This window comes from Filobasidium floriforme, assembly GCF_021052385.1.
Source record: "Filobasidium floriforme strain CBS 6241 chromosome Unknown HD553scaffold_2, whole genome shotgun sequence".
In the NCBI taxonomy this organism is placed as follows: Eukaryota; Fungi; Basidiomycota; class Tremellomycetes; order Filobasidiales; family Filobasidiaceae; genus Filobasidium; species Filobasidium floriforme.
The window spans coordinates 650140-1507163 of NW_025763623.1; the positions used below are offsets into that span (position 1 = coordinate 650140).

Sequence of the window (857024 nt, forward strand, 5' to 3'; positions counted from 1 at the left end):
CCTGAGCCAAGCGTTCAAAGACGCCATCGTCCCTATGCCGGGCCAAGAAACAATGACCCTGGCGGAATTCCAAATGGAATGCCGCCGGTACGAAGATCAGGCGGACGCCAGAAGGCATATGTTCTCGGGAAACCGCTACAACTCGGGCGGTAACCGACAAGCGAGTAACCACTCCGCTCCTCGTAACCCCGTTGTGGTCAATACCCCCGTTGCGACTCCTACCCCCGCCGCCAACACTTCCACCGCTGCTCCCATGGAACTCGATGCGGGCAGGATGAGGCGGAACGACCCATGCTACCGGTGCTTCCAGCACGGCCATGTAGCCGTCAACTGTCCCAACCAGAGGGTCCCTGCCCCTGCTTGGTTCAAGGGTAGGAACAACGGTCGGATGAATGTCTCTGGTGCCCGGGTTCAGCCCGTCGAGACCGTCCCGGAGGGAGTTTGGGAAGCCGAGCTCGCGAGGCAGAACGGAGAGCAGCCTTTGCTCTGGACCCCGACTGATTAGACGTACGGTTGTGTTGTTATTGGCTCATCATTTGTTGTACCCCCACGGCAGGCCCGGCGGGGATGTTTTTATCACCATTCACTTTTTCAAACACTCGACTTCACAGTTACTACGAGAAATACACTCACCAAAGTATACGCCATCAAAAGGTAACTGTACAAGAAGTACAATACGAAACATGTCCCTCGCGAGGAGTAAACGCACACTACTGAAGAACACAACCTGAAACAAGTCCCTCGCGAGGAGTAAACGCACAAGTCCCTGGCGAGGAGTGAAACGCACAAGTCCCTCGCGAGGAGTAAACGCACATAGAGAGAGGAAGGTGAAGTCGGGACTCTATTATGGTATATCAAAAATACAAGAGAAAAAGAGACCCCGACGTAAAAACAATCCGGAGAATACAAACACGACAAAACTCCAAAAGACCCGGAAACCACTCACTCGTCGCCTTCCGAAGCGGCGACGACCTTCTTCTTCTTCCTCTTGCCGGCGGCGGAAGTCGGCGTCGGGGACGGAGGAGGGGAAGGCGTAGGGGTGCGGAGGACGTCGGCGTCGTACGCCTCGCCGACCGGTCCGTCAGCAGCGACGGGGGGTTCCCCAACATCCTCACCATGCCCTTCGAAGAGGAAGTCCCGGTAGGACTTGTCCTCGTCCCACGCGTCACGATCGGGGATGGTGACGGTCCCGTTTTCGTTGGCGACGTACGGGTGCTTTCGGCACCACGACAGGAAGTACCTCTTGCGGTACTTGTCCTTTACAGCGAGCCAGGCGGGATAGCATCGGGTCTCTACAAGACAATCGGTCTTGTTCGAGAGAAGGGGAAGAACCTACGCGAAAGGCGAACGTTAACTCCGAGGCAGATCCCCGCCGGGGGTTCAAATCGGAGCGACTGCTTACCATGAGCTTCATGATCCTCTGAAATTCGTCCGCGACGGCGATAGCAACCGGATTGGGGACGTTGGGGATCGTAAGGACCTCACACGCCGCCTGGTACCGGGTGCGGATACCGTAGGCCGGATCGAAAACCGTCATGAAGGTGGACGGCAAAGGGGCGCACTTGATGTTCGTTCCCCGACAAGGGAAGCAGGAACTCCCCTGTCCAGAGGATTTCCCCGCGTCCGGTAGAGGGTGGCGGCAAAAGTAGATGCCTTCGAACTCCATCACGTTGTACCACCCTTTGACCCCATCCTCGACGTAACCGGGAACCGAGTTTTCGGCGGAGAGGTGGAAGCGGTCCTCGTGACCGAAACAGTTGAGGCAGCACCACTTCCAGCCACCACGGTACTGAGCCTATGTACGCACGATTGGAATCAGCATACGACAACCCCACCGGAGAGAATAAAAGAAAAGAACAATACATACCATCAAACCGTCGAACCCCGCGACGTTTCCCTCCTTCCACAACTTCTTGAGGGAAGGGATGGAAGGACTATCGGCCAAGAAGGCCGTGCGAGCAAGTTCTTCGGACCGAACCTGCCCCTCTGAAGGAGCGACCGACATGTTAGCCACAGCGGACCCCACCCAGACGGATACCACTCACTCTCGTCGGCGGACTTGGTCTTGGGGTATACGAAACCCCTGCCCCGATCCTGCTCGAGCTTCGACGTCCCTTTCGGAGTCGACGGAGAGTACGGCTTATCGCCGTGGTTCTTGGAAGTCTTGGGAGTGGGAGGCATGTCGAATGGAATAGAAAGGTAGATGGGGGATAGATAGCGTAGGAGGGGAAAGTGAGTAGTAGCGAAAGGACACCTACGACTTACTCCCCACCTCGCAAACGCGAACGCGAACCCCTTTATACCCTACATCCCTGCTGCTACGGCGGCCCAAACAAAAGAAGAGTTGCGATACTAGCAAAGAGAGCAACTAGAACAATACTATTGCTATGGATATGGGCATATGGAGAGAGGGTATCGTACAACAACAGCGGTATAGACGTCAACATCAACGACGGTCTCCTTTGTTTACACCTCCCGAACAATGAGTCGGACATGCGCCCATACGGATGTCCGCGCCAGGACAAAGAAAAGAACAACAAACGAGACGCGCCCCATCGGGCCCGAAATTCGGGTACCCTGTGAAACAGGTAGACGTGTGTAAGCGACGAACGCTTACCGGTGGGAAGGGCAAAAGGAGAGAACAAAGGCGCCTACATGAAACACGACCGGCGCTGGCCGATCTGGAATCTCGGCCTAGGGGGGGGATCCTGTTATAGTATCCGCGGTACGCGTATCAAACATCCGCGTCGGGTAGTTTTACAGGGACCTCCGATGGGAGTTCCGTACGGAGTATATCTAGAACACCCCCTATGTGTTTACTGTAATGTAGTACTAGTTGTACTACATCCGTTATTACATTCATTACCTTACCCTTACCTTCTAGTCCCGCGTGATACTATTCCAGGCTTGCAGGCAAGCCTAATAGGCGGTATTTACGGTCTGTGTACTTGTCTACATGGAGGGGAAGGTCGTCGGCTGTCGGTTGTTTGACGTAGCGGCCGTAGAATCAAACGTCGAACATAGCGTCGATAACTTCATGAAAGTGTTATAGTATCCGCGGTACGCGTACCAAACAACCGCGTCGGGTAGTTTTTCAGGGACCTCCGATGGGAGTTCCGTACGGAGTATATCTAGAACACCCCCTATGTGTTTACTGTAATGTAGTACCAGTTGTACTACATCCGTTATTACATTCCTTACCTTACCCTTACCTTCTAGTCCCGTGTGATACTATTCCAGGCTTGCAGGCAAGCCTAATAGAATAACGGATCCACAAACTTCACCCCGACTAGAAACCCCCACGCGATGAACACTTCGTTCACCCAGTGTTTTCGTCCCGATGGGACCCCCCAAGGAATCCCGCCAGGGATCTCGCCTGTGCTGTCCGAGGATGGACAAAGCCAGCAGGTAGATGGGGAGGGAAGGTTTTTGTGGTTGCGAACGACGGACTCCGGAACGGAGACCACCGCAAACGAATTGCGGGTGTTTGCCAACCAGCAACCTCAAACGCAGGCCACGCCGGCCAACAACATGGGAACGGTCCCCCCACGAGTGGTACCAACTCCTCCTGCGAGCAACCCCGCAGCCACCTTGGCTCCCACTGCAGCCGCACCGGACTTGAATGCCCTCTTTCAAATGATGGCCAACATGCAGGTCCAGGTGTTGGAGTTGGCGAGGGCAAGGGAGTCGCGACCGTCTTTGGACGAGGCCCGGGCCAAACTGTTTAAGTTTGGAACGCCGGACAAGTTCGATGGCAGCAAGAAGGAGAAAGTCCGAGGGTTCCTGGACCAATGCAACCGGGAATTCGAGGTCAAACCGGGCGTCTACGTTACTGACCGCCTGAAGATGATGTACGCGGAGTCGTACATGGAAGGACAGGCCGCCGACTGGGCTCGGGAGTACTCCACGGGCCGAGTGCCGGCTACCTGGGAGCAGTTCGAGCAGCTGCTCATCTCCACTTATGGTGGAGGACGGAACATCGTCGCAACCGAGACCGAATTATTTCACTTAAGGCAGGGTACCAAGAGCCTCGCGACGTACATCACCAAGTACAACGACCTCTTGGCCCTCCTCCCCAACGTCTGCGAATATTCTCGCCGGATGCTGTTCAGGGCCAACCTGAGCCAAGCGTTCAAAGACGCCATCGTCCCTATGCCGGGCCAAGAAACAATGACCCTGGCGGAATTCCAAATGGAATGCCGCCGGTACGAAGATCAGGCGGACGCCAGAAGGCATATGTCCTCGGGAAACCGCTACAACTCGGGCGGTAACCGACAAGCGAGTAACCACTCCGCTCCTCGTAACCCCGTTGTGGTCAATACCCCCGTTGCGACTCCTACCCCCGCCGCCAACACTTCCACCGCTGCTCCCATGGAACTCGATGCGGGCAGGATGAGGCGGAACGACCCATGCTACCGGTGCTTCCAGCACGGCCATGTAGCCGTCAACTGTCCCAACCAGAGGGTCCCTGCCCCTGCTTGGTTCAAGGGTAGGAACAACGGTCGGATGAATGTCTCTGGTGCCCGGGTTCAGCCCGTCGAGACCGTCCCGGAGGGAGTTTGGGAAGCCGAGCTCGCGAGGCAGAACGGAGAGCAGCCTTTGCTCTGGACCCCGACTGATTAGACGTACGGTTGTGTTGTTATTGGCTCATCATTTGTTGTACCCCCACGGCAGGCCCGGCGGGGATGTTTTTATCACCATTCACTTTTTCAAACACTCGACTTCACAGTTACTACGAGAAATACACTCACCAAAGTATACGCCATCAAAAGGTAACTGTACAAGAAGTACAATACGAAACATGTCCCTCGCGAGGAGTAAACGCACACTACTGAAGAACACAACCTGAAACAAGTCCCTCGCGAGGAGTAAACGCACAAGTCCCTGGCGAGGAGTGAAACGCACAAGTCCCTCGCGAGGAGTAAACGCACATAGAGAGAGGAAGGTGAAGTCGGGACTCTATTATGGTATATCAAAAATACAAGAGAAAAAGAGACCCCGACGTAAAAACAATCCGGAGAATACAAACACGACAAAACTCCAAAAGACCCGGAAACCACTCACTCGTCGCCTTCCGAAGCGGCGACGACCTTCTTCTTCTTCCTCTTGCCGGCGGCGGAAGTCGGCGTCGGGGACGGAGGAGGGGAAGGCGTAGGGGTGCGGAGGACGTCGGCGTCGTACGCCTCGCCGACCGGTCCGTCAGCAGCGACGGGGGGTTCCCCAACATCCTCACCATGCCCTTCGAAGAGGAAGTCCCGGTAGGACTTGTCCTCGTCCCACGCGTCACGATCGGGGATGGTGACGGTCCCGTTTTCGTTGGCGACGTACGGGTGCTTTCGGCACCACGACAGGAAGTACCTCTTGCGGTACTTGTCCTTTACAGCGAGCCAGGCGGGATAGCATCGGGTCTCTACAAGACAATCGGTCTTGTTCGAGAGAAGGGGAAGAACCTACGCGAAAGGCGAACGTTAACTCCGAGGCAGATCCCCGCCGGGGGTTCAAATCGGAGCGACTGCTTACCATGAGCTTCATGATCCTCTGAAATTCGTCCGCGACGGCGATAGCAACCGGATTGGGGACGTTGGGGATCGTAAGGACCTCACACGCCGCCTGGTACCGGGTGCGGATACCGTAGGCCGGATCGAAAACCGTCATGAAGGTGGACGGCAAAGGGGCGCACTTGATGTTCGTTCCCCGACAAGGGAAGCAGGAACTCCCCTGTCCAGAGGATTTCCCCGCGTCCGGTAGAGGGTGGCGGCAAAAGTAGATGCCTTCGAACTCCATCACGTTGTACCACCCTTTGACCCCATCCTCGACGTAACCGGGAACCGAGTTTTCGGCGGAGAGGTGGAAGCGGTCCTCGTGACCGAAACAGTTGAGGCAGCACCACTTCCAGCCACCACGGTACTGAGCCTATGTACGCACGATTGGAATCAGCATACGACAACCCCACCGGAGAGAATAAAAGAAAAGAACAATACATACCATCAAACCGTCGAACCCCGCGACGTTTCCCTCCTTCCACAACTTCTTGAGGGAAGGGATGGAAGGACTATCGGCCAAGAAGGCCGTGCGAGCAAGTTCTTCGGACCGAACCTGCCCCTCTGAAGGAGCGACCGACATGTTAGCCACAGCGGACCCCACCCAGACGGATACCACTCACTCTCGTCGGCGGACTTGGTCTTGGGGTATACGAAACCCCTGCCCCGATCCTGCTCGAGCTTCGACGTCCCTTTCGGAGTCGACGGAGAGTACGGCTTATCGCCGTGGTTCTTGGAAGTCTTGGGAGTGGGAGGCATGTCGAATGGAATAGAAAGGTAGATGGGGGATAGATAGCGTAGGAGGGGAAAGTGAGTAGTAGCGAAAGGACACCTACGACTTACTCCCCACCTCGCAAACGCGAACGCGAACCCCTTTATACCCTACATCCCTGCTGCTACGGCGGCCCAAACAAAAGAAGAGTTGCGATACTAGCAAAGAGAGCAACTAGAACAATACTATTGCTATGGATATGGGCATATGGAGAGAGGGTATCGTACAACAACAGCGGTATAGACGTCAACATCAACGACGGTCTCCTTTGTTTACACCTCCCGAACAATGAGTCGGACATGCGCCCATACGGATGTCCGCGCCAGGACAAAGAAAAGAACAACAAACGAGACGCGCCCCATCGGGCCCGAAATTCGGGTACCCTGTGAAACAGGTAGACGTGTGTAAGCGACGAACGCTTACCGGTGGGAAGGGCAAAAGGAGAGAACAAAGGCGCCTACATGAAACACGACCGGCGCTGGCCGATCTGGAATCTCGGCCTAGGGGGGGGATCCTGTTATAGTATCCGCGGTACGCGTATCAAACATCCGCGTCGGGTAGTTTTACAGGGACCTCCGATGGGAGTTCCGTACGGAGTATATCTAGAACACCCCCTATGTGTTTACTGTAATGTAGTACTAGTTGTACTACATCCGTTATTACATTCATTACCTTACCCTTACCTTCTAGTCCCGCGTGATACTATTCCAGGCTTGCAGGCAAGCCTAATAGGCGGTATTTACGGTCTGTGTACTTGTCTACATGGAGGGGAAGGTCATCGGCTGTCGGTTGTTTGACGTAGCGGCCGTAGAATCAAACGTCGAACATAGCGTCGATAACTTCATGAAAGTGTTATAGTATCCGCGGTACGCGTACCAAACAACCGCGTCGGGTAGTTTTTCAGGGACCTCCGATGGGAGTTCCGTACGGAGTATATCTAGAACACCCCCTATGTGTTTACTGTAATGTAGTACCAGTTGTACTACATCCGTTATTACATTCCTTACCTTACCCTTACCTTCTAGTCCCGTGTGATACTATTCCAGGCTTGCAGGCAAGCCTAATAGAATAACGGATCCACAAACTTCACCCCGACTAGAAACCCCCACGCGATGAACACTTCGTTCACCCAGTGTTTTCGTCCCGATGGGACCCCCCAAGGAATCCCGCCAGGGATCTCGCCTGTGCTGTCCGAGGATGGACAAAGCCAGCAGGTAGATGGGGAGGGAAGGTTTTTGTGGTTGCGAACGACGGACTCCGGAACGGAGACCACCGCAAACGAATTGCGGGTGTTTGCCAACCAGCAACCTCAAACGCAGGCCACGCCGGCCAACAACATGGGAACGGTCCCCCCACGAGTGGTACCAACTCCTCCTGCGAGCAACCCCGCAGCCACCTTGGCTCCCACTGCAGCCGCACCGGACTTGAATGCCCTCTTTCAAATGATGGCCAACATGCAGGTCCAGGTGTTGGAGTTGGCGAGGGCAAGGGAGTCGCGGCCGTCTTCGGACGAGGCCCGGGCCAAACTGTTTAAGTTTGGAACGCCGGACAAGTTCGATGGCAGCAAGAAGGAGAAGGTCCGAGGGTTCCTGGATCAATGCAACCGGGAATTCGAGGTCAAACCGGGCGTCTACGTTACTGACCGCCTGAAGATGATGTACGCGGAGTCGTACATGGAAGGACAGGCCGCCGACTGGGCTCGGGAGTACTCCACGGGCCGAGTGCCGGCTACCTGGGAGCAGTTCGAGCAGCTGCTCATCTCCACTTATGGTGGAGGACGGAACATCGTCGCAACCGAGACCGAATTATTTCACTTAAGGCAGGGTACCAAGAGCCTCGCGACGTACATCACCAAGTACAACGACCTCTTGGCCCTCCTCCCCAACGTCTGCGAATATTCTCGCCGGATGCTGTTCAGGGCCAACCTGAGCCAAGCGTTCAAAGACGCCATCGTCCCTATGCCGGGCCAAGAAACAATGACCCTGGCGGAATTCCAAATGGAATGCCGCCGGTACGAAGATCAGGCGGACGCCAGAAGGCATATGTTCTCGGGAAACCGCTACAACTCGGGCGGTAACCGACAAGCGAGTAACCACTCCGCTCCTCGTAACCCCGTTGTGGTCAATACCCCCGTTGCGACTCCTACCCCCGCCGCCAACACTTCCACCGCTGCTCCCATGGAACTCGATGCGGGCAGGATGAGGCGGAACGACCCATGCTACCGGTGCTTCCAGCACGGCCATGTAGCCGTCAACTGTCCCAACCAGAGGGTCCCTGCCCCTGCTTGGTTCAAGGGTAGGAACAACGGTCGGATGAATGTCTCTGGTGCCCGGGTTCAGCCCGTCGAGACCGTCCCGGAGGGAGTTTGGGAAGCCGAGCTCGCTAGGCAGAATGGAGAGCAGCCTTTGCTCTGGACCCCGGCTGATTAGACGTACGGTTGTGTTGTTATTGGCTCATCATTTGTTGTACCCCCACGGCAGGCCCGGCGGGGATGTTTTTATCACCATTCACTTTTTCAAACACTCGACTTCACAGTTACTACGAGAGATACACTCATCAAAGTATACGCCATCAAAAGGTAACGGTACAAGAAGTACAATACGAAACAAGTCCCTCGCGAGGAGTAAACGCACAAGTCCCTCGCGAGGAGTAAACGCACAAGTCCCTGGCGAGGAGTGAAACGCACAAGTCCCTCGCGAGGAGTAAACGCACGTAGAGAGAAGAAGATGAAGTCGGGGCTCTATTATGGTATATCAAAAGTACAAGAGAAAAAATACCCCGACGTAAAAACAATCCGGAGAATACAAACACGACGAAACTCCAAAAGACCCGGAACCCTCTACTCCTCGTCGTTCGAGGCATCGACAACCTTCTTCTCCTTCTTCTTCTTCTTCTGCTTCTTGCCGGAAGCGGGAGCGGGAGTCGGGGAAGGAGGGGGAGAGGGGGTGGGGGTGCGGAGAACGTCGTCGTCGTACTCAGCGCCCGCCGGACCCTCCATCGGCGCCGCGGGGACGGGCTCCCCGATGTCCTCGCCGTGGCCCTTGAAGAGGAACTCCCGGTAAGGCTCCTTTTGAGGCCACTCGTCGGCCTCGGGGATGGTGACGCTCCCATCGGGGTTGCGGGCGGCGTCGGGGTGGCTCTTGGCCCACTCGTCGTTGTGCTTCTGGATCTCCGCGTCCCGGTACGCTTGCCAGGAAGTGACGAGTCGGTTCTCCACCAAGCAGTCGGTCTTGTTGGAGAGTAAAGGGAGAACCTACGCAAGGTACAAACATCAGTTCCGAGAAGTACCTGCGTCGGGGATCCAAACCGGAACAGCAACTTACCATGCGATTCATGAGCCGCTGCAACTCGTCCCCGACGGCGATGGCGACCTCGTGAGGGACGTTGGGGATGGTCAGGACCTTGCACGCTGCCTCGTACCGGGTAACGACCCCGTAGTCTCTGTTGAAAACCGTCATGTAGGCGGACGGCAAAGGGGCGCACTTGAACTTGGTCCCGCGGCAACAGAAGCAGGAGCTCCCGCCGCTGGTGGACTTCCCGGCCTCCGGGACGGGGTGGCGGCAGACAAACATGCCGTCGAACTCCATGACGTTGTACCACCCCTTGCCGTCCTTGTCGGTGTACCCGGGGACGTCGTTCTCGGGGGAGAGGTGGAAGCGGTCCTCATAACCGAAGCAGTTAAGACAACACCACTTCCAACCACCACGGAAATTGGCCTGCGTACGTACAATCGGAATCAGTAAACCGTGCTCCCGATGGAGGGAGTAGAAAAGAGAAAAGAACATACCATCATACCATCGAACGAGGCAACGTTCCCTTCCCGCCACGCCTTCGCAAGAGGCCCGATGAAGGCGTTACCGGCCTTGAAGTGGGTACGACCCAACTCCTCTTGGTGGATTTGTTCCTCTAGAAGATAGCCCGATATGTTATCCCCGACGGACTCAGCAAAAACGAACACCACTCACTCTCGCCGGCGGACTGAGTTTTGGGGTAAACAAAACCCCGACGCCGGTCTTGCTCGAGCTTCGCGGTCGACCGCGAAGGCGAAGGTTGATACGGCTTGTCGCCGTGGTTCTTGGGGGTCTTGGGAGTGGCAGGCATATCGAAGAGGGCGTAAAGGTAGACGGGGGGTAGATAGCGTAGGAAGGGTAAAGTGAGTAGTAGCGAAGGACACCTACGACTTACTCCCCACCTCGCGGACGCGAACGCGAACCCCTTTATACCCTACATCCTTGCTGCTGCGGCGGCCCGAACAAAAGAAAGGTTGCGATACTAGCAACGATAGCGACTAGAACAATACTATTGCTATGGATATGGGCATATGGAGAGAGGATATCGTACAACAACAGCAGTCTAGACGTCTACATCAACGACGGATTCCTTTGTTTACACCTCCCGAACAATGGATCGGACATACGCCCATCTGGATGTCCGCGTAGGGACAAAGAAAAGAACGACAGCAAGACGCGCCCCATCGGGCCCGAAATTCGGGTACCCTGTGAAACAGGTAGACGTGTGTAAGCGACGAACGCTTACCGATGGAAAGAGCGAAAGGAGAGAACAAAGGCGCTTAGGTGAAACACGACCGGCGCTGGCCGATCTGGAATCTCGGCCTAGGGGGGGGATCCTGTTATAGTATCCGCGGTACGCGTACCAAACAACCGCGTCGGGTAGTTTTTCAGGGACCTCCGATGGGAGTTCCGTACGGAGTATATCTAGAACACCCCCTATGTGTTTACTGTAATGTAGTACCAGTTGTACTACATCCGTTATTACATTCCTTACCTTACCCTTACCTTCTAGTCCCGTGTGATACTATTCCAGGCTTGCAGGCAAGCCTAATAGAATAACGGATCCACAAACTTCACCCCGACTAGAAACCCCCACGCGATGAACACTTCGTTCACCCAGTGTTTTCGTCCCGATGGGACCCCCCAAGGAATCCCGCCAGGGATCTCGCCTGTGCTGTCCGAGGATGGACAAAGCCAGCAGGTAGATGGGGAGGGAAGGTTTTTGTGGTTGCGAACGACGGACTCCGGAACGGAGACCACCGCAAACGAATTGCGGGTGTTTGCCAACCAGCAACCTCAAACGCAGGCCACGCCGGCCAACAACATGGGAACGGTCCCCCCACGAGTGGTACCAACTCCTCCTGCGAGCAACCCCGCAGCCACCTTGGCTCCCACTGCAGCCGCACCGGACTTGAATGCCCTCTTTCAAATGATGGCCAACATGCAAATCCAGGTGCTGGAGTTGGCGAGGGCAAGGGAGTCGCGACCGTCTTTGGACGAGGCCCGGGCCAAACTGTTTAAGTTTGGAACGCCGGACAAGTTCGATGGCAGCAAGAAGGAGAAAGTCCGAGGGTTCCTGGACCAATGCAACCGGGAATTCGAGGTCAAACCGGGCGTCTACGTTACTGACCGCCTGAAGATGATGTACGCGGAGTCGTACATGGAAGGACAGGCCGCCGACTGGGCTCGGGAGTACTCCACGGGCCGAGTGCCGGCTACCTGGGAGCAGTTCGAGCAGCTGCTCATCTCCACTTATGGTGGAGGACGGAACATCGTCGCAACCGAGACCGAATTATTTCACTTAAGGCAGGGTACCAAGAGCCTCGCGACGTACATCACCAAGTACAACGACCTCTTGGCCCTCCTCCCCAACGTCTGCGAATATTCTCGCCGGATGCTGTTCAGGGCCAACCTGAGCCAAGCGTTCAAAGACGCCATCGTCCCTATGCCGGGCCAAGAAACAATGACCCTGGCGGAATTCCAAATGGAATGCCGCCGGTACGAAGATCAGGCGGACGCCAGAAGGCATATGTTCTCGGGAAACCGCTACAACTCGGGCGGTAACCGACAAGCGAGTAACCACTCCGCTCCTCGTAACCCCGTTGTGGTCAATACCCCCGTTGCGACTCCTACCCCCGCCGCCAACACTTCCACCGCTGCTCCCATGGAACTCGATGCGGGCAGGATGAGGCGGAACGACCCATGCTACCGGTGCTTCCAGCACGGCCATGTAGCCGTCAACTGTCCCAACCAGAGGGTCCCTGCCCCTGCTTGGTTCAAGGGTAGGAACAACGGTCGGATGAATGTCTCTGGTGCCCGGGTTCAGCCCGTCGAGACCGTCCCGGAGGGAGTTTGGGAAGCCGAGCTCGCTAGGCAGAATGGAGAGCAGCCTTTGCTCTGGACCCCGGCTGATTAGACGTACGGTTGTGTTGTTATTGGCTCATCATTTGTTGTACCCCCACGGCAGGCCCGGCGGGGATGTTTTTATCACCATTCACTTTTTCAAACACTCGACTTCACAGTTACTACGAGAGATACACTCATCAAAGTATACGCCATCAAAAGGTAACGGTACAAGAAGTACAATACGAAACAAGTCCCTCGCGAGGAGTAAACGCACAAGTCCCTCGCGAGGAGTAAACGCACAAGTCCCTGGCGAGGAGTGAAACGCACAAGTCCCTCGCGAGGAGTAAACGCACGTAGAGAGAAGAAGATGAAGTCGGGGCTCTATTATGGTATATCAAAAGTACAAGAGAAAAAATACCCCGACGTAAAAACAATCCGGAGAATACAAACACGACGAAACTCCAAAAGACCCGGAACCCTCTACTCCTCGTCGTTCGAGGCATCGACAACCTTCTTCTCCTTCTTCTTCTTCTTCTGCTTCTTGCCGGAAGCGGGAGCGGGAGTCGGGGAAGGAGGGGGAGAGGGGGTGGGGGTGCGGAGAACGTCGTCGTCGTACTCAGCGCCCGCCGGACCCTCCATCGGCGCCGCGGGGACGGGCTCCCCGATGTCCTCGCCGTGGCCCTTGAAGAGGAACTCCCGGTAAGGCTCCTTTTGAGGCCACTCGTCGGCCTCGGGGATGGTGACGCTCCCATCGGGGTTGCGGGCGGCGTCGGGGTGGCTCTTGGCCCACTCGTCGTTGTGCTTCTGGATCTCCGCGTCCCGGTACGCTTGCCAGGAAGTGACGAGTCGGTTCTCCACCAAGCAGTCGGTCTTGTTGGAGAGTAAAGGGAGAACCTACGCAAGGTACAAACATCAGTTCCGAGAAGTACCTGCGTCGGGGATCCAAACCGGAACAGCAACTTACCATGCGATTCATGAGCCGCTGCAACTCGTCCCCGACGGCGATGGCGACCTCGTGAGGGACGTTGGGGATGGTCAGGACCTTGCACGCTGCCTCGTACCGGGTAACGACCCCGTAGTCTCTGTTGAAAACCGTCATGTAGGCGGACGGCAAAGGGGCGCACTTGAACTTGGTCCCGCGGCAACAGAAGCAGGAGCTCCCGCCGCTGGTGGACTTCCCGGCCTCCGGGACGGGGTGGCGGCAGACAAACATGCCGTCGAACTCCATGACGTTGTACCACCCCTTGCCGTCCTTGTCGGTGTACCCGGGGACGTCGTTCTCGGGGGAGAGGTGGAAGCGGTCCTCATAACCGAAGCAGTTAAGACAACACCACTTCCAACCACCACGGAAATTGGCCTGCGTACGTACAATCGGAATCAGTAAACCGTGCTCCCGATGGAGGGAGTAGAAAAGAGAAAAGAACATACCATCATACCATCGAACGAGGCAACGTTCCCTTCCCGCCACGCCTTCGCAAGAGGCCCGATGAAGGCGTTACCGGCCTTGAAGTGGGTACGACCCAACTCCTCTTGGTGGATTTGTTCCTCTAGAAGATAGCCCGATATGTTATCCCCGACGGACTCAGCAAAAACGAACACCACTCACTCTCGCCGGCGGACTGAGTTTTGGGGTAAACAAAACCCCGACGCCGGTCTTGCTCGAGCTTCGCGGTCGACCGCGAAGGCGAAGGTTGATACGGCTTGTCGCCGTGGTTCTTGGGGGTCTTGGGAGTGGCAGGCATATCGAAGAGGGCGTAAAGGTAGACGGGGGGTAGATAGCGTAGGAAGGGTAAAGTGAGTAGTAGCGAAGGACACCTACGACTTACTCCCCACCTCGCGGACGCGAACGCGAACCCCTTTATACCCTACATCCTTGCTGCTGCGGCGGCCCGAACAAAAGAAAGGTTGCGATACTAGCAACGATAGCGACTAGAACAATACTATTGCTATGGATATGGGCATATGGAGAGAGGATATCGTACAACAACAGCAGTCTAGACGTCTACATCAACGACGGATTCCTTTGTTTACACCTCCCGAACAATGGATCGGACATACGCCCATCTGGATGTCCGCGTAGGGACAAAGAAAAGAACGACAGCAAGACGCGCCCCATCGGGCCCGAAATTCGGGTACCCTGTGAAACAGGTAGACGTGTGTAAGCGACGAACGCTTACCGATGGAAAGAGCGAAAGGAGAGAACAAAGGCGCTTAGGTGAAACACGACCGGCGCTGGCCGATCTGGAATCTCGGCCTAGGGGGGGGATCCTGTTATAGTATCCGCGGTACGCGTACCAAACAACCGCGTCGGGTAGTTTTTCAGGGACCTCCGATGGGAGTTCCGTACGGAGTATATCTAGAACACCCCCTATGTGTTTACTGTAATGTAGTACCAGTTGTACTACATCCGTTATTACATTCCTTACCTTACCCTTACCTTCTAGTCCCGTGTGATACTATTCCAGGCTTGCAGGCAAGCCTAATAGAAAGTATCTAGATTTGACAGTATTGATCAAGTCGTCGGGCGAACCGGCCGGCCCCACTTTGCAGGCACTTACTTACTGATACTGGCCTGCGAAATCTGCCAGTATTGCTGGGTCAGACGGTTTGAAGCAGCCTTGCGTAACATCCATAAGGTCATCGCAACTTTCGCTTGTAAACTGACGTTGTCGGTGGGTTTGATGCGATGTAGTTGGTCGATATCGTCGGTAATTCGTTCAAGACAACTGGCGGACATTCCTATAGCGTTGTGGCAAGCCATAGGGTGTCCGCCGACCGTCTGAAGAAGGATACGAGCCGTCGAGAAGGGACTATGTATAATAGGTCGAAGGGGGGGCCTCTCGAGGATACCTCGAACGATTTGAACGTAGGCTTGCGAAGCGGCCGTCAATAAGTCTACGGTGGCGGAATTAGCGTCTATGAGGTACTGGTCCTCGTCCTCGTCATCTGTGCTGTAGTTCATAGCTATATTTATAGTTCGTTCATGAGATATTACAGCTACAAGACGTCGACCTAGGTATGTCGACGTTCTTGTCGACCTCCGATGTCGACTTCGAATATCGGTCGAGAAGTCTCAGCTCAAAGTAGACATATCTTCATCGCGAACGGTCTACTTTCGAGTGCTTGCGTAATTTTGTTTGCTGCCGAATTTTGTTAACAATTCACTAGCAAAACGTGGCACTCTGAAAAATAGACGTATAATAGTCGAATGATCGCGAACGCAACCCAAGCTACTTCTCCCAGAACGTTATACCTCACCATCTCACAGTCACGTGATCTCTGCAAAAGTGACGTCAACTTTGTCAACAAAGGTCAAGTCGCAAGTCGACGCTCCGGCGGCTCAGAGCGTTGGTGACTTGGTGAGACCGATTAGACCTCTTTGGCCTCGCCCGCGATTCTGAAAGGGTAGCATAACAAGCCATGGATCGAGCTCTCTCATTACCCCAATCTTTTGCGGTCAATGTCAGGCCACAAGGGCAAGCGAAAGCGAACGGACGATCCGCCGGAAGAGGCCGAGAGACCCTTGGACCTCGAGGCTGTTCTGCAGAAATCGATCGAAAGAGCCGCCACCTTGATTGAACAGAGCAGCAGGATCTTACTGCTTGTGGGAGCTGGTATCTCTACATCAGCCGGAATTCCAGGCAAGGCATCGTGTTTCATACTACCCTTCCTCCCAGGCTAATTGCTCCCTTCACGTCCTCAGACTTTAGGTCTTCAGATGGGTTATACGCGGCTATGAAAGACGGACGTCTAGAGGAGGAGGGACGGGTCTCGGAGACGCCGGTCTCGGATGCCACGCTGCATTCTCCCACTCCTTCGCTGAGGTCTAGGCGAGCAGCAGCAGTGCAGGGCGAACGGTTGAGACAAAGACTTCAAGAGACCGAGGATACTTTCAAGATCGCAGATCCCCAAGAGTTAGCGAGTATAGAGGTCTTTCGCGAACATCCGGAAGTCTTCTAGTAGGTTCATGATTCGCGTAGCACATGGTTTGAGCTTATATTTCTCGATTGTCGATCTTAGCTCGTTCGCCAAGCAGGTCCTTCCCGGGGATCGTACACCGACCGAGACACATCGCTGGATCAGATCTCTTGAACTGAACGGCAAAGTCAGTGCATCACGTTTACACTTCAGCGGTGGTTCGCTTACCGGCGGGTACGACCCTTCTCACAGATGCTGCGCTTGTATACTCAAGTAAGGATTCATGATCCCGGAATAGATGAACGTCGGCTAATGTGCGGCTGAGACAGAACATCGATCAGCTAGAAACTGCCGCCGGCATCGAGGCGGTGATACCTTGCCACGGTGAGTGATTTCATGGCCCAAATTGGCAGAAGCTCGTCATTCTTATCAGTCGGGCGAAGGCACATTCGCCACTGCGTCCTGTATCAGATGCCAGCGCAAAGTCCCGGGAGCGAATATTGCTGAAGAGATACAGAAGGGCACGGTCCCGTACTGTCAGGTTTGTAAGCGATCCAAATCTAAGCCGATAAGGGGTTACTTGCCATATATGAAAGTAAGTGTGGGTGGAATCACGCGGACATGCCTAGTCCGATCTAGAAAGTTGATTTCTTGCGCTTAGCCCGATATCACATTTTTTGGAGAACCCGTCGACACGAGAGTGGAGAAACAGCTCAAGTTGTGGGCATCTGCTAGTGAAACAGGGTACGATCAAGAGATAGGCTGATTCGCTACGTCCTCAACGTGCTCACAGAGACCGCCTACAAGCGGATTTGCTCATCGTAATCGGCACCAGCCTCTTGATTCCTCCGATTCGGGATATTCCAAGTTAGTCCGGCGACAGAAACGCCCGACTCGCCTATATGAGCTGATAGAACTTGGTATCGGCAGAATTGTTCAAGCATATACCTCAAATACTTATCAATCGTAACAAACCTAAAGCGATCGATCCAGAGGCATGTGTATATCATATTCACGGTTCACATCATCAGAATGGCTGATATTCCCGCCCCACAGATTCTGCTTCTGGGAAATTGCGACGATATCATCCACCGGTTGGAAGAATATATGCAACACAAAGGGAAAGCTGGTGTAACCCGATGATCCAGTCGGATTGACTATTTCTTGTTCTTATGGATGAAAGCGATGTATCGTTCCATTTCTGTACCGTCCCGTAGATGAATAGCTCGAGAGACGCCCATAGGTCTGTTCAACAGCGAGAAACGCAATGCCTACTGTAAGACTCCCGCCTGCAGATCGTTTGAATTACGAGGTATGGCACCGGTATACACCCGGATTTATATCCGGAGATGGCCGAGCTCTCGGATCGATGGATTCTCAAAATGCAAAACGTAAAGCTTCGAGCAGATACTTCGCTTGTTGAGCTCTTCGTCGCTGAGTCAAGGAATACTTTGCGAGAACGGTTATCGACTTCAAAGAACTTAGAATGGCCGACAAATATGACAACATGTCGATGGAGGAGCGAGCCGAGTTTGACAAGCAGGCAAAGCAGAAGGAGGAGGAGGAACAAGCGAGTACGTCTCGGATTAACGCTAACAGGATGTCACATGAGCTGATCACGGTCGTAATCCCGTCAGCTCTTCCTTACAAGTGGAACCAAGACTTGACCTCTGTCTCGGTCACGGTGCCCCTGCCTGCCGGTACGAGAGCCAAGAACCTAAACGTCGAGATCAAGAAGACCAAGCTCAAGGTGAAGTGTCATTTACTATGCTCCTCGACCTAAGCGTTACAGGGGTAACGAAAGTCACTCATATCGAAGCTTCCAACACCAGGTTCAAGTGAAAGGGTCAGACAAGCCGATCCTCGAGGGTACCCTATTTTCTGATATCAAGGAGGAGGACTCCACTTGGAGCATCGGTAAGCTTCCTTTTCGGCATTTACCGCTCGCCGTCATCGTTGACGAGCTTTTATCGAGTAGATGATGGTATCTTGTCCATCGAGCTGGAGAAGCTCTCGTAAGCCTGAAGTCGAGATTGATGATAACAGTGTGACTGAGTAGCCGTATTCTATCTCAGTGGAAGGACAACGATGGGAGCATGGTGGCCTCACGTCTTGACTCATCACCCCAAAATCGACACGACCAAGATCACGCCGTCCAATTCAAAACTCAGCGATCTAGATGGTGAGACTCGCGGGATGGTCGAAAAGATGATGGTGAGTCTGGGAGTTGGTGAAAGCTTTCATGCAGGTACGACGATTTTGACAAACCGGTCGTATACCACAGTTTGATAATCAGCAAAAGGTATGTTTAAGATGTGTAAGAAATCAACAGCTCGAGATCTGCGGCTGATCGTGATGCCCGCTATAGCAAATGGGTAAACCCACTTCTGACGAGAGAAAGAAGATAGAAACGCTCGAGAAATTCAAGGCTTCTCATCCTGAGATGGACTTCTCCAACGCCAAAGTCAACTGATCAAGAGAGATCGACCCCGACTGTAGAGGTATCATGGGATTCAATCTGTCGTACGCAAGTTGATTGTTCTACATGGTCTGAGCTCTCTGCAGTCAGGTGAGAATCGAGAATGTCGTCAAGGCCTGATTACCGGTGATGCTCGGTGGAGACTGTCCGAATGAGGCCGAAGATCGTGTTGTGAGGTGAATAGCAAGTCGTAAGGGTCAATCGCGAGTATGGGTCGTCGGTTCGTTCAATGTCGGGCCTGGTCGAAGGCCGCTGGAAGTCTACTTGCGCATACGCCAGATGGACTGCACAGCGATTCGTTTGGCCTGGTTGTCAACCGGGCAGAAAGGGGTTTAGTGTCGAAGCAGAGTTGGTGAGATATGACAAAGACAGCTCACCTGCTCGAGACTGATCGCATCATTCGTAAAGGCAAGTGTGTCCGGTTTGGCTTCGCCGTCATCAGCGGGCGTATCGTTGGCTCGCTTGGAGGGCAAGTCGTCGTCCGAGTCGGCGTCCGAATCAACCATCCGAGCCGGCTTGGAACCGGATTCCCGCAGTCCCGTAAAGGTTGTCTTGCTCTTCATGTCGGTAGGCAAGCTGGAGAGCAACCCTCCCCCGGTAGACAAACGCTTCGCACCACCATCGTACGGTTTGAAGGTAGCAGAGATCTCACCAGCCTTGGGTTTCATGCCATCCTCATCTGAACCCGAGTCCGAGGTAAGACTGTCGCTGTCGTCGTCATCGTCCATGCCAGAAGGGACAAACTTTGCCCTGCCATCGACAATCTTGCGAACTGCTGGAGGAGATGCGGGACTCATGGTCGCGCTCTTCTTTCGTCGAGGCAGTGGTGGCGCCCAATCGCGAGAGTATCCGCCATAGCCTCGACCGTGTCGTCCCTTGTACTTGTCGTATTCGTCCGTGAAGCGGTTTCCCAAGAACTGTTGCGAAGTACAATTTTAGCATCAATATGATTGTACAGAACACCCGAAGAAGAGCAGAAGAGATTCCCTACCTTTCTGATGTGCTCTTTCCCGACTTGCGCGTTCTCGGCGTTTACCCATGTCTTGACGTTCTCGAGATAGGCCGGGGTTTCGTTGTAGATGTTCGCGATCTGAATTTTCTTGGTAACTCGACCTTGCATGGACAACGCGTTTTGCAGCTCACTATTGGTAATGAAATCTCGTCAACCCGGTGTCATGTCCGGGGCTCGTATCTTTCTCTGGTCACTTACCGAGCCATCGAATCGATACTTTCTTCATCAGTCTTTCCCGCCATTCGGGAGTAAATCTCTTCTCCGACCTCTATGATCGATGTTGAGCCTAGCATTAGCCTTACGGTCATATCAGGTAGTATGCTGTCAGTGAGACGGACCCTTGATGAGCTGCTCCATCTCCATGTTCTCCAAGACACTCCCGATGATCGCGTTGGTCAATAGATCCGCCGACATGAGAGGCAGCATGAGTCCAGAGGTAATGGTCGCGATGGCTTGATAATACTCGACGGCCCGCTATTGTGAATCAGGAAAAGTTAGCTTGTGATGCGTTCGTGGCAGGATCCTTAAACTCACGTCGTAGTGAGAGAGGTTGGATTCGCAAGCCACAATAAACTAAACAGGCGGCATACCCTAATGTGTTAGCGAGAGCGGGAAGAGGGCCTCGGTGCAAAAGACGAGCTCACACAACTGATGCCTCGAGCAGCCATGTTCCTGGCCAATACCAACCCATCCCATCCACCTGGTTCTCCTTGAGGGAATCCGTCGCCCCGCTCACCGATCCCATGAGGGGGAGCATCCGTGATGATGACGATCATCTTTGCCGCATTCCTCCTCCATTGCAAGTCCCCCAAAGCTACTGCCATACCCGCGATAACAGCTTCGGGACCATCTCCACCGCCTCCGGCTCGGAGATTGTCGAGAAAGTGGTGAAGCTCGGTGGTGTTGGAGGTGAACGGCAGTGTCTTGGTAACGTAGGAGTTGTCTTGACCCGGGTGATCACGGTAGGCCACAATCTGATCGCATCGAGCGGGACGTTAGGTTTGAGCGACCTCTATAGCACGGCTACCCCGCAGCCTTGTTTCAACTCACACCGACTCTGAGATCATCCTCGGACTCCATCTTTTCGTGAGCAACAATGGTGTTGCAGATAGTCTCGATGTTTCGCGTAGCTGTCGTGATAGCCAAGTGACAGGTTGGTTGCTAAAAATTTCCAGTCGACGGGACTGACTCGAACTCACCGCTGGCGATGTAGCTTCCCATACTTCCAGTAGCATCTTGTATGAATACAAGATCGCTGTAGATAGGCAGAGACGATCAGGTCGATGACGAGCACAGGAGCCAAGGGTACTAAGATCGACTCACATCATCTTCCTGCCAGGAGTACCATCCTCGATCACGCTCCAACCTTCATCTCCATGCGGCAACCCTCCATCGACCGAGATCCTCGAAGGCTTGCCGACCCCATACCTTTCCGCCTTCCTGTACGACTTCTGAACGTTCAATTCCACCTGCGTCATACCGCCCTTGATCCAATCGATTTCCTGTAGTCGGTCTGCCTGTTCCGTTTCGGTCTCGTGTGTGGGCACGCGAGAGAGTTCGACGAGCGTCTTTTCACGCCAGGCTGTCTTGGGAGAAGGAGGGAGCTGGTAGCGGGGAGCGGTTTCTCCGTCTATAAGGAGGTCCGACCAGCGTGTATGACGAGCGACGTTATTGGTAATGACGGTGGAGGTGATGATGATGTCGGGAGTGGTGATGGAATACAGTGTCGATCGAAGGTGTGCGTGTGTCGTAGTGTCGGTTCGTGATTGGGTTGAGCGGGAAGCGTCAAGAGATCCAAGAGACAAAATGAAAGCAGGATGATGTTCAGCGAATAGGTTCTCAACCCGAAAGAAGGACGAAGAGAGCTTGCCTTCATCCATTCCGTCCCACATGTTGGCTGCTTATATACGAGTTTGAGGTGTTGATGCGAATGATAGGAGGAATTGCCGGGATGCCTCGTGGTTGCTTTTGTCTTGACAAAAATCGCAGTCGAAGCGAGTCGCTATCGTCGCTATTGTCGCCGTGTGACAAGATTGAGAGATGAGAGAGCTGATACACGATCTCCCGTTCACTTTTGTCCGACTAGCCGAACGTGATCAAAAGATCGAAAGGCAAGTTTGTGGACGTGGGATCACGGTAGTGCCAATACCAGGTCACTCGCTACTAGCTACTCGACGAGAGTTCGCGCAGCTGTCTTGTACTTTCGTCGAGGGCAAAAAAGAGACCCGTGAAGGGAGGAGAAGGAAGGATTGATGTGTGCTGGTGATCTGGTGATTATGCTGGTGGATTGATGGATGAATTGATGGGTGTTTCCTTGATCGCTCGATCAAAAGTAACGAATTCCGAGGGGCTGATTCCTCATCGGTCCCCGGCCTCAGCCACAACACCGTCATCTCCCAAAGTCACGTGATTGCTCCGTACGTCATCGAACAATAGGCGACCGGCAAACTGTTTCAACCTCATGCAAATCACACTCAGGGGTTCGTTTGCTCTTCGGTGTGTGCAAATTCGCCGTATCTTTTTTGTTCTGCATGCTGTATGCTGTGCGCTATGCTTTTGTGGCACATTTGCGACCTAACCTGGAACCGGTCGAAGCATATATACATCGCCGTGGGATTCCAAAACACATGTATGCTGCAAATTGGTCACAACCCCCTGATACGATATGCGCAATTGTAGACCCAGAATTCTTATGTCGTGTGCGAGACATGACTATCATCACTGGAGTAGGCCATTAGTATCGATGTTGTGTAGAAGCGAGGCTTGGCCTGGTTTTGGCAAGGCCATTGACAAGGCGTCAAAAACGCGGCCCAAATGCTCTTTGGATAGTTATTGACTTGTTTGTACTTTCGATGATACAGTTCACTTCCAACCAAATGCTAGCCCTTCGTCTTGTATTGCGAGTCTTATTCGATTATCGTTCAATCAATACTTTACTTGTTGACGGGAGCGCCGTACTGACGATGGGGAAAGGGGGCACGATGACACGTAAGCCACCGGGATCGGGAAATTGCAGCCTTAGCGACTGCTCACCTTGTACTTGGCATCGTGAGCCTGCCCGTTCTTCTCGTCGTGAGATTGGTCCAAGACGTTCGAGCCCTGAGAGTATCGAAAACCACTCGATTAGCACCTATTCTTGCCTTGAAACCCTTGTTGTCCAGACCAAGCTCGAGCTTACGTGGACGGGAGCGTCTTTCATGAGCTCGTCGTTGACATTCTCGATGGGCTTCTTGTCAGCCGATGGGGTCGAGGTGGTCTCGGTCTTCTTGAAGCCCTCTGCGATCACCAAGCCAGGATGTCAGCACCATGCTCGAGAAGGGAGAGCTCGAAGGAAAGGAACAGATGCTCACGGTCGTTGACCGAAGGGTCCTGAGGGTCGATAGCGTTTCCGGCAGCCATTTTGAGTAGAGTTCGTTAAGATGACAGTGATATGGTGATTCGAGTTTGTAAAGAGTCAAAGCTGGGATGGGGAAATGTTCATCGGTTACGAAATCCCTTTACTCTCTCTTATACCTCCCATGGGGCAAACTCTGGATCGCACCATCGAGAGAGAGATCGAGAAATTGAGAAAGTGACGTCTCGGTCGCGCTTGCGATGGCCCACGCTGCTGCGCTACCAGCTAACCGGCGATTCAGAGGGACGACGAATCCATGACGTCAGCATCGGAACTCTGCACCCGAGGCATATATAATATATACTCCTTGTCACTTGCACACTTGCACTTGCTCGATCCGATCCGACATGGGATTCTCTCATATAGCTCATATCGATATACAACTGCCAAATCCCATCTCTATCCGACCTCACTTAAGCCTTATATACATACATCTATTTATCTAGAATGGCTCAGAACCACTCCAAATGTAAGCCTTGCCGAAGTGTGTCGGCCGACCGATCGCAGCGGGCTGACCTGTACACAATCTCACCTCCTACAGCCGACACCCTGGCCCACGCCACCCCCTCTTTGGACCAGAGGAACGCTTCGGAGACCCACTCTACCAAGGAACAGAAGAACTCGTTCTCGGCAGAGGTCCAAGAGCAGATGCAGAGGGACCAGTGTGAGTGGCATGACAGGCCAAGGTTGAAAATTCGAACGGTGGCTGATCGCACAACGTCTGTGACCTTGTAGACCCTGATGCCCCCACGAGCGTCCAGGAGGCCAACTCCAACACCACCTCCAATGCTGAGCAGTCCCGTGGCAAGACCGTTGACGATCAGCTCGACGCCGAGGATGCGGCCGAGGTTGCCAAGAAAGACCAGGCCAAAGCTCAGTCCGCTGCTGCTCACGGAAAGGACGTCAACTAGACTCGGACCATAACGGTACGACTGGGTTGTCAAGCGACCAAGCGATGGATACAACCAAAGTAAATGACGAACAAAGGGGAAACAGCCCGCGTCCTCATGAAAGCAATCAACAGTCTGAAATGTGCAGATTACCCTATTTGTACAAGCGATAACATAAAGTAGTCAGCATACAAAGCAGAGACCGACGACATTTGACACTTCTCTACTCCAAGGGTAAAGATATCTGCATCGTCGTGCATTTAATAATGGCTGCGAGCTGCTAGCTAGTGACGCTAGCAGGCTCAAGAATACCTCCGGCCTTACCCTTCGGAGGCAAAGGCGAGCTCGGTGATCGCGGTCGCTTCTGCCTCTGATCACGATCAAGATCAACCTTTCTTCATCCTTGTATAGTACAACCTCCACGGTCTTAAGCCCTATCGACGGTCTATTCTGTGCGAGAAACGATCTAGAAGACTGCTGATCACTTCTAGAGAGTGAGCTCGGCCAGACATCCAGGATGGATGCGACAGAACACTTCGAAGATGCTGCAGCGTGGCTATCAAGTACGCCAGCAGCAGCCAACCTTTCCAACGATAGCAAGCTGGAGGTTGGTAAACACCCCATACAGGTTCTAGCGATCCTGGCTGATGATCTGATGACATGGTTTTCACTCGCAGATCTACGGCTTGTACAAGGTCGCGACTGTTGGGCCAGAACCGTACGTTGGGCTTTGATTCTGCTCTGCCGCTTTATGAGCGCTCAATCATGCACCAGCCGTTGATTGGGACAGTGACTGTCCTGCACCATCATTTTTCTCGCTACCGGCCACAAAGGCGAAATGGAATGCCTGGAAGGCCCAGGGCGAGAAGTACGGCGAAGATGCCCAAGGTGCAAAGGAGAAATATATCGAGATCTCGGAAGAGATCGGGTATCAGGTTGGCAAGACGAGCAAGGGTGGAGTGGGAGGGGTGGTAGTCAGCTCCATGAGCAGAACCGACATGGATTCGGAAGAAGAGTAAGTTCTGGGAGATTTTCACTGTGGGATCCATGCGGCACTCGAGTGCAAGCTGACATGTGGCGCTCTTCCCTCAAGATTACATGAGCCTGTACACGCTAGGGCGATGGATGGAGACATACAGGCACTGACAGACATCCTGAAATCGGACGGAGACCTGATCAATAGTCAAGACGAATTTGTGAGCACCGGGAAGTTGTCCCTTCCTTCGAAACCGTGTTGATTCGAAGTGTGCACCATATTCCTCCTTCAGGGTATGAGCCCTTTGCATTATGCAGCGGACCGTGGCCACGTGGACACAGTACGGATGTTGCTGGACAAGGGGGCGGACAGGAGTCTACAAGTCTGTCGTTCCGGGTTTCGTTATCCTGTATGCACTCATGCTGAGACTGGATTCGCCATTTGCATTCTCAGGATAGCGAAGGGCTTACGCCTTTTCAGCTGGCCGAACCTATGCAGAACGAAAGAGTCTTAAATCTCCTTCGACCTTGAGACAGCCATATAGATTTCTGGTTCTAAATGTTTCGTTCTTGACTACTACTATGACTACTACTATAATCATTAATCATGGATATTGTTACATCCACGAGCCGGTATCTCGGGATGAATATTCCGGCTTTGACATTTCAGCATTAACCCTGGATGGATGTGGCGTGTTACTATACCCCCACTTCGAGCCTCTATAACCAGTATCGATGCTGTCTTGCTGATCCCGTTTAGAGACTCCATGTTTTTCGCGGACATAAACCTATTACCCGATGTCCGTGTTGTCAGGGTCGAGACGAGAGCCTTGGATATATCGCCGGGAGTCAAACAACTCTGCTGTTCATCTCCGATCTTCGCCTACGATCTGACACTGACAGACATATAGACACGAACTAGCTAGAGGCCATACATCATGCTCTGCTGCGGATTTGAACCCAGATTGGAGCTTCGCGAGGAAGAAGTACCGAAATACTCTGCAGCAGTCGCCGCCGAAAAACTCGACGTCGGATCAACGCTCATGCGTTACGACCCGTTAGCGATGATTCCACTCGAGAGCGAGAAGACCCAAAGATGCTCTCGATGCCTGAAGAAAGCAGTCAAGAACGTCGAACAGCTTTTATGCGGGCGTTGTAGATGCGAAAGCTATTGTTCCCATGCATGTCAGTCGTTATCAATAATCCTTCGTGCGTACATGGCATAGAAGCCGAATATAATACGTTGCAGGCAGGGACAGGGCTTGGGACGAGTATCACTCTAGAGCTTGCCAGCATCTACCTCCCATACACTACGCCTTTCAGGCCAAGCAAGTAACCTCGGCGGATGCTCATGCCGCTCTGCTGCTTCTCAAGCTCGTTGCTCTGCATTTCCAAGGGCAAGACTCGCCTGGCCGGACGCAACTACTTGTGGCCAAAGACTTGACGGTAGAGCAAATCCGTTCAGGTGGTTCATCTTCTACCCCATCGCGACTGAGGCTGCTGGTCGAACTCTTGCCGCGACCTCTATCCGAAGGCGAGCAATTTGTCCTGGACGTGATTGGTGCTCGGGTTACGGATCTACCGAAATCAGCCTTGGAGTTTCTGCTCTGCAGATTTTCGGGCAACAATCACGTTCTGTCGGACGAGAGACTCAGACCTATCGGTCACGCTGTACTGTGAGTGTCGAAACCCGACGATACCTTGAAAATCTTGTCTGATCGCTCTCGATTTCTTTCTGTATAGACCTGAAATCTCGCGGGCATGCAATCACTCCTGCTTGCCATCAGCAGTGATATGTACTTTGTGGAACCCATCTACAGCTCGTCTGGAGGTCGACGTCCGCACACTCAAACCGATAGCTATCGGCCAGGAGGTAGATCCCTCGAATCTTTGCTCGACATGCTAGAGATTCATTGACCCTTGATTACCATAGCTAACAATCCCATACCTGGACCCGATTTTGCCCCATCACGAACGACAAGGCTTTCTGCAAGAGCGCTACGGCTTCTCGTGCACGTGTTCTCTCTGTGTCGCTCAGACTCCGCTCGCTACGCCGACTAGTTGCCCTACGATACAGCCTCGTCCCGACGACCTGACTCGACTTTTCCAACGGGTTGTCGGTCAAGGTCTCTCAAACGAAGTCCAGGCGCTTAAAACGCTCATCGCTCAAACGCCACAGGATCTTTCTGGATGGCTAGAATTTCGGCACCCCCTGCCTAGCCGGATATCGCAAGAAGCGCTGCCAACTGGGTTGTCGAATTGCTTGAAGCCCGATGTGGTTCGAGAAGTCACCGCAATGTTCGAGGAGTCGGGTGCAGAAGCAGATTGGCGGACCGCCTGCATGGCTGGGATGCATGTGCTAGCTATATACGCGACGGTATACGGGTGGCGTCATCCTCTGGTTGGTGAGCCAAGACATGGGTTCCCGTGCAGACTACGGAGAATAACAGAGTTCATAAAAAATCTGTCAGGTCTGCATTTGCTAGAGTTGGCGAAGGTTGTTTACAACTCGCACATGGCCGCATCAGCTTCCAGTTCCACAGCCAGAGCTACTGAAATGTTATACCAAAGCACAGTGTATTCCCGGTGGGCTCAATCGAGCCTAGCGTGCTCGGTCGCAAGCGGTGGGGACCTAAGCGGTGACGATCATGGTGGACCGAGGGCTGAGATAGGTAGCCTTGATCGAGCTATTATCAATGAGTGGAAGTATGTCACCATGTAGCTGTTTAATCCCTCGCATTCCGCAGTCATGCTGTTGAGCAAAGATGTCGAGAGCGTTGTGACGGTACTTTATTCCACTTTGCGCGTGAATATTCGAGGCTTCCACATTTTACGCACGCTACCCCGAGCCATAAGCCGTTCCCGAACGTCACTAGGTAAGTTGTGATACAGATTGGGTTGATCGACGCCAACTGTCCCGTCCCGTCTGTGTAGCACAAACCGTCACATCTCCTCAAGATGTCGTCCGCTGCCCGTCGATCTGTTATTTTGCCGATGCTTCGACAAGCTCGCCCGTTTTCGTCATCCACGGCTCTTCGCCAGGCCGTCGTTGGTGTTGAGCGTGTTCCGGCCGGAACTGTAGGCACGATACCCGTCAGGCGACCAGTTGGAGGATTCCGTGGAGGGTGAGCGCAGATTCTGGCATGTTTCGATGGATAAACAACTTACATGCTCGCTTTTGTATACTCCACAGGCTTCTCGGTTTTGTGAGTCTACAATGAGATGAAACAATTGATCAGTCATTGACAGGAACTGACGGATTCGCTCATATAGTTCTTGGGATTCTCTATCGCCTCGGCATATGCGTCCTACTATCTGCTCCAGGAATACAAGTTTGCTAGTTCGCTGCTCCAATCTAGCGTAGAGGAGTTGCAGGAAAGCACGGCCAAGGTACGTCATACGAACCACATCGAGATCAACATACTGGTGAGTACCAGACCGGCTGACACCATGATACCCTTGCATGCCTATTGTCTGACAGATGACAAACCATCTGCAACGAATCCAAGCCGTGGAGAAGGAGGTCGCCCGATTGAACGGCGCTACGGCCGTCAAGGAGGAAGTTACCAAGCTGAGGAGCGAGATGAAGAAGCTCTACGTAAGCCACAGCTTCAATCACGAGCCGACAGAACCAAGATGGCTAACCCGTCTGAGACATAGGATGGCGTCCACGTCGAGAACCTCGACTTGCGAGCTCACGTTTGGGGCATCGAGCAGGACCTGCAGAGGTCGGCTAAGAACGGTAGGTGGCTTCAACCTGTTCACATATCACCCGTATAAGAGATGCTCAATGTGGTTTCGCTTGTCTCAAAAAGATGTATTGAAAATCTAGATTCGCAGTGACAGCCAGTCGAGTCCCAAGCGGAAACAGGGCGGATTTGCCGGGAGGTCTGGTTATCACAAAGTTACTTGACAAGAGAAACGCAAAATATGCATAGAACATATCGATAGATGACGTCCGCTTTCAATGACCCGACCCGCTCTTCAATGGCCGGCATGTCGGTCATTACTCAGGTTGGTCTCGACGTTGGCGCGACACTGCTTGAGACACCCACGATGGAGACGACCTCCCAGGGGTCAGGCATGCATTACTACAAGCGTTTCGGTAGCTGCTTTCGCATCGCAGCGGAGATTCGTAACGGCCCGTGTGGACGTAAGAAGGAAGGGCTCTGTAGGATCTGCCGGGGTATCGTATGCCCTATTCATGCCATAATGAGTCCAGCGCAACCCTTTCATGTTGTATGCGCATGAACTACGGTGGGCTTTTCGATGCAATTCGCCCAGTTAGCCGCAATCAAGCCTTGCGGGATAAGTCGAGCCAGAGCGCTACTGCGCAAAGCAATCTTGGCCATGTACGTGGTATGCTCATAAGTAGACGGAAGCCAACACGCCATATTATACAAGCTTTCGGGCCTTGACCTGCATCCAGATCCTAGAAAACATGCAACGTCTGATTAATGAATGGTTCGCCCCACGCATATGGCAGCGACTTGTTGCTCCTCACCTGTACATCTTCAACTGCCGTTTTCGGTTCACGAGCTGAGAGCGGGTCAAAGATCAGTTTCCTGTCAAGCTTCAGAGGCGGACAGCGGCAACGCACCATCCTTCGATCAACCCCAAGCTGGTCGATCCTGAATAATGGCATAGGAGGCAGACCCAGCTCTTCGTGAGGCGTCACAAACGGGTTCCCGATCGCCGACTCGGGCACGGCTTCCGTCTCGTCTTGTGTCAGCGTGGGGGTCTGATGGGTGGGGAAATCCGCTCGGGGCAGCGTGCCCATCTGAGGTCCTGGCGTTCTGAAACGTGTCGATAGCGGTTCGGCCGGGTTCGTAGTCGATGCTTTGGGACGGTCCATGGCCTCGACGGACAAGGCAAGCTTGGACATCCTGTCGGTCTCGACCTGTAGGTCATCGGGTTGATGTCGGAAGAGACGGCTAGGACGACTCGTTCCCGCACTCGACGATTCGGCGCCAAACAGCGGCGTCTCAGCTCGGCTCTGCGCCTCGTCGACTTCGGTTCCAGGAGTAGCGACCCCCGAATCTGTACCCTCCACCTCGACCTTGGGTTCTGCATCGTCCATGGGCGTATATGCGTCCTTGGCACCCGTAAGCATTTCGGACAGCTCGGCTATAAAGGCGTACAATATTGGTCACCATTAGTACAGTTAGAAGCACTCTGCGGTCGAAGGGTTTCAGGACGAAGTACTGACCGGCTTCGAAGAAATAGACCCTCGTTCCATCTCCGCGGATGTAGAAATTCTCCTCCAACATCCTGCCCTTCTTGATTCTCAGTTGAGCCAAGTCGTACCGTCCGTAGTCACGAATGAATAGCAGCCCGTTCGGTTTCAACATCTATCAACGGACGTCATAAAGTTGTTGCTCCAGATCAGCATGAGACGATATATCGGATAGTCAGACCCTATCTTGAGCGTGTACAGAATTGAGACCTACCTTATAAGCATTGGCAATAGCTCGTTGCCATTCCAGGGGATGCAACGCGGACATGACGAAGATCATGACGGCGATATCCACCGTACCTGGTTCGACGCCCTCGGGCAACGACGATGCAGCCGATGCCGGCGCCGATGACGATGATGACGGATCATGAGAGTCGGTGTTTCCATTGTCGTTGTGCTTTTGAATAGCTACGGGAGGGGTGGTAACGTCCCAGACCGAAGAATGCAGTCTTCCCTTGCCATGTTCCGGGACGGGATACATCGAGTTGGCCTGCCGAAAGGGACGTGGCAGAACGATGCATCTCTTATTGTTAGCCGCCCGATGGCGAGGAAATGCCCTGCTCGAACTGGACCAACCTTGACGAGCTCGACGGCGGAAGGAGCGTAATCGCACGCATGGACGACCAGGTCCGGGTTCTCGTTCTTGGCCAGGAGCGGGAAGACGGTATTGCCAGCTCCCTATGATGATGTTGAGCAGCGAGTACTTCGGATGATTAGTATCGAGCCGGATCAAGTCTCGCGCAGACGACAATGACCATAGACTCACGCAACCGATCTCGACGACCAACTTTGGACCCGCCTGCTCGTTCCAAACCCGATCCCACAGCCCGAAAGACAGCACGAGGTCTCGACATCAGCTATCCGAAGTGACGCTCGTGGTAACGTCATGCCTGTGTATGGGCGATCAAGACTCACGTCGGCTTTGGCACACTCGAGCAATTCCGGGAATTCTAGTCGCAGCCAGTTTCGATCTTTGAAAAAGCTGTAATCGTGCATCGGCAACGGCATGATGGATCAGAATGACGGTAGCGGACGCACGATGCAAAAAGGCACGAGTGCAGCTCGAATCAGCGTTGCAGGGCATGAGACTCGTCTGGGGGTATTGTGAGAGAACGCACTTGGCCTTGTTGATATCGTAGAACCTGTTCCAGTACATCGAAGGCTTTTTGTTGTAAGCCCCTATACATAGGGTCAAGGCCAAATTGTCAGCACGATCGATCACAGCGTATACTGAACCTCTCGGGTCTCGACGTACATTTCATCTCATCGCTAACTTTACCCTCTCTCTGAATTCCCAAAGTCTGTTTCGCTTGAGCCTCCCATTCCGGCGGTGGCACGACGTGATCCCAAGCGTTGAAGCTGTAGACGTCATCAGGGTTGGTGAGATATCGTGATCCAAAGGGAACTCGTTTCAGTCGGTCGATCTCTTCCGGGTCGAGGGTCGAGTTGAGGGGTGCTGTCTCGTCGGTAGAGGTCGTCGTAGGCTGCGAGGTGACGGGAGGAGCTAGATCCACTGGAGCGGCCGGAGCGGTGGCTGGTTGAACGACATGGTCGTCTGCTTTTGATTCGGACATTCCTGTCAAGATGCAAGGTCTCGCTGAGCCCAGTGAGCCAATGATGATGATGATGATGATGATGAGATGATATAAAGCCAAGTAAAGTCAAAACACGACATTAAGCCTCGAGCGACAGAGATGAACGATCCCTCGTGATTTTCAAAAGTAGAAAGAGTTGAACGGAAGCATTTTTCGGAAGCAAACTGTAATCGCTGCTGCCGTCATCCCGGATGGACTCCCCTCCCCTTGCTCCCTTTTCAAGCATTTCCGACCTGGCACATGCAACACATGCAACACCAATCATGGATGAGAATCAAAAAGTGTCGAGGAGCCTGACGAGATCTCTTTGATCTCTTTGCCAGCACCGACGAGATCTTGCGAGGGTCGTCCTGCACGACGTTCGCTGTTGATCGCCCCCGATCTGTCAATCAGATTACGCCCCGACGGCGCTCGCTCGGCCACCGCGGGAAAGCGAAGCGATCCTTTGCTCCCCCCCTGGCCCCTCTCTAGGTTATTTACTCCGAATAGAAAGGGCATCGTCGTCGATCCATTCACGATTCACAAACAACGTGCACACCCAACAAGTCCCGACACACTACTACTATCACCCTATCTCTAGATCTGCATACCTCTTGATAACGCCAGATTCCCTGATCTCGGTGACCAGGTATTGGTATGCAGAACCTCGATAACCCGGCGCGGCATTCGTCGACGTCGACGTTCGACGACCCGCAGAACCATCTGTTCAACGCACACCACCAATATCTCTATCATCCTGGTCAACTGAAACACTCCTCGCCCGGTCTCTCGGGCAAGATACAGATGGATCCGCACCTTCTCCAGAGCCCTTCCTCTTCGTCGAGCACGATGCACAGCTCATATCCAGGTTCGGGGGTCCAACTACCTCCTCTCTTTTACCCTGATTTACCTCCCATACCGATCCCCGCTTCGATCTCAAAGCCGGGCGCGATCGAGTCTGCAGCCAGATTCGGATCCGGTTCATCGTCGCCTTGTGACGGTCCACCTGGATCTCGCTCGGCAGGTCCTGGGCGTACATACCCTCATCCTCGACCGAATCCACAACATCTGCAGTCGACCCGCCCTCGACCGCGCACGCAACCAAGAGGAGCAGCGGGGCCGGGTCCCAAGACCATAGAGAATCGATCGAGGAACGTCGCCACATCGAATGGGTACGACGACCGAAGTCAAGAACATAATCAGGACACGGGGCAGGCAGGAAGTCGGGTGGGGGCAGTGTCACCTAGGAACACTTCGGGTACAGTCTTGGCAGACGGTCTGGACGTCCGGGAGGTACGCTCGCTCTCTCCTTCATCGCTGGACATCGCGGTTTGACGACTGACGAGATCGACCTTTGGGCCTTGCGAGTTCAGATTCTGCAAACGTATCGAGCTCTTCGGGACCGACTACCCGAGGTCTTTCCGCGATCGGTATCGAGCCCCGTGAATGGTGTCACGAAATTCAAACAGCAACCTCGGCGGCCGCATACATCGCCGCAGCCGCAGTCGTCAGCTTCACAAGATCACGACATTAGTAAAGCACCCGTTGGCGAGAGGGAAGAGTTGAGGGAAATACTGCGCCTCGCGATGGACGGTTTCAAGCTCGTCGGATCGGTCTTTGCGAACCAAACGGCGAAACACGCACGAGAAGGTAAACGACCCGCCACAGAGCCCAGCGGTCGAAGGCATGGATCAGGGATGGATCCGTACTCCCAGAAGCGGGAACAGGAAGTTGGATATGGAGTCGAATCTGACGGTCGGACGTACGTGTGGGAAGGTCAGACCGCGGCGTCGAGTCCGGATCTGAGCAGCGCTCGTGAGACGAGTGCGGGCAACGGTCTCTTTCCCCCTCCTGCGCCTTCGATGGGGATACCGTCTTCCTCGGCCTCATCAACGCCGGTGGCTCACGTCGACCTGACGCCCAAGCTGGGCTCGACCGATCCGCCAAACCGAGTCCCATCGGGATCGTCTTCGATAGCAACCAGGATGGATAGCGATATACCGCCGTCTTCCCCCTTGCCAGACGGTACTGGGGATCGATCCAACTCGGTGGGCAACAACAATGGTCAGGCAGTGGCCAATCCCGTTTGCCTAGGATGTGGCGCGACTGAGACGCCGGAATGGCGGAGAGGACCAATGGGACCGCGGACGCTCTGCAACGCTTGTGGCTTGGTGTTTGCCAAGCTGGTGAGTATCGGGTCCGTCTCAAATTTTTCGGGCCGAGCCGGCTCTCAATGTGTTTCTCTGTCTATCGATCATACAGGTTCGAAAACGAGCGAGGGAAGCTGCAAAGGCTCAAGCGATTGCCAAAGGCTTGTTACCGCCTAAAAAGGCGAGATCGAGCAAAAAGGCAAAAACGCCCATAGACGTGCAAAATGCCAAGGTCTGAAGGGTCCTTCGGGATGGACGGTTGTATACCGACAAATGGAAATAGTTGGACCTGTATGTCAGGACAAGTCTTTGGGATGTGATGATGAATAACCAGGAACAGGAAAGAGATGTACAAAACGACTTCGTGATCATGCATCGGCGGGTTTATAAGGCTGCATGAGCATCTGCAAAACGAGAAGCCAAAGGAGATTAGCTCCGACAGGACGATCCGGAAACTCGCGCCGAGACTCACTTTGCTGAACTCTTTGAGCTTCTCGACACCTCGTACCTCTTCAGTCAATAGAGGCAATTGCACAATGTGGAAGCCGTCGTCGTACAACTCGTGAGCCTCATTCAGGTACTTCTGCTGCATCTTGTGTCGAACTCCACATTGTTCGCAATTGGAATCTACGAGATAATGGCGCGGATTGAGCAAGGTCATATATTTGTTGCACGGGGACAGTATCACGCTCACCCTTCTTGGGGAAGATCAATTGGTTGACGACAATGTTGTGGGTGTCGATCTCGTATTGCGTCAGCTCCTGGATCAATCGCTCGGTCTCATAGAGCGACAAGAACTCGGAGATGCAGACACAGATAAAGGTGGTCTTGTCCTGTCCATCAAAAGAATCATGATTTAGCAAGCCTGTTATCAACGAAGCTGGTTGATCTGCGGCTTACAGGGTCCTTGAACTGAGTGTTAACCTCGGTAATGATGGCTCTCATTGAATCGAGTTTCGCAAACATGTCCTCTTGAGCACCACCACCTAACATTGAGCTCATCTGACAGTGCAAATGACCAGGATCGATGTCAGCCGCATAAATCAATGTAACCGACGAAGCGCACTCACTTGCTGAATCATGGGACCAAACTTGCCGCCCAATGCGCTGAGCTTGCCAAGGGCCTTCTCAAGGACTGACGGGAACGAGAGGAATCGAAGCGTGTGGCCGGTAGGAGCGGTATCGAAGACGATGCACGAGAACTCCATCGACTGAACGTGCCTGCAGCAAGCGAACAAGGATCAGACAAGTTCACCCGATATGGGTTCGTGATCCTAATTTACTTCATGATTTCGGCGAAACCCATAGCCTCATCGACACCGGGAATGGCGAATGCTAGGTCCTGCATCATGCCGCCCATGCCACCCCCTTGCGAGTCAGCTGCGAGGCAAATGAGAATCTGTTGAGCCTACGTGATGAATCGACATTGGAAGCCGTGTGACTGACAAGCCTCGACCATTTCCTGGATACTAGAGTTGGGGTCAATCTCCATGGCCGAAAGGTTTGTGAACCCATTCACCAAGGTGGCGTCTTTGCCAAACTTTTGACCGAAGGCATCGGACAAGTTATGAGCAGGATCCGTAGACTAAGAGGATGGATCCAGACGTAGCTGGATTAGTAGCGAAGCGACGGACTGGGTCAAGGTACGTGCTCGCTCACGATCAAGAGGACCGATTCGCGGCATGCTGCAAGCTGGACAGCCAAGGAGCACGAGGTGGTCGTTTTACCTATATAGATGGATGAGTAGCAGAAACATGATGCTTCACTCCAAGCTTGACATACCGACACCACCCTTTCCACCTGTTAAAGGGCATGACCTAAGGGTCAGTCACTCATGGTGCGATGCCGAATGCGCCATGTTTGCTCACCACAGAAGATCCACTTCAAGCTCTTCTGATCGAGCACGTTCTGCAAGGTTGGGTCTAAAGTTTCGAAATCGTCCATGTTGTATCGTTGAGGAGAAGCTAGATACGGCTTGCAATACGGCAATGACCAAGGATGAAGGAGATGATGAGGCTCATAGCGACGACCGAGGTCCCCCCCCTCCCCCCTCCTTCTGCGGGAGCAGACAGCACGCGTGTTAGCGATTACGCCAGAATATGCCAGTCTGTCCGATTTGTCTACATGCCACATGATCAGGCATTGTGCGTGATACCGATGAAATACAGTTGATACAGTAATGTCGAGCTTAGAGCCGTGTCGGACAAGGCATTGACGTAAAGATCGTAAGACATGGGTTTCAGAAGCTTTCTACATGATACAGATCAGACGGCCTTGTAATCGATGGCAGATTCGTGCTTCTTGGCTTCGGCGACCTTTCGGACAGCCTTCATCAGGTCGTCTTGTACGATGTAGTCTCTGCAGCAATCCCGATTGAACTTCAGCTTCTTCTCTCTTTCAGCACTGCGTGGTGATCACTGACCTGTCTTCCCTGATAGCAAACATTCCTGCTTCTGTGCACACATTTCGGAGATCCGCTCCATTGAACGTATCCGAGAGCTGCAAGCAGATGCCCCACCGGATTTTGATTAGCACATGGAAACGACTTGCAGAGGGAAGTCTTTTTTACTTACCTTTACGACAGCTTCGTAATCGAACTCTCCACTCTTGTTAATGCTAGCAGCGTGGATCTTCAGAATCTCCAGACGGCCCTGTTCATTGGGCAAGGGGATCTCAATCTTCCTGTCCAGTCGACCGGGACGAAGCAAAGCCGGATCAAGAGTATCCGGTCGGTTGGTGGCCATGATGATCTTGGTCCTTCCTAACGTGTCGAAACCGTCCATCTGGTTCAGAAGCTAGAGGGAGAAACGATTGTTGTTAGTCAACACTGCTCGTCCCGGGAATTGACTGCTTCTCTAGCATACCTCCATTAGGGTTCGCTGAATCTCTCGATCCGCGCTAGTTCCCTCGCTGAATCGTCGACCTCCGATTGCATCGATCTCGTCCATGAAGATGACACAAGGCTCGTGCTCCTTAGCATATGCAAACATTTCTCTGATCATCCTGGCCGACTCTCCGATGTACTTGTCGACAATCTGTAACATCGCCAAGATATCCCCTTCCGTGAGTAAACGTGATCAGATTCCCGTATAGCAGCACAAATCTGTACTTACCGCACTACTGACGACCTTTAAGAAATTGGTATTGAGGGTTGCGGCGACCGCTCGCGCGAGCAGAGTCTTTCCAGTCCCCGGGGGACCATAAAGCAAGACTCCCTTTGGAGGACTGATACCCACTCGCTTTGTCCACGAAGAAGTATAGTTGCGTTAGCCAAATTTGATTCGGTCATGACGATCCGCATCCTCGAAGCTGGACGTACCTCGAATAGCTCGGGGTTCATGAGCGGTAACTCGATCACTTCTCTCAGTTCTCGAACCTGGTCATTCAACCCTCCAATCCCGGCAAACGACGCCGAACCTGGGTCCTCGAGAGACATGTTGTATACCTAGCATTCAGTGGTGCGTCAGACCTCAGGTAGCAAGAAACACTCCGCATCGAGACCTACCATTGGGTCTACCTCTCGTGGAAGGATGCGCATGATCGTCAAGGTGGTCATGTCAAGCGAGACACGGACGCCAGCCTTGAGCTATGATTCGGAATGTAGTGTCATCGGTTTACGATCACATGTGTCCGACTTTGGCGATGAAGACCATAGACGCACCTTTGCGACTGGAAGTGTTGGCCTGTATGACACGATATATCTTGGGCCAGAAGATGCCTTGACGATGACTAGAAGAAGCAATACGGTGATCAGCTTGACACTTATGCGCTACAGTAGAGCCTTCGGGCCTTTACTCACATCGCTCATCATCCAATTGCTTCAACACTTCCCCGATGATCTGTCCTACACTCTGGATGGCCTTGAGATCTTCTTCCGATTGGTCATACGCCTTCTGTTGATCACGGATGTTCAATCGGACTGAACAAGCATCGGGTTAATTAGCCGTGCGGCCGTGCTGTATAATCCAAGATGTAGCATACTCTTCTTGAGGTTCTCTCCGATCTGCTCGTGCTCCTTGATTTTCTGTCAAGGTCGGCTCAGGGTAAGTGGGTGGATCCTTGCTAGCTGCCAGAATTGAACTCACTGCTCGGTAGGCCTTGATTGCCTCGATCTTGGGAGCCTCAAGAGCACGAGCCGATTGCGCAGCGGCAGCGTTAGATGATTCGCCAGCGGACATGTTGTAAGTAGCGGCTAAGAGTTCTGCCTTTAGATCTGTTGGCTAGTAAGGTAGCTCGAAGTTCAAGTTGCCAGATATCAACATGATAGCTGAATTCGTCACGACCCTCTCGAGACACCTGCGTCAGCGTGAGGAGGTCGCCCAGACGATTGACCTGATACTCGACGCGTTCCGTTCGAGCCACCTCCCGTCCAGCAAGACCACTCACCCACCGCTCGTCGGCACCATGACGCATACAAGGAATGTCCTCCCACTACCTCGATAAACAATACGCACGAAGCAAGACCGAACGCTCATCAAACTAGGTCAAGGCTGGCTTGTAAATCCCATAACGTAGAAAGCCTGGCCGACAAACCTTGCAGCAACTCGCACCTCGTCATAATCGCGTCCCGAAAATGGCGGACATCAAGCCCATTACCGTGAGTGTTGTACTCTTGACATATAGCTGGAACAGGAGGAGTTGATCGAGAATGTGTATCCACCGGCTTGTTTCGCATTTCTAGTTTTCTGAGCACTTGCAGGTGAGTGATCGAAGCTGTTCAAGATGCTACAGGGTTGCAGACTAACATTCCTAATCGCGTCTTACCAGCTAACCGCTGTTGGTGTTCAACCCGAGGCGATCGCCCATGCTACCTGTACTTTGGAATCGGATCATTACATCTGCATGTACGTGACAATCGATTCGACAACTATACTCACTTGGTAGCTCAACAACATCTGCTATCATCAATGCCAGTCGAGAAAAGGTCAACGACCAGAACCAGGTTGTAATCGTGGATCTAGCAGACGCGAACAATGTCTTGCGAAGACCCAGTGAGTCACAATCGTAAACCATCTCCCTTACACCCCTGCCAATGACTGAATCCATCGCATGACGTATAGTCACGGCCGATTCGGCTATCATGCATCCTTCTCAAAAGATCATCGCGCTGAAGTGTACGTTTTCGGTAACGCATCGGGACATGACTCTAGTGGAATTGTGCAGCACTAATCTGCATTGTTGACTCTGATGCAGCCGGCCGAACACTTCAGACGTTCAACCTCGCCACCAAGCAAAAGTTGTCGTCTTACATGACCAACGAGGATGTTGTCTACTGGAAATGGATCAACGAAACCCAAATCGGTCTCGTGATGGATCGCAGCGTCGCTCACTGGGACGCCATGGGAGGTGGTTCAGCTCCTACCAAGGTCTTTGACCGACATGCTACCCTTGAAGGAGCACAAATCATCAACTACCGAGCATCTGGTGATGGTCAATGGCTCGTCTTGGTTGGAATTCTTCCCGACAATAACCCAGGTGCATTCCGAATCAAGGGAGCTATGCAGCTTTACTCGGTCGCCCGAGGTGTCTCACAACCTATCGAAGGTCATGCCGCGGCGTTCTCTACCATCAGGCTGGAGAACGCTCCTGAGGACACGAGTTTATTCTCATTCGCAGTGCGAACTGCGACTGGCGCCAAGGTAAGCTATTCACCGATTATAGCTGACAAATGAAGATCGCTCATTCATACTTGTTCTTTCCGTCTCCCAGCTTCACATCGTGGAGATCGATCACAACGCTGCGAACCCAGTCTTTCAGAAAAAGGCAACTGACGTCTTCTTCCCCGCCGAAGCCGTCAACGACTTCCCCGTGGCTATGCAGATTTCCAAGCGACACGGAATCATCTACCTCGTCACGAAGTACGGTTTCATCCACCTGTACGATCTAGAGACTGGCAAGTGCCTGTACATGAACCGAATCTCTGGCGACACCATATTCGCCACCGCCGAGTACGAGTTGACTGGAGGTATCATTGGAGTCAACAAGAAGGGTCAAGTCCTTAGCGTCAGCTTGGACGAAGGCAACGTCGTCCCTTACATCATGAGTGCGTCGCTTCTCTCTGCATTAGCTTTCCTAGAACCACTCAGCTGATAATATTCGTTTACTCAGACCAATTGAAGGACGGAAACCTCGCCATTCGTCTAGCTTCCAGGGCCAACCTGCCAGGAGCCGATGAGCTCTTTGTTCAGCAATTCCAGAACCTCTTCCAGCAAGGTCAATATAGCGAAGCTGCCAAGATCGCAGCCAATTCCCCTCGAGGCATCTTGCGAACGCCCGAAACTATCGAACGCTTCAAGCAGGTACCTGTCGCCCCTGGTACTGTCTCGCCTATTCTGCAATATTTCGGAATCTTGCTCAATGGTGGAGACCTCAACAAGCACGAGACCTTAGAGTTGGCCAAGCCTGTCTTGCTGCAAGGCAAGAAGGACTTGCTTGAACGATGGCTCAAGGAGAACAAGGTCAGAATTACACGTCAGACGCCCTTGATCGATGCGATCTGACTGTTCAATTTACAAACTTCGCAGCTCAATTGCAGTGAGGAACTCGGAGACTTGGTCAAGCAAAACGGGGACAACAACCTTGCACTCTCGATCTACCTTCGCGCTCATGTTCCCAACAAGGTCGTCGCCTGCTTCGCCGAGGCCGGTCAGTTCGACAAGATCCTGCTGTACTCCAAAAAGGTGGATTACCAGCCCGATTGGGCGGTCCTCCTTCGGCACATCGTCAGGGTCAACCCAGACAAATCGGCCGAGCTGGCTCAACAGCTCGTCAGCGATCCCTCTGGACCTCTTGTTGACGTCAATGCCGTACGTTGGAAGTCCTTTAACTAAGAAGGCAGTTTCACGAGGCTTAGATTCATTCCGGTTCAAACAGGTCGTCGACATCTTCATGTCGCAGAACCTCATCCAGCAGACCACTTCGTTCTTGTTGGAAGCGCTTAAGGAGAACAAGCCCGAGCAAGGTGGTTTACAGACTCGTCTGCTCGAAATGAACTTGATGCACGCTCCCCAGGTGGCGGACGCTATCCTCGGAAACGAGATGTTCACCAACTACGACCGACCTCGTATCGCCAATCTCTGTGAGAAGGCTGGTCTGATGCAACGTGTGAGCCTATTCTCCTTCCGCCCATCCTACCCGGGCAAGTGTGTTCATAGATTCTTCCGCAGGCTTTGGAACATTACGAAGATACAGAGGACATCAAACGTGTTGTCGTGCACAGCAACCTGTTCAACGCTGATGTAAGTTGTCCAAACAATTGCAGTTTTCGAGACAGCTTTCTGATATCGACTCCCTTCTCAGTGGCTTGTCGCTTACTTCGGGAAGCTAACCGTTGAGCAATCGTTGGCCTGCATGAACGAGATGTTGAGGGTCAACATGAGGCAGAACCTGCAAGTTGTGGTTCAGATCGCCACCAAGTACTCGGATCTTCTCGGACCCGTAAAGTTGATCGAGATGTTCGAGCAGTACAAGACCTTCGATGGTAAGCTGCCCTGCCCGGCTTGAATTGCTGCAAGGGGATGCTAACGGCGGTTTGTACAGGTCTGTACTACTATCTGGGTTCCGTCGTTAACCTCAGCGAAGATCCCGAGGTCAACTTCAAGTACATCCAGGCCGCCACCCGAACTGGCCAAATTCGAGAGGTTGAACGGATCTGCCGCGAGAGCAACCACTACAATCCGGAGAAGGTCAAGAATTTCCTCAAGGAAGCCAAGATGTCGGACCAGTTGCCCCTCATCATCGTTTGTGACCGTTTCAACATGGTTCACGATCTGGTACTGTACCTTTACCAGAACAACCTGACCAACTTTATCGAGGTCTACGTTCAACAAGTCAACTCTGCTCGAACCCCTCAGGTTGTTGGAGGATTGCTCGACGTGGATTGTGAAGAGACGACCATTAAAAACCTGCTGAATTCGGTCACCGGATCCTTCCCCATTGACGAACTCGTTGACGAGGTCGAGAAGCGAAACCGCCTCAAGTTGATCTTGCCCTGGTTGGAATCGCGAATTCAACAGGGTCAGACTGATCCCGCGATCTACAACGCTGTGGCCAAGATCGCCATTGACTCGAACAACAACCCTGAAGCTTTCCTTAAGGAGAACAACGTGAGTCTTGAAATGCAGTTCGTCTTGTACTTTGCCGCTCATCCTGCCGGTACACTTCTACAGATCTACGAACCCCTCGTTGTCGGAAAGTATTGCGAGAAGCGCGACCCGTACCTCGCCTACATTGCCTACGCCAAAGGTCTTTGCGATGACGAACTCATCCAGATCACCAACGAGAACCAGATGTACAAGCATCAAGCTCGATATCTCGTCAAGAGGCGGGAACTGGAGCTTTGGAACCAGGTCTTGGCTCCGGACAGCATGCACCGCCGTTCCCTGGTCGATCAAGTTGTTGCCGTTGCTGTGCCCGAGAGCACCAGTGCGGACGATGTGTCTGTCACGGTCAAGGCCTTCATGCAGAACGATCTGCCTGTTCAGCTTATCGAGCTCTTGGAGAAGATTATCATCGAGCCTTCTCCTTTCAGCGACAACAAGAGTCTGAAGAACTTGCTCTTCCTGACTGCCATCCGTTCGGACAAGGGCAAAGTTATGAGCTACATCAACAGGTTGGACGGATATGATATCGATGAAATCGCCAGGATCGCTACTGAAGCTGGTCTGCACGAGGAAGCTTTCACCATCTTTTCCAAGCACGAGAAGCACGCCGAGGCCATGAACGTTTTGGTTGACCACGTTGTCAGCATCGATCGTGGCTACGCCTACGCCAACAAGATCAACAAGCCTGAAGTTTGGAGCCGATTGGCCAAAGCTCAGCTTGATGGACTTCGAGTCAAGGAGGCCATTGGTAAGCCACAGAAAAGCTCAGGCGGACAGTATTTCTGGCGTTTGCTAACCCGTCATCTTCATGGCTTGAACAGATTCGTACATCAAGGCGGATGATCCTTCCAACTTTGAGGAAGTCATCGAGATTGCCAACCGGGCCGGCAAGCATGAAGATCTAGTGCGATTCCTGCAGATGGCGCGGAAGAGTGCTCGGGAGCCCAAGGTCGACACCGAGTTGGCCTACGCTTATGCCAAAACGGATCGATTGCACGACATGGAGGAGTTCTTGTCGATGACCAATGTCGCCGACATCCTGCAAGTGGGAGAAAAGTGTTTCAATGACGAGCTGTACCAAGCTGCCAAGCTCTTGTTCACCAGTATCTCCAATTGGGCGAGATTGGCTACGACCCTCATCTACTTGGGCGAGAACCAGCCTGCTGTGGATGCTGCCAGGAAGGCTGGAAACACACAGTTAGTATGCATTCCGCAAGCCACTCACACGTACACTGACAAAATAAAAACACCTTTGTCAATTTGCACTCTAGGGTGTGGAAGCAAGTCAATGCCGCTTGTGTTGACAAGCAGGAATTCCGCTTGGCCCAGATCTGTGGTCTTCATTTGATCGTATGTCATAACGGATCTATGGAACAGTTTCTTCGTTTTTAATCGGATCATATCTCAATCAGGTTCACGCCGAGGAGCTACAAGCGCTGCTTAAGCTGTACGAGAAGAACGGTTACTTCGACGAATTGATTTCGCTCTTGGAGTCTGGTCTGGGTAAGAGATTATCTCCAGCAGCAAGCACGAGGCAACATTACTGATAGCACAGTGTTCTCACAGGTTTGGAGCGAGCTCATATGGGAATGTTCAGTGGGTCGCGATCGGTATCTAGAGGTAGAGGTAATAATACTAAAGCACGACGATAACAGCCGAACTGAGCGTGCTCTATGCCAAATACCGACCGGAGAAGCGTGAGTCGGCATTGATCAAGTGCTACGTTTGACATGTCTAATGCTTTGCCTACAGTCATGGAACACTTGAAGCTCTTCTACGGTCGAATCAACATCCCTAAGGTCATCAAGGCCGCTGAGCAGGCCCACCTCTGGCCCGAACTTGTCTTCCTATACGTCAAATATGGTATGTCTTAACACGATAATTCCGGGGGGAAGAAACTTACTTTGTTTGTCAAATCAGACGAGTATGATAACGCCGCTTTGGCCATGATGGAACGTGCTGCTGACGCCTGGGAGCACAACCAGTTCAAGGAGGTTGTAGTCAAGGTGGCCAACGTGGAGATCTACTACAAGGTGGGTAGCGAGACAATCCTACTAGTACGCTTATGCCTGCTCACACGAACGGTCATTCTCGTCAGGCCTTGAGCTTCTACTTGCAGCAACAACCGACCTTGATCACCGACCTGCTTACGGTCCTGGCTTTGCGAATCGACCACACCCGGGTTGTCAAGATGTTCTCTAGCGAGGACAACGACAACGTGCCGCTCATCAAGTCGTACCTAATCGCTGTCCAACAGCGAAACATCGAGGCGGTCAACGATGCTTTTAACGATCTCCTGATTGAAGAGGAGGATTACAAGACTCTCCGGGATTCAATCGATAGCTTTGACAACTTCGACAATCTCAAGCTGGCGAGACGTTTGGAGAGGCACGACCTGCTGGAGTTCCGCCGGCTGGCAGCTCATCTATACAAGGTGCGCTCTTCTCGAGCAATCGTTAAAAGGCTTTATACTGATCCATCAACTACGACATCAGAAAAACGCCAAGTGGGAGGAATCCATCTCTTTGTCAAAGCAAGACAAGCTTTACAAGGATGCAATGGAGACCGCCGCGGTTTCAAATGAGACCGCGGTGGCCGAGGAGCTCTTGTCATACTTTGTCGACATTGGAAACAAGGACTGTTTTGCGGCCATGCTTTACGTTTGCTTTGACCTGCTGCGACCCGACGTTGTCGCGGAGCTAGTGAGTCCAAGAAGGCGGTAAAATTCCGTCTGATTATACGTTGACGCTCGCTTTGCCTGTACCAGTCTTGGAGGCACGGACTGAACGACTTTACCTTCCCGTATACGCTACAAAGTCAGCGAGACCAGCTGAACAAGGTGAGCCTCGCGTCAGGTGGTTACCCGTCACGCCCTACTAACGCGGCCCCACTTGTGTGCTAATCACAGCTGGTCGCGCTCGAGAAGGAGTTGAAAGAGTTGAAGACCAAGACCGTGACGAAGGAAGAGCAGGAAGACTCGCAGCCTATGATGGCCCCCGGCTTCGGATCAAGGTTGATGCTGACACAAGGTCAGACGGGTGGTATGGTCAACGGCGGGATGATGATGAACGGGGGAATGATGCCTCAGCCAACAGGGTTTTACTAGGTGCAAGATCGTCGCGAGTAAAAGGGCTTAGAGGTTAGACGATAACGACCCCAATGAGTTTTGATTTCCCCTGTTTTTCCGGTTTCTGTATTACGTGATATGCAAGTTGTGTCTACCTCGATCGTGGCTATTTGATTTCCTATACTGTCGATATACTTTCGTCTCACATCGTATCTGGTCATTACATTTCGTCGAGTATTCGTTATCGAGTCCCACTACTGGAGAGCTTCATATATCTTCAGCGCGTGCTTGATCGTGCTGACACTGTTTTCATCGTCGACCACTATTTCGACATCTTCGCTTGTTTCCGGGGCAAGACGTTGTTGCAATCCTTTTGTTAGATGAAGCTGAAACTTTTCGTACGTATTTCGGAACTCGATGACGCTGCTGATCAAGAGATCGATCTTGCTTTGTCTGTCGCCTTTACCTAAAGCCGAGAGTAGCTGTGTGCTGGCTGTGGGCTTGTGGTCGATCATCTTTGCGAAAAGCAGAGCGAGATAACCGCTCAGAAACGCCGCGCCAGCCTGTCATTTGAAGGAACACTTAGGATTAGCCGAGATACTACGTGTTACATCGAGCGACACTTACGTCGTCGGCCTTGTGCTTCTGCTGCGCAATGAACATTTGCACGAGGTGATTGAAGGCAGAGCTCTTGTTCGGGCAATGGCATCCCTTTACGCAATTACGGGAACCTCGACATGGCTTGCCGATCGCTATGAAGTTGAGGAAAGTCAGCATCAAACGATTCATACTATCGAATTTGAATTTACCCAAAGACAATATCGCCTGGCCATGCTCCAAGTCCTCTTGTACGAGATTGAAGAGACAGCCCAGAGCGAGATTCGTCATCTCGGCTTCGTCGACCGAATTCTGGTCGTTCCAATCTGTGACCGTAACATCGCTCGGTGTGGGCGATGCAGAGCCAGTCTCTGGCTTTAGACCCAAGAGTAGTCGAAGAAGTCCGATATACGGCGCTGTGCCTTTCAGGAAAGACGTCGACCATATTGGGCTTTGCTGAGTCAAGGCCAGAAGAATCTTGAGTACATAAGTCACCAACTCTATGAAGGGGACACATTCAACAACGATATCTTGACTCCCGCCCCAACGCGGCTCGGCTCACCTTCGTTCTGATTCCTTGAGAGCGGCTGCAACGGCTTGCCGAGGGAGAGCAATAGGAGCAAATCCGCGAGCAAGGGCGCTAGACCGGCATACGAGTCTTGCACAACAGTTTTGCAATCCGCGACCTCTGTTATGAGACTCTGAACAAGTCTGACGCAATCAAGAACAGCCAAAAAGTCTGGCTGCTGGTCTGCTGTGAACAGATCCTATGCACAGAAATCGAAAAGGATCAACGCGATTAATCGGTTCCGATGTTAGCATTTACCTACCAGTCCTTTGCCATAAAGTTCGATGCGATTAGGTACCGCGCAAAGTTCCTGTTGTATAGTCGATGCCATGACGATGACGATAGCTTCGGGAGAGCCGAAGTTCGCGATCTCGTTTTCGTGCTCCAATGCACTGCCAAGGATGGTTGCGAGAATCCCGCTGGCCATTCCCAGCGGAGTTCGCTGGCGACAAGGGTTGTTGCGTGAATCAGAAGACGCGCTAGCAATATCGCGACGGTGACCTACCTTTTCCTCGGTAATGCCCGGGGCCGTCAGAGTGATTCGCACAGACCTGAGAATCTCCATCTGTCATTCGCTCAGACCCGTTAGTTTCGCCGCTCATATCGCGACGTACACGTCCCGGTCATCCCGACTTACGCTGGGGCTCTTCTTCCTTCTGCCGGAAGCGTTTTGGATAAGACTTAGGCGCCTCTCTCTTATGCTATTGAGGAGGAATTCGCAGACCTCGCTTGCATGACTCGCAACGATGACCTCGAGGTCGCTTGTTGACCGCGATAGATGCGCCAGATACATCAGGATCACGAGATCGAGCGCCTGAATGTCGTACAAACGTAAGACATCCGTTATCGACTCTATTATCAACCAAGACCCCACCTACCTCGTCAGATTCGCCCTTGCCTGCAGCCGCAAAATCCTCGTAGATCGATTCCACCTGCCCGCAGATCCTGAGCCTTTCGAACCACGCCACGTCGGCGCACTTGCTCAGGATGTCGATGGCGCTATCCGCGTTACGTACCAGAAAGCCGAATCAGTGCATGCAAAAGTGAACGCGAACGCCACTCCAGACGTACCTGCTCCTCCTGGCAGATAGACTGGGATCTCGTAAACCGTCCCGCAGATAGCCTAGCTCGTCCATGAACCTCCGGTTCTCTCCTTTCGATCGAAGATCCGCCAAGCTAGGCGGGGCTTTAAGATCCTGCCCAACCGAACCGCATCAGGATTCATACTCTTCTCGCCCGCATGACGCTCAAGACCTACCCCTAGAGACCCCTGCGAATCGGGATCAAAGTCTTCCTCATCCTCCACATCTACCCCGAACCTCTTGTTGAGCTCGGCATAACTGTCTTCTTGTACCGGGACCGCTCGGTTCCCGAGGGGCTTGAGAATATTATGTGCTTCAGGCGATGAGAGCAAGAACCCCTTGACCTCGCTTTCCAACCCATCTGCAGTTGCGTCTGACGGCGGGTCGGAAAAGATCGTCTCCTTCTGCAAGGAAGACTTTGGCTGTTGTGTTTGTTTTTGCAATGACCTGTTCGGGCCGGTTGGTAACTCGAGATCGTCAGGAGTAGCTTGTCGTCTCCCATACGTCCGGATCGGCCGACCAGCCCCACTAGACGCCCCCGATGCAGATCCAGACAACCCAGCGAGCGTCGCGCTTGTACTCAACGAATGCCTCAACGTGGGTTTTCCCGACGGAGAGTCCGGTAACGAGCCCGTCCGAGCCAGTCCGGGTCCGGCTTGTCGGCGGGGTGGAGAAGGCGTCTTGAGATCTCTTCTTGATGGAGATTGGAAAGAGAAACTCCGTCCGATCCCCCGTGGCGTGGTAGGGCTCTCTTGAGCGGGGCTGTTTGGACCACTTCCGGGCAGCTTGGTATCAGGTCGCGCAGGGCTGGATAGTTCCCAAGCGTCGACGATGATGGGCAGGACGCGGTTGGACTCGTCCTCCTCTCTTCTGCCTCGCTGATTAGAGAAGAGATCGTCCGCTTCCCCAAGCGATTCCGTACGGGTCATCATCTTCCTCCTCCCCTTTCTCAGAGGTCCCGGTCGAGCGGCTCCAGCGCCAGACGATTCGATCGGCACGTTCGCGTTCGCGTTCACATTCCCCATACTCCCAATTTGATCGTCCGTCTTGCCCAGACCTAACAAGTCTGACTGACCACGCTGGCCTTCGCCCTGCTTCCTGCTCTCTGGGCTCGGACTGGGTTTACGTAAAAACAGATCCGTTAGGTCTCTCGGCGGGGTCCTCGGTGTATGTGCGGCTTGACGAGCTCGGAGGGAGGAAGCGCCTTCCAGGTCCGGCGGGGTGGAGAGGGGGACGAGGTCGTTGATCGGGATGGGCCGGAAGGTGTATGTCGAGGTCGACTTTGACGCGATGGGGATTGAAGCTGAAGTCGCGTTCGACCTTGGAGCTTCATTCGAGTTGTCGGTGACACGACCTCGTTTCACAGTCTGAGAAGCCGATTGCTCCCCTAAGTCCGCGATGGAAGGAGGTCGAGCTCGCTTGAGGCTAGGTCGCGACGAGGTTCCTGCTTCTCGGAGGTCGACCCTGTGCGCCCCAGACGTATGACCGTCGCTGACGTGTCCCACTACGCTGCTCATCGTGCGAGTAGTTCTGCTTTCGACCTGGATCGTCTGTCTATCACGACCAGAACTCGGCAGATCCGTCTCCCGAGCGTTGTATGTCAACGTGCTACCCAACATCTCCGTGTCCTCTTCGGGTAGTGACGAAGGTGGTGGTGAAGTGAGGGGCGACGTCGAAGGTCCCCTCTGTTCTCCTTTATCGAACTGATGGGGTTGTAGAGTCGGCTTGTTACGTCTTCCGTAAGTTTTGTGTGGTGGAAGTCGACGACTGTTGGTAAAGTCTGGGGAACGGGGTGTTTGCATGGCGAGGTGGGAATGTGTACACGGATATATATATGCGACCGCGGCTTGCTTCTCGGAGTAGTGTGGGAATGTAGACAAGACGCGACGATTAGAGAGGGAGAGAGGTCTTTGTTCTCTCTCCTGGCTGGTCTCGTGGTGGGTAATAGGGTGGATGTCCCTTTGTGTGGGTGGATGAATGAATGTATGATCGTCGGAAGGTCGAGAGAGGCCGGATGTCGATACGAGAGGAGGGAGAGGAGGGGAATGTGGTTTGTTTTGAATGTCGGGGTGATGACGTAAACGAGTGACGAGCTAGGAACGATCAGACCAGACAGCAGACAACCATATCAGACATCCATACATCAAGATTGCATCATTCGATCAACCTACAAGCTACAAGCTACAAGACGTGCAGGCAAAAAGAGTCAATTACCGTGGGAAAGATAGCACGATAGGATTCATCATGCCAAATCTCGCCGTCCGAGGGACCGTCAGGTCCACCATGACGCCGCCAATCCCAAAGGCTCAAGCCTGGATTCGGCAGTTCCCCGCGACCGCATCCCGACCTCTGCTCAACCTCTCTCAAGGCGTGCCCGGTGAAGCGCCGGAAAAGATCTTTACCGACAGGATCTCGGAACTCTCTCAAGACAGAGAGCCCGCCAATTATGGGTCCATTCAGGGAGACGACGGGTTGAGGGAAGCCGTCAAGGAGGAGATGGGAGATGTCTATCGGTGGAACGAAAAGGGATCGGGTGGAGTGGGCGTCGTCAAGGAGCAGATCGCCATTTCTGCAGGGTGTAATCAGGCTTTCTACTTGACGATGAGTGTGCTGTGTTCGGAAGGAGACGAAGTTCTAATTCCTTGTCCATGGGTAGGCATCTCGGATCCGGGGCGCATCGTGACACGACGGCAGAGAGACTGATGATACCTTGTTCGATGGCTTGCGCGACCCATGTTATAGTACTTCAACATGTTGATGACTTTTCAACTCCTTCGGCTCAAGCCCGTCCCCCTCCCACTCTCCCCATCGAACGGTTTCACGCCCAGTGTGGACCAAGCCAAGTCCCTGATCACACCTCGGACACGTGCGATCGCCCTGGTCAGCCCAAACAATCCATGTGGGACGATCTACCCCCCGGCCCTGCTGGACTCGTTCTGTGGATTGGCTAAAGAATCCGGCATCGCCCTCGTCGTCGATGAGACCTACCGAGACTTTGTCCCTCCGTCACCATCGCGAGCGCCCGGGGCGGGAGATAGAGGGAAACCTCACGACCTGTTCGACGAGCCCGATTGGGACGAGACGCTCGTCAGCCTCTTCAGCTTTAGTAAGAGTTACAAGATTCCCGGGTATCGGTTGGGGGGCATCGTGGCGAGTCGAACGGTCTTGGAGGCTTGCCGTACCGTGGCGGATTGTATTCAGGCGAGTCTTCGGAAAAAAAACGGGGTTAGTCTAGTCTAGGTCGACCGACTGATCTGACCTGTTCTTTCTACCTTTTGGTGACGATGTAGATCTGCCCAGCCAGGCTCCCACAACTCGCTCTCGCCGAACTCTTACCCGCCCTTCGACCTTCCCTAATATCCACCTCCAAAGCCCTCGCCTCCCGCCTCAAACGGTTCGAAGACGCCATCTCCATCGTCCCTGGCTGGCAGGTCGTCTCATCCGGCGGCTACTTTTCCTACGTAAAGTTCCCCGACGTGTACGGTCCCGACGTCACTTCGGAACGGGTCGCAGAGAGGTTGGCCATAGAGTGCGGGGTGTTGACGCTGCCCGGATGTTGGTTCATGCCCGAGAGGGAGGACGAAGGGTGGAAGAGCTTGGAGAGGATGGGCAGCGAGCTCATCAGTGACAGGTGGTTGAGGTGAGCCGACCAGTCTATATCGTGCTCCGTTGCGCAGGTTCTGTGAGCTTCAAGTGGGGGCTGGCTGACGATCGATCCGTTCGCAGATTCGCCATCGCCAACGTATCGGACGAGACCGTCGACAAGATCCCCGAGCGCCTGAAGCAGCTTAACGAGCTATACGCAGCGGGTTCTTAGAAAAGGTTCCGTTTTGCCTCCGCCCGAGGTTGTTCCTCCGCACACAAAAGAAGGGGTCGCTCGGTTTCGTAGCCTGTTGAAAATAGATTATCGAATGCTGGACTGTATCTGCAAGCAATTCTCCTGATTAATGCCACAACGAAGGATTCTGCGAAACGCTCGGGTGGTTCGGAACTTCGGGACCTCGCCAAGGACGATCGCCGCGAATCTCGCTTGGAGTCTGAACCCGCTCGACGGGCTCTGCCTCGATTCACTTTTTCGCCGCGGTTGCTCTTCCCCTACATTCGATCGAGTTCGATTGCACTGCGGAACGATGACCAACAATACCGGCATGCTTGTCTTACATCTATCGGTACACTCCACCACGAAAAGGGGGCAAACAAGTGTTCTACTATCGCGTCGATCACGATCCCTCTCTCGTCGATCATTCCCTCGGCACGCCGCCTGTCCCAAAGAGTTCCATACGGATGCGCGACAGGTCTGCCACACCGAGCGCCTTGAGCTGAGCCTCCATATCCAGCATGAACCGTTCAGGCCCGCAGACGTAGTATCTAGTATCGTCGCGGTCCAAGTAGAGGTCCGCTAGCTTGTCCAGAAGGTGTAGGTTCAATCGACCTGCATGGTCAAAGTCGATACCTTGTCGCTCGTCTGGAGTAGGCGACGAGACAAAGTTGGTGATCCGCATCGCCGGTTGCCCTTTTGCGATGTTACGCACGTGACCGGTAAAGGCCTGCCTCGAGGTGGTCTTGGAAGCGTTGATCCAAGAGATGGGTCGACCGGTGCCGCTCGACTCGCTCGTGATACCGTTCAGCATCGAGACCAGAGGCGTCAAACCCACGCCAGCCGAGATGAAGACCGTTGGCGCATCAGGCGCCGCAGAACCGTCAAGCACAAACTCGCCGAAAGGGTGAGACACCTGGATGATATCTCCCACTTGCTTTGCATCGTGCAAAACATTCGAGACGTAGCCTGGATGGGCCGTTGCGATAGCAGTGTCGAGACGTCCGAGGCCGGCCTCTTTCTTGACTGAGATGCGGTAATAAGACAGTCCGGGCGCATCGCTCAAGCTGTATTGGCGAGCTTGCTTGTATATGAGCGCCGGAATCGTCATCATGACCGAGATATATTGGCCTGGCCGAAAGCTTGGCAGCGGCTTGCCCTGATCTTCCACGGATTTGGGTTCGAGATAGAAGGAGGTGATCTCATCACTCTCCTTTTGCTTTCTCGTTATCACAAAGTCCCTCCAGTTCGTCCATCCATGAGCGCTCTTCATGAGAGCGTCCTCGATATCGATCATGATTTTGGCCAACTGCCAGTAAGCAGCCGCCCAAGCGTTCTTGACATCCTCAGTCAGCGCGGCTCCTAGGACCTCTCCCATCGCTTGGATGAGATAGGTGCCTACGATGCTATAGTGTTCCTCACGGATAAACAACGATGCATGTTTATGGGTGATCCTCTCGACCGCCGGGGAAAGCTTTCCCAAGTCGTCAACGTTTTTAGCGTATGCGCAGAGGGAACCAGCGAGCGCCCCTGCTTGGTGACCATTGACCTGGTTTGATGTGTTGAAGATGTTGTTCAACTCGGGGTGAGCCCGGAGCATGTTGGCGTAAAAGGTAGTAGTGATCTTCTTGCCATGAGCTTCCAGTACGGGGACTGTAGACTTGATGATGGCGACTTGTTCGGGGGTCAAGGACATGATGCAAGGGTGAGACAGTGACTGCGCGCTTAGCTCGCTCGACGGATGCAACGAGTCTCCTTCACCTCGCGGTTTCGAAATCTTCTACTATTTCTTCTATACCCACTATATAGGTCTGATTCAAAGGCAGCAGCAAGCGGTTCGTTCCACTCCGACAACACCGTCGATGTTCCGTTCCGAGCGAACGGCCGTCAAAGCACGTCCTCGGGTCTCGGATGACCTTGCGACTTCGCGTAGATTTCGTATTCGAGCGGACTGTTCCGATGACCACGTGAATGCGCGTTACGAGCGAGCTCTCATTCGCTGCTCTCGCCGCCCGGACAAGATCGCGGTGAGTCTGGGGCGACAGCTTGGAGGTACGACAGTATTCGTGCCATGGGCATAGACCAGGCCACGATAGTGAGAGTCATGCCTGCCGGAGAGACTCCATCTCGAACAACTGGGCTGGTATTTGCGAAGCGATCAGGCGGATTCTCGCGCGTGATGCGACACGAGCTGGATAGACTATGCGGCGGGGGGAGTCTTGGAGCACACGTGAAACCGAGCATTCTCTTCTGACAAAGATGTCAAGAAAACAAGTCTACCCTCGAATCCTAACAACAGCTCTCGTTGCCATGAGTTCCCATGGCGGTACTTTGAGATTAGCACGGGGGAAGGCTGCGGATGCTTGCCCTTATCTCGTTGTATCAGTTGCGAAGGAAAGCGGACCTCAACGTTCTTGCCTCGACGATAACCTTCCCAAACCTTATGGCAGAACATGAAGGTCGACGATTCTGCCGCCATCGCGCATACATGTAATATGATAACAAGCTCGGTGGCCACTATGCCAATATCTTGTTCAGTCGAATTTGAATGCAAGATAATGTCGCATCTGTCGAACACGGTTGGGCCAAGAGGCTGGGAAAGTGCTTGGCCGAAAAGCTGTTCGGAAATGGACAGGGTCTCGTTAGGAGATCCGGGCTGGGAAACCCGACTGGAATTTAGGGTGGCTGGACCGGACAATCTGGTGTTCGTTCGTGTCATCTCGTAAACACCCTCTTTTGGATGTCGTGAGAGAAGGATCCGAAGATTCGACGGTTCTGCGGCTCGACCGGCTGTGATTTTACCTCCAGATTACAACTCGACGTGGCTGAAAGTGGACAGACGCCCTTGCGCTCGTGGTGTTGCTGCTCAATGGATTTCTACTTGAAGTCTCTCTCACGCATGGCTGACATGTCACTGCCAGCCATTTGGGAACACCAAACATCTTGGGCCCGCAACGAGTTCGAAGCGGTGTGCTTGGCTCGGCCACTGATTTTCGTTTTGCTGACCTAACCTCGGGCATCGTTCGAGTTCGGTCGGACGATCCATCTTGGACCTGCATACTCAGAGATTTGTTGATGTGAACAGGCACTAGAATGACGAAACCAGTACAGATCTGTTGGCCCTTAAAACATGCGGCGATGGGGTACGTGAGCCGCGCTCAAACCATCTCCCATTCCGACGATGTCTCAAATGGCGCATCGAAGCGACATGGAAACTTCTCGGAACGGATGCTACCAGCACGATTGCTGTAACGCAGCAACAACATTCTTCTCAGCATTCGTTACCCAGTCTTTCTCCCTGACAATGGCCGTGGGACCCAGAACGCCCCACCCGTATCGGGCGTGGAAAGCCCCGGATGTAGCGCAGACATGGAATTCCTCGTCGGGTGCGCTTTCCTTGGCTAGCAAATAGCCTCCCAAACGGGGTTGGGATTGGCTCCGATTTGACCCAAATGTAGTTGTGTTCACGAATTGCGACATAGCCTATAGTTCCATGCTCTATGCGACTGACATAGCGTCGTTGTGCCATCAGTAAAAGACATTCCTGAGGCGCGAGTGACAAGGTATGGAGTAACCTGCAGGACCGGCCAACGAACGCCCTTGCGCACATATTCAGTTAATCCGGTACTCCGAGCTGCCCTGAAAGGCGTACTCGGGTGATCAAGAGAAAGAAGCACGGCTCGCTCTAAGGATTATACGCCCGCGTTCTCGGTCCAAGCGCGCGTCTGCCTCTGATGCTTATGCGCGTGGGAAATCGTCCTATGCAACTCGGAATTTTCGATCGTCGCCCAGACGGTTCGGAATCGAAAAGAAGAGACGACAGAGTTCCGGAGGTTGTCTTCCTTGGACATGGAGGTTGGTTGGGAACCGAGTGTACAGACCGGACGAGCATTCCGGCTGGATCGAAACCATTCGCGCCCGGTCATCTTCCCTTGAGCTGTCTGCGTGATATACATTCGAGACACCTGATCACGATTGACGAGACGAGGTGTGCCGGCAGGTAAATGAGTAGCTCACACGCCGCCGCGAGTCGACGGTCCCGACATGCAATCCATGTGGCCGATCGCATTCGGTGAATTATTCTCCGGTGACACCCTCATTTCCTTCGATCAATCACACGCGAACATCCGGTATCCGAAACATTCCTCGTTACCAAACAAAAAAAAAGGGCGACCGGGCGCGTGCACTGGGGAGGAATTGATGCCGGTAATCCTCTTCAACCGAGGATCTAGAAGTAATTCCACGGTGCGCGGGTGCCGGGAGCGTCGAGCAAGGGAGCAGCGCGGGGAACAGCAAGAGCACGCTGCGGGCTCATTTCGTCGCTGCTTTGGCTCCTCGACCGAGCCGAATGAAAACCGACTTCTCTTCGCCGTCCCATCGGAGGTATTATGGAGAAAGTGGGTCTCACCTTGCACCAGTTTGCATCACACTTCGGATGGAATCCCTTGGTCGCGGTTGCCTAGCATGCCTAGGGATTACGTCCGCGACCACCTTGCGGGCCGTGTTCAGTTCTTTCGGGAGACCAAGACGAGCTCTGCCTGGGTATATAGTCTAGTCCAAAGAAACAACTGCGCTGGTCCGTACTTGCTTCTTCCCGTCCCGGAAAAGGCTGTTCATCCGTCCCGCTTCGCGACGATTCTTCCTACCGTTATACTTCGTCATCCCGCTCACCAATACTTGGACACTCAAACCTGAACATCCAAACTTTCAGCTATCGTCATCGTCATCGCCAAACGACTCACCGACCATCCCCGATCAACATTCCCCCCCTGTCTGTCGTCGGACATTTGTCTGCGTGACGCGTAAACGTGAGTTGTGCCTGGAACCCAAGATGGATGACTGTGCAGCAAGGACAGAAGGCGAGAAGATGTTTCAGAGAGATCAAATCATCAATCCCTTCTTTCCCTCCTCGTAAATTGGCACATCGTTGACCGCATGCTGATCCACCGTATCTCTCCTCTGCGAACGATTTCATTTCGTCCGTCCCCCTTCTTCAATCAATACGGATCCCCCCCCCCCCCCCACCCCCCTCTTACACGTTTCCACATCTACGCCGCCATCAATCCTTTCGACCCATCACTCGGCCACGCTTCTCCGTGATCATGTTCGATCGCTACTCGACAACACATCCCCGTCGTCCCCCTCTCCCTCTCACTCTTGTGCATCCCCTCCGCTTCGGGCGATTCCTCAGATCACCGACCATCGAACCGGCTGAAAGTACAAGTACCTCGACCGGTTCAGTTCGATAGGAACGATATCCTCGCCCTCGTCGTGTTCCTCACTTCGTCTCGCCATTACCCTTCGACCCGACCGACCTGATCGACAATGATGGCTCCTTCATACCACCCTTACCCTACGACGCCCGTCGTCCATCAACCCTACTTTGTCAACGCTCCTCACGCATCGACCTCGTACCACATCTCATCACCTGCCGCTCCCATGATCCCATCAGCACCTTCGTTCGCCTCGGGACCTTCCAGTGGTTTCTCTCCAGTCTACTCGCCCAGCCCAGCGCAAAGTGCATACTTCGCTCATCCTCATCACGGATACCAAGGCTACCATCCCTCGCCATCATATCCTGCTGTGCATGAGCATGTCAAGTCGAACCCGGCAACTGGTTTGCCTACCGAGATGAGAGCTCTGCCTCACGCGGCCGAGTACACCAGCTTTGCGCCGACGACTTCCCCCGGCAGCGGTCGACGAGCCGAACTTCCCATTGGCAGGCGACAACGGGTTACGATGGCATGCACATATTGCAGGAGGAGGTGAGTCGACAATCAATCCCTCTCGAATCATTGCATCATGCTTACATCAGTCTTCTCTTGATCAGGAAAATCCGATGTGACGGAGGTTCGCCATGCACCAACTGCACTAGAGGTCACCGCTGCTGCGACTACACCCCTATCTCCGCTACCGAGTCTACCAAGGCCAGCCGTGCCCGAAAGATGGCTCAGGCGCTGAGAGAGTCTATGCCCGAGGATATGAGCCGACCCAGTACATGCTCGACTTCGTCCGGTTCTGCCGACCGCAAGCGAAGTGAGGGGGACTTCGCGTTTGGTCTAGAGAGCGCTCCGCCTCCTGGCGTGGGACCTTTCCACCAGGTATCACATGGTACCATGCATACCTCGGCTGTCAAGCCTTCGAGACACATCGGCAATTTCCAGCCTTTGACCCAGGAAACTCCTTCGGTCCTGATGCCCAGCGTGACTATCGCCCCTCCTTCCAAAAAGATCTCCGCCACCGATATGGGACACAATGTCGTGCCCTTGGTCTACCAGCCCATCCGATCGGACAGCTCTGGCTCGTCCACCTCGAGCGAGTACCCTCGGTCCGTTCGCCCTCAGCTGCATCACTCTCGCACCGGTTTCACCTCGATCGGACCCGTCTCGCCCCCTTACACCCCCTCGACCAACGACAAATATCCCTCGTCAGGACCCAGCATGGTTGACATCTCTGCGACACCCGACCTCATCACCCCGATGTCGGGTTTCAACTTTGACAACGGACCTATGATGTCTTACCCCCGGGCCTACCCCTCGCGAGACGAGACGGAAAGGTACCAAACCATGGCGCCTGCTTCTCATAGTCAGGGGTTCCTGCAACCCACGACTTTCGTACACGGGAACGGGTACCATGGCATGACCTCTTTTTCGGCACCCGTCTCTCCTAGTCATGGTGGCAACCTTCGTCGGACCATCAGTCAAGGACCGCACGTCTATGGCACGGCGATGCCGCCTTCCACCTATGCCTCTCAGATAAGCAACGGTGGACTGGTCGGCTTGGGGATCATGATGCCCACTGGAGAGCCTGACTTGTTCGACGGGCTCAAGCCGCAGGGGCAACCCGGCTCTGCCATACACTCGGGCATGTGATGGAATGAATGATGACCCGATAGTGAAAGCGATGTCTTGTCCCTTATAATCACGTAGACGACCCAGGTTTTACAGTAACGATAGGCCACGATAGATTGATAGAACCAGGATGATGAATATAACGATAATTTTGCCCATTCTTCCCTGACACTCGACCGCAAAAACCGTCCATATCGAAAGGGTACAAATCGAACCCAAGTCCCCTCACGCAGGGTCCTGCTCTTATGCAGCCGTCTGTCGGATCACCTCCTGTTGACCGACATTGAGAGAAAAGGCTGAGGAGAACGTCAACCTTCGAGCTGGTCCTTGCGCCAATCTGGGGGGAGGTACGACTACTGATTCGACAGGTAGCCCTGTTCCGTATGTTTTGTCTTGTGCGCAGTCATCCGCTAGAGTACTCGTCGGAGATGCGAACGCCTTGCTGATCGATTGAAACGATGACGATCCCTCCTGCGCAGCCGCGGAATGAGTGACGACAGCAGGTGTAACCGATCTCTCGAGGTCGACATCGACATCGATCGAACCGGAAGTTGCGGAGGACATGTGCGAGGCTTGTGAATCGGTCGTCGATTTTGTCGACGACCACCGGAACGCTCGCGACAATGACGAAAACGAGAACTTTTTCATAGGCTTCCGCACATGATGCGCAGGCGTGGTCGAATCGTTAATTGCAGCGGCGCTACGGAGGGAAGGCATCGATCGTTTCATAGGCGTTTCGCGTTCACCCGAGCTCGTGTGGAGCGGTTCAATTCGGCCTCGATCACCCTTCCCGGGCCCGTGCGATTCGGCAGCTCCGAAAATGTTCCGGAGGCTTTTGCGACGAAGTCTAGCGCCGACCGTAGCACGTGAAGACGCGCTTCCAGGTTCATGGACGTCGAAGTTGACTTTTTGGTTATGAGCAAGGGGGAAAGACCGGCCCAGGGAAGCTGTTGTCGTGATAGTTGATGGACAAGGTCTGTCTATGCCCATCGAAAGCATCACGTCTTGTCGGTTCGCAGGCGTGCTGTCAATCGCAACAGTCGGAGTCGTCCAACGAAGTGATTCACGTGAAACCGATCGACCAGATCCTTGAGATCTGAACAAGGCGTCGTCGGGCTTGTGGGCGATCTTTCGGTGCACTGCCTTCGGAGTGGTCGGGGTTTCGATATCCTCGGAGCTGGCGGAGGAAGTCGGGGTCGAGGCCGAAGATCCCTCTGTCTGAAACGTTATCTTGGTCGCAGAGCCGGGAGTATCGATCGGGCGCGTTAGAACTGAATCTGTGACGCCCGAAGGATCTTCACATTCCGCGAGTGTGACTCGGATGCCCTGGTGCTCTTGTCGAAGCGCTACGGGTGAATTGTCAAAGTCAAACGCCGGAAGCTCTGACTTTCTCGAAGACTCGAGGCCGATGGAAATGTCTCCGTCATCTGACGCGACCGAATCTGCCCCATAGCTTTGTCGCCACATTCCCGGTCCCGATGGTCGTACTATTGCCGAGGCAACGACGACCGTAGAGGTCGAAGAAGTAGGCGAGGTCGAACCCCCCTTTTCACCTTCCTGGTTGGGCTGAATCGTTATAGCCGCATGCTCTCGTTCGAGCGTCTTCAACCGAGACGTCGATACCGTGAGCGAGACCCGCCTGGCTGCCCTGACCTTGCTAGGCGGTCTAGGCGTTTCAAATGTGTCTTCGGGTTCGGATGTTTCAGGTAAGACGTGTACCTCGATAGACGTCGGTCTTCGCGTTTGAAGGTCTTTATCCGTAGACATGTCCGTATCCTTGTTCATGTCATTGTCGCTCTCGCTCTCGCTGTCGGCAGTGTCAAGGTAACTCTCCCTTCGACGAGCCGTCATGTACGCGTCCCCCTCGTCGCCGGGAAACCCCTCCTCTGTCAACCGGTCGTCCTGTTCTTCATAATCAAATAACAACCCCTTGTTCGCATCCAGCCCCTGGCTAGGGTTCTTGAGGATCAGAGAGGCGATACTGTCACGAGAGCTGTAGGTTGGGATCGTGGGGTCGTGTTGATGCAGGATGACGGAGATGTTGCCATCTGTTGGGACAAAGCCAGAGCAAGGACGCGTCATTTCCGTTAGCTCTCGAGTCTGGGACTCGAATATAGAACTAGCTGACCCACCTTCTTCAGGTGAGACCAAGCAGACAGAAGGAGGTAGCAGCTCTTGCCACTCCTTTTCTACCCGAACGTTCTCCTTGTCCATGCCCCTCGAAGTCCTCGGGCTCGAAGGACCCAACTCAAACAACCTCTTCACGTCTCCTTTCCCCCTGATGACCTGTCTGCGTTTCGGTGAAGGTGGACGGTTGATGTCCGCCGCAGGAGAGTTTAGGGAGATGATCTCCAGGGACGACCGTCGTCTGGGTAGAGAGATGAGCGGGTAACGAGAGATATAGGAGTGGGATGAACCGGTGAAATATGAGGGGGCAACTGTCTTGCGGGAGTGCTGAACGGCGACTCGAAGTTAGTCTTCAGCTTAGGTTTCGCTGGGGCCTTGAACGTGTTCTCAACTCACCCTGGGCACAGTAGGAAAATACGACCCCTCCTTCGACTCGACCTCCTGACCCGTCCTGCCCCCCTGCTCTTCTTCATCCTCTTCCTCTTCCTTGACGGTCCCTAAATCAGGTACCTTTGGGGACGAAATCTTCGCCCTCGTGAACTTGTTGCCCGCAACAAAAGGCCTGACGGGTTCTCCCATGGGAAGGCTCCAGAAGTCTTCCTCTTCCTCCTCCTCTTCGTCGTCATTGTCGTCGTCGTTACTGGGGTTGTTGTCTGGGTCGCTATTGTCCATGTCGCCATCAGGATCACCGATGTAAAAACTCTTCCTCCGAGCTGTACCTCCGATTTGATGGCCAATCATAGAGTCGGGACGTGAGTCGGACTTGAATTTTGGGTTGGAATTGGGAAGGATGACGGATTGGATCCTCTTGGAGATCTCTTGGGCGACCATCTGGTGGTATTGCGAGGTCGATTGAGCGGTCATCCGTTTTCTTGTCGAGATTGGTTTTTGCAACGGGGCTGAAGGTGAGCGTGCGTTCGTTGGTGAGGGAGCAAGATCGAGAGTCTTCAAGCTGTCGGTATCAGCGTCGATGTTAGTGGGCGTGTCGTTTACGTTGTCAAAGTCGTCAGAGTGGTCCGTTTTATCGGCGGCGGGGTCACTGTGCTTCGTCGTGGTGGAGTCGCTGTGCGATGCGTTGTTGTTCATCTCCTTGAGCGACCACAGCTTTCTCAGAAAAGTTGACGAGGACCGTTTCCTTGGTCGAGAGCCGTCCTCCTTTACGCTGTTTGTTGTTGTCGTCGTCGTTCTGATCATGTCGGCTGCTGGCATCGCGCAGTTCGATGGGTCGCGGTTCGGTGTCGTCGTGCGTCGCGGCGAGAGACAGGGTCCAGATTGGGGATGGAAGCTCTTCGAGCCTCGGTGGATCGGTGGATCGCTAAGACAGAGGCCAGAGGAAGTGATGTGACAAGGGAGCGTGAATGTTTTTGTAACTTGGATGATATGATCGGATGGTTGGATTTCGAACGACGAGTTGTAGCGGTAGTTGATAGTATGTAGCTATGTAGAACCTAGAAAGATCGATGATTTCAATGTTCGACCATCGTATTTGAGCTCTCTGATCTCCGAGGTCGATCGGTATTTGTTTTGATAATCAGGATCGCAAAGATCGGAGAGCGCACGGTTCGCGACGTCTCATCAATTTTGATTAGGTTTCATCAACAATTCGCGCGGCGTTCTGATCGCGTGCTGGCCTCACCCTTTCCTCGCCCTTTGGGTCTCGACGACCCTCCTTTGGAATGATGAACGACTCAAACGCCAACCGGCCCGCGTCAGACCGATCAGTTCTTTCTTATCCGAGCCCGGTCGTGCGTAGCGGTCGCCGAGGGTCGCAAGGGGTACAGCTGAAACGCCTTCGAATCGGTCAGTCAGTCGCCGATTGAGAAGCGCGTCGCCCCAGATTGCGCTTGCTTCTCACGGTGACGGCATCATGACGGCATGCATGTCTCTCTCTCTCGGAGAGGGATCCCCGTTCAGGACATTCTCGACAATATGACAATTGCATGCATCACAGCGTCGGTGCTTTACGTGCTTTAGTCAGTGATATACAAACATACGCACAAAGGTTACGGACAACCATACACCATGCTTCTCCTCGATGATCGGTAAATAACGTCCAGGGATCCAGGGAAAAAGGCTGCACAATATCGGTAGCGTTCGCGGAATAAGGGGCATCCAGACCGACGGACGGTTAGAGGAATGGCATACAGACCGGTCAGTCTAGCTTCGAATATGAGGTTTCGGTTCACGTATGACTGAATTCAACGGCTCACATTTCGAAAATCTCACTTGCCATACCATATGGGGACAGCCTCGAGATGATCCTCGATCCGGCTTGCCAGCCTCTAACAACGATAGACAGCCCGGCATAACCCCCTGGGCGAGTCGTCGAAATCAACCTCCTCCCCATCATCATCAGCCGCGACCACCTACCAATCAGTATCGCAACCATAATCACCACAATCACATCAACCACGGTCATACCAGACCTGCATACGCTTCGAGTATCCCTGAACCGGCACCTTATTCGGGAACGAGCACGGCGAATGCGAATGCGATCCCCTTGGGCGGGTCTGCCCATCCTTCGCCTCTAGCAGCCGGAGGGCCGGTAATCAAGAAACCTCCTCAGATCTCGCCTTACCGCGGAGGAGCCGGGGGGAGTGGGAGGGGAGGGACGCCGAGAGGTAGAGGAGCACCGAGAGGTGGAGGGTATGGAGGGAGAGGACGTGATGTTTGGACAGACAGGGATAGGGATAGGGACAGGGACAGGGATCAGCAGGAGCGGGATCGTGTTGAGCGAGAGAGAGAACGGGAACGTATCGAGCGAGACCGTATTGACCGGGAACGTGAAAGGGAAAGAGAGTGGGAGAGGACAAGAGAGGTGGATTCGAGGGATGGTTCATCAACTTACCGGACGGGGTATGCGGACAGGGATCGAGATCGAGAACGGGAAAGGGAAAGAGAACGAGAACGGGACAGAGAGAGGGATTATCGTGATGATCGACCTGGACCGCCTCAACAAGCGACCGTCCCCCCTCCTCTGCCCAACACTGGATCGCTTTCGCGATCTACCGGACCATCTCCATCGACCTCGAGACCGGTCGGTGTCGGAACCAACGCTGTCAATAGTAGCGGTGCGTCGATCCCAACCGGTCCAAGGGCTTCAGCGTACCAAACGGATGTGAAGACGATGGGGCGTGGATCTAGGTCCCCGAACGGAATGGATAGGCGGGATAGACATAATGAGTGGGAGAGAGAAAGAGAGGGAATCCCAGAGAGGCGAGAGAGGAGTCCCGAGAGAGGTCCGCTTGTTGGGCAAGCGGGCACAGGAAGGTAAGTGGGGATCGTACAGTTTGATATCACCGAGATCGATATCGTCTTATCGCAAGCTAAAATCACTCGGTATGCATCTCAGAGGACTGTATGGTAATATCGTCCGGGATTTTACGATACCTACTGCGACCGAGGGTCTTCCATCCTCGACCCACGCAACTCCACCCAAAGTTCCTCAAGCGATCTCAACACCGCCCAGTTACAGTCGGCCTTCCGGACCGCCTCTGGTCTCGAAACCGTTCGCTACGCCGATCTCGACCGCTGCAGCTGTCTCAGCCAATCATACTCCGCTTGCTGGTGTTCCCGGTCCGTCCTTGGGTGTTCCTACCGGTCCTCGTAGTGATCGCAACCGAGTACCCGAGAGAGGGGGTTACGCGGATCCTAAATCATTGTGGAACGGTGCGAGCGACGAGCGCGATGGAATCGCTTCTGGTTCTACACAGTGGAACACGGAAAGAGACGATAGAAACCGAGGTCGGGATCGTTGGGAGAGAGGGTCTGCGGCAGATGCGAATCACGCTTCGAGGTACTCGGATCGGGCTTCTGTTCGGTCGGCGCGATCACGTGAATCGTCTCGATCGAGAGCGAGGACGAGGTCCCACAGTCCGCAACTATACGGATCGTCCGTCGGAGGGAGTGTGGCGGGTGGCAGTGGGGCGCCTCCAGGGTATCGGCCGGGCGTACCTCCTAGTGGTCCCAGGGCGATGGCAGAGAATCTGAAGAGTCCTTCGGTCGAGCAGGATAATAGACCACGATTCAACATTGGAACGAATCAGGGTTCTGGGTACAGTCTGGTCACGCCGCGAGCGTCTTCGCCTCCCCATCGGACGGCTTCCTTCGTACCTCCTTCGGCAGGATCTTCAGCGTCAAGACGTTACGATGCTCGAAGCGTCGATGGGGTCTCGACATCGACCGCCGGTGGTAGTCTAGGTGTGGGAAACTGGGCTAGGAGGAGAGAGATGGATCGGTTAATGCAGGAGATGAGACAGGGTAGAGGCGTTGCAGGCAGTTCCATGTCGACGACGGCACCGCCTTCGGCTCCAGAGACTCCCAGAACAGCCGGCGACAGTGAGCATTTTTCAAGTCGCTACCATGCACCTGGACGGTCGAGAGGTTCCTCCCGAGCTAGATCCAGGTCTGTATCAGGGACACGCAATACTGGCAGAGACAACGGCTGGCCTGAACGACATCGTAGCGCGTCCTCTAGAGGATCGCCAGATCGGGTTCTGCGAGAAGGAACCGACATTCGAAGGTCATCGGCAGGCTCGTCGCCTCTCAAACCGAATCTCACAGAGGATCAACCGAATTCGAGAAGTCCCACCAAAACCCTCTACAGCCCGGAGAACAGGCGCACACTTAGTCCTGTCAAGCTTGACGACAGGCAGGATTCGAGCTCAAGCATTACGCAAGAACTACAGTTCAAGAATCAGTCTGAGAGGGGATCTTCTACCGCCGAATCTGGCAAGGTCACCGACAAGCCGGCCAACAGTCTGATCAAGCAGGAGGTCATCGCGCCTTCCACAGGCATACCTCTCGCTTTTGAGGGCTTGCCCAATGAAGACCGAGAGGTGCGAAGATCACCCTCCCATGTGCCTTCCACACCGTCTACACCATCGACGCCACCTTTGTCTCCTGCTCCAGATGAGGCTCTCAACGACCCCAAGAGTCCAATCTTTCAGACACAAAAAGAAGGACGGCGCGACTCGCAAGATTCCCTTGCGGTGGAGATGGAGGAAGAAGCCCAGACACACGCACAACCCATGTCATCAACCAATGCGCTGGGGCTACGCTCGCCGCCAGCGCGTCCAGAAACCTTTGATCATCCACCAACATCTCCCTTGACCGAGATCCAGCCTTCATCGCCTGTCAGAGAATCTGCCGACTTGATAGTCGAATCAGAGATTCCACTTATAGGAAGACCAGACAGCATTTCAAATGATGACCTGATCCCTCCAGGCCAGTCGGAAGGGATCCTCTTGACGCCAAAGCCGAACGCTGATACAGGGTCGATCTTAGACGGTACATTCAGGCCTGCCGAGAGAATTGCGGACAACACACCGCATACTCCAGAAGACGCGATCGAGAGCGAGCTAGAATCCGAAGAGTCGCTCGAGCCGTACGGCAAAGAGTTCATAGACTTTGACTTTGCGACTCATGCAGCTGCGAAAGATCTTCTGAAGACTCGGTACACCAATCGCATGGATGTGAACAACCCCGTCGAGAACGTGTTGGCGGAAAATAACTGGACACGAAACGATGACAATGTACGAGCCGCTCAAGCCGAACAGATTGATTCGTGGCAGATTGCTCGGCTCAAGGCCAACCATCCTTCCACATGGGTTCGACATATCGTTGCCGCGCGATGCATAAAAAACAAAGAAGACTACAAGCGATATGTGCAGGCTCTGCAGGAAGAGTGGAACCGACTCGATGAAGCCTGGCAGAAGCAACGGGTCCTTCTCGAAGAAGAGAACGAACAGTTGAGGAGGGTGTACGAGGCTACGCTACTCCCTCCCACGCCGGCGGTAGATAAGGACACCCGGCCTGCGCCTCGTAACCGAAGAAGAGGCGCGATCGACACGGAGCAACAAATGTTGGGCATTCACGACGGTGACGAGGCGGGTTTGGAGCGTATCCTGATGGCGATCCGTCAGGCAGAGGAAGCGGATCCTGTCGCTCGAGCCAGAAAGACCGAGGCCGTCATACCAGACATGGTTCTCGAGCCATCTGGCTACCGTTTGGATTACGACGATAATACGTCCCTCGTTCAGGACCCATTGGCGTTCTACGACATGAGTCACAAGACCGATATCGAGTGGACGGCAGAGGAGGATGCCGAATTCCGCAAACTATACGCCCAATTCCCCAAGCGATTCGGCGAGATTGCGGAGCGGATTCCAGGTCGGACCGCCAGCGAGTGCGTGCACCATTATTACCTAAGCAAGAAGGAAAAGGCATTCAAGGAGCCAGCTCGAGGAGGGGCCAAACAGTACAAGGAGGTACCCATATCCTCGATCGCCAATGGTAGGAATACCATCACGGCCCCGCGTTCCAGGATGGTCGGAATGGTCCGCGGCAATAAAGCTCTCATCGCTGAGACGACAGGGAGGGATCCTGCCGGCACATCAGTTCCGACACAGCTCTCCGCGAATCCTCGAAAGCAGCCGAAACGAAAATTGGACGAGGTAGACAAGACAGTCGCGTCGACGGGCTCTGCGGGGAAAGAAGATGTTCCCACGGCCCCACCTCCCAAAGTGCGGAAAAAGCCAGGTCCCAAACCGGGGCAGAAGCGTAATAAACCTGCAGCCTCAGCAGCGACAGCCCCTGCCACCGTGCCTTCACAGGTCGGAGAGTCCTCTACAGCAACCCCCGCCGTCAAGAAGCGAAGAACGGTCAAGCCCAAAGCGAAGAGGGGTGCTGATCTTACGCTGACTCCCGGTCAGGCGGCGACGGATGCGACTCAAGCTGGTGATCAACCGATCACACCTGGGACTGCATCGACGATCGGAGCCGAGTCTCTGCAACGCGACGTGAGTCTTGAAGAGGAGGAATCATTGCGTAAACCGGGATCGCGGGACTGAACATGTTTTCCTTTACACGCTACAGACGGACGGTCAACCTTACACGGCAGCCGGATCAGCTCTGACTTATCCAGAATCCATGTCATTCCGTCCCGGAATGTCGATCGGAGGGTGGTCAGGTCAGCCCGCTGCAGCTTCAGCCTTTGAGCACTCGGCGCCGTATCTACCTCCTATCAGAGATTTCATGTCCGTCTCGAGGAACGACTCGCCGACGTCCAACGAACACACCTACGCTCCACCCTCGATGCATTATCCTCCAGGTCCTTCGTCTCAGAAGCTCTCCTTCGGTTCGACTTTGCCGCCGGCACCGGCAATCTCGATCCAGCAAGACGGCAAGGAGTCTTCCGCCCCGCCGCAAGTCTTTCGAAGAAGCAACATCAACGACCTCTTGAACGCGAGCAGCGACGAGACGTCTCAAAGTATGACGACGTCCCGGTCCGTACCGCCGCCGGAAAGAGGGCCTGTTATGCCAAGCAATGTCTTGGCAAGCTCTGCGGTCCGGGGCTCCCCAGCTCGAGCGATCGACGGTTCCAACATGCCAGGATCGTTCGACCTGGGCTCCGGTCGCGGGTTCCCGCTCGCCAGTCCTGTGTATCCCTATCATCACAACCACCCCGCAAATCCAGAGTACCATTCGGACCGGACGCAAGATCCTGGAATGCGCGATCTCGTGGCACCGTCCATAGCCGAGCGTCTGGGATCAGAGCCAAGCCTCGGACGTAACCTTGATCGCCGATATGCGGATACGCGTCGGGGTTTCCCAAGCGCGTCCGACTTGTACCAGCATCACCAGCAGTAGCGGCTGCAGCACAGCAAAGTGAACAGTCTGCGAAACGTTGTATGGTCTCTTTAGCATCTAGTAATCCATGACAACCTGTTGTGCTCGTTGGGTTCAGAACCTAGACAAGATATTAGAAACGCAGGTCAGAAATGGGTCGGCGTTGCTAGGCAGCGGCTATGGACAAGGTCGCGAGGTCGTGTGATTGAGCCCGTGAGCGGCGGGATCTTTTCGACCAACTTTGGCGGGGTGGGGATGTGTGTTCCAAAATCGGTTCAGATCGGACCGTAGCCCCCCCCCCCTTTGGAACTTGGGACAGGTGTCAACAGCCAGCTGGCCAGGGGCGGGATGACAGGTGATCGACAAGAGGTTCAAGATTTGATGCCGTCGTAAAGGTCGTCGCACCGGGGCACCGTGAGGGGCAACAAAGTGAACGCTCTAAGCGAGGAGAGTCAGGTCCCGCAAATCGCGCGCTCGAATCCGCGTGTGTGTTCACATGCGCCGCAAATCCCCTCTTCGAACCTGGCTGTCTGGAGATCGGACCGATGGTCCCCACATCGAAAGGTCGTGCAATGCAAATGTCAGCTAGTCGGCCTCTCGTCAAGCCCGACGTCGAACGAGGTATATATTCCATCCACGACGAGATGAGGGCGAATCCATCGAGCCTCGTCGGTGATCTCTCCAAGTCACAACCACTCACGAGTCTTTTCCGCCAACATGACCTCCAACCAAGCTTGGGACACCGCATCAGTCGAGGAGAAGAAGCACGACGTCATCCACGATGAAGGTGATGCGGCTTCGCAAGCCAACGTCCTCGTCGTCACTCCCGAGGACGTGAGTCGATTGGCGTCGTTCACATACGTGAGGAGATCGAGCTGCAAACACTGACGCTACTGCTCTCTCGCGCTTTGGCCTTATCCAGGACAAACGTGTTTGCCGGCTCATCGACAAGAGATTACTACCCATTCTCATCTGGGTGAGTTGTACTATGTCCCCCCGAGAGCAGCATATACTTACCTCACTCGACGTTCAGGTCTACTTCTTGCAAATTCTGGATAAATACCTGCTCGGTCTCGGTGAGCCGTCTGAGTTGTCTTCTTGAAACACTGAAGACGCGAACGCTGACGATCTTGTGTCGCTAAATAGCCGCCGTCTGGGGTCTGAGAGAGGAAGCTGGTCTCCACGGGAATGAATACAGTACCATGGCATCCATGAACGCTATCGCCCAGCTCGTTTGGCTCGTGAGTGCAACCCCGTCTCCCTCGGTTTCGAGCGCTTGCTGACGACCAGAGTCCTTGTCACGCTCCTACAGCCCTTTTCATCCTACCTGTTGGTCCGTCTCCCGGCTAAATACTACATGGCTGGTTTGGTCTTCGGATGGGGTGGAGCGCTCTTGGGAATGGGGTTCTCGAAGAGCTACGCCTCGTTGTGCGCCACGAGATTCCTTCTCGGTCTCTTCGAGGCGGCCTGTCTGCCCCTTTTCGCCATGATCACCTCTCAGTGGTACAGGAGGCAGGAGCAGCCTCTGCGTGTGGCCACCTGGTAAGCGGGATTAGGTCAACCGCTATTGACTTGTTCCCTGCTGATTGTCAATAATCTCTAGGTATGGTACCAACGGTCTCGCTACCATGTTCGGTAGCTTGATGAGCTTCGGAATTGGGCACGTCAAGAGTCCTCACATCTCGAGTTGGCAGGTAAGTCTTGGACCGATTGTTTCGATCTGGAGGAAGTTACTGAAGGTGTTATCTGTAGCTGGTTTTCATTATTCCAGCATGTCTCACCATCTTGACCGCCCCAGTCATTCTATACGTCGTTCCCTCGAATATCGACGACGCCAAGTGGTTGACCGAGCACGACAGGGCCGTTGCTTACGAACGCGTCAGGTTCAACCAGACTGGAACGGGATCGAGCAAGTTCAAGGTGCCTCAACTGCTTGAAGCCCTCTGGGACCCTAAGACCTGGATCATGGTATGCACCTCGATCTTGCTCAATGCCGGAGCCAACGTCACCGGAACTGTGAGTCTGAACGCGTCTCGACGAGTATGGGCGCGCGCGATTCTGATCAGACCTTTCCTGGTTCAGTTCGGAGGACTTCTCGTCAAGGGTCTCGGTTTCGACAACTACAAGACGTCCCTCCTCAACATGCCCTTCGGTGCCGTCCAGCTCCTCGTCATTGTGCTCCTCGCTTGGATTGCCACGCGATTCAAGTTCAAGGGTGTCCCCCTCGCCGCCATCTGCGTGCCCGTACTCGTCGGCTGTATCATCCTTGTCACTAGCGGGCGAGCGAAAAGTGATGCGGCAAAGAACCTTGTTGGGTGAGTTCCGAGGGAACGGCGAGCTGGGCGAATCAATAACCAGATGTTTCGTCTTCGCGTGTACCCCATCGTATAGGTATTATCTACTTGGTAAATTCGCTTCGCTCGAGGGAACGGCGAGCTGGGCGAATTACTGACCAGATGTTTCGTCTTCATGTGTACCCCATCGTATAGGCTTCATCTTCGCTGGAAACCCTTGTAAGTATTCCTGAGGGTGAAGTGCGGACACAAAAAAAAACGAGAAAGTGAAGTGACTGACTCGAGAACGCGTTTTCACCGTATACAGTGATCGTGACCTGGTTGATCGCCAATACCGCTGGCTCCACCAAGAAGGCCGTTGTCACCGTCATGTACAACATTGGAAGCTCGGCCGGTAACATCATCGGACCCTTCCTCTTCCAAGCCAAGGAACAACCCTACTACAGGTACGTCCACGTAGATGCTACAGATTTCTTAAGGACTGGACGCTAACCCTCTTGTGTGTCGTGTGTCTCGCAGGACCGGCTTGAAGATCGTCATGGGAGTCTTTGCCGCTCTCTTCGCGCTCGTCATCTTGCAGATGTTCCTCCTCATCACGCTGAACAAGCTTAATGCCAAGAAGCGTGTCGAACTCGGCATGGAGGCCGTCATCGTCGATCGATCCATGATGACCAAGGCAGAAGAGGATGCTGCAGGCGCAGTCGAGCACGTCGAGCACAACGAGGAGGACGATGACATTACGGATATGAAGAACCCTCGGTTCGTGTATGTGCTTTAAAGGGATTGTATATAAGGTCGATCGAATTGGAGGACTGTCAGTGTAAGACTCAGGCTCGAAGTGATATTCATATATGCTCAAGAACTCGAAGTGCTTGTTACGCGAGATATGAAACACAGATCAGCAAAATATTGATTTTCGTCGCAACGTGCCAGGCCCCGCAAGTATCGTCGCCAGAAGCATGTCAAAGTCGTTGAATAAACATCGCTTACAACCGCATTACAATTGTTACATGCGCCCCGGAAAACAAAAAGACATCGAATTACAATTGATCCCGTACCAAGCGACAGTCTAAGTCTTAGTCCATCATAGAATTGGGCCCATCATCTCCCGTGATCAGGCTGCACGTCCGGAAGTAAAGGTCACTTTAAGCTGGGCACGGCCGAACGCAGGAAGACTCACGGATATTCTCTGACCAATGCGCATTCACCGCCTTGTTGTAGGTCGATCGCATAGGCCTGAAAGAGACCTTCTGCGGTGATGACCAAGACGTGTGACGAGTTGCTGCGACCCATATCACCAATTTCAGCTTTGGTCTGCGACATTCTAGCAGAAGTGCGAGGTAGTGGGCCCGGACTGGACTCACGGACTCATGGCAACAACGCTACGTCCACCCGCCCCTCCTCGTAGCTTGCAAAAGGCGAAATCCCGCCTAGGTTCCCAGACCTCTGTCACGCGGTTCGGCAGGTAACCCCCCATCCCTGCCACCAGATTCTTGCCCAGGTGGAAACTGCGTCGAGAAAAGCTAGCTCCTGCCGATTGCGCTGACGCATCTGCAAGACCACCTGGTCGACCGGTCCCGTTGCCCGTCGAGTTGGTCGCCGACAATGTAGGCGAAGATGGAGCTTCAGAAGCTGGGGGAGAGTGCGGTTTGACACCTCCGTGGGACTCCGTCCTGCTCAGATCGCCTGCGCGTCTCGTCCCGCTCCCAGACTTGGTCGTCGTCTCGAGCAAGTTGTACACGTGTACCGTTTCAGTGTCCGAACTGACGGCGAGCAGCGACCCCACGGCGTTAAAGTTCATGCTGAATACCCTGGCGCTCTTGGATCCTCTCCGATACTCCCCCAGCTTTTTGGCATCGGGTACGCTGAACACCCGGATGACGGTCCCCTTGTCGGAGGCCGTAGCCAGCATGGTCCCCTGAGAATTGATGGCCATTGCAGCAATGGGCGACTTGTGTGCCTGGATCATGTTAACGGCCGTCAAGGTGATCGTGTCAAAGATCAAGATTGAGCCGATCGAGCTGGATTGAGAGGGTGCCGGAGGTTGGTTCGAGAGGGGTGACGAGGCGGTGGGGATCGGGGCGGGGTAAGCGAGGTACGAGTTGTCATTCGATGGTGACAATGCGCAGATAGCTAATCACGGATGCGAGAGATCAATTTCTACCCTCCCACTTGAACGGAAGACGACACGTCGCTCGGCGCGACTCACCGCTCGAGTTCGGACCGGTATCTAGGGTATGAAGCAGTTTCATGGTTGAGATATCGTAAATGTATATCTCCAGTTCAAGTACGACGACCAGTCTCTTTCTGTTCATCCGTACGGCGAGGATGGCCGTTGGGAACAAGAGCTCGCAGATGGTGGATTGTCGCTACAAGATCAGGCAGTGGGAACGACGAGGGTTAGCGGTCATGGCATTTCACAAGATGTCCCTCCTGTCGGTTGCGCGATTGCAAGGATAAAGTCAGAAATGCGAGACACACCTTGGTATTGACGATCTGTAACCGCCTGGGACTCGCCGATGGCTTGTCACCCGCACTGACGAGCGCGACCAAAGAGGTGCAGAACAACATTTCCACGATGGCAGTCGCTCCTTCATCTGTAGCAACGAGGACCAGGGTCGGCGGAAGGAGATGGGAATATCACCAGGTGACGACATAGAGGCGCAAGTGTCAGTAAAAGCAGAGTCGCTTGAGAGGGCGAAGTCGAGGAAGTGATGAGAAGCCTATGGGATGGGAACAAGGGATGACCTACTCTTAGAGTACATCTTGCCATACGGATCGCAGTTGATGATACTGTACCCCTTCTTGGTACCTACCGACACGCAGCTGGATACGCAGCGTCAATACGATATCAGCAACCGTGTTTATGACGAGAAAACTCCCGGTGCGTCTCACCTAAAATCTTGATTAAAGTTGCATGACTATACATCGTGCCAAGCGTCAAACCAGCGAGTGTAAACACGAAGTTGTTCAGCGTCAGGGGGGGGGGGGGCCACAAGCGTATGTCGTGAACAGGCATGTACTGACCAGCAAGTCGGGATGTTGTTTAGATGCAGGCATCCTGATTTGGATCCCGGATGAACGATCGAAAGAAGTTCAGGTTCGAAATGCGTCCTGTAAGCTTCAGTTCAAAGGGCGATATGCAAACGCCGGGGGGAGGTCGGGTCACGCCGCGGTGATGTGGTGCCGGTGCGTCTGGTCTGGCAGTTCAAGGGATGGGTACCTCGACGAACGGAAGGGAATGAGATGTGATTGTTTGTTTGCTAGCTGCCAGGTTGTCAAGATGATTGACTGAATTGGGGAACAACCCGTTGGGATGATACATCTTGCTGCTGCTGTGTGGATGGGATGGGATGATGTGCTCGGTCCCTCTCTCGGTGCTGACCGGGGAAGTTGATCGATGACGAGTGACAACGATTATTTGATATTACGTCATCATCGTCGGGGGGGATGACGATTCCTCGTAGTTTGCATCCGCACAGGGGAGGGAGAGGGGGAGGGGGGAGGGGATCGGATGATCGAAAGTCTCGTTGAATCGAAGAGTTTGCACGATGTGAGGTCTGAACTCGAAATGACCTCGACAACGACATCGTCTACAGACTCAGAACGCAACTTGACACTCCAGTAATTACCACAACTAGGATCGAAACATGTCTGGCGCATCTCCCGCACCTGTAGGCTACTGGGAATACGGCTGGGAAAAGTGTAAACGTCAACCTCTCGTACCTCTAGGTAAGTCGAGCCTGTATCCGCAAACGCACACCCGCTATCACCAGAACATCCAGACTCACATAGCCTCGCATGGTCTGATCCCCAGGTGTGCTTGCTACCTGTGCGGCGCTCATCGGGGCCTCGGCCTCGCTGAGGAAGGGCAACCGGGAACAGTTCAACAAGTACTTGCGATTCCGAGTAGCGTGAGTCGTCCACCCTGCCTCGACTTCGTCTGATTCGATCGCTGAAGTCTTGCCGTCTCGCTACGATTTCTCTCGTGTCGCTTTGCATATGCAACCTGCAGAGCACAAGGTGTGACCGTCGTAGCCGCCGTCGCCGGAACGTACTTCCTGACCAACAAACCTCAACAAGTTCGGGACCGTCGCCAACAAGTCCTTACCAACCAGCTTCCCCCCGATCCAGATTCAATTATCAGCGCTGCTCCCGAATCGGGCCTGATCGCAGGCAAGACGACATCCTCCAAGGAACTCGCTACCTCGTCCCTTCAGACCCACGGAAAGGGACAGGGTGAACCCGCATCCCCGTCGACGTCGAAATCCGAATCGAACAGGTTCGAAAGAGCTCCCCGGATCTCGCAGACGATGCAACAGACCGAGAAGGCTCTCGAAGGTGGGGAAGGCGCCGTTAAGCCGAGGAGGGTGAGCGAGTTTGGAAAGCGGTTGGAAGAGGCCGAGAGGTTGCAGAGGGAGAGCGACAAGTAGGCGATCAGCCTGGGACGGGCGATTCAGGGACGTACGGGAATCGGAATGCGAAATTCGAGAGAAGTGAGAAGTGAAAGGTGCAAGGGGAAAGGACGAACATGGGTAGATTCGGGATCTAAATGTATCAAGTAAGAATATGAAACGCATATTAGCAGGCAGAGGGTCGACAACCTCGGAATCAACAACGGCAGTTTCCTGAAGCAGGGAATCCAGGGTTGACCTTTGCTCCTGTTCGTCGAGGAGTCAACGGTCCTGCCTCTGCTTCACCCGATAGCGGGGCGGAATTGAGGATACGGTCTGATACGACGGATCATTTCATCGCACGCGCTAGCCAGCAAGCCAAAAGCCAAAGGCGAGCCGACCTGCCACAACATCGCTCATCTTCTCCCACTCTCGCACTCCTTCCCCTCAAGCACCAGGCACGATATCCATTTCCTCTCTCTCACCTTTGGCTGAGAGGTATGTCTATCTACATTGTTGACGAGGTTATCAAGACCCCAGACTCATCGTTGTCACCAGGGGACCATGTCCACTCGATCACTGCTGTTGCGGCGGTGACGCCAAAGGCCTGTTTGAGGTTCTCGATATATACAGCACAAACACATCACACAGCACGCCTTCTCGGAACCCCGCAAATCCTTTCCGATGTTGAGGTCTAACGTCTTTGGAAGAGCGAGAGAGCTCGAGACGTGCCCAAGCAGTACAAAACCAAGAAGTTTCGCTATCATGTTTACGACCGCTAAGCTGGATACCCCTGTACTTCTCGGTTGACAGGCCTGCGTGCTCTATATGATGTTTTCAACGCATGCTCCCGGGTGTTCTCATAAGCGAAAAGATTCCAGGTTTCACGATCTCCTCGATGAAGAGATAATTAGATCTTCGGTCGTTGCGATAGGTACATGCAAAGCTGTACCTATATAACGGTCGCGTCAAGGTGACCTTCAGCAGATATCTTGAACGGATTGCATCATGCGTCAAGGCCCAAAGATGAGCGATTCTGATAATTCTAGGAAATCATCGTGCGCGCCCAGGGCAAGGCGCCCACGCCTTATCACTCAGACAGTTCTCCATCCTTCTCGATTATGTATTGACCGTTCGGTAACGATGTTGTCCTTTCCATCATGACCTCGTATCATGCCCCTCGGTTCGCGAATGTGTTTTTGCTGCTTGCAACAAGGTTACTGCAGCGACCAAAGATCACGGCCGATCCGACGTGTCTTCCCACTTTAGCCAGCGAGAACGTCGACAATCCCGAACAGGCTTTTCATTCGAGAACACATCAATCATTACGATCGTTACCAAACAACGACTAATCTGATATCGGAAGCAAAGCTCATTTCTTCACCGTGTGACCCAAGCTAGCTAAGACGCGAGATTTGGCACGAGAGTCGGGACAGGCTGAAACACAAGTTATTGAACCATCGTCACACCTCGAGCAAGAGAATGGACCGTTCACAAAGTTTGAAGTACACGCGGTTAGTCGTCGAAGACGAGGATTGTGTGAAACTGGAGTTGTTACCCCACGTTCAGTATGGCGTCTCAGGTCCTTTTCCGATGAAACGAGAATTCCAAGATACGCGCGCGCGTTCGTCAAGCGCATGGCTGTGGCTCAAACAGGAATCGCCGACATCTTCCTTTGCGTTGCTCCTAGTACTCCTCGACCTCCTTCCTGCGATGGGAACAGACCTCCTTTGCCTATCTCCTGTGATCCGTGTTTCACGTCACTTGTATCGAGCGCGCCCACAGGCTGTTGTCGAGTATAAGATGCGCAAGATGCCCCTCGCAATACATGTTCACTAATTAACAAGAATAATGAACAACAGCATTAACTCAAGATTGCAATTCTGCAAGGCAACTCCACTTACTACAGCTCTTCAGCACAAAGCAACTTGCGCGTACACTTCTACAGATATGGTCTCTCGAAAGTCGTTCGCGGCCCTTCTCTCGCTTCACATAGCACTGCTGGTCAGCGCCTCGCCTGTACAGCAGCACATCAAGCGAGAATTGGAAAACGGTACCATTCCCGAATCTCAAAGCACAACCAACTTGGATAGCAGCACGCCTCAGACAGATGCGGTCATTGCTAGCGTTCAAACTACACAGGATCCTGCCGCGACTGCCACGGGGGACACTTACCAAGACCCCAACTCTAGCCAGACCGCCACTGCTACGGCGGACGGGACCCCACAAATCACCTCCTCTTCTGTCGCACAAGCGGACTGGCGAGCTGTCGGATGTTACAAGGATTCGGGTGACAACCGAATCCTTTCAGGGGATCTGCACTGGAACAGCGCAGGGATGACTTACCCTGCCTGTTACGACGACTGCCAAAGTAAAAACAAGCTCGTTGCAGGATTGCAATACGGTAAGAAACGCCGAAGTCAATAGACCTTAGAAGTCCAAGCATGCTGACGGATCCCTTGAATGCAGGCCAAGAATGTTGGTGCGGCGACGAGATACCTTCGCTTAGCCTAAAAGCAGATGACCAGGAGTGCAATATGCCCTGTAGCGGCGCCGGAGGCGACATGTGTGGCGGCGAATGGCGCGTCACTGTCTGGGCTCATAAAGACGCGCCCGTCGCCTCGAATATGCCCGACGTCAACGTCACAGCGGAGGATCCTGGAACCGACTTCAACAGCCACGCATTGCTTGCCAACGATACTCAACCTGTAGACGCGACAGCAAGCGAAGCTACCTCGTGGACTGGTCAGCCTGGACCAGAGCCCACCCAAAGTGTCGTCACCGAGTCTGGGGTTCTGGTTACCATCACCCAGAACAGTGACGGTCAGCTTCAAGCGACTGCCCCTGCTGCGACTGGTACTATGGAAATGACCGGTTCAGCCTCTGGCACGGACACTGGCCTTGTTGCTTCGATCACCGAGACCAGTACGGATTCTGGCAGCGTGGCAACTGCTACCGAACCTCTGGCCACAGATTCTGCTGCTTCCCAATATCTACCTTCAGATGCCCCTACCTCCGTGGTCACTAGCACTGATGTTACCTCCATCACGGATGCCGCTGCTAATACCGTCGATCCCGCTGCAGCTGCTGTCGTTACCGAGACTGCCTCGGCCGCTACGGATACCACGTTCTCGGCCTTTACAACGCAAGTTACTAAGACCAACGACCAAGGGGAGACCGCCACTGCCGTGATGACCATCACCGACCCTGCCCAAGCCTCTAGCTTCAGCACTGCTACGACGACCACTGAGACGGGCCAGTCTAGCGTAGTCACCGCTCAGGTGACCACCATCCCGGGTACCACTGGGGTCACGACTAAACAAGTCCAGACCACCGTTTCTGGCGGTGAGACGGACATGGTCTACGTCTGGACCACGACCAAGACTGTGGATCAGGGTCCTCTCACTTCGACCATTGACTCTGCCGCGTCTACCGATCCCGGAGCTCCGGCTCCAGCTGCGACCAAGCGTGGCATGAGCGACGCTATCGAGAGCTTTGTCTCCAATTTCGCCTACGCCGACGGGGCGCAAGCCACCTCGAGCGCCTGAGCCGCAGACGTCCTACCAGCTTGGACTATGGACAGTCGATCATTTCAGGTCGCCCTTTTCAACCCACTTTGATTGCCATCATCATCACCCTTTGTACCAACCCAATACCTAGACACTCGTTTATCCATTACTTTGCATTTCAATAACAGGCAAAGACATCGCACTGTGTGGATGGCAACGATAAAACCGTATTGCATAATCATCAGACCGATCCCCCTGCTCCTCCTCTCATCCCCGTGCAATACAAAGTCGAGACCGCGGGGCGAGGCGAGACGATGGGAACCGGAACGCGATCACGTCCATCCAACGAGAATCACCGTCGAAAAAAAGAGCTCGTGCGCAGCAAAGAAGAGGAAATAAACAAGCTTGATAGGCGGGTTTCGTGACGCTCGTTTACTTCTTCTTGGCAGCGACTAGATAGGTGAGACAAGATCGTTGGACACATCAGTATGCGAAGTCAAAGCGAAACCCGGCGGCGTGGATACAACTCACCGGTCCTTCCGGATCGTCGACCAGTGGTACAGGTGTGCTGACCACGGACACGGAGCTGCCAGTAGTGTCGAAGACCCCTGTGGGCCCTGATCTTCTTCAGCTTCTCAATGTCGTCCCTCAACTTCTGGTCGACAATGTTGGAAACGACGTGAAGGTTCTTTCCGTCGGTGATATCCTTCCTCCTGTTCAAGAACCAGGTGGGGATCTTGAACTGGGCGGGGTTCTGCATGATGGTGACGATTCGCTCGAGCTCATCCGAGTTGAGCTCTCCGGCACTGACGAGTTGCAAACACTGTCGTCAGTCCCTCCTGCCTTCGGGGTGGAGCCGTGACAAGCTCGAGACTCACCGCTTGTTGAGGTCGACATCGGCCTTCTTGCAGACCAAGTTGGAGTATCGACGACCAACACCCTTGATCTCGGTCAAGGCGAACTAAACGAAACACCATCCCATCAAATCGAGTTCTGCCTGTATGCACCCGTTGGCGGGCGAAAGCCACGAGACCTACCATGATCTTCCTTCGTCCATCAACGTTGGTGTTGAGCAAACGAAGAATGTGCTACAAATACAAGGAATCGTTTTCGATCAGCTCAAAGCCCTCCGATTGTAGTAACCTTAGGTCGAGAGCGAAAATTCACCTGGAAAGAGATGTGGGCCTCAGGGGGAGCGAGAACAGAAGACCTGGAGAACGCGATAAGGCATGCCGATTGATCAGCGTTCCGAAATTGCGTGCAGATCCGCGCCTGGCTCTCCAGGTGAGAGGCAGGTTTTCACAGCGGGTCTGGGATCGTGGAACGTGCGTCTTGTTTCGTGTGGGTTGCGTGGTTGCGAGCGAGCGGGCGGAGCAGTAGGTTTTCAAGCGATCGCGACTTGTCGAATAGCGACGGACGGATGGGCATGCCGAGAATGCGAGAGTGACGGACAGCCGATGGAGACGACCAAATCGATATCTTGTACATGGCGGAAGTCGAGAGGCCGCTGGGCTGGAATGCGCCATATAACTGCGGCCAAAATTGCTCTCCTTGAACCTCCCCGTTTTGGTCAACCTTCGTCTCGCTTGACAGACGTTCTCGTCGACCGCTCCCGATTGTCGATAGATTCATCTTTACGACCTCTTCGTTATCCCCCTCGCTCTATCTCGAAATATCTTGTTGAATAGAGGTTTCTCCCATCTTGGTTGCAGAATTAACGATTGCCGACGCTGACCATCCGTTACTCCTGCTAGCCGAGTTCGACGATCCCGAAATCCGGTTCCTATGTCCATGCTCGCCGCAACCACGACCATGACGACACGACCACGATCCCAGTTGCCCCCACAGGATCCCTTTGCCCCTCCCTGGAGAAGCCGTACGTCGAACCCGCTGAAGAACTATATCGAGGTAGCACTCACATCTTGATGAAGGAGACTTGCTGGAGTGAAAGACTAGAAAGAGATCGGGGGGTGGGCCAGCGGGATGAGATCGTTCTGAATGTCGAGATCGATCTCTTGGGACCAACGAGGACGCTGGGCGAGATGCGAAGCGGTCGACGGGAAATCCAAGGCTGGCCCTGACTCCCTCGGTTGCCTTAAAACTTGACGTTGTGAGTTCTCGACGCGCGCTTCTGATTGTCACGAGAGCGAAGAACAACAAGCGCGTCCCTTCAAAGTAAACACCGAGAGGGAGAAGCGAGAAAGTCGAAGGAGGGCAGAGGCAGACACGACAATCACGTGATCACATCGACAGACCCTCGACCTCTCTCACCTTGGTGGACGTCGCCGCCACCCCTTGCTGCCCTAGCGATTCGCCATTCGCTTCTCGCTCTCACGCCGTACCGCTGCCCAGACCAACCCCCGCTCTCTGGCTTCGTCGACCTCGTCAGATCTGAACGACCTCAGTTCAAGTCGACGACCTGCCCCATTTTGACCCCTCGTCTAGTCACCCCTACCAGGTAGATCATCAACAACACCCGGCAAAAATGTACGCATACGGTCTCACCACCCTTCATCTCGCTCTCTTCGTCTGTCTGTTGCTATCAAAATCCGGGACCGTCTCCATGTCTATCTCGGGGAGGGAAAGTTTCGGACTCTGGAAAACATGATTCGATTTCACCTGGGAACGCTGTTCGACTGGCTGTCCCTGATGGCCTTTGCGTCGGAAAGGAGAGCGTTGCTAGTGGCAGAGAGAACTCGGGGAAGGGCCAGCGGCGAATGGAAGAGGAAAGCGTTTAGGGGCAGACTAGCGGGTCGTGCTTCCTAGAAGGACGACGATCGCAAACACATGGGAGACGGATTCGACACCGACCGACGGACACAGGAATAGCAACAGATAGACGAAGAGATCGAGAGAAGAGGAGCTCGTTTATGCGGTGGAAACGGGAAAGCTGATCCAGTTGATATTCACTTTTCTTCCCTTCTAACTGCTATTCTTGCGGGTGCTGGCGATCGAACTGTTATTGAAACTTGACACGACTAAAACACACCGACGTACTCGACAATGAACTCGGACGAATGAATACCTGATCTTCGATGGATTGCTGGTCGTGATGGATATGATGGATGGGAAATATGGGACGATTGCATCTGGGATGGACGAACGATCCGCATGAACTACGTCGGATGGGAATTGGACGAAACATCGGTGGACACGCTTGCTTTGACACGACACGACCATTTGGATCTCCAATACCTGATCGAAACGGACATGTCACCTTGTGCCTGAAAATACGGATGATTTCGCCAACCAATACATTACATATGACGACCATATGGTGGAAACTACGCTCGATGTCGTTGTTGGGGGGTTTGCAGGGTCAACGTTCCCAAGACCCGAAGGACCTACTGCAAGGGCAAGGAGTGCAAGAAGCACCAGGTTCGTCCTCGAATCATCTCTGGGCTCCAGCCTACCTACCGACCTTGTCAGCTCACGTACGAATGTATCGATTTGGCAGCCTCACAAGGTCACCCAGTACAAGAAGGGTAAAGACTCGTTGATGGCCCAGGGAAAGAGGCGATATGACCGAAAGCAATCCGGTTACGGAGGTCAGACCAAGCCCGTCTTCCACAAGAAGGCCAAGACCGTGAGTCTGATGGAGTCGAGACATGTCGCGACGGGAGCTCGAGAGACTGATGCGGCGTAACTCTCGGACGATGTGTGTAGACCAAGAAGGTCGTTCTTCGATTGGAGTGCTCTTCGTGCAAGGCCAAGAAGCAGCTCGTCCTCAAGCGATGCAAGCAGTAAGTCGAGCCTCGAACCTTATTCGCAGGGGATACCCGCTTACATCTTGCTATTTTATTCTATCCCTACACTTACAGCTTCGAGTTGGGCGGAGAGAAGAAGACCCGTGGTGCCGCCTTGACCTTCTAAACGTCTCGCCCTTGATAACAAAGCAAGGTAGCGTGGTGTTTGGGAGAGAGAGGGTTGTAGTAGATCTTTTCGGCGAGGGGGATTATGTGGACTATGCAAATCTTCCTTTCTACTCCAGTCTCTTGTGCTTTCGATGGGTGGTGCATGAACAGAGTCTAGCTTCCTGACCACATTGAGCAGTCTCGCATGCATGATGTACCAACGACCGACTACTTGTGGGCGCTGGGCCCGTGGTTTTGGATGTGAGGTGCGAAGCCTGAGGGTTCCTCGCGCTTTTTCCGCTGTCGCGTCCCATCCGATGACATCACTCCTCCCTTCCGATGCAAAGGGCACGAGGGAGACTCGCACTCTCGATCGATGCATGCATGCACGAAGTTGCAACCTTTCAACCTCGAATAAGCAAAGGTGTATACGGCTAGCTATCCTAGAGCACAAGCAATACATCTCACGACGATCTAGTTCAGCAAAGCATCATCTGGTTGTCGATCTCGACTCTCCTTCATAAGCAAACTCGCAAGACTTCGCAACGAAATGTCTCGACATCGATTCGTCAGAAATTTGGACCTGGATGGTGAGGCACTGGGATTTCAATTTAAGCATCCTTAAAACAGCCTGTTGATGGGGATCGAATGGTTGTTTGACTTGCTCGGTTGCAGCCGAGATGGCTTCCGACGATGAAGAGGATGTTGGAATGACTGAGGAGCAACAAGGTAATTGAATCAGCCTTCCTTGCCTTCTTTCTCGCCGCCGAAATGCTTACCCTTCTTGCACACATAGCTCAGATGGCACTTTCCTTATCAGTCGCCAAACCTCTCCTTGCCGACATGAAGCCCCCACTTACGGACGACGCCATCATGGAGAGCTTGTGGTACTATTACTTTGACGTGGACAAGACGGTGAATTATCTCAAGGCGCAGAGGGCAAAGGGTTAGTCGACGGAATTCTTTCTTTTCGTACGGTCTGAGTTCCGGCTCGGTTGGGGAGGGGTGCGGCAAGAGAAGGCCCCGTAAACCTTCTGACAGAGGGAAAAAGAAACGCCATGCAAGGGATATCATCTGAACGAAGGGTACGTGCCTTTCCCTTCAATATGGTCCGCAACTTTCTCCAGCTTACATCTGACGGTCCTTAGCTGACCTGGCTTACCTTTCCACATAACGTATAGGTATCGAGAGCCCTCGTCGTCCCGCAGGCAAGCGACCACCACAATCTAGTCCATCAAGTGCACCCGAACCGGGTCCTCCTTTGACCGCCCTACAAAAGCTGGCCTTATCGAGGAAGCAAGCTGCGGCAGGAAACACGGTCGAGCAGGTCGGCCAAGCTCCAATGCAAGCGAAGCGTGCAGGAGAAGAGATACCGTCTGCTGGCAAACCAATGAGCAAACTGGCTCAACTCGCTGCTGCTCGGCGCGCTGCGGCTGCGGGATCATCAGCGAATCACCCAGCGTCTCCGATAGCTCAGACGAAAGTCGAAGAGGTCACGAAATCAACCCCATCAATGCTCGAGCCGGAGACCGCAAAACCGCTCTCCAAACTGGCACAACGGGTCGCAGCTGCAAAAGCAGCCAAAGCAGAGGCTGATGCCAAAGCTGCAGCTGGACCCATGGAAAACCCGCCGCAAGGCGAGGTGCCCTCCTCCGACAGCGTCTCCAAAAGCCAGGATGGCGCTGGCATGCAAGTCGACGAACCGGAGGAGCAGCCATCCCCCCTGTTCTCCTTTCCCCACGCTCTCAAGGACAATCTCCCTCGGACGTCGTCGTATGCTCCTGGTTCGAATGCTACTGGGAACAAGACCGTCACCGAAACTTCGACAGGAAACACAGGCCCATCCGTGTTCTTTTCGTTATTGACGGCCAAGCCAAAAGACCCACTGGTGGCGCCAGATACCGCTCGCATCGACGGTTTTGCTACGGGCGGAGAACACAATCCATTCAGCGAGCCTAGCCCGGATGATCTCGTTCTCAAGGCTAGAGAGGGGACGAAGTTCTCTACAAGGCAATAGAGAGATATCGCGGGACGATTCAGCCATATCGAGCGTGCGGGAGAAGGAGGAGCTAAGAAGAATTTCCCCCACCGAGCTGGAGCCATAACGACATTAACGACGAATTGACTGTATTGACGATTTTCCTTTGCATTCCTTATTTCTTGGGCATCTTAAAATGTAACTGTAACAATAAATGACGGGATCGACAGCGGAAGCAGCAAAATCCAAAGTATCAAAACCAGCGGCTGCCACACCCGCCGCATCACCGAAACCTAAGACCAAGATTGCGCCTAGCAACAAGGCTGGAACCTCGACGCCCAAGACAGGAGTCAACAAGCCTCTGAATTCCAGCGGGTTATCGACCGACCTTGCGGCTCTGGGGATTGGCGACGATAGCGCGCCCGTCAGCCGAGATGACACGCCAGTGCCGGCGATGAGTATGAAGAGGGTCGAGTTGATCGAGAAGATTCAGAAGGAAGAGGCTGAGGGGAAGAAGGGTGTCAGCTTGGTCGTCGTCGGTAAGGTCACCGACCGGACTGTCAATCTTGGAAGCCATCACTGACACCACTCGATCTGTAGGCCATGTCGATGCCGGAAAATCCACTTTGATGGGACGACTGCTCTATGACCTTGGGCGCTTGTCGGAGAAGGAAAAGACTGCAAACGAGAGGGGTAGTCAGCGGGTCGGCAAATCGAGTTTCGCATATGCTTGGGGTCTGGACGCTTTAGGCGATGAGAGAGATCGGTAAGTGTCATGCGGCCGCGTGGGGGTGTCAGCTTTCTGATCATGCATACCGTTTCACCTCTCGCAGCGGAGTCACAATAGACATCGCCACGACCCACTTCGAGACCTCGAACCGGTCCTTTACCCTTCTCGACGCACCGGGGCATCAAGACTTCATTCCCAACATGATTTCCGGTACGAGTCAAGCCGACATGGCTTTGCTTGTTGTCGACGCTGCGCCTGGCGAATTTGAGGCTGGATTCGATCGAGGCGGTCAAACCCGAGAACACGCCTTGCTGGTCCGTAGTCTTGGTGTGCGCGAGTTGATCGTTGGAGTGAATAAGATGGATGCAGTAAGTATTTGGCAAGGTCCGGGATGTGACGCGAGCGATTCTAACGCTTTACACGTGCTCTAGGTGGACTGGTCGCAAGACCGCTTCGAGGAGATCCAAGAAGCACTCAAGCCATTTTTGCAATCGGCTGGATTCCTGCTCAACAGGCTTACTTTTGTCCCAGTCGCTGCTATGGAGGGCATCAACCTCGCCCAGAAAGAGAAATGTCCCGAACTCGATGCATGGTATTCTGGACCGACTCTTGTCGACATCCTTGGTAAGCCTCTTGTACATACTTGGGACACCAATGCAGCTTTCTAACTTCGTTTGCGATCCTATAGACAAGGTCGAGGTGCCCACTCGATCACTTGAGGCACCTCTGCGCTTCCCCATCTCAAACGTCTTCAAGGGACAGACTGCTGTCGCCTCGGGTGTCGGTGTCACCGGCCGTCTGTCTAGTGGTGTGGTGCAGGTCGGAGAACGTCTACGGGTTGTGCCTGGTGATGAGACAGGGGTCGTGCGAAGTAAGCCCTACACGTTAATGCCAACATGATTCGACCAACTGATCTCGTCACAAATGCTCAGCAATCGATCGCGACGACGAGAGCGTTCCCTATGCCTCGGCAGGCCAGAACGTGACCCTATACCTGGCACAAATTGACCCGATCCACCTCAACATCGGCTCAGTCCTGTGTCCGCTGGCGATCCCCGAACTCGTACCGCTGGCCACATCGTTCTCGGCCCAAATCTTGGTCTTTGACATTTCGCAACCGATCATCACCGGTACTCCTGTCGAGCTGTTCCATCACTCGAACAATGTACCGGCGACGATTACGAAACTGCTCAGCGTGATGGACAAGGGTTCTGCCGTCAAGAAGAATCCCAGGTGAGTCATTCCGAGCGGAAGCTGGCCCAATTAGTGGCACCGCTCTGAAGTCTTTTCGCTCGATCTCGCTACAGAGTGCTGCAAAAGGGGGTCCAAGCGCAAGTCGAAGTCACTCTACGGACGCCAGCACAGGCGACGGTCTTGAGGGCACCCGCCATCCCGCTCGAACCTGCGTCAGTGAACAAGGAGATGGGCAGGGTATTGCTTCGTCGTGGCGGCGAGACGGTCGCTGCCGGCGTAGTCCTCGAGATTCTCTCTTGAGAGCCGCGATTCCGAACAGGTTGATCTCCATTGCATAATGCTAGCGCGTGTCGTTCCCGTCATCTAATGTCATCTAATCATACGATAGTGTCTTTTCCTTTCGTAACTACGGTCGGTCTTGGCCGTCTGAGCAATCCGTGCCAGATCCCTCTTCTGAAAGGTTCGAGGGCGTATCGCGTGAATCCTGGCGCAAAGCCTATCGAAGCGGCAATCCGCAGTGGTAAGATTGCCTAGAAAGAAAGTAGCGAAGAAGACGTTAGCAGGGCGGACCTCGAAACGAGTGTGACCCTGACGTGCGTGATACTAACTTTGACGACGACATATGCCGCTACGGCGCTCGCCACTCCAGCTGCGGCGGACGACTGTTTAGCAGCAGCAGCGACCTGTAAAGCCTCCTGTTCGGAAGACATCCGATCCTCCTCTGCCACCACTTTACTCCCCCTTTCGTACCCGAACAGTCCATACCGCCTGGCGACCTTGTCCACTCGCTTTTGGCCTTCTTCGAGCCATTCCCGGATATAAGACCCCAGCCCGAGATCGTCCCCGTCTTCTTGTCGAGAAGCCCATTTGATGATGGTGCCCCCAACGCCGAACGCTTGGAACGCGAAGAACAAGGCTAGGAGCGGGAGGATGGCGGTGAGCTCGTGAAGGATGGCAAAAGAGATGGCTAGGGATGGAAGTGGGAGACCGGATTTGGTCGAGATGTCAGAGAGGCGAGGGATGTATCTAGCCAGGCGGGATGATGGAGGGGTGGGCGTTGGTGTCGAGGGGGGTAGATTGGTGACGAAACGTCTGGACCGAACGGGTAGCCGTAAAGGCAACGCTGGTCGTGGGACGTTTCGCCTGAGACCTGCCTTGAGCATCATGGTGTACGATGGAGAGATTGCACACTATGCGATGCGGTGAAAATGCAAGAGATGTCATAGGGAGGACGCACTCTACCTATGCTTGCTGCTTGCCCTCTCATCGCCAAAAGTGGAGGTCCCTTCGTTGGGTTTGTTGACAAACTCGGTTTCTTGTAATTCTTGTAGATTGCTACGTGCTACGATCTGTCCACCTCACACACTCATACAAGCGTACCCGTTGCAATATACTACTACCACATCCACATTATAAACCTGGAGAACACGTTCGGGTACGCTTACCATGCCCATCGCTGTCACGGAACCGACAATGTTGCCTACCGAGGAAATCTTGCGTACGGCTTTGGCCGAGCACGATGCTCAAGAGGGTGAAGCTGTGGACCGCTCGGAGGTCATCAGTAAAGCTTTCGTAGCTCTGGATTCTCCAGGAAATGTGAGTCGGGTCGTTGATAGAACTACGTATATTATATGCTCAGACGATTGCCTTTGCAGATTCCTTACTACCGTCCAGGCATCACGGCGCCATTAACCGTCTGTCGATTCCGATGTATGCTACAAGACACCGGATACCCCCTGGAGGTGTACATGCCCCCGGCCGAATCTGATGGCCTCGAGGGTGGTGACAGCGGGGCGAACAATCTATATGGCAACTCGGTCGACTGGTCGAGGTTGAAGGAGCGATGGGTCGGCTGGGGTGTCGAGTGAGTAATCGCTGTCGCAGCATGATTGGACTGCGGTTTGACAGAACGCTTTCGCAGAATTCCGGGAGAGCAACCCTGGATCAAGGCCGAACTGGAGGGGTCCTCGACCCTGATCAGCGGGTTTGAGGGCCTATCAGTCGATGCCCGATCGTCGCCAGTGGCACTGCCGACTAGCGTACATGGCAAATTTCCCGAAACCAGTGCCAAGGGAAGCTATACAGGAGCGCTCTTGAAGGTTAGCCTAGTCGTTTGTAAAAATTCATGATATGGGTTGAGCTGACAACTTGGATCTCCTTTGACGGGCAGGTGTATGATCCGGAAACGTCCTATCAAGCTGCCTCGACATATACCTTTACTGGTATCCTATCCACATCTTCTCTACCTACGATCGACGACCAGGACGAGATGGACGAGGGAGAGTCATCATCCACTTACGTGCCGACTTTGCACGTTCTCAGTTCGCCTTATCCGGTCTACCCTTTGCAGTCCGCCTCTATCGCGACCGAAGCTGATGCCGATCGAGAAGAAGTCCTCGATCAGCTCTCTGGGGCTTTCGGTGTGGACGACCGGTTATCAGCCGAATTCTTATTGCTCGCCTTGATCTCCTCGGTGACGACCCGGGTGTCGGGGGGCTTCCCGCTAGGATCGTTATCGCTCAACATTCTCCTTCCGAAAGGCCCCGATGCCGCCGACCCACAGGCGTTCAAGCGGATCGTGAATACCATCTCCACCGTCTCGCCGCTCGTATCGCCTGCCGAACTCTCGATCAACTTGATCTCCAAAGGCTCGTTCTACCCATCCATGGTCAATGCTGCCGGATCAACAGGTCTCCAATCAGGCGTGCTGCAACTAGCACCTTCGACCGTGGTCGTGATGAACGAAGATACTCTAGAAGGAGGTGACCTAAAAGATCGCGCTGTCGACAACCTCAAGGCGTTGATGAACGTCTTCAAGATGCAAAAGCTGCGATACAAGTATCCCTTTGTCGCAGAAGATTTCGGCATGGACGTGGATCTCGGCCTCGTCGTGGTCGGCCAGGGCAAAAGTTTCCTGCCAGTCAGTATGCGGAGAACATTCTCTTATCTTCTCGAGGTATTTGCTTATTCGCCGACTTTCTCCTCAGGTTGACCTTCACGTCCCAATCCTGTCTAGCCAACCCGTACCGGGAACGAAACCGATTGACGACAACAGGCTCAAGGCGATCAGACGATACATCTCGGAAGCTCGTGCGGCCGCCAAGTCGCTATCGATACCTGACGATGTAGCCGAACACATTCAGAGCGAGTTTGTGAGGTTACGAAAGAAGGCTACTGAGGAGGGGAAGACCGTAGGGGAGGAGGAGCTGAAGCGTTGGATGAAGATTGCCAGGTGAGTCCGAAAGCTTTGTGTACCGCAGGGGCGACTTTTTGTTTAACGGTTGTTTCTTATCCAGGTTACTAGCCCTTTCGCACCCTCATCGTGTTTTGACCAAGGGTATTTGGGAAAGGGTGCTGTCCATGGATGCGGAACGTCTAAGCAGATTGGAGACGCGATAGGGCCACTTGAGAGTGCACAGATACTTTACATGGCTGTGGTATCTTTATATCAGCATGTACACTATCAAACAACATGGTCGTCGCCCATTGCATCACAGTCGTGCATAGTACATGGCAGGCCGTCCTGCGGCATCGTTCATCGGATAGGCTCGGCAGTCAGTAGATCTGCGAGAAGGTCTCGGGTTAGCTCCGTTGAATTTAGCCTAGGCGCAGCGTTTCGTCTTACCATTAGCGGTGGCTTTGGCTTCACCCGTCAGCCCCTTTTCGTCGGTGTCGTTTGCCTTCAAGAAAGCTTCTACCTCGTCCATGACGCCCTCTTCGTCCTCGCCTCCCGGTGCGTCTTCGTCAGTGTCACCGATCGCATCGATCGCGAAATTTGGCCTATGCATGATGGCTTCTTGCGCTGCTCTTAGCATATCCGCCTCGTCCTTGCGCTTGTTGTCCATAGTTGACGATGTCGAGGGCGCTCTTATTCTCGAAGGCATCTGCGAAGCCGTGCTTGTCATTGTGGCCGAAGAGGCCGATGACGGACTGCGCAATCGTTGCACCTCTTGTTGAGCCGGGTTGAGCAGCGATTCTCTTGTTTGGACGTCCGACGTTATGTGCACGGGATCGCTCTTGCCGATAGCAGGCTTTCGCCACTCGGCGTGACGACCCAGTGCCGAACCGAGCCCGTCAGCAAAGCGGTTGAATCGAGACTTATTCTCGTTGGTCACGACCATGTTCACGAGTCCGCCGATCAGGGTGTCGGATTTCGCTTGCGTTACATGGTACTCGCCGGGTACGGCGTCTAGGCGGAATGACGCCGCCAGATCGGAATCAAAGAATCCCTCGAGCAGCTCATCGGCCAGAATGACCATCCTAAACGTTGCCAGGTCTGCGAAGTTCACTTAGTCTCTCGAAGCCTATGACATGTCTCCCTAGTCAAGCGTAACTTACTCAAGTAAGGAGCGTTGTGGGGGCTGCTAACGCTTTCGGCCCGCTTCCTGTTCTGTGTGGCGTTGTGATCATCTCCCGCTGTCGGCACTTCTTCGTCGGCATGATCAGGTTGCAAGCTCTCTTCCGGTGCCGTCGCATCACCAAAATCGAACGCGTTTAAGATGAACTTTGAGACCGCAGCCAAGTAGGCATCGCCTGGCTCATTCCGGAAGATGAACTATTTGACACAGGGGAGAAGCTGTTTAGCGGTGTGCAAGCGACTTTATGCTTACTAAACTCACGAGGAGAGATTCCGAAAGCTGAATGACTTCGTCTTTGGTCAGGAAACCGTCCTTGTTCTTGTCGTGCTATAGCCGCGTAGATGATTTAGCAGAGCCATTGGAGGCATCATTGAGCCTTGACGTACCAAGTGGAAGAACCACTCGATGGACTCCATCAGCCCCGCAAACATGACGGTGTCCAAACCGGCCACCACATCCTGATATTGATGATCTCGGTTAGTGCTGCCGCATAGGAATTATCAAGCTTGAGACACACCTGCAGCGAGAGGTACCCTTGATGAGAGGTGTCCCATGAAAAGTATAACCTCTCAACGAGTTCGTGCTCGGCGACCTTCTTCTCGGTCCGGTTGGAAAAGGCGTTTTGATAGACAATCTCGTCTCTGGCCCAAGAGCAAATGTCGCTCAAAAACAACTTGAACGTCTTGAGGTCGATCCTTGTCTCTAGCCGACCTGCCGAATCTTGAGCGCTACCTGGCGTGACGGGCGGTGTCGCTTTGGGCGATGGGTTGACCGACATCACAAGGGGCGAAGAGACGGCGGCGAAAAACTTGTCATAGATCGTTGTGACCTGCTCCTTGTTGAACCGACCTGTAAACTTGAGATTCCGTACAGCGGCGCGCTTGGAGAACATTTCGATCTCGTCCGCGATGATTGCGCGGAAACGTTTTCTTTCCGACTGGATCGTCTCTTCAGTGATGACGTTGAATTCCCGGAACGCCACGACGAGCAGTTCTTGGAAGTTGGTGATGGCTCGGACACGAGGATCCGAGTGATCAGGATGTGCCGAGTCGCCTAACGTCGCAAAGTAAGACCGCATTGCATTGATGAACATTCCGTCGTCCGTGATCTCCAGAAGCTCTTCGCCGTTGATCTTGAGCACGGCTGTGCAGAGCAAGGCGTCGAGTCAGCTTGAAACGATATTTGTTCGCATCCGATTCCCATGGTACTGAGCTCACCTAGGCCGATCTGGAAGATCACCTTGACGCCCATCGCCATGACGCAATCGACCACCCGGAAAGCAAAGATCAGGGGCATCGAATTGATATACAAGCTCAAGAACCACCTATCCGCCATATCAACGATGTATGAGCCTTGACACTGATACGTGAGGGCTCTTGAGTGCGGAGGACTCACGGTAATGAAGCCACCGAGATCTGCACATCGACGCTCTTGAAATGTTGATGGATCATTGGTAGACACCGACCTACCAAAGCCTCGAATACCCGTTGATCTAGTAATGTCCCCTCCATAGAAGGGCTAAAGATGCGAGGCCGGATCATCAACAACCGGGACGCGCTACGTGTCATCCCGCTTGAGGACAAGGTGGACTCACGTATAGTATCCCGGTACTATCCGATCGCATAGCACTTCCAACAACCAGAAGGCCTGTTCCTCGGACATGTAACTGTGTGGTAGTTGCCGATCCGTCAGTCATTGTCAGACCGCAAAGTATCACCTTGATGTTCCGGCTCACATCAGCAATCTGTATGAGAGGCCAACAGGCGACCAGATCAACTTCGGGCTCCAATCATCAAATCCGACCTTCCCACACACAATCACGCAACTCACCCGGCGACGACGATGTTCAATGCCTGACAATACCCCAACTCGGGATTCCTGAAACTGTACGCCACGAGCACTCTCCTCAATTTAGACAAGCCTTCTTCGGACTGATAAGCCTTGTACTCTGGTAAAGACCGGTTGAGGTCTTTTTCGATCTCGTCCGTTGCGGAAGTCGTCCGGTTGGCGTTCTCCGCCAAGAGTCTGGAATATGTCGATCGGTTTGCATAACGGAGGTCTATGATGTCGATGTGTGGTCAGCCGACGAGGCGGAGACGATCATGATGTCGAGCGGATTATATTGATGGACGAGAGACCTACATAGTGAACCGCTGAGCGTCTCCCACAATTCTCCTCGAAGCCTCGAAGGTAGACCGACTTGCAACAACCGCTGAAAAGGCGGATATCGCAAGACTACGATGCGTCACATAGCAGCGCAAGAGAATCGTGTCAACCAGTCTCTTCATCGACATCCCGAATCGATGAACAGACACTCACGGGTCAAGTTCCTCCCGTGGGTCACGAAATATTCTCTCCACAACTTGATCTTGCTCCTCTCTCGCAACTTTCTCGCATCTCCGGGATACCCAAACGTCTCTCCCAACCCTCGTTCGTAAGCTCCTTTCCCGTCTCCTCCTGGACCTCTGGCATCGGCCGCCGGCGCATTCGGGTTGGCATTCGTACTCTTCTCCCGACCACCTCCACCGAGGTCCGAACCGAGGTTTATCAGGTCCACCTTTTCCTCCGCCGGCGTGTTCATCCCCAACGGCTGATTGTTCAGAAACGCCGGTTGAGTCAACAAGTACTCGGAATAGAGGGTAGGAAGGAAAGGTTTGAGGAGTTTCATCTCGGAAAGCTGGGCTTTGAGGGCGTCCCGGAGGAGGATGGAAAAGTGTTCCGCCGTCGGGAGGAGGGAAGTGAGTTGGAGGATCTGCGTCGGTCACATGGATATGAAAGAGAAGACAAGGATGATCGTGAGTCGTTCTGGTCTTGACGGGACAGTATAGTACGGCTGGGTATGGCACGACTCACAATCCGCAGCCCGTGCCATGTCGCCAAGCTCAGCGCGAACACGCCCGCTCTCGAATTCAGCCTGTTACACGCATACCATTGCGCATCATCAACCATCAGCTCATCTTTTTCCCAAACAAACGCTCGACGACGGAAGTAGGGACGCACCGTTCGACCCTACGGATGGTATAGAGAGGGAGGGAGAACCGGGCGGACCGTTTGTCCAAAGACATGAAGCATAGGAAGGGAGGGAGAAGGTGTAGCTTGCCCGACTGTGCAGGGAACACGAGCAGAGGACTTTGTTTCAGTACAAACAGAAGCTAGCGTCGTGAAAATGCCGATGAGAAGACCCTGATAGCTCTGACTCACATACACCTCGTCTTTACCCTCCACGCTCAGGATCGCGCTGATCTCCATTCCCATGGTCCCGTTCATCATGCCTACCCCACCCGACTCCATCTTTTCCTTCATTGCCTGTTCATGCCTCGGATCCTTGACCAGTTTAGGGTCCGTGGCTGGGTCGTAAGAGGGAGAAGCCTGAGGCATGACCCAGAGGAGAGGGGGGACGTTGAAGAGCAGCCTGGTGAGGTCGTCACGGGTCGGCTCTTGGTAAGCTCGGAGGTGGAGCGGCAGCGACATGGCTGCGGAAGTTGAGTGTGCAGCTAGATTCGGATGGAGAAGTGATGTATGAGTAGGACTGTTGAGTAGGAGTCGGCAGCATGTAGTCTATAGTCTGTCAATGTGTGAGTTGTAGCTTGTAGGGGGAACTGCGAGGTTGATGGAGAGGGAGAGGGGACTAGCGCGCAGGCAGGCAGGCAGGTTGTCCTCGACGGCCCGGCCCGATGAGCAATCATGCATGAGCATGGATCATGGATGTTGAGCAACTCGTCCAACTCACTCCAACTCTCTCTACGACCATTACACTGCCGCCACTACACCTACACCATGTCGGTCTCCTTCAGATCATTCGTACACCCGCTAGAGATCCCACGGCAGGACGCGACCGTACAAGAACTGCTCGACGTCGAAGCAGGGGAACAATGGATATACGGTCAACATGGCGTAGGATTGTACGAAGGGTCAGTCTGAGCGTCTAGCCAGCCGGTCACCGTTCTTCGACTCCAAGGCTGACAAGGGTGGACATTCTGTGTGCTGTAGCAATTCCAAACTGCCGAACCACCAGATCCTCTCGGTTCAGCTGACGACCCATCGGATCCTCCTCCTCGCTACCTCTCCGCCCCCACCTACTGCCTCGACGAGCTCAAATCCGTCGGATCCACCGGCATTGAGCTCGAACCTTCAGGTCTCGTTGTCGGATATCAGGCAGACGGAATACTACATGGGTTTCATCAGGTCGAGCGCCAAGATCACGCTCTTTCTCGGAGAGAATCCGGACATCTGGGGGGATCGCGATAGGGGTACAAATGGAAATGGCGCGAATTCGGGTACATCCACGAATACACATTCGAACGGCACTGCCGCCGCCTCGAAGGAGGATTCGACCTGGACCTGCAACGTCTGCGGGTATTCCAACCCTACCCCGACTTCCCTCGCACGGAGTAACACCCTTGCTCACCAAACGCCTCGTTGTGGGCTCTGTGGTGTCGTCAAGGACCTCGTCAAAGCGCCTTCATCCTCTCGACCTTCCACTCCGACTATCGGCGTAACCCCAAGTCCGACTCCGAAGGTGATCACGACACCCCGGTCGGACTCCCCCAGGACGACCAACCACCCAGAGAACAACGTCGGTGGGGAAGGGTTCGAGATCCCCTGTCCTCGATGCACTTTTCTTAATCGACCCGAATTGAAACGGTGCGAAGTCTGTTCGGGCATCTTGGTCCCACGGGGCGCCACGACGCTCGTGCCCGATAACAAGATCGATGGGATCATCAGGACCGATTCTCCCGTGCCGACCTTACCTCTACCCGCCCCCATACCACAAACTACCGCTAAGACAGGTGGTCATCAGAACGAGATGGCGACCCTCAGGATATCGTTCAGAAAGGGAGGCGAGAAGGAGGTCTATAAACGGCTGCGTACGGTGTTGAGCGCCAAAGCTTGGGAGAGGGTAAGGACGAGAGGGAGGGGTGGAGGCGGACAAGGTGGGAGTGCGGGTGACGCTGGTCTCGGAGGTGGTGGTGAAGCGGCAGTTAGGTCTGGCTTCGGGATAGGTGAGTCACGAATAATCTCATTTGATACGGTATCCAGTGGATATCAGATGACTTTGAAATAATGGCTCCGTTTACATAGACGGCATCCTGCAAAATATCTCGCTCGAAAACAAGGCGCAACAGGGCAATGTCGAGGATGCCTTCAAGGACCTCGAGGCGCTCATGGTCCGAGCAGGAGAAATGGTCAAATTGGTGCAGACCCTCAATACCAAGTTGACTCAGCAACAGGCCAACAGCAGTACAGGTGCCAACGGTACAGGGAACGGCCAGGCAGAGGACGAGGCGACGCAGACGTTCTTGAGGTCTTCCCTCGTACAACTTGGGTTGCCCGCACCGGCCATCACCTCGGACATGGTGGCTGACGAACGCAAGTACCTCGAGGGGCTCGCCAAGGAGCTAGGGGGGTTGTTGACCGGCAAGACGGGTGGGAGGGAGGATGACGGCTTGATGGTAGGGAAGAACGGAAAGGGGTTGGTCGGCATGGACGAGGCGTGGGGAATATGGAATCGGGCGCGCGGTGTCTGTGAGTGGGAATTCAGGGTCACAAACCTCCTCGACGGGCACGAATGCTGATGTGGATTGCGACACAGCGCTGGTCTCTCCTTCGGACTTTCAAAAAGCTATACCGTTGCTGGCAACGCATACCCGACCCAAGGTCGAGCTGATGACTTTTCCCAGCGGTCTATCCGTTCTGCACACCCCTTTCTATCACCCGAAGATTTTCAGTAATCGACTCGCAAGCCAGCTCACGCCGACCGATTCGGACGAGGTGGAAAAGGCAATGTCGACGGTCGAAATCGCCTTGACGGAAGGCCTGTCCGTAGGGCTCGCCAAAGAATTGGTGCATCTGGTGGAATCACAGTTTGGGCAGGTCGTCAGGGACGAACAGGCACAAGAGCAGGGTGGAGGGGAGAGGTGGTATAGGAATCTCATCAATGATACCCAGATGTGTGACATATAATCGAGGTAGAAGGAACGGGCTGGAAATGCTCTGCGACGTTGTAACCGGCATCCTCGGCGATGACATGATACCAACAGGATCACTTGTTGCGTGATCAAACCGTAGTCACTACTGTCTTAGCATCGTCCGTATCGCTGATGGTGCTCTGGTTCCCGATATCAAGATCACTCGCCCCGTCATCTATCCCGTCTCCGCTAATGCCGCCCTTGTCGCCCTTGTCGCCCTCATCGGATCCAGCCAAGCTGACTGTATCATCGCCGTCTTTCCCATCTGCCTCGCCGGATTTAGGGCCAGCTACGGTAGGTTCCATTGAGCCAACAGGTTGCATCGAGGTTGGGGAACCGGCCACTGATGACGCTGGTGTCCCGGCAGGAGAAACCCCCACGCTGCTGCCGTTCGCAGGAGAGCTTGCGGGCGAAGAAGGCGTAGAGATCGATGCCGAAGAAGAGGACTCGGGGGCGTTGTAGATCACAGGCGGTCTGGTTGAAGAGAGTTCCTTCGATTTTCGATATATTTCCAATCTATCTCTAGCGTACCAACTGGCCAGAGCTTTCCGTCTAGCTAAGTTGTCAGGATCGATGTATTGATCAACTGGAACCTGGAGTCGCTCGGTGTAGACTGCTCCATCCGGGGCATGATCTATCTCCACAGGCTTTTCACCCAATGCTCTGTCGACAGCCGAATTTGGGCCCATACCAAGGTAGCCCATGAGTGGCTTTCCCACATTCGCGCGGATCTCTGCTTCAGTGATTTCAGACGAGGCCGTTTCGTCCGTTGGGTAAAGTGTTTGCACCGTGGTCTGTTCGAAAGACGTGATCCCTTCGCTACGCGCTCGCTCGAGCAAGGCATCTTTCCAAACGGCATGTACCCTGTCGATACCTTCAGACTCTTCTGACAGGGAAAGTCGCCTGTCCCTGTCTGACACGGAATTCCGCCGTCCAGTGGACAACTCCAGACGGGCCTGACGCAATCCCTCCACCATCTTCAGATCGCGTGCCAGGCGCTTTGCAGCTTGGGCGAGCCTTTTTTCGCGCTCCTCGATCGATTCATCTGGCTGAAGGCTTTGTTCTTTCTGTGATATGGATCCCGATCTCCCCGGAGCGATGTGATCTTTCGGATCCTCCAACATCCAAGCATCATCGCCGTGCAAGCTGTCAAGCCACGTTTCAATCCCTGCCTTTGTGGCTTCCCCTTTTCCCATTGTCGCTTTAGCTTGCTTCGCAGCGAGATCAAGCTCAGCTAGGCCCTTTTCCAACCTCTCCCTCTCTTCCTTCTGTCTCGCCTCGATTTCCTCTTGTTCCCGTTTGATCAAGGCATCGCGGAGTATTCTCTCCTGGTCGCTGTCCAGCCCGTCTGGGAGCGGCACCGCACCTAGCCCCCTGCTATCAACGCGTTTCGCTATTCGGTCGATCTCAACCGCCTCCTCGCGTGCTTTGTGAGCGTCGAGGGTGGTGCGCAACTCGTCACCGAGTGTCTTCTTCAACGAGTCGCGGAACTTGTCTAGGATCTTCTGTTGATGCGGAGACAAGTCTTCCAGCTTGGTCGGTCTTGTCGCGCTCTTCTCGCTACCGACCGGTCGGAGCCGTTCGAAGTCGTCCGTCTCATCCTTGCTAGGAGGAGATGGTTCAACTGTGGCTTGTTCTACTACAGGCGAAATTGCTTTCGACTTGATTGGGGAGGTGCTGGAAACGCCGTTGCCCACGGGCTCGTCCGAAACAATCTGATCGCCGAGCTTGCTCATTTTGGCGGATTAGTGCCTGCAAGGGCGAGTCATAGCGTTGAACATAGCAGGGCAGATACATTAGCATTGCAGAGTTGATAGATACATAGAAGTAGACCTTGTATGTTCAAATGAGCATCCTGCGCAAGGTAGAGAAAGGAAAGCGATCTGTTTCGGACACGGTGAAACGTTTCACCCTTGAGGTGCGATGAAGCAAATATGCGTTATGACATTAGCTTTTGCTCATCCTCGTACAATCTGCGTCCGTGTACGTATTCTGCATCCGGATCAACGGTCCCAAATCTCGAGGTGACGAAAGTTGAAAGTGCTCTCGATGTTCAATGTCATACCAAGTAACAAAGCCGAGTGAAGCCTTGATCTATGAGCCATTCGTCCGGGATTAGCGGCATCACTAGTTGCCCTTCCTCGTAGCCAGCACTCCACCCGGCCTCATAACCTACGGGCGATCTACGTGAAGCCCACGATGTCCTCATACTCCGAGTCGTCGAGTTACGGAGCACGCCGATCATTTGACATTCCACACGAGGGGCACTTGCACAGGAGCAGCTCGTCTACGACTATCCACGATAGTCCTTCCCGGAAGTATGGAGGAGTAATAGGACAGCTCGCTACCTATGGAACCTTGAATGGACCGAGGGTCAAGCACGCGCTAGACTCCGACCTGGACCTGGCGGGGTAAGCTCGACCCTTTCATGATCGCTCGAGCTGGCACCTGACCGATTGGATTCTGGCAGGCTCGTCGATGGAGAGCGGCTTGGGGACACATTCGAGGGCTTGCCGGTGGAAGAGGAGCAGATAAAGAAGTTTCCAAAAAAGGTAGGTCAGCGCCTTTGTCAACATCGCGTTTTTTTGGTTCTGGGAACTGATATACAACAATGTGTGCTACAGCTGAGACCCTATTATGAGAACATGTCCCGAATAAGAGATCACTATCAGGAAGTCGATGAACTATTGTCCTCGGCTCTTCCTTCCACCATCGCAGAAGCTTTCCGGCCCAATCAGATCACCGTTCGAGTGGAAGACGATGCAGACTACACTTTCCCACAAAGGGGTCGTGGACACAGCGCGCCTGTGATCATCGTCCAGAAACACTCAGGATCCGTCTCAGAGGTAAAAACAAAGCGAGGGAATAGTCGAGATCGAAGTCGGAGTCGCGCTCGGTCGGAACGGATAGAACCGATCGACCTGGCCGAGGATGAACCCTTACTGCCGGCATCGCAAGAGCGGGAAGAGAAGCGGGAGAAGAGGAACTCGCTGGCGCTCAACGTCAACTTTGGCGTCAACATCATCCTGCTCCTCGCCAAGGGGCTCGCAGTCCTCTCATCATCTTCGGTCTCATTGGTCGCCTCTTTCGTCGATGCCTTCCTGGATTTCATCTCAACCCTGATCATCTTCGTCTCGAACGTCGCTATGGGACACAAAGGCGACCGACACAAGTATCCCGCTGGGAAGAAACGCTTCGAACCTCTGGGAGTATTAATCTTCAGCGTGACTATGATAGCGTCGTTCGTGCAAGTGAGCCAGCAAGCAGCAAGGTCCCCGTTTGCCGTTCTTCTCAACATGACCGTCTGTACAGGTCTTTATCGAGTCATTCCAGAGGGTGTTGGCCGCGCGAAAAGGCGACGTCGAGGTGGCAGAACTCAGTTGGTTTGGTATAGGGTGAGTAGGTCATTTGTTTTCTGGTATCGACCTTGGCTGACATGATTCGATCCCCAGGACCATGGTAGCTACGATCGTCATTAAAGGGATCATGTGAGTCACTATCGTGGTCGATTCATCTATCGAAGAACGAATGCTGACCTTCTTGATGCGATCAGCTGGTTCTGGTGCTCAAGCATGCCCTCCACAGCCATTAGAGCTCTAGCACAGGATGCAGAGAACGATGGTGAGCGTACGACGGATGTAAATTTGAACGTTCCGAGCTGATGTTATCATGGCTAGTCTTCTTCAACATTATGTCTCTAGGATTTCCATGGCTTGGCGGGCTTCTCAAGTGGAATCTCCTTGACCCGATCGGCGGAATGGTGTTGTCCTCTTACATCATTTGGCAATGGTGTCTCACGCTTCATGAAAATTTCACAAATCGTAAGCAGAGATGGATCGATTCGGCAACCAAGCAAGAAGCTGACGTAACCGATGGACATAGTGTCGGGAAAGGCCGCAGATGGCGGCGAAGTGACCAGGATTCTGTATCTAGTATCCCGATTCAAGCCCGTCCTGCAGATCTCGTACTGCGAAATCTATCATATCGGTGACGAGTTGATCGCGGAAGTGGATGTCGTACTACCGCAAACTTCCACGTTGCACTACGCACATGATGCAACGGAGACTCTGCAGTGAGTACAGGCGATTGTTCCGTTAGTCCGTAGCTAACAACCGTGCATATACGCAGGGGTTTGATCGAGAGCTTGGAGGGTGTCGCTCGCGCATACGTACATGCGGACTACTCGAGCGAGAATCCGTGAGTCTCGCTGGAGGCACAGCGCCTTAGGGTTCGCGTTCGGGTTTTGATCGTTTCTCTTTATTACGTCTCTTGCTAGTGCTCAACACAAAGTCGCGAGCAGTGAGGTCAAGAAGACGAAACCGGAGAATGGCGTACGCCGAATGTCGACGGTGGAAGAAACCAGATAGATATGACTTTATTGTATTGTAACGAGGGTATCGGAATCTCTGTTAGATAGTTGGCATAGATACGTAGGCGATATTATATTGTTTAGGGACCCCGACAGATCCGCCCTCGACCTCCCATGGTCAGCTATCCAGATCGATCGACCCTGTTAGCGCGCCGAAGCGGCACTCTCAGCGGTCGATGAGCCTGGCCTCGAACTGCTTTCCAAGTCACTCTACAGCTACATCTGAACCCATCCGTCTGAGGCTACGTTCAGACCCGCGCAATCCTAGATACCGAGACAGCCACGATTTCAGACATGGTACGTACTACTGGCCTTCGAACTGAATCATCACAGCTTATCGAAAGCGGATCGATAGCCACCAAAAACTCGACAGGCCACCGGTAGTCTCCCGGTCGGGACGTTGAAGAGAAAAGCCGACGACGTGGACGAGGAGGACGACCCGGATTTCCGAGCTCTCTCTAGCAAGCAAAGAAGGAATATCGACGATGCTTATGACAAGGCAGCGGGTGGCAGCAAGAAGCGGAAGATGGCAGGTGGAGATGCTGGAGGTGGATTCGTCACCGATGATACCGAGGCGGGAGGGTTCCTGCCAGACGACAGCGAAATGGGAGGAGGCGGATTCGTAGACGACATGATGATGGGAGGAGGCTTCATGACGGAAAACGCCGAGGAGCCTATCGCCCAGCCAACTTCGCACCTATATGACGTTGACGGGATCACCCTGTCCGCCTTGCCAGACGTGATGAACTCGCTAGGATTGGTCTGGGATGAAGACGTCCAGGCGGCTTTCGAGGGCGTGTGCGCTCAGACGACTACAAATGGAGAGGTCTATGCGACTAGACGAGACTTTCGGGCGGTCTGTGCTGCCCTGATGGAGCCGGAGCAGGAAGACGGAGATGCGAGGATGAGCGAGGATGATGACGAGGACGAGGATGCGTATGCGGAGGGCAATGCCGAAGACGCAGAGATGGCGGACAGCGATGCGTCCTCGCCGCTCTCTGAAGCAGACGGCGAGTTTGGTACCCCGAACGCTAAAGGCAAAGGCAGAGCAAAGGCAGGCGGCAAAGGCAAGAAGACGAAGAGCAGCAATCAGGATCTACGGATGGATCCGGCCGCTGCGCAGGTGAAGCTCTCGAGAGAGCAAAAAGAATGGATCACCCAGATGTGGAACACCATGTTCGAGAACATACAACCTTCCATCATTGCTCAACACGGACCGCGGGTACTCGGAAAGGAGCAGGTTCGACGTTGGGCTGAGATGCTGGACCAAAACTGGAGTGACGCGGAGGTGGGCAAGACGATGAAGCTCGTAATGTTACCGAGAGCGGTGGCTGACTATCGGCCTCCGCTTTGACTCCAGCTCACCGAGATGATCGAGGTCTTTTCGACTGTACCGGGCAAGCGGGGATTGTCCTATGACGACTTTACCACTGTGCTTTTGCGAGCAGGTTTGGTGCAGTTTTGAACGCACACGCTATATATGTGCTGCAAATCCCGTTCCCCCTTCGGGCTCGGGCAGACCAAACCGAGATCGCTGTCATCATCACCGTCAGCACAGGAATGCTGTCCGCTCGTCAACTCCCAGAAGGAGCGGATCTGACCAGTCTCCTGTCGATCTTCAGCTTCGTCGGCCTGAATCCCCTGGGAAGGGGTCGACAACGCTAATGAAATTCTCTGGATCAACTTTGCAACCCGATTCTCGTCCAACAGGATTCTTTTCATGTATAGATTTGAAGTCGATCCACTTGATTACCGGGCAGACCTTTGAGAGTAGCCGCTTGTACCTTTCTCATAACCCTGTATGCCAGTATCGCATTGTATCCATACGTGTCTCGATCATCTTTCAGGGTCGTGCGTCATTAATACGTCGTCATGCAGTCAAATGGCCTCAGTTGGGGTCCTGCAACACTACCAAAAGATATTTCTCGTCTGATTCAGTAGAAAAGGACTGTCAGTGCTCAGCATCAAAGAAGGGCAGTTTAGCTTTAGCCTTGCCTGGAGATATAATCAATTCGTGCTTCTTCGTCCGCATACGCAAGAACTTGAGCGAGTCCTACATGTTGAAATGCCTTAGTACTGTTAACATTGCCATCGAGGTCGCAATTCGACTCACTCCTTCCTCCAGCTCCTCTATACCCTTGATGACGCTCTCGATCATCTTCACCACTACCCTCGCGTACGTCTTGCCCTTGTCACCTTCGAAAGCCGGACCGCTCTGTCGCAGGACACCTCCAGCCCTCGTCATGACCATGATCCCCATGACATTCTTGTAACCCGAGAGTCGAGATAGTGTGGCATCGATCTCTGCTGTTGCGCTGGAACCGGTTGCTTCGGACTGGAGGGGAAGGCGGAATATGTTGTATTAGAAGCGTCCTCGACCGGAGCCGCCAGACTTGCCATATCTGCCTTCACAGTTCTGATGGTAACGGTGGTGAGGAATGATGAGTCTATTAGATCTATTGACGTCGCCCTTCGCGGCTATGAAAACTCCAGTTTGCTTGTAAGGCATCAATGAAGGCATCGAAGGATCAGTCAGTTATCGGACATGGGCGACGGTTCAAGTAGCATCTACGCCCCGCCGGCCCTAGGCAAAAAAAGGGGGGGCCAGTAACTTAGTTAGTAATTAGTAGTAGTTAGTTATACCTTGCCTTTCCTACTTGCTGTTTGCTGTTCATATAACATACCCAGCCACCCAAGGGCGACACAACGAGACCAGATGCTATGGAAAGGATCAATCTTCTCGCCGTCATCCTGGTGACCTCGACGGTGAGCGGAGGATCCAACCTGGTCTTTCGCTACCCACCGAATCCGAGACCCGCCGAACGGTTATCAAGACCGGTCTATGGCAAGAAAGGCACCCAAGATGGAGGATTCTCCATCGCGCCGAGGACCGAGAAGCAAACCGGAGCGACTGGGATGGAGACCGGATTGTCGCAGGAAGCCGATTGGGCGTACAGAAATAAAGCGGGAGAGGCATATGACAGCGATGACAGCCTGGACGACCAGCTCGAGAGCGCCTTGTGGCAGCCACTACATGTCACAGGCGGGGAAGTTGAGCCAGTTCGGCAGAGAAGACCCGCTCCCCGACGTCCTGGACGTCCCGACTCTGATTCGGGACCTCCTGCCAACCTAAATCCGTTGGCTGCAGGCACGACATCCCAGGTGACCCAGACGGACAGCAGTGCTAGCGGAGGGTCGACATACAGCGCCTCGGATTGGGAGAACATCCTTGGGTACGATCGAGACTTTTTGAACTCTCTCTTGACGCCATCAAGGTCGGGATGCAACAAGAGATTCGAGCTCGTCATCGATGACATAGCCTTTATCGGACATCCCGTGTGCGCAGACGAGAATGGTAAATGGGCGTTGCCGTACGAGGAGGACGAGGCGGAAAAAGAACCGGAACGAGGGCGAGGTCGGGAGATCGATCGGCCAGGATCGCGGAATATGCGAAGATTCGGTCAGACCCCTCAAGAACTGACACCCGTCACGGAAGGGGTGCCTTCTGACTCGATATCCGAACGATCGGTAGCGACGACCTACAAATCAGATGATGAAGATGCTCCTCCCAAACCGCTCAGTAAAGATGAGAGCAAGAAACATTCTGGATTGTCCTTTTTCCACTTGGTTCTCGCCCTCGACAAGCCAGATCCGCAATTGGATTTCGATATGCCGGGAGTCATATATGAGCTCCTGTATAGCGAGGTGGCGTTCAAGTGGACGGCTGCCGCCTTTGCTGAACAAGTCCGGTGCGATTGGGTCGGCCAGGAATGCCTCAAGCTGAGCAAGATACGGGAACATTGTATTCAGCAGCGTGAGTCGATCTGGCGGTTGATGACGGAACGTAAGCCAATTCCTGAATTTATCTGAACGCCCAGTCATCCCTCTCAAGAAAGCGCAAGCAGAAGCTTTCGCGGTTTCACCTCTCGCCAAAAACCTTCGCGAGCTTCACGATGGCATTCGGGCGATGGCTCCTATCCAACTTACCGTTGGCGAGATTCCGATCGATGTGGCCATGCCTGTCAGTCAACCGCGAGTTGCAGAGGAATGGACGCGCTGGGACGACGACGATGCCCCTTCCGAGGCGTCATCGTTGGATACCGACGTGTACCTGCCAGAAAGTGATGATCTAGAATCAGATCTTGAGGATGGCGAGGACGAGGTAGTCGTCCGGCCTACGCTCAAGGCAGATCCCGCGTTCGACTTCAAGCCATGGAAGACCCTGCTTCCCTTGGAGATGATACATAATTTGCGGGAGGCACCCGCAGATCTTGATGAAGAAGCTCTTTTGCGGTATCAGCAAATCAGCGAAAATCCAGCCGAAGTTTCAGAGTTTGTAAGCCGCTTTCTGCAAAGTCTCGATCCGACAATACCGTAAGTCAAGCTGGGGCCAATGAATCAGACTCCAATCATTGACGAGATATCGATCTGATAGCCTGTATGATATCGCTGCCTACCTGGAGATGGATCTTCACACGGAGGTCTACCCACTCGCCCGATACCTCATTCATATACGCAAGGTCAAGCTCATTGACGTTGTGCGGAAAAGCCTCCGCAACGTCTTCATGCCAGAATCTACAGTTGGAAAATCGTAAGACTGCATCATTCGAAATAGCTTCATCTTGAAACTCAAGACGCGTCTTTTGCAGAATACCCATCATCTGTGCGGAATGGGCCAAGGAGTTTCCTACCATGCCATCGTGGCCCGCTTTCATCGGGCAAATCTCGGCTTCCCCGCAGCCGTATCGCAAGCTCATCCCTCAAACCGATGGAGAGATCAGGTTGGCCGATCGCGAAGAATATACCAGGGCGCTATACTGGTTAATATCCCATGGGCTAGTCATACAAGCTCACGACCACGTCAAGATTGTGGCAACTAAGGAGACGAAAGAGAAAGCTCACCGGGAGCTAGAAGAAGAGCGCAAGGCTAGACACGTCTCGCGGGAACTCAGGCTGCGGAGGCGTGCATCCTTGCCAGAGAGCCTACTTCATCATCGCACCAAATCGGACGACGACCTCGCAGCAGCTCGAGGTGATGCGTCGTCATCCGACAGTGGGGAAATTTCGGAAGAGGACTTTGACGAGAACGAGCTGAGGGAAGACTTTCTCAACGACGGTCAAGAATCTTTCATACATCGTCCGAGCAAGCCTTCCTCGGCGGAGGATCGATGTCTCCGGATCATCATGCGCGACAAGGAGCCAGAATGGCAAAGAAGATTCGCACAGTGAGTCCAACCATTATCGTTTGTCGCTTCTAGAGCAGAAAACTCATTTCAGGATTGATAGATGTTTGACGTGCTTCGATGGCAAAATGACACTGGACGCAGTACAGTACGAGACGGGGTTGAGGCGTAATCATCTGCGCGATCTCTTGACAATATTCAAGGAAGACGTGAGTCCGGCATAGAGGCGCAGCATGCAAATCTCTAGCTCATCCTCGGCAACTTCAACAGCTGGTCGTCTTTCTTCATCCGTGACGCACTGGTGATTGTGGAAGCCACACTCACGATGTTGTATCAGATGTGGGTGCAAGTTGTATATGATCAAGGCGACCGAGCTCAGCTCTGTGCTACATCGCTCTGTTGTACAGCTACCACATTGTTCTCCCCGTACCCAAGTTGTTCCCGCCACCATTTCCAATCGTTCCAGACGCCACTTCTCTTGTGTATCATCATCAAACCCAGCTGAGCAGGCAGCCACCACAAGCTAACGAAAAAGAGCTTTCTTGCTGTCTTTTCGTTGCGGAACCTCATGAAGTTGATCGCTCGGTAGGTGAATACCAGATTGGCAGGCAATGACGTGGCCAAAAACGCCCATGTTACAGCCCCGGTGACGGGCGGTAACACCGAGCAGACGGGGAAGAGCAAAAGCAAAGTATGCCGAAGCGACACTAATGCGTTCTTGCGTGGATCGATGGCGCTCAACATGCGATACCCACCCAAGGCGTATGATTTCCGGATGAGGTGGGAGAGCGAATTGAAATGCGGGAACTGCCATGAGAAGAGGAAGAGGAAGAGCATGTAGGCTGTCAGGGGGTTGGGCGTGGTGAGGAGTGTCGACCCGGTGGCGTCAGAGGTGATCGGCTTGACGTGATCCTTGCCGCTCGTCCTCTTGTCCGCAAATCCAGACTCGAGCACATAGGCATCCTGCGGGTACACCCAGTACCCATCCTCGTTACTATGCGATTCGTCTTGCCAACCCATCATCTTCCCGAACCAGGCCGGCCACCAGATCTGCATCGGCATCTCTCTCGAGAACCCTAATCCCGCACCGGTGGCAGCCCAGCCCATCAAAGGCGGCAGCCCTCCAACAATCGATCCGACCCATGTGTTCAGGATCGTGAAACGCTTCAATGGCGTGTAGATGGCAGAGTATAGCACCAGATTGCCCACGCCCAACGCGGCTGTAGTGCCGTTGCAGCCGAAATACAGCACCGTCGTTCCGATCACGGTGCACGAGACCGCAAAGAGGAACGCATGGACCGGCGAGATGGCTCGGACGACTAACGGTCTATTTCGCGTTCGTGGGGTTTGGGCGTCCATAGGCGATTCAAGGATCTGATTATACGTATTCGCGGCGGCGCTGACCAGATACGTTCCCGTCGTGAGAGATAGGAGCAGCGGTACCGACAGGGGCAAGGGGGAGAGGGCCAGCCCTGTCGTCCCCGTCAGGGTCACCAGGACGGACAGGTTGTGCTTGGCTAGCTGTTTGTATATTGCGACGAGCCGCCGTGGGTTCAGCTTTGCGACCGGTTTATAAAGTGATCGATCGGCCGTGTGATACGGTGGTGGGGGTGGTATCGACAGACTAGCCATGCCGGGCAGGTGTTCTAGGGTCGACCTGGGAGGCCTGGCTGCCGCTCGGAATCCCATCTCATCGACGCTTTCTGACTCTCTGACACCGTCATGTGCTCGGCCTTTCCCTTTCCATCTTGTCGATACGCCTGGCAGGATACTGCCTGATAAATTGCCATCCATTGGATCCGTCAAACGATTGGTGTGGGCCGTGAAATACGTCAACGGCAGAGCCGACGTGGATGTCGAATGACTTCGAAACGGCCGTAGTTTCAGCCGATTTGGACATCGATATGACCCTCGAAAGCAAGACTGTGCCGGTATAAGGCGTAAAGAGGTGGAGCCGAAACAACTGAGGCATAGCCCAGATTTTTCAGAAGGTCCGTTTCGGTGCGGTACAGGCAGACATAGCAACTCACCTCATTGTTTCGGTAGCGGCTGCACTATCGCTTTCCTTCTGCGGATCGCGTATAGGTATGATGAGTACACTATCGCCCCCAATGCGTGTGAGTTCGCGAGTTCCGTAGCTTGTGACTATGTGTAATTGGCACTATCAGCTATTAGCTATTGGGTATCGAAGATGGTTGTCCAGAACTGCAACATCATCGACTGTGTACGATTGTGAGTCTCACTTCGATCCTTGTGCTGCAACAACCCCGTAACCCAACCGGGCGGCGTCCGATTTTACGAAAGGACGCTCTTTTATTTCCACCCCGAATCTGGACCGTTTCACATTCGATCGGTCATCACATCGGAATCGTCGTCATATTCGGTACAACTGCGTGTATCAATTCACGAGCCTCGATCTCCTATATCCCAACCGTTGGCAAAAAGCACCCCTGATGTGGGTGCTCTCGAAATGATACAGCTGGAGCGGCGTAGACTAAACGCCTTGATCTGGGCAGGCTTGTCAATCTTTTAGACGGTTGATGTACGCCCACGCGACCACGCCCACTACAGCGATCGAAACGGCCATCGGCGCAAGCTGCAAATAGGTCAAACGTTTGATCAGCGGTGTCTCTTCAATCCTCGAAAGGCACAGCACGACTCACGCGAGCCACCGCAATACCATTCTGTACATCGCTGGGATTTACAGGCACTTCAGCCACCTTCACCTTGCTCTTGTCCTTGTCAGATTTTTCAGACTCCGACTTTGGTCCCTCGTGAGCGGTCTCGTCGCTCTCCGTACAGGTGCTCTCACCGTGAGATGTCGTCCTCGAGTCGTCGTCACCGTCCCCGTCAACCGCTCGATCCACGGTTGCCGCGCCGGCATCGGGAACTGCTGAGTTTGTCTTTCTCGACGAGTTCTTCTCCGGCCCGCTCGATTTTCGGCGGGATTCCCCTCGTTTACGCCCGGTGATCGTCCCTGCTCGTCGATTGCGGGCCGCCTTGGCTCTGAGAGCGCCCAATGCTCCCTCTGCTGCGGTCGAGTTGGTCGTCCGAGGGGTAGACGAGCCATTGCCCTTGGATCCGGTACCCATACGGGTCGACGGTTCACCCGCAGCTGCCTTTAACGCCCTGATGGCGGGATCTAGCCGACTCGAAGATTCTCTTCGAATCCGAACTTGATCTGACGTAAAAGACGGGGACCGTGGAGAGACGGAATGGCTCCGATCAGGCAGTCGCATAAGGAGAGACTCGTCCTTGGCTCGATCGAGACCAGAACCGATCCAATCGTCATCCGATCCCTTGCCAGATAGATCGTTCTCTTCCTCGTCTCCCGAGTCGTCGTCCGTCCCAGATTCACCGCTGAGTCGAGCATTCATCAGACGTTCTTCTTCCTCCTCCTGCGCCCTTCGGCTCGCCTCCTCCCATTCTCGAACGACTCCCCGGAGCCTCTCTCTCTCGAGTTCGTACCCCTCGCGCTCTTTCCTCCAACCTTCCTCAAACTTGCTCCTCCAGGTTTCCCATCGATCCTCAGCCGAACGTCCCGCTTGCCCAGCTGCTTCTGCGACTCGCGTGGCCATATCTCGCTCTAGAGCAACGATCTTATCCTCGAGCGCTTTGACGGTCGATGATGCGTCATCGTGTTGTTGCTGCAGGTCCCGCGATACTCTCAAGGATGTCTCGAGGTCAGCCGAGAGGCTGCGGGATAGCTCTAAAGCTTGCTCGAGATCCTCTGACAGAGAATCTAGTCGTGCAGCAAGAGCATTGTTACGGGCGATGATCTCCTCGTTCGAAACCCTCTCTTTGTCTTTCGAGGCGGTTGAAGATAACGAACGATTAGACGATGACCGGTTCATGAAGGAGGACCGTCGACTTGAAGGTGACGCGTCATCTCCGTTATGATCCGAGTCTCTTGATCGGTGACCCTTGCTACCCTGAGCTTCGCTATCGCGGTCGTCCTCATCATCTTCGTGAGAGCGGGCCTGAGCCTGATTCTGCAGGATAGTTTCAAACTCCAGCTTGCTCGCTTCCATTTGTTGGCGAAGACCTAGCACCTCCGTCTTGATCGCTTCGTGCTCGGCTAGAAGTGTTTCCAGAGATCGGATCCTGTCCTTGTGGCTGACAAGGATAACTTGAGTGCTACTGAGCTGGGCTTGTAAGGCCGCGATGGTGGCAGTAGGATCTCCTACGACGTGATCAGGCACACCAGGCACGTATACGGGCTGCGGCTCCTGAGGCTGAAATTGAGGTGGGATATGCTTGGTGGCGTGACCGTTCTCGTTTGGAGGCTAGAGATCATGGTACAATCAGTACAGACTACTCGCAAGGGAGAAGCAAACCAGTCGTGGGTATCTTACGAGGCCTCCACTCAACGTGTCTTGGATGTCTGTCATGGCCGATGTTAGGTTCTGCAGCTCAGCCCCAGTCTCCTTGCTCTTTTCAAGCTCCGCCTGTTATCCATATTCGGGGTATCAATGTCCCGCTCATCATGTCTGAGCGTACTCTCCGCTCACCTGAAGCTTCGCCAGTACATGATCAAAGTTCAGACCGATTCCTTTACCACCAGCGCTCATCATGGCCATGGGTAACGTTCCATTCATAGGGGGCACAGCGCCAGTCCCCTTGCGAGTCGGACCAACGGCTTTGGCCTGGTCGTAGGGGAAATAATTGGCGAGTTCACTAAGGGTCAAGGTTCTGAGTATTTAGTAAACCCCCCCGGCGAAAGCTAGCGCAAGAACGCTTACCGAGCACTCCATCCTGCATCGTCCACGTTCCATACAACATAGGCTTTGGCAGACACCTTGTAGTGCTGTACCGTCTTGTTGTCTTCGCTAACAATGTCGATACCGAATTCCTGACATCAAGCGATAAGCAATCGTCGGCTGCAGTACGCAAGGCTAATCAAACATACCACGATATCTTCGCTCTTCAGCTCGTATGGCTCGCTCTCCATGCCTTCGTTGCTAAGTCGCTCGCCATTAACAAAGGTACCGTTGGACGACTTGACGTCTCGGATGTACATCTAGGTCACATAGGGTTCAGCCAGGGCTCCGGCCTTACGAGCCCGCATGGTTTCGCAACTTACTCGACCTGACCCGTCCGATCCTTGCTCGGACCATACCTCGGCATGCATCCGACTGAGTACCTTGGAGTCAAAGAATCCGTTTCTCTCGGTAGGCGTGCTTTTGATGTTGGTCTGACGACCGATTTTGATCTACATAGGGGACGTGATCGAGCGAGCCCAGGGAGGAGGAGAGCGGCGAAAGATCCGAGTGCGGAGTTACCAGTGAAACGTCATAGTAGACCAAAGAGCAGAAAGCAGGAATGTCTTGTTTCAGTAAACGCGAACCCATGATCACATTCAGATTCTTCGCCCGGACCTCCCCCCAGTTCAAGGGACCCGCTATCGTACAGTCGTGCGGAGAGGGACTGCTGTCGTACAGTAGAGGAACTTTCGGACTCACCCTTTCAGCTGGATTCCTACCCGTAATGGGAGGCAAGTGGATCATCTTGGTTGCGAACGTCTCGTTCAACGGCCAAAGGTGCAAGGACGGGAAAGGTCCTCCCCAAGGCATCTCTTCTCCGTGACCACCTTGACCGTATCCACTCGGAGATTCCGTCCGCCGGGGTGGCTCAGCGTACCCGTTGATGGCATTCATGGCACTCTTGAGGTTCGGAGGGGGGCGTGTCTGCGTCGATGGAGGAGCGGGACGGAATGGCGAGGGTGAGGATTGACCCTGAGAGGCATAGCTCTGCCCCGGTCGGCCATCTCGATCCCTCCTGATACTGTTCCCGGATTCCCCGATCTCGGTGGGCCTTCCTCCCTGACCCCTGCCGTTGATGCTGCCACTCCCATTTGATTCGGGATTGCGACCCGCACCGGTGTTGTGATGCATGTCCTCTCCGGCGTGACCATAGTCACCGGGGTAGCCCCCGTTGTTGCCACCACCATTGCGAATCGTCCCTGTACTAGTGTTGGACAGGGTACGTTCGAGACCCATACTGCCTTGTGGCATGGTTGAGCGATGTCAAATGAAGGGGGGTCTGTCGCTTATACGCAAGTCCTCCTTGTCGTGTTACAGATGGTACCGAAACGAGGTCGGCTGAGTCCTGACGTCGGGGTAGTTACAGGCTGCCGGTTGCGACCGTTTCAATCTATCTGTCTAATTGGTGAGGTCGTGCGAATAGTCTCAATCGATGGATGGCATCACTACTATCTTCCTTTGATTTCGTTTCGAATAGCCGGACTCCTTGATCGCGAGAACGTCTTCTTTGTGTCGTCAGGTCTGGTACTTGCAACGCGATGAGGCCGAATGCCGTATCCGAGACTGTGCCTAGATCTCGGTGTATATGATTGTAGTGGAAAAAGGCTGTGGGTGTGGTTTCAAGGTCGTAACAAAGGATCAATAGTGGTCAGGGGATGGACGAGCACGAAAGCGTTTCTTTGCCTAAGCAAGATCCAGATTCGTGGCTAAGGACACGCGTGATCGTGATCGTGATCAAGGGCACGACTGGCAAGGAGGACACAAGCTTGTGCTGCACCGTCGATCACCGTAGTGGTACATTGCGTCGAAGAGTCGGATATTTAGGGTATGGTATCTGATAGTCTAGCGATGCGGTCGATTGTTACAGTATTTGTTACGGTAGAAATACACGGCGTTTTTTGCTACCCAGACTGTCTCGCGATGGAGCCTCCGGATGGTGATACTGTAGGGACATTCCCCATCATCGCAGTCTCTTGAAGGAGGAGGATCGCTGACGGAGTACATTCATTCCATTATGCAATTGTGAGCGATGTGCGACATTCTCTGATCCGAAATCGGTCTCACAACCGAGACTCACGCCGAGGAAGACGACCACAAAGTCGAACGTATATTCCCCCACTTCCAAGTAGTTTTGGATGAGCTCTGAACAGCCCGTCAAGCCCAGGTAGTTTCGAGTATAAGATCCACGGTTCAGGATTCATAGAAACGGTAATGAGATATGATCGAGACAACAGAGGGGAGAGGCGCCCAGGCGTCCAGGACGGTCAGCTGAAAGTCTCGGCTGAAGCCGCATTTCCCATAGACGCACTTCTAAACTCCTTGTTCGGCACCTGTTCCAAGGCAACGCTGTGAAGCATGAAAGAGGATTGCAGAAGTACATAAGTATGTGATCATCTATGCCGTCAGACTCGATATCTCTCCGCTGGACTGCAAGCAAGGCTGTCGGCACTCACGTCAGACCTGTATTCCGCTTGATTCCCGCTAACAGTGCTGTGATGAGGATGGCATCGAACCCGACGTGGAACAGCTTGCCGAACAGCGTCATCCTACTTGGTGGCAACCGCTGTTCTTGGCAGGAGATTTAGTGGATTATAGATGGGTGTGTCCTGTCGTGCACACGAGTGAGAGCTCGTCGAGCCCGGGAGCCTTTCCGAAATGGCAGATGTACGAGGTTGTGCGATACGATGGACCGGCCCATGCCGTCATCCAGCCTGCGGAACCTTTTCACGTGATCCAACTGACGTGAGGCCTAGGGGAGAGCGTCGCATCGCAATTGACCTCCTTCAACATTTCTGGGCGATACAGGATATACAGGATTTATCCATTGGCAGTCTCTACGACGTCTAGTACACGAAAGCAACAGCTTGAGCTTTGATCTAGATCTATACAGGCATGCTTCAACTATTCCGGCGATAGCCAGATCCCTAGACGACCACCAGCAGCTCTGGCCGACATGCTGCTCGGACGAGCCTTTGCCTCGGGCGGAGGACCGACGAGGGTGTTGAGCATCATCGCTCGTTATCCCCGAGCTAGAGCTAGACAGCAGCTTGGGACGAGCAAGCGATCAGCACACGCTTTGATCGTCCCGAGCAGAGGTTACGCTGCTGCAGCAGCCCTCGAGAAGGAGCTGGATCAGCCGCATAAGGAGGAGCCGAGTACGGGGAAAGTGGATCCCGCATGGACGCGGACAGGAGAGGACGACGCCGCTTTGCACTCGTCTGGCTCGACTCTGATGGATGGGGCGGTGATTAATTCCAGCAGAACATCGAGAATCAGGCGTCGCGCTGGTCAGGCAATCTCGAAACTTGCTGCTACAGCAGCCCAGAAGCCATCTCCAGCTACCCCTCAAGCTGATACCTTCTTCTTGAACCTTACCAACAAAGGCAAAGGGAGGGAGCGTAGTCACAAAAGCTTGCCGGAAGTACAGCGTAAAAACGAACAGCGTCGTCTCAGGCAAGCCCAACGAGGTCTACCTCCCGCTCGGCGGTCTCTGAGGTACCGCACCGTCCTGCTCTCCGATATCGAGGATGCCGAGAGGAGGTTCTCTCAGTTCACACACGGGTTGGACGAAGAGATTGCTGCCTGGCAGGAGAAGAAAAAGGCGTTACAGGAGGTCAAGAACGGGCAAGCCGTTTTGGAAAAGTGGTTGCGACAGAATCCGCATCCCCGAACGATCTATGCCGATACCCTACGAGCGCATCTCAACCATCTGCTATACCTTTCAGCACGTGCAGGTTCATCTTCGAGTTACAACAAGTTTTCGAGTCTATTCGGAGGATATGCGCTCGAGCTCGACAGTCGGACACATCTGACGAGACTACTCATGCTCGATCGAAGACCGTATGTTAGTCTGTCCAGGATAACGGACATTTGGAAGGATTGGAAACAGAGCTTGCACGCGTCCGGAGAGTTGACGGAAGGCACGACGCCGGAAATGTTTTGGCCAGCCGACGGAACGGTGTTGGCCAACCAGACGATCTGGATGTTAGCCAAACGGGGTCAATGGCGGACGGTCGGCCCGGCCTATCGCGAGATGTTGCGAAATACAAGCTTTGCGAGCTCGACCTCGTCGAACGCTTTTCCGGCCGAGTACTTTACGCCATCGAATCTTCTCTCTGGCATATACCCCGCTTTCCATCAAAGTCGAGCGGACAAGGTCACTTATCAGAGCTTGATACGAGCGCTGGGATTCCATGGCAACGTCGTCGCGGCGTTGAATGTCATGGGGGACATGCTACGCGACGAACGGGGATACACGGCCGACATCTCGGATTATGTCGCTGTGATGCAGGGATTCGCGCGGTTCGGAAACTCGCTCGAGCCCGAGGAAGCGCATCGGCGACAAGCCAGACGATTGTCCTTTCAAACGGAATCCGATTTGACCGACGATCTGCTCGAATTCTTTCCGCCTTTGATCTTTCCCGGTCTTTTGCCTTTAGTGCACGTGCCCGAACGAGGAAACGCTGCCTCGGACACAACGACGCCCTTAGGGAATCGTCAAGCCCACAGATCGGGTGGTTTGAAAAAGCTGACCGAGATTTGGGGGAGCAAGATTGATGGATGGATCGAAACCCCGAACGGAGCTCAGCCACGACGCGAGAGGGTACCAGGGATGGATCTCTCCATTCTTACCAAGGTGTTTCGAGCTATGCTGGGTACCTCGCCCGTGACTGGACGAGCGTCCACATCGAGCTCGTCCCGCTATTACGCCAGATCTCGTCGGATCCCGCTCGCTCCTACCCCCAGGGCCACGTTCATCATCTTGATGGCCTTCGCTAGATGCAGTGATGGCGATCCCGAGGTCCTCAGGAGCGTCTGGGCTGATCTAGAAGACAAGTTTGGACCTGCAAGCGAGGAGGGTTGGGTGGGATGGCATGTTGACAAGCGATTGAAACGAATCGTCGGGGAGATTATCAAGGTCGGAACATGATGACACATCACGAATACATCAGTGAAGGTTCCTGGGTTTCTCCGTGTAATAGTACTAAGGATAAGCACATCGTGATACGAAACAGTATATCGGCACTTTGCTAGTACCGCCGAGAGGCTCTATCCCACTTTCTTTGCTTACGTAACGCGCGTAGATTTCGCTTCAACCACGGACAATCTGTGATCTGTGTGTGTGTGTGCATCTGTAGAACGAGATTAATCATCATCGAGTCCACTCTATCCTTTCGCCTTGAAATGGTCGCCGTTGCACCTCATCACATTAATAGAGAGCATTAATAGGGATTCTACAATCTTACATTCGTACTCGATCAATACTATCGATGGCGATAGCGATCCGCAACGGATCGTGCTTCGACCGGGCCTAACTAGTCGAGCTGAAGTCATCAAACGATCTGGGACCTCTTAGAACAACAAGCAACATCTTTCTATGACCTGAGCCCTCGCGTTCCGACATTATGTCCAGGAAAGAAGTGGTCGGCCTCACCGCTGGACAACTCAATGGACCGATTCGGGGAAATTCTAACACACCACACACGGGTAACCTGCGACCTGCTGCGTCAGCCGAAGATCCAACTAGGCTAAGAAAGAAGCGAAGGCGGAATAGGACCCATGAGATATCGGCTGCCAGCCCAGAATGTCTTCCTGACTCACAGGACAGTAATAATGCAGATCCGGAGGTAGTGCCGGATTCCCAGTGGGCCTGTCATTCAGGTAGCTTGTTATTTCCGCAGGATTCGCTCCCCATGGGCATTGCGACTGCGGATGCGGATGAGAATGACCGGGTGGTCAGTTCTCAATCGCAAGAACTGAAAGACGAGGAGGATCTTTTGCATTTCGAGGCGCAAGTCATTGATATGCCGCCATCCACCCGTAGAAAGCTTAGCCCAATAGTCACCTACGAATCAGATAGCGATCACACTGTGACGAGGCGGTCCAGCGTGAGTATACTTCTTAGGTCGCCATATATGCTGCCGCAGTCCATACTGACTTTCGCCCCATGCAGGTTGAAGCTGAGATCAAGTTCGAAGACTTTCATTTCGATGTCGACGTCAAAGTCGAGGCACCGGAAGATAGCGAGTCGCGTGAAGATGTTAACGATCTCAGCACAGTGTCACAAGACTCTGGGCGGGTTTTGCAAACGACTGGCGATGGGACTGGCAGCCAGATTACCAAGGGACCCTCGCAGACAATCCATGATATTGACGAACAGCCAGCTCGAGCCGCCTGCAAGCCAATGACGGGGACAGGCGTATGCGGCTCAGAAGGTGACTTGGAGGCGCCATCCGTCGCTGCTCCGCGACGGGATGTCGCTGCCGAGATCGCAAGCCGACTGGCCGCTATTGAGGAAGAGGAGCGCCACAAAGCTGCTCTTCTAACCACTGAAATGGAAACGTTGTCCGAGTCCGATGAAGACGAGCTCATGGATCTGGCAGATCTACCGAAAGTGTATGCCCCCCCTCGCAGATCGACTCGAGTCTTCCGTGTGCCGGAGCCCAAGAAAGTGCAATCTAGACCGATCGCTATTCCTGTCGCTCCTGGCCTGCAAGGTGCCGATCGATTTCAAGCAAAGCTCGCTCAGAGAGCTCTGGCCAGGAAATACCTAGATGAACACGACGATTTACCAGATGATGGAAGCGGTCTAGTCAGATCTGCGGACGCTCAAACACCATTACAAAAGGAGATATCCGAAATTGAAGCTCTGATAAATGGCACTCCTGCCACGACAGCCAAAGACGTTCCGGAGCCGGTGCCCCCAACCTTTTTCGAAGGATGCAGAAGCAAAGACTCCGTCATCCGGAATCACTTGTTCGAGCATTTTGGTTGTATGGATGAAGATCTAGTCAGCTTCGATAGCTGGCAACGCTTTCTTAGGAAAGCGGTCACGAAATTTGGTGACGAGGGCAAAACGGTTACTCCCGAAAGTCTTGTCCTCATGTCACGTATGAGTGCAGACTTGTCAGAAGGATATATTGTCATCGCCAGTCACTATATCGCCAACGCCACCAGGCATCTCAATCCAGCTCAAACACAATTGGCCGTATATGCGATATCGGAACACATCGTTGAATCGTCAGAGGACTTCGAAACTCACCTCGTGGCCGTCTTCAGCCGAACTCAGGATTTTCTACGACGATTGTCTTTAAATGTTTTGCGAGTCAGTCCGCATTTGCAGGAGTATGAGGTCGGTCACCATGTCGTCTGTATCAGACAGGGTTAGCAGCTACTGACATCTGTCATCAGGATGATCCTCGCTTCGAGCGGCTGCTCATTGAGGCAGAAAAGCGTAACTTATTGCTTTACGAACTCCTTGACGAGTGTACAAAAACAAACGATCTTCAGATCAGTCGACACCTTCGGATGTTAGCTGTCTATTGGGGAAACACGGGCGAAATCTTGACTTCGTTGGCCTCAGCCACAACGAACGCGGAAATCTCCCCACGGCAAGCAGCTCTCGCCTGGTTGGGACGAGTGGATACTGTCTTGAAAGTCCTGGCAAACGAGATAGGTAAGCAAGCGGTCTCAACATTGGAGGAAGGGTCAACCATTTAATCTTGGCACTTGCAGCACCGAAGGCCAATGACCCTTACAATCGTCGCAAAGCTAGGGATAGGGAACGGCTCGACATGTTGAGAACTCAGATCAAACGGCGAGGCCAAACGTTCCTTCAGCAAATCCACCTTACCCAACCGAGGCGATTGCTCGGTCGCAAGGGCCAGAACTTGGAAGAAACCGCTATCGAAGCCTTTTTCTTGCCCCCCACGAAAGCTGCTACGACGACCGAACCCTCCGGCTCGCTTATGCGACCGAAACCAAAACCGAGATGGATAACGAAAATGACGCTGCGAGAAGACCATCATCACAGTCATCACAACCACCATGCGACCCCACCGATGTTGAGCCAGCTAGAGCCGAGATCCAAGATACATTTATCTACAGACTCCAGCCTCGAACCGCACCTCTGTGACGACAACTTTCATAATACGACCTCCACTGCGTCCCCGCAGACGACCTCCCACGACAGCATTCGACGGCAACGACATGACAAGATGGATTACGCTGCATCGAATTCCCAGTTAACTTTGCCAGACGGGTCCAATTTTATGTATAAAAAATGAGACAACCACCACAACTGATATAGAGCTGTCTGTAGTAATGAATTGCATTGCCTCGTACATAACATGTAATCAAGCCTCTGATTCCAGGGATGTGCAACGAGTCATATTACGATCAAATCATTTCGAGAACAAGCTACAGCATAAGGACCTCTAGGGTCACGCGAACGGATACACGGGGAATATACTACCGAAATTAAACAATGAACCGACCACAACATGTAAACAGACCGATACTACACGGGATATAAGAGAAAATGGTGATCACAAGCTCGAGTGTCCATCAAGGATCAGAAAAAGGCCCGCTCTCCACTTCGAAGAGGGTCCGTGCCACGCTTTCCCCTTCTGTCCGCCGACATCCCCCACTGGTTGGGGATCCGCGATTGGTCATCTGCTCCAGTTCCCAATCGACTTGGTAGCCGTGGTTGCCTAGATCGTAGCAAGAACCTGGTAGTCCCATCGGACTGTCCAATAGTCGATGCTCGGCCTTGAATTGCAGTTTCACGTTGCCAATCGGGGTCTCATGGGGGATTCCCGCAGCATTACGAGATGGCGTGGTCAATTGACCAATGACATTGGTCCGTGGCGTGAAGCCCGCAGTTCGGTGACGCGACATGGGGTTCATGGGCGTGGCAAAGCTATCGCTATTGACTGACGAGGCGTATGAGGGACCGATGGGTGAACGTGGCAAACGTTCTAAGTGACCTAGGACGTCCGCAGCCGAGGCGTTGGAGCGGTCCAGACGTGGAGATTGGCTCAAGAGGTCTCCAGGTCCGGGCAGGCTGACCGTTTTTGCAAACTTCTGGGGTTTGCGGTCAATGATGGGAGAAAGGGTGTGACCGCCTTGAGTGTTGCTCGTAAAGTTGGTCTCGAGAGGCGTCGTCTTGGGCCGTTGAGCCTTCGCTGGAGGAGCGGGTATGACGAAAGCCCCGTCAAGCTGGGGCGCGGGCTGTAGACCGATCGAGTAGGGCTTGCGGATGGTTTCGGGAACGACAGGGTCAGAGCTGAGACCATCGCCATCCTGCCGAATTCTCACGGCGTCGTCCGAATCGGAGCCATCGTGCATCTGACTCGTCCGTCGATCGAGACTATGTGTCCGGCTGATGGTAGCGGGATAGGGCGAAGAGGAGACTGGCGAAGATGCCGACGGGGTCAACTGGGGCATCATCATGGAGGACGACAGCAAATGAGCTCGATGCAAGGGATTGCTGCTGTGAGGCCTATTCGGGGTAGTGTAGTCGTCGGCATTGAACTTTCCCTGGGGACCAGCACCATTGTGAGCGAGTCGAGCGGCCATGGGCACGGGAGGTGCACCCGTCGGGATGCTGGCGTGCTGGAGCGTCTCCTCGGGGGATCCTCGATCAATGAGCATTCCCGTCTGAAGATTGACCATCCTAGGCGAACCGGTCAAGCGCCGCAGGTTGGCAATCTGCTCTCGCGTCAAACCTGACTCTTCCTCCGGTTCAACTATACCCCCTTGACCGTTGATGGCCGAATTGCGCCTGAAACCGGCTGCCGACCCAGGTCGAGATCCGGGCTGCATGGGAGTCGCCCATGTGTTGGCCTTTTCCAGTCGAGGTCGCTTGTAATTGCCGCTGCTCAAGGGCGCATCGATTGGCAAAGGCGAGCACTGCAGACCGTGAGGGCCTTGGAAGTGCGGCTGAGCGAGCATAATCGGAGTTGCGCGCATGATGGGCGTGGCCATTTCGACGCTATGGGTTCGTCGGATGTCGATATCTCCGACAGCTTTTCGCTTCTTGCTTTTGACAGCGGACGATCCGAGATCGGAATCATGAGCGGCGACCTGCCTTGCCTTTTGTTGCTTCTTGAACCCGCCGTCCTTGAACTGAAACTCGAGCTTGGGGTCGACCATCCAGACCGAGCCTTTCCCGCCTTTTTCCTCGGCGTTTCGTTCGCCCTTGACAAAACAGTCGTTTAAACTGAGGTTGTGCCGGATCGAATTCATCCAACCGCTCTCGCCCGGTTTGAAGTACGGATAAGCGGCCGAGATCCACGCATAGATCTGATTTAGCGCCAGTCGTTTTCGCGAGGAAGATAGGATCGCCTGTCCGATCAAGGCCGCATACGACCACGAGGGTTTCTCTGCCGATCGAGGCGGAGGCGGAAGCCCTTCTGGCACGTATGGCTTGTCCTTTTCCGTATTCGCGGACTTGGTATTAGGTCCGCCGGGAGGTTTTCGCGTGGCATCCCTTGTCTTGACATCGCTCTTGGCTTTCTTCCCAGCGGTTGCCGTCGCAGCTTTTCCACTCTTGGTGGTCAAGAGAGCCGTTTGTTTCAAGGTCCCGGCCGACTTGGCATCTTTGCCCTTACCCCGTCGTGTCGGGGAACCCTGAGCGACCCTGGCGGTAGCCCTCGGGTTGTCTCCCTCGACAACCGAGTCCCCCTCGTCTTCATCCTCGTCGTCCTCGTCTTCTTCCTCATCTGCATCCTCCTCGTTCTCGTCACCATCATCTTCATCCGCAGCACTATCACTCTCATCATCGACCTCCATATCCTTTGGCTGCTGTTTGGCCCGTCGACTCGAGGGCGGTGGGGGCCTAACGGCGAGTGACCTTTTCTTCATCTTGGTGCTAGCGACACTGGCCTGATAGCTCGACTCGCTAAACGGCGTTAACGAACGCGAAACCATCGTCCCCGTCGGCGAGACCGCTCGAGCACCAGACAGTGCTAATTGCGAAGAAGACAGTTGAAGCGATTGATGTTGCTGCTGATGTTGATGGCCGTGATGATGCTGCTGCTTGCCGTACTGCATCTGTTGATGCTGAAGGTACCCCGACCTCCCCGCCTTGTCCGTCGGAGAGGCCGTAGAACGATCGTCCTCGTCCTCTTCCTCTTCTTCCTCGTCAAAGGCCTCGGCTACGCTCATCCGATGTCCAAACGCCGACGTAGACCTGGTTAGCCCTACCGGTCGTCCGCCATGGCTACTTCCCGCGCTCTCAAGTCCCGAGCTGAACGCGTTCGAGCCAGACTGAGGCAAGAGATCTTCCATATGTACCGTTTGCTGGTTCCTCGGGACACTCAACAAGGTCTGTCCGTCCACCGAGAACGGGTCCTGATTCTTGTACAGGAAGTTGGTCTGGATCCCACTGGCTCCAGCGTTGTCGAGATGATTATCTCCGCTGGCGTTACTGCTGTTCACCATCATCAACATCGGTTGACCCGTCCCCGAGCTATATCTCGCCAAGGGCGTATCCATCGGTTGCGTCGTGTGCGGTCTGATCGGGTACGTCATCCCAGCCCCGAGCATGGAATGTTGATCACCATATTGTAGTCCACTCCCGCTACCGGTGTTATCTGTATTGTCGTCCATCATCCCGGCACTGGCCTGCCCACTCCAAGATCCTTGCCTGATCAATTGACCGGGCCTCAGCAACCCAGCAGCGGCAGCGGCGGCATTGACGTTGCCGTTCCTGTTCCCTGTGGATCCCCCGGCGAGATGATATCCGCCTCCCATCATCATGAGCGATCCGTGCGAATGTGTCTGCGGGGTCTTCATCGTCTGTGCTCGAAGGGGGATCGGCCTGACCAGTCGAGTGGTCGTGGAGGATTTCGACGCGCCCTGGTTAGTGTCCCCGTCGATCAACTGTCCTCCCTGTTGTTGCTGGTCATCCCCCATCGAATTCGTCGGATGTGACGAGGTCGATGCCGACGCCGAAGTCGACATCATGCGCGTCGCGAAAATTTGAGATGGCTGGTAATTCGGGTTGAACAATGTCGACCCGTCCACGAGCTGGTATTGCTGTTGATAGAGATTGGAGTTGTGATTGTGATGAGTAGGGGTAGCGACGGTCGCGCTCGAGTGTTGAGAATACGACGTCAATGTCGATGTGGATCGAGCGCGACCTGATCGACCGGCTCTCGAAGGGGAAGGGGGCGAGAGTCTGCTCCGCATCGTCAGCCGAACGTCCTTTGTGTCTCGCTGGTATTCTGGACACTCACTCTTGCATCTCCTCGAGTCCTAGATCTACAAACTCGCTCTCCTCCGGGGTCCTTTGAACCTCGTCAATCCCAATCTCCGCGTCGTCTCGTTCGTCTTGCTGACTGATCACCTCGATCAAAATCGATTGCCCAACGTCAGAGGACCTTCGGACGTTCTTCGAATGCGGATACGAGTACGAATGCGGATGTGCGTCAAAGTAGGTGGGCTGGATGGGTCGTTGAAAGCTTGCCAGCATGGATGACTCGGAGAATAGCTAGAATAGAGACACCAAGAACGAGTCGACTGCAGGGGTCGCTTCCTCGCGCGGGTAGGCCGCCTGCGATTGAAAATGTGATCAGTAATTCTGCTCGATAACGAATCAACCTAAGTACACAGGACTCACCAAGAGGTATCCCTAAGGTCCTTCTTCTAAGTTGTTCTCAGTTGTACGTTCGTCTCTGCTTGCTGATTGCTGGAAGATGGTCGGTCTGTACAGGGGGGAACCTGACAGCGCCGAGCGAGGTCGTTTTTGCGAGAGCGATCGATGGCAAAGGATGGATACAGGGACAAGACTATCAGGCAAGAAAAGTGGGTTTGAATAGGAGGTGGAAAGCTAGGTATGGACTTGAGGGATGTGACGAGTCTGATGGATGCTAGATGCATGGATGGGAAAAGGAGTGTGAGAGCGAGGTGGAGGGGGACGAGGGAGAGAGAGAAGGCCTCTGGCGCGCAAGAGACGCGTCGCGGCAGAAACGGGCACAGGGCAAGGGCAGTCAGTCGTCAGGGGGCGGCCGGAGAGAGAGGACGCGATGACCCAATACCGTCCCCTGTCCTCTGCCCGCAGGTACCAGAGTCACTTCACTGCAAGATCCACTCCAATTTCTGTCATGTTCGTCATCTTGAGCTGCATATTCCCAGCCAGTTTCCGACCGGTCGAAACCGGTGCAAAAATCTGAGATGCAGAGTGAACCGAGCAACCGACGACGGCTTTGACGCGCGCGCATGGCGGAACGACGAAGCGGGGCGCCGTGTAACGATCGAAAGGCTGACATGGCTTAGATCTCGCTAAGGTAGAACACGGATCTCACCTGTCAAGATCCATAGAGAATCCCAGATCCCACTTTTGTGAGACCCTCCCGCACTCTCCATCAGATTCGCGAGGTGGGCTGTAGATGCTCTCAGTCGCGTTTCATCATGTGCGGGTCCAATTGCCCCTGACCCCTGAACACGTCTCTCGAGAGAATCCGCTGAAATAAAAAAAATGACGTCACGCGTTCTCGATCGCCGGTGACCGGGCTCGCAGATCACTGCACGTGGAACAATATGTACGGCATGCATTGCGTAATCAGTCACGGCATCATTCCCCTCACTTTGTAAACAACCTCATCTCGACCTCCCATTTCCTGGAATTCGGGTTTCTCATCCTTTTTGTCGACCTACTTCGCTACTTCTTTCCATCTCCGTTACCAGTAGTGGCTAGAGACACCCATCAACCGAACTATCCGACATTCAGATTCCTCATGGCTTCTCCCACTGGTAACGTCATCTCGGAGGAAGACTACCTCATCTTCCCTACCCACCCCAAATTCTCGTTCGAACCCGCCGAGAAACCGGTAGAATTCGATCGATGGGTTTGTTCCGGTATCTGGGTGCCCATCGAGGGAGAGGTCGGTCATCTCAGCCGTACTTCTAGCCACCCAATGATACAATGGCTAATATCAAACCTATGTTGTCGCCGTGTATACAGGGAGCCGAGGCCAAGCCCGAACTCGACGCTTTCGACACCCCCACGGTGGACCTCTTGCCTGTCCACCAGGCCCTGACCGAGGGAGCTGTCCCTATCCTCCCTCGAGCCGATGCTTGGAAGATCTCGAGGGAAGACGGCTGGGTCGAACCTTTGGGGACTAGGAAGGGAGTCTGGACCAGGTGAGCTTGGCATGCGGGGTGTTCCTCTGGACAAGGCAAGTGATGTTGACCTTGATGCTTCGTTTGAATGGGTTTCCGGGGGTCCTTTGGGTGTGGAAAAACAGCGAGAACAATCCGTTCAAGCGAAGTGGGTGGTCTTGCAGTTTTCAGACTGCTCAAAGACGGGACCTGACTAACCTCCGCTTCTTCTTCGTAGCCCTGAACGCCTTCAACCAGTTTCTCAAATCCCGCGAGACGGCCATCTTCACCCAACACCTCGTTTTCATTCAGAATTTCCGTGACCACACGGGTCTCTTCAAGCCCACGCACCCAGTCCCTCACCTCCCCAGTGGGTTCGAAGCCTGGGGCGAAGCGAGGAACAAAAAGCGAATCAGCGAATGGGAAGAGGATTGCTGGTTCGTCAGGGATATGGAAGGGTGTCTGAAGGCGTTTTGGGAAGGGCCGATGAGTAGACCTGGAGGAGATCGATTGCGTGTTACGGTCTATGACATGTTCGGTGAGTCTCCTCAAGATGCTCGAGGCTCAAGGAGTCTTGCTAATCATCAAGCTCGTCGTGACGAGGTAGAGATCGTTCGGTCGTTTTTGCTCTACATGAAACACTACGACGTTTACCCGGCGGCCGAAGAGCCTTACCTCGCCTATGAACTTGAAAAATGCTGCAATCTCTCCCGCGAGGTTCAAGACAAGATGTATGTCACGTCGATCTTGTACGGCTCGATCTGGGCGAGAGCCGATGGGTGGTCTGGGCTGGGCAAGACGATCTGGGCTCCCGAGATTGATGACGAGTTGGATGAAGATGAAGCGAGAAAGGTTGTCGATTATTCGGCCATCGTGGTGGATGAAGAGGCGGTTCTGGAAGGCATGGACGAGGTGATCGTCCAGGACGTCAAAGAGGGTGGGGGCGGGGATGGAGACGTCATCAACAGGGATGAAGAAGCGGAAAAACGAGACGCCGGTGGAAGATCCGAAGAGGAACATCGCGAAACGTTGGAAGCGTGGAACCAGGCTAGCGCACGTGAGTAGATCTTTCGAAGCTGGAATGCCTTATCTCTATGCTCATACGGCTGTACGAACCTTACACACGTTTCAGTGGAGACTGCGCCGTTCGCCTCGTTGCCTCGAGAGACAGGCGAGTGTTTTGCTATTTCCATTCCCTGCGCTGCCAACCCTGTCGAACAGCCGAGCTCATCGCGCGTGCATCCTCTATCTCTTTATCTTCTTCTTATCGCACCTTTTATAAACAGCCTTGAACACCTTGCAAGAGATGACCGGCCGCCAGGTGGATCCGAGCGATTATGTCGTGATTGCCAAACGTTCGGGTATCTTTCCGATCGTTTCGTTCACGCATGCGACGTCGTCCTCGGCGGACTCGGTAGTGCAGTCGGACTCGCCCGAGATCCGGGTCGGACTATCTCGCCTCGCGGTCGATAAGCGACCGGAAGGTTTCGCTCGACTCGATCTCGTCGACGTCGATGTCGATGGCGGACAAGAAGGGTCGTTCAAGGCGAGCGTCCTGGTCGATATGAGCGAGAACAAGGTGGTGGACTGGGACAGGTTGACGCAGGGTGCGAAAGGTTTGAAGATTCGAGGAACTTTGATCGGCGTCAAGCGCGAGGAAGGCGAGACGATCTGGTTCTTGGCCAAGATCAAGGGGGTCGAACCGGGTCTTTGAGATACGAAATCTCGGTTGACACCGCGGACTTGATGTCTGCATGTCTGTAAACATGGCCTGTACCACTAGGGCAGGTGGCTGTTCCTTATGCTCTGCGATTATCTACGATACCCTGATACACCCTGGCAATATCCTGCTCAACGTCGTTTCAATCCCCGCGTCCGACTGTGGCGGAAGCTCCTGTTCCGAAGATCTCGCGAGCAAGGGCAAGGGCGTCCGAGACATACGAGACTCTGGCTCCAAATACTACTGCCCTTCCCGTCTCTTCCTGTACCTTCGCTCGTATCACGCAAGTGGGTTGCTTTGGCAATATGGTGTCATTTGACAACTAGTGACCGGATCCATCCCTATCCTACACCGACACTGTACACTATACGGTCGACCCAGGCGTCTCGCTACCTACACCGAAAGCCCCTTCGACCGCGCAATGTCTTCTCTGAGCATCGACGATAGCCGATCAACCTCATCAAGACGGATTTACACGGACAACCTTTCACATCTCTTCTGAGCTTCTGACCGACACACAAGGAGAACCGGTATCGAACTCTAAACTCGCGTTACATCAGGGTGGACGGAATCTCGCTCTCGCTTGAGCAGCACCTTGGCGGAACTGGCGGGGAGGAAGGGAGATGTCGATGCTTGATATGGCAGCAAGGAGTCCGACAGATCGATCCGGTCATGGCCGTATCAAGGCTGTATCCCAGGACCGCCCGAGGGACGCTATACAACAGAGAGTCCAGACGCAGGGTCAAAAGTCACAGAACGCTTGTCTGGGTGAAGAAGAGAAAGATGATGATGGAGCAGTAGATACCGATACTGAGGATGAAGGCGAGGAGGAAGATGATGATGAAGGCGACGGGGAGGACGACTCGGACGACGATTCGTCGACGAGATCGTTTCCAGTCGCCAAAACGCCGATGAACAGCTTGGTTAGCCTCGTTGAAGAGAAAGACGACCCAGGCCACAAGGACGCCGAATGGTACAGCAAAGGGAAGCAACCGGAACAACTCGCCTCTGTTAGGGAAGTGGAAGAGGAGGACTACATGGACATCGAGGATGCATGGACCAGGGGACATGGATATCAACAAAAACCAAGTCGATCTGCAAGACGCCCATCTTATCCTCCTGCCGACATCTCGTCCGTACCTCGTATGCCCTACTCACCGGCGACTAGCGGAGCGTTCGAGGTACCCCGAGGCAGTCTAGGAGGCTCTTCGACAGGCTTGTCGGCTGGTACGGCGTCCACTGCGGGAAGGACAATGTCGAGCTTGCACAGTCAGGCCGCGCTCTTGTTTTCCCGCCGTAACAAGAAGGGAACGAGCCGGACGAATAAAGATCTGGGCAACCTTTTCGATCTGACTTCGAATCGGTCTCATCACTCCCGACGTCCGAAGAACGGTCTACCCACGCCTGAGCCCCTTCGATTTCTCCGACCGAACGAGAACAATGACGGTTCGGATCGCATCGATCTAGATCGCGATGTAGAGCGCAATGCCGACCCGTTCTCCGATATAGGAGCTATCCCGAAAGACTTCCAAGATCCTTCCGTAGGGCTTGGCACCCATTCACAGGACAGCTCTGATAACAAATCGTACACGGAACCAGCCCCTTCAGCTGTGCTCGAGGCGAGCGGACAAAAGGAGAGAGATCAGCGACGTTTGGAACAGCTCGGGTATAGTCAGGATCTCGGTAGGGATTACGGATTTTGGGCAAGCTTTTCAGTCGGGTTCTGTAACATCGGTGGACTGCAAGGATCGTTATTCGGAATCTTCACGACGTTTAGTTATGGGGGACCGCAGTGAGTCGGCAGTAGTGACATTACATCATGTCTGTCGCCACTAAGTCGTGCGTATCCTCCGCAGAATGATTTTGATAATGTGGCCAATCGCCGGTTTGGCTCTGCTGTTCATGACCCTGGCTATGGGAGAGTTGGCCTCGGCATATCCTGTCGCGGGCGCCATGGCAAGCTGGGCATGGACCTGTGCGAGAAAAGGAATTGGAGGGGAACGTGCCTGGGGATGGGTCATGGGCGGGCTCGTGATGGGGTATCACGTCGGTGTGGTGGGTTGCCGTGGTCGACGAAATTCGGAGGACTGCTAGGCCAATCCCACCTGTTCCGTTTTCTACAGATGTGTTTGATCAGCTGGCAGTCCGCCAAGCTAGTCAACGAGACCATTCACTTGGCTATCCAGGATTATGTCCTTCGAGACTGGGTCACGGCGCTGTTCAGTATGGTAAGCGAATTGTCGTGGTTATCTTTATAACGCCCACATTGATAGCTTCCTCGCCGATCTCAGGCTCTGATGGCCGTGTTTGGCTTTATCGGTACATCAAAGTGGGGTCGCAGTCCTCGCTTCTGGGTCATATCCTGTAGGTCAAATAGGAAAGCTACGCGAAGGTCCGGGATAGCTAACACGAAAACATGGCAGGCCTATACATTTTGTCTGTGTGGGCCGTGTTGTGCATCTCGCTCTTGGCGACCCGCGACAAGACACCAGCCTCCCAAGTGATTTATGGCGCACCGTTTAGAAGCAACTCTGGATGGAACAGCAAGCCTTACATCTATCTGGTAGGCGCTATCTTGTCCACTATCGCGACAGGCTCGGTAAGTATCTGGCAAAAAAGTCAAAACGTTCGATCTGGAGGCTGACAATGTCGGCCCATCGAACAGGATGCATGTGCCCAGTGAGCTTTGACGACTTCCTTAGATTTGCGACTTCTTAGGCTGACTTATCAGAATTTCAGCTTAGCAGAGGAAACGCGTAACCCTGCTCGGACTGTACCGCTGGCCATGGTGACGTCCGTCATAGCGGTGAGTTTAGTTGGGAATGCTATTGTCAGGTTTCTTTACTGACAGACCGGTATCAGTCTTATGTCGTTGGCTATGTTGTCAGTATAAAATGTGGGCGCATTCTCTCAGACCCTCCGCTAACCGCTCGATCTCACAGTGTATTCTCGTGATCTTACTTTCGATACATCCGTCTTGGGTTCACGACATCGCTCGGCACCAATTCCCGACCGTAAGAATTATACGAACATATCACTTAGTCCATGCCGGCTGACATTGCCAAACCATTCATGAAATCAGGGACAGATACTGAAGAGGACGCTTGGGCTCGGTCCTGCCATCGTCATATTATCTCTTTGCGTCGTTGCACTGTGTCTTCAAGCCACTGCACAATTACAGGCTTCCTCCCGATTCGTGTGGGCTCTAGCCCGGGACCAGGCTATCCCATTTAGCAAATATTTCTACGCGCTGAATAAACACCGGCTACCCGTCGCCGCAACGTGGCTCGTCCTCGCCATGGCTTTGCCCATGGCAGCAGTCATCTGGACCGCGCCGCATATCACAAGCTCTGTCTTGAGTACTGCAGCCGGGACATTCTGCATGGTCTCCTATGTAAGCTATCATGCAACTCCTGCATTTCCGCAACCCGTTCTGATGCCATACCCGCTCCCCGTCAGTCGGCACCGACGTTGTTGTACTTGCTGTCCAGAAACGACCTTGCTCACGAATACCGCTCTAGTTGGAGTTTGCGATGGTTAAGGTAGGCCATTTCGTCCAGGCGAGCCATCCCGGAACAAATTCTGACTTTCAATCGATTCTAGTAAACCCGTCGGCTGTCTGGCGGTGTTCAGTGCAGCAACAGTCATCACTGCAATGGCTTTCCCTACGGGTTATCCTGTCACTGCTGGTGAATCTAGTCGCGCCACTCCCATACTGCATCCTATGGACTGACTTCATCTTGTCCCGATTCGCAGAGACCTTGAGCTGGAGCCCCATCACCACGGCATCAGCTCTAATCCTCTCGTATGTGACATGGAAACTTTACGGTGAATTTTATCTGCGATAGCAAAAGCGTAGATCGAATCGTGCTGATTGTGCCCACTGTTTGCAGGGGAATCTCATTATTCGGGTCCGATCCGAAGCATCACCAAATGGACTGCTGGAGCCGAAATCGACTTGCGCTCTGCTCTTCAAAACCCCAGTGCATCCAGTCCTGGGCAGACGCCAGACAGCAGACGATTTCCCGGTCAGACCGAGTCGGAATTCTTCTCGCCGACCACGGTGCAGCTCGAAATGACAACATATCAAGAAGCAGATCACGAAGCTCGGAGCAATATACAAACTTCGATCTCAAGTCCGCAGGTTCGAGGGTGACGACCTCGATGAGAGGCAAAATTCATTCACGTTGTAGACGATTTCCAAGGCTAGTTGTAAATTAGGTTCAAAGGCAGATTCGAGGGCAGAACCGAAACCGGTTGTATAGCAAAGGCAACGAAATGAAAGCGGAGTACCATGCTTTATACTGCTTGCGAGAATCGGTTCATCGTGATACATGGTCTGGGTCGTGAAATTATGCGTCCTCGGCCGCTTCGTACAAATCGTTCTTCTTGATGATAACCTGCCATTGAAGTGAACAGTAAGCGTTTGCACAGAGACTCTTCTCGCTTGGCTTTCATGCCGCTTACAATGCCTTCCAATGTCGAAGCGTAAGGGAAGTACTCGTTCGTACCAAACTCTGCCCGCTCGCCAACAGCGATTCGGACAGGGGTTTGATGGGTTTGGAACTGAAGACAGGGCATGTCAGCCTTCTTATCATGCGGAGCAGCAAGATTGGACAAAGACTTACTCCGCTAATACCCATACGTTGACCTGCCAATCCGACAGTATTTACTGCCTGACCCACTCGAACGGTGATGGCCTTTTCTTGCAACTCTTCGTCGACGGTGATCAAGAACTGGGGGTACATAGCTGTGACCAGCCAGTACATCATCCAGTGTGTCTTGTCAAGTACGACTGTCAAGGTCACAGATTCAGTAACGACGCATTTCGGGCTGTTGTCGAAAGAGGCTCACATGACTTGGACTCTGTGAATGCTACGAGAAGCGAAAGAAGACCACTGATGGCCGAAGGAGACAGGATCTGTCTATCATTGTAGAAGGGGTTGACACCGATGGTTCCTTTGCCCATGTGCACGAGGCCCTGTACGAGGAATAGGTCTATCAGCTTTTCGCCCCAACACAGCAACACAAACCCGCCTTAGTCTTACCTGCGCTACCCTGACCATGAAGAGACAGTTGGGTTCCTTGGCATAGTAGCCTGCGAGACTGCGCAGCATCTGTGCCAATCGAGCGTTGTTGGTACCGGCACCCACCAGACCCATGGCGAGGATAGCATTGACTGCTACGTCCAGATCGTTGTCGTGCGAGTACCTTGAGAGGGAGTCGAGAATGGGAAGTTGCGGGTTTGATGCGGAAACCAAAGCGAGAGCCAAAGGAACGGCCTTTCGTACAACAGGGTCTCCGTAGGTCATCTAATCCAAAGGTTGGGCTGGGTTAGCGCCTCTAACCAAGATGTATATGGACACGGTTGCGATACGCACCAGGTGGTTGAATTGTCTTAGCGACATGTCCGCTCCGACATCCTCCCCCATTGCCACAAGAGCGATTCCGATGACAGCGAAAGCCTGGTAGGTCATGTCGGCAGGTGTTTCATCCTTCTTTTCCTTCTTCTCCGTCTCGGCGGCTGTCGTCTCTTCCGAGTCTTCTGACTCCTCGGTAGTCTCGGCCTTCTCGTCGGCCTTGGGCTTGGACGCATGGTCACTGCAGTGGTGCAACATAGTTTGAATTTTCAAAACGTTTCCGGTGGCGGCGTAAGAGCACATGTCGACCATGATCTCGGCCTGTTTGCCGATAGGGTGTTCGATTGTCTTCAACAGCTCAATCGTAGCTTCTGATGCTTCTTGTCGACCTATGTCATAATGCTGGTCAGAAGTGGTTGAGCACAGGTGGCTTCTATCCTACTCACCAAGGTAGATGAGACCCAATGCCAAAGCGATGAATCTAGCCCATTTATCGCTCAAGGTGCTCTCCAAACGCTCCATCAGCGACTGCACAATCGTGATAGCGATGTCGCCGTTGGCAGACCCAACAAAGACGAAACCAAGCGCAAGAGCAGCGTTGGCTGCGATCTCCATCGAAGTGTTTTCATCGGCTACATATGGCAAGAGCTTATCGGCGATGTCCTGTCGACAAGACCCGACGCATGCAAGAGCGATACTGACGGATGACCATCGATCGTCAGCGTTTTGCTACAAATAACAGTCTGCCGTATCCGTCGGGACTCACCCGTTAATGGCAGCCACCTTGAGCTCGGTCGATTTGTTGTCGACGTGGTCCTCGAGTAAAGCATAAGCCACGTCGAGCTCCGTTCGAATTCCGCTGTGCAAGATTCCGGTAGCCAACAGTGCGCCAGCCTTGATGTGCTCTTCGGACGAGTACGAGTACTTGTCGACCTGACTGATTCCGAGCTCGGTATCCCACAGCATGCTCATTCCCAAGGAAGCGGTCGCGCTCATCATTCCGTAGTCCTTGTTTTTGTAAATGAAGCTCTGACCCTCCTCGACGTCGACGATGAGCTTGTCGTTTCCGTACCCAGCGTTGACGAAAGCGTTGACAAAGGTTCCTGCCAAGTTTGCCCGTGCAGAATCGATAGATGGAGGTGCGCCTGAGAATCGATCGTATGAATGAGCCTCAAGTAAGCGGCCCACTGTTCTATCGCTGACACTCACGACCAGTCTCTAAGTGACTCTTGTAGATATCCTCCAAGCTCTTGGGTTCGCTCACATCCAGCTGCTTGCCGAACCTCTTGAAATGTTCCGTCAACCTCAAGTTACCGAGACACTCCAGAACGTCGTCGTCCAAGGTAGGAGGCGCCGTCTCTTCACTTTGCATCTCGGACTCGTCCTGTTGCTCGTCCTCAGGGGGTGTCCATGAATCGGGATCGGAACAGTGAACCCATGCGATGGGGATCTGAGAACGGGCGAGGAAAAAGGCGAGCTGTTTCTTCATCGAGCTATAATCATATCGAGAAGATCGAGTTGCTCAGCCTGTATGTCAATTGCGAGTCGAAACTGGCCACGGAGAACTCACGCGTTCATTGGAGATTCGAAATACTTCCTGATCAACTTTCGGTCCCTTAAACGGACGGCCAAGGCCAAAGCATGTGTCCATCGTTCGTGACGAGCGTAAATTCCAGCCGCAGTCCTCAAGAAAGCTCGGTCATCAGGAGCAACAAGAAGAGGTACGCAGCTAGATGATGAGGATCGACACCACAATTAGTCGCCTATAACTGGAAATACGAATGTTCTGTCCCTGGTCGTAATCGCTCACCTAACCATGTATTGACACACCCGGTTATAGATCGCATCTCCCTCCTTGCCGATCAAAAAGCTGTTCTCCTCGAGGCTCTCAATGCTCTCCAATTCGAGCAACAAGTCGACAGCATCCGCCTCGGCATTGTGCGCCAGGAAGAAGGGTACCAAGTCGAGCGCGAGGGCCAACAACTGCTCCCTCGTCTTCAAGTCCCTCTTGACCTTTTGCTGTGCCGTCGTCGCTGCAGGGATCGAGAGCGTTCCACCAGTGACCACCTTGTCAGCATCGTCCACAGCCATCGCATCGGCCGATTTCGGTGTGGGCTTGACGGGTTCCTGCTCGGGCTCGACAATCCCGGCAGCACCGTTGATGACTAGGCTATATTCCTCCCCAATTTCGGCGGCCAAGTGTCGGACGTATTCGTTGCCCCAGTCGCCAGGCTTTTCTTTAGAACCAGAGTAGATTCGGTAGTGCAAGGTGTCTCGTTGACCGTTATCCGAGTACGTCATCGCTAGCACCGACACGATCGAGAAGGCCAGAGCCTGGCGTATCGATGAAGACAAGGTCAGTTTATGGGCGATTCGTATATGGAAAGATCGACGTGTCCTGGTTCTCACCCTCTCGTTTTCCAACTTGCTTTCGTCGAAACCCTCAAACGTAGAGATCAACTCTTGGTAGAACGGTCGCAGGAACTTGAGAGGCTTCGGAACGGCAGTCATAGAGGATGTCGAAGTCTTGATGAGGGTTCGAAGAGATTCTAGGGCAGACATGTAGAGGGTAGTATCGGATTCCTGATCGAGGCGAGCGGGATCAGCTTCGCCCAGAACAAGTCAAACGTAACGGTAAAGAGCAGCCTGGAACTGACTTTTAATCGCTCGACGAGCATCTCGAGCTCATTCTTTAGGCCGATATCCTCATCAGACTATTACAGACAACGCCATGACAGAACATGAATGGCAACACAGACAGAAACGTTGTCAGCTCTCCAGGATGCGAACATCGTCTCTGACTGAGTTCCCTCTGCTCACCATCTCCTCCTCTTTGGTCTCCTTCTTCCCATCCACCTGCTTTCCCTTGGGGTCAAATGTCTTCTCCTTGTTCTCCTTGCCGGCAGGATCTTGCGATGGCACGGCGATATCCTCTGCCACACGCTTGTCCACGCCGTCGGGTCGTTGGTTGTCGGCCATGACGCAAGGTAGCTGTCTAGCTTGTCGCAAAGGGGTCTATGTAAACGTCTCGGATAGTGATGATCTAGCCCGAGTCTATGATTCTAGGGGACAGGAGATCGATTTGGGGTTTGTAAGGGTGTTTTGTGGCGAGAGATTGCTGCTCGACCGAGTTGTGGTATGTGGCCTGAAGATGTGTGGTATGTGACGAAGGTGACGATCCAACCTTGTCGACACCCCGCGAGAGCTGACGAAGCGTGGCTCTCGCTGAACGACGAGCACGATCCGCGGTGCACATGCGAAGCACTACGCCTTCGAGGATGACAAGTCAAGGTTCCCTTGCGATGAAACGCTCCATATGAAACTCGTCGCGCCAGGTCACTAGCCAAGAATACAATGCCCGGAAGGCGGATCAACGCAGTGAGCTATCCTGTGATCCTATCATTACAGATTTGTGCGTAGTCAAGTAGTTAATATGTCAAAGTTTGCATTGATGGACGCAAATTGGTCTAATCTTAGGCTGACAATGCACCAGAGATTGCTTGTCTGGAAGGTGGACGTGTGACATCTACTCTTGTAGCTTGTATCTAATGCTTGAATCGCAACATTTTTACCGCCACATGGACCCATCCATACTGCTAAAAAGTTTTCGAAAGCGCAAGGCATCGTTCTCATCCGTACACTTACCGATCTCATGCAAGAGGTCGCCTCAACACTTGTCCGGGACCGACAGGTCATCAGGAACGGAATATCCCATCCGACATGCGTTTCAAGGTATACAACATGAACCTCTGGACAGGCGAATAAATCGAGTGTTCGTGGGCGCAATTTCCTCATATAGCGGCAATCCCGGAAGGTCCTAGCCCGCTAGAGCTTTCCCTTAGGCAATGAAACCCTTCTCAGCGTAAAGTTCCCACCAGCGCTGGCCCGGCGCACATCTCTTGCCTCGAGTTCGCTTTCATTCGCGTTGTTTAGAAGTGAGACTGGCGTATGTCGTTGCCCTAATGAAATGGCTTTCCCTGGTGATATCTGGGAGGAACAGTTCGCCAGACAGCTTCAGGTCTTTGTATCTTCGGAACCCTCGCCATCATACGAGGACAAACGAAATGATCGAAGAGGCAGAATGACATGGCAGACAAAGACGCGCATCGCAAAGCTTGTCCTCTCTCACATCGCGATACAGATGAAAGATGAAAGATTGATGCAGAATAATCATGTTATATCCATCCAGCAAGAAACGACGGATGCAGAGGAAGGCAGAGCCTTCTGCCACTACGAGAGCATACGAAAGGTGGCAGCTTTCCCCACGCTTCCTTGGTCCGCCGGTTTCATGCTCCCACCCGAGATCTTTACCAGTCTCGTTTAGTAAATCTGTAAACGCGAAAAACGAGGATGCGTGAGTTAGCCTCGCCTTTCCCAAATACAACAGCGGCGACAAGGAGCGCCAGTGACTCGCCTTTTTCTTCTCGTCCACCGAGATGCCTCCGGGTCCAAGGTTGACCAGGAGCAAAAGACCTCCAACGATCGCTGAAAACCAGGCCGATATAATCCTGTCAGTTACCCTTGTTACCGACTATAGCCCATTCCCCCGATGCACACTCACATAGCGTCTGGAAGAAATCGTATCGCTTGAAGTCAAGGGAAGGGTTCGAAGGGTGCAGAGACCACCAGTTGTTGACGAAGACGTTGGCGACGCTTAGCACGGTGACGAGCAGGCTGGCGCTCCACTTGGCCTTGAAACCGACGGCAACCATGATGCAAGCGGCCAGACCCAGGAGGGAGACGATGGCTCGGAAGAGGGTGAATTTGCCCTGGAAGGCGAATCCGATGAAGAGGAAGATTAAGAGGACTCTTCCGGCGAGCTGGAAGCTGAGTAGTTTCGCGAAGTCGGTAACGTCAGTTTCCCTTTGCTGCATGAGCTAGATTGAAGACCAGATCATATTCGGGACTAACTATTTCCTTCGATCGGTCTCGCTCATACTAGGCAACCCAGCAAACAGCTTCTTCTTGGTCTGCAGCGAGTCGGACAGCACCATCAAGAGACCGCCGATAACAGAGAGGTTTCGGAGGAAGAAGGACATGTCGAAGATTAAACCGTATCCAAGACCTGTAAGTCAACGATACGGAAGCAGGGGAGATGGTTTAGCGAACAAGGTAATTTGACGAGGGGTCCCATAGGGTGAGATGGCGTACCCTGGACGACTACTACGCTGAGAAGAGCTCCGACGGCGTATTCTGGGTATTTCTTGGCGATCACGCAGTAAGATCCCGCGATCATGGCCTAGCAAGACGTTCCGGGATTTGAGCAGGTCAGCTATGCTGATATTGGTGTTCGAGCAGCCTAGCGATTGCTATCAACCTACGAGCACGTTGAAGAGGAGGAACATGTGCGAGAAGCCCCAGTAGAAGTGTCGGTGTCTATGAGAAGAGCAGCCACATTTCGTTATCAGCTCGAAAGGTCTACGCTGCAATTCAGTAGAGGGCGACCTACTTTTGCAAGTACCACAGCTGATCGCTCCACTGGGTCAAGATACGGAGCGCGTCCTCAATGAACGTCACTACGATGAGGAATCTAGCGAGTGCCGGGATATACGGCTTGACAGGTTGAGTATAGGCTTCCATCATGTCCTCCATCCGGCTACTGAACCTCTTGACCCGGCTCATGAAGTCGCTTTGACCCTGGTCAAAACCGGAGCCAACTCCGCCTGCACCTGATCGTCGGCCGACTGGATCGGGCATGTAGGTTTGCATCGGGGTAGGACGATACCCGGGGATTTGATTCGGATTGATATGAACCCGTTGCTGAGCCATGATGGTGGTCTGACGAATGGGCTAGGTCGAAGGCGCGAGGTGTGATAGTCCAAGCGGTATGCTCTGAGCGAATAAATCGTCGGTCGACAACCGAGGCAGAAGGTATATTATGGGAAGAGGGACGAGGAGACTGCGAGAAGACTGATCAAAGGTCAGATCGACCTACAAAGGGGCTGACGATGATGCGAGAGTTGGCAAAAGGGAGAAGGTGAAGTGCTTGGAATGCTCCGTCTGGTGTGTGACGTGTGGTCGACCTACGGTCGGAAGCGATTCCTCGACGATGCCGTCATCGATGGTTCCCCCCCCCCCCCTTTGATGTCAGGCTGGGCCCTCTCCAAACAGAAGCGCGCAAGCAAAGGTGGTTGCCTCGCCGTGGCATCATCATCATGCATCATGCAAGCATCATCATCGTTCCATCACATCGATCTCGAGACCGTTCACACTTACAGATCAGCTCTCAACCCAAAGACTCGTCCGTCGTCCGTGTCAAAATGGGCTACTCTTCCTACTACTTCTACGGGCTCGGGATCAGCTGGATCTCAATCTTTATCATCGTCGGACTCTACCTCTTGTTCACAGGCAAGTCCCTACCTCCCCTCGATCGCGATGGTACATAGTAGGAGCGGGGTAGCTTATCCGATCCGTTACTATCTTCTGTAGGTCAAGGGGAAACGTTCAACATCGGCAGGTACTTGGAAGAGACATCACCATACTTCTGGGCGTTGCTCGGTATTGCGCTATGCGTAGGGTTCAGTGTCATGGGAGCAGGACTGTCAGTATCGCCATCCATAGATACCGAGAGGTCATTATTAATGCTTGCTCGAATGATGCTTGCTCATGGTGGAACAGGGGAATCTACTTGACGGGATCGTCATTACTGGGAGCGGGTGTACGAGCACCGAGGATCAGGACCAAGAACTTGATCTCGTTAGTTGTATCACAATCGACCTGCCCGATTCATCGTGCTCGAAGCTCAGCGTCTCCCTACTCGTTGTTTGAAACAGTATCATTTTCTGTGAAGTCGTGGCCATCTATGGTGAGCATCCCATTCATTTTCGAGTATCGATCTCGAAACAAGCTCATACGTAAGACGTCGTCCACTTGGCCAGGTATCATCATCGCTATCGTATACTCTTCCAAGATCCAGGGAGCCAGCCTAGAGACACTCCATAACACCGCCAACACATATACCGCCGCCGCCCTCTTCTTTGGAGGATTGACCGTCGGTACGTCACCGCCTCCACTTTCATTCGGTGGGCTTCAACCGCTGAAACTCGCTTTCTTCTTTCGATGGTAGGTCTATGCAACCTGATGTGCGGTATCGCTGTCGGAACGACGGGAGCGACATGCGCCGTCAGCGATGCGCAAAACCCGGAACTGTTCGTCAAGGTTCTCATCGTCGAGGTAAGTCGGCAACGCCCGATGCCAGGCTGGGTATGAGCATTGGCTCTGGCGAAAGGGGATTGATCCGATATTGCTTCCTGGCTCCATTGGCACCAAATAGATCTTTGGGTCGGTTTTGGGTCTTTTCGGATTGATCGGTACGTCTCGCCTTTGGTCAGATGTTTCTGCAAAAGTTGCTGATGGTGACACTCTAATCGAACGCGGGTCATTTCAGTCGGACTGCTGGTGGTGAGTGATCGAACGCTGTTATTTGTATGTAACACTGAAGTCAGGTGCTAACTGTAATGTATGTGATCCGCTGAACAGTCAGGAAAAGCCGAAGAATTCGCTTAAAGAGTCGATGCGCAGAACACGTGCGACCTTCACTTTCGCACTCGACTATCAAGGCCAAAGAGCGTAGGGACAACTCGTGGCCGGGTCTACATCGGTACGGTCTTGTATGTCTTCGGCTGCGATGTTCCCGGTTCTCGCCCCATGCTCGCCGGAATTGATCGTGTTGAAGAAGAAGATAGTGAGGGTGACGAGGTGCCAAGGGCTCGTGCGGACTGTTTCTCCTTTCGATACCACTTATGACATGATAATTAGATGTACCAGTCAAATCTGCGAAGGTTCTCACATCCAGGGACGAGAGTCGTTGCACCTACGTCATGTCATGTGGCTGTGGCCGTTGTCTCGAGGTTACGCTCGGCGAGGTCCAATGTATGGGAAACTCTGATATGCGCTCTGTTTGCCGCCGCTACATTCGATCGCCTAGGCAGAATTCCAGAAGTCAGGCGTTAGTTATTCTCCAGCCACAATCTCGCCCCGATCCCTGCTTGGCCGAAACGTGCTCTCTTCGATATCGAAGTCCTTGCGTTTTGGAGCATTGTCGGCCTGTTAGGTAACCCCTGAACGCTGAGCACTGTTTGAGGGTGACCCGATCTTGAAATAGAGCGTACCATCTGACCCTAGGAATGGGGCGTTGATTGTTAGCCATAAAGACGCAAAGCAATTATGAGAATAGACACGAGGAAACAAGTCGATCAGGAGCAAGATCATTCCAGAACAAGCTGCAGATGATGCGAGTTCATCGTCTTAATAGGTTTCATCGGCATCGGCTTCAAGAACGGGACTATAAGCATTTCGGTTGAAAGTGACATTAGGTTGTTTCAACGACTAGCAAAATTATCTTCATTGGTTATGCATGTCCCTCGAGGCCCAACTATCACTTGATGCAAAGCCCGCTATGAACTGTGAGCGAATCGCAACGTCGTAAAACACACTTCGTCGTAAGTTTCGGTCGCTTCGGCCATCGGCGCATTTGCTTCCGACTATCGGGAGTTTATGTACCCGGGAATCCGGCTATCGCGATCCAGGTGAGATCATCATATGCAGCTTGCAACTTGCAACTCGCATTTCATCATCACATCTTCGGCTTGATCGATAATCGATAAGTTATCGAGCTTACAAGACAGAACTCCTGGTATAGAACACCTCAGAATCACATTAATCCTGATGCCTGACGCACAGACCACCAAATTCTTTCAGAACCGCGTCGAGACCGCATTGCGAGAGCACTCGACCCGGAGCAACCAATTTGGCAAGAATATCTGGGACCACTTGCACTTTGCCAGTTGCCAATTGGAGGAAGAACCTGGGAGTCAAGGATCTGCTAAACCTCGTCGGAAAGCTACGGTCATCGTCGAAGCTACGGTGAGGGAAGGTGAGTTACTGAATGTCAAAACAGCATTTGTAGATTCTCGCTGATACGGCCATTTGCCTTTGTTTTCGCTAGATTGGCTGGTAAGTGAATTATTTTCGCCGTACTGAAAGTCGTATCTTCTTATGCTTATGACTGAATTATATCCTGGATCGCCCTAGAATCCAGTCGGGGTACTACATGGAGCTGCGACCGCCTACCTCGTCGACATGTGAGCCTGTACTCCCTTTGTTACTGCTCAGATGGCCATCTGATCGCCGCATCGTTTCGTCCTTTTCAGCTGCACATCGCTGCCTCTCATGGCGCTAAGCACGGACGACTTCTGGGCGGGATTAGGAGGTCTAAGCCAAAATATGAATATCCTGTATCACGCCCCTGCCCCGTTGTAAGTTCGGGCTATCTGTGAGTCTCGGCCTATTGTGAGCTGACTGCGATCTCGCCGGGGACAGAGGTACCAAGCTCAAGATCATCTCCGAGACACTCAACGTGGGCCGTTCGGTAGCCAACATGCGATGCCAGGTGAGCTTGGCCGCTCTGAACAGCAGAAATCACACCCATCTAATCGATCATCGAGACTTTGCAGATTGTCGATGCTTCCACCGGCAAGCTCATCGCTTCGGGAACCCACAGCAAGGTCGCCAAGAACCCAATGGCCGCAAAGCTCTAAGAAGAGGTTTCGAGGGTATAGTTGTATAAGGACATTTGCAATGCATGACACGAACAGAAGCGCCTTAGGGGCTCATGTATTTGTCTTCTGCTTCTTCGAGTCTGCCTCGGCCTCGTCCGCCGATGCCTCATCGCTACTGCTCCCATAGTCAGTCGCTAGACCGATACGTTTTCGTTTAGGTGCCTCATTGGCCGCCGCGAAACCAATACGGACCGGCAAGGGTTTCGCAGGTGTTACGGTCGCAACAGTCTGTACTGGGGGCGTTGAAGGAGGAGAGACGGGTGGTTCGACAGACTCGATCGGCTTGGCTGGTGATTCGGACGTAGGGGAGGGAGAGGCCGGTATCGGAGGCTTGGCTGTTGAGTCCTTCTTCTTGACTACAACCCCCCTCAATAGACCTTTGACTCCTTTTTTGGCTGGTGCTGCAGGTTTTGCGGTGGGCTTGCTAGCAGATGATGAGCTCGTCGGCTGAGAAGGAGAGGTAGAGGGGCCCGGCATTGCGTTCTGCGTCTGTACCTGTCTCATCCTTTTCAAGTCGACTCTGTCAGTCCTGTACCACACTTGCGGCCATGGCGAGGCATCATCACTCACTTGAACGCCGCCAGCTCTTCCATTTCCTGCCGCTTGATCGAACGTTCCTTTTCCTTCTGCTCATCGGCGGCGTCTCGCAAGAAAGCAATCTCATCTGCTTCTAATCCTCTCCATTGGTTCGCCATCCTCATCTTGTCGTCCCATTCTTCCTTCTTGATCTCCTTCTGGGAGGATAGTTTCTGCCGGTACCAAGATGGGTTCAACCCGCTGTTCTAGTCCGAGGGGTAAAAGAACCTTACCTCGAACAAGGATCGGGGATCATACTCCTGCTCCTCTGGCATAGGTGGGGGTTCCTGACCCAACCTTGGTGTTCCGCAAGATCTTTCAGCTCTTACCTCTACCGCGATCAGCCAAATCGACTTACCTCTCGTAAGCTGCCTTCCATTCATCCTCCTTGGCCTTTTTGGCATCGTCCAGCTCGTCTTGGGTGACGAATCGGGAGCCGACCGTTCCGGAGGTTGTCAAGGAGGTGATGTGACCTAGTTCCATAGTTATTGCTGTGCTTCGACCTACTTGAGCTTAAGTCGACACCTTGCCTGCTAGTGAATAGATAACGTTGTACAACCATCCTAGAGTAGGAAACATCCCTATCTGCTAGCTGCTCGGATGTCGTACATCGTACCCTTACTTCTGCGGAAGCAAATTCTATATTGCCCCCCCTCGTCCCTACGATGAACAGCCACGAAAAGCGCTTGCGGACGGCTTTAGGGATTGATGACATGCAGTTACGGTTTTATTCTGATTCGGCTACTGTACAGGATCTGGACATCATAGAAATACTTCGAACAACGGACCGGCGGAGAAAGTATATGATATACATGCACGAGAAAGCTATCTGATCTCAATGTGCGATACATCGTAATTGTGACACGGACATATCCCAAGGCCATAATCGTCAACCAATGCAAGCTCAACGCTCTGTGGGAGCAGGTCCTGTCGAGTGCGGCAAACTGACCGTGCTGCGTGTCCTGTTGCCCGTATCTTCTGTCCCATGTCCAGTGCTTGTCGGTACTCCCAGCTGACTTCTCGTGTTTGTGGCGGAGAAGCTCCCGAGCCACCTTGAGTTCCAGGCAATCTCGAGAGTATAACGGCTGCCAGTGCGACTATGCGCCGAACTCAAATGGCCGTCTCCTCTCTCAGGTTCTTCCAAGGGCGAAAAGCCCTGCTTCCGGAAGCCGATACAAAACTCTTGCAGTTCATCTGCCCGGGCCCTGTAGTCCTCTCGCAAGTAAGGCACTCGAAGAGCTGCTTCAAGAAGGTTCGACAGCTCCAACCTCTGCTGCAGCATGTGAAGGTCAGCGCGTTCGCAACCTTTCAACGAGAGATGCTGAGCTACGTGTGAGGTTTTCACAAATTGCGAGAAAGTAAGTAGCCATATCTTGTGCCCGACTGGGTCCTGGCTCAAGATATCAGACAGCTGCCAGGCCATGCGTGCGAACAATGAGATCTCATAGGCTCTCGCCATGTACTGGATCAAAAATTCCCATCGCTGGGCCGCGGTTGATTGACTTGAAAATCTGCGCCAACTCCTTGATTTCGATTCCTGTGCGTGGGCTGAGATGATTCTTGTGGTCGATAGCCACATCTTGCCGTACATGCCACACGGGTCAGACCCATCGAGAGGATCAGATACGAGTTTCTCGACCTGCTTCGTCGCGCTTCCCCAGTCCTCACTGCTAACGGGAGGCTTATCAATCGAAGCTTGCAGCGCGTTGCTCTCGATAGCGAAACAGGTTCTAGTGTAATTCATTTGTATGGTGAACCGATGGGTAGACTGGTCAGGCAGCAGTATGCTTGTATGGTTTGCGTATCAGTCGGTTCCGGTGACAAGCGTTCCCTCGAACCCGTTTCCATCTGGCCTGGTATATATAGGCCTCGCAACAAGCACTTCCGGCTCTACTTCCTTTCATACTCTAGATTCAACATCAGGCGACTACCCTGAGAACATCCAGTCATCTTGGGTCATCAGGAGGGGGAGCGAGGGTTTATCAAAGGTACACCCAACACTATCGCGTGGGATGAGAGCGACGCGACATCACGCACCGATGGCGAGTCTGTGGTGTCGTCATTTATATCAAGGATCTCAACAGTATGTGAGACGTAGAAACGTAACAGCGTCCGAGATACCGTACTTGAATCTCGTCCGCAATAGTTCCGTGCGCCCTCCAATGGCTGAATTCAATTGCGATGTCGCATTCCCAGTTCTCGTACTTGTCAGAGGCGTTCACTTAGTCACGCTCTATGAAATGATGGTCATGAATGTCATATTACACAATCTTATAGCGCAATCTCTGGGTCCATACCATCCTTTCAAATATAAATCGTAATCGATGGTGTTAATCACACATCAACTTGTATCATCTTGCCCCACCGATTGCCTCCATAGACTCTGTGGCTTATCACGCTATCATCGCGCTGCAAGCTCATAACCAAATCTTTCGTGATTATAGCACGTAACTTTGAGCGCTCTGAACCTTGTCCAGAAATGGCAATGAATTCGGACTTAAGCCTCTGTCATAGCAGTCCGACACGTTGAGGATACGTATATGCTATTATGGAGGAGATGTGTGACTTTTACAGTTACAAAACGCTCTAAGCCAAGAATAAATAAACCCCGCTGGGTCACCCAGATTTGTTATACAAGATCGCCGCTTATAGATTACTTCAACGCCATCTGAATATATCATTCGAGGCTACTTTTCCAGAATGCAGTACGAGAGGCAGCCCGATGATGCGCTCGTCCGTTCTTGATACACTCTGTTCCGCTTATCGATGGTTGAAAGCCTCGCTCGCATTGTACCACTGCACGTAACTGAACGTCATTAGCCTTTGTGTTGCATTGCCTGACCACCAGTGTTCAGCCTCACCTCGACATCTTCCCTCCACACACGCTACTTCTGCCACTCCTGGAATCTCGCCACAGTCACGGCTAGACGGGCTGTCTGGGCAAGCGCCACAATTTTCCAGATCGGAGCCGATGTCGATGCACTAGGAAGACGAGAATGAGTGCGAGCGGTCAATAAGATTTGAGACAGCGACTACTCACATGGAAACCCTTCAACGATCCGCGTCGGAGACAGGCGGTATAGCCTTCCTTACAATGGTGAGCGTTAAAAGCCGCCGCACCAATGGCAGGATCAATCCAACGTCTACGCCTCGCCGGGTCGCTCGTCGTCGCAGCGTACGTGACTTCGAACTCAGGAGAGTCCACCTCGGCCGACTCTCTTCGAATGACTTGCATATTGCGACGCCTATTCGGTTGGTCTGTCACCAGGGCCGTAAAATAGTCTAGTGGAACAGCCTTTCTCTACATCAGTCGATAGGGTCTTTTCGTGATCATTCGGTTACTCACAGCCCTTCCCCATAGCAAATTTGTTGCTGAAAGATCAACAGGTCAAACCTGGTTGGTAGGAGATGCGAACGATTCTGGCTTACCTCGATCCGCAAGTGACGGCAGCCCGTCCGCCAACCTGATTCCCTCTGATTCTGCTCGAGTAAACCTGTAAGCCGGATTTGTTCAATGCGCATCGACCGGACTTACTGAGTGCACTCTTTGGCAGACCCCGTGGGCCAGTTGAGGGTTGTGATGATCGTGTAACCGTTACAGGTCTGTCCATACGTAATCCTGAGGCATTGTACATCATATCAGTAACTGGGATTAGCCCGATGAACCTTCCAGACTTACATTGTTGACAGTTGCGATCTGCCCTGCAAAAAGGACGGTATGAAGAACAGCCTTCCCTCGGTTTGCAATTTAGTTTCCATCTCAGTCCAGTTCAGTGAGTTGGCACAGGCTTGCGCTCCTGCGTAGACCTCTACAAGGGTGGCGGATGGCAACGCAACGATCGACGATATCAAGGGTATCGTCACGGTTGGTGCCAGTGTGTCCGCAAGTGATGATATGGTATCCAGAACGTAATCGACTCCAAGCGCGTCCGTGAGGATCCCAACGACATTGTCTGGCGTTTGAAGGGACTCAGTTTAGCTATCGTAGTGTATGAATTCATCGATTGAAAGCTTACATCGTCTCTGCGGGACAAGGCCCAGCCTTGTTTACAGCGAAGGTGAGCTCTCGTCGCGATCGCATGTCGTACGAAGCGCTCACAAAGGCAAACCTAAGCATGCCACAGTCCCGGTTCCTAAGGGATCTAGTGCAACTCTGAAGGTCTCATCATCAGCATCAAGGCTTGCACTTTGTGTCTCTTCGATCGAGAATTACTTGGAGCAAACGTATGATTGCGCGGTCACCTGGTCAACGATCTTCAATACTACCTGATAGTCAGACCGGCAATCTAGAGCAGAAGCCATCGATCAATCTCGTTTGCAAATAGACTGCCCGAAAAGGAAGCTCACATTTTGAAGACCAGCTTGCTCCCAGATTCAATTTCGATAAGAGCGATTGTAACAACGAGGCGCCCAGCGCAGGAATTTGAAACGATTTGGCACAGGCCACAGGATCGCTCTCGTCCGTGCCGATCTACTCAGGCGTGGAGTAAGGGGTTCGTGTCAGACTCGGTCGCTGTGCGCCACCTGATAAGTCCCTTGCAAGACTCACTTGGTAAGAAGTCGTCCTTAGCGAAGCTTTACCGAGAAGGGACAACTGTCTAGGAGCTAGTGACAGATCGAAGTAATAGCGACCGCTCGAGATAGGTCTACAAGTAAGCCGAAAGGTCGGAAGCCAATAACGTTGACCGTCATTAGAAGATATACCGGTCCCTCCGTTTATCCTTGCTTACCCAGATTGATCGCAGTTGATCGTGAATTTTCGGCTTCCAGTCCCGGCAACGAAAGGCGACGACCTGACGAAGCCAGCTGTGTAAACCTTGTGATACGGTTCTGACCTGTAACCGGAGGCTCACGATGCGCAGTCCAATTGTCGTCTTCCGGACTCGCTCACCAGATCGACCGAAAGGTAATAAGCTGAGGAACAAACTGCTTGCAAGGTCTTTAGTCGCGAACACTCCCTTAGACCGTGTCAGTCAACCGTGCGATGCTCACGTGCTGCGTTGTACGAGAATCCCGGACGGAAATTGCCCTGCGACAGTTGAAGCTGATCGCCAGCCGCCTGATCGAAAGTTAGGCTAGCTAAGCAATCGCCAACACTAGCTGTAACGAAGATAGGCAACCATCCGAGAGCACTCGCGAGAAGAAGCGCTAGAGTCGGGTGCATAATTGCGCAACTTCGTTGCCGGAAAACCGTATCGCATACGTTTCGTCTACATAGCCTTGCAGCTGCACGCTATATAACATTGTGCTTGAGCTGAAAACGTCGCTCCGACTGTAACCTGACGACGAGTCGTGAGATGTGGAACTTTTGGCGTTTCACGAGATGACGCGTGCCAGGGAGAGACATTCGTACGCATCGGGTGGTGACGGTGGCTTTTCTGAGACGTTCACGGGAGAAAAAAGGTCATCTCAGCTTCCTATCAACCGGGGAAGCTGCTGGGATCAGACCTCGTGGAGGTGGCCGAGCACACGCGGACCTTAATCCGAAGCCCCCTCAGCCGAAGCCTTCGTTTGGGTGTCACATCCAGGTCACATCGGAATGTTTGTTCCGAGATCCCACGAGGTCGGGCACAAGGGAACCTGTCTACCGATATATCTACGGGGCCGCAAGCCACATCGAAGCTTTCAGTTCCTCTGTAACCGCGCCACGGGTTCGAAAGGATGAAGCCATATTATACGTCGTTGTCACACAAGGGAAGGTCTCAAATGGGCAGGCGGGGTCGTAAATTGAGGGTACAAATACATCATATATTGTTGAGTGTCCGTAAAGATCGTGGCGACCGTATCGATCCTACGCCCTCGGCGCAGGTGTGATCACAGCTCGCTTGTAATAGGCCTCCGCAGAAGGTTGACCGGCTCCACAAGCAGAAGTGGCGGGCAAAGACAAGTCGTGAGCCGAGTAGATGGGCGGGTATGAACAGCCAGAGACCGTAGCGAATGCAGGTACCGCAGCATAGGTGGTCGTAGGAGCCATGGCCGAGCTGACGTTGCTGGGAAGAGCGCTGTACGAGGGAGCGAGCGATGGAGGCGAAAGAGGAGGTCCGGTCCGTGTGTACTGGTACAGCCTGGACATGTCGGTCGCCACAAAGCTGGGTTCCATCGACGTCAAAGGCCAGGGGTACTCGACCGAGGCGGACGCGGGGACCTCTCCGGCACCGACACCGCCCGTCATAAAGGGCTGGTACCCGGTGAAAGTGACCTGAGGCACCTTGTTGGCAACACGTTGGCAGTGGCCTTCAGCCTCTCTAGGGTCGTCGGGGATCCAGCCCATCTGAAGACCGAGCTTGTACGACCAGAAGGGTGCGGGGTTCTCGTATCGGCTGGTCGACCCAATGTTCCAGGTCCAGAAAAAGTTGCTCTGCAAGGCATCGACACCTGCGAGATAGGTGTTCTTCAAGGCGGCGATGACGGTCGAGTTCCACTGTTCAGGTCGCATCCACTCTTCACAGCTTCCATAGACGATGCCGTCAGGGTTGTCTTTGTGGGTTCCTTCCCATCGAGTTCCACCGTCGACTTCGTTGACCCATTGACCGCAGCTGTCGAGAGTCATCAAGTTAGCTCGGAAGTCCCATGAGCAGATAGAGAATGACAATGGGTCTACGCACTCGTTCCAAGCCAAAGACCATTCACCAGTGTTGTACAATCCGAATCGGTTGGTGGTGTTTCGAGTGGAGTCGTACCACCATTCGCATCCCTTGTTGGCGATTTCCATGACGGGTCGGGTGTCCTGAGGCATCTGGAAGACGGTGTACTGGTGGACGTCCAACATCATCCTGTCGGGACCGGTACCATCTCCTCCCTGGGCGAAACCGTACCACTTGTCGGCACCCTCGAACCCTTCAAAGACCGAGAGAATGGGACCGTTACCTTCACCGACGCCGGTGAGGTTTCGGAATCGTTCGTGCATGTGCAAGTAGCTGCAAGTCCATGGGAAAATCAGCGAGAAGCGCCAGACAAGTGCTTATGCGATTACTCACAAGGATCCAAGGTTGCCGTGCGAGACATCTGCGACCCTGGGCTCGTTGAGGATACCAAACATGGGCACGACATCCTTCCATTCGGGCTGCATGATGAATTCGAGCAAGGCCTGGATGGTGTCGAGCGACCTCTGCAAGTTGGCGAGACCCATCGTACCCTTCATCCAATTGGCAACACCAAGATGTCCGCTGTGATTCCACCCGTTCTGCGATCCGGCGGCAGCGTGGAGGTCCAAATTGACTCGCAGACCGTACTTGCGGCACCATCCGAGCGCCTGAACGATGTACTTCCAAGCGACGCCCTGGAGGAAAGGCTCGCCCGGTTGCGTCTCGAGCGCCCAGAAACCGATGGGAATCCTGACCCAGGTCAAACCGGCCGCGGCCATGTTCATGAAATCGACCTCGGTTATGAACGTCTCGTAATGCCTCGTCATGGCCTCTTCGACCTTGTCACCCATGTTTCGGGTCAAGGTGTACTCGTCGACCGATTTTCCGGCGGGTCCGGTAGGGAAGTCCTCGTACAGACCGGGAACAATGAAGGGCTCCGTAACAAACCACCCTCCGACGTTGACACCGTGGATGATCTGGTCCCAGTCCCACGTCTGGTTCAGAGGTCGGGTCCAATTGTTGGGTTGAGCGTCGTTCAAGAGCGGGTTCGTCGGGTCGTAAGCCCAGGTGCCGCCATGTCGGTTGACATAGGTGATCTCGGTACCGTTGGTCAGCTTGACGAGGGAACCGTTTCCACCTCGGATGGGGCCCGTCGGTGTGGGTTCGGCAGCGGCAGACGACGAGGTCGAGGTGGGCACCATCCTCGTCGTCGTGGATCCTCCGATGACCTCGACGATAGGGACGTGAGTGTCCGACTTGTTCAGCTTGTTGTTCAGGCCGACACCGAGTCCGACGCCCAACCCGATGACGACGACACCAGCGACGATTCCAATGATCCACCACTTTTTCTTTTTCCCTCCGGCAGCTCCGGCTCCTCCCATCCATCTAGGTTTCTCGGCAAGGGCTTCTTCACCCTGGGGGTCGGTCCTCCATCCGAGATTCGGGACGCTGTCGTTGGCATCGGCGGCAGACGCACCAGCCGCAAGACCGGCTCCGGCAGCCAAAGGCGAAGCTCCCAGGACGGACGTTCGACGCTGGTCTTCTGCAGTGAGCTATAGAGTCGAGTCAAGAACAACGAGCTCGTCGTATCAGCGATCTCGCTTTTCTGCCCCGCAACGTTCGCTCTCATCGCAGACTCACACCACTGGCATAACTTCCCCGCTTGTCGATCTCTCCAGCAGCGAACCCCTTGCCGCTGTCGAAACTGGTATACGAATCGTGACGACTGTTCCTCCCCATACTCATGAAACTGGGAGCGGGCGCCATGAACGAGTCCCTCGGCGCGCCCATACCGGCGGGAGGTGAGAAGGGTGGACGGTATAACGGGTCTTGAGCCGAGGGGGAGGAAAAGGTGTTGCTGTTGAAACCTGGCGAGTCCATACGAGGGGTTTCAGGGCCGCCGCTACGGGTTTGGGAAGAGGCGAAATGGCAGATCGAGTGAAACGGTGAAAGGAAAGGCAGGAGCATACGAACGAGGTCAGTTTGAGAGTCCTTTACACGATTGCCAAACAGGACGATACGAGGTATCACTCACAGTGCAGGCGACTCGAGGCCAGAGGTATCCCTCGTGGGAAGCTCGACGTAATCCGGCTCGGGAGCCTGAGCGTTGGGATTGGGCGAAGGCATCGTTCGGTCGAATGAAAGGGTGCTGTCGTTCGATCAAATCAATATGTGATTGTGTGATGGGTAGTCCAGGAGGGAATTTGGTCTCCCAGACGATCGTCAGAGTGAGATTGCCGAGGTTGGCTTTGTAGTAGGATCAGGGAAAGGCGAGATCAAGCTAGTCGTTGGCTGTAAAAGGTGAAAGGATGTTGTCGTTCTCGTATTATCCTAGCTCTCGAGATTCAGCTGCAGAGGTTGTCGTTTCAGTCGAAAGAAATCAAAGAATCAAGCTCGTCCCGAGTTTAATGCAGAGTGCTACTTGTCGTTGTGTGTCGTCGTTGTTAAAGTAGTAGGTTGTCAATGGATCAATGGGCGAATGGCGAGGTCGAGTCTGCGTGTATTGTTGTGATCGTGTTGCTGATGTCGACCTGTCTTGGCGTGTCCCGATCGAGGCGATGTGTTCGTCGCGACGGCAGGGGCGGTCCGTATTCGTGTATATACCAAGCGATCGTAAGAGATAGATAGAGAGGCCAGAGGCTATATGACGGAAGGAAGAGTCCGTGTGCTGTGTGGGTGAGGAGAGGGGGAGACGGTCGTGGTAGAGAGTAGTATATGATCGAATTCGTTCTGGGCAAGGGCGGCGAGGGCGGAGGTTGGCTTTTTTTCCCGCTCGGTAAACAAAACAGCGCGGGAATGCTGGGCACAAAACCGGAGGCACATCAAACACAAACGTCACACATCGTCCACAGCGCCCATATGCCACCCTCACGCATGGCATCCCACCACCACCGAGAGCGAGCCGGCGTTGGTGAGCGAAGAGAAAGAGAGGCGGTGCTGAGGCCGCGCAATGATGACACGGGAGTCTACTAGGAACCACTCTCATCACACCGCCTCATACCGGTACACACCGGACGAAATCAAGCCCAACCACCCAACCACCCAGCCCGGCCCCAGAGGCCAGAGGCTGCTACGCTTGTTCGTGCTATACGAGCGGAGCGGCGCCAACATGCTGCAGAGCGTAGGCTATGATTTTGACCGGTGCATCGAAAAGAACCAGACTGCAAATACACGAAGATCCTGATCGACATCGAACATCATGCGCCTTGTTCTTCTTCCTCCCCACGGCCCAATCCGTACCCCACATGTTGCCTTTCTACGAGACTTCGAGACCTTCCATCTATCTCGGTCCTGAGACAGAAGAAATATCGCCCTTCGTTCTCGTTTCGATCGATCCATCACGAATCTGCGATCATCACGATTCCACCGAAAAGAAAAGCAGAACACAGCCCCGTCCCGCGCGCTAGTGAACCGAGGGCCGGGGGCGGGGGGACCGAAGACTCCTTGGCAAAGAAACCCTAACCGCGCCGGCCGGCCGAGGTTTCAGCGGCTGCGTGGTTTGCATCACCTGTCTGAACTTCGAGTGTTCAAGGATGTTCTACCGCGCTATAATCTTTCATCCTGTCTGGCAGGGGTTGCAATGTGAACGGTGTCAGGAGAGACATGCAGCTGTCGAGGTCGAGGGGGACACGACGGTTCAGTGACGGCGATGCATGCTATCAGGACCCAGTCAATGTGTAAGGCATATACGGGCTGGCCATCTATCTCATGGCATGTGCCACTCGATTGCTGGTTAGAGCAATGCAACCCGCAGGCGTTCGAGCGCACGATTATCTTCAGGTCGAACCACCATCCCGATCGCGTCGTTAGCTTCTGTCTGGATGTCTGTGACACTCATGCTAGCAAGTCTGTGCATTACTCGCCATATCGCTATCCTTGTGAATAGCTCGACGAACGCAAGGGCGACGCACGTCTAAAAGCATGCCGGCAATAAGTACGGCACAGCTGACGTAAAGGCGTCGATCGCGTTGAATCGGTTTTACTGGCTAGAGCGATCCAAAAACTTTTGCGCTTACTGGTCTCGCGTCTCGTGCGCTTTCCTTTTGAATCGTCGTCCGCTTCTACTCGTTGGAACGATTCGCGGGTGAAGCCGAACGAGAGCCCTTCCTGCCTCTCGCTGTGTGCACGTCGCCCCCTCACCATCGCCTAGCAACAGCATCTGTCTCTCTCTCTGTCTGTGTGTGTGGGCTCTGAGCGTGTTGGCTCAGCGGCCGGCACCGTGGAGGACCCGCCTCTCTCTCGAAGTTGACCTCCTACTCCTTCAAACGAGACGACCTACTTCGCAGACCTCCCGTCTCTCTTTCGTTCAGCCACCACCAACCCCCCACCCACCTACATACAGATAGACTTTTAGAGGACGATCGAGATGGCCCCCGTGAGTTTCGGGAGCTGGTCGAAGCAGGACGACATGGAGAAGGACAGATGGGATAGGATGGGAGAGGGGGAAGAGCAAGAGAGTTCGAGATGGAGGTTTCGCAAGGAAAAGGAGGTGTTCGTCGATGCAATAGGGCAATATAGGAGGAATTCGCACAAAGACGACAGTGGACAAGAACACGACGGAACATGTTAACTCGACGAGCCAGGAATGAAGGAATGAAGGGACCGGTCAGAAACAGGGACCTTAGTCACCGACAACATCGATCAGATAGCATGATCGTGAACACCACAGACTCTGTATGCAGATTGCTCGACATCGGATCGATTTCGACAATTACGAAGTCGAAATTTCGACTGTTATTAGCTGCACTCTGCAAGGAGAAGGATCTCGTTCGACGACCATCTGGACGAGACAAGGGCCTGATCTACCAACTCGGCCTGCGCCAACATCGACAGCACGAAGAAGACGGATCAGGGGACTACAAACACGACACGACATCAACTCTGTCTATTGCCCTATTGCTCAGCACGACGAACTCCTTTTAACTGCGTCCTCCATTTCATCTCTTCTTCCCGATACCCTTCTTTCATCCGTCCCATCTCTACCCTCCTACCTGTGGATACTCTGCTATAACAAGCTCATCTTACTGACGAGAACTCTATCTGGTCTCGCTTGTCCAGGCTCAAGCCCCCTCTACCTTCAAGCGTTTCGTCGAGGTCGGACGTGTCGTTTTGGTCAACGACGGACCTTCGGCCGGCAAGCTCGCCGTCATCGCCGAGATCATCGACCACAACAGGGTGAGTTCCGGTTGCGGCATCAACTCTGTGGTTCTTCGTGGAACGTTGGAGCTAACTCTGTTCGATCCTACAGGCCTTGATTGACGGACCCAACTCTTCGGTTCCCCGACAAGCCATCGCTTACCGACACCTCATCCTCACCCCCTACACCATCCCCGCCCTCCCCCGTGCTGCCGGTACCGGTGTCATCAGGAAGGCTTTCGAAAAGTCTCAGGTCGGAGACAAGTGGCAGGCTTCGTCGTGGGCCAAGAAGCTCGCCGCTCGGGACGCCAGGAAGAAGAGCACCGACTTCGAGAGGTTCGAGGTCGGTCTCCTGAAGAGGCAGAGGAGGGATCTCGTGAGTTCATGCAGATCGGATGAGTCAGCGACGATGAAGCCGTACTGACAATATGATTTCCGTCTGATAGGTCCGCAAGGCTTACGCCAAGGAGAAGAAGGCTTCCGCTTAAACGCGAGATGTCGTGGATTTTCTTTTTGGCCGTACCGAGTTGTGATGGAGAAGGGATGCACTGTACGAGAGACGACCGGGATGGAGAGGGAGAAGGAGCAGGGAGATGAGACGCTGTCAAGGGACGTTTTGCAGGCGTCTGTTATCCTACTCTTCGCCCTCTTGTTTTTTCTTTGCGGCGGTTCCTATGACCGTTTGCGGGATGGCTGGGGGAATACCATAACAATCAATATGTTTCCCCTCTCGATTTGCTGCCATGACGTGGTTTCAATATTGGTCGTTGGTCGCGTTGTTGTCCATCGTCACTGAGTTGGCGGAATTGGCGGTGAACATTCCGAGACAATCGCTTTCGCGCTTGTGCGATTTGTGTTTCAGGCACAACACTATTGCCAGAGCTTTGGATCGGGAGAAGGTATCGCCGCCTGACTAACAAGGGGCTAGCAGATCTGCTGAGCTGACTCAAGACATGCAAGACATCTCTCTCCTTGCTCACAGTCGGCATCGCTACAGTCTACGGCCTGCAGACTCATCGCACGGGTGAGCACAGAGTCGCAGCGCCAATTTTCTCTATAAATTCCTCGAAGGTCGATATAATTCTCCCATTACAATGGTAATCACACCGAGGAGTCCTGCGGTCACACACTGAGAAAGTAACAGATATGGCTTCTCAGCCCTCTGATGACGCAACGTGATGGCCGGCATCAGAGCCGGCAGCAGCCTGGGAACAGAAGAACTGAAGTGAGGGGGAGACGTAGAAAGGGTTCTCAATTGTCTGGGGGTTCTTGTCGCTTGTGGTTGGGTTCTAGATCGAGACGGTAAGGGTAGACGAAAAATCGATCCAGCTTTCTGAGAAAGTGGACTTCCCCTATATCATGCGATGCTTGCAGAGGTCCTGAAAGTGAGTCCGGGCCTATAGAAACGATCTAGCCAGATTCGCAGGCGAGATGTACATTTACATCTTCAGCGTAATCGTGAACGATCGTGGTGATACAGGGCGCCCGGAATGACCTTGTCAGTCTGGGATCTGGGATGATCCTTGGCTTAAGATGATCATTCTGTTGTGACAACAGGCACTAGACTGGTTTTCTCCGTCTCAACAAAGCCAAACCCAAATGCTAATGTTATTGCTACACGATGATGTCCGTCTATCCGCGTTAATACAACTCTTCATCAATGCTGAACCCTCTAACAAGTTGCGTTTCTCACATCCCAGCGCCCTGTTTCCTCATCCTCTCCTCCCGTTCCTTTTCGAACGCATCCCAAGCCTCCCGATTATCCACCCATCGTTCTTGTACGTCCATCACCCCGCTAAGACCTGTCAGACCCTGAAGATCATGGCCCATCCCTGCGCTTTGTTGGGCTGAGACGGCGTCTGAGGGGTCGACGATGATCTCATCCTCATCTCCGTCTTCGTCTTCGTCTATCGGTCGCACACGAGCTCCTTTGGGAGGGATGTAAGCGTATCCGATTGCCTTGTCCAATAGTCGTAAAAGCTGGAGCATCGACCGCTTATCCTAAGTACCGTCACGGCAACACGCCAGAACATCAGTCTCATCGTCCTATCGTCTTGACTAATACCGCCGTGTTCAAGGATGTGACTCACCTCGACGGCCAGCGTCTCGAACCCTACCAACCCGTAATCCTCGACGAGCTCGCAGATGACCTTGTTCAGCTTGACGTACTTCTCTCCCGCCCGGTCGTTCTTGAGCGATCCGGCGAGGTATTCGAGGTCTTGTACTTCGGTATAGTATTCCAAGTTGAACGCTATGGTCGAGTCGACACCACACAGCGGAGTCAGGAGAATGATTTCGGCAAAAGGTTGACTTGTGAACTCACGCAGGTCTCCATACTTGGTGACGAGGTCCATCTTGCTCAACACGTTCACGTGCGGAAGTTCCAGCTGGAGCATGGCCCGTAGAGCGAGGAGGAGGACCGAGATGTACTTCGAAGCGTCGGTAATGTAATGAGCGTCAGAGAGGTGGACGGCTACTATCTGCGAAGAACGAGGAGCAGAGTTGCAGATGACGAGATCGAAGTCAGATGAAAAGTCCATACAGCGAGTGATGAGTGAGGACGGCCGACGCACCCGGTAATCCATCTTGGTCAACCTCGTGACGATCCTCTTCAGACTTTCGTGATTCGTCCACAACTCCACCTGCCCCGGCGTATCTATCACGAAATACGCCGGTCCCCTGCCTTCTCCTCTATTCCTCTCGATGAGCTTCTCGAACCCTTCTTGTAACCAGTCAAAGTTGGCTTCGAGGTATTCCATGGCATAGAGCATGGCTCCGTTCGGACCGAGCTGGTTGTCGTGCATGATCTCTTCCAGCGAGATGAGGTCGTTCAGGTTGAGGGCGCAGGGGTAAGGAGGGTTGGGAACGGCCGGATCGAGGTTGATGATCGCTACAGGTCGATCGAGCGCCGTGAGGAACTGCATCGATTTCGTTCAGCATCAACGTCAAGCTTCAAGTCGAGGACCTTACAAGGGTTAAGTTCCAGCGTCGACTTACCTGATGCATGCCATGGCAGTAGGTCGTCTTGCCCGCTCCTGGAGGTCCCGTCACGAGCTGAGCAAAGGCTGCCATCGTCCAGTCTCCTATCGGTGCTTCGTTTGGTTATGATTGGGACGGTCAATGTACTCTATTTCTTTGTTCCAGCTTGAATCCGTTGTTGGGCGTCTGATTGTGAGACCGATGTTGAGATCCTGGTAGCCGTTGGCAATCTTTCTCTGGTCGATCGTCAACATTTCGAGGCTCAAGGGAACGGCGAGGACCGACAAGCCGGTCCACACGGACATCGAGGTATAACCGTGGATTCTACCCATGAACAAGGTCCAGGTTTCTTCAGGCCATTACCGAAGCCCTGGGTTTCACCGATGCATCGTCGGAGAGCAATACGTGTTCGAGCCTGAAGGCGATAGCAACATGGCAACGTAAAAAGAAAAGGATTGCAAAAAGTAACCCAGTGACCAAATCGTAAGACTGCTGTGTGAGTTGCTTTCCCCCCAGACTTTTGTTCGTAATCAATTGTTTGAGTTACTACTTATACCTTCAGAATGTGGCATGAGTACCAACATTCCTACTCAACGTCTGGGCAGTTGCTCAAGGGTGACTGATGACAGATCGACCCTGATCTCATGGCATGTTCAGCTAGCTGCTGATGCCTACATGCCTTGACAACAAGCCATGTAGCCACCCTCTTTTCAATTTTGCGCGCAACGGTCGCGTCGAGGGATGAATCACGACGCGTAATTTGAGCACAACGCGCCCACAATTGACGAACTCTGAAGAGGTAGACCTTGGTTGCTGCTGATCTGGCCACCTGCATTCGCACCTAGCCAGCTAATCATTCACCTGACTAGTTAACGAGGCGGACCGCTCCCGATCCGATGTCTTCACCCCCATCTTCACCTCAAGCCATACGGGCCGAACCGGACTCTCCACCGGCTCAACACGACAGCCTATCCATATTCACCCCCGTCAAACGAAATCCGGGGAACCCCCTCTTCCTCCCTTCACCCAGCTCGACGGCGAGTCCTTCACCGGCCAAACGACCCAGACTAGATTTCGGTCGAGACCGGAGCAGTGCAGAAGCTGGACCGTCCAGGTCTCGAGGTGTTCCTGCCTCTGCTCGTCCCCGCGATAGCAATGGCGATCGTGGTCGGAACGATCGTCCACTTGCTCAAGAAGCCCCGGAAGACATCCTCGCTCTCTTTGACGACTCTGACGACGATCGCTCAGACCATGGTCTCAACCGTGCGAATCTGACTATCCAGCATGGAACGGAAGAAGGCGGGCTGAACGGGAACGCCATGGATCCTTATTCCATGGGGAACGGAGCCGGGACTTTGATGGGCAGAGATCTCGGCATGGACAGGGCTGGGTCGGACAATGAAGCCGACGATAGAAAAGGAGGAGAGAAGAAAAGAAGGGTGATGCCCAAGATGGACCACGACAGGTGAGCATCCCGATACATCTCGTCCATGCGCTTCTTGGAGATCTGATCGAGTTTCGGAATTGAACTATACTCTACCAGGTTGCTGGACAAGAACGGGTTTCCGGCATTGATAAAAGAAGCTAAGCGGTTTAAAATCAAGGGCAAGGGTCACGAGGCGAGTCCCTTCCCTCCTCTGCCTTGATGACTATAACTGGAGAGCTCTAGCTGATCTTTAATCCTTCCTCACCTCTTTCCTGCTACAACCTCGACCTCGATCTCGGCCGCGTACTGTAACGCAGGCCACGGACCTGTCGAACCTGCTCGAGATGTACCGTCTGTGGGCGCACAAGATGTACCCAAAGATGACGTTTGGAGATACGGTCACCAAGGTCGAATCGCTCTGTCACAGTCGGTTGATGAGCGTGAGTCGGCCATTCTCCGATGACTGCTCGAGATATTTCCAGAGGTACGGATTGTTGATGCGGGTGTAACGAATGTAGAGCACGCTCAGTCGGTATAGGGAAGAGGCTAAACGGGAAGCCGAGGAGAGAGATCGACCGCCAGCAATCCCGCTCGAGTTGAATGCCAATGAAGATGAAGACGGGTCGAGGGAACGGGCGGTTGGTCGACCAGCCGAAGAGGATCACGAGGACGAGGGTCGGGCTTCCTCGCCCTCGATCCCACGGGATCTGCAGGACAATCCCTTCCTCTCACCACGGTCTAGAGCGAGGATGGCCCTCGATCGAGCGAGGCATCTGGGGTTAGATGTGGGATCATCTGGCGAGCGACCGGGCTCGCCGCCAAACGAAGAGGAGGAGGACGAGGAGATGGACTTGGACGCCGTGATCGCCGCCGCCGAGGCTGAAGCTCAGGGTCTGGCAGGACAGGGAGGAGAATCGTCGGCTTCGAAAGGAAAGGGTAGAGAAGAGCCAGTCGATGCTGGGCACGATATCCCGCCCGAATTCGAGGACGACGAGGAAGACTGGGCGGCGCTGGATGGTATGTAATGTGACGATGTATGCGGGTAAAGTCCTTTCCGCGATTCCATACAACTGTTTCGTAGCATATAATATAAAAAATTCTACGTAAATGTGGTCTGTGCAGAACGCTGCGTCTCGGTTGGCACACTTCAAATCAAGGCAATCTTGGTCCGCTTGACGCCACCCCGCCAATTCCTCAAACCTCCTGCCTTTTTCGTTGCTTGACCCCGTTGCAGTCTCGAATAGGCGGTCAACAAGTGAGCGGGCAAGAGGGGCAACGTTGGCGGAGCTTTCCAAGGTTCAGGCGGGGGCGATTTAGCTCTCGGCTTTGCCGGGGTCGTCTTTGACGTCGAGTCCTGTTCCATCTTGGCTTCCGGGGTAGAGACCATGTTTTCCGCCTGGTTTGGCTCATCGTCCGTCGCGTCCACCGGCTTCTCATCCCTCTTGCCATCCACCTGCATCGGCTCGGCCTGACCTGTCTGTTCCTCTTCCATCGCATCCGGCCGACTTGCTTCAGATGCCGCTAGCAGATCGATCCTCTTGACTCCAGCGGCGGCGTCCCTGATCTCGAGCGCGGCGACGCAGAGCGAGCGGACGGATTCGAAAGCCAAGAAACCTAGGACGTCCATGACGTCTTCGTTCGGTTTCAGGTCGAGGTACGCCGTCGTATTCAGAAAGTCTCGAAACCGTTTGGCTGTAGGATCGGCCCGATATAAGCCAGAAAGACGCAAGCTGATTCCAGCCGGACGAGACGAACCTTTTCGGTAAGTGAATGATGCCTGTCGACATTCAGAGTAGAACACGTATTGTTCTTTGGACATTCGTCTTGTTACCGAGTCCGCTTCCTATCAAACGTCCACCAGCTCGACAATCAGCTTGACGTCGCCAGAATCCCGGGCACAATCTGCGACTTGCCCTCAGTCGCTGCAAGCTATCTTCGTATGCCTCGAGCTCATCGTCATCCTCTTCCTCGTCGGGTGCCGCACCGTTCTGTCTTCCCGGCAAGTTCTTGAGGACCTCGGCGAACGGAGTCAGGGGTTCCCATGGCAACTTGATGACTTCCTTCCGAGGCGCCTTTTTCTCTACCAGACGTCATACACCGGGTTCAGCCGTGAGCTCATTCTCGCTATGTAAAGACGATGATGAAGCGAAGTCTCACCGACGAGATCATCCTCCAGATCCTCAATCTCCACATCCGCACCTCCCTTTGTCGCGCTGCTTTCCTCCTTTCTCGCCGTCTTTCTCACTTCCTTCCAAGACAAGTACGTTCTGAGCCTGTTCACTCGAGCCCGATCGTCACGGATAAGGTAGATGACGTCCTCGATTGTCAGATACCGGGCGTTCCGCAGATAAGAGATTGTCCGTGCTCGAGTGGCCTGAGATATTTCGGAGCGGGTCGAGCGTAGGTGAGAGCGAGTCGGAAGGGTTCTACCAGGAATTGGCGGCTTACGAGCTCGATCATCTGACTGCGCACCATATCCTCTATCAGGTGCACCGACTCCTCGGCTGGACTTTGGATCTCTCCAAAGACATACACCTGTCACTCATGACACCATAAACGATCAGCTCGCCGATCAGTGGATCATCGGCGTCCGGCCCGGGCATGAACTCACCATCTGGGCGATCTCGGCCTGATACTTGTGCTCTACCGGACCCCCTCCCCCTGTCACTTCTCCTGCCGCACCAGCTTTCATACCGGCCTTCTTCTTGCCACCTTGCCCATCGTTATCCTCCCCGCCCGAACCTTCTTCCTCTTTGTGGTTGTTGTTGTTGTTATCATCCCCATTCAGAGACCCGGCCGAGAGTCGTCGTTTACGAGCTCCTCGTTTGGAGGGAGATGGCTTGGGAGCGCCGGGGCGTTGGGTTTGCAGAAAGGCAGACATGGAGAGACTCGTGATACGATTGTCAATCTGGTATTCGAGCTGGGCTACAGGTTGTGTAGCTGTATGGCTGTAGCTATCCAGAGGGGTTCCAATGGAGTTGACGATGTGATCGATGCAAGTGGGTTGCTGCTGCTCGATCCTCGCTTGTTTCCACCTCGAACACGCGATGAATGGCCCGGCCCGAACAGCGTTTCATGTCGATCGCAGTAGATGACTCGAACCAGTATCAGGCAGGACGTTGGGCTTATTCGAAGGTATTGAACACCCGGACAGATCATGAGGATTGTACAACAAATGAGGTGAGAAGGGTAGTAGAGGGTTGTACAACACAGGTCGACATTCGTTTTCAAGTATACAAACGCAAGAGCCATCGTCCATGATCTGAAGCGCAAGCCTTGGAGCCGTGACGCTTTCAATTCAACATGATCTCACACTTTCAAGCCTTCCAACTCCAATCGTAGGTAGAGAAGTTGACGGTCTGGGTAGTAGCGGCACCGTTGACCTTGTCGCGCTTCGACCCGGGATGAACCGAATTGGTCGGTGCGGCCGGGTTGGCGGCGACCGAGGTGATCGTCACCGAACCTTCGGGGAAGATGCCCTCACTACCAGGATGGTTCCACATGGTAGGATCATCCGACAACCCAGTAGGCTTGACTTGTCCCTCGGGTCCTTCGGGTCCGTGGGGACTATCAGGACCATCGGGACCCCCGTGATCATCGTGACGACGGATATGGGTGGGAGGCTGAACGGGAGGATGCGTGGACGCTCCACCCACAGTGACGGTGTGAATACCGTGCTTATCGGTGTAGGTCCTGGTGACACGGCCATTGTCATCCTGACCTCCCCTTCGTGCCACATGTCGCTCGCTTTCGATAACAGGCTTTCGCACCTCGAGGGAAGACCTCTTGCCAGGTTTGCCCATCTGTACGCCCACCTGGTCGGACGTGTCTGGGACGGCGGTAGGGTTCACGACCACGGTCTTGGTGACGTCTGTAGACCAGACAAAGGTGCTAGTCTTGTCATTCACTGTCGTCGTGTCGACGCCGATCATGGCGTAACTGTGGACAGTAGTCACCGCACTGGCAGGCGGGTTGGCTTCCGCTACCGGAGCCGCGAAGGCGGAGGTGGTGAGGGCCAAGAGGGTCGTCAAAACCGAGATGAGAGTTGAGTGTTGCATGATATGGTTGTAAATCACTAGAATGGAAGTTTTGTTTGACTAAAGTAGATATACTGGAGAGACTTGCGTAGACATGAGGAGTATAGGGTGAGGAATCCTACAGTCGACCCTGGTATATATAGACGGCTCGAGCTCGCCGCCTCGGCCCTGATTCCCTTGCTGATAGTCGTACCAGTCTCCCGAGTTCCCCTTGTCAGACAAAGGGAAAGACTCGAGTGTAAAGGGAGAAAAGGGGGGGAACAGGAAAACGAGTTACAAGTCTGTTGATCATGATATCACGATACCTTTGACGGGTTTCATGGCTCGTCATCGATGAAACATGCAAAACAAAAGAGAGACGGTGATGATGCCGGCACAATCTCGGCATTGTTTCGGAAGCAAATTTGTCCGAAATCAAGAAAGTTGGGCGAACATCTGGGTCGTGCTCTGCTCAAAAGGTCGCCTCGCGCCTCGTCGTCCTCGATCGGTCACTCGAGAGAGAGAGACATCACTCGTCATAGAAGCTCATCGGTGTCTATAGCTATAGCTACCTACCAATCGACCATGTCTGTGACCGCTCGTCGATTAGCTCGGTTCGCCACGGCTCTGCCCCGAACGGCAACCACCCCGGCCGCCTCGTGTCGACTACTTCGGATGGCATCGCCCTCGATCAGCTCATCAGCTCGACCGATAGCAATCGTCAGCTCCAGCAGGTCGTCATTGATATCTAGGAGAGGCTATGCTGCGTCGGCGGCTGTGGTCAAGGAAGTTGAAGACGGAACCGAGGCGCCCAAATGGCCAGAGAGGGTCCTGCCCGAGATCACCGCCAAGGATATCCAACGATTGAGTCGACAGCGGAACATCGGAATGTGAGCTGTTTCGGTATCACGGGCTCTCCAAGAACTGTGTAGCTGATCGACCACGGTCTCAATTTCCTCCGCGCCAGCTCGGCACATATTGATTCGGGAAAGACGACTCTGACTGAACGAGTCCTGTTCTACACCGGTCGTATCCGTGACATCCATGAAGTCCGAGGAAGGGACGCCGTCGGAGCCAAGATGGATTCCATGGAACTTGAGCGAGAGAAGGGAATCACCATCCAGTCAGCAGCCACCTTTTGCGACTGGAAGGCCAATGTGCCTCCTGGTGAAAAGGCCTCGGGTGGTCAGAACGAAGAGGCCTGGAAGAAGCGGGACAAGGAGAGTTATGCCATCAACATCATTGATACCCCTGGACACGTGGATTTCACCATCGAGGTGGAGAGGGCACTGAGGGTGTTGGACGGAGCGGTGTTGGTCTTGTGCGCTGTCAGCGGTGTGCAGGCAAGTCTTCAGGATGGAAAATTTGGCAGTCGGACAGTCGGATAGGGGTCGCTTATCATAGCTACAATATGCAGTCGCAAACGATCACTGTCGACCGGCAGATGAAGCGATACAACGTTCCTCGAGTCTGTTTCATCAACAAGATGGACCGGTGAGTGTCGGGCCTGCACTCCCTCGTCTCGCCTGCCAGACTGACGATCGACCGCACGTAGAGCCGGTTCCAACCCGTTCCGCGTCATCAACCAGCTCCGAACCAAGTTGAGGATGAACGCTGCGGCTGTCCAAGTGCCAATCGGTAGCGAGGACAACTTGAAGGGGGTCGTTGACCTGGTCAGGATGAAGGCCATCTACAACGAGGGTGTCAAGGGGTGAGTAGTGGCGTGAATGTGAAGGACGATACGATACGAATCGACACTGACGTCTCGGCTTGGGCGCAGTGTCGACGTGAGGGAAACGGACGAGATCCCAGCTAATATCAAGGACCTCGTCGATGAGAAGCGAGCCGAGCTGATCGAACATATTGCCGAGGGCGACGACACATTCGCTGACCTCTTCTTGAACGAGATGCCCATCAGCGAATTCGACATCGCCTCGGCCATTCGTCGAGCTACCGTCGCGCTCAAGTTCACCCCGGTCTTTGTTGGATCAGCTTACAAGAACACGGGTGTGCAACCTCTTTTGGATGGAGTGTGCTCTTACCTCCCGGACCCGTCCGAGGTTCCCGCTCAGGCTCTGGATACCACTCTTCCCTCCAACGCCCCGCCTGTTCCCCTGGCACCGGCTACCGTCGCCCCGCTCGTCGGATTGGCCTTCAAGCTCGAAGAAGGTCGATACGGTCAATTGACCTACTTGAGGGTGTACCAGGGTACCTTGAAGCGAGGCGGCTTGATCTTCAACGCCAGGACCGGGAAGAAGGTCAAGGTCCCCCGATTGGTGAGGATGCACAGTGACGAGATGGAAGACGTCGAGAGCATCGGTGCGGGCGAGATTTGTGCGATGTTTGGTGTCGAGTGTTCCTCTGGGGATACCTTTACGGATGGGACGTCCAACTTTTCGATGGTGAGTCCGTGGGACGATTTGAAGGTCTCGATTGTTATGAGTGGCTGAACGGATGATGACCATTTCATGGCAGACGTCGATGTACGTGCCGGAGCCCGTCATCTCGCTCTCGATCCGACCCGAAGGGAACGAGACCCCCAACTTCTCTCGAGCTCTGAACCGATTCCAAAAGGAAGACCCCACTTTCAGAGTCCATGTCGATTCCGAATCTCAGGAGACGATCATCTCGGGAATGGGAGAGTTGCACTTGGACATTTACGTCGAGCGAATGAAGCGTGAATACAATGTCGCCTGTGTGACTGGAAAGCCCCGAGTGGCCTTCAGGGAGACTATCACCGAACCCGCCAAGTTTGACTACATTCACAAGAAGCAGAGTGGAGGTGCCGGTCAGTTCGGAAAGGTCAAGGGATCGATCGAACCTATGGAGCCAGATGAGGACACGGGCAAGGACACTGCGTTCGAGAACCGGATCATTGGAGGAAACATTCCCAACCAGTACATCCCTGCCATCGAAAAGGTGAGCCGTGTGACACTTGTCGTGTTCTGACTGCTTTAACTCATTTGTTCGCTCTGTCAACGCTTCAGGGATTCAACGAGGCTCTTGGTCGTGGATTCCTTACCGGCCACTCGATCAACGGTTGTCGATTCATCTTGGAGGACGGAGCTGCGCACGTACAAGATTCCTCCGAACTAGCTTTCAGGCTCGCCGCTCTGGGTGCCTTTAGGGAGGCTTTCAACAAGGCCAAGCCGGTTATCCTGGAGCCCATTATGGCAGTTGAGGTCGTCGCGCCGGTAGAATTCCAAGGTAAGCATCTCGATATCTGCGCCGTTAGGTCTGATCTAACGCTAAATCTTTCCTCTGGCATCAATCGCAGGTACCGTCATTGGAGCTCTCAATCAGAGGCGTGGTACCATTGTCGACACCGAGGTTCGAGACGACGAGTTCACTCTGACCGCCGAGGTCGCGCTGAACGACATGTTTGGATATTCGAGTCAACTGCGAGGAATGACCCAGGGCAAGGGTGAGTCGTGGTAAGATATTCAGCATCACATCATGACATTGACTGACCGTCCCGTCTACAGGTGAATTTACGATGGAGTACAAGACGCACGCCCCTGTCCTTCCCAACATCCAAAAAGAAATGGTCGAGGCATACCGAAAGAAGCAGTTGAGCAAGTAAGCTCATTACTAGAAGACTTGAGATCCATCTTTTGTATCGCACGGCGCATCCCGAGGCTAGAATCCTCATCATCCACCTCTCTTGACGACCTCATGAACGCCTCGCTTTGATTGTATTTCCGGGACTAGCATAGGCGTGTTATCAGGATATCTCATGCATGTTATCTTGCGTCTTGGTGTTATCTCGTTACAACTCGACACTGCTCGTCATGACTCTTCATTATGCCTTCTCTCGCTTAGCTTCTTTGTGCGAGTCTACATCTTCGTCTGCTTTGCGTTTAACCCCAGCGCTAGTTGTTGAATCCGTCGACCCTTCGCGCAGCTGTGATACCGCATTTGTCAAACGATCCGCTGCTTGCAAAATGGCCGCGGAGGGTTTCACTTCTGTTTCGTCTGTAGCTAATTTGGTCGGCATCGCCGGACTCGGGTTGCCTGCGGGTGTTCCCCCCCTGATCGACCTAGGCGAGTTCTTGACGGCTAGATTATTACTCCCAGGTTGTGGCGTATTCCCTCGACTTCGAGCTGGACTGTTTGCTCGCAGCCCGAGGTTCTTGCCGTCAGCATTCGCAATGACACGATTGGCGACAGCGGTAGCGACTGCATCGGATCTACACGTTGCATGTGATATCTGGAAGCGGTCCGACAGGTCGAGTTCAGATCTATCATCTACGCATCTCATGTCTAAATAAGCACACGGCACAAAACGTACCTGTCCATCGGCCTCGATAGCATTTTTCCAAATCCATTCTTCCTCATCCTCGTTGTACTCGCTCACAAACTTTTCTTTACAGATCGGACACGGCAGCGCAGCTCTTGCGGGATCGGATGGGACGGGAATCCAGGAGTTCTGCAACTCGGCTCGCTGCCTAGCTACAAACGCAGCGTCCACTTTGGGTGCCATGCCGAGCCCGGGCTTGTTGCTCGTGCTCGGACCGGACGAACTGGCTCCATCAGCAGAGATGACGTTTGACGTAACATCTTTGATCCAGAACTCGGCCCTGGGCAGCCACCGACGGTTCGCACCGCGGCCTTCATTCTCCTTTTCCTTGCGGTTACGTCGAAAGTGCCAATCCAGATGAGCTTGAAGACGGTCCTTTCCGGCGGGACCGGCGGGGAATCGAGCAGCGCATTGCGAACACCTGTTGGGCAGGTGTGCTGTCGGCTGAAAGTCGTAAACCCTGGAACACGAAGGGAAAATCGCAAGTCAGTTACCTTCACGGCACATCATACATTGAGGAGCCAACTTACTTGTTCAAGTCGTTCAGACTCAGTCCCACATTCATGCTTAATACCATCTCTTCATACTCTTTCAACCCATCTGCCTCGTCCGGCACATCCCCCTGCTCACTCCCGTTGTTCTTGAAGGCCGAACTCGCTACACTCCCGACGCTCCCTTCCCTGACGACAGCCGCTCTTTGTAGCACGGGCGTCGTCTGAACCGGAGTGGAAGCGCTGGACCCAATCACGCCCGCAAATGTCAAGTCTCTCAACAGGTTTCCGAAATCCATCTTGGGCGGTGGGACGGTTTGACGTGCGATCGGGACCGAACCGGTGCGCACATGACCAGCTTGGAAACCGTTCGTGGGCGTATTACCACCCGCCATGTAAGGGCTGTTGTTACTAGCGACGTTTACAATAGGCACATTGGGGTAGACCTCGCCGAGAGGTCGACCCGGAGGACGGGACTGTACGTCCGGAGCGAAGGAAGGCTGAGGGGTCCCACGGTCTTCAGCTCGAATCTTGTCTAGTTGAAGTTGGATTTCGTGGATTTCGTTCGGCTGGACGTTGCCCATGTTCAGCAACCTCTCGATCTGCGTCAGGCAAAGGAGCGTTCAATCACGGATTGACGAACGTTAGCAATATGAAAAATGAGAACAACTTTTGTGGACAGGAGACGAACTTGTTCCAGCACACCGACATGCACCCTCGCTTCTGCATCTTCCGGGTTCCTAGCCAAAGCGGCCCTCTTGCTGCGCAGCGCGTCGGCCAGCGAAATGACCACCCTCTCCCTGGCCGGGTCCACCCGTGTCGCAAAGATCTCTGCCTCGATCTGATGCCTCACATCCGGTCCGAACAGCTCGACTCCGCCGACCCCGCCGTGCTTCCAAGTACGCAGCATCTCTGCCATCTTGGTCCTGGTAGCTCCATCGACTGCTCTGTAGGCGTTGATAAATGTCTGGGCGATGAAGCGGGGAAAAACGTGGGTCGTGTAGGGTTGACCGACGTTCTTGGAGATCGAGTCCAAGAGGTAGAGGAGGGGGAGTTTACACGTCGGTAAAGCCTTGCGTTCACGAGGTTGTCAGATAGCGACACGTTAGCCGAGTGTGAAAGCGGGACAACAGCATCAAGGTTCTTTGTCAACTCACCGATCCGATGGCCCTCTCGAGCTCCTCACCGACCGCGGTCATCCCATTCCAATCGTTCCGATCCCTCCGCTCCATAGCCTGGATGCTCAAGTTCTGGATGATAGGCCTCGAGTTGAAGGTCAACGTGCTCAACTGTTGACGGTACCATTCTCGAAACGGATCTTGGTGGTAGGCCGACTGATAGTTCGGCGCCGAGGAATGGGTATAGGGTGAAGCTTGAGCGTAGGGTTGAGAGTGGGGTTGTTGAGCTTGAGCTTGAGCATAGGGGTAGGAAGGTTGTTGTTGCTGCATTTGTGGATGACCGTACATCGGTGCACTTCCGTAATTTTGATAAGCCATGATCACCCTGTGCCATATGGGACGTAGGTATATATGAGAGTAGGGTAGGTCAGCACGTCTGTATCCAAGCGAAACCGTCTGTATCGACAAACGAAATCCTGCACAACCCTTGATACCGTGGTGGTCGAGACTCACCTCGCACCGATGTCGACCGATCTATGTTCTAAACGCTAGATATCAGACTGCCGCACAAGCTCAGAGAACGTCACAGTGTGAAGTGATGATGTGCAACACAACAATGTACGCAGCCCCGAGTCTCTATCGCTCTGAAAATGAGAGGAACAAGATGTATCGGGAACAGGTGGAAGGAGCACAAGGGGCAATATTGATAACGAGTCACCGGTCGGTCTGACTGTCTGCCGGTGAGAGAAGCGATGTGCGGTCTCGATTCGGCTCGTCTCGTATGTAGTCGCAAGGTCTGATTCGATAGGATGATGGATTTGAAGGTGTAGAGAGTGGGGAGAGAGGGATGTGCGATGAGGGTGAGGTCGGCTGTACTATCCTTTATCCTCCCGACAGACTTGGGGGTTTGGTACTTTTGTCACGCGCCCTCCCTTATATCTGGAATTAAATGAAGCTTCAGCCATTTTTCCCTTTGAACTCCTGAAATCTCGGCTGAGGCGGCGAAACGTCATGAGAAAGAGAGAGCTCGCACTGGTCATGCTGGTCACAAGGTCAAGGGTGCTCGCCCTTATTGTTCTCCGACACAAACGTTTAGCCACACAACCATCCCAGCTGTATCTAGTATCGGAACAGCACCAAAACGGCAAAGAACACAAACGAGAAGAGCCAAAAAGAGCAGTCTTCTCCGTCCAGAAGGATACCCTTGTCAGAAAGCCTTAACGAACAAGCACACGGAGAGAAAGGATGCCCAAGGTGAGTCGTACCGATCGAGGCATAGGTGAGGTTGCTGGGGAGGCATGAAAGCTTACTATATATCAACGTTGGATGTCCTGGACTATAGAACAAGGGAAAGGTCAGCAAGACAGCCAAGATCATATCTCGTATGGACGGAGCGTGAACTGATTCTCGCTCTTCCCGCTTTTGCCTCGATCCTTCACATATCACACCAATCGGATATATACCCTCTTGGATTCCACGAATATAGGGTGGAAAGAACAGGAGAAGAGGCAAGAACGAGAACGATGATGAGAAGCGAGAATTGGTATTCAAGGAGGATGGTCAAGGTTCGTCCCCCTCCACCCTCCGCCTCTGCTCCTTCTCCGGCCCTCGATCAAGACTGACCCTTCGATCTTGCCCTGGTTCACCGATCGTCCGACCCGGTACACAGAGTACGCACAGGTCCTCAAGATGCTCGGAAACGGTCGTGTTGAAGCCCAGTGTTTCGATGGGACCAAGCGACTCGCCCACATCCGTGGCAAGATGAGGAAGAAGGTCTGGATCAACCAGGGGGACATTGTCCTGCTCTCTCTGCGGGACTTTCAGGATGACAAGGCGGATGTGATCGTCAAGTACACTCCTGACGAGGTACGTGGCGAGAGAGCGATACAGCATCGTTCTTGAACGTGCAGCCTGACTGACTGCTCTTGTTTCGGCTCCCGTCTCTCATCGCAGGCACGTAATCTGAAACAATACGGTGAATTGCCGGATACTGTCAAGGTCAACGAGAACGAGACTGCCTATGGCGAGGAATCAGGGGACGACGTCTTGTTCGAGGAGGACGAGATCGACGACATTTAGAGAGCGGGGGGGAGTTTGGAAGTGGCCCACGGCAAGAGAGTTGGAGGCGGATGGGGGAAGAGCAGAGAAGATTTCCTTTTCTTTGTTTTGTTTTGTTGGACGACTTGTTTGCAGATTCGATTCGATAATTCATCATTTGAACCCTTCCTTGCGCGGTCGTATCCTTGATGATCAGTTGTCGTTCTGCTAGCATTCGAGCAGGAGGCCTACACCCATGGGTGACACAAGCTCAGGTGGCCGTACCTTCCCTTAACGAGCCGGAACTTCGCCCCTCATTTCCACTGGCTTCGGACGAGGGCGTCGTGTATAACGTTCCAGACGGTTTGTCCCCCTTTGCCAAACGTGTCTACGAAACCCCGCGGTTTTGTAGCTGTCCTCGAAGCGAACGGTAATGTTCCTTGAATCGCCGATGCAGATCTCGTCACGTACCTTCCGTACCAAAGCAACATCCACTTGAATCACTCATTGCGCTAATCTCCAGTACAAGGGATGAGAACCTTGAGGAGAAGTTGAACGGATGGGTCCTTCGAGTGAGCATAGAACGGTCTCGACGTGCCCATTTTGTGTTCTCATATTTGCAAAGAAGCCAGATTCGTCTACAAACCAGATATTACATCATTCGGGAACAAAACAAGACTGGAGACCAAAGGGTATATGTATGTCATCTCTGCGTGTATATGTAGCGACTACAAGGATGTCGGTTGGGTCCGGTTACAAGAAGTGGAAAACAAGGGAGCGTATACGTGTGCAGCTGCTGATTTCGGTGTTACAGTTCATAAAGGAGTGGGGTGGATGGGCGTGGCGTATGATCGAGCCGCTCGGTTCGCCCAGACTTGAATGACAGCTAGAATCGAGTCTAGTCGTCGAAGCTGGCGAGGACGAACATGGCGACAAAGAAGAGGAACATGAAGAGGATGGGTCCGAAGACGGCCGCGCTGATAGCAAAGGCGGTTCGGCATTCTCCTGAGTGTCGCAAGGTGTCGCAAGGTGTCAGACAAGAAGAAAGAGAACGAATTCATGATCAGCGATGTGGAACTAGAATCGATCATGCTGTTATGATGCAGGAAGAGGGATATGAGAGTCCAAACTCACGTCGCCTGATATCCTTAGGGGTGTCGACAACAACGACCCTGATCCTGGCCGGAGCACTCCTCTCGAACCCAGCCCAAGCCTCGTCCTGGACCTTGGCCCATTCCTCGACGTGGACGGCGTGAGGGCTGTTGATCCTCTGACCGATGACGGGTGCGGCACTAGGCACGGGGACTTCGAAAGCGAGTCGATCGGTTGAGAGGTCCATCAAAGATGGGAAGTAGCGGTGGACCATAGCGATGGTTTCCTATAGATCAAGAGTATCACACGACACACAAGTCAGTTATTGACTGGCTTCCACGTCGACGTGATGATTTAGGCAACACCCGCGACTCACCTGCCTGTTCATGCCCCTCAGACCGACAACATGCTCAGTCTTTCCCTTGCGAGGGAACAACGGAGCATATGTGTAGATGACGCTGTCTGCACCCTCAGCGGTCGAGTTTGTGAGACCGGCTTCCACGTCGCCGACATGATCGTAGACGTCGTCGCTGGGTATCTGTTCGTACTTAGGAGGGCTACCCATGGTTGCTGTAAGTGGGAGAATTGGTCGTGTGGTCTGTGCGAACAGTGAGGGTATAAGAGTCGAATGGGCGGAAGAGATGTTCAAGTCGATGAATGGTTGTATTTGATGAATGATATACCGTTCGATAGCGTTGTGGCGAAACCGCCAAGGCCAGTGGCAGTACCTCGGAAGCAGATATTAGATTCCGGAAGCCGGCTCCACAAAGGAAAGTGCGGGGGACGATGTCACGTGACTTAGGTGTTCTGGGGCTTGCTAGATTGTTTCATCTCGGGCTCTCGAGATTATTGATTGTTATGATGAGTCCCTTTGACATAGCTAAGCCGTCATACTTGAGCAACATGCTCTTGAATAGATGGGTAGCGCATCGTAATATGCAGGTCTTCTTTCCTCTGTGAAGCCATGGTGGTCCGGAACGGGAAGGTCAACTACAGGAAGTGCAGCGTCGTCCCCACTCATGTTTAAGTTTGACTCGACCGTTAACTTGCCATGAGGGGATTAACAACGCTGACACTTGGCACAATTTCTATTCTGCTGTATCCACACGGTACTGATTGAGTTGTCAGCAGTGCGGTGTTTACTCGAGCTTCTTGTTTGTATGTCCGCAAAAAGACAGTCGCCCCTTAGATATAGACCTTGGCCGCACAATCTTCTGGCATGCTTTCCTGAGCACATAATTACGGCAGCAATCGACAAGTGTGGAACTTGTAGTGCACAGTCAGATCTTGGCCCGTAAAGCAAATTTCGCTTTGCCCGCATATTGACCGTTGTCGCTGGCCTAGCTGTCTGTCTAGATTGTTGTCTTGGGTTCTCCCTTCGAGCCTAGAGTCACGCAATACACCTGCTAATACGGCGCTGCTGGTGGATCGCTCAATAGTACAATGCGCAGCGTTTGTTTCTCTCACCCCAATCCTCCTGGACAGTCTATGTGCCAATGAGCTCTGTCGGGTACCCGAGTGAATCAATCGCATTGCAATGCCGGGTATCTGCCTTACATCCTCCGGGATTAGGAAGTCCCACTCCCTGTCCACTTGAGCTCGTATAGAAAATAACTGAACCCCTCGGGCGGTCCGATGTCCTTGTGCGTCAGCGCGAATCCTTGATGACCCTGCATATAGCGTCGACGGAAATGAGGCTGTCCGAATGTGGCACTAGGGTACATGGGAGCAAGGTTTGATGGACATCGCAGTCAGTACGAACAACGAGAGGGTGAACACGAAACTGACACTTACTAAAGAAACATTGATCCTTCTCGTTTCCGTAATACGCTGATCGACCCCAATCGAATTGACGAATTCAGTTTTCAGAAAGCGCATAAACACGCGATTTAGCCTTCGGGCAGGCTTACCGACAAGCTTCCCGGATCTCTTCGTTGCAGTTCTTGACATCTTCTTCGGCCGGATTCTGCAAACACCGTTCGATGTGAGCTTATCCGGATCTGGTTGATGATGACAGCTGGAGCCGCTTACCCAGACGTCTCCTTTACTCGTCAACATGGCATCCATGGTCCCCTGTGTCGAAGTATACATCCGCAGGTGAGACATGTCAGCGTCTCATTTCATCTACTCGTCGAGCGGACGATACTGTCCAGCAGTCTCGCAGACTGACCTTGTCTATCACGACGTCGAACGATTCGTCCTCGAACTTGAGATCCCGGATGTCCATCTCGAGCCATGTCATGCCCGGTCGTTTCTCGGCATGCTTCCCGATCATCTGTTCGATCAGGGTCGCCGAGTACTAAAAGATCAAATGCAGCCAGTTCCACCCAACAACCGAGGGAATCTTGATCAGCTTACAGACGGGAGGACGAGGCGGGAAATTACACCCCCAGCGTGACTCACATCGATATTAACGATCCCGTGGTATCCAGCATCATACATCTCCTCCCCCAATGTACTGTTTCCACACCCCAGCATGAGGATTCTTGTCTCCTTGCCCTTGGGCATATACGGTTCTAGGATCGGGATCAGATAAGACGGCTTGAGGAACCAGTCGAACGTCGTCTCGGCGCCTTCTCTAGATAGGGATTTCGAAGCTTTTGATGAGCTGAGATTCAACGAACAGGTGTCCGGTTGCGATCCAGCTCACGCGGCATATCGTTCTTCCCTGGATTAACTTGAAGAGATCAGCTTGGCTAGCTTGGCTGAATACGTCAATGAAGAGTGTACTGGTAGCCTCTGCCGCTCACCAGTATTCACGAGTGCCATAGGCTGTGTTGCTAGCGGGTAGCGTCGAGGTTGACATCGTGTAGGCTTGAGGATGTCGACGAGAGCAATGCTTGACAGAGAGAAGTGGCAGATGGCAGTGCTATCGATCAAGGATCAAGGATCAAGGATCATCGATCTAGGATGTCGAGGAGCAAGGGAGGACATGTGCAATTAGCGAGCATGATCGACGACCTTTTGCGTGTTTACGATTTCAATTCAAGTTTCGACCTCCACCTTGCGATTTACGACCTCCGACCTCGAAGGCTACGCTAGGATCGCACTTGGCTTGTATAGTTGCAGTAGTAGCTATATTATTATTGCTATAGCTGCCAACCTCGCATCGACTACAGTCAGACGTAACAAACACTGAGTGACACTTAGACAGGCTTAGATAGAGATCAATGCTCGCCTGTTACCGAGTAGCCTCGAGATGTCCATGGCAACTCAGATCGCTCTCGTTCCGAGTCGATCGCAAGCGATACACGACATCGACATCGGAAGATACGAGCGGCGAATCCGGAGTTTCGCAACAAGGTTTTGGTGATGTTGCAGGAGACTTGCAGCGGAGAAGAAGAAGGGCAGACCAGAAGCGGCGGCAGCATGGTGCGAGTTTCGTGGATCATACGGTGATTACGGTTCGCGGAGGTGAGGCGTGAACGTACTAGAGAGCGATATTCCCAAGGCTTATCGTTAGGGAAACACAGGAATCGGCGGGTCAGGCGCAGCGGCCTTTGTTCCAGTAAAGTCTACATCTGTTGGACCACCTTCAGGCGGGAACGGTGGGATGGGCGGTAACGTTTATTTCACGACATCGCCACACGTTACCAGCCTGGTCAGCGTACCTAAACGGATCCGAGCTGCCAACGGGGCCAATGGATCGGGTTCATATCGACATGGACGTAATGGGGTGGATACGATTGTCCAGCTTCCTGTGGGGACCGTGATCAAGGAGATGCACCGGGAGACCGAGGAGGAACGGTTGAGGCGGGACGAATTGGCTCTAGGGTTGGACGAAGAGACGTTATTGTTGGAACGAAGGGCAAGGCTGTTCGTCAAACACCCGACTGGAGAGATCATGGACGATGATTACGACGAGGCCGAGAGGACCCTGTTCAAGGAAGGCAGGCTGACCATGCCTACGAGGGAAGGGATTTTACCTAAACGACGGCCCGAGACGTACACCCCGCTCGACTTGGATGTGGAGAAGCCGCTCGAAAAGCCCGTGCTCGTCTCGGCCGGAGGACTGGGGGGACTTGGCAACCCGCACTTTTACAACTCCGCCAGTCCGCATCGAGCACCGAGATTAGCTTCGAGAGGACTTGCACCGCCGATCATCACGCTCGCCCTCGAGCTCAAATTGCTGGCCGACGTCGGTTTGGTTGGGTTCCCCAACGCTGGCAAAAGCACCATCCTACGTGCCTTGACGGGGAGGAGGGCAGAGGTGGCCGGGTACCAATTTACTACCTTGAACCCCCAGGTCGGAGTTGTCCGGGTCATGGATGATGGGACATGGCAGGGCGGATTAGCTGAGGGCGAGGTGGTGGAAGAGACGTGGAAAGAACGACAAGCCGAAGCCGAGGGGATCGAGTCTGCTCAACCCCGCGTATCGAGAATTGATAAGGGGGTCGAGGTCGTCAGGTTCACCATGTCTGACAATCCGGGTCTCTTGCCTCAAGCTTCGGAAAACTACGGCTTAGGTCATTCATTCCTGCGATCGATCGAAAGGTCATTGGCGCTCGTCTACGTGTTGGATCTGACGAGACCGAACCCGGAGCAAGATCTCATGGCGCTTCGGCACGAGCTCGAGGCTTACAAACCGGGTTTGTCCAGGAAAGGTCGACTGGTAATACTGAACAAGGCGGACGAGGTGGACGAAGAACAAGGTAAAGAGAGGAGGGCTGCCGTGGAGACCGCTCTGGAACGGTTGAAGGAGGAGAAAGAGACTTTGGATCTCGTCACCGTCAGTGGAAAGTACAACTTGGGGTTGAAAAAGGTGGTACAACGACTTGGGCGGTACGTGACCGAGGCGCGAGAGGCGGAAGAACAGGAGGACGAGAGGGACGTACAAGTGCAGAGCTCAGCCGATGCAGCTACGTCGAAAAGTTTACCCGAGCCTGCATCACCCGCCGAATCTGCCTTTGACCCTCTGAACCCGGACGTCGAGGTCTCATCCGAAGGTATCCCTCTCAACCCTTCGCCCTTGCCAAACGAGATCCTCTCCCCGCCTCGGGCGGACCTGTCCTCAGAGACTCTTGCCAGGCTGCACAAGCTTGCAGCGATCGCTCCACCCGAAAGCGGGTCCGAGGAAGAGACCCGTTTGTTGGATGGATTGTCTCATCTCGTTGGGCTCATGGATCAGGTCAAGTCTGTTCAGCTGGACAGCCATCGCGACAATGTTGAAGCGAATGACAAACTCGACAAAGAAGCCATCAGGGGTTTGCTGACCAGGGGGACTCGGGCAGTACCAGAGGACGTGTTTGACGGAGTAGACCGGGAGCGGACAGCGAGGGAAGAGGTCTCGGGTGAGACGGTAGTCGGGAAGGATCTGCTCCAATGGACCTATCCTCGGCGGTCTTTCTGATCACGTGAGATGTTGTAATCAGAGATCGCAGACTATATCCCATCACCTTTATCACCATATCTGGATTGGGCAAGTCAGGCATGATCAGGCAAGTCACCGTACCACCGCATTGCCTTCGGTGATCGGTGATCGAGCGCGTCGCTTCCGATCGAAACGCGTCATTAAACGCGAACATCGCGTCATCGTCATCATTCCCCCGTGATCCCGATCGATCGAGGGCACTAGCACTTGCGCACTTGCCCGATCTCGATTCCAGCTGGGGCAACCACCCTGCGGACCTTCAGCCGGTTCCGTTGTTTGTCTTGTTGCTTTGTTGTGATGATGACGTTCTTTTCGAGGTCACGGGACTAGCGGAACTACGAGTGACCTTGACCAGATCGGTCATCGGTGATGTCATGCCCCTGGATGACGAGCCTCGATCGGTTGCGACATGTCACTCCCGCACCCAGCCATCTCCATGCATACCTCGACCGCTGGACGAGTATATAGTCGGAGCTCGAACTCGGTCGACCTTGAAATTCCCCTCGACTAACTCCCATTCACATAACACATCAACACGCGCTCTGCCTCCTCTACCCACTTCCAATACTAAACAACAACCCATTCACAAACATGTCTGACGATGCCCGAGGACCTCAGCAGGGAGCTGTAAGTCGATCCCGTCCCTTTCGCTCACCACGCTGTCCTCTCGCTGACCTTCGAAACACCATTCCCCTCTGCCATCTCGCAGTCCAACCCTGAGACCCACCTTACCAAGGACGGCAAGCCTGACCAGCGCTTCAAGGAGAACGGCGGTGGTCAGCAGAACGTTGGCACCGAGTACATCGAGGAGGGAGATGGTACCTCCCGATTGGCTACCGAGAAAGGTCAATCGAGCACCGACCAGTACAAGTCAGTCTTTTGTTTTGCTGACACTCTACTATCGTTCTTACAGCTAATTACTAAACCCCCCATCGCACTTGTATCTTAGGCCTTCCGAGCACGGTGGAAAGACCAAGGACGGCAAGGACGACAAGAGGATGTCGTCGGACCACGGGTTCGGATCAGCCGAGGGTGCTGATCCCCATGAGGCGGGTGCCAAAGGCGGGAGTGCGAGCTACGAGAACGGTGGATTGACTCAGTAGACGTACGGAGAGGATGGCAACGTGAAGGAGATTAGCCCGCGGGGCAATGTATAAAGTAACACTACAGTGGAAATCAATCGAGATATTTTTCGACGTGACTACTTCCATTCGCACGCATCCATGGGCATGGACCAATCCGTTCTCATTCACCCAAGATACACAGATAACTCAAGCTAAAGCGTAGTCAGCGCAAATCAAAACCACCACCATGAACTATTTCGTCGAGCATATGGTGGGAAGCGCAGAATAATGAGTGGACTGAATGTGCGAGTACGAAAGTACATCGTCGGTGAGATATCTCGCTTGCCAGAAGCGAGACCGCGGCAATACTATCAAACAATCCTGCCTCTTTCGAAACGGGTCTCTCTAGCTCTCTATCTATCCTGACATGGTCCGTTCAGAAATGATCACGGCATCGGAATTGCGTTGTTCACAAAGCCAAAGCTCGGCTGGACCACCTTCGAGCGACCGAAGCCTGAGCCCTGTTGACGGTGTAGCACTCGGTAGTCTGCGGAGCGTACGAGAGGCCGAGAGGCAAGTTTTAGTGCCAAAACTTTCCAGGTGGAGAGTGAAGACTGACCTGAGTCTCGCACTGGCTCTGGAACGCTCCGACTTCGCCATTCGGCAACTTGTTGGAAGCGTTGTAACAGGCGTTCTACAGGGGTATCATCTTTAGCTTCTTAATATCACGACTTGGTTCCCTCTTAAACAAGCGGAGCTCACCCTCTGCTCGTTACAGCTCTCCTCAAGGGCGTCATACAGGTAGTTGTACGTCCTACCGCCGGAAGAGTATTGGTTTCCTACCTCTGCAACGATAACACCAGATTGGCGTCAGCCATCCGGGAATGTCAGACAGCCAGGTGCTGCGGGGATATGTAAGGTAAAACATACGAGTGACAGCGCCGATTGGGGCCCCGATGCTTCCAGTGAACTTTTGGAGGTCGCCCTCAGCGCTTCCGGTAGGAGCAGGCGCAGGGACAGCAGGACCTTCAGGCTCGGATGCGGACTCGGTAGGAGTAGGGGCGGAGATGGAGGTGGGAACGGGGAGGTCAACAGGAGGGACACTGGAGCTTGGGCTGGTGCCGGCGTGTCAGAAGAAAATCAGTTATTGAAATCCTGGTCGCATTCGCGACTTGACTCACAGCGCAATCGAGGAGGTAGCGGTCTCGTTGGGCAACTCTTCCGTGAAGCTGGGCATCGTCTCGATCGGGGCATCTTCGGACTCTTCAGGAAGAGCGGGTACGACGACATCCGTAGGGGTAGGGGCATCCGACGAAGCGCTGGTGGTCGGCTCCATTACTTCGGGTTGTTCAGAAGCAGAGGGAGCAGGAACCTGAACCGCTTCGGTCGAGGTCGCAGCGGCGGTGCTGGGAACAGGAGCTTCGGCAGCGGCGGTAGAGGTAGCAGCAACGTCAGTGGGCTCAGCGCCTTGTTCGGTAGTCACTGGCTCGACCACGGCAGAAGAGGCGGGAGGTTCGGGAGCAGCAGGAGCTCCTGGAGACGAAGCTGCACCACCCGAGTCTCCCTTGCTATACACAAGAAAGGTAACGTGTTCAGACAATGAGAACACCTATGCCAAATATCCCGTGTTCGCCCGACTCACACGATCCCGCCCTGATAAACAGCGATACCCGGGTACTTGAAACTAGGTCCGTCCGTAGTCAACTCCACGAAGTCGGCGTACATGTCCGGGAATTTGCCCGTAGGAGCGGGAACGGTCGTTCCGCTCGATTCGAGGTCGACCTGGAAGGCCATGGGATAGAACTGTTGTCCGCTGAAGGGGGCGAGGAGTTCGTGCTTGACCATGTAGGACCCCGAGGGGAGGTCGGTGGGGAGGTTGAACGTATACAACGGGTTCTTTGTCAAAAGAGAGAGGGGCCAGGTCGAAGTGGCCGTGTCGTAGTTTTCCTCGATGATCTGCGGTGCATCCGAATGATACAGTCAGAAAGGGGATCAGGGCTAGGAAACTCCGTTGACCCACCTTGAACCACGAAAGAGAAGCGGCATCGGCACCCTCACAAGTCGCACCGCAGTCCTACCCATGCCAGTCATGTAACGTGATCAACCTCTTTCCTTACCCATGCCCCTAAGCCCCTGGAAGACCGGACTTACCGCCATATAGACGGCTTGTCCACCGATATGCGAGTCGGGCCACTGCTGCCAGTCGAGCGTGACAGAGTCTCCGCCCTTGGCAGGGATCGTCTGAGTAGGGGTGGTCGCTTCGAACTTTTCCGCGTTGGCACCCTCGTTGATGATGATACATTTCTGGGTCCAGCTGTGGGCGCGTCAAGATTCAGGGTCGGACTGATCTCCCAACTCCCATAAAACACGTCCTCGACTCACTCGAGACAGGGTCCGTTCCCATCGTTCTTCCTGGTGTAACTAGGAGGCCTGGTCGCATCGGGGTAATAAGGATCCGCGTTGAAGTCCCAACCACGGTACTCTTTACCAGCGACGTTGACGGATTTGACCCAGCTGTGGGCGGTGGTCAAGGGTAGGAGAGCGGCCAGCGCGGTAGTGGAGAGAAGCAAGTTCTTGAGAGAGGACATGATGAGGGAGCGATGGTAATGTCGATGGCGGACGGGCAAAGGAAGGTGATGGGGGCACGTCGAGTGCTATCAATAAGGAGACGAAGGATTGCTGTCGAAGCTTGTGAACAGAGTTGGGATCGAAGGATCACGAGTAAATGGCTCACCTAGCTATCGACGGGGTGGAGCCCTTTATATCGACCGATACAGGGCCTCGCCATGCTGTCATCCCTTTCGGGGAAACATGTCCAGACGATACTACGTTGTCGCAAGGTCGGTCGTCTGGCTTGGCACAAATCGCGCGTTCCGGACGATGAAACTGAAACGCGGTCGTCAGAACGACTCGTCTTGATCAGACGGCGACGCCTGGTGAGTGATCGCGATGAAACAGTGGACAGTAAGTGAAACGGGATGGACGTGACGCATTTTAGGGTTTCGCCGGTCGCTAAGAATCGAAAGGACCGTCCGCCACCGGGCCGCTATCATCAAAGGGATCGATCGATCCTGTCGATCTTCTAGCGTTGGAAGGGGAACGTGACGCAAAGGGAGTTTCCTCCCTCCTCCCCGTTTGTTCCGGACGATGAAACTCAAAGGGAGGTAGGGGAAAGGACCGATCGCGGAGGACTACACGCGCGCGTGTGGCTTCGGTAAACCCTATCACCCCACGCGAGAGCTGATCGCCGAAGAGATCGGGGAGAACGGCTCGACCATTATTATCAACGATTTGAGAGACCATCATAATAATCTCCTGGGTCAGCTAGTTCCGGAATGAAGGATCGAAGGTCGGTCATGTCAGTACCATCTCCATGTCGGCTTTCCGAGTATCCGGTGTCACGTCAAAGTAGACAAGGTGGAACTGAAAAAGACGTGTACCCCCGGTGTGATGATGAAAAGGGCGTGCGGTGATTGGCTCCTCTTCTCCTCCGGTTCCCCCCGGGGGTGGTGTGGTTGAGCGATATTCTCTTATCGGGCAACGTGCATTCGGGGTTATCCACCGTATGTGCGAGGGCCGTGAGGGTGTCTGTATCGCTGTATCTTTTGTTCCTTGGAATCGTGTGCCTCTTGTCTTCGCAGACTTTCTGACATCTGACATCTCTGCATCTAGCAAGACCATCGCCAGTCAGAATCACAGGGTGACAGGATCGTCCTCTCTCAAAACGAAAAAAAGTCGATCATCCAATCGTTCGGCATATCCCATTCCCGCCGGTACCCATCTCTCGTTCGTTCTTTTCTCTTTCTAGTGCCGGGGTTCGACATTATCGGACGTCGACTAGTCAATTCCGGGGGAATCGTTGGTCTGACGAGCGATCAACGGTCACATCGGATCATCGAGAGAGGTCTTGTGACCTAGAAGCTTGAGTTCCAGAGATAAACACCTACCACAGGATTGGGCAGCTACAAAGACTGTCGAACAGCATCGCCGTTTCCTCTTTTGCCACTTGCTGTCCTCTTAAGAGCTCAAACTGCGTAAAAGAGACGAAAGCATCTCTTTCGTGAACCCTCTTGCAGCTTGACAATCCTTTCAACAGACGACCTGTACGAAAACTAAGCGATCAAAAGAAGAGACCTCTGTGGCAAACTCGCCCATCATGGTCATTCACTCCTCATCCGCCATGTTGAACGACGACGATACCTGGGCATGCACCGATTCTACAGACCACTCCTCTTCTCTCGGGGTCCAACAAGCTACCTCGGTTGGCATGGAGACCAACTTTGAGAACCACGACTCTACCGACCCGTCTTTCCCGGCACGACAGGGATTGTACAACCCTGAAGAGGAGAGGGACGCCTGCGGGGTCGGTTTCATCGTCCATATCAAGGGAAAAGGGAACCACAAGATCGTCAGCGATGCTCGGGGATTGCTGTGTAACATGACCCATCGAGGTGCTAGTAAGTGATTTGAAGCGAGGCAAGACACGGAAAATACAGCAGGCTGATTGTGGCGGTGTTGAATCTGCCTGCATTACAGCCGGTGCTGATTCAAGAGATGGAGATGGAGCCGGAGGGATGTACGGAATCCCTCACAGAATGTTTATCCGAGAAACCCCTCATTGTTTCCTCCCCCGACTGCCTTCCAACGGGACCTATGCTACGGGGAACGTCTTTTTCTCCAAGACCGCCCACGGCGAGCAACGTCAGAAGCTCGAACAGATCGCCGATGAGCTCGGTATGCGGGTCCTCGGATGGAGAGAGGTACCTACGGACGGGTCCATCTTGGGTCCCAGTTCAAAGAGCAGAGAACCCAAGATCTTGCAGCCTTTCGTCGTCATGAAGGAGCACTACGGGACGGGAGACCATTGCGAGGAAGGACCGTTTGATGTGATGAAGTTCAACCGGCAGTTGTTCTTGCTCCGAAAGATGTGTACGACCGCCATGTGAGTCGGGTCCCTGCCTTGTGATACGGCGCCAAGCACTGACCAAAGCACGCACATCACTCTTGCAGTGGCCTTTCCAAGTCGTTCTACATCTGTTCGTTGGCCACCACCACGATCGTTTACAAGGGGCAACTCTCCCCCGTCCAAGTTTACGAGTACTTTCACGATCTCAACCACGCCCTATTCGAATCCCATTTCGCCCTCGTACACTCGCGTTTCTCGACCAACACCTTTCCAAGCTGGTCTCGTGCTCAGCCGAAGCGTCTTGCCGCTCACAACGGAGAGATCAACACGGTCCGCGGGAACAAAAACTGGATGCGAGCTCGAGAGGGTGTGCTCAAGTCGGAAAAGTTTGGCGACGAGCTCGAAAAGCTCTACCCGATCATCGAGGAAGGAGGGTCCGACTCAGCTGCATTTGACAACGTGCTCGAGCTATTCGTAGTCAACGGGGTTCTGACTCTGCCCGAAGCCGTCATGCTGATGGTGCCCGAGGCGTGGCAGAACAACGACCTCATGGAGGCCGATAAAAAGGCCTTTTACAATTGGGCTGCTTGCCTTCAAGAGCCCTGGGACGGACCCGCCCTGTTCACATTCTCGGACGGGAGGTACTGCGGCGCCAACTTGGACAGAAACGGTCTCCGACCCTGCCGGTACATCGTTACCAACGAGGACATCATGATCTGCGCTTCGGAAGTCGGTGCAATCTACCTCGACCCGGCTACTGTCATCATGAAGGGTCGGCTCAAGCCCGGTAGGATGTTGCTTGTCGACACCAAGGAAGGCCGAATCGTCGACGACAAGGAGCTCAAGATGACCACAGCCAAGAAGCATCCGTTCGCCGCTTGGGCTGAGGATCAGCTCCTGCAGCTACCCGAGATCATGGCCAAGGTCGCTCGACAGCATTCGCTCAAGGTCGTGCTGGACGAGACCGAGCTCGCCAACGATCCTCGACTCTTGGCCTTTGGTTACAGTTTCGAGCAGCTCAACCTGCTCATGCTACCCATGGTCAAGGACGGCAAAGAGGCCCTAGGATCGATGGGTAACGATACCGCATTGGCTTGCGTATCGACTGTGCCTCAGATGATATACGACTACTTCCGTCAGCTCTTTGCGCAGGTCACCAACCCTCCGATCGATCCGATCAGGGAGAGCATTGTCATGTCGCTTCAAACCTTTGTTGGTCCGGAGGGCAACTTGCTCGAGATCAAGAACACACAGATGCATCGACTGCAGCTCGACTCTCCGGTTCTCACCATCGAAGAGATGAATGCTATCAAGCACATGAAGACGGCCCATTCTGATTGGCCTTCGATTACCCTGGACATCACGTTCAACAAGGGAGAAGGACTCCCTGGCTTCCGTAATGCCCTGAACCGAGTCAGTCAGGAGGCGCTCAACGCCGTTGACGCTGGTTTCAAAGTCATCATCCTCTCGGACCGAAACGTCGGGCCCACTCGAGTCCCACTTTCCGACATGCTCGCTCTTGGAGGTGTCCAGCATTTCTTGATCAGTCACAAAAAACGAAGCAAGGTCGCATTAGTCGTCGAGTCCGGTGCAGCGAGAGACGTGCATAGCATCTGTTGTCTCGTTGGGTACGGCGCGGACGCGGTGAACCCTTGGTTGATGCTCGAGACCATTCACAAAGTCGAGCGGGAAGGGCTCGCCAAGGAAGGCCAGACTGCCAACGAGCTCATCGACAACTACCGCAAGGCTATGGACAATGGTATGCTGAAAGTGTTTTCGAAGATGGGAATCTCGACCCTGGCATCGTACAAGGGCGCCCAGATTTTTGAAGCTCTCGGTCTGCATCATGAAGTTATTAGTCAGTGTTTCGCTGGAACGGCTTCTCGAGTCGAGGGTGCGACGTTCGAGATCCTGGCCATGGACGCATTTGCCACTCATGAACGTGGATACCCCTCGGGTCGTCAGACGATCACCGTCGCTGGTATGCCAGAGACGGGCGAGTATCACTGGCGTGACGGAGGCGAAGCGCATATCAATGACCCTACCGGAATGGCCAACTTGCAAGACGCAGTCCGACAAAAGAACCAGAGCGCTTACGATGCTTATTCGCGAAACGCGCACGAGCAGATCAAGAGGACGACGCTGCGAGGTCTTTTGGACTTTGCCTACGAAAAGGCTACTCCGATTCCGATCGAGCAGGTCGAGCCTTGGAACGAGATCGTTCGTCGATTCGCCACAGGAGCTATGAGCTACGGATCTATCAGTATGGAATCGCACGCGACTCTTGCTGTCGCTATGAACCGACTCGGAGGGAAGAGCAACACGGGTGAAGGTGGGGAGGATTCAGAGAGGTCGAACCCGATTCCAGGGCCGGGTTACAACGCCCCTCGAGAACCCTACTCGCACGCCATGGATCTTAAACCTGTCACAGACTCAAGACGTTCCGCCATCAAACAGGTCGCGTCCGGTCGTTTCGGAGTCACCAGCAATTACTTGGCCGACGCCGATGAAATTCAGATCAAGATGGCTCAAGGTGCCAAGCCTGGAGAGGGTGGAGAGCTCCCTGGACATAAAGTTTCCATCTCTATCGCACGTACACGGCACTCGACGCCCGGCGTCGGTCTCATTTCGGTAAGCCAAGGACCTTCAGATCTCGTGCATTGTGAAACGCCTCTGTGCCTGTTTGCTCAGCACAATATTATTTGTATAGCCGCCTCCCCATCACGATATTTACAGTATCGAGGATCTGAAACAACTCATTTACGATTTGAAGGCCGCAAACCCCCGTGGGCGCATCTCGGTCAAGCTCGTATCCGAGGTCGGAGTTGGTGTTGTAGCTTCCGGAGTCGCCAAAGCTAAAGCGGAGCATATTCTCATCGCCGGTCACGATGGTGGTACTGGAGCATCGCGCTGGACCGGTATCAAGCACGCCGGTCTTCCTTGGGAGTTGGGTGTGTCCGAGGCTCATCAGACTCTTGTCTTGAACAATCTTCGAGGCAGGGTCACTATCCAAACCGATGGTAACCTGAAGACCGGTCGAGATGTCGCATTGGCCTGTTTGTTAGGTGCCGAAGGTGAGAAAGCGATGCGTGTATAGCCTGAAGGAGCCATCTGAGCTGATTTGACTATTGCAACCCATAGAGTGGGGATTTGCAACCGCGCCTCTGATTGCGCTCGGATGTATCATGATGCGAAAGTGCCACCTCGGAACCTGCCCTGTCGGTATCGCGACTCAGACGCCAGAATTGAGAGCCAAATTCGCTGGTCAGCCCGAGCACGTCGTCAATTTCTGCTTCTACGTTGCCAATGAACTGCGAGAGATCATGGCCAAGCTCGGGTTGAGATCGATCGAAGAGATGGTCGGACGATCGGACCTCCTCAAAGTCGACGAGTCTCTGCGAACTCCAAAGACCGCACACCTCGACCTCTCCCCGATGCTCAAGCCAGCGTTCGAGATGCGTCCTGGCGCCCCCACCCACAGAATGAAGCCGCAGGATCACAAGATGTACAAGCGTCTTGACAACAAGTTTATCGACGAGGCCGAGCCTGCTATCGAGAGCGGCATCCCTGTTTCGATCGACTGTGAGGTGACCAACACCGACCGAGCCCTCGGAACCACTCTGTCCTACCGAGTCTCCAAGAAGCATGGTGAAGCTGGTTTGCCGCGCGACACGATTCATATCAACATGAAGGGTTCTGCTGGACAATCGCTGGGTGCGTTCTTGGCACCTGGTATCACCATTGAACTGGAAGGCGAAGCAAACGACGGAGTGAGTTCCCATGTTGGATGCCTGATAAAGTAGGATAGGTTCTGACGTTTCAGTGGTTCCCGCTCTCAGGTCGGCAAAGGTCTATCCGGCGGAAGACTCATCATCTACCCTCCCCACGAGTCTCCCTTCAAGGCTGAAGAGAACATCATCATCGGTAACGTCGCCCTCTACGGAGCTAGCTCTGGTCACGCCTATATCAACGGTATCGCTGCCGAGCGATTCGCAGTCAGAAACAGTGGATGTCTCGCTGTAGTCGAGGGAACCGGTGACGTGAGTTGCCGAAAAGGGATTCAGGATGTTGACAGGACATCTAGGCTGATGCGCGCTTCTACCTTGTTCTCCCTTTGCAACAGCATGGTCTGGAATACATGACCGGCGGTCGAGTCGTCGTACTTGGAAAGACAGGACGAAACTTTGCAGCTGGAATGAGCGGAGGAATCGCTTACGTCTTGGATCTCGCGCACGACTTTGGCTCGAAAGTCAACCACGAGATGGTTGAACTTGGAAAAGTCACTGACCCGAAGGAAATCAGCGAGTTGAGGGAATTGATCGAACAGCACCGACACTTTACCGGCAGCGAGGTCGCCGACAGGGTGTTGAAAACTTTCAACCGCATGTTGAGCTACTTTGTCCGAGTTATGCCTCTGGATTACAAGAGGGTTCTCGAGGAAGAGGCTGCGCGCGCTGCCGAGGAAAAGGCGAGACAGAATGCCATTGACCTCGTACCTTCGCAAGCGCAAGTCGACATCTCCAGGTCTACAAGCCCTGTCAAGCATCACGAACCTTCGGTGGGCGACGTCGAAGATGCCATGGTCGACACGGAGACTGCAGTCGCTCGGGGCGCCAAGTTGGACAAGGTCCGCGGATTCATGAAGTACAAGCGGATGGGCGAGGCTTACAGACCCGCGCGCAAGAGGACTAAGGATTGGAAGGAGGTCTCTTCGCGACTCAAGCCCCAGGAGCTACAGGTGCAGGCGGCAAGGTGCATGGATTGTGGTGTACCGTTCTGCCAGTCCAACTCGGGCTGCCCCATCTCCAACTTGATTCCGTCTTGGAACGAACTCGTTTTCAGGGACGACTGGCACTCGGCTTGGCTTCGTCTGAAAGCTACGAACAACATGGTGAGCACCTCGAATTCCCGCGTTTTCTCACGGCTGTTACTGACTTGTATTCGTTCCCGTGGACAGAGTTGGGCTACCGGCCGAGTCTGTCCTGCGCCTTGTCAGTCAGCGTGTGTCGCCGGGATCAACGGCGCTCCCGTCGAGATCAAGAGTATCGAGTGTGCCATTATCGACCGCGCCTATGAGGAAGGCTGGGTCCAACCGGAGCCTCCTCAGAACAGGACGGGCAAGAAGATTGCCGTCATTGGATCTGGACCCGCTGGTCTTTCATGTGCGGAACAGCTCAACAAGGCCGGTCATCTGGTCACCGTGTACGAGCGATCAGTAAGTTTCGCAATCGAATGCCCTCACAGAACAAAACCGAGATCCTGATGCGTTCTTATTTCGTATGTAGGATGCTATTGGAGGGCTCCTGTACTACGGCATTCCCAACATGAAGCTCGAGAAGCGATTCGTCGACCGACACGTCCAGATGCTGCGTGACGAGGGTATCAATTTCGTCACCAACGCGAACGTTGGGGTCAATGTCGACATCAATCAGCTCAAAGAGGAAAACGACGCCGTGGTTCTCGCCATCGGCTCGACCGTCGGACGAGACCTGAGGCTCCCTGGCAGGGAGAGCGAAGGAATCTACCAAGCCATGGACTTTTTGACCAAGAACACTAGCGAGCTTACCAAGAACGACCAAGAGCTCAAGGACAGCAGCAGATACATCGATGCCAAAGGACTCGACGTCATTGTCATCGGAGGAGGGGACACCGGTAACGACGTTCTGGGTACCTCGGTCCGTCAGGGCGCCAGGTCGATCGTAAACTTTGAGTTGCTCCCCGAACCTCCTGCGACCCGTGCTGCCAACAACCCTTGGCCGACCTTCGCCAGGATCAAGCGTACCGACTATGGTCACGCCGAAGTCATCGCTCACTGGGGCAACGACCCGAGGGAGTACTGCATCTCGACGACCGATTTCGTAAAGGACGAAGAGACTGGCAAACTCAAGGGTGTCAACACCGTCAAGGTCGAGTGGACCCAAAAGGGCGGTCAGTGGTCGATGGAGAAGATTCCCGGATCCGAAAAGGTTGGTGTACAGCGTGACGTGTGGATTCCGTATACACACTCACTCTTCCCCTTTTTGCATGACAGTTCTTCCCGGCCCAGCTCGTCTTGCTCGCCCTGGGTTTCGTCTCGCCCGATCAGAGTCTCCTCGCTCAGCTCAAGCTGAAGGCCGACCCGAGATCCAACATCCAAACTCCGGAGGGCGTGAGTATCGAGTCGTAGGCAGCTGTAGTATCGTCTGCTGACCGACTATCGCTTTCCACCTTCGTAGTCTTATGCCAGCAGTGTCGACGGTGTCTGGGCGTGCGGAGATGCTCGTCGAGGTCAATCCTTGGTCGTCTGGGCGATCAACGAGGGTCGACAGTGTGCTCGAGAGATCGACTTGTTCCTCGAACACGACACTCGATTGGCCGCTACCGGCGGAATCATCAAACGCAGCTGGGTGCCCCCTCCCATCTCCACTGACGGCACGGCTAGCGGCAGCGGCAGTGAAAGTGGGGATGCCGGCTCGGTCGACTCTGGCTTCGATTCGACCGTTGCGAGCGAGGTCTTGGTTTAAGTTTTTCATTCTCAAAAGAGGTATATATTTCTGGTGGTCTTGTACGTGTGTCCGTCATATAGGTGTTGTGTAGACTTCCATTTAACTGTGTTATTGTATGTACGAGTATTTACGATGCAGCTAGCGAGCAATCTTCCCTGCGGCTGTCTCTCGGTCTGTCTTTCCATCGATACAACGTGTCCCATCGAAACAGCTTTTACAGGCCGAATGCTTTCGTCTGCACGATCTCGCTATGAATGACTTTCTCGAATGGGAGACTCTTGTCAAGCCTATAAGATGATTCAGAGCAAGCGTAGATGCTGTTATTTCTCCATCTTGATCTCAGGTGGCATACGGAGATCAGGTATGTCGAGCTGTCTATATCGACCATTCGTTCTATCGATCAAGTCAACTCTCAATTGATCTTCGGCATCACTGCGACAGATACGCCGATAAGCGACAGCAATCCATAAAACCAAAATCGCTAGATAGCAGGATCCGGCTTCAGAAAGGGCGGTCATTAGAATCACGACGATGTCCAGTGTTGAGGGCAATTACGGATTCCCTGGGTTCGAGCGAGGAACCGTCAACAAGTGTAGGAGTTACAGGAAGGTATATATCATATACAGAAGGGTTGCGGAAGCCTAGCCAACTGCTGACCTGTACTACTATACAGTCCAGCTTTGCCTCCTCTGGCGGGTTTGCCACTCTTTTAGCTTCCGACGCCCATTTCTCGTAAGCGGGTCATCGCCCGCTGACGGAAGCAAATAATTATCAATGAGGGAGATGCCCGAACCTTTTGCGGTTATTGCATTCGAGGGATGATCGACTTGTTCAACTCTTCAATCCGCAACCCGTCTGACTTATCCAGCTAACACAGACAACATCCTCGAGTGAGGTTCTACATCACATCATGTAAGCATCTTCGTTATGACTTCTGTTACCGGAGATCTAGCCTGACCCAGCCAGACATACCCTTGCTGCAGGTCGTCCCGTCTAATCTTTCGCAATCTCCCAAACACGGTCGAACTCCCGACTTTCAAGGCCCACCTCGCTCAGCCATCGCAACTCTCAGACGCCACACTTACCGATGTCAAGCTTGTATCCAAACGCCGGTTCGCTTTCGTTGGATACAAGACCGAGGACGAAGCAAAACGGGCTAAGGAATGGTTCGATGGAACTTTTCTGGGGAGTGGCAAGATCAAGGTCGATTTCGTAGATGACGAGGTGAGTCTCGTGCCTGAGATCAAGACTTTCTGAGAGCGGTATACATTGCTGACTAGATGAATCTGCACGCCAGACCCTTGCTAAAAAGCAGGGCAAATCCGCTTCGTTCAAGAGCAACCTGCCCCCTGCATCCGAAGCCACTAAGGCAGCACCGAAAAAGACTAGCAAAGCGCTGGCCGAGTTCATGTCTGTCATGAAGGGTTCGGATGCCAATGCTATCCCTGTTCCCGTTCCTGAGGCATCTTCATCGACGTCAGCACAAGATCAACAGGAACGAAAGGGCAAGACAGACGAGAAGAGCGGGGTCGTTGGCGTAGAAGAGGTCGCCAAGGACGAGGATGTGGAATTGGACGATGCAGAATGGTTGAAGCGGAGACAAGCCGCGGTACCTTCGACGACAAACGCTGAAGGTTCAGAAACCGATGCCGCATCACCGGTCGCATCAGGATCCAAGATCTCTCCGGAAGAATCCCTAATCTTACAGACCCACCGACTCTTCCTCCGAAACCTCTCTTTCCACACGACTTCGACATCTCTGCGGGAATACCTCGAACCGTACGGCTCCATCTCCGAGATCCACATTCCTATGAGCAAAACGACACAACAACCTCTAGGAACGGCGTTTGTGAAGTTTGAGAATGGGCAGGATGCCGTCAAGGTCTGGAAAGAGGTTGACGGGAGGACGGTGATGGGAAGGTTGATCCACGTCTTGCCTGGAAGGGGGAAACCGGGTGAGGTGGTCGTCATCGGTTCGACGGGTTCGGGAGTCGCTGGCACCGAGACCGTGGTCGAGGGCGAGGGTGCTAGTGCAGGTGGGCATGCGAACGAAGGGGGTCTCTTTGGCAAAGTTCTCGGGAAGGAAGACGGCAAGAACGTCAAGTCCGAGGTAGACAAGCGGAGGAAAGAGGAGAGCAACCGCGGTCTCAACTGGGCGACGTTGTACATGAACAGCGACGCCGTGGCTTCGTCCGTGGCCAACCGGATGGGCATCAAGAAGGCGGAGATCTTGAACTCAGAGTCCCTCTTACCCGAGGAGAGTAACGAGGGGGAAGACGGAAGGGGTAAAGAGGTCAACAGCGCGGTCAAGTTGGCTTTGGCCGAGACCAGCGTGATCAACGAGACGAAAAAGTATTTCGAGAAACACGGTGTCGTCCTGACCCGTCTCGAAGGGACCGCCGACGTCCAGGGAGGCAAGCGGGTCTCGACGCCTCGGTCGAAGACGACCTTGCTGGTCAAGAACATTCCGTACGGAACGACCCTAGATGTCCTTCGCGCCCTGTTCGAGCCGTTCGGGACGCTCAAGCGGACTCTGATGCCGCCCGCTGGGACGTTGGCTGTCGTCGAGTATGAACAGGCCGACGATGCGTTCAAGGCGTTCAAGGGGGTCAGCTACAAACGGTTGGGTAATGCGGTCATCTATCTTGAAAAGGCTCCCGAGGGGCTGATGAGGGACGTTGATGACATGGAGGTGGAGGACGATACACCTGCATCGGGAGGAAAGGAGGCGGACGAGGTCTTGAAGCGTGTCGCAGCTGTGTCAAATACTGCCGAGAACAAGGAGGATGGGAACACGGGTGAGACAACGAACGAAGCTGGATCGACGCTCTATGTCAAGAACTTGAGCTTCAACACGACGACCGAACGACTCGAATCAGTCTTTTCCTCCCTCCCGTCATTCGTCTTTGCGCGAGTCTCGACGAAACCAGACCCAAAGAACGCCGGGGCGAGATTGAGCATGGGTTTCGGTTTCCTCGGATTCAAGACGAGGGACGCGGCGACCAAGGCGTTGAAGGGTCTCAAGGGGTACAAGTTGGACGGACACGAACTGGAGGTCAAGTTTGCGCAGAGGGATCGGGAGGGAGAAGAGTTGGACGCCAAGAAGGGTGGGAACGCGGGAGAAGGCAAGAAGGGAAAGACGACCAAGATGATCGTCAAGAACGTACCGTTTGAAGCGAGCAAGAAGGATATCCGGGACTTGTTCAGGTGCGTTTCGACGTTGCGGTGCGAGCGTTGATACGAATGAACAATACACTAACCTCTGTTGCTTGTCCACCAAACAGCGCCTATGGTACCCTGAAATCGTGCAGGATCCCGAAAAAGCACAACTCGGGTGGTCGAGGGTTCGCCTTTTTGGACTTTACCACTCGGACCGAGGCCGAAGCTGCCATGGAGGCCTTGAAGCATACGCATTTGCTCGGCCGACACTTGGTTCTCGAATGGGCAGCAGAGGAGGAGTTTGCAGGGCAGGAAGTGGAGAGGTTGAGGGAAAAGGCCAAGCGGGAATACGTCAAGGACGGCGAGGGTCTGCCCAGCAAGAAACGCAAGTTGGGCCTGAAGGATGGTAATGCTATCGGGCAAGCCGAGGAGGAGTGAAATGGGCGCTTCTACACGATTCAGCGGGTTGTAGCACGATACTGTACAGTACGAAGGAGCGTCTGATAGATTACGATATCGCTGTGCCAGGTCGATGTGTTGTACCGATGAAACGAGACCACGATCAACCTGACATCTTGCCATCCCATGAATATGCTTCCGCGAGAGACTGGGCGGGCCGAAAGCTCGAACGGGGAACGTCATCGCGAGCGAGCGACCCTTTCTTGGCGAGATTCGACGATGAATACAAGGTCACATCGACCTTCAAAAGCAACGTCCACACATCGTTATCCTTGCAGATAAGCTTCTTAGGACAGAGTCTCACTTCCATCTCGTATCGTGAGTCTCCGGTCGAACGCTACACGGACGATCTTGCCGGTGACTCACCCGAATCCACCGGCTGTCCCGCTTCAGCACAGCAACAAGCAAACGTTCCAAGATGAAGGGGTTTATGAAGGCGGTCAACCGGTGAGTGCTCTTTCTTCGTTGTTTGAGAAGCTGAGAAGCTGTGGACTCTGAAGGAAGCTGAAAGGGGCCGACACGACGGTACAGCACGCCGCACCAGCTTACTAGCCGGATAGGCATGACCAAGAGTGGGTCCAATTTCGGCCGTGTTGAGCTCTCCCAGCACCTACCCAACTGAACCTGCTCATTTCGCTACTCTAGAGTCCAGCGACCCAGAGTTTGACGACTTTAACCGGAAATTCACCGCCATCGAAGCCGGGACGGAAAAGATCCTCAAAGACTCTGGCACCTTCCGAGATGCCGTCCAGACGCTCTTGTACTCGGGCTCGTCGTTTTCGAACTCGTTCAACACTCTTTTCGCCCCGCTCGGTGCCGAGTACAACCTCGGGGCCAAGTTTCCCAACTCGGAGGTGACGATCCAGAATATCGGGAGTTACCAGGCGTTGATGGAGGAACTGCGGGGTGAGTCCGGGTCGGGTCTCCTTTGAGGTTACTGCTGCGGAATCGCGGGGAATCAGGCTGATTCGATCCGTCTGCACTACCACCAGAGACCCTGAATCCCGAGCTCGAACTGATCGACTCGAGGGTGATCGTACCTTGCAAGGAGCTCCAGGATATCTGCAAGCGGATCCGAAAGACGATCGTCAAGCGGGACCACAAGGTAATCGATTGTTCAGACGCGAGCACATGGGGACACGAATGACCAACAAAGCTTATCCACCGATCGTGCCCATGACTAGTTGGTCGACTTCGACCGTCATAACAATTCGCTCAACAAACTCAGGGAGAAGAAGGAAAAGAGCTTGAGCGACGAGAAGAACCTCTTCAAGGTGAGTTTTCTGGTTGTGCAGAGTTGTCGCATAGCATTGTAGCTGACATTCAATCCATACGGAATGGTACTGTGAAGGTCGAGCAAGATTTCGAGATTGCAAGCAACGAATATGAACATTGGAACACCCTCGTCAAGCAGGAACTGCCCCACTTTTTCCAGCTCTCGACCTCGTTCATCGAGCCCATCTTCCACAGTTTCTACTATATGCAGTACGTCCCTTTCCCAGTGCCTCTGACCCATCGCCATCTGGTTGACCCTTTGTCTACGTTTGCTAGACTCAACTGTTTCTACTTGATGCAAGAAAAATTGCAATCGTTCGCCGATGGCAAGTACGATCTCTCGAGGACCGACGTAGAGAACGTCTACTTCGAGCAACGTGGAGATGCGGCCGAGCATCTGGAAGAGTTGACCATCACCAAGCGGATGGTCTCGACTGGTAGGTTTATGTTGCAGAGAGACAGTGTTCAGACGTGGACTGAACATCCCTTTGTTTCGCAGCCAAACTCATGGCAGACCGTCGGGTCGCCTCTGGTAGCAGCTATGGAGGCAAACCTGGAATCGGAAGAACCTCTTCGATCTCGTCGTCCATCAAGTCTCCCAGCCTCGCTCGACAGCCTTCAACAAGCAAATACGGTTTGCCGCCTCCCGTCCCGGCGCCCATGGTCGCGGCGCCTCCTCCTTACACTACGGGAGAGAAGAGCGGTGCCGGGCTCACCTCGGCCGGCTCGATCAAGAAGGCACCTCCCCCACCCCCGCCGATGAAGCGAGCGGCATCCAACGTACCGCCCGCCGAGTATTGCGTCGCCTTGTTCGATTTCGCTGCTCAGGTAGGCGCAATGCCAGGTGTCCAGTAGTGTATTACTTTCGATCATAGCTGAACTCTCATTTCAAACCCGTTGTTTCTTTCCTTCAGGCTGAAGGCGATCTCAGCTTCTCCGTTGGAGACAGGATTCAGATCATCGAACGTAGCGAATCTCAGGATGACTGGTGGACAGGAAAGGTTCATGGTCAGACAGGTTCCTTCCCCGGAAGCTACACCCAGCTCGAATAAGGCCCGTGTAGAAACGGACAAGGATGACCGTAAGCGAGCTTCTGACATTTGGGGCATAATCTCGATCGTCGGCGTTCCGAGCTCTCTACGCGGCTTGATGTGGATTTCTTGTTTCACTTTGCAATCTTGTAGATGTTAATATTAAATTTCGATGAGGACGCGCTATCGATGATGGCCTGAAGGCGATTTTGATTTTGGTACCACTCCGATGCGCCGCAAGAGTCGAGCCTCGAGCAAAACGAGGTACAGAGGTTACGGTATTTGCTTGAGAGATGCGTGTCGTCTTGCTATCGATACAGATCCATAACCATTACACTTCGAGGGATCAGACAGACTCTTGCTGTGCCTCCAGATCGATTCGTTCCGTTCCAGCGGATCCATCTCATGCTGGAGTTTCGGTCTCTCTGGCCACTCTGGCCTTTTCCTTTTCGTCCCTCTGCCCCTTCCACTTTTTGATCTCGGTCTCGGTCGCGATGATGCCCTGCCTGCGTCCGTACATTCGATAGTAAGGACGACCTCTAATTAACTTTAAAGGTGACACAGAATCGAGAGCCACAACTGTTTACCTTGCGAGCTCGTTCCTCGCTTGACGTCGGACATCGTTCTCCGACTCTCGTTGTTCTGATTCGAACCGCAAGAGGTATTTCTCTGCGCCAAAGACCAAGCCGGCTACTGTTGACGAGGAGATAATGAACGCTTTGAGACCGATCGCTTGTCGTCTATAGTCAAGAACAGACCCAGGTTAAATGCACATCTTGGCTAGGTTCGTCATCAAGCGGGCTGCTTACCTGAATCCTGGCCATGTGAGATGTCCGAGTGTGACAAAGAGAGATGTATACAAGGTATACTTGATCATTCCCTGTAGTGAACTCGGCCGTCAGCAACCGAGCGGACAGATCGCCGTGCCGGAGAGACTCACCTCGATGGCACCTTTCTTTTGAAGCTCATAAGCTCGCTCTTGATGCTCGAGCCGCCGGCCTCGGTCTCCGGCTACGGGTGCTGGAGAAGACATGTCACAGATTCTTCGGGTTATATGTATCGATACGTTCGGTTGATATCTCTGTATATAGACAGTCAGGGTGGCCGCAGAGTAGGTAAGATGGTATTGTTGGTGCAGGTTATAGAGTATTATTGCATCGGCTAGCGGCGTAGGTGTGACTGACTGACTGACTGATCGTCGACAGGGGGGATGGCGGAAGCAAAGACGGAGAATCGTCGAAGTTGGTGAGATGGGCCTGATGAGCGATGCATGAGCAATTTATCTAGCAACGTCAACTCGACCTTTCTTTACAGCAATCTAAACGACCTGACACCAAGATTCAGGCTCATACTACTAGAACCAGAACCCAAGGCTAAAACATGGCACAGAACGAAGAATATCGACGGAGCGATGGAAGGGGCGCGACGACAATGAGGAAGCTCGGGATAGAAATTGGCGGGTTAAGCAAGAGCGATGGCAGTGCGAGGTTTGGGTTCGGTAAGTCCACGACTTGGTCGTAACAGTCAGCTATGTTTGTTCTGACAATGTTACTTCTTTCCGGATCGCCCTGACAGGTGCCGAACAAGTAATTGCGGGATTTCACGGTCCCTCCGAGGCAGATCGTAGAGACGAATTGATCGATCGAGCTGCATTGCGAATATCGCATCGACCACTAGAGAGCATCCCAGGTCAGTTTCATCCGTCTTCGTATTGCTTTTATCATAGCTGCTGACCAACATTTTTTATCACATCCCGCTTAGGCGTCTCTTCGAAAGCAATCGCGGCCTCGCTCGAGAGCATATACCTCCCCCTTCTCAACGTTCATGCCTTTCCCAAAGCCTCGCTGCAACTCACTCTCCAATCCAACACATCGGGGTCATCTTCCCTCAATCACTCTTCCATGGCTGCTCGTGCGACCTGCATCAACGCCGCGACGCTAGCAATTATGGACGGAGGAAGCGTCGACCTCCTCGGTGTCCCCGTAGCTTGTGCGATCGCGGTCGTCCCCTCGCGGCCAAGATCGAAACGATACGACTTCGACGCTTCGTATGTGACCCTAGATGGTACGACCCCGAACGAAGATGTCGAGGACGAGGAAGATGAGGGGGGAGTGACGATGATCCTGGATCCGACATTGGAGGAAGAAAAGATCGCCAAGAGCAGATTCGTCTTTGCCTGGGCTTTCGGAGCCGGGCTCGGCCGGAAAGGCTTGGGATCGGAAAATGTGTATCTCGAAAGCGAGGGAGCTTTCGATAATGTTCAGGTGAGCGATTTCCCTGTGGAAACGTTAGTTCGCCCATTCCTGACTGTTGCGGGTCATACTTAGTTTCAAAACGCCTACAATGCTTCGAGAATAGCTTGCGAGCAGATCCTCCGGGAGATTCGGGACAAGGCGAGCGAAGGACGATAGATTGACGGGCCATAGCATGACGATTCGGATTCCATACATGCATCGACAAATCACGGTGCCTCGAGATCTATCCACTTGGGAAGAGGCAGACGAGCTTCCTTCGCCTTCAGCCCAAAGGCACGATGATGAACCCTGTACAACGGAACGCGGCGGCGACCTCTTCCGACTCATTAACCAGTCCAAACAAGAGAATCCGTAATGGGACCCGTGAGGCCATTTGTAGGGGTTTAACCATAAACATGGGTTTGTACCTATGATTAATGTTATTTGATTGTCCAGTAAGATCAATGTACGAGACAGAATCGAGAGATGCTGCTTGTCCGCGATCAGAGTTACAACAAGCAGATGCAGCAGAGACGAGGCGGTGTGTCGTCACATGAGATAGAGATAAATCTTGTCGTAGCGTAGAAAACGCGGGAAGCCATTCAAAAATCAGATACAACGGGCGCGAGTACGTCAAAAAAGCGTGATCTAAGGATGATGAGATTGTTCGTCCGAAACAGATATTCTATGATATATAAACGTTCTTGAGAAATCCATCCATCAGCGCGCAAGGGAGAGATCAAGCGCTCAACCTCCTCTCCCAATCGGCCTTGTCTTTGGTCTCGTCCATCTTCGAGAACCCAAGCGCTTTCAGGAGCCGCTTGAAGCTCCGCTTCTTCCCTAACTTGCGGTCGGTACCATACTTCCCCGGACAGGCCTCGGACTGCGTGTGCGTGGCGTCCGAGCGGGAACTGCCGTGATGATCTTCGCTGCCAGAGGCGTTCGAGTGGATGGGCGAGAGTCGTTCTGGGTCGGCTAGCTGATTTTCGCCAATTCCACTACCGTCCTGGATGGGTTTTTTGGGAGGGGTTGTAGGAACCATGACAAAATCTTGCGCGGTCGCAAAGGACGAGATGGAAGCGATCGATTCCTTGCTGACGGAACGCGAAGCAAGACCCGGACGCAATCTGTCCTTGTCGTTTTGGTCAGCAGCCGATTGGGGAGGCGGAACGTTCTCCCTCTCTCCGTCCTGCGGTTCCTCGACGATCTGTACGGCTGCCAACTTGTCCCTCAGGGCACCAAATGAGCCAAACGACCCGATCGAATTCAGACTGTTGCTGGACGTCTTGCGTTTGAGGCTCGTGAACGAAGGCGATCGGGAGAGCGCTGGGGATGTCGGTCGACTGCTAGCGTTCGCAGGGACTGGGAGGAGGACGCCTTGTTTCTTTAATGCGGATCGGGAAAACTTGGGAGCATTGGTAGTTGGCGAGCTGAACCCTTCGGAATCGGCATCCGAACCCGAGGGGGACGCGGCTCTACTACCATGAGCAAACTTGGCGTGAGGAGGTGACAACGGTGGAGACAGAGGGGGAGTGACATCCCCCCAAAGTCCCTTGCTAGGAGTAGCAGGTGGACGAAACGACGCTCTGTTCCCGTTACCCGAGACGATCGACGAGGACGAGACGCTACGGATCGATTCGGGCCTTTGTTCGTAGGCTGCTGCAGCTGCGACGTCACCGGTACTGGGTGACCGAATGCTAGTCGGCCTGGAGGACGATCGATGGCCGTTCCTGCTCGACGCTCGACTGTTCGGACGAGAGACATCTGCAGGAGGCAAGACGATGGGTGGAGCGAGTACGGGTCGTTCGATAGCTTCGACCCGGAACGTCTTGGTCCCCTTGGCCGCCGCCTCGGGGCTCGTCGGTGGGGACAATAATCCGTTCGAGAGTCGGGCCATGAACGATGTCCTCTTCTTGTTCCTTCTCGTAACGCTCCCCTCGGAAGACAAGGCCGCTACCGAATCCGAGTGTTCCGCCTCGTCGTCCGTGACCTCTTGCCTCAACGGGCTGCTCCTCTTGACCGGCGAACTCGGGCTCGAACTCCTCGACCCGTTTCCTCGTGCGAAATGCGGTCGAGGAGGTTGCAATTCAGCCAACGGGGGGCTCGGTGCGGATTTCGGAGTGGTCGAGGGAAAATCTCTCTGCAGACGTTCGTGCAAGGGCGCTTCGTACGTGGGGGAAGTCGGCGACGAGGAAGAGGAAGGATACTCGAGCTGCATGTCGTAGGCTCCCGTATCGGCGTCGGGAGGAGCGGTGATGGCGAACGGCGCCGAGCTGATGATGTACGATTCGGCAGCGAGACGGGTCTTGAACGTCTTCCATTGGGGTGCGGGGTGGCCCTGTCAGATGAAACGCAACGATAGACAGTACGATCAGCACATGTCATCTTCGCCTAGATCCTTTCAATCTCACAATCAAACAATGAAAACTCACCTTGATCTGCTCTTCGGCCTCTGCCCACGTCTCGTAGATCCCCTTTTGATGGCCCACCGCGACGGCGTAGAACATTTTCCTCTTGCTCGGCCCGTCCTGGCCATAACTCGACGACCTGCTCGAGCTGGACACTCCCGGACGAGATGAAGATGATGGACCCGCCAGAGCGCCGTCAGACGAAAACGAGGAAGGACCTGCGTACGAGCTCGTCCTCCTCTGCACGCTGAAGCCGGTGTTTCTCCCGCTTCCCAGCGTCCGCAAGTTGCTGTTCACCACCTTGATCCCCGGCGACGAAGGAGACGACGACGACGACGAAGCCATGGGAGGTCCGGTGAGGGTGCTCATGTTGTAAGCCGAACGGATCGACGAAGACCCGAGGTCTGCGTACGGCTTCTTGGCTGCCAGAGGGAGGGGACGGGGAGCGTATTCGGACGTAAAGGGTGAGGAGAGCAATGTCGGTGGGATGGGGGTGGTACTAGTGGTCGATGTCATGGTGATGGAGGATGTCCTTCAAGGTGTACGAGGATGCCGAATGTGCGAGCCGTGTGCTGTGTGTGCTGTGTGTGTGTTTTGCTAGCGTACTATCCTTTTGGCTGTGTCTCGCTTATCTTCGTGTTTCAAGTCCGGAACCGAGACTTTTTCCCCTGCCTTCTAGCTTTTAAGAGACTATTCTGGGTGCGTCTTTGAAGGAACTTGTTGATCAGGATCAAACAGTTTCAAAGCAAGTCGTCGAAAGTCTAGAGGATCAAAAAGGATATGCGACCGAGTTCACTGAAGAGGCCAGAGGAACCGCTGGTCAGAAAGAGGGTCGTCGTGTGCGGAATGTACTGGATGATCAGTCGATCCAAAAGGGGAAACCCCAGGCGAGGAGAGAAGAGGTTCCCGCTGGAGCGATGCGGAGACTCCAGGGTTGAGAGGTCAGTCGCTTGCGAAGGGCGATGCGATGTCGAGGGGAGGGTCGTTGTCGTTATCGTGTGGCAGCCACAAGGTAGAACCGAGAGCGAGCGATATTCCGTGCAAGCGAGAGCGAAGGGGAAGGGGGGGCAGATTATGAAAGTGTTTCGAGGGTGAAAAAGAGGGTGAAGACCAGGGAATCGTATTTGGGGAGTCGACAGCCGCGACAGCCGCGACCGACCTACAGACTACAAACTGCAAAGCTGCAAAAGTTTCCCCGATGGCTCCTGTACGTTGCACCTTGCACCTGGACATTCGGTGGAATGAGTCTAAATTCAGGTCCGGGACGGCGTACGCGCCTACGGACTAGCCCGAAAGAAAAATAGTCAGCCAAAAAAAAAGGGTTTTAAGTTCAAGGTCCACGGGCTCGGCGGGGGCAAGAGCAGAAGCAGGAGCAGGAGCAAAGCGATCGATGAATTGCAATGGATCAGCAAATTCAAGTCTTTTGGTCTTGGTCTTTTTCCCAAACCGACAAACAAAACAGGTCGTCGCGTCGACAAGCAATGGTATAGTCAGCAAGTCGTGAGCGAGCAAGGTATTCAGAAAAGGAGGTCCTAGACCATGCAAGCTGTTAACGACGATAAACCTCGAATCACTCACTCCGTTTGGGTGATTTCGACTCCTGCTGCCTTTCCAACGTTCCGAACCCCTCTTTCTCTGAATTGCCCTGCTCCTGAGCTCCTGACGGCAACGACCGCTCGAAAAGAAGACGACACTCTCGGCTCCCCTGCTACTGCCGCCGCTGCCGCTGCCGCCCTCGTTTCGCTTTCCCAGGTCCCGAAACTCGGCCTTCCCCCCCCCTCGTTTTTGTTTCCTCGCTCCCCGGCCCCGCCCTGCGCCCTGCCCAGATCTCGCGCGACACGATCCCCCGTCTGGTCTCACTTATGGTGAAAACCACGCGGCAGCCCCGAGGGAACACCCGTGGATCGGATCAAGAAGGATGCCGGAAGCAAAGGGATGCAAGGATACGAAACAATTCAAAACGTTGAATCTCGAGGTCGATCGTGGTGTCGGGTTCGAGATGAAACGGATCTTTCATCGCTTCCGTCACTACCCGGCGTGTGCAGTTGATGGTGTCGCCGCCAACCTTTTCGGCTTGCCAAAGCTATCACAGCCGAGTACAGCTCCCAGCACCGCCTCGACTCTGTCGGGGTTTTTAAGAGCATCACACGAGCCGGACGAGATGCGCTCGGAGCTCGGAATAGCTTTCGTCCCAACTCGTTCGTCATCGCTCCCTCCATCCTTATTTTCACCCCGTTGTCACATCGCATCGTCGTGGGAGTGACGAAGGACGTGACCGTGATCTTTGTCGTACATCGTCGTGGCTCTTCGAATGTGATCGGTGGAGCGACCGATTGGGGGGGGAACGACGCCTTTTGCGTCTACATGATGTCCGGGCGCCCGGCGGTTCGTACTGCTCGTCTGACCCATGGCGATTCGTCATCCTGCTCTATCACTGTCATCTCACTTGCGGCGACCTGCGACGTTCGACGTCGGTGTGACCGATGTTTCATGCTAACGATCGAGCTGTGGGGCTCAATACATAAGAGCAAGCTCGATGGCCATTACTCTTCGTGACACAGTTCACAGTATATTGCGGACCGCTCGAGGGTGCTGCCGCCATCATCATGGCCGCATTCGAGGGAAACAATCGTGTTGGTCAAAAGGGATGTTGCACACCGTCAAGACGCGACTATAATGCGCATAGGGTGCCGCTGTTCGTTTCAATCGAATCTGCAGGGGGGAACAACAGACTCGAGGCGGGATTGTCCTATATATGTATATTCCTGTCAATAGATGATGCCTTTCGTTGCGATGATTTGAGCAGAGCGATCTACATGTATATGTTATCGCACCCTTATGTGCGTCATTTCACGATCGACCCGATTGCTATCAGCGAATGTCGATCAACCGAGAGCGCGAAAAGGCCGAGACCTTGTGATCTAGCCGTGTCATATGATAGTGCCTGCCCATGGGTACTCTTGTAAAGGTCGAAATCACTACTTTGCCTCAACGATCAAGGTCATCCGTCCAGGTCGGAGATAAATTTGACGTACGGGCGCGGGACGCTCGATGCGCTTGCAGCGAACGCGCTTTCTAGGTGAGCCGGCCCTGAATCGAGGGAAAGAGATCGTGTGCGGATGCAACTGACCGACTCGAGCGACCCCCTCTGCTCAGACCAGAGACTCGTCGATGACCTGAACTCACCCTGGTTTGGGCAGAGCGTTGCCGTTGCCCTCTCTCTCTCTCTGCGCGCCCTCGGCCGGTGAGTGGGAGTGTGCAGCGACGATTCTCTCACAGAGGTTCAAGCAATTCAAGCTGTACGACTCCTCGAGTCCTCCGACGAACCCCTGGCCCTCCCGCCTGTTCCCCTTTGCACCGCCATCATCTCTCTCTGTGCGTCCATTTCGATATACTCTTGCTCTACACGAAACACGCATCCTGACAATTCCGGTCGACCCCTGCATCTCTCTCATCACAGAACGAAACCAGACGAGGCAAAGAAGATCCGACAAAATGGTGAGTGTCCGGGTCACGACCAAGGCTGGGAAGGGACGATCAAGAATACGGCGAAGAGCACAAGTTTGGAGAAGAGAAGAGGCCAGAAGAGGGCTCGAAGGGACATGGGTTATGAAAGAGGAAGGTGACAGCGCCTGGAGCTAAAGGCGATTAAGTTGGACCGAGCCAGGCGTATTACCGACAGAAATACCAAAGACAAGCGGTCGAACAGACCTTTCCAGGGCAATCCCTGTATAATGGAACGCGAACAAGGGCGAATACGATGAAGGATACGGCGATATGAAGGATCACACAAGGAACGTACGGAGACTGACAAATTTGTCTTTGATATGATCAGGCTGAGAAGACCGCCCCCACCAACCCCATGAAGGACCTCCACATCGAGAAGTTGGTCATCAGTGCGTACTGGATCGCTGCTGACCTCTCGCCGAAAAGACACGTGCTGACGACCCCGACCCCACAGACATCGCTGTCGGAGAGTCTGGAGACAGGCTCACCCGAGCCTCCAAGGTGTTGGAGCAGCTTACCGGTCAATCGCCCGTCACCTCCAAGGCCCGATACACCGTCCGATCCTTCTCGATTCGACGAAACGAGAAGATCGCCTGTCACGTCACCATCCGAGGACCCAAGGCCGAGGAGGTTTTGGAGCGTGCTTTGAAGGTCAAGGAGTACGAGTTGAAGAAGCGAAACTTCAGCGAGACTGGTAACTTCGGATTCGGTATTGACGAGGTACGTCTCCGGGTCGTGAATGCGAGCGCTTGTCCCGTCTCTAATCAGTTGATCCTCTAAATAATGTACACAGCACATCGACTTGGGTATCAAGTACGACCCTGGTATCGGTATCTTCGGTATGGACTTCTACGTCGTCATGGGCCGACCCGGTATGCGAGTTGCCCGAAGGAAGTACAAGCACGGACGAATCGGTGCCCAGCACAAGGTCAAGAAGGAGGACAGCGTTTCGTGGTTCAAGCAGAGGTTCGACGGAATCGTCGGTCGAGTGAGTCACACGTCATCATTCACGTCGGTTGGCAAGTACGCCTGGCTAAACGTTTATCGGCTGACTTTGTGCTGCAGTAAACACCCAATCCGACGACACCCCGCCATTGGAGCACGGAGCACGGAAGACTTGACCGGCAGCCACGTCGCGCAAAAGAGATCTCCACCCTTTTCCCTCGCTACGCCCTTTTACGCTTTTGTACCTTTGGGCTCCAATTGGTTACTCTCAACCCGATTGGCACGTCAACCTTTTCCCAGCCTTATGATGACATGTCGATTTCCCTCCCCAAGCTCTTCTATACGCGCGCTCCACCCATCCTAGACCCCGGATCACTGGGTTGTCAGGCGGTTGACTAGGAAAGAGAAAGAACGGTCACTGGCGAGACGCTCGTCCTTCGGTACCTCGAAGTTATTCCCTAGATCTCGTTCTCGAGGTCGAGGGTTATCAACGAGGCGCCGAAGAATGGAGAGGTTGTCCTTCCCACACCGGTCCTTCACTTTCATTGCGTGTTCGAAGGATATCTGCGGATATGAGAACCGATGAGTGGAGGTCGTTGAGCGAGGAGAGTGCGAAAGAGTCGGCTCCGTTGGCTGCGAAGCGGTCCATCTGGCGTTGAAGGTAGGTAGGTTTCCGAGTTCAGGCTGGTCGAGTCATTTTTCGCTTCGTAATCGTTGTGGAGTGTGTGGGAAGCTGCTTTGTTCTGTGTCGGGCATCCTGCTGCACTCACATGAAACCCGTATCTTGACCCGAAAGGTGAGTTGGAGCGATTGAAGGCCTTGGGTGCGTGCTCATCGCTATGTCAAGACCACCCGAGTCCCGGTTCTATAAATTGATTTTTCAAGGGGCTTCATTAACCCGGCGATTGATTCTATTTTCTTCAAAATACACTGAGCTGCATTCTGACATATGTGCGTCGTGGTTTGCACGTTTCGATTGACCTGATTTCACCCAACACAGCGGGCGTTTTCTGAAGTTCTCTGATCTGAGAGAAGAGTGTTTTGTGCCTCCTGGATGTGATCGTACAATGTAGTCGATGATGGGCGCTATCTATTGTCCATCTACATGCTTTCTAATTGATTCTAGTGGGATACAATGTTGTTGTGTGACGATCGGGGTTGCGGTTGTGATAGTGTCTATGGTGTTGTTGTGCGTGTAACGTGTCAGACGGTTTTCTATCTGTTGACGCCGCTAGACTTGTTGGTTTCCATCCTGGCCTGTGCGGATCCCTTGACGGCGAGCGCATCAGCATGCTGGATTTCGCGGTTGAATTCTCTTGGAACCCAGAGACCCAGCAGGTCCATGCCATCATACAACCGTGTCAAGGCGACCGCCTCGACTTGAATCATTGAGAGAAGGGTGATCGTTCTGGCATCTGGAATACCACCTTGCCTCGCTCGGGACAATAAGCGCAGAGTCTCTGTGGCGTCCGTCACGAAAATGACCCGTTTATATCCTTCCTCCGCCTGCAGCTTCTGACCGAATGAGCTGGTCAAGAGGGTCTTCGTCATGCGAATGGCCCAGAGATATGTTGCCAGTTCGGCCTCTTCGGAATTTCGCATGGTAGTACCTAGCGAGATACTATACGATGTGGGCGTCGGGGTCTTGATGACAATCCCGCCGCCTGCGTATTTTTGCATCTTTTTGCCTGGCTTTGAATTCTGGCCCATCTGGGAATCGCGGAAGGACCCATCCGAGTAGATGATAAGCTTGGGATCGGCGTGATTCACAGCGTGGTGGAACGTCCGGTAGGCCTGCTTGCGTGATCGTTCCTTGTCTACGAATGGCTGCCCCTTGAGCGATGCCCAATGGTCAAAGTGCCAGGTCGTTCGTCTTTGGTCTTCGAGCAGATTGACCTGCCCGATAGCTACGTCTTGGTAGATGAGCTGTTGTTTGAGATCGGGAGGAAGCCATCCCACCCCAGAAGTCCGATGAAAGTCGTCTCGGTAAGCAAGCAGCTCGACGGATTGTTCTTGAGCATGGCGTGCCATCTCTTCTTCCACTGTAAGGCGAGACAATTGTAGTGCGGGCTTAGCGGGGATCTCAAAATAAGGAATCCTGACTGCGCTTACGGGCATCTCCAAAATCCTTTCGATTCCTCTGCAATTCAGCAAAGAGCGTGTGAATTTCCTTTGCCAGATCGAGGCTGTCGACTTCAGGAGTGGGTTCCGGTTGTATCGCTGCGACGGACGAACATGTCATGAAGAATTAGTCGGATGCGGTAAGGGTGGATGACAAGGGTTCACGGACCCGTTGTAGTTGTTGTCTTGATATCAACAACATCGGAGCTGCTTGCTGGTGCCGGTGCTTTCTGCAGCCAGCGCCATGCGGACTGCAGAGAATCTAGACGGGGAGGGGGGAAAGTCAGCTACGGAGATCTTTGCAGAAAACCCGTTAAGACGCCTTACTCAAGATGCCGCTGAACACTGATGGTCGAGTGAAAGAGCAAATAAACTTTCAGTAAGGTTTCGACCTCGAAAATTATAGATCAGGGTGTACGTACGACCGGGCTTACCAGCGACAACCGGTATAGCCTCCTTGACTTTGTCAGGAATCGCGTCTGCTGGTGCCGCTGGCTTGGTACCCGTTACTGTAATGACATCCTTCAAACGCTGGACTTGCGATCGTCCCAACTCGGACGCCAGTTCTTTCTCGACGACCTTGATAGGCGGCTCAGCGGGTTCTGCTGCTGCTTGCGCCTGTGCGAGACTTTCTGCCGCGGCAGCGACAAGCGGTGTGACCTCCTCGGTTTGTGTCATCGCGGATGTCTTTTTCAATGGCGTATAGCGGGTTTGACGCAAGACTTGCACGGCCGGCTGGGTGTCATCCTTGTCGCTCGTCATGGTCAACGATCCGGCAACTAGATGAGGAGTCGGGCCATCCAGAATGACCTCTTGTTCGACTCTGCCAAGCGCGTTTAATGCTTGTACTAAGTACAAAGCGCAATCAGCGTTGTGACGAAGAAATAGGCGACACTCTGGTCAAACTCACGTCGAGCAGTCGCGGCCTGCTGAGCCTCTTTGGCCAGCTTGATCCGCCTCTCTCGTTTTGCGACAGCCTCATAGCCTCGAGGTGTAGTGGCCCCTGTCCCGGACCCAATAGTGTTGTTGTCGACACGCGGCTGCCCTCGGTGCAACCGATGAATTTCTTCGGCGTCTTCCACAGCCTGAGAGATCATTTCCACCTGTTCGGGGGGAACATCGGAAGAAGATTTCACCTCCACCGCTTGGTCCGCTGATGTAGTAGCATAATCGACAGGGCTACTGGAGGTCTTTTTGCTACGCCTGGTCACAGCTCTTTTGACTCGAGCTGTTTTTCGGACCACACGTGTGGAGCGTGTCGAAGCCCCGACCCTAGACGCTAGTTTCTTGGCCTTCCTGCTGGCAGCTTTAGATACAGGTGGAGTTCTTTCGCTCTCATCTATAGGCTCCTGTACCGTATCGACGGGATCTGACGAAGGATCCTCCTGCTGTTGCGGACCCGATGAGAAAGGAGTCGACTCGACCGCGACGCTAGACCCTGTTTGTACAGGCTTGCCACCGGGGCCGTAGATGACGCTAAAGTTGAAGCCGGCTGCGCGTAATGCCTCCGTATTCTCGGTAAGCCAGCCTTCTACGCTGGCTCGAGCTTTAGGCTTAATCTCCTTGTTCACCGTCTCGATGGCGATTCGCAGATTAAGTTCCGCGCTGCGTTTTGTGGACTTCCCCCGGACTTTGGTATTCACGTCTCCCTTGAATACTGCACAAGCAAGCCTTATCGGCTTAATGCTTGCACGTGAAACATGCACTTTCAAGAGTGTCACAACCTGAGCTGCAAGAGGGGCTATTGGGTCCCCTGAATCGGTCATCTCCGCCAAAACAGTTTGTACGTAGTCCCTGATCGCGACGTAACCTCGCGGGCCGCGCCGAGGTGGGGGGGGTTGCACCGCTGTCACAGCGACTAAAATTTGCGGTTCGTTGACGGCTGAAGACGCCTTCGAGACGGACTTGCTCGTGACATCCCCGGAATCAGACGTCGATGCCCGGAAGTCATCGTCCGAGCCCCATTCTGATGAGCCACTAACTTGCCGCTCCTCCAGGGTGATAGCCATCGATTCCTGTTCTATTGGCACCATCTGCAGATGCAGATCCGGTAACGCTTTCTTCGAGCTGGCCTTTGCCACTGACGATTCCTTCTCTGATGCAGCCGCCTTTTTGCTCTTTGCCTCCGCCAGCTGCCTTTCTTGCACGGCTGACAGTTTCTGCTCGATGGCTGACATGCTATCAGTGAACGACATCGGAACGTTCACTGCTTCCTTGGCATCGGACAAATTTTGCAGACGCCAAATTGCAAATTCCGACTCGTTGAAGGTGATCACTTTCTGATCGGTCTTGACGGTATCTTCGATCCGTTTGGCTATCCAGACCAGGGAGATCCGCATACGATCTGAGGTATCACGACCCAGAGGGACTTTGCTCGGAGTTTCTACGAAGCCGACCAACCATCCAAGTCCTGTGGCGACCGTGACATCACACCGGACCTTCCTATCGACTAGCTTGAGGGCCGAGGTGAGATCATCCATGACTTCAAGCCATTCATCAGATATAGCTACTGTTCTCCGTCTCAAGAGGATATCTGGCAGTTTTTTGGGCATACCCCAGATGCTATTGCAACGTGAGCGGAAGAGATCGTCGTCATTCGGGCCTGCGGAGCTTTTCAGAGCAGCAGGTGTTGCAGCGTCGGCAGAGGTCGCAGAAGTTGCGTTGGCTACGGAGCTGACATCGGACGTCGTTGAGGTGGCTAGAAACAGGAATAGAAAGGTCGTCAGTTCACAAGCCCTTTGCCAGATTTGCGTCTATTGCGTGTAACGGTCACATACTAGAAGCCGGTTTCACCTTTGCTTTGACAGTTCGTCCTTTCAGATTGCTGCGCGAGTCACTCAAATACCGTCTAGGAGCTATCAAAGGAACTAGATTGAGCGCCTACAACGAAATGGGCAGCTGAATCTCTCATACACGACTCACCTAGATGATAGACCTGAAATGACCGGGGTTCAAAGACCGAGCTCGATTGACGAGCTCGCCCCGACGGAATGGCCACCCTTCCATTTCGCCAGAGCACAGGAACCGACATGTAGGTCGTATAAGCCGTTCCTTGTCGACCGAGTTTGGAATTTGATGTCGTTGTAAAGGTTATTCGTGGGGATGTATAACAACTAACGTCTACAATTATTTCCCGAGACAACAAGATCGAGCTCGACGTCAATCGCGTAAAGCGAGGGTTATTAGCGTACTGGGGTATTACTCGCGGCTCGTGTTGAACCGCGGATACGCAAATGCCCTCACCGCATCTACCCTTTTCCCTCCCCCCGTAACATCCCGACCAACCATTCGCATCCACACAGAAGTACCAGGCATATCAACCCCCGTCATCATTCACTTCTGCGTTCACTCTCACATAGATACACACCTAGTCGCCAGTTGCATCTTGTTGGCATAATGTTCCGACCTATCGCTCAAAACGCCGTCCGAATCGCCGCCCGGGGAACCCGTTCGGCCGCTACCCTCCAGACCGAGGGCGTCAAGGGTCAGGACTTCAAGGCTCTCCGAAACGGAGTCAAGGAGCACGCTCACGGTGGGTGTCTACCTGGACAAGCTTGCAAGAGAGGGTTCTGTCGATCAACGACTACGACGTAGCCAAATACCGCCGAGAGGGACATGCCGCTAGCAGCCAGGCATCGCTCGGGCGTCCACACGATGTTGACATGAGATTGTGCGCATCTTGTAGGTACCACCGACCTCTGGAGGAAGATCAGCTTCTACGTCTGCATTCCCGGTAAGTCGTATAGTCTATTCGTAGCAACGAGATCCCAAGGTACCTCATGACTGACCTCGACCACTTCACGCAATTTCAGGTATCGTCGTTGTACGTTTGGCATGGGAATGAAGCGGAACTGCCTCCGACAACGTGAACGCGGAATTTACGAATATCTCCTTGTCCTTATAGGGTGCCCTCTGGGTCAAGCAGGTCGAGGATGAACACGCTGCCCACCTCGAGCACATGAAGTCAGTCCTGAAACCTTTTATTTCATGTGTGATTATGCGCTGACCTTTTCGCTCTGATTGCGTTTGGCTTCGATGATAATGATAATGTTTCGGAACAACCTGAACCTGTCTCCTGTCGACATCACTCAGGCACGACAACGACGGCGAGATGCCCGAGCGAACTGTCTGTAAGTTAAGAATAATGCACTTGTGCCGGTCTCGCCAGTATCGTCGTCAGGTGACCTTGACTGACCACCTTCGCTTCGCTGCTATTCTGTCACCTAGACCCTTACATGAACATCCGCAACAAGGTAAGCTCTCGATACTTCATTGCACGACGTAGTTCATGAAGGGGGACTGACAAGAGAATCTTGCTCTTGCTAGCCCTTCCCGTGAGTACTGCACAACCGCGATTAGCCTGGCTTTTATCTTCTAGCGAGCGCACGGCATCGAGATCTTTGGCCTCAAAGAACGACACTGACACTGACGTTTTCCCTGGATCTTTACCTTTCATCTTGGCCATGCTGTAGTTGGGGTGAACGTGAGTCGTGTTACCTCTCACTTCTGCTGCCAGGCCGCTTGCTGAACCATTTCATATGTTTCTCCTCATCTCAGAGGCCTTGTTCTTCAACGTAAGACCGTCTTAGAATTTGCCTTAGCATATCATCGAGCTCGCATCTGATTTCAAGCCGTTCTCCTTCCGCAGCCCAAGGTCAACATCCCCTCGGAGGCTCCCTGATCTGGTTGACATAACTAGGCACGAGATGTATAGCCGAAACGGATGTATACCGAGATTGCAATTGAGATTGATAGGACGCAGCAAAGTCGAGGTACCTCATCATGGCGACTCTGTCACGTCGTAACGTCTTAGCGAGGGCTCAATGACGAAGTTGGGTCCTCGTCCAAATTACCGCTGCGGCTCAATCGAGGTAATCGCGCGGGAAGACGTACAGCCGAAAAGTCAATCTTACAGATCGGGTGCAGTCAGAGTCCTGCCCGGGAAGATCAGTCCCATGGATAGTCTCGGCCGCAACGGTTTTCTCCGCGAGCACGTCAGAGTCAGATGTCCTTGAACGTAAAGACCAAGGTACTATTGTGCACCTTATCGGTACACGATGCATAAAGTAAGCAGCATTCAGACCATCACCACTATTGAACTGCTATCTTGCTATTCTTGAATCTACATGCCATATTTGCCCGTCCCATGTTATGCACTACGTCTCGCTAATTTTAGCGCGAGCGGTACGTCAATCTGAAACAAGCATGTGAAGATCTCAAGGTGGCGCTGAGTATACTGAGGGTGGGTGAGGATGAGGCGATTCTTGGAGCGAAAGAGTCGTGGACAGTGTCAAGGTGTGCCAATCGCTTCATTGCTGGAAGAATTCCGTTGTCGATGTCACGGTTCGATCTGTCTTGGTCAAATTCCAGTTCGACTGCGTGATGTACAAAGATATAAGGTCGTCGATTGTACAAACTTATAAGGTGTTCACAACGCGACGATGCCCTGAAACTGCTAGATCTCTTTCAAAATCCTGCACTTGATTGGCCTGAACGCTACCGGATCCAGATCTGGATCTTGGGCGACTGACAACTTGTGGTTCCATACGAATGCATGCTTCCATCACCTCGCATATTATAACGCCGCACTGATCGTCGTCCGGCTGTGTCCAACGGGGGCTTGCATTTCGAGGGTCGATAGCTTATGCGCGGCGGCGCAAGATGTGAACGCGATGCGAAGATGTGTGCGACATACGTATCGAGTAACGCGGAGCAAGTGGTGCGTTACTTTCGACCCACTTCTGGGTCGCTCCGTCGTGACAGATGTCGTCGGAAGGTCTCCATCCTGGAAATGACTGCCAGAGTTTTGCGATGACATAGATTCCCGTCTAAACATGCAGATAACTTGGACATCACTTCCCGCATTAAGTAGCCCGAAACTAAATGGACAAGCAGCCCCACAATCACGCGTATCCGTTCCGGTTGCGGCAAGAAGATCGATAGTTGACACAGTTTCGACATTAGATGACCCAATTTTACATCGTCAACGAGTTCAGAACGAGGGACCTGCGCTTTCCGGTCCCGCGTGCGGTCCCCGAGTAGCATAGTAACAGTGACAATCGACTGCAACACGCCGCCGTCGCACCCGCGCTCTTGCTAGCTTTTTAAGCGTAACTGTAGGGGAGAAATCCCTAAGCTTAGCATATGCAGGCCGAAACGCAAAGAAGTGAGATACGTACGTGTCGATCAACGAATCTCGCATCTGATCGATCACCGCGGATTGAGTCTGTCCTTGGAGCTCTGCAAAATTGACAACAATGAAGACGATCAGGTTCTGCGTCTCGAGTCATCGACGCCCTTATCAAGAGACGTACTGAATGTGGCCTCGATGACGGAGATCTCGGTAGCGGTAGTGTCGAGTCCGGCGAAAGCGCACCAATCGTTGACGACGAGCCCGGCTCCAATCACGTCGGAACCTCGGTTTACCGTACCGGCCTACAGGATACATTGCACGGATAAATGGAGTGATCAGCTTGAAGTCTCTTGAATGTAGACCTCATGTCAACTTACGACAAGGGGAACCTGGAGCAGTGACGAAAGTTCATCCTGTTCTGACCGCGAGGTCTTGGGATGCACAAGACCTCCCTATAGCGCCACGATCACAAAAAACTCTGTTCAGCAACAGGACCCTCTCGAGAACCGTCATACCGATCGATCGTGTCTCACCTGGTTGCTCAAAGCACAATAACTCCCAACCAAAACATTGCTTGCCACCGTCTGCCTAAATACCTCGACCTTCAAGACATCGGCAATGATCTCCTCGGTCTCCCTGTCCAAATCCGGGTGAACGAGCGCGACGTAATCGTTACAGACGATGACGTTTCCCAAAGCGCTCAACCTCTCCTCGACCCGCTGGAGGGCGACCTCGGCGGGGAGGGAATTTCTGAGGTGTTGTAGCTCTTGATCGGTGGTCGTGCTGGGTACGAGGAGACCGTGACGGTTTCCAGCGGTGAGACGTCCGATGATACGGGTACCGGCGATGGTGGTGTGAATGACAGGGATGACGTCCTGGAGCTCGGCCTCGAAGACCGAGTAGAAGTTGGACGATGATGCCAAGGCGGTGAGACAGTAACTTTAGGGGCGTAGAATGTCGAAAGATACACGACACCGAGGTCAGCAGGAAATCAGGCAGGACAACGTACGAGACAAGCAGTGCTGACTTACGAGTTGGTGAGCTTGGAGAAGACTCCGATATCGGAAGAGTTTTCGAATTGAGCACGGACAGCCATAGTGAAGTAGTCTGGACGCTTGGAGGGTGTACTTGAGGTGGTCCTAAAAGTGAGGAAAGGTGTGGCGAGTCCTGCTGATGGTAAGAATCACCGAGTTGATGTGGATAGAAAGGGAACATCGAGTAACCAGATCGTCAGCCTTTCAGTCATCCTTCGAGGCGCGTGTTATATGTTTGTCCCGAGCCGATAAGATGGACGTACAGGCAAGAGTCGGTCGGATCCGAAGACTGTCGAATGGAGTGTCCTTTGTTGTGGATTTGTGACGTGGAGATGGAGTCTTTGCAAGAGCGATATCACCTTGCGCTGAACATCGAGGCGTGGGGTGAAGTGACTTGCAGCAACTTTTGATGAGAGCATTCGGATCCGAGGGTGGAGGCTGACGACAAAAGGAAAATGCCGTAAGGATGATCCAACTAATAAGGTAATACACCTCATTCCGAAGATAATCGCTTATCAAACAAGTTGTGACACGCGTGAGAGCCATTTGTGTGTCCTTTGCTCGAGGTAGAAGTTCAATCAACTTCTCTCTTTTCCCTTCTCCCGGCGATACAAAACAAGCAGACCCGAGCGTCATCATCATGTCATTGAACGACTTGATCAACCCTTTATCGCTACAGATACCAGTACTCTCTCATCACAGTAGACTACTACACAACTCTACTCTTCTCAAACCCACTCACACGCAAACCCTATTTCACCATGGCTCTCAACCCCTTTCTCCAAAACAAAAACATCTCGACCCCCATGAACGACAAGGTCTCCAGAACGCCTTCGCCGACCATCTCTCCTATGCATGACCCTAGGCAGAAGAAGGCAGTCGTACAACCTCCCAACAAGGTGCTGGGTGCTGTGAACCGTGAGTTTCCGTGACTCTCTTTGCGTATGGTCATGATCAACGAGGAACTCGAACCTCATCGCTGAAACTGCGGGACGTATCGTGATACCTTTAGCCAACCCGGTCATCCCCGGTCAGAACACCACTCCATCAGGCGAACAGGTCTACCAACAAGGACTCGGTCAAAAGGCTCTTCTCGCCAAGAGGTTCGCCAAAGCCAAGTAAGTCGCTCTTGCCGGCCATACTGTTCTCGAAGCCAGCGGACGAAATCTTACCTGGACGATCCTTCCTTTCCGATTTTTAGCAAACCCTCTTTGGTATCTCCTACCGACCAGATGCAATCCCCCTGCTCCCAAAAGCTCGCAGGTGCGAAGAAGAGGCATTTCGTCAAGTACGTCCCGGCTTCGTTGTCTGCCCATCATGGACCTCGTGCGCTTCGTTTCACTCGCTGACGCAAACTGAACTCTGCTTGATGAATTCTTAGGGGCAAGCCCGTCTCCCTAGCATCTTCGTTCTTGGCCGCTCAGTCATCACCAGCGGGGAAATCCGTCCGATCGGAACAGGAGCACGATGAGAACGTCGACATGTCATGATCCGGCGCCGGTTTGGCTACATCAACCTGGATCTCTCTTCCTTTCTCCGTTCGATCGGCAATCTCGCATCCTTGACAACAACACCTCTTTCCGGCATTATTGTATCCATCTCGATTTTCGTTACTTCCACCAGGTCTACACTACATTTTCCCCACCCCTTCATCTTCCGAGCAATACGACCTTGTATTGTGATCTTTGTCATTTTAGGGCATCGCTTTGTACAAACATGTACTTGTTCACTTGTGCGCATATCTACAAATATACATTATCTTGCCTAGTTGGTTCGCCATTTCGATTCTGTAGATCCTAGGGTACTCTGAAATATTTCAGGTATGCCGCGCAGATCAACCCGGGAACGCATGTACACCTTCATCTGCTGATGCTGGTTGTTCCTGGCAGTGCTGACCAGTCACTGGATATCTCTCACGCGGGTATCAGGTCGCTAAACGAACGTTGAACTTGTCATATCCGACTAGACTTGTAGTGATATGCCAAATGAGCTCGTATGATGTGATGACGCTGGAACCCCATTTAAGAAGATCTCACAATTGCGCCTCTCGCAGAAGGGCGTCACTGGAATAAGTTGTCTGCATTATGCTGCAAGTCAGACCACACAATACGTGTGCTTGTCAGGCTTGGTGCGATGTTATTGCGTCCTCATTCTCAACGCCGTGGATGTATCCAACCCTCACGCTTGATTCCGTTCCGAAAGGCTGTTGCGCTCATCCTGAGCTCGTATGCTGTGCATGTGTGCATTATACAACCCGACCTCGAGGCACAGAACTGGCGTGCTGTCCTGTCTACCTTCTCGCCACCAATGAATCTCCTCATCCCTTCTTGTTCTTATCATTCAACTGATCTGCCCCTACCCCGAGGGCTTTCGTGCGTCTCGCAATGATCTTATCCATCGCCTTTTCAAGGATATTCGCCGCCTTTGTGTATTGATTGTCCTTTTCGCTCGTCCCATTATATTGCCGACAATTCGCGAATATCAATTTCGCGTCGCGTGTGAACTCTTCTAGATCATTGTAGTGGTTGTGTTCGAGCTTGTACTCCATGGTTTGTAGGTCTGAACGATTTCAGGATGTTTCGAAGCGATAATGGGAAGCGTCTCAGTTCGATTGATAGTGAGAGAAAAGAAGCAGCACTCCCACTCACCCATCGGCTCCTTGATCGTCTGATAGTAATCTTTGATCAATTCCCCATTGACAGGATTCAGGAACGGCCAAGCCGCGGTCTCGCTCTGCATATCATCCAGGATCTGACGAAGCAGGACGTGATAACGGTTCCGAACCGGTTGTCGGATACTGTATAGATCGAATTGTATTAGCTCTCAACCCAGCAGCACTGAATGTATGGTGAGATTACGTACATTTCATCCATCTCTGGATCCCATCCACTCTCCGCTATGAGTTCCAGACGACGACAATAGGGATCAGCCAAGTCAAACTTTAATGTCTTCTGACTGCGTCCGCTTACCCAAGCCTGGTATCCGGTCCTTGGACAATTTGATCACCTCGCCAGGCTTGCGGTCCTTGAATATGCTCAGACCCGCCCGGACCACATGTGATCGAGAAATCGTCCGGATTTTTGCCAAAACGGCCTGTGAATGGGCCGTGTTTCAGCTGGGTATTCACAGCGGAGCATAAGTAACGATACTTACCGCCTTTTGCCGATGCAAGACTTGGTGCGACTCGAGGTAGTTGACCTTGGGGATCATCTTGCACTGCCCAGCAAATCGAATCGTTAATACGGCGTCTGACGAATCTCTGCAACAACGACGACATTGTCCGCCAACTTACCTGCATCAGGTTCGCAGAATCATAGTCCTTGATGTAGCCAACCCATCTCTCCCTTGGAAAGGTAATCTCCTTACTGAAACCTTGCTTCTTGAAGTATCCGATAGCATAGTTATCGGCGTACGTCAAGAAATGGTGGATCGTGGGATGGGCTTTCCGTATGTAATCTTTCACGGCGGTCATCATGAAAGATCCATAACCCTACAAGTCATTAACGGGGGTGATGTAAGTATCGGTGACTCCAGATGCATCCTTGAAAGACATACCCGAATCTGCTCTGTGGAATCTACTGCACAAAAGACGATTTCTGCGAAACCTCGACTTTCAAAGGGTCGATAGCAGATGCCTCCGACAACTCGCCAACCTCGCTTGACGATTGCCATAGAGTAGTGATTGTTGTCGAGGACTAGCCTGGTGATGTATTCCCGTGGCATTTTGGGGAGCTGTTTCTGAAAGAGGTTTTTGAGGCCAATGAGGACGATCGAGGACACCGGTGACGGCTCGACCGACGAGACCACCGGCAAGCGGATGACGTCTTGCTCGAACTCCTCGGCGGCAGATTTGGCAGGTAATGGGTCCTGCAAGGCTTGTCAGTCGGGCGAAAGGCCATGCATGGCTAGAGACTATATCGACTCACGACGTCGAGATCCCCCCAGTCCTCAATCTCCTCCACGTCGACGTCTTCGGCCAGTCCTGTGGTTCGCATCTCTTGATCGACATCGACCGTCACCCCCTGGGTCAGACGATTAACGACGTCCGCCGCTTCTTCCACTTGTTTCGCGGCGACCTCTTGAGCTTTCGAGGGCATCTCCTTTTCCGCACTTTTCTTGACGAGGGCCTCGTCTTCCGCATGCCCTACACTCAGACCCGCTTTGTGTATTGGCCTTCCCTCGTCATCTACGACCATGTCGTCTCCTTCCTTCCGCACGACGGATATGGGTTCTCGCTGTTTCCCCTTGCCCTTCCCTGCACCTTTTCCTGCCAAACTTCGTCCTCCTTGTCCTGGACCTGGTACAGATCTCGAACTGGCAATCCCGTTGACGTGATTCGTCTTGGCCATCTTGGCTAGTGGTTCGTCGTCTTCTGAAGAACTCGCCATTGGTTCATCCTCATTGTCTGCCTTTGAGCCCTGCTCTTTTCGCTTGTCCGTTCCGTCCTCTGAGCCAGATTGCTCTGCAGATTCTGAACCTGTCCGTCGTCGCTTCCTACTTGGCCTTGGCGAGTTCATTAACGCGGCTTGAAGAGGTGTACCCGGGCTGGAAGCGGGCGAGTCTTCCCGGGCCGTAGATTTACCTGGGCGTTTCGAACCCACAGCGGTGAAGCTGTCCAGTTGTCTGTTATCATAAGGGTTGAGCTTCAAAATCACCTCAAGTAGTACGAAGTCGGCGCGAATGGTGACTCACGGCCGTAGCCCATCTATATCTGGATCGCTGTAATCGAAATCTAATAGCTTTTGCTTGTCCTGTTTAGCCAAACATCTTGGTCAGCTCCGGACAAGTATGGCCAAGTCATATTGGCTGTGGCGTACATTATAAAGTTCCTCTATCCGTCCAGCTACCCTCCGCCGTCGTTGCTGCTCGTCCTCGCCGATATCCTCGCTCAACGTGTGTCCTCCATCTGGCTCGTCGTCTGATCTCCAACCATGTCCGCATTGCCCGCAGATATCCCACAGGATAGGCTTAAAGTCGATCTCCTTCTCCTTGCCCTTGTTCTTTTTCACTTGCAGACGGATCTGAGCTCCTTCTGGTGGTCTCAGACCCGTACAATCACAGTCTTCCGTCCGGCACGGGAGAAATCGCGCGAGCTTAAAGTCCTGAACTTCCGGGGTCAAGACGGTCACATCCTCGACAGCTAGTGGATAGATGTATCCTGTAGGTAAAGACCCGCTGGATCCTCCTTTACTACGAGGAGTCGGTGATCTCAATGACGAGTCCGTATGTCGAGCCGACCCTGAGAGCGGGATGTGGGAAGGGTCGGCACTCAACGTCGAAGACCGACGGCTCTGGTTGTGGTCTATCCATTGATCAGGGCTGCCGGGCGGAGGAGGTGTGAGGATACCGGAAGAGGAAGCTGCTGACGGCGTAGATGGCTCGCCCATGTCCTATATCGTTGCAAGGTATATCCTGCCGCCCGAGACGAGCTAGAGTGCTATAGCAGGAGGTCCGGACTCGGTCTGTTTGTTTACTTGTCTAGCTTGTCTGCTGATCGACGATCGCGATGACCCGCCGGGATCTCTCGAATCCGGTATCGTTCGACAGCTAGGGCGGAGGACTACGTCTAGAGATGCTGATGGAGAGTGTGAAGTGCTATGTTGTTGGCTAGTAAAAGCCCAAACCTGCGGTCCCTTCTCCATCCAGCCCAGCCCAAAAGGAGGGGGTGTTTTCGACCTCGGGGCCGAGGTTCACGTCACAATCTGCTTCCGCACAACTTCCAACTTCCGAGAAGTCGATCGATTTCGAAATTCATCAGCAGCAATTCAGCAAAGATGACGATGTTGGCAAGAAGTACGATCTCGCACAAAGACGATAGAGCAGATATACAATTGACGACTACTCTGAAGGCTCAGATCGATTCGAGACATGACGACTTTCGTACTTCCCGGTGATGTCATCCCTCTACCGGCCGATCCGGTCGACCCTTCGACCTCCCAGTCGATCACGTTCGGTCCTGGTATCGGTGCTTCCACATCGAAGACGGGAAGCGAGGCCATCTCCGTCGCTACCAAGATGGGACCGGTACATAACACTGCAAAGCGAAGAAAGACGAAAGATGGGCCGACGGAAGTCAACAGGCTGTGGGTCGAAGTGCAATCGAAGAGAGTGGGTAGATTACGAGTTTTCGCACTGTCTGCGATAAAAGCCAAGGCTAACATCGTCTCGCACGTGGTGCTTATAGTATGTACCAGCACCAGGCGAGGACGTTATCGGAATCATCGTACAGAAGCACGCGGAAGGTTTTCGAGTCGATATCGGAGCCGCTCAGCTCGCCCAACTGGGACAGTTTGCATTTGAGGGAGCGAGCAAGAAGACGAAACCGAGATTAGACGTGAATCTTGTGGAAACGCTTCGCGACTGTGACTGTGACCAGAAGTCAGGCTGATGTCCTGATCTCCCTGTTTCGCAGAACGGAACCGTCGTCCACGCTCGAGTGTCGCTGGCGAACCGGGATATGGAGCCAGAGATCGAATGCGTCGATCCCAAGGACGGCAAATCGAACGGTTATGGAGAGTTGAAGGGAGGGTTGATGGTGACCTGTTCGCTGCAATTATGTAGAAGGTAAGTGTCGAGCTTTCCTTCTCGGCTTGTGTACATCGGCTGACTGATCGGCCTTTTTTCGCAGGGTTTTGTCGACGAGGATGATGGGCGAGATCATGACCCTCTGGCCTCTCAACACCCAGATCACGGTGGCACCCGCGATGAACGGGCGGATATGGCTCAATTGCGAGTCAGGTATCTTGCCCGTCATCGGTCTGAAAAGGATCCTGGAGGCGATCGATGCGGGCGAGGTGGATTGGGAGAACATGGACGCGTTGCAGGGATGGGTCAAAAGGGAGGGCATCGTGCTCAACTAGAGGGGTGTCGGTGAAGCATGATTCCAACTGTAGCGATAACATGAATCTCAGAGGTTTTACGGGGCAGATCGGTGAGAACTCCGATGTGCGAATTCAAACCTGAATATCTCGAGTGCGAGCGTTTCATATCAAAGGGAAATCAGGCTCGCTCCTTGGATGGCATGCCCTCAGCAATAAAATCGGTCACAGGATCAAATGCAGACGAGTCAACGCGTCTATTCCATCTATGTCGTGTTTTGCCACGGGGACTCATAATCAGGCTCGGTTACTCGTCTTAGAGGGATCATCACAACAGGAGATCTGATCGTTAGTGTTGGGCGGCTCATATCACAAATGGCAGACACTTACCGACACATAATGCGTTTCACCCAATTCTGTGGCAAAAGGGCGGCGCGACTTGTGTCTCGTCCCGATATTCGGCTGCGTTTCGCATTTGGGCCAGCTGTTTTGATAAAGATCAATTGAGATTACTTCGGTTTCCAACCACTACTCGCGCTCTTGAAACCGTCATCTCGAATATAAGATTTGCAAATCTCCTTGTCCTTCTCGACTCACTTACCCTTGGTAATTTGGGAGGTTCGATTTGTGATGGGAAATGAAGAGGGGGAACCGCTAAGGAATTGAGGCCCGTGAGGACGCTTGGAATGTCATACAGCTGTCTGTTCCACCTCCACAGCTTCGGTAAGTCGACGACATCGACATCGGTTCCCTTGAAAATATCGGCATCGGTCCCCTTCGAAATGTCGACTTCGGTTCTCCACCATGAGTGTCCTGTGTCAACTACTGTGATGTTCCCGGATGCTACAACAAAGATTCCAAACCCAGTCATATCAGGAGGCACAACGCTTCCGTCATCCATCAATGACAAGAAGCATGTCACGCCCACGACAACGACATAATCACCCTGATCGAAAGCGAGTGTGAGGCTTGGGCTTTGGGTGCCAGTTACCCTAAGCGTCACATTATCTTCCTTACGTTTCAGAAGCACGGTGCCATCTGGGACAGAAATGTGGACGAATTCATTAAAGCCCCCCACCAGCGGGACGCGCATCGTATCATAACGTCCACTTCGGTTCTCTTGATGACGGAGGGTGGAGGGTGCACAGGCCATCGTACAGGTAAGATGAACTGAATGTGAAGATCAAGTTTTGTTGCGGAGACCTGATCAGGGCTCCCATAAGTGAACATGCTCGACAATTTCCACGACAATCTCCAGATTTCGGGTATCGAATAAAACTTCAACTCCTTTCCCCACGCCTGTATCTCCATCATGTAGTCCTGCTGCTCCCGTAGGACTAGGATTTGATCATTCAGTGCTTTCAGCGCTCCAGACTGAAAATTGCGGCGAGCGAGGTCCAGCGCCTTGACAGGACCGAGGGTTTCCTCGTCGGAGTCGTCGTCCAGGCCCATGAAATCATTTGGACCGGGCTGAAACCATGCTTTAACGTCCGTCACCGCGTCTAGCACCACGGGAACGGACAGTCGCTCAGCCCTAGATATACGGAGATGCTCGATCATTTACGGATTCCGGGCCCTGAGGTTTGTAAGTTTACATTGATCTCTCGAAAGAGCGCCTGAACGATTTTTCAGCCGACGTTACATCCGCCTCACACCATATACTCGTACAAGAGGCACCGATTCGAGCTGGAAGCTCTGAGCGACTCGATTGATTGTTGAGAGGGTTTTCTAGCAACAGATGATTTATCCCTACTGCGACCCTTCTACCATGATCGTGGGATCGTGAGTCGAGTTGAGTCGAAGGGCTGCGATTGTTGAGTAGCAGAGTAGCCCATCCTTGCTGTGCAGTAAACTCCGGAAGTCCCTTCCCCCGTCGGGATCGCGCCGAGCTCCGACGGAAGCGATCACTCATCCTCACAATGGCCGATGGCGCTGTTTCGGCGCAGTCGCCAAGTTGCAAAGGTCGAATTTTCCTTGACTGGGATTGCCTCGAATGTACATATAACTGCCGTTCACCTCGACAGGCAGAGAAAAGCAGCTGTGGTAAAATATCGTTAAATTGCTCAACCTACCTTGACGACGATACACAATGGGCAACCTCAATATGTCTCAGTCTCCCCCGAAAAAGGGTCTCAACATCTCCAATCCCTCAGGAGCGCAGATCCTCACCTGGCTCGCTCATATCGCCGGTTATCGGATCCTGCCTCTGAAGCCCGAGAAGATTGCTGGCCAGATCGAACCGTCTGCGGGTAAACAGCTCCTCCAAGTGACTCAGGATGATTGGGAAGACATCCACCTGGCCGCTCAGTTTAGTAACGGGCTGGCCGAGTTCAAGCCTATGGAAGAGACTTGCGAGCGTCTGCAAAGAGAAACAGGTTTCGAGTTGGACGGAGTGGTCCCATTCGACACAGGTCTATCGGTCGGGAGGAAAGCCGTCCTCTTTCGGGTCGGGAGGAGGATAATCTTGACGTTCGAAGCTACCAAGCCGAACGAGATGAAGATGAACGCTTGGTCTCACGCAAAGGATCCGGAGAAGAAGTGGAGCTTGCCCTATGCTAGGTACTTGGATGGGAGGCAGGTGCATTCGTTCTTCCTGGACATGTGGTTGGGTATGAGGGAAGAGATTTTCAGAGAGATCACGAAGATGGTACGGCAAGCGGAAGAGCAAGGAGACGGGATAGAACGGTTTCTCATCACCGGACATTCCATGGGCGGAGGTATCAGCGTGTAAGTCCTTCCTCCCTCGCCTCTCCGCAACCTCGAACTGACGACGATCGCCTCCAGTCTCGCCCTGATAGACATCGTCGAACATCTCCGTCAAACCTTTGGCACCCCCTCTGCTTCCCCGCGACCCTGGTGCACCGACCCTCAACTTACCCATCTCATTCGCCATGTAACCTTTGCCGACTTCGCCTCCGCTGGAACCTCTTACACCGCTCACCTCAACGACTACTATTCCCTCTATAACATACCTGCTTGGGATTTCGTCCACCCGCACGATTTCACCACGCGCCTGCATTTGCCCTTCTTCAGGACGCGAAGGGGGCATCGATATGTCCTGCCGAAAGAAGCGGTGAAGGGGTTCGAGAAGGAATACGCGGCGGGGAGGCACGATATGCCAGGGTACTTGAAGAGTATGGAATGGATGCAGGCGAACCCAAGGACGCTGAGATCGCTCTATGCTTAGGCTCGAAAAGCCGAAGACTAGGGTCTCGCCTCGAGCATCGCGGGTCCCGCTCCCGAGCGCACCTCTGCCCCGCGCACAAGAGAGACGACTGCAGTCACGGCGGTCATCTCTCTGCTTCGTCAATGGGGCCGTTCGCCCGGCCAAGTCGACAGCCTCGAGCTATGAGCCTTGAATTTGCGCATGCGAGAGTTGCTCGCTGAACGGGAACTACAGACTTCCGTCTCTTGCAGGGGGGCCTCAATCGAGTACTCTATACGTTACTTGACTTGGTCACATTTCCCAATGGACTTCGCGCCGCCACAAATTGGTGTTGTAGGCGTCCGGACGAATGGCTCCATCAGGCAAGGTCTGCTATGGCGAGACAGATATCCGGTCTCGAGTTGCAGTGGATTTTGGAGCTGAAACCGACAAGGAGTTTTCCGCTGTGAAGACTCGATTGTGGCGAGACTCGACCTTTCTGAACTGCCCACTCAGGCAACGTTGTGTAGATTATGCATGTTTGAATCCAGCATTATATCTCTTGTCTACTACCTCCCCCCAGATCTTGCTTCTGGCGCATTCGATTGTTACTTGCCCATAAGCTTCATCCCTATCGCCTTTTACTCTTCTAGATGATCTATTTGGTGGCCTTGATAGCGTTCTGGTGATCGATATAGATTCGTCAAACTACAGTCACCCAGGCGGGATGGATAGCGAGACTCACCGGCCCTGACAACTCTTCATAAGCAGTAGCGTTCTGTCCAGCTTGCTTCTTGACGTTGGCGATCTCAACCTCCTTGGCCTGGACCTTCTTTTTCAAAGCGGCAACCTCGTCTTGCAGGTCCTGAGTCTGTCGGGAAGAAGCCGAGTTCTTTGCGGTCTACCGGTCACGATGATCAGGACGGCATTGACGAATGGTCGGGCGACCGCTAACTTACAGAGTTACCCAGCTTGTTGAGTTCTTCGTGTGTCTTGACGAGATCGAACGTGATCATGAAAGCTCTCGTAAGCAGCAAAGCCATGACCAGAGTGAAGCCGGTGAGGTACACTGTCGCAGCCGGACGACGAGCGGGGCATTAGCTCCCTGCGTTTCTTTTGACTCAGGTGTTGCGGCGATGACGCTTACGATTCCTTTGAGCGTAGAACTTTCTCGAGCGGCTGTACAAGACCGAATATGTCAGCAAACCTGTCGGTTTTCAAAAATTTGGCTTGTCAAATTGACACGCACTAGTTAGTTTCGACCCTGACATCCTGGACTCCACGCTCCTCCTTGGCTTCGGAACCTTCTCGTGCGATCTTGATCATCCTCTGCACACTGTCGACGAACAGGACAGCCACGAATCTATAATATTTGGTAAGAGACGTTAGCTGACCTCCAAGAATGACATCTCGGACGGATGGGAGCTCACATGAAGGATATCTTCATCTGCGTTGGGCGGTAGCAAATATAGAACGGGGGAAATATCAGTCATCCCCGTCCGAATAGCTCGCAGGTACAGCCAACTCACGCCATAGCTAATCTTGGCGACAACGGGATTCTCCGCCAAGAAGTAGGTCAACCTGATTCAATTCGGGCATGTAAGCTTATGGATTGGGAATTCGGGGCGCAAGCAGCAGATTGGACTCACTTGCTCTTCAGCTTGAATGGCATCGGAGCCACTACCAAAGAGAAGAGCGTCATCTCAGCCGCGAGGAGCAAGAAGCAGACTGCGACAGGAGAAGCGTTAGTTGAAGGACAGGCTAGATACTACGTAGGATGACTTGCTGGTGTAGTAGAGCTACAGCAAAATGGAGGAGGTAGTACGGTCAGACGAGTTGCATCGGGCGCGTCAGGATATGGGATCGCTTACAGTCATGATTATGGGTTATTTCAGCGGGTTTGCAAAAGATAATTCGAAGTTACCGTCGAGGTGAGTAGGGCTACGAGAATTATAATGTGACAATGGTTCGTGTTTTATTACGCGGTGGGCGAGCTGGATATCAACTGCAACAAGTCGTTTCGAGCAGGACGACGACTACTCAGGTCGACGTTGACTTTTGGTGCCGTAGCCCGGTTCGACGTCCAAGCGACGTCATAGTCGAAAAGATCACGTGACCGGTAGAGGTCGAGCGTCGCTTGCAAAAGGTGAAACTCGAATTGCTGCTAGTCTCTTGGATTTCTATCATATCGATTGGATGCTTGTTATTGAGTGTTTTTCTGATCAACGCCAGTGAGTTCCCACGGACTTGCAAGCATGCCTAGACAATCAGTCTGTGTGGCAAAAATTGCATCTTACCGGAGTTGATTTCAATGGGCGCTACAAGATACATGTGAATCTGTCGTTGTGCGTTGGAACCGACTTTGATTTGCTGACCAGGATTCAACCTGGACCCAGTCTGCAATTGAAGAGCGACTTCAGCCCCCTGTTTGTGAAGGACGTGTCTTGGATGGTAGATAACATTATATTTGTACAACCAGAATTAACAACAAGCCAAGCGGTCGTGATGTAGTGGCTATCATGCATCCTTCACAGATCACATTCTGGCGTTCGGATGATGTCGAGGGTTCGATCCCCTCCGATCGTATACCTTTTTGGCCTCTTTTTCGGAATAATCTGACGTCTGCTCTCGTGCATCATCGGCCGCAACAGTCATGAAACAACAAGTCTGGAGGCCTGGAGGTTACATTTTTGCGTTAAGATAGCTATTCACACAAGTTATATTGGTTATCTCCTGTCGGGACTACGTTCTGTGAGAAGCATGAGATGAAACCCCGGGTCTGTCCGTCACAACCAAAGATCCCTCTTAATCAAGTCAGTTGGGTCTCCTCTGCCGCGCTGCATCCGGAAGCAAATCCGCGTTCGGTCGCTGGTGCCCATCCATCATCAACCGCCCAGGCCTATCGCCCGAGTGCCCGGTATGTCCTCGTCAACTAATGCAACTAAGATCAGTACGACCTCTTGATAGTTCGTCAAGGAGTCGAGCATATTCCAGCGCAAGCTGTCCAACTTCGCTCGTTCATCCCCAACTCGACGTCCACCTTGGCTCGCGTGATACGCACGCACAGCGAAATCGGCTAGCTCTCGTAAGTCAAAGGCAGCTTCGGGGAACAATGCGATATGAAGCTGAGAATGTCCAAAGGCACGCAATTGCGCTATTCGCATCACCTGGCACAACCTTCTAGTCGTAACCTCGGGTCTTTCAAAGCACATTCCTTTTCGAAACCTCTCCTTTGGTAATCACCTGCAACCCGCATCTTCAGCGAATCAATCATGCCGGTCCGAGGATTGGAACGTGAGTCTCGACATTCCTTTCTCCGGACCCGATGAAAGATGTGTCCTTTTAACCATCCCTTGCGTTGCTATGAGATATTGAAATACCTCATGACCATCTATGCTGACTTTGCAAACTCCACCGACCCTGTCCGCAGCCCTGCTCGCCGAGCGTCGTCTCATCCAGCAAGCACCCTTGTCTGCTCTGGCCGAGACCAGAATCGGGATCGACGTCTCCCAGTACCTCCGACAAATCCTCACCTCGGAATCCACCCGAGAACCTCTAATCGCTGCTACTGGTGGACTTCCCATCGCCTTGACCGCGCATATCGAAGCCGACCTCCGCACTCTCGACAAATTCCGCATCAAGCCCGTCTTTGTCTTCAACGGACTACCTTTGTATCGGAGGAACCCCCCTAGACAGGCTCAAGAGGTCATCAGCGGACGAGAAGCAGCTCAGAGGAATCACGCATGGGCATTGTATGAGCAGGGACATGCAGAGGAAGCAGCCAAGGTCTTGACCGAGGGGCAGAGGCATGGGAATTGGGTGGTCCCGATCGAGGTGACCAGGTTGATCTTGAGGATGTTCAGGCATAGGATGGTCGAGTATATCGTTGCACCTTATATGCAATGGGGACAGGTAAGTTCTTGGCGACAGAGACGGATCGGATGACGCTCGAGACTGACGCGTCAAGCCTGGCAGCTATCATACCTCTTGAACCACCCCAAGGGCTACGTGCATTCGGTCTTTTCCTCCTTGGAAATGCTCGCCTTCCCGACTCAGCGAGTCATCACCTCGATCGACTTTGCGAATGCCACGTTCCGTTTCGTCGACCGCGGCAGGGCCATTGCCGATATCGGCCTCATCCCGGACCAGTTTATCGACTTCATCATCTTGTGCGGGACGGAACTCTTGCCTACTTTCCCTCCCTTGGCGGACAACTTTTTCAATCGGTCCTTGATCGACATGCTGAGACACTTCAAGTCGGGAGCGGGCGTCATCGCTGGCCACTCGGAACATCCGGCAGTCCGGGCGTCTGGCTACTTGGAGGGATTCCTCCGAACCAGAGCCGCCATCAAGTACTCTCTTGTCCTGACCGCCGAGGAGGGTACCTGCCTTCCTTTGCCTCTCGTTATTCCCCCAACTCAACAGGCACACGCCATCACCGCCTCAGAGGTCCCGGCCGACATTCACGAGATCTTTTCCGGGAGACTTCCCGACGAGCTCTATTTCCACATCTCAAAAGGTCTCATCAGCCCTCAACTGGTCGGTTGGCTCACGAGCGGGATCATCCACGAACTTCCTCCGCTCGATAACGGGGAGAGTATCGAGTACAGGAAATACATCGAAAACGTCATCACAGAGGGTGCCACAGCACCGAGATGCACAGCATTATCGTTGTTGACATCGTGTCTTAATCAAGCATGGCAACAGAAGAGGATCGTGAGTTCACGTCTCCATCGCGTTGTCAGGAGAAAGGACTAACGGGTATTGTATGGCCTCAGGGAGCACACTACTTTTTCGACCCTCCTCATATCAGCATGCAGGGTCACGTCGTTAACTTCAACGCCGCAGAGACCAAAAGCCTAACCGATCGATGTGCAAGCTGGCACGTTCCATACGGCACAGTAGAAGACGAGCTGAGACGGCAGAATGTGAGAAATGGAGCTTTGGCCATTTATGCTAATCTCGCGTTCCTTGACTGACATGAGCGTTTCTGCTGCAGTCCTCCACCATCGACTTCAAGCTGTGCCTCGGTGCAACCAGCTCGGAAGAATCTGCGAAGAGGACCAAGGCAACCTCCAAAGCGGGTAAGCCGTTGGAGAGGAGGGATGAGATTGTGGCCAACGTGATCTGGAGGTTCTTGGATTTGAGAGGGCAAGTGCAACAGATCTCTGTGGGCGGTAGAAGACAGCCTTTGCTGACCGTCTGTTTCTTCGCCATCAACCTGTCGTAGCCTGCAAAACCCGAACCATACGCATACGACCCTTGGCAAAGCGCTTTCGGCCGGTATCAACGCTTCAAGGGTGAATGACAAGTTCCAAGAACCGTTGTACCTCGCGCTGGAGTTGGCTAGGGCTGGTGTCCTGCATGGTGACCTGTGGAGCGGTCGAACGTACAGTGGAGGACCTAGTTTCGGAACTCGTGAGTCGAGCCAATGATCGCCAATTGGCGTTGAATCTGATCTGTGCATGACTTCATCTAGCTTCCGAGATGACGAGTTCGCTGTTATTCATGAGGTGTTTGAGTATCGTCCCTCTGTCTTACCGAGTGAGTTGAGCTGAAGATCAAGGGCGAGTTCTAGATCCTGATCAAGTCTGCAACTTTATCTCAGTCGCAACAATGGTCAGGACCTCTCAGTCGGGAGCTGCTCGTTTTCAACTCTTTCGTCAAGTCTCTCACGCGATCGCTCAGGCATCTGATGGAGGCTACCTGCGTGCACATGTTCTTGAAGGGGGATGCGAAGAGACAGCGGGACGACTTTGTGGATGTTGCACTTAGTACGTGGAACGAGCGAAGACCGCTCGCCTAAGTCACCCATTAAACCGACGACTGCTCCTTCAGGCCTTCCTTTCCAGGGCGAGGTCAACACCGGATTCGGAGTCTTGGCCAAGGTGTATGTTGATGCGACCATCGCATTCTATCAGGGTATGCCTGAGGGAGACCCCGAGGCTGCGGACGTCAAGGCTGCCAAGGAACAAGCGTTTGAAGTGGTAGAAGAAACCTTTGTCATCGTCAAGACGCCAAAGGCAGAGATTGAACGAGGATTCAGGTTCTGGGATGCGGTGAGTCGTATCGTCATTGTTGTGCCAGATCATGCGCGTGCTAATTCGCTCTTGACGCACCAGTTGATGGTATCGATCCGAGCCATTGCCAAGGTGCAGGGTCCAGATCCGCAGATTTTGAACACGATCGTCAGCTCTTCGGTCATCGAGCAGTTCGAGACCGCTGACAAGTGGCTCAAGCCTTTCCGTCCATAATCCGCTTGATCGATTAGGATAGGGTTGGTAAGAACCGCATGGTTTTGAACTTGCGTACGACGATTTTGGGTTTTGTAGGACTTATCGATCATGACAAATGCATTGCATTGCATAGCGCATTCAATTGCACCCGCTGCTTCAAGCTAGCACGTCATGGCCGCGTTACTTTAAGCTAGTCAAGGACTGCGATATGGGAATCAAGTCTGGCTTGAGCACGATAGACCGATGTCCACTTCGAGCGGATTGATCAGCTTAAGACCATCTGACATGAATAGGGTAAGGAGACACGCTGCCTTGTGCTACGTGACAGCCTTCGGGCCATTAGTTCTCGCATGGCTGAGGTGCAGATCATGAAGTATCTACCTAAGCCATATGTCTACATAGTCCCAGAGACCGCTGCTACGCAAATGCAGCTTGATCGTATAGATCCATTCTGCTTTTGTACTTGGCCAGAATACCCCCCATATGGTATTTCAGAGCCTGCATGTATTGGATGAGAAGTCTAGGGTACGACCTCACTTTTCTTCCTCGTCCCAACATACTGAGATGTTTTCATCCCCGACCAACATCTCAATGAGATGATTCACGATTCTGGAGGGTTCGAGTCCAGTCGATGCTACACCGAGGAATGGGAAGATCGGTCGATTATGATACAACAACTAAATCGATCATGACGACTATATCATTACGAATAGAACTGTGACCCCTGCCAACCTAGTATAGACAGTCAGCCAGGATCGACCTGCCTATACCTACTCGGAGGTGCGAGCATGTAGTTAGGCCTCTAATTTGAAGCAGTAGCATTTCCCTTCTCACTACCCCAAGCTTGATATCTGACAAAGACGAGAAAAGCCAAGCCCACAAAGTTGATCAGCGAAACCGGTGGGGTCGACATCGAGTCGAATCGAGGTTGGCCGCTTACCCAAATACACCCTCCCAACAATCGACTCCACCCACAGCCAAAAATGCACAGAAAAGCCTGTGATGAAGATGTGCAAGAGGTGGAGATGATGACAGATACTGTCAATATCAGTCAAGAATGGCAGGACAAGAGTGATGAGACCCAATTGCAAGAAGAGGGTGTCAAAGCAGGAGTGGAGGAAGGTGTAGGTGTAGGGGAACATGATGTTGATGATGTTGCATGGCTTCTTGAACGCTCCGTCTAAACACCATGCAAATTCTCACTGTCCTCTTTGATGCATTGCGATTACACGATCCTGGACATGTCTGCCATTTGTCCCTCTGATCTGCCATTCGTCAGCTGGCTACGCATTGTTTACGGAACAGTCTCTAGTAGAGCGTTCATTGCTTCCACGTTCCCATACAACCTTAGTGATCCTAACGAGATATCCAAACCCTATAGTCGCGACTTCTTCGCTGTCCACCTTTGGTCGCATGTGGGATCAGTTCCAAGGGAAGGAAATGGAATACCATATGTATCCATCCGTGACGCTGTCTACGATTCGCAGCAGTGCTCTCGGCTGGTCGGGAAGGTCCATAATCCATCTGAGCCCCTAGATTCGACTGGGACTCCGGAAAGTCTGCTTCTGGGGAAAGAGTCTACTATTGCGTTCTCAGTAGATCGAAGGGTAAGGGATAGTACCCCGAAGTGTGTCAGCCCTCAAAATCCATCGTTCGCAGGTCGTTCGCTGTATGGCATGACAGGCGTTCCACTGCGTTCCACTCGAAACACGCCGAGCGATCTGCCAGGTGAAACACGGACGAGACGAGCGGGATCAATCCATGGATATACGGATTCGGAGCGAATAACAAGAAGTTCCCCTTCCCCTCCATCTCTGTCCGGAGTGATCGAACCGCCTCGGAACCCCCACGGTCATGCGGCGACCGGGAGGCCCGGGCGGGGGTAACGACCGACTACAACGGGAAAAAGACAAGCGAATACGAGAACCTATATACAAAAAGCCAAGCGACGCAGCTGAGGCAGCTGTTGAACAACCTTTTTCTTCTTTTCCTTCTTCTTGGGTACTATCAGACACACGCGCCCTTCCTTTCACGCATCGCTCCCTTTCCCCTCCCCTTTATTCATACAACGTGGTATGCAGTTGGTGCATACTGATACGAGCAAAACCTTTGTTACGGCGAGATTTCGTTTTCGCAGGACGATTCGAGATCGACGGCGACGACGTTCACTCGACCGACTGAGCGTGACCCTGAGCAGCTTCGATCTTGCCCTCTTCGGACGAAGCCGAGGGGGATGAAAACGGTTGAGGCGCCCCGTTGATCAAGAGTGCCTTCAACCAGCCGTTCTCTGCGTGGAACAATGATAAAGGCCCGAAAGTTAGTTGTCGTAGCCCCCTTGCGGGAAGAACCCAGACTCACCCTTTCTCAACCCGTCCATGTCACGTTCCATCTTGTTCAAACGGTCCTCCAAATCCTTGGCGTGCCTCTCGAGCGCCTGCTCTCGCTCCTTCTTCTTCATCCTGAATCGGGCCGAGGCAGCGGTGTTCCGTCGTCGTTTACTGCAAGGGGGGAATAAAGACTTGAATTTAGCGACAACGTCCAGACCAGCACAGGGTTTCAGAGGGGGGACGGCGGTCTCACTCTTCCTCGGGCGTCACACCATCGGGCAAGACCCCACTGTCATGCAAATCCGCCTCCATGCTGTCCATCGACCTCTTCCTCGACCCGTACCCCTGTCCATGCGCATGTACGTGAGCGTGAGCGGGTCCATAAGACGAAGGATGCCCAGGACCCATCGCCTGAGCGGTCAAGCTGGCCAAAGAAGCCTGAGTGTACCTCGGCTGGTAGACCGAGTTGGAATTCGGCCCGACGCTAGAATCGTCCGACAACTTCCTCCTCTTCCCCTGAGGCGACGAAGTCACCGAGGACGACATGACGGCCAACTGTTGCTGGACGAGGTTTTGATTTTGGAGCTGATGTTGTCGCTGAGCCTGAGTGTCAAAGCTGTGCAAGCTGGCGGCGTCGGACAATGAACCCGCCGACGCGCTCCCGGCTCGACGGAGTTCCATCCCGCCCTGAGCCGAGGGGACGATATCGACCGTCTTGTTCGCGTTCGATTCGTCGCGACCGTGACCGTGGTGGTAAAGGCCCTCACCCAGATCGACGGACCCGAAAACCCGGTCGATCTCGCTCGACAATTGCTGGTGTTGCTGCTGCTGGTGGTGAGACGAGCCAAAGTTCATCCCGGCATGACCGTGCCCAAAACCGGCATCGTGCGGCGCATAGACGAACGGCGTCGCCGCAGGGGTCGATTCGTGCTGAGGAGGACTCCTCGCCGAGCCTGCCCCGTTGCCGTTCGCGCTTGCGTGGTGATTCAAGAGGAAAGCGTTCATCGCGGCGTTTTGTTGTTGTTGCGCAGGGGCTTCAAACGTGCTAGCGTGTTGAGGGAACGCAGCGGCAAGAAGGGCCATCAGGTTTTGTTCTTGGCCTGGAAGCTTGTCAGTGTCCTTATTGGCGTCGTCGCTCTTGCTGTTGCTTTTGGCGTTTTTGCTAGTGTCGCTGATGGGTACGGCACTTTCAAGGACGGGCGTGTTGATGGGAGGCGCAGGTATGTGAAGGTGACGAGCACGAGGAGTGGGTTGTTGTGGTTGTTGTTGTTGTCGAGTGTCGGAAGAGGGTACCGCGTTCGAATATGACGGGGTGAAAGGTTCGGAGGGGGAGTGGGAAGTTGACGACTTTTTCTGTTCATCAACAGATCTCGCTTCTAGATCCTTTCCCCCCCGGTTGACCTGCTCGACCTCGACCTGCTTTTGACCTCGCTGAGCTTGACTGGCTCTGGGTCGTCCTGACGCAGGGGTCAAGGAGTCGAGCGAGGGGATAGAGGATGAAAGGAGTGCCGAGTATTGGGTCAGGAAAGAGGCCAGATCCGGGGCGGCTCCAGAGGCGGGCGGTTGAGTGACCACGTTTCCGCCCGTCGTCGTGGTAGATGGAACAGCAGGGGTCGCCACGGGGACATGGTTGTCCGTTTCGACCCTCCTCCCTCGTTCGACCAGCTGGACCTCCTTTACGCTCGTACCCCTATCCTCGCTTCCGACCCTGACCTCGTCCTTGTCCTTGTCCTCGTCGGCTCCCAACCTCTGATCTAGCAAGACGTTCTTCTCCTTGCCCTGTTTCACCCTGCTCTTGTAATATTCCATCAAGTCCATCTCGATCTCTCCCTCGGCATCCTTGCCGACGAGCTGTTGAGGATCCACGGCATCAAAGACGCCTTCGACCTTGTCCCTCGGCGAACCCCCGATACCCGCACCCGCACCGGCTTGATCTTCGGTCCATGAAAACTCGGTATTGATCCACAGGTCCAGGTGTCTCTTCAACGATTCCTCCAGAGCCGGGTCGTCCACCCCGTTGTTACCCAGCCCGGCATCGTCGTCCGCCGTCGATGACAAGGTCGTCGGGTGAGCCGAGGGATAGAGCGTCCGGAAGGGGGACGGGGCCGGGGTCCCGGCGAGGACGTTGAGGTTGGCGATGTGTGAAGGAAGGTGCATCCTTATCGTTCAGAGCGATAAGACCGTCAAGAAAAGACTGCTGCCAAGTTGTAGGTGGGATCGTAGGGGGTGGTGGTAGACCACCCGGTTCGCGCGCGAAAAAGAGACGAAGAGGGGGGGAAAGAAAGAGGGAGACCTCCTTCTGATCCTGCCTGATCGATCCGTTCCTTCGGGTCGCTGAATGGGTGCTCAGGCGCCGGCCTATGAGACTTGGGGGGAGTGTGGGTGTGTACGGTATGCAGAGAAGTGTGTGTGTTTATGCGGTATGATGATGTTGTCGCCAGGTTGGGTCGTTCAACAACGTTTTGATGAGAACGTCGAGGTCGATCCTGATTGCTGACCCTTGCCTTGTCCCGGATCGAGAGAGGGAGAGAGCGACGCGCGCTAAAACGAGAAATCACGAATGGTGCAATTTCAAATTTGAAATGAAAAAAGAGATCAAATCCATAGGACGATTGATTGATAATCCTTAGCAATCTCCCGACGTTTCAGGTCGATCAACCTGGTGTTGAATATCTTGGAGATCATCCTGAATCCCCGGCCCGGGGACATGAAATATGCCGCATGCCGACAAATATGTTGTTGAAATGGCCTCACGGCGACAAAGGCCTGGAGTGGCCATCTGTAGCTACTGTAGCTTCCGAGTGTTGTCAGGTCGTGATGTCTCAAACGGTAACATGACTCTCTCGGTCGTTCGTCTTCAGCTGCTCATTCCAGGACTTGCACGTGAACCAGACTGTGTACCGTACGTGACAGCGAAGAACCTCACAATTATCCAAGACGACACTGGATACGTTTCTCGTTATGTAACGATCTGCAAATCTTCCTATTGATGAATACAAGTGGTTCACAGCTCGCCAACCTCTTTCAGCCCCAGATCCTTCCACAACTTGGCCCTCCCCTTCTCCTTGTCCCCTGCCACGCCGGCGCCCTTCCCGCCATTGACCTTGCTGAAATCCAACCGTTTCTGACCACCGCCCATCTCCCCCTCGTCCACCCACTTGCAACCCACCCCGTCCTTTTCCAACCTGAGCTTCGGTCCCGCCCAGCTGAAACGGACCAGAGAGGGGTACCCGAAAATGGGGGAAAAGGTCGACTTGAGGTAATTTTGGGTTTTAGGGTCTGATTGATGTGGAGTGATTGTGGCACGCGATCGGGCTTGTTAGTAAAAGACGAACCTGCTGTGCTCCTCTTGGCCAAACTCACCCGATGGATACCCGCTCCCTAGAGCTTCCTTCATCGTCGGCCGGTCGTCTTTATCCACTACGTCCATGTTCACATCTCCAAGTTCAGCAACTTCTACCTTGGCAATGGGCTCATCGACCTCCGCCACCGTTGTCGACTCCAACAACCCGCTGGCCATCGTCTCCTCTCCGCGACCCGCCAAGGTTCTCCGAGCCCGTTTTCGAGGTCGGTCGTTGTCGGACGAGTCGGAAGCCTCGTCTACGTCCGTCCCCGCCGCTTCCTCTTCATCTTGCTCAGCCTCGACGTCGACCTGTTTCCCCTTCCCCTTCCTTCCCTTGCCAGACCTCTCCTTACCATTCCCCTTGCCTTTGCCCTTGACTGCTTTGCCTTTACTAGACCCTTCCCCGACATCCTCCCCCTCACGACTCGCTCGCGACCGCACTTGCACGGGCACCATCAACTCGTCCCGCTCCACCCCTTTGCCCTCTGGGTGGATCCACATCTCGATCCATCGATCCCTCGTGACCTTGGCGACGATCGAAGCGGCACCGACGATCTTGTAGGTCGAGTCGGCTTTGGCCTCGACGACGATCGAGAGGGTGCTACAGTCGACCAGGGCGCAGTGAGATGTCCCCGTGAGCTTCAATGATAACGGCTCGACGAAGGGAGGACTCACGGGAAGATCTGGGATAAACGGGATTGCCATTGTGCGGCCGGACCGAGGGCATCTACATAGACCTATCGTGACCTTCTCTATCAGCCTCGCCTAGAGCCTAACCGCCCCGATGCACTCACCTCCTTCAGGTTGACACCCCTCGCCAAGGCTTCCCTGATCAAACCGATGGTCGCTTCTTCGGCCTGCCTGTTCAGATTAAAGGGCGATCTGCGGAGCATGCCCGAGCTGATATCTTGTGGAGAGAGAGTGGTGGACGAGTAGACTAGGGAAGGGTGGGCGGTGAATGCGTCCTGGGGGCATTTGGATGATAGTGATATGGGATCCGGTCCAGTCAATAGCTCAGCGAAGAGTGGGGTAGTATGGCGATATCATAGCTCACCCAGAGTGCATCCCGAGTCTCGTGGGATAGCGCCTTGGAGTCTATAATACGCCAGCTAGACGGAAATCAGACAACGTTCTTGCCATTACCAAGAGACGACAGGGGAACTCGCCATCAAATCCGAGTGATTCCAAGGTAGGCTTGAAACTGAGCGGACAATATGCTGCAGCGTAGACCATCGGTCCGAGGACGGCTGTCGGGTGGCCCAGATATCATACGAGGAATCAGCTAACTCCTCATCCTCGGTTACCATATCAGGTTGAGGAATCCTTTCAAACTCACGCCCTCGTCCAGCCTCGTCTATACCCAACATCCATCCTTCCTCGTTCTCATCCTTGATACCCTTTTCATCCTGGTCGAGCCTGTCCTGCAAGAGCCAGTCGGGCAACGGCGAGTGATAGCTGTACGAATCGATCAGGGGCCGAGTGGGACGAGGTTCAATGGGGTCCGACATATTTGTATCTCGAGTAGGTAGATAGAATAGACAGAGGCAGAGGAAGATACTGGAGGTGGAAGCGAGGAAGAATTTGTCGCTCGATTGTTCAGGGTACAAGGTCGAAAACGATTTCGCTGTTCGCCGAAATCTCTGATGATCTGAGAAGGGCAAACGCGTCAAACGCGTCGCGTCGCATGGCAAAAGCGAGACGCGTCTTGCTCTCAAACGTAAACCGCCCACTAGTACACTACTACTACTACCACCAACCTGCGACTTGCAGCAAAGTAGCAAGTTGCATACATGCTGGCACACAAGAGCTTTTGATATCTCAGACCCCGAGCGGTACTGATCCAGGATGAGGAGGAATGCGATTGAATACGCGATGCATTTTCCAAGCTCTTTGTGGACGTCTCTAATTACCACAAAACGGTCTTTCCCGTGCGGACGCGATCTGTATGCCCCCTTCGATCTACACGCCAGGCAGCGTAACTGAGATATCACCTGAATGCGCTAAACACATGACCCCTATCTACGTTTCAGTGGCATTGGTAGGGCTCGTCAGTCCGAGGTCAATGCCGCCGCACGTCGCGACCGAAAGCGTTTGATACGCAGCGCCCAGGACGTCATTCCTGGGCGATTGCTTCCGCTCCCTCCTTCCCTCTCCCCTTCGCTGCCGCCGGCCGAAATGTCGTGCCCACCCATCATTTCTCGCTCTCGAACTGCCTGACCACTTCAGGGCACCAGAGCATCAGAATTTGCATACTGAAATACTGAAAGGTCGAGATACACATGATTGGTACTGGCAGCAAGCAGTCATACTGGCTGTGGCTCGTCATGTCAGATCGTCGTTCTATCGTCAGTTCGTGTTCGTTGTCCATGACACGAAGCCGAGAAGCCGAGCCGACGAAGGTTTCAACTTTGGCTTGGCCCAAGGGTGAGGATTGGTCGCCGACGGAGGGAGAGACGAGGCGATGGGGACGCTACCTGTTCCATCCAATGCGCATATGATGATCAGCTTGCGAGCTGTAACAGACTAGCCATACCTTCTTCGATTGTTGTTTGCTTGGGTGCTTGTCGACGTCGTCCATTCCATATTCCTTCCTTCGCTCGCCGCCAAAGTCCCTTTTAGCTCTTTGTGTGCCGCCGCCGCGGGAACGATCCCTCTCTCTCTCTGGTTGCGCAACCTCTCATCGCCGTAAACAACCTCGGTCCTGTTGAAAAAGCATCAACATCGCCTCCCCTGCATTCCCAACAACCATCATTTATAAGCAACACGAGTGCAATCTGGAGACCTTGCCACTCGGTGTAACCTCCCCTCCCCATCTCCCAGACCCCTCCAAGACCGACCTCCGCCGGATAGACAGACGATCCGGTCGAGCTACGGTTAGGCATCGAGAGGATCATCGATCTTGACAATCAAGGAAGATCATTCATCCACCTCACCCTCACAATCGTTCAACTCGACCACCCTCGTTTCTTATCGTCGAAGATCTCGGAACGGCCGAGATAGCAATACGAGAACAAGGGCAGGAAGGACGACTCGTAACGATCAGAGCTTACCGACCGGATCGGGTGTTCGACCACTCTCATTTCACCTGTTATAACAACACTACGACCTCTAGTGGAAATCCATCTGCTATTAGAAGAGGTTGAAGAAAACGATGGCTGTTTGAGCCCACCAACAAACACCATCCCCTTCCGTTCGAGATCATCTGCCTCCTTCCTACACCCGACAATCGAAACCATCCTATAACCCTCTTGCACGACGACACCGGAGAGGCGACCGCGACGACAATCAGTAGCAACGACAGAGAAAGCATACTCATACAGTTAAGCGAAGCGATGCTTCAGACGTGTTACGCTCGACAAGAACCCATCGTGAATAACATCGAGGGGAACGACGGAAAGGACGCCGGTCACAGCGGTATTGCTGTTGCAGGCGGTGAGACTGTTGATTGCACAGCTAGTCCGGCTGGGGCTTTGGCAGTAGAGTTCGAAAGCTACCTGGAGCGATTCGAGTCGAGCGGACGGGAGCGGGAGAATCAGCGTCAGCCACAGTATCATCATCACCAACCCCATCATCAATCGACCCGATCGACCTCGTCTCAAGCTTCTTCCTCTTCTGGTTTTTCATCGCTCTCTTCATCTTCTCAAACGAGAAACAACCACACTCAATCAGATCATCATCATCAAGCGAGCTACCCTTTATACAACTACCGAAAGGACTCTTATCAGCAGCGAGACCGGGACGACCCGGAAGATTACCCGATGGGAGACGATAGTGGGAGAATACCAGAGATGGATTCTCCAGGAAAGACGAGCGAGATGAGTAGTTCCATGTGGCAAGTCATGCTCCTACGAATGCAGGACAGGCCTGGACGATGGATCTCGAGCTAACCTAGCGGTCTGCGTGTACAGTTCAACACCGTCGGCGGTTAGCGCGAATCTGCCTACGTCTTTGGCCAGTACCGCAGGGTGAGTCGAAGGGGCGGGTGTGGAGGGAAAGTGTCTGACGTTGAAGCTGATGAGTGGTCCTCCTGTCAGCCGCTCCTTTTTCACCAAATCGACGCACGGGTTTACTCGTTGTACATCTCCTTCACCTGACTCTCGAGCATTCGTTCTGGATCTCACATCGTGTGATGACGAGAGCGACATGTCCATCACACCGACACCACTAGCACCAGCGCCAACAGCAACAATGGCAGGGCCGGCGGACGCCAAGAAGGTTGGACCTGGTTTGACGATCGATCTAGGCGAACAACAGCGTAGAGAGACGAAGAGGTCGGACGAGGAGGATGAGGTAGAGAGATCTAGCCCTCAACACAGGAAGTTCCCGGCGAACGCTCGAATCTTCAGGTCGTGCCTATCCAGGACGATCTCGTCGCCGGCCATGGAGATGGGAGGTGCGGCTATGGGATCGATCACTACGACACCGGTCGCACCGCCTCGACTCTACTCTACCCGATCGGAAAGCGAAACCCTGTCGACTCGAAGCCATAGAGCTTCTCTCGGTCGACCGGCAAGAGTGACGTTTTGCGAAAAGCTGCCTCCGACATTCCCTACGCATCCAAATTACGACTACGATAGATCTCCTCACCCGGTCGTACCGAGATTGAGTTACCGGGATGTTCTGGAATTAAGAGAGATGAAAGTCGAGATGGCGCTTGTGACGAAGAGACAGCAAGGAGCGGCCGGGTTGACAGACGATGCGCTCGTCGGCGGCGCCAAGCCGGCTCCGCCGCAGGATTCCGGACTGGGACTGCAGATGAACCGGGAAGGACGCCCAAACTCGCCGTTCTCCCTCTTTGAGGACGACGAGTCGGTCGAAAATCTGCCCCCTTCACCGTCGGCCTTGACTTCATCTTTCCCTTCGTCCATCAAACTGGTCTCGCGATTGCATGAGATGGGAGAGTTTCGCCCGCCAGCTAGGGAAAGAGGGATGGGGCTCAAGGTCGAGCAGACGTTTGGCCTGGATAGGGTTGCCAGTGGAGACAGCTTGAGGGACGATTTCGCCAAACATTTAAGCGGAGGGAATGGCGAAGGGTCTATCTCGTCTTTGAGACGCAAGACGAGTGGCGAATTTGCTGTCGAAGAGAGCGATTTTCAGAAAGAGCTACGGAAGGCTAGGGAGGAGCTGGAGGCAATCGCCGTGCAGGAAGCGAGGCTCGGTATGGCCTCTCAATTGGGCGGGGCTAAATCCAACAAGGGAGAACAACATAGCGTCGCCATGGGCAGCAGCGGGAGTTCCACGCCGCTCGGACTCGGTATCATCAGGCCCTCGCCGAGTCTCAATTCCGAGACCATGAGCCATCTCCGATCGAGCTCGTCGTTGTCGAGCGTCAACGGAGGGAACAGGTCGAGAAAGTCGTCGTTGGCGTCGCAACAAGGTGGTCTCGAAGCGGACGCATCGACGGATATATCGATCGGCGGACTGCCCTCTGAAAGGGCTTCCTTTGCCCCAATCCATTCTTCTATCAAATCTGGAATCTTGCAAGGGGACGACGGCGAAGAGGGGTCTCTGTTGTTCCCAAGCAAGGCTCCTCCACCATCCTCCACTAGACCCACGGCCAGGTCGGCCAGGACCCCTGCGCCCCCCTCACAGAGCAAGAACAACTTCCGACCTCCGTCCCCCATCCTCGCGCCATTCGCTAGATCCGCGCCAATCCGCGCCACCACTCAACGTACAGAGACTCTCGGCACAGCGAAGAGTTCTCATGAAGGTGGATCCAAGGGCAGCATCTTTAGACCTCCTTCGCCCATCCTGGCGCCATTTGCGCGGAGCTCGCCCTTGCAACATTGATGCGCGTTCCCTTGCAATTGCACAATACACTTAACGACAGTCTACCAGTTTCCATTATCGTTCTCGATTGTCTTGCGTAGCATATATCACACACCTCGCCTTTTCTTGGCTTACTGTATTCTGACATACATTTATGCATTTCATGTCGACGTTGACCAGGCATGCACCTCTGTGGAGACGAGTTGATGACTAATCACGTTCGATCGAGCCGCGATCGATCTGCAGCAGCAGGTCGGGGGTGAATTTTATGCAATCCATGTATTTCATACAACGACTAACCTTTCGGCTTGGAAGAGACACATCTCTGCCAACTTGCATTCCATACTAGGCCCCTTCCCATATCACGATGGGCGTAGCAGGCTTGACGACATTCTTGCGCGAAGGACGGACCTCGCTTTCGGTAGTCAATCAAGTCGCTGGAGTGATCAACGATTCTTTGACGCATGGAGAGCTGGAAGGACGGTATACAGAACCTCCGCAGGGCGAATGGACACCGGTCGTGATAGATGCTTGGTCGTAATTCGAACTTTGCTCTGACAGTTGAAGTATCGCGCAAAGTTGACCTTTTGGTTCACCTTCTTCGACGGAACAGATTCATCTTTGGCTTATACGAGGGCAACGTGCCGTGGACGACTGGAGGAGATTACCATGCATTTGCAGTGCTGATCAAGAAGACCTTGATATGCTGGAACCGAGTCGGAATCGTTCCTTATTTCGTTTTCGATGGTGAGAACTTGGTCAAACCAAGTGACCACGATCTTGCTCGATAAGCTAAACTCCGTGATACTTTTGCAGGACCTCGACCCAGATCCAAGCACCAAACGATTCTGAGCCGTATGGAGAACCCACTCAAGGTCGCACAGCTATTCTACAGGACATCGGTAACCTCGCGATCACATCCGTCGTTTCAACGCGACGAAGGCCTTCTTCCGCCGTTCGTCCTACCTATCTTGAACGAAGTGCTTCACAAAGAAGGATTTAGGGATGGGATCCAGATCTTTCACGTCGCCGAGGGAGAAGCCGACGGCTATTGCGTCAGTCTGGCAGAGGAGCTCGGAGCGTTCGTCTTGGGGAACGACTCGGACTTTGCGATCCTCGGAGCTAGTATCGGCGAGACCGGCTACCGGGGCTATGTACCGATCGAGATGGTACAGTGGGTCTTGACGGAGGAGGAACCGGCCTCGACATCTGCGGCTTCGACCGTGGCAGGCTCAGAATTCGATGACGACGACGGTTTTACCGTCAAGCGAGCCAAGAAGTGGCCTAACCGCCGTGGGATGATATCCAATAACTCGACCACACAAACGCAGATTGTCAACGGGCTCGCACCGCCAGCCTTGAACATCTCGCCGTTTCCCGACGCCGTGAGAACGTTGAGATTCGTCATGCCGACGTACAGTCCAGCGACATTGTCGGAGCGTTTACGGATACCACCGACCCATCTACGGCTGTTGGCATCGCTTTTGGGAACCGATCACTCACCACCAGAAGCGCCAGCACTGTTCTTCGATCACAACATGAAGAAGTCGGCCAGGATCGAACATACGGCAAACGTTATCCGAGAGTGCCTTGTCCCGGGTGCATCAGCCAGGTTGAAAAGGAAACGACTACCACATTACGCAACACCTGCTATCTTCCGCCCTCGAGCCAAAGACGAGGGTATTGCTGCCTTTTCCGAGGCAGAGAGCGGATCAGCCATCGCTAATGCCGGCGATGAGCTTTACTCTTTTATCTCACTCGTCGTGCAGTCTCTCTTGCTCAGGCCCCTTGCCAAGGACGAGATGCTGCACGATCTCGTCATTAGCTTGATCGAGGCTACGTGCCATTACATCCTTCCGGGATCTCCAACTGAGCTAGGACTCGATCTAGATAGCATCGGGTCACCGATCACTGGATACTGCTGCTCTACATATCCTTATTGCGTATGTCATCCGATCGAAGAGGTCGGACCGTCTATCAAAGGATCTACAGAGCCCAACGAGAATCAATTGGAACGAGCTCGGCAGCTCTATGCGCGAGCCAACAAGTCGGGACATATGAACACCTTGTCGGCCTACCTGCATTCCGACCGGTCCTATCTGCAGAGTTGCCTCGCCGATCCAGAGGGACAGCCGCTAAGAGCGCTAGAAGAGGCTAGTGGCCTTCGGATCACGTCGTGGGAGATCATGCTGGATGCATTGAGATATCTCCCTTGCGAGACGAAAGCTAGTCCAGTACAGGATGAGACCGGTGTGCAAGCCACCGTCGATGTAGACGAAGAGGAAGAGGTGGCAGAGCCCGCGGGAGACTCTGGGACAGCAGGTCAGGACGAGCTAGAAGCCGATATTCCCGAAGTCGAGGATGGGAACTTCTATGTCGTCGATTATTTGCGTCTGGGATCTTCCACTCGTCTAACCGAGTTTTATCTCCCCCTGTTTACTGAACCGGCTCTTTACAACCTCATTGCCATCAAACCCGTGCAAGAACGGTTCGAGCACTTTGCAAGCCATTTCAATCTTCTCGAAGGCAAATCATCACGAATGCCCGGCAAATGGCAAGTCCTGGTTGCCTTGATAAGATTGTCAATCGACATGCATACCAGCCTGGCTGCCAAGCGCAAGGCGAAATTGTGGACGCAAAAAGAGGTTCGGCGAGCGATCATTGCTGGGATTCTTAGCGAACGCCTGTGGTCAGGCCCAAGAGGTCGAGCTTCATCGGATGCAGCCCGCCTCATGCTTGAAACGCGAAACTGCCACATCGTCGCGCTCGTCACGACGGCGGGTCAGGAAGTGCTACAACTCGCACAGGCACTACGTTTGCATGGCGCAGAAGTGCACAACAAAGCCGACGAGTTTCCCAATGGCGAGACGACGACCGAATTCTCGATCGCACCTTACCGTTTCATCGAGGGGACGGTCTGGCACCAGACGCTTACATCGCCCGAGGAGATCCCGCTTGACAAGGAGGCGACTTTCGTAGTCGAGATGTGCATGCAGGCTGTTGCCGAAGGAAGAGAGAGCAAGATTCTCGGTTGGCGAGGGCCTGCCACAAGCAAGGATACCTCGACTTCGGGGTCATCAAGCAAGCAAAAGACCGGCAGCAAACCCATTAAGGGGAACCAGCCCATGAGCCGATACGACATGTTGGCCGGGGTGCCACTCTGATCACAAACCAATTTATAGATGGACGAGTCTTTGCGTTGTATATCGTGGTAGATAGAGTGGGGTCACACATAATATAAGCCCCTTTTATGCTATACAAGGGTCACGAAAGATCGCCTTTTACGTGTCCCGATCAGACTCTACGCCTCTCGCCCTTCCCTCATCGTCCCTGCCTAGCTCGGCGAGCCCTCGCGGCAGCGACCCTAGCCTCCTTTTCCTGATCTACCACCCGACCTCCTCGCTTGACCGTCGATTTCTGCAACGGTGCCGGTTCCTGGAAGACCGACCTGTCCACAGCATCCATCACGCTCGCAGGTGCTCCCGTCGTCTCAGTCGAAGCAGACGTCTCCCTGATCACCTCGGTATGCTGAAGCGTCGACTTCTCCACGGCCTTCTTGTCCCCTTTTCGCGCTGCCATCCTCATCTTCAGCTGCCTCTCCTGCTCATCCCGAGTTCGCTTCAAGAACCACTCTTTGCCCTCCTTGAGCGTGTCCCTGAGGGTAGGAGGGGGACGGGGCTTGTAACCAGGAGGAAGAGGGACGGTGGGGGGTTCCTTGATCTTGAAAAGCTTTTTGAAAGCCTTTTGACGAAGGATGAACGCTTGGAGGAGGGTCAACGAGTTGGAAAACGTCCAGTAGAAGGTCAAGGCCTATTAGATTGACCAGACAGACTATTCAGGAGGGTACTCATGAGCAATATAGTCGGACCTCCCACTCACCGAAGCCATGTGTGCGACGAACGGGATGGCCAGTACGGTAGCTACCCTGAACACGTTGATGGTATGCTGGTTCTGCCTGCTCTTGTTCGACCCGGTCCCGTCGGCTCCCATCTGCATGACGGCCAACGTCAAGGCCATACTCGTTACCGGCAAGATGTAGTAAGGGTCCGCAACCGTCAAGTCGGTGAACCAGGCCAGACCGCCTTCTTTCAGCTGGGGCACGGGGAGGGCGACGAGTTTCCGAATGGCGAAGAAGAAGGCTAGGAAGAGAGGCATCTGAAGCATGGGCAATCCGAGACTTCGGACCGGGTGGACGTCGTGTTCCTTCCAAAGCTGAGCCAATTGGGCCGCATACACCTGTCCTGCCTGTTGGTCGCCTCGACCCTTTGCCTCGGTCATCTTCTCCATCAAGACCTTTTGTTGATCCTGAATCGCCGACATTCTCGAATTGTGCGCTTGCATGCGGACAACGAGCGGGAAGAGGGCTAATCGGAGACAAGCCGTGGTGATCATGATGGTGCCCCACCAAGGGATCCCCATGCCTACATGAATGGCCTCGAGGGCGTCCCGGATCCAGCCTGCCGGGTTCAACACGCCGTGTGTGAGACCCATGAGCTTGAGATCACCGATCTTCATGGCGGCATGCACAGCTTCCGGGGAGGCGAGTACGTCGGCGATATTGTCCGGGTTGGCAGCGATCAGGGATTCGATGGTTGGGACATCGGCTGTCGCGGGAGGTTGAGGGAGGATCAAGCTCGGGTCCGTGTCCGTATAACCATCAGCTTTGGGCGCCGGAGGCAGGTTCGAGGTGGAGCTGACCGAAGTCGGCATATGGGGAACTTCCGGGTTGACGGGACCCAAACCGCTGGCTCCATCGGTAGCGGCCATGGCGGAAGGATCTGCCTGAGTGGTCACCGCATGTTCGGCTTCACCGTTGACATCCGGGATAGCGAGTGTTGCCTGGTTGGGAGGGAGCGAACCGGTCGCAGTAGCAGCCGAACCAGTATCCGGAGTCGCAGGAGCTGACCATGAGATTGATCGACTCGAGTTAAGGAAGACAGACGATTGGAAGAGGGGAGTTGCGAATCGAAGGCTGGTAGCGTTTCCCGATCGTACAGCAGGGCGAATCGCCTGCAATCGCAAGAAACGGTATTTCAGATCGATCAGCTCGGGTGGCTTGTTGATAGTTGGGAGACTATTATTTGATGCTATACCTGAATGGAAATCTGTCTGGTCTGTCGAGAACCGACGTTGCTTAACCTCGACGACCTGCAAGTGGATTGTAACGGAAATTTCAGCGAGACGATCGTGATGGTAAGGTCGACTTGAACAACTTACAACGCGGCCGCGTTGGACAGCTTAATTCTTGCCAACATTCCGATCCTTGTCCCTCTTGTGATTTGAATTTACCTACCAAGGTGTGTCGAGTTGCACAGATGGTGTGTATAAGTGTGTTGCCTGGCAGGGGACATTTCGAGGTTGTCAAGGTCCCGTCGTGAGATCAGAGTCACGTGACTCGAATCGGTCGATCGTCGTCATGAGTATCGTCAAGGAGCAGGTGCATTCATTCATATCGTCGTACTGCTACTTGTACACCGTACATGCTCGATCCCGCACATAGCCAAGCTAGCCACTCATCAGCAGCATAGGTACAGGAAGCATTCGATGTCCCCTTGCTCGCTGGCGAGAACTGCCGCAAGAGGCGTCCGGCTGGCCAGACCGCAAGTCTCGGCGCCATCGATATTGACATTATCATTATCAGCATGGAAAACGACTTTTCAAGATGGAAGCTGCAACTCAAGGTTGCCGGTCAAGAATACTTCGACGGTAGATATATCAAGCAGTAGAGGATATGCTAGCTGGACATCCGGAGGATCAAGCGGTCATACCAAGTGGCTGGCGAACTCGAAGGTACTCGCCAAGACACCTCGTACCACGGTCACACGACGAGCATACACAACCGCTACCGTCCAAAACTCGATACCGCCCGGCTCTACTTCCTCAAAACCTGCTCGTTCTTCCCTTAGACGTAGCCGCATTCGTTACCTGTACTACTTGGCCGCTTTCCTCGCCATCACCGGGATATGCTACGAGACGATTCCTCCCGCCCGTCACCTCCTCATCGCCTCCATCCGCTGCCTCCGGCTAGTCAAAGCCGTCGGCCTCAGCGTCCTCGATTACAAGTACACCTTCCTCGACTGGTACCCCTCCGACAAGTACACGGAGGAGGAGAGGAAACAGCTAGCCAGGACCGATCGACACGCTTGTCATGCGAGGAGCAGCGAGAGGTTGTTTCAGGCCTTGAAGAGCAATGCGGGAATCTACGTCAAGTTGGGCCAACATATCGCTTCGATCCAGGCTCTTCCTGTCGAGTGGACGACGAGCATGAGGCCATTGCAGGATCAGTGTTACCCCACGTCGATTCCCAAGCTAGACGCTATGCTGAGAAAAGACATGGACATGGGGTGCGTCCGTTCGTCGTATTCGGGCGCTTAACCGCCGCTGGAAGGTTTCGCTGACTGGAATTTCCCGGATGTACATCTTTCAGCTTGAACGATCTGTTTGACAACTTTGACCCCAACCCGATAGGAGTCGCTTCGGTAAGCCCACCCGCTATTGCAAGCGGGAAAGTTCCTCTTCGAACGATCTGGCTCACAACGACTCGGAATGACTTAGCTGGCGCAAGTACATCGAGCGGTAGACCGAAGGACGGGCAAGGATGTCGCCGTGAAGTTGCAACACCCTCACTTGGAAGATTTCGTCGCCATCGAGTAAGCGACGGCGTGTATTCGAGGGGAACAAAGAGGTGTAGAAGATGCTAAACCTGGATTATTCCGCTCTGACACTAGTATCGCCACAGTCAAATGGTCCATGAGACTGGTCAAAGCCGTCTTTCCCGATTTGTGAGCCGTGAACTTTGAACAGGAAACATGCCATGCGAGCAGTCGATACTGATTGAGAAGGTCATGGTTCTAGCGAATTCTCATGGTTGGGCAAGGAGATGACCGAGTGAGTGATAATAGGCTTCAGAGTGTATGGCTTGGAATGGTCAGCGCTAACGTGATTATCTGCACGGATAGGATGCTGCCTTTGGAAATGGTAAGAACGATTACGATTCCCTTGTGATGACCAGAAGCCAAGATCGATCGCTCACTTTAATGACTCGCCCTTTTATCCAGGACTTTGCCCACGAAGCTTGGAATTCGGACAAGGCCAAGTCCGATTTCGCACCATTGACAGGCAAGACAGCGATCTACGTCCCCGAAGTTTTGTGGGCCGAGAAGCGATGCATGGTGATGGAATGTGAGTCCATGAGCAGAACGCTTGCTCGGGCGACGCTAATGCTTATCATTCGCCTTTTATTAGTTATTCAAGGAGCTAGGGTGGACGATCTCAAATATCTGAAAGAACATGGCATCGATAGGAATCAAGTTTCACAGCAGCTGTCTAGGATCTTTTCTCAAATGGTTTACATCAACGGGTTCTTCCATGCAGATCCTCATCACGTGAGACTGTACAACGATCTCTTACCTTCACACGCTTCCTTTGCTGAAACCCTCTCTGATCGACCTGTAGGGCAACCTGTTGATCCGCCCGAAAGCGCCCAAATCACAATCTCCCTTCAACTTTGATATTGTCCTTCTTGACCACGGCCAATACTTTGATATCGATGACGATTTGCGAGTCAACTATGCTAGGTTCTGGTTGAGCTTGATCTCGCCCGAAACTCCCAAGAATCTAGCAAAAAGGAAATATTATGCCAAGCTCGTAGCCAATGTTGACGATGATCTGGTAGGCCGCAAGCTACAGTTAAGCATAGTCGAGTAGCTTTGAGCTCACTCAGAACTTCCATCTGCCGATCAGTACCCCGTATTGGAGACTGCCATCACTGGAAGGATGGGTCTCGCTGATTCATCCCAGGCCGACGGTACTGCGCCCGACGGACCTGTACAGCGCAAGAAGAGCTTGTTGGAGCTATCCTCCAGTGCGTTGCAGCCGCGTGCATAACACCTCTACACGTCGGGTCAGCTGACCATGAACTCTTCTTTCTGTCAGTGAGCGACGACGAGCTGAACATGATCAGGACAGCAATGACTGAGCAAGAAGGATTGATCACCTCGATCTTCACCTTGCTTCGAAACGCTCCTCGGTGAGTCGGCGTCTGATCTAAAAGGGCCAGTTCGGAAGCTGACGAGGAAAGCCGAACTGGGTAGTCGACTCATCATGATCCTCAAGCTTAACGATCTACAGCGCGCACTTGACGTGTCACTGAACACAACACATGGTCCAGTAAGTCCAGTCAATTTCGAGGGTGATGTCATGCTGTCGCTGACCTTCGAGCAACTTCCCACCTGTTCAAGTCGCGAATCTTTATCATTGTTGCCCGGTTCTGCGCCTTTGCTTCGTGGGAAGATGATCGCAAGAAATTGGCCAAGCGTCTACGCGTGGAGGGTCTCTCTACCGATCTGATAACGAGCTGGTTCGAGGACTGGTGGCAATACCAAAAATACTACAAGTGAGTGGTTTCGGTATCCTTCAGAACATCTGATTCGATGATTGACACCCTTCCGGAATCTATAGCGGTCTGCGACTGTATGAATGGACTCTGGATACTCGGGCGAGTATGGTGAAGCTTTTGATGTGGTTCAATGGGTTCAGGAAGCGAGGATGGAGCGGCGCATTCGATGAGGCGGCTGGGCTTGCCTAGCGTCCCCGCAAAGAGGATTATTAGATTCGACATATTCGATATGTATCCAAATCAGTCAGGTCCGGTTTAGGCTTGAGACTCGTAGATATTGTTGTTCGGTAGTATATCCATCAATATAATCTTTGTTCAAGCTCGTCCGGGCTCATTTTCATCTTTCATGCTTGGACAATCCACGCGGAGTCGAGGTCCCGCCGTTGGAGGTAAAAATACAATGATAGGGGGATTTGGGAACTCGTAAACCATCTTCCAGCCATCGCTCGTCATCGTGTCTAGGTCACATTTCTCTTCAACATCCTGCAAGCTTAGAATCCGGGAGGAACGACACCGCTTGGCTGGCCTGCCTGGGGAGCCCCCAAAAGCTGGATCGAGAGCGATAGCGATAGCGGATATTAGCAGTCGAGCTCTAAACCATCAGTCTGAAACGACACTCGACTCACCGACTGCTGCCCACTCTGCTGCATCTGCAACTCCTTCTCCTGACCGACGATCCTAGCCTCGTCCTCGATCGCCAACGCCAAAGGCAGACCGACCAAGAGCGCACTCGTGGTGATGATCCATACGGCGTTTCCAGCCCACTGCGAACCCGTCGACACCCACGAGGTGGCCTGTTGCCATTTCCTCACGGCCTCGAGCCTCGTCGAGGGGGGTACGATGTCTTTGAGTGCGATCAACCTGTCCGTGTACGTCTCGTTGGCAATGTCGTCGTCGTCGGAAACGTCCGAGACCGAGAGGACGTCCGAGTCGGTCTCGTAGTCAGACTCGTGTTCTTGGGGGAGGGAAGAATCCCTGACTTCTTCGACGGCGACCATTGTCTGCGAGCGGGACTGTTGCATGAGCAAGTGAAGGTAGGCGTTTGTATAGGCGCGGAGCACGACCTACAGAGTTTGTTTTAGCGATTACTTGCAGCAAATATCCTGACTGTGATTGCTTTGCAGTGATATCTCGATTTGGGGAATGGGCTGGATGTAGTGGTGAGGTCGAATCTGCCCGTTCCTCATCGATGAACGATGAACCAAATGACGACTCGTTCTCATCAATCTCGATTTCTTGCAAAGTCATTTGTTTGATAAGGCCGCCAATCATACCATGAGCTATGACGTGTATTACCTCCCTCTCCCCCGCTTTATGAATATCAGCTTCGCCCATAATTATGATTTTGAAACGCTGCCCGAGCTGAAAGTATCAAGGTCGAGCGGATTTGAACTAGAAATCAAGAAGTTGGACACCTTCGACTTCTCAACCCCTTCACAACTGTCATATCAATTCCAAACAATTGATTAGTACCCGCAATGTCAGCGACGCTTCCACCAGCAGCGTCAACGGCGGCACCAGCCGTCGCCAAAACCAACGCCCGGAAGAGAAAACCCAGAAAGAGACGGAGAAAGAACAACAAGGCTGGGGACTCGTCCAGCTCGAGCAGTGACAGTTCAAGTGACGATGAGCCTGTCAAGGCTGTTCCGACGCCCGTCAAGCCGGTTCCAGCTAAAAAGGCAGCTTCCTGTAGGTCCCCCACACTGTTTCGTCGAGCAGAGAAAGGTCAGTAGCTGAACCATCTGCTTCGGTTTACATATAGCATCTTCGGATAGCGATTCCTCTTCCTCTTCCTCCTCCTCATCATCATCCTCATCCGATTCAGACTCGGACGATGATGCTCCCGGACCTTCGAAACCTGTTACTCCTGCCGCTGTAGCAGAGCCGGCTCGACCGAGAAGACGACAACCTTCCCGATCCCTCTCCCCTACCGTTCGTGATGTGCCAGCGTTCGCTCCTCCTCCCACCACGACTGCCAAGTCGGCGTCGACAACATCTCCCAAGGTCAACGGAAAGGGCAAAGAAAAGGCAATCCCGGCTACGATGGAGGTGGATGACGTAGAGCCGGACAATGACGAGGATGCCATCAGGGCCGATTCCGACGATGACGACGAGGACGAAGGCGTAAAGAGCAAAAATGCGCGGGAAGAGGAAGAGGTGGAGAAGAAGGCCCTGGAGGAGAGACAGGCGAGGTTCAGAAAGCTGTGGATGGGCAAAGTGGTCACGGCGTTTGGGAATGACCTGGAACAGCTGCGCAAGGTGAGCACGAAGACGATCGATGTGATGCTTGTTACCGGTTCGGGCCGAGAGTCTCAAGCTGCATACTCCGCTTTTATGCCATGCCTGCGTTGTAGGATGAACCTGGTCTGACGGGGTCCAAGTTGGAACTTCTGATCGAATCGCTTGCTGCTGGTGAGATCAAGTCCTACTTAACGCTTGAGGTTGAAGGTCGTTTCACTGAACCATCAAATTCGCTCATACAGGTACGGAAGTGTTCAGCGACGGTCGCAACAAAAAGGACGACGGGTCCATGGAGGTCGACGAGATTGGAGTTGTGCTAGGAGATTGAGCTGTGGGTCCGGTCCGGGCAAGCATGACGAGGCTACACACAGCCTGTGTATACTAGATATAACGACATCCATTTCGTGCGACTCGCTCTCGGCAACAAATTCGGTCGCACATTTTCGGTTCGCTCTCCCCCTTCGACACGACTTTATGAGGGTCTGCAGATGAAGAGTACTACGGTGCCATCAATCTGGCTAGTCGCTTGGGGACTCTGGGGAAGGAAAGCGATGCGAGCGGGGAAAGATCGGGACTCATTTACCAGGAACATGGGTGGTCATGAGGGATCTCATCGTTCTTAGCATTGTGGACCCCAGCTACCTTGCCTGTCTCCATACCGCTCAACCGCCTGTATGTCCTCTATATTTGCAACAGCAAGAGCTATACTTTTTGGCAAAAACAAAACATGACTGGCATCGGTACTGTTGCATCCGTTGAAGTCATTTGCAGTGTGACAGGTCCAAACCTCTCTCGCGAGGCGGATACCGGGTTTTCTTCTTTAGCCCAGATCGTGTATATCTAATAGTCGCCCGTGGTTCGGAAGCACATCTATATGCTGAATCTGATACAACCTCTTCGACCATGTACACCATGCGACCTAGAAATAATGCCCAAACTTGCTCTCCAACGTCTCGTAGATCAGAAAGATCATTGCACTGCTCGGTGCGCTTCTCATGACCGTGACCCCACACCCGGCGTACAGTCCTCGGATCCCTCGAGACTTGTAAATTTTTTTGGCCACCTCGAAGAATTTGGGAGCCGGTCGAGCGCCCTTTTGTCGGCTCGGGTCTGTGAGCGTGTCGTGCTTGCTCAATTCGGCCTGGGTCTGCATGGCCGACTTGACACAGTCGGCAGGGAAGAGGACGATGTTGTAGCTCATCCCCGCGCTGGCGCCAGCCAAGACCAGCTCCCACGTGCTCAAATCCTTTTTGCTGAGTGGTACCCGTTCGCCTGTCAACGGGTCCGTGGCCGTCCGGCCGTTTTTGGTGTGGTAGGAGAGGAAAGCGCGGGATACGACTTCGTACGCCGAGAACCAGGCTGCGGAACCTCCCGTCTCCCGGAAGAGCGTCCCCACTTGCCCCAGCCAAAGGCCTCGGATGCCGTGTTCGGCGATGACGGATCGGATGATCGCGCCTGGGCCTTCGAGGGGAGGACGAGCGCGAGTCGTGATGGGCGATTTCAAGGTATTGGCTAGGGGTTTTGATGTGATTACAGGATGGCTAGTCGAGGACGAGGCGAGCGTGCATGGTCGACCGGCAATTCCAGTGTGCAGAGGCGTGGATGTTGCTGCTCCAAATGTGCCCTCTCGCGCCAGAGCTTGCACCTGCATCGTACACTTGACGAGCTCGATAGGGGTTCTGTAAAGTGAGAGTCATCGACGTGAGCTTTTCCGAGATCCGAGGCGGCATTCGCAACTCACAAGACGAAACTCGCAAACGCTCCCGCCATACCCGCCGCCATGGCCAATTCTCCCATGCTCATCTCCCTCCTCTTGCCCCTAGCCTTTTCGCTCAGCGGTTCTCCATTCTCGAGCGACGCGATGGGGCTACCAAAGATCGTATGACCCGGTCGAGATGCCGAGCGGATGAGTTCTTGAATCTTGTTGTAGACGAGAAACAGACTGGCATTCTCTGCTGCTGCTCCGACGATGGGTGCCGAGATGCCCTGGAGACGTGAGAGTAGCTTGGCGACGATCAGCGCCGGGTCAGGACGGGCGTGGAGCAGGGCTTTACGCGGCGCACTCGGTACAGTCCCCTGGCTCCCTCTTTAGCAAAGGTCTGCTTGAAGCAATCCAGAGGTCCCTGGTAGGCGGGAGGCCGATCCGTAGGCTGTGATTGAAGTCGGACTTTGACTGTGAGGATATAGGGTCATTTTCGGGTCAGGAGACTCGAGAGATGGTTGTACGAGCCGCTCGGAGCTTACCCAGGTCGAACGGATGCTCGAAGAGCTTCGAGGTCATGCCTGCTATCTGCGAGGTGGTCTCCGGTTCAGAACGAGGCGGTTGCAAAGCTCGTCATGGTTCACAGACTCACCGAACCAAAGGTGATATCCTTCAGGGCCCCCGAAGCGTTCCCGACGTCCAGCGGTGCGGCGTCTTCAGACATTGTTTGACTGGTTCGAGGCGAGCTCGTTACGGTCCGGTCCGATCCGCTTCAACAATGAGGTCGTGGAGGTCGTTGACGTCGAGAGTAAATGACGATTGAGGTCGCCGGTCTCCGCATCTTGGCGACTCTACGACGATAACGTTCTCCTTTCGATTCGAGGGATGCTGCTTGTCGGTCGGAAGCAAATGATGCGACAAAAAGCACGTGATATGACCAGTTCAGGTCGGGATCAACCGAAAAAGACGCGCATTTCGGGCAAAAAAGATTGACGACGCCTGCAGGATTTGAACCTACGCGGCCAGAGGCCAATGCATGGCGAATAATGAATTCGAGTGCATCCCATTAACCACTTTGGTAAAGCGCCTTGGTTATCTCCTAATATCCTAAATACAATCTAAATCAAACACACACTAGCAAACTCTGGCCAATCACGCGCGGTTTAATGCCCGATGACTGGAAAAAAAAAACAGGGAGCTTCCGCGACCGATCAGCCGTCAGGTCATCAACGATTGATCGATTGATCGATTGACCGATGATCGATACCTCTTCCCCCTCCTCGATCAGCACACCCTTCCTACATAATTGCCGTGGTCAATTCAGAAAATCAGATACATTAAAGCAGTGATCACCCACCCAACCCATTCCCTTCGGGGTTGTGGCGGCGACGGTCGGCTGAATATTGATGATTGATGAAGTTCTGCGGTCAGTAAAGGCAATTGATCACCCACCACAGTTCTTGTGGCGTTGACTGGTCGGCCTGATCTGACCAAAGACGATCAAATCCTTCAAGGACTGTTTGTTGATGAACCCTGTGATTTGGGGGGATTCGCAGCAGTCTGGTGATGTGTTCCGCTCTCGTGATTTGAGGGCAGATTCGCAAGAGCAAGCTTCGACACCAGCCAACAAATCGATCGGTCTCCCCGTACCAGTCCAATCGAGGATCAAGGTTCGCACGTTCTTTCCGCTGCTCGGCGATGCATCGCCGCTTTCGTGGTCAGTTGCGATGCAAATCGCAACTACTTTCTCAGACGTAAGTAATCGTCTCTCGTTCTGCTACCTTTCACGGAAATTGGGGATGAGCTTGGAAGTGGTGGTCAGAAGAGCGAAGTCATGTATTAGGCTTGCCTGCAAGCCGGGAATAGTATCACACGGGACTAGAAGGTAAGGGTAAGGTAATGAATGTAATAACGGATGTAGTACAACTGGTACTACATTACAGTAAACACATAGGGGGTGTTCTAGATATACTCCGTACGGGAACTCCCATCGGAGGTCCCTGTAAAATTACCCGACGCGGATGTTTGGTACGCGTACCGCGGATACTATAACAGCATGACCAAGAACGGGGGGGAGATGCTGCCAATTTTTTTTTCTGGGAGCAAACCCCAGGCGAGTCGTACCGGTATCAGGATCGATGGTTCAGCAAAAAGAAGTCATATTGTTCGACATAAGCGGAACTTACATGTCAAATATCCAAAGCCCAGCGTTTCACGCGTTGACCTTTACGCATGGCGCGCGCCGCGCGCCCGTGCTATAGCTCTGGCTGAGTACTACTCTACACTCCCCACATCACCCTCTCTTTCGTCCAGTCCATGGCTGCCGCTTGCTTCTTCGCCGTTGCCCTCACCGGCATAGCTCACTATGTACCTAGCGAGTTCATCATTATTAGTCATCGAGCTATCAGAGTATCAACAATCTGGCGCGTGCTGCCTCCGTCTTTCCCGGTCGCGGAGCACCAGGTCGCTGACCTCAAACTTCGTCAAATATATCGACTCATTCAACATTCCTCTGGAACAGTGGAATACGGTTGTTAGCATCGAATTGCTCACCTAGGGTACATGATTGGTCATTCAGACAAATCAACGCCTCCACTCGTCTCGCTACAGCGTGTGTACAAATGGCATTCGACACTCACACTGATAAGGCTGGCTTGGCCATGGGATCCTCCATCGCCATCACGACGGGAACATGACGGCGTGGAGTGCCATTCGCAGACAATCTGCTCGCAATTTCCACCTACTGAAACAATATCATCAAGTCTAAGAAGGGAGGGCTTTCCGTCCCTGTCGCAGGCCAAGCTCGTTCAAAATATATCAGCCAGGCAATCTCGCTCGATCCTGCAAGCTTCTTCGATCCAGCCCTCCTCGTGTTCCCAACGTCCGATGGGCCGAACCGGTCACGGCCGCATAGTACAAACTGCTGTCCGCCACTATGAAGAAAGGCCAGTAAGACGTTTCAGACGCCTAGTAAATCCTTCCAGTCACCTCTGATGCCGGGGGCGGCTACATGGACTTTCTCTGTGGCGCACCAAACCCTCCCCTCGCGCTACCACCCGTTCGTATCCGTTTGCATTGCCGTTCGTCATGTCCAAAAGGCCGAATAACCTAACCTTTGACGGTCGGGTCTGGGCAAATAAATTTCCTCGAAGCCATTCCAGTCCATCGTCATACAACAAAAGGTACATGTGGCAGAATTTTTTGTCTCGTGTCAGATGACTTGGCCTGTTTAAGAAAGAGCACTTGACTTGATACGTGTTCACAGAATGCATAATGAGATGCCTATATCGTCTTTCGCGCTGGTGTGTGGCCACCTATATACATCGAGACTCGAATCTCATGCTGCGACTCATACGGTCTCTCCAAACGAATCCAACCCCAGTCCCAAACCAGCCAAGTTCCCGCCCGCGCTCGGCCTCCACAGGCTCCTCAACGTAGCTTCTCCTCTCCACAACCGTCGTCCAAAGATGACGGTCTCCCTAGCAAAGATCTCTCCGAACCCGAGCATGACACCGTTGATAAAGGGCAGGATGAGGTTGATCCCGACCACGGCGGCAATCCTCGCGATCGAGCGGTGAGAAGGCGAGGTGAAGAGGGAGAGAGTGAGGGAGGGGGGTTGGTAAGGCGGGCCAGAGAGTGGGGAGGGAGTAGGAATAGGTCCAATCTCGACCTTGTCGTCGTCCTTGTTTTTGGAGTCTGATTGCGATTTCTCGTCCCCAGACCTTCGGGTCGACGAGAAGCTCGACGAAGAGGCCACGGCGTTGGTACTGGTAGACCTGGAGGAGACGATCTTTGAGGACGAAGAAGCTCCAGCCTGTCCTTGGCTCTGCGAAGGAGCGCTAGGTTCGGTAGCTCCCTTCTCGGCAGCGATGGATTCCGAGGCGTCCTTCCACGAGGTTCCGACGGCTTGACGACGGTTGGAAGCGTCACCAGTCTCGGCGCTGAGGAGGTCGTTACGTCGCTGAGCCGAGGCGGGAGTAGGGTCTAGGTTACCGTCTCCCTGGCTGATCTTGGTGATGGTCTCGTGTGCTTGCTGTCAAGACGAGAAGGTGCGATCAGCACACCTATGCAGATACTGATACGTTGATAGCGACCAGGGCTGACCTTGAGGACCTCGGCCCCCTGCCTGTGACCGGGCTCGGCCAACCCGCCGGCATCACCAGCGGTAAGATCCCTAGGATCCGCCTCGACCTCGTCATCCGGTACGGTGGCCGACGACCCATCCCTGACAATCTCCCAAGCGTCCCTGACGGCGTTCCATCGTTTCCTCTCCTTGTCCTGCTTGACCTGGGACGACCTCCTCTTCTGGCCAGCGATGGACTTGCTGCTCGAAGCGGGAGCGTTCAGCAGCTCCTGCAACTTGCGCTCGACCTCGGCGTCCTCTTCTTCCTGCTTCTTACGCTTCTCCTCGTCCTTCTTCTTCTGAACGTTCTCCTTTTCAAACCTGACCCGCTCCTCTTCCAACCTCAACCTCGTGCTCTCGCTCTTGGTCCTAGCGACCGAGCTCTCTCCCCTCCAGACCTCGAGGTTCTTGTCCAAGACCGACTTCCAATCCTCGTCAGCCTTGGCCGTGTTCTTGGCGGTCTCGACAGGGTTCTCGACGCTGGAGGGGTCACCGGACTGGTCGCCCTTGTGAGAAGACTGGATGGGATCCGGGGCGTCCTCGTTCTGGTTCTGCTCGGCGGGGATGATCAGGGTAGGCTGGTCGAGGTGGATGTCGGTCAGACCGGCTTCGGCATTCTTCTCCTTGGGCACCTTGGGAGAAGGAGGAGGGAAGGAAAAGGAAGAGACGAAGGAGGACTGTGAAGTGCGATGATGAGAGGTGAGCGGGAGATACAACGAGAACGGCGGCACCGAGTTGTTCACCGACTCACGGCGAGCGAGTCGTCACCGCTGTCGTTGTTGTGTTCGTTGGCCATGTCTATAGCTGTTTTGTTCGTTGTAATGATGCACAGGGGATACAGATGGTAGTAACAGCGGAGATGGGCAGAAGTAGTCGACCCTTAGTTGACTTGCATGTATGATGCGATGAGCTGCTGCTCGACGACAATTCCTAATTCCCAACTTCCCTCGCATCGATCTCGCTGCGTCGATCGCGTCATTTGCGCGTTTCAGCCAATCAGGTCACGTATCACATTACTACTCCCAAGGTCGAGGTATCAATTCATTATTCTGGGTCGTCGTCATTCGTTTCATCATACTGATACACCGCACACGGTCAGGGTCATAGAGTGTCATCGAAGGGGAACCTCGTACGAGGCTCTCCTCCGCTTTTTGGTCGCTCGCAAAAGCGGCATCTGGATTTTTTCACCGTGACCCCGGCAATTTACCCGTCCATGACGAGATGTCGAATCTCCCACAACCTCTTCTCCTCCCTTCTCCTCGCTCGGTCCATCTCCTTGTCCACATCCCTGCCTCTCATCCTCTCCGCCTCGGAAGCCCCGTACCACCCCTTCATCTCATGTGCGTGTCTCCGCTCGGCAGCCCGGGTCTCTTTGTACAAGTCTTCATCGACCCAGGTCCACCCGCTCAGGTCGTAGTCGGTCGAAGAACCTCCGGGTAGTCGAGAGCTGGCTAGCGATATCGACCGGTCCCCGATGTTATTGTTATGGAGGTGGTTCAATTCGGCAGGCGAAGGATGTCCGAGTTTGCCAGAGAGGAGGTTCCTGCCCTGTCTCAGGTCCACCTTGGCCTCGTCGACAAAGTCGTCCGAGACGTCTGAATGCTGCGACCGTGACATGACGCTAGAGGGTGTCGCCGTGTAAGCCGTAGAGACATCGCTGATAAACCTCCTCCCGTAGGCCAAGCTTCCCGCTCTAGCGCTAGGTTCCCTGAGGTCGAGCCCGGTAAACGTGCCCTTGGTGATTGTCCCCCCTCCCCCTCGCCGGTCTTGCCAAAAGTCATCCTCATCGTCCGCCAATCCTTCGAAAGGATCCGGATCTTCCTCCTCTTGTGGTAGTGTGCTCATCCAACACATCTTTTCCGGATCAAACATCATGTTGCCGACGACCCTGACCGCGTTGCTCGTGGTCGACGTGTTGCCAACTGCATGACCACCACTCGCGTCTGCCCCATTACCGTGCCCGTGAGCGATAAAGCCGTTGCCCTTGCTGTTCTCCTTGTCATGAGGAATGGGGGATACCGGTTTCATCCCATGCTGAGGAGCTCGATAGGCGATCAACGCCGGTCGAACGGAAGAGGCGAGCTGGTTGTCAAACTCTCTCAGCACGCCGTAATTACCCTCCCAGCGCAAGGTCTGCGGGTTCCAGGTCATCTCCCCAACTGAATACCCAAAGGATGATTGGGTTCAGCCTTTATGCACTATGCTCTGACTGGTGAAGAAGTCTTCGAGACTGACCTTGTTTCTTCTCCAACTTGCCCAGGTGTCGGATGAGTCCGGCCTTCTTCCTTTCTTTCCGCGCAGGGGTAGCCAGCGAGCTTGCGATGGAAGAACTCGTCGCGGTAGATGCGAGCGGTTTCTTGCGCTTTTCTCCGGTCGAGGTAGAGATATGCGATGAAGAAGATGTGGAAGGTTTCATCCTCAATGATCCGGCTGATCGTTTCATAGCGTGTGGAGCGGGTGTCAGTCTCGTTTCGAAGTCTGTGCTAGAAGAACGCCTTGTAGACTCACAGTCATGGTATGACGGTCGACCGAGTCCTAACCCCCCGCTGGCATTCGTGTTGGCGCTATTCGGCAGCCCGCTGATATACGAAGAAGATGCATGACTCGCCATCGAACCCGACCCACTTCTGGAAGATGGCGTGAAACTCTCCTTGGAGCGATCCACCACCAAATCATCGAATACGTCGAGCTCGGTCCCATCGCCGTACGTCCGTGTCGTCTTTGGCCTTCTCAGCACGTGGGCGATGGTCATGTGAGGGTTATTGTTCATGTTGGAAGGGAGAGGCGATTGTGACGAGTGGGAGGGATTGCTAGCCGAGGAAGAAGGTCGATTGAAAGCCGAGCCGAGGGGAGGTCTCGACTTGCCCTTGGACGCAGAGACGGGAACAGTTTGCGTTTGTCGATGGGATTGACCGTGATCAGACGGGATCCTTGTCATCGCCGGCATGGGTGGCATCGGTTGATTTACCGCCTCGCTGAACCTTTCTCTGCTCTTTGCAGCCTGTCGCGCGACGCTAGAGGCAGTCGGTGCCACGTATGAAGGTACGCTGGGTGAGTCGGCCTGCTGACTAGCCATAGCATCGCGAAGACTGGCAAGGGACTGTTTCTTAGCGAACACTGGCCCAGGCGTCGCCGTGGGCCGGTCGTTTAGCCTAGAATGGGACTTTTGCGTGCGTAATCGGTGTGGAGTGGATGGTCCTGCAACAGCTGGAGACGACGTGACCGCATCGACCATGACTCGACCCGAATCCGTCTTGCGTAGCTTGGCCTCTGGCGATTCGACCTTGCCGCTAGTCTTCCTCTCCCGGAACAAGTCACCCGAATCGTAACGTCCTCTAGACCCACCGGAATCCTTGCGCAGGGTCCCGTTGGCCCCCTTGGAGGAAGGAGTTGCGGGAGGCAACCTCGCCTTTCTCAGCCTGCTCAGCCTTCCTTGGTTAAGCTCAGCACCTTCTTCCTCGAGCACCAGCCCATCCTCGAACGCTTCTTCGTGTACATCATAGCGCGACTTGGCAGCCGACGAGATGGTGGCACGAGTCAACCGGGAAGCCTTGAATGTACCCGAGTCTGGGACGGTATGATTCTTGCCAGCCTGACTCGAACCCGAACCGTGCATTGAAGGCGGAGGATGAGCCTTTCTCTTCCTATCCAGCAAATTGTTCAACTCGCGACTCTGACCGGAGGAGAAGAAGCTCGGCGTGGGAAGCACAAAGTCGTTTTCGAAATCGTCAATCTCATCAGCGACCATGATCGACCTCGAGTGGATGTCGGTTTCGGATTGATCTGTGACCGGCATTGATGCAGACGTAATGGATGTCGAGCTCGTGCTCGGGCTGGCAAAGGCCGACCGGTGCGGATCACCAATGTCCCGATCCCAATCGGATCTCGAGCTGTTGGTGACAAGGGAAGAACGGGACGACCGGTGTCTCAGCCCCAAGGAAGGGTAGTCCTTCTTGTTGGCGAGTTTGAGGTGTTCTAACGTGAGAGGTAGTGCAAAGTCTGCTTCGAGATCGCCGTCATCTAGAGGTTTGGGTTCTTTCCGCTCCGAAGACTTTTGCAGGTTACCCTTGTCCGCAAAGGGTTGGCCAGGCCCGAACCTATCTCTCAACCCTTTGAGGGTAGCAGAACCCGCTTTCAACGTCGACTCCCTCTCGTCCTCATCCATCATCGCATCAAACTCGTCCCAATCCGTCTCCTTGTCCCCCACCGGTCGGACAAGCCGTAACGGTAGACCAGCCGCACGAGCCGGCATCTTCAAGGTCTCTGTCTGCTCGTCAAAGTCGTCCCCGAAGCCGTCGTCTTCTTCGAAGGCATTATCGAAGCCTCTGTCCTGCCTAGTATCCCTCCCCGGCTTCTCGAACTGCCCAGACGCTTGCATCGCTTTCATGCTGTCCAAGCTGATGAACCCCGCCTTCCCACCCGCTGATGACGCCTTGACGTTGGGCACCGGGACCGAAGGGATATGCCCGGTCTTGAGCTTGATCGTGCCCTGCCCGTCATCTAGGTCTTCGATATCGTCGAAGCCCGCCATATCATCCTCTTCAAATGGATCGTCCGGAAAGGAAGGTCGAGAGCTGTTTTGGAGCGGTGTATGAGAAGACGAGGCAAAGCTCGTCTGTCGGGAGGAGGGTGCATGGAAGGGTCGGTCCGAGGGGAGCTCAAAGTCCCCATCGTCCCAATCTTCACGAGGAGCAAAGGTCGTCGCGGGAGGTAGGTAGGCCATGTTTCCTGAGAGTTGTCAACTGTCGATCCGTAGAGCTTGGCTAGATTCGATTTGATGAAGAGCTGCCGGAATGCAGCATAATGACGTTTCCTATCAGCACTTGTACGGCTGCCGTCCTAGCCATCGGACTCACAAATCCGAGTCAGCTTGTTGAGGGTTTCCCGATTCGTCAGATGTAAAGAGCGTTGTAGTGATAATCGTTGTCGAGGGTCGTTGTCGTTGTCGTATCCAGTTACAACAGGAGAGTCATAGAAGAGGTGATGTTGTTGTTGTCGATTCCTTTGTTACCGTCCGTCATCGTCCCGTCATCACTAGCCGGTCTAGGAGGTTGCGCAGACTATGTTGTCAGAAAAGATCGCAGAGATTCAGGTGGGCGTGAGCAAACTCCATGTCAACAGGGTCATTGACGAGGTTATAGTATCTTCGATCTATCAATCAACAAAAGGGTGGGAGACGAGCCAAGGACCATCAGCAGATCAAACTCCGTTCGCGTTCCAGCAGGGACGCGCGCGGGGAACTTGAACTACATCAAGGCGCAAGGCATATCAAGGCAAGTGTGAACGATCCAATCGCCAGGGCGTAGGTACGCATGCATGCATGATGTGTTGACAGAGTAGTGGTATGACCTATCCGCATCTATAGTTCCCTCTTGACCAAACCCAACCCGGACGAAACGCTGCCCCACCACCGTCCTATCCATCCCAAACTGATCTTGTTATAGCGTACCAGCGCGTAGACGATCGCCGCAGCCCCGCCCGTGACTCCGGCTACCCCAAGGTAAGTCAGCATTGTTCTTGTCGTCATCCTACCCGTCGATGGTCCTCGTGGAATGGAAGACGTCGGATCAAGGGCGACTCGTGTGATGGTAGTCCAGAGATTTGGTACCGAGCCTAACCGGACACTGACGGACATTGGGACGGGGAGCCCAAGTTTCCGTGCATACACATCGGGTTGTAGCTCGTATCGCTGCAACCTCGCAAGTCAGTGCAATTCATGGCATTCAGAGCAACCACGCTTTAGCTCACCTGTTGTGTCAGATCCAAGTCTGCCTTGGTCGCGACAAAGACGCTCGGTATGTGATCTAACGTATATGACTCCTGCTCGACCGAATCACAAGTCGATTTAGCTTTCTGTGATACTGGTCGTCTTCAGAATAGGTCTTTGAACTGACTCTGATGTTGGCGAGATAAGAAAATGAGTTGGCATCGCTCGAATCGTAAAGGTAGATGATGACGTCGGCCATATCGAGCCTTTTCCGGCTCCGGAGAACCTCGCTCTCGTATTTCGAACCGAATTCTTGCAACTGTCAGTCAACGAGATAGATTTCGACATGATGAGCAATGTCCTCGTGGGGTCAGACAGCGTGAACGCAATAAGCACTCACCACCAAGTACTTTTCTCCGCCACCCATCTCTACCGAATTCACCGCGCTCATCGTCCGGCTCGTCGGTTCGTACCCCACGTCCCCCAATTCTCCTCCTCGGAACCGCTTGCTCAAGAAGCTCCTTAAGAGGCTCGTCTTGCCTGACCCTGCGGCCCCAACGACGTAGCACAAAAAGACGTTCCTTGTCACCTTTTTCTGGCGACGTTCGGTCTTGCGCGGCCGTGTGATCTTGAGGGCGGTAGTCGTGGGCATGTCCAGTGAAGAGGGTGAAGAAGTGTATCCCAAGCTGTGCAATTAATAAGGGGGTTAGCTATTCCAATGTAGATTGACTTGCCACGACTTTACATACTATGCAAGGTAGGACAAGGTCGTCTTGTGATCCAATAACGTCGTCATACTACCGAGAGCGCACGAGGACTAGCGTTGAGCCAGCGAGCTTTCCGTCTTGATCGCAATATCCGACTCACCTCCACTGCGCCAGCCACCCTTGCAGCGTGACCTTGCCGGTCTCATCTGTTATTGTCGTCCCCGGGAACCCCTGTACGATCCAAGGGTTACCAGGCGAAGTTGAGAACAGGTCGTCCAGCTCCAATTGGGAAAGTGCACCGTCTTGATCCTGCGAGTCCGGTAGTCAAGCATGGCCCAATCAGCGAGAAGATAACAGACTGATGCTCTGAAACGGGACTGACTCGATCGTATGCCTCAAAGATGTCTGTCAGGAACTGGTTACCGAGTGGGCTCAATTCGACCGAACAGTCGCCAGGTACGTCGAACCTGAATGGCCAAACGAACTTTAGTTTCGCTCGCCTTCGGTCTGTTCCTGATTCCACGTCAACGCACCTTGGATTCAACACGTCATCCGTCAACTCCAACCCTTCACCATAGCCAAACTTCCTCAATACGGTCCACGTCGTCTCCATCCTCCCCTGCTGTACAAAGATTGTATGCAGGTAGAGGAAACCGAGCTCGGTGATCCCCTCTGAAGGGGACATCGAGGTCGAAGGTGCCGTCGACATGACAGGCTGGACGCAGGAAGGGTCGTACGCCCTGACGAGCTCGAGAATACCTTCAAGTTCTTGTAGCTGTAATGGCGTTTGGAAGCATTTTTGCTGCGGAAAGGTCGCGCGGTATCGACGTGTCAGACCAGATTCATCCAAGAGAACGTTGAAAGACCGATTTACCTGGAAAGCGTTCAGCTCGTTGGCATTCAACAATCCATCCTTGTCTTGATCCGAGACCTTGAAGATCCGGCGCAGGGCATCCGTGCATTTTGGCTTCAAGATCTATATCGCGTCGTTCGAGCAATCCTCCAGTCAGCCTTTTCATGCTCTCATCTGTTTCTGCAATGTGGACTCACATGCTCTCGACTGTCATACAAAGGCGCCGTCGGGTGCAAGACTGCTTTTTGAGCGAAATAAAAGACTTCTGAGACGTTCAGAGGGATCTTAGCCGAGCATTCGACGACCGTCTCGATTTCCTGCAGTAGTGCAATTCAGGCCCACAAGGAAATACACATGGTAAGGAACGAAAGAAACGAGAGGTGAAGATTTAGCTTTCACGTAGTTTTCATGCTACAACGCCATGCCATAGAGGAAAGACCAAAAAAATCAATAGAAGAAAGAAGAAGGACCCACCTTGAACTCTCTCATCAGAGGCCCTATCTCCTCCTCCAAAGCCTCATTCGTAACCTCGCCTCCTCTCAAGTCGATCTTGTTCCCAACCAAGATAACCGGCACATTAACTCCCTCTCTCCGGAAGAGGGGTAACCAGTACTCTGCTACGCGATCGAAAGAGGCTGGATCGGAGATGGAATAGACCAGGCAGATGACGTGGGCGCGAGGGAGGGTTGTCAGGAGGTGGTTGCGAGAGGAGGGGGAGGCTGCGGTATGATGCGAGCAAGCGAGCCGATACGGGCAGCGATATGGTGTATGAAGGACCGAATGATCGCAGGAATCGCGACGGCGGAAGAGGATAGTCAGAGCTGGAGCTTTGGCACAGTGGCACAAGAAGAAGGGAGAGCTTACAGGAAGAGGAAGAATCGATGATACAGGTCGTCACATTTTCCGGAGTAACTTCAGGTGGAATCGTCACCTCCGGCACGACGTGTTGGACCTATTCTCATCGACCGATCCAATCGAGCAAGCATGGTACGTCATGTATCGTATCCGGTGCGGGTTTCGGTGAACAGCAGAGATCACGGATGCACGCCGAGTTGGAACGAGTTGAAGCGTTAATAATTATTGGAGGAGAATTAAATCAGTAAGGTCCCTTTCAAAGCTGCGATATGTCCAGGGAACCGATTCTGAACCGGGACTCACATGTTGTACGAAACTCTCCTTGATCAAGCTTGTGATGATCGTACTCTTGCCCACCCCATCTACAAACAGTAATGATGATTTCAATGATCACCGTAGCAAGGGGAAGTCTGTTCAGCACAAGTACATCCGATTTTACTCTGGAGCTCCGGGTCGAGCTTCTAATGAGCTGCCCGGACGCCGGACTCACCGTCCCCAACCATTAAGATCCTGACGGTGTCTCTCCTAGGCATTATTATGTTTCACCTGCTACGCTTGTGCGATTGTGCAATCCGAGCTCCTTTGCTGATAGGTGTTGGGAAAGGAATTAGGTGTGATTTGGTTCGTCGCGCGATCCGATTAAGTCAAGAATAATCGCGATTCCGTGGCCGTGATCGTGAGAGGTCAGACACCTGAGCGATTTATCGTCCAAGAGTATTACAGCTAGCGAAGGAGGGCGTGCCGGGGAGTGCAGGATGTGTGATGCTGTGGAAGATCTATGATCCTAGATATCCTAGTGATCTATCGAAGTAAACGTCTTGAATCGATGATGGTTGCCCTCGGGCGAGCAGAGCGTGCGGCTGCAAGTAACCTTGAATGCGTTACGTAAGCGCATGGACTCGGCAAGGGGAACAGAGACGGCCTTCGGCATCGGTCTCCGGAGCGGTGATCGTCGTCGCAAGAGGTCATGTCATGCATGTCAGCTGCTATAGACATATGCGACCATGTCACGATCAATACAACTCGACTCCCCTTGCAAAAGCTCGAATAGGGAGGAGATGCGAGTATTTCTGACGTAGCTAGTTACATCTTCCTCGAAATCACAGCTGAATATCAACCTGGATCATCGCAATATCTCAAGGCAATCATGGATTACACCAACATCCTCGAGCGCATCAACACCTCGTCATGGTCCGCTCAGCAGGAACAAGTGAGAGTCATCTTGCATAGCTTGCATTGTCCTCCATTTCACATCTCGAACCGGCACCTCTGATACACTTCGCCTTATTCTCGATTCAGATTCTCTTGGAACCGTATACCTACCACTCTCAGATTCCAGGCAAGGAGATCCGTTCGAAACTCATCGAAGCGTTTAATTTGTGGTTGGACGTACCGGAAGACGATCTGGAGGTGATCAAACGGATCGTGAGAATGTTACATAATGCTAGTCTTCTGTGAGTGGCAAACGAGATGATTTGATGTGCAAGTCGTTACTGTATTGATGTTCCTGATCATCCCGTTCCTTTTTTTTTCTTGATCCATGTCCCCTCCTTCTCCTCTTCCTCAACTCCCCAAAACTGCTCAGGATGGACGACGTAGAAGATTCTTCAGACCTCCGCCGTGGCATCCCCGTAGCCCACAAGATTTACGGCGTACCGCAGACGATCAATTCGGCCAACTACGTCTACTTTTTGGCTATGCAGGAGCTATATCGGTTCAGGGCTGGGCGAGTTGGCAAGGCAAATGCCGGGTCTAGTCTCAACGGTAAAGCGGAGGAGGCAGGAAACGGAGAGAAAGGAAAGGGGAAGGAGCGACAGAGAACGGAGGAGATGACAGAAGAGGATCAAGAGAAGGAATTGGACGAGGTCATCACTGGTGCGTTCCCCCACATATCAATACACCTGAAGCCAGGCTGTGAGTGAAACAAACCGAGAGCTGATCGGTTCTGCTCCACTGGGATGGAATAGAGGAACTACTACAACTCCATCGCGGTCAAGGCTTAGACCTGTTTTGGAGGGATACCCTGACTTGTCCGACAGAAGAAGAATACGTGGGGATGGTCCTAGGCAGTAAGTCCAAGTTGAAGACGTCAGCTTCTAGATTTGCTGAAAGGGTACGGGCTGATGAAGGGATTCCTGGGGTGATGCTTGGGTCGCAGAAACGGGAGGATTGTTCAGGATAGCTGTCAAGTTGATGATGGCCCGGAGCGAATCATCCGTGTAAGCTGCAACCTGGAGCATATCGTGCTTGGTTTCGTAACTTTGACTGACCATGGCTCAACCTCACAGCGACTACACCCCCGTGGTCAACCTCATTTCCCTCCTATTCCAGATAAGAGACGACTATCAGAACCTTCAATCGACCGAGTACGGAGAGAATAAAGGATTCTGCGAGGACCTGACGGAAGGCAAGTTTTCGTTTCCGTTGATACACGGGGTGAGGAGTGAGAGGGAGGTCGGGAAGCGGGAGATCTTAAGTGGGTCATTGCCATTCGTTTACTTTTTCGACGCTCACGTGCTGATGAAAACAAGGCTGTGCTTCACGTACGCTTACGACTCGTCTCACAGACGTACTCCAGAAGCGCACCACTGACCGGTCCCTCAAGGCGTACACGGTCAAGATCATGACCGAACGTACAAAGTCCTTTGAGTATACGAGAAAGGTATTGAGGGAGCTCGAGGGGCAGGTACATGCCGAGATCGGGAGGTTGGGTGGGAATAGGGTGCTAGAGGGGATCGTCAAGGGTCTCAGTCTAGGGGTGGAGAAGGAGGCAGGTGATGTATGATCGTCGCGAGGAGCATATGATATCGGGTGAGGGAGAGGTACACATACGCACATATATAATAGGTCGAGCTCAAGCATCGCGGCTGTTGTACGCATTCTACGAGTAATTTGCATTCGCATCGAGGTGTATTAGTCATACTGGAAAGTCACGGTCGACGAGTCTCAGCTCTGTCTCCTCCCCCGCAGTTCCGGGGAAACGGGGTTTCGGTCCTGTCATCACTCAGGCCCCTATCAGTCGTCGTCGTCGATATATACCCCTTGCCACCACCAATTAAGAGGTATATACAATCAACTACTACATACGACACTCCAGCTTCTTTTCTCTGCTCTGTCCGTCTCGAGGATTCGGGAGCACCCTCTTGAAATATAGCGATAAATAGATCAATCACACATCCACCACCTCTCGCTTTGATCGCTTGATTGGTAACCGCGCTGGCGAGCGATATAATACAATACGAGCAGCCGAGTTGGAGACATACGAATAGACATATGAACTTCGATCTATAGATCTAGGTGAGTCCAAGATTTTGGCGGAATAGCCCTTTCGACCGAGCTGCATAGCTGATGATCGGATCGTGTGACTTGCCTCTCTATCATCGATGACTTCGATCGAAACGTCGCCGTCACCGCTCACGCGCGTACAGCCTCAAGCTATCGAGATAACATAACATAACCTAGCATCATCATCGGAGCATCGGCCATATTCAGGACGACGAGCACCATATAAACATCATAGTGGAAGACGGAAGATGGGCAACAACCAATCGAGCACTCGGGGCGGTCGATCCGCCTCTAGCTCACGGATGTCTCGACCTATGAGGCAAAGACGAGAACGGACGCATAGCGGTGGGACGGCCATGGAGGTCGATGGGGATGGAGATGCGGATAGCAATAGTGTCCCGGCATCATCGATGAAGAGCGGAGAGACCAGCGGGATGGTATCGCCTTCGGGCCATGAAGCAGAGGTCGAGGCGAGTTCGAGGACGTCGCCAGAACCCGATCCAGGAATGGATCTGTACGCATCTGCGAGCGGGGCAGCTGCTGGTGCTGGTACATCAAGGCGGAGGAGGTACCAGGAATCCACGTCGACGGTATCTACCCGATCAGGTTCTTCTTCCACCGCGGGCGCGACTCAGAAACATCAAGCTACGTCAGCGGAATCCGCGGACCGGCCGTCCTTTGGGCGGAGGATCAGCAGTGCGTTTGGGAGGAGGAAGACGGAGAGGTCTGAACGTAGGAGCAACCCGTTTGAAGGTCGGGGGGAGTCTAGCTTGAATTTCGAGGGTAGCGAGAGCGAGGGCAAGGGCAAGGAAAGGGAGATGGCGACGGAGGGTTCATCTGTGGCTGGAGGAGCGATCCAGGAGGAAGTGGATCAAGAGGTCAGGCGAGATCGGGGATCGAGGGGACAAGGCGAGATGAAGCGCAGGAGAATCAGTGGGATATTCTCGGCTACTCCTTCTCGAACGAACTCGGATACCGCGTTGGCGGCTCGGACTCAGACCTTGAGCACGGACGACCAACAGAATGAAAAAGATTTTGGATCGGGAGTCGTCGTGGATCAGGTGATGTTGCCTGAAACGAGCGAGATGTTGCCTCAGTCCGCGACGTTAGTGGAAGACAATCAACTTGAGAGGCCATTGATGAAACCCGACTCAGACGATGCTCCCACAGCGGTCGAGTCGGATCCACTCAGTTCCGTACCTTCCAATCTGCCAGGATCGCCACCGGTCATCCCCCTGACGGAGACGGACCCGCTTCTGGATGACCGTCTACGAACCCTGTCTACGATTTGGGAGGTCCTCGGGTCCGACGTCGCCCGGAGCTTACCTGCTGTCGCAACGGCCGAGGCGGTCCGAAGGGCGAGTGTGACGGGTAGCATCAGATCGAGAGAGGCCGTTGTGGAAGGCCTTGCGACGCCCGTGGCGGAATACGAACCGGTCGTACCGGATACAGATCTCGCTAGTTTACCAGCGTTGCCACCCAGCACGGTCAGCCTTTTGGATGATCTCGAGGCCGATGCTAGGAGCCGGGCGACGATACAGTTCGAAACTGGTTCTCCGTTGGAAGCTTTGTTAGGTGGCTCGACGGGTCAGGTACCGACGTTACTCGACTCGGAACTTCCTGCGATCGTCATTCCTCCTACACCGGACACGCGGTCAGAGCATTTCGTACCAGAACCTGTGCAAGCGACTTCGAGTGACAACTTGTTACGTCCGCCTACTATACCGCTGTTGACTCCTCGGCCGAGCGCTTCGTCATTGCTTACCACCGGGACTGGAACCACCGACACTTCGACCACGAGCAGCTCGCAGGATAGGCGACGAAGCAGGATCGGAGGTCTCGCTGAGCGTGTGGGAAGCTGGTTCGGGATCGGCAATGTCGAAGGAAATGCAGAAGCCGAGAGGAGCCAAGCTGCTATGCAGACGGCAACACCTTCGTTGCCGGCTGCGTCAGCTTCCAGCGAGGACCCACCACCGGCATCGACAGCCCCTGCCCCTCGGCCAAGACTTCCGCAGGGGGCCGTCATGATTGTGCAGGGATTCGTGCAGACTTCGATCCCGGCTTCCCGGGAGGGAAGCAACGCTGGGGACTCGCCGGCTAGGGCTGAAAGCCCGTTATCGACCACGGTACCGCCTAGGAGTCAAGGCCCAATCAGAGCGCAATCTGCTACGGACGTGAATGCTACCGCTTCTGCGGCTACTGCTACTGCTTCTGCTGCGGCCCCCGACGAGGAGACAGCGGCCGAATCGAGCTCTAGCAGACCTATCAGACCTGATACGCCACGACGAGTTTCCGAGGGGGATCAGCCGAGTACCGCTACCCCGCGGGAGGGACGATCGGGTCGTTTCGGACGAGGAGGGATCTGGGGTAGATATAGAAGCAGTCCGGACTCTGAGCCTCCCAATTTTGCGGAACAAGCCAGAATGCTAGCTGGGCTCCTGAGGTGAGTGGCTCGAATGTCTAGCTTGCTGCGTTTTCCCCTTCTGATTGAGTCGCTCTGTACGTCAAAAGCGTTGCTACGGCTGCTACGGCTTCTTCCCTGCTCGCACTTCCCGGAGGCGCAGATGCGGCGCCTACTTCGGCTACCGGTAGCACCGCGACTGCTCCGTCCAACGGTCCTCGAGCGGCTCTCGCATCTCTTCGTAGACGGCTGCAGAACTCGAACGCCAATGCTGCGCCTCCCGCCAATGAGGAAAACGGCCTCGAACATGTGCTCCGTTCTTACATGCAACGTGCAATGAGCGGGAACGAATTGAATACTAGCTTACCGGCATCAGGTGGAGAAAGCGGCACCTCTGCAGATGCCCAAGCAGCCGGAGAGGGCGATCAGCCCGGCCTCGCTACCATTTTGCCCAATGCTGAGGAATCCAGCTTCGAAGAGTTCCTGAACAATATGCAGTACAGTCTGATCCGGACCTTGCGAGAGTTTAACGGTGATCCTACGCTACAAGCAGCGCCAAATACGCAGGCTTCAGCCCTGTCTGGCTCGACTGCGCAACCACAAGGACCTTCGAACCCTGCCGACGTCGCCGAGACGTCTTCTGAACAAGTCGGTCGACCCACTCAGTCAGCGGAAATGGAGTCTGCGCCCGTTGCTATGGAAGTGGACGAGGATCAAGGAAGCGTTCATTCGAGCGAATCGGCCGCATCGGACGAGAACCCTACTGGAGAACCCAGCCGTCTCAGCTTTTTCCGCATGTTTCAGTTTCCAGCACGTGACCAGCCTCCCCCAACTACAGCTCCTGCTCCTGGCGAGCCCGCCGCGCCTACATCTCTGATCCCGGCCGTCATCGTCGGGGTCCGATCCATCAACCGAGATATCAACACCATTAATTCACAGAACGCTGGACAGAGTCAGTTCCCGTTCAGCGATGCTGCAGACATGCAGGATCATACACAGGATGATCCTGCGCCTGCCCCTGCAGCCTCTGCTGCCACAACTACCGGTGTCACAGCCGATGCGCCTACGGAAACACCCATTCCTACGATTACGACCACCGATACCGAGACTGCCGAGCCGAATACTACCACACCCGACATCACAGATGCCACTTCTCCTGACATCGATGTTCCACCGGAGCATAGGAATCGGTTGATGCGAGCCATGCGCGCTCTGGTTCATCGTGATGGGCAACGTGCTAGGCAAGCTGAAGCCCAAGCTCAAGCTCGAGCCCAGGCGGCTGCGCGAGCTGCGGCTTTCGTGACCAACAACTATGTCATCTGGGTCGTCGGTGGGAATTACCCGGCGGGCCATCCGATCCTGACGATACCGCATCTGTTCACTGGGGAGTTGAACCACGACGATCTCTGGGCGCTGGCCGAGGCTATGGGACAGCACAAGCCTCCGGTGGCGACCAAGGACGATATTGCCAAGGCGGGTTTGAAGGTTATCAAGGGATCCGAGATCGAGAGTGCCGTCAAGACGGGTCAGGTGCACGACATGTGCCTCGACCGATGTTTGGTACGTTGCACTCGGGGTAGATCGGCTGTGTTCGTTTCAAGCGCTGATCTTGATGGATTGATTATGCAGGTCTGTTTGTCTGACTATGAACCTGAGGAAGATTGCCGAGTGATGACCTGCAAGCATGCTTTCCACGTCGAATGCATCGACCGATGGTTGGAGACCGGTAGGAACAGTTGTCCCGCGTAAGTCTTAGCCGCGATAGCAACAATCCCGAAGTAAGCTTGTACTGATTCAAGGTCTACTTCATCTGTCTAGTTGCCGGCAAGCGGGCGTCAAGACGGCTTCCAACACGGAGACTCCTCCGACCACCCAGGCTGACGCTTCCGGACCCACTTCGACTCCAGACGGAAATCTTCCAGAAGCTCAAGCCGTTCACAGCACCGAGGCTACCGCCTCCACCCAAGATCACGACACGACTATGGCTTGATGGAAATGCCTTAGTTCCATCCTTCTGCATATACGCATACGGGTTTGCCATATAGCGCATGATTACGACCTCGTTTACGACCATGTTTGCTTTGCGAGTTTCTCTGCCATGTATCGATGAGAATATCAGAATTCAGATGTATCCCTTACCTCGGCCAGCGCTTCGTCATCACCCCGGCGCATCTTACGGCATCGGCGATCGGCGCCAAAAGCGACCGATCGAGCGGGGACGGGGACGATCGACATGGGCTCGTGTAGCTCGTCTCAACCCTGCGACATCAAACATGTCCTGCGTACTCTATGCTCCGTGCTACCATCCTGAAAGGTATCGCAGGCAAAGAGACGTCGTATGATCGTCCCGAAATTCCGCACCGCCAGTCTTCCCACCAGAGTCCTCGTACAGTACCGCCCTCGCCGCAGCATGTCGTCAACCGTAGGAAAGGAAGAGAACGTCTGGGATTACCCTCGGTCAGTGAGTTTGGGTCGTACGGGAGACGAGGTACATCAAGCTGACTGCAGCTATCGCTTAGGCCTCCCGCATTAGAGAAGACTGACCGGTATGCCGTGCTTCACGCTACAAAAGAGCAGATTCTAAGCGCTCATCTCGTACATCTAGCCATCTTCGGGTAATCTGGGTGGATCAGGGGGGAATCGAGACTGTCATCGCGGATACCAAAGAAGGGTATCGAGTCCTTGAAACTAGGTAAGCGAGACATGGTACCAGCTTGGTCGATCCGATAGGCGCTGATATCGATGTTTTTCTCTATAGCCACCCCCCAACGTATTACCTTCCTCCCACCTCGATACAGCGACCCGAACTGTTCCAAAAGACCGCGAAACATACGTTCTGCGAGTGGAAGGGTGTAGCCTCGTACTTTACCTTCAAACCTCCTACATCCTCATCCGACGCGTCCGGGCCGGCCTCTGTCCCTAAGATCGAAAACCGGATCTGGACGTACGAGAACCCCACACAGCGATTCGTGCCGATCAAGGATTATTACTGTTTCTACGCCAGTTCGGGCCAGACGATTGATAGAGGATCCACTCGGGCTGGGTGGAAGTGTGAAGTTGACGGAGAGGTGGTCAAGCCTCAGGAAGGGTAGGTCGTGCCGTACCACGTATTGAGCACACGGAATGTGATGGGCTGATTTTCGCTGTTTGTGCGACACTAGCGACTTTTATGGCGGTTGGGTTCATAAAGGCATCACTGGCAAGATGAAGGGCGGTAAGTTCAATACAGCAGACTGAATGCTATGCAGGAATGTTTGCTGATCAAGGACTTTCACAGCGAGGGGAACTGAGTACTGGTAGCCGGAGTCGATCTTCAATCGCACGAGATCTCTCGAAATCGGCCTTTTTGACATGAGCTGCGACCGTCTCTTATGTAACTGCAAAAGTGTATTCGAATAAAAGTCATAAAGTGTCATCACATTCCAAATCTGACTGGTCATAAGCATATCGTAAGAGGTCGTCATTTCCCTGCTTCGTCAAGGGGTCCCAGCTGTGTCGCAATGTGACATCCCGAGCGCTCCCCAGAGCTAGCATTATTGTCGATCACCCACTGACGGGATGCCGGACAAGCTCCTTGTAGAGGTCTTCCGGGAGATCTTTGGCCAGCGCGAGGGTGATCCCGATGATTGAGTTGGCTTGTAGGGGAGGGAAGATACGAAGCAATTTCATCGGTCTATACAAGAAGAAGAGCGTAAATTGATGTTTAGGTCAGAATCGGCCGGAGGAAGTAACTGAGTCGAAAGGGGGGCTTACGAAGGGCTTTCCATCAATTCTTGCCGCATCATCAATAACTGCGCGATCACGCAGAGGATATTCAGATGGACGCCAAAGGCAAGAAGAAAGCTAGTACGTGGGGCGATTTGTGTGAGTGCACGTCAGTGGGAGGATGATCCGTTGCCAAGGCGAGAAGTTGCGTCAAGACCCACTCCCATAGCTTGAGGACCTGATCAAGCGGGGGCGTACAAGCGCAGAGCGTCAAGGCGGCTGTCAGCGAGGACAGAGAGCAAGTCAGTGTCAATTATTCCAATAACTGCGAAGAGATCTGCCTTCGGAGCGAAGGCGCACTCACATGGGAAAGCGTACAATTCGGCGGACAAACTCTTCGATCTCAAGTGTGCGTAAAGTTCAGGGTCGGCCACTTCGAGACACTTGTCTAGCAGCTGAAAACGACCCCAAGAACGATATATTCAGTCAAGTCCCGCCACGTTGAACGGAAATCAAGAAGTCACCTCCAAACCGCGATGTACGCCTCGAAGATCCCTCTGCACGTACTGCGGACAGGATGTTTCGATGAAGGTCGAGAAACAGGCAAAGGCTTCGACCTGCGTAGGTAGGGTATACAGGAACGGGGCGGAGAGGACGTTCATCCCTGGTGAAGCATAAATTCAGGTAGGGCGAGATGTATCGAGGTCCAAGCAAGGTTGGGGTGTTCGTCAAAGAGATCCTCTTACGCCTGATGAATTGAAGAACCCACCCTGTACGTAAGAGAAATCTAATCCGCCTTCCATCTCAAGCGCTTTTTCTGCACCGTCCCAAATGACGAGACGGATCCACCATGCATTTCCCATTTGCACAATCACCGTTTCATGTCAGCCTACGCCGTCGATATCTGAAGCTGGCGCATTGAGAATAGCAACCAAGACAGCGATATCTCGAACGCACCTTGAGACCTCCAGACGAAAGCCTCCAAGAGCCTGATCAACATGTCTTCCCGTACTTTTCCTTTGAAGTCGGTATCTGTTGCTAGGGTCCGGAATGTATCGTTCTTGACTACCGGGTTGATCGACCAATGGGTTTATAGTAGGAAGAAGAGGACATAAGAAGAACAGATGCACACGATATAAACGGTTGTCAGAAAGGGTTTAGGGGCGAGAAGAACCGAACTCGAGGACCAGGGAAGAAAGACTACACTCACTTTTCGTACTAACTCCAGATGGACCTTTATCTACAAGCCGTAAGTAGTCGGCCGAATCGAGGTGATCAACGTGTAAGAGGAGTTTCCAGACCCGGGCTCTTATAGATGGTTGAGATGGGGGCAAGTTGGGCTGTATATTCGGTGTTTGAAGGATGAGGACGACGATCGTAATCATATCAGCGCAATGCGGCTCGAGTGTCAAGAAATCACGAGAGACCACGGTGTAACTCGCCTCATCGGGTATCCCAGCGGTAAGCACGAGTCGGCGTAGCCGTTTAGCTTGATCAGAGATATCGGACGACGTCTTTATCCGTGCCGAGCTCTGATGAGTTGTGGACGTCGATGTTGATGATGGGTTGAGGATCTCGAGGAAACGAGCTTTGATCTGTCTATCAGACATTATGACAGGTCGCTATGAAGGAGGTGAAGCTGGCTTGCAAAGATTGTAAGACGATTCGTTGATATCATTTACCATAAAGTCGAATAGAATATAGAGATCTAGAGATGCTAGAGACGAGGTCGTTGACGAATCCAGGATCCCCTTCTCGACAGCGACAAACACAACAAACACAACACGCGCCGATATCAGATATTTAGCGTTTTTACGTCACCCTCATGACGCGATTCCCGTATTTTATGCCATAAAAACGCTAAAGATGGCAGAAAATTAGCGAAAGGGGACAATTCACCAAACGCGTCTCCTAGGCTCGGCGACCTCGATAGAGCGCCCTGATTACCATCCTCATCGATCCATACATGCCATACATCATCTGCAACATTTTAGTTACCACCTGCTCTCTCGATCTCTCCTATATATACAACTCATCTATTCGTTGAATCTCTCACCACCATGTCCGGCCTTGTAGCCGAGGTCCAAGGGCTCGTCACCGCCAACGACCACCTCACGGCGACGCTACAACAGCTGGAACAACAGCTCACCAGCAAGACCCAAGCTCATTCGGAGAGCGTGAGGAAGAACCAGGCGTTGGAGGACAAGCTGGAGACTGAACGTATCAAAGGGCTGAAAGTCAAGGAGAAGCTCGAGCTCGAAATCAAGGGCTTGAAGGGGAAGCTGAAGGACAAGGAGGACAAGGTCAAGGTGCTGGAAAAGGAGGTCAAGGGGGTCAAATCCAAGGCCGAGTTGGACGCGAGGAACAAGGTCGAAGGAGAGTTGAGCCTGCTCAAAACGGCACACGAGGATCAACAACGGAGGTTGATAGAGCAGTTCAAGGACACGTTGAAGAGGTTGGCAGTCGGATGGACCCAGAGTTTGGAGAAGGACGTCGAGGTCGCGGATAAACGGTTCGAGGCGATGATGGGGTCTTCGGAAACGATGCAGGTGGATGAAAAGGAACAGGATGGTCAGCGATTCGATAGAGAAGATATCGACCCGGATCTGATGCACGATCACCATCGTCATGTTGAAACCGTAAGCTCTGCTCCAAGTCCCGCTCGACCACTTTCACCGACTACGTTGGCGCATCATACCATTGATTCGGGCTGATCCGAATTCTACTTTTGCCTTTGTCCTTTCTTGAGGAAACAGACTTTGATCCAAACCCAGAGTCGAGCTGGAGCAGAAACCCCTACTCAAACTGAGACCCTGCCTGATAGTCAGCCTTCCGGACCATCACCAATGATACCCACATCCACATCAAACCGAACCTCGACGCAACGTCTATCTCAACCCATGCTTCCAGTCTTATCTACGTCTGCACCAGCTGAAGAGGCGACAACGTCGGTCAGGTCTTCCCGCTCCCGAACGCCGTTGACCCCGCTGGATCGGGGGGTCGAGAGGTCGTGTATGGCCGAGTTCAGTGAGGGCGTTCGTAGAAATGGGAAACCTGGAGGATTGAAATGTACGGGGGTTGAATTGATGGTTGAGAGCGTTGACGCACCAGAGAAAGGGGATGAAGGTGAACAGGAGCAGAGCCTACAGCAGAAGGATCGCGAAGAAGACCCAGAGGAAGAGCGAGACCGAGAATCGGGACCGGCCAGACAAGATTTCGTCCCTTCCGCTCCAGGGAGTACGGTGCAGATCGGGGAAACCGGAACCGCGCAGCCCACTGTGAATGAAGAGATTGAGGATATCAAGCCGACTCTACCCCTACCTCTGGCTTCTGGAAGCTGGACTTTGGAGGTAGAAGTTCCGGTTGCTTCTTCCTCGAGGTCCCGATCGTCCCAGGTCATTGAATCCAGGACCAGGGCTAGCACGGGTGTCAATGCTGCTACCGGTATCGATCTTCCTTGTGGAGGAGGCAATGATAGCAGTCCTACAGCAGGTTTGGGTTTGGGAAGGTGCGCGAGCAGGTCGCTCAAGAGGAAAAGTGTTGGCAGACACGTCGCCTCAGAAGCGGAAGCGACCGATCAGGTGGCAGAGGGAGACGGCGGCACGATCATGATCGGACAGAGTGCAAGTAGTCCTGCTCGGCAGGAAGATTCTGGAAAGGGGAAGAAGAGACGAGTAGAAAGATTACATCCGGATGCGAGGGAGAAGTCTGCTCGAATCCGTCAGTCTGCCAGCAGCATTGTCGCAAAAAGCAGTCCCGCTACCACCGCTCCTATGGTGACGACCCGTTCTGGTAGACGAAACACGCATGCGCCAGTGGGTCATCTTCCCAACCTACCCCGTCCCAGCCGATCAGGATCCCATCCGATCGAAGAGGAAAGTCCAACTCCGTTTATCTCTTATCGCCCCTCAGCGCGGCTGAGGTCGCATGTGGCGGGAAACACGGGTCAGATGAGGGAATTTGGATCGCGCGGTAATGCAGGCCGGGGCCATAGTTTATTTGAAGAGGACGCGGACAAGATAGGAGGAGAGGATGTGAAGCCTGGCGAACCGAACGACACGGTTCATACGCAACCGACATCTATATCTGGAGGCGACACCTCCGATACAACGACGGTGACGATCTCGATGGATACGCCAGTGATGAGTATGCCATCAGATCCAATCTCAACAGCAACGGTAGCGGAACATATGACCCCGACGCCACAGCCGAGAAGCATATCAAAACGGTCAAAACATACCCCACTTAGTAGTACCAGCGCAAAGAAACGGGCCAGGAATCGAATACCAACGGTTCTGGGCCCGGTCACTATACCAGGTAGGTCGGTGTGTCAGGACGATTCCATCTCGACAGCCATGCTAAACTCGACCTGTTGTGATACGCAGTATATCTGGACGACGAGGATGACGATCCGCTATCTCTGTGATTTTTCTTAGCGTGGTCTGCGGCATTCATGTACCCGACCCTATTCCACGATCAATGGAATTCGTTGACGCGATGACATCGGCTGTGACCGTCTGCAGCTTCCAATGCCATTCGCCATTGCCTTGGACCTTGTCAATCGGGACCGATACCTCGATTGAGATACCATCGGTCCTGGTTCCGAGCTTGTCATCATTCATCGCGGTCGGAACCGGTCCTGAGGATATCGGGCTGTGAAGTGAGGAGTCTCATGTATACCTTCACGAGACATGGTTCCTTCACTTGTATTTGTATTGAACATCAAGACACAGCTGAGCAGCAATGTCCTTGTGTTCCTGGGACCCAGATGAGTATCTTCCTATCACCTTTTTGAAGACCTCCCTGATCGCAGGCAAGGTGACCTTCCAGTGTGCCAAATCTCCTTCAAACAGCTCGATAGCCCAAGCTTCCATGGTTGTTTGATAGATCCATAAAGTGATCCCGGGTTGAGAGCCATTGCAACGATCTTGAGGTCAAACTTGATATTGATGACTTGACCATGATGGTAAGGGCTATTTTCACCCTTGAAGGCCACGGCAAGTTTTGGGATTCACTTCAATCCCAGGTACCATTTGAGCGAGATCATTTGACAGAGCGCCGCGACGGGACCTCCGAGGACGAGCCAGAGTTTCGGCTCCATTTTCAAACAAGTTCCTACGCAATTAATATCGACTCCAGCTTAAGTCTGAATGGACGATAAGACCTCAGCGACAACGACGCCCAAATCGGTACTGTTAGCGCCTTGCAAAGCCTTGCAATTGACGAGCAAGCGGGTGCCGTCTGGCTAGAATCAAGGCAACGAAAGGAAATATATCGTTTCCGTATCGCTCGTTGTTCATGATGCAAGCAATCTATGTCTTGCTATCCAAGCCGAGGCTCTCAGTAGCGCCATAAGCTTCAAGTGCGTTGTCTGGCTTCTATTCGTCTGCTAAATGTTCGTCTTTACCATGTTCCTCATGCACGCTCATCATATTCCAAGCTCCAAATCTCAGCGTGTCCTTCAAATCGCATGTATATCTCATACGCCTAGATCGGCATCGCACTGAAACATCTAATATTCCCTTACTCAGTCTTGGTCTTGACAACGCTAGCGCTTGCAATCCGCATGTCCAATCTCTTGACGATCCAGTAAATTGCAAAGAACGTCAAGGAAGCCAGGGTGACGACGGCTGGCTTTTGCAAGGACGCGTAGAAGGGATAGGTGTACGTAATCTATAAAGCGGGTCGGATGATATGAGATCAGCTGCGCCGTACCGAGTTCACTGGGGAAAGGGAGTAGGAAAGGCTCACGTAAATGTTCTGCTCGTTGCTCTCAGACGCCAGAGCTTTCTTGATGGTGATCCTAGGTCGACCGGTAGAGTCGAGGTAGGTTTTGTGCACCGAATGCTCGACAGCGGCCACAGGGAAAGGCGCTACAACTTCGACGTTCCTGCATATCGCAAATAAATACAAAGACATCAGCAAGGTTGATCATCCCCAGGTACCGTATGCTTTCGACGGTGATTAGGACTGACTTGGCGCCCTCGGGCAAGGTGACGATCAACTCGGCCTCGTCCACAACAACTCCCTTCAACCCTGTCATGAACGGCACAGCCAGCATCTTCTTGTCCCCGCCGACGGTCTTCATCCAACTTCCTAGGTTGAGGTCCCACCCGACGGTAAACTCGAAACTCCAGCCTCCCAGAAGCGGGAACCTAGGCTGAATCTCCAAGATCGCCGGGAGACCCGCTCTGGAAGAAGGTCGGAAGTGCGAGGTAGAGATGTTCCCGATAGAGTCGTAATAATAGGGAGAGGAAGCTCCTTCCGGGATTGGGTAGGTGATCTCGCGGAGGATCTGGGCAGGGAAGGTAGGTCGGAACCGAGCGGATTGGAAGTCGAGACGAGAAAAGAAGCCTCGGAGTCTGTGACGGCCGGATCGTTTTCAGGTCAGTGGATGCCGGAATCGATTGCAAGTCGGCAGCGCGAAATGATGAACTCACTTCGGTCCGGCGTTGAACAGAGTGATCTTGTCCTCCATGTTCAAATTCCCTCCCCACATCCCGACCTCTGCAAACCTCTGCAACGTCTTGATTGCCAGCACCGGTTCCGACGTGTCATAATGGATCGTCAAAGGAGACTGCTTGAATCCGACCGTCTTGATGCTAGCGGGGACGTTGTGAAAGGGACCGAGGTTGAGAGAAGAGCCGGCGAGTTTGTACGGTTTAGAGGTGGATTCCGAAGGGAGGTAGGAGTTGGGGGTTTTGGAGTGAGAAACGATCTTGCGGGGAGCACTGGCATGATTGCGAGCGGCAGGATCAGTATTGGCGATTCGATGGCAGAGTTCCTTTGTCAATACAGGACGGCAAAAAACTTACCGGTACTTGATAGTCATCTTCTTGGTATGGTACGCCGTCTCGGGGAAAGTCGTCTCTGAAGAGAACTGGAGGTACTGAGCTTCGTCCTGGCCGATGATCTCTGGGAGAGGTTTCGACTGATACGCCAGGTACTCGGTCAATATGATCGAGGCCAACTGGTCCTTTTGTGTCAGATTCGCCGGGATGTAGACGACCTGGGCGCTACCATTCCGCAGAGAAACGATCATGCATGAAGTTTAGCTCTTTTTCCCGCCCAGTTGCTTTGCCAACCTGCCTACTCACCCGGTCTCCGGATCGATACTCGTAGCAATCTGCCCCAGCTTGTTTCTATTAACGCTGACCTCCCAAGCGATAGGCACCTTCCCCGTCTTCCCCGCCAGCGGCAAGACGTAATCTCCCGGCTGATCCGCTATGGACCTGGCAGTGATCGTGCTCGTCACTGTTGTCACGCTTCCACCGAGCTCGACAGACCGGGAGATGGCATCGTTCTGGTATGATTTGGGGAACGCTTCGACGACGAGCGTTGCTAGCGATAGTAGCGGGAGCGAGAGTAGAGTGGGGAGACGCATTGCGGAGACAGTCTCTACACCACGTTTAGAAGGCTAGCTCGTGAGGTAATATTGATCACATATTACACCCAGATAGCAAGCTGTATATACTGTATAGGAGTTCCGACAAGTACCTGCACGAGCAGTACTCACTGCGTGGTGGCTCAGGGGTGGTGGTTCGTCACCGACATCGTTCACAATTTGCTTCCGCACCCCCCCTAAGCTACGGCAACCTCGACAATGCGACGGATCGATCTTCATCGCAACAACACATGGTAATGGTACATACAAGCCTGTCCACTTGACAACAGACCACGTCACACCGCCTACGAAGCCGAACCTCCCGTCGCTCCACCTGCAGCAGCAGCAGTAGCAGCGGCGGCCCCAGCGGGCGGCTGTCCGTAAATATCGTTCCCCGCCGCCATATGCCCCTTGAGCCATGTGCGGACTGCAATACGGAATAGATGGTTATAAGCTGTTATTCTGGGCAAGGTGGAAATGACCGGCTTACAAGCAGTATCTTCCACGTCGTACCCCATTTGGGCTATGATACGAGAAGAACGAAGAACGACCCGTCAGCTCGAGATCCTCAAGTACATCGCCTCACTCGCCATCTCCATCTCGTGCGCGAAAATGAAGACGCGACAAAAGGGAGAAAGCCAAGTGTAAAAAGACCCACCCCAATACCCCTTCCAAGCTTCATAAGTCCCGCTCGTATCCGTCTTGTCCGGCATCCCATCGACCATAACAGGTACTCCTGGCGTTCCCTGAGCTTGTTCAGCCCCATTCGGGGTCGCTCCGGGCAAAGGCGGTTGCTGTTGCTGCTGATATCCAGCGTAGCCTCCATACCCTCCCTGTCCTTGCTGTTGGTAGCCTCCAGCACCACCCTGTTGATGTTGATACCCACCACCGCCGTGATGCCCACCGTACCCTCCGCCCATACCCATATTCATCTGCATGTTCGCGATCGCCTTGGCGTGTTCTTCCCTGACCACCGTGAGCAGATCTTCGGCGAGTTCTTTGGCGGCGACTAGTTGGCGCTCGTCAGGGCCACTGCAATGTCACAACACAAGATATGCGGGGTCCAGTCAGTATGATGTGGTATGACACCGGATGATAGGGGGACATGAGAAGACCGACCTGATGAACACATGCATAGGCTCCTCGGCCTCCCTCCCCGTATCGTTCTCGATGAACCCAGATCCGAGACCTTTGATCTGCACTCGGGTACCCGTTTCGGCTTGAATGTATTTCACAAACATTCCCTGTGCGATTATATAGACAAATTGCTTGTAAGCCAGGAACAAAGAGGAACAAAGAGGGTTGATGGATGAGAGCGGGGATGATGTGCTTACACCGGGACCGACCACTTTGGCCCTAACGTTGAAGTTCCTCATGCTCTCCAGCCCAATCGGCAACTTTTCCTCTGGCCACTTTTTCCTCTCCCCACCCTGTCGCCCTTCTTCAAAGTACCTCTCCCTATTCTTCGCAAACCGGCTCCTATCCTCGACCAACGGACCGAGGTCGGCATCGATGAGCTCGTTGACGCGTTTGATGGCAGTGTCCAAGACTGTTTGGGAGGGAGCAGCGATATGTAGGTAGAGAGGTTCTTCATTCGGGGCGGCTTTGGAACGGTCCGGGAGCCACACGCCTTTGGTTGTGATCGATGCTCCGGTCTCTGTGGCGATCTGCAAACGTAAACGCAAGGCATATCGAATCCGGACACAGAACTTGTCAGCCAGAGCTTTCCTAACAGCCACAACGGCGGACGATCACTCACCTCCTGCTGCGTAGACCCTTTGGTGATCAAGTACCGATTCCTGAGATCGTTGATATCGATGTTGTGCGTAAACGCTCCGTCGTACAGGTCCTTCTTTTCCTCCTTGACCGCAGTGGAAGGAGAACCAGAGCCGGAGCCGGCCCCATGCATGGAAGCGATCCTGGCTGCGACGGCGGCTGCAGAAGGTCATGAAAGTAGGAGAGGTCAGTCGATTATCCAGGAGGTCCGAGGAAATAGGTCAGGATGGGTAGGAGGCATACCTGCTTGAGCTGCCGCGTCGAGCGTGGGTTTCTGCTCGGGCTCGTCATCCCACTTGCGTTTCCTATCAATGTCGGCCATGATTCTCGATTCGGGCTGTATATCTGATATGGTTTCGAGGTCCTGGGTGTTGAATGGTGGATGGGTTGAATGTCTTTTGGTCGTGTTGAAAGGGTCAATGAGAGGTTGTTAGCTAGAGTGAAGTTTGAGGTGAGACTCGTCGTCGTTGACCTGCTCTCTTTGGATATTTGTGATCGATTAAGAACTTTGATTCTACAAGTCATTCACCACGTCTACCTATAGATTGATGTGCATCGCATAGACAACTGAAGTCCAGCTCGGATTTCCAATCAACCTCTTCGCAATGTCTATTCCGACCCTCTCGACCCACCGCTCACTCACTGTGCTCGGTCGCCGTCAACTCTTTTCGACACGGATCGCCAGCTCGAGTGCTGGTTCCTCACGAAGAGCCTTTGCGAACGATTCGAAAGATGATTCGAAGATTGTCGACGAAAAGTGAGCAGATCGAGAGTGAAGACTGAGCCTTGGAAGTTAGTGATGGAATTCTGATTTTCGTCGAGGATGTGTCGATAGACCGAAACAAGAACGCCTGGAAGACATCTTTGCCGACCTGTTTGACGAAAAGCCTCTCCCCTCTCTCCGGTCAGTCCGAATTCTCACATCTCGTTGAATCATGGGAGCTTACCTCAGGCGCTCTATTGAATTGTTACAGACCGCCCAGACCGCCCGCTGCCAAGACCGCCCAATCTCAGCTAGACGCTATTTACTCCAGAATTGGCAACGACGGGAATGCCCAGACCGACGACAGCGTTCTTCCGAGCTGGGTAAGGTCCAGCCCGAAAGTCGATGCACCCCGCAGGAACATATTCTCAGACGAATCGGGGATAAACTATAACTCAGCACCAAGGAAGAGGTCTCAGATGGGCGCTTCCTCATCATCCGGATCACCGTCGTCGTCGGCCCGGCAGGGATCCGAATGGCGATCCGACCGAAGTGGTACGGCTGGTGGAGGTAGGGGTAATCGGTTCGGAATGCAATCCGACAACGACAGGACCTCAAGGATCAACAACGACAGGTCCATGATGACTCCCAAAGAGACCAAGGCGTTCAACTCGATCTTGAATGGGATGTACAAGGATCATACCGGCGCTTCCACCACCAAGAGTGCGCAGAGTGTGGAAAGTATCGAGACTTTGGAGAGCGATAAGCCTGAGAGGGTCGTCTCGGCGCCTCTGGGGTACCTAGATGCCGATCCCGCAGATTCGTCAAGGTCGACCTCGAACTACAACTCGGCCCAGTCGGGATCTTCAACCTCAAACTCGAATCCGAGCCGAACACCTCGACCGGTCAAACCGACCATGCCCGCTCACGAGATGGAACAAGCGACGTATGACGAGTTTGATAGGCAGAAGGAAATCATTTCGGGCTTGGGGTCCGATTTGGAAGTTTGGGAATGGGCTAGGGAGAACGTATTCCAGACTCCCTCGAAGGCGGCCAACCTAGCTGAGGGAGAGACCGGGGCTGGACAAGTGGAATTGGAGAGAAAAACGAGGAGCCCGGCGTTCCCAGCTTCGTACTCGCTCGTCCTGGCCTACCTGATCAAGGTCTTCAGGGACGAATTCAAGAATCCTCATCTCGCCCTCTCCGCCTTCACCCTCGCCCGCTCGCATTCGATCCAATCTTACGTTTCGGGATGCTCCACGGCGGCGTACAACGAAGCGCTGGAAACGTACTGGAAGTCTTTCCGGAACCTTCGGAGGGTGGAAGAATGTGTCAAGGAGATGAGCGTGAATGGGGTAGGGTGGGATCGGAACACTAGCAGAATACTCTCCGGGATCATAGAGACCTTGAGCGAGACGCAGTTGTCTTCCCCCTCGGCCCAGTTTGGAGCGGGACAAAGACGCCTAGAAGCGGAATTCGGGACCGAGGTCTTGATCCGCCTGGGAGCTTTGGAGAAACGGGTGGAAGCCGATGTGAGGAGTAAAGAGAAGGGGGTGAGGATGTTACTCGGGCAATTGGCGGCAGAGAGGAGGAAGAGGGAGGCGGCGAGCAGGCCGGCGGTGTTGCCCGAGGTGGAGGAAGAGGAACGATGGGGTGGGCGTGAGGATGGAGAGGGTGAGGGCGATGAGGCTGGTGGTCGGTGGGAGGATGATGGGGAACAACGAGGCGGACGACGGGAGTATGGACGGGGTGACAGGGCACGGTCATACGAGGGTAGCTCTGGCCGGTCATACGAGGGAGGGAATAGGGGACGATCATACGAGGATCGAGGCCGCGGAAAACCATACGAGAATGGTAATCAGGAAAGGTCATACGAAGGCGGTCAAAGGAGGCAGTCGTACCCTCGACGAGATGACGGGGGTCGGTCGTCCTCGTCCCGTGCGGAACCGTGGCGATAAATATTCATGTAATGAGTAACACACTCGGTTGCGCATCATGTGTGGCCGGATCTAATTGTACTACATACCGGTCGTCGAACCGATATTTACAATCACGACTTTATAGACGCAAGAGCGATCTACGCCATGCTGGCGAGAGGGATGGTTCGCCGAGTGCCAAGCCGGCCATCTCTCCAAATTACGATCACCCGAAACACCAATGATCCGCCTGAGGCACCCAAGGCCCATATGTCGATGATACCTTGCAGTCCATGCTTCTCAAGGTGACACATGGCTTTGCGGAGAGGGATATTCGCCTTGTGTTGTAGCATCGCCTCCAAGATGTTGACCCAACCAATCAGTACCAAAATCCGTCCGAAAAATCTCTGCCTACTTTGAATTTTCCATTTGAAACAGGGCACAGGTGAACCCAAGAACGTAGAAGGGATTCAAAGGGATGCGCTCGATTGCGATCTTGAAGCGCTTGCATTTTGCAAAGACGATGCGACCTGAATGAAACACACGTCGACCCGTTCCTTGAGCGTAGACTCTTCGTCGTATAGACCTGCCTGCCTAGATGGTCGATGAGCAACTCGAGTGATCTCGTGCATGCACACACCCTCGAAGTATCGAATCAGCGACCAACATCGCTGTTATACAGTCGTTGTATTCATAGCACAGGATCATATACGTCCACGTCATGCCCTTGCTTCGGCCAACAGGGCTCCCTCTGTTCCTCGTCCGGTCCATTCACACCACCCGACCTCGAAACAGAGACGTCCTTGCGCGGTACGCACTCCCTGCAGGTTGGCCTGCTGGGTTGATCAGACCCGATAGTCAACATGGTCAGCAGCACGAAGATAGTAGGAAAGGCCGCGATGATAGTTTGGGAAGTGGGCGCTCGAGAAACGACGGAGTCAGGGGCGAGGGTGGAAAACAAGAGACGTTCGGGTCGATGGCTACCAACCCGGCCATAGCTTCTATCCAGGACGTACCCGCACCAACAGCGTCGGATTCCCCATCCAGATTGAAGTCGAAATCGGCTGGTCAGGAGCTCAAAGACGAACTCGACATTCCCACTCAGCCTGTACCGGCCATGACCGCTACCACCACTACCATCGGAAACGCTGATGAATCCACCTCAGACGGACGGACAAGAACGAGACCCCTGGAAGGAGAGCGCACAGAACCTATAACCGTAGCCGGGGTGTTTATCCCTGTCAAACCTAAACCTCCGGGAGAAGAAGGTCAGTTCCAGTTTTGCTTTGCCTTCTTGCCTGTGAAGCGTGGGTATGGGGGGATAAGGACAGCTGGCTAATCATAAACTTTATCCTCCGTTATTCTCTTTCGCTCGCTCGTCGTGGCCTATTATCCATCGATCCGTGCCCATTGATGATACCCTGTCGCGTCCGTACGAATGGTAGACTGCTGCATGTCAGGCTGCGTTGTGGGTACTCCCCTTCTCCTGTTTGCTACGATTTCAGACTCATCCCTTACCATTCCTCAGAACTGTATCTACACGATCTACACGGACGAGACCCTCGAATACAATCAATCCATCATGGACGCCATCTCCGCCCTCAGGACATCCGGTATTCCACGGTCAGAATGGCCAGCCGAAGTCAGAGAGAAGGCGGGTAAGGAGAGGGTCAATGGCGCTGGTGAAGTCGGGATCGAGGGGTCGAGGGAGGAGGTCAGGAAGGAGGTTTTGAAAGGGTTGGATCCTAGTCTGAGAGCGTTCTTGGAGTACGTATCTCCCTCTTCCGTCGTTCCTCTTCTTGGAGTTGTTGGGAACTCTGCATAACCAACGGGAAAGGAAGGCTGTGAAGCTGACTGACGCTCTCTCTCGGTGATCCATAGGATGGAAGCCAAGTTGAAAGCCAAGAAGGACAAGAGCAAGGTCTGATTGACCGCTGAACATTCCGTCTGTTCCACGACCATCACCGGAACTACGTCCGAGAGGACCTGGGGAGATTGCTCTTTCTCGTCGGCATGGCCCTTGACTGTGGAGTTTCCCGTGGTCTGACAAGAGGACCCTATCCTCAAAGAGATGTTCAGACACGCCAACCCCGCTGGGAGCTTCCGTAGGGGCCATCGACTCCTCTGTGCTCTGCATCACCGCACGGTCGGCTTCTCTGACTCACATGAGAGGAAGGAGTTTTTCAGAGGTGCAATGCGGGAAAATGGCTTCGGTCGATACCCCTGCTCTGGTTGACGATGCTAGAAGACGTTGTCTGGGCACTGGCATCTGCGCACAGCCATTTCCGCTATTTGCGCCTGCATATCATACGATGGCGCGCATATCGCCTCACCAGCAGTCTCACTTGACTAATAGAGCAACGTTATCTGTTCTATGTCTTGGTTACCCTTGTCAGATTGTCAACGAGGGTCGTATGATACAGCCGTCGCTGTAATTATGACGTAAAGAAGGGCAGATCCCTCAAATTGAATGGTGGTTCGTAAGGTATCGCATGATATTGTCACGTATATCGTAAAATATAATGGCTGCTTGGCCTGTACAATATGTAAATGTGTCAGATGCAGCTATGATTCATCGTATACTTGTAGATCCCGTTCATGCATCGTCTTGATCTTCGCTTATCGCCTCGGGTCTGGTCGCCTTCCGCTCGACCTGTCCCTATAGCTCGAGCCGCTAGGCAAGGGCCGAGGGGTATTGCTCCACATCGGCCGGGCGTTGTCTTGGCGAGACTGTTCAGATTGACGACCGGCTGCGGTTCGATCCGAGTCTCCACGGGCAAGAGGAGGGGGTGCATTGCTGGAGGGACGACCGTTGACTGGAATGGCATTAGCCGACGACCTGGACGTTTCGCTGGGTGGGCCTCGATCGAAACGAGCTGGCGGTCCGCGGGGGTGCGAAGGAGGTCCCATCGGCTATAATCACCATGCCAACCGGATCAGCCTCATCACTATGCAAATCGCTCTGGAAGCAGGAAAACTCACGCTTGGACTGGACGGTACAGTGGCTACGCCGAGAACCTGGGCACGTGAAGGATGAACGAAAGGCACAGCTCGTGCTGGAGCTTGAGTCGTAGAAGCGGGTGCAGGTGGGGGTCCGGACCTATCACTGCTGACAACATCGTGAGATCGGGTGGCGGCCAGACCATCGCGATGCTGAATTTCTGGCCCGCTTTGTCGGACATCCGAGGGGTACCTGTCCGGCCCAGACCTTGACAGCTATGTGAGGAATGTACGCGGAGCTTATCAGCCGTGTTGTCTGTCGTCAAGCTGCGGATGGCACTTACGTGAGGGGGCGACCTTCGACCAGAACGGCTATCCTCGCTGTAACGAGCCATGCGGAGCGTTTCTTCAAGGGGCCTAGATTCCCTGCGCTCGACTTCGTACGGTCTATCCGGCGTCGACGTATCCTGGCGAGAGTTTGATCGCCCAAATTCTGGCCGTCCCACTTCGTTTCGGACTGAAGACCGGTTTCGATCTTCCCTGTCGAAATCTCTAGGTACTGAAACAGGTCCCAGCCTGGATTTAAGATCTTCCGGCAATGAACGTTCTTCGTTTCGTGGCGGTACTTGGACAGTCTGTAGCCCAGATATTACCCGTTAGTCACACTCGTCTAAGAGACCAGAGATCGACCGATCGTAACTTGCCTCTCTATGAGGTGGTGGGTCGCGGACAGATGACGTTGACCCGCGAGCTGAGCCCGCGCGCTCAGACACTGCATCGTGTTCAGGTCTATAATAGTCGCCTCGACGACCGCCGAATGACCGATCCGAATCTCTTGGAACGGGACCGACGGGGGGTGGTTTAAAGCTCGTCGAGGCAGGTGTAGTCTGTGGGATATAGACATGCCGCAAGAGGCAAGGCATGAGCAAGCTGGAGAGCGGGGTGAATGACTTGACCGGACGACGTACCCTATCAGGTATTCGATTCGTTCTCTCATTCGTAATCTCCCTATTTGCGGCTTCAGAAGCCGGCGCCCCGAACGTCCTCATGTTCACGGGGGTGGCATTCACGCCACTCAAGAATCCGGGTTGTCTTGGTCCGCGAGGCTCTTGAGCTGAAAGGGAAGCAGACCGAAATAGATTGTAAGGGTCCAGGTTCCTCGTCAAACGGTAGCCACAGCACGATCGGTCGCTATTGCCTGCAGATCTGATCGCTGCCCAGCCGTTTCCGAGCCCACCGAAGGATAATTTGTGGGTCAAACCAAGCGGTAGGCCGGTAACCTATGGATACCTCGTAAACCTTCCCAAGCATTTTCTGGCCTGGCGCATTATCGCACAAGGAGTGGCAGAGACTGCTTTCGCGGTAGCTCAAACTGCTCGAAGTAGCGATGCAACATCGATAACGACATCGCCGGCTGGCAACGAGCGTGGGCAGCGAACCAGATCGGCAGACGAGACAGTAGACCGAAAGACCTGGGCAATGAACGTACGTCTGCTTTGTTGATCACGCCTGTCCATGTTGGCGGGAGACCCGTCCGCTCGAGGCTGAGTCGGCGGCAAGGCTGTACGAGCTACTGAGCTCTCGGCTCTTCCAGATGGTGCTACCGTTGCCGGCTCGCGGATGTCAGGGTCGACACGCATTCGCTTGCTCGAACCTCGATCGTCAGCGAGATCGTCCGGTTGATCCCTTCGCCTGCTCTCCCCGACGATTGGCCGGGGACCGAGAGGCGGATCCAGACTCCTTGAGGGTGGATAGTTGCGATTGCTAGGACCGCTACCTTCAGGCGGACCAGAAAAGGTGTAGCCGTTATCTCGACGATCTAGTCCCTGACGACCCCGTTTTCCGTTTCGTCTCCCGCTCCTTCCACCTCCGTTCCTGCGAAGATCCGACTGATTGGAGGTCTGTCGGGAACGTCCGTCGGCCCTTTGACCTGGAAGAGACGATTCTGGGCGAGGCGGGGAAGTGGGATCATCTGGCCCCATGCTGTCCGCAGACACGTCCGCTTCCACCTTCGCCGATGGCGACTCTGTAGTGGAGGACGGCCTGTTCTCTGGAATGTTCTTACCCTCGCCGCTCGATTGCCCATTTTCCACAGACGATCCACGTCGCGGCACGCTTTCCTGACCAGGAATCGGCTCGACATCGGGAAGGTCCTGCGTGGGTAAAGGTGGAGTCTCTGGCTCGGGCTCGACTGGCATCGGTCGGGCCCAAGATACTTCTTTCGTAACTGTGTTGTAATAGTACGTTTTTCCCTCATGCTTTCGAGAGTTCTTGGTGATCCAATCGGGGGGTAAAGGTGTCTCTGTTGAAACTGAAGGTTTGACTTCGCTCACGGCCTGATCGTGATAGCGGACACGTTAACCATGACTCGTAAAAAGGCGGCCGAGGAGTCTCGACTTGCAGTTCGAATCTGCTCATTCTTCTGTTCAATCTGGATTTTGGGTTCCTCTTCTGCAATGTTGAAAGAAAGCGGATGAGTATCGCTAGCTTCCACTGGCAAGAGAGAACAGCGCGACTGACTTGGTTTCTCAGTAGCTTTGGGTGGTGCCTCAACCGCTCTTGGCTTTTCTTGCTCTTCCTTCACCTCTTTTGTCTGCTCGCTCTTCTCTTGAGGAGCTGACCCAGCCTGCCAAGGGTCAAAGTCGTCCTCCATACCCCAGTCCACCTCAGCGTCCATGTTGTCGACCTAGTAGGGTTTTCGAGTGGTATTCGAGCTTCGAGCTTTGACGGTCCTGGACACGGGACAAGACCGAAGGCTATATCGAGGAGGTCTTGGGGATGATGGAGTGTGGTAAGGTGGCTCTGGTGTATCTCTAGATGATTGTGGTCGGGTTCCCTTTCGATGTGAATCGGGAAAGGCATCCATCCCCCTTCATTAATTGGGACTTGGGTCGACTCAGCTTCGAGCTTGGATGACGTCTTATCAAACAATTGATCAATTGACCAGCGACTGACAGTTTTCTATAAATGTGACGTGGCAGTACCGAAGCGCTCCCGCCCCCGAATCGAGTGTGAAACCTTTCTCTCGAACATGAAACTCGGTCGTGAGCGGGACAATCTATCGACCGTCCGCTGCCCTATGCCAGTCTTCCGTATATTAAGGCTGAAGTTATGTCTCTGAAGTGAAAGCTCGAGCAAGCTTTCGCGTGTTTACTGCCCGTCTCGATGAGCCAAACTTCATCTGGACGCTTTGCGGAGCACAATGAGTTTCGTTGTCCACGCTGCGCGACGTGCCAATGCATATGTCGTGTAGACCATTTAGGTTGATGCAGATTGATCTAGATTGGTCTCATTTCTACCTAGATGCAAACTTTCCAAGGATATGTCGGTTGATGGGATCATTCCAATCTGGCGTATTCCGCTGTGCGTGAGGCTATTTGCGATTCGAAGATAGATGTATGTCAGAATACTATAGCGATCTGTACCTCGCTTGCGATCCAGCCACCGAGGCTAGTGTATGGCAGACCTATATCGAAGCTTTAGCTCACGCAGTACGTATGATATGCCCATCACATTCGGCCACCGAGACCTCGCTTCCTGACGATCTTTAGATGGTAAGAAAGAAGAAGAGATACATAATCAGGGAAGGGGCACGTGACGGCTTGTTCGACGATGACGAGAGAATTGTATATCAGTGGTATGCTTTGCAACCTTCTGAGTGAGGTTGCGAATAGGTCGCCAAGTTCACAGTACAGAAGGTTGATAATCTTACAGTATGACGATACAGGTACCCAAGTAAAATGAAAATGGACATGTGTAACCATCCTTCAGCACAATTCGATAACGGACAATGATGGGGTGAAAAGGCTCTCATAGAGTACATATCTTCTTGATGAGAGCTGTATACAACAGAAAGGTGTGCAAATTAGGCCAGTGGAGCAGCTTGACGAATCGAGTGTCAGTTCATCTTTTTCCACTTAACGTGCTGACATAAGATAACTCGCCCGCGCTCGGTTAGAACACCTTGGTGAAAAGACAAATAATCAACTCATATCCAGACATCCTATGCATACACTAAAAAGGTAACAGATTCATATACTTGGAAAACGATGGCTTCGTGAACCTGAAATCTGTTTGACAAGCACTTACCGATCCTGCCTTAGGGTATTCCGCCTCGCCACGGACATCACTTATCATCTTCATGTCCGCACATATGCTGCTGCATCTGTGTTGCTCTACTTCAAAGCGTGCTCCGAATGGGCGTATGGCACTGTCTCAGTCGTGCGCATGGCAGAATGGGCCAGGAGGTTTGCGATTCCAACTCGGTGAGACTACGTACATCGAGGGAGTCTGCTGGGACAATGCTGAGCGAACGAGTGCTGAAACCGTACGCGCGTAATCATACCTTGTTTTCGCCTCGGGATCGTCGATATTTCGGGCTTTTACAGCATTGCAAATCGCAAGCATCTTGTATCTCCGTCGCCGTCGCTCTTGGCATCTTGTGACTGCAACTTGGAGACGGTTGTACCCAAACTCTGTCATTTCCACGACGAGAGCACGAGAGTGGCAGCGTTCCGTGAAACGAAAACGCGACTGAATCCGAAAGCGAGAGGCGATCATGATCATTTCGGGCGCGTTGCCGTCATCGCCTCGCACTCGGCGAGCTCTCACATCAGCAGCTGCAGCAGGTGCTGCAAGGGGAGAACTGTCTCGTGTTTCTCATCGGACCCCGACTCGATACTTAGACTATACCATCGCTAGCCAAGTGCAAATCACCAATCACTCACCACCCACTAGCAGACTGGACTTGCACCGGTTCACAAAAGTCCTCCCATCCCAACCATCACAACAGCTTCTGGCGGAATCCTACCACAGCGAGCAGTGCGGGATCGTGAATTCGATGTCGACATCGACGACGGATACGATCTGGACATTTCAACCTATCGTCACCCGAATCACCAACACTATAAGTGATAGTACTCCTGGTCGGGGAAGATATCCGGTAGATTCCGGCATAGAAAGGGCACCGAGAGCGAGGACGACAGAGAGCATTACGCGAACATACCGCGACCTTTAGCAAGAACGAGTCGAAGAATTCAGGACCTGCCGACCCCGGCTTTCTACCGAAGTCGGAGCGTCCTCAGTCGAGGAGAGAGAGGATAGGAACAGGTAGAACATTATTGACAGGAGCACGCGACAGTGCGGACAAAAGCAAGACCTAGCATTAGTTTAGGGGCGACGTCGCGAAGGCAGCCGCTCCGAGAAGGGAAAGACTAGGCGGAGACGGTAGGACTAGACGATACGGGGATATCAGGAGAAACATTCAACTAGAGTAGACGAGAGGAAACAACGGAAGGATCCATACTATGGCCACTCATCGACGGACGGGCGCACCGACGCATAATCGGACTAATTCGGCACAGATCAACCAGAGGGCGCAGGTGAGCCAGTCGACACCGGGATGGTTGACCACGATCGACGCTGATACTGGGATCGATCCGAATCGTACGCTTGCTTTGTACCACAACGGTACAAATACCCATTTCCCAACCCTGCCCCGATTCAGCTGGCCAACGCGTACCAGGAACTGGGGAAAGAATTGGGTAGTGAGAAGTTGAAGGTGGTCGGAAGTTACACTTTGGGGCGGGTTATCGGTGAAGGTGAGCGGCTGGCCGACAAGATGAAGGTATGAGTTAAGATGCTCATCTCTGCGTGATCTCGCTCTATTCGCTCTATCCGCTCCTCTCGGCTCGCACAGGCTCCTACGGTGCCGTATACATCGCCACTCACCGTCTCACCGGCACCCGATGTGCCGTCAAAAAGATTCCCAAGTCCATGACCGGCCAACTCACCCGAGAGATCCACCACCATCGTTCCTTGCACCATCGTCACATTCTCCAGCTCTACGAGATCATCGCTACCGAATCGCACATCTGGCTCGTCTCCGAATTGTGCACAGGTGGGGAACTCTTTGACTACCTCGTCGAGAGGGGAAGATTACTGGAAGGAGAAGCCAGGAGGATTTTTGGAGAGTTGACAGTGGCCGTAGGGACGATACACAGGAAAGGCACAGTCCACAGGGATCTGAAGCTGGAGAATGTGTTCCTGAACGGATTCTGCGGAGTGAAACTGGGAGACCTGGGGTTCGCTCGGGAATGGTCAAGAGGGAGCAAGCTGTTGGATACGTTCTGCGGGACGACAGGGTACGCTTCGCCGGAAATGTTGCAGGGACATAAGTACGCGGGGGAAGGTGAGCAAAATACGGCGGCAAGAAGCTGGATCGAGGTGGCTTGGAAGCTGATAGGTCGTCTGCCTTGCTTTCCGTCACAGAGGCGGACATCTGGTCCTTGGGAATCATTCTATATACGCTTCTGTGTGGGGGCTTGCCTTTCGATGATGACGATGAGGACACGATGAAGTCGTTGATCGTCAAGGGGGAATACGAAGAACCCGAATGGCTGAGCGATGGTAAGTCGAGATGCTTTGTTTGCGCCATTTTCCATTTTCTGACGAGCAGCTGTATCCCACCCTGACCCTTAGAGGCCAAAGACCTCATTCAAAGCATCCTAAAGCTGGAACCGACGTCAAGACTATCGATCGAAGGTATCCTCTCTCACCCATGGTTCAGCAAACGTATAGTCGACCTGCCCGCGGATGCGCTACAGAACGGACAGTCAGGTGCAGGTGCGGTGACACCGTTCTTGAACACACCTGAGACAAATCCGACCGGGATGACTTCGTACTTTTCCGACACGTTGTCGACCCCCTTGCCGGCAGTGAATCAGCATAGAATCGGCGGTCAGGCGGGATTGTCGCCCTTGAGTTCCCCAAAGTTGGAGGCTACAAAGATGACCGCGCCGCCCCCGACGAATAATCTCCAGGGTTACAAGTACCCGACGAGCAAGTTGGCTACAGAGGCGATCCCGATCAGATCCTCGGATGGGGAAGGGGACGCCTCAGATACCTCGGCCGAGACAAGGACGTCTTCGGATGAGGGGCATACGAGCACGAGTTCGACGACGGCACCTACCACTGCCGAAGGTGACGAGACTGTGGACGCTTTCGACACAAACAAGGCCGCAACGGAAGCAATGTCGATGGACTCTTTCAACGATGTCTACATGCTTTCGAACGAGAGCCAGTCGACCATCAAGAAATCACCAGCTCCAAGCGTGACATTTGCCAAACCGAGCGTGCACATATTGGAAAAACAGCCCGAGGAGGACGAGCTTGGGGTTTCTGACGGACCGGATTCGAGGCGACACTCGGCGATCAGTTTCGACGAACATGGATATCATATGGCAGTCCATAGCAGGACTCCAGCGAGGACCAAGCGGAGGTCCGTGTCATCCAGCGTCGCGTCGGAATGCCGACCGTCTATGTTTCACAGTAGCTCGTTTTCGACATCTGCGCTTCCCATCGTCGACTATCTCGGACAGCTGGCCGAAGCGTCTCCTGTCTTCTTCTCGACCATTGACGAAAAGGAACTGCTGAGGAGTCTCGAACTGCTCGGCTTCGACGTTGGGCAGATGAAACATAGCGTTACGAGTGATGCATGCGATTCCAGCGCGGCAACGTGGTGGATGCTGAGAGCAAAGCAGCAACAAAAGGAAGAGTATGAGAGATATCAGTTGGAAGGCTTACCGGTTGTCACCGAGGTCGAACATCCTCCTAGACCTGCAACTGCACCTCCTGTGCCTGTGCCTTCCGGAGAGCGACATGTCCAGCCTCCGCAACAAAGTGCAACTGCCGACGTCTTCACCAGCGAAGCAACCAGGGCTTCAGTGACGCCAGACCATACGACCCAGATAAGACCCATCGAGCTAGGACCCCCTATTCGGTCTTCCAGTGATGCTCGGAGACCCTCGCTTGCCACCGACAATAAAGCTGTGACGACGCTGGGATTGCCAAGCCATCTGCATCAGCAGTCTGTGCCATCCGAGGAACCGGAACGATCAGGTTCGTCGAGATCGGTACCAATAAGTATGGGCCATCAAGTGCCGAACTCGAGCCCTCCATTGGTCATGGAGCCGTTGAAGCCTGCCGATGAATCGAGCACTGCGGCGTCTAGCCCGGGCAGCCCCAGCCGGCGGGCGGAAGCAGGCAAAGTAAGGTCCTCCTCGATCTCGATGCTGCAACGAGCGACCTCCGCCCTGTCTACGGGTCTGGTAAGGAAAAAGTCGGAAGAGAAACTTCTCGACGAGGCTTCCGCCAAGGATGCCGGCGACGTGAAAAAGTCTCCTACCAAGTTAATCAAAACGCCACCCCTCGGCCGGCGAAAGGACAGTCTCGAGGCTTCACAGACGCTCTCTGATGACAACCATGAAACGCTTGGGAACGGTTCTGGACCTGTCATTCCGCCGTCTTCATCCTATGGCACTTTGTCTGGGAGCACAATTTCGCTCAACGATTCTCCCTCGACCAGCAAGGCCCCAAAGAATGGCAAGCGTGAGAGCTTGTTGATGACCTTCCGCTCCTGGTGGAACGAGGATCGCAAAAAACGGAAACGCAACAATGGCGGTGCCGGTCCTGTCATTCAGCATCACGGCCTCAGTCATACACCGAGCCTTAGGTCCCAACATATGCACGCCGTCAAGCGAACCACGATTGTACAGAGACGCTCGCCTGCGGATAGCCGGCCCCACATTGGCTCGCGACGGTCGAGCAGTGTCAACTCTCGCAGATCATCGGTCACATCCTTGCACATGCCTCTTATGGAGTTGCCAGCCGGTTCACCAATGGATCCATACACTCTCCTTCGCCGGCAAAGTAGTAGAAGGTCGACTGGCAGCCGAACTCCGACTAGCGAGTTTGGAGAGTTTGGCGGTGGGTCTCGACCGACGTCGGTGCGGTCGATGCAGTTGCATGGCTCGGCATCGCAGAGGACATTACACGGCAAGGCGCAGTCTATAAGCTCTACCGGATCACGGACACCGACACGGAGTCCAGGAGGTCGCGTTTCGCATTATCGCAACGTTTCCGCTTCTTCAGCTCGATCACGAGCCCGGGGCGGTCCACACAATCGCTCGGCCTCGACCGCGACCAACGCTTCGAATCGTTCGGGAGGATCATCACGTCGTTCATCCGGCATGCCCGATGATAGGATCGGCGAGGACGGTAACGATTACGAATCGGACGACATGCTCGTACACGCCTGGCGGAAACGTTCGGTCGAGGACCGACTGGCCCATCCTACCCAGCTCATCGCCAAACGGACTCGGTCCCCCCTGGCGAGTCAGTTCATACTCAGTCATATGGGTAAGCCGAGACCAATGCCTCCGATCCGGGACGTCTTCGCCGACAAGGGCAAGAATGTCGATGGTCAAGGTGAAGAAGATTGGACGAGTGACGAAGACGAAGGAGGACAATTCGCTGGTGGCCTCGGACAATCATCCACAAGCTCGGGCAACCCGAGCGGCGCAACGATACACGATTCTCCCTTGCAAAAAAGTTCGGGTTCGTTCTCCTCGATGCCCATGGCGTTTTCTCGGGGCTCGACTCGGAGCGGCTCCAGCTCGAAAACGACTGATACCAAGCAGAAGTCTTCCACGTCAACGTCGTCTTCATCTTCCGGCTTGGTTGTGGAGCAATCGACGGACAGCCGGGCCCGTGGTCGAGGCGTTATGCCTACGAATCGTCCTGCCGACATTACTGAAGAAGAGGAACCTGAAGAATAGGACGACAATCTGTATTCCCACATACGCATAATTACGCACAACGCGGACTCCTCTCTGATTCTGTTGGCGCTGTCGTGTCCTGACTCAATTTCGATTTCCCTCATGTACGAATCCCTTAACGAGCCTCGTGTGTATCTATATACCCTCGCACACAGCATTTCCATTGTCATTCGCAATCGAGATGCCGTCCAGGCTTTTGTCACGCTGCAGAGGCTGCTTCCTCGCTGTTAAATGTAGTTGCAGTGCCCCGGCATGATGCGGTGCGATGCGCGCCCGCTTGACAGCCGTCTCGACATCGATCTTGAGCCTAGAACATCGGAACTGGTCGGAAAGTAATCGGAAACCCTTGAAAAGTCATGCAAGTTGTAGTATACGATACTTAAAGCTGGTCCGCTAGGTGTCCGATGAGACCGTTCTCTCCTGCGACCTATAGCTCGGCCTGAAGCTCGATCGACCCTGCCTCTCGTAGGTTCGACGTGGTCGTGTACACAGCTCGACAATCAAGCGGCTCTTGGCAGGTCTCTAACACAACTTGATTTCAGATATCGGGAAAGGATGGTATTATCATTGAACGCGCTAAGCATGACGAGACTCAACAGATCTAGAGATACGGGTTGTCGGTTTCACGTTTCGAGATTGCAATTTCTCGCTCGATCGCTCGTGCCTTGAAACCCGATCTGAAAGATCTCGATCAAACGTGCGTCTCTCGATCGTTGATCTTTCCGAGCTCCGACGTCGCATCGCGATCAGGCTGTGCCATCGAAAGAACTCTTCGGGGGGTTTCAAATGTGAAGGAAGGACCAAAGGAGGGTCATCGGGTGGATACGTTTCGCTTCGCGCCCCAAACTAAATAAGCGAGAGGACGTCGCGCTCGCGACCGAAACGTCGTTGTGGAGCAGGGCCACAATTGCAACAACGAAACAAGATGACGACGACGACGACGACGACGACCAGCCATCTCCATCGGATCGATGAATATCGCAGCACAATCGAGGAAGGGATTACGTAGAGTGTACTAGAGTGTACGATCCGTTCCGATGTTTCTCCTGTGCATTTCGGGTATCGTCGAACGCCAGACGATGATCCTACCCTCCTTTGAAAGTGGATCGTCGCGCTCCCTCTCCCCCTCGCTCCCGCGGTGGGTCTGTGCGCAACAATGAAACGTCTGATCGGCTCGAATCCGTCGTCGTCGCCCTGGATTTACGTCTCACCCGAATCGTCCGTTCATCGCACGATTCGATCATCTGACCACGGCGACCGCAGTTTTTTTCTCTTTCGGCTCGACACAGCCGTCCAACATTCAGAAAAGGTATATATATATCCCCGGTCGAGAAGGACAAATCGATCGCCGTCGCCACACACCCGTCTTCGAGTTCTTCTCTTCGGAATATTCCTCTTGCCTATCTAGTAGCTAATCTAAAAGCAACTTGCATCAAAACCCTCGAACAACACCGACACAATGATCCCCCTGCCGTTAATCGCAGTCGCCTTCTCATATATTACTCCTTTCCTCTTCTTTTATTTCTCCCCGTTCGCTTCTATCACCTTTCACATACATGGATCGATCGGATATTCCTCGTCTCGTTACTCGCTCGCGTCCTTTCTTCCCCTCACCGACTCCCCGTACTCGTCTCGTTCCTCGTTCTCGTCATCAATTCGCCACGTACCCGCCTCAATTCTGGAAGAATTCGTCGATAGCATCGTCAAAGTAAGGAAGTCGTTGCGCTCTCGCCAGTCTCTCACCCGCTGCCAGCTGATCGTTGCCGAGATCCTAGTTGCCGAAGTACCCCCTTCTACCCCCCTCTCCCGTCAACTACGACCCAAAGCTGGACCTCTACATGCGAGGACAGTATCTGAAGGAGCTAGGTTACAATGGAGCTTCTTTGCACGATGCCTACGAGACCGTAAGTTCCATTCCGACCTCGACCTCGGACTCGCTCCATCCCGATCCCGAACTCGAACTCGAACTCGAACTCGACCTCTCGATCTCGACCCCGACCCCGACCCCGACCTGGCTCGATCCCGACCCCAGACCTCTACCTCGTTCCGCTATCCTCCTCCCGGCCTCGAGAATCTTGCTCGACGTTGTTTCGCTGACGCGGATCGTCTCGTTTCGTCTGCAGTGCCGACCGGATTGGCTCGACGACGTCCGAACCCCCCTCGCCTCGCCTCAAACCGTCTCGCCTCAACCCGCCTCGCCCCAACCCGCCTCGCCCCAACCCGCATCAATCGACGACAACTGGCCACCCGTCAGTCCTCTGTCCCGTCGTATGCGGAAGTTGGAATTCCGGCTGCATGATCTCTACTGGAACATCTACTGGGATTTTGAGGACTGGTTCTTCCAGGAGTCCGGACTATGGTCGTGCCTATCGAAAGTCCCGATAGACGCCGCCTGGCATTTGATGGAATTGGCTCGAGGTCTCGCCGGTTTCGCCCAGGGTCTCGCCAAGATCTTCGTCGGTTTCGCTCAGGGTTTTGCCAAGGTCTTTGTCGCATTATTCTTGGGTCTTTCTGCTCTCGAAGACTTGCTTGAGGCCATCTGGGTCTTCTTGGGCTTGGTCAGGCCTAATGAAGATCTGGTGTACTACCTTTGGCAGCGGGTACTCCTTTGGCAGTGGGAGTGGGAACTCGATATTGTCGACGAAGACCTTCCTACGGCGATGCCCGGCGCGTATCCCGGATTCGAGGTGGAACGACCGACTCCGAAGACCAAGATCGATGTCAATAAGGAGACCGAGATCGACAGGAAGACCGAGATCGACGCCGAGATCGACACGAACAAGGAGGCCGAACTGAGCCTCGTTTATCCTGACGGACAGACCCCTCCTGTGCCGACGCTTCGGCGAGGTCAAGAGGGTGGCAATGTTTGTCGCTTGCTGTGAGCTGAGCCTCGTTTGTCCTGACGGAAAGACCCCTCCTGTGCCGACGCTTCGGCGAGGTCAAGAGGGCGGCAATGTTCGTCGGTCGCTGTGATCCCCGCTCGTTCGTCGTCTTTCAGTCTGCCCTGCCATCGTCTCCGGCGTATTCCTCTCGTGTCCTTACACCTCCGTGCCATCGCCATCGTCCTCGCCTTCGACATCTCGTGTCCGTCTTGGTATCCGGCCTTCATAACCGTCTTCGCATTTGTCCTCGGTCTTCGTCATCCTCGCGTTCGTCCCAGTCTTCGCCAACTTTATTCGATTTCGTCTTCGATCGTCATCACCGCGACCCTCTGACCATGCCATCGCCTTCGTTATCCTCGCCCTCGCCTCTCCGTGGCCATACCCGTCGTCGCGTTCGCCAGTCGACATCCGTCGACATCCATCCATATCGTCCTGCAAGTCTTGACCCGGTTGTCAACACGCGGGAGTTCGGAACCCATACCAAAGCGCTGCGCTCGATCGATTCAAGATTGTACTGCAGCCAGCCATTCGATCGACTCCAGTATGCGAGGGCAGCCGCACATAGCTGGGTCTCCCTTCGGACGGAGCTCGGAGGGATCTCGCAAGTCGTTTTCGTGGGCAGACGAGCTGGTCTCGTTCTTTTTCTTTTTATCCGAGCATCTTTTAGTCTAATTCTGGCATCGTTTCGTGTGATCGGCTCTGTTGTACTGTATTATCAGTATCTGCTGTGGTTTCTTGCTTGTTGACGTGGTGTGTCATGTATATCTATCCCGAAGTTGGTGGATCAAGTCGGCAAAGCGCGGACATGATCGTGTTTTCTTCCCCTTCTGCCAGCGAAATGTCCGCCCCTTGCCGGCCGGGATTGAGCGACCTTCCACCGAGTTCGCTTTCGAATCGGTCATGAATATCTGGATATCAATCAGTCAGGTCTTCTGCTATCAACTCCAACTTCGTGACAGCCCGACATTCAGATAGATAGTAGATCCTTTTGTACGATGAGCGTAGCAAACGCGGACGAAGCTAGAAAAGCGCTCAAACTAGCCCAGGACTACCGTGAAAAGGGTTCCTACTCGGTCGCTCTCAAATGGGCTCGCAAATCGTCCAGCTTGTCACCATCATCAGAAGCAACAAGCTTGACAGCATCTCTGGAGAAAGAGATCGCTTCTGGTGCCACATCGACATCGATACCGTCGAAAGATGCCACGTCGTCAGCTACCAAAGCTACAGGCGCCGAGACGCACCCGAGTGCGAGCGGGACGCATCAACGGCCGGGACATGGATCCTCCAGCGCTGGTGAGACTTCCGGATCTTCGACGAAGGATGGTGGAGATGCCAAAAGCAGATCGTTCACTCCGGAGCAGACGAAAGTGGTGAAACGGGTCATCGCTTGTAAAGCACACGAGTATTACTCGATATTGGCAGGTGAGCTCGATATCTCCAGTCTGCCAGTACGGACCTTTTCGAACACCCCTTTGATCCGACTTACTCTTGAACTTTGTAGTGGAAAGGAGCTGTTCCGAGGGGGAAGTGCGGAAAGCATATCGAAAGGTCAGTCAGACTGGTCCATGACGAGGCTCGAGGCTTACTAATCACCCGTCTTCTTGTCTTATTCAGCTCGCTCTTGCGTTACACCCGGACAAGAAGTAAGCTCAACAACCGGGAATACATCTGGCAGAGGTTCTCACCCAAACCTTGTTCTCGTTCTGCCGTTTACAGCGGTGCACCGAGAGCCGACGAGGCTTTTAAAAGTCGGTCGCATCGCTCTCGCTTCTGAGCTGAAGAAAGCAATACTGACACCCTCTACCCACCTCTGCCATCACATAGTGGTCTCGAAAGCGTTCCAAGTCCTGTCCGACAACAACCTGCGAGCGGCTTACGATTCAAATCCTCATCAAGACCCTTCCAGTCGAGGTGGCGGTGGTGGAGGTGGTGGACCGAGCATGGCAACGAGAGGGTTCGGCGGCGGTCATCCTGGGTTCCATCAGTCCGAGGTCTCGCCGGAAGACTTGTTCCGTGCGTTCTTTGGCGGTGGAGGGTTCGATCAGTTTGGAGGTGGCGGTGGTGGCTTTGGGGGTGGACCAGGTGAGTAGCGAGGTGCAACATGACTCGACGAGGCGGGATGCACATTGACGTTTACTGACGGTTCCGTCCGTCTAGTGTTCACGTTCGGCGGCCCCAATGGGTTCAGACAATTTGGCGGCAACCAGGGCATGCATGCTCGAGCTCGAGATAACCGACGAGAATCACCTCCTCCCAATTGGGTGCAGATGCTGCCTCTCCTCTTCCTCGTATTCATCGGTCTCCTCTCCTGGCTCCCTGGCATGTTCTCGACCCCAGACCCGGGGTATCAATGGAAGTCCATCTCGCCTTGGACTCTGCACAAGCAGACGAGCAGCATAAACGTCGATTATTGGGTCAACCCGCGGGAATGGCAGCGACACCCCATCTTTGAGAGTATACCCGAAGGGAAGAGGGGGATGGAACAGGCTGGAACGTATAGCAACAAGTTGAAGCGGTTCGAATCTGGGATCGAACAGCATTACGTGTCCACTCTGCGTCAACAGGTAAGCAAGACTCGAGGCAGGTTTGTGTCGGGGCGATTACGACGTGGGAGCTGATTTGACAACGGCTCTGCGTGATGTGACTAGTGCGGCAACGAGCGAGAGGATAGGCGCGATCGTATAGACCGGAATCGTGGACTGTTTGGGCTCGGCGCCGATTGGGAGAAGATCGCCCAGATCCAGAACGAAAAGCTACCGAGTTGCGAGAAATTGAGAACGCTCGAGAGCAAGTACTCTGGGAGCCGGAACTTGTATCGGTAATAGATAGAGAGAGCATTGTACATGTGGTCGTATGGCACATGGCATCGTCCAGCTGTCATGGCGGCGAATCGTGTTTACGCGAAGACACGCATGTTGACTTGGAAGGAAGCGCGGGCTGGCAAAGAACATGGGGACGCTTTCACCTCACCTTGACCGGCATCACTACAAGCTACAGGTCGCATCCACACAACTTCACCGTCGATCGGTTTCGTACTCTGGACTTTGCCTTTACCCAATGGCTCTCGGCTTACTCGCCCGTCGTTGTCTTTCCCCGGTCCATCCCCGATGGGGAATGGCGGTAAAACGCTTCGTCCGGTTTGAACGCTTTTCATATTTGAAAAGAGGATGTCACACTCTCTTCGGGTCAACATCACAGCGATCACTCGGGAACCCGGGGCACCGCCATCCAGCGACCCCCACCACCTTGGCATGAATTCCCCCCCGCGGGGTATGGTCTGATCGAAACGGGGGAAATGGTCGATTGTTGACGGTTTCGACCTTGACCTTCCCCCCCCCCCTGGTTGTCCCGTCAAACAAACAAACTTCGGCGGCATTCCATTCTGCAGTCCCGGCTCAACATTCTCAGTGGAAACAGGTATAAATCCAAGGGTTGAACACAAGCAGCAAGCAGGAATGGTCCAGATGCTCTCGACGCAAAACGCACCAGTCAAGTCCTGCCGACGACATCTGGGCCGCCCTTGTCAGAGCGCCCTTCTCCGAGCCAATTCAGGATGCTTCACAACGTCGCCATCAACGGACTTCTCGCCTTTATATTGACAAGCGGAGCTATCAATGCTGCAGTCATCCCCCGCCAAGCTTCAGTCCCTCCCTCGGTGTGCCAACCTCTCGACGGCACCAACGGAACGGGTCCTTACCAAATCGACACAACCTGTGTAGATCCGTTGTATGGCAACCCGGTCGTCCTCAACGAGACCGACCAGACCTTTCCTGTCCCTCACCGGCTGGTCGCGGGTATCTTTGACAATACCACGGTCACGTTCAACATCTACCTCCCTCAACTAGGGTCCGGGTTCGAGAACCGGTTCTTCCAGTACATTTATCCTCTCGCCAACGGATCGGCCACCGATGCCGAGATCCAGTTCGCTGCCGACCAGAAGGGGTACCAACTCGCCGTCAAGGGAGCCTTGGGGTACAGGCAGGACGCCGCGGCTGCCAAGTTTGCTCGTACCGTCGCTGCCAAATACTACGGGTTGACCGACCCCTGGAAGATCAACGGATACGCTTATGGGGGTAGCGGAGGGTCCTTGCAGATCGTTGGGGCCGTGGAGAACGTCCAGGGGGTCTGGCAGGGGATCGTACCTTATATTCAGGCCATCCCGACCTCGATTCCCAACACGGTCGCCTCGCTCGCTCACTGCGCTCTCGTCCTGGGCGACAAGGGCTCCGCCATTGCCGATTCCGTCTTGCCCGGTGGCGATGGCAACCCGGAGCGAACTCTGAACGACTTGGAACGGGCTACTTATCGTGAATGTACCAAGCTAGGTCTGCCCCCTCGACAGTGGGAGGTCATCAAGTGGGGTTATGACGGCGGATTGTTGCTCAACTTCTACCCCAATATCTATAATATCGACGCCAACTACGCTAACGACTTCTGGAGTAAGACGGGGTACGTCGGAATGGAGGACTCGGACCTTGGACGGTTCTACCGGTCTCGCAGACGCAGCGGCAATTCGACCTTTTCCAACGTCAGATACGACCCTGCCGGGACGCCGCTCTCGCTCAGCATTGACAACCTACCGGATGGCTTCTCTCTTTTCGGGGCCGATTTCACGATTGTCAACCCCAACGGCACGGTCATCACCCGGTTGAACACGCTCGGTATCAACGAAGCCACAAGAGAATTCAACTTGAGCATCACGCCTTCGATCAACTCGTCCCTCTTCACCGCACCTGGGTCCCTCTTCAGCTGGGACAACAGCAAGTATCTGGCTGCACACCTGTACCACCGATACCAACTCCCCGTCCGAGAAGGCTTTACGATTTACGACCAGTACCGACAAGGCGGTGTCTCGTCAGGTGCACCTCTCTACCCTCAACGTTCCCCGCTCATCGCACCCATCTTCGTTGCCGGGTCCAGCGGTGGCGGGACTCACACCGGCGCCATCAGGTCCAAGATGATCGTCGTTCAGAACCTTCTCGACATCAATTCGCCCCCCTGGAACGCCTACTGGTACAAGGGACAGGTCAAACGGGCCTTGGGAGAGACCAAGGCTCGAAGCATGTATCGGTTATGGTACACCGATAATGCCGACCACCCGGAAGGTCCAGTCAAGCAGAGCTCGCAGAACCGATTGATCCAGTACGACGGAATCATTTACCATGCCTTGTACCACATCTCGAGATGGCACGAGCAAGGGATCGAGCCTCCCGAGACCACTTTCACCCAGAACGACGGGCAGATCACCGTCCCCCCGACCGCGGACGAGCGTGGTGGGGTCCAGCCTGTCGTCGTTCTCACCGTCGGCAAGGGTAACAGTAACGACAAGGTCGTCAACGTCAGATGCGGAGAAAACGTCGACCTGGCCGGAAAGGTTCAGGTACCAAGGGGGTTGGGTGGAATCATCAAGGCCGAATGGGATTACGAGGGTACCGGTACTTTCGAGCCCGTCAAGATCGACAAGGCCAAGAAGACGCTCAACGTCAAGTCCCAACACTCGTACGGCAAGGCGGGTACCTACTACGCTACTCTCAGGGCGTCGAGCGTTTACGACGGCAATATCAACAACAACTTTTCCAATGCTTACAACCTCGACCGAGCGAGGATCGTTGTTAGCTGTTGAAATCGACCGGGGTTCGGCCCATTAGCGGGATTGCCTGGATCTCAACGAAGAGATTCTCGAGACCGAAGCGTCGGAATGATTGTTCAGACGTCGATATGCGGTTTCTACAGCCAGTGAGGCTTGTAGTGGTCTGCGCAACGAAGGTGTACTGAAGGGAAATATCATTCAATTTGCTGCCTTTGCGTACGACCTCTTCGTCATTTGATTTTCAACGACTAATCGGCTTTCAAGTATCGCTCTCATCAGCTTGATAGCGAGTCGATGGAATTATCGTGCAAACCCTGCCGGACTGTTCAGATCAGGTCAGTGTTCGCTGTTGGATATCGAGTTGATCACCGTTGTATAGTTTGCATGAGGATAAAATATACAAGAGGGGATCATGAAATCAGACCAGAATGGTCTGCTATATATATTATTCTGGTAGGTGGCAAGGTGCTGCGGTTTGCGGTTTGCGGTCTGCGGTTTGCGGTCGCAAGTTGCGGTTTGCGGTCGCAACTTGCGGTTGTGGTCGCAACTTGCGACAGTGGTCGCAGATTGCTAAGCGAGTCGCAGATTGCTAAGCGAGAACAAAAGGAAAGGTGCGAAGAGTGGATGTGCTTTATTGTTCCATGCGGTCTATTGTTCTGGGAGAACAATAGACGTGCGGGAGAACAATAGGATTCGACACTCCCCCTCACTCAAGCGTCCTTTGCGAAAGAGGTTGGTTTTCCCCTGAGACCCATCCCGGTGACAAGGTGATGGAATTGGTGATGGGCGAGACCTTTGGTGAGAGCATCGGCAAGGTTGTCCTGAGTTGGAACATGGGAGAGTTCAACGGTGTTGTCAAGTACCTTCTCTCTAAGATAGTGGTGTCTCATGTCGATGTGTTTGGTGCGATCATGAGCAACAGGATTCTTGGATAGTTGAATGGCAGCATTGTTGTCGTTGAGAATGGCGAGGGGACCAGAGACCGGGTGACCGAGAGATTCGAGAAGAGTGCGGAGCCATACTGCCTGTCGGGTAGCATCAGCAGAAGCCATGTATTCAGCTTCAGCGGTTGAGAGAGCTGTAGTTGGTTGTCGTCGGGATTTCCAGGCTACCGGTCCTCCAAAAGCACGGAAGAGGTATCCGGTAGTAGATCGGCGAGTGTCCAAGCATCCACCCCAGTCAGCATCGGCGTAGCCCAGGACGATCCTTTGGCCAGAGGTGGTGTCGTAGGTAAGGCAGAGCTCGATGGTGCCTTGGAGGTATCGGAGCAGGTGTCGAGCTGCATGGACATGTTGTTTGTTCCACTTGCTGACAGTCCGAGCTAAGACTCCAGCGGCATGAGCAATGTCCGGTCTGGTGATGGTGGCCGCATACATGATCGATCCGACCATTGCGGGATATTCTTCATGAGCGGCTTCCTGATGTTCAGCATCGGTAGCGGGAAGAGATCGGAAGCCGGAAGGAAGGGGAGTCTTTGCTGGTTTGGAGTCGAGCATGCCGAACCTTTCCAAGACCGCCTGTACGTAGTTGTCGTGAACCCAAGAGTTTCCTCTATCTGTTACGTACGACCTTTTGCTTCTAAGACAGTCCGACGCAATATTTTATCTTACCGTTATCACCAGTTCTCTTGAGGTAGAATCAGACGAGGGTAGCTAGTCCTAGTCGAAAGGTATTGAGAGTTTATTCGAGGTTGTAGAGGGTGAGAGGAATTCAGAGATGTTCTGTCTTCCCTTCAACATTCTCTTTTGGCCTCATATATATATGTTCATGAGATACTACAATATCCAAGTCTGACACTACGAGTGCCGATGTACGAGTTCCGTCTTCCGATCTCCGGTCTCCGATGTATGATGTACAAGTTCCGGTCTCCGATGTACGATGTACGAGTTCCGGTCTCCGATGTACGATGTACGAGTTCCGGTCTCCGATGTACGATGTACAAGTTCCGACAGAGTCCTTTGGCAAGTTCCCACAATGTCCTAGCATCCCTCTGTGGAAGGCGTTTCAGGTGATGGTCCAGCGGCTTGCTGATCTTGTGTACTGAAACACCGGTCCAGTAGGCAAGCATGATTGGAGTGGCGACTTGCCGTCTATGTCCTAATGTTGTATAACACTTGTAGATAGTTCTAAACATGTCCTGAGTTGATTCATTACAGAACCCCCGTCGCTAAAGAAGCTTTGACCTCAAAGCACTGTTTCGCGCCTGAACAGCTATTTTTCCGTTTTTTGTGTCGCGTATATCCGTGTGTGTACACCTCAGGGGGATAGATAGCTCCGAGCCAATCGGCAGGATGCTGGCTACGCGTCTGGAGGCCAGTTCTGCCGAAGCACAACGTCTCTCTGTCTCTTTCCATGGCTCCACAGTGTACCCAATCCTTAGACTTCTCCAGTACCAGTGTTTGCTTCCTCAGCAGTAGTAGGCCTGTAGAGCTAGCCAGGCTGCTCGTCTCGCGCAGGGACGTCGTACACATCACTATGGACATCTCGACTAGCCTCCTGCAACGTTACAGCACGATCCCACCTTTCTGAACCTGCCAATTCCATAGCTGAGTTCTCTGACTTCGATTTTGGGCCTTTACTGACTCTGGACACTATGTGCCTTCCCTACAGCTTCAAACCAATCCCCAGGCCGCTTCCTTCGACAGATCTCGCGTATGGATACCAGGGAAGGGTGCTGCATAGTTTGGGGGCGATGCGAACGATCTGTGGCTCTACAGGGGGGAGACTATGCCGAATTTTTTTCTGAGGGGGGCTGCTTAAGGTTGACAGGGGAATGGGTGTAGCTCCTGAACCGTCAGAGCTATCGCGTAGGGACGCTGCAGGCAACTCGTGGTGAGTACCGGCTACCATGCTACACGATTCGGCGACCCTGACATCGATCTATGTTGCTCCAGTACCCTATCTCTGTCTCATAGCTTCCAGTACATCGATTTTTCCTCCTATTCATCCGTCCTATCCTATGTCCATCCTCCTGTACTCCATCTACCACCTGATACCATCGATCTCATCGTCCTCAAAGACACTCATGACTCCAGTGTTCGCTCCAAGGCCCTGCTTCTTCAAGTACTTCAAGAGGTTGCTCTTGTTGATGCTACCTTTCGCCCACTTCCTCTGCATGTGCGCCATTGCGTCCTCCTCTCCAAATATCTCTTCCAACTCCTGCTGTGTCCCATACGAGATGTTACGATGCCCATCGACCATGTAGACATAGTCTAGCTTCCACAGGTTCTTCCTGCCACGGTACAGGTTGTGTGCGATGATGGACCATCCGTTGAAGGACCTCTGTACGTGTCTCTTAACCTTCTCGGGTGTTGCTCTGTTGCCAGATCTGGCCAGCTCTCTGTAGCGAGCTCGAACGAGGTCAGAGAGGCCCTTAGTAGGAGGGTTCGCTTCCTGCACCTGAGTGGTGACAGTGTTGGCGATAGGGATAGTATTATAGGCGTCACGTGACGCGCGACCTACGGTGCGCGTCGCCTCGGGGTCTCGTTCGGAGACCCTCTCGGGGACTCTCTCGGAGACCTTTTAGGAGATGTTCTCGTAGACGTCTAACTAGTACCTTGTAGTAGTTAGACATCCGTTATTACATTACTATGCCTACCGTTACCTTTCCCCAGTCCCGCGACCTTATTACCTCAAGACCCGGCAGGTCGGCTGCCAGGCCTTATAGAATAACGGATCACCAAAGGACCCCGGCTGGGAACGCGAAAAGGGGTAGTGATGGGATCCCGCTGCACATTGGTGCTAGCGGTAACCCTAGTGGTCCGGAGAGCCACCTCACTCTGGTAGGAGTGTTCTACCCGCAGGGGATTCCTGTGCAGGCAGTGATGATGGTAGATTCGGGGGCCACGGGTATGTTCATGGATCGGACGTTCGCGAGGATCCATAACTTTGATGTGATAGACCTAGAGAACCCTAGGACCGTCACGGTCATCGACGGAAGAGAGATAGTGGGTGGTCAGATCACCCAGAAGGCACATGCTATTGTGCGGACAGGATTGCACCAAGAGAAGGCGGAGTTCTTCTTGACGGATTTGTGTGGGTACGCGGCGGTCCTCGGGATTACATGGTTACGACACCATAGCCCACACATCCAGTGGGATACGAATACGGTCACCTTCGCGGACGACTGTTTGAAGAAGGGATGCGTCAAGAAGGTAGAGGTAGTATGCTCCCCCGACGAGGTGGAGATAGAAACGCGGAATATCGATCCGCTGTCGAGAATGAAGGAGCCGATCACGGAGAATCTCGTGGTGGCTCAAATGCAGATGACGAGGGAGGATGAGGAGCGGGCCCGCAGGCCGGACCTGTGGGACTGGGACGTCAAGCCCACCGACTCGATTCAAAACGAACTCGATCCTCCCGAGTACATGGAGAAGTTGCGAGACGTTGTGCCGAAGAAGTACCATGAGTACCTCGGAGCGTTCTCCAAGACGAAGGCAGACTCGCTGCCTCCTAAGCGCTCGATCGATCATGCGATCGAGCTGAAGCCTGGCACAACTCCCACGTATGGGAAGTTGTACAACCACTCGCAGAAGGAGACGGACGCTCTCAAGGCGTGGTTGGCGGAGAACCAGGCGAAAGGGTTTATTCGACCCTCGAAATCCTCGTGTTCGAGTCCGGTACTGTTCGTACCGAAGAAAGGGGGTGAATTGAGGCTGTGTATTGATTACCGCCGCCTCAACGAAATTACCGAGAAGGACAGGACCCCCCTGCCGCTTATCTCGGAGACCTTAGATCGCCTACGGGGATCGAAGGTATATACGAAGATGGACCTGAGGGGAGCGTACAACCTCCTGAGGGTCAAAGAGGAGGATGTTTGGAAGACCGCGTTCACGACACGCTATGGTCTGTTCGAATGTCTCGTCATGCCATTCGGTTTGACAAATGCGCCGGCGACGTTCCAGCGCTGGATGAATCAGGTCTTCCAGGACATGTTAGACGTGTGTGTGGTCGTCTATTTAGACGACATATTGATTTACTCCGCCGATCAGGAGACACACGACGAGCACGTACGGGAAGTGCTGAGGAGGCTACAGGCGAATGGCCTGTACGCAAAGGCGGAGAAGTGTGAGTTTGACACGACGGCGACGGAGTTCTTGGGGTATGATATTGCCCCTACGGGGGTCAGCATGAATCCGTCGAAGGTGAAGTCGGTGTTGGAGTGGGCGGCACCCCGAAATATTCGAGGCCTGCAGTCGTTCTTGGGGTTCGCGAATTACTATCGCCGGTTCATTCAGAACTACTCCAAGAAGATTCAAGGCATGACGGCCTTGACGAAGAAAGGGGTAAAGTACCACTGGCCGGAGTCAGCGGATGCTGCCTTCAAGGAGTTGAAGAAGGCGTTCACCGAGGCGCCCATCCTCGCTCATTACGACGAGGAGCGCCAGGTGGTACTGGAGACGGACGCATCGTCAGGTGCGATGGGAGCGGTGATGTCGCAGGTAGGGGACGACGGGAAACTACATCCCGTGGCGTTCATGTCGAAGAGCCTTACGCCGGCTCAACGAAACTACGACGTACACGATCGCGAGCTGCTCGCCATCGTGTACTGCTGCCAGATATGGCGGCATTACCTAGACGGGAAGTTCCCGGTGAGGATCCTTACGGATCACAAGAACCTGGAGTACTTCAAGAAGGACAAGATGTTGTCCCACCGACAAGCGAGATGGTCTCAACTGCTGAACCAAATCTCGTACACGTTGGAGTACAAGCCGGGGACAGAGAACGGGAAGGCTGACGCGCTCAGCAGGAGAGAGGAGTTGATGGAGGAGACGGAGCCCAAGCAGGCAGAGACCCTGCTGCGCCCCGTTAATGCAGACGCGTTGGTGGTCAGCGCAGCGACGGTACAACCCGCGTTGAGGTTATGCGGAACGATCCCCGTCATAGGGGATTGGTTTTTGAAAGCGTTGATCCCCGCGGGACAAGAAGATCCGGTCGCGAGAGACCTGATCCAAGGCGTCAAGGAGGGAACCTTGACGAATAGTCGGTACAGTCTGAGCCCGGGAGGCGCGCTCATGTACGACGGGCTGGTGTATGTTCCCGATGCGGGAAGCTTGAAGACGGAGCTCTTGAAGAGGCTCCATGATGGGAAAACCGCCGGACACTACGGGCGGGACAAGACGGAGGACCTGGTGAGTAGAGATTTCTACTGGCCGGGTATGAAGGCGTGGATTAGCCAGTATGTGGCTAGCTGCGACAAGTGCCAGAGAAATCGGAGGCCAAGGGCCAAGCCAGTCGGGGAGCTGGCTCCCCTGAAGGCGGAGACGGAACCCTATCAGTCGATCACGTGGGACCATATCACGGACCTACCGGAGTCGAGGGGTTCGAACGCGATCCTGGTGATCGTCGACCGCTTCAGCAAGCGGGCACATTTCGTGCCTTGTCGGAAGGACAACGACGCCAAGGTGTTGGCGCAGATGTTCCTGCAGGAGTGGGTACGATTGCATGGATTTCCCCGGCAGATCATCTCGGACAGGGGAACGCTGTTCACATCGAAGTTCTGGAGGGAGTTCTGTGAGTTGTCCGGTGTCGAGCCTAGTTACTCGACCGCCTTCCATCCCCAGACGGATGGTCAGACGGAGCGCAGTAACTCGACGCTTGAACAGTACCTGCGGACATACGTCAATTACCAGCAGGACGACTGGACCGATTTGTTGCCCATGGCGGAGTTCGCCTACAACAACTCGAAACACTCGGCGATCGGTATGTCGCCGTTCATGGCATCGGAAGGGCGGGAGCACGCCGTCGAACTCCCTATGCCTATCGCCAAGGATTCGGCTGTGGAGTCGATACAGGAGTACAGAGAGCGGATGAACAACATCTGGGAGTCTGTTAATGTCGCGCTGAGACAGGCCCGAGAGGATATGACGAAGTACGCGAATCGGAAGCGTACGGCGGTACCGGACGAGGGGTACAATGTTGGCGACATGGTAATGTTGTCGTCGGCCCACGTCAATACCGTGAGGCCGAACAAGAAGTTGGAGTGGAAGACCTACGGCCCGTTCAAGATCACGGAGGTCGTAGGAGAAGGTCGCATGGCGCGACGTTTGGAGTTGACACCGGGGATGCGTAGGATCCACCCGGTGTTCCATGTCTCGCTGCTAATCCCGTACAAGCCGAACGAGCTTCCTGGGAGAGCGGTAGACCCACCCCCTGAGCCAGAGGTGCTGGACACCGGGGATTTGGGGTGGGTGGTATCGGAAATCGTACACTCCAAGGAGTTGCGTTCGACGCGCGCCGGGCGTAGGACTCAGTACTACGTGCGCTTCGAGGGGTACGGGGACGAGCACAACGAGTGGGTTAGCCCTTCGGACTTCCACCACAACGACACGCTGGTGCTGGAATTCCATAAGCGACACCCTGAGTTGCCGGTACCGGGCCGTCAGGAGTACGGCGATGCTTGATGCGTTCGGAGCTCGCATCTAGGAGGGGGATCCTATTATAGGCGTCACGTGACGCGCGACCTACGGTGCGCGTCGCCTCGGGGTCTCGTTCGGAGACCCTCTCGGGGACTCTCTCGGAGACCTTTTAGGAGATGTTCTCGTAGACGTCTAACTAGTACCTTGTAGTAGTTAGACATCCGTTATTACATTACTATGCCTACCGTTACCTTTCCCCAGTCCCGCGACCTTATTACCTCAAGACCCGGCAGGTCGGCTGCCAGGCCTTATAGATAGGGGGTTCCTCCTCGTCGTCGTCGTCGTCCTCGTCGTCGGCGGGGAGGGGTAAGAGGGGTTGCTCGGCTGAGAAGTCTTGGGGTTCTCCCAGGAGCTGAACGTCGATGGCAGGGGGCTCTAGGAGGTCCTCGTAACTGCCGATAGCCGCATCCAAGTAGTTCTGAAAGTGGTAGTCGAGGAGAGGCTCCATAATGCCCGCGGCGGGGTATTCTGGTTGATATTCGGGATGGGGGAGCTCGGGGATCTCTGGTATTTGGAGGAAGGGGTCTAAGTCGATGTAGACGGGTGCTTCGACGTCCACAGAATGGTCCATGAGGTCCTGGAAGTTCTCATTGAAGATCTCCTCCCAGGAGAGCTCGGGAAGGTTGTTCCAGTCGACGGGAGCGTTGTACTGCATGGTGTGGTGATGTGATGAGTGGTGATGGTGTGTATCTCTGGCATTGAGGGATGCGATATCTGACGATCCCAGTCGATGCAGAGACTCTATATGTAAGGCCCAAGAGGCACCTGACCCCTGGTATTCCGATTTCCGAGGCATCTTTCCGATTTCCGAGGTGTTGATCTTGATTTCCGAGGTGATGTCATACGCATGAGTCGAGATGATTTTTTATTGTTTTGAGTGATAGTTGAGTCGTTCATGAAGGGTTCCAAAGTACCCCCCTCCAATTTTAGTGATGCTCCTGCATCAATTTCTGTTTCGAATGATTCAATGTATGCGTCTAGCCAAAGTCCATCAATCAGGCTCCGTGTCATCAACGCAGCATCAGAGATGTTTTGCTGCAGCCCAGTAAGCCTTGATGGCCTCCGCAGCATTCCCAAGATGTTCAGTCGGTTCCCATGTATTGTCATGAGCAGCGTAGCCTCTCCATTTGACCAGGTAAAGGATGTCATCCCGTCGGCTAGTCTTGTGGTCAATGATCTTCTCGACGTCGAACTCGGGAATGTCATTGATGACCTCTGGCAAAGGAGGTGGACCTGAGTCGGGTCGTCCACTGAAGTTGTCGGGGCTGACGTGGTACCGTTTAAGGTACTCAACATTCACTGTCGGATGAATCCGAAGGTTCTGCGGTAGATCCAACTCGTACGCGTTGATTACTTTGCCTGGGCCGACTTGTGGTCCAACGATGGTGAAAGGTCCAATGTATTTTGGGCGAAGTTTCTCGCTTCCTTTAGCATAGAGGAAGTCCGGTTGTAGGTGCTTCGTGCTGACCAAGGCAAGGTCCCCCACCTTGTAAGGCCTTTCTTCCCTTCCGATATTGTACTGGCGCGCTTGCGCTTCCTGCGCGCATTGCATAGCATTCTGAGCCATCACTAGAGCCGCTTCCTGCTCTGCAATGAAATCATCAGCTGCTTGTACCTGTCTGCCTCCAGTTCTAGTGACAGAGTGTGGCGTAGCTGGATGTTGTCCAAGGTCCAACTCAAAAGGAGTAGCGTGAGTGCTGGGATGAACGGAGTTGTTGTAGGCGAATTCAAGACCTGCCAGGTGTCCTGGCCAATCGTCCTGCTTATGATTGATGAAGTGTCGCAGCATCTCCTTCATCGTCCTCACCATCCGTTCTGACTGGCCATCGGTTTGCGGATGGTAAGCGGTAGACATTGCAAGCTTTGTCCCAAACGCTTGAAAGAGCCCTTGCCAAAAGAATGATGTGAACTTCGCATCACGGTCCGAAACAATGACAGCTGGTAATCCATGTAGACGGACAACTTCATTGAAGAACCGTTTCGCTGTATCGATTGCTGTGTCTGTCGTTTTTGAGGGGATGAAGTGGCTACGTTTTGTAGCTTTGTCAACTACTATGATGACTGCGTCCCAGGCTCCTTCTCCAGCGCGTGGGAACGGTCCAGCAAAGTCCATTGTGACCGTATGCCAACGATATAAAGGTATATCAAGAGGCTTCATCAACTGTGATCTCGTTTCCTGAGAGGTCTTGTTTCTCTGGCATGAGGAGCAAGAGCGAACATAATCCTTGATATCCTTCCCCATCTTCGGCCAGTAGTAGAGTTGCGAGATTGCGTTGATGGTTTTGGTAGCCCCAAGATGTCCAGCTGTGATGGCATCGTGGTGATCGTGCAGAAGCATCAATCGGAGTTCCTTGTTGTTAGGCACGCACAGACGCGCGGTGTTGTGAAACGGGTCCTTGTAGAATAGGTGTGCACCTTCTAAGCGAAAGCGTGCATATTGTTGAGGTGGGCAGGCTAGTTTTACTCCCTCTAGTACGTCCTTGAAGTACATGTCGTCTTTGTATGTGGATGCAACCTTGTTCAAGAAGTCCTCAGGGAGTTGGATAGCACTGACAGAATTACTGATATCTGTGCTTGTTGTAATCATGTTGCATTCGGGCAGAGGAGCACGAGAGAGTGGATCGGCATTGGTATTGACCCGTCCTGCCCTGTACTTGATGCTCATCAACTCCCTGTACGGCTGAAGTTCCATTGACCATCTGACAAGGCGCCTGTTTGGACCTTTAAAGTCGAGTATCCATTGGAGAGCAGAATGGTCGGTATAGATAGTGAAATGTGACCCATCCAAGTATGGATGAAGTTTCTTCAGAGACCAGACAATACCCAAACATTCTAGCTCGGTAGCAGTGTAGTTCTGCTCAGCAGGTGAAAGGGATCGAGAAAGGTAGACGATAGGATGTTCTCTTCCATCCTCATCTAGCTGACTTAGGACTCCACCTAAGCCAATCGTCGAGGCGTCTGTGTGGAGAATGAAAGGTTTCGTGTAATCAGGATGGGCCAAGATAGGAGCGGAGGTCAGTCGAGACTTGATTTCTGCAAAAGCCTTGGAGCATGCCCCATCCCAGTTCCATGGCTGGTCCTTGCGCAGCAGAGCATATAGCGGTGAAGCTAGTTTTGCAAAGTCCTTGACAAAGCGTCTGTAATAGACTGCTAGGCCCAAGAATCTCTGCAGCGTCTTGATGTTATCTGGCTGTGTGAAATCTCGAACAGCCTTGACATTCTCTTCTGAAGTGCCAATTCCTAGGTTGCTGACGGAATGGCCAAGTGCTTGTATGGTTTGATAGCCGATGTGACACTTCTTTGGGCTAAGTGTCAGCCCTGATTTGGCAATGAGAGCCAAGATGGTGTCAACATCTTTGAGGTGTGCTTCAAAGTCCTTGCTGTAGATGATGATATCATCTATGTACACCAAAGCAATCTGCCATTTGAATCGTCCTAGTACCTTGTCCATGAGCCGTTGAAATACTGCAGGACCGTTGGTGAGACCAAAAGGCATTCGTTTGTATTGATGTAGCCCCCGATGTGTTCTGAAAGCAGTCTTCGGTATGTCTTCCTTGTTGACTTCGATCTGGTTGAAGCCTTTGTTGGCGTCGAAAGTGGTAAAGTAAGCTTTACCAGCAAACTGCGAGAGTATGTCATCGATACGGGGAATCGGATATTGATCCGCTTTAGTGACTTCGTTGATTTTGCAATAGTCGATGCAAAAGCGGTCTTTCCCTTTCTGCCTGACTAGGATAGCAGGTGATGCCCAAGGAGAGTCAGACTCTTCTATGACACCATCTTCTAGAAGTTCAGCAATAGTATCGTCAATGATCTTTCTCCCTGCAGGCGATGCATGGTAAGGCGGTGTGGAGATAGGATTTGCATCTCCTGTTTCGATCTTCATTGTTGCCCAGTCTGTCTGGCCTAACTTTCGGGAGCCATAGGCAAAAGCGTGTTGATTTCTCCAGAGTACGTCTCGGACTCTGTCTTGATCCGTCGTAGTTAGTTCCTTGTTGATGTCCATTTGATTAATAGCTTCTTCAAATTGGTCCTTATCTGCAGTAGCAAGTTCGACCTGGTTGGCTATCGCTTTGGGTCTGTTTCTGACTGAGACAGCATGGCCAAGTAGCTCGTCTGCTTGCAGCTTGATAGGATCGAGTCCAAGATTCATAACATGAACGAAGTGAGTGGCTGCTGCGGTCAATGCCACCGACCTTGCGATCTCAAATCTTCTGTCTTGTCGGCAGGGGTCTACGAGGTAAACATTTGAAGGGATAGAGTGGGAATCCAAGTTCACTGGCACTCTTGCTTGATGACCCCCACGAATGATGTATGCCTCTTTGAGACGGATAGGGATCTTGACTGCCTTTTCTTCATCCTGATTTATTGAAGAAGTGATAGGGATGAGACTGTCGTAAGAGTTGAACTTGAGAGTTTTGGCATGGAGATCGATGCATGCTCCAAAAGTTTCAAGCATGTCGTTTCCAAGGAGTATTTTCGTCTTCAGGTTGGGTACCAGGAAGAAAGCAGCAGGGGCATTGAAAGGTTTCCCCTCTTTGGAGATAAAGTGAATATCTGCTTCTATCCAGGAGCTTGCAAATGTCCTTCCAAGACCCATGACTTGGAACGAACTAGCAGTATGTCTTGGAGAGTTTCGGAGGTGTGTGTTTGCGAAGTCTTCGTCCATGAGGGAAATAGATGACCCGGAATCGACGCAAAGTCGATGGAGAGTCCCTTCGCCTGCATTGAAACGAACAAGGGTATAGACTGGCGTCTTGAAGTGATGGCGTTCCTCGAGGCGTTGAGAGGTACCAATCTTTGGCGCAAGTAATGTCTGAGGTTCAGGCGCTACAGGCGTAACATCCTGAGTGATCAATGGTTCGTTTGCAGGAGGGAGTGTGTGTTGTGCTGCAGGTAAGATGGACATGTCCCTGTTCCTTGCTGCTTGTCTAGTCATGACAGTGTTGGTGGAAGGAGATGGCGGGGGAAGATTCTTCCACCTGACATTCTTCTGAATAGGGATACGGTTGGGATGAGTGGCTGGTCCGCTTGGGCAATAGGCCAAATGAGTCATTGGCCTTGGCACTGCTGCGGTCCCGGCAACGTTGTTGAGTTGAGGGCAATCTCTTCTCCAGTGCATCTTTCCACAGACACATGGCGTCTTTGGAGCCGTGTTGGAGGCGGCTGGAGCCCTCCTGACCGGGTCAATGGTTTTCACAACTTCATGGCGGGTTGTGGTCCGTTCGACTCGGTTGAGGTTGTTGCTTCTCCTATCAGTACGTAGTCCAGGTTCCAGATCTATGAGAATCCTCCGGAAGTCCTCCAGAGTTGCTCCTTTGTGAACTGCGACCTTGATGAGTGGTTGCAGCGAGATTGGGATACCTTGCAACATGTCGTCTATGAGTTCCTCATCTGGGGTACCCTTAGGGTAGACATAACGTTGCAAGCTCTGCTTGTCCTGGAAGTAGTCACTGAATGATTCAGTCAATTTGAGTTGTCGGTACAGACATTGTCGCCGCAATGCTGCTTTGTGGTTAGGAAGGTAGAAGGCCGTCCTGAGCGCGTCCTGCCAGTCAGACCATGTAGATAGTTGACTTCGGCGCTGGCTTCCTAGTTGGGTAAACCAAGTTGATGCTTTACCATAGAGGATCAAAGGCAAGTGGCGGAGTAGCTCCTCATTTGATGCACCTGAGTACTCAAATATAGCTGATACCTTTTCAATCCATTGGTCGATATCCTCTTGGTCTTTACCGGTGAATTTTGGCAGATCATTCGCCTTGAGATGAGGCTTCCGATCGGATAGGACTGTTGTGGTTGTAGTCTCTCTCTGTCGACGGAGTCTTTCAAGTTCTCGATCCTGACGTTGAATCTCATCAAGGAGTTCAGCATGGCTGACCGGTGGACTAGTGTGTAATCCTAGTTGAGGGTTGATTGGTTCGCTTGGCTGCCTGACAGGGCTAGCAATGGGTCTGGTAGCAAAAGCCAGCTGTTCTTGTAAGCTCTTTACCTGCGCAACCAACTCTTCAAAAGCAATAGCTGGAAGAGTAATAGTAGGGGTTGGAATTTCTGGCAAAGCAGGTGCCTCTTGCCTTCCAGCCTCAATTTCGACATTGTCCTCTGATTGGGGTGCCATGTTGTTAACTGGCTCGGGTGCTGCGACTGATTGAGCACGTGTGGTTGGCATGCTTGTATGCGTAACCTTTTGGGGGTAGACCTGTAGTCTAAGTTCTGCAGAACTTCTTCCTGGTTCCTTGATACCAACCAAGGGGAGAGACTGTGTGAAGGTTTGTTTTTGAACCGTTCAACAGTTGATCGATCGAGTGGGAGAGACCTGTACTAAGGTTCTTGAAGTGAGAGGATCTACACTGAGACCTAAGGGAGATGCACACAAGGGTGATCAGTAGTAACAAGCGTTGTAGCTTGGCGTTGCGTCCAACGGCTTTGGATAATATGAGGTAAGGAGGAAGAGAGGTAAAGTGATTGGTAAGGCGTGAATGGTGTCCGGGAAGCGCCCCCAAGTGTCGTGAACCCAAGAGTTTCCTCTATCTGTTACGTACGACCTTTTGCTTCTAAGACAGTCCGACGCAATATTTTATCTTACCGTTATCACCAGTTCTCTTGAGGTAGAATCAGACGAGGGTAGCTAGTCCTAGTCGAAAGGTATTGAGAGTTTATTCGAGGTTGTAGAGGGTGAGAGGAATTCAGAGATGTTCTGTCTTCCCTTCAACATTCTCTTTTGGCCTCATATATATATGTTCATGAGATACTACAATATCCAAGTCTGACACTACGAGTGCCGATGTACGAGTTCCGTCTTCCGATCTCCGGTCTCCGATGTATGATGTACAAGTTCCGGTCTCCGATGTACGATGTACGAGTTCCGGTCTCCGATGTACGATGTACGAGTTCCGGTCTCCGATGTACGATGTACAAGTTCCGACAGAGTCCTTTGGCAAGTTCCCACAATGTCCTAGCATCCCTCTGTGGAAGGCGTTTCAGGTGATGGTCCAGCGGCTTGCTGATCTTGTGTACTGAAACACCGGTCCAGTAGGCAAGCATGATTGGAGTGGCGACTTGCCGCCTATGTCCTAATGTTGTATAACACTTGTAGATAGTTCTAAACATGTCCTGAGTTGATTCATTACAGTAGTGTTCTTGAGAGATGTAGAGTTTCCGGTTGGGCCTGTCTCGGAAGACATTGAACCCAAGAAAGTAAGAGACCGCTCCTCCGTCAGAGCACTCAAATCGGTTGTTGAGCTTGGTCTTGAAGTCGTCCAGTTCCTGGCGATTGTTGCAAGCGATGAGTTGATCATCAACGTGGACGGAGAGGATGAGAAGAGTATCCTTGGTTGATCGGATGTAGAGACAGGAGTCGGCCGGAGAAGGAATGAGACCGAGAGATCGAAGGAACTTGTCGAGAGCCTGGTTGAAGCAGCGAGGTGATTGTTTGAGACCGTAAAGTGATTTCTGAAGTCGGAGAACCTTGTTGGCAGGGATGTTGCTGCCCTCAGGAGGTTCGAGATGGACGAGTTCCTCTAGTTCTCCGTTGAGGAAAGCGGCCTTGATGTCGACCTGGTCACAGTCCATGTCGAGGTAGTTGACCAGAGCGAGGAAGACTCGGATGGTATCCTTGTGAGCGACTCCCGCATAGAGTTCGTTGTAGTCAACTCCTTCCTTCTGCAGAAATCCTTTCGCTACCCATCGAGCCTTGTAGGCAGATGGCTTCCCAGTCTCTCCGTCAATCTTCCGGGTGAAGACCCACTTAGCTCGAAGAGGTTTGGATGTAGCTTCTTGCCTATCGATGACGGACCAGACCCTGTACTGATCCATCTTGTCGAGTTCGGCTTTGATAGCCTCCTGCCATTTGTCCCACTCTGGAGATCGGTGGGCTTCCTGAAATGTTTGAGGAATAGCTGTGGAGATGAGTGCATGACCGCAGATGACGGCGGTAGCGAAGTTCGCTGAGTATCCAAATTTGGCAGGTGGTTTGCGAACTCGTCGGGAGCCATCAGGTAAGACTGGGTTTTCCAGTTCCGGTACCGGTGCTATGTCCCATCCTTTGCTCCAAATGCCGGATGACTTGTGTTTGGCCTGTGTAGCCTGTGTAGCCTGATCACTTGGGATGGTCGTGTCATCGCCAGGCTGATCAGGCAGGTTGAGAGTATCGGTGTTGTCTTCAGCCGATTGTTCCTCTTCAGTTTCAGAGTCTGAGTCTGATGTTGATTCAGGGACTATGTCGATGTCGACCTGAGTGGACTGGATTTTGGTTTCCAGTGATTTGGTGTTGGTGGAATTCTTTGGTTGTTTACCAAAGACCACATCACGAGAGATGATGACCTTTTCGGTGTGGAGATCCCAGATCCTGTAGTTGTCGGTCCCCTCAACGTAAGAGAGTAGTTGCCCTTCTTTGTAGCGAGGGTGAAGTTTGTTGGTGTTGTTGTGGTCACGGAACCAGAGCTGACAGCCAAAGGGTTGAAGGTGCCGGGAGTTGACTTCACGTTGCCTCCAGAGATCCTCCGGGATATGTTTGTCAGATCCTGTGGGAGCCCGGTTCCTGGTGTAGATGGCGTAGTTTGCCGCTTCGGCCCAGAACTTGTCATCGAGTCCGCTATCAATCAGGAGCGTCCTTACCTGATTGAGAATGGTAAGGTGCGCCCTTTCAACTCTACCGTTCTGAGCATGAGCGGCAGTTGGAACGAAGTGATGCTCAATGCCCTTTGCTTTGAGGTAGTCACGAAGAGCATGTGACTCGAATTCTCCTCCTTGATCCGATCGGATGGTCTTGACGGTGCAGTCCAATTGATTCTCAACTAGGTTGATATAGTCGATCAATGCCTGCCGGGTCTCAGACTTCTTCTTGAGAAAGCTGAGGTTGACCTTCCGAGTGTGATCGTCATAACAGGTAAGGAAGTAGAGGGATCCTCCGATGGAAGGGGTTCGAGCTGGTCCCCAGAGATCGACGTGGATAGACTGGAGTGGTTTGGTGGCTCGGATGTTGGAAGCAGGAGCGGGGAGACGAGATCCTTTTCCCTGTATGCAGGCTGAGCATTGGAAGCCGTAGATGTCTTTTCCAGCTTTGCCCCAATCCACAGTCTTGTCAAGTCTTCCTTCCTTGCCAAGTTGAACCACCGAGCGAACGTTGAGATGACCAAGTCTGCGGTGCCAGTGGTAGAGGATGTTGTCCTCTGTGACGGTATTGGTGGCCGTGATGAGTGCGGCCTTGTGTCGGATAGGAGTGCTTGCCGGATCAAGGACAAACAAACCATCTTGTCGTGTTGCAGTGATGACCGGCTTGCTGGGTCCATCTTCAATAGTGTTGAGGATTGCTTTGTCTTTTGCAAAGGTCCAAGAGTGTCCGTCGGTGCTCTGTGCGGCACCAACACTCAGAAGGTTCCGTCCCAGTTCGGGTACGTGAAGAACATCGTGTAGTGTGATGTTAGGTAATTTGAGTTGACCGCATTCTCTGGCGGTGATGTTGGCGCCGTTGCCTATGGTGATGTTTGCCTGGATCGGTAGTTGTTTGATTCCAGTGAGTAGGTTCCTGTCATGGACCATGTGATGAGTAGCTCCAGAGTCTACGACAATGTCGAGTGCAGACGAGTGGGCCAGAAGGGCATTGTGATCGATGGTGATGCTTGCCATGAAAGCAGAGCCGGCGTTGATGCCATGATGTTGACTCCTGTTGCTTACGAGTGCTGCGATGTTGGCACTGTTGTTTGTGTACCTGTTGGCGTTGTTGCCGGTACTGAAGTTGGCGGGCTTGGTGAAACAGTTTGCTGTTGAGTGTCCATTCTTCTGATGGAACTCGCAGAAGGCATTCTCGTCAAAGGGAGATCGAGGAATGAACTTCTTCTTGTTTCCGGTGCCGCCGATGTTGTTGTTGTTGTTCCGTGCTTGTTGACGGGCAGCGATGAGAGCCGTAGTCTCAATTCCTTCTTCCTGAACAATCCTCCTCCTGTACTCGGCTCGGACGGCGTCGATGACGTCCTGCGAGTGAAAGTCCTCCTTGAGATAATAGGTCTGAACGAGGGTTTCGTAGGAGGAAGGAAGGGACATGAGGATGGCAAAGGCAAAGTCCTTGTCGTTCATCTGGGATCGGCCAGAGACGGTGATAGCGGAGTAAGCCGACTTGAGCTTTCCGGTATGGACAGTCGGATCTTCTCCTTCCGCGAGTTGGGATCGCCAGATGATCGCGAGAAGTTCAGCCCGCCTGGATCCCCTTGCTGCCGAGTAGGTTTCCTGAAGATGTTTAAGTAATCTTTCAGAAGCAGAAGGAAGCGTCGCTCTGTACTCATCGGTGTGAGCGGAGTCCCTTTGGACCAGAGCGTGCCAGGTTGAGAGGTGAGACGGGAGGTTGTGATGGACAAGCTGACTGAGGCTTCCGTCGATGATTCCGAAGGCCTTCTTGTCTTTCTTGATCCATTTCGCAAGTTCCTCGGCTGTAGCTGGAGTAGTGACCGTAGTAGTGGTAGTGGTTGGAGCGTTGTCCGTGCCGGCGGTGGCAGCCAAGGTAGTGATAGGTAGGGTATTAGGTCGAGGAATAGTTCCATCAACAATGTCGTCCAGATCCTTATCGATCAAAGTGTTTTGAATCGAGCGGGACCATTCCGCGTAATTGTCGGGACCCTCAAGGTAGGTACGCTTGGTAACCTTGAGAGTATCGAGGTCGAGACTGTCGGCCATGATGAAACTAAGTCGATGTTGAAGAGGGTTGGTTGATGTAAACTAAGGTAATGGCCCGTTGAGCTCCGTTGGTAGAGCAGCCGACTCTTAATCTGTTGGATATCGAGTTGATCACCGTTGTATAGTTTGCATGAGGATAAAATATACAAGAGGGGATCATGAAATCAGACCAGAATGGTCTGCTATATATATTATTCTGGTAGGTGGCAAGGTGCTGCGGTTTGCGGTTTGCGGTCTGCGGTTTGCGGTCGCAAGTTGCGGTTTGCGGTCGCAACTTGCGGTTGTGGTCGCAACTTGCGACAGTGGTCGCAGATTGCTAAGCGAGTCGCAGATTGCTAAGCGAGAACAAAAGGAAAGGTGCGAAGAGTGGATGTGCTTTATTGTTCCATGCGGTCTATTGTTCTGGGAGAACAATAGACGTGCGGGAGAACAATAGGATTCGACATTCGCAACGGCCCTGCTGCACGACGCAAGGCAAACTCCATAAGCTGGATTGGCTCCACAGCAACGGAGGTCCCGCTTGCAACCACCTCACAAAGGAATAATATGGGTCACCTGGGATCGCAAAAGCTACATCGGATTGCAGCGCCGGGGAATGAGTATGATTATCCGGCGGAAAGCGATTAGCATCTCGTCGAATCATTGCGCCTCTTTTCGCGCGAGAGGCGAACAAGGTGAAACACTACTTGGTAACTAAACACTCAGACCTACCTCGGGTTCCAGCCCTCTTTTTGAACATCAGTTTGCTCGTACGTATGAAGATGGCCTAGATGTCTCCCTGTTCTCATGCTCTGCCCGAGCTCAAAGAGGACTACGAGTCATTTCGAAATCACATGGCTCACGTCAGCAATGATGCTCAGGTGGATATATTGCCGACCGTGTATTTAGTTTCGAAAATACTTTGGGTCAAGACTGCTTTTACAAAAGAAAAACAAGCACATGTCCCACTCAATCGACAACCACGCGATATCCTACCCTCTTGAAAACAGCCGCGCCGATGACCGGTCTGCCGTCGTCCCCTTGGGCGAACACACCCAGATGTGCTCCAGTGAACAGCGGGTTCAGCTTTTCGATGGGCAATTCTCCCACGACCGTGAACTGGTCCTGGTCGGGCTTGCAGTATCCGAACTCATAAGCAGAATCACGAGCCCTGATGACGAAACGGATATGCTCCGAAACCGCGATCTCAGGCCCCAGATCGACGACGGTTTCCTATCGTTCAATGCCAGATAAGCATCGATTCGACTCGAAAGGGAATTTATGGAGACAGGCGCCTCACCTCAAAGGGACGAAAGTCGGCGACCTCTCCGATCTTTGCTCTCATGACCGCCTGTGTCAGACAGAAGCAGGACGAAGATCAGTCCGGATCCTTCTGAACAGCCACGAACAAGGTATCACTCACGTCCGAGGCGCTGATCGCGTCGAAACCTTGCAGCAGCTAGAGAACAACGCCACAGCTCTGTCAATATCAAGTAATTGGGCTGGGCTGTTCAAGCCTGCCGACACTGACCTTTTTGGTATCGCCATCAGACCCGTCAGGCTTTCTGAAAACGAGTTGCCTGACCGATTGTCCCCTGGAGTCCCGAACCAACCTGATTGCCAGACTAGCGTGGCTGGACTTGGCCATGTACAACGCGACACCGGCTTCCTGGCCTACGTGCTCGATATCGACAAATCGACTCATATCGGCGGTAAAATCGACCAGCCTGTCCTTCTGGCGGATCAAGAGACAAGCGGGGCTTTCCTGGTAACCATCTAGGCGGTGGACATTGCCATATATGGATAATCCAGTTGCGGGATCCACGCTCCAGAAAGGTCTCAATGGGGTCCGGATCGTGTACCAATCCCGCCCCAGTTCTGCAAGAGGTAGCATCATTTGATTCAACGGCGTCTATCATTTCCGATACGATCAGATGCTCACCAGAGCCCTGGAAAGTATCCTGCCAACTAGTGGTCTCGCGGACAGCCGATGGGACTCCCTGGTACTCGCTCCTTAGCTCTATCGACTTTCCATGGTTGACCTGAGGCCAGCCCGACTCGGTCCATACCATCCCGGCAGCGAAGGTTTCCCTGCCCAGATGCCCCGTCGTGCTCCATTCGGGTCGTTCGTCGCCAGACGGACGGGTCGGTCGCACGCCGAGAAAGACTGCAAGCCAGATGTCGCTCTCAAGAACGGGAATGATGTCCATATGGCCGACAGCCTGGACGTCCGGGTGTTTACTTTCGTTGTGGACGATCGGGTTCACATCGGGAGGAGGCTGTTCATAAGGCCCGAACACGTGGTCGGACCGGGAGATGGTGGCGCAATGACCAGTTTCGGTACCTCCTTCGGCTGCGAAAAGGTAATACTTGCCATCGTGCTTGTGGATATGGCTGCCTTCGACGGTACCTGAGCGTTCTTTCTTGGGGTCGGAGCAGCGGATCAGAATGCTAGGCGAGATTGAGCGACCGGTCTTCAGGTCAATCTCGGCGATGTAAAGACCAATGTCGAAAGGGAGCTTCGTGTCGGCGTGCCGGATCCGTCGACTCGTGGTCAAGTAGACTCGGTCGTTGTCATCGATAAACAGCTGACGAAGGCGGAAGAAAGAGAGAGTCATCAGGACGTGATGCTGAGTGACGTCGGAATCGATTGACTGGGACTTACATCTGGGTCAATGCCAGGTTCGTCGACAAAGACTGCTGAACTCCAAGCTTTCTCTTCAAGGATATTCTCAGTCCAAACGTAGAAGCTACGAGACATGTAAACCTCGCCCTGCGGAAAGGTAGTTGTCAGGAATGAGCGATTGGGCGTGTTTTTTGATCGTGCTCGACGTTCCATTCACCATTGCATACGGAGGCTGGAAGCCTACAAATGCATCGAAGATCCAATGATCAGGAACTCCCTACGAAGAGCATGGCAAATCACTCACGGTTGATCGATGTGCAGGCCACATAGACACGTCCCTTGTGATAGCGAATCGTCGGAGCCCATAAACCTGAACTGTTTTCAGAGTTTCGCAGGTCGATACCTTGGTCGCGCCGGCTCAGCGCGTGTCCCACGAGCTTCCAGGATACGAGATCGTTCGAATGGTAGATGGGCAGGGCAGGCCAAAATTCAAAGGAAGACGTGCAGATAATGTAGCCGACGTTGGGCACGTAAGTGATACTGGGGTCCGGGTTGAAACCGGGGAGGATAGGGTTGGTGATGATTCCCATTTTTCCGGTTGAGTAGGGTCTTGTGATACCAAAGCTGGAATGACGATGTTTTTGGAGATAAAGACATGTACGTACAGAGTAAGGAAGTCACATCTCGAGGTCTTTTGATGTAGAGTAAGTAGTAGTAGTATATCCTTCGACGACCTTGTGCGCTTCCCCGAAACGCGCGGAAGCAAATCTTCCCCCGACGGGGGCGGACGCCACACGGGGTCGGTGTAAAGATACGATCATCTCGATTTGAGAGCCTCGTTCCACCGAAAATCATCCATCTTCGTCGTTTCCCGCCATTGGACCAGTCTCGAACGGCTGCCGCTTATGCGGGTCGCCAGTCAGACGGGGTGCGGCTGTTGAGCAAGGATTGTTGCTGCTTGTACGAAACTCGTCGAACAAACGGAAACGAACACTTATACTCGACTTGCAGGATCCAAACTGGATTTTGGTAATACGACAAGGTCCGAGTCGATTCATTCCAATTCTGACAACCCCCAGTATCATGTCGCAAGCCGCTGCCTCTCTGTCGGTTGCCCTGGCCGCCCACAGCTCGGGTCGACATCTCTGCCGCTTCACCACTGCCGAAGAGCCGTTCTTCTTGCTCAATGATACGGCATGGGAACTGGCACACAAGTTGGATATGGAGCAGGCCGAACATTACCTAAAAAATCGGGCCAGCAAGGGGTTTAATAGCGTCATGATCGTGCTCATCGCGGAGCAGGAGTGAGCTCATATCCGATGGACCAGGTCCGCGCATTCGGCTAACTCACTTGTTTGTCACCCGTTGTAGTGGCCTGACGGTCCCCAACCGAGACGGACACCTGCCCTTTCCGCTTCAAACCGGTCTCAACGGCGAACCGATCGTTGACATCTATCACCCCAACGACGCCTACTTCTCATTCGTCGACCGCCTGATCCCCGTCGCCGCCAAGATGGGGATCTCGTTGACCCTCGTGCCCACCTGGGGGAGGTATATCACGGGAGGCCTTCAAGGAGGGCCCGTGGTTTTCGACGAGAGGAACTCGAGGTCGTACGGAGAGTTTTTGGGCGAAAGGTATCCCTTTCATCCGTGGGTTCTGGGCGGGGATACTAATCGGTATTGGAACCCCAAGACGGTGGCCTATCTGGACGAAAAGAAGGACGTCAACGACTTGGAGGTTATCGACTATAAGCCGGTATTTGATGCTATGAGAGAGGGTATTGTGGAAGGAGAGAAGAGGGCGATTTCCAAGTTGAGCAAGGAGGTTTGTGACAAGGCCCGAGGATACGAAACGTTCTTTACATTCCATTCCACTCAAGGTGAGCGCGTTCTCGCGACGGCATACATGATATCCCGATTGCTGATCGTCCTTTGCGACTTGCAGGCTGGCTACCCAAAGCCCCCGCCCCCTCGATGGCTAGTGCTCAGTTCCCCGACGCCGACTGGCTCACGCTAGATTGCGTACAAACCGGCCACACAGACTTTCCTCACTCCGTCCCGAATTGGTTCTCGACGAGCTGTTATTTGCCGGTCAGGACGATGTATAAGAACGCGGAAAAGGTCAAAGGGGGAAAGTTGAGGCCGGTCATTGATTTGGAGCCTCATTACGAGAGTACTCACCATTCGTTCGATGTGAGTCCAACCAGAGCGACCTTCAGGCTGATGGATACTGTTTCTGATATTGTGCTTTTCCAACCTCAACAGCCGACTCGACCGATTTGGGGAGCGGCAGATATCCGAAACGGTGGCTATCAAGCCGTAAGTTCTGGGCTTCATGGCAGACCGATTATGGAACTCGCTCACCGTATTTCGCTCGGCCGGCCTGGCAGATCTTCAACGGAACATGCGGTTACACCTACGGATGCAACTCAATCTGGCGTATGTGGGACCCAAAGTTCCCCATTCACAACCCGCCTCACGACGTGGTCAGTCGCGACGGCTTTGTACGATCGGACTTGTTCTCGGCGCGCTAATCGTCTCTGCCTTTGTCTCGACAGCCCCCAACGGCTCCGTGGCACCTCGAACTTGATTTGCCCGGCGCCTTCTTTGCAGGAATCATGCAAAAGATCATCCTCTCCCTACCCAACTATCACAGCCGCGTACCGAACAACTCGTTCATTACGTCCGATCGACACGAAGTTGCAGAGGCGTCTGCCGAATCTGGGATGGGACTCGTCAGCGGCATGTCGGGGCTGGGCTGGGCTATGGTCCACTTGCCGCTCGGCGGATTGGTCGACGTCGACGTGCGCAAGGCCTTGCCCGGAAGCTCAAGGTATCGAGCTTGGTGGGTCGATCCTCGGATCGGTAGCAAGGTGCTAGCCGTTCGTGAGGTCGAGGTTGGCGGAGAGCCTGTGACCTCGTTCCAGGCGCCAAGCGGAGGGGATATCGATAATGACTGGATCTTGTATCTTACGGACGAGAAGATCTCGACGTGAGCGTTTACCTTTATTGTGGCGCCTCAGAAAAGGTGCAACTATTGCAATTCTTCTTGAAAAGGTTTCTGACTTCGAGGATCGTTTTCGCATATGGATTAGAAGCGATTGCAAATTCGTCAATGTTATGTATGATGATAATGGGACTTGAAGCTCTTGTTGATGGTCTTTGCTGCTATATATCCAGAGAGCCCGACGGTTCGTTGAACTGATAGTTGTTCATCAAGCCGGCCCAGTCCATGCCCAGCATCAAGGACACGTCGGCGAATATATCGGACGAGAGGTTTTCCGCACTCTGCAGCGTTGCTGCATGTATCATTCGATCGTGATGAGCCGGTCCAGGTAGCCGTAGCGAATCTACCCAGATTCGGCAATTCGGCAGAGGGTGCTTGAGACCCTTCAACGTCGAGATGACTTGCGGTGTCGCTTCGGAGATTGTCGCGACCGCTTTGTTCAGATCCTGCACGAGGCCGACTGGCAAGTCTGATGAACCTGCGTGCATCTGAAGAACGGTGGCGATTGCGAAGAGCGCGAATGTCAGGCAGTGCCCTGGTTGGCGGGAGAAGTCTACCGACGATGTGGCTATTTCCCGCACAAGATCGCAAGACTTCTGAGCCATCATGCCTGCGATCCGTCGGATATATTGAAAGGCTTGGTCCGACTGTACGGGTGGATGCATTGCAAGATCGAATTCAAGGTTTGTCTTGACCGCGAGCGCCAGTGGCAATATATGCGACATTAATCGGAGATGATCGAGGGCGGGCGCTGTCGAAAAGATGAATATCATGAGCCGACGTGTCGCAGGCAACAGTTCGGTCAAAGATGAATCTCACAACCTGATTCCAACCACATGTCTCGCCAAGTCCCCAAGTCGACCCTCAGCTCGGCAAACAAGTGTTCCAGACGGGCGACAGTGCCGTCGTCCCATGTGGTAGAAGACTGTCTCAGCGCATCTAGTAGCTGCGAAATTGGGCGGACCAAGCGGAGTAGACGGGATTCTGCTACAAGGTGCTTATACCATATGTTATGGTGTTGCCGAAAGTTTAGAGGTGTGACAACATCGTCGAGATAGACGTGTTCGAGCGTCGATCCGGCGCCAGACTGCATTGTTGTCCTAATGGGAATTTCATTGGCCAAGGCATCACTACCGAGATTCTGGAATCCAGACTTACCAAGCGTGTTGGTGAACGACGCTAAACCACTGGAATGCCGACAGGGGGTCATATGCGGAATTAGCCAACATTCACCTTGAATCTGCTTGCCGATCAGACCTGAGACCTTACCAAACATAATCGATTAATCGCTGGCCAGTAATCCGATTGATTATTTTCAGCCGTTCCCATATTGTTGGAAACTCTCCGGACATCATCGTTCAGACCCAATCGCAGGGCTAAATGATAGGCCGTCATCGACATGCCTCTGTCCCCATTTAGTTCCAACTCGCCGGCACCAACGTGACCATTAAGAACAGGTTTGGAGGGAGCACTGGCGATGATCAAGAGGGCTTCGATCGTGTCAATCTCGGGACTAGGCGCGTTGATAGCGAGCCATGATCGATCCACGAGCCTGTCCACCGAGGCGCAGGTTGCACGATCGAACAGGTTCGACGGTCTAGGGAGACGGGTCACATAGTAGATGATCGCACACCGAAGGAATGGGTGGGTCGGGACCGAATCGTCCTGACCTGGGTAAACCCGAAGCGAGGGCAACGTGTGTACGAAAGCCTGCTTAAACCTAACGAAGTTGTAGCGGTAGATGAGAATGATCAGCACAGGAATATTCGAGTCAGTTAATAGAGCCTTGAGGAAACTGACGTTCGATAGGCCGCTTGAAATTCGCTCTCGGTAACCAGTCCGATGTGCACCGGGTCTACGAACCCAGCGCGGCATGGCTGGACGACCCGAAAGACCTGTGCCAACGGGCTCCTGAGATAGGCCGGTCCATACATCGCGTCTTGCCGTGTAGCAATCTCTGCAGCGGAATTCGGCGATACATAGGCTTCCGGTCCGTAATCCATGTCCGTGAGAGACGGAGGCGATCTCGAGCTGTAAGACCCGAACGTGTGTGTGGAGCCTCCTTGCCCTGTATTGTTCTGTCTCATCATGCTTTTGATGTCCATCGTCTGGGTCTTGATAGCCATCATCGACTCTTGCAGACCGAGTAGTAACTCCCGTACATCTTCACCCGAATTTCCTGCGTCTGGTCTACGGCCTGAACCTGAAGGTTTGGCGTGTTCCGCGGGCTCAGATACCCGTAGCCGCCTCCTTTTGGCCTCCCGACCCGTATCGACGGTGGCCCACTCTGGCTCTTTCGAGGTCGTTTTCTGGGTTGTATTTATGGGGACTGGAATGTCTAACCCTGTATGTCGACCTTCCACTCCATCGTCGTCCAGGCTTCGACTGTCCAAATATCCTTCCCGAGATTGCGCCAGCGAGCATGGCATGTCGAGCACGCTGCAACGATGACAGCCTGTCTCGCTCAAGAGATCGCAGCGACTCTTCCTGAGTTGACAGTTCTCGCAAGCAATCAGGCATCTTCGTCGTTTCCTCTTGTCTCCCTGATGAGAGTCAATCTATCAGTCTCGATCACGACCTCATGATCGGGTGGACATCGTACCTTTGACGGTCCTGCCATGTTCATGCTTCCGTTTCGTTCCTCGCTAGACATGGTTCTAAGCTTTGATTCAACGCTCGACGGGTCGATACGTAGATGGCGAGGTCGACTCTCAGCGAGTCTCGTTGCATAATAAGGGGGTTCTTGAACTCGAAAGCTGGGGTAGAGCTCCAGTGAGGGAGCGCGTCTTGCATCGACACCGGTGTGGACCCCACATCGTCACCCCTCCCGGGTCCGGCATCTTGCATCTCTCTCATCCGGGGTTATCCGCACAGGCTAGTCGATTTGCTTGGCAATACTGTTCGACCTCTTGACTCCCCCGTGTCTTGCCTCTGTGTTCAAAAGATGAGCGAGCGACCTCGTGATCTCATGGATGGCGTGGACATACACCGAGGGCGTGGGTGGGGTGTGCTTTGCACCTATCCCTGGCGCGCGTGAAAGATTGACAATCGCTCGGGTTCACAATTTTTCTCTGCCTTACTAAGCTAAGAGACGCGCCCACGCCCGTTCGCGCGAATGTTTGAGCGAATGTTTGAGCGATCGAGCAGAAGGTACTCTGTTCTTAACTCGGTCACACATCACATCACACGCATTACTAATTGATAATTAGCCGTCTAGTGTATAGTATTAATCAATTGAGTAAGTGATTAGTACCTTACTAACTCATTACTTTGTTTAGTAAGTAATTACTAGCTTATTAACCTTATATCACATTCGACTTGCTCCCTCTCTCTCTCTCTCTCTCTCTCTCAATGATCAAGTCGCCAGTTGCCAATATCATAGTCTCTTAGCCTGACCTCCTCTCGTTCTCATCAATCACATATACTAACAGAATCATGGTCTTTCCACACCCATGTCAGTTCACATGATCAACCTCCCTTATCCAATCAGTACAACTCTCCTAGACACCATCTTGTTGTAAGGCGAACATGTCCCCGCGAACAATTCCGGCGACCGCGAACGTCCTGGTCCCCCGCGAACACTTAGTGTTCGCCGTTCGCGAGTATCCTTTACCATGTTTTCAAGTCAGCCCAGTCATCCCTTGTGCTGCAATATTTTGACTGTGCCATTCGAGAGAGAATCATACATGCATAATTTCGGCATATTGGACATCAAGCTACACGATACAGGACCTCTTTAAACAATTCAAACGCATTATAATACTCCGTATCAATACTCTCGATCTCCCTTACTCTTCGTCGTTGAACCCCTCTTCCTTCTCCCGGATCCTCCTAGCCCAGTCGGCCGAAATCTCACTCGTGTAGTCGAAGAACTCGTAAGCCAAACGCTTCCACTCCGCTTCTTGGGGATCAAGGTTTGGCGTTATCGCCATCTCTACACCCATCCTACCCGGATACACCTGCATGTAGAGACCGACGGTACCGGTTGTCCTTGCTGCGTCGATCAACTTGTCGTGAATGGCGTCGCGAATATCTCCCGCTTTCTTCGACCGGGCGTCCGAGGCCTGTTTCTTCGTGGCACAGGACTTCTTATCACTCGCTTTTGAAGGCAAGATCAAGGTTGGGTCTACCCAATCGTCGTCCTGGCCCCACTCCAGCGCGACCTTGCTCTTGCTGGACGAGCGGTATTGGTCGTTCGACTTGACGAAGAAATTGACGTCTTGAGCCGGCCCGATCTGGTGAGTCCAAGCGACTCCCGCTCCTGGCCTTCCCGCGGTCTTCTTGTCCCCAAGCTTCTTCACGCAGGATCCGCCTTCTTCCCAGGCGTCCGCATCGTCAGAATCGCCCGAGTCGCCGTTATCGCCTTTTTCAGAGTCGGCGTAGTCAGAGTCATCGGACTCTTCCCTATCCTTGGGCAACCCGGCCGAAAGCACGCCCGCACTGTTCTTGCTCGTACGGGGTTTTGCCGGGCTGCTCTCCTTCGATCCGGGAGTCCTTGATTTGGACTTCGCAGCGACCTCCTCGTCCACGTTCTTCTCGGGGGGCTCGTCAGCTCCTCCTCCGTTGTTGTTGTTGTTGGACTCGTCAGTCCCTTCTCCCCCTCGTCCGGTATTCCCGTCGTCCCCGGCGTCTTCTCCTGTAGCAGCGTCCGCGTCAGGCCCAGGACCATCCCCAATATCGAGATCCATGTCCGCAACATCCACTGCCGGGTCGGGTATCTCGAAAAGATCTACTACCTCGCGAACAGCACGCTCTTCGCTTAGACTCCTCTCGGTGAAACCTGCGGGCCGCGAATAGGCAAATGGCACATTCCGCGGTACCAATGCTGCTCCACCGGGTAGATCGAGATGAAGACCGAAGATCAACCCACGCATTCGCAACATCTTGTCCGTCCCGGGCTTGGTCCACTCGTTCAACCACGAAAGAGCGAAATTCCTACGCAACGTAAATCGCCTTTCCCATGTTTGACGAGTGATCATTTGTCGCTCGAGTAGGTCCATGTCGGCAAAGAACCCTATAAGATGTGTATTCGTAAGTCAGTAATCTGTTAATCATGGAAGTTATCGAAGACGCTTTTACTTACCAGACCAAACGGGCCTACTGAAAGACCCCAAACGTTCGCGTACGAGTTGCTCCTTGACCGACCGAGGCATGTACAGTACGACACCTTCGGAGAGCTCCCGCAACACATCGCTGGCATGACCAAGAGGCGTTCCCAACCACTCGAGGTTCACAACGGGGATGATTTCTGGCTGAACCCCAGGCTCAGACGCCCACATCTCCGCCGCACTCTGAACGAGGTCCTTCCACCGCGAACGAGCCTCCGGCAGTAAGACACAGTCCCGCAACTTTCTCAAAGCAGTCTGAACAGTCATCAGACTTGTTCGACGCAGCAGTTGGAGGATGGGTATCCACTCCCGAGTCGAAAACGCCGCCGGTCCGATCAGTTCCCGCAAGAACTCGAGTTCCCCCATCAGCGAAGAGTCCGATCGCCAGTCGTCACGGGAGACAAACACTTCAAGAATCACGCCCGCGATCGTTGCGATCATAGCCACAGACGCTCCTTCCATCCAGTTTTCTCCCATGAAAACCATACGTCGCCAACCGACAGCCCGGACCATGATTCCCAGTTCCTTCCGTTCGCGAGCTTCGGCATCCCCGTCATCCCTGTTCCCGGTCGCGGGGGAAATGTCGCCCTGGATCCTCTCTCGCTGTCGATCTCGTCTTGCCGAGATCTCTCGTCTCTCGATGCCTTTCAGACGCTCAAGTACCGTTGACACCGTATTCTGCAGCTCTTCATCGTCTTCGTCGTCCAAGCCTGCTCCTCGGAGGATATTCATCAGGTCCAGCGATGACATTCCTCCCCACCATTCATCCCCCTCGCGCTGCTCACATCCTTTGACCAGGACGTGGAAGGCGAACTCCACAAACCTGCTCACTGGAGGGGCCTTCATCTCACCCTGGAAAGCCTCCCGCACGCCGCAATCCCATACCATTTGATGGAACGCACATGTTCGCGTCCCTCGCGAGCCCCCACTACAAGCAATGGCTCCGACCTTTTGCCATTCGTCGGCGTCGAACCCTTCTTCCAGTAGTTCGGCGAGATCCCGTTCCACTTCTCCCCAAGCCTCCGCCGATTCACAACCGATCGAGAGCGCCTGCCACACGCGAAGGAGGGCAGCAGGCAAAGCCTCCCGAGCTCTCAACCTCGCTGTTGGGAAGGGTTCTGACCACGACATCGGTCCCGACTTGAAGATAGGCTTTTGGGTCAACTCGCGGAGTACCCATCGATGTCCTCCAAGCACTTTGCTTGGATCGTCGCCCCAGGGAACATGGCGCGTTCGCGGCATTTGAGTCGTCGCGATTTGTTGCGGCTCGATACTGCGACCCCGCTTCCTCCCCTGCATCTTCTTTTCGGCCACGTCCATGGCGTACTGGCCCATCGGTACGGGCTCGGAGTCCTTGTTGACCTTGACGGGCTCCCAATTCGAAGGCAGCGCTTGTGCCCCAGCTCGACGTGACACACGTCGTTCCTTGTATCCCGTCTGGACCGGTCGTACCGCAATGTCGCTCGGAAAGACTTGAAGAAAACGCCGTACAGGAGGCACAGCTTGAGTAGTCCCATCTCGCATGACCACATCCTTGTTCGCGGGCGGCACCTCGTCCTTCTTCTCTGCGGGCGGGACGTCGTCCTTCTTCTCCGCCAACGGCAAGTCTTTGGCCGCGACCGTATCCCTGCCATCGTTCGCGGTGTCATCGTTCGCGGCCACCAAACCTTCACCTTTGTCCTTGGCGATCGCAACCCCGCCATCGTCCGCAGGCAGCAAAGTCTTGCTCTTTTCCGCATTCGAAGACTTGGAGACGCCGTTGAGGTCTTCCCCGAGTGCTATGTCGTCCGATAAGTCGGAGGGAGGGCCTTGATGTGGGTTGGGGGTTGAAGGCAGGGGTAGGGGATCTGCTGACCCTTGTCGCATCCAACCGTGGACCTTCACATCGTTGTCCCCGACCTCGCTGTTCTTCACCATCTTTTTGAAAACGCGAGGATCGTTCGAAACCGGGGGGATACTCTCCTCACGGTCATCCTGAGTCGTTTTCTTTTCTGGCTACGGACACCACCATACGATTTAGATTCTGATCCCACCCGCGGATAGTATATCTCTCGAAATGCAAACTCACGCCTTGAACATCTGCTTTCCCTTCAATCACCGGTCGCGTAAACCTCAACTTCAACGGCCTATTCCTCGATCCCTCTTCACTCCCTAAACCGGTCGTCAACCCTTCTCGAGTAGGCGGGAGAAGATCGGCAAGAGGGGCAGAGTCACTAATACTACTAAGAGAAGGACTCTTGCTCGTTCGCGGTTTTTTGGCGGCCTGAAATACGCGTGATCATATCAGCTCAGATGCTTGACCAAGACTGATATCGTGACCGTGAATTGCAGGCGATGTAATGATTCCTCACCTGCTCTTCCTCTCTCTCTTCACTCGGCGCCGGCCTCTTTCGGTTGATATTCTTGAGATTCTCAAGCCTTTTCTTATTCCGGGCGGCTTTGATCTCCCTTGCCTTCTGCGCTGCTATCAGTCCGGCGTTCAAGTTCTTTGCAGGGGCAGACATGTTGATGAAAGATGGAAAGATTGGGTACAGATTCTAAAGTAACGACGATGGATATTTGGAGGCAAATGGTAGTAACAAATGAAGAACAACACAGTGTAGTTCAGCGTTCAACATAGGTCCCTCAAACCCATCTACGTGGACTGGCCTTCGACATATATACTTGCTGCGCTGCGTACCACAAGACGAACTGCTTTGTTCCTAGATCAGCAGTATGTTGAAACATATACGTTCGTTCTATCAATGACCTATTGTTACGCCTTCACAAGACAAAGAAACAGCCCTGTTGGTGCAACGATTTTAGCTGACCTCCTTTGGTATCCTTGTTCTTGCTCGCGTTCGCGGGCACACTTCTTGTTTTTGTTTGTTGTTCGCGCGCTCGCGCGTGACGTTTGCGCTTTCATTTGGCAAATATCGAGGTTTCGTCATTCGATTTGTTATGATTTTGGATTGCAGTTAGCTACATTTATTTCTCCTGGCCTCCTGGTAGGTTGGGTTTCTGCTGCTTTCCGCTACCATACTACACTCACAGCGAACCACACTATGGAATTCCCAGGCCTAGACCTCTCATCCCATGAAGGGGTTACATTGAATGACATGTGGACCTCGCATGAAGAGTTACACGATGATAATCTCCCCGCCTTGGATGAGGACGCCGAGGAGACATTCGACGTACGCAAAGCTGGCTTAAACAAGCTCAGCAAAATCCGGTACATGCAAATGCTGGAGATGATGTCAGAGGGTCTGCGTGAATTAGCTACTCGAGTAGCTGCGGAGATGGAGTTCACGCCGGAGCAATGCATGTTCTCCATCTTATCGCTTCATCAGAAAAAGCAAAAGCGATCGCGAACTCAGAGCGAGTGGAACGCCTGGGTTAGCCTCACTTGGCAGGAGGAATGTGAGACCTCCCTTCTCTAACGTTACGGTACCTCACGACATACGTTAACGATTCGTTCTTCTGTTCCAGACCCTAAGCTCTCGTCACTCGGATCGACTGCACCCTCCCCCGACGCTGCCGCTCTCCCTCCTTTAGCACCCCCTCCTGCTTCTGCTAAAGATCGCATCGCGCACGTTAACCGCAAGGCGAAGATCAACCGCGAACAGGGCCGGTGGACACCACAGGAGATCAAGAGCGCTATGGAACAACTAAAGGCAACGGCGGCTGCCAAACCAAGTCAGCCCACACATAATAAGGCACTTAACGACGAACAACAAATCATTTTACAACGTAATAAGGCTCAGCAAATCTGGGACGCAACATGCTCTACCGTACGTTCATTGATTACTCTCCTCTCTGTCCCGGTCCCTTTACCAGTGTCTCTCCCAGTCCCTTTTCCCTTTACCATCACTGGCTTACATTGACACTCCTATGCCCTCCCGTTCATCTAGCTTCGACACCTGCACGATATCTACAATATCGGCACCTGTCTCTTGATGGTTCCGCTGGTTGCAAACCACTCTTTCAGGCCACAGATGATGATACAGAACATCTGGCTAGAGCGCACCATTCAAAAGCTTTGGAGAATCGGGATTACGCCGGAGGCCGTACAACACCATCTCAATAAGCTCATGGTCACCCTAGTCGAACAACGCATTCATCACAGTCAGTCGAGAACGCGCAAACTTACTGTTCGCGTCATGCTCCTGCTTATTCGCGCATAGCTTCCGAGCTCAAGCTGACCTTCGTTTGCTGTGTGATACAGCATCGGAGACCTCACAAGCTCTCACTGCAGGTCAAATACACCAACGGGATGCCCTTCATCAAGAACACTTCCAGTCCATGAAGATCGCCTCGAGACGGGAGACAATCGCCACTCATATCAAGGCATGCATCTTAGCCACATGCGGAGTGGACTTGCCGACCGTTCCTTGGAGTCGATTGCATTTAATCGCATGGCAGAACGACGTAAGGTGGAAAGGCGTCCCACTCGATACCAATTGGGTTAAGGTGTCGAAGATGACGCAGCCCGACGTAAGCATGTCCAGACATCATGGTCTACCGAACCCGTCCTGATATCCTTCACTCCTCTCCTGGGATTCAGTTCGACAGGGTTGCTTCAGCGTACGCTCAACAGACGTTTCGACTTGAGAAGCTCAGTGAGACGCCAGCCCTCTTTGCAGAGTACAAGAGGGTATTGGAACTGCTGGCGTATGAGAACTTCCCCAAGAAGTTTGCCGGACTCCCAGGTTTTGATGGCTCACAGGATGACGCAGCTCTTCTCGCCGAGCGTGTTGAATTACTGGACAAGCTCCGGGACGACGCTGGCGAATGATTTGACGTTCACCATCGGGAACTGTTCGCGGTGGCGCGGTCTGTACGGTTGAATCGGTCAATATACCTTATATATGTCGGCCTGTGTGCATTACAAAAGCATCATGACGCCTCTACTCGCGTCAGCGCTGGCAGTCGAACTGTCGACATCATTCTCGTCGACAATTCCCTCGACATGTTGGTTGTTGTGCAAGAGAGCAACACAGCAGTCGTCGTCCACATGAATAGTAGAGTGGTTGCGAATCTGGCTTCGATCAATGATTTTGCGACTGTTTTGTGACCCGGGAATGGGTTCGCCTGACCGCGCGAACACACCTTTTTGCCTTTTTTACATCTGACCAAACTCGCGAACATTGCCTCGATTCCCAATCGTCAGGGATACTTACATGTATCGACGTATGTGAAGGAGAACCGCCATGATGAACCATGCCACGGCGTGGGGTACTGTCCTTCATGAGCATCCTCAGCTGGACGGCTCATATACAACCTCACACCTCCATCGTTGCCCGTTCTCAAGCGCGCGTTTCATAATAACATTCAGTCAACGGCGAGCACGAAGCCAAGTTATTGTGGAGCTGATGGAGGGACCTCACGACGGATGTTTACATCCGGAGTGAGGTTCGTCCAGAAGCGTAACAATAACTTGGCTTCGTGCGAGCGGTGGTTTGACGCTTACAGCGTCATAAAAGCGGGGTCGACAACTGGGTTAGGGGATTCGGTTTCACCTGTGAATCTTTCGTAGCGTGTACAGAGCGCTTCGTAACTCGAAGGTGGGTACAGCCTGGAACGTGATCAGTACGTCATGGGAACTCCTTACCGCGGAACTGAAGACACTGACAGGCCTCCCTCGGGACTGTCCCCCTTCAGGTACAAGGACGACCTGCACCCTTTGGAGCTCCTTCTGTCCACGCGCGCTTGCCAAAGGAGGGGAATCGTCGGTAAACGATCTCCTTTCTAGGGGTCCCTTTACCCTCTTGTATGAAAGTCCTTTGCTAACCTTCCTTCGTCACGGAGTCCAGTGTCGACCATCCCTTTAAGCAGGCTGTGGTGCGGCTATATAGGAGATTGTTCAGGCGAAAACCGTTCTCTCGAACATGGCCCGGCAGAGTTCACCTATCACATCCTGACATACACACTTTATCACTCGATCACGACTTCAAATCGCGTACATCATGTCCTTTATGTTGAATAATCCAGGTCGATGGATTACAGTCGGCCCGCCTGACGCACCAAAGTTCAACGCGAACAGGACGCACAACCGACCCTGCCTTACGTGGAAGGAAAACACGTACGAGCAGATGAGGCTGGACTGGAACCCCAGCATGCCGTTCGGGTGGTTCCCTCCGGGTTACACATTCGAAAACCTCACCCTTGAGTTGTTCCACTCCGAGCAGGCTCCCTTCAAGTGGCCCTTGGCCCGTGAATGCGATGAACCATTCACGCAACACCGTGTTTACGTAGGTGACCAGTCCGCGAACATGTTACATGATACCGCGAATGCGTATCACCCAGTTTTACGATGCTGATCGTGGTTGTTTCACTCCAGGAAATCGTTTTACTGGCCTTGAGAGACGCCCGGGAGTGGGTCAGGCGAAACCGTCCACAAGAACTCGAGTTTGCTCACCCAGGGAGTGAAAGTCTGCGTGATATCTATTGGTTCGCGGAGGCACTTTGGGCGGCAATGACCGAACTCAAAGTGTGTCGAGAGCACACTCCCCTCGCGTGGCCCATGGTTGTCTCCATGATTTACCGAGAGAAGATCATTCGCGCCAGGGTGGGGCGGTCAGGCTACACCGCTCAGCAGGCCAATGATTTCGTACCCCTGGTCGATCACCCGATCACATGGGACATTTTCACGCGCGAAGCCAACTGGGCGCAAGGGTATTGCCGATGCATCCACAAAGGCATGATGGACGAGGTCAACTGAATGAGGAAGTGCGTCCAGCCAGGTTAACCCCTGGGATAATATTGTCGGACTGACCACAGCTGTGTTATTTCTATTACTCAGGACCGCACGGCATTAGCGAATTATGTACGCGCGGTGACTGTTCGCGGGTAACCGCTATTCATTCGCGGGATCACGCTGGAAGTAGATTTTGGTCGTAGCTAGTCATAAGGTAGACAACACGTGTGTGACAGATTCGATACAATGTCTTGCACTCCTTGCAGCCGCGCTGGCAGCCTAAAACACAGCGTACGATTCCTCGCTCATGCCAGGCATAGTCGCCAATTCAATGGGGTCGACTTCATCCGCTCCTGCCGGTATACTGTCCTCGTCACAGTCGAAATCGGTGTCTATCGTTGACGTTCCAGCATCCTGGGTTGTCCAACGGCACCAAGATAGCCTGAACCTCTCGTGAAGTTGTACAGGGGGAGGTACGTCTTGCAAGGGCACATGACTTTCATCTTCTCTAAAGGGATGGAAGTCACGATTGAGGCCGGCGGCAAGAAGATCGAACGTTTTCAGTCGCTCCATGATGCAGCACACGGCCATAGCGGGCAAAAGTTGCCTCGGTTTTGTATGCGCTACAGGGTGTTTCAAAGAATCCCAGATGGCTGTGGGGGGGATGTTTGATGTGTTTACTATCGTGCACAACAGGTTACGTTGATCCACCAGCCAGTATTGTAAACGTGCCGCCTCCGTCCTCATCCTGGCGAGCTCTTTCATCGCACAGTCGTAATGACGGGTGGCACGCACCCCCTCTCTTATATGTGGTTGAGTCCAGAGTTCCGCTCCAAAGTGCCGTTGGTCTCTAAGGCAGGCAAAAGACTCAGAGACTGCTTCTTGATTCTCCGTCCAACGGCTTTGATCGATAAGGGGCGGTCGCTGTGCGATCGGCAGAGCCAAACGTGCCGTCTGATACTTCTTGAGAGATGTTTCAAGACCAGCGCTTCTGGCATTGAGGCCTGCTTGGATTTTAGCTCGGAGCTTGTACGACGTTCCCGGGCGCGAACAGCGATCTAACTCTTGCATCCGCGACATACAAGCCAGTTCCAGGTGGTCGAGAGCGTCTTCATAAGCCTCCCACACGGCGTTGTCTGCCGCTATCTTGCCCTCCTGACTGTCTAGCCAGATGAAGATGTCTGCGTCCCTCGGATACCGTGACTGTAAGTTGTGTTGGTTCATACAGATCAACAGATCCTTGCGGGCGTTCACCAGAGCATCGTCTGCATTGGCCCGGTGCGCAAGATGCATAAAGTGGATCACAGGATCGGTCGTCGGTTCGTGTTAGGCGTCGAGAAGGCTCCAGGGAAGACCGGCTCGATGTATACCTGCGAGGACATATCCGGGAGTAATGTAGAACGTAGGACTAGGGTATATAGATGTAATAACAGATGAAGGACTATATACTACAATGATGATACAAAGTGATACAATACGATATGCTCCTTGAACAACTCCGCCGGAGTTGGTACGACTCGAGTCCGGCGTACACGCGCGTCGCTATAACAGGATCCCCCCGTTAAGGGCGAACTCCGAACGCCCTAGGCATCGCCGTACTCCTCGAAAGCAGGTTTCGGCTTGTTTGGGTATCGTCGATGATAATCCAGCACCGCTTGGTCGTCATGGTGGAAGTCCTCCGGGTGTACCCACTCGTTATACTCATCCTCGTAACCTTCCCACCGCACCAGATATTGGGTACGCGTCTGACGTCCCCGCTTCCTGCTCCGCGAATCTACGATCTCAGATACTACCCACTGGGTGTCACCGTTATCCACCACCTCTGGAGGAGGAGGCGGGACCTGTTCCCGCGAGGGCAGCTCGTTCCGCTTGTACGGAATCAGCATTGAGACATGGAACACAGGGTGTACTCGCCGCAGTTGCTCGGGAAGCTCCAATCTCCGCGCCATCTTCGCATCTCCCACGACCTCGGTGATCTTGAAAGGTCCGAGGGTCTTGTAGTCCAACTTCTTGTTTGGACGAACCGTCTTGATGTGGTCCGTAGACAACATCACTTGATCTCCGACCTCCATTCCCTCGTCGGGAACGGGTCGCCTCTTTCTGTTGGCGTATTTCGCCATATCCACCCTTGCTTGCTCCAACGCCCGGAGTACCGACTCGTGGATGTTCGAGAGTCGCTCCCTGAACTCATCCGCGCTTTCATTGGGTACTTCGGCCATCCGGATGGTGAACTTGTGGTCAGTCCCCTCGGAGGCCATGAAAGGCGACATCCCTATGGCGGAATGCTTGGAGTTGTTGTAGGCGAACTCCGCCAGAGGCAACAACTCCGCCCAATCATCCTGCTGGAAGTTCACGTAACTCCGCAGGTACTGTTCCAACGTCGAGTTGCTCCTCTCCGTTTGTCCGTCAGTCTCCGGGTGGTATGCCGTCGAGAATCTCCTCTCGACACCCGCAAAAGCACATACATCCCGCCAGAAGCTAGACATGAACAATGTCCCTCTGTCCGAGACGATCTGATCAGGGAACCCGTGCAACTTGACGTAGTGGGAGAAGAATAACTTCGCCAGGTACGAGGCGTTGTTATCCTTTCGACACGGGATGAAGTGTGCCCGCTTACTGAAGCGGTCGACGATTACCAGGATTGCATCCTGGCCCAATGACTCGGGGAGGTCCGTGATGTGGTCCCAAGTGATAGACGACCACGGCTTCCTCGCCGCAGGTAGGGGGGCCAATTCTCCGATTGGCTTTTGTCGGGGACGGCGGTTCTTCTGGCACGTCAAGCACGAGGCCACGTAGTTGCCTACCCAGTCTCTCATTCGGGGCCAATAAAAGTCTCTCGAGAGAAGGTCCTCCGTTTTGTCTCGCCCGTAGTGCCCCGCGAGCTTGCCGTCGTGAACGTACTTCATCAGTCGGACCCTTACCGACTCCACATCGGGGACGTACAGGAGTCCCTTGTAGATTAGGAACCCCTCGCCATCCTTCTTGTAGGGACCCTGCTCGTTGGGCTCCCTCTCCATCTTCTCCAAGATGGCCTTGACTACTTCGTCCGCCTCGTAACCTTGCAACAGGTCTCTCCGGAGGTCCTCGCCGGGAATTGGCAGGGTACCGTCGATCTGTAGATGCGGAGGGATCTCCCGCGCTGTAGCCGAGAGATTCATGGGCCGTAGCATCGTCTCGGTCTGTCTTGGTTCGCTCTCTTCCAGGAGCTCCTCCTTCCGACTCAAGGCGTCGGCCTTACCGTTCATCACCCCCGGCTTGTACTCCAGGGTGTAGCTCAGACTGTTCAACAGCTGAGACCATCTTGCTTGTCGCCTCGACAGTAACTTCTCCGTTCGGAAGTACTCGAGGTTCTTGTGATCGGTAAAGATCCGAATAGGGTGAGGTCCCTCCAGGTAGTGTCGCCATATCTTGCAGGCGTAGACGATGGCCAGCATCTCCCTGTCGTGAACGTCGTAGTTCCGCTCTGCGGGAGTCAACGACTTTGACATGAACGCTACTGGTCGGAGTTTTCCGTCCGAACCTCTCTGCGACATCACTGCTCCAATCGCTCCGGCCGAGGCATCCGTTTCCAACGTTACCTCTGCATCTTCCTGGAAATGCGCCAGTATAGGCGCCTGCGTGAACGCTTTTTTCAGCGTTACGAACGCAGTCTCTGCGGATTCGTTCCATTGAAACCGCACTCCTTTCTTCAGGAGCTTCGTCATCCCCTGTATCTTCTGGGAGTAGTTCGTGATGAACCTCCGATAGTAGTTGGCGAAACCTAGAAACGACTGTAGTCCCTTCAGGTTTCGAGGCGCCGCCCATTGTTCTATGGACGACACCTTGGAGGGGTTCATCTTCACCCCTCCCGGAGACACGTCGTATCCAAGGAACTCCGTGTCTGTTGTGTGGAACTCGCACTTCTCTGCTTTGGCGTACAGCCCATTTTCTTGTAGCCTTCGCAGCACCTCCTTCACGTGTCTCTCGTGCGTAGTCTCGTCGGGAGAGAACACGAGGATGTCGTCCAGGTACACTACGACGGACTCGTCCAGAAGGTCCCTGAACACATGGTTCATCCACCTTTGGAACGTCGCCGGAGCGTTCGTCAACCCGAACGGCATCACCAGACACTCGAACAGTCCGTATCTAGTACGGAAAGCTGTCTTCCATTCGTCCCCTTCCTTTACTCGTAACAAGTTGTACGCTCCTCGGAGGTCCAACTTGGTATAGACCTTTGCTGTCGTTAACTTATCGAGCGTCTCGGAAATCAGTGGTAACGGGGTCCGATCCTTTGTGGTAATGGCGTTCAAACGCCGGTAGTCAATACAGAGCCTGAGCTCTCCTCCCTTCTTCGGGACAAACAATACGGGACTTGCGGCGGGTGACGTCGAAGCCCTAATAAAACCTTTATCAAGGTTCTCCTTGATCCAGCGCTTCAATTCGGCGCTCTCCTTTTCGGAGTGGTTGTAGAGTTTTCCGAAGGGGGGTACTTTCCCTTCCTCTACGTCGATCGAGTGATCGAAGTCTCTGTGTGCCGGCAACTCGTCGGCCTTGGTCTTGGAGAACGCTCCGAGGAAAGCGTGGTACTTCTCCGGTACCACCTTCCGTAACGTCTCCATATACTCGGGAGGGTCCAGGTCTCCCGGGAAACTCTCCGCTGGCTTGTCGTCCCAATCCCATAAGTCGGGACGCCTCACCCTCTCTTCTTCTTCATCATTGGCCTTGAGGTAGGCCACTACTAGTTCTTCGGTGACCCCTCCTTTGATTCGGTCCGTCGAACGTAACTCCTTCTCCTCCGTTTCGTAATCCACGGGGGAGTATACTATTTCTTTTGCTGGTGTACATCCGTTCTGGACGCACTTATCTTCGAACGCTACTGCGCTCATTTCCCAGTCAATTCGGGGGTTGTGCTCCTTCAACCATGGTAGGCCGAGCACCGTTGTGAAAGTTCCGAGGCTACATACGTAGAAGTACGCCGTTTCGGTATGTCTACCGATACGTAGTCTAGCTTGTACCCGGTGTGTAACTGCACCGGAAGAGATCTCTCTCCCATCAATGACCAGGAGTGGTCGGGGTCGTTCTAAAGGAATGAGGTCGAATCCGTGTTGCTCGACGAATTCGGTGTCTATAAACAAACTGGTCGCTCCTGAGTCGATCATCAAGACCGTCTCCGTCGGAGTACCATTCGGGTAGAAGGTGCCGGTGACTGTAATATGAGCCTCCGGCCGAGAGGGAGAACCTATGCTGCTCAGCATCAACGGTTCTCCAGTTGCTACGTTCAAGTCATTACTCGGGGAACTCGGATGATCTGTTATTCTGTTAGGCGTCGAGAAGGCTCCAGGGAAGACCGGCTCGATGTATACCTGCGAGGACATATCCGGGAGTAATGTAGAACGTAGGACTAGGGTATATAGATGTAATAACAGATGAAGGACTATATACTACAATGATGATACAAAGTGATACAATACGATATGCTCCTTGAACAACTCCGCCGGAGTTGGTACGACTCGAGTCCGGCGTACACGCGCGTCGCTATAACAGTTCGTTGTTTACTTGATCGAAAGCGATTCGCTTTTGTTTGCTGTCGTTCAAAGCTGACCGGTACGATGAGGCCAAGCGATAGAAGCGAGCTTGTTCCGTTCGCGCCCTACGCATGTGCAGTGTAGCAACAGAGTGACCGTTTTCTCGGGAGACTCGCTCACTATCGATCATCGTTCGGAAGAATGCCAGATCCCAGTGAGGCTTGCCATGGCTGCGAGTGAGGCTCCGGATCGTCTCCAGAGCCTCCCGCTGCATAGCTCTAGCTGATCGGAGGTTTGCTACGAGGAACCTGGCTGCATTCATGAGGCCGCGAACACGTCAGCGCCTGATTTTGAGGGTGCAATCGAGGGGACGCACCTGCGTTCGCCAGCTTGTCAGCGTTCCAGTGTTTCAACATCATCTCCAGCATTTGATGTCGGTGATACGCTGTAGCATGCCGGGATAATCCAGCCATCCGATTAGTGAAAGAGAAGAGACGTTCACACGTCTCAAAGTCTTCCAACCCCACTGCGGCGGTTATTCGCGGATGGTACTGCAGCTGGCATTCGTATGAATGGGCATATCCATGCCATGCGCCGATGTCTGGATTGGGCAAGGGAGGGACATTCAGTTGGGAGGTCTCTCCTTGAAGACATCTTCTTACTGACGAAAAGACAGCCGTGGATGAGGCTCCTGGAGATGCTTAAGCAGGGGCGCATGTGCAAATGTTTTGCTAAACGTGCAACCGATATCATATCCAACAGCGATCCGTCCGGGATAGCGATCTGCCATCCATCGCAGAAGCGCGAGCGGAAACTTGGAGTTCTCTCGCTCCTTTATCATATCAGTGTATGCGAGAACGACGCCATGTCGGCAGACCAGCGGGAACCATCCCATTGCGTCGAAGATCTTGGTTGCGGCTGGCTTCTCCAAGGCTGCATTCCAATGTGATGCACAAGGGCGAGTGTCGGGAACATCCTGAGCAGGGGTTGGAGCTGTTCGCGGTCGTGGCTGAGAGGCCTGTTTCTGATGTGTGATGGTTTGATGACTGAACGAATCAACAAAGGTGGTGCCCAGGCGGAACGACGATCGATGAATTTGGTACTGCCGAGCCGATGGATGGTGATCATGTCTCTTCAAACTGTTGTTGCCGTCCAGAGCGACACAGACTTCATACGTATCATCCGGGGGAGCTGACTCGCTACCAAAACACAGCGGGCAGTCCCACTGGCGAAGTGGGGGGCCCCTCGCAGGTGCTTCTACCGATGGACAATCTGATGGTGCTAGTACCCCGGTCATTGGTGCGGAGCGAGTCGTCAATGGTTCATCCTGAGTTGTAGGTGGAGGAGGTCGTGACAGGACCTGTTCGCGGTCGGGGTTTGCGCGCCGGAAGTCCGTATCGAACACTGTGGTTCCCCGATTCTGTAAGGAATCTGCCTGGAGTGAGAGTGATATCAGTATTATACGCTTTGTGGGGTGGGAATGGCCCTACTTCATTCTCCATAGCGGTCACGATGTCGATGTATAGGTCAACAGCAGCACTGAATTTTACGCGAAGGCCTTCGCTGTAGGCTATCTGGGAAGCGGGGCGTCCGAGCACGTTAGCAAGTTATGTATCATCCAAGCTTTGAGACATACACCTCCAGAGACGTACTTGATTGTATGTACAGATAGAGCGTACGAATGACTGTCGCGAATGCTGGGCGTGACGGAAATGTATCGTGTAGAATTCTAGGCATTTTGAGCTGAAGGCTACAGTCGGGAATTGCAGCCTAGACGGAATGTATCCTCGGCTGATGATGTGCGCAGCAATCCCGGTTGGAGTTTCTCTCCATGAATTCGGAAGCCAAACATGCGAACATTCTATTTCGCACGGTGTAAATACACGTCCCGTGGAGAGTGAGTGAAGAGACTGACCGTAAATATCGACGAGCAGAAGAGATGAGCAGCCTTGTTGTCCATCTCCCCATGGGAGGGGCGGAGTCGGTGGGGGACTGTATCTGTGGCGGTAGTAGTGAATGACAAGGACAATGAGGATTTGATCAAGGTAGACCTGTTCGCGATTGCGTTCGACGAGGTAAGACCTGGGGGGAACAGACCGCGAATGAGGTGATGTGAATGGGAGACGGTGCCCTACGGGACTGACGATTTGTTGCCACGGGTCAAAGCCTGGCTCAGTGCAGTGTTGAGCTCGTTAAGATGATCAAAATGACGAACAGGGCCGAACACGTCCTCTTGTTCAGTTGCGATGTCATTGAATCCTTCAAAGTGGTTCGTGAGGATAGTGTTCGTTTCTTTGTGAGAGGCCTGCACTCCTCTGGGCCTGCTCCCGTTTGGCCGCCAGCCGGGAAAAGAAAGAATCACACCCTCACGACTGGTAGTATTGAAAAGACTTGCACGCCCTGTTGGATAGCGAGTTGTCACCCGGAGGGGAGATGGTGTTGAAGGTGATCTAGGAGGGACGAAAGCTGAAGGTAGACTACTGTTTGGTATAATTGATGGCTTCCCTCGCTTGACCTTCGTTGGTGTTCTTGGTGGACGATCGGGAGGCATGACACAGTGGACAGAGTGGACCAGTGTCTGGATGGCATTGGGATTCGCATGAGAGTGTAAGTGCGTCTGTAACAGCGACTTTATGTAAAGGAAGAAAGTGAAGGTAGCGATACAACGATAACGTCGGGTACAGCCGAAAATGCGGATGCAGATGTTCGCGGTGTGAAGAGAGTCTCCCGCGAACACAAACCAACTGATGCGCGAACACAAACCAACTGATTGACAGGGAGTTGCAGTACATTTGCAAGGGGGACGATATGTATTGGCGGTCACATCGTGTATTTATAGGCGGTATGACAACAGGTGTTGGTGTAGTTGGTGCAGAACTTAATGAAGCAGACGTCGGTCCTCACTGAGTCGAGGGCAAAAGGAATAGTAAGAGTGAAGGAAGGAGCAAGCATTGAAATATATAAACAGATTGAGAACGACCTTACAAGCCACCCGAATACCAAACGCAATGAATCTAATGTACAACCTACCCTCGTCGGCTAAGGAGACGTCGCTGGGCCAGCTCGAGCGTCATGAGCATTCGGGCGTCATCGATGTTGCTGTGGAAAAGACTTTCTGCACCCTGTTGAACAGACTTGGTCCGACAGATAGCTTCGATGAACAGGCAGGTGAATACGCCGCAATCACTCCCGTTCTCTTGCTGCGCGACGTTCTGTATGTCGGGTGGTGTTCGTATGAATACCTATCAACCGCCAACGGAGGAACGAGGGGACAAACTCACCGGGTAGTGATACGTCCATGCTGAAGTATCCAAAGCGGTACCGCGAAGGGCATGATGAGTCTCCGCAAGCCAGCACAAGACATACTGTTCACGAGGGGTAAGGTGTAAGGTGAGCAACGAAAGGACGGGGCGTCTGGAGGGAAGACATACCGAGAAAACATCCGTGCGGGTGGCATCTTGATACCGTGCAGAGTCAACGATATATATAGCCTTCTCGGGAATGTCGATTGCAACCGCAAACCAATGTTCCCGGTTGACGTTCCAGGGCATGACAAAGAGGTTAGCTTCGAACAGGTCGATGCCATTCTAAGAAGGGATGGCGAACAAGTATGTTGTAAGTTTGAAAGTTTCAATTGACGGCGTAGTAAAAGTATTTGCTCACCTGCTCGAAGTACGGAAGTTGGGTGGGACTCCCATCTACGGCACCGAGATAACGCGCTCCCTGCTGGTATTTGGATGTGAGGATCTGTCCGATCACGGTCGGGCCGACGATCACCTTCGCGGAGCTACCGGAATGATTGGGAGCGTTGTTCGCGGGGGTGTTCGCGCGGCATTCGACCAAGTACAGATACGACTCAATTGCTGCATCGTGTAACCAGTATCCAGGCCGGAAGCGGGAGTAGAACTTCGCGGTGGGAAAGGCCGTAAGCATCGTGGCCGGCGGGTCAACGTAGTGATTAGATTGGGAGCGGCCGGGTTGCAGAGGCGGGTAGTGTTCCTCCGGATCCCAATCACGAGGCTTTGCGCTCGCCTCCATGATGGACTGAGCCTAGAATTTGTAAAAGAGAAGAGAAAAGTTTAAACGAAAGTTAACAACGCTATGGGTTCTTGAGCTCGCCTACCCTAGTCTTCAATGCGTGACTCAGTGGATCCTCGAAGCGGAAAGAGCTCGGAACGAGCGGTACTTCAGCCACCGAGGCCCGATTGTTGGCTAGTTGGGCAAGTGGGGCAGCTGGATCACGCTGACCCATGGCGGCCTGGAGGACGGGAGGTTGAGATACTTTGAGGAGGGAGGGAAGACCCATGGGAAGTGATGGAATCGGGGTCGGGGCAGGGGCTGCGATGGCCTCTCGGCGTCGTCGTTCCTCCTGTTCGGAGTACATCAGCACGGCGGCAGCTGGCGTAAGTCCCGCATCTGTATCGCGAGGAGGAAGAAGGAGATGAGATTATGAGATTAGAACAGGATGCTGCCTCATCGTTCAGAACACGTACCCATAGTATCAGCCGCTAAGGCAGTAATGACCGTTTGGTAATCTGCAAGACTGCGTGTGAGGTCGATAGGCTTCAGATACGAGGGGAGAGAGAAGTCCTCAAGTTGAGCGTGATCTCTAGACAGCCATGTCGAGCAATGTGACTTACAGGAATGGCAGAGTTGGCCGGTGCGTCTAGAGCGGCAGCGAGAGCCGAAGAGGCAGCAGCGAGCTGTTCGCGGGCAGATTGGGGAGGTTGAGGAAGGTCTCGCGTACCGGACTCCCATCCGACGGGAGGTTTGAGCCCAGCAAAAAGACGGGAGGGGATAGTTGTAGCCGCAACGGGAGGTGGCCGCGCCGCGCTGGATGTGACTACGGGAGTAGCACCCCTCTCCCGCTCTTTGCCCTTATCACGAGCGGTCAGGGCGGGGATCCTCTTGCCGCCAAGGCCACTGTTATCGTCGTCGTCGTCGTCGTCAGGCAATAGGTCAAGGCCAGTCCAGGACCAGTCAGCGGCATCGCGGAGCAAAAGATCCTCCTCAAACTGGGCCTTGTCTTCAGCAGCCTGCTGCCGGTAGTTCTTCATCCTCTCGTCGTTGCGCTTCATCCTCTCGTGGGAGTGCTTTTTGTCCAACTCATTAATAAACATGAGGTGACTCTCGTCGAGGTCCTTCATCCTCTCGTCGTGGTGCTTTTTGTCCAGCTCATTAATAAGCATGTGGTGATTGAGCGTCGTGCGAGGAGAGGGAGGATGAGGTGGAGACGGTGGAGGGGCAGATGGGCCTGCCTGGGGAAGAGGGGGCTCGTTTGGAACGAGGCGGGGCGAGGGTGTACGCGAGAGATTCAAGTCGATTCGCCCACCCGCGAACTTGTCGCGCCAGAATTTCGGACCGTTCGCGGGGACAAGTTGTGGAAATTCCTCTTGCGGACAAAGGCATGGAGAGGCGAAACAGTTACACCCGACGGATGAGAGATCATCAGGTGCATCCTGATCGGTTCCCGTCGCAGATGCGATGACGGCGGCTATGATATCAGTTGGTTTGCCTGCCAACTTGGTGACCTCTTTATCTTCTTCATTGAGGAGATCGCGGAGGGAGGAAGAGGTGGGGGTGGGTGCCAGCGTAATGCGAGCACTTTGGTCGGGGGTGACAGGGTTGGAGGAGTTGGCGGGGACGGACATGGTAGAAGTAAATGGATTTGCTGGATTAGGTTGTAATTACGAGTAGTAGATGCGGAAGGTGAGAAGGAGGAGAAAGGCAGAACATACGAGAGGGAGCGGTGCGCATGGTGTAGTATATCAAAGTTTGCGTCTTATATATGAGATATGGGCCGGGAACAGCGAGACCTCTAGGTGTCGAAGATGGAGTACAGTTGGCTGAAACGATGGCAGAGTTCTTTTGTCGTGGGATGTTTCAAGCATGCATGGTGTAATGTCTATTGTCTGGCAGAGTTGGTCTTTTGTTGTGCGAATGTAGGTTTGTTTTCTTTTTGTTTTTTACCTTTGTTATGTTTGTTTGTTCGCGGGTCATCTCGTGTTCGCGGGGAGACTTTGTTTACTGTTTGATGGGGATTGAATCATTCGCTTCGTGTTCGCGCGAACGATGCGTGGGCGCGTTTCTTAGCTTAGTAAAGCAGAGAAAAATTGTGAACCCGAGCGATTGTCAATCTCTCACGCGCGCCAGGGATAGGTGTGCTTTGTCCCGTCGGTCCGTCGGTAAATCACGTGACAGTGATTCGAACCGATCCTTCCTTCAACGCTCACTGATCACTGAAACGTGCAATTTGCAACAAGTCGATCGGTAGCCAGGTAGCTAGCAGGTAGAGCGATCCGGCCCTCCACCTACAAGCATGTTCGACAGGTAAGCGTCATTTGTCTGACAGCGGGTGAATTGGAACGACGAGATGAAGGAATCTCAGGGCATGCAGCATTCTTGGTCAAGATATGCTCCTGGACGGCATAACTCAGAATCATGGTAAAATCTCTTAGGGTGTTGAATATCGTAATCGTGACAATCGCGGATGCCTTCTCTCAAACGATCTACCTTATTCCTGCTGCGTCTTTGCGAAGTCTTTGAGGTCCACTCGATAGGTGTACCTCCCGCTACCCAGCGAGAACCCGGCTCGATTGGGCAAGATGACGTCCGCCTCGGTATTGGGTGGGATTTCGATATTGACCACCAACTCGTTATGGTCGTCCTGGATCTCCCACGCACAAGCGACCCGTCCATAGGGACTCTCCACCGACGCTTTGGCATGGCGCAAACCTCCTCCAGGTTGAGGTCGCACGAGGATCCTACGCCAGCCGGGCGCGAGGGGTGAGATGCCTCCGACGACGTGATGCAAAAACGCAGCTACGGACCCCAGAGCGTAATGGTTGAAGCTCGTCATACCACCTGGGTTCAAGGAATCGTCCGGGAGGAGACTATCCCATCGTTCCCACATCGTCGTGGCTCCCTTCCCGACCATGTACAACCAACCGGGGTTTTCGGGCTGGAGCAGCATACGGTAGGCCAGATCGGTCCGGCCCGCCGCAGCAAGCGTTTCGAGGATGATCGGAGTGGCTGCGAACCCGGTACTGACGCGATAAGCCTCGGCGGTGACGAGCTCTTGCAGATGCTGAACTGCCGATCGTCGTTCTTCTTCACCTTCCAAGATGCCAAAGTGAAGAGCCAACGCGTATGCGGCCTGGGAATGGGAGGACAGCCGAGCATCTGCGCTTAAATAGGCGGACCTGAACGCGGCGTGCATGGCGTGGAAGTCCTGTTGATATTTGACCTTCAAATCATCACGACCCAAAAGGTCGCAGGTCTCGTAGAAAATCTTCGTAGATCCGATTAGATAAGCGTTGGCGACAAGGTGCGCATCCGTCTGTCCCTGATCCGGTGCTTCAGGAGGAGCCTTGGGGTCCAACCAATCCCCGAACTGGTGAGTATCGGCGTGCCAAAGACCGTCCTTGCCACGTCGAACTCCCTGCTCCAGCCAACCCTTCATGCTCTGGAACTGCTTCTCGAGGACCTGTCGATCTCCAGAAGCACGAAACACGTCGTTGGGTGACATGATCACGACATCGCCCCAGATTGCACAACTCTCGATCGGATGAGGGCAAGAGTGTTGCTCGAGTACGTTAGGGACTACCATCGGGGGCCGTTTTCTTGAGTCGGCGTCCTGTTCCAAAGCGACGTCCTCGAGCCAGCTAGAGAGTAAGGACGTGGTGTTGTACAAGAAACACGCCGTCGGTCCAAAGACGGCCATGTCACCGGTCCATCCGAGTCGCTCATCTCGTTGGGGACAGTCGGTCGGGATCGAGAGAAAGTTGCCCCTCATGCTCCAGACGACGTTCTCGTGCAATCGTTGCAAGCGATCGTCCGAACACTCGAAACGACCGACCCTCTTCATATCCGAGTGGATGACCACGGCTTTCAGATCCTTGTTCGTAAGGTCCCTTCCGACGATGTCTCGCCATCCATCGACTTGGACGAACCGAAATCCATGAAAACTGAACGTGGGCGACCAGCTTGCGACTGAGGGTCCATGTCCAACGATGATCGTATCGACACACTGGGCACTTCGCAGAGGTCCTTGTCCAATCTCTCCCCTCTCGTCTAGAACCTCGACGTGGGATAGCGTCAAACGCCGGTCCTGCGCAACATCGTCCCTTGCAAGGGCAAGATCAGGCTGGATCTGGATGCGCCCAACAAGGTTTTGCCCGAAATCAACGACCGTCTTGCCTGAAGGTGTCGTCATGACGGCGACCGAATCCAACGTTTGAGTCGCGCGGATGGGAACCTGGTCGGGCACCAGTGCGGTGCTGCTCGGAAATTCGAGCAACTCGACCTTTTTCCAAGCATCTTGCGACTTCGCTGAATACGTGCCGTCGTAGACTTCGCCATCGTAAATCTCGGACGTTACGAGCGGACCATACGACCAGTGCCAGTCTGCATCGGTCGCAATCACGACTTGAGCCTTGGCCTGCTGATCGATGACAAGCTTGGCCATCAGGCCATTTCGATCGCCAAAGATGTTTCGCCTCCCCGCCCAGGCGAGTCTCCCTGTGAACCAGCCTTCCCCGACATAGGCTGAGATCTCGTTCGAACCGACTCGAAGCATGGAGGTCACGTCGTAGACTTGATAGTTGAGCCGATGCTTATAACTGGTCCATCCCGGCGAATATATCTGATCGCCCACTCGTTGTCCATTGATCTTGGCCTCGTACATGCCCCAGGCGGTGATGTACAGCCTTCCTCGCTGGATAGCAATGTTGTCTAGCTGAAAAGACCTGCGTACGCGGAAAGGGCGTTTGGGCATGAAGGGGTCCTGCGCTGGACAAGAGATCATCTCGACGGAGGACCAGTCGGACCGCTGAAGTAAGCTGGTCTCGATCTCGAGATTGGTTGACCAAGGAGTAACCGACCCGTCCTTCCCGAACGCTCTCACTTGCACGTCGACGGCTTCCCCGCTAGCCAAACTAGGCTCTCCTTGCGGCCAAGGGCAGAGGACCGATTCTGCCGAGTCTATATGATAGCGGTGGGTGCCCCGAGGGAGAGGCCGCTGAATCTCGATCTCATATGCGACTTGCTTCCATTCGGGTACGTCTCCGCAGAATGACCATGACAACCTAGGTCGATCTATGCTGACTCCGAAAGCGTTGCCATGTTCACACCGAACGGACAAGATGCGAATGGGATCGATGAGCATGTTTTCGGGACTTGTGATGGATTGATCTAAACGGGTTGAATCCTTGCGAATCGACCCAACCTTTGCTGAAGCTACTTTCGCATGTTCCTTCCAACTTCTATCATCGATTCGGACAGCCTCGGTTGATCGAGGATATCTGAACGCTCGATGGAAGAGCCATCTTTGCGCCGGTCCCCCACGGATGATTCCGACCAGTGTCCTCCCCAGCGGGACGGGCCCGAAGCCCGTTGTAACCGTACATCCGGTGATTGCTGGAAAGATGCTGCTGAATTGCTGACCTGCTGCCTATCGCAGAAGATCTTTCAGACGCGCAGGCGAGCTGTGAACTCGGTGGAATGATGCGCGAGTTTCGAAACACGCGTACAGTATACTCTGACTGTATGCAAAACAGCTAGAACAACGGCCCGATGCCAGGCTCTGCAGGTGATCGCGCTGGCCTCCCTTCCACACGGATCACACACCGATGCTACGAATGCAAGCGATCAGCAAGGATGTGGATTTCGTCGGCCCCTCTTTCTACCGCTACCACATCGGCTGTTGGCCTCGTGATCAAAAGGTTATCGAGATCGCGGGGCAGCAAACGCGCACCCATTCCATCCCGTTGGGGGTCGGGTAGAGCCCGCGCGCTGCGCGAGGTGAGGCGATTCGAAAGATCGGAACCGTCGATCCCTAACGTCGTGATTAGACCGAAGTCGCTTATCCGCATCTACGAGTATCTGCCGAAAACTATCCACCATGAGGGGTCCCTCCGGGGAGGTCGTAGTCGCTTCCTTGGCAGGCGAAGATCGCCCACGGGGTAGACGATCTCGGGAATTGATATAAAGCGAGCAGATGTCATCCATGGTGGTTCTTTTATTCTTGACAAAGAACAACTCAGACTTGAACATCCACACCGGCCAAGAATCATCTATCTCTCCTGGTCCGACAACGATGAACACGGCTACTATCAACAAGGTCGACCCTGGCGACGCTTCGTACAATATGGACAATAAACAGGAAGTCGAGATGCTCGAAAGTGAAAAGCCTTCGGTCCACTACGTCGAGGATGCCAGTGCCGAAGCTGAGCAAGATATGCGTGGCCAAGAACTTACCGGCTACGAGGACTTGACTCTTTTTCAAACACTAAAGACCTTCAAGAAGACCAGCCTCTTGTGTCTGGCGGTTACCTTTACGGCTGCCGCCGAGGGCTACGAGGTACATCATTGCGCGACTCGTTTTGTCGACCGAATCTGATCGATCCGCCTTGTCCCGACAGATCGGGATGACGAATAACATAAACGCCAATGCGGGGTTCAATCACTCGGTTGGCGAGAAGCTGGTCGACGGCGAGAGAAGCATTTCTGCGGAGCAGTTTGCCAGATGGTCGCCGCTCTCCACCACTGGGCAGGTCTTGGGTCAGGTCGGATTCCCCTTGTAAGTGACGAGTGACATCCCGTGGCCACACTTGGTAAGGGCTGATACCCGAATTACCCTACAGTATTTCGTCCTGGTTCGGACGTAAATATTCCTTGTTGTTGATATGGCTCACCGCTGTGGTGGCCATCACCTTGCAATCTTCTACCACCGACAACGACCGAACCTGGGCAGCTTCAAAGATCTTCACTGGTGCCTCCGTGGGAGCGATCCGTATGTCTTCCGCTCGCTGCACTTAGCATATCCTTCTGACCTCGCCCCGAGGTGCTGCGCAGAAACCGTCGTCCCTCTTTACGTGTGCGAATTGGCGCCTACCAAGATCAGAGGGTCTTTAATCTCACTCTACAACTTTTGGTGCGTGTCTTCGTTTCGACACCGGTCTAGACCGTGCCGCTCTTACATCATACTGATCTATACATTATCCTTAGGTTCCAACTCGGAAACTTTTTCCCTCCAATCGTTTTCCAGGTGCTGAAAAACTCGAACAGGGAGAGGGAGTGGAAGCTACCCGTTTACACCCAGGTGAGCAGCCCACAGGAGTCTTCGGTGTCGCCCTCACTGTTGGACGTCTATTGACGCGGTCTCTTGCGATCTTCGAGTACAGTGGGCCACCATCGCGATTATCGGCGCAGTCTTTTTATTCGCGCCTGAATCACCTGGTGAGTCCAGCGTATATCTCGCTGACCGAAACGAGTTTGTTCTAACTGGATCTACGGATCAACTACAGTCTGGTGCGCTCAGAAAGATAAGAGGGATCGCGGTATCGCGATTCTCCAGAAACTCAACGGCGGCATTGAAGGATACTCGGCTGAGAAACAGTATGACATCTTGCGCCGTGGTGCCGAATACGAGAAAGCCAAGAACGCCGAAGTTCGCAAGGAGCATTGGTGGAACATCTTCCTCGGAACCAACTTGATTCGTCTAGTGATATCCACCTGGACGACCCTCGCCTTTCAATTGTTGGGTCTAGGCCTTTTCTTGTCGTACGGGTCCATTTTCTATGCGGCTGCTGGAGTAGAGGACCCCTTCCTGGTCGTCATTATCAACAATTGCGTCACGCTCGGATCCATCCTGCCCATTATCCTTTTTGCTGATAAAATCGGTCGGCGCATGGTCTGTCTCGTCGGGATGGACTTGATGTGGATCGCCTGTCTACTGGTCGGGGTGTTGGGCCTTTTGAAGAAGAGCTCAGTTGTGAACTCGCTGCTCGTATTCTTCTCGTGCTTGTGGAGTAAGTGCGAATAATCCCCGACGTCCCTATCCCGCCGAAGATCGCAGACTGATCGCCATGTCCCGTAAACGCACTTTTCTCGTAGCCCTCGGATTGCAGACCGCCGCTACTGCCGCTTATGGTTACTTGGCCGAAACCTCTACCCAAAGTCTCCGAGAATACACATCCGGCTGGGCTTATGCTGTTTCGACGATCTTTGGTACCATCTGGGGCATCATGATCCCATACATGCTCGACGAGACCGAGTGGAACTGGAACTTGAAGACCGGTTTCTTCTTTTTGTAAGCCAATCTGCCGATTTGTCCGTGACACATATCCGCCAGGTTTTGAGATTGACGCGACTGCTTACTTCCCAGCGGGATCGGTGCGTTCAGCGCTGTAGGGGGCTGGTTCGTTCTCCCCGAGACTGCCAGGCGCACGCCGGCCGAGCTAGACGAGCTGTTCGCTCGCAAGATCAAGCCTTGGAGATTCCATAAAACAAAGACTGCTACGCAACTGGCCGCGGACGAGGCTAGCCGTCGAGAAGATTCTAGCAACATCTGATACCTGATCAGATTTGCGACACCTGGCATTCTCGTCCGAGAAAGGCAGGGAAGAGTCGCGGGTGGCGAGGCACAAGCGGTGTCAATAACCATGCCTGAACGTATTTAGCGATCCCAGAACTGATCTAAGAAACAGTGAGATTGTAATTTTTTGTTGATGTGGTGTATGTTGAAGTCATGTTCGATGCGATAGTGGCGCAATCCCGATTACTAGCTTTCATGCACGCAAGGGGCGGATGCCGCGATCATGACCGTTTAGTCAAGTGTACACCGATAGTCGCCCCGAGTATTCGGGCCTCTGCCTAAGAGATGAACACCTTCCGCTTTCAACAGCTCTCCAGCAAGCTTTGTACTTCGAGTTGATTATCTGAGATCAATATTCTTAGCGACAAATGAGATAGGTTTCTTCTTACAAGAATGCATCGCCACGATCGAGATGATAAATGATGGTGACGCTTCGGTGCCCGGGTTCTGGCCTATCCGATACGACTCGTAGTCGAATGTGCCACCAATGCGCCATCAGGAGCTTAGAAAACATCTTGCAATGGTCAAGCCAAGTCATTATTGACGAGCCGTGTCTTGACCCACGTCTCAACGGTGGGTTGACCATGCCAACGATCGGAAGCGCGCGCTTGAAGTCGAGCGGAAGCAACCTTTCCGTTGGGGATCGACCATATTGTCGAACCGTTCTGATCAACGATCGATATATCGATAATCGTCCGTACGGTCCAATGCTCTTGCGGGATACGACGCGATCGACCTGACTCGGTGATACTCGACTAAATCATGGCGAGTGCCAATAGTCTGGGGACATTGATGAGCCGGACTGCCGACGAAAGGACCGACTTCGGGGCTGGGTCTGACTGGGATCTTACATCGGGACCCCCTATAAAGATCGCCCGATATCGATCGATAAAAGCCAGAATGATCGGCACCCAGAAATTCGGAAGGCTTAAGAGGCCACTCATACTCGATTCAGACCCCTCTACCTGATAGTCGATCTCGCTGTTTCGCCAGTCGATATCGCAGGAACCACAATGACGCAGACCGTAATCGATGCAGATTTTGACGTGGAGGACCTGCTCGAGAGCATGACAACGGTATGTAAAAGGGGTGACCCGTCGCAGATTACTGGGCTTGAATTTGGGTCTCTTTGCACTTGTACTAGTACGAGCGTTCTTTGTTGTTGGCAGGTCAGGTGAGTAATGCAATTGATAGTAAACATACGATAACCTTACGATTGAGCTATCGTTTTCCAGCTCGGCACCACCCCCATTCCATCCAAAAAACTACCCAATGTGCGCTTCTCGGATGGCCCATCTGCAGCTAACGGGAATGCGTGAGTGTTGGATCGCGTTCGATCGCTCGATTTGGGTCTCATCGCTCACTAGAAGCCCATTACGAAAATAGATATTTCAATGGTCCACCGTGAGTCGAGGGGATATCCAAGCAGGTCCTTATCCATCCTGAACTGCACACGCTCATCAGGATTTGTCCGTATCCATAGAACCAACCTCTTCCCTTGTTCGATGGCGATGGCAGCAAGCTTCGACCGAGAGCTTATCGCAGAGATTGGTGATGCCATCGCTGTTCAGGCCCATGCCAAACAGATTCACTGTCTGTACGGCCCGACGGTGAATATCGCACGATCCCCCCTCTCGGGCAGGGGTTACGAGTTTTCGGGAGAGGATCCTCACCTCTCTGGAGAATTGGCGGCCGTCTGGATCGAGCACGTCCAGGCAGGTGGAGTTATCGCGTGTATCAAGCATTTCGTAAGTCTGGTCAGGCGGAAAGGGGTGCTAAGCAAAGGCTGACCCCGTTGCTCGGCACAAGGTCGGCAACGAGCAAGAATACAGGAAGCATACGACGGACGTCATCGTTAGCGACCGTGCCTTGCGAGAAATCTACCTCGAACCCTTTCGTATTGCCGTCGAGAAGGCGAACCCTCTTGCCATAATGTGAGTCGCAAACGCGCTCGCTTGTAGCCCAGACTTCTTTCACTGACGGCGTGGCGTCTCCAGGCCATCTTATAACATGCTCAACGGGACTCACGCTTGCGAGAATCGATTCCTGTTGACAGACGTGTTGCGAAAGGAATGGGGCTGGGAAGGCTGTACGCTAGGAGACTATTATGGGACGCACAGTTGCATGAAGAGTATAAGGGCCGGACTGGACGTTGAACTCCCGTATGTGTTCGGTCGAACTCTATTATATGACGCGGCTGGAGCTCAGTTGACAACAACTCTCGCTTTCACAATCCAGTGAACCTTGTTTTCGAGGTCCCGCTCAGATGATCAATATGCTCGAGTGTGGCAAGGTCAAGCCGACTGAAGTCAAGACGCTTGCTCGACGAGTTCTCAATCTGATTAAGGCGGCCGTAAAATCGGGTATCTCCTTCGATGGCATCGAAGGGAACGTGGATACGCCAGAGACTCGCGATTTTCTTCGACGCAGTGCAGGAGACGCCGTGGTACTCCTCAAGAACGACAACGGCGTACTACCATTGAAAGCGGAAAAGGTGAAAACAGTGGCCGTTATCGGAGCAGCTGCTGCACTACACCATACTTCCGGAGGGGGCGCTGCGTCTGTCCATGTCGAGGCCTTTGTCGATACACCTCTCGAGGGAATTCAGGATCTCGCCAAGGAACATGGCATCGAAGTGCACTACGCCATCGGAAATCAGACGCATCTGTTCACTCCACTCATCACGCCGTTCTTGCGGATGCCCGGCAGTACTTCTGGCGAAGGTGGCGTAGCGTTGATTGAGTTCTGGAGGACGCAGCCTACCAAGGATTGGAGAGATCCGAGCGTCGGCGAGATCAAGTCTGACGTCTCGCCAGATCACATCTTGATCTCCAAGACTGCCAAGTGTTTGATGATGGATGGCGCTCCTCGCGACATCATTACGGGCGCGCATTTCGTCAAGGTTTGTGCTTTGCGAGTGGACAAGGCAGTTCACTTCGCTGATCTTTCTCGTCAAATTGGGAATGTGATACAGTTCACGAGTGTCTTCATGCCTTCGTCCTCCGGAGACTGGCTTATCGGTCTCACTGGCATCGATCACGCCCTCTTATTCTTGGATGGCGAGTTGATTATCGACTATAGCAAGGACTTACAACCCGGCAAGTTGTTCTTCGAATTTTGTCAAGCTGAGAAGACAGCCATCGTCAAGGGGATGACGAGGGGTCAGAGCTACACGATCGAAGTGCGATGCTGGAACTCGGGCAAGCTTGATGCTCTGCCCGTCAGACTACCTGCCGGTTTTCAGATCGGCGCTGTACCCGTGCTCGACCCGGATCAAGGTATAGCCGAAGCAGTCGAGTTGAGCGCTTCATGCGATGCTACCGTTGTCGTCATAGGCCTTGGCAAGGATTACGAGACCGAGGGCAGCGATCGCAGCACCATGGAGTGAGTGTCGAACGGTGGATTGCGGCAAATAGCACAAGCTCAAACCCGTAACACTCTAGCCTCCCCGGCAACTCGGACAAGTTGATCAGGGCCGTCTTGGCCAAGACCCCCGACGCAATCATTGTCATCCAATCGGGTACGCCTACGACCATGGACTGGGCTGATGAGGCTTCGACGGTGGTACAAGTGAGTCTGAGGCGGGCCGCCGGAGTCATCGTATGATATCACTGGATGATGTTGATATCGTCATCCAGGCCTTTTATAGTGGGACCGCGGTCGGTCATGGCATCGCCGACGTGCTTTTCGGCAAGGTCAACCCCAGCGCCAAGCTTCCCATGTCGTTCCCGTGAGTCAGATGCGTGCTCACTAGTGTGATCGTGCCCTCGAAATTGACCTCGATCGGTGACGACCCATAGTAAAAAGCTTGTGGATCATCCGAGCGGTCGCAACTTTGGCGAACAGTCGCCTCTGACTGACAAGGTCGTCTACGCGGAGGTAAGTTGTAGCGTGAGTATCATCGATAAACTCAAGTTCCTAAGATAACGGCCCATCCCAGGACATATACGTGGGATACCGACATTTCGACACGGCATCTTGCAAACCTCGTTTCCCTTTTGGACATGGACTGTCGTACACCTCGTTTGAATACAGCAATCTGAAAGTCATCGCGAACGGATCGGCTGAGGTACCCGACTTTGCCGTCACACTGGACGTCAAAAATATCGGCGAAGTCTTTGGCAAAGAAAGCGTTCAACTATACGTTCGCGACCTCGAATCGCGTCTCCCTCGACCGTTCCAAGAGCTCAAAGCGTTTGACAAAGTCTCGCTTGAATCTGGGTACGTCGGATCCATCGAGATGCGCCTGGACAAACATGCGTTTAAGTACTGGGATGATCGAGAGGGAGGCAGCTGGGTGATTGAGGCGGGCGATTTTGACATCGCGGTCGGGGCTTCATCGACGGATATCAGACTTGTCCATAGAATTCGCATCGAGAAGGATCTGCAATGGACAGGCTTGTAGTATACCGAGTCAATGTAAAGAAGATTGAACGTAGATGCATGATACATCTAAACACGCGCACAAAGAGCGCTCAGCAACGCCACAAAGCTGACACTCGCTGATGAGTGAATCGCGCTGATATCCTCTGACTAGGTTTGACTGTATTGGACGAACACTATGCATCCGCAGGTTAGGGGGTGATGACCAGACATGTAAAGGCGAGTTTTAAGTTGCTTGTTGTGAGCATGTAATCTTCTCGCCGTCAGGACAGTGCCCGGAAAGACTTAAACAGCTCGATATAGCTTCAGACATACGTATCCTTGATGAGCGCGGAGTAGATACCTCGCTGCGCTTCGAGCGACTGAGTCAAGGGCGTCTCGTGAGCCTGCCAAGGGATGATCGGATACTATACATCATGCTTCCATCCTAGCAACCTCGCCGCCTTGCTGTTGTCAAACAATCCTCGCCTATCGTCCGGCTTGACCAACCACCCATCCTTGATCTTGACTCCAGCATAAGCCGCTTCGACCAAATCCTTCGTTCCGATCTTGTCAAACTCCACCTCCTTCAACTTCTCATAGATCTGTACCTCTCCCTCTGATTTCCCCCGATCCCATGCTAGTTCCTTCATCGCATCGCCTACGTTCAGGTGATCGCAGGTGATAAAGAACGCTTCGTGGCCCCGTAAGAAGCCTTCCTCCTCAGCGGTGATTCCAAGGAAACAAGCCCGGGCGGCTGATTCCGTCTCTGTCCAGCTCCAGAAATCTCGGTGGGTGGATCGTTCGACAGCGAATTTCTCATCGCATACGTGGTGGAAACGTAGGGAAGCGATACGCAGGTTGGGGAAGAGCCTGCACAGGGCATCGGACTGGATTTCAGAGATGCTACAAGAAGCACGGTAGGGCTCAGAGTTAGGAGTAGGCGGTCTACGATATGTCCCTTCAAGCTTACTATTTTGATAGACCTGCACAGTGACGGGAAGGCAAAATGTCAATGAGCTCGATAGATCGCAGTGACGTCAGGCTTCGACTTACTGTAGGCATCCTCCGGGAGGAAGGGAGTCTCATCCTCTTTCAAAGGCAACCCAAACTCCAATTCCCTAAAATTCTTCGCCCTCCGCTCGCTATCCGAGTACGACAACCCCGTCGCATTCACGCTCGAAGCCTGTACGATCCTCTTGATCCCCCGACTCGCCGCCGTGTACATCATGTTGTACCCAGCCGTGACGTTGATGTTGTGACAAAGTCTCGCATCGATATTGATCGGGTTGGGTATGGCGCCCATATGTATGACGCCGTCGATAGGGCGTTCGGAAGCGTCGTACAGGGCATCGACCTCTTTGACCAAGGTCAGATCGGCTTGGAAGAACTGGCTGCCGGTAGGGAGGGGTTTGGCATCGTCCGGTCGGGGTCGTATGTCCGTGGCCAGGACGGAGTGTCCACCAAGAGACAGAATATAGTCGACTGTACGGCCTCCGACAAGACCAGACGCTCCTGTGACCAGAAAGTGCATGTCTGTTGGTAGTTGCGTAGTGGTAGGCTTGATTCGGGATGAGGAGTATTCGTTGAGGTCAAGTTGCAGAAAGGAGGACTTGGGAAAACGTGACTTCTGTTTGCTTCTTCACTTCTTAACTTGTCGCTTCTCCATATACTTGTGCTATATGATCGGCCAGCTAGACTGTATCTATACAAGCAGGTTTGTGGGAAATGGGGAAAGGACCGTCTTTATCGCGTCTAGTGTTGATGACGTATCGTCGATTGGTTACACCGGGGATCTCCCGACGGAAGATCAAGGGTCACGTGAGCTGAAACGTCAGGATCATACTTATCGTCAATTGTACATCGTATATAGAGATTAGATACGGGCCCGAAGGTTACATCGTTTGGTATGGGATCGGGGATCCGGAAGGAAACAACAACAAAGGTCACATCACGACCGCATCTCCGAAGGCGACCCCGCTGCAGGGTTGACCGTCGCCGGCGGAGTCCCCTTCGAAGAGTTGGCCTGCCCAAAAGCGCTCAGAGCGGGACTAGCATTCTTGAACGCAGCATAGCTCGTATCGTTCGAAGGTCGATCCGTTAACTTCTTCGCACCGTTACCGCCCTTGAAAGCGGGAATGACCATGTTGGCGGTGAACGAGTTGAGCGGACGGGGCGGGGGCAAGAGAGGTGGTTCTTTGACCGGCTCGGCCGGGACGTTGGGCTTGGGGATCTCTGAGGGCCTCCCAAAGGCTGGTGTAGGTAGAGGTGGCGGAGCGACGGGCGGTGGAGGCGCGACCCATCCGGCATTGTACATCATCGGTGCAGCGGGATCATAGCCGGTCAGAGTAGGATGAGCATGAGGGTAACCTCCGCCCGGTGGCATGCCTTGTCCGTGCATATCGGCGGCGGAATAGTAGGACGCTCCGTACGAGTAATAACCCCCGGGGGTCATGGTCGGCAGAAGCCCCACTGACGACTGATACGGTTTCGTTGTCAAATGCGGTCCCGTCTCCTTTGAGCGAGGTCGTGAAGCCGCCGTCGAGGCATCAGGCGGATAGACGATCTTCTTCTGTGAAGTACTCATGTCTCCTCCCGACTCAGTGGTGTAGATCGGCCTGACCGGTACTTTGGGCTCGTCATGACCCGGGCCGACCCGGGCTTCCCAAGCATCGGTCAGTTCCTTCTTGATGTCATTCACAATGACCCTTGCCTGTTTGTGGAAGTCGGGATCTAAAGAGTATAGCAGAAAGACCGGGTCTCAGCCAATATGTGCGAGAAGAATTGGTAAAGTCTGTCCGAACTGCTCACGTCGACGTTCTTCTGGATGCATCCCCGGTTCGAACCTTTCCATCACCAAGTTGGTCCATCCTCCACGGTTATGGGGTTGAATCACCTTCGTCGTGAGCTCATTGTAAGCGAACGTTAGTTGAGGGTCGATACACATCTTCCAGGGATCCTTCTTCCTGCTCTTGATATCGTACTCGAAATCCATCTTTTTCTCATTCTTGAGCTTGAGATCTGGAAAGGGAAAGGTGATAAAGCGATCGATGTAAGTGGAGCGTAATGGACGTCGCCGGGAAAGCGACGAGACTCACCATGAGTGAAGACGAGATATTCGGCATCATAATATCTGCTAAAGTTGGCAGAGCAGAAAGGGCACATCCAATCCTCAATTCGGCTGTACCCATCATCGAGTCGCCACCATTTGACGGCAGCACAGTCGTGGTGGAAGTAGTCATCGCACATGGAGCACTTGATGGTGCCCATACTATGCCATGAGAAGGGACGTTTGAAATCTGGACCGCCGCAAAGACAGGCGGGTTCGTCCTCAGGTTTCGGCCATCGTTCAAAGAACATCCAAGGCCATCGATGACGTCTCCTAGCGACTTCCAACGCGTCCTTGCCAGTAGGTCGTTTTGTGATCTTCAACGACTTTTCAGCCGCGGGAGCGTTCGTGCTGGGTCTACGCTGGGAAGGACCCGCCACACTGGCCGATAGACGTCGATTGGGGTCGGGAACGGCACCGCCGGGGCCAAGGCCCCCGCCCGGTTTGATCAAGGCCTGAACCCGCGCTCTCCTGACTTGCTTCAAGCGGCTCAGAAGAGCAGGGTACAGGGACACGCTCTGGGGCTGCGTCTCGATTTCAATGTTGATCGGCAGATCTCGCAGCTTGCGCAACCAGTGTCGGAGGAACCGGGTATCCTCCGTCTTGATGTCGCTACGGGTAGGGTCGTTGATGACGTGGGTGAGAACGAGATCGCCAATGTGCTTGCACAGCGCGACCAGGTCCCGGATCTGCGTCAACTCTTCGAACTCGTGACTCAGCTTCCACGCTTGCATGTCGAGCAACGGCATGAACTTGAGCAAAGACGGTCGAGGTTGAGGTTTTTGGCCAGTCTGATCCTTTGTTCGACAGAAGGGGCACTTGATCACGCGCCCATTTGGCTCCTCGGCATACGTCGAGGGAATGCAGCCGAGATGATAGAGCTCCAGGCACTTTCTGCACTGGTACATCCTGGTTTTGGCGGGCTGTCGGCACACGCAGTTGAAGCGGGACACCGCAACTGACACGCCATCCTGCTCCATGATCCCGTTGAGGTCAGAAGGATAGTGATCGTCTAGTGGATCCAGCAGCTGTCGTGTTTGCTGCAGCAGCTTTTCAATACCGAGTCCCGGTTGTCTCGTCTCGCCGACGAGTTTGCCCACACGCTTCAGCCATTCATCGTGTTGCGTAACAATGGCCTCAACCATCTCTAGCTCTGGTATGATCACACCGGGTGCCTTGGTATCAGCCGTCTTGAGCATCTTCCGGATATGCGACATGCTTTTCCTCTCCTCCTCGGACCCGGGATTAAGGATGAGCTTGCAAGATTGAATGACTCCCTCAGTCTTTCTCAAGAGGTCGCCCAGCTTGGAAGCCAGTTTTTCGTTGACTGGCACATCATCGTCGTATTTCGTCAATGCCACCAACTCGTCCAGGGTGATGTTGCGTTCGTTGTTCTCAGGCTCGCTGCAAGCTGCAATGACGATTTCGGCCCTGCGTCGCCATGCGGTTCCCTTTGAAAGCTTGACCTTGAGATACCGAACGAATTCGTGATCGCCAGGGATCTCGCAATCTTCGGCTTGCTCGAGATAGTTCTCGACATCAGACAGTGCAAGGAATTCTTCATCGATATTGTTCATCGTGTCGAGCCATTCTTTGCGTCGGATGATCAAGTCGAGCTGATGGAGCTCTGGCGTATCCACGTTGAGCGCTTCTCCGCTCATATACATCCTCTCGCAAGCTTTGACATCGATATCCTGCTCAGGTGTACGCAATAAAGCAGATGCGTGACGCCGAAACACGCCGATCGATTGGACCAGATGGCGCAGTTGGACGATTTCCGGCGTGTCGAATGCCATCTTCTCGGCAGTCGCCAAAAGCTGCTTGATGACTTCCTCTGCGGGTTTCTTGTTAGTCTCCCCGAGAGAGTCCTCGTCAACGTCCATCAGGTAATCCTCATCACTATCACCACGGGTCTTGCGAACGCGCTTTCTCCCGCTGGCCTTCTTTCGGTTGAGCAATGTGCCCGCACGGACCATCCACGAGTTGATCTGGGCGACGAATCCCCGCAAAGTAGACAATTCGGGCATGGGATGAGCTATCTTTTCGCCCTCAGCGACGAGTGCTCGCAGAGCTTTGACGCTGGGTCGTGCTGATTCGGCCAATGTGCTCTCGAACCGGGTTCGCCATGTTTGAGGGATGGACGCCCTTTCCGAGACTGCCCGTTGTATATCGACCAGTTGGCTCTCCGAGAACCTCTTGCGCAGCGTTCGGCTGGACGAATCGCATTTACACAGCTCCTGGCCATCATCCAAGCAGGCCACCTGCCGGGTACAGGAGCAAATCACCTGCGAGAGGTAACAGAAAGCTTTGCACTTGAAGCACATGTACTGGTCTTCCGCCTTGTCCGCGCTGTCAAGAATCTCGCCGATTCCCACATCGGTACGTCGCACCTGATCACGCTTCTCGAGTTCGCGAACGATCATGGTGGACAGCCCTTCTTCGATCCTGGAGAGCAAGAAGATTGTACTATCAGCTCTTGCGCATCTCGCTACAGGAATCGTTTTTAGGCTCACCAGACCGCGGACTCGACCGTATCAGAATACTGGCTGATAGCAACGAGAAGTTCTTCGTGAGAAAACACTGGGGCCTTGCTGGAGAGCTGGTATCGCTGAACGCAAGCGGCGCCATACGGCAACCAGTCCGGTAATGCGAAATTCACGGCCTCGTTCAGGTTGAAGCCGTGGTTGAAGCCACAATGATAAGCTTTGGGCCAGGTGATGACAAACTCGTTTGGCCTCTGGTCGCAGACATTGACATCAACGCCCAGCTCCTTGAGCCTTCCCGGGTTGAGCAAGGTAACCAGCTGATACAGCAAGGACGGCTGTTGATCGAAGAGTTCTGGAGCTTCTTTGCGAATGGCTTCTTCGAATTTCTCGGCAGCCGAACCTGGAACGGTATACCACGTCTTGGTATCGCCAAAGTGTTGGTAGTTGATACTGTAGGTGTGATGGTCTTCGTTGTGCCAGCAGAATGTAGAAAAGAGCATGCCGATGTATGTCCAGGGAACGGTCATACCCGAGATGTCCGACTTGATGTAGCGCAAAAGGGATTGAGGCAAAATGGGCAAGTTGTTGAGGTTCCAGGGGTCCGCAGCGTAAGAATCGAAAGGATGAGTCTCCAAGGTAGGAGCGGCACTGCCGTGTGTCGTAGAATGAATATCGGCGCCGTATTCTACCTCGACAGAGGTGTATTGCGATTCGACCAGGTACCAGAATTGCCTTTCGATGTCATCTTCGGTCACGTGATGACTTCCGACCTTGTCTGCATGCATATTTCCATTGGCGTTCTGTGGCAACTCGTCCGCAATCGTGCTGGAATGCGGCGGGTGTTTCGCGAACCAATCCGTCTTGAAAGCGTTTGCTCGCTCTTGGAAAGAATGCAACGAGTGTTCCTCGCCCTCATCGAAGCCGTAGTCATGACCGGTGCTCAAGAGGCAGGTCGGGCAATACCACTCGTCGATATCTGGAATGGCCGAGAGCGGTGGATTGAGGCAGTAAATGTGGAAACCGCGTTCACACTCGTCACAGAGTAAGATCTTGGCGGCGTCCTTGCCAAGCATGCAGATTTCGCAGATGTCTCCCTTCTCATAGTGAATATCTTTGCGGACCTTGTTCCGTGTGGTCCGCTTGACTGGCGTCGATGTCGCGTCGTTGCGACCCGTTTTGCGCTTCCTCTTGGTACCTCGAGCGGGCGTCACGTCTCGCTTACTGTCCTTGATACTGTCGGCATCGTTTACCTCGGTCTCGGCGATATCGAGTTCTTCCTCATCCAGCTCGGTTATGACGGTTGAGACACTCGCAGCACGACTCGTCGAAGCCCTTGATTTTCCTTTGGGCGATATCGTCGCAGCGCTTCGACCTGCGACACTCGTAGCATCGTCGGCCTTGACTGCCGTGCGACCCAATCCCGAAGGCACAGCGGTTCGTGAGGCAGTGCGGAGTGATCGCTTCTTCTCTGATCCAGTGGGTGACGCAGAGAGAGAATCGGATCGTTTATCGGCGTCGCCGGATCGCATGTCGACGTCCTCTCCATCCTCTTTGATATCTTTTGTCGACGAATGGTTTAAGCAAGTTGGCATGAGGAAAATCTTGGCTGCATGATCTTACCTTCGTTCTTTCGGTCGATCACCGTTGCCAAGGGAGCGCCCTTGACCTGCTCGTAGAACTGGTCGAAAGGCTGAACGATCTTGACGTATGCGCTCTTCAGATGTGGCGCGTGGGCCTGAGTGTACGACATGGCTCTCGCCACGCTTCCCCATGCCTTGTTGATCGTGATCTATGTAGCAACGAGATATTATCAGCCTAAATGAGTATCGCTGGATCCACCTGTATGACTCACATTTTCCGCCCCACCATGCGCAGCGACCTCTTTTCTCAAAGCCCACACGTCCAACGGCCGATGATCGATCACGGGGATGATGACATCCGGATTCCCTTGCTGTTTGTGAAACATGTAGAGCTGATCCAAAAAGTTGAACTTGGCTCGTGAAGTAGCTTCAAGAGAGTTCAACCGCTGCAATCTAGTTTGGAATCGGAACGTCTGATTCGGAGTCGAGCATTGTTAGTTGTCCTTTCTCCGATTCCGAAAGGTCACAGGACCCGTCTCCAAACTCACCTCGGTATTCAGAGCAAAGGTCATCTTCCAATCCTTTGGCGGAACAATCTTGACCATCCCCCATTCCTGCCCCTGCCCTTCCTCCCCAATCTTCCTGATATACCCCATCGCATCCCGAAATTCTTCCTTGGTTGGGTAGAAGGTAGGACACTCTTTCAACCCAAACAACCTCTCCCGGGTCCGACTTTGTGGTTCCCTCGGTCCGGCCCACTTGACGCTAGATTTCTGGAGAGGAGGAGCGGGTTGAACGTGGAGTTTCTTCATCAAGGGATTATTGTTCGGGTTGGGTTCTGGTGGCGGGTTGGTTGAGGTTTCTGTTGACGAAGCGCCGTTTGCCGGGTTGGCCATAGGAGGGAGAAGCGAGAGCCCGGTGGGCATGGATCCTGTACTGGAGGGCGTGGGATGACCGTTCGAAGATCCTGGCACGGGCTGTATGGATCCGTCCACGATGGCTTTTCCATCCATCCTACCCAGCGCATCCACCTTGGACTGTCTCTGCGAGCGGGACCTGGCATCTGCGCCGGCGGCCCCGACTGCAGCTTGACCTACCGCCTCGCCACCTGCACCCGTATGAAGCGCTTTCGGGTAATCCAACACCGTTGTGAACGTGTTGATATACTGCGCAGGCACCTCGTTCTGGCGAGCTCGATGCGACCTCTGTTGAGGTGCTTTCCCATTCCCGTTCTTCCTGCTACTTCCCGGCGCTACCGATTTCGTAGGGGTAGAGTTGGCAGCGCTCTCCTCTCTAGCCTTTGCCGGAGCTTCGTCGCGATCTTCCAACTCGGCGTCGACTTCAGCTTCATGCTCGCCCTCGCCCATATCCTCATCCTCGTCAGAAGAACCTTCGTAATAGAGCGATTTCGAGGGGGTATGACTGCTCCCGCTGGCCTGTGCCGCAATCTCGGGTTTCGAGCTCGTCGTCCTCTTTGACCTCGTCGACGTCTTTTTTCCCTCGACACCCGCGTCAGGATTCACGTTCGAAGATGTAGGAGCCGACATTTCGGCGGGTGCCAAGGGTTCATCCTCCGCTTGCACTTTCCTGGGCCGCCCGACAGGTCTCTTTGCACCCCTTCCTCGTCCTCTCGGTCGTCCTGGCCCCCGTCCCCGTCCCCTCTTGGTCACTGGAGCTCGTGGTGGTCCAGGAAGTCGACCTCGAGGTCTTTTCGCGGGTACCTCTGGCTGATTACTATCGCTGTCGCCATCCATATTTTCATCTGCGTCCGTATCCACTTGCACGTCTGCACTCGTATCGGTATCCTTGGCTTGTGATGCAGTCGTACTTGTTCGTAGTGGGTTGTGGACGATAGCCGCTAAACCCGGTGGAAGAAACCCGACCATGATCGTGTCGCTATCAATTTCGCTGCCGAAACCCGTATTCGGGTCAGGCCGAGTTCGAGTCTCGCCTTTCGAAGTGGTGCTGCAAGATTCGTCGGATCGCCGTCGCTTTCGACCCCGCCGAAAACTCCGGGTAGAATGTCGATCCCTATGCGAGTGTAATTGAAGCAAGAGCGATCGTCCCTTCCAGTCTGCCGCAGAGTCGGTTGAAAGTGCGGTTGATATCGATGGTAACGAAGAAAGGCGAGATTGAGATTGAGGATGACCGATCGAAGCGTAAGGTCGGTTCGAACTCGACTCGCCCAACGCCGAGGATTCTCCTCTCCCGATGACTCTTGCCGTCGTCTTTTTCGATCCGAGTCTACGTGGCGACAGCGAAGGTGGTGGTGGTGGTGTTGGTGATGCTGGTGACATCCCTTCTTTCGTTTCAAGTGTGATGCAAGTGTGTCGAATTGATTGGTAGACTTTTGCCCGGCAACGAGGGCGGGTGGGTGTGTCGGGGGTGAGCGAGCGGGGGGCGTGGGTGCTTGCGTCGCCGCGAGCGAGCGAGAGAGAGAGAGAGAGGCGCACCGGGAAGATCGCGGAGGCAAAAGAGAGGTGACTAATTATGATCGAGGGAGAAGGATTGCGCCAGTCCCCACTTCCGGTGTGCGCCCACAATGAAAAGTCCTTTTCGAAGCCCCTTGTGAAGGCTCAAGATGGGTTTCAGCTTTGCCGCCTGTCGAATCTGCGTTCTCAGTCGAACGACCGTCCTCAAGGCCGGATGTCGCTTGAGAATCCACGTCGAACTCAATCTAACAGAGGGTCGACTTTGTCCGCGCGCGCTTGTCTGATGGATGCGCGAGAGAGCGAGGGTCGTGGCACAAGAACGAGGGTATCCCAGTGACAGGGACTTTGATGCTGATCTCGAGACCTTGCGACGACCTGATACCCTTTGAGAATCCCTGCAAGCTCCCGAACCTCCTTCGGAATCTACGAGGACACACCGGAAAGCTATGCTTCGTGTCTTGTCGAATCCCAGGAATCAAGCCAGACCGTAGATCAGACGGGATGAAAATTTGTATTATCTCTGATATGTGATCTATCTACGAAGGATGATGAACGCAACCACACGATTGAGTATTTAACAGACCCCCTATGACACTGCACTACATGAAGGCTCGTTATATACGAAAAATCAGAGGTGCAGGGTGTATTGGTGGATACGTGATCTGCGTTCTCCCTCCTCTAAGCGAGAACAAAAGACGAAGCGGAAACTCCAGCCGATGCCCGAAGCACGCCACCATGTCGTCTTCTTCTTTTCTATGTTATTCCGTAGCCACACCTACACGCACGCAAGCCTATCAACGTGCTGAAGAAGGCGATCTGACCAAGGCAGATAGTGAAACAGCAATGGCGTCGTCACCCTTGTCGCGGAATGATCGAGATGCGAGATGATCAGAGGGTGACACGTTGTGGTGTGACCAGATTGATCGCGGCGTGATGGCGAAAGGACATCTCTTCTCCCAAGTCCGCAGGCCCCCCGTTTCCCTACGCCGTCGTCTTGTGCGTGAGGGATACATGTGGCAATCCATATGAGCTCAAGATGACGCTGCTTTCAACTCGCCAAACAAGTGAAACATTCAGCGACGGAGCAGAGGAAAAGGAAAAAGGCGTCAACGGTCGTTAGGCGTCGAAAACGATCACGAGGTCAGTCTGTCGACTTCCGCCCAGCTCACAACGTGACGATATCTACCTTTCGAGTCATCACTTCCCAGCTTCAGCAAGCTGCTGGTCATCGAGTGTATCACCCGGCTGATCGCCCCCCCCCTTTCACCTACCCCCCGCGACGAGCGGCAGCGACCACGCGGAAGCAATCGGGACCGACCGATCAGTCCCGTGCCGTAATGTCAGAGATTTTGATCAAAATGACGAAAGCGACGAGGTTGCGAGGTTGAGATACTCAAGGTCGGAGGAGCCGATTGAAGCTCGAAGAAGCTCAGAGTCCGATGAGACTGCGTTCAACATCAGTCACTCAGGCTAGTCACTACTAGCTGTTCGACATCTCACGATAGATATAGAGCGAATCGACAAATAGAGACCCCCTTGGACTAGACCTTTCCGACTTTCTCGCTTCGATACCTCAAGCTCGACCTTCTTCAACCTTCGCCGCCAAATTCAACCGATCTCAGCTCGAAACATAAAATGGCCTCCGTATCAACGGCAACAGCAGCCTCTCCCGACGGTCCTGCAACCGCCACCTCGGCATACTCGGGACCGACGAACGATGGCAGGAAAGAACCCGCTACGAAACGCAAGGCCGCTGGGTGGAAACACTTCGTCGCCGGAGGGTAAGTCTTCGACCGCTATCCACTCTGCGATGGTCCTGATGTGATGCTGATACTTTCGGTATGGGTCTGTTGCACGGTTGGTAGTGTCGGTGGGATGACAGGAGCCATCGTGACTTCTCCTTTCGACGTTGTCAAGGTGAGTCCATCCGCCGTATCTAGCTATTTGCTCGACTAGACCTCAATACTGATCCATCCTTTTCTATCACCGCAGACCCGGCTCCAATCCGACCTTTTCCGTGACCCTCCTTCTCGCCCTTCGACCTCGACTTCCTCTGCTATCCCCTCATCCTCTTCAATCCTCTCACACGCCTCGAAACAAGCGGAATCTCTCAGCTCGGCCGCTGCTCTCAAAGCTCGAACGGTAGGGGCGAGGCCGCAAGGAGTGAGAGGCTTGGTATATCATTTCGTAGAGACGGGGCAGATTATTCGGTGAGCCTGAGATTGCGAGTTGTGATGTAGGAAAGTCTAAAAGCTCAACGCTTCCTTTGTTTGTAACAGGGATATCTACGTGAATGAAGGGCCAAAGGCGTTGTTTAAAGGTCTAGGACCGACATTGGTCGGCGTTGTCCCTGCTCGGTAAGCTCTACCTATATCCATTCCTCTCCATGTCCGTGCTACGGCTGATCGCATCTCTCTCAATCTGAAAACAGTGCCATCAACTTCTCCACCTACGCCCAGATGAAGACCGTCCTCGCATCTACCTTCCCGTCCCTTTCACCTACTCACTCTGGCTTGGTCCCTGTGACACATAATGGTGCGACCGCCGCGGCAGGTGCAGAGTCGAGCCCGTATATCCATCTGGGGGCGGCAGCGATAGCCGGTATCGTCACTAGCACGGCTACCAACCCGATCTGGGGTGAGTCGCTCGTGCTGCACAGATTCTGGCAAAAAAGAAGAGCTTCATACTGATCGGGCATGCAATAACAGTCGTCAAGACTCGTCTACAACTGGAGGCTAGACAACTAGAAAACAACCAAAAGGCCGCTTCGTTAACAGCATCATCGTCAACAACATCAAACGCAGCTAAAGCAGCAGCTTCAGCTCTCAAACCTGCCATCCCCGCTGTACCAGGAGCGGGCGCAGTAACGAGCAAGCTGATCCCCGCTTGGACAATGACCAAGGACATTTTGAGCAAAGAGGGGATCAGGGGGATGTACAAGGGGATGAGCGCGAGTTATTTGGGAGTCTCGGAGGGTGTCATCCAGTAAGCCGTGGATGGCCCGCAACCGATGTCACGATTAGGGCACTCATGAATCACTATTCTTGTTATAGATGGGTATTATACGAGGTTAGCCGGCACCAATTCTATGCGCCCACATCATGCCCTCTTGCTGACGAGACCTCACTCACTCGCAATAGCGCCTGAAAAAGATTTCTACCCAGACTTACCCGGGCCAACCTACCCGTTCGAAACTCGCCGAATGGGTAGGCATTGTAGGATCCAGCGGGGGTGCCAAGATGGTCGCCTCCCTCATCACCTATCCTCACGAAGTTATCAGGACTCGACTAAGACAGGCTCCCAACCCGGGTGCGATGCCAAAGTATACGGGTCTATTGCAGACGCTTCGTTTGGTCATCGCCGAGGAAGGGTAAGTTCTGCGTTTTGGCTGCAAGGCAGGTTAGACGACAACAGATTTTGATGTTGCGGATTGTGCGTTGCAGTGCCGCCTCGCTCTACGGAGGCCTTTCTGCTCACCTGATGCGAGTGGTTCCCAACGCCGCTTGCATGTTCACCATCTACGAGATCGCACTTCGACTATAATACGTGCATAACGGCGGTGTACCTACGGCCTTTATCCGCATTCGCTTCTCTCGTTACGTCATCCTATACCTGATTGCCGGCACTCTCTGCCCTACACAAGGACTAGAAATCCTGATAGGACCGTCCGATACCACCCTGCACTTGTTCGAGCCATACCGTTGTAGCCCTACACTCCTCATCGTCATTTGCATATGTTATGAAATCGTTAGAGCATGGTTGACGGTACTCCCTCAGTGGCCGGTATCAGAGCCCAGGACGTTTTCGATCGACTTGGTGGTACAGAGGTATTGATACAAGAAGAGAAAGAGACCACCAAGACGACAACGTTGAATCAAATGATGTGTACGTGCTGAAAAGAGGCAGGCTTAGTCTAAGCTAATGATTTGCGAACTGATCGTGCACAGGTCATCACCTACCAGCTCATCCAAGGTGGTATACAAGAGACCATCGTCGATCAATGCCTCGATCGCGCCCCTATGGAATATATTCCGTTACATCAGCCAAACATGTCGCTTTACACACCTCGTTCAGTTCAAGAAACCCTAGACTCACATGATCTGCTCCTGAGGCTGATTCGATCCCAAGTTTTTGGCGACCACCCCAACATGGACCCCGTCCTCTCCAACAGTGTGTTCCTCGATAGCTTTCAAGATGGCTCGATGGAAAGTGGGCTGGTTAGCCCATCGGTCGTCATCACCGCTCTGTGCGTTGTTGTTGCCTCCAGGTAGGTAGTCGGCGTGGGTGTTTCCAGCTCGAGCAGGGGCGGAGGCGGCCCCTCCCATACCCTATCAATGAAAGCAAGATGAGGATGTCCAGCTAAGCGTGAGCACCTTTTGGAAAATCGCTCCGTGATCTTGTTGGTCACTCACCTTGTTCGGGTTACGTAGTGTCAAGCTGATGTACAGCGCTTCTAGGAGATGATAATGCACCTCGTTGAAATCCTCTACCCTTCGAATGTTCTGCGCGGAGATGTGTCGCTTTCCTCCAAAACTCTTCAATACACCCAAGACTGAAACGTAGGTATCTTGCCTGCAAGTCCAGTGATGATGATGAACACGGATGATCAGCTGAGTATAACGCTTGGGTCGAGGACGCATCCCGCTCTGAGGACTCACTCGATACCGCCTGTCTTGCCATTATCGTCGTCTGCCGTATCGAGCCAGACTCGAGCGGACATTTCACCGGTTCCATCTTCGATCGTGTACGAGACGTTTGTCGCCGTCCTACTGATATTCCGTACCACTCCTACGACTCGCACCTGAGAAGCAGCAGGTCGAGAGGAATCAGAAAGAGCGGCTTCGAGCGAAGAGATCAAGTCGTTCCAGATGACTCACACTTCCTACATCTACTCCATCAATTTGGAAATCGGCATCCGGATGAGGCTGGTCGGCACCGATGATTTGCTTGATCGTGACCGGTCGCAGAGTAGATTGACCGCCTTTCTGCTCACACGATACCAAGCACATCAGCGTCTTCAAGCCTGACGACGGGTGTACTGCATCCACTGACCTTGTTGGTGGTGCCGGGAGAGTTTTGACTACCGTACGGGCTGCCATTCGCTCCGCCTCCAACGAAACCACCTCCTCCACCATTGTAGTATGGGTTGCTTTCTGATCATGTAGCAACAGTAATCAGGTTCCCGTACCGGTTACTTCGCTCGCCATCACGCCTCACCGTTCATCTTTCGTCTAATCTGGAATATGTATGAGGATTGGGGCTGCGGTTCCGTTTCAAGGTGGCCAGCTGAATGCGATTTATCAACTAGCTAACTAGCTAACTAGATCGTCCTCAACTTCTCGCACTCTGAACGCGAACGACCCAAATGCAATCAAACGCGTCGACGCGTCAGCTGACAGAATCACAGCTGCGATCCGCGGATGGGCAAAGTCTAAGACAATGGCTATTTAGGCGGTCTCGAACTGCCCAATACCAAGAAGTCGGACGATCTAGGATATGAGTGGGTACGATATCATTTCAAGCAGCCGCTGTATGTATACAAATCTGGACGATCCGGAGAGTCATGATTTCGACAAGACCGGCTCGAGCAGTGATCAATACATTTCGCTATTTCTTCAAAAAGCCATCCAGCGATGTTTGATGCTCATGTTCCTGATCAGATTCGTGGCTTTAGGGATCGAATGCTTCAACGCCTGCCTCGCTAACCGACTCACTTCAATTCTCGCGGCGTCTGGCTTTTCGTTCTTTTTCGGCTTCTTGAACTCGGCTTCATCCAAAACCTCTATCCCATCGTCGCTCTCGCTCTTGACCTCGACCGCCTTCTTATCTTGTTCCGTCGCCTTGATACGCTTGCTTTGTCGACGAGGCGTACTGACAGGCTCTTCCTGAGCTTCCTCTTTCGCCTTGCGCTTTCCCTTTCCAGCACCGACCTGACTCTGAGGGGCATTCGAATCGTCCCCCAGACCCTCCACACCCTTGACATCCTTCGAATCGGCCTTGACAGGGCTGTGAACTTTGTCCGTCTTGTTTGACGTCAAAGCCTCAACTTTTGGCTTCAGAGGCGATCTCGTCACTTCGACCTTGGGTTTTGCGGGCGATTTCGCACTCGAACTTCCCTGGCCCTTCTCTTCTTGTCGCTTGAAAAAGCTCGCTATCCCGTCTTTGCGCTCCGATACTGGCTCGATATAGGTCGGCGAGTTGGTCCCGACCTTGCCTACCTCCTTGGGGACAGGATAGCTGACGAAGATGTATCGTCAAAGTTCAGCCACTAGTATACCTACATCGCGACAAGCGATAGTTCAGGCTGCTCACCATTCAACTTCTCCGCCATAAGGCCTCAACAAGTTTGCCACCTTGCCCGTCCATCCCTCCCTACAGTCCAACCACGCCACAAGCTCTTCCTCTCCATCCAAGATGCAAGGCATCCGGTCATGTAGGAACTCCAAAGACTTGGAGGGTGTCGTCGTCAATATCGTAAATGTCTTGTGCGGAGGTTCGTCCGGCGGGGAATCGACGTATTTTACCGTATCGTGAAGTCCTGCTAACATCATCAAGCGCGGTGTCTTCTCGTCTGTCGGAGGCAGCTTGGTGAAATGAGGGATCTTTGTGGTTCCTTTCTGCAGCCATGTAGAGGGAGCCGTCAGCAGCGAGAGATGGGTCGTCGGATTTATTTTTTAGCTTACCTTCTGCCATTCATAGTAACTAGACGAGATACAAGACTTGTAAGCGAAGTCGATTACGCATGGCATACCTATGACTTACCCCTGAACAACCACGACACAACGTTTCGGGCCTTTCAAGGACTGCCACATTCCCCCAGCATTGTCGCTACGGGTCAATATCTGCATATCAGTGTTGCGAAACTGGCGACAGATTACAACACTCGCACCCACATCAGGTTCTCAGATCGAGCGTTTATGGTGTTCAGAGGTGCCGACGGTGGGTGTTTAGACCAGTGAGGGATCAGACCCCATTGCCTAAATTTCATAAACAAATATGGGTTCAGAATAAGGCTAAAATGCAGAACGGATCGAACGTTCAACGAGACCAGCTCACATCGTCTCGATGGAGAGTGCTTGATCCCCCATGTCGATCCCCGCATCACCCACCTCCTTTAACTTTTCGTCCGACTCTCCCTCGCTACCTCCGCCTCGAAGTCGAGCAGCCGTAGGCCGCATGACAATAACAGGGCAGTTGCTCCTCGGCGCCACATTGAAGTTCTCGGGTCTCCACCTCTCTTCGTCGTCCCAAGGGATGGATTCCGCTCGTTCTCTACGCCGTCTGTTCTCCCTCTCGTGTTGACTGAGACCGTCGCCATCCTCCGGCTCAGACTCGACTTCGCTATCGTTGTTCCGTCCCTCCTCTTCTTGTTCTTCAGTTTCGTCGACCTCTGGTGTCTGATTTACCGGGCCACCCCTTCTTCGCTCCCGCCTGATTCGGTCACGCTCCCTTCTGTCCTGTCCCAGTTGTGCTCGTCTCTGCGCCTCAGGGGCTCCCCCGCGACCTTGTTGACGATCAAGAACTCGAGGGAAACGATCTGCCGCTGCTAGACGGATGTCGCCTCCCTATGTGGCTAGTAATGGATCAGGGATACGACTCGACGGAAGTGAACATGAGCGAGAGAGCTGCTTACCGAGACGCCCAAAGCGAATCTGCCGCACATGTCTCTAGATCAAATTGATGGCTGGCAGGTAGGGGGTCTAGAACTTGCGATACGGATTGTAGTCAGTCAGATCTAGAAGCTATACGGAGCAGTAACCCTTGGATCACCCTGTAGCCTGTAGCCTGTAGGCATGCAGTCTTACTCGAGTACGATCGACGGCCGGAGATCGGGGACGGTCGACGCGATTACGTCATCATTCGTTGGGGCAGTTTCATCATCGTCAATGCCCGAGCCTCTCGAGGATCGAGTTTTGGGTTCGAGAGAATTTCATCAAATTCGTAACGGGCCTGCATAATTGCATAACAACGTCCTCGATCACGACTCAGATCGCCCATCCAGATCATTCAGATTCGACCAATGATGACCTATATCATATCGCTGAAGACGATGACCAGCTACCAGGAACAAATTGCCCATTGCGTCTGATCTAGATTGGCAGTTCCGCAAACCGTCAGCAGTTGCGATATCCTTGCGGACGTCGGTGAGACCTTTTCGGGTTGGACTTTTGTGATGGAGACATCTTGATCCTCTGAACTCGAAGAGATGGCCAAAGTGGGACCGTCGAAGTCGATGATTCCGCTCTGGAATGGCCTGGGATCGTCCTTGCTGTCCTCCTCGTATTTGCTCCTCAGGAGAGCGGGAGTTGTTCGTTAATCAAAAGTGCGCCTAGGATCGAGACTGGCTTTGTTTTGAGCTTCTTTGGCAAAGGGGAGGTGCATCTTTTGCCTTTGTCCTGGATGAGGAAGTTTTGAGGACTGTCCTTACCAAACTCAAAGGTAAGTGAGAGCGGTGTGTTTTGCAGCCCGTCTCCGTATAATCGCCAAGAGGATCGGTTCGCAGTCGCCGTAACCATATGTCCCTGATGGACAAATCTCAGCCCGATACGGCAAACCAAGCAACGGATGCCAGTATGCTGAATATGAGTGATGACGGTCACCACGAGACCAGTCTATCTGGAGGCTTGAGGAGTGTTCTAGTTCTCACTTCGTCGCAAAGCTCAATCATAGGCACAGAATGAGGCGGACTGGATTATAGTAGATGATGTAATGCGTCGGCCGGTCATGCGTGTTCGTACAACTGATAATTGGCTACAATGGCGGGCGAAATCTCCCTCTATATTCAGACCACGCTCGATCCATTCCGCTGACTCCGGAACGTCGACATATTGGAAAACCGGGATGTCGTGCCCGGGTTAGTATTTGATTCGTTCATGTTCGCGTTGGCGTTGGCGTTTGCATTCCCGTTGCTCTGTTTCTTGCCCGAAAGCATTTCCTCGGCCGTAACACCTGGGCGCCAGCTGTGCCGACTTTGATTTGTGGGCGTCATCAGACCCTTCCGCACTTTTCTTCGAACTATCCGTTTTGTACTGGTTTGAAAGGCAGAGATCAGCTATAGCATAGGTGGATGTAATAGAAATCCACTCACTTCCACTCTACGAAACCGTAGATGAAAGCGTCTACCGCACCCTGCGCAAAGATGAACCTGTAGAGCGGATTCGTCCAGTATCAGCTACCCTGCGCACAAAGCAGCGTGCGATTTGAATTGCTGTGGACGCTCACCATCGAGATACCGCCCTCAGCGCTACTGGTTCATCCTTACTCGCAAAGTCGTAAATCAACCGCACGAGCGAGACTGAGAATAGCAAGCAGTAGCTACGGAAAATATACGAAGGTGAGTGGATAGATTCTCGTCACGTCGGCAAAGGACTTGTCACTCACGCAAGGGGAAAGTACAGCATCAACATGGCGGTTTTTCGGTTGAGATAGCTCGCTGTTGATTCCTGCTGCAACATGCTATCTTCGCTAGCCTGCCGTCGATCCCTTCCACGTTCATCGTCATCCCCACCCTCTTGCCGCAAGAACTGCCCAAAGTCCATCTCGCCGTCATCCTCCTCTTCCTCTTCCTCCTCCTGTTCTTCTTCACTCGAACCGCCCCTTGCACTGCTGTCTCTGACCGTCTCGCTTGCAGATACAGATTCTCGCGTTGTGTGCATCGATTCTGGACCTTCGACATTGCTCATGACAGACTCTTTGCGAGGATATGTCGGCAACACGAAACTGACCGGTCCAGAACCACGGCGAGAACCGTTGTCCGAGGAAGCGTTGCACGAATCCTTCCTGATGCCATTTTGACAAAAAGGATCGGCTGACCCTCTTCTCATTGCCGGTAGCAGCACTTGCATAGAGGACGAAGTGGAAGGTGTCAAGGTGGTCTCGCTGGGAGGTATTGATGGCGCGAGCGGTACTCGATACTCTTCGGAGGAGTCCTTGGGATCAACCTCCTGCGTGATATAGGGCATTTTGAGATCGCCAGGATGTCGGCGAGGTTTATCAAAAACGCTACTCGAGCGCAAGTTTTCTGCAGTGAACGTCGCGCATTCGGGGGAGATGGGAGAGGGTTCGGTGATCTGGGTTGTCGGCAATGACTCCTCAAAGACGACTGGAGGCAAGAACGGCGTTCCCGAAGATCCTCTTGGAGGAATGACTGTGCCCACCGACGATTCCCTGCTCCGTATGCCTGTATTGTTGTTCACCTCCCGGCTGATTCTCTGCGGGTTGATGGTCCCATCCGTTCGATTCGAATGTGCGCTGGAAGTCGCCCGTTTCCTACCCATCTTGAAGTCTCCCCAAAAGCCGGAAGGAGCGGCGGGCGCAAGAACGCTCGATCCAGAGCCCCCATATCTCTGCCCATCCACCTCGAAAGGTGGCAACTCGAGTCGTTCCCAAGGCGGTATTTCCCCGACATTCCTCACGTTTGCTGATGTGACGCCTCCCGTGTTGCCAATCTGCTCCATCGGTCGTTTCTCTTGTCCGAAATCTTTGCCTTGTACGGCCCTCTCGTCGGCTTGCAGATTACCCAACTTGATCCCGGTACTTTCGGCATCCCTCGTCCGCTTCTCATCGTTACGTTGCAAGACCTTCGGCTTGAAAGAGAACGACCGAAACCCCTCCCTAATCCTTTCCCTAGAACTCGCCCGGCTCCTCCTTCGCAGCCTCCTCAACCTTCCTCTGGTTCCGTCTGTCTCGCCGTCTCTCGTCCCAGCTTCGTCCCCACCCCCATCTATCGATTGCATCGACCCCGAGCTGTCCGTCTGCCAAGTCCCACCTCCCCCAGCGGTTCCACCGGGACTCGGAGAGAAGGACGCCCTGATCTTGTCCGGTCGCTTGAGAAAGACGTATAATCGGGCGTAGAAGAAGAAGATGGCGATGAACACCAAGGCCCGGGGTATGAATTGCATGAGCTCCCCATAGAGACCCGAATTTGCCCCATAGTAACAGATTCCGCCGACTAGTAGTTTACACAAGAGACGCATTTCAGATCCATCAATCCGTCATGTACACATACTGTCGACCTGACTTACCAGGCCAAAACCCATACACGAAATAGGTCACCAGGGATAGCGCAAAACTCAGCACGTAGATGACGACGAAGAACATCCACCATGACCGTTCGAGGTGTCTAGTAACGGGATGAAGGGGCTAAAAGGAAAGGACGTCATGGAAGATGTCAGCGACGTCGTAATCGCCAAGATCTATGATTGTACTCACGTAGATAAGAATCATGTATGTCGCGAAAGCCAAAGCGAACGTCCATAAATGTTCTGCCGAGACCAAATCCAGATCAGCAACCTTTCAACAACCTGTGTCGTCACACATGAATGGTTTAGAGCCGACTCGTACCTGTCCATAGGATTGTGACGAGAAGCAACCCGAAAGCGTCGCAGAACGACGATCCGTGTGGATGGTTCTTGCCCCGAAGAAATTCGGCGCTCGTGCACATTCCGAAGATTCTGTCATGCAGGTGAGTCAGTTCTGAGTAAGTGACAGGACCTGTAAAGCACCCTACGAGACGAGCAGCTTACCCTAGTAACAGATCGCTAAACACCAGACCCTGGACGAGTCTCATCCGTACGGTAGAAGCTCGTTTTTTCCACAACTCCCGCCATATCATGTTACCCAGGATCGCCGCCGCTCCGACCATAGTCGTCGCCTGAAATATACGAACAAGAGTCAGCGGGATGCAACATCGAAAGGACATGGTACGACATGGTCTTGTTGTCGAAACGTGCCGGAAGCCGAGTGGAACTTACGAGGATGACGATGTCGACAATGACGATCCATTCCCTTCCCTCGACCGGAGTCCCCGTGCTGACACCTCCTGCATTTGACGTCTGCGCAGCCGCAACGGGTATCAGAGCGAAGAGGAACGGAGCTATCGCTATCGGGTTGACCATCGTTTTCCAAGACGATATTGGCGATATCCGGAACGCTCTTGGTCGATCAGGCATGGTAAAGGGGTAGAGACGTTGTCCGTGCGAGGTCTTGCGAGGCCATGGGCGGTTCGATCTGCTGGTTCCGACTATCTATGCAAGGTGGTAAGATGCGGCGTATGATCGTCTGATTCGGTGTGCCGGTAGGTGTCGTATCAAGCCAGGGGATTATACTCTGACGGTCCGCTTCCCTGGTTTGTATCCCGTCCGTGACGCTTTCGACGACAGGCAACTATGACGAGCGGGCGAGCGGGGGGGTCCTTTGAGTCTATTGATTATCTCGATTATGAATGGTGGATGATGAGAAGGTCACCTGGGTCACTGGCTGAAACAGAAGAAGAAGAAGAAGAAGGTTGTCGATCCCACTTGTCCTTGGTTGTTGGTTGAATTGGTTGTTGTCATGAACCGATTCCCAAGCGACAAAGTGAACAAAAGCGACAGAGCGAGGATGGCCGAGGGGAGCGAGCGAGGCAGGGATCGTCGCTGTCGTGTTGCGTCCGTCGAAAGCGGGCCGCGGTTCGAGAATGGTCGAGATGCACCGGGTGGCTCAAGTATCCCGTCACCGACAACTGTAAGCCTGGACTTGCTAGGACGATGTCAAGGGCGATCCGAACGACAGCTATGCCCACTAAGGTTGGGTGCATGCATGCATGTCGTAGGTCATGTTGGGATGTGTGCGTGTGTGCATGTGAGGTCAAAGCTTGGAACGGAAAATGCTGCTCGCCGAGCCCTGCCTCTCTCTCTCGCGCGCGCGTCGGTACGCAAGCGCCAACAAGCAAAAGAGCGAGAAAACACGGAAATGGCAAGGGGGGAGGGACAGCTACAAACTGCTGCTCAACCACCTGCCTGCCTGCTGTTTGGTAATTGGTAATTGGTAGCTACTAGTCAGTAGCCAGTGATCGATGACGGAATACCACAGTTGAGCGGTATCGACTGCTCTTTGATATCGTCCGGTCGCTCCAACTTAGTACGTAAAAATTGCTCAAATCCGCCATTCCGGCTAGCATATCGGCAAGAGCAGTAGGTAAAAACAAATCCAAGCCCCATGATGCATACGCCCGCTTTTTCCAGCTATTCCGTAGATCCGTAGATTGCTATCGAGTCCGAGATGATTTTAGATGAAGTACCTCCGCTCGAAACCCATTCACTGATACGAGGCTCGATCTCCAGGATATCCATACGACCGAAGCGCATCGAGGATGGTCCTAGAGAACGTTGCTTTCAGCTTTCAGCTATCAGCTTCGCGACGTCATACCGTTGTTATTGCCGGTCCTCGGGGTTCCTACGTACAAACCGCCATTCTTCCAATTCCCAGCTCGGCCCTGCCTCGGGCAGGGACAAATAATGTCAACGCTCAGCCATCAGCCAAGAGTGGCTTTTCCCTCTGCCGCACGCGAAAGACCAAGCCATTCACGTGACAGCTGCATGTGATGGCTGCCGGTCGAGCAAATAACGTTTCGACTACTCAAAGTCCCGATCGCCTTGACCTACGATGGCATCTCGACTGGCAGGGTATATGGGCCTGGTACCTGTTTCATCGATTTCTGCCTGGCGTGGCCGCTTCCCTTTCCTCATGGTTACAACCCACTTTGACAACAACGGGAAACCTTTTACCAATCCCACGATGTATCCTCCTGGACTGGATCATCTCTTGACCTGGGCTCATGGTCCAGGTCAGTGTCTATTAATCCAGCGGGAGCACGACGTCCGTCACCCTCCAGCAACGGTCCGCCTTTCGATATCAATTCCTTCTGTCGTCGGGTCGGCATCGGCGGGACACGTTTCCGTCCATCGCTTTCACGATCACGGAGTCGACCGTTCCTCGGCATCGATTGGTCTTCGAAAGTCTCACCTTCGGCGGACAGCGAAGGAGACGTCAAGGCCGCCAAGTTGGGTGTAGGCAAGGCTTGCGAGATGAGGTTATAAGTCTCTGCCCTGCGGTATCTCGTCAGGTCAGCCTCCTCATCTCGTTACATACAATCGCTCGGCTGGCTATGCACTCACAGTGAGCTCGAGAAGAACGCGCTCGCCCTCTTGGAACCCGCTTGAACCCTAAAGCGTGCAGAAGTGCGATGTCACGTCAACACCCTATCCCCCTTTTTCAAGCCCACGCGACTGAGCCGGACCAGGTAGATTGTAGACTCACTGTGGATTACTCATCACATCCCCCCACTTCTTCGTCCATCCACCAGGATCTACCATCCCTTCCAACGCCTGTCCGAAGCCGAGTCCATTCAATCCCTCGTGATCCGCCGATCTCTCGTCCATCCGGAACTGGTTCTGTGACGAATCCGACCTCGTTGTCGTACTCGACGCTGCCGACCCTCGTCTGCCCATCACTTCCATGCTCGGCCGGGCTTGCTGAGCTCTCGCCTGGGTCTGGGTTTCCTTTCCCTTGGATGTAGATGAAGCGCTGCTCAGCGGGAATCGACCTGCTGAACTCCCAGATCCGGTTCCTGCAATAAGGCTGACCGTCCTAGCGCTAGTTGTCCTGACTGCTCTTGCGGGCTTGTTACGGTCGGTAGACCCATCGCCATCGAGTTGGGGTTGTCTTTGCGGTTGTAGTTGGGGCTCGGACTGGCCACCGAGGCTGATCGACCCCATCAATTGTCCCAACAACTTCTTTCCTCCCTCGATAGCGACCGACGGGTTGATCATCTCTCCCACAGACAATCCCTCGCCGTCATCTTGACTGTGGTCCCGATCTTGACTTGACTTCCCAAACGGAGGATGCGCTCCAGAGTGCCTATCAGAGGAAGACATCCAGTTGGAGGAGGTGGATGGGACAGACGTCGTCGTGGACATCATGGCTGAGCGGGACACGATGGATTCCCACCTCTTCTTGAGGTCGCTCAATTCGCTTTCCTGGTGAGCGAGTTCTGCTTGACGTACGTCGATGAAGAGAATGTCGTGGAGTCAATTCCAAATCCGATTTGAACGGGATGGATTGATGTGTCGCAGCGATCAGCTGATCAGCTTATGATATGTGGAATGCAATGTACAGAAAGCTTGCCAGGCGTGGCTCACCTTGCCTCATCTCGTTGACCATCGTCTCCTTTTTCGCGATCTCGCTCAATAACTCCGCATGCCTCTCGACCAGAGTCAACGGAGCCGTACGTCTTGGGCCCATTCCCATTCCTGTTCCTACTCCCGCTTTTACCCCTGTACCGCTGGTGGTACTGCGGCCCATCATTACGCTCTTCCTCCTGTTGAACTCATGCTCCTGATCCTGATTCAAACTCTGACCCCTCTCCTGCTCATCCTCGGTTTCATCTACCTCGATTATGCTCCCCCTAGCAGAATCCCAAGAATCTCTGCCGACTTGCTTTTCATAGCTCCTCCGCCTCGCCCGTCTCACTTGGGGCGTCCGTCCTCGAGGGGGCGCTTGTCCTGAGAAAGTTCGGGGAGGGAACTGTAGGCTGACCGGTCGAGCACGTTGGTGCGGATCGAAATTCGGATATGAGTTGGAGTTTCGGTTTGGATAAGGGTCTGATCTGTATGATGTAGGCGAACCCAATGATAAAGAGGTCGAAGCCGATGTTGACGTTGATGTTGGACGTCGAGGTGTGGTCGGAGACGATGTAGACGAAGAAGATGCTGCCGGCAAAGACATCTGATGTGGGTAGTCGGTTCGTGCTGGAGGCGAGTGGAATCGCATCAGAACTGGGGAATCTTGCATGGCATCCTTGACTTCCTCTTCGACATTCTACCAAAAAGCAATCACCCTAGTAAGCTCGTCTATACTGCACGGTGAACAACCATCACTTATGAAATACATCATGACTCACGGAGGTCGTCACGCTACTATGCCCTCCGCCCAAGTTGAGCTTTTTCAACCTGAGCTCTGGCCTGTGTATGGGCGGTGATGAGAATGATGCCTTGGCTGGGGATGCCGGCGGGGTGAGGTGCGGGGTCGCGAACGGGCTGATGTTGTCTATCAAGTTCATGGCGAGCTATACACGTCTTTGCTCCCCTATGGTCTGCTCGTAGTGAGTCGGTCAGAGATGACAAGGTGGGTAAGAGTTTCACGATGACTACATGACTATATGATGCGAGATGATGCCATGGATCGACTTTGTTTACGATTTGACGAAGCCCTAGGGGGTCGGGTCGAGGGTTCTCGGCGCGGAGCCTATTCCGGGGGGAAGCAAGGGGAGGAGGGGAAGGCCGCCGGTACTGCAGTTACCCATCTAATCTATCGCTGAGTACGAGTACTCTGTTGCTCTCTCATCCTCTTGTCTACTCTCGACTCTCGAGCTATTCTCACATCTCTCACATCAGATCAACCTCTGAGCGGAAATCTGACAGCTTCTTGAGAATGGCCTTCCCTCACCCATTCTCTGCCAGCTCGAAACCACTCCCATCCGCCGACTATTGGTCCACGACCAACCCGCTACCCTTCGCGGCTACCTTGAACCAAGGACCTCTCTTCAGCGGGACGGACTTCAATGGCAAGGGAAAAGGCAGGGAGAGAGAGAGGTCTCGAGAGCAAGAGGAATGGCAGAATGGGTCGGCCGCTGTGAGGAGGTCGGATCTGGCTCAAGGTCTGGCCCAGCTTGACCTTCAATCGATCCGGCCCCTACCACCTCCCCGTTCGCCTGGATCGTCCAGTACCTTCTCGCCAACGCCCACAGAAAAGTCTCTGCCTGACGATGACGACGAGGAGCTCGACCCTCAGCTTTTAGCAGAACGCAAGATCGCTCACTGCATAGCTCTCGACGAGCCCCGCTTAGATCTAACCGGAATGGGTTTGCAATACCTTCCGGACGATATCGCCAACATGCGGTACATCTTTCATCTGGAAAGGAGGACATCTGTGTCGATGTCAGGGACGGCGAAGGGCGAAGGTATCGGTGTTGGAGATAGGGATCCTTATAGGACGCCTCCTGGCTCGCCATCCGTCAATAGAGGAAGTTCAGCACGAGCAAATAATCGAGCATCACCAGCGGGTTATCATCTACGCGGACCGGATTATCACAGACCCTGGGCGCGTTCAACCTCCCTTCCAGCGTCCATGCTTCCCACTCCTACTTCTTCAAGCATGACCTTCGGAGAGACGGAAGGAGGTCTCATCTCGCCCTGGAGGCAAAACCTACGAGGGTCTTATTCCAACCCACTCGGGCTAGGACCCCCTCCTTCAACACGATCCGGAGGGGCGTTCGGTGGGTTCTTGCCGCCGGGTTCGCCGGTCCTTGAACGAGACGACGAGAATATTGATGATGATGAAGTAAACGAGGGAGATGGAGATGGACCGGCCGGATTTCCCCGTAGAAACGCGTCAAAGTCCAAGCAGCCCTCGAGTTCTTTAAAAGACCGAGGAGCGGTGATGGGAAGGAGAAACTTGACGGCACCTGCTAGTTCCAAACTTCGGGTCCGGTTCGGAGCGGAACATAATTCGCCGGATGCTACTGCTAGTACTAGTACTGGTCCCGGTGCTGATCCTGCGAGGGAAGGAGGTTTCCGGTCAGATTCTTCGTCCGATGCAGGATCTTCGACGAGGTCAGGATCGAGTTCGAGAGCGAGCTCTGCTTCAAATCCCGCAGCGAGGTCAAGCACCCCGCAGGGTCGGCCAGTCGGTTTACCGACAACACCGACCACGCCTACTCGGTCACCCGTCGGGCACGCCGTGAGATCGACGATCGCTTCAACGGTCCACCCCACTCGACAGGCCGGGACGTTCGCTTCTGCAAAGTCCCTCTCTGCGGTGACTTTCGGTCGATCGCCGAGGGCTCCCGACACATTCGGAGGGGAGCGAACCATGAGGCGGACTCCTTCAGGATTCTATGAGCGACCTGGGGAGACTTCGTGGAGTGGAGAGGGAGGATCGGATTTAGCCCTTTATCTCGGGCACAATGCGATCTCATGGTGAGTCGCCAAGAGCAAGAGGAAGCCAAAAACGAGATTCCCCTGCACTGGAACGTACAGCTGATTTCCACATGAACCGATAGTCTACCTAGTTCACTGTTTCTCTTGACCAACTTGACGGTCTTGTCCTTGCGTGAGTTTGCGGTACGATCTCCACATCGCGGAGATTCGAAGCTCATAGAACGCCCGAACTTGTTTCTAGGCGCGAATAAGCTCGAAAGACTGCCCGCCGGTGTCGGTCAATTGAAACGGCTGAAAGAGCTGAACGTCAGCAACAATTCGATCGTAAGTCCTGCTCGGCTCGAGCCCATGGCCCATGATTGCGGTTTGCTCATCGTGACGGCCCGACAGAGATCTTTCCCTCCATCCCTCCTCGACCTGAGCGAATTAACCGTGTTCAACTGTATCAACAACCCGTTGGTCCGGACCGACAGTCGCATCGAGCCGTCGGGCCGGAGACTCGCACCGTTAGCAATCAAGCTGGACGAAGAGATGATGGGATCTCAAGTACCTTCCCTTCACTCCCTCTGCTTGGCAAGGTTGTTATCGACGAGCGAACCGGATCACATGCCGCCGCTCTTATCACGTTTCGATTGGAGCCCAGAAGGCGGGGAGAATCATGCTCTGCAGAGCCCGGAAAATCTGCATAAGCATCTAAAATACCTCTCCCTGGACAATTGCGCCAGGGTGATTCAAGCGCTCCGGTCGGCGTCGGATGCCAAGCAGGCGAGAGCGTATGAATACAGTCTGCCCGACAACATCTCTTCCCCTGGCAAGAGACGTCCACAGAGGAATAGAAACGATCGCGGGTCGTCATTGAAGGAGGACGCGGCCGATAACCCCTTCTTTAGCCCGTGTCCAAACCCCTCCCACTACCAAGGCGGCATAGCCAAATTGAGTAAGTGGGTCTACCTCCAATCGCCTGCAGAGGAGCGGATACAATTCGTTGAAGTAGCAGGAGAGAAAAATATTCCGATAAAGTGGGAAGGCTGCTGCCGAGGTTGTCTCGATTTTCTCGTCGAGGCAGAACCCGCCGAACAGGATACCGATGGATTCGATGTGGCTGTCCTGGACGATGCCGACCCGATACCTTGGGCGACGCAGTTGTAGACCATAACTAGCCTATACAAGATGGATCGGCGCCGGGCTTCCCATAGCCTGCTCCGGAGCTTCCATTCCCAGCAGCACGTAGACCTCTTCCGGCGACCTGTTCATGAGGGTTGAAGGGAATTCGTACTTGTTCGCTTTGTCCATGACTGCGTCGTGGAGCTTTTCATAATCGCCCGCGAGCCGTTCGAGCGCTCCCCGATGAATCTCCGTTGCTATGCGGGGCGAAGTCAGCAAGGCGAGACGGGCAGACGTCAAGACGTCGACTGATGTCAAAAAGCCTTCCAGGCTTTTCACGGCCAAGGTGATAGCTCGTGAATCTGCTGCAGGTGACCGAGACAGAGGCGTGATCTGCAAGAGGAATTCTGATCAGCCACACGTAAAATCACTTTGACACCAGAAACGCCGACTCACATCGCCTTGAGCCTGATCACGCGTCTTCAGAGCATCGACCACCCCGGTCAAACCGCTCTGCTTGAGCAAATTGCGATAATGCTGCTCCAACAGGCTCCCCTCCCATGTCTCAATTTGCTCCTGGAGTTCTTTGCGCCGAGCAGAAGTGAAGGAGTATGCCTCCAAGACGTGCTGTGTTAAGGATGTCGAATCAACTTTAGCTGTGCCGTGAAGGAACCAGTTCGGTACCAAACAACGACTCACCTGCAAGTACATGGAGCAGTTGATCAAGAAGATGTCTTTTTCCCACTGTCCACTTCCTCTCTTCATCTCGATCATCTGCCGACACATCTCCATCAACGGATCTGCCGCGGCTTTCAGGATCTTTGCAAAGTCCGATTCACGATCCACATCGTCCACCAGCGAGGTATCGTAGACGGACATGATCTCGAGCAGAACATGTGACGATTCTCGTAGCGCATTGGGCGGAGCCAAGTTGTTCTCGGGGGCCTGTGGAAGTAAGCAACGGTAAGCATGGGCGATGTCTCCGGGTTCCTATCGACCTCGCACTCACGTGAAGGAATCTTAGAAGACTTCTTCCTTGGGCCTCCAAGGTATTCAGGAACGCTTTGTGCGCAATGTTATGAATTCTGTGAACACGGATACATATTAGCTTGGCGAGAAAAGCTCATTCTCTCCAACGCGGCACTTACTCGGCAAGAGTTACTGTAAGGATAGCCTCCTCTCCTATCGTCCTTTGCATCGTCACGAGGTAGAACTGTACAAGGTTTGCAATCTTGTAAGCCATAATGACGCCCTCTTGCGAGTTGACGGTGTCTTGTATCCGGATCTGAGCTCGCGAAAATGGCATCACCGGTTAGTGGATAACGCCGTGAGCGAAAGACAGCGCTCTGACTTACCTTGAGTGGCCTAGAGAGACCTTCCAGATTCTTGTCCAAACAGCTCCTCGATAGATCGACTCGAGCTCGTTGCTCCACCTCTTCCGGGTCCACCTCAACACCCTCTTGTGTGAGGTCCGATTTCGCGTTCCCGAACTCTCGCGCCTGCCCGACCATTCTCCTCTTCCCCTTGTCTACATCGAATAGACCGTCCAAAAATTCATTCTCACCCGCTGTTGCTTGATGTACCCAAGCGAGCATGTCCCCGATGTATCGCGTGGGATCGTGTGCGTGAAGTTCGATAGGCCTGGGGAACCCGTCGGGGCCTCCTCTCGTCAATGCGTCGAGAAAGGACTGCAAGATCGATGCTTGTCGAATACTGGTGAGGATTTGAATCGCGTCACTGGCATTGACACAGATTGTTAATGCGTATTCCTGCTATCACCCAGCGTTTTCGACTCACTCCAACAGGCTCTCGCGCGATCGAAGCCGCCGAACAGCCTCTCGTAGCACTCGAGAGACTTCAAGCTGCGTGTCCTTAGTAAACTTTCTGAACTCGAAACAACAATATCGGTGGATCCGATCGAAAGCCAGGTCTTGCTGTGAAGAGGCCAGTGACATGATCTCTTTGCTAAAAGGTGCGTCATATAAATTTAGGGGACGGAGTCGCTCGTTAGAACGCAAGAAAGAAATCATTCCCTCGAGAACGAAATATTCAAGAAGACTCACGCAGCAAGCGCCGGGTCGCGTCCTTCCACTCCGTCCCCCTCTTGACCGTCCTCGTTCTCCCGATCCACCCCGACTCCGTTTTCCGCTGAGCCAGCTCCAACACCAGCGACAACGAATAATCCCGCGCAATCCTCTCGAATCTTCTTGACACGGTCCATCGCTTGAAAAAGCTTTTCGTTGATGGTCACGTCTTTCGAGTTGAGCACATCGGTCTCTTCTGGTGTGAGGGTGAAATGCTTGAGGAATAGGTTGGAGAGCTCCGAGCGCATTTGGGTAGAAGCCCTGCAACCATCACGTTCGTTCAGCCCTGAGATTGCTCAAATTTAACCAGAACCAGAGAAAACAAGACGGATTAGGTCATGGCGGCACATACTGCTGATCCTGAAGCCCCTTGGCCCGCTCCAACAAGCTCTGAGTACCCTTGTTCGCGCTGTCCAGTTCGGCTTGTATCGAGCTGCATCGGGTTTGCATCTCGTCCAGATATCCACGGAGGACTTGGAGTTTCTGTCACGATGGTATCAGAGGATAGGATATCAGCGAACCTTTCAATGACGCTATGAGCCGTCGAGACTTACCTCATCGACCTTTCCGAACGCTGTCAAGAACTTCATGCTGCCCTTCGCTAGTTCCCCTTCGACGTCCTTCTTGAAGTTCTTTCTCGCTCTTGTAGCCGCATCAGGATCTGCATCTCTTAGCAGCGAGCGCATAGCTCTCTTTTCTCGTCTCCGGTTGGCTTCTTCGTTCGCTCTAGTCTCCTTCTCATCATCCGAAGAATCGGAACTATGCTCATCCCACTCATCCTCCTGTCCGTTGGCCAACCAGTATCCATTCGTCCGGCTCGGACCCGCCTCGGCTCCATCTCGAGAATTGGGAATCTGACAATACTTTTCAGAGAGGATCTGAAGAGCTTCCTGAGTGGGCTGATCGAGCGTTGTCCGAGCGGTGATCTTGTACAACCGAAGCGCTATTGGGTTGTTCCGGGTCGTCTGGGCATTGCCGTTTGGGAGGGGTAACGAGTCGCTCGGGGCCGGAGGTGGACTCTGGATCGACATGACGGGTTTGAGGTCTGGTGTACTATCTCCACCGAGCACGGGGTCAAACCCAGTAGCCAGTAGTTATGGTACGAGCGTGTGTATCGATCTGCAGCGCATCCAAGTGAGAGAGGTGGCTGCTGCTGCTGCTGCTTCGGATGCTTATCTCGTTTTGAATTACGTAAGCGAGATCCTTAGGGGTTGCTGCTCATGCAAATTCCACCTCGAGGGAACTCGCCCATATCGTCGTCTTGCCCCATGCTTTCGCTTCGACATACCTCCTTTCTCAGACATTGCCATACATCCAGGCTAGGGAAGAGTTCTATATTGCACACTCTCGAAGCGAACATATGCCGGCAAAGCGAACCGAGTGCTTATGAACGAACCATCTCGCCTTTCTGTTCGCCCCCAAACTACCACGTCGATACACAGCCTGTCCCACTCCCTGCTAGCTACTGGCTTTGGACTAGCTAGCTTACTGTTGGACAAGGATCAAGTCTCTCAACATGCTCTCCTGGATGGGCAAAATGATTGGACTGAACAAGTAAGTGAGCGATCTATTGAAACTAGACGTCGCAATACAGCTTACACTCACTGTGACGTCACTTTCTGACCTATATTAATTCAATATTGCAGCGACGGCAACTCATACTTTCCTGTCGCCCCCAAAGAACCCTTCATTCCTAATCCATCAGAAGTCCTCGAGATCCAGCAGATCCTATCCCAAGTCCTGCCCCCCGAACTATCTTTCCCCATCTTGGAACACGCCGGATATCCACCACCGGTCATCGCCGAGCGGACAGAGACGAAAGTTTACACCGCTAGGTTCGGGAACAACATCTGGGACTTGGAGAGTCAAGAGGACAAGAGGAAGGAGTTTGAGGATTATTGGTTCTATTTAGAGACGGACGAGCTTTGGGGCAACGTTCAGCCGGGGATTTCTGGTGGAGACGTGGAACTGGATGACGAGTCCGAGACCGAGGCGGATAGCCTCGACCCGGGACCTGCTGCACTCGAGATTGATGGCAACAATGGCGAGACGCCTGCGACCGAGGAGCTCGACGAAGCTCCCTTCGAATCCGTCTGGTGGATTAAAGAGATCGTCGTGACCACAACATCTCGTGACCAAGGCTGGTCAGACACTCCGGAACACCGTGGCACGTACAACCAGTCTTACACCTGGTTCGACATCGCTATCAAACGCCCCGTCACTCCCGACGGACCGTTCGAGTATCTCGACGGCGATTTCGAGCTTCAGAGGAACAAGCACGCTCATCCGGTCTGGGAGACGCATACGAACACGCTGCCCTTACACGAATCGTTCTTCAGGCGGTTGAGGGCTGGAGACGTCTTGGTATTATTGGCCAAATCCAGGTACCCGGTAAGCCTCTTCTGTCACTACTGAGAAGCGTTCAAGTTTGCTAAATCGCCGTGTCGTCTCGTTTTACAGGGATGGGCGAATCACGTCAAGTAAGCTTCATCTTCACGCCCGATCAAGTGTTTAGCTTATTGTACGGGCTCTGCTGAATCGATCTCATTTCGCAGGTCTGCCAAGATAGAGATCAAGTATTCGCTGTGATCCCACGATCAGGGCAGATTATTGTAACATGTACACATTATTGTTTCTAGTTGTATTAAGTACCGTAGAGACAACCGAGAAACCGTTTCGTTCTTGGCGCATTGCTGAGATGCATTTCGCGAGTTGTTAATGACTCTTTGGCCTTTCTGCTGCGCTTCGGAAATGGGCCGGGTCGACCTCCGTGATGGTTGATGAGTGGATGACCCAAGGTGATGACAATGGGAGGTTGCGGTGAATCGGGTGAGATGATGACTCTGGTTATTTTCTCTTCTCGCGCAGATCGGTATCACGGGGTTCAGGCTCTGAGGGAAGTGAAGGCTGTCTCCTCTTCCATGATCACTGTTCTCGGCAGATCTGTACCTCCGCGATCGAGGAAAACGTTCCTCTCCTTTGCAGTCGGATCTACCGCATTCCGTTTGACGTTAACAACATGGCATACCAACCTGCTGATGCAGCATGCTTCCTGTGTGACACGGAGTTTCGACGCCGCACGAGTTCGACGTCGGCCCCGTTATAGAGCAGACATGATTCTCGCTCCGCCTCTCTTGCCTCCTGACTGCCTATCTTGGCTGAAAGCATAAGCTCAAATCGATCTTGTGAAAGGGCACGAAGTGGAATCAGATACCGTAGCGCAGCGCCATCCTATTGAAGCGTGGGTCAGCCATGAGAATCGCACGTAATCTACAGATTCGTCGACACATACCGTGCTGACGACTCTCGCTGTGATCGGTTCTGTGGTCGCGCTTCTTCCCCAAGCTGACTATCGATTCTAGTCTCATCCGGCGAGGAGACCGGCTCTTGCTGTTGAGATAACCAACGCCGGACCCCGTCATCCTTGTCGACTGTTTCCACCGGCCTTTTCGCGGGTGGACCACGTTCGCCAGAATCCGTTCGGCGTCGTTTACGTTTCGACCTTCCTTCCGCCATTGCCTCTCGCCTGAGCCGTTCGTTCTCCTCGTCCGTATCTTCATCGCTTGCCATAGCCGCCGGGGCTTTCCCTCTTGCTCCGTTTGTACCCATAAAGGGCCGGGAAGGACCAGCTTGTGGCCTCTCGGATCGTCCTTCCTCTTCCAAGTAAGCAATCAGCTGACGCATTTGCCCGACGTTTCGACTCCGATCGAGTCCCGCAGTCGGAGAAGAGGGTAAAGACGCATCATCGGATGACCGATCGGATTCGTCTTCAACCTTGACCTTTGGGAGTCGTAATCCTCGAGCCGGCTCTTCATCCCGATCCGCATCGCTCCCGAAATCCATCTCGGCGATGCTACAAAGCGCTTGTAACTCGCTTTCGACATTCGCCTCGGTCTGGTTGCGTTCCCGCGCGAACCAGTCCAGACATTCCCGTTTGAGATTCGCCCCGCCATCGACGACCAGATTCTTGAAGACTTGTTTCATCAAGTAGTAGTCGCACCCCAATAGCGCCGGAGCCAAAGTGTTTGGTGACAGAGATCGAGGTTTGAAGAGGCTCGTGAAGGCCTCGAGTTCAGGTAGGGTAACGTGTCGAGCCAAGGGACAGTACTAGTCCATAAAAAGACGTGATAATCAGGTCTGAAGTGTTTAACCAAGCTAAACCGCTCTCCGGGAACTCACAAACTTCTGCGGCCATTCCGCTTCGCCGACTTGCGCAAAAGCTATCTGGCGCTGAATATCCTTCATCTTCAACGCGTGCTCCACTATGTGTTCCTCTACGAATTCGACCCTGACGACCCTCATCCGAGTGTGCTTGATCACCCCACATCCCCTAACTCCGTCGCTACCTTGACAAGCGTGGAACAACGGACTCGCATCCGACGTTCCCAGCTGCTGTAAGAGCGGATCGTCCTGCAGCAACAAGTGGTTCTGTAACTGCCACCGATCCAGATGAATCCTCGTATCGAATGTCCTCGCCAGCGCTTTTAGAGCCTCTTCGTACCCAAACGTCCAACAATGGAGGTGAAAGATCGTATCCGAAGGGAAAGCGTTGATCGTATGGATCAGGTCTCCGATGGCTTCTTCCCTCGAGGGCATATCGACTGATCCTACGAGGAGGCTTGTGTCGAGATATATCCGATCCAATCGACGCCGCAAACCGGATAACCCCCTGTTGGCGAGAAAAGAGTCGGTAGGTATAGGGGGTGGTGGTATTCCAGGCCCGCCTGGTCCAAAGGCTTCAGGCGGAAGCCTCATATCCTTCATGATTCTCCCTTCGCCCGATCTCATCTTGACCGGATAACTCTGCAGAAAAGGCTGGACCAAGGGGTTCCTGATCAGCCCCTGTATGAACCCTTCGTCTGCCCGCATATCGCCCGTATGGAGGACAGACGTGTAGGGAGGAAAGGGGGAGGAGAGGAGGAACATGGATGAGCCCGGGCAGTGGTTCGCGTCGAGCATGACTAGGTTGACAGTAGATGGGCCTGCAGAGGAGGACAGCGTGAGGGGGATGACGGTGTTGTACGGGATCGTTCTCTTGCGGTCGAGGATAACAGGCATAAATCAGGGTCCGAAATTTCGGGTTACCCTCAGGTAAGACGGGCTGAAACACTCACTATGCAGTCTACCACTACGGGAGTCCCGCCTCGATCCAATTCCTTTGCTCTCAACCCCTGATACACCTTTTTCTGCTGAATCCCACTCTCCTTGATCCGCCGATGAACCCAGTTCTCGTCTTGATGTTCCCGCGCAGCCTGCGCCAAGATCGGCTTGATCGCCTGATCGAATTCCGCTCTGTCCTTGCGTCGTTCATAATTGAGTAGCAAGGCTTTCGTGTTTTCCGAACAGATGATCGTACAGTTGTTATGAAGGTTCGATAGTCCGTGTAGATGATCCGTATGAGCATGCGTCAGAAGGAGATACTGGGCATGCGGCGCTCGGTAAACGCCGGACCTGTCCGGAGCCTTCTGTTTCTGCTTCGACGGCCCGGCCTGCGAGTTGACATCGTCCTCGGGAGGAGGTAACGGGTAGGGTATGTAATGCGGTTTGGCGTCTGTGGATTGGGTGAAGCAGTCTATCCGGATCTGAGGGAATTCGAGGACATGACCGTCTGTACAGGAAGAGCATTCGGCATCGTCAGTTGGATAGTGCTTTCGGTGTCAGTCAGGGTCGGGCACGCACGGTATAGCCCTGCCATACCGCCAGAATTGAGCTCGATCGCAACAGGGTCCCGTCTGGCTATCTAAACGCTCACCGTAATGTCAATAGAGCAATAGAATGATGATGATCGTTATGATCATAACGACATGACGATACAACGATAGCAACGATCGTAATGGATGATGATATGACGACGACGCGAGGGCGATACCGAGTATGCGAAATGATCGATGTGCTAATCATTCATTGTTGGGCGTGCATTGCATCGCGGTTTCTTTACTAGAGAGCTGCAACCAGTCACAAATCGAGACTAGGCAACGGACTTCTCCACCCAGGCAAACCTATCCACGAGTAAAAGCCATCCACTATCCTCCTTCGGGCCCTCCTCTGTCGTGTTGCGCACGAGAAGACCATTGTCGACGAAAGTCAGGTCGCTCGAACTCACACCTTGACCGACGACCCGTTCCAAAGACAAGCCCGGTCCGGTCCCCTCTGGTTTCTCCTTCGCGTTGGACGTCGGTTCGACGGCCTTCCGAATTCGTTGCTGATCGGAATGTCTGGCAGGAGGTATCAATGTCAGGTTGAAAGAGGGGGACAAGGGGGTTGAACCGGCAGATGAAGTCAAACGATATCTAACGAGTAGCGCTGTTAGTGACAACTTGATGCGGTTAAGACGTCGGACCTGTAGTCAGACTCACTCTTCATTTCCGGCTTCGAGAATAAGATCCCTTATCCATATATTCTTCTTAACTCCCTCCTCCGGGCTGACACCGAGACCTGCATGATGAGCGATCGCGTCGACAGGGTTGAGCGCATCCGACTTGACAGGTGACTGCACTTCCCCCTCGAGGGGCAAATGCCACGATCGGAGCAATGAAGGCTTGTATACAGAGCTGCCAAGACACCTGATAATCAGCGCGAGAATCGGATGGAGAAGCGCACAGCAGGAACCCACCCGACATGACCAGATCGAAGGAAGGTCAGATCGCTCTCCCTCGACATCTCGTCGACCCCGTCATCCATCTCGAGATCGGTCTGCAGGCCTTCGATCCCGCTGTGTGGCCATGCTGTAGTTCCGTTATCACTGCACAAGTGACCGAAAGCAAGCCGTCTCTGCAGCAAGTTGGCTGCCATACGCAGTTTGCTATTCTTGCGAGACTGAGTAAAAGGCTTCTGTGGCTATCATTCGGTGCAGTTCGCTTGACGTCAGGCAAAATGATAACAAGGCAAGTCGCTCCCGCACTCACTTGGATTCTAGAGACCGTCTCCACCACATAACTGACACCGTCATGGCTGTTGCCCCATCCACGACTAGCAAAACCCGCTCGTTCGGAGGCCACATAGCGGATCAGCTTGGGCGCCACCCGGATCAAAACCTTGAGGTCATCTTGTGGTCGTCGAGACCGTTTGTTCCGTGCAAGTGTCTCCCCATACGACCTCCGGCCGAAAGCAGCAGGTATCGGTCGAAGCCAGGACGAATGAATCATGACGGCGAGGACGTCGGAATCGTCCGTGTAGACGTCGCTCCCCCATAACCGTCGGTCATTGTAACCTGGAATCTGCGACATGATCTTTCTACCAGCTTCCGAGACGGCCTCGTCCCATTCCTTCTCGCCTCGCACCGCCCAGCCTTGAAGCTGATCGGGCGGAGACGGGAGATATTGCCCGGGAATCAAGATTTCCATGGTTCCGCCGATATTGTCCGATAAAACTTGTGCATCGAGTAGCCAATCCCAGCCCTTGTAGGTGGTCTTGCCGAGGGACTGGAGGAGCGCTTTGATACCCAGATTGCGAAGGTGTACTTCAACGGATTCCGATCTGACATCGAGCGTCAGGGTGGGAGGTAGGCTCAGCATGCCATAGTTGACCTGTGGCGCGACCGTTGCTGGATACTGTAGAGCCGCGACGCCTTCCCTCTGATCGCGCGTACCGTTCGTATTTTTGCTTGAACGCTTCTTGCCGGAAGTTTTTGGATCGGCGTCCACTTCCATCTTGTCGAGGTCGACCTCGCGAGAATCCTGGGCGTAAGCCTGGCTTCGCTTGCGCTTGTGGGACTTGGAGCCCGATGCAGATGTTGGTACGCCGTGGCCCAGTGACGCCACCTGTTTCGAGCCTTCATGCGTATCAAATTCGCGCTTGCCATGTCGACTCGAGCCCAGCGGATTTTGGGAAGGCGAACCGGGGGCGGACTTGATTGATTGGTCTATCATGTCAGAATATCCCGTTGCGGACAGGCTACCTGCAGGGGGTGGGAACGCTGCTGGGTGAGTCTGCGCCATCACACTGGATGTGATCGGAGATACCGGTCGATTCAGCACTTCGATCGCTTGTTTTGGCGTGGACCGGCCATGTTCCATGTCAATATCGACGGCACCACCCGCCGCGCGAGATCTGAACATTCCGCTTCGATCGTAGAAAGCGGTTCGCTCGAGTTCCATCTGTCGTCTGGCCGAGGCAGCCATACCGTCCTTACGATCCCTGTCACGCATGGCATCCTGGAACGACGAGTTCGGCATGCCGGCAGGATCGTTCGAGGGACTGCGACGATGAGTCGACTCGGAAGTTCCGCCGACATGGCTTGAAGCCGTGGCCGTACGACCGTCCCTGGAGGCATACGGAGGAGGAAGCTTTGCGTTGGGGTTTCGCATATAGAATGCCATCTTCGAGCTTTCCTTGACGCTGTCGCGTTCGTACTGCTCCCTCTTGTCGTGCTCCGCGCGTGCTCTCTCTTGTTCCCGGTCTCTCTCCTTTTCCCTCTCAACCAGTTCTCGTCTCGATCGTTCCCGCTCTCGCTCCCGTTCCTTTGCGATGGCGATGTCACGTTCTCGTTCCGTAGCAACGAGACTAGACGACAGTGGACCAGGCGGAATCGTCGAATGTAGCGATGAGGAAGACGACGATCCGAGAGGTAGCAACCGATCAGTGGCAAGATCCGTCTTGAGTGACGAGGCGGGGTAATCGTACACGGGCGATTTCCCAGCGGTTCCCGAGCCAAAGGACAGACCTCTGTTCCTATTCCGGTTCGAGTTGGGATCGAATCCCGCATTCGAGGGATAACCAGCCGCGGCACTACCACTCAAGGCAGACGATCCTGCCCTGACGGAACCTGGAGGGACGACTGTCGAAGCACTTCCACTCCTCTCCCGTTTCCCAGCCAAACCTTCCCTTTCCCTTTCTCGCTCCCGCTCCCAGTCCCGCTCGGATTCGCGTAACCTGGCCCGTTCCTTTTGCCTCGAACTGTCATACCCAAACATCGAACTATGAGGCGCCATGAAACCGTATGCGCTTCGGGAACCTCCTGCCGCCCCAGGTTGCGAGACACCGGGAACCGACGTCCCAGCGGGGGCCGCTCTTGCAGGTCGAGGCGAGACGCTACTCCCTTGGCCTGCTACGGGTCTATCACTCTGAACAGACCCACCCGGCCCCAAGAGACTGGATAACTTCATCCCACCGGTCGTAGTGGCTGACGAGGAAGTCGGTGTCGAACCCGAAGCTGCAGGCCCTTCGATCTTGATGCCCGGTGTCCCCGGTTGCGATCCTGGTCCAGGTCGGTCGAACGGACTGGGCAATGTCCGGGAAGTCAACGGATTGAACCCTGCAGACGTGGGTCCACCCGAAGTCCCCGATCCGGTCGACGAAGGACCAAGCCCACCGAGGCCGAGCTTTGCACCAGGACCAGACTTCTGAGGGTTAGCATTACCGTCACCTCCGGCCGACTTTCCCTGACTCTGGCCCTGGCTTAATCCTAATCCTGGTGTACTGGGAACCGACCTCGGACTGGGTAACAAGGCCGAAGGGGTCTTGAACCTGGATCCACCACCTTGTTCTTCCCCCTTCTGACTTGCACTCGCCCCCGCACCCGTACCAGTCCCACTCGTCCCCGACCCGGCCCCGGATCCAGGACCTGTTGCACTCCCAGGTCCGAGTAAACCTCTCCTCCTCTTCTCCTCCCATTCGCGTTTCAGCAAACTCCCCCGCTCACGATCACGCCCTTCCTCGACCTCCCTCTCGCGTTCTCTTTCACGGTCCAACGGCGAAAATCCGGTCCGACGTGCAGAACCTCCTCCAAAGAACGACGCGTAGGGGGAGACGTAGGACGATCCCATTCCGGACCCAGTGGGTTTCGAGGAAGAGGCATTAGACGAAGAGCTATTGGGGTTCCCGCTGTTGTCCGCCGAGCCAGTAGCAGTTGCGTTTCCATGATTGCCCGTTCCTGTTGAAGGGGTAGGAGGTGCGCCGGCACCGGCAGAGTTTCGACCGGGAGGTCCAAACATCGAAAACGGGCTGCGGTATGCGGAATGCGAAGGAGGATTGTTGTGGCTGTGACTAGATGCGGACGAGGTAGGGTTGGGGTTCGTGCTTGCGTTCGAAGATCCTGTTTCTTTAGTTTGTGCCCCGGATGCCGACGAGCTGGGAGGATTACCCGAGCTACCGGAATTGTTGTTACTGTTCTTGGCGTTGCTTGTACCGCTGTTGGAGCCAGCGGGTCCGTTCGGTCTCGCGACGCCTGTTCCGCTACTTCCACCAATACCTCCAGCCGCTGCACCATACCCCCTGCCTCCCCCGATCGTCCCCAAACCGAGTCGACCCATACTCGCATCCCTCTCTCTCTCGCGCTGCTTATGCTGCCCCTGTTCTATCTCACGGTAAAAGTCCTGTTTCTCCCTCTCGATGCGCTTCTCGAACTCCAGCGGGCGTGATAACACTCCCGATCGGATACCGGTATTGCTGCCAATGCGGTCTCTTTCTCTCTCCCTTTCTCTTTCTTTATCCGCCAGCGAGGTAGTTGGGACCTTGGCCGCGTTCGAGTTCGAGGCAGAGTTCGAGTTTGATGCCGAGGGGTCTCGAGGGAAGATGGACGAATTCCTAGATCCGGTCACCGAGTTGGGATTGGACGAAGAGACAGCAGGAGATGCTTGAGGAGGAGCGTGCGCAGAAGGTCCGGACAAGGGAGGATGAGGATAGCCTCGGTTGTTTCCCCGTTCGCGTTCCCTCTCTCGCTCTCGCTCTCGATCACGCTCACGCTCCCTTTCCCGCTCACGTTCTCGATCAGAGCCCCAGATGGACGCAGACGAGGCCATCCCGTATGGATATCGAGGTCGGATGGGATCGTCGGGTGGGAGATATGGGTTGGTCCGACCAGGAAGCCTGATCGTGGTCGATGAAGATGAAGCGGTAGGTCCGGGGGGATCTCGTTCTCCGCCTGGTCCTGCTCCAGAAGCTGAAGAAGCTGAACCTGCTCCTCCTCCTCCACCTCCCGGTGGTCCCGCTGGTGCGGTCGCGGACGAAGATGATGATGCAGTCGGCCTCGCCGAGCCGAGAGGGAGTGACGGGTCTTGAGACCGTTTGTAAGGGTTCATGATGGTGATCGTCCGACGACGACGACTATTGGGAGGTCACCTGTACTCCGGGCCGGCGATGCTGAAAGAAGCCCGCGACGACGATCGATCGTCCTTTGGGTGCGGGAGTCAGCGAGGTGAAAAGTATTCGAGTGTTCTAGTCAAAGGGGACGTTATGGCAGCCAGATAGCAAAAGGAATGAAGGTCAAGTGATCTTGGGGGGAGAAAGAGAAGACGACGACGACGACGACGATGTACGGACGACGATGTGCGATGATGATGGGTTGAGCAAGGCAGAAGGGAGAGAAGGGGAGAGAGGACAGGCGATGGGCAGCGGATGCAATCATCAGCAACACAAACGCAGCGTGGCAGCTTTTTTTCGGCGCTAGCAATGATGGGAGGTCGTCGGTCTTCTCCCTCTACTGCCCCTGCCCCCCCTGCGCCCCCCGTCTTATTAGCCGAGAATCGGGCGAAACCCCGAGATCCACGCGCGCGTCATCATTTAGCATCCAGCATCCAGAGCCAACCGGTTCCGACGGACGCATATTCGAGCGACACGACCGCGATTCGCGCTTCGTTACAGCTCACTAGCAGTCTTGGTCCTCGAATCGTGTGTCGGTACTACTGTCATCGTCTGTGGCCTGACCGTGCCACGAGAAAAAGGTCGATGGTATATGTCAAACGCTCCACGAATGTTCACAAGGATACGAGCTGGTCACTAACGGCATCAACGCAACCCGACTCATCGATAGACGTGGTCAATCTCCTACAATTCCAATTTTTTCCCGCCTTCCTTGTAGCCCGGGCGAACGATCTCGATCATGATTGTAGTGCTGGTGTCCAACCTGCGCCATGAGGTTTCTGCAGGCTTTCCAGGGCTTCATAGCTTGACTATGATTCATCTGGGTCACCAGTTCTCGTATGACATTGCCTCTTTGGTTGATCGGTTCCATAAAGCCCGAGCTTTCGTTCTTCACTGCCTTCCGGGCACGAGCATCAAAGTCCGAGCTCTGAGCGATACCACCCCGCATGTTCGTGGCTCTTCGCATCTGTGTCCATATCCATGATGTCGTTCCGTTCAATTCCGTTGAAAATCATCCTGTCCCCAGTCGATGTCGACACCGCCGGGTTTGCCTGCTTTATCCTTACACCTCACCAACACCGGTCATGAGCTCCATCATCCTGCTCTCAGCTTGGAAGCACTGAGGCCCTTCCCCAAATAATCTACCACGAACTCCCTCATACGTGCGAGTCTTACCGCTCAACTCCAACCTGGGCTTCGACTCCGGCGTGGAAGGCGTAAGTTTATCATGGTCGCAACCAAGTTCGAGGTCGAGGTGGCGTGAATGGTTTCCAGGCTGACGCGAATCCAGGTCCGCGTTCGAAATTTGACAAATGACCCGATCGTCAAGCAAGGTTGTAGGTTTTCCTGCCGAGCGTTCCTATACGTAGCATGTACTTCTTGATGGGATTTCTGTGTACAAAAAGTAGCCTGTCTCGGTCAAAGAAAGAAACCCTTGTTCGAACTTGCCAAGTATAACCTTCAGTCACGAACTCCCGAAAGAGGATTTCATATGCTTGATAAGCCCAACCGGGCGTATTCAACCTTTCGCTGTCGGAATAAGTACTGCAATTGAAACCTCTCCCATCGCCTGACCGGACCAGAAGAGTCGGAAGTTAGTCGGCTAAGCTTGTTCGAGAGGCGAAGTCAAGGGGTTCCTGAAGGTAGACCATGCTTGAAGCGAAGCCGATTCGAAACCAATCGATACAGCGACATCTGCGGTGGAATGGAGCGGTCTCCGACTCTGTGGATGATCGTGAACGAGGAAGATTCAGCAGTCCAGATCGATTCAAGGTCGACCCCGTTTGGGCTCGGGCCGAGTTTGCTCCCGACCCTTCCACCGATCGCTGACACACGGCGACCGCGTGTTTCTGGAGAGAAAGTTCCGCGCCTCGCGCCTTACACGAGGCAGAGGTTCCCTCTTTGGGCGGGATACGCCATCCCACTTCTAGCGGGCCGCGCTTTTTGGCTGGGTCAGAACGAGACCTGCTTTTCGGTGCGAGCGAGTGGTGACGTGGTAATGGGCCATCTCAAGAACTGAAGCTTCGAGATCGTTGGCAGATCGTCAGAGGAGAGCAATTGACAGTCGGTTCTGTCTGACGACGGATTCGGATGCGCAACTCTTCCAACGGCGAGCTTTGATATTACCGAATGCCATACGGCTTCGCCTGAAGATAGCTACTGGAAATTCAGTTTTAGAGAGACGAGGGATCTGGGATCTGGGATTCGGAGTGAGGTTACCAAGATGGCGACTTCAAGGACATCAAGGTGGAGTGATCAATGCCCGCAAAAGAACCGCTTCAAGATAGGGGGCTTTGTCGGGCATCGGCATCAAGGTCCAGCTGCAGGATAGGCCTCAGCCGCCATGACCGCTGGGAGAACGGCTACTTGTTGCGTCGAGATAGTATTCTCGAAGCCGTATGTCGCAGCCATGCTCGATCGTGAAGGCGGACCTCGTGCGCGCGCTCGACACTATTGAAGATATGGTACACGCCGCTATATTGCAAGTCATTACTGTAGAGAATCTGCCCATCAAGACAGATCCGCCTGAACGCCTGTAAGTCACCTCTATTCCATGTGCCGTCGTGGGCCGCTATGCTGCTTTGATACTGACAGGAGCGGTTCTCTTCAATGTAGGATTTGAGCAAATGGGGCTCGAAGCATTGGCTTACATGGAGAAGATAAATGAGCGCGGCGATATGCTTTGGCCTCGCCACGTTACCTCTCTACCAGGTCAGCGCCTGATCCTTGAGACATTGCTGGGTGATGCCGAGATCATTAGGATTGAGCGCGAGCCGCCTTCTGTCCCTCACCGAAGCGCTAGCCTGGTATGAGACAAATATCTTACACCGGAAAGACCATCGTGGCGTTGGTCAAGCATCAATTACCTCTGGTTCACCCGCTCTAGGACTCGCCATCCGGTAGTGTCTACCTTGGACCGCCATGCAGGGCGATGTTTCGGCATGTCCTGCGTTTCAGTTGAAACCATCCCGACTAGTCGGGCGTCTCGCCTCCATGCGCAGATATACAACATCGTCTCTATAGTGTGGATGCCCTATCTAATCCACCCTGTCACAAGACGTACAGCCAGGACAGCAATCACTTTCTGAATCGCGGCAACCATGTGCCGAACCTAGAGCTTTATGGTCAGTTGCGAGATGCAACATGTCACATCTTCACGTCCACGTCCAGAAGATTCAGTTAGATTGGCGGGCGTCTTATAGGGGCGTTCAATTTGCGGGAGGATATCATCGATACATAAGCGGAACGCAAAACGCGGACCGTTGTCGCACTGGCGACCCACCCGAGCACGACCAGAGTACTCGGCCGAAACAGATCACGGCATTATTATGGCAGGCAGTCAGATGGTCGCCCATGCTCACCTCGAAACCGGGAAAACCTGCATGGCAGTATTGGAGCTCAGTCGTATTGGTCACTGATCACTGAATCGCTGGACAGGATTACCGATCGACGACGAAGTATCTGGCACGCTCAAATATCATGCGGTACAAGGTTGCGGAACGAGCGCGCGATACAAGGTCTCTGGTGAAGATGATAAAAATGATCGAAGCCCGGGATACCATTGACGAAGCCTCCCCTATCCCTCCCGGGCCGAAATTGGTCGGATGCCGCTTCTGCGCACGAATAGGACGACAAGGTCAGCATTAGAGTCTGCGCTGATAAAAGTGGGCGAAGGTGAAGCCGGATGGACGAACCACGTAAAGGTGAAGACGGCTGTTTCGAAAAGCGCAACCTGTCAGCACTGCCTACAGACTCGCCATCATACAGATTCACAAACATACCATCGGTTGCACACTTGAGCGGAGATCGGCTCTTCGCGATATACAAGGTCTCTTCTCCGACCTTTCGGTCGATGATGAGAGCGGCTATGTGAGGGGGGCGAAAGTCTCAGCAAGGCACTCAGCATAATGAGGTCTGGGAGAGGTCTTACGGTACCCATGCTACACGAAGATTGTGCCCTTGATTTGGGACGACTAGTTAGGAAAGGACTGAACATGAAGATCAGTGCGGGTCGGTCGCAAGCACAACTGGTTCTTACATTCCGACTGTGCCAACTATACGGGTTGTTTCAAGAGAACGGATCGATTCGAGGTGACGCGTCCTCGTCTCGATCTGGGGTTGGGTGGATGGGTCTCCTAAACCAGAAGTCGCGCAAGGATCAGGTCGGAGATCACTCAGCATTCGCGGGCTAGACGACCTCAACTTACGATCGATGTTTCAAGCTGCGAATCGATCCATCAGTCGTCCGGGACCGTCGGGTGCAAGTCCGTCCAAGAGATGTTGAGGGGGAATGTTACCGAGTCGAACGATTGAGATAGCGGTTGAGTTAGAATCCCGTCGTCCGGCTGCGAGGGAGGTTATGCGACACGTGGCTTGGAGCTTTACCCGGCCAAGGAACCAATTCAACGTCTCAAGTTCTCTATGAGACGTCGAGATGGAAGCTCGGCACACGAATTCTACGCGCCCACCTCGCAGTTCGACGGGTCACCGTACAGACAGAGCTCGCAACCGCCCGAATCCGGACGGCTGCACGTACATTTGTCACAGCTCCATCGGACGTATCAGGTCGCGGCCTTTTCAGAGGCGACGATCCGGGCGGTGACTCGCCAATTCAAGCGAGATCACGCCCCCCGGCCATGGACTACCACAACGACTCAATGCAGAAATCAATTGGTGCCCGCCGGTGAAACGCTGTCGATACCGCAAAGACAGCCGGATCGAAGAGCTACTCGACCCTAATTCAAGGAACATTTCACCCTCGCGATCCGTCGTAGATGCGGCGTGTCGATCCGTGGACAATAGGAGGGCCGAGGTCTCGTCCGTGGTAGTCGATGTGGCCATGGCCACGGGGGGCCCGTTGATGTGGTAAAAGTCGTCCTGATCGTTGAAGCCGCGACTGTCAACACGTTCGAAAACAGAACGAAAGTCAGCGGCGAACCGGACGAAAGGATCAAGAAACACTCGTCGATGTCCGAAGTGGCGGTCCGGTCGGAGTCGTAGTAGTAGTCAACATCCCGTCGTCCGGCTGCCAGTTCATGTCTGCGATGCGCACGGTGGGGACCCCCCAACGACGTCTCAAGTCCTCCATGAGATGTCGAGATGGCGGCACCGTCTACGACTTCTCCGCAGGACGAAGTGGCAGGTCGACGGGTCACCGTTCATCGATTGAAGACAGAACTTGCTTCGACACGCTATAGGGACGAAGCTGGACGGTTGTCTCGTTCTGTCGGACGTTCAACAGATCCCCATCGGTGCTAGTTCAGATGAGGATCCGGGACGGCTTCTGCTCGCCGCCCCCCCCGGCCACAACGACATGGGGCAAGCATCCTTCTGCTTGGATGCTAGTCGTCACCGATGGAACGCTGGTGGGCTCGAAGGCCTGGTGCTGTGCTTGTCGTGGTTCAGATGAAGGGGTCAGCGTGGAGGACCTGATCATATAAATCACCAAATCACCATCCATATACTCGGGATGTGCGTTGCGCTGGCGATGGCGACGCGTATGGTATGGTAAGGGGGCGGCATGAAGGGCGAAGGGGCGAAGGGGGAGGTCTGTCTCGTCACCACACGTCACGACGAGACCGCTTTCTCACGAGCGGTCGCCTAGAGAAACCACAAAACGCTTTCTCACGGGATTTCGAACGAATGACGCCTGTCAGGAAGGAAAAAGCGCTCAAAGCGAGGACACGTTGGCGCAACGACCTCGTCGACATCTCGACAACCGTCAATCTCATCGATCTCATCTACATCCATCAACATATCAACATCATATTCACGTATCACTCTTCCTGTCACGTCCACGTACATCTCTCTCTCTCTCTCTCCTCTCTCTCTCTTTATCTCTCCTTCCAACGTCGACACCGATCATGTCGTTTACTCAGCCCATTCAAGACCAGTTCCTTGCCCTCAGCGGTCGGGATCTTGGTCGCCGGCATCGGATCCTCATCCAAACACCTCAGTTCCTTAAGCAGGTCGGGCCGCATCCAGATGAAGATGAAGTCAAGGATACAGCCGGAAAGCTCTCGGCGTGTTATGAACTGGCCACCCTCATCAACGAACAATTCGGGCCTCCAGGGGCGGTTCTTACACCCGTTGCCATTGAATGGATCGAGGATGGAAAGTATCCGTACTGCGCCCTCGAGGCACCTGACTCTCCTTCGCACCGAGACATGTTGAACACAATCTGGTCTCTGAGGGGAATGTCGGCGCCTGGCTTGCTGTCGAAGTGGCGACTTCGAGTACCAGTGACCAGGCACGGTTGGTACCAGAACTTTCACGTCAAACTCGAGACGACTTCCGACGTCACCGCCATCAGACCTATTCCAAACAAGGTGGTGCAGTCCGGCGGCATCCACATTCTCACCTACGTCGTATCCACGGATCCCCGTACTCCTCCCGACGGATTCGTTCATGAGAACACAAAACGTGTCATCGAGACCCTGACTGCTGCCGGTATGTATCTCGAACATCATGGGACTAAACACCATCTGACTTAGTCCTCACCCGCTGCAGGTGTAAAAATACTCAAAGATCATGGCACGAGTGAGACGTTGCGAGACCACCGCAGCCCTGCGTTCTTGGACTCGCAGAAGATCAGCCTTCAGCGACTCTTGAACCCCCCCATTCCCCGCACCAACGTGCCTGCCATCAGCACTACCGACAAGATGGAAGCGCTTGCGGTCGGCGTTGCGAGGGTCGAGGATGCTGCGGTCGGCGATGCGAGGGTCGAAGATGCTGCGGTGGGCGATGCGAGGGTCGGAGGAGATGCGGTGGGCGATGCGAGGGTCGGAGGAGATGCGGCTGGGTACAGCGCCGAGGTATTTGGCCCAGACCGTAGGAGTCGCCAGATCTCCAACAAGTCGGCTGAGACCCCAAAATCACCACCCGACGTTCCGACCGCTTCCGTAACTCGAATCTCCACACCTTCCGGCGTCTCGAGTGGCGTCACGATCGCTTCTACGCCTTCCGCCGACTGTTACCCCAGCACCAAGTTCGACGAGAGGATTCGCCAGCGATCCGGTGAGAGTGTCGACTCGCTTGAACGTCCGGCAAAGCTGAGGGTGCTCCCCTTGTTGAAAGCGGGCGACGGAGTGGGGAAGGTTGAGGGCAAGGGCGAGGGTGAGGGCGAGGGCGAGGACAAGGGCCGGGACGAGGGCGAGGATAAGGGCGAGGGCGAGGGCGAGGATAAGGGCGAGGGCGAGGACAAGGGCGAGCCCAATGTCTCGCTTGAACCTTTGGCGAAGAGGCATGCCCATGAAGGAGCCGGTGCGTGCGAGGATGGGGGAAAGGATGTCATCGCCAGAATTGCGGAGAAGAAGCTTTGCCTGGCGAAGCGTACTCAAAAGGCTGAAGAGAAGTTGGTAGAATGGCAGAAGGATCTTGACGAAGTGAAGAGGAAGGGAGCGGAGTTGAAGAAGGATTTGGAGGAGGCGAAGACAGCGGAAGCGGTCTTCCACAGTGCGATCTCCGATGTCATCTAGTTACGGACAACTTGTATATCACTCCATATCGAGACATTTACGACGTACACTGAGCATGACTACCCTGCGACCCTTTGCTTGGGCGCCACCTTCGGCCGGCCCCACGTCGTCAAACCCCTACAGATCCTTCTTGCCCTGAACATCCCCGCCGACGACGACCCCCTCTGCAGTAGCCCCCGCTCGGGCAGTCCGAGCGTCCAGTTTGCGCATCTCGGCTTCTTCTTGACGTTTAGCGTATTCCTGACCGGCTTGCATGAGGATGATTCCGAGAAGGCACTGGTAAGTGACGGACACGGGAAGCAGGTCGCGTGAGGTCCGGTAGGACGAGAGCCGGAATGTTCAAGGCGGAACAGCATAGGCGAGACGGCGATGTGACGACAAGGAAGAGAGAGGTGGACCACGAGGAGGTGGATGATGGACCAGACGGAAGATAACGGATGTGGAGGAACACAAGGGACAAAGAGGTAGGATCAGTCTGGTTGAATGCTGGGTGATACGATGCGGTCGAGTGTGACGTGGGCTTACGAATCCGACCAAGGCGTTGCCGGCGCTGAGTACACGGACGGCTTCTTGTTTTTCTTCCTCGGTATAGGTCGGCATATCCGGAGACAGGTTTGACGATTTGACTGGCAGAGTTCGAGTTGCGTCGAGATGAGGCGATGGACCGGGAATAATGTTGAAAGGCGAGAAGGTCTCGTCGTAAGCCATATCGCTTTGACCCTTATGACCATTATCGTCGAACTCACCAAAGACGGGCAGGTTCGGTACGTGGATCGTCAAGTAGATGACGATCGACGCCATGTGTAAGACCAAACAGCTTCCATCAAAGAAGACCGCGCTCTCGCTCCATCCGTGCAGTTTGCTGACGATGGCCAACAACGGGATCCCTAATGCGGTGTGCAAGAGCGCTTTGACGGCCTTGGGTGCGTCGTACCACATCGTGTAGAATGCATAGGCAGATTCGAGGGAAGCTTCCGTGAGGTGGGTGTGGTAGAGGAGAGGGATGTCGATGATCTGACAGACAAAGACGAGTCCGAGGAGGAAAGAGGTCGAACCGAGGATGATCGACTGCAGAAAGGCCATGATGGAGATAGCTCGCCGACGGCACTAGTTCAAAGAGGACACCGATGGTACAGCTCTATGTTGTCCTTGTTGAAGTGCTGGATCGTTACAGACTAAAGACAATCTGGTCTGACCGAAGATGGAAAGAGGTCGAGATAGCGAATCACCCGGTTGGGACGTTTGTGTGTGCGTGCTAGGAAGGCGACGCGCACGGAATTTTGCGTGAAGTCGGATCACAGATGAGGGCGGGGGGGGGGGGGATCCAACCGCCGTTGCCTGTGACTGGTGCCAGCCATGACCAGGCCAACGGGGTTCCTCTATTTCTAAAGACTGAATTAAATCAATATGAGAGGCTGTTCGATGGTGGTCATGGCAGTGGTTGAGTGGCCAGTGGCCCCGGCCAATGCAACATACCTTCGTGGAAACGATATTGTGATCAATTTTTGAATGCATGACTTTTACGCTAAAAAAAACGACCATCTGTTTACTTTGTGGGTCCTCATCGCCCCTCAACTAAATTGCACAGGCAATTTAGTTGCTTCCGAGTTAGTCCCGGCGATTGATCATAAATTGTTGTTTGCGGACCACGAACACTCGCCCAAACCTTCCGACAGTCCCAGAGATGACCTGAAAAGTAGATTCACGGTTTCGGTACTGTATAGTGCGACGGCTGACCAAATTTCGGGTCGATACATCTACTGCCTGGGCGTCGGCATAGCATAATATCGTTCGACCGTGTCATTTTCCGTCTCAAAACGGTGTCCTCCTTTCTATCGACGTATATACTGTCCTGTCGTATTGTAGGCTGCAAGTTGCCATTGGTAGACCTCTTCAGGTGGCTTTCAACTCGTCGCCTTCATGCCAACGGTCATGGGCCGCTTTGGCAAATGCGAAAACGACCGTGCCACATCTCGCACAAGTGGTTTGTTGGGACCCTTCGGTGGTCTCGGTTTCGTACACAGGTTCGTCGTCATCGTCTTCGATTTCGTATGTCGTATCAGACTCGGGGCCCACATCATTGGAGGCAAGGTCGTCGTCGATGTTGTCATTATGGCTCGTCACGCTCAGCCCAACCGTAGCGGCCGTGCCGTCGTCAAGAGGTCGTTCTCGAGGTCGTGTGGATTTCGGGGGTATCTTCTCCGGGCTGGAATCGATCTCGATGATCTCTGGCTCATCATCCACCTCGATAGCCTGGGTCGCAGAAAAGCCTGGTCCGCTTTTCTTGTTCCGCTTGTTCTTGTTCTTTGACTTGATATCGGCATCCTCGCCGTTGTGCGGACTCTTCCGCTTGTTCGTTTCTTGATCGTTTGGTCGTCCGTACCGACCAAGGACTTCCCGCTTGATCTCCGATGGTAGAGAGTCTAGAAAATCTTGATCGGGAGCTTGGGCAGCTGAAGACCACCCGTCAAGGAGAGAGGGCGGTGGCCTTTCGTTCGACAGGTTGACTGCGGCGACGTTGATGCTATCAATAAGCAGAGCGCAGTCAGCCTCTCGATGCACTATCGAATCAGCCATCGCTCGACTCACACATAAACAGCAAACTCGTCCGTATCCTCTCCCTTCTCGCTCTTCTTGATTCCCAAGAGTTCTTTCAACAGCGCCACGCCGACCTTGTTCATGAGAGCGCCCGCTCTATCCGCGATCGCCCGGTGGGTATCGAACACAAAAGCTGGCATGACGACGCTCTTCGAATCCCTCCCTCCTGGGTGGTCCCAGTCGAGCCTGAGGGCGAGCCTGAACTGACGGGGATATCGTTTCCAGATGCGGTTCGGCTCGACCTTCGGAGATGGCCCGGCTGTCTTCGTTTCCGCCTTGTCGAGCGGACACCAGATAGCCCCTCCCGCGTCCCCACCGGTAGGATCATCCATCAACTCGTCTTCCAACCTGTCCAAAAGATCCCTGACGAGCGCCTCCATCTCGTCTCTGATCTTACAGAACCGCCTCCTCATCGTCCTAGCATAACTATCTTCCACGCTGATCTGCTTCGGGTACTCTGGGTTGGGTCTGACGGGTTCCTCGTCTATCCCATGCAAAAGTCCCCAGAGACGTGGTCCCAATTTTGCCTGATCCTTGAAGAGCCTGATGAAATCGGCTAGGGTGAACATGGACCGGGTTTGAAGGACCGTCAACTTGGACGTCTCGAAAGCGATCGATCGGGCTTTGAGACTGTCCATGAGGGTGGAGACCGTCTTGCTCCCGAATCCGTTCAACTTTCGAAGGTCCAACGGGTCGAGGAACTTTTGAACCATTTCCCCCTCCTTGTCGACCTCGTCCCCATTCCCACCGTCCCGATAGTCATACACATGCGCATGATCGTATCCATGACCAACGGGTTCGGCGAGAAAAGTCGTCTGCGCATCAGGCTTCTTGACGCTAGCCACCAGCTTGGCCAACAACTTGTTCCTCGCCACTCCCGCCGAAGAAGTCAACCCGATGAGTTCTTTGATCTTCCTTCTTATGAACCCGGCTAGGTGTCCGGCTACGAGCAACGCTTGAGCGTCGTAGTCAGGAGAGCTGGGACCGGGGACGATCGGACGAGAGGCGGGAGCGAGCACGTGTCCGGGGAGGGAAGAGGGGTTGTAGGTGAACCCAGGAGGATGTCTTTCGGGTGTGAGTGGTTGAGCCGTCGCCGGGAGGGGGAAGAAGATGGATGTCGAGGATTGCCAAGAGGTGGATATCTGGTCTAGGTGGGCGTACACCAGGTTGGTCACATCAATAAAGACCTGATGTCGATACAGATGAGGCAATATAAGCCGCCGTACCGGTTTATCGATCGGGGGGGACAACAGACCGCTGACATACCTCGTCCAGCCCCAGCTTCTCCACGGCCCGCTCTCCTCCCTCTTTCACACCCACGATCGCTCCGACGAGCCTGACCACCTCTCTTGAGAACCTTCTATAGTTCGTCAAGTCCTCTCCGTCCACCAAAATCATTTCCGGTACGAGCTCCTTGGCCTTTTTGATGCTCATCAACTTGGTCACCCCGCGAGCTCGGGCTTCGTAGCTGGTCGTGGCGAGGAGCGACTTTTGAGTGATGCCGACCGGTTTCCCGCGGAGTGACGGATCGAGCACTCGTTCGACACCTAAAGAACCAACGAAATCTTGATTAGAAATAAGCCTCCCATGTGGTCAGGTCATGCCTGGACATGGCGAAACTGACCGCAATAAAAGTTGTCCTGGTCGAGCGCGATGATGATCGGTTTCCGATCGGAACGATGACGAAGAGGGCCGGGCATGCCGGACATGTCGGTTGTGAGTCAGGCTATCGGATTCTCTTCTGCATTCTGTCAGGTCTTTCAACCGCTGTCGTTGTCGTTCGGCTTCGAGGTAAGCTGTCACTCGTGAACAAGCAGCTCGAGGGTGTTGGTCGTTGCATCGTTGAGGATACGTCTTTTGGATCAGAGGTCCCTCCGTCGGCGATCAGCGAAATGCGCGTCGCCCCTCTTCACACTATCTGACTGGATCGAGTATTATATGTAGTGGATATCAATCCTACGACAATTTCAACCACACCGGGTCGCCTCGATCATAGCTATCATTCTGTAGCCGTAATAGAAGATGCAGACACGGAGATCCAAATATCTGACGACAACCGTGCCCCCCAAACGCCATGCGTTTCGCTTTGAAATCTTCGATAGAGCGATCACCAAGAGAGACATACAAATCGACCAGGGTACCTATCATCCCAAACGGTCACCTTCATTCATCAGCACACAACGACACGGTTCCCATGAGCCAGCAGTTCGGTCTACCATGGCTGCAAGCAAGAATACCGCATCTGCCGACACACCTCTAGACATTCGTTGTGAACGAGGCCCGCCTCCGCCAAAGAAGGCTGGCGTTGACATCAGTCAACAGGCGCTCGATGCGATAGAACAAGATCTGATCATAGAGAGCCAGAGCAAGCTAGATCCGGCGATGGTGGATATTCGGCCGCATCCTTCTCTATCATCAGCTGACCGCGAGGCTATCGAGAAGATCTATGAAAGCTTGCTCAAGGAGATACGAGACGAAACTACCGAGATTGGCAAAATTTGGTATGGAATCGCTAGCCATCGTCCCGACGCCAAGGAAAAGCCTCTATCGGATCTTCTCGTTCGACTAAAGAAAATCATTGGACAGCGCATAGCAGCAGAATGTCGCGGGTCCATCAAGCAGGCCGCCCAGCTCTTCAACTCCTTGGGCGATGTCGATATGCGCGATGGAGACGTGCCCAACGCCAATAAATCTAGTACGTGCGATCAAAAACTTGACTTGTTGGTGCATGGAATTGCGAGCGAGCTCGACGATGATGTGGATTGGGCGCAAACCTTGACCTTCGGCGTTATAAAATCTTCCAGCGCTGCGGACTTGAGGGATTTCCTGGTCGGTCAACTTCTTCGTTATGAAGTAAGTAGTGCTTCACTGCGTAATACTTCACTGAGCGCTGGTCTTTACGATAAGTCTCCTTACGTTCGTAGCGCAAGCTCAAACAGAATCATCCCATTACCGGTCGCTCGTGCTTTTTTACGCTATGCGGACCAATCCTTCGCCTATGGTATACCGATCCAGTACGGGTCGGTACCTCGGCCGGCTACAGTTTCAAGGATACCAACGATTTTAGGCAGATCTTCTATATCATCGCCTTCTTCTGCGGCCCAGAACATGACATATCCGAGCAATGGGAGCCACGGAATGGAAAGATCGTCCATATACAAGACGAAATCAGAAGGGAGCTTCCTCCTTATCAGTACAGATTGACCGAGGTCAAAAGGCTGGCTGTCTCGGCCACGATCTGGGGTCGCAGGACCGCTGCATGGTCGGCGAAAGCTGTACCTTTGAGCGAGTCCTGTCCAATGCCATCGAAGAACTATATGGTCATTAAGAGCACATGGCTTCCGTGTGAGCTTCACGACCATGAACTTAATGTACTAAGGAGGATAGCAAGCAACCGCAGCGAATCCAACAAGCACTTCCACATACCTATACCTATCGGAAAAATCGTCAGCGGCAAGACATCAAAAAATCGCGAACAGAAACCGGGCTCCAGCGGGATGGACATCAACAGATGGTACACCCGAGACGGAGGGTGGCGCAACTCAACTTTCGCTACCTTCTGTGTACCGGGAACCCACATCCGCTGCGGGGATCAAAGGCAACATCTTCGGCTGTACCGCGGTTTTTTCGAGATAATAAGATTTCTTGCCAGTATCGGCATCCATTATCGCGATCTCAACAACGGGAACATCATGGAGGCCGCCTTGGATGGGGAATGTCTCGTCATTGATTTCGGCAACGCTCGGATCTTGAAGCAACGTCGGGGTGCTGATTCGAGGAGACAATCTTTGGAGAACGATTTCGAGATCAGTCTTGACGATAGTCGGTCCGGCACCCGCAAATTCCTTTGCCGCAAAATCCATCGCCTTGCACAACAGGTCGATCTATGCCGTCAACATATGAAAGAATTGGAAGTGGAAGAGAAGGATCCCGCCAAGCACGTTCGAGCAGCGATTACGGCCGACATAGTCGCAAAGACGTACGCAGATGTGGCACAGCGCCATCGTCATCACCGGTATGTTCCCTGAAGCGAGAAACACTGACGGAGAACCGTAATAGATCACATATCCTACCTCGATATTCGACAGGTACATTGATGATGCGGAATCTGCTCTGTATCTTATGATATATCAGGCCTCGAGCGAAGCGTCCCTTCAGGAATCACTCGAGAAATTGAGTATGAAGGAAAATTTTTGGAGCTCAGGAATGTGGAACGTGAGTAGACTCTGGGTACCAGGAAGACAGCGCTTCTGATGTCGCTACATTGCTTGTCTCGCTATGCAGGCAGCAGGAAAGTCACTTCCGCTGATTGACATAACGATTTGGAGCTTGAAAAAGCTGGTCGACGAATGTCAGCTCGGTCTGAAGGCTGTCGAGCCGAACGCCGAAGGCTTGGTGGACCCTGCTGAGATGGAATGCTTCGACAACTGCATCACGGTGATGAGGGAGCGCGAGGAGGAGATCGATAGGGAGCGAGAAGCTGAAAGGCTGGCAGCAATGTCGTTGAGGCCGGGTTCCAAGCGGGAAGGCGCTCAACGAGTCCGCGGCAGAAGGTATAAGCGAAGTAATGCAGCTGCTAACGGCAAGACTGAATCGCAGGGATGAGGCTCGATGTATGGCAGCGATGGGACGTAAATGTTATTGCCACGTCCGACCTCGTACATGATTTGAGCCTTATCCGCACACAGGTCTTGCTAGCGCCTTTCGGATCTGGCTTTATCAGTTCATCAGCCTTACAACGATCGATCCGGATTCCTCCTTGCTTCGGCCCGCTACCGTAGCCGCCAACTCGCTGAAGGCGTCTGGCGCGCGTTCGAAGGGTATAACCATTCCGACCTTGGGTTGATATCGTCCCATGACGGGTTCTTCCAGGATGTCCCGCGTGTCTTGACCCGAGACATCTATCTCCGCCCCACCAGGAGCAAGATGTACATAAGAGATAGCCTTTTTGTCCTTCTTTATGAATGCCCGCCGGAGAGCGTGCAATGACGACTTGACTTGGGGACCCGATGCCAGATGATCGGCATCATCGCCGAACAAGGTCACATAGCTACAATAAAAAAGACCATACCGTTAAGAGATGACGGAAGGGAGCAGGCCTGTCCGACTAGCAACTCACACTCCATTCGTACGGAGCACACGTCGAGCGGCATCATAAATCCTTCTTCCACCGGACGTATCCAGAACGATTTCAAACCCGCTCTCGTGCTGTCCGTTGAGCATGATCACAGGATCGTCGGCGACTACCTCCCGAGCGCCGTTGTCCCAAGCGTCATCTTCTGAGGACTCGACGTCGACAGGGACCTGTGCGACGACATGCGCTCCCAGCTGCGAGAGCTCTTGGCAGACAAGCGCACCGACACCTTCATGCGCGTTCATGATCAAGGCCCGCTGCCCCCGTGTGATGCCCATACAAGCTCTGTGAGCGAACACTCCGAGAAGAGGTAGACAAGCTTGTTGCTCCAAGCTGAGATAAGATCCCACCGGAGTTCTGGCAAGGCGGCGACGATCTACGACAATGAATTCGGCCAGAGTACCGCTCTGCGATCGATCCATTCGTCAATCAGTAAAAGACGCGCTGATGACTATCGTGTTGTTAGGCTGACCTTTTTGATGTCGACCAGCCCCATGACCATATCGCCCTTCGTGATCGGGCGGACCTCTGCGCCTACTTCGAGTGCCCTCCCTACAAAACTTCGTCCGGGCACCCATTTCCCCGCTCCGCTGCCGTGTTCAGTCTTCTCCCGTACCATATCAAAGTCGAATCGATCGAGCGCTACAGCATAAACTTGGACCAGAACCTGAGAGCTGCTGATCTTGGAAGGGGGCGCTTGATGTGCCGAGTAGGAGACGGGTGGTGGCATATCGCCAAGGAGATGAGCAGGAGTGGTCGAGGCCGGCCTTGACAATCCCGTCAACGAGAGCCGTCGACCGATATTTCCCTGTGCAGTACCAGACAGGGTGATACTGGACATCGTCGAGCTTGGCATCCCGAGAACCCTACCGTCAAGTTTACTGCTGGTCTTGGTAGGATCCGAGGACGGCTTGTAAGCTCCCATTGGCAGAACCATAGCGCTAAAAATTCGCCAATCAGCATTGGGATGTGATGAGGAACGTATCGGTTCTGACCTACTTATAACCTCCCCTCCCGTCCTCGCCCGTCCCGTCGGCACCCAACAGGGGAACCGGATCACCCCGAGCTGATATTGTATCCAGACCTGCGTCCCGGCCAAGTTGTTCGGGTCTTCTCCACGTCTGCGTCGCTCCTCCATACTGACTCCCCTCAAACACGCTCCCGGCGTAATGGCTCGAACCACCGATTGACCGCGCCTTGGGTTTGTGCATGCCTCGACCGTAACGCGAATCGGTATCGTCGTCGTAATCGCCGACCTCGGAGGCTGACGGGCCGAATGTCGATAACCGTTGGTTCAAGTCGTAACCCGCAGGGAAACCCATATTCGGACGGAAAGACTGTGCCAAGCTGAAAGACGAGGACGGGCGATGTAGTCCTTCAGATCGCGGCGTCATGCGTTCGCTCCTGATGGAGGCGGTTCTCGAGGGGGGTCTCGATCGAGCGTATTCTGACTGCCCCCGTCTCGAGTCGGACGTCTCGGGCTCTTGGACTTCGGGCAAGAGGGTAAGCGTATTGGGCGACAGCTGGTATGCCGGCTCGATGGACATCCTCCTCGAGCCCCAGGAAGACTCGCCGCCGATCATTGGGCCCAGCATGATAGGCGAATCTCCAGCGAGAGATGGTGATCGTGAATGTCCAGGACTGGACGGGCGCGACAATGGGGAAGGTCCGGGAGCCTGGCCCTTTCTCATCAACCTCGATGGGCTCGTCTGTATAGCGGGCAAACTGGATCGTCTACCCTGAGGATAAATTGGTACGGTAGAAACGGGGGCGGAAGCCTGAGAATAGGCCGAAGTCGACGAGACGACCGACTCGGCCCGCCGAACGGGAGGATCTTGCACGGTCGCGGCACCGACGATAGGAATCCACCTCTGACTCTGCTGATCCCATTTCAGATAAGCCGGTTGATTCGGATCCGCAGGCGGGGGAGGCGTCCCGACCGAGGCGTGTGGACTACCCGAGCTCGTCCTGGAAGACCCGTTCGAAGTGTTGTTCCGGAAAGTCGGTCTGGCCGGGAATTGATCCTCGGCTTCCTCGTCTTCGACAGCGTGATCGTCATCCCTCGTCTCCTCTTCCTGTACCCCTTCTAATCTCGATCCATAGACATCCAACGGGCTCTCTTCCTGCTCTTCTTTGAGCGGGGTGGGTGGTTGGATCGACAACATCGGAGGCATCAAGTTGCCCTCCGTCTTCTCCCTCTCCGGAGTCGCATAGTCGTCCTCTGCCTGAGCGTCGCGCGAATAATCGTCCTCGCCGTCTCGCCTGTAGTCGTCCCCGTATTCGCGCTCTTCACCGTGAACATACTCCCTCCCGTAACCGGATCCAGTACGGGGCACCATTTTGTAACTCCTCGAGACGCCCGGGATCGGTCTGACCTTGTCGGCCTTGCTCTTGACCTCCGATACGTCCGACCGATCGTCGTCCGATTCGGACCCAGACTCATCCCGACTTCCACCTCGGGGACGCTCTAAGGTCGATTCCATAGCGGTCGTTCTTGTCCTTGTTGTTCCGGTCGACAACATTGGAGTTGTCGGACGGCTCCTGGCCGGGCTGCCCGATCCTACCCCTCTATGATAAGTCATCCGGGAGACAGGCCGTTCTTCAACACCATGGGTCCAAGGCGAAGCAGCATCATAACTCCTCTGCACTGAACTCTGCGGTCGACCCAACTCGGACATTGGAGGTGTAGATTCGTTACTATACTGTCCAGTGTGTGTTGGATGCCGGGTGCCATTCGAGCCTAAATGGTATTCTGAAGGCGACCTGGACCTCGAATTGTACCCTGACCCGGATGGCGAACCTGACCCTTGCGCGAAACCCGACCTATCCTCAGAACCCAAAGGATTTGCATGTCCGAGTGACCCCTGCGCCTGTCCTTGCAAAACTCCCGCCTGCTTCGAGGGCCCAGCTCGTGCATACGGATCCGTCGAAGCTTGCGAGACTGATCGGGAATCTGTTGTCCCCATATCGACTTCGGAGCCCAGGTCCAAGTCTGAACCCAAACTCCTCTGCTCTTGCGCACGTTCGCCTGTCGCACCCAATTGTGATCGCCCATTCGTTTTCGTTGCTGCGTCTTGCCCTTGAACCTGCTCTCTCCCCATAGGCTCCGGCTGAACGGCGACCGGTGCAGCTGTGACGACCTTCTTCTTCTTCGTCTTCTTCCTCTCCGCCCCGTTCGAGCCTCCGCCTGCTGTAGCTGTTGCAGTCGAACCCGGTGCAGGAGGGGCCAAATCCAATACCGAAAACGCCTGAAACTGCTTTTCTACATCTGTCTTCTTCTTGACCTTTTTCGGCTTTCCCCCAGTCTTGCCCACCTGACTCTGGACAGCTAAAGCTGAGGCTGATGAGGACGACTTCGGCCGGAAAGTAGGGAAAGGCGTAGATTGTAGGTTACTGGCTGGGGCACGTTGCTGTTGACTTGATGATGACGGTGGGAAAGCATGATCGATCGTCTTGACCCGGTTACCTGACCTCCCGTTGACCCCGATCACATGCTCCCCCCTCCTCTGATAAGCACCGTCGTCATCGTCGCTGGACGAATCCTGCCCATACCCATATCCGCCTCTCGAACGCCCTTGCTGTTCCTCCTCTCGATATCGTCGTTGTCTCTCTTCCCGCTCGCGTCGAATCCGAGATTCGTCCTGACCGACAGGATAACCCGTGTCCGGGTGATAATTCGACGTCTGGGTCGTCGCGTACTTGCGGGACGGTTTGCCGAATCCAAGGACCATGTCTGATCGGGGTCGATTGATTTGTGGTAGATAGTGAGTTCAGGGTTGTAGACCAATGGAATTGGGAGCAAGATTCGGCCTGGTTCCCAAGGATTGGTGATGTTGAGTGTGTAGATACGTTGATCTGGATTATGATTATAAAAGGGACTGGTTGGTGTCCAGGAGTAGCCTATGCAAGGGCGTATTATATAAAGGCAGACCGCGTCGTTCCTAGGAAGAGAGCTAGAGAGAGAGATTGGAATCGAGACGAGATTGACGTGACCTATTCTTCTTTTTGGCTGACGAACGACGACGACGACTGCTCTCGAAAGCTTTCGTCGAGGGTTTCGCTTTTCCCAGCTCTTTTGCGAATACCGTCCTCTCCCAGGGCGACGGTGATCGACGGATGTGAATATACTTCCGAAGACGGACCCTCTCCTCTTCCTCTGACTCCCTCTTCTGCCCCCTTGGCTCGCTAGGGCGAAAAGCAAGCAAGGAGGCTGAACCTGACCGAATTGCTTCCGTTTTCATCTGCGTCGCCCTGCTGATCCATCCCTCGCGCCTCGTCTAGCGTCTAGGGGAAGAGCGCCGCTGACGTCGCAGCTGGTTTCGACCTCGCTGACTTGCAATCACAAACGAGACCTCGTCGACATCCGTCGCCACACAGCATCTACCGCTCTGATCTGGTTGGCCACGCACCACTGACCATCTGGTCACCAGGGTTTTGACGCCCCCCCTTGTCACTGGCTCGGGGAATCGAACCTTTTGAGCGTCAGGGTATTTTCTGGCGGCGGACGCATGCCTGAAACACATACGCACGTACATATACCGCCTTTCAGTTCGCGCCATAGCGCCCGGAGTTTCATGACATCCCTTAGACTCTGCTGGAATTCTAACCCGAAGGTGACACTACATCAATACAGGAACGGTCAAAGATCTCATCGACGGGGGGGAAAGGACCGATCTAGCCGGGCCAGAAGTGCAGGACCGTGATTGAAGGGAGGTCGTCGCTACCAGGACGGTCACGATCCCGATGATGATCACCACATGACAGAGTTTTGTCCATCTTCATGAAACCATACATATCGTAATTATGAGAGGACCAATACGCTTCGATTGTTCTGCTGACTTGACCACCTAGGTTGTTCGTCTTGAGCGCTTTACTACTAACAGACGTCCATGTACACCAAATCGAAAAGATCGCCTTGAGTGCTGTTATGTGGTCAATCAGTAATACACCCAACCGTGTGCAGCGTAGATTAAGCCAATCCCTGACTCAACGGTGCGACCTCCTGGTCTTGCGTCTCGAGGCCCATAGCCGCCGAAGGGGGGTCGATCCTTGTGGCCACATAGTAGATTCACCTCGCAGCCAGGTATGAGCGCTAGGACACGGCAGGAGGGCCTGTCAGGGTGGTTACGACACGCGTATAGGATGGTTATCATTTAAACACACTTCCCTCTTTCCTGCCGGACCAGTACCCAACCGAATGAGGGCGAGAAGGATGAATAGGGAACCGAGATCGATAGATGGCATGGTGTAGGGGGTCATCACCCTCATGCAGGAGTTTCCACCGGGTGTCGACCTCTTCCTTGTAATGTTGCAAACCCTTCGGGGTGTTGCAGTCGATTTTGATGAGGGTGGCGATTGAAGGTATGATGATACAGGCCAGTTCGTGATTCGACTTATTGAATGGAGAAAGAGGAAGGCAATTTGCAAGTCGGAAGGTCGATTCAAGTTTGCAATGATTATACAGGTTGACATTAGCGTGTCGATACCATTGGCGGGAATGGCGGGTCGGTACATTGGACCACAGGCAGGCTGCCGAAGTCCTGCTCGCCCTGGCGACGGAAGGTAAGCTGATGGAGAGTGAATCTGTGCAGCTCGAGCTGGCCCAACCTCAAAGATCCGAGGACCTTGGTGGATATAGAGAAGGGACGATTAGGTAATTGCTCAGCTGAAGCTCTTCTTGTCGAACTCGATCCAAACTTGAGGTGATCCACGCGTCAGGCCGCCGGTCCTATCTCGACGGATAGCAGAAGTGATTTGCCAAGATCGAGTCGCTTGATTGGGTTCTGTTTCATGGCATAGTTCAAACTCGCCTGACAATACCGGGATTGCCACTCCTCTTCGAACTCCATGGCCATGGCCATACTGCCGGAAAAGGGCTTGCCCTTAGATATCATGCCGGTGGTGGTGTTGGGCTACAGCGTGGGCGTAGGGATGGGAATGGCTAATCACCAGACTTTGGCAAGTCAGCGATTGACAATGGATGCTAATTCCGGGAGAGCTATCGAGACATACTTGTCTGCTCCATATTCTCCATGCCAACGTCTACATCTGCATCAATCAACCTTTCGACATCCATCTCTTCGCAAGTTTGATCGGTCCTGGCCCCATGTCCTTTGAGCCCACGATGCTGTTCTGACTTGCCCGACCGATCGTCAAACACCGAGCCGTCCTGGCTCTCTGCGAGATCGTTGCCCCGATCCTCAAGCCCCGAGCCGTCCTGGCTCTCGGCGAGACCGTTGTCCCGATTCTCAAGCGCTGTGCCGTCTGTTACAGGAGTCTTTCTCTGTTAGCATCAACCAATCGTCATGTGCTTCCATTGGTACGCGATGCGTGCTTCTCTAGATGCTGTTGGGATCAGCTAACGAGCATCTCCTCTGAAAATAAAACGCCCCAGAGTTGATGATAAAGAGGATTCAGTCGTGATCATGGTATTGTACCCATTTTCGGGTTGAGGTCATGTATGTCGCCGATTTGGATGACATGGCCGGGGCGGGTGTCACAATATTGACCTGGCCTGAGTTGGGTCTACAATATCACCAGATACAAAGTGAGGCATGAGGAGTAGAACAACTCGTTTTGGCTGCATGGCTGTACTCGAGATCCTGAAACGCGAAGGAAGCGATCGCCGAGATTCGTCACGATCGACGATCTTTGGGTGAGCGACAAGTCTCAGGAAAAGGGGAGGGGACATCTACCGAACGACGCTTGAACTTGTGACTAAGAAGCATCTCTTTGCAGCTATTAAGCGTGATCCATAAGTGGCTCCATAGCTCTTCCGCCTCGGCCCACAGACTAATAGAAGACTCGGTTAAATCGATGTCAAGACCGCCTCTTCTCCCAACAGCATAGTCTTCTCGCTCAGGCTGATCAGTCATGGCATCCCCGGCTCCCTCCGCGCTGTTCAACGAGAAACCTCTCCTGGTCAGAAACCCCTCGGGTTCAGGTTCGGCTAGAAGCAGGAAGCACAACCCTATCCTACCTTTCCACAAACAAGTCATCAAAGAGCTAGCTAGTCCGGAAGAGGATGATTTGCTGGTCATGGCCAAGGGCCTGGGTATGCGGAGGGCAAGTCATGCCTACATCCGAATCTTGAATGATAACCAGCTAACCTTGTGGACTTGCTTATTTGGCAGATCATCACACATCTTCTGAAGCTCTACGATGCGCAGAGAAATCTGGTCATCATCGTAAATGCATCGCAGTCCGATGAAGATGGGCTCGGGGAGGATCTCTCTAACTTGGGAGTTAGGAAACCGGGATTGAGACAGGTGGGATACGAGATGAACGCAAAGCAGAGGTACGTATTGATTGGCACCGGTGTATGCTATTCAAGCCATATTATTTATATAACTGCATTCGCACAGGAAGCAACTGTACGAATCAGGAGGTTTGATCTCGGTGACGAGCCGAATCTTGGTCGTAGACATGCTTAGTGAGTATGTTGATCTTTAAAAGTCCCGGTCAGCTCGAGCCTTCCGCCCAATCTGACAACGTTATCAGCCAAGAATATCCCCACAGAATTGATCACCGGATTCGTTGTTCTTCACGCCGAGCGTGTCATACAGACTAGCCTGGAAGCGTTTGTCGTTCGACTATACCGTCAATCCAATCTTGTGAGTATCGCATGTGGCAATCGGTAGCATGAACAACCTCAGCTCAACCGGTTCCGCTGCGAAGAACGGCTTTTTGAAAGGTTTTTCGGACGAGCCAGAAAGTTTCAGCTATGGTCTGAGCCCAATGCAGGGGGTCATGAAGAACCTTTGTTTACGACGAGTACACCTTTGGCCTCGGTGAGCAGTCACGCTATGTACTACCCCACCATTCTCTAATGACCACTTCCGACTTGCGTTTCTCTAGATTCCACGAAAAGGTCCAAGACAGTCTCCAAGCTAGGAAAGCAGACGTTGTGGAACTATATCAACCGATGTCCAATCTGATGCAACAGATCCAAGGAGCAGTCATAGAATGCATGGAAGCTACTCTGGGAGAGCTGAAGCGGAGTTGCACCAATGTCAGTGCATCCTGAGATATGGATTGGATTTAACGACTACGCTAAAACGATCATAATCGTAATCTAGGTCGACCTGGACGACTTGACGGTAGAGAACGCGTTGTTCAGGAATTTTGACCGGATCGTTCGGCATCAATTGGATCCAGTCTGGCACCGAGTGGGAAACAAGACAAAAAAACTCATTGCCGATTTGACCCAACTACGGCAATTGCTAACGTGAGTAACACATCGTTGCAGACCCTGCGTGACCCCCCTCAAGATCGTTTACTGGAAATTATATTTCTAGATATCTGCTGTCATATGATGCCGTCTCTTTCCATTCATATCTCGAGACCATTATTGCGTCAAATTCCACCGATAAGGGCACGGCGAAACAAAATCAGAGTCCTTGGCTCTTCCTTGATGCTGCAAACACGCTATTTCAGTCGGCAAAACGCAGAGCGTACCTGACAAAACCCAGAGCACCTCAGCTCGCTCAAGCGAATGGTGCTGCTAGCACCCAAGATGGAGACGAAGCCGAATGGGCTGCGGTACGAGCGGCGGAGGAGCAAGAAACCCCGGCTCAGACCACGGCCGACCGGAATCCGGGGAGAAAATCCCGTACTACTGGGAAATGGCCAGAAGGGGTTGAACCTATCCTTGAGGAGCTGCCAAAATGGGGACTGCTCGGACAAGTTCTGGAAGAGATCGAGTCACATATCGCATATGAACCGATCGATTCAGGTAAGCTGAAACCCAGCTTCACATGGCAATCCTTTCGCTGACGCCACCTTGCAGTCCACCCCGGTGCCAATACCGTGCTGGTGATGTGCCAAGGCGAGAGGACCTGCACTCAACTGAGAGAGTATCTTGCGACTATGAGCCCATTCGTGCCTGGCATGACCGAAAAAACGGAACAAGCCGGTAGACAAATGATGGAGAGACTATTACGGACATATTTCTTCTGGAAGAACGGTCTCCGAGATATCAGTCAGAATTTCAAGAAGAGAACGACAGCCATGCTGGCTGAAGATGCAGCTGCATCGACATTGAACACCGTCAACAGTCCTGCAAGAGGGGGGTCAGGCTACCAACGGGGAGGCCAGCCTCCCAACAAACGACGGAGGGTTCGAGCTTCCAGTCTAGCAGCGAGTGTGGCCGATCGAAATAGGCAGAAACTGAGGACAGGGGAAGATAAGGAAATCGCGATCGAAGCGGAGATGGAAGAGGAAGCCGGAGGTATAGCGGATTTGTGAGTCGGAAGCGGACGCCAAGCGATAACGAGCTAGCCTAATTAAGGTGAATTACTAGTTTGAAAGCATCTCAACAGCCACCTCCTCCGAACGATTATGAAGATGAAGAGGATCCTCTCGCTGTAGTCGATCTCACAGACGAGACTCAGCAGACCCTGCTAGCACCTTCGGCTCAGCAGAGTTTAACGGACGATTTTGACGAGGTCGCGTTTCAATCGTATTTCGGGTTGATCCCGGCAGAAGACCTGGTCATCATTCGACCGTATTCAGGTGAAGAGGACGAAACGACATTGCAGGATATCCGTCCGAGGTTTATCGTTATGTATGATCCGGATCCGGCGTTCATCCGACGAGTCGAGGTGAGCTTGAGTACCGTACAGTCTCGTTCAGGGTTCTCAAATTCACGATACTTTCAGGTCTATCGGAGTACCAATCCCGGCCTGGGTGTGCGTGTTTACTTTATGATCTATCAAGATTCAGTCGAGGAACAGAAATACTTGAGCGGTCTGAGGAAAGAGAAGGATGCCTTTGAAAGGCTGATCCGGGAGAAAGCCGTGAGAGAGCTCGAATACCGACATCCGACTGATCGCCGCTGACAGAATCTCGTCTCAGAACATGCTCATTCCCATCAATATCCACCCACGTGCGCCGCATAACCTGGAGAGCCGGGCGAGAACGATTAGCACGAGAAACGCGGGCGGAGCAGCTGCAGCCGAGATGTCACGGGTAAGTTCGGGCCGGCCACGTGAGGGCCCGCCGCTGACAAGGATTCCTCCCAGGTCATCGTCGACATGCGAGAGTTCCGGTCTACCTTGCCATCACTTCTCCATGCAGCCGACATTGAGGTCGTACCAGCGACTCTGCAAGTCGGAGATTACATCATCACCCCCACTATGTGTGTTGAGAGGAAAAGTATACCCGATCTGATCCAGAGTTTCACGTCGGGAAGACTGTGAGTAATGTCGGTGTTGAGCAAGAGGTGAGGGAGAGCTAAAGGTCGACACGCCACCATCACAGCTTTACGCAATGCGAGGCCATGAGCGCACATTACGCTCAACCGATCTTGCTGATAGAGTTTGAAGAAAACAAATCCTTCAATCTAGGCGTATGTTGATGTCAGAAATTGACATTGACGGGGCTGGCAAGCTGACATCTGGTGATTGTTTCAGGCGATCGTCGAATCTCGTGCGCTACCTCGACCCGCTCGAGAGAAAGATGCTCAGCCAAGCAAAGAAGGGATCGATATGACCTCGATACACGCAAAACTAGTGCTGCTGACTCTGTCGTTCCCACGGCTACGAATCGTCTGGTCTTCTTCGACTCAAGCTTCTGTCGATATCATCGCCGATCTCAAGATCAATCATCCCGAACCGGACCAAGCCAAGGCCATCACTATTGGAGGAGAAGAGGATTCCGCGGAAATGGGCCCTAATGCGGCAGGAGGAGACAGCTCTGGTCTGTTCAATACCGGACCCGAGGAGATGCTTCGCGCTCTTCCAGGGGTCAATTCAAGAAATTACAAATTGATCTCTAGCCGAATAGCTACTATCCGCGAGCTGTGTGAAATCGAGGACAGCAAAAAGATGCAGGAAATAATCGGGGATGAAGAAGGCGGAAAGAACCTTTTCACCTTTTTGAACAAAGACAGTCGGTAGCACATAGGAGAGAAGCAAACATGAGATGTGATCTCTCGGTCGGCTAGCTGCGAAGCGCCTGTCATGTTTGCACGCGAATGAAACTAGTTGTATCGTGGAACAGCCGAAAGTACAAGCACGGGAGGAGCTACATAAAGGGCCCGAAAGGAAAATTGCATATCTTATTATCGACCTGAAACAGCTGTCCTGCGAGCATACATTGAACAGTCACCCTGAGATTGTCCTGGTCCTCCTCAACCCCTAGCTTAGGCGACTGGTTGAGTTGGGGAATAATTTTCACGTCCGTTCTCACGAAGCGCAAGGTGCACAAATCGAACTTGATCTTTTCGTGTTTTTTCCCTCAAACTTCCCACACTACTGCGACGCAACCCTTGGCTAAGGTCGGTCGAGCATTAGGCTCAACCTCTCTATGCGGTACCGTATGCGCGGGCCCAGCCAAATCCTACCCATCTACAAAGCTCTGTCGAGAGCTTCGATCAGTCTCGTCATCGATCCATCGGTTCACGGTCAACGTAATGCTGTTACCCGATCGCTGCCATGTCGGCGCAATTGGTCCCTTTTACGGTCTCGCCATGCAACGAGGTGAGTCTGTATTGCCTAACCAGTACCGTTCGGGAGAAGAAACCTCAGCAAAGAATGCATAATCGAACAGGCTACCTTTGCCCCTTCGCGCAGCGCTTCATTCTTAGACCTTCCACCAGATGCCAGGAGGAGAGGCCCCACAAGATGAAGATCGGATATCGATTGCATCGCTTGTCTGATTCGGTTCGAGAGAAGGTATACACTACACGTTTGACAGACACATCCTTGCCTATAAGATTTCGAAGAAGAGCCGGAAAGGGTCCCGCAGAGATCGGTACCCGATCAAGCGGTGGAACCGTAATGAGGCTGGGGGTGGACCGGTTGATATGCTACCGGGAAGTAAAACGAGCTCCAGGAAGGATCAGCTGACGAAGCTACAATAGTCAGAGACGTTGGGAATGAGTCGAGCTTACCGACGCCGTGCGCAGGTTCGAAGTGCCCGTTACCGAGGTTGACGTAGTTGCCAGGTCCGAACCTAGCGTCAGCCTCCATCTGCTTGTAGATCAGGCTATCAAAACGAAGGCGAGCTGATCAGTATTCGGGCAAGATCGATCCATTTCACAAAGGGAAATAACTGACTAGAATGCGTGGATGTGTCCGGGAATGTACTGCGATTGATTGACAAAGGGATAAGAGTTGAGCTTGAGAGATAAAGGAAGCCGGCCAAAGCCGAACACGACGTACCCCGAGAGCGGTCAAGAGGATGTTGCTAGAGTGGAGATGGACGAGGTTAGTGGCCATACGAAAGTTCAGTGTTGTGGGATTCGGGCTTACATCAAGAGGTCACAGCCACATCCCGAGATGAAGAACACGGATGCCGGCTAGAAAGGTCGAACAAAGCCAAAGTGGTCAGTCTTCCGAGACGATCACGCAAGTAGGAATGCCTCCTTACCGGGAAGAGGATCGCCACGAGAACGAGGATGATATCACTGCCGCGAACCATGATGATAGATGTCTATGTGGAAGGTAGTAGGGACTTGAAAAATATTGACAGGCAGGAAGTCGAGGTGGATGTAGCTGTGTGCAAGTTCAAGAGAGGCGATATGCTCCCCAACTATGACGTTTGATTCGATCATCTGGCGCGACGCGCTTCTAACGGGGGGAGGGGGGGTGGGGGGAGCTGGCTCGATTTGCTTCCGGCGTGCAACAAAGTAAACACAGAGCCACACCTGAACTTGGAAATCGTGTCCAGGATGTTCTCGATAATCTTCTTGCTTCTTATGTCTGTTCCTCCATTGCTCACCTTGAGATGACTCTCAGCAACTATCAGATGTCCTATAACAACCCACTCGAGACTTACCTGTCCGCGCAGGTTCAACGACCGCCTCCGTTCATCTACCTACACCACCCATTCCATACCTCCCCGCAAGCTCTACCGGTCGTCCTCGCTGCCCCAAATGATACAACCGCTTCTCTCCCAACTTCGCCTCCGACCACCGCCAGAGTCCATAACAACAAGATCGTCTTAACTATCCCTGCCTCGGCTGCCATCTCTCCTAAGACGCTGTACACGCTCGTCCTTCACCTCGTCCGCCTGTGCCTTTTTCCCGAGAGCGTCCAGCGGGAAATCGAGGAGAAGGGAAAGGTCAGGGAAGTTTATCAATGGGATACTTTCGTCAGAGGTCTATCCCGTATCCTGGATGCCGATGCTAGTGATGTGCAGAAGTCTGCAGAGGAACGGAAAGTCCACGCAGGAGAGAAACGAAAGCGAGCGAATGAAGGCGGCGATGAGCAAGATCGGAATCAGGACCAGCCAGGCGAAATAATCAAACCCAGCGTGACGATCCGCAGGACTCTAGTTATGATCTGCCAAGACGCTCATCTTTTGGCCAAGAACATCGGGATCGCGTTCGAGAGCCTGCTCAGGCTATCAAAGATGGTCAGTCATGTCTGTCTTGCAGCTGTGGATTGCCGCATAGCTGAATCACAAATTGGTGGTTGATCACTATCAGATGGAACATCCGACAAGCCTGATTCTGACCTCTCCCAAGGCCTGGGATGATGTCAGGCCTGTCACGGGCTCGTCGATGGAGCCGCTCGGACTGTCTTTACGGCGAGAGACTAAAGAAGGTGAGTTTGACGGGTCGGCAACGTGATCGATTCTCGTCACTTACGTCTCGCTTGGCTTGTAGAGGTCATCTCGGCACTGTTAGCTTTGGAGCGGGAAGGCCCAGTCGAAATAACTCCGGTCTATCCCTACTTCTTGTCGCTGTTATATGCGACTTCGGCGCATCTCGTTCCTCAAGACTCAATACCAACGCTCACTCGACTCAAGAATGCCTTGTGGCCAATCTACACCGCTGGCTTGGAGGCAAGACAACCTTCCATTTCAAAAGTTGATGATGATGCTATGCAAAAGGACGAGCCGACTAGGTCGGGGCTTAAGGTCACGACCTCGCTCTTGATAGAACTGAAGAACCGATCGACCTATGCGTTTGCTCTCGCCAACGAGCACTTGATCTCGGACAAGATCCCCGTCGAGACGTTTATCCAGGCTTTCAGGCAGGAAGATCAGGGGTCAGCCGAGGGACCAAAGACGGATGCAGAAAAGGCATTCTTTGACTTGATCCCCGCGGCCACCCGGGGCCAAGATCAAGCGGTAGCCGGACCGTCGGTACAAGCTCCTGTCCCCGTCGTTCGCTTGAACGCCAATCCGATCATCCTCAAACCAGCCGTGCCTGCCTTACCGCTCTATGCTAAATACCTCGTCCTGGCTGCCTATTGCGCGTCATACAACTCGGTCAAGAGCGACATGAGGATGTTTGGACGAGGTCCATTGACGAGCGCTTCTGGGCTCAAGGGAAGGGCTGGTCTGGGATTGGAGAGGAACACGCCGGGTTACGAGGGTGGAGGCAAGGCGGGAGGAAAGACGGGGCAAGGACTGAAAAAGGTCAAACTGGGGAAAGTCGGCAAGGTAAGACCGGAATCTCGTCATATCTTTCACAAAACGACTGTCGGTTAATAGAGTCGAGTGATCATTGTTACCGTAGGTACCTCAATATCTCCTCGGTCCTCGGTCATTCCCGCTCGAAAGGCTTCTGGCCATCTTCCAGGCGCTACTGTTCGAACACGGGTTCGACCCATCACAATACGAATCCGACAGCGACAACGACGACCTGATGGAAGGAAACTGCATGGAGGAACGTAATGACGATGAAGACGAGGACGACGCTTTTTCAGACGTCAACAGACCGGCGGGAAAGCTAGACTTCCGAATAGAAGACGATGCGGGACGAGCGGAGAGAAAGAGGCGGGAGAGGGAGCGACGGCGGGACAAGGAGAGATTGAGGGATTGGGAAGAAGAGGTCGAAGAGATTTCGAGAAGCGTAGGGTTGTTTGGTCTAGTCAGTCCGCGTCGAAGTTTCCGCTTGACTGCAAGACCGCCGTCGCTCATCCCCCCGTTCGTATGACAGATTCCGGAGCTCGAAAGCATGCGTCTGCTTCAACGGACGACGCCCAAAGATCGACTGGACCAGATCTTGATTCGGTGTGAGGCTCCAAAGGACATGGCCATGGCGTTTGCGCGGTCATTAAAGATTGATCTTAAGGGGTATCTCGTAGAATCGGAGTAATGCTGGAACTAATAGCAGGAATTTGTACGCAAGCATTTATGAGGGATGAGAGACTTCTTCTCTAGCGGGTTTGGCATAGATCGCTGCTTGCAGGCAGACAGCACGTTGGCTATGCGCTAGTGCCGTTAACCTGGTTGAGCGTACCTCCTCGCCTCTTGACGAATGTCTGAGTCATTTGAAACACGACCTCATGATCAACCACAATTTCGACTGCCTCAAGGAGCACCTCTTTCCTTGCTTTGCTTGAACTGACCTCGAGATCCCCACCGGTCGCGACGCCCAAGACCCACTTCCTCTCTCTATCGGTAACGAGTGCGAAATGCCCTTCTTGGCGTTGCAAGAATCCTTCGAGGTCTGAGAGTGGGGTGAGCGGGTGTATGACTTGGTAGCGGTGCGAAGAGGGTCGGACGGTCGTGCTCGACGAAGGGGAGGAGGGAGGGTTGAAGGGCGGAAAGAGGGTTGTGTGTTTCCCTGCCAGAATACCAGGTACGAGATTTATAGCGTAATGTCAGCCGTTGTTCAAACCCAGCCATCATACCCACGCATATGCTGTACTCACGAACAGGATCGTCCTGATTCGATCAGACAGAGATCAAGACGAATACGTTTTATGTCATTACTCAGCACTGATCAAGCCTTTGAGAATCGTAACAAGACAAACAAGATTGATTTACCTCTTTAGCACTTCCAGCTTCGAACTTTTGCTTGAGGCCAGACACATCCAGGTAGCCAATAGGCTTACGCTTATCGTTCAGGACACTGCCGGTCGAGACAAAGAAGTTGACATCAGCGCAGGCGGTCTCGGGAAGCCGTCTCGGCGGACCCCTTACGGGAGGTAATCGAATTCCCGCTCATAAGCAGCTTCCAACGCCGCAGTAGTAGGTGCGTTCTCCGGTAGACAGAATGCTGGAGCCAGTTGCAGGTCCTGTAACACCAGCTGAATGAGGATCGCCTTGTGCAGCTCTACCACCTGAACTCACTTCTACTACGGCTCCTCGGTACTTGTCGGCTGGTGTCATTCTGCGAGTCTAGCTTTACTTGATTGTCTTGGTTAATCCGAGATGACTCAAAAGCGCGACCTACTTTGCGACTCTGGAAAGTTTTTTCGACTGATCGATGATGGAGTCGATGTTGTTCTTTGAGGTGTGATCACGAGCACGAGCGATCACGAGCGAGCGATCAGCGAGCGCTTTCGGATCAGACGGACGGCCACCACCGAACATCATCACTCCCATCAGGATCCGGGAATTACTTCCGGTCGGAACGGCTGCGCTAGACGCTTACGGCATCTCATCCGCTTCTAATTGGCTTGAACGGGGAATGTGCCCAGCGGAGCCTTATCGAGCGAGTTGCAAGGTTGAAACTCAAAGGCATCGTCAAGTCAAGGTAGAGGTCGACAACATTCCACCTTCTACTACTTGCCTTGTGACGTCTGCTCCCCTTGATCCTCTCTCACACCATTCTGGTCGCTGCATGTCAAGCGCTCTCTGCATCGCATTCAGTCGAGTCAGCAGCCGAGTCAACCGTACCTCCATCAACCAGCTCACGCATCACCACTTGATCAACACCCGGACCAACTACTCCTCCCGGACTTTCGTTACCGCAACTCGCCCCCACTTTGCATCGCACAACAAACGCCCTCGAATCCCCTTTCCCAAAATGTCTGCCATCTCTGAATCTGATATCCTCGCGCGTCTGGACAATCTCAAGATCACTCACGAGCCCGTTGTCGAGCATGAACACTGCCCCGGTGCCGCCGAGTGGGACGTCGTCCTCAAGGGCAAGACCGAGTGGAACGGCAAGAGCTTTTCGCTCAGCAAGACCGTAGGTTCAAGCTATATGGGGTACTGACGCTCAGACCGAGCTGATCCGGTCATGTCCGTCTCGTAGCTGCTCTTCAAGCCCAAGCAGCCCAAGAGCGCTGCGCCTACCCCGGTCATGGTGATCGCCAAGGACACCACCGAGACCTCGTCCGCTGCCATTGGAAAGCTCTTGAACATGAAGGACCTCAGATTGGCGCAAGAGGAACTCGTCAAGGAGGTCTTGCCCGGTTGCCAGGGCAAGGGAGGACGTGAGTCATGCGAGAGGTTGGGCTCATAAGTATGCGCTCATCATGTCGCTGACCAACATCCTATTCTTCGCTAAACTTCATACAGTTTCTCCTTTCCTGCTCCCCGGTCCCATCCCCTCGACCCTCCACATCCTGGTCGACAGCTCCATCTCATCCTCCTCCGACCTCGTCGCATTCCACACCAACTCGTGGAACCGAACCTTCCTCATCCCCGGAACCTCTGTCATCCCTTACCTCCAGTCCATCCAGTCCCCTGAATCTGCCGAAGACCCCAACGCGCTCAAGAACGTCCAGATCCGTGAGGTCGACTTTGCGAGCATGAAGAAGGACGAGGTGGCCGAGCGGGGTAACGCGGCTCCGGTCGCTTCGGCGCCCAAGATCGAGAAGAAGAAGAATGACGGCAAGAAGGAGGATGCGTACGAGATGGCCGTCGCTTATACCAAGGAGGGAGACTTTTCCGGTTGGTATTCGGATGTGAGTGTCGGCTGAGTCGGTCGAGGTCTCATCGTCGGAGCTTGAAGACCAGGAGATCCTGATTGTGGGCTTGTTTTCCTGCAGGTCTTGGTCAAGGGTGACATGCTGGACTACTACGACGTTTCGGGTTGTTACATTCTGAAGCCCTGGTCATACACCGTATGGCAGCATATCCAGAGTGAGAATCAATAAATCTCTAGAATCAAATATCGCGACACATGCTGAATCCCATCCGCTCTTCTCCCTATCTCGGCAGACTGGTTCGATGCCGAGATCAAGAAGATCGGTGTCGAGGACTGCTACTTCCCCATGTTCGTCTCATCCGCTCGACTGGAAAAGGAAAAGGACCACATCGAGGGTTTCGCTCCCGAGGTCGCTTGGGTGACCAAGGCCGGTCAAAAGGATCTCGAAGAGCCGATCGCCATCAGGCCTACTTCCGAAACCGTCATGTACCCTTGTGAGTCGGGCACTGTGCGCTCGCTATGGTCGATCACCTACTGATTGTCGAGGCTTCGCAGACTACGCCAAGTGGATCAGGAGTTACAGGGATTTGCCCCTGAAGCTGAACCAATGGAACAGTGTCGTTCGATGGGAGTTCAAGAACCCTCGTAAGTCGATCTGTATGAATACAGCACATCGCCTGGTCGACCGGACCAACTGACAAGCCCCACGATCGACCTTTGCTAGAACCCTTCCTGCGAACCCGTGAATTCCTGTGGCAAGAGGGACACACCGCATTTTTGACCCAAAAGGAGGCTGGCGAAGAGGTCTTGACTATTCTCGACCTGTACCGACGAGTATACGAGGAGCTCTTGGCCGTTCCCGTTATTCCCGGTGTCAAGTCTGAGAAGGAAAAGTTTGCCGGTGGTCTGTACACCACGACTGTCGAGGGTTACATTCCTACCACCGGTCGAGGCATCCAGGGTGGAACTTCGCACTGTCTCGGACAAAACTTCTCGAAAATGTTCGACATCACTGTTCAGGACCCCAACGGGAGCGGCGACAAGATACACGTATGGCAAAACTCGTGGGGTCTCTCGACCCGAACGATCGGTGTCATGGTCATGATTCACGGAGACGACCAGGGTCTGGTAATGCCTCCTCGAGTATCGTCCATTCAGGTCGTCATCGTCCCCGTCGGTCTCAGTGCCAAGCAGACGGACGAGGAGAAGAACACGATCTATGACGCGTGCAAGAAGATGGAGGGCGAATTGTTGAGCATCGGAGTCAGGGCCAAGGCGGACCTGCGAGATGGATACACTCCCGGGTGGAAGTTCAACGACTGGGAACTGCGAGTGAGTCCAGACGATTCGACGGGACATTCAGCCTAAGCTCGAACCACTGACGCCCAACGCACGATCTTCGTCAGGGTGTGCCCATCCGACTCGAGATCGGACCCCGAGACATGGCCGCCAAAGAGGTCAAGGCGATCCGACGTGTGGACGGCCACAAGTTCCAGATCGCCAATGACGACATCAAGACGACAATCCCCGCTACCTTGGAAGAGATTCATCACTTGATGTTCAACAAGGCCAAGAAGGCTTACGACGACCACATAGTCAAGGTCGACAACTTTGACGATGTCGTTCCCAACTTAGACGCCAAGAACGTCTTGATCTTGCCTTGGTGCGAAGCCGAGGCTTGTGAGGATGACATCAAGGACAGGAGTGCTGCCATGTGAGTGGTCTACAAGCGCCAGACGGAGACGATGAGAGTACGACGTTGATCATTTGTGTTGAACACACCTTGCAGCTCGAACCAGAACCAGGCGGTTGACGACAAGGCTCCTTCGGCGGGTGCCAAGTCACTCTGTATCCCCCACGACCAGGCTAGGTTCGGAGATTTGCCCGAGGGTCAAAAGTGTGTCGGTTGTGGCCAGCCCGCCAAGAGGTGGACCATGTTCGGAAGGAGTGAGTTTCGAGCGGACGTGACACGACCGAGGTAGCAAGCCTGAATGAAGCTGAGACTTTCACTCTGTTCTTTCCAATAGGTTACTAGGCGGTCTCTGTCGAGGGCGATCACGATTTTACGTCTGTCACTTGCGCTGCCTGAAGAAAGATGTCTTGTAGTACTGGCAAGAGGGTTCACATCATGCATCTAACTAGCCTACGCGACTTTCCATTCCAACCATGAGTCCGTCAAGGGTTGTATCTATTTTCACCGAGACGCATGGATGGGTGGTGGTGCCTGACCCGAGAGGCTTTCCCATCTCGCGTGCGTCTCGTTATCTCGCTCGCTCGGGGATCGAATCAGCCGCCGCGGTAATCGATCCATCACGTATCACCCTCCGCATTATTACATTCTCTCGTTTCTTATCTTTTGCGAACTCACTCCACATCTGCCCGGTGAGATCGGAGTCAGTGTTCATATACTTTTATTCTGAACCTCGTCTCATCCCGGATCTGCAAGTTTGGACAGCTCTTTTAGGTCGCGAGTTTGAGCTTCGAACGACCAAAACGACCTCTATCGAGTGCCGCCCACCATGAATGCCGAGGTCATCAGCTCCCGCAAGAGGCTGGGTCAGGTTGGCGCCAGCATTTTCTGGTGCTTCACGACTGCCGGGGTGGTATTCGGTGAGAGCAACAGGGCCTGAGCTCGAGATGGCCAAGTGTGATCACTGACATACCAAGGACTTTGCGCGCATCAGGTTATCCAGCGTTGAAACCGGTGCTCGTGGACTCAGCGGTCTACTCGGAGCTCTGCGAAGATGGCGTCAAGTATTGTGCAGCGAGCGATACAAGGTAAAGACTATCAGCCTGCGCACCGTCCTCATCTCTGAACTTTTCGGGTTTTCTGCTCATGTAGGATGAATTTCATGTTCACCGTAGCCACTGTTATCACCAATGTGAGCGCCAGCTCGTCTTACGGCCCGTGACGAAACTGTTCCACCTCCGAGCTGTCGCTGATGGTATACATCTCCGTATCGCATGAAATAGGGCTCGGCATTGGCTGTCGGATCTATGCTAGACTGGCAAGGACCTCGCTCTACAACAATTGCCGGGGCTATGGTCTTTCTTCTCGGTAACTTTTTGTTCGGTGTTCAGAAAGTCAACGGGGGTGAGTCCGCAAAGGTATTTTCCCAAACTACGCATATCCTATTAGCTGATGAACGTTCGCCTTATCGCTGGGAAACAGTTTTTGACACTTATCTCATCGGATACAGCCTCATAGCTCTCGGCTCAGTAGCCATATTTCTATCGCAATTCCATCGTAAGCCTATCGCTCATATTTCGCCTGCGAAGCCATCATCTCACTTTCGCGCCTGATTCGCTCCGCAAACGACAGTATCAAACGCATTCCCGCAGTACTCAGGGGTCATTCTGGCAGCCCTGACGGGAGCGTTTGACAGCAGTAGCGTGCCGTACTTGATCTACCGGGAAGTGTTCTTTAAGCTGGGTGAAAGACCTAGTCTGTGAGTTAGCATGCGACGATTCCAATTCTTCGGGTTGACTTGGTACTGACAGGGTCTATCGTCATTCAGCCGGACGTTCTTCTGGCTGTACACCTTATTGCCTATCGCGTAAGGAGCTATCCGCGTCAGCAAGCGTTTTCCAGGGTCTTGCTTAACGAGTTGAAGCTGTGTCTATTTTCAGAATCATATTGCAACAAATTCTGGCAGGTCCAAAAGAGATCTACGTCCGGACTGTCACTCCGGACCCCTTCGTAACCCTCGCAGACGATGATGATCTGGATGATCTCGCTCGGGCGCGATCACCCCGCAGGGTATACGACGGGGAACAGCCTGTCTACACCCCGTCGGCTGATCCAGTTGCGTCTGGATTCTCAAGGCTGAGTTACAACATGCCTACCAACCCGAATGGGTATGTGGACGAAGACGAGAACATCGAGATTCTGGATCACGGCAAGGGGGATTTAGTAGTTGGCGCCATGTTCTCAAAGACGCTGAAAGAGCAGTTGAGCAGTGATTGGTTCTGGTAAGCTTAGCCTCCGCTAAGCTAAGACGAGTCAAAGGGCGCGGCTTAGCATTTATGATCTACTTGCAGGATCATATGCGCCTACTTATTCGTTCAGATGTTGCGAACAAACTATTACTTGGCTACAGTGCAGGTATGAGCCAGGGAAAAAACGGTGCCTTGGAAAATCATGAGCAGCCAGACTCACCGTGATATCGCGTCTCCCCCCGTGATCGCAGTCGCAGCTAGAGTACTACACCGACGCTCTATTGGCGGACACCTTGACCAGAGGTGAGCAATGGTCATGTGAACTGTGTAACATGACAAGTGCCGATCTTTTTGCGTCGTCCAGCTTTTACCGTGCTACTACCACTCGCGGGAATCGTAGGGATCCCCTTCGTGGGGAAGCTGTTAGATACGCGGCCGACTATCGAGACCAGCTGGATCCTGCTCGTTTTCGGCGTCAGTTTCGGTATTCTCACCATCATCCCGCGGACCGTTCCTCAATTGATCGGAATAGGCGTCCTGGTCTTCAATCGACCTCTGCTTTACACCTACCTAAGCGACCTTTTCGCTAAAGTTTTCGGTTTTCAAACCTTCGGCAAGGTATACGGATTGGCGATGACCCTGTCGGGCATTGTCGGGCTACTGCTCACTCCATTCGATATCTTCACGAAGGACCATGGTGGTAACTTCACGCCGATCAACATCGCGCTGATGATCGCTGGATTCGTAACGAATGTGGGGTTGACGGCGAAGCTGTATTTCCATGTACGCAAGGGCAGGATCGCCTTGCCGTATGACGATCACTAGTGCTCAAGACGGAGGAAGGACGGGATACAGAACGGCGCAATTTGCCACCAAAAGCATTAGACATGGGATTGCGCAATTGTCATGAGATCGTTCGTTAGGTTTTGTCATACAACATATGTCTCGGCGGGGCAATTCGCCTACCGCTCAGAATGCACTACTCGTTCTGAAGCTTTCCACCTTTTTCAAGACGTCGCCGACGGTCCTCTCCAAATCGCTTGCCACCTGCTGTTGCTTGCTGTACGGCAGGGCAGAGAACGCCTCGCATAAATCGCCGTCGACGACGGATTTTACTGGCACGTAGTATCCTCGGTAGGAGATGTGACCTCGACCGGTCAGCGATACGCCAAGGGTCCGCATGTGCTGAAAGGTTAGGAGGGGCCAAGTATCAGAATGTGTACTCGGTAAGCCTGAGATATTTATCCAGAGGCTTACCATTTCCAGCGTCGACATGAATTCGATGTCGTCTTTGGTCTGGAAAGGAATGAGTGCGCCAATCGACCCGCTGATTGTCGTATACACCAAGACGTCCCTGCCACCGGATACTAAAGCCACCTTGGTGATACTGAAAAGAACGATCAGTGATCAGCTTGGTAGCCCAAGAACAGCGCTAGCTCGAGGCTACTTACGACGTCACCACGCTGCCAACGTAGTAGTGCATCAGAAGACTGGTCTTGTGCGCGGCACCCATCAAGTAGCTCTTCTCGTGCATGATACCAGCACCGGTGGGATCGTCGTCGACCGACTGACTGACGTGATCGGGCAGCCGGTTGATAAAGATATTTCCAAACTTGTCTCCACACGCCACCGTTTCGTAATCCACCATTTGGGTAGCGGTGATCCACCTCGTCTGCGTATCGTCAGCAAAGACCAAGAGTTGTCTCGTGGGGATAGCCTTGTAGGCGACAAAGAATGTCGACTCCTGGATGTCTCCTACAATGATCCTGGTTCCCTGCACGTTCAACGTTAGGATTGCAGTAGGGAAGGTCTGTGGTCCAAGATGTAGTCAGCTAGGTAGAACCATCTTCTTGCAGTAGGTCTGAACTCACGTTGTTCTCGCACTTTCGGAGTAGCTGCTTCTTTCCGAGCTCATACAATCGCAATGCCTTGCCGACTCCTGCAACCAGATGCCCTTGGAAAGCAGCCAGAGCCATCGGAACATCGTCGACAGGGGTCTGGATATCGACAAAGAAGTTAAGAACGAAGCCTGCGGAATCACAAAGAGCTTAGACTTGCCTTGTTCACAAACTCGAGAGATCGGCCGTCATCGCTGATCTTGTAGACCCTTAAGAATCCCTTGCTGCAAGTGCGAGGTGCGATAGTAACCTCGACGGCGGTACCTACTACCAGCATGATCTCGCCTCCACGCTCGGCAAATGGCACAACAGCGACGCTGAAGGCAGCCTCGTTCTCGTCAAGATCGATGGTCTGTAGAGATTCGGCCTGAAGACGATGTGATGTCAATCAGCGATGACTGTCCATCAGTAGAGAGCCTCTGTTTAGCTCACCCCAAGCGGATCTACGACCCGAATCAACGATCCCCATTGCCCTGCCTCAGCTTTGGGCCGACCGAACTCGGCAGCCGGGAGTTCAAATACAGACATATCAACTTCCTTGCCCTTCGAGGTCTATACGGAAATATGCGGAAATGTACAGTGTTTAGCTATGTTCATGCTGTTTCGCGCACATACACCAGCATACCTTTTCGCCGAGGATCCTGTCGATGGCAGCTTGGCCGTAGCTGCGGTGATCCGTCTCGACGATGTAGGACAAGGGGTGGTAAGGGTGAGAGGAAAACCTTCGCGGGGTGTAGGTGAGGGGAATGACATCCTGCTTGAGTTTCAGACCAAGCTTGGGGATCATGAAGATTCTATATACGAATCACAAATCAGTACACATGATTTGACGGGAAGGCAAAAAGCTCTAGCTTACCGAAGTGTGTTGCCGGTAATACCGATCAGTCCATCGGGACACAGCTCTGCCGAGAACGATGACGCGTGCTCGAGCGTATCGTAAATTAGCGGCGTGAACTCCAGACGGTCCTGATATGTGTAGTTCAGCCAAGCCCGGCTAGACAATGCCATGACGGCCGGAGAACCATGTACGGTGGTCCTGAGTAATTTAGCTGGCTGTGATCCCAGGAAGCTGTCGTGCCGACCCTGTAAGTGTCTTGTAGATCATTGTGGTCTGTAAAGGTGTGGCTCACCGCTGTCTGGTATCGGTCAACTCTCCGTTGACGGGGTCGACAACGGTCCTCAGCAAGACACCGGTCTGCAAACCGATGTTCAAGAACAAGGTCGGCCTGTTCTTGTCCACGGTAGTGTCGAAGATCTCGGCAAGACAGATGGACGTTGGAGGGGCCGTCAAAGCCTACGTGAGGGTGAAGACGGTGAGCGAGGTTCAGAATGACTCTCTCAGTAGAATCACTTACCTGCAGACTGAGTGTCGTAAATGTGTTCTCCATCTCCATCGAGATGATGTGGACGGTTTGGTTCTCACAACCGACAGCCTGTAGGGAGCAAGTTTGAATACAGCCGGGACTGGTGAGCAACAGAGAGGAGGATATCGGCTTACGAGGAACGGCGCCCTCTGCCTTCCAGCCGGGACTTCACCAATGCTCAAGCAAGTTGCGTTTGCCGGCAAAGACTTTCGCTCATCAAACTCTCCCAAAGTGCCGTCGGTATCGACCTCGAAGTAGATCAACTCGGCGGTGTTCAGTGCGAGAACCACCTGTCGCTTGTTGGTAGTCGCTGCAATGACCTGTGTTCCAGGGGGACACGACCAATCGTTGATTGTCTTGTTTGGTAGAACGTGTCGAAGACCAGTAGGGTGGACCTGAAGCAGCCCGGAGTCTCGAAGTTGCTGTACAGCTATTGTGGGACCTGATGACAAGAACCCAGTATCGTGTACTTCTTCGATCGTTTCGCCGATCGTTAGCACCAACGTTCCGTTGACGAATGACAAGACGATGTAGGTGTCGTATTCGTCTGCAAAGCGATAGAATTAGCCCCGAACCCAATGGATAGCGCTGACAATGCGATGCACAAACTCACCCTCTTCGTTGACCTTGACGGTCCATACAGCGTTGGGCGTTCCGGGAAGACCCGAGTTGACCAGTTCTTGAACATCGAGACCGTGCCTCAGAGTTCGGAACGTACTCCTCGAACCACGTCCACAAGCGGCCAGAATTTGAGGAGTGTCCGAGGCTACGCCCAACAGATTCGAGATCTTGGCGTCGATAACAGGATCGAGCGAGTCCATTGAATCGGTAAGGAGCAGGTTCTCGAGTGGTCGAGGGGTAAAGTAGGCGAGGGGCAAGGCCTCGTCGATCATTCCGTTGTTGCTGTAGTTCGACGAGATCCATTCCTCGTCGGCCTCATTGTCACCCAAACCTTGGAAGTGGTAAAGGTTGCTAAAACAGAGATACACGATGATATCAGTTGACATATCCTCGCGATTGGAGTAGCGTACCACACGTACTGGTTACCAAACTCGCTCGCAGCAAAGAGGTAACCGCTCTTCAAGATACACAAGCTGGTCGCTACGGGAATCGTGTCGAAGTATTTGATTCGCATATCGATGACCTCTTCGTCCTGATGCTCGATAGTGACCTTGAACATGTCTCCATCCTCGCTTTGAAGCAAGAAGAAAAAGGCGCCCTGATGGATATCTCTCTCAAGTCAGCCTAAGTGACTGGCAATTCGCAATGGCTGCGCACGAACCTTGATCTTGTGCATAACGGCTGACACGATAATCAACCCCCTTGGCTCGGCATTGGCATCAGCTAGGGGGTTCCGTCGTCTCGGGATAGGTACCCGATGTGCCGGTACATCCATGTTCTTCCAGATGATATGATCCTCACAACAGACTAACACCCCCGAAGGTCCGTCAAACTTGTCCGTCGTTGCGTTCTGTCCACCAGGGACCTGTACGAGCAAATTGGCTCGAGGATCCGTCGGCTCGCTCCACTTCCTGACCACGTGATTAAGACCCAGGTCGAGCTCGTAGAACGTCAACATCTTTTCCGCCCGCTCGAACGCCTCTCCCGTCCAGTCGGCATCGCTCTCCTCGTAGCTCGTCTCGAGACATGCATACATCGGGTTATCGAACCCGACATCCACTCCGATCAAGGCTGAGATGATGGCGTTTTGTTTGTGTGCCTCTAATGGCGATGAAGGGAAGAGCTTTCCCTCGCTATTTCGATTCAAGACGTAGACCAATTTTGATTTTTCCAAGCTGCGGATGAGACGTTCATTTCGTAGCAGAGCGAAGATCAGCCAACACGAATGGAGAGACGTATAGAAGCAAGGGAGACTCACGCTCCGAGCATGATACTACGGCCTCTCGGGTCCACTCCGAGCCATTGCCCTGGTACCATCCTCCTTGCTCCACTCTTCCCATACGGCTCTTTATGCAGCACCTCGAACCTCGGCGACGGCGTCAAGTGGAATTCAACAATCGCCAGGTTCCCGGAATCCGACCCGATGATCAGGTAATCTACAGTAGCGAGCTCCCTCATCAACGGCCAACCCACAGACCACAAGGCGAGCGTCGCTGATCTGCTCACCTTTTCCCTGTCCTGTCAATCGGAATGGTACCATGCTCCTGATGCCCGCAAACGCTTCCGAGCTATACAGCGTGTCCATCCGCTGCGTCGTCTCGTCCAACTTCAAGATCTCTACCCGCGTTCCACCTCGACAGACGGCAATCTCCTGTTGCTTGTGGGTCCCTGAGAACCCACCGATCACCGCGTGGGTGATCGAGGTGGGTGGCTGAAGTGTGAGATTGAGGAGATGCATCTTGAACAGTCGAAGTTGTTAAGGGTTCCTCTTTTGGTAATGTTATATCGCGAGCTTCCCTCGTGAAGATTTCGGAGAGGCGAACAAACTGGTGACTTCTACAAGGAAATACTTCGGCTGATTATGTCTGTGCGCACAAAGACGCTTCGATGCAAGCAACCGAACAAGATCTGGCTGAACATGTCGATCTCACCAAGATCGAGGAGATGAACCTCTATCGATGGGTCATTGCGCATGGCCGGCTGCGCTTGATCGACGCGCTTCTACGTGTCAATCGCGTCAGATCCCTTCTCAAGGTTGTGTTTGGCGAGAATGCCATGTGGGCAACAAGTCCTTTTTTCGCAAGAGCCTGGCAGGCCTGGCAGATGTACGTATGAGTAGATATGTTCATCCTCCTGGGCCCCAATACATAGGAGGAAATCGGAGCGGTATATGACGATCACGAAAACGTTGCGAATGTTCACGTATCTCGCGTTGCGGTGGCAGGCAAAGAGAAATGACCATGCCTTGTAACAGCACTGATTAGGGTTACCGATATCTCTTCTGCACGCTTAAGAGCGTACAGCTCGAACCAATTAACAACAGGTCTCTCTAGCTGATCCATCGAAAGTCCCGTTCTCAGGCATATCGACGGGGGCTCGCGGCCGGGTGTTTCACTTTGCCTCGATTGCGAGCAAACGTCCAGCCAAAGGGCATCCCGATATTATGAGTATCAAGAAATCTTTTCTGACCTTTGACCCGCTCTCAGCCCCTTGTGCACATGCTGAAATGTCACGACTTGGCGTCGTAATGGTATTTGACGAACGTGTCCCGCTGTTGAGACTTTGACCGTTTCATGTTTCGCCCGCGTTGATTTGATCGCGATTGCCTCGGCATTTTCGGTCAAACCCGAAATCGAAAGGAGGGTGACAGGACGGTTTCAACCAAAGGAACGTCTCGTTGGTTGGTAGACGGCACAGAGGGTATGTCATTATTATTAAATAGACCCCCTGACTACGAACCTTCAATCTAGTTAGAGTCTGAGGGAGACCGAGTCTGGCTGAATATAGTGAAAGTCCCCCGTTAGCCTCTTGTCAAGCGGTCACCATGTCTGGAAGATCGGAGAACACCTCGTCGGTGGGCAGCGATCCAGCAAGGTCAGTGGGAGAGACCAGCTAGCGAACGATGTTTCGGCTACGGCCCTGATTCGTTCTTATTCGGTTCAACTTAGACCTCCGTTGATGGACAGTCCTATCAAGAGGAACTTTGACAGCAACATCACCCCGTCGTCCACGCCTCCCCCCCTTCCTCCCAAAGACGCTGGTACCTTGCCTTCCCCTCTAGTCAAAGCGTTCCAGGACGAGAACACCGCTATACTGCCGGTCTCCAAGCCTGCCAATGTCTATCAGCATGGCAGTATCGGGAGGAACACTCAACGGTTGAAGAAGCTGCCTTCCTTGCACGAGATCGGCAAGGTGTACATCGAGAACGGGGGCTCGCCCGTGAGCAGATGTAGGTATTGCCGCAACAGACTCGATATTGATATTCTGGCTGAAACTCGGTCACATTCCTATTTCGCAGTCAACCCGACATTTCAATCACCATCCGGCACTCTCTCTTCGAAGAAACCTACTCTGGATAGACTTTTACCGGTAGCTTCAACCCCCTCCCAATCGAACCACAAAGAGGCCGACAAGCTGTCCAAGACTCTCAGCCCATACACCGCCGACCTTTCCGCAGAGAGTCCGAGCAGACTGAAGCTCCCTTTGTCAGCCTTGACCAGGGTGGATACCTTTGCGGTATCCGACAATACTGCGAAAGGAGGTATGACGAAGACGACTCCCAATAACGGAGCAAAGGAAATCGCTGTGCCTGCTCCTAGAGCTGTGAGGCAAACCATCCAGATCCCCACGATCGATCCGAGCAAGGACGAAACTACCCCTCATATCAGCGCTTCCATGTCTTCGGCTCTCCCCACTCCCCTCATCACCCCACAAGACGGCAAGAACCTCGGCGTTCCCGATCAGGTCAAGATTATCAATCGGCTTGGCCCCGGCGAATCGGTCTCACCCGCCGATGTGCCTGGAGGAAACTACGTCAAGGGGTACAAGAACGTTCCTAGCTGGAGAGAGGTTGTTGATATCAGAAGGGCACAGCAGAGTGGCGAGAAGAGGGCGAAGACCATGGAAACTCCAGCTCTTGCTCAGACCCCTCAAGCGACTTCGGGCGTAGCCGCTTTGCCTGAGCGAGACGTGAAACACGGATTACATCCGCTTCAACATACCTGGTCGGTCGCCGCGTTCCGCTTGTCTGTGCCACGGTAGCCGCTGTGCTGACTGCATGGTTGTAAACAGGACGCTCTATCATGACACAGGCAGACCGATCACCGACCAAGACATGTTTGTCTCCCAGAGCGGTACGACCTTGTCGATGAAGCTAGGGAGGACGATTGGGGACGAGAAGAAAAACAAGATCGAGATGGAGTTCGAATCGAGGTTATTGATCCTGGGAGACTTTCGTACGGTAAGTCAGGTCTAGATTCGCGGAACCAGAAACCTCGACTGACATGGCATGCTTGGAACAGGTTGAGGACTTCGGCAAGACGTTCGGTCAAACACCAGATCAGAAGCGCAATTACCCCTCACAAATGAACTCCGGAAGCAACCTACATCTCTTCAAAGTGAGTTCATATAAGCTGGGTAAGCTGAAATCATATCGATGCTGATATAAGGATGAATGAATCGCCAGGACGGTATTCGACCCGTAAGTGGTTGACATGTCCTCGAGAAGCGATGTCAAGCTCAACAAGAAGTCGCGATTCTTAGATGTACGAGGACCCAGCCAACAAGCAAGTGAGTCGCAGACAGTTGGATCTTGGCGCAACAAGGTAGGATTGATGGAACCGCTTCTTCAGGGTGGTCGGTGGACGTTGGTCTTACAGAATCTCCCAGGACTATTGGATCGCGTTTGGCAAAATCTAGTCTGCGGAATGATCGGAGAACAGATCGACGAGGGAGACGATATCTGCGGGGCGGTCATCTCGATCAGGCCCAAAGTGCAGAGGATTCAGGTCTGGGTGAGGAACAAGAACAACTTCGATACAGTCGAACAGATCGGTCAGACGCTGCTGCGAGTACTGGACATTGCCGAACCCAATGTCGTTACCTCGTTCGAGTTTGCGGTAGGTCGACAAGCAGTGTCTGCAAGAGAGTAGCTGCTTACGACCACGATTCGTCAGGGCAACTTGGGTCCGCCTGCTTCCGATCGTCCTCATCTGCAGATCGGCAAGGTGATCAAGAACGGTCCGAGGCTGGCGCAACCGCATGGACCACCCGGAGGATTTGGAGCGGCCTCTCGCGCATCTTCGCTGATGGGTAGTGCACCCTCGAGCCGCCGCAATTCGCCTACTCAGAGCGGTTTCGTGAACCCTTTCGCCGGACCACTCGGAATGCCCCAGCCTGGATCGCCCAGGACGAGCTCGCTGAGGTCGGGACGCTCCGGTGGCACCGGATGAGAGCAGCTTCTTCATAGTCTCACATGCTTGATTACATGTATCGTCTGTGTATAGTCATCGAATCAAGCATGTTTATAAGCAGTGTTGACAACATGAGGATCTTGATGCGGCACCCCTTAGCTTCAGATCGCTGCAGGTAACGACGCGTGTTCTCGTCTTGGGCTCGTCCGCCCCCTTGGCGTCTCATCACCATCCCCTCTACCCCCGAGTTCTCTGCTCCGCTCATTCCTCCCACCCATCTGCAGTTGGCTTAACCGATCCGTCAACCCGGCATGGCTCAACCCCTCTCTCCGTTCCTTTGGCGTAGCGGCTCCTTCGGCTACCAGATCGTGGACGTGTTGATATCGATACTGCTCGACCGCACTGTCCTTCCGTAGGTATTCCGGAATCTTGCCCTGGTCCCGCATCTCCTCCTCTTCTTCCTGTCGATGTCGCTCGCGCCGTTCTCCGGGGGTCTCTTGTCGGCGCATAGCAGCCGGGATAGATGATGATGTGGACGAAGAAGAGATGTAAGACGAAGCAACGTCGTCTTCGTCGGTATCATCATCATCTACCTCCATCTCGCCATCCTCCTCCTCCTCCTCTTCCATCTCTTCCTCGGGCTCTTCAAGGATGATGCTGTCGCTCAAGCTGCTTCCAAACACGTCGCTCGAAACGGACATGTCGTCGTCGTACTCCTCATCCTCGTCACCCATGGCTTGATCCGGTGCATCTTGTAAGGGCATGGTCATACCTAGGCCAGTGTCTGTCTGACCGAGTTCAGAGCTGGGAGGATCGAATTTCATACGGGAGATCAACCCGTTCCTATTCCGTCCGCTCGGGCTTGTACCCGAGACGTTCGAGTCTGGTACGCTGAGGTTGCCGTCTGTGTGTGCCACTGCTCGAATAGGGACCGCCTGGCTTGTTGAGGAGGAAGAAGGAGAAGCCATATTCGACGCCGCCGCATTCGAGCTCGAGGTAACAGGCAATCCAGCTCCAGGACTAGCTGGCGATAGACCCGCTCCTGATCCTGATGCGCGGGAAGAACTCGACGAGGCGTTCGAAGAGGAAGACATCCTTCGAGCCTTTTTCCACAGCTTCTTGGTCCCCTTTTTTACTAGATGGTGGATCTCTGGGGGTTCTTCGGTTCTGAGTCGATGTGATCCGGGGGAGGGTTTCATGCGGAAGGGATCAGCTCGGATGGTAGCAAAGGAGAAGGTTGACCGTGATTAAAAAAAGAGCATGACGTGGAATCACTCACTGGTTTCGCTGCTGAATGTTTCTCTTGTACTCTTCCCACTCTTCATCCGTCATCATCAACACCTGTCCCTTGCCCTTCCCTCCCGCACCCCCACCGCTAGGTCCGGAACCTCCTCCACCGAGCCTACCCGCGGGACCTCCCTGAGTCTTGAGCATGTTACTTCGCGCGGCGACTCCGAGAGTGATCGAACGGCGTCGCTCCAGCTGAGGAACGTGTGGGAGGGGAGCGAACGAGACGAGAGGTGATCGGGTCGAGCTTGAGCGATGTAGGCCAGATATCGAGGAGGATGAAGATGCGGATGAAGCAGCGGCACCGACAGAACTCCCACGTGATCGACGGTTGAAGGTCGCTGCTGGTGGACCGGGTTGACGGACGTTGCTCGACGGGACATCCTTGATGGAGAACGAGCTCTTGATGGCGCTGGCCACCCTAGATCGATTGCCATTACTGCCATTCAGTGCCGCCAATTGCGACGCGGGTAGGCAAGAAGGATCGTTTCGGTTCAAGAGAATCGATCCTGGAGGTTGGGTGGGTTGCAAAGATGGGTTGGGCGGGTCTAGCAGTGATGACGAAGAGGTCGAGGCTGTGGTTGATTGCGAGGTCGCGGATTGGTGCCTCGCGAGGTCGGTCGACATGTTGTCACGACTATCCAATGCGGGGAGATCGTCGTCAAGGCTGGGGCGGATGGAGCGTTCAGATGATTGTGAATAGTACGGTGTAGCTAGTAGTATGTTGAAGTAGCTGACGAGTTTAAGGATGAGAGCAGAGTGGCCTCTAGGGATTACATGATCCAAACCTGGGCCCGTCCTTGGCCCAGAATTCCCCCTAGGGCAAGCTAGCAACTACCGCTTTCGCTCTCGGCCGTGTGGGGCAATCACGATCAACGGGAACAAAAGCGAAATCCAAAAGTCACGTGACCTTTCAGACAATGGCCGCCGGCGGAAGGGGGATGACTATATTCGGATGATCGCGATCCATAATTAATCAACCGCTCTCATCCTGCACATTCCCCGGCTGTGCTCCTGCCACCACCGACGTCGTCGCGGACTCGACTTCGGTGATCTTATTGAGGGTCCTTTCCATCTCCTCGGCCTGCCCGGGCACCAGCTCGACACCGTCAAAGAAATCGTTGTCCACGATGAAATCGATCGCTTCCGTGAGCGTCAACAAGGTCTGTTGCATCGGTCTCTCCAGCATCTGTCGAGCATGTATTATGAGCGCCGTTCTTTCAAGCATGTCTGGATGAAGCAGGATACTCACGGCACCGAGGAGACTGGGCCGGGCGAACGGATTGATGGGGATCGATTCCACTGACGTATCGATCGCCGGCTCCCTTTCCTTCCCGCTCGCCTGTATTGCCGGAACGCCGTAAGAAGAGCCATATCAGCTGCCCACCCCATCCTTACGTGACGTAACCTATAGCGAGACCGCGAGAGATCTGCCGGCTGCCTATCCAGACGCTCACCGTATGTTCATATCGACACTTGTTCCCAAACTTGCACCTCCCCGTTCGAGCATAAGACCTGCAGACAGCCCGTCTGCCTGCAGAGACCATGCTGGAGTCGGCTTCATTCGTTTGTAACGAAGCCTTGGTAGTATCGATGGCCGCCACTCGAGTTCGGACGTCGTGCGTCTCCGGTGGGGCGTCGTCATCATCGTCCTCTTCATCCTCGTCGTCGTTCCCGGTGTCGACAGCGTCGCCTTTCTGTGAAGCCTCTTGATCCTCCTCATCCTGGTCGGAGTCAGTCGATCCGTCTTCACTAGACTCCTCCGAATCATCATCGTCGTCCTGCACCTCTTCCTGGTCGTCCCCCTCTTTGATTCCTGCTCGGCCTCCATATCCGCTATCTCTGCCCCTCTGACCTCGCCCTCTTCCCCTTGTTTGCCCTCGCTCGGCGAGTCCTCGACCACGTCCAGTACCTCGTCCACGTCCCCGACCTCGACTTCGGCCATTGTTGCGTCCTTCGTTCGGGTCCAGCTCGCCTCTGTCGATTTTCTCCTGTCGTTCTTTCTCCTATGGGAATCGAAGACGATCAATGCAAGCGTACAGTGTCATCCGGTGTTCAGCCAATTGTCCTCAGAATGTCGTTTGCTATCCCCAGGCTTGACGCAAGGTCATGACGGGACCCTACCGGCTTACCTTTTGAGCTACCCTTGACGAGGTCGGCCAACGAGCTTTTCGCTCAGCGATCCACCGGGCAATGTCTTCGTCCGTCTCCAGCACAATCGAGGTTCCCGTGATAGCAGGACGTGGACTACCGGGGATATCATCAGTTGAAACAGATCGCCGACAAGTGCAGATGATGGTATCGATATCGCTCAGATCAGCCTCATCATCTGGACGCCGTGTACCATCCCCCTCGAGCCCGAAACTCACCCTCCAACCCGTCTCGCAGCCTCTTCCTCCTCCTCGCTGACCTTGACCTTGTTACTATCCTTGAATAGCAAGTGCCGATCCTGTTCATGCACGATCACCTCTTTATCAGGTCCCACGTACGCGCAGCCGGGGGAAGTACAGTTCCTCCAGAACCCTTGTGAGGCTTCGGACTGGCCCTTTCGAAGAGGAAGCTTGGTACGTGTAGGGATTGTTCCGCTGGCAGTAGGAGCGGCATTGAGTTTCGGTTTGATATCTGTCGATGGCGCGGGATCATTAACTGAAGGAGGGTTTGGACGGGCTCGTTTAGCCGGTCGAGATGATTCTGTATTGGAGGACGGGGTTGGTAACTTCGATGTCGTGGCGATAGGCTGCGGTCCTGGTTGAAACCGCTGTTGCTGTTGTTGTTGAAGGTAGGTCGCAGAGTAAGAGTACCCCTCGGGCGTGTGCGTAGGTATACCGTAGACGGGTTGTTGAAAGATGGCCTGACGGAAAGCCATGGCCGGGTTGTAGTGTCCCTGAGGAGGCAGGTAGCCTGGTATAGGTATGCCCGTCGGTGCGTACATCATCGGCGCCGGTTGCATAAAATTCTGCATCATCGGTAGACCTTGAGGAATGTGTGGTTGAGAATATGAGGGTGGATGTGATGCTGCAGATACGGGGATACGGTTCGTCTGATACGTCATGGGGTTGGCAGGCAACGAAGGGTGCGGGATGAGTGGTTTCGAGCCGCCCTCGTTGCGGGTTTGTTGTCGAGGTGGCATAATGGTGGGGTTCTTGTGTGATCGCTTTCAAGCACAAGTGGTCCCTGGCTGGACAAGAGCGGGATTTGTACATCGAGACGTGAAATCAAGACCAGAGCACTCCTGAGGTCGAACGAGGTCCGTGAGCGACACTTTGAATGATATGATAATTTCTAGATTTGGTTCCGAAGATTTACCCCCGGAAAGGCGTTCCTCCTACGAAACCACGTGACGATGAAGTCGGTGTGTCATGCTGACTGGCTAGCATCGTCACCCAGTAAGGTCGTCATTTGTTATAACAGACTACTGGCTGCACCTTTACCGAATGACTGCGTCATTGAATGACGAAGCTACCAGTCAGGCGTTTGCGAAACCTATATATATGGGCAGCATGCAACCCTTGGTTTGCACACGAGATCACTGCAACGGTTCAGTTGTTCCTTACATTGCGCTTGATCCAGTCTGAATCCTTGCGTAGTCTGCTCAACATGGAAGAGCCGACCGCTCCCACCGTCTCCCCACCCCAAGCTTCCGCTAATCACACCTCCACCAGTACGGAACGTGATGTCAGATACTCGTACACCAGGGCTCGTCCTGGAATGGAAGAGTGGCTGAAACCGAATCTGAAAGACTTGACGTACTTGAACGTGTCTGTCGGACAGCGCTTCAAGCAGGGAAGATACGTTATCGTTCGAAAACTAGGATGGGGATCCTTTGGTACCGTATGGTTGGCGCGAGATCGAAAGTAAGCGCACTCTATACGTCGTTAGAACAATCGACGCATGCTGATGACGTTTTTGCCACTGACACAGAGAAGACAACTACGTAGCATTGAAAATCCTGACGTCTGAAGCGACCGGGATGTGCAAGATAGGCTCTAGTGATGAACTGGTTTATGCGCAACAGATTGTGGATTGGGGACCACCCGAAGACTGTTCGCCACCATGGAAACGCCACATCGGTCGCTGTTTGGAAGTCTTTGAGCATTCTACCGAGGCGCAGGTCACTCACGCGTGTATCGCGATGGAGCCTTTAGCATGGGATTTGTTCGAACTGTCGACGCGGAGTATCTCCTCTTGGCATCTGCCTCTCAAAATTTGCAAGAACGTCGTTCGACAGCTACTTGTCACTCTGGATGGGATCCATCGGGACATGGGGGTCATTTTGGTCGGTGCGTCGCCTCGAGACGGTCAGCGAAACGGTGACCCTGATTCGGTTTGCGACGCAGACCTCAAACCCAACAACATCCTCATTCGCCCTCAAGAGGTCCTCCCGATCATCCTCGACGAACTTATCAGCGAGCCTCCCGAAGTTCGCATAGAAAATCCGGAAAGATATCCGGTCGGTTTGGTCCGATACGACTCCCTTCCTTTGCCGCCGACGAGGGGCGCAAGTGAGTACAACCTCGCCGACCCACTCGAAATCGTCATCGTGGACTTTGGTCGAGGTAAGGTCTAAGGAACGCATCATAGAATCGTTCACGGCTGTTTATCGATACCCGCCTCTTCGCTATAGCTCGGAAGCCAAACCAGATCTTCCCGGAGGATATCCCACATTTGGCCTACCGTGCACCGGAGGTGTATCTCGGTTATCCGTGCGATACATCATTGGACATTTGGGCATTCGCCTGTGTGGTGGGTGACAGGGTTTGGAAGATGAGTCATCGTTCAGCTAGAAGGTATAAACTTATCGCGTACCATCCTACTGCTCCTAGACTTTCTGGTTGGTTACCGGGTTCCATGCGTTTGACTGGCGTTTCGGCGGTTGGGAAGACTCCGAGACGGGTCTCGAGTGGGGCCTCGGCGACATACAGCTCGGATGCATGGCCGACAAGTTCGAACGGAAGATTCCGATTGAAATGAGGGAGAAAAGTCAGTACTGGGACAAGTATCTAAATGAGGAGGGTTAGTGCATCGAGTGCGAGCAGTAACCGATGCAACGGGGCTTATCTGTGAATCGTTCCAGGAAACTTCTTGCATTACAACGTCGGGAGTGAAGAGCGAAATTTGAAAGAGGAGATGATCTTTAACAATAACTTGGAGGGCCTTCCCGAGATTCCCACTGAGGAGATTGAAGGGTGGCACAAGTTCCTGTTGAGATGCTTCCAATTCCAACCGGAAGCGCGTCCTACAGCGGCCGAACTGCTTCAGGATCCCTGGCTGACCGAAGACTGAGCGGGACGGGCTCGCGCGGCGGATGGTTGTCTATCGAGATATCGAAGTGTCGGAGCGACAACGTCGAGGATTCTAGACAAGTTTCCTTGTAGAAATCACCGACCGATCTTGTTCAGCCGGATTCGGCAATCGTCACTATCCTCTTCGAAGCTTCTTCCCCCCGATATATATGGAAAGCCATGTTGCTGTGATTGCAGTATTCTAAAGAATCAGCGTTCTAGGGTCCAAATGTCCTCCCAAGTGAGAATCTGAGAAGTCATCTGATACTGTCTGAATCGGAGTCTTGATCGTAAATGCTCGAGGGACCGCGCTTCAGCGATCAACATCCGCGCTCGATACTTAGAACCACATAAGTTTACCATGAGCGCCATGCACGCGTAATTCTCATCCCCGCCAGTTCTCCTCCGAGATGTCATGCATGCTCGTTCAGAGAACCCGATAGTCATTCGAAGATCGTTGCGATTGATCGAGCGCCGTAGAGTATATTCGACTTTCTAGGTTTGTTTCCGATGGTTTGTCTCCGAAACACCTCGGCCGGCGGGCTCGTTTGCGAGAATCACGATCATCCACTCGACGCCCATCTCCTCCTCTATCTGTTCCAAGTAGTCGTCACGCCTCTCCCAAGTCGGCAAGAATGATAGTCTAGTACGTGTCACGTTCTCGTATACGTGATCTTACCCTGCAGGACCTAGCTGTCATGGGCTCGTCCGACGTGATCGCCGAGGGTTCCTACCCAGCTCCTCGGCAATGGCTAGATGTCCCCGCAACAAAGGACTACTCGCTTGTGTTTCCTATAGACAGGTCGAAACACAAAGTAAGCTTTCAGTCTGAGTTGAGCTTGCATCTTCTATCAGGCTGAGGCAAGTTTATATCGAACTGATCTTTCTCGTTTGCCAGGTCTTACTTGGGCTCAAGAAGCGAGGCTTCGCCAAAGGAATGTGCGAGTCGATCCTCTAACCTCGATCATGAAGCTTCAGTCCTGAGGTAGATCTGGTCTGACAATCAATAAATCTGATGATCTACGGGAATATCCTTCGATCACGACTGGCAGGTGGAACGGGTTCGGCGGGAAACCTGAGCAAGGGGAGACGATGCTCCGATGCGCAACACGAGAGTTGACCGTAAGTCCTGACATCCGATGGAATTGCTCATCAAATTGGATGCGTTCAGTTGAAATATCTCTCATCCATTTGCAGGAAGAATCAGGCCTCATCCCTACTCGATTGATCGAAAGGGGCACGCTCCTGTATTACTCGCAAAACGCCCTCATACGAGAAGGAGGGGACCACGCCGTAAGGGTCTGGTTGTACACTTGTGAAACATGGACAGACGAACCCATCGAGTGAGTAGACGCAGATTAGTCTAGCTGATCGACTGCAGGAAATCCAGGTCTGACTGTGTGCGACATGATAGAACAGAAGAGATGCAACCTGGATGGTTCTCCTTCCCTGAGACGCTTTCCCAACCGTTCGATGCTCTCCCGTGGACCGAGATGGTAAGCTTCATCGAACCTCCCGGCCGTAGTGATTTGCGGTCGCTGATGTTCCGATTGTCTGCATTGATGTTTTTGCGCTCCCTCGACTGCATCAGCACCTGGAATCCAGACTGTTCCTCCCTACCTTGCTCCTCCTCGCTCCCGATCTCGGCCAAACCCTGTCCGGCCGAGCGGATTTTTACCCCTGCGACCCAGACTCCCAGCTCGTTCGGAACTTGACGGCCAAGGGCGAGAAGTTGGACTTGAGCAAGAAGACGGTCCTTGGAGACTGGGTGATGGGGAGGTGGGTGTTTCGGGTCGAGTCCGCCAGTGGTGAAGATGAAAGTCAAGGAATTTGAGGTGAACAGGGCGGATCTTGACCGACAAGAACGATCGCTTGTCGGATAGATGTTTTATCGATGTGATGGAGATGTTAAAAAGTGATATGATACAATGCGACCTCTGTCTAGCTGGAATCCTCCTTTTGGCCTACGTCCGTCTTCCGCCTCTGTCTCGCTGCCGCTCTTTGTCAATGCGTCATCGTCAATTGAATGTATCTTGAAACAGTCCGCTTCGCCTTTTTGTTGTATATTCTACATGTGACACGTTTGCTTCGTCTTCGTCTACTTTCCCTGCATCTGAGCTGCATAGTCGAACAAATACATGACACGATCGGGTCAGCGTGCCCTTTCGACCTTCGTGATATCCCGCATTGTAATCGCCTCGATAGGTCAAGGCGATAAAAAAGGAGGGCAAGAACGCTGTACTCACCAGCGTTCTGTTCGGCAAACCTGGCTCCTACTCGTTCGCTATGCTTCATAAACTTGTCTACGCAGTTGGTCGTGCAGGTCGACTATCGTGGACGCAGGACATAACAGGTAAACAATCCCCAGGTCAGCGTCTCGGAGTATACCGATGCCGGCCTTGGCAAGCTTTCGAAACTCACCTCCCGACCGGTCAAAGCCTTGCTAGTAAAGTCGGTGATACAGGTGTTGAAGCATCGTTCTACGAGTCCCGAGTAGAGCTTCATAAAGTCTTGCATCTGCTTCTTCTCGATGATCTGATATCGCGTGAGAATGACTGGAGGTTGGTACCGGCACAGGAATCAAACAATATGTCACAAAGAATAGAGTGGCCGACCTTGTTCATGTGGGCGGCCTCGGCCGGGTTCAAGTTGTTCATGTCCCTACAGAGAGCATCGCAATGAGGCGTCAGAGAAGAGTGGTTAAAGCTGAAGCTCGAGCTCGAGCTTTCCGATGGTGCATGTTGCGATGCCTCACATTTCGAAGGGTTTACTACTGTCTCGTTGAGGTTTGGGTATGGGGCCAAGGTACGTTTGGGCTGAGAGTTACAGAGGATCGAGATTTCTGGAATTGAAGCAAGTTTGAGAGATGGTCGCTGATCGCCAAAAACCCAACTGGAGGGTGAGGGTTTGGTGTACGTAATCAGTTGGATCCGCGATGGCTCTGTACACAAGTCACGTGATCTTGGTCATGGCCGAGCTCGGTTATGGGACGTTGACCGCGTTCGAGGCGAGTAACCGGAGGGGGAACAGCAGTGAACAGCAGCATGAGCAGGTTATAGTGGATCAGCAACACCGATATTCAACAACCACAACTTGCACACCAAGTCTTGTAATTCACCGACTGCTACCACGAACATACAAAGCACCATAACATGTCTACCAACACTTCGTCCCACCCGGTCACCACCTACATCGGCGAATCGGCTTGGTCCCTGGTGCGTGCCGACGCTCCTGTCTGTTTGTCCTTACACATGTCTAATCTGCCTTTTCGAACGCGATATCTTGTCCTACAGATCGAGCCCCGCTTCTCCAGCTTTGCCAAAAAGACTCTTGAGAACCTCATCGACTTCCTCGAGACCGAGTGCCTCCCGGCCGAACACCTCTACCATGCGCAGATCCCTCACGACCCCGTCCAGAGGTGGAAGGTCATCCCGCCTGTCATGGAAGAGTTGAAACGCAAGGCCAAGTCGAGAGGCTTGTGGAACTTGTTCTTGAGCAAGCTACATTACCCGGAGCATGGTGTGGATCTTACCAACCTGGAGGTGAGTCTACGCCTATAACAGCATGACATCGTGATAATCGGCTGACCCGTCGGCCCTTCCTTGTATAGTACGCCGTCATGGCCGAGATCATGGGTCACGCACCCCTCATCTGCCCCCAAGCGACCAATTGTGCGGCCCCAGACACGGGTAACATGGAAGTCCTCGCCCGTTACGCCAACCCGGAACAACAGAAGAAATACCTCTTGCCCCTCTTGGATGGACAGATCAGGAGCTCGTTCGCCATGACCGAGTTTGGGGTCGCCAGTTCGGACGCGACCAATCTGGCCACCAAGATCGAGAGGAAGAATGGAGAGGTCATCGTAACCGGCAGGAAATGGGTGAGCCGGACGGGGATCGCACGAATAGGATCGGAAGGCTGATGGGATGTTGGTCTCGCAGTGGATCTCAGGTGCAGGTGACCCTAGGAATGCTATCCATATCCTCATCGGTATGTTTCCGTAGGGCTTTTGAGACCTCACCTCGCACCTGCTCATCCCGTCCCCGTCTATCAGGTCTCTCGGACCCTGAGAACCCAAACCCTCACAAACGGTTCACGATCGTCTTGATCCCGGCCGACCACCCTAGCGTCAAGGTTGTCCGCCCGATGCAAGTGTTTGGATACGACGACGCTCCCGAAGGACACTGTGAGGTCTTGTACGACCATGTCAGGCTAAACGAGAAAGAATGTCTGGTCGGAGGTTGGGGACGCGGATTCGAGGTGGGTCTGCGGGGTCGCGGGACAGCCTAGTTCTCACGAGGACTACGGTGCTGAAACTTTCCCTTCCCTTGTCTCTCGCCAGATCATTCAAGGCCGACTCGGGCCCGGTCGAATTCACCACTGCATGCGATCGATCGGAACGGCGGAGCGCGCCCTGAACATGATGCTCGAACGGGTATCCGACCCCAAGCGAAAGACATTTGGCAAGCTGCTCAAGGAACACGGGACGATTGTCGGAGATATCGCCAAGTCTAGGTCGGAGATCGATGCAGCGAGGCTGTTGGTCTTGACCGCGGCGCATCGGATCGATATCGCCAGGGCCAAGGGGGCCATGAAGGATATCGGGATCGCCAAGGTGGGTCAACGACGGGGGTTCGAGACTCCAGACTGTACGCTGACAAGAACCCTATAACCCTATCGTCATCATCTCCAGTTCACGGTTCCGACGATGGCGCTCAAGGTGCTCGACCGGGCGATGCAAGCGTTTGGCGCCGAGGGTATCTGTCAAGATCAACCTTTGGCTCAGATGTTTGCCGGATTGAGAACCCTGCGTTATGCCGATGTGAGTTTCGATAGCTTACGACCGCCCATTGTCGCCCGAGACCTACAGCTAACCCTTTTTGACTTCTGCGATTTAGGGTCCCGACGAGGTACACATGCTGCAGATCGGGAGAGCCGAGTTGAAACGCGTGCCTATGCTCGCCGAACGCAGCAAGCGGATCAGGGACAAGCAAGAAGCGTTGGAAGGCAAGGGCAAAGTTCAGGCCAAGTTGTAGGCGACGGCACATGTGTAGTGACGACTGTGTAGGAACATTTTACGCTGAGGCGCTCTTCGTTGTAACAATAACAAAAAGAATAGCAGGTCTGCAATGTCGCTCTGCGGGGAGTCGACGCGCGCAAAAGTGACCGTACGTAGATCAAACAGAACCGTCACCGCCGACCGGAACCATGACCTCGATTCCTCCCCGAATCTCTTCTCCGCTCGACTTTCTCGTCTTTAATTGCTCGAGCTTTTGCTTTCGGGTCGATCACCTGAATAGAGCCGCTAACATTTCAGACAGGCATCTCGAGTCGTCGTACGTGCAGGACAATGCTTACTGTGTAGTCACTTTCCGCTCGTCTTGTCTGCTCTGCGTCGTCTTCTTTCGTCGCTTTCAAGGCGTGGGACATGAAGCCTATATCGTCGTCAATCTCCAGTCCACCGGTATCATCATCCAGACGTCGTGTCTCTTCGCCCTCCTTGCCGTCTTCGTCGTGCACAGCATCACTCGTACCCGCCTTTCTGATCTTGCCCGTAAAGCTGCTCAGCGCGCTGAGCACATCATCCTCATCCTTCTTGCCACTACGCTTCCCACGTCGTCCAGCCGAGTATTTGGCCAACTCCTGGTCGAGGAACGAAGGGCCAGACCGCTTCTTTCTTGGTGCATCGTCATCAGAATCATCGGAATCTGAACCAGCTCTCCGCTTGTCAAGTTTTCTGATTTTGGCTTGCATCTCCTCGATTTGGGCCTTTCTCGCATCACTAAAGGGAAGTCGCTTGAGCATTTGTCACTAACGCAGCGCATTCATGGAACTCACGCTGTGTTCTTCTTTTCAGCATCGTGCTTCGCTCTGATGCCAGATACATCGCCCTCTATATCACTGTCCGTCGGCTTTTTCACCGGCCGATTTAGTTCGACCGGTTTCTTCCCGATATTCCGCAGCGACTCCGGCAGCTCGACGTAAGTTTCAACGGGTCTCCCCGCGGCAGCGCTTTCATTGGGATCAACGACTGTTCAAATGAAAAAAGAGTCAGCGCCCGATTTCGCAATCGTGAGTATAGGGTGTAACTGACAATCTGGTCGCGCCATCACCTTCTTCTTCCCCCCAGCGAGCACCCCGCTATCCTTGTCCTCCTCGTCCCCAAAACTTAAAAGACCTGTGTTTCTGTAGAACCTCGATTGTTTGAGCTCAAATCACCGCGGAGCTCTGAAACCGTGAACTGATACCGACTTTTTGGCGCCCTTCCGCTTGTCCAACCGCTCCCTCTCAGCATTCGCCGCCTGACGAGCTGCGAGCTGTTGTCTCTTTTCCTCCGCCGTAATCCTGGGCACGATATCCGTATAGGGATTCTCGATGATCCGTGCCGAGGTAATCTTGGGCGGGAAGAGCGGTCGTTCTTGCTTGTCGAGCTCGAGGTTGGCGATTTTTAGAACGTCTGAGAAATCGGGGAATCCAGAAAGTTAGTCAGTGGCGAAGAGGTAGTTCGCTCGAATCGAGAAAGCTCACTGTAGATGGTGGGACCGTTAACCCTCCCAAACAAGGTATGTTTATTCTGCAACTCATCGGCCCTGTCTGCAGCACGTCTCACAGCGCAGATGAGCATCAGTCCTGCCTATTTCATAGCAAGGATCGAAAGAATCGGATGCGCTTACCTAATGTGATGAACCATTGACTCGTATTAGACCTCTTGTCCCCGTTATTTGCGAACGCTATTAATCCTCTTCGATTGAACTTGAGCCTGGAATGCGTTTCGTTCTCGAACGGTTCTACCGCAAGACGAGGACTGAGTCAGGTTCGTTAACAGTCAAGTCGTTGCTCAATGGGGCTCACCTCCGTAGAAAGACTCTCCTCCCATCCCTGTCCCAGTAGGATCACCCGTCTGCGCGATAAACCCAGGCACGATCCGGTGAAAGATCACATTATCGTAATAACCTGTACAAGCCGTGTTACCGTTAGCCTTGTGCTTCCGGCGGCGGGTTGAAACCATCAAGGTCGCCTGACCTTCCATGATCAATGCCAGGAAATTTCTGCATGCTTTCGGAGTTTCCTTGCACCAAAGTTCGATCTGTATGCATGAAGAGTCCACGGTCAGCTTAACACGACTGAAGCACAATATGGCTGATAATTCGTCATAGTTGACGGGACTTGCTTCGATTTCCCCCATTGTCGTTTCAATGATGACCTTTCCCGTAGGAGGCGGCTGCAAGATCAAACAAGTCATTGTGAGCTAGCCTGTGATAAGCAGCTCAACTTGCATGGTTCGACGTACCTCTGTTGTATATCTGCATGTTTGCAGGTTGTGAGGGATTCGTGTTTAGCTTCTTTCCGAGATGTATCGTTGCCGACCAGGTGCGGAGCATTGTTCGACTCACAAGCTACTCATGGCAGACTACCCTCTTCCTTCGATGCGTGTTCAGTGTATAGGAGTGATCCTGGCTTCTAGGGCAGAGATTGTTATTAGAGTACTGTGGTCAACAATATAATTGCGTACTTGTACATCTTAACTTGACTGACCTCGGGGAAGGTGCATGGCCCGGTTCACTTCGAGTCTCGGCTCAAAGCGATCTCTCGAGGGCAAGTCCCGTTATCGCAACGGAACACCGAATACGATACAGACTGAGATGACTCTGGATCTTGTAAATCTAGACACTTGACCCGCCTCGTAACCAATGAACAGTCTGGACAGATAGATCCAACTAGCGATATTTGAAGATAGTGATACACCCCCACCAAAAACTTCGGAACCATAAGCATATAGCAAACGGAAGCTCGCAGGAACTTGCAGGATGAGGTTCGCTATCCCAGATTCCGATAGCGAGGAAGAGTTTGTCGTCCACGATACACCTATGTGAGTCGGTATCCAGCAGCACAATCTTAGAAGTTGAGCTCAGCTTGACTTCGTAATGACCCTGCTTACTTCTAGACGAACTCGAACATATCGCAAGACCCGCAAGTCTGGTTACGGAGTCCCCTCAACTTCCGGACGAAGTGACTCTGGTTCTTCCAGCGGTAGCGGTCCAGCGGGGTTCACCTCGACGAGCGACGAAGATGACAACCTAGATGATTCCGTCTCGATATTGTCTTCGGGGGATGAAGAGGTCGATTACAGTTTCCGTTATCGTGAGGCGAGCAGCACCCCAGCCGGGACAAAGCTGAGACTGGCATCGACGCCGCGTTCGAGCTCGAAATCGACTCCGGCGATCCAACTGCCGACTCCGTCTGCGCAACAGACACCATTGTCACAGACGTCGAGACTCAAGATTGGGCTGTCCAGGCGGTCGACTTTAGGGTATAAAGGGGGTCTGGCGGTGCGCGAGGATGAGTGGGAACGCTGGGAGCGGATATCGAGGGAGCAAGTAATGGTATGTCCTGTCACCACTGATTGAACCCAAAGGTATCTGGCTGATACCCCTCTCATCTTGACAGCTCAAAGCTCGGGAAGACTCGCTGGCTTTCAACCGTGACCTCGCTTCAACGCCTGAAAAGATCAAACAGGCTTCTCACGTCCGAGAATCTCAAGCGATGACCGAAATACAATCCTTGTTATCATCACTCGAGCTCGAGCGGACGGAGGCGGACAATCAAGCGAAACGAGAATTTCACGCTCGTAATCAACTCCTCTGGGAAGGGATCGACAGGACGATCGCTGCTGTCCAGGCTGAAAAGAGGCGGATAGCGGAAGAGGAGAAACGCCAGGCAGAAGTACGGCGGAAAGAAGAAGAGGAGGTCCAGAGGAAACGGGATGAAGAGAGACGAAGGGAGGAGGAGAAACGGAAAGCCGAGGAGGCCCGAATACGCGCTGATAAGGCCGAGCGGGAACGCCAGGAAGCTGAAAAGGCCAAGCGGGATGCCGAACTAAAGCAAACTCAGGCAGAGGAACAACAAAGGCTCTTCGAAGCCAGCCGAAAGAACGCCGAGCAAAACGCCTTGACGAGCTTGCAAAAGAACGAACAGAGGTGGGAGAAGTGGGTCGAGCATCAGCGGAGGACCAAGGTAGAGGTCATCGAGCGGGTCAAGGCGGATGATGGGTTGAAGAAGAATATCGGGCCGATCAAGAGGAAGATAACGAGGAGGATCGGGCAGATCGTCAACACGCGCGAGTCGATCGTCAGCATTGTGAGTTCTCAATCGTCCGGGTTGCGTCCAACGAGTCCGCTGACGCTTGTCCGAGTGTGTACATGGCTACGATAGACACAAGCCATCCACGAGGACCTCTGCGCGGTGCTATCCCACCAAGCGTCAGCAGCCGAGCCCGTACCATTTTCTCGCGACCTACCAATCGCCTACATGTACCTGTTGTCGCACATCTCGAAAGCTCTGCTCCATCAAGCAGAGAACGAGGTCTTGGCCAAGGCCGAGGCTGCATTCCCTCTGGCAAAATTAGTCGTAGGGCTGATGCTACGGGGTCACGCAGCCTTGGGAGAGGTCTTGATTGCGAGGTTCGTGAAAAAGTGTCCTTGGGTGCTGCCATTCTACCCAGCCAAACGCGAGGTTAGTCTAACCCTATTACCGCTCAAACACGACCTAGAAGCTGAACGCGTATGATTCGACATGCCAGGGTCAACCTCAGGCAGAGTACGAAGTCTCGCTCGGGCACAAGAAGGGAGACGCCAACGAGGATACGGTCCAGTACAACAACCGCATGTCAGCCATAGTGACCCTTTACCTCGCGATCTGTGCGGTCGATATCAAGACGATCGTGCCGACCGTCTTTCCTCAGCCTCAAAGTCAGCAACAACTGGACAAACTGATCCAAGCCAATTTCCGCACGTCAATCTTGTGGATGTGGACGGCGGGGATCTGCAAACAACCCTTGCCCGCCCTCGAGACGGCACCGCAGTTGATGGTGGCGGCTTTCGAGATGGTCGGGCAGGATCTCGTCAATGCTTACGGTACCCGGCAAGTCGGCAAGATGGTCCAGGCCATTCTGGAGCAGGGCCTCGGACCAGAAGGTGCCAAGGAGGGCATTATCTCACAGAAGGCATTGGCTTCAAGACAGCAATTGCGTCTGGTCTGCGAGCCCTTCATGGCGAATGGTCAATTCCCTGACAATCCTGCTAAGATTTGGAAGGCGTGATTTATACCACTTGCACGATGCGCTACGAAAGCAAACGACCGAATCTAGATCAAATCTGTATCACACGTAGAATTGTGAATCGAGCCTTTTTGTTTCGCGAATTATCGTTAATCAGGGACATTCACGTCTAGCTACAAGTTGCTCTTGATCTGATCGGACGCCACGATTCACTTCCTGTTCTTCTGGAAAAAGTGGATGAGACCGGTAGTCTGTGAAGGTAAATGTCGCAGAGCCCAGATAACTATGAGCATCGCCGTCTACACTTGCGACAATCGAAACAAAAGCGACGTACCGAGCTGTCGTGACCCTTGACCTTGTCGGCATCTCCCAGCTGAGCCAAGATATTCTTGGCCAAGACCTGCATCGCGCCAACGGTTGATCAGCACTCTAGTCTTTACTATCCTGTGAAAACGCCTTTTCGCCCAGGAAACTCACCTTTCCGAGCTCGACACCCATCTGGTCGTACGAGTTAATTCCCCAGATGGCACCCTGGACGTGGATCTTGTGCTCTGCCAATACAATGAATGACACCTCGATCAGTCGACTTGAAACAAGGCAAGCCATATGCAGAGCGACACCTACCGTAAAGAGCGATCAAGCTACCCAGAGTCTTGGGGGTGAGCTTCTGGAACATGATCGAGTTGGTAGGCTTGTTGCCGGCAAAGATCTTGCTCTTGACGAGAGCATCGTTCTTGGCCTGTTCAGGTCCGAGCTCCTCGATGACCTGTTCCTCGGTCTTTCCGAAGGCGAGGGCTCTGTGGGCGCGAAGCGGGGAATAATGTTGGAATCGATCAGCACACAATTCTGTAACACAGACTTGTGATAAAACCGAGACGTACTCAGGCTGAGCGAAGAAGTTGGACAACAAGATGCTGTGGTGGTTTCCGATCTTGTTCTGCGTCTCGACGGGCGCCAAGAAGTCGCTGCAAGAGAGTTCACGAACGGATCAGAAATGCTGTAACTAGGTGTCGCCAGCTATTGCTGCTGTTCGAGAGGAAACTCACCAAGGAATTAACTTGGTTCCCTGGTGGATGAGCTGGTAGAAGGCGTGTTGCTATGATACGAAACTCTCTTCATCAGCTCGGGGGTCGCAAAGTAGTCCGCGTACAAACAATTCTTGACTCACACCGTTGGTACCGGACTGTCCCCAGATGATGGGCTGTTCGATTGGAAATACAGAGGGAAGGACAAGCGTTGAGCCATTGCCCATCCGTCTCCCTGCCTTGAACTCCTGGCAAGTCGCGATCGGCTTACCCCGGTCTGGTATCCGACAACGTCACCCGCCTTGGTCACGCTCTTTCCGTTCGACTCCATGTCTCCCTGCTGGAAGTAGTCGGCAAACTTGTGCAAGTACTGGTCGTAAGGCAACAAAGCCTGAGTCTGGGCGCCTGTAGGTGACGATGATTACATTTTCATGAGGCCCGGGCAATCAGCTTCAGCCCAACCGAGTGGCTGCGCAAGCACACAAGACTGACCGTAGAAGTCGTTGTACCAGATTCCGACGAGGGCCAAGATGACCGGCAAGTTGTCCTCCAACTTGGTCTCCTTGAAATGCCTGTCCATCTCGTGGGCACCCAACAAGAGCTGCTCAAAGTTCTCGTACCCGATCGACAAGGCGATGGAGAGACCGATGGCGGACCAGAGCGAGTATCGTCCGCCGACCCAGTCCCAGAATTTGAACATGTTCGACGAAGAGATCCCGAACGAGGTCACGGCGGAGGTGTTGGTGGAGAGGGCGACGAAGTGCTTGGCGACGTGTTCCTTCTGCGAGGGGGTCGGGGGGCCATATGCAAGTTTGATCAAGCGAGTCAGCAAAAAGGCGATGATCTGGATAACATCACCTTGACGTATCACGATGCACTCACGTCCTTGGCGCTGGACAAGAACCAGTCCCTAGCCGACTCGGCATTGGTCATGGTCTCCTGGGTGGTAAACGTCTTACTGGCGACGATGAACAAGGTCCTCTCGGCGTCACATTCCTTCAAGACCTCGGCGATATCAGAACCATCGACGTTGCTGACAAAGTGCATCTTCAAGTCTCGCTTAGAGTAGGGCTTCAAGGCTTCGGTGACCATGACGGGGCCGAGGTCGGAACCGCCGATACCGATGTTGACGACGTCGGTGATGGACTTGCCGGTGTATCCCTTCCACTCGCCCGAACGGACGGCATCGGAAAACTGTTTCATGTGGTCCAAGACCTCCTTGACCTCGTCGGCGCCTTCCTCCTTGATGTCAAACTGACCACCAGCCTGGGGGAAGACGTTTCGGAGGGCGACGTGCAAGACGGCCCGGCCCTCGGACGTGTTGATGTGTTCTCCCTTGAACATGGCGTCCCTGAACTCGGGCACCTTGGCCTCCTCGGCGAGCTTGAGCAACGTCGACCAGATCTCGGGAGTAATCAAGTTCTTTGAATAGTCGAGCAGGATCTTGTCCTGTTCTCCGGACGAAGGGGACTGGTAGAGTCGAGAAAAGGTCTCAAATCGAGAGCCAGACGAGGCATCCTGGGCGAACAAGTCCTTGAGGGTGAGCGAGGCGTGTTGCTCGTCGTAGATCTTTTGCAGCTTTTGCCAAGAAGCGTATTCTGTCGAGACAAATTCCGGGAAGGTAGGGATGATGGGTAAAGTGGAATGTCAGCAAAGGCAGGTTCGGATAAAAGGGTATGGTTTTCAGTTCGCAGCGGTTAGCTTACCGGTAGCGGGTCGTCCGTCCATTTTGTTTAGTATTTCAAGATTTGTTTGTTTGGTATGAGACAGTGGAACGAGGTGTATGTGTGCGTGGTATCGTTATCTAGAAGAAAGTGAAGGATGTAGATGGTGACTTGTAGCTGGTAGTTATCGAGTTATCCGTCGAGATCCGTGGTCCCATCACATCACATCATCCGAATTCCGAAGCAGCCAGGGACGAGGGTCGACGAAGAGTCTCACCTCTTTTCAGGAGCGCATTCATCATCATCCATCCATTCCAGAATCTCCCCTCTTCTCCCGCTCCCGGCCTATCTACCCGACCTCGTCCGGTCCGGAACCGCCGTACCCTCGTACAGACATCCAACCATCATGTCCAAGGTGCAATCTAGAAGCTAGAAGAGATTCAATCGAACTCATTTACTGATCAAAACATGACCACCCACACAACGCGGTCCGGGATCGACGATGACAACGACAACAACAATCGGCCGGACGCCCGAGCCTTCCACCGAAAACACGCCGAACATCTCACCGTCGCTGTGGATCCCGAAACTTGAATATGTTCGACCAGCACGGTGAGCCCGACCAGACCGAAGGTGACGGCGTCGCTCGTACTGCAAGAACGTAATGGATGCGATCGACGGTGTTGTATGATACAGTTTATAAACGGACACGATCCGGGCTCTCGAGATGTTTCGAGCGTAAAGCATAGGTGTAGGTCGGATGCAAGAGTAGGAGAATTTTGTCGGACTTGAGAGGAGATGGGGTAGGTTGCGGTCGTAGGTAGGTAAGGTGTCCGAGAAGCAGTCGATAGGGTTTGATGATAAGCGAGCAGGTGGTGGGCAGGTCTGTAACGTCGCGTCTGACGTATTGTAAGAGGTTTGCCAGCGTGCAATTCCTGAGTAGCCTGGTGGAGTATGAAACGGCCGGACAAAAGGGACGAGCCGTAGAACCTTATCGACCTCCCTTGCCGCCCCTGCCTCGACCTCTGCCCCTGTTCTTCTTCTTCTTCCCCCGGCCACTCTTGCCCCCGCCGCCGTTCGCATTCCCGCCATCCTTGTTGTCCGAACCGGGCGTCGTCGTCCCCGCCGGTTCCTCCTCACCAGACTTGTCGACGTCCTTGTTGTCAACAACGACCGCGGCAGGTTCGTCCTTGGTCGGTTGCGCCTCGGGGACTGCAGGGCTGGCCTCGGTTTCAGTCTCGACTTCGACTTCGATCGGCTTGTCATTCGTCTTGGGTGCGTCAACCTGAGCAGACGGACCTGCCTCGCCGCCAGCAGCAACTTTAGCAGTAGAAGGAGCAGGAGCCACAGTGACCGGCTCATCCTCCTTGTCCTTCTTCCCTGTGCTCTTCACGCTCGCATTACTCTTGATCGTCCCGCCGGCCGCAGCAGCGCTCCCGACCGAACCCTTCTTCCCACCTTTACTCCTCTCCCGCTCTCGTTCTCGCTCCCACATCCCACCCAGGTTCAGGTTGACTCGACGCACACCTTCGATCTGCGCTTGCTGAGTCTGAGAAAATGATGACGAGGTACTGCTCCTCGATCGACCCAAATCCGGTCGAGCGTTGGCATTGGCATCCTGATCTTGACCTTGATTTCCTGCAGAAGTCTCGGCGGGAGGCAAGGAGATGACAGGAGGAGCTTCGGTTGGCTCTTCCGCCAACGATGTTGGGGAAGAGGTCGTCGATCGGGCAGGCGGCATGTCCTGCTTCGAAGGGGTCGGACGACGGGATTGAGAGTAATGAGGGGTCAAGTTAGACTGAGTAGGATGATTAATCGAGATCATCCGGCTGCGAAAGGAAGATTACACCAAGTATGATCAAGTCAATTCGGGCCGTCCTGTCTGGTCGACGAGTGACGTTTCTTGTGTGCTCACTTTTCAACTGCGCTGGCAATACTTTGTACCCTCAATCTTCCCTCTTCACCCAAGACGGCATGACCCTGTCCTACAGCTCCGTACCCGACAGTACTGCCACCTACACCGGGTTGCGGTGCTTCATACGAGACGATCGATTGCGGCTTATTATTGTTCGCTCCGGCAAGATCCTCGTGTACACTGTGAGCTAATAGCGAGTTGGTCTCCGATCCTTCCTGTAACAGTCGCAATCATTTCGAAGGCCAGGCCGAATCGCTCATCAGTACGCCTGGATCAGATCGTGATAGTGTTCTTGTGCTTATCTCTAACTCACGCCTTCATCGTGCCTCGTCCGTTTCCGAGGGAAACAACATGCGAAGGCCGACCAGATGCCAGACATCTTTCTTGACTACAAGTCTTGCACTCTACCGTGCGGATGAACCTTGTGTTGGCCTGCGATAGATGCCTTTTACGAAGAATGATGGTCGACTAGGTCGATTTTGATGACCTCCGTGAGCAGATGTCTGGTCGAGCGGTCCGTTGGAAGGATCTCGCAAGAATACCCTGGCAAGGATTCGATACAGGGTCTCCAGATTGCTGGCTGGTGAGCTTGTGAACGATGTAATTGAAATCAAGTGAAGGTTGATGAAAGATGACTCTGACACAGTTTTTCTCATGAGATCCGGCCCAGTGCCGAGCCTAACGTCACCCCATCTCCGTATCCGCGCGGTAAGCGGGCACCAAGGTCAACCGAGGCTGCATCAAGCACCAAGTATCATATACATTCAGGCTTCGATACTGTAATATATTCTGCTACGACGATATTCAATCTACTCTCGTGTACTTGCTCCATCTACTTGGCTTTATGGATCTCCCGCAAACTCTGACTAGCCGTCCCGTAAGCAGGTCGCACTAGCAGCGCATCCTTGTCACCCGCGCCCGCCTGCATATCATCTTGCTCGTTCTCTCGAGGCGTATATCCCGCAGACCCTGTACTTGTCCTTCGATGCTCGGCAAAGTAATCATCTTCGCTAACGAGCTCTTCGGTCTTCGGGAGTGGAGATCCAGGTGGGTTCCCGGCAGGGTCCATCGTTCCCGCAGCCGACTTGGCGACCACGGCGCTCACCGCGGTCGTCGGCGTTCCAGGCTTGAACATCGTATCGGGTCTCGCACGGATGGAGAGGATTGAAGCGCTAGATGACGATTTTCGACTTCGTACAGAGTTTCGCGTTGTTGAAGATTGAACCGGCGAGCTAGACATCGAAGCCGCAAGCTCGACGGTCACGTCTTCATTTGGTGTGTCGAAAGTCTGCTTTGGGAACGGGATGCGTGCCGCGTCGTCCTCGTTGGCGGTAGCGATATTCAGCGGAAGATCATGGTCTTCCATTTTCACGTAATCTTCATCCTCCTTGGCTTCTACTTGGACAGTTGATGGAGACTCCGGCTCCCCGGTTGCACTGAGGGCGGTCACAGCGGAGGGTGAGATCACGACTGTCGCCTCAACTGTATTGCCCTCTGGTTCTTCAGCCTGCATGAAGACCTCGGCCTGCTCCGGTCGAGGTGTGGTGTCGGTCTAAGACGAGCAGTTCAGCTTCGCGGTCTATCTTGAATCTAGGTACCGCATCGACGCACCTCCTCATTTCGGACAGTATCTCGCTCCACACCTGGCGAATTATCGTTGCTGACAGGCATTATCTGGTCTTGCGGCACACTTTGTACCTGTTCATCGTTCCTGGTCGAGCCATAAAGCTGATGCCCATGTAGACCGTCAAAGACCAGGGTCAGGAGACCGATGAGTTCAATCCCGCTCTTGCTGAGTTGCTGCAAAATCTCCTTGGCTTCCTCGAGACCCGCTTGGACATTGACGAGCACAACAGCCGCCTCCCCATCGTCATCAGCGTCCTGCTCCGGGTCGACCTCGAGACATTGCTCGATGAGATCCTTGATCTTGCTCAAGGCTGCATCCGAGCGTATGTGGACGTCTTCGGCTGTCGTCGCCACATTCTGGACATTCTTGGCCAGGCCAGCAACATCGTTGCCAGAGGACTGGGTATTCGCTCGATCACTTGCGCCCAACGACATCAATAGCCTGATGCAAGCCTCAAGCATGATTTTGCTACGCTCGTCCGACGATTTGCGGAGCTTCGCCTGCAGGCGAGTCATAGCGACCCGGCTTGGCGTCCCGCGGGTGGAAGGCCGGGTCGATGTCGCCGTGGATATGATGGATCGCGTTGGAGATGGCGCTCGACCGATGGCGTGTGAATTTTCAAAGATGGACGATTGTGACGTGCCCAATGGACCGCTATTTCGAGCGGCTTGAAATGAAGATTCTGATGGTCGCTGATATCGAGCCAACGGGCTGTCCGGCAGACCATCGAGTCCATCGTCCCGACGAGCTGGCAAGTACACCATGCTTTGTCGGTGAAGACGGAGATGAGCTGGGGCTATCTTCGGCTCCTCGATGTCCCTCAAGTAGGACATGGAAGTCGAGGGTCGCATGTGACGACTGGCTCGAGAAGGGGCACGAGGTTCGGATGAGATCAAGGCGTGAGACCTGCGGGTTTCGTCCATTCCACGGACCGAGTCGATCGTTGTTGATCTAGCGGGAGTGTGCAAGCTCGTCCTAGGCAACGTTTGCTGAGAAGAGGATTGCAAGAGCTCTTTGCGTCTGCGTCTGCTTTCAGCGAGATCGTTCTCGTCCGCTATACTGCTAGTGGAGATAGTGCTCTGAGGACGAGATCGTTCAGGGGTTTCTGAGACGGGGCTTGCGCGCGATATGCTTGTTAACCTGCTGGACCCTGACATCATCGAGCCAGAAGGTGAGGTGCTACTCCTGAGGTCGCGGCGGCTAGAAGCTTCAGTCACCGATAACCCAGATCTGTCTTGAGAGCGGCCAGATACCGATGCGCTGATGGAAGGAGACCCAAAGTCTGAGTGTCTAGAAGCCGTATCGTATCGAAGCTGATGTCGCTCTATGGTAGAGGGGCGGGTAGGGGTAGACTGTGGCGGAAGAAGAAATAGCCTTTAGTATCGGGATCGAATGTTCGGACGGAAGTGCTCCCATGGGTACGAACCATGTCGCTACGGAACTCGGCTGGTAGAGCAGCCCTTCTCTTGCTCGATGGATCATCCCCGGATCCCAGGCGACCGCTCCCGCTCCTCATCCACATATCAACCTTTGCTTCAGCAGGCATCTCGTCCTCCGGATCTGGTTGTTGGGCAACTCCGTGTCGTACGGAAGAGCGGGACGAGGCTAAGGTACGAGATGCGTCTACTCGCAGCTCGCTGCGGTCGAATAGGTGATCTCTGTCCGCTGGACTAGACACACGAATCGGTCGATCGTCTGCATTCGCTCGCGATCGCCGATTGTTCTCGAGTCGATATGTCAAGGTGTCATCGTCCTGACCGCCAAAGTCTCGGACTGTGCTGTTCGATACGCTCCTGCCTGCGCTGCTGCCGTCGCCCTTGTCCCTGGACGACCTGTATGCATCCCCACTGGATAACAGCTCGTCGGCCCCATGACGGCCGCTGCGCCTATCGTCGTGACCGTGAGCTTTGCGAGACTTGGTCGGATAGTATCCATCAAGAGCAGCAGATGCGGTAGGAGTAGGCGTCCTTGACGGGGAGGTGTCGTTCGGGGAGGAATAGGCGCTCGACCGGTGCGAGCGCGAAGATTCAGGACTTGCTCGCAGATATCGTCTTTCGCTTGGTGAGCCATGCTGACCATTCATGGTTTCGTGAAGACCGTTGTGCTCCGAATGCCGGGAGTATGACGTTGAAGGGCGATAAGGAGAATCCCTTCTAGGTAAAGCCGTGTCTCGCTTGTCGAAATCGTATCCAGTTCGCACAGCTCGGACGGATCCATCCAAGATCGTAGACCGTCTCCCCAATCCAACATCGGCAACTCCGCCTCCAGGTCGAGACCTCAGTGACGAGCTTCTCGCTAGGGGAGAAGCTGAGCTGCTACCTTGCAAGCTCAATCGGTTCAAGCGTGTTCGGAAGTCGTCAGGTTCGTTGTGGAACGATGAGGGGGAAGCAGAACTGTAGCGAGAAGATCCAGCATGATGCTGCCGCGAGCCATCGAGCGACATTCTACTCGGACGATAGCTAGAAGGAGGTGTCTGGGATTTAATGTTATACGGTCAGTAACGAGTTCAGGTCTGGGCCTTGAGATCCATTGAATGACCCACTTCATAAGTCTGGCGTGATCGCAGTTCGTGACTTCCTGTGAGTCTTGACGGGGTATCCATGTTGACGAACAAGCTCAATGACTCGTCATGCTCTCGTGAAGTCGGTAAAGCAGTGCCAAGCAGGTGAGAGCAAATGCGTTCAGAGGCTACTGCACTGAATGAGTTGTACAAGCTGAGAGTTAGGGTTCTGAACGTTGTTATGGATATGTTCGAGCTTCTGCGCGATCCGCACCGTACGTGATCGGCTTGTTTTGTTGATCTTTTCGACATCGGAGCCGAGGAAGCCTAACCCAACTTCCGTCAGCCGTGTCAAGAGGGAGCAAGGGCAGAATCCGGCTTGATTCAGGCTAGAGACAGTAGTGTTCTCCAATTGTTACATGGGTATCGATATTGATCGCCTCGACGCATCTAATATTTGGTACAGCAGGCCGTCACCCCTCGCCTTAATCCCCTCGAGTGGCCTTTCTGTCCACCATTCGTAAGCTGATCGGAACTCTCTCTCCATCCTTGGCGTCGATGAGAACATCGCTCCGGCCACCAGTCGTCGTATGATGTGTCGTAGGCTCCGGAAGGAAGAATTGTTCGCCATACATCCCGGCAAGAGCGATAACCATCCCAAATGTTCCTATGTACATTCGGGTTCGGGGTGCAAGTGCTTGAAAATAGCATCGAATCAGACCGAGTTCTTTAGCCGACTTGAGATGGTACACTCACAATTGTAACTCTGCCACACGCCCTTCTTCCCTGCACTGCCTTCAACTGGTGGTGTTCGTGGTGATGCAACGCCTGGCGAAAGATCGCGAACAATCTCCCCGGTAGGAGACCGCTTCCAACCGGCCTTGAGAGGAGCCCGTGGCATCCCAGACTGCGACATGATGTATGCTAGAAGCTGCCGATAGCTTAGTAGGCGATGTTTTTTGTGGCTGCTAGAACAATTTCAGAAGACAGAATCCGAATGCAGGTAGAGATGATGGGCCGATTCAGTTAGGATCGTCTTCAGTCTTACAAGATATGGAAGAGACGCGCTGCCGAGCCATGCCGGCTTCCGATCCCGCTACTGCGACCTTGAAAGATCGACATGGCCTTCTGAACCTACTTAGCTGCTGTTGCGAGCACTCTTCTCTGCTATCCAGTAAAGAGGCATTTGCCAGCTAACGAGCACCAGAAGCGATCATATTACACGAATCGATATCGATCCCAGATCTTCCCCTCGACATATACATCAGTCCCGTTGTCCCATTGCCATGCTAACTTTGACCTCTCAAGTTGCCGTCTACATGCATGAACCAGCGTCCAGGCCCGTTCTCCCATCTATTTCTGCACCCGGGTGAAGACAGGGCTCTTCTTTTCGTGCACAGGGACCTCTCCCTCTGGCGACCCTGGGATAACCTTCTTCAGGCCCTGGCAGGCGCAAGAAAGGCAGGAAGGCAAGGTCAAATTTCAGACGAGGGCGTAAGAGAAAGACTCCTTCCGCCGATGAGACGTACAAGCTTGTCCGCTAGGCATCGGTTAAGCGCTCCTTCCTGTGTTCGGCAAGCTTGGTAGTACTGAGGAAGCGTAAATGCAGGCATGAGCGGGCATGATCGCCAGAATGACCTTACCAAAGCTGATTCAAGATACCTACCTGGTTGTTCTTCTCCAGACATTGCCAATGAGCTTCAAATTGGGCGTTGCAGTTTTCTCGAATCTTGGTAATACTGTCACATGGATTTCATTCGAGATGAGCTTCGGCTGCCCGTCGAGGCGAACATAGCGCGGTATGACCGTCACTGCTTACATTTCTGCTGCACATCGGGTCACTTTTCTCCCTTCTTTCAGACAATGAGCCGGATCTCGGTTCTCTTGCTTGCAAAGCATAAAGTCCTCTGGTATGACGAGCGGGTCCGGTAGCGAGATCATTAGCTCCGGTTCCGGCCCAGAGGTTCCTGACGACGCAACGCACCGTTGACATCCTTGCAGTATTGTCCGATCGCAAACGAAGCACTCTTCAACGGGGCACTGGTCACGCCCAGCTCGTCGACATGGGGTACCGACGAAGGAAGGGGGTTAGGGTCGATGTAAGGCCTGTCCTCGAAGTTTGCCGTTCGGTGAGAAGCCATCTTGAGTCGTGTTTTTCCGGCAGGATTAAAGAGTTTTGAGGAAGGCCAACCGGTCAGACAATCTAGCGTGACGAAGTGATCGAGTTTGTAGAGCAAGTGTCAGCACAAACTGCATAGCATACATAGACATCGACATGGTCATCGTAATTGACAAGTCCCGGACCAGCGAATGGCCAATCTGGGATAACCGACGACGAGGGATCTCAGGTCAAATCGCGCGACAGCTTTTTGCTTAGGTAATCACCAGAACCTGCCTCGAGCTCGCTAATCTCAGACTATAGAAGCGATGAGATGCGAAGGTGTTGAAGCTATCCGTACACTCAGAATTAAGATGGACAATAGACAACCCGGAAGGCGGGGGATGAATTAGTTTACAAACTGCCGATGATGTCTGCTAGTCTCGCAGTACCGCTCAGAAGCCTCCCCGCCCATTCGATTGACTTTTGACAGTGAACTCTCCTTTTGGCACAAGGTCCTTACTGTGAGTCAGACAAGAATATAGTCAGTATGTGGTTGAAAGGAGCGACGTTATGGTCGAAGCATACATGGTGGTTCCCTTTCTCAGCATCGTCCAACTGTTATGAGCGAGATCATGATCAGCATCATCTCATACACATAGAACGGCTCTCGGAACAGGCTTACCGAATGACACCCGGGTCGTTCTTCAAGCTCTCGTTCAGTGTTGCCAGCACAGGGGGTGAAGTATCGAAGAGCATGCTGAAGTGGCTGATTGTGACAAGCGAGAAATTCGATGTCAGCGAGATATCCGGCAAAAAGTCTTGCAAACTGTCCAAGCCAGAAGATCAAGTTGTGTCGTGGAGTGGCCGCATTATGTTCCCATCATATGCTCTCGACAAGATGGATCGCTTGCCTATCTTTAAAAGAATGGGCAAGTCCGTCCGATACGGCCATACATGGGCAGCAAGCCATAAGCGTGGTACTGCTGCCTGGCGTTCCCGAACGATTTCCATCTCAGCAGGACCCTGATCTTGTCCTTCAAAGCTCCAGTCTCTTCGCATAGAAGCCAGTCCGCAGGTGGCTGCCGTAGTCGCAGGCTGAGCCCAACCCAATTGCATATTACTCACTCTCCTTCCGTGTAATACTGCTGGTGCCTCCTCATCCGCATCGGTAGCGTTCTTGAACCGAGGTTTCTGATATCCCGCACGACCCCTCCTGTTCGCATCACTCGTGATGACAAGTTGGTGATGAGCTGGTGCAGTTCCCGCTAGATAAAGTACTAGGTTGTCAGTTGAGTCCTCCCATCGTCGGTTGAACACCCGAGTCTATCTGTCGAAAGCTCACGTTTGGTGGCGGAACATGGGCGGCAATACAGACTAGTTCGTAGAGAGGCATGATCGTAGATTGCAAGAGTTGACTTGTTGGTGCTGATACGCTTTCCGTTTAAGAAGTTGTTGAATTGTTGCAGGCTTGATCATGATGATCGTCGTTGATCGTTGAATCTTGTCGGTGCCGGCCCGCTCGACTTTCCCAAATCAGACTTTCACGTGACGCGATGTCCCCGCAAACGGGTCGCAGCATTCCACGTTTCATCTAGCGGCGGACGAAGTTATCAAGGATCTGTTGTGGCCTTCACTGTAGCACTTTTGTCATTCCTTAGCAGGCAAATCAGTGGTATTCCATGATGAACGTGTATGTATTCAGAGTTGCGTTGCGACAGCGATGTATGTGCGATCGCGCTCAGGGCACGATCTCTTACGGACACGCTCGAGCTCATCCTTCATCTGCCGCGTTTCCTGGCAGTCGCCAAGAAAGCACAAAGAGCGGCCAGAACCGATTCGGAGCTCGCCCATATGTTTGCAACAAAATTGGAGACAGCGAAAGCTGTATTTGCTGAACCGCGATCTCTACGGAATCTCGTTTTCTGCGCGCCACGATAGTTTGGCCACTGAAATCGTAGAACCGGAGGTCTCTTTAGCCGCTCTATCGTATGCCACCGATATGAACCGGTCAATCCCTTGAGTTCCTTTGATAACCGGAGCGTAACCGTAGAGAGTATGGAGGTTTCGATCTAACAGTGAAAGTATGACTCATGGCGGTCCGTGCCGCTATCTCTTGACCAACTCTATAGAGGAATACCAGGACGGAGGGGAGAGCCGGTTTGGATGGGAAGATTGGGAAGAGAGGGACGAGGACGAGGACGAGGACGAGGAGGTGGAAGATGAACCACTCGCTACCACCGCTACTGCCTCAAAGGCCAAGAGACCTCACCTTGAGCTTCCGCTTGGAGCCCTCATGCGATGGGAAGGCAAGAAGAAATATATGAGATGATTCAACAACAGCGACTCGCTTCCTCCTTTTGTCTGCAAGAGTCGGAGTCGCTCCGATAGCAATCGTGGCAGATTACATTCGTTTGGCAATACTAAGAGAGTAGAGACCGTTAGACAGAAAACCCTTCCCAATGCGGCTTCCATCACGACCGTTGTCTACTCCACCTCATCATTGCCTCAAACGGATCGAAGGACATGTAAGTACTGGCCTCATTCTGTAAGATGATGTTTGCTGAATCTTGGAGGGTCGAACCAACGCAGAATCGGCTACTGATGTCTTGGAATGCCTGGACAAGGTCCATGTGCGCAGTAGCAACTCCAGAAAACGTTGAGAGGTGAACTGGTTGCTTGAAATTCTTGATGATCTTGACAAAATAAGTCTCTGTTGCGGAACAAATGATGTTGCAACTTGATCACCAATAGGAAACCGTCAACCGATTCGAAACCATTAAAGATCTGGATTGAACGGCACCGATGCCGACCCGGAGTCTGACACCATGATCACGGGGGTGTCTACCTGTGAATTGACAACTAACGCAGACCCTACAGAGGACAGACCAAGAGCCTCAAGATGCGATGGATATCGCAATGGATTCCACAGAATGATACCCGAAGGTTCCACCCGCCCGCTCGAGGTCCGGAGAAACTCTCTTTGCCATTGAATACAGACGATAGCACGGCTCTTGGTACGCCTCGGCACACACAACTCTACCCACTACAGCCGCGCTCACGTCCACCGAAGGGCATCATGATAGAGTTCTGGCGGCTCTCTCATTTATGGCTGAAGTGGTCCAGCAAGGATTGAAGAAAGCCTCAATAACGAGATCGTAGGTGGGCCGCAGTACAGGAGACGATGCAGCGTCCGTGAATTTCAGAAGGTCGGGCTCGTCTATCCCTTACCACACACCGCCCCTCGTGTCCAGATGCCTCGCATGCTACTGATCTCGCATTCCAAACCAATGGCGTTCGATGTATTTTCCATTTTTTGATCGACATGCATTCATTCCATACACGTCGCATGTTCTGCTCCTTTCTCTACATGAGTGCCGTCGCTCTAGTGCGCTGCGGGCTTGGCATCCTTCTCGGCCTCGGCGACGAATTGCTTGATGCTAAAGTGCGCAAGCGAAATAGAGCCGGTGTCAGTCAACCACAAGGTGGGGGCGTTCACGGGGCATCCTAGACTCACAAGTCCTCCTCCTCCCTGTTAATTCGGCGTGTCACAAAAAGTCAACCATAGAAGAGTCGCCAGATCAGTAACGTGTCTACGAGTTTACGATTGAAGCAGCGTGCGGATGTCCAGCTAGGCAGAGGACAGACAGGGTCCGATGTATTGGGGAATGACGGTTCAGCGACGACCGGTCCTCGACGACCTGGATGTTTGTAACTAAGTGCCCAGTCTCCTCTCTGGCCTGCTCCTTCGGCACCCTGAACCCGGCGACTTCCTTTTGACGTCGACCTGCCCATGAAACCTTCTGCTTAACGGCATCATACCATTTATCCGGCGATCCCTAGCCGTTTGCTCTCGACAAGCCAGTCGTCACGGCGACCACACGCAATTCCCCGGGATAACTTCCTTCCGTTCGTAGCCTCGCGTCGATAGAGGAGCTGACTGATACTCACTTGGAGCCAGTCTCGATGTTCTTCTGCTCGGCAACGGGAGCAGGAGCCTCCTTGCTTCCACCGCTCGAAGCCATGGCGATGGCAGCGGTAGAGAGAATGGTACCAAGAGCACTTTATCCGGAGGAGTAGCAGCGGTCAGTATCCCTCGTGATCCTTCTTGAAGATAACCTGGGTTGGTAACAGTAACATACAGGTACTCGTTCTGTATTCATCAAGGGCAAGTGAATTGGTTTTCAGTCATTGCCAACATTGTGCCTGTTTCGACGGGGACTGACCTTGATAGCTCGTCCAGCGATAACGTAAGACATTTTGAGGAGTTTTCTAGCGACTTATGAACGGATTATCTAGGAGCTAGCGGAGAAGGTCGAGGTTGCAAAGGCAACGACCACTGATCTATCAATCGTTCATGTTTGCGAGGTCGAATACGGGAACCGTCCCCGTCGCTGTCTCTGAGATCGCGGGACGAGGGATGATCGATCGGGTCTCACGCGTTTGCCAGGTTTTAAGGAAGCATCGCGCGATCCCCCCGGGAGTCCATCAACCTCGAGCCTCGAGAGCTTGGACTTGCGATTAAATACGGTCCTGAAGGGTCAAAGTGTCATATCAAGCTGCAGGTCGACCTTTCGTAATCGTGTGCCGGCAATCGACTACGCAGCGATCATTAACACAGGTCTCTCAGCTCGGGCACAACTTGATCCATCTGAGATCAGAGACTATACGGCGAACGCGGCTCTGTCGCGCATTCAAAGACGACCTCCCGTGATACGTCATACCTATAGACATCTCTAAGACAGCTACCTTCCACGTTGCATCTGTGAAGACGCTCGAGCTGGAACGACTTCGAAGTGTACGATCCTTGGTACGATAACATAGCTTGTTGAGGGAATCCTGTTCAAGATGGCTGGGGTCATGTGTAAGTTCCCGCTGTGTATAGGCGCTTGAACCCCGTTAGCTAAATAGCTCATACGATTGTTCATCTCGAAGACGATCTGGTCATCCTCTTCTGGAGGGTGGTCATCAACATCTTTTTCCGAGAGATTCGGTACGTTCACCCCGGGACCCTCTATCGATCTCAGACGGAAGACTGATTTTCGATTCGCTGGTCTCTACCCTGCAGACCTCGCGGAACCTTTAATATCCCTAGAGAAGGTCCCGTCATCTTTGTCGGTGCTCCGCATCATAATCAGGTATGGCTTTCCGATTCAACCTGGCTCTTACTCGGGGCTCAACACCAATGTCCCCTGTGATACAGTTCTTGGATCCTTTACTGCTGTCGTCGGAAGTACGAAGAGAATGTCCTCGAAGAGTGGCTTTCCTGGCAGCGGCGGCCGTGAGTCGAAAATAGAATGGACTGGACAAAGTCCCAAGCTCAAGCTCTCATCCTTGTGTATTTACAGAGTATCAAACGGCTGTTCGTTGGAGCTTTCATCAGGATGCTCGATAGTAGTAGGTCGTGCCGGTTTCGACATCTGGGTAGGTTATGGCTGACCCATACGTCTCCGACGTCCAGTTCCGGTAACTCGAGCTGCTGATCTGGCCAAGATGGGAGTCGGCAAGCTATACATCGAAGAGTCGGACCCGTTGAGGATCATCGGTGTTGGCACCCAGTTCAAGAAGCAATGTGTCGTTAGGGGTCAGCTGGTACTACCCAAACATGTGGGCTATGCTCAAGGCGAAATCGCCGAGATTATCAGCGATACAGAGATTCGGTAAGTCTCCCCCAGTAGTCGTCTGATCACCGAACGACACGCTGAAATTCGGATCTTAGGCTGTCTCGAGAATTTATCTCTGCCGGAAAGGGAGGCGCTTCCGATGTGCGAGCTACCCAAAAGGTCATCAGCGAAGGCGAGGCTGCGAAGGCTCAAGGAGAACCTGGACTGGCATTCAAGGCCCTTCCCTATGTCGATCAACACGAGGTCTATGGCCACGTATACAAGCGTTTGGAGGAGAACGGTACCATCGGAATCTTCCCTGAAGGTGGTTCTCACGACCGGCCGGATTTGTTGCCGTTGAAGGCTGGGGTTTCGGTTATGGCGCTTGGAGCCATGTCACAGAACAAGGACCTCAAAATCAAGATCGTACCCGTCGGACTTTCCTACTTTCATCCCCACAAGTTTAGATCGAGAGCCGTGGTCGAGTTCGGGACACCCATCGAAGTCCCTCGGGAGTTGGTGGCCCTCTTCGACAAGGGCGGAGAACAAAAGCGGGAAGGTTGCGGTAAATTATTGGAGATGATTCACGACGGATTGAAGGCCGTCACGATCCGAACTCCGGATCCCGAAACATTGATGGTAGGCCGGTCGTGGGGTTCTCACTGACACCATAGCTTACCCCATTCGCCGCGGCCATAGGTCATTCACGCAGGACGAAGATTGTACAAGTCTCCGGGTCAACAATGGACTCTTGGACAGGTCGTTGAATTGACCAAGCGCTTCATCGAGGCTTACCAAGTCTACCGAGACGAGCCTAGGGTGATCAGGCTCACGGACAAGGTTCGACGATACAACCGGAAATTGCGTGATCTAGGGCTCAAGGACCATCAGGTCGAGCGCGCGACTACACAGAGGAAACTGAGGAACCTATTGTTGCTTATCTACCGATCGAACTTGCTGCTGGCATGGGCGATTTTGGCCTTGCCTGGCGTTATCACCCACGCTCCCATCTTCATTCCCGCCAAGATGTACAGCAAAGTTAAAGCCAAAGGTATATACCTAGTCACCTCTATCTACCCCTGCAAGCGCGCTGATTTTCGATATCATCTTGCAGAGGCTCTTGCGGCATCCAGTGTCAAGATCGCGGCGAGGGACGTCATCGCGACCTGGAAGATCCTCTTCTCGCTCGCTGCCACTCCAGCTCTCTACATCGTGTATGCCATCCTGGCGACCTGGCTTGCCTGGCGAAACGGGGCATCGTCCGCGGTCGTCAAGTCGATGCCTGCCCTGATTTTCATCATCATGCCGTTTTTTGCGATGAGTTCGCTCAAGTTTGGAGAGGCCGGTATGGATGTCTTCAAGTCAGTACATCCTTGCCTGCTTACACCGAACATCATCGCTCATCCCCCTTCCCTGCAGATCATTACGACCACTTTTCCTGTCCTTGTTGCCCGGAAGTCAGAAAGAGCTCGAAAAATTGCGCAAAACCCGAGAATCGCTCGCCAACGAGCTGTCCGAGGTGATCAGTTAGTCGCACGCAATCGCATCAAGTTCACCAGAGCGACAAACTGATGAACCCTCGTCCACGTTGTAGATGACTTTGGACCGAAACTTTGGGTAAACTTCCACCAAGTAGGTAGATCTGCGCACCACCATGCGCTTTTCGAAGCTGACCGATCTCCTCCCCTAGTCCCGCCTTCGACCAGCCGCTTCGGTACCACAAACTGGCGAGAACCCGGGAATGATGTATCGCAAGGGAGATAGCGCCGACTCGTCCGTCTTGTCGCACCCCATGTTGTGGCTCGACGAGCGGATATTCGGTAAGTCCGACGGTCGTCGGCCGGAAGATGACAACCGGGCTAATGTATGAACGTTTCGAAAAGGCTGGAGTCGATCCGCAGCGAAAGGACCCAATGTCTGGAACGCCAAACCCAGAAGTGAACTCGGCAGCCCACCTCTGTCACCGACCGAATCCGACACTGAAGAAGTGGGAGGTGCAGATGTCGACTATGACGACGTGTTGGCGATCATCGACACTCGTCGATCGAGAAACGACGTACGGGCCGGTGGTACGTCGTATTCATCCCGCAACCAGCCTTCGATGGAATACAGCCCGAATTACCTGGAGAATGCGAACGATGATGCTGTAAGGCGACGAAAGCCGAGGACGAGGGCGGAGAGCTTGAACCACGCCGTCACGGCTGAAGAACTGAAAGAAACGAACGCTCGCGAGGGGGACGCGACCTTTGCGTCAGTCGCATCGGAGTTGAACAAGGACGCTGACACGAGCAAGGGCGACAAGGAAGAATGACAAGGAAGAATTGCGGTAACGTCGTCCATGGGAAGTATAGACACGAAACGAAAACGTAATGCAAGATGGAAAGAACATCACTTTTGTACCCGTACCTAGAGGTTATCTGTTATGAAACCGTCATCATTCGATCTCATCATCGTATATGCAGACCTCTCAACTCTCACACGGTGAGCTTGTTCAACCTCAAAAACGTCTCCTTTCTCTTGGCCCGCTCTGCCTTTTTCTGGTCCCTCTTGAGCTTGGCCGGGTCGATCTCGACCTTCCACCGATCGTTGACGACATCGAACCTCCCTCCGGCCCGCTTGGCCATCCTAGCGATCCTCGAACGTTCGAACAAGGCGTTTTCGTAATCGCTCTCCGCGGCCTCCCGGACCTCTTTGCTCGTCCTCCCTCGCACTGTCACCCCGCCGAGACCGACCTTGGCGAGCGTGCTCTCCAATCCTGCATCACGTCCGCCTTCTCGCCACTGTTGTACAGCCTGAGCGGCGTACTTTTCCTTTTCCTCCCTCTCGGCCTCCCGGGCCAAATTCCATCCCTTGGTCGCCTTGGCCCTCGAGAACCTGGGTGAGAGTTCCTCAGAGAGGTAGAGCGGCATCATGCTATCCACGTCGACGGGGACCTCGGGAACGGCATCGAGGTCCGAGGCGGCCTTGGCGTTCAAGTTGATGTACGCGTCCGAGATGGATCGAGGCAGCTTGTTGACGGGTGCTCGGGAGGAGGTGGCCAGAGGTACGGTGGAGGAGTTGGACCAGATAGAATCGGCGGGTACGAGGGCGACCGTGCGTTTGGCCACAGCGTCGCTCGTCGTATCCGTTGCCAGGGCTACCAAAAGCAAATAGCCAACCAGAGTCAGTTCGACCGTTAATCAATGACGCTTGACCTGGATTGCCATCCGGGACTCACGCTCGATAGTCTCGGCCTTGGCAAATGGCGGCCAAAGGATCTTGATCAACCCCTTCGACTCATCAATCTCGTATTGATCCGGATCCTCGGCTCCCTTGATCTGTCCGGCGGCAAACCTATCGTATCGGTAGAGTCGCATCCGCTTGTCCCAGACGGGTTTCGAGGTTGCTATCCGGCTCGCAAAAACGCTGAACGAAAGACAAAAGACGATTCGTGCGTCAGTGATCATACCGCCATCGACACGACCTCCTGCTTAGGAAGCGGCAGATCGCGAAGACTCACCTCTTGCCTCCCTTTTCGTTCCCTTGATCGATACAGAGCTGGACGTTGGAATAATGGATCGGTCGGCTGACGTTCATGAAATTCCGTTGACCCTCGAATTCCCTGCGCTCGGTCTCTCCGGCACCGGCGGGAAGCTCTCGAAGGATCTGGTTCGCTTTTTTTTGCTGTCAATCCGGTTTCCCAAGAAGGAAAAAAAGCGTGCAATGAGGAACATTGATTTAGTTGGCGACTTCGATTGGTCTTGCACTCAAATTCGATCAGCGAAGACTCACGGTGACCCCGTTCAACCGGAGTTTGTTCCTCTCCAGATCGATCTGAGTGACCTGATGGACCTTCCAGCCGTCCTTGTCGTCCTTTCCATTGACGTACTTGTCCTCGGGTTTACCGACGGTGAGCCGGACGTAATCTCCTGTACGAATGTTCCATCGCGCTATCCGGTCGTGAGGCTGGACAAACTTTTTCTTGTGCAAGACTCGAGGTGAGAACCTGTGAGGAAGAGGACGAATAGGGTTGAACATCGTCGAACTAGCCTACTGTGAAAACCGTAGAGCTCACCTGCCGACGAATTTATGGGGCAGGTTGCTCTCGAGGTGGTGTAGCCCTGGAGACGACAACGGAGATGTGTATTTTCAGCGGGGTCTCTCCGTTATCGACGTTGTCTTCACTCACCTTTCGGGAGAGACACAGCGGACATGGTGTACGGATGGATTGTGTGATGAGGTCTGAATGATGTAGCGATAATCATACGAAGTATATGGACGATTACGATGATCGATGATCGATGTGTACATTCGTTTTCCCTGAGCCCAATCCCATCCAATAAATATGCGCGTCGCCTCTTCGTCTCTCGTCTCTGTTTCTGATCCGAAAGCGCACACATCGATCTGACTCGAAGGTGTTGCAAGACCATATAGTTATTAACAATCGACTTGGACCGACCTGTAACATACAGACTAGTCGTCCAGCAGTTCATAGTCTTCATAATCCGTAAACATGCTCCGGTCAGGTCTAGCCACGAGCCTCAACCAAGCTCGTTCCACCGTCACCCGATCCACCCTGATATCCACACGACCGTCGCTATCTTTATCGGCCCAAAACTTGCCCGCAACATGGCAGGTCGGTATGCAACAGCAGCGATTCAGGTCGCAATTGGCACCTCGAAGGACCAAGTACCGTAAAGCTCACAAGGGCCGGGTCGCTGTGAGTCTGACTTGCAGGATTATTGAGCAATGCATTGAAGTCCAGCGAGCTGAATGAATGCACGTTGTGTTCCACCTGCTACAGCTTCCCACCGGCGGTTCGACCAAGGGAACAACGCTTCAACTCGGCTCTTACGGTCTCCGCCTCCTTTCCTCCGTCCGCCTCACGGCTAAACAACTCCAATCTGCCGAAGTCGCCGTCAAGCGAAAGATCAAGGCCGTCAAGGGTGCCGAATGCTGGATGCGAGTCTTTCCCGACGTGCCCGTCTGTGTCAAGGGAAACGAGACGAGGATGGGAAAGGGAAAGGGGGCGTTCGAGTATTGGGCTTGTAGGGTACCCCATGGGAAAGTCGTGTTCGAGGTCGGAGGTGGTGGGATCCGGGAAGAGATCGCTAAAGAGGGTGAGCAAGGCTTGGGGTGTCTTTTTCGGACGATGTTCTCGGAAGTGTCCGGCTCACACTGTCTCATGTTTGCTTCCAACTCTCATCAGCTCTTCGACTAGCCTCTGCGAAGCTTCCTGGACCGACCGAGTTCATCTCCACCTCGACCCCTCCTCGACTGGGTAACATTGCCGATGCCAACGCCGCTCCCGTTGCCCCTATCGCTTCCTCTCCCACCAATTCCACCTCCTCCTTGAACGGGATTCCCTCATCGCTCTTATCATCAGGTGCGCGACCCGCTCTGTCTTCACTCTCGGCGGGACCTGTGCAAGCGGCCGTTAATGCCGTAAGGGCCAAATCGACTTTTACGGGCGCGGTCAAGCAAGACCCCATGACTGGAGAGGTCATCAGTCTGCCCGATCTTGACGTGAGTTCTCCCCAGGTATCTATTTAATGAAGACGTCCATTGACTGAACCAGCATATACCGACTGCGTCGTATCGCCTTGCTTGATTCCCCTTCACAGGCCTCGCTAGTCAAGATCACAAACAGCGCCACTCCGAAGACCCCCTTGCCGCCCTCGAAACTCGTCTTTGGCAAGACGTTCACGGATCACATGTTGACGGTGGATTGGAACAGTAATACCGGCTGGGCGGAACCCAAGATCGAGACTTGTGAGTTGGACCGCGTGATGAGGTGGAGGTGGGAAGAGAGCCGGTGTGGGTTGCTAAACTTGGTTGGTCTAACTGGCGCTATTGTGATTGCGCGTGACAGACGGACCTCTCAGTTTGGACCCTTCTTCCGTCGTGTTCCACTATGCCTTTTGTCTGTAAGTGCACTTGTCCATCCAATCATTCCGATGTCGATTCCAGGAGACCTTGAAGTCGGGAGACAATCGGCTGAGACCTTCTTTGTTACGTATCATCTGATTAGTTTCGAAGGGATGAAGGCTTATCGATGCGAAGATGGGACTATCCGGCTCTTCCGACCGGATATGAACATGCACCGGATGAACAGGGTTGGTTTTAGTCCTCACATCGCATCAGAGACGCTGTCCAAGAGTGCTGACATCAGGTTTCACCTTGATCTCGTCTTACGTCAGACCGCCGCCAGGATCGCACTGCCCACCTTTGACGGTGAACAACTGACCGAGCTTATCAAAAAGCTCGTCCTCCTCGATTCCCGTTGGATCCCTGGCGAGCCCGGATACTCGCTGTATATCCGTAAGTCTGGGCGGACATTGTTCGATTGGCCGTGAGATTTCTGTTTGAATCTTCCATGCTGACTCTTCTTGGCTTTGTTCGATGCTGCAGGTCCTACCTTGATCGGAACACAGAGCGCTCTAGGGGTGCACCCTAGTTCGGACGCCAAGCTGTTCGTCATTTGTTCGCCCGTGAGTTAGGCGGTCTTTCTCTTTCATCCTGTCTGTCGCTGTGGTACTCATCGGGACTTTGTTCGCGGATCATAGGTCGGGCCTTACTATGCTAGTCAGTCCATTCCGAGACTGACATCAGGGTCGTGTCTGCTGAGATGCTCACCGTCGCCTCGCATTTACAGCCGGTTTCAAGCCCGTCTCGTTGCAAGCTACGACCAAGTATGTACGAGCGTCGCGAGGTGGTACTGGATCATACAAGCTTGGAGCCAAGTGAGTCCCGTCGTCCTGCATTCGAATGAAAAACCTCAAGTCAGCTTAAATCGGCCCTATAACGCTATAGCTACTCGCCAGGCGTCATGCCCCAGCTTGAAGCCGCCAAGCAGGGTTACGCTCAGAACTTGTGGTTGCACGGACCTGAACACTACTTGACCGAGGTGAGCACCAGGCGCACATGGCATATAGCGAGATGCGGTCTGCTTATCGTAGTGTCGCACATCGCAGGTCGGAACGATGAACCTTTTTGTCGTCATCGAGAACGAAAAGGGCCAGACCGAGCTCATCACCCCGCCCCTCGAGGATTTGATCTTGCCCGGTGTGACAAGAGACAGGTGAGTCGAGCGAGACTAGTTTCATCGCGACGCCTTGCTAACGCACTTCTTGTGACGTACAGCGTTCTGACCATCTGCCGTGAACACGCCGCCGGCCAGGTCCAGGTCGAGGGTCTCCCTTCGTCCGACTTTGTCGTCTCGGAGAAGCACATGACCATGCCCCAGTTGGTCGAATACCAGAAGCAAGGCAAGCTTAAGGAGGTGTTTGGAAGCGGTACCGCTGCCATTGTCAGCGCCGTCAACAAGTAAGTGTTCGAGGCGCTTTATCCTTTCGAGCATAGTGACTAACAGCTCCCATTGATGTCCATACAGCATCGGCTACGAGGGCACCGATATCCCCGTACCCGTAGGACCTTCCGGCTTGGGCAACATCGCTCAGGCCGTCCTTGACCGAATCCAGGCCATTCAGACCGGCAAGATCGATCACCCCTGGAGTGTGATCGCCGGCAAAGCCACCAACTAGATGTACAAGAACATGTTCGGGTCATGTTGTGATTGCCAAAAAAGGTGGCGACAGTTTGTATCATCATGTCAGTCGAATACATACAAATTGCGATAATCGGCAGCCCACGGCTTGCTTTCTCCACATGCGAGGGTATGGGAGACGGAGTGTAAGAAACCCCAAAGCGAATATGAATGACATCTGACGATGCAGAACTGAATGGTACGGTCTAGGATGGCAAATAAGTATGCCATCGTTATCTTCTCTTCTTCAACGTCTCCTCGAGTAAGGAAGCGTGATTGGTTTGGTGTTGCTGGAAGTGATCAGCGGATGGGGGTCTACATGGAGACAAAACAAGAAAAGATCAGCCTTTGACCCGGGAAGAACATCACCAGGGGACATTCCGGTGACTTACCCTTCGGTCACGGTGGTTGTCGAGAATGAGAAGCCCCTGCCGTCCTTGAGTGGGGTGACCCAGGCCGAAGTCCCTGCCGGCTCTTTCCACTCGAACGGGTTTGCCGCAGCGGGCCTAAGCGATCGACTTCATATACTCAGCCACTGTTCCTATCGCTGACAGCCAACAAAGATGCATAACAACCTAGACTTACGCTTTGCCCCCGACCTTGCTCGTCGACCCGATTTTCCACCCTTTAGGCCTATCTAACCCTTTCCAAGCGGAAGCCGAAGCCGCGGCAGCAGCCTCCTGTTCCAGCTTTTGTTGATAAGCCATCCATTCCTTCTGTTTCTTTAGTTGTTCCGCGGCGAGTTGACGTTCCCTCTCTTTCTCCTTTTCCTTCTCCCTTTCCCATTCGCGATCCTTGTTCCGACCCCACCCGAAGCCCCAAAAACCGTCCGAACCCCCGCTCCTAGATCCACTTGCAGCCCCGTTCAACCCAGCCCATCCGTTCAGCCCGTTCATGCTCGTCGATCCGGGCAGATGTCCAGCGCTGACCAGACATTCTCCAGCTTTCCCCTTGACGTATCCCGCAGTGCCCTCGGGATCATTAGTAGGGTTCTGAGAGAGATTCTGGAGAGTGGAGAGAATGGTTCGGGAGCGAGGTTGCGTTCGAGGGAGATGCAGACCGGATTGCAGGAGGTAGTGAAGGATGTCCAGAGACTGGAGGATGAGTGGAAGTGGGTATCAGTAAGTGGACGACGAAAGAAGAGGGGTCTACTTCGCTCGACTTACCTTGATGTTCCAGGGCCAGGCGCACTTCATCCGTTCGCTCAATACGTCCAGCACGATCTCCAACAACTCGCTGTTCCGTCCAAATCCAGCATTCAAGATCAGCCTCATGCCCGTCCATGTGAAAACGCGAGACTGACGGAGCTTGACAGTATTGAGCGATCGCTTGTAACTGTTCCTCCCCAGCGAAATCGGGGGAATAGTTGGTGGCCTCTTCCACGTAGTCCTGCGATCATCGATGACGGGACATGTCAGTGCTGTACCATCCTCGATCGATAAAGATCGTTTGAGATATGACAAGCGGAAGACTGACCTTGACGACCCGCTTGAGCATGGCTGGGTGGTAGAACGTCGCAGAGTCCAACGGGTCAGTCTGAGGTCGAGGTTCGGGCACGGGGGCAGAGTTCCAGTGTGACCAAGGAAGTCCCATCGTGTTGGATGTCCGGTCGTTGGGTTAGTGTCTAGAAACTGTGGGGTATGGATCGGTTGTGTGGTCGAATTGATGACTGTTTGGAGTCGAGTCCGTTCGGACAGGATGTTCAGAGAGGGATGATACTTGACTGTATTGGGTTTAGGGATGGTGATGATTGGTGGCGAGGGATAGTGACTCGATGACGGGAAGGCGATCGCTGCATCTCTATATCTTCGTCGAGGCTGTGTCGGAGCTATGCTTTATGCTGGTGCTGTGTTCGTGAACTCGATCGATGATCAGATCCACCGTACAGTCATCTTTGAGCCTCGAATAGGATCTGGTATGACTCGACTTGGATGTCCGTGACAAATACCTCAGTATGAGCGGCGACGGTGTCACTGGGATTGAAGGGGGGGATGCTAAACCGTATGAAGCGAGCGAGCGTCGTTGGACTGAGAAGATGCGGAGGAGGATGATTCATCTTTTCTCCTGATCAAATGCTAACACGGCTCCGATCACCGTCGTTTATCTGTTCGATCGATGGAAAAGAAAAGCGGACGGACGGACGGATCCGAAAGAACAATTCGAGCCAAAGGATGTTCAAGCTGCCAACTTGACATGATGATTCGTTGACTCGCATCCAATAATAACGCCGGCGGTCCACCATCTTACACCTTCAGTCCGAGGCTGCCTGGTAGCTAAATGAGCCTGGGAATCAGAGAGCTCGGTCAACATGTGAAGTTCAAACTCTACGTGATGGAGCGCAAACGCGATCACGATCAAGATTCGTGCTTGACCCGAGACATTTCTGAAACGGTCCCCGCGCGATGCGGCAATGTTTCCGCCTCCATCCCCCGCACCCCTCGGCGTAATTCTGGGGTAATCTCCTTTCCTGGATGCCGGCATCCACGAGAGAGCGCCCCTCGGGAATGGATCCGGCGACGACCGAGTTCATGCATCTCATGCATCTCATCAACTGCGACGACTGTTCGCTGGATCATGTCGACTTGATCACATGTACGTACACAGTTGTTCGACCTTACAAAGTAGACCTGTATCTGACAAGCCTACCAAAGATCAGCCCTGAAACCCCTACATCTGCTTCTCCAAAATGTCCGAACAATCCTACTACATCGGCTTCGACGTGTAAGCAGATGCATTCCCTCAAAGGCACCCCTACCAACACCTTGAAGCTGATGACCAAGGCGGATGATGCTGTCGTATATACAGCGGGACTGGATCTGCTCGAGCTGCTCTGCTGGATTCAAAGGGCAAGATCATCGCTGATGCCACCGGTAAGCCCATCACTCCTCGCATCCATCACGCCAGCATTCGATACATCGCATAACGAAACGAACCTAACTCTTTCCTTTTCTGCCCGCTCGACATCTAGAAAACACCAAGACTTACCGTTCAGAGACCGACCACAGGATCTACGAACAGTCTACCCAAAACATCTGGTCCTCCCTCGCCCTCTGCTGTAATCGCGTCCTCTCTACGTCGGGCATCCCGGCGTCCCAGATCAAAGGGATCTCTTTCGACGCTACCTGTTCGTTGTGCGTCGTCGATGGACAAGGTGTTCCCGTCTGTGTGACCGAAGGCGAAGGGTTAGGGAAATCAGGCGAGGAGGCAGGGGATAGGAATGTGATCCTCTGGGCGGATCATCGGGCCGAGGAAGAGGCGGCGTTCATCAATCAAACGGGGGAAGGGGTCTTGGGGTTCGTAGGCGGGGTGATGAGCGTGAGTCGATAGCCCTCTTCCTGCTCTCTTTCGACGGTTCTTGTTTCGACGTACCCGTTGGAAAGTGTCTTACTGTGCGATATGACTTGACAGCTCGAGATGGAGATCCCAAAGACCTTGTGGTTGAAGAAACACATGAAAGAGGAAGATTTCGAAAAGTCCTTCTTCTTCGAGTGAGTTGTCGCCGTCTCCTCCTTGCCTGCCGTCTTGTCCGATTACTGTGGCCTGATTTTTCGAGACGATTCTTTTCTTTCGCTTGCGGTTTTCAGCCTCCCTGACTTCCGTAGGTCTCGTTCGCACTTTACCCCTTCGCGGCACGACTGACCGCTCCTACTGGATTTGACAGTAACCTACCGAGCGACCGAGTCGATCGCCCGATCCAATTGTTCCCTGACTTGCAAATTTTCCTACGTCTCGCCTGGCGTCAAGGTCAAGCATCTGGATGGAAAGGAGGAAAGCAGTGAAGGGTGGAGTGCAGGGTTCTTGAACAAGATCGGTTCGTCCATCCCCCATCCTCCTCTTCGTCCAGCCTGTAGTGCTGCGAACTGACGCTCCCCCTTGACATTCTGAACTCTTTCCGCATCCCTCCGGTTTGGTACTGTAGGCCTCGAATCCCTCGTAAAAAGGGATTTCGAGCAGGTCGGCGGTCAACCGGGTAAGAACGGGTTGATCATGACCGCCGGACAACCGGTAGGGACCGGATTGACCGAAAGGGCCGCCAAGGAGTTTGGCTTGTTACCTGGAACTCCTGTTGGGAGCGCTGTTATCGATGCGTGAGTGTGCGACGGGTACATCACATGTTATTCGGGTCGACGCGAGGCTGATGAAATCCTATCGGCCGTGGTGCGTATCTTCGCTTGATAGATACGCCGGCTGGGTAGGAACCATCGCTGCCAAGTCAAGTGCGGACAAGTCGACCGAGAGGCTCAAGCTCGAGGAGAGCAGTCATCGGCTGGCCGCTTGTGCAGGGACGTCGACTTGCCATATCGTCCAGGTAAGTCGGGTCTAGCGTCACTTATAAGCACGTCATATCGATCCAAGCCGGTTCTGACGATACTTCAACTTGCGCCTTGATAAGAGCGACAAGGGCGTGTTTGTCGACGGGTAAGTCTGTCCAAACAGTCAATTCGAACGGAATGAAACTGACGACTTCACGTGCGACAGGGTTGTAAGCTTGTTGAAAATCTGATTGTCGTTCTGACTGTCGAATCAACTGATTTCCTGAAAATCCAGTGGGGACCTTACCCTAACGCCGTCTTCCCGGGCTGGTGGATGAACGAAGGTGGCCAATCGTCTACGGGACAGGTAGGCCAGCTAGCTTGATTGCGATCACCGTACGCTTCCAAACTTACTTTCCCTCGCTCGTCAGCTTATCGACTTCATCATCAACACCCACCCGGCATTGTCTAAAGCGCAAGAACAAGCCAAGGAAAGCGGCAAGGGACTTTTCGACTTTTTGGAAGACAAGCTCGAAGAGTTGAAGAAGACCCGAGGTGTTTCCAGTACCAGTTAGTCGAGAGCATTGCTAAGGAGAAAACATCAAGGGCTAATATAGCTCAAATTGCCCTTTTGCAGCGGAGTTGACTAAACACCTTCATTTCTACCCGGACCTCGTGAGTTTTGGAAATAGGTGCTGGATGAAATGGCTAGTATGACTAACAGTAGTTTCCTTTACAGCACGGTGAGAAGCGCTTGTCGATCACTTGATTGCTCACTCGCTAAGGTGATGATTTGACCACTCTAGGCAATCGATCTCCCTTGGCCGATGTCAAGATGAAGGGCATGATCACTGGCCTGACGCTAGACAGCGGTGTTAATGACCTGGCTGTCAAATTCCATGTCACGCTCGAGGTGCGTTTCCTCTGATGATACGATATCGGCAGTGTAGCTGAGGTCTGTAGCGCATACAGGCCATCGCACTGCAAACTCGGCATATCCTGGACGAAATGAATGCCAAGGGGCATGTTGTCGATTCCATCTATATGAGCGGTAAGTGGTTCAATGATCACCGCATTGCGTACCCCTTGCCTGACCTCAGTCATTGTGTTTCCCAGGATCGCAAGCAAAGAACAAGCCTCTCATGCAGCTCCTCGCATCGGTCTGCAATGTGGCTGTCTTTATCCCTCCCCATCCGTCAGCAGCAGTGGTGATGGGCGCGGCGATGATGGGTCGTTGTGCGGCCAACATTTCGGAAAAGCTGCAAGGCAAGCCCATCGAGACTCAGGAAGAGCAAGACCGAATTGGTGTCGAGATGCAGAGCGAGCTATGGGACGTCATGGTATGTCCACTGCCACAGAGACAGAGCTCGCCTTAGCGAATGATGCTCATCCAACCGTTTAAATGTCCAGGCCGAGATGACTCCGGAAGCCACGGCGGTCATATCTGACGCCTCTGATCTGGAGAAGAAACTGCTCGACGTCAAGTACAAGATCTTCCGTGAATCCATCGAGATTCAGAAACGCTGGAGGGACCAGATCGATGTTGTAGGCAATTGACGATGCGAGTACAAGCAGACGGTATATCGAGGAATGTAATCTTGTCTACATGCGTACAGGAAATCATGGATCCAGACATGAGCGTTCAAGGTATTGACTACACGATCCGAGGAACAAGATCACTTGACCGAGAATGGTTATTATATATAGACTGCAAGCGGGATCCGTCGTCATCGTCGAGGAGCAGAGGTGCTACCCGGTCTAGGTCATGCAGCGTGTCGTCGTGCCCTCGCGAGCTCTTGTTGTATGGTCTGTCTCCCCTGCTCAGAAAGCTTGGGTTGTCCAGAGGAAATGTCTTGCTCAAAGTAGGTCGGGATGTGGCTGCATGAGAAGGAGAGCCGGATGAGACGCCGTTAATCAGGACTTTATGAGACCGAGGCAAGAGCTCACGTTCGACCCTGTTGCTTCATCTCGTGAGATCGATCACGTTGAGCCTGAAAATCGTATCGGAAAGTTGGTCATGATCTGGTGGGAACGAACACAGCTGAGATGGCGACGAACCTGTTCGATGATTTGCTTCTCCCGCGTGGCTTCGCCCCAGTTCTTGCCCACGATATGTCCCGTGACTTCCCTCCACAGATTCCGACTCTCCCGCTCGGTCTGTTCCTCAAGCGGTCGGACGTCCTTAGGCACCAGATCAAGCTCGTCCATGTCAATGATGATACGCCATTCCTGAGAATTTGCACAGGAATCGCAAATCAGTTCGATTATCCCGAGACTTGTCACCTGCGCTTTCGTTTCATGGCCCACCTTTTCACCCTTTCGCCTCCACTTGATCTGTTTCCGCCACGACCCTTCATAGTTGCCCAATATCCGGTCAGAGGGCACGCTCTTGATCTTGCTCCAGGCGACCTCGTCTGCTTTGCTCGGGTCGTACTGGAAGACGATACCTTCAAGCGCAAACTTTGGCTTGCCCAACCAAGACTACGAAGCGGGTGCGAAAGATGATCAGCGCCGAGCGATGCTATGCGAGACCTAGCGTTGTCTCTCACCTCATCCTTATACTCAGTGATCGCTTTCAATCTCAAGCCTGGTTTGTCGCTAGTGCACGTGATGACCGTCTTGTCGCTGATCTGTGAAGCCCGAACAACAAGAACGATTCAGCTTCAGATTGGAGAACAGGTCAGTGACAAATATCACTTACGGTGCCATAGTACTGCCCACGCATGATTCCGTTGACCTGAGCGATCGGATGAGTAATTTGATACGTCTGCATTCATGGCACGGTGTCAGTCTTCGTCTACGCATACACTCTACGTGGCTCTTCAGATTCACTTCGCCAGCTCCTGGTGATGGGTCGGATAGCTTGATAAACAGTCCTTGGTTGGCAGAGCCGGGGGTAATTTGCACGCCTGAAATCACAGAACGGTCAGCTAATGGCCTCGACGAGACGCGGCATAACAGAGACGCCAGACACTCACATGGGAAAGATACTTTGGCCGAGATCTGATCAACGCAAGACATTTCGACACCTCGCTGAGGGCAACAGTAGTATGCCGAGCTGATAGGAGGATGGTGCGAGACTTGTTCCGTCTATGAGGCCAGATTCCAAACAGAGCGAACCGGTCAGTCTCAGGCGATGTCGATGAACTCTTTCGATGCGCCCGACAAAGCGAGACGTACCAAGTAAACGACCTCGACTTTCTCGTCCTTGTCCCGGATCGTCATCCCTGCTACGGCCTTTTCCATATCCTTGACCGCGGCAATCTCAGTCGAAGACCTAGCCGAGAATGCTCGACCGAGCTTCAACTTGGACGGCGTCGGGAGGATCTTCGAGCCTGCGTTACCTGAGGCTGTCTGAGATGGAGATCCAAGAGACCTGACCGAGCTGATATCAATAACATCAAGTCCGTCAGTCTTCTCTCGCCCTCTACAAGCATATAGAAGTCCGATTGTATAGCGATCAACTATTGGACTCACACATCGTCTCCAGTCTCGACAGCCGCAACCATAGGCGTACTCATCGCGCTCATCGCGACCAACTCTCGCTCTCCACCGTTCGTGCTCGGATCAAACTTGTAGGCGTTGATCACGGGTGCCTTTGTCTTTGGATCAAAGGTAACAGGTGACAAAGACCAGTTGCATTGAAAGTGTTCGCCTAATGTTGGAATTGAAATGACACATATCGAGAAATGAGTCAGAGTACTCTCGGCCGATTCGTATGGTAAAACTCACCAAGGGTGGAGTTGTAGGGTTTCCCGATCTTGTACCTGACAAACTTGAGCTGGTTCGAAAAGCTATACCGCATGACGGACAACATCCTCTCCAGCTCGTCCGGGGAGTCTCCCATACTACTCGCGCAAAATATCGCCGAACATATCCAACCGCATCGCAATGAGCCTCGGCGTTGATTGCGAAGAGAAGGGGATCGAAGGGGACTGACCTGGCAAAGATATCGGGTCGGTCGGCGTAATGCCAGTATTCCAGATTAGGGATCGGCTCGAGCAGAGAAGCCGGGAGCGAGAGTCGTCTTTTAGAAATCCAAGGTCAGATGCAAGCCGTCAGCAGAGCGCACGATTGGGAAAGGAACTAGCGAATGAGACGTACAGGTTTGCAACATCGGACACACCGATCAACCTGTAAACACCGTATACAGAGCCATTATTTACTCTGTTAACAGGTAGTCAGAAAAGGGAGTGCAGCGGAGAGACTGACTTCTTCAATAAACCGAGGATGACCTTCACTTTGCTCTCTCCTCCTCCAGTCTCGGGTACGACAGCGGGAGCTACGAAAGCGTTCCGTCATCGTTTTTCAGCGATCAAGTTGGAATGTAGTCCGAGGTCAAAGGAAAAAAGAGAGGAAAGTGTATCAGCCAAACTCAATGAGTGCTATAAGGCAGCTACTATCTCCTTGTAATTCTAAGATGATGTGATTGCGCAAAGAGGGAAAGGCGAACTCACCCGAATCGTCATCTTCGGTCTCCAGCTTGCTCGTGTCAAAGCCTTTGAGCTCATCGGCTGGAGTGGTAGCCATGCTTTCGTCTCGCTAATCTGATGCTCAATACTACTGATCTGTAGCCTAATAGACAACTCGTTGATGTGGTGCTGTGAATATGGACAGGGTAGGTCGAGGTCGATCCGATCCGATGGTTGCGAGCTCGAGTATACCGTTCGCTCGCGGAGTTCGGCGTCTAAGGCGCAACGTTGGTCGGTGGCTAGCTAGCTTCAGCGCGGATTCGATCGAATCGGTATGGCAGCGTCGAGAGAACAGTCGGGAACAGAGGTTCCAAAGTCGGAGTATGGAAATGTTCTGAACGAGAGTCTCTGTGTTTAAACTCGCTGTTCGTCGCTGTTCGAACGTTTGCGATTCCCCCGATTGCCCGAATGAATGGATGAATGGCATGAATGGAGTGAGCGGAAGCAAAGCTTCACAAGGGGGAAGGCGCACGGAGCACAGGAGGCAGGGGGCGTTTGGGGTATATGGAGAAGGGAGGGCCTAACGTAAAAAGATGATGTCACTCCTGGTACACTGACCCCGCTTGCGCTAATAACAGATCGCAAGGGGGGGAAGCGCTTCTCTTGGCTCTGCATGGACCCGCGGGGTAAGGAGTCATCAAAGTCGCAGCAATCCTTACGGTCAATCGAATATCTAACATGTATAAAAGGGTCCCAAAAACAAGAGAAATTATATAGATCACAAACATGACACACTCCGTCCACCTCTATGACGACGGCTTTTCTATTGCTGGTTCTGCTTGGTGTAAATGTAATGAAGCGTATCGAGCATCTTGCTCGAACTCCATGCTTGAGTCTCACAACTGTCGGCTATGGATCAAAGTAGCAAGCAAGTAGAAGGGTCAGTGAGGTCCAGCTCGAGTCTCGCGAGATCACGCTCGGTTGGCTAGCAACGTACCACAGTAAGCGCCGTGATCATTCTGGAGCTCGGGAAGACCTCTCCACTTGTCGGTCGAGATGTATTTGCGGTGGTTCAACAACCATTCGGAGATATGATGCAGAGTCAACTGGAAGTCCTGCTTGCCATCCCCGGCGAGCTGATCAAAGTGCAACCACGCCAACGCAAAGTCGCCCGAAGGCCAGAGCCATGCCGGACCTTGGTGATAGTTCCAACCCTTGGCGATCGCCTGATCGTCCGAATCGTTCGAGTTGTGGTAATCACCTCGGTAAGCGGAATCGGCCGGGTCGAGCGTCCTCATCCCCAGGGGGGCCTTCAAGTGCTTGTCGGCCAGTTTGAGCGCGATCATGGCCCTCTCCGGGGTAAACAGCTCGGGGGCGTTGTTCATGGCGATGGGGAAGTTGGATCGGAACTGATAGGAGAGGGGGGGGGGGGGGTCAGTCGCTTCGCAAAATACAGATCCAACGGGCTACACCGCGACTCACCTGGTAATCAGACCATTCCCTGTCCTTGGGAGTACCGTAGACGTCCTTGTAGATACCTCGTCGGTTGACCATGCCGGGGTTAATGTCGAACGAGGCGTCCTCTTCCGGGTTCTCGGGAACCCAGTAACACCTCTCAAAGTTGGCTTGAAGAAGATCCGCCCACTCCTTGTAAGTGATGCTCTTCTTCTGGCCTTCGACTGCGATGTCACAAACGAACAGAAACGATGATCAGCATTCAATTCCCTTTCCGAACTCCTTTGCGTGTCTTGCGTTCACTCACTGGTGACATCGACGCCCTTGAAGGGGAACAAGCCCTTCTTGACCAACCCATCCACCCAGGTCAGGGTGCTCTTCAACAACCCGGTAATTTCGATCGGAGCACCATCTCGAGGAGTAGCGGGCAAACCCTTGTTACCAGCCTTGTCCGAGGATCCCATCTTGTCTTGCCAGGTACCACAGTTGTACCTGTTTCCACCAAAGATGATACCGGTCTTCCAGTCAACCCAAATCTTTTGGTCGAATCCTTCGTCCCTCATGTCCATATCCAAATTAGGACCAGCGTTGTACTCTCGGAACTCGATACCCTCGGCGTGACGCTGCAAAATCTCCTGGACCAGCTCGGCCACGGTGCTGGAGTAGGCGTAAGCCTTCTCGTCGTCCCAAGCGACCCAAGAGTCGTCTGCCGGGAACCTCCGCTTGACGCTGTCCTTCAAAATCGCCTCGCCGTTCGGGCACATTTTGGTGTAGTCCTGGATGTTTTGACAGAACCACCCTGTAAAACAGATCGGGCGATCAGTATTATGCAGATGACGAACGCCGTCCAGACTTCTCAACTCACAAGGACCGTCTCGGCAGTTGTATCGCGGGTTGCGGCATGAATCGAGCAAGTTGGGGATGAGACCATGTTTCAGGGTGGAACCAAAGGCCAGAATGTGGTCTCGAGCGGCTCCAAAGTCGCCCGTAGTGAGGAACAGACCACGAAGCGAGATGAACTGACGTAAGAAGAGATCAGCACCCTGTACTTGTCTAAAGGACTAGCCCTACTCACCACATCACGTCCCCAGCATCGCGCCCAACCAGCGGAGAAGTGAGGTAGACCGGCAGCGAGAGAAGGCACTGGCTTTGACGGATCAATCGAGGCGGTGTTGACCTGACCGTACATCTGGACGGCACAGAGCGCCAGGTCATGGGTGAATGAGGTTCCGGAGGCCACAAAGTCGGAACACTGCTCAATGACCGATTGACGAGCGGCCTTGTAAGCCTCGGAAACGACCATGCTAAAGTACTTGGGGCGGAGGAAGGGGGCTATCGATCGTTCGATAAAGTCGAAACGCTCCTTCAACCAATTGGCCGGCTTTGCGAGACCAGGGAAGGTGTCGGTTTGCCTAGCAAGCACAAAGAGGATTGGCCACTGCTATTTGCCAAGGACTCGACCGGTATCGAAGAACTCACTTTTCAAGTCGGTTGACGATATAATGCATAGCCCAAGGTCCCTGTCGCAAGTGAGCGCACAAGGGGTGTCCAAGATCGTTGTGCTCCATGATATGACGAAGATGAGACATCCACCCTTCGAGACCACAGTAAGGCATCGGGCCCAGACCGGGAATGTCGTAAACACCATCGCCGCCGGTGGCATCCTTCTCCTCACCATCAGCTCGGTGCAATACGACGTTCAGCTCGACACGGTTGAGGTCGGCAAAGGCCGCGATGGCGCCTTCGATGATGGTCTGATCGAGATCGCTCTTGATGTCGTCCTGCATTAATGGTCCCAGTCAGCGAGTGATGTCTGGGGGAACGTATTGCATACTGAGCTCACCTTCATCTCGGTCTGGAAGAGCAAGATTGAACCCGGTTCGAACTGGTTGGGAACAACAACCTCGGCAAACGATCCGTTCTCGTCAGAGCCAGCGCGGACTTCGCACTCGGTAATCTCGACGAGCTCCGAAGGAATACTCTTGAACGTCTGGTCGCTCTCATTGAATTGATCAGGGTGGGTCTGCAACGAGGCACCGCAAAGGAACTTGACGTCTTGTCGGCTGAGCTTGAAAGGTGCGACTGTCACGGAAAAAGATCATCAAGACATCGCCATGTTCAGCCCAGGTCGATTTAGAGGAACAGCAGGATGTAAATCAAGTGATACTTACTGTTACCACGTCCCGAAGCACCCTTGTTGAAAGCAGTGTGCGCCACCAAAAGGTACCCCTTATGCGAAGAAGGGTGAACACGGTGCATGACGATGTACTAACAGTCTCGATCCAAGTCAACATAATGAAGGCCACATCAGCGGAACATCGCCCGACTCACGTCGTTCTCTTGGTGTACATGGCCCTCGACGTAGCCACCAGTGGCCAGCTCACGGTGCAAGCTGTTGAGGACGCGCTTGACCCTTCCGATACCGTTCTCCTGGTCGGCCGTGCTAACCTCATACTTGCGGTTGTCAGAAACCAGGTTAAGAAGCTTAGGGTACAAGTCGTCGAATCCCTTGGTGGAACCGATCGCCGCCGAAGTAAAGGTGACGAGCGCTCCTGTGGGCAGGGCGTCTTCGGCGGTCCGCTTGTCGGCCGGGGTCTCGTTGTCGTGGGTGACGTCGTAGAAGAATGCGTGCGGCTTGGAACCGGTGAGCGGGGTAACGGTCGCTTGACGGATAGCGCCCTTGCCGACGGGAGAGACAAAGTCCTCTTTGCTGGAAAGACAGGCACCGCTCATCGATCCGATAGCCTTGGTAACTCCAAACTCGTACAGGCTGTGCAAGCATATCGTCACAGTCAGTCATCGAAAATCCGACGAAACAATCGCGGTCTACTCACAGCCCGGAAAAGTCTTTAGGGCTACCTCCATTGTAAGCCTCTCGGACGAGACTGTTAATCCCGATCTGCGAGACAAACTTCAAGTCCATCTCCTGGCTCCCGGTGAAAAGCTCGGCCATAACGTAGAGGTTCGGGTTGACGGCTCGTGCAGCGTCGATCATGTGTACACCGACGGCGAGCGGGGTCGAGTGGCAGTTGTCCAGCCTGAAACCATCAAACAGCTCGGCCAACAACTGGCAGTACGAGGTGATGTGGTCCCACAACCAAGGGTTGTCCTCCTTGCTCTTGCCGTATCGAAGCTTAACACAGTCGCCCCAAGCAATGACCTCTCGTCGGACGTAAGCCTTGCCCGGGTACTCGGCAAAGTTGCTCAGGGGGTCGGCCGCCCAGATCCATCCGTTGTTAGCTAGCGAGAGTGCCTCTTTGGGGAACTTGGACGTCTTGGATGATTCCGGGACATGTGTAAAGTAGTTTTCGATCAAGGGCGAGCTAGCCGAGATCTCTCCCAATCGAGGACCGTGGGCGTCGAGTCGGGTGTACTTGAGTCGATCGATAATGTTGGCCTTGGCGGCCTTTGCATCGTCGTTGGCCTCGGCGTACAGATCGACATTGAGGATATCGGCAATCTTGCCCCACGTCTCGGAGGCGTCGGCGTTGGGTCGAGCGGCCTTGACGAACCCGGCGGCGACGGCAGGGTCGGCCTTGGTGATGAATCTTCCACCGTAAGATCGGTATCCAGTAAGGACATCGTTCCTCTTGACGATTTCTACCAACTCGCCATCACTCTTTCCGCTGACGTCTTCCCCCTTCCACTCCTTGGGGCTAGCAGACCCGACAGCCTTTTTCTCGGCCTCGACATTGAGCACGTAGAACTGCCACAACTTCAGGTCTTCGATCACCTTTTGTACGGCCTCGCCGATCCGGTCGAGGTCGCCCTGCGATTCGAGCTTGGTGGGCAAGCCGAGCGAGGCGAGTTTTCCGGACAGTTCGATCATCGCCGTATCGAGCTCCCAGGCGGGAGTCAAGTGGGGCGAATTGGCCGGCGAGAAACCTACATATAAATCGCGTTCGGTTGTTAGCAATAGCTTTGTCATTTTCACTCCGCCACGCCTTATCGACTAACCAGACTCGGGGTGTTCCTCCAACCAAGGCGAATTGTTGGCAGTGTGGTTCAACACGACATCGGTCAAACTCCCCAACCCGTATTTTTCCTTGGCCATGTTCAACGCTTCTTGCACCTGCTTAACCCCACCATCCTTGTCCCCGTCCTTGCCTCCCTTCAACAGAGCCTCGTCGATCGTCATCTGGTCGTAAATCGAGTAAGGGCTCCCAGAAGATCCTCGGGACTGCAAAGGGGTGTAGTGGATGAAATTATAGCCCCTCCTGGCGGCCTCCTCGAAATGCGCATCCCACTCGTTCAACGGTCCTTGCCATTTAGCAATGATCGACAGCATGGCGATCGAATCCAAGGGCAAGTTTTCTGTCTTTTCCGGAGCGTCGACCTTGCCGAGCTTGGTATCGTGCAGCAAGGCGTTGGGCTTGTTCAGAAGCGATTCGCCCTCGAACAACGACGATCGGATGGGAAGGGTGATGATCGGGTCGACGTTGAAGTAACCTTTCCGGCTCTGTACGCGTTTACTGGAAGCATTGGCGGAGTAGGTCTCGTCGTACTCGATGTAGTAGCAGAACGCTCCAGGAGCAGAGATGGGTAGGTCGACCTTGATAGGCCTGTTTCGAGGGAGTGACACGGGTAAGCAACGGGCCTCTACTTCAGACGAAAGAGATCTGTATGCGCGACCGACTCACTTGGTCACATCTCCAGGCAACTTCCTCTCCTTCCAGACACCTCGCTCAAAGGCGCCACCGTCGATAGGGAAATCCGACTTGAGCACTCCATTCCGAGTGCCGACCGAACCGGGAGACAATGAGATCCTTAGGATGTACGGGGTGGTTGGGGGAGGTAGCCGGATGTACTAAAATCGATCGAATCAAGCTCACATAAGACATCTGTAACTACAGCGGAATTCCGGCTGGCTAGAAGGCAGAGAGTAGGACTCACACTCCTAGCATCGTTAGGCCCACCATCGTCCTCCAAGGGGAGCTCCCAGATCTGGACCTCTTCCTGCTGTTGTCCCTCGGCAGAAAAGTAAGCGATCGCCTCATCTGCCGGGGTCCTAGGCGTTCGAGGAGTTTTGCCCGACCCGCTGGTATTGCCGGTGAACGGGGTCGAAGCGGGGAGAGAGATCTCGGTAGGTCGGGAGGAAGAGCTCGATTTCGAGATGGAATGCGAATCCGAGGACCCGCCAGTGACGCTAGGGAGAGCGTTGGCTACAGCCTGAGCGGCCTTCTTGATAGTTCCTGCCATGTTTGAGGTTGATCGTTCTCGATGCAAGCTTGTATCCAGCGAATGAAGGGTAAGTTTCGAGCTGTTGATGACGGTAACGATCCGGTCTAGTTGCTGATGATCTGCTTGAGAGTAAGCGCGGAAAGATGAAAGTGGGCAGAGAGAGCGAGTGTGTGTTTGAGAAAGAAGGAGCGAGAGGAAGAGGGTGTGTGTGCAAGAGGATTCGCTTTACCCTTTCACAATCCGAAGAAGTGATATGGGTGTGTGTTGTATCAAGGATTTACGTTGACCCCTTTGTGACTTTGCGAAGTGCTGTCCTCTCCCCCCGCGGGTCCCTCTCCCTCAGCAACATTCATCAACCTTTCGGTCAACGTCGCCCAAACCGGATTCTGATCCCGCGAGTGAGCCATCGACGTCGTGGCGTTTACCTTTTGCCTGTCATCCAACCGAAGACGTGGGGAAGGCAAGACATCGCGATCATCGTCAGTACCGCTGGAACGCTCAGCCGCCCCCCTGCGCCTTGCAATAGTTGCACACGGGATCGTCACTTGCACTCGTGAACATGGTCCGTAGATTTCCGAACGGTAACATTTCAGTCAGACGTGCGATAGACATTGGTATTTCATTTCAGTCTACGTCTACGTTGCAGCAATTCGCGAGAGCAGGGAGAGTGGGTCCGATAGTGAACGTATGGTATCGTCGGTCTTGTATTTGGGGACCGGGCGATGGTTGGTTTTAGTTTGTGTGGGTGGCTGTTTGTTGTAGCCGTCGTGCTTGATCGTCGTTATAAAGAAGAGAAAAAGAGCCATATTCGCTGGCGGATCTCGAGAAGACACGAGGGGTGTCTATTCCTCCCTCCTGCTCCGAGCCGTCGTCGCATCTACCGTAAAAGAACACAAAAGACAAGTCCTCGAACAAGCGCCTAGGCCGCCGCAGCGACCAGGGGTGCTACGTCGCCGATCTTGTCTGCCCGCGAGACATCCTCCAAGCTCGTCATCGAAGCCATCGACCCGTGGCCACCTCCCGTCTTTCGTAGTCGGGGTGCACTCCTGATGATCTTGAACTCTTCGCTAGGAGGGATGGCCAGTGTAAACTTGTCGGGTACGTAACACCCAGGCTGGTGCTTGGGCTTTTCCTTCTTCGGCAGGTCTTGCAGGAAGTCGACGTCGCTCAACTCTCCGTCAGATAGTCGGCCAGAAGAGTACGAGGCAAGCGATGCGACGTCCTCGTTGGAAGAAAAGGCCGAGTTGGCAGACGAGCCCGAGAGCGATCGCTCCCTGACCTTTTGCTTCAAGTGCTCGACCTCCATACCACCCTCGAGGCATCCGACTCGCATCATGGCCAACAAGTTTTGCGCAGCGTGACTGTGGTCGTAGACACCTCCGTAGAAAGCGGTCGTGGCGTCCTTGCCGATAAACTTCTTGAGAGCGTGCTGACCACCGGGGTGGTCGTCCATGAACGACGAGACGTCGTGGATGAACCCGTGGACGGCGATCAAAGCTCTGTTCTTGGACTCGTCGACAAAGTCGTCCCAGCTGACGACCGGCAAGTGGTTCGAGTCGGTGGGCCATTCGATGACCTCACCGGCCTGCGCAAGCTTCTGCAACTGCATGGTGTAGATTCCCTTCTTGATCTCGTTGTCTGGGAACTTTTTCAAGTGCGAAGCAAGACCGAGCAACTGCGCGGTGGCAATAAACCACTTGGTGGGGTCGTACTGGTTCCACTTGATGGCGTTACGGTAGTCCATGGGGAATTGGTCTATAGGTGATGACGTGATTCAGGTCAGCTTCAGGATATCCAACGTCCTCGTTGCAGGATCCGGTACTCACGGTGGAAGTTGTGGTATCCCTCGCCGATAGTAACCAAAGCGGTGATGAAATGGTCACGAGGGGTGTGCTTGTCGTCGAAAGTGTGCTCTCCGAGCCAATGAGCCAACGAGTTGACACAGAAGGTGGACTACAGATGTAATTGCTGTCAGTCGAGTAAAGCAACAACACGTATGAGATCAACTACTCACGTGGTGAACAAACAACAACCTGGCAGCACCGGCAAAGAAGAAACCTCCCTTCCAGTCGCCCCAACCGAGACCGGCAACACCCATGGGGAAGAACAATCCCATGACCAACAGAAGCGACAAGTAGTTGTTGTGCTGCCACCTGACGACCTTGCTTCGGGTCAAGTCGGAAATGTCGGCGACACCAATCTTGGTCCTAGGCTTGAAGATCATCCAACCGACGTGTGCCCACCAGAACCCTTCGTGGGCCGAGTAAGGGTCGAGGCTGGTGTCGGTGTAACGGTGGTGTGCTCGGTGACCTCGGGACCACCATTTGATGGAACCCTGGACGGCTCCGGCTCCCGCACAGGCGAGGATGTATTCGAGAGGACGCGAAGCGGTGTAAGATCGGTGAGCCCACAGTCGCTACAAGAGGATGAACAGCGTGAGCAGACCGACGACATGGAAGGTGGATGACTGTGCAGAAATACTCACGTGGTATCCGGCGGTGATTCCGAGACCGGTGACAAAGTAGTACACGACCGACCAGATGGCGGTGTACGTGTTCCATTTGACGTTGAACAGACCGTAAATGGTCAAGGCGGGGGTGACGGTCAAGGCCAAGAAGGACACCCATCTGAAAGCAGACAGGGAGCACGTCAGTGTGTCGACTCCGAGACGTCGAGTCGTTCCCAAAACTCACTGGATATTCTTGTGCCAGTTGGCCATCGTAACAGGAGGCAGACGCTTCTGGGTCTCGATCGTCCTGGTAACATAGTTGTCGGGGACGTCGAGATCCGAAGGGATGTCCGTAGGCTCAAGAGGCTTTACGCCGAGCTTGGTCTCACTCTTCTCCTCCTGAGGGATGGGGACGGGATTGGTAGGCGCCTTTCGGTGCATGGCTGCGAAAGCAGTGTCGGCCATCTTGACAGATGTGTTGGTGGTGATGGCAAGTGAAGATTCGATAAGGGGTGGGTGGATGGGGGGACTGTGCGTGTGATAAGATTTTCTTGATGGATACTAGTTCGTGGATAGGAGGGTGAGGTTGATGAAGGGGGATTACGGGGAAAAGACGATCAAGTAGTTTCCTTGAAAAGAGAAGGAGAGGACGACGGGATGAGATTCGCCACGGTTATCCTGGAGTGGTCGACGAGATTATAAGGGCGAGGGTAGGTCAGGAAGCGATGGTCGTGTGGGGAGGTGAGAATTGCGAGAGAGAGATCGCGAGAGCGAGTGGAGCCAAGTGCGACCGAGGCAGGTTGGGGGCAGGGGAAGAGACCGGGTGAGATCGCCGGATGAAATTTCCCCCAAAGTTCGGAAGAGAAAGGAGGCGGAAAGTGCCGGCATTTTACGTTAGAAATCGCTTTCTGGGTCGGACGATCATCACGTGATTCGGATCATTTCCCCAACGACAGGGAGACACCGGTTACTCGGGACTCGACGCGTCATGCGCGTCATCGGGATCATCGGCCATCGGGCGGGTTCGGCCGATGGCATTTCGCGTTTCAGGTTCTTCGCTTCGACGATGTTCTGGCGGACTCCGCGCTTAGCAAATTTTGCGTCAAGACCTCGATCGATTGTACATTCACATACTACAAGAACACTAAAGCCTTTCTGCATGACAAACCCCCTTGGAAACCAACCCTAATTTGCTAGATTTTGCGACATCTCTAGTGCAACCTGTTGACATCGTGAGTCTCCTCGTGAGAAAGCTCGCCCTTGAGTTCGTTCTTTTCGTCCACAGGAGTCGAGGGTTGCTCCAAGGCGGACTCGGTATCCCCACGGGTTCCCTGTTTCCAGTCGTAGTTGGAGAAAGGCACGATCAACGGGCTCTCCTTGAAGAGACGATCCATAGATTCGAGGGTTCGCTGTTGGTATAGAGGGCAATTGTCAGACTGGACGACTGCTTCAGACGCAAAGCGAGGCACTCACGCCGGCGGTTTCCGGGAAGAACAGCCAGATTACGAGAGCGTTTGAAAATCCACAGACGCTGAAGACGATGTAGTACTCTACGCCAGAATGGGTGCGTAACCGGTTAGCACGTAGATCGGGCGGATCGCCAGTAAACCACGAGTCATCTCTTGTACGCACTCCAGTCTACGCGGAAAGAGACAAGTCAGCGCAAGATCCCGGTCACGAGTTCGGGGAATCGACTGCTCACCGATTGCTTTGAATACCTCGGGACTGATTTGTCCAATCATGAAATCTGGTAGATAGTACGCAAGAGGTTAGGTAGCGTCTTGCAGTACTTTGTCGTTGCTGAAGACCTACTGGCAATCCAACAGGACATCGAGGTCAACGCGGTAGCTTTGGCGCGAATCGCAGTGTTCATAATTTCGACGGGCTATTGGCGCGGATAGAGTCAGCATGCGAGTCCTGGGTAGCGGAATCCTCCCCGTCAACGATCAACGTACGTAGGCCCACCTGCGGCGCGTGTGAAAAAAAAAGGCATAATAACAAGGTTAGGGCACTTTACCCTAGGATGGCGATAGGAGGCGAATTCGCTACGTACGAGAGAGGCCCAATACATGCACTGTGAGGTTAGGAGAGAGTCAGGTCAGGTCGTAAGTCCGCCTTGACTGAGTCTGCCACTGACCTGAAGAAAACGTTGAAAATCCACGTCATCGCGACAAATGCATAACCATCGCTCTTAGTGCCGTTCCCGTTGGCAAACTTGGCCTGAATGATACTGTCAAACGACGGTTGTCCAGTGTCAGTCGGGCTTTGTCCAGGTCCTCTCGGCGATGCACTCACGTGGCTCCGATGAAGGTGCATCCTGAGCCGATGTTACCGATGATCATTGGCCATCGTCGTCCCGTCTTATCGATCCAGATGACACACGCAGCCTGCGCGAAGAGCGCTAAGACACTGTTGATCGATTGAAGCAGGAAAGTGGTGTTGGGCTTGAAACCGACTCCAGAGAAGACACGGCTGTTGAGATAGTAAACTGTGTCAGCGATGCGAGTTGTGCAGGGGTATAATGACGGCTAGACTTACGCAGAGTAGTATTGCAATACGGAGACACCGGTCATCTGAACGGAAAACTGAAGCGTGACTCCGAGCATGACCTTCCGAAGGTTGGTTCGGTCTCCGAAGATCTAACCAGGTTGTGAGGGATGAGCACGGGAATCGAGAGATCTGTATGTCTGTTCGACCAACGAACCTGCCTCCAAGCGCTCTCGGCGTTGGCTTCCTCCCTGACCTTGAGGCGCATCTCCTTGAATTCCTCTTGAACGAACGCGTCGTTTTCGTTACCACGCGCATGGAGTCGAGCGAGGGTGGTCAAAGACTCTTCTTCTCTGCCGACGATCATCAACCAGCTGGGAGTAGACATTGGCGTTAGATCAAATCCTTGATTGATACATCCCCGCAGTTTGTCAGACTCACCGAGGAGATTCGGGAAGCAAGAAGATCATGCCAGCCAGGGGGATCGCAGGCAGCAATTGGAAGGCCAGCTACGATCCAGCAAACGAGGTTCAGCGGTCCTCGAGGGGTGAAGACGTTTGTAGAACCAAACTCACCGGCAAACGCCACTGCAAAGCAGTACCCTAAAGGATGTAGTAAGATCGGTCATGGTCAATTTGAACCGGCTTCAACGGGATCGACTGCTGATCAACTCACCCAACTAGTCTCGGTGGTAGCATAACCAATCCAACCGGCAATAAAAGCACCGATACCCAAGAAGAACTGTATGAAGGCGATTCGGTCAGTACAGCGTTCAACGGTGTCTCCGTGGAGGACTACTGCACCTACTTGTTGCAAGGTGGTCAAGCGTCCTCGGATGGAAGGATGGGCTGTAAAAAACGATATCGTCAGTTTATCCATTTGGCTTTGATGAGACTCTCGACAAGGTAGCTTACCGATCTCCGACTGATAAACTGATGTTCAACAACGGTCGCGCGAGAATGCACAAGCGAGACGGGGCAGGCGGGGTCAGTAATCAAGCGCACTGTCTCCAAGATGAGAAACAATCCTACGAGGGGCGAGCAAGGACTGCAGCAAGAATTCGTATCAGACGATCGACCTCACGGTAAAGGCAGCAGGCTGGATTATCAGGTCAGGCTTACCAACATCCCGATCGACAGTCCGGCGAAGAATCGACCTGCCAGCATCATCTCCCTGTTGGAAGCTGCGGTCTGCAGGATCCCTCCGAGCAGAAAGATGATAGCTCCGACGAAGACTACGCTCATGTAAGAATGGGGGGCAATGACGGGGGAAGACGTCAGCTCTGGGCATTCATCAGAGTGTAATCCGAAACGAGGGACTTACTGGCCATTCGACGGGAAAACTTATCGGCGATCAATGAGGCGGGGATACATCCACAGAACGCTCTGTCATCACGAAATCCGGTCAGTCTACGCTCGCATTACAAGTCAGTCGCCGGATCCGCATGACTTACCCAAGAGTAAGGGATGAAACGATGAATCCTTCAAAGGTGGGGTTCGGGTTATCGGTGACCTGTAAGTCCAGTCCGAGTTGAAGTCAGATGTTTGGCTCAGCACGCCCTCAGTTACGCTCAAGCGAACTACTTACCCTCAAGAAGTCTGGAGCGGGCAAGACTGTAATACAGATAGAAGCAGCTGGTTTAGCACCACGGTCTCCCGAAATGTGAAACGCGCAAACGCCAACCCGTCCCGCGCGTCAAGACTCACCAGCGGCGATGACACCGAGATCGTAACCGAAAAGGATCGAACCAAGGCTAGAATAGCAGCAAATGAAGGGTTAGGCTCGAAGCCAATATGAGAGACAGGAGTGACTGCTCACGCTGCGAAACAACCGCATAGAAAGGTGTAGGCTTTGGGCGAGAGAGGCATGGTTGTAGCTGTTGTTGCGCTGTTGTGACTTCTTCTTCCACAAGATTAGTTCCGGCTGATCTGTTGTCAGCGGTGACAGACTGGATTACAGACAGGACGTCTGGGGTATTATGAGGGGCACCAGATCATCCTTAATATATGCATGCCTGGAACACGCCCTGTGGACCGTTACGATCAGCAAGGACCTTTCCGGTCTGATCTCGGCATATATCGAGCGGAGAATATGGAACACGGAGTATCGAGATCATTGTGCAGGCTACAGATGGCAAGACCCGAAGGGAAAGTGTATGATTGTGGCGGAGGACTTGCGGCTCAGGCAACCAAGGATTTTACAACATGGCCCTTGGCTAAGACAGGTATACTCCCCGCATTCGGACCTAGAAAAGACCGGAACGCAGGGCTATCAGGTGAGCGGGAAATATGCCATCGAGCCCGTTGTCCGGCATTCTTCTGTCGAAGTGTGTGCGCCCAGCAGACTGTGAACTGTAAATCGTTGCAAGACTGTCCCATGCCCATACCCATCGTCCACCATGGGTGCGTTTACGACGTCTACGATCCGTAAAAAGCGTCAGATTTCGAGCCTAATATTTAAATTCGACGGGCCTACGTCGTCGTTTTTGCGGCCACAATTCTCGCTAGCGTTTTCTTAGTCGTTCCTGTGGCTTGAAAAACGTGTAAAATCTGTCGTCCGAAATCTGACCAAAAACGAGCGGATTTTGCATCAGATTTTGAATATTACGTTACGGCGGGTACAGAGGTTCGGTCTTCCTGGGTCGGCTAGTAAATTGGCTGGTGAAGTTGGAATGTTTGAACTATCTACCTGTCTCGCGAAGGTACAAGAACACGAACGATTTATTAGCAATATGTCGAATACACCCCACCAAAACACGCAGTCGACTTACCAAACGTACGCTGGCTACCCCTTCGTTACTGACGTTCTTAGAACGTACGATGTAGGCTATAGTAGATCGTCAGCGACGCCGACGTCGATGGCGGGAACGTACGGCACGCAAACTCACCTCTCGCCGTCGAACACGCAATCCTCCCGAACACCCTCGATAGCACCGTCTTCCCAGTTCGATGAGCGAGGATTCAGAGTACCTGAGGCCCCCCAGCCAATCAGGGAACAGTCGTGGTCGATGACGCCGTTTGCTGATCAGCAGCGTCGGTCGATGTCGATGATGTCCTCGATATCTTCAGTGTCGAACGCGTTCGCGCGAGGTGACGATCGAGCCGGTCGACCTTCCGAATCAAACTCGACAGTACCAAGGACTCGCTCCCGTAGTCCTACGTCAACGTCAGGTAGTCAGCCGAGCCAGGAAGGTGGTAAACGGAGGAAGGGGGGGAGTCGCTCTGCGAACTGCGTTTGGGACGAGGAAGACGACCGTATTATCGTAGACGTTCTGCTCGAAGCTAAACGGTTGGGGGAGGTGGCCGATAATTCGTTTAAGTCCGCCGTGTATCAGAGGGCGGCTGATCAGTGTAATAAGAGGCTGTCGAAGGGTTCCGAGAAGACTGCGTTGAAGATAGGCGAACACTATCGTTATGTAAGTATTTGATCAAATATAGAGGCTCGAAGACTTACGTTTGCCTCTCGCTAGCTCAAAAACCACTTCTACCAGCCGATGTCGGAGTTGGCAGAGATATCAGGCTTTGGCTGGGACCCTGAGGAGGAGTGTATAACAGCGCCAGACGATGCGTGGCGAAAACTAAAGGAGAAGGGAGTAAGTAGATGTATGTCGACGTCGATAAGTCGACCTTCGAATATGCCCCTCCTTGTGTGCTGAGACCTCTCGCGTACCGTTTTTGCTTCCGCACAACTTCGTCCCTCCGTGTCGATAATGCGATGTGGTTCTCGATCAATCTTCACCGTCGAATAGCTGACAAGTCCGAGGCACGCTAACCTATATAAACTAAGGGGCGTGAAGTGGGAGCTCTACCCTGACTTTCATGAGCTTTGCAACGGCCGTCTGGCCACTGGTCGGTCAGTAACACGCCCTCAAAGGAAGGACCGCAACCAACGATCAGAAAATGAAGAAGAGGAGGACGATTTCGACGATATCGACGTTCCCCGTGGTAGCGACAGCCAATCAACGATTGGGTAAGTCTAGCTTCGGGATATGATAGTGGGGTACTTATACTATGTCGTGTGAAGTGCTTCGCCGCTCCCGACAACGCCAACACCGACAAAATCGACATCAAATTCGACATCAACTCCGGCTCGACGGAGGCGACCTAAATCGAGTCGTTCAAGCGACGAGAGCTCGCTGAGCGCTATACATCAAGACCTAGGCAAGATTCTTAGGGGAAACCCTCAAGCGGCTGCCCAAGATGTGATGGAGAGGGCTCAAGCGGCTTGCAAACGCCTCTCGCTCGACGAAGACGACACGTTCCTATATTTGAACTGGCTGATCGAACATCGAGAGAAGGTCACGATGATTCAGGCCTTACCCGACAAATTCCTGGAACGCCATATAACTAGCACGCTAGCGAAGGAAGACGGAAGGGTTCAAACAAGCGGAACGGGCGAATAAATGACCTCATCGCGGTGGGTGAAGATTTGACGATTTTCACGAAATAAATCGATATACGTAAATCGAATACTGACATCACCTACGACGTCGTCGTCGACTCTCTCGTTCTAGTTCCTCGACATACCCCTCCCACATCGTATCCGCCATAGCTCTACGCCGTCGCTCCGCAGCAGCCGTCTCTTCCCTCGTCGTCATTCTCTCGCCGTCGCTATCGCTATCGCTATCGCTATCACCCTCGTTCCTCCGCCGTCGACGTCGACCTACTACAACGACCTCTCCGTTCTCGTCTAAGGCCTCGTCAATCAGGTCGTCGCCACCGTTTGACGCTACGTAATTGTGTAGTACGCAGCAGACGTAGATGATCTGGATCTGTGTTTCGAGGGGGTAGAACGTTCCGGTGACGAGGACCTAGTACGGCGACAGCACGAGGGGGATGTACGTCAGCGAGAACGTTCGTTGTAGTCTTATAAGGTCGGTTCTAGATGAATAGGTCGGAACATACGGGATACCGCTTCTTAACGACACCGAAGACCCTCTCGACGACGTTACGGAGGGACGAGTGACGTCGATTGTATAGCTCGAGCGGTGTTTGCGGCCTACGACGTGACGTGGATACTGGTTCGGCTGCTGGTCGGTAAGAACAAGGCCTGTACTCACCGTAAGTTCGAACGAGACCACTCTTGTAAGTGGTATCGCACCCCCCGAAACGGTATTACTAGGTTCGATCGAGAGGGGTATCCAGCGTCGCCGAGGTACCAATATCCATCCGGTATTACTAGATCCTCTTCGACGGCCCTGTTGTACACCTTAGCGTCGTGAGCAGATCCTTCCCAGCCAGCTAGAACGTAGGTGAAACGTCCAGCGAAGTCGACGCAGCCGAGAACGTTGGTCGTTATGTCCCCCTTACGATTTCGAAACGGAGGTTGATCGATCGTCGGAACGGTGACCTTGATGTGTGTACCGTCTATAGCACCGAGACAACGTTCCGTAAGAGGCAGATATCGCATGTCCTGGTACTGTTCGAGGTTCCGGTCGATAGTGGCGGGCGTCGGCTGCTGAACGTAGCGATAGTAGAACGTAGGGTCGAACATAGCGTCGAGGACTTCATGAATCGTGCTATCGTCTATATGTCGGCGGATTCTTGTCTCGTGGCCAAGTATTACGACCAGACTACTTACTAGCTGGCCGTACGCAAGCTCAGTTGAAAGATAGACCGTAGTTCTCGCATATGAGCACCATGTCGTAACATCCATAACGTTACCGCTATCTTTACTTTCGCCGGGAGGTGTCGAGTCGACGAGACAAGCTGTAGGTCCTCTAGTTCTCTCGATAGACGTCGGAACGTTTCGGGCGATAGACCTATAGCGTCCCAGCACCGTTCTGGGTGACCTCGTTCCCACGAATGAACCTTCTCGACGGCTGTAAGTCGATCTACAAGAATCGGCCGTTCGTAGAGTCGAGGTCGATAGATTTGTCGCCAGAGATCGAGATATCGGGCGAAAACGTTCGCTGCTTCTCTGACATCGTCTTCATAACGTTCTTGATCGTCCTGGCTATCGTCTGACATCTTATAGGGCGTATAGAATAGAAATTGACGAAGTTACGAGTCGTTGATGATGTCGTCGACACCTCGATCTAGAGGTCGACATGTACGCTCGAAGGTGATCGAGAAGTCTCAGCTCAAAATCGTACGAAAGTGAAATTGACGAGAGAAACGGCGTAAAATGTGCCAGATTTTGGTATTTTGCGCCATTCCACGCTTACAGCCACGCACGCTAACAAATCCGGAAAGACGCAAAATCGTACGAGGATTCGTAAACGCACCCATGCATATGGCCATACGAGGCGCAAGGAACGGACAACGGAAGGAACCTAATTTGCTGCGCCGGAGATGGTTGGCGCGGTCCGGGCAGATTGATCGCCGCGCTCTCCCGCTCGGTAGTCTTGGGCGTTTCCTTGGCGATTGCTTCCCGTCAAATCTCACGCAGAGGATGAGAGACAGTGTCGGTGGCAGGTGACCGGCGAGTATGAACACAAACAAAGAGGCTTCGCACCCATGCTGTATTGTCGTCCATAGTTCTTCCCGAATATACACCGTTTGCTTTCACTGCAGTGACAAGAGGATTTTGCAGCGGACAGAGGGGACCTATGAATGTCCGCGAGCAGCGATACGCGCATAGAGGGTGGCTACATGGCTTGTGTCCAAGGTATGTCGCTAACAACCTGTACATAGCAACCTATTAGACGCGAAAGCTCTCATGGGTACCTCCCGTTCAACGTGTAATCTGAACCGAAGCAGCTGTTAATTCACCTGGAGCAATGCGCATGCTCAAGACCACTCACGTCGCTGGCCCGGGCTAGGGATAGGTCTTTCTTTCGTCATGGAGGGGAAGTAAGGGGACGCTCTTACTTTTTGCAGCGTTGCCGCCAGACTTTGCTGTATTTTTTCTTCCCCGGTCATCGTGTGGGTTATGCCAAAGGAGTGGTGTATTCTCTGGGATTCGTGTGATTGAGTTTGGTCTCGATAATGACTGGGCGAGCTCGAAGTCGAGGGTATTCTATCGAGTCTGTCGAATACTACATCAATTTAGGCCTTTTCTTCTCTTTAGCCTATTGCGTTGTCCCGTCGAGTTGCACTTGAGTGCTGCAACGTCACTAATAACAAGGCAGACTTTAAATATCACAATAGGCGTTCCACATCGTGCTCATTTCATTTGGATCTCTGATGGAAAATAAGAGTTTTGGCACATTGGCGGGCCTTTCTGGCGGTAACAACTATGCCTTCGATGACTTTGGCTTTGAATTGTACCTTATACTTGAGGTCAGGCGAGAACGGCTTATCGCACGAGCCTGCTTACCACGAAGGCGATGGAGCTAGTGTTTTCATCGATACTTGTGCTAAACAGTTGTTCGTTCGCATTTCTGCCGGACGTTTAGTAATCGATCGACTGTCCAGGAATCATGCCAGTGGAATGCCAAACCTTGAGCGTGGGGATGATGGGAGTACAATACTCTGCACAGGCCAGGAGAGATGTCCCGCATCCCCATGCTCTCTGACTTTTCCTCTTTCTAGCCACTCGTCTCGCCAACCCACTGCTAGCAGGCTGATCGTTGTCGCTTTTCTTCATATATCGTCCATCGACCCAAATCAAAAGTTACATGCACGTCCACTCCGTCCATTCATGCGTTCATCCAGCCCCGACTCCCACTGTAGATCCAGATCGTCTGCCCCTCCAGCTGTAAGCCCGGATCCAAGCTCCAGCGTGACCAATCGACCGGGCGACAGAGGTGAAAGTCGACCTGCCCGGCTTCTATCATCTACCGTCTATTGTCGGATTTCGGGAAGGGCGGGATCGTTCTTGACGACCAGATCCGAGAGGTTGACGTCGTCTCCGACGGGTCGACGATGAGGCGGGAGGGTGTCAAAGTAACTGTCCGATTCAACGTCCGAGGTCGAGATCGTTCGCGAGCAAAGAACAAAGAGGGCGCGGGGACATCAGCTTTCGAGTCTTGTACCAGACGAGCACGTGGCTAAAACCGGAAAAGGGGAAGACAGGGAGAGAGGAACTCACGCCGGGTTCTTCATCCTGTAAACCCTCGGCCTCTCGGCCTCTTGGAACAACAACCTATCCTCGGCGCTCCTGACCGTCTGCTCCAGATGCTTGGCGTTCCTCCTCTTCCACTCCTCTGCCGGGGTGGTGATCCGGGCGAGGAGCTTGGAGAGGTAAGGGAGATCTTCGGCGGGTTGGTTGTAAGTGGAGGAAGAGGAGGGGGAGGTAGGGGTGCTTGGGGGAGTAGGGAGGAAGGAGTAGGCGAGGTAGGAGAGGGTCCCTGCGATAAGGGTGTTTCGCCAGGTGGGGTTCATGAAGCCTGTAAGAACAAGTGCGGGTGTAGAGCGTCAGTGAGAGCTACCGTAAAGGTGATCGATTGGTTGGAATCCATCTTGTAGAAAGATCTAGATAGATGAAGGGTAGCGCGGTCCATTGAGAAGAGGATGACCATATCGTGTTGTTGACACGACCAAATATCATGGCTCAACATGGCTCAAGAGCAATGATGCCAAGCCTGACGACTCTTGCAAGTCTTGCTTCATCCGCTTGATGACGTTCCCCAAGTTCGTTCCTCATCCTTTCTGCAACCGATTCCTGTTGCGTGCGTACTCCCTCCATCCTAGAACGCCTTCCCGCTTAAAGAAAAGAAATTGGTCTACACTCTACTCACTCTCTTTGGTGTAGACGTTTGGGTCCTCGGCCTGAGCTCCATGTCCGTGAGCGTCATGTCCAGCAGCACCTCGGACGGGCGAGCTGGTCACCAAGGTCCTCCTCGCTTGTTGTCGTACGGCAGCAACAGCGGGCCTGGCTGAGAGGATCGTCCGGTTCATTTTGTGGGGGGGTCTAATGGTGTGAATTGAACAAGGTAGACGTGACGGTCGAGCTGTATAGACGAGGTAGAGGTACTGAACGACATGTAAACCGAGATCGTCATTGGACAAGGTCGAGGTCGAGAGTGAGATGTTCCAGTTTTAAGGCGAGGGCGGGGGGCGACGCGTAAAACCTGTCATTTCGCTTACGGCATCGATCTGTGGACCGCTAGCAGCTAGCAGCTAGCAGACGGATATTCTTGTCCATCCTCGACACTACCTGTACATTTTGGGACTCGCAAAGTTTCAACGTTACCAAGTCAAAAGCCTCATAGATCATCCAGATCAGAAGAATCTAAAACGATAGTTCAGAGCGCCAAGATGAGCCTACGGTACGGTGGTAGGCACCTGTCCACTGCATTCCCGCGCTGTCGGACGAGATCGACCGTGGCCTCGTCAGGATCTACCTATCGTACTGCGTCTTCCCTGGCGATCAGCAGCAACGACGACGCTACGGATCGAGATCACAGTGGAACGGTATTACAGGAGGGCCAAGATAGGGTGCAAACTCGGGACTTGCCTGTGTCTACGTTGACGGACAAGGACAGCTTCCTCGAGCTCGAGGACGACGAATACCATCGTGTGATCCTGCCTCACCGTCAACCTAAACCGTTCGTGGTTCCATGGCCGACCCTGCTACCTCACGACGAGGCGGAATCCGCCACCTCCGATACCACCTCTCCTGCCCAAAGCAAATCCCCGGAACCCGTCGTTTACCTCCCTTCCGCGGCCACGGTGACCTTGGCCGAGGTCAAGGCGAAGCGCTCTTTGGGTCTCGTGACTACCCCATGTGACGTTCTCAACAAGGCCGTCCGGAACAGAAACTACCAGGACGCCAACAAGCTTCTCATCGAATTGGAAGAGCTCGAGATCCCTATCCGTGCGGATGAGAAATATATCTACGCCGCGGTCAAATCGCTACGGTCAGAGATCAATCCCTGGATCCCGACCTCTGATCCCTCTGATCCGTCTGCCAAGGCGCGAAGACTCGCTCTGAGTTATCTCTCGCACTGTCCGCCCGTCAGCCATCAGCTCCACATCCCGGATCCCGTTGAACGGGTCCTTCGACGGCTCTACACAGCAGCGTTTGAGAACAACCATATCGCCGACCTCGAGTTTACCGAGCGTCTCTTGCTCATATCAGCTAGCAAAGGTCTGATGGGACTGACCATCAAAACGGGGTTATTCAAGAACTGGTTAAGCAGGGTCGACGTGGACAGGGGTTACAAGGGCATCAACGAGATCATCGAGCGGTCGGCCGGGGCAGCGGGCATCAGCCTCGAACCGCGATCCCGGGAGGAGGCTGCTCGACATCGCATGTCCTACGCCGAGATCAGGTCGAGAGCGGGGTTGAAGCTACAGGCGTTCAGGTTGCGCAATTTCCATCTCCGGACCTTGATCGTGATGGCAGAGCGGGCTTTCAAGCGATCCTTGGAAGAATCCGAATTCCAACCCGTGCCGGCTTCCACCGATTCGACGTCGATGGAGCAGACCCAAGCGCGAACGGATGAAGGTCGACGATACCTGGATCTCGCCAAAAGGATTTTCGTCTCCGGTCAACGCGTCGGGATCGTCTGGGAAGACCGAACCAAGCTGGCCATGCTCGAAGCCATCAAGACTTATCTGCCCGATGAGTCCGGGAACGTCTCTCTCAAGACGATTATCAAGCCGTACGCCAGGCAGAGGGACCATCCGGATCCGATTGCCTATACGACGACGGCGGTCCACAGGCGGAGAAGTGGGACTGCGACAGGTTCCGACGCTTCGACCGACCTTGTTTCGGGCAAACGGATCCTCGAGGTGGTTCACGCTCGGGCGCACGGTCCTCTAAAAGCGCTGGCGGATGTGCTCCTTCGTCTCGAAGAGCGGGGCGACCGCCCCTCCCTCCTCCGTCGGATCGAGAATCGGTTCCTGGACTCGCCCCCCGAGTCAAGAGTCATGCCCTGGAAGATTAACCCGACGACCCGGTCGTACTGGTACATGGCACAGGTGGCCAAGCTCAAACGTCAAAAGAGATTGGGCGAGGCGATCGCGCTGTTCAGGCGACAATACCTCTGGGTCGGTTTGCCCAAGCTGGAAGGTCTCAAGTTCGTCCAGCCGATTGTTGAACCTGCCGTCAAGACGAACGAGGGCTGGCAGAGACCAAAAATTCAACCGAGCTCGCTGGCGATCACAGGTATTCTTGCCGTCATCGTGGCAAACCTCGACCGCCCGGACGCATCCCTGCTCATCCGTCTACACGAACAGCAGATGCAGTTCGCGTCGACCTACGAGCACGGCGATGCGTCCACCGGCATGCACAAAGCCAGTCATCTACCGTTCATCATGGCAATGACGAAATCAGCAGGCCCAATCGAGACTCAAGCCTACCTCTTGAGCCTGGAAGCCAAGGGGATCTTCCCGGGCATTCCGAGCTGGACCGCTGTCGCCACAGACTTCGCTCGACGTGGGTATTCCCATCGAGCTTTGATGATACTCAGCGCCTACCGGTCAGGCTTGACGGCGGATCCGTCTTCTCGGCGAGGCCGAAGGGGATCGACCAGAGTAACGAGTCGGGCAGGCAATACGCGCATGTTCTTGGCGGTCGCTGCCATGCATCTTCGCACAGGCCGGCGTGCTAGAGCCCAGGAAGTCATCAGTCTCATGCGTGGTCAGAAACCCTTGTCGATTGACAAGGCTCTCGGACGATATAGAAGTCGTATGCGGCGCAAGATAGCATGCTCTAAAGCCTCCTTGTAATTTGCTTATACATGTTGACGGGCTTTGTCTGTACCCGGCCTCTACTCGGCAATGTCATAGATATTTGCTAGCAATGCAAAGCGATGTGATGATCATCGGCTGGTATGATCACGAGGTCTAGTTTCATCATGCCCACGCTCTAATCTATCGCGGACGTTGTCCTGGCATGGGTGCGGTCGGAGCTTGATGCATCGAGCCGTTCATGAGCCCTGGCCGCGGTGGCAGGAAACCAGAGCCAGGTAAAGGCCGCACCGGAGCTGCATATGGTAATCGTGCACTGTTCTGCGCGAACGCGGGCTGGCCGTAACCTGAAGGGCCTCCAGGTCTGATCGAAGGACCCTGCTGATACTGGCCTTGTTGAACCATGTTGCCGTATGGGAGACTGTTGGGTGGCCTGTTTTGAGGCGGTCCTCGCGGAGGGTTGAAAGACATTTGGGGGGCTCGGTTGGGCGTGGAATGGTTCGAAGTATTGTTGAAACGGCCGGCTCCGGGCATCTGGGCGACCGGAGCAGACGCCATACCCGAGACGTTCAACAGATTCGGTCGAGCCATCATGGGAGGGTTTCCCATGCCGCCCGCTGGCATCATAGCGTTGGCGTTTGCCGCAAACATGTTGTTGACAGCGGCGTTGTTGACAACCTGAATGTTGTTGACCATGGCCTGATATGATCCGACGTTCTGCCCCGCAGGAGGGTAAGCAGGAGCAGCCATCGGTGGTGGCTGCCCGAATGTGTGGAACGGATCGACAGAGATGTCATCGCGCATCTGCTTGCTCATGGCGTTCCGAGCCATGGAGCCGCTTTCTCTGGAGTCCTGCCTGAGAGGCGCGATCCTGCGAGGGGAAAACGGTCAGTGTGGGTTGCTCTCGTTGCACCCTACTGCCTGCGCCGACTGACATATCACGAGAATAGCCCAATGACGAATGAAAGAATGGGCTGGATCGTGCATCAAGTGCGGTCGGCCGTTTGCCTGGGTTGAGCTCCAGCAAAGAGCGGATCAGAGCTTCTAGCTCTCGCTCGGCCTTGAAACTGAACAAGTTGTCCGTGAGTATCAGCGTCTTGGTGCGCTGACTAGCCTCGACGGAACTTACAGATTCCAGTTGGCCGTGTCGGTATTGTTAAATCCTTGGTGAGCCTGCTGCACAATCTCCTGGACCTTGATGCTCTTGCGGGTAAAGCTCGGATCATCTTCCTGAACATCGTTATACTGCAGAATCGAGTCGAATCGTTCCCACGCTCCGTGTTTGGGAGGGCCAATCAGGTAGAAGATGCGCAACAACTGATGCGAGTTTGATTTCCCCATGATGAATACCTTGCCCGTAAACATCTCGGCGAGGATACATCTGCCATTGGAAGACTACGTCAGTGCGAAATTTTAGCTTGCAATGTAGAGATAGATATGCTCACCCTATACTCCACATGTCAACTTCCGGACCATACATGGTTTCGCCAACCAACAGCTCGGGTGCTCGGTACCACCGAGTGACTACCATATTGGTATAATGTGCATCGTCGGATGTGAAGGAGGGCCGATCTGAGGATAGCGCACGTGAAAGACCGAAGTCTGCAATCTGGAGCAGACCCCTGTTGTTGATCAGGATGTTCGCAGTTTTGAGGTCCCGGTGAACAATCTTGTTCTGGTAGGTTCGAACCGAGGCATGTTAATACGTCGGCGGGTCACGAATGCCTACAGATGCATCCTTACTCTATGCATTTCCGCCAAGCCATCGAGCATCTGGCCCGCAAACACCTTCAGGTTCTGCACAGTCAAGACCGACTCTGTTGAATGGATATAACCGCAAAGATCGTGCTCCATATACGGAAACACCAGGAAGATGTTGGCCTCGGCGTCACCTAAAGAAGCGGGGAAGACCCGTCAGTTCACCCCTAACAGATCAACCTTGAGACGACTAACCGGCCTTGCGCTCGACGATCATTTCTAGCAGAGGCACAATGTTCTCGTGATTCAGCATTTTCAGGTTCTTGATCTCCCTCGCCGTGGTCGTTAGCATCTGGGTCACAAAGTACGTTAGTTCCCTCTGTTCCCGGTTTCATAGCCAAGCGGGGTCAGACCACTCACGCCGTCCTTTCTCAGTTCACCGCTCTTCTGTTGAGCTTGCTGCGGGTTTTGTAGCAGTTTCAAGGCTACCAGCGTGCCATCGGAGAGTCTAGTGGCCTTTGTAACGGTACTAGCGACGGAAGGAATGAGCAGGAAATTGGCATCAAGTATTGACCTCGATCACGTACCCAAAAGTTCCCCTTCCAAGAGCCCCATCGTTCGACTTGACGACTTTGTAGCCTTCTAGGCGACCGAGACCAGCGAAAGCTTTCCCGTAGGCCTTCGTTTCACGCTCAAAGTCCAGTCGCTTGCCCTGGCCGAGCCCTATCCTCGAGCGATCGGGGAACAAATCACGTCTGTGTTTCCTTTCCTGCCTGAATTCTTCATCTCGATCTTGGGTTCGGACCGGATGAACAGGTATAGGCGTCGGTATGCGGGGTTCGCTTTTTATGGCCATGAGTTCCGGGTTAGGGGTGACCGCACCAGCTGCTGGCAGAGGCGGTAGTGGTGCTCCTCGCAAGGCGCCAGAAGTTCGAGGAGGAGAGGGCGCGTCAAGTGTGGACGGCTCTTGTCTCGTCAGCTTGGGCCGCTTGTTCGCCCTATTCTGCTCATCGCTGACTATATCAGGCGGAGGAGTTTTTCGCTTCTTTGGCGGAGAGGGAGGCGGTGGCGGGACATCTGGCAGATCAGGTGGAGGGGCAGGAGGCTCTAAGTCAGGCTGTACGATAGTGGCGGTTCGCCCTGAATTTCGCTGCGGTGCATGAGTCCATGCGATGGGCGATCGGGGTCGATCTTCCCCGGCAGGACGAAGAAGTGGTGATCGGGCGCCGCGATGATCCTCATGATATCGATTCCGCACACGACCATCCTCTAAATCGCGCTCACGGTCATCGTATCTTTCTCTTTGCTTGCCACGGTGGCTGTGACCACCTCCTCTGTATGGGACATCCCAATCATCGTCGTAATCCCGTCTCCCACCAGCTCGGTAAGGGTCATCGTCGTAGTCATCCCGCCGATAAGACCTCTCATCAGGTCTGTATCTGTCATGGCGGTATCTGCTATCCCGATCACTTCGGTGATCGTCATAGCGGTCCCGTCTGCCATTCCTGTAGTCGTCGTAGTCCGGCCTTTCTCTACGGCTGTCGCCACGATAACGATCTCGAGGTTCGCTTCCTTGCGAGTCACCAGCATTCTCGTAGTCCAGGCCACCGTCGTTCCGTCGGATGCGGGATGAGCGATGATGATCCCGATCCCGGTCGTCCTCTGGAAGACGACGTGACGTGCGTTGTTCCGGCCGATCTGAAGTATCTCTCGTCCGATTGTGGCCTGATTCACCGTTCTTTGCTTGCTCTGCTGGTCTTGGTATGCCGCGAGAGGGACTCTTCATGTGGTCTTTGCTTCCATTCTTATGCCGAACATGGCCGTCAGACTCGTCGTCAGAATATCGCTCGGACCGCCTTCTCTTCCTCTCTGTATGGGATCGGGAATGACCTCCGTCCGATTCGCCTGACGACTCGGCGAGCTCCCCTTTCGATCTCCGGCGATCCCTCTTTGCCGATCTCGAAACATTGTCATGCACAAATCCGTTTCTGGAGAGTTGGGGGGATGTAATCTGATCGCGCCTACCCGTAGAAGCTGGTCGAGGCGTCATCACAAGGGCACCCTCTTCCGATGGAGATGATCCAGGTAGGCGGCTCCTGACAGTCCGGTTCGATGACTCCTTCTCTGCCTTTGAAATAGAAAGGCTATCGCTACTACCATTCGCGTTGCCGTTACTATCACGAGGGGATTTTTGCTCATCCTCGATTGTCAAATCGATCCCATGTGGCTTTGTGGGAGTTGCCTGAAGGTTTTCCGTCTCGCCTGGAGAACTGTTCGCATCGCGAGGGAGAGAGGCGCCTTTGATTGACAAAGATGGAGCGGCATCGGTAGCTTGCCTACTAACCCCGATGCCTTTCTCAGTCGAAGACACCCCCTTGACGAATAAAGGAGAAGTGGTATTCGCAATCTGGCTGGAAGATCCGTTTTCTCTATGGATATGAGAGACACCCTTGATAGTCAAAGGTGGAGTAGTAACGGTTTTGTCGTCGACATGGCCATTTGTGGGCGACGGAGGTCTTTGACGATTCCCCTGCTCGGATCGCTCGGTTGCTACGGCCGTTATAGACTGGTCTAGCAGTGACCTCCCGACCGGTTTCTGAGGAGACCCGGGTCTGGAAGCGTCGGAGGCTGACGATTCATAGTCGAGGTCCAGCGGCATACTGGAGATCTTCTGATGAAGAACGGCACCATGCACTCAGTAATGTCCCTACAGATTCCGTCTTTCCAGTGCGAGGTTCGCTAGTCACCTCTGAGTTCCCACTGAGTCGGCGGACCGCGCAAGAGGAGAAAGAGGTCAAGAGTGGCTGCCGTAGTGGGTTATCTATTCGCTAGACTGTATAATTGTACCGGAACAGCAGTGTGATGCCAGATCAGGTATGGTCATAGCAAGTGCTGAGCAGCAGTTGTACGCTTCTTCATCGCAAGGAACTGCTGCTCGTCAGGTGAATTAGCGCGCAAACCCGCTTCCAAAAGCGCAAAGTGGTCTGGACAAAGGAAACGAGCATTCCCGCTTGTCAATGTTCTGGGGAGTTAGTTGTAGGGGAAATGGTATAGGTCAATCCAGAGATATACGAGGGGATCGCGGAGTAGGTTCTTATAGACGACAGTCCAGATGTCCATTTCTATATGCGAGATGGACCTTTGTCAAACAAGGACACCGGCTGATTCGAACCCTCTGGTCTCGCCGTTAGCGGTACTTCAGGTCCGAAATCTTCGCTCGACCGGGCGGTGAGAGTTTGTCGAGGTTGATCAGTCATGTGAGACCTCGTTCGAGGTTCTGGGAACTGGACCATGGGCGGGTCGAGGTAACCGGGTGGAGCTGCCGCCACCGTCAAGGCCGATGCATTTGAAGGTTGACGGCCCATCGCTGGCACATATGGATTGGGTTGAGGAAACTGGTTGTCAGGTGGAGGCCGACCTTGGTATCCTGAAGGTAGGTCCTGCATCGCGATCGATCCCATATCGCCTGACATGTTGACAGAGGATTGGGAAGCCATCCCCGTCTGGTTGTAGCCAGACTTGTCGTACGGTGTCGAGTAGGTCCTGTCGAGAGGGCTGCCAGCGGGAGCTTGAGCATTGTATAGAATCGGATCCGTGGTGTCATCGAGTGATGTCGTGGCAAGGAGAGCGGGTCGCGATACATGGCGCATACCATCCTCTGTTGGTGGTTCTTTGGGTAATGAACTAAGGTCCATCCCTTTGTCGGCAAGCGCAGCTCTACAAGGCAACCGAAGTAAGCGTGACTTCACCGGCAAACAGTTGTGCACTGAAACTCACCTTCGAGCCCGCCAAACCGGAATCTTGGCCTTGTTCATCTGTGCGTAGATGTACCACATGGCACCGATGGTAACAACAGCTCCGACGGCCAGTACCGTATAGGACACAATCTTGTCCTTGCTTGACTGGTCTTGTGCACCGATCAAGACACCCAGGTATACGATAGCAAGTCTGTTTACTTCATGTCAACTTCCTTCTAAGAGAATCGAGGGGATATGACAATGGCACTTACTGTTTGGGAAGGGAAAGCGCGGTCCCTACGGCGAAAGACAGGACTGACATTCCGCACGTCGAGAAGATGGCCGTCAAAAAGTGACCGGGGATCGCACTGAATCGAGCTGCGGAAGTTTGAAAGGTCAGCCACCGCCGGCACGAGTGAGGGTGAGTTGAAACAAAGTTCGACTAACCGATCATGGCTGAAATGCATCGTCAATTGAGTAACCGTTAGCTCTGCGTAATGCGGTGCACTGCTAGAACACCAACTTACCGACTTTGAATCCTCCCTCACGGATGACATGCGCCATGAGCGCATAGTTGAGATTTTTACGCTCAAGTTTAGCAGCATATCCGCGAAGGGTGTATTTGAACAGGAAGAAATTGCCCATCTGTGTACCGACGGTCTCATCAGCTTCGATAAGTTCTTGCTTGATGACAGAACCAGCTCACCTCTCCGAGAAAAGTCCCGGCGCACACGATGGCGAACCCGATCCACAGGCCCCATACCAGACCGCACAAGAGGCAGACGACTTCGCCTCCAAAGAGTGGAGGGAATGATACGACGAAGATGACTCCGATCGGGATGGCCCATCCGCCGGGTAGTCTGTGGTATCGTATTTGGACAAGTCAGCGGCGTCTTTCGCGGCAAGGATAGATGTATCGACTCACTCTTTCAGCTTCTGAGCATAAGGAGTTAGCCACTTCACGATTTGATCGTGGTAGATAGTGAAGAGAGCAGCGACGACTGCGCATAGAGCGAGGATGATATACCATTCTACGGAAGATACAGCCAGGAAGCGGTCGTGTGAGCAACTCTTGTCCTCAATATAACATAACGGCTTCTTGAGCAGTGCATACGTACTCCACCATTCTTTCCGGATCCAGAACCTCCAGCTTTTCAACTCGCTCCAGTTAAATAGACCTCGCTTGAGCATCTCCTTTTCTTCTTCGTCCAACTTGCGCTCCTCTTCGGCCTTAAGCATCCTCTCCTCTTCCAGCCTCTTTTCGTCTGCTTGCGTCAGGGGGGCAGGTTCGCCCAAGAACGATGCCATGGAGAGCCGTTTGTTTATCCTCTGACTGATCCTTTTCGCTAGAGGCTGAGTCTGACCATTCTCAGCGTTTCCACTGTACATATAAGGCTGATGCTGAGGATGCTGTGCCCCGTAAGCGGATTGTAGTCCTGGTATCGACTCGTGAGAGGAATCCGATCGGTAGTCACCCGGTCGACTCGGGCGTACTGGCCTCTGTCCCGAACTGCGCTGTATGTCGAGCGAATACATCTTCGACTCGTCGTAATCTTCTCCTTTACTCGAAGAACCGTAACCAGAATCCACGCTTTGCATGGGTTGATGCTGTCTTCCCTGGTCACGATCTCCTTGCCAAGTAGCTGTTGTCGTAGGGAGACCATGTTCCTCGCGATAGGTGTTCCTCTTCATCATCTCCCGTTGGGCACGAGCACTCATGCTGGGGCTTCTCCTAGGGAGGTTGAGGTTATTCCGCTCCACTTGCGACGGTCGTCGGAATGGAGGAGGATCATTTTCAGGGGGAGCCTGGATGGGTCCCTGTCCGGGCAGGGGAGAATTGGGAATGGGTGGAGCTTGAGAAGGAGGATAGGTGAATGAGGTAGACGAGAGATTTGGGCCGGTCTGAGGGTTGCTGCCCGCCATATCGGTGGGTTGACGGCTCATCTGCAGATCCGGCACAAGTTTGACCTGATCAGCTAGGTACCAGAGATCGCGATCAGGCCGTTCAAGCTATTTTTGACTTACCGAAGGCAGAGGTGCTAGAGTGATGAGATGAACGTGTTGTCGTACCAGTTCTGGGAGTCGTTCTGAAGGTTTCCAGTCGTATGATGGATGGGGCGTAATATGACTAGTCGTCGTGCTCCTTATGCCGCCGTCTAGGTTGTGGAAGGGAAGGGGGTTTCTCTAGCTGATCGTCGTTGGTAGGTTCGTGTCGTCTAGTTCCGAGCGTAACTGCAGTCCAGCTGCTATAGCTCGAATGTATACTATATGTAACACTCGAGAGGAAAGTAAGGGGTGACACGTTGGCGGTATCCGGAGAAGCAAAGGGGAGAGTGATCAAAGGAAGATGGAGTCGTCCTTCAATTCTCAAAGCTGAGTGTACAGTAGTATGCCTGGGGAGCTGGGAGCTAAAGGAAGGAGATGCTGATCGTTTGCACAGCTTCGGCCTCCGGCGATGAAACGCGTTCGGTCCCGGCTCTTCTTCGTCATCACAACAAATTCTTGGCATAGCCCCCCTCGGTGCGCAGTCTTCTGATTTACAAATGATCATACAACTACAAGGTTTCGCAGACTAAGGCAAGGAAGCCAGACGCTACCTGCAAATCCCGGGATGTACGATGGGGTGTAGAGAGGCACGCTCGAGATTGGATGGAAAACGACATCACGTCCATAAGCTCACCTGTTGTCACTCTGATTTCGGGCCCGACCCCGTATCCTTGGGTCGCAACCATAACGACCATGGGGTTTTGCGATCGGCCTTCTGTCCGGTACCTGGTTGCTTGTAGTTGACCTTGATACGAGCGCTCGCATACGAGCGGACCCAAGGCAGCCAAACGGGGACCGGTGAAGCTGAGGTATTTGTAGCGAAGCGCCGCAACGCCGGGCACAGCAGAGAAACGCGATTTGCCTCCGATCCGTTCACGGTAAACGACGCCCAAGTAAGCAGTCCAGCCTGTCTGTGCTGTACACCTGTACACCTGCTGAGACTTGAGACCGGGCGATTTAAACCTCGTGCACCAGTTTGATCGACATGCGAGCCCGCTAGTTAGCCATCCCCGGTCGCCATCGTAGCCTAGGTGCGAAGACCGCCGGCCAAAGGGGCCTGTACTTCCTCGACAAAGCGTGCGCATTCATGCGACATTGTATCTTCGAGTCCACCATCGTCCGACCTCAGGGTTACGCCAGTGAGCCTCAGGGGGTCGTACCCGAACGTTAGAAGGGACCATCAATCCGTGAGAGAAAGAGCGCCATAGGCCAACATAGTAGAGGAAGAGAACAATTTTTTTTGTCTTTCGAGATCCAGAAAATATCCACGTCCAATCCCCGACTTCTGATTCACTTCAGTCCAAGCATCCGTCGTTTCCACCTTTCCAGAAGCGAACGTCCTGTCCGAGCCATGTTGTCGAGCGAGTCGTTGACCGGAAAGAAGTGCGAACAGAGCTTATCGGTAGCTGCAGAGAAAGAAAGGCGGGTCGTGGCGGAAGGCGAAGGGATGAACGCAGCGAATGATGAGAAACTTTTCACATGGCACAAGTAGAGATCCAAGTCGATCCAGAATGGCGACCGAATAGGCGACCAAATTCCAGGTCGGATCTAGGAGTTGTTCACACTTACTCGCGATCATCGCCACGCCTGGGAGGGGGGAGGTCCCTCTCCCTGGAAGGAGGAGGAGGGCTTCGTCGGTCGTAGTCCCTGGATCGAGGAGGGGGCGACCTGTCCCTGTCCCGACGAGGAGAACGGTCACGGTAGTCACGGTCACGCTCTCGGTCGTCGTACCTTCCGCCATAGTCTCGACGGGGAGGAGGGGATCGACGGTCCCTGTAGCTGTCTCGGCCACCGTATCCGCCTCGGTCATCACCACGACCACCACGGTCGTATCCACGGTCGTAGTCTCGGGGAGGAGGTCCACCTCGGGGAGGCGCCTGGAGCGACATGTACCAAAGAGGTGAGAAAATGCAAGGCGAGATCATGGCGGTCTGCTTCAAACTCACGTCGTCAATGATGATGTCGACCTTTGCACCACGAATGGTCTGAGTGGAGAGACGGTCCATAGCCTGCTCGGCCTCACCCAAGCTGGCGTACTCGAGGACACTGCGAGACGGAGACGCAAGGTAGCCGAGGTCAGCGATGGACGCGATGGCCTCGAGCGATGCGCTCATAAACTCACCCCTCTCCAGCACGGTTGACATCAGCAAAGATGACGGCACCACCCTCACGACCGAAGTCCTTCAGGTCCTGAGTGAACCAAGCAAAAAACGTAAAGGGGTCAGTTCACTTGTATCTGGGTCGTCTTTTCGATCGTCTTCGCATGGTGGAGACGCTCACCTGCCAGCTGACGTCCGGGCTCAAACCTCGAATGGTAAGCCGAACGCCTCGACCGGGAGCAGGTCCTCGTCTAGGAGGAGGAGGACTAACATGGCCATGCAAGCAAGGGTTTGTTAGCTAGATCTCTCGAAGCATACGAGCCTCGATGATATTCACCCGCCGTACGAGTCGTAACCGCCGGGCTCTCGTCGAGGACGAGAGTTCTCCTTGGCCTTCTCGACGATGATGCTGCAGGGACCATATCATCAGGGTCAGATCGATCAGGATAAATGAACAACTCTGACGCGACTTACTCGGCTCCGAGCATGGGCTTTCGGGCATTGTGAGCGACAGCGTCATCGGCATCCTGTTATCAACGGCAACAACATATAGTGCGCATTAGTTGCGAAGTTCGGATCGTAATTTGTAAGCGCGGTACGTACCTCAGGGCTGCCAAACTCGACGAAACCAAAGTGTCCCATGATACGGCAGTCAGTGAACTGGATGGGGGCGAAGAACTGATAGAGTAAATAGGTCAGTATGATTCGGATAAATGCACGATATGATGGGACAAGCGACTAACGTCTTCGACATCCTTCTTTTCAGTGTCTATGGTAAACCACAATAAGAATGATTATCGGTCACGGGTCTACCTATTTCTCTGCGTAACGGATCGACTTACTGGGAGGGAGACGACCCAAGTAGACTCGTCGTCCACCGGGGGGAGGGGCCATTCGATCGTCAGACATGTTGCAGAATTGGTTGTAGTAGTTTTTATGTGGCTCGATTGCAAGAAACGAGTTGAAGAAGAAGAAGAATAGGTATTTGAGGATTAGATCGACAAAGGGCACAGGGGTGAAGTCCTTTCGATGCCAAGCTGCAAGCTCCCCCTTCGCCGCGTCAGATCGATTCGAACGCTTTCTCACGCGTCGAGATGCGCAACCTTAGCAAGGGTGGAGGCCCCGATGTAGAGGTGAGGTAATTAGTTCGGCATTTCTAACAACGTTCAGCTCGGTAAGTCCATGTTGCACGTTGTAGGTAGCTGGCACATCGGACTAGAACCGTACCCAACGATTCAACATGACAGACACTAGCGGAGATCGTATTGCCCTAGCAGATGCGATCTCAGTGACGTGCTTTACCGGGTTCCTGGTACGCTCAATTGTGCCCTTGACTTAGATGTCTCCGGCGGGCGAGCTGATGTCTTGCGTACTTTGCTTTCTTGTTGGTCAGGGAGCTGTAAGTCGTTCTTGTTGCGCTTCAGATGTACCGATCGTGGGACTGATATCTTGACTCTGAACTGTGTCGGCACAGGGTAAAACATCAACGATCTTGGGACTGCTTGGCGAGTTACCGAAGGATTACAGGGTAGTGCTGCTTAAGAACGAGTATGGGGATGTCGAGTGAGTCTGTCTGTACTATAAGCTCAAACTGCACATTTCGGGCTGACCGAATCAATCATATGAACAGAGTGGATTCGCTGATAGCCAAAGAGTCCTCTATCGCTGGAGTTAGCGAGATCTTAAACGGCTGTCTGTAAGCCTAAACAAACATATATCGGATCCCGGGGACGTTCAAGAGGTTGACGATCGTCTTGGGTCCACAGGTGTTGTGAGTAGCTCCGGGACAAGATTACACAGTGACACGATTTGATGACATCTCGGCTGCAGGCACACTCGTCGGACAAATTCAGAATGCTATGCTAGAGATTAAAGGTAGGTCGAGCTGTAACTACCAATTCGTATATTCCAAAGCTGAACCGCATTGAGCACACAGAGAAGATGAATCCTGATCGGATCATCATCGAGAGCAGGTAAGCGGTTTGCGCCCTATGATCGGAATCGTCGTGCTTCATGCTAAAGATACGTGTTCAATCGGCTAGCGGATCTGCCTTCCCGGCAACGCTGGCAATCAAGGTCCGAGAGCTGGCCCCTCAAGGCTTCAAGCTAGATTCGGTAGCTACTGTCATCGATTGCGTCAATTTCAAGGGTTACGAAGATTCAAGTCCCACTGCCAAGGTCAATATACGAGGCTGAAGGGGGATGGTAGAATAGAACCGGCTGACATCACGCACCCTAAACCACAGATTCAAGCCAAATACACCGACTGCCTCTTGTTGAACAAGTACGACCTGGTTTCGGAACGGGAGCTTGACTCCGTTTTGGACCATCTTTACGAACTCAATGACGAGACACCCATGATCCGAGTATCAAAATCAACACCGCTCAAACCCGAGCTAGTCTTCGGGCTGGACACCAAGCTCTTTGAGAGAGGAAGCGACGAGACAGCGGATTGGGACATGTTGGGGGCAGATGGCAAGAAGGAATCACACATGAATGAGATCGAGACGAGAAGTGTATGGAAAGGCGGAGTTCAGCCAGGGAAGGGCAAGAAGCGGCTTGCTGCGGGGGACGGTCACGCTCACGAGCATGACAAAGGACAAAAATGCGACTGCGATGGGACGATGGATGCTCCCGAGCGGGCAGGAGAGGGCGAAGAGGTGCCCGTTGATTTGCAAGTACTGGAAGCTGGGCTCAAGAAGCTTCCTTTCGAGGTTTACCGGGGTAAGCTGTTTGCCAAAAAGGTCAAGACATTCGTCATGCTCAAAGATCGCTTGATTGATAGTCAAAGGGTTCCTGCGGCTGCGGGATCAGGAAGATTCAGCAATACACGTCTACGCGCTGAATTGGGCTTTCGGTCGGTTCGAGTTGACCCTCCTAAAGAGCCTCGATACGCTGGAGGATTTGAAAGGAGTCAGCTTGCGGTTGACCATGATGGGTGCCCGAGGAGAGGTTATGGTACGGGCGAGAAAACTCGCAGAGATCCTGGGAGCACAATGCGCATGATAGCATGATGTAGCATAGATGAGCGTTCTGCCGATTGTCATTAGAAGTACGAGACCAGATACATAGTAGATGCGGCACAGCGGATGTTCCTGGCCTCACTAGCAACAAAGCCGCGCTTCCGCAGCGAGGCCTTGTCGGGCAACCCCGGAATCCGGTCTCGCGTTAGAGCGACACATTTCCCCTTTCTTTCTTTGAACGACCCATCATTTTCGTTTGATCAATCGATGCCTCGACGTTGAGGGTGACACTGCTACCTCAAGGTTCCGATCCAAGATCGCGCTATTCTCTGATACTATCATGCTTGATTAGGCTAGGATTCCTCCATTCGAGCTAGCAGACAGGAGGTCCGCAAGCTCTACAGTCAGACTCGGACGTACTTCCCTTCGTGATCAAACCCTTTTTACCTGGAACGCAAATAACGTTGGAATACTTCCCGCCATGAACAAGTTAAAACTCGTCTGGTGGCTTCTCAACCTCTGCCTACTTGCTGCCGGCGTCGTTGCCATCGGCTATGCTGCAGTCGTATCCAAGGGTGAAGACTTGTTGATCTCGATGGCCGTGACGAAGCACGATGAGAAAAGTCGGTCGACCCAGAAGCAGTTGCACCAGCTGTTTGACATTGACACTATCAACCCGTTCTACTCGACAGTCGGAACCTTCACTGGAGCATGCTTGCTGGCAAGCTTTCTCCTGTCGATCGTTGCAATCACAAGGCCCGTCTACCGGAACAAACTCCTGATCGCTTTCAACTGGACGCTGGTCGTCAATATGTGCGTGGCTACCGCCGTGAGTGAAGCCGATCTTGATCTCTTATCCCAATGCTGAGCGAGCCCATATTGCCATGTCCAGGTCGGCACCAGTATCTGGTTCGTGTCGTTGCGACAGCGAAATCATTTTGCCAAGGTTTGGGTGAAGCAGTCCCCGAATGAACAGGCCCATCTACAGAACAAGGTGAGTATCGATCGCTCTCAAAAGGTACCCTGTACTTGCGACCAATGCTAACCGTACCTGGTTCATTGTCACGAAATTCAGTTCTCATGCTGTGGCTACTAGTAAGCATCTACTCAAAGGTTGTTGCGGCGTGGGCTCAACATCCTCATCGCCCTAGCAACGCTACAACGGAAGGTCTGTTCATGACAGCCCTCGGCTTCTGCGCCGATACCGAATTTGCCGAGGCACAAAGGGGATGTATCGACGAGATAACGACTCGAACGGATTATACTCTGGAGAACGTTTTCACGTATGTCGTCACGTACAATTGAGGAGGAAGTCTCGTAGGATGCTGATGCAGTTTGTTCATGTTTCTCTTCATAGTTCCATCTACGGGTTTGTCGGCATTGTGGGAGCTCTCTTTCTGGCCACTGTTTGCGTTATCAACGAGAGGAAGCTCGAAGTCCGTTTCGCGAAGATCGATGCCAAACGTGGCGGCAGCGGATTTGTGTGAACGCTGGACGTATTAGCTCATCTATGATCCATGATATACCTCATGCATTACTTTCTATACGTGGAAGGTCAGGCAACAGCGAGCTTGGGGCGTCAGGACTGCTGGCTCGATTCAGGTTGCAAGCATAGTTTGCGAGCGGGAGCTTATGGATGAAAGGGTTGTTTAGCTTCTTGGACAGCAACGGCCTGCCTGGTAAGGGCAGCCCGAGGTTGTGTAGAAAGCTCTGCCTTCTGTTTCTATTGGCCTCAACACTCACTGTACACTCGTCACTGACGGTGTCACGATCCTCGCAAGAGCCAACTAAAAGGCAGATACATGTCAGGCTGCCTTGCTCTCGGAAGCCCGAAGTGAAACATCCTTTGGCTCGCCTCTTGCTTCCGCACCGAGCCAGGAAATGATGAACAGATCGAGCAGATCGCAATCGGCTAGCGGCTAGACTGACTACTTATTTATCGTGGATTCATGTATTGTACGCTTTAATTACCCCGTCCATTTGGCCCCTGGTCGAAAGCTCTCGATAGGTTCACTGACTTCCCGGTCGAGAATCTCAATTGCGACAAGTATCTCCGTAACAATCACGAGTCACCTGCGTTCATCTCCAAAAAATCGATATCGGGGTTCGCCTTCGGAATATAGCAGAGATGATACCCGTTCCACAGCACAAGTCGTACAAGTTCTATCTCAAAGACTATTCACTGGAGACCGGACGAGACCTGAAGTGTCAGAGATTGGCGGAGGCCATCAAGTCGGTGCTGGTGCGTATGACAGTATCACGATCTCAAAGCGTCGCTGACCTCTCAGCGTGCTGTGATCACTTCAGGACGTGGACCAACAGTCACGGTTTGATGGCGCTCAGCAAATCATCAACTATCTTAGCGACGTAAGGGTATTATGACATCACTCCGAAATGCCTTCTTATGCCGACACGTCCACAGAACTTGCACACTCCCGACTTCCCGGCTACAGCCAGCCTGTTGCTGAAACTGCTCAGTGACACCGTCCATAGTTTAGCCATCTCAATGAAAGGAGGTCTCTCGAATGAAGAACAAAAATGGGCGACTGTCGTGGAGGGAATTCTAGAATGGTGAGTTGAGGTGCCGGTCACCGGGAACGTGATGTTAACGGCGGTCGATCACTCGCAGGTTTACCGTAAGTCAAGCGGTACGACATATGATCATTCAAAGCCATTGATGCTACACTGTTGAGATACGGACAGGCAAAGATCATGAACAGTAGCGATAGCTCAGGTCAGTGCTCTACATCTGTTCGTAGCAGGATATGCGACTGATACTTGATGCAGAGGCTTCTGGGATCGCTTTGGATGTGGCTCCACAAGCGATAGAGCTCTTGGAGTCCGAGCCTGCTTTCGAGAAGGCTCCTGGTACGATCATGGCGGTCAGTGCTTCGTACCATCCTGAAAGCTATCCGCTAGGGCTAATGTATTCGAAGCTTAGGCAATCCATCTGGTTTATACGATTATCAAGAAAGCTTCCAGTTTCCAACCACGAGTCCTAAAAGATGTGCACATGTGAGTCTGTTTCATGTAGCCGTCATACTCGTTATTGACCTCATGATATAGTCGAGCTTTAGGGGACCATTTCTACCGGTGCGAAGGTGAGCTCAAAGAGTACGAATCGCTGCAGCATCGCGAGCTGAAGATGGTCCTTTACAGACCCAATCAGTCGCTTTCAGGCCTTAGCTCTCTTCGCTACGATCATGCAGACCCGCAACAAGGGCACCATCCAATCGGACTTCAAAACATTCGCAAAGTCGACTCTAGAAAATGGCGGATCGATGAATCACCTGCAAAAAGCTCTGTCGGAGTACACCAAATCAAGGGTCTTTCAAGAGGTCAGTCTCAGGGCAATTTGGGAATATTGTTCGAGGCTGTTCACGAAACGGATATAACGCTTGTCTAGCCTATGCTTGTGAACTGTATGAATCAGTTCTCTGGGCTCTACAAGTAAGTCCTTTGCTACCATTGGATGCGACTCGAAGGTTGACATCAACAACAGATCTCAAGCGTATATCGTTGAAATGATACAATGCAGGGGAAAGAAGTTACTGGGCGGTTCTTCGATCGTGGTGTTTGTGCAGGAAGACAGCCTTCATTGGGGTGGAGAGGACCTAGGGATACTGATGAAGCAGAAAGATGAAGACGAATCCACATCCTACGCAAAGAACACTTGGGGCATTCCGGCTTTGAATGTCGCTCAAAGCGGTAAGTGCGTTGTCAGAACCTGATTCATCGCGATGCTCATCGGTAAAAAAATCCTGAACAACAGGGAATACTTTGATACTCAGCGCAGGAAGCGGCAGACTTGATTCTTATCCCCCTGAGAAGCGACTTCCCGGCCCGGTCAGGTTGCAGATGCGACCACGAGATCTGGACTCCTTGAAGGAAGAGCTCCTGTCGAGGAATGCCGCTTTGGTACGTATAAGGGCCGACTAATGTACCCGCCGGACATTTGCGAATTCACCACGGTATAGCAGGCAAGCCCCGCAGATCTCGTCAAGCAGAAGGTTTCGGCCGGTAAGGAAGCCGCCAACCTGACCCGGAAAGTCCAGCAAGATATCACTGTGCACAGCGAGAAACGACGCGAATCGAACACAGATCAACAGAGTCAGTATAGCGAGGGGGCCCCGGCCTCGCGGTCTGGATGGCTGAGACCCAAGTTGCCTGTCGCAGACCAGAGCGTATCAGCTCCTTCGAAAGCGGCTACTCTTCCCGCTGGAATGCAATCGAAGATCGTCGAAGCAGGGATCGAAGACGAGAGTCTTCAAGAGTCTGCCGGACCAGCTCCCAGCCGACAACCCACCCGGCAGCCGCGTACTCGACCTCAACCCCCGGACCCGAAGAAGGTAGGATCTTTCAGAATCTTAGGTAAAAACAACTCCGACTCACCGCCGTGTTCCAGGTTTCCCGCGCACATCAAGCAACAGCCGACCCTCCACAGAACAAACCATCTCGAGTAACGAGGGCATCTAAGAACTCGACCCAGGTTGGGGAGGTACAAGCAGAGTCCCATCCCGTGGCGAAGTCTATCGAAGGGGATCAAGTGGTCAGGATCGCCGCGACACCCACACAGCATGAGGCATTACCAAGACACGACCCGGAGCCTTCCGATCTGGAGCGGCAGGAATCTCCCATTGAAGAGTTTCCAGATTCTCCGGTCGTCAGCGAGAACCGTAATCGAGTCAAATCGCTAGAGCCTGAACTGGCGGCTAAAAGGCAACCGGTCAAGACTTGTGAGTGACTTCTCTCATTACCTCTCAAGTGCAGCAACCTGACTTAAAATTGCCGCCTTTCAGACGGCAAGTCCCCGCGAGGTCCCAAGAATGTCGTGACGCCCGTACGGATAACTCCCAGTAGACAAAGTCGCAAGACGATCGACGAACAGGTGGAAAATATCTCGGGAGTAACAAAGAGAAAGGCCTTCACTGCATCGAAGACGACCGATAGACCCGATGAGCCTCGAGCACAACCGACGAGATTGCAGGTAAATAGCTTCTCACGGCCTATAATGTACCCGAGGCTGACATGGTCCACCTAGATGCAAGAGGCGTTCCAGGCGCAAGCTGGACCAAGCAGTACCCCGAAGGTGAACGTGAAGCAAAAACCACAACCTCGACTTTCCCCAGATGCGCCAGAAGTCGAGCCCTCCGTGCTCGATCGGCTCGAAGATAGGGAATCGCCAGCCAGGGAATCTGAAGAGGAACAGATCGATTCTAGTCAGGAGAATGACAATTTTGGCGGGCTTGACGACGTCTTTACGGATCACAATACTGTAGCGACAGCGAAGCGCGTTCCCTCTCAAGCCATAGCGGCGCCAAAGCCTCAAACAGTCGCGACGGCAGTTCCTTCCGAAAAGCCGGTCGTTGAAAAGGTAGGTTTCTGGCGGCATCTTTCTTCAGTGAGCGTCACTCACGAGTATACAATTCAATAGAAGAAGCCTACCGCCCACCCTGTAGCTCCTCTACCATCAAGTTCCTCATCGACTACCACGCAGCGAGTAATCAGGCGCGCCATCCCCAATCATCCGCCTCCGACTGGCTTGACGGAGCCCGAAACACCTACCAGAAGTCAGAGGACTTCTGGCAAAGTCACGTCGCTTAGTCGGCTTGTCGCAGAACGAACAACCAGACAGCGTCCGGAGATCCACAAGAAACCCTCGATCAAGCCAGCGGCTGCCGACGAAAGCGATGATGACGAACCAGCGGTAGAATCTCTGAATCAACAATTCATCCTTGCAGATATCGGTGGGTAATGATCCTTCTAGCCTTCTTGTCTTGTCGTTGCCGGTGGCAGATCTGACTTTGTACGTCGAGCAGAACGAGACAGAGAGAAGGAGAAGGAGAAGCGCAGGAGGTCTATCCAGGAGATGTCGCAAGATAGTCCTTGTCAGGACCAAGCGGCTAGATCTGATGACGAGGCAACGCTGATCGGACCTGCCAAGAAGAAACAAAAGCTAACGGGGGGGTTGCAGCCTTTCCTGGTCGATGAGAATAATGCAATGGGTACTGTCAGGAAGGTCAGTGCTCCATGTGTGCGCCTCATGTAATACTTCGTTGACACGTCATGCCTCTGACTTTTGTAGTTGATGGACAAGATCAATCAGGTAGGCTTCGCCAATAGCGTGGCTGTAACGGGTCGCTCATCAGAAAATACTTGGGACAGACCGTGTGGGATGACTTTGCCGCTCAGTCCGCAGAGGCTCCTATCCAAGCGAAGCAATGCCAGAAAGAGTTGATCGCCGAAACGGACAAGACGCTCGTCGATTACACTAAACAATGGTACGTCTGTTCAGGCGTCTTGGTCTGGAATCATCATTGACACCGACTCATGAATGCGAAACAGCCTGGAGATTTACGGTATCTGGTACGAAGAGAACGAGTTTCGGAAGGCCCAGGAGAACGATCTGTTACAAAGATTGGACACGTCGCGCGCCACCGCTGTCGAATCTCTCAAACAAGCACAAAACAAGATCGCGGCCTTGACTACCGGCAAGACCACATTGCGCAAGACCCTTTTCGCTTAGCGAATCATACGGTATATGTTTCGTCGCATGATTTTCTTTTTCAATATGTCTGCGGTTTCTGAACTGCGCCGAGCTGTATTCATACTAGCTCTCGATCACCTCGTCCGGGCAGATCACCATGTCAATTAGTTCATCATTACCTGTCCTAGGAACGCTCTCATTTGCGATCTGCTCGTTCAGCGCAAGAGCAACTATAAGAACAGATTTCTGTTAGTTTGACAGGCTGCAGGTGTACAAGTGAGGGAAACTTACCGAGTACAGGCGGTTTCTCCCCTCTGCTTGCTGCGAAATTCCGATAACGCTGGATGTACCGATCGTAGTACCCCTTGCCGTGCCCAACCTAGACACGAAGCGGCACCGGCAGTCAGAACAATGCATCTGCTGCCTCGCTGTCGAACTTACTCTGCCACAGCCGCGATCGAAAGCGACTCCCGGCACAAGAATCATATCGAGTGGCTCCGCTCCGACATCTTCCGCTGCGGTTTCTTACGTTTAGCCGACTAACTGATATCATGTGATTATCTAATCGTACCGTCTTGACGTCGAACTTCTTCCATCCCCTCCTGCCTATCAAGCCGAACGCGACCAGCATCCGGAATACCCCACTTGTCACGGGGACATCCTTCGAAGTCCTGGCGAGTATACAGTCTCAACATCCGCATGTCGTTTTCCGGAGCGGGAGGAGTATGTCTGTCTGCTCCACTTGGCTTGGGCATGGAAGAGGGTATAACAGGAACATAAAGAGGGATGTCTGCAGACGGAAGCGATAATCAGCTTCCAGACTGTTGCAACTCGGTTCGCGAGATACTTGCTGGCAGAGAGGATGTCTTCAACAATGCCAGACGTCGACAACTCTCCATTCTCCATTGATAGGTAGCAGGAAACTCCTCGGATATTCTTCAACAAGCCTTTCTTATGAATCATCTCCCGAACAGCCTGGGCTACAGATTCCCGTTGTCAGCCAGAAGTGGCTGCTTAGAGCAACCTTAGTAGATTCACATTGTCGCTGGACCTGAGCTTGATCCAGCTGTTTCAGCGTCGCCGTCGTAGCCTTCCGCAGAGCCTTTTTGAGGGAAAATACCGATTCCATATCGTTTGTACTCATCGGTAGCTATGGGTCCGGCACGTTAGCGTTGGCCAAGTAGATTGCAGCTACGTACACACTGCAGGGAGGTGCATAGATGCATGACAATCACAGTGACAGTTGAGCCGAATGAATGACGCTCAGAGTTCTCGAATTTGCTTCCGCGAAGGCCGATGACCCCCCCTCAGCAAGAGATCATGCTCAAAGCTAACCTTGATCTGAACCCTCATACTATCACTCAGGTATACATCAAGTCAGCTTCGCAAGAATTCAACTCTCCACAATATAGCTCAAGGCTTCGGTAAACACGAATCCGCTTCCCAGCCATGCCCATCTCCTTTCCGCAATCCGGCGCCGGCCCATCATCTAGACCCTCCAACGAATCGTACCCCTCGTTCCCCTCGAGCCTGCCCAGTTCCGGCTCGGAATCAGGATCGGACAGCTCCAGCGACTACAGCAGCGACGAAGAAGACGAGAGGGAGCGTGCGTTGATTAGGGAGGAATGGGAGGAATCACTTCGCCAAATGCAGATGCTGTTCTCCATCGTGCTGGTTCCGTTCTTTGGAAAATGGATGGGTCGAAGGTGGAGTTACTGGGGTGAGTAATACAACTGCTCTTCTAGCCATACGTACCCAGCTGATCATTCTGCTCCCCTTGCGATCACTAGCCTACGAGAGGTACCATCAAGTGGGGTTGGGGAAGAAGTTCTTGGGACTGGCATAAAAGACGCTGCACTTTTGGTAGCAAGGCCTTATGGCAACACGGCACGGCACGATATTAGGCATCCCGATCACGACAACAGCCAATGAATGGTCCTAGCGGATTCCTTTCCTTCTCCGAATGCAATTTGTATTTGATCATCTACGTGTACGCCTTACATTATCGGATCTAGGACGGACGATCTTCCGCTGTCGGATGTCGTCTATACACCTTTCAAGGGACGATGCAGGCCGAGGCCTAAAGTCTTGCTTGCGGATTTCCTCTATGACTGCATCTCCTTCCTCGAATCTGTGCGCCCTGAGCAGGCCGGAGAGGATGATGAACCATGTGTCGTCGTTTGGTGTGATTCTTCGAGCAAGCATAGCGTCGATGATGGTTCGCCAGAAACCAGATGGGCTGCCACCAACGTTTCCCCCGACCCTCTTCACTGCCTTCTTGACCTGGGCATCCACATTGCTGTTGACGATGGAGCGCAGGATCATATTGTAGGTCACGATATCCATGTCGATCCCATCCCTTTCCATCTGTTTGAGTATCGTGAGGGCTTGCGGAACCATGCCTGCCCGGAAGTATCCGCCGAGCAAAGCGGTATAAGTGACCGTCGATGGGGTCAACTTTGAAAGTCGCATTCGTTTGACGAGCGCGTCCGCTCGAGCCATGTCCTCTCTTGTACCGCTTCTCGCGAGATCGCCTATCAACAGGCCATAGGTGTAGGAGCTAGGTTGCACCCCGTCCGCGTGCATAAGGTCCAGCGTGTCCCTCGCTACCTCTCGTCTACCGCTCTTGAGTAGTCCGTCCACGATGGTGGTATAGGTCACAACATCAGGCTTCAAGCACATGCTGGAGAGTTTTGCCATGAGGGAAGACATCGCCGTGATGTCGTCTGTGGCAACGTAATGCTTCAGCATGATGTTGACCGAGACGATATCGGGATTGTAAGGCGTCTTGGGATCACAGATCGTTTCGAACATTCCAACAGCAATCTCGGCGGCCCCCGAAGCCTTGGGACTGTTCAGGAAAGTGGTCATGAACACGTTGACCATCTCGATAGGCGGGAACGGACCCTTTTGTTCAGCTGTAAAGGCTAGCAATATCAGCTCGTTGACCGATTCGCATCTGGGTTATTCCACTTACAACCTGATTGTTCCATCCACAATCGACGGCACTCTTCATCCTCGGCCAAGTCTTTCCAGCACTGTCTGACTGCGTCGAAATCGCCATGCGCACCCAACCCGACGATCGCTAATTTGTACGCCTCTAGATCCCGTGTCACGCCGTCCTTTTTCATTCGATCCCATGTGTACTTCAATTTGCCCAGCATCGTGTCCCCGCCAGAGATATTCTTTGCCATGGCGGTGTTATACCTCCCGCCATACACGCTCAGAATCGTGTGATAGATGGGCAGCGGTGTTGGAGTCGGGAACAGGGCAAAGACCTCCTCCAGAGCCTTTCCCACTTCTGGTGCTTCCTGTCCGAAAGACTTCGTACGCAACAGGACCTGTAAGAAAACGCATAACGTCTCCAGATTGTCCGGCGACATCGCTGAGCTGTCTTTCTGGGCACGATCCTTAGCGATCTTCCATAGTTCCAAAACGTAATCTAGGTCTGAGCGGGACGCCGCAGCTCGGACGATACGCCGCAGGTGGTCCTGTGACCGCATGTACGCCGAGCTGACCAGTTGCTCCGTATACGCCTGCATTGCTGATACGCCCGCCTCGTCTCCTTTCTCCGTAGACTGGGCAAAGTCATCCGTCGCTGGGATCTTTGACCGATCGATCGCATCGCTCCATATCCGGCTCTCATCCGGGTACACACCCCTGAGGAGTCTTATAAGGCCCAAGTTCAAGGTCTCTGTCGGCAACATAGCTCGAAGTGGTGCTTCTGGCGTTCCGAATTCGTATGAGATCCGGGTCCACAGCGCAAGGAGCTCTTGCATAGGTACGCGGAATCTCTCTTTCAGGGAACCAGCCAACAGTTGGCGAGTCTTCACGTGGATAGTCACACTGCTTTTGATCCCAACACCGTTGACGATAGCCAATTGACGGGCGACATCCCAAAAAGTCTCCTCAATCGATCGGAGGATTTTCTCGGCTGCTTTGACTCCCGCTTCGAATGATGCAGCTCGTTCGGCGATAGCCTGTTTTGTCCACCTCGACAGTAGCTCCTCATAAGCCGATTGAGCGCGCCTAACCAGATTTTCCCTCTCCTTTGCCAATCCCACCGCTGATCCGGCTAGCGTATTGGCGCCGAGTACAGGTTCCTTTTTCTGCAATTTGCCCGCGATATGGAAATCCCGCAAGCTGGAGCGCGACCTTCCTTGCATGTGTGATCCATCGAACGAGTGCACGTAACACCACCTGGCGACCTGTTCCAACCGGACTTCGTTCTCGGCCAACGCTTCTGGACTTGCTTCCCGAATGTACAGCCCGAGCGAGTTGGCCATATGTGGGACATAGGGTCCCATCGTATCCGAGATCTCAGCGAAACGTACTGACAGCTCGAGATTCAGCCGCCTATCCGCTCGGAAGTGTGTCAACTTTCTCTGCTTGGGCTTACCCGATGCAGAGTCGCCGACTCGAGTTTCGCCAGCCGGGTCGTCTGCACCTGTGGTAGCTGGACGTTCCGGCGTGTCGTTGACTTCCGTTTCCTCCACTGCTTCCACCGCCTCGGTATCGATCGAGAATCCATACCGCTCGACATCCCTAGCTACCACCTTTCTTTCAAGCTTTTGGAGCAAGGGAGCCATGATGGAGACCATCTCCAACACCTCTGCCGACGAGAGTCCCACGGCACGAACGGGATCGAGGTTCGCATTCTTCAGGGGCCCAGGTATTAAATGTGTCGGGATAGAGGGAAAGAGGATAGAGTGGATCTTTTTGCGGTCGGCTTCGTGTGTTTCGAAGCCAACGCTGGGGTTTAGGGCTGGTTTGGCGGTCTTGCTTGAGCCAGCTGAGCTGACGGTGTAGCTACGTCTGCAATCTTGAACTGCTGAACCTAGTTCAGGACTAGACGCACACGGAAGCGCATCTCGAGAGGACAGCTGCGATCAGACGACTTAGCTTCGGATCAGTCAGGTGGTCATCTTCGTGGAAGCTTACGGCTGGTTGCCAGAGACGAGCTACTCGTATGGTCGAGTGCAAGTTTCTGCGAGCTAGAAGCTTGGTAGCTAGCTGTCTTCGCATTCCTTCACCGTCTGCTCCTCCTAGCCACTAAATGAGGGCGGGTCGTCCTAATACCTATTGCTCGGACCAGTAATCTCTGGTTGTTCAGGTCCGTAAAGAGTGATGATGATGAAAGTCGAACAAGATGTTGAACTTTGAGAAATGTGTTTCAAAGCAAGGTTCCCCTCTTTGACCAACTTGTCAGGTTGACTGACAACTAGGACGCGCCAACTTGCCCGGGTATATGATGGAATGGAACGGCATATCATTCCTGCTACTTTATAGGCCTACAACCCTTCAGTTACTGTCCATCGATACGGAAGCTCCCGAGTAATCAGCATATTTAGGATGGTCAGCGTATCTGTCAAAGCGCCCGGCAAGCCTGCCACTCAGGTCGACTTTCCTGGAAAGACCGCCGAGCAGGTGACAGTGCTTGATCTCAAAAAGGCCATCCGTGCTAGAGGCATCAAAGTAAGTCTATTCGGTTCCACAACACATTCGCTTGACATATGACTGATAACTGAGACTGCGTGTTTCCAGATCGCCGAACTTCGTCAACGTTTGAGTCTTCCGGATGCTGCAGACCCCAAGGCGAGGCCGGCAGTCTTGTCAGAAGACACGCATTCGCTCGCCAAGTACGGGATCAAGGAATCTGGCAGTGAGGTTAGATGTAAAGATCTCGGTCCGCAGATCGCATGGAGGACGGTTTTCTTGGCGGAATATGTCAGTAAACGATCACGCCGCAATGATGTTCATGAACTGAGATTCTCACGACTTTACGCAGTTCGGACCCATAGTCATCCAGCCGCTGCTCTATCACTTGTCCACCAAAGGCCACACTCTGTACGGCGCTCTGCACAAAGCTGGGCTCTCTTTCCTCGAAGCCACTCCCGCATACGAGCCATCGACGTTGCAAAAGTAGGCGAGCAATTTGGGGCAATCGTGAGGTGGATCGTGATCGCTGATGTGGTGCTGCTCTGCTACTCCAGGACCGTCCTAGCTCTGATCGTATTGCATTACGTCAAGCGTGAATACGAGACCGTCTTTGTCCACAAATTCTCTCACGCCACCATGCCGTTCCGAAATATCTTCAAAAAGTAAGCCGTCGACTCGATTTGTGACGGTATGAGATTCTGCCTAACGTTAAATTGCGCCGCCTTTTCACGAAAACAGCTGCAGCCACTACTGGTTGTTGTGTGGGGTGATGACCGCCGCTTCCTTCTTCCGACCTCAATACGGTGCTGCCGCTGTCAAAGGGACCGTCTTTGACAATCCGATCTGGATCGGAGCTTGGTCTCTGCTCTGGGTCGTGAGTCGCTTCTTGTTGGGACCTCGGCGAATTTGGGTGTGAAGCTGATCCGTACCGGCTCTGGATAATAGTATGGAGAGTTTTCCAACTATTTGACGCACATGAACCTTCGTAGCATCAGGACTCCTCCTGGTCAACCTCGAAACTTCCCCAAGGGATACGGTTTCGATCAAGTCACCTGTGCCAACTACTGGTTCGAGTCCCTCACTTGGATCGCTCTTACCGCCATGACCTGTGATGGAAGCTGTACGTCCGGCCTTGCGCAATGCAGCCGTTACGTCCGAGGCTGATTTAGGCTTGTTTTCCTGTAGTCGCCTTGTTCACGGCGGTCTCTGTCGGGCAAATGCTGCAGTGGGCTTTGAAGAAGCACAAGACTTACCGCAAGGAACACGGGAAGAATTATCCCAAGAGGAACATCATGATCCCCTATATCTGGTAGATGCGGGAGTCACGACAGGATGTGATGTACCGTGTCACTATATGCTATATGTATGCATCCTGTGATAACGGCGATCATTGCCCAATGCTCGTGTCGGCCCCATGCTTCAGAGTCTTACATTCTGCCTCTTATCTTCCGCATAACACTCCTCTTCCGCGTAAATATTGTCTTATTCTCAAGCTCCTGCTCCAAGTCTCTTAGACTGTGATCCAGTCGTCTGCACTTGAACGTTCACATTTGTAACGACAGCACATTGGCTTCCCACACCCCTCTACTCGACACTGGATATTAGTTGTTTGCTCCTTGCTCGGCTCAGCAGGCCCACTTACTTGAGCCCATTCATCCCTATGACCCGTCTACCCTCCGCTACCCATCGTTCAAAATCTCGGACCGTAATCCGACCGGTCCTGAGAACTCCCCGTTCCAGCAGATGTCGTCTCATAACGCCAGACAAGAAGGGAACGGTATCACTCTCTTCCGGTGTCAACCATTCAGGACTTCCGTCGCCGAGCGGGACGTGAACCGCAATATTGGCGAAAGAAGTCTCCGAAACCAGATCGTTCTCCCTGGCCGTGGATCCGGGCTGTTGCCAATGCATTATCGTATCGAACGGTATCGCGATCCCCGCTTGGCGAGCTAGATCTTCTACGCGGCGCGAATGCACACCAAAAGCTGTTAGCCAAGGATATCTGTCATGCACGAAGATCACCTACTGGTTTGTTGCAGCGGTAGCTCGTATATCTCCCGCCTGGTTGTTTTGATCCGATACAAGTCTTCGTACGTCTTGCCTGATGTACAACTCTCCGGGTTGAGCAAGACGTCATAGCGAGCCAGCCCTAGCTGATCAGGGTGAGTCGCAAAAGGAGCTGAAAAGAGACAAACCCTAAGTCGTGAGGAAGATCTCTGCCTTCAAGCACGATGCACTTACGACTTGAAGCAGGTAGTGGGACTGCTTGAAGGTCTAGCTGGCCACCAGTCGAGAGTACCGCTCGAAGCTACAATCCGCTTGTCAGACAAGCAATCAGACGGACGAAATACCATGAACTCGTACCCTATAATCGGCCGGAGACTGTTCTTTCACAAAGTCCTGGATTTGGCTTTTCAAACGCATCCTAAAGGATGAAGACCCTTGCATCGCATTCTCGTAGCTAGCCCAGACCGATTCAAGCCTATCAAGGTGTTCCTCCAGCAATGGAATATTGCAAACCTGGGTCATCGTTACGGCGCATCGCATGGTCGTGAGGAAGCCAAACGAGGGGTCGGAAAGGATATGAAGTGGTATATGCATAGGATGACCTGCCATATGTGTACAACAACGTAAGAACCTCACTGCTACTTAGATTGTAAAGGAATCCTGCTGACTGTACTGGCCATCGGCATCCGAGATATCTCTGATTTCCATCGTCCACCAGACGGGGCGAGACGTCCTCACGATCACCCGCTTGTTATTTGGGTCAAGGTGGTTTGAAGTCGAAATCTGAGTGGAGAAAGCCGTCTGCCAGTCTAAATTCAGGATAGCAAGAATGAGCCAGCAGCCGCGATGTGTGCGTCATGATGCTTCCGCTTACCAAAGTCCCACCTCAACCCTTTCGTTTCGACGTGGCTGGACTCGATGCCTAGGGGCAAAACTCCGCATGTCGGTCCATATCTTTCGTGGTCTACCTCGATGATGTGCTCTCCCTGGACGATTGTAAATACATTTAGCAGATGTGTTTCGTCTGATTCATTTGAGTTCCGCAGGCTTACGACGTCGAGAACCCAGGCGACGCAGTTTTCGCTGATAACCCTGATATCCTTGGTTCCATCTCCTTTCCCGAAATCCTTGTATAGATCTTCCCCTCGACTGTTGCTGACCAGTTCGTCCCCCATAAACACCTTGAAATCACTTCCCTGCCAGGCGGACGTGCTTGCTTCCTCGTCCCTCTCGTTCCGTCTCTTCCCTCCCCTGCGCAATTTCTGCAACAAAGCCAGGACATGGGTGGTCTGGTCGAGACGTCCAGAGAGACCGCCCAAAATGATGATGGTAGCCGCTTCTGTCGCGGTACTCCGGCTATCGATCTCCTCGATGCATTTCTGCAAATCGGTTGTGTATTCGCTCTCGTCGTGCAGAACGACCGTGTTCTAGATGGTTACTTGTTTCGATTAGCATCTGAAATGCGCCCATAGGAATCGGTTGACCTACTCTGCTCTCGTAAAAATTCCGGACGTCGTCTCGCAGGGAGTCCAGGTCTCCCTTGATTGCGTCCGGCAAGAATCTATTGACACAGGACCTTGTCAGCCTCGCCAGGGAAAACATGCGAGTCATCCATACACTCACCGCTCTCGATCGCCCTCGCTGAGTAAATCGTACAACCTGTTTGCTCCTCCATCTGCGCAGATCCGGTAATCGCAATTATCCCAGAGCTTTTCGAAGATATCGCGGCGCGTAATCGGTTGGTTCAGGATGATCAGACTCTGCTTGGAGCGTCCATCCGAAGCTCGTGAAGAGAGGATATCCGCACTGTTCCAGCTGGTCGAGCCGGCGCTCTCGTTCTGAGTCTCATTTGACAGTGAAACCCAGAGCCAATCGCAACCCATCGTCTCGAGGTGTTTCCGTACGCTCTGAGCGAGAATAGAGCCAGCGTCCTCGCGGATGAAGCGGCCAGGCCAGGTCGAGGTAGCTTGACCGAAAGGGACGTCTTTGAGCTTCTTGTAGAGGTAGGCGACGTCGTATGGATTGAGAGGAATCTGACAGACTACTGTGTTCAGCTTTCTACCTGGATCATCACCAGGATAACGGGAAACCAAGCATACCATGTTCGGAACAGAGTACTGGAAGGTAAAACCTTTTTGCGTAGGCTGGACCATGGCTGTATCTGCACAGAAAATGATGCCGTCTTGACGGCATTTAGCTGACGAAGCGTGATCTGGTGAGGGCTCTCTAGATCGATCCCAGTAAAGCACTGCAGACCCCTCAAAATGTCTAGAACGTATAGAGTCAGTCAATCCAGATTTTTGCGATGTCTTTATCGTCTGAACTCACCCTCCGCATCGAAGCGCTTTAAGGTTGGATGTCAACTCGTGATCCTCGTCGTACCAAACGATCTCGCCTTCTTTGACATCCGAAAGGCGTTGATACCACTCCTCGTCTTTACCGCAGACTACGAGAGGTACGGACAGAACCCTAGCCCATGTCAAGGAAGTGGTGTAGAACTGAAGAAAGAGGCTGTTCAGCTTGACAACCGTCCAATTTGGAAAGATACCCGTCGACTCACGTGAGGGTGCGAGATGACGATCGCTTTGAGCGGATTCTTCAAGCCTTTCAGTTCCGAGACGAGATTGTGGGAGAGGAAAGCACAGCAGTCCCAGATGTACGACCCTTCGGCCGTCTCGATCAAGAAGGCTAAGGCAATCGTGAATGATTTAATAACGCAATCAAAGTCGGTGTATTACAGGCGCACTCACGAGTCTGCCCAATTCCGAAGGCGGGTGTCGTCTTGATGTACGAGATCCGGTTGTCCTGGCTGTCCTTGACCAATTCGTTCTTGTGGGCAGAGTCAGCCAGCTTTCTCAGGCAAGACCAAGCTTGACCGTTCGCTGGAACGAACTGCCTGTGGGTATCAAGGTATTCATGAATATCGAACGGTTGCAAGCTGTCAAGTCACAAGGCAGCTCACCTGTCGTCTTCGCAGATAGGACAATCCTCACGAGCAGCGGGATATTGCGTCCCACAAGCCGTGCAGATCGGCAAGTCGGCGTCCTCGTCCCAAGCCGCTCGGCTAGCAGCAGAAGCCGAATCATCTGCGTCGTTCGATTGTCCCGCCGCCGGTTCTGTTCGACCCTGTACCCCAGCCGCAAGAAGAGCCTTGTAGAGCCCGTCTTCCTCGCCGATCTGGTAAGTCAGGGTCATCTTTTGCAGTAGAGATTCGTCCGCTGTGGAACTCGATTGTTCTAACTGCAACTCGAGCGGGTTGAGCGATCTTCCAGCTTACGCTGCATAGGAGTTGCAAGACTTACTAGCGAGATCACGTCGTCCAACAGATGAGCCTTGCCCACTTCTGCGCCCATAAAGCCTTCATTTGTGAGGGAGACGATATGCACGTGCAAGTGATAATACGACGGTTGGTAGTGCAGGAACGCCCTCGCCCCTCCCGGTTGCAAGCCGTACTTCTCGACGACGACCTGTTCTCCGGCCTTCTTGATCTTGCGCAGGAGGTCGAGGTCGGACGGCCGAAGGTCTCGGATGGATCTCAGTCTGTGGGTGTGGACAATTGCCGTCAGATACTAAGCTCAATAGGTCTTGTGGTCAGCTGTGGTGCGCTATGGTACCAGTCTTCCCACCGGGACATACGAGAGCACTGAGCGTCTTGCCGTCCCATTTCATATCGGGCAAGATCATGAACCCGGTCTCCGGATCCGTGTCCTCGTACACGATCTTGTCCGCCTCCTTCTTGTGCTCGAGAACGTTGTAGACCCTGCGATCCGGAAGTTCTTTTCAAGTTTAGCTCAAAGCGGAACAAGAAGGCGTCTGGACTGGAGGAGATGGACTCGCCATTGGATCCTACTCGGAGGAAAGCTGTGGATATAAGGCTTGACCACGTCTCGGTATATCTCGGGCGTCTCGTTGATCATGAATCTCTTTTGGGTAGAGTACTGCTCACAAGTCGATCATTACGAATACCGTAAGTATACCGGGAAAACATCTGAGAAGAGGAGCTACAGCTTACCTTTTTGATATGCGTAGCAGTACACGGATGAATGATGTTGACCTTGACGTCGGCCGCTCGGTCTTGTCCGTACCATCCTTGAGCCCACTCGTACTATGATACGCGACAGATTAACAGCCGCACGTTCAAAAAGTCAAGTAACTACGTACGATATCGTTCTTCTCGAGAGACTTGACCGTGTCTAGCTGCGCAACCAGAGGGAACTGACTTCCAGGCGCTTCAGGAACGTCGAATGCGACCCTTTGCAGGTGGACGATCGCGGGTTCATCATCGATCTTCCCCAGAAGGTAAAGGTAGGGAGACGTAGTACCTATTATGCAAATAGATCAGTATCGGGGACGCGGTTATGGAGTCTTGACTGGTTGTTTATTCACCTTGAGAAAGGACGCGCTCGAACTGGAATCGATTTAGTTTCTCGGCGAGTTCCGAGCGAGATGGTTCGCCCGTCAGACTAGCAGGCAGCAGCATGGACTTGATGGTGTCCATCTTGCAGGTTGAGAAGCTCTTGAATCGTGGGCTATACTAGTCTTGTACGCTTGTACGCTTATACTTTTGCTAGCCTCTCAAGGTTGAAGGGGAGTTCGATGAGATTTCAAGGCCCTGACATTCCTCGACATTGTCCGAGCCAGATGTCGTCAGATCCGAAATTAGAATCCGCACCGGTAGCTGTACGTAAAGGACTGATGAACTGAACATGTATCACGTGACCTCGATGTTCGCGGCCGATACGCCTTTTCATTCGCGCGAGATAACCGGATCACCCGGCGCGATGACCCGGCCGAAGAGATAGGAGGGATCCCAACCTCAGGGATTCACGGGTCCTTCGACGATCCGGGAGCAGATTAGCTGCCTGGCAGCCTAGCTAGGCGGGTACTAGGGGTCGTGGTTGTGGGCATTTTCCAACGCACACCTCGAGTCAGCTGCTACCATTCAAGCCACAACCACCGAGGTTTTCCAATACGGCTTACCATCATTATCCGCTCTCTACATCATCGATCGTCCGTCCGTTCCGGGATCTAGAACTTGACCAGGTAGATATAGACACGATGTCCATACCCGGTCGATCGCTCCGACACCTGAGCTGATGACGATATACCGATTAATCTCTAGCAACTAGCATAACCTCTTCCTGTTGAACATACCGACAAGCCAGATTCATTCGCACCATGGCTTCTTCACTACAAACACCTACTGGCATGTCCATCCGAGGTGAGCTATCTTGCTTGTGCACTGAGGACCAAGTCGGTATGGAGCCTAATCGCATCTCCCTTTCATCGCCCACAGCCGAATCTCCTTCGAGCGAAGCTACTTCCAAGATCCTCACCCCCGAGGCCCTGAAATTCCTCGCTACCCTCCACCGAACCTTTAACCCGGTCCGGAAACAACTCCTCGCCAACCGGGACAAGGTCCAAGCCGAGCTGGACAATGGGAAACATTTGCACTTTTTGCATTCCACTCAGAAGATCAGGGAGGATGTCGCTTGGCGCTGTGCGCCTCCTGGGCCGGGGTTGGAGGATAGGAGGGTCGAGATCACGGGGCCTACGGATAGGAAGATGGTCATCAACGCCCTCGGATCGGGAGCCAAGACGTTCATGGCGGATTTCGAAGGTGAGCTTGAAGGTCGTGTCACCACGTCGAGAGTTACGGGAGCTGATGTCTTTACGCGTCTTCGGCAGACTCAAACTCGCCGACCTGGAACAATATGGTCAACGGTCAGGTTAACCTCTACGATGCCATCAGGCGACAGATCGATTTCGAGCTCAACGGCAAGCAATACAAGCTCCCTGAGAACCCCGCCGTCCTGCTTGTCCGGTGAGTGCCCGCCTTTTTCGTTACATGTTGACCAGAAGCTCATCGTCTCCGAGCTTCAACCTTCATCGCTATCATAGTCCACGAGGATGGCATCTGGACGAACCCCGAATTCAGGTCGATGGAGAACCCTTGTCAGGATCCATGTTCGATTTCGGACTCTACTTCTTCAACAACGCTCACGAGCTCGTCAAGCGGGGCAGCGGGCCTTACTTTTACTTGCCCAAGATGGAGCACCACTTGGAAGCTAGGTGAGCCGATCAGCCCATGCGTATCCCAATGAATTTCAGAACTTCGAACTGATACACGCTATGACACCGCTCGGACAGGTTGTGGAACGATATTTTCACCTTTTCCGCCGCTTACATTCGATTCCCCTACGGAACGATCCGGGCGACTGTCTTGATCGAGACTATCCCGGCAGCGTTCCAGATGGAGGAGATCTTGTACGAATTGAGGGATCACTCGGCTGGGTTGAACTGTGGTCGATGGGACTACATCTTCAGCTAGTAAGCACCACGTTGCTCTTAAATGGGCTGGAGCAATTACTGAGCAAACGTAACCTGTCTTCGTTTCGCAGCATTAAGAAGCTCAGAGCGTCCAAGACCTATGTCATGCCGGACCGAACCGATGTGACCATGACCGTCCCCTTCATGGAAGCCTACGTCAAGCTTCTCATCCAGACTTGTCACAAGCGAAAAGTCGCCGCCATGGGAGGCATGTCGGCTCAGATTCCTATCAAGGGGGACGACACCGCCAACGAAAAGGCCATGTCCAAGGTCAGGGCCGACAAGGAGCGAGAGGTCAAGGCGGGTCACGACGGGACTTGGGTCGCTCATCCTGCCTTGGTCAAGATTGCCATGGACATCTTTGACAAGCACATGCCGGGACCGCATCAGTACCATATTCGAAGGGAGGACGTTAGGGTGACCGAGCAGGATCTCGTCAACCCGTCGGTACCCGGTGCGATTACCGACAAGGGTGTCAGGGAAAACATTTCCGCGTGAGTTCGAACGAGGTCTTTGTTTTTGTCATCCAACGCCGGGACTGAAGAATACGTCTTGTTTCAATCGAACGACTACAGAGCCCTGTCATATTGTGCCGCCTGGATCTCGGGTAACGGCTGTGTCCCGATCAACTTTTTGATGGTGTGTTCAGGTATCCATATTCTTTAACCCTGATACATTGCTAAACTTGTAGTATGACCGTCTTTGCAGGAGGATGCGGCAACCGCCGAGATCGCTCGTGTCCAGCTCTGGCAGTGGGTCAAGTACGGTAGCAAGACGGTATGTCAAGATCGAAACCCTTGGAACGCATACAAAGCCTTGCTTACGCTCGCGTGTCATCATTGCTATATGGTTGCTACAGGATTCTGGCAAGACGATCACCTCGTCCCACCTTGGGCCGATCTTTGACGAAGAGGCGCAAAAGGTGGCCAAGATCGCCGGCATCTCGACCGATCACGTCAACGTCGCCAAGGGGTACATGATGGCGCAGCTATCGAAACAGTGGCCTAGCGACTTCTTGACGTCCGACCTTTACGCTCAGTTGGATTCGAACTTGCCCAAGGGCAAGCTATAGGCTAGCGTCAGAAAAACAAAGTGAGCAGAAACAGGCAAAGGTGGTGGCCCGCTAGTATCGAACAGGAGTATATAAGCGAAAGCGAATCAGGATCAATTGTATGAGTACCGAATGATATGACATCAGCTGTTGCGAGTCGGACTTTGGGGACCCCGGAATGGCTGATCGGAAGATCGACCTCGGCCTCTGGTCGTCGGCATCGCCTTTCCTATCGCATGGGGTAGGGTACCATTTCGAAAGTACTTTGCCCCACGCAACATCGAGATCGGGAACTCCAGTGCCCAATATACTGCTTACATTGTCCGACCCGCACATTGTCCGCATCCAATCGATCTAGGGGATGACAGCTGTCCGTTTTTTTCCAAAGTCTTCGCGCGCGAAAGTTGGGAAATTCGAGACGGAAGCGAGTTGGAGCGCGACCTCTGCCAGCACACTGCAGACGTCATCACGTTCTCGCCCGGTGAGTTGAGAGGGGGAGGAGTGTGATCCGAGGGCGAATCAATGGGGGGCATCGAGGGGAACCCAACGTGGGCAGCAAAGAAAAGAAACTGCCCGAGTGGACAGGTGGTCTGGGTCGGGTCGGGGCAAAGCAAGGCAGCGAACGAGCTGCGTCTCGCTGGCGTTTTGCCTCTGGAAATTGCAAAGACTAGTGCGGGCGGCGAGTGGGGTCTCGATAGTACATAGGGAATCAGATGAGAACCGATCATCCACCTTCGTATCGTCAGCCGAGAGTTCCGTTCGAACACGACAAAATCATAGACTTGGCCTAGGTCTCTTTTGCTTGAAGAAACGGCTATCCCTGCACAACAACGAGAATCGAGACTCCCCTCCCCTTCCCCGGCTGTTTCGCTTCCGATCCTACCCAAAAGCACGGCACTACCCCGGGCCGGCACTTTGACGTTCTGAGCCGCATCGCGACGTTTTGACTTGTGGAGATCGAGTGATATTTGGGAATTTCTGAACAACCAGGACACACCACTCGCCATCCCCCTTCGCTCCCATCTGCGTTGACACCCGAAGCAGTCAGCATCAAACACCCAGAGAGTGATATAATAGGATCGATCCCGAATCTGTCCGAATAGAAGAAGAAACTCGTCGTTAATATAAGGTCGACACTCGCCACCCCAAACGGAGTTTGTATTCGGTCGGCTACTTGAACCAAGGCGACCTACCAGGACCGAACTCGATACATCATGTTCCGTCGACTCCCTTCCGTGTCCCGACGGACCACCATCGCCACCGTCGCTCTGACGAGTACGGCTTTGAGCACCTACTACCTCACCAAACCCATCGCCGCCGAGGCCGATCCTTCCGTCTCGATCAAGCGAAGACCGGGACCGTTATGGTCCGCTCCCTCGAGGGAAAAGATGCTCGAGCACTTGAGGTCGTCCGGTCGATCGCTCGTCGCCCCGGCGCCTCCTAGCGACTTATCCATTAGCGAGGCCCCCACTGGGGTCCAGGCCAACCCGACCGCGTTGACCGCCGAAAAGGGCAAGGACGACACCGACATTTTCGACCTCTTGATCGTGGGTGGTGGAGCTACCGGTGCCGGTGTCGCTCTTGATGCTGCCAGTCGAGGACTCAAGGTCGCCTGTGTAGAGCGAGAGGATTTCAGTTCAGGTGCGTCTAGAGCGAGGTGCAGGATAAGACCCTTTGTCATGGCATGCACGTGGCTGACTCCCGGTTACCTTTTTTTCGGTTTCGCAGGAACTTCATCGAAATCGACCAAGTTGGTTCACGGAGGTGTACGATACCTCCAAAAGGCCATCTTTGAGCTCGACTATGAGCAGTGGAAGTTGGTCAAGGAGGCTCTGAGGGAGAGGAAGATCTTCCTCACCACCGCTCCTCACCTCTCCCACATGCTTCCGTGAGTATCAAAAAGGACTTACTCTTCCCTAGCGCATGTGCTGATGAGCTTGTTGTCTTGCAACAGCCTCTTGTTGCCCATCTACACTTGGTGGCAATTGCCCTACTACTACGCCGGATGCAAGCTGTACGATTTCCTGGCCGGTAAGGAGAACATGGAGTCGGCCTACTGGATGGGTCGAGGAAAGGCTTTGGAAGCTTTCCCCATGCTCAAGGATGATGGACTCGTCGGAGGTGTCGTATACTACGATGGTGAGTCCGAGTTGTCAAGCCCGTCTCAAGGTGACCAGGCCCGCTCACGTCTGCCTTTTGCAGGTCAACACAACGACTCTCGTATGAACATGTCTTTGGTCATGACTGCCGTTCAGCACGGTGCCGTCGCTGCCAACTACACCGAGGTCGTCGCGCTTCACAAGAAGCCCTCGGCCGCTCACGGCGGACAGCCTCGAATCTGCGGTGCCAGGCTCAAGGACCGCATGACCGGTGACGAGTGGGACGTCGAGTGCAAGGGTGTCATCAACGCCACCGGACCCTTCTCGGACGGTCTGCGAAAGCTCGACGAGCCTACCGTCAAGGAGATTGTCGCCCCCAGCTCTGGTGTACACATCACCTTGCCCAACTATTACGGACCCAAGGGTATGGGTCTCTTGGACCCTGCCACTTCGGACGGACGTGTCATTTTCTTCTTGCCCTGGCAAGGAAACGTCATTGCCGGTACCACCGACTCGCCCACCGACGTGGCTCAGCACCCCGTTCCCAAGGAGGAGGAGATCCAGTGGATCCTGGACGAGGTCAGGAGGTACTTGTCGCCCGACATCAAGGTCAGGCGAGGAGACGTCTTGTCCGCCTGGTCAGGTATCCGACCTCTTGTCCGAGATCCCGATGCCAAGGATACTCAGGGATTGGTGCGAAACCACATGATCAATGTTTCGGATGGAGGTTTGTTGACCATTGCCGGAGGAAAGTGGACCACTTAGTAAGCTTTCGACTTGCCAAACATATACTGCACCATCCATCGGTTCTGATCAGTCCCTACGTCTTTTCCATGCAGCCGAGCTATGGCCGAGGAGACCGTCGACCACGCCATCAAGGAGTACAGCCTGAAGCCCGAGGGACCTTGTCTCACCGAGCACATCAAGTTGATTGGAGCCCACGCCTGGACCCCGACCATGTTCATCAAGCTGATCCAGCAGTTCGGTCTCGACACCGAGGTCGCCAAGCACTTGTCGATGACTTATGGTGACCGAGCCTGGACCGTCGCTTCGATGGCCACCGCAACCGGTCAGAGCTGGCCCATGCACGGTGTCCGACTGTCCAACCTCTACCCTTACATCGAGGCCGAGGCGCGATACGCATGCCGAGCCGAGTACGCCGTTCACGCGACCGACTTTATCGCTCGTCGTACCCGATTGTCGTTCTTGAACGTTCAGGCCACTTTGGACGCCCTTCCTCGGGTCATCGAGATCATGGGTGCTGAACTCGGATGGAACCAGAAGCGAAGGGAGGATGAGTTTGCCGACACCTTGGTCTTCTTGGAGAGCATGGGTCTGCCCGAGGTGAGTTTGCGACCGGGCGAATTGCTTGTCAGCGGGTAGCATTGACTGACCGTGACTGGCTTTTCCATTTATAGCATCTGCGAGGCTTGAAGCTTACCGACGTCGAGAGCAAAGCCATCCCCGCCATCACTGGTGTCGGTGTCGGACCTCTGGACCAAACTCAGCTCTACATGCGAGCTCAGTTCAACGCCGAGGAGGTCAAGGACCTGAAGGAGTCTTTCGAGAACCTCGACACTGACCACGACGGCCACATCGACGAGCATGATCTTGTCAACGCCATGAAGAAGATGGGATACGCCGAGAAGCCTGAGATTGCGCATGAAATCATGAACGAGGTCGACTTTGGCCGCAAGGGGAACATCGAGTTCCACGACTTTTTGGATGTAAGTCGCAAGACTTGAGTTCAAGTTCGGTTACCTGGTTGTTTTTACTCATCGCCCGTACGCCTATCATCTCCTAGATCGCCGCTGGAATGAAGGAGCTGCATCTCGACAACGCATTTACGCATCTCGCTGGGATGGACAACGTGTCTCACGAAATGTCCAAGGAGGAAGCTATCGGGAAAGCTGCAAATGATAGCAGCTTTGCGCGCTCACAGAGTCGAGCGATACCGATCAGCCGCACAGGCGGCGGTACATAAGATGAATGTCTTTTCGACAGGCCTTTGTGGTTCTGTGATGCTTCTTAGCCGGAGGTGGAACACGAGCAGCCTGGCGACAGATTAGTACTTATGGATTGCGCGGATAACACATAGAACGAAACAAGGAACAGACCGGTTGTAGTACTTCCGTAGACGGATCTCTTCTTGCATGACTGAGATAATGATAGGCATTTGCATTCAGGATTGGGCCAGTGGTCAAGAATATAGGCGACAAGCCCGAAATCGTCTTGGGGTTTCCGGTGCTTCGATTTGCTTCCGCCCTGATGCGCGGCGGTACGGAGAGCGCCACCTCAACATGCTCGATGAGCGTTTGATCCGACCAGCATGATGCGGGTTGAAGTCAACGTACAGAGTTGACCGGCTCACCAGACGATGACACGATCAGGCTTGCGATTGAAGAGGTGGGCAAAGAAGCCGGGTATGTCGGTCCTATGTCCTGCTAAACTGGAGCTCAGAATTGATCCCGAACCCATGTTTGCAAGGTTTACTTATATGAACCAGATTGAATTATCGCTAGACTGCAGCGACGAGGTCTTTCGCTCCCAGACGAAGAGCACACCTGAAAGAATCATGACGCGAGTGCTTTGGCCTACCGCACATGTCATTGGATACGTACTTAGGCCGAAGTCTCCTGCGACAATCGAATCGGATCAAAGATGCTCTCAAGAGACTTCAAGCGCAAAAAGAAGTATCACATCCATTTTCTCGCAAGAGCTGCGCCCTTAGAACTGCCGCCAGCCGCCACATCCCCAAACAGCCGAAGGAAGGCGGAAAAAAACTGACAGAAGCAGAGGCGCAAGTCATCAGTAACAATCTCTGAAAGCTCAAGTACCCGAAGTTCGAAATGGCTGTAGACGCGCTACAACTATCGAAATTTTAATCGAAACGCCACTCCTGTGTTACTAGAGTGCAATGTACAAAGAAAAGGAAAAATGTATGGTCAGCGACGAAGATGATGGTGTATCCGCTAACCACATGGAATGTCTGTTCATGAACATGATGCATGAGACCCTCCAGGAGGCGGGAAAGTCGGCAGCGGCTCCTGCACAGTACACTCGGCGGCTCTTCGCCGTTTTTGCTCGATATCGCAGTCTCGCGACGACGCCGCTTCAGCCAGATTCATCTACGCAGACCTGCAAAACGAGGTAAGCCTTCTTCAGTTCTCTGAATATCTCCTTAATGTCGAATGCTCAGAGGCGTGATGTTCCTAGCTCTGGTGCATTCCGCCGGGCCGGATTCAAGACCACGCATGACACGAATATTATTCTATAGATCTATCTCTGCATATCATCTTTCCGAGAAACCTACAGCCACATCAAGCTATCAACATTCCGGACTCTCGGCCAGAATAACATATTGACAAGCGTACAGTCTCCCGCTATGAACGGTAACATATACGATTTATTGTTAGCGGATGATGATGGCAAGGACGAGTTCGAATAGATCGACTTGATTGCGAAGTGAGTTAGTCGCGGCTTATATTGAAAACCTCTACAATACCTTCGTTACTGACCTGACCACACAGACGCAGGAACCGCTTCCAAGTTCCTTATGATAACAATAAGGAGTTCAAAAGATGAGCAAGTTGTCACCTGGAACGAGAAGTGAGTTAGTCGCGGCTTATGTTGCAGACATCTACGATACGTACATTACTGACTTAACCACCACATGGCTAGCATCGCATCAAATGGAATAGGCTAAAATGGCAAAACTACCGTCAAGCGGCCTTTGGATTAGTGGCAGACCTAATGTGTTTACCAGACTACTAAGGGAAGCATTCGGATCTTTTTGCGAGTTCGCACCCCGCCTTGGGATTTCGTGTTTTTGCCGTTTGACAAGCTTACACTGCGGTAGCTACGTGTGTTTCGGGTACCAGCTCAATCGGATCAAGTGTCGCTGAACGATTGTATTGTCATTGATCGCAAGTCTGCTGGGGCTGACGTGCGCGAAGTCTACCCTACATTCGCCCTACATGTTGCATAAATTATCTCAAGACGTGATCGCCTCCTTACCCCCGACCGTACCGGTTCGACCTTTCACACCAAACGTAAGCGCATATCCGGGTGGCAGCTTGGTCCCGTCGGCCGGCTTTTGCAAAAGCGGCCAGCTTGCCGAAGAGGCTTTCTTCAGGTTGAGTTCGATCTGCAGACCGAGTTCCGGTACGGCCTCAGCTTAGGGTCCATAACGAACAGATACGAACTTCAGCAGCTCACCTTGGTTCCCAGGATCTTGTAGTCGCTCCCTTCCGGGTCAATGTCGTTGTACAGGTCGACCCTCTTGATACACCGCTTGTTGGCCGGTAGGTACAGGTCAAAGTCGACACCTGTGGCCGTCAGGACGACAGTAGACTTGGTCTTATCCACGCTGTGTATCAGAAGAGGTGAGCGGCCACTCCGGTAATAGTGTCATACTCTCGATCTGATCGAAGAGATTTACCCCTTGGCGAAACAGCTGATGATGACCTTGTCGGGCGTCTGATAGTGGTCTAGCCTGCAATCCACATTCTCTACGTCGCCCGTCGGGGCCGGATCGAAGAACTGGTGCGAAGTCGTCCGACAACCGGGAAGACGCAAGAAATCGTCAAAGTCGAGCACCCGGGGTTTACAGCAGAGGAAACCCTTGGAGCCTTCGAGGAAGCTAGGCTGTATGAAGTCGATGCATCAGAACCCAAGACGATCAGCGTAGCTCAACACGCCGTCTTTGCACTATGGCTACTCACAGGACCAGGGTGATAACTACACTCTTGCTCTTCCTCGAGCTTTCCCCTGCTATCTCTCCTCGCCGCGTCCTCTCCCTCCCATTCCTTTCCACAACCTTTCCGCTTACACCTCGTCCCCTTGCTCACCGGCCGAGAAGGCTCGTCGACCAGCTCGTTCTTCGCCCAATCGATCTTTTCCGACTTGACTATAGTCGGTTTGGAGGTAGCGGTAGGAGTCGGTGCGGTGGGCTTTGAAGTCCCGTATGTCTCGGTGATACCGTTCGTAGCAGAGGGAGCGGGCGAAGACGAGGTAGAGGTTGAAGCGGGTGGTTGAGCGTTGGGTGAAGGCAAAGGTTGTGCTGCGGCTTGTTTCTCGGATGTGTGAGGTCCCCTTGTACATCCCTGCGAGCCGATGACGGGGTCAGCTCAGCTACTCGTTCCTAGTTAACAGCCTTTGGATTAGCAATCATGCATGAGCCACTCACAGGAATCTTCATAAAATCATCAAAATCCAAGACCGGCTATCAACAGGAGACGATGGTCAGCGCCATTCCTGTTGAGCTCGGTCATCGTATGAAAAAGCCCACCTTGTTGACCTCTTTGCAACAAGCTGAACAGCGGGAAGAGCAGCAACGCCTAATTAGCTCTGGAATTTGCTTTTGCGGCGTTCCAGGCACTTACACCACGCCTTTGTTCCCTCATGAAAGACCTGACGGAATGCGATGATGCGAATGAGTCGCAATAACTAGGCTCGACTGCTTTACTGGGTACTTACGGGTCCTCCGGGGTGATAAGCACAGTCCTGCGAACCGGTGGCAGCCGGGTCGAACTCCTTGCCGCAAGAGGTGTTGGTGCACTTGGCCATGTTTGCAAGATGGTTTTTTAGTTAAGCTCTCAAAGCTGCAATAGTCCACAACGATGTGCTCGAGGTGGTTGTTGAACAATAAAATACGATGACCTGCATCAACTTCTACAGCCAAGTTGCAAGTTGCTCTCAGATTTCTAGCAAGCTCGAGCTCTGCTGCAGCTCGCCGGGGCAGAAGCGGAATCAATTCCGGATGTAAATGTCGAAGTCTCCGGAAGCATATTTCCTCGGTCGAACCCTCAGCAGCTCGCTGAGAAGCAGAAACTTGCAATCGACTACTACGACAACTACTACGATTGACTTTTAATTCTGGTCGAGCTATAACACATAGCAATACAGACTTGAAACTCGATAGAAGTATCAGTCTTGATGTCTGCTTACGTCCCGCCATGGAAGCGCAAGGCCGTCGCAACGACCGGTGCCTCTCCGTCAGCTGGACCCAGCAGCGCCGGTCTCCCTTACAAGAGGAACGAGGACCCCAGCTACTCGCTGACGGATATCGTTGAGCATTTGGGAGGGAGAAAGATGGGAACCATCAACCTGTTTAGCTATGGTCCCCCGCCGGCGGTCAAGAAGAGCGTCAAAGAGATGTTGCAGGAGGAGAGGGAGAAGGAGAAGGCTCAGCGGGGATTAGAGACCACGCCGACGGCTTCTTCGTCGTTGACGAGTTCGGATGCGAGCAAACCCGCCAGCAAAGAGGTCGCACAGGAACCTCATCCTCACGGTCATCTCGTTTCTTGGATCCACATCGTCCCCGATGCTCATCCCATGTTCCTTACCGAGAACGAGCTCTGGTTCCACACCAACTCTGACGTCGTGGTCAATCACACCGAGAACCTCGGTCGGCCGATCCCGTTCTTTGGTCAACCGACCTATGACACTAGTAGTGGACTTTCTCTTGAGGTCTCGAAGAATAGCCGAGCTCCCTTTTATGGATACTGGTGAGCTAGCCTTCAACCGCTTTATTACTCCAGGTGTCAATCTAACGATACATTGACATGCTTAGGACTTTGAATTCGTACCATACCGTACCACCTACGAGCGACGAGCTCAGAGACCTTCTCACAGCCAAGCAGGAGAAAAACAACTATGGCCGACAAGGCCGCACCGCCGAGTCGTGGCGGAGAGCGATGGACGAGAGCTGGATCAAGGTCAAGGTGGAGCGATACCGACCGGAAGCTGGCGAGGAAGAAAAGTGGAAGGATCCGTTACAGGTCGATTTTGGTGGCCCAGGGCAGGACAAGGGAGAAGCTTGGTTAGACTTTGTCCTGAGGGATGTTGCATCCAGGCGACCGAAGGAGACGGAACCTAACATCGGCGCAGATGTCCTGGTGAAACCGATTGCTAAAACGTCCATCGGTGGCCCCGCTCCGAACCTCCCGGAGCCTACGGTGCCCGTCATCCCGAGCGAATTCAAGGACGATCAAGAGGAAACACCGGAAGCTCGGGAACAACGCATGGTCCACGACGTGTACGAGACGATCGCCCCTCATTTCAGTCAGACGCGGTACAAGCCATGGCCGATCATCGCTAGGTTCTTGTCGTCCATCCCGGAGCACTCGATCGGGCTGGATTCGGGAGCAGGGAATGGAAAGTACTTGCCTGTGGTACGTGAGGGCAGTAAGGGGAGCCGGATGATCGCGCTGGATAGGAGTTCGGGACTGCTGAGCGTGGCCAGGACGCAGAAGGGCGAGATCGGCGATGATGTCGTAGGCGGTGCCGAGGAGTGCGTGCGAGGAGACCTGGCCTTTGACGGGTGGAGGAAGGGCATATTCGTGAGCCGCACCAGACGTGTTCGTCAAGCTAGAGAGGGCCCCTACTGACTTCACAACAACTTGGCAGGACTTTGCCATCTCTATCGCTGCGGTGCATCACCTCTCGACCCGATCGCGAAGAGTTCAATCCATATGCTCGCTTCTGCTCCCACTTTACCTCTCGCCCGTTGCCCCTTACTCCAAGTTCATTGTCTACGTCTGGGCTTACGAACAAGGAGAGAACAGTAAACGCAAGATGGGCGTGTTAGCGAGTCCTCCTGAGGATCATGATGAAGCCACTGGATCGAATCCCAACGGTGCCGAGAGGAAAAAGGACCAGGACGTATTGGTTCCTTGGGTACTACAGGGTCCGCAGGAGAAAAAGGTCAAACAGCCACGACCGAGAAAAACGAAATCCAAGCCGAACCGAGGAGCGGCCATTGAGATGGGCCACGCCGGCCCAGGAGGGGAGACGGCATCTACCGCCATGACGACAAGTAACGACGACGTTGTATCACGACCTGATGAAACGACTGGAAATCGCAATGAAAACGCCGAACCACCTGCGGTACCCGAACAAGCTCAGCCGGAACGACAGGTGTTTCATCGATATTATCACTTGTTCGTCGAGGGTGAGCTGAGGGAGGACGTTATCGCTGCCGCTACTGGAATGGGCTTCGTAATCAGGGGCGAGAGGGACGAGCAGGACGGCACGAGGAAAGGTGGGAAATGGCTGAGAATTATCGAGGAAGGGTATGAGAAGGACAATTGGTATCTGGAGGGCGAAGTCGGAGTTTACTAGGATCCGAACCCGTAGAACTATAGGCTATAGCTTGGCCGAACTGTTTTCATATTCTACGTTATAATCACGATCTTGTTAACGTTACGAAACCCGACTACTTACCTTGATCTCAGCAGTCGCTATGCTGATCATCCCCAATTCTTGATCTCGGGATGTCGTGATTCTGGACTCAAGTTGCTCCAGAGTTTTCCCCGAGGAGGATTTTCCCTGATTGCAAGGCGAAGTCAGCAGCACACCCTTGGGTGCAGCTCTGTAGCAGCGTAATTCTGGAATGCTCACTTGATCTGATCGGTAAGGACCGGTTTAGACGGATCTTCCGCTGAAGGCTCGACGTGGCTCGTCACTTCGATCATCGGAGCCCGCTCTCCGCATCTGAAACGACACGATGATATCAGGTCTGCAGGACTGTAAGGCAGCCTTTAGTCAGGACAGCACGAACTCACTGCCTGAATATCCGCTCCAACGGCCAACACGTGATCTTTCCTCCTCGGGGCGAGCATTGATACTGGGTCAGCGCATATAGCTTGCAAGGTGGATCCTGGTCGTCCGAGCTCATGGTCGCTGTATCTTTCAGAGCAGCGATCCTCAACTCGGGGTGGATGGGAGGCAGTCGATGAGGATCATAACTCGCCAGTGCAATCAACCTCTGATCTCTGACGATCGGTCTTCCCCGTGAGCGCGACTTTCACATGTCAAAAGAGGGAAAGCTAGGGCATATGCGTCGTGCATCATGTGGCACCCCCAGCTTGCTATCTGAATGGACCCGATCTTATAGTCCATTCAGCTGCTGTTCAACGTTGACTGGTACCGCTAGAGACTCTCTCAACAGATACGTTTGACAATAGCGCAACAGAATGAATTCGCCTTACCCGTCTCGAGAACACCTCGATCGGTTAATCAAGGAGCTCGTACAGGAAGTCGCTTCCGCCAAGGTCGAAGCTTCCAGGCATATCGTGTTCCTGCAGGGAGAACACGGTCTCAACAGACATGATACCGACCGAGAACTTCCGTTCAGACAAGAGTCCAACTTTCACTACTTGACGGGTAGCCTTGTCGCATCTTCTACCTTGATCGTCGATCTCCCGCTGGAAGGAGGAAAGCCTGGCTCGATTACAAGAAAGCTCTTTATCCCTGAAGCGACGGCTGAAGCGAGTCTCTGGTCGATCCCTCCTCCCAGTCTCGATGTCGCTGCTACTCGGTGCGGCTTTTCGAGGACGGATATGGGATACTCTGGAGAGGAGGATGAGCAGTACCTGAATGAGCTCTTGGGGAATGCGGAGAAGACGACGCTCGTCCATGTCTTGTCTACGAAACCGCTCGACCCTCTCTACCCCCAATTTCCGTCATGGTTGAGCCAAATGTTCGACTCCAAGGACGAACGCGCACCCTTTTTCACTAGCGAATACCTGCTCCGCGCTTTACACCGTGCTCGACTGATAAAGACTCCTCAGGAGATCGAGTACATCAGGGAGGCCAACAGGATCACCTCGGGAGCTCACGAGGTGGTCATGCGAGAGCTTGGCCGGTTCGCCCGTCGAAGAGACGTCAATGCCGTCGGACCGGACGGCAAGGTCTCCACAACGAAGCGGACCGGCAAGGAAGGGTTGACCGAGTGGGAGATCGAGAGCGAGGCGGACGCCGAAGCCGTTTTCGTAGCTACATGCAAACGGGCTGGAGCCGATCAGGCGTACTTGCCGATCGTCGCTTCGGGTAGTCGAGCGAGTACTCTGCATTATGTGTGAGTCACCTTTACGCGGATTTCTTGAGCGTAATCGCTGATGAAGTGTACCGGAATCTCAGCTGCAACGATCGACTTTTCCCTTCGACCACCAACGTATCCCATACCCCCGCTTCAGGACAGTTCTCGACGACAGCTTTGACGCACGATGCCGCCGCGCCCGTCTCTGCCTCCTCCTCCTCGTCTACCCCTGCTCAAGGTCGAGGGTGCTGTGGCGACAACCCCTCGGAATCGTTCGACGATCTGCACAACGGCCCGTTCTTGCCCCAGGTCTTGTTGATCGACGCGGGGTGCGAGTTCAAAGGGGGATATGCTTCGGATGTGACGAGGACCGTGCCGGTCGGTAACGGTGGAAAGTTTACTGAGGAGGGCAAGACGATCTATTCGATCGTGCTCAAGATGCAAAAGGTGGGCCCATAGCAGCGATTCATCATTCCCGTTGTGATTGCGCTGATTGATAAGCGTTTGTTGACGATCACAGGCTGCAGAGGCACAATGCAAAGCCGGTATCCATTGGGATGAGCTCCACTTGCTCTGCCACCGGATCTTGTGCGAGGAATTCTTAAAACTAGGCATCTTCAAGGATGCTAGTGTGGACGAGATTGTCGAAGCGGGCCTCACTCAAGCGTTCTACCCGCACGGCCTCGGTAAGGCGATCCGTAAAACAGCGATGGCTTGTGATTTTGTGTTAACATTCGGCCTGTCGCTTTCCTGCTTTAGGTCACTCGCTCGGACTTGATGTCCACGACTCGCTACAACTTCTCAGGAGCGAATACCTGGCGATCCCCGAGAATTCCAAGAAGTTCCACCACGTCTTCAAATACCTACGAATTCGTCGACCTTTGGAGACCGACATGGTCTTGACCATCGAACCGGGTTGCTACTTTTCCACGCAGCTCATGGACCAATATGGAGTACGAAAGAGCCCTTGGGTCGACTTGAAGACGCTCGCCAGGTACATCCCCGTCGGTGGAGTTAGGATCGAGGACGCGGTGGTGGTCAGGGAGGACGGGTGCGAGAACCTCACGGTCGCCGTTCGAGAGGTGGAGGATGTCGAGGCCATCTGCTCGGGTCGCGTCTGATCCCGTGGACGATGTATCGGCCAACGCGCCAAACGATAGAGACAAATAACAGATATATCAAACATACTTGGGGTTAGGTCAAGGTAGTTAGTGGCTTTGTGGCTCAGGGTGCCGTTTCGGTAGGCGGTGATCGTCAAAAAGGTTTGTTCTCCGGCACCCGGAAGGATGCGTGTGTTTTCGTTTCGACGCGTGCGGGCGTGTTTGAAAGGGAGAAGGGAAGTAACTTAGCGCGATCAGCTCGGGGACCCGCTTCACCTGCCTGCCCGGGCTCATTGTCCTCGACCATCATGCCTCGATACGTCCATAAACATCCTGATCTATATCTCCCCATCCGTATTGCTCGACTCTTGATAGTACCTTGTCTTGCTACTGTGTATCCCGGTCTTCTTCTGACACGGCATCGTGAACCAACTTCTACTACACTCGTTTCAAATCCCCTCGTGCATCCCATCCTAAAGAATCAGCCGAGCGAGACCGACCACAAACAACACAAAAGGACAAAGGATCCTCTTGATCAAGAACCGGTTCAATCTACCATCTCAAGGTTCACCGACTTAATCGCCCTCGTCCTGGTCTCGAGATAGCAAGGTTCCAGGCATCGTATGCAAGGTATCCGAATCGGCTGGCGGAAAGCGTAGATCTAGAGATTGCCCTGACGGCTATCAGCGTCGAAATCAGGCTCGATTTACGTTTGATGCGGAATGTCGCATCAGCTCGACGGGTCTAGTAAGCGGATCGATGTAGATAATGCTCATTTTCAGGTAGACATTCCAGCTGATTCAGCTTGATCACTCTCTGATCGACCGGTATGCAAGTAGACATCAGCGACATGCCGGCCTTGACAAGCTCCTCCTTCTCAAACACTTCGACCTTGCCTAGGACCCCGACCCATTCCACCTCCTTTACCACGCCGTTGAACAAGGATCCGAACGTACCTGTCAATCCCATGTTTCGTGACGCCATGAACGCCTCGCCAGTCAATACTCGTCTGGCACCAACCTCTGCCTCGGTTCATACCAGCTCCAGCGCCCCGACGACGCTCGCAGCGAGTCCAGGTAGTCCTGCGAGACGCCCGCAAGGTGGAGAGTCGACGACGGTCGATCATGCGATCAAGGTGGCAGGAGGTGACTTGATGAGAGCGTTGAAGTCGCTAGTTGAAGAAAGGAACTCGCTGGTATGTCGGAATGCGACCCTGCTGCTCGGCTGTAGCTGAATTATCAAATCGTCAACAGGCCATCCAGAACGCTCAACTGTGGAAGATGGTAGAGAAACGACAGACAGAAAAAACAGGACTGCGGGACAATCTCAGCAGAGTTCAGAAACGGCTCAAGCAATTGGAAGATGAAGCGATTATGTCCAGCACGCAGTCGTCCCCTCAATCGGGTCTAGGCGAATCTTCGTCGGGAGAGGGCGAGAAGCAACCTCAGAACAGGAGACGAGCTGGGACGATTACTGCTGCCAAAGAGAATCGGCTTCAACGACCAGAGACGGGTCCGAGGTCATACTCGGATCGGCACGATCTGCCTGTGAATCGGAACCGAAGAGATGGTAGGACATCGCCCCTGCCAGACTCGGAGATGCCATTTCGGTCGACGAAAGAGTCGCTCAGCAGGATCGAGAGCGCCAATTCTTCCCGTTCGGAAACCTCGGGACGGTCCGGGTATGGAATGGATGGTCCAGAAGAAGATAGTCCGAGCAAGATGAAGACGCCGATGGCTGCACGGGATAGAACTCGATCGACCGAAGAGGACGAAGATACGCCCACCGGGAAACGCTTACAGGCGGGTCTGTTGCCAGCTCCGCCTATGCTCAACACACCGACGTCTTCGGAAAAACGCACGACGGGAGACAGCAGGATGGCTTTCGAGCCTGAAGTGCGAGAATATCTCGCTCTGGCTCAGACTCCTCCGGCCGGCCGAGAAGCATTCCCCAGTATACCTGGACCATCGCGACTCGGCTCGGGCCTAAGTACTGGGTCGAGTGTAGCTCCTTCTAGGCTGTCTACACCGCCTCCTTTGGGAGAAGGTCTTCCTAGCTTGATTCCAGCTTCGCCTTACTCTGACACGGCCGATAACAAATCCGTCACGGATGCGAGCGGCTTCAAGACTCCGGATTCCAGTAGGCCAGACGATAATGCGGGAAAGATTGAAAGGCACGATGCCTTGTCGGTGAAATCTGCCCCTGAAGTACGTCCATTCGTCGGTCATCAGGTCGATGGCCCCCCTACGCCGAATAGCATGCAAGCCGAGCATCCGGGTGCAAGCCGAACCAACTCGACCGAGCAGGGCAATGTGAGCAGCAAGCCGTCTGCGACATCAGTACGGCGGCAGGAATCGACACGAAAGCCTGCCGGTGCCAAGCAAACCCATATACCGCGCCTCGTACCACGCCTGCTTCCTTACACTAGATGCTCCATCCCGTCCAGTCGGATTGTCCCCAACACGCTCGGTAAGGAAGCTCTTTCGTTCATCGTCAGCATACAGCTGCGCCCACCTGGAGACTTGCAAGTCTACAATTGGAACGTGGCCAAGTTTTTCAGCTCTTTTGTAGAGTTGGACACGAGGTTACGCCAGAAGATGAGCAAGAAGGAGCTCAAACAGGCAAAGTTGTCGAGCCTGCCGGAGGGTCGAGCCTGGAAAGATTACGGTCCAGCCAAGATGGACAGAATGAAGGTCGGTCCAGCTGAGCGCACCTGTTGTACGGTCATCCGCCGTGCACATTGCTGACACTGACTTGTACCACAGGCTACCCTCGAGACATATGTGCAGAACCTTCTGGCTTGCCCGTTAGAGGACAAGACCGAAATCTGTTCTTTCTTGCAAACGGACGTTGTCGGTCAGCAGGACGAGGAACGTGGCGCGGGGATGCCCAAAACGGGTTACCTGACGAAACGAGGAAAGAACTTCGGAGGGTATGTAGCTGGTCACTTTGCGTTGGCGTCGCCGTGTTGACTGATATGTTTCCAGGGTCAGGTGGCGCACTCGATTCTTTGTGCTTGAAGGGCCTGCATTACACTACTACGAACAGCGGGGAGGGGCGCTATTAGGGTCCATCCCGGTCGTGGGCGCCAAGATAGGGAAACAGCAACAGGATCGGTCGACCGATGCCGAGGACGAGAAGGCGTACCGCCATGCGTTCTTGCTGATAGAGCCAGGTTCCGGACCGAACAGCAGCGCGACGAGACATGTGCTCTGCGCCGAGAGCGATTCAGAAAGGGACTCTTGGGTTTCAGCTCTGATGCGTCACGTCATTGGCCAGTTTGACGAACCGGGCCGCATGAGTACTTCCTCGTCGGCGAGAGAGGAGCTCAGTAGTGTCGCCAACACTCCGACTCAGACGCAGCCCAATCCTCCTCGCGCCTCGACTAGTTCTAGTGTGCAGGATCTGCGCGGCGTATTGTCACCTAACCGACAGAACAGCAAAGACGATGTCGCTGTTTTGCGAGGGACCGCACAACCTATATCCGCCTTGTCTCCCAATGGAGCGAATTCCAAGCTCTTCAGCGCTGGCCCCACCCCGTCCTTCATCAACAAACGAGAACAAGCCGCTCCAAAGCCTGTCTTGACAGAGTCTCGATCGGAGCATCGTCAATCTCCTCAACTGCAAAGCGGACCCTTCGATGGCGGCGGGGAGATATCCAGTTCTCTGCCTTCACACCTTGACACCAAATCTGTCTCGCTCAGTAGCCTGGCAGACATTGTAGACTCGCCGACACAAGAATCGCCGCAGTCTACCCCTGTACGCCAAAAGAGGCAGAGTATGATGCCAGGTCGCTTGGTGAAAGAGCGCTCCGAACCGATGAGGCCTTCTTTGGGTCCATCCCGTCTGCAGAGCGGGCATTCGCATACATCGTCTTTGGAACGTGATGTACCGAAAATCGATCGAGGGAAAATATCTGCTCCCAACGGCGGAGTCGTTATACCCCAAGGCTTCATGTTTGGGAATAAGGACACAAGCAAGGAGCCGGCGGACCGAGAGCGCAAAGTCAAGTCCCGATTGTGGGGTTTCAACAAGACCGCTGCTCCAGCCGTTGTGAATCGACCTGTCTTTGGCATTCCTCTCAAAGAGAGTGTGGAGATCGCCTCGGTGGCGGGGCTGCCTGCGGTAGTCTTCCGGTGCATCAACTACCTAGAGGCGAAAGGAGCGCAACATGAAGAAGGAATCTTCCGTATGAGTGGCAGTTCTGCTGTCATTAAAGGCTTGAGAGATCGCTTCAACGCTGGTGAGTTTCCTTCGTTGAGCGTCAGCAGCTACGCTAGACTGATTCCGAGGAACCTCAGACGGAGACTACGATCTTCTCGCTCACGACGAGCGATGGGACTTGCACGCGATTACCGGACTTTTGAAGATGTTCCTGCGCGAGGTGCCTTCCATCCTGACCCATGAGCTGCACATGCATTTCCTCGGAGTCACGGGTCAGTCTGATCCCGTAATATCAATGTCAGCGGGGACTGCATCGCTGACCCTTACATTATACAGATTTATGGCAGACCGAGGCGCGCATCCAAGAGCTGACTCGGTTGGTGAACCTCCTTCCGATCGAGAATTACACCCTGCTGCGCGCGCTCGTCGGCCATATCATCCTGATCTGCTCGCATGCCGACGAGAATCGCATGGGTGTCAAGAATATTGGCATCGTCTTTGCCCCGTCGCTCTGTGAGTAGTCAAACGAGGCCATTCCACTGTCACAATGACTAACGCGAACGGGGCTCGTATGATTAGACATGCCGGCCGGGATTCTAAGCGACATGATACAGCAATACAAGGCGATTTTCGAAGGAGAACCCATTGAACTTGGTCCAGAAGACTCGACGCCTCCGCTCAATCAGTCAACTTCGGAGCCGTCGCGGACAGAGCGAGGAGTCCCTGCCGATGCGACTCAGGCATCAGAAACGACGAAGCGGGGCAACAGGAACAGCATGATTTATGCAACCAATTCGGACGTACTTTTAAACTCTGTTGGACGCGAGCTGACTGGTGAGTTCTGGCTGAATACACTCATGACGAACGGCTTCTTAACGCCTGGCGACTCTCGCTCTATCACAGAATCAGGCGATGCTGAAGAATCAGACGGTGGCGAAATCGTCGCATTCGACGACGACGACGAATATCCGCTCTCGTCTTCCGGCGGCTCACCAACGCTCGAAGGACCCACACATCGTGATCTCTACCGCATTTCAGAAGCGGCATCCGTGATCTCGCCACGCCTGCAAACGCCGCAGCAATCTCCAGGACTACCTAAATCGCCTCGCTTGGCCGATGTGACGAGCGGTTTCAGCACAGACGGCATGCGATAATCTGTGAATGTCACGACAAGTTTCCCCTGCTGGTCACCCTACGTATACCCTTATAATCTATGATCGAGGTTTCCGGCCTTTTCCACCACGGTTGAGATCCCGCCGGGCACATCGCCTCTTGTATGCGCAATCGATAACGACGCTTAAGCTATGACCGAACGCCTCGCGATTTAGTGATACGACCCGAAGACGGCTAAGGGGTATGACCTGGTCTGGAGTCTGTGATGCATCTGGGATCATCTACCCTGTGACAAACCGCGATGCCTTGACATCAGAGAAAAGCATCACATAGACTTTATAATCTCAAACATTTCCCAGGCACGCTAATCTTGCCCAGCCGCCCCATGACAGCTGAGACAAGGAGACCCTGTCGTGACTCTTGGTTCTCAATCGACTTGCGCTGGGCAAATGACTCTGGGCAGCTTTAGAGAAGGTTCTTCACCTGACGTCTAAGCCTTGCAGACACTTGACCTTGCAAAAATCCCCACGAAGGAGGAGGTGAATGTCAAGGGGAGGCTCTCGCCCTGATATACGACATCAAATTACGCACGATAGGTACTTGGCGGCTGAGCTTGAAAATGTCACCTCCTCTTCCGTTGCCGTAACCAAGCATCAAGGCCTCGAGTGCCTCAGAAAGCTGTCTCACCTTCAGGAGCGCTGCGTCTCGCTCGCGCTTTTCCATCAATCTCCCCTCTGCTTGCATGACTTGTACGGACTGTGACAAGGCGTATTTACAGTAGGATCTGACACAAAGTATGAATTGGGTTAGATACCAGCATCATATCACGTTGGCGTTGGCGGAAACTCGCCCATGCTTGGGAAACACGAATACCCCTTTTAGCTTTGTCTTCTCAGTCTTGTAAGCGATATCCAAAGTGGCTGATGATGGTGCTACCGAGACCGTCATGGTGGTCCAAGAGATATCTTTGACACCAGCCATTGCCGATTGAAACGCTTGCGAGCTTCCTCCACTCGCTGCAGATAGCCTTGTCTGCATATATAGACGGGTCTCAGAGGGGCTGTGTGAGTCGACTATAGCATACCCCGGTGGGTGTACCGGTGTGTATGCTATGTTCGACTCACAGCTGGGACCTCGTGTAGTGACGCGCTTCGTGACCTGCGACCGATCAGACATGCCGGCGCAAGTCAGTCAGAGTGGTTCAAAAGCCCACATAGGGAGAGCGTCCCGAGTCTTGCGGGATGACTCGGGAATGAATGGCATGCCCGTTTTATCGAGGGAGGATCATCTATGTCCCATCAAAACCGCTATTTGTTGAGATCCTATGCAAGCGCCCTACCCGGAATGGCCAAACTGGCACCTTCCTGCGGAAAAATGTCCGAAAGACGTCCTCCTGGCTGCAATGATCATGCTAGGCTCTTGTTATAACACCTCAGTCATTGGCCATGACGCCCACGGTCACGCTGATGTCGCTAAATTGCTAGCAGAACTCATCAAAGAGGCTGGAAAGAGGGGATGACCCGTGACATTGGTCGGAAGTGGGGGCTGAGCGGTGCCGACCCTGTCGAGAGGAGATCATGCGATATTGCCATTCAGGTGATGTGCGCACCAGTTGCCTATTCTGCTCGCCTGCCCACCCATCGGATTCTGAACAACTGGATTCTATTTGATAATGCTTGTGATACGATTATTACTATTTGGATACAGCGGTCTCCGAGCACTTGGAAGAATTCTGAACCGTTTACGAAGCAACGATGGCACCTCCGTTGACGTGGATAGACTGTCCAGAGATGAAGGATCCGTCGGCGGAGGCCAAGAAGACGTAGGCCGGACCGAGCTCCGAAGGCTATAAAGAAAAAGGGAGGAAACATCGTGAGTACGATAGACAGGAGGTGTTGAGTGAAAATCGGAGAAGAGACAAACCTGTCCGATCCTTCCGATGGGAGCAGGGTTCTTGAGCCACTCGGACAAGGTTCCCTTTGACATGGCGGCCTCTTGCAAGGGAGTGTAGACCTACGAGAGTAGCAAGTTGTCAGCACTACTATTTTGATGAGCGCACCACGACCGCACTGTCTACTCACGGGTCCGGGGCAGACGGCGTTGACTCGGATTCCCTTGCCGATGAGCTGGTTGGACAAACCACGGACCATACCGACCTGAGCGGCCTTGGTCATGGTGTAGTCGAGCAACGAGGGGGGACCGGCGTAGGCGACTTGCGAAGCGGTGACGATGATGGAAGATCCCTTGCCCATGTGGGGGACGGCAGCTCGGGTCAAGAAGAAGGTTCCCTTGATGTTGAGGTCGATGGTGTGGTGCTGCGGAGGCGCGGGGTTAGCGAGACGAAACTTTCAGTCTGATTGATTTGCGGCGAGCCGACTCACGAACTGCTCGTCCGAAATGTCGGTAATGTCGGGGCAATCGTACATGACCGAGGCGTTGTTGACGAGGACGTCGATTCGACCCCAAGCCTTGACGACGGTCTCGACGACTCGCTTGCATCCCTCCATGTCACGCAGGTCCTGGGGGACCAAGAGACACTGTCGGCCCAAGGCCTGGATGGTCTTTTGGACCTTGTTGGCGTCGACCTGCTCCTCGGGCAGGTAGTTGATGGCGACGTCGGCACCCTCCATGGCGAACATGACGGCGGCGGCTCGACCGATACCCGAGTCTCCTCCGGTGACGAGACACTTTCGGTCGATCATCTTGCCGGCGGGCTTGTACGAGTCGAAACCGTCCTCGGCCTCGACGTCGGTGGTCTTGACGTCCTTGGCCATGTCGGCCTGGATACCGACCTTGCGACCCTCGTCACGCTGAGAGTGGTCGGCACCCTTGAACTCGTCGGGACCCGGGTGGGCACCGGCTTGTCCGGTCTGCTGCTGGGCAGAGTTGGTAACGTCCGAGACGACTTGCTTGATGGCGTCCATAGTGTGTGTGTGGGTGTTTTAGTGTGAAGTATTTGTGAGGGGTGTGGAAAAGAGATTGGTTTGGTGTAAGAGGAGAGGGGAGATGCGAGTTGTGTGGGTGGCTGAACCGTTCTCGAACCAGATATATATATATACTCTTCGCTCTAGCCTGAGGCGATGACCTGGCCTCGGGATCGGACGATTGACCCGGGTGATGATGCATGACGAGTGGTGCTGGTCGCATGTGGAGGTGCAGTGGGCAGGGCATACGACGGCTCAAGGGTTCCAACAAGTTTCGTCATCGCTCGTTTCAGTTCCGCGCCCACGCGTGCCTGAGAAGGGGGACCATTGCCGCATCGCCCGCACCACACCGATGCTCGGTGATTGTCTGGCGATTCGACAGTCGGGACTCGGTTCGTCGATTCGACACAACTTTCGATGCGGGGGGAATGACGTGGACTTGAATACTCGAGTGTTCCCACTGTACCACTGTACGAGTACGAGTACGAGGCGAGAGACGAGAGGCCGGAGGCGCTGCGACGTCGGACGCATCGTCGAGACTGAGCAGTCACCGGGAAACGGTGGAGGAAGTCATGGGCTGTGTTGTGGAACGTTCAATCTCGCAAGCACGGAAACGTCGTCACATGCGACACATGTGGCAGATTGCAATGCGAGGACGAGCGATATGTCTGATACCAGATCTGAAGCATGAGTTGTGCGCGACGGCGGGGACAGCCCAATCGATAGGCGCCAGCGGGAAAAGGCGGAGAAAGGCCGAGCTGTAGTCACCGTTCTGAACCAACCTTGCCATGGGTAATCAGTTGGCGTCTGATATCTCGATCAGCCAGTGTCAACGCCCCCTAAAAGGTATCACAGGTGATCCATGGGCGTATGGGCATTGTACGAGCTGGACTGGAAGAGGGCTGACTGTTTTCGAAGCGTAAACCGCCAAAAAAGACCGCAAAAAGGGCAAAAACACTGGGTCCCACCTGTGACTCGAACACAGCACCCCTCCCATCCGAGTAGGATGTTTAATACCCCTAAGGGAGGATCATAACCCCTAGACCAGCGGGACCTTGATGTTTGGGATGTTCACAGTAGAAACAGGTCGAGCCAGCGATAATCAGGCCCAAAAAGCCGCACTGCTCAGCATGCTTGGCACTTTAGAGCGATACGGGAGGTCATAACCCCTAGACCAGCGGGACCTTGATGTTTGGGATGTTCACAGTAGAAACAGGTCGAGCCAGCGATAATCAGGCCCAAAAAGCCGCACTGCTCAGCATGCTTGGCACTTTAGAGCGATACGGGAGGTCATAACCCCTAGACCAGCGGGACCTTGATGTTTGGGATGTTCACAGTAGAAACAGGTCGAGCCAGCGATAATCAGGCCCAAAAAGCCGCACTGCTCAGCATGCTTGGCACTTTAGAGCGATACGGGAGGTCATAACCCCTAGACCAGCGGGACCTTGATGTTTGGGATGTTCACAGTAGAAACAGGTCGAGCCAGCGATAATCAGGCCCAAAAAGCCGCACGCTTCGCGTGCGTGGCGCCTGCGGCGCCCTTCTTTCCCCAGCTGGGCCTCGGTACGCATTCTTACTGATAGGACCCTCTCTCAGACCTTTTAGGAGATGTCCTTGCAGACGTCCAACTAGTACCCTGCACTAGTTAGACATCCACTATTACATAGCTATGCCTACCGTTACCTCGCCCCAGTCTCGCAACCTTATTACCTCAAGACCCCAGAGATCCACTGCCGGGCCTCATAGAAAACCCCGTACGCCACGCGTATGTATTGAGCTGTTGCCATGGATCTCACGTGACGCGCCCGCCCTAGCAGTGACAAGTTACTCCGGAAGCCACCTCACGTTTCGAGAAGCCATCAAAATGTTGAAACCCCTCATCCTTCCCACCGAGACGTTCTCGGATCTCGGCAGTGGCCATCTAAAACACGTCTATTCCGTTTAGATAAACCCTCATCTCACCCCTCGCGACATGGCCAGCTCGGCTGAACGCAGGAGGGACTCAAGGCTCGACGCCCTTTTTGGCGGTGGGCCGGAAGGCAAGCCCGACTTGGAGCAAATTCGCCAGGCCCGAATCGCCGATCGGCAAGAACAACTCCGGTGGATGGTCGACCAAGCTTTGGAGCGATTCGAATCTAGACGCACCGATGTCTCTCATGATGGCATCATAGGCGAGTTGAACCGCCGCCGAGAGAGGTGTCACCTGCCCGCCATCGAGAACACGCTCTTGGCCGACGCTCTGCAGAAGAGTCACCCACTTGCCGAGCTGTTTTGTCAACTTCTCAACGACCCACTCGGCCTGGACCCAAGTGGTCACCCTGCTCTAGAGCTCGCTACGGTCGAGCTCGACGACGTTGGCAAATCAGGTGGAGCTGCCAAAGGCGAACAAGGTGACACCGAGACCTACGAGATCGAACAAGACGAGGGAGGCTTCTCGCTCGAGGTCTACCTCCGCATCGTCCGGCTCACCCGAGAACGCTCTCTCGAGCTGCTCGAGCAATGGAAAGATCGTTATCCCGTTGACTGGTGGCATATAGGTACGTCCGCGTTCGAACGGAATGCGCAGCCCCGCAAATCGCTAAGAAGGTGTTCCGTCTGCGCGCAAACCTCACCGTCTAGAGACGAAACGACAGGCTTGGGAAACGGCAGACGAGATGGTATCGTGGATATATGCGGGCGCGACCATCGCCACTACAGGTACGTGTTACTCAACCGAACGCGAATGCAAACGCCTTTAAGCAAACCACTGACGACTGATTCCTCTCTTTCGGTACAGCTCAAGGACGGCTTCAACACGACGAAACCCAAACGCAAGGTAGACGAGCGCGATTTTCGAGCATGCTCCGCCCAGACGAGTCCTTCACCGTTTATCGCATCCCTGCTCTCGCCGTTGCGGACCTCGGTAATACGCCTGGTACCACGTGTCAAGACGTGTGGGACATTCACCCTGCAGTACTCGTCGAGATGGACCTGATCGCTGCAATGTCTCGTGAGCTGAGCTTGAACTCGGCATTTGGAGGTCCATCCTTTGTGCGATGGAGGGATTCCACCGAGGTTCGAGACATGGTTGCTATAGTCGATTCTCTGCTTTCCGACACGTCTCCCTCGGATCAAGACCCAGTCGTGCTGGCCCCGGATCCAGCGTTACGAGAGGAGTTAGACGGACACTACAGGTATGTCTGCGCGCAGAAGAAAGATCAGGGTTACAAATATCTGACAGAATGTTTCCGTATGTCAATCATTTCGACTCTATAGGATGATGCGCGAGGTGGCAGCCGAGGAGCACATGAAGCCGATCTCATCTAGAGCTCTCGAAAAAGCAATCGACGCGGCGAGCCTCACAACGAGGCGGGTCGGTGGTGATGGTACAAGTCTCTTTCTCAATGTCGCCAAGGATATACCTATAAGAGACGCTTTCTCGAACGCGAGTTGGTACGGACCCGTAGCTGGAGCCGCATCTCGATATTATCGATATGCGGGCCCAGATCACGGGCCATTTGTCGACTTCTGGGCAGTGTGCATCTGTCACATACTCTTCCGGCTCTTCCTTGGATTCTTTTGGAAGACGCTCTCTATCCTGAGACCAAGGGTCATCATCTGCCAGTCGGACAAGGTCTGTCAGATCTTGCGATCCAACAAGGCGTCGGTTGAAAACGTGCGCGAGCTGAGCGGCAACTCGGGATCGACCGAGGACGACTGGACCGACCAGGCTGACGGCGATTTCATTCGCTGTTGGTTGGGGAAAATTACCCTCGTTCAACTCGCCGACGGCCAGTGGTCGCTGCTGTTGCATCGGTTCCACTGCGGCTTGATGTCGTATCGACCCGACCTCACCTGGCACCTGCATGAATTGAACGTCCTGGTCGCTCTGAAAGGCAGGATCCTCTTCGAGCTCGCGGCAGACCAGGCAACGTGGAGCAAGTCGGCTGCGTCCATAGTACAGGTCAGTTTACGATCAGCAGGCACATGTTTTCAAGCTTACTTTGTTGCTGACATTGATGTCTCGTCTGCCTGCATATCCCACGCTACAGAAGCAAAGCGAAGAGCTTTTCGAAACGATCGGCCTGAAGAGTCTTTGGGAAGAAAAGTTACAGGTGCAGTCGCATTCAGACGGAGCCCCCATCCTAGCAAATCATTGACGGACATATACTATCTCGGCGAAACGCTCGCTCGACAGGTGTACCTTGAACTTCAAACCGGCATATTCAGTCTGTCACGCTGCCGAAAATCCGATGAAGACTTCGATCAGCTATTGGAAGAAGCTCTGATTCGGGGTGCCAGAATGGCTCAGATCCGTCAAAGGACCCTGGATGCAGCTGTGACTGCAGCTGGAGAGCCTAGTAGCGATGAAAGATTGGAGCAGATTCACGATCTCGCCCAGTCTTCTCACGCACCTTGCCCAGACGGCATGTCGGTGGGAGATTCGGACTGGAAATTTTGGCTCGAATCGAGAAAGATGGGCTGTGTCCTTGCCGAGTCGGCTAGGCGTCTCTGTCTCCAGCAAGATACGGACGAGTTGAAGCAAGCAGCCGCCCGGGCTAGGAAAGCTTTGGCAAATGCACAAGACAGTAAGTATCGATTTGGTCTCCAATTTCTGTTGTTGCTGCCTTGTTCGCCGGCCGAGTCCCGATTTGGTACACAGAGCGTCGTTTGTACCCTGGTTACACGTCATATCATAAACCCGAGGACGTCTTGATGTGGCTCGCCAATGTGAATACCGCGACTGCAGCCCGGTCGAGTGTGGTTACAGGTGCGTGAATGGTGGACGTAACCCTCGCCGGCACGGTTTCTGACACAATTCCCGGTCCACCACAAATACGCCCAGCAGGATACAGGCTGGTCACGTGTCGGATCTGTCACAAAGTCGGAATCATCAAGGGCCAGATGGCTATGCATTTCTGCATGAAAGACGGCCAACTACTTCAGGGGGAAAAGATCACATACAGAGAGCCACACTTGGAGATCGTCAGGTTGCTCATCCCTGCACAGCTTCTAGTCCACCCGGTATTCGGCACGCGACTACAAAGTTGGGCGGCGGAAAGGGGTGATACGATCTCTCTGGAAAGGTCAAGATGCTGTTACGAGAATGACATTCCTTCCGGTGCGTGCTTGTCGCCATACACATAATCGGTTCCACATCTTGACACTCGACACTTCCTCATTGGTCACCAGTGCTTTACATGACCCTGAAGGAACAGGAGAATCTGCCGGAATTTGCGGAATTTTACCGACTTCAACAGGTAAAGCCCGTGGTCTGAAACGGCACCCGATCCGTCATGGCCAGCTGACTATGGTGTACGTTCGAGCAGATCGTGGCCGTTACTGTGGAATACCAAGTGACCAACGGTCAAAAGACACTGGAACAGATTCTTTGGCGTCCACACCACGACGATCACATCATCAGCCGGCACTATTTAACAATGGCCAAGATCAACAAGCTGGAACGCAGGCGACGAGGCGGAGGATCAGTATCTCCAGACCGCCAAGACGATTTGCCTCTCGATTACACACCACCAGCCTTCGACCCTTTCACCTGGAACTCCGTAGAGGACTTGGAAAGTCTCGATACTTAGTGTGAAACGACACTGTCTATACGCGCGCGCTTACGCCACGATCCATTCACGATGAACGTTTACCGGTCTATGGGCCACCTATGCAAATTACGACGTTGTACTGTCTATCATTATGTTGCTGCCTTTCTCATAGCGGCGCAGTGAGTCCTTGTCGTTGAGATGGCAGACCTGCCTGCCGGGGCTTGTTGTGATTTAGCGCGATCAAAATGTGAGACATGCCTTTGATCAAAAAAGTGTGATGGGAGCGTCTTAACTGATTCGGAGGACAACGATCGCAAACATCTTGACATGTCCCGTATACTTTGTGAACCTTTTCTGTACACTATTCAATCACATTCAATCATGCCAGACATCCCCTTTGCTGAAAAGAGCTTCCAGGATGCAGGCAACCATGCCAAAAGCTGTATCAAATGCACTGTCGATGGCGGTGAGTGTTTCACATCATATTTCATCAGTGCAAAACCTCACAATTCGGTCGTTCAGGTCCTAAATGTACAGGAGGACCATTCTGCGGAACTTGTTCCTCTAGGGGCTTAATTTGCGTCTTTCCACCCCCAAGAAAGGCAGCACAGCTCGCCAAAAAGCACCCTAAGCTGCTGATCAAGAGGACCGGAGAAGACAGGTGAGAACGCATAGCCTGAGCGTCGTTGCCTGGTATCTCACCTTTACCTTGCCCGATGTCCAACCTTTACTCGTAGGCCTGGACAACAGAAGCGACAGAGGACGCGGTGATTGAAAGCTGCTGACCAAGAGAACTGAAGATCGTAGGTAACATCTTATAGCCTGAGCGTCCTTACCCGATATCTAACCTATACTCGTAGTCCTACACAACAGAAGCGAGAGAGGCAGCTGTGACTGAGGTCGAGACAAGGACGTTGTATTCATATACTCAGGCCCGATCGTACCGTCGCCATATCGTAATTGAGGTTCTGAGCGGCCTCCCGATGAGAAGCCTCTCCAAGCGAGTTTGAAGTCCCTCGTCAATGCTCTGGTCAATGCGCTTAGTATCCGACCTACTCGCACATGCGGAGCTTTCCACATCCTGTCCTGTCTTTCCACAGTTCTGGCGGTGTCTAGTCTCGTCCTCAAATAGTACCAAGTACTCGATCAATCACCCAGGCCTGCGTTGCGCCTGTCGGCGCCAAGACCTCTGTCTGCAATGCCTTCCATGCAATACAGCTCCCGAATGTCATCCTTCACCTGCTGCCTCACACGTAACAACACTGTCTGCAGCCGACCTGATGTCACGATTCTATATGCGGCTGTTAGTCGCTCATATCAGCATATTAGGCCCTGCTGAGCTCACCGCTCTTTCCACCCGGGACGGTGTCCACGGGTTCGACGTCTCGACGGGCTTCGAAACCCGGTCGCGTAGGGTTCCAGTTGTGACTCGAACACGGTACACCCGCCGGGGTCCAACTTCCAAGACTCGCCACGCTCGAAATCTTGCAGAAACCTTCTCTTTTCCGCGTTTCAGTCGATCCCCGCGGAGTCAAGGGGAAACCTCCCGCAGCGACGCGCCAGCCCTTGAACTCCTTGCGGCGTCCTTTGTGGTCGGCCCCTGGGTCACCCTCACCGCATCCCTTTGATACGCCCCCGTTTGATAATGTTCCACATTCCCCTCAAACGTGTTCCATCTTTCGCATATAATCCATGTCGCACAACGATGTTCTGTGACCAAAATTGGAGACCACTTTGCGCCAACGCAGGAGTAGATCGACAACTCGCGCCACTTCACATTCGAAACCATGGGCGTCGGAAGCTATACCAACGCGGCTCTCAGCCAGCCTGTCATCGCCCTAGGTATATCGGGTCTCAGTCTATTACTTCTTGTTATCGTCCTACTCTCGGTACCGGGGCCCGTCGAGAGCCTCTACTGGTTCGAGATGGACTCTCCAACTGGCGAAGGCGCGGTACTCAAGACGGGAGTCAATGGGTGGTGCTGGGCTGGAGTAAGTCGAGGTCAAGATCTTCAACGCTTTGTAGCGCGAGCTGAAACTCTCGACTCGCGTATAGACCAGCAACTGCACCTATGCCGCTTTGAGGTAAGCTCGAGTTGCGCCTGGGACCTTCTGATAGCCGGTCGCTAAGTCGAATCACATCGCCACTCCAGCGAAAATCCCTACCTAGACCAAATATTCGACGTCGGTTCCGCCATTACGGTCAAAACCCTGGTCCCCTTGTCCTGTTACTGGACGATCATCGCCGTCGTCTTCTGGGCAGTCTTGACGGTGACCGCGCCTGCAGGCTACAGGGTCATCGGCACAGAGCACCTGGCGCGACATCTCTATTTCAACATAATCGAGGTGGCCGTGCTGTGCATGCAACTGGTGAGCTTGTTCCTGAATTCCCCATGATCGACAGTTCGATGCCTAAAAACTCCTCTTCTTCTCCTGGACAGTTCGGCTGCATCCTCGCATGGCTCGCGTTTGGCTCAACGCACAACTCGTTCTCCACCTTGAAACGCAGCAGTGTGGAGATTCGGGCTGGCAATGCGATGTCGACCATCGCGGTCGCCGCAACGATCTCGATGCTAGGCTTTGGCCTGGGCGCATACGGTATCCATCGACGTATCAAAGAGGCCGACCGGGTGTGGAAGGAGGAAAACTACCACGCCAACCTGGTGAACATGCCTCAACCTGAGCTTCCCGGCAGAGGGATCGAGAACCGCCCGGGGTCCGGAATCATTGGCCAATTCCGCGCTTCACGCGTGTCGTCGTACGCCGAACAAGACCCGCAGCAGATCAAGGCAAGGTTGTCCGACTACTCCGAAGCCCAGAGAGAAAAGGGTTCCATGCAATTCGGTACGCGGACCGCTCAAGGTCGAACCATGTCGGAAAATCCCGCAGTCGTAATCGTCGATGAGAGAGGCGAAGAAAGCCTGATCAGCGATCAAGGACAGCATGACAAGCTCGACGAGGAATATGCTCACCAGGTCAGAAGGTGAGCGAGGTGTGACGTTCCGCCGCCGGGGACACCAGTCGACCTGCTCGATTTTGCCAGGATGAGCCTATCTGAAGCTGGCCCCTACACCGCGGCAACCAAGCCTCCTGCAGCTGCTTAGTAATGTGACGGCGTGCCCATGTCTGTTGCGGCGTTCTTATTCGATTTCTTGCATGTATATCTTGTACCCTTGGCCCCTGAACCACCGGTCTTATCACTTCTTCGAAGCTGCTTGCGCCGACATTGGTGTACGGATTATGGCTTTGCGCCGTAGAATCGTATAGTTGTAATTGTACATTCGACTGACATCGACCTCTCAATATAGAATACACTGTTAGCTCACACAAGCAACAACTCGTATTGTACAACATTCGGTAGCTCGTACGTCACCCATCAATTTGGGGCAATATCGTCCTGTGGTCGTCGTCGTTTCGGCTCACGCCGCTTCTTCCTGGACTTCCCGCCGCGTGTGATCGCCCTTGATAGCTTCCTCAGAAGTCGTTTCGCCCGCTGTAGCAGCCGGTCGAAGCCTCTGCAGCCTCTCCTCGATCTCCCTGTCCTCTCGCGCTCGTTCCACAATTCGCTCTTCTTCCCGCTTAGCATCGCTCTGACGCTCGATGTCCTCTTCCCGCTTCTTCTCCTGCACCAACCCTTCCAACTCCTTCTCCAGGTCGTCCTCGTCCACATCGACCCCTGCACTAGACCCGGCGAGGGCCAACTGACCGCCACTCTGGATAGCCTGATCGATCTCCTGCTGGTCTGCGAGAGCGTCCGCCAAGGCATCCATGGTCGCGTCCACGCGATCTCGCTGAAGCGCCGGGTTCGACAAGACGGAACGCAGGGTCGAGGTCGACATTTCGTAGGCCTTGATGATCTGGTCCAAATACAATACGAGAACACACGTTACCAGGTGAGTAAATTTCGGATAACCGATTCGACGGGGACTCCACACATACCTCGGCGTCCCCTTGGGCATTATCGATTCCTCTTAAGACCGTCCTGAGCTGTTCGGCCGCCCCGACCCGTTTCTCTAGAACACTCTCCAGTTGCTTCTTCGATCGGAGGTATGAGAGGGCGATTGTTTTCTGGTTCTGCTTCAAGAACGTCGAGGCTTTGGTCTGGGCACTGCAGAGAGAGAGGCGATATACCGTCAATTCGGAACGATCACTCTCCATTTTTGACGATGCGACGGAGATGAACGAGGAGAGAAGGACCTACCTAATCATCTCCTCGTGAATACCTTCAATCTGCCTATCAAGCTTGTCTAGCGTAGCCATGATCGCTACCGTTCCCCGATCCGCTTCTGTGACCTTGACGTCGCTAGGGTCTGTGCCTAGAGGTACGATCTTGTAGACCTGTTATCCCAAGCCGATGATGACGGGACAGCAGAATGCAGACTTTCGCTGGTCAGCCACAAGTGCTCCTCGAAGGTGTAACTCGGCCTGTTGCTTACCTCGCCCTTCTCATCGGCCACTAACACCTTCTTGTCCCGTTGCAGATACCTCAACAGGATTTTGCAATCTCTCTCGCTGATTCCGACCTGCTCTTGATCTTTGCTCGACCCCGAACGTGAACAGGAAGGCAGTACCATAGTAGAATATCGGCTGAGGAATGAGCTCGTAGTAAGAAGGTGTGCCGATGGGGTCAGAGGTGGGGAAGAGGCGAGGTGGGAGATCAAGTTCTGAGCGACTTCCTGATGGGTTTAATAGGGAATACAAAAGTCAGATGGTCAGTCGATGATTCATCCAGATTGATCAGAGAGTAATGCTCCATCGTGAACCAGGCTCACCTCGACCAACCCAAGATGAACCACCCTGACGCCCCTCAACCGTTTCCATATCTTTTCCTCATCAACTCCTTTGGGCGACGACGAGGCTCCGAACGGGTTCAGCTTGGAGAGACCCCACCAGAGCGGAGCGGTTATGAGTCTAGAAGTGAGCGAAGGGGTTTGAGAGATGGGATATGGGGAAGAAAGGAATGAAGGAAGGGGGAGATAATTGGGTGGCGTTGACGAGAGTTGCGAGTCCTACGGGACGACAGATGGTAAGGAATACCGCACGCGGAGATTGAGCTGATCAGCACGAGAACAAATCGGTAGCATACCTGAACACTGCAAACTCAACTCACGACGACGCTTGCTAACCCTTTTGGCCTTCCCGTCCCCGTCAACCCGCCCGCAGTCCACTCGAACGCCCTGCCTAATGCCTCCTTGTCCACCTCGAACCCCAGCCTGTCGACCGTCGTCGAGTCCGAACCACGTCCGAGCAATCCTTCCCTGAGAGATTCCTCCAATACCGAGGACCACCATCGTAGATTGGCTTCGTAACCCGCTGGGTTGGTCAGCTCCTGGTTAGAGGTGAACGTATAGAGGGCCTGTAGACGGGGTTGCGAGGGCGTTTGTAGGGTCGATGAATCTTCCAGAAGTTGTGCTAGAGAAGTAGGTGGAGCCATAGTGGCTGTCGAGATTTAAGAGATCTTTGTAAGCACAGTCTCAAGATGTTGGTTCAGAGGACATCGCATATTGATGAGACCATCCTGATGGCGAGAATGATATGTTTACGAAGTCGCAGACTCCATAATCACGTTGCGGATCGCTGACATAATGCGTATTCGTTATACGCGTCCGACCCGAATGCCGTCACCTTTCCCGGCTGACGTCACCCTGCTATGCCCGAGGGGCGATCTGACCCGCCTTTGCCGAAATAGCACGGCCTCCCCTCTCTATGTCCCCACGATATACACAAACTACTATCAGAGCATTCATCATCATCATTCCATCGCCTCATCGTCTCCAATACTATCACATTCATATCATACAGTTTGACCTGTCCCTAAGCACATATCCATACCTCCTCAAATACCCTCCCTCAACAACCTGACGTTCACACCATGGGCGAAATCGAACTCGGCCAATACATCGTCGAAAGGTAAGGTCAAAGGTCTTGATCGAAGGTATGCTGTTTGTGCAGTCCTTACACTGACTCATCGATCGTCGACAGGCTCAAGCAACTAGATGTCAAGCAAGTCTTCGGTCTTCCAGGTAAGCCGGACGCTCGTTGTCGAGGAAGTGCCGTTTGTCTATCCGCTCTAAATGCTAATCGGTATCGCCGTGCGATCATTCGTTTGTAGGCGACTACAACCTTGACTGGCTGGACTTCATCGAAAACGACAAGGTTAGTAGCTGAGACTACCTCTGTTCAGTTTGAGATTTATACATAACGTCTACAACTTTTCTTCCTCGCAGGACATTCACTGGGTCGGATCGACTAATGAGCTTAACGCTTCGTACGCGGCGGACGTGAGTTTGCTCAAAAACACCTTTCGAACATATTCAGTTTGATACGGATGCTGAAATCGTTTGACCGTCTCGAACAGGGATACGCTCGAGTGAAACACAGTCTAGGTGTGGTTGTCAGTGAGTACCAAATGGGTTGAATGTATTCCGGAGTAGACTTTATATACCAACTTATTTCCTACGCTGTCCCATTTTCCAGCCACGTTCGGTGTTGGTGAACTCTCGGCCTTGAACGGTATCGCAGGCGCCATGTCTGAACGTGTCCCCATCTTGCACTTGGTCGTGAGTCCGCTCGACAAGCCCAAACTCGCTCGATTATCTTGAGGAAGATGGCTAAAGAAATGCCTGTCACCTCATCTGACAGGGAGTCCCCTCGACCTCGCTCCAGGCTAACAAGGCCATCTTGCACCACACCCTAGGCGGTTCGGGCACTTTCAACTCGTTTGCGGAAATGTCCTCGCATATCAGCAGCGCCGTCGGTATCCTCAAAAAGAACACCGACTGGACGACCGAGATCGACCGCGTCATCACTTGCGCTTTGACCGAGTGCAGGCCCGTCTACTTGACCCTTCCGACTGATCTGGTTCACGCCAAGGTCTCGGATGCGCCTTTGAGGGAGTCCAAGCTGCCTCGACCTCATTCGGCGCCGGTCAGCGATGAGCTGGGAGACGAATCGACCCAGTCGGACGTGCTGAAACATTGCATCGCCGAGATCTCGGAGAGGTTCGAGAAGAGCAAGAACCCTATCGTCGTCGTCGACATCTGCGCCGACAGGTTCGGATGCGGGCCCGAGCTGAAAAAGTTGGTCGAGGCTACGGGAGTTAGGTTCTTTGCCAGTAGGTGGCCGGTTGAAAGATATATTGGTTTTCCTGGCTTGGAAGCTCATATTATTTGTCTCGCAAATACACAGCCCCTATGGGAAAGTGAGTCCGGTCGACTTGCTGTAGATGCCTCCTTTCGTGCTCTCAAGCTCACCCAAACTGATCATACTTGCAGATCGGTGTTGGACGAGGATCACACCCTGTTCGGTGGTACCTACGCCGGTGCAAACTCGCTCCCTGCCGTCAGACAAGAGATTGAGAATGCCGATTTCGTCTTGATGGCCGGCAAGTTGGAGAGCGACTTCAAGTAGGTCGTGCTGAAGGGTTTCTCGCCGATAGGAATCTGGGCGGACATAGGGCTGATTCTGGGTTGAGGGTTATTTTTACAGCTCCGGAAGCTTCACCTTCCAGTTGCCCGTCAAGGTGGGTGCTTAGTCATTTCACTCTCGCGGCCAAACATCTAGCTAACGCTCATGTTGTAATCGTCCCAGGACACGGTCGAGCTCCACTCGTTCGAGACCAAGATTGGCTACGCATCTTATCCCGAATGCGACATCCGGACGATCCTGCCTCACCTGACCCGAGCACTGGGCCAGATCGTCAAGAAGAACGGTGGACCCAAGCAAAAGGACGAGAAGCTTATCGAGAAGAGCAAGAAGCAGAGGGAAGAGTTGGGTCAGGTGCCAGAGCCTGACTCCAAGGCTATCAAGCACGATTGGTTCTGGCCCAGGATCGGAGCTTTCTTGCAGCCTAACGGTTAGTTCAACCTCGTATCCGAGTTGGCAGGTGGTCGGTGAAGCTGATGTACATCCAAAAAAAAGATATTGTTATCGGAGAAACCGGCACGAGTAGTTTCGGACTCGTAAACGTTCCTTTCCCTAAGAACGGTTCATGCCTGACTCAGACCCTCTGGGGTAGTATCGGATGGGCTACCGGAGCAACTATGGGCGCCGTTGTGAGTCGCTAGCATGTCATCAAGCCGGGATTGTTGCTTACGCTCTGCTCTGCCTTGTCGACTCAGCTCGCCGCCAACGAGGCCAAGGAGAAGAGGAGGACCATTTTGTTTACTGGTGACGGGTCTATCCAGCTTACCTTGCAGGAGGTCGGCACGATGATCCGACGTAAGACCTGCCCGTACCTCTTTGTGCTGAACAACGATGGGTGAGCCTTGGTTTGAGAAGCGTGTTATTAACGACGACTGATCGATGTGCTCTCATTCGTTCTCTAGCTACGAGATCGAGCGACAGATTCACGGTCCCAAGGCCGAGTACAACGATATTATGATGTACGACTGGCAGAAGATGTTGCCGTTCTTTGCCGGAAAGAGCGTTAGTAACAATGGCATCGAACGTAACTCGGAACTTTCAAACTCATGGTTGCATCCCTCACAGACCCACCCTTACCAATCTTTCGAGGTTCATACTCCGGCCGAATTGGATGAACTCCTGAACGACAAGGAATTCAACGTGGCCGACAAGCTGAGACTGATCGAAGTCTACATGCCTCGGGGCGATGCGCCCGCCGGGTTGATCCGCCAGGCTCAGTTGACCGCCGAGGCCAACTCGAAGATTTAGAGACGGCACTGGCGTGTTGTCTCAAGAGTGACAGGAGAACCAGCAATATTCCAATCAAGTCAAAAGTCAGCCATTATAGAGAGCTACTAGAAACCGTCGATACAACTTGTCAAATAAAATAGAACCGTGTGATACAGTCAACAATACTCCGCTCGTCTCGTTCAACCCAGGACGACCAAGATTTCGTCCAAAATCTCATCTACCCGCTCGTCCTGCCGAACCAAATTTGACACCGATAGCTTGTTCTTCTCTGGCCGATAAGTGCCGGCGGAACCGACGGTGGTATAGAGGATGCGTTCCCGAAGCGGTCGCAATTCCACCCGATGCCTGATCAGGTTTCTCCATAGCCGTCGAACGTCCTCCTCGGTGGCATACCATTCCTCCCTCTCCATGGCCTCTTGCAGCTTTTTCCTCTGATCGTATTCTCTTCCCTTGATATCCAGATTGAGAAGGTCGGGTCGCCACGAGAAAGGCCGAAAGAGGATCCTTGAGATCCTGACAAAGGTTTTGAAATCGCTGATGCTGGTGCTGCCAAACGTGCTGTACAAGTGCGGGTGATGGACGATGGTACTGGTCAAGTCGGATATCCGGAAACGTAAGGGAGGGTGCATGTGCGTCTTTTCCGAGAGTCGACGCAGTGTCCGGAGTAGCTGTAACGACGTCAACCTGGATAAGTCTAGGGTTTCGTCATTGATCACTAAGCGATGTTTGCGTACCTTCCCGTCTATCAAGGGTTCACCCTGCTCTGACTGTACCGAGAAGTCTTCGAAAATTCCACCGTCTTCTCCCAAGACCGTCTCCTCGGCAGCCAAGCAACTAAGCGCAAACTTGTCGATGAACCACCCAGGAGCCTCGCTATTTCCACTCTCGGCCACTCCCGCATCGTCCCTCTCCCTTCTCGCATTCTTACGGCTCGACTCTCGCTGAGGGACCCTGAGTGACCGTGCCCGTTGCCTCGCACGGCGCGGAACCAACGAAGGGCGAACGTAGATCAGAAAGAATCCTTCAGGAAGAGGTTGAGATCGGTCCCGTTTCCCTTCCTCTGGCCGTGCTAAGGGATCGACCGCCTCTTTCCCCACATCGACGTCGTACTTTTCGACCCATTTGACCTGCCTCTCTTCGAGGATCTCTAAAAACTTGAGGTACACGCCATGTCGAGCGTCTTCGAGGCCTCTAACCACAAGGACTTGGGGTATATCAAGCTCGGCTTCGTCGTCCCCATAGATCGAAAGATTCGACCGGGTGGAAGCTCGAGAAGTGTTCGAGGACACGGTCCCATCGTCAACATCGACGTCGACGATCTGCGCCGCTTGATGATGACTTTCAGATGACATCGTGTTCGAAGTCTTGTTCGGAGGGGGGAGGACCGGTTTGGTCGAGTTGGCCTGGATCGCTTCGTCCTTCGGGCGATGTTTGCTAGGCTTGAAACGTGGTGAACGGATACTGCTTGTATGTACTGGTCCTTGGTGGTGCCCTGGTTCTACTTCCTGGGCTTCGCCGTTGCTGGTTGAAGATTCCAGTGCAGCAGGAAGTGGCAGTGAAGGGAAGACGGCACAAGGTAGCTCGCTGGCGGTCCATCGGGATGATATTTTGCTCGCCCTACACGTCAAGGCAAAGATTGCTGTACATATCTATGATCGATGAAGTCAACGCACCGGTCACGTCGTTTCGGATACGGGATCGACCGACTTACGATCTTACACATTGACGAGACCCTCTCGAGTCTATCCTGTAACCGTCTCTCCCTATCCTTCCTGCTCGTACCCACTCGCCCATGAATCCTCTGCCGCCCGTCGTCATCTATTTCGTCCTCGATATCCACATCCACATCGACTATCAAGTTCCGCTGACCAGCTATCAGGCACAAGAGGATTCCCAGAAAGATGTTCTTGTCGATGACAAGGTCGTCCGGAAGATGTGATTCGAGGTGGTGTATCAATCGAGCGAGATAGTCCCGAGACCCTATCAGAGGCAGCATTTGAACATGAGGAGGTACACCTGACGGATCTAGAAGGTGACATCTAGCTTCAATGTTCAGAGGTTGATGAAGATGCATGGTGACGATGGAGGTGAACATGGGCAGGACATGGGTAGGCGATGATGATGTTGACAAAGTGATGATCGCTAAATAGCGAATATGCGTTATTTCCAACGACATGGATTCTGACGTTTCATCCTATAAGCTCTACATGCACACCGTGCAAAGTCAGCCTGTTTACTCCGGCCTGAATAGGTTCATCACACCTAATCTCACCCTAATCTAATCCAGGACCTAGCTCAAACAAGGCATAAACAGGTATGGATGAACCTATTCTGCTACTGTTTAGGATGGGGTAAACAGGCTGACTTTGCACGGTGACATGCAATGCTCGTGACGCATTCAATTTGGATATGACAGACTCCTGCGGCTTGAAACTTGGCACACCATACGCCTGCTGTCGAAATGCATGTCTCATCGAGTTCCGCCCAACAGCTTTTCTGCCCAGAAGACGGCCTCTCTCAGCCAGACTACCATTTCCCGTAGACCAGTGGGCTTGTCGTCATTGCTGACACTATTGGACGTGACTTTATCGACCTGCTTTTCCTCGACTAGAACTCCAGATGCGGCGAGATCTATAGTTAGTTGGATAGGTCGACGTCTTGAGCTGGTTGTATCTTCACAGGCAACGACGAATGCACTGGACTTGCCTTCGACCTCCCGCTCCCACTTCGATATCAAATCCTTCAAGTCCTTCAACCAACCCTCTACATCCACACCTTGCCTGTCCTCTTCTCTATTGATGCGGGCCGTTTCGTTTAGTCTCGTCCGAGCCCCCTCGTCCATATGCTTGCGCGCCCTTTCGTTATCACGGGCGATATCCTCGGCATCTTTGCGACTGAAATGGTATAACATGTTTGTACTCCCTACGATCCACTCAGGGTAGATCGAGTCGGCTATCTCTAGCACGGTCGCCGTCCGGATATCGGACTCGGTGGTCGGAAGCCCAAAGATTGTAGGTGCAAGCGTTGTCCAGAAACTTTTACGATATTCCTTTTGATCCTGGAGTTTTGCCCCGACGCGGCGTTAACTCATAGCGATAGGTCCTAATCGTAAACGAACGCTCACCATCCTAATTATCTTGCTCAGATCCTCTGAAACAATCTTCAATCCTATGGTTCTCGCTTCCACAAAAGGGTTCATCTCCGATATGACCTGTATCCGCCATCCATGCGGTATGCTCAGCTTCTTACAGGAACGACCGAAAGTGTACAAGACAGCAGGGAAGACGCACCTGATCGCACAGTCTGGCCCATCCCTCAGGAGACCCGACTAGTCGGGGAACCCGACTAAGCAGCCGTTTCAGAGCGAATTGTCTAGGTGATCCAGGGTTTTGTGTAACGATTGGCATGATCCACTATCATCGAGAAGAAGGCGCGCAATTTGACGATCCAAGTACGGAGTTTTCAGCCCTTGTGAACCGAGGCCATGTCTGACGGCGATGAGAGCAGGAGAGGAAACCGAGATGACTCACCTCGATAACCATCTCCGCCGTCTCCTCCTCCAACCATATATCCCTCACGTTTCCATACCACTGTCGGTCCATCCTTATCGTGTCTACCATAAGCCAAATCCAGGTACACCCAGCATCGACTGCCAAGCCTTGCGTCGCAGACCCCAACGCTGCGGTCGATTGATCCAGCATCATACGTTTTTGTTCTTTCAGAGCTTTGATACGTATCTCCTCTTCTTCCTGGTCGGTACAATTCGGGTGTCTCGATGTGTCCGCATTCAGGTACCTTGCTGTAAGCTGGACTTGAGAGGGCGAGGTTAGGAGGATGAGTGCGGTATGAGGTAAGAATCCCGTTAGTCGGTGTGTCACTAGCTGAACGAGTTGTAGTGTGGTTCCGTAGCCAAAAGCAGCCAGTGCGGTCTGTCACGAGAATGACCAGATGAGCATCTCCACTCCTTGCCATTCGTCCATCTCGGCAACTGCGACTGACCTTGATCGCATTGCCTACCTCCGCTTCGACTCCGGGTCGCGCATCGTCCTCCTCTTTGAACCTGTCATAATCGCTCGCTGCGTACGACCCGCCCCTCCCGCTCAGTTCGCCGCTATACAGCGTGAACCATCTATCCAACGCCTCCCATTCGAGTTTCGAGTGCAAAAGGACCACCGCCTGTCCCATCGGTCGAATCACTACTGCCTCTAACTCCTCCTTTGTCTCTTCTCCTCCTGCTTCCAGGGCTAAATCGTCCTTATTCCGAAGTTTGGGCTTGACCGCCCCGGATTCCCACACGATTGTACAAAACCTAGCTGTCCCGATGATCAATCCGCTCAAGCCCGAGATGGAGTATGATGCATCGGCATTGACGGCCGTGTAGACTTGTTGTACGAATTCGCCGAGAGTGAGGAGGATTGAACGGACGGGCTCGGAGGGCGGTTTACGGACGGAGGGGTTGACGAGTGCTAAATCATGGAAATGGGCGTAAAATGATTTGCAAGTCAGAACTTGACGTTTTTTTGTCTTACGGTCTCTGTAGGAATCAATCCTGACACTTACCTCGACCAAGCACTTCCAGGCAGAGTAACACCCTTCGGATCAACCCGTCCAATGTCGTCCTGCTCTTCCCAGCTAGACTGGCCTTGTTCCCACTGACAGCACCATCGTCTCCAACATCCCCTGCTTCTTCCTCGTCATCATCCTCCAGGTTCAAGTTGGCGAGAGCCAGATCGCCCTTCACGCTCGGGCCCTCTTCCTCTTCTTCATCGTCACTTGTATCTTCATCCTCGTCCTCGTCGAAAAGGTAACAATCCTCTACATCGGCAATAGCTCTCTCCAGCCCTTCTCCAACGGCGAGCACCATTTCTCTTGGACTAGCATGGTTCCCCAAGAGTTCTGCTACTTTTACGAGCTTTTCGTGTGTCAAGGAGCTCGCTTTTGCCGAGGTAGATTGACCTTCGAGGGTCGGGCTCGAAGTGAAAGAAGGCGCTTGGGAGGTAGGTATCTGGGTGTGATCGGCTACGGTAGCGAGGAGGGGCAGGATATCAAACAGATCGTCATCCAGGATTCTTCCCTACGATGCAAAACGTCGCTGATATCAGCCTCTTTGTGGGTGTGGATCAGGATTTCGGTCAGTCATTCAAAGGGGACTTGCCCGTCTAACTTTCAACTCGTCCGGTGCATTTGCGTAGGGAGTCGCCCATTCGACGTCGGTGCAAAGCTTCTCAAAACGTTCCAGCTCGTCGTGTGACATTTTTACTAGACCTATCATTGACGACGATGAGTAGGTTGTAGCGACTACAATTGTGGGGAATCGCAATCTGGTTCTGACGTTCTGGATCCTATTCAGGGGGCTCAGATACCGTCGCCGTTGAAAGGGGATGATGAATCACACAAAGTAAACACACAAAGGGGGCTGACGTAATCGCATATTGCCCCTACTGCGCCCTGTCGTGCAGGTCTGGCCAGTCGACTCGAGTCTCTCAATGACAAAGGGACTGGCCTGGGTCATCGAGTGTGTCAAAATCTTGTCACGGAATTGCTCGCCGGAACCGCTGCGGGAGTGTTCCACATTTGAGGGCAGGCGAGTCTTTCTCTTACCTCGACGAAGTGTGCGTCTTTCTTTTCTTCCCCAATGAATAGTATTGGGCGTGGTAGAAACTTCCCTAGCTTCCCTATACCTTGTCGGCATTGTCATTACACATGTGTTTTGTTGCTATAGAACGTCATTGCTTTCTGATATCCATTCTACAGTATTCGATCGCCACCGTCCCCAGCTCTGCATCGAATGCTCAATCCTTTTCGAAGCTCGCTGCGAGGTAGCATAGCATCGCCAGATGAGCCCCCAGTGTTCTGCCGCCTAGAGATGTGATCCGAGGATCATTTTGAAGCCTTATGCGGTCTGTCTTTCACCCCCCGAACAGATGTTCATCTACGCAGCCGCAGAGGTCTGTTCGATACGTCGTTGTCGTTGATCTTCATGCATTGTCGGAGATCCGACCCGGCCATGAGATCGCGGTTGGATCGCCCTCACCCCCAACCCTGAGTGTATCGTATCGGTTGACCTTCCACTAGTCTTCGATCTTGAATGGCTCTGAAATCTCGCGAAGCCCGACGAATCGTTGAACGAGAGTGTTCAGACCGTCGGTTCGCCGAGTTGTGCGTCGACCCATCTGCGAGACATTTCGGTACAGATGCTGGACGTTCCGATGAAGACGGCCGACATCGTTAAAGGCTAAGATTGACTGGAGTTTCCTTCATGTGCGCATATCGTGGTGGGACATGCCCTTCGTTGGAACCAGACCTGATGTATCGACTATCGAATTCCAGCTGCTGCTATCGTGGCAATCGAGCCAAGGAGGCTGGACATTGGGTTCTGATATGGAGAGTGATCCGTGAGGATGAACGATGTGTCGAGTAAAATGGATTGGGAAGCTTTGAGCTGGAATGTTGCAATATGGTCGTTTATCTGTTGCATCGCTCGAACACTTTGAATACTTTGAACACTTTGAGACGTTGCAGCATCGCCGCAGGTCCAAAGAGATTTTGGTTGAACGACGTTCTCGTTCTCGCTTTCCCGCGATCACCGGGACGGGACCATCGTCCGCATGCGTCACCCCGGGTATTCGTCATGTCGAGATCTGATTGGCTGTGATGAGAGCTCCCGGTGTTGGCGATCTGTGATCTCTGGCCAATCAGATGCCGGGATCTTGCCCAGAGATCTGGCAACTTCCTTGCGTCTGATGGCCGGATGATGCCGAGATTGATCCGATCGACCCGGTGCAAGCGATCGATTGGATCGGATGCAAATGCGGATGAATGATCGGAAGATGAAAGATAAGGAACACGCGGGGTGATCAGCGTGGAAGAGGAGGAAGGGAACAGAATAGATGCCGAAGCAGCCAAACAGCGAACACGATTGGATTGGATCGGGGGGTCGAGGGCGAGTGGGAGCGGGGGGGACGGAAGGGAGCGGGGCAGGCTGAGCGAACACCGGGTGAAGGTGTGGGTGACTGGACTCTTATCTTTTTCGGGTCAGACGTGGGTTGACGGGCAAGTATATAGAGCGTCACCTCGTCCAGTTCACATCGAACACCCAACCCCACCTCGTCGACCTACTCCTCTCCTTCTTTCTCTTTCAACTTTGCACCTCGCAACCACCTTCTACACCCTTACACGACCCCTTACCACCACCTTATAACGAAGATTATGTCCCACCTCGCCCCCGAGCCCGAATTCGAGCAGGCCTTGCACGAGGTCGCCGCTACCCTCGTACGTCCCAGCCCCTCCCGTTTTCCATCTCTCTCCTCGCTATTGACTTCGCACTCACACTTTTCCATCTTGTCTAATTCGACCCTCGCAGGAGCCCTTCCTCGCCAAGAACCCCGAATACCGAAAAGCCCTCACCGTCGTCCAGATCCCCGAGCGTATCATCCAGTTCCGAGTCACCTGGGAGGACGACCAGGGTCAGCTCCAGGTCAACAGGGGTTACCGAGTGCAGTACAACTCGGCTTTGGGACCCTACAAGGGAGGATTGAGGTTGCACCCCAGTGTCAACTTGAGCATCTTGAAGTTGTAAGTGTGCGAGCGGGAAGCGTATCGTGCACCGCGGAGCTCTCACTTACCTGTGTCTTCTACCTTTCCTCTCTGCTTCCTCTTCCGCCCTTACAGCCTCGGATTCGAGCAGATCTTCAAGAACGCCCTTACTGGTCTCAACATGGGAGGTGGAAAGGGAGGATGCGACTTTGACCCCAAGGGAAAGAGCGACAACGAGATCAAGAAATTCGTGAGTTTCCTGGTGGTCGCCCCCTTGTCGTCAATCGTCTCTGACCAGGAGCTAACCTCGTGCTTCGCTTCGCTCGCCTCTTCGTAGTGCTACGCCTTCATGCTCGAGCTCTCCCGACACATCGGCGCCGACACCGACGTTCCCGCTGGTGACATCGGTACCGGAGGTCGAGAGATCGGTTACATGTTCGGTGCCTACAAGAAGTACCGAAACGAGTTTGCCGGGATCCTCACCGGAAAGGGTCTCACCTGGGGTGGATCTTACATCCGACCCGAGGCTACCGGATACGGATGTGTCTACTTTTTGGAGAGCATGTTGAGGGACATGGACCACACCGACTTCAAGGGAAAGAGGGTCTTGATCTCTGGTTCCGGAAACGTCGCCCAGTACGCCGCTTACAAGGTCATCGAGCTCGGAGGTAAGGTCTTGTCGCTTTCTGACTCGACCGGATCCTTGATCTCGACCAACGACACCGGGTTCACCGTCAAGGACGTCGCCGAGATTGCCAACCTCAAGCTCGAGCGAAAGGCCTTGACCGCGTTCAGCAACACTGGCAAGTTCGAGTGGCACGAGGACAAGAGGCCCTGGACTTTGGTCAACCGGGCCGACGTCGCCATCCCTTCGGCTACTCAGAACGAGGTCAGCAAGGAGGAGGCTCAGGCTTTGGTCAAGGCCGGTGTTCGATACATCGCCGAGGGGTAAGCTCGCCCGGTCTCGCGCGCTTTGTCGATTTCCTCGAAACTGATCTCGATTCATTCTTGGTTGATCGACAGATCCAACATGGGTTGCACCCAGGAGGCCATCGAGGTGTTCGAGGCTACCCGAAACTCGGCCAAGTCATTGGGTGACCAGATCTGTTGGTACGCTCCCGGAAAGGCCGCCAACGCCGGTGGTGTCGCCGTCTCTGGAGTGAGTTCAGGTTCCGCCGAATAGCATCTGCTTCTTGGTCCAGTTTGCTGATGTTTCCACCTCGCCCTGCTCGCAGTTGGAGATGGCTCAAAACTCGGGTCGTCAACAGTGGACCACCGAGGTCCTCGACCAGAAGCTCAAGGAGATCATGGCCAACTGTTACAAGTCATGCTACGAGGTCGGCAAGGAGTACTCGGAGAACGGTCAGACTTTGCCCTCGCTCCAGGCCGGTGCCAACATTGCCGGTTTCTTGAAGGTCGCCAACGCCATGAGGGACCAGGGTGACTGGTGGTAGTCAACTCGACCTCCCCGGCATCAAAACCGAGTCGAGCCAAAAGGAAATAGAAACGTAACGAAATCAAGGGTCTTTTGTGTTTGTGTGTCTTTAGTGTTCTAGTTAGAAGGGGTTTCTTTTGTAGACGGGCCACATCCCTGCCCCACCCTCCGCGCCGAGTAGAGCGGACGGCGCTCCCCGTTCGAGAGAGAATTCGTCCTCACGGGTCGAGCTACGCCATCAAATATCATCTCCATCATCACGACTGCTGTGACCATCGCCAATGTGGTTGTCTCTATTCCCTGCTCATCTTCGGTAATGACTTGATGGGGTGTGAAGGTGCCAAGGCTCCCTGCTTATGACAGCGCAGGATTACCGGGATCTGCCGGATGAAGTAGCAGCTAGGGTGGGCGGGTCAAATGTTACTAAAGTCCGAAGCGGACGACTGAGGTAAGGCGGGATGTTCCCGCTCTGCGAAGGATAAGCGGTCGCCGAGTTCTTGGTGTGGTCTTATATTCAACGGACGTACCGTCAACGGTTCTGTAGATCTGTAGGTTGTGTCGAGATAATACTGCCGATGGCTCTCATCTCTTACTCTCTCATCGGCTGCTTCGAGGGCGCTGCTACTGTCTGCTGCGCACCTAGCATATCCACGAAATGGCTATAGCAATATTCTCCAGCGAACTCAGGGCGGATTTTAGCAGACAAGATCTCACTTCTGCGCGGGGAACAAGATGACAAGAACGGCTTTCGCACATACTCGCCAGCCTACCTGAATCCCAAAGCATCCAGTGACTCGCCAACATCGCTCGCAGCACGAGCCTAGAGTCTTGCTCCTGATGCCAATGGTGTGCTGATGAGGCCAAGGGATGGGACACCAAGAGACCAAAGAAGGCTTGATGCCCTTGATGGTTCCTTCAACTCACTGATCGCGGTTGTCAATAATAATTATATATGGATGGACAGTTTGAAGCCGTGTAGCCATTTTCGAAGAGAATCTGTAACTGATAACTGATCGTTAGTCTTTCTTGCTAAGTTTCTTCGAGCCGTGGACCGACCTACAATTCACGGCGTAGGCCTAAGCTGATGTCCCGCTCCTCATCAACAAGATCAACCACCGTTAGTCGTCATCGACCGATGGTTTTAGCGCTGTTGATCAGCAGATCACCCACGCGGGGAATGTCTCACTCGATCCATATGACGACGCGACCGAGACAGAAATCGATCTCGGATCCACCCGGACCCCGATTTAGGCGAGGAAGTCCGTGCGCCCCGTGCACATGATCAGAAACCCCTTTGAAACAATATCCCGGGACTTTTCTGTGTGTCGATCCTCTCCGGTACATGGGAGCCGAGCGCTTACAGGAAGAACGACGACGACGACAGCGGAGGTCGCGCGCGGAATCAAGAAAAGGATTCGCGTTTCAGCTTCGATCTCGCGTGGGCGACGACGCTGTTGCACTGTTGTTCGTCGTTGGTCGTCTTGCTGTGCTACCGCTCGATCACTTGGATATCACTGGAAACGTTCTCTCATGGCCACGGCAGTCTCCGGCCAGGCATTGCTGTGCGGGGACGCTGGAGACGGGATTGATCGGGATCCTCTCTGAATCAAGTCCGATCTGCAACGGAGAAGCTGGGAGCAGGCGGCAAGTGGATCGTCGTCGGCGAAATTTTAGCTACGCCCAAGCTCAGGAACCGGTTGTTGTCTTTCTATTTGCTGTCGAACAAGAACGTGACCCATGACGATTTTTTTCCATCATCACGTTATTTGTTTTGCTTCGATCGGGAATTTGCTGTGTCACCCTGTTTTGTGGTGCCGACGTGCCGAAGCTTCTCGAGCGAAGAAGTGGGTATATATGTATGTGACGGTGGCTATCCCCTCGACGTCCCTTCCGGTGCCCCTCACACTCTTCACTTTACCGCAACCAAACTTTCACATACGCACACACACGGCTTCTCGCAACACCTCCTTATCGCTGCGAACCGATCACTCTCCGTCCGCTACGACACCACATCATCATCTACTACCAGTCAACCATGTCTCAAAGCGGCAACTCGACTCCCAGGTCTTCCCTCTCCTGCTCGGCCATACTCGAGGGTATGGAACGTAACGGACTGTATCTCGGACTTGATCAACATGGTGGACTAGTAGACTCGGCCGTAAGTTCATCATATCATTCTTCAGCATATCTTATGTCGCTGAAGCATCGTTCATGATACCTTCATGCGACAACAGAGACTCGGCCTGGAAGAAGACTTCCGAACTCGTCTAACCAGCTGGTTCTACGCTCATCCCAACTCTGGTTCACCCTCCGCCGAGAACGTGTCCCGGGAGGACACGATCAAGCTCCAGGTCGACGCTCTGGTGAAGAAGTTTGATTTTACGATGAGGTGCAAGGACGATGACAGGGAGTCGATGTTGAGGGATATGTTGGATCTGGCGAGGATGATGGCTGGTAGCGGGTGGTGATGCGGAATTGATGGGTGAGTCAATCGGAAGATAATCGTTCCACCGCATGCAGCGACTGATTGTCGATGACCGTGTCGTGCATCTCAGCTTCGGTCACAAAGCCCACATCACCCAAAATCACCACTGACGAACAATATCAAACAAGCCAAAAAATTCCGTCACACACCGCCACGCCCTTCATGCCTCCTAGTCTGTGACTTGCTTACGACATTACGATTGTATTAGTACGACCCTTGCACCCCACCGTCATCTTCGTCGCCGTCCTTGCTTTGCCTTGCCGAACACTGTACTTATCTATCACATCACATCACATTACGCATGTCATCAGTCACCAGTTCTCTTTCGAGTCTCGAGTGGTAAAACATCGGTCGTTCGTTCATAAGGTGATCTTTACTGTAGGACCGTCCGCTAGCCGTTCGTGTGGTACGTCAGTTAGGCTCTATCTCAGAGACTCAATTTCACATGATTTCTGATCGCGTACACGCCTCAATTTTAAACATATAATTGGGTTTCAAAAGGTCCGAATGGTGACGACACTCGTACTGCCAGTGTTGTAGGTATCCTCCCTTTCGTCAATGCTGTCACTCAGATTGCTGATCGACTCGATAAAAGATAATACCAAATCGGGATTCGCTTGCATTTCCCGGGCCATGCGGGCCATCGCCGCTTCCACTGTCTCCACTGCAACACCTTGCTCACGAGCTTGGGCCGCAATGATTTTGTCCAGAAGATTCCCCGGCTATACAGTACGCAAAAGATACCCTGTATCTTAGTGTTGGTCTTCTCAACCTGAATAACGAGCACTCACGGTAGGGCGGACAGTCCTCTGTACCAAATCCTCGTCACTCGGGTCAAGGTTCACCCTCATCCAATCAGGAATCTGGTCACCAAACAATGCTATCACTTCGGCCATCTGGACTCTACTGTTCTCAAGACGTATCGAGACAAGTCGATTCAAGATGCCCAGAGTGTCCGTTTCCCAAGAACTGTATGCTCCATACCGCCCCGGCCTCCACCATACTTTCCAATAGGTCTTTCCACTTTCGTCCCACAGATAGAACGTAGACTGTGCGAGGAGCCTCTTCAGCAAGTTGTCGTCCGTCTCCTCGAAAGCCCTGATAATCTTAGGTTCAGCCCAATTGGCCGTCTCAGACATGGTAGGAAGATGGATTGTTGGCGGGTGAGATCAAGCGATCTTGTCTTGAACTGATTCGGAGGTCAAAAAAGCCGCAAAGAGAGCGCTGATTTATATGCTGCAAGGTGGCTTAGCCTTCTTCGTTCAGTGACGACTTTCAATGGCCAGCCAACAAAGGAGGTAGCGCAAACGTCATGTGACATGGTACACATCAACATGCCTTGTGGCCTCATGGGCCGGTCGACGACCGAGAAGCTGACACAAAGGAAGCGTCTGCCTTATTTCATCACAAGATCACAATCCTTACGCCATCGCACAATGGCAGAAACGTAGAGCTGCGGAACCGTCTCCCCCGAGGAACACAGAACGACCTTGTACCCAGAGTGCCGAGAATCGATGCGTATAATATCGTAATATCGACGCCGACGGGCCGACAAGACGGGTTCGCCCGTTCGTCCGTCTCTACGTCTACCCGGGTCTTTCTGTACTGTTACATTCGGAAAACTGGCCAAGGTTTCAATCTCTAGAGGAGAAGCGTTCGTCCAAGGGAGGTGGAAGGATGATGAAAGAGGCTCCGTCCGTTCGGTTCTTGTCGTAAAAATGTAGGCATGGATGGATGATGGGCGATGTTTGTGAGGAGGAAGTGATCGGTAAGGCGATGTAGAAGGATTTTGTTGGGTTCCTTTCGGTAAGAATCGTACGATTTGGTGAGGGCGTGGGCTTGCGGTCGAGCGCATGAATTAGGCCATGTCGACATCCGCGGCTGCACCTTCCCCTGTCGTCCCCGCTCCCGCCGGCTCGTTTGGTGCACCTGCGCTCGTAGCTCCAGCAACAGCGGCGACAACAGGAGGAGGAAGAGGACTGTCCAGCAAGAGGTCTTTCCCACCCACGTCGAGATCCTGCATCGACCCTGATCCTCCAGCCATCTCCGAGCCAACATTCCCACCCTGAGCCTGACCCGACGCGTCCCCGGCATTCGATCCCCAAGGGTTGGACTTGAGCTCGCTATCCCAAGGGTTGTTGAACCTCGTCACCCTAGGCTTTTCTACCAAGACGTTCCTGATCAGTCCGGTGAAATCAACCACAGCAGGCGGTTCTGCTCGACGGGCCTCGTCCTCGTATTCCGTGTTGACGTAGTACCCGACCCGGACGAATTCCTTGTCCCGGTAAGACGCCGTAAGGATGAGGACGGTCACGCCGAGGATCTCTTCAGACGAGGTCGATGGGAGGAGAGAAGGTTGAGGTGGTGCGCAGGTAAAGTCGAACGAGTTGACGCCGATAGGTACAGGACCGACTGTTATGATTGGGGAAAAAGAGGGGTTCAGCTTGGTTCTAAAAGGAAGCCTCTTGGTTGATATCATCGCCTCGAGCTAGACTTACCCATGCAGCTGTCCAATTCCTGATCGTACTCTTCCGACTTGGCGTCTCCTACGTAGAGCAGTTTCCATTCGATGTCTATCGGTATTCACGAGGATGAACCAATTTGAGAAGGAAGCGACCCCGTGATGGATCGTAACCGAAGAAACGGGCCAGCAAGGTATACATTCCAGCAAACAGAAACGATCCGAATTGGTGAACAGAGGACAAGAGCAATGCAACGTATCATCAGCCGCTGTTCATTTCCTCAATTCAGACGCCAATCAAGACATCGAGCACTCACCTTCTTCCAGCCCTTCGACACACTCAAAGGTGATCCTAAACTGATACTCGTCATCAAACCTCGCCGGGTTGTTGAGCAGCTGGATGTTTCTGATATTGACAATAGACTGCGCTCATCAACAAGATACAGCAGACGAAGAGCAGGTATCAGAGAACGTTGGTCAGCCTGAATGCGGGAAGAGCGGGAAGTGAATAAGAGGAATGTGATACGGACCATGTTTGATGATCGACTCGATCGTGGGTTCTTGTACGTGCGAGATTGGTTCTTCTTGTGAGTGTTGCAGTACGTAGATGGATGTCAGATGATTTATGCGACGCAGATATAAGAGTTCGTAGTGATCGTCAGTCAAACGGAGATGTCGAGAATGAACAAGAAGAGAAGAAGAAGGAGAGAGGTCGAGAGGAGCAAGTGGTCGAGACGCGTCAACCCTCATCCCCCTCCATCCACCGAGCGGCGACGCGTAAAGACGCGTTCAATCAAAGAGAGTCTGTCGTGATTTGCTTCCGCGAGTCATTGGCTTCTTGGACGAGCGGACCTACCTGCACCGCCTGACCGATTGCTAGACCTGCAAGGTCCACTTTACCACGAAAAAATGTCGATAAAAGGTGGACATGCCAAGCCCTCCCCTTTGCTTTGGTATTCTAAACCACCTTTCTACCATTGCGGCTCAAAACACCAGCCAATCTTCTCCTTTGGAAGCCTTTGCAATGCAGAGGACACGCTGACCTTGCAGGTCTTTCACCATGTTGTCAAAAGTTTCACGGCACTAAGGGTTGTGAGCCAAATGTGAGACGTATGGATCAAGGTCGCTGGGTTCGTTTTGCATGCGTATGTGTGTTCCTTTTACAAAATACAACCTCGTCTAGATCTATGCTATCCTGTCGATATGCTACAATGTTCTCCGAATGCCAAGTCCTCCGTGGGCTATGCTTTGTCCCGTGTGCTGGACAATCTGCCAGGTGTTAATGCAGTATGCTTGATGCTCGTCCTGGTTCTCTTCTTGTTCTTGAGTAATGCACCCTACCGTCTAGCTTTTACCGCCTTTCGTCCCACTTCCCAAGATCTCATAAAACGCCGCGGCAGGCACCTATCCGACCCGACCAATCCGATGAATATCTTCAGCTGACCCTTCAGCCTGCCGTCGGGTATTGTGCCTAGACTCACTTCGACGTTGCCTGCGCCTAATCGTTTTAACTTTGCTTTCCCTCGTCGTTGTTTCCTTTTGGATTTGAATCAGGTCAGAAGGGGACAGAGAGGGGTTCGAAGAGAGAAGTGTGTGCAAGAGAAGCGATTATTAGCTTGTGGCCTTAGCATGCAATTACGCACTGATCCTCATCTCAGGCAAAAGATACGCACTCAAGTTGTTTCATCTACCCATCCCAACGGAAAAGGATCCACAATCAGCTTTCTCATACACCCGCTTCTGAATACAGGACCTCTTCCCCATGCCACACTGACCTTGCGCTCGTAATGCCCTCCATAAAGCCCAGCCGTCACATCCTTTTTCATCGCCGACAAGCTCTCCCGCGCGATGATCTTGGTACCGATAGCAGCCTGGATGGAGACTTGGAAGAGTTGTCGCGGGATGACTTTTTCTGCAAGGCGTGAAGGGATCGTCAGATCAGACCAGGTCGGATGTGGTCTGGCGCTTTGATATAGCGGACGCAAGAGAGAAGATGGGTCCACTTACTTAGTTTAGCAACCCACTCCCGGCCAACAGTCACGGCCGATGCTCGGTGTACAATCACTACATAAGACACATCCAGGGTCAGCGTTCGTCCTCGACTGCTATTTGACGACTTGTAAACTGACTAGCCAAAGCGTCCACCGGAGAGGAGTTAACCAAGAGGTTGAGCTGAGAAAGAACCTCTTCATCAGGCGATTTGCGTCTGTTTGGACGAATCCTAATGACGACCCACCTTGATGAGATCGCTCGAGGTATACCCAGCGTCTTCATAGTCAAACGAAGCGTACCCCTTGCTCCTAAAAGATTCCGCATCGTAGCTTTCAGCCACGCACCAACGTGTGTCAGGCGAAGATGCACCGAGACTCACCGGCTCTTGAGCTTGCTGAAGAATTCGGTGGCGATCTCGCTCAGAGGGAGTTCGTACCGCAACGTAGACCTCCCTGAAGCTTCGTCGTAGTGATAGTCCAATTGAATGCCCCGGTGCTCGTTGCAGAGCTCCATCATATCACCCACGTGTTCTATCAATTGCCATCAAACGTAAGATTCGTTTGCTTATTCCGTAGGTGGAAGAGGGACTTGCCTTGTGGCGAAAGAATCGTTGCATGGACTGAAGACAGAGAAGGGAATCAACTCAGAGCCAAGTATACAAAGGCACACGGCCGGTTTACATACCGATAGGTTCCTCCACCCGGTCTATTCGCATGATCGCATCATGGTTGTCCGGGAACAATGCAGGATTCGAGACGATCTCTTCCCGTCCATTCTTGTATACCACTGATCAACCATACAGTGCGCATCAGTGCTCCGCCTTGTATATGTGTGTGGGCACACTCACCTTTATATGGCACGGTCGGTGCCGTCACGCAGACCTCGGCACCGTATTCGTCTTTGAGTCTCTGGACCAAGACGGACATGTGTAACGTTCCCAAGAAGCCCAATCGACATCCCTGTCCAAGCGCTGCCGATGATTCTCGCTGTACAGTCACTGTGTCCGGGCCGCAAAAACTCAAAGTTAGGCTAAACGTAGAGGAGATGGACGAGACCGGGTTCGGTCTTACCGCTCCGGTCGTTCAATGTCAACTAATCATAACAAGAAGCGCAAGTCAGTATCATCCCAACGCTTCGAGAGGTTACCCGGATCAGCCTCACCCTCCCGATGGCTTCCTCCAGCTTTTGGAAGTCCGTTGCGTCCAGCGGAAACACTCCAGCGAACACCATCGACTGTAACGGCTTGAATCCCGGTAACGGCTCGATCTTAGTATTTGGATGCGTCACCGTATCCCCCACGTGCGCTGATTCGTACCGTAGCAGACACATGGTTGGAACGATATCAGTAACGCCATCACCTGAATCGATATCGGTCTGTCCCGAAGATTCGGCTCACCTTCCTCGAAATCTTTCAAGTTACAGACCACATACCCTACCTGGCCCTCATACAACTGCCCCGTCGAAGTCTCTTCAGGGTGAAAGATCCCTACTTCGAGGACCTCGTGCTTCTTGCCCGTCGACATGAAGACCAGTTTGTCGCCTGCGAACATCGCCAATCAAATAGCAATCAGCTAACTAGCGAGATGTGATATATCATGCCTGGGGCGTGGGGTGGACTTGCCTTTCTTGACGGTCCCGGTGAAAACTCGGATCAAGGAGACCACACCCCGAAATCGATCATAGCTATCACATCCTGAAAACATCAGTCGACCCCTCCCGGCAAGGTAGATCGATTGCCGACCGTGTTCGGGCATGACGACTCACTATGTATCGATGATCAACCCTCTCAATGCATCCGGATCCTCCCCCACCCGCTTCAACTTGACCTCCTCCGCATCCTCCCTGACATCCGCTCCACTAAGCCTAGCCACCCTATCCAGCCAGTCCCCCGGTGGTGGCAGTTTATCAATGACCGCTCCTAACACATCTCTTACCCCTAAGCCGGATTTGGCAGAGATGTGCATATGCGAATCTGCGGGGATACCCAAGGTGGATGTTATGGCGGCGGAGACTACGGCGGGGTGGGCGTGTGGCAGGTCGATCTTGTTCAAGCAGGGGATGATAGAAAGACCCTGAGCAGAAGCCGACCGCTCGACCGCTAATGATTGAGCTTGAAGACCCTCTGTTGGACGAGATGACGATAAGCGGTGGTACCGAGGTTAATTATAGTCAGCATTGTCATAATCGTAAGTCTAGCTAACCCTTGGCAGTCGATGGGCACTTGACTCACGGCTCGCATCGACCAACAACAAACACCCCTCACAAGCCCCCAAACTCCTCGAGACCTCGTAACTGAAATCCACATGCCCCGGGGTGTCGATGAGGTTGATCAGGTATTCTTGTCGGTCCGTGTGTGTCCAAAGCATGGAAACCGTTTGTGCCTTGACGGTGATGCCTATATGCGATGGTGAAGTTATGAGACGGGATGTGAGATGAGGAGGTTTACTTTGAGGAATGGGGTCGGGGGAAGGTACGGACCTCGTTCTTTCTCTACTGCCAACTACGAAATAAGCAACCGGACGAAATTTCGATCAGTCCACTTATCTAGGATGATGATACAGACGACCACAGAGCTTACCTTGTCCAAAACCTGATGGTTCCCACCAGGACCTCTCGTGATAGTCCCCGTCATTTCCAGTAGCCTGTCTGCTAATGTAGATTTGCCGTGCTACAAAAACAAGCATTAAGACAGTCAGTATGCCATCATGCGACAAGAGACCCAGCTTGAGAGCTTGAGGGGAGGAGGGACTTGCATCGATATGAGCGATGATCGAGATATTCCTGTTCGTCCGTTTGAAGAAGCATCAAGAGGTTCAGTTAGCTTCTCACATTGCACGCCATCATCTCTTAGCATCTTGCGCACCTGATCTTGTCTTTAGGAAATATACTCATATCCCTGACCTTGGCATGTGGATCTCCGGCCGATTTGTCCAGGTTGGTGATCTTGCTCATACCCGGGTTGACCGCTGTCGATGCTTGTCGAACGTGGGCAGCGGCATTGCGAACCGGCCGTACCGCGCGGAACCGCAAGGAGAGTAGCATCAGAAGCCTGGGGCTTTAGCGAGGTTGTACCTGAGAAGATGTCGAGATTCACTGTTGCTGTTGATGATCTGCTCGCTGCTTAGAAAACCATACACTTTGCGATTGTCGTGCACCGCTTGCTCGATATCGCTCGACTTCGCGACTTTATCAACATTCGATGCCTCTGAACCATAGATGCGCGTCGCCTCCACCTGACCTTACGGCATTACATCTGCATCCGAAGATCGATCTCGATTTACTTCCGATCAGCAGCAGCGGCCGGATAACGGTGGAATCGTCATCTCCAGATTTCTCTACCTCTATCCCAAATTCGAGCAGATCTTTGAAGCTCATTACGAAAACTCCAGACCTCTTTCAACACCTAGGATAGCAATGACCATTCCACAAGACACCCGCCCCGTTAAACGAATAGCCGTCATCGGCGCCGGCGCCGCAGGTATAGCACAGGCGAAAGAGATCCTCGAAGCCTTCCAACACGGAAAGAGCGAGTTTCGAGTCGATCTCGTCGTCTTCGAATCGAGGTCCAAGATCGGTGGTGTATGGTATGAAGTGTACAGTCCCTGTCCCCGGTATGCACTTTTAAGCTGAATGACGGTTGTTTCTGGGTATATACTATAGGTTAGAAGACCCGGAAGCGGGCGAATACAAGCTCAAGTATGATTCGAAAGGGACGACTCGGGCTTTGTCGACTCGATCCGGATCAACCCCTTCCCCGATCTACGCAGGACTCCGAACGAATTTGCCTAAAGTAAGCCTGTCATTTGAGTCTGTTCTGTCCGATTTATGGTGCATTTCAATTTTATGAGCTAATCTATGCTGTTCATGTTATGCTTTCGCCTTACAGCAACTGATGACCTTCCGTAACCACCCGTTCCCGACTGAGACCGAACTCTTTCCCCGTGCATCCGACGTATGCGACTACTTGATCTCATATGCCGAGATGCACGGAGTCGATCGATTCATCCGGTTTGACACTACCGTCACTCGGGTTCGAAAAGAGGGGGACGCATGGGTCGTGAACAGCCAGACAGCGAAGAGGTCCGAAGGAAAGGGAAAAGTATCAGATGAAGATTTAGTAGAAGATTCGGGAGATGATATCAGGAAGAGGGAAGAGAGGTTCGACTTTGTCTCGATCGCCAATGGACATTATGAAAAGGTCATGATCCCCGAGATCCCCGGTCTAAAGTGAGCGCATGCCATACGAGTACTTAATCGACAAATATGAAAACCTGGAGCTGATGATGAGACGATTCTGACGTCTGCGCTAAAATGGAATAGTCGGTTCGAAGGGACAGTATTGCATTCGAGATGGTATAGACGGCCAGAAGAATATATCGGCCGAGTGAGTTCAACTTTCGAAACGCGTGTTTATGCAGCAAGCTGATCATACACCGCCTTGATTCAAAACGTATCTCTATAGCGGGTCCTGGTGGTAGGCTCCTTTGCCTCAGGGTCAGATGTTGCCCGCGAACTCGCCTCTGTCCAGATTCCCACGCAAGACCTCCCGGAGAGCATGCAACTCGCCCGAAAACGTAATCACCTATCCCACCCGGACGTCCCCGCCGAAGGTAAAGTCGAGGTGTTCCAATCGTCTTCGATGTTGCCGAACGACAGGTCGCCGTACGGGAAGAAGGAAGAAGAAGGTCGACCCTGGACAAAGTATATCCAGCATAGGCCGCTGATTGAAAAGATCGAAGGTGGGGTCATCCATTTCAAGGACGGCTCGACATTGGAGGATATAGATGTCATCATCTTTGCCACCGGGTTTTACTACCAACTCCCTTTTGCCAAATCCGAGGATGCGCCCTGGAACGAGAAACGAGTATGCGAGGAGACCGTCGGGGATGTCGATGTCCTGGACGAAGTCAACGGGTGGGAAAAGGGCGGGATACAGGGCTTGGCTATCAAGGAGTTGGACGAGATCAAACTGTTCTTGAGAGGGGATCGGACGTGTGCATTTATCGCTTTACGTGAGTGTCATTTTGGCATACGGCCTAGCCTTTTTCCAAGGCACCTGAAAGTTGGAATTCACCTCGTTCTCTGGCCATTTCTTCCAGCCTACTTGGTCGTGCCGTTCCCGCTGGCCGAGATTCAGTCGCACCTAACAGCTCTCTACTGGGCTGGCCGCTTATCAAACATCCCCGACTCGTTCTCCGCCCCATCAAGGGAAGAAGAGGCTGTGCAACCGGACGACAAGGCGAAACCTCAACAACAACCTGGCCATGAAAATCAACAAGCTGCGAACGATACGACACACGATGGAGAACACGCGAAGCCTGGAAACCCACCGGTCAAGAAGGATAAGCGGCATACCGAGAAAGTCCGGGGCGACCTGGTCTTTGGATTCCCTTACGAATATCGGTACGAGAACTATCTGCTTGGACTGACCGCCGAAGCGGATGGTGGCGAAAAAGGTGGTTGGGGCAGTGTAGAAGAATGGAGGTTCCCCTTGCGCAAGAACAAGGCATTGCGCAGCGAGGTCCTTGGGTATTAGATGGGTTCACTGGCCAAAGCGCAATTGTGCTCGATTTCATCGTATATGAGACAGACTATGCATACATGCGAGGTGAAAAGCCAATACACAGCCAGGGAGAGCCCATGGAAGAGGGAAAATATACGAGACAACCGAGCTGTGCAAGTGTGAATCTATTAACCGTATTAAAAGGCACAGGCGGGATGATGTGTAGGAGAAGAAAAAACGTTTGGTGTAAAAAAATTGGGTCGTAAAGGTGTAAACGTGAAAAGGTAAATGATGACGTCCGCGAGTTGTGGTGACCGCTTCGAGTGCCGGACAAGGACTTTGCAGAAGCGGTAAAGGTGAATATAAAGTGGGTGTGCGAGTCCAGAGATAGCGTTGGAGGCTGGCCGGAAACGATCATGCGATCGTCGTCCGATCCTGCATCACTGATGTCGTGAATGTGTCGTTTCAAAATATGGCCAGGTCTGGTCACACAGCAAGACAACCGTCGATCAGTCGCCAACCCTTCAATCACCACCGTGAATTTGTACGACTATCGACTCACCTTGGGCGACGTTTGCTCGAGCCCATTCTCCGGCAAACTGGGATGCTCGCAAGAACTTCTTAGTCGCGTACTTTTTGTACACGTACTGTTCCGCGAACCCGGGAGCGGCGATGATCTCGGTCAAGATCCTGGCACCGCCGAGCAGCTGGACTTCGGTGAACCCAGAGTAGTAGACGAATCCTTCCGTCTACAACCACAAGAGGACGAAATGTCAGTCACCGCCAGAGGAATACCTTGTGCTAGCATCTATAAACTCACCCATTCGCCTGCCAACATCCTCCTGGCCAGGTACATCCCAATCGCAGCAATAACACTAGGTCTCGCTCGGAGGAACCTGTGGTCGAGCAGAGTCACCTCCATCAAGTACTTGGACAAGGTCCTGGTCTGAACGTCGTAGTCGTCTGCCTTGGAGATTTTTCGGACCCAGCTGTACGGCGAGCAGTAGGACGAAATGTCAAAGTTCAAGGTCTGTCGAATGGGGCGGTCGAGGCATTAGCATGCGTGTTGCTTTCTCGTAAGATTGCAAGCGCGACTTGCCTGTAGGATGATTCGCTCTCCCTTCAAGATCTCATCCTTGTTGTATCCACCTTCGGTCATGTAAACAAACTCCTCGACACTACAGCGTCCCATCCAATCAAATCAGCTTCTGCTCCAGATGTCTCAACCCCGACTTGGCGCTCACCTGGGGGCAAGGATCTCCTCATACTTGGCAGCGATAAACATGGCAGTGACCCCGACCAACTGGAGCTTGATCAACGAGACGACCCTAGCGGACAAGAACCTGTCGACAATGTTGACGGCGATCCAGAGCGTCTCGGGCAACATGTGGTATCGCAGGTGGACTTGGAGCAACCAGTCAATGAGGGTGGTTCGCATCCCCCTGTGGGACGAAAGAAAAGAAGAAAGCAATGAAAGGCGACTAATCAGTGCCTCGCATCAAACCGAAACGCAACCTATCCTGCAAGCAAACCGACTTACCAGTCCATCTCGTGCTGGTGATCCATGTAGTTGGCATTCGGCAGACTCTCCACCTAAAATCCCAACCCAAAGCGCTTGTATCAGCTCTGCCTCTTCGCCCTTGTCACCTAAGCCGAATGCAAAGGACCCGACCCCGACTCACCTCCAATTGTCCCATGAGCGCAAAGATTTCGTCGGCATACTCTGCCACCATCGTACAATCCAGCTCGTCGACCTCGTCCACGAACCTCGACCTGACATCGTTCAACTCGGCGTGAGCCAAGTAAGCCTGTTCCTTGGTCAAGCACAACCAGTCGTCCTCGTCCACCTGGGGCGCGACGAGCGTAGCCGATTGGTCGTATGTCTGGTGGTGGTCCTCGAGCTCGTGTTCGTGTTGATGTTCGTCGTATTGGTCGGCATCAGGAGCGTCGGACAACAACTCGTGAGCGGACGCCTCGAGGTGGTAGTGCTGAGATCGCTGAGAACGTTGGAGGTCCTCTTCGGTCTCTTCCAACTTGGGCAAGACGTCGACGATCTGGTGGTGCTGCTGGAGCTGGTGTCCGTGGTGCATCTGCTGAGTCTCCAGCTCGTCCTCGTACCGAGCGGCCTCGCCCGCATCCATGTACCTGCTGCTCGAAGGATGATCGTCCACCTTGCCCACTCCCAACTCGGTCAAGGACGGCGTCAACCCGCTCCCCGTTGATGTCCCGCTGAGCTTGACGTGATCGCCATCCTCGTCGACCGTGTTCAACGTAGGCGCGTCACTGAAAGGAGCTTCGGGGTCGACAGACGGTTGACGTGATGATCCGGCGGCATGTCGGCTGGTGCTGACGTTGCTGTTGTTGGAAGTGCTGGCGATGATATTCAACGAGTTCGAGGTGCCGAGGGGGACAGTAGGTACGCGACGTTCAGGCTTATTGGTCACCGAGCTAGATCGTGTGTGCTTGGGAGCCTTGCGAGGGGGTTGTGATTGCGAGTCCTGTGTATGTTCAAGTGCGGATAGTAGTTCGAGTTAGAGTCAAGTTGTTGTTGGTGTTACAAGTCCAGGTTGGAGTCGAAAGGAGTCCACGTAATCAGACGACCGACGATCAGCCCTCTATCGCCCCCATGACCCCATGACCACTCCTCTTCTCTTCCCGTCAACCATCGTTACGATCAACGTTAACGATATGATTGTATTCCAGTAAAGGTCAAGGTAGTCGTCGATGTTGATGTCGATGTCGATATCAAGAGTCGAAGGTCGATCGACGCGTAGAAGATGAACCAACACCATAACAAACTCCCCCTCCTTTCCCGCGCGTGTGATGTCACGCACACCACCCGGACCCGATTTACGAACAACTCCATCTCCAACCACTATGACGGAATGGGGAAGAGAGAACAAAGAGACAGAGAAACGCTGTTACTGACCTTGGAAGTGAGAGCGGGTCGTTTGATTCCTCCCGTAGGTCCGTTGATGTTGACCTGTCGGACGCCGAGGACCTCCACCTGTTGCGCGGGGAGGAGGACGGTGTTCTTGACAGGAGCGTCTTGAGCCTGAACAGCGGGGTTCGGTTTGACAGGATGGGAAGTAGGGATAGAAGAGTTCTCGTCTTGATAAGTCCGGATGGCTGTCCGGGTTCGGGTCGGCTAGAGGTGTATCGATGTTAGGAGTGTTGTAAGGCTACGCGGAAGAGGCTGGATGTCTCGAACTCACGCGGACGGCAGCCATATTGCGGGTTTGTTTTGATGCAAGAAGGACGTCGAATTGATGAAAGTAGTAGTGTGGTAGTGGTAGTAGTAGCTTGGTCCGGTTGTTTGTTGTCGCAAAGTAAGAAGGTGGACCGGGAAAACGATGTCGGTTGTCGGTTGAGCGAAAGGACTAGGGGAGTCGAAAGCAAGATCTGCGAGCAGCGGTCTCGGTGAAGGGAAGAGGAAAAGATCCGAGGCTTGTGGCTAGAGTCGCAAGAGCTGCTGTGTGTGTGTTGTGAACTCGTTTACCTGGATCGAGAGTAGGTGTGGTGTGTAGTTGTTGTTTGTTTGTAAAGGAGTGTAGACGAATGCTTGATTGTGAGAGATTGTTGTTCGGGGGCTCGCTCGCTTGCTTGCTCTCGCTTGCTCGTTGATTATTTGTATGAGAAGAGGGGGCGCGCAATGTTGTTTGGATTACGTAAGGGAGGGCAACGGGGGAGGTAGTCCGTCGAAGGCGACTTGTATGTAAACTATCCTAACGTCATAATTACGTACAGCCATACCTCTGTTGTGTTTACGATTCGGGCCGGGGGGACCATTACACACACAATCAGCAACTTGCACATGCAAGGACAACGGGGGAACGACTCGCACGTCTGGTCGATCCAGTGTTCACTACTTCCAGCATCTCGAACCCACTTCATTCTCTCTTCATTGTACCTCGCTCATCTCAACCTCGGAATTGGGACCCTCGATCGCGATCCCGGGCAGGTCGACATGCCTTCGAAACAATAACAACCCGGACCTCGTCCTTGATCAGACCTTTTAGTGGCATCTCTTGCTTTGACTGGACTCGCCTCGAGTCTATCGAGATATCATTCTCAGATCCCCTATATATAAATACTCGGAGTAGGCACTCAACACCTTGCTAAATCGTCAGCCGGGAGTTCAAACCGAACACAAGCTACTCGTGAATGATGCTCGACATCGAGATCCCCAAAGACACCCCTCTATTCCGAGCCTCCCTCTCGAACCTGGAACATCGCGCCCATCTCCTCTCCAAGTCTTGCAAATCCACTCTTGTATCCGCTCAACAGGTAGTGGATTGCCTAGAAGCGTTGAAGAAGGCCGAGGGGGTCTTGTTGGAAGATCTGGAGAGGCTGGATGGGCTTCTCTCTTCAGGCTCAGAATCGGGTTCGAGCAATGACCTTGGAGAGGAGCAAGTCGATGTCGATGATACTACCGGAGCGAGTGATACCAAGAATACGGACTCGGGAGCCGGGGTGGTCAGCGACGTAAAATCCTGGCTAACAAGAAGGCGGGAGGAAGAAAAGGAACGTCTGGAGGGCGTGCTGATGAGCCGGTTGAGAGGGTTGAAGAGTCATCTAAAGGGAAGAGGAGTGGGTAATGGGGTAGCATTGGGCGGGTTCGAGGTGAGTTCAAGGTGGATGATCAAATCAGGATCTTCTCGATAGTCCGGGGGCTGATTCTATCGGACGCCAAATGTTGCGTTATATGTGGAATTATAGGAAACATCGAAATTGTACTATCAGACCCTCTCTCGCTCGCTCCTCCCGTCCAACAACCCTGCCTCCTCCTCATCCTCATCCAAGACCGCACATGTGGACTGCGAACCCACTCTCGAGACGGTCACCGTTCGAGAAGTCCTCGACAAGGAATACGATTTGGAACGGTATGACATTCATTCCCTGTTCCTCTGGGCTTGTCCGCCGACCAGCGTGGAATGTCTGGATCTGAAGGGGTGTTTGGACGTATGGATGGGCGGGGTAGTCCAAGGTGACGGGGAAACGATTTCGACGTCGGGGTTGAATGGTACGACAAGGCCAAGCAGGCTAGAAGGCGGGAGAGAGAGGGATAGAACGGTATCCTTACCAGGCCCTGGACCGGGGACGAACGCCATGTCCCGGATTCGATCGAGCACTAGAAGGTTGGTCGGGCCGGAGATGACCCTCAACGAAGAGATCGTCAATTCGGATGGTTTCATTGACCTGGGTCGGGAACCATCTGGGTCGGAAGAAAAGACGCCGACGGTAAAACAACGACAACAACAGTCTGCATATTCTTACCCGACGACGGCCAGGATACGAACCAGGTTGGCAGTCCGGTCAGCGAGGTTGGCTAGTCAGAGGGAAGCTTTGGAGAGTTCTTGGGGATATAGAGAACGAGTGAGAGCCGAGCTCGAGAATCAGGTGGAAAGGGATGCAGAGGCATTGAGAAACAGTCGGTCGGGTTCTGCAGGGCTTTCGGGTACCGGAACGTCAGGTGTGGTAGGTGGGCAGGGGAAGAAGGATAGGAGGAAATCGTTTGGCTTGGGGAAGACGGTCAGCGCGTTAGATCCAGATCGAGCGGGGAGCAGTACGGTGGGCGTCTTGGAGGGCAAGAAGAAACATCGAGGGATGGGAAGCCGGATAAGGGGGATGATCTCGTCCGCTTCCTCGATACATGGAGGGTTATCCTCCATGGTCGGGCACAATAGCAATAACAACAAGGATGAGCGGGATCGGGCCAAAACTCAACAGGGACATAACAATGTATCGGTTGGGATCGAAGGTCCTACCGCGGTGTCGTCAAGTAGAATGTCACTGCAGATCCCTTCTAGGGTCTCACCGGCGCTGGAAGAGATGGAGGGAGAGGAGACGTACAGACGACCGAAAATGTCCAACAGGTTGTCGCTGCAGTCGGTACCTTCTCGGCATCAAGACGGACGTCGTTCGCCATCCGGAGCGTCTCTTTTCACGCAAGAAGGTGATCGGCCTGCAGGAGGCCTGCTGTCTCCTACGATATCAATAATGACTACGGCAACAGAATCTGCTGCTTCCCATGTACCGACAGTACCGTCCTCTACTGCACCCACGCCGACGATGGCGGGGTCTAAGAAATTCCCGACATTCCGTGATTTGCAGGACCAGTCTGCCGCCGAGATGCTCGAAGAGGAGATGAGGCGGGTTCAGGCGGGCAGAAGGAAAGAAGGCCTGGTCTGGAGTCCTGGAGTCTGGGAAGGGGTAGGAGTTTCTAGTGGACGACACGCTGGCGAGCGCAAGGAGAAGGTCAAATGGGAGAGTGAGTCTGGCAACCCCAGCGATCGAGACGACGAATATTCCAGCTGACGACGGAGAGGCCTTCACAGGTTGTTGGATGGTTCTGTCATCTTGCAAGATGTACGAGGTGAGTTATTTTCGACCTGATCGACTCAACGCACGGCCCAGCTGATTCGACCCTGTCTCACGCTTTGTAGTACCGGGGTGGGGTCTCGAGTAAGCTAGGCAGCGCCAGTCAGGTCATCGACCTACGCTTTGCCACTGCTCGGGAAGGTCGTGATACCGATAGGCGGTATGGTAAGCTGTCGCATATGCACAAGATCTACCTTGATTCTTCTTCGAACTGACGATGTATTGCGATAGCCTTCGAGATCGTGACGCCTACGCAAGGAAAGCGGATGTATCAGGCAACTTCTGCCGAGGAGATGAAGTCGTGGCTTTATGCCATATCGAACGCCGTCGAATCGGTATTGAACGGGACCTCGTCGTTTCGCGACATCAATCAATTGGTCAACCATAATCGTGATTCGGTGGATGAGCACGGTATGTCTACTGGTCCATCAGAGAACCCGATCGGACTTGGATTTCCCAGTCTCTCGATAGGAGACGCGGATGATCCGATATCGAGCTGGCCGAAGCCGGTCACCAAGAAGCCTTCTCTGAAAGAGGCTCTTCGCCAAAGCAGAACAAGTCTAGGATTCGGTCAATCGAAATCCCGATCGGATCTGAGCGGGCTACTCAAAGATCACTCCAAGTCTGGTGGTGTTGTGCGCAATACTCGGTCCAGCTTGAGTGTACCGAGTCATCGACCACATCCTGCAGCCCTGGGTAGTCGCAGTCGGCAATCGAGCCGGTCGTCGAGAAGCAGTGGGAGAGCATTGTCGGTGTTTGAACACAGCGATGAAGGTGGTCGGTCAGTCGACGCTCCGGCAGCCAGAGGTAGTCTTCCTTCGGTACCACCCACACAACATCGGAAAGGGTCTGGATATTCAATGGAATTTGACGACGGTATGCGACGAGCTATCCTAGTCGCCAATAATAGCGAAAACGAGGACGGTTTCGTCTCGCCGCCCGCAGACACAGGCACTGGACAGGTGCCGCTAAAAGCTAGACCACAGTCGGTCGGCCAGTTACCCTTGTCGCGCACGCCAACTCGCGTTTCCCAAATAGATGCTGACAGGCAGGTGGCCATCGCCGATATGGCCATGCTCCGTAAGGTGGCCGATCAGCCCAGCAATCAAACCTGTGCGGACTGCAGACGGTCATTGCGAGGAGAATATACACAGCGCTGGGCGACCGTTTCGCTACATAATCACCCGATCGTCATGTTCCTCTGTCAACGATGTGCGGGTATCCATCGAGGTCTTGGGTCGCACGTCTCGAAAGTGCGAAGTCCGGATCTTGACAAGTGGACAGAGGAGATGATCCTTACCGCCAGGTCTAGCGGGAACATGCGGGGTAACGCGGTTTGGGAGAGGACTAGACCGGATGAATCCGATCTTCAGGATCTGTAAGTGAACTCGATTGATACCGGTCAATATGGCGGAGAGAAAGACTGATCGATCTTGTACGCATGATTACCAAAGGTCCCTCTCGGCTCTCAAAGCTCACATCGAGAAGAAATATTTACACGGCGTCTGGCTCAGCCCAGAAGATCGCGCTTTGTATTTCGACGAACCGCGCGGGATCGCCTTATAATGCCGTATCTCGAATGTATATACAACCCGGTCATACCTATCTCTTGAAAATTTGACCGTCATACTTTTGCCTATCAGTAAAGTTTAAGACGTCCGCTACGCATCATGGTAAGACACAGACCAGCATAGAATCCTCTCGAGCAGACGCGCACATCAGACACCACCTAGAACAGCCGTTCACCACGATTACCACTATGTCAAATGCCACAACACGGGATCGTAGGCCTCCCATTCATCGTCAGCATCCTGATGATTCTCCCACTCTCTCGGCTTGCGCAGCTCGCTGGCCAACAGGACTTGCCTGGTTGATCCGGAGATGCCATAGGCATTGCTGATGTTGCTGTTGTAGCGAGTGGTGGTCAGACACCACAGGTTCATAGTTTGAAGAATCTAACTGTTTGACTAACCCCTCAGCTGCCTCGACTTGAACTGCGCACCTTGGCTGGGCTTAGTCGACAAGCCGACAACGGTACTTTCGTTGGTGTTGCAGTTGATCCCCATGGCCTAGAACTACCCTGATCGATCCTTTCCTCGACTTGCTGTTCTTCACGAGTCGTAGATCATAAACCTTGGGGGAGAAGCCATGGAAGTTGCTGGCAGTTGTCTCACTGAAGGTTTCATATGCAACAAACGCGCAACATCATCAATGCCGCGCCGATCGATCAGCCCGAGACATTGACCCATCTTCGGGTGCCTGATACGGGAAAACGCGATTTTAACGTAATAATAGCTTCCGCGCCGGCCGGCCGGGTAATAAGAAGGCTGGGAATTTCGCTTGGGATAGGGGGAGTGTGGGAAAATGGACAGGGTGTCGGTCGATAGCAGACCCCATCAGAGCTCATACGTCTCTCGAGCATTACCATAATCAAGGTCGTAGAGTCTGCTTGGGAAGCGTTCAGTGACGCCTGAGCTCCTGATGATCGGCAGGCCATAGCCATCGGAAACTCGCCAGGATGCATCCGGACCCTACCAAGATCAGCAATAACCCGTATCCTGTCAACCCCGCTGGATTCCTTATCGGCTCGTTCTTTGGCGTGAGTGCGGGATCCAGACGTGTCTGCTTCCAGAATGCCAGTCTCTTCCCAGAAAGCTCCGGTCACTGACGATCGGGCTGGTCTTTTGAAACAGGCGATCCTCTTTGGCGTGCATGCCTCGCAGGTCTATCGATATTACTCGACGTACAGCGGGGACTCGCTACGCTACAAATGCCTCGTAGGGTGGATCTTCCTGCTCGGGACGCTACAAGTCTTGATCCTCGTAGTCAGCTCGTGGAAGTACTACGTGGATGGGATCTGGAATCCAGAAGTTTGGGGAACGTTCTGGTGGCCCCTGAGCTTTCAGGATGGGCTCGTGAGTTTTCTAAAGCGTATAGGGAGTGGACGACGATTCAATCTCCGCGGTATCTTCGCAGATACCTCTGATGGGATTCACTTGTCAGCTGTACATGGGAAGACGTGCATGGGTACTGTTTGGTCGTAAACGGTGGTTCGGAATCTTGATGGTGGTCCTTCCGATAATCACCTTGTTGGCGGGGATCGCGTGAGTTTCGTCGCCTATAGCAGCTCCTACATCTTTGAATAAAGCTGATCTCTGCTCCTTCCAGTCTCGCTATTACTGCCTACCTTTGGGCCCATCGTCCATTCGTCTCGCTCGAAGAGTTTAGAGGCCGTGTCATCGGCGTCCCCTCCCAGGTCGTCGCTATCCTATGGATGGGACTCTCCGCTATCACAGACGGGATCGTCACCGCCTCGCTCTTGATCTACTTCTGCCGGGTCCAATTACAGGCAAGAGGATCCGGTCGGAAAAGGATCGTACAACGCCTAGTCGCTCTCACCTTGGAGACGGTGCTCTTGACACACGCATGTGCTGCGGTGATGTGCGTCCTCTTCCTCGCCAGTCCGGCTCATAGGCGAACGGAATCGGCGTCATTTTGGGTGTTCTTGGGGACCATAACAGAGCTGTATGCCTTGTCTCTGCTGTTCACGATCAACTCGAGATCGTCCTCCGGGATCAAGGACACGCCAGGCCAACCTAGGAGACAGGAAGAAAGACCAGGACCGAGCGGTCTGACCCGATTCGATCCGGCCGACACTTCGGCCTGGGACAAGGCCGTTGAAGGTCCAGGGCGGGACCATCTTCCGGTCATGACGTACGATACGAGTTCGTCCGACCCTTCCTCTGGCACGGACGATACGCTTGAACACAAACACGCCAGTTACGGATCGGGTTCTTCCCGGACGAAGTGCAATAGCGAGCGGATGATGGAGGAAGGCCAAGGGGGTACGCGGTTGGATATCGTCGAATTCCTTCAAGGGTCGAATTGGGAGGACGAAGAGGATTCGCGGCGGCTTCGCATGAGCAGGAAGCCGGATATATGAATGTACATTGTACGAGTCAGTTGTAAGGATTAAACATAGATGACAGAATATACCACAGAGCATAACGCGATCAGGATCAGTTGCAAGAATCTTCTTTCTCTCTCTCTCTCTTGGACCACGCTGAACAATTCGACCCTGGTCGCTCACATCACTCACTCAAGGTCAATTGAGGCGGACGGGCATCACCTGGCACCGAGATTTTCAACTCTTCGTTCTGAAACAGTCAGTCATCCTGTTGAGCTGTTGAGCCGTTGGACTTTCGTGCTTCTTGTCATCGTTTCTCCACCGCCCCTCCTCCCGCAACCATGATCCCTCCTTGATCCCATAGCATATGTATCAATTCACGATAGATGTTAACCTATATCGATCACAAATCTTATATCGATTCGTATAGCTTCACATTGCTTCGCCACGGGAATCCGAGGTTTTTCTTATACGTCAAACGCGACTCCACCCGAGCTGAAGTAAGTTTCAAGGTCCACCGGCCGTATTTACCTCCAGCCTGTTCCAGTCCAGTTCAATGCGAAGATCCCCAGTAAAGGAGATGAACGGGATGAAACACTGACAGGTGAAATGCAAGAAGATCAGATCCGATACCAGTATCATTGTAGGTGCAGCTGCCGTCTGTTGCGAATCGTAGTCCGCTAACAGGAACCGCACATACTCACCTGTGGACATCCAAATTTTCTTCCATTAACACGAATGTCCTCAGGAGACCTGGATATAGAATGGCGCCGACATCTTCTCGCGCGTGTTACGCGCCACAGGGCTTTCGACCTTGAGATTGATCGTGTCTATTCGTTCGACCCCCCAAGGCGTGCCGGATCGTCCCAATTTGAAGATCGAGGGGGTTGTTATAGAAATGTAAGCTTGTTTATGTCTTGAGCCGGAAAAGTATCGGCAGCGTTCAGCCTACATTGACCAGATTTCAAGGAGCCTACGATGGCCTTCGGACAGGTGGTCGTGATGCTGGACAGCTTGTTCGACAAGGTCGTTTGCAGTCACTTTCAAGTTCGAGGAATAAGGCAAACAAACCTGTCACACAAGGGCGGGAACTTGGGCGTCATCAGCTGTGCTCGGAAGATCAAACCGGAGCAAGCTATTCGGCCGGATCATAAACGAGACATTTTTTCACCCTGCATGTCAGCTATCTCAAGTGACTTTCTCCTACGGCACTCCTAATCATGCATCCAACTAACCCTTAGGATCGTAGCTCAACTTGACCACATACGCAGCGGTACTCCCAACGGAGAAAGTTTGATTGACCGCAGGGACTGCCAACGAGGCGACACACGCGTTGAGGGTCGGGATCTCGGATTTAACGTAGACGTTGGTGGCGAGCACTTTGGTGAGCGTCTGAGCTGGGTTGGTTTGGTTCTTCAGGGTGACCGTGACCGAGTCTGAGTTGACATATCGGGAGGGATATATCGTCAGTAAGAATTGCTGCGGCCGTGCTTTCTCTGCAGGCGCAACTGAACGTACGGGCAGTGGTACCCTTCCAAAATGCGGACGGAGCACCACAACTGATATCATAGAAGCTTCTTTGAGCATATTCAACCTCTTCTAGAGTCGGATTGATGCCTGAAGAGCATTGAATGTTTCCCGGGTTCAAGGTCCAGTTGTAGTACAGCTGTTGACAAGGAGCGACGTCGTTCTGTCTCGCGATATAAGCGTATTCGAGCCCGTTGAAACGTTCGATCGGGATGTACGGGTTGGTCGAGTTGCTCCTATTGATCACTAAGTGGGTGTTGAGGCATTGCTGAACGTCAGCGGCTGCAACAAAGTTGCAGAGAAGCAAAGGAAGGAGGGTGAGAAGCAGCATCGTAGACGTTTTATATTCTGTTTGATTCGTGAGTTGGTGTTTGCAAAATGTTGCGACTTACTATCGGATGAAGGTCTTCCTCTCTTATATATATATACTTCTCTACGGTACACTTCCTTTCCCCTCTTGATCTCTCGGCTCGCATCGCAAAGTCGGGCCCGGAACAATGAGACAGACCTCAGGTCCCATCGTTCCTTCCTTGGCTTTAAGGTTTGGCGGCGAAACTCTATCGTCGCTGGGCTCAGGCGTCGCGTGACAGGTGAAGCGCCTCTTGATCTATCCTTCACACGGTGTCAGCTGATCTTGGAAACAGTCTGTAAGCATCGGAGGGAGGGCGCAAGGGCGAAGCGATAGAGGTGATCGGTTATCGGCTATACGTTCTACGGTAACCGAAATCTTCTCGGTAAAGTTTCGCGAACCTTGTCGATCAGTCGTACCGCGAAGATCTCCGCTCATCCTTGCCGCGTTTTGTTCGTACGATTGTTGCTCATAAGTAAATGTACAGCCAGAGAGATCACGGATCAACGCAGAAGCCCACTCAATCGGAATATCAACCGGCTATCAGAGATGGGCTGCCTATCTCCGGCAGCTTCTCAATTCGATCGCGTGCTCTACGTGCAGGAAGAAACAACTTGGACAAGAGCGGTAACTCGACGGATTGACTGATCTTTTACTAAGATTGACTCGCCCTGGGTATATGTTGTCCTGTGCATACGTAAGGAAAAAGAAAACAGCGCCCTTCCGGCACGGGGCAAATCATCGTGGTGTTCGACAGATGAAACGTTTTTTGTAGGCGTACTTGCCAATCGTACGGGTCACCTTTCGGACTATCGCCTGTTCGAACTTAGTAAAAACACTTCGACAACTCGAGCAATGACATTCTAGATCACTATGAATGCCCTGTTGTTATCGATGGTACGTCGCGTCAGGCATATAATCAATGAGTCTCGCTTCAAAATCCTCAACGAATTACCTGCGACACACACGTTCATTGAATTTCCTCTAATTCCTTCCTTCAGACAGGCATGGCAACAGACACCCTGCCCTGCGTTATGTCTTGAGTTGTGATCGGCAGATGCCATACCCCAGTCGCAGCCCATTTCGCCGATCTATAAATTTATCCAATTGCAATTCGCAATGCACAAAGAATTGACTAATGAAACAATGAAACGCGAATCACAAGACCTGAGGAGAGGAACTGTTTGACAGCCACTTACACTGCCTCCGCAATTTTGCAGGCAACCCGGGCATCTTCGAAATGGGGGATATTGGTAAAGGATTCGATATCCACACGGAACAGCTTCGCAAAGGACAACGCCATTGCCTTGTGGATCCGTTTCTGGACTTCTTCCGCGATTTCTGACGGCCAACTCGTGAGCGCCAGGTAGGGTACATAAAAGTTCCATCCTCGACATGGCGTACGCTCAAGACTATGTGACCTGGGGGCTCGAGTGTCAGTGTACAGCAAACGCTCAGGGTTCCATCGACCGTTCTGATCCGGATTCCCGGTTTGAACCGAAACATCTGAGTAGAGGTGACGTAATCTTGTTTACTTTGTGCATTTCGACCGGGAGCAGATCTGTAGGAGCGTCCCCTTGAACGGAAAGCACTACATCATCCATCCCATCGAGCGGTCTATCTTATGCACGTCAATCAAGTCGACGGCCGACTGTGATATCCGTCTGTAGCTGTATCGAGATAGCTGAACACCTTTTGACATCATGACCGCGCTCAAAGTAGCCCTCAAGGGGCCTTCGTTGCTACTCAACCCCTCTCTAAACAAGGGCTCGGCGTTTACCAGGAAGGAACGGGAAGAGTTTGGACTCATGGGTTTGTTACCTATCCAGTCAAATTCGCTCGAGGAGCAACAGAATCGTGCATACGAGCAGTACCAAAACCACCAGTCGAATCTCTCTCTAAGAACACGTTCTTGCAGAGTCTCAAAGGCAAGGATTTCAGGGAGACAGCGAGAGTAACTGGTAATGTCCGCTGATTGTGGCTGTGTCGTGACTGTCCTCAGCCCAGAACTGGGTACTGTTCTACTCGCTCATCATTCGACACCTGAAAGAGATGTTCCCTGTCATCTATACCCGTCAGTCCTGTTCGGGTCTCTGTTTAACCGGTCTGGCGCCTGACCAGGCCTACGTGCATGTTCTGGTTGAATTCGTAGCTACGGAAGCTGAAGCGATAGCAAACTTCAGCCACTTGTTCAGACGACCCGAGGGTATCTGGCTGTCTCCTTCTGATGAGGAGCACATGGAACAATCCTTGATAAATGTCATGGATGGCCAGGAGTTTGATCTAGTTGTGGTTTCGGACGGCGAAGCTATCTTGGGTACGTCTCTGACATATGGTAACTTGGATTCGTTTAGCATCGAAGACCTAAACCGACGATACCTGCTTCTCGATCACATATCCTGCGGAACGAACGGTTCGGATCGAACAGGCATCGGTGACCAGGGCTCGGGAGCGATCGGAATCAGCAGGTCCGTACAAATCCGCCTGTTCAGGCGAAGCCGAGCGAATCTGATACCAAGGCGTCGATCGATTTTGCTGAAACAGCGCCAAGGGGATGATCTACACTCTCGTCGCCGGTGTCGACCCTGCCAGAATCCTGCCTGTCGCTCTGGATGTAGGAACGAACAATAAGGATCTCCTAGAGGACGATATGTACCTCGTACGTTCGGTATCTACATCTGAAATACGCGTGGACAAGCTGAAACGGCTCTCGGTCCATAGGGCTGGCGTCATGAGCGTATGAGGGGTGAAACCTATCTGAAATTCGTCGACAAGTTCGTCAGCTTGATAAGGAAACATCAACCGAATGCTCTCTTGCACTTTGAGGATTTCGGGGTGGATAACGCGCAGAAGCTGCTAGACACGTACCGCGACGAGCATCCGGTCTTCAACGACGATGTGCAGGGGACTGGGGCAGTGACAGTGAGTCTTTGTGGACAGGCGTATCAAATCTGCCACACTGAACCGCGCAAGGTCCTTAGCTCGCCACCTTACAAGCGGCCTTGATCGTTACGGGCGGGAAATTGTCGGAACAGAGGATCATCAGCTTCGGAGCCGGGTCAGCCGGGCTCGGAATCGCTCGCCAATTACGCGACGCTGCCATTCTCCTCGACGGCGTGTCCGAGGAAGAAGCCAACAAGTTGATATTCCTCGTCGACAAGCACGGACTCTTGAAGCAGGGTATATCGGACAAGATCAGGGATGGAATCGACAGGGGTTTCGTCCGAAAGGATCGGGACGAGAAGGACATCGGAGAATGGCCCGAGGGGGAGAATGACCTGTTGGAAGTGATCAAGAGGGTCAAACCGACGGTACTGATCGGTACGAGCACTGTTGCTGGAGCTTTCAACGAAGAGATCGTCAGAGCCATGGCTGAGGGCACCGAAAGACCCATCATCCTGCCGGTCAGTGTCGCGTGTGCCCCAGTCACTAGATTCAGCAGAAAACTGATGCCGCAACACGTCACCGGTAGCTCTCCAACCCGACCTCGAAATGCGAAGCTCATCCCAAAGACCTTATGAAGTGGACCAACGGAAAAGCTCTCATCGCCACAGGATCACCTTACGACCCGGTTGACATGCCGGGTTCATCTGAAAAGTATGAGGTCGCCGAATGCAACAACGCTCTGGTCTATCCTGGGTTGGGGATGGGAGCAATCGTCAGCAAAGCAGACAGGGTTACCGACAAGATGATCGTCGCGGCGTGTAAGGCGCTTGGAGATATGAGTCCGGCGAGGAAGGATCCCAAGAAACCGCTACTTCCAGACTTTGAAGGTGATTAGAAATGTCTTTCAGAATGAATGGCCTAGAAAACCGTTCTCGGCTCACTCATCGCATATGTTTCCGTTTTGTTTCTTATATCTTATAGACGCACAAGCTGTGAACATGGAAATCGCCCTAGCTGTCGTCAAGGCAGCGATCGACGAAGGTATCTCGGACTTGAAGGTCCCTGAAGAGGATCTGCGCTCCTACTTGGAAGAACGAACCTGGAAGGCCGAATACGCCGAGTATAAGTATGACCCTGAAGGTATCGCTTTCTGAGGCATGAGAAGCACTATCCAGACGATTAGATGTGTACCGATGCTATAGATTGGCGAAGGAATGGTCCCCAAAAAGAAGAAGCGAAAGGTTTACCTGACATGTCTCTCGCAGTTTTGTCATAGCGTACGATTGCGATGATGGGTATTTCCTAAGTATCTGTGGCGCCATGTTGTTGGGATCTGTAGCCGGGTGAATTGCCAATGCATTCCTATTCTGCCAGATCGATCCGGTCCGATACCTTTTCCGCCCTGCCTTGTTTCAATCGCAATTCAAACAAAGCCACCTCAAACACGAGTGATCAGATGCGGCGCCAGCTTCATCCGAGGCCACGGCTCTTGCCCTTGAAATCAGTGTGTGAGGAGAGAGCGCACATGCTCGGTGATTGGCAAAGCCTCGGAAGATAGATGTCGAGGTGTGCTTCATCTTCCAGTCCCGCGTCGCAGTCAAAGCCTGCAGTGGAAGGCAAACCCTAAACGTTGCTATCCATTTTTCTTTTCAATGATATGGCCGTGGTCTTTGCCTTGGCCAGCGCCTCGATGCCATCACAAATCCATCAGAGGCTGGCTACCGGGCATAAATACCATGGTTGATGGCAAAGCAGGAGTATTCTGATCGAAGATGAGAGTCTTCTATCATCCGTTTGGACCAGCTGATGTGCTGTATTTGCCTGCTGAAGTGCCCGTCTGCTCCCTAATCCGTGTGATCTCTCCGCTCAATGTTAAGCGTCAGCTTGTCTTGTCAGACAGACCTCTAGAGCCATACTATCAGTTCGCAGACTTCCGGCATGATATGTATACCACACGTGGGACGGTCATCGAGGACAGTCAGTTGAAACGAAAGCTAGGCCAATGACGACCACAACGCCTCGAGCGATCAATTCGACGAGGATAGTGATAGTTGACACAGCGTCTACTGTACAGCAATGTCACGAACGAAGGCGTCTGGTTACAGTGTACACGACCCAACCCTGAAGACTTGAACGTGTACTAACATGGTCAAACTATAAGATCGAAGTCGCGCACGGTCTCACCGCGGAGACTGGGACGGTTGTGTGCGTTGCCCTAGAGATCTTCCATGCTGAGGAGTGTCGGAGTGGACTTGCCCCCCACAGAAGGTCTGATTGTGCGCTCCGTTGAATAATCACGAAAGCGGTCGAGGCGACTCGCCTGGAAGGATCGAAAAATAGGAGTTGGACTCTCATCCGGACGTCAAGAATACGACAAATGATCAAATGAACGAGCGGCCGGGAACGCCATCGGTGATCGAGACGTTTGCCGTCGGCCTGTCATCATCGGCCAGGACGATTGCGCTAAGGTGAAACGTCGAAAACGTAAACGCCAAACGCCAAACGAGATTGAAACGAGACGAGCTGAAACAAGAAGATGACCCCCTCTTGCGCCCATGCGCCATGCGACAATACGATACACCTTTGCCGGCGGCTTCCACGTTCTCACATTCACGTTCTCAGGGGGGGTGTCGCTCGTATAACGCACGCGCTCTGGATTCCCAACGCCCGGCACGTCATTGCATTTTCCCCCTCTCTCCCTTTCCCGTCCCGACCTGGGGCATTGCCAAGCGGAAGCAACGATCTGCTCGTGCCTGTGTGTTCCCCCGCATGGAGCACCATGGTGACCTCGGGCACAACGAGTGGAGGGCACAGGCAGCAGGGGGGACAGGAGGGGGAAGAGCGAGTGACGATCCCATCCTTTGACGGTCAGCACCGACGACTGGCCGAGTAGGTGCAGGCGTGTGTCGACGATATATGATCGCAGCCAGAGGAATGAGAAAGCGAGGTCGCTCATAGCGATCATAGCTCACATCGTCCCATCATCCCAGAGAAACACACCACTGCTTCGATACTCTCCATCGTCCTCGTCGGTTCGGTTGGCCGAGTACGATATACCCTCGCGACGTCCCAAAGGACCCCTCTCGAATAAACTTGTCCGTCCGAAACGGAGTTTGACGATCCAGTACGAAACGAGGGTGACGACGTGACAGTATCACTTGATCACTTGCAAACGAGTGATCGAGTGATCACGGGACGTAGGAGGATCTGCAAGACAGCAAGACAGCGCATCCCGGTCAGACGATCACACGACCGGGACCCTCTTCTCACATCAACAACACCCCGCTACCACTACTGCGAGCAAGACTTCCTTTAAAGCTCAGGACCACCTCGCAATATCCTCGTTTCCTTCCCCGATATACACATCACACCTGGGATCTAACATCCTTTGAGAATCTCTCACCGCGCACGTTCCATCTCGCATTCGCGCTCCCTCCTAGGAGAAGAAATAGAAGAAGCGAAGAGAAGGTATAAAAGGGAGAAGCATCAGAGAGAAAAAAAGACAGCGGGATCCACCGAATATATCTCAAGTTACCCCGGATTAGCTCTTTCACCTACGAAAGATCCTCTCTGCCTTGAATCTTTTTTGTCTGTGAGGAAGATAGCAAGAATACAACAAGGCCGAGGCCGAAGACTTACGAGGCAATACGCAGTGGTGAAGAAACACCTTTGAGAATCTTCATATAGCATGCCTGAAGATTATGGACACGGAAGGAGCGGCTCGGGTGGGGGTTCCAGTGGAGGGCTGCAAGGTGAGCCTGCTAGAGAACGGCTTCGTTCGAGATTTTTGGTATAAGAACTGCCGATACTGATGATCACACGATATGACCCACCTTTGACATGTAACATCGATTCCACCAATTCAGCCCCTCGTCATCACACCTTGAACGCCCTCTCTCCGCTCCAATCGTTCTCCCCACTTCAACCCGTCAACATCTCCGAACGACAATCGCAATCGAGACAACACTCCCGACACCCCTCGTACAACTCTGTCTCCTCGGTCGGGTCTTTTGGATCGCCTTCGTATTCGACTTCGTTTTCCGGAGGAGGAGGCGGGTTGGGCATCACCACCACCGGCCATACGGGACACGGAGGAGGTCATAGGATGCCCCCGTTGTCGACTTACAACCTCAACCGGAACAACAATGGACCTTCCAGCCCTGGAGGTCCCCTCGACGAGACTCCTTACCCCCAAACACCCGGAGGCGCGAATGGAACTGGAACGAACGGGGAAACGCCTTCACCCGCCCGAGCTAGGACGCCTAGCGTGACGAGGAGTCTGTCGAGGAGAGAGTCTATCGTCGCCAACCAAGGCTTGGGGGGGATGATGAGTCATTTCGACCTTTCGGGAGGTAACAGCTACCAGTCCGGCGGAGGGTATTCCCCCGGGTTAGGTTCGCCGTTGGCTGGGTTCGGGAATGTGGGACATGGACCTGCTTCTGGGGATCGGGGTGGAGGGTTTAGCAAGTTGACGCTCGTCAGGGCGCCTAGTAAGGGGAAGAACGCTGGTAGTGCTGGAGTTGGAGCGAAGAAAGGGGAGGATGCGAATGGGGGTGGGAGTGGGGCTTCGACGCCGGGTAGAAGGTCAGTCTTGCTCCGGTTTCGCGCTTGTTCAGGCTTTCGCTTCTGGAGGAGAAAGGTACAGGGGCTGATGAAGAATATCATTTTGACATCGTTGACAGGCGGACCAAATCGTCCAGCAACCTCTCGCCGTTCTCGTTCACGCCTTCGTCCTTGACGAGCAGCATCTCGGGTCCAGCGAATTTATCTTCCCTGCTCTCGCCCACGTCGCCGACCCCGTTCGCTCGATCTCCCGGCCCAGCTGATTTCGGTGGAAATGCCAACCCCACCAGCAATAACAATGGTCAAGATTCAATGGATTCAGCCGGCCTGACCAAGGGCAACTCGACCCCGGTGACGAGGACCAGTTTCCTGTTCGATTCGGCGTATCACCATCATCAGCCGAGCAACATTCACGAGGGCGAAAAGGGGCTCTCGCCTGAACAGGTCATGCATATGGCTGAGAGTCTCAAGAGCCCCGTTTTGGCTTCCTCACAGAGCGAGTCGCAGTCTCTCCCCCGGCGAGTCGGATTGAGTAGGAGTAGCAGCCTAGCCAGGGGGACTTCGTTCAGTATGAGGAGGGAGAGCGATGCTAGTGCCGTCTCTAGGGCTTTGGATGGGCAGACTCAGACTCCAGTCCAGCAGCAACATCAAGAGATGGAGCTAGAACCGGTAGAGTATGTGGAGATGAACGAGGACGTCTTGTTGCCCTACGTCGATCGACCGAGCGAGGTCGCCGAGCTCGTGGCTCAGCCTAGCAATGTGAGTCGGGTTGTCGATATCGACTGACCTGTTCATAAATGTGTGCTGACATGTGAGCGATCTGGTAGTATGAACTCTTTGACATCATCCGTCCCACCTTCCCCAAGGAATCCAAGGCGGCGGCTGATCGACCCGACTCGTGGCGCGCCGTTGATCCGGAAGACTGGACCTGGGAAGAGTTCCAGCAACATCTCCGACTCTCCCGCGTTGAGAGTGATGATTACGAATGGATCAGACAGGCCCGTCGTTCCGTCAGGGCGAGGAGCGAGGCTCTGTGGGAGAGGATCGGGATTTGTCTCGGATGCGACGGGGATCTGCTCAACGCAGGCGAACAAGAGCCACATTTGACCACTGCTGCGCTTAGCGACGTGTTTGATGGGAGCACCACCGCAGGGAGTCCGATCTTGTCGGCTCATCCGGACGACCATTTCGGGTTCGGTCACGTCTGGGTCGAGGGGCTGCAAGCGGTCGAACCGGAAGAGATGGAGATGAGTGATGGGTCGCCGGTCAAAACGGCGGAAGACACCGCCTCTCAGGACGCGCAGAGTCCTCTGCCCGGTATGGCACCCGCCCTGATGGACGTGGTCGAGGAGGAAGAATCGCCCGCTAGCGAATCGTCGCACAAGAAGAAACCGAGTTTGACGCCAGCTCAGATCGCTGGAGGACGAGGCGAACTCAAGGATCCGTTTGGCAAGACGAGCCCTACCGGTCCTAGTCGCCAGACCGATCTCCCTGGATCTCTGTCTGATGTCAAGCCCAAGGTCCGAGCGAAATCGTTTGTCGGCGTTCAGATCAGCACCTCGCCTTCCCTCCCCAGTCCCGCTCAAGTCCACCGGCCTTCCTACTCGGGATTGCTCCCAGGCGGACTCGAACGTGGACCGGGTCACCCGCTGTTCCCTTCGTCCTTTTCGACCCTGTCGATCGCGCCCACGTTGCCCAACAACAATCCGGCGCTCAAGGCCAGCTTGAGCTTTAGCCAGGCTTCCGACGCGATGAACCAATCTGCGCACGGTAATCCGGCCAGGGCCGCGCTGCAAAGCATGTTGGGCTTCAACAGGAAGCAGAGTAGGAGCGGCTTGAGCGAGAGTGAGTCCGAGAGCGAGTTCATCACCAGTTGCCATTGTCATTGATCTCGTCTTCGTCTTCTCCCAGGCGCGATCACGTTCGGTAGCGGAGATGACTAGTCCTCGTTGCGGCCGCTATCATCAAGTCTGACCTAGAACCTGTAAATCTGTATACTACGTGTTTCCCGAATCTCTTCCCCTATACCTCTCACGCCCAAATTCGACCGTCTCATTCCCATTATCCTGATCTGCCGCTTCGTGAACTCGATGACATGACCTTATATTACACATGACATGACGTAAATCTGATCGACCGCTGATCAGCAACGTTCGAATATTCGGTACAAAGCCTTGACATCGGCTAATTCGGTGATGTGCTTGATGGAATCTTTCGGAAACTTGGCGTATCGACGCATCGCCGGGAACAGGACGTGTTCCAATTGATGCCTCGCAAATTCGTGGGCGTTATTGTTTCGTTGCTGCTGAGTCGTATCAATATCGTCGGCAGGCATTTCGGCGTCGTCTTGCTCGGAAGTAGGGCTCGTGTCGTGAAGAGCGGACGGTGCGTAAAATCGTGCCAGCTCGCGTAGAAAGGTGTCGAAGCATGCTTGCTCTGCATTCCAGTCGACCTGGCACAGCATTCGTAATGTCAGTCCCGTACGTAACAAAGGTATACTATTCGTGGTGTACTCACTCGTTGGCCGAGACACAACATGAAGAACGGCAGATGTTCAACCGGCGGGCTGTAACCAGGCAACAAGGTGGGCAGAGATACAAGGCGGCCCTGGTCATCGATTTTCATTGAAAAGTATTCTTCCAACATCTCTTTTCGCTCCACCAGGAGGTTCGTCGTTGACTGATAACACGGATGGTTGAAATCGGTTCAATGATTCGCGATATGAAGGTTCGTACAGGCCCACCTCTATGATATCTTCGGGGTCAAGTCCCGCTTCCACCAGTTCTTCCTCCGCGTCTACCGCGATCCTCAGCAGTTCTCGGATATCCAGGGCGGGTTCGAGAATCTCGCACCCGTAGGCCCCGAACTGACGCAGGCCTAAGTGGTAAAACAGCTCTCGCCTGGACAAAACTCGAGGTCAGCTTCCCGCCTTCAGATTGACGACCCGGTGCAGACCCACGCAAAGTGTCCATAATGTATCATGTATAGCTTGGTTTCGTATTGAATCAAGGCGTGAGTGGTCGTATCTGTGACTCCGACGAATTTGTGCTTAGCAAAGATCGCATCAATTCCTGTCAGATAGAGCCGATTGTCAGCTCATGCTTTGCATACACTACTCGCTAAATAATCTCACTAGCGTCTCCATTCTTCTCGACCAACTGCCTCAATTTCTTGATGCTCTTCAGACTCGTTGTTGTTTCGATAATATTCCTGCTCAAGCCGATGTCATCCTCTTCGTCTTCTAAATCTACGATCTGCACTTCTGGCGCGATGGAACCCGCCTGTGCCGTGACCGTCAAACCCTGGCTGAACATCCCGTCCGCCGTCTTACGCCTTTTCGTTTGAGCAGAATCCATCTCGTCAGGATTCCGCTTGGCGAACTGCGACATCGATTCCAATTTCCGATCCGATGGGTCAATGCGGACCTTGTGCTGGGGTGCCACTGTTTTTGGTCCGACTCGGGGCACTAATAACAGCACCACCATGTTAGTGGGGCAGAACCTCCGAACGATCCTTAGTTGACTTGCCTATATCGCGCTCGACTGGCTTGACATTCGGCTCGGAGGCCCCGGGCAACAAAGTCTAGCACGGAGGATGATCAGTTATCGATGCTGGCGATCTTGAGGGTGTCAAGCAAGCCTACTTGGACGCTATAGCTTCTTGAGGCGTTGGCGTTTGCTAAAGCCTTCGAGATCTCATTCATCACCAGCTCGACAACGGCATCTTCGTCCAAGAAGTGAACCTGCCGAATAGAGCGCGTGACTTCTTGCTCAGGTGCTTTTCTCCTTGTGCCACTTATCGGATCGCCTCACCTCGGACTTGGTCGGATGCACATTGACGTCAACACGATGTGGCTCGATCTCCAAGCTGTACGTATGACGACCCCTAATCAGTCGAGCGCATTTGCGATCGCTCGAATGACAACGCAGACTTACCTGAGATACACGAACGGGTACGAGCCCTTGGGTAAGAAGGCGGTATACAGCGCCTCGATCGCTTTCCTAAACTTGTTTGATTCCACCAATCGATCTGTAGACCCAGAACCGCAGATCAATACTCGCTCAGACACTTTCCGTGATGTCTGAAAGCGCTTGGGCTTGAACTCACTGTTGATGAACAACAACAAGATTCCCTTCTTGCCATTGTGCCCCGCCCCGCTCGCATACCCGTGGACCTTGACGATCCCAAACTTTTTATCCTCAGCCGGACCGAACGCAAGGAGTTCCCTCGAGAGGGCTGAACCGTACAATAAGCCGATATTGCTCAAACAATTCGAGCCGGATGCAGTTGAGACTTCCGGCTGATTGGTACCATGCTGAAGAGTCATAATATCGATTTATTGTGTTAGTCTGCGAAAAAGGTCGGCAGGAGCCGACAAGGACCTGATCTTATCTCACCTTCTTGCAAACCCAAGCGACGTGCGGGTTATGCACCGCATACCTCGTCACGACATCGATGATCCTGTTGTATTCGTCCGCTCCCGATTTGAAGCTCTTCCTCCTTAACGGAACGTCGTAGAAAAGGTCTTCTGCCTGCAGACGGTACAGTAGCGTTACTACCTGATCAGGCGCGTGCGCAGAAGACATTGATAAGGGCGGGTCGGCTCACGGTGATGATGGTACCCTGGTTGGCAGCAGAAGGTCTCGGATCGGCCGATCCCACTCTATTTGGCGCGACGAGCTTTCCCTGGCTATAATGCGCCCTGGATCCCCAAATCAATCCGACTCGGTCTGTCAGCAACTCAACACGCAGGAGGATTTTAAGCTCAAGCCTTCGACTCACTTCCAACCAGTCGGTTCTTGAGCGGTCTTCGTGATCACGCTGACCCTGCTGACGAAACTGATACTGGCCAGCGCTTCTCCCCGGAATCCATAAGTGTTGAGCGATTGCAAGTCGGAGAAGGCGCGTAGTTTCGATGTAGCGAATCGCTGGCATAATAGCGGGAGATCTTCTTTCTGGAGAAGACAGATCCATAGCAATGGTTTCAGTAGCGTTATCATATGAATTGAGAATATTATCGCTTACCCTGATACCATGCCCGTTATCGGTGATCATCATGCTCTTGAGACCGCCATCCTTGGCCGTAACCTTGATGCTGGTGCTTCCCGCATCAAGCGAGTTTTCGAGCAATTCCTTGATAGCGTTGGAAGGTCTGTGTATGATCTACATCAAAACCAAGAAGTGATTGTCTTTCAGAGACCAGATAGGTAAATAGATGTCCGGAAGACGATCTATACCTCTGCAGCTGCAATCTTGTTCACGACGTCCTGACTGAGCTGCTGGATGGGCCTTGGCCCAGCTACCGGCCTGGTTTCCAGATCGTCCACTTCCATGAGGTCTACGCTATCCAATCATTCTAGGCTTCAGCTGGCGTACCAGGCTGAGTACGCTTTCTTCCAGATCGAATATGTAGTAATTTGTGTACAAAGTCATCGCACTGCTGCTCCTGCTGCTCGAGATATCATCGACCTCCACCGGAACTATAATCTGCTTCCGGTGATCTTATCCTCGGCCGATTCGCCTCACGCCGGTGGACCGCACTCATCACAATTGCATGTTCTTCAGTGTCATTCCTTGTTCCTCAAAGTAGTGAAGTCCCCTCCCCCTTGTCCAAGTCACGATATTCAAAGACGACAATCACAGCAGTCCTCTTACTACCAGAGAAAGGAGAACGAGAAACGTTGAACAAGAACCGGTTTTAGAAAGCTCGAAGAGACCTCCCATCATGATCAAGGTGAATCATTTTCCCTGCTTATCAGCCTTGTATAGCCCGAGACCGGCTCTGACAGCGTCTTCATTCCATGGATACTGCTACTCAGATCTGGACCGTCAAAAAGGATGAGCAGGCCGCGGCCAAGAAGAAGCCGAAGACGTCTGCCGCTCAAGTCCGAGTACAGAAGGGTGAGTCATTCTCACCCCAGAGACTCTTACCTTAAGGATACTCATTCTTTGTCAATCTGTTTGTCTCGATATATCAGACCTGACTGAGCTTGATCTACCTCCTACTATGAAGACCGACTTCCCTGACCCGGCCAATCTTTTGCACTTCAAGATCATCCTCAACCCGGACGAAGGTGCGCTCCACGCCGGCATCGGCCGAGCTCTTACCACTCGAGATCGTATGCTGAGATTTGTCGACCTGAACGTTATATAGGGTTCTATAAAGGCGGATCGTTCAACTTTACCGTCAACATATCCCCCAACTACCCACACGAAGCTCCGAAAGTCAAGTGTACCCAGAAGGTCCGTTCCCACCTGGTCGTGTGATATACCGGCCGAGGCTAAGATTTGTTGCTTTTACAACATAACCGATAGATCTACCATCCTAACCTTGATCTAGAGGGGAATGTCTGCTTGAACATTCTGCGTGAAGATTGGAAGCCCGTAAGTCTTGGACGAATCGCCTACGATCGTTCACCAGGGTCTTGGTAGCTGATTACATATTCGCTGAACCTGAAATCTGAAATCAGGTATTGAGCTTGAACGCCGTGTTGGTCGGGTTGCAGTATCTGTTCCTCGAGCCGTGAGTCCTTAATATAGTATTCAGATCAGAGATCACGGGCCTAACGTTTATCTTGTTCTCAGTAACCCTGACGACCCGTTGAACAAAGGTACGCTCAAACGTTGCTGAAATCGCCACCATCTGTACAGCGCCGTTTACTGATTCGACGTACATCATCAATGCTACACCATACAGATGCCGCCGAAGACCTTCGAAGAAACCGTGATCTGTTCGCCAAGAACGTGACCAATTCTATGCGAGGAGGAAGCGTAGGACGGGAATCCTTTGACAAGGTTTTGGCCTAGATGTTGGGAGGCGTAACATCTCGAATATCCTCATACGTTATGCAAGGGGATGGGCTCATCCTCGTAGAGCTTATTGTAACTACACTATCAATCTTATGACGACACTTCTTCCAGCCTGACCCAAGATTCAAGATCTCAGGCGGCATTCTTGCTATTCTTGATAGTTTCGTCGAGGACTCGTCACGCAGATCGTGTGACCATAGACTTCGCGCGGCTTTCGCCTTCTTTTCAACCTCGAGCAGCGAGCAACTTGTAATTGAGCATGATGTGCAGTTGAGGCTCGCTCCCACCAAGGTGATCTCCCGTGTTTAGTAGATACAAACATATACATTCACGATCCTCACACTACGAAAATGTCTGGACGAGCACCTCAACAGCCTCTCGCTATCGGCGCCGGAGCTTCCAGCCCCTTGACCTGGTTCTGGAACGACCAGGTCGTCAACCCTGAACACCGAGCTGGTAACATCAAGTGAGTCTGACCTGGCTTTTCGTCCGGAGACACGCCACTAGTCCTGGATGACTGACAGCACATTCTTGTGGGCGATATACAGCATTGCCATCGGTGTCACCACCTTCGCCCTCGGAGTCCTCGCCGTAAGGAACTTTGGTGGAATCCTCGTTCCCGGGTTCTAAGCCCATACATCATCACGGCGTCACACGAATGAAGGCGATGGAATAGTCTGGAAGGGTGCAGGAACGGTGGATCCAGGAAGGAAGGAGTCCTGGATGAGGAATGGCGGGATTCTCGGCAAGCCTTGGCGGCTTTGTATCAAATAGTAAATCACAACGACGACACCTAATCGATCATTCAGCCTCAATCGCCTAGGTTTTCAGATCGTTGCTGAACATAAGGAAGCTTCACGTATATGAACTGGTCATCCCTCCGGGTCTCAAGAAAAGGCATCCGGCTGCCGTCATGATTTGCAAAGAGCGGCCGGTAGGCAGAGCCTGTTGGTGGCGCTCTCCGGGGATAGTAGAATATCAAGGTATACGGCGTCGCTTGCACCCTCGCTATATCTCATCCGAAAAACAGAAATGATTGGTCGATCCGAATGGAAAGACTTCAACAAAAGCGACCGACTTCGCGGCCCTGACCGTAGGCAAGGTGGCCCCTATGGCAAACGATGCTTCTCGGTGGCTGATTCACGGGATCCTCTCGAGACTATCTCACTCAGCTAGTCGATCTGGGGCCGAAGCCTTATGCTTCATGGTGAATTTGACGGTGTGTCGCGCGAACTACAAGAATTCGAGCCCGATTCCTACTCCTAGACCTCTTGCCCATCCTTCTCCCTTACGGCCAACAAGCGGGAGGGCTAGATTGACCTCGATCCTGATAGGATCCAGCCTGTAGAGCAGCCCGAATCCTGCACTCAGGTTCGGTGATGAGAACAGCTTGTTCACGTTGTTTCCGAATGTTCGCTCTGCAACATGAGACAACACTTCAATCTCCGAGCTCTAGCGTGGTCGACGGGAAGTACTCACGACAGTCCCATGCGGTGACGCGGCCAGTGTTGATAAATCCATGCAGCTTGACGGGCCATTCAGGTTTGGCGGGGAACGGCGCATATACGGACAATCCCGTAGCGAACGCCAGATCACCTCCAAGGGAGTCGTCTGAGGTCACCGGTATCAGTATCGCGTGACCGATCTTGTAACTGCTTTAACAATGACTTACGACCATCCCGCAGTCCCATACCACCAATCCTCCATCCCCGTACGCTGTTGGGGCCTCCCAAGAAGACCCTGTCAGGCAAAGCGGTCTTGCCCGAAGGGGAGAGTGGCACGGAGATGGTCAAGAGGGATGCAATGGAGTAATGCTGAAAGACATATTATGTTTGAAGCCGCGTAAGCTCATATGATCTACCCCTGCATCTCGATCGCTTACCCAACCGGAGCCCGGCCAGATCATCCTCGACAACTGGGTCTGAGCGGTACTTTTGAAGAAATTTGCCGATGGCGAGCTACATGGGAGGCCCGCGAATTCCTAGAATATCCATCGCAATAGCTGTTAATGGCCGTACTACAGCACTTGCTAATCACAACTTACATGTGATACTTTCACCAAAGATCCTCTTGACCCCGTCCAAGCATCATCTCTCGTATCGCGGGTGTAGGTATGCACAAGACTGGCTTTGGTCGAGGGGTAAGCTAGTTCTCGAATGCTGAATGGAGGCGTTTTCCAGTGAGATCCCTCTCATGTACAGGTTCGGTGAGCTTGCTACACTCACGAGATGGATGCTTTGGGAGTAAGGTTTCCGATCTCTCTGTTGATGAACTCGTATATCAGGTCGTGAGTCCCCCAAGGCGCTCTAGCCTACAACCCAAATGCGCCAGGGGAATCACATCAGGACCGAGGAATATGTCAACAAGCGTTGTGAGACTCACACTAATCTTAGCTCGACCCCCCTCTGATCGTTCTCGGTGGGCGGCAAAAGCCGTGTTATCCCGATCAAGAGAGAAGGCTGACAAGGACAAGTTGAGCAAAGGCGAAGCGAGCAAAGGTGTCGATAACGCGAGCTGGTACAGGGAAGGGAGACGATCGCTCTCATCAGCGAAAGCTCCGAAGGCATTGTGCATATCTTCGGTTGCTACCGACCTGATAGGCAGATTTCGTCTTCGTTCCATACGTCGCGTTAAACTCAACCGTCTCGGCACCCCCGAAGACGTTTCGCAGACGAGCAGTGGCGTTCTATCAGGTTGCCCAGAAATACCAGAACGTTCTCAGCTAGATTCGCGGCAATCCCAAGGACAGTCAAGCGACTCACAGCACCACCTTCTCCCCCACCAATCTCGGTACCTCCCTTCAAGAACAGCCTGCCCTTCTCTCTCACACCCAGCACGAGATCTACATCCCCAACAGCCCCACCTTCAGCAGGCTGGAACTTGACGTCGACATCGTCATGGAAGATGTCGAAACCCCTCAGATGAGCGGCCATGGCTTTGGTGGTCAAGAGGATCTCGTGTAACGTCTGAGGTGGATTAGGAGCCCCGCTAGTAGTTGCCGGGTTCAGCCAGGGAATCGAGAGCGGCGAGGTAGAAGGTTTCGAGATGAAAGGGCTAATAAGAGAGTTAAGGAATCCTGGTCTCGTGACTCGAGGTGGGTTTGGGATCCTGATGGACGAGATGTGTAACGGGTGGTCCATAGAGGTTTCGACCTGCATCAGGCGAGTATATATAAGCGATGACCTTAATCCCGCTTGATTCAGCTCGAACTTACGACCTCATGCAACCTCCGTTGCATCTCTTCATATTCCCCGCGCAGCTTGCGCTGGAACTCTTCTTCCTGCCATTGTCTCACCTCTTCACCCTGCGTCTCTGTTCAACCGGATCGCAGGTAAGCTCGGCCGTCTCAACTTTTAGCTATTCCTGCAGCTCACCTCTTCGAAACACTGGCTCCCTAGCATCTCTGAAGATGTTACTAGCGAGAGGGGCGGCTAGTCGAGGTTCCTCCGTCCGAGGCTGTGTCGGACAGTACGACAAAGATCGGTGGTTAGGCTCAACTTTCGGATGACGAGTCAGGGCGGTCCATGGGCTTACCTGAAAACCGATATCCACGTCAACCTCTTCGACCGTAGCCGACCGGTTCTCCTGAGCGTGAGGATCCATCTTGGTACGTCCGTTGAGTCCGTCAGGGATTCGAAGATTCAGCAAGCACAGGTACAAGAATAGCAAGAATGAATAGAAGATGCATCGACCTCGGATATTCTCGATCGACCGTTAGCTCTCGGCGCCGCGGATTGAGATCACGTGATGTCGTTCGACATAAGTAGGTAGTAGACTGCGTAAGGGTAATGCATCGGACAGGGTCAAAGGTTACAGGTATATCTATTTTACAGTGGAGACCGCAGTGTTCGTAATCGTCAAGGACCATCCGTGCCAGGTCTCGTCTACTCGCCAACCCGGTAGGCGACCATTGCCTATTATACACAACCGAAACAAATCCGCTCTTCAGTAAAATGTCGCTGACATCTCTCCACCCCTTCTACGTCCTTCTCTTCGGGCGCACTCACCTCCATCTTGTGCACATTGGTGCTGAAACTCCTCAATCTGACCTGCTCCACCTTGCCCTTGTCGATGAGATGAGGGTCCGCGTCGTTCCACTTTTCAGGCAGAGGCAAGGGGTCTTGTGTCGATGTGTAGGCCAGCAAGGTGAAGGAGCCTACATGAAGACCGGTAGCCAGAAGGGAGTATGAACACAAGATGGAACAGGATCTTGATCTCCTGGCGGTATCGGCATCGATATCACGCCACTCACACTCTTCCTCCAAGACGGGCAGGAACGTTACGCTCGCCGTGATCTGCTTCATGATCTCCCTGATCTCGACCTGAACTTCCTTCTCCGTCTTTTCTTTCGGTTTGCCAGAAGCCGCAGCTATATATGTGTTCGAGACGTTGTATCTCGTGTCAGAGCCGTTCGTCATTTTCCAAGCCGTCATGAAAGGCAGAACTTACCGCTCCCGCTCGACTCGCCAGTCCCGTTCTCATCCTCGGTGATGATATCAAACTGCCACCGTTCGACAGTCTCCAACGTCTCCTTGGAAGTGATCGCTAGTACCAGCCTCGTGATCGTCTTTTGCATCAGCCACTCTAGAGTAGACCAGAGATCAAATCGAGCATCAGCACAAAACTGTCTCCATAATCAGATAAATACATGGCAATATCCAGACTCACCGTGAACTTGTTTCAAGATCGTCTCCAAGTATGCCTTCAACTCCTCGTCCGCGGTAATGAGCATGGGCAAACCATATTTCTTGACCATTCTATATATGTTTCCCGTTGCAAACCACCCCCATTTAGCCACGAACGATGAGGAGACCGTGAAGCCAAGCAGAGACCAACCGGAAATCATCGGGAGGGTATATGTTTCTCTGATACAAGATACTGTTGATCCGGTAAAGACAAAGCTGGCGATCAGCTAAAGCGGCCGGCTGCGGATGAAAGGTGGAAGGACTTGCCTGTTGACAGAGTATTCGAAGAACTCGGTGACAATCTATCAACATCCACCGAACGAATTCGAAGGGTTCAAGTCAGCTTCCTTGAGCTCCTCACTTGATGAGCAGGAAAATGCAGCGGTTTGATCCCCGGATGACCGGAACTCCCGAGTTTAGAAGCGAGATGCCCACCTTGGTAGAACCTTTGAGCGAGATGGCCTGGTTCGTCCTGGTCGCTTGCTTCATCGCCATCTTGAAGAGGTGCTAACAGTTTTCGATTTCTAAAGATTGAGCCGACTTTCTTTTGTAGCTTGCAGCGGTTATTGCAGGACCAGTCGATAGGTTGGACTTATTGTGATGACCCGTATACATAGAATCAACGACTTACGGTAGCTGCTTCAAGGAGATCAAGCAAGTTCGCGCGAAAAAGTAAACAAACAACAAAATACAACAACCGCGCAATTCGCGCAAGACCACAAACATTCCCATGCTCCCATGCATCCCATGCCATCTACGCAAATCTCCAGAGATCCTTTTCCCATTGCGCAAGATCGAACCGCTCGGCACTGCAACAGAGACGAATCAAAGGTCCCTTATCGAATTCTTTGTGTTTTCCTCTTCCCTCCTCCGCTATTCACTATGCATCTACTACAACGACTCCCCACTCGCCAATTCTCTCCCGTCCTAACTTTTTGCGCCTGCACAAGTCAAAGAGACGACTCGAATCTAGTGGTGGTGAGCGGCGTTGGGGTCTCCCTGGAAGTCCATCCTGTGTGCGACAACATCGGAACACAACCAAAGTCAGCATTTCGTGTACATCCTCCCGACGGGTTGTGATGGAGGCGAGAGAGACTCGACGTACTTGTAAACACATCCACACTCGGGGCACCTGTGCTTCTCCAACTGGTTGTCCAAGCTGTTCACCGCCAACGGGGAAAGCCGTCAATTTCTAGATCCTCGCGCAGATTGGCACAGATCAGATGCTCACCTCAACCAGATGGTGTCGTGAGAGTCGGTGGGGAAACCGGTACAACCGATCTTCCTCTCGGGGAACTATCGGTAAGAAATGTAGGACAAAAAGATGGGGGTCGTCAGCGATTCGATCCCGGTTGATTGGGACGGTCGCCTGACGGCCAGACACGAGACAGTTCGCGAAAAGAAGATGGAAAATTCCAGGCCGGCCGCTACGACATTCCGAGAGATCGCAATCCGCGCCGTCCTTTTGCGTTCGAGAGTCGCTCATTCAAGCGACCCTCACTCGGCTGCCCCTCCTGACGGAAGGTTCTGACTGAGACTTAATCTCCCAAGCTTTCTTGTATCTTTTCCTCCATCCCCCTCATTGACGCGTACGGAACTTTCTTAAGCGAGTGCCAATTGCAGCCGTATTGGCCGAACACCCAATAGGTGAGGAATGAGGCCATGCAAGCCGGCCTGTTACACCAGACTCATCCGCCTGTCCGGCGTTAGGGTCCACGTATCTTCCCGGCTGGTTATCGCATTCGCGTTTGTCTTGCTCCTGTCTGCAGGTCTTCTTCCGTCATCCCGAGCTGAGGTGATCTCCCATCTGGGGAGATATGCCACCGATCGGACGGTTCGCGGGTCTCGTTCGACGGCATCCACAGCTAACTCGCTCCTTGCGACATTGGCCGGTTCGCCTACGACCTCTCCACTGCCCGTCGCGTTCTCCACGTCCTCGCATTCTCCAACCGAAACCCCCAATCCCCCTGACCCCTCCCAGGTTGAAACCCCTCAAATCCTGAAAAAAGGCGACTCACCAAACTGTAGACCGAGATCGGCTCCTTCATCGTACCCAGCCTCTCGACCTTCAAGGGTTTCATGTCAAAGACGTCTACGCCGTCGAGCTTGCCGAGGAGTTCGAATCGCTCGAGACCGGTGGATTGGTTTTCGCTGTAGGGTCGGGCGGTGCATGTGGGGTCGAACGGGGAGGGTGAAGGTGGGTTGGAGGATTATGGCGTTAGGGAATGGTGAATGCATCAGGCAGATGGTTTGGTAGTTCGGGTGAAGATGGATAGATAACGCGTATGGAATGGAAACATAAAACGGCAAGATCAGCACTCATTATCGTGACCACCCCACATTCCATGCGAGAATCGAGAGCTTACTCGGTAGGCACTTGACCGGCGGGGGAACCCTATGTACAATAAGGAATTGGGACGGGATATTCGTCAGTCTAGCTGTACTATCGCACGGTATGGTTTCGTGTGAAAGACCGGGAGTGAGAGCGGAGATGGGAAAGGAGAGGTCGGAGGTTCTATTGGGGTTGTCTGGACCGTTTCGGCTATTGTTTTGTCGGGGATGACTTTGTAGAGCTCGGGATTCGAGAGATCGGTCTGTTGTCCTCCTTGACATCGTTCTCTTCAGGGGCCTCCATTTCCAACTCCAGACCCCTAAACCCCGTCCTCTCTTCCCACCAACCGACCAACCCTCTTCTCTCCATCTCAAGTCCAACCCTTATCCATGAAGCACTCGGCACCCCCTGCCACTCACCTCTCCCTGAAGCGTAGGAGGTCCATGTCCGGCGCTCTTGATGGCCGAGACGTTGAAAGCCCTGACGGTCGACCTGGCGTTGAATCCAGCGGTGGTCGAGGTCTTGATGGCCGAGGCGGTAGGCCTGAGGAGGGAACGGAAGGACGAGCTGAACATCGTGTGCGCTCCGGGGTTGTGACGCTATGCTATGCTCGATGATGGGGGTCCAAGGTGCAACTTGGTAATTGGCATAATTGGTAATTGGTAACGAGGGACCTGTTCGTTGCGAGTTGAATTGATTGTGGTTCGTCGAATCCCGGAGAGAACCGCGAGAGAGCGAGAGAGCGAGACGAAGGGGGGAATCGCCAGTTTCCCACGCGTCCAACGTGTTTTCGCTGGATCATCTTAAAAAGTGGGTGCTTGTCAGTACGTAAGTATGACGCTATTGGTTTACGGTATCTTTGAGCTTAGACTTTGGGTCGACCTTGAGGTTGATCATATCCAGCGAGCAGCGAGAGCATTCTGGAATCGTCATCTTCTCGAATTGATGGAATGTTTGGGATCACAGCGCTCATAGCTAATGGTTAGTTAGCTAGCCTATCAACGAGCCTTGACAGTCGACATCCGCAAAACATTCAACGATCTAGAGCGTAGTCTCTTGCCAACTCGCTCAATAAACCCACTATACCGTTCGAGCTAGACATACAACACACATCCACGCTTTGCCATCATGCCTCTCAACTACAACAAATGGGACAAGCTCGAAGTAAGTCAGACCTCCGGCGGAAAACCTCAACCTGTACAAGAGTTGCCTGGCTGATCAACCTCGCTCTGGCCTGCTCTTGTAGTTGTCGGACGATTCCGACATCGAGGAGCATCCCAATATCGACAAGAGGAGTATGATCAAGTGCGTTCAAGCTGGTCTTTGGCAACAAAGAGTCGGATCGCGATCGACCACAGGATCACACGTTACTGATTCTTTAAATTCAACTTGGTCTATTGCAGCTGGAAACGCCGTGACATTCTCGAGAAACGAGACGCTCGTCGAGCCAGGATCGCCCATTATCAAGCCGAGATCGCCCTGAACGACGTGTTACACCCTCGACTGGTCTCTCTGAGGGAATCCATCACATCCGCCACGAACTCCACTTCTACTTCATCATCTTCTTCGTCCAGTTCGGCTTCGCCCCGAGGCATCTTCAGCCAAACGGTAGAAAAGCTGAAAACCTCCCCTTCGCCGGACAAACCTCCTACCGGGCACGAAAAGCAACCCACGTACGACGAGATGATCCTGGACCTCCTTATCAGGATCTACGCTTCCGCCAAGGAGACGCTCGCTGCGAAGTCTGATGCGGACGATCAGGCTTGGGGAGAGGTTTTGGGAAAGGAGATTGAGAAGCATGAGGTCGAGTTGAAGGAGAGGAATCAAGAGTTGAGGGGGTTGGTCGAGAAGGAGGAGAAGGAGCAGGGGAGCAAGATTACGAGTGATGATATCAAGGAAGGGTTCTCGTCAGGGGTGAGTGCTTAGACTTTGGTGGACAATGATCTGAGCATGTTTGGCTGATTTGGATGAGAGGGGGACGTGTTTACGTAGCACATCAACAAGGCCTTGCCTTCTCCTTGGGAACAGGAAGAGTCGGAAAAGAAGAAGAAGGCGACCAAACCCGCTTCAAAGTCTTCCACCGTGTCTACGATCGAGGTTCTCAACCCGTCCGCATCTTCCTCCTCCACCAACCAGAACTCGGCATCGACTTCCGGCCCGACACCGGATCCCGACGACCAAGAATCCGAACCCGTAGAGGATATCGAAGACCTAGACGAACCCCCTTCGATGACACCTAGTACGACGGCCTTTTCTCGTCTCCCTCTCAGAGGATACACCCAGTCCTGGGAGTTCATCCAAAAGGACCCTTCGATCCTCATGGAGCGAAACACGGACGCCCTCTTGGCCGAGGCTTTCGAGGCCGAGTTGAAGGGAGAGGGCGAGAGGGCGAAGAGGTGTGTGCATCAGGGGTTGATGATCCAGTATTGTCGGAAATTGGGTAAAGATGGGGTGAGGTTGTTCTTCCAGAGGTGAGTCTTGAGGTTGAACGCTTGAAATCTATCTTCAACGCTGACCTTCGAGATCGTTCGCAGGATGCAACAAGGCGGACCCAAGGCGGAGTCCGTCTTCCAGACCGACGTCAACGACACATACAATCGAATGTCCACCCGATGCGCGCAGATCAAGATCGAACAGGCTCAATCTGGCGGAGGGGAACGCGAGACGATTCAGCTCGTCGCCGAAGATCCTAGTACCAAGATCGGGTTCAACATCCCAGACGGTCCTGTCCCGGAAAACCTCGTCATCGAGGGTTTGGAAGAAGGGCAAGAGGTGGATATCGAGGAGATCAAGGTGTTTTTGAACCAGAAGTGGGAGTATTTCCAGGGGTTCCCAGAGAATCTGAAGAGGGCGATGAAGTCGGAGAGTCTGGACGAGGTGAACAAGGTGCTCGAGAGGATGAATTTGGAAGAGGCAGAGGAGATTGTCAGGAAAATGCAGGAAGGGGGGATGCTGAGCTTTAGGTGCGTTTTCGCGGATCGTCGCAAACATTTCCCTTCTGAATCGTGGTAGCTGATGTCCGTGTTCTCCTTTCTGCAGTGAAAGTGGAGTGCGAGACATGACGGGCAAAGATTAGACGCTGGGACTGCGATAATGACGACGACCACCATTTGCGGACAAGGCTCGCGAGGTGATGTGGGAGTGGGTAACGAACATGTAATGAAACGTCTATCAGATATGTGAAACTCGTCGACGGTTGTCAGGGGCGGAGAATCTCATGAAAGTCGATAGCAAGGTACTATTTCTCGGCGGACCAGGTCGCCGCTGATATTATTGTACAAAGTGGACCGCAAATTCAACCTGAACCTCGCCCCATCGGTCCAGGACTTTCCTAATCCCGCTTGATGGTGTCCGTCCGCATATAGCTTGTTGTGCTGGCTCGTCGAGGGTCTAGACTGGTTGATAAATCCATTTCCCAGCCGCAATCGGCTCGAAGAAGTAGCCTCGCATCTCGTCATCTCTAGCGGGTCGTCGCCTCAGACCCCCGCCCACAAGGCGCCCAGGCGAAGGACGTTCCGGTACCCTTACCGCACGATTCGATGTACACTAAACTCTCGGCTGGTGAAGTCATCCATCAGACCGTCTTCACCCTCCATCATCAGTCTTATCGCTTGTTCACGCCGAGCATCGACGGGCGGGTTCGGCCTAGTCGATGTCGATCTCGGATTTGCCGGGACTGGTGTTATCGGTTCTGTCGTTGTGCCGCTTACGGCCGTCCTACACAACGTTCCCCCATAGCGATGGTGAGCAACGGTGATCTCGACTAAATATGTAATCTTGGCGGAATGATCGAGGAGAGAAAGGACAAAAGGCTCACCCAGGTACCCCAAACACCCTGATCCCACGGACATGCGTGTCTTTGCCATTCAGGTGATTACCGACGATCTGGACTCGAACATGGAACGCCGGCATGGGTGGACTGGATGGCGTGGAAGCGTAACCGGTGTATCAGCACGATCGGTGCGAAGGTGAAAGCACGGCGAGATAGTTATCACTGCATCAGCCGATGTTCTGCTTCCAAGTTGAACAATCGATAATTCGAACGTGTCAAAGCTCACCCTTCTTCCTTTTCGACGATCGCATCCGCCCCCTCGCCGATCTGTCGGTTAACAGTGCGCAACGCGTAGATCCCCCACCCGTCCGGTTTATCGAGGTGGAGCGAGCGGACCTGCGAGGAGTTTCAAAGGGATTATACGAAATCCAAGCAGGGATAGAAAGATGGGGAGCGAAATAGGAGAGGCAAGAGAATGATCAGCCGACCATCCTGGACATATTTCAAGAATGAAGAAGGCATTCCGGTTGCCCACCTCGACAAGGTCGTAATGGCTCGTCCCCAACAAGATCCCGATCCGCTCAGGGGTGTATGAATCGTCGTTCGAGTGTGAGAGGCAGATGTGGACCGACTGCACAAGACAACAATAGAAGATGGTCAGCTTGAAGCGGCTCGGCTTGGTGGTCACTGAAGAAGTTGTGATAAGGTTGGGGCTTACGGAGATGTAGACTTTACGGGGGAAAGCTAGGTCGATGTTGTGCGGCTGAGGACCTTCTGATCTGAAAACGAAGATGAAACAAAAGAGGAAAGATTCAGAATCATCTCGTCAGCGATTTCCGATTCGAAAGAGATCCTTTGAGGAGGAAGAGCTCACTGCCAGAAAGTCTCTTCGTTGCCATCACGCAAGTGTTGCAAGCCGAACCCGAATTTGCGGCTGGATACGCTCCATTTGGCGAGGTTGCCGATATCTATCACAATCAAGCAGATCCGTTCAGTCGTCGTATCATAGGCAAGGAGGAATAGCCTGGGTGTAGGTAAGCTGAGGGACTTGCCATAGGAGACGAGAGACATTTCGCGAACGAGTTGCGAGGTATTTTCAGGTTGGTGTCATTCCGTCGTGGTGGTGTGTACGTCCCAGCGAAGAAGGCGAGGGAAGGTAATCTGATACCACTGGGTGCTTCTTGCCTCGCGAACAAATTGACCTCTTTCTGAGTAGCCACAGCTAGCATGTATATATACACACACAGTACACAGGAGATCCGACGAGAGGTCAAGCTAGCTGTGAGCACTACCTCTCACATCGTCAACAAAGGAGGTTCGACCCAACTTTTGCTTCCGAACTCGACCTCGTCGGGTCAGCAGCAGGTCCAAGGTTCTAGGAGGGGAACTTCAATTCGACCTATGTTGTCGTCAATGTTATAATAGTGGCAACTGCCTTGATCGTCCTAGACTCTCCTCAGTCCGTCTCCATCGTTACAACATCACTGCCGGCTGCTAGACGCTGAACACCCACAAAACCAGCAACAAACCCCTCCCCCCGACCCGATTCGTCATCAACCCCGACGACAGACCCTCATTCCAACAGAATCCTTTACGCCGTCATGTCCACCTCAAGCACACAAGTGGAATCCTATCAAGGAGTCTTGCAGAGGTACAAGGTCCCGAAAGGTCCTGATCTGCCGATCTTTTTGAACGGAGATCTGAACAGCGACAAGGCGGTGAGCGATACGGACATCTATCCAACTTGTCCTGACATGAGAGGAGTAAGAAGCTGATATTTTCACTTTCTTGGTTGTGGCTACTGACCTACTGGTTAATAGTTGATCATGATGGGCGGTCTGTATGATGGGATAGTCAGTCTACCATATCAAGCCACTCTGAGCAAGATGTGTTCCGAGATCGGGTGGACGGCGTGAGTTTGATACTTTGCCTTCCTGGCCTGCTTTCACTATGAAGATGAGGCTGAGATCTTATGTTATGTCACACATGGATCGGTGACGAATGTTCAGTGTTCAGCCGTACTGGACCTCGGCTTTACATGGGTTCGCGATCGGGTCCTTGAAGCAGGATGCGGAGGAGCTGGAAGCTGCCGTGAAACACCTTCGAGCGCAAGGTGAGGACGCTTCCCGATGTCGATCTCCAGCTTCTCGGACACCATTAGCCGTCGTTGTACCTCAAAGCAAATAATCTGAAGTAATCCAACTGTCTTCGAACCCGCAGGCAAGAAGACCATCGTGATCCTCGGTTCCTCCACAGGCTGTCAAGACATAATGACCTACCTCCTCACGCACAACACCTCTACCCCGATCCAGGGCGCTATCCTTCAAGCTCCCGTCTCGGATAGGGAATGTTTCGACGACCCAAAAGTCATCAAGGCGGGCGAGTTGGCCGAGAAGATGGTCAAGGAGGGGAGGGGGGAGGAGATGGTACCGAAGGAGGTGGCTATGGAGGCTTGGGGCATGGAGAGGGTGACGGCTTATCGGATGTGGAGTCTGCTTTGCGTGGGGTGAGTTTGGCTGCTATCACGACGCAAGGCAAGGAAAGGATGCAATGTTGATAGCTGATCGATGGGGAATCCTAGCGGGGATGATGATTTCTTCAGCTCGGACCTGCCTGAGGAGCCCGAGGAGAACAAGAAGGAAGGAGTGAGTCTTGACCTTCTTAGATCGTCTGATCGCGCTGCTTACATACCGACGCTGCACCGCATGCAAAACGCTCCTTGACCGAATCTCATCGTATCATACAGCCCTCGCATCGACCTCTCTCGGAAACCTTTGGCAAACTCCCCACGGACACACCCTTGCTCTTCCTCTTCTCAGGCAAAGACCGCAGTTTCCCCTGGTCCAAGACGACCCCGGCTAAACAGTTCGAAAGGTGGGAACGTGCCGCTAACAAGGACAAGAAGGAAGACGCCGGGGCGAAGGTGAAGATGCAGTTTGGGGTGATGGAAGGGGCGAGCCATCAGGTGGACGAGGTCGAGTTGCAGCCGAAATTTAGGGAGGCAGTGGAGGGCTTCTTGAAGAGCGTGTGAGGCGGATAAATCACGATACACTGCCGCGGTTGATAGGAGAGCGACTTGTTGAAACGTATTCTGGGTAAGGGTAACGATATGTTCCGGTAACACGTTGTCATATCACTACGATAGCATATATGCAGGTGGCTTTTGTAATCGAGAACCGATTCCTCCAGAGCTGCCACCCAAATCAGACCAACGCAGATACACAGGACATGTCATGTGGCCGTTGATATTTGCCTTGAGAGACGCGTTCATTGTTGCACGACGGCAGATGAGTGAATCTATGTGCCTAAAGTCTCGGCCAAACCCTGACCCGTGTTCTGATCAGTTAAGTAGCCAAGTAGTAAAAGAGTCGCGTTCTTCCACGTATCACGTGCAGAGTACTGCTTCGCTTTCGTTCGTTTGTTCACTTTTTGGAAATCGTATGCTGATCTCTTCTCATACAAATGAAACACACCCCAGCACTGCTAAGTTAAGTAGGCCCAGTAACAAAAAGGTCAATCCACGCCTCGTCAACCTTCTCCCCCCAACTTCAATAATCCATCCCAACCACCAATTAGGGACCCTCTTTACGGATTGGATCCCATACCCTTTCCGACATTTCAAATCGATCCCGACCCCAACTCCACTGGCAACCCGATACCCAAGTTTGGGCAACCTTCACCGCAACGGCTTGATGTCCCGCCCATCCCGACCTATGTCAGAGGGGACCATGTCTGGAACATCAAAGCTTGAAACCCAAAGAAACAGGCCGCCCACCCTCTCTGTCAAAGGTTTTGGCTTACCGGTTACTATCCCCTTCTTCCTTAGCGCATTAAGAAGCTGTACCCGAGGCAGCAAGCTCCTTGAACGTACCAGGTGGTGAGATGGCATCCGTCTTATCGACGAATGGTAGCTCATGCGGCGCGATGGGTATGTCATATTGCATTCGGTCAAGAACGTCAAGACAGACAGCGACCGATCCCGCTGTCGAGCAGAGCATTATTGCTATCATGGCCTAATGCTTCCAGAAGTCCACCGCTCCTCCGACAATCAACTATCGTCCGCCCCCCTTGTTCCGCAGATAGTCCTTATACAGTTCCTCTACAAATTCCTTGTCCGTCTGCCGAGTCATACCATATCAGCACTCCGCCTTTCAAGCGGCTCTGGGAGCAACGAGGGCTCACGTGGATGCAATTCAACAAACCCCTGACGAAATCCCTCTGACCCTCTTTACTCGGCTCGATACTCTCCGATTGTATTCCCCTAGCCTCAGCCTGACCTCCTTTTAATGCTCCCAGGATGGCCACCCTTGCCGCCCCCTTGTCGAAACCTTCGTCGCTCGGCTCGACATTACGTTCCGACGAGGGGATGTACCCAGAATCTCCCTTCTTTGCGCGCGGCCGTGAGACCGAGGGCGAATCCGGTGGAGCTCTTCGTGGAGGTGTACCCGTTCGAACGGGCGTGGCAGATGTTTGAACAGGAGACATGACACCGAGGAGTTGTTTGAGCGAGGTAGATGGGTCCGAAACGGATGCGGTCAACCGTGAAGGTTCGGGGCGGGGCGAAGCTTGAGTCTGGAATTGTTGGGCGCTCTGTGACGAGGCCAAAGCTGGCGACCTTGATTGTATAGGAGGTGTTGATGGGGCTACGGTCAGACGCGCCAACAGGTCCATCATCGTAGGCTGTGTCGGTACTTGATTCGTAGATGCGGTAGTCGGATCCGTGGCACCAGATCCGCCGTCATTGCTGGCCCGGTTGATAGATCTGACCAAGCGAGAGGGATACGTCGAGATCCCCTTTCTCTCAACGGACAGGTAGGAAGCGCGACCTTTTTCGATACTGACTGGTTCATGACGTCGATCAGCCGTTGAGCCTCGGGTTCCCCTCCTGCAAACCACAGTCCGTAGATGCCTATCAGAAAGATTAGAAGAACATCGGTTTTATCAGCTCCTATCGTGACCGAATCTGTCGAATCTGCTGCCTGCAAACGCAACTCACCATCGTGCTTCTCGTCTCCTCCCGAGACGTGTACAATCTGCCCCTGGATATCCAATTCGGTTCCAGGTGTCAAGTGCCGTATAAAGTTGTTCATTCCATTCCGGTTCAATACGAGCAGTCCGTGCTGCGGCACAGTCGTCCTGTCGATATCAAGGTCCAGGTCGAATTTGACGTTCCCAAGAAGAAGATCAGCTCATCAGCCCAAATCCATGTTCGACCTTGTTCCCTATCGCTACGGCGAGACTCACCTCTCATACACAAACAAACTCCCCTCGATTCCCTCCTTAGTCCATTTCCCACCGAGGTATTTGTACAGGACCACATAGCTCGCCGAATCGAGGATTGTCCGGATGGTGGGGTCACACCGTTGTAAGGTCCTGAGGTTAATAGCCTGGCGTGCCGATTCAGTCGTCGTCGCTGCCATCTTGGCAAGATATGGGATATGGGACAGCCTCTGTGAAACCGTGTAGATACGGTCAAGATGTAATGAATGTGGCAGCCCGTTATCACGACAAGAAAGGGAAGTCCTGATGTGATTGATCAGATCAGTGACCCCTGACCTCGGGACCCGCTACGGATGACGACTTCGCGACTTCGCGCTTTCTATAGTGAGCCGTTTGTTCCAAGCGCCTAGAAAAACAATAATCGGCGGTCGCCGTCGCCGCGCGAGATCTATAGTCCTTCCTCTGACCAAAAGCTCCCAAAAAGGGATCATAATCTAAGTTCACTATCAAGATTATCTTTCATATTTTCATTTCATCTGGACCATTCAGTCTAAAGTTAGCCTAACTCAACTTAGCCTAAGCTTCCCTAACTCAGCCTCCTTACCCTATCAGCATGCCAGTCGATAACACTCTTGTGCTCCAAGCCAAAGTGGCTGCATACGTCGCCGACATACACAGCCCCGTTCGAGACTTCTTGAGCTGCGAGCCCAACGAGAGAGACCCCAGTCTTGTACCAGGCTTTCTCCATGCCCTCGATGACTTAGTCACTTGGCTTACGAGTGAGGTCAAGGGAAAGTTACCGCTACAGGTGTACCTCGATCATACGCATGGGTCTATAGCTCTCCGCGACGAGGTCTACGCCTGTCACCAAGGGTTCCTCCAACTACCTGTCGCCAACACCTCTCGTGCCACTCGCACTCTTCGGCCTGAAGGCGGTTTTGTACTTGATATCTGTTATAGCGGTCACGTGACGCGTCGGACGCGCCGTACGCGATTCCCGTATGCGACTCCCGCCGGGGGTACTTTTCGGTATTGTTATGTTGATGTAGAACTAGTACCCTTGTAATAGCTCTACATCCGTTATTACATTTAGATGTCTACCCATACCTTGCCTCATTCCTGCGTCCCGTCAGCCTGTCCAGGGGGATCCCCGTCGGGGGTCGCTCCCGGGCCTTACAATATCTCTCCCGATGCAATCAAAGAATATGAAGACATTGGGTTTACGGACAAAGAGATAGCAGGATTTCTTGGCTGTTCTCGAAGCACAGTCATTCGTAGACGGAACGCTGCACAACCCTATACAAAACGACAGGCAAAACACTTAGTCTCAGAGGACGATCTCCGACAGGCTATCAAGAATCATCTGAACCAACTTGATGGCGATATGCTCGGTTACCGTGCAGTTCAAGGCCATCTTGCCAGCATCGGCATGAAAGTCACCCGTGAACAAGTACGAGCTCTTCTTCGGGAAATCAACCCAGTATTAGGCTTGCCTGCAAGCCTGGGATAGTATCACACGGGACTAGAAGGTAAGGGTAAGGTAATGAATGTAATAACGGATGTAGTACAACTGGTACTACATTACAGTAACACATAGGGGGTGTTCTAGATATACTCCGTACGGAACTCCCATCGGAGGTCCCTGTAAAACTACCCGACGCGGGTGTTCGGTACGCGTACCGCGGATGCCATAACAGGATCCCCCCCCTAGGCCGAGATTCCAGATCGGCCAGCGCCGGTCGTGTTTCATGTAGGCGCCTTTGTTCTCTCCTTTCGTTCCTCCCACCGGTAAGCGTTCATCGCTTACACACGTCTACCTGTTTCACAGGGGTACCCGAATTTCGGGCCCGATGGGGCGCGTCTCGCTGTTGTTCTTTTCTTTGTCCTTGCGCGGACATCCGTATGGGCGCATGTCCGACTCGTTGTTCGGGAGGTGTAAACAAAGGAGACCGTCGTTGATGTTGACGTCTGTACCGCTGTTGTTGTACGATACCCTCTCTCCATATGCCCATATCCATAGCAATAGTATTGTTCTAGTTGCTCTCTTTGCTAGTATCGCAATTCTTCTTTTGTTTGGGCCGCCGCAGCAGCAAGGATGTAGGGTATAAAGGGGTTCGCGTTCGCGTTCGCGAGGTGGGGAGTAAGTCGTAGGTGTCCTTCGCTACTACTCACTTTACCCCTCCTACGCTATCTACCCCCCGTCTACCTTTACGCCCTCCTCGATATGCCTGTCACTCCCAAGACTACCAAGAACCACGGCGACAAGCCGTACCAACCTTCGCCTTCGCGGTCGACCGCGAAGCTCGAGCAAGACCGGCGTCGGGGTTTCGTTTACCCCAAAACTCAGTCCGCCGACGAGAGTGAGTGGTGTTTGTTTTGCTGAGTCCGTCGGGGATAACATATCGGGCTATCTTCTAGAGGAACAAATCCACCAAGAGGAGTTGGGTCGTACCCACTTCAAGGCCGGTAACGCCTTCATCGAGCCTCTTGCGAAGGCGTGGCGGGAAGGGAACGTGGCCTCGTTCGATGGTATGATGGTATGTTCTTTTTCTCTTTTCTATTCCCTCCATCGGGAACACGGTTTACTGACTCCGATTGTGCGTACGCAGGCCAACTTCCGTGGTGGTTGGAAGTGGTGTTGTCTTAACTGCTTTGGTTATGAGGACCGCTTCCACCTCTCCGCCGAACACGACGTCCCCGGGTACACCGACAAGGACGGTAAGGGGTGGTACAACGTCATGGAGTTCAACGGCATGTTCGTCTGCCGCCACCCCGTCCCGGAGGCCGGGAAATCCACCAGCGGCGGGAGCTCCTGCTACTGTTGCCGCGGGACCAAGTTCAAGTGCGCCCCTTTGCCGTCCGCCTACATGACGGTTTTCGACAAGGACCACGGGGTCGTTACCCGGTACGAGGCAGCGTGCGAGGTCCTGACCATCCCCAACGTCCCTCACGAGGTCGCCATCGCCGTCGGGGACGAGTTGCAGCGGCTCATGAATCGCATGGTAAGTTGTTGTTCCGGTTTGGATCCCCGACGCAGGTACTTCTCGGAACTGATGTTTGTACCCTGCGTAGGTCCTCCCCTTACTCTCCAACAAGACCGATTGCTTGGTGGAGAACCGGTTCATCCCCGCCTGGCAAACGTACCGGGACGCGGAGATCCAGAAGCACAACGAGGAGTGGGCCAAGAGCCACCCCGACGCCGCCCGCAACCCCGATGGGAGCGTCACCATCCCCGAGGCCGACGAGTGGCCTCAAAAGGAACCTTACCGGCAGTTCCTCTTCCAGGGCCACGGCGAGGACATCGGGGAGCCCATCCCTGCGGCGCCCACGGAAGGTCCGGCGGGCGCTGCGTACGACGACGACGTTCTCCGAACCCCCACCCCCTCTCCCCCTCCTTCCCCGACTCCCAATCCCGCTTCCGATAAGAAGCAGAAGAAGAAGAAGAAGGAGAAGAAGGTTGTGGATGTCTCGGACGACGACGAGTGAGGGGTTTCCGGGTCTTTTGGAGTTTTGTCGTGTTTGTATTCTCCGGATTGTTTTTACGTCGGGATCTCTTTTTCTCTTGTATTTCTGATATACCATAATAGAGTCCCGACTTCATCTCCTTCTCTCTATGTGCGTTTACTCCTCGCGAGGGACTTGTGCGTTTTGCTCCTCGCCAGGGACTTGTGCGTTTACTCCTCGCCAGGGACTTGTGCGTTTACTCCTCGCGAGGGACTTGTTTCAGGTTGTGTTCTTCAGTAGTATGCGTTTACTCCTCGCGAGGGACATGTTTCGTATTGTACTTCTTGTACGGTTACCTTTTGATGGTGTATACTTTGGTGAGTGTATCTCTCGTAGTACTGTGAAGTCGGGTGCTTGAAAAAGTGAATGGTGATAAAAACATCCCCGCCGGTCCTGCCGTGGGGGTACAACAAATGATGAGCCAATAACAACACAACCGTACGTCTAATCAGTCGGGGTCCAGAGCAAAGGCTGCTCTCCGTTCTGCCTCGCGAGCTCGGCTTCCCAACCTCCCTCCGGGACGGTCTCGACGGGTTGCACCCGGGCACCAGAGACGTTCATCCGACCGTTGTTCCTACCCTTGAACCAAGCAGGGGCAGGGACCCTCTGGTTGGGGCAGTTGACGGCTACGTGCCCGTGTTGGAAACACCGGTAGCAGGGGTCGTTCCGCCTCATCCTGCCCGCATCAAGTTCCATGGGAGCAGCGGTGGAGGTGTTGGCGGCGGGGGTAGGAGTCGCAACGGTGGTATTGACCACAACGGGGTTACGGGGAGCGGAGTGGTTACTCGCTTGTCGGTTACCGCCCGAGTTGTAGCGGTTTCCCGAGGACATATGCCTTCTAGCATCCGCCTGATCTTCGTACCGGCGGCATTCCATTTGGAATTCCGCCAAAGTCATTGTTTCTTGGCCCGGCATAGGGACGATGGCGTCTTTGAACGCTTGGTTCAGGTTGGCCCTGAACAGCATCCGGCGAGAGTATTCGCAGACGTTGGGGAGGAGGGCCAAGAGGTCGTTGTACTCGGTGATGTACGTCGCGAGGCTCTTGGTGCCCTGCCTTAAGTGAACTAATTCGGCCTCAGTTGCCGCGATGTTTCGTCCTCCACCATAAGTGGAGATGAGCAGTTGCTCGAACTGCTCCCAGGTAGCCGGCACTCGACCCATGGAGTACTCCCGGGCCCAATCGGCGGCCTGTCCTTCCATGTACGACTCCGCGTACATCATCTTCAGGCGGTCGGTAACGTAGACGCCCGGTTTAACCTCGAATTCCCGGTTGCATTGGTCCAGGAACCCTCGGACCTTCTCCTTGTTGCTGCCATCGAACTTGTCCGGCGTTCCAAACTTAAACAGTTTGGCCCGGGCCTCGTCCGACGACGACCGCGACTCCCTTGCCCTCGCCAACTCCAGCACCTGGACTTGCATGTTGGCCATCAATTGAAAGAGGGCATTCAAGTCCGGCGCGGCGGCAACGGGAGCTGGGGTGGCTGCGGGATTGCTCGCAGGAGAGGTTGGTACCACTTGTGGGGGGACCGTTCCCATGTTGTTGGCCGGCGTGGCCTGCGTTTGAGGTTGCTGGTTGGCAAACACCCGCAATTCGTTTGCGGTGGTCTCCGTTCCGGAGTCCGTCGTTTGCAACCACAAAAACCTTCCCTCCCCATCCACCTGCTGGCTTTGTCCATCCTCGGACAGCACAGGCGAGATCCCTGGCGGGATTCCTTGGGGGGTCCCATCGGGACGAAAACACTGGGTGAAGGAAGTGTTCATCGCGTAGGGGTTTCTAATCGGGGTGAAGTTTGTAGATCCGTTATTCTATTAGGCTTGCCTGCAAGCCTGGGATAGTATCACACGGGACTAGAAGGTAAGGGTAAGGTAATGAATGTAATAACGGATGTAGTACAACTGGTACTACATTACAGTAACACATAGGGGGTGTTCTAGATATACTCCGTACGGAACTCCCATCGGAGGTCCCTGTAAAACTACCCGACGCGGGTGTTCGGTACGCGTACCGCGGATGCCATAACACCCAGCCTCTGCAGCCCTAAGAAGAGCCGTTGTTCGCAATCGACGGGTCTACAAGGTTCCCTTCCCTAATTCGCTATGGCATATCGACGGCCAGCACAAGCTTATCCGATGGAAGTTTGTTATACATGGGGGTGTAGATGGGTACAGCCGAGTGTGCGTCTTCATGAAAGCTAGCGACAACAACAGGGCCGAAACTGTTGAGCAGCTGTTCTTGACTGGAACTGAAGAGTGGGGATGGCCTCAACGAGTAAGAGTGGATTACGGTGGGGAAAATATGGGCATATGGAAGCAGATGATTGCAATTCGAAGTCAGTCAAGCACCTGTAATATGTCTACCTTATCCTGACTCTTTTACTTCGTGCTTTAGATACTGTAAAGGCCCCCTTCATCCGAGGAAAGTCGACACATAACACTCCGATTGAGAGACACTGGAAGAGTGTGGGGGAAAAGTTTACACAAAAGTACTCCAGGACCTTCGCCGAACTTGAACGACTACATGACCTCGATGTCGATGATCCAGTGGACATCTTTTGCCTACATCATTGCTTCCTTCCCCTCGTAAACCTTACAATCGCCTCCCATGTGGCTGCACATAATCACCACCCTAGCGCTACCAAGGGTACAAGAGGCTGGTCACCCCTACGTACATGGATCCACGGGAACGTTGAGGCAGCGAAGCGGGGTATGGATCTTGACTTATACCCCACGGATGGTTTGGTAGATGGCAACGGCTTCATCGATGAAGTTCTGGAAGGGGAGGAGGACGAGGACGAGGACGAAGAACAAGCCGAGGTCAACCAGATGCAAGCTGCAAACTGGCCTTCCGAACAAGAACGAGCCGATCAAGACCGACCAGTCGGGGATACAGACCCATATGTCCAAGTCGAGCGGTATCACGAATTACTACCACCACTGCTGAAGGAAGAAGACTTTCGGCAGACCCTTCGTCATCATTTCCCTCCTCCCACTCAGCACAGTGCCGACGATGTTGCCGATGACGCAGGGTTGTTCAGTACAGTGCAATACTTAGCCGTTAGAGCATGGGTACACGATTCCCTATTAGCCAGGCAAACGGACGAGACGTTGTAATCGATGACGTCGTGCAGATCCATCGTATCTTAGGCTAAGCATGACTTAACTAGCCTAGCCAATCAGACAAGCAGTTGAACAAAAGAATTTGATGGGGTTTCATCGTCGTCGTCCTATGTTTGTCTAAGCGAACAACACAACAACAAACAACAAAACTACTCGCCTTCGTAGCTTCCTATATACCTACGACCTTCTTGCCTTCGTACAACTTGTTTGCTCTAACTTTGCCTATCATTAGTTTCGCATAACTTTCTCGCAATCCTACTCCTACATTACACGTACGCAACCTCTAGCTTCAAAATGCCTACTGCCGAAGCCATTGCTGGTAAGCTTCTACGCATACGTGTTGTGAGGGGTTGACATACCTTTACCGACATGCCTTTACCCTGATAGAATTGACTGAGAAGATGGCTACGGCCACTGCTACCGAGCTGGGGGCTCTCTCCCAGACTTTGATCGGTAAGTATACTTTAGCTATGCCTCTCATCTTGTTGCTAATGCTACGCATGTGTACGAACAGCCGAAGTCCAGAAGAGGTCGAAGCAGGAGGAGGAGGAACGGGAGAAGGAGAAGAGGGCCGAGGAGGAAAGGGAAGCGGTCAGGCTTGTTAGCGTGGTAAGTAATCGTGCTAGACTATGACTAACTTATACAAAGCTCACGGTTGGTGTTTCACTTGCAGGCCGAGACAATCCGGGAGTGGCTTCCTCAACAAGGACCTCGAGGGTTGATGAGGGCGGCGTTGGCTCGGTGGGATGGTGAGTTATAGTATACCTGCTGCACTAAACATCGACTGGACTATCGTTCTACTAGTTATACTTGGGCTAATCTCGATTGCACGTACGGTATCTTTTGCTTAGCGCAACATCCCGAACACGCCACCACCACCACCACCACCGACGAGAAGGCCGAGAAGACGGTCGTTCCCCCCGTCCCCCAACCCCCTCCCGCCGCCGACTCCTCCTCCTCCGGCCCCAGTCGAGAACGCCGGGCCTCGACTCCCTTGAAGGACGTCTTAAAGGCCTTCGTCCTGGCCGCCACCCCACAGAAGAAGAGGAGGGTCGTGGTTGAGGAGGATGACTCGGATGACGTCGAGTACCTCAGGGAGGACGGGCCTTCGCCCAAAAAGGCGATCAAGTTCGCCGCGAGGAGGAACGCAAGGGCGGAGAAGGGGAAGGGGAGGGCCAGTCGGGTGGAAGAAGCGGAGGACGAGTTCGGGGAGGGCGACGACTTTGTCCTGCCTCTTACGAAGCCCAAGCATTGGAAAGATGAGGCGTGGAGACGGGCCAACGTAAGCAAAACTAAACCCAGTCAAGGCTAAGTTAGGCTAAGTTAGGCTAATAACCCTTGTACGAACGTCTTTGTAGAAGGCCTACGAGATCATGTCCAACCCGGACGCAGTAGTGGTCCCCGACGATTGCTACTGCAAGACATGCAATGGGCGAACGCGATCCGGTGCGTTTCCGAACGACAAGCTTCGGGTGGCTTGTGACAAGGCCTTCGACCATTGCGTGGTCATACCGGGGGAGAAGGAGGCCTGTGTAAGGTGTATCTGGAGGTACGGCGAGCCCTGCGACTTCGAGAAGAGACCATATGTGGTCAAAGAACGCAAGCCGATGATCGTCAGGATCACCAACCCCCTCCCCGCCACCCCCGTCACCCCCGTCACCCCCACTCCCGCCGGGCCCGCTAGTCAAGCTCTGGCCCAACTCCAGCCCGCCCTGATGGATCCGACCACGGGCAAGTTCTGGTTCCAGGCTGGAGGTTCTGGTAGTTAGGCTTTGTATCTTTTTTTTGGGTAATACGGGTTCCTTTTTTTGTTTTTTAAAATACGATATATGCACAATCAGCCTGAATAAAGTACAAGTTAGGCTAAGTAGTCTTGGTAAGCCTAACAGGCCTATCCGAACGTCTAAGCGGCCCAACATAAGGCGATCTCTTCCTCTTTTTCCCAACTTTCGACGAGGACGCTGACGCAGCCGGAGTTTCAGCTGAATCATGTTGAACTACAGCAACGGGGTCGACAGGGATTGTGTTTTGCACCTATTCAGTGTTCAGTAATCAGTTGAATGCAAAGACGTCGATCCCGATTGTACAAAAGCCCAATACTCTTACAGGATTTTCAACGTCGGTGCTTTGTAACACTATTGCTTCCCCTACATCCGAGTCATGTTCTGAATGAACATCGTTCCGACCATCCTCGCTTAATGGCCCTCCAGACATGGCAGGAGGACTGGGACTCTTGGCATTGTGATCCCAAGCAAACTCTTCAAACGACGGAACAGCAGCAGCACCAGGTTTATGGGTAGATTGGGTGTCGAGTTCGTAGTCACGGTGTTGATCCAGAACTTGGGCGATGACGCCTAAAAACTGGGTGGTACCCATGCTCAAGAGCTGACATTCGCATAGATTGTAGAGATCAGGGATTGTCATTGCCGATGGTAAGGCTTCCGGGGTTGTTCCAGTCAAATCTAACACGATTCGATCAGTCATTGCCTGAGTGTATGTGTATAGCAAGAACGCTTACCCATGACTTCGGTATTCCCAATGTTGGCCGGTTTCTCCGGGGGAGGGGATGTCTTAGCCTTAGCCTTAGCCTTAGCCTTTGGTTGTGGCCTTGTTGCTACTGGAGGCGAGGGATCAGGGGTATAGCCTTGAGGTACGTCGCGATTGTCCTCATCGAAGCGATTTTGAAACCCAGCGCAAATTCTAAGGTGTGCGCCATGTCGATCGGGGGGAAAGCGGCCTGGACACCAATTGCACTGCTTAGGTACGTTTGGATCGTCTAACTCGTTTTGTTCCTCCACATCAGAGTCCAACTCCTGCTTTGCCTTCCCTTTCCCTTTCGCCTTACTCGTAGGGGGAGCTTGAATCTCCACCTCCAGATCCCATGTGGCAGGATCACGGTCGAGGGCGTCGGCTAGCTGTTCACGGAACGCTTTCTTATCCTCCAGTGCATCCGCCCATGTGGCCGGTACAATATAAGCCATAGCTTCGTCCTCAAAAATGTCGGCCAATTGGGTAATATCCAAATCCCATGGATTATACGTCAAGTCCGGTTGGAACTTCTTCGAACTGGCGGTAAGTTTGGCCCATCGCCAAAGATGAGGAAGGGGCTTGCTAGCAGCCTTGAAGACTCCCTCTACGTAAGAGGTAATCTGTACCGAATCCATGTTATCCAAGAGATGGAGTTTCTGGATGCACCGTAAGCCTTCCAAGCATTCGGTAAGTGCCGCAGTGCGACCCCTCTTGTTTGTCTCCAGTACGAGCTGCTCCCGTACAAACGAACCACAAGGAATGAAAGCAACCTGTAGTATGTTCTTGTGAGCAAAGGATCCCAGAGTTACAACGATATGCTTACTGACCTTGTTCTTTCGCCCAAGCTTCTTCGGCTTACCAGGCTTCACAGATGCGTGTATAACCTGTTGACCAACGCTTCCCCTTATCTGAAACCCGCCTCGGCCCATCTTCTTGAAGCTGCCAATTCCGGATATCCCTCGACCAGGCAAACTCTGCTGTGAGAACGTAGCAGGAGCCGAGCCAACCATCTGCTGAACCCTGCGAGCCTGGGTCAAATAAGGCGCAGGCGAAGCAACAGCTCTGGTTGCACCGGGTGTCGAGATCTCTGGAATGACTTCTTGAACATCGTCTTCAACAGTAACCGACAGAGATTGACGGACAGGGGGGGCTGAGGGAAGAGGAGCAGGACTAGGCTGTGTTGCACCAACTGGCTGGGCTGGAGCAGCGATGGGAGTAGGGGGAGTCGCTGTGAGGGCCTGGAGAACAGCCTGAAGGTTGGCGATGATGTCGGCAGTGTTGTTCATGACGGCTAGTAGCTAGTAGCTAGTACAAGTAAGGATAAGGTAGGCTAAGTGGACGTTAGGCTTGTTAGGCTAATCGAGGGGGATGAAATGAGAATATGAAAGATAATCTTGATGGTGAACTCAGATTATGATCCCTTTTTGGGAGCTTTTGCTCAAAGGAGAGGGTATAGATCGATGTCGCGCGCACCTAGATTCGCGAAATCAATAACAAATCGGTCGATTTTTGATATTGCGGAGATTCAGTCGCTTGGAACAAACGGCCCGGTATAGCTTTCTGCGTGCGATGGGCGATAAGCATCACTCATATCCTTAGAACCTCAACCTGGACCTGACAAACACCTCGAATGATCACTAATCGAAACAGTAGTATAATGGTAGCATGAAAGAGACATAGTAAAAGCTGAACATAACGTCCGTGCAGAAGAAATAAACGAAAACACGTCGGCCGGTCGTGAGTGGGAGGGGAAACGAAAAAAGGTGACTGTATGACCATCCGTATCAAACGTCGTTTCCGTCTCTCCAACCGAAAAAAACGAGAAAGATCAAGAGGCTAGGAGTTGGAGATCCAGAACGGGCGACCTAGCGCTCTTTTCGTCCTACATAAATCCCCTGTTCCTGCTAGTCATCGCTCGCAAAGCGATCACTGAGCCTGCTGAGCGCTCATGACGACCATGTTGCCCAACTGCAAAGTGACGTCGCTCAACATCTCCAAGTTGCCGGTAGCTCCGGTATAGTTCTCCACACCAGAGGCGGTCTCGGTCGCGCTGGCACCGGCAGCCGTGTTGGTCCTGGTGCCCGTGGCGGCGGTGGACGAAGCGGCAGCCTTGCCGAGAGCCAAAGAGCTCATGGAGAAGGTCGCGGTCGAAGCTCGGGAGGACGAGACGGCGCTGCTCGAGACGGCCGATGAAGACGAAGAGGACGAGGCCGACGAGGAAGGCGCCGGAGTGCTCGACGAAGACGAAGGAGTAGGCGTGGCAGACGAAGATGAGCTCGAAGGAGGAGGAGCGACGTAAGACGACGAGGTGGAAGTCTCGGCCTACGATCATGGATCAGGTCGGGATCAGCTACCGTTTCGTCTCTCCAGCATTTATTCGGTCGAGTTACTCACAGGAGGAGTCCAAACCGAGCTCGTGGTGGGAGGAGGAGTCCACGAACTCTACTCGCGGGTACAGGAACAATTCCAGTCAATAAGACTTGCCATATTGCCTGCAATCCAACGCCATCAAGTGAACTCACGGTAGGAGGAGTGTAAGCCGGGGTCGTGCTGGGCGAAGGAGGAGGGGTGTAAGCCGGGGTAGACGAAGTGGTAGGCTCCGGGGCCGGGGTCCAAGCAGGGGTGCTCGAAGTGGTAGGCGCGGGAGCGGGAGGCTGATTACAGCATATGTCTTGCGGGTCAGTCCGGGGCGCAATAGATAATGAGAAAGTGAAACTGTAACTCACGGCCTCGTCGTTGAACCACCAGGTGATCGTGGCGACACCCTCGTCGGCGGAAGCGAAGTTGCTAAACAGAGCTTCACTCATATCCAGCCCTCCATAAGGACAAGTCGGGCACCTAATCAGGTCACAAGAATATCAAAAATGAGCTCTCTGACACCCCGGGTAATGCTTCACATATCGCCTGCTTTTCAGGTGACTCACTCGTCCTTGATGGTAGCGACGGCATGTCCGTTCCTGCTTCCACCGGTGATGGTGATACTCTTGAAACACTGAGGTCCGGGGTATCCACCTCCGTACTGAGCCGAGTTGAGCGCGACGATGTAAGCCGGCTCAGAGTCGTACTGCCCACAAGCTCCCAGTCCGATCTATCGCAGAGAACCACAGAGAGTAGAAAGGAAAAGGAAGATCAGTCATTCCAGCCATGACCATGTTTGTTTCGTTCGCGGGATCCAACCCCGGAATCGGCGTTCTTCCGACCGGTCTAAAAAGACTCACGGCGTAATAAGTAGCCCTCATCCCGCTAAACGCCCTCTTGCCCACAGGTCCTCCCCTAGCTTCCAGATCGACCACGCCTTCTCCCCTCCTGACCATCTCCCCATCGACCTCGACATGAGACGAGTTGCCGTTCGGGTACCCTTCGGGCTTGGCGATGTGGGTCGTGTAGACCTTGGCTCCGGGAGGAGGTTGAGGCTGATCCTGAGCTTGACGGCCAAAGTGTTGCGCTCGACGGGGTCGGTTACCGTGGCCCAATGCGTGGGCGTTCCCGCCGATAGCTTGGGTCGTACCGGACAAGGCGAGGAGGACGGCGGTAAAGGTGGTGAAGGTGGGGAAGAACATGTTTGATGGTTGATCTGTTCGATTTCGATTTCGATTTGATGAGGGCTTGTGTAGGTGTACGTGTAACGAGGTATTATACGTCTACGACTCCGATCTTAATCTCCGATGAAGAGTGAAAGTCCGAGGTAGAGTAAAGGTAGATGTAGAGGTTGAAAGGAACTCCTTTTTCCTCTCGAGTACCGAAAACGAGCGTGTGTCTTTCAAACGAAGGTGGGTGTGAACCGAGAAAAGACGACGAGGTGGAACTAGACTAGATGACGATGATGATGACTATCTCGAGGTTGTGTCGATATCGTTGGGAGTGGATATCGCTGGGGCCGTGGTTATATACCTCAGGGTTCGTGTGAGACTTGGTTTTCTATTTGATCTAGTCTGATGTGATCGATTCGGTCGAGTTGCAAGTTGCGAGTTGCTGCTGTGCTGATGGATTGCGTTCGTGTTTGGTAAGAAAGGAATGTGTGATCCGGACCTGGGAAAGTGAGCGTGGGATGCTGGCGAGCTGTTGGGATCGATGTCGGGTCCGGTGTTCTTGGTCGTTTGTCGGATGTAGGAGAGGGAGTCCTTCGGATCGATTCGAGGTCGAGATCGCAAGATCGAATTTGATAGAAATCGATTGATCAAAGGAAACGTCGTCGTCGTCGAGGGTGCAAGGTGCAAAGGGGGGTCGCGACGTGCACACGCCACGCCCGGAGCTCACACAGCGGCACAGCAGCCACGGGCGAGGGGATGGTTGAACGACGATCCATCTTTTTTGTTTTGATTTATTGTTTTCGCGCTAAACTAAAGATAGACAGATCGCGGGAAGTGCGATCCGCGGATAGAATATACATTTCTTATTGCGCGCCAATGTCTGCTGTGAAACGCCAAATTAGCAAGTATGAACGTATGATCCAATCTGTCGTATGCGATCTTGAAAGTCACATATAGTTTGAGGTCGCCTGTGTAGAAACGTCCATCGGTATGCTTAAATTATTATTGTTAGCGATCAGCGATGAGCCAGATTCTGCTCAGCTTGCGTTTTGCAATGCGTTCGAGCTGCCCAGGCCGGCGGACTTCGTTTCACCGGCGTTGTTACATGCTTTGCTATCAATCATCCCCCCCCCTGCTTCCAGGGTTAGATTGCGAGGACGGGGCTGTTCGAGAATAGTACATGTTCGGGCCGTAGCGGGACGGGGGCGGTAGGGGGAATGTTTCATGTGATAACACTGAATCCCCCTGTATCTCCGGAGAGAAAACCCAAGGCAAAAGTACAAAGGCACGCCTCAAAGGGAACGCAACAGTCTGGTGGCCAGAAATTCGTATATTAGACTTCACTGGACAGTTGGATTCTCCCTCTCTCAATCCTCTCGAGTCTGTGATATAGAAAATCGACGTTCACGCACAAAATCGTCAACATGCTGCTTCAAACCTGTACACTTTTCGCGCTCGTGGCAGGCACGACCGTCTCCGCAGTGTGTACCGGTACCGATACGAACAAGTGGGGTCCCTACTGGTCCGTGTTCCACGGAGCATCGGTCAAGTGGGGAGGCGACCAGCCCGGTCAGCCGCTGACTGGTGTAAGTGTTGCATTATCGTACATGCCCGGAGAATAGCTCGAACCGTCAGACTCATCGTTCTCGGCGGATCACTCCTAATCTAGCCCTTGGAACCTCCGTTTCCAGTCGACGGCTATGTCCCGTGCGCCGACGCTTGTCAATTCGGTGAGCCAGAATGTTGGGCTGGTACTTCAATTACTTACTGCTACCGCTACGATAACGATGGACGATCCGATAGACAACGAATGCCACGGATTCGAGTTGTACGACGGGAAATGTCACAAGTATAGTGTGTTGGCACACAAAATCGATGCTGGGCAAGGAATTGTCGGGTTGCAAGGCGGAAAAGGCAATAATGGTATTGATATCAATACCTGTCATAAGGCGGTAGCCAGTAAGTGGCGCAGCACCGCTTGGTAGCTGGCCATTCGAGTCGGTTTCATCGCTTATTGACATATCTTATTGTAGTGAAAATCGCTTCGGAAGATCAAGAGTGTTGCGAGATCTATTACAGGTACGTCGTTCGCTACTATCTTTTGGTATCTACAGACTTGGTCCATCTTGTTCGCTGACGAATGTGTCCCGCCTTGCCCACGAAAATCACGGTACGACACAGCTGGCGGGAGGGAGGCGCCGGAAAGCCAGAGGGTGGATTATCGGAGCTCGGTGACGGCACGCGTGTGTAATGCCTGTGACATGTTCACGTATCATGATATATAGCGTGGCTATCACTCACCTCCCCACAACTACAAGATCTAGCTTCTTACGCGAAGGGAGAAGACAATGAGCATATATCGCGCCCATATCGGGAGCCCATACCTATAGCTTTGACGACTGCAGACCTTCACGCCCGCGAGCCCCTCCTGATTCGAGTCCATTCTTCCTACTATGCGGTATCAACCGTAACTTGGTGATGGTTGTGCTTTGCTTGCAGCGCGGCGAGGCTCGCCCAGCTGCCCTCGCACGCTTTGTGCAGGCTTACCACATGAAACTCGATAGTGACCGTTGTTTGATGTAGGGGCGCAAAGTGATCCCCTTAGCCTTTCGCTCTTGGCAATTGAAACATCAAATAACTCTGTCCTCGTCCCCGGGCTGCTGAAGGCCTTTCATCTCAAAGGGAAACATCAAAGGGGTAGTCTTGTGGCAGGTATAGATAGTATAAGAAGGTCTTTAGAGTTACTCTCTCGTCCCGTACGACAGGACTCACTTGCGATTCCCTTCATCTCGCGCGAGCTTGAAAAGAGATCCAACCTTGATATATTGAAGTCGACGACCATCATGCTCTTCGAATTCGGCACTATCCTCGCGATCATGGCCGGGTCGACCCTGGCCGCGGTCTGTCCAGGCTCGTCCTCAAGGGAGGAAGGCGACCCATTCTCCGTCTATCCCGCCTCCAGGGCGGTTTGGCCAGCTGCAGTGAGCCAGAAAGGACACTTGCGTCTTGCTCGTTCTTTTTGGCTGACAATACGTCCGATGGACTAGTTTAAATACGAAATGGCGGGCAACAGGATCGACTGCGCCAACATCTGTAAACACGACACCACCTGTTTCGGTTTCGAACACTCCAAGGGTAACTGCAGGATTTTCGATCAGACCCCTATCGGACTGAAATGGGGCAGCGTGGACGTGGGTATACCTCATTATGAGTGTAAGGACGGGTGGTATCTCAACAATTGGTCGCGTGAGTTTCTTTCTTCTTTCCGCTCGTCTGAAGGAGACTGTTCGGTGGATGCGTTGGTTTTCTGACGTGATCCCTTTCGCAGAGGGATTCAAAGGCGGACAATGCTGTGATGTGTGGATGAATTGATGTTCCTCATGACTGGGACGTGTCCGTCCTACCAATGGACGAGTCTTACTGTATCAGTGATAGGTTTTTTTATTCTTCACCCGAAGCTTGACGCTACGGAGAGGATTTCGATCGATTTGAAAGATGGCGACTTTGGGTGTTGGCGTCATGGACACCCGCTCGTGTGTCGAGGCTTATCGGCTTGCCGCCGTCAAGAAAGTCCTACCAAATGCCCTCACAGCCGATCAAATCGGTACTGCCGTCAAGAAAATTCTTTCAAATACCCTCACAGCAGATGACGTCAGTACCGCCGTCAAGAAAGTGCTACCCAATGCTCCTACCGCGGACGATATTGCAAAGGCGGTCGTAATGGTTCAACCGGCGGTTCCGAAGGAGGATGCCATTCTGGAAAGGGTCTCGTCAGCGGTCAACTCGATCGTCAAAGAGGTCGAAAAGATTTTGCCATCCGTGCCAGCTTTTACTCTCTCGACTCTCCGCGTAACGCTTGTTCTGATGCAGGTTTTTGAAAAGAGAAAAAAAAAAGCAAAATGCCTACAGACATGCTGACAAAAGATGCTCGATGAGCAGAAGTACAAGCAGTAATAGCGCCGACTGGCCATCCTCGACGGGATGGACCGGAGACTTTCTGTAAAGGCGTATCATCCCGGTCGCGACGTCGCCATGCCGAATGATCGTACACACAGGGACCATCTAAATCCTCAACAAGTATCATAGTCGAGACTTGTCAATGTTTCTTGATGAGCCCACGAGTAGCTAGTAGGCATGTCTCAATGCTTTGAGACTAGAGAAGAGGCTTTTACCACATGGAGAAGGTTAGTATATAGTCGTCACGTCAACACTGAATCTCTTACGTGATATCTAGGTCGAGCTGGATCGTGCCCTCCAAGAAGCGAGAAGCTTTGGATACATATACTACAACATCACTCAACTTCATATTTGTTGGGTATTCTCCGATGATTGCGGACCCGTCAATCGCGCAACTGTCATATGAGCGGGTGATATAGTCATGTTCCCTTGCAAGGACTACCTCGGTTCCTCTCGTACCAGCGACAATGTCTGGGTGCTGGGTTAGATATGACACGATGAAACGAGATGGATGCGCCATCGTACCACAACCCCGAACCTGATCCTCTCTCCAACTCCTCCCCAACTCCCGCACTGTCTCCCCCAAAAGTTCGGTTGGGGAGGAGCGTAGCCCAGGGGCGCGTGACCGAGGCTATCGATTTGCATCCGCCACCCCTCCCACTCTCCTCTGCCGCTGGCTGTCACGCGTTTCCCCCATTCCACTGCATTCCGACCCGAAAGTCACCAGCGATCCAGCTCGACCATAGCTTCATCAACATCCATCGACCAATTCACACCACATTTCCTCTTCTCTCTTTACATTTCAAAACCACCTCTCCCTCTTCTTCTTCTTCTGATTAACACCCAGAAAAGAAACAAAACCACCCCCCTACTACCACTTTCACGAAAAAAAACTCGGTCGGGGTCACATTTCCCAACAACCTATACACCCACTCTACCTTTTTATACACCTCGTTCTTTTTCCCTTTTTTCGTGTGATTCAAGATGTCTGCTAAACGTGAGTAGACTCGGGTCTCATTCTGGGTCTTGTTACGGGTTTTTCGAGGTTGGGGGGGTTTTGGTGCGAGGATGTCAGGGGGGGAGAGAATACGTTGTGTGCGGATGTGGGATGAGCGTGGATGGAGCTACAGCTCGAGATTTCGAAAAGGAGCAGAAGAAGTCGAATATTTGACAGTATGACGAGGGTGGGAATGATGGGTCGTGATCCTTGGGAATCGACCATGGGCGAAGATGGGGTGATCCGGGATGACAGTTCTGGTGGTGTCTCGATGCGGAGCGCATTTCATTTGAGCACGAGCTGATCTCTTTTACTCTCTCCTCTTTCTTGCTCATCTCCCACCTTGCCCGGAATCATACCCACATCCTAAACATCACATTCGCTCTCTGCTCTGGACCTGATCGAAATGATAAACGACCGTACGACGACCCCCCGCAGCCATCCGAGAATACGACGCCAAGCAGCTGCTCTCCTACTGGTTGCCCCGATCTCCCGTTCCTATCCCTTGCAAGGCCGAGTCTTCCGTCGCACCGGTAAAGGTCGCTCAGGTTCAATGGTAGGTCGTCCTTGTGACGTTTTCGTCTTTTTGAAGGGATTTGTGCTTATTGCTGGTTGTCGTTCTGGATTCTTTGCGAAAATAGGGACTTTGAGACGAAATCCCTCTCTCCCCCTGTCCAGCCCGGTCAAGGGTTGCCCGAATGGGTCTTCACTGGTGAGTCCAACCTTCACACTGCTTAGCTCGATCGGTAGCTGATCTCTGTAACTTTGACCTATCTCTTTACGCTTTTACTCCCACAGACAAGCTCGTCGCCAAGCCCGACCAGCTCATCAAGCGTCGAGGCAAGGCCGGTCTCCTCTGCCTCAACAAGGACTACCAGGTCTCGGGCGACTGGGTCCAGGAGCGAGCGGGCAAGCCGTGCACGGTCGAAAAGACCACGGGAACCTTGAACACGTTCATCCTCGAGCCGTTCTTGCCCCACCCCCAGGATTCCGAGTACTACGTTTGTGTGAATTCGGCCCGAGAGGGAGATTGGATCTTGTTCACCCAGTGAGTTCGGATTGGCGCATCGCAAATGATGTGTTGGTGCAACGTACTCATTGGGATGTTCTTGTGGATTGCAGCGAGGGTGGTGTCGAGGTCGGTGACGTCGATGCCAAGGCCAAAAAGTTGTTGATTCCCGTCGACGGTAGCGTGAGTCCAGGGTTTCGTTCGATTTTCGGTCGAATCGCCTCGAGCTGACCTATTGGTTTCTCCGTGACCCGGCAGTTCCCTTCGCGAGAAGAGATCATCTCGACCTTGTTGCCCGAGGTCCCTGCCGCCAAGCAGGACACTCTTTGTGACTTTTTGATCAGGCTCTACGCCGTCTACTCGGACTTGCACTGTGAGCACCGAGGCCAAACTTGTGTGAGCGAGTGATCGTCAGCTGACCGCCATGTTATCCACCCCCCAGTTGCCTACCTCGAGATCAACCCCTTGATCTGCATGGACGGTGTCGACGGACAGGCTCCTCAGATCTACTACCTCGACATGGCCGCCAAGCTCGACCAGACTGCCGACTTCCTCTGTGGACCCAAGTGGGCCATCGCTCGTGACGCCTCGGCTCCCGCCGCTGCCAACGCCCCGGGTGTCAAGGCCGACCGCGGTCCTCCCATGGTCTGGCCCGCTCCTTTCGGTCGAGACTTGACCAAGGAAGAGGCTTGGATCCAGAAGCTCGACGGATCGACCGGTGCTTCGCTCAAGCTTACCGTCCTCAACGCCGAGGGACGAGTCTGGACCATGGTCGCTGGAGGTGGTGCTTCGGTCGTCTACTCGGACGCCATCGCCGCCGCCGGGTTCGCTCACGAGCTCGCCAACTATGGTGAATACTCGGGTGCGCCCACCGAGGGTCAGACGTACGAGTACGCCAAGACCATCGTCGACCTCATCACCCGGGGTCAACCCCACCCGGAGGGCAAGCTGCTCATCATCGGAGGAGGTATCGCCAACTTTACCAATGTCGCCGCCACTTTTAAGGGAATCATCCGAGCCCTCAAAGAGTACCGTGAACCCTTGATCCGACACAAGGTCAGGATCTTTGTCCGACGAGGTGGTCCCAACTACCAGGAAGGTCTCAAGGCCATGCGTCTCCTCGGAGAGTCGCTCGGCGTCGAGATCAAGGTCTTTGGTCCCGAGACCCACATCACCGACATTGTCCCCATGGCTCTCGGAGTCGAGCGAAAGCCTCACGAGGCCCAGCCTACCATCGCTTCGGTCACCGAGGAGCTCAAGTCGGGTCAAAAGACCCCTTCGGCCGTCCCTGACGCTCCCGAGGGTCTCGGTTCCGTCAAGGCCGACGGGTCGCGACACCAGCCCAGCGACGACATTGTCTCGTTCAAGAACGCCACCGGAGACGCCATCACCGGTCGACCCTCGTACAGGCCCTTTGACGAGAACACCCGATCGCTTGTCTTCGGTCTCCAGCCCCGTGCTATCCAGGGAATGCTCGACTTTGACTTCTCTTGTGGCCGAAAGACCCCCTCGGTTGCTGCCATGATCTACCCCTTCGGAGGACACCACATCCAAAAGTTCTACTGGGGTACCAAGGAGACCCTCTTGCCCGTCTACACCTCGATCGAGGAGGCCGTCCAGAAGCACAAGGACGCCGATGTCGTCGTCAACTTTTCGTCCAGCCGATCGGTCTACGCTTCGACCTTGGACATCTTGAGGTTCCCTCAGATCAAGGCCGTCGCCCTCATCGCCGAGGGTGTTCCCGAGAGGCACGCCCGAGAGTTGCTCCACTTGGCCGAGAAGAAGAATGTTCTCATCATCGGACCCGCCACTGTCGGAGGTATCAAGCCCGGTTGTTTCAGGATCGGTAACTCGGGAGGGTGAGTCTGGGACGTGGTCGGCGCCGATGTTTCATGGACACTAACCTCACATGTACGTTTCAGTATGATGGACAACATCATCGCTTCCAAGCTCTACCGAGCCGGATCCGTCGGTTACGTCTCCAAGTCGGGTGGAATGTCCAACGAGTTGAACAACATCTTGTCGTTCACCACCAACGGTACTTACGAGGGTATCGCCATCGGAGGTGACCGATACCCCGGTACCACCTTTATCGACCACTTGCTCCGTTACGAGCAGGACCCCGAGTGCAAGATGCTCGTCCTCTTGGGAGAGGTCGGAGGTATCGAAGAGTACCGAGTCATCGACGCCGTCAAGAAGGGCATCATCAAGAAGCCCATCGTCGCCTGGGCCATCGGTACCTGCGCCAAGATGTTCACCACCGAGGTCCAGTTCGGTCACGCCGGTTCGATGGCCAACTCGGACCTCGAGACCGCCGACGCCAAGAACGCCGCCATGAAGGCTGCCGGTTTCATCGTTCCCGACACTTTCGAGGACCTCCCCGCCGTCTTGAAGTCGACCTACGAGAAGCTCGTCTCGGAGGGTGCCATCACCCCCAGGGAAGAGCGTGACCCTCCCAACATTCCCATGGACTACAAGTGGGCCCAGGAGCTCGGCATGATCCGAAAGCCCGCCGCCTTCATCTCGACCATCTCGGACGAGCGTGGTCAGGAGCTCATGTACGCCGGAATGAGGATCTCGGACGTCTTCAAGGAGGAGATCGGTCTCGGAGGAGTCATCTCGCTCTTGTGGTTCAAGCGTCGTCTGCCCGACTATGCCTGCAAGTTTATCGAGATGGTCCTGCAATTGACCGCCGATCACGGTCCCGCCGTCTCGGGTGCCATGAACACCATCATCACCGCCCGTGCCGGCAAGGACCTCATCTCGTCGCTCTGTGCCGGTCTCTTGACCATCGGTGACCGATTCGGAGGTGCCCTCGACGGTGCCGCCGCCGAGATGACCCGTGGTCTCCAGTCCGGCATGACCCCTCGAGAGTTTGTCGACTCGATGCGAAAGGCCAACAAGCTCATTCCCGGTATCGGACACAAAATCAAGTCCAAGACCAACCCGGACTTGCGAGTCGTCCTCGTCGTCGACTATGTCAAGAAGCACTTCCCGGCCACCCCTACCCTCGACTATGCCCTCGGCGTCGAGTCGGTCACCAGCGCCAAGAAGGACTCGTTGATCTTGAACGTCGATGGTGCCATTGCCGTCTCGTTCTGCGACTTGTTGAAGGGAACCGGTGCTTTCACCGAGGAGGAGGCTGCCGACTACTTGAAGAGTGGAGCGTGAGTCTGCAAAACGCGTTCGGCTGATCGAGATCGGAGACACTCGTGCTGATTCATGATGTTTGCTATTGACATGCTGCAGTCTGAACGGTCTGTTCGTTCTCGGACGATCTGCCGGTTTCATCGGTCACTTCCTCGACCAAAAGTTGCTCAAGCAGCCCTTGTACCGACACCCCGCGGACGACATCTTGTGAGTTTGACACGAGACGCTTGAATCGAATTGTATCATGCTAACGATATTCTGCTCGACTTTTACAGCATCAACCTCCCCACCCAGGACCGAGTCATCGTCAACAGCAAGTAGACGAGTCTCGCCGGTCGACACGGGGTCGAGTGCGGGTTGTCCCTCTCAGTGGGCGACACGCTTCTCGGTCTCGTGGCCTTGCCTTCTCCTCATCTTTAACGTCCTCATACACCACACGCTCTCTTTTCTTCCTCGTCTCTCTTCTCTTCTGGGTCTTATCGTCTTTTCTTCCTCACTTAGAATCGAATCCTAATGTCGTTTTACGAGATGTGTGCCGCGAAATGATCTATATACAAGACACACCATTTACGTCGTGCTCGCGTTGGAGGTATCGAGTTTCGAGCCGGTAACTGGCAATTGGCTGCTTGGAGTCGAGTTTGAAGCAAGCAAGGATGAAGCGTTGATACCAAAGGTAGGGTAGGGTATGGCGAGGTCGTCGATGTGATTGTTCTCCTTTTGTTCTCTCGATTTGTACGCGGTCGCGCGCGTGGATTCGTCACGCTTCCTTCCTTCCTCTTTGTCTCCCCCCAGCGACCTCGAGCCTTATTGTCCTCTTCTTCCTCTTTTCTTCTTTCTTGTCTCTCTGCATCGTATACTTTTTCAGCTATAGTCATAGAGAAAGGACACTCGCTATATCTCTTTCAAGATGATTGACATTCAAAATTATCCGTTACATTCGCGATTCGTAGCTCCCGCAATATCTATATCGATATCGAATCGCACGAATCTACGTTTACGAACATGGCACCCGCTACCCAGTCCGACTATTATTCCTTTCCCACCCTGGTAAGCCGACAATCGTCAGAGGCTCCTACTTGTGCGCGATACTGGTAAGCTCGTTATCTGTCTATTCAAGGGAAAGTCATGGGCGACCCTGATGAATGTAGTTGTGGATGAATAGCATCATCTCGGGGAACACGACCGAATGTCCGGGCGGTGCTCAGGATCTCGTGTGTCTCTGTCAGAGTCAAGTCTTCTTGTCCAGCGTTACAGTCAGTCTACGACTCGTCTTCGATATTGGTCTGATTAAATGGTGGTACTGATAGTATGTTCTTTCTGTTTGACAGGACTGTGTGACCGCGACATGTGAGGGGGACACGTTACAACAAGCAGTAGACTATGCTGCGTATACCTGTTCGCTCTACGTAAGTCTGCCCCGAGTCCTTCTTTTGCGGTACGTTTCCATCCTCTTCGTCGATCTGACCATATCGTCGTCTTGTTTAGGGTATCGATATTCCGGCCACCACGATCGGCTCGCCAGCGGCGACGACATCCATAGCGGCACCGGTGAATACCGCTCCTATCGCACCAATTATCGATAAGACCCAGGTCACTTCCAAGATCGACATCATCGTGAGTACACAGCCCAATCTTTTTGGTGTCCGGGTTCTTGATCTTGATCCTGATGTTCATCGTCGGACACGGCAGATGGGCAGCGTATGTGCGGTGTTCCTTGCGATCGCTTTCGCTGTTGGGTTTTACGGTTGTTTCAAGCGGAACAAGATCAACAAGGAGGAAGCTAGTCGGTGAGTCTACAGGGCGCTCAAGAGTCATATATAGTCATGATCTCGTAACCTGAAGCTGACAGGACATCTTCTTTCACCCTTGCTCTGCAGCACCAACTGGACGCAGACAGGATCCGTCACCTCCCCAACCTTCAACCCGGCCAAGTCTTACAACGCTTTCGACATCCCGGCCAACTTTGATCCTACCCGTTCGTTTGGCGGTACGGCGGCCCACCAGACTCAATCCGTCGGACGGGTCGCCATCCCCGGTCTTGGGATGCGGGACCTCACCCATCTAGACCCTCGGGACGTGAGGATGCCCAACGAACCCCCTAGGTCGGCTTTCGGTCGGTCGGTCAATTTCGCCGATAAGGACGCGGATTTGTTTAGGGACGACGACGATGCCGACGAGGACATGGTCGACGGGGCCGATCGATCGAGGACGCATTTGCCGCGTTTGAGCAACCGGGACGCTCTACTGGAAGACGACGACGAGATTACCGGGCTGGATTCCGATCGAGTGCGGCCCTCGACGTTTGTCAGCAACCGGCTTCAACCTGCCGAGAGCTTGCATACGCTGGGCGAGTCGGAAAAGGACGATCAGAGCCCGACTTATTCCGACACCCGGTTCGTCGTCAATACGCTCGAAAAGGGGGACGGGCGACGGGTGTCTGTCTCGACGACGGGGTCGGACGAAAAGCAAGAGGCAGATATTTGGGGTCGGGCCAAGTAAATATGCCTGCTCAGGGCGATACTTAGCAGTACGTACTCGACATCTGGTGACATAGACATCGAGTATGACATATGTGTAGTAATAGGTTATCGACTGTATTAGGACCTTGTGCTTGTGCTTTTGGGGTATATCACATCAATCAGAAACATATCACCGAGACTTTCTGCATGACGACTATCATCAGACGACTCCTCGAGCAGCAGGAGTCATGATCTCCCTAGCCTTGCCGTTGGCCGGCGTCGTATCCCTCAAGCTATCAGAATCCTCGATGATGCTGGCGGTCGTGTCCTCGTCGCCCTCCCCAGCAGACATGTACTCGTCGTCATCCCCAGGGACGACCGACAAGTCCAACTGATCCTCGAGCTCGGGAACGAGAGAGACTCGCGACCTCGCTTCCCCGTGCTTGACTCGAGAGTCGACGCTGGCTCGGCGGTGATGATGCCCGTGACTGGGTTCCTCCATCTTGATGACGGTCGTGATCGTCGCCAAGACGGTATTGGACCTGACTCGGTGGATGGTCCTCGACCCGGACTTGGGTCCGGCAACGGGGGTGACTTCTCCGTCATCGACTGCGGAGATAGCGGTACCGGTCGTAGCGACGGCCGTCTCTCCAGCCTGAGGTTTGACCTCTTCTGCCGTATCGCCTGGCTGACTCTCCGAATGGGCTTTCTTGACATCGCGTCGGGACCTCTTGGACTTCAAGGTCAACTTGGTAATCGACTCATCGCCCTCGTCTCCCGCGTGATCTTCGGCGACCGCTTGCAGCGCCAAGTCCAGCTGGATGACAGCGACATTCCCATGTTTCAGTGTTCTGGGTTTCTGCTACTCAATTTGCCACACGCGCCGCTCACCTTGCGCTGAATGCTCGCCATCTTCTCGGCCATCTTTTCGCTCTTGATCGTCAATCGCTGATCGAGCTGTCGCAGAGGGTCCCTGGTCGAGCTATTGGCAGTAGTTACCGAAGACCTCCTTTTCTTGATATCTCGAGCGGAAGCACCATCCCCCTGAAGAATAGACGGAACTCGTACAGGTTGTCCATCGTTGGACGAAAAGGTCACCATGGTGCTCCGCTTAGCGCGATGATCGCCAGTACCCTTCCAAGCGGATGGAGAGTGCCCAGGTTCGTAGGCGATAGCAGTGGGAGTACGAAGGCCGTCGGTAACAGAAGCCATGTCAGACCTGTCATCCAGGATGTTGACCATGACGTTCTCGATCTGAAGCTCGATAGCGTTCATGACCTCGTCTCGCTCTTTCTCTAGCTCCTGGATAGATATATGCATGTCCGATAGTTGTTTCATGGCCTCTTCCTTGGCGTTCTCGGTCTTTTTGAGTTCTATAGATCCCGGAAAGGTGCTCAGTTGGAGAAATGTCGCTAGCACTTTCGGCATTCTTGTCACTTACCATCGTAGAGCGCGGTATTACGTTCTTTGGTCTGATTGACGACCCCACTGAGACGCTTGGCTTCCTTCTTTTCGGCTTCGATCCTCGCTTTGAGTTCGGCCGCTTCCGCCCCGAGGCGATCAGCATACCGCTCAAACTTTTCGAAACGCTTCTTCCACTGTGGATGCTAGCAGTCAGCTTCGTTTGCGGACTAATCGATGCGATCAGTCTACTTACCGCTTCGCCCTCTCGAATCAGGTGAATCAAGCGCTTATTGATGCGGGCCACTTTCTGCTCGAAATCGTCTCGAGCTTGAACATAGTGAACTGTGGTTGGGCAGAACATGTCAGTACAATTGGGTAGACCACGGAGTTAGCTATTCAGACCCACGAGCTCTGTTCCTCATGGCCTTGCGAGCGAGTTCTTCTGCCACGGTAGGGCGACTTTGGCGAGCTGGGCTGCCCTTGATCAGGCGCTGAATGAAGGTAGGCTTCTTCGACTGCGACAAAAGTGGTGCATTAAGCTTCGGTCCTGAGGTTAAAATGCAGACCACGGACCAACCTTCTCTGCGAGGATTTGGTTGAGCGTGCTCATGATGTCGGTAGTCTTCCACCAGGCGGGAGCTCGGAGCGCATCACCGAGGAACGCAGGATTCGCGTAACCTAGCGCATTCCCGCAACTGGCTCGCACCTTGCCGCCAGGATAGGAGAGTTTCAGCTCGCTGGGAACCGAATGGTCCGCAACTGAACCAATAGAAAGTCAACTTTGAACGTCCGAAGGTGTAAAGAGGCTGAAACGTACCGTAGAAAGATCCGAAGCAGCTCAAGATGCGCTGCCTCATCTTATCACGTATAACTCGAGGTGAGATGACTCCAGGCGGCAGAGTAGGGTTGGAAAGATGGCTAAAGCGGTCGTCTCGGTGTCAGTCTGCCGTTGTCTTGCTGTTGGTCCATCACCGTCCTCACTTATTGTCCAGGTCGACCACGAGCATATCCGGCATAAAGTCAACCATGCCGCGGCACTCGGCATTGATGCCCTGTATGCGAGGGCTACTTAGCACTGCTAGGTAAGCTAGACCGAATACGACTTACCAAGATATATGGTCCAGGGTCTGTAACAGAGAGAAGAAACACAGAACAGGAAGAATGATGGGTATGGATTAGCATTCTCTAGCTTACAATACTATAATCTGGGTGATTTCCGAATGACCAACTCACCCTCGACCAACACTGTGACATCCCGCTACAGAAATATATAATCAGCATATTTCCACAATGCTCACAGCCTACCCTGATACACCTACAGCGTGAAGCAGTGGCAAAGAAAGTCCGCGCCAACCTCTAAGCTCGGCGACGTATGTAAGGTCTTTGACCGCCAGACCCAGAGCTTCCGGGTACCTGGATACGAAGACAACTCTGCCAGGATTGGACAGCGCCACCTACAAAACATCGTTAGCATCCGCACGGTCATCTCTTGTATTCCGACTCACATCCAAGATCGTCAAGATGTTGTCAACGCTTAACATCTGCCACAAGGGCCATAGCCGATAGTTGACGTGGACGAGACCGGTGCGAAGGTCCACCGAACCAGGCATGTCCGCGTTGATTTCGACGTGAGTATTGCCAGGCGAGCCAGCTAGCAGCTTGATTGCGTCTCCAGCTCTTGGAGTAGGGTAGTTGAGAATGCGGGAGATTTGCCTGCGCTTATGGTCTGAGTAAACGGATCATACTCGTGACAATCTCAGTACCACTTACATGGAATGAGCTTTCACGTTCTTGGAGAACCTTGCCCACGAAAGCTTGAGATAATCGATCATACAATCGTAAATGGGGTATTTGGATACTGTCGGCCTGCAAGGTTAGCAATCTTGATCGATCTGGCCCTAGATCATAATCAGCACCTACCCAATGTCAAGGAATACGGAATCCAGAACATGCCGTCTGCTTCCGCCTGGAATGCATCGGCGAGTTCTCCATCTGCGTCACTGAAAACCAATGACTGGCTCAAGAAAGAGCCCCTCAATGCCTGTCGAGGATTTCTCGCTCCTTCGTATTCGGAATCGGTCCAAGTAGGTTCGGTCTCGGATCCGCTCTTGTTACCAGAAACGCGACGTCTCATGTTGATCCCGTCGGAAGCGCGAGAGTTTCGTTGAGCCGGAGCCGCGAGAGAGATCGAGGACGTCCCCGCCATCAAGGTCGATTCGTCCGCAGCGAGGATGTCTTGCGCCGATGTGTTCAGCTTCTTCTTGACGAGACTCAGGCGCCTAGCGCGTTCCGGATCTGCGTGGTTCCAGACGGTCAAGCAGACGCCGTACCAAGTGGTTTCCCGAGCGGTATCGTCATTGGTCCTGTTACCGGCCAGGGGTGAGGACTGCATAGGAGCCCTGGTGGAGCGTCCAAGACTTCGCGTACCCATCAACGAGTTGTCCTCTGGAATAGTAAAGCTGAAAAGGTGGGTCGTTGTCGGGGGGGCCAACGTCGAGTTGACAATTTCGACTACGGAACGCCAGCAATTTAGCTGTGCTCCTCTTTGACTGTGGTCCTAATTTGGCACCTACCTTCTCGAGGATGAGAGTACTTTAGCGACTTGTTGACGATCTTGTGCAATTTACCACCGGCAGCGGCTTCCAAAGGCGACCCGCCAGCCTTGGTATCTGCCAAACTGACAAAGCTGTATGCAGCTCGGGAACTCTCTGCAAGCGAAGTCATCGAGGCGCCCGCGGAGCGGAGGTTCGGGTCGGGCGGGTTCTGGCAAAGTTCACGAAGGTCAATCAAGAGGGTACTAAATCCAGCGTAGAAACTCTTCTTACCTGCCCGCCAAATGTTCTTCCTAAGACCTCGGGCCTGAATCGACAAGGCAGTGCGTCTTCGAGCGGTTCGACCCCCTTGATCGCGTCTTTATCCGCGAGTGACCAAGATTTGACGTCCTGGTCCACAAGAGCTGTTCAATCAATCCAGTCCAATTCTGAAAGAACAAGATTTGAACTCGCCTTAGGTAATCCGCTGACCAAGTACAGAGCACACAAGGTCGATCCCTTCAAGATCTCCTCCGCCGAGGCCTTGTTCCCGCCATTACCATCTCTCGCTCCCAGACCCGCAGTGAAACTCTCTACAGGGCTCTTGACAGATCCAGTCTCCATGGTCGGATCGAAAGGGATCCAACTGACATTACTGTCCGCCCTCCTGCCATGAGCAGAGGCAGCACTGGCTTGCGAGTAAGTCTGTCGGTGACCCTGGTGAGGGGGCGGGGGAGCTTGACGTGAGTGGCCGTGATGAGATTGGACGTTTTGGGAGAGGTATGGTCCCCGACCTAGATCTTTGGCGAGGAAACCTTCTCCGGGACTCAAAGGCGGGCTGGCTGCGAAGTAAAATCGGGTAACGTTCAACTGCTGGATATAGGAATAGTTGTGTTCGCTGATTCATAACTTACCTGGAGAGACGTGTTCCAAACCCGCCGGCTTCTTGACCGACTTCTTCCTAGCCAAATGTCTCGCTTCTGGTTCAGTACTATCCTCATCCTCTTCTCCCTCTCTATGAGTTCCAAGCCTGTATCTTCCCGAGTCATACCCTCCTGTCGAACTTATTTGTTTCCTCTGTGCATCCGCCGACCGACTTCCCGCCCCGTTCTTCCTCTGCCCTGCTGAGTTGGAACTAGCGGTCTTTCCTGTCCCACTTCTTCCTCTATTCACAGCGTCTCCAAATCCCTTTTCTAATTCCTGTTGCAACCTCCCGCTGACGAGCGACATGGTTTCGTATCCTTTCTGGTCGGCTAGCTTTTTTTGTTCAGGTGTAGATAGCAAGATTGGCTGGGAGATGATTGTTCCTCGTTTCTTGTGGTCTCCTTTCGTCTTCTTGCCTACCGAGTTGGATTTGTCGTCGACGACTGTTGTTTTCGTGGTCGACCTGGTGAGATGGTTCTGCGAATGGCCCTGCGCACACTCTGAAGCAGGAGACTTTTCGGTAGACCCAATGCTGGATCGCCTGAACGAGATCTTCCTGGGTAAATGCAGCGCCTGTATGCCAGTACCCAAGAGGCTGGTATTGAAGGTCGTCTGATGGGGTCGATGACGGACGGGAGTGGCAGTCTCGGATGACCAGCGGGAGATGCCTTCTCGCTCAGATTCCGAGTCGAGCCTACAACTGTACATTGGCAGCTGCGTCAGATGGATAGTTCAGACAGCGAACGCAATTGCACTTACTTTGTAGCTGATCTGATCTGCGATCTAGACGAAGGTGTGGACGGGGGTGGAAATGCTGGCAGACGATCCCCACGGTCCTGGATTGACATTCGGTTTTCACTTTACGAAGCCGTATCCGTCTTTGTAGCTTTATAAACTTTCGTTGACGAGAGCGTTGCAACTCTTTTCAGTCGTTCCTGCTCGACGACGACGTGTTCGAAAGTATAAGTCGAGTTTGTTGTGGTTTGATCAAACTCCTTCATGTCAATGTCGAACCGTCCCCCATGCCCCATGTCTTCGTCACACGTCACAGATCTCACACCGTCTCCCTTGAATCCCTTGATTCTTTGATCCGAAACAAAGAAAATGATCTCGTGATACACAGAAAGATGTGATCAACCCGAAACGCGATCAACACGCGACCGTACAGGCGTACGACCGACCGCCAACGCGCACAGACCCGCCGATCCACCGATCCACCATGACGCCGAAAACGACCAGCAACCACGACGCCTCGCCGAGTCAGAACCTTCTTATCACGCTATATCAATCCAAAGGCCAAAGGACCCTTCTATCGTTCAGCTGCTAGCCTATTCTGATGGTCTCTGCCTCCTTGACGGTGTTGCATTCTGTCTCACGAACTCCAATCGCTCTAGTTTGAGACCTTCTAGCCTTCCCGGTTGTTTCGGCTCACCGGGCCGTCCTTCTCTCGAGACCGCTGCTTCTCGTTGCCCCATGAAGGTTTGCAAGCGAAGCTGGCGATAACACGAAACTCACTCGATCACTCGGGTGACATTGGGATAATTGCGATGAGACACCGGCAATTGCGAACAACAGGGCTGTTTGTCTGATCGCTTACAGCCGGCCGTCGGGCCGTGGCACCGCAACGAAGCTGAAACGCGAAGCAGACGATCCAATCAAAATCCGCGCGTGAGAAGGTCTTACATCCGCGGTGCACAAAACAAGGGCAAAGTCGAAAACTTTTCAACCTGGCTCGGGCCGATGATTGCTGCTGTTTATCATGTGTTTTCATCATTTTTGTGTCTTTTCGTTCTATGGATGTCACGGGCAAGGACGACATTCCACAGGTCGTCATCATTATCAGAAGAGAGTGATAGGAGGGAAGGAGGGGATTTGGTATGGACGGCAAAAAGAGAGGCTGAGGAAGGGCATTGCTGGCAAAATCTACCCTCGACAGTAAAGGTTGGGGAGGGGGCAAAAAGGACGCGTAGCGCGTAGTTTACAACTCTGCAGGTGAAAGAGGGCAGTGTGTATAGTCAGCGGCTGTCCTGTCTGTACCTGCTGCAAGACGAGTACTTACTCTGCATGGCAGCAATGTCGGAAGACTGAACGTACTCCTCGTGGTCCTCGGCGATCTCTATAGACACATATCACATGAGCTGCTTATTCACCTGCTGTGTGTTGTGAAAGCACCCGACTCACGCTCTTGCAGCTCGTCGAGCGAGATCTTCTCGTCCTCGATGACCAAGTTGATCTGGAGCATCTTGATACCGTAACCGATGGGGACCAACTTGGAAAGACCCCAAACGAGTCCGTCCTTCTCGATCGACCTGACGCCGGCCTCGAGGGCCGCCATGTCGGTCTCGTCGTCCCAAGGCTTGACCTGCATGGTGACGACCGACTTGGCGACGGGGGCGTCCTTTCCGGCGGCGGCGTTGGCAGCGGCCTTCTCGTCCTTCTTGGCCTTGTAGGCGGCGACTCGCTCAGCCTTGACTCGCTCGGCCTCGGCATCGTCAGCCTCGTCGTCGGAACCGAAGAGGTCGACATCGTCGTCCTCCTCCTCGGCACCAGCAGCGGCGGCCTTGGCGGCAGCGGGCTCCTCACCAGCGGGCAGGGTCAACATGGGGGCCTTGGAGGCGTCACCCTTGAGGTTGGCGTGGTCGGCCTCCCAGGTGGCAATGTGCTTGTACCATCGGGCGACGTGGGGGTAGGTCTTCGAGTCGGGGGCGGCTGCAATGGCGGCGAAATGGAACAGTCAGTTCAAGTGCGTTCTTGATAGAAGAATAGGCTAGACTCACACTTGACGACGGTGAAGACACCAACATCAGCCTGCGAAGGCTCGAATCTTTTTTAGACCAAGAATGGCAATAACATCAATCAGCACTTGTCTTCGATAACATGTCATGCGGCAAAAACAGAACAAAGAGAGGGACGTCGAAGGTCAGAGGGTTTGGAGGGTTTTTGTCGTCAATACGAGTGAGAAAGTATGGGCGCGGGGTCTTAAGCCGTCCCCTTTCTCGGTGTGTCGGAAACACGGACCAAAACAGCTATTCATCATAAATAGGAGGGTGGAATGGAGATCGCAGATGGGGGTCCGAGCAGTGGCAGTAGGAGCTGGAAATGTGGGTAGACGAGGGGGGGTTGCGTAGATTCGGGAGCCGGAAAAAGATGCTCACCCGTCGATGTAGGATCGGACCGAGAGGTGCTCGTCGAGCTGCTTGAGGGAGGTGAAAGACATTTTGTTTTGGGGGTTCGTTAAAAGATCTAAAGTTGGCAAGGAACGGACGAGAAAGCGAGACCCAGAGTCAGCTTGCGGTTCTTCCGTTTTCGCTTCGAGTCGAGGCACTGCCGAACAAGATATGTTGTCGAGGTGTATGGATTCAGACGTTATATATTAGGCGATAGTGTTTGGTTTCACGGATCTCGCAGGTCCTTCCGACCCTCAGTAAAGGGGAAGGAGGGAACCACGAGACCCTCAATCGCAAATTACTAGTTGAGCATCAAAAAGAGGAAAGGAGAGGGGTATGTGCGGATCCAGCGTCGCAGGGAGTGACAAACGAAATGATCCGGCGTACTCACATATAATCTGAAGACGATGAAGAGAGAGAGGAGATCGGGTACGGGAGATGCAGGAGGTGATATGAGGTCGATGTTGATGATGCCTTTTGAACGTGCGAAGGGCGAGGAGCTAGGAGAGTAGGTTCGTGCCGTGGCATGGGAAAAGTTTGAGAGGAATCGCGTAAACGCGTGGAGGTACAGGGGGGGTCGTGGTCACATGAAAAAAGCGCATTCGTCCACAAGCGCGTCGCCCAGGACGCCATCACCTGCAGAGTGGAATGTCTGTGAACTATCGCAAGATCTGATTGAGAACGTTCCGAGAACCGATTCAGTCAATAAATGATTCGCACTCCTCGACTTTTACGAGTCCTCGAAGGTATCTCCGGTACATCGCTTCGAGTGCGGTAGGGCCGTGCGAAGCAAGCGACTTCGCTGCGCCATCTAGGTCATCCAAGAGAAACTCGATCGCAGCTTGGCTGGCTCAGTCTGGCCCAGATTCAGGCATCTACTGGAATCTTTATACAATAATACATCTCATGAAACAATCCATCTCAAATCTCGATGTCTCGTTGTTGGGATCTACCACGTGACGCGATTCATCAAGCGATCTTCCGAACGCTCACAGCCGTGGTCTACAGTCGCAACTGAGCATGGAGGGGACGTTTGTTCTGAATTGTGGTCGCCTAAACTCCGGCTGAAAAGTAATCCATTAGCTGAAGTTCATGCAATATGTTCATGCGCTGACCCACTCAAAGTTGGTTGGAAGAATCGACTGGCTAGTACCTCCGAAAGCTACATCCCACAAATCCTTATTCTGGCAATCGAAGCTAGCGATTTCGGACCTGAGGAAGTCGTTCTCCTGGAGGACTGCGTGATAACGTCCAAGCAGATATATGTTGGCTTGGTCCGCTATGCTCAAGGTTCTAGCCAATTCCTGAGTCCCGTATACGGCCCTTTCCATGTCCCGTATATGCTTTGCGTGTCCTCTTCCATCTGCGTTGAGCTTGGCATTCACAATCTGAGCTGTCCTCAACTCGGCTTCCAAGCTCTTGATATGTGATAGCAAATCGACATCGGAAGATGGGGATGACTCCGCTCGAATCGAGTTCTCAGGTTCCGAGGTGTGAGCCTTCAAGCCCGGATTGGATGCTGTCTGCATTCCGTCTCGCCGATCAGGCTCTAACGAAGAGATCGTAGGAGCAGAGTTGTACTCCGCTGAATCAGGCCCCTCTGTTTGAATAGCGTGATCCTTAACGGCAAATCTCTTGAAACCGTGTTTCGTAGCTACGGTCGAGGGACAGCGTCAATGTCAGCCCGAACATAATGAGACGCGCGATTCTTCTTACCTTTGTATTCGGAACTTGGTGTACCTTCGGTCGCTGTTCCAGATTCTCCTTGCTCTCTAGAAGAATCCTTGTCCTCCTCGTTATGGTGCTTGTCTATAGGCTGAATATCGACGCTCACGATCTCGCTGAAGTTGAGGGATCCGAGGTCTTCATTCATCTTCGAGCTGTTCACTGTTAGCCGATGGACGTCGGATAGAACAGGCGATAGTACTTGTACAATCCTGAGGTTCAGACTGAGCAGACCAATCAAGAGGTACTTATAAGGTTACCCAATTTCACCGGGGTCGCAGAGATCGCGTATATATGTATTGGGGATCGTGGATGGCGCAAGAAAACTGACAAAGGAGGTCAATGGAGCGCGATGGCATCATGTGACATCAGCGAAATGTATCTTCAAAGGCTGCATAGCCACATCGCGTAGAAACCTAGTCAGAGCCTGTTATTGCGACCGCGAGTCTCGTTATTCTACATCAATCAGTCGTTGTTGCCGACGATGTCGCTAGCTATGACAGGCTTCTGACGTCACCGATTTCTTGCAGATTCGAAGCAGAGTGCACATAGCGCCAGTTGGAACAGACCGGCCTGAACCAAATTATGAATTTGCGTCAGGCAAGATTTCGCGAATGTGGCATCCGGGCGCGTGATGTATCCACGCGCTCGTGACTGGCTGAAACTATTAAAGGAAGGCATCTACGAGTACTCGTCAATAGAGAGTCTTCAACAATGCTGTACGGTCATTCGGCCGCTTGGTAAGGGACTATTTTCCTCTCCTTTCGACAAACGGTTTGTCACTACGATACGGCCTGTCGCCAAGCTTTTCAAATGACAAACCTTCGCCTTGAACAACAGACACCGACGACAAGGATTTTGTCGTTATCTTCAATTATCTGGCGACGAGGAGGGAACTTCCGTGTGGATTTTTGCATGCAGAGTCAAGCACGGAACAAAGGTCATCCTTTGGTTAGCACACCTTATTCCGCGAGTACGAGCGCTCGAGTAGCGTTATTTGCTGTACCGGCACTGGATGATATCCCCGATACATCAAATTCACATCCTTTCTCTTTACATACACCCCTTCGAAGATTTCGGTAACGTCCTGTCATCTATACATACGACCCTCGCGCACAATCGAAGCTTGACCTATGACCGCTTGTCCATGCTTTGTTCCCGCCAGCCATATCCTATCGCAATGCAGGCACGCTCAGTCGCAGAGCACGACTACCGATCGGTACCTCGACTTCCGAATGAAGATTCCGTTTGACCGTGCGAGAGTTCACTAATCTTGTCTTGTAATCTGAACGTAACCACGAGGTGTCAGTGAGTCTGGGCGGCATAAGATCATCATCATCATCAGCTGACCTTGCGATTTCTAAGGAATCACGGTGATGCGAAACGAGCAGAGCCTCATGAGATGCGAATATGTTGACGTTATAGGGGGTTTCATGATCGCGAAATCATCTTCCACCTCATCTTTTTTTAGCAAAATTGCTACTTTCGGAAATACGCGCGCGACGCGTCGAACGCGTGAGAAATAGCGAAAACGCGTTAGATGAGTTGAAAGTTGATGTGCTAGATGAAGGGGGTCGGAGGGCCATTCATCTAGCAAATCAACTTTCAACTCAACTAATCATCTCAACGCGCGCGCGCGGCGGAAGCAAATCGGAACCAAATGCGGATGCAATGCCTCCGAAATTACCGAATCTGGTATTTTCGGAAAGATCAGATGGAAGATGATTTCGCGATATTGAAACCCCCTTATGTTCAAAGAGCTCGCGATTTTTCATTTGCAAAGAGGATATGGTCCTTTGGTCGTCTTGGTTTGAAGCAAACAGATCGCGATACCTCTCAGCTATGTCCGTGGCATTTTTTACGATCTCATCATTGTATCTTATGTACTTCTCTGTCAATGCTTGGAGAGATTCAGATGGCGGGATCTCGGTTTGGGTGGAGGCGTTGATGCCTTCAGGTACCGAGGTCGGCCTAATGCTGAACACTGTCGCGGGACTCATGATCGAACTGCTGGACCATTGTATTGGAGGCAAGGAGGGTGAAACTAGATTCGTTTGGGTTGCTCTTTCGGAGTAGCCTGTGCTCTGTTCCATCGTCGTAACATCACCCGCAGCTATCCCGCTCCGCTTCTTCTTCTTCCTTCTTTGTGCGGCCTTAGATGATAACGATGAAGCTTGATTTGTGAGTGTCTCAGTGCTTTCGATTGCATCATCCCGTGCAGGTTGGTCTGTCAGTGTAACGGGCACATGTTTCCATGCTTCGTTGGGAGCGCCCCGCTGGAGTTGACCACAATCGAATAGCTCTTGCAAGAGAGACCCGCAGCAAAACAAGCAATCCAATCCTCTCTCCTCGTGAATGATACCTACATGAAGGAGTCTGATGATGTCAAGCCCTTTCATATCATCTGGCGTGTGTGCTCACCCGAACTTGGTGCAGCACCCCAGAGAAGATCGTGACGCTGTTTTTTGTGCCTTGTCTCCAGCTCGTGGAGATGGCTCCGCACGACTTTGTCATCCCCTATCAGAAGCAGCATTGTGTGATTAGCTATCGTCGAGAGCGATTTCACGTTGAACTTGCGCTTGATCTCTAGTGCCTTTCCAGCGCAAATGGTCATCACTAGTGGTACAGCTTGATGACATTTTTCGTGAAGTTCAATCAAATCGTTTGGCAAGCTCTTCGTCAATGCCTCGAGTTCGCCTTGGTCGGCGTCTACCCCTGACCGTCGAGCCTTTTCCAAACTCGCCGCTACTGACCGTTCCAGAGAGGCCAGAATCACACAGTCCTTGTTCCGGCAACCTCCAAGATCCAAGTAGGTTCTCGCTATGCGGTATCCGGCCGAGTAAGGTCGACTGACTATCAGGCTTCCTCAGTCCGCGCTACTTACGCCACAATTCTTCATTCCCCCACGAGGCTGACCACCATAAGGGTTTCCCATTGAGCTTTTCGTTCTCGATTGATATTCACGATGTAAGGCTCACCAGGATTGATCTTCAACGACTTCATGTGACGGGTAGCTGAAAAGGAAAGATGAGTATTATTGATACCCAAGTTAGAGTTCAACGGGCCACGTACCGGATAATAAACCCTGCTTGGAGCTCGTGTATTTATTCTCTCTCCAATCGCGGGCGGTGTTTTTTTGCGATCACGTTTCGGCTGCAGGGAGAGACAAAGGACATCATCAACAGCGGCCCACCCGGAGCTGACTTCGATCCCAAGTTGGAAATATCGATCACGCCAAAACATTTTCGTCCTTTCAAGGACCGGGGTACGGTGCAAATGTGCCTTTGAAGACTCGACAGTAGGTACTGTATGGTAACGGTCGAGGCGGTATCCACGAGCCTGCAAAGACCGGCCCTGCTTGCCTTGAGCCACTATGAAAGGAGGTCGATGATGTCAAACGATACCAGACAGCCAGCCTAGCAAGATGCAGATACGTTTCGGCAGATCGCTTGTTCGTAGTGAACGGAGGATACGACTTGATGTACGGCTACACTTCCAGCTCATCCAGACGCTATGTAGGCAACGCGATTGTGCTGCTGTGAGTACCGAATCTTCCTGCCAAGAGCCTGGTGTCAGAAAGGAACTTCGGCTATGTGTGGCGACGCATGCGGAGACGATCCGACAGCAAAGCAGCAGAAGCTATCCTAGGTCGTTCGATCTTGAAAATATCTCTGTGTTCATATATTCGATCATCCTCCAGAATTTATACTTCTCTCTTTAGGTACATCAGTCCGAATCCACATTTCCTCTCTTTAGGTACAATTCGAGTTGTTCGCACCGTGATTGCTCACGTGATAAACCTGTAGCCCTTGGGGATACCTTCGAGGGACCCCTCGTACGGCTTGTCCTCCTCGTCGAGGCGATCAAGAACACGGTTCTGCCATTTGAGCACAAACTTGATCGAGATCGCGCCCGCAGCGACGGCGAAAGAGAAGGCGGCGATGGTCGAGCCTCCGTTGATGTACTTGGGAGCGTCTGAGTCCAAGAAGAAATAGGGACTGAGAGGCATCATACATGTCAGCGCTTGCGTCAACGATGCTACCAATTCTGAAGACCGACCTAAAGAAATGACTGGAAATGGCGAATGATGAAGGCGAGTCAGCGCGCTAGTTTGAGGCAAATACCCACATCGTCGATGTTTCGACTCACCTCGCGTTTGCCAGACCGTTGACCAGCGATAACGCAGCAGCTCGTTTGATTCTGGGCCGCGGAATGGTTGCGGTAAGCCAACTGTGAAGACAATCAGGAATGCGAGGCCCAGCTGGGTCAGCGATCCGGAAGATGTGCGTTCCGGTTCGGCGAGGACCTACCTGAAGCTAAGGTTGAAAGCTATCGTTATGACAGAAAAGGTTAGAGGATTGGAACTATCGAGTCGCCATGTCTTTTGACGTACCACAGTAGCTACCCATGGTCAACATGAACATGGCCGTGTAGCGTCCAGCGATATTCGTATCAGGCAGGGCGATAACCAAGATGTTACCCAGAGTCGAGATGAGCATAGGAATAGCGATATGCAATCCGCGCTCCTCGAGCTTGGAGGACGAAACCGCGACTCCCAAAGATGCGAAGAACGCGAAGAGATAAGGCGGGGCCGTCAGAAGCAACGTCTTGTTGCGGTCGTACCCAAGAGACTTGACGATTGAAGGGAACTGAACGCGATGGCGAATGTTAGCTGGCGAATTCGAAAGCTTCGCGCGCAGCCATGCGGCTTACGAAGTACGAGAACGATTGACTGCACGAAATGAACATTTGTTGGAAGATCAGCATCAGGATCTGTTCGAAAGCGAAGACATGAATGGTCAATTACTGTCGTAGGATATCTTCTTCGACGATTTCAACTTACCTTCCAGTCCTTGATAACCAATTTGGCCCCCTTGACGAGCGAGGTCTCTCCGCCCTCGTCGGGCTCTCCATTGGCGTCCTGAGTAGTCCTCCAAACGGCGAGACGACGCTGCTCTTCGGAGAAGAACTTGGTCTTGCTAGGGTACGAGGGCAGGATGAAGTAGACGGCGATCCCGACGAAGACGGTAATGGCGCCCTCGACGATAAAGAGCCACCTCCAACCTTCGAGCCCTCCTTTGCCTTCGAGTCCAGAGACCAGACCAGCCGCGATGAGGCCACCGAAACTGTTCGACAAGGAATTCCCTCTGCGAAAGATCCAACTTCAGCTCAAGTCTCACTTGTTCCTCAGCGATGCTTGCGCCACTCACGAGTACATGATAGCGATTCGAACCTGAATGAAGCACAGAGGAAGCAGCGACTTGGTCAGCTCGTTGACTTCGTCTTATTGGACATATCTACTAACTGCCAGCTCCTTTCGGGTGTAGAAACTGGAAAGAATAAGCAGAGCGCCAGGGAAGAAGGGCTGTTGATCGCGATCATATCAGTCAATGGCTTAACGTTCGCTCGGATTCTGTAGATATCTTACAGCTTCTGCAACCCCGACAAGGAAGCGCAATGCCAGCAATTGAGGCGCAGTCTTGACGAATCCACAGCACATGGAGACTACTCCCCACGTGGTTACCGCGCCCGTCAAAAACAGGACAGGGGGAATCTTGGCGAGAATGAAACCGGCGGGAATTTGCATGGCCACGTAACCGATGAACAGGACCAAGCTGAATGCGCGCCGAAAGATCAGCTGTGGCGCAAACCTGCTGAGAATCTGGTTACGTTACTTACACGGCATTGTTGTACGTCACAGGTCCGAAGCCGAGATCCTTGGGCATTCCAGAGACCTTGGCGGAGGCAATGTTGGACCGATCGAGGATATTGAGCTGGAAAACAGGGTTAAGGTTAGAGTCACGCGCGCCGAGCTATGACGCCGAACGTGCTTACCAAGAAGAGGAGGACCAACACCGGAAGGATCCTCCAGTCGATCAGTCGCACCAACTTCTTCGACATCTGAGCCGTCTCGGCCTCGGTGTACCCTTCAAACTTAGTTTCGACCGTGCGGATCGGGTTCGCGTCGGCCGCCGCCTCTTCGAGATACTCGACATCGTGCTTCTTGTCGGTCGAAAATTCCCGGGTAAGCTCATGGGTCGGGGCGCTCATCTTGGCAGGCCTTGTCTCTCGGAAACTTGGCTATGGTATCCGTTTCATCTCCATTATCTCCGTTGTTCAGTCACTGCGAGACCGGACGAGACGGCTTATATGATTCTCTTTGGGTCGCCACGGGGGGGTCGAGCGGGGTGTTAGCGCTGCTGAATGTGGCTGGTGTGGGCGATCCACATGGCGGATGCAGCTTGAAGGATGAGAAGACTCCGCGGGGCAAGACGGACGTTCACAACGATTGAGCCGAAAGCTACGTCGGCAACTGAAATCGGTTCACCCTCGTGTACCACCTGGTTGTGTTGTGGTTTGGTGACTGTGTTAATGTGAAATCACCTAGTGGGTTCAACGAAGCAATACGTTAACGCAATGTGCAGTGGAGCCGCAGCAACCTAATCGATACCACCTCAAGAAAGTTGGGATGCTAGATACGCGTCGCCCTAGCGCGTGATGGTGCCTGTTCATCGATGATTGCCAACTGCCAACCGCCCATCACCTCCATCACTCCATCATTTGATCATCTGTTGATCGACGGATGTCTCGGCTGCCCATCTCAATAGAACACGGCCAAGAATCCACGAAGGTGGTCGCCCACATCTGCAGCCTCATTTTGGGATATCGTCACGTTTGTCATTCATGATCATGATCTATGTACAATTACGAAGGAAAACACATAGCCTATGCCTTGACGGTAACAGCATCAGCACTGGGAGCGTTCTTGTTGCCAACTCCGTACCAGTCGTGGAAGCCCTACGAAACGAATGAGGATCGCGTCAGTCAAATCACTCGGAAGATCTCGAAGATGCAGAATACAACGCCTTGACTCACCAAGTCCCATCCGAACAGGGGCGTGTTGACTCGCTGTTGCTTGCCGGAAGCGGCCATGCCGTCCAAGGTCTTCATGTCCTCGTCGTCGAGCTTGATCACCTTGAGGTTGTCGGCAATACCTACGGGATGTCGGGATGTCGAATCAGCTCAAATCCCAGAACCCAATCAAACATGTCCCTAAGAAACTCACGCTCAGGGGTGACCGATTTAGGAAGGACGACGACGCCTCGGTTGACCTGGTAGCTGATACAGATGGTAGCCACGCTGACCTTGTTCTTCTCGGCGATCTTGATGAGCTGCTCGTCCTTGAGCAGAGGAGCACCGGTCGAACCCAAGGGGCAGTAGGCCTCTAGGAGGATACCCTTGTCGTCGCAGTACTTCTTCAGGTCGTGTTGAGGGTTGTAAGGGTGGAGCTCGACCTGGTTGATGGCGGGGACGACTTTCCAGGTCTTGGAAAGGTCTTCGAGGTAGGGGATGGACCAGTTTGATACACCGATCGCCTTGACTTTGCCTGTGGGCGCGAGGAGATAGGGGTCAGCTATCTGGATGTAGCTTGAAGAGGTATTTAGATAACTTACCTGATGCGTGCAAGGCCTCCATCTGCTTCCAGGTCTCTTGCTGGTTCCACTCTCGGTCGACCGATCGGCTCCCATCCGGGTTGGTAGGCAACAAGTTGGAGGTCTCGTTAGGGACAAGTCGTCTATCATAGAACGGGTTGATCAATATCTGGCTCCACCGTTCGCCTATGTGTGCTGTGGAAACTTACACTGGCCAGTGAATCAAGTACAAATCGAGGTAATCCGTGCCGAGGGACTTGAGCGATTGTTCGAGCGACTCGGAGGCTCGGTCGTGGTAGGTGTTCCATCTGTGTCGGGAGCGAGCGAATGAGCTGGGCGTTGCGATACCGATCGCGCGCGGGAGGGATGATGCTTACAGCTTGCTAGTGATGAAAAGCTCAGATCGAGGGATACCGGACTCTTTGATACCTTGGCCGACTTCGTCCTGGTAAGGTGGACGGGTAGCAGATCAAGGCGTTAGCGGTCGCTCCGTCTGATAGTGTTCACACCGTTTCTCACCTCGTTTTGGTCTACATGGAGGAAGCGGGGACAATCCGGAATCAGAAACTGCTCCGTTGAACGCGGGGATCACTCCACCCTGACTTACAGATCAATGCGCAATCGATGTGTCGATAACCAGACTTCAAGGCGTGCTTGACGGCCTCCTTGACGTGACCGGGGGGAGCTTGCCACGTTCCTACAGTGTGCACGGTGCTTGAGTTAAGGCTGCGGCAGGAAAATAGATAGATAGGGGTCACTCACCGAGACCGACGGAGGGGATGACGGTGCCAGTGTTGAGCTTGAATTCGGTAGGAGCGGACATGTTTGCTATGTTTTGGAGATTGAGAAGAGAGTGTAGGAGGCCAGGAGGGGTTCAAATGCAGAAATCAATGAGAGGTTGTGGGGGAAAAGACACGAATCGCCCGGAATCCGTTCGACGCTCTATATACTACCTCGCGCACCAGCTTGAGCTTGCCCCCGCTTCGGCTCGGACCGATGTTCCGGCGTTCCTCTCCCACGTGTTGTGTGTGGGTGCGCTATGTGGGTTCAATGGGCTACCGGTCTCCCATCTCCCAGCAACAAGTTATAATCCAGTCATATCCGACGTTTGAAAAGGGTCCTCTCTTTAGTTTCGTATCTTGGTTTCCGATCCCCGACATATCTCCTTCTCCTACAGACTCTGTGCCCGCCTCGCTTACGTAGTTGACAGACGATCAGAGGAACGACGATCGCGATGCATCAACCACAGCAGTTTCACTTTCAGTCCATGACCGAGATGGTCGAGGTCAGGGCGAAAGAGACACCGGACAAGGAGATCGTCAGCGTACCCGACAAGCAGTTCAAGTTTACCAGCTATACTTACAAGGATATCAATGAGGGTGCCGATCGACTAGCCCACTATTACCACGACCAAGAAGGGCTCAAAGTCAGGAACGTCGGCGATGTAGATACGAGGCTCAACACGACGATCATAGCGCCAAGTGCTATCGACTATGCTATTCATGAGCTGGCATTCGCCAAGATGGGTTCGTCGAGGTCCCTCTTCTCACCCCGAGTTGAGAAAATTAGCTGACATCTCTTCTGGCTTGTCACAGGCCACACCTTGCTCTTCTGCTCGGTCAACAACTCGGTAGCAGCAATCGCCCACCTGCTCAAGGCAACGACCGCCTTGTACATGGTCGTACACCCCAACTACCTATCCAACGCAGAAGAGGCCGTACAGCAGATCACATCCGAAGGAGGGAAACCACCGAGGATAGTAGCACAGGCTCAACGCCAGGTATGGCGATCGGACGAAGCTGTCGAGCCGTTCCCGAGAGCTTTGACACCGGAGCAAGAGGCCCCTCTGCCTGTCTTCATCGTGCATTCGAGTGGTTCTACCGGTTTCCCCAAGGTAAGCTCTGGGTCTACATACTCCATCTCCTCCAGTTCAGGCTGCTGACTTGGCAGATTGTGGTCCTCTCAGCCTATCGTCCTCTCCCACCGAGCATCAGCGTTCAACGTAGCCGGAACCGGTTTCGGCCTGGAAGCCATGACCACCCTCCCTCTCTTCCACAACCACGGCCACGCCTGCTTCTACCGAGCCATTCATTCAGGGAAGAAGCTCTCCCTCTTTCCAACGGAGATTCCGCTTACTACCAACAATATCATCGCCGCCATCGAGAATGCCAGAGGGGTCAAGGGGTTCTATGTAGTACCCTACGTGTTGAAGTTGTTAGCGGAATCTCCGGCCGGGATAGAGCTTCTGAAGGGGTTCGATTTGGTCACTTATGGAGGTGCCGCTTGTCCCGATGAGCTTGGAGACCGACTCGTCAAGGAGAACGGGGTCAAGTTGGTGGAGCATTATGGTCTGACCGAAGTGTGAGCGCAAGGGCGATCAGATCGGTTCGAAATTTCGGCTGATGGTTCATGAATTGTGTTCACCATAGAGGCCAACTTGGAACATCGTACCGAGACTTCGAGAACGACAAAGACTGGAACTACATCCGATTCAGTGGTCCTCAGGTCAAGTCCGGCGTCGCCGACTACCTCAAGTTCATCCCTCAAAGCGATGGCGGGTCGTTCGAGGTCGTCGTGACGGACGGTTGGAAGGGAAAAGTCAGGTCCAACACCGACGACGGATCGTACGCGACCAGCGACCTGTTGGTAGCACATCCTACTATCGAGGGAGCCTACAAATTCGTCGGCAGGCTGGACGACACGCTGGTCATGGTCAGCGGGGAAAAGACCAACCCGGTCCCTATCGAGCTCACGCTCAAAGGAGGTTCTCCTTATATCGCCGAGGCTATTGTATTTGGAGCTGGCAAGAGTCATATCGGGGCGCTCATCTTGCCGACAGAGCTCGGAGCTGATCTGCACCACCGGGAACTCTATGCCAAGATCGCCCCGGTGATCGACAGCGCTAATGCCGAAGCGCCGACGCATTCGCAGTTGATGCCGGAGATGTTGATCTTTATCCCGGCTGGCACTACTATCCCTCGAGCGGACAAGGCATCCATCATCAGGCCCAAGGTGTACAAAATGTTCGAGGACCTGATCGAGGAGGTGAGTGTAACGTCATCGTGTACCCACCAAGGCAAAGCTGACATACTGCATATCGAGCAGAAATACGAAAAGTACGAGCGTGGAGAAGCAGCTCTGCCAGGCGAGGAGATCAACAGGCGTCGGTTGACAGGAGAAGAGCTGGAGCGCTATGTATCTGGTTTGATCCAGGAGGTAGCCGGATCGACGGGCGATCTAGGGCTTGAAGACGATCTCTTCGATTATGGGTGAGTTGGTGTTTGCGAACGATATCTTGACGGGAGCATCGATGTTAACCGAGACCAAACAGATTGAACTCTCTTCAGGCTGCAAGGATTCGAACCACTCTGCAGAGGGAGCTCGAGCTGAATCGCACGATCCTCCCGGGTAACGTGGTCTTTGAGAACCCCAGCGTCAAGCTGTGAGTCTTTACTCGTCAAAGCCCGATATCACTCTCGATTCTGACGACATTTGTCTGCTCTTCAGACTCTCGGGTTACCTCGAAGCGGTAGCTACAGGCCAGAGCAACGCTTTGCGCGAGACTCTGGATGCGGACCAGATGAAGGCGATGCAGACCCTAGTCGAGAAGTATTCGCACTTCGCGGAGGTGACCTCAATAGAGAAGAAGGCTCCCGAAAAGCTGACAGTGGTAGGTATTGAGAGCGACAATGAGCCAGTCTCGCTCGATGCTGACCAGCCTTACCCCGGAAACTTTGTTTGTCAGGTACTGACCGGAGCTACCGGTAGTCTAGGCGCGCACCTTCTCGACCAGCTTTTGACGCTTGGTTTGGTGGCAAAGGTCTTCTGCTTGGTCCGAGCGGCGTCTGAGAAAGAGGCTTTGCAGCGAGTCGACGACTCTCTGGCACAGAGACGGCTGGCGGGTCTAAGAGAACGCGGCCATGGCAAGGTCGAGGCATACCCGGCGGACTTGAGTCTCCCAGACTTGTAAGCCACGGCCAAATGCTAGACATACTGGAATGATAGGCTTACCTGCTTGTCTTCCAATAGTGGTTTGCCCTCAGATGTTCTGACCAAGATTCAGGAAAGCGTAACCACAGTCATCGCCAACGCCTGGAGTGTCAACTTTACGCTCAATGTCGAGTCGTTCGAGAAAGGCAACATTCGAGCGGCTTACAACTTGTTGAACCTGGCCATCACGTCGAGATGCGGGCGACCAGCCGATTTCTTCTTCTCCTCTTCGTAAGTCACGAACTGCATCGAGTCAAGAGCGAATCTGATCTGATACCAAACCCGTTTCGACATGTAGCGTCTCGGCTGTAGCAGCTCACGCTGGAGCTATCAACGCCGAAGTCGTCTCCGTAAATCCTGCCGACGCCCAAGGCATGGGATACGCCCGATCCAAATGGGTTACCGAGAACTTGGTTGCTATCGCTGCTTCGACGAGGAAGATTCGGGCCGAGACGTTCAGAATCGGTCAGATGGTTGGAGATACGGTGCATGGAGTTTGGAACGAGACAGAAGCGATCCCCTTGCAGATCAAGTCTGCTCAGTCGGTAGGAGCCATGCCGGAGCTTTCCGAGGTCAGTGGGGCTGCGAGACTTCCTTTATGGAAACGATACTCATCTGATCTTCCATCGGCATGACAGTCACTTTCCTGGCTCCCGGTTGACCTCGCAGCCAAGTCTATGGTAGAGATCATCATCGGAGAACAGAGACGTCCTTTATGGCATGTCCTTAATGGCAGCAAGCAAACAACTTGGCCGACAGTACATAAAGCACTTCGAGAAGCTGGGATCGATTTCAAGGTCGTGCCCCCACGAGAATGGATGCAGGAGCTACGAAATTCGTCGTCAGACCTTCAAGCCAACCCCACTTACAAGCTGGTAGACTTCTTTGGCGCCAAGGTAAGCGATAGGAGGAAGAATGCGCCTAAGAATAAAAAGTAGATTGACCTAATCATTCTTGCGATTCATAGTACGACTCGGAGGTCGTAACGAAGAGAGCAGGATATAGCATCGAGGAGACCTCTCGAGCGTCTCCAACCATCGCCGGCATGCCCTACGTGGACGAGGCGATCGTAGGGAAGTTCATTTCGGCATGGAAGACGACGGGATTTTTGCAGTAGAGAGGACGATAGCGAATGTGATCGGACAGAACAGTGTAACTCGGATATTGTATACCCTGATCTGCTCTGAACACGAGCTTCGATGATAGATGGATTTACGGAGTTTGAATGGTAGAAGCGCAGCGCCGTTGGTCGCTGGCCTTGACGCGGCGGACGTGACTGAGCATGTGGGTCCAGACAAATAGTGCCGATGCATTTGTTGATGCAAAGATCTCGTTCAGAATCGTGAAATGATATGACGCTTCATTTCGTTTGACTACTGGCTGCTCGGGCTGAAAACCTGGGCTTGCAGTCATTGCCTCATGTCAGAGTCTCCCGGGAACGGGTCCAAGACTCGCCTCGCTGTCAAGGGGTACCCATGCGAGGACCCCGGCTGTATTAAGACGTTTGCAACAGCGTCCCACAAGAGACGTCACATGCGTACCCGTACGTCGAAAGTCACTGCGTTGCCGTAGAAGCGTAGATGCTAACATGTCTCTGAGATTCTGAATCAATCAAGAACAGATACCGGCAGCACTCCCCACAAATGTCGATTCTGTGCGAAAAAGTTTGCCCGCAGCGATGTACGCAACCGTCATGAGATTCTGAGCCATCCAGCCGAATCAGCGTCTAGCAAGGCTGCAGGAGATTCCAGTACCAAAGAGCAAGTTTAATTGTTCCAGCTATTCCTCACGTTCTGTTACTGAATTGGCTGTTCAATCGTCTTCGCAGGCCTTCTGCTGAAGGGAGTCACAACGCACCAGGCCGACAGTACACCGACGCTTCGCAAGAACCTAGTTCGGCATTGTCTGAAAACCGCATGTCAGAATCGCCTTCACGAGATCTCAACACAGGAATGGAAGAAGAGCGTGAGGCTACCGTCAGGGACATGTCGATACAGGCCGATGGTGCTGGCAGAACGAGCGGGACCGAAATTCAGCACGGCGGAAGGGATCACTCGGCATGGTTGGAGAGACCGACTTCTGACAGGACGCAGGAGTACGGACAAACGATGCGAGAAGACCTCGAGGACCCTGTTGCTCCCATTCGGTTCTTGCACGCACAGCAGCAACTGTACAACAGGATACCCGAGCAGATGCCCATGAACGCCCTTGCCTACGGCCAGCCGGGACCTCCATCAACGTCTAGCGTACCGCACGCGGACTATCGACAAACCGTTCAGCAACAACAGTCGTTCAATCAACAGACACATCACGTGCCATCGGGAATCTCATTACCTATTGACGATGGTGGCATGTTCAATAATGTCGACCTAATCTTACAAGCGGCAAGCGAGCGACTCACGGATCCCGGCAGCGGTGGTGAGAAAAGTTCAATTCCAGAACTTCACCAGAACACATGGCTGATTCCTGAGACCCTTCAGTTTCAGGTAATATTGCTGCACCCGGTGTCGTCGGCGGACAACCCTCGCCAAGCGGCTTCCAATTCAACCTCGAATCGCCCCTGGACGGCTTACTGACAGAAGAAATGCTGCACGATGTCTTTGGTTGGGGGGTCGGAGCGGAAGACTGGCAGAGTCAGAACCCGCTCATGTACGATATGCTCGACTTCGGAAATTTGGAAATGAACTTCGCACTGGGCATGGGTCGGAATGGCTCGATGGAAGGTATTGGAGAAGGGTCGACTACGGGAATGGAGCGGCTCGGTGTACCGCAGGTGTCTTGGGCGGACCAGCGCATGGGAGGATCCTTGCACGGACCTAATGCCTATACAGGCGGCTCTACATCGCACGGGAACGGGAATAGTCCGCCTGGACCGGTAAGGCAAGAAGACGAGACGGCGTGGGTGAGTGAACCCTTCACCAGGGCTTTTTGGGATATCAGGTCGTTTGATATCCGCTTCCTTTCGCTAGCCTCATGTCTTCAAACCCACAAACAGCGCTCAGCTACGGCGACTCGCCCTCAGCCAACCAGTCTCTGCCCCTCAAACAGGGCTCTTCGGACAGGATGATCACCCTTTCATCGATCCTGAAAAGGTAGGGACTCTCGTACGACTAGCTCATGTTGCCCATGAGACTCCCTACGGCAGTGGAATCGACGTCAACAACTTTCCAGATGCTTCAGTCTTATCCACCTGTATTACGCTATACTTTCGCCATTTCCATCCCGTCATGCCGATCCTCAGACAAGATGCATTTGTCAAGGCGGCCTGGAGCGGAACAAAAGAGCGCATAGGGAGACGACCGCAAGATGAACCCCAACACGCTCTTCTCATCCTGACGATGTCGGCTATCGGTGCCACCTACGGATCCGAGGACTGGAAACCGTTGGCTTCTTATCTACACGAGTTAGGCAGGCGAGTTGGAAAGTATCTTGTAAGTGGGCACGTGCGTGGAATAGATTTTTGACGTAGAGCTCACCTTCTGTTCGTCAGCTTGACAGCGATCCTCGATCCATGTTTTCTATTCCATACATTCAGTCCCGCTTGCTTCAAGCCTTGGCGGGCTATGCCAACGGATCGAGGGAACTCTATCTGGAGGCGGAAATCTCGCGTGGTCTGCTTGTTACAGCGGCCCGGCGATTACACCTTTTACGGCAAACTCAGGGAAGACCAATCCGGTTCAATGCCCCCGAAGCAAGCACGGCACCCAGTCGAGCAGATATGACAGCCGGTGAACAGGTGTCCCGTTCGTCTATCCTTGCGAGCAATAATGAAGCCTTGGCCGAGAGCCTCCGGAGAGATCAGGAAAAGCAATGGAAAAGATGGCTAGAGGAGGAGGAGCGTTGCAGGTTGGGCTGGGGAATCTACGTGAGCTCGATCGAAAGCAATCAACGGGTTTCTTGTGATACTGAATATTACGCCCATAGCTCTTCGACGCGCAGCTGGGCTGTCTGCTAGGTATACCTTGCCAGATAGCGACGTCAGAAATCGTCAAAAGACTTCCGAGCGACGAAGAGATATGGGAAGCCACCACTGCGTCGAGCTGGGCAACGCTTAACACTACCCAAACAAGGTCTCCGACGTCAGCGGCTACCTCAGCAGCGAGCGGCTTTTCAGGCATACTCGCAGCTCTCTTAAAATCGAGAGATCTTCGAAGCCGTCTGTCTGACTTTGGCAGCAACGTTATTGCATACTCCCTGTATCGCTTAAGTGACGATTCGAACAAGATCGACCGCTTGTTCGGGCTAGAGGAAGCTACGTCGCCTGAACTCGACGGTTCGATGTCGGCCCGACACATCAATAAGCCCTTCGGGGTCTTGGAAGCTCTGGCTGAATCCTCTCAAGCGAGGGGTGTAGCACGTTCCTCGTTCCTGGTCTACAACATCGCGCTGCACCACCACGCGCATTTGCGATTCATTCACCCCGACTTTTTGGACATGGTCCGGCTTGCAGCAGGAAAACACCAGACCGAATCGAGCCGCCGAGAGTCTCGAATGTGGCTGAAGCATTGGCTGGCAGCTTCGGAGTCCCTTGCGAGAAGGATCTTCGCGCATGCCGCTCAGCTGTCTACCTTGCTCGGCAAGTGGACATTCGATGCGCCGTGGGAACCAATCTGGCTTTTGGATTGCGCTCTCGCGATGTGGGCTATTTTACAGTTCCTTCCCGAGGCGGTACCTCAAGCGGGACCAGAGAGGCTTTCGAGAAATATCATCAAATGGGACGATTCGCCTGACCGCTGGATCAAAGAAGGAGGTCCGATCCGATTTCAAGGCATCGGATATGTGCTCAACTCGGAGAACATCCTCACGGACTTTATCGGCAGGCTCGAGGCGTCTCCCTGGGGACTGGGCATGTTGTACAAACCCGTGGTAGCCCGTCTGCTACGAGAGTCGCAGTCTGGGGCGGCTGTAGATCCGTGAGCCAGGATGTGGACAGAGCTGTGCCGCTTTCGCTTTATTCCAGATCATGCTTGGGCGAACAGCATGCGGCCGGACAGCAAGCCAGTTGGCTAGTCTCGCATGATATAGATTCTACATGCCCTCACCTGCTGCAGGCTGAAACAGCGAATATGTTCAAGGCCAGCGGGCTCCTCGATCCATGGTCTACAGTACATGCAGATGGGCCAGCCGAACGAGAACCATCTTCCCGCCGCGTCAAGGACGAAAAGGAATTTCAACATCCCCTACTCCGGCATGACAAGCTTTGACTGTGAGACTGTATATCCTTCTGGCTTTGCTGGTATGCATCTTCAAGATCAACAGTATAGAGTCTGAACTTTTGATTACCCATTCCGTCATTGGGAGCGAGACGATGTAACCAGCAACTGAAGACGAGTTTGCTAGCTGCCGCATGAAGGTCTTGCTTCTGACGGCCTTTCACTGATGCCATCCTCACGCAGACATGTCGTCCATTACCGATATCATCCGTCCTTACTTCAGCCCATAGGGTTTTACCTCTCTTTGGGTAACGGATGATCGCATCAAGGCCCTCGGAGACTGGCCTCCAGGTCTCTATCACGCCGCTTCCGTCGCATCCGCGTTCGCCAGGGACATCCATAAATTAGTGGAGGGTGACATCAAGGTTGTAGAGACTGGGTGGGGACATCAAGGGTACAGGCAACAACGCCAACATGTTGCTTTCCTGTTGGATATGCCAATGTACCGACAATATACTTCTTGTAGATTATATCTCGCTCATTGCCTCCCTCGAGTGATTTCTCCATGGCGCTCACAGCAGGGGTATTGACAGGGCGAATCTGTCAAAGCCGCTTAATGATATTTTGATAGACATGAACTATCTCACAATCGAATGATCAAGGCCGGCGGTACTTGAAGCCAGATTTCAATTGTTCTTGGTGTACATGATGTCCCTTATTGCCACGGCGAGACGCATATACATGATGTTGATTACAGGCCGTTTGTTCCAGACCATCCGTCCCCCACAGATTGTTGCGACATCAGGTGAACATCGGCAAGATGACTCTTCCTGTGGGAAGGCGATCCATAGTTCGAAAATGACGCCCACAGATCCGCTCCGCCACCATGAATCCACCTGGACGTCCACGGTTTCTCCCTCCTCTCCCCTTCAGCAGCCCCCGCTTTAAGCCTGTCCCTTGCTCTGAAAGAAGACCTTCCACCAGTTCCTCGCCTTTCCTTGTCCTGCACGCTCGACACCCTGGACTAGTCGGGTGTAGTAGAGTGGGTCCGTAGGTGGGCTGAGGGTTCGGGCTGATAGGGGGTACTATAGCAGAGGCAAAAATGAGTTGAGAAACCCAAAGAGTCAGTGAGGATTTGATAGACCCAAGTAACAGCTGTTTTCTTCCCGGGGCTCACCTTTCGGAAAGCCGTATCCTGGTTGATCTCCTGCATCGCCTTGAGCGATCGATCCAGCCGGGTGAGATCCCCGATCCCGAACCCGAGCTTGGTCACTTCCTCCTGAGACAACTCCTTGATCGCGCTCGACTCGGCGTTCGAAGCTCCGACAGTGGGGATAGGTCGCTTGAAAGCCCTCTGTACCAACGTCTCGAGGGTTTCGGGGAGTTGTAGTGATGGACGGAGAGGATCTCGAGGTATCGATCGGGCGGCGGTGAGGAGGGAAGAATAGAGTTGAGGTACGGAGATGGAGGGGAATTGAGGCATGACGTGTGTGTGGGTCTGATGCGGGTGCTGATTCGAGGAGTAGGAGATGAGCTTGTCAATGTAGCTGGCTATGAGTAAATGGTGTTGGTAGTATGGATACGAGGTTAAAGGTCGCAAGAGGCAAGAGGCAGGCAGTTGAGTGTGCAATCATGATACAACTTGGACTGAATCGAAACTTTGGGATCGACGACCGAGCCTAGGGTACTCCCGCGCGATCGACCTCCACCTCCCTCTCGGTCGAGGGTGTCCAGTCAACGGTCACACATTTCAGCATCTACTATACCGACTGCCCTCTCATAATGGAACCAATCACCCAGTCAACGCCAGTCCCATAGTCCGTATGACCATGGTCTCAAGACGAAAACTGCTGTGATAGACAAATCGGAACATCGGAATCACGACCACATCTGTGCGCGCTTTACAAACATGCCTCGGCCGAGCACGACTACCAACTATGTCAATCCTACGGGCAAGAGGAAGGCTGTGACGATAGAGATCAGCTCGGATGACGACAACGACGGAATGATCGACAAGCTCGTCTCTGGAAAGAGCTCGAGAAAGACGGTCAAGAAGCCAGAATCGAAGAGGCCAGCGATAACGCGCAAGAGCACTAGCGGTTCTGCGACCGGTTTTGGCGGGGTATGTACATGGAAGGATACGATACGAGTTTCAGGACGATTCTAGTGAAGTATGGCGTACTGATTGTTATCTTTACGTATGGTATGCCAGTTTGTTTCTGCTTTCGATCCCCATCCCAATCGTTCAAGCGGATCTCAAGAAAGCGGATCTTCTCGGTCGTTCCAGCCGCTCAAAGCACCTCAACTCGACCGGGGAAGTAGTATACAACCTTCGGCCAGCTCGTCCACTTCGAAGACCGTTCCGGCTCGTAAGAAGGGTTCTACACGGGCAAGGGAAAGGGAAGAACCGATCGTCACGGATCTCGTCTCGTCGCCACGGTTCTCGGCGGACGATGCTCTGGTTTGGGAGCCGAGCGATTCAGAGGTCGAGCTCGTCTCCGGGACGTATTCCTCTCGACGGAAAGCCTCTACAAGCAAGGCTAGACTCCAAGACTCTGAGCGGGGGACAAAGAGGAAGCGCGAGATCGTAGGGAAAGCAGATGAGATGCAGATGGATGAGCGCGAGGGTTCACAGCCGAGTTCTATGTGGGCGGATCGATACGCTCCTACGACAATAGTAAGATGGGTATGCTTTCCGCCTGTGTGTTTCGAGACACTGACAAGGGCCTGCCGTGCTAGGCAGATCTGGCACCTTCCAAGACGAGGATCAGTCAGGTCAAATCTTGGTTGGAAGAAGCGCTATATGGGCGTCCGGCAGGGCTGGATGTCGGTGTGAATTTCAGCAAGCAGGCAGCCGAGCGAGTGAGAAAGTATCGAGTGAGGCATCTTTCTCTCTTACCAGTATCTGGTTTGTGGTCTGATGTTTGTTGCCTTTCAGCGCATACTGCTCTTGACCGGTCCGGCGGGTGTCGGCAAGTCGACCAGCGTCCGAGCTATCGCTGGAGAGATGGGCGTCGAGGTGATAGAATGGAACGAGGGTTTTGAAGATTGGGGATTTCGGGGAGATGTAGGTAAGTTTATCGGTTGTGATGCGGGGTAAGGTCAAATTACAGCTCGTTGACTCGCATTCCGCCGCACAGAGAGAGAAAGTCTGACCAGCAAGCTCATCACGTTTCTGTCGAGAAATTCCTACTCGTCTCTTCCCATCGCCGGAATCGAGGACAGTCGTCCTTCCATGTCAAGTCAAACCCCAGCCACGGGTTCCACGACATATCCGCGGCTACTGCTCATCACGTCATTGCCGAACCTGTCTCACTATCCGACACGTCAAGCATTTCATGGCGCATTGCTAGATTTCACTCGGGATTACAGTTCGAATAGCTCGCCTTTAGTTGTGGTCATACCCGACGTCGGACATAGTGGCGCGGCCGAAGAGCCATGGAGCGCCAGAGGTGGAGCCGACAGCTCGAGCGACGGGGCGTGGGATTTGAAGAGCGTCGTTGGCGAGGCAGTCCTGGCTAGTCCCGCCGTAACGACGATCGAGTGAGTCTAACCGGAAGGCCGCACCATCATCGTCGCTGTAGCTAAACCGCGCTTGTGAACCTGCGTCGTAAAGCTTCCTGTCGATGGCACCTACCTTTATCACCAAAGCTCTCAAGCGAGTCCTGGGCCTTGCCATTCCGATCGCTTCAGATCGACCTTCCAACGACGTAGTGCAGCTCATCGCTCAGACCTCGAACGGGGATTTGAGAAGCGCCGTGAATTCGCTCGAAATGTTGATGAAGACCAGCTCTGCGGCCTTGACAAGTGCTGTATCTGGGAAGACCGCTCTTCCGAAGAAGGGGAAAGGCAGTCGCGGTGGCGGAAAGGGGAAGGTTTCGGGATCGAAGGAGATGCAGATCTTGTATGTCGAGCCTGGTTTTATACGAAGAGAATATACACTCACATCGCAAGATAGGTTGAATCAGATCGCCCGCCGAGAACAGAGTTTGGGCTTGTTTCACGCGCTCGGCAAGGTCCTGTATAATAAACGTAAGTTGCCGATACCCAAACCCGCAAGGTATCGCGCTCATGTCTCTCAACAGGGATCGGCGAGACGAGTGAGGATGGCGATGACGACGGTCTAGCGAGAGCCAAGGAGGCGGAATATCTGGCGACGAATCCGCTGCCGAATCATTTACGTCGACATTCTCGGCCGCGATACGAGAACGATTTCGAGGTGAGCGGCGCGCACGTTCCATCCGATTTTACTGTTGAAGTCCTGAGCGATTACGCTATTCTTCATCCCAGGAACTGTTGAGCACGGCACCTGTTGACACGGCGACGTTTATGCTATGGATCCACCAGAATATGCCACAGTTCTGTGCGGATATTGATGAGCTTGACGAATGTCTCGAAGCGATATGTGATGCCGATCGGATGAAGACCGACGACGATCTAGTGAGCCAATAGCGTGTTATGCAGAATTGCTCATCGTCAGCTGAAATGGATTGTTCGATTTCCTGTAGTGGCAACGATCGTCACAAGCCATCGCTTATGCCTTTCACGTCGCCGTTCGGGGGGTCGTAGCTGGTCTGCCAGCGCCCGTACCCAAGTGAGTCTCACCGCAACGGATATGGAGGGCGAGACAAGCATCTGATTCCCCCTTGAGTTGACTTAGAAACCATCAGAAGATGTTCAAACCCGACTTTTTCCGATGGATCAAGTCTGGCAAACTCAACCAAGCGACCCTCGCCGATATAACTCGCTGGCTGGCTCGAGCAGGAGAGTCGGCACAGCCACGTGATAGCCTGGACGGCATGTGGGAACCGGCCGACAACCAGGAAGATGTCTCGACCAATACGTATCGCGGGCAGCGATCGAATGCGGTCCTGGCTACCGAGTTTTTGCCTATGATACGTCTGTTGAAACGACGAGGACATGGCAAGTCGACTGGTACTGCGCGCCTCGTCGCACCGCCAAATATGAAACGCTAATAAGCCGTTTCCTTCTTCCTCCTCAGACGTGCCGATAACTGCAGAAGACGAACCCTTTACGAGCCTAAACGAGAACATGAATGACTTGGATATATTGGGAGAAAAGGACGATGGAGCGGACCTCTCCAATGATCACGAAACGAATGAAACGATGAACACCTTTGCTACAAGCAGTAAACTTCCTACCGCCGAGCACATCTCGGACGAAGAGTTGTTACCTCCGACTACTAGTACATATCTGCTGGATGATGATATTGAGGACGATGATTGACCTTAAACGTAGCCTTGTAACGAGATGTCATCGCTGTTGCAATATGTTGATGATGCTATATTCAGCCTGTTGCTGGCCCCGTTTCGGATCTCCCGGCTCCTTCTTCGGCGCGTCGATGAGCCGAAATGTCCGGGGAATCGGCGTTGCCTTGCTTGCTTTTGCCCTGCATAGAGCATGTACACATCAACAACCTACCTATATCAACTCTGATCAGCGTACATCGATCGAACAGAGCCAACAGCTATCCCATGTCGATCCGTAAAATGTCCTCGTTCAGTCGCCTCATCCGCTTCATCCCGCAAGCTGGCAAACGACCTCTGATCGGTCAACCTTCCGATCCCAACCTCGATGTCGGACTCGCTTCTTACGAATCGAAACCGATCGAGGTGAACGTCTACTCGGGAGATTCTATTTTGAACGCAGGAGAACCTACCGGAGAGAAGGCGACGGTGGAAAAGCTGTTGAGCCCGTTACAGGCAGGAGAAGTCGGTACGATCCGATGCATCGGGTTGAACGTGAGTCGGCGTTCAGTAATAATGGTGACGATCTCGGTCTCGAGGCTGAGCTCGTCTCTATACCAGTACATCAAGCATGCCAAGGAAGTCAACATGCCTATACCGGAGGTGCCGACCGTGTTTATGTAAGTGAAGCTCTATCGCTGGCTCTGCCCTCGCTGACGCTGATGAAGCTGTCATTTCGCATAGGAAACCGTCCACCTCGTTAGGCGGACCATGGCCCGAGGAGACCATCCTGCCCAAATCGTTCTTGAAGGACAATGCAGCAGACTATGAAGCAGAGCTGGTATGTGTACTACCTCTTTCTGGATTCCACTTCGTGTCAAGCTGACTCTATCAACGTGATCGCAGGCGGTTGTCATCGGGAAGCAATGCAAGAACGTCTCCGAGGCCGATGCGCTAGACTATCTCTTAGGGTGCGTTGAGCCTTCAATGTCCGCGGTCTTACAAGTAGCTGATGACACTCTCTATATTCTCCAGTTTTACCGCAGCCAACGACGTCTCTTCGCGTATCCAACAATTCGCTCAGAGTCAATGGTCATATTCAAAGTCCTTCGATCGGGCTTGTCCGATCGGACCGGCGTTTGTCCACGCATCCCAGATCGAGGATATCGGGAAGATGACCATCCAGAGCAGTCTTAATGGACAGACAGTGCAACAGAGTGGGCTGGAGTGAGTCTCTCGAAGCATTAGCTAGCCTCGGTGTTCAGCGAGCCTGATCGTTCTCTTTTCGTGCGGCTTCAGCGATCTCATCTTTTCGGTCCGCAAGATCATCTCCTTCTTGTCCCAGGGTACTACCCTCATGCCTGGAACGATCATCCTGACCGGGTAAGTCAAAGACGCTTTCGATCCCCAGGGTAATCTGACTGACGAACGCCTCGATATGTCTTGATAGAACTCCCGCTGGCGTCGGCTGGACTAGCGAGCCAAGGAGGGTCCTAAAAGCTGGAGACGAGTTCAGGGTTCGAGTGTCGCATGGAGTCGGAACCTTGATCAACAAAATTGTCGAAGAGGAATAGTACATGTTTATTATGAAATAGCGATAAGAAGCATAAAAGCTGCGAACCAGATCAAGATTCTTCTTCGATTTTCAAGCTGCGCGCATCCGATTAGGATAGCTTGTGACTGTCTCTGTATCGCAGTTGATTGTGCGGGAAGTTTGCACCTCCCCTCCCACCAAGCGTAGCAGGAAGTTGTTACCTTGATCATGAGTTTGTGCTGCCTCTCGGAGCCAAAGGCTTTCAAAGGAGAGAAACGGCAGGTATGGATAGCAGTAATGGGTCCAATTTAACACAATCACCCTGATGGAACTCTGACTGTAATAGATGTTGCAGTTGGGTGTCTGTCTCTTTGTCAGCTGTACAGTCAGGAGCCCAGGTCGTCAGTTCAGCGTGGCCAGTGATCTGGTAGAGATGCCAATCGAGACCATGAACCTTCTTGTAAGACTCGGCTACCATGAAGTTCCGTGACACCTGATGTACATCATCAAAAACAGACCGTACAAAATCCCCTGCTGGAAAATTGTACGGCGAGCTATATAGTACAGCGATGACAGACCGACAGACCATGTTTGAGAATTAAAAAAGAGCTGATCGAGAGAGGATTGCTACCTGATCATTTTCCGAGAAATGCGAAATCCGGAACAGTCGAGTCGTCGCCGAGACTAGTGCCCATTGACGTGGGTGTTGTTGGTCAACGCCTCGTCAGCGGCCATCAAATCCTTTTCCGTCAATCTTCGTCCGCCGCTAGGGGTCATGGTCCCAGAGATGGCCGAACTGAGCGAGTCGGATCGGTTACGGGTCTGCTTCATGACCAAGGGGAAGGGGTACGAGGTCTCCTCATCCTCGTCTTGGGTTCCGTGCCAGGCTGTCCAATTCGGGCGTAAACATGAGCGATAGGTTCGAGAGTCAAACTGGCTGCCTCTATGAAGCTTACCACGGCCACCCATGTAATCCGAAGTAGAAAGACCCTCCATCTCTTCGGTCAAGGTGCCTGCAGCCATGAGACGAAGCTCTCGTGAATAAAGAACCTTCGAGCCACGAACTGGTAGGACACACGAAACTTACCGAATTCACCGGGGGTCATGGCGCCGCTCTTGTACTTCGGGCTTCCAGGAGCGCTGAAGGGTGCACCGACCCGGGTGGTTCCGATAAAGTCGGGCTCGTCGTCGCCAAACGAGTCGGGGTAGGCTCGACGAAGCGCCAACTGCCTGGCCTTGGCGTACTCGAGGCCGAGAGCCTTCCAGTCGAGCAGCTCGGAGAGACGCTCGGTCCTGTTTCGCTGGTTAATACGCTGACGACGAGTCTTGGTCGAGAACGACAAGAGTTGGTTGGTCTGCGGATGGACATCAGAAGCAGATCAGAACGCTGCATGCGAGCTTTGAGATCGATGCAGCGAAACTCACGAGCTGCTCGACCGAGTCTTCGACCGATTGAGATCGCCTGTCGACAATGTAACACCCGTAGTCCTGATCATGAATGACCGGTCAGCCCATGCGACGCCCAGCGCGGCGCGACCCGCGAACGACCCACCTCGGGCGACTCGAGCAAGTCCTCCATGAAACAACCGAATCCAGACAAGTTGGTCGTGATCGATGGGATTCCCATCACGGTACACTCGGCCGGAGTGTAACCCCAAGGCTCGTCTGCGGGTCCAATCGTATCATAGGTTGAGCGGACGTTACTTCGATTTCATCATGCAATCACCTTCGACTCACAGTAACTGGGGAAGACTCCCAAGTGACATCCCCTGACAAACTCTTCGTAATCCAGACCCAAAATCGGGTTGTTCGAGTTCAAAAACTCGGGGTGGAAGACGACCTTGACCCTGTCGTTCTTCTTGTTGAACAACTGAGTCCTCCTGATCTGGTTCAAGATCGGATCGTTGGCGTCGTCTTGCATGTTGTGGGTGGTGACGGGAGGGAGCGAGTTCCTCTTGAGCGCAAACACTCGACGTTTGAGGAGGATCTTGTCCTCGTCCGACAACAAGCTCTTGGCGTCGGGAACCTCGGTTCCGAGCTCTCCGTCGTATCGAGCGGCGTGTTCGAACAATCGGTTTCCAATCCTGTTCTGGATCTCTTGAACGGTGTCCTGCAACTGCTTGATGACGGCCTGCCCCTTGAGGGCTTCGATCGTGTACGAGTTGGTGGCAGCGGGCATGATGATGAAAGCGACAACAGTCGTCTTGGAGCCCATCTTTTGCAATCGGCTGTTCAGACCTGTAACAGACCGAATTGGTAAGTACGGCCGCCTCGTCGCGTTTCTACACCTCTCGGTACTCACGGGCCAAACTCTCGAGGAACATGTCGACACCCTTGTTCCTGTATTCGTACCTTCCCGCGGTAAACATGTAGACCGTGTTCTCGAGGTCAAAGTCGTAGTGCCCGTAAAAGTGACCTCGGATGAATTCGTTGATCTTGGCCTTGGAGAGGGCGTGCAAGTTTTGGAACTCGTGCATCGCCTGGAACTTGACGACGTTGAGACCGTTGGGAAGAACTCCGTCTGTACGAGACCCGGCCGTAGTATGCGGATCAGTGATGCGTTCCCTTATTTCTCGAACATGACATCACGCACCGGGCTTTCGCTTCAACAAGTGCTCGCTCTCGAAAGCGGTAACGTGACTGACGGTGGTAAAGACATCGGCGCAGTGGGCCGACGATCGCTCGATACAGTACCTGCATGATACACCGAATCGAATCTATCAGCCAATACGATCGCCGCGGCATAAAGAAAACGCCGCACCTGTGGTAAATCCCTCGCTTCCCAGCCTCGTGATCGACATCAAAGTACTGCAAGTTGTTGTAGAAATCGACCGATCCGGCACAGAGGTACCTTCCCAAGAGGGTCGCGTGGGTGGTGAAGATGGTCGTCACGTCGATATGACGTTTTCGACAGAGCGGGATGGCCAGACCGGCTTGCCATTCGTGGAAGTGTCCGATAATGGCCGAGGTCCTGTGGCGGGCAGCGAACTGGTATCACAAGGAAAGAGCGTTAACTGCTACGCTGCTCTTTCAACATATTCTTCTTGTTTGGGCAGACCCCGCTCACCTCGCCCAAGAACCAAGCGACCAAGTACCCAAAGACGATCGTCTCGTTGGTCTCGTTATCATTCGGCGGAGTAGGGATCCCAGCCAAGTTCCAGAGATCGGCCTTCCACTCGTCCAACCGGTTGTAAGCCGACCCAGTGTCAAAGAGGATGACCTTGGGCGCTCCCTCGATCAGCCATCGACCGTAGATGAGCTTGATACCTCGGTCCCTCATGGCTTGGAGCGAGAGGGCGAGCGGCGATCCAGCGGGACTACAAGATGCACGGCGGAAATTGTCAGCCACAGCCACAACTCTCGCAAGAGGACTTTTCCCCCGGGGCTCCCAGTCTATCCACTTCTTGAGGGACTCACGGTTCGACATTCTCCACCTCCATAGGCGCCGTCTTGTAGCTCAACGGCCCGATCAACGTGTACCTGCTCCCATACTCGGCGACGGTGACGGGAGCCTTGGTCTTGATGACGGTGTAGATACCTCCGACCTTGTTGGCTACCTCCCAGGCGACTTCGAAGAGGAGCGGGTCGTGTACCGTACGAGGAGTCGGGGTGGCGGACATGGTGCGTGAGGGTTGTGCGGGAGGGTTTAGAAAGAAAGGGGGAGTGAAAGTAGGGGTTGTGGGTTTGGGTGGGGGGGCGGAGAGTTGCTAGGCCGACTTGACGGGAGGCAGAATCCGAGGTGATGTCAGAAAGCTAGTTGTATGATACTGTGTGTGCCGTGATTGTATTGCGAAATCGAGGTGTCGAGGCGAGCAAGCAGCGAGCAATGTCAGTGAATTCGAGCCTATATTCAGGTTGCTAGCCCGAACTCTCCGATCAAGCGATATAGGACTGTTCAGCCGGTACCGGCAGGACTTTGTCGGCTTTCCCCCTTTCAAGCCCGTTTGCATGTCTCATGACCTCCTTCGCCCGCATCCCGTTCGTTTCATCCAGACTCGATCATTTGCACCTTCTGACGAGCAGAGGATACCAGCAACCAGGTCGATCCTTTAGATTGGACACCATCGACCCGACTACTCCTTTCTGCCCGTCTGTGCTACCCCCTTTCGCCCAATTCCTTTCGCACATGTCTCCATTCCGCTAGCTTCGACCGGTAGACTCTCGACAGCCAAAGGAACCCCGACAAAGGGGCATCCACTTTCAATCTTCCCCCTTGACCACCATTCGCTTTCGAGTCTTGCCTCGCTGACGAGTCCGAATGCTGCGAGCTCCATTACGTGTCCCGGACCCCATTCCGAGAGAGACAACGAGAGATCCTGAATTCGACTCACCTCACTCGTGATAGCTCTGATTCCGACAGCTGTTTTCGTGTGTTTTCGGTCGAGATCAGAAGATGGGTTGATAGGATGTTGTGGTAAAGAGGTCAGACCTGATTGAAGGATGATGGAGTGTGAGGTAGGTGTGAGGTGGGTGTGGGGCACACTTTGAGTTGGGTCGATGGGGAGCAGAGCAGGGGTCGTTGGAGACGCTGGCACGAGGAGGAGGGGGAAGGGGGGGAGGATTTGACCCGAGACCCGTCGCGCGAGATGAGCCAAGGGCACCACACACTGAGCGGACGGGAATGATCGTCGATGACGTACAAGGCGGCGAGCAGGACCCATGCTAGCGCCAAGTGATCAGAGATCAGACCACGTCAAACGCTTCAGTCTCGTATGAAACGAAGTTGTGAAACGTCAGTTATTCGCAAGCTGCAAAGGTCTGATCTCCCAGCCTCTCCTTCGAACCTATCGACACCCCATATCCCCACGATATCGATTACCAAGAGGGGCAAGTCCCCAACGTCGACGAAACCCCAGAACCGGGATGGCGGGTCGAGACATGGACTGTGGCCCCGCACTCTCACACACACACGCTTTTCTACACACGGGGACGCGCCTCGTCCTCGTCTCCCATCTCCCAGCGACCTCTCGGTTCGGCTAAACACACGCACGCTGAGAGAGGCAATTGTGACTCACGTGACTTGCGAGTCATTCGGTGCCTCGCTCAGATCAACTCCCGCCGGCAACTTGATGGTTTCATTTCAGACGGATCTCATTCGCTCGAGACCTCATTCGATCGTTCATCCAAGTCACAGTCGCGCCATGCTCAATGTAGCGAAAGCTGCTGAGCGGCTGACTGCGCTTTGTGATGCATCATGCCTGTATGCTCGAGAAGATGCTACACCTCGTGTCTCAACCTCGACGCGAATGAGATCACAATCCTCGCAAACGTTCGAAGTCTCTTGAGATCGCTACAAATACAGTCGACTTCCTCCCCCTCATCTCCACCGAGCTCGCTAATGACTCAATCGTCGCTCAACCTAGTCGGCGTCGTCTTGACCTCCCCATTCCCAGTCCCCTTGGCATGAGCGTGCTCGATCCAATACTGTTCGTCCCGATTCTTCCTATCCGTATACCCAGCGGGCACCCATTTGGCCGAATGCCACGGTTTCAAGCCCTTTTCGCTGTACATCGTGTCGACGGCTTCGAGTGAGAGGCCCTTGGATTCGTAGCAGAAGAACCAGATGAGGAGCGCTGCGGCGAGGTTGGTACCGAATCTACAAAGAGAGGCGAAAAGAAGATTGGTCTCAGCGCAGTTGAATCGGCGCGAGATGAATGCACTGGACGGTGCGGCACGAGGCTTACAGGACGAAACCAAAGGCGAATCCGATCCCGCTGTCCGCGAACGGGGTCAAGAACGCGATCATGACTGTCGAAAAAGCATATCGTAAAGTTTAGTGTTCGCACTTACGGAATGCTTATTTCTTTCTGATAGTCGAGTACTCACAGTTACCAAGCCAGTTGAAAGCGGTGGCTAAACTCGCCTGTTTGGCCCTGGTACGTAGGGGGAAGATCTCGCCGCTAGTCAAAGGACAAAATACAGAAGCCAGTCAGAAGATGAAGCAAGACATATGTTCGCCTTGAGAACCGACTTACATGACGACCCAAGCACCGGGTCCCCAGGTACTGGCGAACGAAGCGATGAACATGCAAGCGGCGACTATCATAACAACTCCGCTAGAGTCGTTTTCCTGCGGTGGCCTTGCGACACCGATCGAGGCGAAGATCAGGAGCCAGACAGCCTGCGATCATATCACGCAGAAAGGGCCACGAAGGGGGTCAGCCTGTTGCTCGTTTCTCGGATACAACGCATCGTAGACCGAGGCGATCTCAGATGACCTACCTGCCAGAGCGCACCGTAGAAGAGGGGTGTACGACGTCCGACGCGTTCGAGCCACCATAGTCCAGGGACCGTGCAGACCACGTTGACCTGAATCGACGAACAAGATATTCGGGCGTGCCGCTTAGCCATCTCGTCAATACGGTAGGCAACCTGGTCTAACTCACGGCTCCCAGAATCAGTTGGACCAAGATGGGATCCTCGGTACCAGCGGCTTGGAAGATGGTGGCCCCGCTTATCGAGGGAGACCTGATCAGCGACACGCCAAGTTGAACCCTCTCAGACGCAGCGCCGCCCAACTCACTAGTAGAAGAAGTAATTGACACCGGTCCATTGCTGCAAGAATTGGACGGCGCACCCGAGAACGGTTCGGTATACCAATTTTGGGATGCCAGACGCTCCTCCAGTGATGCACTCCATCCAGGTTCCTTCGCCGGCCGCTTGCTGCATCTCGATCGACTCTCGCATCTCTTGCATGTCTTGAAGAACGTAAATGTCCTGCATGTTGTCCTTGCAACCTCGGAGTCGAGCAGAGGCGAGGTGCGCGCCCTCCCAGTCTCCCTTCCCAGCGAGCCAACGGGGGCTGTAACAGTACGCAATTCAGATTGAGCTAAATGGCAGAGTCCGACTGCTACCAAAGAGTCGCGACTCACCTCTCAGGTGCAAACATGATGCCGATTCCGAGAGGCAAGGAGAAGAAGATACCGATACCGATGACGATTCGCCAAGAGGCGTCGCTGTCTTCGATCGTCCTCGTACCATAGTTGATCAGGTTGGCGACAAGGATACCGATAGTGATCAAGAATTGGTACGAGGCGACGATGGTTCCTCGGATCTCCTTGGGCTGTACGGATCAGGGTATGGTCAATATGGTCATTCTTGATATGGAAGTGTAGCGCGACGCACCGACGTTTCCGACATGTAAAGGGGAACCGCGATGGACAGAGATCCGACGCCAAGACCGGCGACCATTCGGCCGATCGTGATGTGCACCCAACTTCTCATCGCTGAAAAGGCGACATCGCGAGTAGCGGACACGCTCTATCAGTAATGTGGTAGCCAATCGTAAGGTTCGAGCGTGACCGTACCTGTGATTTGGATGATGTTTCCGATGATGAACCAGAAGACTGCGAAAGTGAGAGTCTTTCGACGTCCCCATCGATCCAGGAAAAAGCTTCCAATGAGGGCTCCGAATAGAGTGCCAATGCTCATGAGAGAAACCAACAGCGAGGAGACGATCGACTCGAACTCCTTCTCCCCCTGTGCGTTCGTCTGCCCGAACCGATCGATAAAGTCTTCGAACAACAGGATCTGAGAGATTTGACCGGTATCATATCCTGCGCACAGACGGATGGAAGTCGAAAGCATCAACATGGTGTACGGTCGCATTCAGATACCAATGCTGACTCACCAAACAAGAAGCCTATTTCCATCGAGGGTATGCGGAGAATCAGAGAGAGTATAACGAATCCAGATCACCGTATTGACTTGCCTCCGATATTCGTAAGGACACCCAGAATGAGCGCCTCAATCCCAACCCTCGTCCCCTTGATCATAAAATGACTACATGTTGAGAAGCGCTCGTCAACATTCTAAACATGGGCAGTTGAGCATAGACTAGCGCCAATTACTTACCGGTTTCCTAGACCCATCTTGAGGAAGCTGCTGAACTAAACGGGTTCAAAATTTGTAAATGTCGTTCGTGCGATCTAGCGATTATCGTGCTACCTCATATCGTCAAGTCACAGCATCGCTTCTGCCTATATACAGTTCGGGGTCGACACGACTGTCGGCTGTGGTTCCTCCACAAGGCTGTCGTCTTGCAATCCACGGGGAAAGACGTCGAATGCCCTTCTCCAGTGCGGAGTTACAAGAGGGGCCAAGACTACCCTCGAAAGAGCATGTCTCCGGAGGAGTGACGGCCATGGGATGGTGTAGCGGCAAGAGATTTTGGGAACTCGGGGCTCACCGAGCCAGTGCCGCAAGCCATCACTGGATTTCAGCGAAGCGTAGCATTCTCATTCGCCCTGGAGCACTTTTGCCGCGCGTGTGATGCGCCAAGCGCGGCTGAGGGTGATCTTCGGATCAGCTGGTCTCGTTCGGTTGGGATGCGACGTCAGCTGTAATAATCTTCTGGGCTCTCCATCTATCACTGACCGAAACTTGGCAACTGCCAGCTGTTCGGGGAATTGCGGCAGAAAACTGACCGAGACAGCCTCAACATCTCCCCCCTGACTGCGGGCAAACGAGGCGATGACGTTGCGGCTGAAACGGATTAGCTTGGCAGGCGACGCGACCGCTCGTCGCGTCCATCGGGCGACTACGTTTCACATCGCTGACTGGGTGGAAGGGTCGATACCGTGAAACCGGGACCCGGGCCTGTACGTGATCTTTCTCTTCCCAGGTAACTCGAAATGTCCGGCGGGCTAGGTCTGATCACGCAGTATCGTTACGATCATCGCGCAGAAACCTGAAATGAATCGTCGGAAACCAGGCTTGAAGGCATCGTATTGATGGAGGCGAGTTGGCTGATACTGGATCAGATTGGCCGGACAAGGGAGATCCTCGTCATACACAGAGTTACTGCCACTGGAACAAGGTTACACTCAGTCCCCTCGTCTTCGCACAACTATCCCTGTACAGCTCGTCAAAGGTTGAGATTGGGATGCAAATGTTTCCCCCTCATACTCCGGAGATCGGAGGAATTGTACATACTTGGTAGGACAGATATCGAAGGTGTCGTTGATGCCTTCGTATTTGCCAGGAACCTTGACAACCATACCACCAACATGTTTGATAACCATGCAGTTGCCCAGGGAGAAGGACCAGACAACGAACTTGGTCATCACGCTCATGGTCAATGCCGCTGGGTCTTGCAGTCAATCCTGACACTTCTGATTCAGTAATGTTCAGTCCGGGTAGCAGAGACGTGAAAATGAAATCATTGGAGAGGCCTGATTTTCAGCTTTGATGAGCATAAATCACCCGCAACATGGGAAGAATTCTAGAAGTTCTCTATGAGCAACCTGAACTTGTTTCTGAGGATATGGAAGAGCAAATCCTTAGGTTGTTCTCATCAAACTGGTAAGCTTGAACTCATCACCACACGAGAAGCCCGTCAAGCAACCTCGCATATTCGAGCCTGTCGAACCTCCCGGCATTATCATTGCCCAGACTTCGGGCAGCTCGTCCGACGACCAGACTCAGATATGGCCATTGACCAGACTTGGCAGAGCTCGAACGATCACACTGGCGCAATCAGGTCATCCACGTCTGCAGAGACCCTAGAATTGCAATTGAATAGCGGCATGTGCCATACCGAATGAACACACTCATAGTAATGCCACCTCGATCTTTACCCATCAAAGCCTCCCTTTAACGGGCAGGAACAACTCGCCGGATGAAGGATTGGAGGAATGAGGCGCAATGGCAGATCATATGTCGAGCAAGGTGCACAAATTGAGTGCCACCGGGGTGAAATAGGATGACGAGAGAAACGTGACCTGATGCCTTGCCCCGGGCATCCTTGAGACTGCTGAGATCATTCTCACTCAAGCCTGGTAGACAGCATCGGCTCGCTCTGGCTTTCAGTCCGCGTCCTGTCGTCATACAAGTCCACCTGCTTCTCTCTCTCGTCTTTTTCTTCTTCCCATCGAGGACATTCCTGTTATCTCTTATCATGACTTCTCAAAATACCAATCTTGCGCTATTGTCAATTGCCTTTGACCGAAAGACATCTTCTCCAGCCACCCTAAAATGAGCGGGTGGATCGTTCTTGGGGGTGTAACCAGGTCCAACTTCAATGACTGGTTGCTGCACGAAATCGAGACTTTACGCGCATTCCAACTTTCGGTGGTCATTAACACGTCCAACCTGTGATAGCAACGAGAGGCACACAGGGAAAGATAGACGCAATATGACATGTTGCGACTGAACTATGTACATGGCGATTGCGCATAGTAAGGTCGTCGAGACGCAGTGTCTGAGGGGGATGCCCACGACAGCGCAGGGAAAAGGAGGTCGCGCTCTAGTGAAGGCAACGAGGCGGATAGCGGCAGTGGTGGGGTCGGACGACTTTCAGAAATGCAGATCCGAGGCCGGACCAATTGAAGCTAACTCAGCTGGAACGACAGCGAAATCAGGGAAGTTCCTCGCTGAGATACGGTACACATGGAACGCTTACTTGCCGTTCCAGGTAGATTCCTTTACATCCAGCTCAACCTCGTCGTCATTGCCGCCGGCTACATTTGCTCGTTGATTCGCAGAGGGCGATTCGTGTTCCTTGGTGTCCATTCTTATTGATCAGACAGAACATGTGCCGACAGAAGTTTGAATTCAGATTTAGGACTGTAATCGATACCATCCTTTGGGTCCAGCCTGTACTCATCGTCCTTCAGCCGCATCGATGTCCACTCGGCCTTTACCTCGAGACCCCTTAGAGCGCTTCGACTGATCGATCAACTCAAGGGCATACTGTCGCCTCTCCCAGGTCCTCGCACTGTGATCCTGCCACCACGACATGAACTCCTCGTGACGGGAAGTCTCTCTCTTGATTCGCTTCTCTAACGCGTAGTAGAATCGGAAAAGCTTCGCCTCGTCTTTAGTCGCTTTGAGAACTCGATCAGCTTCTCAAAGAAACTCTTCGTCATTGCTATGAGGCTCGGCCTTTGCTTTCTGGCTTGAACTTCCCGGCTTGACAGGTTCGTCGGTCCAGGAATCGTCGTCTTGCTCCCGTTCACTCTCTCGAGTCGGATGCGACCTCCGCCATTTCGATCTCTCGTCCGTTTATGGGTGTGGGTCTGACGAACTTGTAGTTGAGTTGGGTGGAGTGTTTGTAGGGGATACAGATACGCATGCAAGGAATGTCAGTATCAATCAGGCGCTGGTCGTCACACATATCAAGAACCTCAAACATGCCTCGGAACGTCATAATGCATATGCGCAATGCTCCTGCCAGCCAAAAAGATGAAACACTTCACAATATCCGCCGCATTGCTTCATTTCGCCCTGGCACATGTACGAAAAGAGAACATGCAATGATTATATCCACAAATGTAAAACTCTATCCTAACATGAATAGCCTTCCATGCGACATATGTCTATAGACAAATTGATACATGCGATTCGAAAGCAAGAGGCGTGACGATTGCAGACATGGCTGAAGCCAAGTACCAAGCGCCTTGCCATCAAACAGCCGTGTTGGTCTGCTTTTCGTTCACTTTGACCCGCTTCTCGTCGGCCAACGCGTCTTCTCCGTGGTGCTTGTCGTTGAATGCCGGGTGACTCTTTCGGTCGAGTCGACGACGGAAGAATTTGTAGATCTCCGTGATCGCGACAAAGACCAAGGAGCTTGCAAAGACCATGCCCCACTCCCACTTGATGGGGAACAGCAGGAAGACCTTGTCGTTGATGACCGGAATATAAATGACGGGGAAGACGCTGACCAAGAGCCCGATCGCCGACCACAAGAGGGCCTTGTTTTCGAGCCAGTTCATGCGGAAAACGGATTGCGTGGGGTGTTTGCAGACAAAGGCGTGAAGGATCAGGACGATGAGGAAGGTGGCGAAAACTGCACCCCGAGCACGGCCGGTGTGGTTGCAGATGTCGTCGCGGAGGTCCTCGTTACAGTTGATGCCCAGATAGCCGTCGAAATAACCCCACATGCTGCAACAACAAAAGCAAAAATCGTTAGAAACCTGATAACCATGTGTTTGGTGAATGTAACATACACTGCTGTGAAGTTCCCGATCGCAATTGCCCCCATGAGTAAACCGTAGAAGAAGATGGTGTCGAAGAGCCACCAAAAGGTGAACAGATTTTTGTACTCGGAGGGGTGTCGTTCCATCGCGTCGCTGGGCGTCTCTTCCAGTCCGAGCGCGAGGGCAGGAGGTCCGGCGCAAAGCGTGTTGATCCAGAGAATGGCGACAGGAGAGATGGGGAACGTGCTTCGATCCTGACCGTCCTTGAAGGCGAGACCGATCAACATGAGGACGATCTGGGCGACGTTGCATGACATGAGGTACATCATAAATTTGCCCAGGTTGAAAAAGATCCCACGACCTTTACGGATGGCGACGATGATGGTGGCAAAGTTATCATCCGAGAGGACAATCTCGGCCGATTGCTTGGCGACGTCCGAACCGTTCTTGCCCATAGCGACACCGACATCGGCACGTTTGAGCGAAGGCGCATCGTTGACACCGTCACCGGTCATGACACAGAGACGGTCGCGTCGATGAAGCGCCTCGACCATGCGAACCTTGGTCTCGGGCGCACAACGAGCAACGACGCAAGGCAAGGGGTTGAGCTGATCAATCTCGTCCTCGCTCAGGGCGTCGAATTGCGGGCCTGTCATCACCGAGCTTTTGGCGTAGTCCTACGATCGTAATTGAGAGAAAGTGAATTAGCCTCTGATGGCCGCCAATCCCCTCAAGCGAGCAAACTTACCTTTTGCAAGATTCCAACTTGTTGAGCGATGGCGATAGCAGTCCCGACATGATCGCCAGTAAGCATTCGAGGAATGATAGACGCCTTGTGACAATCTTCGACGGCGAGGGCGGATTCGACACGGGGAGGGTCGTAGATCCCGGCCAGACCCAAAAACGACATGCCGGCCTCGAGGTCGTCCCGAGCGAGTTCCTTGAGTCCAGCTGCAGCGCTTGCAGGGAGACGTTTCGAACACATGGTCAGGACACGCAGGCCGTCCGAGGCGAGCCGTTCGTAGTGGATCTGAATCGCTTCGTTGTCGCCCGAGTCGATCTTGCGGGTCTTGTGGTCGTCGGCAAGAATGCTGGTGCATCGATCGAATACCCGTTCGAAAGCTCCCTTCATGAGGACGAGAACGTAAGGTTCCTTTTCAGTCGAGGCGGGTCCAGGAGTACAGAGGTACGCCATGGACATCCTTTTGAGCCCACTGTCAAAGGGATGCTAAAAAATACGGTAGGGACGAGGAACGACGAAATCAGCGATCAGCCGATGTCGATCGAGTGCATGTCACGTTTTCTTACCTCGACCAAGAGCTCGTACTTGTCAGGGCGGGTCGAGTATACGAGGTCCTCGTCCTGAGCGGCAGGCGAAGATGAACCGGACGAGGACGAGCCAGAAGCCAAGTGAGGCTTCCCGTATCCGAGCTTGTGGGCATACACCTGGAGCGCAACCTCTGTAGCATCTCCGTGTCCCTCCCAACCAAGGTCGTCCTCCTTGCTCTCCTCGTCCCGGATACGCTGAATGGTAGCCGAGCTGCACAAGGCGGCGCAGAGTGTCAACTCGTGCAAAGGTTCCGGGAGATCATTGGGGTCACAGACGGGTCCGTCACCCAAGGTCTGTTCGTCAGAGTCGTTGGAGTCGTCCGAGCGGGTCGGGTGATTAGCCATGGACTTGGCAGCCGACGCAGTCTTGTCGCCTCCCATCGAGTCCGTTCGAACGGCACCACGAGGGAGGAAAGGATCGGAAGCGGTCTCGACGGTGAAATATTGACCTTCAGCGAGATCGGTCGAGTAATCGGCCGAAGCGCCTGTCCCACGGATACCAGCCGGTACCCAGACTCGACGGGTGACCATCTTGCCCAGAGTGATCGTCCCCGTCTTGTCCGAACATACGTCGGTGACGGCAGCCAAAGTCTCGATAGCGTCCATCCTCCTGACGAGCGCGTTCGACTCGGCGAGACGCTTGCTGGCGGTCGACAAGGAGAGGGCAATGACGGCGGGAAGACTCGCTGGCAATAGCGAGACGGCGGCAGCGACGGCATAGGTGGCGATCGAGAGCGGGACATCCTGGAAACCGGTCGAGGCTACGACGATGACGGCGACGATACAAGCGAAGAAGAGCACGATATAGGCGAGCTTGTTGAGCTTGATCTGCAGGGGAGTCGTGTCCGCCAAACCGAGGAAGACCTTGAACTTGTACCAAGTAGCCGCGAACCCGGTTCTCTTGTTAGTCTCCTTACGGGAGAGCGCAGCCGAGATCTTGCCCAACTCGGTGTCCATCCCCGTGGCCACACAGATAACCTTGGCTCGTCCTTTGGCAGCTTGAGATCCAGAGTAGATCATGCAAGTACGGTCACCGACGGGGCAGACGGGATCCTCGATCGGGTCCTCGGTCTTGACGCTGGGCAAGGATTCACCGGTGAGCAATGCCTCGTCGCATTCCAAGCCAGCAAGCTCGCCGGTCACGATTCTGCAAGAAAGACCGTTTCAGCTTTGTTATCACAGGAGGCACTAATTTTCTTAATAGTCTTACCTGGCGTCGCAGGGCACGATGTCACCGATCTTTACCAAGAGCACATCGCCTAGGTTCGCGCATAGACGGAAGACTTTGTTAGCGATTTGCGATGCGCGCGTTCTGTCCGAGAGTGGCCTTACCTGGGACGACCATATCAGTCTTGATTGTCTGGATCTCTCCTGGCGACCCAGCCGCCTTTCTCCTGAGGACATTCGCGGTAGGCGCCCCGATGGCTTCGAGCGCCGCCACAGTCTTCTCCGCCTGATACTCGTTGATCGTCCCCACCCCAACGTTGATAACGACAAGCGCAGCGATGACACCTCCGGAGATGAAATCCTGCGTTCCGAACGATACGGCCATCGCAGCGATCAAGACCAGGGTCATCGCGTTCAACGTGTTCCTGATCAAGATCGACCAGAACGAGGGCGGAGGGATCTCTTTGAGCTTGTTCGGACCATATTTCTCTAATGCTTGACGGGCAGCGTCTTCGGTCAGACCGTTATCGACGTCCGTACCGAAGGCGGAGATGATGTGTTCGGCCGTGAGCGTGTGTGCGGGGGCGCTCAGGGGGCCTTGAGAGGTAGGGGTGGTGGGGTTCGCGGTACCATCCTGCGGGGCCTACCAGGACGCAAACGGAATAGCCACAAGGACAGCCGGATCATGTCAGCAAGCCTTTCACGACCAAGGAGAAAATGACAGACGATCGAGAAGACCTCCTTGCTCACCTTGCTGGCCTGTTCAGGGTGGAGCGACCCAGGTGCTTGCACGGGTGCTTGCATCTAATGTTATTCGGTGGGAATATAAGTGGTTCCGATCTTCTGCGTCGAGACGGCGATCGTGATGGTGTTGGGTGCGAAAGTAGCAGACTTCAGCATAGAGGTTCTTTCAGGCTGGGAGGTTCTGAAAAGGCGGTGATGTTCGAGCGATGCGGTCGACCTAGGCAAAGGCGACCTTTGTTGGTGAATTAAATGGGTAGTGATGCTAATGTGAAGACGAGGTTCGACGGTGTGTTTACTATCAATATCGATGCGACGGCGATACGCTGCGGATGATCGATGATGAGAGTGATCGCTGTCTGGCGAGTTGGTACGAGGCGGGTTGACCATCTCGACCTTCTCTATATCTATACGCTCAAACGCGATAGCGGCAAACCCCAATCGTAAAAATCCACCGACGATCCAACGAGGGCGGACACACATGAACTTCTCCCATGTTCTCTTGGCGGTCAGGATACATGGCCCTGGAAGCTCCCCGGGCAAGATACGAGGAAGAGGTGGTCGGTCTGCCAAGAAACGTCATTGACGGAATGTTGTGGCCCGCTAGAGACGCCGGACCTAGGAACTGCGAAACCGAGATACGAGAGCCGTTGCGAACGTGCGTCGTCGTACAACTATCGTAAACGCCCGTCGTTTCCTGGTTCAAGGTCGCTCGTAGTATGCCAACGCTATATGCGATATTCAACCAGCTACCAGGATATCGAGGATATCATTTGGCTGATCAATTCGATGGCTTTTGATCGTTTACGATGTGCGGGATCTTCGCTCGATCCACTTTCCCAAAGGACTCCGAGGTGGATCCGATCATGCCGGAGTCTCTTGGCACTCGCGAGATGAGATGCCGAGCGCCACCACTTTCGCGTGGAGCGGATCGGTCACGTGATCAAAATACGATGCATGCGGGATCGTGCCGGTTTCAGCCTACCCGAGGCCCGAGGTCGTGGACGACGTTTCACATCCAGATGCTATCATATCGGCTCGCCTGGCAGTCCTGGCGCTCAGAATGTCCTGGTTACGGAGATGGCAGCACCTATGCATGTCATGGAAATGGTCCGTGGCGAGATCTCGATCAATCATCAGACAATTCCGATGCGAGAACTGAGCGCGAAATCGAGAGCCCAACCCCACTCGAGCCTGAGCCCTCCTTTAGGGGTCCTTTGGATCTGCCTTGATGAATTTGATGAACGATCGATGATCCCTTTGGCCCCTTTGTTCTTCTGTTCAGAAGTCGTGTGATCATATACTTGCATACTTGCATATACTTGCGACCTCCTCCTCGAACAATTCAAGACGGGACGGACGTACTCCTTCACAACGAGACATTGTCATACAATGCCATCCCTGCCAACTCTCTGACTCGACCTATCATCTTCACGAGACATACCATCACAGAATCCTATGAGGATGCCCAACATACCTCTCAAACTCGATCTCCTTCACGCAACCATCAAGGACTTGCAACAAGTTTTGAACGCCGGTGAATGTACCAGCGTAGATTTAATCGAGGCGTATCTGGTTAGTTGTCAGATCGTCCACAAGCGATACGCGATAGAAGTAGCAACTATACGATCCCCAAGAGCTCTGGTTTGCGATGGGCTGACAACGACTCTTTTCTTTCGCCGGATGCACAGGCTGCTATCGAGAACAACAATCACACCGGTCTGAAGCTCCACGCAGTGATCGAGACGGCGCCGAAAGAAAAGCTTCTTCAGATCGCGCAAGAGCTAGACGACCAAAGGCGGGCTGGAGTAAGTCATAGTCCATACCCAGCTCAATCCCTTAGAGCTCCGCAGTATCGTATTGCTAAGCTACATCATGTCATACTGCGGTAACGGTAGACAATCCTCGGGCATTTACACGGAATCCCTTTGTTGGTCAAAGATGTCATTGGGACCGCTGACGAATTGGGGATGAAGACGACTGCGGGCAGTTACGCATTAGTCGACTCGGTGGTCAAAGAAGTGCGCCGCAATTCGGTCTTACGCATGCCTCGTCTCAGAGAGGTGTCCGACTGACCTTGCGTATTCGGTCACATTCCAGGATGCGGCGGTAGTGAAGCTTTTGCGACAGAATGGGGCAATCATACTAGGTGAGCTTGTATCCTCAGATGTGGCCCAGCATCGGCGGGAGTATGATGTTAATGTTAGACCGACAATCTCAGGGAAAACGAATATGACCGAATGGTCCAGTTTCCGTCAGGTATGGTATCAGCCTGATTGCAACATCTAGAACTTCTCATTACGACCAAGAACTCGATGCTGACTTGATACATTGCTCAATACGACTCTGATAGGAAGGCAACATGGAAGAAGGGTTCGAAAGCGGATGGCGAAAGATGAAGAGCAACGGATGGAGCGCTCGTGGCGGCACCTGTGTTTCTGCTTACAACCCGCAGAGGAATCCGCTCGGCAAGTCATTTTGTCAAGCTACTGTTGGTCACTTACACAATGGGCTAAAGATCCTACGCATGGCTCACATTCAGGCAGTAGCACCGGAAGTGCAGTAGCGGTTTCAGCCGGGTTCGCCCCTGCAGCATTAGGAACCGAGACTTTGGGGTCACTGTGCGCGCCTGCAGATGCTGCCGTAGGTCTCAGAGAGATCGTCAAGGCTATATGATATCGACTGACATAGTACAAACGGCCGTAGGGCTTATTTGCTCTTAAGCCTACGTGCGGATATCTATCGATGTGCCCTCGAGTGAAATACCAGAAGAGACTGATATGTCGCAAACTTGTTGCATCATACAGCACTGGCATGATCAGTATGGCCGGGACCATCCCGTTCGTCAGTTCTCGGGACGTCATCGGTCCAATGGCCAAATGCGCCCATGATGTAGCGCTCTTGTTACAGATCATGGCGGCGTCCGGTTCAGATCTCACTAGTATGTGAAGGTGTGACTGGGCAAACATAGATACACTTGAAGCTGAAACTCTGTCTTGGGATTGATGTCAGCTAACCGATATCCAGACAAGCGAGGAGAGATTGAATACATCAAATATGTGGAGAACGCTACATTTAGAGGGAAGAAGCTTGGGTTTTATCCTTGGGAACCGGAGAGCTTCGCGACTAGGTCAGCCAAAATCGCTCAATATATCGTGTCGATGGCAGGACTGATTCTCAGTAACGTGTACTCATAGGGCCGAAACTGAGTACAAAAAGTGAGTCTGTCGATGTAACGCGAACTTCCTACATGGCCGAGTTCGTCATGAGCAACTCATGCAGGTCCACACTGACGATTTGATTCTGCGGCCCCAATCGGACAGGAAACTTTTCGCTCAAGCCGCTGCGACCCTATGCACTCATGGAGCAACTGTCATTGAGAGCATAGAAGCTATCCCATTTGATGCCTCGGCCTACTTTGGCATGGAGAGCCTAGTCATGGGTACGGATGTCAAGGTAAACCTCAACAGGTATCTTGCTGCGTTGCCCAACACTTCCGTTCGAAGCCTGGCTGATGTCATCCAGTGAGTGTTCAATCGAGCGTTAGATGGTCTGGGTATCGACTTACGCATCTCGTCATCTAGATACAACATCGATCACGAGGTAAGTCTATAGCATAGCAGTCCGTTGGGCGATCCGAAAAGCTAAACGACAGCACTGGAAGTAGGATGTAGAAATGCCATCTGATCAGCCTGGGCAGCTCCAGTTCTTGAGAGCTGAAGCAACGAACGGACAGGAAAATCCAGAATACCTCAAAGCAGTGCAAAAAGGTTGACTAGCTAGCGTTTCCTCTAGCAGACCCGTACTGATGTTGGGGGTATTTGTCAGTGGAGCAGGCCGCCGATAATGAGGGGCTGAAAGCCTTGTTTGATACCTACAACTTGGACGCCTTGATCTGCACCCTTGCAGATTCTACAACCGTTCCCATTGTGTTGGCGTCTGCAGCCAAGTAAGTCATTTTGGTATAGAGTATATATTGTCGCAGCTTGCGGTTGCCTAATCTGATCCGTACTTCTCACTCAGATACCCTATCATCACCCTGCCCCTGGGGTATGACGAGACAATCCAGGAGCCAGTCAGCATGTACATTGTTGGGCGGCCCTGGAGTGAAGGACTTCTCCTGGAGATCATGTGAATACATAGTTCCGCATTTGCTATGAGTTAAAAGCTAATGTCACACGCAACATCACCCAGGGCTGCTTGGGAGGTTGTCTTTCCCCCTCGACGAGCGCCGCCAGCTCTCGAGATGACGGGAGCGCAGACCTTCTAGGATCGCCGTAACCAAAGACGGAAAGCGTGATGCTGGAACGAATCTGTACTTCATCTCGAATAGACAACCGTACTTCAGCCACTGCGCTTATCGCGCTTTTGAGCGCGTTTTGATTCGTTTCACTTGACTTGTTTCAGGCCTCGGCGTATCTCAGGAGAAAGCGTTTTTGATTGCGAGAGATGACGATGCCCCCACAAGTCAAGGGATCACATCCTGTTTGATGTAGATCATAAAGGGGGCCGATTCGGTTGTTTGTAAACAGCTCCACGATACCCCTCGTCTCCACTTTTCTATGAAACAAGGGTATGAACAAAGGGCTGGCCGCGCCTCAGCGTTCAGCCAAACAAATAGGTATAAATGTGAGCTTTCATTGAGCAACGGCCTTCCTGGTTGACCCTTACCTGGAGACCTGTAACATCGAGGTTGACAGTACATTCTCAAAATGCGACTTGGTGCTCTAGCTTTAGCTTTTCTCTGCTCAGTCAGCGTCAACGCCAAAGGCGTATGTGAATCGGCGCTTGATCCGACCGACGATTTCGGCGTCATTCCCAACTCTGTAGCGACCTGGACGCCGGATGCCAACGCTAAGGTACGATCATATAGCCATATACTGTACGATATGTTCTAGGCTGAGTCAGAGTCCCCCTTGATTATTCGCAGGGAAATGTTTTTAGTCAGTACCGCGAGGCAAGCGATCTGATGGAATGTGCCAGCTTCTGCTGGGAAAACGATCTCGGAGATGGCATCCGTAAGCCATTTTTTCGTATGCGATTCCCTCGCAGGTTCTGATTTGTGTATTATGATTTAGGTTGCACGGCAGCCGAGTGGAAGACCGAGGACAGCCGATGCACAATGTATTTCCAAGAAGGATATTTCGATCATGGGATCAAAGCTTCATCCTCGAGCGGAGTTGCGGTTCGACATCGAACCTGTGGGACGTCTGGTTGGTTCAGGGGCGAGAACTTGCCTTGCTACCAATTCTCTTGCCCCGATTTGTAACTTGCTAGAGACTTTAATGGGAGGCTCGAGGCCGGAGATATCACTCGTGGGCATTAGCTGATGTCCGACGAGGTATGCCATGACATGTTCGAGTCGACCTGGGTAGCTTGGCGGAGCGGGACTCACATCCTAAAGCCCCTGACCGTGTCAATATAAACACATGTAACTCAAACAACGCTGCCCTCAAATTCTTGTGAATCGGTCAAACCTCTAGTCGCACCTAGTTAGTCGATCATCGACCTCGTCTAGCTACGATTTCGACTGTCTTCCGGATTGACGTGACTGAAAGCTCTCCTGTTGATGGGAGCATTACGAAAAATTACTTTTAAGGGAAATCTATACTATAGCTCGATAGAAGGGGAAACATACAACCTCAGAATCCGATTGTACAGCAGGACGAGCACGAAAACCCGCATTTCCCCGATGATGTGGACGGATCAAAGGAACGGTACTGGACGACATGCCTCCATTCACTACTGATGGCGTGAGCTCATGTCAAAGTGATGCATATTATTCCTTTGACACAGAGTCCTGATCAAGGGAGTGACCTACAAGGGAGTACTGACAGACGGATTGACAGTTCTCAAAAGCTGCGACAACATGGCTTGTATAAAGAACCGTATGTTCGAGAATCGAATCTATCGTTCCAACTGATCCCTGAGAACACACCCAACCAAAATCCAAATCCTTACTACCTGAAGCTTTCACAACTTTCTCGAAAGTATTCTATATGACGACCGACAACCAGCCCTCGCTTTCCAAAAAGGAACGGCCTGCCAGGTTTACGCCGGACACGGACACCAAAGAGCCCCAGGACTTGCACCCCTCTGAACCTGCTGCTCGGTCAGGACGGTTCACAGCTGATTTGTGGGACAACACAACACGATCTTCGATGATGACGGTTACTTCAAGCCAGACGAGCGCCGACGAAACTGTCAAGAGCTCGACATCGGGATCCCTCGACCAGTCCGGACAGGATCAATCTACTGCTTCTTAGAACCTCATTCCAGAGCTTCTGTGTCGAATAGTACAGCATCTATTCATGTCGCATTTTCGTAGTCGGAAGATCATCGAGCTATGTGGGATATTCAGGGCTCTCTCTCTCTCTTTCTGGAGCCTGTCATAAATCTGTTTACACAACCTGCACGGACGACTACATCTCGATTCGTAAATGCCCGTTTCCGTCTTACGAGACATGCCAGAATTGCACCTGGACGTCTGCTTCTATCAGTACGGTCCTGCCGTTTCGATCCGCCGGCCGTCACTTTGGTGTTACAGAGTGTATGCATAAACCAGTGTGATCCTCCCGAGTTCGAATCCGTCCTTTATCTTTGATTGGGTTAGTGGTAACTGATCACTACCATGGAGTTCGAATGGCAGTAACATGGAACGTCCAACACTCGCCACATGTGGCAGAGGGATGCTTCGCCGCTGAGCGCCATGGGCCATGGAAGCGATGCGCCGGGACTGGCGTTTCAGATGAGGCACGCCCCGGAATGGTCTGCCTGTCTGTACTCGTGGCATACGTCAATACGCATGCGGTGCGGCGATAGTCAATTTAAGAACGATTGATTTCAATGAGAGTCTACGACTGTCTGATCTAAGCAGAAGACGGGTATGTGATAGTCAGCTAATTCACAAGCATCCAGGTTGTACGGCGCGAGCCTTGAATGAGGTATCATCGTCTTGAGCCGTCGTACGACCGGGCTGATGATAGCAAGAACTATGGGATAGGTGATAGACTTTTCATCCCTAGTTGACCATATTTTGTCTCCGCGTGAAGTTGTTAAGTAGGTGTGGCTAGCATCCCTTTGACTCGTCCTCTGTCGATATGCACTGGGAGCTGATGGATGCAGCTATTTATCGCGAATGTCACTTTCTGATCAAGGTAGGTCCATCAGTCTCTCCCGTATGCTGGGCCTTTATGGGAAGCTTACATATTAGGCCATAAAATTCAATTCAGCTATACTGCTGGGTGGGAGTCTGGCGATAGTGGGTCTGTCGGAAGTGAGCTTGATGTACTCTTGATTCCGGTCTCCTCTGGTGGCTCAGCTTTGATGCTGTTCGCCGCCGCCTTCTCTGCCAGCTTCGTCTCGGTGCATTTCGTTGCTACCTCTCCATTGTGCTCGTCTTCATCACGGTGCTGTTTGCCCGAGCCTTCTTTACCTGCGTCGGCTTGGTGCTGCCAGCCAGCCCTCGTGAGTCGAGCATAGCGATATAGCGATCGCCACTCGACCCTCTCGTCTTCGGTTCGGGCATGCTCGGTCGTCACAACGCGCGATCTCTTTCAAGCGAGTTAAGCGAGCTAAACAGCAGGTCAACAAGCACTAGTGAGCTAGTGAGCTAGTGACCACCTCATCCACCTTGTCGAAACCTATAAACGTTGACCAACCCGTTAGACAGTCAGACATAGCACCGCTGATCAACACAGCAAGCTCTTAGTAAGCGCCTTTAACCAATAGTAAACCGCATGTCCCCTATTGTCCGGCGAGACGACGGCGAATACAGATCCGATCATCGCAAAAAGGCGTTGGCGATTGGAGGGGTCGTCCGGTCAGAGCAGGAAGATGATGGATTAGCGAGGTGGGATGACAAGGAAGTAGACAAGGAGGATCGGTCTGGACCTTCAGGAGGGGTGTATCCTTATAGGGATCCGATAGATCCCGACATACCTGCACGGGAGCTTCATGTTGAAGGCTGGACCCATCGCGATCAGGACTCTGGCTCATCCGACCATGAATACACCCATGGCCTGCACAAACCCAAACGGCAAGATGAAGTTCGCTACAGCCTCGGTAGTAATGCGACCTACCCGCCCAGGCCGTCCGCATCCCTGGATACTCTTGCCGAGTTGACGACCAGTCTACCAAACTCCAGAGCACAAGTCCTCCGAGCGGCAACGTCCCTGCTCATCCAATCGACACCCTCTCTCATCGTATCCCTGATCGGCTTGATCTTTACCGGACAACTTCTCGACCATCTCGCCGTCTGGGATGTCTTCGTCAAGTGTGACGAGCTCTTCATCGCGGTGCCTGCCCTGCAGAATCTCAAGGGGAACTTGGAAATGTGTCTAGGAGCCAAGCTGGGGACCGCTGTAAGGGTCGGCTGATTCTTATCGAGCTTTGCTAGCGGCTGATCTGATTTCCGCTACTCGCTACCGTTCTCAGACCAACGAAGGCCGACTCGATACCCCCAGGCGACGCAAGGACATCATCACCAACTCCCTCTTCTTTCTGCAATACCAAGCCCTATCAATCTCTGCTCTAGCCGGCGGTCTCTCCTGGCTCTTGGGCTACGCCATGAAACATCGTATCGCCTCCCCGACGCCGATACCAGGGAGCGAAGATATCACCGAGGGATACACCAAGCCGGGAGGCAAGCAGCTCATGTTGATCCTCAGCACGGGGATGTTGACGGCCAGTCTGAGTTCGGCCGTATTGGGCAATTTCATCAGCTGGCTCGTGGTCGTCTGTCGGTGGTTCGGTCTCAATCCTGGCAAGTCGAACCTTCTCGAAACCCTCCGTCTATCTGTTACCATCAGCTGATTGTCAGTCAATTCGATACAAACAGACAACATCGCCTCACCGTTGGCGGCCTGTCTTGGCGACTTTCTCACCCTCTTCATCCTCGCTCTCGTGGGAAGCGCGTTGGTGCACGGTCTATCCAGCCCGGTGCCAGCCATCGTGACCTTGCTCATGATCATTGCCACGATCGGCGTACGCTGGTACGGCCTGCAATATAAAGAGTCTTCAAGACCCCTCGAAGAAAAGCCGAGCGAAGCAGAGGAGGAAGGCGCATGGTGGCCTTTGGCAAGTCGATTTCCCTGATCGTATGATGTGATATATGGCTAATCCCATGACGTTCTCGTCCCATAGATCTCAGCCATGCTCATCTCCTGTGCTACGGGTGTGGTCTTGGAGAAGAGCGTATCGAGGTACGAAGGGTTCGCCTTGTTGGCCGTCACCATGACGGGTATCTGCGGCAGTCTCGGAGCGATCTAGTAGGTCCTACGATCGTTTACGCGGAAAGCACGCGACATCGTTCTCATCCCTCTTATTCGCAGCGCATCTCGCCTTTCGACCGACCTTCATGCGGATCAACATGCACGGGAACACCGCATCGCTTCTCGTGACTACGAGACCGAACTCGCTGGACGACTGAGCAACGTCGCCTCTGGCGTGACCATATTCACAAGCGCTTGGCCTGTGCAAGCGTTCTTCCTGCTGTTCATAGCGTGCACCGGTTGGACGTCAATACCGTGGGGACTGTTACTGTGGTTCCTGGTCTCATACGCATTGACGGTACGTTCCCGCCGATACTATCGTCAGTTCCCCTGACTGATGTCATCACATTCTGCTCAGGCCGGCGCGTCGATATATGCGGCGCACAGTATAACCATGTACTTTTGGCACAAAGGCTTAGATCCCGAGTAAGTCATCTCCCCGTGTGACCATGTCGCAACTTTCACTCGAGCTGATGAATCATGTGCCGGCAGTTCGTACACCTTGCCCATCCATTCGGCGGCTATCGATCTGCTCGGCCAACTCTTGCTCGTAGCAGCTTACGAGTTGGCATCGGCCTTGGGCGCTGACGTCAAATCTTGAGCCGACGATGACGCTAGGTAGACCTGTTGTGTCTCGGCGACTCTGGACGCCCGAATCGTGTTGTATCCATGCTGGTCTACAGCGCACTTGTAAACATTTGTACGAAGAAACGAGATAGCATTTGTCGAGTCGCTCGATGGAGGAAGGACTTGCCGAGTAGGGCCGACAGGAGTCTCCCCCTTTCTCAGCGGGGATCTGCGCGCAGCCGCGACCAACACACTTGTATACTTGACATCGACAACCATCAAAGGGAAACCTGACATTGGTCGTCCTGGCAAAGATCACTTCTTAGCCACAAGCAAGTTGACGGTTGCTGCAAGGTATCTCCCTGCAGCTGGTATTTCACAAGGTATTGCAGGAAATGCAACCATCACCCGCTACCAACCGAGTGCCGGCTTCCCCCCCGGCATTCTTGGACCTGCCAGGCTACGCACCTTCTTCTTTCAGCCCACAGATCCTTGTTCACCCGCTCGAGGACAGGATAAGCTACTTGGATGGTAACTCGGTCAGTGGGGTGATCTATGTGAAAGGTGCAGGACACGGCTGGAAACTCGATCAGGTGTAAGTTGTCGTGCCCGTGCTGAAGCAAGCTAAGGCGACACCGAGAGTTGACCGATGATAATGTCTCGACCGTTTGCAGCGAAGTTTCCCTCGTACTGTCGGAAGAGTCTGCTACTGGTTCAATAGAACAGCTGTACGCTTCACGATGGTACACAGTGCTGGCCACGTCTGCTAGCCGTCAGGCTGAGCGCGGCCAGACTAACCTCTCGACGTCGTCCAATTCCGATTATGGACGTGATGTCGCCGGGACGAGATTTACGGAGAAGCAGAGACGAGCGGAAGGGACTTTGGAGGTACAAGATGGACTGCCCTTCTCCATTCCCCTCGATCACACAATTGTGCCAGGATCGCCTTTACCAGGGTGTATACATTTGCTTGAAGCAGGTCTGGGCCAAGTCGTATGGCACATCCGAGTACGAGTTCAAGGCTTGAATCTCCTCGCGACCCCCAAGACCTCTCCTGGAGCCTCTTCACCATCATCGGACAAGGTCGAGGTCGAGGAGAAGGTAGAGGTCCACCTGACGCCTTGCCAAGTGGAGACGAGGCAGGCCTCGACAGCCACAGATTTCCCTCGAGCCGGGTCGAGCTCATCGTCCAGTCTGGCGACAACAACAACAACAACAACAACAATCACCGGCCGAGATTCAGCCATCCCTGCTGGTAAAGCCTGCAAGATGGTCGTCAGTGCGGTCGAAACGAGCAACACGGAATCTATCGCGGTCGGCGTCGAAATCAGCTCCGATCCGCAGCGGCTGGACGAAGACGAGGTCAAGTGGTTGAGAGGCATACGCAGAGTCAGGATACAATGGTGGAGAAGGATCAGGGTCGATCTGGTCGATCAGCGGGGCGACTCGTTCGATCCAGCAGCATCTCGGCGCGGCAAAGAATCCCTGACCTTGCTACACAAGTCGGGCAAACTTTGCCGATACTCTTCCGATCGTCAACGGCCAATCCGCTTGCTGTTTGAACTACCGCCATTACGGAACGTGCTCTCCAACACTCACAGCGCGGCGGCTCTGGGTGGAGTAGGTTGCGGAGACGTCTCTCAGCAGACACCTTGCCACGAAGTCGATTTCTTCGTCCGCGTGATCGTCGAGAGCCGAGGTGGGGGTACGGCTACGCCTTCAATGCAAGCGAGTAGCTCCAACAATACCGGTCCACAAAACTCGTCCGCGACGGAAGGTGACCCGATCGTACTCGAACAAGTGATCCGGATACTCCCACCGACGTGGGATCAGCTATTGCCGTATGTGATGACGATTGACGAGACGGGCGTCTCCGATCGCCTTGCCATCGCACAAGCTCTTCACGAGGACGAGATCAACGGGGAGGCGACGTCACTGATGATGAGCGAAGATGCCAGAAACAGAGCATACAGACTCAAGGGAAGCGATGTCGTCGGAGACACTGGCACGTACAGACAAGATCATACAGGCGAAGGCGCTGCCTCTAGTAGTGGCAACCCGCCACCGTTCGATGCGAATGTTTCTAATCACGAGGGGAACGGAGATCCACCCTCCTTCTTCGATACCACCACCGGTTCTGGGGGCGACGTCCTGCCATCATTTGACGAAAGCGAAAGGCATAATCAATCTCGATTTCCTGGCCATGGCATACCGGGTGCCAATTCAGGCCAGGGCGCGGGATCGAGTCGGACTACTAGAACACCTGCGCCTGCTCAATTGACTGGGGAGCTGGCGACATGGCGCGAATACGATGGTTACGAGACGTTCTCGGCTCCTCCTCCAGCAGCTTGGGAGAGCCTCGGCCTGAGTGGATCGATGGATCCACCCTCGACAGACGATGCCGATCTCGACGCTGCCCATGGAGACGCTGCCCTTGGAGGTGCAGACGAGCGAGTGAGGCTGATGGAACACCTCGGACTCGGTGAAGGTACACGGGTCATCGACACCCAGGAAGATATGCCTCCTGGCTTTGATGAGCCCAGCTTGCCCTCGTTACCAAACGCCATCATGCCTCATCATCGCAGGGCGATCCAGCGCCGCACAGCACTCGAAGCCGGCGAACCTCACCAGGACCCCAGCGACTCCCGGCTCGACGAATCGCCTCCACCTCCCGCGTTCAGTCGGGAAAGCGATCCCGGCGCTGAAGCTCAGCAGCAGACCCGAGGGGAGGGTGGTGGGAATCGTCAGGTCCTGCCGCCTCCCAGTTTCGCGGCGAGTGAAGCGGCCGAAGCGAGAGGTATCGCCGCTACGGGTCCCGAGCCGGTCATGAATATGAATACCGCTCGAGCGGCGCCGGTCTCATCCTCCTCGCCGCCGAGCTTGCGATATCAACTTCCGGACGAAGTCACATCAGCTCCGCCGGTATATAGTGATGAAAGTCATCCCACGCATCAAGAGGCACCTCCGGGATACTCTCGGGCTCATTGAACGCGAACGGACAAGTTTCGCGTCGTTCTTAAAAATCATATAGCATATAGCACGTATACGCGACAGTCCCTGTACAATTGTTCTCATACCCGCACAGCACACGAGTGACATGTCTACAGGCCACAGGACCATATGATATGCAAGATTTCTATCCACCCTGTCTTGCCAGCCAGAAAAGACCGAAAGTGAAAGGGAGAGGTGTGCGTCTCATTCTCTCGCGCGTAGAGAGCCGCATTTTCTCACGTGTTGCTCACTTTGGGTGGAGGCTTAGGAGAGTTCATTCCACAATCCGAGAAGCTCAAACCTCGTCAGACCATCATGTAGCATGTAGACCTGTAGACTTGCTGACATCGCATCCATCGTACCTGCTCGCAGTTGGTTTCTGGTTTACTTGCCTCTAGTCCTTGCCCCTCCTCCTCCTCCTCCTTCCCCCCCTTCTTACAACGCCGACTTGATTCCTCACAATCCGCCTCGACCGGAATTTGGACGCCTCCAATCTAGTACTCTTCCTTTCTCCATTGCAATCGCACGACATAGTCAACCAACGACCGTAACGCCATCAGCATTCACAAAAGAGTGCGTCTGGCATCGACCATACGGCCGGGTACGATCAACCCCCTGCACTAGAAAAAGGGAGACGAGCCTTTGTTCGAGCGGATCAGTAGGCTCGCCTGACTGTCCGACCAACAAAAGCGGCTACCAGGCCATTCTGCCTGGCTAAAGACGGCAAAATCGTGCTTGATCATAGCTCGAGTCTCGCAAGTGAGGCTTGGGATCTATCAGAATCAACTGCTTGGCGAGCAAAAACACAGGTCACAACAGCAGACCGGACTCATCCCGACAGAGAGAATCATTCCCATAGTCCTCGTCCTGTGACGAGTTTCTCCCTATCTAGTGCGTATACGTTCCTCTGATTCTCGACATCTTAATTACACAGAGCATCATGTTCGAGTATCACATTGTCCTTTTTGATATCAGCTTCACTGCGATAATGTCCATGCTGATCTCTACCTTTCATCTCACTGCTTAGTTCCGACGGGTTCCCTCGTCGAAATGTCCGCCCCTGTAGATGCAACGACATCAACATCTGCATCCACCTTTAAAGCATTGTCCTATGCCGAGCGCATAAGAAAGTCCCAGACTGTCCCGGACCAGGTCACCGACCAGAAAGGCGAGACGTCTCACGCCAACGGCATCGTACCTCGCCGGAATGGCGGTATCGCGGCTTCCGTCACGCCAGTAAACGGCAGATCATCAAAAGGTACGACCACGACGATACAAGACGGATCAAAACAAGAGGGAGAGGGAGAGGAAGACGTTACCGAATGGCAGGAAGTACCGGGTCGGAGTAAAAAGGAGTCCAAGGCGGACAAGCTGAGAGCATCGGCGGATCACAAGTCGACGAGCGGGAAGAAGGATGCTGGACCGAGCAGAGTCAATCCGTCAACGGATAATGATACAAATGGACCGCTAAACAAAGCCGAACCTAGGGGGGCTGCGCAGACGGTATGGAGAAGCCTGGCGACAACAACAAAAACGACCACAACCCCTACTGCCCAGACCGAATCCCCTACCAATGCAGTCCGGGCGTCGGACGAACCCACCCCAACGCACGGTACGGATATCGCTGGGACAAGTGTCGAGCCTCCCAAACCCGTGGCCACTATTGCCCCGGAAGCGACTCTGCCCGAGACTATTCGAACGCCTATCGTCAATATCTGGCAAGCGAGAAAGGAGAAGATGTCGGCATCCTTACCAGCGAATGCGGTCGCTTCCTCGTCGTCATCCTCGATCATAAAATCGCAAACCCCTGCGGCCGCAGGATCCAGCTCGAAACAGCTATCATCAAAGGGAGCAGCCGCTTCGAGCGCAAGTCCCGGTTCGAAAAAGGCCAATCCTGATCTCAAACCATCCGTCAAGTCCACCGGCAAGAATGCTGGAAAGTCTTCGAAACCTACGGAACCGTTACCGAGTCTCGCCGATCCTACCGCCTGGCCGGATGTATCCTTGGCAGCGCTTGGGGGAAGCAAAACTACAAATGCAGGACCTTCTAACAAGGTGCGAACGACCATCACGGAAGATGCCGAGGAGACGCCAGCCTCTGCATCGGTGCCAAGTGAGTTGGGAGAAATCAGCCTCGTATACCGGGTTACCGGGTTTCATCCCGCTTATGCTGTGTTGTGTGCATATGCAGAAAAAACGAAATGGACTGCAATTCCTGCGGCTGAGATGCAGGAAGCTCTAGATCGAGCGCAAAGGCAAAAGAAGGCAGAACAAGCGGCAGAGTCGAAAAGCAAGAAGACCGCTTCCAGTCCGGCGATAGAAGGCGGAGGGAAGCCCGCCGGGGGCACAGCCGGGTCAAGCACAAAGAAGAGCGTCGCGGGGCTTGGTGGCGCGAAAGGCACACGTTCAGGCAGTGTGCCAAATGGTCACGAGTCGAGTAAGAAGGGCAAGGCCGGTGCAGCTAAAACCGAACGAGCGAGCCAGGATGTGAGCATCAATAAGCTCGTCGAACCCGCTCTGCGCAAGGCAGGCGAGGCGACTGCGGAACGCATAGAAGACGTCGATGGGACTCAGATAGGGAGTTCAAAAAAGAGATCATCAGACGACGCTGCCGGTCTCGCCTCATCAAGTCATATTCCATCTACACCGCAGGCGGCGACTTCCAGCTTGCCATCAGACGATTCGCCAGTTACGCGCTCGAAAGGAGGATCAGGAGGAGATCGGGAAAGAGGGAGGACCCATCCGAGCGGAACTCCATCGGCGAGCAAGGCTCAGAACCTCTATCCACCGCAGGGGAGCGGTTCGCCCGGGACCGTGCCATCACCCAGCCAAGCCAATCATTCGCGATCTGGCAACCCTCCTGCTCAGAGTCGTGGCGGACGTGGAGGGCGCGGTGGTCGAGGCGGTCGCGGAGGTGGCACGCAAGGTGGATTCGGTCGTTCCCATTCGGAACAACACTCCCCTTTGACGTCTCCGCCTGCGGGACGATCGCCGAGCTTGCCCAGTCATACCGGACCACAAGGCTTCGGTCGACGAGCTACTGAAAGCCAAGCTGCTCAGAGTTCCTCCGCTGGGTACAGCTATGGACCGACGTTCTATAGCTCTCCCTATCACTACCCGATCGTTACGGGAGGATTCGTGCCGCCTACGGATGGCAATCTCGAAGCATACGATCAAGCCAGCTACGGCGGCGGCGCAGCTCCCTTTCCTCGTCCGGTGACCCAGATCTCCGGACTCGACACTCTGAGGTCGTTTATCCTTGGTCAACTGGAATATTACTTTAGTATGCAGAATCTGGCTATGGATTTCTTCTTGCGACAACAGGTCAGTCCGATCGATGTCCATGTTGAGAGCTGCAGACGGGACATGTCGCTGATACTGACTCTCGAACCGACCGCTTACGCAGATGGACAATCAAGGATGGGTCGATATCACGATGATCTCCTCGTTCAACAGGATCAAATCGTTGACAGCCGATTTGGAGACGGTCAAAGAGGTGGCTAGCCTCAGCACGATCCTCGAGATTTGCGATCAAAACATTCGTCTGGCGCACGGTCAATGGCGCCAATGGGTCTTGCCCGATGCTCGACCGTCCGCGATCGGAAGCGACGGCGAAGCACCTGTCGCTTACAAGGGCGAGATGCCGTTCGGAATGCCCGGAGGAGACTTTTCTTCCCAAGCCAGAGACAAGTTGGTCGGCGATATTCATCGGGACGTGATGAGGTCGAGCCCGATGCATCTACAGGCTGCTTCTGGGTTGACCAAGTCGGTCCCGGGAGGACTCGAGGCTGAAAGTGCTGCCAGTCAGACGACGGCGACGGACGAGGCTCACGCGACCAAGACGAACACGCCGGCGACGTCGGTTTCTGACGATCCAGATCCTCATGACAAGCTCGAGATCATCCTGTGACAGCCCCTTGACGCTCGTGAGTCTGAATTTCGTTTGCGAATGGAACACATCGGACCGGCTACAGTATGCGAGCAGGAACACCTCGACTCACGTGGCCTCTGTTTTTCGCAGGTCATGCCTGAATCGCGCTTCCTTCGGCTTTCGGCTTATCGATGCATCCCCCATCCCTCAATCCGCAGACCTGACCCCATTCACCGTCTCACAACATCTCGACTTGTTACTGTGATTGTTCTCAAACGCGATGCCATCCCACCTTTGGCTCGAGCCAATCTGACCTCCTCCCTTTCCCCTCTGACCCCACCTCGCCAGGCATCTCTTCTCCTCTCTTGTAGGGGGGGAACAGAGGATTGCAGCATATCTAGACGAACCTCTCTTATGGTTTGACCCCGCCTGCGTGTTTTTTACGAGTGTACCAGTGTGTACTGTATCATGAGAGACCATCAACGATTTGTCGTGTGTGTGTTTCCACTTTTTCCGCAGTTTCGGCGAGCGAGCGCGCCTGCCGAAATCGAAAACAAAGAACTAAACTTGACACAGCCATCATCTCGCATCATCGCATCTCGACCATATACGTACATTCCATCGATCATCATAACACGGGCTCAGCATCTCCACCAGCCTGACCACCTACTCTGGGATCTCATACTCCTCTGGTCACCTCCTCTCGTCGACGCTGGATCTCTCGTTCCCTCAACTCGCCCTCTCTTCTATTGAAAGAACGCCGAGAGACCGGTCGACCTCGACCTCGCACTCGTATCCATCATGCCGAGACGCGAATCGCTCGACTCACAACGAGCCCAAGGCGCATCCTCTGCTTATGGCTATCAGCAGCAGGATGCCTCCCAAGATCCTCGTAGTCGAAGGAGGGGACCCGCTGGGATCATTACCTCCCTCGTCGATCGTTCGTCGCGACACACTCAACAGGACCAGGACTATGACGATGGTGCGGGCGAAGCCTTGCCTCCTCCTCAACTCCCCTTCGTCAGCTCGGGCTCGGATAGGAACTTTGGTCCTGGCTCGAGGAGAGACTCTTCTCAATCCCTCGCCGGGTCGTTCGTCTCCAAGGCGTCGAGGGATTCCAAACCATCGAACCGCAAGTCGGGCGTGCTCTCGACTCACTATGTGCCTAGCAAGATGGCGAACCTTCATCAACCGGGGCAGTACGCGCATCGTCGTCCTGCCAAACGAGGGGGTGGTATGAACGCTTGGAATGCCGAGGGACATGGGCGTATGGGAGGAGAGGACGAGGACGGTGATGAAGGCAGAAGGGCGACCGGGCCTGTCAAGGACAATACCGGAAAGCCGAAAAAGTTGGTTTGGAACCGGTTCAAATGGGTCATCTTTATCGCCAATATCGTGGTAAGTACCTGGGACTATCTTTCAACAGTTCACATCAAACCGAGATGATTGACGTCGCGTCGGATGGCCAGTTCCTCGCCTACTCGATCGCCATCATGGTCGTCACCTTGCTCGTATGGTTTGACATCTTCAACAACTCGGACGTCCTGCGAGTTGGAAACCGGACCGAACTCATCAGTGAGTCCGTCTGTCTTGTCTTTCAAGACGGACCGCAAGCCTATGAACCTGAGAGCTGATGATGCATTCTGTTCCTGATCAGTCTCGACTGCGGCGGGAGCTCTGTGCCTCTTGACCGCCATCATGGGTTTCTCAGGCATCCTACTCAACAACAGGGCTTTCTTGGCGTTCTACACGCTCTTCCTTTGGTTCTGCCTCGCGTTGATCGTCGCACCTGGATACATCACCTACAAGAAAAAGACCTTCAATCTGGAAGGCAAGATCAACGCTCAGTGGAGTCGAGACCTCGGCTTGGACGGGAGAGTCAGGATCCAGAATGCGGTAAGCTACCGACGCCCTTCCTTCCGAGAGATGTATCCCAGTGCGACCCGCTGATGAGCGTCTTGACGGTGCAGCTCCACTGCTGTGGCTATTACTCTCCGTTCGTCGAAGCGGTGGCGTCCAACACCTGCTACCCTCGATCGATCCTTCCCGGTTGCAAATCCAAGTACCTCAAGTTTGAACGACGAGCGATGCAGGCTTGGTACACCGCCGCCTTTGCCCTCGTACCCGCACAGATCGGTATGATCGTCATTGGGCTCCTCTGCTCCAACCACGTCACCTATCGATTGGGCAAGGGTATCATTCCGAAGCAATACCGATTGGACGAGGCTAGCACGGCTCAGCTCTTGAACCAATACGCCGCGTGAGTACTTCTGGTAATCGCTCTTGTGAGTCGGCATCGCTGACCACGAAGTGCGTACCGTTTGCAGCGACATTGCGGCTCAGTACCCGACGCTCGCTCAAGAAGCGCTGCAACGAACCAATTCTGCGACCATGTTGAACGAAAAAGGTCACGGAATCAAGACCAGCCGTGCTTCCTCTTTCAGCAGTCTCCGACAGTAGCTGCACGGGTTAATCCATGTCCTCCGTCACAATACCGAATTTCAAGTGACAGTTTCGTAACACCTATATTATATAGAACCTAGAAATTTCTCGAATGTATCGGTCCATGTCATTGTCATTGTCGTAGTATCATTCAGCATCTTCTTAACCAGATCCGTGCTGCTGCTTGGATATGGTTCCTAGTCGAGGTGACATAGCGAGCCCTCGTGAGCAGGCGAATGGCGTGTTCTACTGATGGCACAATACAAGCACACTCCGTGTGTCTCCCTACTTTTGCTGTTGCGCAACCTATAGGTAATGAAACGTTCTTTTAGTATCGCAACGTGACTCAGAATGAAGGCACCTGACTCACCAACAATGCTAATAACTGCGTCATTGCTTGCGTAGTATCGCCGGCGGTATTGGACGGTGTAGGCGGAGCGGGAGCCTGTGCAGGATATAAAAGCGGAAGGTTTGGGGGTCGAAAGGCCGTTTGGGGCATGCTCGGTATTGAGGAGGGCCCCGCCTGCTGAGGTGCTGATGCAGTACCAGAAGCGTTGAATTGCTGAAGCGCAGCAAATACGCTCGGTGATATTACCGGTGCGGCAGGCGGCGGTTGGGGCGATGGCTGGTGCGCATTCGCATTGAACACAGGCGGCGGCCGGGGAGGAAGCGATCTTTGATCCGGCATCCGCATCTGCGGCAGCGCCGGAGGTACGTTTACGCGATTGCCCATGTAATTTGGTAGATTCGGTGGGACAAACGGGCTAGCTCTAGGAGCAGGCGCGGAAGCTGAAGGAACCGCTTGAGGCGCAGAGACATTATTAGATGGCGGCAGAGATCCCAAACTGGCGAGCAACTGCGAAAGACGGTAGAGGTTGACATCAATGCACGGTGATGATAGTAGACCATACTCATACTCACATCTTGAATCTTTCTGGCGTCTTGTAAACGGTCTGCTGACTGTATGAGAAGTTCGCTCGATTAAAAATGGCTGTTCTCGCTCGCACGCCCTGGCACTCACACCATCCGCTTTCTTGGCATCGCCTGGTTTTGGTCGGTCAGGATACGGTGCGGCTGTAAACCAATAGCGTAAGCGGTTGAAAACAAACTCACGCCGAAATGTTCTCATACTTACGTCGGTTATAGTTCGCATTGGCAGTATTGGTTCCTGCAAGACTACCGCTAATGCGTCTCTCACCGGGATTCTTTGGCCCGGCATGACTGCGACAGCAATCCGTCTTTCAGTGGAGTCATGAAGAAGTCAATACCGATCAGACTCACTCAACCTTGGCGTCTTCCCCTTGATCCCATTCGAACTTTATTCGCAAGCGGGAACCGTCAAGAGGCTCATTTTGCAATGCATCATGAGCAGAGACAGCGGCCTGTTCCCATAAATCGATGAGCGACTGCGCATAACGTCGGCAGTGCACTGCGCTTACCCGGCTGTCGAAAAATTCGACATATGCTGTGCTGTGGGGATATCTCGCACCGTCAGTGACTGAAAATATGGGGAAGACCAGCCCCAAACCTTACCCCCGTACTTGACCTGGTCTGAGATCCTTGATCGTGCCAAAGGTCGAGAACATCCTGCGTACCTGCACCGGATTCGCTTCTCTCTCGTTCACAAGGCTAATCAAGAGGGTTCCTTGATTCTTTTCACGATCGCATGCTCCCGAAGTCTCGTCGGCTCGAGGTAGACTGTAGTGCACATCGATCTAGATCGACAAAGCCATTCAGATACGTGTCTTGATTGACTTCATGCCAACGGCCAACTAACCGGCCGGTTCATCACCAAAGTCGAGTGCATCGCGTCTTTGGCACGCTCTGCAGCACGGGAATCATACTATATATGGGAGGTTGTTAGCCCAAAATGGCCCATGTGATGTTTCGCCTGGCTCACATATGTCAAGAATACCATGCCTCGATTTCGAACCAGATCGAAATGGCTCTTGATCTCGCCAAATGCCTCGAAAGACCTCAAGACTTCCGGAGTGTTGGCTTCATACTGTTGAGATCATGAGTCATTGTGAAGTCTCGGTGCGCAGATTGTCATCCGGTACTCACGCTGACGTTCCTCACAAACAGAGTCCGGCAGGGCCGTTCACGCTGTATCCGCTCGCCAATCAGTTTCTTATGCGTCTCGGGATCGCGTCGCTCGGTGTGATTGGCATAAGGGATGTTTGACGTCGCGATGTCTGCTGGATGTCGAGATCGGGATAGGTCAGAGTTCTCGTTCGAATAGACCATAGGCCAGTGCGCAAGGGGGGAGTGTGCCAATGGAATCCGTGTTGTATTCAAGCTCTGAAAGTTGATGGGCTCGACTCAAAGAGCAGATAGAAAAGCTGAGCAATCTCCCTTTCGCGTTATGTCTCATCCGAAACCTCTGCAAGCCGAGTTACGTTTCCATACAGTCCCGAGTGATTCTTTTCAGGACACGTTGGCTTTCTCAGAAGAAGGACTGTCTTTCGTATCTCGGATTCCCCATATTGCGCCAGAGCCGGATCCTCATCGAAGCCGAATGCAAGAGGTAGCCTTCGTCTAAACAATCTGCTCACCGTGATGATTGCCAGTACTCATGCTAGGAGATTGCGCCCGTCCATAACCCATGCTCTGACGATCACCATAAACTGAAGGACCTGCATGCGCATTAGGTGTGTCTCCCACACCGAACGATCGATTGTAATTGCTTGAAGGGGGTAAATTCTGTTGACGGATCGTCTCAGGGGGACCTGACCTAGATCCCGAGCCTCCTGTACGACCACCACCTCGATAACCTCCGCGACGCGGCGCAAAGCGATCTGGACCCGGTCCTTGGTGATGAGAGATAGGTTGAGAGGTCACATCTGCAGGGCGAAGGAGCGACTGGGCTGGGGGGTAATACTGATTGGTTGCGGGTGGCCGAACAAAGTTCGGGTTGTAAGCCATGGTCTCCTGCTGATGATAACCTAGCCTGCCTCGATAGACGGCTCTCAGCGATGTACACGGAATCCAATCCTAGGACCGACTAAGAATGGACTGTGGAAAGTACAGTACGTAGCGTTGACTGGGGTGCAAGACAATAAAGATGTAAAGATGCAAGCTCGAGTCGTGGAATCGGTTACAAATACCGCCTTTCAACACTCGATAACGTACCCAGCTCACCGATACGACTTACGGACATTTGGATCTTTTTGTATGTCCGTGACCCCCCAGTGAGAGCCTTAAAGCGCTTTTCGCTACGCGTTTCATCGTGACCGATCGCAAGACAACCGATTGAAAAAACACAGTAGGTCACTTGAAAGTCTCAGAAGCTACAAGCATTACAAATCACGCAAACGTCGCTGATCCTTGGGGGCTAGCTCATGAAGGAGTTCGAGTGATCGGCTCCGCTCTTCAATCTTTCAAACTCTTCTCTCTCTCGCTGAACGTCATGCACCCAGTAGACAATGGCCCGGGACTGCTCGGACAGACCTTGTTAGCCTCTTTCAATCCGCGGCATTGGTTCAGCACTTTTGTACTGGGCCATCTCTGTAGCTGTAGCTGGCTTACCGCTGATGATACGATTGGCGAATGAGCCATCCCAAATGACGCGTCAGTTTCAACCTGGAGCGTCGCTTTTGGGAGTGCTCCTAATATATATTTCCAATAGCGATAGTTTCATGTCTCATGGAGGGTCTAGTCCTGTGTCTCGAACGCAGCCCCTTGAATCTGAGCTGCGAGCTAGCGGGGCAACATCAGCTATCCGCTACCGGAATCCCTTGTACTGCTAGAGAAGTGTTTGACATCACGTGACGAGAATTAGTGGCTGACGGCATGGCCTGCCCGTGCCCGAGGGCGAGGCCGCGTGGCGCGTACCCGATCGATCGGGGCCAAGAGTGAGCAGCAAACCGCCCATGACGACGCTGCCATGGCCGTCTCTCGCTCTCGGAATGTCGAGGTCTTCCTTTATGATGACCACCCAGCACACAGCTTATAGTCGTCTTCATCCCCAGCAGCACCCATCACCACTCTCCGAGCCACTGCATCTACCTGCATCTAGACACACAACTCTGACCATGTCCAACCCCGCTCCCGTGAAACAAAAGGCCATCTTCGAATCCCTCACCGAGTACGGCGAGTCGGCTCTCGACAACGGATGGCTTCCCGACGCTGTCCTCCGTCCCGTCATCAGAAAGTTGAACCGTGTTCGTCTCGCCGAGATTGACAAGGGTCAGTAGAGTGTTCCATCGTTTGACCCGCTGCTCGTACTATACAGCACAAGTCTAATCGGTTCTCACTTTAGGTACCGGAGCTGCCAACCATGCGGCCAAGATGGACTTTATCGCCAAACTGGGTGAACCCAACCGACCTCTGGCCGAACATCAGGCAAAGGCGAATGAGCAACACTACGAAGTCCCCACTTCCTTCTTGAAGCTGTGTCTCGGACCTCGAATGAAGTACTCTTCGTGCTACTACCCATCACTCGAAGATTCGACTCGACCGGGCGGAGCCAAAGACATCAAGTACGCAAAAGAGTCGCTCGCAGAGGCCGAAGAGGTCATGCTCAAGAGCTACTGTGAGAAGGCCGGCTTGGGAGAGCAGGGTCCGGGACAGGGAGAGGGCCTCAGCATCCTTGACCTCGGTTGCGGATGGGGAAGTTTGGGACTCTACCTGGCCGAAAAGTACCCGAAAGCCAGCATCAAGATGTTGTCCAACTCGCGGACCCAAAAGGTTCACATCGACGGGACCTGCAAGGAAAAGGGCTTTGGTAACGTCGAGGTGAATCACAAACGCGACGACATTACTAGCATCACCAGTCATTAACAACGCATGTCGATGTCTCCAGGTGATCACTGGTGACTTTACGCAATTTGATTTCGAGGAGAAGGAGCAGTAAGTCTGGAACGTTAACATTCGAAGAAAGAGACGAGCTGAACCGATCAAGTCTCCTGCTCGCTGTCCAGGTTCACACATGTGCTTTCTATCGAAATGTTCGAGCACATGAAGGGGTACCCCCACCTGTTCGCCAAAGTAGCCACTTGGCTCAAACCTCGCGGCAAGGTCTTTATCCACGTGTTCGTGCACAAGGACACGCCTTACGAGTTCGAGGACAATGATGGTTGGATGAGCAAGCACTTCTTCAGCGGAGGAACCATGCCCTCGGTCAGTCCGACTGATATGCTCTCTTTCACCGACTGACGATCCGAATGGCTTGATGATACACAGTTGGATCTCTTCACCTATTTCCAAAAGGACCTCGTCCTGCAAAAGTCTTGGTTCATCCCTGGCAACCATTACGCACAGACTCTCGAATCTTGGTTGCGATTGCAAGATTCCAACAAGACTGAAGGTATGAGGTTGTTGGAAGAGGACGCAGAGCAGAAGGGATTCGGTAAAGACGAAGGAAGGAAGAGCTTCTACAGGTGAGCTTGTCTACAGTCTCTGGACACCACTGCTAACTCGGACTGATGATTGACGGATTCGCTTGTGCGAATAGATTCCGCGTATTCTTCTTGGCGTGTGCAGAATTCTTTGCCATGGATCGCGGAGAGACTTGGGGTCTCGGTCACTACCTGTACGTGATTAGTCGCCGTCTAAGTGACATCGGATGGCTAACGGCTCACATTGTATTTGTATTTTAAAACAGGTTTGAGAAGCGCTGATCGTTGAAACTAGAAAATCGAAAAGATCCTCCTACCGCGACTTCCGCTTTTCTCTCTAGTCCGGCTCGAACCCGTCTAGATTTCACAATCAGGTTGTATACTTTGGGTTATTGGGAAATGTTACAATAGATGTTGACGTCCGAAACAGCAGAGGGACACATGGATATTCTCACGCGGAAACCAGCACCGCACCGGGAACAAAGCAATGTGAAAACAAAGGAAGGTCTCGTTTCATCCCGTCAGTTTCACCTCTGCTTCCTTGATGTTTCGAATCAGCCGAAGGTGCAAGGAGATGGTCTGTATATACTCCAAAGCCGTACGACCAATCTAGGGGCAGGGAGTTGATGTGCGACCACAAGGTCGTGGTCACTTGGCCGCGTCGTTTTCAAAAAATGTCTGAATCTGCTATTCCCACCGTGACCGTGAGGGAGACGGTCACAGCAACTCCCTCCGCTTCTAACACTCCCACTCCCGGTATGAATATCCCAGCCGGACAACCTCATCCGTTTCCTCAAGGTTTTCCTGGACCTTATCCGGGGCCTTTACCTGGAAATTACCCTCCGCCGTTCATCCCGATGGCAGGGCTTCCCCCTGTCGCCCAACCAGGATCCATCGTTTCGCCGTTTGCCGCTGTACTGTGCATTCTCACAGTCGCTGGTTGCTACTGGGCTTTCAAATACTTGCCTCAACTCTCGATGACAAACGCTCCATCTGCCTCGAGCAGTCCTGACAAGGAAGAAAAGGACAAAGACAAGGATAAGGCTGGGTCGACAGAAAGCTCAGCGTAAGACGATCATGAAAATGGAAGAAACACTTCACTACTGATGACAAGCTGACCATCGGACCGATATTCAGGGGGTCTCAAATGACAATCATCTCACCTGCAGCGTTCATTAGCTTGTTCTGCTTTGCATTGCTCGCGATCGTTATCATTCAGGGTCCGCTGGGATTGGCCGAGGCGTTCTCCGGCAAGGATCCCCATGTGGCACCGGTCACGACTTCTCCAGCCCAGACTGGCCAACAGCTGGGCGTCAAGCAGCTACGAGACTTGATAGCAGTCTTACAACCGAATTCAGCATCATCTGCGCCCGCCTCTAACGGGGACCCTCAGCCGCACATTGGCGGTCAGCATCATGCTGTTGGGCCGAACGGGGCCGCTTCTTCTAGCTGGTACATCAATCAGGGTGAGTACCCACAAGGGTCACTACGCGCTTGACCAGGCTGAACAGACCGCTTTCAGGCAATCATGCTAGCGGCTCTGATGCTTCAAATCAGCCCAAAAACGGCCCTGAGCTGTCATTAGCTGATCGCCTACTGCTAGCAGGCCTTCCGCCTGCATTTCAGGGTGAGTGTAAATGCTGACAACAGGCGCGAGTATCTCCGTTGAAATGACTGTACTGTGTTTCAGCTTTCGACCTTTGTCAATCACAGCCCTCAACATGTGCAAGTCTGTTGCAGACCGTCGATACCGATCTGCTCACGGATTTACTGTCGGGCGGTCGATCGGCTTCTGGTGTTCCGCCAGCAGGCGCGCCTTTGGCCAAGCCTGTTCCCTTGATTCCTCAGCACGGTTTCTTGGGATCTTACCAGGGATTGAAAAGCCTCGAAAACGCGTTCTACCCGATGCTGATAGGCGCCATCGGACTGATCGTGCTATTTGATTACGGCACTTGAACGATGTCTAGATCGATTAAGCTGACAGCAGTACAGCAGTACATATCTATGAATCTTAGACGAGACTGTTACTGCTTGCCTTCTGTGTCGCTATGTCACATGTTTCGAGAGCGCAAGAGTACGCTAGGTCGCGAAAGCCGTTCCTGCCGCATGCGATATATCGTCGTGGCATATGGCATATGGCATATGGCAATGAAACACTCTTATTTCATAATCTCACGACATGAAACACCAACCAAGGAGATCATAAAACGGGGGGAACGTGGTCACGTGATCGCAAGGGTGACGTAAACACGCTGCGGGCGAAGACCGAGGTCGTGCATAGCAGGATCCTCGAACCTCCTGACTTCGAGTTGCTTGCGTGCTTGTCTGACCGAGTCGTCAATCTTTTCTCAAGGTCGATCGCTATAACTGTACAGACAGAGCTCGATCTCAACGCGGCCGCTTCGAGTTGAGACACTCTGAGCCGGATCTCTCCCCCTTCAGCTAATGCCGCTACCCTTACCGACTGAGAAGGCGAGTTCAGCTGGAACAGTAACTACTCAAGCAGTCATTGCCGGAGAAGGGTCTGGTATCGGTCGGGATCACAGCACGAAAACTCTTCGCGAAGATGACAACACAGTTTCTCCCGAATCATCGGTAAATGATCCTCACCTAAGCAGTATATAGCCGTGCTAAACATTCCTCCTGTCTCGGTGTGTGCGCATAGATCCACGCTCTCGCACAGCTTGGCGATGTCTCTGGATTCGAACACATGCTCAGGGAGAAGACCGAGAATGATCAAGTCCTGGACGTGAACGAGAGAGATGCTGGCGATGTGACGGCGCTGCACTGGGCAGCTATCAATGCTCACGTGGAGGCGTGCGAGTGAGTCGAGGTCTGCGAGAGATTCTGCATGATGTCGTGAAGATAGCGACTAACTTACTGTCTCAGGTGGTTGATTGATCACGGTGCCGTCGTCGATGCCGTGGGCGGAGAGCTCAAAGCAACTCCACTACATTGGGCAGCCAGGTGAGCGATGTCGTAATTCTACTTAGCTACCTGCGGCGTAAGCTAACATAATGCCGTTTCGAAGAAACGGACACCTCTACGTGATCCAACTCCTACTATCGAGATCCGCAAACCCAGAACTTCAGGATGCGCAGGGCTTCAACACCCTCCATCTGGTAACCCACTCCTCTGCGGTCATGCCCCTCCTCTATCTGCTGAGACAGCCAATCGGGGTAGACGACCGAGATACGGATGGACACACCTCGCTGATGTGGGCTGCTTGGCAAGGTTCGTTTATCGTGCAAAGCGTGCCTCGACTGCGAATTGACGCTGTACCCGTATCCGGCTTTTGCTTATAGGCGACGCTTTGTCCATCGATCTGCTTCTCAAGCATGGGGCATCTCTGAACGCACGGGATGCGGCTCAGCTGACCCCCCTACATTGGGCAGCAGTCAAGGGATCTCGTGCTTGCATATCCAGACTTTTACGAGCTGGGGCTGCGCTTGACGCCAAGGAAGACAACGGCAAGACTCCTGCAGATATGGCTGCTGAGCTGAAGGCTATCGGACCATGGAGAGGGGCTCTCGAGGACGCTGGCTTCGACGATCTCGGCCGAAAACGCATTCCTGCTATGAGCGAGGTAAGCCATGCTTGTCGCTCTATAAGCATTGATCAATCTGCTGATATCAGTATTGCGTACTCGGTGCTGATGTCGACAGGCAAACCAGAACAAACTTATTTGGCTCAGTCCCGTCTTGTCGTTTGGCCTCTCATTTTCGGCTTTTGCGCGATTTCCCGTGTACTGTGGCATTCCGGTCGCCATAGCCATCTTCTTCGTACAACACCACGTGCGTTCATCGACTGCGACACATCGCTTGCATGCAACGTCCTGACTGCCTCTCATTTCCAGCTCATCACAAAGACTCTCCTCAAGACGCGAGGCTTTGGCGATGGAGTGACCAAGTCTCCCTACTTTGCAGCCATCATAGCCGGTAGTTTCTTTCACGTAGCACTTTGCTGGATCGTGCTCCTCCTGAGAGGTAATTGGTCTTTCAACCGATACGATGTGTCGCATTCACCACGTGCTCATCAACTAATATTGTTGTGCCGATAGGGACCCCGGGGCATCTGACGTCGAATGGCATCTTTGCTGTCAGTTTGTCGATCTGCATCTACAACTTCTACAAGGCGGTTGTGTGTGATCCAGGTTGGACAGTGCCAGATTCCTCTCAAGACCGACTTACAGAGGTAATCGTCTCTATGCAACAACAGTATGATCTTGTTCCAAGGCTAATTTGACCAAAAATGGCTGTCTTCCAGTTGGTCGAAGATTTGGCGGGGAAATCCCTGCTGAATGGGACATACTTTTGCATAGTCTGTATGGTATGTTTATCGAACGGATTGCGTTATCACAACTGTCGATGAGATCGCTGAGGTTCCGTATCTTTATAGGCCAGGAAACCTCTGCGAGGAAAGCACTGCAGGCTCTGCAACCGATGCACGGGTCGTTTCGACCAGTAAGCCCTAACGGTCTTGCTTGATCTGTCGCTGCCCGCTTATCTCCATGTGCTCGTGTCGCAGTCACTGCCCATGGATATGGAACTGTGGTCAGTTTTGAACGTGTCGACGATTGAAAAAGACGTTTCTAATCTAAAGAACCATCAGTCGGATATAATAACCATCCCAACTTCTTGCTCTTTGTCGGGAGTCTCGTCATCGGTATCATCACCTTTGACATTCTCGCTGTGATATGTGGGTTTTAACAGATCTCATCTTGATCTCACCGATACTTATCTCACTACCGTCTCGCAATACAGACTACGGAGAGAATGGCCCGGTCTATCAACCGGAGAAATCGCCTTATATAACGTTCTGTCAAACGCTACCTTCCGTTTGCGGAGCATATCAAACGGCGCCATACCTGCTTGCCGTAACGTTATGGTCTACGCTGCAACTCACGTGGACAACGATCCTTCTGGCGAGCCAGGCTTGGCAGGTCGCGCGTCAAATGACAACGCTAGAAGTCAGCAATCTTGGACGGTATGGATTTATGGGAGGAAGAGGTGGCACAAGTCTCCGAGAACAAGGAGGTGCAATGGCCGCCTTACACGCTCATGGCGCACCGTCTGCAAATCGACCTGAGCACGAACTGCAAGCAGACGTCATAGATATAGGTGCAGGACCAGGACAAGCGGGGGCGGAAGAGGAAGGTCTTGCGACTTCCGACTCAATTGGCGTGAACGAGTCTGTCCCCTTTGGGACCTCGACCACAAGGACGGATTCGAGACGGCTGTCGCCGTCGCGCGTCTCTCATAATCCTTGTGTGGCACTGGCAGGCGGTGCATTGCGCTATTGCGCGAATGGTCCTCTCTTGCAACTGTTAGGGCTCGATCGCTTCACAAAAGGTGCTGCAGGAAGAGGTATGAGGCTGGCGGAAGAAGGTGGCGGGAACCCGTTTGACATGGGCATCGTGACTGTAAGCGGAAGAGCGCCTCAGACGACATGCCCGATCGGTACTGATCGATATGGGTCTCTCAGAATTGTGAGGATTTCTGGACGAGAGGACAGGCCCTGGATATCGATTACAAAGAGCTGTACTCGATTCCGAATGAAGGTGATTGCCTGGACCTTTGCCTCTTCCCTGCCTCTTGTTCGTCGATCTGATAAATATCATCTCTCAGGCTTACGACATCGCACACGAGATTCGCCGTACAGGCGAGTACGGGCCATGTTTCTGGATAATAATCGTTCCAACGAGACCTCATATCAACTTGTAGATAGTCGATCTCCAGACTCCCGGCAGCCTGTCTGATCGTTCCACGATATTCATCAAATCCTTCAGTTCCGAGGCTTGTCCGAGTTTCTTGTTTTGAGTCGGCGGCAATCCATTGAGTATGTGAGTGACACACTATACCGTAAGGTAGTCGCGGCAACTGTCCGTATCACTTCAGTCGCGATCGTCGCAACACGTTAGCCCTTGTTTGAAGTGGTCTCGGGGTCACGAGCTAAATCGTCAGGAGGTCAATCAACATAATACCATAATGCAAACGGCGATTTTTGAAAGCCGACCCCCAAAGATACTGGCGACGCTACGTATGCTGCATACGATTACACCTTGATTGTTCTTGTGATCTTACCGAGGACGTGGCAAGTTGAACGACAGTACGATGCCGGTCCTTCCCAAACTAGCCCTGGTATCTTAGCTTGAGTCCCCTTCACCTTCAGATTGGACACGCCTCAAATGATCCTCTTTGTCTCGAGTCTCGACACCGCCCTGAGATTCCCTCTGGTCTTCATCCCGGCCAGCGCCTCGATGTCACCACCAATCCATCAAAGGATGGCGACCGAGCATAAATGCCATGGCTGATGGCAAAGCAGGGGTATTCTGGTCAAAGGAATGCCATCTCCAAGATCAGCAATTCCTACATCCTTGCCGATGCCACATCCCTTGATCCTCCCCTCACTTTGTACCAACCTGCCCTTATGATTGATGGCAAGCTTCCTGATACCATAGATCTGGTTGAAATGATCGAGAGAGAGCAGAATAGGATCAACAAGTTGACTCCAGGATAAAACATGTGCGTAAGAGGTAATTGTGCCTGGTGAAGGGTTCCTCACAGCCAGTGAGACGCGATTATTTAGTCAAAACTTGCAAAAAGGCCCAGGCACAGGGAAGGGTCTTGCGATGAGCCGTTCTTAGAGGAGGAGGCAGCGGTCTCCAAGGTGGGTATCATCGTCGTATCTCCCCTCGTTCTTGTTGAGTATCGGCTTGGGAAGCCCCTTGTCGCTCTGAATCAATGACACAGTCAATCTGTAAAGGATCAGGGGAACAACTTATACTTCCTACATAGTTTCACATGGTTACGCCGTATTTGGAAAGGAGCAAGGTTTGTAGGACGGATAGCAGTGGTCAGCAAATTGTGAACAGATCAGAGAGACTCGTCATGTTTGTTGGTGTCGATTTTGTTCGATGATGTGTCAAGTTTGTCTGGTGATGAAGCAGAGTGGTTTGTTCATGACATGCACTCCAACTTTGTACTCTGTGCATTGCACGTTGTGCTTTTTACTTTGATTCTTATATATTGTAGCTTGTTGTCACAGGATCATCGCGTGAGTCGACTACCAACACGCGGCGAGGAGGCAAGCACAGGCTCAATGACTAGGATGATGATGATGTGGTGATACAAGGTGTGGTGATGATACATGTGTGTGTGTGGAGGGAGATCTAGATGTCTAGTAGGCAGCGCGCGCGCCTACAGCGGGCTTGTTCCACGGACATCAGCATACACCTAAGTCTGGCTCGACGAGGCGAACCCGATTCCTTGGAGCAGATTCGGTCGTCCCTACCATTCACCGGAACAATAACAATCAGTTCCTGACACATATCACAGACAGGTACAAGGACCTTGAGTACCTCGACAACCTTACTCAGTACCTCGACAACCTTACTCAGTACCTCAACAACCTTACTCAGTACCTCAACAACCTTACTCAGTACCTCAACAACCTTACTCAGTACCTCAACAACCTTACTCAACGTACCTAGGGACAATGTGAACTCAGACCCGCCTCCTCTACCAAATCCGGTTGCTCTCGACAGGATTCGTCTGTTTGCCGTCTGGATCTCCCGGTTTCGCCATCTCCCGCCGTTCTTTTGTTCTTGGGTCTTTTCAGTGTTTGCCAGTCTCTTCTCCATACTCGTCTCCGTATGAATAGCTAGAGGAACCTGACTGAATTTGATAGAGGACACTCTGTAATAGTAATAGGTCAAGTTTCGATATCACATTCAATACACGCCTATCTGACTTGTTACAACATCTTCAAGACGTGTTGCGGAGAGGTTACAAACTCAAGGACGTCGCTAAGTATCTACGTTTCATCGATTTACCTTAGACCGAATCCGGTACCTCACACCGAGTGATCATCCTTCCTTATCCATATATCTTTGGATCCGTACCCCTTACCCGAACTCGCTTCATCTAAACGAACTTGCGACACTCTCCCGACTACCTGTGATTCACCTTAAAGCACCCTACGCCGTATGACTTAGGACCTATCGCCCATTAGTGACTTCCGCCGTAACACTTGTACATTGTACAACCACCTCTTATCTTTTTACTCCTAGCCTACTCATGAGTATATATAGGAGGCAGGAGGAAGGGGACCAGGGTACAGCATCCTACACCTTCACACTTCACTCATCTAGTCACAGAACCCTACTTTAGTTACTTCCTAGTGACAAGACCCTACTTTAGTATCTTCCTGCTTACCAAAGCCACCTCCACACACTATGACCTTTGTCAAACCCTTCAAGGCTTAGCTACCCTTGTTGCTGTCTCTATTGAGTGTTTGAGGAGTAAGATGATTATCTCTGAGGGAGCAATGTTGAGACAATTGCAAGAACCAGATGAATTAGTTGTGAGAGACCCAAGTTTCCCTCAGAAGAAAGCTTGGTTCATCACACAAGCCTTGCTCCAGATCAATCAATCCCATGAATTTTGACAACACAAGCGGATACTTATGCTGCGCTGTCTTACATGCCTGAGTGACAATAAGCAAGACATTTCAATGCTTCCGACGCTTCCGTGGCTGGCTGACTCTGCTGGTGTGATATGAGCAATATCCCTCCTGAGATCCTGCTCTGATCACTATCCGGTTGCAATGCTCATCAGAGCACTCATAAATATAATAGCTTCCAGGACTCTTAGTAAAGCCATCAAATCGCTTTCTTTCTCCAACAGCTTTCTGTAGTCCAGTCAGAAAGTCTAAAAGTTGCTGTGGATCCTTGTTGGCCTGCAGTTCTAACTTGACTCTCCCAGCACTCTTTGGGTCCAGATTCCACAGGAAATCAAAGTCCAATTGCCTGATTGCATCATCACCGATGTGGCTGGGCAGAATCACACTCTGGTTCATCAGAGTCACCATCTTGCCGGTCACCTCCTGAGCATTCACTTGCATAATGCTACTGGGCAAAGTCACATCATCTGTGCCTGTGTTTGCAATGGGCAGAAACACATTGTGCCTGACCATAGTTGATGGATCTGGACAAACTTCTGGTCAGTCTCTGGACTCATCAATATTGGCAGTGTCTCACATGTATCTGTGGCTGCCCCTTCCCAAATATCTTGCTGTTGCTGTAGACCCCTTTGCCAAGGTAAACTCTGTTCCTGAAAGGTAGACTGCCAAGCATGTGAAAAGCTACTCTGGTTATAACCCTTATCCCAGTGGTCAACAGGTCGATGATGGCCTGATCCATCAGTCTCTTCAGGCATTATATCAGGGACTAGATAGTCTGGTGGTGAGATACCTTGCTGAACCAGAAACTGCACTTGTGGGAGAGCTTCTGCATCACCTGTATAGCAAGTCTGGTTGAATGGGCCAGTCGTTATTGGAGCTGCTATGGAGGAATCTCCTTGGCGAACTGAGGTGTTCCTGAACCTAGGACTCTGAAGAAGGTTGCCTTGATCTGTCTCTTCGAGTAGATACCCTGAAGAACTTGTGTAGAACGGTTGACTGTACTGGCCATTTGTGCTTTGATGGGCTGTTCTGCTAACTCCGACTGTGTGATAACCTTTCCAAGAGTTGATACTGTGGGACAGACTGGGGTCACGAGCCTGTTCAGTCCACTGCATCTGGGTTAAGGAAGGATCGTGTAATCTGGATCCTTCGGTGCTATTGTGAAGATGTCTTGTAGGATATTCCGTGGTGTCATGCCCTTGATGTGAGGTGGTCTCTGATATGAAACTAGGATCGAGGCTTGTTCTGTCAGCTGCACTCATGTTGCTCCGTACAAATGGATATAATGTTGCGTCAAGATGAATGCAACACGTTAGTGCCCTGTTGCTGACATGTATATACATGATCCTGTACATAATTGAGAAGCGAACCTCTGACTAGTTGTCATTGTACCTTCCTTTCATCTTTCTATGAGAACCAAGCGCATGACCTCCCAGCAGAGTTTTCCTTAAACAGGCTGCTGAGGCGCAGGAAGAGAGTCATTCAACGTGAGGCTCAGCCACAGCTCTGTTGTGAAGTAACAACTAGATCCACCAAGGTTGGTTACTTGATGTACCTAGGCAATAGTAATGGTGTGTTACTAGTGCTGATCTTGTCTTGTTGTGAAGATGAATCAATGTTGCTTGCATAAAAGTAAAAGAGTACATGAGGGGGAAAGAGAAATCAGGCCAAAATGGCCTGCTATATATACCTTTCTGAGAAAGGAACGTGGCAGGTTTTGCCACCACAAAGAGGGTTTCGAGTTGTGTCCTGTTGCGTTGAGTTGCCTCATTGCAAGGCAGGAAAGGGAGAGGGCAAGTGCCCAGGTGTGTATCCTCGATGGGGATACTCAACGAGTATCCACAATGTGGCGTTACAACGAGGATTTACGTTGTGTATCCTCAACGTGTGGACACAATGAGGATACTCATCGCGTCAGCACAACGAGTTGACGCGCACAGACTTGTGTGTTGGCTTTGTGGTTGAGATTGCTTCCATGTGCTGATGACTAATCATCACCTGTCTATTTCCAACAAGCTCGGGCTAAATCCTTCCAGATTGGCTGACAGGATACAAAATCCAAGCGACACCTGGGTGGATATTTTACAGCAACATGCATATACCTGGACCACAACTTGATATGTTCCCACTGGAGTTGATTAAGGAATATTGTATATGGTTCTTCATCTGCTATCACATCTACATACCCTAGACTTACCTTGATTATGACTCCGCTATCTATCTTCCTAAGCCTTTATCATTCTAATCTTGCTCAGAGCCTTCTTATTGCCACACATATATTGCCCTTTTGGCAGGGAAGAATTGAGCTGATCATGCCAGATAGTATGAGGAGAATAATAAATATAGTGCATGTGTCATAGCTTGCTGTAACCACACTGCTCACTTCGATAGCCATTAGAGAAAATCTTTGGGCTTGTCAAACCTCTCAATTACTTTTCAAGACAACTGAAGATTGATCCCAGCGAGACAACAAGCTCATTTGCCAACTCCTCGCAATGCAAAGACGTCTCGTAATAATGTGTCTTCACCACAAGATGTCAGGTACCACACACAAGAACACATCTTGCCGATAATAGAATTTGATGCGCTAAGTTTGAGGAAAGAAACAGTGTTGAAACATTATCACAGAAACAATTTGTCTCGACAATCTCGGTCCCCCACTTCAACTGCCAGAAGTTGCAGTTTGAGACAACTGGATGAATTTCTATTCCAGGACAGAGATGGCAATCTTGTTGACATGATGATCATGCAATTGATTAGAGAGGCAGCTGAATTTATTTGTTGTGATGGGGTCAAATATGCTATGGGACAGAGATAGCTGGGTAAAAGTGTGTTCCAATGGGACAATGAATAGTTAAGGAACACAGCTCATCTGAAACGGCGGAGACAAGTGCTCACCAGTGCCAAACCAGGGTGACATAATGAGGAGTTGCAGTGTTCAGATATATATCAGTATACATTGAGGACACACAGATTGGACTAAACTTTCTTGCATCCCAGTCTGGACTGTTTACAGCACTATGAATGGCAGCTGGACCATGATTTATCAATGCACACCTATGACTGGGATATGGCATAACAAGCTCAGAAATTGGAGGTTCCCTGCAAGCTCACAGTTGTTGAAGATTAGCATGCTATGTCATTATAGGTCATGCTAAAGATGCAATCTCAAGCACAAAGGGTCAACATGTGACCAGGATCCCATGTTGTGACTGGAGACGCAAATTTGTGACTGGAGTCACACTTATGCAGCTGGTGTCACATATTGGTTACGAGCTTCTTTCACCTATGAGATAGGTGATTTGGGTCTCAGAGTACTGGCCAAGCAATGAGTCAGATTCCAATTGACATTCAGGGAGCACATCAATGATTGGTACAGACAGTGACTGGCCGACGACACCTACAGCGCCATCAATATGGTTGCGCTCAGGACTGGGAGACCTCGCTTGCTTAGACTCCTAGGGGACCAAGGGGCAACTTGATTTCAACCCAGGTCTTTTATTGATAGAATGTCATGTATGACTGGGGATGCCATATACGTTCAGAGACACAAATGTGTGACTGCTCCAGTTGTAAGTTCACTAAGAGATGCTTATCAGAATAGCACATATAGCAGACCATTTTGGGTCTGATTTCCCATTCCCCTCTCATGTACTACTTTACTTTTACGCAAGCAAGTGAGCTACATTGAATTCATCTTTACAACAAGACAAGATCAGCACTAGTAATACACCATTACTAGTGCCTAGGAACATCAAGTAAACAATCTTGGTGGATCTAGTTGTTACTGTACAACACGGCAGTGCCTTGACTTGGTCTATTATATGATGGGTGTTATGCCAGTTGATTGTTCAGGTGCTTAGGACCTCGGGAGCTCAGAGGTCCAGTTCATTGTGTGAGACGAGAGGGTCAATGGAATACCGTACAGCCAATGGAGACCGGGAAAAGTTTTTGTTGCCGATGTCTTGGGTTAGGCTACATGCATACAGCCTTGAGATTGAGGTTACACAGAGAGATGACAAAAGGTCAGCATGTACTGCATGTCCCTGATCACTACAAGGAGAGAAACACCAGCAACGACAGACTCACCAACTCAAACCCCTAAAGCCAACAACCCAACAACTCAGTTGAGCTCCATACTACTTGGAAGCTACCTGCATTGGCAACGGTCATCAAGGACAGTGATTAGCTGTCTTATCGCCCACCGCTCGATCACATGTCAGTCATTGCTGGGCCGTAGTATCGACCTCGACACATCAACCTCAAGATCAACCCTACTCTTCTGACCTTGACAACACTTGCTGGTTCCCTGCACTGTGGATGTGACGATCCTTGGTGGGTTACCATGCTTGTTGACTCTTGCTTGATTGGGTCTGCCAACATCAGTAGCCAATCCATGACCAAGACTATCCGATATTCCAATGAGAGAGGAGTATTGAGTGGGCGGGGTAGATGACGGTGTTGTCAGTCTAACTGTTTCCAGAAAGATACAGCAGGTGAGTTTGCCAACATCAAATAGAACGCTTGACCAGATCAACCTTCTGACTTCCTTTTATGTACAGATTCAAAGCCTTATAGCAAGATCTCAACATGCAAACTTCAAGGATCCCGCCTTGCTGGCTATCATTGATAATGTATTAAGTGGACTGATCTTGCTCAACTCGACCCTGCTGACCTACTTGCTTTTCACATGCCTCTCTGCACGCAGCAAGGAGAGTCTCTCATGGGATATTGGTGTTGAGTAGATCGTTCTTGCCCGCATCTCTGTTGCTAATGTACCAGACGACTCCCTAAACATCCAACTCCCCCACACATTCCTCTCATCTCCTCTTGTTCACAGCCTTTACCCGCCCTCTTTTACCAAGGACACACATCCTCTACCTCGCTTCCATCTGACTCTGGCATTTATGGTGTTGCATCCAGCTGGAGAGATGACCTGGCAGACCACAGACTGCGTCAACAGAGGATCAGGACCGGCGTGGATAAGATGAGATCTGGAGGTGCTGTAAGGCCCGGGAGCAACCCCCAATGGGGGTCCCTGTAAAGGATCAGGGGAACAACTTGTACTTTCTACATAGTTTCACATTCCGTACTTTGTACTTTGTACATTCCGTACTTTGTACATTGCACATTGTACTTTGTACATTGTACAACGTACAACCACCTCTTATCTTTGTACTCCTAGTCTACTCATGAGTATATATAGGGAGGCAGGAGGAAGGGGATCAGGGTACAACACTCTACCTCTTTACTCTTCACTCATCTTACTACCTAGTCAGAAGACCCTACCTTAGTGTCTTCCTGCACAACAAAGTCACCTTCACACAACAACCTTCGCCAATCCCTTCAAGGCTTAGCTACCCTTGTTGCTTCTTCCACTGGGTGTTAGAGAGAGTAAGATAATTGTTTGTTAAAGGAGAAGTGTTGAGACAACTGCGAGAACCGGATAAATTAGTTGTGAGAAACCTAACTTTCCCTTAAAAGAAAGCTTGGTCCATCACACTTGGGGGCGCTTCCCGGACAACTCGCCTACACCTCCAACAAAAACAACACTTTACTACTCCCTTCATCCACTCCACACACCTCTTCTTCATTCACAACTCACCAATCAAACCACTGGACGCAGTGTCAAGTATTTGACATACTTGCAACAGCTTGTTTCTGGCTTCAGATAGCTGTCAAGATCTAGATCACCTGCAACCTTTGACCTAAAGAGAGCTGGTCAATTGCAGTCTCACCCAAACTCAGTGCAGCTTTGGAAGAATTGTTGCAACAATTGGACTATTGTAAAGGATCAGGGGAACAACTTGTACCTTCTACATAGTTTCACATTCCGTACTTTGTACATTCCGCACTTTGTACTTTGCACATTGTACGATGTAAAGGATCAGGGGAACAACTTGTACCTTCTACATAGTTTCACATTCCGTACTTTGTACATTCCGCACTTTGTACTTTGCACATTGTACATTGTACTTTGTACATTGTACAATGTACGACTACCTCTTATCTTTGTACTCCTAGTCTACTCATGAGTATATATAGGAGGCAGGAGGAAGGGGATCAGGGTACAACACTCTACCTCTTTACTCTGCACTCATCTTACTACCTAGTCACAAGACCCTACCTTAGTGTCTTCCTGCACAACAAAGTCACCTTCACACACAACAACCTTCGCCAATCCCTTCAAGGCTTAGCTACCCTTGTTGCTTCTTCCACTGGGTGTTAGAGAGAGTAAGATAATTGTTTGTTAAAGGAGAAGTGTTGAGACAACTGCGAGAACCGGATAAATTAGTTGTGAGAAACCTAACTTTCCCTTAAAAGAAAGCTTGGTCCATCACACTTGGGGGCGCTTCCCGGACCACTCGCCTACACCTCCGACAAAAACAACACATTACTACTCCCTTCATCCACTCCACACACCTCTTCTTCATTCACAACTCACCAATCAAACCACTGGACGCAGTGTCAAGTATTTGACATACTTGCAACAGCTTGTTTCTGGCTTCAGATAGCTGTCAAGATCTAGATCACCTGCAACCTTTGACCTAAAGAGAGCTGGTCAATTGCAGTCTCACCCAAACTCAGTGCAGCTTTGGAAGAATTGTTGCAACAATTAGACTATAGGTCTCAAATCTCTTGTTTCAACTCAGCAAACAAGCAGCATTTCAACATCCCAGAGAGGATCAACAACTAGACTATAGGTCTCAAATCTCTTGTTTCAACTCAGCAAACAAGCAGCATTTCAACATCCCAGAGAGGATCAACAACCAGACTATAGGTCTCAAATCTCTTGTTTCAACTCAGCAAACAAGCAGCATACACAATGGGTCCAGAATCTCCAGACCCTCTAGCCATTGGCTCCTCAGACAGTTCTGAATCTCAGCATCAGACTCAACAACACACAACTCAGGCAACTAGACAGTTCCCTAGGCATCAACCTTCCAGGAATCCACCTGTCCCACCTTTGAATGTCCAACCTACCATTCCACCAGCCTCATCTACTCCAGCTGCAGTCCCTGATGATGCACTGAGTCAGATCATGCAACAACTTGCTCTGCTACAAAACACAGTCAACACTGTGCAACAGGAAAACATCAATCTCAGGGAGGACTTAGCTCGGCGCAGCACCATCTCTCCCCATCCTAGTGATCACTATGATATCAAACCACAGTTGTCCCGTAGTGACATTCACTCAGAGTCCTACTCTGTCCACAAGTCTAAACTCAAAGCTTCAGACTTACCCAAATACAATGGCAGGGACAGTGAAGACATAGATCAGTGGATTGAAAAGGTCACTGCTATCTTTGAATTCTCCAACTGTCAGGATTCAGAACTACTGCAAAGACTGCCTATGATCCTCCAAGGCAAGGCTCTTACTTGGTTCACTCAACTAGGCAGAGAGAAAAGGAACACTCTTCTCACCTGGGCTCAATGGCAGTCAGCATTGAGAAATGCCTTCTATCTGCCTAATCACAAGAGCACTCTCAGGAGACAGTGTCTCTATAGAACTCTCAAAGTCAATGAGACTCTCAGTGATTATTTTCAGGACAAACAGACATTGCAACACTATGTCTATCCTCCTGGTACTCCAGACAAGGAACTCATTGATGACATGCTGGAAGGGATACCTCAGCACTTCAGGCCCCTCATTAAAGCCAGTGTCAATTCCCTTACCACCCTGGAAGAGTTCCGCCGTACTCTCATTGACTTGGAACCAGGTCTGAGGAGCACCACTATCAGACCTCACAATGGTGCTATTACTCCACAAAGATCCACCTACCAGCCTAGGACACCTCAGGCCAACAACTCGAGCACCAAACCTCCCAGTCCTTGTCCCATCTGCAAAGGAGACCATTGGAGGAGAGATTGTCCTCACAACCAAGTGAAACCAGCTGCAAAGCCTTTCACCAAAAGGACTGGTTCTTTTCCCAACAACACCTACTCAGATGGTCATAGATGGAAACCTCATCAGGCCAACAATGTTACCACCAAAAGAGTACATTTTGATGACATCCTGGATGAAGTTGAGGTTCCAGAACAGCCACCAGCCAAGAGGACAGAACAACCTACTACTGCTGCCCCTCTTCATGAGCTTCATCAGGGCAAAACCCCCACTTATGCCACATGTGCCATCAACAAACCAGAAGGGCCTATGCATGAAGTTTGCATTGATACTGGAGCTTCCATTTCTCTTATGGACACAGCTTATGTCAAGAGCAATTTCCCCAACCTAAGGATCAACTATGGATCTACCTTTCAGATCAAAGGTTTAGGGGAATCTACTGCACTTGGTCATATCAACACAGACCTCCACTTCAAGACAGTTGAGGGAGATATGATCAGCCTGCCCATTGCCTTCTTCTTGACACCCAACATGGCATCAAAGATAATCATTGGAACTGATTTCTTGGATCATCATGGAGCCATTGTCAACTTAGAGAAAGGAAACCTCAGCCTCAAGGGACAAACAGGCAGCATAGCTTTGACAACAACTGCCTCTCCTGGAAAGTTTGCCATGTTCAGAGCAAAGGAGGCATATCACATCCTTCCAGGTCATCAGCAGACCATAGTGATGGAAGCTCAAGGACCTCACACAGCTCAGCCAACTCTATACTGCTTTGAGCCAGTTCCTCTCAACAACCATGTTGCAGCAGCCAGGACTATTGGCACTCTGAACAACCATGTTCAGCAAACACAAGTTCTCAACACAGGACAAAGACCCATCAGTATTCCTTCTGGAATGGCTCTAGGATACTGTGTACCTCTCATTGACAGAACTCAACAGGCTGTCAAGTCAAATGAGCAGGCCTTTCCTCATGTCAACAACATCACCACCTCTGAACTCTCCCAAGAGTTCAAACCATACTTGGACAGCATGGACATCAATCAAGAACTCAACAGTCAACAAATCATTGATATGAAACAAATCATCATGGACAACCTCAAAGCCTTTGCATTTGGCTCCAAGAAGTTAGGACAAACCAACCTGGTCACCATGAGCTTGGACACTGGAGACAGCAAACCAATCTCCACTGCTCCTTATCATGCTTCACCTGCTGGACGGAAGATAATCGACGACACACTGGCAGAGCTTATTGCAGATGATGTCATAGAAGAGTCTGACTCTCCTTGGGCATCTCCTGTTGTGCTTGTCCGCCAAAAAGGGAAGGATCGGTTCTGTATTGACTATCGAAAAATCAACGAAGTCCTCAGAGCAGATCAATATCCGATTCCTAGGATCGACGACATTCTTAGCCAGTTTGCAGGAAAGCAATACTTTACCACCTTTGATGCCAACAAAGGCTTCCACCAGGTTGACATTGTCCCTGAAGATCAACACAAAACAGCTTTTAGGACTCACAGGGGTCTACACCAATTCAAGCGGATGCCCTTTGGTCTCAAAACAGGACCATCTGTCTTTCAGCGGTTGACAGACAGGATTTTGGGAAGATACAAGTGGCAAATTGCACTTGTCTACATAGATGACATCATTGTCTACTCAGAAAACTTCGACAAACACCTAGAGGATGTCAACATGGTACTCCAACTTGTGGCCAAATCAGGCATCACACTTTCACCAAAGAAGTGTCATGTTGGCTATCAGACTATCAAAGCTCTAGGACACTCAGTCAGCAACCTTGGCATTGGCACCACTCAAGAGAATGTCAAGGCAGTAATGGAATTTCCCACTCCAACCAATGTCAAAAGTCTTCAAAGATTCATTGGTCTGGCAGTTTACTACCGGAAGTTTGTCAAGGATTTTGCCCAAGTAGCAGTCCCTCTATACAGACTGATGAAGAAGGATGTCCCCTGGGAATGGGATGACAACTGTCAGGCAGCAATGGATCACCTCAAAACTGCCTTAACACAAGCTCCAACACTAGCACATCCCAACTACAACAAGCCATTCCTCCTATACACAGATGCCTCAACTGTAGGGCTGGGAGCAGTATTGGCTCAACTGGATGACAACAACCATGAACACCCTGTGGTCTACCTCTCTAGGACACTAAACAGTGCAGAGAGTAACTACACTTCAACTGAGATGGAATGCTTAGCAATAGTCTGGGCAGTCAAGAAGCTACATGCCTACCTGGATGGATGCACCTTCACCATCATCACAGACCACTCAGCCCTGCAATGGCTGCTTGACTTCACTGGGACCAACAAGAGACTTGTCAGATGGTCAATGGAATTGCAGTCATACAGGCCCCACATGACCATCCGTTATAGAGCTGGAAGGGTGCACTCCAATGCCGACCCCCTTTCCAGAGCACCTTTACCCATATCAAATATGGTCTATCCCCTCTGCAATCACATCACTACAGTTGATACCAACTCAGGCTTTCATCAAAGTCTCAAAGCTGGCTACTCCAAGGACAAGGACTTTGGTCAGATATATGACCAACTGATGACAGAGATACCCCCTCCTCATCTCAACAAGTTCTTATTGCAAGATGGAATCTTGTACTACACGGATCCAACAAATCAACAACTCAGAACATGTGTTCCTCAGTTGCATAGAATCAGGATGGATATCCTCCATGACCATCATGATGCCGTTACTGCTGGACATCTTGGATTTCACAAGACATACAACAAGATTGCAAGAGTCTACTACTGGCCCAAACTTGGTCAGGATGTCAAAGACTACATCAGATCTTGCTCTTCTTGTCAACAGAACAAGAACCCTACCAATGGACCCAAAGGACTCTTACAACCTTTGAACATTCCTCCCCAAAGGTGGCACACTGTCACTATGGATTTTGCTGGTCCTTTCCAGCCATCTGGATCATACAACCAGATCACTGTGGTTGTGGACAAGCTGTCAAAGAGGACACACTTCATTGCCAGCAACATCACAGACAAGGCTACAGATACTGCCAACAGATTCTGGGATCATGTGGTCAAACTTCATGGTATCCCAGCTGTGATAGTCTCTGATAGAGACACAAAATTCACCTCTCTCTTCTGGAACACCCTGTTCACAAGGTTTGGCACCAAATTGGCTATGTCATCTGCCTATCATCCACAGACAGATGGACAATCAGAAGTCATGGTCAAGACACTCAAGGACATGCTTAGGCATTTTATCAATCAGAAACAGGACAACTGGAGTCAACAACTACCAGCCCTGGAATTTGCATACAACAACTCTGTGCATCCAACTACAGGTTACACTCCCTTTGAGCTTGACTTGGGATATCATCCTAGGCAACCACATCAGATGGAGACCACTGAGTCTTTCAAGGTTGAGAGTGTGGAAGACTTCATTGAGCAGCAAATGGCTACTGCCAGCATTGCACAGAATCAATACCAAGTTGCTCAACAGACCCAGGCTCTCAACTACAACAAAGGCAGACAACCCCCTTTGGCTTACAAAGCAGGAGACAAGGTCATGCTTAGCACCAAATACATCAGACCTCCTTTCCTCCAAACTCCTGGTTCCAAGAAACTTAGGAACAAATGGATAGGACCATTTAAAGTTACCAACAAGATCACCCCTACTACATACACTCTCGATCTACCTGATCATATCAAGGTACATCCCAACATCAATTCAGAATATCTCAAGCCCTACTTTGAGTATCCTGGTAAATTTCCAGAGCACAACATACCTGCTCCAGAGCCTGTCAAATTGGACAACCACCTGGAGTTTACTGTTGAGGAAATACTGGGAGAGCGCAAAGTCAGGAAAGCTACAGAATACCTTGTCAAATGGCAAGGGTATGAACTGCATGATGCTACATGGGAACCAGCCAAGCACTTAGAAGGGAATTTCCAATTTGAAGACTACCTTCTGGCGCAACAAGCTTCCCAACAGTGACTATGTGGTCTACACATGATCATCACTGAGTGTTGCTTCATCATCTGCTGTTGCATCACTCTCATCACAATCACCTGTTTCATCAAAAACCTATTCCACCTCCTCATCAAGGCCATCACCTGTTCCATCATCAAACCTCTTTCATCACTTTCATCACTTCCATCAGTGACATCACTGGCTTCATCTGGCAACCACTGGAAACATCTATCAACCAACATGTTTCAGCCACCAGAACATCTATCACTCAACCAGTTTCAGCCACTAGAAAATTCCATCAATGACATCAGTGTTTCAACTATCAACCTTCTTTACTTGGCATCAGCTTACCAAGCAGCTTGCCAAGCAAGTACTCAGTCAGGTCACCAGGTCACCAGTGACTGGGTTAGAGGACTTTTTTTCAAGCATGTGGACTTCCTGGTAGTCCCAGATGCGAAGTTACTGGTCCAGGATTTACATATAAACCCCCCTCAACACTGGGAAATTATCCAACCAACTTTGACTTTCAATTGATTCACCAAATCACACATACCCATTCCTACTTGACATCTCCATCACCCTATATCTCCGCCAGTTTTTACGCTATCCGCCTCATTCAAGTCACAAACGATGCGTCTTCCGTCTATCTCCCACCGCCCCCCATCGGTTCCCGGCAATCAGCAACGGTTCAAGCTCGACAACGCAATTTTGAACGGCATTAAATCGAAATTTCCCCTCCCTTTAATCACCTCTATCACTAGACATGATCTAGAGACCTCCTCCTCCACCAACACTCTAAAGCTAGTCTACAAACTCGATATCAGTACCCCAGAGAAGAGTGTAGGAAAGACTATTAGGATGCAGGAGAAGGATATGAGATGGTTTGGGAACAAGGAGGTTAAATTGGGAGAATATTGGGGAAGGAAAAGGGTTCAGGAGAGGAATTTGGATAAGTTCAGGCAACTGCTACTTGACCAGGGACCTCTAAACAATAAAGGGGCATGGAAGGCACTCCCAGAAGTCGAAAAACTCGCCCTAGAATGGCTGGAGTTACACCACAAACTCCCCCAATGGACCCCAGGCTTAGAGTTAGAATCAGCCTTCCTCATCACCTCTGCTCTTCCCCAACCTCAATCAAACAACATCGATATCTCCGTCAATAATAACGCTATCCCGACGATTCAACACGGTACCGGAGTTTCTCATCAGCCCGGTCCGGTCAACGAAAGAATCACGCCGATCGGACAAGAACTCGACCCGCTAGAGCAAGATCCACAACCCCCTTTTCAACCCCTTCCTGATATTCATACCTTTTTCATGCAACCCTATTTCGACACTCCCCCTGGTCCCAGCGCCGTCAATCCGGTCTTATCTGAAAGGGGCAACGAAAAGAACGACAACGACACTACTTTCACGGCAGTAGCTAGTCAGGAGCCCGCTCCACAGACGCTTCAAACTCGGCGCTCTAAAAGCTACTTGGAGAGGAACTTTTGGAGGGGAGAATATGAGGAATTAGACCCTATTTACTTCAAAGGGAAGACTCCTGGTGGGGAATTGAGCGTCAACACCGATGCGTGCAGGGAGTACGGTCAATATGACCCTATTTTGGCCGAGATTGAGTTGGAAATGGATGAGGAATGATCACTTTTACCTTAGTTTGACTTGTCATTTTTGCCCAAAAATACAAAAACCCAAAAACATGTCTTTTACCTTAGCTATTTTATTTTACTTGCTTGTACCTACCTTGTTCTCATCAATTCCTGTAGACACAGCGGGACGCTGCGTTGTTTCAGGGGGGGAGTGATGTAAAGGATCAGGGGAACAACTTGTACCTTCTACATAGTTTCACATTCCGTACTTTGTACATTCCGCACTTTGTACTTTGCACATTGTACGATGTAAAGGATCAGGGGAACAACTTGTACCTTCTACATAGTTTCACATTCCGTACTTTGTACATTCCGCACTTTGTACTTTGCACATTGTACATTGTACTTTGTACATTGTACAATGTACGACTACCTCTTATCTTTGTACTCCTAGTCTACTCATGAGTATATATAGGAGGCAGGAGGAAGGGGATCAGGGTACAACACTCTACCTCTTTACTCTGCACTCATCTTACTACCTAGTCACAAGACCCTACCTTAGTGTCTTCCTGCACAACAAAGTCACCTTCACACACAACAACCTTCGCCAATCCCTTCAAGGCTTAGCTACCCTTGTTGCTTCTTCCACTGGGTGTTAGAGAGAGTAAGATAATTGTTTGTTAAAGGAGAAGTGTTGAGACAACTGCGAGAACCGGATAAATTAGTTGTGAGAAACCTAACTTTCCCTTAAAAGAAAGCTTGGTCCATCACACTTGGGGGCGCTTCCCGGACCACTCGCCTACACCTCCGACAAAAACAACACATTACTACTCCCTTCATCCACTCCACACACCTCTTCTTCATTCACAACTCACCAATCAAACCACTGGACGCAGTGTCAAGTATTTGACATACTTGCAACAGCTTGTTTCTGGCTTCAGATAGCTGTCAAGATCTAGATCACCTGCAACCTTTGACCTAAAGAGAGCTGGTCAATTGCAGTCTCACCCAAACTCAGTGCAGCTTTGGAAGAATTGTTGCAACAATTAGACTATAGGTCTCAAATCTCTTGTTTCAACTCAGCAAACAAGCAGCATTTCAACATCCCAGAGAGGATCAACAACTAGACTATAGGTCTCAAATCTCTTGTTTCAACTCAGCAAACAAGCAGCCTACACAATGGGATCAGAATCCCCAGACCCTCTAGCCATTGGCTCCTCAGACACATCTGAATCTCAGCATCAGATTGAACAGCACACAACTCAGGCAACTAGACAGTTCCCTAGGCATCAACCTTCCAGGAATCCACCTGTCCCACCTATCCTTTCATTGGATAGCCATCTAGGTGGAACCCAATCTGTTCCATCTGCCCCACCTTTGAATGCTCAACCTACCATTCCAGCAGTCTCATCTACTCCAGCTGTAGTCTCTGATGATGCACTGAGTCAGATCATGCAGCAACTTGCTGTGCTACAGAACACAGTAAATACTGTGCAACAGGAAAACATCAATCTCAGGGAGGACTTAGCTCGGCGCAGCACTATCTCTCCTCATCCCAGTGATCACTATGACATCAAACCACAGTTGTCCCGTAGTGACACTCACTCAGAGTCCTACTCTGTCCACAAGTCTAAACTCAAAGCTTCAGACTTACCCAAATACAATGGCAGGGACAGTGAAGACATAGATCAGTGGATTGAAAAGGTCACTGCTATCTTTGAATTCTCCAACTGTCAGGATTCAGAACTACTGCAAAGACTGCCTATGATCCTCCAAGGCAAGGCTCTTACTTGGTTCACTCAACTAGGCAGAGAGAAAAGGAACACTCTTCTCACCTGGGCTCAATGGCAGTCAGCATTGAGAAATGCCTTCTATCTGCCTAATCACAAGAGCACTCTCAGGAGACAGTGCCTCTATAGAACTCTCAAAGTCAATGAGACTCTCAGTGATTATTTCCAGGACAAACAGACATTGCAACACTATGTCTATCCTCCTGGTACTCCAGATAAGGAACTCATTGATGACATGCTGGAAGGGATACCTCAGCACTTCAGGCCCCTCATTAAAGCAAGTGTCAATTCCCTTACCACCCTGGAAGAGTTCCGCCGTACTCTCATTGACTTGGAACCAGGTCTGAGGAGCACCACTATCAGACCTCACAATGGTGCTATTACTCCACAAAGATCCACCTACCAGCCTAGGACACCTCAGGCCAACAACTCAAGCACCAAACCTCCCAGTCCTTGTCCCATCTGCAAAGGAGACCATTGGAGGAGAGATTGTCCTCACAACCAAGTGAAACCAGCTGCAAAGCCTTTTACTAAAAGGACTGGTTCTTTTCCCAACAACACCTACTCAGATGGTCATAGATGGAAACCTCATCAGGCCAACAATGTTACCACCAAGAAAAGGGTACATTTTGATGACATCCTGGATGAAGTTGAGGTTCTGGAACAGCCACCATCCAAAAGGAAAGAACAACCTACTACTGCTGCCCCTCTTCATGAGCTTCACCAGGGCAAAACTCCCACTTATGCCACATGTGCCATCAACAAGCCAGAAGGGCCTATACATGAAGTTTGCATTGACACTGGAGCTTCCATATCTCTCATGGACACAGCTTATGTCAAGAGCAATTTCCCCAACCTAAGGATCAACTATGGATCTACCTTTCAGATCAAAGGCTTAGGGGAATCTACTGCACTTGGTCATATCAACACAGACCTCCACTTCAAGACAGTTGAGGGAGACATGATCAGCCTGCCCATTGCCTTCTTCTTGACACCCAACATGGCATCAAAGATAATCATTGGAACTGATTTCTTGGATCATCATGGAGCCATTGTCAACTTAGAGAAAGGAAACCTCAGCCTCAAGGGACAAACAGGCAGCATAGCTTTGACAACAACTGCCTCTCCTGGAAAGTTTGCCATGTTCAGAGCAAAGGAGGCATATCACATCCTTCCAGGTCATCAGCAGACCATAGTGATGGAAGCTCAAGGACCTCACACAGCTCAGCCAACTCTATACTGCTTTGAGCCAGTTCCTCTCAACAACCATGTTGCAGCAGCCAGGACTATTGGCACTCTGAACAACCATGTTCAGCAAACACAAGTTCTCAACACAGGACAAAGACCCATCAGTATTCCTTCTGGAATGGCTCTAGGATACTGTGTACCTCTCATTGACAGAACTCAACAGGCTGTCAAGTCAAATGAGCAGGCCTTTCCTCATGTCAACAACATCACCACCTCTGAACTCTCCCAAGAGTTCAAACCATACTTGGACAGCATGGACATCAATCAAGAACTCAACAGTCAACAAATCATTGATATGAAACAAATCATCATGGACAACCTCAAAGCCTTTGCATTTGGCTCCAAGAAGTTAGGACAAACCAACCTGGTCACCATGAGCTTGGACACTGGAGACAGCAAACCAATCTCCACTGCTCCTTATCATGCTTCACCTGCTGGACGGAAGATAATCGACGACACACTGGCAGAGCTTATTGCAGATGATGTCATAGAAGAGTCTGACTCTCCTTGGGCATCTCCTGTTGTGCTTGTCCGCCAAAAAGGGAAGGATCGGTTCTGTATTGACTATCGAAAAATCAACGAAGTCCTCAGAGCAGATCAATATCCGATTCCTAGGATCGACGACATTCTTAGCCAGTTTGCAGGAAAGCAATACTTTACCACCTTTGATGCCAACAAAGGCTTCCACCAGGTTGACATTGTCCCTGAAGATCAACACAAAACAGCTTTTAGGACTCACAGGGGTCTACACCAATTCAAGCGGATGCCCTTTGGTCTCAAAACAGGACCATCTGTCTTTCAGCGGTTGACAGACAGGATTTTGGGAAGATACAAGTGGCAAATTGCACTTGTCTACATAGATGACATCATTGTCTACTCAGAAAACTTTGACAAACACCTAGAGGATGTCAACATGGTACTCCAACTGGTGGCCAAATCAGGCATCACCCTTTCACCAAAGAAATGCCATGTTGGCTATCAGACCATCAAAGCCCTAGGACACTCAGTCAGCAACCTTGGCATTGGTACCACTCAAGAGAATGTCAAGGCAGTTATGGAATTTCCTACTCCAACCAATGTCAAAAGTCTTCAAAGATTCATTGGTTTGGCAGTATACTACCGGAAGTTTGTCAAGGATTTTGCTCAAGTGGCAGTCCCACTATACAGACTGATGAAAAAGGATGTCCTCTGGGAATGGGATGACAACTGTCAGGCAGCAATGGATCACCTCAAAACTGCCTTAACACAAGCTCCAACACTAGCACATCCCAACTATAACAAGCCATTCCTCCTATACACAGATGCCTCAACTGTAGGCTTGGGAGCAGTATTGGCTCAACTGGATGACAACAACCATGAACACCCTGTGGTCTATCTCTCTAGGACACTTAACAGTGCAGAGAGTAATTACACTTCAACTGAGATGGAATGCTTAGCAATAGTCTGGGCAGTCAAGAAGCTACATGCCTACCTGGATGGATGCACCTTCACCATCATCACAGACCACTCAGCCCTGCAATGGCTGCTTGACTTCACTGGGACCAACAAGAGACTTGTCAGATGGTCAATGGAATTGCAGTCATACAGGCCCCACATGACCATCCGTTATAGAGCTGGAAGGGTGCATTCCAATGCAGACCCCCTCTCCAGAGCACCTTTACCCATATCAAATATGGTCTATCCCATCTGCAATCACATCACTGCAGTTGATACCAACTCAGGCTTTCATCAAAGTCTCAAAGCTGGCTACTCCAAGGACAAGGATTTTGGTCAGATATATGATCAACTGATGACAGAGATACCCCCTCCTCATCTCAACAAGTTCTTAATACAAGATGGAATCTTGTACTACACGGATCCAACCAATCAACACCTCAGAACATGTGTTCCTCAGTTGCATAGAATCAGGATGGATATCCTTCATGACCACCATGATGCAATTACTGCTGGACATCTTGGATTTCACAAGACATACAACAAGATTGCAAGAGTCTACTATTGGCCTAAACTTGGTCAGGATGTCAAAGACTACTGTTACGGGCGTCCTCGAAAATCGTCTAAGGGGTTGCTTCCGCGTATTTACTTCCGTCGCGACTACGTGGCGAGTCACAGGTTTCTAGATGCAAGCGAAGTCGGATCACGTGACTACGATGTCTCACGGTCTTTCTCGAGTTCGTGTGAAGTCGCGACACTGTACTAACGATAGTGAGTTCGTCGGTGATAGTGTAACCTCTCCTAGTACGTCTCCGTAGTATAACTAAGGTATAGGCGTATGTCGAATGTAATAACTGCGCTTGAATCGTATAGAAGTACAACAGACTCGCACGACTTCTCTACGATTCGCGCTCCGTTATATGCTAACTACGTACTCGCGTTGCTCGCACCGAATCCGCTATTGTTTACCGAGTTTGCCCGACTTCGTGCTTGTCTTCTTTGTTCGAGAACAAAAGGCTATCGTCCGTCGGTCACTCTTTTAGGCGAACAATAGACGGTCGAACACACGAAGTCGCGGTTTCCTTTTGTTGACTTCGTGCGGATCCGCTGGGTGTCGCCCGATCCGGGCCGATGACCTAGATGCGCGTCGATCCCATGCTGCCGTTCGGTCACGCCCTGTGACATCATCCCCCCCTCTATGTTGGACGTCGCCCCGACGTCCCGGTGGTCCTTGTTTCGAGGGTGATTGTCGGTTAGGATGTCCGAGGTGTCCGCAGTCCTCGACCGGCTCCGGGGTTTGTCGTACGAATCCTCCCCTGTACGATATGCCTTGTCGTCAAGTCGTCCGTACCTTCCGTTGATGGGTTCTGGAAATGGCGTAGACTTCGTGCGCAACCGAGTCCATCCTGAAACGTACGACCGATGTCTCACTCGGTCGTCCAGATATCCCGCTCCTGTTCCCGCGCGAGGGTCCTTTGGCGCTAAACGAGCGGAACCAAAGTCGCGTACCCGATATCCTCTTGAAACGCGCGACCAATGTCTCACTCGCGCCTCTCCTCGTCCTGCCGTCGTCGTCCGCGCGCTAAAGGCCGTACTCGCGCGGATCCAAACGAGATTGTTTTGGTCGAGACGGTTGGGTATTGCTGACGAAGGGTATATACTTGCAACGTCTTCGACCGAATTCCCCCCTTTCTTTCTCGTTCTCGCCTTTTCTTCAACTCCTCTCTTCAAATCGAAACTACTCGCTCGTTCTCGCACGTAACCGCACTACTCCAACCGACTCCTACCATGTCCTCGCCTGCTCCCAACACTCCTGCCGAAACCCAGGTTCCGGCCACCACCCCGGTCGTCGAGACCCCCGCCTCGGTCGTTGAGGCCACCCCCGCCGCCACCGTCCCCGCCGCCAACCTCGTCGGCGAAAACTCTGGTCCTGCGGGACCGTCTCTTCCTTCGGGCGTCGACGCCCGAAACGGTACGTGTTCTGACGAAGTCTACCGAGTTCGTGTGCTCACCCTCCATTTCGTATCAGAACGACAGCTCTCCCAGGGCTTCGCCCGCCTCGGGTGGGGAAACAGCGCCGAGGAGGCGATCGAGTGTGAGTCGCGCGATCTCTCTTGACTTCGTGAGAAATCTGACGTATTCGTACGGATTCAGTCGACGACGAAACCGGGGAGTTCGTCAACGCTCCTGAGGTGCTCCCGCCGCCTCTTAAGGTCAAGTCTAAGTCCTTCATTCCGAGGGTGAAGGAGGAGATCATCGAGGAGGAGGGAGGCGCTCCCGCGGCCTCGGGTAAGTTCTTTCCTCGCACACTGAATACGCACGGGTTCTCACGACTTCGTATCGCTCCCACAGGATCCGGAAGGTCCACCAGGCCGGACCTCGACCTCGGTGGCGGCTTCGGCGGGCGATCCGGTGAGTTGCGAGCTATGCGTTTCGCCCGGATCCGCGCGACTGCTGACAGATTCGTGCGCCTTTTCCCGCTCAGACCGCCAACGTTCGTTGTCCTTCGAGAGGGACAGCAAGGAGGTCTTCTCCTTCGACGACCGCCTCACTCCCTTCGGGACGGCCGCTCCTGGCCCTCGATCCCGCGCCGCCGGTCCGGCCCGGCCTCCCGCCAACTGTGAGTATTCTTTCTTTTTCGTTCGTACATGTACCTTTCGTTCAGACTTCGTGCGACTTCGTGTTTTTAGTCGGTGTTCCAGAAGCGGAACACTTCCGTCTTCAGCGCCAGTTCGGTGACGACTCCGTCCGCTCCGCCGCCGAAGAAGGTCGATCTGGCCCCGCCGCCGAGAACCTGGCCGCCGGGGAAACACGAGGCGGGCAAGTCGACGGGTTCTTGGGGAGCTTCCTCCCGGGTACGTATTTCTCTGCTCGTATTCGCTCATATTCGTGCTAACCGGTTCGACCCCGCAGGCGAACCTCGATGGGATGGGGACGATCGGGTCACGACATGGGACCAGATCCGACACATCGCGGGTCGACCTGGCTGGCCAGCGTGGACCAAGCCCAAGGACGACTCGTCCGACGTGAAGAGGTTCGAGCACCGGGCCCGACAGGTTAGCCTAACTTTTGCCCACCTCCGCGCGAATCCTACTGACTTCGTCCGAATTCTCTCGACAGTGGAACCGATTCCGCATGGCCGACTACTGGTCCGAGAGGCCGGGCGACACCGTCCGGAACGACCCGACTTGCGCCGGGTGCCACCAGAAGCGTGATGACGTGGCCTGGGCTCGGGAATGCCGTTCGGTGGTGAAGCGCAACGGGACGAAGCAGGGTTGCGTCTGCTGCAACGCATTCGGCTCGACGTGTGAGTACGCCGGCAAGGACTCGCGCGACAACGTGGCCGACGACGACGACGCCGACGACGCTCGACCTCGAGAGGAGACTCCGCTCGAGTCCGTCCGAGGTCGTCAGGCTTCGATCGATCGCGACGCCGCCGCCGCCGCCGCCGCCTTCAACGCCGCCCATCGTCCTCGCGCTGGACACACTCGCGGTGCTCCTCTTCGAGGAACCCAAGCTCGGGAAGCTCTGGTTAGTACTCTTCTCTCGATTCTTCTCATCTTCGTCGGACTTCGCTAACGTCCGTACGTGTTCGTCCATAGATCTTCCAGACCGGCGTCGTCAAAGGCGCCTTGGACGAGGACCGGGTCCTCGGTCGAACGGCTCTTCAGTCGTTGTACGAGGTGATGTGCCGCCTCGTCGAAGGTCTTGCGCCGCCGCCGTCGCCTTCCGCTCGGAACCGGGCGGGATCGAAGCGAGACCGCGATCCGTCGCCGAGTTCGGGCAGGAACAAGCGTCGTCGTGGTAACCCTTGAGACGCGGGTTCGGGGCCTCTTTTTTCTTTTCTTTCTTTTTGTATTTTTATACTTTTTATGCGAGATATACCTTGTGATTCTTTCGACTTTGTTTCGTCGCTGTTCGTAGTTCAAATGAATGTGAGTTGAGTCCAGCTCGTGTCCGATCGTCCGTAGTCACGCGCGTTCGCCCGCAAACGCGCGTACTCGGACTTAAGGCTTCGGCTTCGTGGGATTTTGCGCGTGGAACTCCTCGACCAAATCAGCGGCGAAGACGTCTTCGGCATTCTCCCACGTAGTCGCCTCCGGACCCGCGTACCCTTCCCACTCGATGCGATACTGAACCTTGCCCGCTCGTTTCCTACTATCTAGGATTGACTTGACCTCGAAAACGTCCTCGGTCTCGGGTTCAGGACCCGGATCCTGACGCCTCGCCGCGACTCCGCCTGTGCGATGCGGTTCCAAGCGGTCTAGGTGGAATACGTCGTGTATCTTCAGCGAAGCCGGTAACCTCACCCGCCAGGCGTGTGAGGAGATCTCTTCGATGATTTCGTAAGGCCCGAACCGTTTGTGGTCCATTTTCTTGCTTGGTCGCTTGGTGTTGATATCCCGTGCGGATACGTAAACCATCCCCCCCACCTTGGGCGAAAAGGTCCCACTTCGCCCGGCGTTGTAGTAAATCGCAGCCCTTTCCGCGGCCTCTTCTAGACACGTCCGCATGTCCTCCCACATCTCCTTCATTTCGTCAGCCGCCAACCGTCCGGACCCGGTTTCGCCAATCTCGTCGGTGAAGTCGAAGCGAGGGTGATACCCGAACGTGGCAAAAAATGGAGTTATTTTCGTCGAGGCGTGCGTCGTGTTGTTCAACACGAATTCTGCCAAAGGCAACCATTTTACCCAGTCGTTCTGCCGAACATTGACGTATTCGCGCAAATACGCCTCCAAGGACTGGTTGACTCGTTCGGTCGCTCCGTCGGTCTGAGGATGGTAAGCTGTCGATAACCTACTTTTGATTCCGCACGCTTTCGTAAACTCCTTCCAGAACTCGGACGTGAACTTGCTGCCGCGGTCGGACAAGATCGCGTCGGGCAAGCCATACTGCGAGAATACGTGAGTCAGAAACGTGTTCGCCAAGTCCTTAGCCGTCATTTTCGTAGTGACCGCCAAGAACCGCACGCGTTTCGTGAACCGATCCGTGATGACCAGGATTGAATTCTTGTTCTCCGACATCGGTAACTCCTCGATGTAATCCATTGACAATTCGACGTTTGGCTTGTCCGAAACCGGTAGAGACTTCAGCATTCCGTACGGTTTGTGCCGCGTGGTCTTGTTCCGCTGGCAACTTTGGCACGAACCCACGAAGTCGATCACGAAGTCGTCCAACCCTGGCCAGTTGTAATCTCGCCTGACTAATTCGATCGTCTTGTCTCGACCTTGGTGCCCCGCTAACGGCTGGTCATGACGTGCCTGCAAAACCCGAACACGCAGGTCTTCGTGATCAGGTACGTAACACCGCCCCCGATATCGCAACTCTCCTCTCTTCGTGAACGACCACGGCGACTCCGTGTATGGCCGCCCCGAAACCGTGATGTTCGTCCACGGAACGTTCCCCTCGGCGGCTTCCGCCTTTACGCCTTCCTTGATGTCGTCCCGCAAGGTACGGTTTCGGGGACCCTGCACCCTTGCCGACCGACTCTGTTCGACCCACAGCGACTTCGGGAGTAGGACGTTGAAATTCCCTTCGTTGTATGTCCGCGAGTGAATTCCGCCCTTTCCCGGGTGGTAGTCCGGCCTTCGTGTCAATGCGTCCGGTTTCCCTCCCTTAACGCCCGGTCGATAACGAATCCGGAAATTGTAGTCCGACAACGCTTCGGCCCACCGAGCTTGGCGACGACTGAGCTGCTTCGCTCCTTGGAAGTACTCGAGGTTTTTGTGATCCGTGAGGATCTCGGTCGGTTCCTTCTGTGCCAACAAAACCGCCCGCCAATGCCCGAATCCGGATACAATCGCGAGCAGTTCCTTATCGTGGACTGTATAATTGATCTCCGCCGGACTCAGCTTTCGCGAGTAAAACCCAATCGGCCTCAGCGCATCCTTGTCATCCCGGCGACTCAATACGGCAGCCAGCGCGTAGTCGGACGCATCCGTCTCTAAGAAACAAGCGACGTCCGGATCCGCCTGGATCAGCATGGGCCCTTCCGAAAAGCTGCGCAGTAGTGTGTCGAACGCTTGTTGTTCCTCGTCACCCCACTTCCATTCCACGCTTTTCCGCTGGAGTCGATTGATCGGCAAAGCAATCTTGGCGTAGTCGCGTATGAACCGTCGATAGAAGTTGGTAAATCCTAGGAATCGAGCGATGTCGGACACACATCGCGGCACCGGCCAGGTCTTGACGCTTGCCATCTTCTCATCGGTCATCGCGACTTCTCCCGCCTTGACCTGATAACCCAGGAATTCGATAGAATCCTTGAAAAACTCACACTTCTTCGGTTTTAGGTAAAACGAATGCGCACGAATTGTGGCGAACAGCTCCTTGCAAACCGCGACATGCTCCTCTTTCGTCGAAGAGTAGACCAGAATATCGTCCACGTAAACGATTACCCCCTTATCGACGAATTTATCGAAAATGTCGTTCATCAAGTACTGGAACGACGCTCCGGCATTGCACATACCCTCCCGCATCACCTTCGACTGAAACGCGCCGTATCGGGTCAAGATCGTGGTCCATTTCTCGTCCCCCGGGCGCATTCGTAAGAGCTGATACGAAGTCGGCATGTCAAACTTGGAGAAGATCTTCCCCGTGCGAACTCGTTCGAGGCACGTGTCTATCTTTGGCAAAGGGTATGCGTTCTTGACCGTAGCGCGATTGAGTTCGCGGTAATCCGTAACCATTCGGAAGTCTCCTCCTTTCTTCTTCACGAGGAAAACCGGGCTTCCGAACCAATGCGAAGACGGTTCAATATGTCCGATTTCGCGACTTTTGTCGATCCATGCTTTCAACCAGGCATCCGCATCCGCCGACAACGGGTACGGTTTCGCCCTCTTCAGTTGAACATTTGGTAAGAGGTCAACCGGGTGATCGTAGATTCGATGAGGCGGTAACTTCTCGTAATTGCTCTTTTTGAAGATGTCGCGAAACTCCGCGTATTCGGCCGGAATCATGGCGTCTAGTTCATCATCGTCAGGAGTCGGTTCTTCCTCCTCTAATTCTAGCTCTCGAATGGCCTCCAACATGTCGAGACTACCCTCTCCTTGTCCGCGAAACCATTTGGTTTCTCCCGGAATCGTATCATTCTCGCCTTTTGCCGGCGACTTCGGGCATAAGATGCTGAGTTCGCAAGTCTCCCAATCCATCTGCACTCCGTATTCCTTGATGAAGTTCAAACCCAAAATCACCTCCGGCGAAGCGCTCTCCATAATATCGAAACGAATCTTGAAGGGTCCGATGTTCCCGTTGATGAAAACCTCTACGTCTACGTACGACGTAATCAGCCCGCGTCCGGCCGGATTCGGGCCATTATCCACGAGTCTGATGATCTTTGGGACTTCGTACTTGGATTGAGCTACTTGCCCGAGCAGCGAGCATCCCGGTCGAATGAAGCTGCTGCTCGCCCCTGTGTCAAGGAGGGCTGAGAGCACGAATTCGTCCGAACCCGCTCGAGGCCAAACGGACAAGGAGACTAACGGATCCTGACCGCGTATTTCGAAACGGATCCAGTTCGACCTTTGGAACGAACCCTTCTTCCAGTTCGTGTTAGCAGGGGCCTCCCTTGCAATTCGGACGACTTCGGGCGCCATCGGCTTGTAAGACGGCTTGTCCGGGCAGTCTCGGGCGTAATGACCCGGTTTCCCACATCGTAGACATTTCCCGTCCGCTCGTCGCTGATCCTTCTCAGCTTCCGTGATGGGCCGATAGGGAGCCCCTCCCCTTGGGACGAACGCGGGGCTACCGGTAGCGAACGTGACCCTGGGTCCCGGGCTAGGTTGCCTGCGCTCGCGACTTCCGTGGTCCGAATCTCCTTTGGTGCGCTGATCCGAGCGTTTTCGCGACCCCCGATTCTTCTTCGACCGACCTCGATCCTCTTCAGAGTCGGAGTCCGAACTTTGCCCGCGATCGCGCACGGACTGCAACCGATTGTCGACTTCGATCGCCTTCGCTCTGAATCGGATGTAATTCCTCTTCGGATATCCGTTTTTCTCGAGGTACTTGCTGACGGACGGACGAAGCCGGTCCATCACGGCGTCGATGCACGCTTCGTCGTTCCAGCCAGTCAGGGGTTTATGCAACCCGAACTTCGAAAAGAATTCGCTAGCCGTTCCGGTTTGCTTCAATTTCTTGATGGCCCGCACGGCATCGCCCTTGCTATTGTTCTTTCCGAACGAACTCCGCATGAACTGCGCGAACATCTCGAAGTCGTGCAAAAACGCGGGTTGTTCGTTGAACGGGAGACTGATGTACGGGAAAACATGCTCGAAGGCGTCCCCAGCCAGGCGCATAACCGCGAATCCGACTTGACCCTTGCCAGTTCGGAACTGCGACGGTTTCTGATTGAAACAGACACGACATTTGGCCAAGAAGTGGTTCACCGAATAGTCCTTGTCGTCTCCGGTGAAGTCTTTGACTTCGTTGAGTTTGCCCTCGTCGTCTTGTTCCACATCGTCTCGTCCGGATTCGGACCGAAACTCGCGCATTGGGGTGTAGATATCCCTTTCGGCGAATCGTTGGTTTCGGTACCTTCCGTCCGCTTCGTTGTCTGAGTCGTCGGAATCGTACTGATCCGCAAGATCTTGGAGACCGCTGAAAGGGTCCCGCTGGGTCTTGCGCGCCTTCGGTTCCTTGACCGACCTCGCATCGATCAACTGTTCGATCTTGGTGGTAAGGTCGTCCTGGTCCTTACGTTGCCTGGCGAGTTCGTCCAGGAGACGACGGTTCTGTTCCCGAAGTAAATCCAATTCGGTTTCTTCGCTATCTTCCGTGTGAGGGACGACCCTCTCTTCCGAATCGGCCGGTCGTCGATCGACATCGTCCGGATCTTCGGAGTTTTCTTGCGAAGGTCGTATGTTCCCACGGGTCCCCGCCCTGGTGGCCGGACCCGTGCCTCTATTGTTGTTGTTCGTTGCCTGGCTTGACATCTTGAAAGGTGTGATGAACGAAGCGCAGTTATGCTGTTACGGGCGTCCTCGAAAATCGTCTAAGGGGTTGCTTCCGCGTATTTACTTCCGTCGCGACTACGTGGCGAGTCACAGGTTTCTAGATGCAAGCGAAGTCGGATCACGTGACTACGATGTCTCACGGTCTTTCTCGAGTTCGTGTGAAGTCGCGACACTGTACTAACGATAGTGAGTTCGTCGGTGATAGTGTAACCTCTCCTAGTACGTCTCCGTAGTATAACTAAGGTATAGGCGTATGTCGAATGTAATAACTGCGCTTGAATCGTATAGAAGTACAACAGACTCGCACGACTTCTCTACGATTCGCGCTCCGTTATATGCTAACTACGTACTCGCGTTGCTCGCACCGAATCCGCTATTGTTTACCGAGTTTGCCCGACTTCGTGCTTGTCTTCTTTGTTCGAGAACAAAAGGCTATCGTCCGTCGGTCACTCTTTTAGGCGAACAATAGACGGTCGAACACACGAAGTCGCGGTTTCCTTTTGTTGACTTCGTGCGGATCCGCTGGGTGTCGCCCGATCCGGGCCGATGACCTAGATGCGCGTCGATCCCATGCTGCCGTTCGGTCACGCCCTGTGACAACTACATCAGATCTTGCTCTTCTTGTCAACAGAACAAGAACCCTACCAATGGACCCAAAGGACTCTTACAACCTTTGAACATTCCTCCCCAAAGGTGGCACACTGTCACTATGGATTTTGCTGGTCCTTTCCAGCCATCTGGATCATACAACCAGATCACTGTGGTTGTGGACAAGCTGTCAAAGAAGACACACTTCATTGCCAGCAACATCACAGACAAGGCTACAGATACAGCCAACAGATTCTGGGATCATGTGGTCAAACTTCATGGTATCCCAGCTGTGATAGTATCTGATAGAGATGCAAAATTCACCTCTCTCTTCTGGAACACCCTGTTCACAAGGTTTGGCAACAAATTGGCTATGTCTTCTGCCTATCATCCACAGACAGATGGACAATCAGAAGTCATGGTCAAGACACTCAAGGACATGCTTAGGCATTTTATCAATCAGAAACAGGACAACTGGAGTCAACAACTGCCAGCCCTGGAGTTTGCATACAACAATTCTGTGCATCCAACTACAGGTTACACTCCCTTTGAGCTTGACTTGGGATATCATCCTAGGCAACCACATCAGATGGAGACCACTGAGTCTTTCAAGGTTGAGAGTGTGGAAGACTTCATTGAGCAGCAAATGGCTACTGCCAGCATTGCCCAGAATCAATACCAAGTTGCTCAACAAACCCAGGCTCTCAACTACAACAAAGGCAGACAACCTCCTTTGGCTTACAAAGCAGGAGACAAGGTCATGCTTAGCACCAAATACATTAGACCTCCTTTCCTTCAAACTCCTGGTTCCAAGAAACTTAGGAACAAATGGATAGGACCATTCAAAGTTACCAACAAGATCACGCCCACTACATACACCCTTGATCTACCTGATCATATCAAGGTACATCCCAACATCAATTCAGAATATCTCAAGCCCTACTTTGAGTATCCTGGTAAATTTCCAGAGCACAACATACCTGCTCCAGGGCCTGTCAAATTGGACAACCACCTGGAGTTTACTGTTGAGGAAATACTGGGAGAGCGCAAAGTCAGGAAAGCTACAGAATACCTTGTCAAATGGCAAGGGTATGAACTGCATGATGCTACATGGGAACCAGCCAAGCACTTAGAAGGGAACTTCCAATTTGAGGACTACCTTCTGGCGCAACAAGCTTCCCAAAAGTGACTATGTGGTCTACACATGATCATCACTGAGTGTTGCTTCATCATCTGCTGTTGCATCACTCTCATCACAATCACCTGTTTCATCAACAACCTATTCCACCCCCTCATCAAGGCCATCACCTGTTTCATCATCAAAACTCTTTCATCACCTTCATCACTTCCATCAGTGACATCACTGGCTTTATCTGGTAACAACTGGAAACATCTATCAACCAACATGTTTCAGCCACCAGAACATCTATCAACCAACATGTTTCAGCCACCAGAACATCTATCAACCAACATGTTTCAGCCACCAGAACATCTATCACTCAACCAGTTTCAGCCACTGGAAAATTCCATCAATGACATCAGTGTTTCAACTATCAACCTTCTTTACTTGGCATCAGCTTACCAAGCAGCTTTGCCAAGCAAGTACTCAGTCAGGTCACCAGGTCACCAGTGACTGGGTTAGAGGACTTTTTTTCAAGCATGTGGACTTCCTGGTAGTCCCAGATGCGAAGTTACTGGTCCAGGATTTACATATAAACCCCCCTCAACACTGGGAAATTATCCAACCAACTTTGACTTTCAATTGATTCACCAAATCACACATACCCATTCCTCCTTGACATCTCCATCACCCTATATCTCCGCCAGTTTTTACGCTATCCGCCTCATTCAAGTCACAAACGATGCGTCTTCCGTCTATCTCCCACCGCCCCCCATCGGTTCCCGGCAATCAGCAACGGTTCAAGCTCGACAACGCAATTTTGAACGGCATTAAATCGAAATTTCCCCTCCCTTTAATCACCTCTATCACTAGACATGATCTAGAGACCTCCTCCTCCACCAACACTCTAAAGCTAGTCTACAAACTCGATATCAGTACCCCAGAGAAGAGTGTAGGAAAGACTATTAGGATGCAGGAGAAGGATATGAGATGGTTTGGGAACAAGGAGGTTAAATTGGGAGAATATTGGGGAAGGAAAAGGGTTCAGGAGAGGAATTTGGATAAGTTCAGGCAACTGCTACTTGACCAGGGACCTCTAAACAATAAAGGGGCATGGAAGGCACTCCCAGAAGTCGAAAAACTCGCCCTAGAATGGCTGGAGTTACACCACAAACTCCCCCAATGGACCCCAGGCTTAGAGTTAGAATCAGCCTTCCTCATCACCTCTGCTCTTCCCCAACCTCAATCGAACAACATCGATATCTCCGTCAATAATAACGCTATCCCGACGATTCAACACGGTACCGGAGTTTCTCATCAGCCCGGTCCGGTCAACGAAAGAATCACGCCGATCGGACAAGAACTCGACCCGCTAGAGCAAGATCCACAACCCCCTTTTCAACCCCTTCCTGATATTCATACCTTTTTCATGCAACCCTATTTCGACACTCCCCCTGGTCCCAGCGCCGTCAATCCGGTCTTATCTGAAAGGGGCAACGAAAAGAACGACAACGACACTACTTTCACGGCAGTAGCTAGTCAGGAGCCCGCTCCACAGACGCTTCAAACTCGGCGCTCTAAAAGCTACTTGGAGAGGAACTTTTGGAGGGGAGAATATGAGGGATTAGACCCTATTTACTTCAAAGGGAAGACTCCTGGTGGGGAATTGAGCGTCAACACCGATGCTTGCAGAGAGTACGGTCAATATGACCCTATTTTGGCCGAGATTGAGTTGGAAATGGATGAGGAATGATCACTTTTACCTTAGTTTGACTTGTCATTTTTGCCCAAAAACCCAAAAACATGTCTTTTACCTTAGCTATTTTATCTTACTTGCTTGTAACCTACCTTAATCTCATCAATTCCTGTAGACACAGCGGGACGCTGCGTTATTTCAGGGGGGGAGTGATGTAAAGGATCAGGGGAACAACTTGTACCTTCTACATAGTTTCACATTCCATACTTTGTACTTTGTACATTCCGTACTTTGTACATTGCACATTGTACTTTGTACATTGTACAACGTACAACCCTCAAAGCAGTATAGAGTTGGCTGAGCAGTGTGAGGTCCTTGAGCTTCCATCACTATGGTCTGCTGGTGACCTGGAAGGATGTGATATGCCTCCTTTGCTCTGAACATGGCAAACTTTCCAGGAGAGGCAGTTGTTTTCAAAGCTATGCTGCCTGTTTGTCCCCTGAGGCTGAGGTTCCCTTTCTCTAAGTTGACAATGGCTCCATGATGATCCAAGAAATCAGTTCCAATGATTATCTTTGATGCCATGTTGGGTGTCAAAAAGAAGGCAATGGGCAGGCTGATCATGTCTCCCTCAACTGTCTTGAAGTGGAGGTCTGTGTTGATATGACCAAGTGCAGTAGATTCCCCTAAGCCTTTGATCTGAAAGGTAGATCCATAGTTGATCCTTAGGTTGGGGAAATTGCTCTTGACATAAGCTGTGTCCATGAGAGATATGGAAGCTCCAGTGTCAATGCAAACTTCATGTATAGGCCCTTCTGGCTTGTTGATGGCACATGTGGCATAAGTGGGAGTTTTGCCCTGGTGAAGCTCATGAAGAGGGGCAGCAGTAGTAGGTTGTTCTTTCCTTTTGGATGGTGGCTGTTCCAGAACCTCAACTTCATCCAGGATGTCATCAAAATGTACCCTTTTCTTGGTGGTAACATTGTTGGCCTGATGAGGTTTCCATCTATGACCATCTGAGTAGGTGTTGTTGGGAAAAGAACCAGTCCTTTTAGTAAAAGGCTTTGCAGCTGGTTTCACTTGGTTGTGAGGACAATCTCTCCTCCAATGGTCTCCTTTGCAGATGGGACAAGGACTGGGAGGTTTGGTGCTTGAGTTGTTGGCCTGAGGTGTCCTAGGCTGGTAGGTGGATCTTTGTGGAGTAATAGCACCATTGTGAGGTCTGATAGTGGTGCTCCTCAGACCTGGTTCCAAGTCAATGAGAGTACGGCGGAACTCTTCCAGGGTGGTAAGGGAATTGACACTTGCTTTAATGAGGGGCCTGAAGTGCTGAGGTATCCCTTCCAGCATGTCATCAATGAGTTCCTTATCTGGAGTACCAGGAGGATAGACATAGTGTTGCAATGTCTGTTTGTCCTGGAAATAATCACTGAGAGTCTCATTGACTTTGAGAGTTCTATAGAGGCACTGTCTCCTGAGAGTGCTCTTGTGATTAGGCAGATAGAAGGCATTTCTCAATGCTGACTGCCATTGAGCCCAGGTGAGAAGAGTGTTCCTTTTCTCTCTGCCTAGTTGAGTGAACCAAGTAAGAGCCTTGCCTTGGAGGATCATAGGCAGTCTTTGCAGTAGTTCTGAATCCTGACAGTTGGAGAATTCAAAGATAGCAGTGACCTTTTCAATCCACTGATCTATGTCTTCACTGTCCCTGCCATTGTATTTGGGTAAGTCTGAAGCTTTGAGTTTAGACTTGTGGACAGAGTAGGACTCTGAGTGAGTGTCACTACGGGACAACTGTGGTTTGATGTCATAGTGATCACTGGGATGAGGAGAGATAGTGCTGCGCCGAGCTAAGTCCTCCCTGAGATTGATGTTTTCCTGTTGCACAGTATTTACTGTGTTCTGTAGCACAGCAAGTTGCTGCATGATCTGACTCAGTGCATCATCAGAGACTACAGCTGGAGTAGATGAGACTGCTGGAATGGTAGGTTGAGCATTCAAAGGTGGGGCAGATGGAACAGATTGGGTTCCACCTAGATGGCTATCCAATGAAAGGATAGGTGGGACAGGTGGATTCCTGGAAGGTTGATGCCTAGGGAACTGTCTAGTTGCCTGAGTTGTGTGCTGTTCAATCTGATGCTGAGATTCAGATGTGTCTGAGGAGCCAATGGCTAGAGGGTCTGGGGATTCTGATCCCATTGTGTAGGCTGCTTGTTTGCTGAGTTGAAACAAGAGATTTGAGACCTATAGTCTAGTTGTTGATCCTCTCTGGGATGTTGAAATGCTGCTTGTTTGCTGAGTTGAAACAAGAGATTTGGGACCTATAGTCCAATTGTTGCAACAATTCTTCCAAAGCTGCACTGAGTTTGGGTGAGACTGCAATTGACCAGCTCTCTTTAGGTCAAAGGTTGCAGGTGATCTAGATCTTGACAGCTATCTGAAGCCAGAAACAAGCTGTTGCAAGTATGTCAAATACTTGACACTGCGTCCAGTGGTTTGATTGGTGAGTTGTGAATGAAGAAGAGGTGTGTGGAGTGGATGAAGGGAGTAGTAATGTGTTGTTTTTGTCGGAGGTGTAGGCGAGTTGTCCGGGAAGCGCCCCCAAGTGTGATGGACCAAGCTTTCTTTTAAGGGAAAGTTAGGTTTCTCACAACTAATTTATCCGGTTCTCGCAGTTGTCTCAACACTTCTCCTTTAACAAACAATTATCTTACTCTCTCTAACACCCAGTGGAAGAAGCAACAAGGGTAGCTAAGCCTTGAAGGGATTGGCGAAGGTTGTTGTGTGTGAAGGTGACTTTGTTGTGCAGGAAGACACTAAGGTAGGGTCTTGTGACTAGGTAGTAAGATGAGTGAAGAGTAAAGAGGTAGAGTGTTGTACCCTGATCCCCTTCCTCCTGCCTCCTATATATACTCATGAGTAGACTAGGAGTACAAAGATAAGAGGTGGTTGTACGTTGTACAATGTACAAAGTACAATGTGCAATGTACAAAGTACGGAATGTACAAAGTACAAAGTACGGAATGTGAAACTATGTAGAAGGTACAAGTTGTTCCCCTGATCCTTTACATTGCCTTGCATTGACCAACCCCCACAGTCACCCAACTAACCTCCCTCTTCTCACTACCACAGGGCCAAACCCGGCAAGGGACTAGGATGCTGCGTTTCCTTTTTGCCTCGACAAGTTATCCTGACCTACTTGTAAATTCTTCTGCACCAAGCCAAACCCCTCAAGGGACTTGGATGCGGTCGGTTCTGTTTTCTCGCTGAAGCTAATCCGCTCAACCCCGTCCGGTTACAGCGCTACTCATTGGCAGCACGCTCAAACGGTAAGTCCCCACAGCCGGCACTGTTTCATATCATTGAACCCAGTCACTAACAACATGCCTCAAGACAAGGAGAAATGGTGCCTCTCATCATTATCCGCCGGTGAGCATCATTTGGCCAAACATACAAACGATCCTATATTCTATTTGCAGCAATCCATCGATTTTCATAGCAAGAATGAATCAATGACAAATACAAAAAGACCCAGCGCCAACCTAATGAGGGTCCAACCCAGCGTGCTCTTGACCTGATACTGGTACTGCTCCTCAATTCAAAGATTCATCCACTCTATGGTCACACCACCCCTCTCTGCTGCCATGATCATGGTCTCTCCCTCAAAGCGCAATTGCTGTTTGATGTTGTCAAGCTTGCGTGGGTTCAAGATTGGACTCAACATCTCAATGTGCTTGACTTTGCTGAGACCATTGGCCTCCTGCCAAAGCCATAATCCTTTCATTGTGCTACGTCGGCCAAAGACGTTCAGTATGGCAGGCTGAGCCATGTGACGGATGAAGAAGCAAGCACTCACAGTTCTTCTATCTTCAGGATCGCTCGCTTCTTATTCTGTTTGGCCGCTTGTTTGACCTTGAGGGCGGTGGTGATCTTGGCCTTGACATTGGCAGCAGCACCGTTCTTGGGGGCTGTCATCGAGCGAGATTAGATTGGTCGACAAAGCTAACTATCAAGCAAGAGTCACCGTTCTTCTTGGCAGCCATGTCAAGTGTTGAAGATGGTCTCGAGTCGGTGTACAAGTAAGGAGTATGAATGTGAGTTAAGGTTGATGAACTGGATTTGGAGTTTGTCAGGTTGTAGAGTTGGAGTAAACATACCAGTCATCTTGTTCTCAACCAATGTATATATCCCTCCATCGCTTCTTTACCACCAGTGACCTCAGCTGACCGTATGACCCCCAAAAGATCTGCAGTCTGTAGTTACCGGTCAGCTGCTATAAGGCTTGCCAGAAAGCCTGATTGGTAACACACGGGACTAGAAGGTACAGGTAGGGTAGTGACTGTAATAACAGATGTCTAACTACTACAGGATACTAGCTAGACATCTCCAAACACAACTCCTAATAGGTCTCCGAGAGTGTCTCCAAGAGTCTCCAAACCTCCACCACGCATGTGTGCGACATGTGCACCGCGGATGCCTGAAATAGCCGCCGACCTCAACATCTCAGCGGTTTTGTATTCAACCCAAAGACCCCTGCCTCCAGTGTCGTTTTTCAGGTTTGAAGGACTTCCGGTGATCTTTATGACCGGATTGGCACTTCACTGGAATTCCAATAGGGCAATGACGACAACAATAATCTATTGTTCACCAGGGTTTTCAGACATGTCTTTGGCAGGATCCTTCAGGTGGATGATTCAGCATCCGCCGTTGTTGTTCTTTCATTGCAACTGTGTTGAATGATATTGCAGTGGGTCGCCTCCATGTCTATATTGTTGGTCTCAACAACCAGAAAATGGTGTTGTTGTTGTTGTTGTTATTGTATCAGGTGTTGTTTCCGTGGTTGTGTGTATCCCTGCTGTGTCTTATCGGATACAAGAGTTGTTCCAACTGTCGATCGTTGCAACTTGTTGATTTTTGCGTCACTGGTGCTGCTTCTTCATTCTCTCAGAGAACAAATACCGATCGGCGCATGCCAATCGATCTGCCTTGTGGCATTTGGCTACTCACGCCAGATTTCTGCAGATATTGCAAGTTGCAAAGCCGGCTCCGTGTATAATATTTGATTACGCAGAAGGTCAGATCAGGGAGCCCACAGTTAATTGTATTGGCATACATCTAGAACTAACCATGTGCCACAGTCAACTATTCCTCACCGTCTTTCTCTCTGAGCCTTGAATGTGGGATCCAGAAGAGCTGACAAATTGGTAACAGGTTCATGAATGGAGCGTTGGCAGAGACGATGTTATGAGTCCAGAATGGTACCCTGCAGAACTGGACTTCTCCCAATGTCCATCCCTGGCGTCTCTTCCATTTACAGGCTTCTTGCTTTCCCCAAGAATCTTTGCATGCCATCCACGGGTTTTATATCAATGTTGCACAGTCTTCCGCACAATTGCAACACTTGCTTTGGGCCTGAAACCTGTTTGCCTGCATCTCACATCTTGGTGACCACTCTTGATCCTCTTGCATACTCTGGGTTGGTGTCTACTTCACCTTCATCTTCCAGGCCAATGCAGAGATTGATCCCAATCGAGGCCATCAAGCTGCATAGCATCCTCTTGACTGGTTATTTCTTGCGACCCGGTAAGAGCGGTGTTATAGTACCCGCGGTACGCAATTTCTTTGTAGGTTAACAGGTTTATTGACCTCTCAAACTGACGACTTGTGGTCAGGCCTTAACGTCATCTTGTTTTTTTTTCCCGGAAGCTCCTCTACGTATAGCGTCCTGCTCTCTACAACAAGCTTCCAGAGGTTCAACCAGATCGCAACCTCCTTCGGGTCCGTCGTTCCTGCGTGATCATCCGTTGCGAACCGTCAAGTAGATTCATCAGGCTAGCACTCCTGTAGGCTTCCAGGCACCTCTTGACGCACCCCACAAGTTTATCTTATGAATTCCCCATTTGAAAAGTTTGATAGCTAAAGAGTTGCCATCCAGATCCGTAAGTCGGGCCCTCTTATGGACTAGAAACCCAACACAGAGAAGAAGCCTTTTACGGATCTCTGCATCAGTTGCAGTCCATTGATAGTCCTAAGCGCAGCCACCATCATCAGTCTTTATCAATCGCCGGGCCATCCCCAAAAGCCGATCTACTTACCACAACAGAGCGTACTGGCTCATTAGCGCCAGGGGCGCATCGTCCCACTTGAACATCTCATCCGGAATGTCAAACATTTCATCTTGTACGACTGCAAAATATCAAGTCGATCATTTCTCGTCGCCGTCGTCATATGAGTACAACGGCAAGAGCCAATTGTTTGTCATTGCTTACCTGTATTTTGCCTTATCAAGCCCACTTCCGCCTGGAGCTGTTCAAGTTCGCAAATTTGCTGAGAAGGTGGTGCTCCGGGATTGCAGATGGCTTCGATCAAGGTGTCCTTTTCTGCTTGAACCTTTTTCATGTCCTTTGTTAGCTTTTCCGCCTCTTCAGTCTTCTTGCGCAGGGCTTCAGCCGAGGTCTGCCTTCCTGCTTGAACCTTTTCCAGGTCGTTTGGGAGCTTTTCCGTCTCTTGAGTCATCGTCCTTGGGTGTTCTCAAGGGACCTCTGATGGGAGTTACCGTACGGAGTATATCTAGAACACGCCCTATGTAGTTGCTGTAATGTAGTACTGTTGTGCTACATCTGTTACTACATTCATTACCTTACTCCTATCTTCTAGTCCCGTGTGATACTATTCCAGGTTTGCAGGCCAGCCTGATAAGCGGGCCAAAATAGCAAACAATACTGGTTTGAATTGGGGCTGGTAAGTCTTGAGCAGACAGGCTGGATCGTCATCGCTGACGTCAACTCCAACAGCTTACCTGTCAGCTCCCTCAATATTTAGAGCATCAACGGGAGGATGATGTGGATGAATTGCAGGACAATGTTGAACTTGGCCCAATTGTGGTACTTGATGGGATGTTCATGAAGAGGACCGTACAGGATCTCAAGGCATAGTTCACCACTGTGTGAATGTGGGTTGGGTCATTAGCTGCAACCTTGATGTTAAACGGAATGGCCTGCTTGCCAATGTGTGTGATTCCGGCTCTTGTTATTGCGAGTGCTCTGTCTATTTGCCCTGTACATGTCCTTGGTATCGGATTTGTTGTCCCAACATACCTTATTGAGCTGGTTGCCGTATGTTCAATCACTGCACACACAGAAGGGCACACTGGTAGCGCAATGCCAAACTGCAAACCTGTTGTCAAGGTGGTAAGTACGAGTTGAATCACCTCTTCCAGCGTCCATTGATCAGTGTTCATTGGGTGAAACAGGATTCGACAAGCTCATCAAGACCACATATGACGATCCTTTCTTTGAGATTCTTGCAGTAAGATAGAGCTTCCCACAGGTCATTTCAATACCCCACCCAACATACCTTGATCAAGAGACCGGAAATCTTCCATCTCTTCTTCCAACATGAACTGCTCGTACCGGCGACGCAAATCTCAGAATTCCTGCATGAATCTAAGATCTGCCTCAGTTGGGCTGGATATAGGAATGTTGAAAGCGGGAAGGACGGGCGCAGGAGAGTTTACAGCGGGAAGGGCTTGTGTTGGGGAGTGGTAGAGCACACTAAGGCTTCTCCAGTGATAAAAGGGATCACAGGTGCCCATGTCAGAGGAAGGTAGGTTTCTGGCTGGTATGGAAGCAACCAGTGACCAATCATTGATGAGCCAGCGGCGCATGGTCAAAAAGTCAAAAATGTGAAAAATTACAACTCAAAAAGATACAGAGTTTACCAATTACAAAGCGCTGATTCCATCTTACAGCTTGAGGAGACTTGCTTCTTGACGCAGATCTTCTATTGTACTGCAAGATTTTGGGGTGAGTAGCAAGTTGATACAAAAGCATGACAAGCTGCGGTCTGAGTGGTCCGAATTGGAGTGATCAGCAGATCGTCTTATGGGGTTTCAAGAGATAAGGATTGTGGCCACAAGTGATAGCTGGGGATCCTTTCAGTGGGCTCAAGAACTCGTGATGGACACCTTGAGCTCGTGATTAACGCCTTGTACTTATGCTTATAGCCTGGCTATTGTTACCCTCAAACTGCCAACCGGTGCCGCTGTGTCCCCAGTTGCCGCCATCAGACCCTGGGAACAGTCGGAGCTGTGAGTTTGGTTGTTGTAGCTCATGCTGTTGCTGTCAAGGGATTTATTGTTGTGATGTGCCCCTGTGTCCCCAGTTGCCGCCATCAAATCCTTGGAACAGTTGTAGCTGTTGGTTTGGTTGATGTAGGTCCACAATGCTTCAAAGTAGGCAGACGGCCCAAAGATTCGCTCGACTCTGTTCAGCGTTGGCTTGAGCTTGGTATAAAAAACATTCCAACAAGAGACGGTCGATGCTGAGAGGGAGGACGACAACAATGAGAGAGGAATTGAGGAAGGTATATATGCATATACGTAATGTAGGAGATAGAAAGATGCATAGACGACAATGGCAAGTCTGAAACGAAATGGAGATCGACAACTACATCGTTGGGAGCGACTGCATTAGACATCCCGCTGAGAAGCTCCAAGTGCAAGTATACTAAATACTTCAGGGTACAATGATCTCAAACCTCTGAAGCCACAATCACCTTGTTCTCAACCCCCAACTTCACATCACTCGTACCTCACAATACTTGACTGCTCTAAAATGTACTCCCAAACCACCTTGCCACACAAACAACACCTTCTCGACCATTTCTGGATCGGCCTTCCACAATCCTCAGGAGGCAAGCCCGATATGCTTGCTGTATACGTATCAATGAAAGGAATTGTGTGTTCGGCAAAGTTGCGCGTACTTGCATGATCATCCTTATGATTGCACATGCTCAACCTAGGCTGGAGAGCTAGTTAGAAGAGGACAACTAGAACAGGACAACAAGATAGGCCAGCCTACCGGATGATACGTTGTACAATACCTGGTTACTGACCCGGTCGACACCATACACCTCAATCCCTGGGTAACAGAGGCAAGGTCCCAAAACCTCACCCAAATCCTCAAGTTACTACCTTTTTTTCCAAAGCTGCATAGATGTTTGTACTGATTCTTACAGCAAAAGCACATGCAGGTGAACCATCAATGTCCAGAGGAGCGATTTGGTTTTCCATATCGTCTTTGAATAGCTTGTTGTCAGGGTTCTTGGGAATGCAAAGGTTATATTGTTCGTTCCCTTGCAAGGTGATTGCTCCAAGTTGGCTTACAGTGAAGGCGATTTTGTTTTTTCCCTTGGCCATATTGTAGATTTTGAGGCGGTGAAAAGGGTGTATATTTTGTGATGGTCATGCTATGCAGGGGCTGGAGTCGGATCTCTAACAGATCGGCAAGAACATGTCAAATAATTGAAAGAAATCACCTCCACACAACGTCATTGATGACTGACAAGTGCACAATTGTTTGAACCAGGATGATCTACATTCCTTGGCCGCAGTCAACCCCTACACTCTGCCACCATCGACGACGTCAAGAATGTCGACTTGGTGGACGATGCCGCCTGGGCCGCAAGATTGGCAAGAAAGATCTAACAGTGCCCCTGGATCTTGGAGAACTACAGCCAGATTGGCAATGCCGTCACCAATGACTTTGAACCTCTTGGACCAGGTGAGGTTGCTTGATGCTTTGTGAGTTCTTGGCTCTAGCACTGTCTGATATTGCTATTTATTGGTATCAGTCCAGCCACTTCTTGCAAACCACGATTGCATCAGAGTGACCTGTTGCAGTGTACTGGCAGATGAAGAAGAAGCAGCCCTTGCACATAATATTCAAGGGCTCAAAAACGACAAGTGGTTGCAAGAATTGCTGATGTTGGGGCAAGGCAATAGTGCTTGATTTAGTCTGCTACCCCGTCCAGGTCATTGCCACAAAGCCGTAAGGGATGTCTTTTGAATCTTTGTGGGGTCGACTTGAAGGTTGTGGATGATGGCCATGGTACACCAGACCTGAGGGTTGCTGTTGAGGAGGTCCTTGACACCGGGTCAATTTGAGGCCATCTTGTAGATAGTTTTGTAGTAGGCGTACCAGTCTGGTGCTATTCTAGCATACATAGTGTTGATGAGGTGACAAGCTGGAGCCAGTGCTGCATAGAAAGCACTAACATGTGTCTGAGCCTTGTTTTTACTGTCTTGATGAGTATCTTCGGTTTTGCCAAACGTTTTGGCAAACGAATCCACCTATTGTCTGAAATGCCTTAACCCCTCACAAGCGCCATTCAGACCCTTGTTTTCCCTCTCTGCTTGATGGCAAACATCTAAAGGAGAACCGAGATTGACTCGTATGACGCGTCCCGTTCTAATCATATTGTCGATCCCGGTAAGGTAGCAAAGAGCATCAGGGACTAGATTCCGGATTTGCTCCTGTAAACTTTCCATCATCTTAGGGAAGTCGGCAACATTAAAGCTCAACAGACCTTCAAACACCCACACAAGGTCTAAACCTTTGGCAGAACGAAGCTGATAAGAACCGCTCCAACCTCGTCATTGAATCTGCCGATCATCATTCTGCGTGGCATCTTTTTTTGCAACTTTCGACCTATCTAGATCCAAATGAGATACAGATCTGAATCATTCGATTTTGCATACATTGGCAAGCATCACAAATCAGTTAGTATCCATTCGTTGATGCTAACTTTGGCTGTTTGCAAGCCAGTGCAAAAAGACTACATCAATTGCCAGCCTGCCTTGAAAATCATGTCAAATCAAAATGCTGATGTCAGGTATAGCTCTGCTTCTATAATCATCCAGAAGAAGGTTGCCAAGGCTGTGGTATCGGGACAGAATATTCTTTGCTTGTAACTTACAATTGAATGAAACTGACCTTGATCTGGCTCCCAGGTGTGAAGCACAGGCCGCACTTCCCGACCAGAGTCAAAGATGTGATGTATGGTAGTGAATGGAGCACTTGCCAAGGTAGGCAGATGGGATAAGGTGGAAAATGTTTGATCTAGTTTGCAATGGCTTTTGTGCTCGTGCACTCTCAATAATGTCGAGCATCTATCCCACCTGTGACCGCAACTATCCTCCTAAGATCATGGGGACGGAACAGGAGTGAAAATACTTGTCATGCATATCAACGAATTCAGAAGATGTTTGCTGATAGACCAAGCCCTAGAGCGGCAAATATGAAAGCCGAGCTGTAAGCCAAGACAACACCTCCGGAGGTTGTGGAAGATGATCCATCCGCTGTTGTTGAAGCCGATGACGCAGATTTGGTCTGCTGACTCTTGGAAGAGGGTAGATCTGTGCTGGTGGTTATACCAGCGCTCGTGGTGGCTCCAGAAACACGCGCCGTACCGGTAGCGGCTATTGTCAATTGCCAGATTTAATTAGCCTTGTGTAGCCCTTTCTTCTGCCAGACTGGCACTTACTTGAATTCTGGGTAGAATTCTGTCCGCCAACACATCCCACTGCAGTGGTTTTCAAGTTCTGCTCAATGTGAAGTGTGACTTCAGCTGCAGGTAGATCCCTGTCCTGCTCCAAGTCTGAACTCACCTGTATTTCCCAACCTGCAACATACATGTTCTGAGCTGCAACATCTGCACTGCATCCAGAAACACAATCATACATCTTGTTCTCATCATCTGGTCTGTACCCGAACAGAATGTTATGAGTCACAATCAATGTAAAGAGCCTAAAGAGAGCACTAGCTCACGTAGGGCATGTGATTGCGGCGGTAGCATTGAGACCCTGCAGACAGCCACCAACTGGTTGGGATATAGTAGACACGTCAGTCAAGTTCACATGCCATGCAAGTAGACCGCTACATACCACATCCCCAATCATAAACGCCCACGTCCACTGCAGGGACGGTCGATGTATGTTGTGCAGCTGCCCAATGGCCACCAGACAGCAAGGTGAAAAGGAGAATTGGTGAGGCAGATTGTCGCTTCATGCTATAAATGTGATGATGCAGCTTTGAGCAACAAGAGAGTTGACGTCTTCACATGTATTGACAGCTCACCTGGCTTGAACCGGTCTATATCCTTGGGATTTTCTTGTAGTACTGTGATGAAACACAGGGAAAGGAGGTTTGCGTTTCAGGCAATTGGGGCGGGATGTCTATGAAAGGAGGGTCAGTTTCAAACCCATGAAACGCGGAGTTGGCATCCATTCCTGTATGGCATCAGGAGAGATTGCTTCATCCATCTAGCTCCTTGGCTATCTTCCTCACTAATCACCAAGTAGACGAATCACTTTGTGGTTGTTGTAGTGCAAAGTACCAGTCGTGCTTGCCGTTCATAACGTAACGCGACGGACACGCTCCCACCCTTGACCTCCGTCGAAGACCTCGACGGGGGATTCGCGCCCATCAGTCCCGGCGTTTGAAGTATCACTGTGACCGAGGGAGCGGAAGCGGGCGATTTGACACGAGGAACGGGGCGAGAGAGGGGGTGGATGGATGGAAACAACGTGGGCCGAGGGGATGGGGGCATCCGACCAGGCCGGAAGCGAGCGAGCGAGGTCGTCGTCGTCGGTCGAGGTCGATTCGCGAGGTTGCAGCATCTCTGGACGTGAGATCGTTTGCAAAACGACGTTGCATGTATAGGCGAGGGACGTCGAGCTTGCACCACCAGTTGATCACTAGTTTACTAGCTTACTAGATCGTTCATCTTGACACTCATACCCGTTCAACCCTGCCATCGATTCATCGATCGACTCGTAACTGGAGGGATCACTCCGTCGATCTGGTCCGCGATCACGGAATAGAAGCCCTCAAGATTCATTCCACCAGCAACCTTGCCAGACTTCATCAGCCAAAAGCTCGCATGTCTCGCAGCGGATAACATCAAGTTCACTACGGCACCCTTTGGGAAACGCTCGTGATCACGCCTTGCGTGCAACCGATCCAAGCACCTCATCTGCGAACCTGGACGATTTCGACATTCCTTTGTCACAAAGGGAGGACCTAGGGCACCCAGAGCAGAGAAGCGGTCATCAGGATCATCAGGCTTGAATCAAATCGATCATTTCACTCTTTTATTTCATTCACTCAAGTCCGAACCCATTTCGATCTTTGCCATTATCGCAAGAAGCACTCTTGCGACGTTTTTACAATACAGCCTCCGCTGTTCGGAAACGACACTCGTCTGGTCACCTTGCTGAAAGGGTTCGCCTTTCTCCTGAAGACAATCAGAATCGACTCGTTCAAATCAAGCAAACATGGCCACCTTGACCGTTCAAAATGCTCAGCCTGGCTTGGTCCCCGCGAGCTCATACCTGCATACTACCAGCCCGAACGGGAGCTCAACTGGTACACACCGTGACGAGCCATATATCAATTCGATGTCTCCGTCACCGGTACCACTCCACGGATCAAACCACGCTGGACCGATGTTGGGGATGCAGTACGATGGGGGCATGCCCAGAATGAGCAATGCTGGCCGAAGAGCCTCGTCTCCGGCGGCGCTCTATCAACAGGGTCAAATGATGTCGTTCGCCGCTCCGAGTAACATGTACTCGAATGGCAATGGCTACGGCCAGCCAGCAGTGGTGCCGCCTGCTGGCACCAACCCCCTTTCGACATTCCTAGTCGATAGGCCTCCTCTGCCCAATCATTCGCTTTCGCATTCGGTCGGACCCTCGGTGCCCATGTGGCAGCAAGGCACCGCTTCGATGCAAGGGCGAGCCACACAGAACGGGATGAATGCGAGCAGTTTCCGACGAGGCAGTCTCGGTGGTCATCTGGCGACACAGCAAGAGCATGCTGCGTCTGGGTACAGCAACAACGACGTGCATCCCACCCTCGATTTCCATCATCAATTTCATCATAGCACGATGTACGATACTTATCAGGTACATTTGCCTTTTTTCCGTTGTCGATCGCATTATGATGTGGCTGAGAACACTTGCTTGATTCAGGTCAAGCATCGCAAGCGGACATCACCGGAGCAGCTGTCTGTCCTGGAAAAGTCGTTCGACGAGAATTGCAAGCCGAGTGCGGTGACGAGAAAGCTTCTGGCCGACCAGATAGGAATGACTCCGCGCAGCGTTCAGGTCTGGTTTCAGAACAGGTAAGAACGCTCGTCTTCTTTGCGTGCACCAGAAGCAGATCTGATCTGATCGGCCTACCTGTTCCTTTCCTTTTAGACGCCAAAAGCGGAAGATGTTGGAGCGGAAGAAGGCTGAAGAGGATGACGCAGATGACGAAGAGCCAGCCGCGACTCAAGGCTTTACGTCGATGCTGCACATTCGTGGTGAACACGATATGTCTGGGAATGGCCATCACTTGGAGGCGATGCGAGCAAACGAACTGGACGGCTGGAGTAGCCGACATCCGCTATATGACGCTCCCGAAAAGAACGGTCATTCAGGGCCAGCTGCGGCGGCCGGATCGGACGCCGTTGCGGGCCAGAATGCCTCGCTATATGGATATCCTCGTGGTCAACCTCCTCATCCCCAGAACCCGGCTCGATACGGACACTCTACGGTACCCGGTCGACGGGGTAGTCTTCCTTACCCTCCACCCATCGTGATCAATGGTAGCAACCGCCTGGTACCGCAGACGGAACGACCCACCAAATCTCAGATTCCAATGCATCTGGCGATGACGCTTGGAGGTCGACGAGCCAGTTTGCCGGTCAACTCGCGGTCTTTCTCGTTGGGGTCGTTTACGCCACCAAGAAATGGCGCTCCATCACAGAGGCTACCCATGCCGAGCAAACGAGAGCTCAGCCCTATCGTGGATCAGGACCCCCAGCAGCCTTTCGACACGTCTTTGCTCACGGCCTTCTCCCCAGACGAGATGCATCCCCCGGTCGATGGCATTTCGCTTTACAACGGATCTGTACCTGGACCGCTTCCCAACCCGGCCTTCTCGTTTGGCTTCAACGATCCAAATGCTCCACCGATAAACGTCAACGACTCTGCACTGCCGCTGATGACCCCCTTCGCGGACCACCACGGTTTACCCTCTGCCAACTACATGTACCGCGACCGTATCGGCAGCATGACGAGCATATTCAGTCAAGAGACAACGGATTCCAACGCGGATACGATCGGCGAATACCCTTATATGGGAAACTTTGATCAGGACGGGGCGAGGATACTGCTGCCGGATGAGAACCTCATGCTACCTATCGAGTTCGACTCGAATGCCAGGCGGGCTTCTGCGTGAGTGCGGCGTCATTTTGCTCGATGTTTGTTGAGCTCATTATGGCGATACAATAGCCCGGCGGATCTACTTCAGAAGGTCAACTTGTCTTCGGACAACAAAAAGCGGCAGTCTCCGCTGAACCAGTCATTCAACTTTGGCTCCAATAATGCCGTGCCGAATGAGCATATCTCAGAGTCTTCAAACGGGCATGCGAGCGATCATTCAGGCGTGAGTCCTAGCGCGTCCAGACCGCGGAGCGTGTGTCAACTCACGAAATTCGTTCTCATCACGACAGCATCTATCTTCGATCGGATCCTCCATCGTCAACGGAGACCAACAGCCTTATATATATCCACTCACCGCACTGCATGATCACGGGGGTTTGCAAAGTCAAGGTCTAAATGATCTAGCTTTTCACGAGCAAGTCGGGGGCACAGCAGCATATCAAAGATCGTCGTTGGACAATTCAGAGTCATGGACAAATGGCGGTTGGCAATGAGGCATTTGTTTCGAAAGCAAGACCTGGGGACAATTCTGAGGTTACTTCTTCTTGGGAATGTTGTAAGGCGTCCGAAAGGTATCAAGTTGTATTCGAGGGCGTTCGTCGCATGTAGACATGTATCACTTTATCTACCTACATATAGGACGAGACGGTCACATAGGACAGAGATTGCAATCCTATCGCTCAAGCAGGAACACCGCTGGAACCCTGTGCAGCAGTATCGGTGAAACGATGCCACCTATCGTTGAATTGAACATCTGCAAGAAGGAAGACAGATGGATAGGTTAATCGCTGGTATACGAGGTTCGCCCAGAAATCGTTAGCTCACCCAAGGGACGGCCTCCGTAAACGTAACCGGTGAACTTTTGGCAGGCTTGTTCAGCCTCTTCGACCTCTTTGAACTGAACGACTCCGGATCCTTTCGAGCGGGTACCTTCATAAAGGATTTCGGCTAGGACGACCTGGCCGGTAGTCTCGAAGAGTTCGACCAAGTCTTCGTTGGATGTTGACCACGGCAACTGCAGAAGGTGGAAGCGTCAGCTTGGATTTTCACTAGCCTTCCGTCCTGTGTAAAGTGACATACGTTGCGGATCATGATCTGCTTGGAAGGCTCCACGGCTCCAAGAGGAGCTTGACTACTTGCTGGACCGGTAGGGATCCTGGCCCCGCCTTCGGGACCATTGTAGTCGGCATAGAGGTCGTTGGTAAAGTACCTGCCATTGACACCTGGTGGCGCCGCTCCGGCGAAACCTCCGGCGAACCCTCCCCGACCTGCGAAACCACCTCGGCCCATGAAGCCACCTCGAGGAGCGAAACCACCGCGACCACCTCGGAAGGAGCCAGAGCCAGCGAATCGGTCCTGACAGAGCCACAGTTCGTTCAGAGCCTGTTCAGACGGTCAGAAGATTTAGGTCGCAGACGTACAGGTCGCACTTGGAGGATCGAATCCTGCCAGCTGTAGCCGTTGAAAGTCTCTGCAAACAGGTCGATCCTTCCGTCAGTCCGATGTCTCGTGGACCTGGGACGCCATGCCAAATTCCACACCACTCACGAACTGCATTCTTAGCATCCTCGTGTGTCTCAAAGACCACAATTCCTGTCCCTTTGGGTCTGCCATCAGGGAACATGGCAACATCGGCACGAATGATAGCACCAGCCTCTCGGAAGAGGTCCTTCATGTCTTGCCAAGTAGCAGTGTGCGGCAGCTGTCTCGATCGTAGAATGAGGAACGGATCAGGCAGGACTCGAGGCTTTAGTCTGGCTTACGTTTCCGACAAACAACTGCCTGTAATCGGCAGGCGGTCCTGCAGCCGCACCGCCGAATCCTCCAGCCATAGCCCTACCTACGGGACGAGCCTCGCCGAAAGCCGCCCCGATCTTACCAGGGACGGGCGTGGAGCCGAATCGAGCCTCGGCTTCTCGGTCCTGCGACAAAACAGAGAATCGGTTCAGTTTGGGTGACATCCGGACGCGACTTTCTCAAAGTCTTCACGACACACCTCTCGAATGAAGACGGGTCTTCCAAAGAGCATCCGTTCGCCCAGTCCCTTTATGGCTCGTTCAGCCGACTCGTGGTCGACATACTCGACGATACTGTGCGGGTAGGAACCGATCATTCATTAGTCATGATCATCACATCGCCGTCTGGCGTATCGAACCAAGCGCTCACCCGCATCCTTTCGATTGGCCAGACGGCGTCACAAAAATTTCCGCAAATGCCACCTCTCCAGCTATGTGGCCGATAAATCCAAATGATCCATCCCCAAAATCCCCGTCAACAAACTCCTCTCTCAATCTCGATGCCTTTGCCGGGACCGGTCTCCAGCCGGGGCTCGCTGTCTGGGACGCAGTGCATCCGTTACACCACGATGCCATATCCGCTCGACTTCTCGTCTCGACGATGATCATGATGCTGATGCCTGCATCCCTGCGTCTCTTTTTCTCTCTCTTATCTTGCGGCAGCTACCCCGGCGGATGACCAGCTCATATCGTTCCACCCACCCTCTTTCATGTAGTCCGTCAAGTCCTTGTAGGTAGTCGCATAGGTCAGGTTGCCGCAATAGACCCTGTTCTCCTTGACGCTCTGTTTGGCGTGAGCCTCGGCTTCTTCGGCTGAGGCGTTCATCGGACCTCCTTGACTTCTGGGAGGAGAAGGCCTGCGGTGGTACTCTCGTTCGTCGCGACGTTTGTATCGGGGACTCCTGGAGCGAGATCGATGGGTCCTTTGTCGGCGATCACGGGAATAGGATCGAGAACGTTGGCGATATGATCGACGCGGTGGGGAGCGAGAACGACTAGGACTCCGACGTCGATGCTATAGTGATATTGTGTGAGCCCGATATACAGATTGAAGAGCGTGTGAACAGGGTGTAGTGGGATTTGAGGTATCGAGTCGTGCTCTCGACCTATATAGCAGGCTCGCAGTAGACCAGAGAGGGTCCCTTTTCGGATCGCTTTCGTCATGTGCACCAGTCATACGACCTGAAGTCGATAGTTGACCGGAACCACGAGAAAAGGACTTTACGGTCAAGGATGACCTCTCTCTCATTCTCGGGACTTACCGAGTCGCGTTCCCTACTCCTGCTTCGCCTTCGCTCTGGCTCCCTATCTTCTCGTCGACTCGATTCTCGAGGACTCCTCTCCCTCTCATCTTCTCTCCTCCTATCGGTCACATCTATGTGGGAACAGGAAGTTGTGGTAAAGGAGCCGTGTGAGCTCGTTGACCGTTGTGTTTGCTAGTCAGTTCAAGTTCGCGAGGTCGAACCTTCCATATTCGCGTCCGTGTCCATCGTTGCTGTCCGTATTGTCAACTAAGCGACTAGTGTAAGAATCCAACTCAAGAAAGCGATGTGTGGAGAGAGTATGTATAGGGAGATGTGTACGATACGATATCGATCCATCGACCCCAGGCCATGACCGTCTGTTGCAGTCGCATGACGACGACGACGACCGCTCTCGAGTACTCTCAGACGCGCGTGGATGCCATGTGACGCGTGAGAAAGCGGGGATGCTCTAGTGCTCTGCCTTGTATTCCAACCAGAGTCTCCTCACAACCATATCATCCGCCATCTGTCTCAATGCTTCACAAGTCCATTTGCGTCATCTTGGCCACCTCATGGCCCAGACTAGCCATCCACAATGGGTTAGAGGGGGCCGCACTCATCCAAATGGCGTACGCTTTGAGCTCCAGACTCGCTTCTTCTCGATGAATGAAATCGAGACACCGATAGTCGAGGAACGATTGGCCAAACATGAACGTCGGTTTGATGGTGTCCATGCCGATCCTTGTTCCTGTTGTGGCCACCAGCTGGTGACCTGAGGAGAGGATGGCCAAGACTGGACCGGGAGTGTTGATTGAATTGTAGATGACAACAAGCATGCAGCCCGCAATAACGAGGAAGAAGGCAGGATCCAGCGTTGTCTGCTCAGAGAAGCTCCCAGCGGTCTGTATGACAAAGTTGCCTTCGAATCGTTCGACATTGAGCTTGCTGGATCGATCCATGATGCCCGGTGCGGCGTGAGCTTGCGCTTCAGAGCTATGAATCTTGACCGGCTGGATGTTGGGCATGGCGGTAGCTCTCTCTACTCTGATGCACACGCGCGTCTGGTCTGGACCAGCCACGCAGATGGCAAACAGTCGAGGGAAGAAGTGCCTGCAGTATTGTCGCCAGGCTTTACTGAACGAGGCCATAGACAGTTCAGGGAAAGGCGCTTTGTTAACGTAAGGGCTAAAGTGTACGGCCAAGACCTTGGCAAGCCGTCGACCCGCAAGTGCAGACCTTTAAACACGCAGCCATTGTTGCGCAGGCGCAAGCCATCTCGTCACGCCTCTCTTGCCAGTCGTGCTCACATTGCTCCTTTCCATGACCCCTCTCCAAAACATGTCTTTTTGGGAGATAACTCTCTGCCCTTGCAGGACACGGCTATCCCGTTCAGCCGCTGACCACGTTGCGCCATGTCAATCCTTTCGATACAGGCGGCGTCTGGCGTGGTGATGTAGCAGTTGGGGACACGGGGGTCACTGGTCCTTGGATGAAACGGTGGACCGGGCTATATATGCAACAATTTGACATGCGGTGTGGGGCTGCGACAAACGACCACCCTGACAGCTTAGTCGCAATACGATTAGATACATGTGATGGATGTCATGCTGTTCCGCTTGGTCTACCGCCGTGGCGGCGAGACAAGCGGGCTAGTTCCCGTCTATTCGCTCGACATGGTCTGTATCCACGTCCGTCCCGCCGCGTCTCCCTTCAGATCTTCCATCTCTGCATAGATACTCCGCTCAGGTAGACCGGTAAACCTCCCTTGTACGTCGGGAGCCTGCATGGCGGCACCGACGACGTCGATCCATCGTCTTCGAGCTTCCATGGCTTGCTTGACGTTTTCGGGCAGAGGAACCTTTTCACCAGGCCGACGCGCCGAATTGCCGTCTTCCCGATGACTGCTCGACTTTTGCTTCTTGTTCTTTCTCGCCGAGCGCTTCAACCAGGTGCTCTCGATCGCCTTTTCTAATCCTTCCAGCGTCTTTTCGTAGCCGCCAAAGGCGAGCCGGTCCTTGACCAAGCCGGTCAATCGTTCTTTACGGGCATTGTTGCTCGCGATCTGGTCCCTGAGCGCACGCTGACATTGCCGTAGCGCTGCGGCGATCTCGTCGTCTTCTTTCCGTGTCCAGTCGATCTGGTGTCAGGTGAATGACAGCATGGTCAGTATGGAGAAGACACTAAGGCATGGTAAGCAAACTGACCTCTTCGTTCGCATCAAGTAGACCGAGATGCCGAAGTTCTCGCTTGACCCCCTCCTCTGTCTCGCCTATAGTTGCATTCATCATGTCGAGCCGTGTCGGCTGGCCCGAAGTGGCGACCCCATTTATACGTCGGGGCGCGATCGGCCAAGTCGCACCAGTTTCAGATACAGGCTTTCCAGCGAGTCTCCCATTCCCCGCCCGTGGTTCCATGTCTACATCCTGCGCCGGTCCTATTCCCGGCTCGCCTTTGACCACGACTTCGTGCGTATCCTTCTGCACACCGGTCTCGCCTGAAACATCTCCCCCGTGCTTCAACCGGTGTCCTTCCCAGAGCCCTGCTACAATCCGCTCTTCCAACAACCCTGGACCTTTCCGCTCGTCCCTAAGATCGGCCTCGTTCAGATCTTTCGGGTGAGCCCGTCTCAAACCCTTCCCGATCCTGTTACCGAGCGCATCACGCTCCTTCTCTCTCTGAAACGCTCCCGATGCCATGTTGGCCGAGGTCACCCAGGCCTGATTCGAAGCCTGGCTGAATGGCAACTGCATGTCCTCCTCGTCCCAAATATCTTGATAATGTCGACCGAGAGCAGGCATATCGTAGATGCCTCGATCGTCGGGTCTGAACGTCAACATGGCGACGTCTTCCTCGCCGACATCGCGAATGTACGTCTCGATCCCGGACCAGAACGTGCTCCACTGTACAGTCTGAGCGACGTTTTTGACCGTCGAAAAGTCTTGGTCGACGTCCTTTTGACGCCGGGGTTGAGGAGGAGCGGGAGCGGGAATAGGTTGGCGAGGCGGGATGACGGATCGTGATGAAGATGCATGAGTCGTCGGGTTGGTAACGCCGGGACGTAGGGGGGAAAAGCTGAGATTGGGATTTATGAATTGCTGTACCGAGTGGTCCGAGCTGGAGGCATTTGGGCTGTTGACTGTAATGGCCTGTAAGACTCGCAAATCGTTTTTAGTATTCTTGCCTCGATGTTTCGCAGTATCGAATTCGACGAACCTTGTTATTACTGATCTTCAACTTGATCTTCGGCGCTCCACCGGTCGAAGCGGATAAAGGGAGAGATGGTCGAGGGGAAGGAATCCGATTGTCCAGGTGCGGAGGGCCTGTTGTCAAGGTCGACAGCGAGGGGGAATCTAGTCGGACTGAACGGACGCTCTGCTCCCTTTCTCTCGGCGGTACAGAGGCTCGTTCGATTACGGGGTCGACATATGGGCTTGATCCACGGTGACTCATTTCCCGGAGCGGTGTCTCTGGGCTGAGCTCGTGCATGACCTTGCGTTTCTTCTTCTTGTGCACCGCGCCTGGCACGGGTGTCGTGCGGTTCGGATCGTTGGCGAGAGCATGTCGAACGGAGGAAGATTCCGTAGGGTCAGGAGAGCCTGCAGGGAGGAAACACCAGGTCGAGCTTGAATTAGGATCATGAGACAGAGATGGTTTAGTAGCGATTCCTCATGAACTGACCAGATAATTCGCGTTTGATCCTCGGAGCTTGAACTGGACTCTTCACCGCTACATTCCCCGCCCAGTGACCATGCCCGTTTGCCTTCCTCTCGCCTTGAGATTTGGACGCTGAGTCGACATCGCGGGGAGTTCCCGACGAATGTCGGTACGGCGTGTCCTTCTCCTTGCTCTTGATCTTTCTCCCTTCATCCTGACCGACATGACTCTGTTCTGCCTTGCCACTAGAGATATGGAGTTTCAACTTCCTCCTGGCTTTTGTTGTAACCTCGGATCCCACTCGGACTCCCTCTTGTGACGATTCGACTCTACGGTCGGCGTTCTTTTTCAAGTTGTTCAGGCCCGTCTGGAACACTTCTAGCAGGCTGACGTCGGGCACCTTGTCGACGACTTGACTATCGAGTGGACGAGAGATGTACCTCTCGAGGGCGAGAGAGACTTTCGGGTCGCCGGGAAAAGCGGACGACATGGCCGGTGGGTGTTGTCGTCCAGTGTCCAGTCCGATTCAGTTATGTATATACACCTCAGCCGGTCTGATCGACGCGATCGTTGCCGACGTAGCGACCGAGATACAGTGCGATCAGTTGTAGCCCGGTTTATGTGAGAGGAAGTCGACAGAATGTAGCTCTATGCGTCCGCTGTTTGCTATACAACGGTCGGCACGTCTGATGCATCCTGATCAAAGGTCACCGGGGGATGGTCGTACGTTGTTGTAAGTTACGTGAGGCCGACTCATTATCGCTCAGGGCCGGCTCCACGAGGCGCGCGCGACTTGAGAGCTTGGATCGAGTCGTAGGGTCAAGGTAGCACTCGACGTACTTGCAACTTTGCGACTACATCGTGACTCCGTCTTCCATTTCGAGCGTGATTACCGAGCTATAGCAAGCATGTCCAGCAGCAATATTTCGTTGAGACAGACGATCGCCCTTACCGCGGTCGGGACGGCTCTAGTCACGACAGGGGCCATTATCGGAGGGCAAGCGATACGACGTTATGCTAGGACGGAAAAGCTCAAGGAGAGCGTCTATGAGGATTTCAAGGAATCGGACGAACCGTGGACTTCTGGCCCAGGAAATGGCGATGTCGATCTGTCTCTGACCGACAACGGCCCTGTGCGGACGGATCCTAGTCAGAGGGAATGGGAAAAGGGGCAGTTCGACGAGGATCTGATTCGGGAACAGGTGAGTTTCGTGTCTCGATTCGTCTCGGGTCCTTGTTACTGATTCCGAAGAACAGCTCTCTCGGAATTATAGCTTTCTAGGGGAAGAGGGCATGGCTAAATTGCGAAACTCTTACGTTGTCATAGTGGGTTGTGGCGGTGTTGGATCGTGGTGCGCTCTGATGCTCTTGAGAAGGTGAGCCAAGAGACGGTGTAAAGGTCGATGCCTTGACGCGGAGCTGAGCAGTTGATGCGTCCATAACCTATGACAGTGGTGTTGAGCGTCTGCTCTTGATCGACGTGGGTGCGACGTTCTTTAGTAGTAGGATGATGCACGCAAACTCACATTTCCGAATCTGTCAGTTCGATATGACAACCCTCTCGTCCCTCAACCGGCACGCTGCAGCAACCATGGAAGATGTAGGCACTCCAAAGGTCGAAGCGACTCGGAAATACCTGAAAAAGATCGCTCCTTGGGCGAGGTAAGCGAAGCGAAATCGTCAAGCCGGAAGTTGGACTCTGAATTCCGCTTTGCGGTTTAGGATCGATACGAAAGTCGGCTTGTGGAAAAAGGGAGAAGCATCGGAGAGCTGGCTCGAAGGCGCAGATTGGGTCGTAGATGCGATAGACAACGTGCCTACCAAAGCGAGTCTCCGTATGATGCACCTTTTCCACCTTACAAACCCTTGCTGATTATTGCAAGCTTGAACAGGTTGACCTGTTGGCCCACTGCCACAAGAAGAACATCAAGGTGAGGTTACCACCCCAATATCGGCCGTGACCATGTTCTCACTTCGCCACTTCTCGACCTGGTCACAAAGGTCTTCGCCAGTATGGGAGCAGGCGCAAAGAGCGACCCCACGCGAATCCAAATCGCAGACATTTCCAACACGTACGAAGATCCGCTTGCCAAACAGATCAGGGTGCGGTTACGAAAATTGGGCGTTACACACGGTATCCCGTAAGTCAGCTTAGCCTGGAGTCACTTGGCAGGCTTGACTGATTTGTGTTCGTGTGAACCAGTGTCGTCTATTCGTTCGAGGTTCCGGGCGAAATCAAGCTATTGCCATTACCAGACGAGGAGTTTGAAAAGGGCAAGACTACGGAGTTGTCACCCTTTGACGATTTCCGGGTGCGGATTCTGCCTGTACTAGGTAGGTAGGGGCAGCTCTTGCGCGTCATGTCCCGTGACCATAGCTGACGCGTAGTGAAAATCAATCCAGGACCCTTGCCCTCGATATTCGGTCTACATGCGGCCACGTTTATCATGATGGACCTGGCTGGCAAGCCGCTTGAACAGGCTCTACCGGTCAAACATCGTTGGAAGCTGTACGACCGGCTGGAGCGAGGTTTGGCTGCTAAGGAGACCAAGCTCACTTCTGATCCCACAATGTCCAAGTGAGTGCAGAGAATTCGGAGCCCGGGGTAGCAGCGGATACTTCGCTCAACCTTGGTCTTACAGGCGTTGTCCACTCAACCCGGACGACATTGCGTATATCTTCGAGGACCTGAACCTTGGTCGGTCAAGTCTGCCTCCCCATCACGTTCAGACCAAGCCTGCCCTCGTGAGGTGGTACAAGGATCAGCCCGTTTCGAGCTGGAACTGCGCCGTCATGTCATACGAAGAGGCCGACAAGCATTTGGAACAAGTGTTGATGGGCTCGAGCACAGGAGAGGAACTGTGGGGCAAAGAAGCCGAGCGCGCCATGCAGAAGAGGGCACAGGAAGCCAAACGCGTTTTCGAATGGCGCTTGTCGTGAAGATAAGAGCGCATCTATCGACGAACGCACACAGACTTCGCATATATAATATCGCATCCCCGCTCAATCGCTATCGTAAATGACAGCCGGTGCTCCTCCAGACTCTTGCTCCTTCTCGCGCTCCAACCTGACTTTATCTCTTTCCTCGCGACTGTAGCGGTCATAGGAGAACTCGCCACCAGCATCGTCGTCCTCGTACTCCAGATCGGCCTGTGCCGAAGTTTTACCGGTTTCAAACAGCTGTCGCCCTGTACACCGCGACGTCAAATCAGCAGGTCGTCCCCGGCTGACCCTGTACTGGAAGAAGCACTTACCTGTCGGCCGTACGAGAACTTTCTTGTATTCTTCCCGTTCCTTGCCTGTGAGTGCACGGATCCGCTCGTCTTCAGCCTTGTTCCGTCGATTTCTTGCTTGTTCCGCTAGTCTCTTTTGTAAAGCCATGAACGTCTCTGGAGTTACCGGAGTACCACGCTTCTTTGCTGCTTCGGCCTGAACGCAAGCGGTATACTTGACCTCTCAACACGACATTCCTGAGACGTAAATGAGCCCGGTTGTTACGCACCTCCTCGTACTCGGCAAACTTCTTGTCTTCAGCCTCTTTCAGCTTGCGAGCCCGATCGTCCAACACTCCGACCAGGGCTTGACTGAGCCAACTCGTCAAAGTGAACACCATCGCCATCCCAAGCGACTCTGTTCCCGCCGTCTTCATCCCTTCGATCAAGGATTCCTGCTCCTCGTCTGTGATCTCTCCTTCGAGCGCTTCCAGCTGCAAGTTTGGCAGTTCATCCGGGTACTCTGGCGTGTAGTGGACTTGCAATGAGACGACCACTGAGAATGACAGGTACGAGAGATGAGCGACGTTTTCGAGCCGATGCTTCACTGAACGTACGTTTCGCAGCGCTGAAAGAGTCTTCTGGCTCGACTCGTATCCGTAGCACGTCCTCCGAGAGCCCTGTTCGTAACAGCAACGCTTCAGTCTCTCGAAAGTTGCGGTCGATCGAACGGGATCTTAGACTGACTCTCAACCTCTTCCGGAAAGATGGACTCCAGAACCTGATAACAGCGGAGAAACGGTCTAGTCTTCGGAAGGCAGACTGCTATTGATAGGTTCCCAGATGGAAAGCTCACCTGGTACTCTTCGGCCAAAATCTCAGCGTTTCCTATGTTCCGGTTGTTTGATCAGGATCAGCTCAATACCTGTCGCCTGTCGTCTCCTCTCTGTTCGTATGGTATTTACCCGACATGATCTCTCGGAATGCGGATAACAACTAGACTTATGCTTTGTAGAGCTGATTACTGATATGATGAGGCGTACAAAGGGGAGCAGCGGTTGGTCGATGCACTTCTATGTTGCAATGTGCTAAGCCTGACTAGGGTGAACCTGGCTCTTGGGTTGGGTTCGGTCTTCGCGCTCGGAGCCCGCGCCTAGAAAAGTTGGGTTGCAGGTTGACGATCCAAGGAACTTACTGTAAGTACTGTAACTTGTAGTTTACATCCACCCATCTTCATATATCTTGGTATCTTGTGGTCGTTCGGTCTTCTTACAACTCGCACCTCTCCTCGCATCTAGACTATGGGTCGTAGTACGAGAGCAAGAAAGGAACCCATCACTCGCACCGGTCAGCCTCGCATCGGGAAGAGCTCGACCGCAACCCAAGCGACCATATCCCGCTTTCATACGCTTCTCAAACGTCAAGCCCAACTCAAGTCCAAGCTCCAGTCTGCATGTTCTTCCAAATCCGTGCAAGAACTGGCCGAGGTGGAGAGGGAGATGGAGGATCTTGGTGGACTGGCAGCGTATCAAGAGGCAAGCATTCTGGGCCAGGATGAGACCCGCGGAGGTGATACCAGCAAAGTGCTAGTAACATGGCTCAAAGAGCTCAACATCCGGCCCGCTAAAGAGGGCTCCAAGCTCAGGTAAGTGTATCTCGCTAATCAGTTTGCGCTTTCCTGTAGCTAAACATCCCACCCTTTCGTCCCTGCAGAATGCTCGAGATTGGTGCCTTGTCTCCTCGGAATTACGCTGCCATGCAGCCCTTCATTCACAACGAACCTATCGACTTGAACTCTCAGCACCCTGATATCGTCCAGCAAGACTTTCTGCAACGCCCACTCCCTCTGGATGAAACGGATCGCTACGATATCGTCAGCTGCAGTTTGGTCCTGAATTTCGTGCCGGATCCGCATGACCGAGGTTCGTCAGTCTGATTCGCCGTCTCTCCAGGATGATCGATGGAACTGACAGACCGATATCATCTCAGGGAAGATGTTGCGTCTTATACACGGCCAACTCGAGGATTACGGACACGTTTTTCTGGTACTGCCACGCCCTTGCATCGAAAACTCGCGGTATCTCGACAACGAGCTGTTGACACGAATCATGCGGCACGTCGGTTTCAAAGAGGTCATCCGAAAAGACAAGGAAGGCGCCAAGGTGGTCTACAGCCTCTGGCAAAAGCAGAAGCCTGTACGAGTTTCCGCCGCCGCAGAGCTAGCGACCAAGCGGGTCTTGCGGACAGGCGGCAAGCGCAACAACTTTTGCGTTTTGCTCAAGTGAGAAAATAGTACTGCCATATCATGTCTGGGTCCATGCAAAGAAATGTATACAAATGCGTAACGTGTCCGTTTCGTGAAAAATCATTATAATGTGGCACAGACGGCCAAAATGGGTCTGTCGATAGCTCTGTTGATAGATGCGGTTTCATGTGCTTGAAGCACCGCTGGTACGACCCTTGCTCGCGTACTGTGTGATCCATTGACTGGAAAGGACTTCTTTAAGCGTCATTCGGTCGGGCGGGTTCAGGACTAGCAACTGTGAGAGGGATATCGTAACCAGGTAAACCACAAGCGACGAAGTATGTCACCCCGAAACGGTACCCACCCGCTTGATAATGTTGGCAGCCAAAGGTGAGAAGAAGTCGGGCATCTTGTAGTCGGCCGAGCAGATGCGACGTTGAGTCCCTGCAATCGATCATGGGACGTTAGCAGATGTTGGTCCTCGAGAAGATGAAAGAACGAGTCGGACTGACCGGTCTGCGAGTCCTCCTGTCGTATCATACAAGAGTGATATCAGGTCCATGACTAGTAAGTAAGCAGCTCATGAGCTGGTCACAAACAATACTCACCTCGAAAGGAGGAGATCCGCAGAGAAATTCGTACGTCAGGACGCCCAGTGCCCACAGATCGACTTCGTGTCCGTAACCTTTGCCTAGGATGATCTCTGGGGGCAGGTAATCGAGGGTTCCACAGTAGGTGTGTCGGCTGATTGTAATGCGGTATCATGTCAATCCCAAGCAGACCTGCGAAAGCTGCGGGGTCACGGTACTAACCGGTTTGAAGGTGCATGCACGCTCCAGCCGAAATCTGCGATCTTGAGGTTGCCTGATACGTCACGAAAACAAAGAGTCAGTGGAAGAGGCTTCAGGGAACAGCCTTCAGCAACAACCTTACCCTTGGCATCGAGCAACAAGTTCTCGGGCTTGATATCCCGATGAATGACGTGCTTGGCGTGCAGATAACTCAGCGCATCCGCCATTTGCGCGATGTACTACGAAGACGCACGTCAGTAAGCATAAAATTGACCTAGACCGTGAACAGCTGGCGATCCCAGGACGATAAAAACGAAGACTCACTCGACTGCTCCGCTTGTCGTCAAACTTGCCCTCTCGTTGAAGGTGCTTGAACAGTTCCCCCTTGTTGGCAAACTCGAGAGCTAGGATGATACGCTTGCTATCATGGAAATAGGTAAACAGCCGGAGGACGTGTGGGTGCCTGCAATTCGCAACCACGTCAAACATCAGCCCCGTGCGCCTACAAAAAACTCCATACCGCCTCCAGCTCTGTCATGCTGTATATATTGTTATACATATGAGACTCACCTGAGGTTTTGTTGAATCTCAATCTCCCGCCTGACCTGTTTCTCCACCTTGTCCTTCAAGATCTCCGCCTTGATCAAGCATTTCAGGGCGACGATGTACCGCGGCGAGGTCTTTGTCCTCGCCAGGTAGACTCGACCGAATTTCCCACGTCCGAGGGGTTTGCCGATCTCGAAGTCTAGTAGCGAACGAGGTCTACGTGTTGCGTAAGGCGGGGTAGAGTGGGGTAGGTTTGAGAGCGAGAGGATCAAGTGGGGATGGGAGTAAGGCGGTGAGAGCTGGGATGCAGAGCTAGCTATCTGACTCACGCCTTGAACGGCATCTCTAGTTCCGAGTCACTCTTCCTAGCCACATCCTTGACGCTCGATATCCGACCTCCTTCGAGAGCGACATCCAAGGTTCTTTTTTCCACCACGAGATCCCTCACTACGCCCGTCTGTATGGGATTGATCGGGATCGGGATCGGGGCCTTTTTCGACTCGGCGGGGACGATCTTGCTAGCCAACGTCCGAGCTGCCGTCCCATGAGCCGGACCGTGGATCCCGTGAGCGGGATGTTGGCCGATGAGACGTTTAGGAGAACCCATCTTGGTCAAATTGGAATTGGAAGGACCTGCTGATGATGCCGATGCTGATGCTGATGCTGCTGTCCGATCAAAGTTGGGTGCACCTCCTGCTAGTCTCATCAGAGCTGCTCGAGGTGCGTCCTGGTTATTATTATGATGCCCCGAAGAGCCGGCCATCGTAGCCGGATCGTGTCGACCTCCCAAGTCTGGATTGCGGTATTTCGTAACGACAGGAGTGATCCGGGGTAATGAAGCCGAAGACGTCGTTGTTGTCGTTGTCGAGGTAGCTCTGTCCAGTTTCGAGCTCGTATGCAGTCCATGATGCCCACCCCCGCTCGAGACGTGTTGCGAAGACGACGACGAGACCGCCAGGCCTCGCATTTTGAGCGTCAGACTGTCAGCCATGATCGTTCGTGGACTTCAGGAGAGAAGCACCGATGCAGCTTCTACTCGAGCTGGAAGGGTTGTATTGAATCGAAACCAGTGAAAGAGCAAGGTGCAAGGTGAAGCCCTAGCCTTAGAAGTTGTTTGTTTGTTTAGTAGCGAGTTGACGGTGACGTGCGGATGCAAAAATGTGGAGAGGATGGGTAGAATATCGATCAACAAACACACGCAGCACATGGTACAACGGGGTATCATCTCCATTCTCAAGAATGTTACAACCTGGCAGTCCCGATAAATCCCAAGTAACCAATATCCTACAGACCTAGTCCATGTACACCTCTAACACGTAGCACGCAAGCAAAAACGATCCTAATAACGAAGCGACCCGCCCCCTATTTTCGAACGATCCAAGCGACGATCGTCATCTCGTCCGCTTCCCTCTCATCACCCTGCTGTCTCTGACTCTCATGCGTACTACTCAAAGCCGCCTCGGCCCTGTCCAGTTCGTCTTCTCCACCATCCTCGTACGCCCTGACCGCCCGTTCGCCCAAGACCTGTTCCCCCCACCTGAGATTAGAGTTCCCCCCTTGGCCCGTCCCGCTCATCCCGCGACCTCGACCGTGTTTCCCCTTGCCCAACGCGCTATCCACCCAAGCGGCCAGGCATTGTTCGATGGTAGAGGCAGGATGCCATTCGGTCAGTTGACTACGTCGAAAGGTGACGTTCATCGCTTCTTTCGAGGAGAGCCCGCAGGAGAGGAGCGCCGGGCGGAGCGTGACGAATGGGTAGGGTTGTAGGAAGGAGGATAGCATGAGCGAGGAGAATGACGCTCGGAGCGCCATGGGCGTTTTGGCTGGCAAGACTTTGCTCATCTCGACGATCTGCAACACAAAGGGAATGTGCAATATTCGGGTCAACTTTCTTGCTACAGAGGCCTTATCCCGGGCCAGCGCGACTCACCTCGAGGATCCCAGTACCGCTTTTGAGCACTCGAGCGCATTCGTCCAGTAGACTTTCCCAGGCTGTCTCCGGAATCCCAAGTCCTACGAAACGCAAGTGAACGTGGTCGAACGACTCGGAGTCGAAAGGAAGTCCTTCCAGGCTACACCCGACCCATAATACATAAGCTTCTCCAGATCGAGGAGCACAAACGGGGGATCGATCGACTTACAAGTTCCCGATCTTCCAGATGACACGCTTGGACAAGTCTTCCCAGTCCACAACCATTTTCCCATCTTCCGCCTCTTGGACGCCTACCAACGCTTGAGCGCGGGCCAGGGCGGCCAGGTCGGTCTGGATCGGGGCAATGTCTAGGCCGACTACGGTACATTCTGGCCATTGTTGAGCCATCGTGATCGGCCATCTGAGCAGGGCAGGGAGAGGGTTACATATATGAGCTTGTGTGGACTAAGCGATCCAACATGGAACAACAGGAAGAGAAGGGAGGTACTTACAGGCCGATCCCGGTCCCGATGTCTAGGATTCGTTTTGGAGGAGGCATGTTATCCGGATAAAGGGTGGCTTTACCGGTACACACCTGCGTAAAAGCTTCGTGGATCATTGCCTCGCTACAAGAAAGAAAACAACATCAGCTTACGAACCCCAACACTCCAACCAATTTTCAGTTTGGGACTCACCAATCCAACACGGACCGCTCGTAACCCATGACATAAGGCAACCTCTTGACCTCGGTCGCTCCCCTCGCATCGAGGACCTTCCCAGTCCCGTCCATCCGCAGATCCGTCTTGACCCTCTTCCGACCAAAGTCTCCGCCGAAACCCATCAGGTGTTTGCCATCGACGATCCCCGGGTTGGCTTCCCAGGTGAAACGAAAGTTGCGTTCGGCCTTTGTCCGGGGGTATTCTTGGCCGCCGTTATAGGTATAAGCCGTCGTTTGTGGGTGTTGGTTTTGGTTTTGGTTTTTCCAGGGGGCTCCTGAGCGCGACTGAGGGCCGGCGCCGCCATTACTGGAAGGAAGGGGTTGGGAAGGTTGACGAGGTTTGGAACTCCCGAACCCGAATGGTCGGTTCGTCGTCGTCTTGCCCGTAGGCGCCGGATGACCGATATTCTGATCCATGACGTGCTGAGAAGCCGCGGGACCCGAGGCTGTCCGGAGTCGGTTCGCATATCCTCCCCCGTTCCCACTACTGGGTTGCAAGAGCGCATTCCCACGGTTGTTGTCGATCTGCTGGACGTCCATCGCCATCGTCGGGTCAAACGAGGCGTCACTGGGACGGGGCATAAACTTGTCGTGGTGGTTATCATAGATCAAGGTCCCATTGTCGGCTTCTACGCGGACGTTGATCCCCTGACCTTGAGTTTGAGTCATAGCTCTCGTCTGGCCGAACGGAGGAGGAGGCCCGCCAGCGTTCGTATCCGTAGTCGAAGGCCTCTGTCCGTTCTTCTTACCCCCTGCGCTCTTGTCGCGATTACCAGACTTGTCACGTCCGCCACCGAAGAACTGGGCGATCCGGCTTCCGGCGGAGGGGGTCGAGGTGGCTGCAGGAGGAGGCGGGAAGCTAGTCTGATGTTTGGCATGACTATTGTTGTTGTTATTGTGGACACCCGACTGCGTCTTGGTAGAGCCCTTGCGACGGAGCCCAGACATATCAGTCGTAAAGATCGAGCTGTCGTCGGGGAAATCGTCTTGAGTCTGCTGCTCCATGCCTCCTCGGTTCGAAGTCTCGGTCATCGAGTGTATCCCAGCGGAGGTATGACTGAGGGGTGGGACGATCCCGGCGGGCTCGGCGTTTACATGCCGGGTGGAGATCCCGAACAGACCTCGTTTGGTTTGTCCACCACTACTACCACCACCGTTACCAACACTACTTCCAGGCAAGGTATGACCCTGACCCTGACCTATTCCTCGTGCAGGTCCAAAATCAGCAGCCTGTTGACGCTCGTAATACTGGTGATGGTGCTGATGCTGCTGAGTCTGTGTCTGCATCATGTTTCCTCTTGCTGTCGTTGTTGGCGTCAATCGATTTTCCCTCGAGATGGGTGATACGCCTTCCAAGTCCCCTTCTAGATCGCCTTCGTCGTTCTCTGGGATAGAGGAACTAAGAACGAGTGAACGTTTGAGACTCTTGCCAAACGAGGGATTTGCGCTAATACTAGTTTTGCTGATGTCGGAGAACCGTTTTTCTGATCGACTGGTAAGTCAAAGATCGTTGACGCTCGTGTTGGACAAGATGTGTCGTTGAGACGGAGAGTCGAGGTTCGGATCGGGAGCCTGACAAGATCGAATATGTCGGAAGATGATGGGTGATCGAACGATGGCGGGCATCATACGAGAGGGATTTCAGGTGCGAGTTATATAGACGATTTCTTTTCTGCCTCCCTGGACCCTCGTGGTATCGATGTTCGATGTGCGATTTGATGGCCTGATGAGCGAGATGAATCGTCTGGGTGTGTTCCGCCGAGCCCGATCTGGGTCTGATTTCTGCGCGGCAAAGGCAGGCGAGCGAGGGTTTCGGCTTCTGAGGTAAAAGGTAAAAGGAAGAAAGACTAAAGGTGGATAAGCGTTTGGGTGTCTTGCCATGCGATGTCACCGTGTCAGGTCCAAGAACATCGAGGACGAGTGAAGCGAGTAGCTAGTTCGTGCAGGTCGACGTGGTGAGGATGCGGGTGATACGCGATATCCACTTGAAAGGCTCGAAACGTAACCGTCAAACTGAATCATCCGTCGTCCCGCGACTGCAGAAGAGTCAGAGTGATCAAACCCGTTTCGAGGGTCCGCTCGGGTTGTCATCACATGCATCACATCATCGATCAGATCGATCATCGATCAGATCGATCATCACGAGATCAAGGCGGGAGGGTGACAGGCCCGATTCGGTGATCGTTTGATCGCTTGATGATGGAAAAGGAAAAAAAAAGTTTGAAAAGCCACGCCCTGCCTTTAGATCGCTCTTCTCCAAGCGAATAGAGACATACGAGAAAAGAAACGCCGAGAAGGTAAGAAAAAGGAACCAGCTCGAACCAGAAGCTACTAGAAGTCAGAACTATACCACCCTCCACCCGCAATGGCCCGTGGCCTGTGTCCTGTGGCTTGTCGACCCGAGCTTAGCGTTCAGAGCGGGCAGTGAAGAAAGGGACCCACCCTGTTTTAAGGTTCCCATCAAACCATAAAAACCATCAAATCGTGTCATCAAAGTGATCGCCGAGGGTCGATCTGATTTGATGGCATGACGACGACGACGAGCGACGAGAGGGATGATATATGAAACACGGGGGGAAACAAAAGCCTCCCGCGTCCCGCCCTTCCGCGTGATGGAGCGGGCGGGCCGATATCTCCTGGCCAATCCGCCGGGCGAGAAAATCGAATCACGTCATCAAAATTCGCATAATGCCATGATGTTATGGTCGTTTGATGAATTGATGATCATCTTCCGTCGTAACAGAGGCCAATAGCCAGAGGTCGGCCATGACACCAGAAGTAAGTACGAGGGGAAAAGAGGCGAAGAGGACAGAGGACACAATCAGGGACCGATGATAGTTCAATACAGTACAACAAGGAACGAGAAGACATGAAAAGAAGAGTCCTTCTGCCGTTCGCTTTCCCGCCCGCTCATGCTTGGGTTTCTCGGACGGACCGTCATGACCCTCTAAGCAAACGGTCCTCCAGGCGGAGGCTTGGCCCGGGTCGGACTCGCAGGCGGACTCCCCAGATTCTCCGCGATCCTCTCGATGGCCTCGTCGTTCCCGTTCGCGTCGGTCCCCTCGAGGACCTCTTTCATCAACGCCATCGTCTGATCCAGACTCCTCCGACGGTTCGAGGGTGCGGTACGGTTCGTCGTACCCAGGGAGAATCGTCGGCCGTGGCCCGGTTTCCAGGTCGCGCCCAGGTCGGGACTGCTAGGGGTCATCGGGGATCCGAACGGAGATTCGGCCATCCCACCACCACCACCAGAGCCGTAGCCGCCCAACGCCGGGGACTCGTTCGGGCTCGACAACATCGGAGGCGTGCTCTCCGACGGGCTGCCGGGACCGCTCGTTCGCATGGGGGAAGCGGGCGCGTCCTCGTCGGCGTCGATAAGCTCGGGAGGTAGTCGTTCGTTGGTAATGTCGGCTCGTCGGCTGCAAAGGTCGGGACGATACGCAAATGTCCGTCAGTCTTCGTAATAATGTAAAGACTTGGTTGACGGTCGACTCACGCATCGCTGAATCCATGGATGGCCTCCTTGACGCCCTCGGCACCCGAAGCCAACGCCGTGTCGGACAATGCCGCCTCTTCCTTTCCAGTCTGCAACTCTCCCACTCGCTCGGTTTCCTCTCTATGTAGTTCCATACAAGCGCGAGTTTAGTTTCCTGCCTTGACCGCAAGTACAGCAAACCAGTCGTCTTACCGGAGCAAGGCAAACACTCGAGACATCTTGCCGACGAGCATGATCTTGTTCTTCATCTTGGCATTGTCACGTCCGTCGAGTTCTGTGGCAACAAAATCAGCTTTGGCGGTCCTTTCGCACATTGGCCGTATTCGTTTTTACTCACCCTCATCGGCAGGCGAGAGGACTTCGGGCGAAGTAGGCTCCTCTTCCTCGGCCTCTTCCAACTCTTCCTTGGTGCAACAGTTTAGGATCGCGATCAACATGTCCGTGACTACAGGGTGAGGGGCAGCATCAAGTCAGCAAGCAGTGCGGGATGGTCGTATTTGAGCGGCGACTACGCACTCTTTTCTCCGACGAAAGGCAAACTCCAAGTAAAGACGTCCATAAAGTTGGGCAACCAGTAAGGATGGGGCGTGCAGTTGAATTGTCGGATGCTGCGAGACGAATCAAAGTCAGATCGCGTTACGTGTACAACTCGGAGAGAGCACCCACTTCATGACGTTGGATTCGTATTTGAGCACGGCCGCCTTGTTGCCATACACGTCGAGGTAGTTGGGAGCGCTAAAGATCGTCATGACCGAAGGGAAACCGGTGGTCTTGGTCTTGCGGTACATTCGGTATCTTCACAGTTCGACCAAAAAAATCAGCTTGGGATGCAAAAGTTGAACTCCGGACCTGATCGCGCTTACCCAGCGTCTTGAGCCTCATGTGCTCGGATGATGGACAACAACCCGTTTCTCTCCAAGAACTGACAAGCCGCCGTATACCTGTGTCATCCACCCCATTTCAGGTCAGTCTTTCCGAGTCGAAAGCGAATTGTATTGTCACGAGCTAGCCACTCACGTGAAAAAGTACGAGCAGCCTCGCACGTGGTTGTGTAAAAACGGCTCGTTGGTCTTTTCCGACCCAAACTCTTCCAACGGATCGGCCCAGAGCATGTCACACATCAGTCCGTGCGTCGGGGGTTCCCTGAATCGGTTGATCTGTAAAGTCGGCGCGGGCGGACAGCAGAGCGATCGGTCATCAGCACATCGCACGCATGAATAGGCGAATCCCGGCACGTACGCTTCGGATATCATCCAAGGTGTTGAGTTCGGGGGACAGTCCACCATGGATACAGAGGAACTGCTTGTTCATCACCGCGGCCAGGGGCAAGTTGCAGAACGAGTCCATGCACGCGTTGTAGACGACTTCGCTGTACTTGTGTTTGCCTGCCAAGAGGCAACACCGATGGGGATTAGCTATGCTGTCATAGCAATGAGGAGGGAGAGGGGGGTGATTGGGGAAGATGGACGCACATTCGAGCTTGAAGGTGAAATAGTCGGTCAAGTGGCGGCATTCGTGGTTGCCTCGCAAGAGGAACAAGGTGTTGGGGTACCACATCTTCAAGGACCACAGGTACAGCACACACTGTGAAGAGACGGCGGGGGATGGAATTCCTCAGATACTGGTAGTAGCTGGTCTCGCTGATGTCAGGCTGGCTCACCTCGATCGAAAAGTATCCTCGGTCCACGTAATCTCCCAAGAACAAGTACCGGGTATCCGCAGGGTTCCCACCGACTTCGAACAGCTTCATCAGGTCGTACTATCATTCCACATAGTAAAAAATTGAAAGACAAGCCAGGATATCAGGTGTGAATTCTGAATCGCTAGAGAGAGAAAGCGGAATGTATATAGTATGGGGGAGGGGACTGACGTATTGACCGTGAATATCTCCGCAGACGGTGATAGGCGCATCTACTTCTAGCAAGTTGGATTCTTGGTGCAAGATCTCGCCTCCCCTGCGATTCCCAATTGATACGCCACGACGCGATACGACACGATACCATACGATACGTGGTCAGCCAACGATATACACTGATACTTTTAACTCCTGCGGAATGACCCGAGGACGTACTTTTGGAGGATGAACAAGGCCTGTTCTTCGGTCAGACGACCTTCCCGGTAAAAGTGGTTCTTGAGGAATGCAATGTCCGGTTTCGAAGGATCCGTCTTGGAATAAAACTCTTCGTCGGTAGGGGGTCGCATGGCCGGAGCTTGTACCTACAGTGATGATCATGAAAGACGAGATGAGATCAAAGCCAGAACAGAAAGATTGAGATTGAGCTGATAGCCTTGCAAGGCAAGTGTACGGTACGCTGGGGAATGTGGTTTAAGAGGGGACAAAGACGGAACTCACGTCCTTGACGACCCTCTGGTCCGTCCGAACGATCTCCCCGTTCTCCAACTGATGCTGCGTAAAATCGATCTTGGGGATATCGAACTTCCTCTGTTTCTTCCTCGCGATGGCGGCGATGGCCTTTTCTTGGTATTCTTTCGACGAGACGCTCGGACCTGCTGCATTGTTGTTGTTATTGGTATAGTCGGCTTGATTGTTGTTGTTGTTGTTATTTCTCGAGTTTGAAGTGGGCAGGTTGGAGGTGTTTATAGGAGGGAGGGATGTGGTTGGGTCCATGTCGATGGGAGGCAAGTCGGACATGGTCGATCAAGGTTGGGGTGAGGGTGGTGATGATGGGTTGACCGGGGGATGAACACAGCGGGAATGATCCTGATCGCCCGGAAGTCGGTGGAATTCGTAACGGCTCTCGACGAGTACTGCGCGAACTGCGTGAGGGTCTATCGAAAAATTTGAAAGGTGATGATGGGATGGTGGTGGTGGTGGCCAAAAGCGAGTGAGATTGACGACTTTGGATTGACGGTCGTTCGGTATTGTCCCTCTCTGCTCCTTCTCTCCGCTGGCCGCGCGTGGCCGGTTCATGATTGCATTCATCATCACGCAGGCAACAAGCAGCAGCGGACACGAAAGACAACACAATGTCCGTACGTCCACCGACCTCTCGACTGCACAGATGCATTGAGGCGATCAACATTTTAATCGAGATTTGAAGACGATACTACATTTCCCTGCTGTAATCTCATGGCGTGTGGTGCTTGATGGCTGTCCTCAACAACGCTCGTCCCCGGGATCGCTCCCTTTCTCACGCCAAAAGGTTGCCCGGTGAGCCGGTGATGACGTAATCGTATCGCGGTCCGGCGGCATTCGCGGGAATAGATGAAACACGAAACGTCGAACCGGCCTGCAGAATCGGTCGATTGGTTAGCAATTAGCAATGGGCAGCTAGCAGGCGAGCAGACGCGATCGGACAACCCGAATGATGGGAATCCTCAGCACACTCAGAGAGATCAGGAAGTGCCTGCAGGAGATCGCTCAATTTGTACCAATATCACATAGAGGCGTTCACGTCACTGTCGTGCGAACGAAAACGATATCAGGCCATCGGCGTGGTCTACCCTACATTTGGTCCTGTCCGGCTATTCATCCTAAGGCTCGCTATTGGGATTCCGATTGTTTTGCAACAATCACATACCTTGTGAGAAACGGAACGATATTCCTCTTTTCCAGCTTATTTCACATCATTTCACCGAGATGGATGCCTGGCTCTACCGTGGCCTATCACTGGCGAATAATAATGCTTAGTTCGACTGGCATTACTGTGATTGCAAGCAGAGAAGAAAGTCCTCAGGTTGGGTAACATACCGATGTCGACCTACAAGGTCGGTGGACTTTTGATGGACGTGTACCTGGCTAGTGATGTCGATCCGACGAGAAATCGATATTGAAGATATTGAGCTTACTCGCTACGACTTAATAATGAGTTCGAGTTTGTGATTCGCTACTCCCCTTCCGCACATGATCTCACTACTATTCAAATGAATCACCACGCAGACGAGTAAGCGAAGAATCGGAATCGTATCAGCCGGATGCGGAAAACTTCAAGGGGTGCATACATAAGTTTGATCGTGGATACATACGAGTTATCAAGGTTATGCTATAGAGAGGGCAGAGTGTATGAGAGAGGATGAGTGAGTGGCACCAGGTAAGAGGCGGCAAGAAGGAAGCTCACATTACAATATAGCAGGGCTACTATTGTTCTTCCTGGGAATCGCAATCCAGCATCTCGGTATCAGATGTATACCTCTCTTCTCCTTCTACTCCTCCGGAGTATGTGACACCATCCACCGGACTCCCAGGATCACCTGATTGCTCGTTCGAGTCCAGGGGTTCCGGAGTGATCGAGTCACCTCGAGCCGGACGCTGAGTTCCCATAGTTTGCTCAGAAATTTCGTCGTCAGAGGCCGCTGTGCTCTCGTCTCCTATCATCATGGGTCGATTGTTCTCGTCGGTTTGGGAACATTGGGAGGCAAGATCGACTTTTTGAGAACTTTCATCTCGTTTAGACAATTTTAGTCCAAGTCCCTTATTTCTGCCGCCTTTTCTGTCCTTTTTTTTGTTCGCCCATATTCAACTAGACTGTATCTTTGTTGGCTGCATGTGTTGACGGAACACACGCTCTGTGCTGTAAATTTGTCGTATCTCATGCGCAATAATCTGCTATATACCTTTGCTCAGAGGTGGTGACGAAATTAATAGTCCGATCTCATCGGAAGCTCAGGACTTCCTTTGTTGGTTCCTTACTTTCAAGCTCAGACCACTTTGTTCCAGAGCTTGGGGGTATTGGCACCGGGCGTAGTCTCAAATTCATGTGTTGCTGGTTATCATCGATTGTCCGCTTCCAGGTCATTGAGGTGGCTCACACAATAATCACTCGCGATCTCATCATCCGGATTTGAAGATCGATTAACTCTAGCTTGTTTTGCCTCGCCGAGGGCTTTGAGCGCGTCATCGGCCGGCATTTCCAATGCAATGGTCTCTATCACCCCAATATGGAACCGCTTCATATCGGTGTCGACTCCACCTGGCCCCTCTAGACCCCAAGCCTCAAATACTTCGGTCTGCCGTTCCCCGGCCATGGCTTCGCGTCTGATGGCCGAACCGAGCTGATCCTATTCAGTACCGTGCACTTCGATCTTCTGAGCATTGAAAAGCGGCGGTAGCTCCTCGGCAAAGGTTGTCGAAGGGGGTTCCTTTGCACGGATAATGATGGCGAGGTGGGTAGGTTAATAGATCCCGGAGCAGGATGTTGTGGGACATGGGATCCCTCTTCGAGAAGGCACCCTACTCTCTTGCCTCACTCGGCGTGATCGCTTTCAGGGCAGAGAATGGCAACAACGGTTGGCCAACAGGCGAGAACGATACTGATCTTCCTCCGGATTTCAAGTTGATCCATGCGGCTGTCTGCGCTGAACTAGTAAGGCGCACTGTGTCTAAACCCAGATCAACTCAACCTTGTTTTGTCCAAGTAGATGAATATTCGGGTCCATTCCAGTACGATACAGGTTACGCTTGCCAGGTCTACATCTCGGAAGAGGAGCTCGACTTGCTCCTTGTGTTATTTTTGGACAGACAGGTGTTACATTACGGCCGCGCCTGCCCGTCGCGTTTGCGTCACAAATGGGATGGTCTCAATATTATGCACGATAGCGATTTCAACAATATGCCTACACCTTGACTCTTATCGTGACCTTGCTTGACCTTGATTTCACTTTCGTGCTCAATACACGGGAATGCATGTCGCAGAGGTAATATCATCTCTTGTCGTGATCGTTCTGTAACCTGTTTGGAGGTGATGTTGCTTCCAGGGGACGATCGCTGGTCAATCGCTCTTCGCACAGCTTGCAATGCAGTAGGTTGATCGGAATGTGAGAGGAGGTGAAGGCGATGCTGAGGGGTGCCGCTACGTTGATCACCCATCGTCATTTTTACCGGACGACTGGCTTCCTGCTCCTCAGTCATCGTGATGAAAGGCCCAATTTTCTAGAGCGTCATCTGGTCAGGTCCAGTTCCTCGAATTTAAATGATCGAGTCCAACCTACTTTCCCTTGTGTTTCGTCTCTGACCAATGGGCTACTGTCTGCCACAGTCATTTTCGGCACCTTTCCATTCAATCAACAAGTGCGCCTCGTCGTCAGCTACCAATGCTGATCTCTGTTGTTACCGGGCTTGTTCCTGGTCCGTCCTTGTTTGGGAAGTGGATCATCAGTCCTTTGGTCAACCAGCGATATCTTCGCGAGATTGGTTCCAAGCACGTTACAGATATGCGTTGCAATAAGCGCGCGATTTTTGCGTTTCAGATCCGATCGTTCGTCTGCTCGGTCGACTAGGTGCGTCTCCTTCGTTATCCACACTCTCGGACAGCAGGCAAGAGAAAATCACAGAACCCAGATCACAGTCGTGCCATAAATTATCGTCCACAACAAAAGCCGGTATCACCATGCAAATTGTCCGCTTGGCACCGAGTGAAGATATAAGACAAAGGGCAAGATCATCCTTGACACGAACGCCATGTTCTTCGTTAACGTCGAGGATGATCGTCGCTCTCAGTACCCGGATTCTGAACAGAGATGACGGGTGATCAGGTGATCAACTCGGGCGGGATCGATGGATCGAAGTCACGGGGGTCGTACCGGTCCGCCATCCTTTTGGGTTAGGACGGGTTTTCGGGTGCATGTCTTTGCGCAGGTATGTACATGTGTATGTGCACGCAGGCCGGATCATCACCTCCCAACTCCGCCAGCCCCACCCCTACTTGAGGCCTACCCAGGCCCTCCTTTGCATGCGGCTCAAAGTGAGGGCAACCAGGGGCGAGGGCGGCTACACCGGTGGATCTATCCTGTGGATCTTCCCCGCAGGTGCTCCAGAGGACATCAAGGAAGATGTGGAGATGGCAGATGTCTGGGACGTTGCCAGCACCGGCATCTTTGAGATGTCCGAAGTCAACCAGCTTGAGGCAAACAAGGGATAGACAATCAGGGATGATGAGGAAGAAAATGGACGAGCCATAAACTAGGCAAACAGCAGACAGACTATCAAACAAAGATAATACAAGTAAACTCATCCCATCGAGAACGATCCAAACGACAAGTTCATCATGGTCCTTTGAATCAAAGCCGCCACGAACAACGGCATACAACGACCCTATCTGGATCTAGAGTGAGATCGACTGATTCGCGCCCGCGATATGTATTTCAAAGAGAGCTCGGCACGACTAGTCATTTTGACTAGTCAGTAGTCACTCAGCAAGACATGGCCATAGTCAGTAGTCAGTCACAATTACAGACTAGAAAGTGACTGACTAGTCACTAATCAGTCACCGGTGAGCAACTGTTATAATCAGACTAATTAGTCAGTCAGTCGCCTGTATTTCATGAGACTAATGAGTCAATCAGTCATTCAGTAACCCAACCAGATGAATTTGTATCGATGAACAGCTCCCAAAACACGACCCATGTCAAAGGTGAAATGTTGGATGATCATCAGAACTCAAAGATGGTCATAGTTGTTGCGGTCAGATCAATATACGTCAACACTCTTGTCTTGTTTGTCAGTGGGACTGTATATGACTAGTCAGTCACGAGTTAGGCCTCCCACTGATCCATAGTCAGTAGTCAGTCATATTACAGACTAATGACTATAGTCATGACTATAGGTTTTAAGTGTTACGGACCGATCCCAGATCGGGATCTCAACCATGATCTTGACCTTGATCATGATCTTGACCTTGATCATGATCTTGACCTTGATCATGATCTTGACCTTGACCTTGATCATGATCTTGACCTTGACCATAATCTCAATCTTGATCGGGATCATTATCGGGAATATCCAACACATCAATATATATAGGCAACCAATTTACCCTCATTGTACATTCCCTCCTTTGTATTTTCCATTCTTCTCTTCAAGAAGAATTATCATATGTTACACTCTTGACATACTTGCCACCTACCAACACTACACTATCCACCAACTCTCAGCAACGGTGCTCTCGTCAAGCACTTCACGGTTAGACATAAGGATTAGTCAACCAAGACTTCTAGCTGAGTTCTATCTGCCTTAGCACAATTTCTACTGACGCTTTGGTCCGCATAACAACAGTTCCTGTTACTGTCGGACACCTCCGTAACATTAAGTCACTTAGTCGTGCCGACCTCTAGGCATGGACGGCAGGATGAAGCCGCAAGCCGATCAGCAGGGGTACGACACTCAGTCGGTGAGTCCTCCTCTCTCCGCAGTGGAAGCTCTCCGTAGGCCGATGGTGACTTTGTATAACCGCAAGCTTACTCTTGCCGTGAATGTGCTGGTGGTAGCAGGAAGGAGGAAGCTCCGAGCCTATCACCTTTGATTCTCCTCACAAGGACGAAGCGGGAGGTGAGCCCAATGAGACCCCAGGGCAAGCTGCTGGATCTCAGGTTCTTCTCATATGCTCGGGCTGCTCGGGGTCGTCGCAGCGGGCGACGGTCGTGATCGTATCGCCTGCTCAAGATATAAACAGCGCCGACCGACGTCAGCATCGTTATGATTCCAAATGTGATTATCCGTCATCGTTCCTGTTGAACTTTTCTCGTAGTACTTGGAAGGCAGTGCGCAGTCTACAGTGACAATCAAATGTTCGTTTTATCCATTACGCCATCACACAAGCGGTTTCACCCACACCCCCTGTAGCCGAGCACACGGTAGTCAAGCGCGCGATCCATTCAGAGTTTCACCTTCGATCGATCGATGGGACGCGCGAGTTAGGTTGCGTTTCGTCAGCAGAACGAACATCGCCACCGACCATGTGGCATGTGATCTATGTGATCAAGTGATCAAATGACGTCACAAGTCCACGGTCACGAGCCAACGGGAATCGAAGGCTTTTCCTACCAGATCGTCAGTAGTGCGCTAACTGTAGTGCATCATCGAGTCTAGGAGAGCAAGGGATTTGCATATATAAAAAGGAAGCAGCTGGTGACCTCGACTGGGCGCAGGGAGGTTATCGATCGCGAACGACCCAGCAATCGATCCTCTATCCAGACCTCTCTCTCGGTACGTTTGCAAAAGCCTTCAATCACACCGATAATATGTCAGACTCGATGATATAGAGAATAATCATCGACTGATAACTGCTACTCCGCTTTCTTTCCTTGCATTCGCCATCCGCCCGTACGCCTTGCATCTCCATCCTTGATCGCAGGCAAAGAAACCAATCCGACTCCCGCTCGCAAAACCTCAGACCTCACAACCACTTACTGGAACGGATATGAGCTCTCAGGATAATCAACAAGGGTTCGCTACCAAGTCCGTAAGTATTCCTCGTCCCCCCTCATCTCCCTCTCTTCCTCCTTGCCGCTCCCCCGTCGCCCCCACGCACCAACCGATCATCTACCGAGCTCACAATAAAAACGCCACTTCGACTGTGCTCTACCTTCATGCAGGGAGAAGGCGAGAAACCGGAGACCTTCTCCACCCCGCCCGTAAAGGCCGAAGTAGGGGATTACACGAAGAAGACCCCGGGGGAGGTGGCTAAGCCGAGCGTCCCTGATGCGGGGAGGGAGAATGGACATTAGGTATTAGGCGTCAGGCGGTTGGGGTTGTGATTGTGTGACGAGGTGGGAGGTGGGAGATGGGAGATGGGGGATGGGGGAGGGGGGATGGGGGATGGGGGATCGCCTGAAGCGACGAGCTGTAAATATGAACAAGTCTCGGAAATACGTCAAATCGAAATGCGCCTCTGAAGAGCTTAGAGAATTAGAGATCGATGCTTGACTGGATCTCAGGGGCCATCGACGGTATCCAACAACCTGGCTCGATCCTTGGTGAGGTTGTCTGACATATGAACACATGTACGTAGATACGCTGTGTCTTCATGCGTTCGAGGTCACAAGTGTAGGTAGAGGCACAGCGGGGCAAGGGGGGCCGGTTACAAAACACGCGCGCCGGTTAGAGGCCAGTTACAGGAGGTCCGTTACGATTTTGACCTAACTGCCTTTTATGGGCCCTATTTAGTCCCCTTTTTTTTCGCTAAGTCCTTTGACACCCTCAAATCGTTTTTTTTTTCTCTAAGTCCAAACTCTTCGACGCGTCATTGTCAACAAGTCCTTCAACGGCCACGTCCCCCAAATCCATGTTGTAACCCCTCTTTAACTACTGTGTTTATCATCGATTATCTTGCGATTATGGAATCCGAATTTCTTACCGATTATCCTCCTGCTGGTTGCACTCCTGACCAGCTTGCGAAACGGGTGGTCAGTTTAAGTGCATTCACCAGGCTATTAACCATCATTTAACATCCCCATTACTAGCCCAAATCGACGGTTGGTATTTGCCGATGCCAAGGTTGTGGGCCTTCAGGACGTCGCATCTCCGGCAAAACATATGTGACACATATCCGCCGCTTAGCGGCCAGTTTAGAGGTCCATAACAACCTCGTCCGGGGGAGCCTTTCCATTGGCTCTGGGGGGCCGCCAGACTCGCCCTTACAGCCGGCCCACACCACCCCCGTTATCTCGCCGTTACAACCCAATCTTCCCCCTCCCTCATTGCCGTCAGGTCACCTTGTGAATGCAGACGCCAACTACGAGGTCGACTACCCGGAAAACCCTATGAATCCTCTAACCCCCGATTGCGACCCACCAAACACTCCGGTTAACAGGCAGCCATCTCCAGCTCCATCACTTGCATCTCCCCCGTATCGGCCGGAGAGTCGGGCAGATAGGGGACCGATGGACATACCTTGTTCCAGCTATGCATCTGAGCTTCACGACTTCCGCCCGTTATGGCCGAGGGACGTTCCTCCAGCGATTGATAGGCCATGGATCAGCGGTGCAACTGCACCCCTAGAGGCCAGTTGCGAGGCCGATCGACCTACTACAACCTTCATGGAGAAGTTGATCTACGCCCACACCTTGTTACTAGCAGCCTCTGGGGTTGTGCGGCGAGCAGTGGAATACACCCTCAATACGCTCGTTATCTTGGTACTTACGACCCACTTAGCGGCCGGAGGTGTCAACCCATCCCCTCTGAGTGAAAATCCAGCCAAAACTCTTAGGACGGTCCGATCTCTAATGGGCGCAAATGTGCCCTCTATCACCCACCCTGTCTGCCCGAACATGGACTGTCAAGCCGTATTGTACCACATCAACTCCCCAGTCTCTCTATCATCAATCCACTCTCCAAAGCTCCCCCGAAATCTGCCAGATATCTGCCCAGAATGTGGGCACCTGATGGACCGATCGCAAGCGAAAACCTGGTGGCGTGACTTCGCTCGAATTCCCCTCAAATCTGAGCTCGAGCGTGTCCTTGCGCATCCAGGAATCGAGGAACTGATGTTCAACTGGCAAGAAAGACGGCAGTTAGCGGCCCGTTGGGATGCTTCACAACACCCTGGCCAGAAGATCTACCGGGACCAGTGGAGCGGTTCAGCGCTAGATCAGATCTTGGGCCCAGACGGTAACCGTCTCATAAGTGACCCCCCAAAAGACGGTGAACCGCCAGTTATTTACATGAACCTTTACGTCGATTGGGTCAATTGTCGATCTTCGATGTCTACGACTGGCTACTCTGTGGGTCATATCTCCCTCCAAGCGGTCAACTTACCACAGGGTTTGAGGGGGGTTCAGAACCTGATCATGTGCTGTGGCCTGACTCCCGGTGCGTTGATTCCTGGTTCGAAGAAGTCGGTCTCACTTCAGCTGCTTAACTGCCCTTTTACTACCCCTGTACAGGCCCGAGAGAGCCCCGTCATGTCAATCTCTGGAAATTCTTGATACCTACCATGCTAGAATTGCGTCAAGCTTGGGAAGAACCGGTGTCCATCAAGACTCCAGATTTTCCTAACGGCCGTCTATGCCGCCTGGTACTGGCTGCTATCTGCGCTGATAGACCAGCGGCAATTGCCGCAATAGGGGCTGGCTCGCAAACATCGCTCAAGGATATCTGTACTCGATGTGAAGCGACACACCAGCAACAGGCAGATACCCATGGTAAGTGTAGCCAGTTACAAGGCCGTAAAATGGCCCTCAATCGAACACCTACTTTTCTAGTCTTTCCATTTCGGAACTCGCACGAGCACAATCTGGGTGTGTTGAGGAAGGCCGACGCGGGGATAACCGCTGTGTTACAGGCCCGTCATGAGCACAATAGAGAGCAGGACCTCTTGGTGGAGCGCAACGAGTACGAACGTGAAGCTTGGGCTTTGGCTCCTAGACGTGGAAGAGGACATAAACCACCCCTATATCGGCCCGCAAAGTTCACCAACAGTATGATGAAAACCGCCCTCGAACACGCCCCTTACGCCGACGCTACAGGGCACTTAACGGCCTGTATGTTCCTTCCTTATTTCGACAAATTCCAGAATACTGTCTTCGATCCCATGCACAATCTCCTTCAGGGCAACAACAAAACCTACTTTCGAAAATGCCTACAACTGGGCCAGTACTTGGCGGTTAATGAGCCTCTAGAAGAGTCCGACGCATCGTCGAGATCCAATACCGACACTGAAGATGAACTTCCACCTGCGTGTCGGCCTGTTAACGAGCCGGTAACGGGGCCCACAGAGGGTAGCATCGAAGAGATGACCCTGGAAAGGGCGATGCGAGACTCCCAATCAGCGGCCATCGCATCGAGCTCAACGGCCCGGACACGGCCCGATAATCGCCCAGTTATCCATCAGCCAAGAGTTCGAGTAGGTATTAGCACTGGATCACGAGCCTTGGCAAAAAGAGGCATCCTGACTCCCGCAAATCTCGTCATGATCGGTGAAGCTATTGGCCATGTAAGTGTTGCAGATGCTGGCTGTTTGCCCACAGTTAACTGACCGAAGTCAATCACTCCAGGTGTTATTACCAAGCGGGATCTATCATCGCATCGGAACGGATTTCCTTGATGTGAAGGGGGGCACCAAGACGTCGGCTCAATGGAGGACCTTTACGGAGGTTTATGTGCCTCTTATCTGGCCTGTTATTTGGCGCCACAACGAACGGTTAGGCAGTACCAGCCTTCAGCACAACCCTCTACTCTCTGATGACGAGCTCGAGTGTTCTCTCTTGCTATCGGAGGTGAATATACTCGCATTAAGGCCTGTTATAAGCCAGTCAGAGGTGGAATATCTGGCCGAGGTTATCCGTCGCTGGCAGGATCTGGTTTTCAAGCTGCACCCGGGCATACAACGGACCCGTAACTGGCATCAATTGAGCCACTTAGTGCACGATATATTGCTACATGGCCCTAGCTACTCGCTATGGGTCTTTGCAGCCGAACGCCTGGGCAAACTTCTCAAGGCCATCAATACCAACGGCAAGCAGGTCGAAACCACCCTGTTACAGGGACGTTACAAGGCCGCCATGTCGTCACTCCTGCAGGCGCAGCTTCTGTGTGATGCCACGACCGACGCAGAACGGATAACTGTGCAGCAACTGGCTGATAAGTACCAGGCTTTTATGGAGAGTGATCAGTCTTCGGGCGCTGCTGCCAATAGATTACTCGACGAGATGAACAGGGATATTAAGGAGCTTGAAACCTGTCTGCAACTGGCCCGTTCAGCACCCGATAGCGAGCGGTTAACACCGTTCAATGGGGAACTCGTCGAAGCACCTAAGCACAGCCTGTTGGCTATCAGGACAAGGCTTAGCGAGATGGACCCCTCTCATGACTACTATCTTGAGGGAGAACAGCTCCCTAATCCCCCTTCCCCTCGCCAGATAACGCTCCGAACTGTGGCAGTTAGATACAGGGGCATAGCCAACCAAAACAAGACTTTCAAATCATGGCCGAGTGCAATTGGCTCATATCGGACCGCTAACTTGGCCGCTTACAAGGACACATTGTTCTGTTTTCGGAAGGCGTTTACGACTCATAACGCAAACACCACTCCAGGGGGAGGTCTCTGGCTTTTGACAGCTGTGTATGACGTACAACTGGTCAGTTACGAGGGCGATACAAGCACGAAACTGGTCTGCATGGGTCGTCGAGCTGTACCTCTTGGTGACCATCGTGTACCGTCTGTGCTTCCGGCTTATTACCAGCAGTGAGTGCGACCTATTACTAGCATGTAACGAGGCAGTTAATCGACCGTTTTCAAGCCACCAGCCCAGCCGTGGATGTTCGACTCTACGAAGCTAGAACCTTCAAGGCGCCATCTGAAGTAATTCCTCTCGAACCTTTCGTCATGAGCACGCTGAAGCCCGTGACACTGCTCGAAGTCAGGCCAGCTACATGGGAGTTAGGAGGCCGCAATAATCCCCCAAATCACCTTATCTGGGCCGTCCAAGCATGTACTCGTGTGTAGGCAGGGACCGACATTATATGGTATAGTAAAAAAGGAGGGCCTATAACACCCTCGTAACCGCCCAGATATACGACATCTAAAGACATTAACTCGATCTCGTTTCCCTGCTCGTAAAAAGTCGTCGACCGGAATTGCAACCTCGGCCTATCGTAACTGTCGGATGTCCGACTCATAACCCACCTGCTAATATACATATACCTCGTTTTTTTCCTTTTTTTTCTTCTTTTTTTCGTAAGTCCAAAGCCGTAGAAAGTCCCCCGAGAGACATGTTGACGTTGACGGTCTAGTAACCGTCTTGAATCTAGCCAGTTATGGCCCCGTTTAGTCCTCGATCTCCTCGTCCTCGAGATCCTCCTCGATGTTGGCGGCACCGGCAGCGATGAGCTCGGTCTGATCGATGGCGGCGTAGGTCTTGGCGAGGTCGAGGAGTTGCTCGTCGGTCAAGTCGGGCTTTTGACAGGCCACTAACGTCCTCGATAACTCCCACACACCGCGGTGCTGCGCTTGAGACAAGGTCTCAATCGACGGGCGCCCTTGGTGCTCGACGGGGATAGGAGGATCGGGGTAAACTAACGCCCACAAAAGTGGGTCGTTAGCCTCCCAATCTTGGGCCGCTTCGTCGTTGACCATCGACCGGTAGATGATCCAGCCCTTGCCGTCGGGGTCGGGCTTCGTCGTGTCGTCCTTCAAACTGGCCCTTAAGTCGTCGGTAACCGGCTTCTTTACTGGCCAATACCGTCTAGGTCCCACCCAACGGGGCTTCGACGAGTTTTGGGATCGATACTTCTCCAAGTGGATAGCATCGAGGAAGGCCCCGACTCCGATATACTAAGTGGCCATAAACGGACATCAAACAGCGGGGTTAGTTGACAGTGATTAGGGAGTTACGACATCACGTAGCACTCACCTCGTCAGACAACCAGTACGGGTAGCAGAGCTCGTCGCACTTGTTGGCAGCCTCCTTGTTACCGTCGAAGCAGTAACGCCTCCATACCTTCCATCCATCGGTCTCGATATCGGGCTCATCTGGGCCAGTTTGGGGAAGGACCGGGTATCGACGAGTATCGGGAGGGTCGGCACAGTGCAGCGAGGGGACAAATAACACCCCGGTTAACAGGGTGTAAATCGACGATTTGACGGTCTTGTTCGCCGGACTGTTTGCAAAGTGCTCCAGTCGTCGATCGGCAAGCTGTAAGTACCCAGACCAAGGGTAAGTCAGTCAACTGCCATATAACTGCTCGATAACCACGCTGTTTTTGCCCTGAAAAAAGACCTACCATCCCAAATCGTCGGCGCTGCCACACAGCGAACGGCTTGCCTCCGTTCTCCGCAATCGCCGGTTGTTTGCCCACTCGTGTGGCACAATACTGGCAGATAGCGGCCCGTATCGCGTCGTCGTCGTCGATTGCGCCCATCTTCAATGGCCTCCATCCATCCTTGACGGTGGCGAGACATTCTTCGATGAATGGAGCCCATCTAAATGCCGTATAACCGGTCAGTTACTGGATAGTTATTAGGTACTTGAAAGGCCGATAACAGGAACTTACTTCGCCGACCCAACCTTGACCGCCTTCCAATCCGGACGCCACGCCGAAACCTCGACATCACCGTTGGCGAGTTCGATATCGGCCTTCAAACTGCCGTCTTCCATGGGGAGTGGCCAGTCGTTCTCGACCAGATATCCTTCGTCGTCGTGGTTGTCACGGAGGTGCCTGCCCCAGTGACACTGCATGCCGATAAGCTTCTTGACGGCGTAATGGACACCGGCCTGATGACGGGGGAGGAAGGGGGCAGTTAAACATCAGTTAAGTGACAGTCTCAATGTGTGATTGCAACGCACGTCTCGGTGTGTCGCTCGCGGGGGTCTCGACCTCTTCCCGGTGGGCGATGTCGCACTTGTAGCGGCCTGGTTAGAGGTCCCCGATGGGCCCGCTACGGAGGCCTGAGGAACATCGCTCGGGGGCATACCGACAAGGACACCACGGAGAACCTTTCGAAGACCTTCATCGTTCTTGATAGCGGTCTTCAAATCGGCCATAGTGATGCCGGTTACCGGGGTGTTTTGGGCCGGTTGGGCAGGAGCGGGAGCAGCCGCGGGTGCTGGGTGTGCTGGATAGCCGCCAGCGTCGGCTTCGAGAGCCTTGATCCTTTCGTCGAGCTTTTCGTCCTCGACTGTGAGCTGGGCTCGTAGATGATCCTGGACCATATGCATCGCCCTAACCCACTGATAACTGCTCGCTATCTCCCCTGTCAGAGCCACGATTTCGTCCAGTAAAGCCGTTTGCGTATGGATCACCGGAACAAGGCTCTTGATCGTCGGATTCTGGCCGACGGGAGGCAAGGCCTTTCGCTTCTCGAGAACAGCGTGATAACGGGCGGCTAACCGGCTGGGTAGCACCTTGACTGCGTCTTTCACTTGATGATTGGTGACTAGACGTCCGGGTTCCCTCATAGGCCCAAGGTCCTGTGAGGGAATAAATGGCGATTAACTGTCGTGTAAGTGTCCAGATTAGAGGGGGTTTAACTTACGGTCTCGGTTCGGTTCTAGCAAACGTCGCGAAACAGCCCAGTAAGTCTCTACTTAGTGACACGTTTATACGGAGTTATGGCGCTGACTACGTACGACTTTGTAGGTCGCAGCACGAAGGTCGGTAAAGGTCGCCTTGCGTTTGAGGTTCTGAAAGAATACATAACCAGATAGTTAAGGGAGGGTTAGGAGACGCATAGCAACACTCATAGTCGATACTCACCTCTCTTTGAATCGCTCGCAAAGCTTCCCTGTCCTCCGCTGCCTTCGTCTCGGCAAGCTCTCTAGCAGCAATCTATATCGGGCAGTTAACGGTCAGGTAAGTAGGCCTTTGTGGAGGTGAAAGTAAGGACTTACCTGCTCGAGAGTTTCGAGCTCGGGACTCCGACTTGTTTGGGCGGCCGGGCGTTGGCGTGCGACCTCTAAGTCGGAACAAGGAGCGCCACAACTCGTCAGTTATAGCTCGGTTAGAGGCAGGTTGAAGTGACATAAGCGTGGCTGGCTCACCATCTTCATCATCGCTCGACAAATCGCTCAAGTCATCGTCGTCGAGAGTAGGATCAATACCGTCGGCCACCAGGTCTACATAAGCACTCCCCACAAACACGGGGGATACCGGTCAGTTAATTGACAGTTGAGAAGCACTTGACGCGGTTGAGAAGCTTACCAACAGCCTGCTCCCTCTGCTTCCCCTTGTTCTTTTTGACTGACGAGAGCAAATAGATAACAATCAGCTAACTAGCTATCGATCACCCTGATAGAGGCCGGATACAAGACTGGTAAAACTTACGGGGAGCGTAGGCTTCGACGCTGTTCCCCTCCCGGTCCTTGTGTGCCCATCCCTGACATCAGTGAGTTAACGGGGCAGTTCATGGGGAGATAAGGAGTACTTACAGAACCCCGCTCCGACTGCTCCCCCGAACCGGACATTGTCCGTTCGGACCGTGTTTTTACCAGTTGAGCTTCTTGGCTTCTCGATGACGGGTTTTGACGGTTCTAGGGGTGGTGCGTTAACTGGCGTCTTTCCGGGCCGTTGGTGAGTCGTAAGAGAGTCGTTAGGGGGTCGTCAAAGCGTGGAGAGATGTCTAGATGTGTCTGGGTGAAAAGTCCCTATCGTAGTAGTAGTTAGTAGTAAGTTTATTACATGCTTCTCGAGACGCGAGGGTGTAGGTGCTAGAACGCGATAAGCGCGTCGCGTCAAGAGACGTAAAAGCGCGTCGGGCGCTAGCGAGCTGTGACGCGCCCGTTAATTGAGGGCCTGCTTGGGGTACGCTAAGAGGCAGTTAGGATTGGGCAGTTACACGCGCGCATAACTGCCTTTTACCGGTCCCCCTTGCCCCGCCGTGAGGTGGATGTCGTCCCCGGATGTAAAATAAACTTCCGACGTGGAGAGGAAAGAAACTCGCCGACGATGACACGAATATGATGATGATCGATGAGCCTCTGATGGGTTTGATCGTCTTCAACCTCTTTGACCACTACGACCTCAAAAGGTATCAAACTAGGTCAGCCAGGTCAGAAGCAATCCGAGGTGAATCTCCGTTGAATTCTGTACAGCAAGGCAACTTTGTCGCTGACGACCCGCGTTGGCGTTCACATCTCTGCAGATCGATCAACTCGATATCGCGTCGAACCCTTTCTTCCACTCACTCACACACTCATACCACAATCCATCACACAAACCATACACATTCACATTCACACACAATTCCCTCATCCGTATGTCCTTCTCACCTTCTTTCGTTCCTCCGCTCTCTCGTCTCGTCTCTTCTCTCGTCGCTCTCTTTCCTCCTCTTCTCTCCTGTCGTCTCGTCTCGACGTCTCGATATCTCGTCTTGATCGAGATGATCTCCCATCGCCAAAATCCGACCCGATGAACGGCGGGCTCATACACCGTGTCATGCGAATACGACGATTCGAAGAAGAAACAAAGGGTCTACGATATGGATCAGCCCGACCGGCTTGCATAGAGAAAAGAAAAGAAAAACTCGTACGGACAAAGGGCTTCTTCTCGATCCTCGTCTCTTCCCGTACCCTTTACATTCCCCTCGTCTTTCCCTTTCGTTCTGCGAAACCCTCGAAACGATCGTCGCTTCCCTTTCGCAACAATAACAAATCATACGATTTGGATTACCCACACGATTTTCCCCTTTCTTCCCCTCAGTCCCACGCACCCTTTCATCGACCAACGACAAATCCGTGATCTAGTAATCTAGAAATCAAACAACCTTTCACCATGTCTGAACCTCAAGAACCTATCACCACCGGGACCGGTAACGAGACGGCTACAGCTACAGTCCCGACGCCAACCACCGCTTCGACGAACAAGAGTAAACGGGATCGATCGGGTTCTCCTGACGAGGACGTCGAAGAACGGAGCACCAAGCGAGCTAATACCAATACCGGTGTTACTGCGAACGACCAAGTTCAAGAAGAAGAAGAGAGAGGTGAAGAAGAAAGGGCCGAGATGAATGATCAAGAGGTCAACAAGAAGGAGGACTTGGAAGGACAGGCTACGGGCAGCGTGCCGATGCAGGTCGATGTGTCGGCTTCAGGAGGAAGGGTCAATACCGGGTGAGCGCATTGCGTCTATGGTGATAGACAATACCTACGCCGTAGGCTAAAGATTCCTCTCCTTCTCTCTCCTTCTGCTGTGTCTTTTTTCTTCAATTCACCCCGCCCACTCTGAATCGGCATCGCCCTACAGCTCCCAACTTCCTCCCGCACACGAATCCCTCCCCCCAACTCCTCAGACGGCCCCTCCCCATTCTGCCGGGTCTCATCCTCCCGGGTCGGCCCATTCGACCGGGGCGGATTCTCAAGCTTCGGGGAACCAGGTGATCAATATGCGTTGTCTGATCGTGACGATGGATGCGAGCGTGATCATCGGGAAGGGTGGGAGACATATTGCCGAGATCAGGGTGAGTCGTGTCTTCCTTGTTCTTCTGTTCGATTTCGTAGTCCTTTGCTCGGCATTCACAGCTTTTCGAAGGATGGTTGGGAAATTCGTGAATAGGGTGAAGGTGCTGATCATGCTTGCTCACTGTGCGTCCCTGCGACATAGAGCCAAGCCAATGCCCGCGTCAACATTTCCGAATCCATCCCTGGAAACCCCGAGCGGATCCTCAGCGTTCAAGGCGCTCTAGATGCGGTTGCCAAGGTCAGTTCCCCCTTGCTCTTCCTCTACTACAACGGACTTGTACCTTTTTGTTCTGATGGGACGTTTCCCGCTCGACTTGTCGCGCGATTTGCGACTGGCAGGCCTTTGGACTGATCGTCAGGCGGATCAACGATGAAAACTTTGGAGAGCCGAGTATGCCGGGAAGTCGGCCGGTCACGATCAAGTTTATGATCCCGAACAGCAGGATGGGCAGCGTGTGAGTTCCGAGCTCGATCGAGGGATCCGTTTGATTCGGGTCGATACTGATACTGAAAACCTGATCTGACGTCGATCTGATTTGATCTCCGCGCGGCAGGATCGGAAAGGGAGGTAGCAAGATCAAGGAGATTCAGGAGGCCAGTGGAGCGAGGTTGAACGCTAGCGAGCAGATGTTGCCAGGGAGCACCGAGGTCAGTCCCTGCAAAAATCCCCATGCACGTCCTAACCTTCCCAGTCATGCTGACGCTTGTTTACGTTTCACTTCGCAGCGAATCCTCAGCGTCTCTGGAGTCGCCGACGCCGTCCACATCGCCGTCTACTACATCGGGACCATCCTGCTCGAATACCAAGAGAGGGCGGGGCACAACGGAGCCGGCTCGGGAGCTTATAGGCAACAAGGCGGGTCGAGCTCGAGCCACAGTCACGCTGGAGTGGGCGCGCCTCGACAACCCTCGGTCATCGCTCCTGGTCCTGGGTCGGCCGTGCAACAATTTTGGATCCCCGACGAGTTGGTCGGTAGCAGTGAGTCCAGAGCGTTTGTTTTCGTTTTTTATGCTGCAGGGCCCAGTGGCTGATATATATATATATATTATTTGGGGAATGACCCGTAGTCATCGGCAAGGCTGGGATCAAGATCAACGAGATCCGTACGCAATCCCAGTGTCACGTCCGAGTGACCGATCCGGGCACGCCTGCTACTCCTGGGGGGGTTGTCAACCCGGGCGAGAGGTTGATCATCATCAGCGGACATCCTACCAATCTGAACATGGCTGTGGGCATGTTGCATGCGGTGAGTCGTCGTCGATCTCGCCCCCGTACCGCACGGGGAGTTTGGGAACAAGAAGAAGATGGGTTTGGCTGACATGGTCGGGATTGTTTATCGATTTGGGATGGGAATTATAGCGACTCGAGCAGGAAAAGGCAAAGAAGCTGGAAAGCGCCGGGGGTGGAAGTGGAGGATACTGAGAAAATCGACTGACGCAAAAAGTCGGGGTTTCCCCAAGAACGAATTGTCTGGTTAGCTGGTGATGTTTTCTGCTTATATCATACATATGTCTTCTGAATTTGTGTGCTGCCACCTCGGTCGGTGATGTTAAACGGGACATCGACGTTGTTGTCGAGGGAGGTTGTCCCATGTCACCGTGTTGTGCCGGGCTCGTGTTCGATCGATCGTTGACCCGGGTGGTGACCGTTCTCGCGCAAGTTGGGTGGTTGGGTCGACCACAAAGTTCGTGGCGACCCCCTCAGTTTGTGTAAAGGGTTTCTCAAAGGTCTTTATCAACAACGACTTACGTAGCCTCTTATCTTTCAAAGTGCTCTAGTATTCTTACAGTCTCACACTATTTGATTGACGACTGTCGGCCAGCTTGTACAGATCAGCGACGGCATCGAAGCAAAACTCAAGACAACTCGCCTCGTCATCCTCCTTCAAACGACTCGTACCACGACCTCTTCAGGGATTCTTCTTCGAGAGCTGTAACAGGCAATAATAGGACTGCCAAGATGGCGACCTTGCTGGGGGGGAGTAATAATAGGCTGAGGAGCAAGGCCAAGATGGTGAGCCTCGCTGCAGTGACAAATAGCACGAAGTCTTGACGTGGAAGAGAAGGAGCTGACGAGGACGAGGGGTACGGTGAACGTGCTGCTTGTTCGGTAATCGGTGACTCAGAGACCTCCTAGGAATGTGAGTTACAGCTTCAAACACCTAGCTGGGAACCAGGTAGCTTTTAGCTGACATGATGCTATGACCTGTCTTGGTAGTACGCACCGGACCAGGATATAGATGAGATCTGGCAGAAGCTGGCCAAGGCTATCAAGGCGATCCAGCAGCATCACGCCAGTCGACTCAGTTTCGAGGAAAATTATTCTTATGGCTACAAGATGGTCCTACACAACCGTGAGTTCGGCCGGTTTTCTCTCCCTTCAAAGCCTATTAAGCATCAGGCTGATTGTGGTTGTGATCGTAATTGTGTTGCTTGCGGAAACGGTGATATAGACGGAGACAAGCTCTATTCGGGCGTCAGGAAGCTCATAGCCGAACACCTGGACGACCTCGCCGCCAAGGATATAGTGCCGACCTTCCCACGGTCCGGGGTGATGAACAGTAATACCACCCTATCGAACTCTTTCAAGACTCTCGGGCTCGGAAGTTGTAGCGGTAGTGGAAGTGGTAGTGGGAGTGGGGCTGTGGACGAAGCTGGTTCCTCGACGACGACATCAGCGAAGAGCGGGTCAGGGCCGAACGTACAGTCGATAGAGAGTGCGTTGGAAGGGGAGAGGTTCTTGAAAGCGCTCAAGGCGGTTTGGGATGATCATATCTCGAGCATGGACAAGCTGAGCAAGATCTTGAAATACATGGTGAGTCATATTAACGGATCTGTTGCCGCTGCTTATCGTATCTATTGACATCTGGCCATACTGATCTTTCTACCATTCCGTTCCGACGTATATAGGACAAGGTCTATACGAACAACGCCAACGTCCCGCAATGCCACGAACTCGGCAAACGGCTCTTCTCCAGCAACATCATCCACTCGACCTCATTCCCCATCCAGACGATCCTCATCTCCACCCTCCTCGCCCAGATCCAGCTGGAAAGGACCGGAGAGATCATCTCCCGTTCAGCCATGCGCGATGTGGTGGACATCATGGCTCTGCTCGTCGTCCAGGAAAAGGGGAAACGAGGGGTGCATAGCGCTTATGAGGTGGATTTCGAGCCGGTCTTCTTGAGAAAGAGCGAAGAGTTTTACAAGGAGGAGGCGGAGAGCAGTTTACAGGCGCTGGATGCGAGTACATATTTGCGATTGGTAAGTGGGAGCTCGGGGTAGGTCTCGCATCAAACACTGCTAACGGGACTGGATATTGGGTTGTTCTAGGTCGCACGACGGATACAGGAAGAACACGCTCGTTGCTCGGCCTACCTGGTGGCTTCAACAGCGGACAGGCTCTTGCCGATCCTCGATCAACACTTGTTAGCAAACCACCTGGAGACTATCCTCAATATGCCCGGGTCTGGCTTGGTCACGATGATCGACGACGACAGGATAGCAGATCTGCATCGGCTATACGAACTATTCGGACGACCGCGAATACCAGAAGGGTTGGAGGTGTTGAAAATCGCCATGAAAAAGACGATTCAAGCGAGAGGGAGCGGTATCAACGCGTCCGTCTTGAGCGGGGGAGAGGTGAATCAAGAGGGACCTACAGCGGAGACACCGGCACGGGAAACGACAACATCAGAGACGGGCTCGAAGCCGAAGAAGCCGACCCTTTCGGGAGCGGCGGCGGTGGCGGCGGCGCTCCGTTGGGTTCAAGAGGTCGTCGATCTCAAGGACAAGTTTGATAGGGTCTTGAAGGAGGCTTTCGAGGAGAACAAGGGGCTTCAGATGGCCATGAACGAGGTGGGTCCGGCAGCTTGCAAGTTGATGATTCGCATAGAATGGCTTACAAATACACACGTCGGATACGCAGGCATTTCAAACGTTCATCAACCAGAACCCACGGTGTCAAGAGTTCATCTCGTTATTCATCGACGAGAACCTCAAGAAGGGGCTCAAGGGGGTAAGTATTAGAACCTGGCCAGAGAAACAGTCATTGTCGCCTGACACCCACAACATGTCACATAGAAAACGGACGAAGAGGTCGACGCCGTGCTGGACAAGACCATCGTCCTGTTCCGTTTCATCATCGACAAGGACGTCTTTGAGCGTTACTACAAGGCTCATCTGGCCAAGCGTTTATTGAACGGGAGGAGCGTTTCAGAAGATGCCGAGAGGAACATGGTGGCCAGGCTCAAGGTAGAATCGTGAGTACGGGCGGTCCAGACGGATATCTTATGTTTGCTGGCTAATAAAATTACACGTGGGCAAACAGCGGCTATCAATTCACGCAAAAGCTCGAGGGAATGTTCAATGATATGCGTCTGTCGACCGAGATGATGAATGGGTATCAGAGGACGAAGCACAACAAGCCCGAGGCGAGTTTGAAATGCTTGACATTATCCGCCTCGCGTGGACTGACAGATATTGCAACTCTAGACATCCGCACCCGATCTCAATGTAACAGTCTTGACATCGACATTCTGGCCTGGGGAAGGGACCGCTACTACCTGCGTCTTCCCTCCAGCTCTCGGTGGCAGCATCTCCGAATTCGAGCGCTTCTATCACAACCGACATTCTGGACGACGGTTGACGTGGCAGTCTAATCATGGTACTGCCGACGTCAAGGTCGCATTCAAGGCTCGCAAACACGAGCTCAACGTCAGCACGCATTGTCTGGTCATCCTGTTGATGTTCGAGGACCTCGAAGACGGCGAGGAATTGAGCTTACAGGTAAGTCAAGGTTGAGCATAGGTTGCGCTTGCTTCCGTATTCATGATTTTCTACTCGCCCTCACAGGACATCAAAGCGGCAACGAAAATTCCTGACGGTGATCTCGCTCGGAGCCTACAATCACTAGCCTGCGGCAAATTTAGGATCCTGACGAAGAACCCCAAAGGGCGGGATGTCGGGCCGAATGACAATTTTTCGTTCAACTCCGGTTTCACCTGCCCATTGGCCAAGATCAAAATCCAGACCATTGTCGGCAAAGTCGAGAACAACGAGGAGCGAGCAGAGACACAGGAGCGGGTCGACGAGGAGAGGAAACACCAGATCGAGGTAAGCTCACTCAGGAGCCCGGTTACCAAACCGAGTCATGCCGGTGGTTCTAGACTGATCATTCGGTCTCCATCCGCGCCTCAGGCCTGTATCGTACGAATAATGAAAGCGAGGAAGACACTTTCCCATAACGAGCTGGTCGCCGAAGTCGTCCGACAGTTGATGACGCGGTTCACCCCGACACCTGCAATCATCAAGAAACGAATCGAGGGTTTGATCGATGTAAGTCTGATAGGACCCGTGATTGGTCCGCGAAAAACAGTCGGCCTGACAAAGTCGTTCTTCTTCGCCGCTTTCATAGAGAGAGTACCTTGAACGTAATGACATGAAGAACTATAGCTATCTCGTGCGTGTCATTTGCGATCACCTGCGCTTTCCTAAACGAAGATAAGAACTGACGACTCTCGTGTTTCACAGGCATGAACAGGTTGTCCATGGCCCACTTAAGTATCGATATGACCGACATGACACGACACCCGTTGTACCTGACGAATTCTGCACCTGTAATGCAAGGGGGAAAGCTGTGAAATCGAGCTCAGTTCCCTCTTCGCAGGAAAATCCTTTTGCTTATACGATTTCGCCCGAATGGCAGCCATTTGTGGTTGTTCAAAATTCAGAGCGAGACGCAGACATACAGCCAGCGAGTCGAGCAAATCCGGCAGCCAATGATAAGGGTAGTCGTAGGAGGTGGCACCGTATACGATTCTGTATAAGTGTCCTGATTCGATGGTGTTGGAGGGTAGGCCTCGGGCGAGGGTGTATGTCCGATCCGATAGCTCTTTCAGCCTGCGTACCACGCACTTGTACTATAAGCCATCAAATATAGACACCCATCGGATTCCTGCGCTCGCCCCGTCGTCGATCTCCAGGTCACCAGGATCACTAGCGTGCTGTCGCAACCATATCATATGTGTCAGTCGACAATATTCAGTTCAAATTGGCTATCGCCACGAGGACCAAAAGTACCACCTCTCAGCCCCGCCCCAGCACCACCAGACCTGCTACCGCCTCTCGTACTACTACCACCACTACCACCCCTCAGCCCCGCCCCAGTACTAGTACCTCTCCAACCAATTGAACCGGTCCTCTCCCTACTACTACTCCTCCAGCCGATACCCCCTCTCAGCTCCCCGCCAGTACTAGTACCTCTCGAAGCAGTCAAACCGTTACTACTACCACTACTATCACCCCGTCGTCTTCGGTATCTATGGGGCCGGCTAGACACAGGGAACGGCCGGTTCGCTTGCAGCCGGTCTTCGAACACATGATGCAAAGGCTGATCGGTAGGCCACCGATTGTTGAACCGCAACGATAGATGGTACAACGTAAACGGATTCGAACATCAATGCTCTGAGCGAGGATCTTTTTATCGAGAATGGTCTGGACGATGTGCAGAAGCGCCGCCAGGGCCCCTTGCATCGGACTCTCGGGTGCCGTTTGGTTTTTCTGCTCGATTTGATTCGAACGGGCCTTGACGATGTCAAGAGTGTCTGGCTGAAGCGCGCCCGCGATCACCTCCAGGCAGGTCTATGTTTGTCCGGTAACTTGTTAGCTCCCGAGAGCTGTGGCAGGGTATAAGTAAAGATGCCGGCGGCAAGACCCAGGTCGAGACCCTGGTAGAATACGATCGAAGGTTCAATCGTATAAACGGTCAAGTTGTGACCGGCCGGAAGCTCGAGTTGATCGCCACCACGCAGGACAACAAGGTCCGATCCTGTGTTGTGATCTACCCGGCGAAAATTGTAGCACGGCAAGTACGGCTGGCTAGATGGGAAGGGTAGGGATGGCATCTCACACCTCACACTTACCCACCCTCCCTCCGAGCGCCACGTACATCACCCCTCCCGAGCACACTACACTGGCCCCAAGCGTCTCCTATTTGCTATTTGAAAGCGCCTCTTCGTATATCAATCCCATCTGCCGTTTGGCGAACCCGCCTCTGGCCTCTGGTCTGAACGGAACGCAGATTATGTATTATGTACTGGGCTCGTTGGATCACTGCTCATCGATCGCTACAGTATCGGTAATCACCACGGCCCGTTGCTCGCATTGCTCGTTGTTCACTGCTCGTAGATCTATTCTGTGGGATATGTTAGAACTCAAGATATTGCTTTATCAATGGCATGTGCTATCAGTCAATACAAAGGTACTGACCTGTTAGAACTCAAGATATTGCTTGAGATCTAACAGTCAAGTGGTGTATATTGATGATCTAGTTGTCCGAGATTTTCATCACCGGGGTGAGGTCCCAGCTTGGGTGATGCTGTTACGGCGGAAGTCGCTAATCGAGATAGGTCCTAAGTCGTAAGGCGTAGGGTCCTTATAGGTAGATCGCAGGTAGTCGGGAGAATGTCGCAAGTCCGCTTAGATGAAGCGGATTCGGATAAGGGATACGAATCCAGAGATGTATGGATAAGGAAGGTGATCACTCGGTGTGAGGTACCGGATTCGGTCTAAGGTAAAACGATGAAGCGTAGATACTTAGCGACGTCCTTGAGTTGTAACCTCTCCGCAACACGTCTTGAAGATGTTGTAACAAGTCAGATAGGCGTGTATTGAATGTGATATCGGAACTTGACCTATTACTATTACAGAGCGTCCTCTATCGAATTCGGTCAAGTTCCTCTAGCTATTTATACGGAGACGAGTACGGAGACGAGGCTGGCGAACACTGAAAAGACCCAAGAGAAAAGAATGGCGCGAGATGGCGAAACTGGAAGAACGAGATGGCGAACAGACAAATCCTGTCGAGAGCAACCGGATTCGGTAGAGGAGGCGAGTTTGAGTTCTCATTTGTCCCTAGGTACGTCGAGTAAGGTTGGCGAGGTCCTGAGTAGAGTTGTCGTGTACCTCGAGGTCCTTGTACCTGTGTGTGATATGTGTCGGGAAGGTTTGTTGTTTCGGTGAATGGTGAAGGCGAATGGTGGGGGCGACCGAATCTGCTCCGAGGGAATCGGATTCGCCTCGTCGAGCCGGACTTAGGTGTATGCTGATGTCCGTAGATCGAGCCTGTGTGTCGGTAGTCGACTCACGTGATGATCCCGTAACAGTATATCCCCCTCCGGAATGGCGCGCCCCGAGCCATCGTGTTTCAAGTATTGATCGCATCAATTTGTTTGATGATTGTCTACGACGCGTTTGTTTTGATTTGATGGCGACCGAATTTTCCATTTCGCTAAGGCCCATCGACTCGCGTCGAGTGGGGGGTATAAGCCGGATCCGTTTCGATTGAAGCGAATTGTGCACTTCCTTTCTCGAAGATATTCAACGATGCCGTCTCCTGACGTATCTCCCAAGATTGAGGAACGCTCGACTCCTTCTCGAGCCTCGACCGTGAATCCAGGAGACTCGGCTTCTCGTTCGTGTGATTCGAGTCGATTCGGTTCCTTTGCGTAAACTGACCTAATTCCGCTTTGTGTATAGAAGTCAACCAGGTCTTTTCCGGAGGAATTTTTGATTTCGAAGAACTCCGCAATATGGACGACACGGACGAGATCGACCAGAACCTGGCCTCGAATATAAGGGGGCTGTCGGTGACCCGATCGGGGTTGGAAGGTAAGCAGATTCGGTTCCGAAAGGCGGTTTCGTTTCGCTGAACTTGTTGGGTTTTTCGCAGGTGGTGAACCGGCTCGTCGGGAAGGGCTCTACGGGGAAGCTCGTAGGCCGACTGGACGCCCGGTATCGGGCGAGGACGTTGCCATGACCGGGCAACCTTTAGATTCGGTCGACAAGGAACCGGTTGCGGGGCCGAGTGCGGGTGAGTAAAGCGAATCTGCTTGGATTCTGAATCGATAATTCGTAACCTGATACTATGTCTATTCTTGCTTGATTGTAGCTGTCGTGTCGCCGCCCAGGACTCCTCGAGGGAGGTCGATTCAGCGGAGTCGACAAGGACGACACAGCGCGAGGTCGAGTCGAGGGAGAGGAGCCGCATCGGCGGGTGCGAGGGTCGACGTCGAGAACATCGATTTGGGGGGTGCTCTTGTGCGCCAACGGTCGGTGAGCCCGGAACCCGGTAAGCGTTTTTGTTTGGT

The 857024-nt window shown here is 53.1% G+C and overlaps 264 protein-coding genes and 3 non-coding genes across 267 annotated transcripts; 132 read left to right on the forward strand and 135 right to left on the reverse strand.

The window, feature by feature from the left end:
• Positions 1-15664: 15664 nt before the first annotated feature.
• On the forward strand, positions 15665-17615 carry HD553DRAFT_347584 (DHS-like NAD/FAD-binding domain-containing protein). The gene is made up of 10 exons (XM_046183310.1): positions 15665-16090; positions 16153-16408; positions 16470-16554; positions 16620-16640; positions 16697-16751; positions 16811-16962; positions 17029-17087; positions 17161-17234; positions 17298-17362; positions 17424-17615. The coding sequence occupies exons 1-10, from the start codon at positions 15910-15912 to the stop codon at positions 17508-17510; spliced, it is 1035 nt and encodes a 344-aa protein (XP_046039625.1). The 5' UTR covers positions 15665-15909; the 3' UTR covers positions 17511-17615.
• An 83-nt stretch (positions 17616-17698) lies between these two features.
• On the forward strand, positions 17699-18958 carry HD553DRAFT_96991 (HSP20-like chaperone). The gene is made up of 7 exons (XM_046184636.1): positions 17699-17941; positions 18005-18117; positions 18200-18284; positions 18346-18382; positions 18443-18581; positions 18652-18669; positions 18736-18958. The coding sequence occupies exons 1-7, from the start codon at positions 17854-17856 to the stop codon at positions 18838-18840; spliced, it is 585 nt and encodes a 194-aa protein (XP_046039626.1). The 5' UTR covers positions 17699-17853; the 3' UTR covers positions 18841-18958.
• On the reverse strand, positions 18677-21887 carry HD553DRAFT_97077 (uncharacterized protein). Its single transcript, XM_046184637.1, has 11 exons — positions 21729-21887; positions 21182-21488; positions 21058-21113; positions 20909-20988; positions 20503-20832; positions 20393-20431; positions 20197-20332; positions 20057-20126; positions 19838-19988; positions 19224-19763; positions 18677-19151 (listed from the first exon to the last, which is right to left on the reverse strand). The coding sequence occupies exons 1-11, from the start codon at positions 21748-21750 to the stop codon at positions 19107-19109; spliced, it is 1776 nt and encodes a 591-aa protein (XP_046039627.1). The 5' UTR covers positions 21751-21887; the 3' UTR covers positions 18677-19106.
• Positions 21888-24567: 2680 nt separating this feature from the next.
• HD553DRAFT_304320 (acyl CoA binding protein-domain-containing protein) lies at positions 24568-25801 on the forward strand. The gene is made up of 6 exons (XM_046178987.1): positions 24568-24749; positions 24820-24860; positions 24933-25157; positions 25236-25338; positions 25411-25500; positions 25572-25801. The coding sequence occupies exons 1-6, from the start codon at positions 24660-24662 to the stop codon at positions 25647-25649; spliced, it is 627 nt and encodes a 208-aa protein (XP_046039628.1). The 5' UTR covers positions 24568-24659; the 3' UTR covers positions 25650-25801.
• Positions 25802-26012: 211 nt separating this feature from the next.
• On the forward strand, positions 26013-27928 carry HD553DRAFT_97253 (uncharacterized protein). The gene is made up of 4 exons (XM_046184639.1): positions 26013-26302; positions 26367-26793; positions 26861-26990; positions 27051-27928. Exons 1-4 carry the CDS (start codon positions 26056-26058, stop codon positions 27837-27839), a joined length of 1593 nt encoding a protein of 530 aa, XP_046039629.1. The 5' UTR covers positions 26013-26055; the 3' UTR covers positions 27840-27928.
• A 147-nt stretch (positions 27929-28075) lies between these two features.
• On the forward strand, positions 28076-28949 carry HD553DRAFT_347589 (uncharacterized protein; the record flags this gene model as incomplete). Its single annotated transcript, XM_046183311.1, has 6 exons — positions 28076-28242; positions 28311-28323; positions 28391-28507; positions 28599-28715; positions 28778-28859; positions 28933-28949. 6 exons carry the CDS (start codon positions 28076-28078, stop codon positions 28947-28949), a joined length of 513 nt encoding a protein of 170 aa, XP_046039630.1.
• A 491-nt stretch (positions 28950-29440) lies between these two features.
• Positions 29441-32004, reverse strand: HD553DRAFT_97184 (methyltransferase). The gene is made up of 10 exons (XM_046184638.1): positions 31609-32004; positions 31472-31532; positions 31269-31335; positions 31120-31152; positions 30930-31031; positions 30568-30843; positions 30327-30468; positions 29718-30244; positions 29622-29656; positions 29441-29549 (listed from the first exon to the last, which is right to left on the reverse strand). The coding sequence occupies exons 1-10, from the start codon at positions 31925-31927 to the stop codon at positions 29513-29515; spliced, it is 1599 nt and encodes a 532-aa protein (XP_046039631.1). The 5' UTR covers positions 31928-32004; the 3' UTR covers positions 29441-29512.
• A 1383-nt stretch (positions 32005-33387) lies between these two features.
• Positions 33388-34416, forward strand: HD553DRAFT_97572 (uncharacterized protein). Its single transcript, XM_046184640.1, has one exon. The coding sequence runs from the start codon at positions 33514-33516 to the stop codon at positions 34252-34254; it is 741 nt and encodes a 246-aa protein (XP_046039632.1). The 5' UTR covers positions 33388-33513; the 3' UTR covers positions 34255-34416.
• HD553DRAFT_304331 (anion-transporting ATPase-like domain-containing protein) lies at positions 34382-36183 on the reverse strand. The gene is made up of 10 exons (XM_046178988.1): positions 35946-36183; positions 35860-35877; positions 35737-35804; positions 35524-35662; positions 35361-35457; positions 35148-35298; positions 34978-35079; positions 34772-34910; positions 34550-34704; positions 34382-34481 (listed from the first exon to the last, which is right to left on the reverse strand). Exons 1-10 carry the CDS (start codon positions 36019-36021, stop codon positions 34446-34448), a joined length of 981 nt encoding a protein of 326 aa, XP_046039633.1. The 5' UTR covers positions 36022-36183; the 3' UTR covers positions 34382-34445.
• On the reverse strand, positions 36168-38533 carry HD553DRAFT_304333 (putative 6S protease subunit rpt4). The gene is made up of 12 exons (XM_046178989.1): positions 38464-38533; positions 38163-38297; positions 38059-38101; positions 37877-37996; positions 37739-37806; positions 37583-37663; positions 37397-37522; positions 37191-37316; positions 36942-37112; positions 36651-36872; positions 36500-36576; positions 36168-36435 (listed from the first exon to the last, which is right to left on the reverse strand). Exons 1-12 carry the CDS (start codon positions 38488-38490, stop codon positions 36342-36344), a joined length of 1290 nt encoding a protein of 429 aa, XP_046039634.1. The 5' UTR covers positions 38491-38533; the 3' UTR covers positions 36168-36341.
• Positions 38534-45415, forward strand: HD553DRAFT_304336 (clathrin heavy chain). The gene is made up of 25 exons (XM_046178990.1): positions 38534-38674; positions 38759-38776; positions 38845-38921; positions 38992-39068; positions 39138-39191; positions 39271-39716; positions 39787-40120; positions 40186-40535; positions 40602-40883; positions 40951-41181; positions 41244-41315; positions 41377-41557; positions 41617-42182; positions 42246-42927; positions 43001-43376; positions 43451-43529; positions 43592-43682; positions 43746-43775; positions 43835-43876; positions 43932-44042; positions 44100-44212; positions 44278-44613; positions 44675-44881; positions 44947-45018; positions 45088-45415. The coding sequence occupies exons 1-25, from the start codon at positions 38651-38653 to the stop codon at positions 45283-45285; spliced, it is 5049 nt and encodes a 1682-aa protein (XP_046039635.1). The 5' UTR covers positions 38534-38650; the 3' UTR covers positions 45286-45415.
• HD553DRAFT_304341 (uncharacterized protein) lies at positions 45416-49545 on the reverse strand. Its single transcript, XM_046178991.1, has 10 exons — positions 47670-49545; positions 47483-47607; positions 47290-47410; positions 47049-47225; positions 46917-46976; positions 46674-46853; positions 46406-46610; positions 46056-46343; positions 45874-45998; positions 45416-45809 (listed from the first exon to the last, which is right to left on the reverse strand). The coding sequence occupies exons 1-10, from the start codon at positions 49293-49295 to the stop codon at positions 45501-45503; spliced, it is 3216 nt and encodes a 1071-aa protein (XP_046039636.1). The 5' UTR covers positions 49296-49545; the 3' UTR covers positions 45416-45500.
• Positions 49546-49649: 104 nt separating this feature from the next.
• HD553DRAFT_97877 (pyridoxal phosphate-dependent transferase) lies at positions 49650-51522 on the forward strand. Its single transcript, XM_046184642.1, has 4 exons — positions 49650-50145; positions 50236-50718; positions 50784-51133; positions 51220-51522. The coding sequence occupies exons 1-4, from the start codon at positions 49738-49740 to the stop codon at positions 51308-51310; spliced, it is 1332 nt and encodes a 443-aa protein (XP_046039637.1). The 5' UTR covers positions 49650-49737; the 3' UTR covers positions 51311-51522.
• HD553DRAFT_97868 (globin-like protein) lies at positions 51425-53115 on the reverse strand. The gene has a single exon (XM_046184641.1). The coding sequence runs from the start codon at positions 53004-53006 to the stop codon at positions 51735-51737; it is 1272 nt and encodes a 423-aa protein (XP_046039638.1). The 5' UTR covers positions 53007-53115; the 3' UTR covers positions 51425-51734.
• A 3234-nt stretch (positions 53116-56349) lies between these two features.
• Positions 56350-58312, forward strand: HD553DRAFT_304353 (uncharacterized protein). The gene is made up of 2 exons (XM_046178992.1): positions 56350-57075; positions 57141-58312. Exons 1-2 carry the CDS (start codon positions 56636-56638, stop codon positions 58180-58182), a joined length of 1482 nt encoding a protein of 493 aa, XP_046039639.1. The 5' UTR covers positions 56350-56635; the 3' UTR covers positions 58183-58312.
• Positions 58313-66269: 7957 nt separating this feature from the next.
• HD553DRAFT_267365 (uncharacterized protein) lies at positions 66270-66521 on the forward strand (the record flags this gene model as incomplete). The annotated part of the gene is made up of 1 exon (XM_046177519.1): positions 66270-66521. A coding segment is annotated over one exon (252 nt), but the record flags the coding sequence as incomplete, so codon positions are not given.
• Positions 66522-68432: 1911 nt separating this feature from the next.
• On the forward strand, positions 68433-71112 carry HD553DRAFT_304357 (major facilitator superfamily domain-containing protein). The gene is made up of 12 exons (XM_046178993.1): positions 68433-68751; positions 68840-68893; positions 68951-68993; positions 69064-69158; positions 69230-69459; positions 69521-69611; positions 69670-69933; positions 70000-70232; positions 70309-70322; positions 70407-70430; positions 70519-70657; positions 70731-71112. The coding sequence occupies exons 1-12, from the start codon at positions 68635-68637 to the stop codon at positions 70987-70989; spliced, it is 1563 nt and encodes a 520-aa protein (XP_046039641.1). The 5' UTR covers positions 68433-68634; the 3' UTR covers positions 70990-71112.
• A 51-nt stretch (positions 71113-71163) lies between these two features.
• On the reverse strand, positions 71164-73537 carry HD553DRAFT_304360 (autophagy-related protein 18). Its single transcript, XM_046178994.1, has 8 exons — positions 73239-73537; positions 73107-73132; positions 72964-73037; positions 72693-72808; positions 72421-72580; positions 71576-72344; positions 71392-71493; positions 71164-71330 (listed from the first exon to the last, which is right to left on the reverse strand). The coding sequence occupies exons 1-8, from the start codon at positions 73269-73271 to the stop codon at positions 71288-71290; spliced, it is 1323 nt and encodes a 440-aa protein (XP_046039642.1). The 5' UTR covers positions 73272-73537; the 3' UTR covers positions 71164-71287.
• A 324-nt stretch (positions 73538-73861) lies between these two features.
• On the forward strand, positions 73862-74644 carry HD553DRAFT_338922 (hypoxia induced protein conserved region-domain-containing protein; the record flags this gene model as incomplete). The annotated part of the gene is made up of 3 exons (XM_046182387.1): positions 73862-73943; positions 74029-74125; positions 74227-74644. 3 exons carry the CDS (start codon positions 73862-73864, stop codon positions 74642-74644), a joined length of 597 nt encoding a protein of 198 aa, XP_046039643.1.
• A 3436-nt stretch (positions 74645-78080) lies between these two features.
• On the reverse strand, positions 78081-80226 carry HD553DRAFT_304362 (ribosomal protein S13). Its single transcript, XM_046178995.1, has 6 exons — positions 80034-80226; positions 79282-79324; positions 79152-79202; positions 78993-79075; positions 78646-78920; positions 78081-78566 (listed from the first exon to the last, which is right to left on the reverse strand). Coding segments are annotated over exons 1-6 (474 nt in total). The 5' UTR covers positions 80036-80226; the 3' UTR covers positions 78081-78546.
• A 262-nt stretch (positions 80227-80488) lies between these two features.
• On the forward strand, positions 80489-82099 carry HD553DRAFT_304365 (60S ribosomal protein L42). Its single transcript, XM_046178996.1, has 5 exons — positions 80489-80601; positions 81432-81492; positions 81572-81700; positions 81781-81857; positions 81936-82099. Coding segments are annotated over exons 1-5 (321 nt in total). The 5' UTR covers positions 80489-80599; the 3' UTR covers positions 81988-82099.
• A 419-nt stretch (positions 82100-82518) lies between these two features.
• Positions 82519-86170, forward strand: HD553DRAFT_267439 (uncharacterized protein; the record flags this gene model as incomplete). The annotated part of the gene is made up of 12 exons (XM_046177523.1): positions 82519-82558; positions 82644-82697; positions 82765-82914; positions 83150-83884; positions 84043-84150; positions 84183-84485; positions 84547-84712; positions 84780-85044; positions 85108-85300; positions 85365-85547; positions 85609-85909; positions 85984-86170. 12 exons carry the CDS (start codon positions 82519-82521, stop codon positions 86168-86170), a joined length of 2685 nt encoding a protein of 894 aa, XP_046039646.1.
• On the reverse strand, positions 85929-87150 carry HD553DRAFT_98190 (uncharacterized protein). Its single transcript, XM_046184644.1, has 2 exons — positions 86479-87150; positions 85929-86400 (listed from the first exon to the last, which is right to left on the reverse strand). Exons 1-2 carry the CDS (start codon positions 87034-87036, stop codon positions 86248-86250), a joined length of 711 nt encoding a protein of 236 aa, XP_046039647.1. The 5' UTR covers positions 87037-87150; the 3' UTR covers positions 85929-86247.
• Positions 87151-87234: 84 nt separating this feature from the next.
• Positions 87235-89288, forward strand: HD553DRAFT_304375 (uncharacterized protein). Its single transcript, XM_046178997.1, has 6 exons — positions 87235-87466; positions 87526-87734; positions 87792-87969; positions 88041-88790; positions 88858-89102; positions 89167-89288. Exons 1-6 carry the CDS (start codon positions 87317-87319, stop codon positions 89267-89269), a joined length of 1635 nt encoding a protein of 544 aa, XP_046039648.1. The 5' UTR covers positions 87235-87316; the 3' UTR covers positions 89270-89288.
• HD553DRAFT_304376 (putative GTPase-activating protein) lies at positions 89289-93824 on the reverse strand. The gene is made up of 16 exons (XM_046178998.1): positions 93430-93824; positions 93229-93332; positions 93082-93142; positions 92548-92980; positions 92371-92463; positions 92059-92287; positions 91964-91972; positions 91823-91894; positions 91624-91746; positions 91446-91552; positions 90746-91371; positions 90615-90686; positions 90490-90555; positions 90209-90425; positions 89496-90146; positions 89289-89434 (listed from the first exon to the last, which is right to left on the reverse strand). Exons 1-16 carry the CDS (start codon positions 93697-93699, stop codon positions 89406-89408), a joined length of 3162 nt encoding a protein of 1053 aa, XP_046039649.1. The 5' UTR covers positions 93700-93824; the 3' UTR covers positions 89289-89405.
• Positions 93825-93971: 147 nt separating this feature from the next.
• On the forward strand, positions 93972-96347 carry HD553DRAFT_304379 (EAP30/Vps36 family-domain-containing protein). Its single transcript, XM_046178999.1, has 4 exons — positions 93972-94139; positions 94219-95231; positions 95311-95754; positions 95822-96347. Exons 1-4 carry the CDS (start codon positions 94006-94008, stop codon positions 96190-96192), a joined length of 1962 nt encoding a protein of 653 aa, XP_046039650.1. The 5' UTR covers positions 93972-94005; the 3' UTR covers positions 96193-96347.
• On the reverse strand, positions 96287-97933 carry HD553DRAFT_338932 (uncharacterized protein; the record flags this gene model as incomplete). Its single annotated transcript, XM_046182388.1, has 1 exon — positions 96287-97933. The coding sequence occupies one exon, from the start codon at positions 97931-97933 to the stop codon at positions 96287-96289; it is 1647 nt and encodes a 548-aa protein (XP_046039651.1).
• Positions 97934-98268: 335 nt separating this feature from the next.
• On the forward strand, positions 98269-100658 carry HD553DRAFT_304381 (cation efflux family-domain-containing protein). Its single transcript, XM_046179000.1, has 10 exons — positions 98269-98608; positions 98668-98749; positions 98822-99448; positions 99510-99592; positions 99650-99685; positions 99751-99818; positions 99875-100018; positions 100080-100269; positions 100326-100394; positions 100474-100658. The coding sequence occupies exons 1-10, from the start codon at positions 98397-98399 to the stop codon at positions 100562-100564; spliced, it is 1602 nt and encodes a 533-aa protein (XP_046039652.1). The 5' UTR covers positions 98269-98396; the 3' UTR covers positions 100565-100658.
• Positions 100659-100862: 204 nt separating this feature from the next.
• On the forward strand, positions 100863-102368 carry HD553DRAFT_98344 (uncharacterized protein). Its single transcript, XM_046184646.1, has one exon. The coding sequence runs from the start codon at positions 101093-101095 to the stop codon at positions 101918-101920; it is 828 nt and encodes a 275-aa protein (XP_046039653.1). The 5' UTR covers positions 100863-101092; the 3' UTR covers positions 101921-102368.
• A 149-nt stretch (positions 102369-102517) lies between these two features.
• On the reverse strand, positions 102518-102886 carry HD553DRAFT_267696 (uncharacterized protein; the record flags this gene model as incomplete). Its single annotated transcript, XM_046177536.1, has 2 exons — positions 102518-102619; positions 102680-102886. Coding segments are annotated over 2 exons (309 nt in total), but the record flags the coding sequence as incomplete, so codon positions are not given.
• A 401-nt stretch (positions 102887-103287) lies between these two features.
• HD553DRAFT_338935 (nitrogen permease regulator of amino acid transport activity 3-domain-containing protein) lies at positions 103288-106043 on the forward strand (the record flags this gene model as incomplete). Its single annotated transcript, XM_046182389.1, has 6 exons — positions 103288-104380; positions 104445-104940; positions 105002-105157; positions 105216-105791; positions 105853-105958; positions 106020-106043. 6 exons carry the CDS (start codon positions 103288-103290, stop codon positions 106041-106043), a joined length of 2451 nt encoding a protein of 816 aa, XP_046039655.1.
• On the reverse strand, positions 105960-107991 carry HD553DRAFT_98280 (UbiA prenyltransferase family-domain-containing protein). Its single transcript, XM_046184645.1, has 2 exons — positions 107780-107991; positions 105960-107712 (listed from the first exon to the last, which is right to left on the reverse strand). Exons 1-2 carry the CDS (start codon positions 107782-107784, stop codon positions 106125-106127), a joined length of 1593 nt encoding a protein of 530 aa, XP_046039656.1. The 5' UTR covers positions 107785-107991; the 3' UTR covers positions 105960-106124.
• Positions 107992-108056: 65 nt separating this feature from the next.
• On the reverse strand, positions 108057-112217 carry HD553DRAFT_280098 (uncharacterized protein). Its single transcript, XM_046178099.1, has 8 exons — positions 111212-112217; positions 110833-110961; positions 110659-110769; positions 110492-110601; positions 110261-110426; positions 110105-110197; positions 108413-110035; positions 108057-108345 (listed from the first exon to the last, which is right to left on the reverse strand). Exons 1-8 carry the CDS (start codon positions 111761-111763, stop codon positions 108271-108273), a joined length of 2859 nt encoding a protein of 952 aa, XP_046039657.1. The 5' UTR covers positions 111764-112217; the 3' UTR covers positions 108057-108270.
• Positions 112218-112417: 200 nt separating this feature from the next.
• On the reverse strand, positions 112418-113125 carry HD553DRAFT_304395 (uncharacterized protein). The gene is made up of 4 exons (XM_046179001.1): positions 112966-113125; positions 112821-112858; positions 112590-112654; positions 112418-112502 (listed from the first exon to the last, which is right to left on the reverse strand). The coding sequence occupies exons 1-4, from the start codon at positions 113055-113057 to the stop codon at positions 112473-112475; spliced, it is 225 nt and encodes a 74-aa protein (XP_046039658.1). The 5' UTR covers positions 113058-113125; the 3' UTR covers positions 112418-112472.
• A 222-nt stretch (positions 113126-113347) lies between these two features.
• HD553DRAFT_304396 (uncharacterized protein) lies at positions 113348-115677 on the forward strand. The gene has a single exon (XM_046179002.1). The coding sequence runs from the start codon at positions 113466-113468 to the stop codon at positions 115440-115442; it is 1977 nt and encodes a 658-aa protein (XP_046039659.1). The 5' UTR covers positions 113348-113465; the 3' UTR covers positions 115443-115677.
• Positions 115678-115690: 13 nt separating this feature from the next.
• HD553DRAFT_347616 (uncharacterized protein) lies at positions 115691-118667 on the forward strand. The gene is made up of 4 exons (XM_046183312.1): positions 115691-116400; positions 116466-117644; positions 117704-117968; positions 118028-118667. Exons 1-4 carry the CDS (start codon positions 115918-115920, stop codon positions 118576-118578), a joined length of 2478 nt encoding a protein of 825 aa, XP_046039660.1. The 5' UTR covers positions 115691-115917; the 3' UTR covers positions 118579-118667.
• A 1760-nt stretch (positions 118668-120427) lies between these two features.
• On the reverse strand, positions 120428-120673 carry HD553DRAFT_259428 (fork head domain-containing protein; the record flags this gene model as incomplete). The annotated part of the gene is made up of 1 exon (XM_046177393.1): positions 120428-120673. A coding segment is annotated over one exon (246 nt), but the record flags the coding sequence as incomplete, so codon positions are not given.
• Positions 120674-123730: 3057 nt separating this feature from the next.
• Positions 123731-126240, forward strand: HD553DRAFT_304400 (uncharacterized protein). The gene is made up of 7 exons (XM_046179003.1): positions 123731-124182; positions 124263-124441; positions 124546-124568; positions 124638-124937; positions 125007-125456; positions 125532-125570; positions 125686-126240. The coding sequence occupies exons 1-7, from the start codon at positions 124036-124038 to the stop codon at positions 126111-126113; spliced, it is 1566 nt and encodes a 521-aa protein (XP_046039662.1). The 5' UTR covers positions 123731-124035; the 3' UTR covers positions 126114-126240.
• Positions 126241-127372: 1132 nt separating this feature from the next.
• HD553DRAFT_267448 (amino acid permease-domain-containing protein) lies at positions 127373-130275 on the forward strand (the record flags this gene model as incomplete). The annotated part of the gene is made up of 13 exons (XM_046177525.1): positions 127373-127911; positions 127976-128174; positions 128243-128347; positions 128411-128483; positions 128543-128718; positions 128851-128925; positions 128982-129002; positions 129062-129133; positions 129202-129513; positions 129579-129661; positions 129723-129817; positions 129876-129947; positions 130013-130275. The coding sequence occupies 13 exons, from the start codon at positions 127373-127375 to the stop codon at positions 130273-130275; spliced, it is 2085 nt and encodes a 694-aa protein (XP_046039663.1).
• Positions 130276-130415: 140 nt separating this feature from the next.
• On the reverse strand, positions 130416-134604 carry HD553DRAFT_304410 (uncharacterized protein). The gene is made up of 14 exons (XM_046179004.1): positions 134300-134604; positions 134137-134193; positions 133889-134062; positions 133290-133813; positions 133050-133208; positions 132689-132972; positions 132246-132624; positions 131926-132176; positions 131501-131868; positions 131168-131431; positions 130974-131100; positions 130748-130914; positions 130587-130685; positions 130416-130519 (listed from the first exon to the last, which is right to left on the reverse strand). The coding sequence occupies exons 1-14, from the start codon at positions 134456-134458 to the stop codon at positions 130472-130474; spliced, it is 3060 nt and encodes a 1019-aa protein (XP_046039664.1). The 5' UTR covers positions 134459-134604; the 3' UTR covers positions 130416-130471.
• Positions 134605-135786: 1182 nt separating this feature from the next.
• Positions 135787-137248, reverse strand: HD553DRAFT_338944 (putative ER to Golgi transport-related protein; the record flags this gene model as incomplete). The annotated part of the gene is made up of 7 exons (XM_046182390.1): positions 135787-135808; positions 135862-135964; positions 136041-136306; positions 136391-136544; positions 136631-136718; positions 136801-136855; positions 136929-137248. The coding sequence occupies 7 exons, from the start codon at positions 137246-137248 to the stop codon at positions 135787-135789; spliced, it is 1008 nt and encodes a 335-aa protein (XP_046039665.1).
• Positions 137249-137667: 419 nt separating this feature from the next.
• On the forward strand, positions 137668-139374 carry HD553DRAFT_304414 (putative hydrogen-transporting ATPase). Its single transcript, XM_046179005.1, has 9 exons — positions 137668-137827; positions 137909-138020; positions 138098-138175; positions 138253-138284; positions 138358-138474; positions 138546-138652; positions 138753-138789; positions 138867-138880; positions 138959-139374. The coding sequence occupies exons 1-9, from the start codon at positions 137740-137742 to the stop codon at positions 138983-138985; spliced, it is 612 nt and encodes a 203-aa protein (XP_046039666.1). The 5' UTR covers positions 137668-137739; the 3' UTR covers positions 138986-139374.
• A 675-nt stretch (positions 139375-140049) lies between these two features.
• On the forward strand, positions 140050-141083 carry HD553DRAFT_304416 (HotDog domain-containing protein). Its single transcript, XM_046179006.1, has 6 exons — positions 140050-140354; positions 140427-140434; positions 140513-140562; positions 140632-140736; positions 140801-140870; positions 140935-141083. The coding sequence occupies exons 1-6, from the start codon at positions 140147-140149 to the stop codon at positions 141016-141018; spliced, it is 525 nt and encodes a 174-aa protein (XP_046039667.1). The 5' UTR covers positions 140050-140146; the 3' UTR covers positions 141019-141083.
• Positions 141084-142262, reverse strand: HD553DRAFT_304419 (N-terminal domain of NEFA-interacting nuclear protein NIP30-domain-containing protein). The gene is made up of 4 exons (XM_046179007.1): positions 141974-142262; positions 141849-141912; positions 141610-141788; positions 141084-141544 (listed from the first exon to the last, which is right to left on the reverse strand). Exons 1-4 carry the CDS (start codon positions 142096-142098, stop codon positions 141091-141093), a joined length of 822 nt encoding a protein of 273 aa, XP_046039668.1. The 5' UTR covers positions 142099-142262; the 3' UTR covers positions 141084-141090.
• Positions 142263-144146: 1884 nt separating this feature from the next.
• Positions 144147-145492, reverse strand: HD553DRAFT_98859 (uncharacterized protein). The gene is made up of 7 exons (XM_046184648.1): positions 145295-145492; positions 145151-145234; positions 145045-145095; positions 144962-144987; positions 144656-144897; positions 144477-144597; positions 144147-144411 (listed from the first exon to the last, which is right to left on the reverse strand). Exons 1-7 carry the CDS (start codon positions 145372-145374, stop codon positions 144293-144295), a joined length of 723 nt encoding a protein of 240 aa, XP_046039669.1. The 5' UTR covers positions 145375-145492; the 3' UTR covers positions 144147-144292.
• An 890-nt stretch (positions 145493-146382) lies between these two features.
• HD553DRAFT_98853 (uncharacterized protein) lies at positions 146383-146851 on the reverse strand. Its single transcript, XM_046184647.1, has 2 exons — positions 146608-146851; positions 146383-146541 (listed from the first exon to the last, which is right to left on the reverse strand). The coding sequence occupies exons 1-2, from the start codon at positions 146777-146779 to the stop codon at positions 146465-146467; spliced, it is 249 nt and encodes an 82-aa protein (XP_046039670.1). The 5' UTR covers positions 146780-146851; the 3' UTR covers positions 146383-146464.
• A 387-nt stretch (positions 146852-147238) lies between these two features.
• On the reverse strand, positions 147239-150452 carry HD553DRAFT_98890 (glycoside hydrolase superfamily). The gene is made up of 5 exons (XM_046184649.1): positions 150235-150452; positions 149841-150102; positions 148593-149752; positions 148221-148532; positions 147239-148151 (listed from the first exon to the last, which is right to left on the reverse strand). Exons 1-5 carry the CDS (start codon positions 150324-150326, stop codon positions 147407-147409), a joined length of 2571 nt encoding a protein of 856 aa, XP_046039671.1. The 5' UTR covers positions 150327-150452; the 3' UTR covers positions 147239-147406.
• Positions 150453-152253: 1801 nt separating this feature from the next.
• On the forward strand, positions 152254-154069 carry HD553DRAFT_304433 (putative 60S ribosomal protein L14). Its single transcript, XM_046179008.1, has 4 exons — positions 152254-152574; positions 153258-153374; positions 153448-153711; positions 153782-154069. Exons 1-4 carry the CDS (start codon positions 152566-152568, stop codon positions 153821-153823), a joined length of 432 nt encoding a protein of 143 aa, XP_046039672.1. The 5' UTR covers positions 152254-152565; the 3' UTR covers positions 153824-154069.
• An 857-nt stretch (positions 154070-154926) lies between these two features.
• On the reverse strand, positions 154927-156772 carry HD553DRAFT_304434 (cytoplasm protein). The gene is made up of 5 exons (XM_046179009.1): positions 156333-156772; positions 155909-156253; positions 155659-155815; positions 155426-155586; positions 154927-155336 (listed from the first exon to the last, which is right to left on the reverse strand). The coding sequence occupies exons 1-5, from the start codon at positions 156405-156407 to the stop codon at positions 155025-155027; spliced, it is 1050 nt and encodes a 349-aa protein (XP_046039673.1). The 5' UTR covers positions 156408-156772; the 3' UTR covers positions 154927-155024.
• HD553DRAFT_304435 (replication fork protection component Swi3-domain-containing protein) lies at positions 156773-158840 on the forward strand. The gene is made up of 4 exons (XM_046179010.1): positions 156773-157779; positions 157858-157933; positions 158058-158180; positions 158259-158840. Exons 1-4 carry the CDS (start codon positions 157211-157213, stop codon positions 158763-158765), a joined length of 1275 nt encoding a protein of 424 aa, XP_046039674.1. The 5' UTR covers positions 156773-157210; the 3' UTR covers positions 158766-158840.
• A 47-nt stretch (positions 158841-158887) lies between these two features.
• On the reverse strand, positions 158888-160384 carry HD553DRAFT_258635 (putative transcription factor TFIID subunit; the record flags this gene model as incomplete). The annotated part of the gene is made up of 7 exons (XM_046177385.1): positions 158888-159136; positions 159284-159432; positions 159496-159579; positions 159650-159820; positions 159898-160114; positions 160189-160275; positions 160352-160384. Coding segments are annotated over 7 exons (990 nt in total), but the record flags the coding sequence as incomplete, so codon positions are not given.
• A 673-nt stretch (positions 160385-161057) lies between these two features.
• Positions 161058-161798, reverse strand: HD553DRAFT_360517 (uncharacterized protein; the record flags this gene model as incomplete). Its single annotated transcript, XM_046183955.1, has 1 exon — positions 161058-161798. The coding sequence occupies one exon, from the start codon at positions 161796-161798 to the stop codon at positions 161058-161060; it is 741 nt and encodes a 246-aa protein (XP_046039676.1).
• Positions 161799-162270: 472 nt separating this feature from the next.
• HD553DRAFT_304438 (elongation factor g 1, mitochondrial precursor (mef-g-1)) lies at positions 162271-165479 on the forward strand. The gene is made up of 9 exons (XM_046179011.1): positions 162271-162646; positions 162724-163099; positions 163174-163250; positions 163312-163467; positions 163537-164158; positions 164232-164675; positions 164744-164963; positions 165034-165180; positions 165242-165479. Exons 1-9 carry the CDS (start codon positions 162342-162344, stop codon positions 165337-165339), a joined length of 2445 nt encoding a protein of 814 aa, XP_046039677.1. The 5' UTR covers positions 162271-162341; the 3' UTR covers positions 165340-165479.
• On the reverse strand, positions 165480-168476 carry HD553DRAFT_291799 (uncharacterized protein). The gene is made up of 6 exons (XM_046178384.1): positions 168179-168476; positions 167705-168050; positions 167239-167619; positions 166587-167149; positions 166048-166516; positions 165480-165966 (listed from the first exon to the last, which is right to left on the reverse strand). The coding sequence occupies exons 2-6, from the start codon at positions 168041-168043 to the stop codon at positions 165559-165561; spliced, it is 2160 nt and encodes a 719-aa protein (XP_046039678.1). The 5' UTR covers positions 168044-168050; positions 168179-168476; the 3' UTR covers positions 165480-165558.
• Positions 168477-168559: 83 nt separating this feature from the next.
• On the forward strand, positions 168560-169891 carry HD553DRAFT_304444 (uncharacterized protein). The gene is made up of 5 exons (XM_046179012.1): positions 168560-168919; positions 169008-169019; positions 169152-169230; positions 169335-169531; positions 169619-169891. Exons 1-5 carry the CDS (start codon positions 168911-168913, stop codon positions 169742-169744), a joined length of 423 nt encoding a protein of 140 aa, XP_046039679.1. The 5' UTR covers positions 168560-168910; the 3' UTR covers positions 169745-169891.
• Positions 169892-170388: 497 nt separating this feature from the next.
• On the reverse strand, positions 170389-171500 carry HD553DRAFT_304455 (uncharacterized protein). The gene is made up of 3 exons (XM_046179013.1): positions 171171-171500; positions 170837-171080; positions 170389-170707 (listed from the first exon to the last, which is right to left on the reverse strand). The coding sequence occupies exons 1-3, from the start codon at positions 171357-171359 to the stop codon at positions 170601-170603; spliced, it is 540 nt and encodes a 179-aa protein (XP_046039680.1). The 5' UTR covers positions 171360-171500; the 3' UTR covers positions 170389-170600.
• An 862-nt stretch (positions 171501-172362) lies between these two features.
• Positions 172363-173600, reverse strand: HD553DRAFT_338960 (S-adenosyl-L-methionine-dependent methyltransferase; the record flags this gene model as incomplete). The annotated part of the gene is made up of 8 exons (XM_046182391.1): positions 172363-172507; positions 172589-172624; positions 172705-172760; positions 172826-172867; positions 172965-173093; positions 173198-173372; positions 173445-173462; positions 173545-173600. The coding sequence occupies 8 exons, from the start codon at positions 173598-173600 to the stop codon at positions 172363-172365; spliced, it is 657 nt and encodes a 218-aa protein (XP_046039681.1).
• Positions 173601-173871: 271 nt separating this feature from the next.
• On the forward strand, positions 173872-176450 carry HD553DRAFT_99115 (uncharacterized protein). The gene is made up of 2 exons (XM_046184650.1): positions 173872-174208; positions 174268-176450. The coding sequence occupies exons 1-2, from the start codon at positions 173965-173967 to the stop codon at positions 176142-176144; spliced, it is 2121 nt and encodes a 706-aa protein (XP_046039682.1). The 5' UTR covers positions 173872-173964; the 3' UTR covers positions 176145-176450.
• Positions 176451-177361, forward strand: HD553DRAFT_99116 (uncharacterized protein). Its single transcript, XM_046184651.1, has 3 exons — positions 176451-176792; positions 176875-177035; positions 177115-177361. The coding sequence occupies exons 1-3, from the start codon at positions 176757-176759 to the stop codon at positions 177266-177268; spliced, it is 351 nt and encodes a 116-aa protein (XP_046039683.1). The 5' UTR covers positions 176451-176756; the 3' UTR covers positions 177269-177361.
• Positions 177362-177507: 146 nt separating this feature from the next.
• On the reverse strand, positions 177508-179869 carry HD553DRAFT_347638 (glycosyl hydrolase family 61-domain-containing protein). The gene is made up of 9 exons (XM_046183313.1): positions 179612-179869; positions 179381-179543; positions 179250-179303; positions 178872-179185; positions 178411-178797; positions 178160-178344; positions 177992-178074; positions 177849-177923; positions 177508-177776 (listed from the first exon to the last, which is right to left on the reverse strand). The coding sequence occupies exons 1-9, from the start codon at positions 179815-179817 to the stop codon at positions 177699-177701; spliced, it is 1545 nt and encodes a 514-aa protein (XP_046039684.1). The 5' UTR covers positions 179818-179869; the 3' UTR covers positions 177508-177698.
• A 1516-nt stretch (positions 179870-181385) lies between these two features.
• Positions 181386-188896, forward strand: HD553DRAFT_360520 (putative glutamate synthase; the record flags this gene model as incomplete). Its single annotated transcript, XM_046183956.1, has 11 exons — positions 181386-181686; positions 181766-182171; positions 182240-184766; positions 184846-185209; positions 185277-185905; positions 185975-186175; positions 186259-187026; positions 187093-187350; positions 187421-188101; positions 188167-188283; positions 188351-188896. The coding sequence occupies 11 exons, from the start codon at positions 181386-181388 to the stop codon at positions 188636-188638; spliced, it is 6540 nt and encodes a 2179-aa protein (XP_046039685.1). The 3' UTR covers positions 188639-188896.
• A 558-nt stretch (positions 188897-189454) lies between these two features.
• Positions 189455-192364, forward strand: HD553DRAFT_291815 (putative rRNA primary transcript binding protein). Its single transcript, XM_046178385.1, has 4 exons — positions 189455-189532; positions 189604-189844; positions 189918-191827; positions 191905-192364. Coding segments are annotated over exons 1-4 (2466 nt in total). The 5' UTR covers positions 189455-189530; the 3' UTR covers positions 192218-192364.
• Positions 192365-192535: 171 nt separating this feature from the next.
• On the forward strand, positions 192536-194731 carry HD553DRAFT_304469 (uncharacterized protein). The gene is made up of 9 exons (XM_046179014.1): positions 192536-192685; positions 192770-192810; positions 192884-193144; positions 193231-193343; positions 193423-193512; positions 193590-193723; positions 193790-193950; positions 194013-194341; positions 194428-194731. The coding sequence occupies exons 1-9, from the start codon at positions 192657-192659 to the stop codon at positions 194563-194565; spliced, it is 1296 nt and encodes a 431-aa protein (XP_046039687.1). The 5' UTR covers positions 192536-192656; the 3' UTR covers positions 194566-194731.
• HD553DRAFT_304472 (uncharacterized protein) lies at positions 194732-195665 on the reverse strand. Its single transcript, XM_046179015.1, has 4 exons — positions 195485-195665; positions 195354-195424; positions 195132-195284; positions 194732-195050 (listed from the first exon to the last, which is right to left on the reverse strand). Exons 1-4 carry the CDS (start codon positions 195575-195577, stop codon positions 194948-194950), a joined length of 420 nt encoding a protein of 139 aa, XP_046039688.1. The 5' UTR covers positions 195578-195665; the 3' UTR covers positions 194732-194947.
• Positions 195666-195924: 259 nt separating this feature from the next.
• Positions 195925-196955, forward strand: HD553DRAFT_338968 (uncharacterized protein; the record flags this gene model as incomplete). The annotated part of the gene is made up of 4 exons (XM_046182392.1): positions 195925-196042; positions 196120-196233; positions 196306-196808; positions 196872-196955. The coding sequence occupies 4 exons, from the start codon at positions 195925-195927 to the stop codon at positions 196953-196955; spliced, it is 819 nt and encodes a 272-aa protein (XP_046039689.1).
• Positions 196956-197292: 337 nt separating this feature from the next.
• HD553DRAFT_99248 (uncharacterized protein) lies at positions 197293-199834 on the reverse strand. The gene is made up of 2 exons (XM_046184652.1): positions 199211-199834; positions 197293-199116 (listed from the first exon to the last, which is right to left on the reverse strand). The coding sequence occupies exons 1-2, from the start codon at positions 199700-199702 to the stop codon at positions 197518-197520; spliced, it is 2091 nt and encodes a 696-aa protein (XP_046039690.1). The 5' UTR covers positions 199703-199834; the 3' UTR covers positions 197293-197517.
• Positions 199835-202656: 2822 nt separating this feature from the next.
• On the forward strand, positions 202657-203899 carry HD553DRAFT_99389 (60s ribosomal protein l11). Its single transcript, XM_046184655.1, has 4 exons — positions 202657-203082; positions 203148-203413; positions 203487-203681; positions 203759-203899. The coding sequence occupies exons 1-4, from the start codon at positions 203049-203051 to the stop codon at positions 203759-203761; spliced, it is 498 nt and encodes a 165-aa protein (XP_046039691.1). The 5' UTR covers positions 202657-203048; the 3' UTR covers positions 203762-203899.
• Positions 203900-205967: 2068 nt separating this feature from the next.
• On the reverse strand, positions 205968-209004 carry HD553DRAFT_99324 (uncharacterized protein). The gene is made up of 5 exons (XM_046184654.1): positions 208682-209004; positions 208537-208614; positions 206670-208457; positions 206087-206607; positions 205968-206021 (listed from the first exon to the last, which is right to left on the reverse strand). Exons 1-4 carry the CDS (start codon positions 208788-208790, stop codon positions 206087-206089), a joined length of 2496 nt encoding a protein of 831 aa, XP_046039692.1. The 5' UTR covers positions 208791-209004; the 3' UTR covers positions 205968-206021.
• Positions 209005-209155: 151 nt separating this feature from the next.
• On the forward strand, positions 209156-210440 carry HD553DRAFT_321743 (putative X15341 cytochrome C oxidase subunit; the record flags this gene model as incomplete). Its single annotated transcript, XM_046181245.1, has 10 exons — positions 209156-209291; positions 209445-209492; positions 209572-209582; positions 209664-209722; positions 209852-209889; positions 209987-210012; positions 210086-210093; positions 210232-210242; positions 210317-210333; positions 210408-210440. 10 exons carry the CDS (start codon positions 209156-209158, stop codon positions 210438-210440), a joined length of 387 nt encoding a protein of 128 aa, XP_046039693.1.
• Positions 210441-211544: 1104 nt separating this feature from the next.
• HD553DRAFT_304488 (eukaryotic translation initiation factor 6) lies at positions 211545-213288 on the reverse strand. Its single transcript, XM_046179016.1, has 7 exons — positions 213190-213288; positions 212924-213062; positions 212426-212831; positions 212270-212344; positions 212074-212194; positions 211939-211999; positions 211545-211873 (listed from the first exon to the last, which is right to left on the reverse strand). Exons 2-7 carry the CDS (start codon positions 212986-212988, stop codon positions 211864-211866), a joined length of 738 nt encoding a protein of 245 aa, XP_046039694.1. The 5' UTR covers positions 212989-213062; positions 213190-213288; the 3' UTR covers positions 211545-211863.
• A 249-nt stretch (positions 213289-213537) lies between these two features.
• HD553DRAFT_99657 (uncharacterized protein) lies at positions 213538-214424 on the forward strand. The gene is made up of 4 exons (XM_046184656.1): positions 213538-213844; positions 213939-214044; positions 214128-214214; positions 214308-214424. The coding sequence occupies exons 1-4, from the start codon at positions 213688-213690 to the stop codon at positions 214414-214416; spliced, it is 459 nt and encodes a 152-aa protein (XP_046039695.1). The 5' UTR covers positions 213538-213687; the 3' UTR covers positions 214417-214424.
• A 323-nt stretch (positions 214425-214747) lies between these two features.
• Positions 214748-218544, reverse strand: HD553DRAFT_291825 (putative transcriptional activator Gcn5). The gene is made up of 10 exons (XM_046178386.1): positions 217744-218544; positions 217619-217677; positions 216853-217549; positions 216482-216793; positions 216219-216416; positions 216080-216142; positions 215896-216019; positions 215789-215822; positions 215575-215723; positions 214748-215485 (listed from the first exon to the last, which is right to left on the reverse strand). Exons 1-10 carry the CDS (start codon positions 218311-218313, stop codon positions 215244-215246), a joined length of 2448 nt encoding a protein of 815 aa, XP_046039696.1. The 5' UTR covers positions 218314-218544; the 3' UTR covers positions 214748-215243.
• Positions 218545-218794: 250 nt separating this feature from the next.
• HD553DRAFT_338976 (uncharacterized protein) lies at positions 218795-219786 on the forward strand (the record flags this gene model as incomplete). The annotated part of the gene is made up of 4 exons (XM_046182393.1): positions 218795-219034; positions 219111-219260; positions 219339-219490; positions 219555-219786. 4 exons carry the CDS (start codon positions 218795-218797, stop codon positions 219784-219786), a joined length of 774 nt encoding a protein of 257 aa, XP_046039697.1.
• A 2062-nt stretch (positions 219787-221848) lies between these two features.
• On the forward strand, positions 221849-222941 carry HD553DRAFT_360565 (uncharacterized protein; the record flags this gene model as incomplete). The annotated part of the gene is made up of 2 exons (XM_046183957.1): positions 221849-222471; positions 222529-222941. 2 exons carry the CDS (start codon positions 221849-221851, stop codon positions 222929-222931), a joined length of 1026 nt encoding a protein of 341 aa, XP_046039698.1. The 3' UTR covers positions 222932-222941.
• A 469-nt stretch (positions 222942-223410) lies between these two features.
• HD553DRAFT_304501 (endoplasmic reticulum protein) lies at positions 223411-225239 on the reverse strand. The gene is made up of 11 exons (XM_046179017.1): positions 225137-225239; positions 224761-225069; positions 224676-224688; positions 224539-224617; positions 224419-224470; positions 224320-224336; positions 224139-224252; positions 224037-224068; positions 223849-223958; positions 223635-223790; positions 223411-223571 (listed from the first exon to the last, which is right to left on the reverse strand). The coding sequence occupies exons 2-11, from the start codon at positions 224764-224766 to the stop codon at positions 223548-223550; spliced, it is 603 nt and encodes a 200-aa protein (XP_046039699.1). The 5' UTR covers positions 224767-225069; positions 225137-225239; the 3' UTR covers positions 223411-223547.
• A 146-nt stretch (positions 225240-225385) lies between these two features.
• On the forward strand, positions 225386-225475 carry HD553DRAFT_t10. Its single transcript has one exon. It is a non-coding gene; the product is annotated as a tRNA-Val (tRNA).
• Positions 225476-225958: 483 nt separating this feature from the next.
• On the forward strand, positions 225959-227677 carry HD553DRAFT_99867 (PIN domain-like protein). Its single transcript, XM_046184658.1, has 6 exons — positions 225959-225974; positions 226074-226183; positions 226320-226801; positions 226865-227488; positions 227569-227605; positions 227668-227677. Exons 2-5 carry the CDS (start codon positions 226162-226164, stop codon positions 227578-227580), a joined length of 1140 nt encoding a protein of 379 aa, XP_046039700.1. The 5' UTR covers positions 225959-225974; positions 226074-226161; the 3' UTR covers positions 227581-227605; positions 227668-227677.
• A 3196-nt stretch (positions 227678-230873) lies between these two features.
• Positions 230874-231766, reverse strand: HD553DRAFT_304510 (uncharacterized protein; the record flags this gene model as incomplete). The annotated part of the gene is made up of 3 exons (XM_046179018.1): positions 230874-231412; positions 231484-231623; positions 231706-231766. Coding segments are annotated over 3 exons (323 nt in total), but the record flags the coding sequence as incomplete, so codon positions are not given.
• Positions 231767-234456: 2690 nt separating this feature from the next.
• Positions 234457-236303, reverse strand: HD553DRAFT_267259 (ribonuclease H-like domain-containing protein; the record flags this gene model as incomplete). The annotated part of the gene is made up of 8 exons (XM_046177516.1): positions 234457-234731; positions 234816-234843; positions 235270-235396; positions 235471-235532; positions 235590-235760; positions 235850-235904; positions 235958-236042; positions 236132-236303. The coding sequence occupies 8 exons, from the start codon at positions 236301-236303 to the stop codon at positions 234457-234459; spliced, it is 975 nt and encodes a 324-aa protein (XP_046039702.1).
• Positions 236304-237908: 1605 nt separating this feature from the next.
• HD553DRAFT_99940 (uncharacterized protein) lies at positions 237909-240741 on the forward strand. Its single transcript, XM_046184659.1, has 3 exons — positions 237909-238627; positions 238704-238760; positions 238830-240741. The coding sequence occupies exons 1-3, from the start codon at positions 238128-238130 to the stop codon at positions 240583-240585; spliced, it is 2313 nt and encodes a 770-aa protein (XP_046039703.1). The 5' UTR covers positions 237909-238127; the 3' UTR covers positions 240586-240741.
• Positions 240742-240863: 122 nt separating this feature from the next.
• On the forward strand, positions 240864-243804 carry HD553DRAFT_304521 (uncharacterized protein). The gene is made up of 3 exons (XM_046179019.1): positions 240864-241101; positions 241178-241311; positions 241381-243804. The coding sequence occupies exons 1-3, from the start codon at positions 240932-240934 to the stop codon at positions 243726-243728; spliced, it is 2652 nt and encodes an 883-aa protein (XP_046039704.1). The 5' UTR covers positions 240864-240931; the 3' UTR covers positions 243729-243804.
• Positions 243805-243885: 81 nt separating this feature from the next.
• On the reverse strand, positions 243886-245274 carry HD553DRAFT_327732 (60Kd inner membrane protein-domain-containing protein; the record flags this gene model as incomplete). The annotated part of the gene is made up of 2 exons (XM_046181834.1): positions 243886-244374; positions 244444-245274. The coding sequence occupies 2 exons, from the start codon at positions 245272-245274 to the stop codon at positions 243886-243888; spliced, it is 1320 nt and encodes a 439-aa protein (XP_046039705.1).
• A 771-nt stretch (positions 245275-246045) lies between these two features.
• On the forward strand, positions 246046-249253 carry HD553DRAFT_304524 (putative mitochondrion protein). The gene is made up of 14 exons (XM_046179020.1): positions 246046-246908; positions 246992-247043; positions 247120-247214; positions 247293-247346; positions 247420-247452; positions 247524-247542; positions 247623-247746; positions 247810-247949; positions 248020-248235; positions 248308-248428; positions 248500-248593; positions 248658-248733; positions 248805-248959; positions 249025-249253. The coding sequence occupies exons 1-14, from the start codon at positions 246109-246111 to the stop codon at positions 249149-249151; spliced, it is 2106 nt and encodes a 701-aa protein (XP_046039706.1). The 5' UTR covers positions 246046-246108; the 3' UTR covers positions 249152-249253.
• On the reverse strand, positions 249254-250288 carry HD553DRAFT_304527 (mitochondrial outer membrane translocase complex, subunit Tom22). Its single transcript, XM_046179021.1, has 4 exons — positions 250237-250288; positions 250031-250134; positions 249589-249963; positions 249254-249510 (listed from the first exon to the last, which is right to left on the reverse strand). The coding sequence occupies exons 3-4, from the start codon at positions 249958-249960 to the stop codon at positions 249454-249456; spliced, it is 429 nt and encodes a 142-aa protein (XP_046039707.1). The 5' UTR covers positions 249961-249963; positions 250031-250134; positions 250237-250288; the 3' UTR covers positions 249254-249453.
• HD553DRAFT_99993 (uncharacterized protein) lies at positions 250202-251680 on the forward strand. The gene is made up of 5 exons (XM_046184660.1): positions 250202-250651; positions 250725-251044; positions 251144-251221; positions 251317-251374; positions 251446-251680. Exons 1-5 carry the CDS (start codon positions 250441-250443, stop codon positions 251529-251531), a joined length of 753 nt encoding a protein of 250 aa, XP_046039708.1. The 5' UTR covers positions 250202-250440; the 3' UTR covers positions 251532-251680.
• A 362-nt stretch (positions 251681-252042) lies between these two features.
• Positions 252043-253718, reverse strand: HD553DRAFT_100037 (mitochondrial carrier domain-containing protein). Its single transcript, XM_046176360.1, has 5 exons — positions 253558-253718; positions 253448-253493; positions 253267-253376; positions 252945-253189; positions 252043-252882 (listed from the first exon to the last, which is right to left on the reverse strand). The coding sequence occupies exons 1-5, from the start codon at positions 253627-253629 to the stop codon at positions 252123-252125; spliced, it is 1233 nt and encodes a 410-aa protein (XP_046039709.1). The 5' UTR covers positions 253630-253718; the 3' UTR covers positions 252043-252122.
• A 180-nt stretch (positions 253719-253898) lies between these two features.
• On the reverse strand, positions 253899-253993 carry HD553DRAFT_t12. Its single transcript has one exon. It is a non-coding gene; the product is annotated as a tRNA-Ser (tRNA).
• Positions 253994-255155: 1162 nt separating this feature from the next.
• HD553DRAFT_304533 (uncharacterized protein) lies at positions 255156-255665 on the forward strand. Its single transcript, XM_046179022.1, has 2 exons — positions 255156-255328; positions 255427-255665. Exons 1-2 carry the CDS (start codon positions 255222-255224, stop codon positions 255599-255601), a joined length of 282 nt encoding a protein of 93 aa, XP_046039710.1. The 5' UTR covers positions 255156-255221; the 3' UTR covers positions 255602-255665.
• Positions 255666-256059: 394 nt separating this feature from the next.
• HD553DRAFT_304536 (uncharacterized protein) lies at positions 256060-257956 on the reverse strand. Its single transcript, XM_046179023.1, has 3 exons — positions 257780-257956; positions 257010-257705; positions 256060-256938 (listed from the first exon to the last, which is right to left on the reverse strand). Exons 1-3 carry the CDS (start codon positions 257822-257824, stop codon positions 256255-256257), a joined length of 1425 nt encoding a protein of 474 aa, XP_046039711.1. The 5' UTR covers positions 257825-257956; the 3' UTR covers positions 256060-256254.
• A 79-nt stretch (positions 257957-258035) lies between these two features.
• Positions 258036-262151, reverse strand: HD553DRAFT_304537 (uncharacterized protein). Its single transcript, XM_046179024.1, has 4 exons — positions 261885-262151; positions 259537-261813; positions 259264-259458; positions 258036-259187 (listed from the first exon to the last, which is right to left on the reverse strand). Exons 2-4 carry the CDS (start codon positions 261749-261751, stop codon positions 258232-258234), a joined length of 3366 nt encoding a protein of 1121 aa, XP_046039712.1. The 5' UTR covers positions 261752-261813; positions 261885-262151; the 3' UTR covers positions 258036-258231.
• A 151-nt stretch (positions 262152-262302) lies between these two features.
• On the reverse strand, positions 262303-265910 carry HD553DRAFT_304538 (mitochondrial Rho GTPase 1). Its single transcript, XM_046179025.1, has 14 exons — positions 265641-265910; positions 265454-265512; positions 265160-265247; positions 264770-265014; positions 264493-264612; positions 264317-264418; positions 263976-264244; positions 263825-263909; positions 263603-263751; positions 263485-263532; positions 263136-263421; positions 262923-263054; positions 262777-262848; positions 262303-262717 (listed from the first exon to the last, which is right to left on the reverse strand). Exons 1-14 carry the CDS (start codon positions 265681-265683, stop codon positions 262388-262390), a joined length of 2028 nt encoding a protein of 675 aa, XP_046039713.1. The 5' UTR covers positions 265684-265910; the 3' UTR covers positions 262303-262387.
• A 250-nt stretch (positions 265911-266160) lies between these two features.
• On the forward strand, positions 266161-268089 carry HD553DRAFT_347665 (putative Farnesyltranstransferase). The gene is made up of 7 exons (XM_046183314.1): positions 266161-266360; positions 266450-266604; positions 266736-267025; positions 267118-267219; positions 267309-267369; positions 267439-267626; positions 267718-268089. Exons 1-7 carry the CDS (start codon positions 266298-266300, stop codon positions 267933-267935), a joined length of 1077 nt encoding a protein of 358 aa, XP_046039714.1. The 5' UTR covers positions 266161-266297; the 3' UTR covers positions 267936-268089.
• Positions 268090-270887: 2798 nt separating this feature from the next.
• Positions 270888-272979, forward strand: HD553DRAFT_100295 (uncharacterized protein). The gene is made up of 3 exons (XM_046176361.1): positions 270888-272396; positions 272466-272581; positions 272655-272979. The coding sequence occupies exons 1-3, from the start codon at positions 271161-271163 to the stop codon at positions 272824-272826; spliced, it is 1524 nt and encodes a 507-aa protein (XP_046039715.1). The 5' UTR covers positions 270888-271160; the 3' UTR covers positions 272827-272979.
• A 156-nt stretch (positions 272980-273135) lies between these two features.
• Positions 273136-274209, forward strand: HD553DRAFT_304544 (uncharacterized protein). Its single transcript, XM_046179026.1, has 6 exons — positions 273136-273293; positions 273356-273382; positions 273442-273528; positions 273595-273924; positions 273998-274050; positions 274114-274209. The coding sequence occupies exons 1-6, from the start codon at positions 273175-273177 to the stop codon at positions 274134-274136; spliced, it is 639 nt and encodes a 212-aa protein (XP_046039716.1). The 5' UTR covers positions 273136-273174; the 3' UTR covers positions 274137-274209.
• Positions 274210-276224, reverse strand: HD553DRAFT_304546 (rab-GTPase-TBC domain-containing protein). The gene is made up of 9 exons (XM_046179027.1): positions 275984-276224; positions 275752-275881; positions 275499-275606; positions 275311-275358; positions 275066-275205; positions 274906-274996; positions 274763-274820; positions 274590-274679; positions 274210-274509 (listed from the first exon to the last, which is right to left on the reverse strand). Exons 1-9 carry the CDS (start codon positions 276149-276151, stop codon positions 274380-274382), a joined length of 963 nt encoding a protein of 320 aa, XP_046039717.1. The 5' UTR covers positions 276152-276224; the 3' UTR covers positions 274210-274379.
• A 304-nt stretch (positions 276225-276528) lies between these two features.
• On the forward strand, positions 276529-279362 carry HD553DRAFT_347669 (uncharacterized protein). The gene is made up of 3 exons (XM_046183315.1): positions 276529-277180; positions 277298-278858; positions 278927-279362. The coding sequence occupies exons 1-3, from the start codon at positions 276602-276604 to the stop codon at positions 278965-278967; spliced, it is 2181 nt and encodes a 726-aa protein (XP_046039718.1). The 5' UTR covers positions 276529-276601; the 3' UTR covers positions 278968-279362.
• A 302-nt stretch (positions 279363-279664) lies between these two features.
• On the reverse strand, positions 279665-281989 carry HD553DRAFT_291858 (Ribophorin I). Its single transcript, XM_046178387.1, has 6 exons — positions 281639-281989; positions 281357-281557; positions 280982-281272; positions 280517-280903; positions 280293-280431; positions 279665-280214 (listed from the first exon to the last, which is right to left on the reverse strand). The coding sequence occupies exons 1-6, from the start codon at positions 281923-281925 to the stop codon at positions 280065-280067; spliced, it is 1455 nt and encodes a 484-aa protein (XP_046039719.1). The 5' UTR covers positions 281926-281989; the 3' UTR covers positions 279665-280064.
• Positions 281990-282024: 35 nt separating this feature from the next.
• Positions 282025-284074, reverse strand: HD553DRAFT_330538 (uncharacterized protein). The gene is made up of 7 exons (XM_046181979.1): positions 283945-284074; positions 283685-283860; positions 283260-283592; positions 283045-283169; positions 282584-282957; positions 282416-282448; positions 282025-282352 (listed from the first exon to the last, which is right to left on the reverse strand). Exons 1-7 carry the CDS (start codon positions 284021-284023, stop codon positions 282231-282233), a joined length of 1242 nt encoding a protein of 413 aa, XP_046039720.1. The 5' UTR covers positions 284024-284074; the 3' UTR covers positions 282025-282230.
• A 183-nt stretch (positions 284075-284257) lies between these two features.
• HD553DRAFT_347672 (uncharacterized protein) lies at positions 284258-286478 on the forward strand. Its single transcript, XM_046183316.1, has 3 exons — positions 284258-284458; positions 284537-284605; positions 284676-286478. Exons 1-3 carry the CDS (start codon positions 284307-284309, stop codon positions 286360-286362), a joined length of 1908 nt encoding a protein of 635 aa, XP_046039721.1. The 5' UTR covers positions 284258-284306; the 3' UTR covers positions 286363-286478.
• A 507-nt stretch (positions 286479-286985) lies between these two features.
• On the forward strand, positions 286986-288366 carry HD553DRAFT_100407 (oxidoreductase-like protein). The gene is made up of 4 exons (XM_046176363.1): positions 286986-287588; positions 287766-287788; positions 287849-288087; positions 288202-288366. Exons 1-4 carry the CDS (start codon positions 287042-287044, stop codon positions 288245-288247), a joined length of 855 nt encoding a protein of 284 aa, XP_046039722.1. The 5' UTR covers positions 286986-287041; the 3' UTR covers positions 288248-288366.
• A 431-nt stretch (positions 288367-288797) lies between these two features.
• Positions 288798-292090, reverse strand: HD553DRAFT_304561 (uncharacterized protein). Its single transcript, XM_046179028.1, has 8 exons — positions 291781-292090; positions 291662-291711; positions 290750-291596; positions 290229-290374; positions 289965-290147; positions 289605-289895; positions 289303-289536; positions 288798-289233 (listed from the first exon to the last, which is right to left on the reverse strand). The coding sequence occupies exons 1-8, from the start codon at positions 291935-291937 to the stop codon at positions 288940-288942; spliced, it is 2202 nt and encodes a 733-aa protein (XP_046039723.1). The 5' UTR covers positions 291938-292090; the 3' UTR covers positions 288798-288939.
• Positions 292091-294422: 2332 nt separating this feature from the next.
• HD553DRAFT_100484 (uncharacterized protein) lies at positions 294423-299081 on the forward strand. The gene is made up of 5 exons (XM_046176364.1): positions 294423-294641; positions 294767-294860; positions 294959-295450; positions 295531-295668; positions 295741-299081. Exons 1-5 carry the CDS (start codon positions 294567-294569, stop codon positions 298875-298877), a joined length of 3936 nt encoding a protein of 1311 aa, XP_046039724.1. The 5' UTR covers positions 294423-294566; the 3' UTR covers positions 298878-299081.
• Positions 299082-300187: 1106 nt separating this feature from the next.
• Positions 300188-302681, forward strand: HD553DRAFT_333536 (uncharacterized protein; the record flags this gene model as incomplete). Its single annotated transcript, XM_046182105.1, has 6 exons — positions 300188-300585; positions 300653-300781; positions 301001-301755; positions 301788-302300; positions 302479-302509; positions 302594-302681. Coding segments are annotated over exons 1-6 (1764 nt in total), but the record flags the coding sequence as incomplete, so codon positions are not given.
• Positions 302682-302701: 20 nt separating this feature from the next.
• On the forward strand, positions 302702-304712 carry HD553DRAFT_304568 (uncharacterized protein). The gene is made up of 7 exons (XM_046179029.1): positions 302702-303181; positions 303261-303307; positions 303374-303402; positions 303476-303507; positions 303584-303841; positions 303917-304323; positions 304408-304712. Exons 1-7 carry the CDS (start codon positions 302755-302757, stop codon positions 304579-304581), a joined length of 1374 nt encoding a protein of 457 aa, XP_046039726.1. The 5' UTR covers positions 302702-302754; the 3' UTR covers positions 304582-304712.
• A 451-nt stretch (positions 304713-305163) lies between these two features.
• Positions 305164-307513, forward strand: HD553DRAFT_100521 (uncharacterized protein). Its single transcript, XM_046176365.1, has one exon. It carries the CDS (start codon positions 305313-305315, stop codon positions 307380-307382), a length of 2070 nt encoding a protein of 689 aa, XP_046039727.1. The 5' UTR covers positions 305164-305312; the 3' UTR covers positions 307383-307513.
• Positions 307514-318832: 11319 nt separating this feature from the next.
• HD553DRAFT_321774 (uncharacterized protein) lies at positions 318833-320933 on the reverse strand (the record flags this gene model as incomplete). The annotated part of the gene is made up of 3 exons (XM_046181246.1): positions 318833-318893; positions 318964-319889; positions 320646-320933. 3 exons carry the CDS (start codon positions 320931-320933, stop codon positions 318833-318835), a joined length of 1275 nt encoding a protein of 424 aa, XP_046039728.1.
• A 5431-nt stretch (positions 320934-326364) lies between these two features.
• On the reverse strand, positions 326365-328873 carry HD553DRAFT_100627 (glycosyl hydrolase). Its single transcript, XM_046176366.1, has 8 exons — positions 328342-328873; positions 328255-328277; positions 328077-328184; positions 327354-327999; positions 326943-327289; positions 326835-326870; positions 326712-326762; positions 326365-326644 (listed from the first exon to the last, which is right to left on the reverse strand). Exons 1-8 carry the CDS (start codon positions 328625-328627, stop codon positions 326381-326383), a joined length of 1761 nt encoding a protein of 586 aa, XP_046039729.1. The 5' UTR covers positions 328628-328873; the 3' UTR covers positions 326365-326380.
• A 280-nt stretch (positions 328874-329153) lies between these two features.
• Positions 329154-331009, forward strand: HD553DRAFT_360597 (uncharacterized protein; the record flags this gene model as incomplete). The annotated part of the gene is made up of 6 exons (XM_046183958.1): positions 329154-329341; positions 329409-329917; positions 329983-330230; positions 330303-330356; positions 330428-330520; positions 330596-331009. Coding segments are annotated over 6 exons (1506 nt in total), but the record flags the coding sequence as incomplete, so codon positions are not given.
• Positions 331010-331205: 196 nt separating this feature from the next.
• HD553DRAFT_339014 (uncharacterized protein) lies at positions 331206-333697 on the reverse strand (the record flags this gene model as incomplete). The annotated part of the gene is made up of 6 exons (XM_046182394.1): positions 331206-331795; positions 331864-332144; positions 332203-332231; positions 332314-332764; positions 332845-333587; positions 333647-333697. 6 exons carry the CDS (start codon positions 333695-333697, stop codon positions 331206-331208), a joined length of 2145 nt encoding a protein of 714 aa, XP_046039731.1.
• Positions 333698-334832: 1135 nt separating this feature from the next.
• Positions 334833-338656, reverse strand: HD553DRAFT_339015 (uncharacterized protein; the record flags this gene model as incomplete). Its single annotated transcript, XM_046182395.1, has 4 exons — positions 334833-336058; positions 336128-338147; positions 338221-338415; positions 338504-338656. 4 exons carry the CDS (start codon positions 338654-338656, stop codon positions 334833-334835), a joined length of 3594 nt encoding a protein of 1197 aa, XP_046039732.1.
• A 436-nt stretch (positions 338657-339092) lies between these two features.
• On the forward strand, positions 339093-340926 carry HD553DRAFT_321778 (uncharacterized protein; the record flags this gene model as incomplete). Its single annotated transcript, XM_046181247.1, has 6 exons — positions 339093-339108; positions 339144-339551; positions 339621-339922; positions 340043-340256; positions 340357-340625; positions 340696-340926. The coding sequence occupies 6 exons, from the start codon at positions 339093-339095 to the stop codon at positions 340924-340926; spliced, it is 1440 nt and encodes a 479-aa protein (XP_046039733.1).
• A 1171-nt stretch (positions 340927-342097) lies between these two features.
• Positions 342098-342852, forward strand: HD553DRAFT_339017 (uncharacterized protein; the record flags this gene model as incomplete). The annotated part of the gene is made up of 2 exons (XM_046182396.1): positions 342098-342382; positions 342472-342852. The coding sequence occupies 2 exons, from the start codon at positions 342098-342100 to the stop codon at positions 342850-342852; spliced, it is 666 nt and encodes a 221-aa protein (XP_046039734.1).
• A 666-nt stretch (positions 342853-343518) lies between these two features.
• On the reverse strand, positions 343519-343944 carry HD553DRAFT_256583 (uncharacterized protein; the record flags this gene model as incomplete). Its single annotated transcript, XM_046177356.1, has 1 exon — positions 343519-343944. A coding segment is annotated over one exon (426 nt), but the record flags the coding sequence as incomplete, so codon positions are not given.
• Positions 343945-354846: 10902 nt separating this feature from the next.
• Positions 354847-357498, reverse strand: HD553DRAFT_291872 (bacterial alpha-L-rhamnosidase-domain-containing protein; the record flags this gene model as incomplete). The annotated part of the gene is made up of 1 exon (XM_046178388.1): positions 354847-357498. One exon carries the CDS (start codon positions 357496-357498, stop codon positions 354847-354849), a length of 2652 nt encoding a protein of 883 aa, XP_046039736.1.
• A 930-nt stretch (positions 357499-358428) lies between these two features.
• Positions 358429-360685, forward strand: HD553DRAFT_339021 (putative hexose transporter; the record flags this gene model as incomplete). Its single annotated transcript, XM_046182397.1, has 9 exons — positions 358429-358692; positions 358754-358911; positions 358976-359124; positions 359187-359265; positions 359340-359433; positions 359516-359570; positions 359639-360142; positions 360228-360423; positions 360499-360685. The coding sequence occupies 9 exons, from the start codon at positions 358429-358431 to the stop codon at positions 360683-360685; spliced, it is 1686 nt and encodes a 561-aa protein (XP_046039737.1).
• Positions 360686-361429: 744 nt separating this feature from the next.
• Positions 361430-365157, forward strand: HD553DRAFT_291878 (glycoside hydrolase family 3 protein). The gene is made up of 13 exons (XM_046178389.1): positions 361430-361784; positions 361853-361882; positions 361944-362023; positions 362095-362112; positions 362192-362456; positions 362518-362642; positions 362706-362870; positions 362947-363610; positions 363683-364092; positions 364152-364278; positions 364347-364438; positions 364509-364587; positions 364649-365157. Exons 1-13 carry the CDS (start codon positions 361722-361724, stop codon positions 365111-365113), a joined length of 2583 nt encoding a protein of 860 aa, XP_046039738.1. The 5' UTR covers positions 361430-361721; the 3' UTR covers positions 365114-365157.
• Positions 365158-365350: 193 nt separating this feature from the next.
• On the reverse strand, positions 365351-366768 carry HD553DRAFT_304592 (uncharacterized protein). Its single transcript, XM_046179030.1, has 3 exons — positions 366127-366768; positions 366044-366056; positions 365351-365976 (listed from the first exon to the last, which is right to left on the reverse strand). The coding sequence occupies exons 1-3, from the start codon at positions 366602-366604 to the stop codon at positions 365499-365501; spliced, it is 969 nt and encodes a 322-aa protein (XP_046039739.1). The 5' UTR covers positions 366605-366768; the 3' UTR covers positions 365351-365498.
• Positions 366769-366899: 131 nt separating this feature from the next.
• On the reverse strand, positions 366900-374529 carry HD553DRAFT_280214 (PLU-1-like protein-domain-containing protein). The gene is made up of 7 exons (XM_046178100.1): positions 372794-374529; positions 372518-372718; positions 372286-372454; positions 370693-372223; positions 368169-370624; positions 367882-368091; positions 366900-367803 (listed from the first exon to the last, which is right to left on the reverse strand). The coding sequence occupies exons 1-7, from the start codon at positions 374129-374131 to the stop codon at positions 367022-367024; spliced, it is 6687 nt and encodes a 2228-aa protein (XP_046039740.1). The 5' UTR covers positions 374132-374529; the 3' UTR covers positions 366900-367021.
• Positions 374530-376312: 1783 nt separating this feature from the next.
• Positions 376313-378682, forward strand: HD553DRAFT_360643 (mitochondrial carrier domain-containing protein; the record flags this gene model as incomplete). Its single annotated transcript, XM_046183959.1, has 9 exons — positions 376313-376458; positions 376543-376594; positions 376670-376887; positions 376957-377034; positions 377109-377314; positions 377386-377662; positions 377731-377746; positions 377818-378047; positions 378121-378682. The coding sequence occupies 9 exons, from the start codon at positions 376313-376315 to the stop codon at positions 378218-378220; spliced, it is 1323 nt and encodes a 440-aa protein (XP_046039741.1). The 3' UTR covers positions 378221-378682.
• Positions 378683-378768: 86 nt separating this feature from the next.
• On the reverse strand, positions 378769-379884 carry HD553DRAFT_327748 (uncharacterized protein; the record flags this gene model as incomplete). Its single annotated transcript, XM_046181835.1, has 6 exons — positions 378769-379005; positions 379090-379249; positions 379336-379478; positions 379555-379662; positions 379730-379830; positions 379866-379884. 6 exons carry the CDS (start codon positions 379882-379884, stop codon positions 378769-378771), a joined length of 768 nt encoding a protein of 255 aa, XP_046039742.1.
• Positions 379885-380174: 290 nt separating this feature from the next.
• Positions 380175-382417, reverse strand: HD553DRAFT_304599 (uncharacterized protein). Its single transcript, XM_046179031.1, has 7 exons — positions 382311-382417; positions 381734-382242; positions 381571-381654; positions 381440-381505; positions 381361-381379; positions 380990-381294; positions 380175-380914 (listed from the first exon to the last, which is right to left on the reverse strand). The coding sequence occupies exons 1-7, from the start codon at positions 382338-382340 to the stop codon at positions 380293-380295; spliced, it is 1635 nt and encodes a 544-aa protein (XP_046039743.1). The 5' UTR covers positions 382341-382417; the 3' UTR covers positions 380175-380292.
• Positions 382418-383365: 948 nt separating this feature from the next.
• Positions 383366-386819, reverse strand: HD553DRAFT_100810 (uncharacterized protein). The gene is made up of 9 exons (XM_046176367.1): positions 386431-386819; positions 386203-386330; positions 386021-386130; positions 385889-385941; positions 385702-385819; positions 384059-385628; positions 383900-383992; positions 383766-383822; positions 383366-383706 (listed from the first exon to the last, which is right to left on the reverse strand). The coding sequence occupies exons 1-9, from the start codon at positions 386626-386628 to the stop codon at positions 383460-383462; spliced, it is 2574 nt and encodes an 857-aa protein (XP_046039744.1). The 5' UTR covers positions 386629-386819; the 3' UTR covers positions 383366-383459.
• A 1801-nt stretch (positions 386820-388620) lies between these two features.
• Positions 388621-390629, reverse strand: HD553DRAFT_100872 (uncharacterized protein). The gene is made up of 4 exons (XM_046176370.1): positions 390399-390629; positions 389638-390316; positions 388753-389489; positions 388621-388662 (listed from the first exon to the last, which is right to left on the reverse strand). The coding sequence occupies exons 1-3, from the start codon at positions 390555-390557 to the stop codon at positions 388753-388755; spliced, it is 1575 nt and encodes a 524-aa protein (XP_046039745.1). The 5' UTR covers positions 390558-390629; the 3' UTR covers positions 388621-388662.
• A 1-nt stretch (position 390630) lies between these two features.
• Positions 390631-393768, forward strand: HD553DRAFT_100827 (uncharacterized protein). Its single transcript, XM_046176369.1, has 4 exons — positions 390631-392475; positions 392559-392608; positions 392678-392760; positions 392827-393768. Exons 1-4 carry the CDS (start codon positions 390929-390931, stop codon positions 393583-393585), a joined length of 2439 nt encoding a protein of 812 aa, XP_046039746.1. The 5' UTR covers positions 390631-390928; the 3' UTR covers positions 393586-393768.
• HD553DRAFT_100820 (oligomeric complex COG6-domain-containing protein) lies at positions 393592-396708 on the reverse strand. The gene is made up of 10 exons (XM_046176368.1): positions 396179-396708; positions 395977-396107; positions 395604-395885; positions 395338-395505; positions 394896-395277; positions 394689-394825; positions 394550-394625; positions 394240-394485; positions 393997-394167; positions 393592-393933 (listed from the first exon to the last, which is right to left on the reverse strand). Exons 1-10 carry the CDS (start codon positions 396653-396655, stop codon positions 393598-393600), a joined length of 2406 nt encoding a protein of 801 aa, XP_046039747.1. The 5' UTR covers positions 396656-396708; the 3' UTR covers positions 393592-393597.
• A 432-nt stretch (positions 396709-397140) lies between these two features.
• HD553DRAFT_339031 (uncharacterized protein) lies at positions 397141-398213 on the forward strand (the record flags this gene model as incomplete). Its single annotated transcript, XM_046182398.1, has 4 exons — positions 397141-397178; positions 397271-398015; positions 398085-398104; positions 398180-398213. The coding sequence occupies 4 exons, from the start codon at positions 397141-397143 to the stop codon at positions 398211-398213; spliced, it is 837 nt and encodes a 278-aa protein (XP_046039748.1).
• A 1480-nt stretch (positions 398214-399693) lies between these two features.
• Positions 399694-401414, reverse strand: HD553DRAFT_100982 (uncharacterized protein). The gene is made up of 3 exons (XM_046176371.1): positions 401304-401414; positions 400739-401232; positions 399694-400658 (listed from the first exon to the last, which is right to left on the reverse strand). The coding sequence occupies exons 1-3, from the start codon at positions 401317-401319 to the stop codon at positions 399780-399782; spliced, it is 1389 nt and encodes a 462-aa protein (XP_046039749.1). The 5' UTR covers positions 401320-401414; the 3' UTR covers positions 399694-399779.
• HD553DRAFT_304616 (uncharacterized protein) lies at positions 401393-406872 on the reverse strand. The gene is made up of 4 exons (XM_046179032.1): positions 402530-406872; positions 402238-402461; positions 401981-402175; positions 401393-401914 (listed from the first exon to the last, which is right to left on the reverse strand). The coding sequence occupies exons 1-4, from the start codon at positions 406640-406642 to the stop codon at positions 401593-401595; spliced, it is 4854 nt and encodes a 1617-aa protein (XP_046039750.1). The 5' UTR covers positions 406643-406872; the 3' UTR covers positions 401393-401592.
• A 5695-nt stretch (positions 406873-412567) lies between these two features.
• On the forward strand, positions 412568-414181 carry HD553DRAFT_339033 (uncharacterized protein; the record flags this gene model as incomplete). Its single annotated transcript, XM_046182399.1, has 2 exons — positions 412568-413153; positions 413214-414181. 2 exons carry the CDS (start codon positions 412568-412570, stop codon positions 414179-414181), a joined length of 1554 nt encoding a protein of 517 aa, XP_046039751.1.
• A 61-nt stretch (positions 414182-414242) lies between these two features.
• HD553DRAFT_304625 (Shr3 amino acid permease chaperone) lies at positions 414243-415428 on the reverse strand. Its single transcript, XM_046179033.1, has 3 exons — positions 414928-415428; positions 414707-414807; positions 414243-414457 (listed from the first exon to the last, which is right to left on the reverse strand). Exons 1-3 carry the CDS (start codon positions 415262-415264, stop codon positions 414299-414301), a joined length of 597 nt encoding a protein of 198 aa, XP_046039752.1. The 5' UTR covers positions 415265-415428; the 3' UTR covers positions 414243-414298.
• A 265-nt stretch (positions 415429-415693) lies between these two features.
• Positions 415694-418647, reverse strand: HD553DRAFT_291902 (uncharacterized protein). Its single transcript, XM_046178390.1, has 4 exons — positions 418404-418647; positions 418046-418326; positions 416771-417966; positions 415694-416705 (listed from the first exon to the last, which is right to left on the reverse strand). Exons 1-4 carry the CDS (start codon positions 418486-418488, stop codon positions 416075-416077), a joined length of 2193 nt encoding a protein of 730 aa, XP_046039753.1. The 5' UTR covers positions 418489-418647; the 3' UTR covers positions 415694-416074.
• Positions 418648-418996: 349 nt separating this feature from the next.
• Positions 418997-420932, forward strand: HD553DRAFT_360665 (uncharacterized protein; the record flags this gene model as incomplete). Its single annotated transcript, XM_046183960.1, has 2 exons — positions 418997-419632; positions 419704-420932. The coding sequence occupies 2 exons, from the start codon at positions 418997-418999 to the stop codon at positions 420805-420807; spliced, it is 1740 nt and encodes a 579-aa protein (XP_046039754.1). The 3' UTR covers positions 420808-420932.
• Positions 420933-421296: 364 nt separating this feature from the next.
• HD553DRAFT_304631 (uncharacterized protein) lies at positions 421297-425937 on the reverse strand (the record flags this gene model as incomplete). The annotated part of the gene is made up of 5 exons (XM_046179034.1): positions 422913-425937; positions 422386-422854; positions 421899-422320; positions 421380-421829; positions 421297-421319 (listed from the first exon to the last, which is right to left on the reverse strand). Coding segments are annotated over exons 1-4 (3949 nt in total), but the record flags the coding sequence as incomplete, so codon positions are not given.
• Positions 425938-427825: 1888 nt separating this feature from the next.
• HD553DRAFT_339038 (uncharacterized protein) lies at positions 427826-428282 on the reverse strand (the record flags this gene model as incomplete). The annotated part of the gene is made up of 3 exons (XM_046182400.1): positions 427826-427854; positions 427926-428196; positions 428277-428282. 3 exons carry the CDS (start codon positions 428280-428282, stop codon positions 427826-427828), a joined length of 306 nt encoding a protein of 101 aa, XP_046039756.1.
• A 399-nt stretch (positions 428283-428681) lies between these two features.
• HD553DRAFT_304633 (uncharacterized protein) lies at positions 428682-433021 on the forward strand. The gene is made up of 15 exons (XM_046179035.1): positions 428682-428978; positions 429047-429210; positions 429278-429345; positions 429414-429526; positions 429591-429703; positions 429771-429924; positions 429992-430140; positions 430211-430647; positions 430702-431155; positions 431215-431515; positions 431573-431710; positions 431769-431882; positions 431936-432108; positions 432174-432261; positions 432326-433021. Exons 1-15 carry the CDS (start codon positions 428787-428789, stop codon positions 432809-432811), a joined length of 3144 nt encoding a protein of 1047 aa, XP_046039757.1. The 5' UTR covers positions 428682-428786; the 3' UTR covers positions 432812-433021.
• A 654-nt stretch (positions 433022-433675) lies between these two features.
• On the reverse strand, positions 433676-434336 carry HD553DRAFT_339040 (uncharacterized protein; the record flags this gene model as incomplete). Its single annotated transcript, XM_046182401.1, has 6 exons — positions 433676-433722; positions 433807-433901; positions 433973-434001; positions 434078-434102; positions 434168-434214; positions 434286-434336. 6 exons carry the CDS (start codon positions 434334-434336, stop codon positions 433676-433678), a joined length of 294 nt encoding a protein of 97 aa, XP_046039758.1.
• Positions 434337-434663: 327 nt separating this feature from the next.
• HD553DRAFT_339041 (origin recognition complex subunit 5 C-terminus-domain-containing protein) lies at positions 434664-436965 on the forward strand (the record flags this gene model as incomplete). The annotated part of the gene is made up of 5 exons (XM_046182402.1): positions 434664-435272; positions 435346-435463; positions 435526-436307; positions 436384-436737; positions 436807-436965. 5 exons carry the CDS (start codon positions 434664-434666, stop codon positions 436963-436965), a joined length of 2022 nt encoding a protein of 673 aa, XP_046039759.1.
• Positions 436966-437001: 36 nt separating this feature from the next.
• Positions 437002-437984, reverse strand: HD553DRAFT_339042 (uncharacterized protein; the record flags this gene model as incomplete). The annotated part of the gene is made up of 7 exons (XM_046182403.1): positions 437002-437048; positions 437110-437131; positions 437219-437436; positions 437525-437537; positions 437640-437724; positions 437796-437890; positions 437946-437984. The coding sequence occupies 7 exons, from the start codon at positions 437982-437984 to the stop codon at positions 437002-437004; spliced, it is 519 nt and encodes a 172-aa protein (XP_046039760.1).
• A 380-nt stretch (positions 437985-438364) lies between these two features.
• HD553DRAFT_304643 (putative proline-tRNA ligase) lies at positions 438365-441818 on the forward strand. Its single transcript, XM_046179036.1, has 10 exons — positions 438365-438789; positions 438856-439036; positions 439122-439510; positions 439595-439688; positions 439767-439967; positions 440029-440118; positions 440198-440805; positions 440880-441187; positions 441263-441420; positions 441501-441818. Exons 1-10 carry the CDS (start codon positions 438439-438441, stop codon positions 441506-441508), a joined length of 2388 nt encoding a protein of 795 aa, XP_046039761.1. The 5' UTR covers positions 438365-438438; the 3' UTR covers positions 441509-441818.
• A 44-nt stretch (positions 441819-441862) lies between these two features.
• On the forward strand, positions 441863-444305 carry HD553DRAFT_304646 (uncharacterized protein). Its single transcript, XM_046179037.1, has 11 exons — positions 441863-442083; positions 442158-442251; positions 442316-442355; positions 442447-442567; positions 442646-442720; positions 442796-442922; positions 442992-443030; positions 443104-443445; positions 443515-443578; positions 443664-443715; positions 443777-444305. The coding sequence occupies exons 1-11, from the start codon at positions 441993-441995 to the stop codon at positions 444235-444237; spliced, it is 1506 nt and encodes a 501-aa protein (XP_046039762.1). The 5' UTR covers positions 441863-441992; the 3' UTR covers positions 444238-444305.
• HD553DRAFT_291917 (putative U2 snRNA binding protein) lies at positions 444306-449189 on the reverse strand. Its single transcript, XM_046178391.1, has 16 exons — positions 448802-449189; positions 448554-448731; positions 447957-448470; positions 447715-447893; positions 447288-447646; positions 446809-447221; positions 446666-446743; positions 446441-446604; positions 446167-446379; positions 445936-446104; positions 445743-445862; positions 445471-445677; positions 445284-445409; positions 444864-445222; positions 444670-444799; positions 444306-444597 (listed from the first exon to the last, which is right to left on the reverse strand). The coding sequence occupies exons 1-16, from the start codon at positions 449031-449033 to the stop codon at positions 444382-444384; spliced, it is 3657 nt and encodes a 1218-aa protein (XP_046039763.1). The 5' UTR covers positions 449034-449189; the 3' UTR covers positions 444306-444381.
• An 838-nt stretch (positions 449190-450027) lies between these two features.
• Positions 450028-452587, forward strand: HD553DRAFT_101519 (uncharacterized protein). The gene is made up of 9 exons (XM_046176374.1): positions 450028-450169; positions 450244-450524; positions 450594-451299; positions 451367-451535; positions 451597-451692; positions 451761-451775; positions 451838-451864; positions 451927-452193; positions 452251-452587. Exons 1-9 carry the CDS (start codon positions 450120-450122, stop codon positions 452524-452526), a joined length of 1887 nt encoding a protein of 628 aa, XP_046039764.1. The 5' UTR covers positions 450028-450119; the 3' UTR covers positions 452527-452587.
• Positions 452438-454575, reverse strand: HD553DRAFT_101516 (uncharacterized protein). Its single transcript, XM_046176373.1, has 2 exons — positions 453767-454575; positions 452438-453654 (listed from the first exon to the last, which is right to left on the reverse strand). Exons 1-2 carry the CDS (start codon positions 454399-454401, stop codon positions 452649-452651), a joined length of 1641 nt encoding a protein of 546 aa, XP_046039765.1. The 5' UTR covers positions 454402-454575; the 3' UTR covers positions 452438-452648.
• On the reverse strand, positions 454542-456976 carry HD553DRAFT_347706 (uncharacterized protein). Its single transcript, XM_046183317.1, has 5 exons — positions 456144-456976; positions 455907-456021; positions 455232-455780; positions 455027-455116; positions 454542-454963 (listed from the first exon to the last, which is right to left on the reverse strand). The coding sequence occupies exons 1-5, from the start codon at positions 456902-456904 to the stop codon at positions 454751-454753; spliced, it is 1728 nt and encodes a 575-aa protein (XP_046039766.1). The 5' UTR covers positions 456905-456976; the 3' UTR covers positions 454542-454750.
• A 506-nt stretch (positions 456977-457482) lies between these two features.
• HD553DRAFT_291919 (kinase-like domain-containing protein) lies at positions 457483-459078 on the forward strand (the record flags this gene model as incomplete). Its single annotated transcript, XM_046178392.1, has 6 exons — positions 457483-457628; positions 457696-458054; positions 458112-458330; positions 458399-458517; positions 458598-458787; positions 458849-459078. The coding sequence occupies 6 exons, from the start codon at positions 457483-457485 to the stop codon at positions 459055-459057; spliced, it is 1242 nt and encodes a 413-aa protein (XP_046039767.1). The 3' UTR covers positions 459058-459078.
• Positions 459079-459680: 602 nt separating this feature from the next.
• Positions 459681-460936, forward strand: HD553DRAFT_304659 (NUDIX hydrolase domain-like protein). The gene is made up of 6 exons (XM_046179038.1): positions 459681-459871; positions 459955-459995; positions 460109-460178; positions 460254-460399; positions 460471-460552; positions 460648-460936. The coding sequence occupies exons 1-6, from the start codon at positions 459755-459757 to the stop codon at positions 460888-460890; spliced, it is 699 nt and encodes a 232-aa protein (XP_046039768.1). The 5' UTR covers positions 459681-459754; the 3' UTR covers positions 460891-460936.
• HD553DRAFT_304662 (mitochondrial import inner membrane translocase subunit TIM9) lies at positions 460937-461980 on the reverse strand. Its single transcript, XM_046179039.1, has 5 exons — positions 461812-461980; positions 461672-461717; positions 461478-461591; positions 461303-461384; positions 460937-461174 (listed from the first exon to the last, which is right to left on the reverse strand). Coding segments are annotated over exons 1-5 (264 nt in total). The 5' UTR covers positions 461814-461980; the 3' UTR covers positions 460937-461154.
• Positions 461981-462107: 127 nt separating this feature from the next.
• Positions 462108-464118, forward strand: HD553DRAFT_291924 (acyl-CoA dehydrogenase/oxidase). The gene is made up of 8 exons (XM_046178393.1): positions 462108-462271; positions 462350-462598; positions 462667-462936; positions 462998-463046; positions 463111-463316; positions 463399-463671; positions 463750-463878; positions 463955-464118. The coding sequence occupies exons 1-8, from the start codon at positions 462209-462211 to the stop codon at positions 464090-464092; spliced, it is 1377 nt and encodes a 458-aa protein (XP_046039770.1). The 5' UTR covers positions 462108-462208; the 3' UTR covers positions 464093-464118.
• HD553DRAFT_304665 (cyclophilin-like domain-containing protein) lies at positions 464119-466526 on the reverse strand. The gene is made up of 12 exons (XM_046179040.1): positions 466451-466526; positions 466348-466360; positions 466228-466278; positions 466080-466143; positions 465909-466010; positions 465731-465844; positions 465585-465650; positions 465309-465513; positions 465151-465242; positions 464895-465087; positions 464415-464838; positions 464119-464348 (listed from the first exon to the last, which is right to left on the reverse strand). The coding sequence occupies exons 1-12, from the start codon at positions 466459-466461 to the stop codon at positions 464247-464249; spliced, it is 1437 nt and encodes a 478-aa protein (XP_046039771.1). The 5' UTR covers positions 466462-466526; the 3' UTR covers positions 464119-464246.
• A 338-nt stretch (positions 466527-466864) lies between these two features.
• On the forward strand, positions 466865-469155 carry HD553DRAFT_321806 (GLE1-like protein-domain-containing protein; the record flags this gene model as incomplete). The annotated part of the gene is made up of 6 exons (XM_046181248.1): positions 466865-466926; positions 467002-467198; positions 467231-467367; positions 467505-468194; positions 468270-468569; positions 468637-469155. The coding sequence occupies 6 exons, from the start codon at positions 466865-466867 to the stop codon at positions 469153-469155; spliced, it is 1905 nt and encodes a 634-aa protein (XP_046039772.1).
• An 85-nt stretch (positions 469156-469240) lies between these two features.
• HD553DRAFT_304669 (putative glucose-6-phosphate isomerase) lies at positions 469241-472041 on the reverse strand. The gene is made up of 11 exons (XM_046179041.1): positions 471845-472041; positions 471021-471736; positions 470631-470919; positions 470410-470543; positions 470282-470314; positions 470160-470209; positions 469995-470078; positions 469738-469910; positions 469591-469664; positions 469448-469513; positions 469241-469364 (listed from the first exon to the last, which is right to left on the reverse strand). Exons 1-11 carry the CDS (start codon positions 471864-471866, stop codon positions 469323-469325), a joined length of 1683 nt encoding a protein of 560 aa, XP_046039773.1. The 5' UTR covers positions 471867-472041; the 3' UTR covers positions 469241-469322.
• Positions 472042-472793: 752 nt separating this feature from the next.
• Positions 472794-474096, reverse strand: HD553DRAFT_339056 (uncharacterized protein; the record flags this gene model as incomplete). Its single annotated transcript, XM_046182404.1, has 3 exons — positions 472794-473631; positions 473718-473932; positions 474031-474096. 3 exons carry the CDS (start codon positions 474094-474096, stop codon positions 472794-472796), a joined length of 1119 nt encoding a protein of 372 aa, XP_046039774.1.
• A 241-nt stretch (positions 474097-474337) lies between these two features.
• Positions 474338-478051, reverse strand: HD553DRAFT_304673 (uncharacterized protein). Its single transcript, XM_046179042.1, has 4 exons — positions 477887-478051; positions 476771-477817; positions 475329-476696; positions 474338-475269 (listed from the first exon to the last, which is right to left on the reverse strand). Exons 1-4 carry the CDS (start codon positions 477944-477946, stop codon positions 474550-474552), a joined length of 3195 nt encoding a protein of 1064 aa, XP_046039775.1. The 5' UTR covers positions 477947-478051; the 3' UTR covers positions 474338-474549.
• An 807-nt stretch (positions 478052-478858) lies between these two features.
• Positions 478859-480101, reverse strand: HD553DRAFT_304677 (uncharacterized protein). The gene is made up of 5 exons (XM_046179043.1): positions 479829-480101; positions 479664-479751; positions 479511-479583; positions 479374-479433; positions 478859-479287 (listed from the first exon to the last, which is right to left on the reverse strand). Exons 1-5 carry the CDS (start codon positions 479983-479985, stop codon positions 479198-479200), a joined length of 468 nt encoding a protein of 155 aa, XP_046039776.1. The 5' UTR covers positions 479986-480101; the 3' UTR covers positions 478859-479197.
• Positions 480084-481385, reverse strand: HD553DRAFT_304678 (uncharacterized protein). Its single transcript, XM_046179044.1, has 5 exons — positions 481288-481385; positions 481071-481210; positions 480628-480711; positions 480531-480560; positions 480084-480464 (listed from the first exon to the last, which is right to left on the reverse strand). The coding sequence occupies exons 1-5, from the start codon at positions 481336-481338 to the stop codon at positions 480398-480400; spliced, it is 372 nt and encodes a 123-aa protein (XP_046039777.1). The 5' UTR covers positions 481339-481385; the 3' UTR covers positions 480084-480397.
• Positions 481386-482895: 1510 nt separating this feature from the next.
• Positions 482896-484391, reverse strand: HD553DRAFT_304683 (uncharacterized protein). Its single transcript, XM_046179045.1, has 5 exons — positions 484169-484391; positions 484085-484095; positions 483894-484004; positions 483460-483474; positions 482896-483382 (listed from the first exon to the last, which is right to left on the reverse strand). Exons 1-5 carry the CDS (start codon positions 484199-484201, stop codon positions 483328-483330), a joined length of 225 nt encoding a protein of 74 aa, XP_046039778.1. The 5' UTR covers positions 484202-484391; the 3' UTR covers positions 482896-483327.
• A 265-nt stretch (positions 484392-484656) lies between these two features.
• On the forward strand, positions 484657-487531 carry HD553DRAFT_102141 (uncharacterized protein). Its single transcript, XM_046176375.1, has 12 exons — positions 484657-484806; positions 484878-484935; positions 485038-485080; positions 485146-485223; positions 485291-485339; positions 485404-485602; positions 485662-486184; positions 486245-486596; positions 486660-486906; positions 486965-487071; positions 487140-487177; positions 487236-487531. Exons 1-12 carry the CDS (start codon positions 484791-484793, stop codon positions 487413-487415), a joined length of 1890 nt encoding a protein of 629 aa, XP_046039779.1. The 5' UTR covers positions 484657-484790; the 3' UTR covers positions 487416-487531.
• Positions 487532-488019: 488 nt separating this feature from the next.
• HD553DRAFT_339063 (uncharacterized protein) lies at positions 488020-489738 on the reverse strand (the record flags this gene model as incomplete). The annotated part of the gene is made up of 6 exons (XM_046182405.1): positions 488020-488681; positions 488763-488950; positions 489045-489208; positions 489317-489530; positions 489600-489645; positions 489714-489738. The coding sequence occupies 6 exons, from the start codon at positions 489736-489738 to the stop codon at positions 488020-488022; spliced, it is 1299 nt and encodes a 432-aa protein (XP_046039780.1).
• Positions 489739-490151: 413 nt separating this feature from the next.
• On the forward strand, positions 490152-490810 carry HD553DRAFT_264673 (ribosomal protein L10e/L16; the record flags this gene model as incomplete). Its single annotated transcript, XM_046177446.1, has 3 exons — positions 490152-490244; positions 490329-490644; positions 490734-490810. Coding segments are annotated over 3 exons (486 nt in total), but the record flags the coding sequence as incomplete, so codon positions are not given.
• A 204-nt stretch (positions 490811-491014) lies between these two features.
• Positions 491015-493068, forward strand: HD553DRAFT_327757 (aminotransferase; the record flags this gene model as incomplete). Its single annotated transcript, XM_046181836.1, has 12 exons — positions 491015-491050; positions 491149-491296; positions 491397-491451; positions 491556-491640; positions 491725-491845; positions 491936-492015; positions 492091-492109; positions 492180-492267; positions 492338-492431; positions 492499-492605; positions 492668-492850; positions 492918-493068. The coding sequence occupies 12 exons, from the start codon at positions 491015-491017 to the stop codon at positions 493066-493068; spliced, it is 1167 nt and encodes a 388-aa protein (XP_046039782.1).
• A 25-nt stretch (positions 493069-493093) lies between these two features.
• On the reverse strand, positions 493094-494717 carry HD553DRAFT_360718 (uncharacterized protein). Its single transcript, XM_046183961.1, has 6 exons — positions 494547-494717; positions 494374-494459; positions 494237-494306; positions 493656-494164; positions 493463-493576; positions 493094-493385 (listed from the first exon to the last, which is right to left on the reverse strand). The coding sequence occupies exons 1-6, from the start codon at positions 494661-494663 to the stop codon at positions 493304-493306; spliced, it is 978 nt and encodes a 325-aa protein (XP_046039783.1). The 5' UTR covers positions 494664-494717; the 3' UTR covers positions 493094-493303.
• A 952-nt stretch (positions 494718-495669) lies between these two features.
• Positions 495670-498917, forward strand: HD553DRAFT_304690 (uncharacterized protein). The gene is made up of 16 exons (XM_046179046.1): positions 495670-495791; positions 495876-495940; positions 496039-496385; positions 496479-496558; positions 496655-496668; positions 496732-496881; positions 496990-497158; positions 497250-497379; positions 497464-497490; positions 497619-497690; positions 497755-497893; positions 497961-497998; positions 498129-498236; positions 498296-498374; positions 498440-498663; positions 498734-498917. The coding sequence occupies exons 1-16, from the start codon at positions 495757-495759 to the stop codon at positions 498878-498880; spliced, it is 1824 nt and encodes a 607-aa protein (XP_046039784.1). The 5' UTR covers positions 495670-495756; the 3' UTR covers positions 498881-498917.
• On the reverse strand, positions 498918-502211 carry HD553DRAFT_304694 (uncharacterized protein). Its single transcript, XM_046179047.1, has 15 exons — positions 501781-502211; positions 501536-501605; positions 501428-501457; positions 501264-501350; positions 501056-501171; positions 500801-500978; positions 500504-500708; positions 500302-500413; positions 500156-500232; positions 500025-500090; positions 499873-499953; positions 499631-499804; positions 499382-499552; positions 499271-499314; positions 498918-499201 (listed from the first exon to the last, which is right to left on the reverse strand). Exons 1-15 carry the CDS (start codon positions 501851-501853, stop codon positions 499087-499089), a joined length of 1599 nt encoding a protein of 532 aa, XP_046039785.1. The 5' UTR covers positions 501854-502211; the 3' UTR covers positions 498918-499086.
• A 227-nt stretch (positions 502212-502438) lies between these two features.
• HD553DRAFT_304696 (glucanotransferase domain of glycogen debranching enzyme-domain-containing protein) lies at positions 502439-508709 on the reverse strand. Its single transcript, XM_046179048.1, has 14 exons — positions 508084-508709; positions 507831-507997; positions 507148-507752; positions 506025-507075; positions 505522-505960; positions 505362-505458; positions 505034-505272; positions 504670-504971; positions 504266-504602; positions 504056-504209; positions 503498-503989; positions 503218-503414; positions 502733-503144; positions 502439-502644 (listed from the first exon to the last, which is right to left on the reverse strand). The coding sequence occupies exons 1-14, from the start codon at positions 508387-508389 to the stop codon at positions 502559-502561; spliced, it is 4884 nt and encodes a 1627-aa protein (XP_046039786.1). The 5' UTR covers positions 508390-508709; the 3' UTR covers positions 502439-502558.
• A 111-nt stretch (positions 508710-508820) lies between these two features.
• On the reverse strand, positions 508821-511580 carry HD553DRAFT_347725 (uncharacterized protein). Its single transcript, XM_046183318.1, has 5 exons — positions 511065-511580; positions 510857-510998; positions 510386-510787; positions 510198-510324; positions 508821-510126 (listed from the first exon to the last, which is right to left on the reverse strand). Exons 1-5 carry the CDS (start codon positions 511283-511285, stop codon positions 509291-509293), a joined length of 1728 nt encoding a protein of 575 aa, XP_046039787.1. The 5' UTR covers positions 511286-511580; the 3' UTR covers positions 508821-509290.
• A 219-nt stretch (positions 511581-511799) lies between these two features.
• HD553DRAFT_304702 (general substrate transporter) lies at positions 511800-515378 on the reverse strand. Its single transcript, XM_046179049.1, has 23 exons — positions 515126-515378; positions 515014-515060; positions 514895-514920; positions 514761-514819; positions 514631-514692; positions 514429-514541; positions 514339-514354; positions 514222-514239; positions 514115-514155; positions 513983-514048; positions 513883-513909; positions 513749-513816; positions 513525-513681; positions 513359-513459; positions 513116-513292; positions 512958-513050; positions 512874-512894; positions 512776-512785; positions 512633-512705; positions 512523-512567; positions 512453-512458; positions 512294-512370; positions 511800-512229 (listed from the first exon to the last, which is right to left on the reverse strand). Exons 1-23 carry the CDS (start codon positions 515173-515175, stop codon positions 512032-512034), a joined length of 1551 nt encoding a protein of 516 aa, XP_046039788.1. The 5' UTR covers positions 515176-515378; the 3' UTR covers positions 511800-512031.
• Positions 515379-520750: 5372 nt separating this feature from the next.
• Positions 520751-522163, reverse strand: HD553DRAFT_304703 (uncharacterized protein). The gene is made up of 3 exons (XM_046179050.1): positions 521931-522163; positions 521282-521579; positions 520751-521140 (listed from the first exon to the last, which is right to left on the reverse strand). The coding sequence occupies exons 1-3, from the start codon at positions 522088-522090 to the stop codon at positions 521035-521037; spliced, it is 564 nt and encodes a 187-aa protein (XP_046039789.1). The 5' UTR covers positions 522091-522163; the 3' UTR covers positions 520751-521034.
• Positions 522164-522323: 160 nt separating this feature from the next.
• Positions 522324-524940, forward strand: HD553DRAFT_102445 (uncharacterized protein). Its single transcript, XM_046176377.1, has one exon. It carries the CDS (start codon positions 522451-522453, stop codon positions 524866-524868), a length of 2418 nt encoding a protein of 805 aa, XP_046039790.1. The 5' UTR covers positions 522324-522450; the 3' UTR covers positions 524869-524940.
• Positions 524941-527080, reverse strand: HD553DRAFT_102468 (kinase-like domain-containing protein). The gene is made up of 7 exons (XM_046176378.1): positions 526948-527080; positions 526783-526879; positions 526573-526721; positions 526275-526504; positions 525959-526210; positions 525765-525896; positions 524941-525700 (listed from the first exon to the last, which is right to left on the reverse strand). Exons 2-7 carry the CDS (start codon positions 526877-526879, stop codon positions 525013-525015), a joined length of 1548 nt encoding a protein of 515 aa, XP_046039791.1. The 5' UTR covers positions 526948-527080; the 3' UTR covers positions 524941-525012.
• A 2452-nt stretch (positions 527081-529532) lies between these two features.
• Positions 529533-531606, reverse strand: HD553DRAFT_304707 (uncharacterized protein). Its single transcript, XM_046179051.1, has 8 exons — positions 531383-531606; positions 531190-531295; positions 530971-531124; positions 530792-530909; positions 530712-530720; positions 530537-530642; positions 530305-530475; positions 529533-530244 (listed from the first exon to the last, which is right to left on the reverse strand). The coding sequence occupies exons 1-8, from the start codon at positions 531570-531572 to the stop codon at positions 529650-529652; spliced, it is 1449 nt and encodes a 482-aa protein (XP_046039792.1). The 5' UTR covers positions 531573-531606; the 3' UTR covers positions 529533-529649.
• Positions 531607-533875: 2269 nt separating this feature from the next.
• Positions 533876-535318, reverse strand: HD553DRAFT_339075 (uncharacterized protein; the record flags this gene model as incomplete). Its single annotated transcript, XM_046182406.1, has 9 exons — positions 533876-534187; positions 534257-534356; positions 534433-534500; positions 534591-534675; positions 534747-534818; positions 534884-534936; positions 535013-535087; positions 535153-535178; positions 535252-535318. The coding sequence occupies 9 exons, from the start codon at positions 535316-535318 to the stop codon at positions 533876-533878; spliced, it is 858 nt and encodes a 285-aa protein (XP_046039793.1).
• Positions 535319-535599: 281 nt separating this feature from the next.
• On the forward strand, positions 535600-537509 carry HD553DRAFT_304713 (CobW/HypB/UreG, nucleotide-binding domain-containing protein). Its single transcript, XM_046179052.1, has 10 exons — positions 535600-535722; positions 535764-535768; positions 535884-535972; positions 536040-536107; positions 536142-536144; positions 536240-536284; positions 536346-536382; positions 536452-536587; positions 536656-537133; positions 537195-537509. Exons 1-10 carry the CDS (start codon positions 535650-535652, stop codon positions 537413-537415), a joined length of 1155 nt encoding a protein of 384 aa, XP_046039794.1. The 5' UTR covers positions 535600-535649; the 3' UTR covers positions 537416-537509.
• Positions 537510-537643: 134 nt separating this feature from the next.
• Positions 537644-539032, forward strand: HD553DRAFT_304720 (uncharacterized protein). Its single transcript, XM_046179053.1, has 6 exons — positions 537644-537995; positions 538065-538201; positions 538265-538366; positions 538448-538467; positions 538524-538655; positions 538730-539032. The coding sequence occupies exons 1-6, from the start codon at positions 537854-537856 to the stop codon at positions 538857-538859; spliced, it is 663 nt and encodes a 220-aa protein (XP_046039795.1). The 5' UTR covers positions 537644-537853; the 3' UTR covers positions 538860-539032.
• Positions 539033-539343: 311 nt separating this feature from the next.
• On the forward strand, positions 539344-544003 carry HD553DRAFT_102629 (uncharacterized protein). The gene is made up of 22 exons (XM_046176380.1): positions 539344-539614; positions 539680-539739; positions 539795-539943; positions 540002-540008; positions 540076-540106; positions 540160-540254; positions 540314-540387; positions 540439-540473; positions 540532-540710; positions 540779-540822; positions 540875-541080; positions 541145-541290; positions 541353-541482; positions 541549-541721; positions 541778-542108; positions 542172-542359; positions 542414-542746; positions 542807-543119; positions 543192-543391; positions 543458-543478; positions 543538-543653; positions 543718-544003. The coding sequence occupies exons 1-22, from the start codon at positions 539501-539503 to the stop codon at positions 543896-543898; spliced, it is 3126 nt and encodes a 1041-aa protein (XP_046039796.1). The 5' UTR covers positions 539344-539500; the 3' UTR covers positions 543899-544003.
• Positions 544004-544193: 190 nt separating this feature from the next.
• HD553DRAFT_255701 (5-formyltetrahydrofolate cyclo-ligase) lies at positions 544194-544988 on the reverse strand (the record flags this gene model as incomplete). Its single annotated transcript, XM_046177352.1, has 5 exons — positions 544194-544238; positions 544301-544374; positions 544431-544605; positions 544691-544839; positions 544898-544988. Coding segments are annotated over 5 exons (534 nt in total), but the record flags the coding sequence as incomplete, so codon positions are not given.
• Positions 544989-545237: 249 nt separating this feature from the next.
• HD553DRAFT_280308 (uncharacterized protein) lies at positions 545238-545886 on the forward strand. Its single transcript, XM_046178101.1, has 2 exons — positions 545238-545579; positions 545650-545886. Exons 1-2 carry the CDS (start codon positions 545309-545311, stop codon positions 545703-545705), a joined length of 327 nt encoding a protein of 108 aa, XP_046039798.1. The 5' UTR covers positions 545238-545308; the 3' UTR covers positions 545706-545886.
• HD553DRAFT_360759 (uncharacterized protein) lies at positions 545665-548448 on the reverse strand (the record flags this gene model as incomplete). Its single annotated transcript, XM_046183962.1, has 2 exons — positions 545665-546777; positions 546837-548448. 2 exons carry the CDS (start codon positions 548446-548448, stop codon positions 545840-545842), a joined length of 2550 nt encoding a protein of 849 aa, XP_046039799.1. The 3' UTR covers positions 545665-545839.
• Positions 548449-549088: 640 nt separating this feature from the next.
• On the forward strand, positions 549089-550689 carry HD553DRAFT_304731 (3-oxo-5-alpha-steroid 4-dehydrogenase-domain-containing protein). The gene is made up of 7 exons (XM_046179054.1): positions 549089-549334; positions 549404-549586; positions 549648-549781; positions 549853-549960; positions 550037-550172; positions 550244-550418; positions 550484-550689. Exons 1-7 carry the CDS (start codon positions 549212-549214, stop codon positions 550609-550611), a joined length of 987 nt encoding a protein of 328 aa, XP_046039800.1. The 5' UTR covers positions 549089-549211; the 3' UTR covers positions 550612-550689.
• On the reverse strand, positions 550630-552017 carry HD553DRAFT_102710 (uncharacterized protein). The gene is made up of 6 exons (XM_046176381.1): positions 551663-552017; positions 551540-551606; positions 551325-551477; positions 550941-551256; positions 550730-550882; positions 550630-550670 (listed from the first exon to the last, which is right to left on the reverse strand). The coding sequence occupies exons 1-5, from the start codon at positions 551912-551914 to the stop codon at positions 550843-550845; spliced, it is 828 nt and encodes a 275-aa protein (XP_046039801.1). The 5' UTR covers positions 551915-552017; the 3' UTR covers positions 550630-550670; positions 550730-550842.
• A 907-nt stretch (positions 552018-552924) lies between these two features.
• On the reverse strand, positions 552925-554500 carry HD553DRAFT_267555 (uncharacterized protein; the record flags this gene model as incomplete). Its single annotated transcript, XM_046177531.1, has 6 exons — positions 552925-553338; positions 553405-553573; positions 553634-553803; positions 553866-553993; positions 554056-554201; positions 554268-554500. 6 exons carry the CDS (start codon positions 554498-554500, stop codon positions 552925-552927), a joined length of 1260 nt encoding a protein of 419 aa, XP_046039802.1.
• Positions 554501-554541: 41 nt separating this feature from the next.
• Positions 554542-555604, reverse strand: HD553DRAFT_267535 (mRNA decapping enzyme; the record flags this gene model as incomplete). Its single annotated transcript, XM_046177530.1, has 5 exons — positions 554542-554874; positions 554942-555065; positions 555125-555243; positions 555318-555410; positions 555467-555604. Coding segments are annotated over 5 exons (807 nt in total), but the record flags the coding sequence as incomplete, so codon positions are not given.
• Positions 555605-556113: 509 nt separating this feature from the next.
• Positions 556114-558920, forward strand: HD553DRAFT_304737 (malate synthase). Its single transcript, XM_046179055.1, has 10 exons — positions 556114-556348; positions 556428-556526; positions 556602-556925; positions 556994-557129; positions 557207-557377; positions 557456-557635; positions 557707-558129; positions 558211-558274; positions 558344-558412; positions 558495-558920. The coding sequence occupies exons 2-10, from the start codon at positions 556484-556486 to the stop codon at positions 558705-558707; spliced, it is 1623 nt and encodes a 540-aa protein (XP_046039804.1). The 5' UTR covers positions 556114-556348; positions 556428-556483; the 3' UTR covers positions 558708-558920.
• Positions 558921-559797: 877 nt separating this feature from the next.
• Positions 559798-562813, forward strand: HD553DRAFT_102858 (putative glycerol-3-phosphate dehydrogenase). Its single transcript, XM_046176383.1, has 7 exons — positions 559798-560327; positions 560415-560574; positions 560641-560825; positions 560889-561549; positions 561625-562129; positions 562204-562512; positions 562590-562813. The coding sequence occupies exons 1-7, from the start codon at positions 559901-559903 to the stop codon at positions 562767-562769; spliced, it is 2427 nt and encodes an 808-aa protein (XP_046039805.1). The 5' UTR covers positions 559798-559900; the 3' UTR covers positions 562770-562813.
• Positions 562814-564675: 1862 nt separating this feature from the next.
• HD553DRAFT_304744 (chord-domain-containing protein) lies at positions 564676-566436 on the reverse strand. Its single transcript, XM_046179056.1, has 8 exons — positions 566264-566436; positions 566170-566197; positions 566076-566098; positions 565974-566009; positions 565510-565890; positions 565227-565432; positions 565004-565154; positions 564676-564932 (listed from the first exon to the last, which is right to left on the reverse strand). Exons 1-8 carry the CDS (start codon positions 566351-566353, stop codon positions 564780-564782), a joined length of 1068 nt encoding a protein of 355 aa, XP_046039806.1. The 5' UTR covers positions 566354-566436; the 3' UTR covers positions 564676-564779.
• A 1047-nt stretch (positions 566437-567483) lies between these two features.
• HD553DRAFT_267023 (uncharacterized protein) lies at positions 567484-568909 on the forward strand (the record flags this gene model as incomplete). Its single annotated transcript, XM_046177512.1, has 2 exons — positions 567484-568128; positions 568196-568909. The coding sequence occupies 2 exons, from the start codon at positions 567484-567486 to the stop codon at positions 568907-568909; spliced, it is 1359 nt and encodes a 452-aa protein (XP_046039807.1).
• A 102-nt stretch (positions 568910-569011) lies between these two features.
• HD553DRAFT_102886 (uncharacterized protein) lies at positions 569012-569547 on the reverse strand. Its single transcript, XM_046176385.1, has 3 exons — positions 569353-569547; positions 569189-569281; positions 569012-569116 (listed from the first exon to the last, which is right to left on the reverse strand). Exons 1-3 carry the CDS (start codon positions 569463-569465, stop codon positions 569038-569040), a joined length of 285 nt encoding a protein of 94 aa, XP_046039808.1. The 5' UTR covers positions 569466-569547; the 3' UTR covers positions 569012-569037.
• A 125-nt stretch (positions 569548-569672) lies between these two features.
• HD553DRAFT_304748 (putative prolidase) lies at positions 569673-571838 on the forward strand. The gene is made up of 4 exons (XM_046179057.1): positions 569673-570647; positions 570710-571055; positions 571129-571294; positions 571368-571838. Exons 1-4 carry the CDS (start codon positions 569764-569766, stop codon positions 571727-571729), a joined length of 1758 nt encoding a protein of 585 aa, XP_046039809.1. The 5' UTR covers positions 569673-569763; the 3' UTR covers positions 571730-571838.
• Positions 571839-572065: 227 nt separating this feature from the next.
• Positions 572066-577320, forward strand: HD553DRAFT_102914 (uncharacterized protein). The gene is made up of 9 exons (XM_046176386.1): positions 572066-572455; positions 572548-572903; positions 572962-574401; positions 574474-574640; positions 574702-575951; positions 576010-576144; positions 576209-576385; positions 576452-576706; positions 576776-577320. Exons 1-9 carry the CDS (start codon positions 572431-572433, stop codon positions 577024-577026), a joined length of 4056 nt encoding a protein of 1351 aa, XP_046039810.1. The 5' UTR covers positions 572066-572430; the 3' UTR covers positions 577027-577320.
• A 1241-nt stretch (positions 577321-578561) lies between these two features.
• Positions 578562-580097, reverse strand: HD553DRAFT_304753 (uncharacterized protein). Its single transcript, XM_046179058.1, has 4 exons — positions 579367-580097; positions 579067-579300; positions 578909-578998; positions 578562-578831 (listed from the first exon to the last, which is right to left on the reverse strand). Exons 1-4 carry the CDS (start codon positions 579907-579909, stop codon positions 578727-578729), a joined length of 972 nt encoding a protein of 323 aa, XP_046039811.1. The 5' UTR covers positions 579910-580097; the 3' UTR covers positions 578562-578726.
• Positions 580098-580869: 772 nt separating this feature from the next.
• HD553DRAFT_t11 lies at positions 580870-580963 on the reverse strand. The gene has a single exon. It is a non-coding gene; the product is annotated as a tRNA-Pro (tRNA).
• Positions 580964-581829: 866 nt separating this feature from the next.
• HD553DRAFT_304756 (uncharacterized protein) lies at positions 581830-585904 on the forward strand. Its single transcript, XM_046179059.1, has 10 exons — positions 581830-582446; positions 582529-582606; positions 582686-583082; positions 583165-583852; positions 583941-584003; positions 584087-584477; positions 584552-584659; positions 584738-585010; positions 585082-585149; positions 585219-585904. Exons 1-10 carry the CDS (start codon positions 581882-581884, stop codon positions 585480-585482), a joined length of 2895 nt encoding a protein of 964 aa, XP_046039812.1. The 5' UTR covers positions 581830-581881; the 3' UTR covers positions 585483-585904.
• Positions 585905-587230: 1326 nt separating this feature from the next.
• On the forward strand, positions 587231-588546 carry HD553DRAFT_339093 (uncharacterized protein; the record flags this gene model as incomplete). Its single annotated transcript, XM_046182407.1, has 5 exons — positions 587231-587434; positions 587499-587527; positions 587596-587812; positions 587884-588425; positions 588486-588546. 5 exons carry the CDS (start codon positions 587231-587233, stop codon positions 588544-588546), a joined length of 1053 nt encoding a protein of 350 aa, XP_046039813.1.
• Positions 588547-589047: 501 nt separating this feature from the next.
• On the reverse strand, positions 589048-590834 carry HD553DRAFT_253196 (Snf7-domain-containing protein; the record flags this gene model as incomplete). Its single annotated transcript, XM_046177334.1, has 6 exons — positions 589048-589299; positions 589382-589550; positions 589644-589780; positions 589879-590118; positions 590215-590451; positions 590553-590834. Coding segments are annotated over 6 exons (1317 nt in total), but the record flags the coding sequence as incomplete, so codon positions are not given.
• A 349-nt stretch (positions 590835-591183) lies between these two features.
• HD553DRAFT_304764 (thiamine diphosphate-binding protein) lies at positions 591184-594259 on the forward strand. Its single transcript, XM_046179060.1, has 15 exons — positions 591184-591352; positions 591425-591465; positions 591555-591598; positions 591670-591723; positions 591801-591840; positions 591920-592002; positions 592085-592556; positions 592631-592643; positions 592717-592848; positions 592931-592964; positions 593033-593297; positions 593363-593496; positions 593563-593702; positions 593770-593869; positions 593933-594259. The coding sequence occupies exons 1-15, from the start codon at positions 591315-591317 to the stop codon at positions 594113-594115; spliced, it is 1773 nt and encodes a 590-aa protein (XP_046039815.1). The 5' UTR covers positions 591184-591314; the 3' UTR covers positions 594116-594259.
• Positions 594260-596154, reverse strand: HD553DRAFT_304765 (uncharacterized protein). Its single transcript, XM_046179061.1, has 3 exons — positions 595809-596154; positions 594832-595746; positions 594260-594765 (listed from the first exon to the last, which is right to left on the reverse strand). The coding sequence occupies exons 1-3, from the start codon at positions 596091-596093 to the stop codon at positions 594277-594279; spliced, it is 1689 nt and encodes a 562-aa protein (XP_046039816.1). The 5' UTR covers positions 596094-596154; the 3' UTR covers positions 594260-594276.
• A 49-nt stretch (positions 596155-596203) lies between these two features.
• HD553DRAFT_304766 (uncharacterized protein) lies at positions 596204-599501 on the reverse strand. Its single transcript, XM_046179062.1, has 9 exons — positions 599253-599501; positions 598658-599171; positions 598097-598563; positions 597628-598026; positions 597388-597510; positions 597222-597308; positions 596804-597155; positions 596370-596728; positions 596204-596300 (listed from the first exon to the last, which is right to left on the reverse strand). The coding sequence occupies exons 1-8, from the start codon at positions 599367-599369 to the stop codon at positions 596568-596570; spliced, it is 2220 nt and encodes a 739-aa protein (XP_046039817.1). The 5' UTR covers positions 599370-599501; the 3' UTR covers positions 596204-596300; positions 596370-596567.
• A 1667-nt stretch (positions 599502-601168) lies between these two features.
• Positions 601169-603333, forward strand: HD553DRAFT_333588 (Glutamate/Leucine/Phenylalanine/Valine dehydrogenase-domain-containing protein). Its single transcript, XM_046182106.1, has 6 exons — positions 601169-601369; positions 601461-601672; positions 601769-601883; positions 601971-602581; positions 602657-602792; positions 602869-603333. Exons 1-6 carry the CDS (start codon positions 601307-601309, stop codon positions 603085-603087), a joined length of 1356 nt encoding a protein of 451 aa, XP_046039818.1. The 5' UTR covers positions 601169-601306; the 3' UTR covers positions 603088-603333.
• A 3718-nt stretch (positions 603334-607051) lies between these two features.
• Positions 607052-608719, reverse strand: HD553DRAFT_103144 (histone chaperone ASF1). The gene is made up of 5 exons (XM_046176387.1): positions 608545-608719; positions 608332-608437; positions 608052-608126; positions 607489-607965; positions 607052-607440 (listed from the first exon to the last, which is right to left on the reverse strand). Exons 1-5 carry the CDS (start codon positions 608545-608547, stop codon positions 607412-607414), a joined length of 690 nt encoding a protein of 229 aa, XP_046039819.1. The 5' UTR covers positions 608548-608719; the 3' UTR covers positions 607052-607411.
• A 430-nt stretch (positions 608720-609149) lies between these two features.
• On the reverse strand, positions 609150-613129 carry HD553DRAFT_304775 (P-loop containing nucleoside triphosphate hydrolase protein). Its single transcript, XM_046179063.1, has 21 exons — positions 612870-613129; positions 612760-612787; positions 612585-612674; positions 612485-612506; positions 612237-612401; positions 611771-612128; positions 611628-611689; positions 611403-611546; positions 611168-611310; positions 611077-611098; positions 610854-611003; positions 610691-610792; positions 610599-610625; positions 610386-610536; positions 610251-610314; positions 610144-610186; positions 610022-610078; positions 609790-609926; positions 609688-609701; positions 609496-609550; positions 609150-609418 (listed from the first exon to the last, which is right to left on the reverse strand). Exons 1-21 carry the CDS (start codon positions 613046-613048, stop codon positions 609359-609361), a joined length of 2073 nt encoding a protein of 690 aa, XP_046039820.1. The 5' UTR covers positions 613049-613129; the 3' UTR covers positions 609150-609358.
• A 234-nt stretch (positions 613130-613363) lies between these two features.
• Positions 613364-615565, forward strand: HD553DRAFT_347753 (uncharacterized protein). The gene is made up of 6 exons (XM_046183319.1): positions 613364-613590; positions 613667-613796; positions 613893-614233; positions 614327-614390; positions 614469-615018; positions 615106-615565. The coding sequence occupies exons 1-6, from the start codon at positions 613421-613423 to the stop codon at positions 615540-615542; spliced, it is 1692 nt and encodes a 563-aa protein (XP_046039821.1). The 5' UTR covers positions 613364-613420; the 3' UTR covers positions 615543-615565.
• HD553DRAFT_304779 (cyclin-like protein) lies at positions 615566-619076 on the reverse strand. Its single transcript, XM_046179064.1, has 9 exons — positions 618725-619076; positions 618439-618657; positions 617192-618007; positions 617050-617102; positions 616754-616951; positions 616609-616687; positions 616330-616539; positions 616072-616258; positions 615566-615991 (listed from the first exon to the last, which is right to left on the reverse strand). Exons 1-9 carry the CDS (start codon positions 618737-618739, stop codon positions 615975-615977), a joined length of 1794 nt encoding a protein of 597 aa, XP_046039822.1. The 5' UTR covers positions 618740-619076; the 3' UTR covers positions 615566-615974.
• A 1798-nt stretch (positions 619077-620874) lies between these two features.
• HD553DRAFT_103283 (putative GTPase activating protein for Arf-domain-containing protein) lies at positions 620875-623553 on the forward strand. The gene is made up of 6 exons (XM_046176388.1): positions 620875-620885; positions 620959-621780; positions 621848-621885; positions 621956-622055; positions 622122-623268; positions 623345-623553. Exons 2-6 carry the CDS (start codon positions 621117-621119, stop codon positions 623454-623456), a joined length of 2061 nt encoding a protein of 686 aa, XP_046039823.1. The 5' UTR covers positions 620875-620885; positions 620959-621116; the 3' UTR covers positions 623457-623553.
• A 731-nt stretch (positions 623554-624284) lies between these two features.
• HD553DRAFT_280356 (uncharacterized protein) lies at positions 624285-625886 on the forward strand. The gene is made up of 4 exons (XM_046178102.1): positions 624285-624489; positions 624584-624805; positions 624867-624994; positions 625059-625886. Exons 1-4 carry the CDS (start codon positions 624409-624411, stop codon positions 625831-625833), a joined length of 1206 nt encoding a protein of 401 aa, XP_046039824.1. The 5' UTR covers positions 624285-624408; the 3' UTR covers positions 625834-625886.
• Positions 625887-627027: 1141 nt separating this feature from the next.
• HD553DRAFT_339106 (uncharacterized protein) lies at positions 627028-627655 on the reverse strand (the record flags this gene model as incomplete). Its single annotated transcript, XM_046182408.1, has 2 exons — positions 627028-627233; positions 627316-627655. The coding sequence occupies 2 exons, from the start codon at positions 627653-627655 to the stop codon at positions 627028-627030; spliced, it is 546 nt and encodes a 181-aa protein (XP_046039825.1).
• Positions 627656-629376: 1721 nt separating this feature from the next.
• On the forward strand, positions 629377-631933 carry HD553DRAFT_292025 (uncharacterized protein; the record flags this gene model as incomplete). The annotated part of the gene is made up of 9 exons (XM_046178394.1): positions 629377-629581; positions 629676-629747; positions 629826-629990; positions 630102-630141; positions 630218-630332; positions 630395-630595; positions 630655-631077; positions 631146-631446; positions 631541-631933. The coding sequence occupies 9 exons, from the start codon at positions 629377-629379 to the stop codon at positions 631711-631713; spliced, it is 1695 nt and encodes a 564-aa protein (XP_046039826.1). The 3' UTR covers positions 631714-631933.
• A 2045-nt stretch (positions 631934-633978) lies between these two features.
• HD553DRAFT_103337 (uncharacterized protein) lies at positions 633979-637186 on the forward strand. The gene is made up of 5 exons (XM_046176389.1): positions 633979-634311; positions 634426-635143; positions 635242-635881; positions 635950-636967; positions 637034-637186. Exons 1-5 carry the CDS (start codon positions 634248-634250, stop codon positions 637063-637065), a joined length of 2472 nt encoding a protein of 823 aa, XP_046039827.1. The 5' UTR covers positions 633979-634247; the 3' UTR covers positions 637066-637186.
• A 49-nt stretch (positions 637187-637235) lies between these two features.
• Positions 637236-640514, reverse strand: HD553DRAFT_292030 (putative DNA binding protein). The gene is made up of 15 exons (XM_046178395.1): positions 640360-640514; positions 640148-640285; positions 639905-640077; positions 639731-639824; positions 639520-639654; positions 639230-639437; positions 639058-639151; positions 638935-638989; positions 638766-638864; positions 638632-638704; positions 638256-638588; positions 638082-638193; positions 637866-638022; positions 637640-637801; positions 637236-637574 (listed from the first exon to the last, which is right to left on the reverse strand). The coding sequence occupies exons 1-15, from the start codon at positions 640453-640455 to the stop codon at positions 637266-637268; spliced, it is 2238 nt and encodes a 745-aa protein (XP_046039828.1). The 5' UTR covers positions 640456-640514; the 3' UTR covers positions 637236-637265.
• Positions 640515-640708: 194 nt separating this feature from the next.
• Positions 640709-642047, forward strand: HD553DRAFT_304792 (E2 ubiquitin-conjugating enzyme). The gene is made up of 8 exons (XM_046179065.1): positions 640709-640856; positions 640942-641023; positions 641101-641196; positions 641277-641365; positions 641438-641506; positions 641593-641645; positions 641708-641733; positions 641820-642047. The coding sequence occupies exons 1-8, from the start codon at positions 640848-640850 to the stop codon at positions 641927-641929; spliced, it is 534 nt and encodes a 177-aa protein (XP_046039829.1). The 5' UTR covers positions 640709-640847; the 3' UTR covers positions 641930-642047.
• Positions 642048-642221: 174 nt separating this feature from the next.
• HD553DRAFT_347762 (uncharacterized protein) lies at positions 642222-642813 on the forward strand. Its single transcript, XM_046183320.1, has 2 exons — positions 642222-642398; positions 642481-642813. Exons 1-2 carry the CDS (start codon positions 642283-642285, stop codon positions 642560-642562), a joined length of 198 nt encoding a protein of 65 aa, XP_046039830.1. The 5' UTR covers positions 642222-642282; the 3' UTR covers positions 642563-642813.
• On the reverse strand, positions 642814-645694 carry HD553DRAFT_304798 (mitochondrion protein). The gene is made up of 12 exons (XM_046179066.1): positions 645467-645694; positions 645307-645388; positions 645147-645244; positions 644695-645084; positions 644526-644618; positions 644315-644446; positions 644158-644243; positions 643977-644091; positions 643815-643913; positions 643605-643746; positions 643412-643543; positions 642814-643350 (listed from the first exon to the last, which is right to left on the reverse strand). The coding sequence occupies exons 1-12, from the start codon at positions 645533-645535 to the stop codon at positions 643166-643168; spliced, it is 1623 nt and encodes a 540-aa protein (XP_046039831.1). The 5' UTR covers positions 645536-645694; the 3' UTR covers positions 642814-643165.
• Positions 645672-647203, reverse strand: HD553DRAFT_304801 (mitotic spindle checkpoint-related protein). The gene is made up of 8 exons (XM_046179067.1): positions 647053-647203; positions 646885-646919; positions 646769-646810; positions 646601-646689; positions 646382-646516; positions 646185-646301; positions 645940-646088; positions 645672-645846 (listed from the first exon to the last, which is right to left on the reverse strand). The coding sequence occupies exons 1-8, from the start codon at positions 647110-647112 to the stop codon at positions 645817-645819; spliced, it is 657 nt and encodes a 218-aa protein (XP_046039832.1). The 5' UTR covers positions 647113-647203; the 3' UTR covers positions 645672-645816.
• A 20-nt stretch (positions 647204-647223) lies between these two features.
• On the reverse strand, positions 647224-649662 carry HD553DRAFT_304803 (putative cytochrome c oxidase polypeptide iv mitochondrial precursor). Its single transcript, XM_046179068.1, has 6 exons — positions 649369-649662; positions 648984-649012; positions 648636-648768; positions 647849-647913; positions 647723-647776; positions 647224-647629 (listed from the first exon to the last, which is right to left on the reverse strand). The coding sequence occupies exons 1-6, from the start codon at positions 649522-649524 to the stop codon at positions 647587-647589; spliced, it is 480 nt and encodes a 159-aa protein (XP_046039833.1). The 5' UTR covers positions 649525-649662; the 3' UTR covers positions 647224-647586.
• Positions 649663-650077: 415 nt separating this feature from the next.
• Positions 650078-652025, forward strand: HD553DRAFT_339115 (putative Hsp90 co-chaperone Cdc37; the record flags this gene model as incomplete). Its single annotated transcript, XM_046182409.1, has 6 exons — positions 650078-650113; positions 650196-650254; positions 650353-650863; positions 650942-651420; positions 651484-651912; positions 651989-652025. 6 exons carry the CDS (start codon positions 650078-650080, stop codon positions 652023-652025), a joined length of 1551 nt encoding a protein of 516 aa, XP_046039834.1.
• Positions 652026-652762: 737 nt separating this feature from the next.
• Positions 652763-653792, reverse strand: HD553DRAFT_267008 (galactose-binding domain-like protein; the record flags this gene model as incomplete). Its single annotated transcript, XM_046177511.1, has 5 exons — positions 652763-652868; positions 653008-653117; positions 653257-653352; positions 653440-653500; positions 653596-653792. The coding sequence occupies 5 exons, from the start codon at positions 653790-653792 to the stop codon at positions 652763-652765; spliced, it is 570 nt and encodes a 189-aa protein (XP_046039835.1).
• A 367-nt stretch (positions 653793-654159) lies between these two features.
• HD553DRAFT_304809 (uncharacterized protein) lies at positions 654160-655997 on the forward strand. The gene is made up of 6 exons (XM_046179069.1): positions 654160-654439; positions 654542-654633; positions 654731-654834; positions 654942-655227; positions 655303-655366; positions 655468-655997. Exons 1-6 carry the CDS (start codon positions 654323-654325, stop codon positions 655750-655752), a joined length of 948 nt encoding a protein of 315 aa, XP_046039836.1. The 5' UTR covers positions 654160-654322; the 3' UTR covers positions 655753-655997.
• A 776-nt stretch (positions 655998-656773) lies between these two features.
• HD553DRAFT_339118 (uncharacterized protein) lies at positions 656774-658141 on the reverse strand (the record flags this gene model as incomplete). The annotated part of the gene is made up of 5 exons (XM_046182410.1): positions 656774-656839; positions 656904-657483; positions 657564-657630; positions 657718-657857; positions 657966-658141. The coding sequence occupies 5 exons, from the start codon at positions 658139-658141 to the stop codon at positions 656774-656776; spliced, it is 1029 nt and encodes a 342-aa protein (XP_046039837.1).
• A 5710-nt stretch (positions 658142-663851) lies between these two features.
• HD553DRAFT_261993 (uncharacterized protein) lies at positions 663852-664196 on the forward strand (the record flags this gene model as incomplete). Its single annotated transcript, XM_046177422.1, has 1 exon — positions 663852-664196. A coding segment is annotated over one exon (345 nt), but the record flags the coding sequence as incomplete, so codon positions are not given.
• A 660-nt stretch (positions 664197-664856) lies between these two features.
• On the forward strand, positions 664857-666331 carry HD553DRAFT_339122 (uncharacterized protein; the record flags this gene model as incomplete). Its single annotated transcript, XM_046182411.1, has 6 exons — positions 664857-664881; positions 664950-665015; positions 665077-665171; positions 665236-665311; positions 665414-665844; positions 665921-666331. 6 exons carry the CDS (start codon positions 664857-664859, stop codon positions 666329-666331), a joined length of 1104 nt encoding a protein of 367 aa, XP_046039839.1.
• Positions 666332-666425: 94 nt separating this feature from the next.
• On the reverse strand, positions 666426-668377 carry HD553DRAFT_339123 (uncharacterized protein; the record flags this gene model as incomplete). The annotated part of the gene is made up of 4 exons (XM_046182412.1): positions 666426-666596; positions 666669-667024; positions 667081-667861; positions 667919-668377. 4 exons carry the CDS (start codon positions 668375-668377, stop codon positions 666426-666428), a joined length of 1767 nt encoding a protein of 588 aa, XP_046039840.1.
• Positions 668378-669017: 640 nt separating this feature from the next.
• On the reverse strand, positions 669018-670651 carry HD553DRAFT_321853 (uncharacterized protein; the record flags this gene model as incomplete). The annotated part of the gene is made up of 6 exons (XM_046181249.1): positions 669018-669413; positions 669486-669533; positions 669614-669745; positions 669818-669929; positions 670016-670179; positions 670310-670651. 6 exons carry the CDS (start codon positions 670649-670651, stop codon positions 669018-669020), a joined length of 1194 nt encoding a protein of 397 aa, XP_046039841.1.
• A 1314-nt stretch (positions 670652-671965) lies between these two features.
• On the forward strand, positions 671966-673011 carry HD553DRAFT_103745 (uncharacterized protein). The gene is made up of 5 exons (XM_046176391.1): positions 671966-672207; positions 672291-672351; positions 672425-672580; positions 672655-672700; positions 672803-673011. The coding sequence occupies exons 1-5, from the start codon at positions 672046-672048 to the stop codon at positions 672870-672872; spliced, it is 495 nt and encodes a 164-aa protein (XP_046039842.1). The 5' UTR covers positions 671966-672045; the 3' UTR covers positions 672873-673011.
• Positions 673012-675360: 2349 nt separating this feature from the next.
• HD553DRAFT_304819 (putative ATP-citrate synthase subunit 1 (ATP-citrate (pro-S-)-lyase 1)) lies at positions 675361-680533 on the forward strand. Its single transcript, XM_046179070.1, has 10 exons — positions 675361-675575; positions 676014-676131; positions 676217-676287; positions 676374-676623; positions 676698-676767; positions 676843-676957; positions 677027-678443; positions 678507-679751; positions 679834-679941; positions 680010-680533. The coding sequence occupies exons 1-10, from the start codon at positions 675563-675565 to the stop codon at positions 680053-680055; spliced, it is 3453 nt and encodes a 1150-aa protein (XP_046039843.1). The 5' UTR covers positions 675361-675562; the 3' UTR covers positions 680056-680533.
• A 57-nt stretch (positions 680534-680590) lies between these two features.
• Positions 680591-682478, forward strand: HD553DRAFT_304823 (uncharacterized protein). The gene is made up of 7 exons (XM_046179071.1): positions 680591-680825; positions 680897-680987; positions 681063-681140; positions 681220-681348; positions 681424-681521; positions 681612-682261; positions 682336-682478. The coding sequence occupies exons 1-6, from the start codon at positions 680737-680739 to the stop codon at positions 682231-682233; spliced, it is 1107 nt and encodes a 368-aa protein (XP_046039844.1). The 5' UTR covers positions 680591-680736; the 3' UTR covers positions 682234-682261; positions 682336-682478.
• Positions 682479-683036: 558 nt separating this feature from the next.
• Positions 683037-685989, reverse strand: HD553DRAFT_267513 (uncharacterized protein; the record flags this gene model as incomplete). The annotated part of the gene is made up of 12 exons (XM_046177528.1): positions 683037-683566; positions 683635-683791; positions 683851-683939; positions 684004-684112; positions 684175-684356; positions 684415-684515; positions 684579-684665; positions 684827-684855; positions 684917-685051; positions 685103-685310; positions 685368-685455; positions 685518-685989. 12 exons carry the CDS (start codon positions 685987-685989, stop codon positions 683037-683039), a joined length of 2187 nt encoding a protein of 728 aa, XP_046039845.1.
• Positions 685990-689067: 3078 nt separating this feature from the next.
• Positions 689068-689777, reverse strand: HD553DRAFT_267249 (putative elongation factor 1-beta (ef-1-beta); the record flags this gene model as incomplete). The annotated part of the gene is made up of 2 exons (XM_046177515.1): positions 689068-689168; positions 689234-689777. Coding segments are annotated over 2 exons (645 nt in total), but the record flags the coding sequence as incomplete, so codon positions are not given.
• Positions 689778-691073: 1296 nt separating this feature from the next.
• On the reverse strand, positions 691074-692161 carry HD553DRAFT_347774 (uncharacterized protein). The gene is made up of 3 exons (XM_046183321.1): positions 691936-692161; positions 691339-691873; positions 691074-691283 (listed from the first exon to the last, which is right to left on the reverse strand). Exons 1-3 carry the CDS (start codon positions 692090-692092, stop codon positions 691169-691171), a joined length of 807 nt encoding a protein of 268 aa, XP_046039847.1. The 5' UTR covers positions 692093-692161; the 3' UTR covers positions 691074-691168.
• Positions 692162-695623: 3462 nt separating this feature from the next.
• HD553DRAFT_347775 (major facilitator superfamily domain-containing protein) lies at positions 695624-697995 on the reverse strand (the record flags this gene model as incomplete). The annotated part of the gene is made up of 12 exons (XM_046183322.1): positions 695624-695942; positions 696004-696015; positions 696094-696174; positions 696255-696273; positions 696338-696593; positions 696658-696717; positions 696788-697091; positions 697155-697177; positions 697250-697309; positions 697373-697559; positions 697624-697718; positions 697780-697995. The coding sequence occupies 12 exons, from the start codon at positions 697993-697995 to the stop codon at positions 695732-695734; spliced, it is 1524 nt and encodes a 507-aa protein (XP_046039848.1). The 3' UTR covers positions 695624-695731.
• Positions 697996-698544: 549 nt separating this feature from the next.
• Positions 698545-700264, reverse strand: HD553DRAFT_304838 (putative glycerol dehydrogenase). Its single transcript, XM_046179072.1, has 9 exons — positions 700140-700264; positions 699985-700074; positions 699897-699907; positions 699755-699822; positions 699587-699685; positions 699399-699520; positions 699011-699331; positions 698821-698939; positions 698545-698742 (listed from the first exon to the last, which is right to left on the reverse strand). The coding sequence occupies exons 1-9, from the start codon at positions 700198-700200 to the stop codon at positions 698671-698673; spliced, it is 963 nt and encodes a 320-aa protein (XP_046039849.1). The 5' UTR covers positions 700201-700264; the 3' UTR covers positions 698545-698670.
• A 265-nt stretch (positions 700265-700529) lies between these two features.
• HD553DRAFT_304839 (L-aminoadipate-semialdehyde dehydrogenase) lies at positions 700530-704593 on the forward strand. Its single transcript, XM_046179073.1, has 12 exons — positions 700530-700903; positions 700973-701271; positions 701344-701738; positions 701807-702422; positions 702483-702646; positions 702709-702819; positions 702885-703047; positions 703123-703343; positions 703407-703598; positions 703666-703939; positions 704006-704263; positions 704335-704593. The coding sequence occupies exons 1-12, from the start codon at positions 700612-700614 to the stop codon at positions 704482-704484; spliced, it is 3135 nt and encodes a 1044-aa protein (XP_046039850.1). The 5' UTR covers positions 700530-700611; the 3' UTR covers positions 704485-704593.
• A 598-nt stretch (positions 704594-705191) lies between these two features.
• On the forward strand, positions 705192-708411 carry HD553DRAFT_103979 (fungal-specific transcription factor domain-containing protein). Its single transcript, XM_046176392.1, has 5 exons — positions 705192-705785; positions 705848-706269; positions 706337-706798; positions 706858-707232; positions 707292-708411. Exons 1-5 carry the CDS (start codon positions 705284-705286, stop codon positions 708282-708284), a joined length of 2754 nt encoding a protein of 917 aa, XP_046039851.1. The 5' UTR covers positions 705192-705283; the 3' UTR covers positions 708285-708411.
• Positions 708412-709464: 1053 nt separating this feature from the next.
• HD553DRAFT_321858 (uncharacterized protein) lies at positions 709465-710003 on the reverse strand (the record flags this gene model as incomplete). Its single annotated transcript, XM_046181250.1, has 2 exons — positions 709465-709605; positions 709698-710003. The coding sequence occupies 2 exons, from the start codon at positions 710001-710003 to the stop codon at positions 709465-709467; spliced, it is 447 nt and encodes a 148-aa protein (XP_046039852.1).
• A 1128-nt stretch (positions 710004-711131) lies between these two features.
• HD553DRAFT_267733 (Rad17 cell cycle checkpoint protein-domain-containing protein) lies at positions 711132-713496 on the forward strand (the record flags this gene model as incomplete). Its single annotated transcript, XM_046177539.1, has 10 exons — positions 711132-711197; positions 711260-711397; positions 711459-711591; positions 711661-712063; positions 712137-712424; positions 712479-712552; positions 712606-712739; positions 712811-712960; positions 713029-713114; positions 713181-713496. 10 exons carry the CDS (start codon positions 711132-711134, stop codon positions 713494-713496), a joined length of 1788 nt encoding a protein of 595 aa, XP_046039853.1.
• Positions 713497-713902: 406 nt separating this feature from the next.
• Positions 713903-715354, forward strand: HD553DRAFT_304844 (putative mitochondrion protein). The gene is made up of 7 exons (XM_046179074.1): positions 713903-714282; positions 714349-714407; positions 714472-714568; positions 714634-714698; positions 714763-714954; positions 715027-715110; positions 715178-715354. The coding sequence occupies exons 1-7, from the start codon at positions 714016-714018 to the stop codon at positions 715299-715301; spliced, it is 888 nt and encodes a 295-aa protein (XP_046039854.1). The 5' UTR covers positions 713903-714015; the 3' UTR covers positions 715302-715354.
• A 591-nt stretch (positions 715355-715945) lies between these two features.
• Positions 715946-718881, reverse strand: HD553DRAFT_339138 (putative glycogen synthase; the record flags this gene model as incomplete). The annotated part of the gene is made up of 11 exons (XM_046182413.1): positions 715946-716148; positions 716218-716274; positions 716349-716616; positions 716687-716749; positions 716814-716926; positions 716999-717499; positions 717564-717782; positions 717855-717955; positions 718023-718249; positions 718329-718578; positions 718679-718881. The coding sequence occupies 11 exons, from the start codon at positions 718879-718881 to the stop codon at positions 715946-715948; spliced, it is 2205 nt and encodes a 734-aa protein (XP_046039855.1).
• A 1489-nt stretch (positions 718882-720370) lies between these two features.
• On the reverse strand, positions 720371-722878 carry HD553DRAFT_292084 (high affinity glucose transporter ght1). Its single transcript, XM_046178396.1, has 10 exons — positions 722569-722878; positions 722387-722487; positions 722134-722324; positions 721785-722063; positions 721648-721714; positions 721484-721570; positions 721237-721382; positions 721088-721161; positions 720946-721009; positions 720371-720857 (listed from the first exon to the last, which is right to left on the reverse strand). The coding sequence occupies exons 1-10, from the start codon at positions 722867-722869 to the stop codon at positions 720605-720607; spliced, it is 1563 nt and encodes a 520-aa protein (XP_046039856.1). The 5' UTR covers positions 722870-722878; the 3' UTR covers positions 720371-720604.
• Positions 722879-726625: 3747 nt separating this feature from the next.
• Positions 726626-730694, reverse strand: HD553DRAFT_104089 (uncharacterized protein). Its single transcript, XM_046176393.1, has 7 exons — positions 730426-730694; positions 729841-730318; positions 729719-729767; positions 728488-729655; positions 727928-728407; positions 727210-727856; positions 726626-727144 (listed from the first exon to the last, which is right to left on the reverse strand). The coding sequence occupies exons 1-7, from the start codon at positions 730477-730479 to the stop codon at positions 726667-726669; spliced, it is 3354 nt and encodes a 1117-aa protein (XP_046039857.1). The 5' UTR covers positions 730480-730694; the 3' UTR covers positions 726626-726666.
• Positions 730695-731880: 1186 nt separating this feature from the next.
• On the forward strand, positions 731881-734686 carry HD553DRAFT_347784 (amidase signature domain-containing protein; the record flags this gene model as incomplete). Its single annotated transcript, XM_046183323.1, has 17 exons — positions 731881-731991; positions 732108-732224; positions 732315-732437; positions 732517-732565; positions 732638-732675; positions 732770-732888; positions 732963-733059; positions 733123-733145; positions 733224-733357; positions 733429-733546; positions 733614-733634; positions 733740-733940; positions 734001-734019; positions 734084-734186; positions 734245-734365; positions 734440-734547; positions 734611-734686. The coding sequence occupies 17 exons, from the start codon at positions 731881-731883 to the stop codon at positions 734684-734686; spliced, it is 1578 nt and encodes a 525-aa protein (XP_046039858.1).
• Positions 734687-738072: 3386 nt separating this feature from the next.
• HD553DRAFT_304856 (solute carrier family 41 member 1) lies at positions 738073-740421 on the forward strand. The gene is made up of 7 exons (XM_046179075.1): positions 738073-738779; positions 738853-739180; positions 739256-739494; positions 739561-739685; positions 739749-739986; positions 740047-740114; positions 740181-740421. Exons 1-7 carry the CDS (start codon positions 738156-738158, stop codon positions 740287-740289), a joined length of 1731 nt encoding a protein of 576 aa, XP_046039859.1. The 5' UTR covers positions 738073-738155; the 3' UTR covers positions 740290-740421.
• A 101-nt stretch (positions 740422-740522) lies between these two features.
• HD553DRAFT_292091 (uncharacterized protein) lies at positions 740523-743558 on the forward strand. Its single transcript, XM_046178397.1, has 3 exons — positions 740523-740850; positions 740930-743441; positions 743515-743558. Exons 1-2 carry the CDS (start codon positions 740651-740653, stop codon positions 743241-743243), a joined length of 2514 nt encoding a protein of 837 aa, XP_046039860.1. The 5' UTR covers positions 740523-740650; the 3' UTR covers positions 743244-743441; positions 743515-743558.
• Positions 743559-744062: 504 nt separating this feature from the next.
• Positions 744063-747288, forward strand: HD553DRAFT_104120 (uncharacterized protein). Its single transcript, XM_046176394.1, has 5 exons — positions 744063-744137; positions 744274-745359; positions 745438-746570; positions 746653-747172; positions 747268-747288. Exons 2-4 carry the CDS (start codon positions 744297-744299, stop codon positions 747154-747156), a joined length of 2700 nt encoding a protein of 899 aa, XP_046039861.1. The 5' UTR covers positions 744063-744137; positions 744274-744296; the 3' UTR covers positions 747157-747172; positions 747268-747288.
• A 364-nt stretch (positions 747289-747652) lies between these two features.
• HD553DRAFT_104151 (uncharacterized protein) lies at positions 747653-749865 on the forward strand. The gene is made up of 5 exons (XM_046176395.1): positions 747653-748515; positions 748587-748692; positions 748775-749013; positions 749088-749377; positions 749445-749865. The coding sequence occupies exons 1-5, from the start codon at positions 747919-747921 to the stop codon at positions 749575-749577; spliced, it is 1365 nt and encodes a 454-aa protein (XP_046039862.1). The 5' UTR covers positions 747653-747918; the 3' UTR covers positions 749578-749865.
• On the reverse strand, positions 749753-751951 carry HD553DRAFT_104208 (uncharacterized protein). The gene is made up of 11 exons (XM_046176396.1): positions 751624-751951; positions 751460-751564; positions 751337-751402; positions 751093-751274; positions 750999-751029; positions 750841-750941; positions 750695-750780; positions 750581-750633; positions 750481-750519; positions 749930-750415; positions 749753-749865 (listed from the first exon to the last, which is right to left on the reverse strand). Exons 1-11 carry the CDS (start codon positions 751804-751806, stop codon positions 749845-749847), a joined length of 1353 nt encoding a protein of 450 aa, XP_046039863.1. The 5' UTR covers positions 751807-751951; the 3' UTR covers positions 749753-749844.
• A 1530-nt stretch (positions 751952-753481) lies between these two features.
• Positions 753482-755531, forward strand: HD553DRAFT_304864 (S-adenosyl-L-methionine-dependent methyltransferase). The gene is made up of 7 exons (XM_046179076.1): positions 753482-753747; positions 753821-754296; positions 754364-754410; positions 754482-754680; positions 754744-754940; positions 755015-755092; positions 755165-755531. The coding sequence occupies exons 1-7, from the start codon at positions 753486-753488 to the stop codon at positions 755178-755180; spliced, it is 1275 nt and encodes a 424-aa protein (XP_046039864.1). The 5' UTR covers positions 753482-753485; the 3' UTR covers positions 755181-755531.
• Positions 755532-755752: 221 nt separating this feature from the next.
• HD553DRAFT_304866 (uncharacterized protein) lies at positions 755753-757068 on the forward strand (the record flags this gene model as incomplete). The annotated part of the gene is made up of 4 exons (XM_046179077.1): positions 755753-755964; positions 756036-756364; positions 756421-756525; positions 756589-757068. The coding sequence occupies 4 exons, from the start codon at positions 755756-755758 to the stop codon at positions 756852-756854; spliced, it is 909 nt and encodes a 302-aa protein (XP_046039865.1). The 3' UTR covers positions 756855-757068.
• A 585-nt stretch (positions 757069-757653) lies between these two features.
• Positions 757654-757987, forward strand: HD553DRAFT_259674 (ankyrin repeat-containing domain protein; the record flags this gene model as incomplete). The annotated part of the gene is made up of 3 exons (XM_046177394.1): positions 757654-757721; positions 757788-757865; positions 757930-757987. Coding segments are annotated over 3 exons (204 nt in total), but the record flags the coding sequence as incomplete, so codon positions are not given.
• HD553DRAFT_104283 (ankyrin repeat-containing domain protein) lies at positions 757729-759054 on the forward strand. Its single transcript, XM_046176397.1, has 5 exons — positions 757729-757865; positions 757930-758132; positions 758204-758484; positions 758564-758692; positions 758755-759054. Exons 2-5 carry the CDS (start codon positions 758042-758044, stop codon positions 758956-758958), a joined length of 705 nt encoding a protein of 234 aa, XP_046039867.1. The 5' UTR covers positions 757729-757865; positions 757930-758041; the 3' UTR covers positions 758959-759054.
• HD553DRAFT_330590 (DHHC palmitoyltransferase-domain-containing protein) lies at positions 758959-762390 on the forward strand (the record flags this gene model as incomplete). Its single annotated transcript, XM_046181980.1, has 7 exons — positions 758959-759227; positions 759297-759361; positions 759426-759451; positions 759510-759596; positions 759662-760320; positions 760383-760458; positions 762236-762390. The coding sequence occupies exons 1-7, from the start codon at positions 759150-759152 to the stop codon at positions 762388-762390; spliced, it is 1146 nt and encodes a 381-aa protein (XP_046039868.1). The 5' UTR covers positions 758959-759149.
• A 1019-nt stretch (positions 762391-763409) lies between these two features.
• Positions 763410-764623, reverse strand: HD553DRAFT_321869 (uncharacterized protein; the record flags this gene model as incomplete). The annotated part of the gene is made up of 2 exons (XM_046181251.1): positions 763410-763834; positions 763939-764623. 2 exons carry the CDS (start codon positions 764621-764623, stop codon positions 763410-763412), a joined length of 1110 nt encoding a protein of 369 aa, XP_046039869.1.
• Positions 764624-775797: 11174 nt separating this feature from the next.
• On the forward strand, positions 775798-776808 carry HD553DRAFT_321870 (uncharacterized protein; the record flags this gene model as incomplete). The annotated part of the gene is made up of 1 exon (XM_046181252.1): positions 775798-776808. One exon carries the CDS (start codon positions 775798-775800, stop codon positions 776806-776808), a length of 1011 nt encoding a protein of 336 aa, XP_046039870.1.
• A 15818-nt stretch (positions 776809-792626) lies between these two features.
• On the forward strand, positions 792627-793637 carry HD553DRAFT_321871 (uncharacterized protein; the record flags this gene model as incomplete). Its single annotated transcript, XM_046181253.1, has 1 exon — positions 792627-793637. The coding sequence occupies one exon, from the start codon at positions 792627-792629 to the stop codon at positions 793635-793637; it is 1011 nt and encodes a 336-aa protein (XP_046039871.1).
• Positions 793638-797175: 3538 nt separating this feature from the next.
• On the reverse strand, positions 797176-800093 carry HD553DRAFT_321872 (uncharacterized protein; the record flags this gene model as incomplete). The annotated part of the gene is made up of 9 exons (XM_046181254.1): positions 797176-797365; positions 797434-797545; positions 798585-798593; positions 798731-798916; positions 799071-799120; positions 799237-799366; positions 799390-799436; positions 799673-799763; positions 799847-800093. The coding sequence occupies 9 exons, from the start codon at positions 800091-800093 to the stop codon at positions 797176-797178; spliced, it is 1062 nt and encodes a 353-aa protein (XP_046039872.1).
• Positions 800094-800569: 476 nt separating this feature from the next.
• HD553DRAFT_321873 (uncharacterized protein) lies at positions 800570-801860 on the forward strand (the record flags this gene model as incomplete). Its single annotated transcript, XM_046181255.1, has 6 exons — positions 800570-800767; positions 800811-800885; positions 801164-801182; positions 801355-801382; positions 801583-801666; positions 801794-801860. The coding sequence occupies 6 exons, from the start codon at positions 800570-800572 to the stop codon at positions 801858-801860; spliced, it is 471 nt and encodes a 156-aa protein (XP_046039873.1).
• Positions 801861-804613: 2753 nt separating this feature from the next.
• HD553DRAFT_333618 (uncharacterized protein) lies at positions 804614-806037 on the reverse strand (the record flags this gene model as incomplete). Its single annotated transcript, XM_046182107.1, has 6 exons — positions 804614-804837; positions 804903-805120; positions 805187-805238; positions 805303-805427; positions 805496-805593; positions 805792-806037. 6 exons carry the CDS (start codon positions 806035-806037, stop codon positions 804614-804616), a joined length of 963 nt encoding a protein of 320 aa, XP_046039874.1.
• A 507-nt stretch (positions 806038-806544) lies between these two features.
• Positions 806545-809345, forward strand: HD553DRAFT_104318 (uncharacterized protein). Its single transcript, XM_046176398.1, has 5 exons — positions 806545-807327; positions 807394-807545; positions 807622-808644; positions 808702-808855; positions 808923-809345. Exons 1-5 carry the CDS (start codon positions 806695-806697, stop codon positions 809124-809126), a joined length of 2166 nt encoding a protein of 721 aa, XP_046039875.1. The 5' UTR covers positions 806545-806694; the 3' UTR covers positions 809127-809345.
• On the reverse strand, positions 809197-812025 carry HD553DRAFT_304877 (uncharacterized protein). The gene is made up of 11 exons (XM_046179078.1): positions 811894-812025; positions 811691-811803; positions 811131-811443; positions 810799-810859; positions 810629-810722; positions 810396-810554; positions 810181-810334; positions 810054-810103; positions 809713-809988; positions 809458-809647; positions 809197-809386 (listed from the first exon to the last, which is right to left on the reverse strand). Exons 1-11 carry the CDS (start codon positions 811916-811918, stop codon positions 809313-809315), a joined length of 1509 nt encoding a protein of 502 aa, XP_046039876.1. The 5' UTR covers positions 811919-812025; the 3' UTR covers positions 809197-809312.
• Positions 812026-813156: 1131 nt separating this feature from the next.
• Positions 813157-815487, reverse strand: HD553DRAFT_104382 (histone acetyltransferases subunit 3-domain-containing protein). Its single transcript, XM_046176399.1, has 4 exons — positions 815351-815487; positions 814886-815294; positions 813877-814818; positions 813157-813809 (listed from the first exon to the last, which is right to left on the reverse strand). The coding sequence occupies exons 2-4, from the start codon at positions 815156-815158 to the stop codon at positions 813333-813335; spliced, it is 1692 nt and encodes a 563-aa protein (XP_046039877.1). The 5' UTR covers positions 815159-815294; positions 815351-815487; the 3' UTR covers positions 813157-813332.
• Positions 815488-816193: 706 nt separating this feature from the next.
• On the forward strand, positions 816194-818290 carry HD553DRAFT_347796 (mitochondrion protein). Its single transcript, XM_046183324.1, has 10 exons — positions 816194-816528; positions 816584-816702; positions 816779-816806; positions 816870-816988; positions 817049-817151; positions 817219-817257; positions 817328-817467; positions 817530-817660; positions 817730-817904; positions 817969-818290. Exons 1-10 carry the CDS (start codon positions 816235-816237, stop codon positions 818264-818266), a joined length of 1446 nt encoding a protein of 481 aa, XP_046039878.1. The 5' UTR covers positions 816194-816234; the 3' UTR covers positions 818267-818290.
• On the reverse strand, positions 818291-819671 carry HD553DRAFT_304882 (ubiquitin-conjugating enzyme/RWD-like protein). The gene is made up of 7 exons (XM_046179079.1): positions 819504-819671; positions 819395-819426; positions 819286-819319; positions 819156-819218; positions 818829-819094; positions 818581-818755; positions 818291-818514 (listed from the first exon to the last, which is right to left on the reverse strand). The coding sequence occupies exons 1-7, from the start codon at positions 819508-819510 to the stop codon at positions 818330-818332; spliced, it is 762 nt and encodes a 253-aa protein (XP_046039879.1). The 5' UTR covers positions 819511-819671; the 3' UTR covers positions 818291-818329.
• Positions 819672-819764: 93 nt separating this feature from the next.
• Positions 819765-820823, forward strand: HD553DRAFT_330593 (putative methyltransferase-domain-containing protein; the record flags this gene model as incomplete). Its single annotated transcript, XM_046181981.1, has 3 exons — positions 819765-820183; positions 820252-820460; positions 820528-820823. Exons 1-3 carry the CDS (start codon positions 819840-819842, stop codon positions 820821-820823), a joined length of 849 nt encoding a protein of 282 aa, XP_046039880.1. The 5' UTR covers positions 819765-819839.
• HD553DRAFT_304888 (serine/threonine-protein kinase 12 (aurora-B)) lies at positions 820801-823181 on the reverse strand. The gene is made up of 9 exons (XM_046179080.1): positions 822450-823181; positions 822145-822336; positions 821899-822037; positions 821717-821813; positions 821596-821647; positions 821392-821527; positions 821296-821311; positions 821148-821227; positions 820801-821078 (listed from the first exon to the last, which is right to left on the reverse strand). Exons 1-9 carry the CDS (start codon positions 823109-823111, stop codon positions 820968-820970), a joined length of 1485 nt encoding a protein of 494 aa, XP_046039881.1. The 5' UTR covers positions 823112-823181; the 3' UTR covers positions 820801-820967.
• Positions 823182-824026: 845 nt separating this feature from the next.
• HD553DRAFT_267283 (uncharacterized protein) lies at positions 824027-824212 on the reverse strand (the record flags this gene model as incomplete). The annotated part of the gene is made up of 1 exon (XM_046177517.1): positions 824027-824212. A coding segment is annotated over one exon (186 nt), but the record flags the coding sequence as incomplete, so codon positions are not given.
• A 3210-nt stretch (positions 824213-827422) lies between these two features.
• Positions 827423-831104, reverse strand: HD553DRAFT_333626 (Serine/threonine-protein phosphatase 2B catalytic subunit A1). Its single transcript, XM_046182108.1, has 14 exons — positions 830600-831104; positions 830318-830463; positions 830117-830201; positions 829907-830005; positions 829719-829830; positions 829486-829631; positions 829264-829403; positions 829110-829187; positions 828913-829041; positions 828763-828854; positions 828584-828691; positions 828439-828520; positions 828247-828366; positions 827423-828169 (listed from the first exon to the last, which is right to left on the reverse strand). Exons 1-14 carry the CDS (start codon positions 830897-830899, stop codon positions 827698-827700), a joined length of 2109 nt encoding a protein of 702 aa, XP_046039883.1. The 5' UTR covers positions 830900-831104; the 3' UTR covers positions 827423-827697.
• A 1241-nt stretch (positions 831105-832345) lies between these two features.
• On the reverse strand, positions 832346-834115 carry HD553DRAFT_321884 (uncharacterized protein; the record flags this gene model as incomplete). The annotated part of the gene is made up of 4 exons (XM_046181256.1): positions 832346-832702; positions 833017-833242; positions 833455-833567; positions 833825-834115. The coding sequence occupies 4 exons, from the start codon at positions 834113-834115 to the stop codon at positions 832346-832348; spliced, it is 987 nt and encodes a 328-aa protein (XP_046039884.1).
• A 608-nt stretch (positions 834116-834723) lies between these two features.
• HD553DRAFT_321885 (uncharacterized protein) lies at positions 834724-835124 on the forward strand (the record flags this gene model as incomplete). The annotated part of the gene is made up of 2 exons (XM_046181257.1): positions 834724-834788; positions 834842-835124. The coding sequence occupies 2 exons, from the start codon at positions 834724-834726 to the stop codon at positions 835122-835124; spliced, it is 348 nt and encodes a 115-aa protein (XP_046039885.1).
• Positions 835125-842747: 7623 nt separating this feature from the next.
• HD553DRAFT_339175 (uncharacterized protein) lies at positions 842748-845883 on the reverse strand (the record flags this gene model as incomplete). The annotated part of the gene is made up of 13 exons (XM_046182414.1): positions 842748-843254; positions 843334-843615; positions 843704-843902; positions 843974-844194; positions 844267-844890; positions 844956-844970; positions 845050-845103; positions 845177-845248; positions 845311-845375; positions 845461-845535; positions 845621-845659; positions 845744-845795; positions 845848-845883. 13 exons carry the CDS (start codon positions 845881-845883, stop codon positions 842748-842750), a joined length of 2241 nt encoding a protein of 746 aa, XP_046039886.1.
• A 1916-nt stretch (positions 845884-847799) lies between these two features.
• On the forward strand, positions 847800-849298 carry HD553DRAFT_327801 (uncharacterized protein; the record flags this gene model as incomplete). Its single annotated transcript, XM_046181837.1, has 7 exons — positions 847800-847874; positions 848018-848113; positions 848215-848330; positions 848430-848523; positions 848602-848854; positions 848944-849122; positions 849236-849298. The coding sequence occupies 7 exons, from the start codon at positions 847800-847802 to the stop codon at positions 849296-849298; spliced, it is 876 nt and encodes a 291-aa protein (XP_046039887.1).
• Positions 849299-849574: 276 nt separating this feature from the next.
• Positions 849575-853837, forward strand: HD553DRAFT_330597 (Cullin-domain-containing protein). The gene is made up of 14 exons (XM_046181982.1): positions 849575-849889; positions 850002-850016; positions 850094-850229; positions 850329-850690; positions 850786-851139; positions 851209-851733; positions 851804-851893; positions 851959-852137; positions 852206-852308; positions 852370-852663; positions 852730-852990; positions 853075-853212; positions 853292-853336; positions 853408-853837. Exons 1-14 carry the CDS (start codon positions 849836-849838, stop codon positions 853411-853413), a joined length of 2562 nt encoding a protein of 853 aa, XP_046039888.1. The 5' UTR covers positions 849575-849835; the 3' UTR covers positions 853414-853837.
• The last annotated feature ends 3187 nt before the right edge of the window (positions 853838-857024 follow it).

Excerpts from the sequence above, each read along its gene's own strand:
- HD553DRAFT_347584 (XM_046183310.1), top strand. The coding sequence starts at position 15,910 with ATGTCAGGCCACAAGGGCAAGCGAAAGCGAACGGACGATCCGCCGGAA. Across the intron at positions 16,555-16,619 it reads CTCTTGAACTGAACGGCAAA|ATGCTGCGCTTGTATACTCA; the intron begins GTCAGTGCATCA and ends CCCTTCTCACAG. Across the intron at positions 17,363-17,423 it reads CTAAAGCGATCGATCCAGAG|ATTCTGCTTCTGGGAAATTG; the intron begins GCATGTGTATAT and ends CCCGCCCCACAG.
- HD553DRAFT_96991 (XM_046184636.1), top strand. The coding sequence starts at position 17,854 with ATGGCCGACAAATATGACAACATGTCGATGGAGGAGCGAGCCGAGTTT. Across the intron at positions 17,942-18,004 it reads GGAGGAGGAGGAACAAGCGA|CTCTTCCTTACAAGTGGAAC; the intron begins GTACGTCTCGGA and ends TAATCCCGTCAG. Across the intron at positions 18,118-18,199 it reads TCAAGAAGACCAAGCTCAAG|GTTCAAGTGAAAGGGTCAGA; the intron begins GTGAAGTGTCAT and ends TTCCAACACCAG.
- HD553DRAFT_97077 (XM_046184637.1), bottom strand. The coding sequence starts at position 21,750 with ATGTGGGACGGAATGGATGAAG. Across the intron at positions 20,989-21,057 it reads GGGAAGCTACATCGCCAGCG|CTACGCGAAACATCGAGACT; the intron begins GTGAGTTCGAGT and ends CTATCACGACAG. Across the intron at positions 19,989-20,056 it reads AGTATCGATTCGATGGCTCG|TGAGCTGCAAAACGCGTTGT; the intron begins GTAAGTGACCAG and ends CATTACCAATAG.
- HD553DRAFT_304320 (XM_046178987.1), top strand. The coding sequence starts at position 24,660 with ATGGATGCGACAGAACACTTCGAAGATGCTGCAGCGTGGCTATCAAGT. Across the intron at positions 24,861-24,932 it reads GCGACTGTTGGGCCAGAACC|TGACTGTCCTGCACCATCAT; the intron begins GTACGTTGGGCT and ends TGATTGGGACAG. Across the intron at positions 25,158-25,235 it reads GACATGGATTCGGAAGAAGA|ATTACATGAGCCTGTACACG; the intron begins GTAAGTTCTGGG and ends TCTTCCCTCAAG.
- HD553DRAFT_97253 (XM_046184639.1), top strand. The coding sequence starts at position 26,056 with ATGCTCTGCTGCGGATTTGAACCCAGATTGGAGCTTCGCGAGGAAGAA. Across the intron at positions 26,303-26,366 it reads AAGCTATTGTTCCCATGCAT|GCAGGGACAGGGCTTGGGAC; the intron begins GTCAGTCGTTAT and ends AATACGTTGCAG. Across the intron at positions 26,794-26,860 it reads CCTATCGGTCACGCTGTACT|ACCTGAAATCTCGCGGGCAT; the intron begins GTGAGTGTCGAA and ends CTTTCTGTATAG.
- HD553DRAFT_97184 (XM_046184638.1), bottom strand. The coding sequence starts at position 31,927 with ATGTCCGAATCAAAAGCAGACGACCATGTCGTTCAACCAGCCACCGCT. Across the intron at positions 31,533-31,608 it reads AGTTAGCGATGAGATGAAAT|GGGCTTACAACAAAAAGCCT; the intron begins GTACGTCGAGAC and ends CCCTATGTATAG. Across the intron at positions 30,844-30,929 it reads CCGCCGTCGAGCTCGTCAAG|GCCAACTCGATGTATCCCGT; the intron begins GTTGGTCCAGTT and ends CCCTTTCGGCAG.
- HD553DRAFT_97572 (XM_046184640.1), top strand. The coding sequence starts at position 33,514 with ATGGACGGTTTCAAGCTCGTCGGATCGGTCTTTGCGAACCAAACGGCG.
- HD553DRAFT_304331 (XM_046178988.1), bottom strand. The coding sequence starts at position 36,021 with ATGGACGATTTCGAAACTTTAGACCCAACCTTGCAGAACGTGCTCGAT. Across the intron at positions 35,299-35,360 it reads GGTTTCGCCGAAATCATGAA|GCACGTTCAGTCGATGGAGT; the intron begins GTAAATTAGGAT and ends CGCTTGCTGCAG. Across the intron at positions 34,482-34,549 it reads AGCTCAAAGAGTTCAGCAAA|ATGCTCATGCAGCCTTATAA; the intron begins GTGAGTCTCGGC and ends CTCGTTTTGCAG.
- HD553DRAFT_304333 (XM_046178989.1), bottom strand. The coding sequence starts at position 38,490 with ATGCGTCATGGTGCCGACGAGCGGTGG. Across the intron at positions 37,664-37,738 it reads CAACACTTCCAGTCGCAAAG|CTCAAGGCTGGCGTCCGTGT; the intron begins GTGCGTCTATGG and ends TCCGAATCATAG. Across the intron at positions 36,873-36,941 it reads TTCAGCGAACCCTAATGGAG|CTTCTGAACCAGATGGACGG; the intron begins GTATGCTAGAGA and ends TTCTCCCTCTAG.
- HD553DRAFT_304336 (XM_046178990.1), top strand. The coding sequence starts at position 38,651 with ATGGCGGACATCAAGCCCATTACC. Across the intron at positions 41,558-41,616 it reads GCAGTACAAGACCTTCGATG|GTCTGTACTACTATCTGGGT; the intron begins GTAAGCTGCCCT and ends CGGTTTGTACAG. Across the intron at positions 43,683-43,745 it reads GCTCTTGGAGTCTGGTCTGG|GTTTGGAGCGAGCTCATATG; the intron begins GTAAGAGATTAT and ends GTGTTCTCACAG.
- HD553DRAFT_304341 (XM_046178991.1), bottom strand. The coding sequence starts at position 49,295 with ATGCAAACACCCCGTTCCCCAGACTTTACCAACAGTCGTCGACTTCCA. Across the intron at positions 47,226-47,289 it reads GCAAGGGCGAATCTGACGAG|GCGCTCGATCTCGTGATCCT; the intron begins GTAGGTGGGGTC and ends TACGACATTCAG. Across the intron at positions 46,977-47,048 it reads GAAGGAAGAAGAGCCCCAGC|ATGGAGATTCTCAGGTCTGT; the intron begins GTAAGTCGGGAT and ends AGCGAATGACAG.
- HD553DRAFT_97877 (XM_046184642.1), top strand. The coding sequence starts at position 49,738 with ATGCCAAATCTCGCCGTCCGAGGGACCGTCAGGTCCACCATGACGCCG. Across the intron at positions 50,146-50,235 it reads TTCTAATTCCTTGTCCATGG|TACTTCAACATGTTGATGAC; the intron begins GTAGGCATCTCG and ends CCCATGTTATAG. Across the intron at positions 50,719-50,783 it reads GTCTTCGGAAAAAAAACGGG|ATCTGCCCAGCCAGGCTCCC; the intron begins GTTAGTCTAGTC and ends GTGACGATGTAG.
- HD553DRAFT_97868 (XM_046184641.1), bottom strand. The coding sequence starts at position 53,006 with ATGTCCTTGACCCCCGAACAAGTCGCCATCATCAAGTCTACAGTCCCC.
- HD553DRAFT_304353 (XM_046178992.1), top strand. The coding sequence starts at position 56,636 with ATGATGGCTCCTTCATACCACCCTTACCCTACGACGCCCGTCGTCCAT. Across the intron at positions 57,076-57,140 it reads TGCACATATTGCAGGAGGAG|GAAAATCCGATGTGACGGAG; the intron begins GTGAGTCGACAA and ends TCTCTTGATCAG.
- HD553DRAFT_304357 (XM_046178993.1), top strand. The coding sequence starts at position 68,635 with ATGACCTCCAACCAAGCTTGGGACACCGCATCAGTCGAGGAGAAGAAG. Across the intron at positions 70,431-70,518 it reads CATCTTCGCTGGAAACCCTT|TGATCGTGACCTGGTTGATC; the intron begins GTAAGTATTCCT and ends CACCGTATACAG. Across the intron at positions 70,658-70,730 it reads AAGGAACAACCCTACTACAG|GACCGGCTTGAAGATCGTCA; the intron begins GTACGTCCACGT and ends TGTGTCTCGCAG.
- HD553DRAFT_304360 (XM_046178994.1), bottom strand. The coding sequence starts at position 73,271 with ATGCCTGCATCTAAACAACATCCCGACTTGCTG. Across the intron at positions 73,038-73,106 it reads AACTTTAATCAAGATTTTAG|CTGCGTGTCGGTAGGTACCA; the intron begins GTGAGACGCACC and ends CTGCGTATCCAG. Across the intron at positions 72,581-72,692 it reads TACAGATCGTCAATACCAAG|CGACAATCCACCATCTGCGA; the intron begins GTGTGTCTCGCA and ends CTGATCTTGTAG.
- HD553DRAFT_304362 (XM_046178995.1), bottom strand. Across the intron at positions 79,203-79,281 it reads AGGCCCACATCTCTTTCCAG|CACATTCTTCGTTTGCTCAA; the intron begins GTGAATTTTCGC and ends TTGTATTTGTAG. Across the intron at positions 79,076-79,151 it reads ATGGACGAAGGAAGATCATG|TTCGCCTTGACCGAGATCAA; the intron begins GTAGGTCTCGTG and ends TGTTTCGTTTAG.
- HD553DRAFT_304365 (XM_046178996.1), top strand. Across the intron at positions 81,493-81,571 it reads AGGAGTGCAAGAAGCACCAG|CCTCACAAGGTCACCCAGTA; the intron begins GTTCGTCCTCGA and ends TCGATTTGGCAG. Across the intron at positions 81,701-81,780 it reads TCCACAAGAAGGCCAAGACC|ACCAAGAAGGTCGTTCTTCG; the intron begins GTGAGTCTGATG and ends CGATGTGTGTAG.
- HD553DRAFT_98190 (XM_046184644.1), bottom strand. The coding sequence starts at position 87,036 with ATGATGCTCAAGGCAGGTCTCAGGCGAAACGTCCCACGACCAGCGTTG. Across the intron at positions 86,401-86,478 it reads CGGCATATGTCGTCGTCAAA|GCAATCTTACCACTGCGGAT; the intron begins GTTAGTATCACG and ends CTTTCTTTCTAG.
- HD553DRAFT_304375 (XM_046178997.1), top strand. The coding sequence starts at position 87,317 with ATGCCCATCGCTGTCACGGAACCGACAATGTTGCCTACCGAGGAAATC. Across the intron at positions 87,970-88,040 it reads ATACAGGAGCGCTCTTGAAG|GTGTATGATCCGGAAACGTC; the intron begins GTTAGCCTAGTC and ends TTTGACGGGCAG. Across the intron at positions 88,791-88,857 it reads AGGGCAAAAGTTTCCTGCCA|GTTGACCTTCACGTCCCAAT; the intron begins GTCAGTATGCGG and ends CTTTCTCCTCAG.
- HD553DRAFT_304376 (XM_046178998.1), bottom strand. The coding sequence starts at position 93,699 with ATGTCGCTGCCGCTCCACCTCCGAGCTTACCAAGAGCCGACCCGTGAC. Across the intron at positions 90,147-90,208 it reads CCACAACGCTCCTTACTTGA|ACCTGGCAACGTTTAGGATG; the intron begins GTAAGTTACGCT and ends TGAACTTCGCAG. Across the intron at positions 89,435-89,495 it reads AGCCAAAGCCACCGCTAATG|ATCTACTGACTGCCGAGCCT; the intron begins GTAAGACGAAAC and ends ACCTTCTCGCAG.
- HD553DRAFT_304379 (XM_046178999.1), top strand. The coding sequence starts at position 94,006 with ATGTCGGTCTCCTTCAGATCATTCGTACACCCGCTAGAGATCCCACGG. Across the intron at positions 95,232-95,310 it reads TAGGTCTGGCTTCGGGATAG|ACGGCATCCTGCAAAATATC; the intron begins GTGAGTCACGAA and ends CCGTTTACATAG. Across the intron at positions 95,755-95,821 it reads GAATCGGGCGCGCGGTGTCT|CGCTGGTCTCTCCTTCGGAC; the intron begins GTGAGTGGGAAT and ends ATTGCGACACAG.
- HD553DRAFT_304381 (XM_046179000.1), top strand. The coding sequence starts at position 98,397 with ATGTCCTCATACTCCGAGTCGTCGAGTTACGGAGCACGCCGATCATTT. Across the intron at positions 98,750-98,821 it reads TAAAGAAGTTTCCAAAAAAG|CTGAGACCCTATTATGAGAA; the intron begins GTAGGTCAGCGC and ends TGTGTGCTACAG. Across the intron at positions 100,395-100,473 it reads GACTACTCGAGCGAGAATCC|TGCTCAACACAAAGTCGCGA; the intron begins GTGAGTCTCGCT and ends GTCTCTTGCTAG.
- HD553DRAFT_98344 (XM_046184646.1), top strand. The coding sequence starts at position 101,093 with ATGGCAGGTGGAGATGCTGGAGGTGGATTCGTCACCGATGATACCGAG.
- HD553DRAFT_280098 (XM_046178099.1), bottom strand. The coding sequence starts at position 111,763 with ATGCCACAAGGCAGTATGGGTCTCGAACGTACCCTGTCCAACACTAGT. Across the intron at positions 110,962-111,211 it reads GTAGGAATCCAGCTGAAAGG|ATCAAAATCGGTCGTCAGAC; the intron begins GTGAGTCCGAAA and ends TCCCCTATGTAG. Across the intron at positions 110,427-110,491 it reads GATGCAGGATGGAGTGCTCG|TGAACTCGCCAATTATTTCC; the intron begins GTAAGCGTTCTT and ends CTTGACCCTTAG.
- HD553DRAFT_304395 (XM_046179001.1), bottom strand. The coding sequence starts at position 113,057 with ATGACGCTGTTCGGCAAGCTGTTCCACGTCGGGTTCGATGCCATCCTC. Across the intron at positions 112,655-112,820 it reads GCCGAACAAGGAGTTTAGAA|AGCTCATCCAAAACTACTTG; the intron begins GTGCGTCTATGG and ends CGGGCTGTTCAG. Across the intron at positions 112,503-112,589 it reads TTGTGGTCGTCTTCCTCGGC|CGATCCTCCTCCTTCAAGAG; the intron begins GTGAGTCTCGGT and ends GTACTCCGTCAG.
- HD553DRAFT_304396 (XM_046179002.1), top strand. The coding sequence starts at position 113,466 with ATGCTGCTCGGACGAGCCTTTGCCTCGGGCGGAGGACCGACGAGGGTG.
- HD553DRAFT_347616 (XM_046183312.1), top strand. The coding sequence starts at position 115,918 with ATGTCCAGGAAAGAAGTGGTCGGCCTCACCGCTGGACAACTCAATGGA. Across the intron at positions 116,401-116,465 it reads CTGTGACGAGGCGGTCCAGC|GTTGAAGCTGAGATCAAGTT; the intron begins GTGAGTATACTT and ends CGCCCCATGCAG. Across the intron at positions 117,645-117,703 it reads CGCATTTGCAGGAGTATGAG|GATGATCCTCGCTTCGAGCG; the intron begins GTCGGTCACCAT and ends ATCTGTCATCAG.
- HD553DRAFT_304400 (XM_046179003.1), top strand. The coding sequence starts at position 124,036 with ATGGCTTCTCCCACTGGTAACGTCATCTCGGAGGAAGACTACCTCATC. Across the intron at positions 124,183-124,262 it reads GGGTGCCCATCGAGGGAGAG|GGAGCCGAGGCCAAGCCCGA; the intron begins GTCGGTCATCTC and ends CCGTGTATACAG. Across the intron at positions 124,442-124,545 it reads AGGAAGGGAGTCTGGACCAG|CGAGAACAATCCGTTCAAGC; the intron begins GTGAGCTTGGCA and ends GTGGAAAAACAG.
- HD553DRAFT_304410 (XM_046179004.1), bottom strand. The coding sequence starts at position 134,458 with ATGGCCGACAACCAACGACCCGACGGCGTGGACAAGCGTGTGGCAGAG. Across the intron at positions 133,814-133,888 it reads GCAAGTTGGAAAACGAGAGG|GCTCTGGCCTTCTCGATCGT; the intron begins GTGAGAACCAGG and ends TCGATACGCCAG. Across the intron at positions 131,869-131,925 it reads ATTGGGTCTCATCTACCTTG|GTCGACAAGAAGCATCAGAA; the intron begins GTGAGTAGGATA and ends ATTATGACATAG.
- HD553DRAFT_304414 (XM_046179005.1), top strand. The coding sequence starts at position 137,740 with ATGGGCTACTCTTCCTACTACTTCTACGGGCTCGGGATCAGCTGGATC. Across the intron at positions 137,828-137,908 it reads ACTCTACCTCTTGTTCACAG|GTCAAGGGGAAACGTTCAAC; the intron begins GCAAGTCCCTAC and ends TATCTTCTGTAG. Across the intron at positions 138,176-138,252 it reads AGGACCAAGAACTTGATCTC|TATCATTTTCTGTGAAGTCG; the intron begins GTTAGTTGTATC and ends TGTTTGAAACAG.
- HD553DRAFT_304416 (XM_046179006.1), top strand. The coding sequence starts at position 140,147 with ATGCCTGACGCACAGACCACCAAATTCTTTCAGAACCGCGTCGAGACC. Across the intron at positions 140,563-140,631 it reads ACCGCCTACCTCGTCGACAT|CTGCACATCGCTGCCTCTCA; the intron begins GTGAGCCTGTAC and ends CGTCCTTTTCAG. Across the intron at positions 140,737-140,800 it reads TATCACGCCCCTGCCCCGTT|AGGTACCAAGCTCAAGATCA; the intron begins GTAAGTTCGGGC and ends CGCCGGGGACAG.
- HD553DRAFT_304419 (XM_046179007.1), bottom strand. The coding sequence starts at position 142,098 with ATGGAACTAGGTCACATCACCTCCTTGACAACCTCCGGAACGGTCGGC. Across the intron at positions 141,789-141,848 it reads ATCCCCGATCCTTGTTCGAG|AAACTATCCTCCCAGAAGGA; the intron begins GTAAGGTTCTTT and ends TGGTACCGGCAG. Across the intron at positions 141,545-141,609 it reads GAAGAGCTGGCGGCGTTCAA|GATGAGACAGGTACAGACGC; the intron begins GTGAGTGATGAT and ends CGACTTGAAAAG.
- HD553DRAFT_98859 (XM_046184648.1), bottom strand. The coding sequence starts at position 145,374 with ATGGAAACTAAATTGCAAACCGAGGGAAGGCTGTTCTTCATACCGTCC. Across the intron at positions 144,598-144,655 it reads GATCGTTGAAGGGTTTCCAT|TGCATCGACATCGGCTCCGA; the intron begins GTGAGTAGTCGC and ends TCGTCTTCCTAG. Across the intron at positions 144,412-144,476 it reads TGTGGAGGGAAGATGTCGAG|TGGTACAATGCGAGCGAGGC; the intron begins GTGAGGCTGAAC and ends AGTTACGTGCAG.
- HD553DRAFT_98853 (XM_046184647.1), bottom strand. The coding sequence starts at position 146,779 with ATGCACCCGACTCTAGCGCTTCTTCTCGCGAGTGCTCTCGGATGGTTG. Across the intron at positions 146,542-146,607 it reads ATTCTCGTACAACGCAGCAC|TTTGTTCCTCAGCTTATTAC; the intron begins GTGAGCATCGCA and ends CCTTGCAAGCAG.
- HD553DRAFT_98890 (XM_046184649.1), bottom strand. The coding sequence starts at position 150,326 with ATGCCTTCGCCCAATCCCAACGCTCAGGCTCCCGAGCCGGATTACGTC. Across the intron at positions 149,753-149,840 it reads GGGGAAGTTATGCCAGTGGT|CTCACTGCAGAAGACCAGCG; the intron begins GTGAGTCTGCGA and ends TCGACTCTATAG. Across the intron at positions 148,152-148,220 it reads TGGTCTTTGGCTTGGAACGA|CTGCGGTCAATGGGTCAACG; the intron begins GTGCGTAGACCC and ends GACTCTCGACAG.
- HD553DRAFT_304433 (XM_046179008.1), top strand. Across the intron at positions 153,375-153,447 it reads AGATCATCGACCACAACAGG|GCCTTGATTGACGGACCCAA; the intron begins GTGAGTTCCGGT and ends TCGATCCTACAG. Across the intron at positions 153,712-153,781 it reads AGAGGCAGAGGAGGGATCTC|GTCCGCAAGGCTTACGCCAA; the intron begins GTGAGTTCATGC and ends TCCGTCTGATAG.
- HD553DRAFT_304434 (XM_046179009.1), bottom strand. The coding sequence starts at position 156,407 with ATGGCAGCCTTTGCTCAGCTCGTGACGGGACCTCCAGGAGCGGGCAAG. Across the intron at positions 156,254-156,332 it reads ACTGCCATGGCATGCATCAG|TTCCTCACGGCGCTCGATCG; the intron begins GTAAGTCGACGC and ends AAATCGATGCAG. Across the intron at positions 155,337-155,425 it reads TCGAGACGCTGGCCGTCGAG|GATAAGCGGTCGATGCTCCA; the intron begins GTGAGTCACATC and ends GACGGTACTTAG.
- HD553DRAFT_304435 (XM_046179010.1), top strand. The coding sequence starts at position 157,211 with ATGTCTTCACCCCCATCTTCACCTCAAGCCATACGGGCCGAACCGGAC. Across the intron at positions 157,780-157,857 it reads CCCAAGATGGACCACGACAG|GTTGCTGGACAAGAACGGGT; the intron begins GTGAGCATCCCG and ends ATACTCTACCAG. Across the intron at positions 157,934-158,057 it reads TCAAGGGCAAGGGTCACGAG|GCCACGGACCTGTCGAACCT; the intron begins GCGAGTCCCTTC and ends ACTGTAACGCAG.
- HD553DRAFT_304438 (XM_046179011.1), top strand. The coding sequence starts at position 162,342 with ATGTCTGTGACCGCTCGTCGATTAGCTCGGTTCGCCACGGCTCTGCCC. Across the intron at positions 162,647-162,723 it reads CGACAGCGGAACATCGGAAT|CTCGGCACATATTGATTCGG; the intron begins GTGAGCTGTTTC and ends CCTCCGCGCCAG. Across the intron at positions 163,251-163,311 it reads TTCATCAACAAGATGGACCG|AGCCGGTTCCAACCCGTTCC; the intron begins GTGAGTGTCGGG and ends GACCGCACGTAG.
- HD553DRAFT_291799 (XM_046178384.1), bottom strand. The coding sequence starts at position 168,043 with ATGGCTTATCAAAATTACGGAAGTGCACCGATGTACGGTCATCCACAA. Across the intron at positions 167,620-167,704 it reads TCGAGAGGGCCATCGGATCG|GCTTTACCGACGTGTAAACT; the intron begins GTGAGTTGACAA and ends CGTGAACGCAAG. Across the intron at positions 165,967-166,047 it reads CTATCGAGGCCGATGGACAG|ATATCACATGCAACGTGTAG; the intron begins GTACGTTTTGTG and ends GACCGCTTCCAG.
- HD553DRAFT_304444 (XM_046179012.1), top strand. Across the intron at positions 169,231-169,334 it reads ATTCAAGGAGGATGGTCAAG|AGTACGCACAGGTCCTCAAG; the intron begins GTTCGTCCCCCT and ends CCCGGTACACAG. Across the intron at positions 169,532-169,618 it reads TCAAGTACACTCCTGACGAG|GCACGTAATCTGAAACAATA; the intron begins GTACGTGGCGAG and ends CTCTCATCGCAG.
- HD553DRAFT_304455 (XM_046179013.1), bottom strand. The coding sequence starts at position 171,359 with ATGGGTAGCCCTCCTAAGTACGAACAGATACCCAGCGACGACGTCTAC. Across the intron at positions 171,081-171,170 it reads TGAGGGGCATGAACAGGCAG|GAAACCATCGCTATGGTCCA; the intron begins GTGAGTCGCGGG and ends CTTGATCTATAG. Across the intron at positions 170,708-170,836 it reads CCCTAAGGATATCAGGCGAC|GAGAATGCCGAACCGCCTTT; the intron begins GTGAGTTTGGAC and ends TGCGACACTCAG.
- HD553DRAFT_99115 (XM_046184650.1), top strand. The coding sequence starts at position 173,965 with ATGCTCGCCTGTTACCGAGTAGCCTCGAGATGTCCATGGCAACTCAGA. Across the intron at positions 174,209-174,267 it reads GGTGATTACGGTTCGCGGAG|GAATCGGCGGGTCAGGCGCA; the intron begins GTGAGGCGTGAA and ends AGGGAAACACAG.
- HD553DRAFT_99116 (XM_046184651.1), top strand. The coding sequence starts at position 176,757 with ATGTCTGACGATGCCCGAGGACCTCAGCAGGGAGCT. Across the intron at positions 176,793-176,874 it reads GAGGACCTCAGCAGGGAGCT|TCCAACCCTGAGACCCACCT; the intron begins GTAAGTCGATCC and ends GCCATCTCGCAG. Across the intron at positions 177,036-177,114 it reads TCGAGCACCGACCAGTACAA|GCCTTCCGAGCACGGTGGAA; the intron begins GTCAGTCTTTTG and ends CTTGTATCTTAG.
- HD553DRAFT_347638 (XM_046183313.1), bottom strand. The coding sequence starts at position 179,817 with ATGTCCTCTCTCAAGAACTTGCTTCTCTCCACTACCGCGCTGGCCGCT. Across the intron at positions 179,544-179,611 it reads GGGAACGGACCCTGTCTCGA|CTGGACCCAGAAATGTATCA; the intron begins GTGAGTCGAGGA and ends ACGCGCCCACAG. Across the intron at positions 177,777-177,848 it reads AGAGCCAGTGCGAGACTCAG|ACTACCGAGTGCTACACCGT; the intron begins GTCAGTCTTCAC and ends TACGCTCCGCAG.
- HD553DRAFT_291815 (XM_046178385.1), top strand. Across the intron at positions 189,845-189,917 it reads TCGATTTCGTAGATGACGAG|ACCCTTGCTAAAAAGCAGGG; the intron begins GTGAGTCTCGTG and ends TCTGCACGCCAG. Across the intron at positions 191,828-191,904 it reads GATATCCGGGACTTGTTCAG|CGCCTATGGTACCCTGAAAT; the intron begins GTGCGTTTCGAC and ends TCCACCAAACAG.
- HD553DRAFT_304469 (XM_046179014.1), top strand. The coding sequence starts at position 192,657 with ATGAAGGGGTTTATGAAGGCGGTCAACCG. Across the intron at positions 192,686-192,769 it reads TTTATGAAGGCGGTCAACCG|CACGCCGCACCAGCTTACTA; the intron begins GTGAGTGCTCTT and ends ACGACGGTACAG. Across the intron at positions 193,513-193,589 it reads ACGAGAAGAACCTCTTCAAG|GTCGAGCAAGATTTCGAGAT; the intron begins GTGAGTTTTCTG and ends GGTACTGTGAAG.
- HD553DRAFT_304472 (XM_046179015.1), bottom strand. The coding sequence starts at position 195,577 with ATGTCTTCTCCAGCACCCGTAGCCGGAGACCGAGGCCGGCGGCTCGAG. Across the intron at positions 195,285-195,353 it reads CTCACATGGCCAGGATTCAG|ACGACAAGCGATCGGTCTCA; the intron begins GTAAGCAGCCCG and ends TCTTGACTATAG. Across the intron at positions 195,051-195,131 it reads GCGAGGAACGAGCTCGCAAG|GCAGGGCATCATCGCGACCG; the intron begins GTAAACAGTTGT and ends GTACGGACGCAG.
- HD553DRAFT_99248 (XM_046184652.1), bottom strand. The coding sequence starts at position 199,702 with ATGACATCGACCACTAGTACCACCCCCATCCCACCGACATTGCTCTCC. Across the intron at positions 199,117-199,210 it reads AGGCCGAAGAGCAGATCAAG|GGCCACCCCGCACCCCAATG; the intron begins GTGAGTTTTCAT and ends TTCATCTGACAG.
- HD553DRAFT_99389 (XM_046184655.1), top strand. The coding sequence starts at position 203,049 with ATGAAGGACCTCCACATCGAGAAGTTGGTCATCA. Across the intron at positions 203,083-203,147 it reads CATCGAGAAGTTGGTCATCA|ACATCGCTGTCGGAGAGTCT; the intron begins GTGCGTACTGGA and ends CCGACCCCACAG. Across the intron at positions 203,414-203,486 it reads TCGGATTCGGTATTGACGAG|CACATCGACTTGGGTATCAA; the intron begins GTACGTCTCCGG and ends TAATGTACACAG.
- HD553DRAFT_99324 (XM_046184654.1), bottom strand. The coding sequence starts at position 208,790 with ATGTCGGTTCCTGTGCTCTGGCGAAATGGAAGGGTGGCCATTCCGTCG. Across the intron at positions 208,615-208,681 it reads ATTTCAGGTCTATCATCTAG|CTCCTAGACGGTATTTGAGT; the intron begins GTGAGTCGTGTA and ends TTCCTTTGATAG. Across the intron at positions 208,458-208,536 it reads AAAGGTGAAACCGGCTTCTA|CCACCTCAACGACGTCCGAT; the intron begins GTATGTGACCGT and ends TCCTGTTTCTAG.
- HD553DRAFT_304488 (XM_046179016.1), bottom strand. The coding sequence starts at position 212,988 with ATGGCTGTCCGTGCTCAATTCGAAAACTCTTCCGATATCGGAGTCTTC. Across the intron at positions 212,832-212,923 it reads TTCTCCAAGCTCACCAACTC|TTACTGTCTCACCGCCTTGG; the intron begins GTAAGTCAGCAC and ends ACGCCCCTAAAG. Across the intron at positions 212,000-212,073 it reads CGTCATCGAGGCCACATTCA|AGCTCCAAGGACAGACTCAA; the intron begins GTACGTCTCTTG and ends TCAATTTTGCAG.
- HD553DRAFT_99657 (XM_046184656.1), top strand. The coding sequence starts at position 213,688 with ATGGCTCTCAACCCCTTTCTCCAAAACAAAAACATCTCGACCCCCATG. Across the intron at positions 213,845-213,938 it reads GGTGCTGGGTGCTGTGAACC|CCAACCCGGTCATCCCCGGT; the intron begins GTGAGTTTCCGT and ends TGATACCTTTAG. Across the intron at positions 214,215-214,307 it reads AAGAAGAGGCATTTCGTCAA|GGGCAAGCCCGTCTCCCTAG; the intron begins GTACGTCCCGGC and ends ATGAATTCTTAG.
- HD553DRAFT_291825 (XM_046178386.1), bottom strand. The coding sequence starts at position 218,313 with ATGGGCGAGCCATCTACGCCGTCAGCAGCTTCCTCTTCCGGTATCCTC. Across the intron at positions 217,678-217,743 it reads GGATAGAGGAACTTTATAAT|GACAAGCAAAAGCTATTAGA; the intron begins GTACGCCACAGC and ends TTGGCTAAACAG. Across the intron at positions 216,143-216,218 it reads ATTCTGCGAACCTGATGCAG|TGCAAGATGATCCCCAAGGT; the intron begins GTAAGTTGGCGG and ends TTTGCTGGGCAG.
- HD553DRAFT_304501 (XM_046179017.1), bottom strand. Across the intron at positions 224,069-224,138 it reads GTCAGGGTCGAAACTAACTA|CCGCTCGAGAAAGTTCTACG; the intron begins GTGCGTGTCAAT and ends GGTCTTGTACAG. Across the intron at positions 223,791-223,848 it reads TCAACAAGCTGGGTAACTCT|ACCGCAAAGAACTCGGCTTC; the intron begins GTAAGTTAGCGG and ends CGTGACCGGTAG.
- HD553DRAFT_99867 (XM_046184658.1), top strand. The coding sequence starts at position 226,162 with ATGCCGGTCCGAGGATTGGAAC. Across the intron at positions 226,184-226,319 it reads GCCGGTCCGAGGATTGGAAC|CCCTGCTCGCCGAGCGTCGT; the intron begins GTGAGTCTCGAC and ends CCCTGTCCGCAG. Across the intron at positions 226,802-226,864 it reads CTTATATGCAATGGGGACAG|CTATCATACCTCTTGAACCA; the intron begins GTAAGTTCTTGG and ends CAAGCCTGGCAG.
- HD553DRAFT_99940 (XM_046184659.1), top strand. The coding sequence starts at position 238,128 with ATGCTTCAGACGTGTTACGCTCGACAAGAACCCATCGTGAATAACATC. Across the intron at positions 238,628-238,703 it reads GAGATGAGTAGTTCCATGTG|TTCAACACCGTCGGCGGTTA; the intron begins GCAAGTCATGCT and ends CTGCGTGTACAG. Across the intron at positions 238,761-238,829 it reads TCTTTGGCCAGTACCGCAGG|CCGCTCCTTTTTCACCAAAT; the intron begins GTGAGTCGAAGG and ends TCCTCCTGTCAG.
- HD553DRAFT_304521 (XM_046179019.1), top strand. The coding sequence starts at position 240,932 with ATGGGCGTAGCAGGCTTGACGACATTCTTGCGCGAAGGACGGACCTCG. Across the intron at positions 241,102-241,177 it reads GTCGTGATAGATGCTTGGTC|ATTCATCTTTGGCTTATACG; the intron begins GTAATTCGAACT and ends TCGACGGAACAG. Across the intron at positions 241,312-241,380 it reads TCCTTATTTCGTTTTCGATG|GACCTCGACCCAGATCCAAG; the intron begins GTGAGAACTTGG and ends ATACTTTTGCAG.
- HD553DRAFT_304524 (XM_046179020.1), top strand. The coding sequence starts at position 246,109 with ATGTCCCCTTGCTCGCTGGCGAGAACTGCCGCAAGAGGCGTCCGGCTG. Across the intron at positions 247,215-247,292 it reads GAAGATTTCGTCGCCATCGA|TATCGCCACAGTCAAATGGT; the intron begins GTAAGCGACGGC and ends CTCTGACACTAG. Across the intron at positions 247,347-247,419 it reads AAAGCCGTCTTTCCCGATTT|CGAATTCTCATGGTTGGGCA; the intron begins GTGAGCCGTGAA and ends TCATGGTTCTAG.
- HD553DRAFT_304527 (XM_046179021.1), bottom strand. The coding sequence starts at position 249,960 with ATGGTCGCCGTCGAAGAAGTCAGGGATTCTTCCCTCCCCCAAGAACAC. Across the intron at positions 249,511-249,588 it reads AGCAGAGTGGGCAGCAGTCG|CTTTTGGGGGCTCCCCAGGC; the intron begins GTGAGTCGAGTG and ends CTCTCGATCCAG.
- HD553DRAFT_99993 (XM_046184660.1), top strand. The coding sequence starts at position 250,441 with ATGTCAGCGACGCTTCCACCAGCAGCGTCAACGGCGGCACCAGCCGTC. Across the intron at positions 251,045-251,143 it reads AGCCGGACAATGACGAGGAT|AGACAGGCGAGGTTCAGAAA; the intron begins GCCATCAGGGCC and ends GCCCTGGAGGAG. Across the intron at positions 251,375-251,445 it reads GATCGAATCGCTTGCTGCTG|GTACGGAAGTGTTCAGCGAC; the intron begins GTGAGATCAAGT and ends TCGCTCATACAG.
- HD553DRAFT_100037 (XM_046176360.1), bottom strand. The coding sequence starts at position 253,629 with ATGTCTGAAGACGCCGCACCGCTGGACGTCGGGAACGCTTCGGGGGCC. Across the intron at positions 253,190-253,266 it reads GAGCCAGGGGACTGTACCGA|GGCATCTCGGCACCCATCGT; the intron begins GTGCGCCGCGTA and ends TCACGTCTCCAG. Across the intron at positions 252,883-252,944 it reads GCGTTTGCGAGTTTCGTCTT|AACCCCTATCGAGCTCGTCA; the intron begins GTGAGTTGCGAA and ends CTCACTTTACAG.
- HD553DRAFT_304533 (XM_046179022.1), top strand. The coding sequence starts at position 255,222 with ATGGCTGCCGCTTGCTTCTTCGCCGTTGCCCTCACCGGCATAGCTCAC. Across the intron at positions 255,329-255,426 it reads ATCAGAGTATCAACAATCTG|TGGAATACGGTTGTTAGCAT; the intron begins GCGCGTGCTGCC and ends CCTCTGGAACAG.
- HD553DRAFT_304536 (XM_046179023.1), bottom strand. The coding sequence starts at position 257,824 with ATGGCCAACGAACACAACAACGACAGCGGTGACGACTCGCTCGCC. Across the intron at positions 257,706-257,779 it reads GCGGTGACGACTCGCTCGCC|TCCTCCTTCGTCTCTTCCTT; the intron begins GTGAGTCGGTGA and ends CGCACTTCACAG. Across the intron at positions 256,939-257,009 it reads AGGGGGCCGAGGTCCTCAAG|CAAGCACACGAGACCATCAC; the intron begins GTCAGCCCTGGT and ends TCGTCTTGACAG.
- HD553DRAFT_304537 (XM_046179024.1), bottom strand. The coding sequence starts at position 261,751 with ATGGCCTACCTACCTCCCGCGACGACCTTTGCTCCTCGTGAAGATTGG. Across the intron at positions 259,459-259,536 it reads TCGACCGTCATACCATGACT|CCGGATCATTGAGGATGAAA; the intron begins GTGAGTCTACAA and ends TGAAACGATCAG. Across the intron at positions 259,188-259,263 it reads CAAGTTGGAGAAGAAACAAG|TTGGGGAGATGACCTGGAAC; the intron begins GTCAGTCTCGAA and ends TTGGGTATTCAG.
- HD553DRAFT_304538 (XM_046179025.1), bottom strand. The coding sequence starts at position 265,683 with ATGCCTAGGAGAGACACCGTCAGGATCTTAATGGTTGGGGACG. Across the intron at positions 265,015-265,159 it reads CATCGATTCTTCCTCTTCCT|CCTCCCCCTCCTCTCGCAAC; the intron begins GTAAGCTCTCCC and ends ATCATACCGCAG. Across the intron at positions 263,910-263,975 it reads GATGACGTGTTGAATCCAAG|GTTCGACGTACCTGGCGACT; the intron begins GTGCGTTGACGT and ends TTGGCCATTCAG.
- HD553DRAFT_347665 (XM_046183314.1), top strand. The coding sequence starts at position 266,298 with ATGGATTACACCAACATCCTCGAGCGCATCAACACCTCGTCATGGTCC. Across the intron at positions 267,026-267,117 it reads ATTGGACGAGGTCATCACTG|AGGAACTACTACAACTCCAT; the intron begins GTGCGTTCCCCC and ends GGGATGGAATAG. Across the intron at positions 267,370-267,438 it reads GCCCGGAGCGAATCATCCGT|CGACTACACCCCCGTGGTCA; the intron begins GTAAGCTGCAAC and ends TCAACCTCACAG.
- HD553DRAFT_100295 (XM_046176361.1), top strand. The coding sequence starts at position 271,161 with ATGCAACGTGCAATGAGCGGGAACGAATTGAATACTAGCTTACCGGCA. Across the intron at positions 272,397-272,465 it reads TGTGCCTCGACCGATGTTTG|GTCTGTTTGTCTGACTATGA; the intron begins GTACGTTGCACT and ends TTGATTATGCAG. Across the intron at positions 272,582-272,654 it reads GGTAGGAACAGTTGTCCCGC|TTGCCGGCAAGCGGGCGTCA; the intron begins GTAAGTCTTAGC and ends TCATCTGTCTAG.
- HD553DRAFT_304544 (XM_046179026.1), top strand. The coding sequence starts at position 273,175 with ATGATCGTCCCGAAATTCCGCACCGCCAGTCTTCCCACCAGAGTCCTC. Across the intron at positions 273,383-273,441 it reads GCATTAGAGAAGACTGACCG|CCATCTTCGGGTAATCTGGG; the intron begins GTATGCCGTGCT and ends TCGTACATCTAG. Across the intron at positions 274,051-274,113 it reads CACTGGCAAGATGAAGGGCG|CGAGGGGAACTGAGTACTGG; the intron begins GTAAGTTCAATA and ends GGACTTTCACAG.
- HD553DRAFT_304546 (XM_046179027.1), bottom strand. The coding sequence starts at position 276,151 with ATGTCTGATAGACAGATCAAAGCTCGTTTCCTCGAGATCCTCAACCCA. Across the intron at positions 275,882-275,983 it reads CCGCTGGGATACCCGATGAG|CCCAACTTGCCCCCATCTCA; the intron begins GCGAGTTACACC and ends CCGAATATACAG. Across the intron at positions 274,997-275,065 it reads GCGTACATCGCGGTTTGGAG|CTGCTAGACAAGTGTCTCGA; the intron begins GTGACTTCTTGA and ends GGTCGTTTTCAG.
- HD553DRAFT_347669 (XM_046183315.1), top strand. The coding sequence starts at position 276,602 with ATGTCCGGCCTTGTAGCCGAGGTCCAAGGGCTCGTCACCGCCAACGAC. Across the intron at positions 277,181-277,297 it reads ACCATCGTCATGTTGAAACC|ACTTTGATCCAAACCCAGAG; the intron begins GTAAGCTCTGCT and ends TTGAGGAAACAG. Across the intron at positions 278,859-278,926 it reads GGGCCCGGTCACTATACCAG|TATATCTGGACGACGAGGAT; the intron begins GTAGGTCGGTGT and ends TGTGATACGCAG.
- HD553DRAFT_291858 (XM_046178387.1), bottom strand. The coding sequence starts at position 281,925 with ATGCGTCTCCCCACTCTACTCTCGCTCCCGCTACTATCGCTAGCAACG. Across the intron at positions 280,904-280,981 it reads CTGTTCAACGCCGGACCGAA|ACTCCGAGGCTTCTTTTCTC; the intron begins GTGAGTTCATCA and ends CGGCCGTCACAG. Across the intron at positions 280,432-280,516 it reads ACCTTGCCCGAGGGCGCCAA|GAACGTCGAAGTTGTAGCGC; the intron begins GTCAGTCCTAAT and ends TGCGATATGCAG.
- HD553DRAFT_330538 (XM_046181979.1), bottom strand. The coding sequence starts at position 284,023 with ATGGCCGACATTGATAGGAAACGCAAGTGGGATGACGAGCCCGAGCAG. Across the intron at positions 283,861-283,944 it reads CGACGCGGCAGCTCAAGCAG|CCGCCGTCGCAGCCAGGATC; the intron begins GTATGCCTCCTA and ends GACCTTCTGCAG. Across the intron at positions 282,958-283,044 it reads CCTATGCATGTGTTCATCAG|TGGCCCTGACGAGCGCCAAC; the intron begins GTCGGTCTTCTC and ends GTGACATTGCAG.
- HD553DRAFT_347672 (XM_046183316.1), top strand. The coding sequence starts at position 284,307 with ATGTCTATTCCGACCCTCTCGACCCACCGCTCACTCACTGTGCTCGGT. Across the intron at positions 284,459-284,536 it reads TCGAAGATTGTCGACGAAAA|ACCGAAACAAGAACGCCTGG; the intron begins GTGAGCAGATCG and ends ATGTGTCGATAG. Across the intron at positions 284,606-284,675 it reads AAGCCTCTCCCCTCTCTCCG|ACCGCCCAGACCGCCCGCTG; the intron begins GTCAGTCCGAAT and ends GAATTGTTACAG.
- HD553DRAFT_100407 (XM_046176363.1), top strand. The coding sequence starts at position 287,042 with ATGCCCTTGCTTCGGCCAACAGGGCTCCCTCTGTTCCTCGTCCGGTCC. Across the intron at positions 287,589-287,765 it reads TAAACCTCCGGGAGAAGAAG|ACTGCTGCATGTCAGGCTGC; the intron begins GTCAGTTCCAGT and ends TACGAATGGTAG. Across the intron at positions 288,088-288,201 it reads AGTCTGAGAGCGTTCTTGGA|GATGGAAGCCAAGTTGAAAG; the intron begins GTACGTATCTCC and ends GGTGATCCATAG.
- HD553DRAFT_304561 (XM_046179028.1), bottom strand. The coding sequence starts at position 291,937 with ATGGACGCTGAGGTGGACTGGGGTATGGAGGACGACTTTGACCCTTGG. Across the intron at positions 291,712-291,780 it reads CAAAGCTACTGAGAAACCAA|AAGAGGAACCCAAAATCCAG; the intron begins GTCAGTCGCGCT and ends TCAACATTGCAG. Across the intron at positions 289,537-289,604 it reads GTCGAAGGTCGCCCCCTCAC|CTGTCAAGGTCTGGGCCGGA; the intron begins GTAAGTGCCATC and ends TTCCTCACATAG.
- HD553DRAFT_100484 (XM_046176364.1), top strand. The coding sequence starts at position 294,567 with ATGGCCACTCATCGACGGACGGGCGCACCGACGCATAATCGGACTAAT. Across the intron at positions 294,861-294,958 it reads GGGGCGGGTTATCGGTGAAG|GCTCCTACGGTGCCGTATAC; the intron begins GTGAGCGGCTGG and ends CGGCTCGCACAG. Across the intron at positions 295,451-295,530 it reads ACATAAGTACGCGGGGGAAG|AGGCGGACATCTGGTCCTTG; the intron begins GTGAGCAAAATA and ends TTTCCGTCACAG.
- HD553DRAFT_304568 (XM_046179029.1), top strand. The coding sequence starts at position 302,755 with ATGAGCGTAGCAAACGCGGACGAAGCTAGAAAAGCGCTCAAACTAGCC. Across the intron at positions 303,182-303,260 it reads GTATTACTCGATATTGGCAG|TGGAAAGGAGCTGTTCCGAG; the intron begins GTGAGCTCGATA and ends TGAACTTTGTAG. Across the intron at positions 303,403-303,475 it reads GCGTTACACCCGGACAAGAA|CGGTGCACCGAGAGCCGACG; the intron begins GTAAGCTCAACA and ends TGCCGTTTACAG.
- HD553DRAFT_100521 (XM_046176365.1), top strand. The coding sequence starts at position 305,313 with ATGCTTCACAACGTCGCCATCAACGGACTTCTCGCCTTTATATTGACA.
- HD553DRAFT_100627 (XM_046176366.1), bottom strand. The coding sequence starts at position 328,627 with ATGGGAATCATCACCAACCCTATCCTCCCCGGTTTCAACCCGGACCCC. Across the intron at positions 328,000-328,076 it reads AACCTGGCATTGACCCAGAT|CTGTTTATCGATGACAACGA; the intron begins GTAAGTCCCAGT and ends CGCCTTCGTCAG. Across the intron at positions 326,763-326,834 it reads ACGCGATCAGCGCCTCGGAC|GCGGTCATGAGAGCAAAGAT; the intron begins GTGAGTGATACC and ends TGTCTGACACAG.
- HD553DRAFT_291878 (XM_046178389.1), top strand. The coding sequence starts at position 361,722 with ATGACGCAGACCGTAATCGATGCAGATTTTGACGTGGAGGACCTGCTC. Across the intron at positions 362,871-362,946 it reads GGACTGGACGTTGAACTCCC|TGAACCTTGTTTTCGAGGTC; the intron begins GTATGTGTTCGG and ends TTCACAATCCAG. Across the intron at positions 364,279-364,346 it reads AGGCTTCGACGGTGGTACAA|GCCTTTTATAGTGGGACCGC; the intron begins GTGAGTCTGAGG and ends ATCGTCATCCAG.
- HD553DRAFT_304592 (XM_046179030.1), bottom strand. The coding sequence starts at position 366,604 with ATGCACTTTCTGGTCACAGGAGCGTCTGGTCTTGTCGGAGGCCGTACA.
- HD553DRAFT_280214 (XM_046178100.1), bottom strand. The coding sequence starts at position 374,131 with ATGGTCGGGTTTCTTCCACCGGGTTTAGCGGCTATCGTCCACAACCCA. Across the intron at positions 372,455-372,517 it reads CGCATGGTGGGGCGGAAAAT|ATCACGATCAACAAGGCATG; the intron begins GTGAGTCATACA and ends GTTGCTACATAG. Across the intron at positions 367,804-367,881 it reads GCATCCAGAAGAACGTCGAC|ATCCCGACTTCCACAAACAG; the intron begins GTGAGCAGTTCG and ends TATACTCTTTAG.
- HD553DRAFT_304599 (XM_046179031.1), bottom strand. The coding sequence starts at position 382,340 with ATGTGCGGCAGATTCGCTTTGGGCGTCTCG. Across the intron at positions 382,243-382,310 it reads GATTCGCTTTGGGCGTCTCG|GGAGGCGACATCCGTCTAGC; the intron begins GTAAGCAGCTCT and ends CTAGCCACATAG. Across the intron at positions 381,655-381,733 it reads GCACTCTCCATCGAGACGAT|GCAATGGGGTCTGATCCCTC; the intron begins GTGAGCTGGTCT and ends TATGAAATTTAG.
- HD553DRAFT_100810 (XM_046176367.1), bottom strand. The coding sequence starts at position 386,628 with ATGCCTGATCGACCAAGAGCGTTCCGGATATCGCCAATATCGTCTTGG. Across the intron at positions 386,331-386,430 it reads TTGTCGACATCGTCATCCTC|GCGACGACTATGGTCGGAGC; the intron begins GTAAGTTCCACT and ends CGTATATTTCAG. Across the intron at positions 383,993-384,058 it reads ATGCTGTACTTTCCCCTTGC|CTACTGCTTGCTATTCTCAG; the intron begins GTGAGTGACAAG and ends TATTTTCCGTAG.
- HD553DRAFT_100872 (XM_046176370.1), bottom strand. The coding sequence starts at position 390,557 with ATGAACTTGATAGACAACATCAGCCCGTTCGCGACCCCGCACCTCACC. Across the intron at positions 390,317-390,398 it reads ATAGTAGCGTGACGACCTCC|AATGTCGAAGAGGAAGTCAA; the intron begins GTGAGTCATGAT and ends GCTTTTTGGTAG. Across the intron at positions 389,490-389,637 it reads GGTCAACGAGATGAGGCAAG|AACTCGCTCACCAGGAAAGC; the intron begins GTGAGCCACGCC and ends TACGTCAAGCAG.
- HD553DRAFT_100827 (XM_046176369.1), top strand. The coding sequence starts at position 390,929 with ATGGCCTTCCCTCACCCATTCTCTGCCAGCTCGAAACCACTCCCATCC. Across the intron at positions 392,476-392,558 it reads GGGCACAATGCGATCTCATG|TCTACCTAGTTCACTGTTTC; the intron begins GTGAGTCGCCAA and ends ATGAACCGATAG. Across the intron at positions 392,609-392,677 it reads CTTGACGGTCTTGTCCTTGC|GCGCGAATAAGCTCGAAAGA; the intron begins GTGAGTTTGCGG and ends ACTTGTTTCTAG.
- HD553DRAFT_100820 (XM_046176368.1), bottom strand. The coding sequence starts at position 396,655 with ATGTCGATCCAGAGTCCACCTCCGGCCCCGAGCGACTCGTTACCCCTC. Across the intron at positions 394,486-394,549 it reads GTCTTCTAAGATTCCTTCAC|GCCCCCGAGAACAACTTGGC; the intron begins GTGAGTGCGAGG and ends TTACTTCCACAG. Across the intron at positions 393,934-393,996 it reads GTGATCAGGCTCAAGGCGAT|ATCACGCCTCTGTCTCGGTC; the intron begins GTGAGTCGGCGT and ends TTCCTCTTGCAG.
- HD553DRAFT_100982 (XM_046176371.1), bottom strand. Across the intron at positions 400,659-400,738 it reads CCGTAGTGGTAGACTGCATA|AGAACGATCCCGTACAACAC; the intron begins GTGAGTGTTTCA and ends CTCGACCGCAAG.
- HD553DRAFT_304616 (XM_046179032.1), bottom strand. The coding sequence starts at position 406,642 with ATGAACCCTTACAAACGGTCTCAAGACCCGTCACTCCCTCTCGGCTCG. Across the intron at positions 402,462-402,529 it reads AGACGGTCTCTAGAATCCAA|CCACAGAAGCCTTTTACTCA; the intron begins GTGAGTGCGGGA and ends ACCGAATGATAG. Across the intron at positions 402,176-402,237 it reads CTTCGATCTGGTCATGTCGG|CTCTGTATACAAGCCTTCAT; the intron begins GTGGGTTCCTGC and ends GTGTCTTGGCAG.
- HD553DRAFT_304625 (XM_046179033.1), bottom strand. The coding sequence starts at position 415,264 with ATGGCCTTTCTGCAGTCGATCATCCTCGGTTCGACCTCTTTCCTCCTC. Across the intron at positions 414,808-414,927 it reads ACCGAACCTGCCCGTCTTTG|TCAAATCGTCAAACCTGTCT; the intron begins GTGAGTTCGACG and ends GAACTCTGCCAG. Across the intron at positions 414,458-414,706 it reads GCAACGCCTTGGTCGGATTC|TGCCTTCTCGGAATCATCCT; the intron begins GTAAGCCCACGT and ends GTCACTTACCAG.
- HD553DRAFT_291902 (XM_046178390.1), bottom strand. The coding sequence starts at position 418,488 with ATGTCCGGCATGCCCGGCCCTCTTCGTCATCGTTCCGATCGGAAACCG. Across the intron at positions 417,967-418,045 it reads AGAAGCTGGGGCTGGACGAG|GTCTTTATTGATGTGACCAA; the intron begins GTATGTCAGCGG and ends TATCGACATCAG. Across the intron at positions 416,706-416,770 it reads GACGAGTTTGCTGTTTATGT|CATCAACGTCGCCGCAGTCA; the intron begins GTGAGTCGAGCG and ends GCTTATTGATAG.
- HD553DRAFT_304633 (XM_046179035.1), top strand. The coding sequence starts at position 428,787 with ATGGCATCCCCGGCTCCCTCCGCGCTGTTCAACGAGAAACCTCTCCTG. Across the intron at positions 429,346-429,413 it reads CTTGGTCGTAGACATGCTTA|CCAAGAATATCCCCACAGAA; the intron begins GTGAGTATGTTG and ends CAACGTTATCAG. Across the intron at positions 430,141-430,210 it reads CAACTACGGCAATTGCTAAC|ATATCTGCTGTCATATGATG; the intron begins GTGAGTAACACA and ends TTATATTTCTAG.
- HD553DRAFT_304643 (XM_046179036.1), top strand. The coding sequence starts at position 438,439 with ATGTCAAGCGCTCTCTGCATCGCATTCAGTCGAGTCAGCAGCCGAGTC. Across the intron at positions 440,806-440,879 it reads TCAACGACTGGGAACTGCGA|GGTGTGCCCATCCGACTCGA; the intron begins GTGAGTCCAGAC and ends GATCTTCGTCAG. Across the intron at positions 441,188-441,262 it reads AAGGACAGGAGTGCTGCCAT|CTCGAACCAGAACCAGGCGG; the intron begins GTGAGTGGTCTA and ends CACACCTTGCAG.
- HD553DRAFT_304646 (XM_046179037.1), top strand. The coding sequence starts at position 441,993 with ATGAATGCCGAGGTCATCAGCTCCCGCAAGAGGCTGGGTCAGGTTGGC. Across the intron at positions 442,356-442,446 it reads TAGCCACTGTTATCACCAAT|GGCTCGGCATTGGCTGTCGG; the intron begins GTGAGCGCCAGC and ends CGCATGAAATAG. Across the intron at positions 442,721-442,795 it reads ATTTCTATCGCAATTCCATC|TATCAAACGCATTCCCGCAG; the intron begins GTAAGCCTATCG and ends CGCAAACGACAG.
- HD553DRAFT_291917 (XM_046178391.1), bottom strand. The coding sequence starts at position 449,033 with ATGCATCTCCTCAATCTCACACTTCAGCCACCCACCTCGATCACCCAC. Across the intron at positions 448,732-448,801 it reads ATTGACAGGACAGGGAAAAG|ATTACCTGATCATCGGGTCG; the intron begins GTGAGCAGATCA and ends TCGCTACTGTAG. Across the intron at positions 448,471-448,553 it reads CGTAGTATCATGCTCGGAGC|CTTGGAAAAATCAAAATTGG; the intron begins GTGAGTCTCCCT and ends TCTCATCCGCAG.
- HD553DRAFT_101519 (XM_046176374.1), top strand. The coding sequence starts at position 450,120 with ATGTCTGGAAGATCGGAGAACACCTCGTCGGTGGGCAGCGATCCAGCA. Across the intron at positions 450,170-450,243 it reads GTGGGCAGCGATCCAGCAAG|ACCTCCGTTGATGGACAGTC; the intron begins GTCAGTGGGAGA and ends GGTTCAACTTAG. Across the intron at positions 452,194-452,250 it reads TTACCTCGTTCGAGTTTGCG|GGCAACTTGGGTCCGCCTGC; the intron begins GTAGGTCGACAA and ends ACGATTCGTCAG.
- HD553DRAFT_101516 (XM_046176373.1), bottom strand. The coding sequence starts at position 454,401 with ATGTCGACCGACCTCGCGAGGCACCAATCCGCGACCTCGCAATCAACC. Across the intron at positions 453,655-453,766 it reads AACATTCAGCAGCGAAACCA|AACCGAAGAACCCCCAGAGA; the intron begins GTGAGTGATTCC and ends ACATCGACTCAG.
- HD553DRAFT_347706 (XM_046183317.1), bottom strand. The coding sequence starts at position 456,904 with ATGCCACCTCGACAACAAACCCGCAACGAGGGCGGCTCGAAACCACTC. Across the intron at positions 456,022-456,143 it reads GCTGCGAGACGGGTTGGAGG|TCCACGTCCTGCTATCACGG; the intron begins GTGAGTTTCGGG and ends TATCCCCGGTAG. Across the intron at positions 455,781-455,906 it reads CGTCAAGGGTAGCTCAAAAG|GAGAAAGAACGACAGGAGAA; the intron begins GTAAGCCGGTAG and ends CGATTCCCATAG.
- HD553DRAFT_304659 (XM_046179038.1), top strand. The coding sequence starts at position 459,755 with ATGGGCTCGTCCGACGTGATCGCCGAGGGTTCCTACCCAGCTCCTCGG. Across the intron at positions 460,400-460,470 it reads TGGACAGACGAACCCATCGA|AACAGAAGAGATGCAACCTG; the intron begins GTGAGTAGACGC and ends GCGACATGATAG. Across the intron at positions 460,553-460,647 it reads CTCTCCCGTGGACCGAGATG|CACCTGGAATCCAGACTGTT; the intron begins GTAAGCTTCATC and ends CGACTGCATCAG.
- HD553DRAFT_304662 (XM_046179039.1), bottom strand. Across the intron at positions 461,592-461,671 it reads AGGCCGCCCACATGAACAAG|ATCATCGAGAAGAAGCAGAT; the intron begins GTCGGCCACTCT and ends ACGCGATATCAG. Across the intron at positions 461,175-461,302 it reads GTTTGCCGAACAGAACGCTG|CTCAGATGCAGGGAAAGTAG; the intron begins GTGAGTACAGCG and ends TCGACTATGCAG.
- HD553DRAFT_291924 (XM_046178393.1), top strand. The coding sequence starts at position 462,209 with ATGTCTACCAACACTTCGTCCCACCCGGTCACCACCTACATCGGCGAA. Across the intron at positions 463,047-463,110 it reads TGCTATCCATATCCTCATCG|GTCTCTCGGACCCTGAGAAC; the intron begins GTATGTTTCCGT and ends CCCGTCTATCAG. Across the intron at positions 463,672-463,749 it reads AGGATATCGGGATCGCCAAG|TTCACGGTTCCGACGATGGC; the intron begins GTGGGTCAACGA and ends CATCATCTCCAG.
- HD553DRAFT_304665 (XM_046179040.1), bottom strand. Across the intron at positions 465,651-465,730 it reads TCAATGGTTCATCACATTAG|ACAGGGCCGATGAGTTGCAG; the intron begins GTAAGCGCATCC and ends GACGTGCTGCAG. Across the intron at positions 465,088-465,150 it reads GGTGATGGCGCGACCAGATT|TCGTTGATCCCAATGAAAGC; the intron begins GTCAGTTACACC and ends TCATTTGAACAG.
- HD553DRAFT_304669 (XM_046179041.1), bottom strand. The coding sequence starts at position 471,866 with ATGGACGGACGACCCGCTACCG. Across the intron at positions 470,079-470,159 it reads GGAACCAAGTTAATTCCTTG|CGACTTCTTGGCGCCCGTCG; the intron begins GTGAGTTTCCTC and ends ACTCTCTTGCAG. Across the intron at positions 469,514-469,590 it reads TGGGTGTCGAGCTCGGAAAG|GTCTTGGCCAAGAATATCTT; the intron begins GTGAGTTTCCTG and ends GGCGCGATGCAG.
- HD553DRAFT_304673 (XM_046179042.1), bottom strand. The coding sequence starts at position 477,946 with ATGGATACCCCGTCAAGACTCACAGGAAGTCACGAACTGCGATCACGC. Across the intron at positions 477,818-477,886 it reads GATCACGCCAGACTTATGAA|ACACCTCCTTCTAGCTATCG; the intron begins GTGGGTCATTCA and ends ATTAAATCCCAG. Across the intron at positions 476,697-476,770 it reads CCGAGTTCCGTAGCGACATG|TCTACCCCTACCCGCCCCTC; the intron begins GTTCGTACCCAT and ends CTTCCGCCACAG.
- HD553DRAFT_304677 (XM_046179043.1), bottom strand. The coding sequence starts at position 479,985 with ATGGCTTCTCACCGAACGGCAAACTTCGAGGACAGGCCTTACATCGAC. Across the intron at positions 479,752-479,828 it reads ATACTGCAAGGATGTCAACG|AGGACTTTATGCTTTGCAAG; the intron begins GTGCGTTGCGTC and ends TCGTCATACCAG. Across the intron at positions 479,434-479,510 it reads GTCTGGAGAAGAACAACCAG|TACTACCAAGCTTGCCGAAC; the intron begins GTAGGTATCTTG and ends ACGCTTCCTCAG.
- HD553DRAFT_304678 (XM_046179044.1), bottom strand. The coding sequence starts at position 481,338 with ATGCCTCTCTACGAACTAGTCTGTATTGCCGCCCATGTTCCGCCACCA. Across the intron at positions 481,211-481,287 it reads CCCATGTTCCGCCACCAAAC|CGGGAACTGCACCAGCTCAT; the intron begins GTGAGCTTTCGA and ends TACTTTATCTAG. Across the intron at positions 480,561-480,627 it reads AACGACCCGGGTGTCATTCG|TTGGACGATGCTGAGAAAGG; the intron begins GTAAGCCTGTTC and ends CGCTCATAACAG.
- HD553DRAFT_304683 (XM_046179045.1), bottom strand. The coding sequence starts at position 484,201 with ATGTCTTACGTTATCGCTGGACGAGCTATCAAG.
- HD553DRAFT_102141 (XM_046176375.1), top strand. Across the intron at positions 485,224-485,290 it reads CTTTCCTGGCAGCGGCGGCC|AGTATCAAACGGCTGTTCGT; the intron begins GTGAGTCGAAAA and ends GTGTATTTACAG. Across the intron at positions 487,178-487,235 it reads TTTGGGTAAACTTCCACCAA|TCCCGCCTTCGACCAGCCGC; the intron begins GTAGGTAGATCT and ends CTCCTCCCCTAG.
- HD553DRAFT_360718 (XM_046183961.1), bottom strand. The coding sequence starts at position 494,663 with ATGGGACTTCCTTGGTCACACTGGAACTCTGCCCCCGTGCCCGAACCT. Across the intron at positions 494,460-494,546 it reads TGCTCAAGCGGGTCGTCAAG|GACTACGTGGAAGAGGCCAC; the intron begins GTCAGTCTTCCG and ends CGATGATCGCAG. Across the intron at positions 494,165-494,236 it reads CCTGGCCCTGGAACATCAAG|TCTCTGGACATCCTTCACTA; the intron begins GTAAGTCGAGCG and ends CTCATCCTCCAG.
- HD553DRAFT_304690 (XM_046179046.1), top strand. The coding sequence starts at position 495,757 with ATGTCCGAACAATCCTACTACATCGGCTTCGACGT. Across the intron at positions 497,999-498,128 it reads TTCATTTCTACCCGGACCTC|GGCAATCGATCTCCCTTGGC; the intron begins GTGAGTTTTGGA and ends TTGACCACTCTA. Across the intron at positions 498,375-498,439 it reads CGATTCCATCTATATGAGCG|GATCGCAAGCAAAGAACAAG; the intron begins GTAAGTGGTTCA and ends TGTGTTTCCCAG.
- HD553DRAFT_304694 (XM_046179047.1), bottom strand. The coding sequence starts at position 501,853 with ATGGCTACCACTCCAGCCGATGAGCTCAAAGGCTTTGACACGAGCAAG. Across the intron at positions 501,458-501,535 it reads ATCCTCGGTTTATTGAAGAA|GTTGATCGGTGTGTCCGATG; the intron begins GTCAGTCTCTCC and ends CGGTGTTTACAG. Across the intron at positions 500,414-500,503 it reads AAGTCGAGGTCGTTTACTTG|ACGGAACAAGTCTCGCACCA; the intron begins GTACGTCTCGCT and ends CTGGCCTCATAG.
- HD553DRAFT_304696 (XM_046179048.1), bottom strand. The coding sequence starts at position 508,389 with ATGGCAGGAACTATCAAGAAGGCCGCTCAGGCTGTAGCCAACGCTCTC. Across the intron at positions 505,459-505,521 it reads ATGTACACCAAGAGAACGAC|TACATCGTCATGCACCGTGT; the intron begins GTGAGTCGGGCG and ends CGAGACTGTTAG. Across the intron at positions 504,603-504,669 it reads ATCGTCAACCGACTTGAAAA|GCAAACCGACACCTTCCCTG; the intron begins GTGAGTTCTTCG and ends TGTGCTTGCTAG.
- HD553DRAFT_347725 (XM_046183318.1), bottom strand. The coding sequence starts at position 511,285 with ATGGCCGACACTGCTTTCGCAGCCATGCACCGAAAGGCGCCTACCAAT. Across the intron at positions 510,788-510,856 it reads GAATCACCGCCGGATACCAC|CGACTGTGGGCTCACCGATC; the intron begins GTGAGTATTTCT and ends ATCCTCTTGTAG. Across the intron at positions 510,325-510,385 it reads GGTTGTTGTTTGTTCACCAC|TCCACCTTCTGTGTCAACTC; the intron begins GTGAGTAGTTGA and ends TTACATCTGTAG.
- HD553DRAFT_304702 (XM_046179049.1), bottom strand. The coding sequence starts at position 515,175 with ATGCCTCTCTCGCCCAAAGCCTACACCTTTCTATGCGGTTGTTTCGCA. Across the intron at positions 514,693-514,760 it reads GTTTCATCCCTTACTCTTGG|AGCGTTCTGTGGATGTATCC; the intron begins GTAAGTCATGCG and ends TCGTGATGACAG. Across the intron at positions 513,910-513,982 it reads CTACCACCGAGACTAGTTGG|GGTACTGCTTTGCAGTGGCG; the intron begins GTGAGTTGATCA and ends TACATCCTTTAG.
- HD553DRAFT_304703 (XM_046179050.1), bottom strand. The coding sequence starts at position 522,090 with ATGAACCGGACGATCCTCTCAGCCAGGCCCGCTGTTGCTGCCGTACGA. Across the intron at positions 521,580-521,930 it reads AAACGTCTACACCAAAGAGA|GCTTCATGAACCCCACCTGG; the intron begins GTGAGTAGAGTG and ends TTGTTCTTACAG. Across the intron at positions 521,141-521,281 it reads TACAGGATGAAGAACCCGGC|TTACTTTGACACCCTCCCGC; the intron begins GTGAGTTCCTCT and ends TGAATCGGACAG.
- HD553DRAFT_102445 (XM_046176377.1), top strand. The coding sequence starts at position 522,451 with ATGAGCCTACGGTACGGTGGTAGGCACCTGTCCACTGCATTCCCGCGC.
- HD553DRAFT_102468 (XM_046176378.1), bottom strand. The coding sequence starts at position 526,879 with ATGCTAACGACCACGGCGAGGGAGATCAAGAACCTGAAAATGCTGAAT. Across the intron at positions 526,722-526,782 it reads GATCGTCGAGCGCAAGGCCG|GTGACGCCGAGGCCAACATC; the intron begins GTTAGTCGTCTC and ends CCGCTTCTTTAG. Across the intron at positions 526,505-526,572 it reads GCTTGGCGGAAATGCATAGA|AACAAGATTGTTCACCGGGA; the intron begins GTAAGGATGCAT and ends CGAACCTACCAG.
- HD553DRAFT_304707 (XM_046179051.1), bottom strand. The coding sequence starts at position 531,572 with ATGGCATCGTTCTTGGGCGAACCTGCCCCCCTGACGCAAGCAGACGAA. Across the intron at positions 530,476-530,536 it reads GCGCTTTCCCTTCCCAAACA|ACTTGCTATCGTATACCTGG; the intron begins GTAAGTGCCATT and ends TGAAGTAAACAG. Across the intron at positions 530,245-530,304 it reads CCGGTTTGGCGGGCTCGAAG|AGCTGCGCTTGCCGACAAAG; the intron begins GTGAGTTTCAGT and ends GTTGCCTTGTAG.
- HD553DRAFT_304713 (XM_046179052.1), top strand. The coding sequence starts at position 535,650 with ATGACAGACACTAGCGGAGATCGTATTGCCCTAGCAGATGCGATCTCA. Across the intron at positions 536,588-536,655 it reads ATTCAAGTCCCACTGCCAAG|ATTCAAGCCAAATACACCGA; the intron begins GTCAATATACGA and ends CCTAAACCACAG. Across the intron at positions 537,134-537,194 it reads TCCTTTCGAGGTTTACCGGG|TCAAAGGGTTCCTGCGGCTG; the intron begins GTAAGCTGTTTG and ends CTTGATTGATAG.
- HD553DRAFT_304720 (XM_046179053.1), top strand. The coding sequence starts at position 537,854 with ATGAACAAGTTAAAACTCGTCTGGTGGCTTCTCAACCTCTGCCTACTT. Across the intron at positions 538,202-538,264 it reads ATATGTGCGTGGCTACCGCC|GTCGGCACCAGTATCTGGTT; the intron begins GTGAGTGAAGCC and ends TGCCATGTCCAG. Across the intron at positions 538,468-538,523 it reads TTCTCATGCTGTGGCTACTA|CAACGCTACAACGGAAGGTC; the intron begins GTAAGCATCTAC and ends TCATCGCCCTAG.
- HD553DRAFT_102629 (XM_046176380.1), top strand. The coding sequence starts at position 539,501 with ATGATACCCGTTCCACAGCACAAGTCGTACAAGTTCTATCTCAAAGAC. Across the intron at positions 541,483-541,548 it reads ATCGAACACAGATCAACAGA|ACCAGAGCGTATCAGCTCCT; the intron begins GTCAGTATAGCG and ends TGCCTGTCGCAG. Across the intron at positions 543,120-543,191 it reads ATTCATCCTTGCAGATATCG|AACGAGACAGAGAGAAGGAG; the intron begins GTGGGTAATGAT and ends TACGTCGAGCAG.
- HD553DRAFT_280308 (XM_046178101.1), top strand. The coding sequence starts at position 545,309 with ATGCCCATCTCCTTTCCGCAATCCGGCGCCGGCCCATCATCTAGACCC. Across the intron at positions 545,580-545,649 it reads TCGAAGGTGGAGTTACTGGG|CCTACGAGAGGTACCATCAA; the intron begins GTGAGTAATACA and ends TGCGATCACTAG.
- HD553DRAFT_304731 (XM_046179054.1), top strand. The coding sequence starts at position 549,212 with ATGGTCAGCGTATCTGTCAAAGCGCCCGGCAAGCCTGCCACTCAGGTC. Across the intron at positions 549,782-549,852 it reads GAGCCATCGACGTTGCAAAA|GACCGTCCTAGCTCTGATCG; the intron begins GTAGGCGAGCAA and ends CTGCTACTCCAG. Across the intron at positions 550,419-550,483 it reads CATGACCTGTGATGGAAGCT|TCGCCTTGTTCACGGCGGTC; the intron begins GTACGTCCGGCC and ends GTTTTCCTGTAG.
- HD553DRAFT_102710 (XM_046176381.1), bottom strand. The coding sequence starts at position 551,914 with ATGGCAGGTCATCCTATGCATATACCACTTCATATCCTTTCCGACCCC. Across the intron at positions 551,607-551,662 it reads AGTCTCCGGCCGATTATAGG|CTTCGAGCGGTACTCTCGAC; the intron begins GTACGAGTTCAT and ends AGCGGATTGTAG. Across the intron at positions 550,883-550,940 it reads ATAGGGATGAATGGGCTCAA|AGGGGTGTGGGAAGCCAATG; the intron begins GTAAGTGGGCCT and ends AGTGTCGAGTAG.
- HD553DRAFT_304737 (XM_046179055.1), top strand. The coding sequence starts at position 556,484 with ATGGCTTCTTCACTACAAACACCTACTGGCATGTCCATCCGAG. Across the intron at positions 556,527-556,601 it reads TACTGGCATGTCCATCCGAG|CCGAATCTCCTTCGAGCGAA; the intron begins GTGAGCTATCTT and ends CATCGCCCACAG. Across the intron at positions 556,926-556,993 it reads GTTCATGGCGGATTTCGAAG|ACTCAAACTCGCCGACCTGG; the intron begins GTGAGCTTGAAG and ends CGTCTTCGGCAG.
- HD553DRAFT_102858 (XM_046176383.1), top strand. The coding sequence starts at position 559,901 with ATGTTCCGTCGACTCCCTTCCGTGTCCCGACGGACCACCATCGCCACC. Across the intron at positions 560,328-560,414 it reads GCGAGAGGATTTCAGTTCAG|GAACTTCATCGAAATCGACC; the intron begins GTGCGTCTAGAG and ends TCGGTTTCGCAG. Across the intron at positions 562,130-562,203 it reads AGAGCATGGGTCTGCCCGAG|CATCTGCGAGGCTTGAAGCT; the intron begins GTGAGTTTGCGA and ends TTCCATTTATAG.
- HD553DRAFT_304744 (XM_046179056.1), bottom strand. The coding sequence starts at position 566,353 with ATGGCCAAGTGCACCAACACCTCTTGCGGCAAGGAGTTCGACCCGGCT. Across the intron at positions 566,099-566,169 it reads TGAGGGAACAAAGGCGTGGT|CTTGTTGCAAAGAGGTCAAC; the intron begins GTAAGTGCCTGG and ends CCCGCTGTTCAG. Across the intron at positions 565,155-565,226 it reads ATCAGCTGTTTCGCCAAGGG|CGTGGATAAGACCAAGTCTA; the intron begins GTAAATCTCTTC and ends TCTGATACACAG.
- HD553DRAFT_102886 (XM_046176385.1), bottom strand. The coding sequence starts at position 569,465 with ATGAGCTCGGACGACCAGGATCCACCTTGCAAGCTATATGCGCTGACC. Across the intron at positions 569,282-569,352 it reads TTGGAGCGGATATTCAGGCA|ATGCGGAGAGCGGGCTCCGA; the intron begins GTGAGTTCGTGC and ends GTGTCGTTTCAG. Across the intron at positions 569,117-569,188 it reads GTCCTTACCGATCAGATCAA|GGAAAATCCTCCTCGGGGAA; the intron begins GTGAGCATTCCA and ends CCTTGCAATCAG.
- HD553DRAFT_304748 (XM_046179057.1), top strand. The coding sequence starts at position 569,764 with ATGAATTCGCCTTACCCGTCTCGAGAACACCTCGATCGGTTAATCAAG. Across the intron at positions 571,056-571,128 it reads TCGTGCTCAAGATGCAAAAG|GCTGCAGAGGCACAATGCAA; the intron begins GTGGGCCCATAG and ends TGACGATCACAG. Across the intron at positions 571,295-571,367 it reads GTTCTACCCGCACGGCCTCG|GTCACTCGCTCGGACTTGAT; the intron begins GTAAGGCGATCC and ends TTCCTGCTTTAG.
- HD553DRAFT_102914 (XM_046176386.1), top strand. The coding sequence starts at position 572,431 with ATGTCGCATCAGCTCGACGGGTCTA. Across the intron at positions 576,145-576,208 it reads GCATTTCCTCGGAGTCACGG|ATTTATGGCAGACCGAGGCG; the intron begins GTCAGTCTGATC and ends TACATTATACAG. Across the intron at positions 576,386-576,451 it reads CGTCTTTGCCCCGTCGCTCT|ACATGCCGGCCGGGATTCTA; the intron begins GTGAGTAGTCAA and ends TCGTATGATTAG.
- HD553DRAFT_304753 (XM_046179058.1), bottom strand. The coding sequence starts at position 579,909 with ATGGACGCCATCAAGCAAGTCGTCTCGGACGTTACCAACTCTGCCCAG. Across the intron at positions 578,999-579,066 it reads ACGCCGTCTGCCCCGGACCC|GTCTACACTCCCTTGCAAGA; the intron begins GTGAGTAGACAG and ends CTACTCTCGTAG. Across the intron at positions 578,832-578,908 it reads CCATCGGAAGGATCGGACAG|CCTTCGGAGCTCGGTCCGGC; the intron begins GTTTGTCTCTTC and ends TTTTCTTTATAG.
- HD553DRAFT_304756 (XM_046179059.1), top strand. The coding sequence starts at position 581,882 with ATGGCCAGCTCGGCTGAACGCAGGAGGGACTCAAGGCTCGACGCCCTT. Across the intron at positions 582,447-582,528 it reads CGTTGACTGGTGGCATATAG|AGACGAAACGACAGGCTTGG; the intron begins GTACGTCCGCGT and ends CTCACCGTCTAG. Across the intron at positions 584,660-584,737 it reads CCGGTCGAGTGTGGTTACAG|GATACAGGCTGGTCACGTGT; the intron begins GTGCGTGAATGG and ends TACGCCCAGCAG.
- HD553DRAFT_304764 (XM_046179060.1), top strand. The coding sequence starts at position 591,315 with ATGGGCGAAATCGAACTCGGCCAATACATCGTCGAAAG. Across the intron at positions 591,724-591,800 it reads ACGCTTCGTACGCGGCGGAC|GGATACGCTCGAGTGAAACA; the intron begins GTGAGTTTGCTC and ends CGTCTCGAACAG. Across the intron at positions 593,870-593,932 it reads CGTTCTTTGCCGGAAAGAGC|ACCCACCCTTACCAATCTTT; the intron begins GTTAGTAACAAT and ends CATCCCTCACAG.
- HD553DRAFT_304765 (XM_046179061.1), bottom strand. The coding sequence starts at position 596,093 with ATGCTGCCTCTGATAGGGTCTCGGGACTATCTCGCTCGATTGATACAC. Across the intron at positions 595,747-595,808 it reads TCTCGTCAATGTGTAAGATC|ATATGTACAGCAATCTTTGC; the intron begins GTAAGTCGGTCG and ends CATCGATCATAG. Across the intron at positions 594,766-594,831 it reads AACCCTTGATAGACGGGAAG|CTACTCCGGACACTGCGTCG; the intron begins GTACGCAAACAT and ends ACGTCGTTACAG.
- HD553DRAFT_304766 (XM_046179062.1), bottom strand. The coding sequence starts at position 599,369 with ATGATAGGTCTAGTAAAAATGTCACACGACGAGCTGGAACGTTTTGAG. Across the intron at positions 599,172-599,252 it reads ACGAGTTGAAAGTTAGACGG|GGAAGAATCCTGGATGACGA; the intron begins GCAAGTCCCCTT and ends TTTGCATCGTAG. Across the intron at positions 597,511-597,627 it reads CGGCGGAGATGGTTATCGAG|TGGATCATGCCAATCGTTAC; the intron begins GTGAGTCATCTC and ends TCTCGATGATAG.
- HD553DRAFT_333588 (XM_046182106.1), top strand. The coding sequence starts at position 601,307 with ATGTCCCACCTCGCCCCCGAGCCCGAATTCGAGCAGGCCTTGCACGAG. Across the intron at positions 602,582-602,656 it reads GTTCGATACATCGCCGAGGG|ATCCAACATGGGTTGCACCC; the intron begins GTAAGCTCGCCC and ends GTTGATCGACAG. Across the intron at positions 602,793-602,868 it reads GTGGTGTCGCCGTCTCTGGA|TTGGAGATGGCTCAAAACTC; the intron begins GTGAGTTCAGGT and ends CCCTGCTCGCAG.
- HD553DRAFT_103144 (XM_046176387.1), bottom strand. Across the intron at positions 608,127-608,331 it reads TGTCGAAGGGCTGGAAGAAG|ACATCGAATGGAAACTGCTC; the intron begins GTGAGTGCTCGA and ends GAATACCGATAG. Across the intron at positions 607,966-608,051 it reads GGAATTGGACAGCTGCATGG|TCGGTCCTGTACCTATCGGC; the intron begins GTAAGTCTAGCT and ends CAATCATAACAG.
- HD553DRAFT_304775 (XM_046179063.1), bottom strand. The coding sequence starts at position 613,048 with ATGCTACTCTCCTTGCGGTTCCGCGCGGTACGGCCGGTTCGCAATGCC. Across the intron at positions 611,547-611,627 it reads CACCGGGACCGTCAAGAAAG|GCGACAAACTGGTCTTCATG; the intron begins GCAAGTCCACCC and ends CGATGTTCGCAG. Across the intron at positions 609,419-609,495 it reads TAGGCGCAGGCAACGTCGAA|GTGCCTGCCGCGGCGTTTTA; the intron begins GTGAGTCTAGGC and ends CGGGTCGGATAG.
- HD553DRAFT_347753 (XM_046183319.1), top strand. The coding sequence starts at position 613,421 with ATGACCATTCCACAAGACACCCGCCCCGTTAAACGAATAGCCGTCATC. Across the intron at positions 613,591-613,666 it reads TCCAAGATCGGTGGTGTATG|GTTAGAAGACCCGGAAGCGG; the intron begins GTATGAAGTGTA and ends TATATACTATAG. Across the intron at positions 614,391-614,468 it reads CAGAAGAATATATCGGCCGA|CGGGTCCTGGTGGTAGGCTC; the intron begins GTGAGTTCAACT and ends GTATCTCTATAG.
- HD553DRAFT_304779 (XM_046179064.1), bottom strand. Across the intron at positions 617,103-617,191 it reads CGCTCATGGGACAATTGGAG|GTGGAGAGTCTGCCGAATGC; the intron begins GTGAGTCGGGGT and ends TTGGGATTTTAG. Across the intron at positions 616,259-616,329 it reads GGATGTTGGCAGGCGAATGG|ACGGAAGGATTCGTCTACTA; the intron begins GTGAGTTTATAG and ends TTGTGGTTGTAG.
- HD553DRAFT_103283 (XM_046176388.1), top strand. The coding sequence starts at position 621,117 with ATGGGAAGCCGGATAAGGGGGATGATCTCGTCCGCTTCCTCGATACAT. Across the intron at positions 621,781-621,847 it reads GGAGAAGGTCAAATGGGAGA|GTTGTTGGATGGTTCTGTCA; the intron begins GTGAGTCTGGCA and ends AGGCCTTCACAG. Across the intron at positions 622,056-622,121 it reads TGATACCGATAGGCGGTATG|CCTTCGAGATCGTGACGCCT; the intron begins GTAAGCTGTCGC and ends GTATTGCGATAG.
- HD553DRAFT_280356 (XM_046178102.1), top strand. The coding sequence starts at position 624,409 with ATGCATCCGGACCCTACCAAGATCAGCAATAACCCGTATCCTGTCAAC. Across the intron at positions 624,490-624,583 it reads TTATCGGCTCGTTCTTTGGC|GCGATCCTCTTTGGCGTGCA; the intron begins GTGAGTGCGGGA and ends CTTTTGAAACAG. Across the intron at positions 624,995-625,058 it reads ACCTTGTTGGCGGGGATCGC|TCTCGCTATTACTGCCTACC; the intron begins GTGAGTTTCGTC and ends TGCTCCTTCCAG.
- HD553DRAFT_103337 (XM_046176389.1), top strand. The coding sequence starts at position 634,248 with ATGCCTGAAGATTATGGACACGGAAGGAGCGGCTCGGGTGGGGGTTCC. Across the intron at positions 635,144-635,241 it reads GCTTCGACGCCGGGTAGAAG|GCGGACCAAATCGTCCAGCA; the intron begins GTCAGTCTTGCT and ends CATCGTTGACAG. Across the intron at positions 636,968-637,033 it reads TAGGAGCGGCTTGAGCGAGA|GCGCGATCACGTTCGGTAGC; the intron begins GTGAGTCCGAGA and ends GTCTTCTCCCAG.
- HD553DRAFT_292030 (XM_046178395.1), bottom strand. The coding sequence starts at position 640,455 with ATGGAAGTGGACGATCTGGAAACCAGGCCGGTAGCTGGGCCAAGGCCC. Across the intron at positions 638,865-638,934 it reads TGCATCCGACCAAGTCCGAG|GTTCACTTCTTGGACGAAGA; the intron begins GTGAGGCGATCC and ends TCTATTCGGCAG. Across the intron at positions 638,589-638,631 it reads AGGCAAGTCAACTAAGGATC|TGCCCCGAGTCGGACCAAAA; the intron begins GTTCGGAGGTTC and ends TGCTGTTATTAG.
- HD553DRAFT_304792 (XM_046179065.1), top strand. Across the intron at positions 641,197-641,276 it reads CATCCTCAACCCGGACGAAG|GGTTCTATAAAGGCGGATCG; the intron begins GTGCGCTCCACG and ends AACGTTATATAG. Across the intron at positions 641,734-641,819 it reads TGACGACCCGTTGAACAAAG|ATGCCGCCGAAGACCTTCGA; the intron begins GTACGCTCAAAC and ends TACACCATACAG.
- HD553DRAFT_347762 (XM_046183320.1), top strand. The coding sequence starts at position 642,283 with ATGTCTGGACGAGCACCTCAACAGCCTCTCGCTATCGGCGCCGGAGCT. Across the intron at positions 642,399-642,480 it reads CACCGAGCTGGTAACATCAA|CATTGCCATCGGTGTCACCA; the intron begins GTGAGTCTGACC and ends GGCGATATACAG.
- HD553DRAFT_304798 (XM_046179066.1), bottom strand. The coding sequence starts at position 645,535 with ATGGATCCTCACGCTCAGGAGAACCGGTCGGCTACGGTCGAAGAGGTT. Across the intron at positions 643,544-643,604 it reads TATGGGACTGCGGGATGGTC|ACGACTCCCTTGGAGGTGAT; the intron begins GTAAGTCATTGT and ends CGGTGACCTCAG. Across the intron at positions 643,351-643,411 it reads CGTCACCGCATGGGACTGTC|AGCGAACATTCGGAAACAAC; the intron begins GTGAGTACTTCC and ends CTCATGTTGCAG.
- HD553DRAFT_304801 (XM_046179067.1), bottom strand. The coding sequence starts at position 647,112 with ATGGCGATGAAGCAAGCGACCAGGACGAACCAGGCCATCTCGCTCAAA. Across the intron at positions 646,690-646,768 it reads TACCCTCCCGATGATTTCCG|AATGGTCAAGAAATATGGTT; the intron begins GTTGGTCTCTGC and ends AAACATATATAG. Across the intron at positions 646,517-646,600 it reads GATCTTGAAACAAGTTCACG|AGTGGCTGATGCAAAAGACG; the intron begins GTGAGTCTGGAT and ends GGTCTACTCTAG.
- HD553DRAFT_304803 (XM_046179068.1), bottom strand. The coding sequence starts at position 649,524 with ATGTTCAGCTCGTCCTTCCGTTCCCTCCTCAGGCCTACCGCCTCGGCC. Across the intron at positions 647,914-648,635 it reads CGATCTCGGTCTACAGTTTG|TTCCCCGAGAGGAAGATCGG; the intron begins GTGAGTCGCCTT and ends TCTTACCGATAG. Across the intron at positions 647,777-647,848 it reads CACGACACCATCTGGTTGAG|CTTGGACAACCAGTTGGAGA; the intron begins GTGAGCATCTGA and ends GGCGGTGAACAG.
- HD553DRAFT_304809 (XM_046179069.1), top strand. The coding sequence starts at position 654,323 with ATGTCCACCTCAAGCACACAAGTGGAATCCTATCAAGGAGTCTTGCAG. Across the intron at positions 654,634-654,730 it reads TCCGAGATCGGGTGGACGGC|TGTTCAGCCGTACTGGACCT; the intron begins GTGAGTTTGATA and ends ACGAATGTTCAG. Across the intron at positions 655,367-655,467 it reads AGGAGAACAAGAAGGAAGGA|CCCTCGCATCGACCTCTCTC; the intron begins GTGAGTCTTGAC and ends CGTATCATACAG.
- HD553DRAFT_103745 (XM_046176391.1), top strand. The coding sequence starts at position 672,046 with ATGCTGCTTCAAACCTGTACACTTTTCGCGCTCGTGGCAGGCACGACC. Across the intron at positions 672,352-672,424 it reads CGCCGACGCTTGTCAATTCG|ACAACGAATGCCACGGATTC; the intron begins GTGAGCCAGAAT and ends ACGATCCGATAG. Across the intron at positions 672,701-672,802 it reads TGTTGCGAGATCTATTACAG|CTGGCGGGAGGGAGGCGCCG; the intron begins GTACGTCGTTCG and ends GGTACGACACAG.
- HD553DRAFT_304819 (XM_046179070.1), top strand. Across the intron at positions 676,132-676,216 it reads AAGGTCGCTCAGGTTCAATG|GGACTTTGAGACGAAATCCC; the intron begins GTAGGTCGTCCT and ends TTGCGAAAATAG. Across the intron at positions 678,444-678,506 it reads AGGATCGGTAACTCGGGAGG|TATGATGGACAACATCATCG; the intron begins GTGAGTCTGGGA and ends TGTACGTTTCAG.
- HD553DRAFT_304823 (XM_046179071.1), top strand. The coding sequence starts at position 680,737 with ATGGCACCCGCTACCCAGTCCGACTATTATTCCTTTCCCACCCTGGTA. Across the intron at positions 681,349-681,423 it reads CTTCCAAGATCGACATCATC|ATGGGCAGCGTATGTGCGGT; the intron begins GTGAGTACACAG and ends CGGACACGGCAG. Across the intron at positions 681,522-681,611 it reads AACAAGGAGGAAGCTAGTCG|CACCAACTGGACGCAGACAG; the intron begins GTGAGTCTACAG and ends CTTGCTCTGCAG.
- HD553DRAFT_347774 (XM_046183321.1), bottom strand. The coding sequence starts at position 692,092 with ATGAATGAAGACCTCGGATCCCTCAACTTCAGCGAGATCGTGAGCGTC. Across the intron at positions 691,874-691,935 it reads ACCAAGTTCCGAATACAAAG|CTACGAAACACGGTTTCAAG; the intron begins GTAAGAAGAATC and ends CCTCGACCGTAG. Across the intron at positions 691,284-691,338 it reads ATTCTTCCAACCAACTTTGA|CCGGAGTTTAGGCGACCACA; the intron begins GTGGGTCAGCGC and ends ATTACTTTTCAG.
- HD553DRAFT_304838 (XM_046179072.1), bottom strand. The coding sequence starts at position 700,200 with ATGTCCGCTCCTACCGAATTCAAGCTCAACACTGGCACCGTCATCCCC. Across the intron at positions 699,521-699,586 it reads TACTTGATTCACTGGCCAGT|ACGACTTGTCCCTAACGAGA; the intron begins GTAAGTTTCCAC and ends GTTCTATGATAG. Across the intron at positions 698,743-698,820 it reads CCCTGTTCGGATGGGACTTG|GGCTTCCACGACTGGTACGG; the intron begins GTGAGTCAAGGC and ends TTCGTTTCGTAG.
- HD553DRAFT_304839 (XM_046179073.1), top strand. The coding sequence starts at position 700,612 with ATGCATCAACCACAGCAGTTTCACTTTCAGTCCATGACCGAGATGGTC. Across the intron at positions 702,423-702,482 it reads TCGAGGACCTGATCGAGGAG|AAATACGAAAAGTACGAGCG; the intron begins GTGAGTGTAACG and ends CATATCGAGCAG. Across the intron at positions 703,344-703,406 it reads GACTTGAGTCTCCCAGACTT|TGGTTTGCCCTCAGATGTTC; the intron begins GTAAGCCACGGC and ends GTCTTCCAATAG.
- HD553DRAFT_103979 (XM_046176392.1), top strand. The coding sequence starts at position 705,284 with ATGTCAGAATCGCCTTCACGAGATCTCAACACAGGAATGGAAGAAGAG. Across the intron at positions 705,786-705,847 it reads CACGGATCCCGGCAGCGGTG|TTTCAGGTAATATTGCTGCA; the intron begins GTGAGAAAAGTT and ends GAGACCCTTCAG. Across the intron at positions 706,799-706,857 it reads GGCGAGTTGGAAAGTATCTT|CTTGACAGCGATCCTCGATC; the intron begins GTAAGTGGGCAC and ends TCTGTTCGTCAG.
- HD553DRAFT_304844 (XM_046179074.1), top strand. The coding sequence starts at position 714,016 with ATGTCGATCCGTAAAATGTCCTCGTTCAGTCGCCTCATCCGCTTCATC. Across the intron at positions 714,283-714,348 it reads TCCGATGCATCGGGTTGAAC|TACATCAAGCATGCCAAGGA; the intron begins GTGAGTCGGCGT and ends TCTCTATACCAG. Across the intron at positions 714,569-714,633 it reads CAGACTATGAAGCAGAGCTG|GCGGTTGTCATCGGGAAGCA; the intron begins GTATGTGTACTA and ends ACGTGATCGCAG.
- HD553DRAFT_292084 (XM_046178396.1), bottom strand. The coding sequence starts at position 722,869 with ATGCGACCGTACACCATGTTGATGCTTTCGACTTCCATCCGTCTGTGC. Across the intron at positions 722,064-722,133 it reads ATCATGTTTGCACCTGAGAG|CCCCCGTTGGCTCGCTGGGA; the intron begins GTGAGTCGCGAC and ends GTACTGTTACAG. Across the intron at positions 721,383-721,483 it reads TCTACGGTGCGCTCTGGCAG|GCTGTCTGGCTCCTGATCTT; the intron begins GTAGGTCATCTG and ends ATATGATCGCAG.
- HD553DRAFT_104089 (XM_046176393.1), bottom strand. The coding sequence starts at position 730,479 with ATGCAAGCACCCGTGCAAGCACCTGGGTCGCTCCACCCTGAACAGGCC. Across the intron at positions 730,319-730,425 it reads ACCCTGAACAGGCCAGCAAG|GCCCCGCAGGATGGTACCGC; the intron begins GTGAGCAAGGAG and ends GCGTCCTGGTAG. Across the intron at positions 728,408-728,487 it reads AGTACGAGCTCTTGGTCGAG|CATCCCTTTGACAGTGGGCT; the intron begins GTAAGAAAACGT and ends CGTATTTTTTAG.
- HD553DRAFT_304856 (XM_046179075.1), top strand. The coding sequence starts at position 738,156 with ATGTCCCCTATTGTCCGGCGAGACGACGGCGAATACAGATCCGATCAT. Across the intron at positions 739,181-739,255 it reads GTGGTTCGGTCTCAATCCTG|ACAACATCGCCTCACCGTTG; the intron begins GCAAGTCGAACC and ends CGATACAAACAG. Across the intron at positions 739,495-739,560 it reads AAGGCGCATGGTGGCCTTTG|ATCTCAGCCATGCTCATCTC; the intron begins GCAAGTCGATTT and ends CTCGTCCCATAG.
- HD553DRAFT_292091 (XM_046178397.1), top strand. The coding sequence starts at position 740,651 with ATGCAACCATCACCCGCTACCAACCGAGTGCCGGCTTCCCCCCCGGCA. Across the intron at positions 740,851-740,929 it reads GGCTGGAAACTCGATCAGGT|CGAAGTTTCCCTCGTACTGT; the intron begins GTAAGTTGTCGT and ends GACCGTTTGCAG.
- HD553DRAFT_104120 (XM_046176394.1), top strand. The coding sequence starts at position 744,297 with ATGTCCGCCCCTGTAGATGCAACGACATCAACATCTGCATCCACCTTT. Across the intron at positions 745,360-745,437 it reads AGCCTCTGCATCGGTGCCAA|AAAAAACGAAATGGACTGCA; the intron begins GTGAGTTGGGAG and ends GTGCATATGCAG. Across the intron at positions 746,571-746,652 it reads ATTTCTTCTTGCGACAACAG|ATGGACAATCAAGGATGGGT; the intron begins GTCAGTCCGATC and ends CCGCTTACGCAG.
- HD553DRAFT_104151 (XM_046176395.1), top strand. The coding sequence starts at position 747,919 with ATGCCGAGACGCGAATCGCTCGACTCACAACGAGCCCAAGGCGCATCC. Across the intron at positions 748,693-748,774 it reads AAACCGGACCGAACTCATCA|TCTCGACTGCGGCGGGAGCT; the intron begins GTGAGTCCGTCT and ends GTTCCTGATCAG. Across the intron at positions 749,014-749,087 it reads GAGTCAGGATCCAGAATGCG|CTCCACTGCTGTGGCTATTA; the intron begins GTAAGCTACCGA and ends TTGACGGTGCAG.
- HD553DRAFT_104208 (XM_046176396.1), bottom strand. The coding sequence starts at position 751,806 with ATGGTCTATTCGAACGAGAACTCTGACCTATCCCGATCTCGACATCCA. Across the intron at positions 751,403-751,459 it reads GCATGGTATTCTTGACATAT|TATGATTCCCGTGCTGCAGA; the intron begins GTGAGCCAGGCG and ends TCCCATATATAG. Across the intron at positions 750,634-750,694 it reads CAATGCGAACTATAACCGAC|CCGCACCGTATCCTGACCGA; the intron begins GTAAGTATGAGA and ends ATTGGTTTACAG.
- HD553DRAFT_304864 (XM_046179076.1), top strand. The coding sequence starts at position 753,486 with ATGATGACCACCCAGCACACAGCTTATAGTCGTCTTCATCCCCAGCAG. Across the intron at positions 754,297-754,363 it reads AGGGCTTTGGTAACGTCGAG|GTGATCACTGGTGACTTTAC; the intron begins GTGAATCACAAA and ends CGATGTCTCCAG. Across the intron at positions 754,681-754,743 it reads GCGGAGGAACCATGCCCTCG|TTGGATCTCTTCACCTATTT; the intron begins GTCAGTCCGACT and ends GATGATACACAG.
- HD553DRAFT_104283 (XM_046176397.1), top strand. The coding sequence starts at position 758,042 with ATGCCCCTCCTCTATCTGCTGAGACAGCCAATCGGGGTAGACGACCGA. Across the intron at positions 758,485-758,563 it reads GCATTCCTGCTATGAGCGAG|GCAAACCAGAACAAACTTAT; the intron begins GTAAGCCATGCT and ends TGATGTCGACAG. Across the intron at positions 758,693-758,754 it reads TCTTCTTCGTACAACACCAC|CTCATCACAAAGACTCTCCT; the intron begins GTGCGTTCATCG and ends TCTCATTTCCAG.
- HD553DRAFT_104318 (XM_046176398.1), top strand. The coding sequence starts at position 806,695 with ATGGCCACCTTGACCGTTCAAAATGCTCAGCCTGGCTTGGTCCCCGCG. Across the intron at positions 808,645-808,701 it reads AATGCCAGGCGGGCTTCTGC|CCCGGCGGATCTACTTCAGA; the intron begins GTGAGTGCGGCG and ends GCGATACAATAG. Across the intron at positions 808,856-808,922 it reads ATGCGAGCGATCATTCAGGC|CATCTATCTTCGATCGGATC; the intron begins GTGAGTCCTAGC and ends TCATCACGACAG.
- HD553DRAFT_304877 (XM_046179078.1), bottom strand. The coding sequence starts at position 811,918 with ATGGACACGGACGCGAATATGGAAG. Across the intron at positions 811,804-811,893 it reads CACGGACGCGAATATGGAAG|ATGTGACCGATAGGAGGAGA; the intron begins GTTCGACCTCGC and ends GTTCCCACATAG. Across the intron at positions 811,444-811,690 it reads GGAGTAGGGAACGCGACTCG|CATCGACGTCGGAGTCCTAG; the intron begins GTAAGTCCCGAG and ends ATATCACTATAG.
- HD553DRAFT_104382 (XM_046176399.1), bottom strand. The coding sequence starts at position 815,158 with ATGCACGAGCTCAGCCCAGAGACACCGCTCCGGGAAATGAGTCACCGT. Across the intron at positions 814,819-814,885 it reads TGAAGATCAGTAATAACAAG|GCCATTACAGTCAACAGCCC; the intron begins GTTCGTCGAATT and ends CGAGTCTTACAG. Across the intron at positions 813,810-813,876 it reads TACTTGATGCGAACGAAGAG|ATCGACTGGACACGGAAAGA; the intron begins GTCAGTTTGCTT and ends ACCTGACACCAG.
- HD553DRAFT_347796 (XM_046183324.1), top strand. The coding sequence starts at position 816,235 with ATGTCCAGCAGCAATATTTCGTTGAGACAGACGATCGCCCTTACCGCG. Across the intron at positions 817,258-817,327 it reads GCCACAAGAAGAACATCAAG|GTCTTCGCCAGTATGGGAGC; the intron begins GTGAGGTTACCA and ends CTGGTCACAAAG. Across the intron at positions 817,468-817,529 it reads GGCGTTACACACGGTATCCC|TGTCGTCTATTCGTTCGAGG; the intron begins GTAAGTCAGCTT and ends CGTGTGAACCAG.
- HD553DRAFT_304882 (XM_046179079.1), bottom strand. Across the intron at positions 819,219-819,285 it reads CTTTCCGGAAGAGGTTGAGA|GGCTCTCGGAGGACGTGCTA; the intron begins GTCAGTCTAAGA and ends TGTTACGAACAG. Across the intron at positions 818,515-818,580 it reads AGTTCTCGTACGGCCGACAG|GGCGACAGCTGTTTGAAACC; the intron begins GTAAGTGCTTCT and ends CGCGGTGTACAG.
- HD553DRAFT_304888 (XM_046179080.1), bottom strand. The coding sequence starts at position 823,111 with ATGGCTGACAGTCTGACGCTCAAAATGCGAGGCCTGGCGGTCTCGTCG. Across the intron at positions 822,337-822,449 it reads CTAGAGATGCCGTTCAAGGC|ACCTCGTTCGCTACTAGACT; the intron begins GTGAGTCAGATA and ends CGCAACACGTAG. Across the intron at positions 821,648-821,716 it reads CTTGTTGCTCGATGCCAAGG|GCAACCTCAAGATCGCAGAT; the intron begins GTAAGGTTGTTG and ends GTGACGTATCAG.
- HD553DRAFT_333626 (XM_046182108.1), bottom strand. The coding sequence starts at position 830,899 with ATGTCCGACTTGCCTCCCATCGACATGGACCCAACCACATCCCTCCCT. Across the intron at positions 829,188-829,263 it reads GGCTGCTCGTACTTTTTCAC|GTATACGGCGGCTTGTCAGT; the intron begins GTGAGTGGCTAG and ends TGGATGACACAG. Across the intron at positions 829,042-829,109 it reads CATGAGGCTCAAGACGCTGG|ATACCGAATGTACCGCAAGA; the intron begins GTAAGCGCGATC and ends CGAACTGTGAAG.
- HD553DRAFT_330597 (XM_046181982.1), top strand. The coding sequence starts at position 849,836 with ATGGCGACCTTGCTGGGGGGGAGTAATAATAGGCTGAGGAGCAAGGCC. Across the intron at positions 851,894-851,958 it reads TCAAGAAGGGGCTCAAGGGG|AAAACGGACGAAGAGGTCGA; the intron begins GTAAGTATTAGA and ends CATGTCACATAG. Across the intron at positions 852,309-852,369 it reads CGAAGCACAACAAGCCCGAG|ACATCCGCACCCGATCTCAA; the intron begins GCGAGTTTGAAA and ends TTGCAACTCTAG.